The 1,061,968-nt window shown below is 45.0% G+C and overlaps 17 protein-coding genes across 37 annotated transcripts; 11 read left to right on the forward strand and 6 right to left on the reverse strand.

Moving 5' to 3' along the window:
• Window positions 1–26,222: 26,222 nt before the first annotated feature.
• On the reverse strand, window positions 26,223–45,161 carry lipt2 (lipoyl(octanoyl) transferase 2). 5 transcript variants are annotated; one of them, XM_059963582.1, is made up of 3 exons: window positions 45,024–45,161; window positions 31,206–31,771; window positions 26,223–26,855 (listed from the first exon to the last, which is right to left on the reverse strand). In XM_059963582.1, the coding sequence occupies exons 2-3, from the start codon at window positions 31,666–31,668 to the stop codon at window positions 26,641–26,643; spliced, it is 678 nt and encodes a 225-aa protein (XP_059819565.1). In that variant the 5' UTR covers window positions 31,669–31,771; window positions 45,024–45,161; the 3' UTR covers window positions 26,223–26,640. The 5 variants fall into 5 exon arrangements, with proteins under 5 accessions (XP_059819565.1, XP_059819564.1, XP_059819568.1 ...); XM_059963581.1 differs by lacking the exon at window positions 45,024–45,161 and adding an exon at window positions 44,881–44,926; XM_059963585.1 differs by lacking the exon at window positions 45,024–45,161 and adding an exon at window positions 44,273–44,822.
• Window positions 45,097–78,609, forward strand: pold3 (polymerase (DNA-directed), delta 3, accessory subunit). 3 transcript variants are annotated; one of them, XM_059963577.1, is made up of 12 exons: window positions 45,097–45,203; window positions 47,087–47,142; window positions 50,361–50,463; window positions 51,571–51,610; window positions 54,849–54,981; window positions 63,434–63,701; window positions 66,753–66,822; window positions 67,735–67,963; window positions 71,205–71,314; window positions 72,225–72,370; window positions 74,236–74,314; window positions 75,735–78,609. In XM_059963577.1, exons 1-12 carry the CDS (start codon window positions 45,132–45,134, stop codon window positions 75,938–75,940), a joined length of 1,512 nt encoding a protein of 503 aa, XP_059819560.1. In that variant the 5' UTR covers window positions 45,097–45,131; the 3' UTR covers window positions 75,941–78,609. The 3 variants fall into 3 exon arrangements, with proteins under 3 accessions (XP_059819560.1, XP_059819562.1, XP_059819561.1); XM_059963579.1 differs by having other exon boundaries at window positions 74,239–74,314; XM_059963578.1 differs by having other exon boundaries at window positions 71,208–71,314.
• Window positions 78,610–83,553: 4,944 nt separating this feature from the next.
• Window positions 83,554–135,912, forward strand: rnf169 (ring finger protein 169). Its single transcript, XM_059963588.1, has 6 exons — window positions 83,554–83,871; window positions 105,005–105,081; window positions 114,343–114,501; window positions 118,809–118,927; window positions 126,023–126,122; window positions 130,555–135,912. Exons 1-6 carry the CDS (start codon window positions 83,574–83,576, stop codon window positions 131,602–131,604), a joined length of 1,803 nt encoding a protein of 600 aa, XP_059819571.1. The 5' UTR covers window positions 83,554–83,573; the 3' UTR covers window positions 131,605–135,912.
• LOC132390996 (X-ray radiation resistance-associated protein 1-like) lies at window positions 133,661–179,890 on the reverse strand. Of its 2 annotated transcripts, XM_059963586.1 has the most exons (11): window positions 179,610–179,890; window positions 178,225–178,286; window positions 174,475–174,600; window positions 170,893–170,983; window positions 163,979–164,100; window positions 160,977–161,243; window positions 158,132–158,285; window positions 152,571–152,686; window positions 149,803–149,908; window positions 140,928–141,071; window positions 133,661–139,960 (listed from the first exon to the last, which is right to left on the reverse strand). In XM_059963586.1, exons 1-11 carry the CDS (start codon window positions 179,854–179,856, stop codon window positions 139,755–139,757), a joined length of 1,641 nt encoding a protein of 546 aa, XP_059819569.1. In that variant the 5' UTR covers window positions 179,857–179,890; the 3' UTR covers window positions 133,661–139,754. The 2 variants fall into 2 exon arrangements, with proteins under 2 accessions (XP_059819569.1, XP_059819570.1); XM_059963587.1 differs by lacking the exon at window positions 140,928–141,071 and having other exon boundaries at window positions 179,610–179,868.
• Window positions 179,891–180,014: 124 nt separating this feature from the next.
• On the reverse strand, window positions 180,015–231,441 carry xrra1 (X-ray radiation resistance associated 1). Its single transcript, XM_059963247.1, has 10 exons — window positions 231,327–231,441; window positions 213,607–213,702; window positions 205,606–205,781; window positions 202,785–202,856; window positions 198,604–198,676; window positions 195,322–195,419; window positions 192,243–192,388; window positions 188,184–188,288; window positions 180,637–180,874; window positions 180,015–180,023 (listed from the first exon to the last, which is right to left on the reverse strand). The coding sequence occupies exons 2-10, from the start codon at window positions 213,698–213,700 to the stop codon at window positions 180,015–180,017; spliced, it is 1,011 nt and encodes a 336-aa protein (XP_059819230.1). The 5' UTR covers window positions 213,701–213,702; window positions 231,327–231,441.
• A 136-nt stretch (window positions 231,442–231,577) lies between these two features.
• Window positions 231,578–255,404, forward strand: spcs2 (signal peptidase complex subunit 2). The gene is made up of 5 exons (XM_059963596.1): window positions 231,578–231,734; window positions 236,401–236,484; window positions 240,458–240,617; window positions 244,713–244,848; window positions 248,024–255,404. Exons 1-5 carry the CDS (start codon window positions 231,696–231,698, stop codon window positions 248,208–248,210), a joined length of 606 nt encoding a protein of 201 aa, XP_059819579.1. The 5' UTR covers window positions 231,578–231,695; the 3' UTR covers window positions 248,211–255,404.
• Window positions 255,405–255,453: 49 nt separating this feature from the next.
• Window positions 255,454–358,861, forward strand: LOC132390999 (E3 ubiquitin ligase RNF121). 4 transcript variants are annotated; one of them, XM_059963591.1, is made up of 10 exons: window positions 255,454–260,368; window positions 260,933–261,034; window positions 272,765–272,802; window positions 285,959–286,100; window positions 291,954–292,108; window positions 294,471–294,578; window positions 321,238–321,358; window positions 340,973–341,106; window positions 347,569–347,670; window positions 358,193–358,861. In XM_059963591.1, exons 2-10 carry the CDS (start codon window positions 260,963–260,965, stop codon window positions 358,311–358,313), a joined length of 993 nt encoding a protein of 330 aa, XP_059819574.1. In that variant the 5' UTR covers window positions 255,454–260,368; window positions 260,933–260,962; the 3' UTR covers window positions 358,314–358,861. The 4 variants fall into 4 exon arrangements, with proteins under 4 accessions (XP_059819574.1, XP_059819575.1, XP_059819577.1 ...); XM_059963592.1 differs by having other exon boundaries at window positions 255,455–260,368; window positions 260,956–261,034; XM_059963594.1 differs by lacking the exon at window positions 255,454–260,368 and having other exon boundaries at window positions 260,956–261,034; window positions 272,765–272,823.
• Window positions 358,862–359,283: 422 nt separating this feature from the next.
• Window positions 359,284–383,964, forward strand: LOC132391002 (interleukin-1 receptor type 2-like). 3 transcript variants are annotated; one of them, XM_059963597.1, is made up of 6 exons: window positions 359,287–359,874; window positions 376,503–376,592; window positions 377,685–377,747; window positions 379,345–379,477; window positions 381,808–381,944; window positions 382,991–383,964. In XM_059963597.1, exons 1-6 carry the CDS (start codon window positions 359,823–359,825, stop codon window positions 383,038–383,040), a joined length of 525 nt encoding a protein of 174 aa, XP_059819580.1. In that variant the 5' UTR covers window positions 359,287–359,822; the 3' UTR covers window positions 383,041–383,964. The 3 variants fall into 3 exon arrangements, with proteins under 3 accessions (XP_059819582.1, XP_059819580.1, XP_059819581.1); XM_059963598.1 differs by lacking the exon at window positions 359,287–359,874 and adding an exon at window positions 375,826–375,956; XM_059963599.1 differs by lacking the exon at window positions 377,685–377,747 and having other exon boundaries at window positions 359,284–359,874.
• A 3,413-nt stretch (window positions 383,965–387,377) lies between these two features.
• On the reverse strand, window positions 387,378–558,463 carry numa1 (nuclear mitotic apparatus protein 1). 2 transcript variants are annotated; one of them, XM_059963590.1, is made up of 27 exons: window positions 558,354–558,463; window positions 552,676–552,823; window positions 507,525–507,584; window positions 497,825–497,910; window positions 491,960–492,042; window positions 482,085–482,111; window positions 477,100–477,188; window positions 475,833–475,913; window positions 470,448–470,538; window positions 466,097–466,211; window positions 462,586–462,743; window positions 461,229–461,343; window positions 454,742–454,859; window positions 449,326–449,466; window positions 444,896–445,018; window positions 440,309–443,242; window positions 432,684–432,752; window positions 432,107–432,208; window positions 427,452–427,682; window positions 418,434–418,624; window positions 413,732–413,978; window positions 402,917–403,205; window positions 401,388–401,524; window positions 398,144–398,359; window positions 395,308–395,427; window positions 393,310–393,471; window positions 387,378–390,093 (listed from the first exon to the last, which is right to left on the reverse strand). In XM_059963590.1, exons 3-27 carry the CDS (start codon window positions 507,564–507,566, stop codon window positions 390,055–390,057), a joined length of 6,006 nt encoding a protein of 2,001 aa, XP_059819573.1. In that variant the 5' UTR covers window positions 507,567–507,584; window positions 552,676–552,823; window positions 558,354–558,463; the 3' UTR covers window positions 387,378–390,054. The 2 variants fall into 2 exon arrangements, with proteins under 2 accessions (XP_059819573.1, XP_059819572.1); XM_059963589.1 differs by lacking the exons at window positions 552,676–552,823; window positions 558,354–558,463 and adding an exon at window positions 512,796–512,945.
• A 339-nt stretch (window positions 558,464–558,802) lies between these two features.
• Window positions 558,803–583,520, forward strand: lrrc51 (leucine rich repeat containing 51). The gene is made up of 5 exons (XM_059963595.1): window positions 558,803–558,968; window positions 566,601–566,683; window positions 568,732–568,937; window positions 573,532–573,680; window positions 579,030–583,520. The coding sequence occupies exons 1-5, from the start codon at window positions 558,853–558,855 to the stop codon at window positions 579,166–579,168; spliced, it is 693 nt and encodes a 230-aa protein (XP_059819578.1). The 5' UTR covers window positions 558,803–558,852; the 3' UTR covers window positions 579,169–583,520.
• Window positions 583,521–584,957: 1,437 nt separating this feature from the next.
• On the reverse strand, window positions 584,958–596,823 carry lamtor1 (late endosomal/lysosomal adaptor, MAPK and MTOR activator 1). The gene is made up of 5 exons (XM_059963600.1): window positions 596,696–596,823; window positions 589,970–590,121; window positions 588,278–588,355; window positions 587,411–587,534; window positions 584,958–585,512 (listed from the first exon to the last, which is right to left on the reverse strand). Exons 1-5 carry the CDS (start codon window positions 596,735–596,737, stop codon window positions 585,420–585,422), a joined length of 489 nt encoding a protein of 162 aa, XP_059819583.1. The 5' UTR covers window positions 596,738–596,823; the 3' UTR covers window positions 584,958–585,419.
• A 7,486-nt stretch (window positions 596,824–604,309) lies between these two features.
• Window positions 604,310–623,655, forward strand: LOC132391004 (secreted frizzled-related protein 2-like). Of its 2 annotated transcripts, none has more exons than XM_059963602.1 (4): window positions 604,310–604,593; window positions 608,936–609,774; window positions 613,499–613,579; window positions 622,052–623,655. In XM_059963602.1, exons 2-4 carry the CDS (start codon window positions 609,249–609,251, stop codon window positions 622,363–622,365), a joined length of 921 nt encoding a protein of 306 aa, XP_059819585.1. In that variant the 5' UTR covers window positions 604,310–604,593; window positions 608,936–609,248; the 3' UTR covers window positions 622,366–623,655. The 2 variants fall into 2 exon arrangements, with proteins under 2 accessions (XP_059819585.1, XP_059819584.1); XM_059963601.1 differs by having other exon boundaries at window positions 604,310–604,581.
• Window positions 623,656–635,807: 12,152 nt separating this feature from the next.
• On the forward strand, window positions 635,808–665,085 carry anapc15 (anaphase promoting complex subunit 15). Of its 5 annotated transcripts, XM_059963607.1 has the most exons (7): window positions 635,808–636,069; window positions 638,445–638,641; window positions 641,141–641,457; window positions 653,100–653,220; window positions 658,792–658,851; window positions 661,357–661,497; window positions 663,794–665,085. In XM_059963607.1, exons 1-7 carry the CDS (start codon window positions 635,808–635,810, stop codon window positions 663,839–663,841), a joined length of 1,146 nt encoding a protein of 381 aa, XP_059819590.1. In that variant the 3' UTR covers window positions 663,842–665,085. The 5 variants fall into 5 exon arrangements, with proteins under 5 accessions (XP_059819590.1, XP_059819588.1, XP_059819586.1 ...); XM_059963605.1 differs by lacking the exons at window positions 635,808–636,069; window positions 638,445–638,641; window positions 641,141–641,457 and adding an exon at window positions 650,578–650,679; XM_059963603.1 differs by lacking the exons at window positions 635,808–636,069; window positions 638,445–638,641; window positions 641,141–641,457 and adding an exon at window positions 650,652–650,700.
• Window positions 665,086–665,602: 517 nt separating this feature from the next.
• Window positions 665,603–714,173, forward strand: LOC132391006 (folate receptor alpha-like). Of its 3 annotated transcripts, none has more exons than XM_059963609.1 (5): window positions 665,603–665,689; window positions 688,007–688,136; window positions 695,369–695,557; window positions 707,435–707,570; window positions 708,944–714,173. In XM_059963609.1, the coding sequence occupies exons 2-5, from the start codon at window positions 688,011–688,013 to the stop codon at window positions 709,231–709,233; spliced, it is 741 nt and encodes a 246-aa protein (XP_059819592.1). In that variant the 5' UTR covers window positions 665,603–665,689; window positions 688,007–688,010; the 3' UTR covers window positions 709,234–714,173. The 3 variants fall into 3 exon arrangements, with proteins under 3 accessions (XP_059819592.1, XP_059819591.1, XP_059819593.1); XM_059963608.1 differs by lacking the exon at window positions 665,603–665,689 and adding an exon at window positions 671,219–672,096; XM_059963610.1 differs by lacking the exon at window positions 665,603–665,689 and adding an exon at window positions 677,462–677,480.
• Window positions 714,174–729,971: 15,798 nt separating this feature from the next.
• Window positions 729,972–766,560, forward strand: LOC132391007 (folate receptor gamma-like). The gene is made up of 5 exons (XM_059963611.1): window positions 729,972–730,126; window positions 737,402–737,531; window positions 752,686–752,874; window positions 757,684–757,819; window positions 762,291–766,560. Exons 2-5 carry the CDS (start codon window positions 737,406–737,408, stop codon window positions 762,578–762,580), a joined length of 741 nt encoding a protein of 246 aa, XP_059819594.1. The 5' UTR covers window positions 729,972–730,126; window positions 737,402–737,405; the 3' UTR covers window positions 762,581–766,560.
• Window positions 766,561–795,717: 29,157 nt separating this feature from the next.
• inppl1a (inositol polyphosphate phosphatase-like 1a) lies at window positions 795,718–984,210 on the forward strand. The gene is made up of 28 exons (XM_059963612.1): window positions 795,718–796,011; window positions 896,450–896,513; window positions 900,169–900,319; window positions 902,698–902,806; window positions 904,646–904,786; window positions 910,855–910,945; window positions 914,053–914,142; window positions 920,909–921,022; window positions 924,231–924,381; window positions 926,117–926,223; window positions 928,849–928,951; window positions 930,264–930,460; window positions 934,230–934,347; window positions 936,504–936,600; window positions 939,053–939,191; window positions 942,959–943,058; window positions 943,926–944,014; window positions 945,056–945,137; window positions 947,518–947,607; window positions 950,878–950,991; window positions 954,406–954,494; window positions 956,874–956,961; window positions 958,711–958,866; window positions 966,365–966,440; window positions 968,744–968,881; window positions 971,134–971,884; window positions 974,524–974,660; window positions 977,920–984,210. The coding sequence occupies exons 1-28, from the start codon at window positions 795,818–795,820 to the stop codon at window positions 978,011–978,013; spliced, it is 3,870 nt and encodes a 1,289-aa protein (XP_059819595.1). The 5' UTR covers window positions 795,718–795,817; the 3' UTR covers window positions 978,014–984,210.
• Window positions 984,211–998,788: 14,578 nt separating this feature from the next.
• Window positions 998,789–1,019,481, reverse strand: phox2a (paired like homeobox 2A). Its single transcript, XM_059963613.1, has 3 exons — window positions 1,019,259–1,019,481; window positions 1,007,002–1,007,189; window positions 998,789–1,002,165 (listed from the first exon to the last, which is right to left on the reverse strand). Exons 1-3 carry the CDS (start codon window positions 1,019,479–1,019,481, stop codon window positions 1,001,758–1,001,760), a joined length of 819 nt encoding a protein of 272 aa, XP_059819596.1. The 3' UTR covers window positions 998,789–1,001,757.
• Between the last annotated feature and the right edge of the window lie 42,487 nt (window positions 1,019,482–1,061,968).

The following is a 1,061,968-nucleotide window of genomic DNA, read 5'->3' on the forward strand; positions in this document are numbered from 1 at the left end:
ATGGGGAAAGAGTAACACAACATGGTGAGCAGTGGTTTCACTCAGAGACTGTAAAACGAAAGATGAAGGAACAATCTCAGTTATTCCTGGAATTTGCCAAGACCAACAAATCAGATAGAAACATAAAATTCCTTGTTGCTTCTGTGAAAGATGACAGCCAGATAGGAACATCTATTCATCTGTACGAAGGTGCATGTATAAAGAACCGATGCTTTGAACCCCCATCACAGCCCCAGAGACCTGTGGCTGCTGGAACAACACATGACAGTGTGACACTGCAGTTACACCCTCCTAGATATGGTACGGGTGAGATTGTGGGCTACAAGATAGAGTACAAAGGTACCCAGCAGGTAGAATGGACAACTCTGGATACACAAGGTAAATCCGGGTCTTTTACAATATCTGGGTTACAGCCACATCAGGAGTATCGTTTCCAATTCCGAGCTGTGACCAAGGTAGGGGTTAGTAAGGCCAGTGATAGTTCTACACAGTTCACGCTTCCTACAAGTTCACCTGGTAAACCGATCTTCCAGGATTGTTCACCCATTGCAACACTGTCCTGGGATAGACCAAGTCATATTGGAGCTGGTGTTGAAACAGTTCAGTACAGGATTGAATATAGAGAAGAAACATCAGTTACGTCCAACACAGAGGCTCGATCGTGGACGGAAGTAAAGACAACAGACAGTGAACGTCGCTATAACTTAACGGGATTGAAACCTCAAACAGATTACAGAGTCCAAGTGTCTGCTGACTGTGGAGAAGCAGGTTCCAGTGTACCAAGTGAAGAGGTTTTAATAAAATTCGGAGAAGTAACAAAGGGAATACACCAGAAACACCCCACAGAAGGACAATTAATATCTCCAGGAAACCCTTCCATTTACATGCTGAACCTGCAGAAGGAGGTATTTGGTAAGTCCAAACATCTTGTGAATTGCTCCTTTGGAAAACCCAGCATAAACCACACCATGAAGACAATTATGGTTTTGGGAGCAACAGGGTCAGGAAAGACCACCCTTATCAATGGGATGATCAATTACATATTGGGTGTGGAATGGGGTGACAACTTCAGATACATGTTAACACAGGAAGAGACAGGAAGGTCGCAGGCTGAAAGTCAGACAACCAACATCACTGCCTACAAGCTACACCATCAGGTGGGATTTAACATCGATTACTCACTGACTATCATTGATACACCAGGATTCGGAGATACCAGCGGGATAAGTCGAGCTACAGAGATTACTGACAACATTCGAGAGTTTTTCTCTTCCCCACAGGGGATTGATCAGATTGATGCTGTGTGTTTTGTTGCTCAAGCATCTTTGTTTCACCTGACTCCGACACAGAAGTATGTCTTTGATACAATTCTTTCTATTTTTGGCAAAGATATTGCAGAGAACATTCAGATTCTGGTGACTTTTGCAGATGGAAAGCGCCCCCCCGTTCTGGAGGCTTTGAAGGTAGCTGAGGTACCATGTCCCAAAGACAAAACTGGGGAGCCAGTTAACTTCACGTTTAACAATTCCGTCATATTTGCCCAGCATCCAGCCTCTGGAAATGCTACCAACAAGAGATCTGATGACAGCAGTGAAGAGGAAGTCGATGTTAACTTTGATGCGATGTTCTGGAAGATGGGAATTAACAGTATGAAGAAATTCTTTAGAGCCCTCGACACAATGGCACCAAGAAGTTTAGTTTTCACCAAAGAGGTTTGAGGGAACGTAAGCAGCTGGAAGCTGCAGTGAAGGGATTGCAGGAACAGATCCAAGTCGGGCTGACCAAACTGGGGGAACTCAAGAAAAGGAAACAGGTACTGGAGCAGCATCAGAACCAGCCAGATGAAAATAAAGGCTTTGAGTTTGAAGCTGATGTCACACATACAGAAAAGAAGGATCTTGAACCTAATGCTTCGTCAGTAAACATCTGTAAGAAATGTGAATTCACTTGCCATGATCCCTGTATTTACGCTATGTATATTTTGAAATATTTTTGTGTAGCAATGGATTTCTGGGGAAATTGCAAAGTCTGTCCTGGTAAGTGTAGCATGTTCCATCACTCAAGGGAAAAGTACAAGTATGTCCCTGTAACAAGACAGGAGAAGAGGACACTGGGTGATGTAAAAGAAAAATGTGAGAAAGACTGTGGTGAGAAGATGACACAGGAGAAGATCATGGAGAAGCTTCAGCAGGAGTTTGACGGGGTTCAGAATTCAGTGCTGGAGATGATTACCCAATTATCTGAGAGCATTAGAAGACTTAAAGAAGTAGCTCTGAGATCAAACCCATTATCCACGCCAGCTTACATTGACGTCCTGATTCAGTCTGAGAAAGACGAAGGAAAACCAGGGTACCCGGACTGAATTCAGTCTCTGATGATGGTCAAGAAACAGGCGGAGTTATTGGAGAGTTTATCAACAGGAAGCAGTTATCAAGGGATAAGAAGCAAAATCCAGTGATAGGAAAAAAAGATGTTAAACCATTGTTCAAAAAACATTTTCTATATATTCTGACTGAGTGGTTAGCAATAAATAAGTGGCAATCAGTTCAGCTTTTCCCAATTTGGGGAGCCGAAGTTTCACCCAGCCGATGAACCAACTGCTGATTCTAATTCACCTCCATTCTCCTCTCCCATCTGCCCTCAGAGTTTGACAGTACATCTTCAATCCTCATGCTGACCTTCTTTAACAGATGGGTGGGGCACTCACATTCAGCCATCACCAATGGCTCCTCATCCCAATCCTAGCCCAGAAAACCTATCGCCATCACAACCTTTTCTCCATCTGTGTCCCTTCCCTTAGAAACCAGTCGGAAACACAGACGTCATTTCCTTTGTCTCAGACTGTCCCCAACTCGTCCCTCAGTCCCCACTCTCTCTGTCCTGTTGGATGACACATTACTCCACCATGCTGAATGAAGTGAAACTTCCTCCCAGCTCATGGTTTTGTCCCGGCCCCTGTCAGAATCCGGCCCACGGGGTGGTGGGAGGGCTGGATGAGTTCCATGAAATTTAAAGCAAAAAAAAGTGAAAGCGGGAAAGAAAGGGCAATATTTTCCATCTATTGTTAAAAATGTTAAAGTTTATCTGACTGACACAATGCTGGCTTTCAAATCAACCCATTTCCCTGATATTCCCTGACATCTACTCCCAGTCAAATGCCAACCCACCCACTCAGTCTCCTGTAAAGGAAAGTGAGTAAAATTGCAGACGTTGAAATATAAAATTAAAACAGAAAATGTTGGAACCACTCGGTGGGTCAGGTGACATCTGGGGAGAGCAAAACAGTTAATTAAAAAAAAAACAAGACCTTTATCAGAAACTTCAGAGCATTTGTTTGGAATATCTCAACATTAGAGCAAATGAAACACAGATGGTTCCTTCACAGATGCTGCCTGACCAGCTGAGTTCTTCCTGCACTTCCTGTATTAGCATGAATTCTCCTTTCAAATACCTGTATTGGGTGGGGAATGGAAAATTGACAGTACCCAATTACCCTGCAATATAGTCTAAAGGTCATGAATCTAAAAGAGGTTCAGGAGCACAAGCACTTGGGTATAGATCAGAGGTCGGCAACTTGCGGCTCCAGAGCCACATGCGGCTCTTTGACCTCTGTGATGCAGCTCCCCGTGGTTTGTTAGCTTTTGAAATGTAATTCGAAATTTGAAGATTATGGTGATCTTGTACAATATGAAAACTTTGCGGAGACACCGTTTCCTGGCACATCCGAACCGGCTCACAATTAGCCACCGTTCCGGCTAAGGGAGATAGCCTACGGGGGTTTGTGAGTACGTGTCTTTTGGAGCATCCGCGCCCACGGGGATGGGTTGAGCGAGGCTTTAAATCAAGGCTGTTTAGTTCGAATAAAGTTACCTTTGACTGCAGTCTTTATTTTAGCGCTGTGTGTAGCGCTACACCGCTACAACGTGTTTTTTATCGCTATTAATATACATCACAACTGCCAATGCCTGACACCCGCCAGTGCGCGCTTTCTTTTAATTCTTCGATCCAAGGTAGGCTAACTATGGAGTAACCTTCAACCCAACGTCTTTTTTTCGGAGTTCAAAATGTTTTTGTTGCATGCAGAAATGTAATTTCGTTTTCTCTGCAGGAGTTCATCAATTTCAAAAATGCAACACATTATAGTTTGTTTATACATAGCATAAAGGCAAAAAAAAAAACCCATTGTATGCAGTGTTATTTCATTTTGTGGCTCCCAGTGTTTTCTTTTCTGTGGGAAATGGGTCCATATTGGCTCTTTTAGTGGTAAACGTTGCCGACCCCTGGTATAGATGCTTCAGGAATAGGAACTGGTAGATCCAGTTTTACTGAAGGCTCAGAATAAACTTTGTCACAAAAACCTGCAGATGCTGAGAATCAGAGACATTGAAACAATTCACACCAGAAAGACGATACCTTGAAATCAGACACAGGAGATGCAAGATTGAGCAGTGAGGAGAGCAGTACTCAGAGAGGCTCTCCAAGGAAAGCTCTGTTCCTGCAGCTCCCACTAATGCAACAGGGTAACTGGACTTTGACCAACAGCCTTTGTGCTCAGAAAAGCTATATTAATAAATGTGGGAAATTCCTGGGAATGGTGGGTTTACATCTGAAACCATCAACAGGACAGAACATCTCCATTCAGTCCCATCTATCTCTCGATCCCAGCTGTGGCCTTGACAACCTGTGCTTGAAAGAAGGAACTGTTCCCACACGATTTATTATTGACTTCAGAGACACCACGAAGGACTCTGAGCTTGTTGCAGGGAGATTCTATTCAGAATGGAGAACGTTGGTGCCTCCAAGTCTATCTGAGCGATTCAGTCATTCCCCTTCGATGCTCGATGTCCTGTCTCAGCCTCTGAACCTCTCCACAGCCACAGTGAGCCCCACATGTTGATGTCCTCTTTATTTTCTGTCTGGGGTTTGCTTTACCTTCCTCCTCTAACATTCCTTTGGAAAGATGGAAGGAAGGCTCGTCCCACAAGGTAAACTGGAAACATTTGCAATACTGAGCACCTCAGGGCAAGTTCCAGAGGATGTATCAACCTCACCCGGACTCGGTGAGTGTGGCAAAAGTGACGGTAACCCAGAGGAACTCCTCACCTCACAGACACATTTCACTTTGAGGTCACCATCACAATGAGAAGGACAAATGAACTGGGCAAGAGATCTCAGCTCCCTCCTACCCACTCCCTGTTCTCACCACTGACAGAACAGCACCTCTGACTCCTGGGCACCGTCATCGGATGATTAGAGATAATTCTCGGAGATAATCTCTATGGGGATTCTGCCTCAGAGGAAAGGACAGACATAAGTCCCCATGTGCACTCCATAGCATCCACATGAGAGTCTTTAAGGGACCAGACATCAATATACAGCTGGGTGGCAAGTGTTCAGTATTTCAGTCATTGGCATGAGATTCAACTTTTAGCTGATTGCACTGGGATGTTTACAAGGGAACTGGGAAATTATGAAAAATGAAACAGGAAATTATGGGATCAGTTGGGTTGATGTTGCACAGACTCGATGGACTAAATGGCCTACCCTACATTCTGACACTCCTGGGATACATTCTCAATCTCTGTATTTTATTTGACCCAGTAGTGAGCCTCCAATTCCATGCTTATTCCCTCTGTGAAGCCTCATTCTACTTTGGGTGGATGGGAATAAAACAATAGATGAGATACAGGCCGATGCACATCCTGACCATCGGTCATCTGGAATGGAGGCAAAGGTCTGTATCCAAGCCCGTGATAGGAGTGAGGCAATCTCACCACCTCTCACCGCACTGTTGTGGCACTGGCCTGGCCTGCAGCTCCTGTCGATTAGAACAGAGAAAGGCAGAGTTTGTCTACATCACCTGAAATAAATGTTATCCATTCTGTCATGTTCTGTAACTAACCATGGGACCATTCTTCTGATGAAATTACATTGTTATACTGCATGGTAAACCATGTAAATCTGATAGACATTGTTTTGTTAAAAATATCTCACTCACTGAAATCAGAGCAAGTTTGAAAATTTCTGGTTTCTGCTTGCTCTTTTTTTTGATGCTATTTTGGGCATTTTTGACCAGGTAGTGAGCGACAGAGTGCCAGATTGAATTGAACTGAACTGAATGTGCTTGGACTCTTTCAGTTTTGTGTTTTATATAAAACCATAAGATTTAGGAGCAGAATTAGGCCATTTGGCCCATCATGTCTGTTCTGCCATTTCATCATGGTGGATCCAATTTTCCTCTCAGCCCCAATCTCCTGCCTTCTCTCCATATCCCTGTAAGTCCTGAAGAATCAAGAATCTATCAACCTCTGCCTAAAGTATACATAAACATGGCTTCCACAGCTGCCTGTGGCAAAGAATTACACAGATTCTCCACTCTCTAGCTCAAGAAATTCCTCCTCATTTCTGTTTGAAAAGGACACCCTTCTATTATGAGACTGTGACCTCTGGTCTTAGACTCTCCCACTGGAGGAAACATCCTCTCCACATCCAGTTAACAAGGTATTTCATCATTCAATAGGTTTCAATGAGATCATCCCTCACTCTTCTAAATTTCAGTGAATACAAGACCAGAGCCATCAAATGTTCTTCATATGACAAGCTATTCAATCCTGGAATCATTTTCGCAAACCTACTTTAAACCCTCTCTAGTTTCAGCACATACTTTCTAATGGGCCCATATTTTCTCACAATCCTGGCAAGTGAGGCCTCACTAGTGCTTCATAAAGTCTTAATATTACACCCTTACCTTTACACTCTAGTCCTCTTGTAATCCCAAGTCCTTTTGCATCTCAGTATTTTCATACTTCCACCTATCCCCTCCTAGCCTCTTACACCACAGCTCCCCCACTCAACCCACCCACCTTCCCCCTCACTTGGTCTCACCTATTACTGGGCAGCTCGTACTCCTCCCCCTCCCCTCTCATCTTATTTTGGCTTCTGTCCCCTTCCTTTTCAGTCCCAATGAAGGGTCACAGCTTGAAACAACAACTGTTTATTTCCTTGTATAGATGCTGCCTGACCTGCTGAGTTCCTCCCGTGTTTTGTGTGTGTTGCTCATCAATTCGAGCATCTGCTTAATCTCTCATGCTAATGTTTGAATGGTTTACATGTGAAATTTGTGTACAATTTATGTTTATGTTTTGATTGTGAATGCTGTTTCTCTGATGCTCTGTGCCTGCGATGCTGCTGCAAGCGTTTCATTAGATTTGGGCACACACATACTTGTGCTTTTGACAATAAAAAGTTAATTTCTCTCCCTGTGCCCTCCCTCCCACTCACTCTCTCCCTCCCTCCCGTCCTCTCACCCTCTCTCCCTTCCTCCTCCCCTCTCTCCCACACTCTCACCCTCTCTCTGTCACAACCACGGATTTGGCAGCGTAGCAATTGTGCTCGTGAATATGCACATGTCAGCTGATTATTATTTCATTCTGATAGTGTTCAACTCCATTCTTTCCGTCGTCATATTTGTCGAGACTTGGACAGAGCACAGCAACGCTTCGCTACCTGTTTGCATTCGGCCTTGCCTGAGAAATTGGACTGTCGAGTCAACTGACTCTGAAGACTAGTGGTATTCGTTCAATATTTAGATGTTCTTTTCAGCCACAATGTCGGCTTTGTTTTCCATTTGAGAGTTTTAGTTAACGGCCCTGTTTGGCCTAGCGTTTATTGTTAAAAGTTTGTGAACTATCATCCACTCCAATGTCTCTCACTCTGTACTTGGGTCATATCCGAACCAGGGGTGACTCCCTCCCCCTCTCCTCCATCTGAAGGCTGAGCGGAGACCTTGTAGAAGTTTGTATGATTGAAGTTCAAAATTCAAAGTAAATTTTATTATCAAAGTACATAAACATAACCACATACAACCCTGAGATTCATTTTCCTATGGGCATACTTTGCAAATCTATAGAATAGTAACTATATCAGGATCAATGAAAGATTAACCAGAGTGCAGAAGACAAACTGTGCAAATGCAAAGGTAAATAAATAGCAATAAATAACAAGAATATGAGATAACAAGATAAGGAGTCCTTTAGTGTCTCGGAGTCCCTAACTGCTGACGAGGCAACAGCCACATTCTAACCCTCCTCTCTAACTCTAACCTCACCCCCTCTGAACGTTCTGCTCTTCACTCTGTCCGCACTAATCCCAGCCTCAGCACCAAACCCACAGATAAGGTGTGGTGCCGCAGCAGTTTTTGTGGACTGACCTCTACCTTGCTGAGGCCACACGACAACATCAGACACCTCCTCTTACTTACCCCTTGAACTGGAGCCCACTAAGGAGCATGAGGCAACATCACCAACCTGATCAACTATGGGGATCTCCCATCCTCTGCCATCAACCTCATAGTTCCCTCACCTCGCACCTCCCATTTCCACCTCCTACCCAAGATCCATACATTTACCTATCCCATCCTAGTGAATTTGTGTCTGCATACCACCACTCTGCTTTATCCCCTCTGATTCTGTCCCTTCCAACCTACATCCGCGACACCACACGTTCTTGAATATTTCAATGATTTTAAGTTCCCTGGCCCTGATCATCTAATTTTCACTATGGATGTCCAGTCCCTATACATACTACTCTTCTTAGGAACTGGTTTAATTGTTGCCCTATTGAAGCAGATTGGATCTTCCGACTATAGCAGCGAGAGATAGAAAATGTCTTTGAATGCATCCGCCAGTTGGTTGGCACAGGTTTTCAGAGCCTTACGAGGTTCTCCATTGGGACCTGCCGCCTTGCGAGGATTCACCCTCCTGAAAGACACCCTAATGTCGGCCTCTGAGACGGAGATCACAGGGTCACCAGGTGCAGAAGGGATCCTCATTGTTGTAGCTATATTCTTCCTTTCAAGTGGGCATAAAAGGCTTTGAGCTAATCTGGTATTCATGATGTTGGCAGCATACTTTGTCCATTGAACATATTTCCAAGGAGCGCTGCCAGAAAGAAAGCAGCATCAATCATCAAGAATCCCCACTATCCACGCCATGCTCTCTTCTCACTACAGCCATAAAGGGTTGGTAGGTCCCACACCGCCAGGTTCAGCAACAGATATAACCCTTCAACAATCAGGTTCCTGAACCAGTGTAGATAATTTCACTTACCTCAATCCCATCAATGACCAGATAGGAAGACACTCCCATGAGGGCAGAATCAGCTTCCTTCCACTCACTTTTGCATAGCATCTTTGACAGGGTGTCCAGTGCTCTGAAAGATTTGCCGAGGACAGGTTCAATCTCAAAAAAGCATTGTATAAGCCTTATTGTGAATCTTTGCAAACATAGAATCATCCAAGTTTTTCAAGCAGAGGAGGCTGACAAGTGCCATGTGGCCTGTTTCCAAGTAGGTACTTAGTGCCTATCGAGTTGCACCTGAGGTGTTCACAAGCCGTCATGAGAACCAGCGTCTCCTTTTCGATTTGGGCATAATGCTTTTCAGTAGGAGTCAGTGCTCTTAATGCATATGCTGCAGTATTGCATGAGCACTCCTCCTAGGCCAAAGGAAGAGGCAGCTACTGAGACCTCAGTTTGGATCAAAGAATGCCATTACTGGTGGAGAGATAAGCTCTGCTTTAAGTGATGGGAATGACTTCTGTGGTGTGTCCCAGGTCCAAATGTTTCTCTGAGAGAGGAGGTCTCGTAGTAGCTTTGTTTTCTTAGCCAAAACTGCAAGGAACCTTCCCAGATGGTTTATCATGTCAAGGAAATTGCAGATCTCTGATACACTCATAGGTTGTTCCATGTTCGGACCTCCTGCCAGTTTGACTGAATCTGGTGGCCTAAGAACTTCCCCTCCAACTTTAAAAATTAACATTTCTATTTGTTCAGGGTGATTCAATCCTGTTTCAGATTCTCCAAGGCAACTTCCTTTTGTCATGTTCCTCACTTAACCATATATAACCATATAACAATCACAGCACGGAAACAGGCCATCTTGGCCTTCCTAGTCCATGCCGAACCCTTAATCTCACCTAGTCCCACCTACCCGCACTCAGCCCATAACCCTCCACTCCTTTCCTGTCCGTATACATATCCAATTTTACCTTAAATGACACAACTGAACTGACCTCTACTACTTCTACAGGAAGCTCATTCCACACAGCTATCACTCTTTGAGTAAAGAAATACCCCCTCATGTTTCCCTTAAACTTCTGCCCCCTAACTCTCAAATCGTGTCCTCTAGTTTGAATCTCCCCTACTCTCAATGGAAACAGCCTGTTCACGTCAACTCTATCTATCCCTCTCAAAATTTTAAATACCTCGATCAAATCCCCCCTCAACCTTCTACGCTCCAATGAATAGAGACCTAACTTGTTCAACCTTTCTCTGTAACTTAATTGCTGAAACCCAGGTAACATCCTAGTAACTCGTCTCTGCACTCTCTCTAATTTATTGATATCTTTCCTATAATTCGGTGACCAGAACTGCACACAATATTCCAAATTTGGCCTTACCAATGCCTTGTACAACTTTAGCATTACATCCCAACTTCTGTACTCAATGCTTTGATTTATAAAGGCCAGCGTTCCAAAAGCCCTCTTCACCACCCTATCTACATGAGACTCCACTTTCAGGGAACTATGCACAGTTATTCCTAGATCTCTCTCTTCCTCTGCATTCCTCAATGCCCTACCATTTACTCTGTATGTTCTATTTGGATTATTCCTGTCAAAATGTAGAACCTCACACTTCTCAGCATTAAACTCCATCTGCCAACGTTCAGCCCATTCTTCTAACCGGCATAAATCTCCCTGCAAGCTTTGAAAATCCACCTCATTATCCACAACACCTCCTACCTTAGTATCATCGGCATACTTACTAATCCAATTTACCACCCCATCATCCAGATCATTTATGTATATTACAAACAACATTGGGCCCAAAACAGATCCCTGAGGCACCCCGCTAGACACCGGCCTCCATCCCGATAAACAATTATCCACCACTACTCTCTGGCATCTCCCATCTAGCCACTGTTGAATCCATTTTATTACTCCAGCATTAATACCTAACGACTGAACCTTCTTAACTAACCTTCCATGTGGAACTTTGTCAAAGGCTTAAGCCTCTGAAGATGAGTATATTGTCCATGTAACAGACTCCTCCTTCAGTCCCTCCAAAATCTGCTTCATCTTCATCTGAAAGAGTTCAGGGTCTGATGAGATACCTCAGGGGAGTCTTGAAGGCAGAGCATCCATATGGTATGATAAAGATTGTGAGCTTCTATGACTCAGGACTGAAACAGATCTGCCAGAACCCTGAGTTTGCAACCTGTTTAGTGAAGAACTTTGCTCCACCCAGCAGACCCAATGTGTGCTCAAACTTCATCCACCTGACTGCATCATCACAGATCCTCACTGTGCCATCCAGCTTGGGAACAGGAACAATGCCTGCTCACCAAAGTCAAAGTACAATTTATTATCAAAGAATGTATAAATTATATACCTTGAGATGTGTTTGCTTACGGGCAGCAACAAAGCAAGAAAGCCAAAGAACCCAATTTTTAAAAAGACCAAAACAACTACACAGAGAAAGAGTAAGAAAATAAACGCAATAATGCATCAATAGAAGGAAGCGACAGCATTCCAAAGCAGACCGAGTCCCCAGATCCCCCCCCTGGAGCAGCCGGAGTAGGCCCAAGCCTCGGTCTCATTCACACAGCAGCCGGAGCAGTTCACTGCAAAGAGATGAATGAACATCATGGAGAGCAAGTGAAATTAGCCCCACCCTTGCCTCTGGTCCCAACACTCGGGCTGTCCAGTCTATTTGGACCGGCATTTAAATTGTCCAAGCACCAAGTGGTGCCTTGCTCTAGGACCCAGACAATGGCATAGCGATATGCTTGGGCCGCCCAGCCTGAAGCTGTTGTCTATCTCACCAAATTGACTCAACGTTTGGAGTGATCCAATGTCACACCCGGGCTTGATGGAAGGGCATCAGAACTCTTCCACACTGACCCCTCTCCAAATCGCTCACTCCAACTCCAACAGCAACACCAATTCCGTTGCACTTCCACTTTGCGATGCACCTGCACGGTCCATCCTTTGAATCAGTTTTGTCTCCGCTTGCTTCATTATTGATTGCGGTGATAGTTTACCACAATTTACTTCAGAAGAGGTATTAATAGTAACATTTTTAGTTGAATTTCTCACCTTTTGAATTGCTAGTGAGCTGTCACATGCATTTGGTAGTGCCATGTTAAACCAGAAGTACAAAGTCAGTAGGTCCATTTACTATCAACTGTCTCCATTCTCTCAAGTTCAGCTTTGACTTTGTTCGTCAAAGGGACTGGTATAAACCTCGCTATGGTCAGAGAGTAGGGCATCACTCCTGGCCTCAGCTGGATAAGGTACTCTGCTTTCAGTCCCCACAGGCCTGTGAACTCAGGGTATTTCTGATGCCACTGAACATTGTTTAGTGAGTCCAACCTTGGAATGAAGTTCAGATTCTCAATGGCATGTTGTCCCAGTAGTAGTGAGAAGAGATTCTGAACAACATAGATATCCTCCTTGAATTCTTCATTTTTGCGGGTGGAAGTAGTAAATATTCCTTTCACACTCAACGTTACTTTCTCTGTTTTCTTCACCAGTTTTGTGAACAGACATTCGAGGAAGGCTGTGACATCTGCCCCAGTGCCCATTTTGAATGTCACTGCCACAGTTTGCTACTGAACCATAGTGCACCAGCCTTGTCTATTTGAACCTAGAGATCCAAGGACAGCTCTCCCTTTGTCTGAATCATGGTCTTACTTAACCTCCTGGAAAACTGTTTTTGAGTGACATTAGTTTTTATAATGGCTACTTCTATTACATTGGTGACATTTCACTTCTTCTGCTAGAAGGAGGTCTTAGACATGGAATGGAGGCTGCTGCATTTCCTGCAGTTGGACATTTTAGATGCACTTTGTTTCACTTGTCTGTTTTGTTTGAGCTGAGCTCTACTGTCACCTCTTTCTGTCATTTTTCTGACTGCACATTGTTGATACCCTTCTTTTTGTACAGCTTTTAGCTTTGCTTCAGCATCGTTTTTGTTTATGAGTTCTGTCTTTTGTTGATGAACGTTCTCACTCTGTCTGACCATAGTAATAGCTTTCTCTAGGGTGAGATTTGCCTGCAACTGAAATCTGACACTTTAGTTTCTGGTAGCTCAACAACAATCCTATCACAAATGAGCTCACCTCTCAGATTTCCACATGCACAATTATCTGAGAGGGTATACCAGGGGTCAGCAGCCTTTACCACTGAAAGAGCCACTTGGACCCGTTTCCCACAGAAAAGAAAACACTGAGAGCCGCAAAACCCGTTTGACATTTAAAATGAAATAACACTGCATACAACGTTTTTTTGCCTTTATGCTATGTATAAACAAACTATAATGTGTTGCATTTATGAAATTGATGAACTCCTGCAGAAAACGAAATTACATTTCTGCATGCAACAAAAACATTTTGAACTCCGAAAAAAAGACATTGGGTTGAAGGTTACTTTTAAGTAAAATACTCAATGTCTATTTGAGTCCTTCTTGTATTTATGAAAAACGCTGAACTTAAATTTTCCGCCAGCAGCAAACCAAAAATAACATCAGCCAGCTGTCAACCTGAAAAATAAAAGGACTATTTCACTGAACAATGAAAAAATATGAATATTCCTAAAATAATAGGCAATTAAAATATGTATCATACTTGGTTAATGGGATTTCTGCTCCTGGACCTCAGCGCACAGCATCTGCACATCAGGGCTGTATGACGTCACCTTCATCTTTACACAGAATCGCAAGCTGTCATCTGTGAGGCGTGCACGATGTTTGTTTTTAATAAAGTTCATGTTGGAGAACACCTGCTCACATACATATGTGGATACAAAGATCGACAGGACTCCAAGCGCATACTTTTTAATGTTTACATAAATGTCGGGGATAGCATTCCATGTTTCGAACACGTTTGTCCGGTTTAGGGAGGTTTTCAATATCACTCCATTTGTGATTCTGAGCAAGAACGGCCTTCTGACGGGCAACATCTTCAAGGTCTGCTGTCAAGCGTCTAAACTTGGACACCCATATGTCTTTGTCGGCTATTTCGGCCAGTTCCATCTCAAGATCAGGTTTACTCACACCTGCCAATGCAGTCGTATTCAGTAGAGATGAATCGATGCTTGGGGGAGTGACCGGGAAGGATAATGTGTTTTTTTTCCTCTCTGAACTCACAGAAGCGTTTCCCAAACGATGTTTGCATTGCGATGATTGCAGAATGTAAATACTCCGAACTTATGTCGTGACCTTGTTTGAACTCTCTCAAATTGGGGAAGTGAGACAAAGTGCCTTTCTGTCAATCTCTGGCAAGCACTGTCAACTTGCGCTCGAATGCCAAAACTCCTCCAACATGTGTAGGGCTGTACGTCCTTTCCCCTGAAGAGCTGTGTTCAGCGTGTTCAGGTGCGCTGTCGTGTCTACCATGAAGTGTAGCTTTTCCAGCCCTTTGCTGCCCAGGAAAGTTTTCACTTCTTCCAGACACGCGACAAAGTGTTTCAGCACCTCCCCTCTGGACAGCCACCGGACTTTGTTGTGCAGCAGGAGATCAGAATATGCGCTTTCCAGCTCATCCAGTAACAAACGGAATTGACAGTGATTTAAACTTTTTGCCATTATTTTATTGACAATCTGAATGACAACATCCATTACTTCTGTGCATTCCGGAGGAAATGTTTGAGCGCACAGTGCCTCTTGGTGCAAGATGCAGTGAAAAATCAGCAGCTTTCTGTCCAGCGACTTCTGCAGTAAAGCCACAATTCCCTTGTGCGTTCCCGTCGTATTCGGTGCCCCCATCAGTAGCTACTGACACCAGGTGGGTAGTCTTTATTCCTTTGGCTCTTAAACAATTCAAGACAGCCTCACAGATGTCCTCCCCCCGTGTTTGGTCTTTTAGAGGTATCAACTCAATCAGTTCTTCCTGTGGCCCGGCAGAGTTTACATACCGGCAGAACAACGCTATTTGTTCAATATCACCTTTGTCTTTAGACTCGTCACAGGCAATCGAGTAGGCCACAGCTGAATTGATGTCTTTAATTTGCTGTCTTGTGATGTCTTCTGCCATTTTTATGCTTCTGTCTTTGACAGTCTTTGCAGAGAGGGGCATATCCCTGATTTTCTGCACAATTTCACTCTTGTTTTTAAAGTCCGTGAATAGATGTTCTGAAATCTTAATGAAAGATTCTTTTATATATTCACCATCTGTAAACTGCTTCCCGTGCCTGACTATTTCCTAAGTGGCAATATAACTAGCGTATGTCGTTGGTTTTTCGCATTAGGGTTCATCCATTGCTTGAAATGATTTTTGCTCAGATCAACCTTCCGCATCAGTTCCGAAACGGCTTTTTTTCTCTCATCTCCATCCGGATATTTTTGAGCAAAGGCTGCGTGTTTATTCTAGAAATGCTTTGCAACATTTGACTTTTTGTTGTTTGCTAGTTTCTCATTGCATGTTAAGCATACCGGTAAACCAGTCTCGTCAACAGTGAAAGCAAATGAATCTGTCCACGTATCATTAAACGTTCTGTTTTCTTCAGTCACTTTTCTTTTTTTTAGAATTCTCCATAGTTGGCCTACCTTGGATCGAAAAATTAAAGAAATCGCGCACTGACGGGTGTCAGGTATTGGCAGTGGTGACGTATATTAATAGCAATAAAAACACATTGTAGCGGTGTGCTCACGCAGTCAGTAAACTGCAGTCGAATAACTTCATTCGAACTAAACAGCCTTGCTTTTAAGCCTCCCTCAACCTGGCCCCCATGGGCGCGGATGCTGCAAAAGACCAATTATTTCCCAAAGCAACAGGGAGCCGCAGCACAGAGGTAAAAGAGCCGCGGGTTGCCGACCCCCGGGGTATACAATGCTGTGATGAAGTCATTTACACTCTCACCTAGCTCGTTTTCTGGAGTTGAACTTTGCCTCTTGTCACATTCACACAACCCTGTAAAAGTATCAGCAGCAATAGATCACACCTGGAGTCTGGTTTTGTTGTTAACAAATCACTGTTTTATTAGTAACTACGTCAGATAGTAACTTAAACCAGCTAAATCATATGTGTTATGCATATATAGGTATAAATATATAAATCCCCAAAACTTCTTCAAGCTCAGGTGGTAAGTGATACAGTCTTACAATGGTATGTAAGAAAGTTCAGTTCAATTCAAATGTACAGGTTAATTAATGCAAGATGTTTGTAATCCAAAAGCAAATGTCGTGAGAAGGCATATTACGCCGATATTCCACAGATTCCACGACAGCAATACAAAATAAATCAGCAGTAGGTTTTATCTCCGAAGTTGTTCCACTCCACACATGAAGTATTACCGATATTGATCTTCAACAAATATCCTTTCAACACAAGTGGTACCACACCCAAATTCAGCTACAGGACATCTCAAAGTGGTGGCCACAGGATACTCAAACAGAATCCACGTATGGATTATCACCAACAGTAGCTTATCACAAAGAGGACCATCTTCAAGGGAACCACCACCCAAGCAAGGGTCAACACACTGGTAGATTCCACACGGTTACCCCAAACACACAACATGATAGCCACTTATTCAGTTCCATGACATATGAAATAACTCCAACAGTGATTTGCCGCAGGGGTGCCTTTCTTCAGTGAACTACCACACCCAGACAAAGGGTAAACACAAATGTGGTATTCACAAAGGTTTTCCCTCACCAGAGAACTCAGTGACAATTACACTTTTGTATTCGAATGGCAACAAACTCACCCTTATGGGCTACTTAGGGAGAGAGTCCAAACAGTGATCTCTTTGTCACTAGGTTTCTTCTGTTTCAAACCTTCCTCTCCTCTCCTCTCTCTCTGCAAACTTGTGAAAGTCATTTATCAATACTCTGGATCGATCTCAACTCACCCTTTTTGGGCTACTGAAAGTTTAAACCAGCGACCGACTCGCTGGTGTCTTCCATTGACCAAATCCATCTTGACTCTGAGCATGTCTGTGGCTGTGTGTGTCTCTGTGTCCTTGTAAAAAGTGAACAAGCTGCAGAGAAACCATAGAATTCATTGTCCATCAAATAACTCCACCTTTCTCTCTCTCTGGAGCAGCTCAAACAGTGTCCAGAAGTCAGTCTCATTCTCTCGGCGTTTCAAAGTGACAGTCCACAGAAAAAATGAACCCTAGGGTATATAACACTCTCATATATCACGTTTTGCTTTCTTGTAAAATATTCTTTCAATTTGTCCTGAACTGTTTTGTATTCCTTTTTCTGAGCATCAGTCAGTCCTAATCCACCCATGATTTCATCAGCTTTGTCCCCATGCAGTATATCAGTGTGCTGACTTGATGCTTGTCTGAAGCCTGAGTGAGATTGCTTCAACCCTAAATCTCTCAAAGCATCTGTGCTGTTTCTCAAAGTCCCCTGGTTTAGAAAAATCAAATGTCCTGGGGGGCTTTATTAGGAATCTAGATGTAGGTACTGCAAGTATTTGCTCTATTTTCCTGGTTGTTTATTATTTTATTTACTTGGACTACAAAAAGCCTTCTTTTCTCTCCGAGAGTTAGACTGTCTTCTCTGCTGTGTCTGTGTCTGTGCACTTCCCCAGGCTAGTGGCTCACAGATATTACACTTTTGGATGCAGATTAAAGGCGTTGCCGAGCAACCCTGTCCAGATCTCAGTTAGCAGACTAACATAGGCAGTTTAGGTTGACAATCTCTGCATATTTTTCATAAATATATGCAAACAAGAACAGTCTTATTGTAAATTTTGTGTGTGTTACTGTAGATTCTTTCTTGTTAGGGGTCTCAATTCTGACACCATGTTGTGTTTGATATTGAAGGAGAGTGCAGACTGCAGGATATTTAACTCAACTCTCCTTGCACAATCTGTGAACTCCTCCCATGTGACAGTGGCTGTCTGAGTGACCCATTAACTACCACAACAGTAACTACAAAGGGAGCTCAGAAACCAGGGTCCTAGTGTCATAGTCACACAGTGTGATTTATAAAAGATCCCTTATATCTTATTACTATTTTAACCTATTCAATTATTTTTAAATCCAGAAAACCAAGGTGCACTTTTGTTTTAATTTGTATCTCCTTAAAAAATAGAGGATTAGTTGTTGAATGTACATATTGTGTTTCATATGTCTTAACACATTTGACTAATAAATATCTATTAAAACAAGTTTAAAATTAACTATAATCAACCACCAATTCCCATCCATCCAAGATGGTTCCAAACTTGTACCTACCTTTGCACAGGCTCCACTTCAAAGAGCCGGTGCTTTAATTCAGGATACACTTTGAGCAACAGCCAATTCAGAGATCTGAAGTCTAAGAAGACATGGCTTACTCAGGTTCATTGATTGAGGCAAAATGGGAGCAACTTGCAGCAGTTTGGTGCCTTGAGCAACAACCAATCAGCATTCAGGACTGATTGACAAGAATAAATTAAAGTAAGGCGGGCCAAGAGGAGCGGCCATCGTTGGAGTGGTCAGAGTTAGAGTGGGGTTTTGAAGCTTTAGCTCTTCGAGGCTTCAGTGAGAGAAGGCTAAAGAGCTGTAGGTACAGATTTTTTTCTCTCCACAGTTTATTCTTTTTCTTTCTTTATATTTGTTTAGTTAGGAACAGTAGAGATGCCAGGCAGGATAGTGAAATGTTCCTCTTGCATGATATGGGAAGGCAGGGTCCCTGACAAATTCACTTGGGAGGTGCATCCAGCTGCAGCTTCCAACACTCCATATTAAAAAGTTGGAGCTGGAATTACAGAACTTCAGATCATTTAGAAGGCTGAGGGAATGATAGGTAGGACATATAGAGAGGTCGTTACACCCAAGGTGCAGGACACAGGAAACTGGGTGACAGTCAAGAAGGGGAAAGGATTAAACAGCCAGTGAAAAATACCCTGTGGCCATCCCCCTCAACAACAGGTATATCACTTTGTCTAATGTTGGGGGGGGGGGGATGACTGAGTTGAGGAAGGTCACAGTGGTCAGGTCTCTGGCACTGCGTCTGCCTCTGTGACTTAGAATGAAAGGGGGGCAAACAGTGAGCAGTGGTGATAGGGAATTCATTCGTTAGGCAAACAGAAAGGAGGCTTTATGGATGAGAATGAGATTCCCAGATTGTATATTGCCTTTCGGTTGCCAAGGTCTGGAAAATCTTGGATTGAATCCTTGGCATTCTAAGTTGGAGGGTGAAAAGGCAGAGGGTGCAGTCCACGTGGGTACCAATGACATAGGTATGAAGAGTGACGAGGTTCTGCAAAGTAAGTTCATGGCTAAGAGGTTGTTATCAGGGGGTGGGGGGGGGCATAAGATTTTTGGATCATTGGGCTCTCTTCCAGGGAAGGTGGGACCTGTACAGAAGAGATGGCTTTCACCTGAACTGGAAGGGGACTGATATCCTAGCAGGAAGATTTGCTAGTTCTTAGTGCTCCATTTTGGGGTGGAGGGGTGTTTAAACCATAGAACATTACAGCACAGAAACAGGCCTTTTGGCCCTTCTTGGCTGTGCTGAACCATTTTTCTGCCTAGTCCCACTGACCTGCACCTGGACCATATCCCTCCATACACTTCTCATCCATGTACCTGTCCAAGTTTTTCTTAAATGTTAAAAATGAGACGGCATTTACCACTTCATCTGGCAGCTCATTCCACACTCCCACCACTCTCTGTGTAAAGAAGCATCCCCAATGTTCCCTTTAAACTTTTCCCCCCTTCACCCTTAATGCATGTCCTCTGGTTTTTTTCTCCCCTAGACTCAATGGAATAAGCCTGCTGCGTTCACTCTATCCATACCCATCATAATTTTATACACCTCTATCAAGTCTCCCCTCATTCTTCTACGCTCCAGGGAATAAAGTCCTAACCTATTCAACCTTTCTCGGTAACTCAGTTTCTCAAGTACCAGCAACATCCTTGTAAACCTTCCCTGCACTCTTTCAACCTTATTAATATCCTTCCTGTAACTTGGTGACCAAAACTGCACACAATATTCCAAATTCGGCCTCACCAATGCCTTATACAACCTCACCATAACATTCCAACTCTTATACTCAATACTTTGATTTATAAAGGCCAATGTACCAAAAGCCCTCTTTACTACCCTATCTGCCCGTGACGCCACTTTTAGGGAACTTAGTATCTGTATTCCTAGATCCCTCTGTTCTACTGCACTCCTCAGTGCCCTACCATTTACCTTGTATGTTCTACCTTGGTTTTTCCTTCCACAGTGCAATACCCCACACTTGTCTGTATTAAACTCCATCTGCCATTTTTCAGCCCATTTTTCCAGCTAGTCCAGATCCCTCTGCAAGCTTTGAAAAAGCAAGTATTGCAGGGGAATGGGAACCAGAATGCCAGAAAAGTTAGTGGAGATAGAGGTTGGTAAGACCTCAGACAAAAGTCAGGAGTTAGAAAGGTTGAGCATGGTGCAATGAATGTACTTGCTTGTGCATATTTCAATGCAAGCTGCAACATAAGTAAGGCAGATGAACTCAGGGCATGGATTAACACCTGGAATTATGATATTGTAGCCTTTAGTGACACGTTGCAGGAGGGGTAGGAGTGGCAGCTCAATATTCTGGCATTCCGTTGTTTTAGTGCGACAGAATGGGAGGGATTAAAGGACGAGGAGTGGCGCTACTATCCAGGGAAAATGTTAAGGCAGTGCTCTGTCGGGACAGAATGCAGAACTCGCATTATGGATGGAAATGAGAAACGAGAAAGGTATGAACACATTAATAGGATCATATTACCGACCACCCACAGTCCGAGGGATTTAGAGGAACAAATTTGTAGAGAAGTCGCAGACAGGTGCAAGAAACATAAGGTTGTTATAGTAGGTAATTTTAACTTTCCACATATTGATTGGGACTCCCAGTCTGTAAATGGCAGGAATGGAATCGAGTTTGTCAAATGTGTTCAGGGAGGTTTTCCTTATCAGAACATATAAGTCCCAAAGAGAGAGCTGACGATACTCAATTTGCTATTAGGGAATGAGAAAGGGCTGGTGGCAGATGTATGTGTAGGGAAACACATTGTATCTAGAGATCACAATGCCATTAATTACCAAAGGATACGCCTGGTCCGTGGGTTGAGATTCTAAATTGGAGGAAGACATTGGCTTTGTGAGAGAAGCCAGATAGTCGCCTCTCTGAGTGTCACAGGGATCGGTACTGGGTCTGTTGTTGTTTGTTATCCATACCAGTGATCTGGATGATACTGTGGTTAACTGGATCAGCAATTTCGCAGATGACGCCAAGATTGGGAGTGTAGTGGACAGTGAGAAAGGCTATCATGGCTTGCAGCAGGATCTGGGCCAGATGGAAAACTGGCAGGTGGAATTGAATGCAGACCAGTGCGAGCTGTTGCACAACCAGGGTGGATCTTACTGAGTGATTGGTAGGGCACTGAGAAGTGCGGTAGAAAAATGGATTGGGGAATACAGGTCCTTAATTCATTAAAAGTGGCATCACGGGTTGAAAGGGTTGTAAAGAAAGCTTTTGGCAGATTGGCCTTCATAAATCAAAGTACTGAGCACAGGAGATGGGATGTTATGTTGAAGTTGTAAAAGACATTGATGAGGCCTAGTTTGGAGTATTGTGGGCAATTTTGGTTGCCTACCTACAACAAATGTAAATAAGTTTGAGAGAGTACAGAGAAAATTTACAAGAATGTTGCTATGTCTGGAGGACCTGACTTATAAGGAAAGATTGAATAGGATAAGACTTTATTACTTGGAATGTAGAAGACTGTGAGGAAATTTGATAAGAGGTGTACAAAATTATGAGGGGTATAGATAGGGTAAATGCAAGCAGACTTTTTCCACTGAGGTTGTGTGGAACTACAACTTGATGTCGTGGGTTAAGAGCTAAAGGTAAAATGTTTAAGGGGAACATGAGGGGGAACTTCTTTACTCAAGAGTGTCATGAGAGAGTGGAACAAGCTGCCAATGCAAGTTGTGCATGTGAGCTTGATACCAACGTTTAAGAGAAGTTTGAATAGGTATATGGATGGTAAGGGTATGGTGGGCTCGATGTAGATGCGGGTCGATGGGAGTAGGCAGCTTTCGATCCAGACTAGATAGGTCAAAAAGCCAGTTCCTATGCTGTACTTTTCTGGGTCTCTGTGACACTTCCCCAGAGACAGTATTCCCCCTATTGTTTAAACTTCATAATAATGATTATGACTGTGACTAAACCTTAGAACTAATCAAATATTTTGAAACTTTGACCAATCTGAATCTATGATAGGCACCATGAAAATGGGGAAATAGGATCGAACATGAAAACTCTCAAAGAGCTGACATAAACACAAGTGACCAGTGGCCCTGTCCGTTCTCTACTCTTCTGGGATTCCATATAATTCAGAATTTCGCAGTCATTTACAGCAAACACTGCCATCCTCTGGAATATGCACACATAACATCTGTAAATACGTCCAAGGTTTTGGCCATTTCAGAGGTACAGTATGTGGGATCTGCATAGTTTAAATTCACATTCTTCTGATAGTCTTCCTTCTTAAGGGTGATGTTTCATGCAAATGTTACAGTAGAGCACGGAAACCGGTCCTTCAGCTCATGCCTAAATACCAGCAGAGTGGAGCAGAAGCCCTCTATTCATCAGGGTCAATCACTGATATTGCATCCTACCTGTCTATGTTGTTGAAACAGCACCACAAGTTGATAAGCAAGCCAGGACAGTAAGATATGGAGAGCAAGGTGTTGCCATGCAACAGCCACCCCCCCCCCCACCCCATGTAGCTGATGAACCCAATGGAACAGCAGAGACTTGTACAGTTTGGCACCAGTGATGTTACAGGAGTTTCTAGTCAGCGTTGAACTCAACGTAGGACTGCCTTAGAGATTTCAACTCCGGATTTTTCCTTGGGGTTTACTCTCAAAGCCTTCCCCATGAGTGGGTATAGTCGCAAGGCAGCGCAGGCTTGAGATCCGAGTTTTCTTTCTCCTAGATGAGCTGCCAAGCCCCTACTGCCCGAAGTGACTGGTTTTAAGGCACCAGTGACCCAATGTTGCCCCATCTGCCCGAAGTGACTGGTTTTAAGGCACCAGTGGCCCACCATTTCCTCTTCTGCTCAAAGTGACTGGTTTTAAGGCACCAGTAACCCACCGTTGCCCCTTCTGCCTGAAGTGACTGGTTTTAAGGCACCAGTAACCCACCGTTGCCCCATCTGCCTAAAGTGACTGGTTTTAAGGCACCAGTGGCCCACCATTTCCTCTTCTGCTCAAAGTGACTGGTTTTAAGGCACCAGTAATCCACCATTGCCCCTTCTTCTGTCAGTACAATGATTCCACCGGGCTTAGTAGCTAAGCCATGTGAAGGCCAGCAGCTGAAGTCCCAATGCCTGCAGCTCAAATAACCTGTGCTAACCATGAAAGTTCCATTTACATTAATCCCATTTTATTCTTCCTACTCATCTCTGATTCCACTATTCATCTATACACTAAGAGCAATTTACAGTTTGGCTAATTAATCTACCAAACTTCATATCTTTGAGATGCAGGAGGATGATAAGAGCCATAGATCGAGTGGACTTACTTACTTGGGCCCTTAGCTCCCAGTGGAGTAGAGGCCATCGATGACCTACCATCTCCATCATCCTCTGAAATTGATGCCATGGTTGGAATTCATCAATGCTTCTGCAACCCACTGCAAAAACTGAACAGGAGATTGGCCTACACAACTTCACCAGAGCCCTTTTGGTTGGCCTTAGCCATTTCCACACTGAACCTCCACCGCTGCGGAGGTCTTTCCAAGGCTATCGCTTGAACTCTCAGGACGATGCAAAGAATCTGTAAAGGGAGGAAAACAGCTTAATGAGTGCACAAGGATATGGTCCTGATGTTGACTGCTCTTTCAGAGCTTTGTTCGATATGACACCACTTTTCACAATCCTAATAACCATGAGGTGGTTGAGTAAGCTAGGGCTTTTCTCTGTGGAGTGAAAATGAATGAGAGGAAATGATCAAGGTGTACAAGATGATAAGAGGCGTAGATCGTGTGGAGAGGCAAAGACTTTTTCCCAGGGTGGAAATGGCTAATACAAGGGGAACACAACTTGCTGCCCAGGATAGAATGCTGCCCACCAGTTCCAGTCAAGAAATGCCTAATCTCGACCTGGAAATACACAATGCATCCCTCATCAAAAACCCCAGAACATTAAGGATATTTTCACTTAGACATCAGCAGTTCACGAATGTGGCATTATGTGCCCACCTATTTACGATTCATCTACAAATGATAAAACCCAAGCAATACATTGAGTAATTTCAATGACCCTCCTAATGAACCTAGAATGCTCATGAAGGGTCTCAGCCCAAAACATCAGCTGCTTATTCCCCTCCACAGATGTTGCCTAGCCTGTTGAGTTCCTCCAGCATTTTGAGTGTGTGTTGCTCTGGATTTCCAGCACCCGCCAAATCTCGTGCATGTAAATGAACTTAGAACATTATTAGTACAGCATTGTTCACTGTGCCATTTTATTTAAAGGCATTCCTTTAACTTCCCACTGCCGAGTTTCACAAACCCGAGACCTGCTACAGGGACAACACTCCCATTACCTCCACAGGTGTTGCTTGATCCACTGAGTTCCTCCAGTAGCTTGCTTCTTGCTCCAGGTTCCCACATCTGCAGTTGCTTGCATCCCTTTTGGATTAGACTGTGTAATTGTTACTTTGCTTGTAGTTTAAATATCTTATGCTTGTTTGTGTTTTTATATAATTACAGGATTGTGCAAAAGTTTTAGGCACATATATACAGCTAGGCTGCCCATGACGTATGCACATGTATTCTTGTATTGCACTGTACTGCTGCTGCAAAAAGCAAACTTCATGACATTTGCGAGTGATGGTAAACCTGATTCTGATATGGGTCTCTATTGTGGACCGAGAGTGGGAAAGGGGCAGTGTGAGAGGGATCACATGGTTGGGAAAAGGGAAGGAACAGAAAAAAACAGAGACATTCTGTGATGATCAATAAACCAATTGTTTTGAATCAAATAACCTTGTCTGGTGTCTCAGGGCTGGGTGTATCTGCATCCATGCCAGCCCCTCTCCTCCGCCCTATGCTCCTGTCAGATTTATAAATTCGCTCTTCACTCCATATTGACAAATACAGTGCAAAATTATTGGGGCACCCTAACTATATATATGTGCCCAAGACACTTGCACAGTACTGTATCTGTGTACATGTAATTGCTAAGAATTTTCCAGTGGTTGCAGTTACCAGCAACAACACAAAGGATCCCACCCACTCAGCTCATAGACCTTTAGTCCCACTCCCATCAGTAAGGAGGCTTTGTAGCATCCACACCAGAACCACCAGACTCCAAAACAGTTACTTTCCCCAAGCAGTAAGGCTGATCAACACCTACACCCAATAACTCCACCACTACTTTATTTCCTGCCAGTCACCTTATGTACAGCCTAGCACCACCTTATAGACATACAATCAATATGTGTACACAAGCTATCTTATATGTTTATATTTATTGCAATTTTTAAATCATTACTGTGTTCTTTATCTTGTGTGTGTGTTCTTTGTGCTGCATCAGATCTGGAATAACAATTAATCAAACTAACAACTTGGTTGTAGTGCAAGTATTACATTATGTGAATGGAGTCTGTCTGATTGGTTAACTGCTATCTATGGATATTCATTGGAATTAGCAAACTGGTACAAGGGCAACAAACCACATTGGGTTTTTTTCTTCCCTCTGCCACTAGTTAATAGCCGGCTGGTGGTGTAGTGACATCAGCGCTGGGCTTCGGGGTGAGAGATCTCGAATTCGAATCCAGCCGGCACCTTTGCACACTCTCCATCCGTGCTGGGTTAAGAGCTGGTGATCTCTTTAAAAAAACTCACCGATTCTGTATTGTGTAGTTTACTAATAAACACCTTTAGTTTTGGTACCACCAGACTCCAACGGATACTTCTGTCTTTGCTGGTCTGACACCCAGTTACGGGGTACGTAACAACGACACATGCCAGTGATATTAAACCTGTTTCTCATTCTGAAACCCATGTGGTCACAGAGAGAGCGTACAAATTCCTTACAGACAGTGGTGGCAATTCAGCCCAAAGTACTGGTGCTATAAAGTCTTGCTCTTACTGCTCAGTTACCATGCCACCCACAAGTCCCCATCACATGTATGAGCAGGGCCTGTTGAGAATTCATTTATTAAAAAAACAGCATATCAGGATATCTTCAAATGGTTTAATTTGGTTCAAGTATTTCAACCTTGGAGATTAAAAATGAGAAATAACCAATAAATGCAGTGTATCGCAATGTACTGCTGCTGTAAAACAACAAATTTCATGGCATATGTCAGTGATAATAAACCTGATTCTGATTCGCTTCTGAAGAACTTTGGATCAACACCATCCTCTCGTTGACACTCGGTGCTGCAAGTAGTGGTTGACAATGGGGGGGGGGGGGGTGTGATTCAGCAGATAACAGGATCCTATTGGACAGACACATAACATGCTTGATCTTTGTGTCCTGTTCCAAGCTTCACTCTTCCTTGCAGACTACTCACAAGTTTCAAGCCTCTTCAAACAGTACAGCTTGTAGGCCAGGTGAAGATCTGTACAGATGGTCAGCCTGGAGACGAATGGCCTCTAGCGCTTCAGCGTGCAGTTAAACTGCTCTGCGAATGTTTCCAGGAAAGGCTCCACTGCCTCAGAGATGGTCACTTCCCTCTGCAGTACTTTGCTCAGGGATGTAACCCCTTTCCCCTCTATACCACAGGGGCTGATATGTGAAAACCAGAGGAGATCAGTGTTACAGTTGAGCGCTAACCCATGAGAGGTGATGTATCTGCCACAGTGAATCCCTGCGGAGAGACAGACAGAGAGAGAGTATGACGAGGGGAAGCATTCCTTTGGTACTCACTGTCCACTCCAGCTGCCTCTGCCTCAGCCTCAGCACATCATTTCCACCAGCTACACGGGATCATATCAGACAGATCTTCCCCTCAACACACCGTAATGCAGGGACCTCTCCCTCCATGACTCCCTGTTTTCCCTTGTCCCTCCCCATCTCCGGTACTTTCCTCTGCATCCATTAGAAATGCAACACTTATCCCTGCACCACCTTCACTATCCAGGGTCTTAAACAATCCTTACAGATGAGGCAAAGATTCCTCCGATCTCATCAACTGCTTTCAGTGGCCTCCTCGACAACAGCAAGATCAAGTACAGACTAGGCGCAACACACACAGAATGCTGGAGGAACTGAGAAGGTCAAGCAGCATCTGGAGAGGGGAATGAACAGTCAATGTTTCGAGCTGAGACCCTTCATTAGAACTGGAAAGGAAGGGGGCAGAAGCCAGAATAAGGTGCGGGTGAGGTGGAGGAGTACAAACTAGCAAGTGAGACCAGGTGAGGGGGAAGGTGGGTGGAGGAGAGGGAATGCAATGAGAAGCTAGGTGGAAGAGGTAAGTGGCTGAAGTAGGAGAAATCTAATAGATGAGACCTGTGGACTAGGGGAGAAAGGGAGGGAGGAGGGGAACCGGAGGAATGTGATGGGCAGATGAGAAGAGAAGGGGTGAGAGGATGGTATTGGACATGGCCATAGGTGGAGATCAGATAAAGAGGCAGGGAAAAAAAGAGCAGATGGAGCTAGGTGTGAAGAGAGAAGGGGTCAAGCAGCGACAGATGCTGGAAAGTGATTAGTAGAGACAAGCACCCTGAAAGTGGCCACACAGGTTGATAGAGTGGTAAAGGAGGAATATGGCATGCTTGTCTTTTTTACAGTGGCATGGTAGCATAGCAGTTTGCATAATGTTATTACACTGCCAGCCTTAAGATTGGGGTTCAATTCACACTACTGTCTCTAAGGAGTTTGTATCTTCTCCACGTGACAGTGTGGGTTTTCTCTGGGTACTCTGATTTCCTCCCACATCCCAAAGATGTATGGGTTATGCTGAGTGAGTTGTGGGCATGCAATGTTTCTGCTGGAAACAGGGTTACACTTGTGGGCTGCCCTCAGCACAAACTTTGCTGATTTGATTTAACGTAAAACAATGCATTTCACTGTATGTTTCAATGTATGTGACAAATAAAATTATTCTTTCATCCACTGTTTCACTACACTGCACTTTCTCTGTCACTACAATCTGAATTCTATTATTGCTTTGTCCTCGTACCACCTTGATGCGCTGTTGTGATCAAAGGATCCGTATAGATGGCACACAGAACAAAGTACCTTAACATGTGCCAGAAATCGGATTCAGAATAAGCTTTAATATCACTGACATATGTCATGGCACTTGTTTTGCAGCAGCAGTACATTGCAATACTTAACAACTATAAATTACAATAAAAACACATAAATTAAATAAGTAGCAAAAAAGAAAGCAAGAAGAAGAAAAGGTAGTGAGGCAGTGTCAATGGGTTCAATATCTACTCAGTAACCTGATGGTGGAGGGGAAGAAGCTGTTCGTGAATCATTGAGTGTGTGTCTTCAGGCTCCTGCACCTGCTCCTTGATGGTATCAATGAGAAGAGGACAAGTCCTGGGTGATGGGGGTCCTTAATGATGGATGACGCTTGTTGGAGGCATCACCTTTTGAAGGTGTCCTCAATCCTCGGGAGACTAATATCTGTGACAGAGCTGGCTGTGGTTACAACCCTCTGCAGCTTTTTCTGATCCTGTGCAGTGGTCCCTCCATATCAGATGGTGATGCAACCAGTCAGAATGTTTTCCACAGTACCATCATGAAGCAATTTCATGATGGTAGATGTCAGAGCCACTGGGCAGTTGTCATTAAAGCACTAACTTGTCATTAACACAGTAGTCATTAACTTGTTTGTCTTTGGTATTATATTTCCAGGATTTTAGGTTTTAGTTTCTAGATAGTAGTCTTCTTATCTGGTAGTAACCACAGGTTGAAGCAGGGAAAGGCTAAAAATGTCTGCAGATATTCCTACCATCTAAGAATATAGCCAGGGACATCATCTGGGCCAGATGCTTTTCACAGGTTCACTGCCCATAAGACTGCTCTTGTGTCCATAACAATGTCTGGATTCAGGTGTACTGGAAGCTGTCGAGATGGGTGGTGACATGCCTGCTCCCTTCTGCTGGCTGAGTCTATGATCCTCCGCAGCTTTTTCCAATACTGTGCAGTGGCCCCTTCATACCAGATGGTGATGCAACTATTTAGAATGCCCTTCACCGCAAATTTGTTGAAATTTGCAAGTCTTTGGTGAAGTACCAAATCTCCTAAATTCTTAATGAATTACAGCAATGTTGTGCCTTCTTTGTAATTGCATAAAAATCTTGGGCCCAGGTATAGATCTTCAGAGACGATGGCATTCAAGAACTTTTAACTGCTCACTCTTTCCACTGCCGATCCCTCAATGAGGACTCGTGTGTGTTCCCTTGACTTTCCCTTTCTGAAGTCCACTATTCATTCTTTAGTCTTACTGACGTTGAGTGCAAGGTTGTTGTCGCAACATCACTCAACCAGCTGATCTATCTTGCTCCTGGGTGCCTCTTCATCACCATCTGAAATTCTGCCAACATGTGATAATAATAAAACAATTTGCCAAAATAAATTACTTTTTACTTGCTCTTCAGTTGCTCATTTTACACAAGGATCTGTTGTAGACTCATTGATAGAAGATTGATGATTATAATTGCCTTGCCGTTACCAGTGCACTGGGATGGGGCAAGATGAGAAGAACTCTGGGGTTTACTTCACTTCTCTTTCGTACTTATTCTTGAGTAGCCAAACAATCATCCAAGTCCTAACCACATACTGTCCATCTCACCATGCCTCTTGTGAGGCACCTTTGCTGTCTTCAACTAATTGAACTCTTAAAAACTTGCACTTGTTCCTCAAGCACACTGTGCACAAAGCGAACGTATGAACACTTCAGAAGCTCTAACAGAGTAATGATATTTTTTATGCTGAAATTGACTAATTGGATACAGGTATTGAGCAACTGCAAACCTTGTGAATGTTCCAAATTAACTAGCAATGGTAATACAGGTATTATTAACCAACAGAAACTACAAACTAAAAGTCAATGATACTTTAGAGTTGGTAAAGTAATTGTTCAATATTTAGAGCATGTTTTGCATCCTTATCTAGTCTTAATATGCCAAGTAGCTTGGGTCCCCTGCTGTGCAAAGGAAAGCAGAGGTCTGCAAAGAAGGACCTTTTGCACCTGGGTTGGTTGCCCCCTGTACTAAACTATCCTCACCTGCACATTATCTTTTTAAAAATTAGCTTTATTTGTATATTGAAACATACAAAGGAATGCATCATTATGTTAAATCAAATTAATGAGGATTGTACTGGGCAGCCACATGTATCTCCATGATTCCAGCACCAACATAGCATGCCCACAACTCACTAACTCTAACTGTGCTAAATTGAACTGAACATTGTGTCAAGAACTCTGCGTACTATTCTCTCATTTGTTTACTGTTTTCTTGCTTTGTTCTTTTTTTTGCACATTGGCTGTTCAATGTTTTCTTTGAATGGGTTCCCTGGTGTTGCGCTGTTTTATGGTTGTCCGCAGGAAGGTAAATATCAGGGTTGTATAGTGCCTAAGTACTTTGATAATAAATGTGCTTTGAATCTTTGTACCTCTATGGAATTGGGAGGAAACTGGAGAACCAGAAGCAAACCCACTGGTCACAGGAAGAACATACAAATTCCCAACAGACAGAAGCAACCAAACTGCTTCCTAAAGTGCAACATAGAACCCACAATATTGTGTTGAATTTATAAACAACTTATATAGATTTATAGAACGATGACCCTTTCGAACAGAGATGAGGACGAATTCCTTTAGCCAGAGGGTGATAATTTTTAAAGAGTTCATTACAACAGAAAGCTATGGAGCAAGTCATTCGGTATATTTAAAGTGTAGGTTGAAAGGTTCTTGGTTAGTAAGGGCTTCAAAGGTTATGGGGAGAAGGCAGGAGAATGGAGATGAGAGGGATAATAAATCAAGTATGCTGGAATGGTGGAGCAGATTCAATGGACAGAATGGCCTAATTCTGCTCCTATTTCTTATGGTCTACTCTAAGAACAAACCAACCTTTCTCTCCTACATAGCCATCTATTTGACTATCATCCATGTGTCTATCTAAGAGTCTCTTAAATGTGTCTGCCTCTATCAGCACCTCTGGCAGAGCCTGGCACCATCCCTCCAGCTGCAAACACTTACCAATGGCACATATTTTGTTTTTTCCAACCCACACTCCAGTCTCAGATGAGGTCTCTGCTTTTATACCAAACTTGGAGCAGAGCTGGACAGCGGTTCTTTCCAGTTCACCCACATACCACCTCACGCTCTTTTTGAAGTGGGCCAGGTTCAGGATTGGATAGCACACCAGCTGTCCGGGGCCATGGAAGGTGATCAACCCTCCTCGGTTTGCCCGGTAGAACTCCGCACCCAGCTCTTTCAACCTCTCTTCCTCCCTGATCGAGTATGGTGCTGTCCGTATGCCAATTGTGTACACTGGAGGATGCTCACACAGGAGCAGCGCATTCAATGGGGCCTCATCAGTGGGCAGACGGGTTAGGGCGTCAATGTGGCGCCGGATGAACTTCTGCTGAGCTTGTAATGCGTTACCATAAGAGATCCTCCCAAGGTTCACCACTTCGATCATTGGTTTTGAGAAGGTCATGGCATCAAATTCAATTTTCAGCTTTCAAGGATGAGAAAGGTGTCCTATGATGCTCTGATAATCCAAAGTTCTTAACATCCAAATTGGCACTCTGATGCTACTGCTGTAATGAGAAATAAGAAGTGGATCAAGTTCAAAATCAGTTTATTCTCAATCAAACATTCACATGTTATCTGCCAAATGAAACAATATACCTCTGCACCAAATTGCACAACACAGTACAGATAACACACACACCACATATAAAGAGTGGGTCCAGAGGAGATTCACAAAGAATGATTCCAGGAATGAAAGGGTTAACAGTTGAGGACTATTTAAGATCATATGACATAGAAGCAGAATTAGGCCATTCCATCATGGCTAATCCCAGATCCCATTCAACTTCATACACCTGCCTTCTCACCAGATCCTTTTATGCCCTGACCAATCAGGAAACAATCAACTTCCACCTTAAATATACCCACAGACTTGGCCCCCACCACAGTCTGTGGCAGAGCATTCCACAAATTTACTACTCTCTGGCTAAAAAATTCCTCCCTACCTCTGTTCTAAAGGGTCGCCCCTCAATGTTGAGGCTGTGCCCTCTAGTTCTAGATACCCCACCATAGGAAACATCCTCTCCACATCCATCCTATCTAGTCCTTTCAACATTCAGTAGGTTTCAATGAGATTTCCCCCCCCACCACCACATTCTTGTAAATTCCAGTGAGTACAGGCCCAAAGCTGCCAAACGCTCCTCATTGTTAACCCCATAATTCCTGGAATCATCTCTGTGAACCTCCTGTGGACTCTCTCCAATGACAGCACATCCTTTCTAAGATATGGGGCCCAAAATATACCACAGAAACTCACCCTTTGGGCCATCTAGTCCATGCCAAACTGTAATTTTGTCTAGCCTCATTGACCTGCAACCTGGACCATAACCCTCCATACCTTCCATCCATATACTGTACCTACTAAAACTTCTCTTACATGTTGCAATCAAACATGCATCCACCACTTTTGCTGCCAGTTTGTTCCACCTTCACATGACCCTCTAATTGAAGAAGTTCCCCCTCAGATTCCCCTTAAAGTCCACCTTTCACCCTTAACCTATGACCTCTAGTTCTAGTCTCACCCAACCTCAGTGGAAAAAGTCTGCTTGCACTTACTCTATCTATATCCCTCATAATTTTGTATAGTTTATCAAATCTCCCCTCCTCAGAACCATTACAAGACATTTTATTGTTTTTCACTGAGGGAGGAATGTTTGCCACTAAGCAGTCTTTCTAAAATGGCTCCTTTGACACTACAGAACTCCCTTGCTACTGAAGTATTCCAGGACAGCTTCTATCCCACTCTTATCAGACGCTTGAGTGAGCCTCTCATACGCTAATTTTGAATACTTGATCTCCCAGACTACCTTTCACTTTATTTGTCTACCTGCACATTTTCTCTGAAACTGTTACGCTGTGTTCTCCTCTCCTATCAGATTCCTTTTCTCTCCACCCTTTTGCCTTTTCCACACATCTCCTCCCAGCCTCTTATTTCATACCCCTCTTCCCTGCTACCTGGCTTCACCTATCACATTCTAGATTGTCCTCCTTCACCTCAACCTCCACCTAACCTTTTTATTCTGGCATCTTCCCTCTTCCTTTCTAGTCCTGATGAAGGGTCTCAGCCTGAAATGTTGACTGTTGATTCATATCTATAGTGGCTGTATGAACTGCTGAGTTCCTGTAGCATTTTGTGTGTTAATCTGTGCTCTGCATTGTTTGCTTTTTATTACCTCGATAGGGGGCACAAAAGCAAAAGGTTTTCCACCACTCTTACCCACACTGCACCAGAATATGTGAATCCCAGATCGGCCTCTAAATCTACCCGAGGACCCATCAACAGACAACCCCTTAACAGGGGTTCCCAACCTGAGGTCCACAGACTCCTTGGTTAATGGTATAAAAAAGGTTAGGAACCCTTGCCTTGGGAGAACATCATATTTAACCAGCTCCATCATGGGCACTTGCCTCCCGAGCATCAAGGATACCTTCGAAAGGCAATTCCTCAAAAAGGTGGCATCAGTCATCAAGGATCCTCACCATCTGGGACATGCCCTCTCCTCATTGCTACCATCAAGGTGGAGGTACAGGAGCCTGAAGATCCTCAATGTTTCAGGAACAGCTTCATTGGTGCATTTCTGAATGGACAATGAACCCATGAATACTACCTCACTATTATTTCTCGCTACTGTACATTCTGTTGAAAACACTGGAAGGTAAACAAGGAACAAGGAATCTTCTCATTACTACCATGGAGGAGGTACAGGAGCCTAAAGACACATAATTAGCATTTCAGGAGCATCTTCTTCCCCTCTGCCATCAGATTACGAAATGGACAGTGAACCCATGAACACTACCATAGTATTTTTTCTCTTTTTGCACCTCTGACTTATTTTTATATATACTTATTGTAATTTATAGTTTTTTAAAATTATGCATTGCAATGTACTGCTGCCATAAAACAAGAAATTTCATGAGATGCATCAATGACATTAAACCTTCTATTTCAAACTCAAGTGACCACACTACTAATAAACCAACAACCTTGAACAACCTACTCACTTTCTGGACTGTGGTATTACAGAACACTTCACCTGTTTATCAATAAGTGAGGGCTGTCATCAGTGCTCACTGTAAACTATCACTGCATTGTTCTGTGCAGATTTCTGGGTTTTTTTCTGCTGTAACTTCAGACATCTCAAGCAAGGCTCAAAAATCACAGATCAGGACACTTGTTCACATTCCGATTTGGAAACTCGTGTATACACCTTCCTTCGGCAGTGGCTGTGAAAACTTCTCGTTGGCCTGGCGTCATAGAAATTTTCAGTAAGGGCTGTGGTTCTTGTGTGTGTAATATCAACCCAATGATAGAGAACAGTGAGTAGGAAGACCATCACACCGAGACAGTTCACAAAGTAAAGGAATTCAGTCATTCCAAGAGTCTGGGAAAGAAGAGATGAAAACTTTATTGAGATTTGCTCAACTGCTTTCAGAACTGCATCTACACTGAGCAGCCACTTTATTAGGTACACCTTAAACACAAGAGAGTGGCTGATTAGAAATTTGCATTAATGAGCAGGTGTACGGGCGTAACACATACAAAATGCTGGAGGAACTCAGCAGCTCAGACAGCATCTAGGAAATTAATAAACAGTTGATGTGTCAGGCCGAGCTCATTTATCAGGACTTGGCCGAAACTGTTGATTCTATCCCTTTCCACAGATACTGAGCCGACCTGCTGAGCTCCTCCCTCAGAGTTAAGGGAAGAAGGCAGGAAAATGGGCTTGAGAAGGAAAATAAATCAGCCATGATGGAATGATAGAGTAGACTCAATTGTCCAAATGGCCTAATTCTCTCCTGTGTATTATGGTCTTCCTCTATTGTCTATGTGTTGAAATGTTAGTTTGAGGACGGTGTCTATATTCCCATTTTAAAGAGTTAGAGAATCATGCAGTTTCCCCTGGTCCATATTTATACATGAAACAGTGAGACTCATGTCATCTAGTTGAGCTAATGACAATGTGGGAGATTGTCCTTAGCAAAGCTTGTGTTCTATTTCTTACATAAAACTCTTCAATAAGAGCATTAGAAATACAAGAGGTTCTGCAGATGAGCTTTTGGGGTGTTTTGCATCATGAAATTCTCCTCTCATTCTGTATGAAGTGCTGTAACATTGCACTGAGTTGTGAAAAGCAGGCTCAGCTAAAATTCTACCCAATTCTCTCACAAACAGCATCAATCCTACCCAAGAAGTCGATGCCTCAAAAAGGCAGCATCCATCATTAAGGACACCTATTGCCCAGGGCAATCTTCTCATTGCTACCATCAAGGAGGAGGTACAGGAGCCTGAAGACACACACTCAACATTTTAAGCAAACACAAGGAAATCTGCAGATGCTGGAAATTCAAGCAACACACACAAAATGCTGGTGGAACGCAGCAGGCCAGGCATCATCTATAGGAAGAAGCAAAGTCGACGTTTGGGGCCAAGACCCTTCGTCAGGACTAACTGAAGTAAAAGATAGCAAGAGATTTGAAAGTAGGAGGGGGAGGGGGAAATCCGAAATGATAGGAGAAGACCGGAGGGGGTGGGGTGAAGCCAAGAGCTGGAAAGGAGATTGGCAAAAGGGATACAGAGCTGGAGAAGGGAAAGGATCATGGGGAGGCCTTTCCCTTCTCCAGCTGTGTGTCCCTTTTGCCAATCACATTTCCAGCTCTTGGCTTCACCTCACCCCTTCCGGTCTTCTCCTATCATTTCGCATTTTCCCCCTCCCCCTTTCAAATCTCTTGCTATCTTTTATTTCAGTTAGTCCTGACGAAGGGTCTCGGCCCAAAACGTCAACATTGCTTCTTCCTATAGATGCTGCCTGGCCTACTGCGTTCCACCAGCATTTTGTGTGTTGGGCTCAACATTTTAGGAACAGCTTTTTCCCCTCTGCCAGCAGAATACTGATTGAACTATAAACCCATGAACACTGCCTCACCTTTTTTATGCTTTTTTATACTAATTAAATATAATTTTATATATATTTCCTATGGTAATTTAGTTTTTTTATTATGTATTGCAACGTACTATGCCTCAAAACAAATTTCATGATTTATGTCAGATATTAAACTTGATTGTGACTCCAAATTTGTTCATTATCTTATGATAAAATTTATATCAAAATCAGTTCACTTTTCACCATGACGATATTAATCTACTTCGACTCCAGGTAAAGTAATCCCATTGGAAAGTGGTAACAAGCATCTACAAGTTAATGTATTGAGCTGTAAATTCATAGAACAGTATAGCACAGAATGGGCCCTTCAGCCCACAATCACAGCCCAGTCCACCACAGGTAACACCCTCTCCACCAGTGAGCACTTCTACAAGGAGTACTGCCACAGGCAAGCAGCATCCATTATAAAGGACCCTCATCATCCAGGCCATGCTTTCTTCTCACTGCTACCTTTGGGACAGGAGCCTCAGGACCCACACCACCAGGTTCGAGAACAGTTATTACCTCCCAACCACCAGAGTGGATAACTTCACTCACCCAAACACTGAACTGATTTCACAACTTATAGACTCATTTTTTGGGGACTCTATGACTCATGTTCTCAATGTTATTTATTTATTTATTATTTTGTTTCTCTTTTTTTAATTTGCATAACGTCATTTTCACATTGGTTGTTTGCCTGCCTTTGTGTGTACCTTTCATTGATTCTACTGGGTTTCTTTGTATTTACTGCCAATGCCAGAATGAAAATGAATCTCAGGGTAGTGTATTGTGACGTATATGCACTTTGATAATAAATTTACTTTGTACTTTAATGTCCATGATTAAACCTTTTATACGCGCATAATCCATATTTCTCCATTCCACACTGCATTTGCACCTGCCTCCACCACCATCCCTGGCAACCCATTCCAGGCACCCACCAGTCTCTGTCCAAAAAAGCACTGCCTCAAAATTACAATCTAGAGGAGGAACTCACCAGTTTGAGCAGAGCAGCATCTGGGGGAGTAAAGGAAATGTCCATGTTTCAGGTTGAAACCCGACATTCTTTTACTGCACTTAGTGTAGTAAATGGCTGCTGTGTGTTCTTCAAGCTGGATATTGAAGTCCTGGGAGACCCAGAGTCTCCTAGGGAACTACATCTGCTTGAAGTGCATCTAGCTGCAGCTCCTTGAAGACTGCGTTAGAATCTGGAGCAGCAGCTGGATGACCTTCAGCTTATACAGGAGAGTGAGGAAAATAATCGATCAGAGGCACAGGGAAGCAGTCACCCCAAAGTTGCAGGAGGCTAGTAGCTGGGTGACTATCAGGAGAAAGGGAAATGTGAATAGGACAGCATTCTGACAGGCTGCATCACTGTCAGGAATGGAAGGCAAAATCAAATGAAACTGCAGAGGGTTGTAAATTTAGTCAGCTCCATCTTGGACACTTGCCTACAAAGTACCCAGGACATCTTTAGGTAAGCGGTGTCTAAGAAAGGCAGTGTCCATTATTAAGGACCTCCAACACCCAGGGCATGCCCTTTTCTCACTGTTACCATCAGGAAAGAGGTACAGAAGCCTGAAGGCACACAATACCTCACTTTTTTAATATCTTTTCTGCCCTATGCACGATTTTAATCTATTCAATATACATATACTGTAATTGATTTACTTATTTATTTATTTTTCTTCTATATCATGTATCGCATTGAACTGCTGCTGCTAAGATAACAAATTTCACAACGCATGCCGGTGATAATAAACCTGATTCTGATTCAGTTAGTGCAGAGCAACCCTCTGGCCGTTCTCCTCAAAAACAAATATACCATTTTGGATACTGTTGTAGGGGATGACCTCCTGGGGGAATGTCACGGAGACCGTGTTACAGGCACTGACAATAGGTCTGTGGGGCAGAAGGGAAAGCGAGAGAAGAAAGAGGCGGTAGTGAAAGGGGACTCAGCAGTCAGGGCAAGAGACAGGAGATTCTGTGGACGTGAACAGGACATCCGAATGGTATGTTGCCTCACAGATGCCAGAGTCAGGGACATCTCGGATTGCATCCACAGCATTTTGGGGGCATAGGGAGAGCAGCCAGATGTCTTGGTACTCAGTACCAATGACACAGGAAGGAAAAGCAATGAAATCCTGAAGAGAAAATTTAGAGTACTGCAGAAAACTGAGAAGCAAGTCCTCCAGGGTAGTAATTTCTGGATTGCTGCCTGTGCCACGTGCCATTGAGTGGAGAAACTCAATGATTTGGCAGATTAATGCGTAGTTGAGAAGCAGGGCTTCACATTCTTGGATCATTGAGATCTCTTTTGGGGGAGGCATGACCTATACAAAAGTGACAGGTTGTACCTGAACCCAAGGGAGCCCAGTATTTATTTATTTTTATTTATTCATCTACAGGATGTGGGCGTCACCATCTAAGCCATCGTTTATTGCCCATCCCAAGTTGCCCTTGAATATTCTCACGGGCAAGTTTGTTAGACCTGTTGGGGTGGGTTTAAACTAATTTGGCAGGGGAGTGGGAACTGGAGTGAAGGAACTCAGGGCAGGTGGTAAAAAAAGCAATGATAGCACACAGTCAGCCTGTCAGGGAAGTCAGGCAGATGATAGGACAAAATTACAGCCAGCAGGGTGACTATCAGTGCATTAGGGATACAGAATCAAAAAGGGTAGCAAATACAGTACTCAAAGTGTTATATCTCAATGCACAGAGTATAAGAAATAAAGTGGATGATCTTGTTGCACTAATACAGATTGTCAGGTATGATGTTGTGATCGTCACTGAATCATGGCTGAACAATGGTTGTAGTTGGGAGCTGAATATCCAAGGTGACATGCTGCATCGGAGGACAGTGGGGGTGGAGTGGCTCTCCTGGTAAAGAGTGACATCAAATCAGTAGAAAGATGTGACATAGGATCGGAAGATGTTGAATCCTTGTGGATTGAGTTAAGAAACTGCAAAGGTAAAAGGACCCTGATGACAGTTATATACTCCCAGCCCGACAGTAGCCGGGGGGTGGACCAAAGATTAAGATGGAAAATAGAAAAGGTAAATCAAAGGGGCAATGTTATGATAGTCAGGGGAGATTTCAACATGTAGGTTGGCTGGGAAAATCAGGTTGGTAATGGATCTCAAGAGAGTGAGTTTGATGAATACCTACAAAATGGCTTTATAGAGCAGTTTCTCTTTGAACCTACTGGGAATCAGCTATACTGCATTGTGTGTTTTGAAATGAACTGGAGGTGATTAAGGATTTCAAGGTAGAAGAACCCAGGAGGCAGTGATTACAATCTAATTGAGTTCAACATGAAATTTGATAGGGAGAAAGTTAAGACTGATGTGGCAGTATTTCAGTGGAGTAAGGGAAATTACAGAGGTATGAGAGAGGAGTTGGCCAAAGTAAATTGGAAGGAGATGCTGGCAGGGATGACAGCAATGGCTTGAGTTTCTGGGAAAAATGAGGAAGGTTTAGGACAGGTGTATTCCAAAAACAAACAAAATACTCAAATGGCAAAATAGTTCAACCGTAGCTGACAAGGGATGTCAAAACTAATGCAAAACAAAAGAGAGGGTGTACAACAAAGCAAAAATTAGTGAGTGGGAAGACAGAGGATTGGGAAGCTTTTAAAAACCTACAAAGATCAAGTAAAAGAATCAATAGGAGAGAAAAGATGAAATATGAAAGCAAGCTAGCAAACAACATTAAAGCCGATTGTAGAAGCTTTTTCAAGTATGTAAGAAATAAAAGAGAGGTGAGAATGGATATAGGAACACTAAAAAAAGGGAGGCAGGAGAAATAATAATGGGGACAAGGAAATGGCAGATGAACTAAATGAGTATTTTGCATCAGTCTTCACTGTAGAAGACATTTGCAGAGTGCCAGATGTTGAACGGTGTGAGGGAAGAAAAATGAGTACAGTTACTATTACAAGGGTTGAAGGAGCTCAAAAAGCTGAAAGGCCTATGGGTATCCAAAGTCACTCAGACCAGATGAACTGCAACCTAGGGTACTGAAAGAGGTAGCAGTAGAGATTCTGGAGGTATTAGTGATAATCTTGGAAAAAACATTGGACATGGAGGAGGACTGAAAAATTGCAAATGTCACTCCACTCTTTAAGAAAGAAGGAAGGCAGCAGGAAGAAAATTATAGACCAGTTAGCCTGACCTCAGTGGTTGGGAAGACGTTGGAGTCAATTGTTAAGGATGAGGTCATGAAGTACTTATTGACCCAGGACATGATAAAAGAGTCATCATGGTTTCCTGAAGGAAAAATCTTGTCTGTCAAATCTGTTGGCATTCTTTGAGGAGATTACAAGTAGGATAGATAAAGCAGATGCAGTGCATGTTGTATATTTGGATTTTCAGAAGGCCTTTGACAAGGTGCCACACATGAGGCTGTTTACCAAGTTAAGAGCCCATGGTATTACAGGGAAGTTACTAACGTGGTTAGAGCATTGGCTGATTGGTAGGAGGGAGTGAATGGGAATAAAAGGATCCTTTTCTGGTTGGCTGCCAGTGACTAGTGGTGTTCTGCAGTGGTCAGTCTGTTTCTTTTTATGCTATATGCCAATGATTTAGATGATGGAATAGATGGCTTTGTTTCCAAGTTTGCAGATGATACGAAAATTGGTGGAGGGACAAGTAGTGTTGAGGAAACATGTAGGCTGCAGAAGGACTTAGACAGATTAGGAGAATGGGCAAGAAAGTGACAAATGAAATACAATGTTGGAAACTGCATGGTCATGCACCTTGGTAGTAGAAATAAATGTGCGGTTATTTTCTAAACACGGAGAAAAATCCAAAAATCTGAGATGCAAAGGGACTTGGGAGTCCTTGTGCATAACACCCTGAAGGTTAACTTGCAGGTTGAGTCAGTCGGTGGTGAGGAAGGCAAATGCAATGTTTGCATTCATTTCAAGAGGGCTTGAATACAAGAGCAGGGTTGTGATGCTGAGGCTTTATAAGGCACTGGTGAGCTTCACCTTGATTATTTTGAACAATTCTGGGCTCCACATCTAAGAAAAGATGATTTGGAATTGCAGAGGGTTCAAAGGAGGTTCACAGGGATGATTCCAGGAATGAAAGGGTTTTCATATGAGGAATATTTGATGGCTCTGGGTCTGTACTTGCTGGGATTTAGAAGGATAAGGGGGGATCTCATTGAAACCTTTCGAATGTTTAAAGACCTAGACAGAGTAGATGTAGAAAGGATGTTTACCATGGTGGAGGAGTCTAGGGCCAGAGGGCACAGTGTCATGATAGAGAGGTGACCATTTAAAACAAAGACGTGGAGAAATAACTTTTGTCATAGAGTGGTGAATTTGTGGAATTTGTTACCTCAGGCATCTGTGGAGGCCAGGTCATTGGGTATACTTAAGGCAGAACTTGATAGGTTCTTGATTAGAAGCAGCATCAAAGATTACGGGGAGAAGGCCTGGGAGTGGGGCTGAGGAGAGGTAAATAGGATCAGCCATGATTTAATGGCAGAGCAGACTTGATGGGCCAAATGGCCTAACTCTGCTCCTAAGACTTATGGTCTCAGTCTAACAAATTGTACATGAAACAAGAAGTAATTCAGGCAGGTACAATGGTATCATTTAAGAAGCACATGTATTCAAGACTGCTTAAAATTGTAAAGAACAAAATAATTGTTACTCTAGATCCAATACAGCACAAAGTTATACACAATAAGATAAAGAACACACAAAATATAAAAAATAAATATAAATACAAAAGATAACTTCTACACACAGATGGACTGTCCATAAAGTGACTCTGACAGGAAACAATAAAGTAGTGGTGGTTGGGAATGTGGAGGTGTTGATCAACCTCACTGCTTGGGGAAAGTAACTGATTTTGAGTCTGGTGGTCCTGGCATGGACTCTCATAGCCTCCTCCCCGATGGGAGTGGGACAAACAGTCCATAAGCAGGCTGGGTGGGTTCCTTCATGATGTTACTGGCCCTTTTCTGGCATCTAGCAGTATACATGTCCTTGATGGTGCCAATAATATGCTGGCGATGCATAGAGAGGTGGAACTTATAGGCAAATAGGCTGAATGGGACTATCTGGATAGGCAATGTGGTCTCTCCCTGTAACTTCATGTCCTCTAGTTTTGGATATTGCTGCTCTGGGAAAAACGGTGTTGGACTCCTTCTTCAAAGAACAGGGCTTCCCTTCCTCCACCATTGATGTTGCCCTCAGCCACATCTCCTCCATGTCCAGAACATCTGCACTCACCTCACCTTCCCGCCACCTTAACAGTGATAGAGTTCCTCTCATCCTCACCTACCACCGCATGTGCCTCCACATCCAACACATCATTCTCCACAGCTTCCGCCATTTCCAAAGGGATCCTCCCACCAAACATAACTTTACCTCCCCCACTCCCCCCCCCCCCATCACCACTCAATGCAAGGATCATTCCCTCCATGATTCCCTTTGTCTATTCCTCCCTCCTGGCACTTACCCCTGCAGGTGGCCAAGGTGCTACAGCTGCCCATTCACCTCCTCCCTCATCTCCAATCAGCATCTGAAACAGTCCTTCCAGGTGAGTAAACACTTCAGTTGTCTATTGTGTTTGGTGTTCCCGATCTTGTGATAAATTGGGGAAGCGTGTCCTCTAGCACCTCCATTTTATCTGCCAGAAGTGGAACTTCTAATTAGCCAAACATTTTAATTCCCATTCCCATTCCAACATGTCGGTCCGTGGTCTTCTCCTGTGCCACAATGACGCCACCCTCAGGGTGAAGGAGCAACACCTTATACACTGAGTAGCTCCCAAACTGATGGCATGAATACCAATTTCTCCTTCAGGTAAAAAAAATTCTCCCACTCTTATCCCTTATCTCCTCACCTGCCTATCACCTCCCCCTGGGTCCCCTCCTCCTTCCCTTTCTCCTATGGTCCACTCTCCTCTCCCATCAGATTCCTTCCTTTCCTGCTCTTTATCTTTCCTACCCACCTGGCTTCACCTATCATCTCCCAGCTAGCCTCCTTCCTGTCCTCTCCCTTTGTATTCTATTGTCTTCCCACTTTCTTTCCAGTCCTGAAGAAAGGTCTCAGCCTGAAACTTTTGACAATTTATTCAATTCCATAGATGCTGCCTGATACATTGTGTGGGCAATGCTTTAGATTTCCAGCACCTGCAGAATTTCTCATGTTTATTAGGTACTGGTTGTCCATGCTGTCAATTCCTTTCAGAAACATAATCAGGGTTAATATCACTGACATACATTTTGAAATGTGTTGATTTGCAGCAGCAGTACATTACATAAAGTATAAACTATATATTTTAAAAAATCAAATTAGTGCAAAAAGCAATTTTTAAAAACTTGAGGTAGTGTTCATGGGTTGGTTCATTGTCCATTCAGAAATCTAATGACAGAGGGGAAGAATCTGTTCTTAGAACATTGAGAGTCTCATAATATTACACACCTCAGTCAGGTCACCTCCCATTCTCCCTTACTCCTAGCTATTCTATAATCCAAGCAACTGATACAAGGTTTAGACCATAAGATATAGGAACAGAATTAGGTCATTTGGCCCATCAAGTCTGCTCTGACATTTTATCATGGCTGATCCATTTTCCCTCTCAGCCCCAATCTCCTCCCTTCTCCACATACCCTTTCATGGCCTGACTCAAGCAAGAACCATCTTGTAGGTATTTCAATAAACTAATTTTCTTAAAATCCATTACCAACCTGAATTTTCCAATCGACCGGCTTGTTGAAATCTCCCATGACCATCATAAAATTGCCCTTTTGTCTTGCCTTTTCTATTTTCCATTGCTTCTAGAGTAGGTTACATGTTTCAGCACAACATTGTGGGCCGAAGGGCCTGTAATGTGCTGTAGATTTTCTATGTTTCTGTTACATTTCCCCAGACACTGCCCGACACACAGAGTTCCTCCAACAGATTAAGTTTCCAGCATTGGCAATCTTTGGTACCCCCTTTAAACTTTATTCACAGAGTCATGAAATTACACAGCACAGTAACCGGGTGCCAGCCCAACTAGCCATGTTCACCAAGTTGTCTGAGCTAGTCTCATTTGCCTATGATTTTCCCCTCCACTTACCTGTTCAAATATCTTTTAAACATTGTGATTGTACCCAGTTCTACAACCTCCTATGGTAGCTTGTTTCAGAGACCCATCACCCAGTGTATGAAAAGCCTGCCCCTGAAGTCCTCATTAAATCATTCCCTTGAGTTTCAGACTCCCCGAGCCTGAAAAAAAACTGACCAATCACCTTAACTACACCCCTTTTAATTTTACATACCACTGTAAAAGTGCTCGTCAGCCACCTAGGCTCCAAGTGTAAAAACAAAGTCTCATTTTTAACCTTAATCGCAGTAACATCCCTATGAATCTTTTCTTCACTCTTCCTAGCTTAATGACAAACTAACCAGAACTTCACAAAATACCTAAAATGCGGTCTCAGTGACATACTCCCTCTCACTTTAAAGAGATACCCGCTAATATTTGACATTTCTACCCTGGGTAAAATGTACCCGACCACCCTCCCTCTGCCTCTCCTAAAATTAAGAGTTCGTGTTGACCTTCATAGAATCTCAAGGAGTAGTTTGCACAACGTGACTTTAATATATTATCCTTCAACACATTATAATAAACCACCACAAAACTATAAAACACAAAAATTATCTGCAAGCTTGGCTGTTCGTTACCCTCTGCGTCACCATCTCAACTCCTGAGCGCCGCCATTTTATAACCTTTAACCCTGTCCTTCCCTCTGGAATTTAATACATTAATTTACTACATTCAGAGTGCAATGCATTTATTTGCTGATTTAGAGAAAAGTATTGCTTACAACATTTGCAGCGTTTAGAGAACTGTTGAGGGGCCTGGCGAGCGGCGGGGCTCGGTTGCCGGGGTAACGGGAAAGCCCCGCCCCTTCCCCTCACCCCGGTTTGGCGCCATGGTCGCCATGGAGGAGCTGGAGTTGTCGATGGAGAACGTCGAGGAGCTGGTGATGGATGAGAACAGGATTGTGAGTGAGGGGGACGGCGGAGCAAGGGAGAGAGCACGGTTTTCAACCCCGCTTTTCCGGAAGAAAAGGAGAGGAGGGAGCCCCGGGGAAGGCGGTTCCTTGGAGAGGAGAGCAGGGAAGATGAAGTCCGAGGGGAGGACGGAGCCCGAGGGGAGAGGAGGAGTGAAGGGGGAGGTCGCAGCCCGAGGGAAGAGGAGGAGTGAAGGGGGAGGACGCAGCCCGAGGGGAGAGGAGGAGTGAAGGGGGAGCACGGAGCCCGAGGGGAGAGGAGGAGTGAAGGGGGAGCACGGAGCCCGAGGGGGAGAATGGAACCTGTGGCAGGAGAGGGACGAGGGGGAGGAGGCAGAATAGACAGAGAGGGAGGGTTGGGGGTTGGACACGAAGAAGGTGTGGGGGTGAGGGAGGAGAAAGTTGAGGAGTTAACAGCGGATAGTGGGGGAGAGAGAGAGAGGAGATTGGAGATTGCTTGTGTATGGGGTGGAAGGGGATAGCGGAAAGGTACAAAGCTCGTGGGTCTGCTGGGGCTGAATTTTTTGCAGGTGGTGTTTTAGAGCTAGCTGAACTGTATTGATGGGGATATGTGGGTGAATAAGAGGGGACATTTAAGATGTTATTCATTGTCACTTCCCACTCTTTTCAACTTTTTTCAAATTTTATTTTGAACTGGATATGCTACAGGTCCTGTTTCTGTGCTGTAGTTTTCTATGACTAGAGTGCGAAACTGGCCCTTATGGCCCAGCGAGCCATGCCACCCAGCAAATCACCTAGTTAACCCCAGCCTAACCACAGGACAGTTTACAACGACCAATTAACCTACTAACCTGTACGTCTTCAGAATGTGGGAGCAAACTGGAGCATCTGGAGGAAATCCACCTGGTCAAGGGAAGAACATACAAACTTTCTTGTAGAGGACACCAGAATTGAACTTCAAACTCTGACACTGCGAGCTATTACAATGTCGTGTTAACTGCAACACTATCATGTTATTTCATTAAAGGCATCATGTAAATCAGAAGTGGAGAGAGTGAGCACATTCAAGTTCCTAGTTGTGAAGATCTCTGAGGTTCTAAACTGCTCCCAACATGTGGGGCTGAGGGGAGAAAAGGATCAGCCATGATTGAATGGCGGAGCAGACTCGATGGGCCAAATGGCCTAATTCTGCTCCTATGACTTATGTTCTTGTATCGATGCAGCTATAAAAAGGAAAGACAGCAGCAAATTTCAAGTTTGAAGAGATTGTTTGGCACCTAAAACACTTTGAAACTTTTGTAGATGTAACGTGGAGAACATTCTGACAGGCTGCATCACTGTCTGGAACGGTGGAGGGTGCTACTGCACAGGACTGAAAGAAGCTACAGAAAGTTGTAAAATTAGTCAGCTCCATCCTGGATATGAGCCTCTGTTTTATCCAAGACACCTTCAAGGAGCAGTGCCTCAGAAATGCAACATCCATTGTTAAGGGTTCCCAGCACCCAGGACATGCCCTCTATTGTTACTAGGAAGGAGGTACAGAAGCCTGAAGGCACACACTCAGTGATTCAGGAACAGCTTCTTCCTTTCTGTTATCTGATTAATAAATGGACATTGAACCTATTAACACTACCTTACTTTTTTATATTATTTCTGCTTTGCCTATTTATTATAACTATCTAACTATTTATTATATACATAGTTAATGTAGTTGGTTAACTTTTTTTTCCTCTATATTATCTTGTATTGCATTGTAACGCTGCTGCTAAGCTAACAAATTTCACTACACATGCTGGTGATAATTAACCTGATTCTGAGTCTAGATGTTCCTGAGCTGCTTCAATTGCCACAACCTCAACCTGTTTTTGGCCTACTCTAAACTCTGATTTTTATATGTGGGTTTTGTTTTGCAGGTTACCTACAAGATGCTGAGCCATTCCCTGGGCATTCATGTCAACCAAGCAAAACAGTAAGTCGTGGAGCTTAAATCTGTTCTAAGACCATAGAATTAGGCCAATTGCCCCATCGAGTCTGCTCTGCCATTTATTCATGGCTAATCCCATTTTTTTCCCCTTCTCAGTGCCACTCACCCCCCCCCTTCTCTTCATAACATTTGATATAGCCTCCAATGAAGAACCTATCAATCTCTGCCTTAAATGCACCCAATGACTTGGCTTCCACAGTTGCCTGTGGTAACAAATTCCCCAAATTCACCAACCTCTGTCTAAAGAAACTTCTCCGCATCTCTGTTTGAAATGGATGCCGCACTATTCTAAGGCTGTGCCCTCTTGTCAAAGACTCCCCCACTATGAGAAACATCCTTTCCACATCTACTCTGTCTAGGCCTTTCAACATTTGAAATGTTTCAATAAGATTCTTCCCCTTGTCCTTCTGAATTCCGGCGAGTACAGATCTAGAGCTATCAAACATTCCTTGTATGATAACCCTTTCATTCCCAGAATTATTCTTGTGAACCTTCTCTGAACCCTCTCTAATACCAGCACATCTTTTCTTAGGTGAGAAGCCCAGAGCTGTTCTTCCTCAGCACTGACTCTCTATGCAAGTTAACCTTTAGGGTGTACTGCACAAGGACTCCAAGTCCCTTTGCAACTCATATTTTTGGATTTTCTCCCCATTTAGAAAATAATCTGCACATTTATTTCTTCCACCAAAGTGCATGACCGTGCATTTTCCAACATTATATTTCATTTGCCACTTTCTTGCCTAATCTGTTTAAGTCCTCTGCATCTTACCTGTTTCCTCAACACTACCTGCCCCTCCACCAATCTTCATACGATCTGCAAGCTTGGCAACAAAGCCATCGATTTCATCATCTAAATCATTGATATACAGCATAAAAAGAAGCGGTCCCAACACCGACCCCTGCAGAACCCCACTAGTCACTGGCAGCCAAACAGAAAAGGATCCTTTTATTCCCACTTGCTGCCTCCTACCGATCAGCCAATGCTCTAACCATGTTAGTAACTTTCCTGTAATACCATGGGCTCTTAATTTGGTAAGCAGCCTCATGTGTGGCACTTTGTCAAAGGCCTGAAAGTCCAAATAGATAACATTCACTTCATCTCCTTTATCTATCCTACATGTAATCTCTTCAAAGAATTCCAACAGGTTCGTCAGGCAAGATTTTACCTTAAGGAAACCATGCTGACTTTGTCCTATTTTGTCCAATGTCACCAAGTACTCCATAACCTCATACTTAACAATTGATTCCAACATCTTCCCAACCACTGAGGTCAGGCTAACTGGTCTGTAATTTCCTTTCTACGAGTGGAGTGACATTTGCAATTTTCTAGTCCTCTGGCACAATGCCAGAGTCTAATGATTTTGAAAGATCATTACCAATGCCTCCACACTCTACCGCTATCTCTTTCAGAACCTTAGGGTGCAGTTCATCTGGTCCAGGTGACTTGTGTACACTTGGGTCTTTTGGCTTTTTGAGCACCTTTTCCCTTGTAATAGTAACTGCATTCACTTCTTTCCCCTCACACCCTTCAATATCTGGCACACTGCTAGTGTCTTCTGATGCAAAATACTCATTTAGTTCATGTGCCATCTCCTTGTCCACTGTTATTATTTCTCAGGCCTCATTTTCTAGCAGTCCTATATCAACTCTCAACTCTTACGTTTTACATACTTGAAAAAGCTTTTACAATCCACTTTGCTATTGTTTGCTAGCTTGCTTTCATATTTCATCTTTTCCCTCCTAATGATTCTTTTATTTGCTCTGTAGGTTTTTAAAAGCTTCATCTATCTTTCTGCTAATTTTTGCTTTGTTGTAAGCCCTCTCTTTTGCTTTAACTTCCCTTGTCAGCCACAGTTGTACTACTTTGCCATTTGAGTATTTCTTTGTTTTTGCAATAAATCTACCTGCATTTTCCTCATTTTTCCCAGAAACTCTCACCATTGCTACTCTGCTGTCATCCCTGCCAGCAGCTCCTTCCAGCTTACATTGGCCAATTCCTCTCTCATACCACTGTATTTTGCTTTACTCCACTGAAATACAGCTGTGTCAGTCTTTACTTTCTCCCTATCAAATTTCAAACTTAACTCAATCATACTGTGATCATTGCCTCCTGAGGGTTCTTTTACCTTAAACTCCTTAATCACCTCTGGTTCATTAAATAACACCCAGTCCAGAGTAGCTGATCCCCATTAGGCTCAATGACAAACTGAGCCGACTCGTAGGCATTGAGCAAACTCTCTCTCGAGATCCATTACCAACCTGATTTTCCAATTGACTTGCATGTTGAAATCTCCCATGACTATCGTAATATTGCCCTTTTGGTAATGCTGTTTCTATTCCTTGTTGTAATCTGTGGTCCATATCCCGCTACTGTTGGGAGGCCTGTATATAACTGTCATCAGGGTCCTTTTACCCTTGCAGTTTCTTAACTCAACCCGCAATGATTCAACATCTTCCGATCCTATGTCACATCTTTCTACTAAATTGATGCCATTCTTTACCAGCAGAACCATACCACCCTCTCTGCCTACCTTCCTATCTCTCCGATTCAACATGTAACCTTGGATATTCAGCTCCCAACTACACAACCTTCCTTCAGCCAAGATTCAGTGATGGCCACAACATTATACCTGACAGTCTGTAATAGTGCAACAAGATCATATGCCATATTTCTTATACTCCGTGCTTTGAGATATAACACTTTGAGTACTGCATCTGTTACTGTTTTTGATTCTGTATCCCTAATGCACTGCTGGCTGCTATTTTGTCCTATCATCTGCCTGCCTTCCTGGACAGTCTGACTGGATGCTTTCATTGCTTTTTTCCATCTGTCCTATCCAGAGTCCCTTCACTGTGGTTCCCACCCCCCGCCATATTAGTTTAAAACCTCCCCAACAGTTCCAACAAACCTGCCCTCGAGAATGTTGGTTCCCCTCGGATTCAGGTGCTGAATTCCTCCATCACTGTGTGTTAATATGAGTGTAATAAATCTGTTTTTGTATCCACATGTTATGTATGGAACCTGGAAGAAACCCGAGTGGTCATAAGGAAAACGGACAAACTCATTACAGACAGTGGTTGGAATTGAACCCTGATTGCAGGGCACAGTTAGTGTCACACTAACTCTGCTGTCGCACTGAAGATTGTTTGCAGCCAGGGGTTTGTGCCACGAACCAAACTGTTCTTCCCTTGTGTTTTGTCAGGTTGCTTTATTACTATGTGGAGAGAAAAAGGAAGGAAAACTCTGGAGCTCAGCTCCATGTGACTTATCTTGTGTCTGGAAAAGCAGTAGAAGATGGAATTACGGTATGTCTTACAATGTAATCAGGTTTTAGAGTCGTATGGCTCTACAGCACAGAAACAAGCACTTTGGTGAACCCACAAGATCTATTAAGGTCTATATACTCGGGTATTTAAGTCCCAGCAACATCCTGTGGAATAGTTTTTAAGGTTTGATTTTACTGGTGGGGCAATGGTTTAACCTGACACTAATATATTTAAGATCAGTTGGTTTGTTTGTCCAAAGTTACTGTCAATGGCGGCTGAGGGGATATCTGATAGAGGTTTGTAAGACTGGGTGGCATAGATTAATAATGAAATGAAATGGTACATATTAATGGTACAAAGATATTGAAATGGTACAGATGAAGGAGTGGCTGAGGTATTGGTGAAGGGGCAGGGTTTCAGATTTCTGGGGAAGATGTGACCTGTACAAAAAGGACAGGTTCCACCTGAACCCAAGAGGACTCATTATTCTTGCGGGCAGGTTTGCTACAGCTATTGAGGAATGCTTAAACTAATTTGGCAAGGGATGGGAACTGGAGTGAAAGGGCTGAGAATGGGGCAATTGGTATACAACGGGCTGAGGTGTGCAGTGAGACTGTCAGGAAGGACATGCAGATGATGGGGCAAAATTACAAGTTAGTGGGATGAGTTAAAGTGTAAATGGGAGGCCAAAATCCAAAAAGGATAAATACAGGACTGAAGGTGTTAAATTTGAATGCACACAGTATACAGAATAAGGTAGGTGAGGGGGTGGGGTGGCTCTGTTGGTTTAAAAAAATTAAATGACATCCTATGTCACGGGATGACATAGGATCAGAAGTTATAGAATCCTTGTGGGTAGAGTTATAAACCGTCAAGAGTAAAAAGACTTAAAGGGAGTTGTATACAAACCTTCAAACTGTAGCCAGAATATGCGTTACAAATTACAACAGAAGATAGAAAAGGAATTTAATAAGGACAATGCTGTGATGGTGATGGGGGATTTCAATATGTAGTTAAATTGGAAAAATCAGGTTGGTGCTGGATCCTAAGAGAATAGAATTTCTACAAGGCAGCTTTTTAAGCTTGTCTGGATTGTGATAGTGTGAGCCAGCTAGCTAAACTAAATCAGTGCTGTTTTCATTCCAGTATCACAAGGTAGCAGTGGTGAGAGAAGACCAGTTGGAAGGTAAGAATCGACTTGTGCATTCTTTCCTACAATCATAACACACTGAAACAGAATGAGTCCATCAAGTCTGCTCCACCGTTATGTCATCGATTTATTCCTCCCTCTCAACCCCAATCTCCTGCCATCTCCCCATAACTTTTGACACACTGACTAATCAAGAACTTATCAACCTCCATTTTAAATATACCCAATGACTTGGCCTCCACAGCCATCTATGAAAATTAATTCCACAGAATTTCTACCCTCTAGCTAAAGAAATTTCTCCTCATCTGTTCTAAATTGATGTCTTTCTATTCTGAGGTATTGTCCTCTGGTTCTAGACTCCCCACTATAGAAAACATCCTCTCCAAATTCACTCTGTCTAGGCCTTTCAATATTTGATAGGTTTCAATGAGATCTCTTCCCACCACCTCCCCTCCCTCCACTTTGTTCTAAACTTCAGCGAGTTCAGGTTTATCGGCTGATCTTCGTACTCTAACCCTTTCACTCCGGAAATCATTCTCATGAATTTCCTCTGGACACTCTCCTCACGTCGGCAGATTATCCAAGTCTTCTTGGTCAATGTATATCCAGGGTGGAGTGTGTTTGTGTCTGTCTGCATCGAGAGCAGCACAGTAACATAGTGGTTAGTGTAATACTTTGTACCACTGGCCACATGGGTTCATCTGGTCAGCATGTCGGCATAGTGGTTAATGCTGCTTTGGTGCTGGAAGTGCGGCGGCACTAACAGGCTACCCCAGCACAATCCTCAGCCTGTGTTGGTTATTGACACGAACAGCACATTTCTCTTTTTGATGAGAATGTGAATAAGTAATCTTTAATATTTTAAAGATTAACTTTATTTATCACATGTACCTCAAAAAAATCAAAACATACCATGAAATGCATTGTTCACGTCAACAACCATCACAGTCCAAGGATTGTGCTGGTAGCAGCCCGCAAGTGCCTCCACACTTCCAGCGCCACATAGCAAGCCCACTACTGGACCAAAGTGTCTGTTTCCATGCTGTATGACAGGGCAGCTTTTGTCTTTGGAATGTGGGAGGATGCCTGCAGGAATTGAATCACCAGTCAGTGATTGCTGTAAAGAGACTGTGCTAACTGCTTCACGACATATGTCATGGATCATTTCATAGCACATTAGCAAACTGGTCTGCTCTGCACGTTGTCATTCATTCTTCAAGAGACTGAAGGTGGAAACATTGACAAGTTTCAAGTTCCTTGGTGTCAGCACCTCTGAAGATGTGTCCTTCACATTGATGCAGTTACCAAGATGGCACACCACTGGCTGTATTTCATTGGGAGTTTGAAGAGTTTTGGTATAGCACTGAAAGACCAGCACATTTCCTCAGAGGTATCGTGGAGAGCATTCCAGCTGGTTGCATCGCCATCTGGTATGGAGGTGCCACTGCACAGGATCAGAAAAAGCTGCAGAAAGTTATAAGCTTGGCCAGGTATATCGTGGGCACTAGCCTCCCCAGCATCAAGGAATCTTCAAAAGACACTGACTCAAAAAGGCTACATCCATCATTAAGAGCCCTCATCACCCAGGACGTGCCCTCTTCTCATTATAATGGCACCTGTGTGGCCATTAGACACTGCTTAGAGCAGTTTTTAAATAGTGTCAGTTGTGTGTGCTTGTGTTCAAAAAGCAGTGATTTTTCTTACTGAGGCCTCTGGTCAGGGGTGACCATGGATGTTATGTCTGCATTTGCAAGCCAGAGCAGAACAATATGACGAGCAAGCTGTTGCCCATGTAGCAGGCTTCCCCTCTCCATGCAGCTGATATATTCAAAGGAAAGGCAGAAACAGGTACAGAAGTCGATTGAGTTGCCAGTCAGTGTTGAACTGAACATTGCCTTAGGGAATCCAGCTTCCATTTTTTTCCTCTGTGTTTACTCCCAAAGCTATCCCATGAGTGGTTATAGCTACAGTGCAATGGATGTTTGAAATCAGAGTTTCTTAAGGTTGTCATAGCCAGAGAGGATAGCATGAATAAGCTCCCCCTACCTATTAAATGCACCCAATGCAGTGTGTCTCAAATAGTTTCTGACAACCAAGTCCAGTCCAGCTCCTGGCCTTCACGTATGGTTTAGCTACTAAGCCCAGTGGAACTATTTCTGCTGACATAAGGGACACCTTAAAACCAGTTGCTTCGAGCAGATGGGGCTCATCAGAAGGAAAACTGTCACTGATAGTTGGCAAGAAGTAAGTAGTAAAACAATCAGAGCTGTTTTGCTTGCCAGGGTTTCAAGCATTCAGGCTTGAAGATGCCAGAAATGGCCAGGAGTGAAAATGAAACATTTTCACTACTTCAATAAGTTCAGACCTGTGAAGACCTTCAAGGTAGCGATAATCATCTTGAATGTTACTGAAATGAAGATTTGGTAGATTCTATGAACATAGTCCATTATCTATACTAGGTGCCCACTGATTTTGTTAGTTTAATCAAAAGAGCACAGCAGCATACAGAGAATGAATTCCTTTCTTCATGACTTAGAAACTAGTACAGTTTTATAGTACTGTAGTAGAACATAAAACAGTACAGCACAGGAACAAGCCATTCAGCCAGCAGTGTTGTGCTGAGCAGCTAACGAGCAAATCAAACATCAATCCCTCCTACCTACACCGTGTCCATAGTCTTACATCTTCCTCACATCCATGTGCCTATCCACACGTCTCTTAAAAGCCTCTAATGTATTTGCCTCTACCACCACACCAGACAGAGTCATGGATGCTGGGAATATGCTGAGTAAAAAATACTTACCCCTTACATCCCTCTTGAACCTGCTCACCCTCCTCCCATCTTCAATGCATGCCCTAGAAAGGCCTGTTTCCATGCTGTATAACACTGCACTCAACCCAAGTTTATCCAGCCTCTCCTGGTAGCACTTCCCCTCTAATCCAGTCAGCATCCTGGTAAACCTTATTTAAAAACTTAATTTATTACTCAGTTAAATGGTTGTTTGTTTTTTTTTTAATCCTTTTTAGCTATTTCTATGAAAATTTGGCTAATTGGGCCAAAACATACTGATCCAAATGTGACCCAATTAACCAGACTCCACTGAATGTTTATTTGTCTTTATAGTATATTCAATGTTCTTCCACTTTACTGCTGCCGCAAAGTAACGCATTTCATGACGTGTGTCAATGATGATAAATCCTGATTCGGGGGCTTTGATGCCAATGAATTATGGCAAGTTGTGGAGCTGTCCTCTGAATGTTTTTATATCTATAGCAGTGAAGCTGAAGTTGGTGGTGACTGCCAGTGTGCACGTGTACAGTATTCAGAGAGTGATGCTAAAGGACAGCAGTCCCCTTTTCAACACGGATTATGAGGCTGTGAAGGAAAACCTGTTGAGCAGCAACAAGTAAGTGCTTGAGTGAAACCATGACAATTACACAGTTTAACATGTGGCTAAGCAGTCGGTGTAGGAGGGAGGGCATAAGATTCTTAGATCATTGGGCTCTCTTCCAGAGAAGGTGGGACTTATTGTGTGCAGTTTTGGGCTCCTTATTTTAGAAAGAATATACTGAAATTGGAGAGGGTTCAGAGAAGGTTCACGAGAATGATTCCAGGAATGAAATGGTTACCGAATGAGGAACATCTGGCAGCTGTTAGGCTGTATTCCCTGGAGTTCAGGAGAATGAGGGGGGAATCTCATTGAAACATTCTGAATGTTAAAAGGCCTGAACAGATTAGATATGGCAAAGTTATTTCCCATGGTAGGGGATTCTAGGACAAGAGGGCACGACTTCAGGATTGAAGGAAGTCCTTTTAGAACTGAGATGCAGAGAAATTACTTTAGTCAGAGGGTGGTAAATCTGTGGAATTTGTTGCCATGAGCAGCTGTGGAGGCCAAGTTGTTGGGAGTATTTAAGGCAGAGATAGATAGGTTCTTGATTAGCCAGGGCATCAAAAGGTATGGGGTGAAAGCAAGAGAGTGGGGATGACTGGAAGAATTGGATCAGTCCATGATTGAATGGCGGAGCAGACTCAGTGGGTCAAATCGCCTACTTCTGCTCCTATATCTTATGGCCTGAAAAGGATGGTTTGCACCTGAACTGGAGGGGGACTAATACCCTAGTGGGAAGATTTGTTAATGCTGCATGGTGGGATTTTAAACTAAGAGTTTCAGGGGGATGGGAATCAGATTGCCAGAACTATAACTGGAGCGGTTGTGGAGACAGATGTTGGTAAGACCTCAGACAAAGTTAGGAACCAGAGGTTGAGCATGATGTGACTAGTGTCCTGGGCTGTGTAATTTCAATGCAAGGAGAATTGACAGACAGACATACTTTATTGATCCCGAAGGAAATTGTAGAGAAGCTGGGAGCTTAGGGCATGGATCAGCATCTGGAATTATGTTAACACCATCGTTCCCACAGTCCTGATTGAGAAGCTATAAAACCTGGGCCTCTGTACCTCCCTGTGCAATTGGATCCTCAACTTCCTAACCGGAAGACCGCAATCTATGCTGATTGGTGATAATATCTCCACCTTGCTGATGATCAACATTGGCACACCTCGTGTGTGTGCTTAGCCCACTGCTTTACTCCCTCTATACACATGACTGCAAGGCTAGGCATAGCTCAAATACCATCCATAAATTTGCTGCTGATACAACCATTGTGGGTAGAATCCCAAATGGAGCTGAGAGGGCAGGGCGTACAGGAGCAAAATATACCAGCAATAACAAACTGCGAGTGTTGTCGCAGTAACAAACATACACTCAATGTCAGTAACACGAAATGGCTGATTGTGGACTTCAGAAAGGGTTAGATGAAGGAACACTTACCAATCCTCATAGAGGGAACAGAAGTGGAAAGAGTGAGCAATTTCAAGTTCCTGGGTGTCAAGATGAAGAGTGAGCAATTTCAAGTTCCTGGGTGTCAAGATGTCTGAGGATCTAACCTGGTCCCAACATATCAATGCAGCAATAAAGAAGGCAAGACAGCAACTATATTTCATTAGGAGTATAAAGAAATTTGGTTTGTAACCTAAAACACTCAAACTTCTATTGATGGACCATGGAGAGCATTCTGACATTACTGTCTGGTATGGGGGGGGGGGGGGGGGAACGGGTGGCTACTGCACAGGACCAAAAAGAAGCTATAGAAAGTTGTAAAATTAGTCAACTCCATCTTGGGTACTTCTCATTGTTAACATCAGGAAGCCAGGAAGGAGGTACATAAGCATGAAGTCACACACCCAGTGATTCAGGAACAGCTTCTTCCTTTCTGTTGTCTGATTTCTAAATGAACAGTGAACCCATGAACAGTACCTCACTTTTTTTTAATACTATTTCTGTTTTGCACTATTTTTAATATAACTTTTATATATATATATATATATATATATTTACCATAACTGATTTCTTATTTTTTTTTTATTTCTATATCATTGTACTGTTGCTGCAAAGTTTAACAAATTTAACGACACGGCGACATGTGCCGATGATAAATCTGATTCTTGTAGCCGGAGGGGCAGGACTGGCAGCTCATTATTTCGGGGTTCTGTTGCTTTAATTATGACAGAGTAGGAGGGATTAAAAGAGGAGAAGATAGCGTTATTATTTGGGGAGAATGTCACACAGTGCTCAGTCAGGGCAGATGGGAGAACTGGCCTAGTGAGGTGGAACTGAGAAATAAGATGGTTATGACTATGTTAATGGGGCTGTATTACAGACCACCCAACAGTCAAAGGGATTTAGAGGAATAAAATTCTGAAGAGATTGCAGACTGTTGCAAGGAACGCAACATTGTTATTGTAGGTAATTTTAACTTTCCACACATTGATTGGGAATCCCATACTGTAGAAGGACTAGATGGGATGGAGTTTGTCAAATGTGTTCAGGAAAGTTTTCTTCTTCAGTATGTAGATGTACCAAGGAGAGAGTGTGCAATACTGGATCTGCTATTGGCGAATGAGACAGGGCAAATAACAGAAGTTTGTGTAGGGGAACACTACATCCAGTGACCACAATGCCATTAGTTTCAAAGTAAATCTGCAAAAAGATAGGTTTGATCTGCGGATTGAGATTCTAAATTGGTGAAAAGCCAATTTTGCTGGTATCAGAAATTAACTGGCAAGAGTGGATTAGTACAGGCTGTTCACTGGCAAAGGTGTACTTGGTAAGTCAGTGGTCTTCAAAACAAAATTTTGAGCATACAAAATTTGTATATGCCTGTCAGAATAAAGGGTAAATATAACCAGAGTAGGGAACCTTATTTTTCAAGAGGTTGAGGTCCTGGTTAAGAGAAAAAAGGTGAATAGCAGGTATAGGCAAGTAGGAACAAATGAGCTGCTTATGGAGTATAAGAAATGTATGAAAATCAGGAATGCTAAAAGAAGGCACGAAGTTGCTTTAGCGGACAAGGTGAAGGAGAATCCTGTGGAATTCTACAGATGTTTAGAGCAAAAGGATTGCAAGGAACAAAATTGGTGCTCTGAAAGACCAGAATGGTAATGTGCGGAGCCAAAGCAGATTGGGGAGTTCTTAATTGAATTCTTCACTTCTGTATTTACTCAGGAGACTAAACAGTAAGTCTATTGAAGTGAGGCAGAGTGGCATCAACTTCATAGACACCGCACAGATTACAGAGGAGGAATTCTTTGCTATCCTGAGGCATATCAGAGAGGATAAATCCCCAGGGCCTGACAAGGTGTTCCCTTGGACCCTGTCGGAGGTAAATGCAGAAATTGATGGGCCCCTAGCAGAGATACTTAAAATGTCCTTAGCAACAGGAGAGGTACTAGAGGATTGGAGGATAGCCAATGTTGTTCTGCTGTTTTAAAAAAAAAAGTCTCTAAACATAAACCAGGGAATTATAGGCTGGTGAGTCTGACATCGGTTGTGGGAAAGTTATTAGAAGGTATACTAAGGGTAATACACACAAAATGTTGGAGGAACTCAGCAGGCTAGGCAGCGTCTCTAAAAAAGAATGAATAGTTAATGTTTCAGGCCAAGACCTTTTATCAGGCCTTGAGAAGTTAGTGCAAGAAGTTGGGGGTCTTCTTAATCGTGACCATGGACAATCTATACATGGCCCAGCCAGAACTGGACACATTTTTGGGCCTTGTTGAATTTAGCAAGATCTGCAACAGTACAGGGTTCCTCTAGCAATGGGCATTGCAGGAGATGTTGCACAGTTTGTGGCTCAGTTCCACATTCACAAGTTGTCAGGCTGGTTGTATGTCCCCATTTGCTTAGTGACACCTTTGAACAACCTCCACCAAACCTAACTAAGTCTGTTAAGGCACTTCCAGGTTGCCCAATTGCAATTAGCTCCTGGGGGAAGGCTTTCATCTGGTGGAATTTCCATTGTTGGGGGTTGTTTGAGACTGGTGAGCCGGTCTTTCCACAAGATGATGCAGGCTTCAGATGGGGTTGATTGTAATGGAACAACACTGTTCATGAAGCTCTTCCTTGACTTTAGGCGGCTGGGTGTGGGTGTATGACCATGTAGAGAGTGACTTTCATCTGATGTTTGACAGAGCCATTCTTTCTTGCTGGCTACTGTTCTTTTTATATTGGGGGAGCAATACCCACCAGGATATATAGGCTGTTGGTGTTTGTTGGTTTTAACCCTGTGATAAGTCGGCAGCTTGCATTCAGAACGGCATCCATCTTCTTAGCATGAGTCGATCTTTCCCATGCAGGGCAGGCATATTCGGCAGTGGAATAGCAAAGAGCAAGTGCACTGGTTCGCAATGTTTCGAGCCTATTGTATCCGCCTCTACCACCTTCACTAGCAGTGCATTCCAGATACTCTCACACTCTGTATGGGGAAACTTGCCTCTGACATCCCCCTTGTACCTGCTTCTAAGCACCTTAAAACTGTGCCCCCTCATGTTAACAATTTCAGCCCTGGGAGAAAGCATCTGGCTATCCACATGATCAATGCCTCTCATCATCTTATATACCTCTATCAGGTCATCTCTATCCTCCGTCACTCCAAGGAGAAATGGCCAAAAAGTTTTTCAAGGAAGTTACCAGGAGAAGGCAAGGCAGCAGATGGTGTCTGCACAGACTTTATTAAAGCATTTGACAAGGTCCTACATGGGAGGTTGTTTGTGAAGGTTCAATTGCTCAGCATTCATGATGAGGTAGTAAATTGGATTGGACATTGTCTTTGTGGGAGAAGCCAGAGGGTGGATGTAGAACACTGCCCCACTGACTGGATGTCTGTCATTAGTTGGATGCCACAAGGATCAGTGCTGGGTCCTTTGTTGTTTGTTATCTATATCAATGATATAAACATATAACAATTACAGCATGGAAACAGGCCATCTCGGCCCTTCTAGTCCGTGCCGAATGCTTTTTCTCACTTAGTCCCACTGACCTGCACTCAGCCCATAACCCTCCATTCCTTTCCTGTCCATATACCTATCCAATTTTACTTTAAATAACAATACCGAACCTGCCTCTACCACTTCTACTGGAAGCTCGTTCCACACAGCCAACACTCTCTGAGTAAAGAAATTCCCCCTCATGTTACCCTTAAACTTTTGCCCCCTAAGTCTCAACTCGTGTCCTCTTGTTTGATCTGAATGATAATGTAATTAAATGGATCTGCAAATTTGGGGATGACAACAAGATTGTGGGTGTAGTTGACAGTGAAGAAGGCTATCATGGCTTGTAGAGGGATCTGCATTGGCTGGAAAATAGCAGACAAGTGTGAGGTGTTACTGTTTGGTAGGTCCAACAAGGGTAGGTCTTACAGAGTGAACAGCAGGGCACTGAAGAGTGGTAGAACAAAGAGATCTAGGAATATAGGTTCATAATTCATCAAAAGTGGCATCACAGGTAGATAGGGTCATAAAGAAAGTTTTTGACACATTGGCCTTCATGAATCGAAGTATTGAGTACAGGAGTTGGGATATTATGTTGGGGAGGCCTGATTTGGAGTATTGTGTGCAATTGTGGTGACCTACCTACAGGAAAGATGTAAACAAGGTCGAAAGAGTATAGAGAAAATTTACAAGAGTGTTGTGGAGCCTGGAGGTCCTGAATTATAAGGAAAGATTAAATTAATTAAGACTGTATTCTTTAGAATATAGAAGATTGAGAGGAGATTTAATAGAGGCATACAAAATTGAGAGGTGTCAATAGTGTAAATGCAAATAAGCTTTTCCACTTGGGTCAGGTGGGACTACAACCAGATGTCATGGGTGAAAGGCGAGAAGTTTAAGGGGAAACTTCTTCACCCAGAGGGTTGTAAGAGTGTGGAATGAGCTACCAGTGCAAGTCGTACATGCAAGCTCAATTTCAACCTTTTAAGGGAAGTTTGGCTAGTAGGGATATGGAGGGCTGTGGTCCTGGTGCAGGTCATTGGGAGTAGGCAGTTTAAATGATTTTGGCATGGACAAGATGGGATGAAGGGCCTGTTTCTGTGCTGTACTCCTCTATGACTCCATGCATGTGGAACTCCACATGGCAGTCTTTTAAAGGTTTTAAAGATTAGCTTCATTTGTCACATGCACATTGAAACATATGGTGAAATGTGTCAACACACACAAAATGCAGGAGGAACTCAGCAGGCCAGGCAGCATCTAGGAAATGAGTACAGTCGATGTTTCGAGCCAAAACCCTTATGCAGGACTCTTCCAGAAAGGAACTTATACTCATTTTTTAATGTATTGCACTGTGATTGGTACGTTCTGTCATATCTGACAATGATGTTGTGGGAGAGTTTTTAAAAGCGGAAAAGCCATTACACCGGGACAGTTCCAGGAAGTCCTATTCTAGTGATAAGAATGGTTGTCACAGCTGAAGTCTATCATGGTTGCATTGATGACCATGTCTTGTCATGCCCCTTGCTCTCCATGGATCATTGTGGAACCACCTTCCTGGCCATTGGATCTCGCTGTTGATCTCGCCGTGCTTGGACACGTCCCTGTCTCACCGGGGTATGAGGCTTGCCAGTTACCCTGTACTGTTACAGTGTACTGATACCACAAAACAATGGCAGTTCATGGCATTGCGCAGTGATGATAAACCTGTTTCTGATTGTATCTTCACCTTCAGAGGAGATGACAGCCTGCGTCTTTACTAGCTGTAAAAATAACAGATGGAATTTGATGCAGAAAAGTGTAAAGTGTTGCACTTTGAGAAGATAGACCAGGATAGGACATGCACAGTGAGCAGTATAACCATATAACAATCAATCACAGCACGGAAACAGGCCATCTTGGCCCTCCTAGTCCGTGCCGAACCCTTAATCTCACCTAGTCCCACCTACCCGCACTCAGCCCATAACCCTCCACTCCTTTCCTGTCCATATACCTATCCAATTTTACCTTAAGTGACACAACTGAACTGGCCTCTACTACTTCTACAGGAAGCTCATTCCACACAGCTATCACTCTTTGAGTAAAGAAATACCCCCTCGTGTTTCCCTTAAACTTCTGCCCCCTAACTCTCAAATCATGTCCTCTAGTTTGAATCTCCCCTACTCTCAATGGAAAAAGCCTGTTCACGTCAACTCTATCTATCCCTCTCAAAATTTTAAATACCTCGATCAAATCCCCCCTCAACCTTCTACGCTCCAATGAATAGAGACCTAACTTGTTCAACCTTTCTCTGTAACTTAATTGCTGAAACCCAGGTAACATCCTAGTAAATCGTCTCTGCACTCTCTCTAATTTATTGATATCTTTCCTATAATTCGGTGACCAGAACTGCACACAATATTCCAAATTTGGCCTTACCAATGCCTTGTACAACTTTAGCATTACATCCCAACTTCTGTACTCAATGCTTTGATTTATAAAGGCCAGCGTTCCAAAAGCCCTCTTCACCACCCTATCTACATGAGACTCCACTTTCAGGGAACTATGCACAGTTATTCCTAGATCTCTCTGTTCCTCTGCATTCCTCAATGCCCTACCATTTACTCTGTATGTTCTATTTGGATTATTCCTGCCAAAATGTAGAATCTCACACTTCTCAGCATTAAACTCCATCTGCCAACGTTCAGCCCATTCTTCTAACCGGCATAAATCTCCCTGCAAGCTTTGAAAATCCACCTCATTATCCACAACACCTCCTACCTTAGTATCATCAGCATACTTACTAATCCAATTTACCACCCCATCATCCAGATCATTTATGTATAAATGTACAGGTACATAATTCCTTGAAAGTGACATCACAGGTGGATAGCATCATAAAGAGGTTTCATAAATAAAAGTATTGAGTACAGGAGTTGGGAAGTTATGTTGAAGTTGTATAAGATGTTGGTGAGGCCTCATATGGAGTATTGTGTACAATTCTGGTCAATTACCTACAGGAAAGATGTCAGTAAGATTAAAAGAGCGCAGAAGAAATTTACAAGGATGTCGCCAGGACTCAAGGACCTAAGTTATAGGGAAAGGTTGAATAGGTTAAAATTTTATTTCATACAGCGTAAGAGAATGAGATGTGATAAAGGTGTACAAAATTATGAGGGATATAGATAGAGTAAATGCAAGCAAGTTTTTTCCCCACTGAATTTGGTGAGACTAGAACTGGAGTTAATGGGTTAAGGGTGACAAGTAAAATGTATATAGGAAACTGCTTCACTCACAGGGTGGTGAGTGTGTAGAATGAACTACCAGCACAAGTGGTGGATGTGATTTCAATATAAGAGAAATTTGGATAGGTGCATGGATGGGAGGGGTATGCAGGGCTATGATCCGCTTGCTGGTCGATGGGGCCAGGCAGATAAATAGTTTTACACTGGCTAGATGGGCTGTATGGCCTGTTTCTGTACTGTTGTGTTCAATGACTAGCTTATTCTGGGGTCACCTGGCTGACTGTCTTCCTCTTTCTACCACAGGTATAGCGCCATTCAGTGTGCTGTTGCTGTTCCCCGGTCAGCCGAGGAGATGGCTCAGCTTCAGAAATCCATCCAGCAGCCATCCCGTAGTTCAGCTGAGCCCCCGAACAACAAACCCGTCGTGAACGGCAGCCCACCCGTGCCCAGTAAAAGCGCTGCCCCACAGCCCAAGGGAATCATGGCTATGTTTTCTGCCAAGCCTCCTGCCAAACCGAGCGACAGAGAGGAGAAAGTGGAGCCTGCTGCAGTGAAAGACAGGGAGAATTCTGTAAGTATCGTTGGACAGCAAGCTCAATCATTCGGGGCTTTGGTTTGGATTTGGCCGAAGTATTCATTGCTTCATAGGACAGTACAGCACGGGAACAGGCAAATCAGCTCACAATGTCTACTCCGAACATGATGCCGAATTAAACTAAATCCCTTCTATCTCCATATAACAATTACAGCACGGAAACAGGCCATCTCGGCCCTTCTAGTCCGTGCCATACGCTTACTCTCACCTAGTCCCACTTACCTGCACTCAGCCCATAACCTTCCATTCCTTTCCTGTCCATATACCTATCCATTTTTTTTAAATGACAAAATCGAACCTGCCCCTACCAGTTCTACTAGAAGCTCCTTCCACACAGCTACCACTCTCTGAGTAAAGAAGTTCCCCCTGTGTTACCACTAAACTCTTGCCCCTTAACTCTCAACTCATGTCCTCTTGTTTGAATCTCCCCTACTCTCAATGGAAAAAGCCTATCCACGTCAACTCTATCTATCCCCCTCATAATTTTAAATACCTCTATCAAGTCCCCCCCCAACCTTCTACGCTTCAAAGAATAAAGACCCATCTTGTTCAACCTTTCCCTGTAACTTAGATGCTGAAACCTAGATAACATTCTAGTAAATCTCTTCTGTACTCTCTATTTTGTTGACATCTTTCCTATAATTCGGTGACCAGAACTGTACACAATACTCCAAATTTGGCCTCACCAATGCCTTGCACAATTTTAACATTACATCCCAACTCCTATCCTCAGTGCTCTGATTTATAAAGGTCAGCATGCCAGAAGCTTTCTTCACCATTTTATCCACATGAGATTCCACTTTCAGGGAACTGTGCACCATTATTCCTAGATCACTCTGTTCTACTGCATTCCTCAATGCCCTACCATTTACCATGTATGTCCTATTTGGATTATTCCTACCAAAATGTATCACCTCACAGTTATCAGCATTAAACTCCATCTGTCATCGTTCAGCCCACTCTTCTAACTGGCCTAAATCTCTCTGCAAGCTTTGAAAACCTACTTCATTATCCACAACGCCACCTATCTTAGTATCATCTGCATACTTACTAATCCAATTTACCACCCCATCATCCAGATCATTAATGTATATGACAAACAAATCCATGTCCCTCCATTACTTGCATTTTAATCCATTAGTAGCCTCTTAAACATCTGCTTCCACCACCACCGCTGGCACTCTCCACCCTGTATAAAAAGCCAACTTCCCCACGCATCTCCTTAAACTTTCCTCCTCACCTTATTTCTACCCTAGGAGAAAGGTTCTGACTGTCTGTCCTATCTGTGTTCCTTATACTTTTATAATGTTCCCCCGAATCTCCATCACTCCAGGGAAAACAAACCAAATTAATCCTCAAGGTCATAGAAAAGTACAGCACAGAAACAGGCCTTTTGACTCTTCTTGCCAAACCATGTAAACTGCCTGTTCCCATCGACCTGGACCAGGGCCCTCCATACCCCTGCCATCCATGTACCAATCCAAACTTTTCTTAAGCATTGAAGTCATTCGCATGCACCTCTTCTGGTAGCTCATTCCACAGTCTCACAACCCTCTGAGTGAAGAAATTTCCCTCATGCTCCCCTTAAATTTCTCAACTTTCACAATTTGCCCATGACTTCTAGTTGTAGTCCCACCCAACCTCAGTGAGAAAAAGCCTGCTTTCATTTACTCCATCTATACCCCTGATAATTTGTATACCTCTGTCAAATCTCTTCTCAATCTTCTACAATCCAAGAAATAAAATCCTAACCTATTCAATCTTTCCTTTATATCTCAGATCCTCCAATCCTGGCAACGTCCTTGTAAATTTTCCCCGTACCTTTTCAAACGTACTTGCATCTTTCTTTCAGGTAGATGACCAAACCTGAACACAATACTGCATAATGGGCCTCACCAATGTATTTTTTTCAACTTCAACGTAATATTCCATCTCATCCACTCAATACTTTGATTTATGAAAGCCAATGTGCAAAAAGCTTTCTTTATGACCCTATCTGCCTGTGTCGCCACGTTCAACAAATTACAGACCTGTTTTCCCTGATCCTTTTGTTCATCCACACTTCTCAGTGCCCTACCACTCATTGTGTAAGACCTACCCTGTTTAGTCTTACCGAAGTGCATTAAATTTCATCTGTTATTTTCCCAGTTGGTCCAGATCCCTCTACAAGCCTTGATGGTCTTCCTCGCTGTCCACTACACTCCAATCTTAATGTCATCTGCAAATCTGCTGACCCAGTTACCCACATAATCATCTAGATCATTGATATAGATGGCAAACAACAATGGACGCAGCACCGATCCCTTCAGCACTCCACTAGTCACAAGCCTCCGGTCAGAGAGGCAACCCTCTTCTACCACTCGATGGCTTTTCAGGTTGCCTCTCAATAACATTCAGGTTTTCTGTCCATGTAGCCTCCAAACTGATGGCATGAACATTGATTTCTTTAACTTCCTGTAATTTCTTCTCTCTCCCTCCTCTCCCTTTTCCATTCACCTTTCAGGTTTTCCCTCCTACCACTATTTTTCACCTGTCCTTCACCTCACTCTGGTGCCCCCTCTTCTTTCCATTTCTCCCATAGTCCATTGTCCTCTCCTATCAGGTTCCTCCTTTAGCCCTTTGCCTCTTCCACCTATCACTTCCAAACTTCTTACTTCATTCCCCCCTCCTCCATGCACCGTCTTTCCCCCTTACCTGGTCTCACCTACCAGCTTGTACTCCTACCACCTACCACATTTTTCTGGTATCTTGCTTCTTCCTTTCCAGTCCTGAGGAAGGGTCTCAGATGGAAACATCGACTATTTATTCATTTCCATAGACGCTGCCTGACCTGCTGAGTTCCTCCAACATTTTGTGGGTGTTGCTCTGGACTTGAAGCATCTTCAGAATCTCTTGTGTTTAACTTAAATTCCCACCTGTCTGACTCTGACTCTTGAGTGAAGAGATTCTCCCAGATGTTTATTTTTGCTAAAGAAACAACATTTTAAAAGACAGCAGCTCATTGTTTCTCTTTTCCTCCTTTTGCAGCCTCCTTCAGGAAGTAAGATAGCGAACAAAGGAAACAGCTTCAGCCACTTTTTCCAGAAAGCCAGTTCTAGTAAGTAATCATAAACACAAGAGATTCTTCTGATGCTAGAAATCTGGAGTAATACACACCGTTATCCTATGGTCCACTCTCCTCTCCTATCAGATTCTTTCTTCAGCCCTTTATCTCTTCTTCCTATCTCTTCAAGCTGCTTACTTCATTCACCCCTCCCCAAACCCACCTTTCAGCTTGTACTCCAGATAAAAGCCTGGTGAATCACATGCATTCTGTGGTGTAGTGACCAGAACTGTACACCCTACCCCAATTGCAGCCTGACCAATGACTTGTACAACTGCAACATGAAATCCCATCACTCCTCCCAGCACCCACCCACCTTCCCCCTTACTTGGCTTTACCTATCACCCGCCAGCTTGTATTCGTCCTTTCTTTCCCCCACCTTCTTATTCTGGTGCCTTCCCCCTTCCTTTCCAGTCCTGATGAAAGGTCTCAGCCTGAAATGTCAACTGTTTATTCCCCTCCTTAATAGACACTGCCCGATCTGCTAAGTTGATCCAGCATTTTGTGTGTGCCCCTTGTTTCCCCCTCAACCCCCCCCCCCCCCCCACCGTTGCCTTTTGTCTCCCCTTGTCCTTATGGCCCCATTACCCCTTGGTGGTGGTAGAGGCAAATAAAATAGTAACATTTTGGAGATTTACTTAGGCATATTGATGGTAGAAAAATGGAGGACTATGTAGGAGAGACATGTTAGATTGACTGTAGAGTAGGTTAAAGGGTTGGAGCAATTTGGGCTGAAGGACCTGTACTGTGCAGTAGTAGTCTCTGTTCATTTGTGATTCCTCAACAATGGAGCTGTGAATGTGGTACAGTGGCTGAATCATAGCTAAATGTCCCCTCACCTTTTCAAATAAAAAAAGAAGGCATCAGTTATCACCATTGAGGTCTAAATTTGCATCTAACCCACAGAGAAAGGGTCACCACCGTCCAAGTCCATCAAGGAAGAGGCCTCTACCCCAGAGTGTAGAGAGAAAGCAGAGACCGCTCAGGATGGAGAGTGCCACGTCGTTGCTTCGCAGGGAGTGAACGATGAGGAAATGGCGCCCACAAGTGACACCGCAGCACAAAAAGCACAAGCCAAGGCTCAGACAGGGAGAGTCCGGGCAAGGAAAGTAGGCGAAAGTGGCGACGGACAGAGGTTGGTGTCAATGGCTGTCAGTGACGGTTTTTGCTCGAGTCCACTTGTGGTTTCAAAGGTTCATTTTATTATCAAAGTATCAACACAGAATACAACTCCAAGATTTGTCTTCTCCAGATAGCCACGAGTTGCAGAAAAACTGTGGAAGTCATTGAAAGAAAAGGCATCACACACACTCAGACAGGCACACTCACTGTCCCACCCCCAAAAATCAACAGTTTGCCCACCTAGGCATGGCAGCAAAAACATTAAGCCCCTAACCCTCAAGCCTGTCCTAGGGGGAGAAAAAAACAGCAACATCAAACCCCCAATCTAACAGATGACTGACACAGAAAAGCACTAACAAGAACATCAGGCCTCAAATCGCCCAAATTAGTAACGTATCACCCATCCACCAATCGGCAACAAGAAATAAAACGCAGAAAACTGAAGGAGACAGATATAAACTAGAGTCCACATCAATAATCACATATGCCCTGGAATTTCAAAAGCATCTTCTCGAGGAGAATGACAGCGTGAACTTAGTCCCTCCATAGGGAGTGACCTCCGACCCGCAACCTCCCAAAATCCAGCCCAACGGGGCCTCCCAATCTCTCTTCTCCATTTGGCACCATTCTAAAGACACAGCTCAAAGGATATCCTGAGAACAACAGGGAACTGGGTGCTGCAAGTGTAAGTGAGGGAACAGTTGAGTTAGTGATCACTGTGTCGTAACTTTTAAGATTAGTAATGAAGAGCAAGGAATAATATAAAGTGAATCTGAAAGATTTTTTGTCAGTGGGGATGAGACATAATCCAGTCAAATGGCTCCAAAGATCATAGGAATATTTAGTAAATGAAATTTTTGGGCCCCATAGCTAGGAATGGATATGTTGGCATTGGAGAGGGTTCCAAGGAGTTTTATAAGATGGATCTCTGGAATTAAAGGGTTAACATATGAATAGCATTTGATGGCACAGGACCTGTACTTGTTGAAGTTTAGAAGAATGAGGGGGGGGAATCTCATTGAAATCTATTGAATATTGAAAGGCCTAACACGAGGAAATCTGCAGATGCTGGAAATTCAAACAACAACACACAAAATGCTGGTGGACCACAGCAGGTCAGGCAGCATATATAGGGAGAAGCGCTGTCGACATTTCGGGCTGAGACCCTTTGTCAGGACTAGGCCTAGGTGGAGTGGACATGGAGAGAATGTTTCTAATAGTGGGGGAGTCCAGGACCAGAGGGCACAGTTAGAGTGGACATGGAGAGGATGTTTCCAATAGTGGGGGAGTCTCAGACCAGAGGACACAGATAGAGTGGATGTGGAGAGGATGGTTCCTATAGTGGGGGAGTCTAGGACCAGAGGACACAGATAGAGTGGACATGGAGAGGATGTTTCCAATAGTGGGGGGAGTCTAGGACCAGAGGGCACAGCCTCAGCTAAAAGGGACGTCTATATAGAACAGGAATGAGGAGGAATTTCTTTAGCCAGAGGGTGGTGAATCTGTGGAATTCATTGTGGAGGACAAGTATACTTAACCCCGAGATAGGTAGGTTCTTGATTAGTAAAGCTGTCAAAGGCTGCAGAGAGAAGTCCAGAGAATGGAGTTAAGAGAGATGTCAGAGGATTGTAACTTGCAAAAAGCACAGAAAGACAGGCATGTTTAACATCAGTAGTACGGATGGTTCTAGAGACAGTCATTGAGAACAAGACCAATAGGTACTCGGGGAGTTTTTAGATAAGTAAGGAGAAACTTGTGTTTGACTAATTGAATCTCTTGAAGTGATAACACAGAATGAGGAATACAGATTAAGGCATCTAAATGAAATTTACGGACTAAAGATTTTTTTAAAGATTAGCTTTATTTGTCATATGTAGATTGAATTGAAACATAATGAAACGTGTCATTTGCATCAACAACCAACACAGTCCGAGGATCTGCGAGGGGGGGCAGCCCACAAATGTTGACATGCTTCTAGTGCCCACAACCCACCAACTCTAATCTGTATGTCTTTGGAATGTGGGAGGAAACCTATGTGGTCGTGGGGAGAACGTACAGACACCAGGCGGGAATTGAAACTTGATCTCTGGAGTTGTAAGGCATCACAATACTATGTTTTCACCCCCCCCCCCCTATAAAGTTATAATCTACCACATAAAAGGATTTATAAAATTGTGGCTTGTGGAATAGGAGGTTCATTTTAACTTTGGCTGAGGTACCAAAGCAGTGATTGTAACACATTCAAAATGCTGGAGGAACTCAACAGGTCAGGCAGCATCTATGGAAGAAAGTGAACAGTCCATGTTTCAGGCCAAGGTCTTTCAATGAGCATGGAAAGTGAGGGAACAAGAATAAGCTGCCCTCCTCTATTTTTCCATTCCCCATTCTGGCTCCCCTCTCACCCCTTCTGTTCTCCTCACTTGCCTATCAGCTGCCTCTGTAACTCTCCCTTCTTCCATGGTCCACTCACATATGAGATACCTTCTTCAGTCCTTTACCTCTTCCACCTATCCCCTTCCACTTCATCCCCCCCTCTCTCCCATCCTCACACCTTCCTACTCACCTGGTCTCACCTATCACCTGTCAACTTGTACTTCTCTCTCCCCACCCCCCCACCTCCACTTTATTCTGCTTCTGCCCCTTCCCAGTCCTGTTAGTGTTTCAGCCTGAAACGTGGACTGTTTATTCCTCTCTACCTCCTATACACGCTACTTTCCTCTCTACCTCTACGGCCTGACTTGCTGAGTTCCTCCAGCATTTTGAGTGTGCTGCTCAAAATTTCAGTCATCTGCAGAATCTCAATCTTCTAAGTAAGTTCATTATCAAAGTACATATATGTCACCATATACAACCCTGAGATTCATTTTCTTGTGGGCGTTCACAGTAAATACAAAGAAACACAATAGAATCAATGAAAAACAGCACAGAAGATAGACAACCAAGGTGCAAAAGACAACAAATGTGTAAAAACAAAAAGAAAAACCAAAATAGTAAGTAAATATACTATAATTATTGAGATCATAAGATGATGAGTCCTTGAAACTGAGTTCATGGGTTATGGGAACAGTTCATTGTTGGGGTGAGTGACGTTATCATCTCTGGTTCAGAGACCTGGTGGCTGAGGAGTAATAACTTCCTGAGCCTGGTAGTGTGGGTCCTGAGGCTGCTGTACCATCTCTCTGATGATAGTAACAAGAAGAGAGCATGGCCTAGATTCCTTGTGTCTATTAGTGTTTATGCCTTTCTCTGGACAGCAGCAAGAAGACAAAGCGAAGTGCGACACCAGCTGGTGATGGGGAGGAGCCTCACCACAAGCGGAGACGCAGGATCAGACAGCCTCTGTCAGACAGCAGTGACGAGGAAGGTAGGGTGTGATCTTACAATTTATATTAATCCTTTTCATGCTGTGGGGAAAAATGCTTCTTCACAAGGTGATGTAGAGCAAGCTTTTTGAGACGAATGTCAAAGTCTCTGCTCTTCCATATCCGCTGCTGAACAAATGGATACAATGCATACAATATAGGGTTGTTTTAGCAGTGAGTGTAACACTATTACGGTGCCAGAAAGTCCGGTTCAATTTCTACGTTATCAGTAAGGAGTTTGTATGTTCTGCCCGTGACCATGTGTGTTTCCTCTGGGTGTCCAGTTTCCTCCCATATTCCAAAGACATGCAGATTAATAGGTTAGCTTTATTTGTCACATGGATGTTTCTGTCAACGACCGAAGATGTGCTGGGGGCAGACTGCAATTGTCGCCATGCTTCCAGCACAAATTTTCAAACCCTAATCCTAACCATGCATCTTTGGAACGTGGGAGGAAACCAGAGCACCCAGAGGACATTGGTGTCCATCTTATTTCACCGGGGAATAGCAGTGGGATGGAAGCTTTACTAGAGCTGGGTGGTATGTACTTTAGGCTTTTGTAAGAGGGAGGAGAAGAGAAGACTGTCTGGTGTGGGTGGGGTTTTTGATTCCAAGCTGGTCCATTTGACCCATTTCCCTCTAAACTAAGGGTTTCCTACCTGGAGTCCACCGGCCTCTTCCTTAATGGTATTGGACCACGGCATAAAAAATGGTCGGGAAACCCTGCTCTAATCCTTTCTTATACAAATACTTGTCTTTTAAAAGTTATGACCCTGGCAACCCGTTCCATAAACACACATTTAGACCATATGACCATAAATGTCTTGATTGTCTTCTTGTCCAAATGTGTGTTCTTAAATTTAAACATAATGATTACTCTTAGTCTCATGGTGTCTTTCCTTCCTGTTACAGTCATTCTGGACTCTCCTGAATCCTGTGATGCGAAAACGCCATCACCGATGCCGGAAGCTCCAATCACTGAAGAGGATGTATCCCCTCCATGCTTTTCAGAGGTTTCAGTAAAGCCACCATCTTGGGAAAGTACAGAGGAAACTGAGGTAATGGGCTTTAGCTGAATATTTAGCTTCTTAAAATAACAAAAAAAAATCGGAGTTACACAAATGAGGGAGCAAGGAGCTGCATATTTATGTTGCGTGACCTCAGCCTTCATCCATATGCCTGGGGCTGGTTGTATTCATTTTATTTATTTATTGCAATACAGCACAAAGTAGGCCCAGCCCTTTGAACCCTGCCATCCAGTAATCCCCCAAAATTTAATCCTAGCCTAATCGTGGGACAATTCACAATAGCCTATTAACCTACCAACCGGTATGACTTTGGAAGGAAACTGGAGCACCCGGAGGAAAGCCACATGGTCATGTGGAGACCATACAGGGCAGGAAATTAACCTGGGTTGCCTGTACTGTAAAGTGTTGTGTTAACCATTACGCTACCATGCCGCACACGGACACAAGACACTGCAGGTGCAGGAATCTGGAGTAGCACAAGCTGTTGGAGGAACTCAGCAGATCAGGCAGCATCTATAGAAGGAAATGGACAATTAATGTTTCTGGTGAAGAACTTTCACAGGACATAGAACAGTACAGGCCCTTTGGCCCATGATGCTGTGCTGACCATTTAACCTACTAAGATCAATCTAATCCATCCCTCCCACATAGCCCTCCATCTTCTTTCATCCATGTGCCCATCTAAGAGTCTCTTAAATGTCCCTGATAATTCCACCTCTACCGTCACCCCAGCAGTGTGTTTCATGCTGTAACCACTCTCTGTGCTTAAAAAAAAACTACCTCTGACATTCCCCTATACTTTGCTCCAATCAACTTAATTATCCTCCCCTCACCTTTCTGCCCTATGGAAAACGTCTTTGGTGTCCACTTATACCATAAGACGTAGGAGCAGAAGTAGGCAGTTCAGCCCATCAAGTCCGCTCCACCATTTCGTCATAGCTGATTCTGGATCCCATTCAACCCCATACACCTGCCTTCTCACCATATCCCTTGATGCCCTGACCAATTATCAACTTCCGCTTTGAATATACCCATGGACTTGGCCTCCTCTGCAGTCTGTGGCAGAGCATTCCACAGATTCACTACTCCGGCTAAACAAAATCCCTCCTTACTTCTGTTCTAAAAGGTTGTCCCTCAATTTTGAGGCTGTGCCCCCTTGTTTTGGATATCACCACCAGAGTAAACATCATCTCCACATCAACCTTATCTAGTCCTTTCAATATTTGGTAGGTTTCAATGACCCCCTGCATTCTTCTAAATTCCAGTGAGTACAGGCCCGAAGCTATCAAACACTCCATGTTAATCCCTTCTTTTCTGGAATCAATCTCATGAACGTCCTCTGGACTCTCCAGTGACAATATATCCTTTCTGTCTCTTGCCCCCCCACCCCCACCCTGGACTTTAATTTTCAGATAGCTGAACCCCTTTCCATAATGACCTGGAAACACTCAAACGAAGGGTCACTCACCAACACTCCAGCCTGTTGACAGGATACATTCCCTGACCTCAGGTCCAGCAGCACTGCCCCATCCCTGGAAGAATGAAGTGTGTCCGAGGTCAAACGATTCTCTGAGAGGCATATTAAACATCCCACCCATTCCACACTCTTCACTCTAACATCACCCCACCTCACTATGGTAGTTGAAATCCTCAACTACTATAACCCCATGTTGCAGTAAGTGTCTATGCATCGAAAGCTGCTCTCTCATGCTAGGGATGGGTCTGTAAGGAGCATCGTAGCTTCTCCCACTAGTTGCTTTGTAAACTTGAACTTGCGGACAAAATTAACTAATGGATGCCTATAAAAATGCAACCTGTACATTAGTCTGGGATGGTCTGTATCAGGAACAGACTAGTGCTGTACCCACACCACAGCTTTCTTTGTTCTCTCCTAGAAGGCAGTTGGAGTGAAACGCAGGAAGCGGCGCAAAGTTCTCAAAAGCAATACCTTTGTGAACGAAGATGGTGATTTTGGTAAGTTTCTGTTCATGCATGGTTCATTTTCTCAGTATCTTGTGTCTGCATCTAGTTGCCGTTGGGATGAGGAAAGGCAGCTTCCATGGGAATGGAGAGAGGATCAGCTGAGGGCCATTTGGCTGTCATGGGTGATGTGGGGCATTAGGTCCTACAGCATACAATAAGCTCTTCTGATTACCCATCCAGTACCCATGTCGCCACCACCTATCCATTCTAATTGCATTTGCCAGTATCTGGTTCATAGTCTCTTATACCTTGGTAGTTCCATAATTTGTCTAGACACTAATTAAATGTTGTGACAGTATCTACCTCTGCTGCCACATCACCCTGCCTTCCAAATTCCAACCATCCTCTGGTGAAAAAACTCTTTCCTCAGAAACCTTATAAACCACCGTAGCATAACGATTAGCACAATGCTATTTCAGCTTGGAACTTCAGAGTTCAATCCAGTGTCCACTGTAAGGAGTTTGTACGTCCTCCCCACGGTTTTCGACAGGTGCTCCAGTTTCCTCCCACAGTTCAAAGGTGTATTGGGAAGGTTAATTGGTCATTGTAAATTGTCCTGTGATTGGACTAGGATTAAATTGAGCATTGCTGGGTGGCATTGCTTGAAGGGCGTGAAGAGCCCTTCATGGTGCTTCTAAATTAAATAAATAAAATGAATTCTTAAACCTTAAACCTATGTGTCTTCTAGTTTTGCATATGTCAGCTGTGGAGAAAAGGTTTCCTAGAGAGTCAGGAACAAGAGGACTATAAGACCTAGGAGCAAATTAGGCCACATGACCCATTGAGTCTGCTCCACCATTCAATCATGACTGATATATCTTCCCTATCAACTCTAGCTTTAAATATATCCAACGACTTGGCCTCCACAGACGTCTGTGGCAATAATTTCCATAGATTCACCATCCTTTGGCTAAATAATCTCCTCTCCTTTGGTTTCAAAGGGACATGCTTTTACTCTGACGTTGTGCCCTCCGGTCCTAAACTCGCTCACTATAGGAAACATCCTCTCCATCTCTATTCTATCTAGGCCTTTCAATATTCGGTTGGGTTCAATGAGATCCTCCTCCCCACCCATCCCGCCCCATTCTTCTAAAATTCTAAACTCCAGTGAGTACAGGCCTAGCACCATCAAACACTGCTCAAACATTAACCCTTTCCTAGAATAATTCTTGTGAACCTCCTAGACACTTTCCAAAGCCAGTACACTTTTCTTCTTAGATAAGGGGCCCAGAAATGCTCACAATGTTCCCAAGTGTGGTCTGACCAATGCCTTTTAAAGCCTCCGCTTTTATATTCAACTCTTTCTGGAAATTGATGCTAACATTGCATTTACCTTCCTTACTGCCAGCTCAACCTGCAGAGTGCATCAGCTGTATAATAACACTAACCATCTGTCCTTGCTCTCAACCAGTGACAGAGAAGGTTTACCAGAGTGAGTCGTGCACTGACAGCGAAAATGAGTCTACAACCAAGCCACAGGTGCAGAAACTGCCCGATGCAAAGAGCGTGGGGGGAATCAAGGACGAACGCAAGGGGCAGACGGAAAAGAAAGCAGCAGCGCCCAGCAGGGCAGGGAAGCAGGCATCCATCATGGGATTCTTCAAGAAGGCAGTGTAGTGCTCCATCTGCTGTCGTGTTGACCTGGAATGGAGTTCCTACAGACACTACCAGCAGGAGTGCTCAGACAACCAGAGGGTTGACAGTTTGTAAACATATACATTGAAGGTCTCCTCAGGGAATTTGGGCACATTGTGTTGGGGAAGGGCATCCTGGACATTGACTATAACTAGAATCGTAGTTCTGTTACCTTGAACAAGTGTTTCTCTTTGCATGTTTAAGCGTTATTTATCATTGTCTTCTTCTTAAGCCCATCACCCCTGCTGGGGTATAGGCTGTCAACAGCACTCGCCAGAGTCTTCTGAGCTGGGCCAATGTTTCAAGTTGATCGCAGGTGAAGCCCATCTTTGAAGATCCTTCCTCTCCCAGGAGTGAGATCTTTGGAGTTTCTGTTAGTGTTTCTGTAGTTCTCGTTTTTTACAGGATAGGGTTGCTGCTGCTCCTTTTGCAGCTGAGCTTGGGACCATCCATGGCAGAGTTATTGCTTATTGTGCTGCCTCATGTTTCTGTTTCGTTCCTTGGTGTCAGCACCTCTGAAGATCAGTTTTCAATTGTCTTCAATTCTGTGCAGCCATAATGGGTAAATCATGCTCCAAACACTTTCTTGCATACTGGTGATAGTTGGGAGATGTTAAACTTCTGCCAGCTCACCGGCTGGGTCAATTTTTATTTAGATTCAAAGAATTTGGAATCTTTTTTGGAAAAGCAATGCATATTTACAGCAAATGTCAGTCAAATGAATAAGCTGTTTGTTACTGTGTATAGTATTTGGAGCTTTGCACTGTTGGACGGGGAGAGCGGGTAGGGGATATACTGGTTACTGCAGTATGTGCAAACTTAGAAAATTTTTACTAGTCCTGAAAAACCGCTGGAACAGGATTTGGGAATGCCTCAAAATGGTTTAAAGGTTCTTCTTGCCCCAAATTGTTGTATGATACCATTGTAGTCCTTGGATATGTCACTCCAGAGTTTGTGAATGTTCTCTGACATCCCAGGCAATTCTGGGTCTTGTCAGTATGCACTTTCCTCAACTCGTGGACAGCAAGTGGGAGTGTAAATGATTATGTTAATTATAATCATTTAATTATGAATATGTCAATTTCATTGCTCCCCCACTGTGCTCTACCCCAGCCTATTTACCTGCTGTAGGTGCAGTGAAGTAAATTATCAGTCTGAGCCAGAGTGCAAGAGTTCTACCACTCCATGGCTGAACCTGGTGACATTTTTCTTGCCAGTCTGCCAAGCATCTTTTCAAATATTGACACAACTCAGCTGATTCTGGGTGTCAATAAGACTTGGTCTGGCACGCTTACTGTGCGAACCTTGAGAATCTGCCCTTCCACACAAAGCTCTATGAATTCCAATACTAGGATGGGAGACAATGCACAGACATCGATCATAGTTTGAGTGGGAACTTCGGTGAGTGGAGGGTGTATGGTGTTGGTTAAAACATCCTTGGATAGGACTTGTGTACTTTGGACAGTGTTCTATCATCTAGTCAATCTTGTCAAAATTTATATAGACCTGTGCATTTTTACAACCCGTTAGAGACCTTGCCAAGTGATTTGCCACTTCTTGCAACGTGCTACCTGATGCCCTGGCCATATGAGAAGCCAGTTGTTGTGAGGTTAATCAAATGCAGAAATGCAGACACACTTTCAGAGCTCTGTATTTGTGTCAGGCTGGAGAAAAGATGTGGACTTGATATGGGGGAGGGAAAATTTCTGGATTTGAATAGCCCTCCTTCCATCAAATTTATTTGGGAATAAAACATTTTTAAGAAAAATAAACATCTGGTGTGTGATTTTAATACACAGCACAGGGAAGAATAATAGTAAATTGGAAACGCAACGGATTCTGTAGATGCACCACACACACAAAATGCTGGAGGAACTCAACAGTTCAGACAGCATCTGTGAAAATGGATAAACAGCTGACTTTTCAGGCTGAAGCCCTTCAGGACTGGAAGGGAAGGGGATATCTGGCTTCCTGTTCCTTTCTAGCTTCTGCCTCTATGTTCTACATACCTTTGGGACACCACACACTAAATACTGGAGGAACTTAAAGGGTTAAGAAGCATCTATGGAGAGGAATAATGGTAAATTGTTCTATTATTTTCACATGCTAAGTTACAATGAAAATTGCGTCTTGCATAGTGTCCGTACGAATCACTTAAATTCAAGTTCAGTTTATTGTCTCATATGTATACCGCCAAATGGGGCAACATTTCTCTGGACCAAGGTGCACAACACAGTACACGCTACTCGCACACAACTCATACAATATTACCACAAATAGTAAGGTGTATATACAAATTAAAAAGTAGTTTCATATGTGATGAGGCTTTGATGATGGCAGGGAGTTCAGTAGTGACAGCTGGGGGAAGAAGCTGTTTTCCATCCTAATCGTTCTTCTAATGCTATGGTACTTCCTGCCTGATGGTACGGGTCAAAGAAATTGTTTGATAGATGCAAGGGATCATTGATAATGCTAAGGCCCTGCATACACGGCGTTTCTGATAAATAATGGCCGGAAGAGAGATCCAAATGACCCTCTCAGCAGTCCTTGGAGTCAGATGCCTTGTAATTCCTGTATTGAGCATTTGATGTCAGTGAAAACCTGAAGGATCCCTCTGGAACATTTATTTTGTAAATAAAAAGTAAAATTATTGTTGGACTACATTTCTCAGATCTGCATATTCACATTCAGATATATTTAACTGAAACATAGCCGATAATGCTGTTGTGTGCTTTAAAGACTAGTTTTATGAATCAGTGTGGTACAGATGGAGCTCATCAGCCATGGTTGACAGCTCATCTAGGAGAAGGAAAACTGATCTCAAACCTCAGCTGCCTTGCAGCCATATTGGCTCATGGAGTAGGCTTTGGGAGTCTTAAACTTTACAGTTTAAGATGGCACTGGTGAAGCACAGTGACTACATGCCAGTAGCAAACAAAACTATTACTTTATTAATTGCAGTTTTTCTGGATAATGATCACTGCAATCAATAGCCTGTAACTTGCCTTTTGGAGTCAAGCTTTTGAGCTGCCTTCATGACCTGGCATTTTTGTGGTGTGAACTTAAGTCCTTTGAGACTTCAGGATCTTCAAGTCCTTCAGTGCAGGATGATTGCAGCCGTAGCATGTATGAGCCAAATCTTGGTGGCAGTGCCGAGCCTGAGAGTGGGGAATGAGCCAACATTTGCCCATTGCTAGGGGATTTGGAGGCAAGGGAAGGGCTGGTTCAGCTTGCTACTCCACTATGTTAACTTATCTCTGTGCTGAACTGAGGCTGTAGCCTGCAACTAACAGGCTCCTGGACTGGCTGCAGTGGCTGTGGAATCACTCGTGAATTTCAGGTCTAATGTTAGTTGCTCACTTTTATTGTGTATGATTTGTTTTTTTTTTGCACATTTGGTGACTGGTCTTTTTAATGAATTCTATTGGGTTTCTTTGTTCTGTGGCTGCCTGTAAGAAGACAAATCTCAGGGTTGTATATAGTATACATCAGAATCAGGTTTAATATCACTGACATATGTCATGAAATTTGTTAATTTTACAGCAGCAGTAAAATGAAATACATAAATATAGAGAAAAAATCCTTTGATAATAAATGTACTTAGTAAACCCTGAGGAAAAATCTGGAGCTGGAATCCCTAAGGTAGTTCTACATTGAGTTCAATATTGACTGCAACTCCGACAATGCCGCTGGTGCCAAAGTGTATTGGTTTCTGCCATTCCTTTGAATTCGTCAGTTACAGGGGGAAGGGGAGCCTGCTTCATGGGCAACAGCTTGCTCTCCATACTGTACTGCCCTGGCTTACATATACAATGTCGATAGTTGGGATGCAACATTCACGGTCAGCCCCAATCAATGGAGGGCCTCAACAGTGCAGTACAGGCCCTTCCGGCCCAACCAGCTGTGCTGCCCAGCAACCCATTAATTTAACCTTGGCCTAATCACAGGAGAATTTGCGATGACCAATTAACTGACTACTCAGTATGTCTTGACTGGGAGGAAACTCCATGTGGTCATGGGGAGAACATACAAACTCCTTACAGATGGTGCCAGAATTTAACTCCAAACTCCTATGACCTTAGCTATAATAGCATCATGCTACCTTGGCCCCCATTTTGTCCCATTTCACCAGTATGAAAATACAAATAATATCTGTATCTCTACCATCACCTGATTACTACTACCCATTTCCAGCTACAACAAAGCCTTGTACCTGGTGCTTCAGACTCTTAGTTTTTTTTTAATTATTAAAGCTTCCCTTTTATTCTGACTACAGTGTTCCACTCCAGTGACATCATGAATAGGAGTGTGGTATGGGAGGGGGAGGGGAGCTCACCATTTCAGTGTGATTGAGGTAAAATGATGTAAAAAGCCACTCCAGGGCATCTGCCCCCAGAATTGCCATTCAGGCTGAAAACAACAAGCTGGGTGAGCACAGTAAGTGCCTCTATAAGTACATGGAGCAGAGAGCTGGTGTGAAATTCAATCGCTGAATTTACTGTTTGTTTAATGAAGAGAAATATCTTAATGTGTTGTGAAGGCATGAGGAAAATGCAGAGACAGTGGTTTCACTGGTAGATAGGGTCACAAAGAGAGCTTTTGGCACATTGACCTTCATAAAGTTCAAAGTAAATCAAAGAAAATTTTATTATCAAAGTACATATACAGTATGTCACCATAAACAACCCAGGGATTCATTTTCTTGTGGGCATACTCAACAAATCTAAAGAATAGTAATCATAAGACAATCAATGAAAGATCAACAAGAGTGCCGAAGACAACAAACTGTGCAAATGCAAATTTAAATAAATAATGAGAACATAAGAATAGGGTCCTTAAAGTGAAATCATTGGTTGAGGGAACATTTCAATAATAGGGGAAGTGAATGTATGTAGTTATTCCCTTTTATTTAAGAGCCTGATGACTAAGGGGTAGTAACTATTCCTGAAACTGGTTGTGAGAGTCTTGGTGCTGATGGCAACAGTGAAAAGAGATCATGACCTGGGTGGTGGGGATCTCTGATGATGGATGCTGCTTTCATACAATAGCATTTCATATAGATGTGCTCAATTGGCGGGTGGGCTTTACTTGTGAGGGACTGGCCTAAATCCACTACCATTTGTAGGATTTTTTGTTCAAGGGCATTGATGTTTCCATATCAGGCTGTAATACTGCCAGTCAATTCACACTCCACTATATATCTATAGAAGTTTGTCAAAGTTTTACATGCCCTGCCAAATCTCTGCAGACTCCTATGGATGTAGAATCATGAATCAGAGTATTGAGTACAGAAGTTGGGATGCATTTAAAACCATTATTCCCATAATCCTGACTGAGAAGTTGCAGAACCTGGATTTCTACACTTCCCTCTGCAATTGGATCCTCAACTTCCTAACCAGAAGACCACAATTCGTGTGGATTGGTGATAACATCTCCTCCTTGCTGACAATCAACACGGGTGCACCTCAGGGGTGTCTGGTTAGTATACACATGACTGTGGCTAAGTATATCTCAAATGCCATCTATAAATTTGCTGACGATACAACCATTGTTGGTAGAATCTCAGATGGTGATGAGATCTACTTATGGAGTGGTGTCGCAACAACAACCTGGCACTCAACATCGGTAAGATGAAACAGCTGATTGTGGACTTCAGGAAGGGCAAGATGAAGGAACACATACCAATCTTTATAGAGGGATCAGAAGTGGAGAGAGTGAGCAGTTTAAAGTTCCTTGGAGTCAAGATCTCTGGGGACCTAACCTGGTCCCAACATATCAATGCAGTTATAAAGAGGCAAGACAGCGGCTATACTTCATTAAGAGTTTGAAGAGATTTGGCATGTCAATAAATACTCTCAAAAATTTCTATTGATATACCATGGAGAACATTCTGATAGGCTGCATCATTGCCTGTTATGGGGTGGGGGGGCAGCGCTACTGCACAAGACCGAAAGAAGCTGCAGAGGGTTGTAAATTTAGTCAGCTCCATCTTGCGTATCAGCCTACAAAGTACCCAGGACATATTCAGGGAGCGGTGTCCCAGAAAGGCAGCGTCCACTATTAAGGACCTCCAGCACCCAGGGCATACCCTTTTCTCTCTGTTACCATCAGGCAGGAGGTACAGAAGCCTGAAGGCACACGCTCAGTGATTCAGGAACAGCTTCTTCCCCTCTGTCATCCAAATCCTAAATGGCATTGAACCCTTGGACACTACCTCAAATTTTTGTATATTGTATTTCTGTTTTCTGCACAATTTTTAATCTATTCAATATACATATAGTGTAATTGATTTAGTTATTATATTATTTTTTTCTCTGCTATAATATGTATTGCATTGAACTGCTACTGCTAAGTTAACAAATTTCACATCACATGCCGGTGATAATAAACCCGATTCTGATCCTGTTGACGTTGGTGAGGCTTAATTTGGAGATTCATGTGGTGTTCTGGTTACCCACCTACAGGAAAGATATCAATAAGATTGAAAGAGTACAGTGCAAACTTACAAAGATATTGCCAGGATTTGTGGACCTGAGTTATAGGTAAGGGTTGAATAGACTGGAGAGCAGGATAATGAGGGGAGGCTTGACTAAACAATACAAATGAGTCAGGGGGATTAAAAACAAGCAGGCTTTTTTTTTACTGAGGTTGGGTGAGACTAGAACTCGAGGACATGGGTTAATAGTGAAGGGTGAAACGTTTAAGAGAAACTTCACATCACTTCTCCACCCTAACACACCATCTGCCATTGTTAGCACTCTTTCCACAGGGTGAAGCTCCCTCAGTACCACCCCTCCCACAGTGTGACCCTCCCTCAGTACCACCCGTCCCACAACGTGACACTCCCTCAGTACCACCCCTCACAGTGCTACCCTCCCTCAGTACCACCCCTCCCAGTGTGATCCTCCCTCTGTACCACCCCTCACAGTGTGACCCTCTCTCAGTACCTCCCCCCACAGTACCATCCCTCCCACAGTGTGACTCTCCCTCAGTACCACCCCTCCCACAGTGTGACCCTCCCTCAGTACCACCCCTCCCACAGTGTGACCCTCCCTCAGTACCACCCCTCCCACAGTGTGACCCTCCCTCAGTACCACCCCTCCCAGTGTGACTCTCCCTCAGTACCACCCCTCCCACAGTGTGACCCCCCCTCAGTACCATCCCTCCCACAGTGTGACCCCCCCCTCAGTACCACCCCTCCCACAGTGTGACCCTCCCTCAGTACCACCCCTCCCACAGTGTGACCCTCCCTCAGTACCACCCCTCCCACAGTGTGACTCTCCCTCAGTACCACCCCTCCCACAGTGTGAAGCTCCCTCAGTACCACCCCTCCCACAGTGTGACTCTCCCTCAGTACCACCCCTCCCACAGTGTGACCCTCCCTCAGTACCACCCCTCCCACAGTGTGACCCTCCCTCAGTACCACCCCTCCCACAGTGTGAAGCTCCCTCAGTACCACCCCTCCCACCCCACGACGCTCCCTCAGTTCCGTCCCTCTCATGGCGCGACTCTCCCTCTGTCGATACGGGGCTGGTTCGCGTTCGTTCAGCGGGAGGCGCGCGCACGAGGCGCGTCCCCGCGCGCTCCCACGGGGCCGGCCCTCTGACTCCACAAGATGGCGGCGTGGAGCGGGAGCGAAGCGCGGGTCCGCCGAGGGCGGCAGGGAGCGCGGCTCCGGGCCCAGTCCCCGGCCGGGGACACGGGGCCCACCGCCGCCCCCTCGCTATGTGGTGGCTGCCTGAGCCGTGCCATCCCCGAGGCCGGTCTGGGCCTGGGTTTGAGCCTCGGCCTCGGACTGGCCTGTCCGCTCTGCCGACAGGGCGACAGCCGGCCCGCCCTGTGGCAGCGGGGCCGCCGGAAGAAGCAACGGGAGCCGCGGCGGCAGCAGGAGACGGAGCAGCGGCCGGAGGCTGGTGAGCGGGGAGGGGGGGATCTACCTCCCACGGATCCCCATATGCTGTCACCCCATAACTCTGTCAATCCTCATACTATCACCTCTGCTCGGCACTCCCGCCCACCCAGTCACCTCATCCTCCTGTCATTCCCGTCAGCCCCACCCCCATCCCTCTGTCACCCCGTCTCCTATCACCCTGACCCCTCACCCCACGGTCACCCCACCTCTGAATTACCCAACCACGTTTTCATCCTCCTGTCATTTTCCCAAATCTTGATGTTCACCTGCTCCCCATTCCTGTCATTCCCCTCTTCACACTCCTCCCCATCTTTCCCGCTCGCTGCTCAGTACCCAGCCACCTCACGTGGCCTCACTCCCCTGCCAGTCCCTCTCCCTGACTGTTTCCCCATCCCACTCCACTCCTGTCGTATAGTAGGAAAGGCAGATGATAGTGCTGAAGATGAGGTAGCTGGTTTACAAACAGAGGCGAGGAGTGGCTTTGATAGGGCAAAATTAGTCAACAGGATGATTTGCAATGTAAAAGGTGGACAAAATTGAAAACAGTGAATACGGGACTGTAGGTGTTATATTTGAATGTGCACAGTATACAGAATACAGCATTGTTGCAGATTGGCAGGTATGATGTTGTATGCATCATAGAATCATAGCTGAAAGATTATAGCTAGAAGCTTAATGACCAAGGATACACACTGTATCAAAAGGACAGGTAGGAAGGCAAAGGGGTTGGCGTTGCTCTGTTGGTAAAAAAATGAAATCAAAACATTAGAATGAGATGACAAAGGCTCGGAAGGTGTTGAATCATTATGGATAGAGTTAAGGAACTGCAAGAGTAAAAAGACCCTGATGAGAGTTGTATACAGATCCCCAAAGAGTAGTATTGATGAGGCCTACAAATTACAATGGGAGATAAAAAATGCATGCCAAAAGGGCAAAGTTACAGTAGTCACGGGGTTTTCTATATGCAAGCAGATTAGGAAAATCAGTTTGGTGTTGGATTCCAGGAGGGGAATTTCTAGAGTGCCTATGAGAGGATCAGTTATTCTGGATTGGGTGTTGTGCAATGATTGGAAAGCTTAGGGACAAGTGATCATAATATAATCAAATTCACCCTGAAATTAGAGGCGATGCTAAAGTCAGATGTATCAGTATTACAGTGGAGTAAAGTGGCATGAGAGAAGAGTTGGCCCGAATTGATTGGAAAAGAACACGGCAGGCATGACGGCAGAGCAGCGATGGCTGGAATTTCTGGAAGCAAATCGGAAGGCGCAGGATATATAAATCCAAAGGGGAAGAAGTAGTCCAAAGATGACACAACCATGGCTAACAAGAGAAATCAAAGCCAACATAAAAGCTAAAGATAGGGCATATAATAGAGCAAAAGTTTGTAGGAAGTTAGAGAATTGGGAAGCTTTTGAAAACCAACAGAAGGCAACTAAAGTCATTAAGAAGGTAAAGATGGAATACAAAAGTAAGCTAGCCAGCAATATTAAAGAGGATACCAAAAGTTTCTTTAGATACGTGACCTGTAAAAGTGAGGCAAAAGTGGATATCAGACTGCTGGAAAACAATGCTGGAGAGGTAGTAATGGGGTCAATAGCGGATGTACTGAATAAGTATTTTGCATCAGTCTTCACTGTGGAAGACACCGGCAGTATGGAGGAAGTTCCAAGTGTCAGGGATCATAAAGTTCATAGCTAAAGAGAAAGTTCTTGGGGAAACTGAAAGGTCTGAAGATAGATAAGTCTCCTGGACCAGATGCTGTACACACCAGGGTTCTGAAAGAGGTGACTGAAGAGATCATGGAGGTATTAGTAATGTTCTTTCATGAATCACTAGAAAATTGCAAATATCATTCCACTCTTCAAGAAGGGAGAGAAGCAGAAGAAAGGAATCTAGGCTAGTTAGTCTGACCTCAGTGGTTGGGAAGATGTTGGAGTCCATTATTAAGAATGAGGTCTCAGGATACTTGGAGGCACGTGATAAAATGGACCACAGTCAGCAGGGTTTCTTCAAAAGAAAATATTGCCTGACAAATCTGTTGGAATTCTTTGAAGAGATAACAAGCAGGATAGGCAAAGGAGAATCGGTTGATGTGCGCTTGTATTTTCAGAAGGCCTTTGAAAAGGTGCTACACATAAGGCTGTTTAATAAGCTGCGACCACACGATATTATAGGAAAGATTGTAGCATGGGTAAAGCAGTGACTGATTGGCGGGAGACGAAGGGTGGGAATAAAGGGAGCCTTTTCTGGTTGGCTTCCAGTGACTAGTGTATGGTCATGTGCTTTGGTATAAGAAATGAAAAGGTTCACTATTTTCTAAGTGGAGAGAAAATACAAAATACTGAGGCGCAAAGGGACTTGGGAGTCCTTGTGCAGGATTCCCTAAAGGTTAGTTTGAAAGTTGAGTTGGTGGTGAGGAAAACAAATGCAATGTTAGTATTAATTTCAAGGGGTCTAGAATATAAAAGCAAGGATGTAATGTTGAGACTTTATAAAGCATTGGTGAAGCCTCACTTAGAGTATTGTGAGCAGTTTTGGACTCCTTATCTAAGAAAGGATGTGCTGAAACTGGAGAGGGTTCCAAGGAGGTTCGCAAAATTGATTCCAGGATTGAATGGCTTGTCATACGAAGAGTATTTGATGGCTCTGGAACTGTATTCACTGGAATTCAGAAGAATGAGGGGTGACCTCATTGAAAAGTATGAAAAGTATTGATAGAGTGGATATGGAGAGGATGTTTCCTATGGTGGAGGAATGTAACACCAGAGGACACAGCCTCAGAATAGAGGAACGTCCTTTTAGAACAGAGATGAAAAATTTCTTTGGCCAGAGAGAGGTGAATCTGTGGAATTCTTTGCCACAGGTAGCTGTGGAGGCCAAGTGTTTACATATATTTAAAGCAGAGTTTGATAGATTCCTGATTGGTCAGGGCAAGAAGGGAAACAGGGAGAAGGCAGGAGATTGGGGCTGAGAGAAAAATTGGATTAGCCATGATAAAATGATGACGCAGATTCAATGGGCCAAATAGTCTGCTTCTGCTTCTATATCCCCTCTCTCTACTTCTCCATTAGTACCCCTTCTTCAGAGTCTACCACCATTCTCACAACACCTTTTTGCTGCATCCCCCCCCAGGATGGCTGAGTATAGTGCTGAGTATAGTGGGGAGGGCTGAGTATAGTGCTGACCAACATGAGCCAGTGAGCTTCTGTACTCTGAGGTATGGTGTAAGGAGAAAGGTGGCAGAGTGTGAAGGCAGAAGTGTTTGGGGTACATTTTGAAGGCTGGTTTGGATTCTGAAATTAAAAGAAGATTAGGTTTAGTTGTCATACGTACATCAAAACACACAGTAAAATGTAACGTTTCCATCAATGACCAGCACTGTCCGAAAATGTGCTGGGTGCAGCCTGCAAGTGTCACTTACTAACCCTAACCCATCTGTCTTTGGAATGTATGGAGCACCTTGTGGAAATGCATCTGATCATGCTGAGAACATACAGACAGCAGCAGGAATTGAACCCTGATTGGTCACTGGTGCTGGATAGAGTTATGGTAATGTTTTTTTTTTATTCTTTTTTTCTACAAACAACAAAAAAACAGCACATCCACAAAAACCACGACCATAACAAAATCAAATTAAATATTTAGCAGCAAAAAGGAGAATAATATAAAGGCAAAAGTAAACATATGACAGTATAATCTTCAGCTGGTTACTCAAAAAACACATCAGACCCAGAACAAAGCTCATGTTGTTCTGAACAGCAGCAATCTCCAGGTTCCTTTCTGGTTCAGCAGCTTAAACAGCAGGCATCCTAGCACTGCAGAATTCCCACCCAGCTATATCAATGTCTTCTCACAGACCAGGATCCCCAGTATCAAAGGTTGTTTAATCAGCTTCCCCTGATGTGTGCACCACATCATTTGCACACTGTAACGAGGCTCTTGGAATTTTATTTTATTTTCAGATACAGCACAATAACAAGTCCTTCTGGCCCAACAAGCCCATGTGACCAATAAATCCATGTCTTTGGAAGGAGGTCCAGAGGAAGTTCGTGAGAATGATCCTAGAAGTGAAAAGGTTAATGTTTGAGGAGCATTTGATGGCTCTGGATTGTACTTGCTGGAATTTTGATGAATCTCATGGAAATCTATCGAATATTGAAATGCTTAAATAGAGTGAATGCTGATCACTTATCATGGAGGTTGATAGGTTCTTGATCAGTCAGGGTGTCAGGTTACAGGGAGAAGGCAGGAGATTAAGGTTGAGAGGGATTATAAATCAAACATAATCGAATGGTATAGCAGACTCAATAGGCCGACTGGCCTAATTCTGCTCTTATGTCTAATTAGAGGAAACGGAAGCACCCAGAGGAAGTCCACAATGTCGCAGGGAAAACATACAGACTCTTTGCTGGAGTTGAACCTGGGTTACTGTCCCTGTAATGGTGTTACACTAACCACTTTGTATTGATGAATCACACAGCAAGATGTTCCCGTAGAAGCAAGATATTCCCATAGAGAAGAGAAAGTGCCTCCAGAACATCACCATGGCTTCTTTAGCGAAAAATTGTTGTATCCCCACTGACCGATTGGAGACCTGCTTGGGAGTACCCAGGAATGTTCTGTGTGCCTCAGGTCTCTGCAAAGGAGGCCTGAAGCAGTCACACACAATCAGTGAAATGGATGGCGACTGTCTGCTAGAGGAACTACGTGGTTTGAGCAGGATCTCAGGTTGAAACCCTGCATCAGATTCAGAATCAGGTTTATTATCACATACCTTGTGAAATTTGTTGTTTTGCAACAGCAGTACAGAGCAATATGTAAAAGTTACTATACATTGCAATATATAGAAAAGTATATAGTGCAAGAAGAGAGCAAAATAATGAGATTGTGTTTATGGATTCATGGACTCTATTCAGAAATCTGGCAGGGAGGAGAAGAAGTTGTTCTAAAATGTTGAATATGGGTCTGTAGGCTCCTGTGTCCTCCTCCATGATGGTAGTAATGTGAAGAGGTCTTGTGTGATGGGAGTCCTTAAAAAATGGATGTGACCTTTTTGAGGTATTGCCTTTAGAGTCCTCGATGCTGAGGGAAGCTGACTGAGTCTGCAGCCTTTCCTGATCCTGTGCATTGGAGCCTCCATACCAGTGATCCAACCAATCAGAATGCTCTCCATGGTGGACAGGATGCTCCTTATAATGGAGGAGCCTAAGACCAGAGGGCACCGACTCAGAGTACAAGGATGTCCCTTTAGAACAAAAATAAGGAGGAATTTCTTTAGCCAGAGGGTGTTGAATCTGTGTAATTTATTGCTGCAGACAGCTGTGGGGGCTAAGTTATTGGGTTTATTTAAAGCGGAGATTGATAGATTCTTGTTTAGTCAGGATGTCAAAGGTAACTGGGAGAAAGCAGGAGAATGGTGTTGAAAGGGATAATAAATCAGTAATGATGGAGCAGACTTGATGGACCAAATGATCTAATTCTGCTCCTTAATTGTCACAGAGGTAAAAGTTAAACCATAATTTTATTGAACAAGCATAAGAGGCCAAATAGTCGACTGGTCGTTCCTCCCGTCAGTGTCAATTGTATCTCATTGTTTTAATCTCGCTGACCAGTGAATTACCCCCCCACCCCATTGTCCTGCCGAAGCTGCTCAAAATCTTAGATGCTTTATCTAATCTGCTCTTTAATTTTATTAAATTGGTTTATTATTGTCACGTGTACCAAGATACAGTGAAAACTTGTTTTCACATGCCATCTATACAGGTCATTTCATCACGTCAGTACATCGACATAGTATAAGGGAAAAGCTACAATAAAATACAGAAGATAGTGTGACAGTTCAAGATTCAAGATTGTTTAATGTCATTTCCAGTTCACAAGTGTATAGGAGCACAAAATAATTGTTACTCTGGATCTGATGCAGCCCCCCCCCAAAAAAAAAGTATAAGATAAAGAAGACAATAATAAAAAAACACAATGAAATTAAATACATAACATAGCTTGTATACATTGATTGTATGCCCATAAAGTGACACTAGGCACAGGACTGTCTGTACATAAGGTGACTGACAGGAAATGATAAAGTAGTGGTGATTGGGGGTGTGGAGGGTGGGTTAGTGGGTGGAGGTGTTGATCAACCTCACTGCTTGGGGAAGTAACTTTTTGAGTCTGGTGGTCCTGGTGTGGATGCTACATAGCCTCCTCCCTGAAGAGAGTAGGATAAACAGTCCATAAGCAGGCTGGGTGGGATCCTTCATGATGTTACTGGCCTTTTTCCAGCACCTTTCTGTGGATATGCCCTTGATGGTGGGTAGGCTGGTGCTGTTGATGCTTTGAGGATTACAGTATGCAATAAGGAGCAGGGGCCACAGTGTAGATTGTGAAGCCAAATGTCCATCCTATCATTTGGTGCATCTGAGAGTCAAAAAGAACATGCATAATTTTTTTAGCCTCTTGAGAAAGTACTAATTATTATTTATAGAGCAGTTTCCATACAGAATGTAGTTCAAAGTGTTTTACAATGGGATAAAGTGAAAACATGAAAATAAAAAGCAAGGTTAAATAAATAGGTTTTGAGTTGGCATTTAAAAGTGTCAACATCTGCATCCCTTATAGATTTAGGTATTGAATTCCACAGTTTAGGAACGTAGGTCAAAAAAACTGACATTACAATTATCTTTTGAGGGAGATTTTCAAATAGAGGTGTTAGTGAGCCTTCTTGGCCATGTTTGGACCAGGGGAGGCTATGAATGATGTTTACTCCAAGAACCCCTCTTGACCTCAGTATCATTGATGTACAGCACTGATTCCTGAAGTCAATGATCAACTCTCTATCTCCTTCCTTTGAGTTATGGCCCACTACAGTGCAAACTTGTAGGTGTAGTTAGAATAGAGTCTGTCCAAAGTACAGGGAGCAGAATGGAGATTGAGGATCGTACAGCACCAGTGTTGAGAATAATGGTGATGGAGCACATTGTGGGATGTGAGGGTGTGGAGAAGGTTTGGTAGAGTGGAAGGACTTAATTTATGGAAATGTTGGAATTGTCTGCCACTGAGCAGAGGTTGAGAAGCAATTGGGGAAGAGCATGTATGAACAATGTGATTAAAGAGGAACTGTTGCTATTGGTGGCAAGTTTGGGAAGCAAAAGACACCGATTCAAAGCAATTATCAAAAGCAATAGAGATGTCAGGAAACGCCTTTCACACTGGCTGTGGCTCCAGTCTGGTTTTCGCTGCCCAAGAGTGTAGAGAAAGCAAATCCAGTGAAACCTTTCAGAAGATAATTGAGAAAACAATTGACAGGGTGGTTAAGAAGGCATGTGGCATTAAGGTTCGAAAATCAGGAAGTTATGTTGCAACTTTACAAAAGTCAAGTTAAGCCCTAACTGGAATATTGCATACAGTTCTGGTCACCCCATTATAGGAAGAATGTTGAGGCTTTGGAGAGGGTGCAGAAGAGGTTTACCAGGATGTTGCCCAGATTAAAGGGCATGTGCTATAATGAGAGGTTGGACAAACTTGGGTCGTTTTCTCTGGAGCAGTGGGGGTTAAGGGGAGAACTGGTAGAGATTTACAAGATTATGAGTGGCATAGACAAACAGTATCTTTTTCCCAGGGTTGAAATGTCTGATACCAGAGGGTGTGTATGTATGGTGAGGGAGGGTAATTTCAAAGGAGATGTGATAGGTGTATTTTCTACACAGAGACTGGTGGGTGCCTGGAATCTGCCACCTGGAGTGGTGGTAAAGCCAGATACATTAGAGACTTTTAGATAGGTGCGGGTATTTGAGGAAAATAGAGGAATATGGACATTGTATAGGCAGAAGGGATTAATTTAGTTGGTCTTTTGATAACTAATTTATTTGGTTTGACACAATATTGTAGGCCAAAGGGCCTGTTTCTATACTGTAATGTATACTCTAAGAAAGGGGTTGCGGGTGGGTCTGATTTGACTGGAATGGATGTGAGCTTGATGGGAAGGTCTGGTAAAGTGGGAAATACAAGGTTCATGAATGGAGTTAATGGTTCAGGACGATGACCATGCCTCAGAAGGAATGTAATGCTGAGGCTTTATAGGGCATTGGTCAAAGTACAGTGAGGAATTTTTGTCCCCTTACTAAAAGATGTGCTAGCATTGGAGAGGATGATTCATGAGAATGATTCTGGAAACAAAAGGGAACATTTAATAACTCTGGGCCTGTACTCACTGAAGTTTAGAATAATGGGGAATCTCATTGAAAATTTTTGAATATTGAAAGGTCTAGTGGATTTGGAGAGTATGTTCCTTATAGTAGATGAGTGTAGGATCAGAGGGAATGGCCTTGGACTAGAGGGACACCCATTTAGAACAGAGATGAGAAAAATATCTTCAGCCAGCAGGTGGAATTCTTTGCTGCAGACAGCTATGGAGGCCAGGTTATAGGATATATTTAAAGTTATAGGTTCTTGATTAGTTAAATTGTCAAAGGTTATAGGGAGAAGGCAGGAGAATGGGGTTGAGAGGGAAAATAAATCAGCCATGATGGAAAACACACAAAATGCTGGTGGAACACAGCAGGCCAGGCAGCATCTATAGGAAGAAATACAGTCGACGTTTCGGGCCAAGACCCTTCGTCAGGACTAACTGAAAGAAGAGATAGTAAGAGATTTGAAAGGGGAAGGGGGAGATCTGAAATGATAGGAGATGACAGGAGGGGGAGGGATGCAGCTAAGAGCTGGAAGGTTGATTGGCAAAAGGGATACACAGCTGGAGAAGGGGGAGGATCATGGGACGGGAGGCCTAGGGAGAAAGACAGGGGGAGGGGAGCACCAGAGGAAGATGGAGAGCAGGCAAAGAGTGATTGTGAGAGGGTCAGAAAGAGGAAAGTAGTGGGGGAAGCAGGGGGGGGGGGGAATGAATGAATGAATAAATAAATAAGGGATGGGTAAGAAGGAAGGAGGGGTATTAACGGAAGTTAGAGAAATCAATGTTCTTGCCATCAGGTTGGAGGCTACCCAGACGGAATATAACGTGTTGTTCCTTCAACCTGAGTATGGCTTCATCTTGACAGTAGAGGAGGCCATGGATTGACATAACAGGGACTGGGAGAGCATTTCATTGAATACCTATGCTCTGTCTGCCAGAGGAAGCAGGATCTCCCAGTGGTCACACATTTTAATTCCACGTCCCATTCTGATATGTCAATCCATGGCCTCCTCTACTGTCAAGATGAAGCCACACTCAACCTGATAGCATGAACATTGACTTCTCTAACTTCCATTAATGCCCCTTCTCCCCTCTTACCCCATCCCTTATTTATTTATTTATTTATTTATTTATCCTTCTTCCTCCTCCTCCTCCTCCCCCCCCCTTTCCTATCTTTTTTCTCCATACCAGCATTTTGTGCGTGTTGCTTGAATTTCCAGCATCTGCAGATTTCCTTGAGTCGTGGTAGAATGAAGAGCAGACTCAGTGGGCTGAATGGTCTAATTCTGCTCCTATGTCTTATGGTCTTAATGTAGTACTGACGGGTTGAAGCCTTTCACTGGTGTTGTCAATTTGTTGTTCCATAGTACTGATCAGGAACAGCTCACTCAGCTCTTTAAATCTCTTCTAGCTTTCAGTTTAATAACAGATGTTGAAACCACTTTTGTTCTGTAATTCCCCAAAACCCTGCTTTGATTTTGTTTGGAACTTTTTATTTGATCCAATTTCTCCCAAATAAACGGCCCCTTCACCCTAGCCTTGACAGTTTCAAAGAGTTCCAAAGTTCCAAAGTGTGGGGAAGATTTTTGTTGTGTTTCCTTGCCCTGGATGTCCTCAAGGAAGAAGAGAGGAGTTGTTTTGAAGTTAATGTCTAGCCTTGGGTGTGGGAGGGACGTGATGATTGGATGGACTGATGATTTCTGTCTCCGCTGTTTTGATTCCCTTTAATTCCTCCATGCTTGCATCCTTCTACAGCTCTGTAACCTTCTCTCAAGGCCCTGAGTTCCTCCAGTTAAGACCTGATTAATTGTTCTAACCCTGGCTAGACCACACCTGGAATATTGTGTACAGTTCAGGTCCTCTCACTGTAAAAAGGATGTGGAAGTTATGCAGAGGAGATTTACCAGGACGCTGCCTGGATTAGAGAGCGTGTCTTATGAGGAAAGGTTAAACAAGCTAGGGCTTTTCTGTTTGGAGTGAAGGAGGATGACAGGTGACTTTGATAGAGATGTACAAGATAATAAAAAGCATAGCCAGAGACCTTTTCAAAGTTCAAAATTTTTTTTAATCGGAGTACATATAGTTGCAAGAAAATGTTTGTGAACCCTTTGCAATTACCTGGTTTTCTACATTAAATACTCATAAAATGAGGTCTGATCTTCATTTAAGTCACAATAATAGATAAACACCATCTGCTTAAACTAATAACACACAATTATACTTCTCATCAATACTGAGTACACTATTTAAACAATCAGTCTAGGTTCAAAAATAGTATGAGAACTTCTGGGACAATGCCTTCTACAAAATCGATATACAGTCGAGTGTTCCAAGCAGTGAATGCTGAAGAGGTGTAAAAGAACCAAAGATAACAGCAAAAGACCTGCAGAAATCTCCAGAACTCTAGTCTTGTTCATGTGTCCACTATAAGAAAAACACTGAACGAGAATAGTGTTTGTGGAAGGACACCACAGAGGAACCCACTGGTCTTCAAAAAAAACATGATGCTGCACATCTCAAGTTTGCAAAAGACCATAAGACTAATGAGCATTTGGCCCATCGAGTCTGCTCCACCATTCAATCATGGCTGATCTTATTTTCCCCTCCTCAGCCCCACTCCCCAGCCTTCTCCCCATAACCTTTGATGCTGTGTCCAATCAAGAACTGATTAAGGTTTGCCTTAAATACATCCAACTACCTGCCCTCCACGACTGCCTGTGGTAATAAATTACGCAAATTCACCACCCCCGGCTAAAGAAATTCCTCTGTATTTCTGTTTTAAATGGACACCCCTCTATCCTGAATCTGTGCCCTCTTGTCCTAGTCTCCTTCACCATGGGAAATATTCTTTCCACATCTAATCTGTCTAGGTCTTTCAGCATTCTAAAGGTTTCACTGAGATTTCCCCCCCCCCCCCCCTTCTAAATTCCAACGAGTACAGACCCAGAGTTATCAAACGTTCCTCCTATGATAACCCTTTTACTCCTGGAACCATCCTAGAGAACCTCCTCTGAACCCTCCCAGTGCCTGTACATCTTTTCTTAGATGAGGAGCCCAGAACTGTTCACAATACCGTACTCAAGGTGAGGCCTCACCAGTGCTTTATAAAGCCTCAGCATCACATCACTGCTTTTGTATTCTAGTCCTCTTGAAATGAATGCTAACATTGCATTTGCTTTCCTCACCACCGACTCAACCTGCAAGTTCACCTTTAGGGTGTTCTGCACAGGAACTCCCAAGTCCCTTTGCATCTCAGATTTTTGGATTTTCTCTCCATTTAGAAAATAGTCTTCACTTTTATTTCTACTACCAAAGTGCATGACCGTGCATTTTCTAACATTGTATTTAATTTGCCATTTTCTTGCCCATTCTTCTAATCTGTCTAAATCCTTCTGCAGCCTAACTGTTTCCTCAACACTACTTGCACCTCCACCAATCTTCATATATTTGCAAACTTGGCAACAAAGCCATCTAGTTCATCATCTAAACCATTTATATACAGCATAAAAGGAAGTGGTCCCAACACCGACCCTTGTGGAACACCACTATACTCTGGCAGCCAACCAGAAAAAAACCCTTATATTCCCACTTGCTGCCTCCTATCAATCAGCCAATGCGCTAACCATGCCAGTAACTTCCCTGCAATGCCATGGGCTCTTAACTTGGTAAGCAGCCTCATGTGTGACACCTTGTCAAAGGCCTTCTGAAAGTCCAAATATACAACATCCACTGCATCCTCTTTATCTGTCTTATGTGTAATCTCAAACAATTCCAACAGGTTTGTTAGGCATGATTTTCCTTAAGGAAACCATGCTGACTTTGTCCTATCTTGTTAAGGATAGGATAACCTCATCCTTAACAATTGACTCCAACATCTTCCCAACCACTGAGGTCAGGCTAATTGGCTTATCATTTCCTTTCTGTTGCCTTCCTCCTTTCTTAATGAGTGAACATCTGCAATCTCTGCCACTACCTCCTTCAGAACCCTAGAGTGCAGTTCATCTGGTCCAGGTGACTTATGTACCCATGGGTCTTTCAGCTTTTTTTTACCACCTTCTCCCTTGTAATAGTAACTGCACCCACTTCTCTTCTGTCACACCCTTCACCATCTATCACACTGTTAGTATCTTCCACAGTAAAGACTGATGCAAAATTCTTGTTTAGTTCATCTGCCATCTCCTTGGCCCTGTTATTATTTCTCAAGCTTCACTTTCTAGCAGTCCTATATCCACTTACATCTATCTTTTATTTTTTACATACTTGAAAGAACTTTTACCATCCACCTGGATGTTCCACAAAGTTTCTGGACAATGTTCTGTGGACAGATGAGACAAAATTTGCACTTTTTGGCAGAAATGCACACCATTATGTTTGGAGGAACAAGGGTACTGCACACCATCACCAAAACCTCATCCCAACTGTGAAGCTTGGTGGAAGGAGCATCATGGTTTGGGCTGTTTTGCTGCCTCAGAGTCTGGACAGTTGCATTCATTGAGGGAACAATGAATTCAAAATCATATCAAGACATTTTATAGGAGAATGTCAGGGTAGTGGTCTATCACCTGAAGTTTAATAGAAGTTGGATGATGCAACAAGACAATGATCCAAAACACAAGGGTAAATCAACAACAGAATGTTTTAAAAAGAAGAAAATTTGTGTTTTGGAATGGTCAGGTCAGAGTCCAGAGCTAACCCAATTGAGATGTTATGGCATGACCTGAAGAGGGCTGTTCATGCAAGGTTTCCCAGAAGTAATGATGAACTAAAATAGTTTAGTATGGAGGAATGGTCTAAAATTCCTCCTTGCCATTCTGCAAGTCTGATCAGCAGCTACAGGAAATGTTTGGTACAGGTTATTGCTGCGAAAGGAGATTCTACAATTATTAAATGCAAGGGTTCACGTACTTTTTCCAGCCTGGACTGTGAATGATTAAACAATGTACAATGTATTCAATAAAGACATGAAATGTACAATTTTTTGTGTGATATCAGTTTAAGCCAGCCTTCCTCAACCTCTTTGCCCTGGAGGAACCCTTGAAATGATTTTCAAGTCTCAAGGAAACCCTGCATAAAAATGATTTTATCTACAGCCACGGTATGTTAGCATGATCAGTAAGTTGTAGATATAATAATACAAAAATAATTGTCAATGTTCTTTTGACTAGAGAATGAATTTTTAGCCAACCTTTCTTGAAAAAAAGATAGTTAAGTGTAGCTTACCTTTCTTTAAATTAATCCCTTTCTTTCCCTTTCATAAATTTAAAAAACTCATAAGGAAAGCATAATAAATTTTTCAATTCTGAGTCAACCTTGAGATAAGCACACACAGATTTCACCTTCAACTGAAGTGAGACAATCTATCCATGCTCTTGATGCTTGTTAAACAAGAAAAAGCTTGCTCATACATGTAAGAATTTGAAAACTGCAGTAAAATGTTAATTTCTTTCCTATGAATGTGAGGATACTCTTCTTTCACAGATATCCAGAATTTATCCAGGGGCAGGTCAATAAATCTCATCTTGAGTGCACGATCAGAATGCAGCTCACAAAGTTCTTCCTCTTCTCTCAAAGTCAAGTTCTGAGGCTGAGTAGAAGATTCAGAGAAAAGGTCCCTCACCCGGTCATACATTTGTGTTGAAAGGGGGAAAAATGCTGTTCAATTTTGTTCTGCAGTCTTTCCAAGAGGTTTTCCATAATACTCGAGACTTTCTGAGATCCTTCCTCACTCTCAAGCCCAGGCAGTAGTGTAAATACGTCAATTTTCTTTTGCAACATGGTTTTTCCAAAGATTCGGTTTCCTTTTAAATCCAAGAATCTTGTCACCTGAAGTCAAAACATTTTCTCTAGGGCTTTGCAGGGACTTGTTCAACTGGTTCATATGATGAAAAATACCTGTTAAGTAGGCTAATTTCTGCAGCCTTGCTTCATCTTCAAAACTCTCAGCAAAATCTGGCCTACTATTTTCTTGAAAGTACTCCTGGAATTCACCTTTCAGCTCAAAACTCTTCCTCTGCTAGGCCACTGGATTTTTTAATCTAGCAGGAGATTGGTGTGCTCTTTATCCAAGTTTTCACACAGTTTTCTTTTTAACATTCTTGAGGGAACTGGCCTTAAGCTACTAAGTAACAAAATAACATGCTTCTTGGGAATCTTACAGACTGTGACTTTATTTTCAAAAGCTTTCATCTGTTTGTTTTGAGATTCCAATAGTCATTTAAAATAATCAGCACCTTTACATGTCATGACTGTGATTTGCAGTTAAGTGTCTTTTTTTTGCTCAATTTTGCTGGAGCCATCGCTACATTTGTAAGTTGTTCGCCACAGACTAGGCGCAATGGAATAGGACAAGTTGGATCACTAGACCATATAAAACCCATTGATAACACCTTTCATTGTAAGGACAGACTTTTTTTGTGTCCACTGTTGCACTGGTGCAGTTGAATGAACCAGAAGGTAGAAATTCTTCATCAATAACCTTTTCAGAATTGTCTGTAGGCCTAGGCTTAGAATCCTCCTCTTCCATCTCACCTCTTCTTCAAAAACCGCCACACATGACCATCTTTAGAATGAAAATTTCCCTCCAATTTTTTATTATACTGTTAGATTGTTCACTCCCATAAGCCAATCGGCGGCATGTCAGGGGAAGTTGGGGGAGGTAATTTGGGCGGGAGATGCTGACGTCACAGCCCAAATTGGGTGAGTCCATTCAATGTTTGGAAAATGCTCTTCATGCTCCCCATTAACCTATTGTCTTCCACTCAATACAGCACTCACCAAGTCCACTCACCAATTATCAGCCTATCATCGTCCCCTCTGTGAAATCAACACCTTCCTCTACCTCACATCAAAAACTGAAAATTGACTCAACCAAATAAATATGGTTCTACTGCTCACTGCCATTCTGGGCTGAGGGCTGCTCAGTCATTGCATACCACTGCGAGCACTAGCATCACGTGTTGCGCAAAGTTCAAAAAATAATGTTTATTGTTTTTAATCACAATCTCTTGTGGAACCCCAGTTGAGAAGCCTTGGTTTAGGCAGATCGTGTTTGTTTATTATTGTGACTTAGTTGAAGATCAGACCACATTTTGAGTAATTAATGCAGAAAACCAGGTAATTGCAAAGAGTTCACAAACTTTTTCTTTCAACTATGTATGTCACCATATACAACCCTGAGATTTGTTCTCTTACAGGCATACTCAATAAATCCGATTATAATCAATGAAAGACCATACCAGCAGGGCGGTTAAGCAGTGTGCAAAAGACAGCTGACTGCAAATACAAAAAGAATGAAAGAACAAAGAAATAAGAATAATAAATAAATAAACGATAAATATCAAGAACATGAGATGAAGAGTCCTTGAAAGTGAGTCGATAGTTTATGGGAACAGTTCAGTAATGGGCAAGCGAATTTGAGTGAAGTTATCCTTTCTGGTTCAAGAGCCTGATGTTTGAGGGGCAATAACTGTTCCTGAACCTGGTGGTATGGAACCTGAGACCCCTGTGCCTTCTTCCTGGCGGCAGTAGTCAAAAGAGAGCATGACCTCTGGGTGCTGGGGGTCTTTGATGATGGATGCTGCTTTCTTGTGAAACAATTCATTCAGTTGTGAGGAGGGCTTTACCCATGATAAACTGGGTCGTATTCACTACTTTCTGTAGTATTTTCCATTCAGGGGCATTAGTATTTCCATACCAGGCTGTGATGCAGCCAGTCAGTATTCTCTCCACTACACCTCTATGGACGTTTGTCAAATTTTGAGATGTCATAACAAATTTTTGCAAACCTGTATGGAAGTAGAGGCATTGCCATACTTTCTTCATAATTGCACTTCTGTGCAGGCCCAGGACAGATCCTCTGAAATAACGATACCTAAGAATTTGAAGTTGCTGACCCTCTCCATTTCTGATTCCCCCTCAGCCAGATTTTCAATCTCTTCTTACATGCCAATTCATCACCACCTTAGATTCAGCCTACAACAGTGGTGTCATCAGCAAACTTAAGTAGGACATTGGTGCTGTGGTTAGCTACACAGTCATAAGTGTAAAGCAAGTAGATCAGAGGGCTAAGCACACAGCCTTGTGGTGGATCAATGCTGATAGAGAATGTGGAGATCTGAACTGACTGGGGTCTGCAAGAGAGGAAATGAATCCATTTGCACAAGGAAGTATTGAGGCTGAGGTGTTGAAGATTATTGATTAATCTTGAAGGGATGATAGTATTGAATGCTGAGCTGTAGTCAATAAAGAGCATCATAGTGTTTGCATCTTTGCTGTTCAGGTGTTCCAGGGTTGAGTGAAGAGCCAATGAAGTGGCACCTGCTGTGGGCCTGTTGTGCCTGTAGGCAAATTGGAGCAGATCCAAGTGACTTCTCAGACAGGAATTGATTTGTTTCATCATCACCCTTTCAAAACACTTAATCACTGTGGTCCTGGATAAAAGCACTGGAGAGCAAATTATTTTGAAAATGTTGCTTTGTAAGAAGTTTTTGTTGTCATGATAGACCACTTGAAGCTGAACACAAATATAATTTCAGACTTCTTATATCAGGTAGGAACTTGGAGAAACAAGAAATCAACTTTCATTGAATATAATGAATTTAATTGTAAAATGTTGCTGATGCTTTGCAATAGTTCAAAAAAGCTAAAAATATTTTGTTGGTGATTTTTGTTTGTATTCAGTGTCTGAGGCTTTTTGCTTAAGTGTCCTACAATAATCAGCCAGCATTGATGGATTCCAGTTGCCCTGATACCATTTCTCCATGACAGCAATGGAGTGAAATCTTTCACATTGCTCGTCACTGACAGCACCAAGATTTGCAGGGAAAAAGTCTAAATGAGAATGCAGAAAATGAATCTTTAGTGACATGCTGCACTTCATGGTTTTGTATGCTTGAAACATATTGTCAACCAGCTGCATATAGTTTGGTGCTCTGTAGTTGCCAGGAAATTTTTCAACATCTTTGAATGCCTTCTATGTGATTTTCTCAGTTTCACTAGAAGTTCTTCGAATTGCCTGTCATTGATGGCCTGTTTGATGTGTGGACTAACAAAAATGCCTTCCTTAATCTTCGCATCAATTATTCTGGGAAACATCTGCCTCAAAATATTAAAATCCTTCGTGGAAATTATTGTGCCTGGTGACAGCAGATTGCATCCTTGCAGTCTTGAACCCAGTAATTCTGCCTTTGCCTATGACAAACCCAAGTCTCTGAACCAGTCATTTAACTCAGATTGAGTTATCAGATAAGGCTCACTTGATACAAGCGGTTCAAAATCTGTATGTGTATCAGTATTATTTTCTGTTCCTGACTCGGGCATGGTGGCATCTTTATCTGCCTCCTCTAGACTCCATGTCACTGGTGGTTTCGGTACTGGAAGACTATCAACATGGCTGAAGGGAGATTAGGTATTCAGTGACTTCATGAACACAAGAAAATCTGCAGATGATGGAAATCCAAGCAACACACATGCAACGCTGGAGGAACTCAGCAAATCAGGCAACATCTATGGAAAATATTAATCAGTCCTGAAGAAGGGTCTCAGCCTGAAACTTTGACTATTCAATGTATTTCTTGTTTTTAGCAGACAAACAAGACACATTAGCAGTCTGTCACATAATCCTACTCTCACCATATCATCGGGACAGCAAATGGCTTTTACTTCCGACTAACACACACAAAACGTTTTGTCTGTGTTGCTTGGATTTCTGGCATTTGCGGATTTTCTCTTGTTTGTAATTGACTTCCGAGTACCGCTGAGCCAAGCTCTGAGGTCGACAGCTTGTGTTGTGCAACAACTGTGAGGAGCCCAGACTTTGTCTTGGTCACCAATTTTACACCCAAATAGAGCTCATAGCCTTTCTTTATAAGAGGAGTCATAGAAACATGGAAAGCCTACAGCACAATACTGGCCCTTCGGCCCACAAAGCTGTACCGAACACGTCCTTACATTAGAAATTACCTAGGGTTACCCATAGCCCTCTATTTTTGTACCTATCTAGGAGTCTCTTAAAAGACCCTATCATATCTGCTTGCACTGCTGTCGCCGACAGCCCATTCCATGCATGAGTCATGTTCTATCTTTGAGATTTAAGTGCATACTCACCACAAATATAACAAAGTCTTGCAGCTGTTGCAACATTGTTGAGACATTTTGACCATAAGACCAAAAGACAAAGGAGCATATGTCGAGTCTGCTCCACCATTTCATCATGAGCTGATCCAATCTGCCCTTTAGTCCCATTCCCCCACCTTCTCACCATAACCTTTGATGCCCTGACTACTCAGATACCTATCAATCTCTGCCTTAAATACACCCAATGACTTGGCCTGCACTGCCACCTGTGGCAACAAATTCCATAGATTCACCACCCTCTGGCTAAAAAAATTTTTTCGCATCTCTGTTCTGAATGGGCGCCCTGCAATCCTCAAGTCATGTCCTCTCGTACTAGACTCCCCCACCATGGGAAACAACTTTGCCACATCCACTCTGTCCATGCCTTTCAACATTCGTAATGTTTCTATGAGGTCCCCCCTCATTCTTCTAAACTCCAAGGAGTACAGTCCAAGAGTGGTCAGACGTTCCTCATATGTCAACCCTCTCATTCCTGGAATCATTGTAGTGAATCTTCTCTGAACCCTCTCCAATGTCAGCACATCCTTTCTTAAATAAGGAGCCCAAAATTTTGCTATCACAAATACTCCTGAAAATGCAATTACTTTATTATAATGAGTACACACAATATGCTATGCAGGTAGAACATGCATATCAGTGTGATCGCGAACAGATACACGTGTAAACACAATGCGTAGAACGGTGTGTGCATGATGCCTTTAAAGCCTTTCGAAAACCTGCCCTGTCATGCAGCATCCACCCTGATTAAACATGCCCAGGCTTGCCTGGACAAATCAGAAAACTTTTCAGCTTACATTGTGGCAACATTTTAATTGACTTGAATTATGAATTGAAATAACAAATACAGGCAATTTCAAAAACATGGTGCATGATAGGGAAATTTCATGGTGATAATTCATGATCAGCAGCTCAAAATCTTTGTTGTCTGGTGTTGTCATTGAGGCAAGTTACCACTATATTCTTAGGCAATATATTATTCAATATGCTGTATTGAATAATATATTCAATATTTTATATTGAAACAGGTGGGTATTTCAGTCTGCCAAAGTGAGAGGTTAAAGATCTCAGTTAACAATGCAGCCTATTGAACAGCACAGGTCTTTAGTACTTAGTCATGTATCCCAGCTGTTCCAGATCCATTCCATGGCTTCACCCTCCTGAAGGATGCTCTCACGTCAGCCTCAGAGACTGATATCACAGGGTCATTGGGGGCTGTGGGAATTCGTGATAGTTCCTCCACATTTTGTTGGTCAAAGCAAGCATAGAAAGCATTGAGCTCATCTGAGAGTGAAGTCCTGCTGTCTTCTATGTCACTTGATTTCACTTTGTAAGAAGTCAACTTTGTAACAGTCAAGCCCTGTCACAGCTGTTGAGCATCCTTCATTGGATCATTTAGTCCAGAATTGCCAGAGTGGAAATGGCTAATAGGAGGGTCGTAATTTTAAGGTTATTAGAGGATAAGTATAGAGGGGATATCAGAAGTAAGATCTTTACACAGAGAGTGATGGGTGCATGGAATGCCCTGCCAGGGGTCATGGTAGGGGCAGATACATTTAAGAACATTAGGAACATTTAAGAAACTCTTAAGTAGGCACATGGATGATAGAAAAACGATCTGGAAGAGGGGACCGAGTGTAGTATATCTAAGTTTGCTGATGATACTAAATTGAGCGGAAAAGCAAATTGTACAGAGGATACAGAGAGTCTGCAGAGAGATATAGATAGGTTAAGTGAGTGGGCAAGAGTCTCACAGATGGAGTACAATGTTGGTAAATGCGAAGTCATGCATTTGGGAAGGGAAAATAGATCAGATTATGGATATAAATGGTAAAAGATTGTAGCATGCTGCTGTACAGATGGATTGGGAGTGTTTGTGTGTGAATTACAAAAGGTTGTTTTGCAGGTGCAGCAGGCTATCAAGGAGCAAATGAAACGATGGTCTTCATTGCTATAGGGATTTAATTTAAGAGCAGGGAGTTTTATGCAGCAACTATACTGGGTACTGGTGAGGTTGCACCTGGAGTACTGCGTGCAGTTCTGGTCTCCCTACTTGAGGCGATGCAGGGGAAGTTTACCAGACTCCAGAGATGAGGGGTTTAAACTGCAAAGAGAGATTGAATGAGAGGTAATCTTATAGAAACATAAAATTATGAAAGGGATAGATAAGGTAGAGGCAGGAGAGTTGTTTCCACTGGTAGGTGAAACTAGAACTAGAGGACATAGCCTCAAGGTTCGGGGGAGTAAATTTAGGCTGGAGATGAGGAGGAACTTCTTGTCCCAAAGAGTGGTGAATCTGTGGAATTCTCAGCTCATTGAAGCAGTGGAGGCTGCCTCAGTACATATATTTAACACAGGTTTGGATAGATTTTTACATAGTAGGAGAATTAAGGATTGTAGGAAAAAGCCAGGGTGGATGGAGATGAGTCCATGGTCAGATAGGCCATGATCTTAGTGAATGGCGGGGCAGGCTCGACAGGTCGAATGGCCTACTCCTCCTATTTTTTATGTTCTTATGTAAAAATGGAGGGCTATGTGGTTAGATTGACTTTAGAGTAGGTTAAAAGGTCGGCAAAACATTGTGGGCCAAAGGGCCTGTACTATGCTATAGTATTGAGTACTTGAATGTACAATATACAGGGTGATGTGGAAAGAATGGTGGATTGGACTAACTGGCAAATTGTTCACAAAGCCGGCATTGAAGTTTCTTGTCCTGTGTTATTCTGTGGTTATGTGGGCTCATTCCTTGAGCTGCTTGAGATGGGATTTGGCTTCATCCTAAGTGAGTTTGCCTTTTTCACCTTCTGCTTTGCAGAGCCTGTGTTCCGTACTCCGCTGGTGTTGAGTAAAGCAGCTGATGTCCGCGACGAGTTTGAGAACCAGCTTGGACAGGTACTGCCCTTTTGGCTACTGCCGTTGTTTAGAGGACAGGCGGGTGATGGCGCGTTGGTCACAGGGCTGGTTGACCCTGGGTCAGGTGCATTGTTGCAGGATATTCTGGAGGATACATGCTGTTCCTGACATCTGATCGAAGAGCCATGAAATCGCAGATTGAATTCATTCCAGGCTCCAAATGCAGATTTATCTTCTCCACTTCTGACCTGATGGCAGAAACAGCTTCTTCCCCCAGACCCATAAGACTACTGAACTCCTTCCCAACACCCAAGTCTCATCACGCATGAAGTTCCAGTAGCATTATGCTGTCAATCTTTTGGAATATATTTTATTTGTGGTAATGTTACTTTATACAGTGGCATGCAAAATTTTGGGCACCCCGGTTAAAATTTCTGTAAAAGATTTCTGTAAGCGAATAAAAGATGACCTGATTTCCAAAAGGCATAAAGTTAAAGATGACACATTTCTTTAATATTTTAAGCAAGATAACTTTTTTTATTTCCATCTTTTACATTTTCAAAATAACACTAGAATACTACAGCACAGTACAGGCCCTTCAGCACTCAGTGTTGTGCCGACCCATATATTCCTTAATAAAAAGTACTAAACCCACACTACCCCGTAACCCACTATTTTTCTTTCATCCATGTGCCTGTCCAAGAGGTTTTTAAATACTCCTAATGTTTTAGCTCCCGCCACCATCCCTGCCAAGTCATTCCAGGCAATCACAACCCTCTGTGCAAAAAAACTTACCCTTGATGTCTCCCCTAAACTTCCCTTCCTTAACTTTGTACATCTGCCCTCTGGTGTTTGCTATTTGTGCCCTGGGAAACAGGGACTGACTATCCACCCTACTATGCCTCTCGTAATCTTGTAGACCTCTAATCAAGTCCCCTCTCATCCCTCTACACTCCAAAGAGAAAAGTCCCAGCTCTGCTAACCTTGCCTCATGAGACTTGTTTTCCAATCCAGGCAACATCCTGGTAAATCTCCTCTGCACCCTCTCCATAGCATCCACATCCTTCCTATAATGAGGTGACCAGAACTGAACACAATACCCTTAAGTGTGGTCTCATCAGAGATTTGAAGAGTTGCAACATGACCTCTCTACTGTTGAACTCAATCCCCCTATTAATAAAGCCTAGCATCCCATTGGCCTTCTTAACTATCCTATCAACCTGTGCAGCAACCTTGAGGGATATATGGATTTGAACCACAAGGTCCCGCTGTTCATCCACACTCTTAAGTAACCGGCCATTAACCCTGTACTCAGCTTTCTGGTTTGTCCTTCCAAAGAATCATCTTTGTGAATCTCCTCCGGACTCTCTCCAATGACAACATATTCTTCTTGAGATACGGAACCCAAAACTGTTGACAGTACTCCAAGTGTGGCCTGACTAGTGTCTTATAAAGACTCAGCATTATCTCCTTCCTTTTATATTCTATTCCCCTTGAAATAAATGCCAACATTGCATCTGCCTTCTTTACCACAGACTCAACCTGTAAATTAACCTTCTGGGAGTCTTCCATGAGGACTCTTAAGTCTCTCTGTACCTCTGACATTTGAACCTTCTCCTCATTTAAATAATAGTCCACACTGTTTTTCCTTTTACCAACGTGCACTATCATACATTTCCCAGCACTGGCACATTTTTGTCCATTCTTTTAATTTGTCTAAGTCCTGCTGCAATCATATTGCTTCTTAAGCACTACTTACCCCTTTCACCTATCTTTGTATGAACTGCAAACTTGGACACAAAACTGAACCCTGAGGAACACCACTTGTCACCGACAGCCAACCAGCAAAGGCTCCTTTTATTCCCACTCACTGCCTCCTGCTTGTCAGCCATTCTGCTATCTATGCCAGTATCTTTCCTGTAACACCCTAGGATATTAACTTATTAAGCAGTCTCACATGTGGCACCTTATCAAATGGCTTCTGAAAATCCAAGTAAATGAACTCCACTGCCTCTCCTTTGTCCATCCTGCTTGTTACTTCCTCCGAGGACTCTAACAGATTTATCAGGCAACATTTCCCTTCACAGAAACCATGCTGACTTTGACTTATTTTATCATTAGTCTCCAAGTACCTTGAAACCCCATCTTTAATAATAGTAACTTTCCCAAACACTGAGGTTAGGCGAACTGGCTTATAATTTAATTTCTGTTGCCTTCTTCCCTTCTTAAAGTGTGGAGTGACATTTGCAATCTTCAGTCTTCCAGGACCATGCCAGAGTGAAGGGATTCTTGAAAGATCATGATCAGTGCATCCATTATCTGTTCAGCAACCACTCTCAGGATTCTGGGATGTAGTCCACCTGGTCCAGGTGACTTATCCACCTCAAGACCTTTGAGTTTGCCATGCACTTTTTCCTTTGTAATAGTAATGGCACTCACTCCTGCTCCCTGACACTCATGGATCTCTGGCACACTGCGAGTGTCTTCCACAATGAAGACAGATGCAATGTACCCATTAAGTTCATCTGCCATTTCTTTGTCCTCCAGTACTACCTCACCAGCATCATTTTCCAGTGGTCCAATATAAACTTTCACCTCCCTTTTACTCTGAAAAAGCTTTTGGTATCCTGCTTTATATTATTGGCTAGTCTGCCCTCATATTTCATCTTTTCCCTTCTTATAGCTTTTTTAGTTGCCTTTTGTTAGCTTTTAAAAGCTTCTCAATTATCCAACTTCCCACTCACTTCTGCTACCTTATATTCCATTTCTTTGGCTTTTATGCTGTCTTTAACTTCCTTTGTCAACCACGGTTGCCTTCTCCTGCCATTTGAGAACTTCTCGCTCTGTGGGATATATCTATCCTGCACCTTGTGAGCTACTCGCAGAAACTTTGATCTGCCATCATCCCCGTCAGTATCCTCCTCCAATCCACCTGGGCAAGCTCCTCTCTCATGCCTCTGTAATTCCCATTATTCCATTGTGATATAGATACATGTGTGTTATGCTTCCCCCTCTCAAACTGCAGTATGAATTCAATCATATTATGATCACTGCCTCCTAAGGGTTCCTTTACTTTAATCTCCCTAATAAGATCTGGGTTATTACACAACACCCAAGTATGCCTTTCCCCGAGTATGCTCAAGCACAAGCTGCTCTAAAAAGCCATCTCATAGGCATTGAACAAATTCCCTGTCTTGCGATCTACCACCAACCTGATTTTCCCAATTCCCTTGCATATTGAAGTCCTCCATTACAATTGTGTCATTACCCTTATTACATGCCTTTACAAGCTCCTTTTACAATCTCAGCTACTATTTGGAGGCCTATATACGATTCCCATAATTTTGTTTTACCCTTGCAATTTCTTAATTCCACCCACAAAGGTTCAACAGTCTCTGACCCTGTGTCACCTCTGTCTAAAGATATAATTCCATCTCTAACCAAAAGAGCCACAACACTGCTTATGCCTGTCCTTTCAATATTAAGTATATCCTTGATGTTAAGCTCCTAGCTATGACCTTCTTTCAGCCACAACTCAGCCCCACAACGTCATACCGACCAATCTCTAATTGTGCCATGGGTTCATCCACCTTATTCCAAATGCTATGTGCATTTAAATACAACACCTTCGGTCCTGCATTCTTCACCCTTTTGAATTTTGCCTCTGTGCTACAATTTAACTCTTTGCTCTGTCTGCGTTTGTACCCAATCATTGGCTTGTCCTTCTTTACATTTATATTGCACCTATCATCTACTTGTAAACCTGCTGGCTCATCCTCAGCTCTACATACTGGTTTCCATCCCCCTGCCGTATTAGTTTAAACCACTCCCAACAGCTTTAACAAACCTCCCTGTATAGGTTTTAGTCCCCCTCAGATTCAAGTGCAACCTATCCTTCTTGTACAGGACACACCTGCCGCAGAAGAGGTCCCAATTCTTTAGTCACTCATTTATTTGCCACTTCATTCTATTCCTATCCTCACTGCCGTATGGCACAGGCAGTAATCCTGAGATTACTACCCGTAAGGTCATGCTTCTCAATTTCCTTCTTAGCACCCTGTATTCTGTTTTCAGGACCTCAAACAACTCCCAACAGCTCTACTAAATCTGCCCACAAGTCTTATGGTCGTATAAAGACTTGTCCTCCACAGCTGCCTGTGGCAAAGAATTCCACAGATTCGCCTCTCTCTGGCTGAAGAAATTCAGCCTGCTTTATCCATGCTAGAATCTTTCCTGTAATATGATGTGCTCGTAGCTTGTTAAGCAGCCTCATGTGTGGCACTTTGTCAAAGGCCTTCTGAAAATCCAAGTATACAACATCAACACTTTCTCCTTTGTCTATCCTGCTTGTCTCTCCATCACATGTTCTACCAGTCTGTTGTCGCTAGTACAATCTTCTATGCGGTGTTGTGCTGGGGCAATGGCATCAACACAGGTGATACGAACAGGCTCAATAAACTGATTAGAAAGGCTGGCTCTGTTATAGGAGTCAAACTGGAACACTGGAGGCTGTGGCAGAACAAAGGACCCTACTGAAAATCCTGGCAATACAGGACAGTGTTTCTCACCCTCTGTGTGCCACCTTGGCTGAACAGAGGAGCACTTTAGTAATAGACTAAGACAACTGAGCTGCTCCAAAGAGCACTATTTGAGGCCATTAGGCTCTATAATGACTCAACCTATAGGCAGGGAAGAGATGACCCCCCCCCCCCCCCCCCTCCTGTTAGACTGTTCATGGTAACTTATTTTTTGTTCTTTCTACTTCTGATATTTATACTACAGCGATACTGTAATTTTCTTTGGGACCAATAAATTATCTAACTATTTCTTCAAAGAATTCCAAGATTTTTCCTCAAGGAAAACCATGCTGACTATGGCCTATTTTCTCATGTGCCTCCAAATATCCTGAGACTCAAGGTATTGGTGAGGTCTAATTTGGTGTATTTTGTGCAGTTCTGGTCACCTTACCTACAAAAAAGTTATCAATAAGATTGTAAGGGTGCAGAGAAAATTTACATGGATGTTGCTGGGACTCGAAGGCCTGAGGTACAGGGAAAGGTTGAATAGGTTAGGACTTTATTCCCTAAAAGAGCTTAAATGTAAGCACTGACATTGGGTGAGATTAGAACTAGAGAATGGGTTTACAGTGAAAAGTGAATTATTTAAGGGGGGCATCAGGGGAACTTCACCCAGAGGGTGGTGAGAGTGTGGAAGGAGCTGCCAGCAGAAGTAGTGAATATGGGTTTGATTTTAACATTTAAAAGAAATTTGGGTAAGTAAATGGATGGAGAGCTATGGTCCAGATGCAGGTCAATGGGACCAAGCAGATTTAGAGTTCAGCATGGACTAAATGGGCCGAAGGGCTTGTGTCTCTGCTGTAGTGTTCTACAATTCTAAACAGTGGTAAAGGTGATTTAGATCTAGTGATAACAAAGGAACAGTGATCAATTTTCATATCAGGATGGTGTGTGTAAGTGGTGCAAGTTCTCCTGAAGTCAGTAACCATCTTCTTGTTGACATTGATGAAGAGGTTATTTGCTTGGCTCCAGACCGCAAGTTATTGCACCCCCTCTCTGTGGGCAGTCTCATCTTTGTTGGTGATGAGCCCCACCACTGTCGTGTCATTGGCAAACTTGACATTCTGGGACCAGAGGCCACGGCCTCAAATTAGAGAGGCGTCCATTTAGAACAGCGATGAGGAGGAATTTCTTTAGCCAGAAATGGTGGTGAATCTGTGGAATTCATTGCCATAGACGCTTATGGAAGCCAAGTTATTGAGTATATTGAAAGCAGGGTTTGAATTTGGAGGGGAACCCTCAAGTGGTGGTGTTCCCCTGTGCGAGAAACTTTTGTCCTGTGTGATGGTTAAGGCACAGGTTTCGAAGCTGCTGTCAAATGAATCCAGGCAAATAACTGTAGTGTACAATATGGTTTGCTGACATCAGAAACCATGTAGGTAAATCATTAGTCACATTCACACAGATGCAAAGGAACAATCCAGCAGGTGATTAAATGTTTCCCTTTATCTAGATACATGAAGGAGCCACTGTGAAACCATCTGGAAGGAGTGTGGGTTCACACCCTGGGGATGTGTAAATTGGACCAAATCTCTACCATTGATGACAGTATTGTTGGCTTTATGGCCAAGTTTGGGGACGATTCAAAGATAGGTGGAGGGGCAGGTAGTGTAGAAGAAGCAGGGAGTCTGCAGGACAACTTAGATTAGGAAAATGGGCAAAGAAGTGGCAAATGGAATATAGTGTTGGAAAGTGTATGTTCATGCACTTTGGTAAAAGGAATAAAGGTGAGGATTGTTTTCTAAATGGAGGGGTTGTTAAAAAAAATCAGGTACAAAGGGACTTGGAGTCTTCATGCAAGATTCCCTAAAGGTTAACTTGCAGGTTGAGTTGGTGGTAAGGAAGGCAAATGTAATGTTAGCAATTATTTTGAAAGGGCTAGAATTCTAAAGTAAGGATGCAGTAAGGCACTGGTCAGACTGCACTTGGTAATTGTGAGCAATTTTGGGCCCCTCATCTAAGAAAAGATCTGCCAACATTGGAGAGGGTCCAGAGAAAGCTGTCTTGAATGATCTCTGGAATGAAAAGGTTAACATATGGGGAGTGTTTGATGCCTGGGCCTGTACTCACTGGAGTTTAGAAGAATGGGAGAGAGGGGAATCTCGCTGAAAGTTATCAAACATTGAAAGGCCTAGATAGAGTGGATGTGGAGAGGATGTTTCCTATAGTAGAAGAGCCTAGGACCAGAGAACACAGACTCAGAATAGAGGGACATCAATTTAGAACAGAAGTGAGGAGAAATTTCTTTAGTCAGAGGGTGGTGAATCTGTAGAATTCATTGCTACAGATGACTGTGGAGGCCAAGACATTGAGTATATTTAAAGTGGAGGTTGGTAGAATTAGTAAGGGCATCAAAGCTTATGGGGAGAAGAGAGGAGAATGAAATTGAGGGGAAAATAATATCCTGCACCTATGTCTTAAGGTCTTAAATTAGCCATAATCAAATGGTGGAGCAGACTCAATGGGCAAATGGCCTAATTGTGCTCCTATGTCTTATGGTCTTAGATATGAGTGTGCTGGGTGACAGAGGGCTATCAGGGTGAGATGACGTTTAATTTTGCAAGGGATATGGAGAGTAAGTGGTTATGTGTCAGTTAGCCATGATGTGCTCAAATCGTGGTAGAAATTGATGGGCCAAATGGTTCCTCTAGTTCCTATGTTAATGTCCAATAACCTTCTGAAACAAAATTCTCTATATTTACTGAGCTTGCAGATGGAGGCGAGTATCTGATCGAGGCAAGCCTGTGCATGTCCCCTGCACACTTGGCCAGAGGCCCGAGTTGCAGAGGCAGGAGGGTTGGGAGGAGAACCAACCATCTGGTTTCCTTCCGCAGCTAGCCAGGCAACTGTACCTTGTGCCCGCCCCTCTGTTTAACGTCGTGAAGCTCTCACTCTCCATGCTGCCACAGAATGCAGGATGCAGCTGCCTTGCATTGGAATCGCTTGTTTTAAGACACAATTTCCCCCACGACAGCAGTGCGGTTTCTGGCATTCGTCTCCTTCAAAGGTAGAGAGCGGGGTAGGTTTGCAGATTAAACTGCACTGTAGGGCTGGCAGGTGCTGAGGGAAAATGGCACGGGGGTGGGGGAGAGCAGAGCTGACAGAGGAGGGAGGGGGCCAATGTTGGGGACCGCAGTCTTAACAGGGAAACAGGCAGTGAGGGAGTATGGTGTTACTGGGGAACAGGTAGTGAGAGAGCAGGCTGATACCAGGGTAACAGGTGGTGAAGGAATGCAGTATTACCAGGAACAGGCGGTGAGAAGTACAGTGTTACCAGGGGAACAAGCAATGTGGGAACAGTGTTACTATGGAACAGGCGGCGAGGGGACGCGGTGTTACCAGGGGAACAGGTGGTGAGGGAATGCGGTGTTACCGGGGGAACAGGTGGTGAGGGAATGCGGTGTTACCGGGGGTACAGGTGGTGAGGGAATGCGGTGTTACCGGGGGAACAGGTGGTGAGGGAACGCGGTGTTACCAGGGGAACAGGTGGTGAGGGAATGCGGTGTTACCGGGGGAACAGGTGGTGAGGGAACGCGGTGTTACCAGGGGTACAGGTGGAGATGGAGTAGCCAGGGGAGCAGGCAGTGGGTTACTATCGGGATAGTGAGGAGACAGGCACTGAGGGACCAGGTTTCTCTTGCATCCATCTCCCCAGGCAGTGCCTCAGAGGTGTCCCTTCAGCACTAGATTGGCTCCAGATAACACACAAAAAAAATGTACAGGATGTTCCCTCCCAGCTGCAGCCACAGCCTGCACTGCTCCATGCCAGAAATATATATTACCACTTTGGATGTGTCCTGGTGAACAGCAAGTGCCACCCAGGCAAAGCTGTTCTCTGGGCTCATGTGCTTATTGAGGAAACTGGTTCTTTCCTCAATACGCCTTTAAGAATCTCTCTAAACCTACGGCATACACCAACCTTCATTTAAAGGAAAAGAAATGTTTGCTTTATTTGAACATACAATGAAATGTGTCATTTGTATCCAATCAGTGAGGATTCTGCTGGGCAGCTCGCAAGTGTCACCACGCTTTGGGCAGCAAATCATGCCCAAAACTCAGTAACCATAACGCGTATGTCTTCAGAATGTGGGAGGAAACCAGGGCACCCAAGTGATCATGGGGAGATTGTACAGACAGCAGTGAAAATTGAACCTTGATCTACGGCTCATTCTGTACATGATGCCTCAATGTGTCCCTGTATCTCTCACGTGGCTCCCCATCAGGGGTTGCCATGGCATCATGGCAGTTACCACGACACTATGATAGCTGAAAACATCGGAGTTCAGAGTTCATTTCCAGCACTGTCTGTAAGGAGTTGGTACATTCTTACTGTGAGTGCATGGGTGTCTTCCAGGTGCTCCAGTTTCCTCCCACAGTCCAAAGACATAGCAGTTAGTCGGCTAATTGGTCATTGTAAATTATCCTGTAATTGGGCTACAGTTAAATAGGTGGGTGGTTAGACGGCACAGCTAGTTGGGGAAGGGCCTGTTCCACGTCATATCTCTAAATAAATAAATATAAAATCATAAGACACCACTTTGGATAGTTTATTGCATTCAGGCATTTCACATTGTAAAGTGATGCCAACTGTGGCTGATGTCCACTGGAGATGAGCTTCCCCCTGCCCATCCACTCAGTCCCAGCCACCATCCCAGATCAGTCGGAGGAACAGGAACATTGATTCGTTTCTGGAGCCTGAGACCTGAACCTTCTGTCCTTCTAGTTTGAGGCGGAGGAGAGCTTGAAGGAGGACGATGAGACGGTCACGGCAGAGATAATTCAGATCATCCTGGCCGAGGGGGAACAGGAGAAGAAGAAACTGACTGTGGCTGAGCAGCTGAAAAGGGATGAGCAGTTGGCACGGAAATGGAATCGAGAATTGGTGAGTGTTCAGCTCTCTTTTCCCCAGACTCTGTTTCAGATTTTGTTCACAATTTGTGCAGGAACATAGCAGTTGTTGTGCAAGTTGATAGGATTTAAATAGGCACGTAAATGTGAGGAAAATGGATGTGGACTGTGTAGGCAGAAGGGATTGGTTTGGTTAGCCATTTGATTATTAATTTAATTGGTTCAGCACAACATTGTGGGCTGAAGGGCCTGTTCCTGTGCTGTATTATTCTATGCACTGTGTTCTATAGTTAATAAGAAGATATATGTTGTGTTGGCCTTCATTAGACCACAATTACAATATTGTGTTCGGTTCTGGCTATCTCATTATAGGAAGGACGTGGAAGCTTTAGACAGGGGGCAGAGAAAATTTGCTAGGATGCCTGGATTAGAGAGCATGACTTTAGAGGATAGGTTGAGTGAACTAGGACATTTTTCTTTGGAGTGAAGGAGGGTGAGACATGACTTGATAAAGGTGTACAAGATGATGAAGAGGCATAGATAGAGTGGAGAGCTGGAGACTTTTTCCCGGGGCCAAAGTGGTAAATACAAAGAGGCATAATTTTAAGGTGACTGGATGAAAGTATGGGGGGGTGTCAGAGCTGTGTTTGTTTTTACACAGAGTGTGGTGGGTATGTGGAATGCCCTGCCAGGGGTGGTGGTAAAGGCAGATCCATTTCAGACATTTAAGAGACTCTTAGATAGGCACAAGGGCGAAAGAAAAATAGAGGGCTGTGTGGGAGGTGGGAGGGAAGGGTTAGCTTGATATTAGAGTTGGTTAAAATATCAGCACATCTGATGGGGACTGTACTGTGTTCTTTAAGGAAAGGGATGATAGTGATGTTCAGTTCACCTTCAGGGGAACGGGGGAATGCAGAGTCAGCTGATGGGATAAAGAACAGTTTCGGCCTGAAACATTGACTATTTATTCCCCTCCATAGATGCTGTCTGACCTGCAGAGTTCCTCCAGCATTTTGTGTGTGTTGCTCTGGATTTCCAGCATCTGCAGAATTTCTTATCAGAGTATCAGATAATCAGAGTAGAGTGCAAAAGGCTTAAAAAGAAGACAGCCATATCCAGCAGGCAGTGGAGTGAGAGGCAGCAAAGTGATAGGGCTTTAGCTCAACACGCTTAGGCGGTAATGGGACAAGGCGAGGTAGATTTTACTTGTGCTAATTGCAAGCAGGAAGTAGTATGTGTGTAAGGCCAGTTTTCTGTACTCGGTGTCAGATGTGGGAGGTCCTGGAGACTCTCAGCCTCCTGGACAGCCATATTTGCACTCAGTGTGTTGAGCTGCAGCTCCTAAGGGACTGAGACAGGGAACTGGAGATGCAGCTCGATGACCTTTGCCTGGTCAGGGAGAGTGAGAAGGTGATAGAAAGGAGTTACAGACAGGTGGTCACACCAGGGCCATGGGAGACAGACAAGTAGGTAACAGTCAGGAGGGGGAAGGGGAAGAGTCAGGTACTAGAGAGTACACTGTGGCTGTACCCCTTGACAATAAGTACTCCTGTTTGAGTACTGTTGGGGGGGACAGCCTATCTGGGGGAAGCAACAGTGGCCGTGCCTCTGGCATAGAGTCTGGCCCTGTGGCTCAGAAGGGTAGGGAAAGGAAGAGGAAGGCAGTAGTGATAGGGGACTCTATAGCCAGGGGTTCAGACAGGCGATTCTGTGGACGCAGGAAAGAAACTTAGATGGTAGTTTGCCTCCCAGGTGCCAGGTTCTGCCCTGATGAAAGCTACAATTATTACTAAGCAATGCAGTGGTTTAATTATTGGGTTTTGGGTTTTCGGGTTTTTGATCCTCCACATCAACCCGGCACGGTGGACAGCGCACTCAGGAGCGATCTTTCCCGAGCCTGACGCTGAAACATACGTTCTTAAGTGCTTTATATACATAGAAAGGTAAAATATATACAATATACTAAGACAAACATTTGACTAACTGACGCTAAATAATACCAGATGTACCTGTTCCGACTTACTTAGTAAGAGAACTTCCAATTTTTTTCGATCCCGATCCACAATAACCCATGCACATCCTCCCGTATACTTTAAATCATCTTTAGATTACTTATAATACCTAATACAATGCAAATGCTATGTAAAATAGTTGTTATACTGCATTGTTTAGGGAATAATGACAAGAAAATAAAGTCTGCACATGCTCGAACAAGAAGTGCTGGAAGAGCACTTCCGGGTTTTTGCAATTCGGGGTTAGTTGAATTCACGCATGCGGAATTCGCGGATAAGGAAGGCCGACTGTATATGGATTTCAGCAAGGCATTTGATAAAGTACCCCATGTAAGGCTTACTGAGAAAGTAAGGAGGCATGGGATCCAAGGGGACATTGCTTTGTGGATCCAGAACTGGCTTGCCCACAGAAGATTGTAGACGGGTCATATTCTGCATGGAGGGTGGTCACCAGTGGTGTGCCTCAGGGATCTGTTCTGGGACCCTTACTCTTCGTAATTTTTATAAATGACCTGAATGAGGAAGTGGAGGGATTGGTTAGTAAGTTTGCTGATGACACAAAGGTTGGAGGTGTTGTGGATAGTATGGAGAGCTATCAGAGGTTACAGTGGGACATTGATAGGATGCAAAACTGGGCTGAGAAGTGGCAGATGGAGTTCAACCCAGATAAGTGTAAAGTAGTTCATTTTGGGAGGTCAAATATGTTGGTAGAATATAGTATTAATGGTAAGACTCCTGGCAGTGTGGAGGATCAGGGGGATCTTGGGGTCCGAGTCCATAGGGCCCTCAAAGCAGCTGCGCAGGTCGACTCCATGGTTAAGAAGGTGTACGGAGTATTGGCTTTCATCAATCGTGGAATTGAATTTAGGAACCAAGAGGTAATGTTGCAGCTATATAGGACCCTGGTCAGACCCCACTTGGAGTACTATGCTCAGTTCTGGTTGCCTCACTACAGGAAGGATGTGGAAGCCATAGAAAGGGTGCAGAGGAGATTTACAAGAATGTTGCTTGGATTGGGGAGCATGCCTTAAGAGAATAGGTTGCATGAACTCTGTCTTTTCTCCTTGGAGCGACAGAGGATGAGAGGTGACCTGATAGAGGTGCATGAGATGATGTGAGGCATTGATCATGTGGATAGTCAGAGGCTTTTTCCCAGGGCTGAAATGGTTGCCACAGGAGGACACAGGTTTGAGGTGCTGGGGAGTAGGTACAGAGGAGATGTCAGGGGTAAGTTTTTTACTCAGAGAGTAGTGAGTGTGTGGAATGGGCTGCCAGCAACAGTGGTGGAGGCGGATACGATAGGGTCTTTTAAGAGACTTTTGGATAGGTACATGGAGCTTAGAAAAATAGAGGGCTGTGGGTAACCCTAGTAATTTCTATGGTAGGGACCTGTTCAGCACAACTTTGTGGGCCCAAGGGCCTGTATTGTGCTGTAGGTTTTCTATCTTTCTATGTTTAGCTCTGAACTTAACCATGATGCAAGAACCAGATGTCTTGTTTAAATATCGTTGGTTAATGGGTAAAATGTCTCCCAGGTGTTGGGAGGGAGGAACTTCCCACTGCCTTACATGTGCATCCAGCGCTGAGAGCCTCAGTTTAATCTCTTACCTTCGTGTACCACCTCTGACTCTGCAGAGACTTAGCAAGGTGTCTGTCTGGGTTATGGAATGGGGCCTGAACCCACAATCTTCAGGTCAATTTCCAATGAGTTGTCCAGGGCATCTTAATTTCCTCCTGGTTCATGTATTTTTTTTGAATGCTCAGATATTTTTATTGAGGGGGAAGTTGGAAGTGTGGTGGAGTGTGTCCCTCGTCTCTCGTTATCTTGGTTCATCCAGGGAGAAACATTAAGGTCATAGGACACTACTGGTTACAAATAGGCCCTTCGGCCCATCTAGTCTACGCAGAACTGTTAATCTGCCTAGTCCCATCGACCTGTATTTCGACCATAGTTCTCCGTGCTCCTCCCAGCCGTGTACCTATCCAAACTTCTCTTAAGTACTTAAATCAAACGCACGTTTGTCACTTCCACTGGCAGCTCGTTCCGTACTCTCACCATCCTCTGAGTGAAGAAGTTTCCCCTCAGGTTCTCCTTAAACATCCATCCTTAACCTAAGACCTCTAGTTCAAGTCTCACCAAACCTCAATGGAAAAAGTCTGTTTGCATTTAAACTATTTCTACCCCTCATAATCTATCAAATCTCCCCTCATGCTCCTAACCTCCAAGGAATAAAGCCCTAACCTATTAATATAACCTTTCCCGAAAGCTCAGGTCCTTAAGTCCTGACAACATCCTTGTAAATTTTCTCTGTTACCTGACCTTCTATAGGCTGCTGACAACATGTCTGACTCGGAGAACGAAGAGCCTGCAAGACGGGTGACTACCTGGCAGTGGGGGAAATTGGCCAACGGCAAACTGAGCTCCAGCTGTTCCAGTCGCCTTACAAGGTAAACAAGGAGCTGACCTTAGCTTGTTGTGTAAATGTATGTACTGCACTTAATTGCTGAACCTCTGTTCTCAATCCTTGGGTGGCACCACTCCCCCTTCACCGTTCTATGCTGGAAGTCGGCTATGCCACCAGTGTAATCTGCAGCCTCCTCTACCTTAGAACCATTTCATTGAGAACCTTTGCTCTGTCCACCTGAAAAGGCAGGATTAACAGTTGCCCACCCATTTCAATTCAACTTCCTGTTCTCATTCTAACATGTTGGTCCATGGTCTCTTCTACTGCCACAATGAGGCCACTCTCAGGTCGGAGGAGAAACATTTCATATTCCGTCTGGGGAGCCTCTGACCAGATGGCATGAATGTCAATTTCTCCAGTTTCTGATCATTCCACCCCCACCTTCCTTCTCTCTTTCTCCATTCCCCATTCCATTTCGTCCCTTCTCTTCTCCTCCCCTGCCCATCGTCTCCACCTGGTTCCCCTCCTCCTTCCCATGCTCCCATAGTCCATTCCCTCTCCTATCAGATTTATTTCTTCTTCAGCTCTTTACCTCATCCATCTATTACAGAGGGGCATAGGGCTAACGTGAGAGGGAAATGATTGAGAGGGCATTTGACAGAGTGTTCTGGATGGTGGGTATGGAAGAAAATGCCAGAGGAAGTGGTAGAGGGAGGACCAAATATAATATCTAAAATAAATTTGGACAGGCATATGGATAGGAGAGGTTTATTGGAATGTGGACCAAGCACAAGCACATGGAAATAGATCAGTACGGCAACACACTCAAAATGCTTAAGGAAGTCAACAAGTCAGGTATGGAGGGGAATAAACAGTTGCCATTTCAGACTAAGACCCTTCATCAGGACTGACATGTTGACTGTTTATTCCTCTCCATAGATGTTGCCTGACCTGCTGAGTTCATCTGGCATTTTGTGTGTGTTCAAGATTTCCAACATCTGCTGCTTCTGTGCTGTAAAGCTCTATGACTATAGAGTCTGGGTGACTGATCTTGTTTGCTGATCCTGTGAAATGCTTTTTGACATTTTGCTAATTCAAAGTGCTACATAACTGGGAATGGGATGTCCAGGAAGGGATAACAGCTCTGGTGAAGGGGTTTGTCATTTCCATTGTGGGGCAGTTCACTCACCTTTGTTCACAGAACGCTTCAAGAAGCAGGCTAAACTAGATCAGGGTAGCTGGTGGCCTCATGTTTCGGTGAGTTAGGGACATGCCTGTCCTAGCATGTGAAGTCAACTCGGGTGGACTGGACAGATGAAATCTAGTGAGATCCTGGAAGGCAGGTCTGCAATACTTCGTGGAGAGCGAAGGGCATGAAAAGGCACAGACAAAATCATGGTTGTCTACTGCAACCAAGAAAGGCCCCAGTGGTAATGACTGCTCATACCACTGGACCTGGAATCACAAGGTCGAGAGAGTGGAACTACCCCAGTGCAACGGCTTTTCCACTTCAAAAACTCTCCCACACAGGTCTCCTGTCATCGTTGGGTATTCCAGACAACCACCATAACTGGGAGATCTCGGGCTTGAGTTGACACCACCTGATGGCACAGTGACGTAGATGGGTAGCGTGTAGTGCAGCAGTTAGTATAATGCTATACAGCGCCAGCAATCAGGGTTCAGTTCCCACCACTGTCTGTTTACATCCTCACCATGACCACATGGTTTCCTCCCTCATTCCAAAGTCATACACAGAAGGGTTAGTGGGTTGGCTCATTATGTGGCAAGAAGCATGGTGACAATTGTGGACTGTCCCCAGCTGATGCTTGGACTGAGCTGGCTGTTGACATTAAAGACGCATTTCACTATATGTTTTGCAACAAAAAATAGTCTTTGAAGATTTTTACTTTTGAAGCAATTCTAGTTCTTGCTGTACATGTTATAAATAAAGCTCATCTCTAATCTTTAAGTGCCTTCTGACATTTTGCTAGTTAAAGGTAGTGAATAACTGGGAGATCCCAACAAAACCGCCTTGGGCAGAATGGTGAATAACTGGGAGATCCCAATGACACCACCTCGGGCAGAACAGTGTATAACTGGGAGATCCCAGCAACACCACCTCGGGCAGAACAGTGTATAACTGGGAGATCTCAATGACACCACCTTGGGCAGAACAGTGTATAACTGGGAGATCCCAATGACACCACCTTGGGCAGAACAGTGTATAACTGGGAGATCCCAACAACACCACCTCAGGCAGAACAGTGTATAACTGGGAGATCCCAACAACACCACCTTGGGCAGAACAGTGTATAACTGGGAGATCCCAATAACACCACCTTGGGCAGGATGGTGAATAACTGGGAGATCCCAATGACACCACCTCGGGCAGAACAGTGTATAACTGGGAGATCCCAATGACACCACCTTGGGCAGAACAGTGTATAACTGGGAGATCCCAATAACACCACCTTGGGCAGAATGGTGAATAACTGGGAGATCCCAATGACACCACCTCGGGCAGAACAGTGTATAACTGGGAGATCCCAACAACACCACCTCGGGCAGAACAGTGTATAACTGGGAGATCCCAATAACACCACCTTGGGCAGAACAGTGTATAACTGGGAGATCCCAACAACACCACCTCGGGCAGAACAGTGAATAACTGGGAGATCCCAACAACACCACCTCGGGCAGAACAGTGTATAACTAGGAGATCCCAACAACACCACCTCAGGCAGAACAGTGTATAACTGGGAGATCCCAACAACACCACCTCGGGCAGAACAGTGTATAACTGGGAGATCCCAACAACACCACCTCGGGCAGAACAGTGTATAACTGGGAGATCCCAACAACACCACCTCGGGCAGAACAGTGTATAACTGGGAGATCCCAACAACACCACCTCGGGCAGCATGGTGTATAACTGGGAGATCCCAGCAACACCACCTCGGGCAGCATGGTGTATAACTGGGAGATCCCAACAACACCACCTCGGGCAGAACAGTGTATAACTGGGAGATCCCAATAACACCACCTTGGGCAGGATGGTGAATAACTGGGAGATCCCAATGACACCACCTCGGGCAGAACAGTGTATAACTGGGAGATCCCAATGACACCACCTTGGGCAGAACAGTGTATAACTGGGAGATCCCAATAACACCACCTTGGGCAGAATGGTGAATAACTGGGAGATCCCAATGACACCACCTCGGGCAGAACAGTGTATAACTGGGAGATCCCAACAACACCACCTCGGGCAGAACAGTGTATAACTGGGAGATCCCAATAACACCACCTTGGGCAGAACAGTGTATAACTGGGAGATCCCAACAACACCACCTCGGGCAGAACAGTGAATAACTGGGAGATCCCAACAACACCACCTCGGGCAGAACAGTGTATAACTAGGAGATCCCAACAACACCACCTCAGGCAGAACAGTGTATAACTGGGAGATCCCAACAACACCACCTCGGGCAGAACAGTGTATAACTGGGAGATCCCAACAACACCACCTCGGGCAGAACAGTGTATAACTGGGAGATCCCAACAACACCACCTCGGGCAGAACAGTGTATAACTGGGAGATCCCAACAACACCACCTCGGGCAGCATGGTGTATAACTGGGAGATCCCAGCAACACCACCTCGGGCAGCATGGTGTATAACTGGGAGATCCCAACAACACCACCTCGGGCAGCATGGTGTATAACTGGGAGATCCCAATGACACCACCTCGGGCAGAACAGTGTATAACTGGGAGATCCCAGCAACACCACCTTGGGCAGAATGGTGAATAACTGGGAGATCCCAATGACACCACCTCGGGCAGAACAGTGTATAACTGGGAGATCCCAACAACACCACCTCGGGCAGAACAGTGTATAACTGGGAGATCCCAATAACACCACCTTGGGCAGAACAGTGTATAACTGGGAGATCCCAACAACACCACCTCGGGCAGAACAGTGTATAACTGGGAGATCCCAATAACACCACCTCGGGCAGAACAGTGTATAACTGGGAGATCCCAGCAACACCACCTCAGGCAGAACAGTGTATAACTAGGAGATCCCAATAACACCACCTTGGGCAGAACAGTGTATAACTGGGAGATCCCAACAACACCACCTCGGGCAGAACAGTGAATAACTGGGAGATCCCAGCAACACCACCTCAGGCAGAACAGTGTATAACTAGGAGATCCCAACAACACCACCTCGGGCAGAACAGTGTATAACTAGGAGATCCCAACAACACCACCTCGGGCAGAACAGTGTATAACTAGGAGATCCCAATAACACCACCTCGGGCAGAACAGTGTATAACTAGGAGATCCCAATAACACCACCTTGGGCAGAACAGTGTATAACTAGGAGATCCCAATAACACCACCTCAGGCAGAACAGTGTATAACTAGGAGATCCCAATAACACCACCTCGGGCAGAACAGTGTATAACTAGGAGATCCCAATAACACCACCTCGGGCAGAACAGTGTATTACTGGGAGATCCCAGCAACACCACCTCAGGCAGAACAGTGTATAACTGGGAGATCCCAGCAACACCACCTCAGGCAGAACAGTGTATAACTGGGAGATCCCAATAACACCACCTCGGGCAGAACAGTGTATAACTGGGAGATCCCAACACCACCCCCTCGGGCAGAACAGTGTATAACTGGGAGATCCCAACAACACCACCTTGGGCAGAACAGTGTATAACTGGGAGATCCCAACAACACCACCTCGGGCAGAACAGTGTATAACTGGGAGATCCCAACAACACCACCTCGGGCAGAACAGTGTATAACTGGGAGATCCCAACAACACCACCTCGGGCAGCATGGTGTATAACTGGGAGATCCCAGCAACACCACCTCGGGCAGCATGGTGTATAACTGGGAGATCCCAACAACACCACCTCGGGCAGCATGGTGTATAACTGGGAGATCCCAATGACACCACCTCGGGCAGAACAGTGTATAACTGGGAGATCCCAGCAACACCACCTTGGGCAGAATGGTGAATAACTGGGAGATCCCAATGACACCACCTCGGGCAGAACAGTGTATAACTGGGAGATCCCAACAACACCACCTCGGGCAGAACAGTGAATAACTGGGAGATCCCAGCAACACCACCTCAGGCAGAACAGTGTATAACTAGGAGATCCCAACAACACCACCTCGGGCAGAACAGTGTATAACTAGGAGATCCCAACAACACCACCTCGGGCAGAACAGTGTATAACTAGGAGATCCCAATAACACCACCTCGGGCAGAACAGTGTATAACTAGGAGATCCCAATAACACCACCTTGGGCAGAACAGTGTATAACTAGGAGATCCCAATAACACCACCTCAGGCAGAACAGTGTATAACTAGGAGATCCCAATAACACCACCTCGGGCAGAACAGTGTATAACTAGGAGATCCCAATAACACCACCTCGGGCAGAACAGTGTATTACTGGGAGATCCCAGCAACACCACCTCAGGCAGAACAGTGTATAACTGGGAGATCCCAGCAACACCACCTCAGGCAGAACAGTGTATAACTGGGAGATCCCAATAACACCACCTCGGGCAGAACAGTGTATAACTGGGAGATCCCAACACCACCCCCTCGGGCAGAACAGTGTATAACTGGGAGATCCCAACAACACCACCTTGGGCAGAACAGTGTATAACTGGGAGATCCCAACAACACCACCTCGGGCAGAACAGTGTATAACTGGGAGATCCCAACAACACCACCTCGGGCAGAACAGTGTATAACTGGGAGATCCCAACAACACCACCTCGGGCAGCATGGTGTATAACTGGGAGATCCCAGCAACACCACCTCGGGCAGCATGGTGTATAACTGGGAGATCCCAACAACACCACCTCGGGCAGCATGGTGTATAACTGGGAGATCCCAATGACACCACCTCGGGCAGAACAGTGTATAACTGGGAGATCCCAGCAACACCACCTTGGGCAGAATGGTGAATAACTGGGAGATCCCAATGACACCACCTCGGGCAGAACAGTGTATAACTGGGAGATCCCAACAACACCACCTCGGGCAGAACAGTGTATAACTGGGAGATCCCAATAACACCACCTTGGGCAGAACAGTGTATAACTGGGAGATCCCAACAACACCACCTCGGGCAGAACAGTGTATAACTGGGAGATCCCAATAACACCACCTCGGGCAGAACAGTGTATAACTGGGAGATCCCAGCAACACCACCTCAGGCAGAACAGTGTATAACTAGGAGATCCCAATAACACCACCTTGGGCAGAACAGTGTATAACTGGGAGATCCCAACAACACCACCTCGGGCAGAACAGTGAATAACTGGGAGATCCCAGCAACACCACCTCAGGCAGAACAGTGTATAACTAGGAGATCCCAACAACACCACCTCGGGCAGAACAGTGTATAACTAGGAGATCCCAATAACACCACCTCGGGCAGAACAGTGTATAACTAGGAGATCCCAATAACACCACCTTGGGCAGAACAGTGTATAACTAGGAGATCCCAATAACACCACCTCAGGCAGAACAGTGTATAACTAGGAGATCCCAATAACACCACCTCGGGCAGAACAGTGTATAACTAGGAGATCCCAATAACACCACCTCGGGCAGAACAGTGTATTACTGGGAGATCCCAGCAACACCACCTCAGGCAGAACAGTGTATAACTGGGAGATCCCAGCAACACCACCTCAGGCAGAACAGTGTATAACTGGGAGATCCCAATAACACCACCTCGGGCAGAACAGTGTATAACTGGGAGATCCCAACACCACCCCCTCGGGCAGAACAGTGTATAACTGGGAGATCCCAACAACACCACCTTGGGCAGAACAGTGTATAACTGGGAGATCCCAACAACACCACCTCGGGCAGAACAGTGTATAACTGGGAGATCCCAACAACACCACCTTGGGCAGAACAGTGTATAACTGGGAGATCCCAACAACACCACCTCGGGCAGAACGTTGTATAACTGGGAGATCTTGCATGACTCCACCTTGGGCAGTATGGTATCGTAGATGGACAGAGCGGTGTATCCCGTGATGACAGCTCCTTTACCCTTACTCTCTCCTCCTTGTGTTTGCAGAATGCTTCGTGCCAGCTCAGAGGAATCTCGGAGTTGGAGTACACCTGTGGAAAATAACCAAATCCGGAGAGTGGTACCTCGCGGCGACAGTGGAATCAAGGTAACCTCATTGGCAGCCATTACACGTGGTGAAGCATCGCCCTTCCACTTGTACCTGCACTGACAGTAAGCATTCAGTAGGGAGCATTGACAAGACCATTTTTATTCACTGAGCAACCTGAGCAGATGGCAGCAGTGTATTTATAGGAAAGCATTGAGTCCTGGGTTGGTGGTGGCACAGGGGGAGACAGTTCCTTTCGTTGAGCCCATGCCAGCTCGCTGAAGCAGTCTCATTGCCCTGTTCTGGCCCCATTCTGATAGGGTGGTTAGAAGACGTACGGTGTGTTAGCCTTCATTTGTCGGGGAACTGAATTCAAGAGCCATGAAGAAATGTTGCAGCTCTGTAAAATCCTGGTTAGACAACATGGAGAATTGTGTTCAGTTCTGGTCACCTCATTTATGGGAAGGATGTGAAAGCTTTAGAGAGGGTGCATAGGAGATTTACTAGGATGCTGCCTGGACTAGAGAGCATGTCTTATGAGGAAAGGTTGAGCGAGCTAGAGCTTTTCTCTTTGGAGCGGGGGAGGATGAGAGGTGACATGATAGAGGTGCACAGGATGATAAGAGGCATAGATTAAGTGGACAGCCAGACTTTTTCCCAGGGTGGAAATGACTAATACAGTGGGCCATAATTTTAAGGTGATTGGTGGAAAGTATAGGGAGGGATGTCAGTGGTAGATTTTTTTTTTACAGAGATTGATTGGTGTATGGAGTGTGCTGCCGGGGTGTTGGTAGATACAGATACATTAGGGGCATTTAAGAAACTCTTAGGAACATGGATGATAGGAAAATGGTGAGCTATGTGGGAGGGAACCTTCCCAGTTTTGTTTATCACTCAAATCTGTCCACTAATGATGTCACAGCCTCTGTCCTCCACTCCGTCCTGTCCCACATGGAAAATGGTGCCTCATTTGCCACAATTCTTTTTATTGACTTCAGCTCGGCATTTAATACGATCATCCCTCAGAAGTTGGGTCCTCATTGGGTCTCACTATAACTGGATCCTAGACTTCTTAACAGAAAGGGCCTAGTCACTCTGTGTTGGCAGGAACATCACACTGAGCGCCGGTGCCCCCCAGGGCTACGTGCTCAGCCCGCTGCTTTACACGCTGCATGACAGCAATGCTAGATTCAGTTCAAACCAAATCATCAAGTTCACTGATGACACAACAGTGCTTGGCCTCGTCAACAATGACAAGACTGCGTACAGAGAGAAAGTAGAGTGGCTGGTAGAATGATGCAAGCACAACTTGAGTCTCAACATGGACAAGACCCGAAGAGGTCATGTGGACTTCAGGAAGGTGCAGACCACTCTTCACTGCACATGCACGGCTCCTCTATGGAGAGAGTTAGGAGCACTCTCCACATGGAGAGGACATTGATGGGCTCACAGAGTGCATCACTGGTTACATCAACTTCTGTGTGGACTGCAATGTTCTGGCAAGAACTGTCCTTTGTTATTCAAATAACAAGCCATGGGTAACAAAGGACATTAAGGACATCCTGAACGCTGCTAAAAAGAGGGTGTTTCGAGATGGAAATAGGGAGGAGCTGAGGACAATACAGAGGGACCTGAAAGCCAAGATCAGGGAAGCTAAAAACAGGTATAGGAGGAAGCTTGAGTGGAAACTCCAGCAGAACAACATGAGAGAGGTCTGGAGTGGGATGAGGACCATCACTGGGTTCCAGTAAACTAGCAACAGAGGAGCTGAAGGCAGTGTGGACAGGGCCAATGAACTTAACCTGTTCTTCAACAGATTTGACACTGCCCATCCCCCACATGATTCATCTGTTGTCAGCCCCCAACCAACACATACTCCATTCTCCCCTCCTCACAGTCCTCCACCCTGCTGTCATGACTACACCCCTCCCCCACCTGAAACCACCATGGTGGGCTTCACAGCTGAAACAAGACGTTCCAGCAAGGCTGCAGGCCTGGATGGTGTCAGCCCCAAGGTGCTCAAAGCCTGTGCCCCCCAGCTATGTGGAGTACTTCACCATGTCTTCAACCTGAGCCTGAGTCTCCAGAGGGTTCCTGTGCTGTGGAAGACGTCCTACCTCGTCCCTGTACCGAAGACGCCGCGCCCCAGTGGCTCCAATGACTACAGACTGGTGGCACTGACCTCCTCATCATGAAGACCTTGGAGAGACTTGCTCTAGAGCAGCTCCGGCCTATGGTTAGGCCACACCTAGACCTCCTCCAGTTCGCCTACCAGCCCCGACTAGGAGATGAGGATGTCATCATCTACCTGCTGAACCGTGTCTACGCCCACCTGGACAAGCCAGCGAGCACTGTGAGGGTCATGTTTTTTGACTTCTCCAGTGCGTTCAACACCATCCACCCTGCTCTGCTGGGTGAGAAGCTGACAGTGATGCAGGTGGATGCTTCCCTGGTGTCATGGATTATTGATTATCTGACTGGCAGACCACAGTACGTGCGCTTGCAACACTGTGTGTCAAACAAAGTGGTCAGCAGCATTGGGGCTCCACATCGGACTGTCTTGTCTCCCTTTCTTTTCACCATCTACACCTCGGACTTCAACTACAACACAGAGTCTTGCCATCTTCAGAAGTTTTCTGATGACTCTGCCATAGTTGGATACATCAGCAAGGGAGGTGAGGCAGAGTACAGGGCTACGGTGGGAAACTTTGTCACATGGTGTGAGCAGAATCATCTGCAGCTTAATGTGAAAAAGACTAAGGAGTTGGTGGTGGACCTGAGGAGGGCTAAGGTACCGGTGACCCCTGTTTCCATCCAAGGGGTCAGTGTGGACATGGTGGAGGATTACAGATACCTGGGGATATGAATTGACAATAAACTGGACTGGTCAAAGAACACTGAGGCTGTCTACAAGAAGGGTCAGAGCCGTCTCTACTTCCTGAGGAGACTGAGGTCCTTTAACATCTGCCGGATGATGTTGAGGATGTTCTACGAGTCTGTGGTGGCCAGTGCTATCATGTTTGCTGTTGTGTGCTGGGGCAGTAGGCTGAGGGTAGCAGACACCAACAGAATCAATAAACTAATTCATAAAGCCAGTGATGTTGTGGGGATGGAACTGGACTGTCTGATGGTGGTGTCTGAAAAGAGGATGCCGTCCAAGTTGCACGCCATCTTGGACAATGTCTCCCATCCACTCCATAATGTACTGGTTAGGCACAGGAGTACAGTCAGCCAGAGACTCATTCCACCAAGATGTAACACTGAGAGTCATAGGAAGTCATTCCTGCCTATGGCCATCAAACTTTACAACTCCTCCCTCAGAGTGTCAGACACCCTGAGCCAATAGGCTGGTCCTGGACTTATTTCCACTTGGAATAATTTACTAATTAGATAATTTATTATCTATTTATTATTTTATATTGCTATATTTCTACACTATTCTTGGTTGATGCGACTGTAACGAAACCCCATTTTCTTTTCTGGAAGTGCATGAAACAGACAATCTTACCTGGGCCCTGAACACCACCTGTTTGGTTAAGAAAGCACAGCAACATCTCCACTTTCAGAGGAGATAGAGACAAGTGGGGTGCATCCCCCCTCCCCCCAATTCTAACAAATTTTTACAAGAGCATTGTCTAGAGTGTCCTGACCAGCTGCATCACCGTCTGGTACAGGGATTGCAAGGCATCTGACTGCAAGACCCTACAATGGATTGTGAGCACTGCTGAGAGGATCATCGGGGTCTCCCTTCCACCCATCAGAGGTATTTATCCAGAGTGCTGGTAAGCAGGGCCTTTAGCATTGTCACTGATCCCTACCATCTGTCTAACAATCTCTTTCACCCCCTACCATCAGGCACGAGGTACCCTAGCATTAGGACAAGAACTGTTAGGATGGGAACAGATTCATTCCTCAGGCCATAAGACTGCTGATCTCCCAGCCACCAACTAGGTTTCATTGTGTCTGAAGTGCTGGTTGCGTTAACCTGTTCACTTTATAACTTGTGTTATAAATGCATCTTATTATTTGTCAATTTACTAGTGGTAATATTATTTTATGTGCTGTATGTGTGAGTACATCTTATCCTGTTGTGCACCTTGGTCTGAGTAATGTCTTGTTTGGCAGTATACACACTTAGAGTCAAATGACACTAGACTGAAGTTGAAGGGAAGGGTTAGATTGATTGTGGTGTTGGTTCAAGTGTGGGCCGAAGGTCCCGTACTGTGCTGTGTTCTGTGTTCAGGATGTCGAAGCTGATAATGATCAACCTGTCACTGACTCCATTCAAATTTCAAAGCCCTACTTCAGATTGATCCTTTTCTTTTTCTGTTACTAATCTCAGCTTTATAACGTAATGATCACTATTACCTTTTTTATTTTCCCATGTTGACGGAAGGAAGATTATTCCATTATTTCTGCAGTGCTCCAGTGGACTTCGAACTTATTTGTGGATGACCTCTCACATCTCCCTCTCTTGCTGTTTTTCTTTCAGGGACCTTCACAGACCCATGGTACCAATACGCTCAACATCCTGTCCTCCTCGGAAAACAGCCGCCCCAGCTCAGCGCCCAACCTCAGCATCGACAAGCGCCTTTCAGCTGAATCCTCGGCATCAGAGGCGGTAAAGTGGGACCGGTCGACCAGCCCTGACAGCAATGACAGCATTTCAGAGGAGCTCAACCACTTCAAGCCCATCATCTGCTCACCCTGCACACCGCCCAAGAAGTTACCCGACGGTAGGCTCCTCAAGCCCAGGATCATTAAATCAACGCCCCGGAACCTGTACAACCATCTACATAAGGCAGTGACCACCTACGAGGTGAGCCCCAAGATCCTGGAGAAGTGGGGGCAGATCCTCCAGGACCGGCACAAGGGGAAGACTGCTTCCAAGGGTACCCTGACCTCCGAAGAGGAGGAGGATGACGAGCGGTCTGGCCGGCCGGTACCTGAATGTGACATCCCAGAGGTGGAGGCCGCCACCGCCTCACACCCCTGCACCTCTCCTGGGCTCAGCCAGCTGGAATCACGAACCTCGCCCTGGCCCATGGACTTTTCAGACTTTGCAGAGGTACCAGACTCGGTGCTGGAGAATCTGGAGTGGGAATCAGTGGGGGGCAGTGCCGGAGCAAGCCCCCTTCAAAACCAGAGTGCAGAACAAAAGGAGAACGGGGCTCTCCGCCAGACCCCTGCTTGTCCCGGGCGGAGAGCCTGCAAGGGCGGAGTCACCAACGCCAGTGGCGGCGGGCAAGACCGCCCATCCTCTCGGTCACGCCCACACCACAGCAGGAAGCGTCGCTGCAAGACCAAGCACGCGGCAGCGGAGGCCAGCAAACGGCCAAGGCTGAGCCCGGCAAGGAATGCCGGCAAAGTGGGCATGGCACTGACCAGTGACTCGGACCAGGCCCGGCAGCAGGATGAGGATCGGAAACTGGCTCAGAGACTGCAGCGCCGGTTCGACCTGGAGCGGACCACGGTCAACCGGAGGAAGGGCAGTAAGGACAGTTACCCACTGCGGACAAAGGTCATCTCCAACGCCGACTAGCAGGAGCGGTGTCGCTCTCCTCGTGCCCCCAGCTCTTCCCGTCGCTGTTCCATGTATAGTCATTACAGGAAAATACAGCCTGCACCACACACTCTCCTAATAAGCTGTTGCCTGTGAGCTCATCCATTGATTGTGCTCGTCGCCCCAGACAATTGAATTCTGCTGTTGAGTGGGCAGTGCTTGCCGAGGTGCACACTCCGACCAGGAGGAGTGGTGTGGAGGAACAGCACTTCACAAATCGTGTACCAGCCCTGCCTGTACTTTATTTTTATAGAGGGGAACAATTTCACTTTTTAAATATTGTATATTTCTCTCGGGTTCCAACAGGGAGAGGCTGGTTGGTGTGTGAATCCAGTCCCATCCGGTACCTGGTGAGGATTTGACTAAGCCCGTTCCCGTTGGGGTTGGTTAATGGAGAGCTGTGATGTTCTGGCAGATGTTTGGGAAAGGTCATTTCCGGTGTCAGGCACAGGTACAAGATTAGAGAGGCTTAAAAAAAGACCTGAGAAGTAACTTTACACAGAGGGTAGTGATTTGCCGAAGGAAGTGGTCAAGGTTGGTACAGTTGTAGGATTTAAGCGGCACTTGGATAGGTTCATGGAGGGGAGGGTCTTGGAGGGTTATGGGCCAACCGCAGACAACTAGCAGGAAGGATTCTGTGGTCAGCATCGACAAGTTGGACTGAGGGGCCTGTTTTCATGGTATGACTATTGACAGGGCTAAAAGGGTGACACAGTAGCCTAATGTTATTACAGCTCCAGTGACATAGGTTCAATTCCTACCGCTGTCTGTAAGGAGTTCTTATGCTCTCCCTTTGACCACATGAGTTTCCTCTGGGTGCTCCAGTTTCCTCCCACATTCCAAAGATGTATGGGGTAGCTGATGAATTGATTACATGGGTGTGAGTGGATGGCAGCATCTCATTGGAGTGGGAGTGGGAGTACATAGCAAAATAATCTCAAATCAGCTCCGGAATTCAAAGAGATCCCCTGATGCAGATGGTGCTTCATGTGGCATCTGAGCTCTCCTGTAGGGAAATCTACAGCACTATCCCACACTATCTCTCCCACTCCCACCCAAATATGTTGGTTATCCATCGTACCCAACAATGGCAGGAGACCTGTGTGGGAGAGTTTTTAAAGTGGAAAAGATGTTACACTGGGCAGTTGCACTCTCTCGAGCTTGGGATTTCGGGACAGCGATATGAGCAGTCATCACCACTGGGGTCTTTCTTGGTTGCAGTAGACAACCATGTTTTCGTCTCTGTCTTTTCATGCCCTTTGTTCTCCACAAAGTATTGCAGAACCACCTTCTTGGCCATTGGATCTCACTACAGATCTCATCTGCCCAGTCTGTCAGAGCAGACCTTGCATGCTAGTACAGGCGCCTCCCAGTCTCACCAGGGTATGAGGCCGCCTGCTACACTCACCTGGTTTAGCTCACCTGTCGGATGGTGTACCAGGATGTGGCCACTGTTGCATGCAAACAGCTACTTGGAGCCAAAGGTGAGACCTGAGTGTCTGGTGGAGATCAAAGGTGAGTGAGCTGCCCCCAGAATGGACACGTCAATTCCCTTCCCCAGGCTTATTACCTCCCTGGACACCCCATTCACCACCAAAATATACTACTCTCTTTAAGGGTTGAGGAGATCCCAGGCCACTTTGCCTGTCCTCCTCTGAAACTACAAGCATACTAACAGTTAACTAAAAACCCACATGGTGCGATAAATGACAAGAGTGAAATTTGTCCACCCTTTAATCTCTGCCCTTTGAAATCCACAGAAGATTTATAAGCAGTTATTTTTAAGGTTGTTTAAAATGATCCACTTGCCACAGGTTCTTCTGGAATTCCTGACTGGATTTGGCTTGGTATGGTTCATTCATAGGTGCTCTCTAATACTTTGTCAGCTGAGAAACATTTGTACTATTACCAGAAGTTGGTTCAGCAGGATACCTTATTCTGAAGTGATTTTAAGATGAGCTTCTTGGTTAATCCTTTGGGTATAGCAATGCAGTGTGTGTCAGGCTGTGAGCCTGAGGAGATCCTCCATTGTGGGCCATCAACAATATAATCTCTGTGTTTGGACATCACAATTTTAATCGTAGATCAGCATGGGGATAGGCCCTTAGGCCCAGCTGACTATCATCATCCATTTATGCTAATTCTGTTTCATTCTCCTCTGTTCCCATCAGCTTCCCCCAGACTGTACCCCTCATATGAGGGCAAATTGAATGTGGGAGGAAACAGAAGCATCCAGTGGGAAACCCACACAATCAGAATCAGATTTAATTTTACTGGCATATATTGTGAAATTTGTTGTTTTGCAGCACTAGTACATTGCAGTATGTAATTTAAAAATATAAATTACAAAAAAGAAATATATAAATTGAATTAAATAAGTTGTGCAAAAAGAGCAAAAACATGGATTCATTGTCCATTCAGGGGGAAGAAACTGTTCCTAAAGGTTGAGTGTGTGCCTTCAAACTCCTGTACCTCCTCCTTGATGGTAGCAATGAGAAGAGGGCATATCCTGGGTGATAGGGGTCCTTAATGATGGATGCCGCCTTTTTGATGCATTGCCTTTTGAAGATGACCTTGATGCTGGGGAGGCAAAGTACCTATGATGGAGCTGGCTGAGTTTACAACTTTGCAGCTTTTTCTGATCCTGTGCAGTGTCCCCTCCATACCAGATACAGAGAATGTGCAAACTCCACACCGACGATGCCCGAGGTCAGGACTGAACTGGAGTCTCTGGTGCTGAGAGACAGTGGCACTACCTGCTGTACTAAGTGCCATCTTATTTATTGCTTCAGTTTCACCAGTACTCAATTCCAGCTCATGCCTGATGAGCAGGGGACTGTAAGACTCCCTGTTCTCGCCATCTTGACCAGTTCAGAATCTTGACTTGTACAGTGGACTGGTTGGAATAATCAAATGATTTTGCAAGGTAGAATACTTGCCTCTCTTCCAGTACCAGTCCTGAAGCCATGTGCCAGGGACCAGCTCGGACAGGATTTCAGAGTAGTGCCCATTTCTCTCTGTTGGGACAGATGTTCCATTGTTCTGCTGACCAGTGCAAAGTGAACGTCTCTTTCATCAATTCCAGCACCATCGCTGATCGGTCAGCCTGAATGTAGGCTGTTCTGGTGTGGGAGACTGACACAGCAGCTTTAATCGCTAGGTGGCAGGCTCCATCGGTCTTTGATCCTAGAACAAGGGGAAGCACTGAGCTGAGTGCCTCAGGAAGCCAAGAAAGGAGAGGAACCCAGATCCCCCGCACTTACACCCGCTGTGCTGACTGGTATAATGGGGTAGTGGGTGTTGATCAGCAGGTGGCTAGGAACATTATTAGTACATTAATTACTTCAGTGAGATTTCATGGAACTTTCCATGCAAAAACTACCACTTTCTGTCTCTGTCATGCATTCAACTGCCTCAGGTGTACACGTCTTGTTTATTTTCTTTAGAGTTACAGCATGGAACAGGCCCTTCTGACCCTTTGAGCCACACTGATTTAACCTTAGACTAATCACAGGACAGTTTACATTGAGCAGTTAATCTACTAACCAGTATGTTATGGACTGTGGGAGGAAACCAGAGCACCCGGGGGTAAGCCTGCACACAAAGGGGAAGGAACATACAAACTTGCTTACAGAGGACGCTAGAATTGAACTCTGATGACCCAAGTTGTAATAACATCACATTAACCATTATGCTACAGTGGCACCTCAATACTGATACCCAATGAAGGGGGCCCAATATGTCAGGTCTTTATTTCTCTCCATAGATTCTGCTTGACCTGCTGTGTTTCTCCAGCATTTTATGTGTGTTGCTCCAGATTTCTAGCATCTGCAGAATCTTTTGTTTTCTTGTTTATACCTGGTACTTGTGGGGTCTTCATTTAAATTCTGGCACTTTAAGCTATGTGTTTCCTGTATTGGCTTCTACACTGGATTGGAAATTGCGGAGAAGCGCTAATTTTTTTCTAACATTGGGGAAGACGTTAAGACTTTTTGTCTGAAAGCAGTATGGGACAAATGAAACCAGAGAATATTTTATTAATTCACTTTATACTAAACCTAGTAGAGCACTTGAATCCTCCAACCCCATTTTAATTCTTTAAAGGAAAAATATTTGCCAAAGATTTAAGTAAAAAAATGTTAAGCAATAGAGTATGTAAGAATTTTCAGGAAAGCAAAACCTCGGGCACAGAACTGACAACTGCACAGATGGAATTTTATGCTAAGATATGTTGCCAAAACTGAGTTAGTTTAAGGTATTGTGTATAAAGAGATACTTTGTTCTGGACTTTCTGATTTACCTGTTGTTATGATAACAAATGAGACCTCTACCCTCACTTCCCATTCTGTGTCTGGGTTGATGTAGTGATGCCTGGAGGTTAACTGTCAGACAGCGCTACAGTAATACCCAGATGGACAAAGAGTGTGTCCTTGGCAAGTAATTACAACACAAGATCATGGTGGCTCTGTTGTAACAGAACTTTTCCAGTGTATGATAAACTGACATTTTGGTGCACAATTACAAGATGGCCAGAGAGTAGTGCTTGAAACACTACTCCAGTCCACCAGCTAGAATCACAGTGATCCTGGGTCCTGGATGCAGTCCATAAGACACAGAGGTAGAATTAGGCCATTCAGGTACATCAAGTCTGCTCTTCCGTTCTATCATGACTGATTTATTATCCCTTTCAACCCCAATCTCCTGCCTTTTACCTGTTATCTTTGACACCTGGACTAATCAAGAACCTATCATTCTCCATTTTAAACATACCCAATGATTTGGCGTCCACAGCCTTCTGTAGCAATGAATTACACAGATTCACCACTCTTTTAAGAAATTCCTCCTTATCTCTGTTGTAAAGGGATGCCCTTGTATTCTGAGGCTGTGCCCTCTGGTCCTAGACTCCCCACTACACGAAACATCCTCTCTATCTAGACCTTTCAATATTCGATAGGTTTCAATGAGATCCCCCCCCCCCCATTCTTCTAAACCCCCATTACTGTATAGGTGTTTGACCATAGGCATAGGAGCAGAACCTTTGCACCTCTGGTTTTTGCATTTTCTGCCCATTTAGAAAATTGTCTATTCCTGCCACTTCTTTTTCCGTTCTCCAATGCTTCGACTGATTATTTTAACATCACAATTTTATCACCACTATTTGAGTGATATGAATGGCAAAATCTGGACTGGAATTGGCATAGGCACTTTGAAGATGAAGTGGGTAGCGCTCCCTCACCCAGTCAGAAGTTCATAATTTGTCTCAAATTCCAAGCAGTACGTATCTTTGGAATGAGTTACTAAATGTACCAAATGGAATCTGTTTTCAAGTGATTAGGGAGCTCCTGCTGAGAATCCTTTTTAACCCCCAATTTTGATTAATTGAATCTTTATTAGAACTTGCATTGTTTTCTGGAGGTAGCCCCAACTGTTCTATTCTTAGGCAGTTCCCTGTAACATAGAACAGAGTCGCTCCTTCAATATTTAACCTACTCCAAGATAAATCTAACCCTTCCCTCCCACATAAGCTATGTTTCTATCATCCATTGGCCTATCTCAGAGTTTCTTAAATGTCCCTAATGTATCTTCCTCTACCATCATCCTTAGCAGCATATTCCACACATCCACCACTCTGTGTAAAAAAAAAACCTACCTTTAACATCCACTCCCCCCCCCCCCCAACGCACTTTCCTTCTATCACCTTAAAATGATGCCTTCTTGAATTAGCCATTTCTGCGCTGAAAAAAGGTCTCTGGATGTCCACTTGATCGATGCCTCTTATCACCTTGTACACCTCTATTATTCTGCTGTGAAGGACTATTGCATTGCCTACATAAAGTAACTGCACTTTAAAAGTCTTGGAAGTTTTTTAAAATCAAGTTCTGAGTTCTGACAAGTGCTTGAGAAATGTAAGAAGGTCTGGAGGCACAGCTACCAGTAGGGGAACCGGGGAATGGGTGGTGGTGCTGTTGTTGGAGTTTAGCAATATGAGTGGGAACATCCCCCATCTGCACTGCCTCAGAATTGCACATTGCTCACGTGTTGTGTTAATATAGTATCTGCATCACGTCTGTTTTTAAAGTTCCTAATAGCCTGGTACTGGAGTATCATAGAATCATTTTCGTTTATAATCCTGCTCGAGCTTGCACATCTTCTTTATGGGTCCCTTAAATTTAAACAATCTCCCTCAAAATACAATTGGCAGGTCAGCTTTTTTGAACTACACTCCTAAATTGTGGAATTTAGTACCTAAAACTAAGGGATACAGACTCAATTGACACTTTTAAACACCAGCTCAAAACCTTTCAACCTTGCTTTTAACTAACATAAATTTGTCTTTTAATTTCATGTTTGCACTTTATCCCATTGTAAAGCACTTTGTACTACATCATATATATGAAAGGTGCTCTATAAGTAAACAAGTTGTTGTTATTACTAACTAAGATCCGGAGAGTCAGCCCAGCCCTGTTTAGCTGCTGCACAGTGACCATAAGATATGGGGGCAGAATTAGGCCATTCCATTATGACTGATTTATTTTCCCTCTCAACTCCATTCTCCAGCCTTCTACCTGTAACCTTTAATACCTTAGTTAATCAAGAACTCAACCACCTGCACTTTAAATAAGACCATAAGACAAAGAAGCAGAAGTCAGCCATTCGGCGCATTGAGTCTGCTCTGCCATTTTATGATGAGCTGATCCATTCTCCCATTTAGTCCCATTCCCCTGCCTTCTCAGCATAACCTTTGATGCCCTGGCTACTCAGATACTTATCAATCTCTGCCTTAAATACACCCAACGACTTGACCTCCACTGCCACCTGTAACAACTAATTCCAGATTCACCACCCTCTGGCTAAAAAAATTTCTTTGCATCTCTGTTCTGAATGGGTGCCCTTCGATACTTAAGTCATACCCTCTCATACTAGACTCCCTCGCCATGGGAAACAACTTTGCCACATCCACTCTGTCCATGCCTTTCGACATTCAAAATGTTTCTATGAGGTCCCCCCTCATTCTTCTAAACTCCAAGGAGTACAGTCCAAGAGCAGTCAAATGTTCCTCATATGTTAACTCTCATTCCCGGAATCATTCGAGTGAATCTTCTTTGAACCCTCTCCAATGTCAGCACATCCTTTCTTAAATTAGGAGCCCATAACTGCGCACAGTACTCCAAGTGAGGTCTTACCAGTGCCTTATAGAGCCTCAACATCACATTCCTGCTCCTATACTCTAATCCTCTAGAAATGAATGCCAACATTGCATTCACCTTCTTCACCACTGGAGGTTAACCTTCAAGGTATCCTGCACGAGGACTCCCAAGTCCCACTGCATCTTAGAACTTTGAATTCTGTCTCCATTTATATAATAGTCTGCCCATTTATTTCTTTTACCAAAGTGCATGACCGTACACTTTCTGACATTGTATTTCATTTGCCACTTCTTTGTCCATTCTCCCAATCTATCCAAGTCTCTCTGCAGACTTGTTTCCTCAGCTCTACTGGCCCCTCCACCTATCTTTGTATCATCAGCAAACTTAGCCACAAAGCCATCTATTCCATAATCCAAAGGCTGAAGTGAGCTAAGTTTATCATTTTGTCCACAAGGTAGCATTCCCAGCAATGCCTTAAAGATTAAATATTCTTAAAGATTAGTTTTATTTGTGATATTTAGATCAAAATTACAGTGAAATATGTTGTTTGTGTTAATAACCAACACAGTCTGAGGATGTGCTTCGGGCGGCCCGCAAGTGTTGTAACACATCCAATGCGAACCTTGGATTAAAAGCATAAGAATCTGATAAACATAATCTCCCTGAAACCAATCCCGAGTTTAGCTTGCTCATTGAAAATTGCCCTAAAACACAGCAGAACTATGAAAAAGGAAATTAGAAAACTGAAGCCAAATTAAGTTTGTCATTAAGCTTTCTTTCCATGAATCTTCTCCACATCAGCAGTTTGGTTGCTTGTACTCCAGTTAGTATGGGACCTCCAGGGAGAATGAAATCAATTTCTCAAGTAACTGGAGTTTAAAGAAATGTGTTTGTCTTCACACATTTATGGATTATAAAAGCAATCAGTTGGTAGCGGAGGGTCTGGGAAGGACAGATGGTAGGAACCATTAATATAGCCCTTCAGAAATCCATCCTACTAGAGCTGGCACTCAGCGTGTCCTGTTCTGGTCGCTCACTCCTGAGGTCTTTGCACTGCTCATACAGCCTGTTCACATTGGCCGCCAGTCGCCCACGCAGCTCCACGTACTTCAGCTGTAGGTCCCTCAGTAGAGCCACGGCCTCATCGTACTCCTGCCTGGTGACACCCTTACCCCGCAGGACATGAGCTGTGTGGAATGGCAAAGTTTCCCAGTTAGTGGCATAAATAATCCTAGTCTGTGCATGGATTTACTGGGATAGTTGGAGTGAGAAGACTTCAGTTATAGGGAAAGGTTGAATAGGTTAGGACTTTATTCCCTGGAGCATACAAAAATGAGGGGAGATTTGGTAGAGGTATAGACAGGATAAGTGCAAGTAGACCTTTCCACTGAGGCCGGATGATATTAGAACTAGAGCTAATGGGTCAAAGGTGAAATGTTTAAAGGGATTCTCTTCATTCAGAGGGTGGTGAGAGTGGACGAGCTATCAGTGGAAGTGGTGGATGTGGGTTCGATTTCAACATTTAAGTGAATTTTGGATAAATACATGGATGGGAGGGTTATGGAGTGCTATGGTCCAGATGCAGGTCAATGGGATGAGGCAGATTAATAGTTTGGCATGAACTAGGTGGGCCAAAGGGCCAATTTCTGTGATGTAGTACTCTATGACAATGTTCTATAAGGCCCTTCGATAAAGGGTGAGTTAGGACTGTTCTTGGGGAAATGCAGGTAAGGAGAAAAGTTAAAAGTGGTTCACCAACATGAGAAGGAACTTATGATATTTGAAGCAAGGGGCAAGGACAAAAAATTCACAAAGCCGAAGGAGAACTGTAAATGAAGAACCCATCCTGCAGGGTAGACAATGAGATGTTTCCACTGCTGGGAGAGTCCCAAATAAAGGAACATGGTTACACTGTTAGGAGGCAGTGATTTAACATTGAGGACAAAGTTTGGTCAATCTCTGGAATTCTCAACCTAGAGAGTTGTTGAGATTGGATCATTGGTTGAGGTTTCAGATTCAGAATTATTTATGTGTATGTTGAAACATGAAATGTGTTATTTTGTTAACATAGCATGTCCAGAATGCTCTGCGGAACAACACAAGCAGCAGCAAAACAAACCTCTTTCCCTCCCCGCCCAATACATAGAGGCAGACCTTCGCTCCAGGACAGGTCATCTCTGGGCCTCCAGATGTTAGACCTCCAACCTCCAGTCCCCTGCCCAGACTTGCAGTCTCGACCTTTCAATCTCTGGACTTGAACTTTCAGGTAAGTTATTGAAAGGTTAGGGAATTGAGGGCCTGTGGGAACCAGAAAGTGACAAGATGAAGCCTGGAGTTGATTATAGTGAACGGCTACTCCTGCCCCTATTCTCCTCGGTAAGGCCAATTTTGCATTCCGAGTTTCTTACAGGATTTGCCATTGATTATCTTGTGTTCCTGTTCCTTCCACCCCCTCACCCCCCCCCCACCAACAATTAAAAGGATCTATAAAAGATAAAATTCTGTAGCTTCTGGATGTCTGAAATAATTAATACTCAGGATTTATTTTAATTTAAAGATCCATTCCATTGAGCCCACTCTGTCCAATTACACCCATGTGACCAATGAAGCTACTAACATTCTTTGGAATGTGGGAGGAGTCATGGGGGAAACATACGAAGTCCTTACAGAGAGCAGTAGGAATTGAACCCGGGTTGCTAGCACCATAATAGTGTTAGGCTAACCAGCCCGCTAACGTGCTGTCCAATGTTGAGCAGTGTGAAGGGAGAAACAGCATTGTCTGTCAGTTGCGTTTCCTCAGACACTCTGCACTCCCTCTCAAGTATCTCAGTAACTTCTAATTCCCACTCTCAGATTAACCCAGCAGACCTACTGCAGAGAAATTCCAGTCTCTGTAAAGACCAGATAATCTTCTTGTGCCATGGCCAGCTCAGAGGAGCAGCTGGCAGTACTTAAGGAATGGTTTACAGGCCACGATTGAACCTGGGTGTTAGAAGCCCCAGATTATAAGGATTAGTTAGAAAGGCATGGAAAACAGGTTTGTGTGTGCCTGCATTTTGGGAACTGGGGTGTTGAATTTAGGTTTTACCGGAGTATATTTAGTTACAGATCCTTCCAGGTGATTGAACACCCAGTGCTCAGTTGAAATGTGTTGTTTTGTGCTAGGAGTACAGTGCCAGATAAAAAAAAGTCACTACAAGCTATGATTAAGTGAATAGTGGAAAAGTGTGTATGCAACTGGAGGAGATGGCAGAGGTACTTAATGAATACTTTGCTTCAGTATTCACTACGGGAAAGGATCTTGGTGATTGTAGGGATGACTTACAGCAGACTGTAAAGCTTGAGCATATAGGTATTAAGAAAGAGAATGCGCTGGAGCTTTGGAAAGCATCAAGTTGGATAAGTCACCGGGACCAGATGGGATGTACCCCAGGCTACTGTGGGAAGCAAGCGAGGAGATTGCTTAGCCTCTTGCAATGATCTTTGCATCATCAATGAGGACAGGAGAGGTTCCGGAGGATTGGAGGGTTGCGGACATGGTTCCCTTATTCAAGAAAGGGAGTGGGGATAGCCCAGGAAATTATAGACCAGTGAGTCTTAATTCAGTGGCTGGTAAGTTGATGGAGAAAATCCTGAAAGGCAGGATTTATGAACATTTGGAGAGGCATAATATGATCAGGAATAGTCAGCATGGCTTTGTTAAGGGCAGGTCATGCCTTATGAGCCTGATTGAAGTTTTTGAGGATGTGACTAAACACATTGATGAAGATAGAGCCGTAGATGTAGTGTATATGGATTTTAGCAAGGCATTTGATAAGGTACCCCATGCAAGGCTTATTGAGAAAGTAAGGAGGCATGGGATCCAAGGGGACATTGCTTTGTGGATCCAGAACTGGCTTGCCCACAGAAGGCAAAGAGTGGTTGTAGACAGGTCATATTCTGCATGGAGGCCGGTGACCAGTGGTTTGCCTCAGTGATCTGTTCTGGGACCCCTAATCTTTGTGATTTTGATAAATGACCTGGATGAGGAAGTAGAGGGATGGGTTAGTAAATTTACCGATGATACAAAGGTTGGGGGTGTTGTGGATAGTGTGGAGGGCTGTCAGAGGTTAAAGCAAGACAATGATAGGATGCAAAACTGGGCTGAGAAGTGGCAGATGGAGTTCAATCCAGATAAGTGTGAGGTGGTTCATTTTGGTAGGTTAAATATGATGGCAGAATATAACATTAATGGCAAGACTCTTGGTGGTGTGGAGGATCAGAGGGATCTTGGGGTCCAAATTCATAGGACACTCAAAGCTGCTGCACAGGTTGACTCTGGTTAAGAAGGCATATGATGTATTGGCCTTCATCAATCATGGGATTGAATTTAGGAGTTGAGAGGTAATGTTGCAGCTATATAGGACCCTGGTCAGACCCCACTTGGAGTACTGGACTCAATTCTGGTCGCCTCACTACAGGAAGGATGTGGAAACCATAGAAAGTGTACAGAGGAGATTTACAAGAATGTTGCCTGGATTGGGGAGCATGCCTTATGAGAATAGGCTGAGTGAACTCAGCCTTTTCTCCTTGGAGCAACAGAAGATTAGAGGTGACCTGATAGAGGTGTACAAGATAATGAGAAGCATTGATTGTGTGGACAGTCAGAGGCTTTTTCCCAGGGATGAAATGGCTAGCACAAGAGGGCACAGTTTTAAGGTGCTTGGAAGTAGGTTCAGAGGAGATGTCAGGGATAATTTTTTTTTTCACAGAGAATGGTGAATGTGTGAAATGGGCTGCCGGTGATTGTGGTGGAGGCGGAAACAACAGGGTCTTCCAGGAGTCTCCTGGATGAATACATGGAGCTTAGAAAAATAGAGGGCTATGGGTAAGCCTAGGTAATTCTAAGGTAAGGACATGTTCGGCACAGCTTTGTGGGCCAAGGAGCTGGTATTGTGCTGTAGGTTTTCTATGTTTCCTAAAAGAGGAATAGTGAAGCAGTGTTCATGGACCATTCAGATATCTGATGGTGGAGGGAAAGGAGTTGCTCCTAAAACATAGTGTGTCTTCAAGCTCCTGTACGTCTCCTCGATGTTAACAATGAGAAGAGGGCATGTCCTGGGGTGGTGAGTGTCCTTAGAGGATGGACAACAGTCTTGTAGCAGCAGGATAGAAAGCAGTCCTTGAGCTTGGTACCAGAGCAGTCTTTCCAAGACTGTCATTGTTGAAGTGAATGGGGTTCTGCTACAGGATCTTTGGCCTGTACCACCCTAACACTTTAAATCTGGATCTTGATCAGTTTTATGATTTGTATTTTGCAAGAACCCATTTGGTTATTGGGGCTAAACACTGCTTTCTAAGTGAAAGATATTTACCCCTACAGACTGGGTAAACGTGAGAAGAATCATGCACATACAAAATGGAAAAGTTTCACCATGAAATGAATTCAGAGGATAAGGATGGAACTGAGTAAAAATCATCATAGGAAGCCTGGCAAGCAATGGATGCTGTAAACTCAGAATCAGAATCAGGTTTAATATCACTGGTATACCCTGTGAAATTTGTGGTTTAGCAGTAGCAGTACTTTGCAAAACATCATAATAGGACTCAGGAAAGGACGGCTGGTAAAAAGTAAAGATAGCGTGCAGTCAGATTGTCAGGAAGGGCAGGCAGCTGATGGGACTTAATTGCAGCCAACAGCTGAGTATCAAATCATTAGGGGTGCAAAATCAGAAAGGATAGCAAATACAGTACTCAAGGTGTTGTATCTAAATGCACGGAGTATAAGAAATAAGGTGGATGATCTTGTTGCAATTTTACAGATTGCCAGGTATGGTGTTGTAGCCATCACTGAATCGTGGCTGTAGGATGGTTGTAGTTCTGAGCTGAATGTCCAAGGTTATTACAAGACGTTATATCGGAGGGTTAGGAAGGTAGGCAGAGGGGGTAGCATGGCTCTACTAGTTAAAGAATGGCATCAAATCAGTAGAAAGATGTGACATAGGATCAGAAGATGTTAAATCCTTGTGGGTTGAGCTGAGAAACTGCAAAGGTAAAAGAACATTGATAGCAGTTATATACAGGCCGCCCAACAGTGGCTGGTAGGTGGACCGCAGGTTATAATAGGAAATAGAAAAGGCGAGTCAAAAGGGCAATGTTATGACAGTCATGGGAGATTTTAACATGCAGGTCAATTGGGAAAATCAGGTTGGTAATGGATCTCAAGAGAGTGAGATTGTTGAATGCCTAAGAGCAGTTTGTTGTTGAGCCTAGTAGGGGATCAGCTATACTGGATTGGGTGTTATGTAATGAACCAAAGGTGATTGTTCAACTTGAAATTTGATAGAAGATAGAATAGTACAGCACAATACAGGCCCTTCGGCCCACAATGTTGTGCTGACCCTCAAACCCTGCCTCCCATATAACCCTCCACCTTAAATTCCTCCATATACCTGTCTAGTAGTCTCTTAAACTTCACCAGTGTATCTGCCTCCACCACTGACTCAGGCAGTGCATTTCACGCACCAACCACTCTCTGAGTGAAAAACCTTCCTCTAATATCCCCCTTGAACTTCCCTCCCCTTACCTTAAAGCCATGTCCTCTTGTACTGAGCAGTGGTGCCCTGGGGAAGAGGCACTGACTGTCCACTCTGTCTATTCCTCTTAATATCTTGTACACCTCTAACATGTCTCCTCTCATCCTCCTTCTCTGCAAAGAGTAAAGCCCTAGCTCCCTTAATCTCTGATCATAATCCATACTCTCTAAACCAGGCAGCATCCTGGTAAATCTCCTCTGTACCTTTTCCAATAGGAAAGGGAGAAAGTAATAGGATAGGGAGAAAGTAAAGTCTGATGTAGCAGTATTTCAATGGAGTAAGGGAAATTACAGTGGTATGAGAGTGTTGGCTAAAGTAAATTGGAAGGAGCTGCTGGCAGGGATGTCAGCAGAGCAGCAATGGCATGTGTTTCTGGGGAAAATGAGGAAGGTGCAGGACGTGTGTATTCCAAAAATGAAGAAATACTCAAATGGTAAAATAGTACAACTGTGGCTGACAAGGGAAGTCAAAGCTATTGTAAAAGAAAAAGGGCATACAACAAAGCAAAAATTAGTGGGAACATAGAGGATTGAGAAGCTTTGAAAAACCTACACAGAGCAACTAAAAAAATCATTAGAAAGGAAAAGATGAAATGAAAGCAAGCTAGCAAATAATACCAAAGTGGATAATAAAAGTTTTTTCAAGTATGTTTATAATAAAAGAGAAATGAGAGTGGATATAGATGACTGCTGGAAATGAGGCAGGAGAAATAATAACAGGACAAGGAGATGGCTGATGAACTAAATGAGTATTTTGCATCAGTCTTCACTGTGGAAGATACTAGCAGTACGCCTGATGTTGTATGTGCGTGAAGGAAGAGAAGTGGGTGTAGTTACTGTTATAAGAGAGAAGGGCTCCAAAATCTGGAAGACCTAAGGGTACATAAGTCACCTGGACCAGATGAACTGCATCCTAGGGTTCTGAAAGAGGTAGCGTTAGAGATTGTGGTGGCATTAAAGATGATCTTTCAAAAATCATTCGGCTCTGGAATGATGCCTGAAGACTGGAAAATTGCAAATGTCACTCCACTCTTTAAGAAAGGAGGAAGGCAGCAGAAAGGAAATTATAGACCAGTTAGCCTGACCTCAGTGGTTGGGAAGATGTTAGAGTCAATTGTTAAGGATGAGGTGATGGAGTACTTGGTGACACAGGACAAGATAGTATAAAGTCAGCATAGTTTCCTTCAGGGAAAATCCTGCCTGATGAACCTGTTGGAATTCTTTGAGGAGATTACAAGTAGGATAGATAAAGGGGATGCAGTCGATGTTGTATATTTAGACCTTCAGAAGGCCTTTGAAAAGGTGCCACACATGAGGCTGCTTACCAAGTTAAGAGCCCATGGTATTACAGGAAAATTACTAACATGGTTAGAACATTGGCTGATTGGTAGGGGACAGCGAGTGGGACTAAAAGAATCCTGTTCTGGTTGGCTGCCAGTGACTAGTGGTGTTCTGCAGGGGTCAGTGTTGGGACCACTTCTTTTCATGCTGTAATGATTTAGATGATGGAATAGATGGCTGTTTGCAGATGATACGAAAATTGGCAGAGGGGTGGCAGATAGTGTTGAGGAAATGGGTAGGATGCAGAACGACAGACAGATTAGGAGAATAAGCAAGAAAGTGACAAATGAAATACAATGTTGGAAAATGCATGGTCATGCAGTTTGGTAGTAGAAATAAATGTGTGGACTATATTCTAAACGGGGAGAAAATCCAGGAATCTGAGGTGCAGAGGAATTTGGGAGACCTTGTGCATAACACCCTGAAGGTTAACTTGCAGGTCGAGTCAGTGGTGAGGAAGACAAATGCCATATTAGCATTCGTTTCAAGAGGTCTAGAATACAAGAGCAGGGATGTGATGCTGAGGCTTTATAAGACACTGGTGAGGTCTCACCTTGAGTATTGTGAAAAGTTTTGGGCCCTTCATCTTAGAAAGCATGCTGGCTTTGGAGAGGGTCCAGAGGAAGTTCACCAGGGTGATTCCAGAATTGAAAGGGTTATCATATAAGGAATGTTTGATGGCTCTGGGCCTGTACTCGCTGGAATTCAGAAGAATGGGATCTCATTGAAACCTTTCGAATGTTGAAAGGCCTAGACAGAGTAGACGTGAAAAAGATGTTTCCCATGGTAGAAGAGTCAAGAACAAGAGGACACAGCCTCAGAATAGACGGGCGCCCTTTCAAAACAAATGCGGAGAAATTTCTTTAGCCAAAGGTTGGTGAATTTGTGGAATTTGTTGCCACATTCAGCTGTGGAGGTCAGGTCATATTTAAAGCAGAGACTGACAGGTTTTTGATTGGACATTACATCAAAGGTTATGGGGAGAAGGCCAGGAACTGGGGTTAAAGAGGACATTTTTTTAAAAAAGGATCAGCCATGATTGAATGGCGGAGCTGATTCGATGGGCCAGGTGGCCTAATTCTGCTCCTATGTCTTATAGACTTATAATAAAATCTATAAATTACAATTACAAATAAATGCTGCAAAAAATCAAATTAGATAAATGTGCAAAAAATAGTGAGGTAGTGTACATGGGTTCATTCTCCATTCAGACATCTCATGGCAGAGGGGAAAAGCTGTATCTGAAATGTTGAGTGTGTGTCTTCAGGCTCCTGTGCCGCCTCCCTGATGGTAGTAATGATAAGAAGACATGTCCTGGAAAGTGGAGAGTCCTTAATGATGGATGCTGGCTTTTTGAGGCATCAGCTTTTGGAAATGTCCTCAGTGCTGGGGTGGCTAGTGCCCATAATGGAGCTGGTTGAGTTTACAACTTTCTGCAGCTTTGTCCGATCCTATGCAGTGGTCCCTCCATTACAGACAGTGATGTATCCAGTTAAAATTTCTGTAGAAATTTTCTGGCATCTTTGGTGACATACCAAATCTCTTCAAACTTCTAATGATATAAGATAAAATGATGTTCATTGAAAGCAAAGTTAAATAAATAAGTTTCTGAGCTGGCATTTAAAAGTGTCAGTTGAGTCTGCATCCATTATAGTTTTAGTTATCGAGTTCCACTGTTTAGGAGCGTAGTTTTAAAAAAAAGCTGACATGACAATTTTGAGGAAAATTGTTTAAATATAAGAGATTGACAAAATAAGATCTGAGATCTTGAGCAGGATTATAAAACAAAAGCAAAATATGAAATATTTCCTGAGATCTGTGAAAATTCAGGGAGTAAACGACTTGGGATTTGCCCTTCAACTGGAGTCACTCATGAGGCAGTTTCCTTCTGCAATGGTCTATAATGGGATGAAGGGACCAAAGGCCATCCAGGACATACCCTCTTAGTTTTACCACCGGGGAGGAGGTCCAGGTGTCTGAAGACACAACTAAATGATTCAGGAACAGCTTAGAGTCATAGAAAACTACAACACAGAAACCATTAATATGCCTGGTTCCATTGATCTGCACCCAGACCACAGCCATCCATATCCCTACCATCCGTGTACCTATCTAAATTTTCATCACCACCCTACATCTACCACTTTTGCTGGTAGCTTGTTCCATACTCACACCACCCTGAGTAAAGGAAGTTTCTCCTCATATTCCCCTTAAACGTTTCACCTTTCACCCTCAACCCATGACCTTTAGTTCTAGTCTCACCCAACCTCAGCTGAAAAAGCCTGCTTGCATTTACCCTATTTATACCCCTCGTAATTTTGTGTACCTCTATCAAATCTCCCCTTAATCTTCTACTTTCTAGGGAATAAAGTCTTAACCAATTCAACTTTTCCCTGTAACACAGGCTCACCAGTCCCATAAACATCCTTGTAAATTTTCTCTGCACTGTTTCAATCTTATTTACATTTTTCCTGTTGGTAGGCACACAATACTCCAAAATTAAGCCTCACCAACATCCTATACAATTTCAACATAAATCAATATATTGAATATAGGAGTTGGGGTGTTATGAGAGCCAATGTACCAAAAGCTTCCTTTACAAGCCCTATCTACCTGTGATACTACTTTCAAGGAATTATGGACCTGTATTGGCGGATCTCTCTGTTCTACCACAGTTCTCAGTGTCCTACCGTTCACTGTGTGACACCTACCCTGGCTTGCCCTCTCAAAAGTGCTACACCTCGCACTTGTCTGCATTAAATTCTATTTTTCAGCCCATTTTTCCAGCTGGTTCAGATCCCACTGCAAGCTCTGATAGTCTTCCTTGCTGTCCCCCAATCTTGCTGATCCAGTTAACCACATTATTAACCAGATGTTTGATACAGATGACAAATAACAACAGACCCTCTGCCATCTGATTACTGAACAGTCCATGAACCCAAGATCACTAATTCATTATTCCCTTTTGCACTACTCATTTTCGTGACGTTTAGTAATTTTTAAGTCTTGTCCTGTACTGCCATCGTAAAACATACGTCAGTGATACTAAGTCTGATTCTGTTGAATGGTTCTCTAGGATGACAAGGTCGATGGAAACAACATTGAGTGAGTTACCTAATGGAACGACCATCATGGCTCTCTGCTCCTTCATCCTCTTTAGGATTTCCTCCATTTTATCGGCTTTGCTTTTGTGGGACGTAGATTCTGGAAGCTTCTGGACCTGCACAAAAGAAAACAATAAATATCTTGCATAATTACTACCGTTCTATGGAGTATTGTGTTCAGTTCTAGGAAGCAGAAGAGATTTACTAGGATGCAGCCTGGATTGGAGAGCATGTATTATGGGGGTACATTGAGTGAGTTAGGGGCTTTTCTCTGTGAAGTGAAGGAGGATGAGAAGGTGACTTGATAAATGTGTATAAGATAATGAGGCATACAGTGAACAGCAGGAGACTTTTTCCCAGGGTGTAAGTAACTAGTATAAGAGGCATAAACTTATAGTGCATGGAAGAAAATATAGCGGGGGATGTCAGAGGTAAATTCTTTACATAGAGAGTGGTGGGTGCAAGGAACGCCCTGGCATTGGTGGTTGTAGGCAGATAGATTAGGAGGACATTTAAGAATCTCTTCGATTGGCACAGGGATGAATGAAATATAGAGGGTTATGTGGGAGCAGAGGGTTAGGTTAACCTTATAATAGTTTAAAGGGGCAGCACAACATCATGGTCTGTACTGTGCTGTGTTGTTCCATGTCTCTTTTTCTTAATTATTTAGAGATACAGTGCAGAACCAAACAGGCCTTTCTGGTCCATTGAGTTACACCCCCCAACACTCCCCCAATTTAACCTTAGCCTAATCACAGGACAATTTCCTTACAAAATGGTATGTTTTTGGATGGTGTGAGGAAACTGGAGCATCCCACTTGGTCACAGGGAACAGGTACAAACTTTTTACAGTTAAATCTCTGCCCTCTAGTTTTGGGATCCCCAAAAGACCATGACTATCCATATTCTAATATAAATAATAAAAACTTTCAAACTGCAAACCAGAGATGCCGATTCGCTGGCTTCATCTCATTCTTCTAAACCCCAGGATTTACAGGCTGACATCACTTCAGTTCAATCCCTGCCTCTGAGATGTTTCACCAAGACTTGGCTTTCTCTCCCATGTAGGCAACAACAATCTCTGATGATTCACTGAACATAAACAGTTTTCGGGGCCAAATGTGTATCCTTCAGCATTCATTTATTCACTGAAATGCGTTATCTGGTCATTATTTCATTATTGTTTGTCTGATCCTGATCTGTTTCATGGAATGTAGAACAGTGTATTAGTGTACAGGCCCTTCAGCCCACAATGTTGTGCCAATCTTTTAATCTTGGATTGTACATAGCAGGGATGAGATTTGAAAGAGGTAGCGGGGTCATTTGATGTGCTCTCTCTGTCTCCCCCTCTCTCTCTCCCCCCCTCTCCCTTCCCCCCCTCTCTCTTTCTCCCTTCCCCCCCCCTCTCTTTCTCCCCCTTCCCTCTCACATAGCTTTCTATTTTTATATCGTCCATGTACCAACCTAAGAGTCTTTTAAATGGATCTGCCTCAATCGCCCTTAGCAGAGCGCTCCATGCATCCAAAACTCTCTGTAAAAAACCTACCTCTGATATCCCCCATACTTCCCTCCAATTACCTTAAAATTACGCCCCCTCGTGTTGTCCATAAAACCACATTGTGATATTTTGCATCACATTTGGAGCACTGTCCCTTGGCCATTAGGAGGTTTGGTACCTCCTGAGGAGTTGAAATGTAGGTTCAGTTTCAGAGGGGCGCCACAGGAGCAGAGCGGTTATTGTTACACTATAATAGCTCAGGAAGTTGGAGTTCAATTCCGGCATCCTCTATAAGGAGTTTTTATGTCTTCCCTGTGAGTGCGTGTGTTTCCTCCTGGAGCTCCAGTTTCCTCCCACAGTCCAAAGACGTACTGTTTAGTAGGTTCATTGGTCACTGTAAAACTGTCCCATGATTAGGTTAGGGATAAATTGGCAGGTGGTCGGGTGGCACAGCTCGTTGGGTCAGAAGATTCTGTTCCACAGAATAACAAAAAGTGAAGTTCATTCTGGGGCCTTAGGAGAGCAGTTGATGATATGTAGGGTTGGATTGATGTAGGAGGTGCTATTGACTTCTCTGAGTCACTAGCATGGGGCTGGACTAAAGGCTTCTCCCTGTATGCAGCTCTCTGCACAGTGGGAGGCAGGCACAGGCAGCTGGGCTCCACAGGGCTAATGGATTTCACCGGATGTGGGACTGAGGGATGAGGTGTTCACCCCAATGATTAGGGACAGCTCTTGTCTGTAGGGATGGGAAAGGACCAGAATGAAGGTGACCATCTAGCTCCTTCCTTGCCTGATATAAACACAATGGGGTCTTAGTCTGCAATTTCTAAGTGTTCATGGAGGGTCTTATGAGAAGGAAGGATTAGACTGATCTTGCAATAGGTTAAAAGTTTGGCACTACACTGTGGGCTGCACTGTTCAATGTTCCATAAAGATTAGCTTTCTTTGTCACATGTGCATCAAAACAAGCAGTGAAATGCATCATTTGTATCAAATCAAATTAGCGAAATGTGCTGGGCAGCCTGCAAATGTTGCCACACTTCCGGCACTAACATAGCATGCTCACAACTTACTAATATTAACAGTACATGTTTGTATAATGTGAAAGGAACCCCATGCAGTCACAGGGAGAACATACAGATTTCTTACAGACAATGGTGGGCATTGAACCCTGATCAGTGACCACTCCTGTTTTAAATGCTGCGCTAACCACTACACTACTCTGCTGCCCCCATATGGTTTCTGGCAGTAAGGAAGTTATAAAATTAGACGGATACCTTCCTCTGCTTGGGAATGTAGCACCTCTGCTGGAGGTTCACATGGCCAAAGGGGTCCGGGTACGGCTGCAGTTTCCGGAGGTACCATTCCAGCTGCTGGACATTCTGTTGAATCCCTGGAGGGTTAAAGATGGAATCAGGAAGATTGAAACACATGCAGAGCTGGGAACAGTGATTCAGCTGAAATCCAAAAGCTGCTCTGGAACATGGCATGTTCAATCTGTTCTGAATAGTCCCAGAGAATCCCTCCACCACCAACTACAGCCCTGTTCCACTGACTGAAATGCATACGTAGCCATGAACCTTCAATCCACAACTGTAAAGCAAAACCTACTGGAAGCCTGAAATAAAAGTCACAAAATATTGGGAACTCTCAATAAGTTGAGCAGCATCTGTGAAGAAAGAAATGCACCAGGTCATTTCAGATCTGAGGAGTCATAAAGAGCTAACTCTGTTCAACACACAAAATGGTGAAGGAACTCAGCAAGCCAAACACAGCCTGAAACATCAACTGTTTGTTCCTCTCCCTAGCTGCTGCATGACCTGCTGAGTTCCTCCAGCATTTTGTGTGTGTTGCTCTGGATTTCCAGCATCTGCAGAATCTCGTGTTTATCTTCTGCCAGCATTATCAGATCTGAATGAGGTTTAATATCACCAGTGTGTGTCGTGAAATTTGTCGTTTTGCAGAAGCAGTACATTAGGAATACATACAAACCCCCTACGGACAACAGTGGCCATTGAATCCTGATCAGTGAGCTCTCCAGTTGTAAAGCAATGCTCTAACTACTGTGCCATCCCCTATGTTGTTTCTGGCAGTAAGGAAGTTGTAAAAATGAGATGGATACGTTCCTCTGCTTGGGAATGTAGCACCCTGCCGCAGGTTCGCATGGACAAAGGAGTCTTTACATAGTGGGATTTGAACTCACTTTTCAGAGATCAGTGCTAGAGTTATCTGGTTTCTAGCCCAAGTTAACCACACTGTTATTGCACATCAACATCAGAACCTTCCTCAAACCCTTTAATCTGCTTCCACCTGGAGCCTCATCTTCCAATGCAGACTTGTAGGGGAGTAGAGTACAGGCCCTTCAGCCCAAGATGTTGTGCCGACACTTTAACTTACTCCAAGATCAATTTAACCCTTCCCTCCCACATACACCTCGATTTTTCTATCATCCATGCCTCTTAAATTCCCTTAATGTATCTGCTTCTACCACCACCCCTGGCAGCGCATTCCATTCACCCACCACTCGTGTGTGTAAAAAACTACTACTGATGCCCACCCCATAAATTCCTCCAAGCACCTTAAATTATGCCCCCTCCTATTAGCCATTTCCACTCTGGGGAAAATAAGATTGTCCACTCTATCTATGCCTCTATGATCTTGTACACCTCCATCAAGTCACCTTTCATAGAAATATAGAAAACCTACAGCACAATACAGACCCTTCAGCCCACAAAATTGTGTCGAACCATGTCCCTACCTTAGAAATTACTAGACTTCCCCATCCATGTACCTATCCAATAGTCTCTTAAAAGACCCCATCAACCTCCTTCACTCAAAGAGAAAAGCCCTAGCTCACTGAACCTATCCTCACGAGTCTATGTATCTGTCAAAGCCCTTTGTAATTTCAAATAATAGTTCATAAAGCTCAATTTGTCTCTCCACAGAAGACCCAGACCTAAGAAGAGAATTAGGCCACTCAGCCCATCAGTCTGCTCCACCATTCCATCGTGACTGATTTATTATCCTTCCCAATCCCATTCACCCACCTTCTCCCTGTAACCTTTAACATCCTGACTAATCAATAACCCATCAACCTCCACTTTGAATATCAGATTCCTTTATTTATTACACGAACAATGAAACATAAAATGCAATATGTCATTTACATTAACAATTAAAACAACCTAACATAAAGAGCCCATGGTATTACAGGAAAGGTGTTAGCATGGTTAGAAGATTGGCTGGCTGGCAAGAGACAAAGAGTGGGAATAAAGGAGGCCTCTTCTGGTTGGGTGCTGGTGACTAGCGGTTTTTTGCAGGGGTTGGTGTTAGGTCCACTTTTTTCATATATCAATGATCTGGATGACGGAATTGATGTCTTTGTGGCCAAGTTTACAGATGATACAAAGGGAGGTGGAGGGGCAGGTAGTGTTGAGGAAGCAGGGAGTCTGCAGAAGGACTTAGATTGATTGGGAGAATGGGTAAAGAAGCAGCAGATGGGATGTAGTGTATGGTAGTGTAAGGAATAAAGGTATGGACCATTTTCTAAGTGGAGAGAAAATCCAGAAATCAGAAGTGCAAAGGGACCTAGGACCTAGGACCTAGGTGCAAAAGTCCTTGTGCAGGATTCCATAAAGGTTAACTTGCAGGCTGAGTCAGTAGTGAGGAAGGCAAATGCAATGTTAAAATTCATTTTGAAAGGGCTAGAATATACAATGCCTATAAAATGTTTTCACCCCCCTTGGAAGTTTTCATGTTTTATTGTTTTACAACATTTAATCACAGTTATTTTATTCTGGCTTTTTTGACACTGAACAACAGAAAAGACTCTTTCATGTCAAAATGAAAACAAATTTCTACAAATTGGTATAAATTTGTTACAATTATTAAATACAAAGTAATTGATTGACTTACCCCCTACTGAGCAGGTGAGAAACTCAGATATGCCAAAGCATTGGGACCGTTTTGGTGTGAATCCCAGGGTCCTGAAGGAGTGTGCTGAACAGTTGTGTGGAGTTCTCCAGTGCATTTTCAATCTGCCTCAGTCTGGAAAGGGTCCCGACTGTGTGGAAAACATCATGTGTGGCAAGAAGGGCCAAGCCAAAAGTCTTGAGTGACTGCCGTGCAGTGGCCCTGACTTCACACATCAGAAAGACCTGAGAGGCTGGTCCTGGCTCACCTCCAGTGCTTGATCACATCAGCCTTCGATCCCCTGCAGTTTGCCTACCGGGAACACACTGGAATCTACGATGCTGTCATCTACCTACTGAACAGAGTCTACTCCCATTTGGATAAGCAGGGCAGCTCTGACAATCTCAAGTGCCTTCAATACCATACAACCCTCGATGCTGAGGGAAAAGCTCCATTCAATGCAGGTTGACACTTCCATTGTATCCTGGATAATGGACTACCTGACTGGCAGACACAGTTTGTGCGGCTTCAGAGCTGTGTGTCAGACATGGCTATAAGCAGTACTGGGGCTCCATGGGATTATATTGGCTCCCTTCCTGTTGTTTACCCTGTATAGTTCAGACTTTAGGTTCAACTCTGGTGACTCAGCAATGGTTGGGTGTATAAAGGGAGGACGGGAGAATGAACACAGGGTCCTGGTGGAGGACTTCGTCCAATGGTGCAACCTGAGTCATCTGCAGCTCAACATCAGTCAGACAAAGAAGATGGTGATGGACTTTAGGAAGCCTAAACCTACATTGCTCCCTGTTACTACTGATGTTGAGGATGTGGGTGTGGTGAGGATCTACAAGTACCTGGGGGTGCACCTGGATGACAGGCTTGAGTGAAACACCAACACAGAGACTGTGTACAAGAAGGGCCAGAGTTGCCTTTACTTCCTGAAGAGACTGAGGTCCTTTGGAGTGTGCAGGTTTCTCCATCACATGTTCTACCAGTCTGTTGTCACCAGTACAATCCTCTATGCGGTGGTGTGCTGGGGCAATGACATCAAGAGTAATGTCAACAAGCTCAGTAAACTGATTAGAAAGGTTGGCTCTGTTATAGGAGTCAAACTGGACACACTGGAGGCTGTGGTTGAACAAAGGACCCTACAGAAAATCCTGGCAATTCTGGACAATGCTTCTCACCCTCTGCATGCCACCTTGGCTGTACAGTGGAGCACTTTCAGTAATAGACTGAGACAACTGAGCTGCTCCAAAGAGCACTATATTAGGACATTCTTACTCTTAGCCATTAGGCTCTACAACCTACAGCCGGGGAAGTGATGACCTCCTACTGTTAGACTGAGGTAACTTGTTTTTTTTTTAATTCTTTCTTACTTCTCTTCTTATATTTGTGTATCTGTGGATTTTTAATGCTACTGTGACACTGTAGTTTCCTTTGGGAGCAATAAAGTATCTATCTATTTTGCAGATGCGCCATGGCAGTAATTACAGCCGTGAGTCCCTATCAGTTTTGAACATCTGGACACTGCAATTTTTCCCCATTCTTCTTTACAAAACTGCTCAAGTTCTGACAGGTTGTGTGGAAATCATGAGTGAACAGCCCCTTTCAAGTCCAGACACAAATTCTCTACTGGATTGAGCTTTGGACTTGGCCATTTCGGGACATTAACTTTGTTGTTTTTAAGCCATTCCTTTATAGCTTTGGCTTTATGCTCAAGGTCATTATCTTGCTGGAAAACAATTCTTCTCCCAAGTCGCAGTTCTCTTGCAGACTGCATTAGGTTTTCCTCCCGGATTTCCCTGTATTTTGCTGCATTCATTTTACCCTCTACCTTCACAAACCTTCCAGGGCCTGCTGCAGTGAAGCATCCCCATGACATGGTGCAGCCACCACCATGCTTCATGGTAGGGATGGTGTGTTTTTGATGATGTGAGGTGTTTGGCTTACACCAAACATACCATTTAGTCTGATGGCCAAAAAGCTCAATTTTGGTTTCATCAGACCATAGAATCTTCTTCCAGCTGACTTCAGAGTCTCCCACATGCATTCTGGCAAACTGTAGCAGAGATTTCATGTGAGTCTTTTTCAGCAGTGGTTTTCTGTTTGTCACTCTCACATGAAACTGTGACAGGTGAAGCACCTGGGCAATAGTTGCTGTATTTTCATTCATTCTCATTCTCATTCTCTCTGTTCTAGGTCTCTTGGGTCCTCCTTACTGGTCCTCTTCTTGCACGCTCAGTTTTTGAGGACGGCCTGCTCCAGGCAGATTTACAGCTGTGCCATATTCTTTCCATTTCTTGATGATTCACTTAACTGTATTCCAAGGGATATTCAATGACTTGGAAATTTTCTTCTATCCAACTCCTGACTTGTACTTTCCAATAACTTTTTGCGGAGTTGCTTGGAGTGCCTTCATGGTGTAGTTTTTGCCAGGATACTGACTCACCAGCAGTTGAACCTTCCAGATACAGGTATATTTTTACTACGATCAATTGAAACATCTTGACTGTACATTAGTGATCTCCATTTAACTAATTATGCAACTTCTAAAACCGATTGGCTGCACCAGTGATGATTTGGTGTGTCATATTAAAGGGGGTGAATACTTATGCAATCAATTATTGTGTTTTATATTTGAATTTTATTTAGAGATCTATTTTCACTTTGACATGAAAGAGTCTTTTTCTGTTGATCAGAGTCAAAAAGCTAAATTAAATCCACTATGATTCAATGTTAATAAAAAAATAAAACTTGAAAACTTCCAGGGGTGGGAGAAAATACTTTTTATAGACACTGTAAGAGCAAGAATGCAATGCCTAGGCTTTATGAGGCATTGGTCAGGCCACACTGGAGCTTTGGGTCCCTTATTAAGACAAGATGTGCTTTCACATGTAGGAAAGTGGGCAATAGAATCACTCACCAACTGGTTCCACGAAGTAGGGGTCAGTTGCAGCACCCAGGAGCTCCTCATAGCCTCTGTATTTCTCGGGGAGATCAGTTGTCACTGAGGGCTCTGTGGTCTGCTTTTTCCCCGGGCCCACCTCAGCTTCGCTGTTCAACGTGATGTCATCAACCTTGTAAAGAGTTGGGTGTAACGGATATTAGAAGTATACAAATGGTACAGCCATTCTCACAGTCTGCAGGTGTTAAGGCAGAGGCCAAGGGTCAACTTTGTACAGAGTTCAGACATGATTTCAAATAACAGACAGATTTAAAATGTTTGCATTGTTGGACTTTGAGGTTTTTGATCCAAGTTAAGAACGAGGAATAAAACTTGTTGCTTCATTAACTTTTTATTAACGAAGAATTGGAGACATAGAGTAGAGAAAGCCTAGTAGCTAAAAACTAAAAACAGAAAAGATGGCAAGGGCAATGTGTTTTTATACCCCGTATATAAGAAACGCTCCATTCAAATTTGCAGATAAGAGGTAACCAAGCAGATAGCCCCTATTCAAATAAAGCTTCCAGAATTATAGAAGGAACTTTAACCATGAAGGGACACACTGAACAACGTCATATATAGTACATACGTGACCACTAGGAGACATACTAAATAGTTATATGTATTACACGTAGTTGTGCAAAGAACAAGCAGTCATAAATTGCTAAACTGCAATCAAGAATCTATCAACCTCTGCCTTAAATATACATAAAGACTCGGCCTCCAGAGCTCCCTGTGGCAAAGAATTCCACAAATTCACCACGCTCGGGCTAAAAAAATTCCTCCTCATGTCCGTTCTAAAAGGATGCCCCTTTATTCTGAAGATGTACCCTCTTGTCTTAGAATCTCCCACCATCCTCTTCACATCCACTCTATCAAGGCCTTTCACCATTCACCATGTTGCAATGAGGTCACATTTCATTTTTCTGAATTCTAGTGAATACGGGTCCAGAGCCATCAAATGTGCTTCATATGGCAAGCCATTCAATCCTGGAATCATTTTTAGGAATCTCCTTTGAACCATCTCTGGTTTCAGCACATCCTTTCTAAGAGGAGGGGCCAAAACCTGGTCACAATACTCCAAGAGAGGCCTCACCAGAGTTTTACTAAGTTTCAACATTACATCCTTGCTTTTATATTCTAGTCCTCTCAAAATGAATGCTAACATTGCATTGACCTTCCTCAATACAAACTTAACCTGCAAGTTGACCTTTAGGGAATCCTGCACAAGCACTCCCAAGTTATTTTGATTTCTTCTCTTCATCTAGAAAATAGTCAACCCTTTCATTTCTTCTACCAAAGTGCACGACCATACACTTACCAACACTGTATTCCATCTGTCATTTCTTTGCCCATTCTCCTAATCTGTCTGAATCCTTCTGTAGCCTCTCTACTTCCTCAAAACCACTTATCTTCATATTGTCTGCAAATGTGCAACAGCCATCAATTTAGAATCAGAATTGGGTTTATTATCACTGGCATGTGTTGTAAAATTTGTTAACTTAGCAGCAGCAGTTCAATGCAATACATAATATAGAAGAAAATAAATACATTACAGTATATGTATATTGAATAAATTTATAGATGGTATTTGACCTATGTCTAGCCACGCAGTCATGAGTATATAGAGAGTAGAGCAGAGGGCTAAGCACACACCCCTGAAGTGTACCATCAGCGAGGAGGAGATATTATCACCAATCCACACAGCTTGTGATCATCCAGTTAGGAAGTCGAGGATCCAATTACAGAGGGAGGTACAGAGGCTCAGGTTCTGTAACTTCTCAATCAGGATTGTGGGAATGATGGTATTAAGTGCTGAGCTATAGTCGATGAATAGCATCCTGACATGGGTGTTTGTGTTGTCCAGGTGGTCTAAAGCCGTGTGAGGAGCCATTGAGATTGCATCTGCTGTTGACCTATTGCAGCAATAGGCAAATTGCAATGGATCCAGGTCCTTGCTGAGGCAGGAGCTCAGTCTAGTCGTGACCAACCTCTCAAAGCATTTCATCACTGTCGATGTGAGTGCTGCTGGACGATAGTTTTTAAGGCAGTTCACTATTCTTCTTTGCCACTGGTATAATTGTTGCCTTTCTGAAGCATGTGGGAACTTCTGCCCTTTAGCAGTGAAAGGTTGAAAATGTCCTTGAATACTCCTGCCAGTTGGTTGGCATCATGCAAATCACTGACATATAATGCAAAAAGAATCGGTCCCAACACAGCCCCTGTGGAACACCACTAGTCACCAGCAGCCAGTCAGAAAAGGCTCACTTTATTCTCACTCTTTGCCTCCTGCCAATCAGCTACTGCTTTATCCATGCTAGAATATTTCCTGTAATACCCTGGGTTCGTAGCTTGTTCAGCAGCCTCATGTGTGGCACCTTGTCAAAGGCCTTCTGAAAATCCAAGTAAACAACATCAACTGATTCTCCTTTGTCTATCCTGCTTGTGATAGATAAATGTGGGAGGCAACTCACAGCATTACTGAGAGAACAAACAAACTCCTCACAAACAGCAACAGGATACGGCCAGTGCTACCTGTTACATTACAGTGCCAGTCACATCTGTGTGGGTTTCCCCTAGGGGACTTCAGCTTTCTCCCACATCACTTAAGCAGGAGGGTTGGTGGATTAATTGGTCCTTGCCTGTAGAGTCTGGGAGGAGTTCACGACAGTGTGGGGAGAATTTTAAAAATGCAAGTATTAAAGCAGGATTAGTGTAAAAGGGTGGTTGATGAACAGCAAGAATGCAATGGGCCGAGGAGCCTGTTTCCCATCTGTATCTCTCTCTTACTGAGAACAAAACCCATTAAGTTAGAAGGGCTCACCTGGGTCATGAAGAATCCTTCCACAGGCTCCTGGTGTTGCCTCTCTGGAGTTCTGGTGATCGATTCAGGGATACTGCCCTTTTCCCTGCAGTCCTCTTGTGACACTGCCATGAGTTCTGTGCAGGTATCACCTGCCTTGCCTGCAGTTCTGGGCTCTGCCTCCCCACTCTGGGTCTCTCCAGGGCCAGCACTGTCCAAGCCAAGGAGCTGTTTGGCTGTTTCAAGCATCAGGGGCTGCCTTGGGACCTTCGGTATGTGGGTATTAACCTGGAACAACAAGCAGGACAGCACGTCAACCTCGTTTCCTTGTGGGAACCTATCAACCCAGCACCTTGCCTGACACAGCACTCACACAACTAGCATCATCAGTTTTCAATTTTCACAAGAACATGGTTTAAAATCTCTAAAATATTTATAAGAGAGTTTAACCCTTTCCTCCTACATAACCCTCCGGTTTCCATTATCCATGTGCCTATCTAAAATGCTTCTTAAATGCCACTAATGTATCTGCCTGTATCACCACTTCTGGCAGTGCGTTCCACACACCCTTTACTCTGTGCATAAGAAAACTTACCTCTAACATGTTCCCTTTCTTTCCTCCAATCATCTTAAAATTATGCCCCTCATATTAGCTGTTGCCACCCTGGGAAAAAGTTTCTGGCTGTCCACCTGATTTATTGCCTCTCATCTCTATCACATCATCTCTCATTCTCTTTCACTCCAAAGAAAAAAGTCCCAGCTTACACAACTTAGCTTCATAAAATATGCCTCCTTGTCCAGGCAGTATCCTGGTAGATCTCTGCACCCTCTACAAAGCTTCCACGTCCTTCCTATATGCAATATTCCAAGTGTGGTTTAGCCAGACTTTGTAACATTACCCTGCGGCTCTAGGGCTCAATCTCCCAACACAGCATACTGAACAACCTTCTTAACCACCCATCAACTTGCACAGCAACTCTGAGGATTTATGGAATTGCACCCCAAGATTCCTCGATTTCTCCACACTGCTAAGAATCCTGCCAGTAACCCTGTATTCTGTCTTAAAATTTTACCTTCCAAAATGAATCATCATCTTGAACTCCGTCTGCCACTTCTCAGGCCATCTCTATATCCTGTCAATGTCCCATTGTAACCTACAGCAACCTTCTACACTATCCATAACTCCGACAACCTTTCTATCACAGACAGTGACAATAAAGCATAGGAACAGAATTAAGCCATTCAGCCCATTGAATGTGCTTCACCATTCCATCATGGCTGATTTATTATCCTTTTCAACCCCATTCTCCTTGTAATCTTTGATGCCCTGACTAATTAAGAACCTATACACTCCACTTTAAATATACCCAATGACTTAGCCACTTAGCTGCCTGTGACAATGAATTCCACAGATTCACTACCGTCTGGCTAAAGAAATTCCTCCTCATTACTGTTGTAATTTAAATGAATCAATTGACTTTCCATTTCTTACATCCTTCACATGCATGAGCAGTAAAAATCTTTACATTATGTCTCCTCTGAATGTGCAATTTACAATAATTTGTAATAAAAAGTATGTACAACAGAACAGTCAGTATAGCATAGAAGTATAGTTGTATCAGCATGAATTAATCAGTCCGATAGCTTGGTGGAAGAAGCTGTCCCAGAGCCTGTTGGTTCTGGCTTTTATGCTGCAGTACCATTTCCTGGATGGTAGCAGCTGGAATAGTTTGTGGTTGAGGTGACTCGGGTCCCCAATGATCCTTCAGGCCCTTTTTACACACCTGTCTTTGTAAATATCCTGAATAGTGGGAAGTTCACATCTACAGATGCACTGGGCTGTCTGCCCCACTCTCCAGAGTCCTGTGATTGAGGGAAGTACAGTTCCCATACCAGGCAGTGGTGCAGCCAGTCAGGATGCTCTCAATTGTGCCCCTGTAGAAAGTCCTTAGGATTTGGGGACTCACCAAGCTTCTTCAAGCATCTGAGGTGAAAGAGGCGCTGTTGTGCTTTTTTCACCACCCAACTGGTATGTACAGACCACGTGAGATCCTTGGTGATGTGTATACTGAGGAACTTGAAGCTGTTCACCCTCTCAACCCCAGATCCATTAATGTCAATAGGGGTTAACCTGTCTCCATTCCTCCTGTAATCCACAACCAGCTCCTTTGTTTTTGCAACATTGAACGAGAGGTTGTTTTCTTGACACCATAATGTCAGGGTGATGACTTCACTGTAGGCTGCCTCATTATTATTTGAGATTAGGCCAATCAGTGTAGTATCATTTGCAAATTTAATTAGCAGATTAGAGTTGTGCATGGCGACACAGTCATAGGTATACAGAGAGTAAAGGAGAGGGTTTAGGACACAGCCCAGGGGGCTCCTGTGTTAAGGGTCAGAGGGGCAGAAGTGAGGGAGCCCACTCTTACCACCTGTCGGTGATCCTACAGGAAATCCAGGGTGAAGGCCAAGGTCTCTGAGCTTCTTGTTAAGCCTGGAGGGAATTATGGTATTGAATTTAGTCCAAGAGCAGCATTCTCACATAAGTATCCTTCTTCTCCAGATGTGTAAGGATGGTGTGTAGAGTTCTGGCTATTGCATCATCCGTCAGTCAGTTGTGTCGGTAGGCAAATTATTGGGGGAGGGGGATCCAGTGTGGGTGATAACAAGCTGCAGATGTAATCCTTGACCAGCCTCTCAAAGCATTTGTTTATTGTTGAGGTGAGTGTGACAGGACGCTAGTCTTTCAGGCATGTTACCTTGGTCTTTTTAGGTAGTGGATATTTTGAAACAGGAGGGCACTCTACAACGGAAGAGGGAGAGATTAATGGATGCCCCTCTGTTCTGAGGCTGTGCCCTCTGCTCCTATACTCCCTCACTATAGGAAACATTATCCACTCTATCTAGGCCTTTCAATGAGATTCCCCCCCTCATTCGTCTAAATGGCACCTCTGAGAAATTTGACTGAGTTGGGAGAGTTTGAGGATCGGGGGAAAGAGAGAAGATAATTTGTATGCAATTACCTTGCGCTTCGGATTGAAGACCTTGAAAACAGGTGTCCTGTCCTGTGGCCGCGGCTCATGGGTGATCAAGTCAATCCCTAGCCTGTCCCTCAGCATGGAGATCACCAGATGGGGCTTTGTTCCTGTGTGTTAAATCAAAGGGGTTGGGGTAAGAACAGCTGTGGGCTTCCCAGGAACCTAAGTCACACAAATGCACCAGTACAATCTTTACATTTCTAACATTCAGTCCACGCCTTGCCTATATAACTATCTAACTTAGTGATGTATCCGAGTCCACCATCTTCTCTGGCAGGAATTCCAGATATCACCTTGACCCTCAGTTCCTTTTAAAACTCCTTTCTCTCACCTTAAAACTGTTCTCTCTTGTTTTCAGTGTCCCTGCCACTTGTTTACAAAGTTCAAAGTAAATTTATAATCAAAGTACTTGTATAACACCAAAAGACATAGGAACAGAATGAGGCCATTCAGCCTATCGAGTCAGCTGCACCATTCCATCATGGCCGATTTATTATCCCTCTCAGCTCCATTCTCCTGCCTTCTCCCCGTAATCTCTGACGTCCTGGTTAATCAAGAACCTATCAACCTCCACTTTAAATATACCCAATAGCTTGGCTTCCACAGCCAATGAATTCTACAGATTCACCAACATCTGACTAAATAGATTCCTCCTTATCTCCATTCTAAATGGACGCCCTTCCATTCTGAGATCCTAGATTCCCCACTACTGGAACCATCCTCAAAGTTCAAAGTAAATTTATTATCCAAGTACATATACAAAAGACTTCGACAAGGTGCCACACATGATGCTGCAAGTTAAGAGACCATGGCATGACAGAAGAGCAGAAGATGCTCTTCTTCAGAAGATGGCTGAAGAGCAGGACCTCCAGGGTAACAATCTCAGGATTGCTACCTGTGCCACGTGCAAGTGAGGCAAGGAACAGAAGGATTATACAGATTAATATGTGGCTGAGAGGGTGGTGCAGGAGGGAGGGCTTCAGGTTTTTAGATAATTGGGCTTTGTTCCAGGGAAGGTGGGATCTGTTCCGAAGGGATGGTTTACACCTGAACTGGAGCGGTACTAACATTCTTGCAGGGAAATTTGATAGTGCTTCTTGGGGGGGTTTAAACTAAATTTGCAGGGGGCGGGGATCCAGAATGCGAGAGAGGATAGCGAGATGAAGAATAAAGGACAGGTAGGGACTACACGGTTCCGTTCCAGAATATTAAGTGTATAGTAGAGAAAGGTGAGGCGGAACAAGTGATAAGGAGGACACATGTACAGAGGGATGGTCTGACAGAACATGGAGTTAAATGTGCAGAAAGAATAAGTAAATTTAGGAAGGACAACAAAATTCTAGGGGCGTATAGCCCGATGGGAATTCGGGGAGCTGGGTTAAGCACAATAGGCAGAGATCCAAACAGAGAGAGGAGAAATGGGCTAAAAATTCTATATCTGAATGCACGGTGTCAGAAATAAGGCGGATGAGCTTGAAGCTCAGGTGCGAATGGGTAACTATGATGTTGTTGGGATAACGGAGACATGGCTGCAGAGAGATCAGACCTGGGAAATGGATGTGCAAGGGTATACGTGCTATCGTAGGAACAGAAATGTGGGCAGAGGGGGTGGGGTGGCCCTGTTGGTGAGGAATGAGATTCAGACCTTTGCAAGGGGGGACATAGGATCAGGAGAAGTGGAGTCTGTGTGGATAGAATTGAGGAACAGTAAGGGCAAAAGGACCCAAATGGGTGTTGTCTACAGGCCACCAAACAGTAGCATGGATATTGGGTGCAATTTGAATAGGGAGTTAACATTGGCATGTGGCAAAGGTAATGTCGCAGTAGTTATGGGGGATTTCAACATGCAGGTAAACTGGGAGAATCAGGTTGGTGCTGGACCCCAGGATAAGGAGTTTGTAGAGTGCCTAAGGGATGCATTCTTGGAACAGCTTGTACGAGAGCCGACCAGGGACACGGCTATTCTGGATTTAGTGTTATGTAATGAACAGGATTTGATAAGCGATCTTGAAGTAAAGGAGCCATTAGGAGGTAGTGATCATAATATGATAAGTTTTTATCTGCAATTTGAAAAGGATAAGGGCAGCTCGGAGGTGTCAGTGTTGCAGTTGAACAAAGGAGACTATGGAGCCATGAGGGAGGAGCTGGCTAAAGTTAACTGGATGGATATCCTAGCAGAAAAGACAATGGAACAGCAATGGCAGGTATTCTTGGGAATAATGCACAAGGTGCAAAATCAGTTCATCCCCCAGAGAAGGAAGGATTCAAAGGGGGGAAAGGGGCCACAGTGGTTGACAAAGAAAGTCAGAGATTGCATAGCATTAAAAAAAGGGAAATATGACAGAGCTAAGGCGAGTGAGAGGACAGATGATTGGGAAATTTTTAAGGAACAACAGAACTTAACTAAAAAGGCAATACGGGGAGAAAAAAATGAGGTACGAACGCAAGCTAGTCAGGAATATAAAGGAGGATAGCAAAAGCTATTTTAGGTATGTGAAGAGAAAGAAGATAGTTAAGAACAATATTGGGCCCTTGAAGAATGAATTGGGTGAAATTGTTAAGGGAAACACAGAAATGGCAGAAGAATTTAATAAGTACTTTAGATCTGTCTTTACTAAGGAAGACACAAGCAATCTCCCAGATGAATGGATGGGCCAAGGACATAGGGTAACAGAGGAAATGAAACAGATTGACATTCGGAAGGAAACGGTGATGAGAAGACTGATGGGACTGAAGGCTGACAAATCCCCAGGTCCAGATGGTCTGCACCCTAGGATACTAAAGGAGGTGGCCCTGGAAATTGCGGATGCATTGGTAATCATTTTCCAATGATCCTTAGATTCAGGATCAGTTCCTGAGGATTGGAGAATGGCTAATGTTATCCCACTTTTTAAGAAAGGAGGGAGGGAGAAAACAGAGAACTATCGACTTGTCAGCCTGACATCAGTGGTGGGAAAGATGCTAGAGTCCATTATTAAGGATGAAATAGTGGCATATCTAGATAGCAGTGATAGGATTGGGCCGAGCCAGCATGGATTTACCAAGGGTAAATCATGCTTGACTAATCTGTTGGAGTTTTTCGAGGATGTAACCAGGAAGTTAGACGGGGGAGATCCAGTGGATGTAGTGTACCTCGATTTTCAGAAGGCATTTGATAAGGTCCCACATAGAAGATTGGTGGGTAAAATCAAAGCTCAGGGCATCGGGGGGAAGGCATTGACATGGATAGAAAACTGGTTGGCAGATAGAAAGCAAAGGGTAACGGTGAATGGGTGTTTCTCGGAATGGCAGGTGGTGACTAGTGGGGTGCCACAGGACTCGGTATTGGGACCATAGCTGTTTACCATTTACGTTAACGATTTGGATGAAGGCATAGAAAATAACATCAGCAAATTGGCTGATGATACTAAGCTGGGTGGCAGTGTGACATGTGATGAGGATGTTAGGAGAATTCAGGGTGACTTGCATAGGCTGGGTGAGTGGGCAGATACTTGGCAGATGGCATTTAATGTGAATAAGTGTGAGGTTATCCACTTTGGGAGTAAGAACAGGAAGGCAGATTATTATCCGAACGGTGTAGAGTTGGGTAAGGGAGAAATACAAAGAGATCTCGGAGTCCTTGTTCATTAGTCACTGAAGGTGAATGAGCAAGTGCAGCAGGCAGTGAAGAAGGCTAATGGAATGTTGGCCTTTATTACAAAGGGAATTGAGTACAAGAGCAAGGAAATCCTCTTGCATTTGTACAGAGCCCTGGTGAGACCACACCTGGAGTATTGTGTACAGTTTTGGTCTCCAGGTTTAAGGAAGGACATCCTGGCTATAGAGGAAGTGCAGCATAGATTCACGAGGTTAATTCCTGGGATGTCTGGACTGTCTTACACAGAGAGGTTAGAGAGACTGGGCTTGTACATGCTGGAATTAAGGAGACTGAGAGGGGATCTGATTGAAACATATAAGATTATTAAGGGATTGGACAAGATAGAGACAGGAAATATGTTCCAGATGCTGGGAGAGTCCAGTACCAGAGGGCATGGTTTGAGAATAAGGGGTAGGTCATTTAGGACAGAGTTAAGCAAAAACTTCTTCTCCCAGAGAGTTGTGGGGGTCTGGAATGCACTGCCTCGGAAGGTAGTGGAGGCCAATTCTCTGGATGCTTTCAAGAAGGAGCTAGATAGGTATCTTATGGATAGGGGAATCAAGGGATATGGGGACAAGGCAGGAAGCGGGTATTGATAGTAATTGATCAGCCATGATCTCAAAATGGTGGTGCAGGCTCGAAGGGCCGAATGGTCTACTTCTGCACCTATTGTCTATTGTCTTAAAACAGGTGATCCACCCGGACCAAACCTGTGCTGTACCGGGCAAGAAGATCTCAGACAGCCTCGCTCTGCTGAGGGACACCATCGCCTACGTGCGGGACAGAGGGGTGAACGCCTGCCTGGTCAGCTTGGAGCAGGAGAAAGCCTTCGACAGGATATCGCACACGTACATGGCAGATGTACTCTCCAAAATGGGACTTGGGGAGGGAATCTGGAATTGAATCAAACTGCTCTACACGGACATCTGTAGCGCAGTCCAGGTCAACGGGTGGGAAACAGACAGCTTCCCCATCAAGTCTGGAGTCAGGCAAGGCTGCCCTCTCTCCCCTGTCTTGTTCGTGTGCTGCATAGAACCCTTTGCCGAAGCCATCAGAAGGGATGAGGGCATAAGAGAGATGACGCTGCCAGGCAGTTGAAGGACCCAAGTCAAAACCTCCCTGTACATGGATGACGTCACCATCTTCTGTGCTGATCCAAGGTTGGTTCACAGGCTGATCAGCATCTGTGAACAGTTCGAGCTGGCGTCGGGAGCCAGGGTCAATTGCACAAAGAGCGAAGCCGTGCTCTTCAGCAACTGGCCCGACCAATCCAGTGTCCCCTTCACCATCAGGTCTGATCACGTGAAGGTGTTGGGGATCTGGGTCGGAGGGACCGAAGGCGTGCAACAAGAACTGGTGAGAGCGGACTGCCAAGGTGAAACAGAAACTGGGACTGTGGGGAGGGCGATCCCTTTCGATAACGAGCAAGAACCTGGTCATCAGGTGTGAGGTGCTCTCAGGGCTGCTGTACTTGGCGCAAGTGTGACCCATCTCCCTGCTCCTTCAGCTCGGAAATCACCCGAGCCGTCTTCAGATTCGTCTGGGAATCCAAGATGGAGCAGGCCAGGTGGCCCACCATGCACAAGTCCCTGGACAATAGGGTCAAAAACGTTCCCAATGTCGCCCTCACCCTGATGGCCAGCTTCGGGTGTGGCTGCATCAGGTTGTGTGTGGATCCCAGGTATGTGGGCACCAAATACCACTATGTGCCCAGGGTCTACCTGTCGCCCTGGCTACAAAGGATAGGTCTGGCCCCACTCCCACGCAACGCCCCAGTCAGCTGGTCGTTGCCACCATTCCTGTCCTCCGTAGAAAAGTTCTTCCAGGACAACGCCTTTGACCACAGGGCCATCAGGCAGTGGTCAGCACGTAATTACCTGCAGACACTGCAGGAGAAGGACATGATGGACATGATGGAGTGGCTCCCTGAACAGACAGTCCAGTTCACCTGGCAAAATGCCTCATCACCAGACCTCACCAACAGACACCAAGACCTCACCTGGCTGGCAGTGAGAGGGGCCCTCCCAGTTAGATCCCTCCTGTACGCCCGGAACGTCGTCTCCACACCTCGCTGCCCACGGGAGGACTGCAATGAGGAGGAGTCGGTGACCCATCTCTTTACACACTGTGGGTTCACGGAGGAGGTGTGGAGGAGGATGGAAAGAACAGCGTCGAGGTTCATCCCCAGCAGCAGCATAACAGAGGACTCTCTGATCTACGGGCTGCTCCCGGGGACGCACACCGAGACCAACATCCGGTGCTGCTGGCAGATCATCAACTCAGTGAAAGACACTCTTTGGTCAGCCCGAAACTTGACCAGCGTATGGAGTTGTCCTTAGGGGAATGCTGCCGACTGGCACATTCTTGGCTGCAGGAGTATGTGCTGAGGGACGCACTCACACTTGGTGCAGCCACCGCAAGGGCCCGGTGGGGAAGGACCACAGTTTAGAGTTCTTTGCCTGCAGGAGTGGGAGGGGTGAGGTGGCGGGGAGTTTACCCTTCAACAATGGTGTTTAAAGATGAACATAGTGCCACCTGAGTGGCTGAAAGTGTGAAAATGTACAGAATGTAGAGGAAACGTCTGTAATGGATTGAATGTCATTGAATGGTTCACTGTAAATAATTTTATTTTGAATGAAGTATATTTTATTAGTAAAAAAACAGTGCCTCTGCCAGTGCAGAGCTCCCTCAGTACCACACCGAGACTTTCAATCTCAGTTACGTATATAACTGCTATCAGAATTAGAACATAGAACACTGCAGCACAATCCAGACCCTTCAGCCCACACTGTTATGCTGACCTTTCAACCTACTCTGAGATCAATCTAACCCTTCCCTCCCACACAGCCCTCAATGTTTCTTTCATCCGTGTGCCTATCTGAGAGTCTCTTCAGTCTCCCTAATGGATTTGTCTTTTCCACCACCACTGACAGTACGTGCCACGCACCCACTACTCCCCCCTCCAATTTCCTCACTGGCACATGAGAAAAATGGAGGACTAAGGGAGAGAGAAAAGTTAGACTGATCTTGAAATAGGTTAAAAGGTTAGCACAACATTGTGGGCTGAAGGGTCTGTACTTTACTGTCCAATGTTAGTGTGGGTTGAATGCATTTGGGTTAGGGTTGGGGTTGGATGAATAGCCAGTGTTGCAATTTAGCTAAAACACATTTTCAGTGGAGCAGAGATTGCAGTATCAGGATACTAGCTGTTCATCTGTGTTAGTTTACAGAGATGAACAGTTGTGGCAACAAGATATCCTACCAGTGCTGAGGGTGATTGGGTTTTTATAGATGGTCAGTTTCCTCAGTGCTGGGAAAAGACAGACAGCCAACAGCTCCTCGTCATCCACTATCTGAAACAGAGGGAAAGGGAACATGAGTCAGTCATAGCTCTCTGTGGGAGAGCCTGCCTGCAATACTTTACTGCAAACTTCATGGGCTGGCCTCTGCTCTGCCCATGATCACAAGAAGCTGCAGAGGATATGTGGACGCAGCTCAGTACATCACGGAGACCAGCCTCCCTCTATGGAATCTGCCTATACTTCTGGCTGCCTCAGTCAAGCAGCCAGCATGATCGAAGACCCTGCCTACCCTGGACAGGCTCTCCTGTACTCTCCCATTGGGCAGAAGAGTTCTTTTAATTGTCACACGTACCTGGAAACATACAGTGAAATGCTTCATTTGCATCGATGACTAACACGTAGTGTAGTGGTTAGCACATTGCTTTACAGTACCAGCGGCCCAATTTCAATTCTCGCCGCTGCCTGTATGTCCTTCCTGTGAGTTCCCCCCCCCCCCCCAGTCCAAAGATATACCAGTTGCTGGGTTAATTGATCATTGTAAACTGCCCTGTTAATAGGCAAGGGTTAAATTGGAAATTACCGGGTGGTGCGACCTAAAGGACTGGAAGGACCTACTGCGTGCTGTATCTGAATGAATGTATGCATGTACGTATACAGAGGCATGGGAGAGGAGCTTGCCCAGGGGGATTGGAGGCGGATAACGGTGGGGATGACGACAAAGCAGTGATGGCTGTAGTTTCTGGGAATAGTTCACAGGGCACAGGATAGATATGTCCCACAGAGGAAGTAGTTCTCAAATGGCAGGGATAGACAACCGTTGCTGACAAAGGAAGTTAAGGACTGCATAAAAACCAAGGAAATGGAATATAAGATAGCAAAAGGAGTGAGAAGTTGGATGATTGGGAAGCTTTTAAAATCCAATAAAAAGCAACTAGAAGGGAAAAGATGAAATATGAGGACAGACTAGCCAATAACTTAAGCAAGATACCAAAAGTTTTTTCAGTTATATAAAGCGTAAAAGGGAGGTGAAAGTTGATATTGGACCACTGGAAAATGGTGCGGGTCAGGTAGTAATGGGTGACAAAGAAATGGCAGGTGAACTTAATAAGTACTTCATATCTGTCTTCACTGTGGAAGACACTAGCAATATGCCAGAATCCGTGAGAGACAGGGAGCAGGAGTGAGTGCCAATGATATTACAAAGGAGAAAGGTCTTGAGGTGGATAATTTACCTGGACCAGATGGAGTACACTCCAGAGTCTTGAGTGAGATTGCTGAAGTGATAACAGATACAATGGTCATGATCTGTCAAGAATCACTTCATTCTGGCACAGTCCAGGAGGACTGGAAGATTGCAAATGACACTCCACTCTTTGAGAAGGAAGGAAGGCAAAAGAAATTATAGGCAATTAGCCTAACTTCAGTGGTTGGGAAAGTGTAGGAGTCTATTCTTAAGGATGAGGTTTTGAGGTACTTGGAGACTAATGATAAAATAAGTCAGTCATCATGGTTTCTGTAAAGGAAAATCTTGCCTGACAAATCTGTTAGAGTTCTTCAAGGAAGTAACAAGCAGGGTGGACAAAGGAAGGGCAGGAGATGTCATTTACTTGGATTTTTAGAAGGCATTTGATATGAGGCTGCTTAACAAGATAATATACTATGGCGTTACAGGAGAGATAATGGAATGGACAGCAGAATGATTGACGGGCAGAAAGCAGCAAGTGGGAATAAAAAGGACCTTTTCTGGTTGGGTGCCAGTGACTGACAATGTCCTCAGGATTCAGTATTGGGACCAGTACTTTTCACATTTTTTGTCAGTGGTTTAAACAATGAAATTAATGGCTTTGTGGCAAAGTTTGTGGATGTTATGAAGATAGGTGGAGGGGTAGGTAATGCTGAGGAAGCAAAGTGATTGTAGCAGGACTTAGGCAAATTGAAAAAGTGGGCAAAAATGTACCAGATAGAATACAGTGTTGGGAAATGTATGATAATGTATTTTGGCAAAAGGAACAATAGTATGGACTATTATCTAAATGGGAAAAAAGGTTCAAACATCGAGGTGCAGAGGGACTTAGGAGTCCTCGTGCAAGACTTCCAGAAGTTTAATTTACCGGTTGAGTCTGTGGTGAAGAAGGCACATGCAATGTTGGCATTTATTTCAAGGGAAATAGAATAAAAAAAGCAAGGAGATGATGCTGAGCCTTTATAAGTCAGGCTGCACTCGGAGTATCATCAACAGTTTTGGGTCCCATATCTCAGAAGGGATGTGTTGTCATTGGAGAGAGTCCAGAAGAGGTTCATGAGGATTATTCCAGGAATGAAGGGGTTAACATTTGAGGAGTGTTTAGCAGCTTTGGACCTGTACTCACTGGAATTTTGAAGAATGCAGGGGAATCTTATTGAAACATACCGAATGTTGAAAGGACTAGATAGAGTGGATATGGAGAGGACATTTCCTATGGTGGGGATATCCAGAACTAGTGGGCACAGCCTCAAAATTGAAGGGTGAAGCCACAAAATTTAGAATAGAGGTAAGGAGGAATTTTTTTAGCCAGTGAGTAGTGAATCTGTGGAATGCTCTGCCGCAGACTGTAGTGGAGGCTAAATCCATAGGTATATTTAAGGCGGAAGTTGATAGTTTTCTGATCGGTCAGGGCATCAAAGGATATAATGAGAAGGCAGGTGTATGGGGTTGAATGGGATCCGGGATCAGCCATGATGGAATAGCAGGGTCGATGGACTGAATGGCCTAATTCTGCTCCTATATCTCATGGTCTTGTGTACAGGAGTTTGCAAATTCTCCCCATTATCAAGCATTTTCGATTTCCTCCCTCAGCCCAAAGATGTACGAGCTCAGGCTGATTTATACTTGTTCATATGGGCTATGCCGCAGCCCTGATTTTCACTTCTGTGTCGCTCTACGCCGTAGCGAGCATGCGTTGGTGTGTGCCAAAATGCTAGTTGGCAGTGTAGTTTCTATGCCACTTTGTTGGGTTTCTTTGTGAGAGACATGGATGAGGAAATGCATTTCAAACATTTTCGCATGTCGGCAGGTAGATTTGACGATTTGGTTCATCTATTTCACATCAGTGTACAGACATGGCGGAGAAGAAGCAACTAGAAATGCATAGGAGGAAATGCAACGCTACCAACTTGACCAATCACAGTTGTTATGGTCTGCGTTGCCACAATGCGTGAGTTTTTTGGGCATAGGGTACGGCGTAGGTATGGCGTAGGGTACATGGTACCTATGGCATAGATGCGACGCGCAAGTATAAATCAGGCTTTAGGGTTAGTAATTTGTGGGCATCCTATGTTGGAGCTGTATGTTTCAATGTACATAGAACATAGCACAGTACAGGCCTTTTCAGCCAAAAATGTCGCATCAACACTTTAACCTACTCCATGATAAATCTAACTCTTCCCTCCACCATGTGACAAATTAAGCTAATCTAATCCTCTCATAATTTTAAACATCTCTGTAAGGTCACCCCTCATTCTTACATTGAGGCAGAGACACCGACACAGAATTCAGATGATACCTTGTTTTTTGCGAGGCTGAGGTGTATTAGTCCCGAGAAAGGAGGCAGAAATTCAGACATTGCTTCAGGGAAACACTTTTGCTTGGCTTCAGGGTTTTCCAGAAACTGGTCCATAAATTCTTGTCCCTGGAAAGAAAGGGAGAATGACTTCAGTTATTTTATCCACAGTATCTCTTCAGAAGTGAATAAACCATCCATACAACCACCAGTAGTTTTTAGTAATTCTAGTAATTCTGCAAATTAAAAATGGTAGATAGAAAATGCATGCCAAAAGGGCAATATTACAAGTCATGGGGTTTTCTATATGCAGGAGATTGAGAAAATCACATTGGTGCTGGATCCCAAGAGGGGGAATTTCTAAAATGCCTTTGAGATTACTTTTTAGAGCAGCCCCTGGTTGAGCCCACTCAGGGATCAGCTATTCAGGATTGGGTGTTATGCCATGAAACAAAATTGATTAGAGAGCTTAAGGTAAAAGAACCTTTAGGAGATTTGATCATAATATGATACATCTATCATAATATGATCAAATTCACCCTGAAATTTGAGAAGGAAACACTAAAGTCAGATTTATCAGTATCACAATGGAGTAAAAGAATTACAGAGGCTTGAGACAGGAGTTGGCCAGAGTTGATTGGAAAAGAACACTGGCAGGGATGATGGCAAAGCAGCAATGGCTGGAATTTCTGGAATCAATTCAAAAGACACAGGATATATACATCCCAAAGAGGAAGAAGTATCCTAAAGATGACACAACCATGGCTAACAAGAGAAATCAAAGCCAACATAAAAGCTAAAGATGAGGCATATAATAGAGCTAAAGTTAGTGGGAAGTTAGAGAATTGGGAAGTTTTCAAAAACCAACAAAAGGCAACTAAAAAAATCGTTAAGAAGGTAAAGATGGAATATGAAAGTAAGCTAGGATATAAAGGATATAGAGAGGCTATAGAAGGACAAACAGATTAGGAGAATGGGCAGAGAAATGGCAGATGGAATATAGAGTCAGGAAGTGCAATTTGATAGAAGAAATTAAGGGTTGACTGTTTTCTAAATGGAGAGAAAATACAAAAATCTGAGGCACAGCAGGACTTGGGAATCCTTGTGCAGAGTTCCCTAAAGGTTAATTGGCAGATTGAGTCTGTGGTGAGGAAGTCAAATACGATGTTAGCAGTCATTTCAAGAGGACTAGGATATAAAAGCAAGAATGTGATGCTGAGACTTTATAAAGCACTGGCAAGGCCTCACTTGGAGTATTGTGAGCAGATTTGGGCCCCTTATCTTAAAAAAGACGGTCTGAAACTGGAGAGGGTTCAAAGGAGAATCACAAAAATGATTCCAGGATTGAATGGCTTGTCATATGAAGAGCATTAGATGGCTCTGGGTCTGTATTTACTAGAATTTGAAAGAATAAGAGATGACCTCATTGAAACATATCAAATGGTGAAAGGCCTTGATAGAGTGGATATGGAGAGGATGATTCCTGTGTGGGAGAATCTAATACCAGAGGATACAGCCTGAGAATAGAGAGACGTCCTTTTAGAAAGGAGATGAGGAGGAATTTCTTTAGCCTAGATCTGGTGACTTTTGCAATTCATTGCCACAGGCAGCTGTGGAGGCCAAGTCTTTATGTATATTTAAGACAGAGGTTGATAGATTCTTGATTGGTCAGGGTATGAAGGGATAAGGACGGAAGGCAGGAGATTAGGACTGAAAGGAAAAATGGATCAGCCACGGTGAAATGGCGAAGCAGACTCAATGGGCCAAATGGCCTAATTCTACTCCTATCATATACCTTATGGTCTTATGGAAACCTATTGAATATTGAAAAGCCTGGATAGAGTAGACATGGAGAGGATGTTTCCTATAGTGGAAAAGTGAAGGACTAGAGGGTACAGCCTCAGACTGGAGGGAAATCCCTTTGGAACAGAGTCAAGGAGAAATTTCTTTAGCCAGACAGAGATGAATCTATGGAATTCATTGCCACAGATGCCTGTGGAGACCAATTTTCTTCAGTATATTTAAAGAGGAAGTTGATAGGTTATTGATTAGTCAGGATGTCAAAGGTTACTGGGAGAAGGCAGGAGAATGGCATTGCCTTGATGGAATGGTGGGAAAGACTCGATGGACCAAATGGCCTAACTCTGCTCTTATGTCTTAAGATCCTGTGGTCTAAATCCTACAGAGACAGCTGCAGAGTTTATACCCAAAACGTCAATAATTCCTTTCTTCCCCCCACAGATGTTGCTCGAGCTGCTTACCAAGTTAAAAGCCCATGGTATTACAGGAAGGTTACTAACATGGTCAGAGCATTGGCTGATTGGTAGGAGGCAACAATTGGGAATAAAAGGATCCTTTTCGGGTTGGCTGCCAGTGACTAGTGGTGTTTCGCAAGCATCGGTGTTGGGACCGCTTCTTTTCATGCTGTGTATCAATGATTTAGATGATGGAATAGATGGCTTTGTTGCCATGTTTGCAGATTATACGAAGATTGGTGAAGGGTCAGGTAGTGTTAAGAAAACAGGTAGGATGCAGAAGGTCTTAGACAGATTAGGGAATTGGCAAGAAAGTGGCAAATTAAATGCAATGTTGGAAAATGCATGGTCATGCACTTTGGTAGTAGAAATAAATGTACGGAGTATTTTCTAAATGGGAAGAAAATCCGGGAATCTGAGATGCAGAGGTATTCCTTGTGTATTCCTTGTGCAGAACACCCTGAAGGTTAACTTGCAGGTTGAGCTGGTGGTAAGGAAGGCAAATGCAATGTTAGCATTCATTTCAAGAAGTCTAGAATACAAGAGCAAAGATGTGATGCTGAGGCTTTATAAGGCACTGGTGAGGCCTCACCTTGAGTATTGTGAACAGTTTTGGGCCCCTCATCTTAGAAAAGATGTGCTGGAATCGGAGAGGGTCCAGAGGAGGTTCACAAGGATGATTCCAGAATTGAAAGGGTTATCATAGGAGGAAAGTTTGATAGCTTTTGGTCTGTACTCACTGGAATGATGGGAATTTAGAAGGATGGGGGGGGGGGGGATCTCATTGAAATCTTTCAAATGCTGAAAGGCCTAGACAAATTAGATGTGGAAAGGGTATTTCCTATGGTGGGAGAGTCTAGGACAAGAGGGCATCCATTTAAAACAAAGTTACAGAGGAATTTCTTTAGCCAAAGGGTGGTGAATCTGTGGAATTTGTTGACACATGCAGCTGTGGAGGCCAGGTCGTTGGGTGTATATAAGGCAGAGATTGATAGGTTCTCGAGTGGACATGGCATGAAAGGTTACGGGGAGAAGGCCGGGAACCAGGTTTGAGGAGGAGATAGAAAAAAGGACCAGCCATCATTGAATGGCAGAGCAGTCTCAATGGGCAAGATGGCCTAATTCTGCTCCTATGTCTTAAGCGACAATGATAGAGGTTTATAAGAATATGAGAAGCATAGATAGAGGAAACAGTAGGGATTTTTAAGAGATGTTTAGATAGGCACATGAATATGAGGGAAATGGAAGGATATGGGCATTGATTTGATTAGTTTAGTTGGACCATTGATTACTAATTTAATTGGTTTGGCACAATATTGTAGCTGAAGGGCCTGTTCCTATACTGTTCTGATCCATGCTCTGAGTTTTGTTTCTCTTCTTTCCTGATTGGGGCTATCAATGGCAGGGAATTCAGCTCAGGAAATGACAGCTGGTAGATTCCAGTGGTCCCAACAGGTTAAGGAATCACTGCAGCCACACTTAAAGCAGTCTAGCATACCTCCATGGCAGTAGAGGTCTCACCGAAGCTACTATTGGAACTCTCGGGTCGAAGTAAAGAATCTGTAAAGGAATGAAAACAAGTTAATGAGTGGACAAGGAGATGGTGCTGAATGTGCATTTTTAAACCTTGTATGATATGCCACCACTTTTCACAATCCTAATAACTATGAGGTGGTTGAGTGAACTAGGGCTTTTCTCTGTGGAGTGAAGGATGAGAGGAGGCTTGATCGAGGCGTACAAAATGAGAAGAGGTGTAGATCGAGAGGACAGGCAGAGACATTTTACCAGGATGGAAATGGCTAACAAGAGGAGGTATAAAGCATTTTGCATGTGTTACTTTGAATTTCCAGAATCTGTAGACCTTCTCATGTTTAGAAACGTTAAGGTAAAATTCAGAGTCTTAGCCCAAAATGTTGACTGTTTATTCATTTCCATAGATACTACCTGACCTGCTGAGTTCCTCCAGCATTTTGTATATGTAATTTTAAGGTAATTGGAGGGAAGTATAGGGGTTATGTCAGGAGTAGGGTTTTTGTTCACAGAGAATGATGGGTGAATAGACACACTGCCGGGGGGGGGGGGGGGGGGGGGAGTGGTAGAAGAAGATACATTTTGTCGAAAAAAGCAACAAAACAGACTTTGAACATGGTAAACCAGCAGGTTGTTGTTATGCCTCCTGCTCGCTGTGAAAATGGGACACCTCCCTCTCCCTCGCCAGGGAGAAAGAGAACCTTTGATTTGTCGATGCTTGGAGGAAATGTGAAGCTTTTGGGTTAACTTTGGCCTGTGTCTTTGCTATTGTTTAGCACATGCTTGGGCTTGGCGATGGTACCGATGCGCTTTTATTTTGCTGGTGGGGGGAGGCGGGGTCGTTGCTTGCTGCCATTTACGTGCAGGAAGGGGAAACTGGGGAGGACTTTAGGGTTCTCACGTTTAACTGTCATTCATTCTATGGGGCACTTCTCTGTTTTCGTGGATGTTTGCGAAGAAAAAGTATTTCAGGATGTATATTGTATACATTTTCCTGATGTTAAATTTGACTTTTGAACCTCTGAGTTAGGTACAATTAAGAATCTCTTAGATTGGCAAATGGATGACAGAAAAAAATGGAGGGTCATGTAGGAGGGAAGGGGTAGATTGATCTTAGAGTAGGTTAAAAGGTCGGCACAACATCGTGTGGTGAAAGGCCTGTATAGTGCTGTAGTGTCCTGGATTGAATATATCCAGGAGCAGACATCTGCATGTCGGGTCAGCTAGGTTTCGTCCTACAGTTAAAGTGCCATTGCCAAATGACAAAAGCAGTAACCAGAAAGTAGTCATCATCTACATGATTATAAATCATTGACTGTAGGGAAGGAAAGGGAATTGAGAAATTAAACCTACTGATCACAGGTTTTTCCATCTCCTTGTCTTCATCTTCTAACTCCTTGTCGTCTTCCATCTCTTGGTCATCCTTCACTTCCTCCTTCTTCTCCATTACCTCTTTCTGTTCCACAGTCTTCCCCTCCTCAACATTTTCCACTTTCTGTTGTCCCTCTCCACTCTCCCCCACCCTCTCCTCTTCTTCCACTCTCTGCCCCATCCTCTCCTCCTCCTCCACCCTTTCCATCTCCTCCATTCTCTCCCCCATCTTCTCCCCTTCCTCGACCCTCTCCTCCACCCTCTCCCTCTCCTCCACTCTCTCTCCCTCCCCCACCCTCTCCCCCTCCTCCACTCTCTCTCCCTCCTCTCTCTCCTCCACCCCCACCCTCTCTCCCTCCTCCACTCTCTCCCCCTCCTCCCCCAACCTCAGCATCTCTCCCTCCTCCACCCTCTCTCCCTCCTCCACCCTCTCCCTCACCCTCTCTCCCTCCTCCACCCCTCTCTCTCCCTCCTCCACCCTCTCTCCCTCCTCCACTCTTTCCCCCTCCTTCACCCTCTCTCCCTCCTCCACTCTTTCCCCCTCCTCCACCCTCTTCCCCTCCTCCACTCTCTGCCCCACCCTCTCCTCCTCCTCCACCCTTTCCATCTCCTCCATTCTTTCCCCCATCTTCTCCCCTTCCTCGACCCTCTCCTCCACCCTCTCCCTCTCCACTCTCTCTCCCTCCCCCACCCTCTCCCCCTCCTCCACTCTCTCTCCCTCCTCCACTCTCTCCTCCACCCCCACCCTCTCTCCCTCCTCCACTCTCTCCCCCTCCTCCACTCCCTCCCCCACCCTCAGCATCTCTCCCTCCTCCACCCGCTCTCCCTCCTCCACTCTTTCCCCCTCCTTCACCCTCTCTCCCTCCTCCACTCTTTCCCCCTCCTCCACCCTCTCTCCCTCCTCCACTCTTTCCCCCTCCTCCACCCCTCTCTCCCCCTCCTCCACCCTCTCCCTCTCCTCCACTCTCTCCCCCACCCCCACCCTCTCCCCCTCCTCCACCCTCTCCACCTCCTCCACTCTCTCCACCACCTTTTCTCTGAGTCCTCTCTCAACTTCAACATCAGAATGAAACAGAGAAGTTTCTGCCGACTTCAGCGACAGACATTTGACGGGCTGTTTGATTTGGCTGATGACTGAATGGGAGAGCAGAGTACTTTCCGTCTTCTCAAAGAGCGCAGAGACCTCCATTTGCTGCAGGTAGGGCACCCCAGTAAAGCTGTTTTCATCAAGATTTAAGTATTTCAGCCTGAAATTAAATCAGCCTCATTAAATCTGAAATCAGTATTTGAGATTTAACAGCAAGAGAGAAGCGGCATGGTATAATATTTTGATTTGAAAAGAATTTATGGGCAAAGTGTTTATAATCTGACTGAAATGGATGTTAGACTCAGTCAGAATCAGGTTCAACATCACTGGCATGTGTCACAAAATTTATCGTTTTGCGGCAGCAGTACAATGTCTATTAAAAAAATTCAATAAATAATGCAAACAGAGAGCAAAAAAAAAGAATGTGATAGTGTACACGGGTTCATTGTCCATTCAGAAATCTGATGGTGGAGGGGAAGATTCTGTTCCTGATATGTTGAGTGTCTACCTTCAGACTCCTGTAACTTCTCCTTGATGGTAGCAATGAGAAGGGGTCATGCCCTGGATGATGAGGATCCTTGATGATGGATGCCACCTTTTGAGGCATTGCCTCTTAAAGATGTCCTCAATGCTGGGGGCTAGTACCTTATGACTTCTTAACACCCTGCTGCCACACATTGCACACAATGTCTGAATGCCCTGCTGCCCCCTTCCCACCCCACTCCCCAACTCACAAACACACTCCGATCCTGTACTGGTCACTTTTCATCTTTTATTGCTGCTGGTTCACATATATATACGACTGCTTGTTTTATTATAATAGTGTCAGTAATATTATACTGTCTTACACCTCGCACTCTATGTCAACCTGTCAATCCTCAGGCCATGCTACTCCAGGACCTGTGCTCATATTATTTTGTGACTGTATGTGCTAGATTGTAACTCTATGTGCTGTGTTTTGCACCTTTGCCCCAGAGAAAAGATGTTTTGTTTAGGGTTGTATGGTTAAATAACAATAAACTTGCACTTGAGCTCGAGGACCATTCATAGTTGTGTAGAACTTGAACTTGAAGATCAATTTGAAGAGTTGAAGAATAAGATATGGGGCAGTCCCAACCAGCAAAAGTAAGCCAGGTGAATGGGTAGATACACTAAGAATGTTGAACAATGAAAGGAAGGGAGTAGATAAGCCTAATGTGAACACTGGCCTCCCCAGCAATGAGAATATCTTCAAAAGGTGATGTCTCAAAAAGGTGGCATCCATCATTAAGGACCCCCATTACCCAGGTCATACCCTCTTCTCATCGATACCATCAAGGAGGAGGAACAGATTTAAGATACATTCAACATTTCAGCAAAAACTCCTTACCCTCTGCCATCAAGTTTCTGAATGGACAGTGAGCACATGAATACTGCCTCACTATTTTCCTCTCTTTTTGTACTAATTTACTTTATATTTTTTCTCACCACTTATGGGTGGCGTGTATGCGTATTTTCCCCTCAAACTCAGGTCCTCTACCAGAGGCCTCGGAGTTAGAAGGTTTGGCACAGTATCCTTGCTGCTCCTTGTAGTGCACTCTTCTGGACCAAGATCTCAGATGTTGTTCCTGGGATTTGTTGGAGTCACTATCCCAGTCCAGGTGTTACAGCTCCAAGTGCTCCTACCACCACTAGTATTATTCTGGCTTTACTCTGACAAGAGAGCACAGCCTTAGGATAGTGGCGTGTCCATTTAAGATCATAAGATAGAGGAGCAGAAGTAGGCTATTCAGCCCGTCGAGTCTGCTCCACCATTCAATCATGGCTGATCCAATTCTTCCAGTCATCCCCACTCCCCTACCTTCACCCCATAACCCTTTGATGCTCTGGCTAATCAAGAATCTCTGCCTAAAATGCACCCAATGACTTGGTCTCCACAACTGTTCGCGGCAACAAATTCAACAGATTTACCACCCTCTGACTAAAGTAATTTCTCTGCATCTCAGTTCTAAATGGATGTCCTTCAATCCTGAAGTCATGCCCTCTTGTCATAGACTTCCCTACCATGGGGAATAACCTTGCCATATCTAATCAGGCCTTTCAACATTTGGAATGTTTCTATGAGATCCCTCCTCATTCTCCTGAACTCCAGGGAATACAGCCCAAGAGCTGCCAGACATTCCTCACATGGTAACCCTTTCATTCCTGGAATCATTCTCTTGAATCTTCTCTAAACCCTCTCCAATGTCAGTATATCCTTTCTAAAATAAGGAGCTGAAAACTGAACACAGTACTCCCAAGTGTGATCTCACGAGTGCTTTATATAGCTTCATCATCACATTCCTGCTCTTATATTCTATACCTCTAGAAATTAATGCCAACATTGCATTCGCCTTCTTCACCACTGACTCAACCTGGAGGTTAACCTTTAGAGTATCCTGCACAAGGACTCCCAAGTTCCTTTGCACCTTTGCGTTTTGAATACTCTCACCATCTAAATAATAGTCAGCCCGTCTATTTCTACCACCAAAGTGCATGACCATACACTTTCCAACATTGTATTTCATTTGCCACTTCTTTGCCCATTCCCCTAAACTATCTAAGTTTCTCTGCAGGTTCTCTGTTTCCTCAACACTACCTGCTCCTTCACCTATCTTTGTATCATCGGTAAATTTTACCACAAATCCATTAACCCTATAGTCCGAATCATTGACATACATCATAAAAAGCAGGGGTCACAACACAAATCCTTGTGGAACTCACTGGTAACTGGCAGCCATACAGAATAGGATCCCTTTATTCTCACTCTCTGCTTTCTGTCGATCAACCAATGCTTGACCCATGCTAGTAACTTCCCTGTAATTCCATGGGCTTTTATCTTGCTAAGCAGCCTCCTGTGGCGGCACCTTGTCAAAGGCCTTCCTAAAATCTAAGTACACCACATCTACTGCATCTCCTTTGTCTACCCTGCTTGTAATTTCCTAAAAAATTTGTAGAAGGTTTGTCAGGCAGGATTTTCCTTTCAGAAATCATGCTGGCTTTGGCCTATCTTGTCATGTGCCTTCAGATACTTCGTAATCTCATCCCTAAAAATCGATTCCAACAACTTCCCAACCACTGATGTCAGGCTAACAGGTCTATAGTTTCCTTTCTGCTGCCTCCCACCCTTCTTAAATAGTGGAGTAGCATTTGCAATTTTCCATTCATCTGGTACAATGCCAGAATCTATCGATTCTTGAAAGATCATTGTTAATGCCTCTGCAGTCTATCCAGCTAATTCCTTCAGAACCCGAGGGTGCATTCCATCAGGTCCAGGAGATTTATCCACCCTCAGACCATTAAGCTTTCTGAGCACCTTCTCAGTCACAATTTTCACTGCACATACTTCACTTCCCTGACACTCTTGAATGTCCAGTATACTGTAGGTGTCTTCCACTATGAAGATTGATGCAAAGTACGCATTCAATTCCTCTGCCATCTCTGCATCTCTCATTACAATATCTCCAGCTTCATTTACTATTGGTCCTATATCTACCCTCAACTCTCTTTTACCCTTTATATACTTAAAAAAGCTTTTAGTATTTTCTTTGATATTAGTCACCAGCTTCCTTTCACAATCCATCTTTTCCTTCCTAATGACCTTCTTAGTTTCCTTCTGCAAGGTTTTAAAAGCTTCCCAATCCTGTCTTCCCACTGGCTTATGCCCTTTCTTTTCCTTTTACTTTGTCTCTGACTTCACTTGTCAACCATGGTGATGTCCTTTCATTCGAAGATTTTTTCTTATTTGGAATATATCTGTTTTGCACTTCCCTCATGTTTTGCAGAAACTCCATCCATTGCTGTTCTGCTGTCCTTCCCACTAGTGTCCCTTTCCAGTCAACCTTGGCCAGTTCCCCTCTCATGCCACTGTAATTTCCTTTATTCCACTGAAATACCAACACATTGGAATTTAGTTTCTCCTCAAATTTCAAAGTGAATTATATTGTGATCACTGTTCCCCAAAGGTTCCTTAACCTTAAGCTCTCTTAAGGTTAAGGTAACCTTCAGATCACTGCACAACACCCAATACAGCACAGCTGATCCCCTAGTGGGCTCAACAACAAGCTGTTCTAAAAAGCCACCCCTTAGACATTCTACAAATTCTCTCTCTTGAGGTCCAGTACTGGTCTGGTTTTCCCAATCCACTTTCATGTTAAAATCCCCAACGATTATCATGACATTGCCCTTCTGACACACCTTTTCTATCTCCTGCTGTAATTTGTAATCCACATCTCAGCTGCTGTTTGGATGCCTGTATACAACTGCCATTAGGGTCCTTTTACCCTTGCCATTTCTTAACTTAACCCATAGAGAATCTACAACTTCCAATCCTACATCATCCCTTTCTAATGATTTAACATTATTTCTTATACACAGGGCCACACCACCCCCTCTGCCTATTAACATATCTTTCCAATACACCCTATATCCTTTGACATTCAGTTACCAGTGGCAGCCATCCTTCAGCCAAGTTTCAGAGATGGCCACAAAGCCATACTTGCCAATCTGTAGCTGAATTTCAAGATCATCCATTTTATTTCTCCTGCTACATGCATTCAAATATAACACTTTCAGTCCATTATTTGTTGCTTTTTGTTTTAACTGCAGGGCACCTCTATTGCCTTGTAAATCATCAACCAAAGGGTGTGATTATGCCTCATCTCCTGCCTGTCCTTTCTATCATCTCTGTTGCACGCCATCTTTGATTTATTTCTGCTTTCCCCTTCCTTAGCCCTATCACTCCTGCTCCCATCCCCCTGCCAAATTAGTTTAAACGCTCCCTAACAGCTTTATTAAACGTGCCTGCTAGGATATCGGACCTCTTTGGGTTCAGGTGTAAGCCATCCTTTCTGTACAGGTCGTACCTCCCCCAGAAGAGTCCCAATGATCCAGGAACCCAAAGCCCTGTCCCCTACACCAGTCTCTCAGAAACGCATTAACATGTCTGATCATGCTATTCTCACGCTCATTAGCACGTGGCACAGGCAACAATCCTGAGATTACTACCCTGGAGGACCTACTTTTGAGTTTCCTACCCAACTCCCTGAATTCTCTCTTCAAGACCTCCTCCCTTTTTCTACCGATGTCATTGGTACCAACGTGTACCAAGACTTCTGGCTGTTCACCCTCTCCCTTCAGAATCACCTTCTGCACCGGATCCAAGACATCCTGTACCCTGGCACCTGGGAGACAACACACCATGCAGTTATCTCTATCATTTGACAGAAACTCCTGTCTGTTCCCCTCACTATGGAATCCCCTATGACTACCGTATTCCTCATGTCCTCTCCCTTCTGCACCACGGAAGCAGGCTCAGTGCCAGAGATCCGATTACCGTGGTCGTCCTCTGTCAGGTCACCCCCCTCAACAGCATCCAAAACAAGATAACGATTACTGAAGTGGACGGCCACAGGGGTGCTCTCTACTATCTGAGCTCTTCCCATCCCTTCCCTGACAGTCACCCACTTGTCTAACTCCTGCAGCCTCAAGGTGACTGACTCCTTGTAGCTCCTATCTATCTCCTGCTCACTTTTCCTAATAAGCTGTAGGTCATCAAGCCGCAGCTCCAGATCCCTAACACTGTCTCTCAGGAGCTGCATCTTGGTGCACCTGGCGCAGATGTGGTCATCTGGGAGATTGAAAGATTCACAGGATTCCCACACCCAGACCAAAGCACTAACCTACAGACATGCTCTCTATTGCTCCAGAAAAAATGCAAGGGGAGAAAAAACATTTAAAACAGAGAGGTGGAGACATTTCTTCAGCTAGAGGGTGATGAATTTGTGGGATTTGTTACCATAAGCATCTGTGAAGGCCAGGTCATTGGGTATATTTAAGGCAGAGATTGATAGGTTCTTGATTGGCTGCAGCATCAAAGGTTAGAAGGGGAAGGCCAGGGAGTGGGACAGAGGGGAATAAAGGATCAGCTGTAATTGAATGGCAGAGCAGACTCGATGGGCCAAATAGCTTAATTCTGCTCCTCTGGCTTATTTAACCTTCCACATCCATTCTATCTACTCTTTCAAGCCCTGGTATTTCTCCAGCTTCTCATATTCTCTTTTCCTGACGTTACTATCATTGGAGATTGCCCATCTATTACTATTGATTTCTTCTGATCCTTGTCCAATATTACTCTGTCTGGTTGTTTGGCCAATACCTGCTTCTTTGTCTTGATTTGGAAGTCCCACAGGATCTTAGCTCTGTCATTCCCTACTCCCTTCTCGGGTGTTTCCCATTTGGACACGGGAGTGTCCAAACCATACTCAACACAGATGTTTCTGTACACAATTCCTGCAATATGGTTGTGCTTTTCAGTGTATGTTGTCCCTGTCGGCATCTTGTATCCTGCTACTATGTGTTAGATGGTTTCAGCCGATTCCTTGCACAGTCTGCATCGTGGGTCTTGTCTGGTGTGACAGACCCGTGCAGCCATGAGTAGTACCTCTGTGTTGTCCCTCAGCCATGACTATTATGGATTGCAATGTACTGCTGCTGCAAAACCACAAATTTCATGGCATACATCAATGATATTAAACCTGATTTTGATTCTGACAGATCCATAATTGCTTGTAAGTGGCATCATAGGTAGAGAGTTAAAGTAAGAGCTTTTGGCCTTCACAGATTATAGTACTGAGTACAGGAGTTGGGATGTAATGTTGAAATTGTATAAGATGTCGGTGAGGCCAAATTTGGAGTATTGTGTGTAGTTCTGGTCACTGAGATACAGGAAAGATATCAATAAGATTGAAAGAATACAGAGAAAAATTACAAGGATATTGCCGGAACTTGAGAACCCGAGTTATAGGGGAAGGTTGGATAGGTTAGGACTTTATTCCATGCTGCATAGGAGAATAAGAAGAGATTTGACAGAGGTATATAAAATTAAAAGAGGTATAGATAGGGTAAACCTTTTTCGATCAAGGTTGAGTGAGACTAGAACTAGAGGTCATAGGTTAAGGGTTAAAGGTGAAATATTTAAGGGGAACATTAAGGGGATCTTCTTCAGTCAGGAGATGGTGAGAGTGTGGAACGAGCTGCCAGTGGAAGTGGTGGATGTGGGTTTGATTGCAACATTTGAGAATTTGGATAGATACATGGATGGGAGAGATTTGGAGGGCCTTGCTCCAGATGCAGGTCGATGGGACCAGGCAAAGTAACAGTTCGGCACGGACCACAGATTAGGTGGGTTTCTGTGCTGTAGTACTCTATGACTCTACAGGAAGAGATGAGGTCCTCTGCCGAAGAACGGGTAGATAAGTATACAACTAGGAGAGAACAGTCCTATCCAACTCAACAGACATGTGGAAGACAGAGAAACACAAAACTAATCTATAAAATATACCATGGTGTAAATGAATAAAATCTCCCTCATGCTACTGAGTGGTTCTTGCCTGTTGAAGCAGGTTTTTCTGAACCAGAAAAGGAAGAGTTAGTCCAACGGTATTTTTTACCTGTGAAGACCAGCCAGGCTTGAGAACACACAGGGGTCAGAGAATCTATTCTCATCCAGCATCAGGACCTCAAGGACCGGAAACCTTGGTAAGGGCTCTTCCAACCTGAGTTAACGTACATATGGCAATAAGAAAATCTTAGTGAGATGAGTATTTACAATACAGGCCATTCAGCCCCCCAATCAATGCTGATCTAGATACTTACCACATTTGCCCTCATTAGGCTCATTCCCCACAGCACTCATCCTACCCATGTAATTTCCAAAAACCTTTGAACATTCTATCTGCCTTCCATATCTCATTCGGCAATTTGTTCCTGATAGTCACCACCTTCCAAGTGAAAATTTACCCCTCAGATCTCCAATATCCTGAATTATTTAATCTAATTGCTAATTTATTTATTTGCATAGATTGTCTTAATTTACACATTGTTGTTTATCAGTCTTTGTGCATAGTTTTTAATTAATTCTATTGTGTTTCTTTGTTCTACTATGAATACCCGCAAGAAAAAGAATGCCAGGATTATGTATGGTGACATTTATGTACATTAATAATAAATTTACTTTGAACTTTGAATTTTGATATACCTCTTGCTATTGATCAATTTTTGTGAAGATAAAAGTAGGTTAAAAGATTGAAAAAAATACTAGAAACCAACAAACAATGACTAAAAAGAGAAAGAAAATAAATGGTGAGAATATGTTAATAATAGAACGTAAAACAAAGTACAGTACAGGCCCTTCAGCCCTTTGTGCCGACATTTTAACCTGCTCTGAGATCAATATAACCCTTCCCTACCGCATTTTTTAATCATCACTCTAATGCATCTGCCTCTACCATCACTGGTAGGTGTTTTCCATGCACCCACCTCTCTGTGTAAAGATCCAATCTGACATCTCCACTAAACCTTCCTCCAACCACCTTAAAACTACGCCCTCTTGAAAAAGTCTCATTTGATTTATGCCTCTTATCATCTTGTACACCACTATCGAGTTGCCTTCAATACAAAGAGAAAAGCACTAGCCCGCTCAACCTGTCTTCACAGGCCATGCTCTCTAATCCAGGCAGCATCATGATAAATCTCCTTTGCACCCTCTCCACAGCTTCCACGTCCTTAAAAATATATTAAGAGAGAGTTCAAGAACTTTTGCAAGTACTGTATATAAGATGATCTGACTGGGGAATTAATAATGCACAATAATGAAGTGACAGAGACTCTGACAAATATTCAGTGTATGTGTTCATGGTGGAAAACACAGAATGCATCCTATTAAGTGTAACTAGAACAAAGCAAAGTAAGTTAATTACCTGGATGATGGGGTGGTAAATTGGATTAGTAAGTATGCAGATGATACTAAGACGGGTGGCGTTGTGGATAATGAAGTAGATTTTTAAAGCTTGCAGAGAGATTTAGGCCAGTTAGAAGAGTGGGCTGAAAGATGGCAGATGGATTTTAATGCTGATAAGTGTGAGGTGCTACATTTTGCAAGGAATAATGAAATAGGACATATATGGTAAATAGTAGGGCATTGAGGAATGCAGTAGAACAGCGTGATCTAGGGAATAATGGTGCATAGTTCCCTGAAGGTGGGATCTCATGTGGATAGAGTGGTGAAGAAAGCTTTTGGTACGCTGACCTTTATAAATTAGAGTATTAAGTATAGGAGTTGGGATATAATGTTAAAATTGTACAAGGCATTGGGAAGGCCGAATTTGGAGTATTGTGTACAGTTCTGGTCACCAAATTATAGGAAAGAAATCAACAAAATAGAGAGAGTTCATAGGAGATTTACTAGAATGTTACCTGGGTTTCAGCACCTAAGTTACAGAGAAAGGTTGAATAAGTTAGGTCTTTATTCTTTGGAGTGTAGAAGGTTGAGGGGGGACTTGATAGAGGTATTTAAAATTATGAGGGGGATAGATAGAGTTGATGTTGATAAGCTTTTTCCATTGAGAGTAGGGGAGATTCAAACAAGAGGACATGAGTTGAGAGTTAGGGGGCAAAAGTTTAGGGGTAACACGAGGGAGAATTTCTTTACTCAGAGAGTGGTAGCTGTGTGGAACGAGCTTCCAGTAGAAGTGGTGGAGGCAGGTTCAGTATTGTCATTTAAAGTAAAATTGGATAGGTATATGGATAGGAGAGGAATGGAGGGTTATGGGCTGAGTGCGGGCCAGTGGGACTAGGTGAGTGTAAGCATCGGCACGGACTAGAAGGGCCAAGATGGCCTGTTTCCGTGCTGTAATTGTTACATGGTTATATGGTTAAATTAAAGTCATCATTATTACAACAGAAAAGATATTAAGCTAGCAAATACACTAAAGTCTCAGCCTCTTCCTATGATTCTCCCTGGGACTTGATGCTGGCATCCTAGTGTTTTAAGAGATGTGGGTTCAGAGCTATAGATGCATCAGTTGTTTCAGGGCGGGAGGGTGCGGGTTGATACTGAAGTTCGAAGCCCAGAGGTCAATTGAAAGTCAGGAAGCCAGAGCCCAATGGAGACTGCAGGCCTGGAGTTGGAGGGCTGTCCATATGTGGGCAGAACTGGGAGGGGAGGCGAGGAGAGGGGAAGGGAGGAATGGGGCTTTTTTGCTGCTGTTGGTTTGTTACTTGTGTTCTGTGTTGTTTTGCCAATCTTTATAGGCATGCTATGTTGGCACCGGAATGTATGGCAACTTGCACAGCCCACCCTTCAGCATGGTTGTTAACACAAATGGCACATTTTACTGTACGTTTCTATGTATGCATGATAAATAAATGAACCTGAATTTCAAAAAGGCATTCATTAAGATGCTGTATAAAAAGTTAGTTCGAGAGGAGTAATTGGCTGGAGGGCAGGCTAACCCACAACAAGTCCAGAGGCAGGATGAATTTTCAGTTTGGCGAGCTGTAAGTAGAGGGGCCCTATAGGAATTAGTACTTTAACTATTCACAAAAGTTTATTAATGACTTATTTACAGAGTCTGAACAGGTTAAACATAGATAAAACAAGAGAAAAAATTGGCCGGAGTACAATAAAGTGGAATGTTGTGAGGTTATACACTTTGATATCAAGAACAGAAAATCAAGATATTGCCTTTATTAACAGAGAAGCAATAAAGAATACTGAAACAAGAGATTCTGCAGATGCTGTTAATCCAGAGAAACACATATAAACTGCTGGAGGAACCTGGCAGGTCCTGAAGTATCTATGGAGAATAAACAGTTGACATTTCAGGCTGAGACCCGAGCATCTTGATGAACAGGATTGAGCTAGACACAAGACCACAAGACAGACAGTAGGAGCAGAATTTGGCCATTCAGCCCATTTAGTTTACTCTGCCATTCCATCATGGCTGATTTATTATTCCTCTCAACCCCATTCTCCTGCCTTCTACCTGTACCCTTTGATGCCCTGACTAATCAAGAACCAGTGGAGGCCAAGTTTCTGGGTGCATCCAAGAAAGGGTTGGATAGAGCTCTTATAGATAGCGGGGTCAAGGGATATGAGGAGAGGGCAGGAACGGGGTACTGATTGTGTATGATCAGCCATGATCACAGTGAATGGTGGTGCTGGCTAGAAGGACCAAAGGGCCTACTCCTGCACCTACTGTCTATTGTCTATTGTCTACCAGCCACCAGTTTAAGTATACCCAGTGACTTGGTTTCCAGCCAGCTGTTGCAATGAATTTCACAGATTTTCAAATCTCTAGCTAAAGAAATTCTTCCTCATCTCTGTTCTAAAGGGATATCCTTGTCCTTGTATTCTGAGGCTGTGCCTGCTGGTGCTAGACTCACCCACTATTGGAAACATTCTCTCCACATCCACTCTAGCTAGGCCTTACAATATTCCGCAGGTTTCGATCAGACTATTCTTCTAAACGCCAGCAAGTTCATGCCCAGAGCCATCCAACACTGCTCATAAAGAATTGAGGATTGCAAGGAAGAGGAGGAAAATGAAGATTTGCTATGACCTGACCAATGGCAGGACAAACTCAGTCATGATTCTATTCCTCGTTCCAAAGCTTCTCAGTTTTGGACACTGCTTTTCCACTGTTCCTTGCCCTCCGCTGGAATCATACCTATCCACAGGATGATAGGGTGTTGTCAGGTCTGGGGAAAGTGAGTCCAGATCATTGCCAGTCAGATGGAGGACCTTGAGATGAGGGAGGAGGCCCAATGCCAAAATATCTTCTTTGGACACATTGTTGTAGGATATATTTAGTACCTGCAATAGATGAACAGTACAGTAAGGATGTAGATAGTGCAGTGAATTATAAGGACAGAACCACGAACAGCAAGGTATGGGAAATGACGAAGTATATTAGCACTGGAATGTGTGGCAATACTGGGGAGCTGCCCCCAGCACATCCTCAGGTGTGTTGGTTGTTAATGCAAATTACACATTTCACTGTTTGTTTTGATGTACATGTTAATCTTGACTTGAACCTAGATTGATTCTGAGAATACCAGACAAAAGACAAAGTGTTGCTGAAAGAACGATGGGGCAGCTCTTAGTGTAATGCTTTCCAGCATCAGTGACCCAGGTTCAATTCTCATTGTTGTCTAGGATAACGAGGTGGAAATACACCTCTAGCAAAGGAGGTGTAAGGTGCCCCTTCTCGCAGTTAGTCTGCTAATCACCCACAGACAAGGCAAGGTGATTTGCTTAGACCCCCCCCCCCCCCCATCAGGGTTACATGAAACCACAGGAGCAGATAGTGGATGGTTGTATGAGCATCTGGTGCGTATCACAAGTCCTGCTTATGTGTCCACTGACACCAGACAGACAACCTCTGAAGAGTATTGATAATGGCTGGGCTCACCCGTCTTGTAAAGACACTGTCCGGAAAAATGCAATGGCAAACCACTTCTGTAGAAAAATTTGCCAAGAACAATCATGGTCACCATGATCGGCTATGTCATACAACATGGCACATGACAATGATGATGTAAGTTCTCCCATGACTGTATGGGTTTCCTCCAGGTGCTCCGGATTCCACCCATATTCCAAAGACATTTGGTCTAGGGTTAGTAAGTTGCAGGCATGCTAAGTTGGTGACACTTCAGAATCAGAATCAGGTTTATTATCACTGGCATGTGCCTTAAAATTTGTTAACTTAACAGCAGCAGTTCAATGCAATATATAACATAGAAGAAGAAAGAATAATAATAAAGTAGTAAATCAATTACAGTATACGTATATTGGATAGATTAAAAATCATGCAAAAGGCAGAAATAATATATATTAAAAAAGTGAGGTAGTGTCCAAGGGTTCAATGTCCATTTAGGAATCGGATGGCAGAGGGGAAGAAGCTGTTCCTGAATCGCTGACTTCAGGCTTCTGTACTTCCTCCCTGATGGTAACAGTGAGAAAAGGGCATGCTGACTTCAGGCTTCTGTACTTCCTCCCTGATGGTAACAGTGAGAAAAGGGCATGCCCTGGGTGCTGGAGGTCCTTAATAATGGACACTGCCTTTCTGAGATACCACTCCTTGAAGATGTCCTGGGTACTTTGTAGGCTAGTACCCAAGATGGAGCGGACTAAATTTACAACCCTCTGCAGCTTTTTTCAGTCCTGTGCGGTAGCACCCCCCTCCCTCCATACCAGACAGTGATGCAGTCTCTCAGAATGCTCTCCAAGGTACAACTATAGAAGTTTTTGAGTGTATTTGTTACATACCAAGACTCTTCAAACTTCTAATGAAGTATAGCTGCTGTCTTGCCTTCTTTATAACTGCATCAATTATGTTGGGACCAGGTTAGGTCCTCAGAGATCTTGACACCCAGGAACTTGAAACTGCTCACTCTTTCCACTTCTGTTCCCTCTGAGAATTGGTATGTGTTTCTTCCACTTACCCTTCCTGAAGTCCACAATCAGCTCTTTCGTCTTACTGACGTTGTGTGTCAGGTTGTTGCTGTGGCACCACTCCACAGGTTGGTGTATCTCACTCCTGTATGCCCTCTCATCTCTATCTGAGATTCTACCAACAATGGTTGTATTATCAGCAAATTTATAGATGGTATTTGAGCTATACCTAGCCACAGAGTCACGTGTATATAGAGAGTAGAGCAGTGGGCGAAGTACACTGCCAGTGTTGATCATCAGCGAGGAGGATGTTATCACCAATCCGCACAGACTGTGGTCTTCTGGTTAGGAAGTCAAGGATCCAATTGTAGAGGGAGGTACAGAGGCCCAGGTTCTACAACTTTTCAATCAGTATTGTGGGAATGATGCTATTAAATGCTGAGCTATAGTCGATGAACTGCATCCTGATGTAGGTGTTTGTGTTGTCCAGGTGGTCAAATCCATGTGGAGAGCCATTGAGATTGCGTCTGCTGTTGACCTATTGTGGCGATAGGCAAATTGCAATGGGTCCAGGTCCTTGCTGAGGCAGGAGTTCAGTTTAATCATGACTAACCTCTTAAAGCATTTCATCACTGTAGATGTAAGTTCTACGCTTCCAGGCTGCCCCAGCACATCCTCAGACTGTGTTGATTTCACTATATGTTTCCACATACATGTGCCAAATAAAGCTAATCTTTAATGGGAAGAGTATTTGAGAATAACAGAAAATGGCCAGAAACAGGCATTAGAGTCAACAACGTGTTGAGGATTATTCATTTATTCATTTAGATTGCGGAACAGGCCCTTCCTCATTGCCCAGCAAACCACCTATTTAACACTAACCCAATCACAGGACAATTTACAATGACCAATTATCTTCCTAACCAGCACGTCTTTGGACTGTGGGAGAAAACTAGAGCACCCGGAGGAAACCCATGAATGAACTCAGAGGAAGAACATACAGAGGACACTGAAATTGAACTCCGAAGTCCCAATCTATAATAGCATCACGCTAATCACTATATGTCAGATGATACAGAGGAGACATTTATGATACTGAGAGCTAAGCAAGCATTAGATGTTCAAGGGGAAAATGACCAGAAGGGCAATACAGAAATTAACAGGCTACCCATGTGAGTAATACAGAAAGTGAGAAATAACAGCTATTGATTCAAAGAATAAGGAATTATATTTCTGGCCTCTACAGAGGTCAACAAGGTAAAAGCCAGAAAGATTTCTCACTGATCCTTGGCTCCAGGGTTGAATCTTATGGCTACTTTACTGACGTCAAGGACTAATGTAGAATGATTTACCTCCAAGTGGGGGAAATCTTGAGGCCTTACAAGCAGATTCCGTAGACCATTCGCGCTAAGATCCAATTCCCTGAGAGCCGGAAACAAACAAAATGGCTCTGACAGAAGAGAAGTGCAAATGATTATATATTCTCCCTCTTTTCCTCTCCCACACACACACACATAAAGTCGTGAAATTGTTACATTACTGAGAAATAAATACTGTACACGATTCCACTGTCCGGTACAAAGGATCACAATGCAAATGCAGTGGTTCTGGTTATTGTGCAACTGCTAATTAATCCGAGCAGCTGCTTATTTGGGACAACTTTTAAAGAACAAATACTAATCAAGAAAATAGCCGTTATTCCTTTCATTCATTTGTGGCCCTGTTCCTCTTAATTGGGACAGGAGACTGTTGCTGAATGGTTTCTAATTAACATCAGTCATGTACGCTCGTGTGGCCGTTAAACACTACACCATGCCTAGAGCAGTTTTTAAATAGTGTCAGTTGCTTGTGTTTGTATTTTAAAAGCAGTAATTTTTTTGTCACTTGACAAGAAACAAGCATTAGGACAATTCAGAGCTCTTTTGTTCACTGCAGTTTCAAGCTTTCAGGTTTGGAGATGGCAGAAAATTAAAAGAGATTTCACTACTTCAATAAGTAAGGAATTACGAAGAATTTGAAATTATTGACAATCATCTTGAATGTTACAATGAAAGTGAAGATTTGGAGGATGCAGTTGTCATTTGTGTTGTATACAGTATAGACATTCCATTATCTGCACTAGGTATCTGCTTTGATTTTGTTCCTTTACACTCAAAAGAATACAACTGCATACTGTCAATAACTATTAGGAACTAAAAACAGTTTTATAGTACTGTAGAAGTATTGGTAGTGTTCTAATTTGTTATGTATTTCATTAAAATATATAATCTGTTACTCAATTAAATAGATAATTGGGCAGTCACTTAATTGGGCCAAAATATACTGGAACTAATGTGCCCCAATTAACCAGGATCCACTGTCCATGGAAGAGGATAAAGTAGAATTAGTCTGTGAGCAAGGACCCCAAATTTGGGCCACCGTTACCATCTGGGGGGAATAATTCTTATAGTGATTTTTGGCAAAGTATACACCTCTAGTGCTAGAAAATATCAAGTCAAGTCAAGTCACTTTTTATTGTCATTTTGACCATAACTGCTGGTACAGTACACAGTAAAAATGAGACAACGTTTTTCAGGACCATGGTGCTACATGAAACAGTACAAAAACTAGACTGAACTACGTAAAAACAACACAGAAAGAACTACACTAGACTACAGACCTACCCAGGATTGCATAAAGTGCACAAAACAGTGCAGGCATTACAATAAATAATAAACAAGATAATAGGCACAGTAGAGGGCAGTAAGTTGGTGTCAGTCCAGGCTCTGGGTATTGAGGAGTCTGATAGCTTGGGGGAAGAAACTATTACATAGTCTGGTCGTGAGAGCCTGAATGCTTTGGTGCCTTTTCCCAGACGGCAGGAGGGAGAAGAGTTTGTATGAGGGGTGCGTGGGGTCCTTCATAATGCTGTTTGCTTTGTGGATGCAGTATGTAGTGTAAATGTCTGTAATGGTGGGAAGAGAGACACCGATGATCTTCCAGCTGACCTCACTATCCGCTGCAGGGTCTTGCAATCCGAGATGGTGCAATTTCCAAACCAGGCAGTGATGCAGCTGCTCAGGATGCTCTCGATTCAACCCCTGTAGAATGTGATGAGGATGGGGGGTGGTAGATGGACTTTCCTCAGCCTCCGCAGAGAGTAAAGACGCTGCTGGGCTTTCTTTGCTATGGAGCTGGTGTTGAAGGACCTGATGAGATTCTCTGCCAGGTGAATACCAAGAAATTTGGTGCTCTTAGTGATCTCTACCGACGAGCCGTCGATGTTCGGTGGAGGGTGGTCACTCTGTGACCTCCTGAAGTCAACAACCATCTCTTTTGTTTTGTTCACATTCAGAGACAGATTGTTGGCTCTTCACCAGTCTGTTAGCCACTGCACCTCCTCTTTGTATGCTGACTCGTCGTTCTTGCTGATGAGACCCACCATGGTCGTGTCATCAGTGAACTTGATGATGTGGTGCGAGCTGTTTGTTGGGGAAGGGCAAATTATGAGGCTATAAGGCTAGAACTTGCGAGTGTGAATTGGGATCAGGTTTTTTCAGGGAAATGTGCTCTGGATATGTGGTCGATGTTTAGGGATCTCTTGCAGGATGTTAGGGATAAATTTGCCCCGGTGAGGAAGATAAAGAATGAAGGAACCATGGGTGACAAGTAAGGTGGAGAATCTAGTCAGATGAAAGAAGGCAGCGTACGTGAGGTTTAGGAAGCAAGGATCAGATGAGAATATTGAGGAATATAGGGTAGCAAGAAAGGAGCATAAGAAGGGGCTGAGGAGAGCAAGAAGGGGGCATGAGAAGGCCTTGGCAAGTAGGGTAAAGGAAAACCCCAAGGCATTCTTCAATTATGTTATGAACAAAAGGATGACAGGATTGAAGATAGGACCAATTAGAGATAAAAGTGGGAAGATGTGCCTGGAGGCTATGAAAGCAAGCGAGGTCCTCAATGAATACTTCGGTATTCACCAATGAGAGGGAACTTGATGATGGTGAGGACAATATGAGTGAGGTTGATGTTCTGGAGCATGTTGATATGAAGGGAGAAGAGGTGTTTGAGTTGTTAAAATACATTAGGACGGATAAGTCCCCGGAGCCCGATGGAATATTCCCCAGGCTGCTCCACAAGGCGAGAGAAGAAATTGTTGAGCCTCTGGCTAGGATCTTTATGTCCTCATTGTCCACGGGAATGGTACTAGAGGATTGGAGGGAGGCGAATGTTGTCCCCTTGTTCAAAAAACGTAGTAGAGATAGTCTGGGTAATTATAGACCAGTGAGCCTTACGTCTGTGGTGGGAAAGCTGTTGGAAAAGATTCTTAGAGATAGAATCTATGGGCATTTAGAGAATTAGGTTTTTTACCTGGGGGGGAGTAACATTTTCTGCTGTACTGATGTTAATGTGGAATATATACAAAAAGTGATTTCATATTCGAAGTAATAAAGCTACCACTGGTGCAATACTATCGCATATTTTCTAACTCCAGAGATGTATACCTTGCCAAAAATCACTATGAGCATTACTCCCCTCAGATGGTACTGACCAACCCTAGTGGCTCACGGACTAAATGAATACATTACAGATGGGCTTCCAGTCCCTTATCCATGGTGCTGGGAAGATTATTTTAATAATTAACTGAGTCTTACCTAAAGGTAAATGGTTTGCTGCTGCATTGATGTAGGCCACATTATCAAACAAATGAAAATCTTCTCCATTAACCTGGAAGAGAGAAAGAAGAGAAATAGAAATCTCTATTAAAAACTAGTTTTAAAATTTTATTTGAAGTTTAGAGTCATAGACACCACAGCATAGAAACGGGCCTTTAGACCCATCTAGTCTATACTACACTATTATTTTGCCTGGAATCTATTATTCTGTCAATGGCGACATGGTAGCATAGCGGTTAGCACAACACTAATAGAGCTCGTTGTGTCGAAGTTTAATTCTGGCACCATATTTAAGGAGTTTATACATTCTCCCCATGAACCGCATGGGTTTTCACTGGGTGTTCCAGTTTCCCCCACAGTCCAAAGACACACCGGTTGGTTAGTTCACTGGTCATTGTACATTGTCCTGTGATTATGCAAGGGTTAAACAGTGAGGGAGGGGTGAGGAGTTGCTCATTGCATGGCTCATTGGGCCAGAAAGGCCTGTTCCACACTGTATCTCTGAGTAAAATAAATATTAATATAATATCATAGTGTAAAGTTTATTATGGCCTTCTAGAAAGTGTACTCTAATTTATAACAGATGTCAATTTTACTGATGTTATTTACATTCTTTTTTTCCTGTAAGTATGATCTGTTTCTGTCTGAAGCAGTTAATGTTCCAGACTGTAAGTGCAAAAGGCCAATGTTTCACATGCTGACAGAACCGCAAACAAGTAGGAACTGAACTGTACTGAAAAAATCAAAGTATTGAGTACAGGAAAGACACACAAAATGCTGGTGGAATGCAGCAGGCCAGGCAGCATCTATAGGGAGAAGCATGTCTCGGCCCAAAATGTCGACAGCGCTTCTCCCTATAGATGCTGCCTGGCCTGCTGCGTTCCACCAGCATTTTGTGTGTGTTGCTTGAATTTCCAGCATCTGCAGATTTGCTTGCATTGAGTACAGGAGTTGGGATGTTATGTTGAAATTGTTTACAACATTGGCGAGGCCTAAGTTGGGGTATTGCGTGTAGTTCTGGTCATCTACCTACAGGAAGTTTGTAAATAAAATAGAAAGAGCGTAGAGAAAGTTTACAAGGATGTTGCCAGGACTTGACGACCTGAGCTATAGGGAAAGGTTGAATTGTTAGGACTTTATTTCCTAGACCGTTGAAGAATGAGGAGAGATTTGAGAGGTATACAAAATTATAAGGATTAGTGATAGGATAATTACAAGCAGGTTTTTTCCACTGAGGTTGGGTGAGACTATACCTAGTGGTCATGGGTTAAGGCTAAAAGGTGAAGTGTTTAAAGGAAACATGAGGGGGAACTCCTTCACTCAGAGGGAGCCAAGAGCGTGGAACAAGCTATAAGCAGAAGTTGTGGATGTGGATTCGATTTCAACATTTAAGAGAATTTTGGGTAGGTACATGGATGGGAGGGGTATGGATGGTTATGGTCCAGATGTAGGTCAGTGGGACTAGATGGGCTTAAGGGCCAGTTTTCTGTGCTGTGATGTTCTACGACTCTAAATACTGCAAAGGTAGATGTGTTATCTTTCACAGACATATCCTTCCCCAATACCAGTAGTATCTAAACGAGGTTTTAGCTCAAGAAGTCAACATCCATCAAAGAACCCCACCATTCATTTTCTCACAGCAGGTTCAAACAGATACTTCCTTTCAAACACTTGGTCCTTGAACCAACCTATACACACTAATCATATGTTTATGAGACCATAAGATATAGGAGCAGTATTAGACCATTCAGCACATTGGGCCTGCTTTGCCATACATTCATGACTGATTTATTTTCTCTATAAACTTCCCATTCTGCTGCCTTCTCCCCGTAACCTGGAGTTTAGGAACACGATGACCACCTTGATCACTTTGCGCTAAATGACTATTTTGTTTTGTTATTTCTTGAAAATATTGTGAATAATTTATGTTTTTTCTTGAGAACATTGCTTCTATGATGCTCTGAGTCTGTGATGCTGCCGCAAGCAAGTTTTGCTTGCATTTTTGCATCTAACAATAAATTTAACTTTAATTTTCAGATGAGATGAGATTTCTAAAAAGGCTCTCTGCTATCAGATGAGCTTTGAAAATGGGTATGGAAGAGATTGTCACCATTTATTTGATTTTATTTTGCAGCTTGGGATCTGCACATGGATTAGAGGCCTTTTTTTTACAATTGATATCATCTCCTATTTCTTACTGTTGAATTTAACTAATTCCAACAAGGTAGTTCTGATATTATAAAGAACTATATTAAGATGAAAGTTATTTTCTTTTTTTGGAATCCTTGTGACAGAACCTTTGCAAAGCTGAGGGCTTCACAGTGTAAGGGTTCAACACCACCAATCAGGAGCAGAAAATCAAACTGAAATCCAGAGAGAGAAAGGAGATGCATTTAGCAAAGAACTCCATCCAGCAACCATCCTGAATATAAGAACGAGGCTACGATGCGGTGAGGTACAAGGAGACTCCTTGGATTAGAAGGAAGTCCCTTGAGAACAGCAATGAGGAGGAATTTCATCAGTGAAATTAATTGCCACGTATGGCTGTGGGTAGTCATGACATATTAAGTCTGACTCTGATTCTATATTCAAAGTGGAAGTTAATAGGTTATTGGTCAGCCAGGGTGTCAAAGGTTAAGGGAGAAGGCAGAAGAATGGGGTTGAGAGGGATAATAAATCAATCATGATGGAGTGGGCAAATAGCCTAATTTTACCCCTATGTTTTATGGTCAAATTAGGAGCAGAAAAACAAACTAAAAGCGAGAGGAAAAGAGGATGCAGTCGTCCTGACCATAACAATATGGCAAGGATATGGTGCGATAGAAAGAGAGTCCAGAGCTTGTGGTTGAGGATACAAATCAAGAGGAATAATAAAGGAACATGAAGAAACATGGGAAACATACACTCAGTGGCCACTTCATTATGCACCTCCTGTACTAAATAAAAAGGCCACTGAGTGTATGTTCATGGTCTTCTGCTGCTGTAGATCATCCACTTCAAGGTTTGATGTGTTGTTCATCAGAGATGCTCTTCTGCACACCACTGTTGTAATGCTTGTTCTTTAACTTACTGTCACCTTCCTTTCAGCTTGAACCAGTCTGGCCACTCTCCTCTGACTTCTCATTAACAAGGTGCTTTCGCCCACAGGACTGCCACTCACCGGATGGATTTTTATTTTTATGCACCATTTTCTGTAAACTCTGGAGATTGTTGTGTGTGAACATCCCAAGAGATCAGCAGTTTCTGAGATACTCAAACCACCCTGACTGGCACCAACAATCACTCCACAGTCAAAGTCACTTAGATCGCATTTCTTCCCCGATCTAACATTTGGTCTAAACAACAACTGAACCTCTTGACCATGTCTGCATGCATTTATGCATTGAATTGCTGCCATGTGATTGGCTGCTTAGATATTTGTATTAAATAGCAGGAGTACAGGTGTACCTAATAAAGTGGCCACTGACTGCATTTTTTTTTAAACAGCAAGGTTTTGTGATCTATTGCATAGATGATAAGAGCAAATGTAAAAATAAATTTCAAAATCATCCTGGTGGAGCTCACAGTACCACAGGTGGAGGGATGCGAGTCGGCTCATGAGAGGAAGGCCCTGAAGGACCAGTCCTTAGTCCAAGAGTGCAGGGACAAAGGATGGCAGGCGTGGCTATTCCCCGTGGAGATTGGCTGTGGAGGGTTCCCAGCAAGGTCAGCATGGAGGTTGCTGTCTGTGCAAGAACCAAGCAGCTCACAGGATGGGGGAGGAAGCAGAAAGAGCCTCTTGTTGGATATGAAGCAGGCGAGAGGCGTTGAGCTGGAAGTCAGGGGTAGATGGGCAATGATTTGGCCAGCACTGCTGACCTGCCAACTGGAGACTGCAGTGGTTAAGGGTTGAAACACTCAATGAAGGTTGGCACCAGTTGATGACATCTGCTCCCCGCCAGAGGCTACTGTTAACTCATCAGGTAACTGAAGAGAGCACCCCAGTGTATGATGCAAGCAAGTACAATTAGTTTGAAGAGAAAACATGAATAGAGTTATGGGGAATTGGAGAGATAGAACATGGCACAGGCATAACACACTGAATGGCCTTCATTATTGTCGTATCATTCTATGTGTATCCCTAAAATGCAAGCGCATAGTTGAAATTTTGTCATACATACGGCATTGAGATCCTGGTCATTAATATTCACAACACAAAGGTCCGATTGATTATCCACGTGGTGCAAGAGCATCTGTGAAAGGCAACAAAGCAGTCAGAAGATGGACTCTATTCACAGCTGAGCAAGGGGCATTGCTCAGTGAGAAAAATACACTGGATATTTTCTACGCAGCTTCCCTATAGCAAGCACTTACTGTATACCCTATCACTTCGAGTTGTAAGCCGCAAGTAGTATTGTAAGTAGTGTGGCGGTTAGCGTGACGCTATTACAGCTCGAGGATTCAGAGTTCAGAGTTCAATCTCAACATTGTCTGTACATTCCTCACCATGGAACATTTGGGTTTCCTCTGGGTGTTTCAGTTTCCTCACAGTCTAAAGACATTCTGGTTAGTAGGATAATTGGTCATTGTAAATTGCCCCCTGACTGGGCTAGGGGTTAAACAGATCAGTTGCTGAGAGATGCAGCTCGTTGGGTCAGAAGGGTCTGTTCTGCACTGCATCTCTAAATAAAATAAAATAAATAAACCAGCAAGTTGATAAGTTGCTAACTTGATGATGGTCCTTTCTCCCCTAGATGTACTGGGAAGAAATACAGGAGACATCCATTTGTATTTCAGCTTAAAAATATGAATCAATTTGCCTCAGTCTTCAACAGATATATGCCTTTTTCTTTGCACAGTTTGTCTTCTTTTGCATATTGGTTGTTTGTCAGACTTTGTGTATAGGTTTTCACAAATTATATTGTATTCATTTATTTTCTTGTAAATGCCCGCAAGAAAACAAATCTCAGAGTTATAAATGGTGACATAGATGTACTTTGATAATAAATTACTTTGACTTTGAAGTTTTGGAAATTTGTTTCACACACACTCACCTTTGTACTTAAGTTCTCTTTTAATTTACTTCACCTAAAACCAATACTTGACCTGTAACTGCTCTCTGATCTCGGTCTCTGTCTAACTGCTCAAGATAGAGGCACAAGGATGAAGGAAAATGGAGGGCTATGTCAGAGGGGAGGGTTAGATTGATTTTTGCATAGGTTATACGATTAGCACAACTTTGTCAGCAAAGGGCCTGTACTGGTCTGCAGTATTCTGTGTTCTGTAGTGTACATACCCCCAGGATTAACAATTATTGCTTCCCTGATCTGTATGGGGCCTTCAGATTTACACTTTATTTGGCCATAAGACAATAAGACCGTAAGACAGAAGAGCATAACTATGTCATTCAGCCCATTAAGTCTGCTCAACCAGTCAATCATGGCTGGTTTATTTTCCCTCTCAACCCCATTCTCCTGCCTTCTCCCCATAATCTTTGACACCCTGATTAATCAAGAACCTATCAGTCTCTGCTTTAAATATACCCAAAATGACATGGCCTTGACAGCAGTCTGTAGCAATGAATTCCACAGGTTCACTACCCTCCGGCTAAAGAAATTCCTCCCATCTGTTCTAAAGGGGCACATCCCTATATTCTGAGGCTGTGCCTTCTGGTTCTGGATTCCCCACTATAGAAAACATCTTCTCCATGTCCATGTCCAATTTGTCAATGATTCAAATAAGGAAACTTGGGAAAACATAGTATAGCAAGTGTATGTAGCTTGCTGCAGATGCAGAGATAACATCAGAGAAATAATAAAAGTTGACCTCACCGTCAGGCAAGGAAAGAAGTTTAGAGCTCTCCTCCTTTAAAGATAGACTAGAACAGGAACAGAATAAGAAAGGATATAGAGTAAAAGTAGTATTAGCACACAAAACACAAGAGATTCTGCAGTTGCTGGAAATCCAGAGCAATACACACAAAATACTGGAGAAACACAACAGATTCAGGTAGCATATATGGAGGGGATGTATCAGCCCACAACACTTCATTATCATAGGAAATAATGTTAGGCCCATGTGTATGCTGTCATTAGATATCAAAGGGCCTGTTCCTGAATTGTACCATCCTATGTTCTATGGGAGAACCAGTCAATCAGGTAAGGAAATTTCCAGTTTCACTTGGTTGTGCAAAGCAGCGTAGTGTGAGGTTGGAGATTTTGGGTGTACTGTGATGATAGGGTAATTGGGAGCAAGGAAAACATACGGTGAAACCTGCAGGAATATGACCAATATGTATGTGGCTTTGGGCCAAGATATGTCCTGCTTGAGATTTTACTGAACCTCTACCCAATGTCCAGCACCTGTTGATGAAGCAAAGACGAAAAAAACAAAGGCCGCACAGAACTGAATTGTGCCGGTTGGGAAATTCTGATGCTGTTGTAAATAGGCAGCACTATAGTGTAGCAATTAGCATAACCATTTACAACACCAATGTATGTACAATCAGGGTTCTAATCCCACCGCTGTCCAGTGGAATTGGCAGTTTAGGAGCGGCACAGTTGTAGTGATTAGCATAATGCTTTACAATGCCAGCAATCAGAAGATTAGGTTTCAATTCCTGCCACTGTCTGTAAGGAATTTGTACGTTCTCCCTGTAATTGTTTGGGTTTCCTCCCACTTTTCAAAAAGATGTATGGGTTATGGTTAGTAAACTGTGAGAATACAATGTTGGCACCAGAAGCATGGCAACATTTGCAGGTTGCCCAGCACATTCAGATTTTTTTCTCTATTATTATGAATTGCATTGTACTGCTGCCGCAAAGTTAACAAATTTCACAACATATGCCGGTGATGTTAAAACTAATTCTGATTTTCACACTGACAGTCATTGATGCAAATGACTATTTCACCGTATGTTTCAATTTTTGATGTACATGTTACCGATAAAGCTAATCTTTAATCTTTTTTTCTACAGGAGTGAGACAGCTTATTGATACTCACCAAGTAATTTCCATCCAGTACTTTCTCCTTGACAGGTTTAGGAATCTGGGCAACGTGAGGTTTGGATACTGGGCTTGGTGCAGCAAGCACCTTCTGGCTCGGTGGCTTTGGGCCAAGGACAGCCTGGAAGTCCTTCTGCTTGGGACTTTTCTGAACCTCCGCCCAATGTCCAGCACCTGTTGACAAAGCAAACACCAAACAAAACACTGCACAAACTTGAATCAAGCTGGTTAGGAAATTCTGATGCTATTGTAAATAATTAGATTGAGTTTATCCATATAATTTGTTCTGTATTACTAGACCATCATCATTATGTACCATGTCGTATGACATAGACAACCATGGTCTTTGACCATGATCATTCTCAACAAGTTTTTCTGCAGAAGTGGTTAGCTATTGCCTTCTTCTGGGCTATATCCTTACAAGAATGATGACACCAGCCATTATCAATACTCTTCAGAGATTGTCTGCCTGGCGTCAGTGGTCGCATAACCAGGATTTGTGATATGCACCAGCTGCTCATATGACCATCCACCACCTGCTCCCATGGCTTCACGTGACCCTGATCAGGGGGCTAAGCAGGTGCTACACCTCACCCAAGGGTGACCTGCAGGACAGCAGAGGAAAGGAGTGCCTTACACCTCCTTTGGCAGAGACACATTTCCATCCTGCCGCCCATGATATAAGACACAAGAACAGAAATAGGCCACTCAACCCATTGAGTCTGCTCAGCCATTCCATCATGGCTGATTTATACCCTCTCAATACAACTCTCCTGGTAACCTTTGACACCCTTATTAATCAAGAACCTATCAACCTCCACTTTAAATAACCCAATGACTTGGTCTGCACAGGTATCTGTGGCAATGAATTTCATAGATTTGCCACCCTCTGGCTAAAGAAATTCCTCTTCATCTCTATTTTTACAGGGATACCATCCAGTCCTAGACACTACCAGGGATAAACTGCTACCATGAACTTCCTACATTAGTTTTGCTCCCAAGATCAATGGCTCTGAAAATATACTCTGGCTATTGTGTGGAGATATTGTGTCTGCAGTGTGATATTTTGAATTGAAAATAACATAATTTTTTTTAAAGGAGAAATTCAGAGAACTTTGGGTGACCTTGAACATGGATCACTGGAAGCTGATAGACTGGAATACCAACCATTCAGCAAGGGAAATTATACAGAAGACCTTATTGCAAAGGGATTGCTGCACAGTACATAGAACACAGAACAGTAGAGTACAATACAGGCCCTTCAGCCCACAATGTTGTGCTGACCTTTTAGCCTGTGGAACAAAACCAGTCTATCCCTTCCCTCCTGCATAACTCTTGCTTTCATACATATGTCTATCTAAACATTTAAATATCCCTAGTATTTTTGCTTCTGCCATCACATCCAGCAGGACATCTCACACAGTCACAACTCTGTGCAAATAACTTACCTCTAACATCCTCCCCATAGTTTCCTACAATCGCCTTAAAATTATGCCATCTGGTATTAGTCATTTCCGCCCTGGGAAAAGTTTCTGGCAGTCCACTTTATCTATGCCTCCAATCTTCTTATCAAGTCACCTGTTATTCTCCTTCACTCCAAAAAGAAAAACCCCAGTTTGTTCATCTATCCACATAAGACATGCTCAGCAATCCAGGCAGCATCATGGTAAATCTCCTTTTTTACACCATCTTTCCCACAGTCCTCATCGATAAGCAACAGAACCTGAGCCTCTGTGCCTCCCTCTGCAATTGGATACTCGACTTCCTAACCAGAAGATCATAATCTGTGCAAATTGGTAATATCTCCTGCTCACTGACAATCAACACTGGTGCACCTCTGGGGTGTGTGCTTACCCCACTGCTCTACTCCCTCTATACCGATAACTGTGTGGCTAGGTATAGCTCAAATGCCATCTATTATTGATAGAATAGAGATGGAGATGAGAGGGCATACTGGAACAAGATATATCAGCGAGTTGAGTGGTGCCACAGCAACAACCTTGCACTCAACGTCAGTAAGACCAAAGGGCTGATTGTGGACTTCAGAAAAGGTAAGTCGAAGGAACACAAACCAATCCTCATAGAGGGATCAGAAGTGGAGAGAATGAATAATTTCGAGTTACTGGGTGTCAATATCTCTGAGGATCTAACCCGGTCCCAACATATTGATGCAGCTATAAAGAAGGCAAGACAGCATCTATATTTGAACACATACAAACAAACAGGATGAACTCAACAAGTCGGGCAGCATCCGTTTTGTCCCCCTCCATCCACACTTCAGTGAGTTCCTTGCCCAGCATGACGCTGAACTCTTCTTCCGTCGCCTATGTCTCTGAGCCGACTACTTTAACAAGGATTCCCCTCCCCCTATTGATGACTCCTTCTCCTGTCTTCAACCCTCCTCCTCCTCCTGGACACCCCCACCAGGCCTTCTACATGCACTCGATCTTTTCATCCCCAACTGTCGCTGAGACATCAACCATCTCAACTTCATCACTCCTCTCTCCTCACTCCCTCTGAACGCACTGCCCTCCACTCTCTCCGTACTAATCCTAACCTCACCATCAAACCCGCAGACAAAGGTGGTGCTGTGGTAGTCTGGCAGACGGACCTCTACCTCACTGAGCCCAAATGGCAGCTCTCTGACACCTCTTTTTAATATTTTTAACAGATGCTGCCCGACTTGCTGAGGTCATCCAGCTTGTTTGTACGTGTTGATTTGACCACAGCATTTGCAGTGTGCTTGGTGTTTACTTAGCCTCTATATTTCATTAGGAGTTTGAAGAAATTTTGTTTGTCACCTAGAACACTCAAAAACCTCTAATGTATTGTAGAGAGCATTCTAACAGGCTACATCACTGTCTGGTATGGGGGGGCATTCTAACAGGCTGCATCACCGTCTGGTATGGGGGGGGCATTCTAACAGGCTGCATCACCGTCTGGTATGGGGGGGGCATTCTAACAGGCTGCATCACCGTCTGGTATGGGGGGGCATTCTAACAGGCTGAATCACCGTCTGGTATGGGGGGGCATTCTAACAGGCTGCATCATTGTCTGGTATTCGGGGGCATTCTAACAGGCTGCATCACTGTCTGGTATGGGGGGGGGCATTCTAACAGGCTGCATCACCGTCTGGTATGGGGGGGGCATTCTAACAGGCTGCATCACCGTCTGGTATGGGGGGGGCATTCTAACAGACTACATCACCGTCTGGTATGGGGGGGCATTCTAACAGGCTGCATCACCGTCTGGTATGGGGGGGCATTCTAACAGGCTGCATCACCGTCTGGTATGGGGGGGCATTCTAACAGGCTGAATCACCGTCTGGTATGGGGGGGGCATTCTAACAGGCTGCATCACCGTCTGGTATGGGGGGGGCATTCTAACAGGCTGCATCACCGTCTGGTATGGGGGGGCATTCTAACAGGCTGCATCACCGTCTGGTATGGGGGGGCATTCTAACAGGCTGCATCACCGTCTGGTATTCGGGGGCATTCTAACAGGCTGCATCACCGTCTGGTATGGGGGGGGCATTCTAACAGGCTGCATCACCGTCTGGTATGGGGGGGCATTCTAACAGGCTGCATCACCGTCTGGTATGGGGGGGGCATTCTAACAGGCTGCATCACCGTCTGGTATGGGGGGGGCATTCTAACAGGCTGCATCACCGTCTGGTATGGGGGGGCATTCTAACAGGCTGCATCACCGTCTGGTATGGGGGGGCATTCTAACAAGCTGCATCACCGTCTGGTATGGGGGGGGCATTCTAACAGGCTGCATCACCGTCTGGTATTCGGGGGCATTCTAACAGGCTGCATCACCGTCTGGTATGGGGGGGCATTCTAACAGGCTGCATCACTGTCTGGTATGGGGGGGGCATTCTAACAGGCTGCATCACCGTCTGGTATGGGGGGGGCATTCTAACAGGCTGCATCACCGTCTGGTATGGGGGGGGCATTCTAACAGGCTGCATCACTGTCTGGTATGGGGGGGGCATTCTAACAGGCTGCATCACCGTCTGGTATGGGGGGGGCATTCTAACAGGCTGCATCACCGTCTGGTATTCGGGGGCATTCTAACAGGCTGCATCACCGTCTGGTATGGGGGGGCATTCTAACAGGCTGCATCACTGTCTGGTATGGGGGGGGCATTCTAACAAGCTGCATCACCGTCTGGTATGGGGGGGGCATTCTAACAGGCTACATCACTGTCTGGTATGGGGGGGCATTCTAACAGGCTGCATCACTGTCTGGTATGGGGGGGGCATTCTAACAGGCTGCATCACTGTCTGGTATGGGGGGGCATTCTAACAGGCTGCATCACCGTCTGGTATGGGGGGGGCATTCTAACAGGCTGCATCACCGTCTGGTATGGGGGGGCATTCTAACAGGCTGCATCACCGTCTGGTATGGGGGGGGCATTCTAACAGGCTGCATCACCGTCTGGTATGGGGGGGGCATTCTAACAGGCTGCATCACTGTCTGGTATGGGGGGGCATTCTAACAGGCTGCATCACTGTCTGGTATGGGGGGGCATTCTAACAGGCTGCATCACCGTCTGGTATGGGGGGGCATTCTAACAGGCTGCATCACCGTCTGGTATGGGGGGGGCATTCTAACAGGCTGCATCACTGTCTGGTATGGGGGGGCATTCTAACAGGCTGCATCACCGTCTGGTATGGGGGGGCATTCTAACAGGCTGCATCACCGTCTGGTATGGGGGGGGCATTCTAACAGGCTGCATCACCGTCTGGTATGGGGGGGGCATTCTAACAGGCTGCATCACTGTCTGGTATGGGGGGGGCATTCTAACAGTCTGCATCACCGTCTGGTATGGGGGGGCATTCTAACAGGCTGCATCACCGTCTGGTATGGGGGGGCATTCTAACAGGCTGCATCACCGTCTGGTATGGGGGGGGCATTCTAACAGGCTGCATCACCGTCTGGTATGGGGGGGGCATTCTAACAGGCTGCATCACCGTCTGGTATGGGGGGGGCATTCTAACAGGCTGCATCACCGTCTGGTATGGGGGGGGCATTCTAACAGGCTGCATCACTGTCTGGTATGGGGGGGCATTCTAACAGGCTGCATCACCGTCTGGTATGGGGGGGGCATTCTAACAGGCTGCATCACCGTCTGGTATGGGGGGGGCATTCTAACAGGCTGCATCACTGTCTGGTATGGGGGGGGGCATTCTAACAGGCTGCATCACCGTCTGCTATGGGGGGGGCATTCTAACAGGCTGCATCACTGTCTGGTATGGGGGGGGCATTCTAACAGGCTGCATCACCGTCTGGTATGGGGGGGCATTCTAACAGGCTGCATCACCGTCTGGTATGGGGGGGGCATTCTAACAGGCTGCATCACTGTCTGGTATGGGGGGGGCATACTAACAGGCTGCATCACTGTCTGGTATGGGGGGGGCATACTAACAGGCTGCATCACCGTCTGGTATGGGGGGGCATTCTAACAGGCTGCATCACCGTCTGGTATGGGGGGGGGCATTCTAACAAGCTGCATCACCGTCTGGTATTCGGGGGCATTCTAACAGGCTGCATCACTGTCTGGTATGGGGGGGCATTCTAACAGGCTGCATCACCGTCTGGTATGGGGGGGCATTCTAACAGGCTGCATCACCGTCTGGTATGGGGGGGCATTCTAACAGGCTGCATCACCGTCTGGTATGGGGGGGCTTCTGTACAGGACTGAAAGAAGCTGCAGAAAATTGCCAAATTAGTCAGCTCTGTAGGAGCAGTGCCTCAGAAAGGTGACAACAGGGCACCCATCTCCCAGGACATACCCTCTTCTCATTGTTACTGTCAGAAAGTTGGTACGAAAGCCTGAAGGCATATACTCATCAATTCAGGAACAGTTTCTTCCCATCTGCCATCTGATTCCTTAATGGTCACTGAACCCATAAATACTGCCTCACTTTTTTATATTATTTCTGATTCACAGTAATATTGATCTATTTATATCTATTATATACACATATTTACTGCAATTGATTTACATTTATATTTCTTTCTATATTATCATGTATTGCATTGAACTGCTGCTGCCAAGTTAACAAATTCCACAACACATGCTGGTGATAATAAACCTGATTCTACACCCTACCTGAAGACTCGCTATAATGAGGTGACCAGAACAGAACACAATTTTCCAAGTGTGGTCTAACCAGAGTTTTATAGAGTTGCAACATTACCTCTCAGCTCTTGAACTCAGTCAACCCCCCCCCCCCCCCAAATAATGAAGGCCAGCGCACCAGGCACCTTCTTTACCCCCTATCAACTTGCTCTGTAACTTTGACGTGATCTATGGATGTGGACACCAAGATCCCTCTGTTCCTCCACTGCTCAGGATCCTGTCATTAACCCTGTATTCTGCCTTCAATTTCCACCTTCCAAAGTGAATCACTTCACACTTTGTCGGATATAGTAAGAAAGCCTGGCTGTAGTTACACCAGCACTTTTGTGACACCACATCTGAAGTGAATATGGAACAGTACAGCACAGGAACAGGCCAATTGGACTACAATGTTGTGACAAACCAATTACATCAGTAGTCAAATCGCCAACTAAACTAATCCCTTCTGCCTACACAATGACCAGGTCCTTCCAATTTCCTCACCTTCAGAATCAGAATCAGGTTTATTATCACCGGCATGGGACGTGAAATTTGTTAACTTAGTAGCAGCAGTTCAATGCAATACATAATCTAGCAAAGAGAGAAACAAAATAACAATAAATAAAACATAATAATAAATAAACAAGTAAATCAATTATGTATATCGAATAGATTATTTAAAAATGTGCAGAAACAGAAATACTGTATATTAAAAAAGTGAGGTGGTGTCCAAAGTTTCAATGTCCATTCAGGAATCAGATGGCAGAGGGGAAGAAGCTGTTCCTGAATCACTGAGTGTGTGTCTTCAGGCTTCTGTACCTCCTACCTGATGGTAACAGTGAGAAAAGGGCATGCCCTGGGTGCTGGAGGTTTTTAATAATGGACGCTGCCTTTCTGAGACACCGCTCACTAAAGGTGTCCTGGGTACTTCGTAGGGTAGTGCCCAACATGGAGCTGACTAGGTTTACAACCCTCTGCAGCTTCTTTCTGTCCTGTGCAGTAGCCCCTCCATACCAGACAGTGATGCAGCCTGTCAGAATGCTCTCCACAGTACAACTACAGAAGTTTTTGAGTGTATTTGTTACATACCAAGTCTCTTCAAACTCCTAATGAAGTACTATATAGCCGCTGTCTCACCTTCTTTATGACTACATCAATGTGTTGGGACCAGGTTAGATCCTCAGAGATCTTGACACCCAGGAATTTGAAACTGCTCACTCTCTCCACTTCTGATCCCTCTATGAGGATTGGTATGTGTTCCTTCGCCTTACCCTTCCTGAAGTCCACAATCAGCTCTTTCGTCTTACTGATGTTGAGTGCCAGGTTGTTGCCTATGTAAACATTTCTTAAAAGTCTTTAATGTTTCTGCCACAGCACATTCCAAACACCCATCACTCTCTGTGTAAAAAAACTTGCCCCTCATATTTCCTTTGAAATTGCCCTCTCTTACTTTAAATGCATGCCCTCTGGTATTAGACAGTTCAAACACTGGGAAAAAATAGTCTCTATCTAAGCCTTTCATGGTCTTATAAACCTCGGTCTTCCCCACTCCAGAGAAGTCAAGCTGAGTGCTGAATAGAGTTTTGTTCTCTTCACCTAAGATAGAACATACTGGCTTAAAATATTGATCCACTCCTGATTCCTGACTATAGCTCTAGAGGAATTATGTACATTGTTAACAAGTATGGTGAGTTGAAATAGTGCCCACAAGATGGTGAATCGTGATGTTGAAGTGTAAATCACTCATGTTTGGGTGTGTGTATATGTCTGCTGAAAGGGGCAGGGATGGAATCAGGGAATGAAAAGCTCAAAGATATTTGTAAAATGCTACAGTGGCCATGGATGGATATTTTAAAAAGCAGGAGCTTACTTTGGTATCCTCTCTTAAAGATCTTTCTGACTGGAAAGCAGTCCACGACAACACTGGTGCCATCATCAAGTTTGTACTGGCTCTCGAAAGTCATTGCTGAAAAACAAAATCAGAACCAGATGAATGTATTTATTACATGTACATCAAAGCATACAGTGGAATGCATTGCTTGCACTAACAACCAACACAATCTAAGATGGGCTGGGGGCAATCTGCAAGTGTCACCACACATTCCGGAGCCAACATAGCATGCCCACCGTGTTCGGCAGAACAACACAAGCATTAACGCAACAACATCAGCAACAAAAAAGAACAACAGCAAAACAAGCCCCTTTCCCCCCTCCCACCCACACCTACTGATAGGCCTCCAACACCAGGACAGGTCTTCCAGGCTGATGGGACTGAATGTATCTAAAGATCTTCTTCCTCTCTGCCATCAGATTTCTGAATGGCAAGGAACCCATGAAAACTTCCTCAGTACTTTTCCTCTTTTTTTCCACTATTTATTTAATTTTATTAGTATATACTTACTATCATTTATAGTTTTATTACTATATATTTCAATGTACAGCGGCGCAAAATAATTTCACAGCATACATTATTCCAGTGATATTAAATCTGATTCTGTCCTCTCTTTTGTTTTTATGTGTTGTTTGACTTCCCCTCTAAGCCACTGTTCCCTCATCCTCCTTTTAGAATACTTCTTCATCTTTGGCATGCATCTTTTCCTGCACCTTCCAAATTTCCCCCAGAAACACCAGCCATTGCCATCCTACCATTATCCCTGCTAGTGTCCCCTTCTAATCAACTTTGGCCATCTGCTCTCTCATGCCTCTGTAACTCCCTTTACTCCACTATAATACTGATCCATGCAATTTTAGCCTGTGCTTCTCAAACTACAAGGTGAATTCTATCATATTATGATCACTGACTCCTAATGGTTCCTTTACCTTAAGCTCCCTAATCAAATCTGGGTCACCAACACCCAATCCAGAATTGTCTTTACCCGGGTGGGTTCAACTATGAGCTGCCCTAAAATGCAATCTTATAAGCATTCTACAAGTCCCCTCTCTTGGGATCCAGAGCCAACCTGATTTTCCCCATCTACCTATGTATTGAAATCCCTCATGACTGTTGCAACATTGCACTTCTTTATCTCCTGTTGTAATTTGTAGCCCACATCCTGCCTACTCTTTGGGGGCCTGTATAAAATTCCCATCAACTCCCTTGTAGTTTATTAATTCTACTCACAAGGATTCTAAAGCCTTCCAATCCTACGTCACCTCTTTTTTTTAAGCCAACAGAGCCACCCAAACCCCTCTGTCTACCTGCTTGTGCTTTTGAAACATGGTGTATCCTTGGATGTTAAGTTCCCAGCTATCTTCTTTCAGCTGCATGCATTCAAATATAACATCTTCAGTTCTGTATTCATCACCTTTTTTTTTTATTTTGTCCCCCTCTTACACTTAACTTACACTGACTGCAGTTTTGCCCTATTATCTGCATATCAACTGCCTTTTCACAGCCCTATGCCTAACAACCAATGAGCAAAAGATGACCAACTGGGCAAATAAATACATAAATAATAATACTTAGAAATTGAGTTAGAGTTCTTGAAATTGAGCCATAGGTTGTAGAATCAGTTCAAAAACTGATAGGTTGTGGAATGAGTTGTATGTGGTAATCCTGATAGGGAAAAAACAAAGAAGCAGCTGCATTCAACCATAGAGCACTGTGACACAGAAACAGGCTTTTCAGCCCATCTATTCCAAGCTCAACTGTTATTGTAATCCCACCGACCTGCACCTGGATCATATTGATACAGAGAGGAAACCATTTCCATACTATCGTGAATATTTATAACTACTATAGTTTAGAAATTTTTCATGATCTCATTATACAAAGCATTGTACATTGAGACCATCAGATTTGAGCTGATTCTTGAGCTTTATAGTTTTGCTTAGACCCATTCAATCTATCTGAACTCATGTCTTAACCTGTCTCTCTATAGCACATAGAGTCATATCAAAGAAATAGGCCCTTTGAGAAATCCAGTTCATGCAAAACTATTTTTCTACCTAGTCCCATTGACCCACACCTGTACCATAGCCCTCCATACCCCTTTGTTATGTACCCCTAGGATTCATATTTTCTGTGGACAATCACTTTAAGATGTCGGGAAAATGAGACTGACTTTTGGACACTGTTTGAGCTGTTACAAAGAGAGAGAGGGAGTTGGCCAAAGCAGTGAGAGAGAGAGAGAGAGAGAGAGAGAGAGAGACAGAAACTGCTCAAAAGATTGATGTGATGGTTTCTCTACAAGTTTGTTTACCTTTCCACAAGGACACTTGCCTGCTTGTAAAGTTCTTACAGAGAGAGGAGGGCAGAGCAGGTTGATGGACAGCTGGTGTCCAACATGTGGGGATAAAAACCAGGTCCACTGTTACACAGACAGACACACGGTTTCGGATGCTGAACGAGCTTTGTTGCACACACAGGAAGGTGGGGGAAATCGATCAGTGGCTCTCACAGTGTAGAAAAGGTGTGACTGGTGGGGAATTATTTGTGTGTTCACCCTTGCCTAGGTGATAATTCCATCACTGAAGAAAGGTCGCACGTGTTATGGTCCTAGTCGGTGACTGCAACAGGATTTCGGAAGACAATAGGAAGATCGATGGCATCAGCTCACCTCTCACCTCTCTCTCTCTCCAGCATTACTCAACTAAATACCTCGAACTGAACTGAACTCTCCTCATCATCGTAAAACTGTATCCATTCACCTCTGGGTTTGAAAGAGGGGTGTGTGTGTGTGTGTGTGTGTGTGTGTGTGTGTGTGTGTGTGTGTGTGTGTGTGTGTGTGTGTGTGTGTGTGTGTGTGTGTGTGTGTGTGTGTGTGTGTGTGTGTGTGTGTGTGTGTGTGTGTAATTGCTAACCTGATTGATAAATCGGCATTTATAGTACTGTATTGCGTAGTTACTAATAAACTCTATTAGTTTACAGCAATACCAGACTCCAAAGTGTTCTCCATTTCTGCTGGTTCTTTAACCCATCACGGGGTACGTGACACCTTCCATCTACGTACCTATTCAAATTTCTCTTGAATATTGAACTTGAATGCACATCCACCACTTCTGCTCTCATCTCCTTCCATGCTCTGACCACCCTTATGCTCCCCTTAATTATTTCACCTTTCCCCCTTAACCATGACCTCTAGTTCTAGTCTTACCCAACCTTAGTGAAAAAAGCCTGCTTGCTTTAACCCTATCTATACCCCTCAAAACCCCTCTATCAAATCTTCTCTCATTTTTTCACGCTCCAGAAATACTCTTTTAATCTCATTGATATCTTAGGTGACCAGAACTGCACACAATTAGACCTCACCAATGTCTTATACAACCTCAAGATAACATTCCAACTCCTGCACTTAATACCTCAGTTTATGAGGCTGATGTGCCAAAAGCTTTCTTACACCATGCAGCTTACTCCACTAATCTATTTGTTCACGGTCAATCAATTAATGGTGGACACACAAACTGGTGGTACATACATAACAAAGCTATCCTTGCTATACAAGAAAGGAAAGAAAACAGAATATTGTTTGAAAAAGTGACAGGGTCACATAAAATTAAGCTGATGGAGAAAAGTAACCACCACAAGGTAAGATTTACACCTGCTCTGTCACAGTACGTTATTGTGATGTCTGTGTTACTGAGGGAGACCCATAGAGACTACTAAGGATACCAATACATTTTTCCCTTTATTATTACAGTCAGCACAACAACTTAACAATTTCAAGATTTAGAAGCCTAGCTGTGCTTCCCACATGTGAGATTCCCACATGTCTGATATTTGGGATTCTGCCCTCCTCAAGTGCATTTGGACATTCTACTGAGAAGTGTTAAGAGAAGATGAGGCGTAAAGGAAAGAAGTTGTTGCTCAAATTTGAAAATGAATGGGCCATTAAATACCCCTGTATTCAACCAGTTCCGGAGTGTCTTCAGAACTTTTACTGCACGGTTTGTGAAATCTATCTGAGTTGTGGCAGACATGGGGAGAAAGACATTATGAAACATCTCAGCACACTGTCTCACTGCAGAAGATCTGAAAGGCAGAACCCCGTCTATAGGAAGAAGGATATGATCGAAACAGTACTGGGTACAGTTGCTGAATCGGGCAAAAGGATTTATGTTCTTCTCTACAAAATGGTGAGTATCCATTGGAGGAAAAGAAAGTAATCATTCTGGGTAGCTGTCATGATAAAATATGCTGTAGTCTGCATGGTTTCCTTAAGGAAAATTCTTACCTGACAGATCTGTTGGACTCCTTTGAAGAAATAAAAAGCAGGACAGACAATCAGTGAATGTTGCATACTTGGATTTTTAGAAGGCCTTTGACAAGGTGCCACATAACAGGCTGCTTAATAAGTTAAGAGCCCATGGTATTACAGGAAAGATATTAGAATGGATACAGCTTTGGTTGATTGGCAGGAGGCAAAGAATGGTAATAAAAGGAGCCTTTTCTGGTTGGTGTTCCACAGGGTCTGAGTTGGGGCTGCTTCTTTTTATGTTATATGCCAATGACTTGGACAACAGAATTAATAGATTTGTGTCCAGGTTTGAAGAAATAGGAGGCAACAGAAGGACTTAGACAGATTAGAAGATTGGGCAAAGTGGCAGATGGAATACAGTATTTGGAAGTGTATGGACATGCACTTTGATCGAAAAGATAAAAGGGTAGACTATTTTCTAACAGGGAGAAAATTTAAAAATCTGAGGGACTTGGGAGTTTGCAGGTTCAGTCTGTGGTGAGGAAAGCAAGTACAACGTTAGCATTCGTTTCAAGAGGACTAGAATATAAAAGCAAAAATGTAATGTTGAGACTTTATAAAGCACTGGTGAAGCCTCACTTGGAGCAGTTTTTGGCCCCTTATATTAGGAAGGATGTGCTGACATTAGAGAGAATTGTACAGAGGATGTGGAGAGTCTGCAGAGGGATATAGATAGGTTAAGTGAGTGGGCCAAGGTCTGGCAAATGGAATACAACGTTGGTAAATGCAAGATCATCCACTATGGAAGGAATAATAGAAGAGCAGATTATTATTTAAATGGTGAAAGATTACAGCATGCTGTTGTGCAGAGGAACTTGGGAGTGCTTGTGCATGAATCGCAAAAAGTTGACTTGTAGGTACAACAGGTTATTAAGAAGGCAAACAGAATGTTGACCTTCATTTCTAGAGGGATTGAATTCAAGAGCAGGGAGGTCATGCTGCAACTATACAGGGTACGTGAGGACACACATGGAGTACTGTGTGCAGTTTTGGTCTCCATACTTGAGGAAGGATATACTCTGGAGTTCAAAAGAATGAGAGGGGATCTTATAGAATCATACAAAATTTTGAAAGGGATAGATAAGATAAAAGTAGGAAAGTTGTTTCCATTAGTAGGTGAGACTAGAACTAGGGGGCATTGCCTCATGATTCAGGGGAGAAGATTTAGGACAGAGATGAGGAGAAACTGTTTTCCCCAGAGAGTGGTGAATCTGTGGAATTCTCTGCCCAGGGAAGCAGTTGAAGCTTCCTCACTAAATATATTTAAGATACATAAGTAAGGGAATTAAGGGTTATGGGGAAAAGGCAGGTAGATGGAGCTGAGTTCAAGGACAGATCAACCATGATCTTATTGAATGGCGGAGCAGGCTCGATGGGCCAGCTGGCCTACTCCTGCTCCTATTTCTTATGTTCTTATGAGAGGGTTCAAAGGAGGTTCACAAAATTGATTCCAGGATTGAAAGACTTATCATATGAAGAGAGTTTGATGGCTCTGGGCCACTACTCACTAGAAAAATGAGGGGTGACCTCAATAAAACCTATCAAATATTCAAAGACCTAGATAGAGTGCAAATGGAGAAGATGCTTTCTATAACGCGATTGTCTAAGACCAGAGGACACAGCATCAGAATAGAGAGGTGTCCTTTTAGCACAGAGATAAGGAGGAAATTCCTTAGCTAGAGAGTGGTGAATCTATGGAATTTGTGGTCACAGGCAGCTGTGGAGGCCGTTATTGGGTATATTTAAGGCAGAAATTGATAGATTTTGGATTAGTCAGGGAACGAAGGGAGACAGGGAGAAGGCAGGAGAATGGGGACGAGAGAGAAAATCGATTAGTCATGATGAAATGGCAGAGCACACTTGATGGGCCAAATGGCCTAATTTTTCTTCTATATCTTATGATCTTATGTTTTGTAACTCCAAAACATAAAACTAATTTAAGGAAAAACACAGAGCTGGGAGATGCACGTCTTAGTTTTGTTTTTTACTTTAGCAAGGTGTGCATGTATGACATGGTGGCATAATGACATATGCCATTTGCATATATTAAGATATAACCCATAATGAATTATTTAAACAAAGAATGCATAATGAAACAACATATTTACAGTATTACTGAAATATTAAATACACAACAGTAGCCTGCTCCCTTGTTCATCAAAACAAGATAATTTTGTCTTCTATATGGACAGATTAGGGGTGCCTCCAAAGCATCGTCGTTGGTGCAACACTATTACAGCTTGGTATGTTGGAGTTCAGAGTTCAATCCCAGCTTCCTCTGTATGGAATTTGTACGTGGATTTCACTGGGTCGTCCAATTTCCTCCCACAGTCCTTAGACCTACTGACTAGGTTAATTGATCATTGTACATTGTCCAGCAATTAGGCTAGGGTTAAATCAGAGTTGTCAGCACTGCTGAGAGATGCAGCTCAAAGGGCTGGAAGAGCCTACTCTGTGCTGCATCTCCAAATAAAATAAATAACATTTTTAAATAATGAAATTTACCCACCAACTCTTTGGAATGTAGGAGGGAGCCAGAGCACCCGGAGGAAAACCATGCAGATCACAGGGAGAACGTACAAACTCCTTACAGTCAGCAGCATAATCAAACCCAGATAACTAGTGCTGTGTTATGCTAACTGCTATGCTACAGTGTCACTATTAAGAAAATTCCGTTTCCTAACTCGGTGACTAGCTACACAAAATGAGTATGGAAGAACTTCAATATTATCAGAATCAGGTTTATTATCACCTGCATGTGATGTGAAATTTGTTAACTTAGCAGCAGCAGTTCAATGCAATATATAATCTAGCAAAGAAATGATAAGTCCCTTCGCCCTTGAAATAGCCCTCCACTAATCATACCTGGTTTTCTAGTACAGGCCTGGGTTGCCAGACTTGAATGCCATAGATCTAGCCTTCAGCAGACGACATACTTCCTGGTTCATCCACGGCTTTTAGTTTGGGGATGTACAGTAAGTCTTTGTGTGTACACACTCATCCACACAGGTTTTAATGAAGTCGGTAACAACTGCAACATACTCATCCAGATTCGAAGATGAATCCCTGAATACAGTCCAGTCCACCGATTCAAAGCAGTCCTGTAGCTGCTCTTGTGTTTCCCTTGTCCATGCATTAGCCCCGCTTTTGTTGTTGGTACCTATGCACATTTACCATAATTAGTACCATTACCACCAGGTACGGAGGGGTGACTGCACAGCTTTGTTAAAGCTGCAGAAAGCTGTTAACTCAGCCAGCCCCATCATGGGCACTAGCCTCCCCAGCACCAAGGACACCTTCAAAAGGTATAAAGTCTCAAAAAGGCGGTATCCATCATTAAGGAAGCCATTCCCCAGGACATGCCCTCTTCTCATTGCAACCATCAAGGAGGTGGTACAGGAGCCTGAAGACACACCCAACAATTCAGGGACAGCTTCTCCCCCTCCACCATCAGATTTCTGAATGGACAATGAACCCATGAACACTACCTCACTACTTTTTTTCTTCTCTTTCTGCACTACTTGTTCAATTTAATTTTTAAAACTATGTTTGTTATTGAAATTTATAGCTTATTTATTATGTATTGCATTGCACTACTGCCACAGAACTGCAAACTTCATGACATATGCCAGTGATATTAAACTGATTCTGAACCCTTTCTCTGTCTGAGAAGAGGCACCAGATAGACAACAATCTTCTTGACAAATGGTCTATACTGCAAAGAACATCAATTCCCATCACCAGACAATCCCTTTCTGCCATTAAATTATTAGTCATTCAGCCATCTTGAATAGCCTCTTGACAATAGGTCTTTGACCTCAAACATTAGCTCACTTTCTCATTCCATAAATGCTGCCTGACATGTTGAGTGTTTCCATCATTTTCTAACGTTATTTCAGACTCTCAACATTTACAGATTTTTAAAATCTTTACAGCAGCCTCTCTGGACTCTAGATTGGGGATTGCCAAACGTTATGTGGATTTTCTGGTGTAGTCTGTTTTGTCATATGTTTTTGTGATATCATTCTGGAGGAACGTTGTCTCATTTTTTAACTGCATTGCATTTGTGGTTTCTAAATGACAATAAAACTGAATCTGAATCTGAAAATATAGTAGCGTAGTAGAATGGTAGCAATAGGGTTAGCGTATAGCACCAACAATTTGGGTGGAATTCCTGGCGCTTTCTGTAAGAAGTTTGTACGTTCTCCCTGTCGATGCATGGGTTTCCTCCGGGTGCTCCTGTTTGCTCCAAAAATTCCTAGAAGTAAGGTTAGGCTTAGTAAGTTGTGGGCATGTTATGCTGGTGTCAGAAGCATGGTGACACTTCTGGCATGCTCAGTATAATCCTTGCAGATTTGACGATACAAACAACACACTTTACCTTATGTTTTGATATTTTACATGTGACAAGTAAAGCTAATCCTTAATATGAATGTCTTAACCAGAAGAATAAACTGGAGAAACTCAGCAGGTCAGGCGCAATCTATAGGGGGAAATGGACAGTCCTCGTTTCGTGTACAGTCCCTTCCAATGTACCCAAAGCATGGATTGTTCAGTTCCCTCCATAGACGCTGCCTGTCCCACAGAGTTCCTCCAGTATTTCCTGTTTTGCTTCAAGTTTCCAGCATCTGTAGTTTCTCCTGTGCCACATTAAGCAAAGTAATTGGCAATTCACAATGCACGGTGAACTGAAAACTGATTCCTTAGAAGGGATACAGCCTCTCCAATTGCTGGCTTTGTGGCCAAGTTTGCAGAGGATACAAAGATAGGTGGAGGGACAGGTAGTGTAGAGGAAGCAGGGAGTTTACAAAAGGACTTGGACAAGTTCGGAGAATGGGCAAAGTAGTGTCAGATGGAATACAGTATCGAGAAGTGTATGGTCATGCACTTTTTGGTAGAAGAAATAAAAGTATAGACTATTTGTTTAAATGGTGTGGAAATTCTACTATCTGAGGTGTAAAGGGACTTGGGATTCCTCCTGCAGAATTCACTGAAGGTTAATTTGCAGGTTGAGTCAGTGGTGAAGAAGGCAAATGCAATGTTATCATGCTCCCCTCATGACCCCCTGCAGGTTGCGTACCGTCCCAACCGCTCAACAGATGACACCATTGCCACCACCCTCCACCTGGCCCTAACCCACCTGGACAAAAAATGACACATACGTTTGGATGCTGTTCATAGACTTCAGTTCAGCATTCAACACAATCATCCCTCAGAAACTGATTGGAAAGCTGAGCCTACTGGGCCTGAACACCTCCCTCTGCAACTGGATCCTAGACTTCCTGACTGGGAGACCTCAGTCAGTCTGGATCGGGAGCAGCATTTCCGACACCATCACGCTGAGCACAGGGTCTCCCCAGGGTTGCGTGCTCAGTCCACTGCTGTTCACTCTGCTGACCCACGACTGTGCTGCAACACACAGCTCGAACCACATCATCAGGTTCACCGATGACACGACCGCGGTGGGTCTCATCAGCAAGAACGACGAGTCAGCTTATAGAGAAGAGGTGCAGTGGCTAACGGACTGGTGCAGAGCCAACAACCTGTCTCTTAATGCGAACAAAACAAAAGAGATGGTTGTTGACTTCAGGAGGGCACGGAGCGACCACTCCCCGCTGAACATCGACGGCTCCTCAGTAGAGATCGTAAAGAGCACCAAATTTCTTGGTGTTCACCTGATGGAGAATCTCACCTGGTCCCTCAACATCAGCTCCATAGCAAAGAAAGCCCCGCAGCATCTCTACTTTTTGCGAAGGCTAAGGAAAGTCCATCTCCCACCCCCCATCCTCATCACATTCTACATTAAGAGCATCCTGAGCAGCTGCATCACTGCCTGGTTCAGAAATTGCACTATCTTGGATCACAAGACCCTGCAGCAGATAGTGAGGTCAGCTGAGAAGATCATCAGGGTCTCTCTTCCCACCATCATGGACATTTACACTACACGCTGCCTCCGCAAAGGAAACAGCATTATGAAGGACCCCATGCACCCCTCATACAAACTCTTCTCCCTCCTGCCGTCTGGGAAAAGGCTCCGAAGCATTCGGGCTCTCACAACCAGACTACGTAACAGTTTCTTCCCCCAAGCCATCAGACTCCTCAATACCCAAAGCCTGGACTGACACCTTGCCCTACTGTCCTGTTTATTATTTATTATAATGCCTGCACTGTTTTTGTGCACTTTATGCAGTCCAATGTAGGTCTGTAGTCTACTGTAGCCTTTGCCTTGTTGGGTTTTTTTTTTATGTATTTCAATCTAGGTTTTGTATTGTGTCATGTAACACCATGGTCCTGAAAAAATTTGTCTCATTTTTACTATGTACTGTACCAGCAGTTATGGTCGAAATGACAATAAAAGTGACTTGACGACTTGACTTTGAATTTCAAAAGGAGTAGAATATAAAAGCAAGGATGTAATGTTGAGGCTTTATAAAGCACTGGTGAGGCCTCTCTTGGAGTATTGTGAGCAGTTTTGGGCTCCTTATCTAAGAAATTATATGCAGACATTGGAGAAGGATCAAATGAGATTAACAAAAATGATTCCAGAATTGAAAGGCTTATCATATGAGGCGTGTTTGATGGCTCTGGACCTGCATTCACTAGAATTCAAAAGAATGAAGGGGGAATCTCATTGAAATCTACCAAATATTTAAAGGCCTTGATATAGTGGATGTGGAGGAGATGTCCCTATGGTGGAGAGTCTAAGGCCAGAGGTCATAGCCTCAGAAAAGAGGGACGTCCATTCAGAACGGAAAGGAGGAATTTCTTTAGCCAGAGAGTGGTGAATCTGTGGAATTTGTTGCCACAGATAACTGTGGAGGCCAAGTCATTGGGCGTACTTAAGGCAGAGGTTGATAGATTCTTGATTAGCCAAGAAATGAATGGATACAGGGAAAAACAGAAGATTGGGGCTAAAAGGAAAATGGAAGAGAACCAATGGGTCAAATGGCCTAATTCTGCCCCTACATCTTATGGTCCACACTGCCAAGAGTTTTATCATTAATACTATATTCTGCCATCATATTTGACCTACCAAAATGAACCACTTCACACTTATCGGGGTTGACCATCTGCCAATTCTCAGCCCAGTTTTGCATCCTATCAATGTCCCACTCTGACAGCCCTCCACACTATCCACAACACCTCCAACTTTTGTGTCATCAGCAAATTTACTAACCAATCCCTCCACTTCCTCATCCAGGTCATTTACAAAAATCACAAAGAGTAGGGGTTGCAGAACAGATCCCTGAAGCACACCACTCATCACCGAACTCCATGCAGAATATAACCTGTCTACAACCATTCTTTGCCTTCTGTGGGCAAGCCAGGTCTGGATCCACAAAGCAATGTCCCCTTGGATCCCATGACTCCTTACTTTCTCAATAAGCCTTGCATGGGGTATCTTATCAAATGCTTTGCTAAAATCCATATACACTACATCAGGGGTCGGCAATTTTTACCACTGAAAGAGCCAATATGGACCCATTTCCCACAGAAAAGAAAACACTGGGAGCCACAAAACCCGTTTGACATTTAAAATGAAAAAACACTGCATACAATGGGTTTTTTTGCCTTTATGCTATGTATAAACAAACTATAATGTGTTGCATTTATGAAATTGATGAACTCCTGCAGAGAAAACAAAATTACATTTCTGTATGCAACAAAAACATTTTGAACTCCGAAAAAAAGACGTTGGGTTGAAGGTTACTCCACAGTTAGCCTACCTTGGATCGAAGAATTAAAAGAAAGCGCGCACTGGCGGGTGTCAGGCATTGGCAGTGGTGATGTATATTAATAGCGATAAAAAACACGTTGTAGCGGTGTGCTACACGCAGCGCTAAAATAAAGACACTGCAGTCAAAGGTAACTTTATTCGAACTAAACAGCCTTGCTTTAAAGCCTCCCTCAACCCGTCCCCGTGGGCGCGGATGCTCCAAAAGACACATACTCACAAACCTCCGTAGGCTATCTCCCTCAGCTGGAACGGTGGCTAATTGTGAGCCGGTTCGGATGTGCCAGGAAATGGGGTCTCCACAAAGTTTTTAGATTGTACAAGATCACCATAATCTTCAAATTTCGAATTACATTTCAAAAGCTAACAAACCACGGGGAGCCGCATCACAGAGATGAAAGAGCCGCATGTGGCTCCGGAGCCGCAGGTTGCCAACCTCTGCACTACATCTACAGCTCTACCTTCATCAATGTGCTTGGTCACATCCTCAAAAAATTCAGTCAGGCTCATAAGGCATGACCTGCCTTTGACAAAGCCATGCTGACTATTCCTAATCATATTATGCTTCTCCAAATGTTCATAAATCCTGCCTCTCAGGATCTTCTCCAACAATTTACCAACCACTGAAGTAAGACTCACTGGTCTATAATTTTCTGGGCTATCCCTACTCCCTTTCTTGAATAAGGGAACAACATCCACAACCCTCCACTCCTCCGGAACCTCTCCCATCCCTATTGATGATGCAAAAATCATTGCCAGAGGCTCAGCAATCTCCTCCCTCACTTCCCACAGTAGTCTGGGGTACATCCCGTCCAGTCCCAGTGACTTATCCAACGAGATGCTTTCCAAAAGCTCCATCAGATCCTCTTTCTTAATATCTACATTCTCAAGTTTTTCAGTCCACTGCAAGTCATCCCTACAATTGCTACGATCCTTTTCCATAGAGGATACTGAAGCAAAGTATTCATTAAGTACCTCGGCTATTTCCTCCGGTTCCATACACACTTTTCCATTGTCATACTTGATTGGTCCTATTCGCTCATGTCTTATCCTCTTGTTCTTCACATACTTGTAGAATGCCTTGGGGTTCTCCTTAATCCTGCTCACCAATACCTTCCCATGGCCTCTTCTGGCTCTCCTAATTTCATTCTTAAGCTCCTTCCTGCTAGCCTTATAATCTTCTAGATCTCTATCATTATCCAGTTTTTCGAACCTTTCGTAAGCTCTTCTTTTATTCTTGACTAGATTTTCAACAGCCTTTGTGCACCATGGATCTTGTACCTTACCATCCTTTCCCTGTCTCATTGAAATGTAGCTACTTAGAACCCCACACAAATATCCCCTGAACAATTGCCACATTTCTTCCATAACTTTCCCTAAGAACATCTGTTTCCAATTTATGCTTCCAAATTCCTGCCTGATAGCCTCATAGTTCCCCTTATTCCAATGAAACGTTTTCCTAGCTTGTTTGTTCCTATCCCTCTCCAATGCTATAGTAAAGGAGATAGAATTGTGATTATTATCAAAACGCTCTCCTAGTGAGAGACCTGACACCTGACCAGGTTCATTTCCCAATACCAGATCAAGTACAGCCTCTACTCTTGTCAGCTTATCTACATATTGTGTTAAGAAACCTTCCTGAACACACCTAACTTCCACCCACAGAGACTTCATAGACAACCCCTCCATGACTTCCCCCCTTTCTGCAGCTGTGATACTATCTCTGATCAGCAATGCCATGCCCCCACCTCTTTTGCCTCCCTCCCTATCCTTTCAGAAACATCTAAGTCTGGCACTTGAAGGAGCCATTCCTGCCCCTGAGCCATCCAAGTCTCTGTAATGGCCACAACATCATAGCTCCAAGTGCTGATCCACTTTACTCATGATACTTCTCGCATTAAAACAAACACATCTCAAACCACTGGACTGAGGGTGTCCCTTCTCTATCACCTGCCTATCCTCCCTTTCGCACTGTCTCCAAACTTTCTCATCAGGATTTTCTAATTTTATTTCACATTTTCAAGACACAAAGTATTTTGGTACTTCAAACCTCAAAGACCAGTTTTTGTCATATGCACAAGAACAAGGTTTACTCGTCTCTGCATTGAAGTGAGGGTGTGGCCATTGCAAAACTACTGTGCTGCGCCAGTGTCCTTTGGGGCCACCTGGTAAAGGAAGGCATTGTGATAAAACTAGAGGAAAAGAATTTTAACAAAGGCAAAGGTCTCACTCTAAGTAAGAACTGGAATTCAATTGTAAACAAGGTGGGAGAGCAGAAGCCTGATTGGATGAGGACTAACCAATCAGGAGGAACAGATGGCAGGGGTATAAATACCACTGGACGAGACATGTCCAGGCATCAATCCTGGTGAAGATAGCAGTGTTTGTCATTGAAACGTCGGTTATAATCAACATCTGTGTTGGTGCGTGGCCAAGTGGTTAAGGCGTTCATCTAGTGATCTGAAGGTTGCTAGTTTGAGCCTTGGCTGAAGCTGCCTGTGTCCTTGCGCAAGGCACTTAACCACACATTGCTCCGTGACGACACCAGTGCCAAGCTGTTTAGGTCCTAATGCTCTTCCCTTGGACAACATCGGTGGCATGGAGAGGGAAGACTTGCAGCTTGGGCAACTGCTGGTCCTCCACAAAAAAAAAACCTTGCCCAGGCAAGGAAACTTTCCAAGGCGCAAATCCATGGTCTATCGAGACTAACAGAGGCCTACTATAATCAACACCTGCAACCAGCTGGAAGCCTGAGAAGAGTTCATTCATCATATACACCAGGATCCTTTTTCAGTTCTGAATACTATTGGCTACTTCTACTGTTTGTACATTGGATGTTAACGGCCTTCCTTTTTCAATGGGTTCTATGGGGTTTCTTTGTTTTGTGGCTGCCTGAAAGGAGATGTATCTAAAGTTTGTGTAAAGTATACATACTTCGATAATAAATGTACTTCGAACTTTGAAACATAATCAATGAATTGGCCTCCACTTAACCACATTACATGCCATGCCGATACTTCGGGCCAAAACCCATCTTCAGGACAAGAAAGGAAGTGAGAAGATGCCAGAATAAAAGGCAGGGGGGAGAAGGAGGCTAGTTAGAAAGTGATAGATGAAGCCAGGTGGACGAAAAAGGTAAACACAAAGTACGTTGCAGATGCTGTAGTCAAATCAACATGTACAAACAAGCTGGAGGAACTCAGCAGGTCAGGCAGCATCCGTTGAAATGAGCAGTCAACGTTTCGGGCCGAGATCCTTCATCGGGACTGAAGAAGGAGGGGGCAGGGGCCCTATAAAGAAGGTGCCAGGTGAAAAACCAATCAGAGGAAAGATCAAGGGGTGGGGGAGGGGAAGCAGGGAGGGGATAGGCAGGAAAGGTGAAGAAGGAATGTAAAGGGAAAGCACTATGTGTAGTAGAAGAAGGCAGAATCATGAGAGAGGTGATAGGCAGTTAGAAGAGGAGGCAGAGTGAAACTAGGATGGGGGAAGGGAGAGGGAGGGAATTACCAGAAGTTGGAGAATCCGATGTTCATACCAAGGGACTGGAGACTACTCGGACAGTATATGAGGTGTTGCTCCTCCAACCTGAGTTTGGCCTCATTGTGGCAGTAGAGGAGGCCATGTATGGACATATCTGAATGGGAATGTGAAGCAGAGTTGAAGTGGGTGGCAACCGGGAGATCCTGTCTGTCGTGGATGCAATAGATGACCCCAACAGACTTACAAGTGAAGTATTGCCTCACCTGGAAGGACTGTTTGGGGCCCTGAATGGTGGTAAGAGAGGAGGTGTAGGGACAGGTGTAGCACTTACGCTTGCAGGGATAAGTGCCAGGTGGGAGATCTGTGGGGAGGGACGTGTGGACCAGGCAGTCGTGGAGGGAACGATCCCTGCGAAAAGCAAAGAGGGGTAGAGAGGGAAAGATGTGCTTAGAGGTGGGGTCCTGTTGAAGGTGGCGGAAGTTGCGGTGTATAATATGCTGGATCCGGAGGCTGGTGGGGTGGTAAGTGAGGACAAGGGGAACATGGTTCCTGGTGTGGTGACGGGAGGATGGGGTGAGGGCCGGAGTGCAGGAAATGGAGGAGATGCGGGTGAGGGCATCATTGATGATGGCAGAAGGGAAACCACGATTCTTAAAGAAAGAGGACATTTGAGATGTCCTGGAATGGAAAACCTCATCCTGGGAGCAGATGAGGCGGAGACGGAGGAACTGGGAATAGGGAATAGCATTTTTACATTTGGCAGGGTGGGAAACATAGAAAATAAGTGCAGGAGTAGGCCATTCGGCCCTTCAAGCCACCATTCAGTATGATCATGGCTGATCATCCAACTCAGAACCCTGTACCTGCTTTCTCTCCATACCCCCTGAGGAAGAGGTATAGTCGAGGTAGTTATGAGAGTCAGTGAGTTTATAGAAGATGTCAGTGGACAGTCTGTCTCCAGAGATGGAGACCGAGAGATCGAGAAAGGGGAGAGAGGTGTCCAAGATGGTCCAAGTGAATTTGAGGGTCGGGTGAAAGTTAGAGGCAAAGTTGATGAAATTGACCAGCTCAGCATGGGTGCAGGAAGCAGTACCAATGTAGTCGTCAATGTAGCGAAGGAAAATTTGGGGAGCAGTACCAGTATAGATTTGGAGCATAGACTGTTCCACATAATCCACGAAGAGGGAGGCATAGCTGGGTCATAGTCAGGCATAGTCCTGACGAAAGGTCTTGGCCTGAAACATTGACTGCTTGTTTCAACAGATGCTGCCCGACCTGCTGAGTTCCTCCAGGGTTAAAAAGGTAAAGGGCTAGAGAGGAAGGAATTTGATAGGAGAGTGTGCCATGGGAGAAAGGGCAGAGGGAGGGGCACCGGGGGAAGTGATAGGGAGGTGAGGAGAAAAGTTGGGGAATAGAAGAGAGAAGGAAGGGGGAAAAGAAGGAGAAATGAATGTTTATGCCACCACTTTGGAGATTACCCAAACACAATATGAGACGTTGCTTCCCCATCCCGAGAGTGGCCGCACTTGGCACAAGAGGAGGCCATGGACCAAAATGTCATTGCGGGATAGGAATTAAAATGGTTGGCCACCAGCTAATTTCACTTCTGGCAGATGAAGCAGAGGTGCATCCTCCAAATACATTGGTCCAGTTACAGAAAAAGTGCTGTGCAAGTAAAGAATAAGGTGCAAAGCCATAACGGGGTAGATTGTGAGGTTAAGATTCTATTTTGTCTCTCTAGGGAACTGTTCATTAGTCTTATTACAGTGGGATTGAAACTTTCCTTGAGCCTGGTGATGGGTGCTTTCAGGGTTTTGTATCTTCTGGTCGACAGGAGAGAGAAATAGAGAAATTATCCGTGGCGGGTAGGATCTTTGACCATGTTGTGTACTTTACCGAGGCAGCAAGAAGTGTAGACAGAATCCCCGGAGGGGAGACTGTTTACCATAATATGACGCGATGTGTGCACAACTCTCTGCACACCCATGTGAGGTTACAGGATATTCATCGCACAGTGTATCAAGGGATAACAACACATTCCGAATATCCTTCCACTCTGCTCTTCTTTACCTGTTTTGTCTGATAGGCCAAAAGTCTCTAAATGACCGGATCACTCTTTTCCCTCACCGTCGCTTCACTCTCCTCGGTTTGTATCATAGATTATATCAGAATTCTCACCGTCACTTTCTACCGGCCTGCCGCTCAGGCTCGGTATCCGTGGCAACCGCGACGCGCAGTGCCAAGCGGCGAACCAGCGTCCGAATGGAATTGTGGGGGTTTAATATATATGTATTGACTACAGTCCCCGCAATGCTCAGCGTGGAATGACCACTATTATGATTGGACCTGTGAGCAAAGTTTGCTGGGAAATGTCGTTCTTTGTTCCTTTTGCAGACGGGCTTCCTGACGAGTGTGCGACCGTTTTTAACATCTGTCCCGCGCCTCCGCCTCCGTGACGTTTTAGGGACGTGTTGGCTAGCGATTGGTCGGTTCGGTGGAGGCGCGGTTGGCCTCCTTCGGCTCCCGGGACTCAGCTCGAGCGAGAAGATGGCGTCGCGGGGAACTAACAATGGCTTCCTGTCCAAAGTAAGAGCCTCGTTAAGTGTCTGCCGCCTTCCCTGTGATAAGCACCTGCCGGTAAAGGAGACCATACTCGGGGTGTCACGCAGCTCCTCGCCCCAACCACCCTTTGCGCTCCCTCTCCCCAGCTCGGCCATTTGTCCGCAGGCCTGGGGCGGCCATGCATTCTTCCGCCAGTTCCAGATGGCGGGTATAATTGGAGAGAGCGAGGAGTGACGGAGCCTGCTCCCTCCGGGGGAGAAGTGGTTGAATTAATGGCTGCGCCTCTAGCAAGAATGGGCAGACTCAGATAACGGCTTTCACCATGTATGTGTGTGGTTACATATGTGATCCGGTGTGGGCTCCGACAATCTGTCTTTCTCTTAAATAGACAGACATACTTTGCATTACTTCAGGCTGTACTTTGCTTTTTGCGTTGTGTTTCTTGCGTTCGTCAGTGTTTATTGCCATATGCACAAGTACACGTATGCAAAGTTGCAATGGAAAACTTGCAACCGCATCGCTGGATTTAACGTTGCCGTAGGTAGTTAGAGTCATCCATTACAGGAAGTCTCTTCAGTCCATTGAGTCTGTACTGACCCTCAAGTATCAGACCACTGTCTGCAACCTATACCAGAGGTCAGGATTGAACTCAGTTACTGCGTGCATGCAAATATTGCATGACAAACTACATATGATGTGCCATCATATTAAAAATTTACTTAATCAAGTTTTGCAAGTATTATAAACCAACTGGTTGTCTGTCATATCCAACAGCGACAGGAAATCTGTTCGGGAGAGTTTTTAAAGTGGAAAAGCCATTGCACTGGGGTCTTAGTTGCAGTAGATGACTGTGGCTTCTGTGCCTTGTCATGCCCATCGCTCTCCATAAAGCAATACATAACTGCTTTCCGTTGACCGCCCAGTCCACCTGAGCTGACTTCAGGTGCTAGCACAGGCATGTCTTTATCACTGGGATAAGAGGCCTGCTGGCTACCCTCACCTGATTTAGCTGGTCAGAGAAGAAATGGAGAAAGGTAGTTGAAGTGCACAAAATTCTTACAGGACTTGTTCAGGAAGGTCTGCAGAGAATGCATTCTCTGGTTAAAGAGTCTGCGACTAGGGGAGGTGTATTTTGGGACTAAAATGTGATTCTTTAGAAATTCACCCTAAAGGAGTTGCAAAGCATCGTTCATCAATTGCATTCACTGAGTATAAAACTGTAGATGGTGGAAATCAGGATTTGGGGATAAGATCGACAACTGATGTTGATACAAGATGTCAGAGAGGGGGAAGGAGAGAGAATATTCAGGGTGGCTGGGTCTTTCATTATCTTGGCTTTTTTTTTACCAAGGCAGTGAGGAGTGTAGATAGAGTTAATTGGTTTATCAAACTACATAACAGCTAATTTTTATAGTTTATTAATTGATTCTATGTTTACATTTTTAGCTGGTTTTAATTATTTTGGTTGAGCTACTGGAAACTGCTTTCTTGTCTGATCTTAAGGAGCCCTAAACTCTTGAGTGTTCCATCTCCCCAATATTTAAACAGTTTCACTACATTTCAGTGTCCTTCATTTTCTGAAGCAACGTTTACACAAATTGAAATGGTGTCAGATCGTGGTATCTCATTGCAAGCTGCTCCCTGCAAATCCACTCAGTACTTCTGTAAGAATCATTCTAAATTCTGTCTCTACCTTCACTGTGCTCTTATCAGTAGCTTTTACACCTTATTCAGTATTATTGCTTTACCTTAGTTTAGCTCGATGAACTCTAATGGTTTGATTTCTATAAACAATATATAAAACAATTTGTTATTTTTACCAGCTTCCTTTGTCAAGTTCAGTTCATTTTCATGTGATTGCGCATATCTACAATGAAACAACATTTCTCCAGACCAAGGTGCGCCCACAAAACGTTCATCACACACTGCACATAAACCAAAATATTACCATAACTAAGCTAGTAAACATAATTCAAAATGCATGTTGTGTGCAGCACAGGTAAACGGTTCACTGACCTAGTGATGAGAGTGTCAAATATGTTTATTGTTACTAATGCCATTCCAGCTACTTTCAATTTTGATTACACTGTAAATTACTAGAACATAGAATGGCTCAGTAGAGTCCCTTTGGCCCATGATGCTGTGCCAACATTTAATCTACTCTAACCCTTCCTTCCTACGTAGCCCTCCATTTTTCTATCAACCGTGCATCTACTCAAGTCTCTTAAATGTCCCACATGTATCTGCCTTTACCACCACCCATCCATACACCCATCACACTGTATTATTTTTTAAAAAACTACCTCTGACATCCTCCCCTATACTTTTCTCCTATCACCTTAATATTATGCCCCCTCACTAGTATCAGTGTGAGAAACTGATTTTCATATTGATTGTCATCATCAAGGAAACAGTAATAAAAAGTTACTCATTAAATTGCATCAGAACATGGAAAACAAAGAGTTAAAATAAAGATTCAAATTTGCTCACACTTGCTCTTCACCTATCTCTTCTGCCAGGCTCTCCTTTCCCTCCCCCTCATATCTTCCCCCTTCCTAACCAATCCTGATGAAGGGTGTCAGCCCAAAATGTTGACTGTTTATTCCTGTCCATTGATGCCTGACATGCTGAGTTCCTCTAGCATTTCGTGTGTTTTGCTGTCAAATGTGCACTGTTTAACATTGGTTGCTTGACTGTCTCCTATGCTGGATAAAACAAACCCTTTCATTCCTGGCATTCTTTTCAATGCCAGCTCCTTGGGGCCCAAAACTACTCAAGATATTCTAAATTGTGGTCTGACCAGTGCCTTATAAAGCCTCAGCAATACATCCTTGCTCTTATATTCTAGACCTTCTGAAATGAATGCGAACATTGCATTTGCCGCCTTCACCACTGACTCAACCTGCAAGTTAATCTGTAGGGAATTCTGCACAAGGACTTAGAAGTCCCTTTGCAATTTTGAATTTTCAAAATTTACAAGCCTATAGGTTTTTGGGAGTCCTACTGTTTTGGTGAAAAATCATGTACAACCAGTGTCTGCTGAAAAATGTCTCTGTCAGATAGATAGTATATCTGAACAGCTTTCCTGTGTTGCTGTTGATCCCATGGTACAGTGGTTTGTTTTCATTCATGGCCAGCTTTTAAGCATCAGTATATTTCAGCTGCTGACTAATAACTTACTGCTTGGATGCATCGAGAAGCATGGCTGATAGGTATCACTACATCTGCATTCAGGTTTACCATGCCGTGGAGCTGTGAAAGTTTTGGCACTGAATACATTCAAAGCTGCAATAAACAGATTTCTGGAGGTGTCCAGTTTACAAGACTCAAGATTGTTTAAGGTCATTTTCTGTACACCAGTGTAAGGAAGAACAAAATAATTGTTACTCTATTTTAGATCTGATGCAGCACAAAACACAATATAAATACATGAAGTAGCTTATATACATTGAATGTATGTCCATAAGTGAAGGTAGGCACAGGTGTGTCTGTGCATAAGGTGAATGATAAAGCAGTGGTGTTTGGAGGGGTGGGTTAGTGGGTCGAGTTGTTGATCAGTCTTACTGCTTGGGGAAAGTAACTGTTTGAGTCTGGTGGTCCCAGTACCCTCCCCAACCCACAATGGGAGTGGGACAAACACCCCTACCCACAATGGGGATCCTTCATGATGTTACTGGACCTTTACCAACCCCTTTCTATATGGATGAACTTGATGGCAGGTAGGCTGGTGCTGGTTATTTAGCAAAGAAGTGGAGTTGAGGCTATAATCCCGTCAGGCATAATCTTACAGAAAAATGGTACAAATGTGAGAGATTTTGGCTTGCAAACTTATTTTCCGTGTTCTTAAATTGTTTTGTTAGATGAATGTAAGAGCAGGATAGCTTGTTACTAAAGCAATTTCCAAAGTAGCACATTTAGGATGTGAGATAGATGTTTAAGTTTTTGATCAAACGTTTAAGCATAAATGATTTTCAATGAGCTACTCACTTTGGAATTATTTGAAGCTTCAAGGAATTGACTGAGTGGTTAATTATCTTTCATTGCCATAGTAAGGTGTGGCATTCCCTGTTAAAATTGGTGGATGGAAACCTTTAAAATGCAAATGAATATTTTTTGAAAAGCATTGAAGGACTGAACTTTTGAATGGAGAACTTCTCACTAAAATGCTGCTACCTTGAATGAATGAATGTGAGATTAGCAGCTGGTTCCCCAACTCCAGTCTAGAATTTGGGGGCCAGATTGGCCAGTACTTTAGGAAGAATTTGAATCTTTTAACCACAGAATTGTGTGGATGCTCAGTCGTAGATTATCTTCCAGTTACTAGATTTTTGGGCCCTATGGGAAACAAATGGATGGGAGAGGCAAGTTTTTAAAGAGTGGTGGGTGCCTGGGTTGGTGGTAGAGGCAGATACATTCAGGACTTTTAAAAGGCATTTCTTAGGCACATGAAAGTGAGGAAAATGGAAGGAGATGGATGGTGTAGAGGAGATGCCATTTGATTACGAATTTAATTTGTTCAGCACAATATGGCGTACCAAAGGGCCTGTTTCTGTGCTCTACTGTTCTATGAGGGTCATGGGATGGAACAGTGAATTGAAATTAGGTGATTGCCTGTGGTCTTGCAGAATGACCCGGCAGTTACTGGGGCATCTTTATGTGTTCCTAATGTTTCCTGATTTTGTTCCCCCAGTGGAAGATTGATGACAAGCCTATTAAGATTGACAAGTGGGATGGTGCGGCTGTGAAAAATGCCCTGGATGACGCTGCCAAAAAGGTAAATGTTGTGCACGTGGATTTCTTGCAGTTGTTGTCTAGAACTCGTTTAACCAACATACCAATAGAAGTCTTGTTTTTAGTGCCTACAGTCTGTATATTTTGTCCTATCAGTACGTTACCAGCTATTCTAAGTAGTTAAACACAACTCATAACCACAATGATTATAAGTGAACAGATTCGGTAGGTCTCAAAGGCAAGGACTCTGGACACAGTCTTGGTAGTGAAGGATTTTATTTACAGAAGGCAAATGTGGGGAAATAGCAACAGAAGCAACATGTACATGTGAAGAACAAAAGGATGACAGGAGTAAAGGTAGGACTGATTAGAGATAAAAGTGGGAAGATGTGCCTGGAGGCTGAGGAAGTGAGCGAGGTCCTCAATGAATACTTCTCTTCGGTATTCACCAATGAGAGGGAACTTGATGATGGTGAGGACAATATGAGTGAGGTTGATGTTCTGGAGCATGTTGATATCAAGGGAGAGGAGGTGTTGGAGTTGTTAAAATACATTAGGACGGATAAGTCCCTGGGGCCTGGCGGAATATTCCCCAGGCTGCTCCACGAGGCAACAGAAGAGATTGCTGAGCCTCTGGCTAGGATCTTTATGTCCTCGTTGTCCATAGGAACGGTACCAGAGGATTGGAGGGAGGCGAATGTTGTCCCCTTGTTCAAAAAAGGTAGTAAGGATGGTTCGGGTAATTATAGACCAGTGAGCCTTACGTGTGTGGTGGGAAAGCTGTTTAAAAAGATTCTTAGAGATAGGATCTATGGGCATTTAGAGAATCATGGTCTGATCAGGGACAGTCAGCATGGCTTTGTGAAGAGTAGATCGTGCCTAACAAGCCTGATAGAGTTCTTTAAGGAGGTGACCAGGCATATAGATGAGGGTAGTGCAGTGGATGTGAACTACATGGATTTTAGTAAGGCATTTGACAAGGTTCTACATGGTAGGCTTATTCAGAAAGTCAGAAGGCATGGGATCCAGGGAAGTTTGGCCAGGTGGATTCAGAATGCAGAGGGTTGTGGTGGAGGGAGTACATTCAGATTGGAGGGTTGTGACTAGTGGTGTCCCACAAGGATCAATTCTGGGACCTCTACTTTTCATGATTTTTATTAACAACCTGGATGTGGGGGTAGAAGGGTGGGTTGGCAAGTTTGTAGATGACACAAAGGTTGGTGGTGTTGTAGATAGTGTAGAGGATTGTCGAAGATTACAGAGAGACATTGATAGGATGCAGGAGTGGGCTGAGCAGTGGCAGATGAAGTTCAACCCGGAGAAGTGTGAGGTGGTACACTTTGGAAGGGCAAACTCCAAGGCAGAGTACAAAGTAAATGGCAGGATACTTGGTAGTGTGGAGGAGCAGAGGGATTTGGGGGTACATGTCCACAGATCCCTGAAAGTTGCCTTACAGGTAGATAGGGTAGTTAAGAAAGCTTATGGGGTGTTAGCTTTCATAAGTTGAGGGATGGAGTTTAAGAGACGCGATGTAATGATGCAGCTCTATTAAACTCTAGTTAGGCCACACTTGGAGTACTGTGTCCAGTTCTGGTCGCCTCACTATCGGAAGGATGTGGAAGCATTGAAAAGGGTACAGAGGAGATTTACCAGGATGCTGCCTGGTTTAGAGAGTATGGATTATGATCAGAGATTAAGGGAGCTAGGGCTTGACTCTTTGGAGAGAAGGAGAATGAGAGAAGACATGATAGAGGTATACAAGATATTGAGAGGAATAGACAGAGTGGACAGCCAGCGCCTCTTCCCCAGGGCACCACTGCTCAGTACAAGAGGACATGGCTTTAAGTTAAGGGGAGGGAAGTTCAAGGGGGATATTAGAGGAAGGTTTTTCCACTCAGAGAGTGGTTGGTGTGTGGAATGCACTGCCTGAGTCAGTGGTGGAGACAGACACACTAGTGAAGTTTGAGAGACTACTAGACGGGTATATGGAGGAATTTAAAGTGGGGGGGTTATATGTGAGGCAGGGTTTGAGGGTCAGCACAACATTGTGGGCTGAAGGGCCTGTAATGTGCTGTACTGTTCTATGTGCATGCACACAATTTACAGCAGTCGTGGGAAATGTCCGTAATAAAAACACGCACGGACAATTAATAACGAACGTGGGGAAATGCACGGGAACGAAGTACACCCATGCGCGCGCGCGCACACACACTCTCTCTCGACCACGGGAAAAGTCAATACGATACTCGCCACCCCCTGACTCTGCTATTAGGAACAATAATCAACGCTTCCAACCCTATTCAATGCACAGCTCACCAACAATTTCTCCAGCGCCGTTCCATGGTTCTCAGCTTGAAGTGAAGCAGGGTGGTCCCTAGGATATGGCAAAAAAAAGAGTTCAGAATACATGGCACCCTTTATAATGCAGGAAGCTGAAGGGTCCAGCCCAGGTAATCACAGGGGGGCCAATGGCTTGGTGCCAGCAGAGTAAAGCCGATTACAAAGGCCAAATGCCCAAGGCCAAGTACAAGGCTAATTAAAGGGGCCAATAATTAAATGTGCATTGATGGGCGAGGAGGGGTTGAAATGACAATAAAAGCGAAGAAGAAAAAGCTTGCATGTAAGCTACTCATTGCATTTAGAAAGGCATCTCATTAGACCATGAATATTAAACATGTCTGAAACATTAACTTGAGATTCATCTACAAATAGAAACATAGAAAATAGGTGCAGGAGTAGGCCATTCGGCCCTTCGAGCCTGCACCACCATTCAGTATGATCATAGCTGATCATCCAACTCAGAATCCTGTACCTGCTTTCTCTCCATACCCCCTGATCCCTTTAGCCACAAGGGCCATATCTAACTCCCTCTTAAATATAGCCAATGAACTGGCCTCAACTGTTTCCTGTGGCAGAGAATTCCACAGATTCACCACTGTCTGTGTGAAGAAGTTTTCCTCATCTCGGTCCTAAAAGGCTTCCCCTTTATCCTTAAACTGTGACCCCTCGTTCTTGACTTACCCGACATCGGGAACAATCTTCCTGCACCTAGCCTGTCCAATCCCTTTAGAATTTTATACGTTTCAATAAGATCCCCCATCAACCTAAATTCCAGCGAGTATAAGCCCAGTCGATCCAGTCTTTCTTCATATGAAAGTGCTGCCATCCCAGGAATCAATCTGGTGAACCTTCTTTGTACTCCCTCTATGGCAAGAATGTCTTTCCTCAGATTAGGGGACCAAAACTGCACACAATACTCCAGGTGTGGTCTCACCAAGGCCTTGTACAACTGCAGTAGAACCTCCCGAGGGGCCTCCATTGGTTGGAAGCGACCATGGGTGTTCTGCCTTAGCTGTCTACATGATGCACAAGGCCAGAGCAGTACCATATTTACAGTAAATACGAAGAAACATATTAGAATCAATGAAAGACTGCACATGCAGGACTGAGTAAGCTCCCCCTCCCCCTCAACACGCAGTTGTTGAATCAAAAGGAATGGCAGAGACCAGTTTGGCATAGCATCTTCCCAGGAGTTGCCAGTCAATGTTGAACACAAGGTAGGATTGCCTTAGGACCTCCAGCTCCAGATTTTTCCTCAGGGTTTACACCTGAAGCCTTCCCCATGAGTTGGTATAGCTGCATAGGCAGCGAAGGTTTGAAATCCGAGTTTTCCTTCTTGATGAGCTGCCAACCATGGCTGACGTGCCCCATTTTCCCAAAGCGACTGGTTTTAAGGTGCCAGTAACTCACCTTTGCCCCTTCTCCTGTTGGTAGAAATGGTTCTGCTGGGTTTCGTAGCTAAGCCATACAGGAGCTGTATTCATTGTCAGAGGCTATTTGAGATACACACCACTGGGAACATTAATAGGTAGTGGGGCCTTATCCCCATTACCACCCATGGCCATGACAGTCTTCAGGAACCAAACACATCCTGTCTTTGAGTGTTGGATTTGTTTCTTTAACAATTTCATTTACTTGTATATAATTCACACATTTTGTTCATATTTTTGTCTTAGGTTCTTCTGGAAAAGTACGGATATGAGGAGAATTATGGTCTCATAGATGGTCGGCTTCTCATATGCACGATCTCCTGCCTCTTTGCAATAGTTGCCCTGATCTGGGACTATTTGCACCCTTTTCCAGAGTCAAAGAATGTACTTGCAGGCTGTGTTCTTTCATATCCTTTGTCTGGAAGTAATCTACCGCTTGTAGTGCTGAGGGAATGCCAGGATTTTTGGATGTGACTAAAGTACTTATTGGATGCACCTTCTAAAATACTTGTTAAAGTGCAGTCACTAATGTAATGAGGCTAGATATGGCACAGGCAGCTGTGGAGGCCAAGTCATCAGGGATGTATCAAAGTATGTATACTTTATTCAACTTTGAGGTTCATCGCTTTACAGGCAGCCACTAAACAACGAACCCCAATAGAATCCATTAAAATGTCAAACGCCCAATGTGCAGGAAAAAAACAAATCATGTAGACAATAAAAGTAAGCAAATAACATTCAGGACTGAAGGTCACGAAAGTGAGTCGGCAATCTCTGCAGCTGATTCAGGAGGCTGGTAGTTGCAGGCTACAGCCTCAGTTCAGTACAGAGATGAATAAACATTGCTGAGCAGCGAGGTGAATGGACATGTTCCTTGCCCTCAAACCGTGACCTCGGCCCTGCTGCTTCAGTACATTCTCGGATTAGAACCCTGCTGCTTTGATTTGGCTTGGCACTTCAATCAATCATACCTTGGGCCTTTCCTCACTCTCAGCCAGATCAAAGTTGATCAAAGGTTACAGGGCTAAGCCAGGAGAATGGACCATAATCATGAAGTTCAACCATTTTGAGAAGGGAGAGTGAATGTAAATAGGAGCATACATACTCTCAGTGGTCACTTAATTAGGTACAGGAGTGGAACTCAGACTGGTCGTTTGCTCCTGTAGCCCAAGATTAGAGGCAGTACAAGGGAGATTCACCAGGGTAATTGCTGGGATGACAGGGTTGTCCTGCCAAAAGAGTCCACGTCAGAATCAGGTTTAATATCACTGGCAAATGTCTTGAATTTGTTGTTTTGCAGCTGCAGTACATTACAATACACAACAATAAAAACCTGTAGATTACTACAAGAAATAAGTATAAAACAAATTTAATAAGTAATGTGAAATGAGAGGGTAAAAATCCTGAAGTGTTCATCAAAACTGAGGTAGAGTTCAAGGTTTTTGTGACTAAGGAATTTGGCAGCTCACTGCAGAGCTTTCTGACAGGCAGATGGGAAAAGTAGCACAGAAACAGCTTGCAGAGGGCCTGGCCAGAATCAAGCAAAGCCAACCACCTGGAAAGTACAAAGTATGGTGCTACCAGTTCACACTGTTTCAAAGGGTGATGTGGCCTCTGAAAATGTGTATAATTCCCTCACCGACTCGTACATCAGGAAATGGCTGGGACAGCCTTGCTATTTCTCAGACACTGGCCTCTTCAGGAAAAACGTTGCAGCTGCCACTGAGATCCACCAGCCTGGGGTACAAGCAGGAGAAAACCCAATTGGTGGTTGAGCTTAGGGACTCAACCAATCCGCTGGTGAGGAGTGCCAATGCCTCAGTCCATACCAGCCGTAAATGGGGGAGCTCAAGCTGATTAGACCAGGCCATCAGCAGGCTGCAGCACCAAGAGGTTGTCGGCAGTGTCCAGGGTGGACGTGTAGGACTTGGCTGGGGGAAGGCAGCTCGTTTCTGGTCAAAGGCCTCAAAGAAGAGAGAGAAAAGCCATGGGACTGGAGAAGATATCAATGACAGCAGGATCACTACAGGGTGATTACAATGGCACAGGGCCACCAGGAAAAATGGTCAACATGGGAGGGCACCATCATTGGGTTATTCAGCTGGTCTGACCTGGGGAAGGTCTTACAAGCCAGGCTTGTCTTCTTCATCACTGCAACCTAAGATACTTTACCCTGCCCCCGAAACCTTCACCAAGAGCTCATCAATGAGAATAACTGCCCCCCCCCCCCCCCGTGTAATACCACCAATGGCAACCTCCAGCACATCCTGGCAGTGTGCAAGACGGCCTGTCCCAAGGGCACTAAAGGTCCTAAAGAAGCTGACTGAGATCCTAGAGACTTGCAGGCGGGATGTGAGAAACAGCCTTTCCCTGCAGGATAACAACTGATCTCATTTGATAAGGCTGGTAAGAGTACTGAATGCACCTGCCCAAGATCTCCTTCAAGACTTCTCTCCACGTGCAATGAGTAGAACCTATGGGCCTTTCTCGACAGACAATTACAGTTCCCCACGGAAATCACCACCACGTCTTTCCACCCAGACTGTGGTCTGCCAGGACAGTCTAGGGAGCCCACGTGGGAGGCTGCCCACGAGCAGAAAAGGCTGAAGTACTCAGACCTGGCAGCTGAGTGTAAGGAAGCTAGCTGGAGGACCATCATCTACCCAGTGGAGGTAGGATGCTGGGGCTTTGGTGCATCGACAACAAGGTTACTCCATGATACGGCAGTGACTAGAGCGAAGCTCAGGAGTGCCACCAGAGAGCTGGCTGAAGAGGCAGAGAAAAAAAATCTTTCACTGTGGCTGAGGAGGAAGGACAGACATTGGTGGACCGACTAACCCTATTGAAAGCTGCAGGGGGTGTCAGGGAGACCCCACTGCTCTGCCACCAGGAGATGTACCAGGGCTAAGGGAGCAAAACATTAATAAATTGTGGTCCCTGGCTGATGACTCCGCATCTAAGCTGAGGATACAGTTGGGAGGTGTGGCAGGCAGCAATGCCAAGCAGGAAACATCTTCCTATAAATCTCATTGGGTCTGTATTTCTTGAATTACTTCCAAAGTGAACTAATTCAAACGTAAGAAGACCTAACGAGGTAATGTTGAGTTGTCTTCATTAGCAGAAGGGTCAAAAGCAAAGTGTGGGTCATTTACAATTAATGTACAGAGACATTTCATATGTCAAAAGGTTGAGAATGTCTGGAATTCTATTCCCCGTTGGGTGATAGAAGCTGGATTATTAGAAGGATTTAATCTGGATGTGGATTAATATTTGATGATTGAGGAACATAGAGAAATGGCACAGAGGAGAAGCTGGGGCTACCATAGACCAGCCATGGTCATATGGGGCACTTTTGAAGGGTCTGATGTCATGCCCTTAACTCCTATTTCCATACGTTCATGATGCCAGAGAAAAGAATACTCACTAGTCATAAAGAAGAGATTCTGCAGATAAATTAGAAGTGCACAGCAACACACACAAAATTCTGGAGGAACTTAGTAGGCCAGACAGCATATATGGAAATTAATTAACAGTTGACATTTCAGGCTGAGACCCTTCATCAGGACACCTATTGAAGGGTCTCAGCCCAAAACATCAACTGTCCATCCCTCTCCATACATGTTGCCTGACCTGAGCTCCTCCAGCATTTTGTGTGTGATACTAGCCAACCACTTTTATATTGCATTGTAATTATCTTGTTTTTCCCAAGGCTTATGAATCTGAATTAGCCTCTAGTAGAGTTTATTAATTCAATTGTGGTATTTTAATACACAAAGCTCCTCTTTCAAGTTTCATTCTCCATGGAATTTGTACACTATGGAACTGCATTCTCTGCAAGACTCTTGTGCTGTTAACAGCCAAAGTTTCAGTCATTGAGTCATACAGCATAGAAACAGGCCTTTTGGCCAATCTAATCCATGACAAACTATTAATCTGCCTAGTCCCATTGACCTGTACTCGGACCATACACCTATCCATCCTATCCATGTACCTATCCAAATTTCTGATGAATGTTGAAATCGAACCTGCATCCACCAGTTCGGCTGCCAGCTTGTTCTACACTCTCACCCCCTCTGCGTGAAGAAGTTCCTCTCATATTACCCTTAAACATTTCACCTTTCACCCTTAGCCCATGACTTCCAGTTTAGTGGAATAAGCCTGCTTGCATTTACCCTATCTATTCCCCTCAATTTTGTATACCTCTATCAAATCTCCCCTCAATCTCGTATGCTTTCTGAATAACTGAGGTCCTTAAGTCCTGGAAACATCCTTCAAAGTGGAGGGGGTTGTTTAAAAACCTGGTATTAGTTGGAAGTCTAGAGAATATTGATTGAGTTTGCCTATTTGCTGAGCTTTCTGGATGGATTAGTTGGGTTAAATGAACTAGTAGTAGTATTGGACCTGCAAGGATCGTGAATAGAGCAATCAAAATGACAGAGGGAAAGGTGTAGAATAAATGATGATGTGTGTGCATTCTGGAGATTTCTTTAACATTGCTGTACCTATTTTGTTATGATGGGGATTCTCACTTTTTATACTTCCTACAAAGAAAGAAGCATATTTTTAATTGCAATACAGAAAGACCCTGCTGGTTTGGATCCAGGTGACATCTGGCAGCTGTCATCATCTCTGCGGAGGTATTGAATTCTAATCTCTCTCTAAACCATGCATTGCTCATTTTACTTGGTTATTTTCATTTAAGAACATAGTTAAACAGTACATAAATAGGCCTGCTCAAAAACATAAACACTACAGTACATAAACAGACCCTTCACTCCAACACAGAGCACTACAGTACAGAAACAGACCCTTCACTCCAACACAAAACACTACAGTACATTAACAGACCCTTCACTCCAACACAGAACACTACAGTACAGAAACAGACACTTCTCCAACACAAAACACTACAGTATATAAACAGGCTCTTCACATTTCAAAGTAAAGTTCGATGTAAATTTATTGTCAAAGTACATGTATGTCACCATGTACAATCCTGAGGTTCATTTTCTTTTGGGCATCCAGAGGAAATACAAAGAAATACAATAGAAACATAGAAAACCTACAGCACGGTACAGGCCCTTCAACCCACAAAGTCGTGCTGAACATGTCCATACCTTAGAAATTACTAGGTTTACCTATAGCCCTCTACTAAGCTCCATGTACCTATCTAAAAGTCTCTTAAAAGACCCTATTGTATTCGCCTCCACCACAGTTGCCAGCAGCCCATTCCACGCACTCACCACTCTCTGAGTAAAAAAACTTACCCCTGACATCTCCTCTGTACCTATTCTCCAGCACTTTAAACCTGTGTTCTCCTGTGGCAACCATTTCAGCCCTGGGGAAAAAGCCTCCCGACTATCCACACGATCAATGCCTTTCATCATCTTATACAACTCTATCAGGTAACCTCTCATCCTCCGTCGTTCCAAGGAGAAAAGGCCTAGTTCACTCAACCTATTCTCATAAGGCATGCTTCCCAATCCAGGCAACATCCTTGTAAATCTGCTCTGCACCCTTTCTATGGCTTCCACATCCTTCCTGTAGTGAGGTGACCAGAACTGAGCACAGTACTCCAAGTGGGATTGGAGCAGGATCCTATATAGCTGCAACATTACCTCTTAGCTCCTAAATTCAATTCCACGGTTGATGAAGGCCAATACACCATACGCCTTCTTAACCACAGAGTCAACCTGCACAGCTGCTTTGAGCGTCCTATGGACTCAAACCCCAAGATCCCTCTGATCCTTCACACTGCCAAGAGTCTTGCCATTAATACTATATTCTGTCGTCATATTTAACCTACCAAAATGAACCACTTCACACCTACCTGGGTTGAACACCATCTGCCACTTCTCAGCCCAGTTTTGCATCCTACAGTTTTGTCTCACTGTAACCTCTGACAGCACTCCACACTATCTACAACACCCCCAACTTTTGTGTCATCAGCAAACTTACTAACCCATCCCTCCACTTCCTCATCCAGGTCATTTATAAAAATTACAAAGAGTAAGGGTCCCAGAACAGATCCCTGAGGCACCCCACTGGTGACCGACCTCCATGCAGAATATGACCCGTCTGCAACCACTCTTTGCCTTCTGTGGGCAAACCAGTTCTGGATCTGCAAAGCAATGTCCCCTTGGATCCCATGCCTCCTTACTTTCTCAATAAGCCTTGCATGGGGTACCTTATCAAATGCCTTGCTGAAATCCATATACTCTACATCTACTGCTCTTCCCTCATCAATGTGTTTAGTCACATCCTCAAAAAAATTCAATCAGGCTCGTAAGGCACGACCTGCCATTGACAAAGCCATGCTGACTACTAATCATATGATACCTCTCCAAATGTTCATAATCCTGCCTGTCAGGATCTTCAACAACTTACCAACCACTTAAGTAAGACTCACTGGTCTATAATTTCCTGGGCTATCTCAATTCAAGAAAGGAAGTAAAGGAATAATATTCGCAACCCTCCAGTCCTCCGGAACCTCTCCCTTCCCCATTGATGATGCAAAGATCATTGCCAGAGGCTCAGCAATCTCCTCCCTCTCCTCCCACAGTAGCCTGGGATACATCTCATCCGATCCCGGCGACTTATACAACAATGCTTTCCAAAAGCTCCAGCACATCCTCTTTCTTAATATCTGCATGCTCAAGCTTTTTAGTCTGCTGCATGTCATCACTACAATCACCAAGATCCTTTTCCAAATTGAATACTGAAATAAAGTATTCATTAAGTACCTCTGATATTACCTCGGGTTCCATACACACTTTTCCACTGTCACATTTGATAGGTCCTATTCTTTCATGTCTTATACTCTTGCTCTTCACTTACCTGTAGAATGCCTTGGGGTTTTCCTTAATCCTGCCTGCCAAGGCCTTCTCATGGCCCCTTCTGGCTCTCCTAATTTCATTCTTAAGCTCCTTATAATCTTCTAGATCTCTAACATTACCTAGCTCTCTGAACCTTTGGTAAGTTTTTCTTCTCTTCTTGACTAGATTTATTACAGCCTTTGCACACCATGGTTCCTGTACCCTACCATAACTTCCCTGTCTCTTTGGAACATACCTATGCAGAACTCCACACAAATATCGCCTGAATATTTGCCATGTTTCTTCCATACTTTTCCCTGAGAACATCTATTTCCAATTTAAGCCTCCAGTTTCCTGCCTGATAATTCCTCTTACTGCAATTAAACACTTTTCTAACTTGTTTGTTCCTATCTCTCTCCAGTGCTATTGTAAAGAAGACAGAATTATGATCACAATCTCCAAAATGCACTCCCACTGAGAGATCTGACACCTGACCAGATTCATTTCCCAATACCAAATCAAGTACAGCCTCTCCTCTTGTAGGCTTATCTACATATCGTGTCAAGAAATCTTCCTGAACACACCTAACAAACTCCACCCCATCTAAACCCCTTGCTCTAGTGATATGCCAATTGATATTTGGGAAATTAAAATCTCCCATCACAACAACTTTGTTTTAATGACACCTTTCCATGTTTCCCTATCTGCCCCTTGATGTCCCTGTTACTATTTGGGGGGGTGGGGGAGGGCCTATATATATAAAAACACCCAGTAAAACACCCTTTCCTGTTCCTAACCCTCATCCACAGAGAAGAAACATTTTATTCAAATTTGTAGATAAGAGTTAACCAGTTATCTCCTATATCAAAGAACTTTCCAGAATCGTGCAGGAATTGTAGTTATATAAAGTACAGGCCGATAATTAATTGTTGAACTGCTCAGGTAACAATTCTAAAGTCTAATCCAACAGCACTGACTTTCCAATGATAATCTCCAGGTTTGATGACCAGTACACATTAAAGATGACATTCACTGATGGCCGAACCAACCAGGAGCGGGAGAGGGAATTTACCAAGTCCCTTGAGTACTTCTTTGATGAATCTGGAACCTTGGTAATGGATATGTTTGAGCCCGAAGTGTCAAAGCTACATGATTCATTAGGGAAGAAGAAGAAGATGAAATAAGAGTGTGTGTTTTGCATTCTGTTGTATTACTGGGATTGTGCTTAAAAAAAGGAGGAAAAAAAACACTTAGTGATTTTGTTGTGATTGTGCCCTGTTCACTGCTGGCTGCTTCCACAGGCTTGCTTGTATTTCCCAAATACATTCAGCAGCATCATATGTTTGTACAAGACCTTTAACAGAGTAAAATGGCTGAGGGCAGTTTGGGGTAGGGTTAAATACAGCACCGAGATTACAAATGGTCTCTGCTGGATTCTGATGTTTTTAATCGAAGGTTCTTTCACAAGTCAGCAAAGAGGCACACAACTTATTGTATTATTTGAAAAAAATTTAGAAATGGTCAGTGACAAGTCTAGTAAGGGAAGGGAGAGAAGAAGCAAAGATGATGATACTGTGTGTTCAGCTCTTTTTTATACTCATAGCTAAGAAACATTCCAATTAAATTTGTAAATAAGAGTTAGCCAATCAGATAGCCCCTATTCAAATAATGTGATACCAAGAAGCTTCCAGAATCACACAAGAGTAATCACAACAGGACAATTGCATATACATACTGTGGCCATTAGGAAGCCTTTACATGTGTATAAAAGTACAAGCAGGATTCATTCAAAATCAATTTACATTTATTATTAAAGTACTGTATACATGTAGTGTATAACCCTGAGACAGCCACAAGACAAAGAAACATCATTGAACTGTTAAAAGAAAAACATCAATCCTCCCACCCGACCACCATTGCTGAGTTCCTCCAGCGTCTTGTGTGTTGTGTTAGGTGGTGAAGTGAAGATGTAATTCTGAGGTTGATAATGAATGAACCAATCACCTTTTTAAAGGAAAAAAATAATAATTCCCTGCCTGTGCAGCACCTTGTCAATGTGTCTTCCCTTCAGTTCTGCACTTAGAGAAATGTGGTGCTTCCAGAGTTAGACCATTAAACACAGGAGCAGAATTAGGCCATTTGATCCATCATGTCTTCTCCACTTCTCCGCATCATGGCTGATTTATTATGACTCCCAACCCCATTCCCTCCACTTTAAATATATCCAGTGATTTGGCCTCCACAGCTGTCTGGCAATGAATTCCACAGATTCACCACCTTTGAGCTAAAGAAATTCCTCCTTATCTCTGGTTTGACTGAGTTTCTCTTTACTCTGAGGCTAAGCCCTTTGGTCTTAGACTTTCTCACTCCCCCCCCCCCCAATAGGAAATACCGTCTGCATGTCCACTGTATCTAGGCCTTTCAATATTCCAATAAGTTTCAATGAGATTCCCCCTCATTTTTAACTCCAGCAAGTACAGGCCCAGAGCCATCAAATGATCCTCATATGTTAAATCTCATTCCAGGGATAATTTTCATGAATATTTTCTGGACCATCTCCAATGCCAGCAGATTTTTTCTTTGATGATTCTCCAAGTGCGATCAGACCAATGCCTTAAAAAGCCTTGGCATTATACCCTTGCTTTTATGTTCTAGAAATGGGTTTGTGTAGTAATTCTGAGATTGAAGAGGAATGGGTCTACACTTTAAAAACTGTTTTCCTCTGGCAATGCAGAGCTTTGTCAATCTGACTCTCAGTTCTGCACTGGCAGAAGTGTGGTGCTTCTTGAATTGGAATTTTCAGAATTTAGTTCAGAATTTTGTTCCCCCCCCCCCCCCAGCTTTGCTTTCCTCACCTTTAAGTCCATCGAGATGTGGCAATGGATGGGCTGCACTCTTGGGGGGGAAATCCTTTGCATTCTCTGAATAAATAAATAAGCATGTATATTGCACCATTCACAAGCTTGCAAATTGCCAGGGAATCCTACTACCAAAAAGAGTACATTTTTGAAATACAATAATTAAAGAGATTAGCACTATTTACATGCACTTAAAATATACAGTGAAATGCGTCATTTTTTGTCAACTATCAACATAGCCCAAGGATGTGCTCGGGCCAGTCCGTAGTGTCACCATGCTTCTGGCACCAATGTAACATGCCCACAACTAATTTACCCTATCCTGTACTTTTCTGGACCGTGGGAAGAAACTGGAACTGCCACAAGACACTCGCAGTCATGGAGAGAACGTACAAATTCCTTGCAGACAGCAGCAGAAATTGGAACCAGATTGCTGGCACTATAAAGCATTGCACTAACTGCTATGCTACTGCTTGCTACCTTGATTGTGCTCATTGCAGTGTGCTGAAAGATCTTGGTTCTACAAGTGCAGTAAGTAAGGCCTTAGTTTAATTATCTCATCTTTTAAAACAAAATATGTCAATCAAGGTATATTGCTCTTGCAGTGAGCATTACATTCAGTTGACCACACAGAATTGGAGCCCAGTATGATCTATTGCTGTAGCTCATCCATTTAAAGCTTTGACATGTTATGCACATACATGCTCTCTGCAAACCTCTTGTAATACAGTTATTTGAGTTACCCTCAACTCTGTTATCTTGAACCAGTCTAGACATTCTCTGACCTCTCATGAATGAGGTGTTTTCGCACACAGAATTGCTGTTCACTGGATGTTTTTTTTTGTTTATGGTACCATTCTCTGTGAAGATCCCAGGAAACCACCCTATCTGGCACCAACAATCATTCTACACTTTGATCACATTTCTTCCCCATTCTGATGTTGGGTCTAAACAACTGAACTTCTTGACCATGTCTGCATTCTTTTATGCATTGAGTTGCTGCCACATGATTGGCTGATTAGATATTTGTATTAATGAGCATGTGTATCTAATATGTAATCTGACCTGAACCAAGCACTGCCTGAGCAGGGTGTGAGAGTTACTAACTGAGTTATGTTATGACTTCATCAGCATGGTGGTCAAAGCAGATTACATCTGTGGGACTCTGATTTCTGAATCTGATCTTATTTAGAGATACATCGCGAAACAGACCCATCCACCCAATGAGCTGTGCTGCCCAGCAACCCACCTATTTAACACTAGCCTAATCACAGTATGATGTACAATGATCAAATAACCTAAGGTATGCCTTTGAACTATGGGAAGAAACTCACACAGACACAGAAAGAATGTACAAACTCCTTACAGATGACTCTGTACTCCAATGCCCTGAGTTCTAACAGCATCATGCTAACTGCTGGGCTACCTCATCAACTTTACCATATAATTCTACAGATGCTGGGCAAAGAATTTTTTAACTGATTTTAAACTAGTAATTGGTGCTCTAAACTGAACATGTCATGAAATTGCTACGTCTGTTTTCTGTAAAAAAAAATATCAATTCAGCAGATAAAACATCAAGTTACAATAAAGCCTGGAGCAGGTGTTTTAGTATGGAGTGCCACTGTAGCGCAGCAGTTAGTGGGGCACCATTTCAGCCCAGGATGTCGGAGTTTTGAGTTCAATTCCATAAGATGTTAGACCAGAAGTTGGCTCATCATGACTGCACCGTTCTTAGAGGAACAACACAATTACAGGCCTTTCTGACCTAACGATCCCTCATTGCCCAATTACACCCAGGTGACCAATAAACTTACTAACCCATATGTCTAGAATGTGGGAGGAAACCCATGCAGTCACAGGGAGAACACAACCTGCTTACAGTGTCAGAATTGGCCACCAGTCTGGCGCTGTATCTAAATAAATAAGTACAATATGAGAACAGATTTACAAAAAATGTGTCAGTGTTTTCAAACAGCAAGTCTTCTGAGGTGTCTCCTCACTAATGACATTTTGGTATACTCATTTGAGAGCAAACTTCCAATTTTATTTAGAGATACAGAGGATGCCTCAAGCTGTAGTAGTGTCACACTAACTGCTATGCTACAGTGACATCCAATTATTATTGACTGACTTAAATGCATGGAAATATACAGTGAAATTCGTTGTTTGTGCTAACAACCAGCACACTCTAAGGATGCTATGGGGCAGCCTGCAAGTGTCAGCACATATTCCAATGCCAATATGGCATGCCCACAATGCTTAGCAGAACACACAACATAAGAAGTGTCATATGATCATGACCATGATTGTTCTTAGAAAATTCTTCTACAGAAATAGTTTGCCATTGCCTTCGTCTGGGCAGTGTCTTTACAAGACAGGTCACCCAGCCATTATCGATACTCTTCAGAGATTGTCTGTCTGGTATTAGTGGTTGCATAACCAGAATTTGAGATATGCTCCAGCTGCTCATATGGCCATCCACCACCTGCTCCCCTGGCTTCACGTGGCCCTAATCGGGGGGGGGGGGGGAGAGGGGCAAGCAAGTGCAACACCTTGCCCAAGGGTGACTTCCAGACCAGCGGAAGGAAGGAGAGCCTTTCACCTCCTTTGGTAGAGATGTACTGTATCTCCACTCCGCCACCAACAAGCAACAAAACAAGCCCCTTTCCTTCCTCCCAAGACACACCTCCAGTGGACTTACCAACAATGGGCTTCCAAACTGTCCTTGCTGTACAACACCCTAGTCCACTTTCCATATCTTGGCACCCACCTCACAATGAATGCAGATCAAATTCACCATTTCTAAGCATTTCAATATCAAGACCTCAAACTAATAAAACCTGATGCTTTAAACAAGGGATTCTGCAGATGTGGGAAATCCAGAGCAACACACACAAAATGCTGGGGGAACTCAGCAGATCGGGCAGTGCCTATGGAGGGGAATAAACAGAATCGAGTAATATCACTGGCATATGTCATATGACATTTGGTGTTTTGTGGCAATACATAACAAAAACTAGATAAGTAGTAATATAAAAATAAAATAATTAGTGCAATAACAGTGGGGTAGTGTGCACAGGTTCATTGTTCATTCAGACATCTAATGGTGGACAGGAAGAAGCTGTTCCAAAACGTTTTACCTTTTCCTGAAACATCAGCTGTTGATTCCTCTCCATTGATGCTGACTGACCTGCTGATATCTTGCAGCATTTTGTGTGAAAACCTGTGGTCTACAGGACAGCAGTGGTCCACACTCTTGGGCACTTGAGATTAAATACAAAATGCACTTCAAGCACAGTGAGATACCACTGATGTTGTCACCCCAAAATCCATGGTGCAATAAACCAGTGCCTGGCTGATTTATTATCACTCTCAACCCGTTCTCCTGTTTCTTTTATATTGACATCCTGATTAATCAATAGCCTATCAGCCTCCACTTAAAATATACTCAATGATTCGGTCTCCACAGCTGTCTGCGGCAAAGAATTCCACAGATTCACCACCCTCATCTCTGTTCTAAAGGGACGTCCTTCTACTCTGAAGCTGTGCTCTCTGGTCCTGGACACCCCCACAATAGGAAGCATCCTCTCCACATCCACTGCATCTAGGCCTTTCAATATTCAATAAGTTTCAATGAAATATCCCCTCATTCTTATAAAGTATGGGCCCTGAGTCTTAAAATGCTTTACAAAGCCCCAGCATTACATCCTTCACAAGGAATTATTCCCGCATTGGAGAACATCTGTTTTAACTTAGTTTGACTTTGTTTAATGTGGTGAGCCTGATGTACGGACAGCCACCACATCGAGCTTAACAGATTGGGGTCAAAGTCCAATGGAACAGAATGCAAGACCACTGGGGACCCTTCTCTGCTAGATCCTTACTCCTCCTTCACTGCTGTTGTGATGTGTCATCTTCTAATGCTGTTGAGCTCTTAGTTGGAACGCTCTTTGTCCAGTACCTCCCCCTGAACCTTTCTGCCATGGGTCACCTTACCAGGGCCAAGTTCCGAACAGTATCACCCTCAGGATCCCAGAGCCTCTCCACCATGGCGAGGTGACAGTCCTCAGGGAAGAATGGCATTCCTACTCTTCTTTCAGGATATGGAATCTGAAGGCATGGTGGAATGTAGAAGAGAATATCCCTACCTTGGGAAAAGACTGTGGCCATCCATATAATCTATGTCCTTCATGTCTTATTAACCTTTGTATGGTCATTCCCCATCCTCCTACGCCTCAGGGGAAAATGTCCAGCTTATCCAATCTCAGCTGGCATCAGATATCACCAGCCAGCTTGTACTCCATCCCCTCGACCCCACACCTTCTCAGTCTGGCTTCTCCCCATTTCCTTTACAGTCCTGACAAAGGGCTTTGGGTCCTCAGTGCTGGGGAGTCCAGTGCCCATTATGGAGCTAGCTGAGTTTACAACCCTCTGCAACTTTTCCTGATATTGTGCATTGGCCCCTCTGTATCAATAGCTGATGCAACCAGTCAGAATGATCTCTAAGATATATCAAATCAGATCTCTTCAGACTCCTAATGAAATATAGTTGTTGACGTGCCTTCTTCATATTTGCATCAATATGTTGGGCCAAGACAAATCTTCCTAGATGTTGACACCCAGAAACTTGAAGTTTGAAACATCTCTAAAGTATTTGGAACAACACAGAATACTGCATTCAGAAGGGTCAGGGAACATTGACTTACCATTTGCCTCCATAGATAATGTCTGACCTGCTGAGTTCCTCTGGCATTTTGTCCGCTGCTCTAGATTTCCGGGATCAACAGACTCTCATCTCAAACATATCTGCCTCCACCACCATGTCTGGCAGTATGTTCCAGGAACCTGCCAGTTACTGTATAAAAATCAGATGTTCTTCATACAGATTTGCTTTAGCTCTATTTACATGTGCTTCAAAGCATACGGTAAAATGCTTCTTTTGATTCAGCAAAATGCTCTTTCCTCACTGTTTCTATCAGGAAGAAGGTACATGAATCTCAGAACTCACACCACCAGGTTCAAGAATATTTATCACCCCTCAACCATCGGGGCCTTGAACCAGAGGGGATAACTTCACTCAGATTCACTCATCCCAACCTGAACTGCTCTCACAACCAATTGACTCACTTTAAAGGACTCTTCATTCTCATGTGCTCAATATTTATTGCTTATTTAAAAACACAAAATGCTGGCAGAACTCAGCAGGCAAGACAGCATCTATGGGAGGAGGTAGTGATAACGTTTCAGGCCGAAACACTTCATCACTCCTGATTTATTTCCAGCATCTGCAGATTCACTCGTGTTGTTTATTGCTTATTTTCATTCTTTTTGTATTTTTACAGTTTGCTGTCTTTTGCACATTTTGGTCATTTGTCTTGTATGTAGTCTTTTATTGATCCGATTGTCTTTCTTTGTATTTACTGTGAATGCGCACAAGAAAATGTATCCCATGGTTATATATGGTGACATATACTGTATATACTTTGATAATAAATTTACTTTGAACTTTGACCAGCAGTCCGAATACACTGTGCTTTTTTTTATTACAAAATCCTTTATTACAAATTTCGGTGCTATACAATATATACAAAACAGTGGCAAACACAATTACTGCACTACAAATAGACAATAGACATTACACCAGAATTTTGCCATCCCTATCCATGATGGCATTTACACCCCGCGGAGCCCAACGGTCTCGAAACTCCTCCAAGGCCGCTGTGGACTGCGCGTGTTCTTTTTCAATAGTTACCCGGGCACGAACATACCCCCTAAACATTGCCAGGCAGTCTGCCCGGGGAGATCCCCCCGCCACCCGTTTCCAAGACCCACGGATGGCAGATTTCGCCTGCCCCAGGAGCAAGTTGACTAGGACATCCTCATCCCTCCATGCCCCCTTCCTTACTGGATGACCATATATAAACAGGGTGGGACTAAAATGCAGCCAGAAGGCGAGAAGCAGCCCACGCAAATATGCAAAAAGAGGCTGCAGCCTCACACACTCCATGTACATGTGGTACACGGTGCTGGGGGCAGCCGACATATGTTGCCATGATTTCAGCACTAACATAGCAGGTATACAACTTACTAACCTGTACGCCCTTGGACTGTGGGAGGAAACTGAAGCACCCGAAGGAAACCCACGCAGTCATGGGGAGAACGTACAGACAGAGGCGGGAATGGATCACTGTTAACTCACCATAAAGTACTATGTTAACCACTACGCCACCATGCTGCCCCAGAGGGAATTCTCTGGTAAACACTGGTTAAGGATCCATGGATGAGATAGAGACAAATAGTGCAGAGACTGCAAAAATACAAAAGCACTCTTATAAATCTTGAAGGCTATATACTGTTCCTTTACATTTGATTTCCAAAACTACAGTACCCCACACTTGGCTCTGTTATGAAAACTAAAGTTTCCTGGTAATTACGAAGCAACATGTTCATTAGCAGTTTGAGAGGATTTAGTATTGATATTGATTTATTAGTTTTAATTTTATTTATTTGGAGATACAGTGCAGAGTAGGCCCTTCTGGCCCTTGGAGCTGTGCAACCCCAGTTTAACACTAACCTAATCACATGATACTTTACAATGACTAGGTAACCTACCCAGTAAATCTTCAAACTGTCAGAGGAAACAGGAGCATCTGGGAAAACTCACGCATTCCGCAAGGACGTACAAACTCCTCACAGAGGACGCCGGGACTGAATTCCTAACTCCAGTGTCCCAAGCTGTAAAGGCATTGAGCTAACCACTACACTACCATACCGCGCAATTTCACATGTACCAAGAAACGGTGAAAATACTATTCATATTTATCAAATCATTACACAGTGCAATGAGCTAGAATAAGATAAAACAATAGCAAAGCAGAACAAAGTGTAAAAGCTACCAAAAAAATGTGCAGTGCAAATCAATGATAAACTGCAAGATTATATCGAGGTAGATTGTGAGGCCAAGAGTCTATCATATTGTACATTCAAGTTTCTGATGACAGAAGGATATAAAGCATCCTTGAGCCTGGTGGTATGTTCTTCCAGGCTTTTGTATCTCTGACCAATGGGATATTGGATAAGAGAATGTCCGGGATTATTGGGGTCTTTGATTACACTTGACAGCAAAGATTTTACTCCTCAATACTTTTGGGTACATCTTATAGATTTTGGGTTGAAGATCATGAAAATCACCATGAAATTTCCCTATCTCATACCATTTTATAAAAATTGTCTAGATTTGTTATTTCCAATCATAATTCAAGTCAGAGTAACCGATGCCAAGATTAAGGAAGGCATTTTTGTTGGTCCTCAAATTGAACAGGTCACCAATGACAGGCAGTTTGAAAATCTACTGGGACTGGAGAAAATCACGTCGAAGGCATTTGAGGATGTTGTTGTAATTTTCTTGGCGACTAGAGCACCCCACTATGTACAGCTGGTTGACAATATGTTTCAAGCGTACAAAACCATCAAGTGCTACGTGTCACTGAAGATTAATTTTCTGCATTCCCATTTAGACTTTTCCCCTGCAAATCTTGGTGCTGTCAGTGACGAGCAACGTGAAAGATTTCACTCCATTGCTGTCATGGAGAATCGCTATCAGGGCAACTGGAATCCATCAATGCTGGCTGATTATTGTTGGACACTTAAGCAGGAAGCCTCAGACACTGAGAACAAACAAAAATCACCAACAAAATATTTTTAGCTTATTTGAACTACTGCAAAGCATCAGCATCGTTATGCAGTTAAACACATTATATTCAATAAAAGTTAATTTCTTTTTTTCTCCAAATTCCTATGTGATACATGTAGTCTGAAATTATATAACCATATAACAGGCCATCTCGGCCCTCCTAGTCAGTGCCAAACTCTTGATCTCACCTAGTCCCACCTACCCACACTCAGCCCATAACCCTCCACTCCTTTCCTGTCCATATACCTATCCAATTTTACCTTAAATGACACAACTGAACTGGCCTCTACTACTTCTACAGGAAGCTCATTCCACACAGCTATCACTCTCTGAGTAAAGAAATACCCCCTGGTGTTTCCCTTAAACTTTTGCCCCCTAACTCTCAAATCATGTCCTCTCATTTGAATCTCCCCCACTCTCAATGGAAACAGTCTATTCACGTCAACTCTATCTATCCCTCTCAAAATTTTAAATACCTCGATCAAATCCCCCCTCAACCTTCTACGCTCCAATGAGCGTAGAATATGTGTTCAGCTTCAAGCAAAAACATATTCTGAGGAAGTAACACTTTAAAAAAATTGTGTTCTAGTGTTAAGCTGACTGGTTAATTGCTAGAAAGTGCAGGCAGAGCCCATCGAGGACAGCTGGTTCCTGCATGTCTCTATAGACTCTTGCAAGTTTCAATAGATGTACAGTGGGGAGCATTCTGACTGGTTGCATCACTGTCTGGTATGGAGGCTCCAATGCGGAGGATCGCAAGAATCTGAAGAGGGTTGTAGATTCAGCCAGCTCCACCATGGGCCGTAGCCTCCCTACCACTGACATCTTTAACAAGGCAATGCCTCAAGAATACAGCATCGTTAAGAACCCTCGCCACCTGGGACGTGGCCTCTTCTCGTTACTACCATCATGAACGCCACGGTAGTCTAGCAGTTAACGTGACGCTACTACAGCTCGGGCCGTTCTGCAATTTGGAGTTCAATTCCAACACCGTCCGTAGGAAGTTGTACATTCTCCCCATGACTGTGTAGGTTTCATCTATGGAAAAAAGTAAAAGGTCAACGTTTTGGGCCAAGACCTGCTGATTTCCCCAGCATTTTGTGTGTGTTGCTTTGGATCTCCAGCACCTATAGATTTTCTTGTCACCGAGTGGGCTTCCTGCGGGTGCTACGGTTTCCTCACACATGCCAAAGATGTTCTGGTTAGTAGGTGGATTACTCATTGGTGGGTTGCTAGCTCATCGTGATGAAAGGGTCTGTTCTGCGCTGTACCTCTAAATAAGTAAGTTAATAAGGAGTTACAGGAGTCTGAAGGCACACAATCAACGTTTTGTATACAGATTCTTCCCAGATTTCTGACTGGTCCTCACTATTCCTTTTTTATGCACAATTTATTTATTTTTTACGTTTCATACTATACTGTTGCTGCAAAACGAATTTCACGTCACGTAAGTCAGCGGTGTAGTATTTATGCGACTCGGACACCGCTGTAGTTTGAACAACCACGTTTATTCAACAAACTTCCCATCTTTCTTATCCCCGTCCTGACATCATACGCACTCTGACCTACAAATACTCACACACACAATACATTACATCCCCCTTCTCAAGATGTTTTTTTACAACACTGTGAACTACCAAAACAATGCCTCTAGGTGTGCCTTTCTTACATTGCAACAGCCATGACATAAACTTAAAAAAAATCTTAACTTCTTATACTGTATTGTACACTGAATCTTACAATACTAACAGCAGTGTATTATCTTTTACTAACATAGACTGATAAACCTTTTATTTCACACCTTGGAACTTATAACGTGTGACTTTGCCTCAAGCTGCATGAGACTGTAGGTAGATCTAGTCTCTGTATCTAGCTGGAAGTTTGACTTGTCTCCCAGACAGTGTGTAACACAACTGTGACTGTGCTTGTCCTTCATCAGTGTCAGTCTCTCGAGTGACCTCTGTGTCTTTGCGGTCTGCATTTCCACCTCGGTCGGCCCACGCCGAACCTTCACCTTCATTGCACCGTGGGGTTTCGTCGCGCCCCTCACTCTTGGTGTCGTTTGTTTCCATGTCTGTATCTGTGGAAATGTCCTGTGTATCTGTACGTGGAAACACCCTCTCGCCTGTCTTCAGCAGATGCTTCCTGTTCCTCCTGTAGACTCTTCCATCCGGCATGTGAACTATGAAGGATCTTGGTTGCTGATGTCTGTTCACAACCACAGCTGGCTGCCACGTGTCTCCTCTCTGTATTCTGACAATTTCACCTATATACAGATCTGGCAACTGTCTTGTACGTCTGTCATAGTAGCTCTTTTGCTTGCGTGCTCCTGCAATTTGCACATCTTTGCAAAGTGATTTCTTTTCTTGCATAACTTGCATGTCTGACCAAAGGCTGGACATTTTCTGTATCCATGTTTATAACCATCTGTTGCAGTTAACTTCCTTTTGATTATCCTGTGGAGCTGGCTTTGTCCTACTCTTGTCAGTTTTCACAGTTTTTATTTTGTGTACTTCAATCTCTTCATTGAGCACTCTAACCTGACTTGACGTGATCTCGCTGGCATGGCAAACGTCAATTGCCTTTTCTAGTGTAAGCTCCGCCTCTCTCAACAGCCTGCCTCTCAGTTGATCATCTCGTATGCCGCATACAATCCTGTCACGTATTAAAGAATCATGTAGTTGTCTGAACTCACAGTCTTTTGCCTTGTACTTCACATCTGTTACATAGGCGTCTATGGTCTCCGTTGGCCCTTGAGCCCTCGTGAAAAACATGTATCGGATGTACGGTAGGTTTTTTCTCGGTTCACAGTAATCTTGAAACTTTTTCTTCAACACTTCAATTTTATCTTGCTCATCATCTTGGAAGACGAACGTGTTGCAAACCTTTATTGCCTCTTCCCCCGCCACAAGCAGAAACGTAGCACTTTCTCCGTCTTTTCAGCTACAAAACAGCTCACGCTGCTGGATCCACACTTCCCAGTTCTCAGCAAGATTACCTCGCAGGCTTAAACCTGGCGGTGGCTGTCACTGTGACATCTCTTACGTGTCTCCTCTTCCTTTTTTCCCCGCGATTTCTTCTGACACCATGTAGTACTGATGTGACTCGGACACCGCTGTAGATTGAACAACCACGTTCACTCTCCATCTTTCTTACCCCGTCATACGCACTCCGACCTACGAACACCCTCACCGGATCCTGCCCCGGTCCCCGCGAATCACGTGACCCCCTTGTCACAGAGTGGGCGGGGCCGCTAAGCGCCACGAGATCCATCTGCTCATGTGGCCAAAAGGCACTCGACCCACATTAAAGCATCTCTAGAGCTCATTGGCCGGAATTTCTCGGCCAACAGGATGTGCTGTTCTTGGTTACCAGGCTAAAGATGGCGGCGGTGTTGGAAGTAGATGGGCCCGGGCCGCACGGAGATCACAGACATGAGATGGAGGAGGAGCCGGTGAGCGCAGCACTGTCATACGCTTCGTGAGCCGCTCTCGCCTTCCGACGGGTCCCCAGTTTCTTCCTGGACTCAGACAGGCCACGTAGTCCATGGTCGGTTTCAAATGAGAACACAGGGCCAACCTGGCATCTCGTCCCCGCCCCGATCCGGTTGCGCCCGCCACCGGGTCCCGGTCCCGATCCTCCTCAGTTCCAGACCCTCCTCGTTGCCATGGGCTGCTAGATCCCGTCTCCCCGCCCGACACCATGTCCCGGTCTCCTTCCCGCCTAATCCCATACCCTTTCCGTCCTCCACGGTGCCCCGAATTCTGCTTCCGTGTCCGCCTATCACCGTGAGGTGTCTGCTTCCCACCGTATCCTGGTACACGAGCTGGTTCGGCCATCGAGGTTTCCCGGTCCCCCGCCCAATGTCTGCTGGACGCCGGTTCCGTCCGAACTGCCGAGGCTCCGTATCCCTGCCCGCTACCGGTCCCATTCTCCGCCGTTGATCACCTTAGTCCCAATCCAAGTCCCATCGCCATTGATCCTTGTGCACGCCTCGCCCCCGCCGCCGGCAGTGAGTGAACTTGTCTATATCCTTGAACAGTCATCGTTCCCTTACACCAAAAATTCCTAACCATAATTGTGTGCAGAAAGGGACATCAATGACCTCTGATTTTCCACCCCATTCCGTCAGGAGCAGCCTCACTTTTACATTCAGTTAGCAACAGAGCGGGTTTTCTGCAGAGCCCTGTGAGAGAACAATCTGCTCAGGACTTGAGGACATGAGGTACAGGGAAAGGTTAAATAGGACAGGACATTATTCTCTGGAGTTTTGGAGAATGAGAGGAAATTTGATAGAATTATACACAATTGAGGAGTATAGATTGGGGTTTTCCACAGGCTTTTTCCACTGAGGTTGGATGAAATTAGAACTAAATGGGTTAAGGGTGGAAGGTGAAATAGTTAAGGGGAACCTGAGAGGAAATTTCTTAACTCGAGGGGTGGCATGAGTGTGGAACGAGCTGTCAGCGTAAGTGATGGATGTGGAATTGATTTTGACATTTAAGAGAAATTTGGATGAGTACATGGATGGGATGGATATGGAAGGCTATGTTCCTGGTACAGGTCGATACGACTAGGCAGAATGACAGTTTACCATGGACTAGCTGGACTGAAGGACCTGTTTCTGTGCTGTAGTTTTCTAATCTGTGACTTCCAGTCAACTGATGACTGTTGTTTAAATCGGTGTCATTCTATCTTTTAAATTCAATTCCCTCTGTCTTGCTGTTATGAAATTGATATTAGATTAAGAATAATGGAGAGAGGTATTTTTTGCCATCCAAAGGAAGACAAGATTGGGAAGGAGTATATTGTCTGGGGTGGTGGTGGTGGAGGCAAATAACTCACAAGAGAAGAATCTACAGAATACAGGAGGGACTCAGCAGGTCAGGCAACATCAGACACTGCTGAGTATCTCCAGCATTTTGTGTGTGAGCACGTGTTGCTTTCGATCAGTTGCATCTGCTAACTTTTCATCAAAATTGCCATTGCAATTCCATCTAACTGCTTTTTAATCCGATTTCCTCTACTGTGCTTTTCTAGAATAAAGTGTTTAAAGCTAGATTAAGGGTAAGGGGTTTAGAGTGGATTGGCTTCCCCCCCCCCCCCCCCCCAAAGCATGATAAGATTTGGAATGCGTTGCCTGTGGTGGTGGAGGCAAGGGACTCACAGCTGTTAAATATCTAGATCATTTCAGTCACTAAAGCTGGTAAATATCAAGTGCTGGTAAATGAGATTAGTGTGGACTGGTTCTTAATGATTGGCATGGATCCTGAGGCTTTTTAAGCCATTGGTCAGACTGAACTTGGAGTACTGTAAGCAGTTTTAGGCCACTTATGTAAGAAAGGATGTACTGGCATCAGAAAGGTTCATGAGAAAGATTCTGGGACTGAAAGGGTAAATGAATGAGGATTATTTGATGGCTCTGGGCCTGTACTAGCTGGAATTTAAAAAGAACAAGGGGCAGATCTCACTGTAACCTAAAGAATGGATGTAGAGAAGATGTTTCCTATAGCGGGAGAGTCAAGGACCAGACGCTTGGAATACAGCGACGTCCATTTGGAGATTAGATGAAGAGGAATTTCCTTAGCCAGAGGGTGGTGAATCTACGGAATTCATTGCCACAGCTGGCTGTAGAGGCCAAGTATATTTAAAGCGGAGTTTGATAGGTTCTTGATTAGTATGGGGAGAAGGCATGAAAATGAGGTTGAGAGGAATAATCAATCACCCATGATGTAATGGTGGAGCACACTTGATGAGCCGAACAGCCTAATTCTGCTCCTATGTCTCAGTGCACTTGACTCTTGTGACAGAGATGAAGAGGAATTTCTTCAGCCAGAGGGTGGTAAATCTCAAGAACTGCACCTGTCAGCTCTTCTCTCCATTGTTTTCTGTTTAATATGTGCAGCCTTTGTCTGCCTTATTATAACAAGGTGTTTTCACTCACTGCACTACTGCTCACTCGACAATTTTTTGTTTTTTGCACCAATCTCTGGAGATGGCTGCGTGAAAAATCCCAGGAGATCAGCAGTTTCTGAGATACTCAATGCATCCCTTCTGGCACCAATAATCATTCCACGGTCAAGGTCACATAGTTCATGTTTCTTCCCCGTTCTGATGATTTGTCTGGGCGACAACTGAACCTCTTGATCATGTCTGCATACTTTTATGCATTGAGTTGCTGCCATATGATTTGCTGATTAGATATTTGCATTAAGAAGCAGGGTTACAGGTGTTGGTCTGTCTATCCGTGTACTGGCAAAATGCTAAGAGAACAAGAAAATGTTACTTCCCAGGTTAAGGGCTGTGAACAATTAAGTCTGTCTATGTGTGACATCACAAGGTGTTTCCAGCTAAATTCAGCACACAGGCTAAACCACTATAACAATACAAGTAACTAGACAGCGATACCTGTTAGACAACAATTGCCCTCAAGTGCAATGCTGAGGGCCTTCCATAATCAAAGATGTTGCTTTTTTTGATCAGCCATTGAGGCCCTGCATCAACCATGGACAATGCATCAGTTTTCCTTCCGTTAGATGAGCTGCCAACCATGGCTGATGAGCCCCATTACCCAGAGCAGTAACCTGCCTTTGCCCCTTCTCCTGTCAGTAGAAACAGTTATGCCACACATGAAGGCCAGTGCATGCCATGGTACCACAATGTACTTTCTATGTAACAATAATATTCTGTTGATGTGTTTCCCTTGTACTGTCTCAGTGCACTGTTGTGATGAAATGATGTCACTGGATTGCATGCAAAAATTTTTCCACTGTACCTTAGTGCATAGAAATTATAGCATATTACAGGCCCTTTGGCCCACAATGTTGTGCCACGCTTTCAAAACTAGTCCGAGATCAATCTAACCCTTCCTTCTCACATAGCCCTTTATTTTTCTATCATCCATGTATGCCTATGTAAAAGTCTGTTAAATGTCCCTAATGGATCTATCTATACCACCACCCCTGGCAGCATGTTCCACACACCCACCACTCCCTCTGTGTGCATTTAAAAAGAAAACCTACCTCTGACATTCCTCCTATACTTCTCTCCAATCACCTTAAAATTGTGCACTCTTGTATTGGCCATTTCCACCCTGGGGGAGAATGGTCTCTTTCCACTCTATAAATGCGTCTTAACATCTTGTGTAACTCAATCAAGTCTCCTCTCATCCTCCTTCACTCCAAAAAGCAAAGCACTAGCTTGCTCAGCCTATCCTCATAAGACATGCTCTCCAATCTGGGCAGGGTTCTGGTAAATCCCTCCAATCCAGGCAGGGTGATAGAAACATAGAAAACCTACAGCACAATACAGGCACTTTGGCCCACAAAGTTGTGCCGAACATATCCCTACCTTAGAAATTACTAGGCTTACCCATAGCCTTCTATTTTTCTAAGCTCCATGTACCTATCCAAAAGTCTCTTAAAAGACCCTATCGTATCCGCCTCCACCACCGTTGCCGGCAGCCCGTTTCACGCACTCACCACTCTCTGAGTCAAAAATTTACCCCTGACATCTCCTCTTTACCTACTCCCCAGCTCTTGTGTTCTCTTGCGGCAACCATTTCAGCCCTGGGGAAAAAGCCTCTGACTACCCACACTATCAATGCCTCTCATCATCTTGTACACCTCTATCAGGTCCTGGTAAATCTGCTCTCTCTCAAGTTGTAGAAGCTTTCTATAAATGAGGTGACCAGGACTAAACATTATACTTCAATTGTGGTCTTACCCTGCTGCTCTTGAATTCAAGTCTGCTAACGTGCATTAGGTCCTGATCAAGGATCTCAGCCCGAGATATCAACCGTTTATCCACCTCTGTAGATGCTACCTGACCTGCTGAGCTCTGCCAGCATTTTATGTGTGTTGCTCTGGATTTCCAGCATCTGCAGAAACTCTTGTGTTTATGCATTACAGTAGACTAAGACTTGGTGCATCAGTTTGATTGAAGGTACTCTCTTCCCAGCTCTTTAGAATCCTTCAACAGCTCATGACAATCTTAATCTAGATAATAAGTTTCAGCCCACAGAAAAATTAAAATCCATATCATTAAGACCCAGCAACAACTATGGTGAAGAAGATTGTACATTCAATTATGTGGACGAGCAGCTTGCCTGAAGCAGGAGTGCAAATCACCAAACAGGATTACTATAGCATCGATAGGAGGTGGAAACTATTTATACCCTTCCTTCAATGAGATCATGGCTAACTAATAACTCCAACCACCCATATGCTTATCAATTATCCCAGGCCACTGACTGAACACAAATATAATACTGTTGGAGACATGAGAGCCAGCAAATGGTGGAGCCTGAAGATTATTTAATGTCATTTCCAGTGCACAAGTGTAAAGGAGAACAACATTATTGTTACTTTGGATCCGATGCAGCCCAAAAACCCACGAAAGGATAAAGAACATAATAAATATAATTGCATACAAAAGCTTAAATACATAATCTGGAGTAACACATGAATTGCTAGGGGTTATTTAATGAAAGTGTTCAAGATGTGGAATGTGGAAGCTGTAGAGGAGTTGCAGAGGATGCTGCCTGCATTAGAGAATGTGTAACATGAGGATATGATGAGCAAGCTGGGGCTTTTCTCTTTGGAGTGAGGGAGGATGAGAGAAGACTTGATAGAGGTGTATAAGACACAGGAGCAGAATTATGCTGTTTGGGCCCGTTGGGTCTGCTCCACCATTTTGTCATAGGTGATTTATTATTCCTCTCAACCCCATTCTCCTGCTTTTTGCCCAGTAGCCTTTGATGAATTACTAATGAACAATCAATCACCCTTCATTTTAAATACACCGGGAGACTAGGTTGACCCTACACACCTGTCTGTGGCAATAACTTCCACAAATTCACCATCCTCTGTCTAAAGAAATTCTTCCTCCACTCTGTTCTAAAAAGGTGTCTTTGTATTCTGAGGCCGTGTCCTCTGGTCCTGGACTCTCCCACTATTGGAAACATCCTCTCCACGCCCACTCTATCTAGGTCTTTCATATGTGATAGGTTTCAGTAAGGTTCCCCCTCATTCTAAACTCCAGCAAGTACAGGCCTAGAGCCATCAAGCATTCTTAATCCATTAACCCTTTCATTCCTAGGATAATTTGGGTGCCACACTGTTGCAGCTCAGAGTGTAGGAGTTTGGAGTTACGTTCTGATGTCCTCTCCAAGCATGTTCTTTCCCATGTGCCCATGGGTTTCCTCACACCAGATGTACCGGCTAGTAAGTTACTTGGTTGTTGTAATTGTCCTGTGATTAGGCCAGGGTTAAATAGGTGGGTTGCTGAGCAGCACGGCTTGAAAGGCTAGAAGGCCTGTTCCATTCTGTATGTCTAAATAAATATAATCCCGTGAACCTCCCCTGTACCCAGTCAAATGCCAGTACATTCTTTCTTAGAAAAATGGACCAAAACAGCTCTCAATATTCCAGTTGCAGCCTGACCAATGCCTTCTAAAGCCTTAGCTTTACATCCTTTATATCCTTATAAGATGATGAGACTCGGAGTAGATAGTGAAAGGTTCATTTTATTGCCAAAGTATGCATGTATAATACAATTTCGAAATTTGTCTACTCCAGATGGCGATTAAATACCAAAAGGCCATGGGTGTTGATGACAGAAAATACATCTCCAACCCCCCACCCCCCGACGCCCACCACTGGCATGAAAAAGAAAAATCACCAACCCCCACCCACTGCAAAAAACAATCAACTATCTCCAACCCCTACCCGCACTTAAGAAAAGAACAGTAACAGTAGCACCAAACCCCCATCTCCCCATCTGACACACAAAAAATGAACAGATCACCCATCTGCCAATTGACCACAAGAAAAAAAACACCAATATAAAGTGCAGTTCAATACTCACATACATTTCAGGATATGGGAAACGTCTTCTCATCTGCGTATGAGGAGAGCAGCTGCGTAAAGAGTCCTTTACATAAAGAGTGACTGCCCACCCGGGTCCTGATGCTATTGATCAAGGGCCGAATGCACCAATCCATGCTGAGTATTTGCTGACCCCCTCCTTATTCACCTCAATGCTTCAGTCTTCCTCGCCGCTTTGAGATGGAGTCATTCATGACCCCGTGCCTCTTTTCCACGAGTCACCTCATGATTTTGGACCTCTTTGCCCACCGTCCCCATCTTTCATCCTCAGTCTGTGTTGATCGTTGACAGAAAACGACACATTTCACTGTATGTTTTGATGTACATGTGACAAATAAACCTAATTTAACTTTAAAGATACACAGGTTAGTAATTCAACACACACAACTGGTGGGTTAGTGAGTTGTGGGCATGATATGTTGTTGCTGGAAGCATGATGACACTTGTGGGCTGTCCCCCAGCACATCCTCGGAATGTGCTGGTCCTTGACACAAAACAGCACATTTCACTGTTATCAATCTATGTGTGACGAACACAATCAGCACAATGCTATTACAATGCAGGGCATTGGAGATCGGGGTTTCGTCCTGGCTTTCTCTGTGAGGAGTTTGTATGTCCTCCACGTGGAATACTTTGGTTTCCTTCCACAGTGCAAAGATGTACCAGTTAGTAGGTTAATTTGTCATTGTAAATTGTCCTCTGGTTGGGCTGCTGTTAAATTGGTGGCTCGTTGGCTGGAAAGGCCTGTCTGTATAAAGAGTGATTGTTGCTTTGTAAGCAGAATGCCAATAATTTTCAGTCTGTGCCATTAATAGAATTTAAGTAACTGGTTTGTTTATTTATGGCTCGTTTGGACTCTTTGCCTAGGACATGCTGCACTCTCTGTTCGAATAATGTTGTGAAAGGTTTGCCATTGGACAGTAATGTGACTAGAATGTCATCACTTGCATGTAGTGCATCCTACTGTACTGGGGTGTTGTTGGCCTAGATCCTGACCAACGATGCTTGAATTAAAGATTAGAACTTTACTAGTAACCTGTACATGGAAACATACAGTGAAATGTGTCATTTTCATCAACAGCCACACAGTCCAAGGATGTGCTGGGGGGCAGCCTGCAAGTGTCACCATGCTTCTGGCGACAATGTAGTATGCCCACATCTTATTAGCCCTAAGTTATTAGAATGTGGGAGGAAACACACAGTCACGGGGAGAGTGTACAGTAGGCAGCAGTGAGATTCGAACCCCGATCAGAGAATGCTGGAGCTGTAGAGCTATTGTGCTAACCACTACACTACTGTGCCTCCAACGTACCCTCTTAAAAACAGACAAAACTATATATTGAAAATTGTTAACTCTTTCTGAGTCTGAAAGAGCATCCCAAGCAATTAATTGTAGATGGCATTGGTAATGTAGCGGATAGTGAAACGCTTTACTGCGCCAGAGATCGGGATTCAATTCCCACCCACTGTCCATTGTTAAAGCTGGCCCATTATTTTGTCACTGATGCCTGATCTAGAAACACCACATCTACCCTCAAGTTCTGTAAGAATTCTTTATGCTTCAACAAAACAAAAAAAATTTCTAGATGATCTACCATTCCGACTGATAAATCTGTGGTGCTCTCTGCTCCAGAGGGAGCTCAGACATTGAGTTTATTCAAACCAAGTGAATATGCACTCAGTGGCCACTTTATTAGGTACAGGAGTGGAACCTGGTTTGGTCTTCTGCTGTGTAGTCAATCCACTTAAAGGTTCGATGTGTTGTGCATTTGGAGATGTTTTTCTGCATACTGCTGTTGTAATGCATTGTTATTACCTTCCTGTTAGCTTGGACCAGTCTGGCTATACTTTGACCTCCCATTAACAAGGAATATTCACCCACAGAACTACCACTCACTGGTTTTCACACTATTCTCTGTAAACTCTAGAGACTGTTGAGCGTGAAAATCGCAGATCTGCAGTTTGAGATACTCAAACCACCCTGTCTGGCACCAACAATTATTCCACAGTCAAAGCCACTTCGATCATATTTCTTCCCCATTCTGATGTTTGGTCTGAACAATGACTGAACCTCTTGACCATGTCTGCATGCTTTTATGCATTGAGTTGCTGCCACATGATTGGCTGATTAGATATTAGCAATATCAAGTAGGTGTACAGGTGATCCAGTGGCTACTGAGTGTTTGTAGATGAGCTTTCATCTGTCTGTCCATGTACTGGCAAAAAGCTAAGAGAACAGCAGAAACCCTTACTCCCCAAGTTAGGGTGGTGAACAATTAAGTAATTGCGACTCATAGAAGTACTTCTGTGTGACATCACAAGACATTTCCTGTTAAAATCAGAAAACAAAGCTAAAGCACTCTAACAACACAAGTGCTAGTCAGCGATACCTGTTCGACAACTCTTGCCATCAAGTGCTTGGTGTGTTCATGGTGTGTTACATCGTCAAAGGTGTCACTTTTTGCTCTTATGCTGCCACAAGATTGGTTAATTATATGTTTGAGTAAGAGCAGGTGTACCTGATAAAATGGCCACTGAGTATATTCTCAATACTAGAGGAATCAGTAGATATGAGGAGAGATGGTGCTGAGCGGTACTCCTATTTGTTAGGTTATGAGAAGTGGAGAGAGTGAGCAATTTCCAGTTCCTGCTGGGTGAAAATATCTCTGAGGATCTAACCTGGACCCGACATATTGATGCAGCCACAAAGAAGGCATGGCAGAGGCTGTGTTTCATTTTGGGTCTGAGAAGATCTGGTACGTCATCAAAAACGCTCAGATTTCTACAGGTGTACTGCGGAGACCATTCTGACTGGCTGTATCGCTGTCTGGCAGGGGACGGGGCTACTGCATAGGATCGAAGTAAGCTGCAGGGAGTGGTCTATCATGAGCACTGTCGTATCCAGGACATGCCTTGTTCTGATTGCTACCTTCAGGAAGGAGGTACAAAAGCAGCCTAAAGGCACATAGTCAATGAATCAGGAACAACTTCTTCCCCCCACCCCCTGCTGTCATCTGATTTCTGAAAGGTCATCTCACTGTGAACTAAGTTCTTTAATGGAATGCTCATTTGAATGTTCCATAATTTAAGACTCGTATTCCAAAACGTAATTTCCAGTTTAATTTAGCATTTGTACATTGGCCAGCTATGTGAATTGCAACTCTCTTGATTCTTCTAACATACAGAAATCTATCGAATATGTCATAATAAAGTAGTCAAAGTAAACCTTGTTAAAGTCTATGTGTTCAGATTCATTTCTTTATCACATCAGAATCAGAATCAGACTTTAATCGCCAAGTACCTGTACACATACAAGGAATTTACTTCCGGCAGATGTTGTCTCTCTGCTCATAACAATAATAATGATAAATATAAATGAAAATATAGATAATACATACAAGTAGTGCAATCCAAGTAATAGTTAGCCGACAGTTAACCGGCAGTCAACTGTTCAGCAAACTGACCGCAGTAGGGAAAAAACTTCTACAGTGCCTATTAGTCTTAGTCTGGAGGGATCTGAAGCACCTACCAGATGGAAGTAGTTCAAACAGTCCGTGCGCAGGATGGAAGGAGTCCTTCATGATGTTCCCCGCCCTCTTCTTCAACCTGGGAGAGTACAGGTCCACAATAGAGGGCAGGGAGGCTCCAATGATGCGCTTGGCAGTCCTCACTGTGCGCTGTAGTCTGGTTCTATCCTGCTTGGTGGCGGCTCCAAACCACACAGTGATGGAGGTGCACATGTACATGGAAACATACAACAAATTGCACAAAATGCTGGAGGAACTCAGCAGGTCGGGCAGCAGCCATGGTGAGGAAATAACAGTTGGCATTTTGGGTGACGCCCTTCATCAGGCCCAAAATGTCAACAGTTTATTCCCCTCTATAGACACTGGCTGACCTGCTGAGTTCCTCCAGCATTTTGAGTGTGCTGCTCTGGATTTTCAGCATCTGCAGTATTTCTTGTACAGTGAAATGTGTTATTTGCATTAACAACCAACGCAACCTAAAAGATGTTCTGGGGGCAGCCCGCAAGCGTCGCCACGCATTCCGGCACCAACATTGCGAGCTCACAGTGCTTGGCAGAGTAACAAAGGACACACAAACAAACAAAGCCACAACAGCAAAACGGTCCAGTTCCTCCCTCCCATGCAGGCACACATTCATGGATAATCTTGTAATGCAAAGACAGGACAGGCCTTTCAGGCTTTGGCCATTGTATATTGACTTGATAAAATGTGTTATCTAATTAACTCATAATAAGATTGTAAGAGATTATGTGTTACAATAAACTACCTTGAGGCTCATTTTCTTGCAGGCCTTTACAGAAAGATAAAGAATTAAAATGGAATTCATGAAAAGCTATATATAATGACTGATAACAGATGAGTAGAAAGCTCTTCCAGTTCAATTGTCAAATGTATTCAAGATTGAATACATTTCTGGATATTAAGACTCTGTGATAAGGGATTAGTGCAGGAAAATGGCTCTGAGATAATAGATTATCCATGATCTTACTGAAGGTTATTGGGTGATGATTTTAAAGTTGTGGATGTTGTGTGCATGGATTTTAAGGCGCTTGTTTAAGTCTCTCATGAGAGGCTCATCCAGAAGATTAAGATCCATGGGGTCCATGGTTAATTGGCCAATTGGATTCAAAACTAGCTTGCCCACAGAAGATAGTGGTCAGGGGGACTTAGGGTCTGTAGTGTTCTACAAGAGCCCATACTGGGATCTGTGCTGGTTTTGATGCATGTATGTGACCTGGATGAAAATGTGTGGATTCACAAGTTTGCAAACAATAGAAAGATTGGTGGTGTGGACAGTGTGGAAGACTGGCTAAGGACCCAGTGGGGCTTAGCCCAGTTGCAGAAGTAGTCAGAGAAATGTCTGATGGAGTTTAACCCTGCAAATATGTGTTGTACTTTGGTATGTCAAACATTGACTTAGTATACTGTTACTGGTAAGATCCTTAACAGAGTTGATGAGCAGAGGGATATTGGGGTCCAAGTTCATGGTTCCTTCAAACTGATTATTACATAGGGTGGTTAGAAGGTGTAAAACGTGGGAAGTCTTGGGAAGTTATCTTGTAATTGTATAGAAATCTCCTTAGTCACATCTAGTAGCTGATGGGAATAATTAATGACCATGGTTTGTAATGCTGCCTGATATGTCTGTTTGATTTGTTCTCACAATCCCTGTACTTTATGCTGAGTCCTTCCACTGGTATGTCTCCTTAACTGAATGCGGATTAACCCAAGCAATCTTTGCCTCTAATGATTTTTTGTCTTTTCTTTCAGATTGACTTGACAGGCTTGTCACCAGAAGAAAGATGGAGGTGAGACACATGCACAGTAAGGTAGGGGGATAGAGGCATTGGAGAAGGTGCTAAGGAAATTTACAAGGATGATTCCAGACCTGAACCTGATGAAGAAATTATTGAATCAATTCTTTTCTTTAAGCTATCACTCAGAATTTTCATTGTTAAAAAATGTCTTTGAAATTTATGAAGGACTTCGATAAAGTGGCCATCAAGATCGAGCATAGAACAGCCCCTTCGGCCCAGAGTGTTGAACTGAATCAAATAAATTAATATTCAGGTCGCCAACTAAAGATGTGCCTGCACAATATCCATATTGTGGGATCTCTGTGATTTTTTTTCTGATCCCCAGATTCTTTTGAAGTCCAAAAATGAGTGGAAACTTGTTGCTTCATGATTATTTATTTTAAAGTTTAAACAAAGTAGCAGATGCAGAGCACGTGAAGCTAATGGAAAGACAGAGGACAATGCCGAGGACAAGAACAAAATGGTGCCTTTGCAAAAGCTAGTGCTTTTATTCTTCAGATAACACCACATTCTTGAGATTAAAAGGACCAATTAAGACAATAGTCAGCGCATGCGGGTCATGTGCTAATACTTAGCAAATGAAAAAGGTGATAAACTTTTATGTAACTGCTATACCACTTTTCCACCAGTAGGTAGAAGCAAAACACCACATAGTATTATGAAAATATACGTTTGTTAGAAACACAAATTGTCAGTAAAAATGACAATTTTAGACTTGCATTAATTCATCTAATATCTTATTAAAACATAAAAATCAATTGATTCTAATAATATCCTTCCATATACCTCATATACATGTGCCTATCTAAACATCTCTTCTAAGTGCCTAATATATCTGCCTCTACCCCTACCTCATGTAGCACATTCCAGGAATAAACTTGCTCCTCACATCTCCTTTGAAATTACCCCCTCTCACCTTAAATGCATGCCCTTTGGTATTAAACATTTCAGTCTTGATAAAAAGATGCCGTCTGTCAACTCTATCTATGCCTCTCGTAATCTTGTAAACCTCTTAACAGATCTTTCAGCCTCTCCAGAGAAAACAATCCAACTTTCTCCAACCTCTCCTCATAGCTCATACCCTTTAATCCAGGCAACATCCTGGTGAACCCCTTCTGCAGGTGAGCTGTTTCAATTTCTAGGGGTCTAAATTCACTCATAGAGATGCTGCTAAATCAAATAAAGCTAAGATTATTCATCGAACAAAGTGAAACTACAATATGGGAATGGCCATGAACTTACTGATTCTAAGTTCAAAGTAAATTTATTATTGAAGTACACTACCTGAGTTTCATTGTCTTGCAGGCATTTACAGTGGAACAAAGAGATACAATAGAATCAATGCAAAGTTACACAGAAACAAAACCTGACCAACAATAAGCAAAAAAAGACAAACTAATAATTATAATAATAATAATAATGAAGTAAGTATCTAAATAATACTGAGAACATGATTGTAGAGTCTTAAAAGTGAGCCCGTTGGTTGTGGAATCAGTTCAGGGTTGAGGTGGGTGAAGTTTTTTTGCAACATTCTTCACTGTGGAAGACACTAGCAGAATGGTGGAAGTTTTAGGTGATAAGGGACGTGATGTACGTAAAGTTACCATAATTAGAGAGGAGATTCTTGGGAAGCTGAAAGTCTTGAAGGTAGATACAGTGCCCATAAAGTGTTTACTCCCCCCCCCCCCCCCCCACTTTTTTTTGGAAGTTTTGGTGTTTTATTGTTTTACAACATTGAATCGCTATGGGTTTAATTTGGCTTTTTTGACGTTGATCAACAGAAAAAGACTCTTTCATGTCGAAGTGAAAACAGATAATATAAAGTGATCTAAATTAATTACAAGTATAAAACAGAAAGTAATTGATTGCATAATTGTATATGGCCTATCTGCGGCGTCAATAGAGCTTTACCAAGAGGGGTTTGTCACAGGTCAGCTGTGGTTATTTAAAAAAGAAGCTTCTAGTGCGTTAGACCATTGTACATGGCCTATCAGCAGCTATAACTGAAGCACCAATCGTGAGTTAAATAGCAGGCAAGGTTCAGGCATGAAAGGGAGAGACACTGCTTCAGATTCAATTGCAACCTGTCCTTTTTGTACAGGTCAGACCTGCCCCAACAGAGGTCTCAATGATCCAGAAATCTGAATCCCTGCCCCATGCTCCAATCCCTCAGCCACGTATTTATCCCACACCTCACTCTATTCCTATAGTTTCTGATCGCATCCACCAAATCCTGAAGTGGGAAGGTGAATAGCCAGAGGTCGTGGTACATATTGCTACCAATGACGTAGGTAGGCAAAGGAAGGAGGTTGTGAAAACAGACTACAGGGAGTTAGGAAGGAAATTGAGAAGCAGGACCTCAAAGGTAGTAATCTTGGGATTACTGCCTGTGCCACACGACAGAGACTATAGGAATAGAGTGAGGTGTGGGATAAATACGTGGCTGAGGGATTGGAGCATGGGGCAGGGATTCAGATTTCTGGATCATTGAGACCTCTGTTGGGGCAGGTCTGACCTGTACAAAAAGGACAGGTTGCAATTGAATCAGAGGAGAACCAATATCCTGGCAGGGAGGTTTGCTAAGGCTATTGGAGAGAGTTTAAACTAGAATTGCTGGGGGGTGGGAACCAAACTGAAGAAGCTGAGAAAGGAATGGTTGGCTTGGAGACAGTGTGAGAGGGAGGATGGGCAGCTGGTAGAGAAGGGATACACTCAGACCAGTGGTTTGAGATGTGTCTATTTTAATGCAAGAAGCATCATGAACAAAGTGGATGAGCTTAGAGCATGGATCAGTACTTAGAGCTGTGATGTTGTGGCCATTACAGAGACTTGGATGGCTGAGGGGCGGGAATGGTTACTTCGAGTGCCAGGCTTTGGATGTTTCAGAAAGGACAGGGAACGAGGCCAAAGAGGTGGGAGCATGGCACTGCTGCATAAGAGGATGAAGTCATGGAGGGATTGTCTACTGAGTCTCTGTGGGTGGAAGTTAGAAACAGGAAGGAGTCAATAACTCTACTGGGTGTTTTTATAGATCACCCAATGTCACCACAGGGTCATCAAGCAGCAGATAGAAAGAGATTCTGGAAAGGTGTAATAATAACAGGGCTGTCGTGATGGGAGATTTTAATTTCCCAAGTATTGATTATCATCTCCCTAGAGCAAGGAGTTTAGATGGGGTAGAGTTTTTTAGGTATGTTCAGGAAGGTTTCCTGACACAATAAGTAGATAAACCTACAAGAGGAGAAGATGTATTTGATCTGGTATTGGGAAATGAACCTGGTCAGGTGTCGGGTCTTTCAGTGGGAGAACATTTTGGAGATAGTGATCAGAATTCTATCTCCTTTACCATTGCAATGGAGAGGGATAGGAACAGACAAGTTAGGAAAGTGTTTAATTGGAGTTAGGGGAAATGTGAAGCTATCAGGCAGGAACTTGGAAGCATAAATTGGAAATAGATGTTCTCGGGGAAAAGTACGGAAGAAATATGGCAAATATTCAGGCGATATTTGTGTGGGGTTCTGCATAGGTATGTTCCAAAGAGACAGGGAAGTTATGGTAGGGTACAGGAACCATGGTGTGCAAAGGCTGTAATAAATCTAGTCAAGAAGAGAAGAAAAACTTACCAAAGGTTCAGAGAGCTAGGTAATGTTAGAGATCTAGAAGATTATAAGGCTAATAGGAAGGAGCTTAAGAATGAAATTAGGAGAGCCATAAAGGGCCATGAGAAGGTCTTGGCGAACAGGATAAAGGAAAACCCAAGGCATTCTACAAGTATGTGAAGAGCAAGAGGATAAGACGTGAGACAGTCAAGTGTGACAGTGGAGAAGTGCGTATGGAACTGCAGGAGGTAGCAGAGGTACATAATGAATACTTTGCTTCAGTATTTATTACAGAAAAGGATCTTGGTGATTATAGGGATGACTTACAGCAGACTGTAAAGCTTGAGCATATAGACATTAAGAAAGAGGATGTGCTGGAGCTTTTGGGAAGCATCAAGTCAGATAAGTCTCCGGGACCGGATGAAATGTACCCTTGGCTACCGTGGGAGGCGAGGGAGGAGATTGCTGAGCCTCTGGCATTGATCTTTGCATCATCAATGGGGGCGGAAGAGGTTCTGGACGGTTGGAGATGTTGTTCCCTTATTCAAGAAGGAGAGTAGAGATAGTCCAGGAAATTATAGACCAGTGAGTCTTAGTTCAGTGGTTGGTAAGTTGATGGAGAAGATCCTGAGAGGCAAGATTTATGAACATTTGAAGAGGCATAATATGATTAAGAATAGTCAGCATGGCTTTGTCAAAGGCAGGTCATGCCTTATGAGCCTGATTGATTTTTTTTAGGATGTGACTAAACACATTGATGAAGGTAAGGCAGTAGGTGTTGTGTATATGGATTTCAGCAAGGCTTTTGATAAGGTACCCCATGCAAGACTTATTGAGAAAGTAAGAAGGCATGGGATCCAAGGGGCTGTGCTTTGTGGATCCAGAACTGGCTTGCCCACAGAAGGCAAAGAGTGGTTGTAGACGGGTCATATTCTGCATGGAGGTCAGTGACCAGATCAGTGGTCACTGATCACTCAGGGATTGGGATCCCTGACCAGATCCTCAGGGATCTGTTCTGGGACTCCTCCTCTTTGTGATTTTTATAAATGGCCTGGATGAGGAAGTGGAGGGATGGGTTAGTAAATTTGCTCATGACACAAAGATTTGGGGGTGTTGTGGATTAGTGTGGATGGCTGTCAAAGGTTACAGTGGGACATTGAAAGGATGCAAAACTGGGCTGAGAAGTGGCAGATGGATTTCAACCCAGATAAGTGTGAGGTGGTTCATTTTGGTAGGTCAAATATGATGGCAGAATATAGTATTAATGATAAGACACGGCAGTGTGGAGGATCAGAGGGATCTTGGGGTCAGTGTCCATAGGACATTCAAAGCTGCTGCACAGGTTGACTCTGTGGTTAAGAAGATATACGGTATATTGGCCTTCATCGACCATGGGATTAAGTTTAAAGAGCGGAGAGGTAATGTTATAGCTATATAGGACCCTGGTCAGACCCCACTTGGATTATTGTGCTCATTTCTGGTCACCTCACTACAGGAAGGATGTGGGAACTATAGAAAGGGTGCAGAGGAGATTTACAAGGATGTTGCCTGGATTGGGGAGCATGCCTTATGAGAATAGGTTGAGTAAACTCAGCCTTTTGTCTTGGAGCGACGGAGGATGAGAGGTGACCTGATAGAGGTGTGTAAGATGGTGAGAGGCATCAATCATATGGATAGTCAGAGGCTTTTTCCCAGGGCTGAAATTGCTATCATGAGAGGGCATAGTTTTTTAATTTAAAAAAAAATTAATTTAAATAAATAATTTTTTTTAAAAAGAATAGAGGGCATAGTTTTAAGGTACTTGGAAGTAGGTACAGAGGAAATGTCAGGGGCAGAGAGTGTTGAGTACATGGAATGGGCTGCCGGCGATGGTGGTGGAAGTAGATATGATAGGGTCTTTTAAGAGACTCCTAGAGAAATGCACAGAGCTTAGAAAAAATAAAGGGCTATGAGTAACCCTAGGTAATTTCTAAAGTAAGTACATGTTCAGCACAGCATTGTGGGCCGAAGGGCCTATATTGTGCTGTTGTGTTTCTATGTTTCTAATTATTCACCCCACTTTAATATGACATACCAAATCATCACAGGTGTAGCTAATTGGTTTTAGAAGTCACATAATTAGTCAAAAGATCATTTTTGGAGGGCTGTGTATATTCCAGGCATTTCAATTGATTGTAGTAAAAGTACACCTGTATCTGGAAGGTCCAGCTGCTGGTGAGTCAGTATCCTGGCAAAAACTAGACAAAGACGAGAACATTCCAAGCAACTCCATGAAGAGATTATTGAAAAGCACAAGTCAGAAAACTTTCAAGGCATTGAATATCTCTTGGAGAACAGTTAAGTTTCAAGAGGCTCGTCATGAGGCATATCAAGACCCTGCTGCCCCCTTCACTGGACCCCCTGCGGTTTGCGTACCGTCCCAACCATTCAACAGATGATAACATTGCCACCACCCTCCACCTGGCCCTAACCCACCTGGACAAAAAAGATACATACGTTCGGATGCTGTTCATAGACTTTAGTTCAGCATTCAACACAATCATCCCTCAGAAACTGATTGGAAAGCTGAGCCTACTGGGCCCGAGCACCTCCCTCTGCAACTGGATCCTAGATTTCCTGACTGGGAGATCTTAGTCAGTCCGGATCGAGAGCAGCATCTCCAACACCATCACGCTGAGCTCGGGGGCTCCCCAGGGCTGCGTGCTCAGTCCACTGCTGTTCACTCTGCTGACCCACGACTGTGCTGCAACACACAGCTCGAACCATATCATCAAGTTCACCAATGACACCACTGTGGTGGGTCTCATCAGCAAGAATGACGAGTCAGCTTATAGAGAAGAGGTGCAGTGGCTAACGGACTGGTGCAGAGCCAACAACCTGTCTCTTTATGTGAACAAAACAAAAGAGATGGTTGTTGACTTCAGGAGGGCACGGAGCGACCACTCCCTGCTGAACATTGATGGCTCCTCGGTAGAGATCGTAAAGAGCACCAAATTTCTTGGTGTTCACCTAACGGAGAATCTCACCTGGTCCCTCAACACCAGCTCCATAGCAAAGAAAGCCCAGCAGCATCTCTACTTTTTGCAAAGGCTGAGGAAAGTCCATCTCCCACCCCCCATCCTCATCATATTCTACAAGGGTTGTATTGAGAGCGTCCTGAGCAACTGCATCAGTGCCTGGCTCGGAAATTACACCATCTCGAATTGCAAGACCCTGCAGCGGATAGTGAGGTCAGCTGAGAAGATCATCGGGGTCTCTCTTCCCGCCATCACGGACATTTACACTACATGCTGCATCCGCAAAGGAAACAGCATTATGAAGGACTCCATGCAACCCTCATACAATCTCTTCTCCCTCCTGCCGTCTGAGAAAAGGCACCGAAGCATTTGGGCTCTTACAACCAGACTATATAACAGTTTCTTCCCCCAAGCTATCAGACTCCTCAATACCCAAAGCCTGGACTGACACCTTGTCCTACTGTCCTGTTTATTATTTATTGTAATGTCTGCACTGTTTTTATGCACTTTATGCAGTCCAGTATAGGTCTGTAGTATAGCTTTCTCTGTGTTATATTTTTTATTACGTAGTTCAGTCTAGTTTTTTGTACTGTGTCATGTAAACCATGGTCCTGAAAAACACCGTCTCATTTTTACTATGCACTGTACCAGCAGTTATGGTCGGAATGACAATAAAAGTTGACTTGACTTGAAGTCAATCATCAAAAAATGGAATGAATTTGGCACAGCTGTAAATCTGCATATAGTGCAGGCCATCCTCAAAAGCTGAGTGACCGTGCAAGAAGGGAACTAGAAACTTCAGTGGCTGAGATTGAGAGACTGTGCATACAACTGTTGCCTGGGTGCCTCACCAGTTGCAGCTTTATGGGAGAGTGGCAAAGAGAAAGGCACTGCTGAAATAAAACTCACATGAAATCTCAGCTAGAGTTTGCCGGAAGGCATGTGGGTGACTCTGAAGTCAACTGGAAGAAGGTTCTATGATCTGATGAAACCAAAATTGAGCTTTTTGGCCATCAGAATAAACGGTATGATTGGCATAAGCCAAACACTGCACATCACCAAAAACACATCACCCCTACCATGAAGCATGGAGGTGGCAGCGTCATGCTGTGGGGATGCTTCACTGCAGCAGGCCCTGGAAGGCTTGTGAAGGGAGAAAGTAAAATGAATGCGGCAAAATACAAGGAAACCCGATGCAGTCTGCAAGAGAGCTGCAATTTCGGGGGAAATTTGTTTTCCAGCAGGACAATGAGCCCAAGCATAAAACCAAAGCTACACAGGAATGGCTTAAAAACAACAAAGTTAATGTCTTGGAGTGACCAAGTCAGAGTCCGGACCTTAGTCAAATAGAGAATTTATGGCTGGACTTGAAAAGGGCTGTTCACTCACGATCCCCATGCAATCTGACAGAGTTTGAGCATTTTTGTAAAGAAGAATGGGAAAAAATTGCAGTGTTCAGATGTGCAAAGTTGATAGAGACCCATCCACACAGACTTGAGGCTATATTTGTTGCCAAAGGTACATCTACTAAATATTGACTTGAAGGGGGTGAATATTTAGCAATCAATTATTTTGTTTTATATTTGTAATTAATTTCGATCACTTTAGAGAGATCTTTGACACCAAAGAGACTTCTTCTGTTGATCAGTGTCAAAAAAGCCAAGTTAAACCCACTGTGTTTCAGTGTTAAAAACAATAAAATATGAAAATTTCCAAGGGGGTTGAATATTTTTTTATAGACATTGTAAGTCACCTGGTCCAGATGGTGTACACCCCAGAGTTCTGAAAGCGCTGACTAAAGACTTTGTAGAGGCACTGGTTAATGATCCTTTCAAGAATAACAGATTTGGGAATGGTTCCAGAACACTGGAAAATTACAAATGTCACGGCACTCTTCAATGGGAGGGAGGCAGAAGAAAGGAAACTATAGGCGAGTTACTCTGACCTCAATGGTTGGGAAGATGTAGGAGTGATTATTAAGGATGAGGTCTCTGGGTACTTGGAGGCACATGATAAAATAGGCCATCGTCAGCATAGTTTCCTCAAGGGGAAATCTTGCCAACAAATCTGTTGAAATTATTTGAAGAAATAGCCAGCAGGATAGAAAAAGGAGAATCAGTTGATGTGTACTTGGATTTTCAGAAGGCCTTTGACTAGGTGCCACACATGAGGCTGCTTAAAAAGCTATAAGCCCATGATGTAGAAGCATAGAAAACCTACAGCACAATACAGGCCCTTCGGCCCACAAAGCTGTGCAGAACATGTCCTTACTTTAGAACTACCTAGGCTTACCCATAACTCCTATTTTTCTAAGCATGTATCCATCCAGGAGTCTCTTAAAAGACCCTATCGTTTTCACCTCCACTGCCGCCAGCAAGCCATTCCATGCACTCCCATTCTCTGTGTTTTAAAAAAAAACTTACCCCTGACTTCTCCTCTGTACCTACTTCCAAGCACCTTAAAACTGTGCCCTCTCATGCTAGCCATTTCAGCCCTGGGAAAAAGCCTCTGACTATCCACATGATCAATGCCTCTCATTATCTTATACACCTCCATCAGGTAACCTCTCATCCTCCATCGCTCCAAGGAGAAAGGGCCAAGTTCACTCAACCTGTTCTCATAAGGTATGCTCCCCAATCCAGGCAACATTCTTATAAATCTCCTCTGCACACTTTCTATAGTTTCTACATCCTTCCTGTAGTGAGGCGACCAGAATTGAGCACAGTACTCCAAGTGAGGTCTGACCAGTGTCCTCTGTAGCTGCAGGTTACCTCTCGGTATTAAGGAAAGATTCTGGCATGGATAAAACAGTACCTGATTGGCAGGAGGCAAAGAGTGGGATGAAGGGAGACTTTTCTGGTTGGCTGCTGGAGACTCGTGGTGTTCCACAGGGGTCTGTGTTGGGTCCAATTCTTTCTAAGTTATTTGTCAATGATTTCAAAGGTGGAATTGATGGTTTGTTGCAAAGTTGGCAAACAATATGAAGATAGGTGGAGGGGTAGGTAGTTTTGAGGAAGTAGGTTACAGAAGGACTTGGATTAGGGGAATGGTCAAAGAAATGGCAGATGGAATATAGTGTCAGGAAATGTATGGTCATGCCCGTCGGTAGAAAGGGTTGATTATTTCTCAAGTGGAGAGGAAATACAAAAATCTGAGACACAGTGGGACTTGGGAGTCCTTGTGCAGGATTCCCTAGAGGTTAATTTGCAGGTTGAGACTGTAGCATTCATTTCAAAAGCCAAGGTGTAAAGTTGAAACTTTATAAAGCACTGGTGAGGCCTCAGTTGGAGTATTGTGAGCAGTTTTGGACCCCTTAGAAAGGATGTGCTGAAACTGGAAAGGGTTCAAAGGAGATTCTCGAAAATGATTCCAGGATTGATTGGTTTGTCACTTGAAGAGTATTTGATGCTTTGGGCCTGTATTCACTAGAATTCAGAAGAATGAGGGGTGACCTCACTGAAACGTGTTGAATAGTGATAGGCCTTGATAGAGTGGATGTGGAGAAGATGTTTCCAATGGTGGGAGAGTCTAAGACCAGAAGTTACAGTCTCGGAATAGAGGAGTGTCCTTTTAAAACAAAGATGAGGAAGAATTTTAGTCAGAGAGCTGTGAATCTTTGGAATTCTTTGCCACAGTCAGCTGTGGAGGCCAAGTCTTTATTTATATTTAAGACAGAGGTTGATAGATTCTTGATTGGTCAGGGCATGAAGGGATACAGGTGGAAAGCAGGAGATTGGGTCTGAGAGGAAAATTGGATTAGCTGTGTTGAAATGACGGAGCAGACGCAATGGGTCAAATGCCTTAATTCTCCTATTTGTTATGGTCTAAGTCAGGATGCACAGCAAGTGAATTAGATTGAGCAGACCGAAGAGATAATGTCAATGAAACAGAACATGCTATGAACTCTCAGCAGGTCAGGTAGCTTTTGTGGAAAGAGAAATGAGTAACATTTCAGATGTTAAGTGCAGCTTAGAGAAAAAGTGGTGGAAAGCAGTGAGTAGAATAATGATAGTGTAGCAATTAGCACAACATTATTACAGCTCGGGGCGTCAGAGTTTGGAGTTCAGTTCTGGTGTCCTGTATAAGAACTTCCTGTGATTGCGAGGGTTTCTTCCAGGTGCTCCGGTTTCCTCCCACAATCCAGGGACATGCTGGTTAGTAGGTTAATTGGTCATTGTAAATTGTAAGGTTAAACAGGTGGGTCATCGGGCAGTGTGGCTCAGCTGGCCAGAAGGGCCAGTTCCACATTGTATCTCTAAATCAATAAATCAAAAGAATTTCTCTGATGCAATGAAATGGTGTCGCTGATGAGAGATAGTAAAACTATGGAAGTGAGGTCATTGGCCTTTGCCCTGCAAGCCAGACTACACAAATGAAATGAAAGAGTGAGGCAAGCAAAGCCAATAGCAGTCATGTAAAGTTGTGAAATTTGCTGATTTGTGCAGAAGTGCAGGTGCAAGATATAAAAATTTCGAAGTTGCCATAAAAAGTCCAAATAAGGAATAATGAGTTGGTGTTCATAAGTTCACAGACAATTTAGAGGGGAAGAAGCTGTTTTTGGATCACTGACTGTGTCTTCAGACTCCTGCACATTGTAAGCAATTGCAGCAATGAGAAGACGTAGAATATTACATCACAATGTTGTGCAGACCTTTTAATCTGCTCCAAGATCAACCTAACCCATCCCTCCCACATAGCCTTCCAATTTTTATCATCATCCTATCTAAGACTCTATCACCACAAATAACAAGAACAACAAATGCTAGAAGCACTTGCAGGTCAGGTGGCATTGGACAGTGAGAGATACAGAACTGACACAGAGATATAAAACGAGACAGTAATCTGGAACAGCAATATAAAATGTGGGTGTGGGGGATTTGGTGGGGAGAGTAATTGTTGACGGTTTGAGTAAAGACTTTATATCAGGCTGAGTGGAGAGGGAGTATGGCTGGAATAAAGAGGAGAGGTGATGGAGTGAAACCAAGGCCAGTAAGTGACTGGTGGACCAAGGAGGGGGTGAAGCATGATGGACAGATGGAGGGGGAGGTTGAGGGGTGGAGTTGAGAGAAAGAGGAAAGGTACTCAGCAAAGCAGTTCCCCAATCAAATCTAGATGCTCCGTCATAGAAAGGACGTGGAAACTTTGGAGAGAGTGCTGTGTAGGTTTACCAGATCAAAGGGCATCCTGGACCCAAGGTGGATGGAGAAATGGTTTGTTTTATCTGCAGTAGCAGAGGCTGAGAGGAGACCTGATAGAAGTGCTGTGTAAAATTTATGAGAGGAATAGATAAGAACAGACAGTCAGAGTCTCTTTCCCAGGGTCGAAGTGTCTAATACTAGAGGGCGTACAGTTAAGGCGAGAGGGAAAGATCAGGAGATTTGTGCACCAGGAAGTTTTGAAGCAAAGTGGTGGATGACTGCCAGAGTTGGTGGTGGAGGCAGGTATGAAAGTGACATTTAAGAAGCCCTTTGATCGGGCAAATTAAAATGCAAGAAATAGAGGGATATGGACCATGTGCAGACAGAGGAGATTAGTTAAATTAGAAGTCATTAGCTTAATTAATACAGTACAACATTGTGGGCTAAAAGGCCTGTTCCTGTGTGATTCTAAACTTCTGGATGTGAATAAAGGATCATCCCAGCCTCCTCCTTCCTCTCCCCTCCCCCCCCGGGGGCCAAGGTACAAAACACAGTACATCTAGTCACACACAGCACATACGGTATAGTTATAGAAACATAGAAAATTGGTGCAGGAGTAGGCCATTCGGCCCTTCGAGCCTGCACTGCCATTCAGTATGATCATGGCTGATCATCCAACTCAGAACCCTGTACCTGCTTTCTCTCCATACCCCCTGATCCCTTTAGCCACAAGGGCCATATCTAACTTCCTCTTAAATAAATTTATGTGTGACTGTAGGTCATGAAATCTGTTTGAGAAAGCAATTCAGTGCAATACATTAAAAAATAATTACCTTAAGACTCCTGAAGCCCATCGCCCCTACTGGGGAATAGGTCTCCAAGAGCAGCTTGCCAGAGTCCTTAGCCGTAGGCTGATACAAGATTCATCGGCCCTGAGGCTTCCGCTTTCACCCCACGACTTCATCTGTCTTCTAGGTGAAGATCCTTCCTCTCCCAGGGACGAGTTCTTTGGAGGTTCTGTTGGTGTTTCTGTAGCTCTGGGTTTTTATGGAATGGGGTTGCTAGCCCCATGCTCAACTCTCCTCCTTTCACAGCCGGACTTGGAACCGTCCATGGCGGAGTTACAATAAGACTTGAATATAAAAAAAGAGTGAGGTAGTATTCATGTGTTCGTGAACCGGTCAGAAATCTAATGGCAGAGAGAAAGAAACTGTTCCTAAAACATTGTGAGTTTTCAGGCTCCTTTACCTCCTCCGTGATGGTAGTAATGAGAAGAGGGCATGTGCTGGGTGTTAAAGGACATGTAGTTCCTGTCTCACTGAGATTGAAGGCAGTCTGGTGGGCTGGATAGACATCGGTTTCTGGCTGTTGACCGTATTCTGCTTCATTTCAGGGTGGAACATGCACGGATGCATGCCAAGCACCGTGGGCACGAAGCGATGCACGCGGAGATGGTGCTCATCCTCATTGTTACTTTGGTGGTGGCACAGATTCTTCTGGTCCAGTGGAAACAAAGGCATCCCAGATCCTACAATGTAAGGATAGATTTACTTTTGTTTCTCTGTTCTCTGCCTTCAGAGATAATCAGATTCAGAATTAAGTTTTTAGCACTGGCATATGTCGTGAAATTTGCTGCTTTGTGGCAGCAGTACATTGCATACATAATAGAAAAACTGTAAATAACAATAAGATGTGTATCAAAGCTTGTATAAGTAATGCAAAAAAAAGGGGGGAATACTGTGGTCGTGTTTGTGTGTTCATTGTAGATTCAGAAATCTGATGGTGGAGGGGAGGCAACTATTCCTAAAATGTTGTTTGTGTGTTCTCAGGCTCCTTTACCCCCACCTTGATGGTAATACTGAGAAGAGGGTATGCCCTGAGTGATCAAGGTTCTTAATGATGGATGCCACCTTTTTGAGGCATCACCTTTTGAAGATATCCTTGATGCTGGGGAGGCCAGTGGCCATGATGGTAGATAATGACATTGGAGTAGAATGTGATCATTTGGCCCATCAAGACTCCTCTACTTTTCCATCATGGCTGATTCAATATACCCAAATACTTGGCCTCCACAACCATCTGTGGCAATGAATTTCACAGATTCACCATCCTCTCACTAAAAAAATACCTCATCTTTGTTCTAAGTGGATGTTCCTCTATTCTGAACTGTGTCCTCTGGTCCTAGTTTCCACCCACTATAGGAAACATCCATTCTCTAGGCCTTTCAATATTCAGTATGTTTCAATGAGATACCCCAAGTGTGGTCTGTCTAATGCCTTATAAAATCTCTCGATCATTTTCTTGCTTTTATATTCTAATCCTCTCAAAATGAATGCTAACATTGCATTTGCCTTTCTTACTACTGAACCTGCGAATTAATCTTTAGGGAATCCTGCACAAGGATTTCTGAGTTTTTTCCTCTCTTAAAAAAATTGTCTATACCTCTATTCCTTCTACCAAAGTGAATGACCATACACTTTCCTAGACTATATTCCATATGCCACTGTTTTGCCCAATCTCCTAAGTCTTTCTGCAGACTCACTGCATCTTAAACACTACCTGCCCCTCTACCCATCTTCATAGTGTCTGCAGAATTAGCCACAAAGCTATCAATTCCTTCATCCAAATCATTGACATGTAATGTGAAAAGAAGCAGTCCCAACACCAATCCGTGTGGCACACCAGAACAGGCCCCCTTTATTCCCATTGTTTGCCTCCTGCCAATCAGCCAATTTTCTATCTATGCTAGTATTCCCTGTAATTTCATGGGCTATTAGCTTGTTAAGCAGCCTCATGTGTGGTACCTTGTCTAGGACCTTCTTAAAATCTAAGTAAACAACATCTGCTGACTCCTTTGTCTATCCTGCCTGTATCATCTGCAGATTTGTCCATAAAGCCATCAACTCTGCCATCCAGATTATTCACATAGAACATGAAAAGAGGTCCCAACACTGACTCTTGTGGAACACATTCTGGAAATAGGGTGTTCAGCCACTACCTTTATAGATATGGCCACTGCTGGTAAGACTTGTTTAACCAGTGATAACATCAGTCTGTAGGGGGTTAAACCCTTCAAGGCACATATTGGGGAAACAAGGCTCTGGTGAAAATTTGCAGTGGAGCAGATTTTTGCTTGGGAAACTGCTGAAAATTTCTCCCAATCTCATGATACTTCCCCAGACTCTCGCACAACAATGCTTTTCTTCACTCTAATATTTATAAACCAAAATAGTCATAGTATTGATCCTGGACAAGTTAAATTTTTAGCCTTGTAAGGATAGGATGAGCAAGCTAGGGCTTTTCTCTTTGGAGCAAAGTAGAATGAGAGGCGACTTGTAGAGATGTACAAGATGATAAGAGGCATAGATCGAGTGGATAACCAGAGACTTTTTCCCAGGACAGAAGTGGTTAACATGAGGGGGCATAATTTTTAGGGAGGATGTCGGAGGTAAATTCTTTACACAGAGCAGTTAGTTTGTGGAATGTGCTGCCAATGGTGGTGGTACAGGAAAATACATTAGTGACATTCAGCAGTTTCTTAGATAGGCACATGAATGATAGCAAAATGGAGGCTATAAAGGAGCGAACAGAGACACAGGAGCAGAATTAGTCCATGTGCCCATTGAGTTTGCTCCACAAGAAACATTTTCAAGAAGGAGCATTTCAGCTCTAAAACTAAACTGAAGATTGCAGTGATCTGACTTCACAACACTGGCACACATCAAGGATGTGCGCTCAGCCCACTACTCTACTCTCTCTACACCCACATTGTGTAGCTAGGCACAGCTCAAATGGCATCTGATGACACAACTTCTGTTGGCAGAATTTCAGATGGTGACAAGAAGGCATGTAGGAGTGAGCTGATTATATCAGCTGGTTCAGGGGTATCGCAACAACAACCTTGCACTCGACATCAGTAAGACCAAGGAATTGATTGTGGATTTCAGGAATGGGAAGTTGAGGGAATGTACACCAGTCCTCATTGAGGGATCAGCAGTGGAAAGAGAAAGCAGTTTCAAGTTCTTGGGTGTCAGCAACTCTGAGCATCTATTCTGAGCCCAGCATATTGATGCAGTTACAAAGAAGGCACAACAGTGGCTATATTTCGTTAGAAATTTGAGAATCAGTACGTCACCAAAGACACTCACAAGTTTCTACAGATGTACTGTGGAGAGCACTCTGACTGGTTGCATCATTGTCTGGTATGGAGGGGCCACTGCACAGGATCAGAAAAAGCTGCAGAAAGTTGTAAACTCAGCCATCTCCATCATGGGCACTGGTCTTCCACCCCCACCCCCCTCCCGGTTTGAGGACTCCGCTCAAAAGATGATGCCTGAAAAAGGCGACATCCTTCATTAAGGACCCCCATCACTCAGAACGTGCCCTCTTCTCATTGCTACCATCAAGGAGGAGGTACAGGAGGAGAAGCCACTCAACATTTCAGGAAGCACTCCTTCCCCTCAGCCATCAGATTTCTGAAAGAAGCTTTCTTTTTCACCCTCTCTTTTTGCTCTACTTATTTAATTTATTTTTTTTAATATATTTAGTTATTGTATTGTATTCTTTATATTATTATGTATTGCAACATACTGCTGCTGCAGAACAACAGATTTCACAACATATGCAGGTGATATTAAATCTGATTCTGATTATTGAGGTGACGAGTGATGGTGGCCATGCTGGATGTGTAGATTTGGCACGACAAAGGTCCTGTACTGGTTTGTACTGTCCTATATCAGTCTCTACTGTATAAAAGAAAACAACTACACTTCCTTGGGACTGCCTCTCAGCAATGTTTCCTCTGAGGTGTGCACGTGCACACATCTTTTGCTACCAGCACACAAAGGAAGTTAAACTGTGCACAAAAGGTGGTCACCCTCTACCTCGTTGGCATGTTACGTATATTTCACAATCTTTTACAATCAGATTTCCTTTTCTGGTTTCTGGTGCGGTTTTTGCGCACACCTCATTACAAACTAGAGGGAGCATTGCCTTTCAATTGTTGTAGATTCTCTTGTTCGTGTAACAGTTCTTTGCAAGCAGATGGACTAGAAATAATTGAGGAAAGAAGTGGCATTGATTAAGAAATTATTATTATCTGCGCAGTTACAGTGATTTGAAGTTAGCTGCTAAAAGGATGAAGGAAATGGATCCTACCGGAATTTTCAAAAGCAAGTTGAAACAAGGAGATCAAAATTCAAAGGGTTTTGGTGGGATAGGCTGAACGGCTACTGCAGTGCAAGGCTGAAGCCACATGAACACTTTTCATTTAATACTCTCACCCCAGAAACAGAATCTTCAGCATCAACCTGGTTTAATAGGCTCCACCATTCTGAATTTGTAACTGTTTTATAAGCAGATCATTGAAATTGAAAGGGGTTGGTAAAGTGGACATGGTGAGGATGTTTCCTATAGTGGGGTAGAGGGATGTCCATTTAGTACAGAGATGAAGAGAAATTTCTTTAGCCAGAGGGTGGTGAATCTGGAATTCATTGCCACCGAAGGCTCTGGAGGCTGAGTAATTGAATATATTTAAAGCGGAGGTTGATAGGTTCTTAATAAGTCAGGGCGTCAAAAGTTACAGAGAGAAGGCAGGAGAATGGGGTTGAGACGGATAATAAATCGGTCATGATAGGATGGCAGAGCAGATACAATGGGCCAAAAGGTCTAATTCTGTTCCTATGTGTGGAGGTTTCAGAGGCATAAGAATAGTTCAAGTTTCCTTGCTGTGCCTCTGGTTATCTGCAGTTGCTGCTGGAGGAGGTGTCTGCGTGTGATGGCCTCTCCTTCTCGCTCGCTGATCCCAGCAAAGTTCCTTGCATTCAAATCACCTCTCTCTCCCTAGATTCTGTTGGAGCAAGGTTTAATTGGCACAGTTTGTGGATTGTGGACTCTAATTCAAGTGTTCTAGTTTCTGGTTGCTCTTTTTTTTTTGTTGCTAGTTTTTCCGATTTTGAATCGGGGTAGCCTGCAGATAATGAACTCTGAGCTGAACTGAAATATGCCTTTTGTTTTTGTGCTTTAGATCCCAATTTTTTCGCTCATTTCTTTTTTGTTGCCATTAGCGCAATTTGTTATTTTTTGGTTTGTTGGGGAAGGAGGATGTTAATGTGAATGGGTTCCATGGTTGTTTGTTTCATGGCTGTCTGTGGGGAAGAGTTGTATACTGCATGCATACTTCGATAACAAATGTACTTTGAATCCTTGATATGTGAACAAGTGAATAGCAGCCCAAGTTATAAAAGTGTCCTTCATTGGGTCTGGGAACTGCTCTGGCTGATGTGATGTGTCTCAACATGGATTCCTTTCGCTGAGTATTGAGTTCAACAGATAAAGAAGGCTTATTACACTCATGCCTTGATTGATCAAAGAAATGTGTTCGAGTCAGGAAGTTATGTTGCAGCTCTATAAAACTCTCCTGGAGTATTGTATTCAGTTCTGGTCGCCCCGTTATGGAAAGGATGTCAAGGCTTTGGAGAGGGTGCAGAAGAGATTCACTAGGATATAACCATATAACAACTATAGCACGGAAACAGGCCACCTCGGCCCTTCTAGTCCGTTCCAAACGCTTACTCTCACAATACTCTAACAGGATACTCCTGGATTAGAGGGCATGTGCTATAATGAGAGGTTGAACAAACTTGGGTTGTTTTCTCTGGAGTGGCGGAGGCTGAATGGAGATCTGATAGAGGTTTGTAAGATTTTGAGAGGTATAGATAGAGTAGACAGACAATATCTTTTTCCAAGGGTTGAAATGTCTAATGCCAAAGGGCATGCATTTAAGGTGAGAACAGGAAAATTCACTGGAGATGTGTGGGAAAAGTTTTTCTTTACACTGTTTTGAGCACCCATAATGTGTTTGAGGCATATATGACAGAGGTGTTCAGGAGGCTCTTAGATGAGGGCATGAATGTGCAGGAAATGGAAGAATATGTACATTGTGTAAGCAGAAGGAATTAGTTGATTACTAATTTAATTGGTTGAGAGCAATATTGTAGGCCGTAGGGCCTGTTCCTGGGCTGTACCATGTTGTATGAGATGACAAGAGGCATTGATCGAGTGGACAGTCAGAGACTTTTTCCCAGGGTGGAAATGACTAATATTAGGGGGCATACTTTTAAGGTGATTGGAGGAAAGACTAGGGAGGAATGTCAGAGGTAGTTTTTGTGTGGAATGCCCTGCTGGGGTGGTGGTAGAGGCAGATCAATTAGAAATACTTAAGAGACTCTTAGATAGGCCCATGGATAAAAGGAAAATGGAGGGTTATGTGGGAAGCAAGGGTTAGATTGATCTTGAAATAGGTTAAAAGGTCAGCACAATATTTTGGGCCAAAGGGTGTGTACTGTTCTGTTCTATAATGCTAGAAGTGTGTATTTGATCTCCTGCAGCTAGTGACACTGTTCCAGATGTGGGTCGTGCCCCTCTACTTCACAGCGAAGCTACACTGGTGGAGGTTCCTAGTGATTTGGGTACTCTTCTCGGTTATCACTGCCTTCATTACTTTCCGAGCAACACGGAAGCCACTGGAGAGAACGACACCCAGGTATTGTTTGGGTAACATGCTGTTTCAGTCATGTATCTCTTGTCTGGGACCATCAAATGTCAATGAAACACTAGTTGGCTGCATGTAACTAGAGGTGTTTCACAGGGCTCAAAGTACATACAACCTTGAGATTAATTTTCCTGCAGGCATTTACAGTAGATACAAAGGAACAAGAAAACAGCAAACAAAATAATAATAGTAAATCAGCAATAAATGTTGAGGACATGAGTCCATAGGCAGTGGGAGCAGTTCAGTGAAGGGGTGAGTGGAACTGGTTCAAAAGCCTGATGGTTGAGGGGTAGTAACTGTTCCTGAACCTGGCGGTGTGGGTCCTGAGGCTCCTGTTGGAGGAGCAGGTTGTGTTAAGGAATCAGGGGGTCTGCAGATGAGCTTACTCATATTGGGAGAATAGGCTAAGACATGAAGTGTAGGGAAGTTATGGTCATGTACTTTGGTAGAAGGAATAAAGGTGAAGACTATTTTCTAATTGGGAGAAAATTCAGAAATCAGAGGTGCAAAGGAACCTGGGAGTCCTTGTGCAGGAATCCCTGAAGGTTAATTTGCAGGTTGAGTTGGTATGGAGGGCAAATGCAATGTTTGCACTCATTTCAAAGATTCAAAGTATTTGTATGGAATACAACTCTGAGATTTGTTCTCCTGCAGGCAACCACAAAACAAAGAAACATCATGGAACCTGTTTAAAAAAAACATCAAGCGCCCAATGCGGAAAAAAGAACAAATTGCACAAATGACATAAAGCAATTGAACAACACATGGAATATCAAACCATGAGTCCAATAGTATTCACTTTAGTTCAGTTTAGCATTGCAGGCCGCAAAGCCATTTATCACTAAAGCACCCCAGCCCGTATTGATCACCCCAATCAAACAGCAGAAAAAGACCAGAATTCAGAAACACATGCAACATGGATCTCAAAGTTCCCCAAACTGAGTTCACAGCTTTGCTGATCAATCCTTGCCACGTGGATCCCAATCCTCTTGCAGTTTCCTCTGACAGCAGCAAGCGAGAGGGAGAGGAGGACTGGTCAAACACAGGCAGAAGGTGCCAAACACCTGCCTGTTCTCCGCTCTCGTCCTTGTCGGTTTCAACCTGGTTTGAAGCCTCAATCGGAGACAAGCAAAGGAGTTGATCATGGCTTCGCGCCTTCTCTCCAGGCTTCCAGGCCACCAAGCTGCAAACCTCACCAAAATCACTCAGAGGTAGCAAAGTGCCAGATCCTTCAATCAGCCCAAAAACACACAATCAAAATGTAAATCACATGTTCACTTCAAGGGGACTAAAATAGAAAAGCAAGGATGTACAGACGAAGCTCTTGGAGTATTAAGCTGTTTTGTTCCCTTTATCTGAGAAAGGATGTGCTGGCACTGAAGAAGGTTTAGAGGAGGTTCACGAGAATCACCCCAGCAATGAAATGGCTAACACAAGAGTAACGTTTGATGGTTCTGAGCCAGTACTGACTAGAGTTTAGAATAACGGGGGGAGGGGGGCACCTAATTGAAATCTATCGGACCTAGATAGAATGGACGTGGAGAGGATGTTTCCTATAGAGGGTGAGTCTAGGACCAGTGGGTACAGCCTCAGAATAGAGAGACACCCATTTAGAACAGAGATGAGGAGGAATTTCTTTAGCCCGAGGGTGTTGAATTTGTGGAATTCTTTGCCTCAGACAGCTGTGGAGGCCAAGTCATTTGATATATTTAAAGTAGATGTTGATAGATTCATGATAGTCATGGTGTCAAACGTAACAGGGAGAAGGCAAGAGAATGGGGTTGAGAGCAGTAATAAATCAGTCATTACAGATTGGTGGAGCAGACTCAATGGGCTGAATGGTCTGATTCTGGTTCTATATCTCTTACAGTCAGGCGGCTTTGTGGACTGGAAGTTTAATCTAAGGTCCCAGCAATCATCTTGACATCCTTGTTTTTTTTTAAGAGTGCTTTATAAATTAAAAACACGAGATTCTGCAGACGCTGGAAATCCAAAGCAACACATGCAAAAAGAGTCTTCTGCCCACATCTGCTAGAAAACAGAATCTAGTTTATTTCACAATGAAAATTAGCCTTATTTGTCACATGTGCATCGAAACTTCAGTAAAATGCATTGTATTGTGTCAAATCAAATCAGTGAGGATTACACTGGGTAGCCTGCAATTTTACCATACTTTCAGTGTCAACATAGTGTGTCCACAACTCAGTAACCCTAACTTGTACATCTTTAGAATGTGGGAGAAAACTCATGGTCACAAGGGGAAAACACAAACTTACAGCGGTGGGAATCAGCTGGTTTTTCTTTGATTTTCTTGAGCATATTTTCATTGTTTGTCATTTGTCTTTTTTTTCAGATTGGTTTATAAATGGTTTCTTCTACTTTACAAACTGAGCTACACTACTGGAATTGTGGGATATATTGGCGTCATGCTCACCCTCTTTGGTATAAATTTATTATTTAGGTAAGTGCATTTACCTTAAAACTAATTTCTCTTTTAAATCATTTGGGATTTAACAGCAAGCATGGCTGAGGAATTTGTTCATGTCAAAAGAGAGTATCAGGTCACCAGAGATACTGAATGATCGCTGCTGGTGACCTCAAGGTGAGGTAAGACACGACCAGAATCTGGCTGTTCAGCTCATCGAGTCTGTTCCACTGTCTGATCATGACTGATTTATAATTCCCCTCAGCTCCATTCAAAAGTTCCATGTAGTAACAGAAAAATGTGTGCTATATACATCCCGAAATTCTTGTTCTTCACAAGACATTCACAAAAACAGAAGAGTGCCCCAAAGAATCAGTGACAGTTAAATAATGTCAGAAGTCCAAAGCACCCCCCCCCCCACCACTCCCTCTTCCACGCACAGGCAGCAGTAAAGCAACAACCCTCCCTCACCCCCACCCACTTCACAAAAAAACATCAGCACCCACCAAACATGCAATAGCAAAGCCCCCAGTGAAGACCCTGATCTGCAGTACAACAAAGACTAATCGTTTACCCAACAATTAGTTGTCCCTCCTTAACTCTAAAAAGGTCATCCCTCAATTTCTGGATACCCCCACCATAGGAAACATCCTCCCCACATCCACTCTGTCTAGTCCTTTCAACATTCGGTAGGTTTCAATGAGATTCCCCTCCTCCCACATTCTTCTAAATTCCAGTGAGTACAGGCCCAAAGCTGCCAAATGCTCCTCATGGACTGGGCCATATCCACTGCTTTTAGTAGGTTTTTATGTTCAAGGGCATTGGTGTTTCATACCAGTCAATATACTCCCCACCATGCAGCTATATAAGTTTTCCAAAGTTTTAAATGACTTGCCAAATGTGAGATTTGAACATGTATTAATCAGGATAAAAATTGTGTGCACCTAACGGAGAGTAGCAATTATTTATAAATAGGACATTAAAAGTCTGCTATTTAGAATTGCATGCCTACAGTGAAAGACTAAGTTGTTTATATGGATAATTCCAGGTGCTGTGGTAGCGTAGTAGTTGGGGCGATGCTCCACTAGTGGGAGTTCAGTTCCCATCACTGTCTGTAAGGAATTTGTACATGCTCCCTGTGACTGCATGGGTTTCCTCTGGGTGCTCCAGTTTCCTCCCACATCCCAAAGATGTACGGGTTAGGGTTAGTGAGTTGTGGGTATACTATGTTGGCCCTGGAAATGTGCTGATGCTTGTGGGCTGCCCCAGCACATTCTCTGGTTGTTGGTCATTGACACAAATGATGCATCTCACTGCACGTTTCAGTGTTTAGCTGCACACATGACACAAAGATTATCTAATCCTATGAAGATTAGTCATAGATAATCACAAGATCAGTAGTTTCCTTACAGGAAAACTGATTTAATTATTAAAAAGTCGATAGTTTTTTAAAAAGTAGGATTAATTACAAGTTCAAACAAATCTTTCTTTCAATCTTTTTATTGATTTTCACATATACACAAAAAAAATAACATAGTAATAAGTAAATTATAAATACAATAGACTTGAAATCACATTGATAATAAGATAATAATATCCTACTAAACATCAACAAAAGAAAATACCTTAATCAAATCCACATGATTATATGAAAAAAAAACAAATAACCATTAAAAAAGAAAAAAAAATATTAAAAAATATGTGAGAAAAAAAATATATATTAAAAAAAATAAAACACTAAACTAAACTAACATAGGCAATAATAACAGTTTACAAGTATAAGATAGTGTCAAAGAACTCCGGAACTCCATACCTGAACATGAATAAGCAGAAAGGTCTGGAGAAGGCCAAATTAATTCATATGAAAATGTCGAATAAACGGTCTCCAAGTTTCTTCAAATTTAATTGATGAGTCAAAAATAGTGCTTCTAATTTTTTCCAAACTCAGATAAGAAATAGTTTGAGAAAGCCATTGAAATGTAGTAGGAGGATTTACTTCTTTCCAATTTTGTAGTATAGACCTTCTGGCCATCAAACAAATCTAATTCTAAACGTTTGTGTTCAGTTGATCAATTTTAAAGTTGCTTGTGATAGGAGGATTACAATCTAGTCACAATAAGTCGCATTTAAGCTTAGTCGTGATAAATAACTGTCAGACTAATTAGATTAAAGAGCAATACAAAATGGTACAAGAATGCAACAGGTCAAGCAGCATATATGGAGGAAAATAAACAGGCAATGTTTTGGGTTGAGACCCTTCAGTTGGTCTGAAGGGTAGAGGGGAGATGGCCAGTATGAAAAGGTGGAGGAAAGGGTGGGTGTAGATGAAGGTGGATGATGAGTCAGTGGAGGAGGCAAGAGAGGGAAAGGTACCAGAAACTAGGAGGAGATGGTGGAAGTGACAAAAGGCTCGTTCTGCAGTTGTCTTCCTGTATCTGCATAAGATGCAGGGGAGATTTACATGGATGCAATCTAGATTAGAGAGCATGTCTAATGAGAAATGGTTGAGCGAGCTGGGGCTTTTTGGAGCAAAGGAGATGAGAGGTGTACAAGATGATAAAAGACGTAGCTTGTTTGTATATTTGATGTATGCCAGAGACTTTTCCCTTTGGTGGGGGGCGGATGACTAATACAAGGGTGCATAATTGTAAGTTGATTGGAGGAAAGTTTGGGGGGGTTTCAGAGGTCGGTTTTTTAACACAGAGTGGTGGGTGCAAGGCCTTTTGTCCATTACTTCTCTCCAGTGACTTTGTTCACCCACAACAGGCCCATGATGTTGTACCGATATTTTAACCTACTTCAACCCTTCTCTCCCACATAGCCTTCTGTTTTTTTTAATCATCCATATAGTTATCCAAGAGTTTCTTAAATGTATCTGTCTTTACCACTACACCTGGCAGTGTGCTCCCTGCACCTGCTGCTCTATATTGGACAAAATGAGATACAGCAGGCATCATACTGACCATTTCAGAGCAAAAGGTCTGCCTGACCCAACCTTACACAACATTGTATATGCTAAAGATCAAAGAAAATTTCAGGACAATTCCAGATTTACAATGGTTTCTTTGAATTACACACCACCCTCGTACTTCCCTCTTCTCATTCACACTACAGACACCCAAATACACACAAATAATAAATTTAAATCAGCATTGTCTTGTCTTCCAGTTAACTTGGTTCATGGTTCTTAGGAACCCATTGTTCAGAGTTGCAACACACACAAAATGCTGGTGGAATGCAGCACGCCAGGCAGCATCTATAGGAAGAAGCACTGTCGACGTTTTGAGCCGAGAAGTCAACAGTGCTTCTTCCTGTAGATGCTGCCTGGCCTGCAGCGTTCCACCAGCATTTTGTGTGCGTTGCCTGAATTTCCAGCATCTGCAGATTTCCTCGTGTTCAGAGTTGCAGTTTGGATTTAATCCTCAATTGATATTCGAATCTGAAGACTGGTGACTAAAATCAGTTGCTGAAGTTATTTGCTATGTATGCTAAACCCAAAAAAAATCTCTAACAGCCCAAAGGGCCTATACTGTGCTCTTTGTTCTATTACTTGCAATTAATTGGAGGAGCAAAAATATTCTTGAGGTTAAGAAAGAATATATTAGGTGTTGAGTTGTACAGCACAGAAACAGGCTCTTTGTCCCACCTTGGCCATGCCAACTTTTACACCCAACTACATGAATCCCACTTCCTCGCATTAGAGTCATGTCCTTCTGAATCTTGTCTTGTTAGTTGTCTGTCTAAATGCCTCTTAGCAATTATTATCTGACTCTGCCTCCTTTGGCAGCAAGTTCCAGTCATATCTATTTATATATCCAAAAAAAACCCTCAAATCCTTAAAGGAGGAGAACCAGGGTGAGGTGATGGGTGGCACGGTAGCATAAGGGTTAGATTATTGCTGTTACAGGGCCACCGATCACAAATTGTGATTCATTTCCCCCCAGTGTCTGTAAGGAGTTTGTATGTTCTGATCGTGACTGTAGGGGGAGCGAGGTTTCCTCCCACATTCCAAACTGTGTTGTGGATATGCGTTGGAAGAATGTCAGTCTGCCCAGCACAATTGTCGCTGATCTGATTTCACACAAATGACGCACTTCTCTGTATGTTTCAATGTACATCTGACAAAACTAATCTGTATCTTTAATTTTAATTTTACTTTAAATGTATGCCTCTGTCTTTTGATATCCCTTGTTTTTGATCATTTTTGTGATTTAAAAGCATTAGTTATAATTAGGCAGGAGGATAGGCAGGTGATAGAGAAGGAATGTGCTCAGACCGATGGTTTGAGATGTGTCTATTTTAACGCAAGGAGTATTGTGAACAAAACAGATGAGCTTAGAGTGTGGATCAGTACTTGAAGCTATGATGTGGTGGCCAGTACAGGGACAGGAATGGTTACTTCAAGTGCCAGGTTTTAGATGTTTCAGAAAGGACAGGGAGGGAGGCAAAAGAAGTGGGGGTGTGGCACTGTTGATCAGAGATAGTGTCACAGCTGCAGAAAAGGTGGACGTCATGGAGGGATTGTCTACAGAGTCTCTGTGGGTGGAGGTTAGGAACAGGAAGGGGTCAATAACTGAACTGGGTGTTTTTTATAGACCACCCCATAGTAACAGGGATACCGAGGAGCAGATAGGGAAACAGATCCTGAAAAGGTGTAGTAATAGGTATATGGACAGGAAAGGAGTGGAGGGTTATGGGCTGAGTGCGGGTAGGTGGGACTAGGTGAGATTAAGAGTTCGACACGGACTAGGAGGGCCAAGATGGCCTGTTTCCGTGCTGCGATGGTTATAACAGAGATGTCATGATGGGAGATTTTAATTTCCCAAATATTGATTGGCATCTCCCTAGAGCAAGGGGTTTAGATGGGGTGGAGTTCGTTAGGTGTGTTCAGGAAGGTTTCTTGACACAGTATGTAGATAAGCCTGCACGAGGAGAAACTGTACTTGAGTTATATGGTTATATTTGGTATTCGGAAATGAACCTGGTCAGGTGTCAGATCTCTCAGTGGGAGAGCATTTTGGAGATAGTGATCATAATTCTATCTCCTTTACAATAGCATTGGAGAGAGATAGGAACAGACAAGATAGAAAAGCGTTTAATTGGAGTAAAGGGAATCATGAGGCTATCAGGCAGGAAATTGGAAGCTTAAATTGGGAACAGATATTCTCAGGGAAAAGTACGGAAGAAATGTGGCAAATGTTCAGGGGATACTTGTGTAGAGTTCTGCATAGGTACGTTCCAATGAGACAGGGAAGTTATGGTAGGGTACAGGAACCCTGGTGTACAAAGGCTGTAATAAACCTAGTGAAAAAGAAAAGAAAAGCTTACAAAAGGTTCAGAGAGCTAGTTAATGTTAGACATCTAGAAGATTATAAGGCTAACAGGAAGGAGCTTAAGAAGGAAATTAGAAGAGCCAGAAGGGGCCATGAGAAGGCTTTTGGCGGGCAGAATTAAGGAAAACCCCAAGGCATTCTACAAGTATGTGAAGAGCAAGAGATAAGACCTGAAAGAATAGGACCTTTCAAGTGCGGCAGTGGGAAAGTGTGAATGGAACCAGAGGAAATAGAAGAGATACTTAATGAGTACTTTCCTTCAGTATTCACTAGGGAAAGGATCTTGGAGATTGTAGTGATGACTTACAGCAGACTGAGAAGCTTGAGCATGTAAATATTAAGAAAGAGGATGTGCTGGAGCTTTTGGAAAGCATCAAGTTCGATAAGTCGCCAGGACTGGGTATCTATTAAGGCAGGGACTGGGTATTGATAGTGAATGATCAGCCATGATCTCAGAATGGCGGTGCAGACTCGAGGGGCCGAATGGTCTACTTCTGCACCTATTGTCTATTGACTGGATGAGATGTACCCCAGGCTACTGTGGGAGACAAGGGAGGAGATTGCTGAGCCTCTGGCGATGATCTTTGCATCATCAATGGGGACAGGAGAGTTTCTGGAGGATTGGAGGGTTGCAAATGTTGTTCATTTATTCAAGAAAGGGAGTAGAGTTAGCCCAGGAAATTATAGACCAGTGAGTCTTACCTCAGTGGTTGGTAAGCTGATGAAGAAGATCCTGAGAGGTAGGATTTATGAACATTTGGAGCGGTATAATATGATTAGGAATGGTCAGCATGGTTTTGTCAAGGGCATGTCCTGCCTTACGAGCCTGATTGAATTTTCTGAGGATGTGACTAAACACATTGATGAAGGATGGGCAGTAGATGTAGTGTATATGGATTTCAGCAAGGCATTTAATAAGGTACCCGATGCAAGGCTTATTGAGAAAGTAAGGAGGCATGGGATCCAAGGGGACATTGCTTTGTGGATCCAGAACTGGCTTGGCCACAGAAGGCAAAGAGTGGTTGTAGATGGGTCATATTCTGCATAGAGGTTGGTGACCAGTGGTGTGCCTCAGAGATCTGTTCTGGGACCCTTACTCTTTGTGATTTTTATAAATGAGCTGGATGAGGAAGTGGAGGAATGGGTTAGTAAGTTTGCTGATGACACAAAGGTTGGAGTTGTGGATAGTGTGGAGGGCTGTCAGAGGTGACAGTGGGACATTGATAGGATGCAAAACTGGGCTGAGAAGTGGCAGATGGAGTTCAACCCAGATAAGTGTGAGGTGGTTCATTTTGGTAGGTCAAATATGATGGCAGAATATAGTATTAATGGTAAGACTCTTGGCATTGGGGAAGATCAGAGGGATCTTGGGGTCTGAGTCCATAGGACGCTCAAAGCAGCTGCACAAGTTGACTCCGTGGTTAAGAAGGTGTATGGTGTTTTGGCCTTCATCAATCGTTGAATTGAATTTAGGAGCCGCGAGGTAATGTTGCAGCTGTATAGGATCCTGCTCTGATCCCACTTGGAGTACTGTGCTCAGTTCTGGTCGCCTCAGTTCAGGAAGGATATATATGCCATAGGAAGGGTGCAGAGGAAATTTACAGGGATGTTGCCTGGATTGGGGAGCATGCCTTATGAAAACAGGTTGAGTGAACTTGGCCTTTTCTCCTTGGAGTGACGGAGGATGAGAGGGGATCTGATAGAGGTGAATAAGATGATGAGAGGCATTGATCGTGTTGATAGTCAGAGGCTTTTTCCCTGGGCTGAAATGGTTGCCACAAGAGGACGCAGGTTTAAAGTGCTGGGAAGTAGGAACAGAGGACATGTCAGGGGTAAGTTTTTTATGCAGAGAGTGGTGATTACATGGAATCGTCTGCCGGCAACGGTGGTGGAGTTAGATACGATAGGGTCTTTAAGGAGACTTTTGGATAGGTACATGGAGGAAAAATAGAGGGGTATGGATAAGCCTAGTAATTTCTAAGGTAGGGACATATTCGGCACAACTTTGTGGGTTGAAGGGCCTGTACTGTGCTGTAGGTTTTTCTGTGTTTTAATTAGGTGGGTTACTGTAGGTTGTCCTGTGTACAGTTAGTGATAGAATCAGTGAGAATGTGCAGCGTGTGAAATTGATTTAGTATAAAAGTCTTGATTGCTAGTGTGAACATTGGGTTAAAGGACCTGTTTCCATGCCTTGTGACTGACTATGATTAGATTTGTAATAATTAGTCACACCAAAGATAAATCATCTGTGCTTAATTGAAGTTAGCCTTAATTATGGAAGGAAGGTCTAATTATTATTAAGTGCAAGATGAGGGGATTGAATACAATTGTGATATTTAAAGATCATGGTTGAGAGCAAGATTTTCAATTAAGATGAATTGTTTAATCGTGAAATTTAAAATTCAGTCAAGTAAGTGAATTGTGAGATTTTTGAAAGCAGAACTGTCAAATTAAGGTAAGGAATTGATGAGTTGAGATGTGATGACAGATATTTAAAGAGATGCCGCAGACAGGCAGAATGGATTCATCCAGTGAGGTAAAGATAGTTCCAAATGGAGGACCCATCGCCTCTGGTTCACGTTTTTTAAAAAAAAATCAGTGGTATCAAACTTTTTTTTAAAAAAAAAGGCATATTGCAAGATTCAAGGTAGATCACTGTTTCCTCTCAGCTGCTCGGGTGCATGGCCGCAGAGTAACTGAAATGCTCCCATGTACATAGTCTTTGTTGCTGCGCAGTTGGAATTAGATGCAGCAAGAAGATTTTCTTTGCAACACACACAAAATGCTGGATAAAATCTGCAGGCCAGGCAGCATCTATGGAAAAACAGCATAGTTGCCGTTTCAGGCCGAAGTCCTTTAGCAGGACTGGAGGGAAAAAAAGGATGAGGGTAGATTTAAAAGGTGGGAAGAGGGGAGAAAGAAACACAAGGTGATAGGTGAACCGGGAGGGGGAGGGATGAAGTAAAGAACTGGGAAGCTGATAGGTGAAAGAGATACAGGGCTGGAGAAGGGCGTCTGATAGGAGAGAACAGAAGGCCATGGAAGAAAGAAAAGGGGGGAGGAGCACCAGAGGGAGGCGAAGGGCAGACGGGATATGGTGAGGAAAAAAGGGATGGAGAAATGGGGGGGAGGGGGGAGGCATTACAAAAGGTTTAAAAATCGATCTTCCTCTAACCTTTGGAAGGACAAACCAAGGTAGAACATACAAAGTAAATGGTAGGACACTGAGGAGTGCAGTAGAACAGAGGGATCTGGGAATACAGATCCCTAAAAGTGGCATCACAGGTAGATAGGGTCATAAAGGGAGCTTTTGGTGTATTGGCCTTTATAAATCAAAGTTATCGAGTATAAGAGTTGGAATGTTATGGTGAAGTTGTATAAGACATTGGTGAGGCCGAATTTGGAGTATTGTGTGCAGTTTTTGTCACCTATTTACAGGAAGGATATTAATAAGGTTGAAAGATTGCAGAGAAGGTTTACAAGGATGTTGCCGGGACTTGAGAAACTGAGTTACAGAGAAAGGTTGAATAGGTTAGGACCTTATTCCCTGGAGCATAGAAGAATGAGGGGAGATTTGATAGAGGTGTATAAAATTATGATAGGTATAGATAGAGTGAATGCAAGCAGGCTTTTTCCACTGAGGCTAGGGGAGAAAAAAACCAGGGGACATGGGTTAAGGGTAAAGGGGGAAAGGTTTAAAGGGAACATTGGGGGGGGACTTCTTCACACAGAGAGAGGTGGGAGTGTGGAATAAGCTGCCAGATGAAGTGGTAAATGCGGGCTCACTTTTAAGAAAAACTTCGGACAGGTACCTGGATGAGATGGGTATGGAGGGATATGGTCCAAGTGCAGGTCAGTGGGACTAGGCACAGCCAAGGGCCGAAGGGCCTGTTTCTGTGCTGTAATGTTCTATGGTTCTAATCTGATGGCATGCTACCCAGATGGAATATAAGTTGCTGATCCTCCAACCCCCACTTTTCCTTCCCGCACCCATGCGGAGTTTGTCAACTTCATCAACTTTGTCTCCAGCTTTCACCGTGCCCTCAAATTTATCTGGTCCATTTCCAACACCTCTCTCCCCTTTCTCAATCTCACTGCCTCTGTCTCTGGAGACAGCTTATTTGCTGATGTCTATTATAAACCCATGCACTCTCACAGCTGCCTGCACTGTACCTGTTCCCATCCTGTTACTTGTAAAACCTGGCATCCTCTTCTCTCAATTCCTCCATCTTCACTGCATCTGCTCTCAGGATGAGGCTTTTCATTCTAGAAGGAAGATGTCCTCCTTTTTCAAAGAAAGAGGCTTCCCTTCCTCCACCATTGACACTGTCCTCAACTGCATCTCTTCCATTTCACGGACAACTGCTCTTACTCCAGCTTCCCGCCCTGTACCAGATATAGGGTGATTCTTGTCCTCAATTACTATCCCTCCAGCATCCACCTCCAGCACATAATTCTCCAGAACTTCCACCATCTCCAACAGAATCCCACATCTTTCCCTCGTCCCCACTTTCTGCTGTCCACAGGGATCACTCCCTATGCAACTACCTTGTCCATTCATCTTTTCCCACTGATCTCCCTCCTGGCACTTACCCTTGCAAGCAGTACAAGTGCTACGCCTGTCCCTACACCTCCTCCCTCACTACCATTCAAGGCTCCAAACATTCCTTCCAGGTGAGGTGACACTTCACCTGTGAGTCTCTTGGGATCATATACTGTGTCCCGTGCTCCTGATTTGTATCGGTGAGATCCGACATAGATTGGGAGACCGCTTCACTGAGCACGAATGCTCTGTTCACCCGAAGAAGCAGGATCTCTCAGTGGCTACCCATTTTAATTCGACTTACCATTCCCATTCCAATATGTCAATCCATGGCCTCCTCTACTGTCATGATGAGGCCATGCTCAGGTTGGAGCAACAGCACCTTATATTCCGTCTGGGTGTCCTCCAACCTGATGACATGAAGAACATCAATTTCTCTAACTTCTGGTAATGCCCCCCCACCCCCTCTCCTTTACCATTCCCCATCCCCTTTTCTCTCTCACCTTATCGCCTTCCTCTGGTGCTTCTTCCCCCTTTTCTCTCTTCCATGGCCTGGCCTCTCCTATCAGACTCCCCCCTCCCCTGTTCTCCAGCCCTGTATCTCTTTCACCAATCAACTTCCCAGCTCCTTATTTCACCCCCCCCCCACCTTTTAAATCTACTCCTTATTTTTTTTCCTCCAGTTCTGCTGAAGGGTCTCAGCCCAAAACGTCAACTGTACTTTTTTCCATAGATGCTGCCTGGACTGTTGAGTTCCTCCAGCATCTTGCTTGGATTCCCAGCAGATTTTCTCTTGTTTGTGAAAAGATTTTCTTTGATGGACTGAATTTCATTATACCCTTTAATAAATAGATGAAATTAAAAGTATGTGAATTTTCGATTTTTATTCTTAATATTCATAGTACGTGTATTACAAAATAATCTTTTAAAATGCCGTGCAGTTTTCAGACTGGGTAAAAATTTCCTGTTCTGAGCATTGGTTGGTGTGTGTAGCTGAGGGAACTTTGATACAGATCAAATTATTATATAGTGCATTGAAGTATAATAAGGTAAAATAATAAGACAATGTAGAATGAAAGAGTGCAGAGAAAATTTGCAAGGATCTTGCTGGGACTTGAGGACATGAGTTATAGGGAAAGTTTGAAGAGGTTAGGACTTTATTCCCTGGAACGTAGGAGAGTGAGATGAGATTTGATAGGGTTGTACAAAATTATGAAGGGTATAGATAAGGTAAAAAGATAAAATGCAATCTTTTTCCACTGAGGTCGTGTGAGTCTACAACTAGAGGTCATGGGTTAAGAATGAAAGGTGAAATGTTTAAGGTAAATCTTCTTCACTCAGAGGGAGGTGAGAGTGTGGAACGAGCTGCCAGCAGAAGTGGTCGATGCAGGTTTAATTGCAGTGTTTAAGAGAAGTTTAAACAGATATAGGCATAGAAGGGGTTATGGAGGGCTTACGGTCCAGGTGCAGAACAGCAGTTTGGCATGGTATAGATAGGGCCTGTTTCTGTGCTGTACTGTTCTCTAACTCGGTAACTAAAGTGTAAAAGCTTCTGAAATGATTAATTCGAAGATCATAGCATGGTAGATAATTAGGGCGAGGTCATGGGAAGTGGTTTGTACAGAGGACAAACACCTGCACAGACATGTGTTGAACTGAATGACTTGCATTCTGTTTGAGTGCTGAAGGCTGAGTTTCAGAGCAACACACACAATGCTAGAGGAACTCAGCAGGTCAGGCAGCATCTGCAGACAGGAATAAACAGTCGATGTTTTAGGCTGAGACCTTTCATCTTTTTTCCCCACTGGAATAGTAAAGATGCCACATTGCCTGCAGATGGAGCTGCTTGTGCTTTCTATGAACACCCTGGCTAAGTGGCTCAGGTGTTTCACAGGCACTACTGATGGCTGCTAGGGAGCCAGCTTTATTAGAGAACGTGAGAACAGTTGGCCTTCCAGATCCAAACAAGTTCTACTTTTTTTAATTGGTTCCACTGAAACTGCCGAAACCTGTGGAACTGCAGTCCCTGATACTTTATCGAGAGATGCAAAAACGAAGTACTGCATGTGTACTTGTACTCAAATCTCAAAGCATTTGCAAAAACATTTGCACCTCTGGTTGTTTCGGAATGAGAACAATTGAATTAAGCTGCAAAAATTAACCAGAAAGTAGTTGGGTTTACGTCTAAAGATTAGTTTTATTGGTCATATGTATTTCAAAACATACAGTGAAATGCATTGCTTACATCAGAGACAGCCTGCAAGTGTCACTGCCTCCGGCACCTAACCCTAACTTGTCAGTCTTTGGATTGTGGGAGGAAACTGGAGCATCCGGAGGAAATCCACGCAGTCAAGGGGGAGAATGTGCAAACTCCTTACAGAATCAAATTGAACCCTTGTCTTAGAGTTGGCTCGATGTAAAGCATTGCTCTAACCTCCATGCTACCATGCCGCCCCCTCAGAATGGACAAGAGCACATTAAGTAAAAGCCGCTTGGAGTTGGGCTCAAATCATCCATGCTAACTATGTTGCCTAGTGAGCTCGTCCCGTTTGCCCGCATTTGTACCATCGTCCACTAAGCCTCTCTCCTCTCCATATACTATCTAGATGGCTTTTAAATGTTATTAATTTTCCCGTCAGAACCATGGTTTCTGATTACTCATTCCAAATACGCACCACTCTCTGCACGAAGAAGCTGCTCCTGATGTCTCTTTTAAATCTCTAGTCTCTGATTTAAACCTTTGCCCTCTTGTTGGCCTGGAGGAAAAGGACTCTACCTTTCAAAGGTATCTATCCCCTCATGATCTTACATGCCTCAATCAGGTCACCCCTCAATCTACTGCATTGGATGGTATCCATGACTTCCACTGGCAGCTCGTTCCACACTCACACCAGCATGAAGATCCTCCTCAGGTTCCCATTAAATATTTCACCTTTTACCTTTAACCTGTGACCTCAAGTTCAAGTTTTACCCAACCTCAGTGGAAAAAGCCTGCTTGGTCTTGCCCTATCTATACCCCTCACAATTTGGTACACCTTCATCAAATCTCCCCTCATTCTCCTACCCTATAGGCAATATAGTCTTAACCTATTCAACTTTCCTCTATAACTCCAGTCCTCAAGTTCCAGCAGGTTTTGAGAGGTTAGCATATGTTTAGCATGCCAGTTTCAAAGTATTTTGAAGTGCTTTAACAGTTGATACATCACCCTTTTGAAGGAGTTATAGCAATCACCATGCAGGAGGTAGAATTACTAGGGCACTGGAAGCCACTTGCCCTGTTAGAATTAGAATCAGGTTTAATATCACTAGCATATGTGATGTACTGCTGCGCAGACAATACAATAAATGTTTCAAATGATCTAAGCTACAATAGGAAATATAAAACAGGTATTGCAAAAACAGCTAAACAGTAAGGTAGTGTTCATGGATTTGTTTAGAGATTTATTTGCTTATCAATACAGTGCAATGTTGGCCTTCCAGCCCTTTGAGCTGTGCCGCCCAGGAATCCCACAGCCCTGACTAACCCAAACCTAATCACGGGACAATTCCCAGTCACCAGTTAACCCATCCGATATGTCTTTGAGCACCCAGGAAAAACCCACGCATTCCACGGGCAGGGCATACAGAGACTCCTTACAGAATAGCACCCAGAATTGAACTCCAAACTCTGGATCACCCCAAACTGGAATAACATCACACTAACTGCTACGCCCAAATATGATGGCCGAGGGAAAGAAGTTGTTGCTGAAACGTTGACTGTGTGTCTTCAGGCTCCTTTACCACCTCCTTGATGATAGCAATGAGAAGAGGATATGTCCTGGGTGGTGGGGGTCCTTAATAATGGATGCAACTGCCTTGCCACCGATTGAAGATGTCCTCCATGGTGGGGAAGCTATTGCCCATGATCGAACTAGCTGAGTTTGCAACCCTCTGCAGCCTTTTCCATTATTTATTCTGTTCCAGCCCTAGTAGAACAATCCTTTTGTCTTAAAGAAGCCTTGGTTGGTGGGTTTTATAGTTCTGAGCATTATGCTTTAGGAAGAATTTAAAAACTGGAGAGAGTGCAAGAGTTTTGTCAGTGCCTGCAAGAAGATGAATCTCAAGGCTGTACATGGTATCCGTAGTTTGATAATGAATTTAGACAATAGACAATAAGTGCAGAAGTAGATCATTTGGCCCTTCAAGCCTGCACTGCCATTTTGAGATCATGGCTGATCAATTACTATCAATACCCGGTTCCTGCCTTGTCCCCTATCCATAAGATACCTATCTAGCTCCTTCTTGAAAGCATCCAGAGAATTGGCCTCCACTACCTTCCAAGGCAGTGCATTCCAGACTCCCACAACTCTCTGGGAGAAGAAGTTTTTCCTTAACTCTGTCCTAAATGACCTACCCTTATTCTCAAACCATGCCCTCTGGTACTGGACTCTCCAGGCATCTGGAACATATTTCCTGCCTCTATCTTGTCCAATCCCTTAATAATCTTATATGTTTCAATCAGATCCCCTCTCAGTCTCCTTAATTCCAGCATGTACAAGCCCAGTCTCTCTAACCTCTCTGCGTAAGACAGTCCGGACATCCCAGCAATTAACCTCGTGAATCTACGCAGCACTTCCTCTACAGCCAGGGTGTCCTTCCTTAACCCTGGAGACCAAAACTGTACACAATACTCCAGGTCTCACCAGGGCTCTGTACAAATGCAAGAGGATTTCCTTGCTCTTGCACTCAATTCCCTTTGTAATAAAGGCCAACATTCCATTAGCCTTCTTCACTGCCTGCTGCACTTGCTCATTCACCTTCAGTGACTGATGAACAAGGACTCCTAGATCTCTTTGTATTTCTCCCTTACCTAACTTTACACCATTCAGATAATAATCTGCCTTCCTGTTCTTACTCCCAAAGTGGATAACCTCACACTTATTCACATTAACCGTCATCTGCCAAGTATCTGCCCACTCACCCAGCCTATCCAAGTCACCCTGAATTCTCCTAACATCCTCATCACATGTCACACTGCCACCCAGCTTAGTATCATCAGCAAATTTGCTGATGTTATTTTCAATGCCTTCATCCAAATCGTTGACGTAAATTGTAAACAGCTGTGGTCCCAATACCGAGCCCTGTGGTACCCCACTTGTCACCACCTGCCATTCCGAGAAACACCCAATCACCGCTACCCTTTGCTTTCTATCTGCCAACCAGTTTTCTATCCATGCCAATGTCTTCCCCCCAATGCCCTGAGCTTTGATTTTACCCACCAATCTCCTATGTGGGACCTTATCAAATGCCTTCTGAAAATCGAGGTACACTACATCCACTGGATCTCCCCTGTCTAACTTCCTGGTTACATCCTCGAAAAACTCCAACAGATTAGTCAAGCATGATTTACCCTTGGTAAATCCATGCTGGCTCGGCCCGATCCTATCACTGCTATCTAGATATGCCATTATTTCATCCTTAATGAAATAATGAAATAGATGGACTCCTAGCATCTTCCCCACCACCGATGTCAGGCTGACAGGTCGATAGTTCTCTGTTTTCTCCCTCCCTCCTTTCTTAAAAAGAGGGATAACTTTAGCCATTCTCCAATCCTCAGGAACTGATCCTGAATCTAAGGAACATTGGAAAATGATTACCAATGCATCTGCAATTTCCAGGGCCACCTCCTTTAGTACCCTAGGATGCAGACCATCTGGACCTGGGGATTTGTCAGCCTTCAGTCCCATCAGTCTTCTCATCACCGTTTCCTTCCTAATGTCAATCTGTTTCATTTCCTCTGTTATCCTATGTCCTTGGCCCATCTTAATATGGGCTGTTTACTTAGAACTTTTGAACTTTGAGATCTTTAGGAATGTCACCAAAAATTTTAACAAACTTCTATTGATGCGCAGTGGATAGTATTGTTACTGGTTGCATCACGTTTTGGTATGGAATGGAAAAGGCTATAATGGGGGATATAGTCGAGTCCATCATGGGCAAAGCCCTCCCCACCATTGAGCACATTTACACTGAGCACTGCCACAAGAAAGCAGCATTCATCATCAAGGACCCCACTGTCCAGGCCTTTCTCACTGCTGCCAGTGGGAATGAGGTACAAAGCCTTAGGAAACTACACCATCAGGTTCAGGAGCAGTTATTATCTGGCAACTAACAGGCTCCTGAGCCAGTGTGGATATCTCCACTCAACTCAACAAACGCACTTTCCAGATCTCTTTACAACTCGTGTTCTCAGTGTTTTGTTTATTTGTACAGTTTGTCTTTTGCACATTGGTTGTCAGTTTTTGATGATGTATAATTTTTCTTATTCTGTTGTATTTCTATATGTTTCTGTAAATGTCTGCAAGGAAATTCATCTCAAGTTGGTACTTGTACGATCATTTGAGTCGTGTATGAGTCTATGATCACTTCAGTCTAAAGCGTTATTTCCCTAATGGAGAACACCTGTTTGTGACTTCTTTTGCATGTTATAAATATAGAAACATAGGAAAACTACAGCATAATACAGAACCTTCAGCCCACAAAGCTGTGCTGAACATGTCCTTACCTGAGAAATTACCTAGGGTTACCCACAGCCCTCTATTTTTCTGAGCTCCATATACCTGTCCAGGAGTCTCTTAAAAGACCTTATCGTATCTGCCTCCACCACCGTCGCTGACAGCCCATTCCATGCACTCACCACTCTCTGCACGAAAAAAAAACTTACCACTGACATCTCCTCTGTACCTACTTCCAAGCACCTTAAAATTCTGCCCTATTGTGCTAGCCATTTCATCCCTGGGAAAAAGCCTCTGAATATCCACGTAATCAATGCATGCCTCTCATCATCTTACATAACTCTGTCAGGTCACCTCTCATTTTCTGTTGCTCCAAGGAGAAAAGGCCAAGTTCACTCAACCTATTCTCATAAGGCATGCTCCCCAATCCAGGCAACATCCTTGTAAATCTCCTCTGCACCCTTTCTATGGCTTCCACATCCTTCCTGTAGTGAGGGAGAACGGAGCACAGTACTCCAAGTGGGGTCTGACCAGGGTCCTATATAGCTGCAACATTACCTCTCGGCTCCTAAACTCAAACCCACAATTGATGAAGGCCAATACACCATACACCTTCTTAACCACAGAGTCAACCTGTGCAGCATCTTTGAGCGTCCTATGCACTCGGACCCCAAGATCCCTCTGATCCTCCACACTGCCAAGAGTCTTATCATTAATACTATATTCTGTCATCATTTTTGACATACCAAAATGAACCACCTCACACTTATCTGGGTTGGACTCCCATCTGCCACTTCTCAGCCCAGTTTTGCATCCTATCAATGTCCTGCTGTAACCTCTGACAGCCCTCCACACTATCCACAACACCTCCAACTTTTGTGTCATCAGCAAATTTACTAACCAATCCCTCCACTTCCTCATCCAGGTCATTTACAAAAATCACAAAGAGTAAGGGTCCCAGAACAGATCCCTGAAGCACACCACTCATCACCGAACTCCATGCAGAATATGACCTGTCTACAACAACCCTTTGTCTTCTGTGGGCAAGCCAATTCTGGATCCACAAAGCAATGTCCCCTTGGATCCCATGCCTCCTTACTTTCTCAATAAGCCTTGCATGGAGTGCTCTGTCAAATGCCTTGCTGAAATCTATATACACTACATCTACTACTCTACCTTCATCAATGTGTTTAGTCACATACTCAGAAAATTCAATTAGGCTCATAAGGCATGACCTGCTTTTGACAAAGCCATGTTGACTATTCCTAATCATATTATACCTCTCCAAATGTTCATAAATCCTGCCTCTCAGGATCTTCTTCATCAGCTTACCAATCACTGAAGTAAGACTCACTGAACTATAATTTCCTGGGCTATCTCTACTTCCTTTCTTGAATAATGGAACAGCATCCGCAACCCTCCAATCCTCTGGAACCTCTCCCGTCCCCACTGGTGATGGCTCAGAAGCTCAGTGATCTCTTCCCTTACCTCCCACAGTAGCCTGGGGTACATCTCATCTGGTCTTGGCGACTTATCCAATTTGGTGCTTTCTAAAAGCTCCTGCACATTCTCTTTCTTAATATCTATGTTCTCAAGCTTTTTAATCCGCTTTTACAATCACCAAGTTCCTTTTCCATAATATATACTGAAGCAAAGTACTCATTAAGTACCTTTGCTATCTCCTCCGGTTCCATACACGCTCTTCCACTGTCACACTTGATTAGTCCTATCTTCTCACATTATATCTTCTTGCTTTTCACATACTTGTAGAATGCCTTGGGGTTCTCCTTAAACCTGTTTGCCAAGACCTTCTCATGGCCCCTTCTGGCTCTCTTAATTTCATTCTTAAGCTCCTTCCTGCTAGCCTTATAATCTTGTAGATCTCTATCATTACTTAGCTTATTGAACTTTTTGTAAGCTCTTCTTTCCTTCTTGACCAGATTTACAACAGCCTTTGTACACCATGATTCCTGTACCCTACCATCCTTTCCCTGTCTCCAGGCAAATATCCCTTGAACATTTGCCACATTTTTTCCGTACATTTTCCTGAAAACATCTGTTCCCAATTTATGCTTCCAAGTTCCTACCTGATAACTTCATATTTCCCCTTACTTCAGTTAAACTATTTCCTAACTTGTCTGTTTGTATCCCTTTCCAATGCTATGGTAAAGGAGATAGAATTGTGATCACTGTCTGCAAAATGTTCTCCCACTGAGAGACCAGGTTCATTTCCCAATTAAAGATAAGTACAGCCTCTCCTCTTGTAGGCTTACCTACATATTGTGTCAAGAAACCTTCCTGAACACACTTAACAAACTCCACCTCATCTAAACCTCTTGCTCTAGGGACATGCCAATCGATATTTGGGAAATTAAAATCTCCCACCACGACAACCCTGTTACACCTTTCCAGAATCTGTCCCCTTATCTGCTTCTTGATGTCCCTGTTACTTTTGGGTGGTCTATATATAAAAAAAACACCCAGTAGAGTTATTGACCCTTCCTGTTCCTAACCTCCACCCACAGAGACTCCATAGACAATCCCTCCATGACGTCCACCTTTTCTGCAGCTGTGACACTATCTCTGATCAACAGTGCCACGCCCCCACCTTTTTGCCTCCCTCCCTGGCCTTCCTGAAACATCTAAAGCCTGGCACTCATAGTAACCATTCCTGCCCCTGAGCCAAACAACATAATAGCTCCAAGTACTGATCCACGTTCTAAACTCATCTGCTTTGTTACATAGAAATCTACAGCACATTACAGGCCCTCTGGCCCACAATCCTATGCCAACCATAACATACTCTAGATACTGACTAAAATTTTCCTACCACATTGCCCTCTATTTTACTAAGCTCCATGTACCTATCTAAGAGTCTCTTAAAAGACCCTATTTAATCTGCCTCATAATACTCGTTATATTAAAATAGACTATTGGTCTGAGCATGTCCCTTCTCTATCATCCGTCTATCCTCCCTCTCGCACTGTCTCCAAGCTTTCTCTATTTGTGAGCCAACCACCTCTTCCTGTGTCACTTCAGTTGGGTTCCCACCCCCCAGCAATTCTAGTTTAAAGTCTCCCCAATAGCCTTAGCAAACCTTCCCACCAGGATATTGGTCCCCCTGGGATTCAAGTGCAACCTGTCCTTTTTGTACAGGTCACACCTGCCCCAAAAGAGGTCCCAATGTTGATTGTCACTTTGATTATAATTAGTTTTTTGTAAATTCCACTGTAAATTCTGTATTTTTTCCTGTAAAGACCTGCATGAAAATGTATCTTGGAGTTGTATATGGTGACATATGAGGACTTTGAGAATAAATTTACCTTGAACTTTGAGCTGTTGATCAGTTTAGTTCTGTGGAGAACTAGAGAAGCTGAGATAGAGGTTATTACAGGTGGACCATGGGAAGATTTTACAACTGTTCAAGATCTTGAAGGGTTTTGGTGAACAGCACAGGGGTCAGAAACCAGAAGATGGATTAAAAAGTGGTTCAAAGTAAATTGATTATCAAGTACATATATGTCACCATATTTCATTTTCTTGTGAACAAACACAGGAAATACAAGAAAAAACGATAGAATCAGTGAAAGGTGCACACAGAATGACAAACAGCCAATGTGCAAAAAACAACAAACTCTGCAAATATAAAAAGATAAAGGGGAAAAAAGAATTAAATAAAGTGATAAATATCAACAGCATGAGATGAAGAGTCCTTGAAAGTGAGTCCGTAGGTAATGGGGACAGTTCAGTGATTGGGTGAGTGAAGTTATCCCTACTGGTTCAAGAGCCTGATAGTTGAGGGGTAATAACTGTTCTTGAACCTGGTGATGTGGGTCGTGAGGATCCTGAGCCTCCTTCCTGTGGCAGCAGTGAGAAGAGAGCACGGCCTGGGTGGTGGGGCTCCCTGATGATGGATGCTGCTTTCCTGCGACAGCACTCTGTGTAGATGTGCTCAATGGTGGGAGGGCTATGCTCGTGATGGACTGTGCTGTATCCCCTACTTTCTGTAGGCTTTTCTATACAAGGGCGTTGCTGTTTCCACACCAGTCTGTGATGTATCGAGTCAATATACTCTCCACCACACATCTATAGTTTTGTCAAGGTTTAGATGATATGTCGAATCTTTGCAAACTTCTAAGCAAGTAGAGGTGCTGCAATGCTTTCTTTGTAATTGGTGGGCCCAGGAGAGATCCTCTGAAATGATAACACTGGATAATTTAAAGTTGCTGATCCTCCTGTGTTTTCCTTCTCCTGAAGTCAATAGTCATCTTGATCTTGCCGACAGTGAGTGGGAGGTTGTTGTTACTGCAGCACTCAGCCAGATTTCCAATCTCCCTCCAAATGCTGATTTGTCACCACCTTTCATTCGAAGGTGAGATGATAAACCTGAAGCAGTGAATTCTGGAATGAGCAACCGGAAAGGATTGACTTTATTCACCATATACATTTACATGTATTACAAATTCGCTACGGGTTTGTTGGTCAGGGTATAACATGCAACAAAAAAATAACAATTAATGGATTGTAAAAAATTTAGTTGTATACAAAATTATGAGGGGTCTATAAGCAGACTTTCTCCACTGAGATTAGGTGAGACTAGAACTAAAAGTCATGGGTTAAGGGTGAAAGGTGAAATATTTATGGTGAACTTGAAGAGGAACTTCAGAGGGTGTTGCAAGTGAAGTGAGCTGCCAGCAGAAGGAGATTCAATTACAACATTTAAGGGAAGTTTAGGTGATAGGAGGGGTATAGAGGGCTATGGTCCAGGTGTGGGTCAATGGGACTAGACAGAATAACAGTTCCACACAGACTAGATGGGCTGAAGGGCCTGGTAGTCAATGACTACTGGGTTCTTACTCATTTTCTGTCTGATTGTATTGTAGGTTCATTGATTACCATCCCGGCATGGGGGGGTAGCGGTGGGGGAACACTGCACAGGATCAGACAAAGCTGCAGAAAGTTGTAAGTTCAGCCACCTCCGTCATGGCACTAGTATCCTCAGCATCCAGGACCTCTTCAAGCAACAATGCCTCAAAAAGGTACCATCCATCATTGAGGAACCCAGGACATTCCCTCTTCTCATTGTTACCATCAAGGAGGAAGTACAGGAGCCTGAAGAAACACACTCAACAATTCAGGAACCAATATTCCCCTCCACCATAAGATTTCTGAACGGATTATGAACCCATGAACACTAACTCACTACTTTTTTCCTCTCTTTTTGCACTATTTATTTAACTGTTCATATATATGCTTAACGTAATTTACATTGTGTGTGTTTTATTGTGTATTATAATGTATTGCATCATACTGCTACCACGTAACAAATTTCACAATGTATGCCACTGATTCAGATTTTGAAACAGGATGTTACATATTCGTGGTTAAGGATGATTTTTGGGCATTGCCATTAACCATAATGTTTGTGTTTATATTGTTTAGAATCATAATAAGTATTGCAAACATTCCAGTTTGTTGTGGAAATTTTCAGACTTTACCATTCTTGAGAAACTTCAACCAACTGAAATACTCATAGTAAGAGTTTCTGTTTGAGAGAGACAGAATGTCTCCTCTGACATTCACCCCTATATTTTCCTCAATCACATTAAAGTTATGTCACCTAAACTTCCCTTAAATGTTGTAATTGAATCTCCTTCTCACTGAGGAAGAAAACTCACTAAGTACAAACAATTGTCTGGATGCTGCCTGGATTAGAGAGCATGTTTTATTAGGATAGGTTGAGCAAGCTAGAGCTGTTCTCTTTGTGGTTGAGGGGCTGAGAGGCAGCTTGATTGAGGTGTACATTAAAAAGGTGCATAGATCAAATGGGCAGCCTAGACTTTCTTCCCAGGGCAGAAATGGCTAATATGAGAGAACATAACTTTAATGTGATTGAGGAAAATATAGGGGTGAATGTCAGAGGTTATTTTTTTTGCACAGAGTGTTAAATGCATGAAACACACTGCTAAGGCTGATGGTAGAAGCAGATACGGTATTGGGTGCCTCAGAACCACAGAGCTATTACAGCTTGGGGTTTCTGGAGTTCAGAGTTCAATTCCAACGTCATCTGTAAGGAGATTGCATATTTTCCCTTTGGACTATGTGGGTTTTCTGTGGGTGCTCCAGTTTCCTCCCACCATCCAAAGACATACCAGTTAGTAGGTGAATTGGTCATTGTAAATTGTCCTGTGATTAAGCAGGTGTTAAATAGGTGGCTTGCTGGGTGGCATGGCTGATTGGGACAGAAGGGACTGTTCTGCGCAGTATCTCTAAATAAAATTAATAAATAATCAATCCAAACCTTCTCTCCTTCATAACCCTCCATTTTACTTTCATCCTTGTGCCTATCTAAGAGTCTGTTAAATCTCCCTACTGTATCTGCCTCGACCACCATCCCTGGCAGCTCACTCCACTTATCTGAAACAAATGTCTTATTATATTGGCCACTACTGTCCTGAGAAGAAGGTTCTGGCTGTCCACTCTTTGCTTGTCCTAATCTTTATATCTATCAAGAGGCCTCTCATCATCCTCCTCTCCAAAGAGAAAAAAACTCTAGCTTGCTTAATCTTTCCAGAAATGGAATAAAGACAATTACAGAGGCATGAGAGAGGAGCCTGCCCAGGTGCATTGGATGGGGATACTGGCGGGGATGACGGCAGATCAGAAGTGGCTAAAGTTTCTGGGAATAGTTCACAAGGCACAGGTTCTGTGTCCCACAGAAGTTGTTCTCAAATGGCAGGACTAGGCAACTGTGGCTAACAGGATAAGGATTGCTTAAAAGCCAAGGAAAGGGCATATAAGGTTGCAAAAGTGAGTGGGAAGTTGGATGACTGGGAAGCTTTTAACATCCAACAAAATGTAACTAAAAAAGTTATAAGAAGGGAAAAGATGAAATATGAGGGAAAGCAGCCAATAATATAAAGCAGAATACTAAAAGTTTTTTTTTCATTTATATAAACTGAAAAAAAGGTTTCAAGAGGTTAATTCCTGGGATGTCTGGACTGTCTTACGCAGAGAGGTTAGAGAGACTGGGCTTGTACACGCTGGAATTAAGGAGATTGAGAAGGGATCTGATTGCAACATATAAGATTATTAAAGGATTGGACAAGATAGAGGCAGGAAATATGTTCCAGATACTAGGAGAGTCCAGTACCAGAGGGCATGGTTTGAGAATAAGGAGTAGGTAATTTAGGACAGAGTTAAGGAAAAACTTCTCCCAGAGAGTTCTGGGGGTCTGGAATGCACTGCCTCGGAAGGCAGTGGAGGCCAATTCTCTGGATGCTTTCAAGAAGGAGCTTAGGTATCTTATGGATAGGGGAATCAAGGGATATGGGGACAAGGCAGGAACCGGTTATTGATAGTAGATGGTCAGCCATGATCTCAAAATGGCGGTGCAGGCTCGAAGTGCCGAATGGTCTACTTCTGCACCTATTGTCTATAAAGAGTAAAAGGGAGGTGAGAATTGATATTGGACCACTGGAAAATGACGCCGGTAAGGTAGTAATGGGGGCAAAGAAATGGCTGATGAACTTAATAATTGTTTTACTCCAGTCTTTACTATGGACGACACTAGCTATATGCCAGAGTGCCTTTGCTATTACAAAGGAAAAAGTACGAGGCAAACTTAAAGGTCATAAGGTGGATAAGTCATCTGGACCAGATGGACTACATCCCAGAGTGCTCAGAGAGGTTGCTGAAGAGATAACAGCTACATCAGTCATGATCTTTCAAGAATCATTTGATTCTGGCATGGTCCTGGAGGACTGGAAGATTGTGAATGTCACTCCACTCCTTAAGAAGGAAGGAATACAAAAGAGAAGAAATTATAGGCCAATTAGCCTAACCTTGGTGGTTGGGAAATTGTTGGAGCTAATTGTTAAGGACGAGGTTGTGGGGTATTTGGAAACTAATGATAAAATAACTCAAAGTCAGCATGGTTTCTGTAAAGGGAAATCTTACCTGATAAATCTGTTAAGAGTTCTTCAAGGATGTAACAAGCAGGGTGGAAAAAGGAGAGGCATTGGATGTCATTTAATTAGATTTTCAGAAGGCATTTGATAGGATGCCTTATATGAGGCTGCTAATGATAAAATCTTATGGTGTTACAGGAACAATACTGGCATGGATAGAGGAATGGCAAACAGGCAGGAGGCAGCAAGTGGGGATAAAGGGAGCCTTTTCTGGTTGGCTGCCGGTGACTTGTGGTATTCCTCAGGGGTCAGTATTGGGACTGCTACTTTTCACATTGTTTATCATTGATTTAGATAGTGAAATTGGTGGCTTTTTGGCAAAGATTGCAGATGATATGAAGATATGTGAAGGGGCAGGTAGTGCTGAATACTTAAACAAATTAGAAGCATGGGCAAAAAAGTGGCAGATGGAATACAGCATTGGGAAATGAATGATAATACATTTTGGTAAAAGGAACAATAGTGCAGACTATTGTCTAAATGGGTAGAAAATTCAAACATCAGAGGTGCATAGGGACTTAGGAGTCCTCATGCAAGACTCCCAGAAGATTAATTCACAGGTTGAGTCTGTAGTATAGAAGGCAAATGCAATGTTGGCATTTGTTTTAAGGGGAATAGAATGTAAAAACAAGGAGATAATGCTGAAGCTTTATAGGACACTAGTCAGGCTGTATTGGAGTGTTGTTAACAGTTTTGGGCCCCATGTCGCAAAGGATGTATTGTCATTGGAGAGAGTCCAGAGGAGGTTCATGAGGATGATTCTGGGAATGGAGGGGTTAACATAGGAGCATTTGGCAGCTTTGAGCCTGTACTCACTGGAATTTAGAAGAGTATTGGGGGGGATCTCATTGAAACCTACGGAATGTTGAAAGGACTAGTTAGGGTAGATGTGGAGAAGATGTTTCATATGATGGGGGTATCCAGAACTAGAGGGCAGAGCCTCAAATTTGTGAGGCAACCTTTTAGAACAGGAGGATTTTTTTTAGCCAAAGAGTGGTGAATCTCTGGAATGCTGTGCACAGACTGCAGTGGAGGCCATGTCCATGCATATATTTGAAGCAGAAGTTGATAGATTTCTGAGTGGTTGGGGCATCGAGGGATACAGTGAGAGGGCAGGTGTATGGGGTGAATGGCATAAGAATGCTCTCTTATCCTGGAAGCATCCTGAAAAATCTCCTCTGCAGCCTTCCTAACATTACCACATCCTTCCTATAATGAGGTGACCGGAACTGAACGTAATATTCCATGTGTGGTCTGACCAGAATTCACTACTTTTGAACTCAATCCCCCCCCCGACTGTGCAGACCAACACACCATTTGCTGCTTAACCACCCTACCAATTGCTCAACAAATTTGGACGTGAACCCCACGATCCTCTTCACTGCTAAGAATCCTGCCTTTAACCCTGTACTCTGTCTTCAAGTTCAGTCATACAGAGTGAATCACTTTACACTTTTCCGGATTGAACTTCATCTGCTGCAAGTCAGCCCAGCTCTGCATCCTATCAATATCCGGTTCAAACCTATAAGAGCCTTCCACACTATCCACAACTCCACCAACCTTCATGTCATCTCAAACTTACTGACACACTGTTCCACTCATCATCCAAGTTATTTATAAAAATCTCTGAGCGTGGGGGTCCCAGAACTAGGGAGTAATTTTATGACTCACTTAGACAGACTCATGAATGAGCAAGATACGGAGGGATTTGGACCATGTGCAGGATAGTAGGATTAGTTGGATTGACATCATGGTTGGTATGGATAGGGTGGGCTGAAGGGCCTGTTCCTGCAATGTACTGGCCCATGTTCTGTTAAATATTTTGGGTTATATAAGTACATTTAAGCACATTTACATGGAGCACTGTGACAGGAAAGCAGCATCTATCAGCAAAGACCCTGATCATCCAGGCCATGCCTTCTCACTGCTGCCATCAAGAGAATCAGGTCCCACACCACCAGGTTTGGGAACAGTTATTGCCCTACAACAGTCAGGCTCCTGAACCTGAGTTAATGACTTCACTCATCACAACCTTGAACTTATAACACAACCTACAGATTCAGTTTCGAGGACTCTTTACAACTCATGTTCTCTGTATTTTTATTTGCACCACTTGTCTCCTTTTGCACATTTGTTGTTTGTTAGTCTTTATTCATGTATAGTTTTTTCATAAATTCTATTGTGATTCTTCATTTTCCTGTGAATATAAGAAAATGAATCTTGGGTACTGTATGCTGATATATATGTATTTTGATAATAAACTTACTTTGAGCTTTGATGTTCACTATAATGTGAGTGAAGTTGAAAACAATAGAATGAAATATCCTGGTATTATGTGTTTTCTTTTCCCTGCAGGATAAAGCCTGAAGATGGAATGGATTTTGGAGTGTCGCTACTGTTTTATGGGCTTTATTATGGAGTATTGAGCCGTGACTTTGCAGAGATGTGCGCGGACTACATGGCTTCTACAATAGGGGTAAAATTAGCCTAGAGGCATCTCCTGTTCCTACCATCTGTCTGACTGTAAAACTGTATGAATGATCTTTGACTTTCCTCTCTATAGTTAGGACGTGAAGTTGAATGCACTTAGCTGAATTAAGTGCTATTTGCCATTCCCCAGCCGATAAAAATTTCTTCATAATTTTTGATAACGTTCTTCATTGTCCACTACACCACTATTCTAATGTCATCTACAAACTTACTAAACATGCCATCGTCAAATCATTAATATAGATGACAAGCCGCAATGGGTTTAGTCCCACAGGTCGTGGCCTCCAATCGATGAAACAGCCTTCCACCATTGCCTTTTGCTTTCTACCATCTAGCCAACAGTATACCACCTGTTAGCAATTGTCCCTGGTTCGCATGTGATCTAATCTTCCAGAGCAGCCTAAATGCATGAACTGTCCATACATAATCTCCTTGTCTATCCACTCTGCCATCATCGATTTTCTTGGTCCCCTCTTCAAAGAACTGTTTTGGGTCCATAAGTCAGGTCTCCTTTGCGCAAAGCCATGCTGACTACCTGTAATTGGAGTAGCATGGTGGCATAATGGTTAGCGCATCATTTTACAGCACCAGCGATAACCGATCAGGGTTTGATCCCCACCACTCTTTGTAAGGACATTGTTCTGGCTTCCTTCCATATTTCAAATATGTACAGTTAGAGGGTTGTGAGCACACTGGCGCTGGAAGTGTGGCAACGCCTGGACTGCCCCCAGCACAATATTCAGACTATGTTGGTCATTGATGCAAAATGATGCATTTCACTACATGTTGCAAGTTTCAAAGGTACATTTAATGTCAGAGAAAAGTATACAACATACATCCTGAAATTCTCTTTTTTCGCAAACATCCATGAAAACAGAGGAGTGCCCCAAAGAATGAATGACAGTTAAACGTTAGAACCCCAAAGCTCCCCCCACAATGCATAAGCAGCAGCAAAGTGACAACCCCTCCCCCCACCAGCAAAAGAGCATCGGCGTCCCCCCCAAGTACTCAAGCGTGCAGCAAAGCATCAATAAAGACACAGAGTTGCAGTACCCCAAAGACTGCTCATTCACCCAGTAATTCGACATACCATAGGCTCTCCCTCTCCCTAGTAAGGAAAAAAGAGGTGTCCCCGTTTCATAGCGAGAGGGGAGCCGTAGCAAACAACTTGCTGATTTACAATGTTAAGAATCTGTTGTGTCGTTTCTTCCGAGCTCTGTGCCCGAAGAACTTGGGTCTCTGGGCACATAGCCAGCTTGCTGCTTTCAATCTTCCGTCTCCCATGACACATCAGGTGGTGACAGCACCAACCTCAAATTCGCCCGCCTCCTGAACCACGAAGTCCCAGATCCCTGAAGGTGCGCTAGTCTCCTAGGCCGCGTCCTTGGCATATCAAATAGTGGCCAGTCGTGAGACCCCAAGAGCGGGTCCCATCCCTGCAAAGAACTGATGTCAGCATGTAACTCCAGGTGAGGGTCTTCAAAGGAACCTTGAAAGGGAAAAATAGAGATATTAAACATAGAAATACAGCTGTTTCTGAAGATGCAAGCAAAGGAGTCACTGTTCTCCTAAACTCAAGTGATAGAGATTGAGAAAAAGATTAGCTTTATTTGTCCCAGGAATATTGAAGTATACAATGAAGTGTACCGTTTGTGCCAGATCAAATTGGTGAGGTTTTGCTGGGCAGCCTGTAAGTGTCAGCAAAGTTTTAAGATCCAAACTCCACATAGTGGCAGGAATCATGCTAACCACTATGCTACCATGCTGCCACGTTTGGCACATTTTCATATACAGTGGCATGCAGAAGTTTGGGCACCCTGGTCAAAATTTCTGTTGCTGTGAATAGCTAAGCGAGTAAAAGATGACCTGATTTCCAAAAGGCATAAAGTTAAAGATGACACATTTCTTTAATATTTTAAGCAAGATTATTTTTTTATTTCCATCTTTTACAGTTTCAAAATTAAAAAAAGGAAAAGTGCCCGAAGCGAAAGTTTGGGCACCCCCTTTGGCAAGTATCACAGCTTGTAAATGCTTTCTCTATCCAGCTAAGAGTATTTCAATTTTTGTATGGGGGATTTTTACCCATTCTTCCTTGCAGAAGGCTTCTAGTTCTGTGAGATTCTTGGGCCATCGTGCCTGCACTGCTCTTTTCAGGTCTATCCACAGATTTTCAATGATGTTTAGGTTGGGGACTGTGAGGGCCATGGCAAAACCTTCAGCTTGCACCTCTTGAGGTAATCCATTGTGGATTTTGAGGTGTGTTTAGGATCATTATCCTGTTGTAGAAGCCATCCTCTTTTCATCTTCAGCTTTTTAACAGACCGTGTGATGTTTGCTCCCAGAATTTCCTGGTATTTAATTGAATTCATTCTTCCCTCTACCAGTGAAATCTTCTCCTTGCCACTGGCTGCAAGATAAGCCATGATCGATCCACCCCCGTGCATAACAGTTGGAGAGGTGTTCTTTTCATGAAATTTTGCACCTTTTTTTCTCCAAACATACCTTTGCTCATTGCAGTCAAAAAGTTCTATTGTAACTTCATCAGTCCACAGGACTTGTTTCCAAAATGTATCAGGTTTGTTTAGATGTTCCTTTGCAAACTTCTGACGCTGAATTTTGTGTTGAAGACGCAGGAAAGGTTTTCTTCTGATGACTCTTCCATGAAGGTCATGTTTGTGCAGGTGTCGCTGCACAGTAGAACAGTGCACCACCACTCCTGAGTCTGCTAAATCTTCCTGAAGGTCCTTTGCAGTCAAACGGGGGTTTTGATTTGCCTTTCTACCAAACCGATGAACAGTTCTCTCGGGAAGTTTTCTTGGTCTTCCAGATTTCAACTTGACCTCCACCATTCCTGTTAACTGCCATTTCTTAATTACATTACGAACTGAGGAAATGGCTACCTGAAGACACTTTGCTATCTTCTTATAGCCTTCTCCTCCTTTGTGGGCATTCTTTATTTTAATTTTCAGAGTGTTAGGCAACTGCTTAGAGAAGCCCATTGCTACTGATTGTTGGGACAAGGTTTGAGGAGTCAGGGTATTTATAAAGCTTTGAAATTTGCGTCACCTGGCCTTTCCTAATGATGACTGTGAATAAGCCATAGCCCTAACAAGCTAATTAAGGTCTGAGACCTTGGTAAAAGTTATCTAAGAGCTCAAATCTCCTGGGGTGCCCAAACTTTTGCATGGTGCTCCTTTCCTTTTTTTCACTCTAAAATTGAACAAAACAAAAATAATACACTAATCTTGCTTAAAATGTTGAAAAGAATGTTTCATCTTTACCTTTATGATTTTTGGAGATCAGTTCATCTTCTAGTCACTTAACTATTCACTGTAACAGAAATTTTGACCGGGGTGCCCAAACTTTTGCATGCCACTGTACATACAACAAATAAAGCTGATCTAATCTCAACCCCTGTCTTTTCAGATGTACTGTACATATATCTTATCCTTCAGAATCCTCTCCAGTAATTTACCTGCCACACTTGGCCTGTGGTTCCCATGTTTTTCTTTGCTACACTTCTTAAGTATAGGCACACCACAGTGCTCTTTAAAAAGGGACCTTTATACTGTCTTGGAGGATTGCAAGGTGGGAGGGGAGGTAGAGGTGGGTGAGACTTTTGAGGGATTTGAGTAAGAGGAGGAACATTTTAAACTGGAGATACTGCTGGACTAGCAGCCAGTATAGGTCAACAAATATAATGTTCAATACATTTAGAGTTATAAAGCACAGAAATTGCCCCTTTGCCCCAATTCCTCCATCTTGAGGTGCCTTCCTGAGCTAACCTCATTTGCCTGAAGATGCAAAAGCCTGAAAACATGTACCACCATGTTCAAGGACAGTTTCTATCCCACTGTCATCAGACTATTAAGTGGTCCCCTAGTACATTAGGAACAACTCTTGACCTCCCAATCTATATGTACCTCACCTAATCTTATAAATCTCCATCAAGTCTCCCCTTAACCCCTAATGCTCCAGAGAAAACAGCCTAAGTGTGACCAACCTCTTATTCATCATCGTCATCATTACGTGCCGTGTCTTATGAGGTGGATGATCATGGTGTTCATGATTGTTTTTGGCAAAATTTTCTACAGAAGTGGTTTGCCATTGCCTTCTTCTGTGCAGTGTCTTTACAAGACGGGTGTCGCCAGCCATTATCAATACTCTTCTGAGATTGTCTGCCTGGCGTCAGTGGTGGCATAATCAGGTCTTGCGATATGCACCAGTTGCTCATACAACCGTCCACCACCTGCTTACATGGCTTCAAGTGACCAGATTGGGGCAGGAGGTGGTGGGGGGGGTGGGGTGCGGTTAGCTGCAAAGCAGGTGCTACACCTTGCTCAAGGGTGACCTGCAGGCTAGCAAAGGGAAGGAGCACTTTACACCTCCTTTGATAGAGACGTATCTCTAGCTTGGAAGTCGCATTGCCTCTTCTTGCTAAGTATATTTATCTTGGAGTCAAAATGGAGGGCAAGCATTTAAAGTGGGGTTTGGGGGAGAGGTTCAAAGAGGATGTGCAGGGCAGTCTCTTTTACACAGACAGAAGTGTTTGAGAAGCTTTTAGATAAGTACATGAATTTGCAGGGAATGGAGGGGAATGGCCATTGTATAGGTATAAGGGATTAGTTTAGTTAGGCATATAATTATTAGTTTAATGAGTTTAGCACAGCCAAAAGGCCTGTTCCTGTTCTATTATTTATTATTTAGAGATACAGTGCAGAACAGACCCTTCCTGTGTACCGCCCAGCAACCCATCTATTTAACCCCAGCCTAATCACAGGACAATTTACAATGACCAGTTAACCTACTAACTGCTACATCTTTGCACTGTGGGAGGAAACCCATGCGTTCACAGGGAGAAAGTACAAATTTCTTACAATGTCAGAATTGAACTCTCAAATGTTCATGCTATAATAGCATCGCGCTAACTACGTGACTGTGTTCTACCTTGTTATGATCTCGTACCTTGCTGTTTACCTGCACTGCATTTTCCCTGTAGCTGTAACACTTTATTCTGCATCCTGTTACTGTTTTCCCTGTGTTACCTCAGTGCACAGTTGTGATGAAGTGATCTGTCGGAATGATGTGCAAAACAATTTGATCTTCGTTCCTATGACCAAAATCAATATCAGGTTTATTATCAGTGACATATGTTGGGAAATGTGTCATTTTGTGGCAGCAGTACTGTGCAAGATATTTTAAAAATCTGTCCGTTACAATGAGAAATATAAAAATAGTGCAGAAAGAGCAAAATTGTGATCTTGTGGCGACCCATTTCCTGGCGTATCCGAACCGACTCACAATTAGATAGCCTACGGGGGTTTGCGAGCACAGAGCTTTGGAGCCTCTGCGCCATGGGGGGCCGGTTGACAGAGGCTTAAAAGTGAGGCTGAAGTTTTTGAATAAAGTTTTTTCCTTCGACTGCAGTTACCGACTCCGTGTCGTAATTTTAGCGCTGCGTGTAGCACACCGCTACAATTGGTGACCCCGACGGTCCAAACGATTTTTGGACCAGAAATGACCGACGCCGCCTCTGTTCATGCGGTTTCGTTGAAACTGCCGGGTTTCTGGACACAGCGCCCGGACCTATGGTTCCAGCAAGCCGAAGCCCAATTCCACGTTCGCCAGATCACCTCAGAAGACACCCGCTACTACTACGTGGTGAGCTCCCTCGACCAGGACACAGCGGCCCAGGTCGGGGAGTTCGTACAGTCGCCCCCGGCAGACGGCAAGTACACGGAATTCAAAGCTCTGCTCCTCAGGACTTTCGGACTCTCACGGCGTGAGCGGGCTGCCCGTTTACTGCACCTGGACGGCTTGGGCGACAGACCTCCATCGGCTTTAATGAATGAGATGTTGTCTCTGGCCGACGGACACACATGCCTCATGTTTGAGCAGGCATTCCTGGAGCAGCTGCCCGAGGACATACGCCTGCTGCTGTCCGACGCGGATTTCAGTGACCCCCGGAAGGTGGCAGCCCGGGCGGACTTGCTGTGGAACGCCAAAAAGGTGAGCGGGGCGTCCATCACACAGATCTCCCAGCCACGCTCCCGGCAGCATACCAGTCCAGGCCCGGCCGCAGAGCCCGCCAACCCCCGGCCCAATGAACACTGGTGCTTCTACCACCAGCGGTGGGGCGCAGAAGCCCGCCGTTGTTGCCCGCCCTGCAAGTTCCCGGGAAACGCCAGGGCCAGCCGCTGCTGATGGCTACGGAGGCTGGCCATCGGGATAGCCTCCTGTATGTGTGGGATAGAAGGTCGGGACGCCGGTTTTTGGTCGATACTGGGGCTGAGATCAGCGTTTTACCTCCGACGAGTTACGACACCCGCAGCAGGGCACCGGGTCCCCCCCTGAGGGCCGTGAATGGCAGCACAGTAAGGACCTATGGCACCCGTCAGGTGCAGCTACAGTTCGGCTCCAGCCAGTTCACGTGGGACTTTACACTGGCCGCCGTAGCCCAACCGCTTCTGGGTGCGGATTTTTTGCGGGCTCACAGCCTACTGGTCGACCTGCCCAGGAAGAGACTGGTACACGCCAAGACCTTTCAGACGTTCTCCCTGGGTGCAGCCCAGTTGCCAGCCCCTCACCTCGGCTCCATCACGCTGTCCGACAACGACTTCACCAGGGTCCTGGCGGAGTTCCCATCGGTTCTGGCACCGCAGTTCACAGCGGCCATGCCCAGGCACGGCGTACAGCACCACATCCCGACCCAGGGACCACCCCTCCACGCCCGTGCTCGGCGGCTTCCCCCGGACAAGCTCCGACTGGCGAAGGAGGAGTTCCAGAGGATGGAGGAATTGGGGATCATCCGGCGGTCCGACAGCCCATGGGCCTCCCCCCTGCACTTGGTGCCCAAAGTGACGGGGGGCTGGAGACCGTGCGGCGACTACCGCAGGCTGAACGAGGCTACCACACCGGACCACTACCCTGTGCCGCACATTCAGGACTTTGCAGCAAACCTGCACGGCGCACGGATCTTCTTCAAGGTAGATCTCGTCCGGGGATACCATCAAATCCCGATGCATCCTGACGACGTCCCCAAAACGGCTCTCATCACCCCTTTCGGCCTTTTCGAGTTCCTCCGCATGCCGTTCGGCCTGAAGAATGCCGCACAGACGTTCCAGCGGTTAATGGACGCGGTGGGACGGGACCTGGACTTCGCGTTCATCTATTTGGATGACATCCTCATAGCCAGCGGCAGTCGTCAGGAGCATCTGTCCTACCTCCGTCAACTCTGCGCCCGACTGAGTGAGTATGGTCTTACAATCAACCCCGCCAAATGCCAGTTCGGACTCGATACCATTGACTTCCTGGGCCACAGGATTACTAAAGACGGGGCAACCCCTCTGCCCGCTAAGGTAGATGCGGTCCGCCACTTCCCCCGTCCCACCACGATCAAAGGCCTTCAGGAATTCGTAGGTATGGTCAATTTCTACCGCCGCTTCCTCCCTTCAGCTGCCCGGATCATGCGCCCCCTGTTCGCCCTGATGTCGGGTCCAAGCAAGGACATTACCTGGGACGAGGAGTCCGCCGCCGCTTTCGTTCAAACGAAGGAAGCTTTGGCGGACACCGCAATGCTAGTACATCCCAGAATGGACACCCCTACCGCCCTCACAGTGGACGCATCAAACACGGCAGTCGGTGGGGTGCTGGAGCAGCTCATCGCAGGTCGCTGGCAACCCCTGGCGTTTTTCAGCAAACACCTGCGGCCACCCGAGCTTAAGTACAGTGCTTTTGACCGGGAACTGTTGGCGCTCTACCTGGCAATCCGGCATTTCAGGTACTTCCTAGAAGGTCGGCCCTTCACCACGTTCACGGACCACAAACCGCTTACCTTTGCGTTTACGAAAGCGTCCGACCCCTGGTCGTCCCGCCAGCAACGCCACCTGTCCTACATCTCTGAATACACGACGGATGTCCGGCACGTCTCGGGTAAGGACAGTGTCGTGGCGGATGCGCTCTCTCGCCCTACCGTTCATGCCCTTTCCCAAGGGGTAGACTTTGAGGCGCTGTCAGAGGCGCAGCAGGCGGATGAGGAGATTCCGAGTTACAGAACCGCAGTCTCCGGTTTGCAGCTCCAGGACCTCCCCGTGGGCCCAGGTGAGAGGACCCTACTCTGTGACGTCGCCACCGGCCAGCCCCGTCCAGTCGTCCCGACAGCATGGCGGCGCCGCGTTTTCGACTCCATTCATAACTTGGCGCATCCCTCCATCTGGACAACTGTCCGGATGGTTTCCAGCAGGTTCGTTTGGCACGGACTCCGCAAACAGGTCAGTGAATGGGCCAAAACGTGCATGCACTGCCAGACGGCCAAGGTGCAGCGGCACACCAAAGCCCCACCGCAGCAGTTCCATCCCGCCCACCGGCGTTTCGACCACATTCATGTGGATATCGTGGGCCCCCTGCCAGTGTCGCGCGGAGCGCGTTACCTCCTGACTATCGTGGACCGGTTCACAAGATGGCCAGAGGCGGTCCCGCTCACCGACACCACCTCCGAATCTTGCGCCCGAGCCCTGATCGCCACCTGGATATCTCGCTTTGGTGTACCAGCCCACATTACCTCCGACAGAAGCGCCCAGTTCACCTCCAGCCTGTGGTCAGCTATGGCCAGCCTTTTGGGGACTCAGCTGCACCACACAACTGCCTACCACCCACAGTCGAACGGGCTAGTGGAGCGTTTCCACCGTCACCTGAAGTCGGCCCTCATGGCCCGCCTGCGAGGAGCCAACTGGGCAGACGAGCTTCCCTGGGTCCTACTCGGCATTCGCACAGCGCCCAAGGACGACCTGCACGCCTCGTCGGCCGAGTTGGTATACGGCGCGCCCCTGGTCGTCCCCGGGGAGTTCCTACCAGCCCCAAGGGGGCAAGAGGAAGAACCCGCAGCAGTCCTGGGCAGACTACGCGAGAAGCTCGGTAACCTGGCCCCCATACCCACTTCACAGCACGGGCGGCACCCGACCTGCGTACCCAAGACCTACAGAACTGTAAGTTTGTGTTTGTACGAAGGGGCGGGCATCGGCCACCACTGCAGCGGCCATACGAGGGGCCGTTTATGGTGCTCCGGAACAACGGGTCCACGTTCGTGCTGGACGTTGAGGGGAAAGAGGAGGTTTTCACGGTGGACCGCCTCAAACCGGCCCATGTGGACCTGGCGCAACCGGCCGAGTTTCCGGCACCTCGGCGCAGAGGCCGACCTCCCAAGCAGGTTCTGGCCCAGACTGTGGACATTGGGGGGTGTATCGCCGGTTCTGGGGGGGGGGTTATGTGGCGACCCATTTCCTGGCATATCCGAACCGACTCACAATTAGATAGCCTACGGGGGTTTGCGAGCACAGAGCTTTGGAGCCTCTGCGCCATGGGGGGCCGGTTGACAGAGGCTTAAAAGTGAGGCTGAAGTTTTCGAATAAAGTTTTTTCCTTCAACTGCAGTTACCGACTCCGTGTCGTAATTTTAGCGCTGCGTGCTACAATCTAGTGCTACAATTTTAGTGCTACAATCTAGTGTTCATGGACCATTCAGAAATCTGCTGGCAGAGTTCCTGAAATGTTGACTGTCTGTCTTCAGGCTCCTGTACCTCCTTCCGGATGGAGATTTATCACTTTCAAGGACCTATGTATGACCATAAGCTACAGAAGAAGAATTAGGGCATTTGAGTCTGCTTCGCCATTTCATCATGACTGATCCATTTTCCCCTCTCAGACTCAATCTTCTGCCTTCTCCCCATATCCCTTCATGCCCTGACTAATCAAGAATCTATCAACCTCTGCCTTAAATATACCCAATGACTATGCCTCCAAATGCCTGAGGCAACAAATTCCACAGATTCCCTACTCTCTAGCTAAAGAAATTCTTTCTCATCACCTTTCAACATTTGATAGGTTTCAGTGAGATCACCTCTCATTCTTCTGAATTCCAGTGAGTAGAGGCCCAAAGGCATCACTTGGACCTCTAGGTTTTCTCTGTTCTACAGCACTCTCCCTAGGGCCTTAAATTATTCATTAGTTTTCAATGAACAGCACCCCCCACCACCATTCTTCAAAACTCCAGTGAATACAGGCCCAGAGCCATTAAACGCTCCTTGTAAGTTAACCCTTTCTTTCCCAGGCTCATTCTTTGGAACCTCTGGACCCTCACCAATGTCAGCACATTCTTTCCATGGATAAGGAACCCAAAACAACTCACAATACTCCAAGTGTAGTCTGACCAATGTCTTATCAAGCCTCAATATTAACACAGGCAAAATAGGGCTAGGCTAGCTCAGTTCAGCAGCTTGATTAGTATGGAGCAGCTGAGCCTAAAGGCCTGTTTCTTGTGCTGTACTGTGATATTCTTTGTCTGTATCAGCAGTATCTGTATTTACTGCAATATTTTCAAATTAATTATTTACACTGCAGGAAACTGCCTTGACTTCAGGGCTTTTCCAACATTTTTCTTCTGCTTTCAGTTCTCTAAAACAGCCATGTTCCCTTTTGCTTGCAGTCTGTAGCTAGAGACACAGTTTAGTCTCTAACCGGGCGCTGCAGCAGCATAGCAGCAAGACACTGTTACATCCCGGGGCATCACACTTCAGAGTTCAGTTCAGGTGTCCTCTGTAAAGTCATTTGTACGTCCTCCCCGTGAAGCACTCAGGACTCAGGGAAAAACTGATTCATTCCTCAATTACTTCTTTAAGAATCACTCTAAACCTACATTATACAGCAACTTTCTTTGAAAAAGAAAGATGAGTTTTCTTTGTCACCTGTATATCGAAACATACAGTGAAATGCATCACTTGCATTTGTGCTGGGCAGACTACAAGCCTTGCTATGCTTTGGGCGCCAACGTAGCATGCCCACAATTCACTATTCCTAACAGATTCAAAGTACAGTCGTCCCTCGGTATCTGCAGGGGATTGGTTCCAGAACACCCCCCCCCCCCACCCGCAGATACCAAAATCCGTGGATGCTCAACCCTTATATAAAATTGCATTTAACCTATGCACATCCTCCCATATACTTTAAATCATTACTTATAATACCTAATACAATGTAAATGCTATGTAAATACTTGTTATACTGTATTGTTTAGGGAATAATGACAAGAAAAATAAGTCTGTACATGTTCAGTTCAGATGCAACCGTCATAGCTCTTCTGAGAACGCTGATGTTGTCTCGGCATTAACTGATCCCGATTCTCCTGTGATCTTTAAGTTCTTGAGGCTGTAGCGCTTTACATAGCTAGCCAGCCATTTCTTACTAGGCTTAAACTCCTCCCTCTCTCTCACAACACAAGTAGCGAACGAATGAGACGTGAGGTGAACAATGCTCAAAACAATGAGTGCTGGAGAGAGACTGAGGATCTGTGAAATGGCAGGAGGCAACAGCAGGATATGCCTACACATCACTTCATTCGCGTGGATTCAGTGTGCTCGGTGCACGGCAAATTCAAGTTTTGCTTTTTGGAACTTTCTGGAATTTTTTTTTTCAAATATTTTCAATATCCGTGGTTGGTTGAATCCGCGGATGTGCAACCTGCGGTTACATAGGACGGACTGTACATTTATTATCGAAGTATGTGTGCAGAATACAACCCTGAGATATGTCTTCCCACATACAGCTACAAAACAAAGAAACACCATGGAATCTATTCAAATAAAACATCATGCCCCCAAAGCACATATAAGAGGATAAATCATGCAAATGGCAAAAAAATGAGTGAAAAACACACGGAATATTAAATATAAAACCACGAGGTCCTTGAAGCAGTCTAGGAATGTTCATTCTGGTTCAGTTCTGTTGAATTTAGCGCTGTATCATTCATTGGCTGCAGGCCATTGAGCCAATCCACATTGAAATGCCCCGATCAAAATCATGCAAAATAGCAATAAAATAAGATGTAACCAGAAACACATAAAACATGAGCCACAGAGTCCTCTAAAAACGAGTCTAATCCAAAACCGCACAGATCAAATGCAGCTAAAGAAGCAAGACTCCTGCACCTTCCTGCGGCAGCGTAGTGTGAGAGTGGGGTGGGGGAGGGGGGGGTTGATAGACCGGTCAAGCACAGGCAGACGGTGCTGAACTTCCACTCTCAACATCAATTTCATTCTTGCACAACGCTTGCTTTAATCGGTAAAATTGGTAAGTAATGGAGCTGATCAAGGGTTTGTGCTCCACCATTAGGCCCCACACTCCGTTCTCAACCACCTTGAATGCCCTCAGAAACAGCAAAAGTATCAGGTCTGTTCAGTCAGCCCAAAAACATATTATCAAAATATAAATTACAGCTCCAATCACACACAAATTAGAAGTTGAAGTATGTTTAAAAGAAGTAGTAGTAGTTTCCTGAACTGTCTTCAGGACATAGCTGTTAATCGCTTTGGTCATTGGTGCCATCCTGAACTGCAGGAGGAAACCAGAGCACCCAGAGGAAAGCCAATCAATCACGGGGGTAACAGACAGCGGCGGGAATTGAACCCTGATCTTATAGGCTGGTGTAGTAAAGCCTTGCACTAACTGCCACTGTACCATGGTGCCTCAATGTGTCCCTCTATCTTTCACTTGGCTCCCCATCATGGGATGCCATGGTAATGTAGCGTCTTGCACAATGCTATTACATCAGAGTTTGGAGTTCAGTTCCTGCATCTTCTGTAAGAAAGTTTGTACGTTCTTCCTGTGAAGCATGAGAGTTTTCTCTGGGTGCTCTGGTTTCATCCCACAGTCCAAAGACATGCCAGATAGTAAATTAATTGGTCATTGTAAATTGTCCTGTGATTAGGCTAGGGTTAAATCAGTGGGTTGCTGGGTGGTGCGACTCAGTGGGCTAGAAGGGCCTGTTCACACCATATCTCTAAGTAACCACCTTGCCAACCCTGTACCAATGTGCTGCCTCTGTGATTAATATTCATTTATTATAATGTGGATGGCATGGTAGCATAGTGGTTAACACAATCAATTTACATTGTTAGTGATCACCAATTGGTGTTCAGTTTCTGCCACTGTATGTTAGGGTTTTGTACATTCTCACCGTGACCATGTGGGTTTTCTCCAGGTGCCCTGGTTTCCTCCCACACTCCAGAAACGTACAGATTAAGGATAGTAAGTTGTAGGCCTGCTGTGTTGATACCGAAAATACAGCAACACCTGCAGGCTGTCTCCAGCTCATCCTGGGTTTGTGTTGGTTGTTACATGGGATAGATAAAGCTAATCTCTCTTTCTATTAACCAGGCTACTTCCTGAACAGCGTATCAGCTTGGTAGCTTTGACCCTGTCTTGACAGAGACATTCTCCTTATCCAATCCATCCCTTCCATCTCTGCAATTAGACTAACTTGCTTTTCACTTTTTTTACTTCACATGAAAGTTTGTTTGACCGGTAAAGCCAATTGTTTTTCTCCGTCCAGTGTTGGATCTGGTGATATCCAGAGCTTCTTCAGAAGGCAAGAATTATGCCTATGTCTTGTAGTTATAACTATTTTATTAGATGTTCATAACATTAGAAAAATAACAGCAACCATCTCACTCTATTGCAAAGGGGGAGGGGTGAGAGAGAGTAAAGGAGACCAAAGGGGTTGTGATTGTCTCAATTTAGTTGTCATTAAACCATATATTTTCCTTCGTTATGTGACATGAACAATCATGGTCTTTCCATGACTGTGATTGTTCTTGGCAATTTTTTCTACTGAAGTGGTTTGCCATTGCCTTCTTCTGGGCAGTGTCTTTACAAGACAGGTGACCCCAGCCATTATCAATACTCTTCAGAGATTGTCTGCCTGGTGTCAGTGGTCACATAACCAGGATGTGATATGCACCAGCAGCCCATACAACCATCCACCACCTGCTCCAATGGTTTCACGTGACCCTGATCGGGTGGGGGAGGTGGGGTGTGCTAAATAGGTGCTACACCTTGCCCAAGTATGATCTGCAGGCTAGCAGAGGGAGGGACACTTACACCTCCTTTGATAGAGATGTATCTCCATCTGTGAGCATGTGTAATATATCCGTTACAGTCACAGAAGTATAGTACAAGACCCTGAGTCCATGAATGTTGCACCAGTCTGCAGTCAAACACAATGTAGCTTGTCTTCTGCCAAGCAAAGATTGGCACCCGTCGAGCCTGCACTGCCTCTGGACCCTCTCCAATGCCAGTATATCTTAGAAAAGGGCCCAAAATTGCTCTCAAATGTGTAGGACTTGTGTGCAAAATTTCAGATTGGACTTTCAATGAGATCCCCTTTATAACATAAAGTATATTCCAGCGATAAGATATGAAATAGGTTCAGTGGTGTGACACAGGCTGCAGAGAAACTTCTTAAATGCCGAATCAGCTGTACTAAAAGAAAATTCACTGAATAGCTACACATACAGGGCAAGAAAATTAAACAAGAACAATAACAATACTGCACACAACCTCGAAACCACATACTTAACTGCTGAGTGTTCACCACACTTTCTGTTCTCCTTTCAGCTTGCCACATTTACAGTGTTTGTTTTCAGAAAGTAAAGCACTGTCTTTACTTTTTGACTTGTGGGCCACAAAGGGTTCTAAAATTTGAAAGGGGGGCTGGACCAGGAGCAGATGGACGGAGTGTTTTGGTAATACACCTCATAAGAGAAAATAAAATATCATGGGATATGTAGAAAACATGTGCTTTAATTTCAATTGAAAATGAACAAATGCATTACAACAAAATATCTGTCTTTGAAGTCCCATGGTATTTAGCTATTTATTGAAATGACTTTTAAAACACTGAAAATTAAATGAATAAAATACAGCTTTTTTTAGTAGTAATAGTTATTATTTTAAAGCACTGAAAATTCTGTTATCCTTCAAGATATTATCATCATCACTCTCCTCCTGCCTGTCTTTATTTCAAAAACGGTAGGAGATGCAGGTCTACTTGTCCTGCTCCTCCTTATTCAATTGTCCCCTGTGCCAAAACTCAACAACGACCCGCACAAGGACAGAACAGTGACAGCGCGCCAGTAAGTGGAGCGCATTATTTGATCTGGAGCGCATTTTTTATTTTGAGAACGTACGTGCACCTGCGCACTACTCATGTCCATCACTTAACAGAAATTACATGTAACATGTAAGGCTTATTGAAAAAAATATTTTCAAATGCATTTTTTACATAACACAACGAAGAAACTTATTTTTAATTTCAGTGGGAACAGTGTTGTTCGTCTCCCTTTTTAGCCAGTGCATCAAAGTCTGGATTTAGTTTTGTTGTGGCGATTCTCAGGATGGATCTGAGGTGTTGGTCAGTTAACTTGGATCTGTGACTGGCTTTGTTGATGTTCATGACGCTGAACGCCTGTTCACACAAATGGGTCGAGCCGAACAAAGAGTAAAGCGCAAATGTGGAGTAATACGCTGCACCTCAACAAAGGTCAATGTGTAGCGGTGTGCTGCACGCAGCGCTAAAATTACGACACAGAGTCGGTAACTGCAGTCGAAGAAAAAAACTTTATTCGAAATCCCCAGCCTCACTTTTAAGCCTCCCTCAACCTGCCCCCCCGTGGCGCAGAGGCTCCAAAGCTCTGTGCTCGCAAATCCCCCCAGGCTATCTCCCTTAGCCGGAACGCTGACTAATTGTGAGCCGGTTCGGATGTGCCAGGAAATGGGTCGCCACAAATGTATATAGAGTGCGTCATCTATTGGGAAAACGCCAGAATTGTGGGGAAAAAACGTTAACAAGATTTATTAATATAATTTCATCAAGTTCTGCGGGCCGGATTAAAAAGCTTAACGGGCCACATATGGCCCCCAGGCCATAGTTTGCCCATGCCTGGTCTAGTTGTAGTGAGATCTGGACAAGCTCAGCCTGATGTGTAGACATGTTTGCACTGCACAAACACTACTCTGTGTCTCTTTCTGCCCCGAGCTAAACAACACTTCACGTCATCCAAGTCAGCGCTAACTATTTTTTTTTAAATGCAAACACGAGGAAATCTGCAGATGCTGGAAATTCAAGCAATGCATACAAAATACTGGTGGAATGCAGCAGGCCAGGCAGCATCTATAGGGAGAAGTGCTGTCAACGTTTCGGGCCAAGACCCTTCGTCAGGACTAACTGAAAGAAGAGATAGTAAGAGATTTGAAATTGGGAGGGGGAGAGGGGAGATCCAAAATGATAGGAGAAGACAGGAGGGGGAGGGATGAAAGTAAGAGCGGGAAAGTTGATTGGCAAAAGGGACACAGAGCGGGAGAAGGGGACGGGAGACCTAGAGAAAAAGAAAGGGGGAGGGGAGCACCAGAGGAAGATGGAGAGCAGGCAAGGAGTGATTGTAAGAGGGACAGAGGAAAGAAAGGGTGGGGGAAATAGATAAGTAAACAAGGGATGGGGTAAGAAGGGGAGGGGGACATTAACAGAAGTTAGAGAAGTCAGTGTTCATGCCATCAGGTTGGAGGCTACCCAGACGGAATATAAGATGGTGTTCCTCCAACCTGAGTGTGGCTTCACTTTGACAGGAGAGGAGGCCATGGATAGATATATCAGAATGGGAATGGGATGTGAAATTAAAATATGTGGCCTTTGGGAGATCCTGCTTTCTCTGGCAGACCAAGCGTAGGTGTTCATTGAAACGGTCTCCCAGTCTGCGCCGTGTCTCACCAATATATAAAAGGCTGCACTGGATGCAGTATACCACACCAACCGACTCACAGGTGAAGTGTCACTTCACCTGGCAGGACTGTCTGGGGCCCTGAATGATGGTGAGGGAGGAAGTGTAAGGGCAGGTGTAGCACTTGTTCCGCTTACAAGGATAAGTGCCGGGAGGGAGATCGATGGGAGAGGATGGTGGGGATGAATGGACAAGAGAGTTGCGTAGGGAGTGATCACTGTGGAGAGCAGAAGTGGGGGAGGGAAAGATGTGTTTGGTAGTGGGATCACATTGGAGGCGGCGGAAGTTACGGAGAATTATATGTTGGACCTGGAGGCTGGTGGGGTGGTAGGTGAGGACAAGGGGAACCCTATCTCTAGTGGGGTGGCGGGAGGATGGGGTGAGAGCAGATGTGCATGAAATGGGAGAGATGCATTTGAGTGTGGAGTTGATGGTGGAGGAAGTAAAGCCCCTTTCTTTCTCTCTCTGTCCCTCTCACAATCACTCCTTGCCTGCTCTCCATCTTCCTTTGGTGCTCCCTTCCCCCTTTCTTTCTCCCTAGGCGTCCTGTCCCATGATCCTCCCCCTTTTCCCACTCTGTGTCCCTTTTGCCAATCAACTTTCCAGCTCTTAGCTTCATCCCTCCCCCTCCTGTCTTCTCCTATCATTTCGGATCTCTCCCTCCCCCTCCCACTTTCAAATCTCTTACTATCTTTTCTTTAAGTTAGTCCTGATGAAGGGTCTCAGCCCGAAACGTCGACAGGACTTCTCCCTATAGATGCTGCCTGGCCTGCTGCGTTCCACCAGCATTTTGTGTGTGCTGCTAACAACTTTTTGCTCTCTCTTTGCGCTGCTTATTTAATTTATTTTATATACTTATGATAATTAATAGTTTTTTATTAATATGTATTGCAATATAGTGCTGCCACAAAATAACAAACTTCACAACATATGCCAGTGGCATGGTAGCATAGTGGTTAGCACAACGTTTTCCAGTACCAGTGACGGGGATCAATTCCCACCACTGCCTGTAAGGAGTTTGTATGTTCTCCCTGGGACCAATATTCCCTCTAATTTGTAATTACCTGTGTGCACAAAAATCTTGTGTTATGCAATTTTTTGCCCAGTGACAACAACATGTGCTCACTGAATACTTTCTTCAATAAAAACAGCACAAATCTGTTCTAAATCATTTCTAAAATCTGTAGACCAATCATTACAGTCTCCACATTTTCAAAACCGGACAAGGAAATGTGATTATGTACGATTATGAAATATACTTAACATGCCAACGAGGTAGAGGGTGACAATCTTTTGTGTGCAGTTTAAATTCTTTTGTGTACTGGTAGCAAAAGATGTGTGCGCACACAGCAGTAGATGACATATTGCCAGTGACTGAATGGGTTTCCTCCAGGTGTGCCAGTTTCCTCCCATTGTCTAAAGATATACCGGTCGATAAGTTAATTGGTCATTGTAAATTGTCCCATGACTAGATTAGGATTAAATCGCGGGATTGCAAGGCAGCTCGGCTCAAAGGAACAGAAGTGCCTATTCCACATTGTATCAATAAATAAATGATTCTGATTCCAATGATCATTCATTGCCAATCAGTGTAATTGTCTATCATTAAGATGTTATCTGTAAGGAGTTTGTATGTTCTCCCCGTGACCACATGGGTTTCCTCCCATACTCTAAAGACATACAGGTACGGTTAATTGGTCATGTGGGTGTAATTCAGTAGTGTGGGGTCATTGAGCCAGAAGGGCCTATTAACATACTGTATCTCAAAATAAATAATAAACATTCTTGGTAAATTGGTTTATTATTGTCACATGTACCAAGCTACAGTGAATACCTGTTTTGCATGCCATCCATACAGCTCATTTATTTGTTAAAGGTACATTGAAGCACACACTGTGTACACAATACATTGTTTGCATCAGTGAATCATGTCTGAGGATGTGTTGGTGGCAGCCCGCAGGTGTTGCTATGTTTCTGATGAAAGCATAGATGCCACAACTTACTAACCCTAACCCATTCCCTGTGAGCTGCGCGGGTTCACGGCCGCACGGTGATTGAAATGCTCCCACGCACATAGCCTTTGTTACCACTCAGCTGAAATTTTCTTTTACATAATGTGCCGGGCAGTTTTCAGACCAGGTAAGATTTTCCTGTTCAGGGCAATGGTTGGTCTGCGCAGCTGCAAAATAAATCAGAGGGAATGTTGCTGAGTGTCTTTGGAGTGTAGGGGGACTAAGAATCCTTCTTTTAACCTTGTACTCTGCCTTCAAATTTGACCTTCCAAAGTGAATCATTTCACTCTTCTGGGTTGATCTTCATCTGCCACTTCTCATCTCAGCTCTGCATCACATCAGTGTCCCATAGCTACCTACGAGAACCGTTTTAAACTTTGGCCAAGTGTTACGGGATATTGACAGGACGGAGAGATGATTTTGGAAGTGGCGATGTAGTTCAGTTGTTCTGTCTCTTTCAATATCACTCTCTCTTTTTGAGCTAGCTTTGCTCAAGCCCCAAATTTCCCAGTTCATCTCACTGTCAAATTTCATTTAATTATTGTTACTATGAGATGTCTTGGAATATTTGTTACATTAAGAGATTAGCTTTTTGTTGTATCTACATCAAAACTTGAATGAAATGTGTTAATTGCTTCAATGATCGAAACAGGATGTTCTGAGGGCAGCAAGCAAGAGTCACTACGCTTCCAGTACCAACATAGCATGCCCAAAACTTACTAACTCTAACATGTACGTCATTGAAATGTGATAGAAAGCCAGAGAAAACCTATGTGGTCACAGGCGGAACTAATGAACTCTTTACTGGAGCGGGAATTAAACCCTGATCACTGCCGCTGTAACACTTTACCCCAACCACTATATCAATGCAGATTCTTTCTTCCATACATAAAGGTCTCCTGACACTTGCTTGTTAGTTTTGGTTTAAGATTAAGAATGAAGTACAGCTGGTTTAGAAGTGTTTTTTGTTCTTCCTGCCTTACAGTACTACAACGCATCAGGGATGCCGACCAAGCACCTCTCCAATGAGATCTGTGCAGTCTGTGGACAAAAAATCTTTGTGGATGTCAACGAGGAAGGCATCATAGAGAACACCTACAAGCTCTCCTGTAATCATGTGTATCCTTCCGGAGTGAGTCAGCACAGGGTCCGAGTCTGACGCTCCACAAAGTAGTAATGTCTGTCTTTCTTTGTGTTACGAACCCTGTAACTGGGTCACTTACCAGCAAAGATAGAGAGGTCCGTGGAAGTCTGATGATACTATTTTTAACAGTATTTATTAGTAAAAATACACAAAAATAATATCAATGCAAATATACAGATAATATACGTCGTCAATACTAACTCTAAAAGTGCGGGTACAATAATAATAAGAAATAAGCTCTATCGTTGTCTAGGGGATAATGTATTGTCTATGTATTTATATGGAAATATAAAGTTCACTCAGTTCATGCAGGCTGCAGCCTTTGGGGACCGCTGGGTTTGGAGAGAGAGAGAGTTTTGGGAGAAAAGCTTGCCGATTCCTTTTATGATTTTGATCAGTCGGAGTCTCGTTGGTGTGGCCGTTCACTTGTGGCCTCTCCTTTAGCTAAGCCATTCTTCCGTGGCGAGCCCGCCAATCCCAGGCAAGGGAAGGACGCACACGAGCCCCCACCAGCTGTCGCTATTAAACGCTGTCACGGGATTTCTAGCGTTTCTCCTGGTGCGTCTAAAGGGGTTGTTCCCCAGACCCTCTTTTATCCTTACTCACGGGGTCTCAGATGTCAATCAGGTTGGGATGATGCAATCCCTCAACCAGCCCGCTCTGGTCGTCCCCTGAGGGGCTTCAATGAATAGTACAGTACTCAATACACAATTCCGTCTCCAAGAGACAATGGCCATTATCAGTGGCTTTGTTTCGCTGAGGCCAGGACACATTCCAAACCTTGTGGATTCTGCGTGTCTCTCTCTCATTTCCTGGGTCCCAGACCCGAATTAATAGCGATCTTGCGATTCTCAAAAAGGAGGGGGTGACTTTGTACCCTTCGGCCCCTCAGAGTTGCGGCACATTCGTAACATTTGCACTGTAACAGGAATGCAGTACTGTTCCATGGGTAAAAAGAGCTGCAGGTGACATGAACACCGGAGGTTCTTCAAATGTTGAAAGTCCAGAGGTTACTCACACAAAATGCTGGAGGAACTCAGCAGGTCGGACAGCATCTATGGAAGGAAATAAACAACTGAGACCCTTCACCAGCCTGAACTGCTGAGTTCCTCCAGCATTTTTAGTATGTTGCTCAGTAATTTAAGGCTAGTTTATTTTTTTTACAACATTCCTCCAGACCTGTGTGTATAACTCACACACAACACATAAAATAATATTACCATAAGTAAATTAACAAGTAATCAAATATATTCTTTGCTACATGGGAGGAAACGAGCACCCAGAGGAAACCCACACATTGACAAGGAGAGCTATAATAAAAACCATATTTCTAAGTATAGTTAGTTGTAAAAAGAATAAAAAAATATAATCACTAATCATATAATCATAAATATAATCATACAGTACATCCACCCTACAGGCAGTGGGGGAATTAATCCCCAATTGTAAAGCATTGCGCTAACCACTAAACTACCATTATTTTGCCTTGATATTGAACCTTGGGTTTGTGGTCACTTTTAAGAGAATCATAATCAGCTTTATTATCACTGACATATGACATGAATTGGAATGTTTATTATTGTCACGTGTACCAAGATACAGCGAAAAACTTGTCTTGCATTCTCTTCATACAGATGAGATCATTACACAGTGCTTTGAGGTAGAACTAGGTAAAACAATAACAATGCAGAATGAAGCCTAACAGCTACAGAGAAAGTGTAGTGCAGGTAGACAATTGTAAAATCATAACAACGTAGATTGTGAGTTCAGGAGTCCATCTGATTGAACTAGGGAGCCATCAAATAGTGGGATTGAAGCTGGCCTTGAGCCTGGTGGTATGTGATTTCAGACTTTTGCAAGTTCTATCCGACGGGAAGAAAGATAATTTCCAGGGTGAGCGGGGTCTTTGATCATGCTGGCTGCTTTACTGAGGCAGTGAGAAGTGTAGACAGAGTCCATGGAGGGGTGGCTGGTTTCCTTGATGTGCTGAGCTGTGTCCACATCTTTGCAGTTTCTTGCAGTGACGTGCAGAGCAGTTGTCTTACTGAACTGTTGTGCACTCAGATAGTCTTGACGAAGGGTCTCAGCCCAAAAAGTCCACTGTTAATTCATTTCCATAGATGCTGCCTAACCTGCTGAGTTCCTCCAGGAGTTCGTGTGTATTGTTCAAGATTTCCAGCATCTGCAGAATCTCTTGTGTCTATACACCCAGATTCGATGCTTTCTATGGTGCTTTGATAAAAATCAGTCGACTGATAGCCTCTTGAGAAACTAAAGGTGTTTGTGAGCTTTCCTGGCGGTGACGTCAACGTGGTTGACCAGGACAGGCATATGGCGATGTTCACTCTCAACCTCAATACAAAGGAGACAGGAGCATAATGGAGCTGGCTGAGTTTACAACTTTCTGCAGTTTGTTTCAGTCCTGTGCATTGGTACCTCCACATCAGAAGGTGATGCAACCAGTCAGAATACTCTCCACAGCACATCTGTAGAAATTTGCTAGAGTTTTTGGTGACATACCAAATCTCCTCAGAGTCCTAATGAAGTATAGCTGCTGCCGTGCCTTCTTTAATTGCTTCAAGATGCTGAATCCAGGATAGATCTTCAGAGATGTTGACACCCAGGAGCTTGAAGATGCTCACGCTTTTCACTGCTGATTCATCGATGGGGTCTGCTGTGTGTTCCCTCACCTTATCCTTCCTGAAATCCACAATCGGTTCCTTAGTTTTACTGACATTGAGTGCAAGGTTGTTGTTGCAACACCACTCAACGAGCCAATCTATCTCACTCGTTCATGTCTCCTTGTTGTTATCTGAGATTCTGCCAACAACATTGGTGTCATCGGTAAATTTACCAGTGAGGTTTGAGCTCTGCCCAACCACACAATCATGACTGTAAAGCAATGGGCCTAGCACACGTTATTGAGGTGTGTCTGTGTTGACTGTCAGTGAGGAGGAGATGTTATCACCAATTTGTACTGACTGTGGTCTCTCATTGAAGAGGTTACAGAGTTATGGAATCCAGTTACGGAGGGCCGGAGTTTGGAGCTTTTCTGTTGAATGTGGAGCTGTAACCAATGAGCAGCAGCCTGACGAAGGAATTTCTGTTGTCAGTGCTCCAAGGTTGAGTAGAGAACCAGTGAGATTGCTTCTGCTGTAGACCTGTTGTGGAGGTAGGCAAAGTGGACCCAGGTCCATTCTTCAGCAGGAGTTAACCAACCTACAAAGCATTTCATCACAGTGGATGTAAATGCAACTGGACCATAGTTAATGAGGCAGCTCACCCTTTTCTCTTGGGCAATGGTGTGATTGTCACCCTTTTGAAGCAGGTGGGAACCTCCGACTGCAGCAGTGAGAGGTTGAAGATGTCCTTGGACACTCCCGCCAGTTGGTCGGCAGTACTGATAGTTACAGAGTATTGCATCAGTGTAACTTCCTGGCTAATTACATAGAACAACAGAAATACATTTCACATCATGTCAGTGATAGTAAGTTGGATTTTAACATTGAAATATTGCATGAGAATAGGTTCTTTGACCCATAGTGATTGTAGTGACTGTGATGGCACAGGTTCTCAGAATTACAGTGAACAAGTTCAAGATCAGTTTATTGTCATTCAGATGTACACATGTATACCACCACATGAAACAACATTCCTCTGGACCAAGCTGCACAATGCAGTACATATACATATCTTCATACACATAACACATAAAATAATATTTCCACAAATATACTAACAAATAATAAGGGACATATGTGATACTTCCTCCTTTGAGGGTAGGGTACCCTTGGAGGGAGTCTTCTCCTTGTGTTGGTCCTGAAGGATCTGTCTCCACTTCTCCAGGACCTTGGGACTCAACTGGTAGGTGGTCACTGTCTTATGCAGATATCTGTACAGGTTCTGGGGCATTGATTTAATGATCCTGGGCTTGAGGAGCCTAACGTCGGGTAGCTTCTTGTCTGAGCAATGGTTGATTTCCTCCAAGTTGCTGTTGGGGCTGGTCAACCAGTCCCACTTCACCAGCTCTGTCACCGAGGGAAGCATCAGCTGAAAGGCGCTGAGCTGGGGCGGCTGTTTTCCGAGGAGGACAGGATGTTGAGCGTATTGGTACCATGGGTCTGTGAAGGTCCCTGAAAGAAAAACAGCAAGAGAGGGAGATGTGAGAGGTCAACCACAAATAAGTTCGAAGTCCACTAGAGCACTGCAGAAATAATGGAATAATCTTCCTTCCGTCAACATGGGAAAATAAAAAAGGTAATAGTGATCATTACATTATAAAGCTGAGATTAGTAACAGAAAAAGAAAAGGATCAATCTGAAGTAGGGCTTTGAAATTTGAATGGAGTCAGTGACAGGTTGATCATTATCAGCTTCGACATCCTGAACACAGAACACAGCACAGTACGGGACCTTCGGCCCACACTTGAACCAACACCACAATCAATCTAACCCTTCCCTTCAACTTCAGTCTAGTGTCATTTGACTCTAAGTGTGTATACTGCCAAACAAGACATTACTCAGACCAAGGTGCACAACAGGATAAGATGTACTCACACATACAGCACATAAAATAATACAGGCAGTCCCCGGGTTATGTACGAGTTCCGTTCCTGAGTCCGTCTTTAAGTCGGATTTATATGTAAGTCAGAACAAGTACATCCGGTATTATTTAGTGTCAGTTAGTCAAACATTTGTCTTACTATATAGAGTATATTTTACCTTTCTATATAAAACACTTAAGAAACACGTGTATTCCAATAATTAAACCACTGCATTGTTTAGTAATAATTGTAGCTTTCATCGGGGCAGGGCCTTTCACATGCTCCATTATTCTGACTTTATCTTTTATCCTTTAAAATTGTTCCCATCGTTGACCGACTGTAGCCTAACGCTTTTTCAATGACCGATGGCATTTCACCTCTTTCCAAATGCTTTATTATTTCCACTTTATTTTCAATCGCGATCACTTCCCATCAATGGAACAGAAACACTGTGGGCAGCGGGTCCCCAGCTGTGCTGGCTTCCGAGCTCCACTGGGTTCTAAGGACCACCGCTCTGAAATCCCCAGGCCCTAAACTGCACCGCACTGAAACAGGTTAAATGGGACAAATGGGGGCTGTGCTGGGTTTGGGTACTGTATTTGAGCCTCCACAATATTCCGCGTGGGAATTTAAACTGGAAGTGGCGGTGCTTTTTGTTTTACAAGGTTGAGTTGTGAGCTGGCACGGATGGTACGGGAGTCACTGGATCGACATCAACCCGGCGCACTCGAGAGCGGTCTGTCTCGAGCCCGGCACTGATCTCTGTGCCACCAGCCGACTGGAAAAGGGGGGGCGGGGTCAGGGTGAATTTTGCTAAGAAAACTTTAAGCCAAATACAATGTTATACATTCAACACAGTGTCAACGGCAATGATTTAAAATGGCAGACGGCGTCGCGATCCGTCTTAAAATGGCGGACAGTGTTCTCCTTCCTCGGTTCGTAAGTACGAGCTGTCTGTAAATCGGACATTTGTAACTCGGGGACCAGTTGTATTACCACTAGTAAATTAACAAATAATAAGATGCATTTATAACACAATTCCCAGAATTAGAAGGGTCTGAGAATACTGATCAATAATTCCTTGAAAGTGGCATTACAGAAGGATAGGGTCATAAAGAGAGCTTTTTGCGCATTGACCTTCATAAATTAGAATAGAGAGTATACAGTTGGGATGTAAGATTGAAATTGTATGAGTGGTGAGGCAAATTTTTGAATTATGTACATTAACTTATTTTGTGGTAATGTTTGTTTTATGTGCTATGTGATATCTGCTTTGTGAGTATACCATGGTCTGGAGCAATATTGTTTCATTTAGTTGTATATATGTACAGTCAGATAACTGTAACTTGGTTTGAGCTTCAAGAAAAGAGAAGTTAGATTGATCTTCACGTAGAGTGAAGGTTCAGCACAACACAGTGGCTTGTAATGTTTTCATGGTTTATTGCATGTTTTCCTATGGTTTCTGGCTCATTGGCATGAGTTGAGGTGATTCTCAGCTGAGCTAGCCACATTAGTATGGTATTAATCAGCAGTTTCTTTCCCAAAAGGTCATCACCACAGTTTACAGTGATGAGCCTTTTTTTTTGGTAGCTATGGAACATAGAACAGTACAGCACAGGAACATTACTTGAATTTGCATTCTCCTCCAGCCATGATAGGATTTGAACTTTTTTCTAAATTAGTGGTTTAGGACTATGGCCGTAGTTAAACTAACTTAATGATGCCAAGTGACTGCCGTGGTGTTGTCTCAAGAGTCTCTCAGTGTCTTTAATATGAAATGGTTTTGTCTTTGTGTCGCATGTAAAAGTGCAAACTCACTCTTGATCATTTTACACCATTTACTGACCTGCGATCTGCAGTCCCGGCTCTGTTCTCCTTAACCTCACTTCTGCAGATTCCACGAGTTCTGCATCCGAGGCTGGTGCATTGTGGGAAAGAAGCAGACATGTCCATACTGTAAAGAGAAGGTGGATCTGAAGAGGATGTTCAGTAACCCGTATCCTTCCACAACACAGCGAGAAGTAGTTAACAGGTGTAACTCAGAAATATTTTGCTGCACATTGTTTGTTTTATTTAGCAGAGGAGCGTGCCTTCCGGCCCAATCACCCAGCAACACACCTATTTAACCACTAGCCTAATCTCATGACAATTTGCAATGACCATTTAAACTACTAGCCGGTACGACTTTGGACTGTGGGAGGTAACTGGGGAATCCAGAAGAAACTTGCACGGTTTACTGTTAGGACATACAAACTCCGTACGGATGGCGTCGGAATTGAATTCCAAACTCTGGAAAGCTAGAAGATGTAATGGTGTCATGCTAACCACTACACCACTGTGGTGTCCATAGAAATATTCTCTCTTGGAGAGCCGCAGCCCTATAAAACTCTAAATCTCTGGTTTGGCTGCATCTGGAATATTGTATTTGGTTCTGTTCGCTTCATTACAGGAAGGAGGTTGAAGCTTTGGAGTAACAAGGTAACGAGCCCACAATGCCCAATTACACCCATGTGACCAATTAACCAACTAACTGGTGCGTCTTTGGACTGTGGGAGGAAACCGGAGCACCCAGAGGAAGCAGGCGGTCACGGGGAGAATGGGCAAGCTCCTTACAGACAGGAGCGGGAATTGAATCTGGGTTTTGGGTGTTATAATGGCATTATGCTACTGTGCTGCCCAACTACTTTAGGGGCATTTAAGAGAGTTTTAGGCACGTGGATGAAAGAACAATGGAGGGCTATACGGGAGAGAAGGGATAGATTTGCCTTAGAGTAGGTTAAAAGGTGGCTCAACATTATGGGCTGAACTGTTCTATGTCCTATAAAGCAGTACAGTATGGTTCCCTCAGACACGTTTCAAAAACCTACTCAAATATCTGATTTATCAGAATCAGATTTAATATCTTTGGCATGTGTAATGAAATTTTAGATACGAGAGGTACTGCAGATGCTGGAAGTCTAAAGTGAAACAATGTGCTGGAGAAACTTAGCAGGTCAGGCAGCATCTATGGATGGGAATAAGCGGTGATGTTTTGGGCCGAGACTCTTCATCAGAACTGAAGTTTGTTTTGCAGCAGCAGTACAATGCAATAAATTATAATTCAAAAAACTATGTATTATATCAAAAAGTTAAAAAAAAATCATGAGTAGTTCCTTGTCTGTACATAAACCTGAGGATGGAGGAGAAGAAGCTGCTGCTAAAATGTTGAGTGTGTGTCATCACACTCCTGTACCTCCTTGACAGTAGCAATGAAAAGAGGGCATGTTTTGAGTAATGGGGGTCCTTAATGATGCCCTTTTGAGGCATCACGTTTTAAAGATGTCCTTGACAGTGGGATGGAGCTGAATTTGCAACTTTATTCCAATCCTGTGCAGTTGCATCCCCACACCAAACAATGATGCACCCAGTTAGGATGTGCTCCATGGTACATCTGTAGAAACTTGTGAGAAACAAACCAAGACTCCCCAAGCTCCAAATGAATATAGCCACTGCAAATGTATCAATACATTGGGCCCAAAATACATCTTCAGAAATATTGACACTCAGGAACTTGAAACTTCATCCTTTCCTCTGTTGATCCTTCAGTCAGGATGGCTGTGTAAGCAGTAACATCACCATCTCAGAGTAATTTCATCGCTAATGAAGTGATAACCAAGTGAATAGTCAAAGATTCAAGGATTTCACAAATACCTGCTTAAAAATCATATTATCCCTACCAACACATAGGAATGTGGTCAGGGGAAAGAGCTTTCAGATGGTGCTGAAATTACAACTCTTATGTAGAGAAAATTTACAGGCATGTTGCCAGGACTTGACAACTTGAGTTATAGGGAAATGTTGAATAGGTTAGGACTTCATTCCCCAAAGTGTAGGAGAATGAGGGGAAATTTGATAGAGGTGTACAGAATTATGACGGAGTATAGATAGCCTTTGAAAGGGTGCTGCACATGAGGTTGCTAAACAAGATAAGAGCCCAGGGTATTACAGGAAAGATGAGAGCATTGATAGAGCTTTGGACGACTGACAGGAGGAAAAGAGAGGGAATAAAGGGATCTTTTTCTGACTAGTGTTCCACAAGGGTCCGTGTTGGGACTGCTTTTTACATTGTACATCAGCAATTTGGACAATGGAATTGACGGCTTTGTGGCCTAGTTTGCGGATGATACGAAGATAGGTGAAGGGGCAGGTAGTATTGAGGAAGCAGAAGGGCTGCAGAAGGACTTAAATTAGGAGAATGGGCAAAGAGGTGGCAGATGGAAATCAGTGTTGGGAAGTGTATGGTCATGAATTTTGGAAAAAGATTATTTTCTAAGTGGGGAGAAAATTCAAAAATTGAAATGCAAAGGGACTTGGGAGTCCTTGTGCAGGATTCCCTAAAGGTTAATTTGCAGGTTGAGTCGTGGTGAGGAAGACAAATACAATGTTAGCGTTCATTTCAAGAGGACTAGAATATAGAAGCATGGATGTAATGCTGAGGTTGATGAGGCTTCACTTGGAGTATTGTGAGCAGTTTCAGGCCTCTTATTTAAGACAGGGTTCTGGCACTGGACAGAGCTAAGAGGAGGTTCATGAGAATTATTCTGGGAATGAAAGGGTTAATGTACCAACTCAGAATGGTCAGCCCTTGCTGGAGGACTCATTAGACCTTCCACTCACTCCACAGAAACTAGAGCAACTTGTCTTTAAAGTCTACACCCCCAACTACAGGAAACTCAACTTCTGATTTGACACACTTGCCTACACTTCCCTCCACCCGGAAAGTATGGACAGCCCACAACCCCCATTCCCCGGGTCCCCAATAGTACCAAACAGTTCTGCCATTATACCAGTGCTAGTTTGAACTAGAACAAACTTTTTGCCTGCCATTTGATCAAGCCTCCATTCCACCTCTGCAGCATCCATAACCACGTATCGAACAATAGCTGAACACAGACTTAAACACACAACCCACTGTGTGGCAATCACTCAGCATGCAATGAAATCGATCCTGGACGATCCCCCAGAATGAAACAGCCTGGTCTCTTTGGCTGTGTAAGCCTAGGGAAGACATCATCCAACCCCACCAAACTTGTGAGATTGAGACACTCTTGATCCCATCCCAAACCCCAGTTTGTGTGGATATTCACTACCCTGTTACAAATTAATGCCATGAAATAACAGACGGTAAACTGCATTCAATTAAAGGAATTATATTTACGAATCTTAACTAAAGGGTTAGTAAAGAATAACAAAAAGAAAAGGGCCCATTCTAATTAAACAGTCTAATGTGTCTCAAATTGGAGCTCATCTTGAACTTCTCGGTCACTCACGCGCTGGGCCCTTGGTCAACATGAAAGCCCACACCACCTTCCGGACATTGCTCGCAGTCCATCTCAAACAAACAGGTCTCCCACCGGACCATGTGCTATGACCGGTTCTCCCCAGCATCTCTCTTCATATCCTCTCGGAAAAAAAACCAAGACCAACCTTATTGTCCCTCACCAAGAAAACCTCCTACTATTTGGATGGCACACATTCCACATCATCCCTCATCTTCAACAGTAACCCAAACAGGCCGAGAGCAGGACAGACCGATCTTACTGAGCTGCTAAATGAAATACCCACAGTTTAACAGTAAAGATGTGAACCAGGGCATTACATATGGAAAGCCCCAGATAGAGCGAATATGAAGAAGATGTTTCCTATAGTCTAGGACCAGAGGGCACAGCCTCAGAATTGAAGGACACTCATTTACAGCATGGATGAGGAGGAATTTCTTTAGCCAGAATGTAGTAAATCTGTGGAATTCATTGCCACAGACAATGGTGGAGGCAAGTCATTGACCATATTTAAAGCGAAATTTGATAGGTTCTTGATTAATAAGAGAGCCAAAGGTTACGAGGAGAAGGAAGGGTAATGGGGGTAAGAGGGAAATGGATCAACCATGATGAAATGGCAGAGAGAACTCGAAGGCCCAAATAACATTATTACGCTTCTATGTCTTATGCTCTTATAGAAAGGGTAAATACAAGCAGGCTTTTTTCCACTGAGGGTGGCTGAGACTGGAACTAGTGGTTAGGGGTTAAAAGTGAAATGTTTAAGGGAACGTGAGGGGAAATTCTTCGCTCAGAGGGTGGTGGGAGGGTGGAACAAGCTGCCAGTGGAAGTGATGGTGTGGGGTCACCATTTCAACATTTAAGAGCAGTTTGGATGGGTACATGGATGGGCAAGGCATGGTGGGTCATTGTCCAGATGCAGGTCAATGAAACTATACCAATTAAAAGTTCAGCACAGACTAGATGGGCTGAAGGACCTGTTTCTGTACAAAGCACACAGCTTAAGTAATGGGTGGAAGTTACATCCAATGTAGTCAAAGTGGTGCTGGGCTGCAATGTCCATCATGGTCTTGGCTCAGACATGGTTGTTACAAGGGACCATTTTAGAAGACAGGCCAATACAGCATATACACTCACAGCCCGCAATGTCGTGCCAAACCAAATAAATTAGTAATCAAATGGCCAACTAAACCAATCTTCTCTGCCTATACGATGTCCATATCCTTCAATTTTCCTCAAATTCATTTGCCTTTCTAAATGTTTCTTAAAAGTCCCTAATGTATCTGTCTTTACCACCACCATTCCAGGCACCCACTACTCTGTGTAAAAAAAAACTTGCCCCTCACATCTCCTTTGAAATTGCCTCCTCTCGCCTTTAATGCATGCCTTCTACTTTTGAATGTTTTAACCCGAGAAAAAATATAGTCTGTCTACTCTGTCTATGTCTCTCATAATCATGTAAAGATCTATCAGATCTCCTTTTAGCCTCTGATGCTCCAGAGAAAGCAACCCCAGTTTGTCCACCCTTTTGTTATAACACATACCCTCTAATCTACACTGCATCCTGGTAAACCTCTTTGGCACCTTCTCCAAAGCCTCGACATCCTTCCTATAATGGGATGACCAGAACTAGGCAATACTTGGGGATTATGGGAACCAGATCAGGAGTTAGGGGTTAGATTAAGTTTAAGGATAGGGATGTGGAGGAGTTGAAATTTAGGCCAGAGTCTAGGCATCCACTACACGGCCAAAGGCCAGTGGCCCCCATGAACAGATAGCAGTTTGGCAAGAGCCATGGACAAAGACCAGCGAGGATGAGAGCTGGTGACCACCAACAGTGTGCTTTGTCGTCTTCCTTTCCAGTCTTGGGCCAAAATATCGATTGTTTATTCTTCCCCCCCCCCCCCCCCATAGATGCTGCCTGACCTGCTGAGTTCCTCCAGTGTTTTGTGTGTGTTGCTCTGGCTTTCCAGCATGCAGAATCTTTTGTGTTAATGTTAGATTAGTGTGAGCAAGTGGTTGATGGTCAGTCCAGATAGGATGCAACAGAGGATCTCTTTATCTCAACTCTGCCCACGATCTCATGACATCAGCTTTATGTGGAAGAGATAAAGGGCCATTTTGATCATGGACCCAGTCCAAGTCCACAAACCCTTCCTCTTTCTCCCACCCTCCTCTCCCTTCCAACAATTAACAGCACCAGAGCCTGGCGGAAGAAGGACATGTTTGGTCATCTGCTTGGTTCACTTATCAAAACACATATATGTCACCATGTACAACCCTGAGATTCATTTTCTTTGGACATTCACAGTAAACACAAAGAAACAACATTTTAGATTTACAGTATCTGCAGTTTTTTTTTAACTTTAATTTTACTGCAAGCAAATTAATAATAATAAATAAATAAGAAACAAATATCGAGAACAAGAGATGAAGAGCCCTTGAAAGAGTCCGTAGGTTGTGTGAAAACAGTTCATTTTTGGGGTGAGTGAAGTTATCTCCTTTAGTCCATGAGCCTGATGGTTGAGGAGTAATAACTTCCTGAACCTGGTGGTGCAAGTCCTGAGGCTCCCGTACCTTCTTCCTGACAGCAGCAGCGAGAAGTGAGCCTGGCCTGGATGCCGGTGGTCTTTGATGATGGATGCTGTTTTCTTGTGACAGTGTTCTGTGAACATGTGCTCAGTGCTGGGGAGAGAGTTACCTTTGATGGACTGGGCTGTTTCCACTGTTTTTTGGAGGCTTTACCATTCAACGGCAGTGGCATTTCTCTATCAGGCTGTGCTGCAACCAATCAGTATACTCTCCACTACACATCTATAGAAGTTTATTAAAAGTTTTAGATGATATGCTGAATCTTCACAAATTTCAACGGTGGTGAGCCTAGGGTACAGCATTCTGGTCAATGATTCCTTGGCTGGACTGAGGAAAGGTGGGTAGAAGGTTAATTCCCTATCTCTGTATCCCAGCAGTTATCACTCAGCCTTACTGAAAAGCTTGCTGCAATTTCCCCTGTTCCCAGTGCTTTAGTCATGCCCAAATGCCTCATTCGTGAGACTTGCCATTACAAAGCAGTTTCGTGTGTGCTTCTCAGAACAGGACAGAAATTTCCAGTAAATGCTTCTCTCTTTCTAGCATCTCGTTCCTGAAAATCACATGCAATATTCATGTGAAGGTGCACAGTTTGTGGAATATAATGCCCACATACAAGCCCACTAAACCTTCCTGATTCAATAGAGGAATAAGGCTTCCTGGCCAAAAGACAGTCTCACTGCACAGCCAAAGTAAAGAATCTATGAACTGAAACAAGAGCTAACATTTTAGACCGAAAATGAAGCTGAAACTTCTTTTTTCATCTAATAAACAGGAACAAAGAACAAACAAGAAGGACATTTTTAATTACAATTTCCCTTTAGTTGGAAGAGACTGACCAGACACTGCAAACAAAGTTTTGCAGCAATGAGCCTCACTAATCTGGTGTTGCTGCGGCTCACAGTGTTGTGCTGATCTTTTAACACAGGGCATACACTCAATGGATGTTTATTAAGTACACCTGTACACCATAAGGCAAGCAGAATTGGGCCATTTAGCCCATCGAGTCTGTTCCACCATTTCGGCATAGTTGACCCCAGATCCCATTCAACCCCATACACTTGCCTTCTCACCAAAATCTTTGATGCCCTGACCAATCAGAAAGCTATCAATTTTTGCTTTAAATATACCCAGGCTCTTGGCCTCCACACTTGTCTGCAACAGAGCATTCCACAGATTCACTGCTCTCTGGCTAAAAAAGTTCCTTTTCAACTCTGATCTGAAGGGTCGCCCCTCATTTTGAGGCTGTGCCCTCTAGTTCTGGACACCCCCACCATAGGAAACATCCTCTCCACATCAACCTTACCTAGTCCTTTCCTAGTATATTACCTAGTACATTCCGTAGGTTTCAATGACACTCCCCCATATTCTTTTAAATTCCAGAGAGTACAGACCCAAAGTTGCCAAACATTCCACATATGTTAAAGCCCTTCCTGAAATCACCCTTGTGAACCTTCTCTGGACTCTCTTCAATGACAACAGATACTTTCTGAGATATGGGGCCCAAAACTGTTGACAATACTCCTTCCTAATGGACTCTTAACACTTTCCCAACCACTGAGGTTAGGCTAACTGGCCTATAATTTCCTTTCTTTTTCCTTTCTCGCTTCTTAAAGAGAGGAATGACATTTGCAACTTTCAGGTCTCTGGAACCATGCCAGAATCAAGTGATTCTGGAAAGACCATAACAAATGCATTTTCTATCTCTTCAGCAAACTCTTACAGGACTGTGGGTTGTGGTCCATCTGGTCCAGATGACTTAACATTTCGCCTAGCACATCTTCCTTTGTAATAGCAATGCCACTTCCTCCTGCTCCCTGACATCACAGACCTCTGGGATGCTGCTAGTGTGGTCCACAGTGAAGATTGATGCAAAGTCCTTGTTAAGATAATCTGTCATTTCTTTGTCCCCCATTACTACCTCACCAGCAACATTTTCCAGTGGTCCAATATCAATTCTTACTCTTTTTATAACTGAAAAGACTTTTAGTTTTATATTATTGGCTAGTCTGCTCTCATCTTTCCCTTCTTACAGCATTTTAGTTGCCTTTTGTTGGATTTTAAAAACTTCACAATCATCCAATTTTCCGCTCACTTTTTCTACATCGTATGCTCTTTCCTCGGCTTTTATGCAGTCTTTGTCAGCCACAGTTGCCTCGCCCTGCCATTAGAGAACAACTTCTTCTGTTGGACATATATATCCTGTGCCTTGTGAACTATTCCCAGAAACTTCAGCCATCTCTGTTTTGCCGTCATCCCTGCCATAATCCTCCTCCGATCCATCTGGGCAAGCTCCTCTCTCATGCCTCTGTAATTCCCTTTATTCCATTGCAATACTAATACATTTGACTGAAAATTGCAGTGTGAATTCAATCTTATTATGCACTGCCTCCTAAGCGTTCCTTTACATTAAGTTCCGTAATACAATCTGGATTATTACACAACACCCAATCTAAGATAGCCGTCCCCTGAGCAGGCTTAAACACAAGCAGCTCCAGTTCCCTAACATGGTCTCTAAGAAGTTGCATCTCAGCACATCTGGTGCAGATGTGGCCATCAGGGAGGCTGGAAATCTGGAAATCCCACATCTGACACCCAGGACAGAACACTGGCCCTGCAAACATACCTCCTATTCTTTCAAGAGTTAAATAGGAAAAAGAAATAAGCAAAAAGCATACCTTGCCGCTGCCTGTTCTTGCCGAAGCCTGTTGAGCCAAAGCCTCACCACTCTGACAATGGCCACTCCGCTGTGGACCTGCACGGAATGTCTGTGCCATTGTCCAATCCTGCTTGCTCATGTAAATATCTAATTAGCCAGTCATGTGGCAGCAACTCAATACATAAAAGCATGCAGACATGGTGAAGAGGTTCAGTTGTTGTTCAGACCAAACACCAGAATAGAGAGGAAATATGATCTAAGTGACTTTGACCATGAAATAATTGTTGGTGCCAGACAGGGTGGTGTGAATGTCTCAGAAGCTGCTGGTCTGGGATTTTCATGCACAACAATTTGCAGAGTTTACAGAGAATGGTGTGAAATGCAAAAAACAACATCCAGTGAGTGGCATTTCTGTGAGTGAACACCTCGTTAATGAGAGGTCAGAGGGGAATGGCCAGACTGGTTCAAGCTGACAGTAACTCACTTATTACAACAGTAGCGTGCAGAAGAACATCACCGAATGCACAGCACATCAAACTTTGACATGGATGGGATACAAGCGTGCACTCAGTTTCCATGTAAGTACAGGAGGTACCTAATAAAGTGGCCACTGAGTGTGGAATGGTGCAGCACAGTACAGACCCTTCAGCCCACAATGTTGTGCTGGCTTTTTAACTTAATCCAAGATCAATCCAACCCTTCCTTCCCACGTGACCTTCCATTATACTTTCATCTCCGTGCCTATCTGAGAGTTTCTTAAATGCTCAGCTTCTTGGACACCCCTGGCAGCACATTCCATGCACCCACCACTCTCTGTGTAAAAATACTTACATTGCCACCAGTGGCTATGGAGGCCAAGTCAGTGGGTATATTTAAAAGGAAGATTTGATAAACTCTTGATTAGTCAGGGCAGGGGAGATTCAATGGGTTGAATGGACTAATTTTGCTCCTTTGTCTTAAGTGTTTTCTATATTAATGACACCGTTTCTAAACTTTTTATTATTTAGAGATACAGTGTGAAAACAGGCCTTTCTGGCCCACCGAGCCACACTGCCCAGCAACCCACCTATTTAACTCTAGCCTGCTCACAAGACAATTTACAATGACCAATTAACATACTAACCAGTATATCTTTGGAATGTGGGAGGAAACCGGAGCACCCAGTGGAAACCCACTTGGTCATGGGGAGAACACCCTTACAGACATCATTGGAATTGAACTCCAAACTCTGGAACCCCCCCCCCCCCCCAAGCTGTAGTAGTGTCAGTGACATTGGAGGAGGTTCATGAGGACAATTCCAGAATTAACATATGAGGAATATTTGATGGTTCTGGGCATGTACTCACTGGAGTTAAGAATGTGGAGGGTTCTCATTGAAACCTCTTATTATTGGAAGGTCTGGATAGAGTGGATGTGGAGGATATTTCCTATGGTGGGGGAGTCTAGGACAAGAGGGCACAAGCCTTCAGGACATCCCTTTAAAACAAAGGTGAGGAGGAATTTCCTTAGCTAGAGAGTAGTGAACCTGTGGAATTCTTTGCCATAGTGACTGTGGAGGCCAAGTCATTGGGTATAGATTCTTGATTGGTCAGGTTGTCAAGGGTTATGGGGAGAAGACTGGAGAATGGAGCTGAGAGGGAAAATAAATCAGCCATGATGGAATGACAGCAGAATGGCTTAATTCTGCTCCTAGGTCGTATAGCCTTTAGCAGAATCGTGAATTCTTGCCCATTGCTTGAAATTGTGTGTATATATTTTATCTCTGTGTTTCCATTGAGATTTCAGAGTCACCTGCAATGGAAACCATGAGCTGTTCCACACTGTACATTGAATGAGCCATTTCATGTGCATCACTGATTTTTACAGCTGTTTGCACTTTAAAATTCAGGAAGTTAGCTGTATCCCCTTTTTGTTGAATCTTGCTTGCTAATTTCCTTAACACCTCCCTTCCTCAGCTGGGAGCGACCTCATGTTATGTATGGCCAGTTGCTGGACTGGTTGCGTTACTTGGTTGCTTGGCAACCTGTGATCATCGGACTGGTACAGGGTATCAACTACAGTCTAGGACTGGAATAAGTGGCTACTTCTCCTGAGTTTTTAAACCCTTGTCCACTCCCCCATCTCCCTGAAACACCAATTCCATGGATTTGAACCAATCAGAATGTTTTGTTAAGTTGTTGGACGCCCCTGGCGGAGGAAGAGAAAGGAGTACTCACCTCCTGCCATTTGGATAAGAGAAGCAAGAGGGCTGGCTTTGCTGGCCCTATTATCTCTCCCTCCCCTTCTTTTCTCCTAAAGGACATGAAGATTTCCATCACTGACTTTGCCATCTCCCATCTCCGAGTGGATCAACCTGTGGGTCTGGACAGCCCCCCAAGCCTGTGCAGTGTTTGTGGGGCCAGCAAGCCAGCTCTGTGTCTAACATCCTCAGCGGCCTCCTCCTCCTCCTGTTCCTGACCAACAGTCTGGAGGGACTGAATGGCCTCTCCGAGCATGCAGGTTGTTGTGGTGACTAATTCCAAGATTGCAGGCCTGGATGCTGTTTCGTTTCTTCGAAAGATTCAATCTGCCTTCAGACTGGAAGTTGAGAATTTTTTAAAAAACTAATAAATGGGTTCCCAGCATTTTGCATGTTTAGGGTATCAGCTGATTGGTTTGCAGGGACTGAGTGTAACCTAAATTCTGGAATTGTGTAACAAAAGTGACGTTTTCCTCTTTATGGTGTCGGTGTAAAATAGCAACATGAGGTAAGCAGTAAACTAGCTACTGATTTAGGGGGTTAGGACAGTCATCAGCTCTCTAGTAAATTCTGGGAATCTTGTGGTATCCACTGGATCGGGGGTTGAACCATACTCACACTCACAATTCAGCAGCTTCAGGGGAGGAGGACGAACAGTCAATGTTTCTGGCCAGGACTCTTCATCAGGACCTGAACGGGAAGGTGGGGGAGGGAAAGAAGGAGTACAAGCTGAAGTTGATTGTTGAGACCGGGGGCGGGGGAGGGGGTGTGGGAGGTGATAGGTGGAAAAGGTAAAGGGCTGAGGAAGAGCAAATCTGATAGGAGAGGTCAGTGGACCATGGGAGAAAAGGAAGGGGACCAAAAGGAGGTGAGAAGGGGTGAGGGAGGAATGGGAAAAGAGAGAAAGTGAATAGGGAGAAATTACGTCAAGTTAGAGAAATCAATGACTGAAGGCTCCCCAGAAGGAATACAAGATGCTGCTTCTGCAAGCTGAGGGTGACCTCCTCGTGGCAGTGGAGGAGGCCATCAAAATCAAATTGAAATGGACGGCTACTGGAAAACTGGGGATTGAACAAAACCCTGCTGACTGGAGAGGGGAATAAGATCCCAGTCACTGGCCTGCAAGAGAGAAGAGGAGGAGAGGACAGAGCGGCGGGGGGAGGGGGGGTATTGGTCCCAGCTACACAAGAAACAGACCATTCTCAAAAGGTTTAAACCCATCCTTTTTTACATCACAGGTGTATATAGAGAAAAGGCTGTATTTTTACACTCTCTGATCTTTCGTTTTGCATTACTTGGGCATTAATCATCGGGATCGCGTCCTCTCCTCTCCCTCCAGAGTCGACATGCAGCCAGGTTTTCTCCAGGTGGTAGCTGCAGAGGTGGAGGTGGACACAGGTAAACACCCGGTGTGCATTTCTTTATTTAGAGGTACAGCACAGTAACAGGCTCTTCCAGCCAAATGAACTTGCGCCACCCAGCTACACCCATGTGATCAATTAACCTGTTCGCCCATAGGTCTTTGGAATGTGGGAGGAAACTGGAGCACCCGGAGGAAACCCGCATTGTTTAGGGGAGAATGTGCAAACTCATTACAGGCAATGGCAGGAATTGAACCCAGGTTGCAGCAGCATGGCAGCATAGCACAGCACAGTGCTTTACAGTACCAGCAACCCGGGTTGCATTCCTTCCACTGCCTGTAAGAGGTTCGTGCTTTCTCCCTGCATGGGTTTCCTCCCATTGTCCAAAGATGGATCAGTTGGTAGGTTGTTATTTGGTCATTGTAAATTATCCAGTGATTGGGACAGGATTAACTCGGGGGAGGGGGGTTGCTGGGCAGTGCAGCTTGAGAGGCTGGAAGGGCCTGTTTCGCACAGTATTCCAATAAATAAATAATACATTTCTGACACTGTAATAGTGTTACATTGACCACTAGAATGGGAGCTTTTATGTGTGTGCTGGCAAGGATGTTTCTGAGACAAGAGGGAGGATTGGACTTCACTGGGGGAAGTATCTGCCATGTGGTGTCAATTCAGCTGAATAAAGGAGAGACCAGATCCCCCAGTGAAATAACTTTCCATGCCTTTGGGTTGGGCATGAATGCACACATGGAACAGCCATGGGGCGGTAGATTCCCAAAATCATTCTGCAATCACTCAATGAGATGCCTGTTGTGACTGGATGGACAGAAGCAACCAGACCAGTCAGCTCTTGGAGAATGCACACAAAACACTGGAGGAACTCAGCAGGTTGGGCAGCATCTACTGAGGGAAATAACCAGTCAATGGTTTGGCCCTTAGTTTGAATAAACCCCACTGTGTGCTCTCTTTGGTGTGGAGTTCGCTTTCCTCTTACCTACTGATTTAGGCTGAACACCACGTCTAGTCTTCGTGCATTGACTGGACCTTCGCCATAATCCTCAGGGTTGGTTGGATTAAAGAGCATGCTTTTGGTCAATTAGAATATCAACTTCAACAATTACTTTAATTTTCCCCCTCCCCTCTTCTCCAATTCCCCACTCTGGATGCTCTTCCTCCTAGTGCCCCTCCTTTCCTTTCTCCCATGGTCCACTCTGTCCTATTAGATTCCTTCTTCAGCCCTTTACCTTTTCCACCTATCACCTCCCAGCTTCTCATTTCATCCCCCTATCCATCTGGCTTCACCTTCTAACTTGTCTTCCCCTTCCTTCACCTTTTTATTCTGGCATCTCCCCACTTCCTTTCCAGTCATGGTGAAAGGTCTTGGCCCAAAACATTGACTGTTTATTTCCCTCCACAGCTGGTCCCTGACCTTCTGAGTTCCTCCAGCATTTTGCACGTTGCTGTGCTTTTGGTTTATGCTGGCTGTGGTTTTTTGCATCCCCTCCCCCATGCTCTCTCTCCCGGAGGGAGGGAAGTGAGTACTACCTCTGCTGAAGCACGCTGCAGTGCTCTGGTCCTGTGAAAGAAGCCAGTGCAATTCACATCAATAAACAACGCAGACATTCTGTTGTTGCATTGTGTCTGTCTATGACTAAAGGAACAAAATCCCCAGAGTCTGACAGGAGGGGAGATGCATGGTTTCATCTTGAAGCAAGTCCTTTTGCCCAGACCATATAAATCCCTGAGAGTAGCGAGGCAGAGAGCTTTGGAATCTGGAACGTTACTACACAGTTCAGGCCCTTCGGCCAATAATGTTGTGCTGACCCTTTAATCTACTCTTAAGATCAACCTAACCCTACCCTCCCACATAGTCTTTCACTTTCCTATCATCTACGTGCCCTTCTAAGAATCTGTTAAATGTTCCTAATGTATCTACCTCGATCACCACCCTGGGCTGTATGTTCCACACACCCATCACTCTGTGTAAGAATCCTACCTTTGCCATCCCCGCTATACTTTTCCCCAGTCATCTTAGTATTATGCCCTTTGGTATTAGCCATTTCTGCCCTGGGGTAAAGTCTCTGAACTGACCACTTACATCTTTATCAAGTTACCTCCCATTCTGCTGTGCCTCAGAGAAAAGCCCTTGTTCACTCAGCTTGTTCTCATAAGACATGCTCCCTAATCCAGGAAGCATCCTGGTAAATCTCTTCTACACCCTCTCTAAAGCTTCCACATCCTTTCTATAATGAGGTGACCAGAACTGAACACAGGTCTAACCAGGATTTTATTGAGCTGCAACATTGCCTCGTAGCGCTGGAACTCAATCCCCCGACTATTGAAGGCTGACACACCGAGTACTGTACCTCCCTACCAACTTGCACAGCAACTTTGAGGGATGGTTACTCAAATTCCACCAGCCATTAAAAATAAGACACGGGAGTAGAATTAGGCCATTCAGCACATTAAGCCTGTCCCTTCTTTCCATCGTGGCTGATTTATTATCCCTCTCAACCCCATTTTTCTGTTTTCTCCCCATAACCTTTGACACCCTTACTAATCAAAAACTTATCAAGCTTCAGTGCCTCCCAATGTGATAAACTCTTTTATAAAAAGTGTAATCCATAGAGGAGAAATAGTACAACTCGAGACTGGTGGGGATGGCATGGGGGAGGGTGTGGCTGCTCTGACTGGAGTGACAGACAATTTGGTTCAGAGACGGGAAGTGTAACATCATGTAGTTTTGGATGTGACAAGTAACACGTCCCAAGGATCTGTACTTAGCCTTCAGTGACCTGGATATAAAGCTGATCCTTGACAAAAGAAAGTCATAAGGGACAGGGTTGAAAGATTGGCTTTACTTGTCACAGGTATTGAAACATACAGTGAAATGGATCATTTGCATCAATGACCGTCACAGTCCATGGATGTGCTGGTGTTGCCATGCTTTTGGTACCAACATAGCATGGAATGTGGGAGGGACTCACAGGGGATATACGTAAGTGATATACGATATATACAGACAGAGGTGGGAATTGAACCCAATTGCTGGGACTGTAAAGCATCATGCTAACCGCAATGCTCCGTCTGCTCTAACTTCATCTGCTTGACCATTGACCCACCTTCAACAGTGTGGTCAGAAGATGGGATGTTCCCTAATTACACCATTCTACATCATCTGTGACTTCTTGGACAAGGAACCAGTCTACCTCAAAATACAACTAAAAGAAGGCGATCTCCAGGACTTCACAGAGAGGTGGGAACTAACATTTGTACCGCATGGACAGTATCCAACAATGTCATCCATCTCTCACCCCCCTGACAATCCTTGGCCTTACTATTGCTGGGGCCCACACAGTCAACGCCCCCAGAGTTCCCACTGACCAAGTCAATAGGTTGAGTGAGATACAGCTTTTGTCTTTGGAGCAAGGGATGATGAGAGATGACTTGGTAGGGATGTACAAGGTAATAAGAGAGACGATCTTTCCCAAGGCAGAAATGGCTGATACGAGGAGGCACAATTTTAAGGTATTTGGAGGAAAGTACAGGAGGGGGTATCAGAAGTAGGTTATTACACAGAGTGGTGGGTGCATGGAACATGCTACTAGGGTGGAGGTAAAGACAGTTACGTTAGGGGCATTCAAGAGACTTTTAGATGGTTCCATGGATGATAGAAAAATGGAGGGCTATGTGGAGCTAGATTAATCTTGGAGTAAGTTAAAAGGTGAGCACAACAATCATTGGGCCAAAGGGCCTGTATTGTGCTGTAATTCCATGTTCTATATACGAGTTCTAAAAGCATGGAGAACATCACTACCTGGAAGTTGCCCTCCAAGCTACACATCATACTGATTTTGAATGATACCTTCACCATCACTGGGCCAAAACCTTGGAAATTGCTCCCCAACAGCACCGTGGTTGTCCCCCCCCCCCCCCCCCAGGACTGCAATTGACAGCTCACCACCATCTTCTCAAGGGCAACTAGGGATGAGCAATTAAATGCTGGTTAAGCTGCAAAGCCCCCACCCTTCATGGGTAGGTACATGGATGAGAGAAAATGGCTAGATTGATCTTAGAGTAGGTTGAAGGATCAGCATGATATTGTGGGCCAAAGGGCCTGTATTGTGCTGTACAGTTCATGTTCAATGTCAGAATCAGAATCAGCTTCAACATCACTGGCGTTTGTAGCAATACATAATAATAAAAACTACCTAAATTACAATAAGAAGTATATATTAAAAATTAAATTAAATATGTAGTGCAAAAATAGTGAGGACATGTTCATGGGTTCATTATCCATTCAGAAATCTGATGGTGGAGGAAAAGAAGTTGTTCCTAAGATGGTCTGTGTGCTGTGTGTCACACTGCTTCAGGGGAGCGAACCGTGCGGCCAGTGTCACACTGTGTGTAACAATTGAACATTGTGCTCCGTGTTCAATGTTCTATCTACCTTGTTCTGTGTTCTACGTTCCTTGTTCTGTGCTCTATGTTCTATACGCTAATGTGCTTTTTTATCACTGGGTGAGACTACTGGTGATACTGATGCCTAAGAACTTGAACAGTTGACTATCCCTACAGCAACCCTTGATGAGGACAGGATAAGGACCCTCACCACCCAGGACATGCCCACTTCTCATTGCTACCATCAGAAAGGAGGTACAGGAGCCTGAAGACTCACACTCACTGAGTCAGGAACAGCTTCTTCCCCTCCACCATTAAAATTCTGAATGGACAATGAACCCATGAACACTACCTCACTATTTTACTTACTTTTTGCTCCTTATAAAAGCATTTTCTATTATAATTTACAGTATATTTTTATGTATTGCACCATACTGCTTTCACAACCTATGTCAATGGTAATAAATCTGATTCTAATGAGTTTATTAGACATTACGAAGGCTGAAGCTGTGGTAAGTGACTAATCTCCAATTTCGTATTCCACTTCAAAATTACTGTACGTCAAGGGGAATTCAGAGCTGAGCACAGCACAAGAAGACAAAAAAGGATTCACTATTATATAAGCCTTCATAGTTGCCATAGATCCATCTAATCTACTGTCAAATGCGTACCATAGTCACCTCTCACAGACTGGAATCACTTAGCTTAATGTAGAAGCCGTATATTTAGTGCCAACATCACAGGAAACCCCTGCTGTCATTACCACAAAATTCTCCACGTCCAGCTATTGTTAGACAAGAAGTAAAACACCCAAAAATCAGTTTAGATATGAACATCAATTGTTCTGACTTCTGGTAATATTCCCTCTTCTTCAATTCCCCACTCTGGCATCCTCCTTACTCTTCTTTTTTCCTTTCCTGCCCATTACCTCTCCTGATTTCCCACCTCCTTCCCTTTTTCCCATGGTCCACTCTCCTCTCTTATAGGATTCCTTCTTCTCCACCCACCTGACTTTACCTATCACCTGACCAACACACCACACCAAATTCCTAACGTACGTAAATGTTTATGGCAAATGAGGTCAATCCTTGATCTTTGATGCTGTCATCTTTGTTTTATGGGGACTGGAAAATATTTTATCTTTTCTTTTTAGGTTGTTAGGGAAAAAGCTGCAGATCAGTTTAGTCCAGTACATAATGAATTAGGGTGATTGTTAAGAAGCTGAGACTCCAGTACAGTCTTATCACAAACAAGAGAAAATCTGCAGATGCTGGAAATCTGAGCAACACACAAAATGCTGGAGGGACTCAGCAGGCCAGGCAGCGTCTATGGAAAAAAGTACAGTCGATGTTTCGGGCTGAGAGTCTTGACCCGAAATGTCAACTGTACCTTTTTCCATAGATACTGCCTGACGTGCTGAGTTCCCCCGTCATTTTGTCTGTGTTGTCTAGTGCAGTCCAATCCAGTCTGTGCTGAGTTTGGATGCTTGGCAAGGAACTGTGAAACAGTAACTCCAGTCAGGTGTAGTCTAGTCCAGTCCAGTAAAATTCAGTTTGTACTAAGTCTGGTTAGCTATCATGAGATATTAGTGAATGGTAAAAGGTTTAACTGTGAAACTCATGACCAACTGGGTCATACAAATATCTGACTCAAAGAGGAAAAAATCACTCATGTGACAATCATCATTCCAGATTCTAAATCCCCAATATGTTTCAGAATTTTTAATTTTCAAGGTCAATTGCCCTTGTGATGAAAGTCAGGCATTTCAGGGAAGCGAACACACCTAAGTTACAGGATTCAAGTACATATCCTAGGTACATAACCAGGCAATATCCCTCAAAACCATTCTTATCCGTGCATGTCTTTTAATCCTGTTATCAGCCACTGAATGAGGAAGAATAAATTGGATAGATACATGGATGGGAGAGGTCTGAAGGGTTATGGACTGGATGCAGGTCAATGGGACTAGCAGAATAAAGTTTCAGCACAGACTAGAAGGGCCGAATGGCCTGTTTTCTGTGCTGTAGTGTTCTACAGTTATACTTCCTTTGACAGTTTGTTCTGGAAAGCCACCTCCTTCAGTCACCTCTCACCCCTCTAAGCATCAATTTGCTCAGCCTGTCCTCATAGGACATGGTGCCTAATCCAGGCAGCATCCTGGTAAATCTCCTCTGCACCCTCTCTAATCCAGGCAGCATCCTGGTAAATATCCTCTGCACCCTCTCTAAACCAGGCAGCATCCTGGTAAATCTCCTCTGCACTCTCTCTAAACCAGGCAGCATCCTGGTAAACCTCCTCTTCACCCTCTCTAATCCAGGCAGCATCCTGGTAAATCTCCTCTGCACCCTCTCTAATCCAGGCAGCATCCTGGTGAATCTCCTCTGCACCCTCTCTAATCCAGGCAGCATCCTGGTGAATCTCCTCTGCATCCTCTCTAATCCAGGCAGCATCCTGGTGAATCTCCTCTGCACCCTCTCTAATCCAGGCAGCATCCTGGTAAATCTCCTCTGCACCCTCTCTAATCCAGGCAGCATCCTGGTGAATCTCCTCTGCACCCTCTCTAATCCAGGCAGCATCCTGGTGAATCTCCTCTGCATCCTCTCTAATCCAGGCAGCATCCTGGTGAATCTCCTCTGCACCCTCTCTAATCCAGGCAGCATCCTGGTAAATCTCCTCTGCACCCTCTCTAATCCAGGCAGCGTCCTGGTGAATCTCCTCTGCACCCTCTCTAATCCAGGCAGCATCCTGGTAAATCTCCTCTGTACCCTCTCTAATCCAGGCAGCATCCTGGTAAACCACCTCTTCACCCTCTCTAATCCAGGCAGCATCCTGGTGAATCTCCTCTGCACCCTCTCTAAACCAGGCAGCATCCTGGTGAATCTCCTCTGCACCCTCTCTAATCCAGGCAGCATCCTGGTAAATCTCCTCCGCACCCTCTCTAATCCAGGCAGCATCCTGGTGAATCTCCTCTGCACCCTCTCTAATCCAGGCAGCGTCCTGGTGAATCTCCTCTGCACCCTCTCCAATCCAGACAGCGTCCTGGTGAATCTCCTCTGCACCCTCTCTAATCCAGGCAGCATCCTGGTGAATCTCCTCTGCACCCTCTCTAATCCAGGCAGCATCCTGGTGAATCTCCTCTGCACCCTCTCTAATCCAGGCAGCATCCTGATGAATCTCCTCTGCACCCTCTCTAATCCAGGCAGCATCCTGGTGAATCTGCTCTGCACCTTCTCTGATCCAGGCAGCATCCTGGTAAATCTCCTCTGTACCCGCTCTAATCCAGGCAGCACCCTGGTGAATCTCCTCTACACCCGCTCTAGTCCAGGCAGCATCCTGGTGAATCTCCTCTGTACCGGCTCTAATCCAGGCAGCACCCTGGTGAATCTCCTCTACACCCGCTCTAGTCCAGGCAGCATCCTGGTAAATTGAGATAATTGAGATATCTTCTGGGGAAGAGATGACCCATAAGAAATGGATAGCTCATCCTTTCCTTCATTAGGGGTTTAAAGTGATTTGGTCTGTCGCTAAAGATACTAGCATATTTCAGCAGATGTGTGCTGGAGAGCATTCTAACTGGCCGAATCACCGTCTGGTATGGAGGGGCAACTGCTTCAAGATGGCAGCGCAACGCAGTTTGCAGCAGCCTGTCCGGAGATGATATCTGTTATTTGTCAAGCGGGGTGCCGTGCACAATCCTAATCTGATAAAAAACAGACGTGGGAACACGGAGGAACATCTGGAAATCTCCAGGAAGACCTTCTTCATTGCTGCTGCTGCTGTGAGGTCCGGGACTCTGCTGGGAAGAACAGGCCCCCAGTCCTCGGGGTCGCGTTGCCGATGGCCATTGGCGGGGGCGGCGTCGTGCGCTCGGCAGCAGATTGTACTCAGAGAAGCTGAGCCGGAGGTTCGACGGACTGCGGTCGGGGTGCTTTCACTGTGTGCTGCGTCTGCGAGGCTGAGTCGGGCGGTGCCGTGGAAGTCCATAGCGGGGGTATTCCCTTCTGCCGCCGGCACGGGATGACGGGACCTGAGGACTTGTGGAAACTGTGTGGTGGTTTCTTTCGAACTTATAGTCTTTTAACATCTTTGGACTTTTTACTGTGCCCATGGTCTTTTTTTTATCAATTAGGGTATTGTTTGCATTGTTGTAACTATGTGATTTTGTGTGGGTCTTGTAGCTTTAGTTTGTGGCTTGTTGAGAGGTAGAGTTGGTCTCCTGACTTGGTGTGTCTGGGCAGTCTTGTTTTGTCTGGTGGATTTGGAGATCCTTTCTGGGGAATGTGATAAGATGGTAGTGCGATGTTAATACGCAGCAGCCTCTCCGGACTCCGGATTGGGGATTGCCAAACGTTACGTGGATTTTCTGGTGTAGTCTGTTTTGTCATGTGCTTTTGTGATATCATTCTGGAGGATCATTGTTTCATTTTTTAACTGCATTGCAGTTGTGGTTTCTAAATGACAAACCAAAATTCAATTCAATTCAAAACAACAAATTTCACAACATACGCCTGTGATAATAACCCTGATTCCAATTCTGGAAATGGACAAGTAACACCAAGACCTGACACCTGAACCTGAGTGAGTCTGCCCCCTTGTGGGAAAGTTTGCTCCAGTGGTTGGGGGAGGTTTAAATTGGATTGTCAGGGGGATGGAAGCTAGAGGGATGGGTCAGAGGACAGAGCAGTTCTATACAATGTGAGGAAGCTATAGACAATAGAAACTGTGAGGAAGGACAGGCAGTGCAAAGTGCTGCCAGTTGATGGGTTTTCTTTAATTTCAAGATTAAAAATCGTGTAATGTCATTTCCTGTACACAAGTATAATGGAGAACAAGATAATTGTTACTCTGGATCTAATGCAGCCCAAAAAAACCAGAATAAAAATAAAACAGCACAAAAGATATAAAAACATAAGACCGCTTATATATGATCGTATGTCCATAAAGTGACGGCACAGGAGTGTCTACATAAGGTGATTCTGGCAGGAAATGATAAAGTAGTGGTGCTTGGGGGTGTGGAGGGATGGGTTAGTGGGTGGAGATGTTGATCAGCCTCACTGCTTGGGGAAAGTAACTGTTGTTGAGTCTGGTGGTCCTGGCATGGACGCTACGTATTTTCCTCCCTGATGGGAGTGGGACAAACAGTCTGTGAGCAGGGTGGGTGGGATCCTTCATGATGGTACTGGCCCTTTTCAGGCACTGTTCTGTAAATATGTCCTTGATGACGGGTAGGCTGGACAGTTTTGGCTACCCGTTGTAGAATCTTCCTATCCGCCGTGGTGCAGTTTCCGTACCGTACAGTGACACAGCTTGATAGGGTGCCCCCTACTGTACACCTGTAGAAGGGCATGAATATGGATGTGCATAATGTGAGAAGTATTAAGATTAGAAGTGATGAATTGAAAGCTAATTTTCCAAATTGACTACCCATCTATCTCCCCGATTATCATAACATTGCCCTTTGGTCACACCTTTTCTATTTCCTGTTGTAATCTGTAGTCCACATCCCAGCTACTGTTGGGCTGGGAGTATATAACTGCCATCAGGGTTCTTTTACCCTTGCAGTTTCTTAACTCAACCCACAATGACTCAACATCTTCTGATCCTATGTCACTTCTTCCTACTGATTTGATTCCATTTCTTACCAGCAGAGCCACCCCACCCCTCTGTCTACTCTCCTATCCCTCTGATACAGTGTGTAACCTTGGAGATATGGCTTCCAACTACAACATCCTTCAGTCATGATTCAGTGATGACAACTGCCCTAATATTGATTGGCACCTCCTTTGTGCAAAATGTTTAGATGTGGTGGAATTTGCATGGTGTGTCCAGGAAGGTTGACCGGAGGAGAGGCCATACTCAATCTGGCGCTCAGTAATGAACCTGCTCAAGTGACTGATATCTCGATGAGCGAATACTTCAGAGACAGTGATCACAACTCACTTGTATGGACAAGGTTGGGAGCAGATGGTTCAAAGGAGTATTTTAACTGGGGAAGGGCTAATTATAATGGTATTTATTGGCCATTTCTCTGTGGGCAGATTGGGAGACAGAATGCCCCCCTCTGTTGCGCATCTATTTCAGACTTTATCATGCAGGAAATGCGTTCCAGCTCACTGAACTTCCTTCTGCATTACTCTGAACTTGGGTGGGAGCACAGGGCTGATGATACTGCTACAGACAGGAATGTGCAGAGTCTTGAGGTTCATAGGTTAAGAGGAGGAAACATCTGCACCTGCCCCACTGAACTTGTATCCACAAACCTCAACTCCATTTTATTGCCCTTGGTTCAGTCCCTTCCCACCTACATCTGCGACACTACACCTGTTCTCAGTCTGTTCCCTGGTCCTGACCAACTCATTTTCATGATGGACGCCCAGTTCCAATACTTTTCTTTATGTACAAGATTATGAGTAAACAGGGTTGAAATCTCTAATACCAGAGGGTATACATTTAGGATGAGAGAGGGTAATTTCAAAGGAGATATAAGGGGCAAGTTTTTTCACACAGAGAGTGCTGCCTGGGGTGGCAAGTTCAGGTGTGGCCTTGGGCACCCACATGGCCCCCAGCTCTGCCTGCCTTTTCATCGTCTGCCAGAAAAAGTCCATGTTCTAAGCTTCCACCAGGTCCAGATGAAGGGGCTCGTCCCAAAATGTTGAGTGTTTATTCCCTTGCATAGATGCTGCCTGACCTGATGAGTTTGTGATATTTTTAAACAACTTGGATGAGGAAATGGAAGGGTGGGCTAGTAAATGTGTAGATGGCATAAAGGATGTTGGCGTTAGAAACATAGAAAACCTACAGTACAATACAGGCCCTTTGGCCCACAAAGCTGTGTTGAACATGTCCCTACCTTAGAACCACCTAGATTTTACCCATAGCCCTCTATTTTTCTAAGTCCCATGTAGCCATCCAGGAGTCTCTTAAAAGACCCTATCGTATCCACCTCCACCACTGCCGCCAACAGCCCATTCTATGCACTCACCACTCTCTGCATAAACAACTTACCTCTGACATCTTCTCTGTACCTACTTCGAAGCACCTTAAAACTGTGCCCTCTTGTGTTAGCCATTTCAGCCCTGGGATAAAGCCTCTGACTATCCACAGAGTTGTGGGTCGTAGGTTACACCGGGACATTGACAGGATGCAGCACTGGGCTGAGAAGAAGCAGATGGAGTTCAACCCAACCCAGAAAAGTGTGAAGTGATTCACATGGGAAGGTCGAACTTGAAGGGTTAATGACAGGAGTCTTAACAGTGTGGAGGAACAGAGGGATCTACAAGTTGCTCCGGGGTAAATTACTAACAACCAGACATCAGTACAAAAAAAACAAGAGAAAAAACAGTGGGAGAACTCATTATTGAATTGAATTGACTTTATTACTTACTTCCATCACATACATGAGGAGTAAAAATGTTCACGTCATGTCTCCGTTCAAATGTGCAATTCTGGTAATTTGTAATAAATAGTATGTACAACAGGACAGTCAGTATAACATAGAAATACAGTTGCATTGGCATGAATTAATCAGTCTGCTGGCGTGGTGGAAGAAGCTGTCCCAGAGCCTGTTGGTCCTGGCTTTTATGCTGCGGTACCGTTTCCCGGATGGTAGCAGCTGGGATAGATTGTGGTTGGGGTGACTCAGGTCCCCAATGATCCATAGGGACTTTTTAATACCTGTCTTTGTAAATGTCCAGAATAGCGAGGTTAACATCTACATATTTGCTGGGTATGTGGGTGTTAAAAAAGGAAGTTTACTGAACTATAAAAAGCCACAGACACATCCAGCATAAACAGAGCAAATCTCCGAAACATAAAGTGACTGTAATCCACCGACAAGCAATTTCATCAAGAACCCTCAGACTGGTGAGATTTCATTTATCTTTGTTGTTTGACTGAGAAATAGAGTGTAAAGCAAGCAAATGTTTAAGTTTTATGAACTAAAATCTGAAATAACAAAGGACTTTGATAGATACAGTTTTATGAGGATAGGCTGAGTGAGCTAGAGCAGTGGATGATAGCAACACACACAAAGTGCTGGAGGAGCTCAGCAGGTCAGGCAGCATCTATGGGGAAAAAGCACAGTCGACGTTTCAGGCCAAAACTCTTCAGCAGGACTCAGCATCAGTATCTATAGATTTTTGCTTGTTTGTGGGTCCTGCCAAAGGGTTTTGGCCCGAAACATCGACTGTGCATTTTTCCCCATAGATGCTGCCTGACCTGCTGAGTTCCTCCAGCATTTTGTGTGTTTTGCTCAGATTTCCAGCGTCTGCAGATTTTCTCATTTGTGTGTGGATGATGGCATTTCACAAGGTGCCTGCACATGAGGCGGCTGAAGAAATTAAGAGCCAATCATTTAAAGGAAAGATACCAGCAAGGATAAAGTAGTGGCTGATTGGCAGGAGGCAAATGATGGAAATAAAGGGAGCCTTTTCTGTTTGGCTGTTAGTGTCTAGTGGTATTCCACAGATATTCTTTTTATGTTATGTGTTAATGGCTTGGATAACAAAATTGATGGCTTTGTTGTAAAGTTTGTGGACAATAAGAAGATATTGAGGGGAAGGTAATTTTGAGAAAGTAGAGAGGCTACAGAAGGATTTAGACAGACTAGGAGAATGGGCAAAGAAGTGGCAGATGGAATACAGTGTCAGGAAGCGAGCAGTGGATGCCAGCAACACACACAGAATGCTGGAGGAACTCAGCAGGTCAGGCAGCATCTGTGGAGAAAAGCACAGTTGATGTTTCAGGTCAAAACCCTTCGGCAGGACTCAGCACCAGTATGGATTCTACCAAAGTTCATTTCTTCTACCAAAGTCATGCACTTTGGTAGAAGAAATAAAAGGGGTGACTATTTCTTAAATGGAGATAAAATTCAAATATCTGAGGTGCAAATGGATTTGGGAGTCTTTGTGCAGGATTCCCTAAAGATTAATTTGCAGGTTGACTGTGTATTGTGAGGAAGGCAAATACAACGTTAGCATTCGTTTCGCGAGGACGAGAATTATAAAAGTAAGGATGCAATGTTGAGGTTTTATAAAGCACTGGTGAGGCCTGACTTGGAGTGTGAGCAGTTTTGGATCCCTGATCATTGAAAGGATGTGCTGAAACTGGAGAAGGTTTGAAGGAGGTTCTCAAAAATGATTCTGGGATTGAATGGCTTGTCATATGAGGAATGTCTGATGGATCTGGACCTGTACTCACTGGAATTTAGAAGAATGAAGGGGCGACCTTGATAGAGTGGATATGAAGAAGGTGATTCCTGTGGTGGGAGTGTAAGACCAGAGTACACAGCCTCAGAATAGAGGAGCGTCCTTTTAGAACAGAGATGAGGAGGAATTTCTTTAGCCAGAGAGTGGTGACTCTGGAATTCTTTCCCAAGGCAGCTGTGGAGGTCGGTCTTTTGGGATACAGGAAGAAGGCGGAAGATTGGGGCTGAGGGGGGAGAATTGGATCAGCCGTGATGGAGCAGATTTGATGGGCCAAATAGCCTCATTCTCCTCATATCTTATGGTCTCTTTGATGATGAGAGGTGACTTGATAGAGGGGTACAAGATGATAAGGGGCATCGATCGAGTAGAGAGCCACAGGCTTTTTCCCAGGATGCAAATGGCTACTATGAGGAGGCATGATTTTAAGGTGATGGGAGAAAAGTATAGGAGATGTCAGAGGTAAAATTTTTACACAGGGAACAGTGGATGCAAGGAACACAGTGGTAGAGGGAACGTTGGATCTGGTGATCTTGATGCAGAGATGTCAGGGAATGTAGAACATAGAATGACCCAAACAGAAAGCAGCAGGGAGCACTCAGCGGTGAGTGATAACTTAAATAACGAACTGCAGAACACGAGCCATGAGGGGCCACAACACCAGAATGAATGGATACTTAGCACGACAAGGGAACAAGATAATTGAAGGCTAGAACCAATTGGTTGAGCCAACTGGTTCGATGGGTGAACAAGGACAGTGGGTGAGAGCTGGGTTTAAATAGGCTGCAGGTGATGAGTTGAAAATGAGTAGAAGGAGAATCCCGTTACCTGGGTGGAGACTGGAAGGAGCCTGGATGCACAGGACTGATACTCAGACAGAACTTGTCATACATAATTGCATTGAGGTAGCACAAAGTAAAAGAATAACAGAATGCGGAATAAAAGTGTTACAGTTACAGAGAAAGGGCAGCGCAGGCAGACAATAAGGTGCAAGGCCATAATTAAGTTGATTGTGAGGTCAAGACTCATGTCTTATCGTCCTTGGTTAACTGTTTAAGAGACTGATAACAGTGGGGTAGAAGCTGTCCTGAGCCTGGTGGGACGTGCTTTCAGGCTTTTGTATCTTCTGCCCTATAGGAGGGAGGAGAAGAGAGGATGCCCAGGGTGGGTGGGCTCTTTGATAATGTTGCACCTTTACTGAGACAGCAAGACGTGTAGATGGAGTTTATGGAGGGGTGGCTGGTTCCTGTGATGTGCTGAGCTGTGTCCACAACTCTGCAGTTTGCCATGGTGACGTGCAGAGTAGTTACTGTGCTGACTGCTGCACCTGGATATGGGACAAGATCTGAATCTCACTGGTATCTATCAGATAGATGGATAGAACGGACATGGAGAGGATGTTTCCTATAGCGCCTTGTCTCCATAACCTTTGATACCCCTGACTAACCAAGAACCTATCAGTCTCACTTTAAATATACCCATTGACTTGTCCCCAAAGCCATCTAATGGGAATGAATTCCACAGATTCACCACCCTCTGGCTAAAGAAATCCCTCCTCATCTCTGTTCTAAATGGACATACCTTAACTCTGAGGTTGTGTCCTCCCCTACTATAGGAAACATCCTCTCCACATCCACTCTATCAAGGTCTTCCAATATTCAATGGGTTTCCGTGAGATTCCTCGCTCATTCTTCTAAACTCCAGTGAGTACAGGCCCAGAGACATCAAATTCTCTTCTGATCTCTGGTGTGGAGAAATCAGTCACACTCATGTTGATAAGAGGCATAGATTGAGAGGACAGCCAGGGACTTTCCCAATGGCAGAAATGGCTAATAGAGGAGGGATAATTTTATGGTGACTGGAGGAGAGCAGAGGGGGATGTCGAGGTAGCTTTTCTACAAAGAGGAGGTGAGTGTGTGGAACACACTTGCCAGGGGTCGTGGTAGGAGAAATGTTGGATCTGGTGATATTGACCCAGAGTTTCTTCGGAGGTCAAGAATGAGGCTTAAAACTTGATGATTACAGCGAGAACAAAGAACGAACAAATAAAAAGTTGTTGTAATCATCTCATTCTCAGACTGGAGATAACAGCACTCCAGAGATAACAATTAACCCACTAAATGGTGTGACACCTGCTGAAAGCTTCTAAAAAATACAGTTCAGTTACTGGAATATTTACAGAACAATTGCACACATATAGGCAATTACAGAAAAATTATCAGCAAGCATAGTGACATTAAACTACAAGGACAAGACTAGAAAAATAATAACTCTACTCAATTTTTGAGTGAAGTTTCTTGATGTATTAGAAAATAACAATTCATCTGTGGTGAACTATGTGCCTGTCGGGACACGCCCCTGCTGACTGCTCCTGTGGCTCCTCCCACAGGCCCATGTATAAAGGAGACCTGCAGCCTGAAGCTCGGCCTCAGTCTCCAAGACCTTGTATGATAGACACTCACTCCTGGTTCCTTCTTCCAGTCAATAAAAGCCGATATCTCGCCTACGTCTCAGTGTGAGTTATTGATGGTGCATCATCATCCTCTTCCAACAGAATGTTTGAGACTCTTGGATAGGCACGTGGATGCTAGAAAAATGGAGAACTATGTGGGAAGGAAGGGTTAGATTGATGTCGGAGAGGTTGTATGGTTGGCACAACATTGTGGGCCGAACAGTCTGTTCTGTGCTGTGCTGTTCTGTGTTCTGTTGTTGCCGCCAACAAAACAACTAAGATTACTGGGCCCAGAACACACGCATTCTTCAGTTCAAAGATCTCCCTTGTCTGTGTTTAACTCCAAACTGCCACCGTTGCCCTCACCTGGATGTTGCCTTTAACCCTTGCCTAACCACAACTCCTAGATTTCTATGACCCTCCTGGGCACTCCTCCAGTACAGACAGCTCCTTCGAGCAGGGTGGTGAGCAGTTCTCCAGCTGTGACTGCAAAGCAGACTGGGCCATACTCTGCTGGACTTCTCTATGTTCTGTGCTCGAAGAGTTTTAACTGTGGTGAATGTTTAACAGGAGTGTTGTAACTGACGGTGTACTGTTTCCTGCTATCAGGTTTCAACATGCATTTCTGCATCAGCTTGACTTTAATTTTGCTCCACTGCCTCACTGCGGTTATGCCAAAGGACAGGAATAAAGACCAAGGTAGGTGCAGAATGAGGGAACCGTTCTGAGTTCAGAGCAGCGCTGCAAACACTCAGCGGGTCGGGCAGAAGGTTAACAGGGTTAGTGTTTCAGGCCCACGGCTGTTGCGTGGAACAGAAACCATCCAAGAAGCGGCCCCACAGCAGCATGATGCAATTACGGTTTCCTCCAGGCTCTCCATTTTCCCCCCACAGTCCAACAACATATCAGTTAGTGGATAATTGGTCATTTTAAATTGTCCTGTGATTAGGCTGCGGTTAAATAGGTGGATGCTGGGACGTGCAGCTTGTTGGGCTGGAAAGGGCCTGTTCCACACTGTAGTTCTAAACAAATTTGCTCCCTCATGCCCCTCCTGTCTCCCGGGAAGCTGATGGCAGACCCTGTACCCCATTTCCCCCAATTATTCTGCTGCTAAATCACTGCTCCAGAGATTCGGGTTTGAATCTGACTTCCTGCACTGTCTGTGTGGAGTTTGCATGTTCTCCCTGAAAGTTCAAAGTAAATTTATTGTCAAAATACATACATGTCGCCATTTACAACCTTGATATATGTCTTCTTGTGCACCTTCATACTCAGTAAGTCCAAGAAACAATGACAAACCATACCCAACAGAACAAACAGTTTGCAAAAGACAACAAACTGTACAAATACAAAAAATAAAGGAAAAAAAGAAATAATTATAATATATAATATAATTATAAATATAATATATAAGCAATAAATATCAAGAATATGAGATAAAAAGTCCTTGAAAGACAGTCCATATGTTGTGGGAACAGTTCGGTGATGGGGTGTGAAGTTGTGAAGTTAAGAGTCTGATGGTTGAGGGGGTAATAGCTGTTCCTGAACCTGCTGGTGTGGGTCTGGAGGCTCCTGTTCCTCCTTCCTGATGGCAGCAGTGAGAAGAGAGCATGGCCTGAGTGGTGGCAGGTTTCCCTGGCCAATTTGTCCATTGAGCCCATTCCCTCTGGCCCATGTCACTCTCACCCTTTCCTGTCTGTGTGTCTAAGACCAGGGTGGGATCTGAGGGGGAGTTCTTCAATCCCAAGTTCTCCTTGGGCACCTCTAACCTAACTGGTTCTGTGCCTGCAGGGTCTAAAAGGATCAGCCCATTTATTATTGCACCTTTGACAGGAACGCTTACTGCCAAGATTGGTAAGTATATCAGTCTCCAGCTCTTGTTTCTCTCTGGCCACTAGCTGGAGCTTCCCTTTGTGTGTATCATTTGTATTGAAGGACTTTGCAGAGAGAGCTGCGCTTCCTCCGTACTGACCTGGATCAGGCTTAAAAATTCAAGATCATTTAGTGCCATTTCCAGTCATCATCATTATGTGCCGAGTCATATGACATGGGCAATCACATTCTTTCCATCACCATGATTGTTTTTGGCAAATTTTTCTACTGAAGTGGTTTGCCATTGCCTTCTTCTGGGCAGTGTCTTTACAAGACGGGTGACCCCAGCCATTATCAATACTCTTCAGAGATTGCCTGCCTGGGGTCAGTGATCACATAACCAGGACTTGTGATATGCACTGGCTCCCCACACGACCATCACCACCTGCTCCCGTGGGTTCACATGACCCTGGGTGGGGGGTTAAGCGGGTGCTGTACCTTGCCCAAGGTGACAGCAGGCTGGTGAAGGGAAGGAGTGTCCTACACCACCTTTGGTAGAGATGGAACTCCACCCTGACACCCACATTTCCAGTACGCAGATATAAAGTGGAACAAAGTGATCGTTACTCCGGATCCGATGCAGCACAAAAAAACACAACAAGATAAAGAACACAATAATAAAAAACACAATAAATGTAAATACATAAGACAGCTTATGTACACATGAGGAGAAATGTCCATAAAGTAACACTGGGCACAGGAGTGTCTGTACACAAGGCGATTCTGACAGGAAATGATAAAGTAGTGGGGGTTGGGGGTGTGGAGGGGTAGGTTAGTGGGTGGAGATGTTGATCAGCCTCACTGCTCGGGGAGAGTAACTGTTTTTGAGTCTGGTTGTCCTGGTGCGGATGCTACGTAGCCTCCTCCCTGATAGGAGTGGGACAAACAGTCCATGGGCAGGTTTGGTGGGATCCTTCATGATCCTGCCCTTTTCCTGCACCTTTCTGTATATACATTATGTCCTTGATGGTGGGTAGGCTGGTGCTGGTGATGCGTTGGGCAGTTTTGACTACCGTTGTAGAGGCTTCCTGTCTGTCACAGTGCAGTTTCTGTACTTCATCACTTCAGTGATGCAGCTTGTTGGGATGCTCTCTACTGTGCGTCTGTAGAATGACATGAGTATAGATGTCAACAGTCCAGCTCTCTCATAAAGTAAAGGCGTTGTGGAGCCTTCCCGATCCCGGTAGGATGTTTCCTGAGACCTTTGATGTGCGCTCCCAGGACTTTGAAACTGCTGTGTCATCGAGCAAAGGCAGGCATGAGCAGTGCAAATTCTTCTGAAGTCAATAATTGTGTTGACATCACCACCCTCTAGCAAAAGAACTTCCTCCCTTGTAAAACCCTAACACCTAGGAGCAGAATTATGCTATTTGGCCAATCGACTCAGCTGTGTCATTCCATCATGGCTGATTTATTATCCCTCTCAACCCCAGGCAGGAGAATGGGCTTGACAGGGATGATAAATCGGACATGAAGCCTGTTCTAAATTGATGCCCCTCTATTCTGAAGCTGTGCTTTCTGGTCCTCGTGGAGGAGTGGTTGCCACCCCAGGACAGTGACCAATGTTCTTTCTTCGTAGGGGAGCCTCTGGAGCTGCCGTGTAAAGCCAATATTGGGAGATGGAAACGCTTCACCATCATATACTGGCTGGCAAACAACCAGTTTATTGAGGACAGGTACACAGATGGCAGAGTGACAGAAGGAAAGGAAAGGTGAGTTACTGGTGCCTAACACCAGAACAAGAATTCACAAACGCAAGAGATGCTGGAAATCCAGAGCCATCCACACAAAATGCTGGAGGAACTCAGCTGGTCAGGCAGCATCAATGGAAAAGACCCATCATCAGGCCTGGAAAGGAAGAGGACAGAGACAGTGAGGGGAGGGGGGAATGAAGTAAGAGCTGGGAGAGGTAAAAGGGCTAGAGAAGAAGGAATCTGATAGGAGACAAGAGTGTACCCTGGGAGAAGGGGGAAGAGGAGGGGAACCAGAGGGAGGTGATGGGCAAATGAGAAGAAGAAAAGGGATGAGAAGGGAACCACAATGGAGAATGGAAAGAGAGAGGAGAGGGGTTGGGTTGTAATTAGCGGAAGTTGCATAAATTGATGTTCGGGTTGGAGGCTGCATGAAGTGTTGCTCCTCCGACCTGAGAGTGGCAGCAGAGGTGGCCTTGGACCAGCACGTTGGAATGGGAATAGGAAGTTGAATGAAATCCTGCCTTTTGTGGTGGACGTAGTGAAGGTGGAAATTCAGCTGTTTTTGGTAGAACCGCTCTGACTGTTCCCTTATCACTGGCTCAGTGCTTCAAGTGTTTTCAGAAGGTGGCCTCTTGGGGCATGAGTGACATCCCTCAAGCCCCAAGGTATTATTCATAAAATGTTGCAGCTCTATAAAACCTAGTTAGACCACACTTGGAGTATCGTGTTCAGTTCGGGTCACCTCTTTATAAGACAGATGTGCAAACTTTAGAGTGGGCACGGAGGAGATTTACCAGGATGCTGCCTGGATTCGAGAGCGTGACTTATGAGGATAGGTTGAGTGAACTAGAACTTTTGTCTTTGGAGTGAAGGAGGATGTGATACGACCTGATGAAGGTATACAAGATGTTAAGAGACATAGAGTGAGTGGACAGCCAGAAACTTTTGCCAGGGTGGAAATGGCTAATTTGAGGGAGCACAATTTTAAGGTGATTGGAGGAAAGTATTGGGAGGAACGTCAGAGGTCGATTTTGGATGATAGGAAAACCAGGGGCAACCATATAGAAGCTTTTAAAATTAAGCGAAACATAGATAAGGTGGATGAGAACAGTCTTTTTTCCAGGGTAGGGGAGTCCAAGGCTAGGAGGCATAGATTTAGGTTGAAGGAGGTAAGATTTAAAGGGACCTGAGGGGAAATATTTCCATCCAGAGAGTGGCGAGTCTGTGGAAGAAGCTGCCAGAGGAAGTGATTGAGGCAGGTACAATAGTGTCATTTAAAAAGCTCTTGGATAGGTACATGGAGGGCTGGGTCTTTGAAGGATATGGGTCAAATGTGGGAAATTGGGACAAGGTGGGGTGGGGGGTACTGTGTTCAGCATTGACTGGGCTAAAGGGTCTCTGTTGACATTGTGTTTCTCTGTGAATGGAACTGTGGTCTCCAGGCACCTGAAGGAGGTATGACATGTGAGAAAAGAATCGCCATAGCAGCACAGAGGAGACCATTTGGCCCATCATGTTCTGCCTGTCAAAGAGGTGGTGGGACAGAGATTGGAAGTTCTTATGCTGTTAAAGCCCACGACCAGGAAAGAAGATTGTGAATTCAACAGCAGCGCGTACTGTACACAACACTCGGGGATCTCAGCAGATCAGGCAGTATCTATGGAGAGGAATAAACAGTCGATGTTCAGGTCCACGGACCTTCATGCCTCTGCATCGATGCTCCCTGACCTGCTGAGTTCCTCCAGTGTTTGTGTGTGCTGCTCTGGATTTCCAGCATCTGTAGAATCTCTTGTGTTTTTGAGAATTCAGAGGTCCTAGTTGGGCACCATCCTCACACAGTAACGTTCTCTCTGTTTGCAGCTCTCTGTTAGCTTTACTTGTCACTCGTACATTGAAATATCGAAATGTACAGTGAAGTGTGTTGTTGGCGTAAATGACCAACATGGTCTGAGGTTACGCTGGGGGCAGCCCATGAGTGTTGCCATGGCCCTAGTGCCAACATAGCATGGCCACAACTTATTGACACTAACCGTACATCCTTGCAAGCTGCGAGGAAACTGCAGCACCCAGAGGGATCCTTCGCCGTTACATGGAGAACGTACAAACTCCTTACAGACCACAGAGGGTGCTGAACCCTGATGGTCCTGGTGAAGGGTCTCGGCCCAAAGCGCCAATTGTTTATTCACCTCCATAGATGCTGCCTGACCTGCTGAGTTCCTCCAGCAGCTTGCGTGCGTTGCATTGAACCCAGAGTTTCTGATTTCTGACACTGTAGAGCATTACACTGACTGTTCTGATACCACGCCACACTTGTCTGATGTTCAGGATTTCTCTTCCTTTACCAACAGAACTCAGACTAAAAATAGAACGACACTTCTCAGGAAGAATCTGATGTTCACACAGACGAAACAGGAAGATTTCAAGGTCACTTTCACGTGTGTGGTGCTGAATCCAGTTGGAACCTTGGTGAAAAACATCACTTTAGGCAAGTCAGCTGATGGGGTGATTTGACTGTAAACCAGGTGGTCCCAAGAGGCCTGGATTCATTCTGTGAACAGATAAACCAAACCCTCACCATTCGGCTCATGTTCTCTCCTCACTACTATCATCGGGTAGGAGGCTCAGGAACAGTTATTACCCCTCAACCATCAGGTCCCACACCACCAGGTTCAGGAACAGTTATTACCCCTCAACCATCAGGTCCCACACCACCAGGTTCAGGAACAGTTATTACCCTCAACCATCAACTCCTGCACTGGAGTGGATAACTTCACTCTCCTCGACTCTGAACTGTTCTACAATCAGAACCAGCATCAATATCACGGGTATATGTTGTGAAATTGTGAAGTAGCAGTACATCGCAAAGTAATAATAACTGTTAATTACACTAAGTATATTTAAGGAAAATTAAATCAAATAAGTAGTACAAAGAGAGGAAAAAAATGAGGTGGTGTTCATGGGTTCAATGTCTATTCAGAAATCTGATGACAGAAGGGAGAAGCTGTTCCTGAAACACTGTGTGTCTTCAGACTCCTGTACCTCATCCACGATGGTAGCAACGAGCAGAGGCCATGTCCTGCTAATGGGGTCCTTCAGAATGACACTGCCCTTTTGAGGCATCACTCCTTGTAGGTGTCCTCGAAGTTGGAGAAGTTAGTGCCTATGATGGAACTGACTGAGTTTACAACTCTCTGTGACTTCTTTCAATCCTGTGCAGTCTTCCCCATACCAGACCCACTTTCAAGGACTGTGTCGTGCCTCTGCCCCCACAGACTGAGGGACCTACCAGAATACTAGACTAATTTTCAAGGTCTCTATAACTCAGATTTATCATTCATTTATTTTTGGATTTGCACAAATTGTCTCATTTGTAATGGGAGAAAGAGGGACACTCAAGGGGATTATGGACAGATTGAGCCAGTGGGCAAGGTGGAAGATGGAGGTACATTGAATAATGATGGAAGGAGTGAGAGATGGGGACAGAATTAATCATGGACAACTGCTGATTCTAAATTTTGTTTTCAAATCTAGTGGACACGATGGAAGTCAGTGGCTCATCCACGTTGAAACCAAATGCATAATCCCAGGAACGATGTGAGGATCCTGCGCTAAACCAAGGCTAAACTCACCTTCGGACAGCTGCACTCTGCATGAAGAGCAATAGCGGAAGTTTCTGGAACTAGTAAACCTCAAGACATCCGTCAACCGTTAACTGTCTTGTGATTGGGCCAGGGTTAAGTCAGTGGCTTGATAGACCTGTTCCTGATTTAACCCTAGCCTAATCACAGGACCTACCAATTTACAATAACCAATTAACCTACCAGGTGTGTCTTTGGACTGTGGGAGGAAGCTGGAGAACGTACAAACTCGTTGCAGGCAGCAGAGGTAATTGAACCCAGGTCACTGGTAAAGTGTTGTACCGTTCCTGCCCAGCTGAGTTCCTGCAGCATTGTGAGTGTGTTGTTCTGATTTGCTTTCAGGTGGAAGGCTGCATTATTCTAACTCTGGGCATCTTGGTTAACAATTCTCTCTCTGCTTTGTGGACCTTGCTCTGTACCTTTTGACTCTTGCTTCCTACATTACAATAGCCTAAACAAACGAGATTCTGCAGATGCTGGTAATTTGTTCCTCCCCCACCAGAGATGCTGCTTGACTTACTGAGTTCCTCCAAGTATTGTGTGTGCGTGCGTTAGTGTGTTACAATAATGTCTATGCTGACTTCTTCAAGAGCACTTTGGGACAGCAGCCTTTATAGAGATAAAGTGTTTCATGACGATGAAACTTATACAATACAAACACGTGATATGTGCAGTCCGACCTGGAGCCTTTATCTTTATCAATTTCTTCCGACATTCGAAAGGCATATGGTTTAGTAGGTTAATTGGTTACTTAGGTTGTAATTGGTGTTACCTTGCTGTATCTCTAAAAAAATATAAAATATTTATGCTGTGATTGTAAATCTAAGATACACACCTGGCGATGTCAATAAAGATTCATTTGCTTCACCAAGAGATTTATTTTCTTGCAGGCGTTCCCAATAGAATCAGTGAAAGACAACACAAAGACTGACTAGTGTGCAAAAGACTACAAACTGATCAAATAAAAACAGGAAAAATAATAAATAAATCAGCAATAAATATTGAGAACATGAGATGAAGAGTCCTTGAAAGTGAGCCCATAGGTTGTGGGAACAGCTCAGTGAAATTATCCCTTTTGAGTCAAGAGCCTAACTGTTTCTGAACGTGGTGGTGTAAGTCCTGAGGCTCCTACCCCTTGTTAAGGGAGTATGACCCGGACAGTGTGGTCCTTGATGATGCAACCTGCTCTCCTGTGACGGTGCTTATTGATGGGGAGGGCTTTACCTGTGATGGATTGGGTAATCTGCTCTGGAGATGGTTGCAAAAGATGATTCATCAAAAGTAGGCTGCAGTGGTCGAGTGGCTTGGCTGCACAGGACGGCAGAGAAAAGTAGCGGAGTCATTGTTGTCAGGAATTCCATCATACGGGGAATAGATTACCAGTTGCCTCCCAGGTGCAAGGCTCAGGGATGTCTGACAGTTGCTGAAGGACGTTCTGGAAAGAGAGGGTGAACAGCCAGCTGTTGTGTTTCGAACACCTCTGCTCCACCTGCAAAAAGCAGGATTTCCCAGTGCCCAGCCACTTTAATTCCAAATCCCATTATCATTCTGACATGTCAGTCCATGGCCTCTTTTGCCATGATGAAGCCACTCTTAGGGTGGAGGAGCAACATCTCATATTCCATCTGGGTAATCTTCAACCTGACTTGTCCCCTCCCCACTCCGGCCTCTTACCTCTTCTCTTCACCTCCACTTGGTGCTCCTCCTCTGTCCTTTTCCCCACTCTCTTCTCCTGTCAGATTCCTTCTTCTTTAGCCCTTTATCTTTACCACCCAGCTTCTTACCAGCCACCTAGCTTGTCCTTCTTCCTTTCCCCTCACCTTTTTATTCTGGCATCTTCACCCTTCCTTTCCAGTCCTGATGAAGGATCTTGGCCCAAAACATCCACTCGATATTCATTTCCATAGACACTGCCTGGCCTGCCGAATTCCTCCAGCATTTTGTGCGAGTTGCTTTGGATTTCCAGCATCTACAGAATCTCTTATGTTAATGTAGTACATGTAGTTACCAGTGATATAGGGAAAAAGCAAGCAGAGGTCCTACAACTGAATTTAAGGAGCTATGAGATAAATTTTAAAATGTAGGACTTCAAAGGTCACAATCTTAGGAGAGTCAGCCCTTTCATCAGGACAGACAACTTTCTTTCAGGTTTTGCTGAGATGGATCAGAGGGCACATGCTATAACAGTGCTGGACAAACTTGAGTTGTTTTCTTTGAAGTGGCAGAGGCCGAGGGGAGATCTGGTAGAGGTTTACAAGACAGAGTAGACAGACAGTATGTTTTTCCCATGGTTGAAATGTCTAACACCAGAAGGCATGCATTTAAGGACCGAGGGGGTCATTTCAAAGGAGATATGAGGGGCAAGTTTATTTTTACAGAGTGGTGGGTGCCTGGAATGTGTTGCCTGGGGTGGGGGTAGAGGCAGATAGACTAGAGATTTTTAAGAGACGTTTAGGTAGGCTCATGAATGTGAGGAAGATGGAGGGATATGGACATTGAGTAGGCAGAAGAGATTAGTTAGCTATTTGATTACCAATTCATAATCATGACATAGGAGCAGAATTGGGCCATTCAGCCCATCAAGTTTGCTCTGCCATTCTATCATGGCTGATCCCGGATCCCATTCAATCCCATACACTGGCCTTCTCACCATTACCCTCAATGCTCTGACCAATCGGGAATCTATCAACTTCCGCTTTAAATATACACATGGACTTGGCCTCCACCGCAGTCCGTGGCGGAGTGTTCCACAGATTCACTACTCCCTAGCTAAAAAATTCCTCCTTACTTCTATTTTAAGAGGTTGTCCCTCAGTTTTGAGAGTCCCCTCTAGTTCTGGATACCTCCACATCCACCTATTTAGTCCTTTCAACATTCGGTAGCTTTCAATGAGATCCCCTCCGCATTCTTCTAAACTCCAGTGAGTACAGCCCCAAAGCTGCCAAGTGTTCCTCATAGGTTAACCCCTTCATTTCCAGGATGATCCCATGAACCTCCTTTGGACTCTCTTCAATGACAACACACCCTGAGATATGGGGCCCAAAACTGTTGCCAATACTCCAAATGGGGCCTGTTTAGTATCCTGTAAAGCTTCAGCATTATCTCCTTTTTATACTCTATTCCCCTTGAAATAAAATCCCGACATTGCATTTGCCTTCTTTACCACAGACTCAACCTTTGTATTAACCTTCTGGGAGTCCTGCATGAGGATTCCTAGGTCCCTCTGATGTATGAATTTTCTCCCTATTTAGATAATAGTTTGCTCTATTGTTCCTTTTACCAAAATGTATTATCATACACTTCCCAACACATTTCCATGTGCTACTGTTTTGCCCACTCTTCCAATCTAAGTCCTGCTACAATCACATTACTTCCTCAGCACTACCCGTCTTTGTATGATCTGCAAACTTTGCCACAAAGCCATCAATTCCATTATCTAAATCACTGACAATGTAAAAAGTAGCATCCCAATACTGACCCCTAAGAAACACCACTAATCACTGTAGTCATAACCAAATTCATTTGTTTCAGCACAACATTGTGGGCCAAAGGGGCTACGTTGTGCTGTACTGGCCTATGCTCTGTGCAATAGTGGGAGGCATTTGCAGAGGGACGTGGAGAGGAAAGGTTTCATTCCTTAAGGTTGTCATAGCTGGGTGGAGGGGGAAGTTGTGGGGATAAGCTCCCAATACCTATAAATGCTCCCAATGGCATGCATCTCAAATAGTCTTGACAGTCGACTCCAGCTCCTGGCCTTCACATGGGGCTTAGCTACTAAGCCTGACGGAACTGTTTCTGCTGACAGAATGGAGGTTACTGGTGCCTTAAAACCAGTCGCTTCGAAGAGATGGGGCTCATCAAGGAGGAAAAATCTCTGATCTCAAACCTCCACGGCCTTGTGGCTATACCCTCTCATGGGCGAGACTTTGGGAGTAAAACCTGAAGGAAAATCCCAGAGATGGAGTTCCTAAGGTAGTCCTACATCGAGTTCAACTCCTATATCCACTCATTATCCAAAAGCTCGTTCCCTTCCCACAGCCTGCTGAGTTCCTTCAGCATTTTGTGTGTAACCCTGAACTCTTTATACCAACTACCTCCCCTCATCCTTTCCAGTCCCGATGAAGGGTTTCGACGCTGCCTGAGTTCCGCTAGCGTTTGTGTATGTTACCCTGTATTTTCAGCATCTGCAGAACCTCTTGTTGTCTGAGTGACTTCTATCTCTGCCACTTCACCTCCCCAGCAGATTCACCAAGTCACAATTCAGAGCAAAGCAGTTCAACTAAAGGAAACTGATCCATATTTTATTAAGTTGAGAAAATATTAAAGATTACTGTGTACTCAGAAGGGCTGCATTAGAGACAGAGAAACAGTCCAGACATTTCGTATAAAAAGAAACTAATAGTTTTTAAAAGCCTGCTTCAGTCAGAAAACAGTACATTATTCCTGACAGTTCTGGAGCCAGCTATCAGACTCACTGGAGTCCCTGAAGCCAAATCCCCAGTGTCGCTTCCCACCTGCTGCTGATGGGGGGGGTTGCCCAGTCAGCAGAACTTGGTGGGGTCATGTGCTGGTGCTTCTGGCTGTGTTCGGGGTTTGAGAGGGCACCAGTGAACAACGTGAACACCAGAGCTGAGAGGAAAGATGTCAAATGGCTGGGCATGGCTTCCCTCCATTCACCCCGCCCCTACCTTGCTTTCCCTTCCCAACCATACGGAAAACTCTTAATGTTTACTGGTGGTCATTTGCAAGATTTGGACAGAGTTAATTTGAGCTTTTTTTTACTGCCTTGGCAAAGTTACCGTGACTGAACCCAGCGGAGAAGCAGTTTACTGCAGATCTGGGTCAGACTCTGAACAAGCAACTGCAGAATACCCCCTCTCCCTCCCGTCCAGCTGCTGAGCATCATGTAAACACACATCACACATGACAAAATCATCCGTACTCCAATGTGGAGAAACACACAGTCACTCTCTTTCACAAACACACACACACTGTCACTCCCTCTCTCTCACAAACACACCCAGTCACTCCCTCATATGCCATTTTCCCTCTCACACACACACACTTCCCGTCTCTCACACACCATTCTCCCTCTCACACACACACACACACACACACACACGTCCCTCTTTCACACACACTTTCTCTCTCACTCACACACACACAACTTCTTCACAGGCAGGACAGGAACATGTACATTTCATTTCATTTCAGAAAGGAGCACCACGTTTTGCAGATTTGCAAAAGGCAACGTAAAATAAAACTGACTGGATTCTTGGCCACTCGGGCTCTGTCACAACCTTGCTGGCACAGGCCAGACCAAGACCAGCCATTTGACTTTAAACTCCAATCTTCACCTTCATATTACCGACGAGAGCATAAAACAGGCTTATCATAATATACGCACCATCACAGATTAATAAAAAGACTACATATACATATCACGGCTGTGAGACAGGAACCAAAGCCTGCACGAAGTGGAGGTACTTGTAACCCGGGCAGACGGTGTTGGGTAACCTCAGAACACAATATCCGAATAGCGATGGTCACCTTTCGAAAAACCAATGAATTTAATCCCTGTGAAAATCTTGTCATGGATGAATAACCAGTGGATGATTAGTGATTATGAAACTAACTGGACTTCGAGGTCAATCCAACACAGGTCCGGCAGACAGATCTTCCTCGCTCATTGTTGTCTCTTCTCTTCCCTCTCCTGCCCAGCTCAGGGAAGTGAGTACCAGCACTGGTGCTGAAGTGGGGAGCCGCTATGCTAGGCTGTGTCAGCCTCTGGAGGACAGGGTGTGCACACGGTCTGAGCCATGCTTGATGGGGACGGGTGTCTGGAGCAGGTGTTCTGTTACTGGGTCAGAAAGCAGACGAGGGTGGACAACAAGGGGCACAATTTGTGCAGTAGATGCTACAAAGTTAAGAGTGTCATACAAAGGGAGAGGAAGGGAAAAGGAAGAGGGGTAGGGGAAAGGTAGAGGAGAGCGGTAGGGGAAAGGAAGGGGAGGAGGGGGAGGGGAGAGCAGAGGGAAAAGGGAGGGGGAGACACACACACACAGAAATGGAGCTGCTGCAACTGCTCAGAACATGAATCTGCAAGTGACGGGAGATGTGGGGTTGTGGGCCATGGCCAGACGCTGGGGGATCATCACAGCCACACACACCAAAAGGCAAATTTGTGCTATAGGATATTGAATCATGGGAGAACCCTGTTCTTCTGAAGGGGCAGAACAGCACTAATGTGGTCAGGGCAGGGGCTTAACGTGAGCAAGCCAACAAAGCATCTCTTTGCTACAGACACTGGCTAATTTAGCATGAGGTCAGAGCAAATATGAAACATGAAGAGGTGAGGGGTAATGGACAGAGACATCTCCCACTGTGAGGCAGCTTCCCACTTCTAAACAGTCACAATCTAACCAACCATGGCTCAGCCAAGTGTCAACTAGGGATGGAGGATGGGCGGAGGTGGGGGGGTGCACTAGGGTTCCACGTCACTGAAAGGGGTGGGGAAGATAGGAACCAGCCAAGGCCATGTCACCTCTGTCCCCCTCCCCAACCGAGACACCCACCTACGAAGGCTGTGGGCTCTGTGGTGCCCTGTACACACGCAGTTTCTTCAGCCATCAAATGGCCATTCCCAATCAGAGAAATTAGCTTCAAAAGCATCAACTAGAAAATATACAACAGCCGAGACTCGTGAGAAGAGGATGCAAAAAAATATTTGATAGTGAGTTTGAGCCGTGATTCTAATGCAAATAACCAGCAAGAGTAACAGTCAGAAGGGGCAGGAGCTACAACATCCTACACCCAGTGGTGTTCGGTCCAACTAGTTACTCGCGCTTAAGGCAAATTGTTTGTAAAAAGTAGAGTGAGCCAGCGCGTTGACCGATTGTTATGTGGGCGTGGTAGGTCTCAGCATAAATATCACCGGGGTCTTCTCTGACGCTGGGCTTACATCTTGTTCCTGGAGTATTTGCGTTTTCCAGCATCCTGGAAGAGAAAAGGAAACAAAGGTTGTATTAGGATGGAGAACTATTTTTCTAGCACGTTTCTATGCTTGAGCAAAGTTATGGTGCTAAACGGCGACTCATTTGCTTGCATCCTTGGAGACAGTTCCATTTCTATCTTTGATCTCTTCTTCCTTTTCAAGGTTCTTTTGAAGACCCCGACCCGGAGATACACGCTGAATTCAGTTCTATGCAGGAATGGAACCCGCTCTCAGGGCCTCAGGACCAGCCACCTTTCTGATATCCCGAGGATGGGCCTGGAAGACTAGCATGGCTTCAGGGTGCCAGATTTTCATTGCTCTGGAGACGGGCTGATTCTAGGCCGGTGCCCTGACTGAGGCGACACAGGGGAACACAGATCATCAGGAGCAAAGTGCTAGCTGCTGGCTATGTGTTCAGAGACCTGAGCCTTTCTGGGACTGCCTCTCAGGGCGCAGAGCTCAGTAAAAGCAACACAACAGACATCATAAATTAGCGATAGGGAAGGAATCTAACATGGAAGAGGAGGAGGAGGGGCGCCGGGGGAGGTGATGAGGCACATGGTAGGCAGTTGCACGTTGCAGTTCAGAAAAATGACAGGTAACATTAATGTGAGATTCTGAAGGACCTGAGAGTTAGGGAACATTCCTGGATGAATGTAGAAGTAGATGGTAAATCTAGAAGATGCCATTCAGCTCAGACACTCCCTCTTTCTCCCTCTCCCATTAGGCTGAAGATACACGCACAAACAAGCTGGACGAACTCAGCATGTCGGCCCAAAACGTTGACTGCTCGTTTCAACGGATGCTGCCCAACCTGCTGAGTTCATCCAGCTTGTTTGTACGTATTGATTTGACCATAGCATCTGCAGTGTACTTTGTGTAGGCTGAAGGTATGGATGCCTGAAAGCACATACTACCAGGCTAAAGGACAGCTTCTATCCCTCTGCTATCAGACTCCTAAATTACCTCTTAAGCAGTAAAGATGATCTCACAATCCACTCCATTATGATTTTGCACCTTATTGTCTACCTGTACTGCACTTTCTCTGTAGCTGATACAAATATACTGCTATTGTTTGGGGCAACATACATACAATGCTCGAGGAACTCAGCAGGCCAGACAGTATCAGTGGAAAAGAGTAAACAGTCTACGTTTCGGGCCAAGACCCTTCATAAGTCCCGATGAAGGGTGCTGGCTTGAAACGTTGACCATTTATTCCCCTCCATAGATGCTGCCTGACCTGCTGAGCTCTTCCAGCAGTTTGTGTGTGTTGCTTTGGATTTCCAGCATCTGCAGAATCTCTTGTGTTGTGACACTATTAATATTTTCTCTTGTATTACCTTCTGGCACCACTGTGATAACCTATACAGATGGCATGTATTTAAGGTAAGAGAGGGTAATTTTAAAGGAGATGGGAGGGGCAGGTTGTGTTTTTTTTTACAGAGAGTGATGGATGCCTGGAATGTGTTGTTTGGGGTGGTGGCAGAGACAGATACATTAGGGACATTTAACTGACATTTAGATAGGCAGATGAACGTGAGGAAAATGGAGGGATATGGACATTGTGTAGCCTGAAGCGATTAGTTTAGTTGGATACTTGATTACTAATTTATTAGGCTTGGTACAACATTGTGGGACTTGGGGCATGTTCCTGTGCTTACTGGTCTATGTTCTAAGTTTTAATTTATTAATTATACCAATTATGCATCATCATAGCAAGCTGTTAGCACAAGCTTTTCAGTGCCAGCTGTAAGATCGGCAGTTCAATTCCTGCCACTGCCTGTCAAGAATTTGTACATTCTCCTTGCGACCCCGTGGCTCTCCTCTGGGGGCTCCGGTTTTCTCCCGCGTTCCAAATAGGTAGGGGTTAAAGTTGTGGGTATGATATGTTGGTGCCAAAAGCACAGCAACACTTGCAGCTGCTCACTACAACCCACCAACAGTGCATTTCACTGTATGATTCAATGACCACGAAACAAATAAAGGTAATCTTTCATCTTTAACACAGGAGATTCTGCAGATGCTGGAAATCCAGAGAAAACACGCAAAATGCTGGAGGAACTCAGCAGGCCAGGCAGCATTTCAGGCCAAGACCCCGAACCAGACATGAAGAAGTGACTCGGTCCGATATGTCGAATATTTATTCCCCATAGATGCTGCCTGACCTGTTATGTTCTTCCGTTTAGTGTGTATTACTCTTTAATGTTTGATTATAAAGGACATGGCAGTTTAACATGCAGTTGAGGTGGGATATTCTCCTCTACGGAAGAGCAGGAATTGAGACAGCTTCAGTTTTGACAGAGTCAGCATTTCCAGAGAATAGGCAGGAACTGAGACTTGATCTCAATGAAGGCCAGAGCAAGCTTGAAGGGCCACTGTTTCAACCATCTCCAACTGCAACCAGATGACCCAACAACTCCACGCAAAGGAAGCCTGGTCTAAGCGTATCAGGATTCTTGTTCCACATCCCGTCAACTTCCACCATTTCCTGCTTCACCAGCATGAACGAGAGCCATAAGGCATAGGAGCAGAATTAGACCAGTCAACCCATCGAGTCTGCTCTGCCATTTCATCATGGCTAACCCCCATTCTCTTGTCTTCTCCCTGTAACCTTTGACACTCAAGAACCTATCAAACTCTGCTTTAAATATACTCAATGACTCAGCCTCCACCATCGTCTGTGGCAAATAATTCCACTTGGGTCCTCAAGTCCTGGCAACATGCTTGTAAATTTTCTCTGTATAGCAGTTTTAGTTTCAGCACCACCTGAACGCTCTTTCCCCCGATCACATTCCTTATGTGTCGGTAGGGATAATACAATTTTTTAAGCAGCCTTTTTGAGAAATCCTTGACTCTTTGACTATTCACCTGGTTATCACTTCACTGGCAATGAAGTTGTCCTGACATGGTAATATTACCACTTACACACCCAGAATGGGCCCTGAACTGCTCACAAGTGTGGTCTGACTGATGTCTTATAAAGACTAGCATTACATCCCTGGTTTTATATTCTAGTCCTCTCGAAATGAATGCTAACATTGCATTTGCCTTCCTCACCACCACCTCCTCCTGCAAACTGATCTTTAGGGAATCCTGTACAAGATCTCCAAGTCCCTTTGCACCTCTGATTTTTGAATAGTCTATGCAAATCGAAGCCTCCAGTTTTCCCTGCAGCTTCCATATTTCACCACTTGCCCGTGGTTGAACCATTTATTTACCTTTTTCGAATTTGATCTGGGGGACTTCCTGGGTGACTTCTTTTGGGTTTTCTTGGGTGTTTTCCTGGGGGTGGCCCTCTTACTGATGCCACGCAGCAGGGTGCTGCTCAGCTTTCGAGGCGTGTTGAACACGGTGTAGGAGATGGTTTTCCGCCTGTCATCCTGGAGTGAGAGACAGAAAAGAAGCACGTAAGTACAGGGTGTAGAGCAGGCTGAGAAATGATGAAGAGTTCAACTTGGAAAAGTGTGAATTGATTCCAAGTTCAAAGTACATTTACTATCATTTATTTTCACCATACACAACCCTGAGATTCACTTTTTTGCGGAAATCCTTACTAAATTCAAAAACCATAAAAGAATGAATGAAAGGCCACACCTAGAAGAGGAGACAAACAACCAATGAGCAAAAGACAAAAAAACTGAGTAAATACGAAAGAAAAAGGAAATAACAATAATATATTAATAAATAATAAATAAAATAATAATTGTTATTATTGTTATGAATAATAAAATAAATAATAATCAAGAACATGAGATATTGAGCCCATAGGTTGTGGGAACAGTTCAGTGATGGGCAAGTGAAGTTAACCGCTTTGGTTCAGGAGCCTGATGGTTGAGGTGTAATAACTAACACAAAGTACACTGCAGATGCTGTGGTCAAATCAACACGTACAAACACGCTGGAGGAACTCAACAGGTCGGGCAGCAACTGTTGAAATGAGCAGTCAATGGATGCTGCCCAACTTGCTGAGTTCATCCAGTTTGTTTGTACGTGTTGTGGTGTAATAACTGTTCCTGAACCTTGGGAGGTTGAATTTGAAGGCAGAATGCAGGGCTAATGGCAGGACTCTTACAGTGTTGAGGAACAAAAGGATTTTGGGATCCATGTCCATAGATTCCTCAAAGATGCTGCGCAGGTCAATAAGGCATATGGTTCATTGGCCTTCATTATTCAGGGGGTTGAGTTCAAGAGTACTGAGGTAATGTTACAGCTCTATAAAACCCTGGTTAGACCAGTTCTGGTCACCTATTTATGTAGAAGCTTTAAAGAGGGTGGAGAGTTGATTTATCAGGATGCTGCCTGGATTAAAGAGCGTGTCATATGAGGACATGGTGTCTTCTCATTGCTACCATCAGGGAGGAGGTACAGGAGCCTGAAGATCCACACACAACAATTCTGGAACAGTTTCTTCCCCTCTGCCATCAGATTTCCGAACGGTCCATGAACACTAGTTATTCCTTCTTTTTGCAATTTACAGTAATTTTATGTCTTTGCACTGTACTGCTGCCACAGGACAACACATTTCACAACATAGGGCTATGATCCAGGGCACTTTCGATAAGACTTGGCAGAATATGAGTTCAGTATGGACTAGATGGGCCGATAGGTTTATTTCCCTGCGGCCGTGTCCTATGACAGTACACAGTGGCCTGGCCACTTCATTAGGTACACTTGCTCGTTAACGTAAATATCTGATCAGCCAATCATGGGGCAACTCAATGCATGAAAACATGCAGATGTGATCAAGAGGTTCATCCAATCCAAACATCAGAATGGGGAAGAAATGTAATCTAAGTGACTTTGACTGGAATGAGTGCCAGACGGGGTGGTTTGAGTATCTCAAACTGAATTAACAGAGAATGTTGCAAAAAAAAACATCCAGAGAGCAGTAGTTCTATGAGCAAAACTGCCTTGTTAATGAGAGAGGGCAGACTGGTTCAAACTGATAAGATGGTGACAATAATTCAAATGACCATGTGACACAACAGCAGTGTGCAGAAGTGTATCTGGTGCACAGCACGTTGAACCATGAAGTGGATGGGCTACAACAGCAGGAGACCAGGAAATATATTCAGTGGCCACTTTATTAGGTAGAGAAGATACCTCCAAGTGACCATCAGGAGTGCATATGAGCGACAATAAATAAGATTCTGACAAACAGTGAATTCAGGACAGAGTTAAACCAGCTTCTCTGAGACAGCGATGGAGGAACCCACCTGACTGCGGCCCTTATTCTGAGCTGGGCGTTTGGATCGGCTTTCGTATTGAGACTGGTCTTGCTTGTCCTTTTCCTTCGGGCTTGAGGGGCGTGGAAAGCAGCTCAGTTGTTTCTTGGCCTGGGAAACACAGGAAAAATACAGTGGTGGTGAGATTGTAAAGAGTAATGCACTATGTGCAATCTGCAGTCATACCCCAAAGACCCGCTCCCCGTCACTATACAAGTGGAGGAGTTGGCAACAGGTGCCTCAGACCTGTGCTGCTATCGTGCCTAATCCACTGCTTTGTTCACTTTCCTGGCCAGCCAACAAATTATGAGGGAAAATTGGATTGTGCAGAGGGCAGACAGGTCATTGTGAATATGATGTTCCTGTGTTGGATAGCCCTGTCAACCTGCAGGTTCAGTTGGTGGTAATGAAGGCAAATACAATGTTAGCACTCACTTCAAGGGAACTAGAAAATTACAGCAAGCAGGTGATGCTGAGGCTTTATAGGGCACTGGTCAGATCACACTTGGGAATACTGTGAGCAGTACCCTTTATCTAAGAACAGATGTTGCAGCATTGGAAAAGGTCTGGAGGAGGTTCAGTGGAGTGGTTCTGGGAATGAAAGAGTTAACATACGAGGACTCTGGGCCTATATTACGGGAATTTAGATGAGGGGACATCTCATTGAAACCTATCAAGTGTTGAAGGCCTAGACAGAGAGGATATGGAGAGCATATAGTAAGAGAGTCTAGGACCAGAGGACACAACTTCAGAATACAGGAATATCCCTTTAGAACAGAGATGAGAAGGAATTTCTTTAGCCAGAGGGAGGCGAATCTGTGGAATTCATTACTGCAGATGGCTGTGGAGGCCAGGTCATTGGTTATATTTAAAGTGGAGGTTGACATGTTTTTGATCAGCCATGGAATCAAAGGTTACGGGCAAAAAGGCAGGAAAATGGGGTTGAGAAGGCAAATAAATTAGTCATGATGGAATGGTAAGCAGACTTGATGGACTGAATGGCCTAATTATATTCTATGGGGTTGTGTAGAAGGACAAAAGGTCAGCATAGATATAGTGGGCCGAAGGGCTTGTTCCTGCACTGTACAACCCTGTAACTCTGGTAGTGGAAAGAAGGAAGGCATCTATACAAGAGGACATGGCTTTAAGGTAAGGGGCGGGAAGTTCAAGGGGGATATTAGAGGAAGGTTTTTCACTCAGAGAGTGGTTGGTGCGTGGAATGTACTGCCTGAGTCAGTGGTGGAGGCAGATACACTAGTGAAGCTTAGAAGACTACTAGACAGGTATGTGGAGGAATTTAAGGTGTGTGTGTGTGTGGGGGGGGGGGTTATATGGGAGGCAGGGTTTGAGGGTCGGCACAACATTGTGCGCCGAAGGGCCTGTACTATGTTCTATCTCTTCAATGTGATGGGCTGCATGCTGGGGTCTGAAAAGCAGCTAGAATGTCAGTGTGCTTTATGACTCTATTTGACTGCCTATACGGCAATTGTTTTTGTAACTGTAACATGCTTTCTGCATTCTGTTAATGTTTTCCCTTGAATGACTTAGAGAGTACCATCTTGCAGCATCGAGTGTCCTGCCTGCACCATTGAGAGGTACAGGAGCTGCAAGGCATTAGACCACAAGAGGACGATCACCAGAGCCTCCCTCCTCACTTGTTGCAGACGATAAGGCCTGAAACGTTTTTGAGGATCCTTACTACCCATCCCACAATCTCTTTGACCCGCTACCATCCCATCAGGACTAGGACTGTTAGTCTGGGAACAGCTTCTTCCCTCAGGCTGTGAGACTAATGAATACCCTGCCTCCACCGAGGTCTCGTCACTAGGACAGTGAGCTGTTTACTGTACTGGTTACTGCATATGAATTGTATTTTATTAACTTATTAGTGGTAATATTTTGTTTTATGAGCTGTGTGTGATACATGTTGTGTGGGTGCACCGTGGTCCAGAGGAACATTTTTTTGTTTGTTTGTATCTATATACAGACAGATGACAATAAACTTGAAGTATGTATGTTTGGAATGCTCTGGCAAGTAAAACAAAGCTTTGCACTGTATCTCGGTAGATAATAGTAATATAATATTCAAAATAAATGGCTAAAGGAGATTTTGACAAAGATTTCAGCTTTGCTTGTCACACGTACATCGAAACACATGGTGAAATGCACTATTTGTGACAATAACCAACACACCCAAGGATGTGCTGGGGGCAGTCCACAAATGTCACCATGCTCCTGGTGTCAACATTGCATGCCCGTAACTTACTAACCCTAACCTGCATGTGTTTAGAATGTGGGAGGAAACCAGAGCACCTGGAGGAGACCTACACGGTTACGGGAGAACATACAAACTCCTGACAGACAGCAGTGGGAATTGAACCCAGGTCGCTGGTGCTGTAAAGCATGCTAACCACTGAACATACAGAACCAGTGAAAAGAGGGATGTGCATTTAGTACAGAGATGAGGAAGAGTTTCTTCAGCCAGACGGCTGTGGAGGGTAAGTCATTGAATATATTTAAAGCAGAGGATGATAGGTCACGGGGAGAAGGCAGGAGAATGCCTTTCCAGTTGGGGTCGAGGGAGTCTGTGGCCAGGTTCCTTAGGCGGAAAGGGAGAGGGATAATAAATCAGACATGATGGAATGGCGGAACAGACTCAGTGGGCTGAATGGTCTAATTCTGCTCCCATGTCTTACGATCTGAAGGTGTTATAAAATTGTAAGATACACTCAGGAATTCAACTAGAGTTTACTGCAGGGAGGCAGCCGCTTGCGACAGCCATGTCCAAACAAGAGAAGCAGGTGCGGCTATGCTCAGCTATCCTTACCTCAGGGGTGCCCGATCCCTGGTGTGACTCCTCGGAGAGTCGTTTGCGTTGCCGGGTGGTGACTCCCTTCCAGTTGGGGTCGAGGGAGTCTGCGGCCAGGTTCCTTAGGCGGAGAGCACTGATCTCCTTGGGCAGCAGGGTGGCCCGGCGGAGAGTCTCGTTGGGGTCTCCGAGCTTCAGTTCGTCCTCGGTGATCACAGATTCAGTGATGGCAGTCTGATGGGGTGAGGTAGGGGTAAGAAACAAACCTTTAAATTACAATTCAGGAGGCTTTGAGTACAAGCACCGGATTCCTACCAACTAGTTCCTTACCTACAGGAGTGTTACCAATAAGAGAAACAGAAAACCTGCAGCACGATACAGGCCCTTCAGCCCACAATGCTGTGCCGAACACTAACTTACTTTAGAAATTATCTAGGAATACCCATAGCCCTCTATTTTTCTAACCTCCATGTACCTATCCAGGAGTCTCTTAAAAGACCCCATCATTTCTGCCTCCACCACAGTTGTTGGCAGCCCATTCCACGTACTCACCACTCTCTGCGTTAAAAACTTACCCCTGACATCTCCTCCGCACCTACTTCCACGCACCTTAAAACTGGGTCCTCTCATGTTAGCCATTTCAGCCTTGGGAAATAGCCTCTATCCACACAATCAATGACTCTCATCATCTTATACACATCTATCAGGTCACCTCTCATCCTCCATCACTCAACCTATTCTCGTCAGGCACGCGCCCTAATTCAGGCAACATCCTCGTAAATCTCCTCTGCACCCTTTCTATGGCCTCCACATCCTTCCTGTAGTGAGGTGACTAAAACTAAGCACAGTACTCCAGTGGGATCTGACCAGGGTCCTATACAGCTGTAACTTCACCTCTCAGCTCTTGAACAATCCCATGGTTGATGAAGGCCAATACACCGTACGCCTTCTTAACCACAGTCAACCAGCGCAGCAGCTTTGAGTGTCCTATGGACTCGGACCCTAAGATCCCTCTGATCCTCCACACTGCCAAGAGTCTTACCATTAATACTATATTCTGCAATCATATTTGATCTACCAAAATGACCATCTCACATTTATCTGGGTTGAACTCCATCTGCCACATCTCAGCCCAGTTTTGCATCCTATCAATGTCTCACTGTAACCTCTGACAGCCCTCCACACTATCCACAACACCTCCAACCTTTGTGTCATCAGCAAATTTACTAACCCATCCCTCCACTTCCTCATCCAGGTCATTTATAAAAATCACGAAGAGTAAGGGTCCTAGAACAGATCCCTGAGGCACACCGCTGGTCACCGACCTCCATGCAGAATATGATCCGTTTACAACCACTCTTTGCCTTCTGTGGCCAAGCCAGCTCTGGATCCATAAAGCAATGTCCCCTTGGATCCCATGCCTCCTTACTTTTTCAATAAGCCATGCATGGGGTACCTTATCAAATGCCTTGCTGAAATCCATATACACTACATCTACTGCTCTACCTTTGAAAGAGTGCAGAGAAAATTGACAAGAATGTTGCTGAGACTTGAGGACCTGAGTTACCTGGAAAGGTTAAATAGGTTATGACTTTATTCCCTAGAGCATAGGGGAATAAGGGTGATATGACAGAGGTATACATAATTATGAGGGGTATAGATTTTTCCATTACTAGAACTAAAGGTCACAGATTAAGGGTGAGAGTGTGGAATGAGATGCTAGGACAAGTGGTGGATATGGGTTCAATTGCAACACAAAGAGAAATTTGGACGAACACCTACCACCTATTCAATGCTCCCAATGGTTTGTGCCTCAAATAGCTTCTGACAACCAAGTCCAGCTCCTGGCCTTCACGTATGGCTTAGCTACTAAGCCTTGTGGAACCTTTTCTATTGACAGCAAAGGGGCAAAAGGCAGGTTACTAGCGGCTTAAAACCAGTTGCTTTGAGCAGATGGGGCTTATCAGCCATGGTTGGCAGCTCAAGTCAAGTCAAGTCAAGTCACTTTTTATTGTCATTTCGACCATAACTGCAGGTACAGTACACAGTAAAGATGAGACAACATTTTTCAGGACCATGACATGACACAGTACAAAAGCTAGGCTGAACTACGTAAAAAAAACAACACAGAAAAACAAAACCTACACTAGACTACAGACCTACCCAGGACTGCATAAAGTGCACAAAACAGTGCAGGCTATACAATAAATAATAAACAAAACAATAGAGCAATAAGGAGAAGGAAAGCTGGAACCTCCACTGCCTCACGGCTGTACCCCCTCATGGGGAAGACTTGGGCAGTAAACTCTAAAAGAAAAAATCCAGAGGGCTGAAGACCCTAAGGCAAACCTACATTGAGTTCAATGTTGACTGGCAACTCCTGTGACATTGCTGACACCAAACTGTATCGGTCTCTGCCATTCCTTTGGGTTCATCAGATGTGTGGAGAGGGGGTGCTTGCTACATGGGCAACAACTTGCTCTCCATATCGTACTGTGCTGGCTTGCGTATCTAGACAACTAGGATGCAACATCCATAGTCAACCCTGACTGATAAGAGGCCTCAGACTCTTGAGATGTAGGAGGGAAGGGTTAGATTAATCTTGGGGTAGGTTAAACAGTCAGCACAACATTGTGGGCTGAAAGGCCTGAAATGAGCGATAACGATAGAGGCATTCTGTTGGCCAGGGTTGACCATGGATGCTGCGTCCTAGCCAGGGCATGACATGGACAGCAAGCTGTGGCCCACACAGCTGATGAATCCAAAGGAGTAGCAGAGACCGATAAGAGTTTGGCACTGGCAGCTTTGCAGGAGTTGCCAGTCAGCATTGAACTCAACAGAGGACTCCAGCATCCGATTTCCCCTCGGGGTTTACTCCTGGAGCCTTCTCCGTGAGAGGTTATAGCCACAAGGCAGTGAAGATTTGAGATCAATTTTCCTTCTCTTAGGTGAGCTACCAACCACAGCTGACGAGCCCCATCTGCTCGAAGCAACTGGTTTTAAGGCCCCAGTAACTGTCTGTCAGAAGAAATGGTTCTGCCGGACTTAGTAGCTAAAGTACATGTGAAAGCCAGGGGCTGGACTTGGTTGTCAGAGGCTATTTGAGACACATGCCTTTGGGAACATTTAATAGGTAGTGGAAGCTTATTCCAACTACACCCCCCACCAACCCTATGCCAACCTGAAAGAATTGTTCTATGATAGAACGCTTAAGCAAAACCAATAGACCATGAGAAGGCCACAGAGCGATGTAGCTACTTACACGGGACTCCACAGGGTAGGAGGTCTTCAGGTGCGGAGGACAGACTCCATTCCGACGTTGCAGCTCAGCGATCCGATTCCAGTCATCCATCTGGTCGGGCTCATCCTGGCAGCTTCCCGGGTACAATGCATTCGAACCTGATGAGGGAACAGAAGGGTGGTTGGGAAGAAGGCAGGTGAACCCGTCAGGGAGTTTTTGAGATACTCGGTTACAGTTAGGTACACAGACATTCTGGACAGATTACACTTCAATTTCCCAGAGAAAGCACCCTACTAGGATACATCATGTCTTGACATCACCTGCTCTCCTCTGAATGCAAGAAACTACAGAGTTGTGGAGAGCTCAGCACATTGCAGAAATTCGCCCCTTCCCTCCATGGACTCTGTCTACACTACTCACTGTCTCAGAAAAGCAGCCGGCAAAATCAGACCGCAACCACCCCAGACACTCTCTCTTCTCTCCCCTCCCATCAGACAGACGACACAAAAGCCTGAAACAGCATATCGCCAGGCTCGAGGACAGCTTCGGCTCCACTGTTATCAGACTATTGAATGGCTCCACTTATGATACAAGATGGACTCCTGATCTCACAATCTACCTTGATATGGCAACACATCTAATTGTTTGCCTGCTCTTTCACTGTAACACTTCATCTCCATTTATCGTTTTATTTTGCACGGTACTGCAATATACTTGGTAAGAGCACTGTTCATGAAAACAAAAATGACACAGCAAAAGTTCTTATTTAAGACAAGGTGTGCTGGGAATCTGGGAATGAAAGGGTTAATGTACGAGGAGTGTTTAATAATACCGTAAGACATAGAAGCAGAACTAGATCATTCAGCCCATCAATTCTGCTCCGCCATTCCATCAAGGCTGATTTATTAACCTTCTCAACACAATTTTCCTGCCTTCTCCCAGTAACCTTTAATGTCCTGATTAATCAAGAACCTATCAACCTCATCTTTAAATACACACAATGCCCTGGTCTCCACAACCACCTGTGGCAATGAATTCCACAGATTCACCACCCTCTGGCTAAAAAAATTCCTCCTCATCTCTGTTCTAAATGGACATCTCTCTATTCTGAGCTGTACACTCTGGTCCTAGGCTCCCTCACTATGGGCAACAACCTCTCCACATCCACTCTATCTAGGCCTTTCAATATTCGATAGGTTTCAATAAGATCCCCCCTCATTCTTCTAAACTCCAGGGAGTACAGGCCCAGAGTCATCAAACACTCCTCATAACCTTTTCCTTCCTGGAATCATTCTTGTGAACCTCCTGTTGACCCTCTCCAATGCCAGCAAATCCTTATTAGATAAGGGGCCCAGAATACCATGTAATCTTATCCTGGAGCATCTTCCCCATTGTCATCTAGTGTGCACCCATATCCCAAGTGCTATTGTGGTTTCACAAAACAGCTTTTTGCTACCTTCTCAGTGACAATTAATTGCCAGTTCAGCCTTTAAAGCCCGCCACCCCTAAAGCAACGAAGACTACCCCATTTCTGCTTCCCGCCAACGTACTTGATGCAGCAGTGCCAAACATGGACAGCCTGGAGGACCTTCGAGTAGTGGGCCGGAATCCCGGGAGGTTCTTCAAAGCAGCAGTACCCACATCCTCTGAACTGCTGCTTGCGTCCAGCGGGTCTTGGGACTCGGACCGGTTGACAGTTGCTAGTGAGGTGGTGGAAGAGGCCCGGTTCCTCCAGCGGCTGCGGGAAAGCTGCCCTGAGACATCGGTCTGGGAAGCAGAGGGCTGGATGCTGAGGGTCGAAGCACTCGTGCTGGGTTCCTCGTAATCTACTGTCTGCTTCTGCAAAGAAGGCCGAAGAGCTTCGGTTAGTACAGTGACATAGGCTCCCTACCCCATCTCATTAACGCAAACCAAAATGCCCATCCGAGCAAGTCCTATTTGGGGGAAAAAAAGATATTGTGGCGACCCATTTCCTAGCGTATCCCAACCGACTCACAATTAGATAGCCTACAGGGGTTTGCGAGCACAGAGCTTTGGAGCCTCTGCGCCATGGGGGGGCCGGTTGACAGAGGCTTAAAAGTGAGGCTGAAGTTTTCGAATAAAGTTTTTTCCTTCGACTGCAGTTACCGACTCCGTGTTGTAATTTTAGCGCTGCGTGTAGCACACTGCTACAATTGGTGACCCCGACGGTCCAAACGATTTTTGGACCAGAAATGACCGACGCCGCCTCTGTTCATGCGGTTTCGTTGAAACTGCCAGGTTTCTGGACACAGCGCCCGGACCTATGGTTCCAGCAAGCCGAAGCCCAGTTCCACGTTCGCCAGATCACCTCAGAAGACACCCGCTACTACTACGTGGTGAGCTCCCTCGACCAGGACACAGCGGCCCAGGTCGCGGAGTTCGTACAGTCGCCCCCGGCAGACGGCAAGTACACGGAATTCAAAGCCCTGCTCCTCAGGACTTTCGGACTCTCACGGCATGAGCGGGCTGCCCGTTTACTGCACCTGGACGGCTTGGGCGACAGACCTCCATCCACTTTAATGAATGAGATGTTGTCTCTCGCCGACGAACACACACCCTGCCTCATGTTTGAGCAGGCATTCCTGGAGCAGCTGCCCGAGGACATACGCCTGCTGCTGTCCGATGCGGATTTCAGTGACCCCCGGAAGGTGGCAGCCCGGGCAGACTTGCTGTGGAACGCCAAAAAGGTGAGCGGGGCGTCCATCACACAGATCTCCCAGCCACGCTCCCGGCAGCAAACCAGTCCAGGCCCGGCCGCAGAGCCCGCCAACCCCCGGCCCAATGAACACTGGTGCTTCTACCACCAGCGGTGGGGCGCAGAAGCCCGCCGTTGTTGCCCGCCCTGCAAGTTCCCGGGAAACGCCAGGGCCAGCCGCTGCTGATGGCTACGGCGGCTGGCCATCGGGATAGCCTCCTGTATGTGTGGGATAGAAGGTCGGGACGCCGGTTTTTGGTCGATACTGGGGCTGAGATCAGCGTTTTACCTCCGACGAGTTACGACACCCGCAGCAGGGCACCGGGTCCCCCCCTGAGGGCCGTGATGGCAGCACCGTAAGGACCTATGGCACCCGTCAGGTGCAGCTACAGTTCGGCTCCAGCCAGTTCACGTGGGACTTCACACTGGCCGCCGTAGCCCAACCGCTTCTGGGTGCGGATTTTTTGCGAGCTCACAGCCTGCTGGTCGACCTGCCCAGGAAGAGACTGGTACACGCCGAGACCTTTCAGACGTTCTCCCTGGGTGCAGCCCAGTTGCCAGCCCCTCACCTTGGCTCCATCACGCTGTCTGACAACGACTTCACTAGGGTCCTGGTGGAGTTCCCATCGGTTCTGGCACCGCAGTTCACAGCGGCCATGCCCAGGCACGGCGTACAGCACCACATCCCGACCCAGGGACCACCCCTCCATGCCCGTGCTCGGCGGCTTCCCCCGGACAAGCTCCGACTGGCGAAGGAGGAGTTCCAGAGGATGGAGGAATTGGGGATCCGGCGGTCTGACAGCCTATGGGCCTCCCCCCTGCACATGGTGCCCAAAGCGACGGGGGGCTGGAGACCGTGCGGCGACTACCGCAGGCTGAACGAGGCTACCACACCGGACCGCTACCCTGTGCCGCACATTCAGGACTTTGCAGCAAACCTGCACGGCGCACGGATCTTCTCCAAGGTAGATCTCGTCCGGGGATACCATCAAATCCCGATGCATCCTGACGACGTCCCCAAAACGGCTCTCATCACCCCTTTCGGCCTTTTCGAGTTCCTCCGCATGCCGTTCGGCCTGAAGAATGCCGCACAGACGTTCCAGTGGTTAATGGACGCGGTGGGACGGGACCTGGACTTCACGTTCATCTATTTGGATGACATCCTCATAGCCAGCGGCAGTCGTCAGGAGCATCTGTCCCACCTCCGTCAACTCTGCGCCCGACTGAGTGAGTACGGTCTTACAATCAACCCCGCCAAATGCCAGTTCGGACTCGATACCATTGACTTCCTGGGCCACAGGATTACTAAAGACGGGGCAAACCCTCTGCCCGCTAAGGTAGATGCGGTCCGCCACTTCCCCCGACCCACCACGATCAAAGGCCTTCAGGAATTCGTAGGTATGGTCAATTTCTACCGCCGCTTCCTCCCTTCAGCTGCCCGGATCATGCGCCCCCTGTTCGCCCTGATGTCGGGTCCGAGCAAGGACATTACCTGGGACGAGGAGTCCGCCGCCACTTTCGTTCAAACGAAGGAAGCTTTGGCGGACGCCGCAATGCTAGTACATCCCAGAATGGACACCCCTACCACCCTCACAGTGGACGCATCCAACACGGCAGTCGGTGGGGTGCTGGAGCAGCTCATCGCAGGTCGCTGGCAACCCCTGGCGTTTTTCAGCAAACACCTGCGTCCACCCGAGCTTAAGTACAGTGCTTTCAACCGGGAACTGTTGGCGCTCTACCTGGCAATCCGGCATTTCAGGTACTTCCTAGAAGGTCGGCCCTTCACCGCATTCATGGACCACAAACCGCTTACCTTTGCGTTTACGAAAGCATCCGACCCCTGGTCGTCCCGCCAGCAACGCCACCTGTCCTACATCTCTGAATACACGACGGATGTCCGGCACGTCTCGGGTAAGGACAATGTCGTGGCGGATGCGCTCTCTCGCCCTACCGTTCATGCCCTTTCCCAAGGGGTAGACTTTGAGGCACTGGCAGAGGCGCAGCAGGCGGATGAGGAGATTCCGAGTTACAGAACCACAGTCTCCGGTCTGCAGCTCCAGGACCTCCCCGTGGGCCCAGGTGAGAGGACCCTACTCTGTGACGTCGCCACTGGCCAGCCCCGTCCAGTCGTCCCGACAGCATGGCGGCGCCGCGTTTTCGACTCCATTCATAACTTGGCGCATCCCTCCATCCGGACAACTGTCCGGATGGTTTCCAGCAGGTTCGTTTGGCACGGACTCCGCAAACAGGTCAGTGAATGGGCCAGAACGTGCATGCACTGCCAGACGGCCAAGGTGCAACGGCACACCAAAGCCCCACCGCAGCAGTTCCATCCCGCCCACCGGCGTTTCGACCACATTCATGTGGATATCGTGGGCCCCCTGCCAGTGTCGCGCGGAGCGCGTTACCTCCTGACTATCGTGGACCGGTTCACAAGATGGCCAGAGGCGGTCCCGCTCACCGACACCACCTCCGAATCTTGCGCCCGAGCCCTGATCGCCACCTGGATATCTCGCTTTGGTGTCCCGGCCCACATTACCTCCGACAGAGGCGCCCAGTTCACCTCCAGCCTGTGGTCAGCTATGGCCAGCCTTTTGGGGACTCAGCTGCACCACACAACTGCCTACCACCCACAGTCCAACGGGCTAGTGGAGCGTTTCCACCGTCACGTGAAGTCGGCCCTCATGGCCCGCCTGCGAGGAGCCAACTGGGCGGACGAGCTTCCCTGGGTCCTACTCGGCATCCGCACAGCGCCCAAGGACGATCTGCACGCCTCGTCGGCCGAGTTGGTATACGGCGCGCCCCTGGTCGTCCCCGGGGGAGTTCCTACCAGCCCCAAGGGGGCAAGAGGAAGCACCCGCAGCAGTCCTGGGCAGACTACGCGAGAAGCTCGGTAACCTGGCCCCCATACCCACTTCACAGCACGGGCGGCACCCGACCTGCGTACCCAAAGACCTACAGAACTGTAAGTTTGTGTTTGTACGAAGGGGCGGGCATCGGCCACCACTGCAGCGGCCATACGAGGGGCCGTTTATGGTGCTCCGGAACAACGGGTCCACGTTCGTGCTGGACGTTGGGGGGAAAGAGGAGGTTTTCACGGTGGACCGCCTCAAACCGGCCCATGTGGACCTGGCGCAACCGGTGGAGTTTCCGGCGCCTCGGCGCAGAGGCCGACCTCCCAAGCAGGTTCTGGCCCAGACTGTGGACATTGGGGGGTGTATCGCCGGTTCTGGGGGGGGGGGGTTATGTGGCGACCCATTTCCTAGCGTATCCGAACCGACTCACAATTAGATAGCCTACGGGGGTTTGCGAGCACAGAGCTTTGGAGCCTCTGCGCCATGGGGGGCCGGTTGACAGAGGCTTAAAAGTGAGGCTGAAGTTTTCGAATAAAGTTTTTTCCTTCGACTGCAGTTACCGACTCCGTGTCGTAATTTTAGCGCTGCGTGTAGCACACCGCTACAATATTTTATTTATCACATGTACATCATAACATACAATGAAATGTGTCACTTAAGTCAACACAGTCCAACGTTGTGCTGGGGTAGCCGGCAAGAGTTGTGTCAACGTGGCATGCCCACTAGTCCTGATGAAGAATTTTAGCCCAAAACGTTGACTGTTCATTCCTCTCCATTGATGTGGCTTCGCCTGCTGAGTTCCACTAGGATTTTTTGTGTGTTGCTCTAGATTTCCAGCATCTGCAGAATCATTACACTTACTCAGATGATTAGGGTTTTAGATGTTTCAGAAAGGACAGGGAGGGAGGCAAAAAAGGTGGGGGCGCGGCACTGTTGATCAGAGATGGTGTCACGGCGGCAGAAATGGTGGACACCATGGAGGGATTGTCTACGGAGTCTCCGTGGGTGGAGGTTAGGAACAGGAAAGGGTCAATAACTTTACCGGGTGTTTTATATAGGCCGCCCAGTAGTAACAGGGATATCGAGGAGCAGATAGGGAAACGGATCCTGGAAAGGTGTAATAATAACAGAGCTGTCGTAATGGGAGATTTTAATTTACCAAATATCGATTGGCATCTCCCTAGAGCAAGGGGTTTTAGAAGGGGTAGACTTTGTTAGGTGTGTTCAGGAAGATTTCTTGACACTGTTACGAATGCGCCACAACTCTGAGGGGCCGAAGGGTACAAAGTCACCCCCTCCTTTTTGAGAATCACAAGATCGCTATTAATTCGGGTCTGGGACCCAGGAAATGAGAGAGAGACACGCAGAATCCTCAAGGTTTGGAATGTGTCCTGGCCTCAGCGAAACAAAACCCCCTGATAATGGCTATTGTCTCTTGGAGACGGAATTGTGTATTAAGTATTGTACTATTCATTGAAGCCCTCAGGGGACGACCAGAGTGGGCTGGTTGAGGGATTGCATCATCCCAACCTGATTGACATCTGAGACCCCGTGAGTAAGGATAAAAGAGGGTCTGGGGAACAACCCCTTAGACGCACCAGGAGAAACGCTGGAAATCCAGTGACAGCGTTTTATAGAAAAAGCCGGTGGGGCTCGTGTGCGTCCTCCCTTGCCTGGATTGGCGGGCTCACCACGGAAGAACAGCTTAGCTAAAGGAGAGGCCACAAGTGAACGGCCACACCAACGAGACGCTGACAGATTGAAATCATAAAAGGAAAGCCGGCAAGTTTCTCAAAATCTCTCTCTCCCTCCAACCATTGCAAACCCAGCGGTACCCAAAAGGCTGCAGCCTGCATGAACTGAGTGACTTTTATATTTCCATCGGACAATACATTATCCCCTAGACAACGATAGAGCGTATTTCTTATTATTATTATACCCGCACTTTTAGATTTAGTGTTGACGACGTATATTATCTGTATATTTGCATTGATATTATTTTTGTGTGTTTTTACTAATAAATACTGTTAAAAATAGTATCATCAGACTTCAGCGGACCTCTCTAATCTTTGCTGGTAAGTGATCCAGTTACGAGGTTTGTAACAACACAATATGTAGATAAGCCTACAAGAGGAGAGACTGTACTTGATTTGGTATTGGGAAAAGAACCCAGTCAGGTGTCAGATCTCTCGGTGGGAGAGCATTTTGGAGATAGTAATCATAATTCTATCTCTTTTACAATAGCAGTGGAGAGAGGTAGGAACAGACAAGTTAGAAAAGTGTTTAATTGGAGTAAGGGGAATTATGAGGTTATCAGGCAGGAAATTGGAAGCTTAAATTGGGAACAGATGTTCTCAGGGAAAAGTGCAGAAGAAATGTGGCAAACGTTCAAGGGATACTTGTGTGGAGATCTGCATAGGTATGTTCCAATGAGACAGGGAAGTTATGGCAAGGTACAGGAACCGTGGAGTATAAAGACTGTAATAAATCTAGTCAAGAAGAAAAGCTTTCAAAAGGTTCAGAGATAATGTTAATGTTAGGTAACATAATGTTAGGGAGATAGGTAATGTTAGAGATCTAGAAGATTATGCTAATAGGAAGGAGCTTAAGAAGGAAATTAGGAGAGCCGGAAGGGGCCATGAGAAGGCCATGACAGGCAGGATTAAGGAAAACCCCAAGGCATTCTACAAGTATGTGATGAGCAAAAGGATAGATGTGAAAGAATAGAACCTATCAAATGCAACAGTGGAAAAGTGTGTATGGAACCAGAGGAAATAGCAGAGGTACTCAGAATGGCGGTGCAGACTCGAGGGGCCGAATGGTCTACTTCTGCACCTATTGTCTATTGTCTACTTAATGAGTACTTTCTTTCAGTATTCACTATGGAAAAGGATCTTAGTGATTGCAGTGATAACTTGCAGTAGACTGAAAAGCTTGAGCACGTAGATATTAAGAAAGAGGATGTGCTGGTGCTTTTGGAAAACATTGGATAAGTCGCCGAGACCAGATGAGATGTACTCCAGGCTACTCTGGGAGATGAGGGAGGAGATTGCTAAGCCTCTGGCAATGATCTTTGCATCATCAATGAGGACGGGAGAGGTTCCGGAGGATTGGAGGGTTGCAGACATTCTTCCTTTATTCAAAAAAGGGAGTAGAGATAACCCAGGAAATTATACACCAGTGAGTCTTACCTCAGTGGTTGGCAAGTCGATGGAGAAGATCCTGAGAGGCAGGATTTATAAACGTTTGGAGAGGTATAATATTAGGAAAATCCAGCATGGCTGTGTCAAGTCAGGTTGTGCCTTACGAGCCTGACTGAATTTTTTGAGGATGTGACTAAATACATTGATGAAGGAAGAGCAGTAGATGCAGTGTATATGGATTTCAGCAAGGCATTTGACAACATACCCCATACAAGGCTTATTGAGAAAGTAAGGAGGCATGGGATCCAAGGGGACATTGCTTTGTGGATCCAGAACTGGCTTGGCCACAGAAGGCAAAGAATGGTTGTACATGGGACATATTCTGCATAGAGGTTGGTGACCAGTGGTGTGCCTCAGAGATCTGTTCTGGGACCCTTACTCTTTATGATTTTTATAAATGACCTGGATGAGGAAGTGGAGGAATGGGTTAGGTAGTTTGCTGATGACACAAAGGTTGAAGTTGTGGATAGTGTGGCAGGCTGTCAGAGGTTATAGCGGGACATTGATAGGATGCAAAACTGGGCCAGGAAGTGGTAGATGGAGTCCAACCCAGATAAGCGTGAGGTGGTTCATTTTGGTAGGTCAAATATGATGGCAGAATATAGTATTAATAGTAAGACTCTTGGCATTGGGGAAGATCAGAGGGACCTTGGGGTCTGAGTCCATAGGACGCTCAAAGCAGCTGCACAAGTTGACTCCGTGGTTAAGAAGCTGTATGGTGTTTTGGCCTTCATCAATCGTTGAATTGAATTTAGGAGCCGCGAGGTAATGTTGCAGCTGTATAGGACCCTGGTCAGATCCCACTTGGGAGTACTGTGCTCAGTTCTGGTCACCTCATTACAGGAAGGATATGGAAGCCATAGAAAGGGTGCAGAGGAGATTTACAAGGATGTTGCCTGGATTGGGGAGCATGTCTTATGAGAATAGGTTGAGTGAACTCAGCCTTTCCTCCTTGGAGCGACAGAGGATGTGAGGTGACCTGATAGAGGTGTATAAGATGATGAGAGGTACTGATTGTAAGAATAGTCAGAGGCTTTTTCCCAGGGCTGAAATGGTTGCCACAGGTATAAGGTACTGGGGAGTAGGTACAGAGTAGATGTCAGGGGTAAGGTTTTTACTCAGAGTGGTGAGTGTGTGGAATGGGCTGCTGGCAACGGTGGTGGAGACGGATACAATAGGATCTTTTAAGAGACTTTTGGGTAAGTACATGGAGCTTAGAAAAATAGAGGATATAGGTAAGTCTAGTAATTTCTAAGAGGTAGGGATATGTTCGGCACAACTCTGTGGGCCAAAGGGCATGTATTGTGCTGTAGGTTTTCTATGTTTCTATGTTTTTTGTGACTCCCCATAACTTTAGACTATGGGAGGATACAGAACTCAGCAGAAACCCACATGGTCACGGGGAGAACATACAAACTCCTTACCAACAGTGGCAGTAACTGAACCTGGGTCGCTGGCACTGTAAAATTATGTCCCCGTCGTATTAGGGAATCCCACTCTGGGGAAAAGGTCTCCGGTGGTCGAGTCATCTATTCCTCATATTATCTGGAACAATTCTGTCAGGTCCATAAGGACATGAGACACAAGAGCAGAATTAGGCCATTCAGCCCATCGAGTCTGCTCCACCAGTCTGTCATGGTTGATCCTGGATCCCATTCAACCCCATACACCTGACTTCTCGCCATATCCTTTGATGCCCTGACTGATCAGGAAACAATCAACTTCAACCTTAAATATACCAGCGGACTTGGCCTCCACCACAGTCTGTGGCACAACATTCACTGCTCTCTGGCTGTGCCCTCTAGTTCTGGATACCCCACCATAGAAAATATCCTCTCCACATCCAGCCTATCTAGTCCTTTTCACAGTCAGTAGGTTTCAATGAGAGCTCCTTGCATTCTTCTAAATTCCAGTGAGTACAAGCCCAAAGCTGCCAAACACTCCTCATATGTTAAGCCCTCCATTCCCAGAATCATCCTCGTGAACCTCCTCTGGACTCTCTCCAATGACAGCACATCCCTTCTGAGATATTGGGCCCAAAACTGTTGACAATATTCCAAGTGTGGCCTGACTAGTGTCTTATAAAACCTCAACATTATCTCCTTGTTTTTATATTCTATTCCCATTGAAATAAAAGCCAACATTGCATTTGCCTTCTTTACCACTGAATCACCCTGTAAATTAACCTTTTGGGAGCCTTGCATGGGGACACCCAAGTCCCTCTGCACCTCTGATGTTTGATCCTTCTCCCCATTTAGATAATAGCTTGCAGTATTGTTCCTTTTACCAAAACTGATAACACAGTACTCCACCTACCACTTTTTTGCCCATTCTTCCAATTTGTCTAAGTCCTGCTGCAATCGCATTGCTTCCTCAGCCCCACCTACCTCTCTACCAATCTTCATATCACCTGCAATCTTTGCCACAAAGCCACCAATTCCATTATCTAAAACATTGACAAACAATCTTGAAAACATTGTGTACAGTTCTGGTCACTGAATTATAGGAAAGATGTCAACAAAATAGAGAGAGTACAGAGAAGATTTACTAGAATGTTACCAGAGTTTCAGCACCTAAGTTACAGGGAAAGGTTGAACAAGTTAGGTCTTTATTCTTTGGAGCATAGAAGGTTGAGGGGGGACTTGATAGAGGTATTTAAAATTATGAGGGGGATAGAGTTGATGTGGATAGGCTTTTTCCATTGAGAGTAGGGGAGATTCAAACAAGAGAACATGAGTTGAGATTTAGGGGGCAAAAGTTTAAGGGTAACACGAGGGGGAATTTCTTTACTCAGAGAGTGGTAGCTGTGTGGAACGAGCTTCCAGTGGAAGTGGTAGAGGCAGGTTCGGTATTGTCACTTAAAGTAAAATTGGATAGGTATACGGACAAGAAAGGAATGAAGGGCTATGGGCTGAGTGCGGGGTCAGTGGGACTAGGTGAGAGTAAGCATTTGGCATGGACTAGAAGGGCCGAGATGGCCTGTTTCCGTACTGTAATTGTTATATGGTTAATCTGAACAGTAGTGGTCCCAATATTGACCCCTGAGGAACACAAGTCACTGGCAGCCAACAAAAAAGGCTCCCTTTATTCCCACTCATTGTCTCCTGCCTGTCAGCCATTCTTCTATCCATAACAGGATCTTTCCTGTAACGCCATAGGATTTTATCTTAAGGAGCCACACAAGGCTGCTTATCAAACTCCTCTGAAAATCCAAGTAAATGACATCCACTGCCTCTCCTTTGTCCACCCTGCTTGTTATTTCCTAGAAGAACTCAAACAGGTTTGTCTCCACTAAGTGTGCGCTGATTTTTTTATTATGCAGTCAAACAAAAGAACGTGGCAGTGTACACTGGATGAATTTTTCAGTCGAAAGCTATTAGGAACTAATACAGTTTTATAGTACTGCAGTGGTACTGGTAGTGTTCTAATTTGTTCTGTATTTCATTTAAATACATAATTTGTTACTCAGTTACATGGTAGCTTGTCTTTTTAAAAAATCTTTTAAACTATTTCCATGGGGAACTTCGGCTAATTGGGCCAAAATGTACTAGTTCCCATGAGTCCCCTGTATTCATAAATCCTGTCTCTTACCTTTGTCATGAGGATGTTGATGACCTGCGTGGTGCGTCTCCGGCCGGATCGGGTTTTCTTAGCTGAGTCCAGACTGAGATCCCCTAGTGAGCTGAGGCTGGTGTCCATCTTGGACTGGCCGCGGTCCGGCAGTGGAGTGAAATACAGCGACTCCAGTGAGTCCAGCTTCCCACGCAGTTTCTGTGTCGCAAGTGATTGATTTCCTTCGGGAGTGACATCAGAGGTCTTGTAACCTGTCCTGCCCCTCCTGCGGAGCAGAAGAATAACGTTAGCAGGGTCAGTCTGCATGGCAGAAAGGGTAAGTTCGGAGTTCCACTCAGACTAGATGGCCTGAAGGGCCTGTATCTATGCAGTAGCACTCTGGGACCCTGAGGTTTTGGAAATTAGCAGATCAGTAGAGTGCAGGGATTTCAAGGAGCCCCACCATCAATTTGGATATCAAAGACTACAAATGCAGACTTAGGCCCATCAAGTCTGCTCTGACATTAAATCATGGCTGATTTATTTTTCCTTTCAACTCCATTCTCCTGCCTTCTCTCCATAACCTCTGACACCCTTACGAATCAAGAAACAATCACCCTTGCGAATCAGAAACAAGAAGCTTGGCTTCCGCTTTAAATATACCCAATGACTTGGCCTCCACAGCATCTATAGCAATGTATTCCACAGGTTCACCATCCTGTAGGGGGTAACCAGGCCAAAGAAATTCTACCCATCTCTGTTCTAAATGGATGTCCCTTTATTCTGAGGTTGTGTCTTCTGGTCTTAGGCTCCCCACTACAGGAAACATCCTCTCCTCATCTACTGTGTCTAGGTTTTTCACTGATTCTAGTGAGTACAGGCAAAGACCATCCAACGCTCCTCATATGTTAACCCTGTCATTCCCAGGATCATTCTTGTGAACCTCTTCTCAATCATCTGCAACACCAGCACATCATTTCCTAAATAAAGGGTTAAAATTGCTCACAATACTCCAAATGTGGTTCCACCAATGTCTTTTAAAGCTTCAGCATTACATCCTTGCTTTTATATTTTAATCTTCTCAAAATGAATGCTAACATGCCATTTGTTTTCCTTACCACTGACTGAAAGATGCCATCAAATGCCAGAGACCATCTCTCCGACACCTCAAAACTGAAATATCGAGTCTAGAGTGCACCCTCTTAAGAAAGGGAAACCTACCGAATATTGAAAGGCTGAGATAGAGTGGGTGTGGAGAGGACATATCCTATAGCAACAGATGTACTTCTGGAGAGGGGGTTACCGGCGTATAGCAGCCACCGCTAGGCCAGTGGCATCTTGGCCCTCTCTGAGGCTCAGCAAGAAAGGGGAAGTCAGGAGGAGCGGTAGTGATAGGAGACTTGGTAGGGGGATAACAGGGGATTCTGTGGTCTCCAAAGAGATGTCAGGATGGGGTGCTGTCTCACCGTGGCGAAGGACCATGATGTCCTCAGAGTGGCTGAAAATCTCTGAATTTGTTAGGTGCAACCAGGAGGGTTTCTCAAATCAATATGTAGGCAGTCCAATGAGAGGAGGGGCTGTACTGGACCTGGTGTTGGCTAATGAGCCTGACCAGATGACTGAACTTTAGGGAACAGTGATTATAGATAAGGGTGAGTATGGACCTTGCTGGAGAGCATTAAGTTGGAGCTGGGCAAATTATGAGAGCATTAGGCAGGAACTAGGGAGAGATAATTAGGAACAGCTGTTTTTGGGCAAGTCCACATCTGACTCGTACAGGGTGTTTAAAGATCAACTGGACAGAGTACAGGACAGGTACATTCCAGTCAGAGGGAAGGACAAGGACGGCAAGGGAAGAGAACCTTGAATGTCGAGAATTCTGTCAAAGAAAATGAAGATAAAAGTTGGTAAAGCTTAGGAAGCTACAATCAGAGACCAGAGGATTGTAAAGAAGCTAGAAATTAACTTGAAGAGAATTAGGAAAGATAGGAGGGGCAAGTCCTTGGCAAGTAGAATTAAAGAGAATCCCAAGGCATTCTACACAAACATCAAGAGCAAGAGGATAACTAGGAGAGGGTGGGACTGCTCAAGGATAGGGGGCGGGGGGGGGGGGAGAACATCTGCTGGGATGTGGAGGATGTGGGTGAGGTCCTTAATGAGTACATTACATTAGTATTTACCAAGGAAGAGTTTAACAAGGTCCCTCATCCAGAAGATTAAGATACATGGGATCCATGGTGAATTGGCTGTTTGGATTCAGAACTGGCTTGTCCACAGAAGTCAAAGGGTAGTGGTCAAAGAGCTAGAAGTCTATCTTTAGTAGCATTCAGCAGGAATCCGTGCTGGGACCTCTGCTCTTTGTGATGTATATAAAAAACATGGATGAAAATGCAGATGAGTGGGTTAATAAGCTTGCAGGCGACATGAAGTTTGGCATTGTGGATAACATAGAAGACTGGCAGAGAATACAAAAGGGCGTAGGTCAGTTGTAGATGTGGGCGGATAAATGCTAGACAGAGTTTAATCCAACCATACGTCAAGTGTTGCACCTTGGTAGGTCAAATGTGAAGAGACAGTACCCTGCTAAGGAGAAGATAGTTAATAGTGCTGATGAGCAGAGGGATTTTGGGTTCCAAGTTCATAGCTCCCTGAACATGGCTACACAGGTTGATAGAGCGGTCAAAAAGGCACATGGCATGCTTGCCTTTATTAGGTGAGGCAATGAGTTCAAAAGTCAGGAAGTTATGTTACAGTTTTAGAAAACTCTAGTTAGGCCACATCCATAGTATTGCATACAGTTCTGGTCGCCCCAGTATAGGAAGGATGTCAAGGCTTTGGAGAAATCTGATAAGGATCTTTAAGAATATGAGCGGCATAAATAGAGTAGACAGATATCTTTTTTCCAGGATTGAAATCTCTAATACCAAAGTATTAGGTGAGAGGGAGTAACTTCAAAGGAGATGTGAGGGGTAAGATTTATTTTTACACAAAGAACGGTGGGTGCCTGGATTGTGCTGACTGGGGTAGTGGTAGAGGCAGATACATTAGAGACTTTTAAGAGACATTTAGATAAGATGCATGAATGTGAGGAAAATGTAAGGATATGGACATGGTGTAGGTAGAAGAGATTAGTTTAATTGGCCATTTGATTACTAATTTAATTGGATCAGCACGACACTGTGGGCCAAAAAGTCTGTTCCTGTGCTGTACAGAGGGGATGTCTAGGACCAGAGGGCACAGCCCCAGAACTCAAGAATGCCCTTTAGAACAGAGATGAGAAGGAATTTCTTAAGCCAGAGAGTGATGAATCTGTGGAATTTATTAATGTAGACAGCTGAAGAGGCCAAGTCCTTGAGCATATTTAAAGTAGAGGTTCAGAGGTTCTTGATTAGCAAGGATGTAAAAGGTTATGGGGGAAAAGCAGGAGAATAGGATTGAAAGGGATAATAAATATGCCATGATAGAATGGCAGGGGCAAATTTGATGGCTTGAATGGCCCAATTCTGTTCACTTGTCAAATGGTACCTAAGTCCCACATAACCAGGTTCAGGAGCAGCTACTTCCCTTCAACCTTTCAGTACTTGAACCAACCTGGACAAACCCAATCGTTTTCACCAGAACATTACAGACCACCATTTGATTAATTTTACACTAATGTTTTGTTTTGCACAGTTGTGTTTTCCAAGATTTATCTCTGCTGTCCCAAGATCAATAAGCTTTTGACCACCAACAACATTCTCTCTAAAATGGGCTAAAGAGGTTGTGGGTTGGGTGGCAGGGATCCTCAACAATGCTTGGGGCCCTCTGTCTGCAGCTCTCTTGGTAAGTGCCATGAAGAGGGTGGAGGGAGACCCTGTGGTCCTCTCAGCGAAGTATTGCACCGCCAACACTTTAAACCACATTTTATAACGCTGTAAATACATGCTGGTATTATATACATTTTATTCTATATCCCTACTTTAACTTCTAACTTTGTTTTTGTGTAATTATTTATTCTTGCTGAATGTTGTATCCTGTTATGTGGTGCACCCCGACCAACACACCACAGCAAATTCCCAATACATGTAAGCATAGATTGTAAATAAAGTTGATCCTGGATATGCTGGATGGTAACACTCTTTTCCCCAGAGTAAGGGAGTCTAAAGTTAGGGCCAAAGGGTTTCAAGGTGAGGAGAAGATTTAAAAGGGACCTGAAGGGCAGTTTTTTCACCCAGAGGGTGGCGAGTCTATGGAACGATCTGCCAGATGAGGTTGAGGCAATTATTATTGAGCACACATGCATGGAGTGCTGTCGCAGCACCTATCATCAGAGACCCCCACTATCCAGACCATGCTCTCTTCTCACTGCTGCCATCAAGAACAGGAGCCTCAGGACCCATACCATCAAGTTCAGGAACAGTTATTGCCCCACAGCCATCAGGTTTTTGAACCAGAGGGGTTTTAACTTCACTCACTCCAACATTGAACCATTCGCACAATCCATGGAGCCAGTTTCAAGGGTTCTCAGTATTTATTGCTTGCCTGCTTGTTTGTTCCGTTGTTAGTTAATGAATACCATTGTTCACTTAATTTGTACTTGCAGAGTTTATTGTCATTGCTTATTTGTCGATCTTGTGGCTTGTGGACTTTGATTGATTCTACCATGTTTCTTGCACTTACTGTGAATGCCCGGAAGAAAATGGATCTGAGGGTTGTAAATGGTGACATACAAGTAATTTGCACGTTGACATGTTTCCTTTACCTGGCTCTTGTATTGTTCCATGCTGCAGCCTGCTCCTCCAGGTCACTCAGCTCGATGCTGTCTTGGCTGAAGTCTGCTTCACTGTCTCCAGCCTGTGTGGCGGCTCTGCCTACGTTGCTACGGGATCTTCTTGTGCCAACAGGTAAGTGTGACTTGTTGAGCTCCCTCAGCTGTTGGTCAGCAAACTCCACCTGACCAAACATCAGGACAAATAACATACCAGATTGTTTAGCATCACTTCCAGTACACAAGTGCAAAGGACAATGAAATAATTGTTACTCTGGATCGAATGCAGAACAAAAAACACAATAATAAAAAAACACAATATAAATACATCAGATATCTTATAGATTGATTGTCTGTCCATAGAGTGATGCTAGACAGAAAAGCGGCTATACATAAGGTGACAGTAGTGGTGATTGGAGATGTGGAGAGGTGGGTTAGTGAGTGGAGGTGTTGATCAGCCTTACTGCTTGGAAGAGTTACTGATATTAAGTCTGGTATTTCTGGTGTGGATGCTACGTAGCCTCCTCCCTATAGGAATGGGACAAACAGTCCATGGGCAGGGTGTGTGGATCCTTTGTGATGTTACTGGTCCATTACCAGCACTTTTCTATATACATACATGACCTTGATAGCGGGTAAGCTGGTGTCGGTGATGTATTGGGTAGTTTGACTACCCTTTGCACAGCCGTCCTGTCTGCCTCAGTGCAAATTCCTCATTGGCAACACATGGACACTGCATGAGAAAGCAGCCCCCCTCATTAAAAACCTATTACCCAGGCATGGAGATGTCTACAGGTGGTGGATACAGCCCAGTCCATCACAGGTAAAGCCCTCCTACCACTGAGCACATTTACGTGGAAAACTGCCACAAGAAAGCAGCAACCGTTATCAAAGATCCCCAAGGTAATGTTGCAGCTCTATAACACTCTGATTAGCCACATTTGGAATACTGAGTTCACTTCTGGTCACCTCATTACAGGAAGGATGTGGAAGCTTTAGAGAGGGGGCAGAGGAGATTTACCAGGGTGCTGCCTGGATTAGAGAGCATGTCTTACGACGATGGGTTCAGCAAGCCAGGGCTTCTCTCTTTGTAGAGGAGGATGAGAGGTGACTTGATAAAAGACATACAAGATGATAAGATGCACTGATCAAGTGAACAGCCAGAATCTTTTACCCAGGGCAGAAACAGGAAATACAAGGAGGCACACTTTTAAGGTGACTGGAGGAAAGAATCAGACACAATTTTAATCAATTGCTTTCAGGAAGCACAGGAGCAGAATTAGGCCATCTGGCCCATCGAGTCTGCTCTGCCATTCAATCATGGCTTATTTTTTTTTCTATCTGCTCTTCAACCCCAGTTCCCAGCCTTTTCCCCGTATCTTTGATGCTATGTCCAATCAAGAACCTATCAATCTATCAACCCAATGACCTAATCTCCACAGCTGCCTGTGGATACAAATTCCAAAAGTTCATAACTTTTTGGTCAAAGAAATTCTCTGCATTTCTGTTTTGGAAGGATGCCCCTCTATTCTGAGGCTGTGCCCTCATGTCTTAAGACTCCCCCACCATGGGAAACCTCCTTTCCACATCTACTCTGTCTAGGCCGGGGGTCGGCAACCCGCGGCTCCGGAGCCGCATGCAGCTCTTTCATCTCTGTGCTGTGGCTCCCTGTGGCTTTGGAAAATTTGTGGCTTTACTGCAGAAGTCGCTGGACAGAAAGCTGCTGACTTTTCACTGCATCTTGCACCAAGAGGCACTGTGCGCTCAAACATTTCCTCTGGAATGCACAGAAGTAATGGATGTTGTCATTCAGATTGTCAATAAAATAATGGCAAAAAGTTTAAATCACCGTCAATTCCGTTTGTTACTGGACGAGCTGGAAAGCGCATATTCTGATCTCCTGCTGCACAACAAAGTCCGGTGGCTGTTAAGAGGAGAGGCGCTGAAACGCTTTGTCGCGTGTCCAGAAGAAGTGAAAACTTTCCTGGGCAGCAAAGTTCTCACCTTTCCTGAGCTGGAACAGCCAGAGTGCCTGTAAAAGCTACACTTCATGGTAGACATGACAGCGCACCTGAACACGCTGAACACAGCTCTTCAGGGGAAAGGACGTACAGCCCTACACATGTTGGAGGATGTTTTGGCATTCGAGCGCAAGTTGACAGTGCTTGCCAGAGATTTACAGAAAGGCACATTGTCTCACTTCCCCAATTTGAGAGAGTTCAAACAAGGTCACGACATGATAAATTCGGTGTATTTACATTCTGCAATCATCGCAATGCAAACATCGTTTGGGAAACGCTTCTGTGAGTTCAGAGAGGTAAAAAACACATTATCCTTCCCGGTCACTCCCCTAAGCATCGATCCATCCCTACTGAATACGACTGCATTGGCAGGTGTGAGTCAACCTGATCTTGAGATGGAACTGGCCGACATAGCCGACAAAGACATATGGGTGTCCAAGTTTAGACGCTTGACAGCAGACCTTGAAGATGTCGCCCGTCAGAAGGCTGTTCTTGCTCAGAATCACAAATGGAGTGATATTGAAAACCTCCTAAAACCGGACAAACTTGTGTTCGAAACATGGAATGCTATCCCCGACATTTATGTCAACATTAAAAAGTATGCGCTTGGAGTCCTGTCAATCTTTGGATCCATATATGTATGTGAGCAGGTGTTCTCCAACATGAACTTTATTAAAAACAAACATCGCGCACGCCTCACAGATGATGGCTTGCGATCCTGTGTAAAGATGAAGGTGACGTCATACAGCCCTGATGTGCAGACGCTGTGCGCTGAGGTCCAGGAGCAGAAATCCCATTAACCAAGTATAATATTTTAATTGCCTATTATTTTACGTATATTCATATTTTTTCATTGTTCAGTGAAATAGTCCTTTTATTTTTCAGGTTGACAGCTGGCTGTCGTTATTTTTGGTTTGCTGCTGGCGGAAAATTTAAGTTCAGCGTTTTTCATAAATACAAGAAGGACTCAAATAGACATTGAGTATTTTACTTAAAAGTAACCTTCAACCCAACGTCTTTTTCTCGGAGTTCAAAATGTTTTTGTTGCATGCAGAAATGTAATTTCGTTTTCTCTGCAGGAGTTCATCGATTTCATAAATGCAACACATTATAGTTTGTTTATACATAGCATAAAGGCAAAAAAAACCCGTTATATTCAGTGTTATTTCATTTTAAATGTCAAACGGGTTTTGTGGCTCCCAGTGTTTTCTTTTCTGTGGGAAACGGGTCCAAATGGCTTTTTCAGTGGTAAAGGTTGCTGACCCCTGTTCTAGGCCTTTCAACATTCAAAAAGTTTCAATGAGATCCCCTGCCCACCCTTCTGAATTCCAGCAAATACAGACCCATCAAACATTCCTTGTACGATAACCATTATAACCCTTTCATTCCCGGAATCACCCTTGTGAACCTTGTGCATGTCACCATGCATTTTCCAACAGTGCATTTAATTTGCCACTTTCTTGCCCATTCTCCTAATCTGTCTAAGTCCTTCTGCATCCTACCTGACTCAACCACTATCTGCCCCTCCACCAATCTTCGTATCATCTGCAAATGTGGCAACAAAGCCATCTATTCCATCATCTAAATCATTGATATACAGCATAAAAGGAAGCGGTCCTAACACCGACCCCTGAGGAACACCACTAGTCACTGGCAGCCAAACAGAAAAGGATCCTTTTATTCCCACTTGCTGCTTCCTACCAATCAGCCAATGTTCTAACCATGTTAGTAACTTTCCTGTAATACCATGGGCTCTTAACTTGGTAATCAGCCTCATATGTGGCACGTTGTCAAAGGCCTTCTGAAAGTCCAAATATACAACATCCACAGCATCCCCTTTATCCATCCTTCTCAAACAATTCCAACAGGTTCGTCAAGCAGGATTTTCCCTGAAGGAAACAATGCTGACTTTATACCATCTTCTCCTGTGTCACCAAGTACTCCATCACCTCATCCTTAGCAATTGACTCTAACATTTTCCTAACCACAGAGGTCAGGCTAACTGGTCTACAACCTCCTTTCTGCTGTCTTCATTCTTTATTAAAGAATGGAGTGACAGTTGTAATTTTCCAGTCCTCTGGCACCATGATTTTGAAAGATCATTCCTAATGCCACCACAATCTCTAACACATGTGTACATCTGAATGACAATAAACTGATCTCCAACTTGTTCACTGTAATTCTGAGAACCTGTGCCATCACAGTCACTACAATCACTATGGGTCAAAGAACCTATTCTCATGCAATATTTCAATGTTAAAATCCAACTTACTATCACTGACATGATGTGAAATGTATTTCTGTTGTTCTATGTAATTAGCCAGGAAGTTACACTGATGCAATACTCTGTAACTATCAGTACTACCGACCAACTGGCGGGAGTGTCCAAGGACATCTTCAACCTCTCACTGCTGCAGTCGGAGGTTCCCACCTGCTTCAAAAGGGTGATAATCACACCACTGCCCAACAGAAAAGGGTGAGCTGCCTCAATAACTATGGTCCAGTTGCATTTACATCCACCGTGATGAAATGCTTTGTAGGTTGGTTAACTCCTGCTGAAGAATGGACCTGGGTCCACTTTGCCTACCTCCACAACAGGTCTACAGCAGAAGCAATCTCACTGGTTCTCTACTCAACCTTGGAGCACTGACAACAGAAATTCCTTCGTCAGGCTGCTGCTCATTGGTTACAGCTCCACATTCAACAGAAAAGCTCCAAACTCCGGCCCTCCGTAACTGGATTCCATAACTCTGTAACCTCTTCACTGAGAGACCACAGTCAGTACAAATTGGTGATAACATCTCCTCCTCACTGACAGTCAACACAGACACACCTCAATAACGTGTGCTAGGCCCATTGCTTTACAGTCATGATTGTGTGGTTGGGCAGAGCTCAAACCTCACTGGTAAATTTACCGATGACACCAATGTTGTTGGCAGAATCTCAGATAACAACAAGGAGACATGAACGAGTGAGATAGATTGGCTCGTTGAGTGGTGTTGCAACAACAACCTTGCACTCAATGTCAGTAAAACCAAGGAACCGATTGTGGATTTCAGGAAGGATAAGGTGAGGGAACACACACCAGACCCCATCGATGAATCAGCAGTGAAAAGCGTGAGCATCTTCAAGCTCCTGGGTGTCAACATCTCTGAAGATCTCTCCTGGATTCAGCATCTTGAAGCAATTAAAGAAGGCACGGCAGCAGCTATATTTCATTAGGACTCTGAGGAGATTTGGTATGTCACCAAAAACTCCAGCAAATTTCTACAGATGTTCTGTAGTGGACATTCTAACTGGTTTGTATCTCTGTCTGATGTGGAGGTACCAATGCACAGGATTGAAAAAAATTGCAGGGGTTTGTAATCTCAGCCTACTCCATAAAGGGCACGAGCCTCTCCCCACCACTGAAGACATCTTCAATAGCAATGCCTCAAGAAGGCTGCATCCATTATGAAGAACTCTCCCCTCTTAGGATCAGCCCTCTTCTCATTGCTACCATCAGGGAAGTGGTACAGGAGCCCGAAGATCCACATTCCCTAATACAAAAATAGTTTTCTCCCTTCCAACATCAGGTTTCCCCTCCATAGCCCATGAGATATCATCTTTTTATTCCTTTTTCTTCACACTATTGATTTTGTAATCTCTGGTGATTTTGTGTCTTTGCACTACTGCTGCAAACATGTTGTCATGACAATAACCTTTCCCTCAATGTCAACAAAATAGTTGGTCATTGACCTCAGAAAGAGGGACAGTGCACATGCTCCTGTTATAAACGGTGTTGAGATTGAGAGGTTCAAATTCCTAGAAGTAAACATCACCATGTGCCTGTCCTGGTCCAACCACGTTGACCTCATGACGAAGAAAGCTCAGCAACACCTCTGGTTTCTCAGGAGGGTACAGAAAATAGGGAAGTCCCCGTCGACTGATTGAAAATGATGTATCAGAGAGCATCCGGTCAGATTGTATAGACATGAGATTCTGCAGATGTTGGAAATATTGAGCAATACACACAAAATACTGGAGGAACTTAACAGATCAGATTATAGAAATGAATAAGCAGGCTCTGGTGACATCATCGTCGAGAATGGCAGCTGAAGTCACTAGCTCCTCCGGAAAAACGTGTATTAAGCCCCATTATCCCATCAAATATAACATTTTTCGAAAAATATTTGAACTGAAAAGAGGGGCAAGAATGGGGAAAAGGAATGGAAATAAAAAAAAGCGACACTGCGGAGCCTGTGTCCGAGAGGAGTGCAGCGAGTGGCTCTCCGACCCGACCGTGTGCTAGCAAGGCGGCTGCTGGGCCTCGCTCAGGCGGAGCGGCGAATATCTTTGAAATCCTAAAAGAAGTAATGGAGGTCCAGAAAGAAATACAGCAGCAGCGCCGTGATATTAAGTCAGAGCTCGCCAGCATCAATCAAAAAATAGCGGTGGCAGAGACTCGAATTGAGAAGGTGGAAGATCGCATTCAAAGCGTGGAACAGATACTGAGTAAGACAATAAAAATATTACATCACCAAGAAGGTAAACTGCTTGACCCTATAGAGGGAAGAGCATGGCGGAAAAATATCAGAATCTACAACGTTCCTGAAGGAGCGGAGGGCTCGTCTATGATGGAGTTTGTCAGAAAAGTTACTGCTGGACGCCCTGGATATTCCCTCAGCTATGAAGCTGGAATTTGAAAGAACCCACCGCGCGTTAGTCCCAAAACCTACCCAGGATAGAAAGCCACGCTCAATAATAATTAAATTCCTTCGGTACAGCACCAAGGCGGAGACTGTACAAAGGGCCTGGGGTAAGAAGAGAGTGTTTTTCGACAATAAATTAATATATTTCGACCAAGATTACCCCCCACCCCCCCAGCAGTCCTGCAGAAATGCAAAGAATACTCTGAAGTAAAGCGAATACTAAAGCAAAAAAAATTTCAAACTCCATACCCTGCTGAGTGTTTTATGACAACAGGACGCAGCTGTACCACAGTGGAAGAGGCGACTACAGACACGAAGGCCAGAGGGTTGTCCGTCAGCGAGACCAAAATGAAGGAAAGCCTGACTGAGGTATTATCCCGCTCCGAACCGAGAAGGCAGGAGACGGGAGGAGGCCGAGAAAAATATATCAGGAAGAGACCAGGAGTTTCCTAAAGACAGTCCTCACCCCCTTCAGAAGAGCCATAAGATTTGGCTAACTTTAAAAATGTTGAGTAGCTAAATGGAAGCAAAAGTACACGGCGATAAACCTATCTCGAGAAATACTTAATATAATGTGGATTTTATATTACTTAGTTGTTATTCTTTATTTGCTCACTTACTCCATTCTCCCCACCAAAATGAGTATATATATATATATGTGTGTGTGTGTGTGTGTGTGTGTGTATATATATATATATATATATAGAGGAGTACACAGGGAAATCTGGAAATCTTTTCTGTGTAATGGATTTGTTCATTGACTTTTATGAATACTGCAATGGGGGCCCTCAACTCACATGTAGGGGGGTTATCCCCCACAGCTAGACATTTCCTCTAGCTCAACGCAGGGTCATCTACTAGAGACCTCAGCCTTGGAATCACACGTTTGTTGCCATTTTTGTTGTTACTTGCGTTTCTTGGTTCTTATTTGTTCAGGGAGTAGATCGATTAAGTTTTATTCTAATTTCAATGATACATTGACAGATAAATACAGATGGCTAAGGACAAGGTAAAATTCATTTCTTTTAGTGTCAATGGGCTATTAAATCCAATCAAACAGAAGAAAATTTTATCCAATTTGGAACAATTTGATTCATACTGGGAAAAATGTTTTAACTACATAATGCCTCACAGGCTTGATTTTATTCTCACAAATCAATGAATCTGTTGTAAAAAAAAATCACTCCCTACTTGTACATAGTTCTTCCCTTTTGCTTGTTTTTTCTTCCCATTCTTTTCTATAAGAGTGTACCTCAGATAAATACGTTGTGGAGATTTGTGATATATATGATATATAGGTACAATGTCTGAAATACATCTTATGGAAATGTTTGTTTGATGATGAACTTCAATAAAAAAAATAAATTATTAAAAAAAGAAATGAATAAGCAGTTGACATCTGGGGCCCAGACCCTTCATTAAGTGATAACAGCTCGGTAAGACAACTACTCTGCACGAGACTGCAAGAAACTGCAGAGTTGTGGACACAGCTCAGCACATCACAGAAACCAGACTCCCCTCCACAGGACTCTGTCTACACTTCATCCTGTCTCAGTAAAGCAGCCAGCATAATCAAAAACCCTACCCACCCCAGACATTCTCTCTTCCCCACTTTCCCATGAGGTCGAAGATACAAAAGCCTGAAAGCATGTACCACCAGGCTCAGAAACTTGAAGTTGAAGGGATGTCGGAGGTAAATTCTTTGCACAGAGTGGTGGGTGTGTGAACCGCCCTGCCAGTACTGGTGGTAGAAGACTCTGAAGAGACTCTTAGATACGCAGATGAAAGAAAAATGGAGGATTATGTGGGAGGGAGGGAAGGATTAGACTGATCTTGGAGTAGGTTAAAATGTTGGCACAACACTCATAGGACCAATGGTCTGTTCTGTGCTGCACTGGACTGTGTTCTATGTTAATCAAAACACATCCTTTTACCTTTGCTTCACACCTTCCTGGGTCAGAGAAACTCAATATGCAGATTTAAAATGAACAATTGAGCTAGCAACTACTGCTCTTTCTGGAAGAATTCCATACCTTTATCACCATTTGATTCACAGGGGTATCAACCTGGTTTTGTCAGACAACAGAGGGCCATGCTCTGCAAGGCTAGTTGTAACGTATACAAATGAAAACATGGTTTGCAAACTGGTGGAGTTGTGGATAGACAGGTTAGGGTACAGCACTATCTACAGTACTGAAGGCACATATACAGCTGCATGAAAATGTTTGTGAACCCTCTGCAATTTTCTGCATTAGTTACTCATAAAATGTGGTCTGGCTAACCACTACGCGACTGCCAACCTGTGCAGAGAGAGCCTTGTTCTTTAGGTTCGCCTCCTTTGCTTCCCTCACTGCTTGCTGTGCCTCCTGGCGCAGCCTCTCAGACTCGGCCCGCAGCTCAGCACCCTCCTCTTTCGCCACAGTCAGCTGCTGCTCCAGGGTGGAGATGCTCTTCTCTCGGGCTTCCAGCTTCTCGGCCAGCTCAAGGTTCAGCATCTTCTTACTGTCGTAGTGAGTCTTTGCCTTCTCCAGCTAGAATTCCATGGAAGGTAAAAAATAGGAACAAACAGAAAACATACTTGTCAGAAAAAAAGCCAGTACACCAAGTGTAAAGGAAAACAAAATAATTGTTATTCTGGATCCGAGGCAGCAAAAGAATGCACAAAGATGAAGAATTCTATAATAATAAAAACATGCAATAAATATACATATAAGATAGCTTATATAAATAGGCCGGTGAGTCTGACATCATTTCCAGAGGAGCCAACACTTCACCTAGAAACATAGAAAACCTACAGCACAATACAGGCCCTTCGGCCCACAAAGTTGTGCCCAACATGTCCTTACCTTAGAACTATCTAGGGTTACCCATAACCCTCTATTTTTCTAAGCTCCATATACCTATCCAGATGTCTCTTGAGATCCTATCATTTCTGCTTCCACCACTGCTGCCAGAGGCCATTCCACACACTCAACACCTCTGCATAAAAAACTTATCCCTGACATCTCCTCTGTACCTGTGAGACTTTCGGGGTCACCTACTGTATCTGGTGCTCCTGATGTGGCTTCCTGCACATCGGTGAGATCTTTTGCCAAGCACCTTCTGTCTGCCAGAAAAAGCGGGATCTCCCGGAGGCCACCTATTTCAATTCTACTTCCCACTCCAACACATCAGTCCATGGCCTCCTCTGCCACGTTGAGGCCACACTCAGGTTGGAGGAGCATCACCTTACATTCCATCGGGGTAGCCTCCAACCCAATTGCAAGAACATCAATTTCTCAAACTTCCAGTAATTGCCAACCTTACCCCCCTCCACTTCACCATTCCCCATTTCCCTCTCACACTTACCTGCCCATCACCTCCCTCTGGTGCTCCTCCGCCTTCCCTTTCTTCCATGGCCTTCTGTCCTCTCCTATCAGATTCTCCTTTCTCCAGCCATTTATCTCTTTCACCTATCCGCTTCCCAGCTCGTTACTTCACCCATCCCCCTCTCCCGGTTTCACTTAACACCTGTCACCTTGTATTTCTTTCTCCCATTCCGCCCCCAACTCTTAACCACTTCAGTCCTGATGAAAGGTCCCACCCCGAAACGTCAGCTGATGTGGTTAACTGGATCAACAAATTTGTGGATGACACCAAGACTAAGGGTGTATTGGACACTGAGGAAGGCTATCATTGTTTGAAAAATGGCAGATGGTATTTAGTGCAGATAAGTGTGAGGTTTTGCACTTTGGTAGGACCAACCAGGGTAGGTCTTATAAAGTGAACGGTAGGCACTGAAGAGTGTGGTAAAACAAAGGGACCTAGGAATAATTTGTTGAAAGTGGCATCATAGATAGATTGAGTTGTAAAGGAAGCTTTTGGCACATTGGTCTTCATACTATAAATCAAAGTATTGAATACGGAAGATGAGATGTTATGTTGAAGATGTTAGTGAGGCCTAATTTAGAGTATTGTGTGCAATTTTGGTCACCAACCTACAGGGAAGATGTAAACAAGGTTGAAAGAGTACAGAGAAAATTATAAGGATGTTGCCAGGTCTGGAGGACCTGAGTTATAAGCAAACATTGAATAGGTTAGGATTGTATTCTTCAGAACATAGAAATCTGAGAGGAGATTTGATAGAGGTATGCAAAATTAAGACAAGGATAGATCGGGTAAATGTTAGCAGGCTTTCTCCACTAAGGTTGTGTGGGACTACAACCAGAGGTCATGGGTTAAGGGTGAAAAGTGAAAAGTTTAAGGGGAACATGAGAGGAACCTTCTTCACCCAGAGGGTCATGAGAGTGTGGAACGAGCTGCCAGTGCAACTGGTGCATGTGAACTCGATTTCAACACTTAAGAGAAATTTAGATAGGTATAAATATGGTAGGGATATGGAAGGCTAGTGTCCAAGGTGGAAGTAGCATCATGCTGTGGGGATGCTTTTCAGTAGCAGGGACTGGTCACGATCGATGGGAAGATGAATGCTGCAAAATACAGAGATATCCTGGATAAAAACCTACTGGACCCTGCCAGGAATCTTCAACTGGGGAGGAAGGATGACCTAAAGCACACTGTCAGAGTAACCATAGAGTGGCTTCAAATGAAGAAAACTGATGTCCTTGAGTGGCCCAGTCAGTCCTGACCTCAACATCTCTGGAAAGACCTCAATATTGCTGTTCATTGCTACTCCCCAACTAAACTGGCACAGCTTGAACAACTTTGCAAGGAAGAATGGGCAAATCTTGCTCCATCACGTTGTGCAAAGCTAACAGAGACTTATCCAAAAAAACTGTAACAGTGCAAGAGATGGCTCAACTCAGTTCTAAGCAAAGGAGCGGGGTGAATAATTTTGAACTGCTGACATTTCAGTTTTTGAATTTTTAGTGCTTCAAGCTTTCAAATTTTCCCTGTTTTTTGGGGCTTTGCTGTGGGAAAATAAGAAGCACGTGATTCACAAATAAAAATTCTCAGTTAAATTATTCAAAGTCCATGGTTCTAAGTCAGCCATGATAAAATGACAGACCTGACACAATGGCCTGATTCTGCTCCTCTATCTTGTAGTCTATTGGTCTAAACCTTCTTATCCATGTACCCAACTGTACCCGTGCTATGTCCCAACAAGGCATTGCCCCTATCACCAGTGCCAGCCATGGTTTCACCCTCTTTCTTTCCAATCCTGGAGGGTCTTGGCCCAAAAAGCTTTGGGCCCATTATCTAATAAAGGATATACAGTTGGCCCTCCTTATCCATGGGGGATTGATTCCCCCCGGACACCAAAATTCACAGATGCTCAAGTCCCTTATTTAACATGTCTCAGTGCATTGGTCTTTAGGACCCAGCAGAACCCTGGACTTTATTTAACATGCCTCCGTGCAGTGGAAATTAGGACCTGGCGCAGCTCTGAATCCGCAGTGTTTCTGTTCACAAAAACAATCACGATCACGATTGAAAATAAGGTGGAAGTAATAAAGCAATCGGAAAGAGGTGAAACACCATCGGTCATTGGAAAAGTGTTAGGCTACAGTCGGTCAACGATTGGAACAATTTTAATGGAGAATGTGAAAGGCCCTGCCCCGATGAAAGCTACAATTATTACTAAGCAACGCAGTGGTTAAATTATTGAAATACATATGTTTCAAGTGTTTTATATGCATAGAAAGGTAAAATATGCACTATATACTGAGAAAAATGTTTGACTGACTGACACTCAATAATACCGGAGGTACCTGTTCTGACTTCAAATCCGACTTAAAGATGGACTCAGGAATGGAACACATTCATAACTCGAGGACTGCCTGTACTTTAAAATCATTTCTAGATTATTTATAATACCTAATATAATGTAAATGCTATGTAAATAGTTGTTATACTGTATTGTTTAGGGAATAATGACAAGAAAAAATAGTCTGTACATGCTCAAACAACAAGTGCTGGAGGGAGAACTTCCAGGTTTTCCCGATCCGCGGTTGGTTGAATCCGCGAATAAGGAGGGCTGACTGTACAATCGTTGGAGAGGAGGTTCAGCAGAAGTTCATGTGAATAATCCAAGAATGTAAGGGTTAATGTACAAGGAGTATCTGATGGCTCTGGGACTGTACTGGCTGGTGTTCAGAAGAGAGAGGGGATCACATTGAAACCTATGAAGTACACAGAATGCTGGCCTAGATAGTGTGGATGTTTCCTATTATGGGGGATTCTACGACCAGAGGACACAACCTCAGAATGGAGGGATGTCCTTTTAGAAAAGAGTTCAGGTGGAATTTCGTTAGCCATGGGCCAAGTAGCTAATTCTGCTCCTAGTTCTGATTGGTTAAACCCTCCTAACCATGTACCAAGTGTACCCTTGTCTCTCCCAACAAGTTTGAAGGCTTCTTCCTTCCCAGTTCTGAAGTAGGATCTTGGACTGAAACATCGACTGTTTACTATTTCCACAGATGCTACATGACCTGCTGAGTTCCTCCAGTATTTTGTATTTGGCCATGCCTCGGGCTGTCGAGCATCTAACACTCTCAGTGTGTGTCCCATGATCTTGTGCTGAACCAATTAAATTAGTAATCAAATGGCCAATTAAACTAATCTCTCTGACTACACAATGTCCATATCCCTCCATTTCCCTCACATTCTTGTGCCTATCTAAACATCTCTTAGAAGTCCCTATTGTATCTGCCTCTACCATCACCCCAGACTGTGTATTCTGGGCACCCAACACTGTCTGTGTAAAAAACAAACTGCCCCTCAAAACGCCTTTGAATTTTTACGCCTTCTCGCCTTAACTGAATGCACTCTGGTATTAGACATTTCAACCCTGGGAGAAATATATTGTCGTATTGTCTGTCTACTCTCTGTCTCTCATAATCCTATAAACTTCTCTCCATTGGATTTCCCCTCAGCCCTGCCAATCCAGAGGAACCAACCCAAGCCTGTGTTATAGCACACACCCTTGAATCCTGGTTTCAGTGAGGGTACAGACCTGGGCCTTAACGTGCTGCACTATCTCCTCCTTCTCCTTCAGCTGGGTCTTCAGCTCCATCACCTGCTGCTCCAACTTCTCCTGCGTCTCGTTATCCCGAGCCTGCAATGGTAGAACAAACGTCACGCTCGGATGGAACACTCACATCAAGGCGGAGAGTCAGTCAGCAGCTGGGATAAACAAAGTAACTCATAAGACACAGGAGTAGAATTAGGCCATTCGGCCCAACGAGTAGCTCTGCCATTGTATCATGACCAATATATCCCTCTCAACCCCTTTCTCCTGCTTTCTCCCCATAATCTTTGACACCCTTACTAATCAAGAATCAATTGACCTCAGCTTTAAACATACCCAATGACTTGGTCTCCATACCCGCCTCTATCAACAAATGACATCTTGGTCCCTGAAGCACGGTGACACCTGATCTGATGCAAACCACGTTATTTCAGTGTGAGATCTGTTGTACAAGTGACAAATAAAGCTAATCTTACTGCTGATCTCCACTGGACAACTGCTTGGATTTAGGTTTTTTAGGGGGAGCAGTAGTGAGGCAGGATCCTGTGAACAAGAGGCTTACCACAAGTTTCTGTAGTTTGGTTTTAGATGCCATGTCATGCTGACTCAGCTTCTCATTCAGATCTGAGACCTGGAACAAGCCAAATAAATCCCATAAATAAAGTGACATGAATAAAAGGGCTTCCAGAGGTCAGACCCTACAAATACAATTTTATCTACGAAAGGAAGAGCAGAAACAACATTTATTACCCCTCAACCATCATGCTCTTGAACCAGAGCAGATAACTTCACTCACTCAATCACTTAAGTATTCCTATATCCTATGAACTCACCTTCAAGGACTCTTCATCCCATGTTCTCAATATCTATTGCTTGCTTACTTATTTATTATTACTATTTTGGGGTTGTTCTTATTATATTTGCTCAGTTTGTTGTCTTCTGCATTTTGCTTGAATCAGAATCAGGTTTAATATTACTGGGCATATGTCATGAAATTTGCTGCTATGCAGCAGTAGTACATCGCCCATCTAGTCTATGGTCTGACCTACTGTGAATGCCAACATGAATCTCAGGGTTGTAAATAGTTGTCAAATATGTACTTCGAAGATAAATTTACTTTGAGCTTTGGAGAGAATCTTCCCATTCTTCTCAAGAGCAGTGAGGTAATGTTGCAGCTCTATAAAACTCTGATTAGACCACATTTGGAGTATTGTGCTCAGTTCTGGGCATACAGAAGATTTACCAGGATGCTGCCTGGATTAGAGAGCATGGATTACGTGAGGAGAGATTGAGCAAGCTGGGGCCTTCTCTTTGGAGCAAAGGAGGATGAGAGGTAACTTACTAGGGATGTACAAGATGATAAGAAGCATAGATCAAGTGGACAATCAGAGACTTTTTCCTAGGCTGGAAATTGTCAATACGAGGTGATTGGATGACAGTATGGGGTATGTCAGAGGTAGGCATATTTTTACACCAGAGTGGTGGGTGCATGGAGCCTCTGCCAGGGCAGTACTTTAGGGACATTTAAAAGACTCTATGGCACATAGATGATAAGAAAATGGAGAGTTATGTGGGAGGGGAGGGTTTAGATTGATCTAGAGTCAGTTAAAATGTCAGCACATTATTGTGGGCTGAAGAGCTCGGACTGTGCTGTGCTATTCTGTTTCGTGTTCTTGTATGTTTTAAGTCCTGCCCATTTATCACTTGTACATAGAAACATACAGTGAAATGCGGTGCTTACATTAACAACAAACACAAGCTAAGGGTGAGCTGAGGGAAGCCCTCAAGTGTCAATACACATTTTGGCAGCAATATAGCATGCCAATATAGCAATATAGCATAACACAAACAACTACTAAACTACACAAATATTTTAAAAATTCCTGGCATAAATTAGATCTGAATATTCTGAGCAGTACATAGTTTCTTTTACAGTTACAAGCTTACACAATCAAGGTGGACAGTCAGTCTTCCCCAGGGAGTCTAAAACTAGAAAGAACAAGTCGCCCATTTTGGAGTTGGTGTTGACCCCTAGTGTTCACTTGGCAGATCACAAGTTGTATTGTATTTGACAGCCAACTGCGACAGCATTCATGAACTCAGACGAGATTTTTTTGTGTGTGACTATATGTTTACCGCTGTGTTATATGTGCCGTGTGCTGTGTATGACCCTTGGTACTGTGTTTTGTACCTTGGCCCCAGAGGGACACCATTTCATTCGGCTGTATTCACGGGTATTCCTATTTGGTTGAATGGTAATTAAACTTGAACTTGAAACTTGTTAAGGTGAGAGAGGAAAGAATTAAAGAGGAACCCACAGCTAAAATCCTCTCCCTCACTCACAGGGTGCTGGGTATAAGGAACGAGTAGCAATGATAAAGGCAGGTACAATTATTACACTTGTGGCATAGAGTGCAAGCACACAGTTTTTTTCCCTGGGAGTGGTGCTAAAAACAAGGTGTTAGTATAAAATCAGAGGCCATGCTTTTAAGGTAAGTGGGGTGAAGTTCAGATGGCTGAAGCAGGTTGGCATGGATGAGTTGAGCTGAAGGGCTTGCCTCTAGGTCGTGTAATACTATGACAAGCTCCCAACCTTGCACTTTATTGCTTACCTGCACTTTCTTTGCATCTGTTACACTTTATATTCCTTGTTATAAGACACAAAGCAAAATTAAGCCATTCAGCCAGTCAAATATGTTCTGCCATTCCATTATGGCTGATTTATTTTCCCTCTCCTGTCTTCTCTCCATAACTTTTAATGCTCTTTCTAATCAAGAAACTATCAATCTCTGTTCACCATCCTTTGGCTAAAGAAATTCCTTCTCATCTCTGTTCTAAATGGCCGTACCTCCACTCTGAGGTTGTGCTACTGGTCCCAGACTCCCTCACTATAGAAAACATCCTCTCCACATCCACTCTATCTAGGCCTTTCAACATTCGATAGGTTTCAATGAAATCCCTCCTCATTCTTCTAAACTCCTACGAGTACACTTCTTATCAAAAGCTTCTATGTTAACCCTTTCATTCACAGGGTAATTTTCATAAACTTTACCTTGTACTACCTGAATACGCTGTGTCATGAAATGATATGTATGAAGAGCATGCTAGGCAGGCCTTTCACTGCATCTTGTGGAGTTATCTGAATATAGAAACATAGAAAACCTACAGCACAACACACATCCTTCGGCACACAAAGCTCTGCCGAACACGCACTTTAGAAATTACACAAGGTTACCCACAGCCCTCTATTTTTCTAAGCTCCATGTACCTATCCAGGTGTCTCTTAAAAGACCTTATAGTATCCGCCTCCACCACTGTCGCAGGCAACCCATTCCACACACTCACCACTCTGCGTAAAAAAACGTAGCCCTGACATCTCCTGTCTCTACTTCCAAGAACCTTAAAACTATACCTTCTTGTGCTAGCCCTTTCAGCCCTGGGAAAAAGCCTCTGACTATCCACGTGATCAATGCCTCTCATCACCTTATACACCTCTATCAGGTTACCTATCTTCCTCCATCGCTCCAACAAGAAACCCTATTCTCGTAAGGCATGTTCCCCAATCCAGTAAACAAACATCCTTGTAAATCTCCTCTGCACTCTTTCTATGGTTTCCACATCCTTCCGGTAGTGAAGTGAACTGACCACAGTACTCCAGTGGGGTCTGACTAGGGTCCTATATAGCTACAACCTTACCTCTCGGCTCCTAAGCTCAATCCTATGATTGATGCAAGGCCAATGCACCATATGCCTTCTTAACCACAGTAGCTTTGAGTATCCTATGGACACAGACCTGAAGATCCCTCTGACACTCCACACTGCCAAGAGTATTACCATTAATACTATATTCTGCCACCATATTTGACCTACCAAAATGAACCATTTCACACCTATCTGGGTTGAACGCCAGCTGCCACTTCTCAGCCCAGTTTTGCATCCTATCGATGTCCCGCTGTAACCTCTGACAGCCCTCCACACTATCCACACATCCACAACCTTTGTGTCATCACAGCAGATACTAATTCACAAAGGACCAATCTTCTATTCCTAATGTAGACTGTTAACAACAATCAGTAAATTGCAGAGAAAAGCACGCCTCCACACCAACCAAACATTTATTTTGGGCATCTGGGATCTCTCTCATCCAAAGTTTTTAAGAAAATTTTTGTTACGAGTTTATCCCAGCACAGCTGTTTGAACACACAGGTGTCTCCAAATGCATATACAATTATAAACAGTTATATGACTGTTATAAACAGGCCTCCCAACAGTAGCTCGGAGGCGGACTACAGATTAGAACTGGAAATACAAAAGGTGTATCAAAAGAGCAATGTTATGATAGTCATGAGAGATTTCAACATGCAGATCAATTGGGAAAATCAGGTTGGAAATGGATCTCCAGAGGGTGATTTTGTTGAATACCTACAAGATGGCTTTTTAAAGCAGTTTGTCATTGAGCCTACAAGGGGATGAGCTATACTGGATTAGGTGTTATCTAATGAACTGGAGGTTATTAGGGAGCTTAAGGTAAAGGAACCCTTAGAAGACAACTATCATAACATGATTGAGTTTAACTTGAAATTTGATAGGGAAAAAGTAAAGTCTGACAAAGTCAGAGAAGTAAGGGAAATTACAGTGGTATTTAAGAGAAGTTGGCCAAAGTAAACTGGAAGGAGCTAGCTGCTGGCAGAGATGTCAGCAGAGCAGAAATGGTGTGAGTTTCTGAGAAAAATGAGGAAGGTGCAGGATAGATGTATTCCAAAAACAAAGAAATACTCAAATGGAAAAATAGTACAACCATAGCTGAAAAAGGCAGTCATAGCTATTGTAAAAGCAAAAGAGAGGGCATACAACAAAGCAAAAAATAGTGGAAAGACAGAGGATTGTGAAGCTTTTAAAACCTATAGAGAGCAACTAGAAGAATCACTAGGATGGAAAAGATGAATTATGAAAGCAGGCTAGCATATAATATCAAAGTGGATAGTAATAGCTTTTTCAAGTATGTAAAAAAATAAAAGAGATGAGAGTGGATATAACCGCTAGAAAATGAAGCTGGAGAAATAGTAACAGTGGACAAGGAGATGACAGATGAACTAAATGAGTATTTTGTATCAGTTTTCACTATGGAAGACACTAGCAGTGTGCCAGATATTGAAGGGTGTGGGGGAAGAGAAGTGAATACAGTTACTATTACAAGGGAGAAGGTGCTCAAAAAGTAGAAAAACCTAAGGGTTCTTAAGTCACCCAGTCCAGATGAACTGCACCCTAGGGTTCTGAAAGAGGTAGCGTTAGAGATTGTGGAGGCATTAGTAATGATCTTCCAAATGTCATTGGACCCTGGCACAGTGCCAGATGACTAGAAAACTGCAAATGTCTCTCCACTTTTTAAGAAAGGAGAAAAGCAGCAGAAAGGAAATTATAGGCCAGTTAGCCTGACCTCAGGTGTTAGTCAATTGGTAAGGATGAGGTTATGGAGTATTTAGTGACACGGGACAAGATAGGGCAAACTCAGTATGTTTTCCTAAAAGGAAAACCTTGCCTGACAAATCTGTTGGAATTCTCTGAGGAGATTACAAGTAGGAAAGATAAAAAAGGATGCTGTGGATGTTGTATATTTGGACTTCCAGAAGGCTTTTGACAAGTTGACACATGAGGCTGCTTACAAGTTAAGAGCTAAACAGGCAAGTTACTGCAATGGTTAGAACATTAACTGATTTGTAGGAGGCAGTGAGTGGGAATAAAAAAATCCTGTTCTGGTTGGCTGCCGGTGACTAGTAGTGTTTCTCAGGGGTTGGCGTTGGGACCACTTCTTTTTATGCTGTATATAAATGATTTAGATGATAGAATAGATGGTTTTGATGCCAAATCTGCAGATGATACAAAGATTGGTGAAGGGGCTGGCAATGTTGAAGCAACAGGTAGGCTGCAGATTAGGAGAATGGGCAAGAAAGTGGCAAATGAAATACAATGTTGGAAAATGCATGGTCATGCACTTTCCTAGTAGAAATAAACGTGCGGACTATTTTCTAAACTAGGAGAAAATCCAAGAATCTGAGATGCAAAGGGACTTGGGAGTCCTTATGCAGAACACCCTGAAAGTTAACTTGCAGGTTGAGTTGGTGGTGAGGAAGGCAAATGCTATGTTAGCATTCACTTCAAGAGTCTAGAATACAAGAGCAAGGATGTGATGCTGAGGCTTTATAAGGCACTGGTGAGGCCTCACCTTGAGTATTGTGAATAGCTTTGGCCTCCTATCTAAGAAAAGATGTGCTGGCATTGGAGAGGGACCAAAGGAGGTTCACAAGGATGATTCCAGGAATGAAATGGTTGTCATATGAGGAATGTTTTATAGCTCTGGGTCTGTACTCACTGGAACTTAGAAGGATAAGGGGTATCTCTTTGAAACACTGAAAGGCCTAGACAGAGTAGATGTGGAAAGGATGTTTCCCACAGTGGAGGAGCTAGGACAAGAGGGGACAGACTCAGGATAGAAGGGCATCCATTTAAAACAGAGATGCAGAGAAGTTTCTTTAGCCAGAGGGTGGTGAATTTGTGGAATTCATTACCACAAGCAGATGGAGGCCAGGTCGTTGGATGTACTTAAGGCAGAGATTGATAGGCTCAGAATTGGTCACAAGGGGATCTTTGATCTCAAGGGGATAAAAATGCGATGTACTTTTGGGTTTGTGAGCATCTACTGTGAGTACCTTGCTGAATAACGACTGCTATAGCACTAGCATCAGTGTTTCTTCAGTGACTCTGATCACAGTCACAACAGTACATATACAATTACATCCATCATCATGAAGTGTTTCGAGAGGCTCGTCATGAGGCACATCAAGACCCCGCTGCCCCCCTCACTGGACCCCCTGCAGTTTGCGTACCGTCCCAACCGCTCAACAGATGATGCCATTGTCATCACCCTTCACCTGGCCCTAACCCACTGGACAAAAAAGACACAAACGTTCGGATGCTGTTCATAGACTTCAGTTCAGCATTCAACACAATCATCCCTCAGAAACTGACTGGAAAGCTGAGCCTACTGGGCCTGAACACCTTCCTCTGCAAATGGATCCTAGACTTCCTGACTGGGAGACCTCGGTCAGTCCAGATTGGGAGCAGCATCTCCAACACCATCACACTGAGCACGGGGGCTCCCCAGGGCTGTGTGCTCAGTCCACTGCTGTTCACTCTGCTGACCCACGACTGTGCTGCAACACACACCTCGAACCATATCATCAAGTTCACTGATGACACGACCGTGGTGAGTCTCATTAGCAAGAACGACGAGTCAGCTTACAGAGAGGAGAAGCAGAGGTTAACAGACTGGTACAGAGCCAACAACCTGTCTCTTAACGTGAACAAAAGAGATGGTTGTTGACTTCAGGAGGCGTCGCTGAACATCAACGGCTCCTCGGTAGAGATAGTAAAGAGCACCAAATTTCTTGGTGTTCACCTGGCAGAGAATCTCACCTGGTCCCTCAACACCAACTCCTTAGCAAAGAAAGCCCAGCAGCGTCTCTACTTTCTGCGAAGGCTGAGGAAAGTCCATCACCCACCCCCCATCCTCATCACATTCTACAGGGGTTGTACTAAGAGCATCCTGAGCAGCTGCATCACTGCCTGGTTCGGAAATTGCACCATCTCAGATTGCAAGACCCTGCAGCGGATAGTGAGGTCAGCTGAGAAGGTCATCGGGGGCTCTCTTCCCGTCATCATGGACACTTACACTACATGCTGCCTCCGCAAAGGAAACAGCATTATGAAGGACCCCATGCACCCCTCATACAAACTCTTCTCCCTCCTGCCGTCTGGGAAAAGGCTCCGAAGCATTAGGGCTCTCACAACCAGACTATGTAACAGTTTCATCCCCCAAGCTATCACACTCCTCCAGAGCCTAGACCAACACCTATTGTCCCGTTTATTATTTATTGTAATGCCTGCACTGTTTTTGTGCACTTTATGTAGTCCAGTGTAGGTCTGTACTCTAGTGTGGCTTACTCTGTGTTGTATTTTTTACGTAGTTAAATCTAGTTTTTGTACTGTGTCACGTAACACCATGGTTCTGAAAAACGTTGTCTCATTTTTACTATGTACTGTACCAGCAATTATGGTCGAAATAACAATAAAAGTGACTTGACTTGAATAATGAATCAGTTAGTCACACTGACCGAAGAATGAATTTACCTGCGCAATTAGCTGTTCTCGTTCTTCCTGAAACTTGCGCTTGTCTTCTAGAACCTTGGCCTTTGCCTTCTCGTACTTGCTGGTCACCTCTTCTATTCTCCTCCGGCTTTCATCTTCTCTCTGCCGACTGGCAGCCTGATCGTCCACGTGCTGGGCGGTGAGCAGGCTCAGCTGCTTGGCGTGAGTCTCGCGGGCCTCGGCCAACTCAGTCTCCAGCTTCCCTCTCGTTGCGGCCAGCTGGCTGCTCGTCTGCTGGAGCTGCTGGATTTCCTGCTGCTGCTGCTGGCATCGCTCCTGCGCGGCCTTCAGCTGTCCCGCGTCGGCCCTCAGCTCGCCCAGCTGCCTCTCCAGCCGCTCGACCTCGGCTCGTCGCTGGGACTCGGCCTCGCTCAGCTGGCACTGGGCCTTGGCCACTTCTCCACGGAGGTGGGCCAGCTCAGCCTCCTTCTGGGACATGTTCTCTTGCTCCGCCCGAGCCCGTTGCTCGAGCTCCACCACCAGACGATTCCCTGAAGCTAACTGCTCCTGCAGGGCCTGGATGGTCTGCTTCTGGGTGGCAACCTCCTCATCCTGCAGCCTGGCAGCCGAGTCCCTCTGTCGTGCCTGCTCCTCTTGTAGGGCCTCCAGTTCTTTTTGCAACCTCCCTTCTGTCTCCTTCGCTAGATTCATCTCCTCCTTCAGCCTGGCGCTCTCCTTCTGCTCACCCGTGAGCTTGTCCTGCCAGGCTGACACCTCCAGCTCGAGAGTGTGTACTTTTTTCCTCTCCTGCTCCAACTCCTCCCGCTGCAGGCCCAGCTCATGGCTCCGGGCCTGTTCCGTCGCCTCTTTCTCCTGCAGCAGACCCTGGATTTGGGCCTGGAGTTCTGCTTCCAAACGGGCCAGCTCACTCTGCTTCCCATTGCACTCACCCTCCAGTTGGGCCATGCGCGACCGCAAAGCCTCTAAATCAGCTTCCCTCTCTTGGCGCAGGCTGAGGGAGGAGCGCAGCTCTTGCTCAGCTGCCTCGGCCCTCCGTCCAGCCCGGCGCCCTGCCTCCTCACTGGCTGCTATCTTGGAGCTGAGCTCTGCCAACTCTCCTTCCCTCTCACTGAAGGCCTGGGCGTACCGGGCCAGCTCGCTCTCCTGGGTGGCCGCCTTCGCCTTCGCGGCCTCCAGCTGCTCTTGCTGCCTGTCGACAGTCTGCTGGAGCTCGGCCCTCCTCGCCCTCTCGGCCTCCAGCTGAGATACAGTTGCAGCGCTCTCCTCCTGCCGTTCCCTCTCTGCCTTCCTCAGGTCCTGCAGCTCAGCGCGCAGCACCCCCAGCTGACCCCGGAATGCCTCTTCTTCGCTCGCCGCCCTCTGTGCTCCATCCAGCTTAGCTTCCAGCTCAGAGAGTCGCCCCTTGTACTCCTCCAGCCCAGCTCGCGCCTCTGTCAGCTCTCGGCACGCCTGCTCCAGCTCGGCACTGCTCTTCCTGGTCTTCTCCTCCGCCTGTGACAGGCGCTCGGATGCCTCATTCTTGGCAGCTTCCAGCTTCTGCCGCCAGCTGGCCGCTTCAGCCCTCGCCTCAGCCTCCAGTGCCGCGGCAGCTCTCAGCTGCGAGAATTCGCTCTCGGGCACTGAGACCTTCCCCTCTTGGCCGGCTTCTAGCTTAGCCAGGCGGCCCTCGAGCTGGCCAATCTTTTCCCTCTCTTCTGAGAGCTCAGCCTCAGCCTTTTCCCTCGCCTCCTTCAGGTCCGCAACTGCCCTGTCCAACTCGGCCTCCTGCTGCCGGGCCGCCTCAAACTTCTCCTTCCAGGAGGCGGCCTCTTTACGGAACTTCTCTTCCTCTTTTTCTCTCTCCTCAACCATCTTCAGAGCATTGGAAAGTTCACTCTGCAGCTCTGCTGACCTCTCGAGCTGCTCGTCCATCGACTGCTTGGCCGTGGCCTGAGCCAACTCTTGAAGCTTCAGTTGCTCAGATAACTGGGCCTTGGCTCCATCTCGTTCTTCTCTCAGCCCCTTCAGCTCCTGAGTCAGCTGGCAACGCTGCTCGGCTTCAGAGACACGCGCCTCTTCCCACTGCCTCTTCTCTCCCTCCAGCCCTTCAACTGCACTCTGCAGGGAGGCAAGCTGCTCCCGGAGGGCCTCGTTATTTTGAGCTGCATCAGCAAGGCCCACCAGCTTGATCTTGTGACCCTCCAATTCCTCTCTGGTCTCCTGCAACTCCGCTTTCAGGGCTGCAACCTCCTCGGAATGGCTCTGCTTGTGAGCACTGCAGGCAGTCTGGAGATTCTGGTTTTCAGATGTCATCTCCGCGACCTGCGTGTCCAACATCTGCACCTTCTCCATTAACTCGTTCCTCTCCCGCTCCAGGCTTTCGATGCCCACGTGGTTACTTTCCAGCAACTGTATCTGTCTATTGAGCCTCTCCATTTCACTCTCCTTCTCCACCTTCAAAGCTTCATACTGTGTGACAACAGAAACCTTCTCGCTGCAAATCCTCTCAGACTCTTGCTTAAGGGCCGTCATTTGCTGCAGTGTGCTCTCCCGCTCAGCCTCCAGCCGCTGCTCAAAGGCCTGTAGTGTTTCTTCTTTAACTTGAAGGGTCTCACCGAGGCTCTCCAGCTTGGAGCGGAGATCGAGGACTGCCTGCTCCTTGTTCTGGGAGTCCTCTGCCAGCTGGTGCCGCAGCCTCTTCTCCTCCTCCAACTCTAGCTCCTTCTGCATCAGGGAGTTGTTTGTTTTGATAACCTCCACATTCAGGGTGTCCAGCTGCCCCAAGAGCTGCTCCTCCTGAACCCGTGCCTCCTGCTCAAGCACTTTCTTCTGCTCCATCAACTCCGCCATGGACTGCTTGAGGCTACTGACCGTCTCGGCGAGGTGGCTCTTCTCCTCCTTGTGAAGCGTGGTCTCCTGTTCCAGTTCGGCTGCTTTCGCTGTCAGCTGTGAGACCTCCAACTTCAAAGCTTCCAACTGCAATGGGCAATGGGGGGGGGGGGGGGGCGGAGAACAAAGACAAAGCAAATTCTTAATGCACTCACAAACAAAATTTATACTTCGATCATAACATAGATGCTGGAAATCTTGAGCAATATCAAAGATAAACTTTATTCAGCAGATACACTGACATATGTTAGGAATTTGCTGTGCTGTGTTGGTCAGGATACAACATGCAACCAAGAACATTATATAAAGAATAATATAAAAAATACTCTTTGTGGTCAGTTCTGATTGCCTCATTAAAGGAAGGATATGGTAGCTTTAGAGAGGGCAGAGGAAATTTAGCAGGATGCTGCCTGGATTCGAGAGCGTATTTTATGAGAAATTGAGTGAGCTAGGGCTTTTCTCTCTGGAGCAGGGGAGGATGAGAGGTAACTGATAAGAGGCATGGATAGTGTGGACAGCCAGAGGTTTTTCTTAGGGTGGAAATGGCTAATATGAGGGGGCATAAATTTAATGTGATTGTAGGAACGTATAGGAGGGATATCTGTGTTTTTTTTAAACACAGAGAATGAAGGGTGCATGGAATGTATTGTCAAGGGTGGTGACAGAAACAGATAAATCAGGGAAAATTAAGAAACTCTTAGAAAGGCTCATGGATGATAGAAAAATGGAACACTGTAGAAGGGAAGGGGTAGGTTCATCTTAGTTTATAAGGTTGACATAACATTGTGGGCCAAAGGGCCTGTACTATGCTGTAATGGTCAATGTTCAAAATGTTAAGCCCAGACAACCTTTGTCCTCTTTGGATCAATAAAGAACAGTTCTGCTCTCAACCATATCACTACACAATATACAGTCTAATTATCCAATTGTTTGTAGGACCTTGGTTTAACTGCAGCAATGAAAACACTTCAGAAATACTTCACCAGTAAATGCTACTGGTATTGGCCAAGCTTTGTAAACGGTGCTTCAGAATTGCCCATTTCAATATGACTTCCCATTCTGATATGTTTGTCCATGGCCTCCTACACAGCCATGATGAGGTCACACAGGTTGGAGGAGCAACACTTCATATTCCATCTGGGCAGCCTCCAACCTGATGGCATAAACATTGATTTCTCTGACTTCCAGTAATTTCCCCACCCCTCCTTCTCTCTTTTCCAATCCCTAGTGTAGTGCAGTTTGTTTCGCAGCCCTTCTCTTCTCCTCAGGTGCCCATTCTCCTTCCCTTTCCCCCACAAGCCACTCTCCTCTCCTATCAGATTCCTTCTTCTCAGTCCTTTACTTCTTATATCTATCGCCTCTCAGTTTTAAACTTCATTCTCTTCTCTCACTCACCCAACTACTCCCTCACCTGTCAGCTTCTACTCCTTTCCCTTGCACCATCTTCTTATTTTGGCTTCTTCCCCTTTTCTTTCCAGTCCTCCTCCATAGACGCTGCCTGACCTGCTGAGTTTTGTGTGTTGCTTTTGAAATGGAAGCCATTTTCCAGCTGACTATGGTCAGCCACTCACTATCTTCACAGACCAAACTAACCAGGCCCTCAAAACACAGTTCCTCCTACACTCCACGTGTTTCTCACAATATAACCGTGTTTAATGAGGAAAGTTCAAAAGAAAACTACTTCAAAAAATTCCAGAGAGCCAGTGGTTCCAAGTCCTCACATTTTTGAATGTGACCTACCTGAAGGACATCACCAATCACCTCTCCTTTCACTTCACTTGAACTCTCCCCAGCTGCTGCCAGCTTATCTTCCATCAACGATATTTTTCCTTCCAATATCTGTATCCTTTCTTCCATCAGTTTCTGACACACACACACACGGAGACAAAGAACAATATTTAGAAAGATGAATATTCACAAGTCTCTCCCCCTTCCTCCCTCTCTCACACACACACACCCCCACCCACCCACACGAGACACAAAGCAAACATGCCATCATCTAGAAGGTATCCTTCACATACTCTGGACAGGAGTTACCATCCCCACCTCAAGACACCATTATGACCACCACAATCAAATGAAATTTCAAGTCACTCCAGTCACACAGAACATACTTCTGTTTCAAACCAGCCTATCCAATGTGCACATAGCAAGGACCATAAAACACAGGAGCAGAATTTGGTTTCCCCTGCTCTGCCATTCCATTATGGCTGATTTATTATCCCTCTCCCTCCTTCACTCCATAACCTTTGACACCTTACTAAGCAAGAACCTATCAGTCTCTGCTTTAAATATATGACTTGTCCTCACAGCCATCATTGGCAATGAATTCGATACTCCGTCCTCTGACTTAAGAAATTCCCATCTCTGTCCTTGTATTCTGAGGCTGTGTGCTCTGATCCTAGACTCTCCCACTGAAGGAGACATTGTCTCCACATCCACCTATCTAGGCCTTTCAATATTGAATAGGTTTCGATAAGATCCCACCTTCATTCTTCTAAACTCCAGTGAGTAAAAGCCCAAAGCCATCAAAAGCTTCTCATACATTAACCCTCTCGTTGCCATGAACACTAAGTGAGGTAATAGGTTGGGTAATTCTTCTTGCTGTCAAACAGATCCTAGAGTTGTCCTTACAGCATCTGACTAGGTAAACTCAGACTTAACCTCTCATCTATTTGGGTTTGGGTGAAGGATGTGGGACAGTGTCAAATTCCATATTACACAAGGACACTGGGACCAAGAGCACTGTACAGAACTGACCAGTTCCTTCGTTGACATGTTTGAATGATGACAACGAATGGAGTCTCTCATCCACAAAGTTCAAATAATCCTGGCCTGAAAGTTTCCACTTGGCCACATCACCACAATGCCCAGCTCTCACAGAATCTATGGGAAGGTGTGAACAAGTGTTAACCAGCACCAGCTGACTCTAGTTAACTAGACAGTTGTACCCTTGGCCTCAACCTGTTCAGATGTAAATAATGAATCATTTCACTCTAGCAGTGTATGGCTAGTGTAACAGTATTACAGTGCCAACAACACAGGTTCAATTCCGCCTATAAGGAGTTTGTACATTCTACCCGTTGTGCTCCTGTTTCCTTCCAAATTCTGAAGATGTTCAAATGAGTAGGATAATACGTCACATGGGTGCAACTGGGCCGTGCTGTATTGATGCTCAATGAGCTGATAATTCTGTTCCAACGTCTTCTGGTATCTCTATATTAATAAATTGTGAGCCTCTTTATCCTAAAGGAAATACAAACCTTGTTCATGCTGCCTACTAAGATTAGCTTTATTTGGCACGTGAGCCAACAACTGTCAGCTGTTGAACTGGAGGGGATAATGTTATTCAGCTTCACACACCCCAACACTGAACTATTAACTGGGCCCCAAAGCCACAGATTTGCCTAGTGGGAATTGAGTGTCAGGGCAAGGACTGGGCCTCACCAGCCTATGGACTCACTTTCAAAGACTCTTCATCTCATCTTCTTGATATTAATTGGAATTACCTGATTTTCTGAATTAATTACTCATAAAATGTGATCAGATCTTCGTCTAAGTTTCAGTAATAGACAAACACAATCTGCTTAAAAGTAATAACACACAAACAATTGTACTTCTTATCAACACTGAGCACACCATTTAAATAATCACAGTCTAAGTTGAAAAAGTTGTGAACCTCTGGGGTAGTGCCTTCTACTAAAGCTATTTGGAGTTGGGTGTTCCAATCAGAGGTGAGATTGGAGGTGTGGGTTGTAGAGGTGCCCTGCCCTATAAAAAAGACACATGAAGTCAGGTTACTGACAGCACCTGCTCTTCTCAAGAAAGATCCATTTATGTGCACCATGCCTTGATCAAAACAGCTTTCAGAGGACCTCAGAAAAATTGTAGAGATGCATGAAGCTGAAAAAGGCTACAAAAACATTTCTAAAGACCTGAGTGCTCATCAGTCCACAGTAAGAGAAATTGTAGAAACTGGAGTAAACTCAGTACTGTTCTGCTCTCCCTAGGAGTGGGTGACCTGCAAAAATCACACCGAGAGCACAACGAGCAATGCTGAAGGAGGTGGTAAAGAACCCAAGGGAGAGAGCAGAAGAGTTCAAGAAATCTCTAGAATCAAAAGTCTCTGTTCATGTGTCTGCTATAAAAATGAACAGGAAAGGTGTTCATGGAAGAACACAAGGAGGAAAACACTGCTCTCCAACAAAAAAACATTGCTGCACATCTCAAGATTGCAAAAGACCACCTGGATGTTCCACAATGCTTCTGGGACAATGTTCTGTGGACAGGTGAGACAAAAGTTGAACTTTTTGGCAGAAATGCACACTGCTATGTTTGGGGAGAAAAAAGACACTGCACACCATCACCAAAACCTCAGCCCAACTGTGAAGCATGGTGGAAGGAGTATCATTGTTTGGGGCTGCTTTGCTGCCTCAGGACCTGGACAGCTTGCAATTATTGAGGGAACAATAAATTCAAAATTGTATTAAGACATTTTACAGGAGAATGTCAGGGTAGCAGTCCGTCATCTGAAGCTTAATAGAAGTTGGATAATGAAACAAGACAATGATCCAAAAGACAAGAGTAAATCAACAATAGACTGGTTTAAAAAGAAGAAAATTTGTGTTTTCGAATGGCCAAGTCAGAGTCTAGACCTGAACCCAATTGAGATGCTGTGACATGACCTGAAGTGGGCTGTTCATGCAAGGTATCCCAGAAATTGAAACAGTTTTGTATGGAGGAATGGTCTGAAGTTCCTCCTCGCCATTGTGCAAGTCTGATCAGTAGCTACAGGAAAAGTTTGGTGGAGGTTATTGCTGCTAAAGGAAGTTCTATCAGTTGTTAAATACAAGGATTTACATACTGGGGGCAGTCCACAAATGTTGCCATGCTTTCACATAACTCATTAATCCTAAGCCATGTGCCTTTGGAACATTGGAGGAATCCCATGCGGTCAAGTGGATAATGCACAAACCCCTTAGTGATGCCAGTGGGAATTGAACCCTGGTCGGTGATTGTTGGTACTGAGATGTGGTTATGCTAACCGCTACACTTCTGAGCCAGCATCGTGGTTTGCAATCTATGCCCCTGTATTATCGTCACAACAATGTTTTAGTCGGGAGACTGAGTTCAAGCGCGATGAGGTAATGTTACAGCTCTGTAAAACCCTGAGACCACACTTGGGAGTATTGTGTTCAGTTCTGGTCATCTCGTTACAGGAAGGATGTGGGAGCTTTAGAGAGGGTGCAGAGGAGATTTACCAAGATGCTGCCTGGATTAGAGGACTTTACTCTTTCGATGAAAGGTGACTTAGAGGTATACAAGATGATAAGAGGCACATATCATGTGGGCAGCCAGAGATTTTTTCCCAGGGTGGAAATGGATAATATGAAGGAGTATAATTTTAAGGTGGGGGGGGGGGGGGGGGGGGGAAGAAACGTCAGAGTTAAGTTTTTTTATACAGACAGGTGGGTGCATGGAAAGACCTGCCGGGGTGGTGGTAGAGGCAGATACATTAGGAACGTTTAACAGACTTTCACATGGGAACATGGATGGTAGGAAAATGGAGGGCTATGTGGAAGAGAGGAAGGGGTTAGACTGAGTAGACTGAAAGGTCAGCACAGCATCGTGGACCGAAGGACCTTTTCTGCACTGTATTGTTCTACGTTCTCTGACAGGTCCCCTGTTCTATTTATTTTTATTTAGAGATACAACACAGTAACAGGTCTTTTTGGTCCAATGAGCTTGCGCCACAGTTTACCCATATGACCAATTAACTGCAAGACTTTGGCATGGAGGAGGAAATCGGAGCACCTGGAGGAAACCCATGAGGTTATGAGAATGTATTAAATTCCTTACAGACAGTGGCAGAACTGAGCCCCTGGGTCATTGGTGCTGTAATGGTAGTATACTACTGTGCTCCAGCACGGGCTGACTGTAAGGAGTTACACACCATACTTTATCTGGCAGGTTGACAAGCAGAGCACTCTCCAGTTGCTCTCTCTCTCTCTCACACTCACACACACACACACCCCACGTACTTTATTCAAAAGGGCCAGGGGCAGATCACTCTGCAGTTGTTCTCGTTCATTCTTGTTATCTCTCTCTCTCTCCCCCACAAGCACACACACACACACACACACACACACACACACACACACACACCGTACTTTATCCGACAGGGCCACGAACAGATCACTCTCCAGTTGCTTCTGTTTTCCCTCCCAAATTGGCATGGCTGACTCGTGCTCATCTGCCAGCTCATTCAGGGCCTTCTGCGATTGTGTCAGCCGATTTCCCAAGTCACGAACCTACAGCAAAAGATGGAAACAGGATTGAAGATACTGGAGATGCAAGTGGTACAGTCAATGCCAGTGACGCTGGGTGCACAGGTCATAAGGTGAACAAATCATGACAAATAATTGACTCACTGAGTCTAAAGGTGATGTGTGCTGACAGTAAAGGTTACACAAACCAAACAGCCTGTCTTAGCCCAACATACTCTGTGCTTTCAAAGCAAAATATTCATTTTATTTTAGCGATCAGCTTTATTTGTCACACGTACATTGAAACATATTGAAATGTGTTATTTTTGCATCAATAGCCAACACAGGATTATACTGGGGGCAAGCTCTTGTGTGCTGCCACACATCCATCACCAACGTAGAATTCCCACAACCAACCCTAACCGTACATCATTGGACTGTGGGAGGAAATTGGAGCACCCATATAACCACGTGGTCACAGGGGCAACAAACTCCTTACAGACAGCGGTGCAAATGGCACGCCAACCGGAGATCGCTAGTTAAACGAATGATAGGCGGAGAGCGCTGGCGAAATGAATGCCAGTCAGAGATAATGAGTACTGTGAAGAGACTGCGCTAACTGCTACACTACCACGCCACCAAATGTTAATTGTAATGGAGATTAAAGCCCGGCTAATTGACAACATAATGGATTCACCATAACTGTGAACGATGAGCTAGTAGTAAATCTGATTATTTCAGTACTCAATCAATCTAATCTTCACAAAAGAAGTCTCTTCAACTGTTGAACCAATTAACTGAACAAATGCAGGGACTGTAATGAATGAGAAATGCTCCTTCTGAACAACAGCTCATTGTGTTTACCACTCACAGACAATGAAACATCATTCAAAGCCCAGAAACAGACTGACACGGATGTAGTTCATTAACTAACTGCTAATGAGCTTGTCTTTTTGTGATACAAGACCATAAGACACAAAGCAAAATTAGGCAATTTGGCCCATCGAGTCAACTCTGACATTCAACTCCATTCTCTGCCTTCTCCTCGTAACCTTTGGCAACCTGACTAATCATGAACCTATCAACATTCGCTTTAAGTATACCCAATGATATGACCTCCAAAGCAGTCTGTGGCAATTAATTCCACAGATTCACCACCCTCTGGCTAAAGAAATTCCTCCTCACCTCTGTTCTAGGTGGACATCCTCTATTCAAAGGCTGTGCCCTCTGCTCCTAGACTCCCCACTACAGGAAACATCCTTTCCATATACTCTCTATCTAGGCATTTCAATATTCAATGGTTTTCAATAAAATCAACACAGCATTCTTCTAAACTCCAGTGAGTACAGGCCCGGAGCCATTTAACACTCCTCACATATTAACCCTTTCGTACCTGGAATCATTCATGTGAACCTCCTCTGGACACACTCCTTAATATCGTCCCTTAAACACAAGGGTGATCATATACACACCACTCTCACCCAGATGAGGGCTTCTATCAACTGAGACACATGACCTGGGCAGCCTGGTAGCACAGCGGTTGGCGTGACAGTATTACAGCTCGGGTGTCGGAGCCCAGTACAGGCATCCTCTGCAAGAAGTTTGTACATTCTTCCCACGTGCATGCATTTCCTCTGGGTGCTCCCGTTCCCAAATAACTAAGGGGTTAGTAGGTTAATTGGTCATTGTAAATTATCCTGTGATTAGGTAGGTTTAAATACTGGTCAGTGTGACTTATGGGCTGGAAGGGCCTGTTCTGCACGATATTGCTAAATCATCTGATCATATCTATCAGGAACAGCGAGAACAACACAGAGCAGAAGATTTCAGATCTTAGAAGATGCAGACAAAAAGCCAAAACAGTCAATGGAGCAAACAGCCTGAATCAAACCACACTGGGTTCCTAAAAACATTACAATCTAAGTTTCAGGTACAACAGCATGAAAGAGCCACACCATCTGCCATCAGATTTTGGAAAGGTCCAAGAACACTACCTCTCTATTCCTCTTAGCCGTTAGTTAGTTAGCTATCTATTTATTTATTCTAACTTAAGAGTCAATTTTATGTTTTGCTCTGTACTACCACTAAACAATAAATTTCAGAGCCTACGTCAGTGATAATAGATCTGATTCGTGCATTGCGTTCAGTCATAGTCACAGATTCACTGAACACTACAGTGCAGAAACAGGTCCTTCAGCCCATCTGGTGTGTGCTGAACTGTAATTTTGCCCAGTACAATTATTCCACACCTGGACCACAGTCCCCACACCCCTCCCATACATATACTATCCAAATACCTTTTAAATTTTGCAATCAAACCTACATCCACCACTTAGGCTGGCAGCTCGTTCCACACGCACACTAGCCTCCAGTTGAAGGAGATCCCTTTCAAGCGCCCCTTAAATATTTCAACTTTCACCCTTAACCTATGACCTCTAGTTCTAGTCCAGGGCAAAATTTACGTGGACTATGGATAATATGGACACTTTTCATAAGTCAGATTTAGGTGTTGTCTCAGCATTTAAAATTTATATATTTTTAAGCATTTTAATTACGTTATAGAAAACATTAACTCCGCCACGAAGGGCCCAAATCCGGCTGTGAAAGGAGGGTCTGGCATGGGGCTAATAACCCTATCCTGTAAAAATTCAGAGCCACAGAAGCTCCAAAGACCTCATCCCCGGGAGAGGAAGGATCTTCACCTAGAAAAGATACATATTGGGCTACACCTGCACACTTGAAAGACTGCCCTGGGGCACAGGACTATGGTGAGCTGCTTTTGGCAGCCTAAGCCCAAATAGGGGTGATGGGTTTAAGAAGAAGAATAGAAAATATTAATAAAAAGATTAAAATATCAACTTAAACTTTTTCAGAGCTTTGGTTTTAAGCTTCCTAACCAATGGGACCTTATTTTAAAATACCTCAACACTGAAGTATATTTATTGCATTATAATCAACCTCCCAAATGTTAAATTATAATGCAATAGATATGCTTCAGCGGTGAAGTATTTAAAATAAGGTCCCATTGGTTAGGAAGCTTAAAACCAAACTCCAACACAATCAGTGCTGAGGGGTGTTGACTTACCAGGGTCCAGAGGCCAGAGGCAGCGACATCAGCCACTCGCAAAGGAAAAACTTTAAAACCCCCAGTGACATCACAAAACAGGAGGAAGCTGATTGGTTGGTTAAAGTCAAAGCCTTTGTTGGCTTTTTGTGGGTTAAATGAAGAAACCAAGAGAAGGGTTTCAAAATGAGGCAGTAATTTGTGGCTCTCCACAGATGCCACTGAATCAGAATCAGGTTTAATAAAACTGAACTACGTCATTAAATTTGCTGTTTGATGGCAGCAGTACAACATAATACATAAAAATAAAACAGAATTACAGTAAGTATATATAAAAAATTAAACAGGGAGTGCTAAAAGTGAGGAAGAAAAATATAATGAGGTAGTGTGAGTGGGTTGGTTGTCCATTCAGAAATCTGATGGTGGAGGGGAAGAAGTATTCCTAGGATTTTCACAGAACAGTCTCTAGCGTTCACAGGAAAAGCAAACAACATCCAGTGAACACAAAAATGCCTTGCTAATGAGAGAAGTCAGAGGACAACAGCCAGACTGGTTCAAAGTGACAGGAAGACGACAGTGACCCAAATTACCACAGTGGTGTGCAAAAGAGCATCTCTGAAAGCATAACATGTCAAACCTTGAAGCGGATGGGCTACAGCAGCAGACAACCACAAACATATACTCAGTGGCCACTGTACAGGGGGTAGACATAACAGTGGACACTGGGTGTACATGTGACAAATAAAGCTAATTTTTACCTTTATCTGTTTTAGGGAAGCTGACATGTGTTCAAGCAGATACCTTGCACCTTAGGGTTAGATTCATTCCCTGACAGGTGTGGGGTAGATCAAGATTCAAGATTCAAAATGATTTAATGTCATTTCCAGTACACAATTGTAAAGGAGAACTAAATATATCTTACTCTGGATCCCATGCAGCACAAACAAAAAAATCACAATAAAGAACACAATAATTTAAAAAATCAACATAAATAGGTAATATAGATTCTAAATAGGAGTAAGGTCAATCTTGATGATATGAGGAAGCATCTGGCAAGTGTGGACTGGGACAAGTATGCTTGTTAAGTGGGAGGTCTTCAAAAGTGAAATTCTGAGCGTACAGAATTTGAATGTTCCTGTCAGAATAAAAGGCAAGGATATCAGGTTTAAGGAACCTTGATTTTTGAGGGATACTGGCTAGGAAAGAGAAGAAGCTGCATAACAGGCAGGAACAATTAAGGTACGAGGAGTAGAGAAAAAACAAGAGAACACTTAAAGAAAGAAATCAGGACTAAAAGAAGGCACGAGGTTGTTCTGACAAACAAGGTGAAGGAGAATCCTGAGGGCTTCTATAAATATATTAAGAGCAAAAGGATAGCCTGGGACAAAATTGGTCCTTTGGAAGATCAGAGTGGTAATCAATACATGAAGCCAAAAGAAATGTGGTAGATCTTAAACGGATTTTTTTTGCATTTGTATTTACTAGGGAGATGGACAGAGTCTGTAAGTTTGAGGCAATGCAGAAGCCAGGTCATAGACCCTGTACAGATTACAGAGGAGGAGGTGTTTGACCTTGAGGCAAATTAGGGTGGATAAATTCCAGGCAGGCCTTTTCCACAGAGATTAGGTGAGACTACAACTAGAGGTCATAGGTTACATGTAAAAGGTGGATACTCAAGGGCAACTTCTTCACTTAGAGATGGTGTGGGTCTAGAACGAGCTGCAGTGGAAAAGGAGGATGTAGGCTTGATTACAGTGTTTAAGAGAAGTTTGGATTAGTCCAAACTGGTGAGATCTGATGAAGGGTCTCAGCCCAAAGCATCAATTCTTTGTTCCTCACCACAGATGCTGCCTGACCTGCTGAGTTCCTCCAGCACTTTGTGTGTATTGCTTTGGATGGACAGGGTCCAAGCATGGGACTAGACAGAAAACCAATCAGGTGAGTAGCAGACTTCATGGGCTGAATGACCTTAATTCTACTCCTACATTTTCTGACACTGTCACAAAAGGTCTGTTTCGGAGCTGTTGTGCTTTAATGACCCTATAAATAGTTGTTGAAGCAGGCACATTAGCAGCAATTAAAAGCCATTTGGATAAGATGTGTACAGGAGATGTTTAGATACCCAATCACAACATGATACCGAGGTTGGGAAGTGTGTGATATGTTTCATTTTCACCCCAAATGCAGCATGTAATGTGGTGGGTAGCTTCGGCCCTGCAAGGGTCAGTTGCAGTACAAAGTGTTACGGAAGATTACCTTGTATGAGAGGTTTCCATTTTCCTCCTCGAGTTTATCAATCTTTCGCTCCATCTGACTTTTCTCGGTCTTCATATCCTGACTCTGCTTCTGGGTATCACGCAGCCTGTTCAATAAACTGAGGAGAGCAAGTAATAAATACACGACTTCGAGAGAAAAACTGCACAGTTAAACTAGAAACGGGAAAATATATTCCTCCAAATAACATCACAGATAGCTGCCAGAAGCTTTTCTTCCCCTGCTCCTACAATCAAAAGTTTATTCCCTGAGGGACAAAGATAGGATAAATGCAAAAAAGCTTTTTCCACTGAGGTTGGGTGAGACTAGATAGGTTATGGGTGAAAGGGGAGATATTCAAGTGGAATAACTGTAGGATGACACTGAGTCCTCCCTATCTAATCATCAGTTTAACAGTGCCCTTAAATAGTGGTCTAATGCCTTCCTTATCACAGCTGCAAAATGGCAGATGGAATTTAATATGAAGTGCTGCACTTTGGGGGGATCAACTAGTGTAGGACTTACACAGTGAATGGTAGGCCACTGAGGAGTCCAGTAGAACACAGGGATCTAGGAATACAGACCCATAATTCTTTTAAAGTAGCATCAGAGGTAGATAGGGTTGCAAAGAGAGCATTTGGTACATTAGTCTTCATAAGTCAAAGTATTGAGTACAGAGTTTGTCATGTCATGTTGAAGTTGTATCAGATGTTGTTGAGGTCTAATTTGGAGCATTACCTACAGGAAAGACGTCAGTAAGATCGAAAGAGTGCAGAGAAAATTTACAAGGGTTTTGCCAAGACTCAAGGACCTGGCTTATGATGAAAGACTGAATATTCCTGGAGAATAAAGAGGACTTTATTCCCTAGAGTGCAAGAGAATGAGAGGAGATTTGATAGAGATTTATGTAATTATGAAGGTAGATAGGGTAAATGCAAGCAGACATTTTCCACTAAGGGCGAGTGAGACTAGAACTAGAGGTAATCGGTTAAGGTTGAAAGATAAAACATTTAAGGTGAACATGAGGGGAAGCTTTCTCACTCAGAGGGTAGTGAGAGTTTGGAATGAAATGCTAGCGGAAATACTGGATGCAGATTTGATTTCAACATTTAGACCGTAAGATGTAGCAGAATCAGGCCATTTGGCCCATCGAGTCTGCTCCACTGTTTCATCATGGCTGAATCGATTTCCCTCTCAGCCTCAATCTCATGCCTTCTCCCTGTATACCTTCATGCCCTGATCAATCAAGAAACTATCAACCTCTGCCTTAAATATACAGAAAGACTTGGCCTCCACAGCCTCCTGTGGCAAAGAATTCCATAGATTCACCACTCTTTGGCTGAAGGATTTCCTCCTCATATCCATTCTGAGGCCGTGTCCTCTGGTCTTAGACTCTTTCACCATAGAAAACATCCTCTCTATCAAGACCTTTCACCATTCGATAGGTTTCAAGGAGGCCACCTCTCATTCGTCTGAATTCCAGTGAATACACCCAGAGCCATCAAACACAATAAATTTAGACAGGCACATGGGACCACAGAGAACAACTGTTTGGCACAGCCTACATGGGTCAAAAGACCTGTTTCTGATCCCACGCATTATGGTCTTAAAAGATGCACTCTTGACCTCACTATCTTACACATGACCTTGGACCTTATTGTCTGCCTGCACCGCAGTTTCTCTATAACTCTTTATTCTGCATTGTGATTGTTTTCCCTTATACTACCTCAGCACGCTGTGCAATGAAACAATCTGTGTGGATGGCATACAAAACAAAGTTTTTCACTGGACTTTGGTACCTGTGGCAATGACAAACAATTTGATAAAAATTTGCCAAATGAGGAGAATATACAAATCAAGAACTAAAAATGATGGGAGCACTCAGTAGTCAAGCCTCATTTGTGGAAAAAGGAACACAGGTACTGCTTCATTTTGAAAACTTCGATTTTGATTTTCCAGAAAAATGTGGTGGAATGATTCCAAAAGAAGATATAAACATCAACAAAATCTGGAAAAAGATGGGACTTCACTCCAAAAATAGAGACCTTAAGACATGGGAGCTGAATTAGGCCATTCAGTTCATTGAGTCTGGTCCGCCATTCCATCATGATTTATCATCCCCCTTGACCCCATTCTCCTGTGTCTTGCTGTAATTATGTGAAGAACAAAAGGATGACAGGAGTGAAGGTGGGACCGATTAGAGATAAAAGTGGGAAGATGTACCTGGAGGCTGTGGAAGTGAGTGAGGTCCTCAATGAATACTTCTCTTCGGTATTCACCACTGAGAGGGAACTTGATGACGATGAGGACAATATGAGTGAGGTTGATGTTCTGGAGCATGTTGATATCAAGGGAGAAGAGGTGTTGGGAGTTGTTAAAATACATTAGGACGGATAAGTCCCTGGGGCCTGACGGAATATTCCCCAGGCTGCTCCATGAGGCAAGGGAAGAGATCGCTGAACCTCTGGCTAGGATCTTTATGTCCTCGTTGTCCACGGGAATGGTACCAGAGGATTGGAGGGAGGCAAATGTTGTCCCCTTGTTCAAAAAAAGTGTAGGGATAGTCCAGGTAATTACAGACCAGTGAGCCTTACATCTGTGGTGGGAAAGCTGTTGGAAAAGATTCTTAGAGATAGGATCTATGGGCATTTAGAGAATCACGGTCTGATCAGGGACAGTCAGCATGACTTTGTGAAGGGCAGATTGTGTCTAACAAGCCTGATAAGAGTTCTTTGAGGAGGTGACCAGGCATATAGATTAAGGTAGTGCAGTGGATGTGAACTACATGGATTTTTAGTAAGGCATTTGACAAGGTTCCACATGGTAGGCTTATTCAGAAAGTCAGAAGGCATGGGATCCAGGGAAGTTTGGCCAGGTGGATTCAGAATTGGCTTGCCTGCAGAAGGCAGAGGGTCGTGGTGGAGGGAGTACATTCAGATTGGAGGGTTGTGACTAGTGGTGTCCCACAAGTATCAGTTCTGGAACCTCTACTTTTTGTGATTTTTATTAACAACTTGGATGTGGGGGTAAAAGGGTGGGTTGGCAAGTTTGCAGATGGCACAAAGGTTGGTGGTGTTGTAGATAGTGTAGAGGATTGTCAAAGATTGCAGAGAGACATTGATAGGATGCAGAAGTGGGCTAAGAAGTGGCAGATGGAGTTCAACCCAGAGAAGTGTGAGGTGGTACACTTTGGAAGGACAAACTCCAAGGCAGAGTACAAAGTAAATGGCAGAATACTTGGTAGTGTGGAGGAGCAGAGGGATCTGGGGGTACATGTCCACAGATCCCTGAAAGTTGCCTCACAGGTAGATAGGGTAGTTAAGAAAGCTTATGGGGTGTTAGCTTTCATAAGTCGAGGGATAGAGTTTAAGAGTCGCGGGGTAATGACGCAGCTGTATAAAACTCTAGTTAGGCCACACTTGGAGTACTGTGTCCAGTTCTGGTCGCCTCAGCATAGGAAGGATGTGGAAGCATTGGAAAGGGTACAGAGGAGATTTATCAGGATGCCGCCCGGTTTAGAGAGCATGGATTATGATCAGAGATTAAGGGAGCTAGGGCTTTACTCTTTGGAGAGGAGGATGAGAGGAGTCATGATAGAGTTGAACAAGATATTAAGAGGAATAGACAGAGTGGACAGCCAGCTCCTCTTCCCCAGGACACCACTGCTCAGTACAAGAGGACATGGCTTTAAGGTAAGGGGAGGGAAGTTCAAGGGGGATATTAGAGGAAGGTTTTTCACTCAGAGAGTGGTTGGTGCATGGAATGCACTGCCTGAGTCAGTGGTAGAGGCAGATACACTAGTGAAGTTTAAGAGACTACTAGACAGGTATAGGGAGGAATTTAAGGTGGGGGGTTATATGGGAGGCAGGGTTTGAAGGTTGGCACAACATTGTGGGCCGAAGGGCCTGTAATGTGCTGTACTGTTCTATGTAACCTTTGATGCCCTAATCAAGAATTTATCAACTTCCACTTTAAATGTATCCAATGAATTGGCCTCCACAGCCGTCCGTGGCAATAAATTCTACAGATTCACCTGAACACTTGATCAGGAACAGTCCATTTCTCTGATTTAACTCCTCTCCTCTCCATTCAAATCTATCAGGTTCAAGATTGTTTAATGTCGTTTCCAATACACAAGTGTAAAGAAGAAAAAATAATTGTTATTCTGGATCCGGTAGAGCATCAACAAAAACAAAAGATAAAGAATACACTATTAAAGAATTACAACAAATACAAAAGATAGCTTATATACATAGAGTGACTGTATGTCCATAAAGGGATGCTCGGCACAGGAGTGTGGGTACAGAAGTGACTATGACAGGAAATGATAAAGTAGTGGTGTTTAGGGATATGGAGGGATGGTTAGTGGTGGAGGTGTTGATCTGCCTCACTGCTTGAGGAGGTAACTGTTTTCGAATCTACTAGTCCTGGTGTGGATGCTACATAGCCTCCTCTCTGATGGGAGTGTGACAAGAGTAGGGTGGTGGGATTCTTCATGATACTGCTGGCTTTCCTCCAGCACCTTTCTGTACACCTGTCCTTGATGGCAGGTAGGTTGGTGTCGGTGAAGTGTTGGGCAGTTTTGACTACCTGCTTTCACAGCCTTCCTGCCCACCGCAGTGCAGTGAAGCAGCTTGTTAGGATTTTCACTACCGCACATCTGTAAAATAATGTGATTAGATATTGAGGACTCCACTGCCAGTGGCACCTCTGAATACCAGAAGAGTGATAATGACAATGTCTTAAGAAATTATGAAATGGTGCGTTTGGTTAGACAGAAAACATTTCCACTTGTGGGCAAGACCAGACAATGAAACCTCTAATAAGGAGTAGTTACTAAGAAATTAAGTGGAATTCATGGAGAAATCCAATCACTATTGGGAATATTTGAGACAATGTGCATTATGTTTAAAAGGAGATGTGAGTGTAAGAAATACGTGTAAGTGGGTGAGATGAAGCAGGATGCAAAGACATTTGAGTACAGTGGTTGGGACCTTATGTTGCAGTTGTACAAGATGTTGGTGAGGTTGCACTTGGTACTGTGTACAGTTTTGGCCGCCCTATTAAACTGGCAAGAGTGCAGAGAAGATACTGCCAGGACCAGGTTATCATTCCCTGGAATGTAGAATGAGGGGTGAGGTGTTTAAAATTATGAGAGGCATAGATAAGGTGGATGGTAAAAGTCTTTTCCCCAGCCAGGGTAGACGAGTTCAAAACTAAAGGATCTAGAGAGGGAAAAGATTTATAAGAGACCTGAGGCATACCTTTTTCATACAGAGGGTGTTGAGCATATGGAACAAGCTGCCAGTGGAAGTGGTAGCGGCAGGTACAATAGTATCATTTAAGAAGCCCTTGGACAGTAAGTGGAGGGGAGGACCTCAGACTGACATGGGCCAAATGCAGGAAATCAGGATTAGCAGGATGGGCACTGTGATTGCCATGGCTAGATAGGCTGAAAGGCCAGTATCTATGCTCTATTGCTCTGTGACTCTACGAATTTGTGTGAAACAGCCCAGTTCTGACTTAACTCCTCAACTGCTAGTTAAGCATTGTTATAGTGTTATAGCTGGGGGGGGGGGGGGGTAGGTAGAGGGGTAGTGGGGATAAACTCCCACTGTCCCACTGCCTATTAAATCCTCCTGTTGGTGTGCATCTTAAATAGCCTTGGACTACCAAGTCCAGCTCCTGGCCTTCAGGTGTGGCTTAGCTACTAAGCCCAGTGAAACCATTTCTATTGACAGGAGAAGGGCAAAGGCAGGTTACTGGCACCTTAAAACCAGTTATTTAAGCCAGATGGGTGAGGCTCATTAGCCGTGGTTAGCCGGTCAGCTAGAAGGACAACACTGATCTCAAACCTCCTTTGCCTTGCAGGAACTAAATCCTGAGGAATTCCGGAGCTGGAGTCCCTAAGGCAATCCTACATCCAGTTCAACACTGACTGCCAACTACCACGGCAACAACGGTGCCAAACTGGATCAGTATCAGCCATTCCTTTTGATTCATCAGCTGCATGGAGAGGTGAAGCATGCTGCATGGGCAACAACTTGCTCTCCTTATTATGGTCCTGGCTTCTGAATCAACTTCACCTTGCAGCACCGAGCCACAGACGATGTAGACAGCTAGGACATAACATCTATGGTTGCTCCAACAAAGACCCACAGCTCATCTCCATTCAACCCCATCAAGCTAGTGAGGACTTCTTTGCTAATGCCCTTGAGGAAAGGGCAGCACCACTACACACAAAAATTGTTGGACAAACTCAGCAGGCCAGGAAACTTCTATGGAGATGAATAAACAATCGATGTTTCGGGCTGAGACACTGCATCAGGACAACTCCTGGGTCAGAGAATTCCTCAGATCTTGATGAAGGGTCTGTGCTCAAAATACTGACTGTTTATTCCCCTTCATAGATGCTGCCTGAGCTCCTCCAGCATTTTCCATGTGTTTCTCTGGATCTCCAGCATCTGCAGAATCTTGTGCTTATGAATACCTTTCATACTTTTCCCTCAGATTGCCAAGTTCATCAGGCTGCTCCTCAGTGGCCTGCCTCTCCGTTAATTTCACCAGACGATCAATCTTCTGCTGCAAGATGGAGACTTCCGTTTCTGGTGAAAGGAAACAAAATCAGGAGAGTGTTACGTTGTTCTGACATCAGCCCTCACCGTGTTTCAATGTACACACAATGGCTAGAGACCAGTACCGATGGCTCAACTCTGTCCGCACTGAGAATGCAAGGCACATCAGGGCTGTGGTGCAGTGCCAGCTGAGACCTGGTGCACAAATCCCTGAGGTGGAACTTGGAGCAAGAAATTTCTGAATCAGAGGGGAGCGTGAGTAGCGGTTAACATTCAGGAAGGAAAGCTGACATGCTTATCAAGTCTTTGCTGCAAGTTTAATCTCACACTGCGAGGACAACTCTAAAAGGGCAACTTTAATTTCACACCAATTGGTTCAAATCTAAACTCACACCAGGAAGGTCAACCCTAATCTCAAGTTAATAAGGTCCATTCTAATCTGCCCTGTTGAGTGGAACAGGAAACCCTATGAGCAGCTACAGAGCCGGAATGCAACAACTGAATGCGGTGGGGGGGTTGAATCTACCATTGCCTTTTATTTTTTTAGAGATACAGCACGGTTACAGGTTCTTCCACCTCAACAAGCTTGCCCTGCCCAATTACACCCATGTGACCTACCAAAATGCTCTACCAGTCTGTTGTTGCCAGAATAATCTTCTATGCAGTGGGGCAATGGCATCAACACAGGTGATGCCAACATGCTCAATAAACTGATTAGAAAGTCTGGGTCTGTTATAAGAGTCAAACTGGACACACTGGACTCTGTAGCAGAACCTCACCCTCTGTGTGCCGTTTTGACTGAACAAAGTGGCACTTTTAGTGATAGACTAAGACAACTGCGCTGCTCCAAAGAGCATTATATGAGGTCATTCTCATACTCGGGCCATTAAGCTGTATAATGAGTCGATCTATAGCCAGGGAAATGATGTCCCCTCCTGTTAGACTGTTCGTGGGGTAACTTGTTTTTATTCTTTCTTCTTCTCTTCTAATATTTATATCCATGCACTTGTAATGCTACAGTGACACTGTAATTTTCTTCGGGATTAATAAAGTACCTATCTAACCTACTATGCCGTACGTCTTTGGAATGGGGAGGAGAGGAAACTGGAGCACCTGGAGAAAAGCAACACGTACAAATTCCTTACAGATAGTGGCAGGAACTGAACCCGGATCATGGGGGTTCTGATAGCTACCGTGCTGCTCACAATTGCATGTTTTCTCAAACACACATGGAGGCAAAACACAGAATGGGACCACATCCCACACTGTTACCTTTCTCGGTGATCAGCTTGCGAGCCTCGGTCAGCTCAATCTCCAGATCATTGCGGAGCATCCGCGCATCCGCCAGCTGCTTCTTCATACGGCGCGCCTGCACCTGCGGGGTTTGCATGAAGTCCCGCATTGGTGACGTTGGGGACGAAGGTCCACAACTGCAAGAGAGAACAAAGAACAGTACAGCATGGAGCATTTGAGAGGTAACACTGTACTGCCTCTTACTTTATCCACTGCCAGAGACATGGCCACCTTAATACCTGTATAACCAAAGCCTTTTGATAACACTATGCTTTACCTACTGCCAGAGATGGTGCCACTCTAATGCCTGTATAAGCAAAGCATATGAGAAAGCAAGGATGTAATGCTGAGCTGTTATAAGGCATTGGTTAAACCACACTTGGACTATTGTGAGCAAAGGATGTGTTGGCATTTGGAGAGGACCTGGAGGAGGTTCACAAGAATTATCCCAGGAATGAAAGGGTTAATATAGGAGTGTTTTGATTGCCCTAGGCCAGGGGTCGGCAACCCGCGGCTCCGGAGCCACATGTGGCTCTTTTACGTCTGTGCTGCGGCTCCCTGTTGCTTTGGGAAATAATTGGTCAGTATTTAATTAAAATGTATTTTATGTTAGTTTGTTAGTTTTTGAAATGTAATTCTAAATTTGAAGATTATGGTGATCTTGTACAATCTAATTAAGATGTTGTGGCGACCCATTTCCTGACACATCTGAACCGGCTCACAATTAGCCAGCGTTCAGGCTAAGGGAGATAGCCTACGGGGGTTTGTGAGTACGTGTCTTTTGCAGCATCCGCGCCCATGGGGGGCGGGTTGAGGGAGGCTTAAAAGCAAGGCTGTTTAGTTCGAATAAAGCTATCTTTGACTGCAGTTTACTGACTGCGTGTAGCACACCGCTACAACGTGTTTTTATCGCTGGCTGTCCAGAGGGGAGGTGCTGAAACGCTTTGTCGCGTGTCCAGAAGAAGTGAAAACTTTCCTGGGCAGCAAAGGGCCCACCTTTCCTGAGCTGGAACAGCCAGAGTGGCTGGAAAAGCTACACTTCATGGTAGACATGACAGCGCACCTGAACACGCTGAACACAGCTCTTCAGGGGTAAGGACGTACAGCCCTGCACATGTTGGAGGATGTTTTGGCATTCAAGCGCAAGTTGACAGTGCTTGCCAGAGATTTACAGAAAGGCACATTGTCTCACTTCCCCAATTTGAGAGAGTTCAAACAAGGTCACAACATGATAAATTCGGAGTATTTACATTCTGCAATCATCGCAATGCAAACATCGTTTGGGAAACGCTTCTGTGAGTTCAGAGAGGAAAAAAACACATTATCCTTCCCAGTCACTCCCCTAAGCATCGATCCATCCCTACTGAATACGACTGCATTGTCAGGTGTGAGTCAACCTGACCAAGTATGATAAATATTTTAATTGCCTATTATTTTACGTATATTCATATGTTTTCATTGTTCAGTGAAATAGTCCTTTTATTTTTCAGGTTGACAGCTGGCTGACGTTATTTTTGGTTTGCTGCTGGTGGCAAATTTAAGTTTGGCGTTTTTCATAAATACAAGAAGGACTCAAATAGACGTTGAGTATTTTACTTAAAAGTAACCTTCAACCCAACGTCTTTTTTTCGGAGTTCAAAATGTTTTTGTTGCATGCAGAAATGTAATTTCGTTTTCTCTGCAGGAGTTCATCAATTTCATAAATGCAACACATTATAGTTTGTTTATACATAGCATAAAGGCAAAACAAAACGTTGTATGCAGTGTTATTTCATTTTAAATGTCAAACGGGTTTTGTGGCTCCCAGTGTTTTCTTTTCTGTGGGAAACGGGTCCAAGTGGCTCTTTCAGTGGTAAAGGTTGCTGACCCCTGCCCTAGGCCTATACTCGCTGGAGTTAAGAAGATTGGGGGATCTCACTGAAACATTTAGAGTGATTGTGGAGAGGATGTTTCCTATAGTGGGGGAGGTCTAGAATCAGAGAGCATGGCCTCAGAAAAGAGGGATGTCCATTTAGACCAGAGTTGAGGAATTCCTTTAGCCAGAGTGTAGCGAATCTGTGGAATTCATTGTCATGGACTGCTGCAAGGGCCACGTCATTGGGTATACTTCAGAAGTTGGTAGGTTCAAAAGTTACAGGGAGAGGTAGGAGAATGGGATTGAGAAAGATAATAAATCAGCCATGATGAAATGGAGGAGCAGACTTGATGGGCCAAATGGTCCAATTTTGCTCCTTTGTATTATCTACTCATCTTGAAATTCACATCAATACCTGTTGGATCTCTTATGAGGCTCCCGATCAAAATAAACAGTGCATTAAACTACACTTTCAATGTCCTTCACTGTGGAGAAGTGCTCGAGATGACCGGGAACCATGGTTACCTGTCCTTTATTAAGGACAATTACTGGTTGGGAGACTGCTGCTTACAACAGTGAGAAGGAGGTAGAGTGAGGAATAATCAGTACATTTAAACACTCCCTTAACCCTCAATCGCAAATTTTTTTCAAACCTTCCTACAAACTATTGTGTTCAGTTCTGGTCATCTCATTACAAGAAGGATGTGGAAGTTTTAGAGAGGGTGCAGAGGAGATTTACCAGGATGCTGCCTGGATTACAGACCATGTCTTTTGAAGGTAGATTAAGTGAGCTAGGGCTTTTCTCTTTGAAGAGGAAGAGAATGAGAAGTGACTTGATACAGGCGAACAAGATGCTAAGAATGGACAGCTAACAACTTTCTCCAAGGGTAGAAATGGCTAATACAAGGGGGAATAATTTTAAGATGATTGAAGTATGGGGGGGGGGATGTCAGAGGTAGGATTTTGTTTACACAGTGGTGGGTGCACAGAATGCCCTGCCAGGGGTGGTGGTAGAGGCAGATACATTAGGGACATTTAAGAGACTCTTAGACGGGCATATGGATGGAGGGCCATGCGAGGGGGAAGGGTTAGATTGATCTAGGGGTAGATTAAAAGATCAGCACAACATTGTTGGTTCAAGGGCCTGTACTGTTCGATGTCCTTTAAAAATGGAGTTACGGGTTGTGTAGGAGGATAGGATTAGATTGATGGTGGAGTATATTTATATAGGTCAGTACAACATTATGGGCAAAGAGCCTGTACTATACAGTTCTACACTCTAAGCATGTCAACTAATGTGGTCACCTCTCTCTAACTGCTTTCACTTGGGTCTGATGCCAAGTATTGAACAATGCTTCATTGAAAAAGTCTAAAGCACTTGGTATATGAAAGTCATTGTGTGAATAGACAAAGTCCTCGAACTTGACAGGCAAAAATCTGCAGAGGAACCGTGCTTATGCTTCAGGTCACATGATGCATTATTTCCCAGTTTCAGTATTTTACTTTAGTGCAAATAGAGCCTGAACTAGGAAAAAGAATGAAAGAAATCCTATGAATTGTATCAGGCTCCCCGGCTGTAACTGTGACAAGATACAAAAGAGTGTCTGATGAGCAGGAACATTTTATACTACTGACCTGTAAACTTTGGATGACAGAAACTGGGTTTTTTGCCCTCCAGCTTTCCCACAGAACATTGGTGAGATTACTTCATCTGAGCCCGGGCTGTGCAGATGGGCCAATGGCGAGGAAGCTGTGAAGGTGAACAGAGAATTAAGATGTCTCCTCATAACAGTGTCACAAATTCTTGAGGTGGCGACCAAAAGGTGAAACAAAACACAACAACGAGTTAAAACGAAGTGGAGTGACCAGTACGACAATGGAAGCTGAAGAAAGGTTAGGAAGGTAACCCGTTCTCCCTTTCACCCTACGGTCAGGTGGTAATAGGTTCAAAACCCACTTCAGTCCAGAGAATTAATCCAGACTGAGATTCACTAATGCACTGAAGGGAAGACAAACCAAATCATAATTAGTTAGATCGGGGTCGGCAACGTTTACCACTGAAAGAGCCAATATGGACCCATTTCCCACAGAAAAGAAAACACTGGGAGCCACAAAACCCGTTTGACATTTAAAATGAAATAACACTGCATACAACGGTTTTTTTTTGCCTTTATGCTATGTATAAACAAACTATAATGTGTTGCATTTATGAAATTGATGAACTCCTGCAGAGAAAACGAAATTACATTTCTGCATGCAACAAAAACATTTTGAACTCTGAAAAAAAGACGTTGGGTTGAAGGTTACTCCATAGGTAGCCTACCTTGGATCGAAGAATTAAAAGAAAGCGCGCACTGGTGGGTGTCGGGCATTGGCAGTGGTGATGTATATTAATAGCGATAAAAAAAACACCTTGTAGCGGTGTAGCGTTACACGCAGCGCTAAAATAAAGACACTGCAGTCAAAGGTAACTTTATTCGAACTAAACAGCCTTGATTTAAAGCCTCCCTCAACCCGTCCCCGTGGGCACGGATGCTCCAAAAGACACGTACTCACAAACCCCCGTAGGCTATCTCCCTTAGCCGGAATGGTGGCTAATTGTGAGCCGGTTCGGATGTGCCAGAAAATGGGGTCTCCACAACGTTTTTAGATTGTACAAGATCACCATAATCTTCAAATTTCGAATTACATTTCAAAAACTAACAAACTATGGGGAGCCGCAGCACAGAGATCAAAGAGTCGCATGCGGCTCCGGAGCCGCGGGTTGCTGACCCTTGAGTTAGATGATCGCATAGTAGGTTAAAAGTCAGCACAACAATGTGGGCCAAAAGGCCTGTACTGTTCTATGTTTTAAATCTAAAGTCTCCAATGTTCACTCTTTTCTCGCCCCAACCCATCTGTTTATCCTCCCTTTTTCCTCTCTGTCAGCCTTCATAACCTGCCACCCTCCCCTACCTGTCTGTCATCTTACACCTCTCCTCAGTCCACCGATCATCTCAGAATTCTTTCTCATCACTGCCTTTTCTCTCTTTACACTGACCACACTCTGGCTACCTGCTCAAGAAATCCCTCTTCAGCTCTGTTCCAAACGGACATCCCTTTATTCTGAGGCAGTGCCCTCTGGTCTTCAAATCCCCTACTGTAAGAAACAACCTCTCCCCATCCACTCCATACAGGCCTTTCAATATTCGATTGGCTTCAATGAGATCCCTCATTCTAAACTCTGGCGAATACAGGCCCGTAGCCATTAAACGTTCCTCATACATTAACTCTTTCATTCCTGGAATCATCTCCCCTCACCACTCTCAGTGCTGATATGTTTTGACACTAAGCACCCACAATTCCTGCTCTTCCACTAATGACACTCGAGCCGCTAATTCCTCCACCAGATTGTTTGTTGCTCCAAGTTCCAGCATCTGCTTTCTCTTGTCTCTCCAGTAAATCTGCAGTATCCAGATAGAGGAGAGAGTCCATAGTACTATTCTGAAAGAGAGTGGGGTCAGTCCTTCTGGGTATCCTACGACTTCTCTCATTTATCATGAGTATATTTGCATGGAGCACTGCCACAAGAAAGCAGCGTCCATCATCAAAGACCCCACCATCGAGGACAGGGGTTCCCAACCTGCGGTCCAAGGACCCCTCAGCTAAATGTAGGAGACCGTGGCATAAAAAAAGCTTGGGAACCCCTGATCTAAGCCATGCCTTCTACTACAACCAAGCAGAAGGTACCGGAGCCTTGAGTCCCACACCACCAGGTTCAGAAACAGTTACTACCTCTCAACCATTAGGCTCCTGATGCGGTGTGGATAACTTCACTCACCTCAACAGCCTGCAGATTCTACACCTCATGTTCACAATATTATTTCTTTTTTATTTGCACGATTTGTCATTTGTTAATCTTTGATGATAAAACCATAACACACAAGAGCAGAATTAGCCATTCTGCCCATCGAGTCTGCTCTACCATTCCATCACGTCTGATTTATAATCCCTCTCAACCTTATTCTCCTCCCTGTAACATCTAACACCCTGACCAATCAAGAATCTATCAACTGCTGCTTTAAATATACTCAATAACATGGCCTCCATAGCTGTCCGTGGCAATGAATTCCACATATTTACCACCCACTGGTTAACAGAGCAAAAGTTCGGAGCAACTAAACAATCGCCATCTTACTGGAAGTCCCCATATTTACCACCAACTGGTTAAAGAAATTGCTCCACATCTCTGTTTTAAATAAACACCCCTCAATTCTGATTCTGTGTCCTTGGGTCCTAAATTCACCTCTCTATCCTCTCCACATCCACTCTGGCAAGGGCTTTTAATATTCCATAGGGTTCAATAATATTCCCCCCTCATTCTTCTAAACCCCCGTGAGTACAGGCCTACAGCAACAAAATATCCTCATACATTAATGCTTTCATTCCCGGTATCATTCTTATGAACCTCCTCCGGACCCCCTCCAATGCCAGCACATCTTTTCTTGGATCAAGACCCAAAACCGCTCACAATACTCCAACTGCTGTCTGACCTGTGCCTTAAAGCTGCAGCATCAAATCCTTGCTCTTATATTCTAGACCTCTCAAAAAGAATGCTAACATTGCATTTATCTTCCTTTCTGATTCAACCTGCAAGTTAACCTTTAGGGAATCCTGCACAAGGACTCCGAAGTACCTTTGCATCTCCGATTTCTGAATTTTCTCTGTTTAGAAAATAATCCACACTTCTATTCCGTCTATCAAAGTGCAAGACCATGCACTTCCTTACACATTTACTATTGCCACTTATTTGCCCATTCTCTCATTCTGTCCAAATTTCTCTGCTTCCTTAATACTATCTACCCTGTCCATCAACCTTTGTATCGTCTGCAAACTTGGCCACAAAGGCATCAATTCCGTCGTCCACATCATCGATATATAACGTGAAAAGGAGTGGTCCCAATACCAACTCTGTGGAACAGCACTTGTCACCAGCAACCAATCAGAACCAGCTCCTTTTATTCCTACTCTTTGTCTCATCATTGATCTTCTGTCCATGCTAGTATCTTTCCTACAATACCATTGGGCTCTTATCTTGTTAAAACAGCATGTGTGGCACCTTGTCAAAGATCTTTTGAAAATCGAAGGAAACATCATCCACTGACTCTGTCTGTTATTTCCTCAAAGAATTCCAACAGACTTGTTGGGCAAGATTTCCACTTCAGCAAACTATGCTGACTTTGGCTAATTTTGTCATGTTCCTTTTCCTTAATAATGGACTCCAACACCTTCCCAACCACTGAGGTCAGGCTAACTGGCCTATAAATTCCTTTTTTCTGCCTTTCCTTTTTAAATTATGTATGCTTTTCTTTTGTATTCCTTTATTTTTCCTGTAAATGCCCACAAGAAAATGAATCTCAAGGAAGTGTGTGGTAACAAATTTACTTTGAACTTTATAAACTGATGATCTGGAAGGTGCCAAATGAGCTTTTCCAGCTCCAGCCGGCAGATAAGAGCAGACGAGGCACCGCAGTAACATAGCAGTTAGCACGACACTATTACAGCTTGGGGCAACGGAGTTCAGAGTTCAGCTCCATTGCTATTCTGTAAGGAGTCTCTATACGTCCTCCCATGATATGCGTGGGTTTTCTCCAGATCCTCCAGTTTCCTCCCACAGTCCAAAGACATACTGGGTAGGATATTTCGTCATTGTAACCTGTCCCGTGATTAGGTTACGGTTAAACCTGGGATGGCACAGCTTGAAGGGCCAGAAGGCCCTGTGCTGCATCCCTGAACAAACAAAGAATTAAATATCACACAGCACAAGTCTGTTACTCCTGAGTGGAGAGAAGAAGAGTATATTCCTGATATGAGGCCATTTCCAAACTGAAAACAGGATCACAGCAAGCCTCAGGACAAACTTCAGACTTGATGCACAAAATAAACAGTCCCTGTCATGTACATTTGATTGGTGTAGCAAATTTATTTAAACAGTATATTTAGTTACCTCGACTCTGCAAGAACGTGGCTAAGTTATTGTCCAGATGAATGGCATCTTCGTTGTCCATCATGTAACGGAGCATGCCCACTAGCTCTCCCTGGAACGTGGAGGTGGGAAAAGAGAATGTCAAGCACACACAAAATGCCGGAGGAACTCAGCAGGTCAGAAAGGTTCTTTGGAGATGTACAAACAGTTGATGGTTCAGACAGAGACACTCCATAAAGTTTGGAAAGGAAGGAGGAAGAAGAATGGGGGGGGGGGGGGGGAGGAAGTAAACTTGGCAGATGACAGGTGACACCATGTGAGGGTGGGTGGGGGAGAGGGGATGAAGTAAAAAGCTGGGGGGAGGGAGTAGGTGGAAGAGGTAAATGGCTGAAGAAGAAGGAATCTGACAGGAGAGGAGGGTGGACCATGGGAGAAAGGGAAGGAGGTAGGCAGGTGAGGGCAAAAGAAAGGGTAAGTGGAAATAGGGAATGGAAAAAAAAAGAGGAGGGAGTTGGAGAAATTACTGGGAGAGAAATTGATATTCATGCCAAGTCAAACACATGCTTTAGCACAGTTCAAATAAATATGTAAAATGTTATAAATCAGGGACTGTGACTCCTCCAACTAGTAATCCCAAGGGGGCCAAAAGGTGTTTGGAATAATTACAGGAAGTGCAGAGGGATCTAAATAAACCTAGGAAAACTGGCCATGCCAATGAGCAAATAAACCAAAGATCAGTTACAATTTTATTATGGCATGTCTGAATAAATATTTGAGGGAGTTAAGCTTCAGCAGGTTTTAAGTAAATCAGGAAGTTTGTTGGTTGCTTCAGCACTATGGTTCAGAGTTTGGTACAGCTGACAAAGTCACTATGGGTAACGGCAGGTAGTACAGACCGAGGCCTCAGAAAGGGGCACAATTAACTTATTATAAATGTGGGAAGTGTTCACAGCCCCCAGTTTGCCTGACTAAACAACTACCCTTGCACAAACCAATGGCACCATTCACAACTTCAAGGCAGAATACCGTGAGCTCAATGGCTCGCTCAGAGATCTGAACGCATTGAGTGCCCCACTGAGAGATAGTTGAGCAGCTGAATATTATTTTTCACAACACAGAAGACTGGTTGGCCCATCGAGTCTCTTCTCACTGCTGCCTACACGAGGAGGTACAGAAGCCTTAGGACCCTCACCACCAGGTTCAGGAACAGTTATTACCCCTCAACCATCAAGCTTCTGAAACAGACAGGATAACTTCACTTGCCTAAACAATGTACTGTTCACACAACCTATGGACTCACTTTCAATGACTCTTTATCTCATTTTCTCAATATTTTTTTGCTTACATTTTTCTTTTTGTATTTACACAATTTGTCGTCTAAGGCATCACCCTGACACAGTGGTGTCAAGAAACCAACCTCTCTCGCAATGTCGTACAAATAAAAGAGCTGGTTGTGGACTAGGCTAAGCACCATTGACATCACTGGACCAGGGATTGAGTGGGTGAACAGCTTTAAATACCTCAGTATACACATCACAGAGGAACTCGTTTGGTCTGTATATACCGGCTGTATAGTGAAAAAAGCACAACAGCCTCTCTTTCACCTCAGATGGTTGAAGAAGTTTGGCATGAGTCCCCAAATCCTAAGAACTTTCTACAGGGGCGCAACTGAGAACATCCTGACTGGCTGCATCACTGCCTGGTATGGGAACTGTATTTCCCTTAATCGCAGGACTCAGCAGAGAGCGGTGTGGACAGCCCAGTGCCCTGAGCAGCGCCGCCATTCCAACATGCTTCAGAGCTGCCACCATCGTCCCCGTGCCAAAGTCTTCAGTGTCCTGCCTCAATGACTACCGTCCCATTGCACTCACATCCATCATCATGAAGTGTTTCAAGAGGCTCGTCATGAGGCACATCAAGATCCTGCTACCCACCTCATTGGACCCCCTGCAGTTTGCTTATCTTCCCAACCGCTCAACAGATGACACCATTGCCACCACCCTCCACCTAGCCCTAACCCACCTGGACCAAAAAGACACGTACGTTCTAATGCTGTTCATAGACTTCACTTCAGCATTCAACACAATCATTCCTCAGCATCTGACTGGAAAGCTGAAACTGCTGGGCCTGAACACCTCCCTCTGCAACTGGATCTGAGACTTCCTGACTGGGAGACCTCAGTCAGTCCGGATCGGGAGCAGCATCTCCAACACCATCACACTGAGCACAGGGGTTCCCTCAGGGTTGTGTGCTCAGTCCACTGCTGTTCACTCTGCTGACCCATGATTGTGCAGCAATACACAGCTCGAACCACATCAAGTTTGCTGATGACACAACCTTATCAATACCTTATTTCCCGCCTAGGTCGCCTCCTTCCTGCCGGCATGAACATCCAACTCACTGACCTCCGTTGATACCCCTGCCCCCCATCCCTATCTATTATTTTAGTCTGGTTCTCTTTCTCTCTCTTTTCCCCCCTCACTATAATCTCTCCCCCCAGCCCTACCTTTCTTTCTCTTTTATTTCCCATAATTCTCCACCTTCCCCCTAGCCCATTTCCCTCCAGCCTATCACTTCCCAGCTCTCTACTTTATCCCTCCCCCCACTTCTTATCCCCCCTCGATCATCCCATGTTACTTCACTCCTGATGAAGGTTTCGGCCCAAAACGTCGTTATTACCTCCTCCCATAGTTGCTGTCTGGCCTGCTGAGTTCTGCCAGTATTTTGTGTTTATTTATTTCCAGCATCTGCAGATTCACTCGTGTTGTCTTTCAAAATTTTGTATGTTTCTATAAGATCCCCTCTCATTCTTTTGAATTCCAGAGAATACAGTTCCAGGCAATGCAATCTCTCCTCATAGGTTAACCCCATCCTGGAATCAACCTAGTGAGCCTTCTCTGCACTGCCTCCAAAGCCAGTATATCCTTTCTCAAGTATGGAGACCAGAACTGAACACAGTACTCCATGTGTGTCCTCACCAGTACCCTGTATAGTTGCAGCATGACCTCCCTGCTCTACCCTGTATAGTTCAGCATGACCTCCCTGCTCTTGAATTCAATCCCTCTAGCAATGAAGGCCAACATTCTGTTTGCCTTCTTAATAACCTGCTGTACCTGCAAGCCAACTTTTTGCGATTCATGCACAAGCACTCCCAAGTCCCTCTGCACAACAGCATGCTGCAATCTTTCACCGTTTAAATAATAATCTGCTCGTCTATTATTCATTTCAAAGTGGATGATCTCACATTTACCAATGTTCTATTCCATCTGCCAGACCGTGGCCCACTCACTTAACCTATCTATATCCCTCTGCAGACTCTCCACATCCTCTGTACAATTTGCATTTCCACTCAGTTTAGTGTCATCAGCAAATTTTGCTACGCTACATTCAATCCCCGTTTCCAAGTCATCAGTGTAAATGGTAAACAGCTTCACGCCCAGCACCAACCCCTGCGGCACCCCATTCACCACTGACTGCCAACCAGAGAAACACCCATTTATACCAACTCTCTGCCTTCTATTGGTTAACCAATCCACTATCCATGCCAATACACTTCCTCCAACTCCATGCATCCATATCTTATTTATAAGTCTCTTGCGCTGCACTTTATCGAACGCCTTCTGGAAATCCAAGTATACGACATCCACCTGTTCCCCTCTATCCACTGCACTCATTATGTCCTCAAAGAACTCCAGTAAGTTTGTCAAACAGGACCTGCCCCAAATCCATGCTGCGTCTGTCCAATGGAACCAGTCCTTTCTAAATGTTTCACTATTTCTTCCTTAATGACAGCTTCAAGCATTTTTCCGACTACAGATGCTAAGCTAACTGGCCTATAGTTGCCTACATCCTTTTTTAAAAAGTGCCATGACATTTGCTGTCTTCCAATTTGCCAGGGCCTGCCCAGAGTCTAGAGAATTTTGGTAAATGATTATCAACGCATCTACTATAACCTCCGCCAATTCCCTCAGCACCCTGGGATGCATCCCATTAGGACCAGGGGATTTATCTGCCTTCAGGCCCTCTAGTTTGCTGATCACTATCTCTTTTGTGACAGTGATCTTATCAAGGTTCTCACCTATTTCATCTTTTGAGACTTCATCCCCCCCCCCCATGACAACTATGTCTTGTTTTTCTATATTGTCAAAACATTCCCTGCCATAAACATACCCCCCGTTATAAAACACACACACACACTTTTTGTAAGCCCCCATCCAAACCAGAAAAACCCCAGGATCACAAGTTCTATTTTGTTACATTACGTTTTACAAAAGTTATAAATTCATGAAGACCAGAGTAATAGATATATTTCCATACTGCCCAACTGCTCCCTATAACTCAGGCCCTCAAGACCTGTAAAGATTCTAGTAAACATTTATTTTGATTTCCAACAACTAAGAGTTTCATTAGTCTGTTATGTCATTGCCAGGTCCAATAATTACCCCATTCATCGCCAGCACACAATGGTGGCACTTCACCTTAAGGTCACCTCATTTGTCCTGCAGCAACACACAAAATGCTTTATCAATGAAGGGTCCCGATGGAGAGTCTCGGCCCAAAATATCAACTATTTATTCCTCTCCATAGATGTTACCAGACCTCTATCCAAAGCAGCACACTTTACTAACGCCACCATGGGAAGAATGCCTTCAATCATACATCACCCTTCGACTCTCTACCCAGCACAAGGGTGGAAGTGTCAATCACTACTATGGATGTGGACACCAAGGCAACTACCCAGTAATATTAAGACAAGACGGACTCTTGACCTCACAATCTACCCTGTAGATGTGTTAACTATTGTTTCTCTGTGGCGGTTCCACTTTATTCTGTTACTATTTTTCAGTGCAGTGATGTGGTGAAATGATTTGTATGAACGGCACACACAGTCAACATTCCTTCATTTCCTGTCTGTCCACATGTCTAACAATCTCTTAATCAGTTCTATCATATCTGCTGCCATCAGGCAGAATATACAAATGCCTGAAGGCACGTGGCACCAGGCCCAAAAATAGCTTCCATCCTATTGTAATCAGTCTCTGAAACTGATGAGATACAACGCCTGACTCTCACAATTTACCTTGTTATGGCCTTGCCCCTATCCGCCTGCAGTGCACTTTCTCTGTAGCTGTTACATTTAATTCTACATTCTGTCATTGCTTGACCTTGTTCTAATCAAAGCACTGCATTGAATTGGGGTTGAGAGTGATAATAATCAGCCATGATGGATTGGCGGAGCAAACTCGATGGGCTGAATGGCCTAATTCTGCTCTAATGTCTAATGGTCTGTACCTGCAGTTCTTCCACTGTATCAAGTACACGTGTCAAAGATAAGCCAATACCAATCCCAAAGACTGCCTTGAATGTGTTACCCTCATTCTGTGACACAGCAGGTAGTTTGCTTACCTGGGTTTCTGTATCAAGATCATCAAACTCACGTGGGTTATGTCTGGCCATGGTATGAAGGTGGAGGAGAAGCACAGCCATCTTTAAAGAAAGGAAAGAGATGATGATTAAAGGGTACAAGGAAGTGTAGTGCACAAGTGGGTAACTGACACAGACACTTGTAAACTGAGCACCAATCTAGCCAGTGACATCAAAGCCTACCAACAGAATACTGTAAGGAATTCACGCAGAAGCAGAACTGTATGAACAACACATACACAATGCTGGAGAAACTCAGCAGGTCAGACATTATCTATGGAGAGGATAAAATAGTTCCTTCTCCTCTTCTATTCCACATTCTGGCTTCTTACCTCTTCTCACCTGCTTATCACCTCCCCCAGTGCTCTTCCTCTTTCCCTTTCTCCCATGGTCCAGTCTCATCTCCTATCTGATTCCTTCTGCTCCAGCCCTTTACCTTTCCAAACTACCTGGCTTCACCTATCATGTTCTAGCTAATATCCTTTCCCTCACCACATCTTTTTATTCTGGCATCTTCCCCCTTCCTTTTTAGTTCTGATGATGGGTCTCAGCCTGAATCTTCAACAGTTTATTATTCATTTCCACAGATGCTGCCTAAGATGCATAGATAAATTCCCCCAGCAGCTTGTGTGTGTTGCTTTGGATGGCCAGGATCTGCAGACTTTATCATGTTTAGGAATACACAAATGACATTCTGGGCTGAGACTCTTCATCAGGACCGGGAAGGGATGAAGCAGAAGCCAGAAAAGGAAGGTTGGGATTGGTGAGACCAGGTGAAGGAAAAGGTGGATGGGTGGGGGAGGGGGAGATAGGTGGAAGAGGCAAAGGGCTGCAGAAGGAATCTAACAGGAGAGGAGACTGGGCTATGAAAGAATGGGAAAGAGAAGGGACACCAGAGGGAGGTGATGGGCAGTTAAGAAGAGAAAGGGTAAGATGGGTACCAAAATAGGGAATGAAAAGGGAGGAGATGGGGTGGGAGAACTCTTCCACCTTCCCTCTCCTTATTCTGGCTTCTCCCCCTTTCCCTCTCAGACTTGACGAATGGCCTCAGTGTGAAACGTCGATTCTATGTTCCCCTCCATACCAATTGACCTGCTGAGTTCCTCCAGCATTTTATGTGTGTTACTTGAGAGTCCCAGTATCTGCAGAATCTCTTATGCTTCATGAAGAGGCACATTAAATACATCTCTCCCTCAAAACACTCTGCAGCAGCTCTGAGCACTGCATCAGGTTCAGGCCACAAACTCACCTTTGCCATCTCAAGTTCAACTTCCTCACCGCGCAAGATCTTCTGCAGGGAGACCAGGTTTCCGGCAACAGGACTGTACCTGCACCGATCTGTAAACATCGATGACAGAAGAGTCAGGATGATATTGCTCAAGGGATTCACTTGGAATATTCAAGTGCTGCTGCCCTCACTTTTCATCAGACCAAATATCGTTAAGTTGCAATCAAACGGTTGATTGGCCCACGTCAAATTCAGATTGACTTAATTATCACATATACATTGTGACCAACACATACAGCGACAGGTGTCATTTGTGTTAAGATGCAAAGATGGGATAAGGATACTCTATATCGACTGCAGCTCAGCATTCAAAACTATCAATCCCTGAAAGCTTAGCAAATAAGCTTCAAGGCCTTGGCCTTAAAACCTCCTTAGCAATTGGTCCTTGATTGAGCATATCTACATGAAATGCTGTTACAGGAAAGCAGCATCCATTATCAGGGACCTCCACCACCCAAGTCATGCTCTCTTCTCACTGCTGCCATTAGGAAGAAGGTACAGAGGCCTCAGGATCAACACAACCAAATTCAGGAAATTATTACCCCTCAACCATCAGGTTCTTGAACCAAAGGGGTTAACTTCTCTTACCTCATCACTGAAATGTTCCCACAAGCAATGGACTTACTTTCAAGGACTCTTCATCTCATGTTCTCAATATATATTGCTTATTTATTTAGAATCAGAATCAGGTTTATTATCACTGGCAGGTGACGTGAAATTTAACTTAGCAGCAGCAGCAGTTCAATGCAATACATAATATATAAGAGGACAAAAATAATAAGTAAATCAATTACACTATACATATAATGAACAGATTTTTTTTAAATGCAAAAAACAGAAATACTATATATTTTTTAAAAAGTGAGCTAGTGTCGAAGGGTTTAATATCCATTTAGGAATCGATGGCAGAGGGGAAGAAGCTGTGCCTGAGTCGCTGAGTGTGTGCCTTCAGCCTTCTGTACCTCCTACCTGATGGTACAGTGAGAAAAGGGCATGATGTCCTGGGTACTTTGTAGGGTAGTACCTAGGATGGAGCTGACTAGGTTTACAACCTTGCGCAGCTTCTTTCGGTCCTGTACAGTAGCACCCTCCTTCCCCAAACCAGACAGTGATGCAACCTTTCAGAATGCTCTCCACAGTACACCTATCGAAGTTTTTGAGTGTATTTGTTGACATTCCAAATCTCTTCAAACTCCTACTTAAGTATAGCCACTGTCTTGCCTTCTTTAAAGCTGCATTGATATGTTGGGACCAGGTTAGATCCTCAGAGATCTTGACATCCAGGAACTTGAAATTGCTCACTCTCTCCTCTTCTGATCCCTCCTGAAGATTGGTATGTGTTCCTTCGTCTCACCCTTCCTGAAGTTCAGAATCAACTCTTTCATCTTAGTGATGTTAAGTGCCAGGTTGCTGCTGCTGCACCATTACACTAGTAGGCATATCTCACTTCTGTATGCCCTCTCATCACCAACTGAAATTTTTTCCAACAATGGTTGTATCATCAGCAAATTTATAGATGGTATTTGAGCTATGCCTAGCCACAGTCATGGGTATAGAGAGAGTAGAGCAGTGAGCTAAGCACACACCCCTGAGGTGCACCAGATTTGATCGTCAGCGAGGAGGATATGTTATCACCAATCCACACAGATTGTGCTCTTCTGGTTAAGAAGTCCAGGATCCAATTGCAGAGGGAAGTACAGAGGCCCAGGTTCTGTAACTTCTCAATCAGGATTAAATGCTGAGCAACATTCAATGAACAGCATCCTGGCGTAGGTGTTCCTGTGGTCCAGGTGGTCTGAAGCTATGTGGAGAGCCATTGAGATTGCATCTGCCGTTGACCTCTTGTGGCGATAGGCAAATTGCAATGGGTCCAGGTCCTTGCTGAGGCAGGAGTTCAGTCTAGTCATGACCAACCACTCAAAGCATTTCATCCCTGTCGATGTGAGTGCTACTGGGCGATAGTCATTAAGGCAGCCCACATTATTTTTCTTAGGCATTGGTTGCCTTTTTGATCGTGCGAACTTCCAGCCGTAACAATGAGAGGTTGAAAATGTCCTTGAATGCTCCCATCAGCTGGTTAGAACAGGTTTTCAGAGCTTTACCAGGTACTCCATTGGGACCTTCCACCTCGTGTGGGTTCACTCTCTTTAAAGACAGCCTAACATCAACCTCTGAGATGGAGATCATGGTCATCAGGTGCAGCAGGGATCTTCACAGCTGTAGTTTTATTCTCCCTTTCAAACCGGGCATAGAAGGCATTGAGTTTATCTGGTAGTGAAGCATCACTGCCATTCATGCTATTGGGTTTCGCTTTGTAGCAAGTAACGTCTTGCAAACCCTGCCAGAGTTGTCGTACATTCAATGTTGCCTAAAACCTCATTCGAAATTGTCTCTTCACCATTGAAATAGCCCTCCGTAAATCTTACAATTTATCCATATCCCCGTAATCTCCCTCCACAAAGTTTGTCACTCCAATTCAAGTCTCTCGCTCACCCAAGTATTGCATGGTCCCTAGTACTAATAGATAGACTTAGAATCTCAGAATCTATCTCACATTAGGTCCACTGAAGGCTGAAGAAGACAGACTGACCTGGGGTTAGAGGACTGTGCATGTGTGTGGATGGTTGTGTAGGTAGAAGGCAAGAACGGGTCTTGTCTTGCTGTTATCGCTTGTTATGTTCTATTTTGTTGTGTCAAGCACTGTGAGCATGCTACATCAGCGCCGGAGTCTAAGCACGATGGTGCTGGTGAGACACAGTGATGTTTTATAGGCAGCTAAAAAAAACTACTGACTATTCTACTAAATATACTTTTTCTGGACTAGATCACTACAATCCACAGCCTGTAATTTCCCATTGCGCTTTTTAACTGTCTGAACAACCTGACGTTTTTGTGATACCCTAAAGGATTTGGTGAACTGAATTCTCGAGATTGCAGCTACAGCGTGGCAACCATTGCTGGAGTGAACTTAGGCTCAGAATGAAGTGGCAGGGCCCGGGTGCAGGAGCAAAAAACAAACCAATATTTAGCCGATTTAAGTGCCGAGCCAGATTAAACAGATTATGACATCAAGGCCAGAGGTGAAGGGCAGACTGGCTGACTACTGAGCAAAGCTTTACTCACATCAGCACTGAACTGACTCTGCAGCAGTGGCCTGCAGCACAGAACTGGCTCCGTGGCAAAAGACTCATCAGGGACTCTGTGGTTCATATTGTGTAATTATGGTTTACTTTTTTTTATTGTTTTAACAAATGGTTCTTGACAGCCATTGAGGTTTTTTGGTTTTTTTGTGGATTCTACTGTGTTTCTTTGTTTTGTGGCCACCTGCAAGATGAATCTCAAGGTTGTACCAGATATGGTACACACAATTTGATAATAAATGTATTTTGAACTTGAACTTATAGGCCATCCCTAGCACATCCTTTGGTATGTTGGTTGTTAATGCAAACAATACATTTCAGTGTATGCTTCAATGTACGATGATAGATAGTCTCTGTCCAGGGCCAGGAGGCTTTCTTTATTGCCAAAAGCTCAGCATTCTAAACACAGACACTTCTAGAGATCAAAGTGTTACACTTAAGTAAGTTACACTTCCAAGCAATATTCTTTGTTTAGCTTCTTATCATAAACAGGAGCCAGTGTTCAGTTAACCTACCTGGTACATCTTTGGACTGTGAGAGGAAACTGGAGGACCTGGAGAAAACCCACATTCCACAGGGAGGACGTACAAAGACTCCTTACAGAGGACACTGGGTTTGAACTCCGAACTCTGACACTCCAAGATGTAATAGCATTGCACTAACCACTACGCTATTGTGACACCAAGCTTTAAAAATAAAGCTTTACAAACAAGCACCCTCTGTACAGCACAGACTGCTGACCCATAGCACGAGGCTCCAGAGGTGCTGTGTAAGAAATGGGGTATGTTAATTGGCTTGCATCAAACTAGACAACACTGGCTAATATATGTAGTTCAAGGAAGTTTGCAGACTAGATTGATATTATCACTTAGCACATCAAATAGCTGATCTAACAATAGCTGGAAGATTTATGTACTCAGAAAGTTAGTTTCACAGCATTAATTGTGGGCGTTTGGGAACTCTGTTGCCAGAGGTGCTTAGACCAGCAGAGTGAAAAGAAGTCGGAAAAAGTATCACATGTGAAGTCACAAAGAAATGATATAAATGCAGAAAGCTGACAGGTGAGGAGCATCAGGAAGAATGGCAGAAAGATGGGTTGAACAAGCCTTCAATTTCAGTGACGGACAGTTCACCTGCAACTCATGGGTGTGTCTTTTAGCTTATAGGATTTGTACCTGCATTTTGGAAATCCTTTTTGTTTTAGAAATGGTTTGTAATTTGCAATTTTTTTAATATAAGATAGAAGTCCTCTTTTAGTTTTAATTTTTAAGAATTTCGTTTAAAATTAAACATGAATTGCTGAAAATAAATGAATTGTGTTTAAACTACTTCATTAGCTGGAAGTATCTCCTCCTTGGTAGGAAGAGGGGACCACTGCTTGAAAACTTCTTTAATCATTTACACACACACACACACACACACACACACACACACACACACAGAGAGTTCAGTACTATGTGAAAGCTGTACGCAATTATTACAACACTAGCAAAGGAGTTCCTGAAACCAATGAGCCTCAAAGACATTAAGATATTTCCACTTGAGCAGCAAACAATCTGCTGAAGAAATTCAGTGGGTCAAGCAACATCTGTGGGAATAAGGAAATTGATGTTTCAGGTCAAAGCCCAGCTCAAAACCCTGCATCAGGATACTTAGGCCTGGAATATCAGTAACTCCTTTCCTCCCACCGATATTGCTCAACTCATTGATTTTCCCCAGCAGATTGCAACCCCAGGTTCCAACATCTACAGTCTCATATCCACACCTACATTTTCACTCCAAACATTTTGGCAAAAAGACTCTTACCTGGCTGATTCTCCTGAGCCTCTGCACCTACAAACATTGAACAGGAATGTTAGTCATTCAAACCACACAGTATGCAAAACAAAGACAATGTTTAGGTAAAATAGTTTCAAGCTGCCTTGCTGCTAAATGACATAATACACACTGTCAGTCAGAAAACACAAAGCAGCCGTGATCAGATTGCCTCTGGCTATGGCTTCCAGAGTTCAACGGACTCCCACGCCTCTCTCAACCACACTTCCCAGACAGTGTTGGTCATTAACACAAGCAACGTATTTCACTGCCTGCTTCATCGTTTTGACATATATCTGAGAAATAAAGCAAATGTTTCTTTTAATCTTTGAAGAGCTAGTGTTCAGGCTTACAGAACCAGTGCTGTAAGATTGTATGGCCCTTTTGGCACTAGATAGACACAATGTTCCCTCTGAATCAGAATCATATCACTGGCATATGCTGTCATACTAGTTGTTTTGTGGCAGCAATACATTGTAAAACATAATTAAAACACCATACATTGCAAATATAATATTTCTAAAAAAGTGAGGGGAAGCTGTTCCTAAAACATTGTGTGTCTTCAGGCTCCTGTACCTTCATCCCGATAGTAACTATGAGAATATTAAATTTAATTTTACATATACTGTATATTTCTTATTGTAATTTATAGTTTATCATTATTTATTGCCATGTACATACAGCTGCCACAAAACAACGTATTTCATGGCGTACACTAGGATGTTAAATCTGATTCTGATTCAGAGGGGACTATTAGTCTTGGTGATGACAGTGCCTAATCATGGATGCCTGTTTTAAGGCATCATCTTTTGAAGGTGGGTAGGCTAGTGACCATGATGAAGCGACTGAGCTGGAACCCCCTGCAGCATTTTCTGATCCTGTGCAGTGGTCCCTCCATACCAGACAGTCATGCAACCAGTTAGAATGTTCTCCACCATAAATCTGTAGAAATTTGTGAGTCTTTGTTGACATAACAAATCCCTCAAACTCCTGGTGAAATATTGCTGCTGCCATGTCTTCAATATGCTGAGCCGAGGATAGATCTGCAGAGATGTTGGCACCTAGGAACTTGAAATGGCTCACCTTTTCCACTGCTGACACCTTGATGAGGACAGGCATGCAGGAGAGATTTACCAGGATGCTGCCTGATTTAGGAATATGCCTTCAAGCTAAGCCGTCCAGCAGCCCTCAAAAACTCTGATTTAACCCCATGCTCCCTTCTCACTGCAGCCTCAGGACACTCCTCCCGGCTTCAGGAACAGTTAATGGACTTCAACAGAGGGGCTATCTTGCATTTAACTCTATTTATATAAACTTTGAACTTTTTTTGTGTACACTTTTTTTGGTGAGTGTTTGGAATGCACTGCCAGGGTTGGTGCTGGAGTTAGATGCAATAGAGGCAATTGTGGGGCACTTGGAAAGCCAAATGAGTATAAAGTTGAAAGTTTGAAGTAAACTTATCAAAGTACATGTTTATCACCATATAGAACATAGAGATTAATTTTTTTGCAGGTATTCACAGTAAATACAAGTATCAATGAAAGACCTCACACAATGGGACAAACAACTTGGTGTTCAAAAGGCAACAAACCGTGCAAATACAAAATTAAAAATAACTAATAATAATTTAAAAAGCAATAAATATCAAGAACATGAGATGAAAAGTCCTTGAAAGTGAGTCTATAGGTTGTGGGAACAGCTCACGGTTGGGATGAGTAAAGTTATCCCCCCTGGTTCAAGAGCTTGTTGGTTGAGAGCTACGCACAGAATGGATGTGAAGACATGCGGGACTAGATTAGTTAGATGTTTAGTCAAAAGCTTAATTAGTTCAGCACCACATGAAGGGCCTGTTCTTGTGCTGTACTTCTAATGTTCTTACTTTTCTTTGTCCTCTCTCCCATTTCCCTCACCACATTCAGCGCACTTTTGAGCAGAAAAGGCTCCTAATGACCATATTCAATACACCACAGCTCCTTTACATACAGCAGTATGGCTTAGTCCAGGCCCTTCGCTCCACAACATTATGCTGACCATTTAACCGACTTCAAGATCAATCTAACCCTTCCTTCCCACATAGCTTCTACTTTTCTATGTGCTTATCTAAGACTCTCTTAAATGTCCATATCACCACCCCGGCACAAACCACTCTGTAAAAACACTATCTCTTGACATTCCCTCCCCCCTTACACTTTCCTCCACCTGAAAACTATGCCCCTTATATTAGTCATTTCTGCCCTGGGGGAAAGTCTCTGGCTGTCCACTAGATCTATTCTTATCACATCAATTCAGCTCTCATCCTGCTCTTCAAAGAGAAGAGCCTTAGCTTACTCAACCACTCATAGTCATAGAAAAGTACAACACAGAACTAGGCCTTTCTGCACATCTAGTCCACGCCAATGACCAGCATTGGGACTATAGCCCTACCATCCACATACCTATCCGAACTTCCCTTGAACGTTGAAATCGAACACCACTTGAAACTGGCAGTTCATTCCACACTCCCATGACCCTCTGAGTGAAGTTTCCCCACATGTTCCCCTAAACCTTTCCACTTTCACCCTTAACTCATGTCCTCTGGTTGTAGTTCCACCCAACCTCAACAGAAAAAGTCTGCTTGTATTTACCCTATATATACCCCTTATAATTTTGTATACCTTTATCAAATCTCCCCGCAAATTTCTATGTTTTCAGGAACAAGGTCCTACCCTATTCAATCTTCCCTTATAACTCAGGTCCTCCAGACCTGACATTTTCTCTGTACTATTTCAACCTTATTGACATACCTCCCGTAGGTAGGTCACCAAAACGGCACATGTACTCCAAATTAGGCCTCACCAACGTCCTGATCTACTTGTGACACTACTTGCAATGAATTAGGGACCCGTATTCCCAGACCTCTTTGTTCTCCAGCACTCCTCGGTGTCCTACCCTTCACTGTGTAAGACCTACCCCAGTTGGTCCCACTGAACTGTAACACCTCACACCTGTCTACATTAAATTCCATCTGACATTTTTCAGCCCATCTTTCCAGCTGGTCCAGATTCCATGGCATGCTCTGATAGTCTTCCTTGTAGTCCATAACAACCCCAATCTTGGTGTCATCTGAAAATGTAACCATATTATCATCCAGATTGTTGATATGGATGACAAACAACAAGGACCCAGCACTGATCCTCGCGGCACATTAGTCACAGGCCTCCAGTCAGAGAAGCAACCATCTACTTCCACAGGGTAACGTAACTGGTGGAAATGCACAACCATCGACAATGAGTTGGGGTTTCACTTTAAGAAACTGCTCTGATATGATGACTTAATTACATGAAGTACCCTTATCGCGGTTTGTATTAAGGTTTTGGAGTACAATTTCCTTTGTTTACCTGGATGACATAGCTGTCACCAGTGCATCCAAATCCAAACACATATCTCATCTCTACACACACTGAGCTCTTAAGCCACCGCAGGTTGATTATTAACCTTGCTAAATGCCAGTCTGGATTGTCAACCATTGACTTTCTCAGCCATTGCATCTGTGCAGAAGGTGCAAAACCCCTCCCATCAAAAGTAGCATTTATTATGGATTTCTCACTGCTCCGCACTACTAAAAAATTACAGGAGATTTTAGATATGGTGAATTCCATGAGCTGCTAAATTTATGCTCCCTCTGTATGGTGCACTTAAAGGCAATACCCCTAATCACATGCTTGATTGGACTGCAGACATGACCGGTGCATTTGATGACAACAAGCAAGCTCTTTTTAACATGACCCTACTAGCACACCCACTCCCCAAAGCTCCCACAGCCATTGCTACTGACACTTCAGACCATGCTGTAGGTGCTGTGTACAAACAATTGGTTGCAGGCATGTGGCAGCTGTTCCCATTCTTCAGCTGGCTGCTCCACCCCTCACCCCCCCAAAAGGAAGTACAGCCTGCCTAACCATGAGCTTCTTGGTTTCTATCTGGCTGTCCGTCATTTTCATTTCCTTCTCAGCATTTGTTGATCACAAACCCCTCGTGCATATGATGGACAAATTATAAGACCCTTGGTCTGCACGGCAGCAACACCACCTGTTCTACATATCTGAGTTCACAATGGATATACAACATATCAAGTGGAAAAATAATGCCGTGGTTGATTGCCTCTCATGGCCAGCCACTGAGACCGTACACATTGGGGCTGATTTCGTCGGCATGGCAGCCGACCAAGCTACTGACCCAGAGCTCCAGGATTACCAAACAGCAGTTTCGCACCTGTGGTTGGCTGACAGTAAGTTCGGGAAAGCTGGGTTTCTCTCCTATATGAAGCCTCAACTGGTCGCCCTCGCGCCACACTGTCCGCAAGCTGGAGACATACTGTTTTCAACTCCATACATAGCTTCTCGCATCCAAGCCGAAAAGCCTCACAGAAACTGGCTGCACTGAAGTTTGTGTGACACAGCCTTAGTATGGACGTGCATGATTGGACTGCAGCCTGTGTGGAGTGCCAGTGGGCAACAATTAGCCGTCATGTTCAGGCACCACTGGCATCTTCTGAGGTCCCTGCACAATGGATTGACCATGTCAAAGTGAATCTTGTTGGTCCTCTACCCTCCCCCTTACAGTTTGAGCTGCTTATATTTCAATGCAGTAAGTATTGTAGGAAAGACAGATGAGCTCAGGACATAGATCAACAACAGATATTATAATATTGTAACCATTAGTGAGATTTGGTTGCAGGAGGGACAAGACTGGCAGCTCAACATTCCATGATTCTGTTGTTTTAGATGTGACAGACTGGGAGGGATTAAAGGAGGAGTGGTGTTACTAGTCAGGGAAAATGTCACAGCAGTGCTCTGTCAGGACACACTGAAGAACTCAACTTTGTGAGGTGTTACGGGTGGAACTGAGAAATAAAAAACGTATGATCACGTTCATGGGACTACTTTACAGACCAGTCAATAGTCCTAGAAGTTTAGAGGAGCAAATTTGTAGAGATCACAGACTGTTGCGAGAAACTTAAGGTTGTTACAATAGGTGTTTTTAAACTTTCTACATATTGACTGGGGATCCCATACTGTAAAAGGACCAGATGGGATAGTTTGTCAGATGTGTTCAGCAAAGTTTCCTTCATCAGTATGTAGAAGCCCCAATGAGAGAGCATGCAATACTGGATCTGCTGTGTAACCTTAAACTATATAATCTTCCTATTTCTGGCCATTCTGAGATCACAACCCCTGAGGACCTGTCCTTTAACTTAGCACCTAATTAATGCCTTTGAATGGAAAATCCTACAAAAGGTAGTGGATTCGGCCCAGTACACAACAGGCAAAGCCCTCCCAGCTATTGAGCACATCTGCAAGAAACGCTGTCATCAGAAAGCAGCATCTATCATCAGAGATCCTCAGCACCCAGGCCATGCTCTTTTCTCACTGCTGCATCACGCAGAAGGCTCAGGACTCACCACCACCAGGTTCAAGAACAGTTACTACTCCGCAGCTATCAGGCTCTTGAACCAAAAGGATAATTATACTCCTCTACTGAGATCTTACCTCACTTTAAGGACTCTTTATCTTGTTAATTCATGCTCTTGTTATTTATTGCTATGGAACACTTACCCAACAGGCTGGTATATGTCTAGGGGAAAAAGGGATCCAGCCACTCTCCAACCCACCTCCCGTACACGCAGGTGCTGTGAGAATCGAGTTTACGCCTCGAGCCCGCCAACAGTATCAAATCCACAACAAATACCGTTATGAAATACACTTTAAAGAGTTTACTAAAATTAAAAAGAGTAGTAAGCAATACAATATATATACACAAGGAAAAAAACAAAAGGCGCCACTTATCAAAGTTCAGTCTGTTTAGTGCACTCGTGGGAGCTCAATCAACGAACCAATCGACCCCTCCGGCCGTCGCACCTGGGACCACCCCGGTGGTCTTACGAGCAGTCCAGCACACGTCCACCTTCCTCGACGTCTTCCTCCCGACCCCTCCAAAAAACCCGCGAAAACCCCTCCCCCAAGTTCCCAGCATCACAAGACACAATGACATTCCCCATTGATTAACAAATGAATACAATTACCATATCAGCCATTCTAAAGTGAAACAACGGCTAGAGAAACACTTATCCGACAAAGAAACATTCCTACTCGTAACAAACCAGAGGCCATTTTGAGTAACATCGGGAGGAAGACGTCGAGGAAGGTGGACGTGTGCTGGACTGCTCGTAAGACCACCGGGGTGGTCCCAGGTGCGACGGCCGGAGGGGTCGATTGGTTCGTTGATTGAGCTCCAACGAGTGCACTAAACAGACTGAACTTTGATAAGTGGCGCCTTTTGTTTTTTTCCTTGTGTATATATATTGTATTGCTTACTACTCTTTTTAATTTTAGTAAACTCTTTAAAGTGTATTTCATAACGGTATTTGTTGTGGATTTGATACTGTTGGCGGGCTCGAGGCGTAAACTCAATTCTCACAGCACCTGCGTGTACGGGAGGTGGGTTGGAGAGTGGCTGGATCCCTTTTTCCCCTAGACATATACCAGCCTGTTGGGTAAGTGTTACATTTGTGGGGGCTCGTCCGGGATCTCTCTCGGAACGGGGTGTCCTCCGTCACCCGGATGGTGTGGCGAGTGCTTTTGGAGCAGCCAACATCAAACTCGCCCCGAGAAAAAACAGCTTCCATCTTCAGCATCTTCTCCACTAGCCTGCGTTTCCACTCCAGCGACACTGGGGAATCCCCGAAGTTAAAGGCTTCAGCGGTCAGCTCCCTTCGATGCTCCGATCCCTCCCCATTAGGGGTCCGCACTGGTGCGCTGGACATTACCGTCACCGGGAACAGATGTGCCAGCGGCATTCCCCTCTTAAAGGTGATTTCTCTTGCCGTGGTGTTCCTGACACTTATAGCTATACGCCTCGCATGTACCACCCCTGGTCTCTGCACTTCGGGCCTCACCAGCGCCCCCGCCGGAAATCGTGTCTCCCCTTCAAGATCGTCTGGGGCGTCTACTAACAGGGCTTCTCCCGTCGGCACTCCTGGGAATCTGGGGGTCCCCATCACTAGGGCTACCTCCCCGGGTCGGATCACCTTGGGCCTCGCCTGCGTACACCACACCGTCCCTCGTTTACACTCCGGGTCCAGCCCTTGGGAGGCAACCCCTTCTGCGAACACTGCTCGAAACACTGGATGCACCGAGAGGGTCTCCAGAAAGTCTTCCCCCCCTTTCTTCTTACAAGCTCCCAGGAGCCGTCGCACAACTGGGGAGTTAGTCCCCACCAGGAGGGCAGCACCACCGGTTTCCACCGGGTCAGGACACACCAACACCAACATCTCAATAGCTTCCGACACTCCCACGTCGCCCTCCGAGAACTCCAATCTCACCGATAGGTACCCATCGTACGGGTAGTCACCCTCGCTCACACCCCAAATCTGCAGGGCGTCAAATGGTGTTACGGGCAAATGCTTTAGATGTTGATTGTAGAAAGACCGGTACAATAAGGTCACCTGTGATCCTGTATCAAGAACGGCTTTTGCGTAAATTCCCTCTATCCGTAGACCCACACTGGCACGGGGTCCTACCAGCCCATCCGGAACAGAGGCGTGGGCACCTGGTGGTCTTCCGGCTGATCTCTGGGAACTTGTTCTTCCAGAGGCTCCAGTCCGTTCCCTCACTGAGCCTCTCCTAAGTTTCCCGACACCTCTCCCTTTTTAGTCATAGGGGGGCTTGTCCTCCGCGGGACTCCTTGTCTCTCACAATCCCACCTAAAGTGACCCTCCTCTCCACAGCTATAGCACACCCTCGGCCTTCCACAATCCCGCCTGAAATGCCCCTCCCCCAAGTTCCCAGCATCACAAGACACAATGACATTCCCCATTGATTAAAAAATGAATACAATTACCATATCAGCCATTCTAAAGTGAAACAACGGCTAGAGAAACACTTATCCGACAAAGAAACATTCCTACTCGTAACAAACCAGAGGCCATTTTGAGTAACATACCCAGGACATTTTGAGTAACATACCCAGGACATTGTACAGCTATTTATTTATATTTGCACAGATTGTTGTTTTCTTTGCTTGCTCCCGAATTGATCCTGTTATAGTTACTATTGTAATGATTCGCTGAGTATGCCCGATATCTCAGGGTTGTATGTGATGACATGTATGTACTCCGATAATAAATTTTACTTTGAACTTATAACTTTCTAAATCACTCTTCGTACCCACGTCAATGATGCCTACAGGAACCACGACATATGGCCGTCACCCTCTCACTTAAGAATGCTGACTGTCTGGACCCTGGCACCCAGGAGATATTATACCATCCAGGAATCTTGTTCTCATCCACAGAACCTCCTTTCTGTTCCCTTAACGAATCCCCTATTACCACAGCTTGCCACATTCCACCCCCCCACCACCAAGTCACAAAGGCAAGACATGTGCCAGAGACCAAACTGCTGTGACTTTCCTCTGCTAGTGGCATACTTGTTGTTCAGGGGGATGGCCACAGGGGTACTGTGCTCTGGTTGTTTAACCCCTTTCCCCTTGCTGACTGTCACCCAGTTTCACGTGCCCTGCAACTTGGGTGCAAGTATGTCCTATCTGTATGTCCTATCTCTCACCCCTTCAGCCTCCCAAATGATCCAGAGTTCATCCAGTTCCAGCTCCAACTCCTTAACAGAGATTGTTAAAAGCTGAGGCTGGATGCACTTCTCGCAGGTGTAGTTGTCAGGGTCACCGAAGGTCTCTTTGCCTTCCCACATCCTGCAAGAGGAACATTCAACTGTCCTGCCTGGCATCCTTATTGTTCAAAGAGAGCAAATGTTAAAAAGGAAAAACAATAAATACAATGTGGGGGGGAAAACCTACAGCTTTTCACTTTCTCTCACCCAAGCCTTTCCTCACTGAAGCCTCAAAGAGCTAAAGCCTCATTCTAACACTGCCCACTCCGATATATTTGCCTTGGCCTTATTTTAATTTGTTCATGATCGCTTAAAACTCCAAACTGATGGCAGCTGATGCCTTATGTACTCAATTGGAGAAACTGAGTGAGCTACATCTGCTCAAGCTTTGGATCTCCAATTAGCCACGCCTCAAAACCCCAATTACTGCAAGCCAATGCCTTATGCACTCGATCGGCAAAGCTGAGTGAGCTACATACTTTCACGCTTCTGATCTCCGAATGGCCACTAATTAAAAAGGGTTTTCAAATGGATCCATTCTGAAGGCACAGTCACAGAAAACATTTATCACGCTAGAACTAAGTGTGAGAAAGAAATGCAAACTGGTCCAAATCAGTTACTACCCTTCAACCATCAAACTCTCGAATAAAAGGGGATAACTACACTCAATTAAGGACTCTTTTATCTTGTTATTCCATACATGTTATTTATTGCTATTTATTCAGATCTGCATTTGCACAGTTTATTATCCATTGATCCTGTTTACAGTTACTGTTCTATAGATCTGCTGAGTATGCCCACAGAGAAAGAACCTCAGGGTTGTATGTGGTGACATGTATGTATAATAAATTTTACTTAGAACTTTATCTAAGTCGGGTGGGGTTGTGGGCAAGCCACTGTTTGACAGAGAGCAGAAAATGTTTTTGTTTAGTGTTGGCTCATTAGAGATGTGGAGACAAATCTTCAACACCAAACACCCATTCCATATGGATTCAATCATCTTTGACCAGGCAAAACATGCCAAGCTTACCAGTTCAGTCAATTCCTTCAACAGTAATTTCTATAAAAGAACTTCAGTAAATTATCTTTTAATGAAATAAAGCTGACTGGAGCAAAAACACAAGGAGGCGCTCAGCCAAGATTAAAATAACTGCAAATTAAATACACAATCACCTTTGGGCATGCAATTTCTGTAATGCTTACATTCTAAGAAGTCACAGATGAACTGGAATCGCTCTTCCATGGACTTTGTCTCGAGTACCTGGGAAGCATTTTCTTTTCCACTTCTGCAATATGAAAAATCATTAATTATTAAAGAGTAAACACAAGAGCTTCTGCAGATCAGCACACAAAATGCTGGAGGAACTCAGCATTAACTGTTAATGAATAAGCAGTTAATTCTATCACCTGAAATTCTTCACTGGCAATCATAACTGGTCTCAGCCCAAAACATCGACCGTTTATTCCTCTCCACAGATGCTGCCTGACTTGCTGAGTTCCTGTAGCATTTTGTGTATGTCTCTCTAGACAGATAAAGCTTCAAAGACTGTACTATCTCATAACAATTTTCCCACAGTAATACAGCACAGAACTGTATAGTGCTGCATGTACAATACAATGGACTCAGTCTGCACTGTTATGGCCCTTACACTTTATTGTCTTTCTGCACTGCACTTCTTCTGTAACTGTAACACTTAATTCTGCATTCTGCTATTGTTTTTCCCTTACTGTTGTAATAAAGTGATCGGTTTGAATAGTGTGTCTGCCGGCACTTGATTGCGGAGGAGATTATGGAGTAAGTTGGAGGTAGTCCGCTGTGGACTTTACCCACCAATTTTAAAAAGCAAGCGGAGCCTGCAGCACTTGTCCACGGCACGTGAGATTGCTTGGGTTAATAAGCAAGGGCCAATAAAAACAAACAAGGTAGAAAGGGATTAGAGGTCTTGGTCAGTGAATATAGGGAGTTAGAGAAGAGGCTGAAAAGCAGGACCTCCATGGTAGTAATCTCTGGATTACTCCAAGTACCACGTGCTAGTCAGGGCAGGAACAGGATGATATTATAGATGAATGAGTGGCTGAGGGAGTGAAGCAGGGAGCAAGGTTTTACATCTCTCAATGGCTGGGATCTCTTCTGGGGAACATATGACTTGTACAAAAAGGATGGGTTACACCTGAACCCGAGGAGACCAATATCCATGCAGGCAGGTTTGCTAGAGCTGTTGGGAAGGGTTTAAACTAATTTGGCAGGGGAGTGGGAACCAGAGTGAATGGACTGAGAATGAGGCAGTTGGTATACAACTAGATGCAGTGTATAGTGAGAATGTCAGGAAGGACAGGCAGATGATAGGGGAAAATTGCAGTCAAGGGATGAGGTGAAGTATAACATCAGGGCAAAATCCAAAAGGATGACAAATACAGGAGTGAAGGTGTTGTTTTTGAATGCACGCAGTATACAGAATAAGGTGGATGATCTTGTAGCACAGTTAGGTTAGCAGGTATAACATTGTGCCCCTCACTGAGATGTGTCTGAAATATCATAGCTGGGACCTTAACATCCGATTTACACTATGTATTGAAAGAAGAGGCAGGTAGACAGAGAAGGTGGGAGACTCTGTTAGTCGAAAATGAAATGCAATCCCCAGAAAGTGGCAACAGGATTTGAAGATGTGGAATCCTTGGGGGTAGAGTGAAGAAACTGCAGGGTAAAAAGACCCTGCTGGGAGTTATATACAGGACTCTGGACAGTAGCCAGGATGTGGGATCCAAATTTCATTGGGAAATAGTAAACGCATATAATAAAGGCAATGTTCTCATATTCATGGAGATTTCAATATGGAGATAGATTAGGAAACTCAGTTCAGTGGTGGATCTCAAGAGAGGGAATCTGTAGAATGCCTATGAGATGGCTTTTTAAAGCAGCTTATGGTTGAGCCCACTTAGGAAAAGGCAATTCTGGATTAGGGTTTGTGTAATGAACAAGATTTGATGAGGGAGTTGAAGATAAAGGAACCCTTGGGAGGTAGTGATCATAATGATATAATTTACCCTGCAGTTTGAGAGGGAGAAGATAAAGTCAGGTGTATCAGGCATAACAGAGGAGCTGGTCAAAGTTGATTGGAAGGGGACACTAGCAGAACAGCAACGGCTGGAGTTTCTAGGGGCAGTTCGGAAGGCACGGGATAGATACATCCAAAGATGAAGAAGTGTTCTAAATGAAGGATGATGCAACTGTGGGTTAGAAGGAAAGTCAAAGCTAACATACTGTAAAAGCAAAAGACAGGGCATATAATATAGTAAAAATCAGTGGGAAGACAGAGAATTGGGAAGCTTTTAAAAACCAATAGAAAGCGACTAAAAAAAAAAGATGAACTATGAAAGTAAGCTACCAAAAAGGATATCATAAAGTTTTTTTTCAGATATATAGAGTAAAAGAGAGGTGAGAGTAGATATTGGACAACTGGAAAATGACACTGGAGAGGTAGTAATGGAGGACAAAGAAATAACAGATGAAGTATTCTGCGTCAGTCTTCACGGAAGTGAGTGTAATTGCTACTATTAAGGAGAAGGCGCTTAGGAAGCTGAATGGTCCGAAGGTAGATAAATCACCTCAAACAGATGGACTGCACCCCAGGATTCTGAAAGAGGTAGCTGAAGAAATTGTAAAGGCATTAGTAATGATCGCTCAAGAATCGTTACATTTTGAAATGGTACTGGAGGAATGCAAATATGACGTTAGCGTTCATTTCGAGAGAACTAGAATATAAGAGCAAGAATGTAATACTGAAGCTTTATAAGGCATTGGTCAGACCACACTTGGGAGTATTGAGAGCAGTTTTGGACCCCTTGTCTGAGAAAAGATGTGCTGGCATTGGAGAGAAGAATAATTCCAAGAGTGAAAGGGTTAACATATGAGGAGCGTTTGATGGTTCTAGGCTTGTACTTGCTGGAGTTTACAAGAAAGTGGGGGGGGGGGGGGATCTCACTGAAACCATTTGCATATAAAAGAACTAGACAGAGTGGATTGGAAGAGGATATTTCCTAGAGCAGCTGAGTCTCGGACCAGGAGGGCACAGCCTCAGAATAGAGGGATGTCCATTTAGAACAGAGATGATGAAAAGGAATTTCTTTAGCCAAAGAGTGACAAATCTGTGGAATGCATTGCCAAAGAAGGCTGTGAAGGCCCAGTCATTGGGTACATTTAAAGCAGAGGTGGACAGGTTCTTGCTAAGTCAGGGCATCAAAGGTTACAAGCAGGAGAATGGGCTTGAGGAGGATAATAATCTGCCATGATGAAATGGTACAGCAGACTCAATGGGCTGAGTGGCCTAATTCTGCTCCGATGTTTTACGGTTTTATGGACTTAAAACCAGTTTTTCCACAATACCTCAGTATATGAGACAAGGATAAACTAATTCCTTTGTACTTGTAACAAGAAGTGGGAAAACAAGAGAGAACAAAGGGAATGTTCATGATAGGATGGACACTGAAGTTTTCTAGGTGATATAATCCTTTCTAAGGAGGTTGAAGAAGCTGGACTATGCATATCAATACTTACAACCTTCTACACACGTGCAGTAAAGCATGCAAATTTGCTGCATCACTGCACAGTATGGAAACCACAATGTGGGAAAAAGAAACTGCTATAGTGGGTAGTCAAAACTGCACAATGCATCACCAGCACCAGCCACTCTGCCATCATATAAAAAGGTATCAGAAAGGGGCCAGGCATACTATGAAGGATCCCACCCAGAGGGAGGAGGCTACGTAGCATCTGTTAGATCTGACTGTTTAATTCTCAGATGTAATGTTGCAGTTCTATAAAATCTCAGTTAGAACACACTTGGAGTATTGTGTTCAGTTCTGGTCACATTATTATTGGTAGGATGTGGAAAGACCTATCCTGGGTCCAATACGCAAGTGCAATTATAAAGAAAGCACGGCAGCATCTCTACATCCTCAGGAGATTGCTAAGGGTTCAACATAACAGCTAAAACTTTTTAGAAACTTATATAGATGTGTGGTAGAGAGCAGATTGACTGTAGCATGGCCTGGTATGGAAACACCAATGGCCTTGAACGGAAAATCCTACAAAAAGCAGTGGATACGGCACAGTACATCACAGGTAAAGCACCCACTGCCATTGAGCACATCTGCACGGAGCGTTATCGCAGGAAAGCAATACTTATCATCAGGGACCCCGCCAACCAGGACATGTTCTCTTCTTGCTGCTGCCATCAGGAAGAAGGTACAGGAGCCTTAGTTCTCACACCACCAGGTTCAGGAACAGTTACTACCCCTCAACCATCAAGCTCTTGAACTAAAAGGGATAACTTCATTTGCCCCTTCACTGAAATGTTCCCACAATCTATGGACTCACTTTCAAGTGTTCTTCATCTCATTTTCTTGACAGTTACTGCGTATGTATGTATGTATGTATGTATTTATTTATTATTCTTTCTCTTTTTTTTGTATTTGCACAGTTTGTTGTCTTTTGCACATTGGTTGCTTGCCTTGATGGTGCAGTCTTTCATTGATTCCATTATGGTTATTATTTTATTAAGGATTTATTGAGTATGCCTGTAAGAAAATGAATCTCATGTTGTATATGGTGACATATATGTACTTTGATAATGAATTCACTTTGAACTTCGAATCGGCAGAGGGGGTCCAGAGGAGATTTACCAGGATGCTACCTGGATTAGAAGGCATGTCTTATGAGGATAGGTTGAGTGAGCTAGGGTTTCTCTCTGAGGAAGAGGTTGAGAAGTGACTTGTTAGAAGTGTACAAGATGATTAAGAGACAGATTGGATAGCCAGAAAATTTAAGGTGACTGGAGGAAAAGTATAAGGGGGGATGTTGGATGTAAGTGGTAAGAGAGACTAATATTTTAGGGACATTTAAGAGATTCTTAGATAGGTACATAGATGACAGAAAAATGGAGGACTATATGGAAAGGAAGGATTAGATTAATCTTAGAGAGTAGGTTAAAAGGTCAGCACCCCACCTGTGTTCTATGTTCTGTATGGAAGGATGATATTTTCTACATTAGTTCCTCTATTAAAAAAGACATAAATCAAGTAGACAGCCAGAGACTTTTACCCAGGGCAGAAATGACTAATATGAGGGGGCATAATATTAAGGTGACTGGAGGGAAGTATAGGGATAATGTCAGAGGTAAGTTTTTATACAGAGAGTGATTGGTGCATGGAACTGAGATGCTGGTCAAGGCAGATACATTACAGACGTTTAAGAGACATTTACATGGATGACAGAAAAATCAAATGAATAAGCAAAGATACTTGTATGTACACCAAGTGTGTAAGGTATACAAGATAACAGGCACATTTAAAGTGGACAGCCAGAAACTTTTTCCCAGGGCAGAAATAGCTAATACAAGAGGGCATAATTTTAAGTTGATTGTTGGAAAGTATAAGGGGAATGTCAGAGGTATGTATTTTTTTTACATTGAGAGTAGTGGGTGTGCTGACAGTAGTGTTAAAAGCAGATAGATACATTAGGGACATTTGTCACATGTACTTTGGAACATACAGTGAAAAGCATCATTTGCATCAACGACCAACTCAGTCTAAGGATGTGCTAGGGCAGTGACAACACACTTCTGCCACCAACGTAGCATGCCTACAATTCACTGACCCTAACCCATCATCTTTGGAACATGGGAGGAAATTGGAGCACCCAGAGGAAACTCACATGGTCATAGAGAGAACATACAAACTCCTTACAGACAGCGGGGGGAATTGAACCTTCATCAGTGGCACAGTAATAGTGTCACGCTACTTTGAAGAGGGTTAGCCAGATTTTTGTGTCAAAACACTGGGAGTAGGATTTGAACCAAATAATTTCTACCAAAGCTAGACTGGTGTCCACTGAGCCGTGGTCGAACAGGACACAATGCACTTGGGATACTTCCACTAATTACAATCTGTTGTAACTTCCCTACCATGACACAAACCTGGGATGATTTCAATAATTATTGCTTAATCCTACCCAGAACTATAAAATATCAACTTTGACTAAAAGCTCTTGAATAAAGTTGTGTTACTCACATCTTGCACACTATACTGACGAACACAGCACAGTCCTGGAGAGCTGCCAGACCTCCTATTTCTTCTGACAATTTAAGGCTGTTAATCTGTATAAAAAACAAAAAGGCAAAACCTTAAGTGAGCAAGTTAAAATCTTGAAAGTTAACGATTTGCAACGTAGGCAAAGGGTATTGCCACGTTCTGTGTAACTTAAAAATAAAAAAACCTCCCACATAGATCCCATGCTCAAGTTAGTGTTAATGCCAAAAGTAAAGCAAATTCCCACTAATTTTTCACATTACAAAATTAGTTAGATATTGTTAGTTAGAAACAAGGAACATAGAACAGTACAGGCCTTTTCATAAGACCATAAGACACAGGGCCCAATAAAGCCATTTGGCCCATCGAGTCTGCTCTGCCATTCAGTCATGGCTAATCATTTTTTCCCCTCTCCAGCCCCACTCCCCGACCTTCTCCCTGCAATCTTTGATGCTATGTCCAATCAGGAACCTATCAATCTCTGCCTTAAATGCACCCAATAACCTGGCCTCCACAGCTCATAACAAATTCCACAAATTGACCATCCCCTGGCTAAAGAGATTTCTACACAACTGTTTTAAATGGACACCCCTCAATCCTGAGGCTGTGCCCCCTTGTCCTAGACTGACTCACCATGGGAAACATCCTTTCCACATCTACGCTATCTAGGCCTTTCAACATTCAAAAGGTTACAATGAGATTTCCCCCCCACCCCATCCTTCTAAATTCCAGTGAGTAAAGACCCAGAGCCATCAAATGTTCTTTGTACGATAACCCTTGCATTGCTCCCTGTTACTATTGATGGTGAGGACGTGGATGTGGGGAGAACCTACAAATACCAGGGGGTGCACTTGGATGACAAGACTTGAGTGGAGCACCAACACAGAGGCTCTGTATAAGAAAGGCTAGAGTTGCCACTACTTCCTGAGGAGACTGAGGTCCTTTGGAGTATGCAGGCCTCTCCTTTACAAGTTCTAATAGTCTGTTGTTGCCAATACAACCTTCTATGCAGTGGTGTGCTGGGGCAATGGCTTCAACACAGGAGATGCCAAGAGGCTCAATAAACTGATCAGAAACACTGGCTCTGTTATAGGAGTCAAACTGGACTCACTGGAGGCTGTGGTAGAACAAAGGACCCTATGGAAAATCCTGGCAATTCTGGACAATGTTTCCCATCCCCTGCATGACACCTTGGCTGAACAGAGAAGCACTTTCAGTAACCAACTAAGACAACTGTGCTGCTCCAAAGAGCACTCTATGAAGTCATTCTTATATAGAATGACCATTAGGCTCTATATTGAGTCAACCTATAGCCAGGGAAGTGCTGAACTCTCCTGTTAGAATGTTTAGGAACTTATTTTTTTATTTTTTCTACTTCTCTACTAATATTTGTATCTGTGCACTAGTAATGTCACTGTAATTTCCTTTGGGATCAATAATGTATCTATCCTTTCATTTCCAGAAACATCCTTGTGAACCTCCTCTGAACCCTCTCCAGTGCCAGCACATCTTTTCTTAAAGAGCCCAAAACTGTTCACAATACTCAAAGTGAGACCTCACCAGTGCCTTGTAAAGCCTCAGCACCACATCCCTGCTCTTGTATTCTAGATCTCTTGAAATGATTGCTAACAGAGCATTTGCCTTCCTCACCACCAACTCTACCTGTAAGTTAACTTTTAAAATGTTCTGCACAAGGACTCCCAAGACTCTTTGTATCTCAGATTTTTGAATTTTCTCCCCATTTAGAAGATAGTCTGCACATTTATTTCTACTACCAAAGTGCATGACCGTGCACTTTCCAACAATGTATTTCATTTGCCATTCCCTTGCCTATTCTTCTAATCTGTCGAAGTCCTTCTGCATCCTACCTGTTTCCTCAACACTACCTGTCCCTCCACCAATCTTCATATCATCTGCAAACGTGGCAACAAAGCCATCTATTCCATCATGTAAATCACTGATAAACAGCATAAAAAGAAACGGTCCCAACACTGACCTCTGTGGAACACTAGTCACTGGCAGCCAACCAGAAAAGGATTCCCACTCACTGCCTCCCACCAATCAGCCAGTGCTCTAACCATGTCAGTAACTTGCCTGTACTACCATTAGCTCTTAACTTGTGTGCAGCCTCATGTGTGTCACCTTGTCAAATGCCTTCTCAAAGCCCAAATATACAACATCCACTGCATCCCCTTTATCTATACTACTTGTAATCTCCTCAAAGTATTCCAACAGGTTGGTCAGGCAAGTTTTTCCATCAAGGAAACCATGCTGACTTTGACCTTTCTTGTCCTGTGTCACCAAGTATTTCATAACTTCATCCTTAGCAATTGACTCCAACATCTTCCCAACCACTGAAGTCAGGCTAACCGGTCTATAACTTCATTTCTGCTGCCTTCTTCCTTCCTTAAAGAGTGAAGAGACATTTGCAATTCTCCAGCCCTCTGGCACCATGCTAGAGTCTAATTATGTTGAAATATCATTACAAATGCCTCCGCAATCTCTACTGCTACCTCTTTCACAACCTTAGGATGCAGTTCATCTGGTCTGGGTGACTATGTACCCTTAGCTTTCAGTTTTTGATCATCTCCCTTGTAAAAGTAACCACACTCACTTCTCTTCCCTCACACCCTTCAACATATCACACACTGCTAGTGTATTCCAGTGAAGACTGATGCAAAGGCTTTCGGCCCATGATGTTGTGCTGACCTTCAATCTACTCTAAAGTCAATCTAACCCTTCCCTCTCACATAAACCTCCTTTTCTCCTTCAACCATGTGCTAAGTGTCTGAAATCTGCCTCTATCACCGCCACTGGCCGCACATTCCACACACCCACTTAACTCTTTACCTCTAATACCCCCCCACCTATACTTTCCTCCAATCACCTTAAATTATGCCCCCTCGTATTAGCCATTTCTGGAAAACAGCCTCTGGCTATCCACTCTATCTATACAGATATAAATGTATAGCAGAAGAATAGACCCTTCTATTGTATTTTGTATCATGTGGCACCAAACTAATTAAACTATTGATTAAAAGTCTAGTTAAACTAAACTAGTCCCTTATGTCTTTACATTTATATACCTCGATTCTCTGCATAGCCCCCAACCAACAGGCTCTTCAACCAGAGGCGATAGCTTCACTCACCCCAACACTGAACTGTTCCTGCAATCTACGGACTCACTTTCAAGGACTCTTCATCTCATGTTCTTGATACTTATTGCTTGTTTATTTATTATTATTTTATTTTTAATTTTTTCTCAGCTCAAGCTAGTAAAACCTGAGGTACCGGGATAGCCAAGAACATTAATTTCTCACTTGCTAGGAACGTTCAGACTATTCTCGTGGTGCTTAGTATTGTGGCTTTCTGGAGATTTGCTTAAATATTGTTGTGTCAGTGCAGTGACTTTGGGATAATACGAGTAGTAGGTATTATTATTGGGACAATGTATACCCTGCTCATGTTCAAAAAGTCTTTCTATTTCCTCTCTTAATTCAGCATATTTCTGGTGTTTTTTACTTTCTGATTTACATAATATAATTTGTAGGATGCTGACTCTAAAACTGGATCAGGCTTATAAGGTCTGGTGTCCTTTATGAATTTGTATTTTAAAGGAAAATTTTGGTGAATGATAGTTGCCACTTCATTGTGCCTGTGTAAGTAATCAGATTGAGTTAAACTGCTGCAGGATACTATAACGTGTTGGATTGTTTCTGGTTTCTTTTGGCATTTTCTGGATTTATTCTCTTGAATTTGTTGGCCTTTTGTTATGTATTTTTGATTTTGTTTGTGTTAACCACCCTGTCCTGAATTGCCACAAGGAACCCTTCCATTTCTGGGAAAAGGTCTCCAACTCTGAGCCAGGCATTCAACACTTTCTTGTGGACATCTGTGCTCAGATTGTGGGGATGTCTTCCATGGAGGGTCATGTTCTTCGTACACTGGTTGACTCTTTCTTCTGTAGTGATAACTTCTTCATTTTTCTGGGTTGTGCTCTCAGTTAAGCTTAGTGATATATACTTCTTATTGCACTTACTCATATAAAATGGTAAATCTAGTTTTTGTTGATGAAAATATATCTATACAAGTTTTACCTGACTGCTGTGTAATTTTTATGTCCTCCTTCTCTCCTAGATAGTGCTAATCTAAGTGTGTTCAAGTGTACCTGTTCTAAAATTTGTCATTTCAGTTCTTATTTTCATTTGTAAATTTTCCAGATCAGTTTTGGACAAAGATATCATGCCAAAAGAATATGTTAAAATAGGTATAATGAAGTGTTTATTGCCATTGTTATTTTTTTTTACTGTCAAGATGTTTGGCAGATTTTCTTAAGACTTGAAGTAAATTCTCTCGCAAGATTTCCCTTCATAGCACTTTCATCAATTTTCTTTGCTGCTGCTGTCCCAGATACTTCATATCTGTCCCAGATGTTTCATATTGGAAACAAAGAAACACAGAAATCTGAAGTACATTACAGGCTCCTCAAAAATGTTGTGCCAACCATGTAAACTACTCCAGCAACTGTACAGAATTTCGCTACCATATAGTACTCTACTTTACTAAGCTCCATGTACCCATCTAAGAGGCTCTTAAAATACCCTACTGTATCCACCTCTACCACCTTCGCTGGCAGTGCACTTCACGCACGCACCACTTTATGTAAAAAAATTTACCCGTGACATCCTCTCTGTACCTGCTTCCAAGCACCTTAAAACTAACCTTGTAATAGCCACTTCAGCCCTGGGAAAAAGCCTCTGGCTATCCACATGATCAATGCCCCTCATCAGATCACCCCTCATCCTCCATTGATCCAAGGAGAAAAAGCCAAGTTTATTCAACCTATTCTCACAAGGCACACTCTCCATTCCTGACAATATCCTTGTAAATCTCTATGCTCTGCATCCACATCCTTCCTGTAGTGAGGTGACCAGAACTGAGCACAGTAATCCAAGTGGAGTCTAAGGTCTTATGTAGCTGTATCATTACCTCACGGCTCTTAAACTTAAACTCATGTCGAAGAAGGTCAACACACCATACACCTTCTTAACAACACTGTCAACCTGCGCAGTGGCTCTGAATGTCCAATGGACATAGACCCCAAGATTCCCCTGATCCTCCACACTGCCAACAGTCTTATCATTAATACTACATTCTATCAGCATATTTGACCTACTTAAATGAACCACTTCATACTTATCTGTGTTGAACTCCATCTGCCACTTCTCAGCCTAGTTTTGCATCCCACTGTAACCTCTGACAACCCTCCACATTATCCATGATACCCCCAATGTTTGTGTCATCTGCAAACTTACTAACCCATCCCTCCACTTCCTCATCCAGGTCATTTTTAAAAATCACAAAGAGTAAGGGTCCCAGAACAGATCCCCGAGTCACACCACTGGTCACTGACCTCCATGCAGAATATGACCCGTCTACAACCACTCTTTTCCTTCTGTGGGCAAGCCAATTCTGGATTCACAAAGCAAGGACTCCTTGGATCCCATGCCTCCTTACATCCCTACATCCACTGCTCTATCTTCATCAATATGTTTTGTTACATCCTCAAATAATTCAAGCAAATTCATAAGGCATGACCTGCCCTTGACAAAGCCATGCTGACTATCTCTAATCACATTATCTCTCTTCAAATGCTCATAAATCCTGTCCTTCAGGATCTTCTCCAACAACTTGCCCACCACGAAAGTAAGACTCAATGGTCTATAAATTCCTAGGTTATTTCTACACCCTTTCTTATCAAGGGAACACCGTTTGCAACCTTCCAATCCTCTGGTACCTCTCCCGTCCTTATTGATGATGCAAAGATCATCGCCAGAGGCTCAGCAATCTCATCCCTTGCTTCCCACAGTAGCCTGGGGTACACCTCATCCAGTCCCAGTGACATATCTAACTCAATACCTTTCAAAAGCTCCTGCACATCCTCTTTCTTAATGTCTATAAACTCAAGTGTTTCAGTCCGCTGTAAGTCATCTCACAACTGCCAAGGTCCTTTACATTGGTGAATACTGAAGCAAAGTATTCATTAAGTACCTCCACTACCTCCTCCGGCTCCACGTACATTTTCACTCTTGCAACTGAGTGGTCCTATTCTCACACAGCTCATCCTCTTGCTCTTCACATACTTGCAGAATGCCTTTGGGTCTTCCTTAATCCTGCTCACTAAAGCCTTCTCATGGCCCCTTCTAACTCTCGTAATTTCATTCTTGAGCTCCTTCCTGGCACCCTTGTAATTTTCTAGAGCTCTAACAGTACCTAGTTTCTTGAACCTTTTATAAGCCGCTCTTTGATTTTTAACTAGATTTTCTACATCCTTTGTACACCATGGTTCTTTTACCCTATTATCCTTTCCCTGTCTCAATGAAACATACCAGTGCAGAATGCAGTGCAAATGTTCTCTGCCATGCATTTCTCTGAGAACATCTACTCCCAATTTATGCTCCTAAGTTTCTGCCTAATAGCATATTTCCCCTTACCTTAATTAAATGTTTTCCCAAATTATCTGCTCCTATCCCTCTTCAGTGAAATGGTAAAGGAGATAGAGTTGTGATCACTACATCCAAGATGCTCTCCCACCGAGAGATCTGACACCTGATCAGGTTCATTTCTCAATACCAGATCAAGTTCAGCCTCTCCTCTAGTTGGCTTATATAATGTCAGGAAACCTTCCTGAACACACTTAAGAAACTCCACCCCATATAAACTCCTTGCTCTAAGAGGATGCAAGTCAATATTACCCTATTATTATTGCACTGTTCCGGAGTCTGCTTCTCTATCTGCTCCTCGGGGGGAGGGGGGGAATCTATAAAAAAACACCCAGTAGAGTTATTGTCCCTACCCGTTTCTGACTTCTACCCACAATGACTCATGACTTCTTCCTTTTCTGCAGCCATGATACTATCCCTGATTAGCAGTGCCACTCTCCCACTTCTTTTGCCTCCTTCCATGTTCTTTTTGAAACATCTAAAGCCTGGCACACTCATCAGCTATCCCTGCCCGAGTCTGGATATAACCATCTGCACAAAATTCATATCTATCAAATACATGCACTACCTCCCAGATGATCCTTAGTACATCCAGCTCCAGCTCCAGCTCCTTAATGTGGTCTTCAGAAGCTGGAGATGGCTGCTCTTCCCATGAATTCCCACATCGTACAGGAGCATTCCTCTGCCATCCTGCCTACAGGATCCTAATCTTCTAACCTGTGTCTTTGGCCTCAGTCACTTCTCGTTGAAGCCTCTTGAGTCAAATCTGACAGTCCTACTCTCAATGCTGGCCTACTCCTGACAATGGTCACCCCGCTTGCCCCTTCTGTACTTTTGTTTAATTTTCAGTGCTCTGCTCCCGATGCTAATTGGCCTCCTAGAATGTCTGAACGACCCTGAGGCTCTCCTTTTATACTAGCTTCGCCAAACTGCAAGTAAACTCTCTGAAGTGCTCTGCTCCCAGCACTGACTGGACCTCTGGAATATTCATCCATTGGTTGTGTTGTACACTGCTGCTCTGTTCTGTATTCTATTAGCTCTGTTGCACCTTTCTTTATGTTTAATGTTCTGCATTTACCCAGTCCAAAGGCCATGGTTATAACTTTAGAAAATAGTTCTATTTGAATTAATTACTTCAGCTTTACTAACAGAGGAGCATATAATTTCAAACCATCCATGTGTAAGTGTGTCAAGGTATAATTTATACAGCGTACACTGCAGATGCTGTGGTCAAATCAAGACGTACAAAAAAGCTGGATGAACTCAGCAGGTCGGGCAGCATCAGTCCTGATGAAGTGTCTCGACCCGAAACATTGACTGCTTCTTTCAACGGATGCTGCCCAACCTGCTGAGTTCATCCAGCTTTTTTGTACATCAAGGTATAATTTGTTTGGTTGTTTCTGATTTGACATCCAATATTCATCCGATTCACTGGAGAGCGGGTTTAAAACTAGACAGAACCATAGTGGGCTTAGATACGCCCTGAAAATGCCTCCACTTATTTTGATAATGATTGTTGCTCATTTTTAGTTAATAGATAGGGTGATTATAGTATGCCAATGGTTCATCAGATGTTGTGGTAATCTCCCAAGTACTGGGTGTAACTTATATATATATATATTAAGAGTTTCTATTAACCATGAGTGTGGGACAGAATTACATGTTTTTTAATATTCAATACAAGAACATGAAAGATTTCTGCTTTTCCTCTGGGCTAGATTTAGAATTACATGATTCTATTACCAGTTGTTCTTTACATCCTATCATACTCTTACAGCATCCTTTCTGCTCTTCTGCAAGTTAGTTTTGTTATTATTATTTCTTTTTCTCCTTTTTTTGTATTTGCACAATTTGTTGTTTTTTGCATACGCGTTGTCCACCCTGTTGGTGCAGTCTTACACCAACTCTATTATGGCATTGGATTTATTGAGAAAATGAATCTCAGGGCTTTATATGTACTTTGATAATAAATTTACTTTGAACATTTTCTCTATATCCACTCTGTCCAGGCCTTTCAATATTTGATAGGTTTCAATGAGATCCCCCCCCCCCATTCTTCTAAACTCCAGCAGATACAAGTACAGAGCCGTAACTCCTCACGTTAACCCTTTCATTCTCATGAGCCTCCACTGAATGCTCTCCAATTCCAGTACACCCTTTCTTAGACAAAATGCCCTGAACTGCTCACAATACTTCAAGTGCAGTCTGACCCACACCTTATATAGCCTCAGCATCACACACTTCATTATCCTCTTATTTCTGTGCAGCCTCAGACCTAGTTACATAATCGGCTCTCAAACAGCTCTCAGCTCAGAAACAATGAGATGGACAATAAAACCTGGTTAGGTCCACATCCCAAACAACGAACGACTGAAGGCAGATCTGAGTATTCCTTTAATTCCATGCATAGCAGAGAGCCTACCTGTGCTTTACAGAACACCAACTACCACACCCCAACAGAGCATGACTCATACACCAAGTCCATTTCCACTCAATCAGATCTTTGATATGATGATGGTCTGGCTAAGAGTCGGGAATTATCCCAGCATTAAAAAGGAGAAAGTGAAGAAAAAATATTGATTTAATTGAACACTCAGTGGCTACTTTATTAGGTTGACCTGAACATCTTGTATTTAATGCAGGTATCTAATCAGCCAATCATGTGGCAGCAACTCAATGCATAAAAGCATACAAACATGGTTAAGAGGTTCAGTTGTCTGTTGGTGCCAGATGGGATGGTTTGAGTATCTCGGAAACTGATCTCCTGGGATTTTCACATACAACAGTCTCTAGAGTTTACAGAGGATGGGGCAAAAGAAAAAACAAAACAAAAATTCAGTGAGTGGCAGTTCAGTGGGTGAAAACACCTTGTTAATGAGAGAGGTCAGTGGAGAATGGCCAGACTGGTTCAAGCTGACAGGAAGGTGACAGTAACTCAAATAACCATGTGTTACAACAGTGGTGTGCAGAAGAGCATCTCTGAATACACAACTAGTTGAACCTTGAAGTGGATGGGCTACAGTAGCACAAGACCACCCCTGTACCTAATAAAATGGCCACCGAGTGTATTGACTTTTATTTAAATAGTAATCAATAGCTGGGGTCTGTATAGGCATGGTGGGCTGGAAGTCCCAAATCTGTCTCATACCCCACAAACAAACACTGAGCTCAATGCTTACCCATTTGACTAAGGCATCGGCCTTCGTCCTGTGCACTGCCATCGTGCTGTTGGGAGTGATCTGGAAAGAAAAGAAAAAGGCATCCATCAAGAAGACATCAAACACAGAATGGAAATCCAGTCCTAACCACGACTGGGCAGTGCATTAAAACAAAATCTCATCAGCTTACTATTCCACAGACTGCTAAGATCCATTTTGAAATTGTGGATTCTGGGAATCCCAAGGTGAAAACCAGAATGAGAATCAAGTTTTTGCCAGACAGCTGAGCAGGCCAAGTCGTTGTGTTATACTTAAGACAGACAATGAGAGGATCCTGATTAATCAGGGTGTCAAAGGTTACAGGAAGAAGGCAGGAGAATGGAGTTGACAGGGATAATAAATTAGCCGCGATGGAATGACGGAGAAGACTCATAGGGCTGAATGGACTAATTCTATTCCTAGGTTTTATGTTTATTTTCACTGACCTACGTCGTGAAATTTGTTTGAAAACGTGTTCAAATCATGCAGCTGAAGTACAGTGTGAAAAACAAAAATTAACTCTAAGTTACAATAACATACAACAAATAAATAACTAGAACATAAAAGAGCAGAAAAGGCAAAGTAGTATCATGGCTTCACGGACCACTCAGAAACCTGATGTTGGAGGGGAAGAAGTTGTTCTTAAAATGTTGAGTGTGTATCTTCAGGCTTCTGTACCTCCTTCCCAATGTAGTAATGAGAAGAGGGAGTGTCCTGGACAGTGGGGTTCCTTAATAACGGATGTCACCATTTTGCCTTTCGAAGATGTCCTCAATTGAAGGGACGGGGGAACTTCTCTTCCCCCAAAATTACAAAGCTTTCTGCTGGCAACCACTGCTGTGAAAAATTCCACACAATTCGGAGAGCAGAAAAGCCTTGCATCAGTATTAGATTTATTATAGTTGGCTGTGACAGGCAGCATCGATAGAGAAAGAGACTGAGGTAGCTAGTCCGTCCACAAACAGGAAAGGTTCATATCAGAAATCTTTGAATTCAACATGATGTCCGAAGGACTGCCAGGCACCTTGCTGGTGTATAGGGTGCTTTTCCTTCTGCTGACTTTGGGTATTAGAATCAGATCAGAAGCAAGTTTATTATCACTGGCACATGATGTGAAATTTGTTAATTTAGCAGCAGCAGTTCAATGCAATACATAATCTAGCAGAGAAAAAAATAATATTAAATAAAATGTAAAAAATAATGATAAATAAGTAAATCAATTATGGTAGACATATATTGACTAGATAAACAAAACGTGCAAAAACAGAAATACTGTTTTTAAAAAAGTGAGGTAGTGTCCAAAGCTTCAATGTCCATTTAGGAATTGGGGAAGGGGAAAGGGGAAGAAGCTGTTCCTGAATTGCTGTGTGTGCCTTCAGGCTCCTGTATCTCCTATCTGATGGTAACAGTGAGAAAAGGGCATGCCCTGGATGCCGGAGGTCCTTAATAATGGACACTGCCTTTCTGAGACACCGCTCCCTGAAGATGTCCCGGGTACTTTGTAGGCCAGTACTCAAGGTGGAGCTGACTAGATTTACAATCTTCTGCAGCTTCTTTCGGTACTGTGCAGTAGCCCCTCCATACCAGACAGTGATGCAGCCTGTCAGAATGTTCTCCACAGTACATCTATTGAATTTTTGAGTGTATTCGTCGACATGCCAAATCTCTTCAAAGTCCTAATGAAGTATAACCAGTCTTCTTTATAACTACATCGATATGTTGGGACTAGGTTAGATCCTCAGAGATCTTGACACCCAGGAACTTGAAACTGCTCACTTTCTCCACTTCTGATCCCTCTATGAGGATTGGTATGTGTTCCTTCGCCTTACCCTTCCCAAAGACCACAATCAGCTCTGTCGTCTTACTGACGTTGAGTACCAGGTTATTGCTGCAGCACCGTTCCATTAGTTGGCATATCTCACCCTGTTACTACGCTAACAAAGGACACTGGAATAACTTGGAACACAGGAGATTTTGCAGATGTTGGAAATCCAAAACAACACACACTAAACACTGGAGAAACTGAGCAGTCAGGCAGCACCGATGGAAATTGTTAAGAAGTCGACATCTTGTAAACATAGGAGCTTCAGTAGATCCTGGAAATCCAGAGCAACTCTCACAAAATGTTGAAGAAACTCAGTAGGTTAGGCAGCATCTATGGAGAGGAATGAATAGTCAATGTTTCAGGGCCAAGGTCCTTCATCAGGATTGGAATGGAAGAGGAAGATGTCAGAATAAGAAGATGGGGAGAGGGGAAGTAAGACCAGCTAGGTGATGGGGTGAAGCCAGGTGGGTGGTGGGGAAAGAAATGAGAAGCTGAGAAGTGCTGCATGTAAAAGGTAAAGGGCTGGAGAAGAAGAAAGCTGAAAGGAGAGGAGAGTGGACCATGGGAGAGAAGAAAAGAGAGGATATTAGGTTTATTATTGTCAGATGCACCTTGGTAAGGTGAAAAACCTGCTTTACATACCAACCATGCATAATTCATCACAACAGTGCATCAAGGCTAGTACAAGGGAAAACAAAAAATAAAGTGTTACAGTTAAACAGTACTGAGAAAGTACAGTACAGGCAGACAATAAAGTGCAAGGTTATAACAAGGTAGATTGTGAGGTCAAGAGTCCATCTTATCGGATTAGGAAACCACTCAATATTTTTATTACAACCGACGCAGCTCTGGGACACACTGGAAGCAGCCCACAAAGGCCGCCATGCTTCCAGTACCAACATAACTGGAACAAAACACTTGTCTTCATTCTTTAACAGACATCCCCCCCCCCCCCTTCAAAACTGTTTTCTCACTTTTTACAGATCTGCTAAAGGATCATTGCGCTGAAATTCTACCCTCCACAGACGCTGCCTGATATGATGGATTTTCATTCCAAAACTCTAGCATCTGCTCTTTTTATTATGCCTCCAGAGTGCCAGACGAGCTAATTGAAAATGGAAGATCAAATCCCAACCAAGAGATTCTGCAGATGCTGGAAATTAAGAGTAACAAAAAAAAGAACAGGGAGGAGCTTAGGAGGATTAATGGCACCTAACGGCATCTCCTTTGGTTGCATCTTCGGAAACAGCTCTATTTCCATCTTTAATATCTTTATTTTCCCTTTCAGGGTTCTTTTGAAGACCCTGACCTGGAGTTACACACTGACTACGGTTCTTTGGGGGAATGGGACTCGCTCTCAGGATTTCAGGAATGGTCGTTATTCGGACGCCAAGGGCTCAGCCTAAGAGAGCTTCACTCACCTTTGGGAGTCTGAGTTCTTGTGGCTCTGGAGATGGGGGCGGGGGGTGTAAATCAGAGGTCGGTGTCCGAGCAGAAGATTGGTGTTTCATGGATGATGCAAGATCTAAGGTTGTGTGCTCAGAGACCCGAGTTATTTGGGCACAGAGCTCAGAAAAAGCAATGCAACGGACTTTTAACATCGTAACCCAGCAAGTTGTAATGGCTCCCCTCTCACTGTGAAACAAAGACACCTCTCTCTCCCTTATTAGGGAGAGAGAGAGCCTGTGTAATGTCAAATACTGGGTGAACAAGTAGTCTTTGGGGTACTGCAAGTCTGTGTCTTTGCTGTTGCTTTGCTCACGCTGGAGGGCTTAGTGGCAGGTGCCAATGCTTTTTTTTGCTGGTGGGGGGAGGGGATTTTCTGTTTGCTGCTTACACATGGGAGGAGAGCAGGGGGAACTTTGGGGTTCTAGCATTTATCTGTCGTTCATTCTTTGGGGGCACTCCTGTTTTCGTGTATGGTTGCGAAGAAAAAGCATTTCAGGATGTATATTGTATACATTAAATGTATCTTTGAAACAAAATGCTGGAGGAACTTAGCAGGGTAGGCGACATCCATGCAAGAGGAATGGTGTTTTGTATAGTGAGAGCCTGGTTAATTTGGTCTGTAGGGGTAATGAATGGCTGATCACAATAAACTAGAAAATGGCTTCCATTTCAAAAGCAACATTCACAAAATGCTGGAGGTTAACTCAGCAGGTCAGGCCGCTCTATGGAAATGAGCAAACAGTAAATATTTCATACTGAGATCCTTCATCAGGACTGAATCAAATCCCAATAGGGTGCTAAAACTTAATCCCATTTCAAAATAAATAATTTTTTAAACTGTTTTTAGGAAAGGTTAACTCAGCAGGTCCAGCAGCATCTACAGAGATTGAAACCCTTCATGAGTCCCTGGCAATAAATATATAAAATATGTAACAAAGTGGTCCCTGTGGTAAAGATCGGCTAGCACCATGCACTCAGTCATTGACTAAGGGTCCTGACCCTTCATCGACAGCTGTTCATTCACCTCCCTGGATGCTGCCTGACCTGCTCAGTTCCTCCAGCATTTTGTGTGGATTGCTCTAGATTTCCACCATCGACAGAATCTCTTGTGTTTTAGAAAAGGTTACTTTGAAGGTCCTAAGTTTTGTAAAAATGTCTAATTTAGTTATGGAAAAGGAAAATTTACCCAGTCTGAACACACATACAAGTCCAATGCCACACCAACATTATTAACTGTCGTAACCCTGGTGTACCACAATGGGATCTGTGACACTTGAGGCTCTATGAGGCCGCCATTTGTCCGTTGACACTGTGCCAGTTTTCAGTCACAGTGCGATTTCTCCCCACTCCCTTCCTCCTCGCTACAGAGAGCTCCCAGTGACCAAGAATGGGCAATTAACGCTAGACTTGGCCAGGTCCCCAGACTGTTCGCTTTAACAGAAAAGCCAGCGAGGCTGTTCACAGTCGGAGCTGGCGAGCTCCTGACGTGCGTAGCGGGCTCAGGAAGAACAGGCGCTCGCTTCGCCTTGCGGGCCGGGCCGGGGCTGGGAATGGGCCAAGGCCCCAATTTCTCTCGCACAGGAACGACAACGGGCTCCAGCTCCCTGCAGCCTCTCATTCCGGAGAGGGTGTGGTCACCGTTCCGCCCGATCTGTGCAACGAATATATTAATTAAATATGCAACAAAGCGGCCTGCGTGGTAAATAAAAGATCAGCTTGCACAAAGCACGCAAGGGCCCGCCTGCGGGTTGGTGTCGCATCGAAAGGATCTTTTGCAGCGCGATTTGGCAACAATTGCGGGAGTTTTTTTTTGTGTGCGTGTTTTTTTTGCAGAGAAGGATCATGTTGCATTAGTGCAGGCGGGGAGAAAGCAGCGCTGCTGGGCCCAAGTTGCATCCCAGAGCTGGAGATCCGGCTCCCGGACTGGCAGCCTCTCCCCCCTCGGTAACAGCGAGAAGCACCCACCCACCCGCGCCTACCTGCGTGCCCGGAGCCGGCTGACCCCACCGCCGCTGCCGCCAGCTCTCCTCCTTCCCCCCGGGGAGGGAGCGAACAAAAACAACAGCGTACTAGCAGTACACACGGCGCTGGGCCCGGCTGCCGCCTCTTCCTGTTACGTCGCTTCCCTCCCCTCGGGCTCGGGCTGCTATGTGTACACACACACAGAAAAACTCTCATTCAGTCCAGAAAACGACATCCAGAGCAACACACACAAAACTAATTCCTCAGCATTTTGTGTGTGTCACACAGACCAAGCCCGCGAAAATATCCCCTCCACTGGCTCCCACCATCGGCCTTTCGAATTTTACATTAACACAAGTCTTCCCCCCCCCCCCAAGGAAATAATTATTCTTTTTTTTTATCATTCTCAGATACATGTACAAACTGCTGAAGGAACTCAGCAAATCAGGCAATCTGGACTCAGCTGAAAGGCCACTATTCCTCTCCATAAGTACCGCCTGACCTGCTGATTTGTGTGTGTTGCATTGCAGAATCACCTGCAGAAATTATAGGAAAGACATGGAAGCTTTGGAGACGATGTTGTCTGGATTAGAGAGCATATCTTACGAATAAAGGTTGGACTTTTCCCTTTGGAGTGAAGGGGGATGGGTGTCGACTTGATAAGAGGTATAGATAGAGTGGACGGCCAGAGACTTTTTCCCAGGGTGGAAATGGCTAAAATGAGAGAACTTCATTTTAAGATGATTGAAAGAAAGTATAGGTGGCAGAATGTCAGAGGTGAGTGTTTTCATTTACACAGGAAGTGTTAGTGCACAGAATGCCCCACGAGGGGTGGTGGTGGAGGCAGATAGATTAGGGATATTGATAGGTCTTTTGTAGGGGCATGGACAATAGAAAACTGTAGGGCTACATGAGAGGGAAGGGTTAGATTGATCTTGGAGTCGGTTAAAAGGTGGAACAACATTGGGGGCTGAAGGGCCTGTGTTCTTGTGTGTGTATTTGATTTACTCTCAGTTAAACACTGCTTACCCATATTTTAATCTCAGAATTGTTACTTATTTACTTAGAAATGTGCTGCAATAAATGCTCCTATTTAACCTTGGCCTAATCACAGGACAATTTACAATGACCAAGCAGCCTACCTACCGATGTGCCTTTGGACATGGGAGGAACCCGCGTAATCAAGGAAGGAGATACAAATTTTTTTTACAGATAATGCTGGAATTGCACTCTGAACTATGACGCTCCAAGCTGTAATAGCGTCAACCTAAACACTACGCCACTGTGGTGCACGTATAAATGGGTTCCCCAGTCCTGCCAACATCCTTGTAAATTTGCTCTCCACTCAACAGGAGACAAACTAACTAAAATACCTATCTCTGATCCTCATTGCCCAGAGCCCCAACCATCAGTACCCTCCTACAGAGGGTAACTGGTGCCTGGGAGAAGTGGTGACGGCAGATGCAATAGTAACTTCTGAGAGACATTCAGATAGTTCCACAGCTGGACTGGGAAAGGTGGAATATGAACCAAATAAAAGCCTCCATAACCCTCCCATCCATGTACTTATCCAAACTTCACTTCAATTTTTCAAACAAACCCTCATCTATCACTTCCACTGGCAGCTTGTTCCACACTCTCACCACCCTCTGAGTGGAAAAAGTTCCCCTTTATGAACCTCAGTGGAAAAAGCCTGCTTACATTTGCCCTATCTATGCCCTCAAAATTTTGTATACTTCTATCAAATCTCCCCTCACCCTCCTACACGCCAAAGAACAAAATCCTAACCCACTCAACCTTTCCTTACAACTCAGATCCTCCAGTCCCAGCAAAATTCTTGTCAATTTTCTCTGTATTCTTTCAAGCTAATTGATCTTTCCTGTTGGGAGGTGACCAAAATTGCACACAATACTCCAAATTAGGCCTCATCAACATTGTGTACAACTGCAACAATCCCAGGTTGTGGTGGATGCAACCCGCAGGTGTCACCACGTTTCAGGTGCCAACACAAGTTGCCCACAACTTACTAATTCTAACCTTTAATTCTTTGGAAATGGGAGGAAACTGGAGCACCTGGATGCCTTACATATTCCATGGGAATATAGGAAAGCATCATTTTAAGGTGTTTGCAGGAAAGTATGGAAGGGGATAAATAGAGTGCTGGTTGTGTGGAACATGCTGTCAGGGGTGGCGATAGAGGTAGATAAGTTAAGGATGTTTAAGAGATTCTTAGAAAGGCACATGGCTGAAAAATGGAGAGTTGTATAGGAGGGAAGGGTTAGATAATTCTTGGATTCTTATTCTTTATAAGGTCAGCACAACATTGTGGGCTGAAGGGCCTGTACTGTGCTGCAGAGTTCTATGCTTTATGTAACTTTTCATAGAAATGAGATGGTAAGAAGCAGGGTTGATCACTAGTCAGACTCATCCTTCCCTGCATCTCCAGTAACTGTTCTGATCAACCGGCACTTTTCCAAAAGACTTCTACTGCCCTTCAGAATGGATTCCCATAATTTTTCCGCCACTGGCATATAAACGTTTGTATTATGTTGACTTCCCTTTTAAACAACAGAACAATGTTATCAGTCCTTCAATCCTCTGGCACCACTCCTATAACCAGAAAAATATAAAAGCTGTAGCCAGAGTCCCTGCAGTTTCCAGTGCTTTTGAGAATCTGGGATGTCTATATTTCATACAGTTCTAGCAATTAATCAATATTCAAAAATATTATAAACCCTTTAATCTTCCCCTTACAGTGTTCATCTCATCTGATATTTTAAACCTTTTTTTTCATTACACCATTAAACTCAATCGCAGTGCAAACAGTTCATACTCCTGGGAGTGCACATCACACTCAGCCTCTCATGATTCCAGAACACGTCCTACACAATCAGGAAAGCTCACCAATGCCTCGACTTCCGAGGAAGCTGTAAAAGATCTGGACTATGCACATTAATATTTACGTCCTTCTACAGATGTGTAGTAGAGAGCACCCTAACATGCTGCAGCACTGCACTCCGACAGACTGTAAGGCTCTACAACAGACAGTCAAAACTGCCCAAGGCATCACCAGCACCAGCCATCAAGGACATATGTAAAGAAAGATGCTGGAAAAGGGCCAGTACCATCATGAAGGATCCCACCCATCCTGCTCGTGGACTGTTTGTCCTACTCCCATCAAGGTGAAGGCTATGTAGCATCCACAGCAGGACCTCCAGACTCAAAACCAGTTATTTTCCCCAAGCAGTAAGGCTGATTAACACCTCCACCCACTAACTCACCCCTCCACACCCCCAATCACCACTACTTTATCATTTCCTGTCAGAGTCCCCTTAAGTATAGATACTCCAGAGTCTAGCATCACTATATGGACATCAGAGCTTTTGGCTGGCTGACTTCAGCACAGATCCAATGAAGAGAAGGGAGGTGTAAGCAGAACGGCCATTGTTGGAGTGGGCCAGCGTCACAACGGCCAGGCTTTGGTTCAGCAGACTTAGAAGAGAACATGCTTGGTTAGGACATAATTAGTGTGCTGAGACTGGGTCTGGAGAAAGTGATGTGTTCTTTCTGTGAGATGTGGGAACTTTGGGAGACCAGTCTCCCAAATAACTAAACCTGCATAAGGCGCATTGAGCTGCAACTCCTTAGAGACCGTGTTAAGGAACTAGAGCCCCAGCTCGATGATCTTCGGCTCATACAGGCGGATGTGGAGAAATAGATAGGAGCTACAAGAAGGTAGTCACACCTAGGTTGCAGCAGGCATGTACCTGGGTGACCATCAGGAAAGGGAAAGAGAATAGTACTCATGCAGCCGCTCCCCTCAATAATAAGTATACCACTTTGGATGGTGTTGGGGGGGAGAATGTATACAGGGGGGGAGCACAGCTCTGTGGCTCAGGAACACACACACACACACACACAGTGTACTATACAATGCAGCTACTGTAACTATGTAGACAACTACTGCATAGTAAAATTTAAATTGCCCCATTCAGGCCCAAAGATTAAATTACTGTGGAAGATTTCTTACTCTAGTAGGATAACGTCTTTCCTGGCAAGGGGGAGTCACACTGCTTGGCAGGTGACACTTGCGGCTGTGAAACAATCTCAGGTTCTGGGGCTTCCTCTGTGGTGGTTAGAAACATAGAAACCCTACAGCACAATACAGACCCTTCGGCCCACAATGCTGTGCCGAACATGAACTTACTTTAGAAATTACCTAGGGTTACCCATAGCCCTCTATTTTTCTAAGCTCCATGTACCGATCCAGGAGTCTCTTAAAAGACCCTATCGTATCTGCCTCCACCACTGTCACTGGCAGCCCATTCCATGCACTCACCACTCTCTGCATAAAAAACTGTCATCTCCTCTGTACAGTCGGCCCTCCTTATTCCCGGATTCCGCATGCACAAATTCAACTAACCACGAATCGCAAAAACCTGGAAGTGCTCTTCCAGCACTTCTTGTTCAAGCATGTACAGACTTTTTTTCTTGTCATTATTCCCTAAACAATGCAGTATAACAACTATTTTACATAGCATTTACTTTGTATTAGGTATTATAAGTAATCTAGAGATGATTTAAAGTATACGGGAGGATGTGCGTGGGTTATCGTCGATCGGGATCGAAAAAAATCTGAAGTTTTCTTACTAAGTAAGTCGGAACAGGTACATCCAGTATTATTTAGCATCAGTTAGTCAAACGTTTGTCTTAGTATATATTTTACCTTTCTATGCATATAAAACACTTAAGAATGTATGTTTCAGTGCCGGGCTCAGGAACAGAATTTCCCGAGTTCGACCCAGTGACAGACCACTCCCGAGTGCGCTCTCCACCGTTCTGGGTTGATGTGGAGGATCAAAAACCCCAAACCCCAACATTAAACTACTGCGTTGCTCAGTAATAATTGTAGCTTTCATCAGGGCAGTGCCTTCATCCTTTAAAATTGTTCCGATCATTGACCGACGTAGCCCCACGCTTTTCCAATGACGAATGGCGTTACACCTCTTTACAATTGCTTTATAATTTCCACTTTATTTTCAATCGTGATTATTTTCGTGAACAGAAACACTGCGGATTCAGATCTCTGCCACTGGGTCCTAATGTCTACTGCACTGAGACGGGTTAAATAAGGTCTGGGGTTCCGCTGGGTCCTAAGGTACAGCGCAATGAGACAGGTTGAATAAAGGACTTGAGCATCCGTGATTTTGGTATCCGCGAGGGGTCCCGGAGCCAATCCCTCACCGATAAGAAAGGCCGACTGTACCTACTTCCAAGCACCTTAAAATTGTGCCCTCTCGTGCTAGCCATTTCAGCCTCTGACTATTCACACAATCAATGCCTCTCATCATCTTATACACCTCTAACAGGTCACCTCTCATCCTCTGTCGCTACAAGGAGAAATGACCGAGTTCACTCCTCATAAGGCGTGCTCCCCAATCCAGGCAACATCAGAGAAACATAGAAAATAGGTGCAGGAGTAGGCCATTTGGCCCTTCAAGCCTGCACCACCATTCAGTATGATCATGGCTGATCATCCAACCCTGTACCTGCTTTCTCTCCATACCCCATGATCCCTTTAGCCACAAGGGCCATATCTAACTTCCTCTTAAATATAGCCAATGAACCGGCCTCAACTGTTTCCTGTGGCAGAGAATTCCACAGATTCACTACTCTCTGTGTGAAGGTTTTTCCTCATCTCGGTCCTAAAAGGCTTCCCCTTTATCCTTAAACTGTGACCCCTCGTTCTGGACTTCCCCAATATCAGAAACAATCTTCCTGCATCTAGCCTGTCCAATCCCTTTAGAATTTTATATGTTTCAATAAGATCCTCCCTCAATCTTCTAAATTCCAGTGAGTATAAGCCTAGTTGATCCAGTCTTTCTTCATATGAAAGTCCTGCCATCCCAGGAATCAATCTGGTGAACCTTCTCTGTACTCCCTCTATGGCAAGAATGTCTTTCCTCAGATTAGGGGACCAAAACTGCACACAATATTCTAGGTGTAGTCTCACCAAGGCCTTTTACAACTGCAGTAGAACCTCCCTGCTCCTGTACTCGAATCCTTTTGCTATGAATGCCAACATACCATTTGCCTTTTTCACCGCCTGCTGTACCTGCATGCCCACCTTCAATGACTGGTGTACAATGACCCACAGGTCTCGTTGCATCTCCCCTTTTACTAATCGGCCACTGTTCAGATAATAATCTGTTTTCCTGTTCTTGCAACCAAAGTGGATAACCTCACACCTATCCACATTAAATTGCATCTGCCATGAATTTGCCCACTCATCTAACCTATCCAAGTCACCCTGCATCCTCTTAGCATTCTCCTCACAGCTAACACTGCCGCCCAGCTTCGTGTCATCCGCAAACTTGGAGATGCTGCATTTAATTCCCTTGTCTAAATCATTAATATATATCGTAAACAACTTGTGTCCCAGCACTGAGCCTTGCGGTACCCCACTAGTCACTGCCTGCCATTCTGAAAAGGTCCCGTTTACTCCCACTCTTTTCTTCCTGTCTGCTAACCAATTCTCTATCCACATCAATATCATACCCCCAATACCGTGTGCTTTAATCTAATCTCCTATATGGGACCTTGTCAAAAGCCTTTTGAAAATCTAAATATACCACATCCACTGGTTCTCCCTATCCACTCTACTAGTTACATCTTCAAAAAATTCTTTAAGATTCGTCAGACATGATTTTCCTTTCACAAATCCATGCTGACTTTGTCCGATGATTTCACCTCTTTCCAAATGTGCTGTTATCACATCTTTGATAACCGACTCTAGCATTTTCCCCACCACCGATGTCAGACTAACCAGTCTATAATTCCCCGGTTTCTCTCTCCCTCCTTTTTTTAAAAAGTGGGGCTACATTAGCCACCCTCCAATCCTCAGGAACTAATCCAGAATCTAAGGAGTTTTGAAAAATTATCACTAATGCATCCACTATTTCTTGGGCTACTTCCTTAAGCACTCTGGGATGCAGACCATCTGGCCCTGGGGATTTATCTGCCTTTAATCCCTTCAATTTACCTAACACCACTTCCCTACTAACATGTATTTCCCTCAGTTCCTCCATCTCACTAGACCAGGGGTCAGCAACCTTTACCACTGAAAGAGCCACTTGGACCCGTTTCCCACAGAAAAGAAAACACTGGGAGCCGCAAAATCCGTTTGACATTTAAAATGAAATAACACTGCATACAACGTTTTTTTTGCCTTTATGCTATGTATAAACAAACTATAATGTGTTGCATTTATGAAATTGATGAACTCCTGCAGAGAAAACGAAATTACATTTCTGCATGCAACAAAAACATTTTGAACTCCGAAAAAAAGACGTTGGGTTGAAAGTTACTTTTAAGTAAAATACTCAATGTCTATTTGAGTCCTTCTTGTATTTATGAAAAACGCCGAACTTAAATTTTCCGCCAGCAGCAAACCAAAAATAACATCAGCCAGCTGTCAGCCTGAAAAATAAAAGGACTATTTCACTGAACAATGAAAAAATATGAATATACATAAAATAATAGGCAATTAAAATATTTATCATACTTGGTTAATGGGATTTCTGCTCCTGGACCTCAGCGCACAGCGTCTGCACATCAGGGCTGTATGACGTCACCTTCATCTTTACACAGGATCGCAAGCTGTCATCTGTGAGGCGTGCGCGATGTTTGTTTTTAATAAAGTTCATGTTGGAGAACACCTGCTCACATACATATGTGGATCCAAAGATCGACAGGACTCCAAGCGCATACTTTTTCATGTTTACATAAATGTCGGGCACAGCATTCCATGTTTCAAACACAAGTTGGTCCGGATTTGGAAGGTTTTCAATATCACTCCATTTGTGATTCTGAGCAAGAACGGCCTTCTGACGGGCAACATCTTCAAGGTCTGCTGTCAAGCGTCTAAACTTGGACACCCATATGTCTTTGTCGGCTATGTCGGCCAGTTCCATCTCAAGATCAGGTTGACTCACACCTGCCAATGCAGTCGTATTCAGTAGGGAAGGATCGATGCTTAAGGGAGTGACCGGGAAGGATAATGTATTTTTTTCCTCTCTGAACTCACAGAAGCGTTTCCCAAACGATGTTTGCATTGCGATGATTGCAGAATGTAAATACTCCGAAATTATCATGTCGTGACCTTGTTTGAACTCTCTCAAATTGGGGAAGTGAGACAAAGTGCCTTTCTGTAAATCTCTGGTAAGCACTGTCAACTTGCGCTCGAATGCCAAGACATCCTCCAACATGTGCAGGGCTGTGCGTCCTTTCCCCTGAAGAGCTGTGTTCAGCGTGTTCAGGTGCGCTGTCATGTCTACCATGAAGTGTAGCTTTTCCAGCCACTCTGGCTGTTCCAGCTCAGGAAAGTTGAGCCCTTTGCTGCCCAGGAAAGTTTTCACTTCTTCCAGACACGCGACAAAGCGTTTCAGCACCTCCCCTTTGGACAGCCACCGGACTTTGTTGTGCAGCAGGAGATCAGAATATGCGCTTTCCATCTCGTCCAGTAACAAACGGAATTGACGGTGATTTAAACTTTTTGCCATTATTTTATTGACAATCTGAATGACAACATCCATTACTTCTGTGCATTCCGGAGGAAATGTTTGAGCGCACAGTGCCTCTTGGTGCAAGATGCAGTGAAAAGTCAGCAGCTTTCTGTCCAGCGACTTCTGCAGTAAAGCCACAAATCCCTTGTGTGTTCCCGTCATATTCGGAGCCCCATCAGTAGCTACTGACACCAGATGGGTGGTCTTTATTCCTTTGGCTCTTAAACAATTCAAGACAGCCTCACAGATGTCCTCCCCCCGTGTTTGGTCTTTTAGAGGTATCAACTCAATCAGTTCTTCCTGTGGCCCGGCAGAGTTTACATACCGGCAGAACAACGCTATTTGTTCAATATCGCCTTTGTCTTTAGACTCGTCACAGGCAATCGAGTAGGCCACAGCTGAATTGATGTCTTTAATTTGCTGTCTTGTGATGTCTTCTGCCATTTTTATGGTTCTGTCTTTGACAGTCTTTGCAGAGAGGGGCATATCCCTGATTTTCTGCACAATTTCACTCTTGTTTTTAAAGTCCGTGAATAGATGTTCTGAAATCTTAATGAAAGATTCTTTTATATATTCACCATCTGTAAACTGCTTCCCGTGCCTGACTATTTCCTGAGCGGCAATATAACTGGCGTATGTCGTTGATTTTCCTGACTTCATCCATTTCTGGAAATGATTTTTGCTCAGATCAACCTTCCGCATCAGTTCCGAAACGGCTTTTTTTCTCTCATCTCCATCCGGATATTTTTGAGCAAAGGCTGCGTGTTTACTCTGGAAATGCCTTGCGACATTTGACTTTTTGTTGTTTGCTAGTTTCTCATTGCATATTAAGCATACCGGTAAACCAGTCTCGTCAACAGTGAAAGCAAATGAATCTGTCCACGTATCATTAAACGTTGTTTTCTTCAGTCACTTTTCTTTTTTTAGAATTCTCCATAGTTGGCTTACCTTGGATCGAAAAATTAAAGAAATCGCGCACTGGCGGGTGTCAGGTATTGGCAGTGGTGACGTATATTAATAGCGATAAAAACACGTTGCAGCGGTGTGTTCAGGCAGTCAGTAAACTGCAGTCGAATAACTTTATTCGAACTAAACAGCCTTGCTTCTAAGCCTCCCTCAACCCAGCCCCCATGGACGCAGATGCTGCAAAAGACACGTACTCACAAACCCCCGTAGGCAATCTCCCTTAGCCGGAATGCTGGCTAATTGAGAGCCGTTTCGGATGTGTCAGAAAATGTGTCGCCACACTTACATTGTACAAGATCACCATAATCTTCAAATTTAGAATTACATTTCAAAAGCTAACAAACTAACATAAAATACATTTTAATTAAATACTGACCAATTATTTCCCAAAGCCACAGGGAGCCGCAGCACAGAGGTGAAAGAGCCACAAATGGCTCGGGAGCCGCAGGTTGCCGACCCCCGCACTAGACCCTCGGTCCCTTACTATTTCCAGAAGATTATTTATGTCCTCCTTAGTGAAGACAGAACCAAAGTAGTTATTCAATTGTTCTGCCATGTCTTTGGTCCCTATGATCAATTCACCTGTTTCTGACTGTAAAGGATCAACATTTGTCTTGACCAATCTTTTTCTTTTCACGTATCTATAAAAGCATTTATAGTCAGTTTTTTTGTTCCCTGCCAGCTTTCTCTCATAATCTTTTTTCCCTTTCCTAATTAAGCCCTTTGTCCTCCTCAGCTAGTCTCTGAATTTCTCCCAGTCCTCAGGTGTGCCACTTTTTTTTGCTAATTTATACGTTTCTTCTTTGGACTTGATACTATCCCTAATTTCCCTTGTCAGCCATGGATGCACTACCTTCCCTGGTTTATTCTTTTGCCAAACTGGGATGAACAATTGTTGTAGTTCATCCATGTGATCTTTAAATGCTTGCCATTGCATATCCACCGTTAACCCTTTAAGTATCACTTAAGAAGATAAGAGATAGGAGCAGAAGTAGGCCAATCGGCCCCTCAAGCCTGCTCCGCCATTCAACAAGATCATGGCTGATCCAATCTTAACTCTAGTTTTCACCGAATTCCACAAGGCAACAGTGCCAACCAACAGGGCACCATGCCGCCCATTTTATTTTAATATTCATCCCGCCCAAATCCATGTGATCACCCGGGGAAAAAAACCCGATTTGCCAATTGAGGAGAAAAAATCCGGAAAATTCCTCTCCAACCCATCCAGGCTATCGAAAACTGGTCCAGGAGATCACATGGCTGATCTAAACCTAGCCTCATGTCCACTTACCTGCTCGCTCACCGTATCCCCTAATGCCATTTTTATCCAGGAAAATGTCTATCTCTGTTTTGAATTTATTGAGTGTAGTAGCTTCCACAGCTCTCTGGGGCAGTAAATTCCACAGCCCCACTACCCTCTGAGTGAAGAAATTTCTCCTCATCTCAGTCCTGGAAAGGCATCCCCTTATTTTAACATTATGCCCCCTAGTCCTAGTTTCACCCATCATTGGGAACATTCTCCCCACATCCACCCGATCAAGCCCCTTCACAATCTTATATGTTTCAATAAGATCGCCTCTGATTCTTCGGAACTCCAATGAGTAGAGTCCCAATCTACTCAACCTCTCATCATACATCAACCCACCCATCCCCGGAATTAACCTAGTGAACCTTCTCTGCACTGCCTCGAGAGCCAGTATGTCCTTTCTTAAATATGGACACCAGAACTGCATGCAGTACTCCAGGTGTGGTCTCACCAATACCCGGTACAACTGCAGTAAGACCTCCCTGTTCTTATACTCCATCCCCCTAGCAATAAAAGCCAGCATTCCATTGGCCTTCTTGACCACCTGCTGCACTTGCATACTAACTTTTTGTGTTTCCTGCACCAGGACCCCCAGATCCCTTTGCACAGAAGCACTTTCCAGTTTCTCTCCATTTAGATAATAACTTGCTCTATTATTTTTCCTGCCAAAGTGCAAGACCTCACACTTGTCAGTATTATATTTCATCTGCCAAATGTCTGCCCAATCACTCAGCCTATCTATGTCCCCCTGCAGGGTTTCAATGTCCTCCGCACTCATTACACTCCCTCCCATCTTTGTGTCATCAGCAAACTTTGATACATTGCACTTAGTCCCTTTCTCCAAATCATTACTATAGACTTGCCAGTCTATCTTAGCTAATTCACGTCTCATACCTTCAAAGTTACCCTTCTTTAAGTTCAGAACCTTTGTTTCTGAATTAACTATGTCACTCTCCATCTTAATGAAGAATTCCACCATATTATGGTCACTCTTACCCAAGGGGCCTCGCAGGACAAGATTGCTAACTAACCCTTCCTCATTGCTCAATCCCCAATCTAAAATGGCCTGCTCTCCAGTTGGTTCCTCGACATGTTGGTTCAGAAAACCATCCCGCATACATTCCAAGAAATCCTCTTCCTCAACACCCTTACCAATTTGGTTCACCCAATTGATATGTAGATTGAAGTCACCCATTATAACTACTGTTCCTTTAATTGCACGCATTTCTAATTTCCTGTTTAATGCCATCCCCAACCTCACTACTGCTGTTAGGTAGCCTGTACACAACTCCCACCAGTGTTTTCTACCCCTTAGTGTTATGCAGCTCTACCCATATCGATTCCACATCCTCCAGGCTAATGTCCTTCCTTTCTATTGCATTAATCTCCTCTCTAACCAGCAATGCTACCCCACCTCCTTTTCTTTCCTCTCTATGCCTCCTGAATATTGAATATCCCTGGATGTTGAGCTCCCATCCTTGGTCACCCTGGAGCCATGTCGCTGTGATCCCAGCTATATCATATTCATTCATAACTATCTGCACATTCAATTCATCCACCTTGTTACGAATGCTCCACACATTGACACACAAAGCCTTCAGGCTTGTTTTTACAACACTCTTAGCCCTTATACAATTATGTTAATAAGTGGCTCTTTTTGCTTTTTGCTCTGGATTTGCCTGCCTGCCACTTTTACTTTTCACCTTACTACTTTTTGCTTCTATCCTCATTTTACACCCCTCTGTCTCTCTGCACCCTTTCTCTGGTTGCAGGAGGTAATTCTGGGACTGCAGGAAGTGGCTCTGGCATTCTGAACAGTGCATAGCAAGCTTCACTGTGCGATGTGAGTACGGTATCTGATGTCACCATTTCCTTTACCTGTTGGAAAGCCACCTCACGCTGCTTTGTCCATTGCCATTTCTTCCCGATCTGTGGAAAGGGGTGGAGCACAGCAGCCAGGTTTTGTAGGAAACCTGTTATAGTCATTGACATATCCTAAAAAGGACTGTAACTGTGACACGTCCTTTAGCCTTGGGGCATCCACCAATGTTTGAATTTTCTCTAAATACTTGTGTAACCCTAGTGCATCACTAGTGTAACCACAGTCAGTAATGCTTAGTTTAAAGAACTCTCGGACGGTGGTGTCTGAAAAGAGGATGCTGTCCAAGTTGCATCTTGGACAATGACTTCCATCCACTCCATAATGTACTGGTTAGGCACAGGAGTACATTCAGCCAGAGACTCATTCCACCGCGATGTAACACTGAGCGTCATAGGAAGTCATTCCTGCCTGTGGCCATCAAACTTTACAACTCCTCCCTCAGAGTGTCAGACACCCTGAGCCAATAGGCTGGTCCTGGACTTATTTCCACTTGGCATGATTAACTTATTATTATTTAATTATTTATGGTTTTATATTGCTATATTCTTCACTATTCTTGGTTGGCGCGGCTGTAACGAAACCCAATTTCCCTCGGGATCAATAAAGTCTGTCTGTCTGTCACTTGTCACATTGTGCTCTGCGCCCTTGATCTTCTCATCTTTTTAAACACTTGTCTTGAGATTTTAGAGATGTTCCTTGTAATTGTCACTGGCAATAATGATGCCATCCAGGTAACACTGAGTGCCTGGGCAGCTTTGCAACACCTGGTCTTTAACTTTCTGCCAGAGTGCAGGTGCAGATGCTACTCCAAAAATCAGCCTATTAAACAGGCAATCCTGGGTTACAGACGAGTCCCGTTCCTGAGTCCGACTTTAAGTCGGATTTGTACGCAAGTCAGAACAAGTACATCCGGTATTATTATTATTAAACGGACATGGGAGCAGGAGGAACATCTGAAAATCTCCAGGAAGACCTTCTTCGTTGCTGCTGCTGTTTGGTCCGGATCTCTGCTGGGAAGAACAGGCCCCCAGTCCTCGGGGTCGCGTTGCCGATGGCCGTTGGCGGGGGCATCTTAATACGCTCGGCAGAGGATGGTGCTCGGAGAAGCTGTGCCGGAGGGGATGGTCGGAGGCTTGGAGGTTCGACAGACTTGGAGTCCACTGCGGTCAGGTCGCTTTCAGTGTGTGCTGTGTCTGCGAGGCTGGGTTCGACCAAGCTTTCACTGTGTGCTGTGTCTGCGAGGCTGAGTCAGGCGGTGCTGTGGAAGTCCATAGCGGGGGTATTCCCTTCTGCTGCCGGCACGGGCTGATGAGTCTATCGGGACCCGAGGACTTGTGGAAACTGTGTGGTGGTTTCTTTCAAACTTATAATCTTTTAACATCTTTGGACTATTTTTACTGTGCCCATGGTCTGCTTTTTATCAATTATGCTATTGTTTGCACCGTTGTAACTATATGTTGTAATTATGTGGTTTTGTGCAGGTCCTGTAGCTTTAGTTTTTGGTCTTGTTTGGTGGAATTGGAGCTCCTTTCCAGGGAATGCGCTAAGATGGTTGCGCAATATTAATACACAGCAGCCTCTCCGGACTCTGGATTGGGGATTGCCAAACATTATGTGGATTTTCTGGTGTAGTCTGTTTTGTCATGTGTTTTTGTGATATCATTCTGGAGGAACATTGTCTCATTTTTTAACTGCATTGCATTTGTGGTTTCTAAATGACAATAAACTGAATCTGAATTTAGCATCAGTCAAACATTTGTCTTAGTATATAGTATATATTTTACCTTTCTATGCATATAAAACACTTAAGAAACATATGTATTCCAATAATTAAACCACTACATTGCTTAGTAATAATTGTAGCTTTCATCAGGGCAGGGTCTTTCACATGCTCCATTATTCTCACTTTATCCTTTAAAATTGTTCCAATCATTGACCGACTATAGCCTAACACTTTTCCAATGACTGATAGCGTTTCACCGCTTTCCAAACGCTTTATTATTTCCACTTTATTTTCAATCGCGATTGCTTCCTGTCAACGGAACAGTAACACTGCGAGCGGCAGGTCAGCACCCGAGGTCCATTGGGTCCTAAGGACCACAGCACTGAATTCCCCGGGTACTAAACTGCACCGCACTGAGACAGGTTAAATGGGACAAGTGGGGGCTGTGCTGGGTCTGGGTATTTGATCCTCCACAATATTCCGTGTGGGAATTTAAACTGGAGGTGGCAGTCGAGTTGCATGCTCGATATCAACCCTGCACGGATGGTACAGGAGTCACTGGATTGGCATCAACCCGGCACGGGAGCGGTCTGGCACTGGATTGAAGTCGGGAACCTCCGTTCCCGAGGCTGGCACTGATCTCACTGCGCCACCAGCCGACCGGAACGGGGGGGGGGAATACGGGGTCAGGGAGATTCTTACTAAGAAAAATTTAAGCCAAATACAAAGTTAAACGCTCAACACAGTGTCAACGGCAACGACTTGAAATGGCAGACAGCATCGCAATCCGACTTAAAATGGCGGACAGCGTCGCGATCTGACTTAAAATGGCAGATGGCATTCGTTCTCCTTCCTCGGTTCGTAAGTACAAGTTACGAAGTACAAGTACAAGTTATAAGTCAGACGGTGGTAAATCCGGGACTACCTGTACTGATAAAGCACTTTCTGAGAGTTTATGGTGAGAAACACTTCTTCCATCTCCATTTGCAAGTAGGCCTTAGCTAAGTCCACTTTGCTGATGTGCTTCCCACCAGAAAGGTTTGCAAAGATTTCTTCTATCCTGGGCGGAACGTATCGATCTACTTTCAGTCCCAAGATGATGGTGACCTTAAATTCATCACAGATCCTGACAGACCTATTCTTCTTGGCTACTGGGACTACAGGTATTGTCCGTGAGCTCCACTCAACCTTGGAAAGAATTCCTTCAGCCTCTATGACATCTCGCTCACTGGCTACTTTATCACGGATCACCAGACAGGCTTTGTAAAACTTGGGTGTGGCATTTCACTTACCATGATTTTACTCCTGATAATTTTGAGTCTTTCAATGCCTTCCTTGAACTGTGCTGTGGCATCATCCAGTGCCGTTCTTAATTTGCTTTCATATGAGTCTAGTGTAGGGGATGGTTGATGAATATCCTACAAGATGTGGTTGTTAGCAGTAAGGCACGAGTCAGTCTGTGTGGGCAGCAACATCTCATCCAATCACGCTGACCACTGGCATTCGCCGTGACTGTATGCTCAGCCCTTCCCAAACCCCACCCACCCATCTTAACTGTGTTCTACAGGAGCACCATTGAGAATGTCCTGACAAGTTGCATCTCCATCTGGTATGGAAGCAGTCAGGCATTGGACCAGAATTCCCTACAAAGGACTGTGAGAACAGCTGAGAGGATCATAGGGGTCTCCCTACCATCTTTCGGGTACATTTATCAAAAGCACCACATATGCAAGGTCCTTAGTATTATTAAGGATCCTACCCATACATCCAGCATCCTCCGGCTTTCTACCATGAGGCAGGAGACTACAATGCATAAAAGCAAGAATGGACAGGATGAGAAATAGTTCTTCCCCCCAGACCATTAGGCTTCTGAACTCCCAGCTGCATCGTATTCAAAATGTCACTGGTTAATCTGTTGCATACTTTACAAAATTTAATATTAATGCCCTTTATTTTGTTATTTATGTTTGATTCACCTGTAGATTTTATCCTTGCCTTCATAAGTTATCATGTGTTATGAGTGTTATGTATGCTACTGTGTTTTACACCCTGGTTTGGAGAAATGTCATTTCTATATGCATTCTGTGGTTATACACATGTATATAGTTAAATGACAATAAACTTGACAACTTGCCTCAGCCAATCACAACCCCAGCCATACACAAGCCCAATGTAGCTTGTTGATTGTTGTATTTCAGTACCACACAAAATCATTTTGTGGAATGAAAAAAAACAGCTATTTTAATTAACTCAACCAACACACACAAAATACTGGAACACAGCAGGCCAAGCAGCATCTATAAGGAGAAGCACTGTCGACGTTTCGGGTCGAGACCCTCCGTCAGGACGAAGGGACTTGGCCTAAAACGTAGACAGTGCTTCTCCTTATAGATGCTGCCTGGCCTGCTGTGTTCCACCAGCATTTTGTGTGTGTTGTTTGAATTTCCAGCATCTGCTGATTTCCTCGTGTTTGCATTTTAATTAACTTGCCATTCACTTCAGGTGTAAGAAATATTGCCTGCTTATTGTTAGTTTTCGCATTGTAAATCCCAAGGCTACCCACTCCTGTATCACTCTCATCATATTAGATTTTTTCCATCGACAGCAGATTAGTACTATTTTTGAAGTTGCAACTTGAATTTTTAGCTTTTTCTCTTCCCTGGGCACTCCATATATTCTTGTCTGCCTGACATGCTATTCATATGCATCCTACTTTGTAGAGTGTTCTGAAAGTTTTACTTTTAAACTTGCATTGGTCTGGAGTACATCAGCCCCTGCCACAACAGTAACACAATTTGTTCAGCCAGGCCAGTTTCAGTTCAGACAAAGCAATTTTGTTCATGCTCGCTTTCATTCCTGACTACAACTCAAATGCGACTCTGTCTGTTGTTTCCATTGATACAACTATTTCAACTGTTCTTTCAAATGTGAGTTGTGTTTTAGCTAGGAGCCATTTTTGAAAGCTTTTTTGTAAGATTCCATGAACTAAATGATCTCCCAATGCATCATTAGCCCATCACTGAACTGAATGTTCAGACAATTATGGTATCAGCAAAGCTCATTTCAGCTAGTTTGGTTGGGGCATTTAAACTTCAAAGCAATGCATTTAGCGAGGACCTCTAATATTTCTCTTTCATAGATGTTGTCTGTCCTGCTGAGCCTTCCCAGCACTTTCTCTTTCTTATTTTTCTCTGTCTGAACTGGCCAATTCTGGTGAAAGGTTAACAACTTGTTTTGCTCTCTCCTTCTTTGGGAGAATGTTTCACTTCAGAGAGCACTCTTCACCAGAGTAAACTTGTGAATGTCATTGCTCATTTGGGGAAAGAGGCATTTTAATTACAAAGAGGTGGAAGTAGGGTAGGGGGAGAAAATAGTTCTAGTCCAAGTGGCTGAATATATGCAATTTTCTCATCTCAGCATTGCTAATTCACAGTGCGGACTTGGTGGAAATTGCAAGAAAGCAGTATCCATCATCAGAGTCCCCCACCAGCCAGGTCATGCTCCCTTCTCACTGCAGCCATCAGGAAGGTGGTACAGGAGCCTCAGAACTCACACCACCAGGCTCAGGAAGTTACTCAACCATCTGGCTCTTGAATCAAAGGGAATAACTTCACTCAACTTCACTTACCCCATCAATGAAATAACCACAACCTATGGACTCACTTTCAAGGACTCTATCTGATGTTCTCAATGTTCATTGCTTATTTATTATTATTTCTTTATTTTTGTATGTGCACAGTTTGTTGTCTTTTTCACACTCATTGAATGGCCAAGTCTTTCATTGATCTGTTATAGTTATTATTCCATTATGGATTTATTGAGTATGCCCACAAGAAAATGAATCTCGGTGTTATATATGGTGACATATATAACTTTGATAATAAATTAACCTTGAATTGTGGTGCACTCCCACCGATTCCCCAAAGGTAACTGTGATATTTTACTTTTAACATGCAGTGTTGAGCACTTCTTACAGAGAAGTGATATGAATTTCTCTCCATGAGATAAAATTGAAGGGAGATCACCAACTGATTGCCACTGCCCTGGATTTGCTTAGTATTCTATCAGATTCCAAATTTTAAAATATTATAATAACAACTGGAAGACTAAACATTTTTGAAATCATAGGTAGTATAGTTGATATGGGTCTCAGTAGCTCAGTAGGCAACTTGACACATTTGCTTTTAGAATTGCTGCGACAGATTGCATTTTTAAAATATTGTCGCAGCTCATCCTTGCTCCAGTTTTGCAAATAAGCAACATATTTGTCTGTCTGAGTCTACGTGATCCAGTCACAAGGTACATTTAGTAATAGATTTTGATTTTGGGTTGAATCTGTCACTAATGCTGCAATTCAAGTTAATGATTTTTCACCACAATGGAGAAAAGTTGAATTATTATAGGTGCAAAATAAATGGGTTGTGAAGAACAAATATGTCTGTGGGTAAAATCCTGAAGACTAAACGAGGGAATAATAGTGCAAGGAAAAGTTTAGGCTGTGCATGTCATTGAGTATATTTAAGGTGGAGCTTGATAAGTTCTTGATTAATTGGGGCAAATGCAGAAGAATGGATTTGACTGGGATTATAAATCAGCCATGATGGAATGGTGGAATAGACACGATGGACTGAATGGCGCAATTCTGATTCTATGTCTTATGCCCTGATGTTGTGGGCTGAAAAAAGATAAAGTTGGCAGCTTAATATCCCAGTATATATCTTACATCAAATGGAAGGCAAGTAGGCAGAGGGGGTAGGGTGGCACAGTTGGTAAAAATGAAATTAAATCCTTAGAAAGTGGTAACAGATGTAGAATTTTTGTGGGTAGCTGTAAGGGTAAAAAGACCCTGATGAGAGCTATATACACACCTCCAAACAGTGGCCAGATGTGGGCTACGAATTCCAACAGGAGACAGAAAAAGCTTGAAATAAGGACAATGTTGTGATAATCATCAGGAATTTCAATATGCAGGTAGATTGGGAAAATCCAGTTGGTGCTGGATCCCGAGAGAGGGAATTTGTGAAATGCTTATGAGATTACTTTTTCAGAAGAACTTGGTTTGAGCTCTTTAGGGTAACAACAATTCTGGATTGAGTGTTATGTAATGACACAGATCTGGTTAGGAAGATTAAGGAAAAGGAATCCTTACGAGATAATGATCATAAAATGACAGAACTCACCCTGCAGTTTCAAAAAAAAAAGAAACAAGAAACTAAAATTGGATGTATGAGCATTAAGTGCATCACTGTCCGGTATGGAGGGGCTACTGCACAGGACCAAGAGAAGCTGCCGAGGGTTGTAAATCTAGTCAGCTCCATCTTGGGTACTAGCCTACAAAGCACTCAGGACATCTTCAAAGAGCAGTGTCTCAGAAAGGCAGTGTCCATTATTAAGGACCTCCAGCACCCAGGGCATACCCTTTTCTCACTGTTACCATCAGGTAGAAGATACAGGAGCCTGAAGGCACACACGCAGGCTACATCCACACTAGACCAAATAATTTTGAAAATGCCGGTTTCGTGTAAAAACGATAGGCATCCACACTATACGTTTTTGAAAATATCTCTATCCACATTGAAACAGAGATTTTGGCGAATCTCCTCCTCCTGCGCACGTGCAGGACACATCTACCAAAAACAAGCGACATGTTTGGTGTCAAATCTCGCCGTAAAAGTGCGCATTTGTGTAGTTACATACTAGGAAAACTTAAAACAACAGGCAGCTGTTGGATCTCATGCAGGAGAATTTAAAACTAAAAAAAAAGACTGGAGCATACAGCGGCAACCAACAGGGAGTTCACAGACAGGTTGACCCAGCTGACGACAAAGATTGAAAAACTGACTATCTCTGTTGCATTAAAAAAGCACCTTGTTAAATGTACAAAACATGTTTGCATCAGTGTTATCTTGTATTTCCATACAATGTTACATTAGGCTGTTACATATCTATTATCAGAGAAGTACTTGCGTAAATAGGTAAACCTCCTTCATACGAGCAAGGTCAGAAAACAGGGCAAAGTCAGTATACTTATTTATTCAGTAAGTTATGGGTCAAAGTATTTGATGAGTACATTTCTAACTCTTCTGGCTTCAGTCTCTTTGCCGTCTGTTCTGAAATCGTTAGGTTGCGTTCAAGAAAACAATGAAATAGCGCACTGCCGTCTGACAGCGTTTTCAGAAGTCTCCGGTCACCCCGTCCACACTGATCTGCCCGAGCAGCGTTTTTAAGAATACCCACCCTGGAAAGCGTTTCTGAAAAGCTCTGGTTTCGGGGGACAAAAACGCCATTTTAGTGTGGACAGAGGGTAAAAACAAAGAGAAAAATCTTCGGTTATGGATTTAAAGAGCAAACACGAGGAAATCTGCAGATGCTGGAAATTCAAACAACACACACAAAATGCTGGTGGAACACAGCAGGCCAGGCAGCATCTATAAGAAGCACTGTCAATGTTTCAGGCCGAGACCCTTCGTCAGGTTACGGATTTATCCAGCGTAGTGTGGATGTAGCCTCAGTGATTTAGGAACAGCTTCTTCCCCTCTGCCATCCTGTTCCTAAGTGGACATCGAACACTTAAACTAGTGGTCGCCAACCCGTCGATCACAATCAACTAGTCGATCTTTGAGACTTTCCCAGTTGATCCCAACAAAAAATGAAAAATAAATATACAAATACTGTTGAGAGATTGTTTCCGGGTTGCAGGGTTTTAGTTCCAGTGCGCATGCATATAGCTCTCCCGCACTACAACAGTGTAATTCACTGACCCCAACCACCGGGCCGCGAGGAACGATATGAGTCAGCTGCACTTTTTCTCATTCCTTGTCAGCCCACTGTTGAACTTGAACCCACGCAAAGTCATCAGGCGACTAAACGCAGTGATACCCTCGCGCCAGGGATCACCAGTTGGCCTCGGGCAGCTGGCGGGAAGTGCCGTCGCTACTAGCCTGGAGCACTACCTCTGAACCTGTTTAGCACACCGAATGTTCGTGGGGAACCTAGTGCTAAAATATTCGCAGACGACCTAATTCGGACAGCATTTCGTAAGTATCAGAGCAGCTACCGCGCTGCGATCTACTGAAACAAACATTTGTCGGCCGATAGATCCTACAAGGGGGGGCGGGCTCTGTCGCACTCCCCGCTCGGTCGGCTGCGCCCTCCGGACTGTGACCGCTGCGGCCCCAGTACAGGGACATTCGGCCCTGAACTTGTCTTCTCACCCCACCCACGACCAGCGGCACCTGGCCAAGGCATCTGGCAGCAGGTGGGTGGGAGGCTGAGTTCGGGTCCGGAGGCTGTCTAATGAGGCATTGTCTCAAAACTGCTTCAGTACTGAGTCCAAGCACCCAGCACTTAAAGACAAACCTGCTGAGTTTTCTCAGCAAAAAAAACGTGAGCAAGCGGGACAGAAGCCGAGAGCTGTGAAAACTAGAATAGACTGGACATAAGGAACCTGCTTCGAGTATCGCTGTATTCCGGTCGTGTTTAACACCCCCACACCCCCGTCGGCCGGTCCGCAAGAATATTATCAATATTAAACCGGTCAGTGGTGTAAAAAAAGTGGTGGGTGCCCCCAGTGTTTATATATTATTTCTACTTCCGGGTTGTGGGGTTTTACTTCCAGTCTTTTCTGCCCTGGTGTGCATGTATGTAACTAATTGATGTGGGGTCGATTTTGCCTTTCACTAAGGCCGAGGTAGGGGATCTTGGGCTTAAAAAGGTTGGTGACCACTACTTTATACACTACCTCACATTTTTAATATATTATTTCTATATTTGCATGATTTTTAATCTATTCTATTTACATATACTGTTACTGATTTACTTATTTATTACTATTATTTTTCCCCTCTGCTATATTATGTATTGCATTGAACTGCTGCTGCTAATTTAACAAATTTCATGACACATGCCACTGATAATAAACCTGATTCTGATTCTAAATGTTACTCCACTAAGTAATAAGGGAGGGAGGCAGAAGAAAGGAAATTATGAGCCAGTTAGCCTGACTTCTGTGGCTAGAAAGATGTTGGATTTTATCATTAATGAGATTTGTTGTACTTGGAGGCACATGACAAAATAGGGCAAAGTCAGCATGGCTTTCTAAAGGAGAAATCTTGCCTGACAAGTCTGTTGGAATTCTTTGAATAAGTAACAGGCAGGATAGACAAAGGAGAGTCCTTGGATTTTCAGAAGGCCTTTGACAAGGTGCTGCACACAAGGCTGCTTAAGAACCTGACGAAGGGTCTCGGCCCGAAACATCAACAGTGCTTCTCCTTATAGGTGCTGCCTGGCCTGCTGTGTTCCACCAGCATTTTGTGTGTGTTGTTTGAATTTTCAGCATCTGCAGATTTCCTCGTGTTTGCTGCTTAAGAACCTATAGTGTTACAGGGAAAGTACATGCATGGATAGAAGATCGGCTGACTGGCAGGAGGCAAAGAGTGGGAATAAAGGAAGCCTTTTCTGATTGGCTGCTGGTGGCTAGTGTAGTGTGCAGGGGTCAATATTGTGACTACTTCTTTCCATGTTGTATATTAATGGTTTGGATGACGGAATTGATGGCTTTGTGGCCAGGTTTCTGGATGATACAAACACAGGTGGGGGGCAGGCAGCGTTGAGGAAGCAGGGAGTCTGCATAAGGACTTAAGACATTGGGAGAATGGGCAAAGAAGTGGCAAATAGAATATAGGGTAGGGAAGTGCATGGTCATGCACTTTGGAAGAATGAATAAATGCATGGACTATTTTCTAGTTGGGGAGAAAATTCATTAATCAGAGGTGCAAAGGGACTAGGGAGACCTTGTCCCTGTACCGAAGACACTGCGCCCCAGTGGCTCCAGTGACTACAGACCGGTGGCACTGACCTCCCACATTATGAAGGCCCTGGAGAGACTTGTTCTAGAGCAGCTCTGGCCTATGGTTAGGCCTCACTTAGACCCCTTCCAGTTCGCCTACCAGCCCCGACTAGGAGTTGAGGATGCCATCATCTACCTGCTGAACCGTGTCTACGCCCACCTGGACAAGCCGACAAGCACTGTGAGGGTCATGTTTTTTGACTTCTCCAGTGCATTCAACACCATCCGCCCTGCTCTGCTGGGTGAGAAGCTGACAGTGATGCAGGAGGATGCTTCCCTGGTGTCATGGATTATTGATTACCTGACTGGCAGACCTCAGTACAGTACTTGCGCTTGCAACACTGTGTGTCAGACAGAGTGGTCAGCAGCACTGGGGCTCCACAGGGGACTGTCCTGTCTCCCTTTCTCTTCACCACCTACACCTCGGACTTCAACTACTGCACTGAGTCTTGCCATCTTCAAAAGTTTTCTGATGACTCTGCCATAGTTGGATGCATCAGCAAGGGAGACGAGGCGGAGTACAGGGCTTCAGTGGGAAACTTCGTCACATGGTGCGAGCAGAATCATCTGCAGCTTAATGTGAAAAAGACTAAGGAGCTGGTGGTGGACCTGAGGAGGGCTAAGGCACCAGTGACCCCTGTTTCCATCCAAGGGGTCAGTATGGACATGGTGGAGGATTACAAATACCTGGGGATACGAACTGACAATAAACTGGACTGGTCAAAGAACACTGAGACTGTCTACAAGAAGGGTCAGAGCCGCCTCTATTTCCTGAGGAGACTGAGGTCCTTTAACATCTGCCGGACGATGCTGAGGATGTTCTACGAGTCTGTGGTGGCCAGTGCTATCATGTTTGCTGTTGTGTGCTGGGGCAGCAGGCTGAGGGTAGCAGACACCAACAGAATCAACAAACTCATTTGTAAGGCCAGTGATGTTGTGGGAGTGGAACTGGACTCTCTGACGGTGGTGTCTGAAAAGAGGATGCTGTCCAAGTTTCATGTCATTTTGGACAACAACTCCCATCCACTCCATAATGTACTGGTTCGGCACAGGAATACTTTTAGCCAGAGACTCATTCCACCGAGATGCAACACTGAGCGTCATAGGAAGTCATTCCTGCCTGTGGCCATCAAACTTTACAACTCCTCCCTCGGAGTGTCAGACACCCTGAGCCAATAGGCTGGTCCTGGACTTATTTCCACTTGGCATAATTTACTTATTATTTAATTATTTATGGCTTTATATTGCTATATTTCTACACTATTCTTGGTTGGTGTGACTGTAACGAAACCCAATTTCCCTTGGGATCAATAAAGTATGTCTGTCTGTCTGTGCAGGATTCCCTAAAGCTTAACTTGCAGGTTGAGTCCGTGGTGAGGAAACAAATGCAATGTTAGCATTCATGTTGAAAGGACTGGAATATAAAGGAAGGATGCAATGCTGAGGCTTTATAAGTCATTGGTCAGACTGCACTTGGAGTATTGCGAACAACTTCTGGCCCTTTATCCAAGTAAAATTGTGTTGGCATTGGAGAGGATCCAGAGGATGTTCACGATGATAATCCCAGGAATGAAAGAGTTGTGAAGTATTTAATGGCTCGGTGGGGGGGATCTAATTGAAAGCTATCAAGTACTGAAAGGCCTAGGTTGAGTGGATGCAGAGAGGACATTTTGTTATCGTTGCGGAGTCTAGAACTTTACAGCACAGCCTCATAATTGAGAGGTGTCTACTGAGAACAGAGTTAAGAAAAAATTCCTTTAGCCAGAGGATAGTGAATTCACTGCCACAGGTGGCTGTGCAAGCCAAGTGATGGGTGTATTTAAAGCAGAAGTTGATAGTTTCTCGATTAATCAGTGTCACCAGAATTAGGAAAAAGGCAAGAGTATGGGGTTGATGGGGATAATAATCAGCTACAATGGAAAGGCAGAGCAGACTTGGTGGTCCAAATAGCCTAATTCTGCTCCTATATTTTATGGTCTTATAAAGAAATGATCAGATACCAAAGGCTTCTATTTGGCATCAGCTCAGCTCCTGCACTTTTTCAGCAAGCAATGGACCAGATCCTGAATGGATTGACAGAGGTGCAGTTATTTAGATAAATTTCTCATTACTGGAAAAGTGAGCTTGACCTCAATACCTCCTTACGCAAGTAGATCCTCGATTTCCCCACTCGAGTTCGGATTGCAATAACATCTCCCCAATCTCTGCCAACACAGGTACACCACGAGGCTGTGTGCTTAGCCTCCAGCTCTACTCCCTTCACACTTATGACTGTGAGGCTAAGCACAGCTCCAATGTCATATTTAAGTTTGCTGACGACACCACTATCATAGACTGAATCAAAGGTGGTGATGAATCAGCATATAGGAGGGAGATTGAAACTCTGTCTTAGTGGTGCCACATCAACAACTTCTTACTCAATGTCAGCAACACCAAGGAGCTGATTATTGACTTTAGGAGGAGGAAAACAGAAGTCCTTGAGCCAGTCCTCATCATGGAATCAGGGGTGGAGAGGTTTAACAACTTCAGATTCTTTGATGTTATAATTTCAGAGGACCCAGAATGTAAATACAAATGTAAATACAATTATGAAGAAAACATGGCAGTGCCTCTACTTCCTCAGGAGTTTGCAAGATTCTGCATGACATTTAAAAATATCAATGCTCTAGAACAGAAAAATTCTACAAAAATTCCGGATACAGCCCAGTCAATCATGGGTAAAGCCCTTCCTGCCACTGAGCAGACCTATTCGAAGTGCTGCTGCAATAAAGCCGCATCCAGTCCAAGAACATAGGAACATAAGAAGCAGGAGCAGGAGTCGTCGGCCATCTGGCCCATCGAGCCTGCTCCACCATTCAATAAGATCATGGACTCATCTCCACCTACTTGTCTTTTCCCCAGAACCCTTTATCTCCCTACTATGCAAAAACCTATCCAATCTAGTCTACTACACAAAAATGATCAGAGACCCCCACCACCCAGGTCATGTTCTCTTCCCGCTGCTGCCATCAGGAAGGTGGTACAGTAGAGCCCAGATCCACACCACCAGGTTCTGGAACAGTTATTACCCCTCAACCAGAGGGCCCCATCACTAAAATGTTCCCACAACTATACGCTCACTTTCAAGGACTCTTCATCTGATGTTCTTGATATTTATTGCTTATTTATTAATTATTATTATTATTATTAATTTATTTTTTTCATTATTGTTTTGCACTCTGGTTGAACTCCCAGTAGTGTTGTCTTTTGCTGATTTTATTATGGTTATTATTCTATGATGAATTTATTGATCTCAGGGTTGTACATGATGACATACTGTACATGTACTTTGATAATAAATTTACTCAGCACCATGTCATCCAGCCACAAATGGCCTGACTGAATGATTCATATACAGAATGAAACAGGACCTCAAACTTCAGTGGAAAGAGCGTCTTAGCATTTTCTTGCTAACATACTGTAACATCTCATGTCATCAGCAAAATGGCTCCAGCCACTGTACTAATGAAAAGACAGCTTTGCACCCAGCTTGACCTGCTTAGACCCTAAACACAAAACAGATTGGGCTAAATGAACAGAAAACTCCAAAACAGAGAGACATGCCAAAGCAAAGTACAGTTCTTTCACAGCAGAAGAGTACTTGCCTGGAACTACATTTCTGGAATAAAGTGAATACCTGCGATGTGGTGGCACAACCTGGTCCAGTGTCATACACAGTGGAAACTAGTAACCACAACATCCGGCAAAGACAGGTTGGTCAGCTGTTTCCCACTTCTGAGGCTACTGAAAACCAACGCTAACTGACCAAGCCAGATCCATTGTAGAAGTGGGACAGGATTCTCAGACGACTGTAGAACCTTCATTAATATCAATGACATAGCCAGTGCTCCCCATCACCTGTACTTTCTGCAGTACCCAAGCCAAGATCTATACATACATACACCACCCAGAGATAAAATGACTTTGGTGTCATCCGCAGGACATTGGTACCCCCACAGGAACAAGCAGCGTCCAGACAGACCAAATCTCCAGTTTAGTGACTGACCCTTTGCACATGAGGCAGAATAATCGTCAGGGAATAGAGACTATCTAACCCCTTTCCCTAGTTTAGAAAAAAAAAGTTCTTTGTAATTAGTTGGATTTGATGATTACTCCATTGAATGTTAACAGTTCAGCAGCTGGTCTGTTTGGGAAAGGAGAAAGATATTCATGTGTATTTTGACCCTTCCCTATATGTTACATACTGAACGTAATGTGAGAGGGGATTCCAGGTGGATGCTTCACAAGCAAATTAAGCAGCTGCAGGTTTGTTCCTCACCTCCCAGTTTCTCATTGTCGGCCACCTGCCTTCCCAGTATCACAAACACAACACTAATTATTTTCTCCATTCTTGCAGAATAATGCCCTAACACCACAAGGTATTTTACAAAATTAAGTACATGGAAATAAGCAATATAATCTACAGTGGATTCCCATACAATGGGCCATAATTTAATCAGCAGCCACTTATTTGGAACATCTCAAAGAATGAGAATTAATCAAGGAAATAGCCAGGATTCCCTTAATTTATTGGGACACTATGGCACTTAATCAGGCAGGAGACTGTTGCCAAAGTTTCTAACTAGTGTCAGTCGCATTCATTTGTGTGGCTGTTAAAAGACTACACTAAGCTTAGAGTGAACAGTGTTTAAAATTAGTGCAAGTTAAGTATGTTTATGTTCCAAAAGCAGAGATCTTTGTCACTCATAGTTGGTGAGAAATAAGCAATAAGACAATTTAAAACTGTTTTACTCACTGTGGCTTCAAGCATTCAAACTTGCAGATGCAAGAAATGGGCGGGAGTGACAATAAAACAATTTCACAACTTCAACCATATAGGAAATATGAAGAATTTGAAGGTATCAACCATCATCTTGAATGTTAATATGAAAATAAAGACTTGGAAGATGCAATTGTCAAAAGCATTGTATGAAGGCAGTCTATTATCTACACTACATAACTGCACTGATTTTGTTCATTTACAGTCCCTGAAAAAAAATGACAATGTACATGATGCACCATCAATAACTCTGAGGCGTGGGTTAAGGTAGGCTTTTATTGGCTGGAAGAAAGCACAAGCAGCAAGTGACCACCACACAACATCCTGGAGACTGAGGAAGGGTCTGTGCCTCCAATTGCCTTTATACCGGGGTCTGTGGGAGGAGCCACAGGAGCAGTCAGCAGGGGGGCGTGTCCAGACAGGTATACGTAGTTCACCACAGAACACTGGACAGATTCTTTCATTGATAACTATTAGGAACTAATACAGTGTTTTTACTACTATAGCAGAATTGGTAGTGCTCTAATTTGTTTAGTATTTCATTTAAATGCATAATTTGTTAAATGGTAGTGTGTATGTTTTACATCTTTTTAATTATATCCATAAAACTTTGGCCAATTTAGAGCAACTGCTTAATTTGGCCACAACGTACTGGACCTGATGTGTCCCATTTTACTGTATTTGCTTATCTAATACAAATATCTTCTAATTAATTCAGTGTCCTGATTTAACCACAGGCAACCATTGATTCCATGAATGTCAAGTAAACCATCATGATTCCCAATATAGCCTTGGCAACCGCTACTGCTCAACTTGTCACTGTCAATAAACACCTTCTGCCTCCAGGTTATGCGAACTGGAAAGATTTGTGGCTCAAAACTGAAAGACCGAATAGAAGAATGTGAACTCAATGTTTTCCCTTTAACATAGAAGACCACAGCACAGTACACAGTGTTATAACAACCTTTTAACCTACTCCAAGATCAATCTAACCCTTCCCCTCCCACCACAGCCTCCATTTTTCTGTGATCCATGATGTGCTATCTAAGAGCCTCTTAAATCAACCCTGTCAGTCTGTCCTCCCGTGTTTGCTCAGTAGAAGACAGCTGGGCTGAATTTGTCTGCAGCTACACTGGCATGCAATGAGAAACTGCTGAATCATGTTCTTGCAGAAACGTGTCTCCAGAACATCATCCCATGCACCATCAATCTACAGGCCATGACACTCGGGGACTTGGGCTGTACATACTTTGTGTGACTGTATGTTGTTTTGCCCTCATAACTACATGTGCTTCTGGGACTGTGTTTTTCACCGTGGCCCCGGAGGACACTGTTTCATTTGGCTGTATTCACACGTATGAGTGAATGACAATTAAACTTGAACTTCAATGTCCCTAATGTATCTGCCTCTATCATAGCACCAGTATGGGTTTCCACGTAGCCACCACTCTACATTTAAAATTCTGTACCTCTCTCTGACAATCCCACATATACTTTTCTCCAATTACCTGAAAGTAATGCTGCCTTATATTAGCCATCTCCACCCTGGGAAAACACTTCTGAATGTCTACTCTAATAATGTTAGATTTCGTAGGTACGAGTCTCTGTAAGTCGGGGACAAGCTGCACAATGGAGATGGGGAATTGAGACCACATGCCATTTGGACGTCCAAAACAAAAGCATTGTGAGCCCATGTTTTTCCATCACTTTATTTGAGCTCAACGGCATTTCTGAAACACACACAAAACGTTGGAGTAATTCAGCAAATCAGGCAGCATCTATGGAAAGGAATAAACAGTTGACATACTGGGCCGAGACCCTTCATCAGGTCTGTCAATTATTTATTCCTTTCTACCGATGCAGCTTTAGCTGCCAGGTTTGTTTGTTTATTTAGTGATACGGCAACCTTCCAACCCAACAAGCTGTGCTGCCCAGCAACCCACCGATTTAACCCTAGCCTAATCCAAGGACAATTTACAATGACTAATGAATTGACTAACTGCCACGTCTTTGGACTGTGGAAGGAAACCGGAGACCTCGAGGAAGCCCACGTGTTCACAGGAAGGAAAGTACAAACCTGCTAACTGGAATTGAACTCCAAACTCTGATGCCTTAAGTGTGATAGCATTGTGCTAACTACTACACTAGCAGCTTCTTCAAGCAATTTGTGTCACTTTCCAGCGTCTGCAGAAACCCTCATGTTTACAATTCTGAAATAGCATTAGTCCCTGTTGAATTATGCATTGATTATCCTTCACTGGTGGTGCTCCTCACTGCTGTAAGCAACTCTCCCCTAACCAACTGTCCTGAGCTGAAAAATATATGCCTTTGAGGCTTTCCTACACCAATACACTTCAAAACTGAACTTAAATGTTCAAAGAATATTCTCAGAATACATACATGTTATGTACTGTATATACATAGTTATTTAGGTTTAAAGTGAGGGTTGATAGGTTCATGATTAGTCAAGGTGTCAAGGGTTACGGGGAGAAGACGGGAGAATGGGGTTGTGAGGGATAATAAATCAGCCATGATGGAATGTTAGAGCAGACTTGATGGGCCAAATGGCCTGGTTCTGCTCCGATGTTTACAATCCTATGTATATATGTTGGGCGGTACAGTAGCATGATGCTATTACAGTGCTGGTGATCACCAATCGGGGTTCAACTGCCATCACTGTTTGTATGTTCTTCCTGTGACCACAAGGGTTTCCTCTGGGTGCTCCAGTTTCCTCCCCCAGTCCAAAGATGTACCCGTTCATCTGTTCAGTCATATTCGACCAGAAGGGTTTGTTACCAGGCTGTATCGGGTAAAAATACCATATACTACCTTGAGATTAATTTTCCTGCTGCTCTACAGTCAAGAAAGGTCAGCAATGCCTCCACTTGCTCAGGAGGCTAAAGAAATTTGGCATGTCTCCATCGACTCTTGCCAATGGAAATGCAACTCAGCTTGATATGCCATGGTATGGTCGGGCGCCACAGTAGCATGGCTGGTGCAATGCTATTTCACCTCAGGGTGCGGAACATCAGAGTTCAATTCCAGCTCCATCTGTACGTCCTCCCCATGGAATGTGTAGGTTTTCCCTGGGTGCTCCAGTTCCCTCCCACATTCCAAGTATGTACTGGGTAGTCAAGACACTTCTGTTGTCACTTAACCAGATACGGTCAAATGAGACATTTCTCCCAAACAGGATGTAAAGCACAGTAGTACACATAACACACAATAAATTATGAAAGCAAGGATAAAACTTACTGATGAATCACACATAAATAACAAAACAAAGTGCATAAATTAAATAGCAGAGCAGGGAGCTCAGAAGCCAAATAGCCTGGGGGAAGAAACCGTTTCCCATCTTGACCGTTCTTCTTTCTAGGCATCAGAGTCTCCTGCCCGATGGTAGAAAGTCAAAGAGGATGCTGACTGGATGAGTGGGTTGGATCCTTAACAGTACTAAGGGCCCTGTGTACACAGCGCTCCTGATAAATGTCGGACATTCTCATAGTTCTTTGTAGGGACTTCTGGTCCAATGCTCTCCTGCCACCAGATGGAGATGCAACTTGTCAGTAAACTCTCAATTGTGCTCTTGTAAAATTCAGTTAAGATGCTGGGGTGCAGGGGGAGTGGGGGTGGGAGAGTTCCACTTGCCTCAATTTCCTTAGTTAGTGGAGGCACTGCTCGGGGAGGCAATAATAAGGGACCAGGTGAGGTCATCCATGATGTGAACTCCCAGGAACCTGGTACACTTCACTCTCTCTATAGAGCTGCCATGTATTCGCAGAGGGTATGGTTCATCTGCACCTTCCTGAAGGCCACAATGATTCCCTTTGACTTTTCCATATTCAGACTTGGCTGTACTCCTCATACCAATCCACCAGCCACTCCACTTCCTCTCTGTACTCTGTCTCATCGTTGTCGATGAGGCCAACCACTGTTGTGTCAATTAGTCTTTGTAAATTGTGCCATGTTTAGGTTGGGGTTAAACTGATGTTTCTGGGGGTTTCCTGGAGCAGCGTCGGTCAGAGGGCCAGAAGCGCCTATTCCGCGCTGTATCACTGGATAAAATTAAAATTCAAAACTGCTCTAACTGAAGAAATTCACTTTCTTATAGATGCAAGATCATTTCAATTGTAATGAAATACTTTGCATCTCATTGTGAAATCTTTACAGTGCAACATAAATACAACGTATTTTCAAATAAATGAAACATTGTAATTCGTAGAACACAACAGGCCCCTCTACCCATGAAGATCAATCCAGCCCTCCATTTTTCTATCGTCCATCTGCCAAAGGATCTCTTCAATGACCCTAATGTATCTGTCTCTCCCAACACCCCTAGCAGTGTGTTCCATGCACCCACCACTCACTGGGTGTAAAAAAAAACTGACCTCCAACATCCCCTCAAGTTCAGTTTATTGTCATTCATCTGTATACATGTATACCACCAAACGAACAACATTCCTCTGGACCAAGGTGCACAACACAGCAGATACAACTCACACACATCTGTACACATGTATACCACCAAACGAACAACATTCCTCTGGACCAAGGTGCACAACACAGCAGATACAACTCACACACATCTGTACACATGTATACCACCAAACGAACAACGTTCCTCCGGACCAAGGTGCACAACACAGCAGATACAACTCACACACATCTGTACACATGTATACCACCAAACGAACAACGTTCCTCCGGACCAAGGTGCACAACACAGCAAATATAACTCACACACATCTATACACATGTATACCACCAAACGAACAACGTTCCTCCGGACCAAGGTGCACAACACAGCAAATATAACTCACACACATCTATACACATGTATACCACCAAACGAACAACGTTCCTCCAGACCAGGGTGCACAACACAGCAGATATAACTCACACACATCTGTACACATGTATATCACCAAACGAACAACGTTCCTCTGGATCAAGATGCACACAGTATATGTAACTCTCACACAAAGTTATATTACCACTCAAATTAACAGATAAGGTGCATATACGATACTTTAAAAAGGTAACAGTATAACAGTATCTGCCTCTTCCATCACCTCCAGTGGGGTGTTCCATACATCCTACCTCTGACATCCCCCTGTACTTTCCTGCAATCATCTTTAAAATCATGCTCCCCATATTAGGGTTCTTGCAGCCGGATCTTTAGACGGACGGCCAATGGCCCAGATAAGTTTCTGGTTCACAGTGCAATTGGAATATCTTCACACATACCGAAATACAGTGAAAAGCTTGACTTGCATACTATTCAGATCAGATCATTTCACAGAACATTGCAGTAGAACAAGGCAAAGCAGTAACAGAAAGCAGAGTAGAGTGTGACAGTTACAGAGAAAGTGCAGTACAGGTGACCCCATAACGCAGCATTAGTGTGACACTATTACAGCTCGGGGAGTTCGGAATTCACTTCCAGAGCAGTTCCGTAAGGAGTCTCCATGCGTCCCCTGTGGAATGTGTGGGTTTCCTCCGACAGTCCAAAGATGTACTGGGTAGGTTAACTGGACATTCTAAATAGTCCTGTGACTAGGTTGGGGTTAAATTCAGGCTGTTTTGGGTTGCTGGGGCCATGAGGCTCAAAGAACCAGAAAGGCCTACTCTGCTCTATATCACCAGATAAATAAGTAAATAAAACCGTAAGGTACAAGGGCCATGACAGGGTAGATTGTAATGTCAGGAGTACATCTTATCGTACTAGGGAACCATTCAATAACAGTGGGATTTGTGCCTGGTGGAACGTGCTTTTTTGTATCTTCTACCCAGTGGGAGGAGAGAGAAGAGAATGTCTGGGGTGGGTGGGATCTTTGATTATGCTGACGACTTTACAGAATATACCTGGAGGCACATGACAAGATAGGCCAAAGCCAGCATGGTTTCCTGAAAGGAAAATCCTGCCTGACTAACCTATAGCAATTCTTTGACAAAATTACAAGCAGGGTAGACAAAGGAGATGCAGTAGATGTGGTGTACTTGACTTTTCAGAAGGCCTTTGACAAGGTGCCACACATGAGGCTGCTTAGCAAGATAAGAGCCCATGGAATTACAGCGGAGTTACTAGTGTGGGTGGAGAATTGGCTGATTGGCAGAAAACAGAGTGGGAATAAAGGGATGCTATTCTGGCTGGCTGTCGGTTACCAGTGGAGTTCCACAGGGGTCTGTGTTGGGACCACTGCTTTTCATGATGTATGTCAATGATTTGGACTATGGGATTAATGGATTTGTGGTTAAATTTGCTGATGATACAAAGGTAGGTGGAGGAATGGGTAGTGTTCAGGAAACAGAGAGCCTGCAGAGAGACTTAGTTTAGGGGAATGGGCAAAGGAGTGGTAAAAGAAACACAATGTTGGAAAGTGTATAGTCATGCACTTTGGTGGAAAAAATAAACAGACAGACTATTACTTAGATGGGGAGAGAATTCAAAATGCAGAGATGCAAAGGGACTTTGGAGTCCTTGTGCAAGATATCCTAAAGGTTAACCTCCAGGTTGAGTCAGTGGTGAAGAAGGCGAATGCAATGTTGGCATTCATTTCTAGAGATATAGAATATAAGAGCAGGGATGTGATGTTGAGGCTCTATAAGGCACTCGTGAGACCACACTTGGGCTCCTTATTTAGAAAGGATAGACTGACATTGGAGAGCGTTCAGAGAAGATTCATGAGGATGATTCCAGGAATGAAAGGGTTACCATATGAGGAACGTCTGGCAGCTCTTGGGCTGTATTCCCTGGAGTTCAGGAAGATTGGTGGGGGGGGGGGGGGGGGGGGCGGGGCGGGATCTCATAGAAACATTCCGAATGTTAAAAGGCCTGAACAGATTAGATATGACAAAGCTATTTCCCATGGTAGGGGAGTCTAGGACAAGAGGGCACAGCTTCAGGATTGAAGGACGTCCTTTTTGAACTGTGATGCAGAGAAATTACTTCAGTCAGAGGGTGGTAAATCTGTGGAATTTGTTGCCACAAGCTGCTGTGGAGGCCAAGTCATTGGGTGCATTTAAGGCAGAGATAGCGAGGTTCTTGATTAGCCAGGGCATCAAAAGGTATGGGGATGACTGGGAAAATTGGATCAGCCAATGATTGAATTGCAGAGCAGACTTGATGGGCTGAATGGTCTACTTCTGCTCCTGTATCTTATGATTTTAACTAAGGCAGCGAGTTGTAGGGAGTCCATGGAAGGGAGGCTGATTTCCGTGATGTGCTGAGCTGTGTCCACAACTCCCTAGTTGCTTGCGGTCAGGGGCAAGGCAATGGCTATACAAGGCCTTTCTGCAGGGTATCAATAAAAATTTGGTAAGAGAACTTGAAGCAACCAACCTCAACAGCCTCAATGTAGAATCAGCACCAGAATCAGGTTTACTATCACTGGAATGTCAGGCAATTTGTTGTTTTGCAGCAATACATAGTAATATTAAAAACTATAAATTACAATTAAGATACGTATATATGTACGCACACACACACACGGTGATGCAGCTGGTCACAACACTCTTCATGGTAGAGAGGAACATGTGCATAACCACCTTCCCCTTCCCAAAGTCGATGACAAGCTCTTTGGTTTCTCGACGAAGAGAACACGTGGCAGCTGGCAATGAACTTCTCTCTCATCCGCCAATGTCACACTCGTTAGCCACAGTCACGAGCAAAAGCTCTACAGTCACCACATAATCTTTCATTGTCAATGGAAGGACCTCACTGTCTGAGGAAACCTGGGCCTTCAAAACTACTGATCAGAGATAGACAATAATTAGTAACGGAGTATTATTTCAAGTTTTCCTTCTCTCCAGTGGCCATTTTCCTCATTGTCCTATTGGGGTCCCAAAATGAAACTCAACTTAGGAAAATCATCTTTCCCCAAGGTTTACGTTTACAGAGAGCAGAGCAGAAACCACATTAGGAGATCGGCTATCTATAAATGTCAAGAAGCATTCTGTCACATCTTGTCAAAAGGCTTGCCTGGATTAAGATAAGAACACAAGAAAAATAACTCAACCATCTGGCCCACGAGACCACAGAACACAGGAGCAGAATCAGTCCATTTGGCCCATTGAGCCTGCTCCACCATTCCATCATGGCTGATTTATTAGCCCCCTCAACCCCATTCTCCTACCGTCTCCCCGTAACCTTTAGCACCCCAACCAACCGAGAAACTATATATCAACATCTGCTTTGAACATATGTTCAAGGTTCAAAGTTCAACTTATTATCATACATACATGCCAGTACATACAACCCTGAGATTCTTTTTCTGCGAGCATACTTAGCAAATGTATAGAATAATAACTGTAAACAAGGTCAATGAACAAAAAGCTGTGCAAATGCAAATATAAATAGCAATAAATAACGAGCAAGATAAAGAGTCCTTAAAGTGAGAACAATCGGTTGTGGGAACACCAGAAGTAGAATGAGTGTAGTTATCCCCTTTTGTTCAAGGGCCTGATGGTCAAGGGTTAATAGCTGTTCTTGAAACTGGTGGTGCAAATCCAATGACTTTGCCTCCACAGCTGCCTGTGGCAATGAATTCCACAGATTCAACAAAAACACCTATCATCAGCATGACATCAAAAACTGCCTGACTGAAGAAATTCCTCCTCATCTCTGTTCTATTCTGTCTGTTCTGTCAAGCCTGCTTTGCCATTCACTGAGATCTTGTCTGAGTGATCTTTGTGAATGTCTTTGGACTCAGCTTCACTAACCTGCTTTTTCCCTGTTACACTTAATTCCCCGGTTATCACTGATCTTACTGTGTGTTAATGAGGTAGCCTCTACTACTTCCCTTCAACTTCTGACTTTGATCGTTTTTAAAGAGTTGGTAATAGGCTGACCGGCAGGTTCCTTCAACACAGAAGCAGCTTCAAGTTGAAGTTTGTTGTCATCTGTCTGTACATACATACAACCAAATGAAACAACATTCCTCCGGTCCACGGTGCATCCACAAAACACAGCACATAAAGCAAAATATTACCATAAATAAAGTACAAAATATAATTATAAGCATATGTAGTATGCTGCACCGGTAAATTATTAAACAGCTCACTGTCCTAGTGATGAGACCTCAGTGGTGGCAGGCTGTTCATGAGTCTCATAGCCTGAGGGAAGAAGCTGTTACCCCGTCTGGCCGTCCTAATCCTGACACTGGGTCAAAGAGATGGTGGGATGGGTGGTAGGAATCCTTGCCAATAATTAGGGACCTTTGTCTGCAACAGTCCCTGTAAACGTCACGGGGGGGGGGGGGGGGGTGGAGTGAGACCCCAATGAACCTCCTGGCAGTTTTACTGTCCTCTGCACGATCTATACTTCATTAGGAGTTTGAACAGATATGGCATGTTAACAAATATGCTCAAAAACTTCTATAGTTGTACCATAGAGACCATTCTGACAGGCTGCATCATTGTCTGGTATGGGGGGGGGGGGGGTGCTACTGCACAGGACCAAAAGAAGCCGCAGAAGGTTGTAAATCTAGTCAGCTCCATCTTGGGCACTACCCTACAAAGTACGCAGAACACCTTTAGTGAGCGGTGTCTCAGAAAGGCAGCGTCCATTATTAAGGACCTCCAGCACCCAGGGCAGCCCTTTTCTCACTGTTACCATCAGGGAGGTAGAGGAGCCTGAAAGCACAAACACAGTGATTCAGGAACAGCTTCTTCCCCTCTGCCAACCGATTCCCGAATGGACATTGAAGCTTTGGACACTACCTCACTTTTAAAAATATACAATATTTCTGTTTTTGTACATTTTTTAAATAATCTATTCAAAATACGTCATTAATTTACTTGTTTATTTATTGTTTTATTTTATTTTTTTTCTCTCTCTCTCCCTGCTATATTATGTATTGCATTGAACTGCTGCTGCTAAGTTAACAAATTTCACATCAAGTGCCGGTGATAATAAATCTTAGCGGTTCCTAACCAGACCGGCTGTGTGGACCTGTCAGCCCCTCTGCTACACCTTGCCATTCAAACGGCTGGAGGACAACTCAGAGCTTCGGTGGCAATCATGCTTAATGGCAGCTGTGTTTTTGTCGTAACAAATTATCAGTGCTTCATCAGTAACAAATTATAAACTCCACAGCTGCAGTTGAGGTTTCTCAGAACGTTTGTTATCACTGAGATGCGTTGTGAAATTTGTTTTGCAATACATAAAAATTACATTAGATTGCTAAAATATACAAATAGTGCAATAAAAAAACAGACCATTCAAAACATTGAGTGTGGGTCCTTCGTGCTCCTGTACCTCCGAGGGGAGGAAGGCATATTTTGATTGTGAGGGTCCTTAATGCCACCTTCTGCATGGCTTTGATGCTGGAGAGACTGATGCCCATGATGGAACTGGATGAATCTACAACCTGCTGCAGCCTTTTCCAATCCTGTGCAGTGGCACCTACAGACCAGGCAGTGATGCTACCAGCTAGTATGCTCTCCACGGTACACTTGTAGAAATTTGCAAGGAACTTTGGTGACATACATGTCATCATAGACTACCTCTTGTAGGAATTCACAGGAAAATACAGAAATACAATAGTTTTTATGAAAGTATATACATAATCTGACAAACAACCAATTTGCAAACGATAAATTGTGTAAATAATAAAAAACGTATATATACATACTAATAAAGAATACTGAGAACATGGGTTTTAGAGTCTATGAAACTGAGTAATAGGTCGTGGCATCAGTTCAGAGTTTGGGTGTTTGAGGTTATCCACACAGGTTCAGGAGCCTGATGGTTGAAGAGTAATAACTGTTCCTGAACCTGGTGGTGTGGGATCTCCTGCCTGATGGTAGTAGTGAGCAGAGAGCATGGCTTGGATGTAGGGTCCTTGCTGGCGGGTGCTACTTTCTTGTGGCAGCAACACAGATGTGGGGAGAGTTCTGCCTGTGACACACAGAGCTACATCCACCACTTTTTCTGTTCCTGGGGAAACTCCTGAGTGAATATAGTTGCTGGCTTGCCTTCTTTGTAAATGCAGCAGTACGTTGGGCCCAGGATAGATCTGAATTCTGATCTCTGGATTTTCAGGCCAGGCTTCTATGCTATTGCCCAGTAATTTAACCAACACGTTGCCTCTTCATAGTGGCAAGGAACCGCCATTCCAAAGAAAGTACTCCAGAGCCTCGGAGTTTGGGAAGGTTCAGCACGACATCTAAAAAGTTGACAAACTTGTATCAAGGTGTGGAGGAGAGTATATTGACTGGCTGCATCACAGCTGGGTATGGAAACACCAATGCCCTTGAACAGAAAATGCTACAAAAAGGAGCAGATACAGCCCAACATTGAGCACATTTACACAGAGCGATGTTGCAGGAACCATCCATCATCAGGGACCCCACTACACAGGTCATACTCTCTTCTCACTGCTGCCAACAGGAAGGTGGTACAGGAGCCTCACGACTCACATCACCAGATTCAGGAACAGTTATTATCCCTCAACCATTAGGCTCTTGAACCAGAGGGAATAACTTCACTCACCCCAACATTGAACTGCTCCCATAACCCATGACCTCACTTTCAAGCATTCATCTTATGCTCTCAGTATTATTGCTTATTTACTTTTATTATCCTTTTCTTTTTTACTTTTATTTTTGCATTTGCATTATTGTCTTTTGCAATTGGTTGTTTGCCCATCTGTCATGTGTGGCTTTTCATTGATTCTATTGAGTTCCTTTGAATTTAATAAGTACGCCCACAAGAAAATGAATCTGTGTTGGATATGAAGACATTTATCCACTTTGATAATAAATTTACTTCGAACCAGTTCACTCACCTGATGGACTTTGGAACAGGTGATCCCCGTGAGGGTTGTTGTGCCTGGAAATATTAGAGAATTCTCCGTTTCCGAACTCTGCTCTAGATTATTTCCAAAATAAGTCCTCCTTCTGGTAAGATGGCAGTGCGCTCGGACGCAGCTGCTTCTGCGGGGTCAACCAGAGGTGTTATTCTCTTAAAATGTGTTTTTGTGAATGCAATTGTAAAGAAAGCACAACAACACCTCTACTTCCTTAGGAGTCTGCAGAGATTTAGCTTGATGTTAAAAACTTTGACAAACATTTATAGATGTGTAGTGGAGTGTACTGACTGGCTGCATCACAGCCCAATATGAAAACACCAATGCCTTTGAATGGAAAATCCTACAAATGGTAGTGATTCAGCCCAGTATATCACAAGTAAAGCCCTCCCCACCACTGAGCACGTCCACACGAAATGCTGTCACAGGAAAGCAGCATCCATCATCAGAGATCCCCACCACCCAGGGCATGCTCTCTTTTCACACCACCAAAATAAACAAGAGCCTCAGGACTCACACCACCAAAATCAAAGACAATTACTACCCCTCAGCCATCAGGCTCTCAAACAAAAGGGTAACTACTCTCACTTGCCCCAGCATTGAAATATTCCCACAACCAATGACCTCACTTTAAGGACTCTTTACCTTGTTATTTCATGTTCTCATTATTATTGCTATTTATTTAGGACTGTATGCAGTGACATATACATACTTTAATAATAAAATCTACTTTGGACTTTCCCGCTGGACATTGGTAGTCTGGAATGCTGCAAGTCTGATACACTGGTTTATTGGCAAACAGCGGGGGAGCAGTGTGGTCTGGTCAGAGCAAGACTGGGGCCTCAAGGCAGCACAAGGGAAGTGCTGCCCCCCAGCGTTCACTCAGCATAACACAACCTGTATTGTGTTTGACTGCACACTCCTGCAACATTCATGGACTTCAACGATATTTTTGCGGGACTGCATTTTACTCCCATCTTACATGTGCCTTGTGCTGTGCAGTTAGTACTCTGTTTTGCACCTTGGGCTCAGAGTAACACTGTGTCATTTCATATTCATGTATGGTTGAAGGACAATTAAATGAACTTAAACCCCATTTGATGAATTTTTCTATAAGTCATGAAGCAAGTCATTAGGATCTTGGCTATTCTGCGCACTAACCTCAATAACTTACAAAAAAATAACCAAATGTTGGTCACGAGTAACGGTGTTTTAATATCACCGGCATACAGTGTGAAATTCAATGTTTTGCAGCAACATGAAATAAAACTACAAATTGCAATAAGAAACAATCAAAAGTTAAACTAAATTAGTGCAAAGAGCAAGCAAACAAAAATAGTGAGGTAGTGTTCATGGGCTGATTGTCCATTCTGAAATCTGATGACAGAGGGAAAGAAGCTGGAACGTTGAGTGTCTGTCTTCAGGCCCTATACATTCTCCTTGATGTGGGCATATGCTGGCTGATGATTCAGACCCTTCAGTGTTGCCTGTCTCCTGATGCTGGGCTCACCATTACCCATGATACTTCTCATCTGCATAGTGTTCTCAACCACCCTACAGAAACACCCTACTCGGAGACACACTTCTTCTGTGACTCTGGACAAATGTTCTTATCTTTGTCATCAGTGAGCAACATATGGTGGTGGCTGGCCTGTCAGGTCCGACAATGACAGGGAGAGTTCTTAAAGTGGAAAAGCCGTTACACTGGGCAGTTCCACTCTCTCCACCTTGGAAATCCAGGCCCAGTGGTACAAGTAGTCATCACAAACTGGGGTCTTCCTTGGTTGCAGAGGATCTCATCGGCCCCAGTCCACACACTAGGACTGGCATATCCCTATCTCACCAAAGCTACCATCACCTGCTGTAGCCTGCCGGTCGACATGGTGTACCAGTAGACAGATTACAGGAAAATAATGGGTCATAAAAATCCATTACTGTCATGATAGCTGTTCCTGGTTTTGTACCAATTCCATTTAATGACACCAACATAGAAAACCATTCAGCCCATCAAGCCCATGCATACTCTTTAGAACACAGGCCGTTTGGCCTACAATGTAACCTACTCCAGAAACTGCCTAGAATTTCCCTATCACATAGCCCTCTATTTTTCTAAGCTCCGTGTACCTATCTAAGAGTGTTGTAAAAGACCCCATTGTATCCACCTCTACCACCTTCACTGGCAGTGCATTCCACACCCACCACTCTGTGTGAAAAATTTACCACTGATATCTCCTCTGTACCGACTACCAAGCACCTTAAAATTGTGCCCTCTCATGTTGGCCATTTCAGCCCTGGGAAAAAGCCTCTGACTATCCACACAATCAATGCCTCTCATCATCTTATACACCTCTATCAGGTCACCTCTCATCCTCAGTCAGTCCAAGGAGAAAAGGCCAAGTTCACTCAACCTATTCTCATAAGGCATGCTCCCCAATCCAGGCAACATCCTTGTAAATCTCCTCTGCATCCCAATTGTCAGGATGGAGCTCCCAGGACCGGACACCATCTATTCCAGCAAACTCAGGAGGAAAGCAATCAGCAGAACCAGAGACACCACACACCCCGGCCACTCCCTGTTTGACCCGCTGTCATCAGCAAAAGGTTCAGGACACTAAAAGCCAGAACAAATAGACTGAGGAACAGCTTCTACCCCAGAGCTGTGGCCTCCATCACACCACTCCCACAGAACAGTGACTGAAACTGTGAGCATACACAAGGACTCAAATACTTGCACTAACGACACTTTGTGCATTACTGTGATATTCTGGTGCTGCTACAACTTATTTTCTGCTACTTATCTATTTAATACTGTTTTCTATTACTGTCTTGTTTTTATCTAATTTTATTTAATTATTGTTTTTATTTAATTACCTGAGAGGAAGCCAAACAGAGTTTCATTGTATCTATGTATAATTACGATAAAGATCATTCATTCATTGTTTCCACATTCTTTCTATAATGAGGTGACCAGAACTGAGCACAGTACTCCAAGTGGGGTCTGACCTGGGTTCTATATAGCTGCAACATTACCTCTCGGCTCTTGAACGCAAATCCACAGTTGATGAATGCCAAAACACTGTATGCCTTCTTAACAACACCGTCAACCTGTGCAGCAACTTTTGAGTGTCCTATAGACACAGACTCAATAGGTTTCAACAGCTACATTTAATGTCAGAGAAATGTATAAACTATACATCCTGAAATTCTTTTTCTTCAAGATCTCATTGATCCTCCACACTGCCAAGAGTCTTACCATATTACTATATTCTGCCATTATATTTGACCTACTGAAATGAACCACTTCACACTTAACTGGGTTAAACTCCATCTGCCACTTCTCAGCCCAGTTTTACATCCTATCAATGTCCCGCTGTAACCTCTGACAGCCCTCCACACTATCCACACCACCACCAACTTTTGAGTCATCAGCAAACTTACTAACCTGCCTTTCTACTTCTTCATCCAGGTCATTTATAAAAATCACAAAGAGTAAGGGTCCCAGATCAGATCCCTGAGGAACACCACTGGTCACCGACCTCCAAGCAGAAAACGAACCATCCACAACCACCTTCCGTGGTCAAGCCAATTCTAGATCCACAAAGCAAGGTCTCCTTGGATCCCGTGCCTCCTTACTTTCTGAATGAACCTTGCATGTGCAACCAGGATATCAACTACAGGACAACATCACCTGACTGCACGAGTGATGCCTCCCTCCCAGATGCGCTGAACAACTTCTATGCTCATTTTGAGGCAGAAATTGACATGGCGGTGAGGAAGTTCACCCCTCCTCCAAATGACCAACTGCTGTGTTTCATCGTGGCCGATGTGAGAAGAATCCTGTGCGGGATCAACCCACAGACGGCTGCTGGAGCAAACAATATTCCTGGCAGAGTGCTTAGAAGATGTGCAGACCAGCTAGCAGATGTTCTCACTGACATCTTCAACATCTCCCTGAGCAGTGCTACCGTTACAACGTGCTTCAAGGCCGCCACCATCGTCCCCGTGCCGAAGAAGTCTTCAGTGTCCTGCCTAAATGACTACCGTCCCATTGCACTCACATCCATCATCATGAAACATTTCGAGAAGCTCATTATGAGGCACATCAAGAACCTGCTGCCCCCCTCACTGGACCCCCTGCAGTTTATGTACTGTCCCAACCGTTCAACAGACACCAACATTGCCATCACCCTCCACCTGGACGAAAAAATGACACATACGTTCGGATGCTGTTCATAGACTTCAGTTCAGCATTCAACACAATCATCCCTCAGAAACTGATTGGAAAGCTGAGCCTACTGGGCCTGAACACCTCCCTCTGCAACTGGATCTGAGACTTCCTGACTGGGAGACCTCAGTCAGTCCGGATCGGGAGCAGCATTTTCAACACCATCACACTAAGCACAGGGGCCCCCCAGAGCTGTGTGCTTAGTCCACCGTTCACTCTGCTGACCCACAACTGTACTACAACACACAACCTGAACCATATCATCAAGTTTGCCGATGACACGACCGTGGCAGGTCTCATCAGCAAGAACAACGAGTCAGCATACAGAGAGGAAGAGCGGCTAACGGACTGGTGCAGAGCCAACCTGTCTCTGAATGTGAACAAAACAAAAGAGATGGCTGTTGACTTCAGGAGAGCACGGAGCGATCACTCTCCGCTGAGCATTGATGGCTCTTCTGTTGAGATCATTAAGAGCACCAAATTTCTTGGTGTTCACCTGGCGGAGAATCTCACCTGGTCCCTCAACACCAGCTCCATAGCAAATAAAGCCCAGCAGCGTCTCTACTTTCTGCGAAGGCTGAGGAAAGTCCATCTCCCATTCTCACCACATTCTACAGGGGTTGTATTGAGAGCATCCTGAGCAGTTGCATCACTGCCTGGTTCAGGAATTGCACCATCTCGGATAGCAAGACCCTGCAGCGGATAGTGAGGTCAGCTGAGAAGATCATCGGGGTCTCTCTTCCCACCATTACAGACATTTACACCACACGCTGCATCCACAAGGCAAACAGCATTATGAAGGACCCCACACACCCCTCATACAAACTCTTCTCCCTCCAACCATCTGGGAAAAGGCACCGAAGCATTTGGGCTCTCATGACCAGACTACGTAACAGTTTCTTCCCCCAGGCTATCAGACTGCTCAATACCCACAGCCTGGACTGACACCAGCTTACTGCCCTGTTTTCTTGTTTACTATTTATTGTAATGCCTGCACTGTTCTGTGCACTTTATGCAGTCCTGGGTAGGTCTGTAGTCTAGTGTAGTTTTTTTTCTGTGTTGTTTTTACGTAGTTCAGTGTAGTTTTCATACTGTTTCCTGTAGCACCATAGTCCTGAGAAACGTTGTCTCGTTTTTACTGTGTACTTACCAGCAGTTATGGTCGAAATGACAGTAAAAAGTGACTTGATGGGGAGCTGGATCAGAGTTCCCCTCTCCTCACACCCACCCCATCAAACACCCTTCTCTAACACTCCCTTCCCCAACAGCACTTCATCTCTCCATAACCCTCTCTTCCTCCACCTCAAACACCTTCCCCTCTGCATGACACTGGCTCCTCCTGCCCTCCACGATAAACTCTTCCTCTTATTCTTCGACACCCTTCCTCTCTTGACTTGAGCCCGCACAAGTACAGAACTGAAACCGTGCCTACCCCAGGCGACGACGCCCATCGAGGCCTAGACGGGCCCCCCCGATCCCCGGACTTTCCTCGGGAGTCGCCGATTGGCGGGATTATTTTTACACAGCCAGCGCTGTCTTCTCATTCAAACACGGGCGCCTCTCGCTCATTGGTCGGCGGCCCGGCACGTGATCCTCAACAGCCGTGACGCCGGCATCCGGGTATTCCAGCCACACCCCGCCTTCTTAACATCCGGGTAATTGAGCGCAAATGCTTCAAGAATCGCTATAAAAACAGAGAATGTTGATACTTTTTTATTGTCGAACAGTGCCTGCGGATAATGCAACTGGTACAAGCGGATGGCCTGTTTAGTTTAATTATCGTTTAATTAAATACGATCTCGGAACGTCGTGTTGTACATCCGGGCACGTTTTCCCGATGTGCGACGTCTGAGAAGGCGAATTAAGCTCCGCCCCTGGGAAGGCGGGACATTGACGTGGCGCGATGACGTCGTGCGTGCGGAGGTGATGGCATGCAAGCTGGAGGGCCGAGGGGAATGCTGACCAACAAAACCGATGCCATCCACTGGGCTTCCGTCCTCGAACAGGACGACACTGAGGCTTCGACCGCCAGAGTGCTCCGCGCTCGGTGAGCGTCAGGCTGCTGATATCAGCCGCCCATTGTTCGCTTCCCATGTTATGCCGGCCTTGAATTCAAATGACACATCAGGGCTACCAGCAAGGAACCCGGTGCCCATTTGGGAGTTGTAGTCTTTTTTCTGCTTTTAGGGATGCACGGCCTGTGATTTGGACTACATTTCCCAGCGGTCACTTCGCGGCCCGCCTGTCCCGTTGTCCTTGACAACGCGTGGACGCCCAGAAGAAACAGTGCTGAAGGTCCAGAACCTCACCGGCATGTGATGTGAAATTTGTTAACTTAGCAGCAGCAGTTCAATGTAGTACATAATATAGAAGAAGAAAACAAATTTAAAAAAGTAGTTAAACCAGTAATCCAATAAATAAGTAAACCAATATAATGAATAGTTTAAATCGTACAAAAATAGAAATAATATATAGTTTAAAAAAAGTGAGGTAATGTTCATTTAGGAATCGGATGGCAGAGGGGAAAAAGCTGTTCCTGAATCGCTGAGTGTGTGCCTTCTGGCTTCTGTTCCTCCTACCTGATGGTAACAGTGAGAAAAGGGCTGCCCTGGGTGCTGAGGGTCCTTGATAATGGACGCTGCCTTTCTGAAGGGTTTTGGCCAACTGTTTATTCTTCTCCACAGATGTTGCCTAACCTGCTGAGTTCGTCCAGCACTTTGTTGCTCTGGAGTTCCAGCGTCTGCAGAACCTCTTGTGCTTGTGACCCCAGTAGCTCTCTGGAAAGGATGATGGTCGGCCGAGGGCAATGGTCATCAAAGGATCAGGGCAACTCCAGTGGAGAGTTTTATCATCTCTCAGTAGTTCACTAAGAACAGCTGAGTTTTTGTTGGAAAGTACAAATCACCTCTAACCCCTTTAATACTGCCTTCCCATCCCCTTGACACCCTCCTTTCCTCTGGGCACTTAAACTTCTCCTGTTCAGATAGGGAGCTGGAGATATTTTGTATATGGAAACTAAGTACAGGACAGGAAGATGCCAATTTAAACTGATCCTGTCTGCCTGCTTATAATCTATATCCTTCCAGTCCCTGCCTGTAGGTGTGCCTGTTTAAAGAGCTGACATTGCTCTTGTATCTGCTTCCACCACCTCCCATAGCAAAGCGTCCAGGCACCGAACGCCCTTAAAAGCTATGTTCTCTAATATTTCTCTTTTCCAACCTGAGTAGAAGTGTATCTATGCCAAAGAGGAGGTACAGGAAGACTGAAGACACACTCAATGTTTCAGGAACAGCCTCTTCCCTCCACCATCCGATTTCTGAATAGACGTTGAATCTATGTGCATGACCTCACTAATTTCTTTGCTATCTTTGTACTTCTTAATTTATAAGTTTTTAAATAAACTTACTGTAATTTTTATTATGTATTTTAATGAACTGTTGCCACAAAACAACAAATTTCACAACATACTGATATTAAATATGATTCTGATTCAAAATGTTGTAGTTAATTGCTATGCCCTGGAGGCAGACTTCTGCTCCTGCCAGTCCTAATGAAGGGTCTCATTTATTCATTTCCATAGATGCTGCCTGGCCTGCTGAGTTCCTCCAGTGTTTTGTATATGTTGTCCAGCTCCTGTTTTTCCATATTGCATTAGGTGGAGAAGTGACGTTTTTCAATCTGAAACGAAGGGTTTCAAACTAAACAAAGCAATCATGGATGATGTGAGAGTCTGACAGTGCAGAGGGAGAATGAGAAACAACACCGTAGGGTCTGACGGTGCTGTGGGAGACAGAGACATCACTGTAGGGTCTGACGGGGCTGTGGGAGACAGACATCACTGTAGGGTCTGACGGTGCTGTGGAAGACAGACATCACCGTAGGTCTGACGGTGCTGTGGGAGACAGACGTCACCGTAGGGTTTGATGGTGCTGTGGGAGACAAGAGACATCACCGTAGGGTCTGACGGTGCTGTGGAAGACAGACATCACCGTAGGTCTGACGGTGCTGTGGGAGACAGAGACATCACTGTAGGGGCTGACAGTGCACGGACTATGTCTGGCATTGAGAAAAAGAATATAGCACCTGCCACAAGATACACATTCAGAACAGTAAAACTGCTCAAAGCTCGTATGACTGTTTCATTACAAGTAAAGGTTCTCATTCCAACTTCATCAGACAGAAAGACAAATCTACAATTAGCTAATTAGAACTACATTGTCCTGTTTATTAGGGCAGAACAGAGAAAGCATTTAAGTACTATGCTCCTGCCCCTTTCTCTGCAGTGCACCTCCCATTCTGCCAATCAGCAGTACAAAACTACCCCCAAACCCCCTCCGAACCCTCTACTTTTATACCCTCGCCACTGTTTTTTAATTGTTGCAGTAAGTGGATTATCCCAAACCAATGTATTGGAACTAATCAAAGTTCAAAGTACATTTTTTAAATCTAAGTTTGCATACTACATACAATGCTGAAATTTATCTCCTTACAGAGAAAGCCAATAGAACTCATTAAAAAAGAGTCAAACACCAGATGTCGAGGGGAAGAATCATGCCAACAGCAACAGTAAGCAAGTAACTGAAGCTCTCAGAAGTGTGTCCATCACTCTGAAGCCAGTCCTCAGTGCAGCCGGTCTGGGAGACCATTCATTGCCACCCACAGCTTCAGTTCAGAGCAGAGACAAGTAAACCTTGAGGAGCAGTGAGCTGAACCGGCCCCGACACCTAACCTTGTGAACCTGGCCCGCTGCTTAGATCGTCCAAACCTCCCGTTGGACTTTGCTCTCGGACCCTGGCCCCACCACCTTGATTTGACCCGTTCCTGACCTTCCCATCATCACTTGTCACCACTCTTCACGAGTCCCACCCCATGTTCAACTAACCCCCATGTTCCCCCGGGAGTATCACACTGTGTGGGTGTACTCCCAGAGCAGTAATCAAAGTTCTGCTGCGTTCAAGGTGGTGAGACATTTACATGGGGAATTAAAGTTAGTATTGAGAAAGAGGCCTTTCAGCCCACCATGCCAATACTGAACCTCTGCCCATCCACACTAATCTCGTTTGCTTTTATTAAGACCATATCCTTTTATCCCTTGTCTATTTAAAGGTAGTTGAAATATTCAGATTCAAGTTTTTTGCCATCCTACTGTACATATATACAACCAAAGAAAACAATGTTCTTCCAGATCACAGTGCACCCACTATATCACACACAGCACATAAAATAAAATATTACTATACATAAATTAATAAAATATAATTCATGTAATTGTGAAAGTGCATGTAGTGAGCAGCACAAATAAACATTACCATAAACAGATAATAAATATAATAATTAAATCTAATTCCACCACCCCCCTCCCCGGCCAACCTGTCCTTTAAAACTCTGTCCTCTCAGCCTAAGCCAATGCCCTTTTGTTTTTGAGAGCCATGCTTTTGGGAAAAAGGATGCTGACTTTCTCCTTTATCTCTGCCTCTCATGATATGTACTTCAGACTCAGCCTCCTCTTCTGCAGGGAAAAAGAATCATTCCAAACACAACCCACCCAGCAAACTGACTTTTCCAAAATAGGGCGATTAAAACAAAAACCATACAATCTTAAAAGTTTCTTCCCCCAGGCCGTTAAATCTGATCAACCATTTGAGTTAGTCACATCCCCATCCATCTCTATCACTGAACTGTTAAAACCACTGTTTATAATGCTAATTACATTACCCCTTGACAATAAGTACTCATGTTTGAGTACTGTTGGGGGGGACAGCCTACCTGGTGGGAGTGACAGTGGCCGAGCCTCCGGCACAGAGGACGGCCCTGTAGCTAAGAAGGGTAGGGTTAGAAGAAAGAGGTCCATAGTAATAGGGGACTCAATAGTCAGGGGCTCAGACAGGCGTTTCTGTGGAGGTGACCGGGAGTCCCGGATGGTAATTTGCCTCCCTGGTGCCAGGGTTCGGGACGTTTCTGATCGCGTCCAAGATATCCTGAAGTGGGAGGGTGAAGAGCCAGAGGTCGTGGTACATGTAGGTACCAATGACATAGGAAGGAAAGGGGAAGAGGTCCTGAAACGAGAGTATAGGGAGTTAGGAAGGCAGTTAAGAAGAAGGACCGCAAAGGTAGTAATCTCGGGATTACTGCCTGTGCCACGCGACAGTGAGAGTAGGAATAGAATTAGGTGGAGGATGAATGCGTGGCTGTGGGATTGGAGCAGGGGGCAGGGATTCAAGTTTCTGGATCATTGGGACCTCTTCTGGGGCAGGAGTGACCTGTTCAAGAAGGACGGGTTACACTTGAATCGTGGGGGGACCAATATCCTAGCGGGGAGGTTTGCTAGGGCTACAGGGCGGACTTTAAACTAGTAAGATGGGGGGGCGGGAGACTATTTGAGGAGACTATGGGAGAGGAGGTTAGTTCACCAGTGGAGCAAGTAAATAGACAGTGTGTGAGGGAGGAAAGGCAGGTGATGGAGAAGGGATGCGCTCAGCCCGAAGATGTAGGGGAGAAGAAAGGAAAGGATAATAAATTTGAATGCATTGTTAGGGATGAAAAGAGAGGAGGGGGTGGAGAGTATCTTAAATGTATCTATTTTAATGCTAGGAGCATTGTAAGAAAGGTGGATGAGCTTAAAGCGTGGATTGATACCTGGAATTATGATGTTGTAGCTATTAGTGAAACATGGTTGCAGGAAGGGTGTGATTGGCAACTAAATATTCCTGGATTTAGTTGCTTCAGGTGTGATAGAGTAGGAGGGGCCAGAGGAGGAGGTGTTGCATTGCTTGTCCGAGAAAATCTTATGGCGGTGCTTTGGAAGGATAGATTAGAGAGCTCCTCTAGGGAGGCCATTTGGGTGGAATTGAAGAATGGGAAAGGTGCAGTAACACTGATAGGAGTGTATTATAGGCCACCTAATGGGGCGCGTGAGTTGGAAGAGCAAATGTGTAAGGAGATAGCAGATATTTGTAGTAAACACAAGGTGGTGATTGTGGGAGATTTTAATTTTCCACACATAGACTGGGAAGCTCATTCTGTAAAAGGGCTGGATGGTTTAGAGTTTGTGAAATGTGTGCAGGATAGTTTTTTGCAACAATACATAGAAGTACCGACTAGAGATGGGGCAGTGTTGGATCTCCTGTTAGGGAATGCGATAGGTCAGCTGACAGATGTATGTGTTGGGGAGCACTTCGGGTCCAGTGATCACAATAGCATTAGCTTCAATATAATTATGGAGAAGGACAGGACTGGACCTAGGGTTGAGATTTTTGATTGGAGAAAGGCTAACTTTGAGGGGATGCGAAGGGATTTAGAGAGAGTGGATTGGGTCAAGTTGTTTTATGGGAAGGATGTAATAGAGAAATGGAGGTCATTTAAGGGTGAAATTATGAGGGTACAGAATCTTTATGTTCCTGTTAGGGTGAAAGGAAAGGTTAAAGGTTTGAGAGCACCATGGTTTTCAAGGGATATTAGAAATTTGGTTCAGAAAAAGAGGGATGTCTACAATAGATATAGGCAGCATGGAGTAAAGGAATTGCTCGAGGAATATAAAGAATGTAAAAGGAATCTTAAGGAAGAGATTAGAAAAGCTAAAAGAAGATACGAGGTTGGTTTGGCAAATAAGGTGAAAGTAAATCCGAAAGGTTTCTACAGTTATATTAAAAGCAAGAGGATAGTGAGGGATAAAATTGGCCCCTTAGAGAATCAGAGTGATCAGCTATGTGTGGAACCGAAGGAGATGGGAGAGATTTTGAATGATTTCTTCTCTTCGGTATTCACTAAGGAGAAGGATATTGAATTGTCTAAGGTGTGGGAAACAAGTAAGGAAGTTATGGAACCTATGATAATTAAAGAGGTGGAGGTACTGGCGCTTTTAAGAAATTTAAAAGTGGATAAATCTCCGGGTCCTGACAGGATATTCCCCAGGACCTTGAGGGAAGTTTGTGTAGAAATAGCAGGAGCTCTGACGGAGATCTTTAATATGTCATTAGAAACGGGGATTGTGCCGGAGGATTGGCGTATTGCTCATGTGGTTCCATTGTTTAAAAAGGGTTCTAGAAGGAAGCCTAGCAATTATAGACCTGTCAGTTTGACATCAGTGGTGGGTAAATTAATGGAAAGTATTCTTAGAGATAGTATTTATAATTATCTGGATAGACGGGATCTGATTAGAAGTAGCCAGCATGGATTTGTGCGTGGAAGGTCATGTTTGACAAACCTTATTGAATTTTTTGAAGAAGTTACTAGGAATGTTGATGAGGGTAAGGCAGTGGATGTAGTCTATATAGACTTCAGCAAAGCCTTTGACAAAGTTCCACATGGTAGGTTAGTTAAGAAGGTTCAGTCGTTAGGTATTAATGCTGGAGTAATAAAATGGATTCAACAGTGGCTAGATGGGAGATGCCAGAGAGTAGTGGTGGATAATTGTTTATCGGGATGGAGGCCGGTGACTAGCGGGGTGCCTCAGGGATCTGTTTTGGGCCCAATGTTGTTTGTAATATACATAAATGATCTGGATGATGGGGTGGTAAATTGGATTAGAAAGTATGCCGATGATACTAAGGTAGGAGGTGTTGTGGATAATGAGGTGGATTTTCAAAGCTTGCAGGGAGATTTATGCCGGTTAGAAGAATGGGCTGAACGTTGGCAGATGGAGTTTAATGCTGAGAAGTGTGAGGTTCTACATTTTGGCAGGAATAATCCAAATAGAACATACAGAGTAAATGGTAGGGCATTGAGGAATGCAGAGGAACAGAGAGATCTAGGAATAACAGTGCATAGTTCCCTGAAAGTGGAGTCTCATGTAGATAGGGTGGTGAAGAGGGCTTTTGGAACGCTGGCCTTTATAAATCAAAGCATTGAGTACAGAAGTTGGGATGTAATGCTAAAGTTGTACAAGGCATTGGTAAGGCCAAATTTGGAATATTGTGTGCAGTTCTGGTCACCGAATTATAGGAAAGATATCAATAAATTAGAGAGAGTGCAGAGACGATTTACTAGGATGTTACCTGGGTTTCAGCAATTAAGTTACAGAGAAAGGTTGAACAAGTTAGGTCTCTATTCATTGGAGCGTAGAAGGTTGAGGGGGGATTTGATCGAGGTATTTAAAATTTTGAGAGAGATAGATAGAGTTGACGTGAACAGGCTGTTTCCATTGAGAGTAGGGGAGATTCAAACTAGAGGACATGATTTGAGAGTTAGGGGGCAGAAGTTTAAGGGAAACACGAGGGGGTATTTCTTTACTCAAAGAGTGATAGCTGTGTGGAATGAGCTTCCTGTAGAAGTAGTAGAGGCCAGTTCAGTTGTGTCATTTAAGGTAAAATTGGATAGGTATATGGACAGGAAAAGAGTGGAGGGTTATGGGCTGAGTGCGGGTAGGTGGGACTAGGTGAGATTAAGGGTTCGGCACGGACTAGGAGGGCCAAGATGGCCTGTTTCCGTGCTGTGATTGTTATATGGTTATATGGTTACATTGTAAATACATGATGGTGTTTATGCATGTTTTATTCCATATACATACTTCAACTTCTAACTTTATATAGTTCTTTATAATTGTTGAATATTGTTTTTTTGTTGCATGTCTTGCCCTTTCCAACTGCCAGTTCCTAATACAGGTAAATGTATATGGTGAATAAAGTTGATCCTCTCTCTGCATGTTGCATTATAATCAATAGATTTTGTTTTGTTCCTGCAGGTCCATTAACACTAAAGAGTATGACTCTGTCTTGTATGGTCCTATGGTGGATTATTCCTACAGAAGTCTGGATTCCCTACATGGTATGATAATCTACAGATAATCCTGCAAGACGTATTTTCCAAACCTTGTGTTTATTTTATTCCTGACCCATCAATGCCTGTTTGTGTGTTTGCTGCGGTCAGAGAAACAGCTCACTAGAAAAAGATGGGAAACAAGCTAGTTTACAGAGACTGGGAAACGAAGTCTAGATGAAGGGTCTGGATTCAAAACGTCAACTCTCCACTTCCCTATTTCCTGTAGAAAGAATTATCTGGAGAACCAGAGAAATAGTGGGAGTATTGGGTATGGGAATTCTGTTTGGGGAGCCTCCAACCTGTTAACTATAACTCGACCCTTTTAGGTGTAAATCTTTGCTGGAAGAGAGCACAGTGATCCAAAAATTAGAAGACCTCCCTACTGCACCATCACCTTAGCTTAGCCACACATTAATCTGTATTATCTTCCTGTTTCTGGCCTCACTAGCTCATGGAAAAGGTAACAGTTCTGAGGTCACAACCCTGGAGGTCCAGTCTTTTAACTTAACACCTAGCTTCCTGAACTCACTTTGTAGGACCTCATCACTCCTCCTACCCACGTCATTGGAACCTACGTTGACTGTGACCTCTGGCTGTTCACCCTCCCCACTTGATCTGAGATGTCTCTGACCCTCAACATACCATCAAGAAATCTTGTTCTCTCCCATAGAATCTCCCTCCTAACCAACAAATTCCCTGTCACCACAGCTCACCTCTTCTCCCCGCTTCCCTTCTGAGCCTCAGAGCTAGACTCATTGCCAGAGACCTGGCTGCCGTGGTTTTCCTCTGCTAAGTCATTCACCACCAACCCACACAGTATCCAGAGTGGGATATCTGTTGTTGGGGGGCACAGCCATCAGGGATTGCCTGTCCTTTTCCTCTTCCTGACAGTCTCCCACTTACCTGTGTCCTTCATCTTGAGTGTAACTACCAGTCCTATCTATCACCCTTCAGCCTCCCGAATGATCTGGAGTTCATCCAGTTCCAGCTCCAACTCCTGAACATGGAGTGTAAGAAACTGCGGCTGGATCTACTTCTCACACGTGTCATCGTCAGGGACACTGGAAGTCTCCCTGCCTTCCCACATCCCGTAAAAGGTGATTCCACTATCCTTCCTGGTGTTTCCACTGCTCCAAAATGTACAATAAGAAAAGAAAGAATAAATAATGAAAAAAAATCTACCCATGGTCGATGCCTGTCCTCACCGAAGCCTCAACTCCTCACTAACACTGGCCTACTCACACAATGGCCACTCTGCTTGAACCTAACTTTTTTATTGCTGCTTGCCAAGTACCTAATTATGTGCAACCCGTTGTCTCCCTGGGAACTGTGGTGCACAGTAAGTGCCGACTGCCCTGACTCACTTCGTTTAAACTCTCTCTCCCTCTATGCAATTCCAAACATAAATTACAATAAAATGTGACCTGACAAAATAAACAAAAAAAAACAATATTAGTGCAGATTAATGGAAATATAAACTGAGATAGTTCCGAGATTTTCAGGCCAGTTGTAAAACCAGATGGCAGTGGTAATGAAATTGTTTCAAGCAATGACATGGGGCTGTGGAGAGAGAGTGGGACAGTGGGATTAGTGTGAGGACTGGCACAGGGCTGTGGGGAGAGAACGGGGCAGTGGGATTAGTGTGAGGACTGGCACAGGGCTGTGGGGAGAGAACGGGGCAGTGGGATTAGTGTGAGGACTGGCACAGGGCTGTGGGGAGAGAATGGGGCAGTGGGATTAGTGTAAGGACTGGCACAGGGCTGTGGGGAGAGAACGGGGCAGTGGGATTTGTGTGAGGACTGGCACAGGGCTGTGAGGAGAGAACGGGGCAGTGGGATTAGTGTAAGGACTGGCACAGGGCTGTGGGGAGAGAACGGGGCAGTGGGATTAGTGTAAGGACTGGCACAGGGCTGTGGGGAGAGAACGGGGCAGTGGGATTAGTGTGAGGACTGGCACAGGGCTGTGGGGAGAGAGTGGGACAATGGGATTAGTGTGGGACCAACATTGGGCTGTGGGTCTGTGCCTATTTAATTCCTCCTGTTTCCCCGCTGCAGATGCCCTGAAGCTAACCCCTCGGCCGGGCCTGAGGCCGAATGAATACACAGAGGATCAGAAGTTGAAGAGCTGCTCATTTCGGCTGAGCCACAACAAGCTGAATGATCTGAGTGGGTTGGAGCAGCTGATCAACACAGTGCTGGTGGAGCCCAGCCGATTGTTCTGGATCGACCTCTCCTTTAACAACTTCCTCAGAATCGACCCGGTATATGTCTGCATGCATGAGTTTGTGTGTCTCAGTGCCCACCACAGGATTAGTTTGAGGGCATGTGCAGTGGGGAAATAGAGGAGCCTCTCACCACAGACCCGTGTCAGTTCCCAAATTAATGCCACAGCCCGTTCTCACCCCACAGCGTGCGTCTGTATGTGTGGTTCTTCCTCACTGCAGACTGAACGTTGTATTCCACACTTTGGGGAGCAATTTGAACACACTATGTTAGCATTCACTTCGAAAGGACTAGAATATAAAAAAAAACTAAGGTGCAATGCTAAGGCTTTATAAGGCGTTGGTCAGACCGCACTTGGAGTGTTGTGAGCAGTTTTGGGCTCCATATCTAAGAAAGGACGTGCTGGCGTTGGAGAGGATCCAGAGGAGGTTCTCAAGAATCATCCCAGGAATAAAAGGGTTAATGTATGATGGATGTTTGACAGCTCTGTGCCTGTACTCACTGGAGTTTAGAAGAACGAAGGGGGATCTCAGTGAAGCATATCGACTGTAGAAAGGCCTAAGTAGAGTGAATGGGAAGAGGGTGTTATCTATAGTGAGGGAGTCTAGGACCAGAGGCCACAACCTCAGAATAGAGGGATGTCCTTTTACAACAGAGGTGAGGAGGAATTTCTTTAGCGAATCTGTGAAAGTCATTGTCATGGATGACTGTGGGTATATTTAAAGCGGAGGTTTATAGGTTCTTGATTAATCAGGGCATGAAAGGTTACAAGGCAGGGATTGGGGTTAAGAGGGATAATAAATTAGCTACGATGGAATGGTGGAGCAGACTCAATGGGTCATATGGCCTAATTCTGCTCCTGTCTACGGTGTTAAGGACTCGGAGAAGGAACAGGAGTAAACTGAACAAGCGTTTCAGGATGACTGCATACTGATTGGTGGACAACTCCAAAATGGATTAATGCCACGACCCATTTGTCACTGCCGATTAACTGTTCTCTGACCTCTCACACTCGTTCATCAACCACATTGTATCTACTCATGCATGAGAACAGCCCGGCCCCTCTGACGCCTGAACAGGGAAATGCTGTTTTTATACAGAATTGACTAGCTGGACACAGATTAAGATTAAAGCATAAGATTTAAAAATCTGTTTTATTTGTTTATTTTTATATTTGATTTAAAGATTCAGTGCGGAACAGGCCCTTTCATCACAACAAGCCACACCGCTCAGCAACCCATCTATTTAACTTTAGCTTAGTCACAGGGCAATTTACAACGACCCACTCATTGCGGATGACACCAAAATTTGGGGGGCTAGTAGACAGCTATCTTGGCTTGCGGTGAGATCTGGACCAGCTGGAAAATAGGCTGAAAAATGTCAGATGGAATTTTATGCAGACAAGAGTGAGGTGTTGCATCAACCAGGGTACGTCTTACACAATGAAATGTAAGGCACTGAGGAGTGTGGTAGAACAAAGGGATCTGGCAATACAGATCCATAATCATTGAAAGCAGTGTCACAGGTAGACAGGGTCATAAAGAAAGCTTTTGGCACATTGGTCATACTGAGTATAGGAGTTGGGATGTTATGTTGAAATTGTACAAGACGTTGGTGAGTTCTAATTTGGAGTATTGTGTGCAGTTTTGGTCACCTACCTCCAGGAAAGATATAACCAAAGTTGAAAGAGTACAGAGAAAATTTACAAAGATGTTGCCGGGTCTGGAGGACCTGAGTTATAAGAAAAGATTGAATATATTAGGACCTTGTTCCTTAGAAGACTGAGAGGAGATTTGATAGAGGTATACAAAGTGTAAGGGTAAATGCAAGCAGGCTTTTTCCCCTGAGGTTGGGTGGGACTACAACCAGAAGTCATTTGTTAAAAGTTTATCAAGAAGTTTATCTTTTGATATAACATCCTGCTCTCTCAAAATAAATGTGCAATAATAATATTAATTTGCTCTGGAATCCTTCGTTTGCATCTGTATCTTGCTTTGGAATGAAGATTTTGAGTCCCAGTATTGAACAGAAAAGCCGTACAAAGGGGAGTTCAGCTTTCAAGGGGAATAAGCAGTTGACATTTTGGGCTGAGGCCCTTCATTGGGATTGGGAAGGAAGGGGCAGAAGCCAGAAAGGATCAGGAATCCAGATCCCTTCCTTTCCAGTCCTGGTGAAGGGTCTTGGCCCGAAACATCGACCTTTTATTCCTCTCCATAGATGCTGCCTGACCTGCTGAGTTCCTCCAGCGTTTTGTGTGTGTTGCTCAAGATTTCCAGATTCTGCAGAATCTTTTATGTTTAGGCTTTGAAGAACCTAACTGGGTGACTGCACTAAGTCTGCACACTGTCTCTGTCAGTTTATCATCCTGACTCGCCTTCCTGAACTTCCACACTCTGAAAAGGCTGTTCGCAAAGGTTTTGGTCAGCCTTGCTGCAACTTTCACACCTTCAGATCAGAGAATTTACTTCTTTTAATTTGCATAATTTCTGTTCTTTTGCACACTGGTGTTTGTCGGTCTTTGGTTATATATAGTTTTTCATACATTCTATCGTATTTCTCTATTTTCCTGTAAATACCTGGAGAAAATTACTCTCAGAGTATTGTATGGTGATGTATACATACTTAGAGAATGAATCGCAGAGTAGTATAGTGATAAGACCATAAGACGTAGGAGCAGAATTAGGCCATTCAGCCCATCAAGTCTGCTCTGCCATTTCATCATGGCTGATCACAGATCCCATTCAACCCCATACACCTGCCCTCTCACCATATCCCTCGATGCCCCAACCAATCAGGAATCTATCAACTTCAGCTTTGAATATACCCATGGACCTGGCCTCCACCGCAGTCTGTGGCAGAGCATTCCACAGGTTCATCTCTCTTTGGCTAAAAAAATTCCTCCTTACTTCTGTACTAAAAGGTCACCCCTCAATTTTGAGGCTATGCACACTAGTTCTGAATAGAGGAAACATCCTCTCCACATACACCTTATACCTTTGGTAAGTTTCAATGAGATCCCCATGCATTCTTCTAAATTCCAGTGAGTACAGGTCCAAAGCTGCCAAACACTCCTCATGTCTTAACCCCTTCATTCCTGGAGTCATCCTCGTGAACCTCTTCTGGACTCTCTCCAATGACAATAAATCCTTTCACACAAAGATTTAGAATGAATCTCTGAGTAGTATATGGTGATGTATACATACTTTGATAGGAAATGTACTTTTTCTTTGATCTTACAAGAACACCAGAATCAGAACAGCAAAATAAAGTCCCTTTTAGTTCAAGTTTGTGTTGGTGTTTTGGATTTTGCCAGTTGGTTGCAGAACTGATTGGATGAAGGGAAGTGCTATATAGATGGATCAGAGACCAGTACAGCACTTTCGGGACACAATATTGTGCCAAACTAGTTAACAGTGAAATGTCTTATGCCCACATAATGTCCATATCCTTCCATTTTCTTCACATTCATGTACCTATCTAGGAGTCTCTTTAAAGTCTCTAATGTATCTGCCTCTGCCACCACCCCAGGCAGCGCATTCCAGCGCCCACCGCTCCGTGTAAAAAACATTGTCCCTCACATCCCCGTTGAAATTAACCCTCTGATATTAGGCATTTCAACCCTGGGAGAAGATACTCACTGTCCAATCTACCTATGCCTTGTGTAATCTTATAAACCTGTACTGGATCTGCCCTCAGCCTCCTAAACTCCAGAGAAAACAACCCAAGTTTGTCCAACCTCTTGTTATAGCACATGCCCTCACATCCAGGCAGCAACCTCTTCTGCGCCTTCTCCAGAGCCTCAACATCCTTCCTATAATGTACAAGTTGAAGTTGGCAAGAGCGGCCTGATAGTATTCTGGGGACAGTTTATCTGAGAAATGGACCAGGGAGCAGGCTATTTGAGATCTGGCACCATGTAACGTGACAAGCATATTAATGATCTATGATAATAAATTTACTTTGTTTGAGAGAAGGGGGTGTTTCATTGATGTCTCATAGTCGACTTCTCATGGTGCCAGAACACAATCAGGAAAGCTCCTATTTTCTGAAGATAGCTGGGCAATGCACATCAACATACATGATCTACAGATGTGCAGTAGTAAAAATCCTGACAAGCTGCATTACTGCATGGTACAGAAACTGCACTGCAGTCAAGACTGCCCAAAGCTTCACCGACACCAGCCTACCTGCCATCGGGTACAGGTGTACAGAAAGATATGGGCCAGTAACATCATGAAGGATCCCACCCACCCTGCTCATGGACTGTTTGCCCACTCCCATCAGGGAGGAGGTTACGTAGCATCCATGCCAGGACCACCAGACTCAAAATCAGTTGCTTTCCCCGAGCAGTGAGGCTGATCAACACCTCCACCCATTAACCCACCCCTCCACACCCCCAACCTCCACTACTTTATCATTTCCTGTCGCTTTATGTACAGACACTCCTGTCTCGTGTCACTTTATGGATGTATAAACAATCTATGTATATAAGCTAATCTTATGTATTTATATTTATTGTGTTTTTATGATTATTCTGTTTGTATTGGATCCAGAATAACAATTACTTTGTTCTCTTCTACACTTGTGTACTGGAAGTAACAAATAACCTTGAATCTTTCCATTTCTCACCAGGTCCTGATTCTTTGCACGAACCTACAAGTGCTGAACTTCCATGGGAACCAGGTCGGGGAGCTGTTCGAGGCTGACAAACTGGCGTCACTGCCACACCTCCGCAGCCTGACCTTACATGGTAACCCCGTGGAACTGCAGAAGGGATACAGGTAATGACCATGGTCTACTCCACTCTGCTGGCACTGATCCCTGAACAACCCCACGGTAGCTCCACCACACCTCCACATCCTCAAGCCTTTCACCGTTCACCAGGGTCAATGCCACAAGCAGTCCTGCCAAAGCAACCATATATTATTGTCGTGTACAGTGAAAAGCTCGTCTTGCATACAGTTCAGATCATTACACAGTGCAATAAGGTAGAACAAGGGAAAACAATGGCTTGAATAACAAATTCAATGATTTGAGATTGTTTAATGTTATTTCTGTACACAAATGTAAGGAGAATGAAATAATTGTTATTCTGGATCCAACGCAGCACAAAAAATAACACAGTAAGATAAAGAACACAATAATAAGGATGAGAGGTGACCCGATAGAGGTGTATAAGATGATAAGAGGCATTGATTGTGTGGATAGTCAGAGGCTTTTTACTGGGGCTGAAACGGCTGCCAAGGGGACACAGGTTTAAGGTGCTGGGGAGTAGGTACAGAGGAGATGTCAGGGGTAAGTTTTTTACTCAGAGAGTGGTGAGTGCGTGGAATGGGCTGCCGGCAACGGTGGTGGAGGTGGATATGATAGGGTCTTTTAAGAGACTTTTGGACAGGTACATGGAGCTTAGTAAATTAGAGGGCTATGGGTAAGCCCAGTAATTTTAGAGTAGGTACATATTCGGCACAACTTTGTGGGCCGAAGGGCCTGTATTGTGCTGTAGGTTTTCTATGTTTCTATAATTAAAGAAACACAATAAATATAAGTACATAAGTTAGCTTATATACATTGATTGTATGTCCATAAAATGACACTAGGCACAGGAATGTCTGTATATCAGGAGACTGACAGGAAATGATAAAGTGTGGTGGGGGGGGGGTGTGGAGGGGTGGGTTCTTTGAACAATTCCCATGGTTTTCTTTGTCTCATGGCTACCTGGAGAAAAATCTCACAGTTGTATATTGCATACATACTTTGAACCTGTTTTTGGCTGAAGGAAAGTAACTGTTTTTGAGTCTGGTGGTCCCGCTATGGATGCCTCCTCCCTGATGGAAGTGGAGCAAACAGTCCAAGAACAGGAGAACTTCACACACTCTTGACCTCTTCAATTACTTGACCTGGCCCCAATTGTCTCATTTTCACTATGGATGTCCAATCTCTATACACTTTTATCCCCCATCAGGAAGCCTTACAGCTCTCCGCTTTTTTCTTGATACCCAACCAGTTTCCCTCTACCTCCTCTCTCCTCCATCTGGAAGAACTGGTCCTCACTCTCAAAATTTCTCCTCCAGCTCCTCCCACTGCCTTCAAACAAAAGGTGTAGCGATGGGCGCTCATATGGGTCCCAGCTATGTCTGCCTTTTTGTCAGTTATGTGGAACAGTCCGTGTTCCAAGCCTATACTGGCATCACTCCCCAACTTTTCCTACTCTAACTACAACAACAACTGCATGATGCTGCTTCCTGCACCCAATCGGAGCTCATCGACTTCATCAACTTTTCCTCCAACTTCCACCCTGCCCTCATATTTACTTGGACCATATCCAACACCTCTCTTCCCTTTCTCAATCTCCCTGTCTCCATCTCTGGAGACAGTCATCTATCTATCAGCATCTGTTATAACCCACTGATTCTCAAAGCTACATGGACTATACCTCTTCCCACCCTGTCATTTGTAAAAATGCTATCCACTTCTCTCAGTTCCTCTGGCTCTGCTGCATCTGCTTTCAGGATGAGGTTTTTCATTCCAGAACTAATGAGATGTCCACCACCTTCAAAGAAAGGGACTTTCCTTCCTCCACCATCAATGCTGCCCTCACCTGCATCTCTTTAGTTTTGCGAAAGCCTGCCCTCACTCCATCCTCCCACCACGATACCAAGGATTGAGATTTTCTTGTCCACACCTACCACCCCATTGGCCTCTGCATCCAGCATATAATTCTCTGTAATTTCCCCCAACTCCAGCGGGAGTTCCACCTCCCCCATTTTCCACAGGGATTGCTCCCTACACGACTGAAAGGGTTATCATACGAGTAACATTTCATGGCTCTGGGTCTGTACTCGCTGGAATTCAGAAGGATGAGGGGGGATCTCACTCGAATGTTGAAAGGCCTAGACAGAGTAGATGTGGAAAGGATGTTTCCCATGGCGGGAGAGCCTAGGACAAGAGGGCATAGCCTCAGGATAAAGGGGCACCCTTTCAAACAGGGATGCAGAGAAATTTCTTTAGCCAAAGGATGGTGAACTTGTTGAATTCGTTACCACATGCAGCTGTGGAGGCCAGGTCTTGAACATGTTTAAGGCAGAGATTGGTGGGTTATTGATTGGACATGACATGAAAGGCCGGGAACTGGGCTTGAGGAGGAGATAGAAAAAAAGAATCAGCCATGATTGAATGGCGGAGCACTCGAAGGGCCAGCTGGCTTAATTCTGCTCCTTTGTTTTATGGACTCCCTTGTCCATTTGTCCCTCTCCACTGATCTCTCTCCTGGCACTTATCCTTACAAGCAGAACAAGTGCTACACCTGCCCCTACACCTCCTCCCTCATCACCATTCAGGGCCCAAACACTCCTTCCACGTGAGACAACACTTCATCTGTGAGTCTGTTGAGGTCATCTACTGTATCTGGTGCTCCTGGTGTGGCCTCCCTGTATATCGTTGATACCTTACGTAGATTGGGAGACCGCTTCACCAAACTCCCATGCTCCATCTGCCAGAAAAGGCAGGTTCTCTCGGTGGCCACCCATTTCAGTTCTACTTCCCATTCCGACATGTCAGTCCATGGCCTCCTCTACTGCCATGATGAGGCCACCCTCAGGTTGGATGAGCAACTCCTTATATTCTGTCTGGGCAGCCTCCAACTTGATGGCATGATCTTCAATTTCTTGAACTTCCAGTAACTGCCTCCCTTCACCAGTCCTCATTCCTGTTTCCCTCTCTCACCTTTTTTGTAACCTGCTCATCACACCCCTCTTCCATGGCCTTGCATCCTCTCCTATCAGATTCCCCCTTCTCCAACTACCTTGTATTCCTTCTCCCCTCCCCCACCATCTTACTCTGACTTCTCTTCTTTTATTCCAGTCCTGATGAATGGTCTCAGCCCAAATGTTGACTGTAAACGATTTTCCATAGAATCTGCCTGACCTGCTGAGTTTCCCCAGCATTTTGTTGCTCTGGATTTCCAGCATCTGCAAATGTTCTCGTGCTTGAGAGTCCATGACCAGGGTGGGTGAGATCCTTTGTGAAGTTACTGGCCCTTTTCCGGCAACTTTCTGCATATGTGTCCTCGATGGTGGGTAGGCCGATGCAGGCGATGCGTTGGTCAGTTTTGACTGCCCGTTGTAGAGCCTTCCTGTTAAAGTTAATAATATCTTGAATGCAGAATTTGAATCAAGTTTATCATCACCGGTGTATGTAGTGAGATTTGTTGTTGTGCAGCAGCAATACAGTGCAATACATAAAAAATTACTATAAATTACAAGAATATACTGTATATAAAAATACAATGCAAAGTGAGAACAAAATAGCAAGGTAGTGTACACGGACTTGTCACAAATGATGGCAAAAGGGAGGAAGCTGTACCTGAATCATTGTGTGTCTGTCTTCAGACTCCTGTACCTTCTTGATAGTAGCAGTGATGAGAGCTCTTTAATGATGGATGCTGCCTGATTGAAGCATCACATTTTGATGTACTTGGTGATGTGGAGGCTAGCGTTCTGATGGAGTTGGCTGAATTTACAACTTCCTGTAGCTTTTTACTAACCTATGCAGTGGCCTTTACATACCAGCGTCCATTATTAAGGACCTCCAGCACCCAGGGCATGCCCTTTACTCACTGTTACCATCAGGTAGGAGGAACAGAAACCTGAAGGTACACACTCAGCGATTCAGGAACAACTTCTTCCCCTCTGCCATCCGATTCCTAAATGGATGTTGAACCCTTGGACACTACCTCACTTTTCTTTAATATACAGAATTTCTGTTTTTTGCACATTCTTTTCATCTATTCAACATACATATATTATAATTGATTTACTTATTTATTACTATTTTTAAACTTTTTTTCTAGATTATGTATTGCATTGAACTGCTGCTGCTAAGTTAACAAATTTCACGTCACATGCCGGTGATAATAAACCTGATTCTGATTCAGGCAGTGACGCAGCCAGTCAGAACACACTCCACAGTACATCTGTAGAAATTTGCGAGTGTTTTTGGTGACATACCAAATCTCCTAATGAAATGGTCCCAGGGTAGATCTTCACAGATGTTGATGCCCAAGAACTTGAAGCTGTTCAGCCTTTCCATAGCTGACCCCTCAATGAGGCTTGGCGTGTGTTCTCTCAACTTCCCCATCCTGACGTCTACAACCGACCGGAGTTTGCCCCTCTGCTGGCTGTGTTCCCGCAAGCCCAGCTTCTCAAGCCTGTAACCATTCACTGAGGGGCAGTACAACAAGCAGACCCTCCAAAGCAACCACACCATTGGTTTATTATTGTCACAGGGACTGAGGTGCAGTGACGAGCTTGTCTTGCATACTTTTGATACGGATCAGATCATTACACAGTCCATGAGGAAAATCAATAACAATTCAGGGTAAAGTGTAACAGCTACAGAGAAAGTGCAGTGCAGGCAGATAATAAGATGCAAAATCATAAAAAGGTAGACTGCGAGGTCAAGAGTCCATCTTACTGAACTAGGGAACCGTTCAATAGTGGGGCGGAAACTGTCCTTAAGCCTGGTGGGACATGCTTTCGTGGGAGAGGGGGGAGGAGAAATGTCTGGGGTGGGTGGGGACTTTGATACTGCCCGATGCTTTACTGAGGCTGTGAGAAGTGCAGACAGAGTCCAGGGAGGGGAGGCTGGTTTCTGTGATGTGCTGGGCTGTGTCCACAACTCTCTCACCGGCAGAGTAGTGCCTGTATCAAGTGCAATGCATCTGGATAGGATGTGTTCTATGGTGCGTCAATAAAAACTGGTAAGGGATGACAGGGATGTGCCAAATTTCCTTAGCCTCTGTACTGTACTTCAGCCTACATTCGATAGGTTCAACGAGATCTCCCCCCCCCCCCCCAACATTCTGAATTCCAGTGAGTACAGCCCCAGAGCCATCAAACACTCCTCATATGATAAACCTTTCAATCCTGGAATCATTTTCATGAACTTCCTTCGAACCCTCTCCAATGTCAACTCTAAAACTGTAGGTGTTAAGTGTTACAGTGGAAGTAAGTGGCAACTCTCTACAGTGGATTGTCGGTCTGTAGCTTTCTCAGCTGTTCTGAGATTCCATTAAACTCCAGCTGTTGGATTTAACTCTCTCCCTCCCCCGCCCCCCACTCCCCTCTCATAAGGAGCTACATCGTGGGGATTATCCCTCAGTTGAAGTCACTGGATTACAGCACCATCACCAAACAGGACCGCTCCACTGCAGCTGTACTCAAGTCGTTTACCAAACAGAAGCGGCCTGCCCAGAGAAGATACCATGAGTAGATTCCACAAGAGACGACCAGCCCTTCCTACTGGGTTCCATCAGAACGTTCCCTAATTCCCAGCCTAGGACCAGATAGAAAAAGGGAACATTCTGATTTGCCCAGAATTAATCTTAATTAAAAGTCATGTTGATTGTTAACTAGATTATTCATTTATTTGTTTCCAGTTTATGGAATTTGATTTGTACCCTTCTCTTTCGCTATTTGTTTGTCTGACAACTTCTCAATGTGTGTCCAAGCAGATGTGCAAGTGGTGTTTAATGCTTTTTCGATAGACATGTGGAATGGATGGTATTGCGTGCAAGCAGATAGGATTGAGCATTGTGTCAGTCACAGACATTCTGGGCCTCTGCTGTATCGCTCTGTTCTGTTTCTGTAATGTGCTGTCCTGTGCTATTTTCTGTGTTCCTCTGATTTATTGTTGTGTTCATATGCTTTACAGTTCTGTTCTGTGCCTCTATCACTCCTAAAGACAATTCCTTGAGTTATCCTCAAAGCCCCTGCCCCTCAATGTGAATTCTGGCTACTAGCTGTTTTTTTTGTTACATTCAGGATATAGACATTGCTGGTGAAGTCGGTGTGTACAACCCATCTATAACTGTCCTGACAAAGACACAGGTCAGCACTCACCAGAGCAGATGTGATGCTGCTGAGGAAGGAAGGCCAGCCACTGATATTGGCCTGTCACCACAAGGTGCATTGTGATGGCGGCACACAAGCGTGATGTTACCCTGTGCCAACTGCCCTTGTTCTCAGTGCTAGAGAGATTGAGATTCAGATCTATTTCGCTGGCCTTTGAATATGGAGTGAAGCAGTGATGTCCGCATGAAACAGCAGTATTGTCTGGTGGTCGAGGGACTGAGTGTTTGAGGTGGTGGATGGAAAATTGATCAGAACATTGAATCTTTCGCCATAAAATTACTCAAACTGGCAATTTCCTTTTCCTGAGCAACATGCACAAAATGCTGGAGGAACTCAGCAGGTCAGGCACCATCTATGGAAATGAATAAACAGCCAACATTTCAGGCTGACACTGAGAATTATTATTAGAATTATTCTGGCATCTTCCTTTCCAGTCCTGAAGAATGATGTTGGCCAGAAACGTTGACTGTTTATTCATTTCCATAGATGCCGAGTTCCTCCAGCATCTGCAGAATCTATAACTTCCTTTTTCTTTTCATAGGACAAATATTCAAGCCCTTCCTCATTATATACAGTACTCCCACCTTCCAACACCCACTGGGGCAGAGAACTCCACGGACCTGCCACCATATCTGAGATGTTTCTATGAACCTCAGTTTGAAAGACCTGTGGTCATGTTCCCTGTGAAACTCTCCCATTAGTGAGGGCAGAGAACACTACAGCACTGGGTGGGTCATTTAGCCAACAATATGTCAATCTTGAACTAATTTATACCAAAAGTCCTCCTCCTGTGAACAGGGGCTCACTCTTCACAATGGCGCCACAAGATGCTGGAAATCCAGAACACACACAACGTGCCAGAGCAACTTAGCAGGTCAGGCAGCAACCATGGAGAGGAATGGACAGTTGGCATTTTGGGTCAAGACCATCTACTCATTCAGCTCTGAGGAATGATCTCCACCTGATACATCAACTATCCATTCCTTCCATAGATACCACCAGTTTCTGAGTTCTCTCCAGAAACAGTTTCTCCAGCATTTTGTCAGTTATTCCCCAGGCAGTGGAAGGTTTTGAGAGGGAACTGATTTGCTAATAGTTTGGAAGGAAGGTCATGAATCACATGGGCTGAATAGCTTATTTAAGCTGTAGTTGTTACAAAACTACAGTTTCAAGCCTTAGGCAATCGCCTTCCTCTTTCTCAATCCAACTGCAAACGTTCTTGTGACTCACCCACCACTGCTCATTGGGTAAGTCTGGGGAAATGTACAAAGGCACTGGAGAGACAAGCAGCATCTTTCAAGGGAAGTGGACGACAACTGCCTCAACCTGAAATCCTCACCGTTCATTTCCCTCCGCTGATGCTGGCCACACTGCTAAGTTCCTTCAGCCAAATGGCAGCTGATAGGAATAGGCTGAGGCTTTATAAAGACCACACTTACAAAGAAGGGACGCGTTGGCATTGGAGTGCCGGAGGAGATTCACTAGAATTATCTCAGGAATGAAAGGGTTAATGTATGAGGAGCGTTTGATAGCTCTGGGCTTGTCTTCACTGAAGTTTAGAGGAATGGGGGAAGGTATCTCATTGAAGCCTTTCAAATTATTTATTGAGGCACAGTGCAGAATAGGCCCTTCTGACTGAACCACCCAGCAAACACCGAATTTAATCCTAGGCTAGTCATGGGACAATTTATAATGACTAATTAACCCACCAACTGGTATATCTTTAGACTGTAGGAGGAAACTCATGTGGTCACAGAGAGAACGTGCAAATTCCTTACAGCAGGAATTGAACCCGGGTTGCTGGTACTGTAAGAGAGTAGTGCTAATCACTATGCTGACATGCTACCCCAATTACAACTATCTGTTGAGTAAAATTAATTGTAACTCAAAAAAAAATTAAATACACTCAGTGGCAACTTTATTAGGTACAGGAGTAGAACCAGATGTCTTCTGTAGCCTATCCACTACAAAATTCGACGAGTTATGCCTTTGGAGATGCTCTTCTGCACACCACTGCTGTAACGTGTGGTTATTTGAGTTACTGTCACCTTCCTGTCAGCTTGAACTAGTCTGGCCATTCTCTGACCTCTAGATGTTTTCACCCACGGAACAACCACTCATTGGATTTCTTTTCATTGTAAACTAAAGACTTGTGCGTGAAAATGCCAGATCAGCAGTTTCTGATATTTAAACCACTGTCTGGCACCAACAACCATTCAAAGGTCAAAGTCACTTTGATCACATTTCTTCCCCATTCTGATGTTTGGTCTGAACAACAACTGAACCTCTGGACCATGTCTGCGTGCTTTTACGCATGGAGTTGCTGCCACGATTGGCTGATTAGATATTTGCATTAAGGGGTACAGGTGTACCTAATAAAGTGGCCACTGAGTATATGGTTTGATGAACCTGTGACAGGTAAAGCTAATCTCCATCTTACCTGCAGCAAGTTAAATAGAGAGAGGATCACATTTTAATCAAAGTACTTCCTAGCCAGAGACTTCTATAGACTCTCCCTTCAAGTGTGAGCAGGCAGACAAAGCTGATGTATTTGTGCAGTTTATTTTTGATCCAGACAGGGTGAATTCAGCACATCTTACTCAACTTGTGATTCCAAGTGACACCAGTTAAATGTTGTAACATCTGCCCCCACTTCCCACCCCCAAGGAAGCAGCCCCTTCCATTGCCCTGGTGATGTGCTGAGTGTCTAGTTGGTGTGCAAACAGATTGCCACCCTGTTATATAACTGCAAAGTTATCATAGTGTGTCCTCAAATTACTCACCGTCCAAGAGACGCAGGAAGGATTATCACTGGAGGTGGACAGGCGACTTTGCCCCCTCAGACCTCAGGGACAGGGTCCGGGGGGGGGGGGAGGGCAAAGGTCTCTGCACTTCCGAGTGTAAAACAGCAGAGATTTGAGCAAATGCTGCAGAAGCATTTAAAAACTTGATTCACTTGATTTAGAACATCCTGGACAACATTTAACTGCTTCACAAAGTCACTGCTGTGAGGAATGTATTTTCATGCACAGTTGGACCCCACAAAAAATAATACTCAGGTCCACACTTAAACATCACCAATAGATAAATATGGGCCTCAACATGATGCTCTATGTTCAGATAGGGCTTTGATTTACATTTTTCTGGGATCACACAGGCTTCCACCATCTCAATCCAGACAGGCTCCCCTTCACCGTCTCAATCCAGGAACAGACTGGTTCCCCTTCACCATCTCAGCCCAAAAGACAAGACGTTCAAACAGAGCTGGGTTCCAGAACCAGCTGAAAACATTGACTTGCTACCTGCCCTTCCCACCTCTGGAGTGGGGACTGAACCTCCTTCTCAAGGGACCGAAACAGAAATGATTCTGTGGTACCTACAGATCAAATGACATGACGGATGCCAATACCTCAAGAGGCAAGTGCTGAGAGTTAACAATCCAAAGAGAGAAAAGGTGCAACAGGGCTTTCAATCAACTCATCTTCAAATCCAATTTTATTTGATTAAAACAAAAAAAAGAGAATGCCATCACATCTCTATGAAATCCATCAAAACAGCAAAGCTGCTCATGTCTGTCCTGCTGTGTTGCACACTGACATGACCCTCATTGTTTCAATAGAATACAGGTGCAGGAAAGGGAAAGATTCTAACAGAAAAAATCTACAACAAAAAATCTAAACTATAAAGTTTTCTCACCTGGGGGGGGGGGGGGGGGGAAGAAGAAGGGAGACAAGAAAAGCAGAGAATAAATAGGCTAATCCGATTAAACATTGGAAGCAGGCTGGTTTTGGGGCCTTATTTTCTGACAGTTCTTTTGAGCTCCAGGGACCTATTATCCTTAACCCAGCAGGAAGATAGCTCATTACTGAACTCAAATCCATCAGAATGCACCCGAATAAACACTAGGTGATTGGTCACTACACCGACCTCGTGCCCAGCAAGCTAGGTCGGATTTTTGCAGATTGTCTCACCCTGAATCTTGAGAGTTACAGTGCAAGTTGAACTTCACACCCCCTCCCTGGAGAAGAAGCATCTCTCAAAGCTGTTGGAAATTGGATCCCATGTTAACAGCAGACTAAAATATTCAGTTTGTAGGGCAGACTGTGGAGATTGGATGGCAAGGAGAAAAACTGATTTAAATATTAAATTTAAAGTTGAAATATTAAGTTTAAATTAAATTCCCAGAAACAGTGGTCAGCTGTGGAAGGTAGAAAATGACAAGATGAAGGCCCAAGTCATTTTACTATTATCTCCTAAAACCAGGGCTGAAAAACTGCTCTCCTTTACAGTTGTCTGTTGCCCCACTCCATTCTAACTTCTCCAGTTCCAGAATGGGCCCAGTGAAGTAAAAGCATCAGATCTTCCCCTCGGTCAGAACCCACTCCCAAGATTGCAGCCTCAGTCACAGTCCGATTAAATAAAACTACTCAGAATTGTGAGCAGAATTGAAGAGGGGGTTGTTGATTACTGAGCCATAGAATGTGTAATGGTGGAGGGGGAGTTTCAAAGAGCTTTTGACGGAATGAGAGACTGTCATACAATTTCTGCCCCTTGGATCCAGCTCCACCTTTCAATCCCATCACTGTGGACAAGTGAAATGGGGCAACTGCAGGAACTTTCTCAGCTTCACATATTAGGTATCTGTGGTTATCATCACCAGGACTTCAGAAAGGACTGAGTGATTTTTTAAAACGACTGACATGTTAAGATTGTTCTCTGGTGGCCTGAGTGCAGGAACAACAGTCATACCAGTACGAGAAATTAGAACAGTGCATTCAACTGCAGAAGGCCCTGCCATTAATCGACATCTTCTAGCGACAATCCTGAAACAGGAATTTGGATCCCAATTCACAGCAGATTTCTCACACTCCATACACAACAATGCACCCCAGAAGCCAAGGCAAAACTCACAATCTGACTGAACGCAGCCAGCGCAGAGTAGAGGAGATTTGCATCAGTAGAGATGGCGAAGAGTGGCAAGTCCTCTGTGAAACACACACACGCACACACATGCAAAACCACCAGGGAGAGGTGGTGACAGGGTCATTCACAGCAGCTCTGCACCAGCTACCGGTAACCTACGGCAATGTTCACACAACCCCTCTCCCCTACTCCCTCCCCACACCAGAGACAAGGGCAAAAAGAAAACACAATCAACTCCAAATATATTCACAAGTTACAACTCTCAGATCTTCAGAAACAGCCATTGTTAGAATGCATCGAGAAAAACAAACCTGGAACAGTAATTATGAAACCAATACCTCGAGACAGAAAAAGCCTGTCACAAGGACTAAAGACGTGACGTGCTCATTCAGTCAGAATGATCTGCTGCTCCTCAGGGTGAACAGATACTCGATTGGTCACTGAATAGCAGGGGGTGGCAGAGGAATAAACAAAAACAGACAGCTATTTAAGAGCTGCAAGGTGTTTCATAAAGTCTGCCAATGTCGTAAATCACACTGACAAAAAAAAGGACTTCTAGAAAAATCAGGTAAACAGACTTAATTAAAAAGGCGTGATGTGTGGGTCTGACTCTGGCGCGGAAGGTCTATATCTCTAGTTAGTTAGTCCCAGTATTAAAGTCTTGGCGGGAGGTCTGGAGCAGGATGGTCACGGGATGGCAAACTGCACCACCAGCTCTTCCTTGGCATCCACCTTGATTTGGGAAAGTGCACTTGATGCATACGCTGCGATTTTAGAGACCTGCCGAGAAAGGAAATCCAAACTCCAATCAGGATACACAATCACTGAGATGACATCCAACCACATCTAAAACTCTCATCAAGATACTTGATCATTGAGATGAATCAATTAGCTACCCCATCACCTCAACCACATCCAAACCTCCACTCAGGATACAGCTGCACAGTAGGGAGCATCCTAACAAGCTGCATCACTGTCTGGTATGGAAACTGCTCTGCGACCGTCAGGAAGGATCTACAACGGGTTGTCAAAACTGCCCAACACCATCAAGAACATCTATACAGAAAGGTACCAGAAAAAGGTCAGTAACATCGTGCAGGATCCCACCCACTCTGCTCATGGACTGTTTGTCCCACTCCCATCAAGGAGGAGGCTACGTAGCATCCACACCAGGACCACCAGACTCAAAAAGTTACTTTCCCCAAGCAGTGAGGCTGATCAACACCTCCACCCACTAACCAACCCCTCCACATCCCCAACCACCACTACTTTATCATTTCCTGTCAGCCACCTTGTGTGTAAGACACTCCCATGCCTAGTGTCACTTTATGGACATACAATTAATGTATATATTTTATGTTTTTATATTGGTTTTTTTATTATCTTCTTTATCTTTTTTCTGGGATTTTTGGTGCGCATCAGATCTTGAGTAATGATTATTTTGTTCTCCTTTACACTGGAAATGACATTAAACCATCCAGAATCATGAAACCCACTCAGGATACACAACCATTGAGATTAATAAATAACTGCAACCATATCGAGGGGAGACCGGGTAAACTAGCATATGCATCTGACAATTTAATCTTCATATTCAGAATTACAGTCACAGAACACTTCAGCCCATCTGGTTTGTGCCAGCCTCTTACTGTGTAGCCCCATTGACCTGCACCCGGACCACAGCTCTGCTGGTCTCTCTCAGTCATGTACCTATCCAAATTTCTCTTAAACCCCGCATCCACCACTTCCACTGGCAACTATTCCATACTTTCATCACCCCAAGTGAATTAACCTTTCACCCTTGAACCATGACCCCTAATTCTAATCTCACCCAACCCTAGTTGGGTGCATTCACCCTATCTATACCCATAAATTTTGTACACCTCAGTCAAGTCTCCCCTCATTCTCCTATGCTCCAGGGAATGAAGTCCTAACCTATTCAACCTTTCCCTATAACTCATGTCAAGTCCCTGCAATATTCTTTTAAATTTTCTCTGCCCTTTCAACCTTATTTACATCCTTCCTGTAGGAAGGTGACCAGAACTGCACACAATACTCCAAATTAGTCCTTAGTCCTCACCAATGTCTCATACAATTTCAACATAACACCCCATCTCTTGTACAATACTCAGATTCATGACAACCAATATGCCAAATACCTATTCAACCTTTCCCTATAACTCAGGTACTCAAGTCCCAGCAACATCCTTGTAAATTTTCTCTGCACCTTTGATCTCTCTCCTAAAGGTGAGTGACCAGAACTGCTTTGTTCCTGTTTTTTCACTCATTCAGTTACAATGAAGGATCACAATCTCTGGGAACAGCCCTCCTCCTAGTTTCTTTATTGAAGAATTTCTTTAGTTAGAGGGTTGTGAATCTGTGAATCCATTGCCACATACGGTTATGGAGGCAAAGTCAATGGGTATGTTTAAAGAGGAGGTTGTTTGGTTCTTGATTAGTCAGCGTGTCAAAGGTTACAGGGAGAAGACAGGAGAATGGTGCTCAAAGGGATAATTAATCAGCCACAACTGAATGTCAGAGCATGTTTTGACAGGCTGAAAAGTCTAATTCTGCTTAAGGTCAAATATCCACACCACCCACACAAACCCACTCTTGCCCTGCCCCTAAATATGCAGACGCGCCTGTCCCTGGTCCCAACGTGTAGGAACACCACCTACCTGCTGAATGTCTGAATAGGGCACGGGGTCACTAGCCAGAACCTGGTGCGGCTGGCTGGTTAGTGCAGGCAGTGTCGTCGCTCGCTTGCACTGGGTCGAGCCGCTGATCATCGCTAACCTCGTGCTGGCAAAACAAGCAGAGTTAAACATCAGGAGGCAGAGAAAAGCTCATCACAGCCCTACCAGCACTGACCCACACAAGAACAAATGAAGCATGTCAAAGTAGCACAGTATACATAGCAGTTAGCATAACACTTTACAGTGCCAGCAAGCTGGGTTCAATTCCCACTGCTGTTTTTAAAGAGTTTGTATGTTCTCCCCATGACCACGTGGGTTTCCTCTGGGTGCTCCAGTTTCCTCCCACATTCCAAAGGCATACCAGTTAGTGTTAGAGTTGTGGACATGCTATGTTGGTGCCAGAAGCAGGCCACACTTGCGGGCTGCCCCCAACACATCCTTGGACTGTGCTGACGCAAACAATGCATTCATTGTGTTTCGATGTTAGATCAGATCATTTATCACGTACATCAAAACATACAGAGAAACCATCGCAACACAAGGATTTGCAGGGAGCAAGTGTTGCCACGCACGATGGCGCCAACATAGTGAGACCACAATGCTCAGCAGAACAACAACGGCAATATAACAAACGAAGCCCCTTTTCCACTCTCACAGACAGGCTTCCATCCCCAGGACAGGCTGCCTCCAACAATCACCAATTAGGGTTCAATTCCTGCACAGTTTCTACAGAGTTTGTACTTATCCCCCGTGACTGCATTGCCAAAGACGTATGGAGTTGGTAGGTTGATTGGTCTACATACATAGACTGTCAGGGACGTTTACCACAGGATCACGCTTTGGGCCTACCTGTACTGACGTGCACGGTCCATGTACTCGTGCTGTTCCATGCCCTGCGAATCTGCGGCTGACACGTCTATGATATTACTGGGGAGGGAAAAGAGCAGCTCATTAGTGATGTGCAGCATGAAGCATCACTCCCCCCAGCCAATCAAATGACCACGCTGTTCCTGCTGTCACCCCCCCACACCCCCAGACAATTAAATGACCATGCTGTCACTCCCCCCAGCCAATCAAATGACAACGCTGTCCCTGCTGTCACCCACCTCACACCCCCCAGCCAATCAAATGACCATGCTGTCACTCACCCCAGCCAATCAAATGACCATGCTGTCACTCACCCCAGCCAATCAAATGACCATGCTGTCCCTGCTGTCACCTCTCCCAGGGACGATATGTTATGACAGACACACATTGGTGAAAGTTACCTGAGAGGAACTGGTCTCATCCACACATGGTGTACCTCAATTACCCCCTTTCTGAAAACACCAAGACAGCAATGAGAAAGCCCAAGGGCAACTTGAACATGGAGAGGACATCCCCAATGGTGGGAGAGTCTAAGACCAGAGGGCTCAGCCACAAAATTGAGGGACGACATTTTAGAACAGAGATGAAGAGGAATTTCTTTAGCCAGAGGGCGGTGAATCTGTGGAATTCATTGCCAAGTCATTGAGTAAATTTAAAGTGGAGGTTGATTGGTCAAAGGCTGAAGGGAGAAGTCAAAGAATAGGGTTTAAGAGGGATACTGAATCAGCCATGATGGAATGGTGGAACAGACTCAATGGGCTGAATGGCCTAATAGTGCTCTTATGTCTTACTTAAAATATCTCTGACCCACATGGGAAGTATGGAGGTGAGAGAATTCATGTCATAGCACTTTGACAATCTGCTGCCAATCCTTTCTCCTCTCATCTCTTTCCCCAACTTAGACAATAACATATGGAGTCAGGTAGCAGAGCCTACCTAGTTAGTCCCAATTTCCTGTATGTGTCCCATTTTCCTCCATGGACCTCTGCAAGTACTTCTCAAATGATACGAATGTACCTGCCTCAGTCACTTCTACTAGCAACTCAGACCATCTGCGTTCTCAGTTTTAAGTACTTCTGTAAAGTCACACCTCATTCTCTTATGTTCTAAGGAATAAAATACATAAATTAGGCCATTGGCCCAAGTCTGCTCCATCATTCCATCGTGGATGATTTTATTTTCCCTCTCAACCCCATTCTCCTGCCTTCTCCCCTTAACCTTTAAACCCTAGTAATCAAGAATCTATCAAACTCCACTTTAAAAATACCCAATGACATCCACAGCAAAATGTAACAAAGAATTCCACAGATTCATTACCCTCTGGCAAAAGAAATCGCTCATCTCTGTCCAACTGGACATCCTTCTATTCTGAGGCCATGCCCTCTGGTACTAAACTCCCCAACTACAGGTAACATCCTCTCCACGCTCACTCTAACTAGACCTCTCAATATTTCTTGCATTTCAGTGAGATCCTTCTCATTCTACTAAACTCCAGCAAATACAGGACCAGAACCATCAAATGTTCTTCACATGTTAACCCCTCCATTCCCAGAATCATTCTTGTGAACCTCCTCATACCATCTCCAATGCCAGCACATCCTTTGAGATGTGTGGCCCCAGAACTGCTCCCAGTACTCCTGAGCACAGAGACCAGACTGGCTGACAGCTACTCACTGTGCCGTCTTGGCGAGGATAGTGTTGAGCAGAGCTTGTTCATCTGGGAAGCGAGATGACGGAATACTGGAGTAGTTGTGATCAGCGCCTCCAGACGATTTACTTGGTGGGTTACTGACTGGGATGAGCAGCGGCTTTCCCTCCTCGCGCTCCTGGAGATCAAGGAGAAAACACCGTGAGCAAATTCACTCTTTTCTTATGCTCGGTCAAGCTTTCTGATGCACTGAGATCATGAAGGACCCCAACTAGCCAGGTCACGCTTTCTTTTTGCTGCTGCCATCAGGGAGGTGGTACAGGAGCCTCAGGACCAACACCATCAGTTTCAGGAAGTTACTACCCCAACCATCAGGCTCTTGAACCAAAGGGGATAAGTTCACTTGCCCCAACACTAAACTGTACCCACAACCTATGGATTCATTTTCAAGTATGCTTCATCTAATATTCTCATTATTTATTGTTTATTTATTTATTACTTTCTTTTTTTTCTTTTTGTATTTTCACAGTTTGCCTCTTGCACAATGATTGTTTGTCTTTGTTATGTGTTACCTTTCATTGATTCTACTGTTTACATGAAAGAAAATAAATCACAGGATTGCATTTGGTGACATATGTACTTCGACAATAAATTTACTTTGAATTTGACTTTGATTAGAGTAGACTTGGTACATTTTCAGACCTCTACGTCTTGCCCCTCTTGAACTAATCCTGCGCAGTGCAAAACAAAGGCACCTCATCTTCTGATTCGCCATGCTAGTCCTTAGGGGGATGGAAAGGATAAAGGCAAGCAGCCTCGTTTGAAGTACAGGTATTGAGTGCTGTTCTGGTCACCTATAAACAAGAAAGACTGGAAGAGTACAGAGAAAATTTTCAAGGATGTTGCCTTGACATGAGGACCCGGGTTATAGGGAAACGTCAAATTGTACTTTTTTGGCATATTGGCCTTCATAAATCAGAATACAGGAGATGGGGTGTTATGTAGAAGTTGTACAAGATATTGGTGAGACCTCATTTGGAGTATTGTGTGCCATTCTGGTCACTTACAGTGTTGTGCAGAACACTCACTCACACTAGATTTTTGATACAAATTTTGTTTTAGATGTTTACTTTTTCCAGACGTTTTCAAAAGATTAAATGTTGGGAGAAATTTTTGTATTTTGTATTTCATTAAAGAAAGTAATATATGAAGCAACAGACCACTTTTCAAATAAAAACTTGATTACTTCGTAAGTGGACAATATGAAGACAACTTTTCCACTCAGAGGGTGGTGAGAGTGAGCAGTGAGGTGCCAGTGGATGTGGGTTCCATTTCAACTTTTAAGAGAGGATTGGATGAACACATGGAATGCAGTGGTATGGAGGGCAATGGTCCAGGTACAAGTCAACGGGATGAGGCAGATTAATAGTTTGGCATGAATGGGATGAGGAAAGGGCCAAATTCTGTGCTGTAGTGTTCTATGACTATAGCCTATCACTCAATGTTACACCCACAATACTGTCTCTGCTAGTAAATATCACCAGCATTATCATAAAGACCACAAGAGGTAGAATTAGAATTAGGCCATTCAGCCCATCAAAACTGCTCTACCATTCCACCATGGCTGATCCATTTTCCCTCTCAATCCCATTCTCTGTAACCTTTCACAACCTGACTAACCAAGAACTTACCAACTTTCACCTCAAATATACCAATGACCTGCATCCACAGTCACCTGTAGCAATGAATTTCACAGATTCACCACCCTCGGTCGAAAGAAATTCCTCATCTCCATTCTAATTGGATGTCACTCTATTCTGAGGCTGTGCCCTCAGGTCCTAGGCTCCCCCACTATAGGAAACATCCTCTCCACATCCACTCTATATAGGCCTTTCAATATTTGATACATTCCAATGAGATCCCCCTCCCATTCTTCTAAATCCCAGTGAGTGCAAGGCCAGAGCCATCAAACGCTCCTCATAAAATAATCCTTTCATTCCCAGAATTATTTTTGTGAACCTCCTGAACCCTCTCCAATGTCAGCATGTCCTTTCTTAAAGGACCCAAAACTGCTCACAGTACTCTGTGAAGCCTCACCAGTGCTTTATAAAGTCTCAACATTACATCCTTGCTTTTATATTCTAGTCCTCTCAAAACAAATGCCAACATCACATTTGCCTTCCACACCAACTAATTAACAATTAGTTAGTTAATTAATTAATTGCAATTAACCTTTAGGGAATTCTGCACTAGGACTCCCAAGTCCCCTTTCACCTTGAATTTTTGAATTTTCAGCCCATTTAGAAAATAGTCTACGCTTTTGTCCCTTCTACTAAAGCGCATCACCATACACTTCCAAACACTGTATTCCATTTGCCACTTTTTTGCCCATTCTCCACATCCAAATCAACGACATACCAAAAGAAGCGGTCTCAATACCGCAATCTGCAAATCGCTAGTCACTGGCAGCCAATCAGAAAAGGCTTCCCTTATTCCCTGCCAATCAGCCAACATGCTATCCATGCTAAAATCTTTCCTGTAATATCATGGGTTCTTGTTAAGCAGCCTCACATGCAGCACCTTGTCAAAAGCCATCTGAAAATCCAAGTGCACAATATCCACTGATTCTCCTTTGCCTATCCTGCCTGTTATTTCCTCAAATAGTTCCAATAGATTTGTCAAGCAAGGTCTTCCCTTAAGGAAACAACACTGAGCCTATTTTATCCGGTGCCTCTAAGTACCCTGAAACCACATCCTTAACTATCAATGCCCACATCTTCCAAAGCACTGAGGTCAGGTAACTGGCCTAAAATTAGCTCTCTTCTGTTTACACTGACACCCCAAGCTGTAATACTGCTGCGCTAACCACCTACACTACCCTGGTGCCCCATAAATCGACACAATTAAATATGATAGTGAGAACCTTTTCTCTGGTTGTGGGTCTATCAGTCCTCCACACACAGCTCAGAGAGCCTCTACTCCTGAACTCCAGCCTCGAATACAGTACTTTTGATATCTGCTACTGGCTTGGAAGTGTAAGTAGTGGCAATATTAATAGATTTCAGGGGGAAGCAGGCAGACGTAACTGAACACCCGTGTGAAGTGACATAAACCAACAGGAACGATATTAAGGAGGGAGCAAGAACAGATCTACTAAACCAGTACAGCAAATTGAGAAGTTATGCATTGTCAACTTTATAAACCAATCATAAAAGCCAAGAGATCAGAACATAGAACATAGAGCAGTACAGCACAGCCTGGCCCTTTGGCCCATAAAGTTGTGTTGACCTTTTAACACCAATCTAACCCTAGAAAGCAAAGGAGGACAAGAGGTGACTTGATAGAGGTGTATATCTTCCTGAAGAAAAAGAAGTCACCATCTGCCTGGCCACTGAAGTGCTTTGAAGATTTAGTTATTGTATCTGTGCCGTGAATACAAACTCAGGACTCCCGGTCCAGAGGAGCACCACAGTAGTGTAGAGGTTAGCGCGATGCCACCATTGGAACATGGGAGGGAACGAACTGGAGGAACCCATGGGGTTGTGGAGAGAACTTACAAACTCCTTACAGACAATGGTGGGAATAGGGCCCCTATCGGTGATCACAGGTACCCTAATAGTGTTCAAGGCATTCCAGAGTTCCGAGTCCGATTCCGTAAGGAGCCTCCGTACATCCTCCACCTGGAATCTGTGGGTTTTCACTGGGTGCTCTAGTTCCCTCCCTCATTGTAAATTGCCCCATGATTAGGTTAGAGTTAAATGGGGTTGCTGAGGTCACGTGGCCGAGAGTGGTGGGTGTGTGGAACGCACTGCCAGGGGTGATGGTAGAGGCAAATGCATTAGGGCCATTAAGAGATAAGCACATAGGTGATAGAAAAATTGAGGCTACGTAGGAGGGAAGGGTTAGATGGATCTTGGAACAGGTTAAAAGGTTGGACCAAGGGTCTGTACTGTGCTGTAGTGTTCTATGTTCTGATCTTTTGGCTTTTATGATTGGTTTCTAGATCTGTAATGGTGAGTGGCTGGTGTGGTGGTAGAGGCAGATACATTTGAGACAAGACATAATTAGATAGGCACATGAAGGTGAGAGAAATGGAGGGATATGAACATTGTGTTGACAGAAGGGATTAGTTTAGTTGGCCATTTGATTACTAATTTAATTGCATCGACACAACATTGTGGACCAAAGGACCTGTTTCTGTTCTGTACTAGTCTATGTTGCATCATCTCATGACTCTCCTCAAGAAAATACCCTAACATCACCCCACAGAAAGGTACAGCAAGTAACCTCCAAATCTACATTGAACCCCATTAATGAGGGTCACTGCATGCAAACTGGGTTCGCATTTCTAAAGAGACAAACAGCAATCACTGTAAATATTTCAACAGCTCGGAACTGTTTTGGAACATTCCTTACAGACGGCAGTGAGAACTGAATCTGATCTGTAAAGCTTTACACTAGTGTGCCGTCCTGGCGCTCCTTTCAGCCGGTATCGCCGAGGGGCCGCAGTCTGACAGGAAAATGAGGTGCTCACTGAAACCTCCAGACAGAACCTCACAAAAGTAAATACTTCAGCTGCTGGCTATCTGGATGCACATATATCCGGAGAGACCCCGTGGGTCAGTGACTACACCTGTAGTTCAAATCCCACAGAGACAACTGGGAGGATCAGGGACTAAAGTTAAGCGGAGTCATGGTCAGTTCTACTATTTACTCTAACGGCAGAGAATTGTTCTAGCTCGACCACTGCAACTTTGGCAGCACAGTAGTGTAACACTATTAGGGCACCTGTAATCACCGAAATGGCCCTATTCCCACCACTGTCTATAAGGAGTTTGTAAGATCTCTCCACAACCCCATGGGTTCCTCCAGTTTTCTCCCATGTTCCATGGCTTAGGGTTGGCAACTTGTGGGCATGCCACATTGCCACTGGGAGTGAGGCGACTCCAGCACATCCTCGGACTGTGTTGGTCATTGACACAAATGGCACATTCCACTGTTTCAATGTATGTATCACAAAGGTTCTCTCTTTTTTTACCCCAGTGACACTGAAATCTTGCAGAGGCTCCAGTTCTTCAAGGTACCACAATCCAGCTCCCTGTACAAACAAACGCTCACCTCCTCCCACAATCAGACACAAGAAAGAAACTGTCACACCACCATGCCATTGGAACAGTGGACAGGCCATGCAGCCCGCACGTTGTGCAGTTGCCAATTTCCACAAAACCACCTCCTCTCTATTATCCAGCATCCCTTCAAATTCCGATTCAGGTTTACCACACACACACAGGCAGCGAAATGCCTCATTCCTGTTAATAATCAGCACAATGTGAGGACGTGCTGGAGCAGACCGCAAGTGTTATCACACATTGCACTCTCACAACATTCAGCAGAGCACAGCAAGCAAAAAAAAAACCCCTACTCCTCCCTCCCTGACACCCACACTGTTAGTCCTCCAATTCAGACACAGTTGGTCGTCCAACTCCAGGAGGGAGCTCCAGGGCTCTAGTCTCCAGGCTTTGTCCATTGGAGATTGATTTTCCATCAACCAAATCTATCATCTAAATCTCTATCTAAGAGTCTGTGAAACACCACATGCCTGTTTCAACAACTACCCTGGTACCCCATTCAACACACAGACTCAACCTTTCAGGAACAGCTTCTTCCCCTCCACCATCACTATGAAACCAGGAACACTTACACCACCACTACTTTTTCCTCTCTGCACTATTCGTATAACTTATATTTTATATACACTTATATCACTCTACTGCCTTTACAAAACAACAATTTCACAACATAAAATAATGATTCTGATCTTTCTAGCCTGTGGAAAAGATTCTGACTGCTTAACAATCTACACCTCTTAATTTTAAAAACCACAATGAGGTCTCCCCTCAGCTTCTGGCACTCCAGGGTAAACAACCCTAGTTTGTACAATCTTTCCTTACAACTAATCCAGGCCTCTAGTCCAGATATGATTGACCGATGACCTCAATGTCATCAGGCTCTCCGTTGGTCGGGGTCGATCATAAATATGATAACCCAGCTGTTTACATCATACACAGGCCAGGGCAGTACGATATGGAGAGCAAGCTGTTGCCCATGTAGCAGACTCCCTTTCTCCATGCAGCTGATGAATCCAAAGGAAGGGTGGAGACTGAAAGTTTGGCACCCGCAGCGGTGCAGGAGTTGCAGTCAGCGCTGAACTCAATGTAGGAATTCCTTAGGGACTGGATTCTTCCTCGGTGTTTACTCCCGAAGCCTTCCCCATGAGTGGGTATGGCCACAAGGCAGCTGAGGATTGAGGATGAAGATCAGTGCTGTCCTTCTCACCTCCATCTTGGGGTGGGTGTGTTGATCAGGTTCGGGGTCTGTACCGGGGAAGGTGGGGGTTCCATACCAGGGAAAGGAGGTTGTGTGGACCAGGGGAGGGAGGGTGTGCATACCGGGGTCAGGGGTCTGTACCAGGAGAGGGTAGGATTACGGACTGGATTCGGGATTCTCTTCAGGACAGGGAGGGGGTCCTGTACCGGGGTCGGGGGAGGGTGGGTGTGCAGACTGGGATCGGGGGTCTGTACCGGAGGCAGGAGAATTGATCCCAGGACCTGTCACGAAGGGGCGGGGAAGTGAGGGTGCTGAGCCCGAGGCCTTCCCGGGGTCGTGGAAACCCTGAGCCTGGACACCCGTTGCCCCCCCACCCCACCCCCGGCCGCGGACTCCCCGTCCCCGCCCCCCCAGCAGCCCCGGACCTGCTCGCTGCCGTCGCCCTCGCTGCTGTAACAACAGCCCATGTCGGTAACGCGAGCGGCGCCGCCGCGGCCTTCTCACTGCATCACCTGATCCGGCACACGCCCCACTTCCGGTGCCACTCGTCAATCACGAGATGGGGTGCCGGGACCTCCCCTGCCAATCACTCGCGTTACCGCCCACCGCCTGTCGTCATGTCCGCTCGGCTCGCATGCAAACTTCCCATTGCTCAAGATGAAAGATTGGAGCAGTGTCAGTTCCAGCGGAGAACGAAGTCATTGTTACTCCGGATCTGAGGCACCACATAAAACACAAAAGACAACACAAGAAATATATAAGATAGCTTATGTACATGGATTGATTGGTGATAACATCTCCTCCTTGCTGACGATCAACTCTGGTGCACCTCAGGGATGTGTGCTTAGCCCACTGCTCTACTCTCTCTATACCCATGACTGTGTGGCGAGGCATAGCTCAAATAACATCTATAAATTTGCTGATGATACCATTGTTGGTAGAATCTCAGATGGTGACGAGAGGGTGTACAAGAGTGAGATATGCTAAGTAATGCAGTGGTGCCACAGCAATAACCTGGCACTCAAACGTCAGTAAGGCAAAAGAGCTGATTGTGGACTTCAGGAAGGGTAAGATGAAGGAACACATACCCATCCTCATAGAGGGATCAGAAGTGGAGAGAGTGAGCAGTCTCAAGTTCCTGGGTATCAAGATCTCTGAGGATCTAACCTGGTCCCAACATATCAATGTAGCTTTAAAGAAGGCAAGACAGTGGCTATACTTTATTAGGAGTTTGAAGAGATTTGGTATGTCAACAAATACACTCAGAAACTTCTATAGTTGTACTGTGGAGAGCATTCTGACAGGCTGCATCACTGTCTGGTATGGAGGGGCTGCTGCTCAGGACCGAAAGAAGCTGCAGCTGGTTGTAAATCTAGTCAGCTCCATCTTGGGCACTAGCCTACAAAGTACGCAGGACATCTTTAGGGAGCAGTGTCTCGGAAAGGCAACGTCCATTATTAAGGACCTCCAGCACCTAGAGCATGCCCTTTTCTCACTGTTACCATCAGGTAGGAGGTACAGAAGCCTGAAGGCACACACTCAGTGATTCAGGAACTGCTTCTTCCCCTCACACATCCGATTCCTAAATGGACATTGAATCTTTGCACACTACCTAACTTTTTTAACATATATTTCTGTTTTTGCACAATTTTTAATCTATTCAATATACATACAGTATACTGTAATTGCTTTATTTTTTATTTTCTTCTGTATTATGTATTGCATTGAACTGCTGCAGCTAATTTAACAAATTTCACAACACATGCTCAAAATAAATAAACCTGATTCTGATTGTATGTCCATAAAACATAGAACATAGAATAGTATAGCACAGTACAGACCCTTCGGCCCACAGTGTTGTGCCAACCCTTAAACCCTGCCTCCCATATAACCCTCCACCTTAAATTCCTCCATATACCTGTCTAGTAGTCTCTTAAACTTCTCTAATGTATCTGCCTCCACCACTGACCCAGGCAGTGCTTTCCATGCACCAACCACTCTCTGAGTGAAAAACCTTCCTCAATGTGGTGAACTACATATACCTATCTGGACATGCCCCCCCCCCCTCACCGCTGACTGCTCCTGTGGCTCCTCCCACGGACCCCGGTGTAAAGGCAAGTGGAGACACAGGCCCGACCTCAGTCTCCAGGATGTAGTGTGGTGGTCAATTGCTGCTTGTTCTTTCTTCCAGTCAATAAAAGCCTATATCTCGCCTCCCGTCTCCGAGAGATATCGATGGTGCATCACTCTAATATCCCCCTTGAACTTTCCACCCCTTACCTTAAAGCCATGTCCTCTTGTACTGAGCAGTGGTGCCCTGGGGAAGAAGCGCTGGCTGTCCATTCTGTCTATTCCTCTTAATATCTGGTACACCTCTATCATGTCTCCTCTCATCCTCCTTCTCTCCAGAGAGTAAAGCCCTAGCTCCCTTAATCTCTGATCATAATGCATACTGTCTAAACCCGGCAGCATCCTGGTAAATCTCCTCTGTACCCTTTCCAATGCTTCCACATCCTTCCTACAGTGAGGCAACCAGAACTGGACATAGTACTTCAAGTGTGGCCTAACCAGAGTTTTATAGAGCTGCATCATTACCCCACGACTCTTAAACTCTATCCCTCGACTTATGAAAGCTAACACCCATAAGCTTTCTTAACTACCCTATCTACCTGTGAGGCAACTTTCAGGGATCTGTGGACTTGTGCCCCCAGATCCACAGTGATGCTCGGCACAGAAATGTCTGTACATAATGCGACTCTGACAGGAAATTATAAAGTAGTGGTGGTTGGGGGTATGGAGGGGTGGGTTAGTGAGTGGAGGTGTTGATCAGCCTTGCTGCTTGGGGAAAGTAACTGTTTTTGAGTCAGGTGGTCCTGCGTGGATGCTACGTAGCCTCCTCCCTGATGGGAGAGGGACAAACAGTCCATGAGCAGGGTGGGTGGGATCCTTCATGACGTTACTGGGTTCTGTCGACTACCCCGTGTAGAGCCCCTCGTGTCTGTTGCAGTGCATACAGAGATGCAGCTTGTTGGGATGCTCTCTACTACACATCAGTGGAATGACGTGAGTATAGATGTGTGTAGTCCAGCTCGCTCAACCTCCACTGAAAGTAGAGGCATTTTTGAGGTTTCCTAGAAATCTAAATTGGGACTCCTGTGCCACCATCTACCTCATACTGGCTTTGTGCTGTATTGCCTGCCTGCCTGCACAGCACTTCCTCTCTACTCTCTCCACGGCCCTCTCTGATACACCGCAGGCTTTTCAGGCAACAGTGAAGGTCCTCTGTTTCAGGAGGTGCTCACAGCTTCCTTCATCATGTCAGTAGCTTTCCTCTGACACTGTAACACTTCATTCTGCATTAGAACATAGAACATGTTGTGCTGAATAAATTAATAATCAAATGTCTGTCTCTGCCTCTCGTAATCTTAGGGGTGTATCAGCCACCTGTTGTAATGAAGGGATCTGTACAAATGGTATGCAGAACAAAGTTTGTCACTGTACCCTCGCACAGGTGACAACAATTAACCAGTTTGCAGAAGAGGGCAGCACCCTGGCCTGGCTGCAGATTAGATCTGCCGTTCCTCACCCCCAAAGACCAGCGTTCCGTCCTGATCACCCACGCTGTCTTTGTGAAGTTTTCACGTTCTCTCTGTCACAGCGTAAGTTATTCCATGAGCCGATAAGACATAAGAACAAAATTAGGGCATTTTGCCCTCCAAATCTGCTCCATCAGTCCATCAAGACTGATTTATTATCCCTCTCAACCCCAGTTTCCTGTCTTCTCCCCATAACCTTTGATGCCCTTTCCAAGAACCTATCAACCTTTGCTTTAAATACACCCGATGACATGGTCTCCATAGCTGCTTGTGGCAATGAATTCCACAGATTCATCACCCTCCAGCTAAAGAAATTCCTCCTCATCTCTAATAGAGTCATAGAACATTACAATACAGACACAGGCCCTTTGAATCATTACCGAACCATACCGAATCATTAATCTACCTAGTCCCATCAACCTGCACCTGGGTATTCCTCTCCATACCCCTTCCATCCCTGTACCTATCCAAATTTCTCTGAAGTATTGAGATAGAACCTTCCAACACTTGCACTGGCATCTCGCTCCACACTCTCACCATCCTCTGAATAAGAAAGTTCCCCCTCAGGTTCCGCTTAAATATTTCATCTTTCATCCATAACCCATGGCCTGTACTTCTAGTCCCACCCAACCTCAGTGGAAAAAGCCTGCTTGCATTTACCCGATCTTTACCCCTCATAATTTTGTACACCTCTACCAAATCTCCCCTCACTCTCCTGCGCTCTACGAAGTAAAGTCCTAACCTATTCAATCTTTCTGGCAACATCCTTGTAAATTTTCACTGCACTCTTTCAGTCTTACTGACGTCTTTCTTGTAGGTAGCTGACCAAAACCGCGCACAATTAGGCTTCACGGACATCTTATGCAATGGTAATTTTTTCAAAAAACTCCATAAGATTGGTTGGACATAACCTACAATATACAAAGCCATGTTGACTATCCCTAATCTGTCCCTGTCTATTCAAATACTCTATATATCTCTTCTCTTATACTGAGGCTGTGCCCTCCGGCCCTAGACTTCCCCCCACTATAGAGGACATCCTCCCCATGTCCACTCTATCTAGGCCTTTAATATTTGATAGGTTTCAAGGAGATTCCCCCCCCACCACCACCACCCTCATTCTTCTAAACTTGAAGTCCACCCAACAAAGTGATTATTATTCTACAAAAAGTAGTGGATAATGCCCAGCCCATCATGGGTAGATCCCTCCTCACTTGGAGTGTTGTCGCCAGAAAGCAGGCTCCATCCACAGGGACTCTCTGCTTCATTCATCAGGAAGGAGGTACAGGAGCCCCAGGGCTCTCACCACCAGGTTCAGGAACAGTTCCAACCCCTCAACCATCAGGCTCTTAAACCAAAGGGGATAACTTCACTCAACTTCACTTGCCCCATTATTGAAATGTTCCCACAACCTATGAACTCACTTTCAAGGACTCTTCATCTCATGTTCTCAATATTTATTGCTTATTTATCTATCAATCCATCTATTTATTTATTTATTTATTTATTATTATTAATGCTTTTTTTGTATTTGCAAAATTTATTGTCTTTTGCACTCTGGTTGAACACCCAAGTTGATGTGGTTTTTCATTGATTCCGTTATGGTTATTATGCTGTTAAGGAATTATTGAGTATGCCTGCCAGAAAATGAATCCCAGGGATGTATTGGCTGTACTTTGATAATGAACTTTGAACTTCCTGATTAGTGTCGAGTTCCTGGATATCAGCATCTCAGGGGATCTAGTCTGAGTCCAACACTTTGATAAAACCATGAAGAAGGCAGTTTGCTAGGAGTTTGAGGAGACAGATGTACCGAGGAGGGCATTCTGACTCGTTGCATCACTGTCTGGAATAGAGGAACCACCACACAGGATCGGAAAAACCTGCAGAACGTTGTAAACTCAGCCAGCTCCATCATCATGTACTAACCTCCCCCCACTGACATCATCTTCAAGGTACCTCAAGAAGGCAATATCCATCATAAGGAGCCTCACTATCCAGGATGTGTCCTATTCTCATTGCTGCCATCAGCGAGGAGGTGTGGGAGGATTCGGGAACAGCTTCTTCCCATCTGTCATTAGATTTCTGAATGGTCAAGAACCCATCAATACTATCTCATCATTCCTTCCCAGTGTGCAAATGGTTAATACTGGGGGCAGAATTTTAAGGTGTTTGGAGGAAAGTATAGGGGGATGTCAGAGGTAGGTTTTTGTTTACAGGGAGGGTGGTGGGTGTGTGGAGTGCCCTGCCTGGGGTGGTGGTAGAGGCAGATACATTAGGGACTTTTAATAAGCACATGGATAATAGAAAAATGGAGGGTTTTGTGGGAGGGAGGGTTAGATTGGTCTTGGAGTAGGTTAAAGGGTCAGCACAACATTATGGGCCGAAGGGCCTGTACTATTCTATGTTCTGTGTTATTTTTATGATTTACTGTAATTCTACACTTTGCACTGTACTGCTGCCACAAAACAACAAATTTCATGTCAGTGATAATAAACCTGGTTCTGACTGAAATGGTCTGAGAGGCCCGTTTCTGTGTCTCTCTCCGTGGTTACTAGCCGCTGTACTAGCCCACTTGTGAAACTGGGTAAAGATTGAGTTAGTCTCTCAAAGTGGAGTGCGAGCTCCTTCTCCCCAGCCACATTCTTCTTCCCCCCACCCCCCCCCACCCAGGGTAGGTCGCTGAAAATATATCACTGGAACTGTCATGCACCTTTGCCTATCTGCACAAAGCGGGATCTCCCGGTGGCTAATCACCAATTCCAGTCCCCATTCCCTGATGCACCATCAATAACTCACACTGAGACGTAAGGCGAGATATCGGCTTCTCATTCCGACATGTCCGTCCACGGCCTCCTCTTCTGGCACAATGAGACCACACTCAGGCTGGAGGAACAGCAGCTCACATTCTGCCTGGGTACCCTCCAATCTGATGGCATGAACATTGATTTCTCTAGCTTCCAGTAATTCCCCACCCTTCTTTAAATCCCCACTCTGGCCTTTTACCTCTCTTCACCTGCCTATCACCTCCCTCTGGGTCCCCTCCTCCTTCCCTTTCTCCCATGGTCCACTCTCCTCTCCCATCAGATTCCTTCCTCTCCAGCCCTTTGCCTTTTCCAACCATCACATCCCAGCTTTTTACTTCCTCCGCACCCCCCCCCCCCACAAAACCAACCTGATTCCACCTATCACGTTCTAACAAAATGCTGGAGGAACTCAGCAGGCCAGGCAGCATCTATGGAAAAGAGTACAGTCGACGTTTCAGGCCGAGACCCTTCATCAGGACTGGAGGGAAAAAGCTGAGTCAGAGTTAGGGGGTAGGGGAGGGGAGGAAGAAACACAAGGTGAAACTAGGAAAGGGATGGGTGAAGTAAAGAGCTGGGAAGTCCATTGGTGAAAGAGATAAACAAGGAGGAGGGGGGAATCTGATAGGAGAGGACAGAAGGCCATGGAAGAATGGGAAGGTAGAGGAGCACCAGAGGGAGGTGATGGGCAGGCAAGGAGATGAGGTGAGAGAGGGGAATGGGAATGAGGAATGGTGAAGGGGGGTCATTACCAGGTTCAAAAAATTGAAATTCATGCCATTAGGTTGGAGGCTACCCAGACGGAATACAAGGTGTTGTTCCTCCAACCTCATCCCTACAGTGGAGGAGGCCCTGGATAGACTTAATGGAATGGAAATGGGAAGTGGAATTAAAATGGGTGGCCACTGGGAGATCCTGCTTTTTCTGGCAAGTATAGGTGCTCGGCAAAGCGGTCTCCCAATCTGCATCGAGTCTCACTGATACACAGGAGGCCACACCGGGAGCACCGGGTGACCCCAACAGACTCACAGGTGAAGTGTTGCCTCACCTGGGAGGACTGTTGGGGCCCTGAATGGTAGTGAGGGATGAGGTTTAGGGGCAGGTGTGGCACTTGTTCCACTTGCCAGGAGGGAGATCGGCGAGAAGGGATGGGGGAGACGAATGGACAAGGGAGTCTTGTAGGGAGCGATCCCCGCGGAAAGCAGAAAGAGGGGGAGAGGGAGCGATGTGCTTGGTGGTGGGATCCTGTTGGACATGGCGGAAGTTGCAGGAAATTATGTGCTGGATGTGAAGGTTGGTGAAGCCCCGAGTGAAATAGCTTTACACTAACCGCTACGCGACTGTGGCCTCTCCCCGCCCCCCATACTTCCCTTCCTTTTTGCATTACTTACTTATTTTTATAGTAATTTTTAAATGTTCTGTTGCCACAGAACAACATATTTCACACCACGTCACTGATAATGGACCTGTATCTGATTTCAACGCCCCCCCCCCCCCACAACACTTGGCCACAGTCCCTCCCCAGAGTTGCTCATTCCTACACATCGCTGTTCATAAATTTAAACCAGCCCTTCAAGGCAAGTTTGCAAAAGTCTGCTACACCCCCCTGAGACATAAACAACATCAGGGAGCTGAAGTGTGGACTCGCAGTGATGGGCGGGACAGTGAGAGGCCCTAGTGGGAGATTTATTACATGCCAATTTTAACTTCTCACAGCTACCAGCTCTCCCTCACAGAACACAAAACTGCTGGGGGAACCTGCCTCTGTGTCTCCCTCACACAGCGTCCGGGCTTCATCGGAGACAGCACGAAGCAGGAAGCAGGAGAGACTGGAAACTCGAAAGGAGTGAGAGGGAAAAGAGGGGAGAGACAGGGCTTCACCAGACAACAGGAATCCGACAGTTAAAGGAGGTGAATGGGCAGGTTGTACTTCACTGGTCATTCCAACACTCTCTCTCTCTCCCTCTCTCTCTCTCTCTCTTTCTCTCTCTCTCTCTCTCTCTCTCTCTCTCTCTCTCCTGTCTCTCTCTCCTCTTTCTCTCTCTCTCTCTCTCTCTCTCTCTCTCTCTCTGTCCCTCTCTGTCCCTCTCTCTCTCCTCTTTCTCATTCTGTCTCTCTCTCTCCCTCTCTCACTTACTGTCCCTCTCTCTCTCTCTCTCTCTCTCTCTCTCCCTCTGTCTTTCTCTCTCTCTCTGTCTCTCTTGCTTTCTCTCTTGGTCCCTCTCTCGTCCTCCCTCTCTCTGTCCCCCCCCCCTCTCTCTCTCTCTCTCTCCTGTCTTTCTCATTCTCTCTGTCTCTCCCTCTCTCACTTACTGTCCCTCTCTCTCTCTGTCTCTCTCTCTCTCTGTCTCTCTCACTCTCTCTCTCTGTCCCTTTCTCGCTCTCTCTCTGTCTCTCTCTCTCGCTCTCCCTCTCCCACTCTCTCTCTTTCCCTCTCTCTCGCTCTCTCTGTATCATTCTCCCTGTACATCTCTACCTCTCTTTCTTCCTGTCTGTCTCTTTCTCCCCCTCCCTCGCTCAATCTTTCTCTTACCATCTCTGTCTATCTGTCTCTCTCACTCTCTCTGTCTCCTTTTGTCTGTCTCGCTTATACACTCTTTCTCTGTCTATCTCTGTCTGCCTTAAACTATTTCTCTCTTGCTGTCTCTTCCCCTATCTTTCTCCCTTTCTTTCTCTTCCCCTCTCTCCAACTGTGCATCATCCTCTCTTTCACCTCCTTTGCAACCTCACTCTCCCCCTCTCCCTTTCCTTCTCTCACCTCCTCCTTCTACCACTCTCTCCTTCTCTCTCTCTTCTTTCCTCTCCTTTTGTCAATCTCTAGTCTCTACCACACATTTTCTCCTTACATGCTCCCTCTCTCCTGTCTGTCCATCTCCCTCTGTCTCCTGTCTCAGTCCATCTCCCCATCTCCTGTCTCAGTCCATCTCCCTCTGTCTCCTGTCTGTCCATCTCCCTCTGTCTCCTGTCTCAGTCCATCTCCCCATCTCCTGTCTCAGTCCATCTCCCTCTGTCTCCTGTCTGTCCATCTCCCTCTGTCTCCTGTCTGTCCATCTTTGTCTGTCTCCTGACTCAGTCCATCTCCCTCTGTCTCCTGTCTGTCCATCTTTGTCTGTCTCCTGACTCAGTCCATCTCCCTCTGTCTCCTGTCTCAGTGCATCTCCCTCTGTATCCTGTCTGTCCATCTCTCTCTGTCTCCTGTCTGTCCATCTCTGTCTGTCTCCTGTCTCAGTGCATCTCCCTCTGTATCCTGTCTGTCCATCTCTGTCTGTCTCCTGACTCAGTCCATCTCCCTCTGTCTGCTGTCTGTCCATCTCCCTCTGTCTCCTGTCTCAGTGCATCTCCCTCTGTATCCTGTCTGTCCATCTCCCTCTGTCTCCAGTCTCAGTCCATCTCCCTCCTCTGTCTATCAGAATCAGAATCAAGTTTATTATCACTGACATATATTATGAAATTTGTTGAAGATTGCAAGACAGTAAAATCTTTGAGAGTTAGAATTAAATTAAAAAAATAATGTGAAAGGGGTATTAGGGCAGAGTTCATCATCTGTTATGAAATCCAATGGCAGAGGGGACGAAGCTGTTTCTAAAATATAGAATGTGTTTCTTCAGGCTCCTGTACCTCCTCCCTGATGCGGGAATGAGAAGAGAGATTATCCCAGTTGGTAAAGGACTTGCTTTATTGCTCAGCTTTCTTTCTTACTCTTGGTGTTCCTGATCCAATCTGTTTGAAGGGACAGTGTTGAGCGTTATTTATTCTGTGTCTGACCCTGGGAGTGTGTGATGGGACAGTGTGGAGGGAGCTTCACTCTGTGTCTGACCCTGGGAGTGTGTGATGGGACAGTGTGGAGGGAGCTTCACTCTGTGTCTGACCCCGGGAGAGTGAGATGGGACAGTGTAGAGGGAGTTTCACTCTGTGTCTGACCCTGGGAGTGTGTGATGGGACAGTGTGGAGGGAGCTTCACTCTGTGTCTGATCCCGGGAATGTGAGATGGGACAGTGTGGAGGGAGTTTCACTCTGTGTCTGACCCTGGGAGTGTGTGATGGGACAGTGTGGAGGGAGCTTCACTCTGTGTCTGACCCCGGGAGTGTGAGATGGGACAGTGTGGAGGGAGTTTCACTCTGTGTCTGACCCTGGGAGTGTGAGATGGGACAGTGTGGAGGGAGTTTCATTCTGTGTCTGACCCTGGGAGTGTGTGATGGGACAGTGTGGAGGGAGCTTCACTCAGAGTCTGACCCTGGGAATATGAGATGGGACAGTGTGGAGGGAGTTTCACTCTGTGTCTGACCCTGGGAGTGTGTGATGGGACAGTGTGGAGGGAGCTTCACTCTGTGTCTGACCCCGGGAGTGTGAGATGGGACAGTGTGGAGGGAGTTTCACTCTGTGTCTGACCCTGGGAGTGTGAGATGGGACAGTGTGGAGGGAGTTTCATTCTGTGTCTGACCCTGGGAGTGTGTGATGGGACAGTGTGGAAGGAGCTTCACTCTGTGTCTGATCCCGGGAATGTGAGATGGGACAGTGTGGAAGGAGCTTCACTCAGAGTCTGACCCCAGGAGTGTGTGATGGGACAGTGTGGAGGGAGCTTCACTCAGAGTCTGACCCTGGGAATGTGAGATGGGACAGTGTGGAGGGAGCTTCACTCAGAGTCTGACCCTGGGAATGTGAGATGGGACAGTGTAGAGGGAGCTTCACTCTGTGTCTGACCCTAGGAGTGTATGATGGGACAGTGTAGAGGGAGCTTCACTCAGAGTCTGATCCCAGGAGTGTGAGATGGGACAGTGTGGAGAAGAGTGATGCTGAGAAGTTCCAGATGGAGAGCAACCAAGGAAAGTGTGAAGTGATTTACTTTGGAAGGTGGAAATTGAAGGCTGAGAACAGGGTAAATGACAGGTTTCTTAGCAGTGTGGAGGAACAGAGGCATCTTGGGTTCCATGTCCATAGATTCCTCAAAGTTACTGAGCAAGTTGATAGGGTGGTTAAGAGGCCGTATGGTGTGTTGGTCTTCATAATCTGGGAGATTGAGTTCAAGAACTGCGAGGTAATGTTACAGCTCTATAAACCCCTGGTTAGACCACACTTAGAATATTGTGTTCAGTTCTGGTCACCTCATTATAGGAAGGATGTGGAAGGTTAAGAGTGGGCACAGAGGAAATATACCAGGATGCTGCCTAGGTTAGAGAGCAGGTCTTATGTGAATATGTTGAGTGAACTAGGGCTTTTCTCTGTGGAGTGAAGGATGAGAGGAGGCTTGATCGAAGTGTACAAAATGAGAAGAGGTGTAGATCAAGAGGACAGGCAGAGACATTTTACCAGGATGGAAATGGCTAACAATCATTTTTCATGTGTTGCTTTGAATTTCCAGTATCTGCAGACCTTCTGAAGTTTATAATTTAAAGGTTTGTGGCCTGGATTGGGGAGCATGCCTTATGAGAATAGGTTGAGTGAACTCTGCCTTTTCTCCTTGGACTGACTGAGGATGAGAGGTGACCTGATAGAGGTGTGTAAGATGATGAGAGGCATTGATCATGTGGATAGCCAGAGTCTTTTTTCCAGGGCTGAAATGGTTGCCACAAGAGGACACAGGTTTAAGGTGCTGGGGAGTAAGTACAGAGGAGATGTCGGGGTAAGTTTTTTTACTCAGAGAGTGGTGAGTGTGTGGAATGGGCTGCTGGCAATGGTGGTGGAGGCAGATATGATAGGGTCTTTTAAGAGACTTTTGGATAGGTACATGGAGCCTAGTAAAATAGAGGGCTATAGGTAAGCCTAGTAATTTCTAAGGTAGGGACATGTTCAGCACAAATTTGTGGGCCGAAGGGCCTGTATTGTGCTGCAGGTTTTCTATGTTTCTGTGTTTCTATGTAAAATTCAGAGTCTTAGCCTAAAATGTTGACAGTTTATTCATTTTCATAGATACTGCCTGACCTGCTGAGTTCCTCCACCAATTTATGTGTGTAATTTTAAAGTGTTTGGAGGAAAGTTAGGGGTGGGGAATGTCAGAGGTAGGGTTTTTTTTACACAGAGAGTGGTGGGTGTGTGAAACACCCTGCCAGGGGAGGTGGTAGAGGCAGAAACAGAGGGGACATCTTAAATAAGATGATAGAAAAATGGAAGTCATTTTGGGAGGGAAGGGTTAGGTTATTCTTAGAGTAAGTTAAAGGGCTGACACAAGATTGTGGGCTGAAGGGCCTGTGTTCTACGTTGTATGAATTCAGTGACTGAGTGACAGGTGGGCAGTGACAACCACCCTTTTCTCTCTTTTCACTCACAGGCCGAATTAAGAGTAACCTTCATTCTTGGCTGTGAATCGGCCACTGAAGACAATCAACTGATTTGTGGAATAAGTATCCTGGGCTTCCTCCTGCCAGACGGGATCCCTGAAGGAGCAGATCTCTGGGCTGGACGTTGACCTTTAACCTTGTTGGAGATACAAGGAGACCTGATTTGAAGGCTTTGACTGTGGCAACGAGTCATTTTCCAGCCAAAGAGGCCATCTTAGGCTCAACGAGTTGTCTCAAACCCCAACATCAACCAGCTTTCCTGTCCTTGTTGTCCTTGTTCGAGCAGGAAGGCAAGGGTTGGCCATGTCTTGGCAGGCTTGCTCTCTCTGGAGTTGGGTGGGAGCAAGGGCCCTGGCGTGTCTCCTCCTGGCCTTCTGCTCGGGCCTAGCCCCAGCCGCCGAGATGCCAGGCTTCCCCCTCGGGTTCTCAGTCCCGGGCAAGAGCAACTGTAAGCCCATCCCGCACACCATGACGCTGTGCCACGGAGTGGGGTACAGTGAGATGAGGCTCCCCAACCTCCTGGGGCACGACACCATGAAGGAGGTGGTACAGCAGGCCGCCTCCTGGGTGCCCCTCCTCAGCAAGCACTGCCACCCGGACACCCGCAAGTTCCTCTGCTCGCTCTTCGCCCCGGTGTGCCTCAGCGAGCTCCAGGAGGCGATCCAGCCCTGTCACTCGCTCTGCCGCGACGTGAGGGACAGCTGTGCCCCCGTCATGCTGGCATTCGGCTTCCCCTGGCCCGAGATGTTGGACTGTCACCGCTTCCCGGCGGGTAACGATCTCTGCATCCCATCCGCCAACTCGGAGGAGGAGAGCATCCAGCAGGAAGGTAAGGCCGATGTTACTTCGAGTCATAGAGCACAGATCAGGCCCTTTGGTCCATCTAGTCTGTGCCAACTGTTACTCTGCCTCTTTCCATCCACCACACCCAGACCAGAGCCCTACGTAGCCCTCCCATACAGCTACTCATCCAAATTTCAATTAAATTCAACACTTGTGCTGGCAGCTCGATCCAAACTCACAACTTTGAGTGAAGAAGTTCACCCTCATGTTCCCCAGAAACATTTCACCTTTCACCCTTAACCCATGACCTCTAGTTCTAGCCTCACCCAACTCGAGTGGAAAAGGCCTGCTTGCATTTACCCTATCCTTACTCCTCATAATTTTGTTTACCTCCGTCAAATTTCTTCTCGTTCTCCTATGCTCCAGGGAATAATGTCCTAATCTTTTCAACCTTTCCCTGTAACTCAGGTCAAGGACCAGCAACGTCTTTGTAAATTTCTCTCTACTTCTGCTCAGCAACCCACGTAGCCAAAACACTAACTGTACCGCTCTCTCCCAACAGTCACTTATTCCCTGAAATTCTAGTTTCTGTTCCAGTTTAAATTTTATATACTAACTCTCTCACCTCCTTCTTCCAGTCCTGATGAAGGGTCTCAGCCCAAAACGCAGACTTTTAACTCCCTTCATAATAGTTGCTGCCTGATCTGCTGAGTTCCTCTAGCATTTTGTGTGTGCCCCTAGTTCCCCCCATCCCCACGTTTTATTTTCCCTTATCCTTCTGGCCCCATTACCCCTTTCCCCTCTCCCCGACGCTCATGACCTGCCCATCACATATCTTCCTCCCTCTGATTCCCTGCCATCTTTCTGTTTTCCTATGGACCATTCTCCTCTCCTATCAGATTTCTTCTTCTTCAGCCCTTACCTCTTCCACCTATCACCTCCCAGCTTCTTACATCACTCCCACTCTCACCCACATTTGCTCCTCACCTGGATTCACCCACCATCCAGCAGCTTGTACTCCTGCCCCTTCTCCTCCTTTTATTCTGGCTCCTGACCCCTTCCTTTCCAGTCCTAACAGAGGTTCTCAGCCTGAAAAATCCACTGTTTATTCCCCTCCATAGATGCAGCCTGACCGGCGGAGTCCCTCCACCGTGTTGCATGTGTTGTCCAGCGTGTATTGAACACTGAACAGAGAGCATTCTAACAGTACAGGCCCTTCAGCCCACAATGATGTGCCGACCTTTTAACCTTCTCTAAGCTCAATCTAAACCTTTCCTCCCACATAGCCTTCCATTTTCCTATCATTGGCCTATCTAAGAGTTTCTCAATTGTCCCTGATGTATCTGCCTCAAATGTTTTTTTGAAGCTGTTACATTGGGAGACTAATGCATCAAATCTGTTTGTTTGCCTCTGATTGGTGGTCGAGCTGTCCAATTATTCTGCACAGGAGTGGTTGAAAGTTGGGTTCTGCTTGTGAGTTTAACGGAGGATTCGGCCCGTCTCCACTCCTGGAGGCCCGACAAGGATAGGACAAGGATAGGATAGCCTGAGCTGTTCAGGGGAGACACAGTAGTGTGGCGGCTAGCATAACGCCGTCACAGCACCAGCTGTAGGACTGGGGGGTTCGGTTCCTACCGCTGCCTGTGAGGAGTTGCACATTCTCCTCGTGACCGCGTGGATTTCCTCCCACGTTCCAGTTCGGGTTAGCGAGCTGTGGACGTGTTACGTGGAGGCATGCCAACACTTGCGGGCTGCCCTCAGCACGTTTCGATGTACATGTGACAAATAAAGCTCATCTCCTTAAACAAGCAGCTGGCCAGGGCTCTGGGCAGTGCTGAGAGCAAACTCACCACTGCAGCTGAACGCAATTTGCAAACGCCGATGTTGCACAGCGCCACTAATTGGCGGTGAAACCCTTTGGGGACACCCTGAGACTGAAACACAGCATTCCTTTAAACTCCAGCGACGCCAGCCACCGGGGCTCTGTTCAGCTGCTGGCAAAAGGCAGGGCTTAGATCACAGGGCAAGAGGGCCAGAGAACAAAAAATCAATTCCGAAAACTCAAACGAATTTAAGATTTAAAAAAAAGAGCTGAAAATACAGTCTCAATAAAATTCTGCTCAAAGCTGCCAAATTTTTTGTAAAATCCCCAGGAGCTCTTCAGAGAAGGAAACTTGTGGTTATTGCCTGGAACGGCCCCACAAAGCTACCCTGTAGTTCAAATTCAAGTTTAACCGTAACCGTGAGCACAGTCAAATGAAACACCGTTCCTCTGGGACCAAGGTGCAAAGCACGGTGCCTCAGAGAGGTCTCTGTCACCCAATGTGCCACCATGTACATGCACCCGGGGGGTGTGAGGGTGCTGGCATTTATACCACATCCCTAGCTGTCCTCAGGAAGGTGGGGGTGAGGCACTGGAGTCAGAGCTCCGGGAATGAGGCTTACTGATATTTCACCTCAGTAATGTAGTGGTTAGCACAACGCTATTACAGCTCAGGGTTCAGAGTTCAATCCCGACATCGCCTGTAAGGGTTCCTACTGTGTGCGGGGTTGGTTGTTGTAAATTGTCCTGTGATTAGGCTGGGGTTAAATCGGTGGGTTGTTGTGTGGCTGGGCTCTGTGGGCCGGGAGGGCCTGTCCACAGTGTCTCTCTAAATAAAATCGCATTAGGGGCTGGGAGGGGAACCTGCGGGTGTTGGTGTTCCCCCAAGCCCCTATCTTCCTCCTCCTTTCGGTGCGGTGACCAGTGAAAGGCCAAGACAGAGTGGATCTGGAGAAGATGTTTCCTGTAGTGGAGGAGTCTAGGAACAGAGGGCACAGCCTCAGAGTAGAGGGGCATCCAGTTAGAACAGAGACGAGGAGGAATTTGTTTAGCCAGAAGGTGATGCATCTGTGGAATTCTTTACCACAGACAGCTGTGGAGACCAAGCCATTGGGTATATTTAAAGTGAAGATTGATAGATTCTTGATTAGTCAGGGTGTCAAAGATTACGGGGAGAAGGCAGGAGAATGTGGTTGAGAGGGATAATATTTATTTATTTGTTATTTTGAATTACAGTACAGTATGGGTCCTTCCCACCTAATCAGCTCTGCTGCTGTGTGACCCACTAACATACCATGAAAGCCTGGTTAAACCACACATGGAGTACTATGTTCAGTTCTGGTTGCCTCAGTATAGGAAGGATGTGGAAGCTTTAGAGAAGGTGCAGAGGAGATTTACCAGGATGCTGGCTGGATTAGAGAGCATGTCCTATGAGGATAGATTGTACAAGTGGAGGCTTTTCTCTCCAGAGTGAAGGAGAATGAGAGGTGACTTGATAGAGGTGTTCAAAATGATTGAGACGTATATTAAGAGGACAGCCAGAAATGTTTTTCCAGGGGAAAAATGGCTAATCTGAGGGGGCATAATTTTAAGGTGATTGGAGGAAAGTATCGGGAGGATGTCAGAGGTAGTTTTTCTTTGCACAGAAAGTGGTGGGTGCATAGAATAGACGGCCAGGGCTGGTGGTGGAGGGATTTACATTAGGAACAATTAAGAAACTCTTAGATAAGCTTGTGGATGAAAGAAAAATGGAGAGTTATGTGGGAGGGAAGTGTTAAGTTTATCTTAGAGTAGGTTAATGGGTCAGCACAACATTGTGGGCTGAAGTGCCTGTACTCTGCTGCTCTATGTTGCCAAAGATTCCTTGCTGTCTGACCACCCGGACAGGATTTTGAAATGACTGTGGACTTGGATGATTCCTAATTGATTATGTTGTTGGTCATTTCAGAATCAAAGATCTGCGATCCCTGCAAATCGGAGGGAGAGGTCGAGGGAGACATTCTAGCGAATTACTGCAAAACTGACTTTGGTAAGATTCAGAAACGTATCGCTGTGGAAAGGTACCAATGTAAGCAAAACTTCGTGAAGTTAAATCAGCTTGGTTTCCAAGGAGACGCCAGGCAGGTCAGTCCATCACAGGTAAAACCTCCCCTCCATTGAGCACATCTACATGGAGCACTCCACAAGAAAATAGCATCCATCACCAAGGATGGATCCAGGCCATGCTCTCTTCTCACTGCTGCCATTGGGCAGGAAGTACAGGAGCCTCAGGACCCACACCACCAGGTTCAGGAACAGTAATTACCCTCACCCATCAGGTCCCACACCACCAGGTTCAGGAACAGTAATTACCCTCACCCATCAGGTCCCACACCACCAGGTTCAGGAACAGTAATTACCCTCAACCATCAGGTCCCACACCACCAGGTTCAGGAACAGTTATTACCCCTCAACCATCAGGTCCCACACCACCAGGTTCAGGAACAGTTATTACCCCTCAACCATCAGGTCCCACACCACCAGGTTCAGGAACAGTTATTACCCCTCAACCATCAGGTCCCACACCACCAGGTTCAGGAACAGTTATTACCCCTCAACCATCAGGTCCCACACCACCAGGTTCAGGAACAGTTATTACCCCTCAACCATCAGGTCCCACACCACCAGATTCAGGAATAGTTATTACCCCTCAACCATCAGGTCCCACACCACCAGGTTCAGGGACAGTTATTACCCCTCACCCATCAGGTCCCACACCACCAGGTTCAGGAACAGTTATTACCCTCACCCATCAGGTCCCACACCCCCAGATTCAGGAACAGTTATTACCCCTCAACCATCAGGTCCCACACCACCACATTCAGGGACAGTTATTACCCCTCAAGCATCAGGTCCCACACCAACAGATTCAGGAACAGTTATTACCCCTCAACCATCAGGTCCCACACCACCACATTCAGGGACAGTTATTACCCCTCAAGCATCAGGTCCCACACCACCAGATTCAGGAACAGTTATTACTCCTCAACCATCAGGTCCCACACCACCAGATTCAGGAACAGTTATTACCCCTCACCCATCAGGTCCCACACCACCAGATTCAGGAACAGTTATTACCCTCACCCATCAGGTCCCACACCACCAGATTCAGGAACAGTTATTACCCCTCACCCATCAGGTCCCACACCACCACATTCAGGGACAGTTATTACCCCTCAAGCATCAGGTCCCACACCACCAGGTTCAGAAACAGTTATTACCCCTCAACCATCAGGTCCCACACCACCAGATTCAGGAACAGTTATTACCCCTCAACCATCAGGTCCCACACCACCAGGTTCAGGAACAGTAATTACCCTCAACCATCAGGTCCCACACCACCAGATTCAGGAACAGTTATTACCCCTCAACCATCAGGTCCCACACCACCAGGTTCAGGAACAGTAATTACCCTCAACCATCAGGTCCCACACCACCAGATTCAGGAACAGTTATTACCCCTCACCCATCAGGTCCCACACCACCAGGTTCAGGAACAGTAATTACCCTCAACCATCAGGTCCCACACCACCAGATTCAGGAACAGTTATTACCCCTCACCCATCAGGTCCCATACCACCAGGTTCAGGGACAGTTATTACTCCTCAACCATCAGGTCCTACACCCCCAGGTTCAGGGACAGTTATTACTCCGCAACCATCAGGTCCCACACCCCCAGGTTCAGGAACAGTTATTACTCCTCAACCATCAGGTCCCACACCCCCAGGTTCAGGAACAGTTATTACTCCTCAACCATCAGGTCCCACACCACCAGGTTCAGGGACAGTTATTACCCCTCAATCATCAGGTCCCACACCACCAGGTTCAGGAACAGTTATTACCCTCAACCATCAGGTCCCACAACCCCAGGTTCAGGGACAGTTATTACCCTCAACCATCAGGTCCCACACCACCAGGTTCAGGGACAGTTATTATTCCTCAACCATCAGGTCCCACACCACCAGGTTCAGGAACAGTAATTACCCTCAACCATCAGGTCCCACACCACCAGATTCAGGAACAGTTATTACCCCTCACCCATCAGGTCCCATACCACCAGGTTCAGGGACAGTTATTACTCCTCAACCATCAGGTCCCACACCCCCAGGTTCAGGGACAGTTATTACTCCTCAACCATCAGGTCCCACACCCCCAGGTTCAGGAACAGTTATTACTCCTCAACCATCAGGTCCCACACCCCCAGGTTCAGGAACAGTTATTACTCCTCAACCATCAGGTCCCACACCACCAGGTTCAGGGACAGTTATTACCCCTCAATCATCAGGTCCCACACCACCAGGTTCAGGGACAGTTATTACCCTCAACCATCAGGTCCCACACCACCAGGTTCAGGGACAGTTATTACTCCTCAACCATCAGGTCCCACACCCCCAGGTTCAGGAACAGTTATTACCCTCAACCATCAGATCCCACACCCCCAGGTTCAGGGACAGTTATTACCCTCAACCATCAGGTCCCACACCACCAGGTTCAGGGACAGTTATTACTCCTCAACCATCAGTTCCCACACCACCAGGTTCAGGGACAGTTATTACCCCTCACCCATCAGGTCCCACACCACCAGGTTCAGGAACAGTTATTACCCTCACCCATCAGGTCCCACACCCCCAGATTCAGGAACAGTTATTACCCCTCAAGCATCAAGTCCCACACCACCACATTCAGGGACAGTTATTACCCCTCAAGCATCAGGTCCCACACCAACAGATTCAGGAACAGTTATTACCCCTCAACCATCAGGTCCCACACCACCACATTCAGGGACAGTTATTACCCCTCAAGCATCAGGTCCCACACCACCAGATTCAGGAACAGTTATTACTCCTCAACCATCAGGTCCCACACCACCAGATTCAGGAACAGTTATTACCCCTCACCCATCAGGTCCCACACCACCAGATTCAGGAACAGTTATTACCCTCACCCATCAGGTCCCACACCACCAGATTCAGGAACAGTTATTACCCCTCACCCATCAGGTCCCACACCACCACATTCAGGGACAGTTATTACCCCTCAAGCATCAGGTCCCACACCACCAGGTTCAGAAACAGTTATTACCCCTCAACCATCAGGTCCCACACCACCAGATTCAGGAACAGTTATTACCCCTCAACCATCAGGTCCCACACCACCAGGTTCAGGAACAGTAATTACCCTCAACCATCAGGTCCCACACCACCAGATTCAGGAACAGTTATTACCCCTCACCCATCAGGTCCCATACCACCAGGTTCAGGGACAGTTATTACTCCTCAACCATCAGGTCCCACACCCCCAGGTTCAGGAACAGTTATTACTCCTCAACCATCAGGTCCCACACCCCCAGGTTCAGGAACAGTTATTACTCCTCAACCATCAGGTCCCACACCACCAGGTTCAGGGACAGTTATTACCCCTCAATCATCAGGTCCCACACCACCAGGTTCAGGAACAGTTATTACCCTCAACCATCAGGTCCCACACCACCAGGTTCAGGGACAGTTATTATTCCTCAACCATCAGGTCCCACACCACCAGGTTCAGGAACAGTAATTACCCTCAACCATCAGGTCCCACACCACCAGATTCAGGAACAGTTATTACCCCTCACCCATCAGGTCCCATACCACCAGGTTCAGGGACAGTTATTACTCCTCAACCATCAGGTCCCACACCCCCAGGTTCAGGGACAGTTATTACTCCTCAACCATCAGGTCCCACACCCCCAGGTTCAGGAACAGTTATTACTCCTCAACCATCAGGTCCCACACCCCCAGGTTCAGGAACAGTTATTACTCCTCAACCATCAGGTCCCACACCACCAGGTTCAGGGACAGTTATTACCCCTCAATCATCAGGTCCCACACCACCAGGTTCAGGAACAGTTATTACCCTCAACCATCAGGTCCCACAACCCCAGGTTCAGGGACAGTTATTACCCTCAACCATCAGGTCCCACACCACCAGGTTCAGGGACAGTTATTACTCCTCAACCATCAGGTCCCACACCCCCAGGTTCAGGAACAGTTATTACCCTCAACCATCAGATCCCACACCCCCAGGTTCAGGGACAGTTATTACCCCTCACCCATCAGGTCCCACACCACCAGATTCAGGAACAGTTATTACCCTCAACCATCAGATCCCACACCCCCAGATTCAGGAACAGTTATTACCCTCAACCATCAGGTCCCACACCACCAGATTCAGGAACAGTTATTACCCTCAAGCATCAGGTCCCACACCACCAGATTCAGGAACAGTTATTACTCCTCAACCATCAGGTCCCACACCACCAGGTTCAGGGACAGTTATTACCCTCAACCATCAGGTCCCACACAATCAGGTTCAGGGACAGTTATTACCCCTCAACCATCAGGTCCCACACCACCAGGTTCAGGGACAGTTATTACCCTCAACCATCAGGTCCCACACCACCAGGTTCAGGGACAGTTATTACTCCTCAACCATCAGGTCCCACAACCCCAGGTTCAGGGACAGTTATTACTCCTCAACCATCAGGTCCCACAACCCCAGGTTCAGGAACAGTTATTACCCTCAACCATCAGGTTCCACACCACCAGGTTCAGGAACAGTTATTACCCCTCAACCATCAGGTCCCACACCACCAGGTTCAGGGACAGTTATTACCCTCAACCATCAGGTCCCACAACCCCAGGTTCAGGAACAGTTATTACCCTCAACCATCAGGTTCCACACCACCAGGTTCAGGAACAGTTATTACCCTCAACCATCAGGTCCCACACCCCCAGGTTCAGGGACAGTTATTACCCTCAACCATCAGGTCCCATACCACCAGGTTCAGGGACAGTTATTACCCTCAACCATCAGGTCCCACACCACCAGGTTCAGGAACAGTTATTACCCCTCAATCATCAGGTCCCACACCACCAGGTTCAGGAACAGTTATTACCCTCAACCATCAGGTCCCACACCACCAGGTTCAGGGACAGTTATTACCCTCAACCATCAGGTCCCACACCACCAGGTTCAGGAACAGTTATTACCCTCAACCATCAACTGATCCTGTGTGGATAACTTCACTCTCCTCAACCCTGAACTGATTCCATAACCTATGGATTCACTTTCAAGGACTTTACAGCTCATGTTCTGAGTTTTTATTTAATTATCTATCTGGTTATTGTTTATTTGTTTTTTTATATATTTTTTATTTCAGATTTACACCTTTTTTTCTTCTTTTGTGCATTGGTTGTTTGTGAATGGTTCCCACTGTATTTTTTGTCCCAGTGTGAATGCCTGCGAGAAAATGAATTCCAGGGGAGTCCATGGTGACATAGACATGCTTTCCACTTGGAACACTGTGAATGGCGTCCAAGAGGAAGCAGTGGGAGGTTAACAAAGGGAACTCCGGACCTTAGAGTTCAGGTGACAGAGCGATGGCTTAAAATGGGAATGACACAGAAACTTCCAGAAATAAATGGCACTAAAGTTTCTCGGGATGATACATTGGTGACATAATCCTTCAGCCTCCTTTCTCCAGATACCCGGGCTCGACCGGTCCTCAGGTGCTGTCTGTGTGGAGTCTGCACGTTTGCTCTGTGACCGTGTGGGTTCGCTCTGGTGCACCAGTTCCCTCCCATATCCCAAAGACCTGCTGGTCAGGGGGTTAAGTAGCTGCCGTAAATTCTTCCCCCCCCCACCCCCCGTGGATGGGTGACAATCAGGAGAGTAACAAGTGTTTCGTGTAGAATGAATCATAGTTAGTCAACAGAGAAACAGGCCCTTCGGTCCATCTCATCCATGCCTGCCTTTGTGCCTTCTTGAGCTCGCCCCTGCATAGGGCCCACATCCCTCTAAACCAGCGGTTCCCATCCTCTGTGTGTCACAGACAAATGTCATTAACCTATGGGTCTGTGGACTCCAGGTTGGGAACCCCTGCCTTTTCCCATTGATGTACCTGTCCAAGTGTTTTTTAAATGGTGCAATCGTGCCCACATCGACTGCTTCCTTGGGCAGCTCGTCCCACACACCCACCACACTCCATGTGGTAAAGCTTGTCCCTTTCAAATCTTTCCCCTCTGCCCTCTAGTTTTAGACTCCCCTACCCTGGGGAAGAGACTGCAACCATCTCCCACATTTATAAACCTCTATCAGGTTACCCCTCGGTCTCCTTCACGCCACGATAACAGTCTCGGTCTGTCCAGTCTCTCCTTGTACATATCTCAGGCTCTCTGTTCCCGGCCACATTTCTGTGAATCTTTTCTGTCCCCTCTCCTTCTCCTTCTTTTTGCTAGCTGACCAAAACTTCACATAATACTCCAGGTGTGATCTCACCAAAACCTCCAAGTGCTGTAACATGACGACCCAGTCCATAGAGTCATAGACCAATACAGCATGGATACAGGCCATTTGGCCCATTTGGCCCATCTAGCCCATGCTGATCATGGTACCCACCCAGCTAGTCCTGATTTCCTGCATTCGGCCCATTTCCTTCCAAGTGCTTCTTATCGTATCTGCCTCACCCACTTCCTCCGGCAGCTTGTTCCATATACTCACCACCTTCTGTGGGAAAAAGTTGCCCCTCAGTTCCCTTCTCATCCTAAACCTGTCCTCCCTAGATCGTGGACTCCCCTACCCTGGGGAACAGACTGTTATGGACACTGTTGCTGGACAGTGTGGCATGAAGTGCCGGAAGAGACCTGTTCCGTGTTGTATCTCAATAAATAAATAAGTATTTTCTCCATTTTTTCCCAGTTTAACCATGACTTTTGTATAACATGGTGACCAAAACTATGCACAGTACTCTAAGTGCTTCCTACAGATGACTGACACACTGTAACGTAATGTCCCAACTCCTATACCCAATGCCCAGACAGATGAAGGCCAACAAGCTGAAACCCTTGTTGATGCCCCTTTCAACAATCTCCACACTTGTACCCCTCATCCTTCTGTTCCATTACACACCTCTAGTGCCCTACCAGAGGTACGATGTCCCATTCTGGCTTGACTTCCCAAACTGCATGACCTCACACTTATCAGTAATTGAAATCCATTTGCCACTCCTTAGCCTATTTCCCTAACTAATCAAGATCCTTCTCCAGAGATGCTGCCTGACCTGCTGAGTCCCTCCTGCATTTTGTGTGTTGCTTTGGATTTCCAGCCACTGCAGACTCAAGATTTGGCCCAGACCGTCACGGGTAAAGCCCTCCCTACCATTGAGCACATCTACATGAAACGCTGTCATAGGAAAGCAATATCCATCATCAGCAATCCACACCATCCAGGCCGTGCTCTGTCTCTCTGCTGCCATTAGGTAGAGGGTACAGGAGCCTCAGGACTCACACCACCAGATTCAGGAAATGCCCGTCAGCCATCAGGCTCTTGAGCAAAAGAGGATAATTACACTCGTCTGTTGAGAGGTTCCCACCACCAATGATCTCACTTTAAGGATTCTTTACCTTGTTACTTCATGCTCTCGGTTTTCATTGCTATTTATTGGGACTATTTGTTGTTTTTTTGTTGATCCTGTTATAGTCACTATTCGCTGAGCATGCCCAGAGGAAAAACAATCTCAGGGTTGTACGTGGTGACATGTGTGTACCCTGATAACTAATTTTTTTCTTCATCTTACTGCTTTGAACTCTGAATCAGCCTCACTGAACTGATGAATGAATCTGTATCAGCTTGTCTTTCACGGGATCTTGCTATGTTTCCCACAGCCACGACTGCCCCAGGCTGACTTCCAAAGGAAGTCTGCTCATTCGGGACAGTCAGAATCTGATCAGGTTTATTATCACTGACGTGCTGCGAAATTTGTTCTTTTGCGACGGCAGTGCGGCGTAATACATAAAACTACAGTAAATTGCAGTGAAAATATAGAAAACAAATAAGTTGTGCAAAGACGAAAAGATTAGTGAGGTAGTGGTGATGGGTTCGTGGTCTGTTTAGAAATCTGATGGCAGTTTCTAAAACATTGAGTGTGCGCCTCAGGCTCCTGTACCTCCTCGCTGTCGGTAGGAAGGGGGCACGTCCTGGGTGATGGAGGTCCGTAATGATGGATGCCGCCTCTCTGAGGCATCGCCTTTTGAAGATGTCCTCAATTCTGGGGAGGCCAGTGGCCCCGATGGAATTGTCTGAGTTTACAACTGTCTGCAGCTTTTTCCGGTCTTGTGCAGGGGCCCCTCCAGACCAGACGATAACACAAATCAGCTAGAATGCTGTGCACGGTTCAGCTACAGAAATTTGTGAGTGTATTTGGTGACATCAAATCATCACAAAGTAGAGCTGCTGTGCCTTCTTTGTAATTACATCAATATGTTGGACCCAGGATAGATTCTCAGATATGTTGACACCCAGGAACTTACAGCTGCTCACCATTTCCCCTCCAGAAGAAAATTCAGAGGCTCAGGTGAGAGAGAAACATCTGACTGACCTTTCCTCTGTTTTCACCTTCCTTTCCCCTCCCGGTCATACCCAGTACTGAAGGTGAAAGTCAAGGACATCGTCTACCTCAATGGAGATGCCAGGATCATCCTGGAGCCCCGCAGCAGGGCGCTGGTGGCACCCGAGTCCATGGATCAGAGCGAGGAGCTGTGGCTGGCGGGGGGCTCGGCTTGTACCTGTGACGTCCTGCGGGATCGCTCCGCTTCCCACCTGGTGATGGGGCAGCTGCAGGGGGAGGGCAAACGGATGGTCACTCTGGTCAGGCACTGGCAGGGCAGCAAGCGGGACCTGCGCAGGATGGCCAGGGGCTTCAAGAAAGTCCGCTGCTACCCAGGCAACAGGAACTAAGGAAGGAACCCCCTGTCTGCGGCTGCTATCACTCAGCCATGGCTCTCTGAATCTCCAACCCAGCCTCCCTTCCCTCCATCAAATACTCCATCCCCAACATCTCCGGCCCAGTCCAGAACATCCAAACCTGTACCCCTCACACAGTGACCCTCCCTCACTGCCACCCCTCACACAGTGTGACCCTCCCTCAGTACATCCCTCCCAGTGTGACCCTCCCTCAGTACCACCCCTCCCACAGTGTGACCCTCTCTCAGTACCACCCCTCCCACAGTGTGACTCTCCCTCAGTACCTCCCCTCCCACAGTGCGAACCTCCCTCAGCCACCCCTCACACAGTGTGACACTCCCTCAGTACATCCCTCCCAGTGTGACGCTCCCTCAGTACCACTCCTCACAGTGCGATGCTCCCTCAGTACCACCCTCCCACAGTGTGACCCTCCCTCAGTATCACCCCTCCCACAGTGTGACCCTCCCTCAGTACCACCCTCCCACAGTGACCCTCCCTCAGTACCACCCCTCCCACAGTGTGACCCTCCCTCAGTATCACCCCTCCCACAGTGTGACCCTCCCTCAGTACCACCGCACCCACAGTGTGACCCTCCCCCTGTGACCATTTGTATATACTGTCCAGCTTGGGGATTGTTTGCATTTCAACACTTGACCCGTGTTGTCAGTGACCGTACACTGCTCTGGGAACTGGTGTAGTGAAACCCTTGCTCTGCCCTAACTTTGGATGTCTCCGCTGGGAATCCCGTCTGTAATCCTTATCAAGATCAAGTTCAGCTTTGTTGTCTTCTGACTGTACATATATACAACCAAACGAAACACGTTCCCCTGGACCACAGTGCACCCACACAACATTTATCACACGCAGCACATAAAACAAAATTATTTCCATAGATAATAAAATATATTTCAAAATATGTGTAGTGTGCAGCGCAGGTAAACAGTGACACTCCCCTAGTGACAAGGCCTGGGTTGTGGCAGGGTATCCATTAATCTCACAGTCTAGGGGCAGCTGTTAGCTCCCCATTGCTGAGAGCTCTGAGACTGGCTGTACCCACAGTGCCCGAACATACGGCTCACAAGCGTCTGATCTGAGGTTTACAGTGTTGGGGGAATAAAACTAGGGTGAATCATTCTCACTGGAAGCTCCTGTGATATCCAAATGAATCTGTTTAAATTAGCCTCTCCCAGCGAAATATAAAAAATAGCTGTAGATTCCTGTTGCATTGTGACATGTACCGCAAATCAGCAAATTGTAAAAATGTATCCAAAAATAAACTTTCTTTTCGTAGCCTGTTGTTCGCTATGCAGTACAGTTGGTAAAGACATTGTGATATGCGATGTAGAGTATGGTACACTTATCAGGCCACCTCTAGTATTAGTATTTGGGCGTTACAATAGCGCCGCGGTTTGTGTTATATGTTACAGCCCCCGCGACCGCAGTTCAGTTCCCGCTTGCTGTCTGTAAGGAGTTTGTAAGTTCTCCCCGTGACTGCGTGGGTTTCCTCCGGGTGCTCTGGTTTCCTCCCACAGTCCAAAGACATATGGGTCAGTAGGTTAATTGGTCACATGGGTGTAATTGGGTGGCACGGGCTGTTGGAGGACAGAACAAAGAACGTTACAGCACGGCACAGGCTCTTTGGCCCTCAATGTCGTTCCGACCTTCTAACCTACTGTAAGATCAATCTAACTCTTTCCTCCTACATAGCTCTCTATGCTTATTTCATCCATATGCCTCTCTAAAAGTCTCTGAAAAGTCCCTAATGTTTCTGCCTCGACCACCATCGCTGTCAGCTTTTCCACACAATCACCACTCTCTGTGTAAAAACCTCCCTCTGGCATCCCCCAAGCTTTCCTCCATTCACTTTCTCTGGTACACTCTGCATTGTCGAATTTACCTCAGAACTACCCCAGAGTCGAGTTATTAAAAAAAAACAAACTCATTCCCTAGTTCTGCCGGCTGGGAACGAGGCCAAAGTCACACAGAGTGTTGACAGCATTAAATATTCTGGCTCTGGCACTCTGACATTCTCCACACAGGGAATTCTGCAGACCCTTCGGACAAATGATGTGTCTGCACTTGTGGTTTACTACAACGTGTCTTAAAAAGACCCTCAGGGTGTAACTCAGCTCAACGCACTATGGTTGTTAAATTTAATCACGTTAAGATTAATTATCCCGAACATTCTGTTCCCTCGCTGCACTTCCGCACAGCCTCGTTGGCTTCATTATATTTTTATTAAGCATGCGTGAACACCTCGAGGATTTCAATCTCCTGCTTTAGTGTTTACAGAGGATTTAGTCTGGTGTGAATTCCATTCCCAGTTCAGATCATTCACTTTTGGAAGCAAAGTTTCTAATCCCAGAGGCAATGTAAGCTATGTGTTGAACGGAGACACAGATGCAGCCCACACCAGGTTTCATACATATCCTCTGTTAGCCTTAAATGACACCAAATTGGGAAGGGGAGCAGTGAGTCATTTTGACACAGAAAGAGGAAGGAACTCTTGACCTTTTACTTCCCCTCACTTGCCCATCATTTCCCTCTGGGTCCCCTCCTCCTTTCCTTTCTCCTATTGTCCACTCTCCTCTCCTATCAGATTCCTTTTTCTCCAGCCCCTGACCTTTCCCACACACCTGGCTTCACCTTAAACCTTCTTGCTACCCTCCTTCCCCTCCCTCCCCATCTTCCCCCTTCCTTCTTGGTCCTGAAGAAAGGTCTCAGCCCGAAACATCGACTGTGGATGCTGCCCGCCCTGCTGAGTTCCTCCAGCATTTTGTGAGCATTGCTTGGATTTCCAGCATCTGCAGATTTTCTCTTGTTAGGAAAGGAGTTAGTTTGTTAACCCCTTCACGCCCTACGCCCCGTAGGCCTTGGACAGCAACTCGTCAAAGTTCCTCTGTCCTGGGCCACGGTTTCAAGTTGACCACAGGCGTAGCTGGTCTTCAAAGCTCTTTTCTCTGCCCGGGGTGAGCTCTTTGGGGCTTTTGTTGGTCTTTCTGTGGGCTCTGGGTTTTTATGGGTTGGGGTTGCTAGCCCCGGGCCCAACCCTCCTCCTTTCAGAGCCAGGCTTGGGACCGTCCATGGCGGAGTTAAAGAGGAAAGCAACACACACGGCGCTGGAGGAACTCAGCAGGGCGGGCAGCATCAATCAGACATCCCACCTCTCCCGGAAGTTCCGGGAGTCTCCTGCATATTGATAGCGGCTCCCTGACGCCCGCAAATTATATACAATATCCCAGAAATCAGTTTTGAGAGAGAGAGAGCACACGGCATGGCAGAGTTTTCCAAAAAAAGAAAATATAAAATGTACTTCACCCCAGACTACACTAAAGTCTTACCCCTGCTTAATAGGGGTAAAAAATAATGACAGTGTTGCTCGCTGCACTGTTTGCAACAGTAGCTTTTCTGTTGCCCATGGTGGGTTAAATCACTGTTGAGGTGAGTTTAACAGGTGTCATTCATTCATGAGCATAGCTAACGTTATTTAAACTAGCTGGCTAGCCGCTAAGGAGCTACTCGATTGCAGACATCCCACCTCTCCCGGAAGTGTCCTGCAAATTTATGCTGCTACCTCCCTGAAATGAGTTTTTGCAGGGTGGGATGCCTGCATCAATGGAAATGATTAAACAGGTCCTGATGAAGGGTCTCGGCCCGAAACATTGACTGTTTATTTGTTTCCATGGATGCTGCCTGACCTGCTGAGCTCCTCCAGCATTTTGTGTGTTGGCAGTGGGTACAGAGCAGCGAGCTGGTTTGGGTTCTGTGGAGCTGGCCTGACTGCAGACCACGCTGCCCGCTACCCAGAGGCCTCAGAGTCGGTGCAATGTAACTGTGAGAGATTTGTCTCGGACATTTCACTTGCGATTGCAGGACACTGTCGGACAGTGATAACGCAAGTTGCCGCAGGTGTTACCTTTGTCTGGTGGAGAGACAGTCGACATGGAGGCTGCGTGGCCTCAGTTGTACGAGAAGTAGGCCTCAAGCCTTGGGCTTGCCTGCTACTGCAGACCAGGTAGGAGTTGTGGAAGTGCTACAGCAGGGATGGCCAACCTATGGCAAATGCACCAGAAGTGATGCATTGGATGATTAGTAAAGGCGCATTGCACCCCAGTGATAATCATAAAAAAGTAAACCTACTCATGCAGAAAGTATTAACCAAAAACCGATCTGTAGAAAAAAAACTATAACAGGAATTTAAGTAGCTTAGAGCAAGAAATGGCTTTTACTGAGAATAAATCTAAAACTCAGCAATTATTTTTAGCGATTTTATTATTTCATGCACATCTTTTGGCGAATGTTATCTTCTTTCACTTAATCTGTTTTCAATTTTTAAAAAATGTTCAATGAGTAAAACTAGGAAAGAAGGACTTTTGTTCTGCACCAGCGGTGTGTCTCCGGTTTTTGCCATCAGTTTACAATTGACACTCGTGTGCTACGGAGTTGTGCTTTGTTCGTCCTTTGTGAACATTTGCAGTTTTGTACCTTTTTCAAAAATTAAGCCTTGTTTTTACATTCATTTACCCATCACAGTGCAAAAGAAAAGCAAAAAGTGATAGTAAGCACGAATTCAATGAACAGTGGGAAAATCAGTTCTTATTTATAGCGGGTCTGTCAGGAAAACCGTTGTGTGTTGTTTGTGAAAACACTTTCTCACATAATAGGAGACATGATCTTAATAGACACTATAAAACACAACATCAGACTGAAATAGAAGGAAAACTGAAGCTAATGCTTGGGTCTGAGTTATGGAAAGAATATGTGATTAAGAAAAAGGAAGAAATCAAAAGAAGACAAAATATATTTGTTAAAAGAAGCTGTGAAAGTTTGGCGATGACAGAGGCATCCTACAAAATTGCTTTAGCATTGGCCAAAAAATGGAAGTCTTTCTCTGATGGGGAAGAAATTGTTATGCCTTGTCTCCAAATATTTGCAAGTTGTCTTGGTGATAAAAATATCGAAAGGAAAGTAGACAAAATTGCTCTGTCAAAGCAAACTGTTACGAGAAGCAGTGAAGAGCAACTGAAAGACCTTGTCCATGCTTGTACTTGCTTTCCTTTAGCTTTGGACGAATCCGCTGACATATGTGATGTAGCCAGATAAGCATCTTTATAAGAGGAATTGATGATAATTTTAGCATCAATGACCGGTAAAGCCACTGGGACTACAACTTTGCTTGAAAACTTTCTAGGTCATCCTCTACTGAAATGTCACTGCATTATACACCAAGAGTCACTGTGTGGAAAAACTTTAAATTTGCAGCATGTTATGTTACTGGTTGTGAAATGTGTGAATAAAATTAGATCAAGAGGATTAAACTGATGAGAATTCAGGGAATATTGTGAAATGTTAGATTTGGAATATGGCGATCTCATCCTTCATTGTGAGGTGCACTGGCTTTCTAGACGACAGGTTCTGAGTACACTCTGGAAACTGAAAAATACTGTTCATAATTGTCTAGAAGAGAAAAATGAGCTGCCTGAGGAAAGAGCCCTTTTATGTGATAACAATTAGCTATTTGATTTAGCATTTCAATGATCTAAATTTGAAACTCCAGGGCAAGAACAAATTGTTTCCCAGCTTAGTAAATGATATCGACGCATTCAAGATGAAGTTAAAACCGTTCACCTCTCAGTTAGAAAATGAGGATTTGAGCCAGTTTCCACACTTAAAAGAGCAGAGTGAATGTGGTGAAGATAATGACAATTTTACAAAATATGTTGGAGAAAATCAGTTTATTGCAAGTCATTAGAAAGTCATTTTTGTGATTTTGCTAAAGAAGACTGCATACTTGCATTTATAAACCCATTTTCGCTTAGTGAACCAAAAAAATCATGAAGATGCCTAGTAACATACAAATGGAACTTAGTGACTTGAAAACAAATTCATTATTGAACATGAAATTTGATGAGGTTCCCTCAGTCCCAAACGCTTCTGACATGATTAATTTCTGGCCATCATTACCCTATGAACATTTTCCAGAACTAAGAAAATTTGCCCAGAGTTATATCTATCATTTCAGAATGATGTACAGATGTGAACAAGCATTTTCAGCCATAAAATTGTTTAAAAACAAAACGAGGTCACGACTGACTGATTCAAATTTGCAGAATTCTCTGCTGCTCTCAGTAACTAATTTAACTCCAAACATTAAAAGTTTGGAGAAATAAAAACAGACTCAAAAGTCTCATTAAGGTAAGTAATGTTTATCTGTTTTTTATACATCATGTAAAAATGCTAAACATGTCTATATTAACATATTTTTACAAGAACGGAATGGGAATACAAGAGTTGTATGGCGCACCTGAACTCGTGCGTGAAAAAATTGATGCATGGAATGTAAAAGTTTGGCCATCCTGTGGTTGAGCCAGGCTGGGGCTTGGCCTCTCCTGTCAGTGCTGCCCTCCCATGTTCGAGTGGTGGAACTGCAGGCTGGATTGCATGCCCCCCTCCCCCCCACCCCACCCCCCGCGCACTGCCAGGAGACTGTATGTTGTCGCTCTGGGTGCTGGACTATATACATAACTGAATACGCTTCTTTGCTTGATATTTTGAATTACGTTACTCACTATTTTTGAAAGCTTGCTTGCTATTTTGCACCTTGGCCCCAGGGGAACACCGTCTTGTTCAATTGTGTCTATGTATGGTTTGATTGATAATTAAGCTTGATTTGAGTTCCTCCAGCAATCTGCGTGTGATTCACTCATCTGTATCTGAAAGTAACTGAGAGAATGGAGAAATGGCAGAGAAAGTGGTGCCTCAAAAAGGCAGCATCCATCATTAAGGATCCCTCACCATCCAGGACATGATCTCTTCAGATTATTGGGTCCCTTTTCTAAAAAAAGATGTGCTGACATTTGAGAGGGTTCAAATGAGGTTCATGAAAATGATTTCAGGATTGAAAGGTTTATCATATGAGGAGCGTTTGATGGCTCTGGGCCTGTACTCACTGGAATTCAGAGAAATGAGGGGTGATCTCATTGAAACCTATCAGATGGTGAAAGACCTACATAGAGTGGATGTAGAGAGGAGGTATCTTATGGTGGGAGAGTCTAAGACCAGAGGACACAGCCTCAGAATGGTGGGACCTCCGTTTAGAATGGAGATGAGGAGAAATTTCTTTAGCTAGAGGGTGATGAATCTGTGGAATTTGTTACCACAGGCAGCTGTGGTGGCCCAGTCTTTACATATATTTAAAGCAAATGTTGATAGATTCTTGTTTGGTCAGAGCATGAGAGGATTTTGGGGGAAGGCAGGAGGTTGGGGCTGAGAGGGAAGATGGATCAGTCATGATGAAATGGCAGAGCAGACTCAATGGGCCAAACGGCCTAAGTCTGCTCCTGCAGCTTATGGTCTTATGGACATTGCTACAATCAAGAAGGTGGGGCAGGAGCCTGAAAACACACACACATTTCAGGAACAACTTCTTCCCCTCCACCCACACACTTCCGAACAGACAGTGAACCCATGCACACTGCCTCACTATTCTGGTCTATTTTTGCACTACTCATTTATTTTTTTTTAGATATATTTCTTACTATAATTTACAGTCAACTTTTAATTTCTAACATTGTACTCCGAAAGGAAGTTCAAAGTACATTGATTATCAAAGTATGTTTAGCACATACAGCCTTGAATTCACTTGCTTGCAGACAGGCACAAAACAAAGACTGGAGAAACTCCACACAACAGTCCAACAGATATCCAATGGGCAAATAAAGATCAAATACGGCAAAACAATTAAACAAACAAACAATCCTCAGAAGACAACTGCAGAGTTCCAAGAAAATGAGTCCTCACCCACAGACAGTTGGGCGCCAAAGCAACTGCAATCTTTTAACCTGACCCAGTGCTCAAATCAGCTAAAGGACAAACGGTACACCATCTCTCAGTGGTAATAATCCTGATTCTGAGAGAGGAAACAGCCATGGAGGGGATGAGGACTGTTCGGGTTCCAAGTATTACGATCACTTATAACTTGTGCTGGCTGCCATTAGGTCAGGCCCTGGGCTCTATTACATTATAATGAGGTTCATTGTTCTACAACAAGAACTCACATCCAATCAGCTGAGAAATAAGATACCCAAACATCTGGCTTGGTAAACCTGATCCCCGTGGCTTCCAGAACGTTCTCTGGGGCCCTGGAAGGCAATCAATTATAGAGAAAGGCCAGGAGAGACCTGGCGCCGAGGAGGGATCAGCAGCGTTGTTCTGCGTCTTTGGACAGAGGAGCTCCCGGGCGTTGGAAAGGTAAGATGGGCAACTTACACACTCCGTACGTCTTGGGACACCTTCAGGGCAATGGGATTACCATTCGATTTTTCCACAAACAGTAATATGATTATTCATTCCTCCTCTGTATGCACGCTGGACAGGGTACCAGGAAAACTCACTACGTCCAAGTTCTCCCAGAGTACTTTGACATCATCTGTGTAAAGTAACTAACGAAACCTTACTTCAACAGCTTATTCTAAAAGGGCACTCCCTCAGTACCACCCTCCCACAGTGTGACCCTCCCTCAGTACCACCCTCCCACAGTGTGACCCTCCCTCAGTACCACCCCTCCCACAGTGTGACCCTCCCTCAGTACCACCCTCCCACAGTGTGACCCTCCCTCAGTACCACCCTCCCACAGTGTGACCCTCCCTCAGTACCACCCCTCCCACAGTGTGACCCTCCCTCAGTACCACCCTCCCACAGTGTGACCCTCCCTCAGTACCACCCTCCCTCAGTGTGACCCTCCCTCAGTACCACCCCTCCCACAGTGTGACCCTCCCTCAGTACCACCCTCCCACAGTGTGATCCTCCCTCAGCACCACCCCTCCCACAGTGTGACCCCCCCTCAGTACCACCCCTCACAGTGTGACCCTCCCTCAGTACCACCCACAGTGTGACCCTCCCTCAGTACCACCACTCACACAGTGTGACGCTCCCTCAGTACCACCCTCCCACAGTGTGACCCTCCCTCAGTACCACCCCTCCCACAGTGTGACCCTCCTTCAGTACCACCCCTCCCACAGTGTGACCCCCCCTCAGTACCACCCCTCACAGTGTGACCCTCCCTCGGTACCTCCCCTCCCACAGTGTGACCCTCCCTCAGTACCACCCTCCCACAGTGTGACCCTCCCTCGGTATCTCCCCTCCCACAGTGTGACCCTCCCTCAGTACCACCCCTCCCACAGTGTGACCCTCCCTCAGTACCTCCCCTCCCACAGTGTGACCCTCCCTCAGTACCACCCTCCCACAGTGTGACCCTCCCTCGGTACCTCCCCTCCCACAGTGTGACCCTCCCTCAGTACCACCCCTCACACAGTGACCCTCCCTCAGTACCACCACTCCCACAGTGTGACCCTCCCTCAGTACCATCCCTCACAGTGTGACCCTCCCTCAGTACCACCCTCCCACAGTGTGACCCTCCCTCGGTACCTCCCCTCCCACAGTGTGACCCTCCCTCAGTACCACCCCTCACACAGTGTGACCCTCCCTCAGTACCACCACTCCCACAGCGTGACCCTCCCTCAGTACCATCCCTCACAGTTTGACCCTCCCTCAGTACCACCCCTCACACAGTTTAACCCTCCCTCAGTACCACACCTCCCACAGTGACCCTCCCTCAGTACCACCCCTCACACAGTATGACCCTCCCTCAGTACCACACCACCCACAGTGTGACCCTCCCTCAGTACCACCCCTCCCACAGAGTGACCCTCCCTCAGTACCACCCCCCCACAGAGTGACCCTCCCTCAGTACCACCCCTCCCAGAGTGTGACCCTCCGTCAGTACCACCACTCCCACAGTGCTACCCTCCCTCAGTACCTCCCCTCCCACAGTGTGACACTCCCTCAGTACCACCCCTCCCACAGTGTGACCCTCCCTCAGTACCTCCCCTCACACAGTGACCCACCCTCAGTACAACCCCTCCCACAGTGTGACCCTCCCTCAGTACCACCCCTCACACAGTTTAACCCTCCCTCAGTACCACACCTCCCACAGAGTGACCCTCCCTCAGTACCACCCCTCACACAGTATGACCCTCCCTCAGTACCACACCTCCCAGTGTGACCCTCCCTCAGTACCACCCCTCCCACAGAGTGACCCTCCCTCAATACCACCCCCCCACAGAGTGACCCTCCCTCAGTACCACCCCTCCCAGAGTGTGACCCTCCGTCATTACCACCCCTCCCACAGTGCTACCCTCCCTCAGTACCTCCCCTCCCACAGTGTGACACTCCCTCAGTACCACCCCTCCCACAGTGTGACCCTCCCTCGGTACCTCCCCTCCCACAGTGTGACCCTCCCTCAGTACCAACCACCACAGTGTGACCCTCCCTCAGTACCTCCCCTCACAGTGTGACCCTGCCTCAGTACCGCCTCTTCCACAGTGACCCTGCCTCAGTACCGCCTCTTCCACAGTGACCCTCCCTCAGTACCGCCTCTTCCACAGTGTGACCCTCCCTCAGTACCTCCCTCCCACAGTGTGACCCTCCCTCAGTACCGCCTCTTCCACAGTGACCCTCCCTCAGTACCGCCTCTTCCACAGTGTGACCCTCCCTCAGTACCTCCCTCCCACAGTGTGACCCTCCCTCAGTACCACCCCCCCACAGTGCTACCCTCCCTCAGCACGACCCCTCCCACAGTGCTACCCTCCCTCAGTACCCGCCTCTTCCACAGTGTGACCCTCCCTCAGTATCACCCCTCCCACAGTGTGACCCTCCCTCAGTACCACACCTCCCACAGAGTGACCCTCCTTCATACTGAATCTCCCTGATTAATGCCCTCAGACTGTGAACTATTTCCTCAGAAGTGTCGGTCTGAAGCTGCAGATTTCCCTCACAGCTGTTCCTCTGCTAATGCCAAAGATTCCTTCGCATGACTCCTCGGTCAGGGCTTCTCTCTTTGAAGCAAGGGAGGACGAGAGGTGTCTTCATTGAGGTGTACAAGATGACGAGGGATGGATTGCGTGGACAGCCCGAGATTTCTTCCCAGGGCGAAATGGCTAATACAAGGGGCATAATTTTGTGGTGATTGGATGGAGGTATGGGGGGGGGGGAGAGGGAATGTCAGAGGTAGTTTTTTTTTACAGAGAGTGGTGAGTGGGTGGAATGTTCTGCCAGTGGTTATGTAAAAAGAAAAGTTAGATTGATCTCGGAACATTGTGGGCAAGGGGCCTGAATGTGTTGAATCCTTCAATATTCTGTATTCTAAATTTTCTCTGTACGTTCAATATTATTGATATTCTTCCTATGGGTAGGTGGCCAGGACTGCACACAATATTCCAAATTTGGCCTCTGCCACATCTGATACAATTTCAACAGGACATCCATTTCCTGTACTCAATACCCTGATTTACAAAAGCCAATGGTAGAGAAGATATCCACATCGATAACATCCCTCAAAACAGACAGGGTGATTAATTTGATACGTCGGTCTTCATGATTCAGGGGACTGAGTTAAAGAGCTGCGAGGTAACGTTGTGCTCTATAAAACCCATGCTTGGAGTTTTGCGTTCAGTTCTGGTCACCTCATTATGGGAAGAATGTGGAAGCTGCAGGTAAGATGGATTGATTGCAACAGCTTCCACCAGGACAACCAACGGCATTACTGTCCTTTTTTAAAGTGTAGTTTTTACAATCGCGAGACCCTGCTGTACAAGAGTGTTACGGGTACTAGGGTAGGAAGTGGATACAGAGGAGAGGAAACTGTGTGGACTAGGTTAAGGCTGGGGCACTGTGCACTAAACAAAACATTGAAATTGATAGGGAAACACCAGACAGGATTGTGTGAGGAATGTCAGGAAGAGGAGTCAGTAGAACATGTAGTTCTGAGTTGCAGGAAGGATGGAGAGAGAGAGAGATGGAGAGAATCAATCTAAGGGAATTGGGGGTGCCGGAATTCACATTAAAAGGGTTGCTGGGCATGGGTGAGAGAACACAGGTCAGGGTATTTTTAGCTTTCTGAAGGGTTACAGGTTTTTTTTTATAGGATGTGATGGATAAGCAGGAATAGGGTACTAGGATGGCCAAAGAAGGAAGGATAAAGTGTAGATTAGGGTGGGTGTGTGTGTGTGTGAATGGGTGAAGGGGTTTAGAATGGGAGTCTATCGTCTGATCCACTCTCCGGAGCAGAAGGTGGCGGTAATGCACCAATAAGCTGGGCGCCAACTGCCGGAAAACAAGAAGAAGGAAGGAAGGACCCTGCCGGACATTAAGACCTTAAAGTACTTCAGGTCTACCCCATCAGTGAGTGGCTTGTTGGCGGAGAAACTGAAGGAGCTGGACTTAGTGCAGATCGTGCTGCTGCCTACGCCAGAGTCGGTGTGCAAAGGATGCGTGCGGTCTGACTGAGTCACTTTTCCTGTGATCAAAGCACCCTGTTGGACATTGTTAATGAGGAATCCTGCAGTCCAGTTCACTGCTTTATTGGTGGCTGGTGGGTGAGCTGTGTGGCCTTGGTTGTAGCAAGGACTGGGCCCAAGTCACAGTTTCACCCTGTTTGCAGCTGTCCGGGGAGGGGCAATGCACTCCACCGGAGGCTGTGTGGCTCGACATCCAAGCTGGACTCAGTGCTGCCTCCCACTGTTCACTCTGCTCAAGACAAGCTGCATTGTTCATGGACCTGGGGACTTGGGATTTCTTTGTGTGACTGTATTTTACTCATATCATACGTGTGCCTTGTGCTGTGTGACTGTCAGCACAGTACTGTGGTCCCGAAGTAACACTATTTCGTTGGGCTGTATTCATGGGTCTTCATGTTTGGTTGAATGATGATTGAGCTTGAATTTGAATTTGAACTTGAGATTTACCAGGATGCTGCCTGGATTAGAGAGCATGTCTTATGAGGAGAGGTTGAGCAAGCTGGGGCTTTTCTCTCTGGAGCGAAGAAGGATGAGAGGTGTACAAGAGGCATGGACAGAGTGGACAGTCGGAGACTTTTTCCCAGGGCGGAAATGGCTGATACCAGCGGGTGACTGGTCGGGGAATGTCAGAGAGTGGTGGGTGTGTGGAACATGCTGCCAGGAGTGGTGGTAAAGACAGATACATTAGGGGCTTTTAAGAGACTCTTAGTCACATGGATGATAGAAGAACAGAGGGTTATGTTGAAGGGAAGGGTCAGTTTGACCTGGAGTAGGTTAAATTGTTGACACGACATCGTGGGCTGAAGGGTCTGTGCTCTATGCATTTCTGAAGTCAGTGGACCTTTGCTATTTATCGTTGTTCATTCCTGTTAATACAGCATAGATTATAGAGCAGTACAGCACAGGAACAGGCCCTTCAGCCCACAATGTTGTACTGAACCAATTAAATTGGTAATTAAATGGCCAATTAAACTAATCCCATCTGCCTCCAGAATGTCCATATCCCTCCGTTTCCTTCACATCCATGTGCCCGTCTAGCCATCTCTGAAAGGTCTCGAATGTGTCTGCCTCTCTTGTCAGATGGTGTCCCCGGCTATCGCTTTCGCCTTCATCCCCTTCCTGATGACGCTCCTCATTCGATACCGCTACTACTTCCTGCTGTTCTGGCGAGCAGTCGTTCTCCGGAAGGTTCAGGATTACGCCACCGGCCTGTCCAGGGAGGAGCGAGCTTTTCAGTACGTGATGTCGAACTGCATCCCCGGGGATCCCGAGAATATCCTCAGCACCTTCGACAAGTGGTGCTTCCACTCGGAATACCTGAGCAACCTGGGACCGGAGAAAGGTAAGTGGCACCACGGGGAGAGGTGGCTCTTGTTGCAGCGTGTTTCCTCGGCGACAGTACTTAATGTATATATACGACCTGTACATGGCGCCCCAGCTGTCGATGTAATACGCACGGTACGATACTGATGCACCATCAATAACTCACACTGAGACGTAAGGCGAGATATCGGCTTTTATTGACTGAAGAAGGAACCAGCAGTGAGTGACCATCATATTACATCCTGGAGAATGAGGCCGAGGATTAGACCTGAATCGCCTTTATACAGGGGCCTGTGGGAGGAGCCACAGGAGCAGTCAGAAGGGGGGGTGTCCAGACAGGCACGTAGTTCACCACAGATACGGAGAGCGAGCTGATGTCCATGTAGCAGCTCCCCCGTCCAAGCAGCTGATCAACCCACAGGAACGGCAGAGACCGAGACAGTGTGGCACCAGTCAGCGCCGAACTCAATGTTGGACTGCCTGAGGGACCCCAGCTCCAGATTTCTCCCTTAGGTTCACTCCCGAAGACCTCCCTGTGAGTGGGGACAGCCGTGAGGCAGCGGAGGTTTGAGATCAGAGTTTTCCTTCTCCTCGAGGAGCTGCTGACCCCGGCTGACGAACCCCATCTGCCCAAAGTGACTGGTTTTAAAGCGGCAATAATCTTCTCCCGTCAGTAGGAACGGTTCCTCTGGGCTCAGTAGCTGAGCCGCACGTGAAGGCCGGGAGATGGACTTGGTTGTCAGAATATTTCAGGTGCACGTCATTGGGAGCATTTAATAGGCAGTGGGAGCTTGTCCCCATTACCACCCCAGCTGTAACCAGCTTAAGGAACCATGCATGCATACATATAATCACACGTATACACTCAGTGGCCAGTTCATGGGGTAGTTTCTGTACCTGATAAAGTGGCCGCTGAGTGTATTTTCGTGGTCTTCTGCTGCTGTGGCCCGAGCTTCAGCGTGCTCTGCGTTCAGAGATGCTCTTCTGCATGCCACTGTTGCAACGTCTGGTTATTTGAGTTACTGTCACCTTCCAGTCAGCTTGAACCAGTCTAGCCATTCTCCTCCGACCTCTCTCATTAACAAGGTGTTTTCACCCTCTGAGCCCACAGAATTACCACTCTTTGGATTTTTTTTTGTTTTTGCACCATACTCTGTAAACTCTAGAGACAGGGGATCAGCAGTTTCTGAGATACTCAAACCACCCCGTCTGGCACCAACAATCACTCCATGGTTAGGCTGCTCCTGGACTTATTTCCACTTGGCATGATTAACATTATTATTTAATTGTTTATGGTTTTATTTTGTTATATTTCTTCACTATTCTTGGTTGGTGTGGCTTTAATGAAACCCAATTTCCCATCGGGATTAATAATGTATGTCTGTCTGTCTGTAAAGTCAATTAGATCGTATTTCTTCCCCTTTCTGATGTTTGATCTGGACAACAGCGGAATGCATGTCTGCATGCTTTTATGCATTGAGTTGCTGCCTCATGGTTAGCTGATGAGGTATTTGCTTTAATGAATTACTTACTGAAGTGGCCACGAAGTGTTTGTCTGATTCTAACACCTTCTCATTCTCCAGCCACTGTATAAACAGCTTCAAGGACAGCCCACGTGTCAACATGCTTCCAGCACCCACATAGCACGCCCACAGCTTCCTACTCTAACCCAAAGCCCTTTGGACGGTGGGAGGAAAGCGTAGCACCCGGAGGAAACCCACATGCATACAGGGAGAACGTGCAAACTCCTTACAGATCACAGTGGGAACTGAACCCATTGCGTTGGCTAACACTAACTGCAGTGCTATCATCACAAGGAAGTGCTACTTGTAGACCATAGACAGAATTAGTCCATTCAGCCCATCGAATCTGCTCTGCCGTTCCATCTCGGCTGATTTATTTTCCCTCCTCAACTCCATTCTCCTGCCTTGCCGTCCTGACTAATCAAGATCCTATCAACCTCTGCTTTAAATATGCCCGGCTGTAAGATCTGAGTTTCATTCCTGCCACTGTCTATGTCCTCCCCGTGACTGTGTGGGTGTCCTCCGGGTGCTCCGGTTCCCTCCCACAGTCTGAAGATGTATGGGTCAGGGTTGGTGGGTTATGGACGTGCTATGTTGCTGTCAGATGCTCATTGATACTTGGCGACTGCCCCCAGCACATCCTCGGAATGTGTTGGTTGTTGATACAAATAATGCATTTCACTGTATGTTTTGATGTTTCAATGTACATGTGACAAGTAAAACTAATCTAATCTATATTTTTATTTTAAATCAGCCAGGACTGAATGATGTAGTAGAGTCGATGGGCTGAATGGCCTAATTCTGCTCCTATGCTTTACATAGACACAGCGAGCCTCCGTAACCTGTCCTTCATCTTCCCGCCCAAACGCAGGCCGCATTCTGGAGCGGCTGATTCTGGAGAGCGCGCCGCAGACCGTCCTGGAGCTGGGAACGTACTGTGGGTACGCCACCCTGCGCATGGCCCGCAGCCTGAGTCTGGGCAGCCAGCTCTACACAGTGGAGATGGACCAGGGAAACGCTGCCATAGCCGAGAAGATCATCCGCATGGCAGGATTCGACGAGGACACGGTGAGCAGGCCTCAGCTCTCGATTTGGATTTGTTTATCACAGGTACTTCGAAACATGCAGTGAAATGCGTTAACAACCAGCACAGCCAAGGATGTGCTTGAGTGCCACCCTGCATTCTGACTCAACGTGGCTTGCCCACAATACTCAGCAGAACAACACAATAACCACAGCAAAACAAACCCCTTTTCCACCCTCCAACAAACCCTCTCAGCCCCCCACACACATAGATAGGCCTCCAACCCAAAGACAGGCCTCCCCAACTCCCAGACTCACAGACTTCAAGCCTCCAGCTTGGGATTTCACACCAGGGCTTGCCGATCACAGGCTTCACCTTTGGTTCTTGACCTTCGGACTGGCAAAGACATCTGACCCTGGTGATCCGGGCTCTCGTGACTCTTTTAGGCCTCTACCTTTGGTCTTCAACCTTCAGGTCTAATCCAGCTCAGCTGGGCCTCAGTTCCCTTCATCCCTGTCCAGCCCTGGCACTATAGCCCCTGAGGTGTGGCATTGGGTATAAAAGAAAGTCGTGGAGGGATACAGTACAGAAACAGGTGCTTCAACCCAACAATTTACTTACGGCCCTTTACATCATTTAGGAAAACAATGAAGGCCCTCCATCTCTGGCAGTGGTCAGAGCTTCCTTCATCATCTCAGTAGCTTCCTGTCGGTTTTCACTACTGTCAGTCATACAAGTCCTGCATGGAGACTCAGGAATACTGTCACACTCAAATGTAGAAGGATTCTTTATTGCTGTGTTCATAACAATTTTGTTCAACCAGTCAGGGCTGTTGGCCCTGGAGAACTGGTGAACTACTCTCAGTCTGGCCTCTACCCTTTGACCTGTTCGGCATGGGTGACCCTACCAAGAGCCAAAGCATAAAGCCCTGACTCCAGCCAACATAACTCTCCGGGTCATTGAGGAACTCAAGCCTCCGAACCATGACAAGAGTGTGTGTGTGTGTGTGTGTGTGTGTGTGTGTGTGTGTGTGTGTGTGTGTGTGTGTGTGTGTGTGTGTGTGTGTGTGTGTGTGTGTGTGTGTGTGTGTGTGTGTGTGTGTGTGCTATGACTCCACTCAACCAGCTGGTATATTTTGCTCCTGTATGCCCTCTCATCTCCATCTGAGATTCTGCCAACAATGATTGTATTATCAGCGAATTTATAGATGTTATTTGAACTATGCCTAGCCACACAGTCATGTGTATATGGAGAGTAGAGCAGTGGGCTAAGCACACACCCCTGAGGTGCACCAGTGTTGATCGTCAGTGAGGAGGAGATGTTATCACCAATCCGCACAGATTGTGGTCTTCTGGTCAGGAAGTCGAGGATCCAATTGCAGAGGGAAGTACAGAGGCCCAGGTTCTGTATCTTTTTGATCAGGGATGTAGGAATGACGATGTTAAGTGCTGAGCTATAGTCAATGAACGGTATCCTGTCATGGGTCCAGGTGATCCAAGTAATGGACTGCCTTCATACAATGCTATCAATGATTGCATCCTCCAAATCTTCAGTTTCATTGTAACGTTCAAAATGATTGTTGATACCTTCAAATTCTTCATAGTTTCTAACTTGTTGAAGTAGTGAAATTGTTTTATTTTCACTCCTGACAGTTTCTGGTGTCTCCAAGCCTGTGTGTTTGAAACTGCAGTGAACAACACAGTTCTGAACTGTCTTATTAATTATTTCTTACCAACTATCAGTGACAAAAATCACTGATTTTTTAACATGAACACATGCAACTGACACTACTTTAAAACTTTTATACATTTTAAAACTTTTAAAACACTACTTTTAATACTTAAACGTGCAGTATAGTGTCTAACAGCCACACAAGTGCACACAACTGATGCTAGTTAGAAACTGTTTGGCAACGGTCTCCTGACCCAATTAAGCGGCATAGCATCCCAAATAAACGAAGGGAATCCCGGCCATTTTCTCAATTAGTTTTTGCTCTTTAAGAGTTGTCTCAAATAAGCGGCCGCCCCAATTAGCTGATGGCCCAGTGAACTAGAATCCACTGTCAGTGGTGAATCAAATTGATCCTTGACGGATAAAGCGCATGGGCCACGACATGTGAGATGGAGAGATGAAGAGAGAGTGTAAGGGACTCTGAAGACAGTGAGAAGAAACTGTCTTCAGCCTCATACTATATGCGTTCAGGCTTTTCTCTGTGCCTGACCCTTGTAGAGAATGAAATGTTTGAAAACTTCCCTTTCCCAGAGTCTACAGAAGACAAAACTTCTGTCATGTCTAACATACATAGAGCCAATGCTTCTCCTCTTCCCTTCTTCTTATTCTGGCTTTTGCTCCCTTCCCCTCTCCCCCTGAAGAAGGGTCTTGTCCTGAAATGTCGTCTATTTATTCATTTTCGTAGATGCTGCCTGACCTGCCGAGTTCCTCCAGCATTGTGCGTGTTGCTCTGGATTTTTCAGAGTCTGCAGAATGTCGTGTTTCTGACTTGTGTTCTGTCAAACTGATGTGGGAATGTTGCCTCTACCCAGGTGGAACAGATCGTCCGACCCTCGGATGAGGTGATCCCTCAACTTCGGGAGAAGTTTGCAGTGGACAAGGTGGACTTTGTCTTCATGAACCACTGGAAACGCAGTTACCTGCGAGACCTGAAGCTGTTGGAGGACTGCAACTTGCTGCGGGAGGGCAGTGTAATCCTAGCGGACAATGTCATCTTCGCCGGCGCACCGCACTTCATGCAGTACGCCAAGGGCAGTGGCAAGTACGCCTGGAAGCTCCACCGCACGCACCTCGACTACTTCCGCCAGATCCGGGATGGTATGGCGGAGCTCACCTACACTGGGCTCAAGTAGGGACCCTCAACCTCTCTGCGTGAGGAGAGAACTCCAAACTCCACAACAACCGAGAGACCAAACCTGGACGTGTTCAAACGGAATCTAAAAACCCCACAACCCCACGCTTCCTCCCGTCCCTACGCTTTCCATCTTCTCTCCTAGACCAACCGTCCCTCCACCATCTCCCCACCTCCCTTGGTCCAACCACTCCCTTCCCTTCACCCTGGAGCAGAGGTTCCCAGCCCAAAGTCCAAGGACCTCCTGCTTAGTGGTTTTGATCCATGGCCAACAAGGGGTTGGGATCCCCTGCCCCAGAGTCATAAAGGCAAAGAGCACACAGCATAGCAACAGGCCATTCGGCCCACAATGTTGTGCTGAACCAGTTAAATTAGTTTCCTGTCTTCCTCACCACCTAACACTTCGTAATCTAAATCTGTCTTCCTCTCCGTCCCTCCTGGTACTCTGGTTCCCAACCCCCTGCTGAACTGGATTAACCCTCCTGAGTTGTACTCATGAGTGTCCCAGCCAGGATATTGGTTCCCACCCCCCCCCCACCCAGTTTCGGTGCAGCCCATCCCTCTTGCACAGGTCCCCCTGCCCGAGGAGAGGTTCCAATGACCCAAACTCCTGAAACCCTGGTCCCTGCACCAGTTCCTCAGCCACTCATTCATCCGAACCATCATCCTGTTCCTGCCCTGACTAGCGCGTGGCTCTGGGATTACCAGAGATTACCACTCTTCTCTAACTCCGTATACTGACTGCCCCGGACCACTTCGCCCTTTCTACCCACGGCATGTTACTGGTGCCCCTGAGCACCACGACCTCTGGCTGCTCAGCCTCCCTCTTGAGAATATTCTGCAGACACTCTGAGACATCCTACGCTCTAGGGCCTGGTGTCTCTTTCACCAGTCCTATTAATCCGTCTAGATCTGTCAACTTGCACCCAGACCATAACCCCATCCATGTAGCTATCCAAACTTCTCTTAAGTGTTGAAATCAAACTCACATCCATCACTTCCACTGGCAGCTCGTTCCACACTCCTACCACCCTGTGAGTGAAGAAGTTCCCTCTCCGGTTCCCCTTAAACATTCCATCTTTCATCCTTAACCTATGACCTCTAGTTGTAGTCTCACCCAACTTCAGTGGAAAAAAACTTGCTTTAAAAAAACCTTATCTATACCTCTCATGATTTTGTATACCTCTGTCGAATCTCCTCACATTCCTCTAACACAAAGTCCTAACTTATTCAACCTTTCCCTATAACTCATTTCTTCAAGTCCTGGCAACATGCTTGTAAATTTTCTCTGCACTCTTTCAATCGTATTCACATCTTTCCTGTAGGCTGGTGACCAAAACTGCACATCAAACTCCAAATTAGGCCTCACCAACGTCTTATTCAACTTCAACTCCTTATACAACATCCCGTCTCCAGTACTCAGCACTTTGACTTATGAAGGCCAATGTGCCAAAAGCTTTCTTTATGACCCTGTCTACCTCTGACGCCACTTTCAAGGAATTATGGACCTGAATTCCCAGTTTCCTCTGTTCTACCGCACTCCTCGGTGCCCTACCGTTCACTGTGTAAGACCCACCCTGGTTGGTCCTCCCAGTCTAGAGCACCTCACATATTAATTCCCATCAGCCAATGGTCAGCCACCTTTTTCCATCATCGCCACAGCTGGGGTGACCTGGAGTTTGGCGGTCAATTCCAGTGTCGTTCTGTAAGGAGTCTCTGTACGTCCTGCCCGTGGAATGCATGGGTTTTCTCCGGATGTTCCAGTTTCCTCCCACAGTCCAAAGATGTTCTGGGTAGGTTAATAGGTCATTGTAAATTGTCCCACGATTAGGATAGGATTATCGGGTTGCTGGGGTGGTGTGGTTTGAAGAGCTTGAAGGGTCAATGCACCGTATCACTAAAATAAATGAAATTTCCCCAGGCTCACCCTCACCCAAAGTCCCCACCCCACCAGTTATCCTCAATTCTCATGCGCCCACTACCTTTCCAATCCCAATGTCACCTCCGCAAGCCTGTCATTGGCCTGGTTCCCTCGTGTGCCACACTTTCAATGTAATTATTAAATTACCACGTGCTACCCTGAGATTAATTTCCTTTTTATTTTATTTTATCCAGCGTTACAACATGGAGTAGTCCATAGGACATAGGAGCTGAATTAGGCCATTCGGCCCATCACCACCATTCCATCATGGCCGATCCATTTTCTTCTCAACCCCATTCTCCTGCCTTCTCCCCGTAACCTTTCACGTCCTGACTAGTCAAGAACCTATCAACCTCCACTTTAAATACACCCAAAGACTTTGGCCTCCACAGCTGCCAGTGACAACGAACTCCACAAATTCACCATCCTCTGGCTAAAGAAATTCCTCCTCACCTTTGCTCTAAATGGATGTTCCTCTATTCTGAGGCTGTGTCCTCTGGTCCTAAACTGCCCCACCAATCGAAACATCCTCTCCACATCCACTCTATCTAGGTATTTTAATATTCGATAGGTTTCAGTGAGATCCCCCTCATTCTTCTAAATCCCAGCGATTACAGGCCCAGAGGCATCAAATGATGCTCATATGATAACCCTTTCATTCTCGTGAGCCTCCTCTGAACCCTCTCCAAAGTCTCTGTAACCCTTGTACCGGGGTTTGTGTACAGACCTGGCTCAGTGTGGGAAGGCCACCTTTCACAAGTCCAGGGTTGGTATGATTTGGGTTTCAACCGGACAGGAGCGTCGTGATGTACTGATTAAAGAAACCTCGATTTGAGTGAATGCTGTGTAAATACTGCCCATACACAACTATCGGTTGACGAGAAATAACAGATTGTACACCGCATAAAATTAAGAAGCAAGTGTATTACTGATTTCAGCTTTAGCAAACAGTTCTTAAAAGAGGAAAGAATAAAAAGGCCAATTACAGATAAACCAGTCTAAATGTGCACACGACCATTGGAGCTCATATTGTCTAAAAGCTGGGTATAACCATTTCTCACATCGCCGAATTCTCATCACCAATCACCAGTAAAGCTTCCCACCTTGGACTCCTTCAACTCGCGAAGCAACCATGTCTTCCTGTCAGATCGAATCCAATGGGCGTCTCTCCCGATCTTCTCTTTACCACATCTCCTGCCAAAAGACCCCAAACCAGACTACTGTCCTTCAGAAATCTCTTCCCCACAGCTCTCCAGAACCTTCTCTCACATCCCACAATCCTGATCGGCTGACTCACATTCCAAAGCTGGACAACATGGCTCCTTACCTCAGCTGAAGCCAAAACACACTTTCCAGTTTAGCTCTCTGCTTTAACAGAAAGCTGCTAAAATAAATGACCTGGCGGCATAGCAGTGGGAATCTTCACCAGGGCATTACACTTAAAGAAGGCACCCAAAGCTGCTCACAATACTCCAAGTGAGGCCTCACCAGTGCCTCATAAAGCCTCAGCATCACATCCCTGCTGGTATATTCTTGGCCTCTGGAAACGAACGCTGACTTCCTTTGCCTTACTCACCACCGACTCAATTCAGGCAATCCTGCACAAGGGCTCCCATGTCCCTTTGCAACTCAGATTTCTTAATTTTCTCCCTGTTTCGAAAATAGTCTACACTGCTATTCCTTCTACCAAAGTGCACCACCGTACACTTTCCGACACCGTATTCCATTTGCCGTTTCTTCGGCCATTCTCCCAATCTGTACAAGTCCTTCTCTAGCCTCTCTGCTTCCTCAAAACCACCTGCCCCTCCACCTGTCTTCGTATTGTTCTCAAACTTGGCCACAAAGCCACTAATTCTGTCATTCAACTCATTGACATATAATGTAAAAGGAAGTTGTCCCAGCACAGACCCCCGTGGAACACACTAGTCACCAGCAGCCTGTCAGGAAAGGTTCCCTTTATTGCCTCACGAGGTTAATCAGCCCTTCCAGCCTTCAGGCCACGCCATCCCAGGAACCCTGGTCAACCCCGATTTAACCCTAACCTAGTCACGTTGAGGCAGAAATCAGGGTCCTGAACACACCTGGGGCGCAGTAGAGAAGGTGACCAAGGTCACACAGAGATGGGGGTCCTTCATGGCTGCCTTAAACACCAGCAGCAATAGGGGTCCTCCATCCCTCTCTGACCTGGGCCATCTTATTTAAGTGTAGCATCCGTGCCCCCAATTTAACCCCGTTTGCCCAGGGTGAACTGCCATTGCCCCGCCAACAGTGCAATACCTCGGTGTAAAGACAGTGTAATGCCCCCCCCCCCAGTACACACTCACAACACAAATACCAGACAATACACCAAAGGCGAGTAAATAATTGCAACTTCATAGTTATTTCTTAGTGATGGGTTAGTAGAAACAGGTAACCTAAAGGCGCCAAATCAGTAAGTTTATCAGTCTATGCACATAATATTCTAATGCGTTGGAGCTCACGCCTCCCGTTCCATCCACAATGACCTTCCGAGCCTTCGGCCACCGTCCGAACCACCAACGTCCAGTATCCGTCGCCCTGGAACCGCTGTCCGCTCCTCACACGTCTGTCCTCCTCGCTCACCTCCCGAAAAAGACCGCGAACTCCCGCTCAGCTCACACATACAAGATAGCGTAACAATTCTCCATTGGTTAGTTCCCCCCTTATCTGCAGTTATAACCCAAACATTCCAGACACAGAAACCCATTACAGCATTAAATAACATTACTGAGAAGCCAGTTTGTTAGCCTGAACAGTTAATACCACAGTTACTGGTACTGAGAGCCCTACATAAGAAAGGGAACAGTAACCGAGAAACCCAGCCTTTGGACTTTGGGAGGAACCTGGAGCAGCTGGACACCCACATGTTCCACGGAGAGGAAGGCAGAGACTCCGTTCTGAGCGGCACCGGGATTGAGCTTCGAACTCCGGAACACCGTGAGCTGTAATAGTGTTGAGCCAGCAGCTGTGCCACACGGCCGCCATGCGCTTGCAGGAGTTCAGAAAGATACACAGTAAAATCAAAGAAAACCCACACAAAAACAAAGATGGACAAACAAGCAATAGACAATAGACAGTAGGTGCAGGAATAGGCCATTCAGCCCTTCGAGCCAGCACACCATTCAATGTGATCATGGTTGATCATTCACAATCAGTACCCCGTTCCTGCCTTCTCCCCATATCCCTTGACTCCGCTATCTTTAAGAGCTCTATCTAACTCTTTCTTGAAAGCATCCAGAGATTTGGCCTCCACTGCCTTCTGAGGCAAAGCATTCCATAGATCCACAACTCTCTGGGTGAAAAAGTTTTTCCTCAACTCTGTTCTAAATGGACTACCCCTTATTCTTAAACTGTGGCCTCTGGTTCTGGACTCCCCCAACATCCGGAACATGTTTCCTGCCTCCAGTGTGTCCAATCCCTTAATAATCTTATATGTTTCAATCAGATCCCCTCTCATCCTTCTAAATTCCAGTGTATACAAACCCAGTCGCTCCAATCTTTCAACATATGACAGTCCCGCCATTCCGGGAATCAACCTCGTGAACCTACGCTGCACTCCCTCAATAGCAAGAATGTCCTTCCTCAAATTTGGAGACCAAAACTGCACACAATACTCCAGGTGGGGTCTGCAGAAGGACTCTTTACCCCTATACTCAATTCCTCTTGTTATAAAGGCCAGCATGCCATTAGCTTTCTTCACTGCCTGCTGTACCTGCATGCTTGCTTTCATTGACTGATGTACAAGAACACCTAGATCTCGTTGTACTTCCCCTTTTCCTAACTTAACTCCATTTAGATAGTAATCTGCCTTCCTTTTGCAATGTGCAAAAGGCGACAAATTGTGCAAATACAAAAGACAAATGAAATTATAATAAATGATAAATAAATAATGAATCTATGAGCTGCAGAGTTCTTGAACGTGAGTCCATAGGTTGTGAAGTCAGTTCAGTCCTGGCTGTTTGTATTTTTAGGAGTTGTCCCACGTAAACAGTGGCTCTGATTAACTGACAGTTCGATTAACCAGAATCCACTGTCTATCTTGTAAATGCTGAAGCTGGTACTGACAAGCGCAAATACCAGAGTGATTCCAGGTAAGGCAACACTTCACCTGCAAGTTTGTTGGAGTCGATGACCGTTGATGAGGGGCCGTTTTGTCGAGCGCCTCCGCCCCATCCACCAAAAGCGGGATTTCCCAGTTGCCAGTCATTTTAAATCCTGCTCCCGTTCCTGTTCCAACATGACGGGACACCTCTCTTTTGATGATGAGGCCACTCTCAGGTTAGAGGAGCAACACTTCACATTCCGTCTGGATAGTCTCCATCCTGATGGCATGAGCATCAAATACCTCGTACAGTAAAATTCAGCAGCTTTTCCTCCATTCCCCGCTCTGGCCCCTTACCTCTTCCTCTCACCTGCCCATCATCTCCCCCGGGGCCTCTCCTCTTTCCCTTTTTCCCGTGGTGCACTCTCCTCTCCTGTCAGATTCATTCCTATCCAGCCCTTTACCTTTCCCACCCACCCGGCATCACCTAACACCATCCAGCTAGCCTCCTTCTCCTCCCCCAAACTTTTTATTCTGACATCTTTCTAGTACTGATGAAGAGTTGATGGATTGGTGGGGATGATTGATGAAAGCGTGGGGAGAATCGATGAAATGGTGGGGAGAATTAAACCCCACAGAGTGGCAGATAGCAGAGTTGATTAAATGGCAGGGCGGGATGATGAAATAGTGGGGAGAACTGATAAGATGGTTAACAGGAGAAAATCTGCAGATGCTGGAAATCCAAGTAAAACACACAAACTGCTGGAGGAACTCAGCGGGCCAGGCAGCATCTATGGAAAGGAGTATAGTCGACATTTTGGGGCGAGACCCTTCAGCAGGACTGGAGAAAAATAGCTGAGGAGTTAGGATTAGTGGGTGGCGGGAGGGGAGGGAGAAACACAGGATGATAGGTGAAACCGGGATTGTGGGGGGGATGGTGAAGTAAAGAGTTGGGAAGTTGATTGGTGGAAGAGATACAGGACTGGAGAAGGGGGAATCTGATAGCAGAAGGCCATGGAAGAAAGAAAAAGAGAGAGGGGCTTCAGAGGGAGGCGATGAGGCCACACTCAGCTTAGAGGAGCAACTCATTATATTCTGTTTGGGTAGCCTCCAACCTGATGGCATGAACATCGATTTCTCAGACTTCTGGTAATGACCCCGCTGTCTATTTTCCATCCCTTTTTCCTCTCTCATCTTATCTCCTTGCCTACACATTGGCTCCTTCTGGTGAAGGGTCTCAGCCCAAAACATTGACTGTACTCTTTTCTATAGATGCTGCCTGGCCTGATAAGATGGTGGGCACAATTGACAAGAGTGTGGGGAGAGTTGATGGGAGTGTGGGGAGAGTTGATGAAATGGCAGGGAGAACTGATGAGGGTAGGAGGAAAGTTGATGACAGTATAGGGAGAATTGATGGGAGTGTGGGGAGAATTGAAGGGATGGTGGGGAGTAAGGATATGGTAGGGCAAGTCTATAAGAGTGTAGGGAGAATTGATGGGAGTGTGGGGAGAGCTGATAAAATGGTGGGAAGAATTGATGAGAGTGTAGGGAGAGTTGATGAACTGGTAAGGAGAAATGAAGAGATGGTGTGGAGAAATCAGATGGTGAGGAGAGTTGATGAGATAGTAGGGGGTATTGACAAGGTGTGAGGAGAATTGATAGGAGCATGGAGAGAGTTGATGAAATGGTGGTGTGTGTTGCTGATTTGAGGAGAGTTGATGAAATGATGGGAAGAGCTGATCATTTGGTGGGCAGGATCAACATGAGTTGGAGACAATTGACAATATTATGGTGAGAGCTGATGAAATGGTGGGGAGAATTGATTGACAAAATAGAGTGGAAATTTAATGAGATGGGGAAAGTTGATGGAATGGTGGGGAAATTTGATGCAATGCTGGGGAGAATTGATGAAAATGTGTGGAGAATTTTGTGGTGTGGAGAGTTGATGAATTGGTTGGGGAGAATTGATGCGATGGCGAGAAAAGTTGATGAGAAGGTGGGGGAAATTGATGCAATGCTGCAGAGAATTGTGTGGCATGGAGTGTCGATGAAACGGTGGGAGAATTGAGATGGCGCAGAGAGTTGATGGGAGGTTGGGGAGAATTGATGAGTTGGTGGGCAGGATTGATGAAATTGTGGGAAGTATTGATGATATGGTGGAGGAGAAACGGAGAGGTGGTAGGGAGTGTGGAGCGAATTGATGAGAGTTTGGGGACACTAAATTGGGATTAGTACCAGTGGATATTGATGGCTGGCATAATTTGTTGGGCAGAAGGGCCTGTTTTCCTGCTGTTATGATTCTACACAATAAAAGTGAATCATAGTGTGGATTAACGTGAGGTTTTCTGACCAGTAATTTTTAATTGGTGAGAGACTATGGGCTATTCATATTTCTGAGAATCCAGTGAACAGGTTATTGAACGTAATGTGTAGGTACAGCAGACATTTTGGAGAAAAGATTACAAAGAGGAATTAAATACAAAACATATCTTATTACAATCTCTTAAGACTTTTCCTATAGTTGCGGGGGGGGGGGGGGGGCGGCTGTCTAGCACCAGAGGACACAGCCTCAGAACATAAAAATATCCCTTTTATACAGAGATGAGGAGGAATTTCTTTAACTAGAGGGAGGTGAATCTGTATATTTCATTTTCACAGATAGCTGTGGAGGCCAAGTTATTGGGTATATTTAAAGTGGTTAATAGATATTTGAGTCCTCTTTGTGCCAAAGTTACGAGGAGAAGGCAGGAGAATGGGTTTGAGAGGGATAATAAACCAGCCATGATGGAATGGCAGAACAGACCCAACAGGCCGAATGGCCTGATTCTGATCCTATGTCTTATTACACTTGAAACACTGTATCAAAAATATTCACCATAGAAGGAAGGTTCGTCAGACTAACACACACAAAATGCTGGAGGAACTCAGCAGGTCAGGCTGCAGCCATGAAGAGGCACTTCGGGCTGAAACCCTTCATCAGGACCCGTCGACTGCCTATTCATTTTCATTTATGCCCCCTAATCTGCTGAGTTACTCCAGCTTTTTGTGTGTGCTGTTCTGGATTTCAAGCATCTGCACAATCTCTTGTGTTTAAAGTTCATCAGACGAGATGTTCAGAAGACAGGGGTTGATTTTTCAGGAGAGGTGCCGACCGCCCGGACAGAAGCGGTAGACGGAACCTTTGTGAAGATCGTTGGTGGCCCGAGGGGAAGGAGGCGCGGCGACGGACCAACTTCCGGTGCGGGCGGGCGGCGCGAGGGTCGGTGTCTGGTGTGGGGCGGCGGTTACCGGGAGGTCGTGGCTTTTAAACCTCCCCTCCCTCATCCCGAATGACCCTCCGTGTGTTTCCAGCTCGACTCCGGTTCATCCCCTCCCCTTTCCCCACCATCTTCCTCCTCCGTCCCCCTCTTCCCACCATCTCACCCTTTTCCCTGCCTCCCACTTCTCCCCTTCCACCTCTACCCCTCACTTCTCTGCCTCTTCACCCTCCACTACCCCTCCGCCTCTGCTTCACCTTCTGCAACATTTAAGGGAGGATGTGCTGACATTGGAGAGAGTCCAGAGGAGGTTCATGAGAGTGATCCCAGGATTAACGTTTATTTGATGGCTCTGGAACTGCACTTGCTGCAGTTTAGAAGAATGGGGGTTAGAGGAATCTCACTGAAACCTATTGAATATCAAAAGACCCAGATAGATTGCAAGTGGAGAGAATGTTTCCTACATTGGGGGTGTCTAGGATCAGAAGACACAGCCTCAGAATAGAGGGATGTCCATTTAGAACCAAGATGAGGAGGAATTTCCTTGGCCAGAGGATGGTGAATCTGTGAAATTCATTGCCACAGATGGCTGTGGACACAAAGTCATTGGGTATATTTAAATAGGAGTTTGATAGGTTCTTGATTAGTCAGGTGTCCAAGGTTACAGGGAGAAGGCAGGAGATTGGGGTTGAGGGGGATAATAGTTTTCGATGGGGAGAAGGCAAGGGAGTGGGGATGATTGGAAGAATTGGATCAGCCCACGATTAAATGGTGAAGCAGACTCAATGGGCTGAGACCTACTTATCTCCAATGCCTTATGGTCTTCCCTCTCCCTTCTTCCCCATTGTCCTTCCCACCCCTCCTTCACTGTCCCACCCCCATTTTCTCCTTTACTCCCCAGCTCCCCCTTCCTCTCCTTCCAGGCTCACCTCTTTCTCCCCATCCTCTTCCCCTATCACAACCCTTCCGTGGCTGAGAACCACGGCCTTTCGGCCTTTTTGTTCTTTCCCCACTGTGTTAAGTTTCTGTTCACTGCTTCCTTCCCAGAGGAGGATCCTATAGAGCATGCACCCGACTATCTCCCTCCACGACTGCCCCCTCCACACCTGATTTCCATGTGGGGGGGGGGGTCAGGAGGGGGATTGAGCCAGAGCTCTGGCTTCAAACCCACACCTGTTTGATGGCCCAAATGGCTTCTTGCTGTGCCGGCCCATGGGGGGGGGGGCTGCACCGGTGATTCTGAGCAATGCGGAGCGCCTCAGTTGGTGGCTGGGCGTGTGTTCAGACTGGACGAGGCTGATGGCTGAATGATTAGAGTAAACAGTGAGAAAACTTGCCTCAGAGAAGATGCATCTACATCACGCATACCTCACAAACTAGGGGCATAGAGCTATACGGAAAGGTTGACTAGGTTAGGACTTTATTCCCTGGAGCGAAGGCGAATGAGTGGAGATTTGATAGAGGTATGCAAAATTATGAAGGGTTTAGGTAGGGTAAATGCAAGCAGGCTTTTTCCAGTGAGGTTGGGTGAGACTAGAACTAGAGGGCATGGGTTAACAGTGGAAGGTGAAATGTTTAAGGGGAATCTGGGGGGTTGGTGTGAGTGGTAGGAATGAGAAGAGGAGGGAGATTTACCAGGATACTGTCTGCATTAGAGGGTATGGATTAGAAGAGATTGGACAAAATTGGAGTGTTGGCAGCTGATAGAAGTTTGTAAAATTCTGAGGAGCGTAAACAAGAGTCTCTTTCCCTGGGTCGTTGTCATCATTATGTGCTGTGTCGTATGATGTGGGTGATCATGATCTTTCCATGACCGTTGATGTTCTTGGCATATTTTTCTATGGAAGTGCTTTGCCGTTGCCTTCTGAGCAGTATCTTTACAAGATGGGTGACCCCAGCCATTATCGATCCTCTTCGGAGATTGCCTGCATAGCAGGACTTGTGATATGCACCAGCTGCTCATGTGGCTTCATGTGACCCTGATCGGGGTGGAGTAGGGGGGTGGGGGAAGATGGGCTAAGCAGGTGCTACACTTTGCTCAAGGTGATCTGCAGGATAGCAGAGGGAAGGAGCACCGTACACCTCCTTTGGTAGAGACGCGTTTCCACCCCGCCACTCAAGCACAAGCATAACTTTAAGGTGGGGGGAGTGTAGGATTTTTTCACACAGGGGCCAGGGATATTGGCGGGAGCATTCGCTAGGCTTTCAGATAGACACCTGAATAACCCAGCGATTGAGGGATGTAGCTCATGTGCAGGAAGAAAGGTTCAGTTCAGTTGAGCACTCTCGTTGGGCAAAGGGCCTGTTGCTATGGTTGCTGGTAACGGGCCAAATAGATGAAAGATAAAACTATATTCTTGGCAGACGTCCAAATTGACTTTAATTTTCTGTCTGTCTCAAGGATGTCGATTCTGTTTCCCTCCCTCTTCCCTCGAGTGACGGAGTCACTGTGGTTTAATTTGGATCGACCATGTGTGGACGAAAACGAGCTTCAGCAGCAAGAGAACCAGCATCAGGCCTGGGTTAGTGACTCTAAATGTTTCGAAGATGTGCTAGTGACAGTAGAAATTGTGGGGGCACAAACACTGATGCTGGAATCTGATCAAAAAACAAATGCTGGAAAAGTAACACACACGAAATGCTGGAGGAACTCCGCAGGCTAGGCAGCATCTGTGAAGAGGATAAACAGTCAACGTTGTGGGGCGAGACCTTCATATTGGAGTGATGTAGATTGGGGTGGGGGGAGGATCTGATAGAACATTAGAACACAACACAGTACAGATTCTCCTACATTTTGTGTGTGTTGTCTAGAAGGTATATAGGATATCGATCATAAAACATAGATTGTAGAACACTACAGAACAGTATGTACAAAAATATGAAAGCACTACTTAGAAAACTAGAGCATAGTACAACCCCTTTAGCCCACAATGTCGTGCCAACCTTCTCCAAGATCAGTCTAACCCTTCCTTTCTACATGGACCTTCAGCTTCCTAGCATCCATGTGCCTACCTAAGAGCTTCTTGAATGTCTGTAATGCCTCTCACACCAGCACGTTGCACGCACTCACTGCTGTCCGTGTGAGAAACCTACCTCTGACTTCCCCCCCCCCCCCCCCCAAACTTTATCCCAGTCACCTTAAAATATGCACCCTTCATATCAGCCACATCCGCCTGGGATTCTGTCGCTGGCCCTCCACTCGGTCTATGCATCTTATCAGCTTGTACACCTCTTTCAAGTCGCCTCTCGTCCTCCTTCGCTCCAGTCTAACTTTACAATACATGCCCTCTAATCCAGGCAGCACGTTGGTAAACCTAAATCACAAAGTACGCTGCAGATGCTGGGGTCAAAGCAACACGTACAACACGTTGGAGGAACTCAGCAGGTCGGGCAGCATCCGTGCAAACGAACAGTCAACTGCTTGTTTCCACGGATGCTGCCCGATCTGCTGAGTTCCTCCAGTGTGTTGTACGTGTTACGTTGGTAAATCTCCTCTGCGCCCTGTCTTAAAAAGTTAAAATAAATTTAGCACAGATAGTGTAGATAGTTAAGAGCCTTTCTACCAGCGTAGAGATGTCAAGGGTTAGGGATATCCTGATGAAGGTTCTCTGCTTGGATCCTGACTGTTTATTCCCCTCCATAGATGTTGCCTGACCTGCTGGGTTCCTCCAGCATTTTGTGGCATTGATATCAAACTGGGCACCACCATAGTGTTGTGGTTAGCATGACACCTTGGAGCTTCAGAGGTCAACCCCGGCGTCCTCTGTAAGGAGTTTGTACGTCCTCCCCTCAGAATGCGTGCTGTTCCACTGGGTGCTCAGGTTTCCTCCCTCAGTACAAAGACACGCTGGGTAATAGGTCAATTGGTCATTGTAAATTGTCATGTGATTAGGCTGGTGTTCAGTTGATGGGTGGTGCTCGCTGGATGTATCTCTGAATGAAATCACTCTGATTCTGGGTGCCAGACCCCGGAGTCTGGAACAACAAACAATCTTCTGGAGGAACTCAGTGGGTCAAGCTGCATCCGTGGGGAAGGGGTGAAGGAATTGTCCGTTTCAGGTTGAGACACATTGAAGGATTTTGACCCAAAACATCAACCGTTTGTTCCCGACTGCACCAGTTTGCACTCACAATCATGTTTATTAGCACAGAAATATATCATTAAGAATCTTGGCCACAACTGTCCGTAGATGCTGCCTGACCTGCTGAGTTCCTCCAGCATTCTGTGTGTGTGACTGTGGCATTCCAGCATCTGCAGGGTCTCTTGTGTGCTGAGATTTGTTGTTTTGCAGCAGTCGTGTAGTGCAATACATAATAATTACTACAATAAGAAATATAAAAATAATAAATTGTGTAAAATGAGAGCAAACCTCAGACTCCGAATGAAATATCATTGCTGTTGAGCAGTCTTGGTAATTACATCAACATGTTGGGCCCAGGATAGAACATAAGAGATGTTGACAGTCAGAAACTTGAAACTGCATGACGTTGTGTAGTCTGGGTGACTGAGATACACTGAGCAGCCGAGAATATACAAGTGATTAGATTACATATGTTGCTCAGGATTTCCAGCATTTGTAGAATCTCTTGTGTAAGTGATTAGATTAGTTTATTATATGCTCACGTGAAGATCACGGGGTAAACACTGTACGTGATGTTGTTTATTTCTCTATTGGGAGATACATCATGGTAACGGGCCTTTCTGGCCCAATGAGCCTGTGACACCCGTATGACCGATTAACCTGCTAACCACTGTGTCACTGGACTGTGGGAGGAAACCGAAGCACCCAGAGGAAACCCACGCAATCACGGGGAGAACGTATAAACTCCTTATAGACTGCGCTGTAATTGAGCCTGGGTGCTGGCACTGTCAAGCAGTTGTGCTAACCGCCATGCTACCGCACCGCATGGACTGGCGCTCATCCGGGACCTCTCGCACCCTCAGCGAGAACCATACCCCTAGACCAAGGAGCCAGCGTATTGTAATCAAACAATAAATGCACCATGAGCGCAAAACAACAGAATGGTGCAAAGAACCGTAGTGCAAACTGAGGGAACGCAAAAAGAAATGCTTGAGGTAGAATTAATGGTTCGAAAAGGTGGCAGCCCAAGCGGGAAGTGGATGCCAGAGGCAGGTTTTTTATACGGCGTGGTGGGTGCATGGAACACGCTGCCTGGGTTGGTGGTACAGGCAGATACATTAGGGACATTTGCCTGAAACATTGACAGTTTATTCCCCTCCATTGATGCTGCCTGACTCGCTGCGTTCCTTTTTTTTTGAGTTTTAGTTGGGGCTGAAGGGCCTGTTTATGCACCCTCTGATCTGTGACTCAGGATAAGCCAAAGTTCAAAGAAAATTTATCATCTAAGTATGTACAGTATATGTCACCATGTCTTACCCTGAGGTTCGTTTCCTTACAGGAAAGTGAAGAAATACAAGACTGATAAAACATAGAAAATGAGTTGAGGAGTCGTTGAAAGTAAATCGGTTCAGAGTTGTGGTGAGGGTCACTACTGTAGCGTAGAGGTTAGCAAGACACTGTTACAGCTCAGGGCATTAGAGATGTGAGTTCAATCCCTGTGTTCTCTGTATGTTCTCCCCATGGAATGCATGGCATTTCTCCAGGTCCTCTGGTTTCTTCCCACAGTCCAAAGATGTGTGGGAGGAAAGATGTTTGTAAGTTGTCCTGTGATTAGGTCACAGTTAAATCTGGGTTGCTGAGTGGGCTAGACAGGCCTACTCTGCGCTGTATCGCTAAATAAACAAACAAGTTACCCATGGCTGTTCAGGAGTCTGAGGGTTTGAGGAACAAGCTGCAGAGGACACAGCAAGAACAGGTACATTTCCACTACTTAAAGGTCATTTGAATAGGTTCATGGATTGCAAAGGTTTGCAGGGATATGGGCCAAATGCAGCCAAATAGAACTCACTCAGGAAGGTTCCTGATTGGCATGGACAAGCTAGGACAAAGAGCCTGTTCTTGTGCAGTATAACTTTATAATCGGGTGAAGTGGTTCATTAGTGTCACGTGTACAGAGGCACAGTAAGAAACTTTGTTTTGCATGCCATTTATACTGACCATCCCAAAGTTCAAAAGTAAATTTATTATCGAAGTACATGTACGTCACCATATACAACCCTGAGTTTCATTTTCTTGTGGGCATACTCAGTACATCAAATCACCATAATACAAATAATGAAAGATCACACCAACTGAGCGTTTAACTAGTATGCAAAAGACAGCAAACTGTGCGAATACAAAAATAAATATTAATAGTAAATAAATCAGCAATAAATACCAAGAACATGAGATGAATGTCCTTGAAAATGAGTCCATAGGTTGTGGGAACAGTTCAGTGTTCGGGTGAGTGAAGTTATCCCATTTGGTTCAAGAGCCTGATGATTGAAGGGTTCCTGAACCTGGTCACAATAATAATTGTAACATTTAAGAGAAGTTTGGATAGGGTATGCAGGGCTATGGTGTGGTACAAGTAGATTGGACCAGACAGAAGATCAGGCAACATTGTCCAGAAGGACCAAAGGGCCTATTTCTGTGCTGTATTGCTCCATGACTCTGACATCAGTTCAATGAGGTAGAAAAAGGTAAAGCAATAACAATGCAGAGTAAATGTTACAGTTACAGAGGAAGTGCAGACAGGCAGACAACACAATTCACTGTTGTCAACTCTTAGAGTTACAGTTTTTATATTTAAAGAGTGCAATTGTTATCAAGATTGAATTTAATGAAGATGGTGCCAGCAACCAATGGTGATGTCCTGCAGACAGTCCACAAAACTACTATTACTACTTTCAAATTTGCTGTTTCTATTGAACTGTGTGCGATTGGAGCCTGTAGTTTACATCTGATGCTGTATTTTTGGGCTGTCTGGTGCTTGGGTTATCCTGGGGAAAGTTCGGAGAGTTTGAGAGGGGAGTGCATGGCTTACCTGCAGAACAGAAACCCAGGATTCACCCCATTACTCATCACTGACTAAAGTGTTGAGCAAGATTGAAATTGACGGGGACAAGAGTGAATGTTCGCCATGTCTGCAAGAATTGATCGCTGTGGCACATATAAACATAGAAAACTACAGCACAATACAGGCTCTTTGGCCCACAAAACTGTGCTGAATATGTCCTTACCTTAGAAGTTACCTCGGGTTACCCATAGCCCTCTACTTTTCTAAGCTCCATGTACCTATCCAGATGTCTCTTAAAAGACCCTATCGTATCAGTCTCCACCACCGTTGCCGGCAGCCCATTCCATGCACTCACCACTCTCTGAGTAAAAAACTTACCCCTGACATCCCCTCTGTACCTACTCCCCAGCACCTTAAACCTGTGTCCTCTTGTGGCAACCATTTCAGCCCTGGGAAAAAGCCTCTGACTATCCACACGATCAATGCCTGTGGGACTTTTTTTGGAGAGCCCTTCAGTTTGATGTCTATGGCTTTGGACTCATTTGGGAGGACTGAGGTTTGCATTGCTTGTGTTTCTGGTTGCACTGCACAACCTTGGCATAGACTGGCTCTGCTGCCTAGAGTCAATGAACAACATAATACTAAACCGAACACTGCTCGACTGTTTTGATATTGACATGCTTGATATTCTGTGTGTTATCCGCTCGCTTTTTTATCACTTGCACCATTTGTTCTTTTTTTTTGCACACTTGTTTTCTTTGAACGGTTTCTATGGTGTTTCCTTGTTTCGTGGCTGCTTGCAAGAAGCCAAATCTCAGGGTTGTGTACTGTATACTTTGATAGTAAATGTACTTTAAATTTTTGAATAGAAATAACAAGTAGTTCTGCAGAGAGCAGTTCACATCTATCTTCTGCAACCCACGCAAAGTGCTGGAGGTACTCAGCAGGCCATGCAGCATCTATGGAGAGGAATAACAGTTGACATTTCAGTCTGAGACCCTTCATCGGGACTGGAAAAAGCATCCACCATTTATTCCTCTCCATGGTGCTGTCTGTCTGACCTGCTGAGTTCCTCCAGCATTTTGTCTGTGTTGCTCTGGATTTCCAGCATCTGCGGAATGTCTTGTGTTTAAAACTATCTTTTGATTTCTCTCTCTGCTGTTTCCGGCCAGTTACAGAGTATAGCTGAGAAGAACAACACCCTGGTTCCCATTGGAAAGCCAGCCTCTGAGGTGAGTGTCTGATTTCAACCCTTGCCCCTCACCCCTGGTGAGCTGTGGAACCTGAGTAGTAAGAATTTGAGATTCACTATTACTTAATGCCATTTGCTGTGCTCGAGTGTAAAAGAGAATGAAATAATTGTTACTCTGGGTCCAATGTAGTACAAACAAACTCAATAAGATGAAGAAGACTATAATATAAAAAACATAAGGTAGCTTATATACATAGATTGATTGTATGTCCATAAACTAACTCTAGACACAGGAGTGTCTGTACATGAGGTAACTCTGATAGGAAATGATAAAGTAGGTGGGGTGTGGAGGAGATGGAGTTCACTGGAAATTTGAGCAATTCTTTTCTGGATCTGAAATTGACTGTTTCAAAAACAACTTTTGTAGAAGAATGCAGCAGAGGAGTAGGCTCTATGTGCTCACCTTGTCAATGCCTGCGTGCACTGATTCCTTTCCCTCTATTAGCCCTGTATTCCTTTACACCAGTCTTCTTTTTAAACCCATCTTCCCTTCTGGGGCATGGACCAATGACAGCAGTTCGCCAGAGTCCTCTGTCCTGGGCCAGTCTTTCAAGTTTTCCCAGGTGTAGCCCATCTTCTTGGTGTATCCTTCTCAGGAATGAGATCTTTGAGAGGTTCAGTAAGTGTTTCTGTGGCACTGGGTTTTTATTGGGTGGGGTTGCTAGGCGCAAGCCAAAGTCCTTTCACTGATGAGCTTGAGACCATCTATGGTGGAGTTTTTACACCTGTAATGATTGATTTATTATTGTCACATCCTATAGAAACATAAAATTACAAAAGGGATAGATAAGATAGAGGCAGGAAAGACTAGAACTAGGGACATTCAAGATTCAGGGGAGTAGAGTTAGGATGGAGATGAGGAGGAACTGCTTTTCTCAGAGTGGTGAATTTGTGGAATTCTCTGCCCAATGAAGCAGTGGAGGCTACCTCAGTAAATATATTTAAGACAAGGTTGGATAGATTTTTGCATAATAAGGAATTAAGGGTTCTGGGGAAAAGGCAGGTAGGTGGAGATGAGTCCATGGTCATATCAGCCATGATCTTATTGAATGGCAGAGCAGGCTCGACGGGCCAAGTGGCCTACTCCTGTTTCCTATTTTCACATGTACTGAGATACTGAAAAAAGCTATCCCTGTTTACTGGACAGAGTGGAGGTGGAGAGGATGTGGGAGAGTCTAGCACAGGGGCTCTTCACCTTCCTTATGCCATTAATTGTGGGGTCTGTGGACCCCAGGGTGAGATTCCGTAGTCTAGCATCGGAGGGTACAGCCTCAGAATGGAAGATAACCCTTTAAGACTGAGATGTAGAATGTCTAGGTGTTTTGTGAGATGCCAGCATAACCTATGAACTCATTTCCAAGGACTTTACAATTCATATTCTCAGTATTATTTATTTGTTATTATTATATTGTTAATATTAGCACAGTTTGTCCTCTTTTGCACGTTGGTTGTTAGTCTTTGTGTGTAGTTTTTAATTGATTCTATTGTATTTCTTTGTTCTACTGTGAATGCCTGCAGGAAAATACTTTGATAATAAACTTACTTTGAACTTTGAACTGAGAGGGAATTTATTCAGCCGGATGGTGGAGTATTGTGTTCAGTTCTGGTCGCCTCAGTATAGGAAGGATGTGGAAGCTTTAGAGAGGGGGCAAAGAAGATTTATCAGGATGCTGCCTGGTTTAGAAAGCATGATGAGCATAGGTTGAGTGAGGGCTATTTTTTTTGGAGCAAAGGAAGATGAAAAGTGACTTGATAGAGGTCAAGATGACAAGAGTCTTAGATCAAGAGGACAGCCAGAGACTTTCCCCAGGGTGAAAGTGGTTAATCTGAGAGGGCATAATTTCAAGGTGATTGGAAGAAAGTATCGGGAGGATGTCAGAGGTAGTTTTTGTTTGCACAGAAAGTGGTGGGTGCGTAGAATAGACGGCCAGGGCTGGTGGTGGAGGGAGATACATTAGGAACATTTAAGACAGGCTCATAGATGAAAGAAAAATGGAGGGTTATGTGGGAGGGAAGGGTTAGGTTGATCTTAGAGTAGGTTAAAATGTAAAACAACTTTGTGGGCTGAAGGACCTGTACTATGCTGTGATGTTCTATGAAAGCAGGAAAATAAGGTTGAAAAAATCTGTCATGATTTAATGGTGGAGCAGACTTGAAGGGCTGAATGGCCTAATTCTGCTCCTATATTTGTCGGTCTTATGGTATCGAGACAGAATAGAAAGCTTTTGTTTGTGTGCCATCTGACAGATCATTCCAACATCAGTGCATCAGGGTAGTAAACAGAAAAATTAACACAGAAAAGAGTGTCAGACACCGAGGACCAACTTTATTTGCTATATATATTTACGTATTAGGGAGTTTCTGTGGTGTGCTGGTCAGGGATTAAATGGATTTTCTGGTGCAGGGGTGAAAGTGGCCGTAACACACAGGGATTTACCCTCATGTTGCGTCTCTATGTTCAACGGTGTGTTGGGTTTGCGTACAGCAGAATTATGATGATGAGGAGGAGGAGGATGATGAAGATGATGAGGACAGCGAAGAAGATTCAGAGGAGGATGAAGACATGCAGGACATGGACGAGATGAACGATTACAATGAGTCACCTGATGACGGAGAAATAAATGAGGTGGGTGGTGTAACAGCCTGCCACTGCACAGATAAAACTTCAAATTATATAAAAATTTAACATCTTTCTCTCCATATAGTACTGTGCAAAACTTTTAGGTGTATGTTATATAGAGAGAGAACGAGAGAGCGCACGCTAAGACTTTTGTACAGTACTGTATTTGTCAATGTGAAGTGAGTTTGTAAAACTGGCAGGAGCAAAGGATGTTGGGAATGGTGAGGGTGGAGCACTGCGGGAGGGGTGTGGGACAGGTGGCAGAGAAGGTGTTGGGAATGGTGAGGGTGGAGCACTGTGGGAGGAGTGTGGGACAGGTGGCAGAGAAGGTGTTGGGAATGGTGAGGGTGGAGCACTGCGGGAGTGGTGTGGGACAGGTGGCAGAGAAGGAGTGCTGGAGGGGATGGGTGGCATGACTGTAAGTTGCACCCAGTCCTGAGTCACCAGGCAAGTTCATTTGATTCCAAACAATTCGTTTATTGATAATTACAGAATGTTTCTCTGGTGCTTCCCAATCCCTTTCCTCTCCCTGCCCCCTTCCCACTCTCAGTCCATAATAGAGATCTGCTGACTTTCTCCAATGTGTTGCTCTGGATTTCCAGCATCTGTAGAATCCCTTGTGTTTATAATGAGGTAGTGTTCATGGACCATTCAGAAATCTGACGGCAAAGCTGTTCCTGAAATATTAAGTGTGTCCTCAGGCTCCTGTATCTCCTCCCTGATGGCAGTAATGAAAAGATGGCTGTCCTGGTGTTAAAGCTCCTTATAATTGGATGCCGCCTTCTTGAGGAAGGGGGATGGATAAAGGTTACTGGAAGGCAAAATCAATGTTCCTGGCATCAGGTTGGACATTTTCTGTCTAGGTAGCTTCCAGCCTGATGGCATGAACATTGACTTCTCCTGTCAGTAATTTCTCTCCCTCCCACTTCCTCCTCTTTCTATTTCCCACTCTGGCCTTTTACCTCTTCTTCTCACCTGCCTATCACCGCATTAGGTCCCATCCTTCTTCCCTTTTTCCATGGTCCTCTTTCTTCTCCTATCAGATTCCTTCCTCTCCAGCTCTTTACCTTTCCCACCCACCTGGCTTCACTTATCACCTTCTAACTAGTCCTCCTTCCACTTCTCCCACATTTTCATTCTGGCATCTTCCCCCTTTTTTTGCCAGTCCTGAAGGAAGGTCTCAGCCCAAAATGTCAACTGTTCATTTATTGTCATTGGAGCCTTTGCTTTGAGGTGCCTCTTTGCCAAGAGTGATTTTAACTTAGGATTTTTCTTCCACGTGTCGACTAGACAACCTTTTGGAGAGGGTGTAGAAGAGGTTTACAAGGATGCTGCCCAGATTAGAGGGCGTGAGCTATAATGAGAGGTTGAACAAACTTGGATTGTTTTCTCTGTAGTGGTAGAGGCTGGGAGGAGATCTGCTGGAGAAACAAACTCTTCTCAGGCTTCCAGCCAAGTGCAAGTATCGAATTTAACAGACGTTTCGATTGATACCGGTACCCAGCTGGAAGCTCGAGAAGAGTTTATTTGTCATAAATGTCAGGAAAGCACTAGATGCTTTTTCATCTGATAGAGGTTTTGAAGATAATGAGAGGTATAGACAGGCAGTATCTTCTTCTCAGGATTGAAAAGTCTATTACCAGAGGGCATGCATTGAGGGTGAGGAAGTAATCTCAAGGGAGAAGTGAGTGCAAGCTTTTTTTTTACACAGCGAGTGGTGGGTGCCTGGAACACATTGCCAGGGGTGGTTGTAGAGGCAGATACATTAGAGACTTTTAAAAGATGTTTAGATAGGCACATGAATATGAGAAAAATGGAAGGATAGGGACATTGTTCAGGCAGATGGGATTGGTTTAGTTGGACATTTGATTACTCATTTAATTGGTTCAACATAACTTTGTAGGCCAAAGGGCCTGTTCCTGTGCTGTACTCTTCTATGTTTTAACCTTATGATGATAGATTTAAAGATTAGCTTTATTTGTCACTTATTCATTGAGACATGCAGTGAAAAATGTTGTTTTGTCAAATCAAATCAGCAGTGATTTTGCTGGGCCAGGCTCACTAACATGAACATTCCCACAACTCATTAACCCTTCCTGCCCGCCTGCAATGTGGAAAGATACCAGAACACCCAGAGGAAATCCACGTGGTCATGGGGAGAACATACAAACTTGGCACAGACAGCAGCAGGAATTGATCGGTGATCTCTGCCACTGTATACACTGACGGCTGTGCTACCGTGAATCTAACTGCTTGGTAGACTTTTGTTTCATGAACTCACTGAACCTCTGTTCCCCTGTAGATCGACATGGAGGGTGCAGAACAGGACCAGGATCAGTGGATGATCTGACAGACACAAGACACCCTCAGCACTTTGGAAGAGAGGGGCTATCATCAGCTCACTCTCTGCACAGACGGTGGTACGGCAGTGTCTGTGTCCTTCCTCTAACACCACTGCTCGGAGACAGTGATATTGTCCACGTGATAACAAACTGTCAAGCTGCTGGTGAAACTCGGTGGCTCGATGAGCATCTGTGGGGTGGAGAGCAAGTTATTGTCTAGATCCTTGCATAACATCGACAATTTCTTCCCTCCCACAGACACTGCTCTAGCTGCTGAGTTCCTCTAGAAGCTTGTGTGTTACTTTCTCATGCCTCCATGATAACAAGCCTTCCTTGGCCATTCAGCGTTTTGATAACATTCCCCTTGGCTGACCTGAACTTCATTTGCCTAACCCCTATAACATCCTTTCCCAATAAAAAAAATTCCATTCGCAATTTGGGTTTTGTTTAACTCACACTGTAGGACGGTGGAAAGCTCCAGATTCTGGGCCAGGTTTGCCTTGTGGACATATTACACCATAATGAGCTATTGTTGTTCAAGAGGCGCCACAGTAGCATAGCAGTTAGCGCGACACGATTATAGCTTGGGGAGTTCAATCCCAGCTGTAAGGAGATTGAACACTGTTCCCATGTATGCATGGGTTTCCTCTGGGTGCTCGGGTTTCCTTCCACAGTCCAAGGATGTACGGGTTAGTAGGCAGTTTAGCCATTGTAAGTTATCCTGTGGTTAGGCTAGGGTAAAATAGATGGGTTGCAGGATGTCATAGCTCGTTGGGCCGGAAGAGCCCATCTCATCCTAAACTCTATAACTCCTCTCCCTGAAGGGAATTTTGACATTGTGTGTTCCCCATATAGGCGAGTTCTAGATTATGGCTGGAGGGTTGATTCTCATCAGAATTACTCACTGTCAGGTGTCTAATTTAATTTAATTATTTAGTTAAAGATCCAGCGCGGAGCAGGAACACCGAACAGTGCCATGCAGCAACCCACTTATTTAACCCGAGCCGAATCTCAGGACAACTAACATACTAAACTGGAGGGGGTTGGACTGTGGGAGGAAACTGGAGCACCTGGAGAAAACCCATGTGGTCTCGGGGAGATTGTGCAAACTTTGTAACAGAGACCACCTAAGAGTAAACTCCGAACTCCTGACGCGCCAAGCTGTAATAGTGCTGCTTCAACCACTATGCTACAATGGCGTCTTGGTGCTATCTGTTGAGTTTTGTAATAAAATGTTTTTTTTTAAACAGTTCTACCAGTTCTCATTTGTATTTATCTTTTAAAGTTACTACTTGGAATTATGTAGAACATGGGAACAGACCCTTCGGCCCACAATGCTGTGCCCAACTAATTAGATTAGTATTCATATAGCTAACTAAACTAATCTCTTAGCTTATTATTGCCACATAGATTTTCCCGTATCCCTCTAATCCCTCTAAACTGTCCTATCCATGTACCTTTTCAATCTTGTTAAATGTAAGACCATAAGACACAGAAGCAGAGTTAATCCATCCGGCTCCAGCATGGCTAATTTATATTCCCTTTCAACCCCGTTCTTCTGCCTTCTTCCCATAATCTTTGATGCTCTTATTAATCAAGAGCCTATAAACCTCAGCTTCAAGTACTGTATACCCTGAATTCCACAGATTTAGTGCCTCCTGGATTAGGAAATTCCTCCCCATTTTGTGACCTGCCTTGTAAATATTCTCTGTACTCTTTCTAGTCTTTCCTGTGACCAAAAGTCAAAAGTGCAGCCTCACCAATGACTCGTAGAACTTCAACATAACATCCCAACTCTTGTACTCAGTGCCCTGTCTGAGGAAGGCCTGTGGGCTGAAGCTGTCTCAAATTTCAAAGTAAGTTTATTATCAAAGTACATACAATGCTAAAAAAAGTATTCACCCCCCAGAAGTTTTCAGGTTTTATTATTTTACAGCATTGAATCACAGTGTTGTGAACAAAGCGGATGAGCTTAGAGTGTGGATCAGTACTTGGAGATATGATGTGGTGGCCATTACAGAGACTTGGATGGCTCAGAGATGGGATTGGTTACTTCAAGTGCCAGTTTTTAGATGTTTCAGAAAAGACAGGGAGGGAGGCAAAAAGGTGGGGGCGTGGCACTGTTGGTCAGAGATAGTGTCACGGCTGCAGAAAAGGTGGACACCATGGAGGGATTGTCTACGGAGTCTCTGTGGGTGGAGGTTAGGAACAGGAAGGGGTCAATAACTTTACTGGGTGCCCAATGGTAACAGGGATATCGAGGAGCAGATAGGGAAACAGATCCTGGAAAGGTGTAATAATAACAGAGTTGTCGTGATGGGAGATTTAATTTCCCAAATATCAGTTGGCATCTCCCTAAAGAAAGGGGTTTGGATGAGGTGGAGTTTGTTAGGTGTGTTCAGGAATGTTTCTTGACACAGTATGTAGATAAGCCTACAAGAGTAGAGGCTGTACTTGATCTGGTATTGGGAAATAAACCTGGTCAGGTGTCAGATCTCTCAGTGGGAGTGCATTTTGGAGATAGTGATCATAATTTTATCTCCTTTACATTAGCATTGGAGAGAGATAGGAACAGACAAGTTAGAAAAGTGTTTAATTTGAGTAAGGGGAATTATGAGGCTGTCAGGCAGGAAATTGGAGGCTTAAATGGGAAACAGATGTTCTCAAGGAAAAGTACGGAAGAAATGTGGCAAATATTCGGGATATTTCTGTAGAGTTCTGTATAGGTAGGTTCCAATGAGACGGGGAAGTTATGGTAGGGTACAGGAATCGTGGTGTACAAAGGCTGTTGTAAATCTAGTCAAGAAGAAAAAAGCTTACAAAAGGTTTAGAGAACTAGGTAATGTTAGATATCTAGAAGATTATAAGGCTACTAGGAAGGAGCTTAAGAAGGAAATTAGGAGAGCCAGAAGGGGCCCTGAGAAGATCTTGGCGGGCAGAATTAAGGAAAACCGCAAGGCATTCTACAAGTATGTGAAGAGCAAGAGGATAAGTTGTGAAAGAATAGGATCTATCAAATGTGACAGTGGGAAAGTGTGTATGGAACCAGAGGAAATAGCAGAGGTATTCAATGAATACTTTACTACAGTATTCACTATGGAAAAGGATCTTAGTGATTGTAGTGATGACTTGCAGCAGACTGAGAAGCTTGAGCATGTAGATATTAAGAAAGAGGATACGCTGGAGCTTTTGGAAAAGATCATCAAATTGGATAAGTCGTCGGGACTGGACGAAATGTACCCAAGCTACTGTGGGAAGTGAGGGAGGAGATTGCTGAGCCTCTGACAATGATCTTTGCATCATCAATGGGGACAGGAGAGGTTCCGAAGGATTGGAGGGTTGCGAATGTTATTCCTTTATTTAAGAAAGGGAGTAGAGATAGCCCAGGAAACTATAGACCAGTGAGTCGTAACTCAGTGGTTAGTAAGTTGATGGAGAAGATCCTGAGAGGCAGGATTTATGAACATTCGGAGAGGTATAATATGATTAGGAATAGTCAGCATGGTTTTGTCAAGGGCAGGTTCTGCCTTATGAGCCTTATTGAATTTTTCGAGGATCTGGCTAAGCACATTGATGAAGTAAGAGCAGTAGATGTAGTGTATATGGATTTCAGCAAGGCATTTGATAAGGTACCCCATGCAAGGCTTACTGAGAAAGTAAGGAGGCATGGGATCCAAGGGGACACTGCTTTGTGGATTCAGAACTGGCTTGCCCACAGAAGGCAAAGAGTGGTTGTAGATGGGTCATATTCTGCGTGGAGGTCGGTCACCAGTGGTGTACCTCAAGGATCTGTTCTGGGACTCATACTCTTCGTGATTTTTATAAATGACCTGGATGAGGAAGTGGAGGGATGGGCTAGTAAATTTGCTGATGACACAAAGGTTGGAGGTGTTGTGGATAGTGTGGAGGACTGTCAGAGGTTATAGCTGGACATTGATAGGATACAAAACTGGGCTGAGAAGTGGCAGATGGAGTTCAACCCAGTTAAGTGTGAAGAGGTTCATTTTGGTAGGTCAAATATGATGGCAGAATATAGTATTAATGGTAAGACTCTTGGCAGTGTGGACGATCAGAGGGATCTTGGGGTCTGAGTCCATAGGACGCTCAAAGCAGCTGCACAGGCTGACTCTGTAGCTAACAAGGCGTATGGTGTATTGGCCTTCATCAATCGTGGGATTGAGTTTAAGAGCCGAGAGGTAATGTTGCAGCTATATAGGAGCCTGGTCAGACCCTACTTGGAGCACTGTGCTCAGTTCTGGTTGCCTCACTTCAGGAAGGATGTGGAATCTACAGAAAGGGCGCAGAGGAGATTTACAAGGATGTTGCCTGGATTGGGGAGCATTCCTTATAAGAATAGTTTGAGTGAACTCAGCCTTTTCTCCTTGGAGCGACGGAGGATGAGAGGTGACCTGATAGAGGTGTATGAGATGATGAGAAGCATTGATCGTGTGGATAGTCAGAGGCTTTTTCCCAGGGCTGAAATGGTTGCCACAGGAGGACACAGGTTTAAAGTGCTAGGGAATAGGTACAGAGGAGATGTCAGGGGTAAGTTTTTTTACTCAGAATGGTGAGTGTGTGAAATGGGTTGCCAGCAACGGTGGTGGAGGTGGATATGATAGGGTCTTTTAAGAGACTTTTGGATAGGTACATGGAGCTTAGAAAAATAGAGGGCTATGGGTAAGCCTAGTAACTTCTGAGGTAGGGACATGTTCGGCACAACTTTGTGCTGAAGGGCCTGTATTGTGCTGTAGGTTTTCTATGTTTCTGCAGTGAATTTGTTACGTACCCCACAACAGGTTAAAATAACCAGCAGAAATGGAACACGAGTCTGGTTTTGCTACAACAAAGCACTATTTATTAGTATCTACATAATATAGTAATAAAACCAGATAAACAGGTTAGCAGAGTTTATGCATATATAAGTGTGTAAATATAAAGCCCAAACTTCTGTAAGCTTAGGTGGTAAATGATACAGTCTTACAATGGTATAGGAATGACGTCAGTTCAGTTCGTGATACTGTATTGAGATGAGTAGACTGAGGAGAGAGAGAGAGGTGATTTGTTTTCCAAGTAATCTGATGCTGTCGATTCTTCCACTTTTTGTCCTCCGAAGTCCTGTTAAAGTCACTGACTGTGACCACACAAAAGGGTACCGTCTTCACACAGTAAAGCTATCAACCCAGGCAAGGGTTAAACACATCAACAGCTTTCCACTGGTCACCCCTTTTCCACACTGTGAGCAAGCCCACCCTTTGTGGGCACTCAAAGCTCATCCAGTGTCTATTTCTGTCTGTTACTTCCATGTGTTTGTCTGAAAAGCCCACTGACCTTATATATATCCCAAACATGCTGAATGCCAGCTGTCCATCATATAGCTCCACCCTTTTGTAACCATGACAATCCACGAGCTGTTCAGTGCTCGCTCTCGCTCTCTCTCTCGCTCTCCCCCTCCCTCTCTCCCTCCCTCTCTCCCTCCCTCTCTCCCTCCCTCTCTCCCTCCCTCTCTCCCTCCCTCTCTCCCTCCCTCTTTCCCTCCCTCTCCCCCTCCCTCTCCCTCCCTCTCCCCCTCCCTCTCCCTCCCTCTCCCCCTCCCTCTCCCTCCCTCTCCCCCTCCCTCTCCCTCCCTCTCCCTCTCTCCCTCCCTCTCTCCCTCCCTCTCTCCCTCCCTCTCTCCCTCCCTCTTTCCCTCCCTCTCCCCCTCCCTCTCCCTCCCTCCCCCTCCCTCTCCCTCTCCCACCCTCTCCCACCCTCTCCCTCCCTCTCCCTCCCTCCACACACTCTCTGGGGTACCCAACTTCCTGGGGTGGGGTGAATACTTTTTATAGGCACTGTATATGACACTATATAAAACCCTGAGATTCATTTTTTGCAGGCATACTGAATAAATCTAATAACAATAATAGAATCAATAATAGAACCAACAGTGGTCAACCAATGTGCAAAGGACAACAACTGCAAATACAAAAAGAAAGAAAGAAAGTGAAACAATAATAATAAGTAAGCAAGCAAGCAGTAAATATTGATAGCATCAGATAAAGACTCCTTGAAAGTGAGTCCATGGGTTATGGGAGTAGTTCAGATTTGGAGCTAGTAAAGTTATCCCCTCTGGTTCAAGAGCCCGATGTTTGAGGGGTAGTAATGATTCCTGAAGCTGGTGGTGTGAGTTCTGAGGCTCCTGATGGCAGCAGCAAGAAGAGAGCATGAACTGGGTAGTGGGAATCTCTGATGATGGATGTTGCTTTCCTGCGACAATGCTCCATGTAGATATGCTCAATGTTGGGGAGGGCTTTACCAGTGATTGACTAGGCCGTATCCACTACTTTTGTAAGGATTTCACATTAAAGGGCATTGGTGTTTCCATACCAGGCTGTGAGTCAACCAGTCAATATACTCTCCACCACATATCTATAGAAGTTTGTCGATGTTTTACATGTCATTCTGAATCTCCTAAGAAAGTAAAGGTGCTGCCGTGCTATCATTGTAAGTACACTTTTATAGTTGTCTATGCAGTCTTACTGTCTACCCTGGGTGTTAGGGGAAGGGAATGAACTGTAACTATGGGGAAAACACACCAGGTTATGGAGAGACCCATAGGTCAGGCAGCATCCGTGGAGGAAAATTGACAGTCAACTCCATTTCCCTCCACTGAGGCTGCCTGAACTGCTGGGTTCCTCCAATGTCTCATGTGTCTGTTTCATTTGTCCCACTGCCATCAGGGTGTTCAACACCGAAGTCTTTGATGGAAAATCCTATAAAAGGTAGTGGATTCAGCTCAGTACATTACGGGTAAAGCTCTCCCAACCATTGAGCACATCTGCACAAAACACTGTCACACAGGAAGGCTGCATCCATAATCAGAGACTCTCTCTTCTCACTACTACCATCAGTTTCAAGAACAGTTACTACCCCTCAACCATCAGGCTCTTGAACAAAGGGGATGACTATACTCACGTGTCCATCCATCAAAGTGTTCCTAATTATCTTGTTATCTCACGTGCTCGTTATTTGTTGCTATTTATTTATATTTGTATTTGCACAGTTTGTTGTTTTCTGCACTCTGGTTGATCTTTCACTGATTCTGTTGTAGTTACTATTCTATAGATTTGCTGGGTATGCCCGCAAGAAAATGAATCTCCGTATTGTATGTGGTTATATTTATGAGCTGTACTCTGATACTTTAAAATTTGAACATTAAACAACCTTGAATCTCAAATCTGCGGGCAGCGCCAGGACGGCCCGAATGGCCGTACCACCCGCCCTGCACCCCCCCACCATGTGACAGCTGAGCGCACCTGCGCAATGTAGACGCACTCCAGCAGAGGGCTAGCTCCGCGCATGCGCTCTGGCGAAAAGGGAACGCGTGTCCTTCCCGGGGAACTGCGGCCGGTGCGAGTGCGGCTGGAACCGGACTGTACGCCCAGGACCGGGAGACCACAGCTACAACTGGACTGTACGCCCAGGACCGGGAGACCACAGCTACAACTGGACTGTACGCGCAGGACCGGGAGACCACAGCTACAACTGGACTGTACGCCCAGGACCGGGAGACCACAGCTACAACCGGACTGTACGCGCAGGACCGGGAGACCACAGCTACAACTGGACTGTACGCCCAGGACCGGGAGACCACAGCTACAACCGGACTGTACGCGCAGGACCGGGAGACCACAGCTACAACTGGACTGTACGCCCAGGACCGGGAGACCACAGCTACAACCGGACTGTACGCGCAGGACCGGGAGACCACAGCTACAACTGGACTGTACGCCCAGGACCGGGAGACCACAGCTACAACTGGACTGTACGCCCAGGACCGGGAGACCACAGCTACAACTAGACTGTACGCCCAGGACCGGGAGACCACAGCTACAACTGGACTGTACGCCCAGGACCGGGAGACCACAGCTACAACTGGACTGTACGCCCAGGACCGGGAGACCACAGCTACAACTGGACTGTACGCCCAGGACCGGGAGACCACAGCTGGAGCCGGACTGTACGCCCAGGACCGGGAGACCACAGCTGGGACCGGGACTGCTGATCTCACGACCGGGGCGGCAAAGCTATAGACTTGTGGCCGTACAGTACTCTTGGGACCGGGAAATCTTACCTGGAAACAGATTGTGTGCACCTGCGACTGGGAGATCTTACCTGGAAACAGATTGTGTGCACCTGAGACCAGGAGATCTTACCTGGAAACAGATTGTGTGCACCTGAGACCAGGAGATTTCCCCTGGAGCCGGGGCAGCACATCTGGACTGAGGTACGGTGGAGGGTGGGGGTGGGGGGTGGCGATGCGCGGCAGAAACCCGGTCGGGTACTGCAGGCGTTGAGTCGGCAGGGACAGACAGTTTTGGGAGGATGCATGTTTGAGTGTGTGCTTTAATTCAATACAGTGTGTGAGAGCGGCGGGACAGGGGGATAGGTCGGAAAAGGGATAGCGGAAGGATGGTTGAAGTGTCATCTGATTTAATAGAGTCTAAAAATGGGTCGACAGGAAGTAGGTGGGCAGATAGACAGCGTCGGTGCGTGTCCGACTCGCTCCTTGCGTGTGCCTGTGTGTGTGAGAGATTGTGAGTTTATGTGCGAGACAGAGAGTGAGCCCACGTGGGTGTTCGTGCCCCTGTGAGTCCGCGTGTGTGCGTGCGCGCGAACGCGAAAGAGTGATTACCTTTCCCTGTGTGAGTGAGAGACAGAGACAGTTTCTGCCTCTGTGTGTGTGTGTGTGTGTGTGTGTGAGAGAGAGAGAGTTCCTGCCTCTGTGTGTGTATGTGCGTGTGTGAGAGTTCCTGCCTCTGTGTGTGTATGTGCGTGTGTGAGAGTGAGAGAGAGAGAGAGAGTTCCTGCCTCTGTGTGTGTATGTGCGTGTGTGAGAGTTCCTGCCTCTGTGTGTGTATGTGCGTGTGTGAGAGTGAGAGAGAGAGAGAGAGTTCCTGCCTCTGTGTGTGTATGTGCGTGTGTGAGAGTGAGAGAGAGAGAGAGTTCCTGCCTCTGTGTGTGTATGTGCGTGTGTGAGAGTGAGAGAGAGAGAGAGAGTTCCTGCCTCTGTGTGTGTATGTGCGTGTGTGAGAGTTCCTGCCTCTGTGTGTGTATGTGCGTGTGTGAGAGAGAGAGAGAGAGAGTTCCTGCCTCTGTGTGTGTATGTGCGTGTGTGAGAGTGAGAGAGAGAGAGAGTTCCTGCCTCTGTGTGTGTGGCTGTCTGTCTCCCTGAAGAATTGATAACATTGCATTTGAGTCTCCCTTCTCTCCTCCCTCCTTTCTAACTCCAATCTTTCTAACAGTCTGTTGGAGGAAGCAATGCTGGAGGAACTCATGGGGTGAGGTAGCATCCATGGAAAGGAATGGACAGTTGGGTTAGAGAGTCTGGACAAAAAAGCCCCAAGTGTTTTATCCCGGTAGATGCTGCCTGACTGGCTGAGTTCCTCTGGAGTTTTGTGCTTTGCTGCAGATTTCCAGCATCTGCAGGATGTGGGAGGGATCTTGGAGGAGGTTGAAATGTTGGCACTGTATTGTGGACTACACTGCACTGTGCCAGGTTTTAATCTCTTTTCATCTCTTTTCAGAGATGACGTGGCTTAAAGTGTTTTACAATGGTAGAAGTACAAACATGAAAATAAAAGACCAAACGATGTTAGATAAAAGCAAGGTTAAATAGGTTTTGAGCTGGCTTTTAAAAGTGTTAACTGAGTCTGCCTCCCTTATAGTTTTAGTTACTGAAATCTCTTGTGTGTCCCTAGCGCTTCAAGATGATTCGGATTAGCGGGGGTGGGGGTGGGGTGGGGCGCATCCACTCCAGGACTGATGTTGCCACTTCAGGGGCCCCGTGAGGACCATGTGAGAGGTCACGTGGCCAGGGTCAGAGTGATAACCGACTCTGCTCAGAGTTCAAATTTGTAAGTAAATTTATTAGCAAAGTACCCATATGTCACTGTTTACAACCCTGAGATTCATCTTCTGTTCTGTGGGCATTCACAGTAAATCCAGTAACCACAACGGAATCAGTGAGACTGCGCGGACAGCCGTGTGCAAAGGACAACAAACTCTGTAAAAACAAAAGGGAAATAATAATAAATATCGAGGACATGAGATGAAGAGTCCTTGAAAGTGAGCTCACTTCAGTGTTGGGGTGAGTGAAGTTGTCCCCTCCGGTTCAGGAGCCTGATTGTTGAGGAGTAATAACTGTTCCTGAACCTGGTGGTGTGAGTCCTGAGGCTCCTGAACCACCTTCCTGATGACAGCAGTGAGATGAGAGCATGGCCCGGGTGGTGAGGATGCTGCTTTCCTGAAACACTGCTCCTTGTAGGTGTGCTGAATGGCGGGGAGGGATTTACCCGTGATGGATTGGGTCGTATCCACTACCTTTTGTAGAATTTTCCATTCAAGGGCATTGGTGTTTCCATACCAGGCTGTGATGCAGCCAGTCAATATACACTCCACCACACAGCTATATTTGTCAAAGTTCTAAATGTCATGCCAAATCTCCGCACATTCCAAAGGAAGTGGAGATGCTGTCGTGCTTTCTTTGTAATTGCACTTATGTGCTGGGCCCAGGGCAGGTCCTCAGAAATTATAACACAAAGGAATTTAAAATTGCTGATCCTCTCCACCTCTGACCCTCCGTTGAGGACTGGCTCGTGGACCTCTGGTTTTGTCCTCTAACTAATAATCATCTCCTTGGTCTTGCTGATGTTGAGTGAGAGGTTGTTTTGGCCAAGTACAGTGCTGTCGTCAGCAAACTTAAATATGGCATTGGAGCCGTGCTTAGCCACACAGTCATAATTCTAAGTTAGAATTCTACGGTGAGATGAGATTCCTTGTGAACAGGGGAAGAAGTCGAAGAGCAAAGAAACATTATGATGTCACAGCACCAGCCACCCGGGTTGAATTCCACCCCTGTCTGTAAGGAGTTTGTAATTTCCTCCTGTCACTGTGTAGGTTTCCTGCAGGTGCTCAGGTTTCCTCCCACATTCCAAGATGTACGGGTTAGGGTTAGTAATTTGTGGGCAAGCTATGTTGGTGTCAAAAGTGCAGCGACACTTGCGGGCTGCCCCCAATACATCCTCGGACTGTGTTGGTTGTTGATGCAAATGGCACGTTTCACTGCATTTTTCATAGTATGTGTGACAACTCCAATCTAATGATCTTTCTCTGGCTGCTCGTTCTGTATGTGCAGCATCCTCTGGGTGCAGAAGTTGCGCCTCAGGTCCCTCTTGCATCTCTCCCCTCTCACCTTAAACCTTTGCCCTCTGGTTCCTGATTCCCCACCCCTGGGAAACAAAAAACATTACGTGCATTCACCCCATCCAAGCCCCTCATGATTTTAGATGTAGTTCAAGTTCTCATTCAACCATCCATGAACACAGCCAAATAAAACAGCGTTACTCCAGAGCCAAGGTGCAAAACCCAGCACCAACAGTCACACATAGCACATATACCACATATAAGACAGCAGTAAGATAAAGCCACACACACAAAAAAGTCAAAGTCCCTGAGTCCATGAATGTTACAACAGTGTGCACACAAACATAATATGGCTTGTCTTCTGCACCGACTCCAGCTTCGACACTGCACCACACTGCCTCCAGTGGAGTGCACCGACTCTATAAAATCATCCCTCATTCTCCACCACTCCAATGTAAAAAGTCCCTGCCTCCATCACAGGATGATCCAAAAATGGAAGGCTATGTTGGAGGGAAGGTTTAGTTTGATTTTAGAGTAGGTAAAAGTGTGGCACAACATCATGGGCTGAAGGGACTGTGCTATGCTGTAATGTTCCCTTGTGTCCTTGTAGGCCTCCTCTGCACTCTTCCCACTTAATAACATCTTTCCCACAGCAGGGCACCCAAAAATGGACACAATATTCCAAATGCAGTCTCATCCAAGTCTTGTGTAACTGATTAGCTAATGAGTTAATGAACTTGCAGCCATGGAGACTACAGCAGGCTGAAAGATTTAAGACAGTTTACAGATGTAGTGGAGTTCCCAACCACGAACGGTTGTTTCCCAAACTTTTTGCTTCTTTCTCTCCTACAATGTGACCTCTTCCAAACCCCGCATCCCCCCCCCCCCCACTGCTGACTTCTGTTTCACGTGAAGGATTCTCCCCTCTAGATGGTAGGGTGCCTAGGATAATGTGGGGCTGGGGGTTGAGTGAACTTGTGACACTAGTTCTGAAGAATAACAAGGAGACACTTCACTTGCTAGTCCATCAGGAGCATCTACTGTATCCAGTGCTGCTGATGTGCGCTTCTCTACATCGGTGAGACTTGACATATCTTGGGGAAACTGCTTCAGCGAACACCTTCACTCTGTCTGTTGTAGAAGGCAGGATCTCCAGCTGGCTGCCCATTTCTGACTTCCCATTCCCATTTTCACATGTTTGTCCGTGGTCACCCCTACTGTGACGATGAGGCCAAACTCGGGTTGGAGGAGTAAGACCTCATATTCCTGCGGTTGGCCTCCAACCTGATGGCATAAACATCGATTTCTCTGACTTACGGTAATATTTCCAACTCTCTTCTCTATTTTTTCATTCTCATTTCAGGTTCCCCTCTCATCCCTTCTCTTCTCACCTATCCCTCAACTCCCTCTGGTTCCCTTCCTTTTTCCCTTTCTCCCATGGTCCACTCTCCTTTCTGATCTGATTCCTCCTTCTCCAGTCCTTTTTCACTTCCACATATCACCTCCCAGCATCTCACTTCTTCCCCCACCACCAACCTTCCCCTTATTCGGGCTTCTTCTCCCTTTCTTTCCAGTCCTGATGAAGGGTTTCGGCCTGAAACTTCAACTGTTCACCCCTCTTCATAGTTCAGAAAGTGTATCAGTGATGGAGCGCTCAATGGGCCAAAAGGCCTAATTCTGCTCCTATATCTTAAGGTCCTTATGGTACTCCCCGTGGAATGCCTGGGTTTTCTCTGGGTCCTCTGGTTTCCTCCCACTATCCAAAGACATGGCATGTGGGTTAATTGATCATTGAATATTGGCCTGTGATTAGGTTAGGGTAAATCGGCTGTGTTCGGTGTTGTTGAGGCAGAGTGGCTCAAAGGGCCGGGAGGACCTTCTCCGCACTGTATCACTAAATAAATAAATGAAATAATTCTGTCAATAATCCCACTATCCGTGCGTCTTTACAGTCAATAATCTCACTATCAGACTGTCTTTACAGTCAATAATCCCACTGTCCGCACGTCTTTACAGAGTCAATAATCTCACTATCCGCCCGTTTTTACAGTCAATAATCCCACTATCCTTGTGACTTTACAGGGTCAATAATCCCACTATCCGTTTGTCTTTACAGGGTCAATAATCCCACTATCCGCGTGACTTTACAGGGTCAATAATCCCACTATCCGTTTGTCTTTACAGGGTCAATAATCCCAATATCCGCGTGACTTTACAGGGTCAATAATCCCACTATCCGTTTGTCTTTACAGGGTCAATAATCCCACTATCCGTGTGTCTTTACAGAGTCAATAATCCCACTATCCGTGTGTCTTTACAGAGTCAATAATCCCACTATCCGTTTGTCTTTACAGGGTCAATAATCTCACTATCTGCAGGTCTTTACAGAGTCAATAATCCCACTATTCATTTGTCTTTACGTCAGATAGAGAATTGAATACCGGAAGGGATACAAGATACACAGAGGTAAATACAGAAAGAGAGAGAGAGGGAGAGAAAGTGAAAAATAGAAAGAAAAATTCCAGGGACATCACACCTCTAGCTCTACTTGGAGTCTGAGCAAAGAAAACTGGAATAATGATCTGGATGATAATATGGTTAACTGGATCAGCAAATTTGTGGATGACAGCAAGATTGGGGGAGTAGATTACAGTGAGGAAGGCTATCATGGCATGCCGTGGGATCTGCATCAGCTGGAAAAATGGGCAGTAAATGGCAGATGAATTTAATGGGGACAATTGCACTTTGGTAGGTGCAAGCAGGGCAGGTCTTCCACTGTGAATGGTAGGGTCTGAAAAGAGGGAGAACAAAGGAATACAGGAACATAATTCACTGAAAGTGGTAGAACTGCAGATAGGGTTGTAAAGAAAGCTTTTGGCATTGGCATTGGTAGAGGAGATGGGATGTTATACTGAAGTTGTAGAAGACATTGATGAGACTAATTTGTAGTCTTGTGTGCAGTTTTGGTCACCCACCTACAGGAAAGATGTAAACAAGGTTGAAAGAGTACAGAGAAAATTTCTAAGGATGTTGCCGGGTCTGGAGGACCTGAGTTATAAGGAAAGATTGAATAGGTTAGGACTTTATTCCTTGGAATGTAGAAGATTGAGGGAGACTTGATAGAGGTGTACAACATTATGAGGGTATAGATAGGGTAGATGCAAGCAAGCTTTTTCCACTGAGGTTGGGTGGGACTACAACCAGAGTCATGGGTTAAGGGTGAAAGGTGGAAAGTTTAATGGGAACATGAGGGGAAAATTGTTCACTCAGTGGGTCTTGAGAGTGTGGAACGAGCTGCCAGTGGAAGTGGTACATGCTAGCTTAATTTCAAAATTTAAGGGAAGTTTGGATAGGTACGAGGATGACAGGGGTATGGAGGGCTATGGTCCTGGTGTAAATCGATGGGAGTGGGTAGTTTAAATGGTTTGGCATGGGTTAGATGGGCAGAAGGGCCTGTTGGTGTGCTGTACTTTTCTATAATTCCAATTGTCATTCAAGATTGTTTAATGTCATTTCCAGTACACAAGTGTAAAGGAGGACAAAATAATTGTTACTCTGGATCTGATGCAGCACAAAAAAACTTTACAATAAAGAAGAACAATAATTAAAAAGCACAATAAATATGAATAGATAAAGTAGCCCATACACAGTTTGATTGGATCTGTTGTTCAGTCTGCAATGACTTACAGCTCAGTGAAACTGTGTACAGCTGCAGAAGGACATCACTAACCAGACATCACGATGATAAACCAAGAGACAGGAATTCTCTGTTTATCAGGGTCACGGGAAAGAAGTGAATTGCTTCAAGTTCAGAGGAATGAATATTATGTTTTATAAATCCAAAACATTAAACTAGTTGCAAGAAAAGGACAGGAGTCCAAGGGAAAGGGTCTTAGTTTTGTTTTTCACTTTAAGCAGGGCGTGCGCTTCTGACACAGTGGAGTAATAACGTATGCTATCCATGTATTTTGAAAATATAACAATAACATATCATTTAAACAAAAAATGCTTAATCAACATGTTTACAAGATTGCACAAATATTAAATACATAACACTCCTTGCTGCTTGGTTGTAAACTACAACACAATATAGGCCACCAGGGATCAGCTGCTGTGGGTTGGGTGTTGTGCAATGACCGGAATTGGTTAGAGAGCTTAACGTAAAGAAACCATTCAGGGCAACTAATCATAATATGATAGAGTGGGAAGTTAGGGGATTGGGAAGCTTTTAAAAACCAACAGAAGGCAACTAAAAAAGTAATAAAGAAGGAAGAGATGGAATATGAAAATAAGGTAGCCAGTAATATTAAAGAGGATACAAAAAATTTCTTCAGATGCAAAGTGTAAGAGAGGTGAGAGTGGATATTAGACCATGGGAAGATAATGCTGGAGAGGTAGTAATAGGGGACAAGGACATGGCAGACAAATTGATTAAGTATGTTGTATCAGTCTTCACTGTGGAAGACTCTACCAGTATGGTGAAATTCCAGGTGTCAGAGGTCATGAGGTGTGTGAAGCTTCTTGGAAAACTGAAAGGTCTCTAGGTAGATAGGTCACCTGGAGGCATTAGTAATGATCTTTCAAGAATCAATGGATTCTAGTGTGGTTCCAGAGGACTGGAAAATTGCAAATATCACTACACTCAAGAATGGAGAGAGGTAGAAGAAAGGATTAATAGGCCAGTTAGTCTGAACTCAGTGGTTGGGAAGATGTTGGAGTTGATTGTTAACAATGTGATTTCGGGGGTACTTGGGGGCACGTGATAAAATAGGCCATAGTCAGCATTGTTTCCTTAAGGGAAAATCTTGCCTGACAAATGTGTTGGAATTCTTTGAAGAAATAACAAGCATAAAAGATGAAGGAGAATCAGTTAATGTGGTGTACTTGGATTTTCAGAAGGCCTTTGACAAGGTGCCACACATGAGGCTGCTTAACAAGCTATGAGCACAAGGTATTACAGGAAAGATTCTAGAATGGATAGAGCAGTGGCTGATTGCCAGGAGGCAGCAAGTGGGAATAAAGTGAGCCTTTACTGGTTGGCTACCGGTGACTTGTGTTCCACAGCAGTCAGTTTTGGGAACAATTCTTTTTAAGTCAATGACTTGGATGATGGAATTGATGGTTGTGCTGCAAAGTTTGCAGACACTATGAAGACAGGTGGAGGGGCAGGTAGTTTTGAAGAAATAGAGAGACTACTGAAGGCATTAGACAGATTAGGAGAATGGGCAAAGAAGTGGCTGATGGAATACAGTGTTGGGAAGTATATGGTCATACACTTTGATAGAAGAAATCAAAGCATGGACTATTTGCTAAGTGGAGAACAAATTCAAAAATCAGAGGTGCAAAGGGATTTCGGAGTACTTGTGCAGGATTCCCTAACGGTTATAGACATCCATAAACCCATAAGACACGGGAGCAGAGTTAGGCCATTTTCCCATTGAGCCTGCTCCGCCATTCAACCATGGTTGATACTTTTTTCCCCTCCTCAGCCCCACTCCCTGGTCTTCTCTCCGTAACCTTTCATGCTGTATTCAATCAAGAACCTATCAAGCTCTGCCTTAAATACACCCAATGACTGGCCTCCACAGTTCCTGTGGTAATAAATTCCACAAATTCACCACCCCTGGCTAAAGAAATTTCTCCGCATCCGTTTTAAATGGATGGCCCTCTGTTCTGAACCTGTGCCTCCTTGTCTTAGACTCCCCCACCACGGGAAACATCCTTTCTGCATCTACTCTGTCTCGGCCTTTCAACATTCAAAAAGTTTCAGTGAGATCTGCTCCTCATCCTTCTAAATTCCAGCTAGTACAGAGCCATCAAACGTTCCTTGTATGATAACCCTTTCATTCCTGGAATCATCCTTGTGAATCACCTCTGGATACTCTCCCAACGCTAGCACATCTTTACTTAGATGAGAAGCCCAAAACTGTTCACAATATTCAAGGTAAGGCCTCACCAGTGCCTTATAAAGCCTCAGCATCACATCCCTGCTCTTGTATTCTAGACCTCTTGAAATGAATACTAACATGGCATTTACATTCCTCACCACCAACTCAACCTGCAAGTTAACCTTTAAGGTGTTCTGCGCAAGGACTTCCAAGTCCCCTTGCACTCCAGAATTTTGGATTTTTCCCCATTTAGAAAATAGTCTGCCCTTTTATTTCTTGAAACTAAGTGCATGACCATACGTTTTTTAACACTCTATTTCATTTGTCAATTTCTTGCCCATTATCCTAATCTGTCTGTCCTGCAGACTTCCTGTTTCCTCAACACTACTTGCCCCTCCAGCAAACTTCGCATCATCTGCAACCTTGGCAACAAAGCCATCTATTCCATTATCTAAATCATTGATATACAGCATAAAAAGAAGTGGTCCCAACACCGACCCCTGTGGAACACCACTAGTCACAGGCAGCCAACCAGAAAAGGATCCTTTTATTCCCACTCATTGCCTCCTACTAATCAGCCAATGCTCTAACCATGCCAGTAACTTTTTTTTTTACCACGGGTTCTTAATTTTGTAAGCAGCCTCATGTGTGGCACCTTGTCAAAGGCCTTCTGTAAGTCAAGAAGAAAAGGAATCTTACAAAAGGTTCAGAGAGCCAGGTAATGTTAGAGATCTAGAAGATTATAAGGCTAACAGGAAGGAGCTTAAGAAGGAAATTAGGAGAGCGGGCAGGATTAAGAAAAACCCCAAGGCGTTCTACAAGTCTGTGAGGAGCAAGAGGATAAGTCGTGAAAGAATAGGACCTATTAAGTGTGACAGTGGGGAAGTGTGTATGGAACCGGAGGTAATAGCAGAGGTACTTAATGAATACTTTACTTCAATATTCACTATGGAAAAGCATCTTGCTGATTGTAGTGATGACTTGCAGCAGACTGAAAAGCTTGTCCATGTAGATATTAAGAAAGAGGATATGCCAGAGCTTTTGGAAAACATCGAGTTGAATAAGTCGCCGGGACTGGACGAAATGTACCCCAAGCTACTGTGGGAAGTGAGAGAGGAGATTTCTGAACCTCTTGACGATGATCTTTGCATCATCAATGGGGACAGGAGAGGTTCCGGAGGATTGGAGGGTTGCGAATGTTATTCATTTAAGAAAGGGAAGAGAGATAGCCCAGGAAACTATAGACCAGTGAGTCTTAACTCAGTGGTTGGTAAGTTGATGGAGAAGATCCTGAGAGGCAGGATTTATAAACATTTGGAGAGGTATAATATGATTAGGAGTAGTCAGCATGGCTTTGTCAAGGGCAGGTCCTGCTTTACGAGCCTTATTGAATTTTTTGAGGATGTGACTAAACACATTGATGAAGGAAGAGCAGTAGACGTAGTGTATATGGATTTCAGCAAGACATTTGATAAGGTACCCCATGCAAGGCTTATTGAGAAAGTAAGGAGGCATGGGATCCAAAGGGACATTGCTTTGTGGATCCAGAACTGGCTTGCCCACAGAAGACAAGAATGGTTGTAGATGGGTCATATTCTGCATGGAGGTCGGTGACCAATGATGTGCCTCAGGGCTCTGTTCTGGGACCCTTAGTCTTCGTGATTTTTATAAATGACCAGGATGAGGAAGTGGAGGGATGGGTTAGCAAGTTTGCTGATGACACAAAGATTGGAGGTGTTGTGGTTAGTGTGGAGGGTTGTCAGAGGTTACAGCGGGACATTGATAGGATGCAAAACTGGGCTGAGAAGTGGCAGATGAAGTTCAACCCAGATAAGTGTGATGTGGTTCATTTTGGTAGATCGAATATGATGGCAGAATATAGTATTAATGGTAAGACTCATGACAGTGTGGACGATCAGAGGGATCTTGGGGTCCGAGTCCAAAGGACGCTCAAAGCAGCTGTGCAGGTTAACTCTGTGGTTAAGAAGATGTACCGTGTATTGGCCTTCATCAATCGTGGAATTGAATTTAGGAGCTGAGAGGTAATGTTGCAGCTATACAAGACCCTGGTCAGACCCCACTTGGAGTACTGTGCTCATTTCTGGTCGCCTCACTACAGGAAGGACGTGGAAACTATAGAAAGGGTGCAGAGGAGATTTACAAGGATGTTGCCTGGATTGGGGAGCATGCCTTATGAGAATAGGTTGAGTGAACTTGGCCTTTTCTCCTTGGAGTGACAGAGGATGAGAGGTGACCTGATAAAGGTGTATAAGATGTTGAGAGGCATTGATCATGTGGATAGTCAGAGGCTTTTCCCCAGGGCTGAAATGGTTGCCACAAGAGGACACAGGTTTGAGGTGCTGGGGAGTAGGTACAGAGGAGATGTCAGGGGTAAGTTTTATACTTAGAGTGGTGAGTGCATGGAATGGGCTGCCGGCAACGGTGGTGGAGGCAGATACAATAGGGTCTTTTAAGAGACTTAGATAGGTACATGGAGCTTAGAAAAATTGAGGGCTATGGGTAAGCCTAGTAATTTCTGAGATTGGGACATGTTTAGCATAACTTTGTGGGCCGAAGGGCCTGTATTGTGCTGTAGGTTTTCTATGTTTCTGTGTTTCTATGTAAGTCCAGATATACATTTTCCACTGAATTTCCTTTACCTATCCTACTTGTAATCTCTTCAAAGAATTCCAACAGGTTTGCCAGGCAGGATTTTCCCTGAAGGAAGCCGTGCTGACTATGTCCTATATTGTCCTGAGTCACCAAGTACTGTATAACCTCATCCCTAACAATTGGCTCCAACATCTTCCCAACCACTGAGGTCAGGATAACTGGTCTATAAATTTCCTTTCTGCTGCCTTCCTCCTTTCCTAAAGAGTGGAGTGACATTCGCAATTTTCCAGTCCTCTGGCACCATGCCAAAGTCCAATGACCTTTGAAAGATCATTACCAGTGTCTCCACAATCTCTACCGCTACCTCTTTCAGAACCCTAGGATGCAGTTCATATGGTCTGGGTGACTTATGTATCCTTGGGTCTTTCAGCTTTGAGCACCTTCTCCCTTGTAATAGTAACTGCACTCACGTCTCTGCCCTCGCACCCTTCAACATCTGGCACACTGCTAGTGTCTTCCACAGTGAAGATTGATGCAAAATGCTCATTCAGTTCATCTGCCATCTCCTTGTACTCTGTTATTCCTCTGGCCTCATTTTCTAGCTGTCCTATATCCACTCTCATCTCTCTTTTACTTTTTTATATACTTGAAAAAGCCTTCACTTCAATATTTTTTGCTAGCTTGCTTTCATGTTTCATTTTTTCCCTTCTAATGACTCTTGTAGTTGCTTTCTGTAAGTTTTTAAAATATTCCCAGTCCTCTCTCTTCCCACTAATTTTTGTTTGGTTGTATGCTTTCTCTTTTTCTTTTACATTAGTTTTGACTTCCCTTGTCAGCCACGGCTGTACTATTTTGCTATTTGCATACTACTTTGTTTTTTGGAATACATCTTTCCTGCACCTTCCTCAGTTTTCCCAGAAAATCACACCATTGCTGCTCTGCTGTCATCCCTTCCAATTTACTTTGGCCAACTCCCCTCTCATACCACTGTAGTTTCCTTTACCCCACTAAAATACTGCTAAGTCAGACTTTCTCCCTATCAAATTTCATTGAACTCAATCATATTGTGATAATTGCCTCCTGAGGATTCCTTTACTTTAAGCTCCCTTATCACCTCCAGTTCATTACATAACACCCAATTCAGTATAGCTGATCCACTTATAGGCTCAATGACAAACTACTCTAAAAAGCCACCTTGCAGGCATTCAACAAATTCACTCTCTTGAGATCTATTACCAACCCGATTTTCCCAATCTAGCTGTTGGAAGCCATGGGCTCCACTCTACCTTGGAAAGAACTCCTTCAGCCTCCATGCGATCTGGCTCACTGGCTACTTCATCAGAGATGTCACAAGGAACCAAATAAGTTTGCAAAACCTGGGTGCGGCATTTTCAATTGGCACTATTTTACCCTTGATATGAGTTTTCCGATGCCAGCCCTGAGCACTTCTGTGGCATCATCCAGTACCACTTTTAATTTGCTTCCAGTTTACTCTGTTGGAGGGGATATGGCATAGAGATTGTGGATGGATCTCCAAGCAAATTGTAGTTGTCCCAGCCAGTCATGGCCCTCCAATGTGGCTTGTTGGTTGTTGTATTTCACTGCGACAAATGTCGTTCCCACAGGAGTTACTTTTTCACCAGGGTAGGTACTTAGTCAGATTCTTCGGGCTTCAGTTCACTATCTGAAATGCCGCTCAAATTCATTTTGTGGAATGACTGAAACAGCCAATCCAGTGACCAATTCCATTTTAATTAATTTTCCATTCACTTCTGGTGTGAGTCATATCGCATGTCTGTTGTTAGTTTTCACTTAGTAAATCTCGAGGCTACCCAGTCGTGTCACTATCATCATTATCAGATTTTTCACTAACAGCTTGCAGATTAGTGCTGGACTGCAACTTGACTGTCTATCTTTTTCTCTTCCCTGTGCAGTCCATTTATTTTTGTCTGCCCAGAATGCTCTTTTACCTTTAAATCTTTATCGGTCTGGTGTACATGGGCCCTGCCACAGTGGTAACACAATTTTTTCAGCCAGTCAGGTTTCTGTTTAGACATTGCAATTTTGTTTACGCTCACATCCGTCCCTGATTGCAACTCCTCAACTACTTCTGAGTGCTGTTTCCATTGATACAGTGATTTCAACTGCTCCTTTAAATGTCAGTTGTGCTTCATTTAGGAGCCCTGTTTGAATGCTTCCTTGTGAGATTCCACAAAATGAATGATTCTAAGTGCATCATTAAACCCATCACTGAACTGACAATGCTCAATTTCTGCAATTCAGCCACGTAAACTGAAATGGGCTCACCTTCGTTTTGATTCTGCTTATCAAGTCAAGTCACTTTTTATTGTTATTTTGACCACAACTGCTGGTACGGCACACAGTAAAAAGGAGACGTTTTTCAGGACCATGGTGCTACGTGAAACAGTACAAAAGCTACACTGAACTATGTAAAAAAAATAACACAGAAAAAAACTACACTAGACTACAGACCTACCCAGGACTGCATAAAGTGCACAAAACAGTGCAGGCATTACAATAAATAATACACAAGACAATAGGGCAGTAAGCTGGTGTCAGTCCAGGCTGTGGGTATTGAGGAGTCTGATAGCTTGGGGGAAGAAACTGTTACATAGTCTGGTTGTGAGACCCTGAATGTTTCAGTACCTTTTCCAAGATGGCAGGAGGGAGAAGAGTTTGTATGAGGGGTGCATGGGGTCCTTCATAATGCTGTTTACTTTGCAGAAACCGCAGGTAGTGCAAATGGCGGGAAGAGAGACCCCGATGATCTTCTCAGCTGACCTCACTATCTGCTGCAGGGTCTTGCGATCTGAGATGGTGCAATTTCCTAACCAGGCAGTGATGCAGCTGCTCAGGATGCTCTTAGTACAACCCCTGTAGAATGTGATGAGGATGGGGGGATTGGGAGATGGTCTCTCCTCACCTTTCGCAGAAAGTAGAGACACTGTTGGGCTTTCTTTGCTATGGAGCTGGTGTTAAGGGACCAGGTGAGATTCTCCACCAGGTGAACACCAAGAAATTTGGTGTTCTTAATGATCTCTACCGAGGAGCCCTCAATGTTCAGCGGGAGAGGTCGCTCCGTGCCCTCCTGAAGTCAACAAACATCTCTTTTGTTTTGTTCACATTCAAAGACAGGTTGTTGGCTCTGCACCAGTCCGTTGGCCGCTGCATCTCCCCTCTGTCAGCTGACTCGTTCTTGCTGATGAGACCCACCACAGTCGTGGGTCAGCAGAGTGAACAGCAGTGGACTGAGCATGTGAAACCGGTTATGAAACCGAAAACAAACTGCAATTAACAGAGGTTTTGGTTTCAAGTATTCCTGCATTACTTTCACTATGTCAGCAAAGCTAACGTTGACTGGTTTGGTTGGAACAGTCAAACTCCTAAACAAACTGAATGCTTTTCCATCCAATGCACTCAACAAAGCTGGTACTTGTTTCTCATTGGATTTGTTTTTTTAACTTGACCGTTTCTCACTACAATATTTTTAACTAGTGTTTTGCTGCACTTCAACAGGTAGGTAGTCTTCTCAGGTTTGTTTAAAACAAAACTCCACTGTTGTGTTTTTTGACTCCAAAATATAAGAAAAAGACAGGGGGTCCAGGAGAATAGGTATTAGTTTTGTATTTTTACTTTAAGTGAGGTGCACGCGTATGACATGGCGGTGTATGCCATTGACATAGTTTGTATGTGCAGGTGTAACACACTCACACCACTCTCTGTATAAAATAATCTCTGTCTGACATCTTCTCCTCCCCCCCAATACTTTCCTCCAATCACCTAAATGTCCTCTGGGTTGGTTACAGGGATGATATACTGAGGGATTTTGGGATCCAAGTCCATGGCTTCCTGAAAGTGCCTGCACAGGTCAAAAGGGTGGTTAAGAAGGTATGGCATGCTGGCCTTTATTAGTCAAGGCATTGGATTCAAGAATAAGAAGCTTTAAAGTTGCAGCTTTAGAAACCTCTGGAGTATTGCATACATTTCTGGTCAGCTCATTCCAGGAAGGATTTTGAGGCTTTGGAGATGGAGCAGGATGTTTACCAGGATGCTGGCTGGATTAGCAAGTTGGACAAACTTGGGCTTTTTTCTCTTAAATGTCCCTAATATATCTGCGTCTACCATCACCTCCTGGCAGCACATTCCACACACCCACCACTCTCTGTTTTAAAAAACAGTGCCTCAGACATCTCCTGTGCTTTCCTCCAATCACTGCAAAGAGAAAAGCATTAGTGTCATTTCCAATCACTTCCTCAGTGACTATGATCACTTTGCACTACGGTCAACTTGTTTGGTTCTAATCGTGTTCTTTCTTCTAAAGCAAAGTGTGTACAGTATAATTCATGTTTAGTTTTGGTTTTTTTGTGTGTACGGGTTATCTGATGCTCTGTGATGTTGCTGCAGGTAAGTTTATCAGTGCACCTGAGCACACATGGACTCGTGCTGATGACAGTGTGACTCTCTGTGCAGGGAGATGCTGGCGTTGCTGCTCGTGGTTCTGCCGTTGATTCTGGCAGCAGACAGGGACATCCTCAACATCTGCATGGACGGAAAACACCACAAGACAAAGCCGGGCATCGAGGGGAGTCTCTTTCGTCAGGTAAATGGGACGGGCACATGCAGAGATTGTTTAATTGATTGATTTATTTAGAAATTCAACACGGAACAGACCCTTTAAGCCGTGCTGCCAGCGACCCCCGATTTAACCCTCCCCTAATCACAGGAAAAGTTTTACAATGACCAATGAACTTACTGACCAGTCCATCTTTGGACTGGGAGGAAACTGGAGCACTCAGAGGAAACCCATGTATTCCATGGAGAGCACATACTAACTCCATACAGAAGACCATAAGATACAGGAGCAGGATTAGGCCATTTGGCCCATCAAGTCTGCTCCACCATTTCATCGTGGCTGATCCATTTTCCCTCTCAGCCCCAGTATCCTGCCTTCTCCCCGTATCCCTTCATGCCCTGACTAATCAAGAATCTATCAACCTCTGTCTTAAATATACATAAAGACTTGGCCTCGACAGCTGTCTGTGGCAACGAATTCCATAGGTTCACCACTCTCTGGCTAAAGAAATTCCTCATCTTTGTTCTAAACTGAAGCCCTCTATTCTGGTTCTCAAACTCCCATCTTAGGAAATATCCTCTTCACATCTTCTTTTCGTATCATCTTTAATATTATTGGTTAGCTTACTTTCATATTCCATCTTTACTTCCTAATTTTTGTTGCCTTCTGTTGGTTTTTTTTTTATGTTTTACAATCTTCTAACTTCTCATTAATTTTTGCTCTATTGTAAGCCCTCTCTTTGACTTTTATGTTGGCTTTGACTTCTCTTTTTAGCCATGATTGTGTCATCTTACCTTCAGAATAGTTTTTCCACTTTGTGACATATATATCCTGTGTTTTCCAAATTTCTTCCAGAAATTCCAGCCATTACTGCTCTGTCATCGTCCCTGCCAGTGTTCTTTTCCAATCAATTCTGGCCAACTCCTCTCTCATTCCCTTTACTCCACTGTAATACCGATACAACTGACTTTAGCTTCTCCAAGTTGCACGGTGAATTCTATCATGTTATGATCACCTTCCCCATAGGGTTATTTTATCTTAAGCTCTCTAATCGATTCTGGTTCATTGCACAGCACTCAGTCCAGAATAGCTGATCCCCAAGTGTGCTCAACCATGAGCTGCTCTAAAAAGCCATCTTGTAGACACTCTAGAAATTGCCCCTCCTGGAATACAGCATCAACCTGATTTTCCCAATCTATCTGCATATTGAAAACCCCATGACTAATGTAACACTGCCCTCTCGGCATACGTTTTCTATCTCCAGCTGTAATCTGTAGATCGCATCCTTACTGCTGTTTGGGTGTCTGTATACAACTCCCATCAGGGTCTTTTTACCCTTGCAGTTCCTTGGCTCTATCCACTATGATACAACACCTTCCTTTGTCACCTCCCCTGCAGCCAAAGAGGATTCAAAGATCATAACTACTGCTCCAGCGACCTGAAGTGGGTGCGGTTACTATTACAAGAGAGAAGGTGCTCAAAAAGCTGAAAGACTTAAAGGTACCTAAGTCACCCGGACCAGATGAACTGCACCCTAGGGTTCTGAAAGAGGTAGCATTAGAGATTGCGGTGGCATTAGAAATGATCTTTCAAAAGTCATGGACTCCAGCATGATGGCAGAGGTCTGGAAAATTGCAAATGTTACTCTACTCTTTAAGGAAGGAGGAAAGCAGCGTAAAGGAAATTATAGACCAGTTAGCCTGACCTCAGTGGTTGGGAAGATGTTGGAGTCAATTGTTAAGGATGAGGTGAATGGAGTATTTTGTGACACAGGAAAAGATGGGACAAAGTCAGCATGGCTTCCTTCAGAAAAATCCTGCCTGACAAACCTATTGGAATTTTTTGAGGAGATTACGAGTAGGATAGATAAAGGGGATGCAATCGTTGTTGTATATTTGGACTTTCAGAAGGCATGTTGGCCTTCATAATAAGGGGAGTTGAGTATAGGAGCAAAGAGGTCCTTCTGCAGTTGTACAGGGCCCTGGTGAGACCACACCTGGAGTATTGTGTTCAGTTTTGGTCTCCAAATTTGAGGAAGGACATTCTTGCTATTGAGAAGGTGCAGCCTAGGTGCATGAGGTTAATTCCCGGGATGGGGGGGGACTGTCATATGTTGAAAGATTGGGCTTGTATACACTGGAGTTTAGAAGGATGAGAGGGGATCTGATTGAAACATATAAGATTATTAAGGGATTGGACACGCTAGAGGCAGGAAACATGCTCCCAATGTTGGGGGAGTCCAGAACCAGAGGCCACAGTTTAAGAATAAGGGGTGGGCCATTTAGAACAGAGATGCGGAAAAACTTTTTCACCCAGAGAGTTGTGGATCTATGGAATGCTCTGCCTCAGAAGGCAGTGGAGGCCAATTCTCTGGATGCTTTCAAGAAAGAGTTAGATAGAGCTCTTAAAGATAGCGGGGTCAGGGGATATGGGGAGGGGGCAGGAATGGGGTACTGATTGTGGATGATCAGCCATGATCACAGTGAATGGCGGTGCTGGCTCGAAAGGCCGAATGGCCTACTCCTGCACCTATTGTCTATTGTCTATAATATAGTGTCCTCACTCCGGCCATTCCTGTCTGGTTCAATATAGTGTCCTCACTCCGGCCATTCCTGTCTGGTTCGATGTAGTGTCCTCACTCCGGCCATTCCTGTCTGGTTCGATGTAGTGTCCTCACTCCGGCCATTCCTGTCTGGTTCGATGTAGTGTCCTCATTCCGGCCATTCCTGTCTGGTTCGATGTAGTGTCCTCATTCCGGCCATTCCTGTCTGGTTCGATGTAGTGTCCTCACTCCGGCCGTTCCTGTCTGGTTCGATGTAGTGTCCTCACTCCGGCCGTTCCTGTCTGGTTCGATGTAGTGTCCTCACTCCGGCCATTCCTGTCTGGTTCGATGTAGTGTCCTCACTCCGGCCATTCCTGTCTGGTTCGATGTAGTGTCCTCACTCCGGCCATTCCTGTCTGGTTCGATGTAGTGTCCTCACTCTGGCCATTCCTGTCTGGTTCGATGTAATGTCCTCACTCCGGCCATTCCTGTCTGGTTCAATGTAGTGTCCTCACTCCGGCTATTCCTGTCTGGTTCGATGTAGTGTCCTCACTCCGGCCATTCCTGTCTGGTTCAATGTAGTGTCCTCACTCCGGCTATTCCTGTCTGGTTCGATGTAGTGTCCTCACTCCGGCCATTCCTGTCTGGTTCGATGTAGTGTCCTCACTCCGGCCATTCCTGTCTGGTTCGATGTAGTGTCCTCACTCCGGCCATTCCTGTCTGGTTCGATGTAGTGTCCTCACTCCGGCCATTCCTGTCTGGTTCGATGTAGTGTCCTCACTCCGGCCATTCCTGTCTGGTTCGATGTAGTGTCCTCACTCCGGCCGTTCCTGTCTGGTTCGATGTAGTGTCCTCACTCCGGCCATTCCTGTCTGGTTCGATGTAGTGTCCTCACTCCGGCCATTCCTGTCTGGTTCGATGTAGTGTCCTCACTCCGGCCATTCCTGTCTGGTTCGATGTAGTGTCCTCACTCCGGCCATTCCTGTCTGGTTCGATGTAGTGTCCTCATTCCGGCCGTTCCTGTCTGGTTCGATGTAGTGTCCTCACTCCGGCCATTCCTGTCTGGTTCGATGTAGTGTCCTCACTCCGGCCATTCCTGTCTGGTTCGATGTAGTGTCCTCATTCCGGCCATTCCTGTCTGGTTCGATGTAGTGTCCTCACTCCGGCCATTCCTGTCTGGTTCGATGTAGTGTCCTCACTCGGGCCATTCCTGTCTGGTTCGATGTAGTGTCCTCATTCCGGCCATTCCTGTCTGGTTCGATGTAGTGTCCTCACTCTGGCCATTCCTGTCTGGTTCGATGTAGTGTCCTCACTCCGGCCATTCCTGTCTGGTTCGATGTAATGTCCTCACTCCGGCCATTCCTGTCTGGTTCGATGTAGTGTCCTCACTCCGGCCATTCCTGTCTGGTTCGATGCTGCGTCCTCACTCAGGCCATTCCTGTCTGGTTCGATGTAGTGTCCTCATTCCGGCCATTCCTGTCTGGTTCGATGTTGCGTCCTCACTCTGGCCATTCCTGTCTGGTTCGATGTAGTGTCCTCACTCCGGCCATTCCTGTCTGGTTCGATGTAGTGTCCTCACTCCGGCCATTCCTGTCTGGTTCGATGTAGTGTCCTCACTCCGGCCATTCCTGTCTGGTTCGATGTAGTGTCCTCACTCCGGCCATTCCTGTCTGGTTCGATGTAGTGTCCTCACTCCGGCCATTCCTGTCTGGTTCGATGTAGTGTCCTCACTCTGGCCATTCCTGTCTGGTTCGATGTAGTGTCCTCACTCCGGCCATTCCTGTCTGGTTCGATGTAGTGTCCTCACTCCGGCCATTCCTGTCTGGTTCGATGTAGTGTCCTCATTCCGGCCATTCCTGTCTGGTTCGATGTAGTGTCCTCACTCCGGCCATTCCTGTCTGGTTCGATGTAGTGTCCTCACATAATATATGGAAACTGCAACGAACTGCAGGATCATTGACTGCAGTCTCCCATTATGCAGGACTTGTGTCTGCAGGCAGGAATTTTTGTAGACATGGTCCACCCTACCAACTGTCTTTTCCAAAAGCTCCTGGAAAGCAATATCAGGTTATTGAGACAAAAATTTCACACCATCTTAAGCTGTGGAGGCCATGTCACTGGGTGTATTTAAAGCAGAGGTTGATGGGTTCTTGATTAGTCAGGGTGTCACAGGTTACGGGCAGAAGGCTGGAGACTGTGGTTGAGAGGGTAATAACTCAGCCATGTTGGAAAGGTGGAACACTCAATGGGCCGAATGGCCTAATTCTGCTCTTATGACTGATGGTCTAAAACAGGGGTCAGCAACCTTTACCACTGAAAGAGCCACTTGGACCCGTTTCCCACAGAAAAGAAAACACTGGGAGCCACAAAACCCGTTTGACATTTAAAATGAAATAACACTGCATACAACGTTTTGTTTTGCCTTTATGCTATGTATAAACAAACTATAATGTGTTGCATTTATGAAATTGATGAGCTCCTGCAGAGAAAACGAAATTACATTTCTGCATGCAACAAAAACATTTTGAACTCCGAAAATAAGACGTTGGGTTGAAGGTTACTTTTAAGTAAAATACTCAACGTCTATTTGAGTCCTTCTTGTATTTATGAAAAACGCTAAACTTAAATTTGCCGCCAGCAGCAAACCAAAAATAACGTCAGCCAGCTGTCAACCTGAAAAATAAAAGGACTATTTCACTGAACAATGAAAACATATGAATATACGTAAAATAATAGGCAATTAAAATATTTATCATACTTGTTCAGGTTGACTCACACCTGACAATGCAGTCGTATTCAGTAGGGATGGATCGATGCTTAGGGGAGTGACCGGGAAGGATAATGTGTTTTTTCCCTCTCTGAACTCACAGAAGCGTTTCCCAAACGATGTTTGCATTGCGATGATTGCAGAATGTAAATACTCCGAATTTATCATGTCGTGACCTTGTTTGAACTCTCTCAAATTGGGGAAGTGAGACAATGTGCCTTTCTGTAAATCTCTGGCAAGCACTGTCAACTTGCGCTCGAATGCCAAAACATCCTCCAACATGTGCAGGGCTGTACGTCCTTACCCCTGAAGAGCTGTGTTCAGCGTGTTCAGGTGCGCTGTCATGTCTACCATGAAGTGTAGCTTTTCCAGCCACTCTGGCTGTTCCAGCTCAGGAAAGGTGAGCCCTTTGCTGCCCAGGAAAGTTTTCACTTCTTCCAGACACGCGACAAAGCGTTTCAGCACTTCCCCTCTGGACAGCCAGCGATAAAAACACGTTGTAGCGGTGTGCTACACGCAGTCAGTAAACTGCAGTCAAAGATAGCTTTATTCGAACTAAACAGCCTTGCTTTTAAGCCTCCCTCAACCCGCCCCCCGTGGGCGTGGATGATCCAAAAGACATGTACTCACAAACCCCCGTAGGCTATCTCCCTTAGCCTGAACGCTGGCTAATTGTGAGCCGGTTTGGATGTGTCAGGAAATGGGTCGCCACAACGTCTTATTTAGATTGTACAAGATCACCATAATCTTCAAATTTAGAATTACATTTCAAAAACTAACAAACCAACATAAAATACATTTTAATTAAATACTGACCAATTATTTCCCAAAGCAACAGGGAGCCGCAGCACAGACGTAAAAGAGCCACATGTGGCTCCGGAGCCGCGGGTTGCCGACCCCCGGTCTAAAACATTCCTACCTCCAGGCGGTTAATCTGATCAACCATTTTAGTTAATCCCATGCTTCACTGTAAACGCCTTAAACCACTTTTTATAATACTGTTTACATTTTAAAATACGTTGGTATTGGTGTATTAACCACATTTTATTCCATATTCATACTTTATACCTCCAACTTTGTTTTATACAAGGCTTTATTCTTCTATTTGTTGGATGTTATTTTTTGTCGCTTGTCAAACCCTGACCAACACACCACAGCAAATTCCTAATATGGTGGGTTCCGGTTTATCGGGGCAGCTGCTTATTTGGAACAAGTCTTAAAGAATGAAAACTAATGAGAATATAGCTGCATTCCCTTCATTTATTTGGGCCACTATGCATTTTAATTGGGACAGGACAATGTTGTCGAACAGTTTCTTACTAGTGTCCGTCGTGTGCACTTGGTGTGGCTGTTGGCCACGACTCCGTGCTTAGAGCAAACAGTTTCGGTTGTGCGTACTTTGTGTTATCAATTTAGGACCAACAGACACTGATTCAGATATCAGTGATTTTTGATAATTTTGTTTTTATTTTGACTTTAAAAAAAAATCAGACCCTTGCCAAGATGGTGCAAAAAGATTTGACATGAGCCGGAAAAAAGTTACCTGAGGAGTCTGCACTGGTATTGTTTATTAAGAGTCAAATACAAAACTTGGCAGGGTGCACTGGATGAGTTCCTCCGACAATAATTATTAGGAACTAAAACTTGTTTTATTCTACTGTATATTGTTCTGTTTTTCATTTTTTTGAAATAATTTGTCGCTCAGTTAAATGGAAGTTTGTCTTTTTTTATTCCTTTTTAACAATTTCCATCCAAGTTCAGCTAAATGGAGCAGCTGCTTGATTGGGCCAAAACGTACCTGTCCCCATGTGTCCCAATTAACCAGAACCACTGTACATGTAAATGCATATGGAGAATACAGCTGATCCTATAGTTTGGGCTGTCCATCTGTGGTGCCTCATCCTGCAGAATATTCAGTGACCTTGCTGTCTTGTGTCTGTGTGCCTGCAGTGTGAGCCATGGAGAGAGAACGCCTGTTGTACAGCCAACACCAGCAAAGAGGCACACAATGACCAGTCCTTCCTCTACAGATTCAACTGGAATCACTGTTACAACATGTCAGAGAGATGCAAGAGGCACTTCATCCAGGACAGCTGTCTGTACGAGTGCTCCCCCAACCTCGGCCCCTGGATTCAGAAGGTGAGATGCCTGTGATGGTCCTCAGGGTTGGACAAGGTTTACTGTATGGATTCCTTGTGGAATATATGAGCCAGTTTTAAAAAGTGGATGCTGCCTGTCAGGACTTGTCTGCAGAGTCAGTTGGAGACAGTTCTTAGTGGACTTTACGTGCCAGTTTTAAAAAGCAAGCAGGGCCTGTCTGGACTTGTCTGTGGCGTGGGAGATTGCGAGGTGAGTTGGAGACAATGCCTAGTGTACTTTACATGCCAGTTTTAAAAAACGAGCAGGGCTTATCAAGACTTGTCTGTGGTGTGGGAGATTGCTTGGGTTTACAGTAACAAGGATTATTTAGCAAGGGCCAATAAAAGAGAAGTGGGGTTTAATAGAGCGGCCATTATTGGAGTTGGGAGTGGACAGTGTTAGAGTGGTCAGGCTTTGGCTCAACAGGCTTGGGCAAACACAGGTACAGGCTAGAACTTGTTTGAAAAGTTAGAGGCATAACAAGTGTAGTTCGGGCAGTGGAAGGCTTCTCCTGTAAGATGTGGGATTTCAGAGTACCTCACAGTCTGCCTGAGGACTAAATATACAGGAAGCGAATCCAACTTCAGCTCCAGACTGACAAGGTCAAGAAACTGGAGCTGGATGGTCTCTGGGTCATCTGGGAGATGAGTGTTTTACTGAGATGATCACACCCGGAGTGCAGGCTTCAGAGAGTAGATGGGAGACCACCAGGAGAAGTAAGGGGAGTGAGTAAGCAGTCGGTGCAGAGTTCCTCTGAGGCTAGTTCCCTCGGCAGCAATTATACACATTTGGATGCCTCTGGGGGGTGGGGTGGGCGTGACCTACCAGGGCAGAGCAGCAGCAGTCAGACGAGTGGAAATGTGGCCGTCTCTGAGGCTCAGCGAGGAAGGGTAAAGTCAGGCAGAGTGGTAGTGGTAGGAGACTCGATAGTGAGGGTGACAGACAGGAGATTCTGTGGCCATGAAAGAGAAGCCAGGATGGTGTGATGCCTCCCAGGTGCTCGGGTCCAGGATGCAGAAGATTCACAAGAGGGAGGCTGCGCAGCCAGATGTTGTGGGCACCAGTGACACAGGTAGAAAGGGGGAAGGGGTCCTGGACAGTCAGTATAGGAGTGCAGGGAGAGACTGAGGAGCAGGTCCTCCAACGAAGTAATCTCTGAATTACTCCCAGTGCCATGTGCTAGTCAGGGCAGGAACAAGATGATTTGGGAGATGAATGAGTGACTGAGGAAATGGTGCAATGATTTCTGGATCATTGGGACCTCTTCTGGGGAAGATGTGGTCTGTACAAAAGGGACAGGTTACACCTGAACCCAAGGGAGACCGAAATCCTTGCAGGCAGATTTGCTAGAACTGTTGCAGAGGGTTAAACTAATTTGACATGGGGGCAGAAACCAGAGGGGCAGTTAGTATGCAACTAGACGCTGTGTGTAGGGAGATTGTGAGGAAGGATGATGGGGCAGAATTGCAGTCAGTGGGATGAGGTGATGAGTAACTGGGGATAAAATAAAAAAGGGTCATGAAAATAGACTACATCCTTTCCCAATTTGAATCAGTACAGACTGATAATGGGGGGGGATTTTATCTGTTGTTTAAACCCTTCGATGGATAGATCCAAGCCCACCCAAGTTCTTCCGAATAAATCGGCCTCTCTTATCAACTCCTTTATGACTGATTCAGCAATTTTTGAAATTTGGCGTTTTTTACACCCCAATGACAAAGAGTTTTCATACTTTTCTCATGATTATCATAATTATTCAAGAATTGATTACTTTTTCATTGATCATCGTTTACTTACAGATGTTATCAATTGTAAATATGACTGTATTACCATTTCTGATCATGCACCTTTGAAGTTATCCTATTAAGATAATGGATTCATCTATTAATGCTAAATCTTGGAGGTTCAACTCTATTTTATTGCAGGACTTAGACTTTGTCAACTTTATCAAACAACAAATTGATTTATTTTTCTCAACAAATTCTACAGCAAAGATCTCTAGTGGAATTTTATGGGACACTTTTAAAGCATTTATTCGTGGACAGATTATTTCATACTCTGCTGGAGTTAGGAAACGAACTAATTCTAAAATATTAACATTGGTTGATAAAATCAAAGCAATTGATAAGATTTATTCAGTGACCCCCAGCAAAGAACTTTATAAAGAAAGAGTGGAACTTCAAATGGAGCATAGTTAAGTAAATCTAGAACCCAGTTTTATGTATATGGAGATAAATCTGGTAAATTATTGGCTAATCAATTGAAAACTGCTTTGGTTAAACGACAGATTACTAGGATTCGTAAACAAGATGGTACTCTAACGATCGACCATAAAGAGATAAATAAAGCCTTTCAAGATTTTTATAATTCCTTATATCAATCAGAATTTGCTGAGGATTCTTCTATAATAAATGAATTTTTAAGGAAATTGAATATTCCAAAATTAACAGTAGAGGATAGTGTATTCTTAGATACACCTATCACAGAAACTGAAATAAAAAAGGCTATTTTTTCAATGAATTCTGGTAAAGCTTCTTGTCCAGGTGGTTATTCTGCAGAATTTTTAAAATCTTTTTCTTCTATACTTTCTCCTTGGCTTTGTAAAATTTTTTAAGATGCGTTAATTATAGGCAAATTGCCACAATCTTTTTATGAAGCTTCTATTTCTTTATTTCTTAAAAAAGATAGACCCTATTGAATGTGCATCCTATCGGCCTATATCCTTGCTGAACACAGATTTTAAGATTTTTAGTAAAATTTTGGCTACTAGATTAGAAAATATATTACCTCGAATCATTTCTGAAGATCAGACTGGATTTATTAAAAATCACTATTCATCTTTTAACATTAGAAAATTAATTAATATTATTTATACTCCTTCACCCAAAATACCAGAATGTGTCATTTCTTTAGATGCTGAAGAAGCATTTGATAGAGTTGAATGGCCATATTTACTTAATATGATGCAGCATTTTAGTTTTAGTTCAAAATTTATATCATGGATTAAATTAATATACCATAAACCCTTGGCTTTGGTTTTTACCAATAATCAAAGATCTCCTTTTTTTCCATTTATTCCGTGGTACAAGGCAAGGTTGTCCTTTAAGTCCTTTACTATTTGACATCGCTTTAGAACCTTTGGCTATAGCCATTCGTGAATCACCTAATATTTTGGGTATTACTCGTGGGGAGGGGACGTATAAGTTATTATATGCTGATGATTTGTTACTATACATACCTGACCCTGAAAGATCTATTCCTGCTATTTCGTCCTTGCTTGCTCAGTTTAATAACTTTTCTGGTTATAAATCGAATTTTAATAAGATCAAATTATTTCCATTAAATATGCAAGTTCCAATTTATAAACATTTACCATTTGAAGTTGTTACAGATTATTTTACTTGTTTAGGTATTAAAATTACTAAAAAACATAAAGATTTATTTAAAGCTAACTTTTTACCCTTAATTGACCAAATTAAGCAACTTGCTATCGGGTGGTCTCCACTATCTTTGTCATTGGTTGGCAGAATTAATGCTATTAAGATGATGGTATTATCCAAATTCTTATATTTATTTCAAGCATTACCAATTTTTATTCCTAAATTTTTTTTGATATTATTGACTCAAAAATTTCTTCTTATCTGTGGCAGAATAAAAATCCTAGACTAGGCAAAAAATATTTACAGAAGCCTAAGAAGGAGGGCGGTTTGGCTTTGCCAAACTTGAGATTTTACTATTGGGCAGTTAATATACGATATTTAATATTTTGGACACAAGAATTGACTACAGCTGCTTGCCCACAATGGGTAAATTTGGAATGTAAATCTGTACAAGACTTTTCATTGTTTTCAATCTTAAGATTTTCACTTCCTTTTTCTTTATCTAAATTGAATAAACAAATAACTAATCCTATAGTCAAATACACATTACGAATTTGGTTTCAATTTTGTAAATTTTTTGATTTGAATAAGTTTATTTTTTCATGCCCTATAATATCTAACTATTTCTTTCGGCCCTCTTTTATGGATCAAGCTTTTGTTTTATGGAAAACAAAAGGTATAACATGTTTTCGTAATTTGTTTTTGGATGATAGTGTTATGTCCTTTGAACAGCTATCTAATGAATATAATTTACCTAAAACCCATTTTTTTTAGATATTTGCAAGTTAGAATTTTTTTGTATTATGAGCTACAGTCTTTTCCGAAACTATGTCCATTGGACATTGCGGAAAGAATTTTAGCTCTGAATCCTTGTCAAAAGGGTTTAGTAGCTGTCATTTATAATATGATCATGAAAATACAGCCAGATGTATCGGGAAAAATTAAGAAGGAATGGGAAGAAGAACTTCATTGTCTTATATCCACTGAGCAGTGGGAGAAAATTTTACTATTAGTCAATTCGTCCTCTATTTGTGCTAAACATGCCCTAATACAATTTAAGGTTGTACATAGAGCTCATATGTCTAAGGATAAACTTGCTCGATTTTATTCTCATGTTAATCCAACCTGTGACAGATGTCATTCTGATGTTGCCTTATTGACCCATATGATTTGGTCTTGCCCTTGTTTACAAAATTACTGGAAAGATATTTTCAGTATTATTTCAAGAGTTCTGAATATCAATTTCCAACCGCATCCTTTTATTGCAATTTTTGGTTTACCAATGGTGGATAATAGTCGTTTATCCTCTTCATCTCGATGAATGATTGCATTTGTTACACTAATGGCTAGAAGATCTATTTTACTGAATTGGAAAGAAATTAATCTTCCAACTATATTTCAGTGGTTTTCTCAAACTATCTCTTGTTTGAGCTTAGAAAAAATTAGAAGCGTTGTTTTTGATCCTTCAGTTAAATTTGAAGAAACTTGGAGACCATTTATTCAACATTTTCATATGAGTTAAATTGTCTTTTCCCAAACCTTACTTTTATTATCCTTAATTATTTGGATGGAGGTTCGGAGTTATTGGCACTACTGTATGTATTTAACATTATGCAACGGCCCATGTTGGTTAGTGTTTTTTTTCTTCTCTTTTTTTGTGTTTATTTTTTCTTTTTGTTTCTTTTGTTCATAAATACTATGAGTTTGGGAGGCTATATATATTGATTATTATATATTTGTATGTCTACTTAAACTATCAATTATGTACTCTCAAACACTTTGTATTCATGTTTCATTTATGTTTGTTTAAAAATTAATAAAAAGATTTAAAAAGAAAGAAAATAGACTGAAAATGTTATATTTGAAAAACACAGTATATGGAATAAGGTAGGTGATCCTGTGCCACAGTTAGAGATTGGCAGGTGTCATGTTGAGGGCATCACTGAGATGTGACTGCGTTAACATCCATGGATGCAACGTATCAAAAGGTAGGCAGAGGGGTTAGGGTGGCTCTTGGAAAAAATTGAAATCAAAGCCTCAGAAAGAGGTGACTTCGGATGAGAATCCTTGTGGGTAGGGTTAGGAAGCTGCAAGGGAAACTGCAAAGACCTTGGTGGGAATTATATACAGGCCCCCAAAGCGTAGCCAGGGTGTGGGTTATAAGACAGATAGACGTACTTTATTGATCCTGAGGGAAGTTGGGTTTCATTACAACCGCACCAACCAAGAATAGTGAAGAAATATAGCAATATAAAGCCATAAATAATTAAATAAAAATAAGTTAATCATGCCAAGTGGAAATAAGTCCAGGACCAGCCTATTGGCTCAGGGTGTCTGACACTCTGAGGGAGGAGTTGTAAAGTTTGATGGCCACAGGTAGGAATGACTTTCTATGACGCTCAGTGTTACATCTCGGTGGAATGAGTCTCTGGCTGAATGTATTACTGTGCCTAACCAGTACATTATGGAGTGGATGGGAGACATTGTCCAAGATGACATGCAACTTGGACAGCATCCTCTTTTCAGACACCAGCGTCAGAGAGTCCAGTTCCACACCCATAAGTTTTAATGGGAAATAAAAAAGGCGAGTAATAAGGGCGAAGTTACAGTAGACATGGGGAATTTCAATATGCAGGCAGATTGGGAAAATCAGATTGGTGCTGGATCCCAAGAGAAGGAGTTCGTAGAACGCCAGTGAGGTGGCTTCAGAACAGCTTGTGGCTGAGCCCGCTTGGGAATGGTAATTCTGGATTAGGTGTTGTGTCACGAACCCGATTTGATTAGGGAGCTTAAGGTACAGGAGGTAGTGATCATAATATGGTAGAAATCTGAAATTTGAGAGGGAGAAGATAAAGTCAGATGTAACCGTGTGACAGGAGAGTAAAGGGAGTTACAGAGGCATGAGGGAGGAGCTGGCCAAAGGGGACGGCAGCAGGTATGATAGCAGATCAATGGCTGCTCTTTCTGGAAGCAAATTGGAAGGTGCAGGATAGACACATCCCAAGGAAAAAGTATTCTGAAGGGAGGATGAGACAACTGTGGCTGACAAGGGAAGTGAAAAAGCAAAAATCAGTGGGAAGTTAGAGGATAGGAAAGGTTTTAAAAACCAACAAAAGGCAACTTAAAAAAAAAGATGAGGGAAAAGATGAAATATGAAAGTAAGCAAAGATACCAAAAGTTTTTTCAGATATATAAAGAGTGAAAGAGAGGCCATTGGACCGCTGGAAATAACACTGGAGAGGTAGTCATGAGGGCACTGGTCAGACCACACTTGGAGTACTGTGAGCAGTTTTGGGAAACTTTATCTAAGAAAGGATGTCCCTATGGAAGTTCACAAGAATGATTCTGAGAATGAGAGGGTTAATGTATGAAGAACGTTTGATGGCTCAGGGCCTGCACTCACTGGAGTTTAGAAGAATGGGGGGGTGGTGAGATTTCACTGAAACCTATTGAATATTGAAAGGCCTAGATAGAGTGGATGTGGAGAGGTTGTTTCCTATAGTGGGGGAGTTCAGGACCAGAGGACACAGATAGAGTGGATGTGGAGAGGATGTTTCCTATAGTGGGGGAGTCTAGGACCAGAGGACACAGATAGAGTGGATGTGGACAGGATGTTTCCTATAGTGGGGGAGTTCAGGACCAGAGGACACAGATAGAGTGGATGTGGAGAGGATGTTTCCTATAGTGGGGGAGTCTAGGACCAGAGTACACAGATAGAGTGGATGTGGAGAGGATGTTTCCTATAGTGGGGGAGTCTAGGACCAGAGTACACAGATAGAGTGGATGTGGAGAGGATGTTTCCTATAGTGGGGGAGTCTAGGACCAGAGGACACAGATAGAGTGAATGTGGAGAGGATGTTTCCTATAGTGGGGGAGTCTAGGATCAGAGGACACAGATAGAGTGGATGTGGAGAGGATGTTTCCTATTGTGGGGGAGTCTAGGATCAGAGGACACAGATAGAGTGGATGTGGAGAGGATGTTTCCTATAGTGGGGGAGTCTAGGACCGGAGGACACAGATAGAGTGGATGTGGAGAGGATGTTTCCTATAGTGGGGGAGTCTAGGACCAGAGGACACAGATAGAGTGGATGTGGAGAGGTTGTTTCCTATAGTGGGGGAGTCTAGGACCGGAGGACACAGATAGAGTGGATGTGGAGAGGATGTTTCCTATAGTGGGAGAGTCTAGGACCAGAGGACACAGATAGAGTGGATGTAGAGAGGTTGTTTCCTATAGTGGGGGAGTCTAGGACCGGAGGACACAGATAGAGTGGATGTGGAGAGGATGTTTCCTATAGTGGGAGAGTCTAGGACCAGAGGACACAGATAGAGTGGATGTGGAGAGGATGTTTCCTATAGTGGGGGAGTCTAGGACCAGAGGACACAGATAGAGTGGATGTAGAGAGGATGTTTCCTATAGTGGGGGAGTCTAGGACCAGAGGACACAGATAGAGTGGATGTAGAGAGGTTGTTTCCTATAGTGGGAGAGTCTAGGACCAGAGGACACAGATAGAGTGGATGTGGAGAGGATGTTTCCTATAGTGGGGGAGTCTGGGACCAGAGGACACAGATAGAGTGGATGTAGAGAGGATGTTTCCTATAGTGGGGGAGTCTAGGACCAGAGGACACAGATAGAGTGGATGTAGAGAGGTTGTTTCCTATAGTGGGAGAGTCTAGGACCAGAGGACACAGATAGAGTGGATGTGGAGAGGATGTTTCCTATAGTGGGGGAGTCTGGGACCAGAGGACACAGATAGAGTGGATGTAGAGAGGATGTTTCCTATAGTGGGGGAGTCTAGGACCAGAGGACACAGATAGAGTGGATGTAGAGAGGTTGTTTCCTATAGTGGGAGAGTCTAGGACCAGAGGACACAGATAGAGTGGATGTGGAGAGGATGTTTCCTATAGTGGGGGAGTCTGGGACCAGAGGACACAGATAGAGTGGATGTAGAGAGGATGTTTCCTATAGTGGGGGAGTCTAGGACCAGAGGACACAGATAGAGTGGATGTAGAGAGGTTGTTTCCTATAGTGGGAGAGTCTAGGACCAGAGGACACAGATAGAGTGGATGTGGAGAGGATGTTTCCTATAGTGGGGGAGTCTAGGACCAGAGGACACAGATAGAGTGGATGTGGAGAGGATGTTTCCTATAGTGGGGGAGTCTAGGACCAGAGGACACAGATAGAGTGGATGTAGAGAGGTTGTTTCCTATAGTGGGAGAGTCTAGGACCAGAGGACACAGATAGAGTGGATGTGGAGAGGATGTTTCCTATAGTGGGGGAGTCCAGGACCAGAGGACACAGATAGAGTGGATGTGGAGAGGATGTTTCCTATAGTGGGGGAGTCCAGGACCAGAGGACACAGATAGAGTGGATGTGGAGAGGATGTTTCCTATAGTGGGGGAGTCTAGGACCAGAGGACACAGATAGAGTGGATGTGGAGAGGATGTTTCCTATAGTGGGGGAGTCTCGGACCAGAGGACACAGATAGAGTGGATGTGGAGAGGATGTTTCCTATAGTGGGGGAGTCTAGGACCAGAGGACACAGATAGAGTGGATGTGGAGAGGATGTTTCCTATAGTGGGGGAGTCTAGGACCAGAGGACACAGATAGAGTGGATGTAGAGAGGTTGTTTCCTATAGTGGGGGAGTCTAGGACCAGAGGACACAGATAGAGTGGATGTGGAGAGGATGTTTCCTATAGTGGGGGAGTCTAGGACCAGAGGTCACAGATAGAGTGGATGTGGAGAGGATGTTTCCTATAGTGGGGGAGTCTAGGACCAGAGGACACAGATAGAGTGGATGTGGAGAGGATGTTTCCTATAGTGGGGGAGTCTAGGACCAGAGGACACAGATAGAGTGGATGTAGAGAGGTTGTTTCCTATAGTGGGGGAGTCTAGGACCAGAGGACACAGATAGAGTGGATGTGGAGAGGTTGTTTCCTATAGTGGGGGAGTCTAGGACCAGAGGTCACAGATAGAGTGGATGTGGAGAGGATGTTTCCTATAGTGGGAGAGTCTAGGACCAGAGGACACAGATAGAGTGGATGTGTAGAGGATGTTTCCTATAGTGGGGGAGTCTAGGACCAGAGGACACAGATAGAGTGGATGTGGAGAGGATGTTTCCTATAGTGGGGGAGTCTAGGACCAGACACAGATAGAGTGGGTGTGGAGAGGATGTTTTCTATAGTGGGGGAGTCTAGGACCAGAGGACACAGATAGAGTGGATGTGGAGAGGATGTTTCCTATAGTGGGGGAGTCTAGGACCAGAGGACACAGATAGAGTGGATGTGGAGAGGATGTTTCCTATAGTGGGGGAGTCTAGGACCAGAGGACTCAGCCTCAGAACAGAGGAACATTTATTTAGAACAGAGATGAGGAGGAATTTCTTTGGCCAGAGGATGGTGAATCTGTGGAGTTCATCGCCAGAGATGGCTGTGGAGGCGAAGTTATTGGACATGTTTAAGGTGGAGGTTGATAGGTTCTTGATTAGTCAGAGTGTCAAAGGTTACAGGGAGAAGGCAGGAGATTGGGGTTGAGAGGGGTAATAAATCAGCCATTTTATGGCAGAGCATACATATTGGGATGAGTGGCCTAATTCTGTTCTTATGTCTTATGGATAAATTCCACACTGTCCCCACTCTGAGCATGTGTGATGGGACAGTGTGGAGGGAGCTTCACTCTGTGTCTGACCCCAAGAGTGTGTGATGGGTCAGTGTGGAGAGAACTTCACTCTGTGTCTGACCCCAGGAGTGTGTGATGGGACAGTGTGGACGGAGTTTCACTCTGTGTCTGACCCCGGGAGTGTGTGATGGGTCAGTGTGGAGAGAACTTCACTCTGTGTCTGACCCCAGGAGTGTGTGATGGGACAGTGTGGAGGGAGCTTCACTCTGCGTCTGACCCCGAGAGTGTGTGATGGGACAGTGTAGAGAGAGCTTCACTCTGTGTCTGACCTTGTGAGTATGTGATGGGACAGTGTAGAGGGAGCTTCACTCTGTGTCTGACTCCGGGGGGTGTGTGATGGGACAGTGTAGAGAGAGCTTCACTCTGTGTCTGACCCTGTGAGTGTGTGATGGGAGAGTGTGGAGGGAGCTTCACTCTGTGTCAGACCCTGGGAGTGTGTGATGGAACAGTGTGGAGGGAGCTTCACTCTGTGTCTGACCCTGGGAGTGTGTGATGGGACAGTGTGGAGGGAGTTTCACTCTGTGTCTGACCCTGGGAGTGTGTGATGGGACAGTGGAGAGGGAGCTTCACTCTGTGTCTGACCCTGGGAGTGTGTGATGGGACAGTGTGGAGGGAGTTTCACTCTGTGTCTGACCCTGGGAGTGTGTGATGGGACAGTGTGGAGGGAGTTTCACTCTGTGTCTGACCCTGGGCGTGTGTGATGGAACAGTGTAGAGAGAGCTTCACTCTGTGTCTGACCCTGGGCGTGTGTGATGGAACAGTGTAGAGAGAGCTTCACTCTGTGTCTGACCCTGGGAGTGTGTGATGGGACAGTGTGGAGGGAGCTTCACTCTGTGTCTGACCCCGGGAGTGTGTGATGGGACAGTGCAGAGGGAGCTTCACTCTGTGTCTGACCCTGGGAGAGTGTGTTTGGACAGTGTGGAGGGAGCTTCACTCTGTGTCTGACCCTGGGAGTGTGTGATGGGACAGTGTGGAGGGAGCTTCACTCTGTGTCTGACCCCGGGAGTGTGTGATGAGACAGTGCAGATGGAGTTTCACTCTGTGTCTGACCCTGGGAGTGTGTGATGGGACGGTGTAGATGGAGTTTCACTCTGTGTCTGACCCTCTGCCATGCTGCTTTATAGTGGGATGGTGCAGAAGGAACATTGCCCTCTCTATCCTGTCCGTGTCCTGAGAATGTGTGGTGGGGCAGGGTGGAAGAAGTGTTTCTGTTGATATTGGTGCAAAAAGAGAGGTACTGTTCATGAGGTGGACTGGTGCAGGAAAAGAAGCTGTTCCTGAATCATTGAGTGTGTGTCTTCAGGCTCCTGTACTTCCTTCGTGTTGGTAGCAATGGGAAGAGGGCACGTCCTGGGTGATGGGGGTCCTGAGTGATGGATTTAGAGGCATCATCATTTGAAGTTGTCCTCGATGCGGAGGACGTTTGTGCCCATGGTGGATATGGCTGAGGTTGTAACTTTCTGCAGCTTTTCCCGATCCTGTGCAGTGACCACTCCACACCAGCCAATGATGCAACCAGATCGAATGGTCTCCACAGTACCTCTGTAGGAATTTGGAAGTGTCGTTGGAGACGTACCAAGTCTCCTCAAACTCGTAATGAGATACAGCCACCATTGTGCTTCTTTGTAATTGCATCGTTACGTTGTCCCAGAGCAGATCCTCAGCCACATTGGCATCCAGGAACTTGAAATTACTTTTCGTGATGTATGTGTGGAGATTTGTAAGAGGTCCATCAGCCGTCAGGCCATTCTCTCTCTCTCTCTCTCTCGAAGCGCAGTGCTTGTGAGGAATAGCATGTCACTTCTCTGTGTCTGTGACAGGTCGATCAGTCTTGGAGAAAGGAGCGAATCCTGGATGTTCCGATCTGTAAGACTGACTGTGAGGAGTGGTGGCAGGACTGTCAAGAGGACTACACCTGCAAATCCAACTGGCACAAGGGATGGGACTGGTCCTCTGGTGAGTATCCCGGACTGGATTCCAGTGAGTAACTTTGCTTCAAACACAGTAGCAGCGCTCTGGTGAGTCATCAGGAACTGATTCTCTGCTGAGTGTTTTGATTCAAATATAGCACCCCAGACCGGGAGCCCTGGTGGCTCCGGCTAGATAGTGGGGGACTGGATAATGGATGCAGCTTTCCTGCAACTGTACTCCTTGTGAATATGCTCGATGCTGGGAGGGCTTTGCCTGAGACCGGGCCATATCCACTCCTTACTGTGGCCTTTTCCATCACTGGCCATTGATGTTTCCAGAACAGGTTGTGATGCAAACTAGAGAGGATCTGCAGATGTTGGAAATCTGAGCAACACACAAAATGCTGGAGGACCTCAGCGGCCAGGCAGCATCTATGGAAAGAGTACAGTTGGCCCTTCAGCCCAAAACATGACTGTACTTTTTTCCATAGATGCTGCCTGGCCTGCTGAGTTCTTCCAGCATTTTGTGTGTGATGCAGTCAGTCAGGATCCTTCCCACTGTACATCTGTAGAAGTTTGACAAAGTTTTGGTGACGTGCCAAACCTGCAGAAACTTTCTAATAGAGTCGAGGTGGCCAAGCTTCCCATCGGAGTCCGTCCCATTTGCTGTGTTGGACCCAAATCCCCGTAGACCTTCTGTTACACGAACCTGCCCAAGTATCTTTTAAACATTGGAGTTGTATCAACCTTAACCACTTCCATGTTCTCGTGAACCTCCTCTGGACCTCTCCACATCCTTCGTGAGATATGGAGCCCAAACCTGCTGGAACAACTTACCCCTCAGGCCCCTTTCATTCTTTCTGCTCTCAATGTAAACCTTTGCCCTCAACTTTGGACTCACCTAACCTTTGACAGAGACTACCTATCCTACCATAATTTAAAAAACCTTGATGGGTCACCCCTCAGTCTCCTTCACTCCAGGGAAAACAGTCCCAGCCTGTCCAGCCTTTCCCAGTAACTCAAGCCATCCAGGCTTGGCAAATCCCAGTGAATCTTTTCTGCAACCTCTCCGGATTACTTCTCGTGTGGCTTACTGTACAGGGGAGTGTATGGTGATGCACTTTGGCAAAAGAAAAAGGCCTGGTCTGTTTTATAAATGGGGAGAAAATTCAGAAATTAAAGATTCAGAGGAACTTGGGAGTCCTCGTGCGTGATTCCCTGTTGGGCCTCCTGGTTTTATATTGTATGGCCAGTAGGGGTAACAAAGTCTCCGTATGCCCCACCAGGCGCTTGTACATTCAGTTTGGTAATTGGTTCTCCAGCTTTGTGTGCTTGCACGCGTGTGGTGTGCGTATACGTGTGCGTGAGATTTTGTCTCTCAGTCTCCTCTTTCATCTTCTTTGTTAACTCTCTCGTCAGGCACCAACCAGTGTCCGAAAAACTCCAAGTGTCAGAAGTTTTCAGCAGTGTTCCCGACTCCCCGGGACCTCTGTGAGAAGGTGTGGAGCCACTCCTACAAGTACACCCCTCACGATCGGGGGAGCGGGAAGTGTATCGTCCTGTGGCTCAACGCGCGTACAAAGCGAAACCCCAACAAGGAGGTGGCGCGGTACTACGCTATTCAGAAGGGGCTGATATCAGCTTCGAGATCTGTCTCCTCCTGTCATCTCATCTTGCTGCCACTCCTCCTTGCTGGAGCCTTGTCCTAGCTCCCAGAACGAGCCGCAGGGAGGGACTGTGGACGGACTCTCCTCCTGGGGGCTTACTTTTGCACACCTGAGCTCCAGTGCACACGTGATTTAACCAGCCTCGGTCTCCAGTCAGCTGCTTCAGACGGACAGCGTCCGAGCAGACGGCTGTGGACTCGGCAAACGTCTCCAGAAAGTCCCGAGGAACTTCATGGTGGCTGGAGGGTCTTCACAGTGTGATCACCAATCAAATGTAGAAAACACAACGGCCAATCGGTGCACAGTGAGATCCCACAGACAGACACTATTGACCGTACAGTGTTGGTGGGGGTGAGTTTTCTGGGTGTTAGAGAGTATCCCACTCTTTGTTTTTCCACGTGGTGACTGTGAGATTGATTCCAGAGGAACGATGTTCCTCGGTTTCATAGATCAGTACAGTCCCTTCAGCCCACAATGTTGTGCCAACCCTTCAACCTACTCCAAATCACACCAACCATTCCCTACTATATAACTCTCCATCTTGCTCACATCCATGTGTCTGAGAGTCTCTTCAGTGCCCCTAATGTATCTGCCTGTACCACCGCCCCTGGCAGGGAGTTCTCTGCACCCTCCCAACGATCCGGGTTCTATTCTCTTCTCTGTCTGTAAGGAATTTGTATGGTCTCCCTGTGATTCCGTCACTTTTCTCCAGGTGCTCCAGTTTCCTTCCATATTCCAAAGTCGTACGAGTTAGCAGGTTAACTGATCACATAGGTGTGATTAGGACCATAAGACACGAGCAGAATTAGGCCATTCAGCCCATCGATTCCGCTCCACCATTCCAACATGGCTGATGGCTGATCCCAGATCCCACTCAGCCCCATACATCTGTCTTCTTGCCATATCCCTAGATGCCCCGACTGATAAGGAAATAATCAACTTCCACCTTAAATATACGCGTGTACTTGGCCTCCGGCCGGCTGGTGGCATAGTGACATCAGTGCCGGACTTTGGAGTGAAGGCTCCCGAGTTTGAATCCAGCCAGCTCCCTTGCACCCTTTCCATCTGTGCTGGGTTGAGCGTCGAGCTAGCAACTCGGCTTCGTAAAAATAAGAAAGCCTGCGAGAAAAACGCTGTCACGACGGCGTCCTGATGACTCCACTCGGAGTTAAGGGCTTTCTTCTTCTTGGCCCTCAATCACAGTCTGTGGCAGAGCATTTCACAGATTCCCTAAAGAAAAATTCCTCCTTACCTCTGTTCTGAAGGGTTGCCCCTCTAGGTCTGGCTACCCCCACCCTATCCAGTCCTTTCAACATTCAGTGTGTTTCAGTGAGTTGGGTGGCACAGGCTCGTTGGAACAACGTTGTAGGTCAAAGGGCCTGTATGTCTAAATAAAAACCATCGAGCACAGAACAAAGACCGTTACAGCACAGCACAGGCTCTTTGGCCCTCAATGTCGTTCCGGCCTTTCAATCTACCCCTTCCTTCCCACATAACTCTCCATCTCCCTTTCATTCATGTGCCTATCTGTTGAATGGCCCTAATGATTCTGCCTCAACCACCATCCCGGCTGTACGTTCTGCACACTCACCACCCTCTGTGTAAAATCTAACAATCTCTGACACCCCCCCATATACATTTCTAAATCACCTTCAAACCCTTACAAACATTCAAGCCCTTTGTATTAGCCATTTCCACCCTAGAGAAATGCCTCTGCTGTCCACTCAATCTATGCCTCATCATCGTGTTTCTCTTGGTCGAGTCACTCTCATCCTCCTTTGCTCCAAAGACAAGAGTCTGAGCTTGCTCAACCTATTCTCCACAGACACGCTTTCTAATCCAGACAGCATTTTCCTGTACCCTCTCTAAAGATTTCGATCTCCTTCTCCTCCTGCTCCAGCTGTGCCACCCTCCCTCAGCACTACCCCTCCAGTGTTCTCCTCTATGCCTCAGACACTCAGCACAGGTTGGGTAGCGACCTTGTGGAGTGTCTGCGTTCTCTCTGCACAAACAACCTTCAGCTCTATTCCCCCACTGAGCTGCGTCTGCCTCCCCCATCGTACCAACCAAGCCCAACACGGGCGCGAGGATCACCTTTGGCCTGGATGCCCGACGGCCCTTGAGACTCAATAAGTGAAGTCAGTGGTCTCAGACACCTGCATCAGCAGTGGCAATGTCCGGTTGAGGAGCAGGTGACGCTGGTGTGTTGTGCCATCACTCTGGAAGGGGGTGGAGATGCAATCTGTGTTTAGTGACCTTTCATTGAGGCTGGGGTATTGTCTGCCTGGGTTTAGGCCCTGTATTTCCCCATAGTTGCTACTTGATCTGCTGAGTGCTTCTGGATTTTGTTTAAGATTTCTTAGCTTCTGCAGGTTCCTCGCCCGTTCCTAGTTCTGGTAAAACTCCATAAGACATAGAAGTAGATTTGAATCTGGTTCCACCATTCCATCATGTCTGATCTATTATTCCTCTCAACCCCATTCTCCTGCCTTCTCCCTGTGTCCTTTGATGCCCTGACTAATCAAGAACCTATCAACCTCCACTTTAAATATACTCAATGACTTGGTCATCTGTGGCAATAAATTCCATTTGTACTTCCATAAAGTACAAATCTTATTAAAAGGTATCGTTTAAAAAGTGTTCTCCAACAACAGTTCAGGATTGGCAGGGAAGGGGGCAGAAGCCAGAATAAGATGGGAGTGGGGAAGTACGAACTGCCAGGTGAGAGGGAAGCTGGATGGGTGGGGGAAGGGGATGAATTAAGAAGCCGGGAGGTGATAGGTGGAATAGGTAAAGAGCTGAAGAAGAATGAATCTGATAGGAGAGGAGAGTGGACCATGGGAGAGAGGGAAGGAGGGGGGGAAGCAGAGGGAGATGATGGGCAGGTGAAGAGAAGGGATGTGAGGAGAATCAGAAAGTGGAATAGAAAAAGATAGAATGGGGAGCAATGAATACATTATCTGAAGTTAGAGATGGTATGGCCAGGATGGTGGTAGCGACAGATACATTAGGGGCATGTAAGCGACTCTTGGATAGGCATGTGGATGATAGAATAATGGAGGCGATGTGGGAGGGAAAGGTTAGATTGATCTTGCGGTAGGTTAAAATGTTGGCACAACATTGTAGGCCGAAGGGCCTCCACTATTCTTTGTTCTAATTCTCCAACCACAGAAACTAGCTCCTTGCTTCACAGATGATGCCTAAGCCAGCGAGATTTTTTTAGTTATACAGTGAGGAGTAGGCCCCAAATCACAAACAAGAGAAAATCTGCAAGGTGCTGTAAATCCCAGCAACACCCATAAGTGCTGGGGGAGCTCAGCAGGCCAAGTGGCATCTATGGAAAAGAGTACAGTTGATGTTTTGGGCCGAGACCCTTCAAGCTACGCTGACCCCACAACCCCCGACTAACCTAACCACTGGACAGCCTATGATGACCAATTACCCTACCGGACATGTCTTTGGACTATGGGAGGACACCAGAGCACCCAGAGGAAACCCACACATTCACAGGGAGGACTTAGAGAGGCTTCTCACAGAACGGAGCTGGAATTGAGCTCCAAACTGTGCCCCCTCTGAACTGAACTCCAAACTCAGCGATGCACTGAGCTGTAATCGTGTCGCGCCAACTGCTCGCTTCCGTGGCACATTCTGTTTCTATTTGCGTGAAATATTTGGTTGACATTTTGCTCTTAGTGGGATCTTGCTGTGTACAGATTGTTTGAGGTATTCCCTGTATTTCTGCCACAACTACGTTTCGCAGTCCTCCGTTTGCTGTGTGGTGCTTTGGGAATTCTGAGCCGGGGAAAGTGTCCGTGGAAAACAGGCAGTTTGTGTGATAATCGCTGTTTACATTGGTGTTTTTTTGATCTCTTGCGTCAAGACTGTAACTGCCAGATCTTGTTTGGGACTGTGGTGTTACAGGTGTGCTGGTTATTCACGGTAAATGCAGACCCATAATTCAGATCCAGGGACGGATGGGAACCGGTGGGTTTGGGAGGGTCTGTCGGAGTAGCCCGGGTGAGTTACCGTGGTGCGTTTTGTTGACGGTGCACATTGTGCGCCGGTGGCGGATGGGATGCCAATCGAGCGGGCTGCTTTGTCCTGGACAGTGTCGGACTACTCGAGAGTTGCTGGAGTCACCTCCCCAGACCAGCGGAGAATCCATCACACTCCTGACCTGAGCCTTGTGGGCTCGGGGGTGGGGGTGGGGGGCTCGGCTAGCGGTTAGCGTAAGGCCTTACAACGCGAGCAACCCGGGTTCAATTCCTGCCGCTGGCTGTGAGGAGCTTGTACATTCTCCCCGTGACCCTGTGGGTTTCCTCCCGCGTTCCAAAAACGTACGGCGTAGGGTCTGTAAGTTGCCGACTGCCCCCAGCACGTCCTTGACTGTGTTGGTCATTGATGGAAGCCTCATATCAAATCAAATTCAAATTTAGTTACCATTCAACCGTACATGAATACGGCCGCACGAAACAGCGTGGGGCCAGGGTGCAAAACATAAGACAACACATTCAAAATAGCGAGCAAAAAACAAACAAATGTAGTCCCCGACCCTGAGCAACATGTCCTGCAAATTGATTGCACAGATTACCCGCGGTGTGCAGCCGCGGTACCCAGCCTGTCATTCTGCTGATTGAACACTAGTGGGCAGCATGCTGTGCCACTGTATGAATTTCACTGTACAGGTGACCAATTAACTGAGCTTTAATCTTTAGATAGTGGATGGGCTTTGGGAAGCTGCTTATTCCGACATCCGTTTCTTTAAAATGCTGCATAATATGAATAATATTTGATGGAAGTATTTTAATATTTTCAGACCATTTAATACAACCTCTAACATATTAACACTCCCACCCATTGCCAGTAAGTGCCAAAATTCTTTTTTGTGATGAACAATGTCTTTACATTTTGCTTTCTAACTGTCGCTTTTGCTCTCAAACGCGACTGAAATGATTAAGAAATAAATGGTTTCTTGAACAGCAGCGTCTGCCTGGTGCAAGACAGTTTACCGATGTTAATGAACGAAAGGTTCAAAGTAGATTGGTTATTAATGTACTGTTCAGAAATGCCACCATATACAACTCTGAGATTCATTTTCATGTGGGCATACTCAGCAAATACAAGCAACACAATAGAATCAATGAAAAAACACACAACAGGACAGACAACCAATGTGCAAATACTCAAAAATCCCACAAAATAATAAATTAACAAGTATCATGGACGTGAGTCATTGAAAGTCCATTGATTATGGGAACAGTTTAATGACAGGGTGACTGAAGCTGTCTCCTCTGGTTCAAAAGACTGATGGCTGTGGGGTCCCGGCCCTGTTGGGGTTGGTCCTGAGGCTGCGGCCCAGTGTTTGTGGTGCGAAGAGGCTGCCACTGTGTCTATGCTTGCTCTTGCTCTTCTGCTTTCTTCCCTCCATTCACTCGGGCATGGACAGGAGGGGGTTGGAAGCTCCCCCCACCTCCCCACCCCAGGGCCAAGATGTCTGAAAACTGAGGGGACAGGTTCAGAGAATCACCTACCTGGAAATAGGCCCTCTCGCCCATCGTGCCTGGGCTACTCATCGTACTACCCACACTAACGCCACGGACCAGGACGCAGTCTGCAGGCTTCTATACTTCGGTGGCTGATGTGTGTGCCCAGAAAAGTATGGTTATACAGACACACATACCGAGATTCAGCAAAAAGCTCGTCTTTCTCATTACGCGGTGCACTGAGGTGGAAGATTTAGGGTGGATTAATGCCAATTCCAGTACACACGTGTAAAAGAGAATGAAATAATTGTTACTCCAGATCTGATACGGCACAAAAAAACCCCACAATGAGATAACGTATCAGAATCTGGTCTAATGTCACCAGCAAGTGTGAAATGTGCTAACTTAGCGGCACCAGTTCAGGAAAGGCGCTACATGAAAATATAGGGAAAAAAAGTAAATAGCAATTCAATTACAGTAAACACATATGTGTAACACAGTTAAATTAAAAATAGTGCAAAAACAAATGGGGTAGTGCCCAAGGGTTCAATGTCCATTTAGGAATCAGATGGCAGAGGGAAAGAAGCCAGTTGGAGGCCGGTGACTAGCGGGGTGCCTCAGGGATCTGTAATGGGTCCAATGTTGTTTGTCATATACATTAATGATCTGGATGATGCGGTGGTAAATTGGATTAGTAAGTATGCAGATGATACTAAGATAGGTGGCGTTGTGGATAATGAAGTAGGTTTTCAAAGCTTGCAGAGAGATTTAGGCCAGGTAGAAGAGTGGGCTGAAAGATGGCAGATGGAGTCTAATGCTGTTAAGTGTGAGGTGCTACATTTTGGTAGGAATAATCCAAATAGGACATACATGGTAAATGGTAGGGCATTGAGGAATGCAATAGAACAGAATGATCTAGGAATAATGGTGCATAGTTCCCCGAAGGTGGAATCTCATGTGGATAGGTTGTGAAGAAAGCTTTTAGTATGCTGGCCTTTATAAATCAAAGAATTGAGTATAGGAGTTGGGGTGTAATGTTAAAATTGTACAAGGCATTGGTAAGGCCAATTTTGAAGTATTGTGTACAGTTCTGGTCTCTGAATTGTAGGAAAGATGTGAACAAAATAGAGAGAGTACAGAAAAGATTTACTAGAATGTTACCTGGGTTTCAGCACCAAAGTTACAGAGAAAGGTTGAACAAGTTAGGTCTTTATTCTTTGGAGCGATGAAGGTTGAGGGGGGACTTGATAGAGGTATTTAAAATTACGAGGGGGATAGATAGAGTTGACGCGGATAGGCTTTTTCCATTGAGAGTTGGGGAGATTCAAACAAGAGGACATGAGTTGAGAGGGAGCAAAATTTTAGGGTTAAAAACGAGGGGGAACTTCTTTACTCAGAGTGGAAGCTGTGTGGAACGAGTTTCCAGTAGAAGTGGTAGAGGCAGGTTTGATATTGTCATTTAAAGTAAAATTGGATAGGTATATGGACAGGAAAGGAATGGAGGGTTATGGGCTGAGTGCAGGTCGGTGGGACTAGGTGAGAATAAGTGTACAGCACGGACTAGAAGGGCCAAGATGGCCTGTTTCCATGCTGTAATTGTTATATAAGTAGATCAGTTGGCAAAGAGAATCTTTGGCACAAGGTTCTTCCTAAAACAAAGTACTGAGTACCGGAGTTGAGATGTTGTGCAGAAGTTGTATAATACAATGATGAGACCAAATTCAGTGTACTGTGTGCAGTTCTACTCACTGAACTACAGGAAAGATATCAATAAGATTGAAAGAGTGCAGAGGAAATTTACAAGGATGTTGCTGTGACCCGAGGACTAGAGTTATAGGGAAAGGTTGAATATGTTACAACATTTTTTCTTTAGGACTTCTGCATGTGCTTGTCAGAATAAATGGTAAAGGTGACAAGTGTTGGGAACATTGGTTTTCAAGAGATATTGAGGCTCTGGTTAAGAAAACAAATGAGGTGCATATCAGGTACAGGCTGGTAGGAACAAATGAGGAGCTTATGGAGTATAAGAAATGCAAGGGAACACTTATGAAAGAAATCAGGAAGGCTAAAAGAAGGCATGAAGTTGCTCAAGCAGACAAGGCGAAGGAGAATCCTAAAGGATTCTCCTATCCTAATCCTAAGGGATTCTCCTATCCTAATCCTAAGGGATTGTGCGTGGAAGGTCATGTTTGACAAATCTTATTGAATTTTTTTGAAGAGGTTACAAGGAAAGTTGACGAGGGTAAAGCAGTGGATGTTGTCTATATGGACTTCAGTAAAGCCTTTGACAAGGTTCCACATGGAAGGTTAGTTAGGAAGGTTCAATCGTTAGGTATTAATATTGAAGTAGTAAAATGGATTCAATAGTGGCTGGATGGGAGATGCCAGAGAGTAGTGGTGGATAACTGTTTGTCAGGTTGGAGGCAGGTGACTAGTGGTGTGCCTCAGAGATCTGTACTGGGTCCAATGTTGTTTGTCATATACATTAATGATCTGGATGATGGGGTGGTAAATTGGATTAGTAAGTATGCAGATGATACTAAGATAGGTAGCATTGTGGATAATGAAGTAGGACTAGGAACATGAACAGCCGCGGACCTTGGACTTGGAGACTGGGATCCATGAATCGCCGCAGCCGGGAACATGGAACCTGGATCGTCGCGGACCCTGGACTAGGAGACTAGGACCTTGATTCACCGCAGCCAGAAACGTGGACACCATGGATTGCTGCAGCCAGAAACATGGACAACAAAACACAGGACAGGAACAGTGAGCCAGGACTCCTCCTTCAGATCAGGCACCGAGCCAGGACTCTTCTTCGAGGGGTCGACACGGACAAGGGGCATGAATGTCGAGCCAGAACTCTGCCTTTCACTCAGGCAGCGAGCCAGAACTCTTCTTCGAGGGGTAGACACGGACAATGGGCATGAATGTCGAGCCAGAACTCTGCCTTTCACTCAGGCAGCGAGCCAGAACTCTTCTTCAAGGGGTAGACACGGACAAGGGGCATAAACGTCGAGTCCGGACTCCACCTTCAACTCACCCCTGGCGGATTGACCTTGCCCGGACCCACTCCGGTGAAGGAGGTGAATTGCTGGTACTCCGATGTGGGCTGGATAACTCTGGCTTGTGGTAGCAACAGCAACTTGCGAAGGCTTCTTAACACTCTCACCCCAAACGGCTAAGGCCAGGGGCTTATAAGCTCCCAGTTTGGGTCGAGAGTAGATCACCTTAATTGTCAAGCTCAAGGGACACGTGAAACGGAATGAGAAGTGAACAAAGAGTCAATGGTCCGGATCGCAACCTAACTAAATTTAAAGGGGAACCGATTCGGACCATGACAGGTGCATAGTTCCCTGAAGGTGGAATCTCATGTGGATAGGGTGGTGAAGAAAGCTTTTGGTATGCTGGTCTTTATAAATCAGAGCATTTAGTACAGGAGTTGGGATGTAATGTTAAAATTGTACAAGGCATTGGTAAGGCCGAATTTGGAATATTGTGTACAGTTCTGGTCACCGAATTATAGGAAAGATATCAACAAAATAGAGAGAGTACAGAGAAGATTTACTAGAATGTTACCTGGGTTTCAGCACCTAAGTTACAGGGAAAGATTGAACAGGTTAGGTCTTTATTCTTTGGAGCGTAGAAGGTTGAGGGGGGACTTGATAGAGGTATTTAAAATTAAGAGGGGGATAGATAGAGTTGACATAGATAGGCTTTTTCCATTGAGAGTAGGGGGGGGGGATTCAAACAAGAGGACATGAGTTGAGAGTTAGGGGGCAAAAGTTTAGGGGTAACACGAGGGGGAACTTTTTTACTCAGAGTGGTAGCTGTGTGGAACGAGCTTCCAGTAGAAGTGGCAGAGGCAGGTTCGGTATTGTCATTTAAAGTACAATTGGATAGGAAAGGAATGGAGGGTTATGGGCTGAGGGCAGGTAAGTGGGACTAGGTGAGAGTAAACGTTCGGCACGGACTAGAAGGGCCGAGATGGCCTGTTTCTGTGCTGTAATTGTTATATGGTTATAAGCAGTTCCTGAATCACTGAGTGTGTGCCTTCAGGCTTCTGTATCTCCTACCTGATGGTTACAGTGAGAAAAGGGCGTGCCCTGGGTGCTGGGGGTCCTTAATAATGGACGTTGCCTTTCCGAGACACTGCTCCCTAAAGATGTCCTGCGTACTTTGTAGGCTAGTACCCAAGATGGAGCTGACTAGATTTACAACCTTCTGCAGCTTCTTCCGGTCCTGTGCAGTAGCCCCTCCATACCAGACTGTGATGCAGCCTGTCAGAATGCTCTCCACTGTACATGCATAGAAGTTTTTGAGTGTTTTATGTGACTCACCAAATCTCAAACTCGTAATGAAGTCCAGTTACTGCCTTGCCTTTATGACTGCATCGATACGTTGGGACTAGGTTAGATCCTCAGAAATGGTGACATTCAGAAACTTGAAATTGTTCACCTGATCCCTCTATGAGGATTGATTCGTGTTCCCTCAACTTACCCTTTCTGAAGAACACAATAAGTATAAATATATTGGACAACTTTTTGGGCAGAGACTTCTTGATCCTATTGAGTCTGAAACGTGGACTGTTTATTCCGCACCCTCCCTAAATGCTGCCCGACCCGCTGAGTTCCTCCAGCAGTTTGTGGGACTGTGAATAAGTGTAGTGAGAGTTTCAACCAACCACCCTTTGGGTAAAAATAAATCTTCCTCAGATCCTCTCTTCCGCCTCTCTCTGGCACCCAGGGAAAGTTGGCAAATTGGATCCAAGATTAGTAAATTGGTTGACAATCGTCACAGTGAAAAAGGCGTCTTGCAGACTGTTCGTACAGATAAAACCATTACATGGTGCATTGGTAGAATGAGGGGAAACTTTACAATGCAGAATAATACTCACAAGAGATCCTGCGGATGCTGGAAACCCGAACAAAATACTGGAGGAGCTTTCCTGGGATTCATCAGCTGCGTGTGGGTGTGTGGGTGTCTCCATATCTTACTGCCCTGTTGACCCCGACCAGTGGAGGTCCTCAGATTACTCAAGCGATTCTGCAGACACTGGAAATCCAGAGCAACACACACACACACAAATTGCTGGAGGAACTCAGCAGGTCAGGTGCATCAACGGAGGAGAATAAAGAGTTGGTATTTTGGGCAGTGACACTTCTTAAGTATCGATGCAGAAAAAAGTGTTACAAATACGGAGAAAGTGCAGACAATAAGGTGTAGTATTTTAAGACCACAAAGCACAGGAGCAGAATTAGTCCATTCAGCTCATCATGGCTGATCTCGGATCCTACTTAACCCCATACACCTGACTTCTCACTTTCCTTTGATGCCCTGACCAACCAGGAATCTATCAACAATTGCCTTAAATATACCCACAGACTTGGCCTCCACTGCAGTCTGCATCAGAGCATTCCACAGATTCACCACTCTCTGACTAAACAAAGTTCTTCCTTACCTCTGTTCTAAAAGATAGCTCCTCAATTTTGAGGCTGTGCCCTCTAGTTCTGGATACCCCCACCAGGAAAGATCCTCTCCACATCCACCCTATCTTGTCCTTTCAACATTCGGTAGATCTCAATGAGATCCCCCGGCATTCTTCTAAATTCCAGTGAGTACAGCCCCAAAGCTGCCAAATGCTCCTCATATGTTAACCCCTTCATTCTTGGAATAATCCTCGTGAACCTCCTCTGGACTCTCTCCAATGACAATGCATCCCTTCTGAGATACAGTGCCAAAACTGTTCACAATACCAAGTGCAGCCTGACTAGTGTCTTATAAAGACTCAGCATTATCTCTTTGCTTTTATATTCTATTCCCCTTGAAATAAATATTGTATTTGTCTTCTTTACCACAGACTCAACCTGTAAGTTAAACTTTTGGGAGCCTTGCACATGGACTCCTAAGTCCCTCTGGACCCCTGATGTTTGAATCTCCTCCCCATTTAGATAATAGTCTGCACTATTGTTCCTTTTATCAAACTGCATGATCATACATTTCCCTACACTGTACTCCATCTGCTACTTTTTTGCCCATTCTTCCGATTTGTCTAAGTCCTGCTGCAATCATATTGCTTCCTCAGCACTACCTACCCCTCCACCTATCTTCGTATCGTCTACAAACTTTGCCACAAAGCCAAGAATTCCATTATCTATATCACTGACAAAGTGAAAAGAAGCAGTCCCAGGACTGAAGAACATCAGTAGTCACCAGCAGCCAAACAGTAAAGGCCTGTTTTATTCTCACTGGCTGCCTCCTGCCCGTCAGCCATTCCTCTATCCATGCCAGTATCATATCGAAGTTGATTGTGAGATCAAGAGTCCTTACATGCAATTGGCCTTCGACCTTCCACTTGGCCCTCTGGACTTCAGCGGTATCGACCCTAGAACTTGACAATCGCAGGTTTGACCTTCGGTGTGGAGAGTTCCCCACTCATCCAACAGGCTCCACCATGATCTCCCTCTCAGCTTAATCAACCATTATTTCCACTCCTCCTCCAACTCTGAAGAACTAGAAGGCAAGACAGCAGCTTCTTCTGTCTTCATCCCTCCTCTTCCTGGACATCCCGCCCTGGTTTCCTGCCTACTCTGGACCTTTACATTGCCTACTACTGACGGGACATCAACCATCATCAGTTCAACACTGCTGCCTCCAATTCCAACCTCTCTCCTTCCGAACGCTAGGCTCTCCACTCTCTCCACACTAATCCTAATCTCATCATCAAACCTGCAGATAAGGGCAAGCTGCTGGACTGACCTCTATCTTGCTGAGGCCCAGAGACAACTCTCAGACACCTCTTACTTACCCCTCGATCACGACCCCACTAAGGAACACCAGGCCATTGTCTCCCACACCATCAGTGACCTCATTGACTCTGGGGATCTCCCATCCACTGCCACCAACCTTATAGTTCCCATACCCAGCACCTCCTGTTTCTACCTCCTACACAAGATCCACAAACCTGCCTGTCCAGTCAGACCCATTGTTTTAGCTTGTTCCTGCCCCACTGAACTCATATCGGTATACCTCGACTCTGTTTTATCCCCCTGGTTCAGTCCCTTCCCACGTACATCGGTGACACCTCACACATTCTGGATCTTCTCAATGATTTCAAGTTCCCCGGCCCCCATCATCTTATTTCACTATGGATGCCCAGTCCCTATACACCTCCATCTCCAACAGGAAGGCTCAAAGCTCTCCGTTCCTTTCTGGACATTAAACACAACAAGTTCCCCTCCACCACCACTTTCCTCCACCTAGCGGAACTGGTCTTCACTCTTAACTAATTTCTTCTTTGGCTCCTCCCACTTCCTTCAAACAGAAGGTGTAGCCATGTGCATTTGCACGGGTCCCAGCTATGCCTACCTGTTTGTCGGCTACGTCGAACAGTCTATGTTCCCAGCCTACACTGGTCACCGTCCTGCACTTTTCCTACGCTACACTGACGACTGCATTGGTGCTGCTTTCTGCACCCACGCTGAACTCGTCGACTCACCTACTTTGCCTCCAACTTCCACCATGCCCTCAAATTTACTGGTCCATTTCTGACACTTCCCTCCTCTTTCTCAATCTCTCTGCCTCTATCTCTGGAGACAGCTTATTTACTGATGTCTATTATAAACCCACAGACTCTCACAGCTACCTGCACTATAACTTACCACCCTGTCACTTGTAAAAACACCGTCCCCTTCTCTCAAGTCCTCCGTCTCTGCTGCATCTGCTCTCAGGATGAGGCTATTCACTCCAGAACAAAGGAGATCTCCTCCTCCTTCAAAGAAAGGGGCTTCCCTCTTCCCTTCCTCCAGCATCAACGCTGCCCTTGACTGTATCTCTTCCATTTCACACACGTCTGCTCTCACCCATCCTCCCGCCATGCTAGCAGGGATAGGGTGCCTCTTGCCCTCGCCTACCATCCCACTAGCCTCCGTGGGCAGCTCGCAATTCTCCATGACTTGCACCATCTCCAACTTGATCCCTCCCCCCAACTTTCTGCTTTCCACAGGGATCAAGAGTGACTCCCTTGTCCCTCTCCATCCCTCTCCACTGATCTCCATCCTGACACTTATCCTTGCAAGCGGAACAAGTGCTACACCTGCCCCTACACCTCCTCCCTCACCACCATTCAGGGCCCCAAACAGTCCTTCCAGGTGAGGCAACACTTCACCTTTGAGTCTTTTGGGGTCATGTACTGTGTTCTATGCTCCCAGTGTGGCCTCCTGTATATCAGTGAGACCCAGTGTAGATTGGGAGACTGCTTTGCTGAGCTCCTATGCTCGGTCTGCCAGAAGAAGTGGGATCTTTCAGTGGTCATCTATTTTAATTCCACTTCCCATTCCCATTCCAATATGTGCATCCATGGCCGCCTCCACTGTCATGGTGAGGCCACGCTCAGGTTGGAACAACACCTTATATTCCGTCTGGGTAGCCTCCAACCTGATGGCATGAACATCGATTTCTCAAACTTGCAGTTATGCCCCTCCTTCACCATTCCCCATTACTACATCTCTCTCTCACCTTATCTTCTTACCTACCCATCACCTCCCTCTGATGCTCCTTCACCTTTTCTTTCTTCCATGGCCTTCTGTCCTCTCTTAACAGACTCCCCCTTCTCCAGCCCTGTACCTCTTTCACAAATCATCTTCCTAGCTCCTTACTTCACCCCTCCCCTTCCTGGTTTTTCCTATCACCTTGTGTTTCTCTCTCCCTCCCCAACCTTTAAATCTACTCCTCACCTTTTTTCTCCAGTCCTGCCGAAGGGTCTCGGCCTGAAACGTTGACTGTACTCTTTTCCATACCTGCTGTCTGACCTGCTGAGTTCCTCCAGCATTTTGTGTGTGTTGCTAAGACAGCAGCCGTACTTCATTAGAAGTTTGAGGAGGTTCGGTATGTCACCAAAGACACTTGTACATTCCAACAGGAGCACCATGGAGAACATTCTGACTGGTTCATCACCATCTGGTCTGGAGGGGCCAGTGTAGAGGACTGGAAGAAGCTGCAGAGGGGTGTAAATTCTGACCGCTCCATCACCATACACTTTGACCTCTTGACCAACAGACCACAATCAGCAAGGAGAGGCAGCAATAACTCGACCCTGGTTTACCTTAAACATTGGTACTTGATAATGTTACATCCTCAGTCCCCTGCTCTACTACCTGAATACTCATGACCATGTGGCCACGTTCAGCTCTAATCCCATCCAGAAGTTTGCAGATGATACCACTGTAGAAGACCATACCTCAAAAAACAATGAGTTGGGGTACAGGAAGAAGATGGAGAGACAAGTTACATGTTGTCATGACAACAGCCTCTCCTTCAATGTCAGCGAACCTTAAGAGCTGGTCATTGACAAGCAAACACGAGGAGATCTGCAGATGCTGGAAATTCAAGCAACACACAAAATGCTGGTGGAACGCAGCAGGCCAGGCAGCATCTATAGGGAGAAGCACTGTTGATGTTTCGGGCCGAGACCCTTCGTCAGAGCTAACTGAAAGGAAAGATAGTAAGAGATTTGAAAGTAGGAGGGGGAGGGGGAAAGCGAAATGATAGGAGAAGACCGGAGGGGGTGGGATGAAGCTAAGAACTGGAAAGGTGATTGGCAAAAGGGATACAGAGCTGGAGAAGGGAAAGGATCATGGGACGGGAAGCCTAGGGAGAAAGAAAGAGGGAGGGGAGCACTAGAGGGAGATGGAGAACAGGCAGAAAGAGAGAGAGAAAAAAAGGGAGGAGAAAGCTAAATATATCAGGCCTGGTCATTGACTTCAGGAAGGGGGAGGGTCCTGTGGTCCTGTCTACATCAACTGTGTTGAGGTCAAGAGAGTTGAGAGCTTCAAATTCCGAGGTGTGAACCTCAAACTTCCGACCACGACGTTGATGCCATGGCCACGAACTTTCACTGTGAGGTGTGAGGATGAGACCAATAACTACATCCACACCGGGTTCGCTGAGTTGCAGCTCCTCAGAAAATGTGTTAAGAAACTGGAGCTGCAGCTCGATGACCTTCAGCTCATGCAGGAGGCTGAAGAAGTGACAGATAGGATACTGTTGAGAGGGACGACCTACTGGAGAGGGGTGGTGCACATCCACCGGGTCTGGCGTTGAGTCTGGTGCCGTGGCTCAGAAGAGAAGAGAGGTGAAGGGGGCTGCAGTGGTGATAGGAGATTCCATAGTCAGAGGAATAGGGATGAGATTCTGTGGATGCGATAGAGACACCCGGATGATATGTTGCCTCCCAGGTGCCAGGGTCAGAAGTGTCTCGGATCGGGTCCACAACTCTCTAAAGGGGGAGGGTGAGCAGCCAAAAGTCTTGCTTCATATTAGCATTAATGACATAGGCAGGAAAGGTGAGGAGATCCTAAAGAGAGATTTTAGGGAGCTGGGTAGAAAGCTGAGAAACAGGATTTCTGGGGCAGTAATCTCTAGTTTGCTGCCTGTGACATGCATCAGTGAGGGTAAGAATAGGATTTGGCAGGTGAATGTGTGGCTGATGAACTGGTGCAGGGGGCAGGGGTTCAGATTTATGGATCATTGGGACCTCTTCTGGGGGAGGTATGACCTGTACAAAAGGGACTGGTTACACCTGAACCCGAGGGGGACCAGTATCATTCCAGGCAGATTTTCTAGAGTTGTTTGGGAGGGTCTAAACTAATTTGGCAGGGGTTTGGGAACTGGAGTGATCGGGCTGAGTATAGGGTTTGCAAGCAGGGCTGTGTGTCGTAAGACTGCTAGTAAGGAGAGGCCGAGGTCGGGCAAAATTACAGTCAACAGGATGAGTTCCAACGTAAAAGGGGGAAGGTGTTATATCTGAATGCACGAAGTTTACGGAATAAGGTAGAAGAACTCGTAGCAGTTACACATTGGCAGGTATGATGTGGCAGGAGAAGCTAAAATCAGATATAGTGGAGAAAAGGGAATTGCATAGGCTTGAAAGAGGAGCTGGCCAAAGTTGATTGGAAATGGACAATTGCAGGGTTGACAGCAGAGCAACAATGGCTGGAGTTTCTGGGAGCAACTCGGAAGGGGCAGGATAGATAGATCCAAAAGAAGAAGGAGAAGGGTTCTAAAGGCAGGGGGATGCAACCTCGGCTGACAAAGGAAGTCAAAGCCAACATGAAAACCAAAGAGAGGCATATAATAGATAAAAAAAATTAGTGGGAAGTTAGAGGATTGGAAAAATATGAAAAACCAACAGAAGGCAACTTAAAAAAAAGTCATAAAGAAGTGAAAGATGGAATACAAAAGTAAGCTTGGCAATAATATTAAAAAGGATACCAAAAGTTCTTTCAGACACATAAAGTGTAAAGGAGAGGCAAGAGTGGATATCGGACTGCTGGAATACGATGCTGGAGAGGTAGTGATGAGGGACAATGAAATAGTGGACAAACTGAATAGGTATTTTGCATTAGTCTTCATTGTGGAAGACACTGGCAGCATGCTGGAATTTTGAGAGTATCAGGGGTCATGAAGAGTATGAAGTTACCATTACAAGGGAGAAGTTTCTTGGGAAACTGAAAGGTCTTAAGGTATATGGGTTGCCTGGACCAGATGGTGTACACCCCAGGGCTCTGAAAGAGGTGGCTGAAGAGACTGTGGAGGCACTAGTAATGATCCTTCAAGAATCACTAGATTCTGGAGGACTGGAAGATTGCAAATGTCACTCTGCTCTTCAAGAAGGGAGAGAGGCAGAAGAAGGGAAATTACAAAACAATTAGATTGACCTTAGTGATTGGGAAGATGTTGGAGATGATTGTTAAGACTTTAAGACATAAGAGTAAAATTAGGCCATTTGGCCCATTGAGTTTGCCCTGCCATTCAATTATGGCTGATCCTTTTTTCCCTCCTCAGCTCCACTCCCTCACCTTCTCCCCATAACCTTTGATGCCTTCTCAAATCAAGAACTGATCAAGCTCTGCCTTAAATACACCCAACGATGTGGTCTCCACAGCAACCTGTGGTAATAAATTACACAGATTTACCATCCTTTGGCTGAAGAAATTTCTCCGCATCTCTGTTTTAAATGAATGCCCCTCTATCCTTAGGCTGTGCCCTCTTGTCCTAGATTCACGAGAAACATCCTTTCCACATCTACCCTGTCTAGGTCTTTCAACATTTGAAAAGTTTCAATAAGATCTCTCCTCATCCTTCTAAATTCTAGTGAGTACAGACCCAGACCTATCAAACATTCCTCGTATGATAACCCTTTCAATCCTGGAATCATCCTTGTGAACCTCCTCTGGACCTTCTCCAATGCCAGCAGATCTTCTCTCAGATGAGGGGCCCAAAACTGTTCACAATACTCAGGTCAATACTCAGGGCGAGGCCTCCCCAGTGCCTTATAAAGCCTCAGCATCACATCCTTGCTCTTGTATTCTAGACCTCTTGAAATGAATGCTAACATTGCATTTGCCCTCCTCATCACCAACTCAACCTGCAAGTTAACCTTTAGGGTGTTCTGCACAAGGACTCCCAAGTCAGATTTTTGGATTTTCTCCCCATTTAGAAAATAGTCTGCACATTTATTTCTCCTACCAAAGGGCATGATCATGCATTTTCCAACAAAAGAGTAGAATAGAGCAACTTCCATTTAGAACAGAGGTGAGGAGGAATTTCTTCAACCAGGGGGTGGTGAATCTGTGGAATTCATGGCCACAGATGGCTGTGGAGGCCAAGTCACTGGGTATATTTAAGGCAGAGGTTGATCGATTATTACTTGTTCAGGGCATGAAGGGGTATGGGGAGAGGACAGGAGATTGGGGCTGAGAGGAAAATTGGATCAGTCATGATAAAATGGCAGAGCAGACTTGATGGGCCGATTGGCCTAATTCTGCTCCTATATCTTATGGTCTTGTGGTCACCTCTTTCTCAGTGGAACTCATCCCCACAACCTGGTGCCCACAGGATGGCTGTAGCGGGGAAGATGGTAACTCAGCTCTTTGTGGTCTGTGGGCTTGTGAAGAGGGTGTGGAGACAGTTGTCACGATTCACCCCAGGTAGCTGTGTGACAGAGGACTCTCTGAACTATGGGCTGTTTCTCGGGTGAGACACACGGCGATGGACATCAAGAGTTGCTGGCAGATCATCAGCTCCATGAAAGACTCCCTTTGGTCAGCCCAAAACTTGTTGGTCTGCCCACGCATCGAGATGTCGGTGGAAGAATGTTGCCGACTTACAAGTTCTGGGCTGCAGGAGTACGTGCTGAGGGACAGCCACTGCGAGGGTGAGTGGGATCCTTCATTATGTTACCGGTCATCTTCTCTCACCTTTCTGTCTAGACGTGCTTGATGGTGGCTAGGCTGGTGCCAGTGATGCCTTGGGCAGTTTGAGCTTTCCATACCACGCAGCCATTCAGCTTGTCAGGACCCTCCCAACCTGAAACCTCGACCACTCCTTCCCCACCCCCCAATCCCGCCATGCCCCCCACCCCTGCACACGCCCCACCCTACCATGCTCCATCCCCCCATGCTCCCATCCCTCCATGCTCCCACCCCTCCATGCTCCCACCCCTCCACGCTCCCCACCCTACCACGTTCCCCACCCTACCATGCTCCCATCCCACCACACTCCCCACCCTACCATGCTCCACCCTCCCACGCTTCCCACCCTACTACATTCCCCACCCTATAATGCTCCACCCCCCACTCTCCCCACCCTACCACGTTCCCCACCCTACCATGCTCCCATCCCTCCATGCTCCCATCCCTCCACGCTCCCCACCCTACCATGCTCCACCCTCCCACGCTCCCCACCCTACTACATTCCCCACCCTATAATGCTCCACCCCCCACTCTCCCCACCTTACCATGCTCCACCCCCCACATTCCCCACCCTACCACGTTCTCCACCCTACCATGCTCCACCCTCCCACGCTCCCCACCCTACCATGCTCCCATCCCTCCATGCTCCCATCCCTCCACGCTCCCCACCCTACCATGCTCCACCCCCCCACGCTCCCCACCCTACTACATTCCCCACCCTATAATGCTCCACCCCCCACTCTCCCCACCCTACCACGTTCCCCACCCTACCATGCTCCCATCCCACCACGCTCCCCACCCTACCATGCTCCACCCCCCCACGCTCCCCACCCTACCATGTTCCCATCCCTCCATGCTCCCACCCCTCCACGCTCCCACCCTACCATGCTCCACCCCCCCACGCTCCCCCATCCCTCCATGCTCCCCACCCCTGCAAGCTCCCCACCCTACCACGTGCCCCACCCTACCACATGCCCCACCCCACCCCGCGACACTCCCTACCCCTCCACACTCTCCACCCCTGCACGCCACCACCCCACCCCTCCACACTCCCCACCCCGTGACACTCCCTACCCCACCACACTCCCCAACTCACGACACTCCCTCCCCTACCACACTCCCACCCCACCACACTCCCTACCCCTCCACACTCCCCACCTCATGACACTCCCTATCCCACCACACTCCCTACCCCTCCACACTCCCCACCTCAAGACACTCCCTATCCCACCACACTCCCCACCCCTCCACACTCCCCACCTCATGACACTCCCTATCCCACCACACTCCCCACCCCTCCACACTCCCCACCTCATGACACTCCCTATCCCACCACACTCCCACCCCACCACACTCCCCACCTCACGACACTCCCTCCCCCACCACACTCCCACCCCACCACACTCCCACCCCACCACACTCCCTACCCCTCCACACTCCCCACCTCATGACACTCCCTATCCCACCACACTCCCCACCCCTCCACACTCCCCACCTCATGACACTCCCTATCCCACCACACTCCCCACCCCTCCACACTCCCCACCCCACCAGGCTCCACCCCTCCACAGATGCTGCTGACCCTATTGAGTTCCTCCAGCAGATTATCTGAGGCAACACGTACAAGCATCTGTAGCGGTGTACTACACGCAGCGCCGAAATAACGACACGGAGTCGGTGAGCTGCAGTTGCAAAAAAGATTTATTCAAACTTTGCGGCCTCGCTTTAAAGCCTTCCTGATTCCGCCCTCCCCGGGCGGGAATGCTGTATTCACAGTCCCGTCCCGCGTGCGGGCTTTTCCCCTTGCTGGTGAAGCAGGCTTGGCGGCCTCTTTGGGACCGGCCTCTATGCCGGCGCGCGCCACTTTGTGAGCCGGTTCGAGTGCCCTGGGAAGTGGGTCACCACATATCCACAACTTTTATCGTGTTTGCTGATGACCTGAAGTTGGGTTTGGTCATTAAGGGGTTAATGTGAGTGGCTTTTGCACTTTGGACGTAGCCCGGTGTTGGATAAGCCCTTGCCTTGGGAGGCTGCCAGGGACTGCTGATGCAGCGAGAGAGAGAGGGAGAGGTGGGGTTAAGTCCAGGAGCATCAGACATCCAGCTTCAGCTTGTTCTTCTTGGTGTTCGGGAGCGGCGGCTGAGGAAGGGGAGCTCGGAGTGTCCTTGACGTTCGTCCACAAGCTGAAGACACTGACAGGTCTGTTCACTCATCGCGCTCCTTCCTTTTCAAACTTACTTACCCCAGATGGGGTGGGGAGCGTGGAGGGGTAGGGACTGTCGTGAGATGGGGAGTGTGGAGGGGTGGGGAGTGTGGTGGGGTGGGGAGCGTGGAGGAGTGGGGAGTGTGGTGGGGTGGGGAGTGTGGAGGGGTGGGGAGTGTCGTGGGGTGGGGAGTGTGGAGGGGTGGGGAGCGTGGAGGGGTGGGGAGTGTGGTGGGGTGGGGAGTGTTGTGGGGTGGGGAGTGTGGAGGGGTAGGGAGTGTGGTAGGGTGGGGAGCTTGCAGGGGTGGGGAGCATGGAGGGGTGGGGAGCGTGGTGGGGTGGGGAGCTTGCAGGGGTGGGGAGCATGGAGGGGTGGGGAGCGTGGTGGGGTGGGGAGTGTGGAGGGGTGGGGTGGGGTGGGGAGCATGGAGGGGTGGGGCGCGTGGTAGGGTGGGATTGCAGGGGTGGGGAGCGTGGAGGGGTGGGGAGCGTGGTGGGGTGGGGAGCGTGGAGGGGTGGGGAGCGTGGAGGGGTGGGGTGCGTGGTAGGGTGGGGAGTGTGGAGGGGTGGGGAGCGTGGAGGGGTGGGGAGCGTGGTGGGGTGGGGAGCTTGCAGGGGTGGGGAGCATGGAGGGATGGGGGAGGCCACCGACATCAGCTCACCAGAGACCTCTGTCCTGGGCTTGTATTTCAAGTTGTCCCCAGGTGTAGCCCGTCTTTGAAGATCGTTCCTCTCCCAGGGACGAGGTCTTTGGAGCTTCTATTGGTGTTTCTGTAGCTCTGGCTGTATAACGGAACGAGGTTGCTAGCCTCCTCCTTTCACAGACGGGCTTCGGACCGTCCATGGCGGGGTTTCCTTCTCAAAGGCTTTTTAGAATGATTGTCACTCCTGCTTTCTGTCTCTGTTAGTGATGGCGCTGTTCTCTCTCCTGTTTAAACCTCGCCTTTCCCCTCTACCCATCCAGGGAGCAACACACACAAAATGCTGGAGGAACTCAGCAGGTCAGGCAGGAGCTATGGAAGGGAATAAACAGTTGATGTTTTGCACTGAGACCCTTCATTGGGACCAGAAAGGAAGAGGGAAGAGGTCAGAAAAAGAAGGAGGGGGTGCCAGGTGATAGGTGAGGGGGGGAAGGAGGGTGGAGGGGTGGGTTGAAGTGAGAAGTAGGGAGGTGATGAGTGGAAACAGTGAAGGGTTGAAGAACACATCTGATAGGAACGGAAATAGTCCACGGAAGAAAGGGAAGGTGGAGGGGAACCGGAGGGAGTGCGGTGAGTAGAAGGGGTAAGAGTCAGAGACTTACTCTCAGGGAAGAAGTAGCTAATACGGGGGGGGGGGGGCATAACTTTAAGGTGACTGGAGGGAAGTGCAGGGGGATGTCGGAGGTCAGGTTGTTTACACAGAGTGGTGTGTGCGTGTGTGGAAGGTGCTGTCGGGGTTTAGGAGTGGTAGGAGTGCTAGAGGCAGGTACATGAGGGACGCTACACAACATGCTGGAGGAACTCAGCGAGTCAGACAGCATCAGTGGAGGGGGAAACATTCTGGGCTGAGGCCCTTCATCATTCATGAGTCCTGATGAGCCCTAAATGTCCACCGCTTATTCCCCTCCATAAATGTGCTGAGCTCCTCCGGCATGTTGTGTGAATTGCTCTGGGTTTCCAGCGTTTGCAGAATCGCATGTTTACATCAGGGACATTTCAGTAACTCTGACACAGGCACACGGATGATGGAAAGATGGAGAGCCTCTGGGGGGGGAGGGGTAGATTGATTTTGGAATAGGTTAACAACACGGCAGAACATTGCGGGCTAAAGGATCCTGTCCTTGTTCTGCGAGTGTTAATCAGGGGGAACTTTAACTAATCTCTGCTGTACTTGGGACTGAAGATTGAACCTGATTGTCACCTTGATGACAATTGTTACTGAACACTGATAGCGCAGTAATAGTCATTCCAGGTTGTTTAATATCATTTCTATGACGCAGGTGTAAAGGAGAATGCAATAATTGTTACTCCAGATCTGATAACCATTTAACCATATAACAATTACAGCACGGAAACAGGCCATCTCGGCCCTTCTGGTCTGTGCCAAACGCTTACTCTCACCTAGTCCCACCGACCTGCACTCAGCCCATAACCCTCCATTCCCTTCCTGTCCATGTACCCATCCAATTTTACTTTAAATGATGCAGCACAATAAAATCACAATAAGATAAAGAACACATAATGAAAATAACACAATATATGTGAATACATAAGATAGCTCGTATACACAGTTTGATTGGATCTCTGTCGTTCAATCTGCACTGACTTACTGCAATGTAGTTCAGTGAAACTGTGTAGAGCTGTTCAAGGACATCAATAAGCAGACATCACAATGATAAGCTGAGAGACAGGAATTCTCATCTCTGTACTGCACAAGGACTCTTCATCTCATGTTAATGATATTTATTGCTGAGTTATTTATTATTATTTTTTCTTGTATTTGCGGTTTGTTGTCTTCTGCACTCTGTTCGAATGCCCTAGTTGGGCGATGGTCTTTCATTGATCCTGTAATGGTTGTTACTCTATATATTTATTGAGTATGCCCACAAGAAAATGAATCTCAAGACTGTATATGGTGACATACAGTGCCTATGAAAAGTATTTACCCCCCCTTCACCCTAGAAGATCTCAATCTTTATTGTTTTACAGCATTGAATCACAGTGGATCAATAGAAAAATACTCTTGTGTCAAAGTGATAACAGATCTCTACAAAGTGAACTAAATTAATTACAAATGTAAAACACAAAATAATTGATTGCATAAATGTTCAACACCTTGGGTCAGTATTTAGTGGATGCACCTTTGGCAGCAATTGCACCCCTGAGTCTGGGTGGATAGGTCTCTATCAGCTTTGCACATCTGGACACTGCAATTTTTCCCCATTCTTCTTTACAAAACTGCTTAAACTCTGTCAGATTGCATGGGGATTGTGAGTGAACAGCTATAAATTCTAAATTGGATTGAGGTCTGGGTTCTGACTTGGCCACCTCAGGACATTAACTTTGTTGTTTTTAAGCCATTCTGTAGCTTTGGCTTTATGCTTGGGGTCATTGTCTTGCTGGAAAACAAATCTTCTCCCAAATTTCAGTTCTCTCACTGGTTGCATCAGGCTTTCCTCCAGGATTTCCCTGTGTTTTGCTGCATTCATTTTACCCTCTACTTTCACAAGCATTCCAGAGTCTGCACAGTGAACCATCCCCTGGGCATAATCCAGCTGCCACCATGCTCAAGCGGTATGAATGGTGTGTTTTTGATGATGTGTTTAGTCTGATGGCCAAAAAGCTCAATTTTGGTTTCATCAACCTTCTTCCAGCTGACTTCAGAGTCTCCCACATGCCTTCTTGCAAACTCTAGCCGAGATTTCATGTGAGGTTTTTTCAACAGCAGCTTTCCCTTTGTCACTCTCCCATAAAGCTGTGACTGGTGAAGCACCCGGGCAACAGTTGCTGTATGTGCAGTCTCTCCCATCTCAGCCACTGAAGCTTGTAACTCCTCTAGAGTTGTCAAAGATCTCTTGGTGGCTTCCCTCACTAGTCCCCTTCTTGTTAGGTTTTGAGGATGACCTGCTCTTGGCAGATTTACAGCTGTGCCGTATTCTTTTCATTTCTTGATGATTGACTTAACTGTACTCCAAGGGATATTCAGTGACTTGGAAATTTCCTTGTATCCGTCTCCTGCTTTTCAATAACTTACTTGCAGAGTTGCTTCGAGTGTTCTTTTGTCTTCATAGTGTAGTTTTTGCCAGGATACTGACTCATCAGTAGTTGGACCTTCCAGATACAGGGGTATTTTCAATTGAAACACCTTGACTTACATCTCTATTTAACTAATTGTGTGACTTCAAAAACCAGTTGGCTGCACCAGTGATGATTTGGTGTGTCACATCAAAGGGGGTGAATACTAATGCAATCAATTATTTAAACATAAAAATAGAAACATAGAATAGTACAGCACATCACAGGCCCTTCAGTTACATTACAGTTTCATATTTGCAATTAATTTAGATCACTTTGTAGAGATCTATTTTCACTTTGATACAAGAGTCTTTTTCTGTTGATCAGTGTCGAGAAAGCCAAATGAAATCCACTGTGATTCAATGCTGTAAAACAACAAAACATGAAAACTTCCCAGGGCAGGGTGAATACTTTATATAGCCTCTGCACATGTACTTTGACAATAAATTTACTTGAAATTTTGTTCCCTGTATATCGGAGTAATGGGAAAGATGGGAAGTGCTGGGGGTCAGAGAAACGAGTGTTATGTTTTGTATCTCCAAAATATTAAACTAATTGCAAGAAAAAGACAGAGTGCAGAGAACAGGTCTTACTTTAATTTTTCACTTTAAGCAAGACATGTGCGTATGACACAGTGGCATGCAGACATTTGCCTTTCACCTACTTCATACATATAACCATAATGAATTGTTTCAACAAAGAATATTTAATCAAATGATGTATTTACAATATTACTCAAATATTAAATACACAACACTCGTGCCTGCTTAGCTGTAAACTCCAACTCAATAGAGAATGCACGGTACAGTATATGCACAATATAATACACTATATTATACACTATATAATACAACCACTGTATAGACTTCCACAGAAAAGTACATTTTAAATTGTTCCTTTTATGGTGAGAAACTTTTCTTCCATCTCCATCTGCAGGTCGTCCTCAGCTAAGTCCAATTTGTTGAAGTGTTTTCTTCTAGAAAGGTTTGCAAAAGTGCCCTCTATCCTGGGCAGAGGGTATTGATCTTCAGTACTGGGTAGGTGGTGAGCTTGAAGTCACCACAGATGCTGACGTACCCATTCTTCTTGGTTGCTTGGGTCACTTACATTGCCCATGGACTCCACTCAGAATTCCTTCAGCCTCCATGCGATCTAGCTCACTGGCTGCTTTATCACAGATGGTATCAGGAACAGGATGGTTTTGTAAAACTTGTACGCGGCATTTTTATTTAACACTATTTTACCCCTGACATGCTTAGTTTTCCAATGCCATCCTACGCCACTGCTGTTTGCATCATCCAGTACCTTTTTTTAATTCACTTCCAGTTGTTTCTTTTGGAGGGTATGTGACATGCAAACGATGGATGGATCTTCAATCAAGTTGTAGTTGTCTCAGCCAATCACAATCCCACAATGCTGGCCCTCCTGTTTTTACCTCATACAAGCCTACGGTTTGTTAGTTTTTGTATTTCACAGAATGTCATTGCCACAGAGGTGACCTTTTCACCAGGGTAAGTAGTCAGATTCTTCGGGCTTCAGTTCACTATCTGAAATGCCGCTCAAATTCATTTTGTGGAATGACTGAAACAGCCAATCCAGTGACCAATTCCATTTTAATTAATTTTCCATTCACTTCTGGTGTGAGTCATATCGCATGTCTGTTGTTAGTTTTCACTTAGTAAATCTCGAGGCTACCCAGTCGTGTCACTATCATCATTATCAGATTTTTCATTAACAGCTTGCAATTTGTTCTTGACTGCAACTTGACTGTCTATCTTTTTCTCTTCCCTGTGCAGTCCATTTATTTCTATCTGCCCAGCATGCTCTTTGTGTGTGTCCTACTTCGTTGCATTTTCTGGAAGATTCACCTTTAAATCTGTATCGGTCTGGTGTACATGGGCCCTGCCACAACGGTAACACAATTTTTTCAGCCAGTCAGGTTTCTGTTTAGACATTGCAATTTTGTTTACGCTCACATCTGTCCCTGATTGCAACTCCTCAACTACCTCTGAGTGCTGTTTCCATTGATACAGTGATTTCAACTGCTCCTTTAAATGTCAGTTGTGCTTCATTTAGGAGCCCTGTTTGAATGCTTCCTTGTGAGATTCCACAAAATGAATGATTCTAAGTGCATCATTAAACCCATCACTGAACTGTCAATGCTCAATTTCTGCAATTCAGCCACGTAAACTGAAATGGGCTCACCTTCGATTTGATTCTGCTTATGAAACTGAAAATAATCTGCAATTAACAGTGGTTTTGGTTTCAAGTATTCCTGCATTACTTTCACTATGGCAGCAAAGCTAATTTTGGCTGGTTTGGTTGGAGCAGTCAGCTCCTCAACAAACTGAATGTTTTTCCACCCAATGCACTCAGCAAAACTGGTACTTGTTTCTCATTGGGTAATTCATTTGCTGTAAAATATTGCTCAATCCGTTCAGTATACATAGTCCAGTTATCTCTTGTCCAATGGGACGTGTGCATCTTCTGATGTAGTTGACCATTTCTGCTTTTTTAAACATTTATGATTATTATCACCTGGTACTCACTGTTCCTGAACCCACGAAACTGCCCACTTCCTGCCTTCTTTGAAACTTGAATATCTCCTCTGAAGAAGCATAAGCTGCTCTGCTTTTTTCTTGCTCGACCGTTTCTCACTGCGTAATTTTTAAATTCAAGCATCTCGCTGCGTTTCAACAGGTAGGTAACCATATAACCATACAACAATTGCAGCGCGGAAACAGGCCATCTCAGCCCTTCTAGTCCATGCCGACGCTTACTCTCACCTAGTCCCACTGGCCTGCACTCAGCCCATAACCCTCAATTCCTTTCCTGTCCATATACCTATCCAATTTTACTTTAAATGACAATACCGAACCTGCCTCTACCACTTCTACTGAAAGCTCGTTCCACACTACTAATCTCTGAGTAAAGAAATTCCCCCTCGTGTCACCCTTACATTCTGTGTCTAGAACATTAAACTAATTGGAAGAGGAACCAGCCCAAGAGAACAGATTTTAGTTTTTTTTACGTTTAGCGAGGCGTGGTGACGCATGCCATTCACGTACTATGTAGATATAACTTTAATGAATTATTCAAACAAGGAATGCTTAATCAAACAAAATATTTCAAAAGGTCAAAGTACTTTTATTAACAGAGTATGTATTTATTATACATCTTTGAGATTTGTCTGCTTACAGGCAGTCACAAAACAAGAAATCCAAAAGAACCCATTAAAAAAGGACTGACATACACCCCATGTGCAGAGAGAGAAAAAAACAAGTTGTGCAAACAATTCTCTTTGCACTACAGTCGACTTGTTTGGTTCTAATCGTGTTCTTTCTTCTAAAGCAAAGTGTGTATAATTCATGTTTAGTTTTGTTTTTATTGTGTGTACGGGTTATCTGATGCTCTGTGATGTTGCTGCAGGTAAGTTTATCAGTGCACCTGAGCACACATGGACTCGTGCTGATGACAGTGTGACTCTCTGTGCAGGGAGATGCTGGCGTTGCTGCTCGTGGTTCTGCCGTTGACTCTGGCAGCAGACCAGGACATTCTCAACACCTGCATGAACGGAAAACACCACAAGACAAAGCCGGGCCCTGAGGGGGATCTCTATCGTCAGGTAAACGGAGGACTGGTGGGGGGGGTTGAAGGCAGAGATTGTTTTATTTATTGATTTATTTATTTAAAAATTCAGCACAGAACAGGCTCTTTAAGCAGTGCTGCCAGCGACCCCTGATTTAACCCTCCCCTAATCACAGGATAATTTTTACAATGGCTACTTAACTTACTGACCAGTACACCTTTGGACTGTGGGAGGAAACTGGAACGCCCGGGGGAAATCCACGCATTCCACGGGGAGGATGTACAAGTCCTTACAGAGGACGCTGGGATTGAACTCTGAAATCCAGTGCCCCGCGCTGTAATGGCGTGGCGCTAACCGCTGTGCGCTCATGGTGTCCAAGCAGCAGCACTAACATTGCCTGTCACATCGCTGGCATTTAGGGCAGTAACAAAAGTCCATAAGACCATCAGCCATTGGAGCAGAATTAGGCCAGTCAGCCCATCAACTCTGCTCCACCATTCCATCATGGCTAATCCTGGATCCCACTCAACACCATACACCTGTCTTCTTGCCGTATCCTTTGATGCCCCGATTGATCAGGAAATGATCAACTTCCACCTTAAATATACAGGCAGTCTGCGGCACAGCATTCCACAGATTTACTACTCTCTGGCTAAAAAAAATCCTCAGTACATCTGTCCTAAGGGGGTCCCCTCTCGGTGTTGAGGCTGTGCCCTCTAGTTCTGGATACCCCACCATGGGAAACAACCTCTCCACATCCACCCCATCTAGTCCTTTCAACATTTGGTAGGTTTCAATGAGATCCCCCTGCATTGTTCTAAATTCCAGTGAGTACAGGCCCAAAGCTGCCAAACACACCTCATATGTTAACCCCTTCATTCCCAGAATCATCCTCGTGAACCTCCTCTGGACTCTCTCCAATGACAGCACATCCTTTCTGAGATACTCCAGGTGCGGCCTGACTAGTGCCTTATAAAGGCTCAGTGTTATCTCCTCGCTTTTATATTCTATTCGCCTTGAAGTAAATCCCAACATTACATTTGCCTTCTTTACCACGGACTCAACCTGTAAATTAACCCTCTCGGAGTCTTGCACAAGGACTCCTAAGACCCTCTGCACCCTTCTTTCCATTTAGATGAAGTCAGCACTATTGTTCCTTTTCAAAATGCTTTATCATACATTTCCCAACACAGTGTTCCATCTGCCGCTTTTTTGCCCATTCTTCCAATTTGTCTAAGTCCTGCTGCAATCGCATTGCTTCCTCAGCCCCACCTACCCCACTGCTGCGGATGAATCTCAGGAGCAGCCGACAGAGCGAATCAGACCGACTCAGAGAACTGGTTCAGACTAAAGGACTTTGTTATACAGAAGATCATGGACAGCCTCCGCACCCAAGAGTGGAGTTTCCGGGCTCCGCTTGGCTTGCAGGCACGCTTCATTATATAGACACACTGTACTGTGTAAAAGCACTTAACACGAACATTGCTTGACTTTGAACTTAGAACCAGATTGCAACAACTTGCTCGCATTCCAGCCGGCGCTGCAACCTCCTTCTCGCTGATTTTAGCTAAATCTCAAGCGATTGGGTTAACCCCCTACATATCCAAAGAGACTTAAATTCTTCCACAATTCCCTCCTTGTTGATCCTTTCAGATCAACACTTCTCATGATGTATTTCCCCCTCTTCCTCACAGGAAGTTTCATATCCCTCCGGAAAGGGTCTCTCTTTGCCAGGATGTACCTTGTCTCCCCACCAGTTTCACCTCCTGCGTGTTTCTCTCACCACCTGGGGTATCATAGGGACATTTTCAGGTCTGTGTAAGGCTCTTTTCATTAACTGGTGACAACACAATCGTAATGCTCCACATACACAGCACTCTAAAACACATTTCATTACCACTATAATTATCCCACAGTAATCCAGCTTCCTTGGCCAGAAAACCATCCCTCTATTACTTCCCACCTTTTAGTTCCTGAACCAAAATTCTTAAACTGTTCCCCTGTCTGCCTAATCTCCTCAATCTTTCCCCTTACGTGTAGACTAAGGTCAGTTATGTTTTCTGAGGCATTGGGAATATAAGTACGACATTCCTGCCTCACCATGGCGCATGTCCCTCCTTTTCCGGCTCAGAGCAGGTCCAGGACCATTCTATTCTGCAAGGCTACCTTCCCAAGGGCAACCACCTCTGCTGTTAGGCCTTCCACTTGCGTCTGCACGTCAGTTAGGGCATCGGCCAATTTCTCTAGAGCAGCTGCCATACTAATAACTTCTCGCGAATTTCAGGCCACACCGTATGAGGGAAATGCTATCATCCAAAACCTTCCACTTTCCATTATCCCTTGCTTACTCCGCCTTAGGTAAGGGTGTTGTGATATATCTTTTATAGGGTGCAAGGAGGACACTGTATAGTGCAGATAACAGTAGCCCATCTGGTTTCCTGGGGACACATTCCCATTTTCACCTGGTGGCCCTGGAAGCCAAGGAGAAGCTCTTTCCCCACATACCCAGTAGGTCCCATTAGGATTATGCGGAGGAGGACCCACCGTCCATTCAGTACAAAAGTGATTACCCAAAAATGTCCCATTTCCCCCTGCCGTATTACAATAACAAATCCCATTTACAGTTTTCTGTGTATTTACTAACTCAAAGGAGGGCATCCTTTTTCCCTCTGTCGGGGTACGGAGGTACCATCCTTTGAAATAGGTACATCCACAATCCCCTTCACTGACATCACAGTCCTTTATCAGCTTCTGCCAATCTCTTGTTCTAAGGCTGTTAGAGAATTTGTTGTTTTGGTTCATAAAGTATGTGGAGAGCATTTTGCTACTGTTCATGGACCCCCTCTAGGGACGTTCCCTGACGGCGTGCTGAGATATCCTTACACACACCCGACGAGAGTCCAACTCCTCACTTTGTTGTTTGGCACAGGTGTGACACAAAGACAAAAAGGTATTTCTGGACAAGGCCACACTAACTCCCTGCAGTATCAGTCCCCGTAAAAGCATCTGGCTTGTCAGCTTCATGCTTTCTTGTCTTCCAACTCCTGGTGCCGTTTGCACCAAGTAGCATGAATCCATTCTCCTTTTCCTCCAACCTGCGCCGCGGTTCGGGTTGTTATCAGCACTGTGTAAGGGCCTTTCCGCCTAGGAGAAAGAGAGTCCTTTTTAATCTCCTTTACGTATACCCTATCACCGGGTTGGAAAGGATGCATGTTCTCGCTTCCCGCAGTGGTCTGCGCCCGTCTCACTCTCTTGTGCTGCTCGGCGGCCATTTTGCGCAATGCTTGGGCACACGCTGGGGTCTGTACGTCGTTCCAGATCAGGACCAGTCTCTCAGTGGTGACAGAAGGTCAAATCCCAGTAGTCATGGGGCGCCCCATAAGGAATTCATGAGGGGTCAGACTAGTGGCCCTATTTTTCCTGTTCCGCATAGAATACAACAGTGCAGGAAGAGCCTCTGGGCAGGGTAACTTATTGTCTGGGCAGACTTTAGACAGGGCTACTTTCAATTCCCCATTCGTCCTTTCTACTATCCCTGAGGACTGATAAGGGATATGTAATTTCCATTGGAACCCCATGGCCTGCACCAAATCCTTCACAATTTGACCTGTGAAGTGTGTTCCCCTATTACTGTTTGTTACCATGGGTATCTCGTACCAGGGTATTATTTCCCTCCATAATATTTTTACCACTGCTCGAGCATCATCCTTTCCTGCGGGATAGGCCTCCACCCATCGACTGAACATGTCAACTATCGCTGGCATGTATTCATACCCTAACGCTGGCAGCATAGGCACAAAATCAATTTGCACATTTTCAAACGGCATTTTAGGCATTGGGGGATGTCCGGATTTTGCCGGCGATTTGCCCTGATTATTTCTGTGGCAAATGATGCGCACACGGGCAATTTTCTGTACTGTAGGTGTTATCCCAGGTGTGTACCATTGCTGACCATTTGCACGCTGCATCCCCCTTTTGCCCATGTGGGCCTGCACATGCACCAGGCAGCTAGGGGCAAAAACAAGCTTCGAGGGCACACCACCCCCTCGTCGGGGTGGAATCAAAAACCATCTTTATGGTGACAGTGGGCCTTTCCCCATACCCACTTTTCTTGGGGACTAGAATTCTGCTGCGCTACCTGAAGCTGAGAAGGCCCTAAGGCAGGGAGAGGCATGGGGTGCGATTCACAAAGACCCTGTAAAATGGGCAGTTGTGTTAAAGCCACTTCCTTTGCGGCTTGGTCTGCTCGGGGCTTTCCCTGGGAAATTTCATCTTCAGCATTGGTGCGTGCCCCACATTTGATAACTGCTGGCCGCTTGGGCAGTTGAATAGCTTGGAGAAGATTCAATGCCAGTCGTGAATGTTTTATGGACTTTCCCGCTGAGGTAATGAAGCCCCTATTTGGCCAAAATCATGCACCACCCCAAAGGCATAATGAGGGTCCGTATGTATTTTGGCCACCTGATTCCTGGCCGATATACAAGTGCAGAGCTCAGCTGCCTGCGCCGAAGTTCCGGGGGGCAGTGCATAGGCTCCCCCGTCTGGTATAGATCAACTGCGGCATAACCCGCTAAGAGTAGGTCGTCTCTTGGCCTATGTGATGACCCGACCGTGAAGAGGATCAAATCCAGATTTGGAGGAGGGTCTCTTCATAAATCCACTCGTGGGGAAGTGAAATGTTGTACTGGTGCAAGGCAGTCATGTGCGGCCTCCTCCGCACAAAAGTGGCGGGCTTTGTAAGGGGTGATCGGCGGTAGGTATAGCTAGGGTGCGGTAACAGGATTACCTTGTATCCTGTACGTTGTGAGGCAGTGAAATGTTGTGTTGCGGCTGAATTTAAAGCAGCATAACAGTGTGAGGCACCCGCACTTCACAGGGATGATCAAGAACTAGAGGTAGGGACTTCTCGACCACGGTGGCCGTTGCTGCTACAGCACGGAGACAAGCAGGCATTGCCAACACTACCACGGGGAGGGCTGTGGAATAGTAGGCAAAGGGTCTCCTCCCCCCTGCGTGGTTCTGCGTAAGCACCCTGGTAGCGAACACTCCCTTCTCCCAGACATGTAACTGGGAGGCCCAATGCTGGGGCAGTCATCGTCGGCGTTTTGAGAGCTTGAAGTGCATCGTTTCCCTCGGGAACCATGGAGGGGGAAGGAGACCGGTGCATTCCCGGCAGCTGTGGCGCAGAGGAAGGCTTCGTGTAGGCGGTAATCGTGGATCCACTGACGGCAGTGGCCGACCATTCCCAGGAAGGAAAGGACTTCCTTCTTCGTATTAGGCGGCAGTATTCGCAAGATGGCCTGTATTCGGTCCGGCCCCATCTCTCGGACTCCAACCTTCAAGCGGAAACCAAGGTATTGCACCTGTGACTGGCAGAATTGTAACTTCGATCTTGACACGCGATGTCCGCGAGTGGCTAGAAACTGGAGCAAAGTTATCGAGTCTTTTCAGCAGACTGATAGAGTAGAAGACACGACTAAGAGATCATCAGCATATTGTAGCAAACTGGATTCCCCTCCTAGTTGACACTTGTCCAAATCGTGCTTAATCGCTGCTGCATTCACAGCTGGACTTGCGGTGTACCCCTGGGGTAATTGAGTTCAAGTATATTGCTGTCCTTTATAAGTAAAGGCAAACAGATGTTGGCCGTCAGGATGGAGAAACAGGCTGAACACAGGTCAACCACTGTATACACTTCAGCACTGGTGGGAATGGGCGAGAGAATCGTGTTGACATCAGGTAATACTGGAGCTATTGGAAGCACAATATTATTGATGGCTCTTAGCCTTGCACAAAACGCTACTCGTTGGGTCGTCCGACTTAGGTATGGGCAGTATGGGCGTGTTACAGGGGCCAACAGTAGCTTTGAGAACTCCTTGTTGGATCAGTGAATCTATCACAGGGGCTATGCCCTCTTCTGCCTCAAGGGCCAGTCGGTATTGTCTGAGACATGGTAAGACTGCATTCTTCTTCAGTGTGACACCATGAGTACCCTGCCCACATGTGTCTTGTGTGGAGCCCATAGTTTTGTGTCTATTGCTTCTAATGCCAGAGGTGCTGCTGGACTTGGTGTTTCGGGTGGCTGCTGTCTTTGGAACTTTGCTGAAAAGGAAGGTGGGGCTCCTGACAAGTAGGAAATACCGGACAGGTATACTTGTCCCTCTTCAGGCCCAAACCAGTCTAAGTCCTTAGTTCGGTCTCCTTTGTCCACCCTGCTTGAAGAACTCTAACAGATTTGACAGGCAAGATTTCCCTTGATAGAAACCATGCAGACTGACTTATTTTATCATTTGTCTCCGAGCACCTTGAAACCTCATCCTTAATAATAGGTTCCAACACTTTCCTAACACTGAGGTTAGGCTAACTGGCCGATAATTTCCTTCCTTTTGCCTACCTCGCTTCTGAAAGAGTGGAGTAACAATTGCAATCTTCCAGTCCTCTGGGACCATGCCAGAATCAAGTGATACCTTACATGCCCTTTCCTTGGCTCTTATTCAGTCCTTAACTTCCTTTGTCAGCCACGGTTGCCTACCCCTGCCATTTGAGAACTTCTTCCTCTTGGGACATATTTATCCTGCACCTTGTGAACTGTTCCCAGGAACTTCAGCCTCCTCTGCTTTGCCAACATCCCTGCCAGTATCCTCCTCCAATCCACCTGGGCAAGCTCCTCTCTCATGTCTCTGTAATTCCCTTCATTCCATTGCAATGTTGATACATGTTAGTTATGTCTCTTCCTCTCAAACTGCAATATGAATTTAATCTTATTATGTTCACTGCCTCCTAAGGGTTCCTTTACATTAAGCTCCCTAGTAAGATCTGGGTTATTACACAACACCCAATCTGAGATAGCTTTTCCCCGAGTAGACTCAAGCACAAGAACTCTAAAAAGCCATCTTGTAGGCATTCGACAAATTCCCTCTCCTGGGACCTGACTCCAATCTGATTTTCCAACTCCCCTTGCATATTGAAGTCCCCCATTACAATTGTATCACTGCCCTTATTACATGCCTTTTCCAGCTCCCTTTACAATCTCAACCCCACACCTTGGCTACTATTTGGAGGCCTGTATATGATTCCCATAATGGTTTTGTTACCCTTGCAATTTCTTACCTCTACCCACAAAGATTTAATATTCTCAGACCCTATATCACCTCTTTCCAAAGATGCAGTTACCAACAAAGCCACACCACAGCCTATGTCTTAGAACAGGGGTGGCCAACCTTTTAAATTCCATGCGTCAATTTTTTCACGCACGAGTTCAGATGCACCATACAACTCTTGTACCCCCATTCAATTCTTGTAAAAATATGTTAATATAGACATATTTAGCATTTTTACATGATGTATAAAAACCAGATAAACATTACTTACCTTAATGAGACTTTTAACAAATGTTTTTGTCTCCTTTTGATTTCTTCCTTTTTCTTAATCACATATTCTTTCCGTAACTCAGTCCCAAGCACTTGCTTCAGTTTTTCTTCTACTTCAGTCTGATGTTGTGTTTTATAATCTATTAAGACCATGTCTTCTATTTTCCCGACGAACCTGCTATAAATAAGAACTCATTTTCCCACTGTTCATTGAATTCGTGCTTACTATCACTTCCTGCTTTTCTTTTGCTCTGTGATGGGTAGCTGAATGTAAAAACAACGCTTAATTTTCGAAAAGGTACAAAACTGCAAATGTTCACAAAGGATGAACAAAGCACAACTCCGTAGCGCACGAGTGTCAATTGTAAACTGATGGCAAAAACCTGCAATGCCTGGCACCTCAGGGTCAAATCAGTATCAAACGTGTATTGAACAATTATGGAACGACTGCAGAACAAAAGTCCTTCTTTCCTAGTTTGACTCATTGAACATTTTTTAAAAATTGAAAACAGATTAATGTGAAAGAAGATAACATTCACCAAAAGATGTGTACGAGATAATAAAATCGCTAAAAATAATTGCTGAGTTTTAGAGTTATTCTCAGTAAAAGCCATTTCTAGCTCTAAGCTACTTAAATTCCTGTTATAGTTTTTTTTCTACAGATCGGTTTTTGGTGAATACTTTCTGCATGAGTAGGTTTGCTTTTTTATTATTATCACTGGGGTGCAATGCGCCATAGGTTGTCCATCCTGGCTGAGAAGATCCTCCATCTCTGGCAGTTCAGGGCTTCCATCATCATCTCAGTAACTTCCTCTTGGTTTTCACTACTGTCAGCCTCACAAGTCCCGGGTGGAGGCTCATGAATACTGTCACACTCAGATGAAGGATTCTTCATTGCTGTTGCCACAACAGTCTTGTTTTACCAGTCACGGTTGTTAGCCCTGAGCTGAACCCCTGATCCTGGAGGACAGGTGGACCACTCTTAGCCTGGCCTCTACCCCTTGGCCTGTTTGGCATGGGTGACCCTACCAAGAGCCAAAGCACAAAGCCCTGACACCAACCAACATTGTCCAAGTTCAAGTTTGATTGTCATTCAACATTACACATGAACAGAGCCAAACAAAAGAGTCTTCCTTCAGGGCCAATGTGTGACACACAGCACACATAGTACATCTAGTTACTATAGCAAACATGTACACAGTGCAAATCCCTGACTGTCGTGGCCGGAAGATTGATGGTGCATGAGATGTTGTCCTGCAGCCACGTTTCTACAAGAACAACTAATCACGTGCTAGTGTAGCCGCAGACAAACGCAATCCGGCTCATCTTCCACCGAGCAAACACTGGAGGCAGTATCAGTAGGAGAGGCTAGTCCCCAACCCGGCAACCTCCGGCGTTCTCCTCCCCTGGGCGGCTGCATCAGCTGAGGTAGCTGATACTCCTCAGATGCTGTCTGACCTCTTGAACATTTTGATGTAGGCCTTATTCCTTATTTTCTCTCTCTCTCTCTCTATGAATTGCATTGCTGACATATCCCAGGTGGTCAGTATCTAAGAAAGGCGGTGTTGGAATTGGAGAGGGTTCACAAGAATGATTCCAGGAATGACATGGTTAACATATGAGGAATGTTTGTTGACTGGGCCTGTACTTGCTGGCATTTAGAAGAATGGGGATGGGGATTTCATTGAAAGCTATTGAATATCGAAAGGCCTAGATAGACTGGACATGGAGAGAATGTTTCCTCCAGTGAGGGAGTCCAGGACCAGTGGGCACAGCCTCAGAATAGATGGACATCCATTTAGAAAAGAGATGAGGAAGAATTTTATCAGTCAGAGGGATACAAATCTGTGGAATGGCAGGCGGCAATTGGGTATATTTATAGGGTCATCAAACACTACAGCACGAAACAGGCCTTTTGGTCCATCCAATTCATGCTAAGCTGTCACTCTGCCTAGTCCTGTTGACCTGCACCCGGACTGTAGCTGCTCCGTACCCCTCCCATCCACGTACTTATTCAAACTTCTCCTTAAATGTTGTAATCAAATCCGTATCCACTGTTTCCTCCGACGTTTCATTCCACACCAACACTTCCCTCTGCATGAAAATGTTCCCCCTCGTTCACCGTAAATATTTCACCTTTCACCCTTAACCCATGACTTCTAGTTCTAGTCTCACCCAATGCCAGTGGAATAAGCCTGCTTCTGTTTACCCTTTCTATACCCCTCATAATTTTGTAAGCCTCTATCAGATCTCCCCTTGTCCTCCTACACTCCAGGGGATAAAGTCCTGACCCATTCGACCATTCTGTATTACTCTATGCCTTTCAACAGCAGACTCGTCTTCTTAGAGCAAGGGTTCCCAGCCTGTGGTCCACAGACCCCTCACTTAATGGCATAAAAAAAGGTTGGAGGCTCCTGCCCTAGAAGAGGGGCTTCCCACTGTTTACTCTACCTACATCCCCCAGCCTCATCCAGTCTGAACAAAAACCCGACCAATGTGTACGGTCGAAGAAATACAAAAAATAAATAAGTAGCACAAAAGGACAGCAAAAGCAAGATCGTGTTCCTGGGACCGTTCAGAAATGTGATGTCAGCGAGAATTCTGAGCCTTACTTTGGCTGCCACTCTCTGAAACTACGCTAGCTAATTAGATGGTTCAGTTGGTTTGGTTGTAAAGTTTTATTGATGGTCACATGGTTAATCTATCCAGAGACTTTGAAATCACAGCACTGATTGCTTGCTGAGTCAGCATGTTGTACACAGAGCCATTTAGGTTAATGTTCATGGTTTCAGCAGGTAATGGGTTAATGTTAAACTAACACGGACATACTTTGCCCACTGAGAACTGAGGATTTTGTCCCTTACAATCTTTTTGCTCTTAACATATCCATAGAATCCCTTAGGGTTCTCCTTCATGTTATTCCCTAGGGTACCTCATACCCTTTTTCAGCCTTCCTGATTTATTTAAGTGTTCTCTTGCATTCAATAAGCACCTCATTTGTTCCTGCCTGTCTAAATCTGCTATGCACCTCCTTTTTTCTCTTATCCAGGGCCTTGATATCTCTTGAAGACCAAGATTCCCTACACTTGTTATCTTTACCTTTTATTCCGAGAGGCACATACAAGTTTTGTACTCTCAAGATGTCATTTTTGAAGGCCTCTCACTTACCAAATATTCCTTTGCTGGAAAACAGCCTGTCCCAATCCACTTGCTAGATCCTTCCCAATAGTCCGACAATATCAAAAATGGCCTTTCTCCAAATTAGAATCTCAACCTGCAGACCAGACCCATTTTTTCCATATTTACTTTTAAAATAATGGCACTTTGATCACTAGATGCAAAGAGTTTACCTACAAATTTCTGTCACCTGGCCTGACTCATTCCCCAGCAGCGGATCCAGTATTGCACATTCTCTTGTCGAGAATTCTATGTGCTGATGAAGGAAACTTTCCTGAATACATTTGACAAACTCTATCCCATCTGGTCCTTTTACAGACTGGGAGTCCCAGTCAATATGGGAAAGTTAAAATCACCTACTATAACCGCCTTATGTTTCTTGCAACAGTCTGCGACCTCTTTGCAAATTTGTTCCTCTAAATCCCTAGGACTGTTGGGTGGTCTGTAATGTAGCCCCATTAACATGGTTATTTCTCAGTTCCACCAATAACGCTTCAATAGATGAATTCTCCAGCCTGTCCTGAGGGCGCACTGCTGCGATGTTTTCCCTGTCTAGTAACGCAACCTCTCCTATTTTAAACCCTCCCACACTGTAACGGCTAAAACAACGGAACCCCGGAATATTGATTTGCCAGTCCTGCTCCTCCTGCAACCAAGTCTCACTAATGGCCACAAAGTCACAATTCCAATTGCTGATCCAGGCCCTGAGCTCATCCGCCTTTCCTACGATACTTCTTGTATTGAAATATACGCAGCTCAGGACACTAGACGCACCACGCTCAACCTTCCGATTCCTGACTTTGTCTGAGCTCTTACCAGCATCTGTCTCCACAACCTCTCCACTAACTGTTCTGGCACTCTGGTTCCCACCCCCCCTGCAAAGCTAGTTCAAATCCTCACCCCCCAAATGCAGCACTGGCAAACCTTGACACTCGGATATCAGTCCCTTTCCAGCTCAGGTGAAAACCTTCTCTTCTGTACAGGTCCCACCTTCCCTGGAAGAGAGGCCAATGATCCAAAAGTCTGAAGCCCTCCCTCCTACACCAACACCTTGGCCACGTGTTAAACTGTACAATCTTCCCAGTGCTGGCCTCATTAGCACGTAGCTAGGGTAGCACGAGATAAAACAACAACAGAATGTAGAATACTTATTTATATATTGAGATACAGCATGGAACAGGCCCTTTCATCTCAATGAGCCACACAGCCCAGAAACCCATGGATTTAACCCCAGCCTAATCACAGGACAATTTACAATGACCCATTAAGCTGCCTACTACCTACGTCTTTGGACTGTGGGAGGAAACCCACACACACAAGGGAAGGAACATACAAACTTGCTTACAGAGGACACCGGAATTGAACTCTGACGCCCCAACCTGTTGTAATAGCGTCACACTAACTGCTGTCCTATCATTCTGCTCCACGAGTCTGAAAGGAGCTCTGTGCAACCACACCAGGTAATATCCTGCAGGTGCTTGAAGGTTAAATACTACTTAGTCCTGGGAGAATACCCTACTCTTCAAAGTACAGACTGAATCATAGAGCAGAGAAACAGGCCCTTCAGCCCATCTAGCTAATGCTGACCAAGATGCCCATCTAAGTTAGTCCCACTTGTCCACATTTGGCCCATATTGTTCTAACCCGTTGGTATCCCTTTTCCCCTACTCTTTCCCTATTCTTCCATTCCCCACTCTGGCCACTTACCTCTTCTTCTCACCTGCCTACCATTTCCCTCTGGCCCTTTCTTCCATGGTCTACTGTCCTCTCCTACCAGATTCATTCTTCTTCAGACCCTTACCTCTTCCACCTATCACCTTCTTACTTCACCCCCCCTCTACCCACCCACCTGGCTTCACCTGTCACCCTCTAACTTGTCCTCCTTCCCCTTCACCCACCTTCTTCTTTTGGCGTCTTCCTCCTTCCTTAATATATCAGTCCCGATGAAGGGTCTCTGCCTGAAATGTTGACTATTTATTCCCCTCCATAGATGCTGCCTGACCTGCTGAGTTCCTCCAGCATTTTGTGTGCGTTGCTCTGGATTTCCAGCATCTGCAGATTCTCATCTCCATTCATGTACCTATCGAATGTACCATGTACCTATGTGCCTATCGAATATCTTCTGTATCTGTTAATATTAATGTATCTGCCTCAGCCACTTCCATTTATTCACCACCTTCTGAGTGGATAGTTCCTGTTAAATCCCCCTCTCACCTTGAACCACTGTTCCCTGTAAGATGCACGGCTGTGCAATAACTGAAATGCTCCCACGCACATAGCTTTTGTTGCCACACCACTGGAATTTTCTATACAATGTTAAAATATTTTTGAATTTATGTTAATAATCAGAAAAAAAGTATCAATTGTGCAGGATGTAGAAACAGACTATGAACGGTATATACAATGCTCAGCAGGTCTTCCATTGAAAAAAGAAAAGCTAGAAGAATTAGCTAATATCACAGAATGTGGTGTTGTGTCACTTAGACAGTGTAAGATGGCTGTCAGGACTTTCTGCCGTTACTGCTCTGATGAAGATTTACAAAGTTTTGGTCCAGTGTTGCAAGGAGCAAGTTAATGCTGGAGGAACTCAGCAGGCCAGGCAGCATCTATGAAAAAAAAAGAACAGTCAATGTTTTGGACTGAAACCCTTTGGCAGGACTGGAGAAGAAAAGAGCCCATTCCACGCACTCACCACTCTCTGCGTAAAAAACTTACCCCGAACATCTCCTCTTTACCCACTTCCAAGCACCTTAAATCTATGCCCTCTCGTGTTAGCCATTTCAACCCTGGGAAAAAGCCTCTGACTATTCACACGATCAGTGTCTCTCATCATCTCCACACCTCTATCAGGTCACCTCTCATCCTCTGTTGCTCCAAGGAGAAAAGGCCAAGTTCACTCAATCTATTCTCATAAGGCATGCTCCCTAATCCAGGCAATATCCTTGTAAATCTCCTCTGCACCCTTTCTATGGCTTCCACATCCTTCCTGTAGTGAGGTGACCAGAACTGAGCACAGTACTCCAAGTGGGGTCTGACCAGGGTCCTATATCGCTGCAACATTACCTCTCGGCTCCTAAACTCAATCCCACGATTGATGAAGGCCAATGCACCATATGCTTTTTAAACCACAGAGTCAACCTGCACAGCTGCTTTGAGCTTCCTATGGACTCGGACCCCAAGATCCCTCTGACCCTCCACACTGCCAAGAGTCTTACCATTAATGCTGTATTCTGCCATCATATTTGACCTACCAAAATGAACCATCTCACACTTATCTGGGTTGAACTCCCTCTGCCAAATGGACGAAGGAGTCACGTAGGGAGCAATCCCTGAAGAAAGCAGAAAGTGGGGGGAGGGAGAGGTGTGCTTGGTAAATGAATTTAATGATCCAATTAGCAAATACTGCCTGGAGATTTTGACCAATCCACAATATCGAGTAGCATTAACTGTCCTTAATGATGTTTTAGAAGATCCAGCATCTCTTTGTAAACTCCTTCAGGAAATCTGTCTGAATATAACTGAAGCACTGCAGAAAGCAAAAGCAAAAATTAACAAGTTATGGTCACAGTATCATTTATCAGAGGGGAAGAAGCTGTTCCTAAAACATTGAGTGTGTGCCTTCAGGATCCTGTACCTCCTTCCTGATGGTAACAATGAGAAGAGGGCATGTCCTGGGTGATGGGGGTCCTTGATGATGGATGCCGCCATTGTGAGGCATCACTCCCGGAAGATGTCTTGGGTACAATGGAGGATAGTGCCCATGGTGGAGCTGGCTAAGTTTGCAACTCCCTGCAGGTTATTTCAATCCTGTGCAGTGGACCCTCCATACCAGATGGTGTTGCAGCCAGTTAGATTGCTCTCCGTGGCTGATCAGTGGAAATTTTCCAGTGTTTTTGGTGACAAACCAAATCTTCTCAAACTCCTACTGAAATATAGCAGCTGTTGTGCCTTTTTTGTGACTGCATTGATATGCTAGGCACCCAGGAACCTGAAATTGCTCCCCCTTTTCACCGCTGATCCATCTGAGGACTGGTGAGTGTGTTCCCTAGTCTTAACCTGACTTAAGTCCATAATCAGTTCTTTGGTCTTACTGACATTCAGTGCAAGGTTATTGCTGCGGCTCCACTTAACCAGCTGATCCATCTCACTCCTGCATGGCTCCTAGATAATTTTGTTTCTTTAATTTGGCTTTAAAAAAACACTCAGACCTTTGCCAAGGCAAAAAAATTGACACCAGCTGAAAAAAATTACCTGAGGAGTCTGCACTGATTTTGTTCATTTAGAGTCAAATTAAAAGACTCGGCTGGGTGCACTGGATGAGTTACTCCAACGATAATTATTAGGAACTAGTTTTATTCTACTGTATAGTGTTCCGTTTTTCATTTTTTTGAAATAATTTGTTGCTCAGTTAAATGGAAGTTTGTCATTTTTATTCCTTTTTAACAATTTCTATGAAAATTCAGCTAAATGGAGCAGCTGCTTAATTGGGCCAAAACGTACCTGTCCCCATGTGTCCCAATTAACCAGAATCACTGTACATGTAAATGCATATGGAGAATCCTATAGTTTGGGCTGTCCACCTGTGATGCCTCATCCTGCAGAATATTCAGTGACCTTGCTGTCTTGTGTCTGTGTGCCTGCAGTGTGAGCCATGGAGAGAGAACGCCTGTTGTACAGCCAACACCAGCATAGAGGCACACAAAGACCAGTCCTTCCTCTACGGATTCAACTGGAATCACTGTGGCATCATGACTGATGAATGCAAGAGGCACTTCATCCAGGACACCTGTCTGCACGAGTGCTCCCCCAACCTCGGCCCCTGGATTCTGCAGGTGAGGTGCCTGTGATGGTCCTCAGGGTTGGAGCATGGATTCCTTGTGCACTTTATGCACCACTCACAAAAAGCAAGAGCTGGCCAGTGGGGTACTGGCATAGGCATTGGACTTTGAAATGAGTGGTCTCGGGTTTGAATCTGGCTGGCTCCTGGCACGCTTTCCGTCCCAACGTTGAGCTAGCAACTCAGCCTCATTAAAAACAGACAGGAAATGGCATGGAAAGGAACAGCTTTAAAAAGAGACTGGAGTCCGTTGGGACTTGTCTGTCGAATGGGAGATTGTGGAGTGAGTTGGAGACAGTGCCTTGCGGATTTTACATGCCTGCTTTAATAAGCAAATTGGCACTTTCTGCAGAGTGGGAGATTGCTTGGGTTTACAGTAACAAGGATTATTTAGCAAGGGCCAATAAAAGAGAAGTGGGGTTTAACAGAGCGGCCATTGTTGGAGTTGGGAGTGGACAGTGTTAGAGTGGTCAGGCTTTGGCTCAACAGGCTTGGGCAAACACAGGTACAGGCTAGAACTTGTTTGAAAAGTTAGAGGTATAACAAGTGTAGTTCGGGCAGTGGAAGGCTTCTCCTGTAAGATGTGGGATTTCAGAGTACCTCACAGTCTGCCTGAGGACTAAATATACAGGAAGCGAATCCAACTTCAGCTCCAGACTGACAAGGTCAAGAAATTGGAGCTGGATGGTCTCTGGGTTATCTGGGAGATGAGTGTTTTACTGAGGTGATCACACCTGGAGTGCAGGCTTCAGAGAGTAGATGGGAGACCACCAGGAGAAGTAAGGGGAGTGAGTAAGCAGTCGGTGCAGAGTTCCTCTGAGGCTAGTTCCCTCAACAGCAATTATACACGTTTGGATGCCTCTGGGGGGTGGGGTGGGCGTGACCTACCAGGGCAGAGCAGCAGCAGCCAGGTGAGTGGAAATGTGGCCGTCTCTGAGGCTTGGCGAGGAAGGGTGAAGTCAGGCAGAGTGGTAGTGGTAGGAGACTCGATAGTGAGGGTGACAGACAGGAGATTCTGTGGCCATGAAAGAGAAGCCAGGATGGTGTGATGCCTCCCAGGTGCTCGGGTCCAGGATGCAGAAGATTCACAAGAGGGAGGCTGTGCAGCCAGATGTTGTGGGCACCAGTGACACAGGTAGAAAGGGGGAAGGGGTCCTGGACAGTCAGTATAGGAGTGCAGGGAGAGACTGAGGAGCAGGTCCTCATGAACAGGATGATGGTACAGATGAATGAGTGGCTGAGGAAGTGGTGCAAGGGCCAGGGTTTCAGATTTCTGCATCTTTGGGATCTCCTAGAGGGGGCGTTATGATTTGTACAAGAGGGAGGTGTTACACCTGAAACAAAGAGAACCATGGGACCTGTTCAAAGATAAACATCAAGCCCCACGCACAAATATAAAAAACACTCAAACAACAAAAAAATGTTAGCGAGAAACATTGAAATACCAACCCACCGAAAGAGTCCAGGCAAATTCACCTCAGCCCAGCCTCACTCTGCGTCGTTCGTTACCCGCAAGGACCAATGAGAAACCAGAAACAATTGTCACGTGAACTGCAGAGTCCAATCCACAAACCACGCTGGCTAAACCCCGCCTTAGACCCGGACTCTGGCAGCATCGAGGGAGAGGGAGAGAGAGAGGGGGAGGTGGGAAGGGAGAGAGTGTGAGTGGGGAGGGGAGAGGGAGAGAGAATGAGGGGGAAGGAGAGTGAGGGGTGAGGGAGAGAGTGAAATGGAGAGAGAGTGGGGTGGGGGGAGAGAGAGGGGAGGGGTTAGAGAGAGTGAGGTGGAGAGGGAGATGGGGAGAGAGTGTGAGTGGGGAGGAGAGAGAGAGAATGGGGAGAGGGGGAGGGAGAGACTGGGGGGAGAGTGAAATGGAGAGAGAGAGTGGGGTGGGGGAGAGGGGGAGGGGTTAGAGAGAGTGAGGTGGAGAGGAAGAGAGAGTGGGAAGGGGGAGAGAGAGAGGGGAGGGGGGAGAGAGGGGGAGGGGGAGAGGGGGAGGGGTTAGAGAGAGTGAGGTGGAGAGGGAGATGGGGAGAGAGAGTGAGGGGGAGGGAGATGGGGAGAGAGTGTGAGTGGGGAGGAGAGAGAGAGAATGGGGAGGGGGAGGGAGAGACTGGGGGGGAGAGAGTGAAATGGAGAGAGAGAGTGGGGTGGGGGAGAGGGGGAGGGGTTAGAGAGAGTGAGGTGGAGAGGAAGAGAGAGTGGGAAGGGGGGAGAGAGAGAGGGGAGAGGGAGAGAGAGTGGGGTGGGGAGAGAGGGGGAGGGGGAGAGGGGGAGGGGTTAGAGAGAGTGAGGTGGAGAGGGAGAGAGAGTGGGAAGGGGGGAGAGAGAGTGAGGGGAGAGGGAGAGAGAGTGGGGTGGGGAGAGAGGGGGAGGGGGAGAGGGGGAGGGGTTAGAGAGAGTGAGGTGGAGAGGAAGAGAGAGTGGGAAGGGGGGAGAGAGAGTGAGGGGAGAGGGAGAGAGAGTGGGGTGGGGAGAGAGGGGGAGGGGGAGAGGGGGAGGGGTTAGAGAGAGTGAGGTGGAGAGGGAGAGAGAGTGGGAAGGGGGGAGAGAGAGTGGGAAGGGGGGAGAGAGAGAGGGGAGAGGGAGAGAGAGTGGGGTGGGGAGAGAGGGGGAGGGGGAGAGGGGGAGGGGTTAGAGAGAGTGAGGTGGAGAGGGAGAGAGAGTGGGAAGGGGGGAGAGAGAGTGAGGGGAGAGGGAGAGAGAGTGGGGTGGGGAGAGAGGGGGAGGGGGAGAGGGGGAGGGGTTAGAGAGAGTGAGGGGAGAGGGAGAGAGAGTGGGGAGGGAGAGACAGATAGATAAATAGATGCCTGTGCCCGTCTGCAGACTTGTTGACTTCACCGAACACCCTCAGAAAGAGCAAAGCACCAGATGGCTCAATGGGCCTGAAAACACACTGATCACAATGTAGATCACAGGCCTCTGCAGCGGCAGAACCACGTTTGAAAGAAAGAAGTAAAAGAAGCGAAAGAAGTCGTTTTGTGAATTGTCTGAGGATGTTGCCCTTCTTCAAAGAAAGGTGCTTCCCTTCCTCCACCATCAGCACTGCCCTCACCTGAATCTCTTCCACTTTGCACACATCTGCCCTCACCCCCTCCTCCTGCCACCCCAGATTTTCTAGCAACACTCACAGAATGCTGGAGGAATTCAGCGGGCCAGGCAGCATCTACGGAAAAAAGTCCCGGTCGACGTTTCGAGCCGAGCCGACCCGATTTTCGATGCTGCCCTTGGTTGTATTGTTCTCCGGCGGCATCTAATGAGGGACAAACTTAACAGGCAAGAGGGAACCTGCAGACGCTGGAAATCCGAGCAACACACACAAAATGCTGGAGGGACTCAGCAGGCCGGGCAGCATCGACGGAAAAGAGGACAGTCGATGTTTTGGGCCGAGACCCTCCGGCAGGACTGGAGAAAAGAAAGATGAGGAGCCAGAGTTAGAAAGTGCCAGGAGGGAGATCAGTGGGGAGTCACGTAGGGAGTGATCCCTGCGGGCAGCAGAAAGTGGTGGTGGGGGGGGGGATCCTGCTGGAGATGGCGAAAGTTATGGAGATTTATGTACTGGACATAATGGTGGTGTGGTAGGTGAGGACGAGAGGAAGCTTACCCCTGGTGGGGTGGTGTGAGGATAGGGTGACGGCAGATGTGCACAAAATGGAAGACATGTGGTTAAGGGCAGCATTGGTGCTAGAGGAAGGGAAGCCCCTTTCTTTGAAGAATGAGGAGATCTCCTTTGTTCTGGAATGAAAAGCCTCATCCCGAGAGCAGATGCGGAGGAGATGGAGGAATTGAGAGAAGGGGATGTTTGCAAGTAACAGGGTGGGATGAGGTATAGTCCAGGTAGCTGTGGGTTTATGATAAGCTGACTCCAGAGACAGAGACAGAGAGATCGAGAAAAGTGAAGGAGGTGTCAGAAATGGACCAGGTAAATTTGAGGGCAGGGTGGAAGTTGGAGGTAAAGTTGATGAAGTGGACTAGCTCAGTGTGGGTGCAGGAAGCAGCACCAATGCAGTCGTCAATGTAGCATGGGAAAAACTGGGGAGCAATACTATTGCAGGCTTGGAACATAGACTGTTCCACGTAGCAGACAAAAAGGCAGGCATAGCTGGGACCCATGCGAGTGCCCATGGCTACATCTTTGGTTTGAAGGAAGTGGGGAAAGCCAAGGAGAAATTATTGAGAGTGAGGGCAATTTCCGCTAGACAGAGAGTGGACAAACTCAGTAAGTATTTTGCATGAGTTTTCACTGTTGAGGTCACAAATAGCGTGACAGGAATTCGTGAATGTCGGGACAGAAGTCAGTGTGGTTGTTATTACTACTGAGAAGCTGCTTGGGCAGCTGCAAGGTGTGAATGTAGATAAATCACCTGGACGACACCCTGGGGTTCTGAAAGAGGGGCCTGAGGAGGCTGTGCAGATATTCGTAATTTCTGCAATGGTTCTGAAGGATTGGAAAATTGCAAATGTCACTTCACTCTTTAAGAAGGGAGAGAAGCAGAAGAAAGGAAATTATAGACCAAATAAGAAAAAAACTGCAGATGCTGGAAATTTAAACAACACACACACACACACACACACAGTCACACAGTCACACAGACACACTCACACTCACACACTCACACTCACACTCACAAATACACTCACACTCACACACACACTCACACCCTTCCAAGGTCTCGGCCCGAAATCTCGACTGCACTCTTTTCCTGGCAGCTGCATTCTTCCAGCATTTTGTGTGTGTTGCTTGAATTTCCAGCATCTGCAGATTTCCTGGTGTTGGCGCGTCACTTCTCTGTGTCTGTGACAGGTCAATCAGTCATGGAGAGAAGAGAGAACCCTGCATGTTCCGATCTGTAAGACTGACTGTGAGCAGTGGTGGAAGGACTGTCAAGAGGACTACACCTGCAAATCCAACTGGCACAAGGGATGGGACTGGTCCTCTGGTGAGTATCCCGGACTGGATTCTGGCGAGCTGTCCCGGGCCAGACTCTGATGAGCGGTCCCGGACTGGGGCACCGGTTAACGGTCCCGGACTGGGGCTCCGGTTAACGGTCCCGGACTGGGGCACCGGTTAACGGTCCCGGACTGGGGCTCCGGTTAACGGTTTCGGACTGGGGTTCCGGTTAACGATCTCGGACTGGGGCTCCGGTTAACGATCTCGGACTGGGGCTCCGGTTAACGGTCCCGGACTGGGGCTCTGGTTAACGGTCTCGGACTGGGGCACCGGTTAACGGTCCCAGACTGGGGCTCCGGTTAACGGTCCCGGACTGGGGCTCTGGTTAACGGTCCCGGACTGGGGTACCGGTTAACGGTCCCGGACTGGGCTCCGGTTAACGGTCTCGGACTGGGGTTCCGGTTAACGGTCTCGGACTGGGGCACCTGTTAACGGTCTCGGACTGGGGCTCCGGTTAACGGTCCTGGACTGGGGCACCGGTTAACGGTCTCGGACTGGGGCTCCGGTTAACGGTCTCGGACTGGGGCTCCGGTTAACGGTCTCGGACTGGGGCTCCGGTTAACGGTCTCGGACTGGGGCACCGGTTAACGATCTCGGACTGGGGCTCCGGTTAACGATCTCGGACTGGGGCACCGGTTAACGGTCTCGGACTGGGGCACCGGTTAACGGTCTCGGACTGGGGCACCGGTTAACGATCTCGGACTGGGGCTCCGGTTAACGGTCTCGGACTGGGGCACCGGTTAACGATCTCGGACTGGGGCTCCGGTTAACGGTCTCGGACTGGGGCACCGGTTAACGGTCTCGGACTGGGGCACCGGTTAACGATCTCGGACTGGGGCTCCGGTTAACGGTCTCGGACTGGGGCACCGGTTAACGATCTCAGACTGGGGCTCCGGTTAACGGTCTCGGACTGGGGCTCCGGTTAATGGTCCCAGACTGGGGCACTGCTGAGTTTCTAGCTCTGAACGTAGCATTAGGCCTCTGGTGAATATCCCAGACTGGAGCTCCGGCAACTCCAGCTGAATAGTGGGACTTGATGATGGATGCTGCTTTCCTGCATCAGTGCTCTGTGTCGATTTACTCAATGGTGGGGGTGCTTTACCCATGAAGGACTGGTCTGTATCCACTACTTTTTGTGGGATTTTCCATTTAAGGGCATTGATGTTTCCATAACAGGTCATGATGCAGTCAGTCAGGATCCTTCCCACTGTACATCTGTAGAAGTTTGACAAAGTTTTGGTGACGTGCCAAACCTGCAGAAACTTTCTAATAGAGTCGAGGTGGCCAAGCTTCCCATCGGAGTCCGTCCCATTTGCTGTGTTGGACCCAAATCCCCGTAGACCTTCTGTTACACGAACCTGCCCAAGTATCTTTTAAACATTGGAGTTGTATCAACCTTAACCACTTCCATGTTCTCGTGAACCTCCTCTGGACCTCTCCACATCCTTCGTGAGATATAGAGCCCAAACCTGCTGGAACAACTTTCCCCTCAGGCCCCTTTCATTCTTTCTGCTCTCAATGTAAACCTTTGCCCTCAACTTTGGACTCACCTAACCTTTGACAGAGACTACCTATCCTACCATAATTTAAAAAACCTTGATGGGTCACCCCTCAGTCTCCTTCACTCCAGGGAAAACAGTCCCAGCCTATCCAGCCTTTCCCAGTAACTCAAGCCAGCCAGGCTTGGCAAATCCCAGTGAATCTTTTCCGCAACCTCTCCGGATTACTTCTCGTGTGGCTTACTGTACAGGGGAGTGTATGGTGATGCACTTTGGCAAAAGAAAAAGGCCTGGTCTGTTTTATAAATGGGGAGAAAATTCAGAAATTAAAGATTCAAAGGAACTTGGGAGTCCTCGTGCGTGATTCCCTGAATGTTAACTTTACAGTTTGAGTCGGTGGTGAGGAAGGCAAACACGATGCCAGCATTCAGTTCGAGAGGACGAGAATATAAAAGCAAGGATGTAATGCTGAGGCTTTATACAGAATTGGTCAGACCACGTTTGGAGCATTGTGAGCGGTTTTGGACCCCTTTCTGAGGAAGGACATGCCAGCATTGGAGATGGCCGAGAGGAGGTTCATGAGAATGAGCCTAGGGATGAAAGGGTTAATGTAAGGGAAGCATTTAATGGCTCTGACCGTGTGCTCTCTGGAGTTCAGAAGAACGAGGAGATCTTAGCGAAACCTACTGAATATTGAAAGGCCTAGAAAGAATGGATATGTAGAAAATGGGGGAGTCCAGGACCAGATGGCACAGCCTCAGAGATGATGAGGAATTTCTTTAGCCAGTGGGTGGAATTCACTGCCACAGACGGTTGTAGAGGCCAACTCATTGGGTGCATTTAAAGTGGAGGTTGATAGGTTCTTGATTAGTCAGGAAGTTAAAGTTTAAGGTGAGAAGGCAAGAGAATGGAAAATAAATCAGCCATGATAGAATGGCAAAACAGTCTCAATGAGCCAAATGCCCTAACTCTGTTCCTATGTCATATGGTCTCACCAAAAGTTTGTACAGTGTAACATGTATATTGTTTGTAATATACATAAATGATCTGGATGATGGGGTGGTAAATTGGATTAGTAAGTATGCCGATGATACTAAGGTAGGAGGTGTTGTGGATAATGAGGTGGATTTTCAAAGCTTGCAGGGAGATTTATGCCGGTTAGAAGAATGGGCTGAATGTTGGCAGATGGAGTTTAATGCTGAGAAGTGTGAGGTTCTACATTTTGGCAGGAATAATCCAAATAGAACATACAGAGTAAATGGTAGGGCATTGAGGAATGCAGAGGAACAGAGAGAACTAGGAATAACAGTGCATAGTTCCCTGAAGGTGGAGTCTCATGTAGATAGGGTGGTGAAGAAGGCTTTTGGAACGCTGGCCTTTATAAATCAAAGCATTGAGTACAGAAGTTGGGATGTAATGTTAAAATTGTACAAGGCATTGGTAAGGCCAAATTTGGAATATTGTGTACAGTTCTGGTTACCGAATTATAGGAAACATATCAATAAATTAGAGAGAGTGCAGAGACGATTTACTAGGATGTTACCTGGGTTTCAGCACTTAAGTTACAGAGAAAGGTTGAACAAGTTAGGTCTCTATTCATTAGAGCGTAGAAGGTTGAGGGGGGATTTGATCGAGGTATTTAAAATTTTGAGAGAGATAGATAGAGTTGATGTGAATAGGCTGTTTCCATTGAGAGTAGGGGAGATTCAAACTAAAGGACATGATTTGAGAGTTAGGGGGCAGAAGTTTAAGGGAAACACGAGGGGGTATTTCTTTACTCAGAGAGTGATAGCTGTGTGGAATGAGCTTCCTGTAGAAGTAGTAGAGGCCAGTTCAGTTGTGTCATTTAAGGTAAAATTGGATAGGCATATGGACAGGAAAGGAGTGGAGGGTTATGGGCTGAGTGCGGGTAGGTGGGACTAGGTGAGATTAAGAGTTCGGCACGGACTAGGAGGGGCGAGATGGCCTGTTTCCGTGCTGTGATTGTTATATGGTTATATAGTTATATGACATCCCAACTCTTGTACTGAGTGTCTTGTCCAATGAAGGTAGTTGTGACAAAGCCCTCCCTCATCACCTTGTCTGTGTTGTCAGATCTCCTAAGCATCCTGGTTCCATATTGTACGGCCAGTGAGTATAATGGTGTTCCTGTGTGCCCCACTGGGCACTCGTAACAACTTTATATTGTATGGTCAGAGTCACCTGTGCCCCAGCTGGCGCCATAAAAGTCTTACATATTCATCTTGGTAATTGGTTCTCCAGCACTTTGTGCTTGCGTGTGTGTGTGTGTGTGTGTGTGTGTGTGTGCGTGCATGTGTGTGTGTGGGGGGGGGGTGCAGTGTATACAGTGCCTATAAAAAGTATTCCCCCCCGGAAGTTTTTATGTTTTATTGTTTTACAACACGGAATCACAATGGATTTAATTTGGCTTTCTTGACACTGCTCAACAGAAAAAGACTCTTTTTTGTCAATCCACACAGACTCAAGGCTGTAATTGCTGCCAAAGGTGCATCTACTAAATACTGACTTGAAGGGGGTGAATACTTATGCAATCAATTATTTTGTGTTTTATATTTGTAATTAATTGTGGAGATCAGTTTTCACTTTGACACGAAAGAGTCTTTTCTATTGACTAGAGTCAAAAGAGCCAAATTAAATCCACTGTGATTCAATGTTGTAAAACAATAAAACATGAAATTTCCAAGAGGGGGTGAATACATTTTATAGGCATTGTAAGTATTTGTGGTGTGTATATGTGAATATGTGTATGGTGTGTGCATGTACGTGTGTGTGTGTGTGCTGCGTGTATATACGTGTACGTGTGTGTGGTGTATGTATGTGCATGTGATATGCGTGTACTTGTGGTGTATATGTGTATATGTATGTGGTGTGCGTATACGTGTGCGTGAGATTTTGTCTCTCAGTCTCCTCTTTCATCTTCTTTGTTAACTCTCTCGTCAGGTGTCAACCGGTGTCCGGAAAACTCCAAGTGTCGGAAGTTTTCAGCAGTGTTCCCGACTCCCCAGGACCTCTGTGAGAAGGTGTGGAGCCACTCCTACAAGTACACCTCTCACGATCGGGGGAGCGGGAAGTGTATCGTCCTGTGGTTCAACGCGAATGAGATGCCAAACCCCAACAGGGAGGTGGCGCGGTACTACGCTATTCAGAAGGGGCTGATATCAGCTTCGAGATCTGTCTCCTCCTGTCATCTCATCTTGCTGCCACTCCTCCTTGCTGGAGCCTTGTCCTAGCTCCCAGAACGAGCCGCAGGGAGGGACTGTGGACGGACTCTCCTCCTGGGGGCTTACTTTTGCACACCTGAGCTCCAGTGCACACGTGATTTAACCAGCCTCGGTCTCCAGTCAGCTGCTTCAGACGGACAGCGTCCGAGCAGACGGCTGTGGACTCGGCAAACGTCTCCAGAAAGTCCCGAGGAACTTCACGGTGGCTGGAGGGTCTTCACAGTGTGATCACCAATCAAATGTAGAAAACACAACGGCCAATCGATGCACAGTGAGATCCCACAGACACTATTGACCGTACAGTGTTGGTGGGGGTGAGTTTTCTGGGTGTTAGAGAGTATCCCACACTTTGTTTTTCCACGTGGTGACTGTGAGATTGATTCCAGAGGAACGATGTTCCTCGGTTTCATAGATCAGTACAGTCCCTTCAGCCCACAATGTTGTGCCAACCCTTCAACCTACTCCAAATCAATCTACACTTCCTTCCTACATAGCCCTCACAGTCAAACAAGCCTCATTTCTCCCCCCCACCCACCCACCCACACAGACCTCTGACCACAGATGCTATAACCTGACAATGTTAAAATGCTTTCGTTTTCTAATTTTTTTGTGATCTGCTTCAGATTCAGATTCATGTACATCAAAACATACAATGAAGTGTACCGTCTGCGTTAACAAATAACCCACCCAAGGGTGTGCTGGGGGCAACTCACAAGTGTCACCACGCATCCTGGTGCCAACATGTCATACCCACGATGCTCAGCAGAACAACAGCAAAACAAAAGAAAAGCAAGGCCTTTCAACATCACATACACACCTCCAACCCCAGCACAGCACTACCCCAATGGAACATAAGTCGTTGCTCCTTCAACCTCATCAACTTTGCCTCCATTGTCCATCCTGCCAGGATTCCAGTCCTTGGCCCCGGACTCTCACACTCATAGACATCAGGCTGCCAATTTTGGACAGTTTCAATCAGTAAGAGCCAAGATGTGTGTGCAAAAATTGTTGGTTGGTGTATCAACAATAAAGACTGATTAACAGCCAGCCTGTTTCACATGTCAGTGAGTGAGGGGTCTTATAGAGAGAGAGGAGTGACCGCACATTGGGAGATCTGGGTGTCACTGGCAAGCCAGCATTTATCACCTATTGTGAAGATGCCCCTACGGTGAACATAACAGGAGCAGGAGATGGACATCTGACCCGTCGAGCCTGCTGCATCATTCAGTAAGATCATGGCTGATCTGGCCATGGACTCACCTCCACCTACCTGCTGTTTCTCCATTCCCCCACTGTGCAAAACTCAGAAGGGAGTTCCATGTTTCAGACCCAGGGACAGCGATATATTTCCAAGTGGGGACAGTGTGACTGGGAGGGGAACCTGCGGGTGGTAGAGCCCCTCTTCCCTGGGGGTGGGAGAGATCACAAACAAGAGAAAGCCTCCAGATGCTGGAAATGCGGACACAAAATGCTGGAGGAACTCAGCAGGACAGGCAGCATCCAAGAAAAAGAGTAAGCAGTTGGCATTTGGGGCCAAAACCCTTCTTCAGAACTGGAAGGGAAGGGGAGAAGCCAGAGTAAGAAGGTGGGGTGGGGGGAATGGAGGAGGCAATACAAGTTAGTAGATGAAACCAAGACAGAGGCAGGGGAGAAGTAAAGAGCCAGGAGGTCGATTGGTGGGAGAGATAAAGGGCTAGAGAATGGGAAATCTGACAGGATGGGGCAGAAGGCCATGGACAAAACAGAAGGGGAGGAGCAGCAGAGGGAGGTGATGGGCAGGTAGGGAGCAAGGTGAGAGGGGGAGATGGGAATGGGGAATGGTGAAGGGGAGGGGGGGCAATTACCGGAAGCACAAGGAATTGATGTTCACGCCATCATGTTGGAGGCTACCCAGACAGAATGCAAAGCGTTGCTCCTCTAGCCTGAATGTGCCCGCACGGCGGCAGTAGAGGAGCTCATGGACTGGCGTGTCGGAATGGGAAGTCAAATGGAAATAGGTGACCACTGGGAGATCCTGCTTTTTGCTGGCAGACAGAGCATGGGTGCTCAGTCCATGTCAGGTGTAACCGATATACAGGAGGCCACACCGGGAGCTCCGGATGCAATAAATGACCCCAACAGACTCACCGGTGAACCGTCGCCTCTCCTGGAAGGACTGTTTGGGGTCCTGAATGGTGATGAGGGAGAAGGTGTAGCACTTGTTCCACGTACAAGGATATATGCCAGGAAGGAGATCAGTGTAGAGGGACAAATGCACAAGGCAGTCGGGTAGGGAGCAATCCCTGTGGAAAGAGGGGGCGGGGGGAGACAGAGAAGGATGTGCTTGGTGGGGATCTCTTGCAGAAGGCAGAAGTTTCGGAGAATTATGTGCTGGAAGCAAAGGCTGGTTGCGTGGTAGGTGAGGTCCTATCCCTAGTGAGGTAGTGGAAGGATGGAATGAGAGGAGATGTGCATGAAATTGAAGAGATGCGGTTGAGGTCAGCCTTGATGGTGGAGGAAGGGAAGCCCCTTTCTTTGAACAAGGTGGACATCTCCTTAGTTCTAGAATGAAAAGCTTCACCCTGAGAGAGATGCAGCGGAGATGGTGGGATTGAGAGAAGGGGATGACGTTTTTACAAGTAACAAGGTGGGAAGAGGTATCGTTCAGGTAACTGTGAGAATCAGTGGATTTATAAAATATAGCAATAGATAAGCTGTCTCCAGACATAGAGACAGAGAGATCAAGAAAGGGGAGGGGTGTCAGAAATGAACCAGGTAACTTTGAGGGCAGGATGGATGTTGGAGGCAAAATTGATGAAGTTGAAGGAGCAACACTTTATATTCCATTTGGGTAGCCTCCAGCCTAATGGCATGAACTTCGATTTCTCGAACTCCTGGTAATGACCCCACCCTCCCATTCTCTATTCCTCATCCGCTTGTCCCTCTCTTCTCATGTCCTTAGCTGCCCATCACCTCCCTCTGGAGCTCCTCTCCCTTCCCTTTCTTCCATGACCTTCTGTCCTCTCCTATCAGATTCCCCTTCTCCAGTCCTTTATCTCTTTCACCAATCAACTTCCCGGCTTTCACCCGTCCCCCTTTCCCAGTTTCACCTATCACCTCCTACCTTGTACTTCCTCCTTCCCTCCCTACACCTTCTTACGCTGACTTCTCACGTGCTTTCTCCAGACCTGATGAAGGGTCTCGGCCCGAAACGTCGACGGTACTCTTTTCCACAGATGCTGCCTGGCCCGCTGGGTTCCTCCAGCGTTTTGTGTGTTCTGGGTGGGAGAGGTGGTGGGTTTGGGAGGGTCTGTCGGAGTAGCCCGGGTGAGTTACCGTGGTGCGTTTTGTTGACGGTGCACATTGTGCCGATCGAGCGGGCTGCTTTGTCCTGGACAGTGTCGAACTACTCGAGAGTTGCTGGAGTCACCTCCCCAGACCAGCGGAGAACCCATCACACTCCTGACCTGAGCCTTGTGGACTCGGGGGTGGGGGTGGGGGGCTCGGCTAGCGGTTAGCGTAAGGCCTTACAATGCGAGCAACCCGGGTTCAATTCCTGCTGCTGGCTGTGAGGAGCTTGTACATTCTCCCCGTGACCCTGTGGGTTTCCTCCCACGTTCCAAAAATGTACGGCGTAGAGTTTGTAATTTGCCGACTGCCCCCAGCGCATCCTCAACTGTGTTGGTCATTGATGCAATGACACATTTTCCTGAATGTTTTGAAGTACATGTGACAAATAAATCTTTAACTTTTAGGGAGTGGACAGGCTTTGGGAAACCACTTGCTCCGACACTCATCTTGTTAAAATGCTGCACAATATGAATTATATTTAAAGAAAGCGTTTTAATATTTTCAGACCAGTTAATACAACGTCTAACACATTAACACTCCCACCCATCCCCGGGAAGTGTCAGGGATTTCACTGTGATGAACAATGCCCTTACATTTTGCTCTCTGCCTGTTGCTTTTGCTCTCGAATGCGACTGAAATAAATGGTTTCTTGAACAGCAGAGTATGCCAGGTGCAAGCCAGTGTTAATGAGTTCAAAGTAAATTTGTTATCAAAGTACTGCACGTCTGTGTCACCATATACAGCCCTGAGATTCATTTTCTTGTGGGCATTCACAGCAAATACAAAAGAAACACAATAGAATCAATGAGAAACCACACACGACAGGATGGACAACCAGTGTGCGTAAGACAACAGTGTGCAAATATAAAAAGAAAACACAAACAAAATGATAATAAATAAATCAGTAATAAATAACGAGAACATGGGATGAAGAGACCTTGGAAGTGAGTCCATTGGTTGTGGGAACAGGTCTATGCTGGGTTGAGTGAAGTTGACTCACTGGTTCAGGAGCCTAACGGTTGTAGGTTAACAACCTTTTTCTTCCTGAACCTGGTGGTGTGGGGTCTAAAGCGTTTGAACCTTCCACAGACAGGCCAGCTCCAGACTTCCAGTTCTCCAGCCCTTGGCCCCTGACTCTCAGACCGATAGGAATCTGGTCTCGAATCTCAAATCTCGTTCCCTGGCCTGGACTTGCCGACTCGATCTTCGGGCATTCTACCCCCAATCTTGCTGAGCTTTGGCCTTCCACAAACTTTCACTTTGCCCTCCGGACTTCACCAGTCTCCAGGTATCGACCTTAGGACTTGGCGATCACAGCCTTGACGTTCGGAGTGGAGAGTTCCCCACCCATCCAACAGGCTGCACCATGATCAACCACTGTCTCCACTCCTCCCCCAACTCTGAAGAACAAGGAAGGCAAGACAGCAGCTCCACTTCATTAGGAGTTTGAGGAGATGTGGAATGTCACCAAAGACTCTGGCAAATTTCTACAGGTGTACCATGGAGAACAATCTGACTGCATCACCGTCTGGTGGGGGAGGGCCAATGTAGAGGATTGGATAAATGCGCAGAGGGTTGTAAACACAAGAAAGTCTGCAGATGCTGGATTTCTAAATTAATACAAAATGTTGCTGGGGGAACTCAGAAGGTCAGGCAGCATCTATGGAAGAGAATAAGTGGTGGACATTTTGGGCCAAGACCATTCTTCAGGACTGAGAAGGAAGGGGGAAGATGTCAGGGTAGGGGGAAGGGAAAGAGGCTGGCTGGAAGGTGAGGGGTGAAGCCAGGTGAGTGGGAAAGGTCCAGGGCTGGAGAAGAAGGATTCTGATAGGAGAGGAGAGTGGACCATAGGAGAAAGGAAGGGGAAGGGGACTCGGGGAAATAATAGGCAGGTGAGAAAAAGTAAAAGGTCAGAGTGGGGGATAGAGACCGGGGGTGGTGGTTGTTTGTTCACCAGAAGAAGAAATCGATATTCATGCCATCAGGTTGGAAAGAACCCAGACGGAATATAGGGTGTTGCTCCTCCACCGAGGTTGGCCTCATCTTGGCACAAGCGGAGGACATGTATCAACATGTCGGAATGGGAATGAGAATCAGAATTAAAATGTTTGCTCCTCGGGAAGAGCAGTTTGTGGTGGATGGTGCAGAGGTGCTCGGTCCCCCAGTTTACAACAGGTCTCACCAATGTTGAGGAGGCCACATTGGGAGCACTAGACACAACAGACGACCACAGCAGTGTCAAAGGTTGAGTGTTGCCTCACCTGGAGGACTGCTTGGGCCCTGAATGGAGGAGAATGGGCAGGTGTGGCATCTCTGTCACTTGCAGGGGTAAGTACCAGGAGGGAGATTAGTGGGGAGGGATGAATGGACAACGATGGAGGGAGTGTTCCCTGCAGAAAGCAGATGGGGGGGAGAGGTAAATGTACGTTTAGTGGTCGGATCCCTTTGGAGGTGGCGGAGATGTTGCAGAGGGCAACGTGTTGGATGCGGAGGCTGATGGGCTGGTAGGTAAGGACAAGAGAGACTCTATCACTCTGACGACGGTGGGAAGATGGGGTGAGTGCAGATGTACAGGAAAAGGAGGAGATGTGGGTGAGGGCAGCATGAATCGTAAAGGGAGGGGAATCCCATTCTTTAAAAGAGGAGGACATCTCTGGTGCCCTGGAATGGAAAGCCACATCCTGAGAGCAGGTGCAGTGGAGACAATGAAACTGAGAAAGGGGAAACACGAGGAAATCTGCAGATGCTGAGAATTCAGGCAACACACACAAAATGTAGGTGGAATGCACCAGGCCAGGCAGCATCTATAGGGAGAAGCACTGTCGACTTTTCGGGGCGAGACCCTCCGTCAGGATTCGTCAGAAAAGGGAATGGCATTTTTACCGGAGATGTATAGTCCAGATAACCACGGGAATCAGTGGGTTTATAAAAGACGTTGGTGATGGAGGCAGAGAGATCGAGAAAGGGGAAGGAGGTGGCAGAAATGGACCAAGTTTATTTAAGGGCAGAGTGGAAGTTGGAGGCAAAGTTAATGAAATTGAGGAGCTCAGCATGGGTGCAGGAACCAGCACGAATGCAGTCGTCAATGTAGCGCAGGAAGAATTGGAGAGCGTTACCAGGGAAGGCTTGGAACAAGGACTGTTCTACGTAGCCAGTTATAGTTGTGGCCCATGGGTACCCTTTGAGTTTGAGAAAGCAGGAGGAGCTGAAAGAAGAATTATTCAGGGTACAACCAGTTCTGCCAGTCGGAGGAGGGTAGTGGTGGGGGGAAGGGGTTGGCTGGTTCTTTTGTCAGGAAAGAAGCAAAGAGTTTTGAGGACTTCTTGACGGGGACAGAGGTGCACAGGGACTAAACATCTGTGGTGAAAGGCAGGCTGGCCAGGGCCAGGGAACTGAAAGTTCCTGCAGAGATCGAGCGCATGAGGAGTGTTGCGGATGTAGGTGGGAAGGGACTAAACCAGGCGGGATTGGATGCATTTGAGGTATGAGGCCTTGAGTTCAGCAGGGCAGGAGCAGGCAGAGGCAATAGGCCTACCCAGACAATCCGGGTTGTGTATTTTGGTTTGGAGGTAGAATTAAGCAGTGTGGGGTAATTGAACTATACGTTTGGCAGCAGTGGTTGGCAGTTCTCCAGCATGGTTGTAAACTCAGACAGCTCCATCACCATGTACTCTTGACCAACAGGCCACGATCAGTTCAGAGTGCAGAGGTGACAGGCAGGAGTATCTCAACCATGCTTTATCCCAAACGTTGATGTTCCACAAGGCTAGGTCCCCAGCTCCATACTGAACTCCCTGTACGCTCATAATCACATGGCCATGTTCTGCTCTAATCCCTCTACAAGTTTGCACCGTAGTGAGCCATATCTCAAATAACGATGAGTGGGGACATGGTGTCCTGATAATAAACTTCAATGCAATGTCAGCAAACTTAAACAGCTGGTCATCAGCTTCGGGGTGCGGGTGGTGGCGTGTGCATATTCCTGTCGACATCAACAGTGTTGAGGTTGAGAGGGTGAAGAGCTTCACCCAAGGAGAGAACTTCACCAATACCCTTTCCAGGTCCAACCATGTGGATATCACGGCCACAGAACTTCACCGATACCCTGTCCAAGTCCAACCATGTGGATATCATGGCCAGAAAAGTTCACCAATGTCTCCACTTCCCCAGGGGCCTACAGGAATCTGTAACGTCTCCACTCCCCCAGGAGCCTACAGGAATCTATAATGTCTCCACTTCCCCAGGGGCCCACAGGAATCTGTAACGTCTCCACTTCCCCAGGACCCTACAGGAATCTGTAACGTCTCCACTTCCCCAGGGGCCTACAGGAATCTGTAACGTCTCCACTCCCCCAGGAGCCTACAGGAATCTATAATGTCTCCACTTCCCCAGGGGCCCACAGGAATCTGTAACGTCTCCACTTCCCCAGGACCCTACAGGAATCTGTAACGTCTCCACTTCTCCAGGGGCCTACAGGAATCTGTAACGTCTCCACTTCCCCAGGAGCCTACAGGAATCTATAATGTCTCCACTTCCCCAGGGGCCCACAGGAATCTGTAACGTCTCCACTTCCCCAGGAGCCTACAGGAATCTGTAACGTCTCCACTTCTCCAGGGGCCTACAGGAATCTGTAACATCTCCACTTCTCCAGGGGCCTACAGGAATCTGTAACGTCTCCACTTCCCCAGGGGCTTACAGGAATCTGTAACGTCTCCACTTCCCCAGGACCCTACAGGAATCTGTAACGTCTCCACTTCCCCAGGGGCCTACAGGAATCTGTAACGTCTCCACTCCCCCAGGAGCCTACAGGAATCTATAATGTCTCCACTTCCCCAGGGGCCCACAGGAATCTGTAACATCTCCACTTCCCCAGGACCCTACAGGAATCTGTAACGTCTCCACTTCTCCAGGGGCCTACAGGAATCTGTAACGTCTCCACTTCTCCAGGGGCCTACAGGAATCTGTAACGTCTCCACTTCTCCAGGGGCCTACAGGAATCTGTAACGTCTCCACTTCCCCAGGGGCTTACAGGAATCTGTAACGTCTCCACTTCCCCAGGACCCTACAGGAATCTGTAACGTCTCCACTTCTCCAGGGGCCTACAGGAATCTGTAACGTCTCCACTTCCCCAGGAGCCTACAGGAATCTATAATGTCTCCACTTCCCCAGGGGCCCACAGGAATCTGTAACGTCTCCACTTCCCCAGGACCCTACAGGAATCTGTAACGTCTCCACTTCTCCAGGGGCCTACAGGAATCTGTAACGTCTCCACTTCCCCAGGAGCCTACAGGAATCTATAATGTCTCCACTTCCCCAGGGGCCCACAGGAATCTGTAACGTCTCCACTTCCCCAGGAGCCTACAGGAATCTGTAACGTCTCCACTTCTCCAGGGGCCTACAGGAATCTGTAACGTCTCCACTTCCCCAGGAGCCTACAGGAATCTATAATGTCTCCACTTCCCCAGGGGCCCACAGGAATCTGTAACGTCTCCACTTCCCCAGGAGCCTACAGGAATCTGTAACGTCTCCACTTCTCCAGGGGCCTACAGGAATCTGTAACGTCTCCACTTCTCCAGGGGCCTACAGGAATCTGTAACGTCTCCACTTCCCCAGGGGCTTACAGGAATCTGTAACGTCTCCACTTCCCCAGGGGCCTACAGGAATCTGTAACGTCTCCACTTCCCCAGGGGCTTACAGGAATCTGTAACGTCTCCACTTCTCCAGGGGCCTACAGGAATCTGTAACGTCTCCACTTCCCCAGGGGCCTACAGGAATCTGTAACGTCTCCACTTCTCCAGGGGCTTACAGGAATCTGTAACGTCTCCACTTCCCCAGGGGCCTACAGGAATCTGTAACGTCTCCACTTCCCCAGGGGCCTACAGGAATCTGTAACGTCTCCACTTCCCCAGGGGCCTACAGGAATCTGTAACGTCTCCACTTCCCCAGGGGCCTACAGGAATCTGTAACGTCTCCACTTCCCCAGGGGCCTACAGGAATCTGTAACGTCTCCACTTCCCCAGGGGCCTACAGGAATCTGTAACGTCTCCACTTCCCCAGGGGCCTACAGGAATCTGTAACGTCTCCACTTCCCCAGGGGCCTACAGGAATTTGTCATGTCTCCATCGACCCTCATTGATGCACCACAGAGAGCATCTGATCTGGATGCATCACAGCTCAGTGCAACAACTGCTCTGCACATGACCTCAATAAACAGCAGAGTTGTGGACACAGCTCACCAGATCACAGAAGCCAGCCTTCCCTCCACGGACTCAGTTAAAAACTCCTCACTGCCTCAGTAAAGCAGCATCATAATCAAAGTCTCTCCTCTCCCCTCTCCCATCGGACAGAAGATGCAAAAGACTAGAAGCACGCACCCCCAGGCTCCAGGACAGCTTCTACCCTACAGGATAAAACCATTGACTGCTTTCATCATATAAGATAGATTCTTGATCTCACAATCCACCTTGATGTGACCTTGCACTTTATTGTCCACTTGCACTGTCCATTCTCTGTGTCTGTGTTATTATTTTCCTCTGTACTGCCTCAAGGAACTGTTGTGATGTTCTGAATGAATGGTATATGAGTCAAATTTTTTATTGCACCTTGGTACATGTGACAATAGTAAACTGATTTACCACTTCATTTTAGAGATACAGCGTGGAACAGACCCTTTCGGCCCACTGAGACGCATCCACAGAAACCCACCGGTTTAGCCCCAGCCTCATCACAGGGCAATTTACAATGACCAATTAATCTATTAGCCAGTGTGTCTTCGGACTGTGGGAGGAAACTGAGAAACTGGAGCACAATGCGTTCACGGGATGGACATACAAACTAATATCTTTGCACTAACTGTCGTGCTACTGTGACACTCCAACTTTACTAAATTTCCCTACCACTGAGAACACCTTCATGAGGAGGTGAATTCATCGCCAGGGACATGCCCTCTTCTCATGACCACTATTGGGGGGAGGTACCGAACCTGAAGATGCAGGCTCAGTGTTGTCCCCTCTGCCGCCAGATTCCTGAATATACCCATGTACACTACCACGATCCCTTTATTTGCATTATCTATTTATTTGTAATTTATAGTAATTTTAGGCCTGAACTACTTTGCTGCCACTAAGCAAGCACAAGGGATTCTGCAGAGGCTGGAAATCCTGAGCAACACACACAGAATGCAGGAGGAACTCAGCAGGTCAGGCAGCATCGATGGAAGAGAGTGAACAGTCATTGTTTCAGGCCGAGAACCTTTATCAGGGCTCATGTTATAGTTAACGGTGATAATAAATGATGTTGTGGTTCTGAAGGTGTGGATTGTTCCGTTAAACCAATAAAGCCCATACAACCAATATTTAAAATAAGCCATTTACTAGGTGTGGTGAACTACATATCCCTGTCTGGACACGCCCCCTGCTGAATGCTCCCGTGGCTCCTCCCACAGACCCCTGTACAAAGGCGGTTGGAGGCACTGCTCCTCCCTCAGTCTACAGGATGTTGTGTGGTGGGCTCTTGCCACTAATCGCGGTCTCTTGCAGCTAATAAAAGCCTATCGTTCGCCTCCCGAGAGTTATTGATGATGCATCACTAGGAACGAATCAACTGGCCATTGTCACGTTCCTCTTGCTGTGCACAAGTTTTCCGTCCCATTGGCAACACAGTTCAGCTCACCACTCTGTGGGGTTTCACTCATTTCACCGCTGAACTGGCTCTGAGGCTGTGGCCTGCAGCCATCGGCCTCCTGGACCGACTTCACTTACCTCTGAACTGGCTCTGAGGCTGTGGCCTGCAGCCATCGGCCTCCTGGACCGACTTCACTTACGGCTGAACTGGCTCTGAGGCTGTGGCCTGCAGCCATCGGCCTCCTGGACCGACTTCACTTACCTCTGAACTGACTCTGAGGCTGCGGCTTGCAGCCATCGGCCTCCTGGACCGACTTCACTTACCGCTGAACTGGCTCTGAGGCTGTGGCCTGCAGCCATCGGCCTCCTGGACCGACCTCACTTACCTCTGAACTGGCTCTGAGGCTGTGGCCTGCAGCCATCGGCCTCCTGGACCGACTTCACTTACCTCTGAACTGGCTCTGTGGCTGTGGCCTGCAGCCATCGGTCTCCTGGACCGACTTCACTTACCGCTGAACTGGCTCTAAGGCTGTGGCCTGCAGCCATCGGCCTCCTGGACCGACTTCACTTACCTCTGAACTGGCTCTGAGGCTGTGGCCTGCAGCCATCGGCCTGGACCGACTTCACTTACCTCTGAACTGGCTCTGAGGCTGTGGCCTGCAGCCATCGGCCTCCTGGACCGACTTCACTTACCTCTGAACTGGCTCTGTGGCTGCGGCCTGCAGCCATCGGCCTCCTGGACCGACTTCACTTACCTCTGAACTGGCTCTGAGGCTGCGGCCTGCAGCCATCGGCCTCCTGGACCGACTTCACTTACCTCTGAACTGGCTCTGAGGCTGTGGCCTGCAGCCATCGGCCTCCTGGACCGACTTCACTTACCGCTGAACTGGCTCTGAGGCTGCGGCCTGCAGCCATCGGCCTCCTGGACCGACTTCACTTACCGCTGAACTGACTCTGTGGCTGTGGCCTGCAGCCATCGGCCTCCTGGACCGACTTCACTTACCTCTGAACTGGCTCTGAGGCTGTGGCCTGCAGCCATTGGCCTCCTGGACTGACTTCACTTACCGCTGAACTGACTCTGTGGCTTTGGCCTGCAGCCATCGGCCTCCTGGACCGACTTCACTTACCACTGAACTGGCTCTGAGGCTGCGGCCTGCAGCCATAGGCCTCCTGGACCGACTTCACTTACCTCTGAACTGGCTCTGAGGCTGCGGCCTGCAGCCATAGGCCTCCTGGACCGACTTCACTTACCACTGAACTGGCTCTGAGGCTGCGGCCTGCAGCCATAGGCCTCCTGGACCGACTTCACTTACCTCTGAACTGACTCTGTGGCTGTGGCCTGCAGCCATCGGCCTCCTGGACTGACTTCACTTACCGCTGAACTGGCTCTGAGGCTGTGGCCTGCAGCCATCGGCCTCCTGGACCGACTTCACTTACCTCTGAACTGGCTCTGAGGCTGTGGCCTGCAGCCATCGGCCTCCTGGACCGACTTCACTTACCTCTGAACTGGCTCTGTGGCTGCGGCCTGCAGCCATCGGCCTCCTGGACCGACTTCACTTACCTCTGAACTGGCTCTGAGGCTGCGGCCTGCAGCCATCGGCCTCCTGGACCGACTTCACTTACCTCTGAACTGGCACTGAGGCTGCGGCCTGCAGCCATCGGCCTCCTGGACCGACTTCACTTACCGCTGAACTGACTCTGTGGCTGTGGCCTGCAGCCATAGGCCTCCTGGACCGACTTCACTTACCACTGAACTGGCTCTGAGGCTGTGGCCTGCAGCCATAGGCCTCCTGGACCGACTTCACTTACCTCTGAACTGACTCTGTGGCTGTGGCCTGCAGCCATCGGCCTCCTGGACCGACTTCACTTACCGCTGAACTGGCTCTGAGGCTGTGGCCTGCAGCCATCGGCCTCCTGGACCGACTTCACTTACCTCTGAACTGGCTCTGTGGCTGTGGCCTGCAGCCATCGGTCTCCTGGACCGACTTCACTTACCGCTGAACTGGCTCTAAGGCTGTGGCCTGCAGCCATCGGCCTCCTGGACCGACTTCACTTACCGCTGAACTGGCTCTGAGGCTGCGGCCTGCAGCCATCGGCCTCCTGGACCGACTTCACTTACCTCTGAACTGGCTCTGAGGCTGCGGCCTGCAGCCATCGGCCTCCTGGACCGACTTCACTTACCTCTGAACTGGCTCTGAGGCTGTGGCCTGTAGCCATCGGCCTCCTGGACCGACTTCACTTACCTCTGAACTGGCTCTGAGGCTGCGGCCTGCAGCCATCGGCCTCCTGGACCGACTTCACTTACCTCTGAACTGGCTCTGTGGCTGCGGCCTGCAGCCATCGGCCTCCTGGACCGACTTCACTTACCTCTGAACTGGCTCTGAGGCTGTGGCCTGCAGCCATTGGCCTCCTGGACCGACTTCACTTACCGCTGAACTGACTCTGTGGCTTTGGCCTGCAGCCATCGGCCTCCTGGACCGACTTCACTTACCACTGAACTGGCTCTGAGGCTGCGGCCTGCAGCCATAGGCTTCCTGGACCGACTTCACTTACCACTGAACTGGCTCTGAGGCTGCGGCCTGCAGCCATAGGCCTCCTGGACCGACTTCACTTACCTCTGAACTGGCTCTGAGGCTGTGGCCTGCAGCCATCGGCCTCCTGGACCGACTTCACTTACCGCTGAACTGGCTCTGAGGCTGCGGCCTGCAGCCATAGGCCTCCTGGACCGACTTCACTTACCTCTGAACTGACTCTGTGGCTGTGGCCTGCAGCCATCGGCCTCCTGGACCGACTTCACTTACCGCTGAACTGGCTCTGAGGCTGTGGCCTGCAGCCATCGGCCTCCTGGACCGACTTCACTTACCTCTGAACTGGCTCTGTGGCTGTGGCCTGCAGCCATCGGTCTCCTGGACCGACTTCACTTACCGCTGAACTGGCTCTAAGGCTGAGGCCTGCAGCCATCGGCCTCCTGGACCGACTTCACTTACCGCTGAACTGGCTCTGAGGCTGCGGCCTGCAGCCATCGGCCTCCTGGACCGACTTCACTTACCTCTGAACTGGCTCTGAGGCTGCGGCCTGCAGCCATCGGCCTCCTGGACCGACTTCACTTACCTCTGAACTGGCTCTGAGGCTGTGGCCTGTAGCCATCGGCCTCCTGGACCGACTTCACTTACCTCTGAACTGGCTCTGAGGCTGCGGCCTGCAGCCATCGGCCTCCTGGACCGACTTCACTTACCTCTGAACTGGCTCTGTGGCTGCGGCCTGCAGCCATCGGCCTCCTGGACCGACTTCACTTACCTCTGAACTGGCTCTGAGGCTGTGGCCTGCAGCCATTGGCCTCCTGGACCGACTTCACTTACCGCTGAACTGACTCTGTGGCTTTGGCCTGCAGCCATCGGCCTCCTGGACCGACTTCACTTACCACTGAACTGGCTCTGAGGCTGCGGCCTGCAGCCATAGGCTTCCTGGACCGACTTCACTTACCACTGAACTGGCTCTGAGGCTGCGGCCTGCAGCCATCGGCCTCCTGGACCGACTTCACTTACCTCTGAACTGGCTCTGAGGCTGTGGACTTACTTTCAGGGACTCTGCTTCATGTTCACACAAAATGCTGGTAGAACACAGCAGGCTAGGCACCATCTTGTCTGTGTTGTTGTTTGAATTTCCAGCATCTGTAGATTTCCTCGTGTTTGCTGCTTCATGTTCTGTGTATTACTTGTTTGTACGATTCGTTCTTTCTTTTCACACGTTGGATGGCCTTTGTGGTGACGGGGGTTTTCATGAATTCTGTTGTGGTTTCTTGTCTTGTGGCTGCCTGCAGGATGAACCTTGGGTTGTAAAGTGTGTAGATACTCTGATAATACGTAAAGGTGCTTTGGACTTTGCATTGGAAAGCTGTGAGGCGTTTTGGATTGTCACATGGCCCTGGGTCACCAGGAGTGGAGAGGTGCAGGAGAAATGTAAGTCTTTTACGGTTCGCGTACCCACGGAAACTGATCGGCCCAGGCCCCACCGTGGGGAACTGGCTCTGGGTGCCTGGGCTCTCCAGCCTGTGTTGAAGATGAGCCTGCCCTTTTTGGCTGTGACCACCAGGGAGCGCTGTTGTTCCACTTCACACTCTGTCCCGATCCCACAGTGCTCACAGGATTTAACCAGACCACAGTGATTTGTTTCTGTCTTGATCAAAGGTTCAGTTATTATTACAACTCTGAGTCAGTAATCCCCTATTTTCCCTTTGTAGGGATATGTAATTTTACGGCTAAATATAAGCAGTTTTGTTGGAGAGGGTTACAGGAATGATCCTGGGAACGAAAGGGTTAACATATGCAGCGTGCTTGATTCCCCTGGGCCTGTACTTGCTGGAGTTTAGAAGAATGAGGGGGACATCTCATTGAAACCTATCAAATATTGAAAGCCCTAGACTAAGTGGATGCAGAGAGGATGCTTCCTATAGTTTTTCAAGTTTAATTTGTCACTCAACCATATACAGTATGATTACCCATGAATGCGGCCAAATGAAACAGTGTTACTCCAGGGGCAAGGTGCAAAACATAGTACTGACTGTCGCACACAGCACAAGGCACATATAAGATATCAGTAAAATACAAAAAATAGTCCAAGCCTCTGAGACCATGAATGTTGTAGCAGTCTGCAGGCAAACACAATACAGCTTGTCTTCTGCCAAATGAACACTGGAGGGCAGCACTGTGTGGACGCCACGCTGCACTGGCTCCGATAGTAGCAACAAATCGGCTTTAGGCCTCGTCCTCGCTACGGCTGAGGCCATGCATCTCACCCCGATAGTCAGTGAATTAGACTTACAGCATTCCACATTGACAATGTGGTGAGATGACAAGAGAAGTGACTGAGATGATCACTCGCTGTTAGTCCGCACACTGCCTTCCTGCACCAAAGCCGCTGACGCCTCTCTGATGCAGGCACTGATCCGCACTGTCCAGTTCGCTCAGTTTCTCATTGAGGTACTTCAAGTTCTTAATGTTCAGTGGGGCTCTTGCGTTCACAAAAATATACGTTTCAAAAGGACAGTAACACCTTTGATTGACCCACCAACTTTCTGGAAATCTCGGCCCAGAGGGCCCAGCCTCAGAATAGAGGGACATCCATTTAGAACAGAGATGAGGAGGAATTTCTTTATCCTGGCAGCGGTGAATCTGTGGAATTTATTGCCACAGTGGGGTCTAAGTCATCGGGTATATCTAAAGCAGAAGTTGACAGGTTCTTGATTAGTCTGGGCATCAAAGGTTATGGGGAGAATGGGGTTGAGAGGGATAATAATAAATCAGCCAAGATCTAATGGCAGAGCAGACTGGAGGTGCCAAATGGTCTTCTATGGCTTTTGGTCTAAGTAAGAGCAGATTCAACATCGGTCTTTGCCCCCACTAGCTGCCTCATTTCAGACCGAGGTTCAGACTTGTACCATGTTCACTGAAACATACAGGGAAGTGTGGCATTTACACTGACAGCCAATGAGGTGCGGGGGCAACTTTCAAAATCAGTTTAAAATTAGCTGTAACACCGATGACTCAGTCAGAATCAGGTCTATCATCACTGACTTAGATGACAGCATTGTTGTGTACTTCATATATGAATAATCTTGAATATATATTATTTAATTCAGCATTCTTATTTAAATAATCCATTAGTTATATGTAAATGTATGTTAATTGCAGATGACATCGCACGTGATATGTGCACACCTTGCTAAAAACAGGTAATTGGCTCATGAGCTTTCGGAACAAATAAAATAGCCAATGAGAAGCGAGTACAAATTTTGCTAAGTGCTTTGGCGTATGGTCTGCTTTGAAGTTTGGTTGCTCCAACCAAGCCATCAAAGATGTGCTTTGCTGATATTGTAAAAGTGATGCAGGAATGTTTAGACCCAAAGCCATTGTCAGCTGCAGAATGCTTTAAGTTTCGTAAGCGGAATCAGAAAGCAGGGGAGTCCATTTCAGTGTACGTGACAGAATTGAAGAGATTGTTTGAGCATTGTCAGTTCAGTAATGAGTTTGATGATGTACCAAGAGATCATTTAGTCTGTGGAATCTTAACGTAAGGCTTTCAAAAATGGCTCCTAACTGATGCCTGGCTTACATTCAAACAAGCAGTAGAAACCGCTGTTTCAGAGGAAACTTCAGACAGATACAATTGAGTTGCAGTCAGGGACGGATGTGAGCATGAACAAAATTGCAATGTCTAAACAGAAACCTGCCCAGCTGAACAAATTGTGTTACCGTTGTGGCAGGGCCCACGTACACCAGACCGATACAGATTTAAAGGTGAAGCTTGCAGAAAATGCAACGAAGTAGGACACACACAAAGAGCATGCTGGGCAGATAGAAATAAATGGACTGCACAGGGAAGAGAAAAAGATAGAAAGTCAAGTTGCAGTTTCAAAAAGAGCACTAATCTGCGAATTGTTGATGAAAAATCTGATAATGATGAGAGTGACGTAGGACTGAGTAGCCTTGAGATTTACAATGTGAAAATTAGCAATAGACAAGAAGTATGGCTAAAGCCAGAAGTGATAAAAAAAAAGTAATTAAAATAGAATTCAGAATCAGGTTTCATATTGCTGGCATACAGTGTGGAATTTGTTGACTTTGCTGTAGCAACACAGGTCAGGTCACTCCTGCCTGTTAGGCCGCTGGTCCTCCGTCTCTGTCTGTCCTTGGCCATCTTCTCTATTGTGCCCCAGGTGTGGTTCATTTCTGCCTCTACAGCACGGCACCAAGTTATCTTTGGTCTCCCGTGTTTCCTCCACCCTTCAGTGCTGTTTTGATGAAGTTGGCCTCTCTTCTCATCACATGCCCAACCCTTCTCCAACGTTTCCCCATGATGACTGTGGCCACGTCCTCTTGGTGGCACTGAAGGTGTAGGGTGCGGTTGGAGATCTTCCTTGGCCAGAAGCTATGGAGGATCTTTCAGAGGCTCGTGGTGTGGAACGATGACAACTTGGCAAGGTCATTCCCTGTCAGGCGGCAGCATTCTGCCCCATACAGAGGTGCGGACAGAACACAGTATTGGGACAGCTTCACCTTGGTGTGCACTCTGCATTTGGTTGCTCCACATGCGTTGCAATAGAAGGATTAATAAGAGAATACCCAAGTGACCTAAACGGACCTTCCCGAGAGCAAGATACACAAACTAGAAGAAGAAAAAAAGAGGGAAGAGATGGAGAGAAAGAACGTGAACAAGAAAGAGAGTGGTGTGAAGGAGAGAAGAAACATGAGAAACAAAAAGAAAGAGATTGAAGTAGATCCAGAAAGAGAAAAGGAGAAGAAAGGTGCTCAGGGCTCAGAACCACTGCCCGCAGTCCCAGAGTCAACGTCAGCAGCCACCATGGAGAGGCCCCAGAACCTGAGACTGTTCCACAGCCACAAGTCTCTCCTGCCAAGCAGAGTGACTCCCTAGTCACCAAAGACATTACCCCACAAGAGTAAGACATCCTCCACAGTGATTAAATCTTTAAGCCTGGATAGAACAATTTAACATTTACTGTGCTGTGGATAGCTGTATCTAGTAATTGTATTATATAGTATACCGAGTATAAAGTTCAGATGCATTCTCCATTGAGTTGGAGTTTATAGCTAAGCCGGGAAGAGCGATGTGCATTTAATATTTCATTAATATTTGAGTAATCTTGTATATATATTGTTTGAGTAAGCATTCTTGTTCATTTAAATAATTAATTACAGGTTATATGTAAAAATAAATTAATTATATACGTCATGATGCTACCATGTGATATGTTCGCGCCTCACTGAGAAAGCAACTCAAAGTATGGGCCTGCGTTTTGGACTCCACGTAACTTCTTTGAATTACTTCAATGTTCTGAACTTATTCATCAAAACAGTTCGGGGCAAAGATGCACAAATTATTATAAGTTACAAAATAAATGGTACAAAAAGAAGGAAAAGTGAGGTTGTGTTCATGGGTTCAATGTCCGTTCAGAAAACCAATTACGGAGGAAGAAATACAGAAGGTGATTTCTTTAACGAACTCTGGTAAAGCCCTTGGCACGGATGGATTTACAGTAGAATTTTTAAAATATTTTTCCAATTTACTCTCTCCTTGGTTAATTAGAACTTTTAAAGATGCCTTATTGATAGGTAAATTACCACAATCCTTTTATGAAGCATCCATTTCCTTAATTCTTAAAAAAGATAAAGACCCTACTGCACATGCTTCATACTGTTACGTACCCCGTAACTGGGTCACCTACCAGCAAAGATAGAGAGGTCCGTTGAAGTCTGATGGTACCATTGTTAACTGTGATTATTGATAAAAATACACAAAAATAACATCGATGCAAACACACAGATAATATACGTCATCAATACCAAATCTACAAGCGCGGGTATAATAATAATAAGAAATAGCTCTATCATTGTCTAGGGGATAATGTATTGTCTGATGGAAATATAAAAGTCACTTTTGTTCATTCAAGCTGCAGCTTTTTGGTTGGAGAGAAAGACGGGTTAAAACTTGCCCATTCCTTTTATGATGTCAATCCTTCGAGAGTCGTTGGGAGTTGATTTCCCCGTTGTTAGCTAAAAACCGTTCTTCCATGGTAAAGGCCCACCGATTCTGGGGCAAATGGAAACGGACGCACGTGGCCTTCCCACCGGTTTTTGCTATTACGGGATCACTAGCGTTTCTTCTGGTGCGTCTGAGGGGCTGTTCCCCAGACCCTCTTTTATCCTGACTCACAGGGTCTCAGATGTCAATCAGGTTGGGATGATGCAATCCCTCCACCATCCCCCCCCCCCCGGTTCATTGCCTGGGGGCTTCGATGCATCGTACAGGATTCAATACACAATTCCGTCTCCAAGAGACAATAGCCGTTATCAATGGTTCCGCCTTTCGGAGGCCAGGTCACATTCCAAACTCTTTGTGGATTCTGCATGTCTCTCTCTCATTTCCTGGGTCTCCTGATTCGAATCAATAGCAATCCTGCGATTCTCAAAAAGGAGGGTGCCACGGACGTAACACCCCCTTTCTTCAATGCGTTTTTACCATCAGTAAAAATGGAGTAATAGAGATTCTTGCAGGATTTTAGATTCTAACACAACACCAAAGTTTTTTTCTACAGAGTAATACAGGTATACATTCAATTCAGCATCTAAACAGTTAATGATTACAGTGTCACTTCCTTTAATATCTTAACATCTTGTACCTTACTAAAGTCTTGTAGCATCAGACTTCAATTTAATAACCACCTATTTTTATTTCTTTCCTTCAGCAAACAAAAACTAAAGAGTTGTGATCTTAGCTTACGTGTATACTACAAAAGTTCATGCAAATACTAATCTTTATGTTGCTTTCAAACTTAACAGGCAGGCTTCCATGGGTTTGTCTTTATTATTCACATGCTTTGCCGAAATCCCGTAAAACCGGCTTTTGCTATTTAAAAATGGCGTCCCCATTAACCCTCGCCTCTTTTCCGGTTACTTCCCACGTGGGGAACTTGGGTACCCTGGTGAAATAGGCTTTCGCCCGCTTCTTACATAGGAGTTATTTTATCAACACTGTGTCCCAAACTTAGACCATCTTCTGAATTTCCACCCAATTCTTTAATTTTACGCAAGTTGCTAGTTTTCTCTTCAGGACCCTTCAGGCTATTAGTTTTCAGTTCGAACTCTTTGTTTAAGCAGCATTTCAAACTCTGCCTTTTTACACCACACTCTGGAATAACAATAGCATGGGGGGCCCCCGTCACCTTCCAACTCAACCTGTAAGTGATCCGCAGGCTTTGTGGTACCACGCCATTGAAATGACTGGAGCCTGGTTGCTGCCTTTGATATTAATCCAGCCTTTAAATTTTCTTCATTCGATTTGGGAACTACATATTTCCCTTTTCCTTCAATAATAATATTCATCTCCCCACTTTTGATCTCCGCATTAACTTTTAACACACCTCCGAGCACAAACACCTGGGAACTCTCACTTCCCACTATTACCAAGGTTAACCCTTTCTTCCCTGAACCAAGTCTATCTGACCCACAAGGACTGCATTCCTTTTCAACTGAATCAAATACCTCAGACTTTTTCTGAGCTCCATTACTAGGTTCAGTACCACGTGCATCCCCATCTTGGACACACTCAAACGGGACATTTGCCTCTTCCAGGCTTTCAATATCCGTACCTGGTCCAAATTCTAAATTCCCCTGATTCTCCCAACTCCTCTCTGGGCAACTCCCTTCCAGAGTAAACTCAACCCCGTGGGCTGAAACAACCTCATCTGCCAACCCAGCAGACTTCTTCAAGGTAAGGGCACCCTTTTCATCTAGGGCTGCCCTCATTTCATTATCGGGAACACCTTTAGAAGTTTCAACTTCTTCAAACAGTTCTGCCAAACCAGACAGATCATCCATGTCCAACCCTATCTCTATCAGCTCTATCTGTTCCTCATCTTTATTTTCTGCCTCTAGAACTTTTCTCCTCACTAAGGGCAGGTCTACCTCCACTCCCTTACCCTCTTTCACTTTACTACTCTTCACTTTACTACCCTCTAAACCCTTGTGGTACAGGGTCGGTAAAAACGTCTCGGCCAAATCGAAACTGGCTAGATTTAAACTGCTCCCTTTCTCAGTTGCCTTTCTCGACATGCTGCGAGTGACCGCGCATGCGGGATAGATCTGGGAATCTAGGGGTGGAGCCTCAACACTCACAGGCTGTTTTGTCAGCGTCCTTGCTGCCCAAACCTTACCAGTGGCTAAATCATTACCCAGAAGGACGTCCGCGTCAGTTCTCGGGAATTCTGATCGCACCCCCATTTCAACTGGTCCAGACACCAGCTCACAATCCATAATGACCTTATGCAAGGGCACCATTTCCGTCCCTTTCACAGCTACCATTCCCGTCTTGCGATCAAAATCTAGTACCTTACTCCTGATCAATGATAGTTCAGCCCCTGTGTCTCTCCAGATCTGTACTGGAACTGGGGTGACTCCCTCCCTCACAGACACGGTTCCGTTTGACATACAAGTCTCAGAACCTTCTCGTACTCTGTCTACCTGGGGCTCTCTTGTCAATTTACTGATTACCAAGGCACATCCAATAGGGACTGCTGCTTTTCCTTTTCCTGTCTCTTTCCTCGGAGCAAAGCATCTAGATACAATATACCCCCCCTTTCCACAATTAAAACAGGTCAAGCCCGGAAATCTCTGGCCGTCTTGCCTTTCCCCCCCAGTCTTACCACTAGCTCCCGGTGGGACCTCTGCCTCAGCCGATGAGCTTTCTCGATCGTTCCCACGGTTTCTCTGGGAACCTTTATTCGAGGAAAACTTTGTCTTGTGGGTTAGGGCATATTCATCTGCGAACCTAGCAAATTCTGAGATGGACTTATTCGGCTTCTCATTCAACTACATCTGGATATCCTCCGAAACACAACCTTTAAATTCCTCAATCAGAATTAACTCCCTGAGACGCCAATAATCCTCGTCCACTATTTCTGCTGTACACCAACGGTCCAAGAGCACCCCCTTCTCATAGGCAAACTTGGTATACGTCTGATTCCACCCTTTCTTTAAATTTCTGAACTTTTGTCTATATGCTTCAGGTACTAACTCATAACTCCGGAGAATGGTCTTCTTTACTTTGTCATAATTCTCCTTCTCTTCCTCCTCCATGGACAATGCCGTATATGCCCGCTGTGCCTTCCCTTTTAACACACTTTGTAACAACGCCACCCACTGCTCTTTGGGCCACTTCTGATTCACTGCCACCTTTTCAAAAAGCAAGAAATAACTATCAACATCCGTCTCCTCGAACGGAGGTCCTAGCCTCAGCTCCCGACTAACATTAAACTGCTCCTCTCGGTCTGACCCCTGAACTCATTGCTCTTGCCTTAACTTCTCCATCCCCAAGTCATGTTTCCTCTGTTTCTCTGCCTCCCTCTTCTTCTCAGCCCTTTCCTTCTCTTTTTCAGCTGCTTCCAACTGTTTTAACTGAATTTCGTGCTCTCTTTGTTTCTCAGCTCTTTCCTGCTCCAGTTTCACCTCTAACTCCTTTAGCTGGAGCGCATACTCCCTTTCTCTCTCGGCCCTTTCTTTCTCCTTCTCTCTCTCTCTCGGCTCTCTCTCTCTCTCTCTCTCTCTCTCTCTCTCTCGGCTCTTTCATTCTCCTTCTCAGCTGCCTCCAGCTGCTTTAACTTAATTGCATGTTCCAACTTTAATTTCTCCAACTCTAACTGAGCCATCCCACTAGCTGGTACCTTTTCAGGGATATTTTCCAATACCTCAGCTGCAAACACATTCTTCCCCATATAATACTGAGTTATTGCCCTTCGCACCTCCCACTTTTTCATTGACAACCTCACCCCTGCGAAGTTTAACCCCTTCACCAAATTTATCAAGTCTGATTTGGTGGCCGCCTCTAGCGCCTCCAGAGTCGAGTTTTCTATAAATTCATCCACGTCCATCTTTGCTGGTTTCTCGTCTGGCTACCAGCGTAACCAGATCCAAGTTTGGACTTACAAGCCCGATTCACTGGCCTCCCAATTTGGTGTCAAATCCTGAGATGAGAACCCCAATTGTTATGTACCCCGTAACTGGGTCACTTACCAGCAAAGATAGAGAGGTCCGTTGAAGTCTGATGGTACTATTTTTAACAGTATTTATTGATAAAAATACACAAAAATAATATCAATGTAAACATACAGATAATATACGTCGTCAATACTAAATCTAAAAGCGCGGGTCTAATAATAATCAATAAGGAATAGCTCTATTGTTGTCTAGGGGATAATGTATTGTCCGATGGAAATATAAAAGTCACTTTAGTTCATTCAAGCTGCAGCTTTTTGGTTTGAGAGAAAGACGGGTTAAAACTTGCCCATTCCTTTTATGATGTCAATTCTTTGAGAGTCGTTGGGAGTTGATTTCCCTGTTGTTAATTAAAAACTGTTTTTCCGTGGTAAAGGCCACCGATTCCGGGGCAAATGGAAATGGACGCACGTGGCCTTCCCACCGGCTTTCGCTATTACGGGATCGCTAGCGTTTCTTCTGGTGCGTCTCAAGGGGCTGTTCCCCAGACCCTCTTTTATCCTGACTCACAGGGCCTCAGATGTCAATCAGGTTGGGATGATGCAATCCCTCCACTAACCCCCCCCCCCTCCGTTCATTGCCTGGGGGCTTCGCTGCATCGTACAGTATTCAATACACAATCCCGTCTCCAAGAGACAATAGCCGTTATCAATGGTTCCGCCTTTCGGAGGCCAGGACACATTCCAACTCTTTGTGGATTCTGCATGTCTTTCTCTCATTTCCTGGGTCTCCTGACTCGAATCAATAGCAATCCTGCGATTCTCAAAAAGGAGGGAGCCACGGGCATAACAATACAGACTAATATCTTTGTTGAAAGTAGATTTTAAAATTCTCTCTAAAATGATGGCAATTGGATTGGAAAACATGATGCCCAAAATTATTTCAGAAGATCAGACAGGATTTATAAAAATTCATTACTCATACTTTAATGTTAGGAGATTATTGAATATTGTATATATTTCCTCACCTAAAATTTCAGAATGTATTATTTCATTGGATGCTGAGAAGGCATTTGACAGAATTGAATGGAAATACTTGTTTTATACACTTGAGAAGTTTACTTTTATTCCAAAGTTCATATCTTGGATTAAATTGATATATCACACTCCTTTGGCCTCTGTAGTTACAAACAGTCAGAGATCTCCCTTTTTTAGGCTTTTCTGTGGTACCAGGCAGGGCTGCCTTTTAAGCCCTTTACTATTTGACATTGCTTTCGAACCCCTGGCAATTGCTTTTCGAGATTCACCAAATATATTTGGCATTATGCGAGGCAACAAAACACATAAGGTATCATTATATGTAGATGACTTGTTATTATATATTTCTAATCCAGAGAAATCCCTTCCTTCAGTAATATCATTACTTGCTCAATTTAGTAGCTTTTCTGGTTATAAATTAAACTTTGATAAGAGTGAATTATTCCCATTAAATACGCAAACTTTAATTTACTGACAGATCACTTTATGTATTTAAGGGTTAAAATTACTAAGAAACATCAGGACCTATTTAAAGCTAATTTCTTACCATTAATTGATCATATTAAACAATTATTAACTAAATGGTCTCCAATGTCCTTATCATTAGTTGGCCGAATCAATGCTATTAAAATGGTAGCTGTACCTCAGTTTCTTTATTTATTTCAGGTAGTACCAATTTTTATTCCTAAATCTTTTTTTTGATATTATTGATTCCAAAATTTCTTCGTGTATATGGCAGGGTAAAAATCCAAGGTTGAGTAAGAAATATTTGCAGAAATCCAAAAAGGATGGTGGTTTGGCGATGCCGAACTTTAGATTTTACTATTGGGCAATTAATATCCGAAATTTAACCTTTTGGACCCAAGAGTTAGATAAAACCCAACGTCCAAGGTGGTTGAATCTTGAACGTGAGTCTGTGCAAGGATTTTCATTGGCATCTATTTTAGGGGCTTCGCTCCCCTTTGCATTTACTAAGTTGAACAAACAAATTACTAACCCAATTATTAAATATACAATATGAATATGGTTCCAATTTCGTAAAGTTTTTGATTTGAATAGATTTATCCTTTCTAGCCCTATTTTATTTATTTTTTTTCTTTCAACATCCAGAACTGATCAAGCCTTTCATCTTTGGAAAATGAAAGGAATAAACTGTTTACATAATTTATTTATGGATAACTGTTTTATGTCTTTTGAACAGTATTCTAATAAATACAATTTGCCTAGATTGCACTTTTTTAGATACCTACAGGTTAGAAATTTTTTGAATGTTATTTTGCCTACCTTTCCGACAGCATATCAAGCTTGTTGTGATGGAAATGAGAAAGGTTCTTTGGGTCTCGAGGCAAGAGCTCTGGACACACAGTTTTAATAGTAAGGAGTTTATTTACAAGGGGAGAAAAAGCTTGGGAATGTTACGTACCCCGTAACTGGGTCACTTACCAGCAAAGATAGAGAGATCCGTTGAAGTCTGATGGTACTATTTTTAACAGTATTTATTGATAAAGGGGCACAAAAATAAGATCAATGCAAACATACAGATATTATATGTCATCAATACTAAATCTAAAAGCGCGGGTATAATAATAATCAATAAGAAATAGCTCTATCGTTGTCTAGGGGATAATGTATTGTTCGATGGAAATATAAAAGTCACTGTTAGTTCGTTCAAGCTGCAGCGTTCCGGTTTGAGAGAGAGACGGGTTAAACTTGCCCAGTTCTTTTATGATGCCAATCCTTCGAGTCGTGGGGAGTTGGTTTCCCCGTTGTTAGCTAAAAGCCGTTTTTCAGTGGTACGAGCCACTGGTTCTGGGCAAAGGGAACCAAACGCACGTGGCCTCCTCCCTTTGGCTTCCGCTATCACGGGATCGCTAGCGTTTCTTCTGGTGCGTCTGAAGGGGCTGTTCCCACAGACCCTCTTTTATCCTGACTCACAGGGCCTCAGATGTCAATCAGGTTGGGGGTGATGCAGTCCCTCCCTCAACCAGCCCACTTTGCCTGAGGGCTTCCACGTAGCACAGTATTGCAATACACAAGTTCGTCTTCAAGAGACAATGGCCGTGTCCCGTAGCTTTATATTGCCGGGGAACGAGACATTCCGCACGTCTCTCTCTCATTTCCTGGGTCTCCCGACCCAAATCAATAGTGATCTTGTGATTCTCACAAAGGAGGGGGCTGCAGGTGTAACAGGAACAACACCAGCGGCTGCAGTATTCATACAAATGCGCTTAGAATAGAGGAGCGTGAGACTGGTGAGCTGGCGAGCTGCTATCCGCGGCCTACGCCCCAGCAGGGGTGATGGCCTAAAGGAGAGGAAGAATACATAACAAAGGCTGACAGGCAACGTTCTGCAAATAAAATATGATACTGAGAACATCAGTTTTAAAGAGTACTGGAAACGAGACTGCTGGTCATAGATTGCATTTAGAGCAGTGGTAAGGTCTCCAGTACAATGGCGGCACGCTTGATTGCAGTGGCTCTCCATGTCCAACACATGCTGCAAATAGTTTTCTTGTGATTGCAAGAACCTGTTGGGCACAGGTGATACAAAATATTGCAAGTCCAGTTTATTGTTTCACTGGTGAAGCAAACAGTGGGTGAGCTGTGTGGCCTCAGTTGTTACGCGGACCGGGCCATCTTGCTGTTGTTATGTGGACCGGGCCATCGTGCTGTTGTTATGTGGACTGGGCCATCTTGCTGTTGTTATGTGGACTGGGCCATCTTGCTGTTGTTATCTGGACCGGGCCATCGTGCTGTTGTTATGTGGACCGGGCCATCGTGCTGTTGTTATGTGGACCGGGCCATCGTGCTGTTGTTACACGGACCGGGCCATCGTGCTGTTGTTACACGGACCGGGCCAACTTGCTGTTGTTATGTGGACTGGGCCATCGTGCTGTTGTTATGTGGACCGGGCCATCGTGCTGTTGTTATGTGGACCGGGCCATCATGCTGTTGTTACGCGGACCGGGCCATCTTGCTGTTGTTATGTGGACCGGGCCATCATGCTGTTGTTATGCGGACCGGGCCATCTTGCTGTTGTTACACGGACCGGGCCATCTTGCTGTTGTTATGCGGACCGGGCCATCTTGCTGTTGTTATGTGGACCGGGCCATCGTGCTGTTGTTATGTGGACCGGGCCATCGTGCTGTTGTTATGCGGACCGGGCCATCTTGCTGTTGTTACACGGACCGGGCCATCTTGCTGTTGTTACACGGACCGGGCCATCGTGCTGTTGTTATGCGGACCGGGCCATCTTGCTGTTGTTACACGGACCGGGCCATCTTGCTGTTGTTATGCGGACCGGGCCATCTTGCTGTTGTTATGTGGACCGGGCCATCGTGCTGTTGTTATGTGGACCGGGCCATCGTGCTGTTGTTATGTGGACCGGGCCAACTTGCTGTTGTTATGTGGACCGGGCCATCATGCTGTTGTTATGTGGACTGGGCCATCATGCTGTTGTTATGTGGACTGGGCCATCATGCTGTTGTTATGTGGACTGGGCCATCATGCTGTTGTTATGCGGACCGGGCCATCTTGCTGTTGTTACACGGACCGGGCCATCGTGCTGTTGTTATGTGGACCGGGCCATCATGCTGTTGTTATGTGGACCGGGCCATCATGCTGTTGTTATGTGGACCGGGCCATCGTGCTGTTGTTATGTGGACCGGGCCATCGTGCTGTTGTTATGTGGACCGGGCCATCATGCTGTTGTTATGTGGACCGGGCCATCATGCTGTTGTTATGCGGACCGGGCCATCTTGCTGTTGTTACACGGACCGGGCCATCGTGCTGTTGTTATGTGGACCGGGCCATCGTGCTGTTGTTACGTGGACCGGGCCATCGTGCTGTTGTTACGCGGACCGGGCTATCTTGCTGATGTTACGCGGACCGGGCCAACTTGCTGTTGTTACGCGGACCGGGCCATCTTGCTGTTGTTATGTGGACCGGGCCATCTTGCTGTTGTTACGTGGACCGGGCCATCGTGCTGTTGTTACGCGGACCGGGCCATCGTGCTGTTGTTACGCGGACCGGGCCATCGTGCTGTTGTTACGCGGACCGGGCCATCGTGCTGTTGTTACGCGGACCGGGCCATCGTGCTGTTGTTACGCGGACCGGGCCATCGTGCTGTTGTTACGCGGACCGGGCCATCATGCTGTTGTTACGCGGACTGGGCCATCGTGCTGTTGTTACGCGGACTGGGCCATCTTGCTGTTGTTACACAGACCGGGCCAACTTGCTGTTGTTACGCGGACCGGGCCATCATGCTGTGGGGTCACCCGTTGTAGCCATCTGGGAAGGAGGCGCTGGAGGCAGTGTGGGAGACAGCGGAGGTGCAGTGGGCATGCTGGGTTGGGGGCTGGCCTGTCCCGTAGGTGCTGCCCTCCAGTGTTCACTACTGTACTTGGAAGACAAGCGGGTCGCCTCTGCCTGCAGCTGATCAGCCCGAGATGAGGAACTGCTGTGCGCTTGTTCTTGCAGAAACATGGCTCCAGAACAACGTTGATCTTCAGGCCACCACGATATTCAGGGAGTTGCACAAATAATATTTTTGTGACTGTATGTGTTATTGATATGTAATGTGTGTGACTGTGTGTACTGTTTTGACTATATGTGTTATTGTAATAGTATGTGCTGTGTGTGACTGTATGTGTTATTGTAACACATGTGTGTGATTGTGTTTTGCACTTTGACTCTAGATGAATGCTGTTTCCTTTAACTCTGTACTGGTAATGCCAATTCAACTTGAACTTGGTGAGTGAAGTGACCCACACTGGTTCAGGAGCCTGATGGCTGGAGGGTAATAACTGTTCCTGAACCTGGTGGCATGGGATCTAAAGCTCCTGGACTTACCTCCTGATGGCGGTCGTGAGGAGAGAGCAACGCCTGGGTGGTGGATGTTGCTTTCTCTGTGTAGATGGGCTCCATGGTGGGGACGGTTTTACCTGTGATGGACTGGGCTGTGTCCACCACTTTCATTCCTGACTGTTGGTGTTTCCATATCAGACCGGTTGGGATCACTTGCATCTGTGCAGGAGCCCGACTCGCTCCACACTTATGACCGTGGGGCTCTAATGCCGTATGTAAGTTCGCTGATGCAGGTGGTGACGAATCGGCATACAGGAGGGAGACTGAAAATCTGGCTGAGTGGCGCCACAAAAACCTCTCACTCAGTGTCGGCAAGCCCAAGGAGCTGATTGCGATCTTCAGGAGCAGGAAACCAGCGGTCCGTTGTCCAGTCCTCGTCGGAGGAGGATCAGAGGTGAGGAGGGTCAGTAACCTCAAATTTCAGAGGCTCTGTCCTGGGTCCAGGACATAAATGCCATTACAAAGAAATCAGGCCGTGCCTCTATTCCCCGAGGAGTCTGTGAAGTTTCGAAATGTCATCTAAAACTTTGACCAGAAACTCTCTATTTCTCTAGCCCCGCCCCTTTCTCCCTGACTCCGCCCTTCTCCCCATTGGCCCCGCCTCTCTCCAGTCTGCCCATTCTCTCTGGCCACGCCCCTTTCTCCATGACTCCGCCCTTCTCCCCATTGGCCCCGCCTCTCTCCAGTCTGCCCACTCTCTCTGGCCACGCCCCTTTCTCCCTGACTCCGCCCTTCTCCCCATTGGCCCCGCCTCTCTCCAGTCTGCCCACTCTCTCTGGCCACGCCCCTTTCTCCCTGACTCCGCCCTTCTCCCCATTGGTCCCGCCTCTCTCCAGTCTGCCCACTCTCTCTGGCCACGCCCCTTTCTCCCTGACTCCGCCCTTCTCCCCATTGGCCCCGCCTCTCTCCAGTCTGCCCACTCTCTCTGGCCACGCCCCTTTCTCCCTGACTCCGCCCTTCTCCCCATTGGTCCCGCCTCTCTCCAGTCTGCCCACTCTCTCTGGCCACGCCCCTTTCTCCCTGACTCCGCCCTTCTCCTCATTGGCCCCGCCTCTCTCCAGTCTGTCCACTCTCTCTGGCCACGCCCCTTTCTCCCTGACTCCGCCCTTCTCCCCATTGGTCCCGCCTCTCTCCAGTCTGCCCACTCTCTCTGGCCACGCCCCTTTCTCCCTGACTCCGCCCTTCTCCCCATTGGCCCCGCCTCTCTCCAGTCTGCCCACTCTCTCTGGCCACGCCCAAGATACAAGGTACAAGAAACTCGTAGAGTTATTGTTTAGTGCTTATGGCTCGTGATTTCACTTGTGTCGTCTTGTTTATTTCGAGTCTGTGTTCATTGTAAACTTGGGCTCAGCTCCTTCCACACCGCTCTTCTAACAGACTTCTTACCTATCTGCGGTTCTAAAAGTCCAGCTCCAGGTTGTCCGGGTGTTTCTGTCATGTTTGGGGTGACTATCCAGAAAAGATTATCAAAAGTGTTAATATTTACGTCTGAGATGGCTGCTATCATTTTATCCCCGAAATGAGTCGAGGAAGTACGCCCTGATTATGCTCTGATTCACTCTCGGTCTATTAACAGGTCTTTCCAATTTCAGGCTGCAGGGTCTGGGCTTGTGGGGGTGTCCACCACCTTTCTTAAGGGTCCCAGTCCATGATGGGGTTGGAAGGAAATGAGGAGGCACAAACCAAACCGTCACTTAGAATTAAGGATGTAATTAAGGATGAATTATGGAGGATGTCCTCCCCTTTGCATAAAGGGGAGGAGAAAACCATAATTAAAAAGCCTATTCAATCACTATGGCAACAACGTTGGGATGTGGAAGAGAGAGGGCGGCATTAATGTAAAGTTCAGAGGGTGGAGTGAACTGAACTGGGAGATGCGCATGGGGGCAGAGAGTTGATTTACATTTCGGACCTACTAGATCAGCAGCTCCTTGTTCAATGCGCCTCGTGATACGTGTTATGGCTCTTATCTCCAAAACATTAAACTAATTAAAGGGAAAAGACGGGAGTCCGAAATGTGTCTTAACTTCGTTCTTTTTTTTGCTTTAGCGAGGCGCGCACATGTGCATAACGTGTAGTGTCATAATGTGTGTAATTCACTATTTTTTTTACATATGAGGGCCCCCGTCGGTCAGAGTTGACCATGGATGTTGCGACCTGGCCTGGGCGGTACGATATGGAGAGCGAGCTCCCCCTCTCCACGCACAGGAACGGCAGAGATCGATACAGCTTGTCCCAGCGGCGCCGAACTCCGGCTCCGGATTTACTCCCGTTTCTTCCCCATGACTGGGTATTGTCACAAGGCAGCGGAGTCTTGAGAGCAAAGTTTTCCTTCCAGGTGATCTGCCATCCACGGCTGCCTCAGCAACGGGTTTCAAGGCGCCAGTAGCCCACCTTGGCCCCCTTCTCCTGCCGGTTAGTAGCCAAGGCTCTGCCGGGCTTAGAAGCCAAGCCTCTCTGGAAGGCCGATTGCCCGAGAGGCTGTTTGAGTCGCTCGCCATTGGGAGTATCTATACAAGAGGTGTATAAGATGATGAGAGGCATTGATCGTGTGGATAGTCAGAGGCTTTTTCCCAGGGCTGAAATGGTTGCCACAAGAGGACACAGGTTTGAGGTGCTGGGGAGTAGGTACAGAGGGGATGTCAGGGGCAAGCTTTTTACTCAGAGAGTAGTGAGTGTGTGGAGTGGGCTACAAAAGGGTCTTTTAAGAGACTCCTGGAGCTTAGAAAAATAGAGGGCTACGGGTAACCATATCTAAAGTACTTACACGTTCGGCACAGCGTTGTGGGCCGAAGGGCCTGTGTTGTCCTGTAGGTTTTCAATGTTTAACAGGTAGTGGGAGCTTTGTCCCCATTACCGTCCCTGGCTATAACAACCTTAAGGAACCGTATAAACTGCAATTAGTTATTTAAACGAACAGGAAAGCTTAATCATATATTTACAATATTACTCAAATAGGACTGTGACCCCCAACACTCAGGTCATGGCTTATTTCCATTATTAACGTCAGGAAGGAGGTACAGAAGCCCGTAGGGATATGCTCAAAGAATGAGGAACGCGCACAAAAATCTGGAAGATCTCAGCAGGTCAGCCAGTATACAGTCGACGGGCATTTCGGGCCGAGACCCTTCGGCAGGGCTGAGGAACCGCTTCTTCCCCTCTGCCATCCGTTTTCTAAATGGACATTGAACCCATGAATCCGACCTCATAACTTTTTAAAAAAATTTCCGTTGCGCTACTTATTTAATTTAACTATTTAATATACACATTTACTGTAGTTCGGTTTCCTGTATTTATCATGAATTGCATTGCCGCTGAGTTAACAAGTTTCACGACAGATGCCGGTGATTCTGATACTAAAAACACAGTTGGTAGTGTTTGTTGGCATTTGTAGAAACACACTTTCCAAGAAACGGTGCAGAACATATTGTCTGAACTCGGTTCCGATGAGGTGCGCAGGAAACATCTAATCGATAAACGGAGATCTTTGGGACAGACACAGTTTAACATGAAAAGTTTGTTAGGATATCACTGCCGTTGTAAAGTATATAAGCGCGCATTTAATGTTCTGAAAAGCATTAGACTTTTCGATACGAGTTTTTTGTTGGGATATAGTGGGTCTTATTCCACCACAGTAGGTGGCGGCAATGCGCCTTGTGTTGGTCTGACAACCACCACTAAACTTCACAAGAAGTTGTCGTGAAAGTTTTCTCCAGCGGGCGCGCACGCAGGCGGAGGAGCGCGTGTCCGCATCGCTCCCGCGCACGCAGGCGGAGCAGGGCGCGCGCCCGCTGGCGGAGTTCAGACTCTCGGAGCGGGGCTCCCGGGGCCTCTCCTCCTGCTCCCGGCGGATCGGCGGCCTCGGGCCTCCCCGGGCGGGGGTCGATGGCGGGCGGCGTCAGCAGCCCCGGGCCCGGCTCCAGCCCCGGGCCCGGCCCCGGCTTCGGCTGCGGTCTGTGGTACCACCGGGACCTGAGCCGAGCGGCGGCCGAGGAGCTGCTGGCCCGGGCGGGCAGAGACGGCAGCTTCTTGGTGCGGGACAGCGAGAGTGTGAGCGGGGCCTACGCGCTGTGTGTGCTGTGAGTAGCCGGCCGGCCCGGCGGCACCGGGTCAGGGGTCCCGGTGGGTGGGGTGTCCGCTGCTGCAGAGCCAGGAACCCGCCGCAACTTGGTGGCAAACTGCAGGGACGAGAGTGTCTGCACCCTCCGGGGGCTTTAAACCTCGTCAACTGTAAAACTGTGCACTATCAACCTGGCACAATGTAGGAGATGATAGTACAACGTTGTCCTGTTGATCCAACAGCTAACTTGGAAATTAACTGTCAAAACTTGCAGCGTCAAGTTAGTCTAATGTGGAAGATTATCTGTTAAACACTGAGGCAGATGTGAAAGATTAACTGTCAAACGTTGCAGCTTCACACTAACGCAACGTGGAAGATTTACTATTAAGAGTTGCGATCTGAAATCTGCAAAAGGTGGAGGTTGATAGGTTCTTGATTAGTTAGGTCATCGAAGGTTACTGGGAGAAGGCAGGAGAATGGGGTTGAGAGTGAAATAGATCAGCCATGGTGGAATAGTGTAGCAGGGCTGAATGGTCTGTTTCTGCTCCCAGGTCTTATGATTAAATCGTACAGTTAGTGATGGGAAGATTGGAGCATTTGAACAGGAACTGACAAAGGTTAGATCTTTGAAAATAGGATTATCTGGTTAAACCATGTCTAATTATAGAATAATATCGAGCTGAAACGATTCAGTTAAAGAATTTGTTCCAACTTGTGTAACCTCTGGTAAAACTTATCGCTTTAAACTTAAAAAATTGAAAGAATACTAAGCATAAAAGCAATCAAGGATAAAACACTTAAAATACTATGAATTTTAATATCTGGTTCTGAAGAGTGCTGTATAATGTTAGAAATAGAAATTTTAATGCTTTTAAAATTAATAGCATTTCATTTAATAAAAATGCTTAATGGTAGTTAAATTCTAGTTATAGATTCCTGCAAATTGCTCTGTATAAAATGATGTTTTATGTTGAAATATTATTTCATTGCAATTTATATTTTGAGATAACTGAGTGTTGGGTGTGTGCTGAGCTAGTAATAACTTTGAGCAGTTTAATATGTTGCTATAAATTGTTCTGTAGTTCCGTAATTTGTTTAGTAACTCAGCCGTTCTTAGAATGTGAACAGTCAAAGCCCCATGCCTCAAAAGTTCTGTGACTGTGCTTCGCATTTGACGGATGTTTGAGAACAGTCTTTGTTCCGAAAGTGAAGATTGCTTTGAGGGGGGTGATGTGATTGATGTGGGTTACGCTGCAGAACTTTCCAATTAGAAGTTGACTTTACTGACTTGAGAACACCATTACATATGCCAAGGCAATTTTGTATTGAATCAAAATGCTACAAGTTTTATTCAGATTCTTTTTATTCCCCTTCCCCTTTCCTCCTCTGCATTTCCCACTCAGGCCTCTTGCCTCTTCTCCTCATCTGCCGATCACCTCCCCTGGTTTCCCTTTCTCCCATGCTCCACTCTCTTGTCTTATCAGATTCCTTCTTTGGCCCTTTACCTTTTTGACCCACCTGGCTTCACCTATCACCTTTCTAGCTTGTCCTCCTTCCCATCCCCCACCTTATTCTGGCATCTTCCCCTTTCCTTTCCAGTCCCGATGAAGGGTCTTGGCCCAAAACATCGACTATTTATTCCTCTCCATAGGCGCTGCTTGACCTGCTTAGCTAACCTTTCCTAAAACATTGTAAAATTTGTTGTTTTGAAATGGGATTAATTTATAGAGTCCTGTTGGAACTTGATCTAGTTCTGATGAAGGGACTCCCTTCTCCCCACCTTCTTATTCTGGCCTCTAACCCCTTTCTCTCTAGTCCCGATGAAGGATCTCAACCTGAAACGTCAACTGTTTATTCATTTTCATAGATGCTGCCTGATCTGCTGAGTTCCTCCAGCATTTTGTGTGTCCAATCATAAAAATGAGAAAATCTGCAGGTCCTGGAAATCCAAGCAACACACACAAAATGCGGGAGGTACTCAGCAGGCCAGGCAGCATCTATGAAAATGAATAAACAGTTGACGTTTCAAGTCAAGATCCTTCATCAGGACTGGAGAAAAAAGATGAGGAAGTCCTCCCCTCCTCCTCTCCACCTTCGTACTCTGGCTTGTCATCTTTTTTCTCCAGTCCTGATGGGGGGGGGGGTCTTGGCCCAAAACGTCGACTGTTTATTTTTTTCCATAGATGCTGCCTAGTCTGCTGAGTCCCTCCAGCATTTGGTGCGTGTTGCTCTCAATTTCAAGCATCTGTAGAATCTCTTGAATTTATTGAGATTTTGGCTGAAGTTATTTTGTACTTGCATCCACACAATCATTAGTATTTATAGCTTCTGAAGGTTTGGCACATGAATCCAAGTTGTTGGGGATTTCTGTTTAAATGGTTCTTCCATTCCCAAGCGGACTCCGCGTATCCTGTACCATGCCTGAAATGCTGTGGTTCAGATCCACCTTTTTCCTCCATGTCACTACTCCCAACTCTCTATAATTACAGGAAATTCCACTTAGTTCTGAATACAGCCTCACTATTTTGCAAAGTGAATTCTTGCCTCTGTGTGCAAGCACACTTACGTGATTACATTTGGAATTGTAACTCTGTGGAGGTGGGAGTGGGGGGTGATGATTTGTATCTGTCTTTCCAAAGGGCATCAAAGTGCCAGCCTTTGCCAATTTGCAGTTGGCTTTACCACCCATGTCTGGGCAAAGAACCGAGCAGGCAAAATCATTGAGGACATGACACACCCAACAATCTGTCCTTTCCAAAAGCTCCCTTTTAGAAAGCACTACAGGGCTTTTAAAACAAAAACCATGCAATCTTAAGCTGTGGAGGCCGAGTCACTGGGTATTTAAAGTGGGGGTTAATAGGTTCTTGATTTGTCAGTGTGTCAAAGGTTATGGGGAGGAGGCAGTAGAACGGGGTTGAGAGGGATGATAAATCCTTCCCAACAAAACATGGAATGGTGGAGACTTTGGCGAAATGGTGTAACTCTGCTCCCGTGTCTTACGGTTTTAAACATTTCTTACCCCCGGCAGTTAATCTGATCGACCATTCTAGGGAGCCCCACACCCCCCTCTATCTATTACCCCCATCACTGCACTGTAAACACTTCGATTAACTTTTTATAATGCTGCTTATATTGTAAATACAGGCTGGTATTTATGCACATTTTATTCCATATCTGTACTTCTAACTTTATTTTTGATATAATTCATTAATTATAATTGTTGAATGTTGTTGCTTGTTACACCCTGACCAACACACCACAGCAAATTTCTAATACATATATAAATGTATGCGGTGAATAAAGTTGATCCTTTCTGTGTATTTTTTATTTACGCAATTTGTCTTCTGTATATTGGTTGTTTGCCTAGGTATAGTTTTTTGTAATTTTATTGCATATCTTTATTTTCTTGTCAATGTCAGTAAGTAAACAATCTCAAGGTAACATTTGTGTGCACTTATATTAAATTTTGATCTGTTACTTCCCTCTGCTTTACGCGTATTAACTTGTCCTATAGTTCCTCTGTCATACCATCATAAATCATCATAAGTAAGCACTGGAAAGTCGAAGGAAATTCATTATCAATGTACGTATATGTCATGATACACTACCTTGAGATTCATTTTTTTTTACAGGCATTTACAAGAAACCATCAGGCTCTTGAACCAGAGGGGATAACTAATAATGAAGTACATATTAATAATATACACAATAATTTACCACTGTACAATAATGTGCAATACTAATGCACAAAATAATAGAACAGACCATTGTACTATGAAGTGTGCGCTCCTGTCGCACATAGATGAACTGTTGTACATGCTTATTGCATTTGGTAGGAAAGATCTTCTGTAACGATCCTTGTGACAGTGGAGTTGAATGAGTCTGTTTGAAAGAGTGCTCCGCTGCTTATTCAGAAGGTCATGGAGAGGATGTGCCAGGTTGTCCATAATGGATAACAGTTTATTTAGTGACCTCCTCTCCACCACTAACCAAGATCTGAATCAGTACATAATGACATGTACGTACATTGATGAGTTTATTTAGTCTTTTTGCATCACCAGCACTGATGCTGCTCCCCAACATAAAGCCACAAAGAAGACCGCACTCACTACAACAGACTGGTAAAAGATCTCCAACATCCTGCTGCACGCATTGAAGGATCTCAGGATATACCTGAATCAAAGAGCCTTTTTCGTGTCGAGCACCTTTGCTCCATGCGCAAAAAGCTAATAGCCATTTCAATTCCAGTCCTGATCCCATTCTGTCATGTCAGTCCATGGTCTTCTCTGCTGCCATGATGAGGCCACTGTCAGGTTGGAGGAGCAACAGCTTATACTCTGGGGAGCCTCCAACCTGATGGCATGAGCATCGATTTCTCCAAATTCTGGTATTTCTTTTCCATTTCCTCCTCCTCTCCTCTTCTATCCCCAGTCTGGACCCATGTTACCTCTTCTACTCACCTGTCTGTCACCTCCCTTCCCCTTCTCCCATACTCCACTCTCCTCCTTCAGAACTTTTACCGTTTTGACCTGTCATCCTGCAGCTTCTTACTTCATCACCCTCTCCACCACCCCCAGCTTCACCGATCACCTGTCATCTTGTCCTCCTCCTGCTCCCCCAGCATTTTCTCCCTTTCCAGTCCTGGTGTCTCAGCCCATAACTTCTCTTTATTTCCATAGATACTGTCTACCTGTTGAGTTCCTCCAGCACTTTGTGTATGTTGTTTCTTTATTTAATCACCCAGCCCTGTGCATTTGCAATTATTTTTAAATGGTTCATTGTCACTTTTGTTTTAATGGCTGTAGAGTGGATCTCTGTGCCAGGAGAGAGTAAATTAATCCCATCATCACACAGTTTCATAAAACTTGCAATGATGTAGAGCTTCTGTTTTCTATAACTCTGGGGTTATTTGATGTCATCCACACCTGGGGTGAGATTAAATTTCCTCGCTGCTGTGTGTTTTTTCTTGTGTTTGCATAACAAGCAGAACAGTTTACCTTTGCATCGTTGATGAGCGGGAAGCAGAACTGTGCGAGGGGAGTGCACCTTCTGCGTCTGTTGACAATGTGCCTGTGGTGTGATGTGTCAGTCTGGTCGAGCATGTCGTGTTTAACTGGTATTCATATAAACGTTGTTTATCTGATGCTGCAAGTAAAATTTTCATTGCAGCTACAGAAATGATAATAGACTCAACTTTGACTTTGAAATCCTCATCTTTGTTTCACTGTGAACGTGATGTTACTGTACAACTCTGTAAAATGCTGCTTAGGACACAGCTGGCATGCTATGTGTAGTTCTGGTCAGCACTCCATAATACATAGGAGCAGAATTAGGCCATTCAGTCCATCAAGTTTGCTCTGCCATTCCATCATGGCTGACTTATTCTCCCTCTCAACCCCACTCCCCTGCCTTCTCCATGTAACTTTTGATGCCCTGTCTAATCAAGAACCTATCATCCTCCACTTTAAATGTACCCAATGACTTGGTCTCCACAGCCATCCATGGCAGTGAATTCCACAGATTCACTAACTTCTGGCTAAAGAAATTCCTCCTCATCTCTGTTCTATATGGACACCCCCCCTTATTGTGAAACTGTGCCCTCTGTTCCTAGATTCCCCTGCCAAAGGAAAAATCCTCTCCACATCTACTCTATCTAGACCTTTTAATATCCCATATGCTTCAATGAGATTTTCTAGCGCCCCCCCCCCCTCCCACCTGCATTAATCTAAACTCCAGTGAGAACAGGAACAGAGCCATCAAACACTCCATATGCATGAATCCTTTCAATCCCGGGATCAATATACGAAGATGCACCTGAAGGATGCTTGCTTAACCCTCTGATCAACTGTCTCTACACTCATTGTGTGACTTTGCACACCTCAAACATCTACAAATTTGCCAATGTTGGAGCATCCATAAGACATAGGAACAGAATTAGGCCATTCAGCCCATCCAGTCTGCTCTGCTCATTCCATCGTGGCTGATTTATTATCCCTCTTAATCCCATTCTCTTCCTTTCTTCCCATAACCTTCGAAACCGGGACTAATCTTACCGGCACCACAATAGTGTAGCAGTTTGTGTGACGCTATTACAGTCAGAGCATTGGAGTTTAATCCTGGCATCCTCTGTAAGTAGTTTCTGCACATCTTCCCTGTGGTATGTGTGGGTTTTCTCCAGGTCCTCTGCTTTCCGCGAGTCAAATGCTGACAACCCTGACTTAACCCTAACCTAAACACAGGCCATCTTACAATGACCAATTCAACTACCCGCTACATCTTTGCACTATAGGAGCAAAGTGCTATGCTACTGTGCTGCCCAGTAAGATTACTAAGGACGCCAAGCATCCTTGAGGTGTGCCTTTGTATTGAATTATATAAGAACATAATAGGAGCAGGAGTAGGACATCTGGACAATAAGATCACAGCTAATCTGGCCATGGACTCATCTCCATCTACCTGCCTTTTCCCCAGAACCCCTACTTCCCCTACTATGCAAAAATCTATTTAAATCTTGCATCCGTCCCACAATGTTAGGGAGTAAAAGTCTTTGCATTATGACTCTGTAGTAATGTACAAAGATGTGAATTTAAAAAGTCTAATGGCTTGCAGAAGGAAGCTGTCCCATAGCCTGTTGCTCCTGGCTTTTATGCTGCAGTACAGCTTGCCAGACGGAAGCAGCTGAAACAGCTTATGGTTGGGGTGACTGGTGTTCCCAATGATCTTCCAGGCCTTCTTTTTGCACCTGCTGCTGTAAATGTCCTCAGTGGAGGGAAGTTCACATGTTGTCCGTAGCACTCTCTGCAGTGCCCGGCGATCAAGGTTGGTACTGTTCCTGTACCAGGCGGTGATACAGCCGGTCAGGATGCTGTCAGTGGTGCCTCTGTAAAAGGTCTTGAGGATTTGGGGACTCATGCTGAACTACTTCTGACACCTGTGGTGGAAGAGACACTGTTGTGCTTTTTTTGCCACACAGTGGTGTGTACAGTCCAGGTGAGATCATCGGTGATGTGTATACCGAGGAACTTGAAACTCAACCCTCTCAACTGAGGATATATTCGTCCTGGGAAGTCAGGTCAAGATGGCATCAGCGAACTCCGATTCATTGGGTGACATCTTCCACCTTTTCTGCGCCTTCTGCTTATCCTTTATGTCTTAAATGTGTTTGGAAAACGATTGGAGCCTGGACCTACAGTTTGGTGTTCAATTGATTGATCTAGCACTCTGCTGTCCCCAGGACAATTTTAGGAGAAGACCGTGAGCACAAGCTGCCCCGAACAGGAGACCAGAGACAGGGCGCGGGCATTTCTCGCCGATCAAGGTGTTGAGGAAGATTGAAACATCGAGACAAATGCAGAGGAGGCCGAGTCGGGCTGGCATTCGAGTGGCTGCATTGGGCTGGAGGTCATTCCCCTCGGGAAGCCTAGTCCCTGTGGGAGGACTGAGTTAGAGCTGTTGGCTCTCTTTGATACAGACGGAGGGTGCTTTCGCAATTCTGAGACACCTAACTATTGTTGGTATGGACCGTGGTTTCTATTGGTCTCTTTCAGTTTTCTTGCGTTTTCTTTCTTGTTGCTGATTGGCAGGTAGTACATTTTTGGGTGACGGAGGGGTTGAGTGTTTTTTGCAAGGGAGTTGCTTGGGGGTTTAGGAGTTTGATGTTTTACTTGCCGTGTCCAGGTGGGCGATATGTTAGTTTTTGTGTGAGGGAAAGGTTGGGGGGTACGAGGAGGGTTAGGAGTTTGATGTTTTATGTCCCGTGTCTGGATGGGCGATATGTTAGTTTTTGTGCAATGGAAAGGTTGGGTTTGTGAGTTCTGTTTATTTTTATTTTTCATGTGGGGGGGGGGGCTTCAATGACTTCCATCATTTTTCTGTATTTTGTGTGCCTGGAGCAGAGGAATCTCAAGAGTTGTATTCTGCCTACATACTTTGATAATAAAATGAACCTTTGAATGAAAGGATTAATGGATGTGGAGTGTTTGATGGCTCTGGGCTTGTACTTGCTGGAGTTCAGAGGATTGAAGGCAGAATCTCATTGAAATGAATTGAATATTGAAAGGTCTAGATAGAGTGGAAGGGGAGAGGATGTTTCCTGTGGTGGGGGAGTCTAGAACCAGAGTGCTCAGCCTCAGAATAGAGGAATGGCCATTTGGAACAGAGATGAGAAAGAATTTCTTTAGCCAGAGAGTGGTTAATCTGTGGAATTTGTTGCAATAGACAACTGTGGAGGCCAAGTCACTGGGTATATTTAAAGTGGAGGTTGATAGGTTCTTGATTAGTTATGGTGTCAAGGGTTACGGGGAGAAGCCAGGGGAATGGGGTTGAGAGGGAAAATAAATCAGCCATGATGGAATGGTGGAGAAGACACTGGGCTGAGTGGCCTCATTCTGCTCCTCTCTCCTATGGAAAGTGTGGATGTGGATCAGGTCCAGACAGAAAAGATAGTTTTATTCTGAACTGTGTTCAGCACAGACATTATGGGCCAAAGTCTGTTCTTCTCCTGTACTGTTCTAAGGAATGTGAAATTATAGAATCTCGTTCCAGGGGGAAAGATGATTTTTGTGGGCACCTAGTTGTGTTCTCTATATTCTACCCTGGCACCCATCCCACAATCTCTTTGACCCTTGATCATCAGGGAGGAGGTCCAGGAGCACCAGGACTAGGACTGCCAGACTGGGTAACAGCTTCATCCCCCAGGCTGTGAGACTAATGAATACCCTGCCACCACCGGACAGCGAATTGTTTACTCTTCACACACTACATGCATTTTGAATTATATTTTATTAACTTGTTTATGGTAATTTTTGGTTTCTTTGCTGTTTGTGATATGTTTTGTGGGAGCTCTATGGTCTGGAGGATCATTGTTTCATTTGTTTGTATGCATATACAGTCTGATGAGAGTAAACTTGTAATTTGATGTGTCATGCTCTGTTTTTCCCCAGGTGTGGAGATGATTGTTTATAAGTAATTTACTGTCAAATTGTTCCTCAAATGGGAAGTATTCTCTGGAGGTTAAAGTAATGTTGATTATGTTCTGTCATGTGAAAAATAAATATGATAGATAGACTCTTTCCACTGACGAGAGGATGGTTACCATGAAACACAAATATAAGGAAAAAACAGCCAGGGTCAGATGTAAAGTACATATACAGTGGTTTCCAGTTAACCGGCCCATCTGTTTATTGGCACAGCTGCTTATTTGGGATAGCTCTTAAAAAAAACAGGTGTTGATCTGGAATATATCTGTGATTTCCTTCTTTTATTTGGGACACTACACCGCTTAATTAGGACAGGAGCCAAAGTTTCTAACCAGCTTCAGATGCATGCACTTGTGTGGCTGTTAAAGACTGTGTTGTGCTCAGAGCGTCAGTTGCGTAGTCTGTGATTTTTGTTACTGATAGTTGGCGAGAAATAAGCAGTAAGACAATTCAGAAATGTTTTGTTCACTACGGTTTCAATCAGAGTGAAAATGAACTATTTCACTTCAACAAGTTAGGATCTATGAAGAATTTGAAGATATCTTGCATGTTACAATGAAAATGGATATTTGGAGAATGCAATTGTCAAAAACATTGTATGAAGTCAGACACCAGGTGTCTGTGCTGATTTTGTTCATTTACAGTCAATCAAAAGAACACAGCAGCTTGTTGGTTGTCCACCGTCTCTGCCAATGACACATCCACCAACGTGCAGAGACTTTTTAAAATGGAAAAGCTGTTACACTGGGACAGTTCCACTCTTTTGACTTGGAGATCTGGGCCCAGTCTTCTCAGTACTCATCACTAACTGGTGTCCTCCTTGGTTGCAGTGGATAGCCATGACTTCTGTACCTCGTCATGTCCTTCGCTCTCCATGAAGTGTTGCAGAACAGCCTTCCTGGCCTTTGGATATCACTGTAGATCTCATCTGCCTAGTCTGCCAGAGCTGACTTCTCACGCTAGGACAGGCATGTCCCTATCTCACCAGGTTATATGGCCCACCAGTTACCCTCACCTGGTTTAACCCACCTTTCAAAGCGGTGTACCGGGGTGTGGCTGCTGTCGCATGCAAACAGCTACTTGGAGCTGATTGCCCTGTGGGAACCAAAGGTGAGTGAGTTGTCCCAGAATGGATATGCTAAGCCTCTTAATAAGAGGTTCTACCCCTCCCTGGATCGTCATACGCGGCAACGTACACTGAATGAATTCCTCTGTTAATAACTATTAGAATCAAATACACAGTGGTGTAGAGTTATGTCTGCTTGTCCATTGGATGTTTCCTGCAGGCTGTCATGTTAAGTAATGTTTAACTTCCTTCCTAGTTCTCATTATTGATTCGGATGATGAAAGGTAGAAAAACAATCAGATGCTGTGCATTGTCAGCGTCTCTTGAATTGCAACCGCTTCCCTTCCCAAGCCTCAGAATATTTAAGGAACCACGTTGACGTAACAACTGACCCTTTAAGTCGACAAACTGCTTGCTACGCAGAGGCGAAGACGGTTTTTTGGTTAAAGGTTAATGTATTTGTCAAGTGTACATTGAAACACATAAATAAATCTTTTTTTGTGTGTGTCAAATCAAATCAGTGAAAATTGTGCTGGGGACAGCTCACAAGTGTTGCCACACTTCTGACAGCAAAATAGCACGCCACAACTACTGACCCTAACCTGCATGGCTTTGGAATGAGACCATAAGACATAGGAGCAGAATTTGACCATTTGGCCCATTGAGTCTGCTCAGCCATTTCATGTTTTAGAAAAACACAAAATTATGAAAGGGATAGATAAGATAGAGGCAGGGAAGTTATTTCCACTGGTAGGTGAGACTAGATTTAGGGGACATAGCCTCAAGATTCGGGGGAGTAGATTTAGGATAGAGATGATGAGGAACTGCTTTTCCCAAAGAGTGGTGAATCTGGAATTCTCTGCCCAAAGAAGCAGTGGAGGCTACCTTATTACATACATTTAAGACAAGGATAGATTTTTGCATCGTGTGGGATTCAAGGGTTATGGGGAAAAGGCAGGTAGGTGGAGAAGAGTCCATGGTCAAATCAACCATGATCATATTGAATGGCAGAGCAGGCTTGATGTGTCAGATGGCCAACTCCTGCTCCTATTTCTTATGTTCTATGTTCTTATCATGGCTGATCCATTCTTCCATTCAGCCCCAATCTCCTCCCTTCTCCACATATCCCTTTATGCCCTGTCCGATAAAGAATCAATCAACCTCTGACTTAAATATACATAAAGACTTGACCTCCACAGATGCCTGTGGTAAAGAATTCCACAGATTCTTTACTGACTGGCTAAAGAAATTCCTCCTCATCTCCATTCGAAAAATATGCCCCTCTATTCTGAGGCGGTGTCCTCTGGTCTATGACTCTCCCACCTAGGAAACATCTTCATATTGACTATCAAGGCCTTTCAACATTCAATAAGTTTCAATGAAGTCACCTCTCATTCTTCTGAATTCCAGTGAATACAGGCCCAGAGCAATCAAAAGCTCCTCATATAACAAGCTGTTCAAACCAGGAATTATTTTTGTGAATCTTCTTTGAACCCTCTCCCGTTTCAGCACATCCTTTCTAAGATAAGGGGCCCAAAACTTCTCACAATACTCCCAAGTGAAGCCTCACCAGGGCTTTTATAAAGTCTCAACATTTGTGGAATGTGAATGGAAACTGGAGGAAACCCGGATAGTTACAGAGAAACTGCTGACAGGCAGTGGTGGGGATTGCTGGTGCTGTAAGCCGCCCTATCAGCTGTTCTGAATGAGAGGTTCTGACCCCTAGATCAGGAGAGCTGCTACCAATGACCAGTTAACCAGGGGTGGCATGGTAGCTTGGCAGTTGGCGTAATGCTTTACAGTGACAGCAATCAGCATTTGATTCCTGGCACTGTCTTTAAGGAGTTTGTATGTTCTCCTTGTGACGGTGTGGGTTTCTTCCCACACTTCAAAGGTGTATGGGTTAGTGTGAGTTTGTTGGTGCCAGAATGCCCACAGCGCGTGTCTGACTTCTCTTTCAATAATGGCAAGTCATGTGTTCTGTAAAAGTCTTTGGAGATCAGAAACCAACTTTATGTACGTGCTTTCCCCATATCATGGTAGCGTATCAGTTAGTCTATCGCTTTATACTGCCCGCCATCACCAATCAGGGTTTCATTCCACCACTGTAAGAAGTCCGTATGTTCTCCTTGTGACCATGTGAGTTTCCTCTGGGTGCTCCGGTTTCCTCCCACATCCCAGAGAAGTACATTTAGCCAGTTGTGGGCATGCTATGTTGGTGACAGAAATGTGGCAACGCTTGCAGGCTGCTCCCCAACACAACCCTGGGTCTCAGCAATGTTCTTCACTGCACGGTGTGACAAAACTCATCTTCACCTCAGGAGGTCGCATTTCCAGCTGCTGCTTTGTTTCTTGGTGCAGCTTTGCAAATATTTGCATTGTCTTTGTGAGTCCGTCACATTGTCATATTGTTTTGGTTCAGGTCGCTGCGGGAAGGATAGGTTCACAGTGCAGGGGAGCTTGCTCGTAGGTCAGATATTAATCAAGTTACCAAATAATGATCTGCCTGTCTGGGGAGAGGTCACCTAGTGCATGACAACAGGAACTTCTACTTGTGTAATGTTTTACTATTGCTGCGTACTGAGAACAGTGCAAAATAGTTGTTCATGCCATACGTACAGATTACTTCATCATGACAATTCATCAAGGTGGTATAAGGGGAAACAATAACAGAGTGCAGAATGAAGCGTTACAGAGAGCGTGAATGCTTCTCGGTACGGACAAAGAGCAGTGCAGGTAGACAGTTCCTGGGTTCAGTTCCTGCATTCTCCCTAATGTTCTCCCCGTGACCACATGGGTTTAGTTCCAGTGCTCCGGTGTTCTCCCACGTTCCAAAGACCTACAAGTAAGTAGGTTAGTTGGCCACATGAATGTACTTGAGAGATGCGGGCTTGATGGACTGGAATGGGCTGTTAACACGCTGAATCTCTAAATAAAATAAAGTGCAAGATTGTAACGGGGTAGCTTGTGAGGTCTCATCATATTCCCAACCTAGGGTCCACAGACCCCTCAGTTAATGGTAAGGCTCATTGGTATTAAAAAGGTTGGGTACCTTTGTATTAGAGTCATAGAATACCTCAACAGAGAAACTGGCCCTTTGGCCCATCTAGTCTGCGCCAAACTCTTATTCTGCCTAGTCCTATTGACCTGCACTTGGACCGTAGCCTTCCGTGCCCCTCTCATCCACGGACCTATCCAAATTTCTTCTAAGATACCTCCACTACCAGGTCATTTCACACTCTCACCAGTCTCTGAGTGAAGAAGTTCCCCCTTGGATTCCCCTTTCACCCTTAACCCATGACCTCTATTTCAAGTCTCACCCAACTTCAGAGGAAAAAGCCTGTACTTACCCTATCAATATCCCTCACAATTGTGCATAGTCCTATCAAATCTCCCCTCATTCTATGCTCTAGGGAATAAAGGATCATTCAGTAGTCATTTAACAGTGGGGTAGTTGTCCTTGAGCCTGGTGCTTTCTGGGTTTTATAACATCTCCCCAGTGTGTGAGGGAAGAAGAGAGTCTATCTGGGAGGTAGTCTTTCAACATATTGCTAAAGTAGTCTAGCTTAGCTGCAGTTACATCGTTGGAATTTAGAGCAACAATAAAGGTCTTTCATTTCTAGCGGTGTTCAGGGCTTCCTTCATCATGCCAGTAGCTTCATCTTGGTTTTCACTATTGTCAGTCATGAAAGGCTCATGTAGAGACTCGGGAATACCATCACACTTGAATGTAGAAGGATTCTTCATTGCCCTTTCCGTAACAATTTTGTTTTTACCAGTTGGGGTTGTTAGCTGGGGAGGCATGGGGGAAGGGTGCTTGAATTTCCAGTAATACTGCCCACCCCCCTTCGCCATTCTCCATTGTCTCTCACCTTACCTCTTTACCAGACCATCATCTCCCTCTGGTGCTCCTCCCCTTTTCTTCCTTCCATGGCCTTGTATCTTTTTCACCAATCAACTTCCCATTTCCTGGTTTCACCTCTCACTTTGTGTTTCTTCCTCCCCTCCCCCCCCCCCCCCCCCCACTCTGACTCCTTTCCTCCAGTTGTGATGAAGGGTCTTTGCCCATTGACATGGATGCTGCCTGGCCTGCTGAGTTCCTCCAGCATTTTGTGTGTGTTGCCAACTAAACTAATCCTTTCTATCCATATCCTTCCATGTTCCTATCTCAATGTCTGTTAAGTGTTTAATGTATCTGCCCCTACCACCACCCCAGGCGGTGTATTCCAGGCACCCACCACTCTGTGCAAAAAAAAAAAATCTTGCCCCTCATATCTCCCTTGAAATTACCCCCCTTACCTTAAATGCATGCCTTCTGGTATTAGATCTTTCAACCTTGGGAGGAAAAAGATACTATCTACTCTATCTCTGCCTCTCATAATCTTACAAACCTCTATAAGATCTCCCCTTAGGCTCTGCCATTCCAGAAAAATCAACCCAAATTTGTCCATCCTCTCGTTATAGCATATGGCCTCTAATCCTGATAAACCTCTTCTGCACCCTCTCCAAAGCCTTGAAATCCTTCCTATAACAGGGTGACCAGAACTGTATGCAATACTTCAAATGTGACCTAACTAAAGTTTTATAAAGCCACAACATAACTTCCTGACTTATGATCTCAATGTCTTGACTATTAAAGGCAAGCATGCCATATGCCTTCTTAACCACCCAATCAACCTGTGTAGCCACTTTCTGGGAGCCGTGGACTTGAACCCCTGGATCCCCCTGCTCATCAATGCTGTTAGGTGTTTGGTCATTAAGAGTGCATTGTCTCCGTACAGTGTTATTGATAAGAGTTTATATATGATGGAGACTTTAAAATCTTATGTGGTCATGTTGCCACTTGTTTGTGCAATACAGTTTTATGGTTAGATTAATTGATGAGCAAGTTCTGTTTTTAATCTTGGTTAGTAATGTCAAGAACATTGAATGAATTCTTAGTATAATAAGTGTCTGCAAAATTATGACCCATATTTCTCATTCCTATCTGTGCCATGGTGTTGGCGCGTGGCCAAGTGGTTAAGGCGTCATCTAGTGATCTGAAGGTCGCTAGTTCGAGCCTTGGCTGAGGCTGCGTGTGTGTCCTTGAGCAAGGCGCTTAACCACACATTGCTCTGCGATGACACCAGTGCCAAGCTGTATGGGTCCTAATGTCTTTCTCTTGGACAACATTGGTGGCGTGGAGAGGGGAGTCTTGCAGCCGGTCTTCCATAAAAAAAACCTTGCCCAGGCTTGCGCCCTGGAAACTTTCCAAGGTGCAAATCCATGGTCTATTGAGACTAACAGAGGTCTACATACATACATCTGTGCCATGCAAAATCAGTTCCCGTAACGTATGGACTCACGCTCGAGGACTTGTCATCTCAATATTTATTGCTTGCTTGCTTGCTTATTTATTTATTTATTTATTTATCTATCTATCTATCTATATCTATCTATCTATTTATTATTTATTTTATTGTATTTGCACAGTTTGTTTTCTTTTGCACATTGGTTGTTTGTCCATCTTATTGTGTGTAGTCTTACATTGATTTTATAGTGAATGCGCACAAGAAATGGATCTCATGTGGTGACATATGCACTTTGATAATAAATTTACGTTGAACTTTGTGCAGATGGTGGCACCAGTTCATTACGTGGATTTTGAGCCACTTGCTCCATCTCTCAGATCTCTGTACTCCTGACGTGGATGCTGAGCTGTCCAGAATCAGTAGGGTCCTGGGATCAGGACGCATGAGAGCTGGCTAGTCATGCCTGGAGTTTGGGATCCCATCAGCTTGCGTGTGGGTTGACTCTGAAGATGGTAGATTGCTCAAGTCCAGAAGTTGAAGAGCAACAGCCAAAGCCTGGATACTAGAGCCCTGTCTGTGTGAGAGGAAGAAAAGAGCTTTGCTTTGCTATTGTTGTTTTGTTTTAGAGATAGTGTGGAATAGACCCCTTCAAGCTGTGCCGTCCTGCAACCCCTGACAATGCCAGTTTACTCCTAACCCATTCATGGGACAATTTACAATGACCACTTAACCTATCTGGTGCACATTTGGACTGTGGGTGAAAAGCAGAGCACAGGGAGGACAGACAAACTCTTTACAGAGAGCGTTGGGTTTGAACTCTGGACTCGAGTTCTAATTGTGTCGCTCTAACTGCTACGTTACCATGGTGCCCACTTTTTGTTGCTTGTGTTCTGCTGAGCACGATGGGCATACTGTGTTGGTGCCCGAATGTGTGACAACCCTCGTAGGTTGCCCCCAGCTCATGCCAGGGTTGTGTTGGTTGTTAATGCAAACGAGGCATTTCATTGTTTGTTTGATGTACATGTGATAAATCAGTCTAAATAGGACACTGAGGTGTGTGGTTGAACAGAGGGATCTGGAAATACAGATGCACAGTTCCTTGAAAGTGACGTCACAGGTTGACAGGGTCATAAAGCTTTTAGCATATCATAAATCAATGTATTGAATACAGGAGATGAGACATTATGCTGAAGTTGTATAAGATGTTGGGGAGGCCTAATTTGGAGTACTGTATGCAGTTCTGGTCACCTACTTACAGGAAAGATACCAAGAAGATTGAAAGAGTGCTGAGAACATTTACAAGGATGTTGCCAGGACTTGAGGACCTGAGTTATAGGGGAAGGTTGAGTAGCTTTGGACTTTAATCCCTGGGGTATAGGAGAATAGGTAAAGATTTGATAGAGCTATACAAAATTATAAGGGGTATAGATAGGATATGTTTTTTTTTCCACTGAGGCTGGCTGAGACGAGAACTAGAGGTCCTGGTTAAGGGTGAAAGGTGAAAAATTTAAGGTGAACTGAGGGGGAACTACTTCACTCTGAGTGGTGAGGGTGTGGACTGAGTTGCAAGAGTAAGTGGTAGATTAAGGTTCTATTTTAATATTTAATATAAGTTTGGATAGCTACATAGATAGAATGGGTATGGAGGGATGCGGACTGGGTGCAGCTCGATGGGATTAGGCAGGTTATTGGTTTGTGCTGCGTGAGACTTGTTTTCATGTAATTGTGTCTATTCTGAGGGTCAGTCATCAGAACAGCCCAGTGTGCTTGGAAGAAGAAAGGAGTTTATGAGGTGGAAAGAGATTGACTTCACGAGATTTTTCGTAAGTGGATGAGCATTTGGTTGAGTGACCTTTAATAGGATTAGGTTTCTTGACCTTCAAGAGCTGGGCTTTCTGCTTTTTAAACAGGAACAGAAAGGCAAGTCACACAGCAATGAGGAAAAGGTTGTTCCAGTTTTGTTTTTACTACCTTTGTGTAAAACAAGCACAGTTTCCTACAGAAAAGTGTGAAGTGATTCACTTTGGAAGATCGAACTTGAAGGGAGAATACAGGGTTAATGGCAGGGTTCCTGTCAGTGTGGAGGAACAGAGGGATCTTGGGATTCACGTCCGTATATCCCTCTGATTACAGGTTGATTGGGTTATCAAGACGGTTTTCATTAGTCATATTGAATTCAACAGCCACAATGTAATGTAGCAGCTCTATAAAACTCTGGTTAGACCACACTTGGTATATTGTGACCAGTTCTGGTCACCTCATTATAAGAAGAATGTAGAAGTTTTAGAGAAGATGCATAGGGGGTTGGCGAGGATGCTGCCTGGATTAGAGAGCATATCTTATGACGAGTGGGTTGAATAAGCTAGGGGTTTTTCTTTCTGGAGTAAGGGAGGGTCAGAGGTGACTGTTTTCTAAATGGGGAGAAAATTCAGAAATCAGAGATGCAAAGGGACTTGGGAATCCTTTTGCAGATTTCCCTAAAGGATAACTTGCAGGTTGAGTTAGTGATTAGGAAAGCCTGTGCTGTATTGACATGCATTTCAAGAGGACCAGATTATAAAAGCAAGGATGTAATGCTGAAACTTAATAAGACGTTTGTCAGGCTGCACTTGGAGTATTGAGAAGAGTTTTGGGCCCCTTATCTAAGAAAGGATGTGCTGGCATTGGAGAGGATCCAGAGAAAGTTCAGGAGGATGATTCTGGGAATTAAAGGGTAAATATACAAGGAGCATTGGATGGTTCTGGTCTGTACTTGCTGCAGTTTAGAAGAATGGGGGGGAGGGTCACATTGAGACCTATTGAATATTGACAGGCCTAGTTAGAGCGGATATGAAGGGGATGTTTCCTCTCGTGGGGGAGTCTAGGTCTGGAGGGGACAGAATGGAGGGATGTCCATTTTGAACAGAGGTGAGGAGGAATTTGTTTAGCCAGAGGGTGGTGAATCGGCGAAATTCATTGCTATGGATGGCTTGGAGGCTAAGTCATTGAATATATATAAAGCTGTCTGAATATATATAATATGTCTGGGCGTCGAATGTTATGGAGAGAAGACAGGAGAATGGGGTTGAGAGGGATAATAAATCAAGCATGATAGAATGTTGGAGCAGACTTGATAGGCTGAGTGGCGTAATTCTGCTATGTCTTACGATCTGATGGATTGATAGAAGTGTGCAAGATGATTTGAAGCAAAGATCGTGTGGATAGCCAGAGAGATTTTTTCCCCCAGAGCAGCAAAGGGTAATGCGAAAGAGCATGATTTTAAGGTGATTGGAGAAAAATATAAGGAGGATGTCAGAGGTAGGTTTTACACAGGTGTTTGGAATGAACTACCTGGGGTAGTGGCGGAGGCAGATACATTAGGGACATGTAGGATAGATAGGCACATGGATGTAAGAAAAATAGAGGGTTATGTGGGAGGAATGGGTAGATTGATCTTGTAGTAAATTAAAAATTTGACACAATATTGTTTCAATTTCAGATTTTATCTGTAGTTTCTGTATGATTTTCAGTGTTTATGACAATTTCTGTTTTCTATTGAATCGAATATTATCAGCAATCCTTTTTTTCCAAAAATGTGCTACTTTACATGTTACTAGGTAGCCGGTGGATAAAACAAAAACTTTGCTAAATTGCCTTGGAAGTTTGAAGATGCAGCATGACATCTAAAACTTTTTCTGAAGATGTGTGGTGAAGAGTGTAGTAACTGGTTGCATCAGGACCTAGCATGGAAATACCAATGTCCTTGGACAAAATACTACCTCTCTATTCCTTTCTTGCACTATTTATTTTGTAATTTATAGTAATTTTATGTCTTTGCCACGAGACAACCAAATGCTTGTTATGTACGACAGTGATAATAAAACCTGATGCTGATCTGTGGGAGATGATACAATCTACGTATATTACAGCTTAACGATCCTTTGTCCAAACTGGGGCAGCCATATTGCTTGCGTGCCCGAGGCCATGAAACTTCTGAAATGTTTTCTTGTTGTGTAGCTGTTAGGGAGTAGCTGAAGATCTTTATCGTCTCATAGCAATATCTTAGTGTCAAAGCACTTGCAGTCTGTAGCCCTGGGTGTTTGATTTAGCTCAGAGTTGTTCTTCCACTTCAGTACGAGATGATGCAGCTGAATTTGAGTAGAACTCTGACTGTGCAAGGGTTTGCCATTTGGGTGAGAGCTAGATAACGAGAGGAGGGTGATAGAAGATGCTGATCGGGTGAAGTGAAAGGGGTGGGTCAAAGTTTGAGTGGAGCATAAATTCTGGGATGTTATATTAAAGTTAAACGAGACTTTAGTGAGGCCAAATTTGGAGCACTGTGTCTGTTTCTGGTCACCTACCTACGGGAAAGATATCAATAAGATTGAAAGAGTGTTGCGAGGTGGTAAGAGATTCGTACTCTCACCATCCTCTGAGTGAACAAGCCCCTTTCCCCCCCCCCAGGTTCCCCTTAAATATATCACCTTGTACCCTTAACCCATGACCTCTAGTTCAAGTCTCACCCCACCTCAGTGGAAAAAGCCTGCTTGGATTTGCCCGACCTGTATCTCTCATAATTTCCCTTCAGACTCCCAACACTCCAGGGAATAAAGTCCTATTCCCTATACCAGTGGAATTTTAGTTCCGATATCAAATCCGTTCAGTTCCTTGTATTGATCCTCTGATTGGTTATATGTCCATAAAGTGACACTAGGACAGTCTGTACACATTTCTGACAGGAAATGATAAAGTGGTGGGGGGGGGGGGGTGTTGATCAGCCTTACTGCTTGGGGAAAGTAATTGTTTTAGAGTCAGGTCAGCCCAGAAACAGTTACCTAAGATTTTTAAGATTAGATTAGCTTTATTTGTCACATGTGCATTCAAAATTTTAAACATACAGTGAAATGTGTTGTGCGTCAATGATGAACACAGCCCGACGATGTGCTGGGGGCAGCCTGCAAATGTCGCCATGCGTCTGGCGCCAACATAGTGTGCCCACAACTCACTAACCCTAACTTGTACATCTTTGGAATGTGGGAGGAAACCGGAGCACCTGGAGGAAGCCCATGTAGTCACAGGGAGTACATACAAACTCCTTACGGCTGTAATTGAATCACAATTGCTGGTGCTGTAAAGCATTATGTTAACTGCAACACCACCATGGCGTACCTGCCACGTTGTCTAGAGAGCTCCACCGATACTCTCCCCTTTCTTTGAAAGAATTCTATACATCCTTTTGTGTCAGGTGATTTGCTTTTGGCATGTGATGATAAATGGTGGGCTTGTTGCTATTGTTGTGGTTGAAATCCGCCACATCGGAAGGAAACACAAACCATGTATATTCTTGTGGTTTGATTGTGTCTTGTTTCATTGCCCTCTTTCTGAGTTAGAAGTGGGGCTTTTGATGGATAGATGTTCTAATACTTGGTAGTTCAGTGGTGAAAATTGTGCAGAAAGATAAATGGAGACCTATGTGATTGGGAAGGGTTTGATTTAGAATTAGTTGAAGTATTATTCACACAATATTGTGGGCCGAAGGGCCTGTACTGTGCTTGCTTGGCCATTTGCGGTGAGTTTAATGGTGGGGCACAGTGGCCTATGGGACAATTTCTGGTCTACGTGATGAACCTTAACAATTTGTTTAGAACGTTGGTTTCAGTTCTGTGTTGGTGATCATTTGAGAGATGATAGAACATCGAATGATATAGCACAGGAACAGGACCTTCAGCCCACAATGTCATGCTGAACCAATTAAATTGGTAATCGGTAATCAATCAATTAAACTAATCTTTTCTGCCTACACAGTCCATATCCCTCCATTTCCCTCACATCTCTGCACCTATCTAAATGTCTCTTACAAGTCTCCAGTGTTTTTGCCTCTACCACTGCCCCATCACACCACTCTGCGTGTAATAAAAAAAAACAAGTTGCCCCTCACATCTCCATTGAAATTACCCCCTGGGCATGCCTTCCAGGGTGAAGATGCTGACTGTCTGTTGTGTGGCTGGCGTGGCCTGGGGCCGAGGAGGCTGTATCTGAGCTGTGTTGCTCTGAGATTGTGCATGCAAAAGACTGTGAAAGGGGCAAAAAACATCAGGTGCTGTAAATCTGGAAAAAAATGACGATGCTGGAAGCGTTGAGGACAAGGTGGTATCTGTGAGGAAGTGGCCAATTAGTGGTGTAGATGGATGACCTTTCATCAGAATGGTGGCTAGCATGACACTGTTACAGCTCAAGTGTCAGAGGTCGGGGTTCAATTGCGGGGTCTTCTCTAAGCAAGCTTGTACATTCCTTTCTGTGACCACATGGGTTTTCTCAGTTCAAAGACGTATGAGTTAGTAGCTTAACTGGTCATTGTAACTTGTCCTTTGATTAGGCTAGGTAGGTTGCTGGACAGTGTGGTTTGGTGGAAGGACCTGTGCTGTATCTTTAAACAAGTAATCACTGACTTGTTCGTGAAGTATATCCAGTATTTTTGTGTACAATGGAGGTTGAAGATGCTTTATTGATTCATTTATTTAATGATACAGCGCAGCAAAGCCCTCCTGTCCCTTTGAGCCATGCCGCCCTGCAAACCCCGACACCCCCAAGATATAACCCTAAACTAATCATTGAATAATTTGCAATGACCAGTTAACCGGCACCCTCTGTAAGGAGTCCCTGTGGAGACCGTGGATTTTCCTCAGAAGCACCCAGGAAAAGCGCATGCTCTCTGCGGGGAGAATGGACAAAGCCTTTCAGAGGATGCTGGAATTGAACTCCAAACTCCAATGCTCCAAGTAGTAGTAGTGTTGCACTAACTGTTGGCTACCGTGTGGTAGAATTCGCATTATTCACTGTGGACAATTAGTAGTTTAGGCATGGCATAAATGCTGCTTGCTTTTTACCATTGTTCTCACTGGGTTTATGTAAGGATTTGCAATCAATATGCCACAGGTACACCTCATTTTAGTGTGAGTAAGTGCTGGCTATGGGACTGAGCTGTCAGTGGTAATTGGTAGCACCAACTTGCTGTTACCCAGTGCCTTTGAATAAGAGATTCCGTGAGGACGGTATCTTGGGGGCTGGTGGTGTGTTCTGCACTACTTGTTGGCACTTCATAATTATGCTGCCTTCAGTAAGTCCAGGAGGAGACAGTACAAAGTAAATTTATTATCGAAGTACATATATGCCGTCATTTACAACTCTGAGATTCATTTTCTTGTAGGCATTCTCAATAAGTCCAGTAACCATAATAGAATCAATGAAAAACCACACCAACAAAGCGGACCACCAGTGTGCAAAAGACAACAAAGTGTGCAAATACAAAAAGAAAAAAGAGAAATAATAATAAGTAAATAAGCAATAAATATCGAGGACATAAGATGAAGAGTCCACAGGTTATGGGAACGGTTCAGTGATGATGCAAGTGAAGTTGAGTGAACTTATCCCCTCTGGTTGCGAATTTCTGCTCCAGTGTAACACCACGGTAATGTAGCAGTGAGTATGACGCTATTACAGTTTAGGGTGTCGAAGTTTATTCCAGTCTCCTCTGTAAGAAAGATTCTGTGTTCTTCCTGTGTATGCATGGGTGTCTTCCAGGTGCTTCGGTTTCCTCCCACAGTCCAACGACGTACCGGTTAGTAGGTTAATTGGTTATTGTGAATTATCCTGTGATTAGACTAGGATTAAACACATAGGTCACTGGGTGATATGGTTTGATAGGCCAAAAGTGCCTGTTCCATGCTGTATCTCTGAAATAATAATAAAAAATGAAAAGCTGGTGGAAATCAGCAGGTCAGGCTGCATCAATGGAGAGGAATAAAGAGTCGACGTCTTGGCCCAAAATGTTGACTGTTTATTCATTTCCGTATAGATACTGCCTGACCTGCTGAGTCCTTCCGGCATTTTGTGTGAGATGCTATGGAGAGGTCACTGTCTTTTGTGACGGAATGAGGTATGTTCACAGTTGTGCAATTTCTTCTGATCCTTCAGTAGAGAGTGAATATTACTTTTTGTTTGTATTGGTGTTGTAGTGCGGGAGTCTCCGAGTGTTTTGGCCTGTACGATCTCTGCATCAGCAGTCCCCTAAATCCCAGCACAAACAGTGGGTGGAGAGCACAATGTTCCAGCAACCCACCAAGTCCCTCTGTTGAGGATTGGATTTGTGCTAGGCAATGAACTGGGTAGGTTGTCAGATCTCTTGGTGGATCAGGTCAGCATTTCAGAGACAGTGAACTCAACTCCTTGACCTTTACCATAGTCTTGGACAGGGATCAGAGCAGACAGTATAGAACAGTACAGTACAGGCCCTTCAGCCCACAAGACCTTTCAACCTACTCCAAGATCAGTCTAACTCTTCCCTTCCACATAGCCCTCCATTTTCCTATCATCCATGTTGCCTACCTGACAGTCTCTTAAATGTCCCTAATGTACCTGCCTCATCCACCGGCTCTGGCAGCGTGTTCCATGCATGTACCTCTCTATGTTTAAAAAAAAACTACCTGAGATATCCCTTTATACTTTTCTCCAATCACCTTAAAGTTATACTGCCATGTATTTAACTATTTAAGTCCTGAGAAAAAAAGACTGTGACTGTCCACTGGATCTATGCCTCTTATCATCTTGTACATGTCCATCAAGTCACCTCTCATCCTCCTTCACTGCAAAGAGAGAAGCTCCAGCTGGCTCAACCTTTCCTCATAAGACACCCTCTCTAATCCAGGCAGCATCCTGGTGAATCTCCTCTGCACCCTCTCTAATCCAGACAGCATCCTGGTAAATCTCCTCTGCACCCTCTCTAATCCAGGCAGCATCCTGGTGAATCTCCTCTGCACCCTCTCTAATCCAGACAGCATCCTGGTAAATCTCCTCTGCACCCTCTCTAATCCAGACAGCATCCTGGTAAATCTCCTCTGCACCCTCTCTAATCCAGCCAGCATCCTGGTAAATCTCCTGTGCACCCTCTCTAATCCAGGCAACATCCTGGTGAATCTCCTCTGCACCCTCTCTAATCCAGCCAGCATCCTGGTAAATCTCCTCTGCACCCTCTCTAATCCAGGCAACATCCTGGTCAATCTCCTCTGCACCCTCTCTAATCCAGGCAGCATCCTGGTGAATCTCCTCTGCATCCTCTCTAATCCAGGCAGCATCCTGGTAAATCTCCTCTGCACCCTCTCTAATCCAGACAGCATCCTGGTAAATCTCCTCTGCACCCTCTCTAATCCAGGCAGCATCCTGGTGAATCTCCTCTGCACCCTCTCTAATCCAGACAGCATCCTGGTAAATCTCCTCTGCACCCTCTCTAATCCAGACAGCATCCTGGTAAATCTCCTCTGCACCCTCTCTAATCCAGCCAGCATCCTGGTAAATCTCCTGTGCACCCTCTCTAATCCAGGCAACATCCTGGTGAATCTCCTCTGCACCCTCTCTAATCCAGACAGCATCCTGGTGAATCTCCTCTGCACCCTCTCTAATCCAGGCAGCATCCTGGTGAATCTCCTCTGCACCCTCTCTAATCTAGGCAGCATCCTGGTGAATCTCCTCTTCACCCTCTCTAATCCAGGCAGCATCCTGGTGAATCTCCTCTGCACCCTCTCTAATCCAGACAGCATCCTGGTGAATCTCTTCTGCACCCTCTCTAATCCAGGCAGCATCCTGGTGAATCTCCTCTGCACCCTCTCTAATCCAGCCAGCATCCTGGTGAATCTCCTCTGCATCCTCTCTAAATCTTCCACATCCTTCCAATAATGCCATGACCAGAACTAAACACAAGTGTGGTCTAACCAGGGTTTTATAGAGCTGCAACATTACCTCACAGTTCTTAACCTTAATCCCCAACTAACGAAGGCCTTCCTAACCACCCTATCAACTTGCATGGCATCTTTAAGGTATTGATGGACATGAAGCTATGGGAAAATATTTAACTGAAGGAGGGCTAATAAGCAAGAACTTCGGAGCATAAATTGGGAACAGATGTACTTGGGGAAATGCTCAGTGGAAATATGGGGTTGTTTACGGGACACTTGCATGTGGTGGTAGATAGGTTTGTCTCATTGAGGCAGGGAAAGGATGAAGGAACTATGGTTGCATAATTTTAAGGTGACTGGAAAAGAAAGTATGGGGTGGGGGAGTTAGAGATACTTTTTTTTACACATTGTTGGGTATGTGGAACTCACTGCCGGGGTGGTGGTAGAGGCAGGTATGTTAGGGGCATTTAAGAGACTTTTAGCTAGGCACGTGGATGAAAGAAAATTGGCTATGTGGGAGGGAAGGGGTAGATTGACAATGGAGTAGGTTAGAAGGTCAGCACAACATTGTGGGCCAGATGGCCTGTACTGTGTTCTAACTCCCTGACCTCCCCGTGGTTGAGTGTGGGTTTCCCATGAAGGTGTTGTTGACATCTCAGCACTGCAGGGGAGCAAGTATTCTTTGACCTTAGGTGAGGGGGCTGGGTTCTACCTAAGAAGAAGTAGGAGGTGATGGACTGACAATTCAAAAGCCTGGGGTCTCCAGTTCAACTGCAGAAAATGAAATTCAATAACCAAATCTATTTTAAGGGAAAGCCAGTCCCCAGTAACAGATAGTGGTAAAACAAAGTCTAATTTCATGTTGTCCATTAGGGAAGGAAGCCTGGATTGAGGCCTGTATACATGTCTGGAACTGTACTACTGTGGATGTATCTAAATGCTTTTCTGAAATGTTCCAGCATTCTAGTTGGTGCAGTATCATTTGGGTAACGGTTAGCATAATGCTTTTACCATGCTAGTGACCTGGGTTCAGTTCCATCGCTGTTTGAATGTTTTCCTCACGACCCTGTGGATTTCCTCGGCTGCTCTGGCTTCCTCTCACATTTAAAAGACAGACGTGTTAGTAGGGTTATTGGCCACCTGGGTAATTAGTGTGGCACGGGCTTGTTGGTTCAAAAGGGCCTGCTGGAAACTCAAGATAAAAATGAATATTTAGTCTTCCACAATAAATACTCAGCTCGCAAATGATCCCCATATCCCAGAATCAGATTTACTACCATGAAGAGGCCTCTGTCAGGTTGGAGGAGCAATACTGCATATCCCGTCTAGGTAGTCTCCAACCTGATGCTATGAACATCAATTTTAGCTTATAGAATTTTAAAATTTCCTCCCCCCACCTTCCCACCTCTTCAATTCCCCCCCTAGCCTCTTGCTTCGTCCCCTCACCTGCTTATCACCTCATCTGGTGCCCCTCTTCCTTCCCTTTCTCCCATGGCCCTGCTCTCCTATCAGATTCTTAGTTCTCCAGTCCTTTACATTTTCCATCAGCTCCCAGCTTCTTACTTGAATCCCCTTCCCCACCCACCTCACTTCACCTATCACCTTCTAGATTGTTCTCCTTCCCCTTCCCCACCTTATTCTGAGGTCTTCTCCTTCCTTTCCCGTTGAAAGAGCTCAGCCTGACCTGCTGAGCTCCTCCAGCATTTTGTGTGTGTGACTCAGATTTATCATCGCTGTGTAAACCAGCGGGCATATGCTGCCACCAGCAGTTTGCCAGAACCCTCTGTCCTGGGCCAATAGGAGGATAATTAGCCCCATGACTTCCGTTTTCACCACATGACTTTATCCTTCCTCTCCCAGGGACGAGGTTTTTGGAGCTTCTGTTGATGTTTCTGTAGCTCTGGGTTGCTAGCCCCATGTACAACCATCCTCCTTTCACAGCCTGGCTTGGAACTGTCCATACTGGAGTTCAGTCATACAGTGCATAAATTACAATAAGAAATGTATATACCTGCATATTTTAAAAAAACAGTGGAAAAAGAGAACAAAATTAGTGAGGTAGTTTTTCATGGATTAATTGACCAGTGATTGACTGGTGGAAAGAAAGAAGGTGTTTTGAAACTATGAGCTCACATCCTCTGACCAAATATAAATCCGTCTGGTAGGATTGCGCTGCACTTCGATGCAGCAGCTTCTAAGGGGTTATTTTCTTTTTTAAGTGTATTTTTTACAATTGCAAGACCCTGCTGGACATTAAGACCTTAAAGTACTTCAGGTCTACCCCATCAGTGAGTGGCTTGTTGGCGGAGAAACTGAAGGAGCTGGACTTAGTGCAGATCGTGCTGCTGCCTACGCCAGAGTCGGTGTGCAAAGGATGCGTGCGGTCTGACTGAGTCACTTTTCCTGTGATCAAAGCACCCTGTTGGACATTGTTAATGAGGAATGCTGCAGTCCAGTTCACTGCTTTATTGGTGGCTGGCAAGGTTCTACGTGGCCTTGAGGACTAGGCCTCGAGCTGTGGCGCAGGACTGTTGCTGCTGTGTTTTGCACCTTGGCCTCAGAGTAACACTGTTTTGTTCGGCTGTATGACAATTAAATGGTTGAATAACAATTAAACTTAAAACGCTGGGTTTTGCTCTCTTAATTCATCAATGCTTGCAGTTTCGGCGTTCTCGATGTGACAAGACCAGAATTCCTGATGCAACAGCTGAAATCAGTCCGTGTAGCTTAAAGTCAGCTGCATGTGTGTTCTCCAGACAGCAGGGAATGTTAGCAATTGTTGTTTGACACCCTCTGACCTTTGTTTAGAGGCCCCATGTGGCTGCGCAGCACCTGTTAGCATCCAGCAGCCTGCGGCAGAGCTTAAACAGGTGTCCATTTCCATAGGCGGTTTTCCAACATCCTTCTCTTCTGACACTGGGCCCTGAGGAATTCCTCAGTGCTGTGGGGGCTTATAAAACCTTCATGGTGCCTCGAGGAGGCAGCATCCTTCACTGAACACCCTTGCTATCTTGGAAATACCATCTTTTCTCTATCCAGTTTCTACAGATGTACTGTGGAGAGCACTCTGACTGGTTGCATCACTGTCTGATATGGAGGGGCCACTGCACAGGATCGGAGAAAGCTGCAGAGGGTTTTAAACATCATGGACACCTACCTCCCAGCATTGAAGATACCTTCGGAAGGAGGTGCCTCAAGGCAGAATCCATCATTAAGGACCTGAACACCCAGGACATGCCCTCTTCTCATTGTTACCTTCAAGGAGGAGGTACAGGAGCCTGAGAACACACACTCAACATTTTAGGAACAGTTTCTTCCTCTTTGCCAACAGATTTCTGAACAATTCAAGAATATTACCTCATTATTTTGCTCTAATTTTACTTATAGCAAAATATATTATTTATTTTTATATATTATTGTAATTTATAGTAATTTGTCTTTCTTGCACTGCACTGCTGCCACAAAACAATCTTCACTATGTTTCAGTGTACATGTCACAAGTTAATCTTTTATTTCATTTGACAAAAAAGTTGGGGTGGGGGAGCAGAAGAAACAAAACCTGCTATTGCTTTGTAAATAAGGAAATCACTTTGTGGCTGCAGCTTGCAGTCGAACCTGAGAGTGCCCCAAGTACAGATCAGAAGCAGCAGTTTTAGAAGATGTGATAAATCTGAGCTGCTTTGAAGTGTGCACCGTTTAACACCCACTCTCAGTAAATCTCAAAGTGTGTATGTTTATGAAACAGTTCCGGAAATGCCTCTAGTGCTGAGGTGTAGCACTCTTATCTTATGAATCAGGTACTTGTAGACTAAAGTTCTAGCCTGAAGTGTATAACTTTGACAGCTGTCAAGTAATTTGCCCTAGTGATTTTGCTAGGGTATAAATGTTGCTTTGAAATACAAAAGTTGGCGGAAGAAAATACAAAAGAGTTTTGTATTTTGTAAAAGAATCTTTTAAATTCTCCAAGAATAAAAGCAGCAGTTTAACAACTTACTGGAGTGGTTGGACAACTGTAAGTGCAGTGTTTTCTCATGATCACTCAGGACATGCCCTCTTCTCGTTGCTACTATCAGGGAGGAGGGAGAGCAGCGTGAAGACACTCAGTGTTTCAGGAGCAGCTTCTTTCCCTCTGCCATCCGATTTCTGAATGGTCCGTGAGTCCGTGTACACTACCTTACTATTATCGCTCTCTTTCTGCATGAATGATGGGCATTCAGTGGCCACTTTATTGGGTACAACTGTACACCTGCTTGTTAATGCAAACATCTAATCAGCCAATCATGTGGCAGCAACTCCACGCATAAAAGCATGCAGAAATGGTCAAGAGGTTCAGCTGTTGTTCAGACCAAACATCAGAATGGGGAATAAATGTGATCAAAGTGACTTTGACCAGGTAATGGTTGTTGGTCCCAGATGGGGTGGTTTGAGTATTTCAGTAGCTACTGGTCTCCTGGCACAACCTTCTTTAAGGATGGTGCAGGAAACAAAAAAAATTCATCCAGTGAGTGGCAGCTGTGTGGGAAAAACCACCTTGTTAATGAGAGAGGTCAGAGAATGGCCAGACTGCTTCAAGCTGATAGGAAAGCGAGAGTAACTCAAGTAACCACATGTCACCACAGTGGTGTGCAGAAGAGCATCTCAGAATGCACAACACATCGAACCTTGAAGTGGATGGGCTACAGCAGCTGAAGACCACAGACGTACACTCAGTGGAGTGTATTTTTATATATATTTCTTATTGTAACTTTGGGACTTCTGACAATCAAGTCCAGCTCCTGGCCCTCACGTGTGGCTTAGTTTCCAAGTCTGACGGAACCATTTTTACTGATAGGAGAAGTGGCAAAGGCAGGTTACTGACGCCTTAAAACCAATCGCTTTAGGCAGGTGGGGCATGTCAGCCGTGGTTGGTACCTCATCGAGGAGAAGGAAAACTCTGATCTCAAACCTCCGCTGCCTTGCAGCTATGCCCACTTATGGGTAAGGCTTCGGGAGTAAATCCTGAGGAAAACTCCGGAGTTGGAGTGCCTAAGGCAGTCCTACACTGAGTTCAATGTTGACTGGCAACTCTTGCAATACTGCTGGTGCCAAACTGTGTCAGTCTGTGCCATTCCTTTGGGTTCATCAGATGTGTGAAGAAGGGGAGCTTGCTACATGGGCCACAGTTTGCCCTCTGTATTGCACTGCCCAGCTTGCATACCTAGACAGCGAGGAAACAAGATCCTAGTCAACTCTAAATGACGGAGGCCTCAGAGAACTTTGGGCCTTCCAAGGGCACTGTTGACTTGATAGTACCACTGCATAAATTATTGACACTGTTTTTGCTAGTACGGTCATTTCTGATTCTCAGATAAAACATAGTCATTGTTTGTGTGACCAGCTCCCTCCCCTTCCCTCATTTGTGACTGTACATCCTCCTCCTGTCCCCAGGGAACAACATGCAAATATGCACTTGTACAGTTCATGAAACCATAAGATATAGGAGCAGAATTAGGCCATTTGGCCCATTGAGTCTGCTCTGCCATTTCATCATGGCTGATCCATTTTTTGCCTCAGCCCCAATCTCCTGTCTTCTCTCCATATCTCTTAATGCCAATCAAGAATCTATCAACCTCTGCCTTAAATATACATAAAAACTTGGCATTCTCGGCGGCTTGTGGCGATGAGTTCCACAAATTCATCACTCTCTGACTAAAGAAATTTCTCCTCATCTCTGTTCTAAAAGGACACCCCTTTATTCTGAGGCTATGTCCTTTGGTTCACATCCACCCTATCAAAGCCTTTCACCATTCGATAGGTTTCAATTAGGTCAGCCCTCGTTCTTCTGAATTCTAGTGATTACAGGCCCAGAGACATCAAACACTGTTCATACGACAAGCCATTCAGTCCTGAACTCATTTTCGTGAACCCCCTTTAGAACCCTGTCCAATACAGCAGGTCTTTACTAAAATAAGGGGCCCAAAACTGCTCACAATACTTCGAGAGGATACTCCAGTGTTATTATAAAGTCTGAACATTACATCCTTGCTTTTATATTCTAGTCCTCTTGAAATGAATGATAACATCACAAACACCTTCCTCACCACAGAATGAACCTGCAAATTAACCTTTGCATCTCAGATTTTTGAATTTTATCCTCATTTAGGGAAAAAAAATATCAAAAATTCCTGTGTGGAATGAGCTTCCTGTAGAAGTAGTAGAGGCCAGTTCAGTTGTGTCATTTAAGGTAAAATTGGATAGGTATATGGACAGGAAAGGAGTGGAGGGTTATGGGCTGAGTGCGGGTAGGTGGGACTAGGTGAGATTAAGGGTTCGGCACGGACTAGGAGGGCCAAGATGGCCTGTTTCCGTGCTGTGATTGTTATATGGTTATATGGTTAACCCTTTTATTTCTTCTGCCAACGTGCATGACTATATGCTTCCTGACACTCTTCCGTCTACCACTTCTTTGCCCATTCTCCTAGTCTGCCCTAGTCTTTCTGTAGCCTCTCTACTTCCTCAAAACTACCTGCCTCTCCACCTATCTTCATATCGTCTACAAACTTTGCAATAAAGCCATCAATTCTGTCATCCATATCATTGACATATAATTTAAATAGAAGTGGTTCCAACATCCGGAACACACTAGTCACCTGCAGCCAACTAGGGTAGTGTTAAATAAAGTGCAAAGTAAATTTATTATCAAAAGCATATGTATGTCATCACATAGTCCTGAGAGCCATTTTCTTTCAGGCAATCACAGTTAAGAGAAAGAATGGCAATAGAAAAAATAGAAATACACATGACAGAGGCAGATGAGCAACCAATGTTTAAATGACAAACTGTCCCTATACAAAAAGAATAATAATAATAAAGAATAATAATAATAAAGATTTTGAGAAAACTAATTGTAGAGTACTTAAAAGTGAGTGCATAGGCTGTGGAATCAGACTGGAGAAGTGAGGAGTGAAATTATCCCCTCAAGTTCAGGAGTCTGATGGTTGAGGGGTAATAACTGTTTCTAAACCTGGTGGTGTTGAACCTAATGGTGCTTCCCGATGGCAGCAGTGAGACGAGAGTGTGGCCTGGGTGATGGGGTTGCCTGATGGTGGATGCTGCTTTCTGCAACAGCGCTCTGTGTAGATGTGCTCAATGGCGGGGAGGACTTGATCTGTGATGGACTGCGCTGTATCCACTGGTGGGTTCCTGGGTTTTGTGGTTGGTTTGCTGTAAAAAAAAAAGTTTGAGAGTCACGAGCTATTCTTACCCAGCACTTAACTCCAGATCCCTCATGTTGATATTTCATTCTCCTCTGAAAAACAATTGGGAATATGCAAGATGTATGTTATGTTATAAGGTCAGTTTTATTCAGAAACATACAACTGACAGGATATCAGAGTTTAGAATTATGATCATTCTGGGGTCCCAGGTGAGCAAAATCCTTGGACTGTGGGAGTGAAAGCTGGAAAGCTCTATATTCCATTGACCTGATGGCTGACCACGGAATGGCCGACAGTAGCAACAGCTGTTCTTTGGCAGGGAATTAATCCCAAGTCGGTGGTGTCTGAGACATTGTGAAGAGAAAGCGCTTTTCGCCTCTCCGTGCCTGCATCTTAAGTGTTGTTCCTTGTGAATCAGGCGAGGACCACCAGAGAATCATTGGGACCCCCGGAATGGTTGGGAAAGACCCGCCCTAATTATAGGGCATTCCATTGCCCCATTCCTCCCCGCCCTCATGCCCAGAACAAATAGGTTGTCTGTGGCCTCCATAGTTGTAGCAAGTGAATAAGGCCAGGGGTTGTTAGTGGGGAATTTCACCCGACAGAACAGTTCTGTGAGCAGTGATCTATACCTGAGCCCCTGTGGATCAGTGCGTTCCGAGCACTGGTGGTTTAGTTGGGATCAGTTTTTCTCTGTCAAGTAATCTGTGTGAGATAAATTGAACCTGGTCCTGTGTCAGATATTTTCTCACAGCAATACAAAATGCTGAATTTATTGTTCTAATCTGTGAAACATTGCAAAGGCAACAACATCTTCACACAGAGAGACCATATAACATGGAAAGATCCCTTTCATCCTAACTCATCCATGCTTGTATGTGCCGGTAACCAGTCTAAGATGGCGGTGCGACGCAGCTTGCAGAAGCCATTCCAGAGCTGATATCTGTAATTTGTTAAGCGGGGTGCCGTGCGCAATCCTAATCTGATGAAAAATGGACGTGGGAGCACGGAGGAACATCTGGAAATCTCCAGGAAAGCCTTTTTCGTTGCTGCTGCTGCTGTGAGGTCCGGGTCTCTGCTGAGAAGAACAGGCCCCCAGTTATCAGGGTCGCGTTGGCGGGGGGTGTCTTAATGCACTCGGCAGAGGATAGTGCTTGGAGAAGCCGGAGGGGATGGTCGGATCAGTGTGTGCTTTATCTGCGAGGCTGGGTCTGACGGAACTTTCATTGTATTCTGCGTCTGCGAGGCTGAGTCTGACACCTTGGAAGTCCATAGCGGGGGTGTTCCCTTCTGCTGCCTGCGTGGGATAATGAGTCAATCGGGACCCTGAGGACTTGTGGAAACTGGTGGTTTCTTTCGAACTTATAGTCTTTTAACATCTTTGGACTATTTTGGACTATTACTGTGCCCATGGTCTGTTTTTTTTAATCAATTGTGGTATTGTTTGCACTGTTCTAACTATATGTTGTAACTATATGGTTTTGTGTAGGTCTTGTAGCTTTAGTTTTTAGTTTGTTGGGTGGTAGATTTGGTCTCTTGACTTGGTGTGTCTGGATAGTCTTGTTTTGTCTGGTGGATTTGGAGCTCCTTTTCGGGGAACGTGCTAAGAACGTAGCGTGATATTAATACACAGCAGCCTCTCCGGACTCCGGATTGGGGATTGCCAAACGTTATGTGGATTTTCTGGTGTAGTCTGTTTTGTCGTGTGCGTTTGTGATATCATTCTGGAGGAACGTTATCTCATTTTTTAACTGCATTGCATTTAAATGACTATTTAAAAAATGCAATGCATGTTTCTAAATGATAATAAACTGAATCTGAACTGAACATTTGTGCGTGTGAAGATTGTGCTGGTGAGGCACAGCAGCACTCTGCACTCAGCCTTTTCTCCTTAGAGCGACAGAGGATGAGAGGTGACCTGATAGAGGTGTACAAGATGATGGAAGATGATGGTGGATAGTCAGAGGCTTTATCCCAGGGCTGAAATGGTTGCCACAAGAGGACACAGGTTTAAGGTGCTGGGGAGTAGGTACAGAGGAGATGTCAGAGGTAAGTTTTTTACTCAGAGTGGTGAGTGCATGGAATGGGCTGTTGACAACGGTGGTGGAGGCGGATACGACAGAGTCTTTTAAGAGACTTTTGGATAGGTACATGGAGCTTAGAAAAATAGAGGGCTATGGGTAAGCCTAGTGATTTCTAAGGTAGGGACATGTTCAGCACAACTTTGAAGGTCGAAGGGCTTGTATTGTGCTGTAAGTTTTCTATGTTTCTATGTTTCTAAAATACTTATTCAGTTCATAAAACAACAACACACACAAAATGAGGAAGGGTCTCGGCCCGAAACGACGACAGTGCTTCTCCCTGTAGATGTTGCCTGGCCTGCTGTGTTCTACCAGCATTTTGTGTGTGTTGTTTGAATTTCTCCTGTTTGCTCTTTATATTCAGTTCATATGCCATTTCCTTGTTCCTCATTACCCAGCATAATTTTTCAGCTATCCAATATCCATTCTCGCCTCTCCTTTACACTCCATGTATCTGAAGAAACTTTTGGTATCCTCTTAAATATTATTGGCTAGCTTACTTTCATATTTTGTCTTTCTTAATGACTTTTAGTCGCCTTCTGTTGATGTTTAAAAGCTTCCCAGTCATCTGACTTCCCACTAATTTTTTTTGCCCATTAATTATATGCCATCTTTGGCTTTTATGTTGGTTTGACTTCTATTGTTAGCCACAGTTGTGTCATCTTGCCTTTAGAATACTTCTTCCTCTTTGGGATGTATATATCCTGTGCATTCCAAATTGCTTCCAGAAATTCCAGCCATTGCTGCTCTGCCATCATCCCTGCCAGTGTTCTTTTCCAGTCAATTCTGGCCAACTCCTCTCTCCTGCCTCTGTAATTCCCTTTACTCCACTGTAATACTGATATATCTGACAAGGTTCTCATTTTCAAATTTTTCAGGGTGGCCTTGATCATATTATGATCACTTGCCCTTAAGGGTTCTTTTACCTCTGTCAACCTGTAACTGTTACCTGCTCAGTTGAGGAAAAACACCAGAGACACGAAATTACTTCTGAAGCAGCTTTTATTCGGAGAGGAGTTTGCAGCCCTTATGCACTTAAGGCGTACGGTCGCCAACTCCCAATTTGTCGGTTTACAAAGGTCATACTTATACCCAAAAGCAGGGTACTACATTCGCAAATATGGTTACCGATTTGAATTCATCAATTAATTGGCTATTGCATAGCTAAGCATGCGAAATACTCAGAATTTAGCAAAGGTTAAGGCGTAATACCTAGAATTAATACTGAAGTACTTCAAAACACTTGAAATTGGTATCCTCAAAATATTTTGCCAAGCACATTGTCTTGTGGTCGTAGGTTCTCTTTTCCTTGTGGTCTCCACTTCTGGCCTGGCACTTTATTTTAGCTACCTCTCCTTACTTCCCCAATGATGTATCTCTCTCTTGTTCTGTCTACATATTTTGCTACACTTACCCCTTGCCCACCCCCTCTACACGCACCCCTTACCCTCTTCACATTCTCACCTCAAGGTCTCTAATCAATTCCAGTTCAACACCTGATCCAGAATTGCTGATCCCCGAGTGGGCTCAAACACGAGCTGTTCTAAAAAGCCACTCATAGGCATTCTAGAAATTCCCCCTATTGGAATCTAGCATCAACCTGATTTTCCCCAATCTACCTGCAATTTGAAATCCTCCATGACTAGTGTAACATTACCTTTTTGTCATGCATTTCCTATCTCCCATTGTAATTTGTAGGCCACATTCTTACTACTGTTGGGGGATCTGCATACAACTCCCATCAGGATCTTTTTCCCCTTGCTGTTCCTTAGTTCTATCCACAGCATTGGGGATTGCCAAACGTTATGTGGATTTTCTGGTGTAGTCTGTTTTGTCATGTGTTTTTGTGATATCATTCTGGAGGAACGTTGTCTCATTTTTTAACTGCATTGCATTTGTGGTTTTTAAATGTCAATAATCTGAATCTGAACAATTCGTTGCCTTCCAACTTTATGTCACCTCTTTCTAATGATTTGATTTCATTTTTTTTACCAAGCGACCCCTCCCCCCCGCCGGCCTTTCTGTCTGTCCTTTTGATATAAGGTGTATCCTTGGACATTAAGCTCCCAGCTGTAATCCTCTTTCATCCATAATTTAGTGATGCCCACGATGTCTTGCATGCCAATCTGTAATGTGCTACAGATTAATCTACCTTATTCCGTATACTGTGCGCATTCAAATACAAACACCTTCAGTCCTGTGTTCACCCTGTTTGGTTTTGTTTGTCTTTTACATTGCAACTCATTTTATTGATTACAATTTTGCCCCTCATCAGCCTCTCATTGGTAGGGGTCTGACAACATGTTGCCTGTGTTTGTAAACCAACTACCTCATCCTCAGCCCTGTCTCTCCAAATCCTATCCCCCTGCCAACTTAGCTTAAACCCTCTTGAACAACTGTAGCCAACCTGTCCATGAGGTTATTTGACTCCCTTGGGTTCAGGTGTAACCTGTCCCTTTTGTACAGGTCATGCCTTCCCCAGAAGAGATCCGAATGATCCATAAATCTGAACCCCTGCCTCCTGCACCAGTTCCTCAACCACGCATTCACCTGCCAAATCATCCTATTTTTTAAAATCCGTATTGGCACATCACACAGGCAGCAATCCGGAGCTTACTACCTTGAGGGTCCTGCTTTTCAACTTTCTATCAGCTCCCTAAAATCTCTCTTCAGGACCTCCTCACCTTGTTTAGCTGTGCCAAGACCTTTGAGAATGCTGTGGACCTGACCCGAGACATCCCCGATCCTGACACCTGGGAGGCAACATACTATCCAGATTTCTATTATCGTACTCAAAGAATCTCATCTCTGTTCCTCTGACTACGGAATCTCCTAACAGCACTGCAGTCCGCTTCACCCCTCTGCACTTCTGAGCCACAGCACCAGACCAATGCCAGAGACCCGGTCACCGTGACTGTCCCTGGTAGGTCGTCCCCCTCAGTAGTATCTAAAATTATATACTTATCATTGAGGGGAACAGTCACAGGTGTACTCAGCACTGGCTGTCCATTATCCCTCCTTCTCCTGAAAGTCACCCAGTTACCTGTATTCTGCAAGCAGGGGGTGACTACCTCCCTGTAGCTCCTGTCACTCATTCTTCTGTTTGAGTTGAAGGTCATCGTGCTGCAGCTCCAGTTCCTTAATACATTCTCTCAGGAGTTGCAGCTCGGTGTACCTGGTGTAGGTGTTTTCATCTGGGAGATTGGAGGTCTCCCAGACTTCCCACATCCCACACACGGTGCAAAACACTGCTCCTGGAGCTGTTCTCACTAACCTAGGAATGAACAAATAGGAACAGAGAGAAATTTGCCAGATGCTTTATCTTGCCCAAGCCTAATGTGCCAAAACCACTAAAGAAAGGCTGCTCGGCCTGCACTTGAGTTACTTATTTGTTTTGTGGCTGCCTGCAAGAAGATGAATCTCAGGGTTGTATATAAAATACATACTTTATTGATGTATTTTGAACTTCGAAAATTGCTACTGTGTAAGTTTGGTGGCCATTACTATTGAAGCCATTTGGATATTCAGTTTCCTAATCAGGAGACTGGCTCTGTTCAATAATTCAGAAGACCAAAGAGTAACTTGCCATTCTTGGTCACTGAGCAGAACTAAAGAGATTCAGTGGTTCCATCTTGTTGCATGGTTTGCTTGACGTCAGATGGTTTTGTAGATACTGAGCATGTTGCAGGGTAGAGCCTCATGTTTGGCTCAGTTGCAGAGTCTTTGCTGTTCCCTGGGGTGGTGAACATGAACTGAGGGCTCTGTTGTCTAAGCCATTTGTGCAATCTTATCTTTCCTGATAAAATCTTTATCCACAGGATGAGTCCCTCCTCTCTAATCAATCTATCTCATCAATATCTTAGATCAAAATAGAGGTTTAGATTTTCAGCTCAACTTGAAAAAGATATCTGTGTGAGTCAGTCCCATTTGTCCCTGTTGGCCCATGTTTTCCCAGGGCCGAAGTGGCTAAAATGAGGGATTATATGATTTGAGGAAAGCATAGAGGGATGTCAGAGATGTGGTTGTTTTTACACAGAAGGTGATGGGTGTGTGGAGCACACAGCTGGGGTGGTGGTTGAGCTAGAAACATTAGGGAACTCTTAGATAGGTGCATGGATGATAGAAAAATGGGGGCGTTATGTGAGAGGGAAGGGTTAGATTGATCTTGGAGTAGGTAAAAGGCACAGCATTGTGGGCCAAAGTGCCTGTACTGCACTGCACTGCACTGTTTTATGTTCTATCTACGGTTTGCAGTAGAGACTAGAGGTTTATGTGTGCATTCAATCCAGGGTCTCTCTCTTAGCCCATCACCCCTCCTGGGGCATGGGTTACTGACAGCAGCTTGTCAGTGTCTCCTGCCTCGGGCCTGTCTTTCAAGTTAGCCCATGTGCAGCCTATCTTCCCCTTCCTTTCCCAGAACTGAGGTCTTTGGAGCTTCTGTTGACATTTCTGTAGCTCTGGGCTTTTCCCAGATGGGGTTGCTAGCACCATGCCCAACCCTACTCCTTTTGCAGCCAGGCTTGGGACGTCCATGGTGGAGTTAAATCCAGGTTGATTTTGGAATAATAAACAATTCTGGCAATTGGAAGCTGTTAATTGTTATTCATCTAGTTATAGGATCTGGCTGTTGCTGGCTAGGCCAGGATTAATTGCTGATCAGCTCCTGAAGTGAATGTATTAGGCTATTTCTGAAGGTCCATTATGTGAGGTAAAAAAGCCACGGCAGAGACTGAACACTCAGTCTGTGCTGTGCAAGTGCTTCACTGTCAGACCTGATCGGAAGAAGAGGGTAGACCATAGTAGAAAGGGAAGGAGGAGCGGCACCAGGGGGAGGTGATAGGCAGGTGAGGAGAAGAGCTAAGAGGCCAGAGTGGGGAATGGAAGAAGAGAGGAGGGGGAGAAGAGAGAAAAAAAATTACCAGAAGGAGAAATCGATGCTCATGCCAACAGGGTAGCATGTAGTCTCAGAAGAGGTGCAGTCCCCCTTCAACAATGTGAGTTATATGTCAGCTGATCATTAACGATGGTGGCCTTTTATCTGTTAGTTCAATAAAACATCTGTGTTCTTCCTCTACATGGGGAACACTGCTTCATTGAGCAACTTTGTTCCGTTTGTTGCCGAAGGCAGGACCTCCCGGTGGTCACCCATTCCCTTTCTGACATGTTGGTCCATGCTGCCACAAGGAGACTACTTTCAGGTTGGAGAAGCATCACCTCATATTCCTCCTGGATATCCTCCAACCTGAAAGCATGGACATCAACTTCTCTAACTTCTGGTCATTTCTCCTCCTTCCACTTGTCTTTTTTTCCCATTTCCCATTCTAGCACCCTTCTCACTCTTTCTCTTCTCACTTGCCCATCACTATCTTCCTGAACCCCAACCCCACCCCTTTACTCTATGGCCCACTTTCCTCACCTATTAGAGATTCCTTCTTCTGCAGCCCTTTACCTCTACTATCTCCCACATCGCAGCTTCTTATTTCATCCCCCATCCACTCCCTACCCCCTCATGTGGTCTCAACTATCACCTGCCATCTTAAACTTCTCCCCTCCCCTCACCTTATTTTGGCTTCTGCCCCCTTCCTTTCTAATCCTGTAGAAGGGTCTTGCCCTGAAATGTTAACACTTTATTCCCCTCAGTGGTTGCTGCCTGGCTTGCTGAGTTCCTCCAGCATTTTGTGTGTGTTGCTTGGGTTTCCAGCATCTACAGATTCTCTCTTGTTTGTGATTTGATTACCACACAAAATGCTGGAGGAACTCAGCAGGCCAGGCAGCATCTATTGGGGAAAAAGTACATTTGACATTTCGGCCGAGGCTTTTGTGTGTGTTGCTTTGGGTTTCCAGCATTTTGGGTTTGAAGGTTGATCTAATGATCCAGTTACTTGGTGCTCACTTCTACTGACTGTATTGTTTCTATTTCCAGCTATTTAAAAATCCACATTCTCCAGCTACCAGGGATCTGAACTTTACACTGGCCTCTAGATCATCCCAGATTTAAAATGCTCTGCTATTAGTCACTATGGCTTCAGCTGCCTAAATCGTAAACCGTGGAATGTTCTCCCTAATCCCACTACAGCTCCCTTCTCCTTTAAAGGTTGTCTCTTTGATCAAACGCTTGAATACCTTATCATGTTGCTCAGTATCACAGTTCATTTGGGTTGTGGTCCCTTGAGAATATTGGGTCCACTCTGCATCACTGGTGGTAAAGATTAAAGATTAGCTATATTTGTCACGTACACAAAAACATACAGTGAAATGTGTCATTTGAGTTAACAACCAACGCAGCCCGAGGATGTGCTGGGAACAGCAAATGATGCCACACTTCCAACAGCAACGTAGCATGTTGACAATTTACTAATCCTAACCCATACATCTTTGGGAGGTAGCTGGAGCACCTGAAGGAAACCCATGAGGTCACAGAGGGAGCATACTAACTCCTTACTGACAGCGGTGTGATTGGATACAGGTGGCTGACACTGTAAAGCGTTTCACAAACCTCTAGGCTATCGTGCCATGAAGTGCTGTGTAAATGATTAGTTTTAACTCTCTGTATTGTCCATCAATTAAACTTTACCATAACACTATTGTACTCTCTCTTGCTAACCTTCCCAGTTACTATGCACATAACAAGATAGGCCAAAGCCAGCATGGTTTCTGTACATGACGAGATAGGCCAAAACCAGTATGGTTTCCGAAAAGGAAAATCCTGCTTGACAAACCTACTGCAATTCTTTGAGGAAATTATAAGCAGGGTACACAAAGGAGATGCGGTAGACGTACTTGGATTTTCAGACGACCTTTGACAAGGTGTCGCACATGAGGCTGCTTAGCAAGATAAGAGCCCATGGGATTACAGAGAAGTTACTAGCCTAGGTGGAACATTGGCTGGTCAGCAGAAAACAGAGTGTGGGTAAAAAAGGGAATCTATTCTGGCTGGCTGCCGGTTACTAGTGGAGTGCCATTGCGGTCAGTTTTGGGACCACTGCTGTTTACAATGTATGTCAGTGATTTGGACTATTTGATTAATGGATTTGTGGCTAAATTTGCCGATGATACAAAGATAGGTGGAGGAGCGGGTGGTGTTGAGGAAACAGAGAGACTTAGATAGTTTAGGGGAATGGGCAAAGAAGTGGCAAATGAAATACAATGTTGGAAAGTGTATGGTCATACACTTTGATGGAAGAAATAAACGGGCAGGCTACTATTTAGATAGAGAGAGAATTCAAAATGCAGAGATGCAAAGGGACTTGTGAGTCCTTGTACAGTATACCCTAAGGTTAACCTCCAGGTTAAGTCATTTGTGAAGAAGGCAAATGCAATGTTGGCATTCATTTTTAAAGGTATAGAATGAAAAAGCAGGGATGTAATGTTGAGGCTCTATAAGGCACTGGTGAGACCACACTTGGAGTATTGTGTGCAGTTTTGGGCTCCTTATTTTAGAAAGGATATACTGACATTGGAGAGGGTTCAGAGAAAATTCACAAGAATGATTCCAGGAATGAAAGGGTTACCATACAAGGAACGTCTGGCAGATCTTGGGCTGTATTCCCTGGAGTTCAGGAGAATGAGGGGGGGGGGGGGGGGATCTCATAGAAACATTCTGAATGTTAAAAGGCCTGATTAGATATGGCAAAGTTATTTCCCATGGTAGGGGAGCCTAGGACAAGAAGGCACGATTTCAGGATTGAAGGACGTCCATTTAGAACTGAGATGCGGAGAAATTACCTGAGTCAGACAGTGGTAAATCTATAGAATTTGTTGCCACAAACGGCTGTGGAGGCCAAGTCATTGGGTGTATTTAAGGGAGAGATAGGTTCTTGATTAGCCAGGGTATCAAAGGTGAAGGCAGGGGAGTGGGGATGACTGGAAGAATTGGATCAGCCCATGATTGAATGGCAGAACAGACTCGATGGGCCAAATAGCCTACGTCTGCTTCTATATCTTATGATCTTATGGCCTATTTGCCTAACACCTGTATTTAAAGTTACCTTTCTTGTGAGGATGAATTTTGGTGGCCACTACTAACTTCTCATTATACTTGTGTATGGGACACTGGAAAAATGTTGAATTTCCCCTTGGGGATGAATAAAGTATCTATCTATCTATCTTAGAACTCAGACATAGAACAGTACAACACAGGTCCCACAATGTTGTGCAGAACCAATAAAATTAGGAATCAGACGGCCAACTAAACTACTTCCTTCTGCCTGCACAAAGTCCACATCCTTCCATTTTCCTCACATTCATGTGCTATCTAAACATCACTTAAAGGCCTCTACACCACCCCAGGCAGCACACTCCAGGCTCACACTGCTCTCTGTAAAACTAAAATTTCTCCTCACATCTCCTTCAAACTTTGAAGGTGAATGTAGGAGATTTGATTATTGACATTGTAACGTGTCTCTGAACCCAGAATTGTGCTGTGTTCTAATGGGAGATTTTCAGGCACATTTCAGCTGGTTGTAATAGTTTTAAGTGGAAGGGAGATCTCCTGTTTCTGCAAAGCCTTTCACAGTCTTGAGGTTGCAGCTGATGTTGTAGTTCCTGAAATCCAGTTATTGCTGAAATGTCGGGACTCAGTGGTCAATTTGTGCACCTACTGCTCTTAGTTGGATGATGTCTAGATTATATATAGTTGCAACAAAAGAAAGTTTGTGAAACCTTTGTAATGACCAGGTTTTCTGCATTAATTACTCATAAAATATGGTCTGGTCTGATCTTCATCTTAATCATAATAGCAGACAAATAAAATCTGCCTAAACCAATAATACACAAACAATTGTACTTTTCATGTCTTTATTGAACACGTTATTTCATCATTCACAGTCCAAGATGGAAAAAGTATGTGAACCCTTGTATTTAATAACTGGTAGAACCTCCTTTAGCAGCAATTACCTCCATCAAGCATTTCCTGTAGCTGCTGATCAGACTGCACAGTGGTGAGGAGCAATTTTACACCATTCCTCCATACAAAACTGTTTCAGTTCATCAATATTTCTGGGATACCTTCCATGAACAGCCCTCTTCAGGTCATGGCACAGCACCTCAATTGGGTTAAGTTCTGGACTTTGACTTGGCCATTCCAAAAAAAATATTCTTTTTAAACCAGTCTGTTGTTGATTTACTCTTGTGTTTCAGATCATTGTCTTGTTGTATATTCCAACTTCTAGTCAGCTTCAGGTGACGGACTGCTACCCTGACACTCTCCTGTAAAATGTCATGATACAATTTTGAAGTTATTGTTCATTAAACATACAATTTTGAAGTTATTGTTCATTAAACACTCGGGTCTTTAGAAATGCTATTGACCTGACTTTGTGTGTCTTTTTTATTGGACAGGGTACCTCTACAACCCACACCTCCAATCTCATCTTGATAGGAACACTTGACTCCAAACAGCTTTTTTGAATTGAGGCAGTGATTGTTTCAATGGTGTCGACACTATTGATGAGAAGAAATACAATTGTTAGTGTGTTATTAGTTTAGGCAGATTGTGCTTGTCTATTATTGTGGCTTAGATTAAGATCAGACCACATTTTATGAGTAATTAATGTAGAAAACCAGGTAGTTGTGAATGGTTCACGATCTTTTTCTTGTAACTGTAGATTGATGCACCATAGAAAGTATACATTCATATGCTTCAGGGATGATATGGCAACTGATGTGTCCATGACAGCAAGAAATTCAGGAGTTATGGACACAGCTCAGCACAATACAAAAGCCAGTCTCCCCTCCATGGACTCTGTTTACACTTCTTACTGCCTCTGTAAAGTTCATTCGATACCTACCATGTCTTATAATGTGGGCAATCATGGTCTTTCCATGATCATGATAGGTTCTTGCTGAATTTTTCTACAGAAGTGGTTTGCCATTGCCTTCTGGGCAGAGTGTTTACAAGACGGGTAATCCCAGCCATTATCAAAGCTCTTCAGAGGTTGTCAGCCTGATGTCAGTGGTTGCATAACCAGGATTTGTAATCTACACGGGCTACTCATAATGACCCTATACCACCTGCTCCCGTGGCTTCACGTGACCCTGATCAGAGGCTAAGCAGGTGTTACACCTCACCCAAGGGTGACCTGCAGGCTCGTGGAGGGAAGGAGAGCCTACAACTCTGGTGGAGACATTTCTCCACCCTGCCACCCACTCAGTAAGATCAGAGTAATCAAAAACCCCACCCTCTCTTATCAGGTAGAAAATACAAAAATCTGAAAGCACATAACCACAAGGCACTTTGCAGCCCAAAATGTTAACTGTTTATTCATTTCCATAGATGCTTTCTGTTGTGTCTGTGCACAACTGCATATATATTAAATAAAAGCACGCATGTGGGAGATGGCTTTAACTAGTGTATTCACACTGCAGCGAGACGCGAGAGAGAGAGCAATGTGCATGCGTAGACAACAGTGGATTCACAGACAACACATCAATACATAGTGCTTGGGGGGGGTGTTTGTAGTTATTGCTCTAAAAGAAATAGATCATACATTACACTTCCTCTCCCTTTAGATCAAGGCAACATAAAACTGTATGTGCAACACATTCAATTTTCTTTTCATAAACCCATATTCTATATAAACATGCTCTCACAATAACAGTCACAACTAACTTCACAGTTCTAAGGGTTCAGTCTTTAGGGTGGTGCTCTTTCTTTCAGGACAGCACCTCTGGACCTGTGGTGTGACATCGGGTTTGGTGGGTGACTTGTCTAAGATGACGTTCTTGGTTTCCGGTGTCACGTTGCTGTCAGTGACATGATCATCACTGAGAGATAAGTCCGGTGACTATAATTTGTCCGTCTTGTTGGATGCATTAGGACTCAGGTGTGTTCTTCAATTGAACAACCAGTATCTATTCAACATGATGTCTCCATGTTTGATCTCCAATGTCCACTGTGTACATTGGTGGTCCAGTTCTTGTAGCCATCCTACCGGGTGTCCACCTTGTCTTCTCAGTAATCACACGCTAGGACTTCCTGTCCAATCTCAAAGCTCCTTGCTGATTCACTTGGCAACTGGCAGAGCTGTTTATTCTGTACCTCCCTCTGTAGATCTGGTTTCAGGAGGTCTATGTGAGATCTCAGATTCCTGTTCACGAACAGCGTTGTAGGTGTTTGATTTGTTGTGTAAATAGAGTTCTGATGCACAAAAAGGAAGTTGTCCACCTTATGCTGTAAAGAAATGTCCTCCTTGTCCATTGCTTTAATGGGCTTCTTGAAGATTTGGATAAATCTTTCAGCTAACCCATTCATTGCTGGGTGGTGGTGAGTTGACTTGGAATAAGACCATAAGACATAGGAGCAGAATTAGGACATTTGGCCCATTGAGTTTGCTCTGCCATTCAATCATAGCTGATCATTTTGTCTGATGCTATTTTTCTTCATGAACAGTCAGCATTCTTCTGGTGTGTATTGTGGTCCACATGACGTATCTGTGTCTGATCTCCAACGTCCACTGCTTGATGTGTATACAGGTAGTCCCTGAGTTACGAACATCTGACTTACGGACAACTCGTACTTATGAACCGAGGAAGGAGAACGCTGCCCGCCATTTTAAGTCGGATCGTGACGCCGTCTGCCATTTAAATTTGTTGCTGTTGACACTGTGTTGAGTGTGTATCTTTGTATTTGGCTTAAATTTTTCTTAGCAAGATTCACCCTGGGCCCCCCCCCCCCCCCCCCCCATTCCGGTCGGCTGTTGTTGCAGTGAGATCAGCGCTGGGCTTGAGAATGGAGTTTCCCAAGTTTGATCCAGTGACAGACCGCTCCTGTGCCAGGTTGATGTCGAGCTTCCAACTCAACCTCATGAAAAAAACACTGCCACCTCCAGGTTAAATTCCCACGCGGAGTATTGTGGGTGATCAAGTACCCAAACCCAGCACAGGCTCCTCTTGTCCCATTTAACCTGTCTCAGTGCGGTGGACTTTAGGACCTGGGGAATTCCGTGTGGTGGTCCTTAGGACCCAGCAGACCTCAGGAGCCGGGGGAGGTCGAGACCTGCCGCTCGCAGTGTTACTGTTCTGTTGATGGGAAGCGATCGCGATTGAAAATAAAGTGAAAATAATAAAGCATTTGGAAAGAAGTGAAACGCCATCGGTCATTGGAAAAGCGTTAGGCTACAGTCGGTCAACGATCGGAACAATTTTAAAGGATAAAGTGAGAATAATGGAGCATGTGAAAGGCCCTGCCCTGATGAAAGCTACAATTATTACTAAGCAACACAGTGGTTTAATTATTGGAATACATATGTTTATTAGTGTTTTACATGCATAGAAGGGTAAAATATATACTATATACTAAGGCAAACGTTTGACTAACTGACGCTAAATAATACTGGATGTACTTGTTCCGACTTACATACAAATCTGACTTAGACAGACTCAGGAATTGAACTCGTTTGTAACCCGGGGACTGCCTGTATTACAAAAAAAACATTTAATATGCTGTCAACACACACAAAATGCTGTAAAAACCCTTCGTCTAGGTCCGAAACGTTGACAGTGCTTCTCCTTATAGATGCTGCCTGGCCTGGTGTGTTGCACCAGCATTTTGTGTGTGTTGTTTGAATTTCCAGCATCTGCAAATTTCCTTGTGTTTGCTCTTTAATATGCCATGCAGTTTTCAGTCCATGTAAAAGAAATTTATGCTCAGAGTAACGGTTGTTCCACGCAGTTGTAAAAAAAAGTTAGAGGGACGTTGAATACAGCAATCCATCCACATTACTATATTATTTCCCATCAGTCACCTGATGTGCAGACACTATGCTGCATAGCATCACTTTATGGGCAATCAATCAATGTATTTAGGCTATCTTATATATTTATACTTATTGTATTTTTATTGTTAATGTTTTTATCTTATTGTATTCTTTTTGTTCTGCATCAGATCCAGATTAACAATTATTTTGTTCTCCGCTTGTGTACTGAAAATGACATTAAACAATCTTAAATCTTGAATACAAGGAGTATCAGGGCTTGAATGTTTTGTGTGAAGGTGATAAACCCAAGAGATTCTGCAGATGCTGGAAATCCAGAGCAATGCACACAACATGCTGGAGGAACTCAGCAGGTCAGGCAGCATCTATGGAGGGGAATAAACAGTCAATATTTTGGGTCTCGACCCTTCATTAGTACTGGAAAGGCAGGGGGGAGTAGCCAGCACGAGAAGGTGGGGGAGGGGGACGAATGCAAGCTGGCAGGTGATAGGTGAAACCAGATGAGGTGGGGTTGGGCATAGAAGTGAAGTGAGAAAGTGGGAGGTGATAGGTGGAAGAGCTTATGTCTTGCGGTAAAATGCTGAAGAAGGAATCTGATAAGAAGAGGACTCCTCATCTGCACTTGAGTGAAAAATGTTTCCTGTTAGCTCCTTCCCTTGGAGACTTGATGAATTTGAGACTTGTTAGCACTTTTCTGCACTCCCCTACAGGAAAGATATCAATAAAATGGAGAGAAAGTTTACAAAGATGTCAGGACTTAAGGACCTCAGCTATTGGGAAATGTTGGATAGGTCAGGACTTTATTCCCCAGAGCGTAGAAAAATGAGGAGAGATTATTTAATTGAGGTATAGAAAATTATGAGGGGCATAGATAGGATAAATGTAAGCAGGATTTTTTCCAGTAAAGTTGTGTGAGACTAGAACTAGGGTTCATGGGTTAAGGGTGAAAGGTGAAATGTTTAAGGAGAATGTGTGAGGAACTTCGTAGTTTGGATAAGTACGTGGATGGAAGGGGTGTGGAGGGCTGTGATTCAGGTGCAGGTCAATGGTACTTGGCAAATTAATAGTTTAGCATGGACTAGATGGGCTGAAGGGCCTATATCTGTGACTGTTCCTTGCTCTTTCATCCTGTTGGCTGAAGCTTGAAGTAAAGGAAGCAGATACAATATGCACTTTGAAAACTGCCCACAGATTTGGCATATTGATAATGAGCTTTGAACTTCTTGACAAGCATTTACTTTAGATATTTTTACTCACTGAATTATTGTGCATTTCGACTACAATAAATTACTGTGTAATCCTGCAGTTTATTGTATATCCAAACAAACAATAATTCCTTTTAATTTTGATTTGGCTTTCTCAATATGCTTTATTTTAAACAATGGTATTTGTTGTTTTTAAAGGGAGCTTCCTGTATGGATGTTTCTCAGAGAATTTCACTTAACAATCTATATTAGGTATGCGCTGAATTAAATATAAATAATGTATCAGTCCGGACTTGATGCGAGGGTGGCATTGGTTAAGTTATTGGAATAATGTTCCAAAAGCCCTCAAGAATAATTCAGAGAAAACAAGATCTAATTTACCAGGGCAATTGGAAAGTAAAAGCTGTGATGTAATGTTGTAGAATCACCGAGCACTACAGCACAGGAACAGGCCCTTCGGTCCATCTAGTCTGTGCCAAGCTGTTACTCTGCCTAGTCCCATCAACCTGCACCCGAACCATAGACCTCCATAGCCTTCCATACCCCTCCTAAACAAGATCCTCTTAAATGTTGAAATCAAACCCACATCCACAGTTTCTGCTGGCCTCTTGTTTCACATTCCTGCCACCCTCTGAGTGAAGAAATTCCCCTTGTTCCCCTTAAACATTTAACCTTTAACCCTTAACCCATGATCTCTAGTTGTTGTCTCACCCAACCTGAATGGAAAAAGCCTGCTTGCATTAACTATCTATACCTCCGCCAAATCTCTCCTCGTTCCTCTACGTCCCTCTACGTCCCAGGAATAGGTCCGAACCTTTTCAATCTTTCCCTCTAACTCAGGTCGTCAGAGTTGACTCTCTGGTTAGACCACACTTAGGACCTCATTATTGGAAGCACATGGAAGCTTTAGAGGATATTTACAGAGGATATTTACCAGGATGCTGCCTGGATTAGAAAGCATGTCTTATGAAGACAGGTTGAGCAAGCTGGGGTTTTTCTCTTGTGAGAAAAGGAGGATGACTTGATAGAGGTGTATAAAGTGATAAGAAACATAGATTGAATGGACAGCCAGAGACTTTTACCAAAGCAGAAATGCCTAATATGAGAGGGGATAATTTTGGAGGAAAGTACAGGTGGTGGGTGCTTGGAACATGCTACCAAGAGTGGCAGTAGAGGCAGATACATTAGGGACATTGAAGAAACTCTTAGATAGATCCATATGAGAGGGAAGGGTTAGACTGATCTTGGGGTTAGCACAACATTGTGGACTGAAGAGCCTGTTCTGTGCTGTGATCTTCTATGTTCTAAAACTATAATTTATTTGAAATTTGTAAAAATTAAATAACTGTGATGCTGTCAAATTTTTAATAAACTCCAAAGCAGGGCTTCCCAACCTGGGGTCCATGGCATAAAAAGGGATGGGGACCCCTGCTCTGAAGGAAATGTGTCCTCTGTGGTTAAATCTGCTCCCCCCACTTACCCCCCCACCAAGGTACTAGAGTTTCCAGAGATTCGGCACTTCCAAATTGCCATGGCAACCGTTCCCACATCCCAAGAAAGGATTAAAATGTGTATTTATCAATGTGACAGAGCCTGGGCGGTGAATGTTAAAACGAAGTTGGATCTGTTATGTTTCCTGCATGCGGGAAACCTCAAAGGGCTGTCACCGAAAGTCCATTTCCCCGCCTCTCTTCCCCACCCCCCACCCCACCACCACCACCATGCACTGTTTTTAATCTGTTTCTGAAGCCAAATGTGAGACAACAGCTTGGCTGAAGTTGACTGCATGTAGGGCATTGCATTCACAGCAACTTGGTATTATATGAGGGTCACTGTGCAAGAAGTGGATGACACGAATGTTACAAGAAATGGCCTCCAAGGAAGATTTAGGATGTGGGGAGATGTACAGTAAAGTGGAAGAGTTCAGGTCAATTAACTTTGCATTTGGAGATGGGGAATATAGTCATTCAATATGGGAACAGACCCCTCAGCCCAATTGGTCTAGACTGACCAAGATTCCCATTTAACCTGGCCCTACATAGAGTCACAGAGCATTGCAGCATAGATACAGGCCATTTGGCTCAATCAATCCATACTGACCACAGTGCCCACCCAACTAGTCCCAATTTCCTGCATTTGGCCATATCTCCTCAATCCCACCCCTCCATGGAACACTCCAAGTGCTTCTTGAATGACACTATTGTACCTGCCTCATTCACTTCCTCTGGCAGCTCACCTAGTCCATGCTGAACTGTTCCTCCCAAACCCATCAACCCACTTCTGGACTGTAGCCCTCTGACCATGTACTCATCCAAACTTACCTTGGATGTATCCACCACTACTGCTGGTAGCTTGTTCCACTCTTTCATTTAAATCAATCAATTATACATGCAAGAGTGTAACGTAAATAACAAAATAAATATAATGACTACATAACCTATTGTAGATGTTGGGCAGTCATTAGCTTGTATTAACTCAATATCCCCAAATTGAGTTGGAATTGTTTTATTACTGTCTCATATACCAAGATGCAGGGAAAGGTTTGTCTTGCATGTTGCTTGTACAGGTCAAATCACAATCCAGTGCATTGAGGTGGAATAAGGTATAAAGTTCAAGTTTATTGTCATCTGACTATGTATGCGTGTGTATGTAAATGTGTGTACAGACACACACAAACAAAACAAAATTCTTCCAGACCATGGTGCACCCACACAACGTTTATCTCACACAGCACATAAATTAAAATATCACCATAAATAAATTAATAAAATACGGACGGGTCATATTCTGTATGGAGGTCGGTGACCAGTGGTGTGCCTCAGGGATCTGTTCTGGGACTCTTACTGTTCGTGATTTTTATAAATGACCTGAATAAGGAAGTGGAAGGATGGGTTAGTAAGTTTGCTGATGACACAAAGGTTGGCAGTGTTGTGGATAGTGTGGAGGGCTTTTTTAGAGGTTACAGCGAGACATTGATAAGATGCAAAACTGGGCTGAGAAGTGGCAGATGGAGTTCAACCCTGATAAGTGTGAAGTGGTTCATTTTGGTAGGTCAAATATGATAGCAGAATATAGTATTAATGGTAAGACTCTTGGCAGTGTGGAGGATCAGAGGGATCTTGGGGTCCAAGTCCATAGGATGCTCAAAGCAGCTGTGCAGGTTGACTTTGTGGTTAAGAAGGTATGTGATGTATTGGCTTTCATTAATCGTGAAATTGAATTTAGGAGCTGAGAGGTAATGTTGCAGCTATATAGGAGCCTGGTCAGACCCCACTTGGAGTACTGTGCTCAGTTCTGGTCGCCTCACTACATACAGGAAGAATGTGGAGGCCATAGAAAGGGTGCAGAGGAGATTTACAAGGATGTTGCCTGGATTGGGGAGCATGCCTTACGAAAACAGGTTGAGTGAACTCGGCCTTTTCTCCTTGGAGTGATGGGGGATGAGAGGTGACCTGATAGAGGTATATAAGATGATGAGAGACATTGATTGTGTGGATAGTCAGAGGCTTTTTCCCAGGGCTGAAATGGTTACCACAAGAGGAAACAGGTTTAAGGTGCTTGGGAGTTGGTACAAAGGAGATGCCAGGGGTAAGTTTTTTTACACAGAGTGTGGAGAGTGCATGTGCGTTGGCTGCTGGCAACGGTGGTGGAGGTGGATACGATGGGGTCTTTTAAGTGACTTTTGAGTAGGTACATGGAGCTTAGAAAAATAGAGAGCTATGGGTAAGTCTAGTAATTTCTAAGGTGGGACATGTTTGGCACAGCTGTGTGGGCTGAAGGGCCTATATTGTGCTGTAGGTTTTCTGTGTTCTAATTCAAAGTGCATCTGGTCTGCGGCACAGGTAAATATTAAACAGCTCTCTGTCTTAGTGACAAGACCGCAGTGGTGGCAGGGCATTTATTAGTCTCCCAGCCTGGCAGATCTAGTCCTGCTGCTCCTGTACCTCCTTCCTGATGGTAGTGGGTCAGAGATTGGGATGGGTGGTGGGAATCCTCGACAGTGTTTCAGGTCCTTTGTATACAGTGCTCCCAGTAAATGTCGCAAATAGGAGGGAGGGAGACCCCAGTGATCCTCTCAGCAGCTTTTACTGTTCTTGTGGTCTGATGTCTTGCAGCTTCTGTACCACACGATGATGCAGCCAGACAGGGTACAATAGAGCATAACAATATAGTAATGAGTTTATAGAATAAAGTAACATTTACAGAGAAAATGCAGTGCAGGTAAACAGTAAGGGGCCAAATCATAACAATCCATTTTATCGTACTAGGGGACCATTCAGAAGTCTAATAACAGCGGAGTTATCCTGATAGTAGGTACTTTCAAGCGTATGTACCTTGTACCCGATGGGAGGGAGGAGAAGAGGGAATGTTCGGGGTGGTTGGGGTCTTTGATTATGCTGTATACTTAGAGGCATTGAGAAATGTAGACATTTCTGCATATGCTGGAGGAACTCAGTATTTCAGGCATGGAGGGGGTGAACAAACGATACTTGGCCTGAGACCCTCTATAGATGTTACCTGACCTGAGATTCTCCAACATTTTATGTGTGTCCATGGAGGGGAGGCTGGTTTCTGGAGACATGTCCACAACTCTCTGCAGTTTCTTGCAGTCATGTGCAGAGCAGTTGCCGTGATAGGATGCTTTCTATAGTGTACCGATGAAGTTTGGGGAAATGCTAAATTTCTTTAGCTTCCTGAGGAAGGAGAGGATTTGTCGAGCTTTCTTGGCTGTGGCATCAATGTGGTTGGACCAGGACAGGTTTTTGGTGATGTTCATTGCTAGGAACTTAAAGCCCCACTCAATCTTCTCAACTTCAACACCATTGATGCAGACAGTAGTATGTGTACCCTCTCCTCCACCTTCCTGAAGTCAATGACCATCTCTTTGTTAAGTTGATATTGAGGGAGAAATTCAAGTCAAGTCGAGTCAGTTTTAATTGTCATTTCGACCATAACTGCTGGTACAGTACATAGTAAAAATGAGACAACGTTTTTCAAGACCATGGTGTTACATGACACAGTACAAAAACTACACTGAACTATGTAAAAAAACAACACAGAAAAAAAACTACACTAGACCCCAGACCTACCCAGGACTGCATAAAGTGCACAAAACAGTGCAGGCATTACAATAAATAATAAACAAGACACTAGGGCCATAAGTTGGTGTCATTCCAGGCTATGGGTATTGAGGAGTCTGATAGCTTGAGGGAAGAAACTGTTACATAGTCTGGTCCCGAGAGCCCGAATGCTTTGGTGCCTTTTTCCAGACGGTAGGAGGGAGAGGAGTTTGTATGAGGGGTGTGTGGGGTCCTCCATAATGCTGTTTGCTTTGTGGATGCAGCGTGTAGTGTAAATGTCCGTAATGGTGGGAAGAGAGACCCCAGTGATCTTCTCAGCTGACCTCATTATCCACCGCAGTGTCTTGTGATCTGAGATGGTGCAATTTCCGAACCAGGCAGTGATGCAGCTGCTCAGGATGCTCTCAGTACAACCCCTGTAGAATGTGATGAGGATGGGGGGTGGGAGATGGACTTTCCTCAGCCTTCGTGGAAAGTTGAGACGCTGCTGGTGTTTCTTTGCTATGGAGCTGGTGTTGAGGGACCAGGTGAGATTCTCTGCCAGGTGAACACCAAGACATTTGGTGCTCTTAACAATCTCTAAAGAGGAGCTGTTGATGTTCAGCGGAGAGTGGTCGCTCCCATGTCACTAGGCTCTCCATCTCCTTCCTGTACTGCAGCTGACGGTTATTTGAGATGTGGCTCACTAACGTCTGTAAGTTTGTAGGTGGAATTGGAGCAAAATCTGGCCACACAATCCAGGGAGTAGAGTAGGGGACTGGGGACACAACCTCGTGAAGCAGCAAATCCTATGCACGAGGGATTCTGCAGATGCTGGAACATGCACAAAATGCTGGAGGAACCCAGCAGGTCAGGCAACATCTGTGGAGGGGAATGAACAGCCGACGTCAGGACTGGAAAGGAAGGAGGCAGAAGCCAGAATAAGAAGGTGGGAAGGGAAGGAGTAGGAAATGACAGGTGAGCAGGAAGGTGCGTGGGCAAGGAAGGTTGTGGAGCATTACAGAGAAAACTTACAAAGATGTTGCCAGGACTTGAGGGAAGAGTTAGGACTTAATTCCCTAGAACACAAGGGAATGAGGAGAGATTTGATAGAGGTGTACAAAGTGAGGGGTATGGATAAGGTAAACGCAAGCAGGCTTTCCCCACTGAGGCTGGGTGAGACCAGAACTGTATTTTAACGGTTTAGAGACTTTTGGATAAGTGAGGATAGGAAGATATGGAGGACTATGGTCCAGGTATAGGTTGATGGGACTAGGCAGAATAGTAGTCCAAAGGCCTGTTTCTGTACTGTAGTTCTCCATGAATTATTATAACAAATTGCCTTGGTCTTGCTGCTCTTGTCCATTGCTGGAGTGGAAGTTGCTGAACTGTCATGGGATTCATTTTTGAGGCAACCAGCTTCTTCCTTAATCTGTCCTTCTCTGGGTTGGATAATTTGAGGTCAGCGAAACTGGAGAGAGACTCAGCAGCTGACTGCAGCACCGCACCACAATTTCCGACTTTGCATAGAATGTCCCCTTGTCTGTCTTTAAAACCCAGAAGATAGAGCTATAAATGAAGCAGTTCTGCAAGGGAGAATTTACATAGATATTTGCATTCCTTTTTAACAGAAGACTATGTTGTAGCTATTTTGAATGTAGAAAAAAATGCTTCCTTTTGTACTTGCTGAGAAGCCGACATCTTGTTACAACACGAGATTCTACAAATGCTGGAAATCCAGAGTTCAAAGTAAATTTATCAGAATCAGGTTTACTGTCATTGGCTATATCGTGAAATTTGTCATTTTTGTGGCATCAATACATAATAGAACTGAATTACAGTAAATATGTTTATATATTTACAAATAGCTAAATTAAATATGTGGTCAAAAAAGTAGTGAGGTAGCATTCATGGGTTCAATGTCTGTTCAGAAATTTGATGGCAGAGGGGAAGAAGCAGTTCTTGAATCATTAAGTGTGTGCCTTCAAACTCCTGTACCACCTCCTTGATGGTAGCAGTGTGAAGAGAACATGTCCTGAGGTAATGATGGATGTCAACTTTTAGAGGCACCGCATCTTAAAGATGTCTTGGACGCCATGGAGGCTGGTGCCCATGATGGAACTGGCTAAGTTCACATCTTTGTGCAGTTTCTTTCCATCCTGTGCAGTAGACCCTCCCCCCACCCCTTTACTAGACGGTGATGCAGCCAGTTAGAATGCTCTCCACGGTACATCTGCAGAAATTTGCAAGTGTCTTTGGCATACCAAATCTCCTCAAACTCCTAATGGAATATAACAACTGTTGTGCCTTCTTTATAGCTGCATCGATATGTTGGGCCCAGGATAGATCCTCAAGATGTTGTCACCCAAAAACTTGAAATTGCTCAGTGTTTCCACTTCTGATCTCTCTATGAGGACTGGTGTGCATTGCTGTGACACCACTCAGCTAGCTAACCTGTCTTGTTTCTGTACGCCCTCTCACCACCATCTGAAATCCTGTCAACAATAGTTGTGTCATCAGCAAATTTATAGATGGCATTTGAGCTGTGCCGAGCCACACAGTCATGAGTGTAGAGAGTAGAAATTTATTATCAAAGTCATTTATGTTACTATCTACAACCCTGAGATTCAGTTTCTTGCAAGTATTCACGGTAGAACAAAGAAACGTAATAAAATCAATGAGAGATTGTACCCAACAAGACAGACATACAACAAATGAGCAAAAGACAACAAATTGTGCAAATAACAAAAGAAAAAATAGTAATAATAAATAAATAAGCAATAAATATCAAGAACATGAGATGAAGAGCCCTTAAAGTGAATCCATAGGTTGTGGGAGCAGCTCAGTGTTCGGGAGAGGGAAGTTATCCCTCAAAGACCCTGATGGTTGAGGGGTAATAATTGTTCCTGAAGCTGGTGGTGTGAAACATAAACAGTTGATGTTTCAGGCCAAGTCCCATCATGAGAAAACTTTCTACAACGTTCCTCTTAATCTCACTGCCCTGAAGTGATGTGTTGAGTTAATTAATTCCCCTTTCTGTGAAACGGTAAAATCCTGCGCTAATGAGCAGTGCCCACCAATTTTTAATGACTTCCTTCAACAGCAGCAATAATCTTTGTTCTCCTTGGCCATCGATTTCCTGAACCTTTTTGTCCTTGCACGTTGTGTGAAAGTATTGCTTCTGAAAATCTTGAAAGGAACTTGCGCTCAGTGGCCACTTTATTAGGTACAGGAGCAGAACACTTTTGCTGCGGCTCATCCACTTAAATGTTCGACGTGTGGGTTCAGAGATGCTCTTCTGCACACCACTGTTGTAACATGCAGTTATTTGAATTACTGTTGTCTTTTTTTCAGCTCGAACCTATCTGACCATTCTCCTCGAACCTCTCTCACAAGCTATTTTTAAGCATAGGACTGCCTTTTCATTGGATGTTGTTTTGTTTATTGTACAATTCTCTGTAAACTTTAGAGACTGTTATGCATGAAAATCTCAGGAGATCAGCAGTTCCTGAGATACTCAAACTACCCCATCTGGTGCGGACAATCATTCCACGGTCAAAGTCTCTTGGATCAGATTTGTTCCCTATTCTGATGGTTGGCCTGAACAATAGTTGAACTTCTTGACCATGTCTGTATGCTTTTATGCATTGAGTTCCTGCCACATGATTGGCTGATTAGATATTTGCATTAACAGGTGGGTGTACAAGTGCACCTAATAAAGTGGCCACTGAGTGTGTTTACAGGCACTAGTCAGCCGTTCAATCATTCCATTAAAGCTACCTGTAAAACTGATGGCCTTCTTTGCAAGAGGTTATACGTTCAGGGCAAGGACGTTTGAGTACATTTATACAGAGCTTATAGTATTCTAGCTTATGTAGCATTGTACAATTATACTGAGCATCATTGCTCTGCTGGTGCTAGGATGTGTGGCGATACTCACGGGCTTGACGACATCACATACTTTGGCTGTGACTCTTTTCAATGTTTTGACGTAAGTGCAACACATTAACCTCCCCTGAGCCTTGATGAGATCATAGATGTTGCACCAGACTGATAGCTGAGATGGTGGGACTTGCATCAGTGGAAATCGAATCAAATAGGGTGAGGGTCATTGGATAAAGGGAGCTTGTGTTACTAAGATGTACAAAATTCTGACAGAATTGACAGGCTGCATACAGGGAGGATGTTCCTCATTTTTGGTGGTGCTGCAGGGGGTTAATGCTAGTGGCCAGAACCAGGGGTCATTGTTTCAGGAAAAGGGAGCAAGGCTTATCTGTACTTTGATAGATCAAGAGTATTAGTTTACAGGGGGAGCAATGCTAAGGCTCTGATTCTGCGTTGCCATTCTAGAGGTTAGTTATGATACAGAAATGACACTTGCGGGCTGCCCCGAGCACATCCTCGGACTGTGTTGGTTGTTGATGCAAAAGACATACTTCGACGTACATATGACAAATAAAACTAATCTTAAACACCAGATTCTGCAGATACCGGAAATCCAGAGCAACACACACACACAAAATGTTGGAGGAACTCAGCAGGTCAGGAAGCATCCATCAGAATGCATGACCAATTGACGTTTTGGGCTGAGACCCTTCTGAAAGACTGGAGAGTGAGTGCAGAGAGGACAGAATAAGAAGATGGGGCGGGGGGGGGGAGATAAAGTAAGAAGCTGGGAGGTGATGGGTGGAAAAGGTAAAGGGCTGGAGAAGGAATCTGATTGGAGAGGAGAGTGGACAATGGGAGAAAGGGAAGGAGGAAGACACTCAATGGGAGGTGATGGGTAGGTGAGAAGGTGTAATTGGGGCCAGAATAGAGAATTGAAGAAGTGGGAGGGGGAAATTACTGGAAGTTGGAGAAATTGATGCTCATGGCATCGTAAAGCTGATCTTCATCTTTATAATTCAGTAAGCAATGAAACTGTCTTAAATTAAAGCTGGTCAAGGTGAATGCGCTGGCTGTATTCCCTACTAGTCTGACCTGTTTGTGTCTCCAGCCTACGCGGTCCAGAAGCCTTGCTGCTATTACTCATATCCTGAACACTAAACAAACAATACACATAAACACAAAATTCTGTAGATGCTAGAAATCCAGAGCAACACACACAAAATGCTGGAGAAACTCAGCAGGTCAGGCAGCATCTATGGAGGAGAATAAACATTAAATATTTCAGGCCGAGACTCTTCACTTCTTGTCAATGATCTGGCAGAACCTGGATGACCCGTGCCATCGTTCTTATCGCAGTGTGTTTAGCTGCCTGATAGTTGGTCACTTGTAACTACAAGCCTTTACCACTAGTGGTAATAGTGCGACCACTCGAGTTGAGTATGGTGTTCTGCTAAGGGGTTGTCTTGGGTCTTCAGGTATCTGTCGAGGCCGAATTGGGATCCACATAATCCTGCCCCCTTTGAACCTTGCTGTTTGCCATGGGACTTGATCTGGAATGTTAGAGCAGATTGCCTTCATGGAGATTGTCTGCGTGTGACTTTATATAACATGAGGAGGCTGGTGCATGGGCAGTCACCACATGGTACTTGACAGATTGGAGTCCGGGTCCAGTGGCATGGAATGTAAGGTGACTGGGGACCTTTCACTACTGCAGCCTTCCTCTGCCTTCACTGCCATTGTAAAGTGTCATTATCTTCCATCAACTCCACCACAGGTCCTGATTGGCTTGCTCTTTGTCTGGAGTCTCCCCACTGACCTTGCCACCATGGGTAACCCTACCAGGAGCTTGGTTCCAGATGGCATCACTCTCAGGATCTCGGGAACTCACAAGACTCTCCACTGTGACATGGTTGATGTTTCTTGGAGAAGTGGATCTACTGGAGGCAGCAGCTTCCTATTCCCAATCGAATCCATGTTTCATCATGGATTCATTGTGTCATTCACCTGTACATCGAAAGTATCAGGGATAAATATCAGAGTGCAGCACAGTAGCGTAGTGATAAGTGCCAGCAGCCCAGGTTCAATTCCCCCCACTGTCTGTAAGGCGTTTGTATATTCTCCCTGTGACTGTGTAGGTTTCCTCCGGGTGCTCCAGTTCCCTCCCACATTCCAAAGATATGGGGGTTAGTAGGTTAATTGGTCATGTTTATGGATGTAATTACACAGTAGGCATAATGCTACTGCAGCGCCAGCAACTCGGGTTCAAACCACTGTGAGGAGTTTGTGCATTTTCCCTGTGAGCATGTGGGTTTCCTCTGGGTGATCGGATTTCCTCTGTGGACCCCAAGATCCCTCTGTTCCTCCACACTGCTAAGAATCCTGAAGTTAACCCTGTACTGTGCCTTCAAGTTTGACAAATCATCGGCTGAAAGGTTTGTAGAGTTTGATGTTGGACTGAAGCTATCTGGTCACTTACTGGATTGCATTTTGAGGGTCTTCACTGTGTATCAATTGAAACAGGACAGCCTTGGAAAACTACTTCTCCAGTTGCAAAAATCCCTCAGGACATCTTAAGGATGAGTGTATGTTGATTTTGGAATAATATTTATTTCCTGAATGGTAAGGCTCTGCAGAGGGACTAGAGGGACCTTGGAGTTCAAGTGCATGGTTCCTGGAAAGCAGAGTCATGTGCAGATGGTGGTGAAAGAAGTTTTTGGCACACTGGTCTTCAGTCAGGACTGTAAGTTTAGATGTTTGGAGATCAGGCTATGGTTATACAAGATGCTGGTGAGGCCACATTTCAGCAGTTTTGGGCATGCTGCTATGGAAAGAGTGCAGTAAAGTTTTACAATGATGTTACTTGAGGGACTGAGATAGAGGAAGATGTTGGACAGGATAGAACTTTATTTCTTGGAGCATCGGAGAATGAAATGATCTTATAGAAGTATATAAAATCATGGGTACATTGATAAAGTAAATGCACTCAGTATTTTTCCCAGAGTCAGGGAATCGAAGGCACAGGTTTAAAGTGCGATGAGAGAGAGTTAACAGTAACTTGATGTGCAACTTTTTTTATGCAGAGGGTGGTATTTAGGTATGTGGAATAAACTGCTAGAGGAAGTGGTTGAAGCAGGTACAATAACAGCTTTTAAAAGACATTTGGATATGTACGTGGATTGGAAAGGTTTGAACGTAGAACAGTACAGTACAGTCTGTTCAGCCCATGATCTTGCACTGACCTTTCAACCTAGTCTAAGGTCAATCTAACCTTTCCCTCCCATGTAGCCCTCCATTTTCCTTTCATCCGTGCCTATCTAAAAGACTCTTACATGTCCCTAATGTATCTGCATGATGTATTTAAGATAGGAGCCTAAGGTGGGCAAATGGGACTAGCTTGGACTGGGCACCTTGGTCGGCATGGACCAGTTGGGCCTAAGGGCCTATCTCCATGCTGTAAGAACTCGACTTTATTAAAAATAGCAACGTATTTTTCGTATACTGAAGATAAACAAGCCTGTTGCGTTGTTGCCAGGAAGGCATGAAGGACTGATTGATGCGTACTTTCTGATTCTGGCTCACAGGATTGGATGTTGGCTCAAACTCCATTTCCTGTTTTTATTTGGATAGTGCTGCCAGGTCCTTGAAACTCCCTTGTGCTGTAGATGCACATCACAGGTAAATGATTTTAGTGAACATTGGTACTTTTCGTGGAGAAGGAGCCCTTCAGAAAAGTGCCATGTTACCAACCCGAGATTAGATGTGTCATTCCAGGGGAGGGCCTGACAAAATCGTCCACTTGCCTAGAAGATGTGCTTGTACTCACAGAACCGACTCAGACTTAGTAATATCAGTGCATCGAGATGTCCATGGGGAAATGGGGGACACACTGAAGCTTGGTGCAGCCCCCACTAGGCTCGGTGAGGAAGGACCGCAGTGTATGTAGGGTTCTTCCTGTTCTGGAGAGGGAGGGTCTGAGTTGGGGGAGGAAGCCCCTCCATTATTGTAGCAGTCCAGTGACAACAATGCTGTTATATGCATGAATGTAATAGAGCAGTTCTGAAAGTGTTGACTATCAATGTAAAGAATACAAAAAAAGCAATGAATGGTTTATTCTTGTAAATATTTTTTTATGAATAAACTTTACTTTGTCACAAGTACATCGAAATCTATGTACAGTGAAATGTGTCATTTGCGTAAAATCCCCCAAGTGTCGCCACACTTCTGCCGCCAACATAGCATGTCCACAACTTACTGACCCTAACCTGTACATGTTTAGAGTATGGGAGGAAAGCAGAGCACCCAGAGCAGATCCTCGTGGTCTCAGGGTGAATGTACAGACAGCGGCTGGAATTGATTTCCGATCTTACAGCTGGCACTATGACAGCATTGTACTAACCGTTCCGCTGCTGCGCCATGACCTTGCTAAGAGAGAACCTTTGCCTCTGTTGGATTAAGGTGTAAAATTGTTATTTTTCTTGCAGCTTAGCTTTTCTATGCTTGTTTGTATTTTTATTTAGTCACTTGTAAATGTGTAATTGTTCAGTGAATGTTCCAGTAATTGTGGTAAAGCAACACACACAAAATGTTGGAAGAACTCAGTAGGTCAGGCAGCATCTATGGAAAAGAGTAACCAGTTGACATTTTGGGTCAAGACCCTTCTTCCAGACTGGAAAGGAAGGGGGAAGGAGCCAGAATAAAAAGGTGGGGGGAGGGGAAGGAGGAGAGTTGGAAGGTGATAGGCAAAGCCAGGTGAGTGGGAAAGGTAAGGGAATGGAGAGGAGGGGATCTGATGGGAGAGGAGAGGGTGGACCACAGGAGAAAGGGAATGAGAAGGGGACCTATGAGGAGGTGCAGGGCAGGCGAGAAAAGGTAGGGGGTTAGAGTAGGGAATAGAAGAAAAGGGAAGGTGGAGGGAATTTTTTTAATGGAAGGAGAAATCAATATTCATGCCTTCAGGTTGGAGGCTACCCAGATGGAATCTAAGCTGTTGCTTCCCCACCCTGAGAGTGGCCTCATCTTGACACAAGAGGAGGCCGTGGACCGACATGTGGAATGGGAATTGGAATCAGAATTAAAATGTTTGGCTACCAGGAATTTTTGCTTTTGGTGGATGGAGTGGGGGTGTTAGTATAGCTGCTCCTGTATTTTCCAGGAGTGGCTTAGCTTTTCCGTAGCAGATGTCAGACCACTTGAATGTGGCTGTTTTATCACCTCATTCTTATCACTGGAATGTTCTTATTTTTAGTTGGAGCTTGTTTTTGTAGAGGATGACCACAATTTCTTTGATCTCTTTGTGTTCTCTGTTCTTATGTTGGTTGTCCGCTGTGTCTGATGATGACGGGAAACCTGTTCAAGAGAGATTTTAAAGTGGAAAAGCTGTTACTCTGGGGCAGTTCCACTCTCTTGACCTCAGAAGGCCAACACTAGTGGGGTGAACAGGCATCTCAAACTGGGGTCTTCCTCGGTTGCAGTCGATGACCATGTACCTTGTCATGTCACTTTCCCTCCATGGAGCATTGCAGAACCGGCTTCCTGGCCACTGGATCTCACTGTAGATCTCATCTGCCCAGTCCACCAGAGCTGACTTTGCCTGTTAGGACAGGCATGCCCATGTCTCATCAGGGTATGAAGCCACTGGCTACACTCAACTGGTTCACCCTGTCTGTTGAGGCAGTGTACTAGGGTTGGCTGCTGTGGCAAGCCGCTTCACCAAAGGTGCCACCCCTCCCTGGACTCCTCCTCCACCCCTTGTAACACCTCATAAAATAGCCGTAAGCAACATGTTTTATACCTCACACTTGACTACCAAAGAACATCTGGATAACAAAAATACCAGGATTCAATAATTCTTTGCCCAAGTGTTGAAAATGGACAGGAGACAGTTCAAAAATATAATGTGTCTACATTTCTGGCATCATTTCAAGATTCTGTTGTTTCAGTGGGGTGTGACAACTATAACTTGTAGAAAGTGAGTGCAGAGTAACTCTTTTAAAATGCTGCAGGGCTTCTTCCCCTGTCCTTTGAAGTCCTGATGAAGGGTCTTGGCCTAACTGTTGGAAATGTCGACTGTTTTGTTCCTCTCCATAGATGCTGCCTGACTTGCTGATTTCCTCCTAATTTTGTGTGTGTTGGTTCACCGGTCCTCCAGGTTTGGGGGATCAGCTCAGGGCTTGTAACATTAAGTATTATAAGGGATGTATGGGTTGTCCAGGGAAAGGTAGCACCTCTGGTGAAGGGGCTTGTTGTGTCCATTCTGGAGCAGCTCAAGAAGCCAGAGATTCAGGACCCTAGTTGCTGCCCTAAATGCCAGTGGTATAACGGCAGTGTATGTGGTGTGACTCTGGATTTCCAGCATCTGTGGAATCTCTTGTGTTTAGAAAATGAGTACAACTGTCTGTAATGCCTTTGCGAAGTGTTTCTGATCGAGGGTGAAGATCGAAGGTCTTGACCAGTTGAGCAGGTGAAGAGGCCAGAGACTCTTGGGTGAGCTGTGTGGGTGATGTGATATAAGATACAAGTTTCTCAGTCAACTCTAGAACACTGAGGAATGGCATTCTCTGAGATGGCGTAATGTGGCAGCCTAGTGGATAGCATAATGCTTTACAGCACCACTGATTGGGGTTCAATTCCTACTGTTTGTAAGGAGTTTGTATGCTTTCCCTGCAACCGCGTGGGTTTCCTCTGGGTACTTTTCTTGCAAAGATGCATGGGTAGGGTTAGTGAGTTGTGAGCATGCAGTGTTGGCACCAAAAACACAGTGGCACTTGTAAGCCACCCACAGCACAGCTTCAGACTGCGTTGGTCATTGACACAAATGACACATTTCACTGTACCTTTCAATGTACATGTGACAATAAATTTAATCTTTATTAAAAAATTAAACTGAGCTCCACCTCCTCTTTTCAGTGACAAAGATCTGATGGCCCAATTTTGAAGAGCAGAGAAGTTCTTCCCAGTGTGACTCTCAGTAGTTATCTTCTCAATCAGTGTTATGAGATAAGGGCTATCAAGTTTCTGTGAAAAACATATTGGTGGTTTTAGAACGCAGAGCAGACCATTTTACCCATTATGTTGTGCAGACATTTTAGAACCATAAAACATTACAGCACAGAAACAGGCCTTTTGGACCTTCTTGGCTGTTCCGAACCATTTTCCTGCCTAGACCCACTGACCTGCACCTGGACCATATCCCTCCATACCCCTCTCATCCCTGTACCTGTACAAGTTTTTCTTAAATGTTAAAAGTGAGCCCGCATTTACCACTTCATCTGGCAGCTCATTCCACACTCCCACCACTCTCTGTGTGAAGAAGCACCCCCCATGTTCCCTTTAAGCTTTTCCCCCTTCACCCTTAACCCATGTCCTCTGTTTTTTCTCCCCTAACCTCAGTGGAAAAAGCCTGCTTGCATTCACTCTATCTATGCCCATCATAATTTTATATACCTCTATCAAATCTCCCCTCATTCTTCTACGCTCCAGGGAATGAACTCCTAACCTATTCAATCTTTCTCTGTAGCTCAGTTTCTCAAGTCCCGGCAACATCCTTGTAAACCTTCTCTGCACTCTTTCAACCTTATTAATATGCTTCCTGTAATTCGGTGACCATCCTTGGCACATACATTCAGTCAAGACATGAAACATAAATTATACAAAATCCAACGTATACTCATGGCCAGCCGATTGTGTAGTGGCTTAGAGCACTGGCCTTTGAGATGAGTGGTTGGAATCTGGGGTTCAAATCTGACCACTTCCCTTGCATGCTTTCCATCTGTGCTTGGTGGAGAGTCATAACAACATAAGATGTACTGTGTGGTCAATCTGACACATCCCTCCTGAACAGCCTTCCTTTAATCTGTGTGCCTATCTAAGATTGTTTTAAATGTCCCTGATGTGGCTTTCTCAACACCACCCCTAGCAAACCATTCCATAAACCCATCGCTCTGTGTTCTTCAACACAGCACTACATTGAACTGAACTGAGCTGAAACTGAACATTCCTGGACTGTTTCATGATGGAGTGATTTAATATTTTCTATTCTCTGTTTTTCACTCTTTTTTTGCCATTTGTGCAATTTGTTCTTTTTTTCTGCATTGGCGGTTTGATCTTCTTTGAATGGGTACAACAGTTTTCTTTGTTTTGTAGCTGTTTGTGGGAAAATGAATGTTAGGGCTGTGCACTGTTTACATACTAAATAATATACCTTGAATCGAATCGTTGAAAACCTCCGTCTGGTATTCTCCGCCCTATACTTTTCTCCAATCAACTTAAAGTTATACCCTCGGAAAAAGTCTCTGGCCTCTTGCTGTCCACTTCATCTATGTCTTATCGTTTTGTACGCCACTATCAAGTCACCTTTCATCCTCCTTCTCTCGAAAGAGAAAAGCCCCAGCTCGCTCAAACTTTCCTCATAAGACATGCTCTTTAATCCAGAAAGTATCCTGCTAAATCAACATTGTGAGTTTCGCTTGTGGGGACGAACTTTCACTTGCATGTCTAACTTTGCATGTTGAGGTTAAGTATGGATTTGCTATCAGTGTTTCTTGGAAGAACCTGAAAGAGAGTCACTTCCCTCCTCCAGCAGAAGAAGTGAAGTCCTAGTTCTGAGAGTCCTGGGCCGGCTTTGGTAGTCGGACTTCCTTTGGTTGGTGCATGGTGAATATTGATGAACGTGTCTGGAGAATGCACCTTGAGGGTGTTAGCTTATTATTGACCCAGCATTGCCATAATTGAGAGCTGTTTAATAGTCAGCAGCTTGCTAGTTTCAATGATCTTTGGTCAGACGCTAGACACTCAGGCTATCTCATTCTGTAGCCTAATTGCTAAAAGTGCTCTACCTCTATGCTCAAACATACATGTAGCATAGAAACGCCTCATAGTATTGTTTGTCTTCAGTTTCTCTCTGTTGTTATGGCATAATTGCACTTTTTATGGTCTCTAGTCTAAATTTGTTCAGGGCTGGTTAAATATTTGAATGCCTGAGTGTCGGTGAATTTTCTAGTTAAGCACTGTAATGACGTCTCTTGTATCCTGGCGAATTGAGCTTTGTTTTCTGGTGTGCTGCTGATCTTTTGAACAGCTGGTGTGAAAGATCTATGTAGAACACAGACTCAAATTCAGATTTAGTTATCACATGTACATCGAAACACAGTGAAATACATCTTTTGTATCAATGGCCAACACACCTGAGTGTGTGCTGAACATATCGAACATAGACCATTACAGTACAGTGCAGTACAGGCCATTCAGCCCACAATGTGACAACCTTTTAAGCTACTCTAAGATCATCCTTCCCTCCCACATAGACCTCCACTTTTCCATAATCCAGGTGCCTATCTTAAGAGTCTTTTAAATCTTCCTTATGTATGTGCAGTGCATTCCACTCTAAAATCCTACCTCTGACTGACTGCCCCATACTTTCCTTCAATCACATTAAAATGATGGTCTTCTAGCCACATCTGGGTTAGAAATACTTGACACATATCTTCACTATTGACCTCACTATTTGCTCTCTATTTTAAAATATTTCTTAATATAACTTACAGTAATCAAAAAATGGATTGCACTATACTGCTGCTGCAAAACAACAGATTTTACCTTATATCTTATAAAAAATCTGATTCTGATTCAAGTGAAAGTAACTCAGTAACTATAACCATACAACAATTACAGCACGGAAACAGGCCATCTCAGCCCTTCTAGTCTGTGCTGAACGCTGACTCTCACCTAGTCCCATGACCCACACTCAGCCCATAACCCTCCATTCCTTTCCTGTCCATATACCTATCCAATTTTGCTTTAAATGACAATACCGAACCTGTCTCTACCACTTCTGTTGGAAGCTCATTCCACACAGCTACCACTCTCTGTGTAAAGAAATTCCCCCTCATGTTACCCTTAAACTTTTGCCCCCTAAGTCTCAACTCATGTCCTCTTGTTTGAATCTCCCCTACTCTCAATAGAAAAAGCCTATCCACGTCAACTCTATCTATCCCCCTCATAATTTTAAATATCTCTATCAAGTCCCCCCTCAACTTCCAATGAATAGAGACCTAACTTGTTCAATCTTTCCCTGTAACTTAGGTGCTGAAACCCAGGTAACATTCTAGTAAATCTTCTCTGTACTCTCTCTATTTTGTTGACATCTTTCCTATAATTTGGTGACCAGAACTGTACACAATACTCCATATTCGGCCTTATCAATGACTTGTACAATTTTAACATTACATCCCAACTCCTATACTCAATGCTCTGATTTATAAAGACCAACATACCAAAAGCTTTCTTCACCCCCCTATCCACATGAGATTCCACCTTCAGGGAATTATGCACCACTATTGTGCATAACTATTGGAAGCTATTGGAAATGTGGACCTTTCCAATGTTTTTGTTTATTTAGGCAGTGGTACCAGTGCAATCACGAGATTCGGGTATGATGTTCTTTTAAGGGATTATTCCCTTAATGGAGAAAGCCTGTGAGTGACTTTCCCGAACATGGACAGGATGATTCACAGGCAGCCATCACACAGTCTTTGACAAGCATGTTATGATGAAGTTGTCTAAGACATTGGTGAGGCCTAATTTGGAGGATTGTGTGCAGTTTTGGTCTCCTACCTTCAGGAAAGATATCAATTAGACTGAAAGAACACAAGAGAAAATTTACAAGGATGTTGCCAGAATGAGGACCTGGGTTATAGGGAAGGGTTGAATAGGTTAGAGCTTTCCTCCCTGGGGAAGGAGGGGGGATTTGATAAAGGTACACAAAATTATGAGGGTATAGATATGGTAAATGCAAATGGATTTTTTCCACTGAGGTTGGGTGAGACTGCAACTAGAGGTCATGGCTTTAAGGGTGAAATATTTAAGGGTAACGTTGAGGGGGAACTTCTTTACTCAGAGGGTGGTGCGAGTGTGGAATGAACTGCCAGCTGAAATTCTGGATGCAGATTCAATTTCAACATTTAAGAGAAATTTGGATAGGTACATGGATGGGAAGATTATGAAAACTATGGTTTTGGTACAGGTCAATGAGTCTAGGCATGTACTTGATGGGCCAAAGTGCCTGTTTCTGTGCTGTAGTCTTTTATAACTCCGTGACAGATCAGGGTCATGATCAAGTGGTGAGGAATGGAAGACCCTTCATTGCTGCAGCCTTTCTCCGCCTTCACTGCCAATGTGATGTGTCATCATCTTCTCTCAGTTCCACTACTGAGGTCTTGGTTGGATCGCTCTTTGTCTGCATCATTCCCCCATGACCCCACCAGTAGCTAAGCTACAGGTGGCATCAATGTTGGCCTCTCAGGAACACTCAAGCCTCTCCACCACGACAAGGTGATCATCCTTGGCGAAGGTTTGGTTAGGACAACGAGCATCCTTCAGTTTCTTTTTCTCTTCACTTATGGGCCTTGTTTAGCCAGAGGGTGGTGAATCTGTGCAATTCATTGCCATAGGCAGCTGTGGAGGCCAGGTTATTTGGGTATATTGAAGGTGGAGGTTGATAGGTTCTTGATTAGTCAGGGTATGAAAGGTTACAGACAGAAGGCAGAAGAATAGGGTTGAGAGGGATAATAAGTCAGCCATGATGGAATGGTAGAGGAGACCTGATAGGCTGAATGGCCAAATGCTGCTTCTGTGTCTTGTAGTCTTTCCTTCTCTGTGTTAAAATGATAAAAGCATAAATGGATGAGGCGTGATGGTCATTCATGCCTACTCCCCCATTTATAAGGACACAAGAATAAAAGGGGCAGGAGAAGATCAATCAGATCCGAGCCTACCCCAGAGTTCATTCACGAAGAAGGCACGTCTTCCTTGTCTATTGGGCCCAGGATCGTTCAGCTGAGATGTTGACATCCAGGAACGTGAAACTGTTCACCCTTTCCACTGCTGTTTCCTCAATGAGAACTGGTGTGTGTGTTCCCTTGACTTCCCCTTCTTGAAATCCACCTTCAGTTCCTTGGTCTTGCCGACATTGTGGCACTTTAGCTGTCGTAACACCATTGAAATAGCCTGTCTGTCTCACTTCTGCACAACCCCTCGATTTCATCTGAGATTCTATCTATAGCAGTGTAGATCTTGTAGATGGCGCTTGAGCTTTGTTTAGTTACACAGTTGTGGGAGTAGAGCAGTGGTTTGGCTGCGTGAGGGTCATAGTTCTATTTCTGGTCTCCTTCCTGAATGAAGATGTAAACAAAGTTGGGCAAAAGGGAAAGTTCAACAAAGCAGCTTTCAGAACTGACAAAAAAAAAATGAGCTCTGTATTCTTCTAGGGAAAGGAGAGGTCTTAGAGGTGAATTGATAGAGATCCTTAATATTATGGAGAGGTGGAAAGTGCGCAACATTATCAGGCATTAGATGGTTGACGCAGGCTAATAGGGGAAAGGGGACTTTGTATCACTTGTCAAAATGAGGATTCCATGTCACCAGAATCAGAATGGGAATCAGGTTTATTATCACTGGCATGTGATGTGAAATTTGTTAACTTAGCTACAGCAGTTTAATGTAATAGATAATCTAGCAGAGAAAAATATAATAAATAAAATAAAAATAAGAATAATAAATAAACAAGTAAATCAGTTACATATATTGAATAAATCTTTTAAAAATGTGCAAAAACAGAAATACCGTATTTTTTTTAAAAGTGAGGTAGTGTCCAATATTTAATATCCATTTAGGAATCAGATGGCAGAGGGGAAGAAGCTGTTCCTGAATCGCTGAGTGTGTGCCTTCGGGCTTCTGTACCTCCTACCTGATGGTAACAGTGAGAAAAGGGCGTGCCCTGCGTGTTGGAGTGGTGAAGGCAACAAGCCTAAGTGTTTGCAAGAGAATACTAGTTGCCCATGTGAGAAAAAAGGGAATAGAGAGACCTCCTGAAGGTTAAGATAGGTGGACAAAATAGGAAAAGATCTGCCACACTTCTGGCGCCAACATCGCCTGTCCACAACTTAGAGGTCATTTAGAGCATTTTGAAGATGTGTGAGCCCATATTTAAGCACAGCTCTTTCTTACAGTTCCAACCTGCAAGGGATTTGTGTGGATTGTAAACAGCAATATAGATTAATAGCTAGTTTCTGACCTGCAGGTTTAGTGCAGTTCCGCCTTAGTCTTGGCTTATACAGTTCATTTGGTTTCTATCATTCAGACTTCCTGTAATGTAGGCTGTACTTCTCGATTTCCCGTATCTGTCATCTTTCACTTTTGTTGCCCTACCCCAACACATTCAGTCACCTATGCATAAAAGATTCTGCAGATGCTGGAAATCCAGATCAACACACACAAATCACTGGAGGAATTCAGCAGGTCGGGCAGCACCTATGGAAATGAATAAACATTTTGGGCGGTGTCTCTTCATCAGATATTCATTCATCTGAAGCCATCACACTTGAGCCAAACTCAATTTTTTGTGGCACAGCAATGTAGTGGTTAGTGCATCATTTTACAGAGCCAGCCATCACTGATGGGGGTTCAGTTCTTGCCACTGCCTGTAAGGAGTTCTTCGTTTGCATGGATTTCCTCCGGCAGCTCCACATACTAAAGATGGATGGGATTAGGATTAGTAAACTGTAGCTGTGTTATGTTGGCGCCAGAAGCATGGTGGCACTTACAGACCCCCCCTCCCCCCCCCCAAGCACAACCTTCGTCATTTGATTTGACACAAGCAACACATTTCACTGCATGTTTGGACATTTTGATGAACATATGACAAATAAAGCTAATCTTATCTTCAAAGGGATAAATTTGTTAGTTGCTGAATATGATTATAGGATCTGTGGGCCATTCATGTCATCAAGCCCATTCCAACACTCATCCAGAACATAGCTCAATCTCATACTGAAGAATAGTGCATGGGACCCTATGATCATGGGCCAGTCTCAGAATAGGTCCCTTCAGAACTGGAGATGAGGAGGAATTTCTTTAGCCAAAAGGGTGGTGAATCTGTGGAATTCATTACCATAGGCCAGGTCATTGGGTATATTGGTTTCAGGGAGAAGACTGGAGAATGGAGTTGAGAGGGATAATAAACACCATGATGAAATGGCAGAGCAGAATCGTTGAGCTCCTGTATCTTATGGTCTGAGTGGGTTCAGAGTGAAAAGACTGATATTAATAATTGATTAAGAAATAATGAAAAATACTAATGCCTTTCCTTGTGTGAAGCACTCTTCCCACATCCTCTTGTGGGGTGTGGGAAGACAGGGAGACCTCCAGTGTCCCCATCGACTACAACCATGAGAAGTGCATCCAGCTGCAGCTTCCAACAGTCCATGTTAAGGAGCTGGAGCTGGATGAACTCTGGATCATTTGGGAGGCTGAAGGAGTGAGAGATAGGACATTAGAGATATAGTTACACCCAAAGTGCAGAATACAGGAAACTGGGTGACAGTCAGGAAGTGGAAAGGGTGCCAGTGCTGAGTTATCTCTGTGGCCATCCTCCTCAACAACAGGAATGGATACTGGTCAGGGGGTGGAGGAATTAACCTAACAGAGGAATGTCACAGTGGTCAATCTCTGGCACTGAGTCTGACTCTGCATGGAAGAGGGGAGAGAAGGCACTTTGTGCTGATAAGGGATTCATTAGTTAGAGAACCAGACAGGGGATTCTGTGGGTGAGAACTAGATTCTTGTATGGTATGTTGCCTTCCAGATGCCAGGCCCCAGTACATCTTGGATCGAGTCTTCGGCATTCTTAAGTGGGAGGATGAACAGCCAGAGGTCGTGGTCCATGTAGGTACCATTGACAAGGGTAGGATGAGTGATGAGGTTCTGCATAGGGAGTTCTGGGAGTTAGGTGCTAAGTTAAAGCGCAGGACATCCAGAACTCTGATCTCAGGCTTGCTACCCGTGAGGCCAGAACCAGGAAGATTATACAGTTTCATGCAGTCTAAGGAGTTGGTGTAGTAGGGAGGGCGTAAGATTTTTGGATCATTGGACCCTCAGCCAGGGAAAGTGGGACTGGCACAGAAGGGAAGGTTTGCACCTGAACTGGAGGACTAATATCCTAGCATGAAGGTTTGTTAATACTGCACAGTAAGGTTTAAACTAGAGTTGCAGGGGGATGGGAAGCAGAGTGCCAGAAGAGTTAGTGAAGACATTGTGGAAGCAGAAGAGGTAGTTAGTTTACAAACAGAGGCAATGTGTAGTAAAGAGATGCTGTTAATAAGGGCAAAATGGCAATCTACAGAATGGGTTGCAAGGTAAAAGGTGGACAAAATCAAAAAGGGTGAATATTGGACTGAAGGTGATATATTTGAATGTGCGTAGTACATGGAATAAGATGAGGAACTTGCAGCACAGGTGCAGATTGGCAGATACGATGTTGTAGGCGTCACTGAATCATGGCTAAAAGAAGATTAAACTGGGAGCTTAATGTACAGGGATACACATTGAGTCAAAAGGACAGGCGGGAAGGCAGAGGGGTGGTGTTGTTGAGTCTGTGGGGGAGGAAGGCAAATGTGATGTTAGCATTCATTTCAAGAGGACTAGAATATAAAAGCAAGGACATAATGTTGAGACTTTATAAAGCACTGGTGAAGTCTCACTTGGAGTATTCTGAGAAGTTTTGGGTCCCTTATCTTAAAAAAGAATGTGCTGAAACTGGAGAGGGTTCAAAGGAGGCTCACAAAAATGATTCCAGGATTGAATGGCTTGTCATATGAAGAGTGTCTGATGTCTCTGGGCCTGTATTCACTGGAATTCAGAAGAATGAGGGGCGATTGCATTGAAACCGATTGAACAGTGAAAGGCCTCGATAGAGTGTATGTGAAGTGGATGTTTCCTATGAGGGAAGCCTCAGAATAGAGGGGTGTACTTTTAGAACTGAGATGAGGAAGAATTTTGTTAGCCAGAGAGTGGTGAATCTGTGGAACTCATTGGCCCAGGCAGCTGTGGAGCCAAGTCTTTATGTGTATTTAAGGCAGAGATTGATGGATTCCTGATTGGTCAGGCATGAAGGATTACAGGGGAAAGGCAGGAGACTGGATAACCCACGATGAAATGGTAGAGCTGACTCAATGGGCCAAATGGCTGAATTCTGCTCCTATATCTTATGGTCTTATGAAATACTTTGGAACAAATTTGTGGGATTGTGAAATTTAATGTGAGAATTTGGCTTATTTTGTGAGTAAGGTCTTTGGGCTCAGATTTTTAGCCGTGTAAAATTCCTCTGGGACTGCACACTCAGTTGTAAGTCTCGTGGTAGTGTGAAGATAAGAGGAACAGGAAGGAAAAGCTGTGATGCAGCAGTGTGTAACGGATATGGATTTGATGATCTAAGCACTGTTGAGAAAACATCGAGCAGACTTCAGCCACTCAGCTTCCTGTTGGGCAACTTCAGTGTCAAAGGTTAAACATTGTCCTGGAATTAGTCACAATTTGAAACGGTTTTTAAGGACATGCACAAAGTTCAAAGTGAATTTATTATCAAAATCCATTTATGTCACCACATACAATCCAGAGATTCATTTTCTTGTGGGCATTCATGGTAGATGCAAAGAAAGACAATGGAATCAATGGAAGCGACACAAAGATGGGCGAGCAGCCAATGTGCTAAAGAAGACAAACTGTGCAAATGCAAAGTAAATCAGTCAGCCAATGTATAGATAGATACAGAGACCATGATAGGAGAGTCTTTGAAAGTGAGCCCATAGGTTGTGGAATCAGTTCAGTATTGTTGTGAGTAAGCTTATCCACAGTGGTCAAACAGCCTGATGGTTGAAAGATAATTACTGTTACTGAACCTGCTGGATGTGGGACTTAAGGTTCCTGTATCTCCTTTCTCATGGCAACAGTGAGAAGAGAGCCTGGTCTGGAGGGATTCAGCAGATCAGGTAGCATTTATGGAAAGGTATAAACAATCAGCATTTCAGGTTAAGACCCTTCATCAGGATTGGAATAACTTAAGCAGACAACATTTGCATCTCAAATGTTGGGGGGGAAGGCGGTGGGTGTGTGGGACATTTGTGGGGGGAAGGGTGGTGGGTGTGTGAGACATTTGTGGGGGGGGGGCGGGTGGTGGGTGTGTGGGACGTGTTGCCAGGGTGGTGGTAGAGATAGATGTATTAGTGACACTTATGGTGCCTTGAAAAAGTATTCATTCTCCAGCTCTTTGATCACATAAATGAGTCTTACAACCAGGGATTTTGATCAATTTAACTGAGAATTATTATTTCTGAATCACATGCTCAATTTTTTTCCCCACAATGGAGCCTGAAAAGCAGAAGGTTGTAAAGCATGGAAAACTAAATGTTAAAAAACTGAAATGTCAGCAGTTCAGAAATATTCATCCCCTTTGCTCATCAGTTTTCTTCATTGCTGCTCTGGCAGTGTACTTTGAGTCATTGTCCTGCTGAAAGATGAACTTCCTTCCCATTTTAAGTATTCATCTTCCCATCAATCCTGACTAGGTTTCCAGTCCCTGTTGCTGAAAGGCAACCCCATAGCACAATGTACAGTAGGGGTGGTGTTGCTTGGCTGATGTGCAGTATTAGATTTTCGCCACACATATCACTAAAGACAGCACATCCCTGCCTGAAAAGACTTTGCAAAGTGTCACTTAGAAGATACTGTAAAGATGTGGAAGGTGTCTTGTGGTCAGGCGAGATGAAAGTGGAACTTTTTAGCCTCAACACTAAGTGGTACATGTAGTAGGTATGGAAAAAATGAGCATGTGATTCACAAATAAAAATTCTCAGTGATCAAAATCCCTGGTTGTAATACTCATTAATGTGAACGAAGTGTCCAGTGCTGAATTATTTTACAAGACACTGTAAGTGAATCCTACATGGATGGTAGTAGATGGAGGGTTATGTGGGAGGGAAGGGTTAGATTGATCTCAGAGTAGGTTAAAAGGTTGGCACGACATGGTGAGCTGAAGAGCCTGTACTGTGCTGTAATGTTCGATGTTCTATGAAATGGATATTGAGGACAATATCTGCATCCCAACTTGCCCTTTACTTTGATGCTAATGCTCAGATTCACCCTCAGAATCTGAATCAGGTTTATTATCACTGGCAGATGTTGTGAAATTTGTTGTTTTGTAGCAGCAGTACAGAGCAATACAGAAAATAAATTATAATTTACAAAAAGTAATGTATGTTAAGGCAATAAGTGGTACCAAAAAATAAATATACTGAGGTTGTGCACATTGGTTCATGGACTGTTCACAAATCAGGTGGTTGCAGGGTAGAAGCTGTACTTGAAATGTGAGTGTGTATCTTCAGGCCTATGCCTCCTCCGTGATGAGGGCAGTGAGAAGAGGGCATGTCCTGGGTGATGGGGGTCCTTCAGGATGGATAAATCCTGATCTCTGATGCTTCTGAGAATGCTCAAGGCTCTCTTCGGCTTCTAGTTCTGACCTTGTGGGCATTTCAGGTTTCCGTCTTCCTGCTCTGTGACCATGCATTCTGCTTCCTGTGTCGAAAGTTCTGCTTCTCTAGGTTATTTCTTAAAACCTGCCCTCTTAAACCCTTTGAAAGTGATGGATGCAGGTTGGATATCAACATTTAAAAGAAGTTTGAATGAATACATAGACGGGAGAGGTATAGAGGGTTATGGTCTGGGTGTGGGTCAATAGGTTATGCAGATAAACAGTTCAGCATGGTCTAGATGGGCCAAAGAAAATTCTACAGTTCTATGATCAGTTTCTGGACAATTTGACTGTAAATAGAATTTCTATTTGAGAGTGAATCAGGTTTATTTTCACTGACATATGTCATGAAATTTATTGCTTTATGGCAGCTGTCCAGTGCAATACCTAAAAATTGCATTGAGTTACAATAAGAAATACATTCAGTGGCTATTTTATCAGCTATCTCCTGTACCTAATAAAGTGGCCACTGAGTGTATGTTGTGGTCTTCTGCTGCTGTAGCCCATCCACTTCGAGGTTCAATGTGTCGTGTGTTCTGAGATGCTCTTGTGTCCATTCTGTTGTAACGCGTGGTTATCTGTCAACTTCCTGTCAACTTGAACTACTCTGGCTATTTACCTCTGACTTCTCTCATTAACAAGATGTTTTTATCCTCTGAACTTGTGCTCACAGGATTTTTTTTTTTGTTTTTCACCCCATTCTCTGTAAACTCTTGTATGTGAAGATCCCATCTGTTCAGCAGTTTCTGAGATAATCAAACCACCCCTTCTGGCACCAACAATTATTCTATAGTCAAAGTCACTTAGACCAAGTGACTTTGACCAGGACCAATGGGGGACAGAGAAATGTCAGAGTACTATGCATCAGTCTTCACTGTGGAAGACACTAGCAGTGTGCCAGAGGTCCGGGAGTGTTAGGGAGCAGGAGTGAGTGCCATTGCTGTTGCAAAGGGAAAAAGTGCTAGGCAAGCTCAAAGGTTGTAAGGTGGATAAATCACTTGGACCAGGTGTCCTGAGAGAGGTTGCTGAAGAGATAACGGATGCGTTGGTCATGATCTTTCAAGAATCATTTGATTCTGGCATGATCCATTAAGGATGAAGTTTCAGGGTACTTGGAGATTAATGATAAAATAAGTCAAAGTCAGCATGGTTTCTGTGAAGGGTAATTTTGCCTGACAAATCTGTTAGAACTCTCCGAGGAAGTAACAAGCAGGGTGGATAAAGGAGAGGCAGTGGATGTCAATTACTTGGATTATCAGAAGGCATTTGATAGGTGCCATACATGAAGCCTCTTGAGATAAATTCCTATGGCGCTACAGGAAAGATACTGGCATGGATAGAGGAATGGCTGACAGGCGAGAGACAGCAAATGGGAATAAAAGGGGCCTTTTCTGGTTGGCTGCCACTGACTATTGGTGTTCCTCAGGGGTCAGTATTGGGGTCGCTACTTTTCACATTGTTTGTCAATGATTTAGATAATGGTATTGATGGCTTTGTGGCAAAGTTTGGGATGATACGAAGATAGATGGAGGGGTAGGTAGTGCCAAGGAAGCAATGCAATTGCAGCAGGACTTGGACAAATTGGAAGAATGGGCAAAAAGTGGCAGATGGAGTACAGTGTAGGGAAATGTATGATAATGCATTTGGTAAAAGGAACAATATTATTTAAATGGGGAGAAGGTTCAAACATAAGTGGTGCAGAGGGACTTAGGAATCCTTGTGCGAGACTCCCAGAAGGTTAATTTACAGGTTGAGTCCATGGTAAAGAAGGCAAATGCAATGTTGGGATTTATTTCAAGGTGAATAGAATATAAAAGCAAGGAGACAATGCTGAGCCTTTATAAGACACTAGTCAGGCTGCATGGAGTATTGTCAACAGTTTTGCACCCCATATCTCAGGAAGGATGTGAGAGAGTCCAGAGGAGGTTTAAGAGAATGATTCTGGGAATCAATAAGATCATGGATTCATCTCCACCTACCTGTCTTTTCCCCATAGACCTTAATTCCCCTACTATGCAAAAATCTATCCAGCCTTGTCTTAAATATATGTACTGAGGTAGCCTCCACTGCTTCTTTGGGCAGAGAATTCCACAGATTCACCACTCTGTGGGAAAAGTAGTTCCTCCTTATCTTCATCCTAAATCTACTCTCCCGGATGTCCCTTAGGTCTAGTTTCACCTACCAGTGGAAACAACTTTCCTGCATCAATCTTATCTATCCCTTTCATAATTTTATATATTTGTATAAGATCTCCTCTCATTCTTCTGAATTCCAGTGAGTACTGTCCCAGGCGACTCAATCTCTCCTTATCGTCTAACCCTCTCATCTCTGGAATTAACCTGGTGAACCTCCTCTGCACTGCCTCCAAAGCCAGTATATCCTTCCTCAAGTAAGGAGACCAGAACTGCACACAGTACGCCAGGTGCAGCCTCACCAGTATCCTGTATAGTTGCAGCATAACCTCCCCGCTCTTAAGTTCAATCCCTCTAGCAATGAGGGCCACCATCCATTTCCCTTCTTGATATCCTGCTGCACCTGCAAACCAACCTTTTGTGATTCATACAGAAGCACTCCCAAGTCCCTCTGCACAGCAGTATGCTACAACTTTTCTTACAGTATTTAAATAATAATCTGTTCTTTCATTTTCCTTCCAAATTAGATGACCTTGCGTTTGCCAACATTGTACTCCATCTGCCAGACCCTTGTCCACTCACTTAACCTATCTATGTCTCTTTGCAGCTCTCCATATCTTCTGCACAATTTGCTTTTCCACTCAATTTAGTGTCATCAGCAAACTTGGATACACTACACTCAGGCCCCTCTTCCAGATCGTTAATGTATATTGTGAACATTTGCGGGCTCAGAACCGACTTCTGATGGATCCATTTCTTTCCAGGTGCCTCGCTATTTGTTCTTTAATGATAACTTCAAAATTTTTCCCAACTACAGCGGTTAAACTAGTTGCCTGTAGTTACCTGCCTTTTGCCTACATCCTTTTTTGAACAGTGGCGTGACATTCGCCATTTTCCAATCTGCTGGGAACTGCCCAAAGTCCAGAGAATTTTGGTAACTCATCGTCAAAGTCTCTGCTATAACTTCTGTTATTTCTTTTAGTACTCTGGGATACATTCCATCAGGACCAGGGGACATCTATCTTCAGGCCCATAAGTTTGCTCTGCACTACCTCTTTTAGTGATAGCTATTGTATCAAGGTCCTCGCCACTCATTGCATCTATAATATTTCTCTTTGGCATGTTAGACGTGTCCTCCACTGTGAAGACCAACACAAGTAGTTATTTAAAGCCTCTGCCATTTCCTCATTACCCAATATCAATTCCCCTTCTTGTCCGCCAAGGGACCTATGTTCACTTCAGCCACCCTTTTTCGTTCTATGTAGTTATAAAAACTTTTACTATCCGTTTTTATATTTTGTGCTAGTATATTTTAATAATCTAGCTTCCCTTTATTGCTTGTTTAGTAGTTGCTTTTTAAAGTTTACCCAGTCTTCCAGTTTCCCACTACTCTTGGTGACACTGTATGCATGAGCTTTTAATTTGATTTTATTCTTCTTTTATTTCCTTAGTTATCCAAGGCTGGCTGTCCCCACACTTGCTGTCCTTGCTTTTAACTGGAGTTAAACTTGCTTTTAATTTAGAGTTCTGATCACCTGCCAGCAGGATTGATATCAATAAGATTGAAAGAGTACAGAGAAAATTTATAAGAATAACTTGAGGACCTGAGTTATAGGGAAAGGTTGAGTAGGTTAGGACTTTATTTCCTGGAGTGTAGGAGAATGAGGGTAGAATGAAGGGAATGAAAGGGCCTATGGACTCGCTTTCAAGGACTTCATTTCATGTTCTCGATATTTATGTTTATCTATTATTATTTATTTCTTTTTGTATTTGCAGTTTGTTGTCTTTTACATTCTGGTGAACGCCCAAGTTGGTGTGGTACTTTGGTAGTTAATTTCAAAGGTTCAAAGGTTAATTTATTATCAAAGTATATACTCTGAAATTCTACTTCTTCAGAAAGTATGTTGTGTTATAATGTACAATGACTTGGATGTGGATGGAGGAGGTATGATTGTTGGCTGTATTTGAGGCAGAGCTTGGTAGGTTTTTGATTGGACGTGGCATCAAAGGTTATGGAGAGAAGGCTGGTGAGGAGGCTGAGGAGGGGAGAAAAGATCAGCCATGATTGAATGGCAGAGCAGACTTGATGGGCCAAATGGCCTCATTCTGCTCCCATATCTGTTATAGTCAGTAAATCTGAGGATGACACAAAGTTAATGATGTCGTAGGTAGTATGAAGGGTTGTCTGTAGAATGTGGATGGGATGGAAAATTAGACAGATGGAATTTAATCTTGACAAGTATGGTATGATGTAATCTGGGAAGCCACATCAGATTGGATCTATACAGTAGAACGGGAGGGCGCTACCGAACGTTGATTTACAGGAGACCTGAAGACTCAAGTTGATAGTTCACGTAAAGGACATCAAAGATTGATGAAGTTGTGAAGAAGGCATATGACTTAACTCCATAGATTAGCATAAAGTATAGACCTCTTGTGCCACAATAAGGCCAGCCTCAGGGTGGAACAACAACTCCTCATCTTCCGTCTGGGTAGCCTCCAGCCTGACAGCATGAAAATTGATTTTTCCCTCCAGTTAAAAAAAAATTCCCTCCTCCTTACCTGTTCTTCTATGGTCTCTTTCGTCTTACCTGCCTACCACCTCCCCTGGTTCCCTTCTCCTCCCTAAAGATCGTAATATATAGGAATAGAATTAGGTCATTTGGCCCATTGAGTCTGCTCCGCCATTCCATCATGGCTGATCCATTTTCCCTCTCAGCCCCAATCCCCTACCTTCTCTCCATTCCCCCTTTCATACCCTGACTAATAAAGAATCTATCAACCTCTGTCTTGAATAGACCTAATTCCCTTTCTCCTATGGTCCACTCTTCTCTTGTATCAGATTCCATTTTCTCTAGCTCTTCACCTTTTCCACCTGTCACCTTCCAGCTATCCTCCTTCCCCACCCTCTACCTTTTTGTTCTGACGTCTTCCCCCCTTCAATTCCATAGATGCCGCCTGACCAGTTCTTCCAGCATTTTGTGCGTGTTATTCTGGATTTCCAGCATCTGCAGACTTTCTCGTGTGTAAAATATATTGGTGTTGTGTTGCAAATTTAGACAGACAGACATACTTTATTGATCCCAAGGGAAATTGGGTTTCGTTACAGCCGCACCAACCAAGAATAGTGTAGAAATATAGCAATATAAAACCATAATTAATTAAATAATAATAGGTAAATTATGCCAAGTGGAAAGTCCAGGACCAGCCTATTGGCTCAGGGTGTCTAACACTCCGAGGGAGGAGTTGTAAAGTTTGATGGCCACAGGCAGGAATGACTTCCTATGACGCTCAGTGTTGCATCTCGGTGGAATGAGTCTCTGGCTGAATGTACTCCTGTACCTAACCAGTACATTATGGAGTGGATGGGAGTCATTGTCCAAGATGGCATGCAACTTGGACAGCATCCTCTTTTCAGAAAACACTGGTTAGGCTGCAGTTTGGATATTGTAGCCAGTTCTGGGAGTCACACTGAAGAAAGAATGAGCTTGTGCTAGAGCGAGTGCAGAGAGCATTGCCTGGGTTGGGAGACTTCCTAATTATGGGATTGATTGGATATGTTGAGCTTGTTTTTTTCTGGAGTAAAGGAGGCTGAAGAGTGATTTGATAGAGATATATAAAATTATACAAAACATAGCTATGCTAGATAATCAGAAGTTTTTCCCCATGCTAGAGGCATCAAAAACAAGGAATATGTTTAAGGTGAAAGGAAATAGTTTAAAGGAGTTTTGAGAAAAGGGTTTTTGCTCAGTTGTGATTGGTATCAAATAGACGAGGATATGGACCTAAGGTAGGCAAAGGGAATTGGTGTATGTGAGCAAATGGGTCAACATGGGTGTGGTGGACGAGTGGCCTGTTTCAGTGCTGTCTGTGTACCTTGCTGACTCTATAATTGCACAAGGCTGTCTAGGTTCGGTTGACAGGTCTTTGACTTGAAATGTTAATTATCTCTCTTACCACAGATACTGCCTAGCCATATTTTGCTTGTATTCTAAATAATCAGTGATGTAACTTCAAGTTCAAGTTTAATTGTCATTCAACCATACATATGAATACAGCCAAATGAAACAGCAATCCTCGGAGGCCAAGGTCCAAAAGACAGTCACACCAGTCACGCACAGCACATTTAGCATGTATAATTACGATAACAGAAAAACGTAGTTACAAAAAAAAATTAAAAATAATATAGTTCAAACCCCTGAGTGTCATGACTTGCAGATTGATGGTGCTTGGGTGTTGTTCTGGAGCCATGTTTCTGCAAGAACAGCTCGCAACAGTTCTTCATTTTGCGCAGTGCAGCTGCAGACAAAGGCAATCTCCTGCTGAGCGAACACTGGAGGGCAGCACTGATGAGAGAAGCCAGCCTCCAGCCTGGCATGGATTCTAGCGGAACATAGCCAGCTCCTCAACACACGACCATGAAGCATAAATAAGGGCCTGGTCCTTGCACACGCACCTCCCACACCATCAGTCTCCACATTGACCGAGAGAATTGAATTCACAGTATTCTACATTGCCAAAGTCCAACAGGGTCTTGCAATCACGATTCGTTGGATTGTGAATCACGTCCTCGCACTGCTACTGATGCCTTCTTCCCTGGTGGCTGAAGCAAGCTGTAACATGGACTGCAACAAGTCTTCTTCCGTCACTGGTGGGGTAGACCTGCAGTACTTGATGTTCTTAATATCCAGCAGTGCTTTGTGATCATGAGAAAGTTGTAAAGGGCAAACAATTGCTGCTTTGGTTGGACCCAGAGAGGCTGCCGCGTCCAAATGCACCACCATCTTACCGAAGAAGAATTTAGTGTGGGCTTCACAGAATAAACTGTGTGGTTCATCCATGTTTATTTCTGGCAGGGGACATTAAAATACCATAAAATAAACCTCTCTTCCACCTCCATACCATCCATCAAGTGCACAGAGCTCTTAGTACCAAGGTTCCTCAGTGACTGAGCCCAGATTGAACTCTGTGAGTATCTGCCTTGCCTTTCAATCAGCGTGGGCTTTCTGGGTCCCAGTTCAGAGAACAGATGTCAACAGGTCTACAGGCCATAGAGTCAAAACAGTACAGCACAGAAACAGGTTATTCAGCCCATCTAGTGCATGCTGAATATTAATATGCCTAGTCCTATTGACCTACACCCGGATGATAGCCCTCCATATCCTTCCCAAACATTTTACTTATCTGATTTTCTCTAAATGTTGAAATCAAACTCACATCCACCACATCCGCTGGCAGCTCGTTCCAAGCTCTCACCACCCTCTGAGTGAAGAAGTTCCATCTTATGTTCCCCTAAACATTTCTGCTTTTATCCTTAGTCCATGACCTCTGGTTGTAGTCTCACCCAACCTTTGCGGAAAAAGCCTGCTTGCATTTACCCTATATAAAGCCCTCATAATTTTGTATACCTCTATTAAATTTCCCCTTATTCTCCTATGTTCCAGGGAATAAAGACCACATAGATAGTAGGAGAATGGATGGCTGTGGTCATGGTGCAGGTCAATGGGAATAGGCAGCTTAAATGGTTTTGACATGGACTAGATGGGCAGAAGGGGCTGTTTTTCTGCTATACTTCTCTAGACATTATTCAGCCTATAACTGAGCTCCCCAGGTCCCAGCAACATACTTATAAATTTTCTCTGCACTCTTTCAATATTACTGACATGTTTCCGGTAAGTCGGTGACCAGAACTGCACACAGTACTCCAGATCTGGGCTCATCAATGTCTTATATAATCTTGTACAGTCTCACATGTCATCCTGTAACTTGAGTCAGATTTGTATGTAAGTCTCTTTTAGTCAGGAGGAACAAGCGATTTAGTCTGATCCTAAACTCTGTATTTTCTGAAATATATTCGACATGTTTTCATACAATTTTTAAAACTTGTTCAAAATGGTTTTAGTTTTATTTTTGAAATACTTTCACAGCTGCAGTGCAGAATCTGCAGCAAGCAATTTTTGCATCTCGCAGCGTGCCATAAATAGCTCTATGATAATGATAAAAAAAAGTTGGTTAATGCATTTATTTGGCATTCTGATTATTTTGAGGAACTATGGCTGTGTTTGCCTCAGAAACTAGTCGAGGTATATGTGTTATTGAAGAGAATCTGAGGTCTTGTCCACTATTCTTGTTACTGAATTCATCTGCATTTTCTCCCCATTTTCATTGAAGAGGAACCATTCTCAATATTATTTATTATAATGAGTTTTTGTATTGGCACATATAACCATTTATAACCATATAACAATCACAGCACGGAAACAGGCCATCTCGGCCCTCCTATTCCATGCCAAACTCTTAATCTCAGCTCGTCCCACCTACCCGCACTCAGCCCATAACCCTCCACTCCTTTCCTGTCCATGTACCTATCCAATTTTACCTTAAATGACACAACTAAACTGGCTTCTACTACTTCCACACAGCTATCACTCTCTGAGTAAAGAAATACCCCCTCGTGTTTCCCTTAAACTTCTGCCCCCTAACTCTCAAATCATGTCCTCTCGTTTGAATCTCCCCTACTCTCAATGGAAACAGCCTATTCACGTCAACTCTATCTATCCCTCTCAAAATTTTAAATACCTCGATCAAATCCCCCCTCAACCTTCTACGCTCTAATGAATAGAGACCTAACTTGTTCAACCTTTCTCTGTAACTTAAGTGCTGAAACCCAGGTAACATCCTAGTAAATCGTCTCTGCACTCTCTCTAATTTATTGATATCTTTCCTATAATTTGGTGACCAGAACTGGACACAATATTCCAAATTTGGCCTTACCAATGCCTTGTACAATTTTAACATTACATCCCAACTTCTGAACTCAATGCTCTGATTTACAAAGGCCAGCGTTCCAAAAGCCTTCTTCACCACCCTATCTACATGAGACTCCACCTTCAGGGAACTATGTACAATTATTCCTAGATCTCTCTGTTCCTCTGCATTGCCCTACCATTTACCCTGTATGTTCTATTTGGATTATTCCTTCCAAAATGTAGAACCTCACACTTCTCAGCATTTCTCAGTTTGTCTTCTTTTGCACATTGGTTGTCTTTGTATGTAGTTTTTCAAAGGTTCATTTATTATCAAAGTATGTATGCAGAATACAACCTTGAGATGATTCTTTTCCAGATAACCATGAAACAAAGAAAGCCATGGGTCAGTTCAAATCCTCCCCCCCTCCCCACAAAACACAATGAGAACATCAACCTCCAATTCCCCCTACCCCACACAAAAACTAACAAGAACATTGACCCCCAAGCCCCCTCTCCCCTGCACAAGCAACGAGAAAGAACAGGTGACAACACAAAATATAAAAACCATAGGACTGAAGAGGACATACAATTTTAAATAACTCTTCAGGTGCTTATAACTAGTCTACTTTTTTTGTCACGTAAGCAGGTTATTTCAGAAAGTGCTTGGCTGGTGACATTCTGATTGGTCTTTGAGGTGACCTGGTGTGTGCAAGCGTAGCTTTGGATGTTTTTCTTCAGTTTTACTGGCAAAAGAAGACAGTCTTGCAATTCCGTCACATCTTTGATCACATCGGGATGTCTCAATATGTCGAGGCTGTGAAGTACGTTTTAAATTCAGTAATGTTTAAGCAGACATTATATACCACTACGGTAGGGTTCTGAGCAGAACAAGTTAGATGCATTTCCGGGTCTATTCTGTGCTGACTAAATGTACTAGCCGCTTGTTCTAGACTTGGTACAGTGACTACTTGAAAGCAAATTGAAAGTCACCGAGAGACTAAGTCAGGGAGTATGACGCACTTCCAACTAGCTGAGTTCCAAGTCCCCACCTTCCCACTGTTTCTCGACGAAGACTCATCAGACCTTCCCAGAAGAATGAGGTGTGACCCCATTGAAACCTATTAAATGGTGAAAGGCCTTGATAGAGAGGATGTTTCCTGTGGTGGGAGAGTCAGACTAGAGGACACAGCCTCAGAATAGAGGGATGCCTTTTAGAACTTAAAAGAGGAGGAATTTCTTTAGCCATAGAGTATTGAATCTGTGGAATTTGTTGCCACAGGCAGCTGCGGAGGCCAAGTCTTTATGAATATTGGAAAGCTTGACAGATTCTTGATTGGTCAAGACATGAAAGGATACGGGGGGAAGGCAGGAGATTGGGGCTGAGAGGAAAATTGGATAAGCCATGATAAAATGGCAGAGCAGACTTGGTAGGCCAAGTGACTTAATTTTGCTCTTATAGCTATGGCCGTATGGTCTTAATCAGTCTTTGTAAATTGTCCCATGATTAGGCTAGGGTTAAATTGAGGTTGCTGGCAATGCCAATGGAAGTGCTGGAAGGGCCTGTTCTGTGCTGAAGCTCTAAACAAGTAAGTAAGTAAACAAACAAACAGAACATCTTTGGAAACCAGAGCACCCAGAGGGATCCCATGTGGTTCACAGGGAGAACGTACAAACTCCTTACAGACAATGCTGGAATCGAACTCTCAACTGCAGAATGCACCAGTAATAGCATCACGTTAACTGCTACACTACTGTACCCAGATCTAAAGTGACACGACAACATGGCAAATCTCTCTCTGTGTGAAATAGATGCCTGAATGATGTTCTCATCTCAGTGTTCCTCAAGTCAATCATCCTCAACTTCTCCCCTTCAAAGAGAGTGTTGTGAGTAAATGTGGCCAGATGCTATGTATCTCTGTAAAAATATGTTAACAGCATAGCTGAAACTTGTTATGGGACGGATGTGGAAGCTTTAGAGAGCGTGCAGAGGAACTTTACCAGGATGCTGCCTGGATTAGAGAACGTGTCTTATGAGGAAAGGTTGAGCGAGCTGGTGCTTTTCCTCTTTGGAGTGAAGGAGCATGAGAGGTAAGTTGATAGAGATTTTCAAGGTGATGTGAGACACAGAGTGAACAGCCAGAAACTTTTGAAATGGTTAATATGAGGAGGCATAATTTTAAGGTGATTAGAGGAAAGTAGGGGATGTCAGAGGTAGGTTTGTACATAGAGAATGGTGGGTGTGTGGAACACACTGTTAGGGTGTGATGGGCTGCACATCAGAGAAGACACCGTTCCCTCTGTTTAAACTTTTCATTGGCTCAGTAAAGCAGCCAATATAATGACAGTGAATCAGTGGAATTCATTGCCACAGATGGCAGTGGAGCCAAGTCATTGGGTATATTTAAAGTGGAGGTTGATATTTCTTGATTAGTCAGGGCGCCAGAGGTTTCGGGGAGAAGGCCTGAGAATGATATTGAGAGGGATAATAAATCAGTCATTTTGGTGGAGCATACTTGATGGGCCAAATGGTGTAATTCTGCTCCTATGTCTTATGGTCTTATAATCAAGAATCAGAACTGAACGGAACACTCCAAGTCAAACTGGTCACCTCTTGAAGCTGCAGTTAATTTTATCGTGCACTCAACCAGGCTCACTGGCCTAAATGATTCTGTAAAGCGCTTTAAACAGCAATCTACTAATAGCTCTTTAGCGCCAAGCCCAGTTGTCATTTCCTTTGTTCATTGTGGAACGGCTTGCCTGGTTTCTGTCCTGTGGTTCACTCACTACAGCACAAGCATTCCTGGTTTCTCCTGTCTGACAATAACAATTCCACACATGACAAATGGATACTGGTTGCAGCTTATCATTTGGCCGCCTTTACCCCGAGAGTTTCTTCCCCTATGTTAAGTTGGTTCTGTTGAGAGCAGCTCATGAACAGGCCATTTGGCCCACAATGTTGTGTCAAAATCAAATAAATAAATAATAAAATGGCCAACTAAATGAATCCTTACATTTTCCTCACAATCTAAAGTCTCTTAAAAGTCGCTAATGTGTCTGCCTTTACCACCACCCCTGGCAGTGCATTCTAGGCACCCTGCACTCTCTGAGTAAAAGAAGCTTGCCCTTCACATCTCTGGGGAACTTTGGGGTTCATGTTTCATGTGTCCTGGATTCTGGCTCCTTTATTTCACTGTTTTTGGGTGGTGTGGTCTGGGGTGCTTCAGCACAGAATGCTTTTTCCTACAGCCTGCAGTGTACTGGTGGTGCAGTGTTGAGCTGAAATAAACTCATTACGACTGGACTCCTGGTTTGATATTCTGTGTTGTCCACTTGCTTTTTGCTGTTTGCACACTTTGTTCTTTTTTCACACGTTGGTGTGTAAAGTTTTCCTGACCAGGTTTCATGGTGTTTCTCTGTTTCGTGGCTGCCTGTGGGAGGATGAATCTCAGAGTTGTATTCTGTATACTTACTTTGATAATAAATATTTTGAATGTTGAATATGAATCCTTTGAAATAACTACTTCTCACCTTAAATGCACGCCCTCTGGTATTAGACATTTCGACCCTGGGAGAAAGATGCTATCTAGTCTGTCTGTGCCTCTCATAATCTTTTAAACCTCTATCAGATCTCCCCTCAGCCTTGGGGGAAAACGAAACCAGAATCAGGTTTAATATTACTGGCAGATGTCATGAAATTTGTTAACTTAGCAGTAGCAGTACAATGCAATACATGATAAGTATAGAGGAAAAAAGTAAATTTATCAGTTACAGGAAGTATATATGTGTTATAGTTAAATTTAAAATAATGCAAAAAAAGCAATCTAATTTTGTCCAACCTCTCATTACCACGCATTCCCTCAAATCCAGGTTTTACCCTTGTTTTTACACTTGTCTCTTTAAATGCCAGCTAGCTTCATGTTGCCACTAACAAAGCTCACCAATGCCTCTGCTCTCTGAGGAGGCTGAAATGATACGGTCTTTGCACATCGATCATCACGAGCTTCTGCAGATGTACGGTAGACAGCACCCTAACAAGCTGCATCACTGTATGGTACGGAAACTGCACTGCAGTGGACAGGAATCCTCTACAACGGGTAGTCAAAACCGGTACCAGCCTACCCGCCATCAAGGACATAATGTATATACGGAAAGGTGCCAGGAAAGAGCCAACATCATCATGAAGGATCCTACCCACCCCACTTGTGGTCTGTTTGTCCCACTCCCATCAGGGAGGAGGTTACGTAGCATCCAGACCAGGACCACCGGACTCAAAAACAGTCACTTTCCACAAGCAATGAGGCTGATCAACACCTCCACCCACTCACCCACCCCTCCACATCCCCAACCACCACTACTTTATCACTTCCTGTCAGTCACCCTATGTGCAGACATTCCTGTGCCTAGTGTCACTTTATAGACATATAATCAATTTATGTATACAAGCTATCTTATGTATTTGTATTCATTGGTTTTTTTTTAATTACTCTCTTTACTTTATTTTTTGTGCTGCATCAGATTCAGAGTAACAATTATTTTGTTCCCCGTTAGTTACACTTGTATACTGGAAATGACATTAAACAATATTGAATTTGATCTAATCTCATTTATTCATGAGGTTCTGGTTATTTTGAATCCTAAGTCACACCATTCTTTATTTTTCTTTCAGTATTTTTAGCAACGATCTCAGACTGTGTTTGCCTGTTCCCCATTCCAGTTAATCTCCTGCAAAAGGTACCATGGTTACTTGATTCTAATTCAGATGAAGTAGCTCTTCCAAATATGTGTTACAGATGCCCAGCGATGTCTGAGGAGAGAGAAACAGCTGAGGTTTTAAGTTTGTAAATATGAGATACAGCAAAAACTGGAAATCCAGAGCAACCTACTCAAAATGCTGGAGAAAGGGTTTCACCCAAAGCATTGACTGTTTATTCCTTTCCATAGATGCTGCCTGACCTGCTGAATTCCGCCAGCACTTTGTGGTGTGTTACTCTGAAGTTTTAAGTTGACCTCTTGTTAGAACTGACTAAGGTTATTGACTTCATGAAGGCAGTATCACAGTTTGGTGCGGCAACTGCTCTGCCCGTGACCACAGGAAACTGCAGGGAGTTGTGGACACAGCTCAGCACATCATGGAAACCAGCCTCCCCTCCATGGACTCTGTCTGCATATCTCGCTGACTCATTAAAGCAGCAACATAATCAAAGTCCCCACCCACCCTGGATGTTCTCTCTTTTCCCCTCTCTTATTGGGCAGAAGATATAAAAATCCTGAAAGCATGTACCACCAGGCTCCAGGACAGCTTCAATCCTGCTGTTATAAGATGATTGATTAGTCCCCTTGCATGCTAAGACTGTAAGAGATAGGAGCAGAAACAGGCCATTTGGCCCATCGAGTCTGCTCTGCCATTTCATCATGGCTGATCCATTTTTCCTCTCAGCCCCAATCTCCTGCCTTCACTCCATATCCCTCCATGCCCTGACCAATCAATCTATCAACCTCTGCCTTAAATATACATAAAAACCTGGCATTCTTGACTGCCTGTGGCAATGAATTCCACAGATTCACCACTCTCTGGATAAAGAAATTCCTCCTCATCTCCTTTGTAAAACGATGGTCCTCTATTCTGTGTCCTCTGGTCTTGGATTCCCTACCATCCTTTCCACATCCACTCTATCCAAAGTCCTTTCACCATTTGTTAGATATTCTCATTCATCCTCTTTCTTCTGAATTCCTGTGAATGCAGGCCCAGAATGATCAAAGGCTCTTCGTATGACAAGCCATTCAATCCTGGAATCATTTTCGTGAACCTCCTTTGAACCCTCTCCAGTTTCAGCACATCCTTTCTAAGATAAAGGGCTCAAAACTGCTTATAATGCTCCAAGTGAGGCTTCACCATTACATCCTTGCTTTTGAATTTAGTTCTCTTGAAATGAATGCTAACATTGCTTTTGCCTTCCTCACCACAGACTCAACCTGCAAATTAACCTTTAGGGAATCTTGCACAAGGACTCCCAAGTCCCTTTGAACTTTAGTTTTTTTGCATTTTCTCTCCATTTAGAAAATAGTTAATCCTTTCATTCCTTCTAACAAAGTGCATTACCATACACTTCCTGACGCTGTATTCCATCTGCCACTTCTTTGCCTATGTTCCTAACCTGTCCAAGTCCTTCTGTAGCCTCAATACTCTACTTCCTTAAAACTACCTGCCCCTCCATCTTCCTTCATATCGTCTGCAGACTTTGTAACAAAGCCATCAATTCCATCATCCAAATCTTGAGTGGAACGGCCACAGGAGTACTCTACACTGGTTATGCATCTCCCTTCCAGTCACCCAGTTACCTGCAATCTCAGGCTGACTACCTCCTCGTAGCTCCCATCTATCATCACCTCATTCTCCTGTATGAGTTGAGGGTCTTTGAGCTACAGCTCCAGTTCCTTATATACATTCTGTCAGGAGTAGCAGCTCAGTGCACCTGGTGCAGATGTGTTTATCTGGGAGACTGGAGGTCTGACAGACTTCCCACATCCCCCACACAGTGCAAAACACTGCCCCTGGAGCCATTCTCATTAAACTATGATGCCCTAATGGGTGAAGAGTGAACAAGAAAAGAGAAACTTACCAGAGACTTCACCTCACCCAAGCTGTCCAGTTACACTCATGTGACCATCTAATCTACTAACCGGTACGTTGTTGGACTGTGGGAGGAAACTGGAGCACCCAGAGGAAACCCACGCGGTCACGGGGAGAACGTACAAACTCCTTACAGAGTGTGGCAGGAATTGAACCTCGGTCGCTGACACTGCAATAGCATTATACTAACTGCTGCACTAAAACAGGATATTTAAATTGTATTGAATCACCTAATTTTTTTTTAAATTTGGCAATAATTTGACAATAATAAACCAATTTAGCAGTGATGTTGTCTGAACAGCTGAATATTCCTGAGCATCTCATTTTTATCTAAAATTATCAGAATTCGTAACTTTTACTGCCTTTTGTTGAGGGACTAGCAGGCTGATGGCTGGGAAGACATTTTAAATGTTGTTAAGAAGACGTCTGGTGTGTTGACCTTCGTTGGTCAGAGAATTGAGTTCAAGAGCCGTGAAGTAATGTTGCAGATATATAAAACCTTGGTTAGACCACACTTGCAATATTGTGTTCAGTTCTGGTCACTGCATTATAGGAAGGATGTAGAAGCCTTAGAGAGGGTGCAGAGGAGATTTACCAGGATGCTGCCTGGATTAGAGAGGGTGCAGAGGAGATTCACCAGGACGCTGCCTGGATTAGAGAGGGTGCAGAGGAGATTCACCAGGATGCTGCCTGGATTAGAGAGGGTGCAGAGGAGATTCACCAGGACGCTGCCTGTATTAGAGAGGGTGCAGAGGAGATTTACCAGGACGCTGCCTGGATTAGAGAGGGTGCAGAGGGAGATTTACCAGGATGCTGCCTGGATTAGAGAGGGTGCAGAGGGAGATTTACCAGGATGCTGCCTGGATTAGAGAGGGTGCAGAGGAGATTTACCAGGATGCTGCCTGGATTAGAGAGGGTGCAGAGGAGTTTTACCAGGACGCTGCCTGGATTAGAGAGGGTGCAGAGGGAGATTTACCAGGATGCTGCCTGGATTAGAGAGGGTGCAGAGGGAGATTTACCAGGATGCTGCCTGGATTAGAGAGGGTGCAGAGGAGATTTACCAGGATGCTGCCTGGATTAGAGAGGGTGCAGAGGAGATTTACCAGGATGCTGCCTGGATTAGAGAGGGTGCAGAGGAGATTTACCAGGATGCTGCCTGGATTAGAGAGGGTGCAGAGGAGATTTACCAGGATGCTGCCTGGATTAGAGAGGGTGCAGAGGAGATTTACCAGGATGCTGTCTGGATTAGAGACCATGTCTTATGAGGATAGGCTGAGTGAGCCAGGGCTTTTCTCTTCAGAGCGAAGGAGGATGAGAGGTGACGATAGAGCCATAGATAAGAGTGGACAGCCAGAGACTTTCTTCTCCCCAGTGTGGAAATGTCTAATAGAAGGGGGCATCGTTTAATTGCCACTGTAAATTCCCCCTTGTGTGTGTGGTTGAGTGGACCAATTTGGCACATGTTGATTGGAATGTGGGGAGAATAAGTAGGATTTATGTAAATGGTTGGTAGCCAGAATGGACCTAAAGGGGTCCAAAGGGCCTTTTTCTATGTTGTATCTCTTTACGCCTCTGTCTCATTTCTTAACATGTATTGTCTTCTTGGTTGAATTATTGAGACAAGGAGCAGTACGGTAGTGTTGCAGTTAGCATGATGCTTTATAGCATCAGCAATCAGTCAGTAGATCAGGGTTCCAATTCTCACCTCTTTAAGGAGTTTGTACGTTTCCTCCTGTGACCGCGCGAGTTTCCTTTGCGTGCTCCAGTTTCCTCTCACATTCCAAAGATGTACAGGCTAAGGTGGTGGGATGGAGATACATCTCTACCAAAGGAGGTGTAAGGCTCTCCTTCTCTCCACTAGCCTGCAGGTCACCCTTTGGCAAGATGTAGTACCTGCTTAGTCCCCTGATAAGGGTCACATGAAGCCTTGCGAGAAAGTGGTGGATGGTTGTACCATCGTCAGGCAGACAGTCTCTGAAGAGTGTTGATAATGGCTGGGGTCACCCATCTTGTAAAGTCACTGCCCAGAAGAAGGCAATGGCAAATCTGTAGGAAAATTTACCAAGAACAGTCATGGTCATGGGACCATGATCGCCCACATCATACGACACGACTCATAATGATGATGACAGGTTCGGGTCAGCAAGTTCTGGGCATGCTATGTTGGCATTGGAAGTGTGGTGACACTTACATGGCCCCTTGTGCATCTTCAGATAGTGATGGTTGGTGATACGACACATTTCACTTTATATTTCCATGTACCTGTGACAAATAAAGTTAACCTTTTTTAAAAAAAAGTTAAATTTTCAGGTGCTTTCTGACTTGCTGAGACCCTCCGATACCTTTTCATTTGCTGAAGAGGGATGACTAAGAAAAGACTATCTGTCTAGTCTTTTGCTATTTCAAAAAGTTTATGTTCAAGAATTTTCCATTGCAGAAGCTATAATCTTTTAAATGAGATGTTAAAACGAAATCTCATCTGTCCTCTTGGATGAGTGTAAATGGGCACCACAGTAGCATAGTGGTTAGCATAACGCTGCTCCCGCCATCATGGATATTTATACTACACGCTGCATCTGCAAAGCAAACAGCATTATGAAGGACCCCACGCACCCCTCATACAAACTCTTCTCCCTCCTGCCGTCTGGGAAAAGGCACCGAAGTATTCGGGCTCTCACGGCCAAACTATATAACAGTTTCTTCCCCCAAGCTATCAGACTCCTCAATACCCAGAGCCTGGACTGACACCTTACTGCCCTATTGTCTTGTTTATTAATTATTGTAATGCCTGCACTGTTTTGTGCACTTTATACAGTCCTGGGTAGGTCTGTAGTCTAATTTTTTTTCCCTCTTTTAAAAAGTATTTCAGTCTAGTTTTTGTACTGTGTCGTCTAACACCATGGTCCTGAAAAATGTTGTCTCATTTTTACTATGTACTGTGCCAGCAGTTATGGTCAAAATGACAATAAAAGTGACTTGACCTGACTTAACAGCTCGGGGCGTCAGTGTTTGGAATTCAATCCCTAAGGAGTTTGTATGCCCTCCCATAGAATGCGTGGGTTTCCTCCAGGTTCTCTGGTTTCCTCCCACACTCCAAAGATGTATTGGGTAATTGGTCATTGTAAATTGTCCTGTGATTAGGTTAGGGTTAAACTGGGATTGTCAGGGGTTGCTGGGCACTGAGGCTCGAAGGTCCTATTCTGCACTGTATCTCTAAGAAAAATAAATAAATCTGTCATAGCATTAGTTTCACCAAGTGCAGGATATTCTCCCCGTATACTGGGTTAGTTTTATTCATCTTAGAAACATAATTTACAGGATCTTGTGTCTAAGTTAATTGCTTTGTAAAATAGTGTAACAAAACTGTCTTAATCCAAATGGGTGACTTAATAGAATGTCCAGCACAGTACGGGCCCTTTGGCCCATGATGTGCTTACCTCAGCCACTCAGCCAGCTCATCATGGGCATTAGCCTCCAGCATCGAGAGACAATGGATGCAGCCTCACAAAGGCGGCATCCATTATTAATGACCCTTATCCTGAAAATGCTCTAAATCTCATGGCAATCATCAGGGAGCAGATACAGGAGCCTGAAGACACTCATTCAACATTCCCCTCTGCCAGCAGATTTCAATGAGCATGACCTCACTTTTTTCCGTTTTTTTTTAGCCCTCTTTGACACTACTTAATTTAATTGTGGGCATGTGTACAGTTCTTCGTTTGTGACGATAGTTAGGGAAGAGGAGTCCTCAGGAGCAAGGGCACGACCGTTGGTGACTGTAGAGGCGGGTTCCACATGATAGGCTTATTCAGAAAGTCGGAAGGCATGGGATCCAGGGAAGTTTGGCCAGGTGAATTCAGAATTGGCTTGCCTGCAGAAGCCAGAGGGTCATGGTGGAGGGAGTACATTCAGATTGGAGGGTTGTGACTAGTGGTGTCCCACAAGGATCTGTTCTGGGACCTCTACTTTTTGTGATTTTTATTAACGACCTGGATGTGGAGGTAGAAGGATGGATTATCAAGTTTGCAGACGACACAAAGGTTGGTGGTGTTGTAGATAGTGTAGAGGATTGTCGAAGATTGCAGGGAGACATTGATAGGATGCAGAAGTGGGCTGAGAAGTGGCAGATGGAGTTCAACCCGGAGAAATGTGAGGTGGTACACTTTGGAAGGACAAACTCCAAGGCAGAGTACAAAGTAAATGGCAGGATACTTGGGAGTGTGGAGGAGCAGAGGGATCTGGGGTACATGTCCACAGATCCCTGAAAGTTGCCTCACAGGTAGATAAGGTAGTTAAGAAAGCTTATAGGGTGTTAGCTTTCATAAGTGAAGGGATAGAGTTTAATAGATGTGATGTAATGATGCAGCTCTATAAAACTCTAGTTAGGCCACAGTTGAAGTACTGTGTCCAGTTCTGGTCGCCTCACTATAGGAAGGATGTGGAAGCATTGGAAAGGATATAGAGGAGATTTACCAGGATGCTGCCTGGTTTAGAGAGTATGGATTATGATCAGAGATGAAGGGAGCTAGGGCTTTACTCTTTGGTGAGAAGGAGGATGAGAGAAGACATGATAGAGGTGTACAAGATATTAAGAGGAATAGACAGAGGGGACAGCCAGCGCCTCTTCCCCAGGGCACCACTGCTCAGTACAAGAGGTAAGGAGAGGGAAGTTAAAGGGGGATATTAGAGGAAGGTTTTTCACTCAGTGGTTGGTGCGTGGAATGCACTGCCTAAGTCAGTGGTGGAGGCAGATACACTAGTGAAGTTTAAGAGACTACTAGACAGGTATATGGAGGAATTTAAGGTGGAGGGGGTGTTATATGTGAGGCAGGGTTTGAGGGTCAGCACAACATTGTGGGCCGAAGGGCCTCTAATGTGCTGTTCTATTCTGGATCTACAGACTCTGGAGCTGTAGGGACACGGGAACAGAGTAGGATCCTCCCTGCATCTCTCCTCCTTGGCAATCACTTTTCTGGATGAGCAAGCAATGCTATCCCTGAAGAAGTGCTGCTTAGTCACTCAGACGGCTGCCAAATGCTGTGGTTGCCTCAGGTCAACAGACAGACGATCCATGGATCTGAGCTGCCGACGTGCAGAGTTGAGCCTGTGATTTCCAGTGTCACCTATGCTTGTTGTTTCACCCCTTTTCAGTTGCTGTAGGGTTTTTCTTCCCCCTCCCCCCACACTGCGTAGGTTTATAGAGAAGATCAGTGCAGGCTGCTTGACAAGGCTAGCGAGTCCTGTCTGCCCGGGTTTGGAATTGGAGTTGTTCTTCTGGGCTGGCTGCCAGCCAAGGCTGATAAGCCCAGCCTGCCTGCCCCGTTATACCGCTGGACACTGGATCGCGCCGTGACATAGTAAACTCTGTGAGAACAGGGAAGCTATGTTGCTATGGGTACTGTAGTGTAGAAGACACCGTGTAGGAACATAGAAAGCCTACAGCATAATACAAGTCCTTCAATGCTATGCTGAACATGTACTTACTTTAGAAATTACCGAGGGTTACCCATAATCCTCTATTGTTCTAAGCTCCATGTACCTGTCCAGGAGTCTCTTGAAAAGACCTCCTTGTGACTTCCTGCTTGACAAGCCACACAGTGTTCCTGCAGTGATCAATACACCTGGAAAGGACAGGCAATGGGAGATGCTTCACCTTCCTTAAGTGAGCAGTATACACACAGCATATAGATCTTATTTTACTTTATAGTTTTAATATTTTGTATTGCTGCTACAAAACAAAGTTCATGACATATGCTAGTGAAATTAAACCTAATTCTAATTCTGAACCTTTTAACCTACTCTAAGATCAATTTAACCTTTCCCTCATACATAACAATATAGAGGTATATCATGAGGGTTATAGACAGGCCGAAGGCATGTCATCTTTTCTCAGGCTTGGGGAATCAAGGACTGGAGGGCACAGGTTGAAGGTGAGGGAGGTGAGATTCAGGAGGAATTTGACTGGCAATGAGGTAGTGTGGTTTATTGTCACGTGTGCCAAGATACAGTGAAGAGCCTGTCTTGCATTCTCCTCATACAGATCAGATCATTGCTCAGTGACTCTATTATGGTTCAAGTGTAGGTCAGTGGGACTTGGTAGAATAACAGTTTGGTACAGAGGTCCTGTTTTATGCTCTAGTGCTCTATTACTTTATTGAGCTGGAATAAGTTAAAATAACAATGCAGAAGAAAAGCTAGTGAAAGAGTGCAGTGCTGGTAAACAATAAAGTGCAAGATCAAAACGAGGTAGACTGTGAGGCCAAGAGCCCATCATAGGGTAGCAGTCAGCACAACGCTATTACAGCTCGAGGTGTTCCGGCCTTCAGTTTTAGTGCCATCTTTAAGGAGATTGTGTGTTCTCCCAGTGAGCATACAGGTTTCTTCAGGGTGCTCGGGTTTCCTCCTCCAGTCCGTAGATGTACTGGTCAGTAGGTTAATCAGCCAGTTTACGTTGTCTACTGACTGGGTCTGTGTTAAACTGGTGGTGTTGCGTGGTGCGGTTCATTGGGCCGGAAGGGCCTTTTCCACACTGTATCTCTAAACAAAATAAAAGTCATAACCGTTGAATAGAAGCTGTCCTTGGGCCAGGTGGTACATCCTTTCAGACTTCTGCACCGTCTGCCTGATGGGAGGGGGCAGAAGAGAGACTGTCCAGGGAGGCTGACTGCTTTGCCTAGCACTAAGTATTGACAGAGTCTGTGGGAAGGAGGTTGGCTCCTATGATGTCTTTCACCCAGAACGTGGTCAGTGTATGGAAGGAGGAAGTGGTTTGAGACAGGAACATCAGCAATCTGTACAAGGTGCATGGGCTATGGGCAAAACGTAAGTGAAAAGGGCCAGTTTAGCTGAGAATTCTAGTTGTGGACCAGTTGAGGCGAACGGTCTGTTTCTGTACTGTATGACTGACTTTATGACAATGGCTCAAGAAATACTTCATTCTTTTAAAAGTTCTTTCCTCTGGGGGATTGAGAATGCTGCTATGGAAATGCAAATTGGCCTGGTGTGTGTTTGGCTCACTTCTGTAAAAGCTTTTGTTCTAGCAATATAAAATTGTCTAAATGGGGTGATTCATTGTAAACTGCGTGCGGTCACAGCCAGTTCTCCGTTGCTAGAGATTCTGTCTGTGCAGTTTAGTGACTCCAGTTCCATGGTGTACAGCTTCTAACACCTGGAATTTTAAAGGAAAGTAGAATTAGGACTATGACCATAATCATAAGACATGGGAGCAAAATAGACCATTCAGCCCATTAAGTCTGTTCCGCTATTCCACCATGGCTGATTTATTATCCTTCTCAACCCCATTCTCCTGCGTTCTCCCCATAAACTTTGACACCCTGACTAATCAAGAATCTATTAACCTCCACTAATGCTTTATAAAGCTCTGACTAATGCTTTTTAAAGCCTCAATTACGTCTTTGCTGTTGTATTCTAGTCCTCTCGATATGAATTGCATTTGCCTTCCTTACCACATACCAAATAGCACTTTACAATGAAGTGTACAGAAGTTTTCACTAACATCATGTAGGAAACACGGGCTATGCACATACTTGTGTCCTACAGATGCACAGTAGAGAGCATCCTAACAGGCTGCATGGTACAGAAACTGCACTGCGGTGGACAGTGGGTTGTTAAACCTGCCTGACACATCACCGGCACCAGCCTACCCACCATCAAGGATACCTATACAGAAAGATGCCAGAAAAGGGCTAGTAACATTATGAAGGATCCCACCCACCCTGCTCACGGATTGTTTGTCCCACTGCCATCAGGGAGGAGGCTACGTAGCATCCACACCAGGACCACCAGACTCAAAATCAGTTACTTTCCCCAAGCAGTGAAGCTGATCAACACCTAACTCCACCACTGACCCACCCCTCCACACCCCCAATCACCACTATTTTATCATTTCCTGTCGGAGTCACCTTATGTGTAGACACTCCTGCGTCTGGTGTCACTTCATGGACATACAATCAGCCTGTATATATAAGCTATCTTATGTATTTATATTTATTGTGTGGTTTTATTATCGTAGTGCTTTTTATTATTATTGTGTTCTTTATCTTTTTGTGGTGCTTCATTTTCTGGAGTAAGAATTATTTCATTCTCCTTTATACTGGAAATGATATTAACCAATCTGGAAGTTGAATGGTGCCAGTTCATTCCCAGCAAGCTAAAAGTAAATACATTTGGCAGTGTCATACATAACTATGATTAGGAAATAGTAGGCAAATGGGATGAGTTGAGATGGTCATCTTGGAGTTCAAAGTTCACGATTGTGCAGTTCACGAGTGTAAAGGAAACCCTCCACGTTGTTTGTCACGAGTAGGACTTCCTGCTGGCCAAACATTTTCATTCCCATTCCCATTCTGACGTGTTGATTCATGGCCTCCTTGATGCCAAGATAGATGAGGCCATCCTCAGGATGAAGAGCAACACCTTATATTCTGTCTGGGTAGCCCTCAAGCTGATGGCATGAATATCAATTTCTCTTTCTGGTGAATAGTTTCCCAATCCCCCCTCACCTCTATTCCCCACTCTGACTTTTCACTTCTCACCTGTCTATTATTTCCCCTGGGTCTCCCTCTCCTATGGTCTGCTCTCTTCTCCTCTCCTATCAAATTCTTTCTTCTCCACCCCTTGACCTTTCCCACCCACCTGGCTTCACTTTAAACCTTCCAGCTCGCCCCTCTCTCCTTCCCCACCTTTTTACTCTGGCATCCCCTTCTTTCTCAGTCTCGTTGAGACTCGAAACATTGACTGTTTATTCTTTTCCATAGATGCTGCTGGATCTGAGTTCCTCCAGCATTTTGTGTGTGTTGCTTTGAACAAAATAATTGCTCCAAATCCAATGCACCACAAAGAAAAACACAGTAAAATAAAGAATACAATAATAAAAACACAATAAATATAAATACATCAGCTAGCTTATGTACATTTATTGATTGTATGTCCAAAAGGTGACTCTGACAGGAAATGATAAAGTAGTGGTGGTTGGGGGTGTGGAGGGGTGGGTCAGTGGGTGGAGGTGTTGATCAGCCTCACTGTTCCGGGAAAGTGACTGTTTTTGAGTCTGGTGGTCCTGGTCTGGATGCTACGTAGCCTCCTCCCTGATGGGAGTGGGACAAACAGTCCATGAGCAGGGTAGGGGGGATCCTTCATGATGTTACTGGCCCTTTTCTTATTGTCTCTGTCCTTGATGGTGGAGAGGCTGGTGCGGGCGATGTGTTGGACAGTTTGTCTACCCGTTGCAGAGCACCTTGTCCACCACAGTGCAGATCTTTCAGCTTCCTCAGAAAGTAGAGCTAAGTGAGCTTTCGTGATTGTGGACGATGTGGAGCACTGAGCCTGATATCTGAGCAGTGTCGGTGGGAAGTCGACTCATGACCTTCTTGTCTTTCCTAGGTATCAGAAGCACGTGCATACTTACAGGATCTTGCCAGATGAAGATGATTTTCTGGCTGTACAGGTAAGAGATGCTGTTTCAGATGTTCCACATTTTTTGTCGTCATTTTCAGGTAATGTTGCAGCTCTATAAAACCATGGTTAGACCACACTCGGAGTATTGTGTTCAGTTCTGGTTGCCTTATTATTAGGAAGGATATAGAAGCTTCAGAGAGGGTGCAGAGGAGATTTACCAGGATGCTGCCAGGGTAGAGAGCATGACTTATGAGGATAGGTTGAAGGTTTTACTCTTTGGAGTGAAGGAGAATGAGAGGTGACGTGATAGAGGTGTATATGATAATAAGAGCCATTGATGAAGTAGACAGTCAGAGACGTTTGCCCAGAGCAGAAATGGCTAATACAAGGGGTCATAATTGTAAGGTGAATGGGAGAAAGTATAGCAGGATGTCAGAGGTAGGTTTCTTATAGAGTGGTAAGTGCCAGAAGTGGTGGTATAAGTGGTAGACGGACCCCAGTCTATCACAGGAAAAGCCCACTCCAACATTGAGCACATTTACGAGGAGCACTGGCACAAGAAAGTAGCATCCATCATCAAAGGCCCCCACCATCCAGGCCACGCTTGCTTCTCACTGCTGCCATCGGGAAGGAGGTCCCACACCACCAGGTTCAGGAACAGTTATCCTTCAACCATCAGGCTTTTGAACCAGAGAGGATAACTTCACTTGCCTCAACTCTGAACTGATTCCACAACCTATACACTCACTTTCATGGACTCTAAAACTCATTTATTTATTTTATTATTAGTACTTGCATTGTTGTCTTCTGCACATTGATTGTCTGTTGGTCTTTGTGTGTAGTTTCCACAACCTATACACTCACTTTCATGGACTCTAAAACTCATTTATTTATTTTATTATTAGTACTTGCATTGTTGTCTTCTGCACATTGATTGTCTGTTGGTCTTTGTGTGTAGTTTTCATTGACTCGATTGCATTTCTGTGTTTTCCTCTGTAGCTTCCATGTACCTATCCATATAGCTCTTCAATATTAAAATCGAGCTTGAGTCCACACTCTCATCACCCTCTCAGTGAAGATGTTCCCCCTCATGTTGCCCTTAAATGTTTTACTTTTCACCCTTAACCCATGACCTCTAGTTGTTGTCTCACGCAGCTACAGTGGAAAAAACCTTGCTTGCATTTACCCTATCTATACTCCCTCATAATTTTGTACATCTCTATTAAATTTCCCCTCGATCTTCTACGTCCTAGGGAATAAAGTCCAAACCTATTCAATCTTTCCCTATAACTCAGGTCCTCAAGTCATGCCAACATCCTTATAAATTTTCTCTGCACTCTTCAACCCTTATTTACACCTTTCCTGCAGGAAGGTGACCAGAACTGGGCACAGTACTCCAAATTAGGCCTCAGCAACATCTTATACAAATTCAACATAATATTAAGTACATGGTGACACATATGTACTTCGATAATAAGTTTACTTTGAATTTTAAACTTTCAAGTACATTAGGGACACTGAAGTGACAATTCAATAAGCACATGGATGATAGTAAAATGGAGGCTATGTGGAAGAGAAGGGTCAGATTGATCTTGGTGTAGGTTACAAGGTTAACACAACATTGTGTGCTGAAGGCCCTGTGCTGTCCTGCGTTCTAGAGAGAGGATCTGTGGGCCCCAGGGAATGTTCAGAAAGGCATTAGCAAAATGGCTCCAGGTTTTATCAACTTTAATTAAGTAATTAGACAGGAGAAGCTGCATTTATTCTCCTCGGACAGAGGCCATTAAGTGGTGATTTGAGAAATCCAAAACCTTGAATAGCTGAGGCTAAGTGAATAAAGAGAAAATGTTTCTCTTGCTGGAAAGATCAATAGCTCAGGATAACGTATGGAGCCTTTTCTCTGCACGCAGTTGTCACAATCTGATGTTCATTTCCTGAAATAACCTTAGTGGCAGACAAAAGCATTGCTTTCTAAAGGGAATTTGACAGATATGTGGGATATACTGGGCTAAGGATTAGAGCTCTTGTTATTGCTACATTCATTGTGTTTTTAATTTTAAAAAATAAATGAGATTTACATACGTTTTGTTTTTACAAGATTGTTCTTACACAGATTGGAAGGGCTGAACAAACACTTGTCCTGCTATAATACTTCCTTAAGTTCTGTTGACATAGTCATAGAAGTCAAATCAGGCCATTTCAGCCCATCGAGTCATATTCTGAGGAGGTGCTGTCTGGTCATCAAGTCTTAAGGCATGGAAAACTCACCCACACTGAGCACGGTTACTTATTTTTAAAGATACAGCACCGAACAGGTCCTGCTGGCACATCAATTCACTTATTTAACCCTTGTATGGGGCAGGGTACAATGACCAATTAACCTACTAATCACTACATCTCTGGACTGAAGAATCCAGAGGAAGCCCATGCGGCTCATGAGAAGGACGTACAAACTTCTTGCAGGTGATGTCAGAATTGAACTAACCACTAGGGTACAGTGGCGCCCCATTTTCTTGCCAAGAGGAATGTAGCATCTTTTCTACATTGAAATGAAAAATGAAGAAAGGGAGATTTTGCCCAAGGGAATACCTCTCTGGTAATATTTCCTGTCAGCACTTTGTCAGAGGTTTCTTCCGCACAAGTACAAGTTAATGAACAAATTAGATGGCCCTCCAAGGCTAAAACTGGAGCAGAATAACGGTTTGATTTTCACCTGTAAATCAGCCAAGATCTGGGCAATTTCATCAAGCATGTCATTACAAGTTTTGTTCACATCAGAAATGGGTCTGAATTTGAAAATTAATTTCATGAACTGCAGTAGTTTTCAAAGAAATGTTTATAGAAAAGAGCCATAAAGCAGGGGGATGAGGAAATTTATTTGTACTCTAAACAGTACCATGCAAAAATCTTAGGCACATGTAAAAAAAAATCTGTAAAGCCAAGATACTTTCAAAACTAATGAAATGAAAAATTTAAAAATATCAAAAAAATTTCTATAAAGAGCAGTAAAAAAATATCAAATCAATATTTGGTGTGACCACCTTTTTGCCTTTAGAAGTGCATCAGTTTTCTAAGGTACACTGTCATGCAGTTTTATAAGAAAATCAGCTGGTAGGTTTTTCGAAGCATCCTGGAGAACTTGCCACAGTTCTGCAGACTTTGGCTGTCTCCCTTGCTTCTGTCTCTCCAGGTAATCCTAGACAGCCTTGATGCTGAGATCAGTGCCCTGTGGAGGCCGTACCATCTGAAACCATACAAAAAAATCTAGTGTGCCCAAGACTTTTGTACAGTACTGTATACAGTCATAGGACATCAGGGTAGCATAGTGGTGAGCAAGGTGCCGTTACAGCTTGGGGCATTCTGGAGTTTAGAGTTCAGTTCCTCTGAAAGAAAGTTTGTGCATTCTCCCCATAATTGTGTGGGGTTCCTCCCACTGGTTAGTAAGTTAATTGGTCATTGTAAATCGTCCTATGATTAGGCGAGGGTTAAGTCGGTGGGTTGCTGGGCAGAAGGGCCACCTCTGTGATGTACATATGTCTAAATAAGTAAAAATTAAAAATAAACCTTTCCTTTTAACTCAGGGTTTGTGTATTGCTGCTGTAAATCATCAAATTTCAGTAATAATAACCCTGATTCTGATCTACCTGCTGGTTTGCAGTGAACTGGGGTGCAATCTAGTTACCTTGTGCTTTCCATTAACACAGACCTCCCAGGGTGTTCAGGTGAGGAGATTCAAAACCCTGAATGAGCTCATCACGTCATACCTGCAGCCAAACCAGGGCCTGGTCAGTACCCTGCTCTACCCCGTGGAGAGGGAGGACAAGAAGGAGACAGCAGAGGACAAAGACTACTCGGGTAAATGTCGCCGCGGGAAGAGCCAGTTATTCTGTCAGAACTGACTAGTTTCCCTGGCTCAGTCACTGAGTCCAATATCCATTTTCACTCACAAGAGATTCTGCAGATGCTGGAAATCTAGAGTAACACACACAGAGTGCTGAAGGAACTCTGCAGGCCAGGCCAGGCCATCTTTGGAGGGGAATAGGCAGTCGATGTTTTAGGCTGAGACTCTTCATGCTTGAAGGTGAAGTTGTGATGATGATATTAGCCCTTCTCTTCCTCTGGTGTCCCATCTCTTTCCCTTTCTTCCATGGCTCATGCTCCCACCCTATCAGATTCCTCCTCCTTCAGCCCTTTACCTATTCCATTTATCCTCTCCCAGCTTCTTAATTTATCCCCCCTCCCCCACCCAACTTCCCTCTCACTTTTTCACACCATCACCTGCCAGCTTGTGCACCTCTCCATCCCCTACCTTCTTGTTCAGGCTTCTTTCCTCTTTCTTTCCAGTCCTGATGGAGGATCTCGGCCCAAAGTTTTGACTGTTTATTCCCCTACACACCTGTTGAGTTCCTCCAGCACTTTGTGTGTGTTGCCCTCCATGCTTACTCTCTCTCCACTCCGAACTGCATTCTGGGAGAAGTTTGTCCGTTTGAAGGGCTACCTTTTCAACGGACTGATTAAACTTCCTCCTTTGACACTTTACAAAATTCATTTTTGAGACTTGGGCAAGGCCAGTATTTATTACTGATCTACAGTAGTTTTTGAGAAGGGAGGAGTGAACTGCCTTCTGAAGCTGGTGCTATCTGAGTGAAATCTACCAAATATTGAAAAGCCTAGATAGATTGGATGAGAGGATGTTTCCTATACTGGGGAAAGTCTGGGAGCAAAGAGCACAGCACAGCCTCAGAATAGAGGGATGTTCGCGTGGAACAGTTGTGAGGAGGAATTTCTTTAGCCAGAGGGTGGTGAATCTCTGGAATGCACAGCCGTAGACAGCTGTGTAGGCCAAGTCATTTGTATCAGAGGATGTAAGGTTCTTGATTATTCAGAGTGTTGAGTGTTAAAGGGAGAAGGCAGAGAATGGGGGTTGAGAGAGAAAATAAATCAGCCATGATGCAATGGTGGAGCAAACTTGATGGGCTGAATGGCCTAATTCTGCTTGTGTCTTATAGTCTTATGAGCAGAATTATGACTGGCTCAGGGTAGATGGAGCTGTTTTCCCAAGGTAGAAATGTCAAAACCTAATGAGCATAGGATTAAGGTGAGGGGGATGTTTCACACAGATTTACAGGGCAAATGTTTTTACAAGAATTTTTCTGCAGTGTGGAGGCTGAGGGAAGATCTGACAGAATTTTATAAAATTCGAGAGATATAGATAGGGCTGACAGTCCAGATCTTTCTTGCAAGGTGGAAACTTTAGATACCAGTGGGCATAGTTGCAAGGGATAGAGAGGAACATTAAAAGGAGATGTGTGGACAAGTTTTCCTTACACACAGAGTGGTGGTGCTAGGAAGGTGGAGAATGCTGATGCAATAGCTGTGTTTAAGAGGTATTTAAACGCACACATATATATGTGGGCTGGGACCATGTTGTGCAGTGTAAATTGGTATCATTAAAGATTAAAGATGGGCTTTCTTTTTCACATGTATATCAAAACACGAAATGAAATGTGTCATTTGAGTCAACAGCCAACAGAGATCGAGGATGTGTCACCACACTTTCGACACCAACATAGCTTCCCACAACTTCCTAACTCCAACCTGCACGTCTTCAGAATGTTTGAGGAAACCCACACAGTCATGGAGAGACATGCAGACTCCTTATAGGCAGCGGCAGGAATGATACCCAGATCGGGATCGCTGATGTTACACTGAACATTGTACAACCGTACTGGCGCTAACTGCTGCCCTCATTGAGAGCATGGGCCTATTTCTGTAGCAACACACTCAAAATGCTGGAGAAACACAGCAGACTAGGCAGCATCTTTGGAAAAGAGTGAACAGTTGACGTTTCAGGCCAAGACCCTTGATCAGGACTGAAGCATCAACTGTTTATTCATTTCCATAGATGCTGCCTGACCTGCTGAGTTCCTCAAGCATTTTGTGTGTGTTGCTCAGATTTCCAGCATCTGCAGATTTTTTTCATGTTTGGAGTCTATATCTGAACTGTTCTGTTTGGGTGAAGGTGTTTCCGCTGTGGGAAGGAGATGCTAGGTGGGAGACCAATGTTTTTCTTTCCGGCGACTGGTGATATTTTCAAGTTAGTATGATGCACTAAAGGCCATAACGTCTTTTTACCACTTGGGGAGGCAACTGATCCATTCACTTTATCTGACAGGGTTCTATTGTTTCCTGCTTGATGTGGTACCCTTTATCGTTTCCTGTTCCTTTTGCAGATTGTGAAGATGAGAGGCCACCATTGCCCCCTCGCTCTGCCTCCACCAACTTCACAGGCAGTTCAGGCACCTGCCTCTCCCCTGTGGCTCAGGATGGGACAGGAGAGAGGTAAATGCAACAAAACCCGGTGAGCGCCGGAGGTGGTGTGGCACGGTGGGTGTCCGTGCTGAGTTGGGGGCTGGCCCTTCCATTGGTGCTGCCCTCCAGTGTTCGCTCAGTAGAAGGCAAGCTGGATTGAATTCATCTGCAGCTGCACTGGTGTGTGATGAGGGACTGCTGCAGTCTTGTTCTTGCAGAAACATGGCTCCAGGACAACATCCCATGTGCCACAATTCTGCAGACCACGACACTCAGAGACTTGGGCCATTAAGACCATAAGCAATAAGAGCAGAATTAGGCGATTCAGCCCCTCGAGTCTGCTCCACATTTTCATCATGGATGATCCATTTTCCCTTTTACCCACATTATCTTGCCTAATCCCCGTCATGTTTCACACTCTGACTAATTATTTTGAGAGGACTAGAATTTAAAAGCAGGGATATAATGCTGAGGTTTAATAAGGCACTGGTCAGATCACAGGTGGATTATTGTGACAGTTATGTGGGTCTGCTTACATTGGAGAGGGTCTAGAGGTGGTTCACAAGAATGACCCGGGATTGAAAAGGTCAATGATGAGGAGTTTTCAATGGCACTGGAGTTTAGAAAAATGAGGGTGGATCTAATTGAAACCTATTAAATATTAAACAGTCTGAATAGAGTGGATGTAGAGAGGATGTTTCCTTTAGTGGGGAGTCTAGGACCAGAGGGCACAGCGCAGCTTCAGAACAGAAGAACGTCCCTTTAGAACAGAGACAGTGAGGTATTTCTTTAGCCAGAGGGTGGTGAGTATGTGGAATTCATTGCCACCGACAGATGTGGAGGTCAAGTCATTGGATATACGTAAAGTGGAGATTGATAGGTTCTTGATTAATTGGGGCATCAAAGGTTATGGGGAGCAGGCAAATTAATGGGGTTAAGAGGGACATTAAATTAGTGGTAATGAAACGGTGGAGCAAATTCAGTTGGCCAAATGGCCTAATTCTGCTTCTAAGAATGAAGGTGTATATAGGAAGGAAGGTTTAGATTGATCTCGGAGTAGGTTAAAGGGCTAGCACAACATTGTGGGCTGAAGGGCCTGTATTGTGCTGTGTAATGCCCCATGTTCTAAAAACTAGAGCCAGGCCATTCAGGATCAAATTGGGAGGTATTTCTGTGTATAGGAGATAGAAATTGGGAGTGCTCTTGCACAAACCTTTTAATCTAAAGTTGATTTATTTTTATTAATCCAAGGTACAAAGTTCTGTCATGTAAAACTGCATTGAAAGAGTTGGATCCTAGGTTAAAGTGTATTAAACTGCAAAACAGTTTATTCCTTTTCCAAATTCCTAATCCAGTTCTACACCTGTTGACTTTTTTTATATATTAGGCACCATCAGGAAATGCACATTTAAATGCAGCACAGTCGGATTAAAGGACCTTTGCAGGAAGGAGTTGAATTTGAGCAGTTTTTTCAGTTGTACTTAGAGATATAGCACGGAACAGGCCCTTCAAGCCAAATGAGCTGCAACACCCAGTAACTCACCTGTTTAACACTTGCCTAATCACAGGACAATTTACAATGACCAATTACTGGTCACTAACTAATGACCCACTAACCCGTACGTCTTTGGACTGGGGAAGGAAATCGGAGCACCCAGAGGAAAACATCACTGTTCACGGGGAGAATGTACAAACTCCTCACAGACGGTGCTGGAATTGAACTCTGAACTCTGGGATGCTCCTAACCGTAATAGTATCACACTACCATGGCATTCCAATTCTGCATCCAGTTCTGCGCAGGTCTGGAATTATGAGTTTTAATTCCCGCCGTACTTGCTCCTTCTCACCCATTTCTCGTTATCCATACAGCGCAGCCAATGGGATGACCACCATGTCCCACGAGTACCTGAAGGCGAGCTACGTGTTGGATCTGGAGGCTGTCAAGGCAGGTGCCACCACCCTCCCTCACCTCAACAAAGCATTAGTGACGTCCTGCAAGAGGCTCAACAGGTAGGCTTTGGAGAGTGGTTGGAGGGGCTATCCCTCCCTGACTGTAATGTCAGTTGATCGAGTGGACAGCCAGCACCTTGCTTCCTGGGCGGAACTGGGTACTATGAGAGGGCATAATTTTAAGGTGATTGGAGGAAAGTACAGGGGGATGCCGGAGGTATGATTTTTGCACAGAGAATGGTGGACGTGTAGAACGTGCTGGCCGGGGTAGTGGTAGAGGCAGATACATTAGGGACATTTAAGAGATTTATGGATAGATACATGGATGAAAGAAAAATGGAATTTACAAGGATGTTGCCAGGACTTGAGGACCTGAGTTATAGGGGAAGGCTGAATAGGTTAGGGCTTTATTTCCTGGAGTGTAGGAGAATGAGGGGAGATTTGATAGACGTGTGGAAAATTGAGGTGTATAGATAGGGTAAATACATGCAGGTTTTTTACACAGAGGTTGCGTGAGACTAGAGATCATTGGTTAAGGGTGAAAGGTGAAATATTAAAGGGGAACATGAGAGGGGAAATTCTTCACTCAGAGGGTGGTGTGAGTGTGGGATGAACTGCCAGCAGAAGGAGAGCTTTCAGCATTGAAGAGAAATTTGGATAGGTACATGGATGGCAGGGGTATGGAGAGCTATGATCCAGATGTGGGTCAATGGGACTAGGTAGAATTAACAGTTCAGCATGGATTAGATGGCAAAGGGCCAGTGTTCTATGCAGATTGTACTGAGACATGGGCAGTTCCAGGATAGATCATCTGAAATGATAATGCCAAGGAATTTAATGTCCCTGACCTCTCCCCCTCTGTTCCCATAATGAGGACCGGCTAATGGACCTCCAGTGGCTTCTTCCTGTAATTGATAAGTTTTAAGCAGTTGTGTTGTGGAGCACTGTCCTTTTGGCAGTAGCATGAAGGGTTGACCACAGCGGATGTGCACACAGAGAAAAAGATGAAGGTTTATTTCTGGTAGGGAAACAGATAATATCTCTTTGCCTGTTAGTATTGGTTAACAAGCGTAACTTAGAACAGTACAGACCCTTCAGCCCACAATGTTGTGCTGATCTTTTAACCTACTCGAAAATCAATCTAACCCTTCCCTCCCACACAGCCCTCCATTTTTCTTTCATGCTTGTGCCTATCTAAAAGTCTCTTAAATGCCCCCAATGTATTTGCCCCTGTCACATTCCTGGCAGGGTGTTCCACTTCACGTGTGTAAAAAAAACACTACGTCTGACACTCTTCTCCACCCACCCCATACTTTCCTCTAACCTCCTTAAAATTATACTCCCTCGTATTAGCCATTTCCACCCTGGGAAAAAGTCCATTTCCTCTATGCTGCTTATCAACCTTCCCTCTACCCTCATTTTCTCCTTCACAATTAAAGCACGGTACTGTAATTGTGAAGGACAAATGACTTGAAATGTCACCAAAGACGCTCGTAAATTTCCACAGATGTACCGTGCAGAGCATTCTAACTGGTTGCTTCACCATCTGATATGGATGCTCCAATGTGCAGGGTGGAAAAGGTTGTAGAGGGCCTTAATTCAGCCAGCTCCCCACCATCAGAGACATCTTCAGAAAGTGGTGCCTCAGAAAGGTGGTACCCATCATCCAGGACCCAGGGTGGAGATATGTCTCTACCAAAGGAGGTGGAAGGCGCTCCTTCCCTCTGCTGGTTTGGGCAAGGTGTAGCTCCTGCTTATCCCCCGGATCAGGGTCACATGAGCCATGGGAGCAGGTGGTGAATGGTTGTTTGAGCAGCCGGTGCAAATCACAAGTCCTGGTTATGTGACCACTGACGCCAGGCAGACAGTCCCTGATGAGTATTGATAATAACTGTGTCATCATGCTTGTAAAGGCATTAACCAGAAGAAGGCAATGGCAAGCCACTTCTGTAGAAAAACTTGCCGAGAACGATCGTAGTGACGGAAAGAGCATGCTCGCCTACGTTATAGGACTTGACACGTAACAATGCCCTCTTCCCATTGCTACTATCAGAGGAGATGCAGGGGCCTGAAGTTTTAGGTACAGCTTCTTCCCCTCACATTTCATGACAAATGTCAGTGATAATAAACCTGATTCTGATTCTAAATGCAGTATCCTGTCATCTGCCATTGCCCCTTGCCTGGGCACACAAGCGAATGATTGCCACTCCTTTGAGGCACCAGTAGGTACCTGAAGGCAGTTGGGATCAGCTGTCCTTGCGCAAGAGTTTCTGCAGATTCTGGAAACATTGAACAAAATGCTGGAGGACCACAGTCCTGATACGTCTTGACCCAAATGTCACCCAATACAACCCTGAGATTCATTTTCTTGTGAACATTCACGGCAAATAGAAAGAAACGTAATAAAATCAAATGAAACACAACAGGATGGATAAACAACCACTGTGCAAGAGACAGCGAGTTATGCAAATATAAAAAGGGGAAAAAAGGCAATAAGTATCAAGAACGTGAGGTGAAGAGTCTTTGAAAGTGGTTGTACTTCCTCGGAAATGAAACTGTGTCAGGTTTTCCACTTTACCCTGGTGTCGTCTGCTTAAACTGACCAGGCCTGGGGTGGAAAAAAGCAGCAGTGTTTCTGAGCTGAGCCGCAGGCTGAGGAGAGGAAATGAATCATGTGTTGTTGCAGCTGTGGACAGGGCAAGAGGAATCTGAGCACAGAGCCACACTTCTCCCAAACCAAAAGCTTTTTCCATCCTGTGATTCTTGGTTTGGAGGGAGCAGTGAGGTGGTCCCATCCTCTGTATCTAGCTTCCAGCATACCTGTGCGAGGTTTCTTCACCTCCCTCTGTGTGTTCAGAATGTGGCTAACGTATAACCTTGGTTCAATTCTCGCCACCGTCCTTAAGGATTAGGGTTCTCCCTGTGACCACCTGGGTTCCCTGTGGGTGCTCCGGTTTCCTCCCACATTCTGAAGGTGTACAGCTTCGTTGATTAATTGATCACATTGGTGTACAGAGCAACACATTAAAAAAACTACAAATATATATATTTTTTAAATAAAATAAATAAGTAGTGCAAAAAGAGCAAAAATAGTGAGGCAGTGCTCATGGGTTCATTGTCCATTCAGAAATCTGATGGCAAAGGGGAAGAAGTCGTTCCTGAAACATTGAGTGTCTTCCGACTCCTCGATAAGAAAAGAGCATGTCCTGGGTGGTGAAGGTTGTCAGTGATGGAAACCAGCTCCTTGAGGCATCCCATCACCTATTGAATATGTCCTTGCTGGTGGGGAAGATTGTGCCTGTGATGGAGCTGGCTGATTCTACAATCCATTGCAGCTTTTTGTGATGCCCCATACCAGGCAGTGATGCAAACATCACTCCACACAATTCCTGCCTATCGACCCATTTTAACAATGACTGTATTGCAGGAAGTACTTAATGGGCTGTAAAGTACTTGGCCAACCTGAAAGGGCCCACAAAATGCACTGTAGAAATACTTTCGTCTTTCTTAAATCCAGTAATGTAGCTTGGATGTGTTTATTATTAGAGAGAAGTTATAGGATTGGGAAGCTTTTAAAAACCAACTGAAGGCAATTTATAAGCCATAAAGAGAGAAAATATGAAATATGAAGGTAAGTTGGCTGATAATATAAAAGAGGATACCAATTGTTTTTTTCAGATTGAATTTATTTAAATCTTACAGCCATCCCACAACGTGAGGGAGTAAAAATCTTTGCGTTATGACTCCATCACAATGTACAATGTGAATTTATAAGTCCAATGGCTTGTAGAAAGAAGGTGTCCTGTAGCCTGTTGGTCCTGGTCTTAATGCTGTGGTACCATTTGCCAGACGGAAGCAGCTGAAACAGTTTATGGTTGGGGTGACTGGTGTACCCGATGATCTTCCAGGCCTTCTTTACACACCTGCTGCTGTAGATGTCCTCAATGGAGGGAAGCTCACATGCACAGATGTACTGGGCTGTCTGTACCACTCTCTGCAGTACCCAGTGATCAAGGTTGGTGCAGTTCCTGTACCAGACAGACAGACATCTTTTTTTCGTAAAAGTGAAAATCCTCTTTGGTTAGCGAAAACAGATACTAATGTAGGTCTTTCATAACAGTGAGCTGTCGTAAAGCGAACGTTCGACAGAGGGCCACCTGTCTTTGTTTTTTTTCTATTTGCACAATTTGATGTTTTTTGTACACTGCTTTCCCACCCTATGGTCTTTCATTGATTCTATATGGTTATTGAATTTACTAAGTATGCTCGCAAGATAACAAATCTCAGGGTTGCATGTGATGCCATGTATGTACTTGGATAATAACTTTACTTTGAACTTAGAGCAAAGAGGTGGTGGATGGAATGCAGTGGAGGGAAACGTATGGCCATGCACTTTGGTAGAAGGAATAAGGCACAGACTATCTGGGGGGAAAATTCAAAAATCGAGGTGCATAAGGACATTGGAATCCTCGTGCAGGACTCCTTGCAGGTTAACTTGCCAGTGAGTCAGTGGTGAGGAAGGCAAGTGCAATGTTGGCATTCATTTTGAGAGGACTAGAATATAAGAGCAAGGATGTAATGCTGAGACTTTATAAGACAATGGTAAGGTCTCACCTGGAGTATTGTGTGCAGTTTTGGGCCCCCTATCTAACAAAATATGTGCTGGCGTTGGAGAGGGTCTAGAAGAGATTCACAAGAATGATCTTGGAAATTAAAGGTTTACGATATGAGGAGTGTATGAGGGCTCTGGGCCTGTACTTAGTGGAGTTTAGAAGAATGAGGATGGGATTTCATTATAAGGCCTAAAATGGATGTGGGGAGGATGTTTCTTGTAGTGGAAGAGCCTAGGACCAGACGACACAGCCTCAGAATAGAGGGACGTCCATTTACAACAGAGATGAGGAGGAATTTCTTTAACTAGAGGGCAGAGAACTGTGGAATTCATTGCCACCAATGGCTGTGCAGGCCAAGACATTGAGTATATTTAAAGCAGAGGTTGATAGGGGATCTTGATTAGTCATGATATCAAAGGTTACGGAAAGAAGGCAAGAGAATAGGGTTGAGAGAGGTAATAAATCAGCCACGATGGATTGGCTGTGCAGACTCAATGGGCTGAGTGGCCTTATTCTTTCTTATTTTTGATGTTGTTATCGTTTTTTAATATGCCTTGGATATTAGTGTGGATAACTTCACTCACCTCAGCACTGAACTGATTCCTGAACCTGTGGACTGTCTCTACAGCTCATGTTCTCAGTATTGTCTGTCTGTCTATCTATCTACCTATTTAGTCATAGAGCACTACAGCAGAGAATGGACCATTCGGTGCATACCAAGCCCTCCATAGTATGTGGTGTCATCCATGAACCTATTCAAATTTCACTTAAATGTTGAAATTGAACCTGCATCCAGAAATTCCACTGGCAGTTCATTCCACAATGTCACCACTCTCTGGGTGAAGTAGTTCCCCCTCATGTTCCCCTTAAATATTTCACCTTTCACCCTTAACCCATGGCCTCTAGTTCTCACCCAACCTCAGTGGAAAAAGCCTGTTTGCAAATACTTATCTATACCCCTCATAATTCAGTATATCTCTATCAAACCTGCCTATTTTTCTCCTACAGTCTAGGGAATAAAGTCCTAACCTATTCAACTTTTCCCTGTAAGTCAGGTTGTCAGGTCCTGGCAACTTCCATGTAAATTTTCTCTGTACTCTCTCAATCTTACTGATATCTTTCCTGTAGGTAGGTGACAAGTTCTGCACGGTATACTCCAAAATGGGTCTCACCAACTTGTACACAACTTCTCTCAACTCCTGTACTCAACACTCTATCTATTTTTATCATCGTACTATTTTGATACTAAAGTGTACTAGAATACGTTATCTACAGTACCTATGTTATTTGCACAGTTTGTCTTTTGCACACTGGTTGTTTTACAGTGTCTGGAGTTTTTATTGATTCTATTGTATTTTGTAAATTGTATTGTAAATGCCCACAAGTAAACAGTGTTGTCTATGGTGACATCTCCGTACTTAGATAATAAATTTATTTTGGGCTTCTGGCTCATACAAGTAGTTGTTGGTACAAGTAGCTCTCAGTTGTTGACACAAGATTTCTTTATCCTTGCAGTGAAGTTGATAAAGTCCTGGCAGGCCTGGAAATACTCTCGAAGATATTCGACCAACAGAGCTCACCACTGCTAACCCGACTGATACAGCAGGTAGTGACAACTATTGTTAGATGCCCCTCCTTCTCCTATGGTCCACTTTCTCCTCCTATCAGATTTCTCCCCTCCAGCCTGTTACCCACCTAGCATCACCTATCACCTAGCTCCACCTGTCACCTAGCTCTTCCTCCTTTCTTTCCAGTCCTGATGAAGGGTCTTGGCCTGAAACATCAACTGTTTGTTCCTGTCCATAGATCTGCTGAGTTCCTCCAGTATTTTGTGTGTGTTACGCTGGATTTTCAGCATCTGCAGAATTTCTTGTGCTGATTGTTTTGATGTTTATGTTGTGTTTGTTGAGGCTGTGGTACCTTTTCTGAGCAATGAACGTGACTGATGTGTCGAGCGGTATGCCCGCCACCTGCACACTCCACTGCCCTTGCTTCTAGTTCCTAAACTATCAGCACCTCAATTTTAGAAATCTTCTCAGATCTCTCCCTCCTAGACAGCTGGACATATTCATGTCATAAGTCATCCAGCACGGAAGGCAGGCCCTTTGGCCCAGCTCAGAAGTGTTCACTTAATGAATCAGTCCTTCTGTTATCCATTTTTGAGGGTCTCCAACCAGAGGGTGGTGAATTGATGGAATTCATTGCCACAGGCAGCTGTGGAGCCCAAGTCATTAAGTATATTTAAAGCAGAGGCTGTTAGGTTCTTGATCTGTAAGGGCATCAAAGGTTATGGAGAGAAGGTAAGAGAATGATGTTGAGAGGGATAATAAATGAGCGATAATCAATTGGCAGAGCAAATACGATGGGCTGGATGGCCTAATTCTGCTCCTATGTCTTATGGTCTTAATGCCAACTAAGGTGCGCCATCAAAGCTCGGCAAATCGACCTGTGTTTGTCTTCCCAATCCATGTACCTGCACAACTGTCCTTTTAAACGTTGTTATTGTATCTGTCTCTACCATCCTCTGACAGGAGAACGGGGTTGAGAGGGAAAATAAATGGTGGAGCAGACTCAATGGACTGAATGGCTCCTTTGTCTTATGGTCTCTGGTTTCTGACACCTCTTTGCACACACATTCTACCTTTTGTGTGAAAAAAAAAGTTTCCCCTCAAGTTACAATAAAATCTTTTCCCTTTCACCTTAATCCTGTGCCTTCTAGTTATAATTAAAGATGCAGCTAGTCCTAGTTTCGTGAGTTTGGCTCATATACCCCCAAGCCCCACCCCTCCATCTACCTGTCCAAGTGCTTTTCAAGCAATACTGTTGAACCTGCTTCAACCACTTCCTCTGGCAGTTAGTTCCATATACCCACCACTCTCTGGGTGGAAAAGTTTCCCCTCAGTTCCCTTTTAATTCTTTGCCCTCTCATCCTAAACTTGCACCTTCTAATTCCTGGGGAAGAGACTGTTTCCGGCCACCCTCTGTATGCCTCTCATAGTTTTAAACATTTCTATATAAGGTCAACTGTCATTCTTCAACATCCAATGACCTAGCCTGGCCAACCTTTCCCTACAACTCAGGCCCTTTGTTCTGCAACACCCTCGTAAGTCTTTTCTGAACCTTTTCGCATTCAATTACATCTTTCCTAAATCAGGGTGACCAAAACTGTACAAGTGGTGTATGCAGGTTTGATTACTTCATCCAAGAGAGACTTAGATTGGTACATGGATGGGTGGGCTATGGTCTGGGTGCAGGTCAAATGGACTAGGCAGAATAACAGTTCAGCACAGACTAGATGGGCTGAAGGGCCTGTTCCTGTGCTGTAGTGCTCTATGACTAAACAGGAAAGATGTGTGTTTAAGCGTGTTATCAAATACTTCTGGTGTGTTGCAGGAAATCTTACTAATATTTTACTGAATGTGAATGAAGCACTTAAGTTCTACCTTAATGTTAGTCTGGTTGTATACAGCTGGTTAAAGAGAACCTTCCCCTGATCTATTAACAGCAGCAGTGACGTGTCTTGGACGACACCCTCCATGGCAAAATGCTCCAAGAAGATTCACAGTTAGACAAAGCGGTGCTCCTCCCCACCACCCCCCACCTTTTTATTCTGGCTTCTTCCCTCTTCTTTCCTGTCCTGATGAAGGGTCTTTTCCTGAAACATGTACTACTTATTCCCCTTTATAGACGCTGGCTGTCCTGTTGGGCACCTCCAGCACTTTGGGATTCATTGAGCAGCTTCACTCCACCCCCCCACGAAAGGCGAGACTTCCCAGTGATCGCCCATCTCAGTTTCAATTCCCATTCAAATTCTGACATGTTGGTCCATGGCCTCCTCTACTGCCATGATGAGGCCTCTCTCAGACTGGAGGTGCAACATCTCAAATTTCAACCTGATGGCGTGAGCATTGATTTCTCCGACTGCCAATAATAAAACCCTCCACCTTTTTTTACATTCCCATTTCTGGTTCCCCTCTCACCCCCCTCCTCCTCAGCTGTCCATCCTTTTCCTCCGGTTCCCCTCATTCTATTCCTTTTACTTTCTTCTCCTATAGGATTCGTCCTTCAGCCCCTTTACCTTTCCATCTATCATCTCCGAGCTTCTTACTTCATACCCATCTCCCACCCACCTAGCTTCCTCCTCACCTGGTCTCACTTAGTACCTATCAGTCCCAATGAAGGGTCTCGGTCCAAAATGATAGTTGTTTACTCTTTTCCATAGAGCCTGCCTGACCTGCTGAATTCCTTCGGCATTTTGTGTGTGTCATCTATCCCCTGCCAGCTTTCCCTCCTCCCACATTCTCATTCTCACTTCTTTCCTGTTCCTTTCCAGTCTCAGTGAAGATCTCGGCCCAAGTTCCCCTCCGTTGATGCTGTCTGGCCTGCTGAGTTCCTCCAGCATTTTGTGTGTGTATTTCCAGCCTCTGCAGAAACTCTTGTGTTTATGACTTACTAATGTAGTCTTGATGATAGGTGAGATGACCTAAGATTAGGTAGGTTTAAAGGAATGCCTTTTGAGGAGTTGCAGCTGTTAAGGACCAGTATTCCAAAGCTGAAGATGAATGCTTGAGTACCAATGCAGATTTATGAAAATCCGGAATGAGGATTAGGGCTGAGGTCGAGTGATCATAAAACTCCTATAGGATTCTAATTCTTCTCCAAGCAGAACCTGTTTGAACTGATTAAGTAATGGGTGACTCGTTTCTTTTGCAGGCCAGTAGTCAGGGTGGAGATCAGCAGCTAGAAAACCTGGTCATGAAACTCTCAGTCCTGAAGGACCTGCTCTCTTCCATGGAGAGGAAGGTGAGTGCCGATGTTTAATCTCAATGTTTCATCCTGAAGATCACAACTATTCACATGTCATTCTCTCCCTCCTGCCCCCCTCTCCCCACCCCCCTCCCTGCCACCCCTCTCCCCCCACACCCTCTCTGCTATGCTTTCTTCCTTCTCTCCTCCACCCCTCAATTTTCTATGCATGTTGCATTCTCTACAGGCCGTTTGAAATGACTATTCACTCAGTCTCTTCCCATTCATTGGTGCAAAAGTGATTGGTATTTCTCTATTTAATCAGTCACAGAGAACGCTGCCATTAACGCAAACCTTCCAGTAGCAGCATTACTCATGTTTGAGCGAGAGAATTAGGATTCGCATTAGAATGTTATTCCTTACATCCCTCTCACAACGTGAGGGAGTAAAAATCTTTATGTTGCGTCTCCATCGCTATGTACAAGCAATAAGGAAGGGAAATATGGGAGGATATTGTCCAAACACTAAGATGGTATACGTAATTGTTTTGTATAATGTATGTACAGTCAGATCCACAATCAGATCAGTGTGTTTTGATCAGTCTGATGGCCTGGTGAAAGAAGCTGTCCTGAAGCCTGTTGGTCCTGGCCATAATGCTGTGGTACTGTTGACTAGATGGTAGCAGTTTGTGGTTGGGGTGTCTGGAGTCCTTGATGATCCAAAGGCCCTTTTTACACTGTAAATGTCCTGAATAGAGGAAAGTTCACATCTACAGATGCACTGGGCTGTCTGCACCACTCTCTGTAGTGCCCTGCAATTGAGGGAAGTACTGTTCCCATACCAGGCAGTGACACAGCCAGTCAGGATGCTCTCAATGGTGCCCGTGTAGGAAGTCCTGAGGATTTGGGGACTCATGCCAAATTTCTTCAGCTGTCTAAAGTGAAAGAGGCTTTTGTGCTTTTTTCACCACACAGCTGGTATGTACAGTCCAGGTGAGATCCTCAGTGATGTGTTCATGAAGGAACTTAAAACTACTCACCCTCTCAACTACAGTCTGACTGATGTCAATAGGAGCTAGCCTGTCTCCGATCCTCCTGTAGTCCACAATCAACTCCTTTGTTTTTGCAGCACTGAGGGAGAGGTTGTTTCCCTGGCACCACTGTGTCAGGATGTTGACTTCTCCTCTGTAGGCTGTCTCATCATTGTTGGAACTAAGGCCTATCAAGTTTGATCAGCAGTTTGGAGCTGTGCATGGCAACATAGTCGTGAGTGTATAGGACACCGGCCGGGGGGGGGGGGGGGGGGGCACGTGTTATGGGGCAGAGGGGAGGGAGCCCACCCTTCCCACCAGCTGCGATCTGACAGAAAGTCCAGGATCCGGCTGCACAAGGCAGGCTAAAGGCCGAGGTCCCTGAGCTTCTTGTTGAGTCTGGAGGGAGTTATGGTGTTGAATGTTGTCCGAGAACAACATTCTAACGTAAGAATCCCTCATCTACAGGTGAGTGAGGACGGTGTGTAGTGCTGTGGCTGTGGCATTGTCTGTCGATCGGTTGTGTCATTAGGTCAATTGTAGGGGGTCCAGTATAGGTGGCAGCATGCTGTAGACATCATCCTTGACCAGTCACTCAAAGTATTTGCTTTATTGAAGTGAGTGTGACAGGACACTGATCGTTAAGATGTGCTATCTTGGTTTTCTTTGGTACAGAGACAATAGTGGATGTTTTGAAGCAGGAGGGCACTACACACTGGGAGAGGGAGAGATTAAAAATGTCTGTAAACGCACCAGCCAGCTGTGCCACGCACACTTTGAGTACTCACTCTGGGGTGCAGTCCGGGCCAGCTGCCTTGTTGCTGTGGACACGTTGGAATGACCTGCATACCTCAGCTCAGCTCGGAGGTGACGAAGGTGCAGGTCACGTCACTGGCTCTCCTCAGGGGTTCAATGGTAACGACTTCAAAACAAGCATAAAAAAGATTTAGCTCGTTCAGGAGAGAGGCAGCGATGTTGGCTGCATCACTGTGTTGCCCTTTGAAGTCCGAAACAGTGTGCGGAACTTGCTGTAGGCTGCGTGTGTCATTGGCACTGAGTTGTGTCTGGATTTTATCCCTGTATTGATGTTGTGCTGTCTTGCTGGCTCTTTGTAAATTGTAATGACGTTTCTTGAGCTCCTGACGGTTTCCGGAGGCAAAGGCTTTGTCTTGTGCAGTGATTGTATGGAACTATCAGTCCGAGGTTTCCAGTTTGGGTAGACCAAATGTATGAGATTCATCATGGGAAGGGCAGAGATTATCCCACTACCTCCCAGCTGCCCCCCCTCATCACCCCCAGTCTCCTTTTACCCTTCATCCTCCCACCACTCCACCTTGCCCACTGTCACCATCCCCACCCCTCATCGCTCCGCCAGCCCCCACAACCATCACACCCCTCCTTCTCCCCCCCACCCCTTTGCCCCTCCTCTGGCCATTTGAAGGACAGAGTGAGTATTGTTGGCAAGCACCTGTATGGTTTAAATGCAGAATTTGGGGTGTTACTGTCATTTTTTGTTGTGAACACATGAATATTGGAGGAGTGGTCAAAGTATGAGGCTCATGGGACCAAACTGCACACAGAGTTCAGGTGGTAACTGAGCACGTTGCATCTTTCTTCACAAGAATGATGCTGACAGTATTACCTTGGAGGAAAGAGTCATGGAGAGATCTGATAAAACACTGGTGAGGCCTAATTTGGAGTACTGTGTGCAGTTCTAGTCACCTACCTACAGGAAAGATATCACTGAGATTGAAAGAGTGCAGAGAAGATTTACAAGGATGTCTCCAGGATTTGAGGACCTGAGTTACAGGGAAATGTTGTATAGGTTAGGACTTCATTCCCTGGAGCATAGAAGAATGAGGGGAAATTTGATAGAGGTATACAAAATTATGAGGGGTATAGATAGGGTGACTGTAAACAGATCTTTTTCCATTGAGGTTGGGTGAGACTAGAACTAGAGGTCATGGGTTAAGGGTGAAAGGTGAAATGTTTCAGGGGAACCTGAGGGGAACTTCTTCACTCAGAGGGTGGTGAGAGTGTGGAACGAGCTGCCAGTGGAAGTGGTAGATGTGGGTTTGATCTCAACGTTTAAGAGAAGCTTGGATAGGTACATGAATGGAAGGGGTATGGAGAGACATGGTTCAGATGGGACTAGTTTGACATGGACTAGGTGGATCAAAAAGGCCTTTTTCTCTGTTGTAGTACTCTGATTGACTTACATGGAGGGGACGTATTTAATGGTTGGAAAACTCAGTAGGAAAGGTAATTACTGCAAATTAAATTTATTTAGGATTGCTGTGGGAACTTTGCAACTCCTACTGACCTGTAAACCACCTACAATTTGGGAGTGGTGCAGGAAGCTTGCAAGTCTCCAACATCGCAGCCCTGTTCACAGTAGCAGAGAAGGATAAAGCCCGGAATACTGCCGAAGGAAGAAATCTGAAGGACACGCGGAACACCGGGTTAGGCGGTGTGCGTGGAGAGGAAGACACAGCTGTTGACTTTATTAGAACTTCATTGCTGAGGAAACCCGGTGTGTCCACTCTGACTGTAGAGGTGAATAGGGACTTGCAGAAAGAGGGAGAGAACAGGACCTGACCTCACAGAGGTAAAATCTTTTGATGGAAAGAAATAGAACTACAGTAGAATTGTGAATCTGATTGAGTAAACTTCATTTTAAGCTTTTTTTTTAAACGAGTAAGGCACTTTGCCCTATCTTCCTTACACAGAGCTGCAGCTCTGTAAAACCCTGGTTAGACTTCACTTGGAATATTGTGTTCAGCTCTTGTCGGCTCATTATGGGAAGGGGATGAGAACTTTCAAGAGGGGGCAGAGGTTATTTACCAGGATGCTGCCTGGACTAGAGAGCGTGTCTTGTGAAGACAGGTTGAGTGGGCTTGGGCTTTTCTCTTTGCAGCACAATAGGATGAGAGAGGTGTACAAGATGATTATATAGAATGGGTAGCTAAAGACTTTTTCCAAGGGCAGAAATTGCTAATACCAGGGGGCAAAATTTTAAGCTGATTGGGGGAAAGTATCGGGGGAAAGTCAGAGATAGGTTTTTTACAGGTGGGTGGGTGGAAATGCCCTGTCATGGATGGTGGTAGAGGTAGATATGTTAGGGATGTTTAAGAAACTCTTAGAACACTTAGGCATGCGAGTGAAAGAGAAATGGAAGGTTATGCGAGACGGAAAGGTTAGATTGACCTTGGGGTAGTTAAAGGGTTGCAACAAATCATGGGCCGGGGGGTCTCTACCATGCTGTGTTTCTCAAACATTTAAGTGCAGTTGAAACCCCCCCCCCCCTCACATTTTGGGATCTCCCGACTGGATAAGGAGAGTAGATTTCCTTCCTGGAATCTGGTGTTTACAACCATCTGACTGCTTTTCAGTTTCACTGAAAATGTTTTTAAATTTCAAGATGTTAATTGAATAAATGTTTTCACATCTCTCTTTCCCTCCTCAACCCTCTCCATCTGCCCCATTACCTGCACACTCCTCCCTCAGGTTTGCGTCCTCTCCTTCCCTCTCCTAACAGATTTCGTCATCTTCAGCCCTTTGTCACTTCCACCAATCACCTTCCAGATTCTTACATCATTCCCACTCACCCCCTGTCCCATCATCCACCACTCTCATGGATCCATCACCTACCAGCTCTTATGATAAAGATTTGCTTTATTTGTCAAAGCATCAAAGTGTACAGAGAAATGTGTCGTTTGTGTCAATGGCCATCACGTTCCAAGTATATGCTGGGGGCAGCCTGCAAGCTTTGCCATGCCTTAGGCCCCAACGTTGCATGCCCCAGTCCTAACTGTACGTTTCTGGGATGTGGGAAGACACCCACGTAGTCCCGTGGAGAACCTTAACCCTAACTCCTTAAAGACAGCTGTGGCAGTTGAACCCAGGTGTGTGTTAGCCATGTTCTGCGCACACAAGAGGGAGGGCGCAGAACGAGTTAAGGGTAGCTCAAGCAGGTATGCTGGCAGCTAGATACTGGGGGTGGAACCACTTCACTCTTCCCTCCAAGCCAAGAATCACAGTGGCTGAGAAAGGTCAGTGACTGAGACTGCTGCTGATGTGGCCTCTACGTTGGTGAGACCTGACGTCAATTGGGGGGTTTGCTTTGTCTACCACCTCTGCTCCATCTGCAAAAGCGGACATACCCGGTGGCCAACCATTTAAATTCCTTTCCCCATTCCCCTTCCAAATTGGTCACTGGCACTGTAGAGCATTGCGCTAACCACTACACTGCTGTGGTCACTTTATAAGGGAATGCTGACTGCTCTCCCCACCCCCGACCTTTCCAGTCCTGATCTAGGGTCTGTCCATTTCCTTCCACAGATGCTGCCTGACCCGCTCAGTTTCCCTCTCTTTCTGTACAGTGCTTTAGCTCGAGCATCTGCAGTATATTCATCCACACTCCATTACTCCTACATTCTCTTTTACGGGGTGTATTTATTGCACTTTTTCTGTTTATTGTGTTCAGATTGCATCGGATCCAGAGTAAGAATTATTCTGTTCTCCTTTACGTTGTGTACTGAAGAATGACAATAAATAATCTTGAATCTTGATTCTCTTGTGCCCTCCAAACTACTTTTAGCTCCATTAATATCTTCCTTTTTATTTACAAAATTACCTACATTTATTATGAATGGACGCCACTACAGTACTATTGTGCAATCACGGTACACACAAACCAGACAAATCATAACTAACACAGACTAAACTAATACATGGAGGATGGCATTTATCTCCATGGTCTCGAAGCATCTCTATGTTATAGGTGGATGCTGTGTATTCTTTTTCCACAGCTACCAGATCACAGATATACCCCCTGAACATTGCCGGGCTGTCAGCCCAGACAGAACCCTCCGCCTTCCGTCTCCTGGACCACAGTTAGCTATTGTAGCCAGCCCCACGAACAGGTTAACACTGTAAGATATAGGAACAGAATTAGGGCATTGGGCAGATCAATACTGCTCCCCCATTCCATCATGGCTGATTTATTATCCCATTCAACCCTGTTCTCCTTCCTTCCTTTCTTGCTTGTGTTCTTTGAATCCCTGACTAAACAAGAACCTATCAACCTCCGCTTTAAATATACTCAATGACTTGGCCTCCACAACCACCTGTGACAATGAATTCCACAGATTCACCACCCCCTGGCTAACAAAATTCCTGTCATCTCTGTTCTAAAGTGATGTCCTTGTATTCTGTGGCTGTGCCCTCTGGTCCTAGGAAAGAGCCTCCACACATCCATTATTTCTAGGCCTTTTAGTATTCGACAGGTTTGAGTGAGGATATCTTCCTCCCTGCCCTGCTCCCTTCCATACTGGATAACCAAAGATGAAGCAAATGGGCTAAAATGCAGCCAGAAGGCTTGGAGCAACCTGCTCAGATATGCAAATACTGGCTGCAGCCTCATACACTCCACGTACAGTAGTGTAGCAGCTAGCATGACGCAATTACAGCTCGGGGCATCAGAGTTTGGAGATCAATTCTGGAATCCTCTGGAAGGAGTTTTTATGCCTTCCCCGTGGATTGTGTAGGTTTTCTCCGTGTACTCCGGTTTCCTTCCACAGTCTGAAGATGTACTGGTTGGTAGGTCAATAGGTCATTTTAACTTGTCCTGTGGTTACACTGGTGTTGAATTGGGGTTGCTGGGAGGCGTGGCTGGAAGGGCCTGTTCTGCCCTTCATCTTGATAGGTAAATAAATATGGACAGCATTGGGAGTGTTGAGCTGGGATGTGTGCAATTTCAGTCTCACGGTGTGAACATCCTTTCTCCCTCAGGCTCTGAAGGCGCTGCAGGATATGAGTTCCTGTCCCAGCTTCACATCGCAGTCGTCCGTGTTCTCTCATACAGCACCTCGCAAGGCAAAGAGCATTCCCGTGCAGGCCTTTGAGGTAACGGTCTTCTGCCTTCTGCTCGCGTCAGTATTCGCTGAGGTGATGAGTTCTGCTCCTCCTCCCTGGCCAAAGTGGTGGCTCTCCCACTAGGGTGGGACCAGTTTTGTAAAATCATGAGAGTAATATAGATTAAAATCAGGAGGGGATATGATAGAGGCCACGGGGGTGGTGGGGTGGGAGGGAGGGTGGATAGAGGCTGAGGGGTGGTGGGGGGATGGATAGAAGCCACAGAGGGGTTGGGGGGATGGATAGAGGCCATGGGGGGTGGGGGAGGTGGGGGACAGGATGGGCAGAGGTCTCAGAGGGGTTGGGAGGCAACGGATAGAGGCCACGGGGAGTTGGTGGGGGAATGGATAGAGTCCATGGGAGGGGGAGGGTGGATAGAGGCCTCAGAGGGGTTGGGGGGGAATGGATGGAGGCTGCAGGGTGGGTGGTGTGGGGTTACAGATAGAGGCCATGGGAGGAAAAGATAGAGATTGCTGGAGTTATACTCTTCAGGGAAAAATTTAGGGAAGTTGTTTAAAACTGTGAATAGTTTTGATAAAGGTAAATTGAGAAGCTGTTCCCAGAAGTTTTCCAACTGTCAGACGAAGATTAAACAGCAAGAGGGGATTCTTTTTGAACAGTGTATTATTGAGCTGCCTGCTCTCTATGACAGCATTGATTCCAGTTTATCTTCCATTCAGTGAGACTGAAGTGCTTCACTGCAGTACTCTTCAGAAATGAGCCATTCTTACGGCAAAAGCCACATTGGAGCAGAATGAGGCCATTCAGTCTGTCAATCCTGTTCCTTTGACAGTAATGCACTTTGTTGTTTCAACTATGTGAAGGGTCGGTCAAAACTGGAGCTTTTGTTTCTCTGCTCACCTGAAAACAAAGAGAAACAAAACCTACTTAGAGTCATAGAACACCACAGCACAGAAACAGTCCCTTTGGCCCTTCTAAACAATGCTGACCTATTAATCTGCCTAGTTAGTCCTAGCGACTCGCACCCAGACCATAGCCGTCCCTACCCCTCCCATCCATGTACCTATCCAAATTTCTCTTAAATGTTGAAATGGAACTCACATCCACCATTTCCACTGGCAGCTCATTCCACACTTTCACCACCCTCGTTCCCCCTCATGTATCCTTTAAACATTTTACTTCTCACCGTTAACCCATGACAATCCTGGACTGAGCCAATACCACAGGCATTGAAGCCAAGGTTTTGAAGGCTCAGCTCAGATGGACCGGCCGTGTGATCCGCATGGATGAGTCCAGAATGCCGCATCAGTTGTTCTACGGAGAACTGGAGCAGGGCAACCGTGCCCAAGGTTGCCCAAGGAAGAGGTACAAGGACAACCTCAAGTGGGCCAAACTCCAGCCCTGCGATCTCGAACATACTGCTGCTGACCGGTCCCAGTGGCGCAATCTATGCTCCAAGGCAGCAAACAGCTTCCAAGCCAACTGGCGCATGCAGCGCCTCAAGGCGAGTCAAGAAAGACACAGGAAGGCGTCCGCTCCTGCTCCAGCAGGCGGTGCTCCTTGCCCCATCTGCAACCCTATCTGCGCTTCGGACTTTGGCCTCAGAAGTCCTGTGCGTGTCCACAGACGTTGACTGCACAACAAATTCATCTTCCTCGGACTTCGAGAGACTACTAATATGTACTACTGCTACTAACCCATGACCTCTAGTTGTAGTCTCACCCAACCTCAGTGGAAAAGCTAACACAATGGCCACTCTGCTTAAATCTCACCTAATCTATCTACTTGATCCATCATTGCCCTCTATTTGTGACAGCAGAAATTTAGAGTGCCAGATCGCATTCCCAAAGTGCACAATTTTCTACACTTGTGCTGTTTGTTAATAGTAAACATTAGCCCCATGTGGCAAGAGAATCTGATGTCCAGATCTCTGCCCAGTTACCACCAGATTTGTTGTGACTTTTCCCAAATTTAACGTGAGGTGCACTCAACATGACTGCAAACAGAGAGAATGTCGTTAGAGTCATTGAGCACTGCAGCACAGAAACAGGATCTTCAGCCCACCTAGTCCCCAACTAACTATTAATCGACCTGCACCCAGCCATAGCTCTCCACTCCCCTCCCATCCATGTATCTATCCAAACTTACCTTGCCTTATAAAATCAAACCCGTATCCACTGGGAACTCATTCCACACTCACCACTCTCTGAGTGAAGAGGCTCCCCTTCAACATTTCACTTTCCAGCCTTAACCTATGACATTGTTCTAGTCTCACCCAAGCTCAGTGGAAAAAGCCTGCTTGCATTTCCCCTATTTATACCCCTCATAATTTTGTGTATTTCTATCAAATCTCCCCTCATTCTCCTATACTGCAGGGAATAAAGTTGCCATCTATTCAATCTTACTCTGTAACTCAGGTCCTCAAGTCCCACCACACTCTGTGTAAAAAAAAAAAACTACTTCTGACTTGCCCCCATTACTTTCTTCCAATCACCTTAAAGTTGTAACCCCTTTCTGCCCTGGGATCTCAGGCTGTCCACTCAATCTATGCCCTTTAACTACTCTTTGCCAGTACATCGCCTGTCCGTCAGTATATCTGCCTCTCCACCATCACACTGATCCACAGTGTTAATTCCCTCCAGTGATCCTATTATCAACATGAAGCTCCCTCAGTTGCATCTTTCCAAGAGCGCAGCATTCCCCCAGGGAGTTTGTATCTATGAACCTGTTTGATTTCACTGAGAGAGCTACCACTGAGCCAGCACATAACTAGTCATGTGCTATCGGACTACTATGGTAGCTGATCACCAATTGCCAATCAGGCTTCAATTTCCGCCACTGTCTGTACGTTCTCCTGTGACCATGTGGGGTTCCTCGGGGTGCTTTGGATTCCTCCCACAGTCCCAAGACGTATGGGGTTAGGGTGAGTGAGTTGTGGACGTGTTGAAGCATGACGACATTTGTGGACTGCCCAGCACAATCCTCGGACTGCAATGGTTATAGATGCCAACGACTCATTTCACTGTATGCTTTGATGTTTTCGGAAGGAGAATAGGGTTGAGATGGATAATGAATCAGCCAAGATGAAATGACAGAGCAGGTGTGATGGGCCAGATAGCCTAATTCTGCTCCTATCTCTTCTGCTCTTATGTACCAGTGACAAATAAAGCTATTTTTTTTAACAGTAAGTAACCACAGCTCTTATAACGTTGGCACTCATCTTCCTCTTCTTCCTCAGGTTAAGCTGGACGTGAACCTGACAGATTTAACGAAGATTGGTAAATCGCAGAAGTACTCGCTCAGTGTGGATGTGGAGGGGGGTAAACTGGTGGTAATGAAGAAATCCAAGGACACTCAGGAGGACTGGAACACATTTACTCATGATAAAAGTAAGGAGGAGGGCCGCGCCTAGAACCTATTCCATAATTCAGTTGAGTTTTGGGACTAGCAGTAGCCTAAGGTTTTAAGAATGATGTTAAATATTTGACACCGTGATCAGTACAAAAAAAAACCTTTTTAACAATCTTTGTTATCAATCTCTTCGTCTTGCATGCTGTTCATACAGAACAATTCATTACACAGGTAGTACAAGGGAAAGTAATAACAGATTGCTGAATAAAGTTACAGTGCAAGTAGACAATAAGGTACAAGGTCATAATGAGGTAGGTTGTGAGGTCAAGGCTGCATCTTATACTAGTGAATTGTTCAATAGTTTATGACAGGGCTTTGTATCGAATGGGAGGGTGGAGAAGACAGAATGAGAGGGTGCAGGAAGATTTGGGCGCCGTGGTAGTATAGCGGTTAGCACAACACTTTATGTCAATGACTTCCATGGTGGAATTAATTGCTTTGTTGCAAAGTTTGCAGACGATATGAAGATAGGTGGAGGGGCAGGAAATTTTGAAGTAGAGAGGCTACAGAAGGACTTAGTAAATACAAAGTACACTGCAGATGCTGTGGTCAAAGCAACACATACAACACGCTGGAGGAACTCAGCAGGTCGGGCAGCATCCATGGAAACGAACAGTCAACGTTTCAGTCCTGACGAGGGGTCTCTGCCCACGGATGCTGAGTTCCTCCAGCGTGTTGTACATGTTGCTGAGAAGGACTTAGGAGAATGGGCAAGGAAGTGGCAGACAGAATACAGTGTTGAGAAGTGTGTGGTCATGTACTTTGGTAGAAGAAATAAAAGGGAAGACTTTTTTTTAAATGGTAAGAAAATTCAAAAATCGGAGACAGAAAGGACTTGGTAGTCCTTGTACAGGATTCCCTAAAGGTTAATTTGCAGGTTGAGTTGGTGGTGAGGAAGGGAAATGCAATGTTCACATTCATTTGAAGAGGACTGGAATATAAAAGAAAGGATGTAAAGTTGACTATATAAAGTGCTGGTGAGACCTCACTTGGAGTATTGTGAGCAGTTTTGGGCCCCTTATCATAGAAAGGATGTGCAGACACTGAACAGGGTTTAAGGAGGCTCGTGAAAATGATTCCAAGTTTAAACAGCTTGTCGTATGATCAGTGTTTGATGGCTCTGGGCCTGTAGTCACCAGAACTCTGAAGAATGAGGGGTGACCTAATTGAAACCTAATCAACGTTGAAAGGCCTTGATAGAGTGGATGTGGAGAGGATGTTTCCTATGGTGAGACAGTCTAGGACCAGAGGACACAACCTCAGAATACAGGGGGCATCCTTTTAGAACAGAGATGAGGCATTTCTTCAGCCAGAGAGTGGACAGGCAGAGGTTGATTGGTCAGGGCATGAAGGGATGTGGGGAGGAGGCAGGAGACTGGGGCTGAGAGATAAAAATGGACCAGTCATGTTGAAATGGCAGAGTAGGCTCGATGGGCCAAAAGGCCTAATTCTGCTCCTATATCTTATGGTCTAAATTAGTGGGTTGCTGTGCAGTGTAACCTATTGGGCTGGATGGATGGGTGTCACAACATTTCCCTAAATAAATAAATTAGATTAAGCTGGCTGCTTCACTGAGTAGTGATTATAAAGGCCAACAGTAACATGCAATATTCAGGGAATTATTGTAAAGTAAATAATTCTAAGGTAAATTGTTACAAAGTGAATTGTTATGACTAAGTTATTATAAAGTAAACTATATTTACTCTCCATCAGTTCGGCAGCTGATAAAGTCGCAGCGTGTCCACAACAAGTTGGGAATTGTGTTTGAAAAGGAAAAGGATAAAACGCAGAGGAAGGACTTCATTTTTGAAACCACAAGGGTGAGTGGCCAGGCTGCTGGTGTTTCATTCTCAAACAGTTCAGTCTGGATTTGTTGTGTCAAACAACAACCTGTTCCAATGCACAGTTTCGACCCGAAACGTCGACAGTTCCTCTCCTCTACAGATGCTGCTCAGCCTGCTGACCGGGGTAGGACATACACAGTGAATGGAAGGGCACTGAGGAGTGTGGCAGAACAGAGGGATCGGGGAAATACAGATCCGGAATTCCTTGCAAGGGACATCAGAAGTAGATAGGGTCGTAAAGAGAGCATTCAGTACATTGGCCTTTAGAAATTGGAGTGCTGTGTACAGCAGTTGAAATGTCACTTTAGTATTTTATAAGACATTGGGGAGGCCTAATTTTCAGTACTATGTGCAGTTCTAGGAAGCTGTATCTGCAGGAAAGATACCAGTATCAGGTTTAATATCACTGGCATACTGTATGTCAAGAAATTTGTTATTTTGCAGCAGCAATGCATTGCAATAAATAATAAAAAATAGAAATTACATTAGTGTGTGTGTGTGTGTATATATATATATATTGCAAAAAGAGCAAAGAAAAGTGATTTAGTGTACATAGGTTCATTATCTAGTCAGAAATCTGATGGCAGAGGAAAAGAAGCTGTTCTTAAATATCAAGTGTGTGTCTTCAGGCTCCTGTACTTCATCCCTGCTGGTAGAAATGAGAAGAGAGTATGTACTAGGTGACGGGGTCCTTAAATGATGGACACCACCTTCCTGAGGCATCGGCTTTGGAAGATATCCTCAGTGTAGTGGAGGTTAGTGCTTATGATGGAGCTAGCTGAGTTCCAATATCAGTATGAATAGAGGTGAACGAGTAGAGTTCCTTTGGCAGGTTGTTTCTTGTTGCAAATTCCACTATCTGCGGTCCGTTGTCTACATTAATGGCAATGCCTATGACATCATAAAATGTTCCACGGAGCTTCAGGCAAACGACCTTCGTTACTGTGTGTCTGAGATGTTAACCGAAAGCGTATAAACCACTCTGCCATTTCCAGAGTCATGATTACGTATATGAAGTGTTTGATGTCTCTGGGCCAGTACTTGACAGAGTTCAGAAGGATGGTGGGGGATCTCATTAAAATTTACTGGATACTGGAAGGCCTATATAGAGTCTTGGACCGAAACATCAACTGTTTACTCTTTTTTATAGATGCTGCTTGGCCTGTTGAGTTCCTCCAGCATTTTGTGTGTGTAACTTTGGATTTTCAGCATCGTTTAGGGTTGTCAGAATAAAGGCACGTCTCCAGGGTAGGGGAATCCAGAACTAGAGGGCATTAGTTTAGGGCGAGAAGAGAAAGAATTATAAGAGACTTGAGGGGCAGCTTTTTCACCCAGAGGGTGGTGAGTTTATGAAATGAGCTGTCAGAAAGTGGTTAAGGCAGGTACAATAATATTGTTTAAGAAGCGTTTTAGATAAAAGTACATTAAATTAGAGCAACCAACACAAAATGTTGGAGGAACTCAGCAGGTCAGGTAGTATCTGTGGAAGTGAATTAACATTGGACGTTTCGGGCCAATACACTTCATCGGGACTGGAAGGGGAGGGGGAAGATGCCAAAATAAGAAAGTGGGGGAAGGGAAGGACGACAAGGTAGAAGGTGATATGTGAAGCCAGGTTGGTGGGGCGGGGGGGAGAATGAAGAATGAAGCTTGGGAGGTGATAGGTGGAAAGGGCAAAGGGCTGAAGAAGAAGGAATCTGATAGAGGAAAGTGGACCAAGGGGAGAAAGGGGAGGAGGAGGGACACTAGGGGAGGTGATAAGCAGGTGAGGAGAAGAGTTAAGAGGCCAGAGTGGGGAATAGAAGTAGAGGGAATGAGGAGGGGGAGGAAATTACCTGAAATTGGGGAAATTGATGTTCATGCTGTCAGGTTGGAGGCTACCAAGACAGAATATGAAATGTTGCTCCTTCAACTTGAGAAAGGCTTCACCACAGCAGAAGAAGAGGCCATGGATCAAATGTTGGAAAGGGAATGGGGATTGGAATTAAAATGATTAGCCACCGGGAAATCCTGCTTTTTGCAGATAGAACAGAGGTGCTTAACAAAGATGGTTCCCCCATTTTACATTGGGTTTCACTAATGTAGAGGAGACCGCATTGGGAGCACCGGATACAGTAGATGACCCCAACAGGAAAAGTGTCACCTCACCAGGGAAGATAGTTTGGGGTCCTGAATTGAGGTGTTTATTTGTCATTTCCATAGGTGCTGCCTGACTTGCTGAGTTCCTCCAGCATTTTGTGTGTGTGGCTCTGCATTTCCTGCATCTGCAGAATCCTTTGTGTTCAGATTAGCTTAACTTTGCGACGGACTTTGAAACATACAGTGAAATGCCTCGTTTGCATCAACAACCAACACAGCCCACAAAAGTTGCCATGTTTCCGGCGTCAACATAGCATGCCCACAACATGCGGGGTTTCACAGGTTACGGTCAGACACTATGAATTGGAACTAAATGGGTGGACTGTGGCTGGATAGACTGGTTGGGCCAAAAGACCTTCATCCATGCTGTTTAGTTCTGTGATTGTAAGGACTTTGAAAGCACAGTTGGCAGCCACTCTGTCAGGCCTTTACTAGTTGTTGTTCACTGTTCTCCCCGTACAGAAACGTGAGGCATTCTGCCAACTCCTGCAGCTAATGAAGAACAAGTATTCAAAGCAGGATGAACCGGACATGATCTCCATCTTCATTGGCACCTGGAATATGGGTAAAGATTAACTTTATTTGTCACTTAGAACAGCACAGCGCAGCCTCTTCAGCCCACAGAGTTGAGCTGACCTTTAATCCTACTTTAAGATTACTCTAAACCGACCCTCCTGCATAGTCCTCCATTTTACTTTCATCCATGTGCCTATCTATGAGTCTTTCAAATGTCCCTAATGTTTCTGCCTCTACCAGCATCACTGACAGTATGTTCCACTCACCCAACACTCTGTGTGTAAAAAAAAACTCCCTCTGACATCCCCCACTCTACTTGTCTCCAAACTCCTTAAAATTAGGCCCTCTTGATTGTGCTGGGCAGCCCACAACTTACTAATCCTAAGCCGCACGACTTTGGGATGTGGGGGAGAAACCCTCATAGTGACGGGGAGTATGCACAAACTGCTGGTGGGAATTGACCCTTGATTGACTGCACTGTAAAGCATTACACTGAACACTACCCTACCATGACAAAGGGGATGTGGAATGGGAGTTAAATACTGACCTGGCCATGAAGGCCTGTGTCCTGAAGATATAGTGTGTTGGTCCATTGCCTCCTCTGCTGTCACAATGAGGTTGGAGGAGCTAGACCTTCCATTTGCATGTTTGTTTGGGTAGCCTCCAAACTGATGGCATGAACATTGATTTTTGTAACCTCCAGTAATTTCTTCCCTCTCCACCTTCTCTCCTTTTTCTTTTCCTGTTCTGGTCCCTCTCTTACTAAGCCCTTCTCCTCACCTGTCCTCACCTTCTCCTCCCCTTTGGTCCCCTCCCCCTTCCCTTTCTCCCATGGTCCACTGTCCTGTCCTATCAAACACAAAATACACTGCAGATACTGTGGTCAAATCAACATGTACAAACAAGCTGGAGGAACTCAGCAGGTCGGGCAGCATCCGTGGAAACGAACAATCAACGTTTCAGGCCGAGACCCTTCGTCCTGACTGTTCGTTTCCATGGATGCTGCCTGAACTGCTGAGTTCCTCCAGCTTGTTTGTACGTGTCCTGTCCTGTCAGATTGGTCATTCTTCTGCCCTTTATTTCTTCCACTTATCCTATCGCATCTATTACCTTCCACCCTCGTTCCTCCTCACCTGGTCTTACCTATCACCTGCCAGCTTCCCTGTCCCCCCACCTACTTGTTCTGGCTTCTTCACCCCTCCTTTCCAGGCCTGAAATGTCAACTCTTTATTGATTTCCATAGCTGCTGCCTGACCAGCTGAGTACCTCCAGCATTTTGTGTGTGTTTCTGCAGATAGCGTGTTTGTGGTTGTGTGGAATTTTGAAGCGTGTCTCCCTCTCTCAAATATTTTGTTGACCAGGAAGTGCCCCCCCTCCGAAATTCATGGCATCCTGGCTGGTTTCCAAAGGCCTTGGGAAGACTTTGGACGAGATGGCGGTCACCATTCCACACGACATCTATGTCATTGGGACCCAGGAGAACTCGGTGGCGGACAAGGAGTGGGTTGACTTTGTCCGAGGCAGTCTAAAGGAATGCACTGACCTAGACTTCAAGCCGGTAAGGTGTGCAGTGGAGAGACAGCTGATGCTCAGCTTTCTCTTTGTGGTGGTCAGAGGGATGTCTGCATTTGAGTTTCTGGATTGGGGTTTGGGGTATCCCTTGATCCTCCTACATCCCCCACACCCACGTCCATATTCTGAGATTAGCGACACCATTTTATAAGATTGCCTTTATTTTGTTGCCTACTTGTGAGTCCTCGTGCAGGATTCCTGAAAGATTAACTTGCAAATGCAACTTTAGCATTCATTTCCAGAAGGCTAGGATTTCAAATCAAGGATGTAATGCTGAAGCTTTAAAAGGCACTGGTCACTCTGCATTTGTGAGCAATTTTGGGCCCCTTAACTAAGAAGAGATGTTGTGTCGTTGGAGAGAGCGTGAAGGAGGTTCACAAGAATGTTTCAGGGAATGAAAGGGTTAATGTGTGAGGAGCATTTGATGGCTCTGGGCCTGCACTTGCTGGAGTTTAGAATGAGGGAGGATTTCGTTGAAACCTCTCAAATATTGGTAAGCCTAGTTAGAGAGGATGTGGAGAGGATGTTTCCTATAGTGAGAGAGTCTAGGACCAGAAGGCAAAATTTCCGAATAAAGGGTCATACATTCAGGACAGAGATGAGGAGGAATTTCTTTGGCCAGAGGGTGGTGAATCTGTGGATTTCATTGCCACAGACAGCTGTGGAGGCCAAATCAGTGGGTATATAGTCAAAGGTACTTGGGCAAAGGCAGGAGAATGGGATCAAGAGGGATAATAATTCAGGCATAATGGAATGTCAGTGTAGACCTGATGGGCTGGATGGCCTAATTCTGCTCCTATTTCTCCTCTGTTGTTAAATGCGAGATTGTCCATTTTGGAAGGAAAAATTAAAGAGCAGATTATTATTTAAATAATAAAAAATTGCAGCATGCTGCTGTGCAGAGGGACTTGAGGGTGCTTATGTGTGAATCACAAAAGGTTGGTTTGCAGGTGCAGCAGGCTATCAAGAAGGCAAATGGAATGTTGGCCTTATTTCTACAGGGACTGAATTTAAGAGCCAGAAGGTTATGCTGCAACTATACAGGGTACTGGTGAGGCCACACCTGGAGTAATGCGTGCAGTTCTGGTCTCCTTATTTGAGGAAGGATATTCTGGCTTTGGAGGTGGTGCAGAGGAGGTTCACCAGGATGATTCCAGAGAAGAGGGGGTTAGACTATGAGGAAAGATTGAGTCGCCTGGAACTGTACTTGCTGGAATTCAGAAGAATGAGAGAAGATCTTCTAAGAACTAGGGTTCATAGCCTCAAGATTCAGAGAGTGGATTTAGGATGGAATGAGGAGGGACTGCTTTTCCCAGAGAGTGTTGAATCTGTGGAATTCCCTGCCCAATAAAGCAGTGGAGGGCTACCTCAGTAAATATATTTAAGACAAGGTTGGATAGAATTTTGCATAGTAGGGGAATTAAGGGTTATGGGGAAAAGGCAGGTAGGAGGAGATGAGTCCATAGCCAGATCAACCATGATCTTATTGAATGGCAGATCAGGCTCGACAGGCCAGATGGCCAACTCCTGCTCCTATTTCTTATGTTCTTACTTCTTTTGGTCTAATGGTCTATGTACCTATGTACCTCACTCCCCAGGCTCCTCCATCGATCTGAGTCTTTTGGTTCCTATCTCTGGACTGGGCAAGCTAGCATATTGATAAATTGGTTTATTGTTGGCACAAGTGCTGAGGTACAGTGAGAAACATGTTGAATTCTGTTCATACCGGTCAGTTCAGTACACAGTGCAGAATAAAGTGCTGTGCAGCTACAAGATCCATAAGGAGGTAGATTGTGAGGTTAGGAGTCCAACTCGTTGTACTAGGGAACCATTCAATGGCCTTATAATAGTGGGATAGAAGCTGTCATTGAGCCCTGTGGGACGTGCTTTCAGGCTTTTGTATCTTCCATCTGATGGGAGAGAGGAGAAGATGGAATGACTGGAGTGGGTGGGGGTCTTTGATTATGCTGGTTGCTTTATTGAGGCAGTAAGAAGTGAAGTCAGAGTCCATGGAGGGAGGTTGGTTTCCTTGATGTGCTGAGCTGTGTCCACAACTCTGCAATTTTCTGTAGTCATGGGCAGAGTATTTGCCGTACCAAGTTGTGATGTATCCAGACAGGATGCTTTCAATGGTGCATCGATGAAAATTGTAAAAGCCCCAAGGTCCAATGCAAAGATCTCTTCTTCTGTGAGAGAACTGAGAACCAGGCCTTTCAGAATAAGCATGGTCAGTCACTTGAGGTCTGGTGTCTTCCCTGAAATTTACAAGGATGATTCTGAGAATGAAGGGGTTAATGTATGAGGAGCATTTGTCAGCTTGGGCCTGTACTCACTGGAATTTAGAAGAACGTGTAGGGCTCTCATTGAAACCTACCAAACATTGAAAGGACTAGATAGAGTGGATGTGCGGAGGATGTTTCCTATGGTGGGAGGGCACAGCCTCAAAACTGAGGGACAACCTTTTAGAACAGAGGTAAGGAGGAATTTTTTTTTTTTTTAGCCAGAGAGTAGTGAATCTGTGGAATGCTCTGCCACAAACTGAGGTGCAGGCCAGGTCCGTGGGTATATTTAAGGTGGAAGTTGACTGTTTCCTGATTGGTCAGGGCATCACAGGATATGGCGGAAAGGCAGGTGTGTGGGGTTGAGTGGGATCTGGGACCAGTCATAATGAAATGGCGGTGCAGACTTAATGGGCTGAATGGCCTTATTCTGCTCCTATTTCTTATTTGTTTTATAAGAATGGTAATGGAGGGACAGTGGTAAGGGGATGAAAGATTTTTAATGGTAAATGAGACTGCGATGTTGATGTGACAATCTTATCTACTGTAATCTCATTAAATCTCATTACAGGCACTGTGACTTGCTTTTGCAGCTAATTTGTATGTGAGTGTCGATTGAGCTGACCAGCTCTCCCCACGGGCAAACCAAGCCTCATGGGGTCATAGAGCACCACTGCACAGAACCAGGCTCTTTGGAGCACCCAGTCAATGCCAGGCTGTCATCCACGTTACTTATCCGAACTTCTTTTGAATGTTGCAATCCAACCCACATGCACCACTTCCTCTGGCAGTTAATTCCACACTCGCACGCTGTCTGAGTGAGGAAGTTCTCCTCAGGTTCCTCTTATCACCCATTAACACCTGCAGGGAGTAAAGGAATGAGAAGGACATCTGGCTCTTAGCCTGTTCCCTGCAGCGTCTCAATCATCATTTGGTGATCAGAATCACATTTACCATCACTAACGGATGTTGTGAAATTTGTTGTTTCGTGTCAGTACATTTCAATACACAGTAGTAAAAAAAATTACTTAAGAAATGTGCTGTGCATAAAAAATTAAGTCGTGCAAAAAGAGAGCAAAAAAAAAGTGAGGTCATGTTCATGGGCTCATGGACCGTTCAGAGATCTGATGGCAGAGGAGAAGCTGTTCCTAAAACATTTAAGTGCCGTCGTGCTCCTGTACCTTCTCCCTGATTGTAGCAATGAGAAGAGTATGTCCGTGATGGTGAGGGTCCTTACTGACGGTTGCCTTTTGGAGGCTTTGCCTTTCGAAGGTGGGGGCATTAGTACCCATGATGGAGCTGTCTGACTGTAGCTTTTTGTGCAGTGGCCCCTCCATACCAGACAGTGATGCAACTATAACATGTCTCCACAAAGGATGTCGCCAGCCTTTTGATTGATACAGTGGGTCTAGTGTTTGATTGGTGCTTGTGCTCTGAAGCAGTAAGTGACCGTGTAGTAAATGTGTCCATTTACAGATTGCAATGCAGACGCTCTGGAACATTAAAATCGCAGTCCTGGTAAAGCCAGAGCACGAGAACAGGATCAGCCACGTCAGCACGTCCAGCGTGAAGACCGGAATAGCCAACACCCTGGGTATGTAAACCAGTGACAGCACTGTACCTGCTGGTATACTGCTGATGAGACCAGTAGCAGCAGGCATGGTGTGCAGAATCAGAATCGGGTTTAATATCATTGGCATACGTTGTCAAATCTACTGTTTTGCAATACACTAAAATTTTTAAAACCTATAAATTACAGTAAATATATGTTGGTTGTCAGTTTCGACGATGACAATTGTGTTTGTGCAGGTCACTGTGTGTTTGGGGCTGACTGTAATACAGTGTAGACATTCACAGCGAGGACAAGGAAGATGTCGTGATTCCACAGGCATGGCTGTTGCTGCTCCTTTCCTCTTCTGTTGGGTGGTCTCCAGGTCTACGTGATGCCTTTCTTCCACGTTGCTGTGAGCAAGTCTAACCAAGGCTCGCCCTATGTGCCCTATGTTCCAGACGCCGGGACGCAAGCCCCAGCTAGAGCTTCTAACAATCCATGTTAAGGAGTTGGAATTGCAAAATGGATGCACTCCAGATCATTTGGGAGGCTGAAGGAGTGATAGGACACGCAGAGATGTAGTTACACCCGAGGTGCAGGACACAGGGAGCTGGGAGAGTCAGGAAGGGGAAAGGGGTTAAGGAGGCAGTGAACTAAATGGAGAGAAAATACAAAAAACTGAGGTGTAAAGAGACTTGGGAGTCCTCGTGCAAGATTCCCTAAAGTTTAATTTGCAGGTTGAGTCAGTGGTGAGGAAGGCAAATGCAGTGTTAGCGTTCATTTCAAGAGGACAAAATATAAAAGTAAGATTGTAATGTTGAGACTTAATCAAGCACTGATGAGGTCTCACTTGGAATATTGTGAGCAGTTTTGGGCCCCTTATTAAGACCATTAAGATATAAGAGTAGAATTGGGCCATTTGGCCCATTGAGTCTGTTCCGCCATTTCATCATGGCTGATCCAATTTCCTCTCAGCCACAACCTCCTGCCTTCTCCCCGTATCCCTTCATGCCCTGACTAACAAGAATACATCAATCTCTGCTTTAACTATACATAAAGACTTGGCAAAGAACTCCATAGTTTCAGCACCCTCTGGCTAGAGAAATTCCTCCTCATCTCCATTCTACAAGGATACCCCTTTATTCTGAGGCTGTGTCCTCTGGTCTTAGACTCTCTTGGCACAGAAGACATCCTCTCCACATCCAAAAATATAGTATTATGGTTTTTGAGTCCTTGCAGTTGTTATAACCAGGCTTGGTAGTGGGAATAAGCTCCCATTACCTATTAAATACTCCCGATGGCCTACGTCTCAAATAGCCTCTGACTAACAAGGCCAGCACCTGACCTGCATGTGTGGCTTAGCTACTAAGCCTGCCGGAACTGTTTCTACTGACAAAAAAAGGGCAATAGTGGGTCAGTGGCTCATCTAAGAGAAGCAAAGCTCTGATCTCAAACTTCCACTGCCTTGTGGCTATGCCCCCCCATGGGGAAAAGCTTTGGAAAGAAACACCAATGAAAAATCCAGAGCTGGAGTCCATAGGACAGTCCTGCATCGTCGCTGGTGACGAACAGTATCGGTCTCTGCCGTTGCTTTGGGTTCAGTAGCTGTGCAGAAAGAGTGAGCCTGCTGCTTAGGCACCAGCTTCCTGTCCATATCGTACCGTGCAGGCTGGCGTATCGTGGACAGCTGGGGCGCAATATCCATAGTCGACCCTGACCAACAGGAGGCCTCCGGGGTTTTTCAGGTGGGTTCGCAAACCTGATGGTGGTGGGGGAAGACCTGGAGGGGTGGGTCTTCAGGCTCCTGTACCTCCTGCCTCTGCCTGATGGAAAGAGACAGTGACCCAGATTTTGGGGGGTGGGGGTGCAGGCAGGGTTCCCTGATGATAGGTGTTGCCTTCCTGAGACCTCAACTCGTGTAGATTATTTTGATGGTCGAGAGAGCAGTAGCTGGGTCCACCACCGTCTGTATCCTCTTTGTGTACCTCTGAGGTTTTCCATACCAGGCGATGATACAGGCAGACAGAATGCCTTTCGTCGTAATGTCACTGAGACAGTCTACTATGTTTTCCATCTTGGCCCTGGAAGAATACTGTTTCATTTAGCTGTCTATACATGTGTGGTTGAATGACAATTAGCCTAGAACTTGAACTTGTATCAGGTCCAGTTCACTGAAGATTTGCCTTCATCTTTCACAGGTAACAAAGGTGCAGTTGGTGTTTCCTTCATGTTCAATGGCACGTCATTTGGATTTGTGAACTGCCATTTAACATCTGGTAATGAGAAGACTGCAAGGTAAGTTAAATGTGGAGCCTCCTCATTGGTGGTTGTACTGGGAAAGGAAGCTCACCCGTGAGTTTCTGTCAGGGAGGGGTGAACCAGGTCCACCCAGGGCAAGAACTCGTTTACTGATGGTAGCTACTGTGTGTCAAAGTCAATTTATTATTAAGGTACGTATATGTCACAGATTCACTCTTCCATGGTAGTGTAGCGGTTAACGCAACGCTATTACAGCTCGGGGCATCGGAGTTGGGAGTTCAATTCTGGCACCATCTGTAAGGAGTTTATATGTTCTCCCCATGGAATGTGTGGGTTTTCCCTGTGTGCTCCAGTTTCCTTCCACAGTCCAGAGCCATACCGTGTAGGTTAATCAGTCATTGTAAATTGTCCCGTGATTAAGTCAAGTCACTTTTATTGTCATTTCAACCATAACTGCTGCTACAGTACATAGTAAAAATGAGACAACGTTTTTTCAGGACACAGTACAATAACTAGACTGAACTATGTAAAAAAACAACACAGAAAAAAAAACACTAGACTGCAGACCTACACTGGACTGCATAAAGTGCACAGAACAGTGCAGGCATTACAATAATGAATAAACAAGACAATAGGGCAGTAAGGTGTCAGTCCAGGCTCTGGGTATTGAGGAGTCTGATAGTTTGGGGGAAGAAACTGTTACATAGCCTGGTCGTGAGAGCCCGAATGCTTCAGTGCCTTTTCCCAGATGGCAGGAGGGAGAAGAGTTTGTATGAGGGGTGTGCGGGGTCCTTCATAATGTTGTTTCCTTTGCGGATGCAGCATGTAGTGTAAATGTCCGTAATGGCGGGAAGAGAGTCCTCGATGATCTTCTCAGCTGACCTCACTATCCGCTGCAGGGTCTTGCAATCCGAGATGGTGCAATTTCCGAACCAGGCAGTGATGCAGTTGCTCAGGATGCTCTCAATACAACCCCTGTAGAATGTGATGAGGATGGGGGGGGGGCAGGGGGGAGATGGATTAATCGCATTTATTGGGGGTTGGGGGGGGGGGTTGGTCAGCAAGGCTCAAAGGGCCAGAAGGGCCTACTCCGTCCTGTTTTGCTAAATAAATAAATATGTTGATATTTAATCAGTCTGTGGAATTCACGGCTACTGACAGCTGTGGAGGCCAAATCATTGAGTATATTTCAGTAGAGGTTGATCAGTCAGGACGTCAAAAGTTACGGCGAGAAGGCAAGAGAATGGGGTTGAGTGGAATAATAAATCTGCCTTGCTGGAATGGCGGAGCAGAAAGATGGGACAAGTGGCCTAATTCTGCACCCATCTCTTATGGTCTGATATACTATCCTGATGTTCCTTTTGATAGAGAATCAGATTATCACTGACACGTGACATGAAGTGGGTTGTTTTGCAATAGCATTAGTACAGTGGAAGGCATAGAGTTAATATAAAGCTATAAAAATGACCAGTGCGAAACAAAAGGTATAGTGAGGTAGTGTTTTTGGGCTCATGGATCATTCAGAAATCTTGTCAGTGGTGAGAAAGAAGCTGTCCCTGAATCTTCAGGGTCCTTGTACCTCCTTCCCGATTCTAGTAATGGGAAGAAGGCACATCTTGGATAGTGAGGACCTTTAGAGATGGAAGGCACCTCCCTGAGGCACTGCCTCATGAAACAGAAAACATACTGCGCAATACAGGCCCTTTGGCCCACAAAGCTGTGCCGAAAGATGTCCAAGATCCTGTGCAGTGGTGCATCCATACCAGATGGTGATGCAACCAGTCAGAATGTTTTCCTCCAAACTCTTGTAGAAGTCTGTTAAAGTACACGATCTCCTCAAGTTCATAACAAAATAGAGCCACTAGCATATCTTCTTTGCGATTGCATCAATGTGTTGGGTCCAGGAACTCGAAGCTGTTCACCCTTTCCACTGCTGACCCCTCAATGAGAAGTGGTGTGTGTTCTCCTGACTTCCCCTTCCTGAAATCTACCATCTGTTCCTTGGTCTTGCTGACACCGAGCATGAGCTTGTGACCAGTTAATTAAGTCCGTGTGCAGACGACCAAATGTCTTCTCTTTTTTCCATTTCATGTTTGCTTGTGAGGAGGCTCATTACCAGATGGTGGGGGGTGATTGGATTGTTTGCAGATTTTGTTGAGGCAGCACTCTGTCCTGTAAGTGGTTAGCTTGTGCAGGAAGAATTCAGCTGTCAGAATCTCGCTATCAAGAACAAAAATAAATAATGTAAAGCAAAAGGAATAATGAGTTAGTGTTTGTGGGTTCATGGACTATTCAGAAATCTGATGGTGGATGGGAAGAAGCTGTTCCTAAAATGTTGAATGTGGCTCCTGTACCACCTCCATGACGGTAGTAATGAGACGAGGCATGTCCCTTCATGATGGAAGCTGCCTTTTGAAGACCATCTGACTGATAGAACATTGAACCAGAGTGAACACTGCCTTTATCCAATCCTGTTTCTTGCACCCAGGCGAAACCAAAACTACTTGGACATCCTGAGGCTACTTTCCCTGGGGGATAAACAACTGAGCTCTTTTGACATCTCCTTACGGTTCACCCATCTCTTCTGGTTTGGAGACCTCAACTACCGGCTAGACATGGAGCTGCAGGTGGGTAGCGTCACCACATGGGCATGCCGCTTCCTCTCCCCTCAGGCCACTTACTCTCTTGGCTTTGAGCATTCCCAGCTTGCTTCCCAACCAGCCCAGGAGCAGGCTGGTGACTGACTCTTTTAAACACAAGCTTCTGCAGATGCTGGAAATCCAGGGGAACACACACAAAATATTGGAGATAAATAGCGGGTCAGGCAGCATCTATGGAGAGGAATAAAAAGCTAATGTCTTGGGCTGAGACCCTTCATCTGGACTCTGTAGTTCTGATAAAGAGATTCATCCAAATACATCGGCTGTTTATCCTTTCCATAGATGCTGCCTGACCTGCTGGGTTCTTACAGCATTTTGTGTCTATTGACTGTTCATCTAAACCAATTGCATTTGCCTCTGTTTGACTCATATCTATGGATACAGATTTATCACATGTATATTGAAACACAGTGAAAGGAATTGTTTGAATTAACAACTAGCACAACCCAAGGGTGTGCTGGGGGCAGTCCGCATTCTGGCCCATTCTCGGCAGAACAACACAAGCAACCAACACAACAAGGGTACCAAGGTAATGTAACTCTCCCTCTCTCACACGCCTCCAACACCAGGAGACACCACCTCTAGGCCTCCAGTGGATTCCCCACACATTGAGCCTCCAAGTTCCCCAGTAGACTTGCAGAATCTAAAGCATAACTGTACCTGTCCAAATGCCTCTTAAATATTGTTCAAGTTTATTGTCACCTGACTGTGTATATATACAACCAAATGAAACAACGTTCCTCTGGACCACAGTACACTCATGAAACAGGTAGCTCACGGCAGATAAAACAAAATATTACCTTAAATAATTTGATAAAATGTAATTCAAAGTGCATGTAGTGTGCTGCACGGTAAACAGTAAACCGCTCCCTGTCCTAGTGACGAGAGCTCGGTGGAGGCAGGGTATTCATTAGTCTCACAGCCTGGGGGAAGAAGCTCTTACCCTGTCTGGCAGTCCCAGTGAGTCAGAGAGAGTGTGGAATGAGTGGTAGGGAATCCTCAACAATAGGTCAGTCCTCAGCCTCTTTCACTCCAGACCAAGCAGTCCCAGCCTGACCAGTCTCTCCTTGTAACTCAAACCCTTTGGCACTGGTAACTTCCCTGTTGATCTTTTCTGTATTTGCTTCAGTTTAACCACACCCTATAGCTGGCAACCAGAACTGCACACAATACTTCAAGTGCAGTCTTGCCAGCACAGCACAGGAACAGACCCTTTGGTCCACAGTGTTGTGCCGAGTCGATTAAATTAGTATTCAAATTGCCAATTAAACTAATCCTTGATGTCTACACAAAGTCCATATCCTTCCCTTCCTCACGTCCATGTGCCTATCTAGATGTCTCTTAAAAGTCTCTAATGTATCTGCCTCTACCCCCACCCCAGGCAGCACATTCCAGTCACCCACCACTCTGTGTATGTATAAAAGAAACAAACTTGCTTCCCACATCTCCTTTAAAATACTCCCTCTCACCTTAAAAACATGCCCTCTGGTATTAGACATTTCAAAGCTGAGAAAAGGATACTGTCTGTCTACTTTATGTCTCTCATAACCTTATAAACCTCCATCAGATCTCCCCTCAGCTTCTACCATTCCAGAAAAAACAACCCAAGTTTGTCCAACCTCACATTGGAGCCCATTTTCTTGCAGGCATTCACAGTAGAACAAGTAAGTACAGTAGAATCACTGAAAAGCTATACACTAACGCTGACAAACCAATGTGCAAAAGAAGACAAACTGTGCAAATAAAAAATAATAAATAGATAAATAAATAAAATAATACTGAGAACATGTGATCTAATGTCCTTGAAAGTGGGTCCATAGGATGTGCAATCATTTCAGAGTTGGGGTGAGTGAAGTTATCTGCTAGTTCAGGAGCCTGGTGGTTCAAGGGTAATAACTTCTCCTTCCCTGGTGGTGGGGGACCTAATGCCTCTGTACCTCCTGCCTGGTGCCAGCAGCGAGCAGAAAGCTTGGCCTGTTCATTACACGAGCAAACAATAACTGCCACATCACCAAAATGAAACAGTGAAGATTAACCCTTTAAAAGAATGTCTTTTGAAACTCGCTTGTCCTCCAACTGCCAAAGAAAATGACTTACGGTCTTCAGGCTGGTGTTGCATACACTGTAGGATGCCCAGGGAGAAGGCATTGTTTCGGTGGTAATGTGTTCTGAGGGTCTTCATCTCTGAGTATGACCTTCACATCCATTGGGATCTTGATTTTCTCCATTGTACATTGGAGCTGAATTAGGCCACTCAGCCCATCAAGTCTGCTCTACCATTGCATCATGGCTGATTTATTATCCCTCTCAACTCCATTCTCCTTACTTCTCCCCCCAACCTTTGACTCCCTTATTAATCAAGAATGTACCAACCTCCACTTTAAATATATCCAATAATTTGGTCTCCACTGGTATGTGTGCAATGAATTCCACAGATTCACCTTCCTCTGGCTAAAGAAATACCCCCTCATATTGGTTCTAATGAGATTTCTATAATTATGAGGCTGTGCCTTCCACACTCTAGGAAACATCCTCGCTATATCTCCAAAAGCTGGTGACTATTGCTGGGCCACAGCTGTACAGACCACAAAACAACTATAAAAGTTGTTTGACAAACATCAATCTCACCAAAGCATCACCACCATTCCCCATCCTTTTCCCGTCCACCATTCATAATCTTTCCATGACACATGATTTAATTGGAATTGGAGACTGAAACCTGGCTTATTTCTATATTAATGACTAATGTGAGGGGGCGTAATCTTAAAATGTTTGGAGGAGAGTACAGAGGGGTGTCAGAGGTCGGTTTTATTACAGAGAGTGGAGAGTACATGAAACACCCTCCCGTGGGTGGTGGTAGAGGCAGATACATTAGGGACATTTAAGAGACTCTTAGATGAGCACATGGATGATTGAAAAATGGAGGCTATGTGGGAGGGAAGGGTTAGATTGATCTTGGAGTAAGATAAAGGTCCAGAGGAGGTTCCCACGAATGATCCCAGGAATGAAAGGGTTAATGTATGAGGAGCGCTTGATGGCTCTGGGCCTGTTCTTGCTTGAATCTAGAAAAATGGTGGGGGGGGGGGAACCCTATTGAATCCTATCGAATATTGAAAGGCCTAGATAGAGTAGACATGGAGAGGATATTTCTTATGGTGGGGGGAGTTGAGGACCAGAGGGCACAGCCTCAGAACCAAAGGATGTTCATTTAGAATAGAGATGAGGAGGAATGTCTTCAGTCAGGGGGTGGCAAATCTTGAATTCGTTGCCACAGACGGTTGTGGAGACTACAACCATTGGGTGTATTGAAAGCAGAGGTTGATAGGTGCTTGATTAGTCAGGGTGTCGGAGATTACGGGGAGAGGACAGGAGAATGGGGTTGAGTGGAATATTAAATTGGCCATGAGGAATGGCAGAGCAGATCCGATGGGCTGAATGGTCTTATTCTGCTCCAATGTCTTATGGTCTTAAAGGGCTGGTACTATATTGTAGGCCAAATGGCCTGTTCTTTTTTAATGTGTTGTGTTCTATTAGCCTCCTTTTCCATTTCTCAGGGAGCCTGAAATGAATGTGGCCATACCGTCAGCTGGAGCTGAAGTAAGCTAAGTTGTCCTGGGGAGCTGGATCTAAGAGTTTACTGTCAGTGGGACAGGGCTGTCCTCCCGCAGGCTCACCTCTCTGGGATCTGTGGCCATTCCCTTCTGATCTCTTGTACTCTTTGTTCTTGTCTTTAGGACATCCTGAATTATATCAATAGGAAAGAGTTGGAGCCTCTGCAGAAAGTTGACCAGCTCAACTTGGAGAGAGAGAAAAATAAAATATTCCTTCGATTTTGTAAGTATTGAAATTGGTGTATTATTGTCCCATGTACTGAGTTTCTTCCTGTTAATTTGATCATCCATTCTAACTAGCCCCCTCTATCTAATATCCCCATCACTGCACTGTAAACACTTGAAACCACTTTTTATAATGCTGTTTATATTGCAAATATAGCACATGCTGGTGTTTATACACATTTTATTCTCTATCCATATCATAACACTGGAGCTGGACGTCTGAGCTCGAGAGAGTGGAACCGCCCCAGTTCAATGGCTTTTCTACTTTAAAATCTGTCCTGCACACACCACAGAATAGTCTGTATCCATACATTAACCTCTAACCTTATTTTTATACAATTCTTTATCCTTTATAACTGTTGGATTTTTTTTGTTGTATGCCAGGCCCTGGCCAACACACCACAGCAAATTCCCAATACATGTCATTGTATAAGGGGAATAAGGCTGATCCTTGATGTAGTGAAATCAATTAATCTATGTATTTGACCTATCATATGTGTTTATATTTATTGTGATTTTTAAATTTAATTTAAGGTGTTTTTTAAGGATTTTAAGGTGGGGGGTTATATGTGAGGCAGGGTTTGAGGGTTGGCACAACATTGCGGGCTGAAGGGCCTGTAATGCGCTGTACTATTCTATGTTTTCTTATTGTCAGTTCAATAACTATGATGTTGGCTTGGCAGCATGCCAAGAGACTGTGACTCCTACCTGCAATCCGTCTTGTCCTTGTTTGAGATCTGGCTCATCCACAGACATGTAAATGAAGTCACAGTAGAACTTGGCTACACAGTCGCTAGTGTGTTGTTTGTTTCTGGTGGGCAGGTCCTGGCTTCTGATGTTTGATTCAGGTGTTTATTGTTCTCAGTGGAAGAAGAGATTATCTTTCCTCCAACGTATCGATATGAGAGAGGTTCCCGCGATGTGTATGTCTGCCACAAGCAGAAACCTACTGGGGTGAGTGAGGCCTTGGACATTTCTGAACATCTTGTCTCTCATCACTGACTCCTGTAACATGTAAAGGTTTTAAAGATTAGCTTTATTTGTAATGTGTACATCAAAACCTGCTCATGGTCTGATTGTCCCACTCCCAACAGGGAGGAGGCTGCATAGCATCCACGCCAGGAACACCAGACTCAAAAACAGTAAATTACCCCAAGCAGTGAGGCTGATCAACACTTCCACCGCTAACCCACCCCTCCACACCCCCAACCACCACGACTTTATCATTTCCTGTCAGAGTCACCTTATGTACAGACACTCCTGTGACTAGTGTCACTTTATGGACATACAATCATTTAGGGTATATAAGCTATCTTATGTTTTAAACTTATTGTGTTTTTTAATATTGTCTTCTTAATCTTAATGTGTTTTTTTGTGCTGCATGGGATCTGGAGTAAGAATTTTTTTTTCTCCTTTACATTTGTGTACTGGAAATGCGTTGTTTGTGTCAGTGACCAACACAGTCCGAGGATGTGCTGGGGGCAGACGGCAAGTGTTGCCATGTCTCTGACGCTAATGCAGCGAGCCCCCAACTTACTAACCCGCATACATATGTCTTTGGAATGTGGGAGGGACTGGAGTACTCATGTGGTCATGGGGACAGCATACAAACTCCTTACAGACAGTGGCGGGAATTGACCCCATCGTAATCATAGTGGCGTCAGCCTACTGTTTTGCAAATACAATTTTGTGTTTTTTTTCCCGGAAACTCCACTTTCATCAGAATGTGCCTCACAGCTTGAGTCTCCCATCCAAAGAATGCAGTTTCTTGCTCCCCAGCCCGTCCAACACCAGCGCACGTTGGCAGCCTCTGTACCCCTCTGTGGTGGCCCCCTCCACACTGACACGTGCTGTTGAGTGCACTTCAATTATTGTGAAAGTGCCTGCGCGTGGCGGGGCTCTGCTGGACCAGGACCGCAGCTGATGCCCAGAGTGGTGTTTTATACTGCAGTGGTGAGCATCGCGTTGTAAATGGGGGTGTCCTGTCATTCACAGGTGCGTACAAACGTCCCGTCGTGGTGTGACAGGATCTTGTGGAAGTCATACCCTGAGACTCATATCATTTGTAACTCGTACGGTGAGTACAATTCCTTCCTTATATTACCTCCTTTATGCACACCCTCCTTCTCCCCACACATTCTCAAAACACGGTCCTCACCCCCCCCATGCTCTCCCCCTCTCTTTCTCCCACGTCTACCCTCCCTCTGCTTTCCTACCCTCACCCCCACATGTTCTCTTCCTGCCCTGTTTCCCACCCCCTCCGTTCCCCTTCCCCACGCTCTCTCATTCCCCCTTCCCAATTTAGTTTCTCTGTCAACCCCATTCTCCTGCCTTCTTCCCATAACCTTTGACACATGTCTGATCAAAAATCAGAATCAGGTCTAATATCACTGGCATATGTCATGAAATTTGCTTTTTGGCAGCAGTACGTTGCAATTCATAATAGTAAAAATAAATTGTAGGTTACAGTAAGAAGTGTATGTGTGTATATATTATAAGTTAGTGCAAAAAGAGAGGAAAAACATAGTGAGGTAGTGTTTATGGGTTCATTATCCAGTCAGAAAACTGATAGCAAAGGGAAAGAAACTTTCTGAAAGTGTGTCTTCAGGCTCCTGTGCCTCCTCCCTGCGTGTGCTGGGTAATGGAGGTTCTTCAAGATGGATGCCACTTTTTTGAGGCATCACTATTTGAAGGTGTCCTCAGTACTGGGGAGTCTAGTGCTCATGATGGAGCTGGCTGAGATTACAACTTTCTGCAGCTTTTTCTGATCCTGTGCAGCAGCCCCTCCAGACCAAACGGTTAGAATGCTCCCCACAGTACACCTGTAGAAATTTGTAGTCTTTAGTGACATACCAAGTCTCCTGAAACTCCTCAGGAAATATAGCCTCTTTAAATATACCAGATGAGCTGGCCTCCACAGGCATCTGCAGCGATGAAATCCTCAGATTCACCATTCTCTGGCTAAAGAAATTCCTCCACATCTCTGTTCTAAAGGGACATACTTCTATTCTGAAGTTGTGCCCTCTTGTCCTATTGGAAACATGCACTCAAAGTCCAGATTTCTGAACGGACAACAAATCCATGAATACTACTACAATATTTTTTGGTCATTTTACACTACTTATTTTTTATGTACTACTTTTTTGTATGTATGTGTATGTGTGTGTGTATACATACATACAAATATATATATATAGAGAGAGAGAGAGAGAGATATTTGTTTTTGTACTCTTGTTATCTTCATTTTATTATGTATTACACTGTACTGCTGCGGCAAAACAATAAATTTCACAACAAATGTCAGTAATATTACACCTGATTCTGAATTTACTTTGTGCAGCTGACTCCCCCTGCCCCCTCACTCCCACGCATGTTTTCCTGTGTGCATCTCCCTCTGCAACTTCACTGTTCTATGGCAATTTACTCACTTGTTTGCTTTATCAGTTCCAGCTACACGCTGGAGCTGAACCTGAATTACTTGCCCTGCCAGCACAGTCTGTGTGCTGTTGGATTCTGATGTTTTTATCCAAGCTTCTTTCGGCAGTCAGAAGGAAGCACAAAGCCGGCTGCTTCACAATCATTCTATTAACCATAGATAGGAAAAAGAAAGTTGAAAATGGACAGAGATATAGTAATTGAAGATAGGGAGAGAAAAGATAGAAGAAAAAAATGAAGAAACTGAAGATGGCGAGACCTCATGGTCAGATCTTTTTATACTGATAAAAAACATTCCATTCAAATTTGTAAAAGTTCACCATTCAAATGGCTTCTATTCAAATAATGCAGCTTCAGAACTTTCCAGAATGTAACCACAAGGGGACATGCTAAATAGCTGTATATATCAGAATCAGGTTGAATATCACCGGCATATGTCATGAAATTTGTTAACTTTGCAGCTGCAGTACATTGCAATACATAATAATAGAAAAAAATCAATGAATTGCAATAAGTATATATATTAAATAGTTAAATAAATATTGAGGTATTGTGGGTTCAATGTCCATTCAAAAATTGGATGGCAGAGGGGAAGAAGCTGTTCCTGAATTGTTGTATGTGCCTTCAGGCTTCTGTACCTCCTTCCCAATGGTAACAATGAGAAGAGGGCATGTCCTCGGTGGTGGAGGTCCTTAATGATGGACACCGCCTTCCTGAAGCACCGCTCCTTGAAGATGACCTGGATACTACGGAGGCTAGTGCCCATGATAGAGCTGGCTAATTTGGAACTCTCTGCAGCTGACATACTCTGTCCACTAGGATGCATACTGAACAGTTGTATAAAACATAAGCAGACAATTAATTGATAAGCTACAAAGGAAATAAATTAAACAGTCTAATTCAACGGTACTAAACTAACACAAATTCCTGTACAAGTTGAGATGAGAAATGGCCCATCAGTTCCATTGGGAACAACCTCTTCCGGAGAGATGGTATTCACAGATTTCTCCTCCCTCCCACAGGGTGCACGGATGATATTGTGACAAGTGACCATTCACCTGTCTTTGGTACCTTCGAAGTTGGTGTAACGTCTCAGTTTGTATCGAAAAAAGGTGGGTTTGTTTACATTGGCTGGAGTGTGGGGAGCAAAGTTCAAAGTATATTTATTATCAAACTATGTGTGCAGTACACAACCCTGAGATTTCGTCTTCCCAACAGGCGGTCATGAAATAAAAAAAAACATCAAACCCCCCCCCCCCCCATATGGGAAAAAATGTCCATGCAAATTGCAAAAAAGACCTAGCAAAAGCACAGAATATAAAACAACACACCAACCTGCAAAGTCATCGAAAGAGTCCAGGCATATTCAGTTCAGTTCAATCTAGCTCTGTACAATTAGTTACCTGCAGATTGCCCCGATCAAAATTATGTGAAATAGCAACACAGAAAAGGAGGGGCCAGAAGAGCCTCTAGTTCATTTCACGGTCAATGTGAACCCCAGACACGTAGACCCACCTCATTCCATGACCTTGCTAACATTCTGGTCTCTGGATCCGAGGGTCCTGGGCTCAGGTCCCTTTGAGAGGTTCGAGTGGAAGTGAATGGAGGGGTCATTGCTGTGTCAGTGCATCAGTAATGAGGCTGGAGTTGGCTAAGCAAGCAATGTGATAGGGTGCTACATTGTTGAGGGAGCACTGCATTCCTGGAGGGAGTGAGGTTGAGGGAGCACTGCATTGCTGAGGAAATGGTGTTGAGGGAGCACTGCATTGTTGGAGGGAATGTTGTTGGGAGCTCTGCATTGTTGGAGGGAGTGAGGTTGAGGGAGCACTGCATTGCTGGGGGTAATGGTGTTGAGGGAGCACTGCATTGTTGGAGGGAATGTTGTTGGGAGCACTGCATTGTTGGAGGGAATGTTGTTGGGAGCACTGCATTGTTGGAGGGAATGTTGTTGGGAGCACTGCATTTGTTGGAGGGAATGTTGTTGGGAGCACTGCATTTGTTGGAGGGAATGATGTTGAAGGAGCACTGCATTGTTGGAGGGAATGGTGTGGAAGGGGCGTTCATTGTTCAAGGCTCCAGTGTTGAGGGAGTGTTGTATTACCGGAGGGAGGTGTTGAGGGAGTGTTGTATTGCCGGAGGGAGGTGTTGAGGGAGTGTTGTATTGTCAGAGGGAGATGTTGAGGGAGTGTTGTATTACTGGAGGGAGGTGTTGAGAGGGTGTTGTATTGCCAGAGGGAGATGTTGAGGGAGTGTTGTATTGCCGTAGGGAGGTGTTGAGGGAGTGTTGTATTACTGGAGGGAGGTGTTGAGAGGGTGTTGTATTGCCAGAGGGAGATGTTGAGGGAGTGTTGTATTGCCGGAGGGAGGTGTTGAGGGAGCGCTGTATTGCCGTATGGAGTTGAGGGAGCGTTGTATTGTCGTAGGGAGGTGTTGAGGGAGCGCTGTATTACCGGAGGGAGGTGTTGAGGGAGCGTTGTATTGCCGTAGGGAGGTGTTGAGGGAGCGTTGTATTGCCTGAGGGAGGTGTTGAGGGAGCATTGTATTGCCGGAGGGAGGTGTTGAGGGAGCGTTGTATTACCGGAGGGAGGTGTTGAGGGAGCGTTGTATTGCCGGAGGGAGGTGTTGAGGGAGCGCTGTATTGCCGGAGGGAGGTGTTGAGGGAGCGTTGTATTGCCGGAGGGAGGTGTTAAGGGAGCGTTGTATTGCCGGAGGGAGGTGTTGAGGGAGCGTTGTATTGCCGGAGGGAGGTGTTAAGGGAGCGTTGTATTGCAGGAGGGAGGTGTTGAGGGAGCGTTGTATTGCCGTAGGGAGGTGTTGAGGGAGCGCTGTATTACCGGAGGGAGGTGTTGAGGGAGCGTTGTATTGCCGGAGGGAGGTGTTAAGGGAGCGTTGTATTGCCGGAGGGAGGTGTTGAGGGAGCGTTGTATTGCCGGAGGGAGGTGTTAAGGGAGCGTTGTATTGCAGGAGGGAGGTGTTGAGGGAGTGTTGTATTGCTGGAGGGAGGTGATGAGGGATTGTTGCAGTGTTTGAGAGAGTGGTGTAGAGGGGGTGCTTTATTGTTGGTGTGTTGTCAGAGGAAACACTGCTTTGATGAAATGAAGTTGAGATTGTGTGATTCCAGTGAACTCGATCATTGATCATTTGGTGCTTTGCTGTGGCCTGCATTGTGGTTTAAATGCAGCATCTCTTTAGTACCCATACTAAACCTCCACTGTTTTCAAACCATGATGGTCTGGGCAATGGGCTCAGCACTTCCGAATGTTAAATAAAGGGTCCATAAACAGCCAGGGGGCTGTGTCTGCTCACAGAACATACAGACCCTTCCCTCCCACAGAGCCCTCTTACTTTTCTTTCATCTATGTGCCTAAAAGTCTCTTAAATGTCCCTAATGTATACACTTACATAATGAGCACCCGGTACTGGTGCTTGATAATGTGTGCCAGCGGAGTCCATGGTTTAATAGTTACCTTGCCTCTGTGCTCCCGAAGGCAAGTGGAGGAAGTTTCTTTTAGGTGGTGGGCTGATAGCCATGTGAGATTGCTATAAATGTGTGGGAAGCGACAGTTCCCAGAACAAGACACCAGTATCGCCAGAGTCATGCTTATTATCACTGACACATCATGAAATTTGTACCGTTTTGTCACTGGCGTTTAGGGTAGCAGTAAAGGTTCTCCATCTCTCTCGGTGTTTAGGGCTTCCTGCAGTGTGTCAGTAGCTTCCTCTTGAGCAGTATAGAACAAAGTGTAAAATATACAGTCCTGTAAATTACAATTGTTCCTTTGTTTTGTGCCAGATCATGGTCTTTCCATGGCCGTGATTGTTCCTGGCAAATTTTTCTACACAAGTGGTTTGTCATTGCTTTCTTCTGGGCAGTGTCTTTACAAGATGTCTTTACAAGTGTCTTTACAAGATTATCAATACTTTTCTGAGATTGTCTGCCTGGGGTCAGTGGTTGCAAAACCAGAACTTGTGATATGCACCAGCTGCCCATGTGACCATCCTCCACCTGCTCCCATGGTCTCCCATGGTTTCACGCGACCCTGATCGGAGTGGGGAGGGGTGCTGCTAACCAGGTACTACACCTTGCCCAAGGGCGGCCTGCAGAGGGAAGGAACACCTTACTCTCCACCCCATCGTCCATATAAGTTACATTAGGAACATATAATAAATAAATCGTGCAAAAAGAGAGCAAAATAGTGAGCAACTGACGGAAAGAAGGCAGTTATCAGGTCAGACGGGGGGAGTAAATAATCTCCGATTCCGGCCAAGGTAGTGTTCATGGATTCATGGACCTTTCATAACTCTGATGGCAGAGGGTGGAGAAGCTAGTTCTAAATCATCTTGCTGTTTAACGCTCATCCCTAGTTTTTGTTTAAATCCAGGTCTGTCCAAGTCATCTGACCAAGCCTACATCGACTTTGAGAACATTGAAGCCATTGTTAAAACTGCCAGCAGGACCAAGTTCTTCATCGAGTTCTATTCCACCTGCCTGGAGGGTGAGTATCCCGGTCAGTGGGAGCCATCTTCCCCACTTGCCGCCTCACCCCCATCTACACCCCCTCCATAATTTGATGTGCCCTGGCAATTCAGCATCTGCAGTTGTATAAGACATCAGTGAGGGCACTCTGAGAATATTGTGCATGGCTTTGGTCGCCCTGCTATAGGAAAGATGACACTGAGTTGGTAAAAGTGCAGCGAAGATTTGCGAGGATGATTAGATTAGCTTTATTTGTCACACGTACATCGAAACACACAGTGAAATGTGCCCTTTGCATCAATGACCAATACAGTCCGAGGATGTGCTGGGGCAGCCTGCAAGTGTCGCTATGCTTCCAGTACAACTTACTAGCCCTAAACCACACCTCCTTGGAATATGGGGGATACCGGAACACCCGGAGGAAACCCAGCCGGTCACAGGAAGGACATACGGACTCCTTACTGACAGCAGCAGGAACTGACCCACTAACTGCTCCACTACCATGCCGACCCGTCCTGTCTAGACTCGAGGGACTGAGTTATGGAGGGAGGTTGAGCAAGATGTTATTAAATTGAAAACATTGGCAAGGATGTTGCCAGGAATTGAGGGACTAATTTATAGGGAGAGGTTGAGCAGGTGAGGACATTATTCACTGAAGTGCAGGAGAATGAGGGGTGATCTAACGGATATGTTTAAAGTCATGAGGGGCATAACAGAGTGAATGCGTGCTGTCTTTTTTCCCAGTGTTAGGAATCAACAACTTGAGAAGTAAGATCTGATAGAGGATTATAAGATTATGAGAGACATTGCTAAACTAGACTGACAATATGTTTCTCCCAGGGTTGAAATGTCTAATACCAAAGGGCATGCATTTAAGGTGAGAGGGAGTAATTTTACACGAGGTGTGAGGAGCAAGTTTTTTTTACATGGAGATTTACATGGAGATGCCCTGCCCGGGTGGTCTTAGAGGGAAATACATTAGGAACTATTAAGAGATATTCAGATAGGCACATGAATGTGAGGAAAATGGAAGGATATGGGCATTGTGTAGGCAGGAGGGATTAGTTTAGTTGACCATTTGTTCACTAATTTAGTTGTTTTGGCACAACATTGTGGCCTGTTCCTGTGCTGTACTGTTCTATGTAGAGTACATGGGTTTAAAGGTGAAAATGGAAAGAATTAGATCATAAGATCATGGCTCTCAACCCCATTCTCCTGCCTTCTCTCCATAACCTTTGACACACTGATAATCACAAACCCATCAATTTCCACTTTAAATTAGCCCAGTAACTTGGCAATGAATTCCACAGATTCACCACCCTCTGGCTAAAGACACTTTTCCTCATCTCTGTTCTAAATAAATATCCTACTGTGAGGTTGTGCCCGCTGGTCCTGGACTCACCCACCATATGAAACATTCTCTCCGCCTTCACTCTATCTGGGCCTTTCAATATGGGATAAGTTTCAACAAGTTCCTCCCCCACTTCTAATCAGCGAGTGCAGGCCCGGAGGCATTGAATACTCCTTAGACATTAACCCTTTCATTCCTGCGATCATTCTCATCTGCCTCCTCTAGACCCTCTCCAATGCTAGCACATCCTTTCTTAGATAAGGGATCCAAAACTGCTCACAGTACTCCAAACACAGTCTGACCACAATGCCTTTTAAAGTCTCTGCATTTGCTTCAGCATTACACCCTTTCTTTTATATTCTACATCTCTCAAAATGAATGCTAACATTGCATTTGCCTTCCTGACGACCTGCAAGTTAACCTTTAGGGGCCCCTGCATGAGGACTCCCAATTCCCTCTGCACCTCTGATTTTTTTAATCTTCCCTCTGTATACAAAATAGTCCATGCCTTTATTCCTTCCAGAGTGCATTACCATACACTTCCCATCTGCACTTCTTTACCTATTCTCCCAATGTGTTTAAGTCCTTCTGCAGTCTCCCTGCTTCCTCAACACTACCCGCCCCTCCACCTATTTTTGTATCATCTGCAAACGTGGCCACAAAGCCATCAATTCCTTCATCCAAGTCATTGGCAAAAAAACAGAGGAACTACAGGGGCAATTTTTCACCCAGAGGAAGGTGAGTATACGGACTGAGGTGGAAGTGGAAGAGGAAGTGTTGAGGCAGGTACACCAACAGTGTTTAAAATATACTTGGACAGGTACACCTGTAGAAAAGGATTAGAGGAATATGGGACAAACACAGGTAAATCGGACCAGCTGCGATGGGAATCTCGGTTGGCAAGGACAAAAGACATAGAAACAGAGTTAGTCCATTTGGCTCGAGCCTGCTCCACTTTTCCATCATGTTTGATTTATTATCCCTCTCAACCCTATTCTCCTGCCCTTGATGCCCTTACTAATCATAAAACCTATCAACCTCCACTTTAAATATACCCAATGATTTGTTCTCCACAGCCACCTGTGGGAATTAAGGGTCATGGGGAAAAGGCAGGTAGGTGGAGATGAGCCCATGGCCAGATCAGCCATGATCTTACTGAATGGTGGAGCAGGCTCGACGGGCCCGATGACCAACTCCTGCTCCTATTTCTTACGTTCTTATGTAATGAATGGATGAATGACACAGGTTACAGAAATTCCTCCTCATCTGTCTTTTACAACTTGACCTTGATGACTCTAAATTGGCATCTAACAGTCCTGAACTGAAAGTTGGAGCTAACTGCATCCTAGAACACGTTCTACGCAATCAGGAAAGCTCCACAATGCCTTTACTTTCTGAGAAGGCTGAAAAGAGCTGGACTTTGCACATCTATACCCACGACCTTTTACAGGTGCACAGTAGACAGCCTCCTAACAAGCTGCGTCACTGTATGGTACGGAAACTGCACTGTGACAGAGAAGAAGCCTCTACAATGGGTAGTTAAAACTGCCCAATGTATCACCGGCACCAGACTACCCACCATCAAAGACAGATATACAGAAAAGGGCCAGTAACATCATGAAGGATCCCACCCACCCCGCTCGTGGACTGTTTGTCCCACACCCATCAGGGATGAAGCTACGTAGCATCCACACCAGGGCCACCAGACTCAAAAACAGTTACTTTCCCCAAGCAGTGAAGCTGATCAACACCTCCACCCACTAACCCACCCCTCCACACCCCCAACCACCACTACTTTATCATTTCCTGTCAGAGTCACCTTGTGTACAGACACTCCTGAGCCCAGCATCACTTTATGGACATACAATCAATCAGTATATGTAAGCTATCTTATGTATTTATATTTATTGAGTTTTTTTTATTATTGTGTTTAATTTTATTGTGTTTTGTTTTGTGCCGCATCGGATCTAGACTAACAATTATTTATTTCCAGTACTTGTGTACTGGAAATGACATTAAACAAACTCGAATCCTTGATTTTTGAACTAAGCAGTAAAATCGCCACAACCCACTGTGTTTCAGAGTTCAAGAAAAGTTCAGAAAACGATACGCAAAATAGCGACAACATGAACTTCCTGAAAGTTGGCTGGTCATCGAGGCAGCTCCCAACGGTAACTCAAACAGAACTCTGTCTGTTTCTGCAGGACCTCTTCTCTGCCTCTAACCTCCTGCTCAGTTAGTGTGAAGGTGAACAGCCTTTGTGGAAGGTGTTTTAGACCCCTGGATTTGCAGAGGTCAGTAACACAGTGACTGTTGGAAACGTGGCAGGCAGTCTTTGACACCCCAGCAACAGGGGATTAAAGACACCAGGCAGAGATCGCATGGACTGCCAGAGATTTTTTCCTAGGGCTGAAATAGCTAATACGAACAGCATAATTTTAAGGTGATTGGAGGAAGGTATAAGGGGGATGTAATAGGTGGGTGCGTGGATCACGTAGTTAGGGGTGGTGATAGAGTCAGATACATCAGGGCAGGGGTACCCAACCTTTTTTAAGCCATGGAGCCCTACCATTAACCAAGTGGTCTGTGGACACCAGGTCGGTAACTCCTGCATTAAGAACCCCTGCATTAGATAGGCAGAGGGACGAGAGAGAAATTGAGGTCTGTGTGGGAGGGAAGAGTTAGTTTGATCTTGGTTTAACAGAAATCCACAGCACATTACAGGCCCTTCAGCCCACAATGTTGTGTAACCTGCTCTAGAACTGCCTAGAATTTCCCTACCACATCGCCCTCTATTTCTCTTAAGAGTCTCTTAAGAAACCCTCTTGTATCACTTCCACCACCACTGCCGGCAGTGCATTCCACACACTCACCACTCTGTGTGAAAAACTTACCCCTGACATTCCCTCGGTACCTACTTCCAAGCCCCTCAAAACTAAGCACCCTCGTGTTGACATTTCAGCCCTGGAAAAAGCCTCTGACTAACCACACATCATCTTATACACCTCTATCAGGTCACCTCACATCCTCTGTCGCTCCGAGGAGGAAAGGCCAAGTTCCCTCAACCTATTCTCATTGGGCATACTCTCCAATCCAGGCAACATCCTTGTAAATCTCCTCTGCACCCTCTATAGTAAATTAAAAGGTCATTTAAATATAGTAAGCTTAAGTTAAAAGTTCGACACAACATTGTGGGCTGAAAGGCCAATAATATGCTGAACTGTTCTATGTTCTAGCTGCACTCATTGGCTATTTTAACACCCTGAAGATTAACTTGCAGGTTGAGTCGGTAGTGAGGAAGACAAATGCCATGTTAACATTCATTTCAAGAGGTTTAGAATACAAGAGCAAGGATGTGATGCTGAGGCTTCATAAAGCACTGGTGAGGCCTCGTCTTAAGTACTGTGAACAGTTTTGGGCCCCTCATCTTAGAAAAGATGTGCTGGCATTGGAGGGGGTCCAGAGGAGGTTCACAAGGATGATTCCAGGAATGAAAGAGTTATCATATGAGGAATGTTTGATGGCCCTGGGTCTGAACTCACTAGAATTCAGAAGGATGAGGGGGGATCTCATTGAAACCTGTTGAATGTTGAAAGGCCTAGACAGAGTAGATGTGGAAAGGATGTTTCCCATGGTGGGAGAGTCTAGGACAAGAGGGCACAGCCTCAGGATAGAGGGGTGCTCTTTCAAAACAGAGATGTGGAGAAGTATCTTTAGCCAAAGGGTGGTGAATTTGTGGAATTTGTTACCACATGCAGCTGTGGAGGCCAGGTCACTGGGTGTATTTAAGGGAGAGATTGATAGGTTCTTGACTGGAAGTGGATCAGAGGTTACAGGGAGAAGGCCAGGAACAGCGGTTAAGGAGGAGATAGGAAAAGAATCAGCCATGATTGAATGGCGGAGCAGACTCGATAGGCCAAATGGCCTAATTCTGCTCCTATGTCTTTGAGTCTTTATTGGGTACACTTGTACACCTGCTCGTTATTGCAAATACCTAATCAGCCAATCATGTGGCACAGCTCAATGCAGAAAAGCATGCAGACACGGTCAGGAAGTTCAGACCGAGCATTGGAATGGGGAAGAAATGTGATCTAAGTGACATTAACTGTTGAATGATTTTTGGTGCCAGATGGGGTGGTTTGGGTATTTTAGAAACTGCTGAGCTCCTGGGATTTTCACGCACAGCAGTCTCCGGAGTTTACAAAGAATGGTGCAAAAAAACAAACAAAAAAAATCCAGTGAGCAGCAGTTCTGTGAGTGAACACACCTTGTCAATGAGAGAGGTCAGAGGAGAATGGCCAGACTGGTTCAAGCTGAAAAAAAGGCGTCAGTAACTCAAATAACCATAAATTACAACAGTGGTGTGCAGAAGAGCATCTCTGAATGCACAACACATGAAATCCTGAAGTGGATGGGCTGCAGCAACAGAAGATCACAGACATACACTCAGTGGCCACTTTATTAGGTACAGGAGGTAACAACAGATCATATTGGATTATAAATGCATTTCACAACTTGTCGTCGAATCAGAAATATGCTTTGTTTTGCAGCTGAAGCCAATTCTCTCAGATATCGAATATCTCCAGGACCAGCATCTCCTCCTAACTGTCAAGTCAGTGGACGGTTATGAATCCTACGGTAAGCTGGCTGCAGAGATGCAAACGAGACTTTGACCACCAGCATCACACAGAGGTCTCAGACTGTCCGCTAAAGTTAGGCTCACTTTTCCACTCATAAATCCTTCATCGGCTCCTTAACACCCTCAGCTTCAGCCTTTCCCAAGGGTTCTGGGTCTCTCTGTGTCATCTCCTCTCCAGCCAGGACTAGGCTGAACACAAACCAGAGCAACACACACAGAGTTCTGGAGGTCAGGGTTTTGGGTGAAGACCCAAACCCTAACTGCAAAGGAAGACTGCAAAGGAAGGGGGTAGAAGACAGAATACGAATGTGGGAAGAGGGGAAGGAGGACAGGCTGGAAGGTGATGAGTGAAGCCAGGTAGGTGGAGAGAGGGATGAAGTAAGGGGCTGAGAGGTGATAGGTGGAAGAGGGAAAGGGCTGGGGAAAGAGCAGTCTGTTCGGAGAGAAGAGTGGAAGATGGGAGAAAGGGAAGGAGGAGGGGCATCAGAGGGAGCTGATGGGCAGGTGAGGAGAAGAGATGAGCGGGAAACCAGAATGTGGCAATAGAAAAAGAGATACGGAGAGGGAGTAGAAATTACTTCAAGTTAGAGAAGCCGATGTTCATGCTGTCAGGGTGCAGACTACCCAGATGGAATATGAGGTGTTTCTCCTCCAACATGTCAGAATGGGAATGGGAAGTAGAATTAAAATGGGAGCACCCGCCTTCTGCAGTGAATGGAGGAAAGGTGATCCACAAAACGGTCCCCTAATCTATAGACTAGAGGAACAGCACCGTCATATTCCATCCAGAGAGTATTCAACCCAGTGGCACTTGCAGTGAATTTTCCAAATTCCAGTAACCTGTCTCTTTTACAGACCCTTCTGTTCGAAGACTAGCTTTATTTGTCACACGTACATCAAAACATACAGTGACACGCATTGTTGTGTGTCAGTGATCCGCAGTCCAGCAACTGTTGCCACGCTCTTCACCAACATAGCATGCTCACAAGTCACTAACCCTAACCTGTACGTCTGTGGAATGTGGGAGGAAACGCTCGTGGTTACAGGAAGAACGTACAGTCGCCTTACAGACACCAGAAGGATTTATACCCTGTTTGGTGTAAAGCATTGCTGTAACCTCTATGCTACTGTGCATCCTGATGTACCCATCGTGGCTGATTTATTATCTCTCTCAAAGCCATTCACCTGCCTTCTCCCCATAAACTTTGAAACCTTGACTGATCAAGAACCTATCAACCTCTGCTTTAAATAGACCCAGGGACCGCCCCAACAGCTGCCTGTGGCAATGAATTCCACAGATTCACCACCCTCTGGCTAAAAAAAATTCCTCCATGTCTGTTCTAAAAGGATGTTCCTCTATTCTGAGGTTGTGCCCTCTGGTCCTGGACTCCCCCACCATGGGAAACATCCTCTCCACATGCACTCCATCTAAGCACTTCAATATTTGATGGCTTTCAATGAGATCCACCCCCCACGCCCCCATCATTCTTCCGAATTCCAGTGAGTATGGGTCCAGAGCCATATGATCTTGATATTTTAACCCTTTCATTCCTGGGATAAGTCTCATGAACCTTCTCTGGACCTTCTGCAATGGCAGCGCATCCTTTCCTATATAAAGGGCTCAAAACTGCCCACCATACTCCAAGTGCGGTCTGACAAGTGCCTTATAAAGCCTCAGCGTCAGGTCTTTCTGCTATGGGCTCCCCCCGTTTCACCGCTGTGTGTTTTCTGTCCCATCTCCCCCACAGGAGAGTGCTGCATCGCACTGAAGTCAATGATCGGCAGCACCGCTCAGGTCTTTCTCACCTCTCTGTCGCACCGCGGGGAGGAAACCGGGAACATCCGAGGCTCCATGAAGGTCCGCGTGCCAGCGGAGAGAGCCGGCACCAGAGAGCGTCTTTACGGTAACTGGCGAGGCTGTGTTTCCGCTCCGGGGCGTTCTTTGCCAGTCGGTACTGTCTCAGTTGTGCTGGTTGTTAATCTGCCGCCCTTGTCCTGGTAACTGTGTGCACATAAAGGTTCAGGGAAAATCAATATGTAATCTCTAGACTTTAAATTATTCCCTCAGTGTTAAACTCAGAACTTGGGGCAGGTCCTTTGACCAATGGTGTCTGTACCAAACTGAACTGAATCTCCTCTTCCTGCACATGATCAAATTCCTTTCATTCCCTGAATATCCAAGTCCCTATCTAAGGGTCTCTTAAATGTTTCTAACGTATCTATCTGCCTCCACCACCACCCCAGGCAGCTCATTCCAGACAGAGACTTTTCTTCCACGCCAGAAATGGTTAATACAAGGGGGCATAATTTGAAGGTGACTGGAGGAAAGTATAGGGGGATATCAGAGGTAGGTTTTTTACACAGAGAATGGTGGGTGCGTGGAATGCCCTGCTAGGGATGGTGGTAGAAGCAGATAGATACATTAAGGGCATTTAACAAACTCTTCAAATTTCAATGTAAATTACGTAAAGTACATATATGCCACCACATACTACCCTGAGATTTAATTTCTTGCAGGCATTCACAGTAAATGCAAAGAAACATATTAGAAACAATGAGAAGCTGTATGTAGCCTACGTATGTGCAGGAGATGACAAACTCTGCAAATACAAAGATAAAATAATAACTATACCCATATTAATGTATTCTTTTGCCATTATATCTTTGTCCAAAACCAATTTGGAAAATTTACAAAGAAAAATAAGAACTGAAATGACAAATGTTAGAAAACACTGCGTACACTTGAACACACTTGGATTAACACTGTAGGACAAAAGGAGGAAAGGAATTACAGACAAAAAGATTACATGACAGTCAGATAAAACTTCTAAAGATATATTTTCATCAACAAAAACAGGGTTCAGCACTCCGTGCGAGCATACGCAATTCTGCTAAGAAGGACACATCACTAAACTTAAATGAAAACACAACTCAGAAAAAAACTAAGAAATTAACACTACAGGAAAGAAAAAGTTAACCAATGGAAGAGCATGACCCTCAGTGGAAGGCATTCCCATGATGCTGAGAGAAACCGGAAACCATTCAACACGTTCTAGTATCCTGCAGCGGTTTAACTCAATCTGATTACTTACACAGGCACAGTCAACTGGCAAATATCATTCACCAAAACTTTCCTTTAAAACACAAATTCATTAAAGAAACCATACCTAACTATAAATTGAACTGAATCGACTTTATTACTTACATCCTTCACCTACATGAGGAGTAAAAATCTTTGTTACGTCTCCATCTAAATGTGCAATGTACAGTTTATAGTAATTTGTAATAAATAGTGTGTACAACAGGACAGTCTATATAACATAGAAATACAATTGTATCAGCGTGAGTTCATCAGTCTGATGGCCTGGTGGAAGAAGCTGTCCTGGAGCTTGTTGGTCCTGGCTTTTATGCTTTTCCCCAGATGGTAGCAGCTGGAACAGTTTGTGGTTGGGGTGATTCGGGTCCCCAATGATCTTTTGGGCCCTTTTTACACTGGTCTTTGTAAATGTTCTGAATTCACATCTACAGATGCACTGAGCTGTCCACACCACTCTCTGCAGAGTCCTGAGATTGAGGGAAGTACAATTCCCATACCAGGCAGTGATGCAGCCTGACAAAGGGTCTCGGCCTGAAACGTCGACAGTGCTTCTCCTTATAGATGCTGCCTGGCCTGCTGTGTTCCACCAGCATTTTGTGTGTGTTGAGTGATGCTCCCGTAGAAGGTTCTTAGGATTTGGGGGCCCATACCAAACTTCTTCAACTGTCTGAGGTGAAAGAGGCTCCATTGTGCTTTTTTCACCACATAGCCGGTATGTACAGACCGAGTGAGATCCTCGGTGATGTGTATACTGAGGAATTTACAGCTGTTCACCCTCTCAACCCCAGATCCATTGATGTCAATAGGTGTTAGCCTGTCTCCATTCCTCCTGTAATCCACAACCAGCTCCTTTGTTCTTGTGGCATTGAGGGAGAGGTTGTTTTCTTGACACCACTGGGTCAGGATGATTTCTTCTCTGTAGGCTGTCTTGTTATTATTTAAGATTAGGCCAATCAGTGTAGTGTTGTCAGCAAATTTAATTAGCAGATTGGAGCTGTGGGTGGTGACAGTCATGGGTATACAGAGAGTAAAGGAGGGGGCTTAGGACACAGCCCAGAGGGGTGGAGGTGAGGGAGCCCACTCTTACCACCTGCCGATAATCTGACAGGAAGTCCAGGATCCAGCTGCACAAGGCAGGGTGAAGGCTGAGGTCTCTGAGCTTCTTGTCGAGCCTGGATGGAATTATGGTGTTGAATGCTGAACTGTAGTCCAAGAACAGCATTCTCACATAAGCATCCTTCTTCTCCAGGTGTGTAAGGACAGAGTGTAGAGCTGTAGCAAGTCTGATTCAGTTTTAAAGTCAGAGTCCTGCAAATTATAACAGTTATCACAGACAGGACAGTCCATGATAACCGTCTGGAGATAATAATACAGGATAAACAAGCAAGAACAACTTGCGTAATAGATACTGTATAGTCATTCCAAACACATAACGTACAGAAATCAGTCAGTGAGAAACAGCAGAGATACACTGAATTAAAAGAGGAAACCGAAGGACTTTGGAACATGAACAGGGTATACACTGTCCCAATAGTAATACCTACAACTGGTGTCATCCCAAAGCTTTAAACAATTAGGCTGACACAGCAATATTTATGTAAATCTTCAGGAAGCCACAATACTAATCACCACGAGAATAGTCTGAAATTTCCCAGCAATTGAGAAATTAGTGTGCTTGATTCTGCCTGAACCTCGGGTTTTACCAGCTGGAGCTGAAAAAATAAACAATATTAATAAATAAATAAGCAATAAATATGCAGAATATGAGATGAGGCCGTGGTTGTTGGCGTGAGAGCTTGATTGTTGAGGGTAATAACCGATGGCAGCAGTGAGAAGAGAGCGAACCTGGCTGCTGGGGTCCCCGGTGATGGATGCTGCTTTCCTGTGACAGCGCTCCACGTGGACGTGCACAATGATGGGGGAGGGCTTTACACTTGGTGGACTGGGCCGTATCCACTACTTTTTGTGGGATTTTTCCATTCGAGGGGATTAGATAGAGGCACGGGGATGGTAGAAAAGTGGAGGGCTGTGTATATGGGAGGGTTTTGATTTTTTTTGAGTAGGTGAAAAGGAGGGCCGAAGGGCCTTCACTGTGCTATATTATATACCATGATTACTCGCGTTCCAGAAGTTAGAAAGTTGCTGTGTGTCTGGAAAAGCATTCAGATGCTAATGGAAAACAGCCGGGCGCTCTGGTCCGATGTTGCAGACTCTGCTGTCCGCTCTGTTTCCTGTTCAAATAAAATATCGCTGGTAGTTTTCAGGGCGGAATGCAAATTCTGGGCTGTGTGAGGGTCACACATTGCCTTACAGATGTGTCGGAGGGGCGGGCAAGATCCTGTTCCAATCATTCTCGTGGTGTGCAGACTGCCGTACAGCCAAACTCAATTTGAAAGGTGGTGGGGTCCCTTCAGGGAATTCAAAGTAAAGTTATTATCAAAATAAAACGCAACACGGGTGAATCTGCAGATGCTGGAAATAAATAAAAACACAAATTGCTGGCAGAACTCAGCAGACCAGACAGCATCCATGGGAGGAGGTAGTGTCCACAATGAAGGGTTTTGGGCTGAAACGTTGTCACTACCTCCTCCCATAGATGTCTTGCGTGCTGAGTTCTGCCAGCATTTTGTGTTTTTATTATCAAAATACATATTTGTGGCCATGATGTAACCTTTTATTGCGGGGAATCACAGTAAGTACAGGACACAATAGAATGAATGAAAGATCACACCCAACAGGGCGTACTAACAACCAATGTGCTAAAAAACCCAACAACAGGCGAGGAAACAGGCTGATAGGCTGTTGTGCCAGATTAACTGCTCTCTGAACTCCATTCCATAGATGCTGCCTGCCCTGCTGACTTCCTCCAGCGGTGTGTGTATCACTTGTGCACCGGGAGAACAGTCAGGCCACGCTGTTCTCCAGTCTGAACAGAATCTATTTCTATACGGAACTGACTCGCAGTTACGGGATATTGACCATTTGGTAAAACTGTGTGCATTTGGAATGCTTATTTGCAAAATTCATCGCCATTCACGACGAAGGTCTGAATAGAAATTATAAACAGACACCCGATGATACTTTGAAGATGGTAAAGGAATTGTTCCTTAGTTGTTGGGTGTGTTTCACGTCCTTCCGTTATAAGCCTGCCTGGTCTGCAGTGAGCATAACCGGCTCCGGTAATCCTTTCGCCTGGGCTGTTTGGACTCTATTTTACAATCTTCCCTTGCCTGAACATTATGTTAACCCTTGCCTTGCCGCAACTTCCTGAGTTCCGTAATAATCCAGTAGCGTCACGGCGATTGGTGTTAGCTTTCCAGTCCAAATTTAGGAATTAACTTCATCCGGTTGGGATCTCAACCTGTTCCGAGCATCAGAATTACTCCAAATAAACTTTAAACTAAATGTGAAATCAAAGTACATATATGTCACCATATACAATCCTGAGACTGATGGGTTATTTTTTGGTTAGTTGATTCGATCACACGTTTACTTTCGTCGCTCAATCTGGCCCCTTCCAACTCGATTAATCAAGTTGGGCGAACATGCAACGTTGCCCCCATCTGCTGGTAGCATCGAGAACTGCAGGCCAGAGCTTGAAACGCCAGCTCAACACTTACTTGTTTAACATTGCTTTTAACTAACATCTTTGTATCTTTTATTTTCATATGTTTAAGTTTTATTTTCATGTTTGCATTTATCCCATTGTAAAGCACTTTGAATTATATTTGTATGAGAAGTGCTTTGTAATGAAGTTACTGTTATTAATACAAAATGCTAGAAGAGCTCAACAGGTCAGGCAGTCTATGGAGAGAAATAAACAGTTTACATTTTGGGCCAAGACCCTTCATCAGGATGTTTTAACAGCACACATAAAGTTTTTGTTTAATGTAGAGATGGGCTATGTATGGTTACACTGGACAACAATTTTTTTTCAAAACTGTTGCTTCCACAGGAATTATTTTAAGATAGACTACTTGAAGCTCGAACAGAAATATAATTTCAGACTACTATTACACAGAAATTTGAAAAAGCAAATTAACTTTTATTGAATATAATTGCATAACGATGCTGATGCTTTGCAATAGTTCAGCTAGGCTAAAAATGTTTAGTTGATGATTTTTGTTTGTACTCACTATCTGAGGCTTCCTGCTTTAGTGTCCAAAATAATCAGCCAGCATTGATGGATTCTAGTTGCCTTGAACCATTTAGAAACATAGAAAACCTACAGCACAATACAGACCCTTCAGCCCACAAGGCTGTGCTGAACATGTACTTACTTTAGAAATTACCTCAGGTTACCCATAGCCCTCTATTTTTCTGAGCTCCATGTACCTATCCAGGAGTCTCCTAAAAGACCCTATCGTATCTGCCTCCACCACTGTCACTGGCAGCCCATTCCATGCACTCATCACTCTCTGTGTAAAAAAAAAACACAACAACTTACCCCTGACATCTCCTCTGTACCTACTTCCAAGCACCTTAAAACTGTGCCCTCTTGTGCTAGCCCTTTCAGCCCGGGGGATAATGCCTCCGTACGATCAATGCTTCTCATCATCTTTCACACCTCTATCAGGTCACCTCTCATCTTCTGTTGCTCCAAGGAAAAAAGGCCAAGTTTACTCAACCTATTCTCATAAGGCATGCTCCCCAATCCAGGCACCATCCTTGTAAATCTCCTCTGCACCCTTTCTATGGTTTTCACATCCTCCCTGTAGTGAGGGAGAACGGAGCACAGTACTCCAAGTGGGGTCTGACCAGGGTCCTATATAGCTGCAACATTACCTCTCAGCTCTTAAACTCAGTCCCATGATTGATGAAGACCAATACACCATACGCTTTTTTAGCCACAGAGTCAACCTGCGCAGCAGCTTTGAGCATCCTATGGACTTGGACCCCAAGATCCCTCTGATACACCACTCTGCCAATACTATATTCTCTCATCATATTTGACCTAACGAAATAAACCACCTCACATTTATCTGGGTTAAACTCCATCTGCCACTTCTCAGCCCAGTTTTGCATTCTTACAATGTCCAGCTATAACCTCTAACAGCCCTCCACACTATCCACAACACCTCCAACCTTTGTGTCATCAACAAATTTGCTAACCCATCCCTCCACTTCCTCATCCAGGTAATTTATAAAAAGAAGTCTAAGGGAAGAAGTCTAAATGGGAATGCAGAAAATGAATTTTTAGTGACACGGTTTTGTTTGCTTCAAGCATGTTGTCAACCAGCTGCACATAGTGTGATGCTCTGTAGTTGCCAAGAAAATTTTCAGAAACATCCTTGAGTGTCTTCGATGTGATTTTCTCCGGTCCCACTAGAAATTCTTCGAATTGCCTGTGATTGAATTGCCTGTTTGATTTGTGGATCAACAAAAGTGCTTTCCTTAATCTAGCTATCAGTTACTCAACTTGAATCTTGAATTGAAATAAGAAGCATAGACAATTTTTTTAACGGTGTGAGATAGGGGAAGTTCATGGTGATTTTCATGATTTGCAGACCACAATCCATAAGATATGCCCGAAAGTATTCAGGAGGCAAAATCTGTGTTGTCCAGTGCTGTCACAGGCAACCCTCATTGCTGCCTGTCACTGGGGTGACCAGGTTCACACAGTGGTGTTGGGGCCTGGGGGGAGGGAGTTAAAGCAATTACACCAGATACTATTCTTCCACATCGGGGTGGTGGTGTTCCCCCAACCCTGCTGCCCAAGTCCTTGCGGGCAGGTGAGTGAGCTACCTAACCTCCTCTTCCAAAGGTTGAAGTGCGTTTATTATCAGAGTACATATATGTCACCATGTACAACCCTGAGATTCATGTTCTTACAGGCATTCACAGCAAATACAAAGAAACACAGTAGACTCAATGAAAAACCGCACACAACAGGATGGACAAACAACCAGTACAAAAAGCAAGAAAAGAATAATAATAAATATTAGGAACAATAGATGACCAGTCCTTAAAAGAGAGTCCATAGATAATGAGACCAGTTCAGTGTTGGGGTGAGTTAAATTATCCCCTCTGGTTCAAATGCCCGGTGGTTGAGGGGTATAATTGTTTCTGAAACTAGAGGTGTGGCACTTGAGGCTCCTGTACCTCCTTCCTGATGGCAGCATCGAGGAGTGAGCATGGCCTGGGTGGTGGGCTTCTGTATAACTGACCGGCGTTCACACAGGCAGGGTGGAAGGGGAGAAGGATTTCACCATCCCTCGCTTGTTTACCCATTGGCATGGGAAAATAAAACCCTCTGAATGTAAAGCAGATGACGGAGCAAATCTCTCTCTTTTGCCTCACCACAGAATGGATTCGAGTCGACAAGGATGAGACTGGAGCATCCAAGGGAAAGCCAGGGAGCCGAACGAACCCGGATGTGAAGTACGGCCGCCATTTGCATTGAAGTACCTGTTTGCTTTGGCAGTGATGCCCCTCTGTTCTGGAACTGAGGAGAGCGGAGCCAACGTTTGACCCTGAAGTTGTCTCTGCACTTTCTAGTTCCGACCTAGAGCTTTGTTGAAGAGAATATGACCCTTATGGAGAGCATCAGTAGGAGGAATAATATCTCCCCAGTTGTCACAGAAACAGGCCCTTCAACCCATCTAGTCCATGCTGAACTATCATTGTGCCTGGCCCCATCATCCTGCACCTGGACCATAGCTCTGTACACCTCTCATCCATGTACTTATCTAAACTTCTTTTAGATGTTGAAATCAAACCCGTATCCACCACTTCCACTGACAGCTCGTTCCACACTCTCACCACCCTCTGAGTGAAGAAGTTCCCCCTCATGTTCCCCTTCAACATTTCACCTTTCACCCTTAACCCATGACCTCTAGTTCTACCTCACTGAAAGAATCCTGCTTGCATTTGCCTTGTCTGTACACTCATAATTATATACACCTCTATCAAATCTCCCCTCATTCTCCTGCACACTAGGGAATAAAGTCCTAACCTACTCAACTTTTCCCTATAACTCAAGTCCTGGCAACATCCTTGTCAATTTTCTCTACACTCTTCCAAGTTTATTGACCAGATTTGCATACAATACTCTAAATTAGGCCTCACCAATGTCTTTTTCGACCTCAACATAACATCCCACCCCCTGTATTGATTACTTTAATTTATGAAGGCCAGTGTGTGACATCACTTTCAAAGAATTATGGATCTGTATTCCTGGATCCCTTTGTTCTACTACACTCCCCAGTGCTCTGCCACTCACCGTGCAAGTCCTACCCTGGTTTGTCCTCTCAAAGTGCAAAACCTCGTACTTCTAGCTGCCATTTTTCCAGATCCCACTACAAGTTTCGATAGGCTTCCTCGCTGTCCACTCCATCTCCAATCTTGGTGTCATCTGCAAAGTTGCTGATGACGAGCAATAACGGACCCAACACCAATCCCTGTGACACACTACTAATCACAGGCCTCCAGGCAAAGAGGCAACCACTCTCTGGCTTTTCCTGTGAAGTCAATGTCTAATTCATTTTACTGTCTCATCCTGAATGCCACGCAACTGAACCTTCTTAATCAGCCTCCCATGTGGGACTTGGTCAGTACACATAGGCAATATTCCTGCCTTTCCTTCACCTTAGTAAGTTGTCATCTTGCTATGTTAGCACTGAAAGCATAGGGTGACACTTCTGGGCTGCCCCCAGGACACTCTCAGACTGCGTTGGTCAGTGATGCACATGACACAGTTCACTGTGCGTTTCGATGTACATGTGACAAATAAAACTAATCTTTCTCGATCTTTTTATCCATCACCACTTCCTAGACCACCTATCACCTACCGGTTCCTGACTCGCCTCTCCCCTTACTCCCAATCATCTTCCCCCTCCACTCTCATCCTGATGTATGGTCCCAATTGGAAATGTCCACACTTCACTTTCCCCTGACAAAAGCTTCTTGAGCTGCTGAGTTTCCCAGCAGTTGTTCATTGTCCAACTGTAACCGGTTTGCAGAGACGTACGGGTTGGGCTCGGTGAGTACCGGTTTGCAGAGACGTACGGGTTGGGCTCGGTGAGTACCGGTTTGCAGAGACGTACGGGTTGGGCTCGGTGAGTACCGGTTTGCAGAGACGTACGGGTTGGGCTCGGTGAGTACCGGTTTGCAGAGACGTACGGGTTGGGCTCGGAGATTACCGGTTTGCAGAGACGTACGGGTTGGGCTCGGTGAGTACCGGTTTGCAGAGACGTACGGGTTGGGCTCGGTGAGTACCGGTTTGCAGAGACGTACGGGTTGGGCTCGGTGAGTACCGGTTTGCAGAGACGTACGGGTTGGGCTCGGTGAGTACCGGTTTGCAGAGACGTACGGGTTGGGCTCGGTGAGTACCGGTTTGCAGAGACGTACGGGTTGGGCTCGGTGAGTACCGGTTCACTGTAGATCTCATCTGCCAGTCTGCAGGCATGAAGCAAACAGCTGCTCTCACCTGGTTAGCCCGCCTGTCGAGGCGCTGTACCAGGATGCGGCCGCTGTCACATGCAGACAGTTACTGGGAGCCACAGGTGAGAGCTGAGTGTCCGGTGGGGGTCAAAGGTGAGTGAGCTGCTCCAGAATGGACACAGCATGCCCCTTCACCTGAGGTGCTACCCCTCCCTGGACATCCCATACACCCATATTTTGATGTGCATGTGTCAAATAAAGCTGATACTTGAATTTGTTAATGTTTAGCTGTTCCTTTTCAGGGGGAATTTGAAGAAGCCGGTATCTCCTGAGACATCTGGGCCACAGCTTGGGAAACAGAGCGAAGAGCCAGAGAAACTGTCCCCCCTACCGGCTGGACGCACCCCTGCACCGCTCCCTGCAGTAGCTACGGAAGACAGGTATGGGTGGTGGTCAGGAATGGAGGGGATAGGGACAAGGCCAGAGGAGGTTATGGAGTTTTAGGGGCAAAGGGGATGGAGAGGGTCTGGGGTGGTGGACAGCAGGAAGTGTAGGGCAGGGAGGATGAAGGGTGGAGTTTGGGGTGGATGGGAACAGAAGGGAAGGTTCAGGGTTGGAGGGAGTGGAGAGGACTTTCAGGGATGGAGGGAGGGAGTGCGGTACTGGATGGAGGGGGTGTCAGAGGCGGAGGACATAGAGGGGGATGTTTGAGGGCAGAAGCGGTATCGAGGCAAAGGCGACAGTGTATTTTGCCTCAGTCTTCACTGTGGAAGACACTAGCAGTGTGCCAGATGTTGAGTGTGAGGGAAGAGAAGTGAGTGCAGTTACTGTTACAAGGAGAAGGTGCTCAAAAAGCTGAAAGACCCTAGAATACATAAGTCACCCGGACCAGATGAACTGCACCCTCGGGTTCTGAAAGAGGTAGCAGTAGAGATTGTGGAGGCATTAGTAATAACCTTTCAAAATCATTCGACTCTTGCATGGTGCCAGAGGACTGAAAAATTGCAAATATCACTCCACTCTTTAAGAAAGGAGTAAGGCAGCAGAAAGGAAATCATAGACCAGTTAGCCTGACCTCAGTGGTTGGGAAGATGTTAGAGTCAATTGTTAAGGATGAGGTGATGAAGTACTTGGTGACACAGGACAAGATAGTACAAAGTCAGCATGGTTTCCTTCAGGGAAAATTCTGCCTGACGAACCTGTTGGAATTCTTTAAGAGGATTACAAGTAGGATAGATAAAGGGGATGCAGTGGACGTTGTATATTTGGACTTTCAGAAGGCCTTTAACAAGGTGCCACATGTGAGGCTGCTTACCAAGTTAAAAGCCCAGGAAAGTTACCAGCATGGTTAGAACAATGGCTGATTGGTAGGAGGCAGTGAGTGGAAATAAAAGGATCTTTTTCTGGTTGACTGCCAGTGACTAGTGTTCTGCAGGGGTTGGTGTTGGGACCCCTTCTTTTTATGCTGTATACCAATGATGTATACCAAACTTTGTTGCCAAATTTGCAGATGATTCGAAAGTTGGTGGAGGGGCAGATAGTGCTGAGGAAACAGGTAGTCTGCAAAGGATCTAGACAGATTCAGAAAATAGGCAAGAAAGTGGCAAATAAAATACAATGTTGGAAAGTGCATGGTCATGCACTTTGGTAGTAGAAATAAATGTGCAAACTGTTTTCTAAATGGGGAGAAAATCCAAAACTCAGAGATGCAAAGAGACTTGGGAGTCCTTGTGTAGAACATCCTAAAAGTTAACTTGCAGGTTGCGCCGGTGGTGAGGAAGGCAAATGCCATGTTAGCATTCATTTCAAGTGGTCTAGAATACAAGAGCAGGAATGTGATGCTGTGAGTGTCTGGAAGAAAATGAACCTCAGGGTAATACAACGGGTTCCGGTTGATTGAGACACATCAGACCCCGTACACTCTGGCCCAATTAAGTGGCCGCCCTAATTTCTAGGAAATAGTCAAAATATATATAAAAATGCAAACTACAGTTTAATTTAGTAACAAATTATGTATTTTAAGGAAATACAGAACAAATTAGAACACTATTAGTTCTACTACAGTGCTATAAAACGGTGTATTAGTTCTTAATAGTTATCAACAGAGAAACTCATCCAGTGTTTGATGTCATGTACTTCTGATTGTAAATGAACAAAATCATCACAGACGCCGAGTGTAGATAGTAGACTGCCACCGCCTTCAAATTCTTTGTAGTGCCTAAAATAGTGAAATTGTTTCCTTTTCACTCCCTATGGTTTCTGGTATCTCCAAGCCTGAATGCTTGAAACCGCAGCGAGCAAAACAGTTCTGAATTGTTTTACTGCATACTTCTCCCCAGCTATCAGTGACAAGAATCACTGCTTGTTTGACACTATTTAAAAACAGGTCACTGTAAGCACGATATAGTGCCTAATGGCCACACAAGCACACAAGGCTGACGCTAGATAGAAACTGCTCGAGAACAGTCTCCTGTCCCAATTAAGCAGGATAGTGTCCCAAATAAATGAAGGGTGTTCTTGCTATTTTCTCAGTTTTTTGTTCTTTAAGAGTTGTCCCCAATAAACAACTGCCCGATTAACCAATGGCTCAGTGAACAAGAATCCAGTGTATATGGTGACATCTGGAGCTTTGATAATGAATGTTTTTTTTTGAACTTTGAGCTTACTCTGATCTCGGGGATGTCTCTTCCAGGACCAAACAGGGGGAGGCGCACGCTGACGCAGATGCGCTGTGTTCCAAGAACAGCTTCAACAATCCTGCCTACTACATGCTGGAGGGAGTGCCTCTATCCCCCGACCACCAGGTCCCGGGTGCTGTGAAAGCACCTCAGAAAGCCAAAGGCCACGCCACTCTGGGCCTACACGACAAGAAGCGGCAGCAGTCAGCTCGCCCTCCCCTGGCCAGCGAAGAGGCCTCGCTCTCGGACGACGAGTGCCTAACCCTCAACCGGCCGCCACCCGACTACCCCCCTCCACCCCTGCCCAAGTCAGCTGAGATGGACGTGATTGAAAATCCTTTCTACGCCACCTCAAAGGAGATCCAGAGACAGAGGTCCAAGGACGAGCCTGGCCTGAGGAACCCCGGCGGCAAGCACCGGCACCCCACAGACCCCTTGGATGCCAAATCTCCCTTCCCACCCAAACCTCACCCCAAGAGCCAACTGTCCCCCGGCACGGGCCAGCTACTGCCTCCCTACATGACCAACCACTGCGGCCCAGCCTACCAGGGGGCTGTCGATGATCACTCCTATTCCGCCCTGCAGATGGCCAAGAGCCTCAGCGAGGTGGACTACCCAGCGGGCAAGGCGGAGCCACCAATGAGGAACCCCCCACTGCCAGTGAAAGGTCAACCCCACCGAGCTTTCCTCCCTGACTACAGCCGCCCTGCTGCTTTCCCCCCTCGCTCCATTAAGGAGAGCATCGAAGAGGATATGGCGGAGGAGGTAAGATTGTCAAGATATGTGGAGAGGATGTTTCTGTGGTGGGAGAGTCTCAGCCTCAGAAGAGAGAGGTGTCCTTTTAGCATGGAGATGAGGAGGAATTTCTTTAGCCAGAGGGGAGTGAAACTGGGGAATTCTTTGCCACAGACAGCCGTGGAGGCCAATTCATTAAAGCGGAGGTTGATAAGGTCTTGATTAGTCAGGGTGTCAGAGGTTACAAGGAGAAGGCTAGAGAATGGGTTTGAGAAGGATAATAGATCAGCCATGACAGAATGGTGGAGCAGACTCAATGGGCTGAATGGCCTAATTCTCCTTTCTCTTATGGTCTCATGATACACTTCAGCAACCTCAAGAATTCTCTGGCACATTGTTCCATGGTGTTCTATGTTGTTGGGGGAGGGGGAATGAAGTCGCCTAATAAGGCATTGGCCCCTTTCATTGGGTTGTGGGTTCAGATCCCATCTAGGGTATACTTATTTCAAATATGGTGACAGAACTTCAGACCAGCACACTAATTGCTGGGGGAGCTCAGCAGGTCAGGCAGATCTGTGGACAAGAGTCAACAGTTGACATTTTAGGCAGAGATTTTTCCCCTCCATAGAGGGGAATCATCTTTGATGCTCTCCTTCCCCTTTGGCTTCTGCCCCCTTCTTTTTCAGTCCTCTCCACAGATGCTGCCTGACCTGCTGAGTTCCTCCAGCATCTGCTGGACCTCCTGTGTGAATCATTTCTGAACATTGATTTTAATGTATTCAGGAGATGCCTTTCCTTTGGGATGGATTGGGAGCGTGGCGGTTGGTCTTATGCTCTTATAGCACCAGCGACCTGGGTTCAATTCCCATCGCTGACTTTAAGAAGCTCATACATTCTCCATGTGACTGTGGCTTTCCTCCGGGTGCTCTGGTTTCCTCCCACATTCCAAAGACGTACTGGTTGGTAGGTTAATTGGCCGCAGGGGTGTCATTGGGTGACGAGGGCTTGTTGGGCTGGAAGAGCCTGTTACTGACTGTCAGGGGTCGGCAACCATTTTGCCTCTGTGGGCCGGATCATGTATTAATGAGCGGACGGTGGGCCAGATAAATGCCATAAAAAACTTGAAATATGGGAATTATCCATTTAAATACATCTAGTTATGCTTAGCCTCAAATTAGTGGATAACGCATGCTGGAAAATCATTTGTGCATAACAAATGATGCCAATTAGTAATCAAAGAACTGTTTAGTTGCAATTTATTTCAATCAAGGCATCTTTTGAATCTATTAAAAGGACACAAGGAATCTTTAAACATAAAACATATGAACATGACGCATTGAATGGTGGTAAATTAAGTATAATAAAAAAGAAAATTTTAATACAAACAGTCGATAAATCAGATCAACTTGATGCTGTTTGTTGCTTGAAAGCTTCTCAATATTGGGTGTCAGACTTGTTGATGCCAAGAGCAAGACGTCATCCAGATCGTAGCACATGAAAATATCTGGATATTTAGCATGGATTGCTTGTTAAAACACAGTGACGCTGTATCTGTTTACAAATTTGTACGATCCCATCTGAAAACCTGCGCCTGCACAGAGAGTGTCTAATACATATTAATAAGGTAGTCTGCCTTCCCGTCATTTGTATATACCAGTGTTTGGTTTGGAACAAAATGGATCCTGGGGCCAGTGTAACAATGTCCATCAGTGTGGTCGCATGAAACACTCTGAATAAGGAAAAATCGTTCGTGGGCCGAATCCGGCCATGGGCCATAGGTTGCCTACCCCTGCTCTAAATAAAGAGTAAAACAGGCATCAACAACCTTCCAGCTGTGTGGCTGGATCCTGTGGGCATTCACTGCTTTTCTACTGGGGGAGCGTTGTCAACCCCAACCAAGGTGCTTGGTTCAAATTGTCAGCTGTTGAAGCCATCATTGCCTCTGCTTTCCGAGGAGGCTGAAGAGAGCTGGTCTATGCACATCAGTGCTCAAGACCTAGAGCTGTGCAGGAGGGAGTGTCCTAACAATCTGTGTCACTGTACGGTATGGAAACTGCACTGCGGCAGACAGGAAGCCTCTACAATGGATAGTCAAAACTGCCTAATGTATTATCGGTACCAGCATACCTGCCATCAAGGACATATATACAGACAGTTGCTGAAAAAGGGCCGGTAAAATCTTTGAATCCACTCACCCTGCTCATAAACTGTTTGTCCCATTCTCATCGGGAAGGGGGCTATGTAGCATCCACACCAGGAGCACCAGGCTCAAAAACAGTTACTTTCACCGAGCAGTAAGTCTGATCAACCCCTTCACCCACTGACCCACCCCCACCACCACTACATCCACACTGGCCACTGCTCTGCACAAACCCTCAGCCCCCTTCATTCTACCCAATGCACTGCCACCTTACAGTTAATTGTACATTGTCTTATATTTAAAAGTCACGGAAGCGTAGCAGTTAGCACAATGTTATTACAGCTTGGGAGGTTTGCCCTGCACTGTATCGCTAAATAAATAAATATTTATTGTGTCCTTTATGCTTCTTGTGTTTTCGTTTTTGTGCTGTATTGAATCTGGAGTAAGAATCATTTCATTCTCCTTTACTGAAGAATGACAATAAACAGTTTTGAATCTTGAGTGACCCTTGGCCCATTCGATCCCACAGGCCTCGTGTCAGGCAAGCAGCACCAGCTCCAGCCTGTCTCACGATTCCAGTGTGGGAAACTGGTTACGTCGTCTGGGCTTGGAGAGGTATGAGGATGGCCTGGTCCGCAATGGCTGGGATGATCTGGAATTCCTGAGGTAAGTGTCTGCCCTGCAGGTTTGTGCCCCTCTCCTCTCACCACAGTAGTATACTGGTTAGACAACACTTTGCATTTCAGGGCACCGGAGTTCGGAGTTCAATTCCAACATCATCCGTGAGGAGTTTGTATGTCCTCCCTGTGGAATGGGTGGGTTTCCTCCTGCAGTTCAAAGGCATGTCAGTTAGTAGGTTCATTGGTAAATTGTCCTGTGGTTAGGCTTGAGTTAAATAGCTGGGCTGCTGGGAACTCAGTTTGGTGCTCCAGAAGGCCGTGTTCCGCGCTGTACCTTTAAACAGTTACATAGACTGGTTGATTGATTGATAGATGATCGACAGACAAATCCTGGTGTAACAAGGCCCCAATGGTTGATTTAATGCCTGTGATGTTCTAAGATGTCCCAGGTCATAGTAGCCCATGATCATGATCACCACTTGGACAGAAAGGCAAGGCAGAGAGTCACTCAGCTCAGGAACAGGCCCTTCAGCCCACCACATCTATGCTGACCACTTTATACATCTACATTTATAATATTATTGTTAATAATACTTTTTTCTATGTTTTTGTATTTGCACAAGTGTTCTTTTGCACACTGGTTGAACGCCAAGTTGGTGCAGTCTTTAGTTGATTCTGTTACAGTTATTGGATTTATTAAGTATGCCCACAAACAATTGAATCTCAGGGTTGAATATGGTGACATGAATGTACTTTAATAATAAATTCAGTTTGAAGTGTAGGATATTAGTTCCCGACCCCCAGTTCAGGTGCAAGCCCTGCCTTCTGTAGGGTCCCATCTTCCCTGGAAGAGAGTCCAATGATCCAAATGTCTGAAGCCCTCCCTCCTGTGCCAACTCCTTAGTTGCATGGTAAGCTGCATGATCTTCCTGTTTCTGGCCTCACTAGCCCATGGCGCAGGCAGCAGTTCTGAGATCACAACTCTGGAGGTCCATTCCTTTAACTTAGCGCCTACCTCGCTGAACTCACCTTGTCACCCCTCCTACCCAAGTCGTTGGTGCCAACAGAGACCATGACCTCTGGTTGCTCACCCTCCCACTTACAAATGTTGTGGACTTGATCGAAGATGCCTCTGACCCTGGCACCCGTGAGGCAATCAACAGTCCAGGAATCTTGTTTTTGTGCACAGAATCTCCTTTCAATTACCCTAACCAACGAACCCCCTATCACTATAGCTCACCTCTACTCTCCCTGTTCCTTTCTGAGCAACAGTGCCAGAAATCTGACTACAGTGGCTTTCCTCTACTAGGCCTTCCCCATCCCCTTCTCCATCCTCCCCAACAGTATCCTGTTGTTCAGGAGAACAGCCACAGCCGAACTCTGCACTAGCTGCCTGTGTCCTTTTCCCTCCTGATAGTCACCCTTTGTCCTGCACTCTGGGTGAAGCTACCTCCCTGTGTGCCCTGCCTGTCAACCCCTCAGTCTCCCAGATGAAGTGGAGTTCACCCGGTTCCTTAACACATTCTGTTAGAAGCTGCAGCTGGATGCTGCTCTTGCAGGTGAAGTCGTCAGGGACACTGGAGGTCTCCCTGCCTTCCCACATCCCAGAAGAGGAGCATTCCACTATCCTGCCTGACATGCCCACTGCTTGAAATGCGCAATAACAAAGAAAGAATAACTAATGAAAAAAAATCCACCTATGACCCAGGCCTCTTCTTGCCAAAGCCTCAACTCCCCACTCCAACACTGACCCACTCGCACGGTGGCTGCTCCCACAATGGCCGTTCTGCTTAAACATGATTTCTTTTTATTGGTCCTTGCCAAGCACCTAATTATAAACGATCTGGTGTCTCCGCGGATCTGTGGCACACAAGATGTTCCAATTACCCCTGCTCGCTTCGTTTAAACTCTCCCTCTATGCAATCCGGTGTCTCCTTGGGACTGTGGCATGCAAAATGCCACAAGGTATTAAGGTTTCCTCCCACAGTCAAAAGGTGCACCAGTTTGTAGATTAATTGGAGTTGTAAATCGCCCTGTGATTAGGTTAGGGTTAAGTAGGTGGGTTGCTGCTGGCTGGTGGTATCAGCAATGGACTTCGAGCCGAGTGATCCTGGGAATCCAGCAGGCTTCCTGGTGGCTTTCCTCCTGCGCTGCGTTGAGCATCGAACCAGCAACTGGTCAAAACAAAAATAGACAAAACCACCCGAAACAACAGAAAACAAATGGGTGGGTTGCTAGTCGGTGTGGCTCGTTGGGTCAGAAGAGCCTGTTCTGCACTGTATCACTACAGTAATAAAATAACACCATAAGCCTTCTTAAACACCCTTTTAATTTGCATGCTAACTGAGGGGCCTATTGATGTGGACCCCAAGTTCCTTCTGTGCCTCCATCTGCCAAGAATCCTATCATTAACTCTGTTTTCTGCCTTCAAGTTCGGCATTTCAAATTGAATCACTTCACACTTCTTCCGGATTGAACTCCATTTGACAAATTGGGTATAAACTAGGATCAACTTTCTGACGCCAGGACCACTAGACTCAAAAATCCAAGCAGCAAGGCTGATCAACACCTCCACCCACCCCTCCACGCCCCCACCACCACTACCTTATCATTTCCTGTTAGAGTCACCTTGTGTACAGACACTCCTGTGCCTAGAGTCACTTTATGGACATACTATCGATCTCTGTATTTAAACTATCTTGTATGTTTATTTTTTTTATTGTGTTCTCTATCTTAGTGTTTTGTGCTGCACTGGAGCCAGATTAGCAATTATTTCATTCTCCTTTACCCTTGTATACTGGGACACTATAGGAAACATCTTCTCCAAAGTTCAAAGTAAATTTATTATCAAAGCACACCTGGGATTCATTTTCTTGCAGGCATTCACAGTAAACACAAGAATCACAATAGAATCACTGAAAGACGGCGCACAACGGTACGGACAAACAACCAATGTGCAAAAGCAACAAATTGTGCAAATACAAAAAGGAAAAAAAAGGGAAATAAATAATAATCATAAATCAGCAATAAATATTAAGAGCATGAAATGAAGAGTCCTTGAAAGTGAGTCTGTAGGTTGGGGAGAGTGAAGTTACCCCTCAGGTTTAGGAGCCTGATGGTTGAGGGGTAATAACTGTTCCTGAGCCTGGTGGTGTGGGACCTGAGGCTCCTGTCCCTCCTTCCTGATGGCAGCAGCGAGACCAGTATGATCTGCTGAGTATTTTGTGTGTGTGCGTTGGACAAGATTTCTAGCATCTGCATCTCTTGTTGATGACTAACTCTGGTTTTCTTGTTCGCCCCCACAGTGACATCACAAAGGAGGACCTGGAAGAAGCTGGCGTGACAGACATCAACCACAAAAATATTCTGCTGGAGAGCCTGCAGCAAATGGGAAAGTAACGAGCTGCAGGACTTTTCTTTCTTTATATATAAAAAAAGTGCCTTAAGGGAGATTTTTTTTCCAACAGTTTCTAAAACTTCTGGAGAAGCAACAAAAAGGATAAATGTTAAATACAACTGACTGTCCAAGAGAGGAGGGACGTTATTGCCCAAGCACTGATTCTAAGACTAACTGTACCGCGGACTACAGAAACTGCCACCTCTAGCCTCAATCCTTCCTACCCACAGTGGGCTGTGTGATCACTCACTCCAGGGTATGCTTGGGAGAGGGTTGATGGGTTGGGGGAGGATCTGTCTGTGAGGTGATTTCTCCACCTCCCTGCCAGTAACCGAGACTGGAGTTAACCACTGGGAACTCGCCAGTGTGTTTCGCTTCAGCAGCAAGACGCCACCCCTCCCCTGGTAGCAACGCCCACGATAAGTACTGGGAGTCGCTCCTCAGATTGAAGGATTCGTCCTGCTCTGCCTGTGACAAAGCCGTCCAATCACTGTTACTGTGGTGGTTGTCTGCCATGCCTGACGATGACGTGAAGCCCATTTGGGAGAGTGTTTAAAGTGGAAAAGCCGTGACACTGGGGCAGTTCCACTCTCACAACTTCGGATGTCAGTGTCCAGTCGATACAAGCTGGTTGCAGTGGATGACCATGATTACCTCTGTGCCTTGTCAAGCCGTTCGCTCTCCACAGAGTGTTGCAGAACTGCCTTCCTGAGCACTGGCTCTCGCTTCTGATCTCATCCGTCCAGTCCACCAGAGCTGGCTTCACACGCTAGGACGGGCATGTCCCTATCTCACTGCTCTGTGACCCATGGGCTACTCACCTGGTTTGACCCGCCTGTCGAAGCAGTGTGCCCCGCGGGGTGTGGCCATTGTCTCATGCAAACACCACCTGGAACCACATGTGAGAGATGAGTGTCCGGCGGGTCCGAAGGCGAGTGAGCTGTCCCAGAATGGACACAATATGCCCCTTCACCAAAGGAGCCACCCCTTGCTGGATACCCCACACACAGTTACTGTATGTCTGCGTATAGACCCTGCTGAAACAGATTAACATGGGCAGTTAAGAATTGGGAATGCTGTTTTTCATGATTGGGACCAAGTTGTTTTGACTGCATAATCCTGTTTTCAGATCTAGATTCACGTCTTTGTCACACGTACATCGAAACGTACAGTGAAATACGTCATTTGCGTCAACAACCAACACAGCCAAGGATGTGCCACACATTCCGGCGCCAATGTAGCATGCCCACACTGTTCAGCAGAACAACACAAGTAGCAACAACAAGAAGACGATAACAGCAAAACAGGCCGCTTCACCACCTTCCCACCCACCCACTCAAAGACAGGCCTCCAGCCTTCAGTCCGTGGCCCCCAATGCGTAGACTTCAGACTTCTGACCTCAAGTCCTTGGCCCAGATCTACGGACTCATGGACATCAGGCCTCTGACTTCCAGGTATGCCAGCTTTGGCCTTCGATCTTCAATATCAACGCCAGGATTCGCATGGACTTCTGGCCCCAGAATTTGCTGATCTGGGGGAGTCACTGGCTCTCATGCCCCCTGTGCACTGTGCTTGCTATCGTACTTGTATCAATAGGGAATTGCTGTTTCAGAGTTGTCTGGAGGTGGGAAAGGGAGGATTAGGAGGCATCCTGCCAGGTGCCGTAAGCTGATGGATGGGTGTTCACCACTGGAAGAGAGATTACTGCAGTCGTTCCCTCCTTCACAGTAATCGCTGTGTAAGGCATCGTGTTAGTCCGCTCAGTCCCACACTAGATCAGTTATAGTCGACTGTATATCGTCGTTTGCGCCAAGAACCAACACAGTCTGAGTTCATGCTTGGCACATCCTGAAGTGTCACCAAGCTTCCAGCACCAACATAGCATGCCCACTAGCCCGTATGTCTTTGGAATGTGGGAGGAAACCAGAGCACCCGGAGGAAGCCACGTGGTCACGGGGAGAACGTACAAACATTTGGCATGCAGAAGTTGAACCCAGGTTGCTGGCACTGTAAATCGTTACTCTGGACATGCTATCCTCACTGATTGACAGCAAGATCATCTTTATATTCAACTGGGGGCTGGTGTTGCAGGGTTGGCTGGTGGTGGGGAAGGTGATGGATGGGTATTGACCTGTTGAGTTGGGTTGTGGAGATTACTGGAGTTGTCTCCTCCTTCACAGTCGTCGTCACGCATGTATCTCAGTCCCACTGCATTGCAGCAGCTCACAGGATGGACGGAAATGGGCTGGACCGCCCACGGGGCTTAACCTGTGTGGGTCCTGATCCAGCCGCACCTGCTGGTCAGGTGTTCGGGCCGTCCCTGCGGTCAGGTCAGTGTGGCTCTGTAATGTGACTTTGGTGCAGTTCCTGTCCACTTGGCGGTTAGATGTTTGCTCAGGTGCTGTGGAAGGAACTTTGCAACGTATCTACCCTGAAGTTGGCACCAGAGAGCTGCCATTTACTGAACGTGTTCAAAATGTCTTGCTGAGGAACAGCAGAGCACTCTGGCAAGGTGATCTGAACATGGGCCCTCTGTCATAAGCAAGCCAGGGCAGTACAATATGGAGACCCATGCATCCATGGAGCTGACGAATCGAAAGGAAAAGCAGGGAACTCAACATAAGAGTGCTTCAGGGACTGCAGCTCCAGACTTTGCCTCTGAATTTGCTCCCCATGAGTGGATTATAGCCACAACGCAGAGGAGGTTTGAGATCAGAGTTTTCCTTCTCCAGGAGAAGGGCTCACTTAACACCTGGTGTTTTATAACCTTGAAAACTTTATTGTTCAGGCTCCTGTAAATAAAAGGACTTTGCAATTTAAGAATTTGGTCAGGAAAGTAAAGCCCATTGCCTTACAATACAACTGTCTGGAGCAGAAGGTCTTCGCTTTGAGTAGCATCACTTGTGATGGCTCCTTCATTAAAGACTTCAAACTGCTCCAGCTCCACACCTTCAGCCAGAATCAGGTTTATTATCACTGACACAAAATGTGTTGTTTCGTGACAAGAGTACAGTGCAAAGACATAAAAATGAAAACATTACAAAATTATTGCAGAGAAATGGAATGATGAGTTAGTGTTCAATGTCTGTTCAGAAATCTGATGGCAAAAGGGGAGAAGCTGTTCCTGAATCATTGAGTGTGGCTTCTCAGGCTCCTGTGCCTGCTCCCTGATGGCAGTGAGAATAGGACATGTCCTGAATGGTAGAGGTCCTTTCTGATGAATGCTGCCCACTTGAGGCTCTGCTTCTTGAAGATGCCCTTGATGGTGGGGTAGGTAGTGCCTGTGAGTCTACAACCGTCTGCAGCTTTTCCCAGTCTTGTGCAGTGCCCCCCCCCCCCCACCGCCGTACCAGACAGCTGGTCAGAATGCTCCCGTGTTGTAGGGTCCTCTGAAAGTGGGCGAGTACCGTCAAGGAGTGATCATCCAAGCAACTTGCAGAGAGTGGGTGATTAGTGTTCAGAGAATCATAGAGCAGGAGCAGGCCCTTTGGCCCACAGTGTCGTGCCAAAACAATTAAATTATTAATCAACTGGCCAACTAAACTAATCCCTTCTGCCTACACAATGTCCATATCCTTCCATTTTCCTCGTGTGCCTATCTAAACATCTCTGAAAAGACTCCAATTTTCTGGAACACAGAACTACACAGCACAGGAACAGGCCCTCCTTTGGCAAAGGCGGTTCTGGTTCCCCCTCAATGGATGGGAGCTGTATTTTCATCAGGAACGCCTTAACATTGCTCTGGTGTTGGAGACTCACCTGCTTCGATGTTACAGAGCACAGACTAGCAGTCAAAGGAGACTCTCTCTGCCTTTCCCCTCTCATCCTCAACTCCTTTCTACCCTGCCTGCCTGTACTTCACCCAAAATGGAGAGCTGTGGAAGGCTATGGTCTGGGTGCGGGTCGATGTGACTAGGCAGAATCTTTATTCGGCAGGGACTAGGTGGTCCAAAGGACCTGTTTTTGTTCTGTAGTGGTCAACGACTCAAAACCAACCAAGATTCTGCTGGGAGCCGGGGAGGTTGTTTGACCTGAGGGCGCTTAACCAAAGTCTGTCCCTTGTGGAGGGGTCTCTGGCTGCAGTCAGCCTCCTCTCCTATTCTGGCTTCTGCCCGCTCCCTTTCCAGTCCTGATGCAGGGTCTCGGCCCAAAATATGACCATTTGTTCCCCTCCATAGATACTGGCTGAGTTCCTCCAGCATTTTGTGGTGTGTTTCAGTGTTTCCCTCATTTAAAGCAGGTTCTGAGACTGCCTGTGCCTGGCTGTTTGTGTTCTTGTTATCCTGCATTCTGCATTCAATTCTCTACCAGAGTTTCGTGGTATTAAACCTCTTGCCCTCTGCACCACTCTCGTGCTCCTCCACCTCACTGCTGCTTATTAAGTCATTCGTGTCCCCTCACCAGACTAGCTCAGTCACTGTGGGGAAACAAACATTACCGTAGGTCTCAAACTCAGCAAACATTCAGATCTAAACCCCTTCCCACTCCCCAAATTCCCTCCCTGGGTAAGTTCACCAGGGGCAATAATCTGCAAAATGGAGTAGAACTGAAGCTTCCCATTCTGCCTCTTCCCAGCCCTTCTCACCTCAATTGAATCTCCAAAGCCAGTACGTCTTTTCTAGGTAATGAGACCCGAACTGCATGCAGTACTCCAGGTGTGGCCTCACCAGTCCCCTACACAGCTGCAGCATAAGCTCCCTGCTCGTAACTTCAATTACTGTACCAATGAAGGCCAACATTCCATTTGTTTTATTGATAAACTTGTTGCACCTGCAAATCAACCTTTTCTGATTCATACACAAACACTCCTAAGTCCCTCTGCACAGGGCATGCTACAATCTTTCACCATTTAATAATCTGATCTTTTATTTTTCCTTCCAAAGTGGATGACCTCACATTTACCAACATTGTACTCATTCTGCCAGACCGTTGCCCACTCACGTAACCTATCTATATCCCTCTGTAGACTCAACACATCCTCGACACAGTTTTTCTTTCAATTCAGTGTCATCAGCAAACTTAAACACACTACAGCTGGTCCCCTCTTCCAATTCATGCTCCCCGAGCTCTCAGTTGCTTAAGGAGAGGTTCCTGCAATACATGGTGTGATTGGAAACTGTAATGGTGGAGGAGTTGTGATGTGGACTAAATGCTTTGCTATTCCATGTTGAGAGAACTGACAATGGTAACAATGCTGTCCTTCAGCTTGAGCTCAGCCGACATTGTTTTAAGAACACTCAGGAGGCTCTCCATTAGTTTGGGGTCAACCATGGATGTTGCATCCTAGCTATCTATGTTCAATACGCAAGCCAGGGCAGCACAATATGCAGAGCAAACTGTCCCACATGCAGCAGGCTCCCCATATCGTATGCAAAGCAACAGCAGAGACCAATATAGCATCGCAGGAGCTGCTGGTCAGTGTTGAACTCAACATAGGACTTCCTTAGGGACTCCAGCTTTGGAGTTTTCCTTGGGTTTTAGTCACGAAGCCTACCCCGTCAGCAGGTATAGCCACAAGGTAGCAGAGGTTTGAGATCAGAGTTTTCCTTCTACATGAGCTGTCAACCATGCTGATGAGCCCCATCTGCCCGAAGTGACTGGTTTTGTGCCAGTAACCCACCTTTGCTCCTTCTGTCAGTGGTAACAGTTCCACCAGGCTTAGTAGCTAAGCCACACGTGAAGGCCAGGAGCTGGACTTGATTGTCAAAGGCTCCATTGGGAGCATTTAATCGGTAGTGGGAGCTGATCCACGCTACCTCCCCCAGACTATAACAACCTTAAGGAATCTCCCTTAACAATTTTAAATGCTTCTTATATGCAGTAAGAAGTTTGAACTGCCAGTCTGTGAGGGGTTTTGTTTGTGTGTGTATTTGTGTGAGTTTGTGTGTGGAGTCCTCATTATTTTGATTTTGTTATTTTTGCTTTTACAATATGATAGTTGTGAAGTTTCTTTATTTCTGATATTTAATGCAAATCATGACGTGTTTATTTGTGTGCTTCGCACCCCCTCCCCCCGTCCCATCTCAGCCTCTCGCACTACTGCCTCCTGTATTGGCAGTGGTGGGAGATCACATGAACAGTGAACACAGGCGGGAAGGATGCATGCACATGTGTGTATCTTCCTTTTACTTAGTTTTGTATTTTAAATGATTTAATTATGATTGTATAAAACTGTTCAAAATAAACATTTTTAACAACATTGATGTTATATGTCAATGATTTTGATGATGGAATTGATGGCAAGGCTTCCAGACAATATGAACAAGAAAAAGTTGCAAGAAGAGTCTGTGAACTCTGCAATTAACTGGTTTTCTGCACTAATTGCTCAAAAATGTGGTCTGATCTTCATCTAACACAATCTGCCTAAAATAATAACACAAGCAATATACTTCTCATCAATACTGAGTACACTATTCACATAATCACAGTCTAGGTTCAAACATTGTATGTAAGCCTCTGGGGTAATGCCTTCTATAAATGGAGTCAGGTGTTCCAATCAATGAGATGCGATTGGTGTGGGTTGTAGAGGTGCCCTGCCACACAAAGTCAGGTTACTGAAAGAGCCTGCTCTTCTCAAGAAAGATCTATTCATGTGCACCATGCCTCGATCAAAACAACTTTCAGAGGACCTTGGAAGAAGAAGTAGAGATGCATGAAGCTGGAAAAGGCTACAAAAGCACTTCTAAAGACCTAAGTGTTCGTCAGTCCACAGTAAGAGAAATTGTCTGCAAATGGAGGAAATTCAGTACTGTTGCTACTCTCTCGAGGAGTGGGCATCCTACAAAGATCACACCAAGAGCACAACGTGCAGCACTGAAGGAGGGGAAAAAACGCAAAGGTAATCACAACAGACCTGCAGAAATCTCTAGAACTTATTAACATCACTATTCATGTGTCCACTGTGAGAAAAACACTGAACAAGAATGATGTTTGTTGAAGGACACCACGGAGGAAACCACTTCTCTCCAAGAAGACATTGCTGCAAAAGATCACCTGGATGTTCCACAACACTTCTGGGACAATTTGTGTTTTGACAGATGAAACAAAAATTTAATTCTCTAGCTGAAGTGCACACCACTATGTTTGGTGAAAAAGGGGCACTGTACACCAACACCAAAACCTCATCCCAACTGTGACGTATAGTGGAAGGGACATCATGGTTTGGAGTTGTAACACACAAAACGTTGGAGAAACTCAGCAGGCCGGGCAGCATCTATGGAAAAGAGTACAGTTGACATTTCAGGTCGACGTCCTTCAATAGGATTGGAGAAATAAGATGAGGAGCCCCAAAGCATTGACTGTACTTTTTTCCATAGATGCTGCCTGACCTGCTGAGTTCCTCCAGCATTTTGTGTGTGTTACTGGGATTTCCAGCATCTGCAGTTTTTTTCCTGTTTATGATGGTTTGGGGCTGTTTTGCTGCCTCGGGGCCAGGACAGCTTGCAATCATCGAGGAAACAATGAATTCAAAACGTATCAAGTCATTTCACAGGAGATGTCAGGGTAGCAGTCCATCACCTCAAGCTTAATAGAAGTTGGATAATGCAATGAGATGATCCAAAATATGAGAATAAATCAACAGCAGAACAGAAAATCTGTGGTTTGGAATCGCCAAGTCAGAGTCCAGACCGTAACCCACTTGAGATGCTGTGACATGACCTGAAGAGGCCTATTTGTACAAGGTATCCCAGAAATATTGATGAACTGAAACAGTTTTGTATGGAGGAATGGTGTAAAATTGCTCCTCACCATTGTGCAGTCTGATCAGCAGCTACATGAAACATTTGATGGAGGTAATTGCCGCTAAAGGAGGTTCTACCAGTTATTAAATACAAGGGATCACTTACTTTTTCCAGCCTGGATTGTGAAAGATTAAACAATGTGATAAATGAATGAATACATGAATAAAGATATGAAAAGAACAATTAGTTTAGGCAGATTGTGTTTGTCTATTATTGTGACAATGAAGATTGGACCACATTTTCTGAGTAATTAATGCAGAAAACAAGGTAATGGCAAAGGGTTCACAAACTTTTTCTTGCAACCGTAGCTGGATGGGCAGGTTGTGTTAGAAGGTCACAGATTTATTTAGACAGAAGAATGGGCAAAGAAGTAGTAGATAGAATACAGTGTTGTGAAGCATAGGGACATTCACTTTGGTAGGAGGAATAGACTATTTTCTAAATGAGGGTAAAATTCAGAAATCCAAGTTGCCAAAGGTCTTGGGGGTCCTCGTGCAGGATTCCCTAAAGGTTAATTTCCAGGCTAGGTCAGTGGTAAGGAAGGCAAAGGCAATCGTAACATTGAATTGAATTGACTTTATTTCTTACATCCTTCATATACATGAGTAAATATCTTTATGTTACGTCTCCATCTAAATGTGCAATGTGCAACCATAGTAATTTATAATAAATAGAACAGTCAATGAAATATAGAGCACACTCAAATCAGTGTGAATTAATCAGTCTGATGGCCTGGTGGAAGAAGCTGTCCCGGAGCCTGTTGGTCCTGGCTTTTATGCTGCGGTACCGTTTCCCGGATGGTGGTAGCCGAAATAGATTGTGGTTGGGGTGATCCTACACACCTGTCATTCGGAGAGGAATGTTGGGGCTGTGGAGAGGATACGGAAGAGGTTTACCTGGATTAGAGGGCATGTCCAAGAAGTTAGACAAACTTGAGTTGTTTTCTCTTGAGGGGCTGGGGCAGAGGAGAGATCTGATAAAGGTTTATAAGATTGAGAGGCAGACAGAGTGAATGGCCAGCACTTTTTCCTAGAGTTGAAATGTCATGGATTTAAGGTGAGAAGAGGAGATGAGTGGACAAGTTTCTTCACACAGTGTGGTGGCTGCCTGAAATGTGCTGCCAGATATGATAGAAGTGTTTGAGGCGCTTAGACGTATGAATATACAGTAAGTGGTGGAATATGGGCAGTGCAGGCAGAAGGAATTAGTTTAATTACATGCTATTAACTTGATTAATTCAGCAGTCCATGGTAAGCAAATAGCCTGTTCCGTTGCTGAACTGTTTTATGCTGCAGATGCCGTGCTCTCCTGTCGCCCCCTGCTGGTGATCAGGAGTACAGCGAATGAATTCGTTCAGGGTGCTCCCTCAAGTGCAAGGGGGCAACTGTTGATAGTACTCGGCTGGAAAGAAGCTGAAAGGTTAGATGTAAGAAGGAAATATTAGTTTTATTCATCACGTGCACATCAAAACATTGAATGAAATGTGTAATTTGTGTCACCAACACAGTCTGAGGATGCGCTGACGGCAGCCCACGTGTGTCGCCAAGATAGCAAGACCTGTAACCCACTAACCACAGTCCTTCCATCACTGGAATGTGGGAGGAACCAGGGCACATGGAAGAGAATCCACACGGTTATAGGGAGAATGTGCAAACACCGTGCAGCGGGGGGGAATTGAACCCCAATCGGTGTTACCACTACGTGACCAAGCTGGCCTAAAGGGGCGTGTGGCTGGGACTAGCTTGTGTGAGCCTGAAAGAGTCAGGCTGAAGAGGCAGTTTCCAAGCTGAATGATCCTCTGGCTTGATATCACTTTACCTCCACCCCCCTGTGCTCTGCCAGGGCTCCCCCGGTCCCTCGGTAATGTGATGGCCTTTGCAAAGCCTAAACAGGCTCCCGCGTCCTTCACTTCAGAAAGACCGGTGATCACGCACACAGGCTACCTGTGTCTGACACCAGCTCCTCGCCAAAATGTGTTCATTTGGAAGTCTCACAATCTAATCAAGATATCTTGAAAATAAATCCTCATCAAGGAGAGACAGCGAAATTTTATAGCCCCATAGATGCAGCTTGAACCACTGAGTTCTTCCAGCAGATGATTTTGTGGCCCCAGATTCCAGCATCTGCATTCTTGTAGAACATACTGTAGACCATTATGGTATAATACAGATAATTTGATCCATGATTAATACTGATTTTATAACCTACTCCATGATCAATCTGGCCCTTTCCTACCACATAGCCTCCATTATTCTATCACCCATGTGCCTATAAGTCATACCAGGAGCAGACGTTTAAGCCCTGACTAAGAATTTATCAACCTCCACTTTAAATATATTCAGTGACTTGGACTCCACAGCTGTCTGTGACAATGAATTCTGCAGATTCACCACAATCTGGCTAAAGAAATTTCTCCTCTTCTCTGTTCTAAATAGGTGTCCTCTATTCTGAGGCTGTACCCACTGGTCCTAGACTCCCCCTCTATAGGAAACATCCTCTCCGCATCCACTCTGTGTCCTCCGGTCCGAGACTCCCCCACTATAGGAAACATCCTCTCCACATCCACTCTATCTGTGACCTCCAGTCCTAGACTCCCCCATTACAGGAAACATCCTCTTCACATCCACTCTATCTGTGTCCTCTGGTCCTAGACTCCCCCACTATAGGAAACATCCTCTCCACATCCACTCTATCTGTGACCTCCAGTCCTAGACTCCCCCATTACAGGAAACATCCTCTTCACATCCACTCTATCTGTGTCCTCTGGTCCTAGACTCCCCCCACTATAGGAAACATCCTCTCCACATCCACTCCAACTAGACCTCTCAATATTCAACAGGTTTTAACGTGCCCACATTCATCCCCACATTCTTCTAAGTTCAAAGTTCAAAGTAAATTTATTATCAAAGTACATATATGTCACCATGTATAACCCTGTGATTCATGTTCTTACAGGTGTACTCAATAACTCCAATGACCATAACAGAATCGCTGAAAGACCACACCAACCAGTGCGCAAAAGTCAGCTAACTGCAAATACCAAAAGAAATTTAAAAAGAATAACAATAAATAAGTAAGCCATAGATACTGAGAGCATGAGATGAAGACTCCTCGTAAGTGAGTCTATAGGTTAGAACAGTTCGGTGATGGAGCAAGTGAAGTTACCCCTCTGGTACAGGAGCCTGATGGTTGAAGGGTAATAACTGTTTCTGAACCTGGTGGTGTGGGACCCAAGGTTCTTGTACCTTCTACCTGATGGCAGCAGTGAGAAGAGAGCATGATCAGGGTGGTGGGGGTCCCTGCTGATGGATGTGGTTTTCCCAGGACAGTACTACGTGTAGGTGGTGGGGAGAGCTTTACCCATGATGGACTGGGCCAGATCCTCTACTTTTTGTAAGGTTTTATGTTTGAGGACATTGGTGATGCAGTCAATCAATATACTCTCCACCATGCATCAATAAAAGTTTGTCAAAGTTTTAGATGTCAGCCAAACCTTCATAAGTCCTGCTTTTTTCATAATTGCACATGCTGGGCCCATGAAATGGTAACATTGAGGAGTTTAAACTTGCTGCCCTCACAACCTCCGATCCCTGATGAGAACTGACTCATGGACCTCCAGTTTCTCCTTCTTGAAGTCCAGCGAGTACAGACCCAGAGCCACACAACAATATGTGTTAACCATTTCATTTCCATCATTCTCATGAGCCACCTCTGGGCTCTCTACAATGCCAGCACACGTTTCCCTGGGGATAAGGGGCCCCAAACTGCTCACAATTCTCCAGAAGCAGTCTGACCAATGCCTTATAAAATCTCAGCGTTATATCCTTGCTCTTACTTTCTCGTCCTCTCGAAATGAATGCTAACATCGCATTTGTCTTCCTCACCACTGACTCAACCTACAGGTTAACCTTTAGTGAAAAACTGCATAAAGCACTCCCAAGTCCATTTGCACCTCTGATTTTTGAATTTTCTCACCATTTAGAAAATAGTCTATGTCTTTGTTCCTTCTACCAAAGTACATGACCATACACTTCCCGACACTGTATTCCATATGCCCCTTCCTTGCCCATTCTCCTAATCTGTCCAAACCCTTCTGCAGACTCCCTGCTTCCTCAACACTACCGGCCCCTCCACCTATCTTTGCTTCATCTGTAAACTTGGCCACAAAGCCATTCATTTTGTCATCCAAATCATTGACATACATTATAATGTGAAAAGGAATGGTTCCAATACCAAGCACTGTGGAACTGCACGTCACCAGTGGCCAACCAAAACGGGCTCTCTGCCTCCTGTCAATCAGCCAATCCTCTATCTATCCTTCCTGTAATGTTGTGGCCTCTTGTTATTTAGCCTCATGTGCAGCTTCTGAAATTCCAAGCACACAACATCCACCATCTCTCCTTTGTCTATTCTGCCTGATAGTTCCTCAAAGAATTCCAACAGATTTGTCAGGCAAGATATCCCTTTAAGGAAACCATGCTGACTTTGGCCTACTTTATCATGTGCTTCCAATGCTCCAAAACCTCATCCATAATAATCAACTTTCCAACTACTGACAACAGACTAACTGGCCTATAATTTCTTTCCTTCAGCCGCTCTCCCTTCTTAAAGAGTGGGGTGACGTTTACAATTTTCCAGTCTTCCAGAACCATTCCAGTATCCAGTGATTAGAGTCATAGTCATAGAGAAGTACAGCATGGAAACAGACCCTTTGACCCATCTAGTCCAAGCTGAACCATTTAAGTTACCTACCACCATCGACCTGCACCAGGATCACAGCCCTCCATATCCCTACCATCCATGTATCTATCCAAACTTCTCAAACATTGAAATCAAACTCGCATGCACCACTAGCACTGGCAGCTCATCCCACACTCTCATGACCCCTTGAGTGAAGAAGCTTTCCTTCATGCTCCCCTTAAACTTTTCACCTTTCACCCTTAACCCATGTCCTCTAGTTGTAGTCCCACACAACTTCAGTGGAAAAAGCCTGCTTACATTTACCCTATCTATACCCCTCATAATTCTGCATACCCCTATCAAATCTCCTCTCAATCTTTTATGTTCCAAAGAATACAATCCTAAGCTATTCAATCTTTCCCTATAACTCAAGTCCTCCAGACCTAGCAACATCCTCGTAAATTGCCTTTGTACTCTTTCAGCCTTATTTACATCTTTCCTGCAGATGGGTGACAAAAACGGCACACAATACTCAAAGTGAGGCCTCACCAGTGTCTTATACAACTTCAATATAACATCCCATCTCCTGTACTCAGTACATTGATCTATGAAAGCCAACATGCCTAAAGCTTTCTTTATGACCCTATCTATCTGTGATGCCACTTACAATCACTTTCAACCTGTATTCCCAGATCCCCTTGTTCTATTGCACTCCTCAGTGCCGTACCGTTCACTGTGTAAGACCCACCCTGGTTGGTCCTACCAAAGACCAACACCTTGACCCTATCTGCATTACATTCCATCTTCCATTTTTCAGACCATTTTTCCAGCTGGTCCAGATACATCTGTAAGTCATGATAGCCTTTCTCACTGTCTGCTATACACCCCACTCTTGGTATCATCCATAAATTTGCAGATCCAGTTAACCACATTATCATCCAGATCATGGATATAAATGGCAAACAACAATGGACCCAGCACCAAAACCTGCTGCACTCCACTAGTCACAGGCCTCTGGTCAGAGAGGCAACCCTCTACTACTGATCTCTGGCTTATCTCACAAGCTAATGTCTCATCTTGAATGCAGAACGACTGAGTCTTCTTGACCAACCTTCCCATGCAGGAACTTGTCAATTGCCTTCCTAAAGTCCATGTAGACAACATCCACAACTTGCCTTCATCAATTTTCCTGGTAACTTCCTCAAAAAACTCTAAGATTGGTTAGACATGACCTAGTACTCACGAAGCCATGTTAACTATCCTTAATCAGTCCCTGTCTATCTAAATATTTACATATCTGATCCCTTAGAATACCTTCCAATAACTTTCCCACAACTGATGAAATCTCACCAGCTTATAATTTCCTGGTTTATTTTTAGAGTTTTTCTTAAAGAGAAGAACAATATTGGCTATCGTCCAATCTTCTGGTACCTCACCTATTGCTAGGGATGATTTAACTACCTCTGCTAGGGGACCTAGAAATTTCTGCACTTGCCTCACTTGGGGTCCAAGGGAACACCTTATCGGTTCCTGGGGATTATCCACCCTAATTTGCCTCAAGATAGCAAATACCTCCTCCTCTGAAATCTGCATAGGGTCTATGAAGTTGATACCACTTTGCCTCACGTCTACAGACTCTATGTCCATCTCCTGAGTAAGTACAGATGCAAAGAAATTAATTTATGATCTCCCCCATCTCTTTTGGATTCTGATGTCACAGAGGAACAATTTTGTTCCTTGGAATCTTTGAAAAGTCCTTGAAAATTCTTGAAAGATCATTTTAATGCCTCCACAATTTCTTCAGCGAGCTCTTTCAAAACACTGGGTTTTGAAAGGTAGATATTTCCATCTGGCTCAGGCAACTTATCTACCTTTTGGCTTTTCAGCTGCCTAAGCACTTCCCTTAGAAATAGAGAGAACGCTAACCTCTGCCCCAACACTCTCAAATTTCTGTCATACTGCTAGTATATTCCACAGTGAAGACTGTTGCAAAATACTTCTTAACTTTATCCCCATTTCTTAGTCTCCCATTACTACCTCTCCAATGTCATTTTACAGCAGTCTGATACCCATTCTCACCTCTCTTTCACTCTTCATATATCTGAAAGTATCTTTGGTACCCCCTCTGATATTTTTGGCTAGCTTACCTTCACGTTTCATATTTCCTTTCCTTATGGTTTCCTTAGTTGTCTCTGGTGGTTTTAAAAACTATCCAATCCTCTACCTTCCCAATAATCTTTGCTTATTGTATGCCCCCTCTTTTGCTTTTATGCTGTCTTTGACTTCCCTTGTCAGCATGGTTGCCTCATCCTCCCTTTGGAATACTACTTCATCTTTGAAATCCTGAGTTGCCTCCAGAAATTCTAGCCATTGCTGTTTTGCCATCATCCCTGCTCGTGTCTCCTTCCTGTCAACTTTAGCCAGCTCCTCTCTCCTGCCTCTGTAATTCCCTTTACTCCACTGTAATGCTGATACATCAAGCTTTATCTTCTCCCTCTGATACTGCAAGGTGAATACTGTACTGTCTTATTATGATCACTAACTCCCAAGAGTTCCTTTACCTTAAGCTCCCTAATCAAATTCCGTTCATTACACAGCATCCAATCCAGAATTGCCTCCCACCTCCACACATCTTGCAGGCATTCTACAAGTTTTCTTGGGATCCAGAACCAACTTGATTTTCCCAATCTACCTGCATATTGAAATCCCTCATGACTATTGTGACATTACCCTTTTGACATGCGTTCTATTTCCCATCGTAATTTGTAGCCCACATGTTTGCTACTGTTTGGAGGCCTATTCGTACCTTCTATCAGGGTCTTCCGAGCTCTACCCACAAGGGTTCTACATTTTCTGATCCTATGTCACCTCTTTCTAATGATTTGATTTCATTTTTTAACCAACAGAGCCACCTCACACCTGCCTGTCCTTTTGATACAATGTGTAAGCGTAGAGGTTTAGCTCCCAACTATGATCTTCTTTCAGCCACGACTCAGTGATGCCCTCAACATCCAACCTGCCACTCTCTAACTGTGCTACAGGATCATCTACCTTATTCCATATACTGTGTTCATTCAGATAAAGCACCTTCAGGCCTGTATTCATCACCATTTTTGATTTTACCCCCATGTTACACTTCACCTCATCCCACTGACTGCAATTTTGCCCTATCAACAGCCTGTCCATTCTCACAGTCCCACTATACAAATTGTCGATTTGTACACCAACTACCCCGTAATGTCTCTTAGTGTCCATAATGTATCTACCTCAACCACCCCAAGCAGTGCATTCAATGTACTCACCACTCTCTGTGTAAAAATTAACCTCTGACATCTCCCTTATTCTTTCCTCCAATCACCTTAAAGTTTATGTCCCCTTGTATTGTCCATTTCTACCCTGAGAAAACGTCTCTCTAATTGTCCACTCAATCTCGAGGTGCCTCTTATCATCTTGTACACCTCTATCAAGTCACCTCTCATCCTGCTTCACTCCAAAAAGAAAAGACCCAGTTCACTCAACCTTTCCCCATATGACATGCCTCTCCAATCAGGCAGCATGCTGGTAAATCTCCTCTGCACCCTCTCTAAAGCTTCCACATCCTTCCAACAACGAGGTGACCAGAACTGAGTTTCAAATGCTTTGGCCAGTGTTATAGTGTGGTAAATAAAATCAAAACAAAAACTAGAAAGCAAATAAATAAAAGGTGGACCTATAAAGAATCTTCAGGAATCCCAGTAGGGATGCTGTGTCTGGGATCCCATCTGCACAGAGACCAGATAATCATCGCTGCCACCATAACAAGGACAGGGTTTCCCTTGTCCTTTCCTACCTCCCACGAGCCTTTGTATCTAGCTCCACCATCTCCAATGTGATCCTAGCACCAAACACATCTTTCACTCTGCCTTTCCCCTTCCTCCACTTACCGTGGGGAGCGTTCTCTTGGTGATTCCCTTGTCCATTTTCCCTTCCCTCCTGGCACTTAACCCTTGCAAGAGGGTCAAGTGCGACACCTGCTCATTCACTTCCACCCTCACCAACACTCAGGGCCCCAAACAGCTCTTCCAGGTCAGGCAACACCTCACCTGCAAGTCTGTCGGAGTCATCTACTGTCTCCGGTGCTCTTTCCTCCACATTGGTGAGAGCTGCTGCAGACTGGGGACCTACACCCCAACTACCACAGAACGTGGATTTCCCAGTGGCCACCCATTTCAATTCAGCTCCCCATTCCCATTCGATGTGGGTCCTTAGCCTCCTCTGCTGCCACGATGAAGCCACTCTCAAACTGGAGGGGCAACACCTCATCTTCCATCTGGGGAGCCTGCAACCTGATGGCATGAACTTTAATTTCTCGAACTTCTGATAATTTCTCCCCCTTCTCTCTTTTTCCATTCCCCATTCTGGCTCCCCTCTCACCCCTTTCTCTTCTCCTCACCTGCCCATCACCTCCTCCTTCCCTTTCTCCTGTGGTCCTCTCTCCTCTTCTATCAGATTCCTTCTTCTCCAGCCCTTTACTTCTTCCATCCATCACCTCCCAGCTTCTCACTTCATGACCATCCCCACCCACCCACCTTCCCCCTCACCCAGCTTCACCTATCACCTGCCAGCTTGTACTCCTCCTCCTCCTTCCCCCATTTTCTTAATCTGTCTTCTTCCCCCTTCCTTTCCAGTCCTGATAAAGGGTCTCGGCCCGAAACATCGACTGTTTATTCATTTCCACAGATGCTGCCCGACCCGCTGAGTTCCTCCACCATTTTGCGGGTGCTGCTCTGGATTTCCAGCATCAGCTGAATCTTGTGTGTTTATGAGATATTACCATTTAATCAGTTTGTACTATAATTGACTTTTTTGTTCTAGTTGTTTTCTTTCTTGTTCTTGTAAAAGTTGTGCATAAATTATCTTTATGTTTTTTCTTGTCCCCAGATGGAAGATGAGGTGTTGCCCCTCCAGTTTGAGAGTGGCTTCATCGTGGCTGCTTTTCTGATGCCCAGTGCCTGTGGCACTGCCGCAAGTAAGGTTTTCATTGCATCTCTGCAGACAAGGACTTGTGCAGATGATAGTACACAGGACTGAGTTTAAAGGCAGCCATGCAAAGATCTGTCAGCTCCAGTGTTCCAAGTGGTAGAAATCCCCAGTTCTTGGAGCCAGAATACGTTTGTTCTCATCCCTACAGAGCCGAGGAGGCGTGCCGGATTTGCGTGAGAGTTCTCTCCCTCCAAGTCATGTCCCATTGAGTCCCCCACTATCACTGGCTCTGAAGAAATGGTTTTGAGGGAGAAGCCAGAGAGTGGTAGTAGATAGTTGCCCCTCTGACTGGAGGCCTGTGACTGGTGGAGTGCCGCAGGGTTTGGTGCTGGTCCATTGTTATTTGTTATCCATATCAATGATCAGGATGATAATGTGGTTAACTGGATCAGCAAATCTGCAGATGACGCCAAGATTGGGGGTGTAGTGGACAGCGAGGAAGACTATCAGAGCTTGCAGTGTGATCTAGACCAACTGGAAAAAATGGGCTGAAAAATGGAATTTAATGTAGAAAAGTGCAGGGAGCTGCATTTCAGTAGGACCAACCAGGGTAGGTCTTACACAGTGAACAGTAGGGCACTAAGGAGTGAGGTAGAACAGAGGGATCTGAGAATACAGGTCTATAATTCCTTAAAAGTGACATCACAGATTCATAGGGTTGTAAAGAAAGCTTTTGGCACATTGGCCTTCCTTAATCAAGGTTTTTAGTACAGGAGATGGGATCTCCTGTATATTGGTGAGATCCAATGTAGATTGGGACTCCAGTATATCGGCAAGACTCAACGTAGATTGGGAGACCACTTCGCAGAGCACCTACAACCTGTCTGCCAGAAAAAGCGGGATCTCCCAGCTTTAATTTTAATTCTACTTCCCATTCCTATTCCGACATGTCAGTCCATGGCCTCCTCTACTGCCACGATGAGGCCACACTCAGGGTGGAGGAGCAACATCTGGGTAGCCTCCAACCTGATGGCATGAACATAGATTTCTTGAACTTCCAGTAATGCCCCTCCTCCCCTTCTTACCCCATTCCCATTTCTCTCTCTCACTTTATCTCCTTACCTACCCATCACCTCCCTCTGGTCTTCCTCCCCTTTCTCTCTCTTCCATGGTCTTCTGACCTCTCCTATCAGATTCCCCCTTCTCCAGCCCTTTATCTCTCTCACTAATCAACCTCCCAGCTCTTTACTTCACCCTGCCCCTCCCAGTTTCACCCATCACCTTGTGTTTCATTCTCCCCTCCCCCAGTCTGACTTCTCAGCGTTTTTTCTCCAGTCCTGATGAAGGGTCTTGGCCCAAAACATCGACTGCACTCTTTTCCACAGATGCTGCCTGGCCCGCCGAGTTCCTCCTGCATTCTGTGCGATTTGCTTCAGATTTCCAGCATCTGCAGATTTTTTTTTATTGGTGACAGGAGTTGGGATGTTATGTTGAAGTTTGATAAGATGTTGGTGAGGCCTGATTTGGAGTATTGTGTATAGTTTTGGTCACCTCCCTACAGGAAAGATGTAAATAAGGCTGAAAAAATACAGAGAAAGTTCTCAAGAGGGTTGCTGGGTCTGGAAGACCTGAGTCACAGGGAAAGATTGAATGGGTTAGGACTTTACTCCCTGGAGCATGGGAGAATGAGGGGACATTTGATAGAAGTTTTCAAAATTATGAGGGGTATATATAGAGTAAATGCACACAGGTTTTTGCAACCTCTTCCTTCTATATACTTATGCAAACTTCTCTTAAATGTTGCAATCAAACCTTCATCCACTGCTTCCACTGGCTGAATGTTCACCATCCTCTGAGGGAAGACGTTGCCCTTAGACATTCATCTTTCACCCTTAACCTATAACCTCTGGTTTAGCTCACCGCGTGGATGGGGAGGGAGTGCTGGTTGATGGGACTGAGTAGATTCAGCATTGACTAGATGGGCCGAAAGGCCTGTTTCTGTGCTGCAACATTTTGTGACTCTGACTGACTGGGAAAATCCTCCAGAATCAGAATTGGCTTTATTATCCTTGACTTATATTCTGAAGTTTGTTGTTTTGCAAAATATAAAAATTTTCATAATTTATGAAAAAAATAGTGCAAAAGAGCAATAGTGGGTTCACACACAGTTCAGAAATCTGTTGGTGGAGGGGCAGAAGCTGTTCCTGAAACACCGAGTGTGTGCCTTTAGGCTCCTGTACCCCTTCCCTGATGGTGGTAATGGGAAGAGGGCATGTCCTGGCGGTTAGATTCCTTAGTGTTGGATGTTGTCTTTTTGAGTCCTGGCCTTTTGAAGATGTCCTCAGTGCTGGGAGACTGGTGCCCATGATGGGGCTGGCTGAGTTTACAACTGTCTGCAGCTTTTATTGAACCTGTGCGGTGGCGCCTACCTTCGAGATGATGATGCCACCTGTCAGAATGCTCTCCACGGTACATCTGCAGACATTTGGAGGTGATTCCTGCTGATCTGATGCTTTGGTCACTTTGCACCAACATGGACTTTGATTTTTCTGTTTAGATTTTCTTTTGTGTAAATATTGTGAATAATTTTAGGACACGTCAAAGAATGAGGCGAGATCTGAGATATAAAGTTATGGGCGGTGCAGATAAGTTAAACACATGCAGGCTTTTCCCAGAGACTTCTATAGACATGCAGTGAAGAGTATCGTGAATGGGTTGCATCATGGCCTGGTCTGGAAACACCAACACCCTTGAGTGGGAAGTCCTACAAAAAGTAGTGGCTATGGCCCAGTCTGTCATGGATAAAGCCCTCCTGACCATCGAGCACGCCCTCACAGAATGTTGTCGTGGGAAAGCAGCATCATCAACGGTGCCCACCATCCAGGCCAGGTTCTCTTCTTACTGAGACCCACACCACCAGGTTCAGGAACGGTTATTACCCCTCAACCATCAGGCTCTTGAACCAGTGGGTCAACTCCACTCACCCCAATCACTGAACTGTCCCCATAAGCAATGGACTCACTTTCACGGACTCTTCGTCTCATGTTCTCCGATATTTATTGCTTATTTATTTATTGTTAATTTTCTTTTGGCATTTGCAACATTGGTTGTCTGTCTTTGTGTGTGTTTTCTCATTGATTCTATTGGGTCTCTTTGTATTTACTGTGAATGCTCGCAAGGAAAGGACTCTCAGAGTTGTAGTATATGGTGACATGTTCGAGACTAAAGATTGATTAATGTCATTTCCAGTGCACAAAAGTAAAGGAGTACCTTTGAAAGGATATATGTACTTTGGTAATTAATTTATTTTGATCTTGGATGTTGCATTAAAGCCCATCCCTGCTGACGAGCAAAACCCAGACTGTAACACATCATGCCGTTATAGAGCAAAGGGTTAATTTATTTCAAACTCTGAACAGCTGTGCACAATTGAATTATATCGTGGTGGTTCACAAATTCATTCACAAGTTTTGACACATTGCTTCATATTCACAAGGCTGTTTTATACAACTACTTTATATGATAAGCATCACTCTGTCTGGTGAAACTAACCTCTTGAGTGCCTCATGGGCTAGCACAATCAGCCACTCTGCTGGAGGGCCAAATAGCCTCCACCTGTTCCTCAGCTGGAGGGAGATTGAGGAGCGGACAGATCTCACTAAGCTGCTTTCTTTCTTGGTTGAAGGACATTTTAGTAAAGATGTAGACCAAAACTGAAAGCTCGGCAGGCTGAATACCTGAGAGTATTTGTTAATATTGCAAGCACCAACTACTTGGGGAAAGCTGTATTTAAATTGGCAGATCGTGACTATTAAGACTGGTCAATGTTCAGACAACCCCTCAAAAAGAGGGACTGAGCGACGCTGGTCAGTGTACAGATCTCTCTGAGAGACAGGGACTGGGAGACACTGGTCAGTGTACAAATCACATCCTGAGAGACAGGGACTGGGAGACACTGGTCAGTGTACAGATCTCTCTGAGAGACAGGGACTGAGCGACGCTGGTCAGTGTACAGATCTCTCTGAGAGACAGGGACTGGGAGACACTGGTCAGTGTACAGATCTCTCTGAGAGACAGGGACTGGGAGACACTGGTCAGTGTACAGATCTCTCTGAGAGACAGGGACTGGGAGACACTGGTCAGTGTACAGATCTCTCTGAGACAGGGACTGGGAGACACTGGTCAGTGTACAGATCTCTCTGAGAGACAGGGACTGGGAGACACTGGTCAGTGTACAGATCTCTCTGAGAGACAGGGACTGGGAGACACTGGTCAGTGTACAGATCTCTCTGAGAGACAGGGACTGGGAGACACTGGTCAGTGTACAAATCACATCCTGAGATAAAGGGACTGTGTGACACCAGTCAGTTACCCTCAGAGAGAGGGACTGGGCAGTGTACAATCTTCCCCGAGAGAGAGGGATTGAGATATGCCAGTCAGATACCTCTCAGGTAATTAAGTACCTCTTATTGAATCTTGTTTTGGTCATACTACAGTACCTAAGCTCCATTTGGAGAACCAAGAAACTTGCCAACAAAATATTTGAAAGTTGAACACATTAGTTGGTCCCTGGATGAGTTAGTTTATCACAGAAATGGGCCTGAGTGTCACCACTAGACTGTACAGCATAGGAACTTTATGGATCATACTCCCAGAACTCAGCCAACAGCAGAGCAGGTTCCCATAGCAACCAACCCTATATTGGAATGGACCTACCAAACTCGCGATACGTGACAAAGAAGCTTCACCACTCAAGAGATTAACCGTAAACATTAAAAATAAATAATTTGGTTACAAGCTTTACCAAGTCTTTGGAAGTTAGAAGGACGTTAACTGTTAAAATCACAAATACAGGTGCTCAGGCGATGAAGTTAACAGGCCTACCACCTTTGACATATCTCACATATGTAGACGATATTTAACTAACGTTGTTCTGGAATGGGAAGATGAAAGAAATGATCCTAACAAGAACAGTTACCTAAACACAATCATGTAAGGTGTGTGTTCCAGTATCCTTAATACCCAGTCACTCACCCTCTAAGTAGTGAACTTCAGTCAGAACACAGATACCAGCTCTGAGAGAGGGACTGAGAGACACCAGACAGTGTACAGATCTCCCCGAGAGAGAGGGACTGAGAGACACTGGTTAGCGTATGGATCTCCCCGACAGAGACTGACAGAGGGACACTGGTTAGCGTATGGATCTCCCCAAGAGAGACGGACTGAGGGACACTGGTAGGTGTACAGATCTCTCTGAGAGAGAGGGACTGAGAGACACTGGTGAGTGTGCAGATCTCCCTGAGAGAGAGGCACTGAGGGAGACTGGTTAATGTATGGATCTCCCCAAAAGAGAGGGACAGAGAGACACTGGTCAGTGTACAAATCTCCCCTTGAGAAAAAGGGATTGAGGGACACTGCACAGTGTACAGACCTTGAGAGAGAGGGTCTGAGGGAGACTGGTCAGCGTAAAAATCTCCCCTTGAGAGTGAGGGACAGAGACATCTGTCAGTGTGCAAATCTCCCCCTGAGAAAAAGGGACTGAGGGACACTACTCAGTGTACAGATTTCCCCTTGAGAGAGAGGGTCTGAGGGAGACTGGTCAGTGTGTACAGATCTCCCCAGGAGGGAGAGGGACTGAGAGACACTGATCAGTGTACAGATCACCCCAGGAGAGAGAGGGACTGAGAGACACCGGTCAGTGTACAGATCTCCCCCCGAGAGAGAGGGACTGAGAGACACCGGTCAGTGTGAAGATCTCCCCGAGAGAGAGGGACTGAGAGACACCGGTCAGTGTACAGATCTCCCCCCGAGAGAGAGGGACTGAGAGACACCGGTCAGTGTGAAGATCTCCCCGAGAGAGAGGGACTGAGAGACACCGGTCAGTGTACAGATCACCCCCCGAGAGAGAGGGACTGAGAGACACCGGTCAGTGTACAGATCTCCCCGAGAGAGAGGGACTGAGATACCAGTCAGTATGCAGATCTCCCCATCATTCTGATAAACAACATCATTGCTTTGTAATTGGCGACCTTTTCCAGAGATAGGGAACATTTAACCCGCGAAACATCATCCGCAGACTTGCAGTCTCTTCATTGGCCCACTATGGGATTTTAACATCGACATAATTCATCTCTGATAATAAGTTACTAAACACATCACAAGGCCTTGTGAAGTAACCTTCAGGGAGCAGAAAGATGGGTCCCATCAATCTGCTACTGACTACTCTCCCTCCTATACCTCTTTCCCTCGCACCATCTCTATCTTCCACCCAACTCTCTCTCTCTCTCTATCTTGCTATCCTTATTTGCCATCTCTCCGACTCTCCCTCTCCCTCTCCCTCCCCTCCCGTCTCCTTCACCTCTCTAGAAGAGGTTCGGTTTGAGCACATTGGCCTTCCTGTGTAGAGTGGAGAGGACGCCAGCGAAGGGCCCGGCCATGTTGTCACTGGGCTGCCAGGCCTGGGACTTCAGGAGCTCAGATCCAGCCCATGCGGGAGACTTCATGGTGTGGGAGCTGTTGGGACTGGGCATGTTGAGGGGGTGGGGACTAGTACTGGAGACAGGGCCAGAGGGGGCAGAGGTGGGGGCAGAGGAGGAAGCGGGACAAGCTGGGTTGGCGGTGCTGTCCGGGTCGGTACACTTGGCGTCTTTGGACTCGTCCTCCTCAGAGAGCAGGTCGCCCTTCTTTCCGCCCCCGTTACTCCCGTTCCCTTTGGAGTTGGCCGCTCGCTCCTGCTTCCGGAACTTGGCTCGTCGGTTCTGGAACCATACCTGGATCGAGATGGGAGAACAGAGGAGGAGGGGGTCAGAATAAGGGGACACAGTTACGACGAGACCCAACACAAGCCCAGACAACAACAGCAAAGAACAGAGGGCAGAGACGGCCCAGTAGCGAAACGGTTGGCGGAATGCTATTACAGTGCCAGTGAGCCAGGTTCAATTCCGTCATGGTGTGTAAGAATTTGTACGTTCTCCACATGACCACGTGGGTTTCCTCCGGGTGCTCCGGTTTCCTCCCACATTCCAAAGACATATGGTCAGGGTTAGTAAGCTGTCGGTGTTATGAAGCACGGTCACACTTGCGGGCTGCCCCCAGGCTGGGTTGGCCATTGATGCAAATGAAGCATTTTACAAACAAGAGAGAATCTGCAGATGTTGGAAATCCAGAACAACACACACAAGATGCTGGAGGAACTCAGAAGGCCAGGCAGCATCTGTGGAAAAAAGTATAGTTGATGTTTTGGGCCGAGACCTTTCAGCACTCATTTCACAATGTTTCGATGTACACGTGAATTTTTATCTTCCTTTCTATGTGTAAGTCTCTTTTGGAGTAACTGTACAGGAAACAAAGCTGTGCACACTACTCCAGGTTTGGCGTCACCAATTTCAACACAACATCACCGTTCACTGATCAAGGCTTCCAGGATGTTAGTGGGTGAGGGCTAATCTTATTTTACAATCTTACAGCTTGCCTCATGCCTGCAGATGTGACATCAAACTCTCCATAGACTCATCGAACACTACAGCACAGAAACAGGCCCTTCAGCCCATCTAGTCCATGCCAAACTGTTATTCAACCCGCCCTCTATACCACTCCCATCCATGTACCTGTTCAAACTTCTCTTAAATATTACAGTTAAACCCACATCCACAACTTCCACTGGCAGCTCGTTCAACACTCAGGGTGAAGAAGTTTCCCATAAGTATTTCACCTTTGACCTTTAACCTAGGACCTCTAGTACCCACAGCAGTTTGTAAGGAATTTGTACTCCACTCAACTCATCCTATCACAGATCTGTTCTACACATCCCTCACCCATCTCTCTCCAAATGAGAAACACTTCGCATCTCTCTCTTTCTCTGATTCCCCAAACCATCAGTTATTCCTCTCTCCACACACGCTGCCTGACCTGCTGAGTTTCACTAACATGATCTGGTTCTGTTTCAGATTTCCAGCAGGATTTGCCAACAGTGCTGAGAATTTAATGCAACGCACAGAAAATGATGGAGAACTCTGCAAGTCAGGCAGCTTCTATAGAAGGGAATAAACATCGACTGTTTTGTGTGTTTCCAGGCACCTGCAGAATCTCTTGTGCTCTGACAATTTAAAGTTGGACTTGGAAGTGGAATGTACATCAGAGAGCTTGCAGAGAGGTGTCTCAACTTCTGTGGGAGACAGGAAAGAGGAGCCAAGTGTCTGACAGTCACCAAAAAAATCCAGCTGGGAATTCTGGAGAAACTCTGTCCTGGAGAGTAGGGGTTGCTACCTCCGGGGTGGCTGGAGGAGAACTCCATTGCACCCCACCCCCTCCTGTCTTCTCCTATCATTCCGGATTTCCCCATCCCCCTCCTACTTTCAAATCTCTTACTATCTCTTCTTTCAGTTAGTCCTGACGAAGGGTCTCGGCTCGAAATGTCGACAGTGCTTCTCCCTATAGATGCTGCCTGACCTGCTGCGTTCCACCAGCATTTTGTGTGTTGTTGTTTGAATTTCCAGCGTTTGCAGATTTCCTCGTGTTTGCGTTTTTATATCACTTCACTTGCCCCATCACTGAACAGCTCCCACAACCCTACTTCCCAGCACTTTTTATTTCATGTAATCAATATTTATTGCTCATCTATTTGTTATTTAGTTTTTCTTTCTTTTTGTATTTGCAGTTTGTTGTCCTTTGTAGACTGGTGGTTTGTCGGTCCTGATGTGTGAGGTCTGTCATTGATTCTACTGTGTTTCTTGTATTTACTGTCAATGCCTGCAAGCTAATGAATCTCAGGATTGTACATGGCAACATATACGTACTGTACTTTGACAGTAAATTTACTTTGAGGTTTCAATTGATAAAACGGCGTTAGTGGAGCCTGGGAGGGAGATGGGGAGATGGAGAGGCGTGTAGGAGGCCGGTGTGGGGCAGAAGCACAACAGAACAGTCTGTTGTCTGTCCTGAGACAGACAGGGAGCCAAGGGGAAGTTCTTCACACAGAGGATGGTGGTTATATGGAACGGACTGCCAGAGGAAGTGATGGAGGCAGGTGAGGTACTAGAACAGGGACTTCGATGGGGAAAACGTAGAGGGACAAGGACAACTGGGATTGGTGAAGATCAGGTTAATGGTAAGGATCGATGACATAAAAAAAGACCGGGAACCCTTAGTGTAAATAATCATCACAGCCAGCACAGACAAGTGAGTGGCACCGTAATGTGGTGTAATGAGTGGCTGGAATAGTTCTGGTCCCTTCATTATATATGTGGATGCTTTAGAGAGGGTGCAGAGGAGATTCACCAGGATGCTGCCTGGATTAGAGAGGGTGCAGAGGAGATTCACCAGGATGCTGTCTGGATTAGAGAGAGTACAGAGGAGATTTACCAGGATGCTGCCTGGATTAGAGAGCATGTCTTATGAGGATAGGTTGAGTGAGCTAGGGATTTTTTCTTTGGAATGAAGAGGATAAGAGGTGACTTGATAGAGGTGTACAAGATGATAAGAGGCATTGATCGAGTAGACAGCTGGAGTCTTTTTCCCAGGGCAGAGATGGCTAAAATGAGGAGACATAATCTTATGGTGTTTGGAGGAAAGTAAGTGGGTGTAGAATGCACTGCCAGGGTTGGTGGTAGAGGCAGATATAGTAGAGACATTGACAAGACTCTTAGATAGGGACATGGATGATAGAAAAATGGAGGCTATGTGTGAGGGAAGGATTAGGTTGATCTCAGAGAACATTTAAAGGTGATACAACATCGTGGCCTGGGCTGTGCTGAATTGATCCATGCTCGATGACCCAGATTCAATTCCCTCTGCTCTCTGTCGGAGTTTGTACGTTCTCCCCGTGACAACGTGGGTTTCCTCCGGTTGCTCCAGTTTCCTCCCAAAATCCCACCCGGGTCAGGGTTAGGAAGATGCCAAGATGCTTTGTTGGCACCAGAAGTGTGGTGACACTTGCAGGCTGTCCCCAGAACAGCCGTGCTGGTCATCGGCACAAGTAATGCAATTCACTGAATGCTTCAATGACAAATACACTTGTCTTTATTCTAACCTTTCTCTGTGCCTCGTATTCCTGTGATCCACACATCCTGGGGATCAACACACACAAAATGCTGGAGAAACTCAGCAGGTCAGGCAGTATCTATGGAGATAAACAGTCAACGTCTCGGGCTGAGACCCTTCACCAGGACTGAAAAGGAAGGGGGAAGATACCATAATAAAATGGTGGGGGGGGAAGGGGAGGGAGGCCAGCTGGAAAGTGAGAGGTGAAGCCAGGTGTGTGGGAAAGGTAAAGTGTTGGAGAGGAAGGAATCTGACGGGAGAGGCGGATGGACTATAGGAGAAAGGGAAGGAGGACGGGCACTAGAGGGAGCCAATAGTCAGGTGAGGAGAAGAGGTCTGAGTCCAGAGTGGGGAATAAAAGAAGAGGGAAGGATGGGAGGGGGAAAAAATTACTGGAAGTTGGAGAAATCAATGTTCATGCCATCAGGTTGGAGCCCACCCAGATGGAATATAAGGTGTTGCTCCTCCACCCTGAGAGTGGCCTCACTGTGGCAAAGGAGAACCCTGGGGGGGGGGGGGGGGGTCAGTGTAGGAAGGAGCTGACGGGAATGTGGGGGGGGGGGGACAAATGGATGGTGAAAGGCTGCATGGAAGATTTGGGCTGTTGCCAAGTCATTGAGGATGGGATGCATTGGGAAGCAGCCACCGGGAACGAAAGTTCACAGTTACTTCACCGCGACCAAGGTTCAGTCGGGCGAGGGTGCGGCAGAAATGTTGGGAATATTTATTTATTTATTCAGAGATACGTGGCGGTAACTGGCCCTTCTGCCCTACTGAGCCCCTGCTGTCCTTCCTTCATCCATCTTTTTCATTAGGTTTCAAATTGATAAACAGAACAATGATGGTGACACAAAGAGATAGGGATTACATTAATAACGGTTAACGTATACATAAACAGACTCCTAGTAACATGTGTAATCTGACCCTCCCAATCTCTTAGTAACTAAACATGAAAAAGACTCAAAGAGCCCATGCTGTCCAATTCGCCCACTTACCCATATGTCTTAGGAAACCAGAGACTTGGAGAAAACCTCCTTCCAGATAGCGGAGAGAACTAGAGGTCAGGGGTGAGGGTGAAAGGTGAAATATTTACGGGGAGCCTGAGGGGAAACTTCCCGCTCAGTGCGTGATGCGATTGTACAACGAGCTGTTGATCTCAACATCCCAGAAATTCGGAAAAGTTAAAGTTCAAAGTACATTTATGATCAAAGTATGTATGCTATCTTCTTGCGGGCACTCACAAAATAAAGAAACACAGTAGAACCCGTTAAAACCCCACACAACAAAGACCGTCAAACACCTAATTTGTGGTTTAAAACAGAACAAGTTATGCAAACAGTACAAAAGTAAACAAATAACGCACAGAACGTGAGTCCACGGAGCCAGTTCACCGTTACAGCCGGTCCGCGGGCGGAACCAGGAGGGGTATGGAGAACTGTGGCCCACCTGCGAGACTAGCACAGACTAGCCGGGCTGAAGTAGAGTTGCTGGCGCTGTAATTGAATCACGCTACCGTGCCACACCTGGGCTGCGGGGGCCTCTGGGGTTGGGAGGACAACGGACCGTACCTGGACACGGGCCTCGGTGAGATCGATCTTCAGCGCCAGCTCCTCCCGGGTGTAGATGTCAGGGTAGTGAGTCTCGGCGAAGACTCGCTCCAGCTCCTTCAGCTGGGAGCTGGTGAACGTAGTCCGGATCCTCCGCTGTTTCCGCTTCTCATTTATCCCTCCGTGGTCCGTAAAGAACTTGTAGGGAACTAGGTTCAAAAGAAATCCGGATTAGGGGCGAGTAGCTCTGAGTCACCGATCAGGTTCACGGTTATAAATGATGGCACAGAACCTATACTCCAGTGGACAGGACAGGAGATGTCTCTACAACGTAACCGGCACCAGCCTGCCCAGTGTTTAGAAAAGATACTGGAAAAGGGCCAGTGACCCTGCTCACGGCCTGTTTGTCCTGGCCCATTACGGGCTACGTAGGACCACTAGACTCAACAACAGTTACTTTCCCCAAGCGGAAACCCTGATCCACACCCCCACCACCATTCAGAGTCACCTTATGTACAGACCTAGCGTCACTTTATGGACATACACTTAATCTGTGTATAGAAGCTATCTTATGCATTTATATTTATTGTTTTTAATTATAAAATTGTTTTCCTTATCATCTTGTCTATTTTTTGTGCTGTATCGGATCTGGCGTTTCAATTATTTCATTCTCTTATGTACTGGAAATATTGAAACTTGAATTATAATCAAGGATCAAAGTGTATATTCACTGTATGTTCAGTAGTCACTTTATCAGGTACACCTGCTCGTTAATGCAATATCTAATCAGCCAATCATGTGGCAGAAACTCAATGCAGACATGGTCAAGAGGTTCAGTTGTTGTTCAGACCAAACATTAAAATGGGGAAGAAATGTGATCTGAATGGTTTTGACCTTGAAATATTTGTTGGTGCCAGACGGGGTGGTTTGAGTATCTCAGGAACTGCTGATCTCCTGGGATTTTCATGCACAACAGTCTCTGGAGTTTACAGAGAACGGCACAAAAAATGCAGAAGCATCCAGTGAGGAGAGATCTGTGGGCAAGCGTCTCACTAATCAGAGGAGAATGGTTCAGGCTGACAGGAAGGCGACAGTAACTCAGACAACCACGTGTTACAGCAGTGGTGAGCGGGAGAGCATCTCTGAAAGCACAACACGTCGAACTTTGAAGTGGATGGGCTAAGCAGCTGAAGACCACAAACTTTATCAGATACAGAAGGTAACAAAATGGCCACTGACTGCATACATTCCAATTCTGCAGATGCTGGAAATAACACACACATAAAATGATGAGGAACTCAGCAGATCAGGCAGCCACCATGGAGAGGAATAAACAGTCACCATTTTAGGCTGAGGCCCTTCGATAGCACTGAAAAGGCAGGGGGAAGAAGCCAGAATAAGAAGGTGGGAGAAGGGAAAGGAGAGCAAGCTGGGAGGTAATAGGTGGAAGAGGGCTGAAGGAGGAATCTGAGTGAACCCATGGGAGAAAGGGACCTAGAGGGAGGTGACGGCAGATGTGGAGAAGAGAAGGGGTGAGAGGGGAACCAGAAAGAGAGAAGGGGAGGGGGAGAAATGACTTCAATCTGGAAAAATTGATGTTAATGCCATTAGGCTGGAGGGTGAGATGTTGCTCCTCCAACACAAATGTGGCCCCATCGTGGCAGCGTGGACCCACATGTCGGAATGGGAATGGAGATTGGAATTAAAATTCCTACATGTAGGAAGTTGCTGTGGTGTGTTGGTCAGGGTGACAAGCAACAAAAACAAAAACATTCAACAATTGTAAACAATGAAAATTTATATAAAGTAAGGAATTGTATGTTAGTAAAAAGCTTATAAAGTTAGAGGTTAACAGGTGGATATAGAATTAAATGCACAAGTATATAAATACTAAAGTGCATTTACAATATAAACAGCAGTATAACAAATGGTTTTAAATGTTTACTGTGCAGCGATGGGGTTGATAGAGGGGGTGGGGAGGAAGCTAACTAGAATGGTTGATCAGATTAACAGCCTGCAGGAAGAAACTTTTAAGATGGCTGTGATTTTTTGTTTCAATGGCCCCCTAGTGCTTTGCAGAAGGGAGCTTCTTTTTATCATTGACGTATATTGTGAAATGTGTGATTTTGCCGCAGGAGTACAAAGCAATACATATAAGAACACTGTAACTTACAAAAAGAAATATTAAAAAATTAAGTAGTGCGAAGAGAACAAAGATAGTGAGGTGGTGTTCATGGGTTCATGGACCAGTCAGAAATCTGATGGCGGAAGGGAAGAAGCTGTTCCTGAATCTTGAGTCTGTGTCTTCAGGCTCCTGATGGCAGCAATAAGAAGAGGGCATCTCCTGGGTGATGGGGGTAATTAATGATAGATGCCGCCACATTGAAGCATTGACTTTCGAAGACGTTCTTGATGCTGGGGAGGCCAGTGCCCATGATGGAGCTGGCTGAGTTTACAACTTTCTGCAGCTTCTTCTGATCCTGTGCAGTAGCCCCTCCAGACCAGACGGTGATGCAACCAGTTCAAATGCTCCCACGGCACCTCTGTAGAAATTTGCTACACCCCAGGTGGTCAAAGTAGTCAGAGCTGAGAGCAAGAACAGACCGCTCAGCCCCTTGACTCATGCTGTAATTCAATGACATCACCGACCTGCCACTTATCTCTCAGGGTCTGCATCCCAGAATCTCCAGCCTCAGATTAAAATTGTGTAAGACAATATGAGACACAAATCCAGAAAACAGCCTGTGCCTTCTTTCCCCGGGTGGAAAGGGCTGGTACAAGGAGGCATCATCTGAAGGTGATTGGAGGAAAGTACAGAGGGGTTGTCAGAGCTGGATTTTTTTTTTACACGGAGTGGTGATAGAGGCAGATGCATCAGGAACATTTAAGAAACATCTTAGACAGGCACATGGATGATAGAATAACGGAGGGGGGAGGGTTAGATGGACCTTGGTGTGGGGTAAAGGGTCAGCACAATGTTACTGGCCGAAAGGCCTGTACTGAGCTGTAGTGTTCTGTGTTCTATGATACTGGATTCTCTTTGTGCCATTCTAAATGTCCCTAACATATCTGACCCTACCACCACCCCGAAAGGGAGTTCCATGAAAACTACCTCTGATATCCCCCCCATACTTCCTTCCAGTCATCTCAAAATTATGCCTCCTCACATAAGCCACCTCCACCCTGGGGAAAAGACTCTGGTTGTCCACTCTATCTATACATCATCTTGTACAGCTCTATCATGTCACCTCTCATCCTCCTCCTCTCCAGAGAGAATAGCCCAGCTCCCTCATTAGAGGGAGTTCATTAGACATGCTGTCTTGTAAATCCAGATAAATCACCTGTACACCCTCTCTAAAGCCTCCACATCCTTCCTATAACAAGCTGACAGAAACAGCACACAATCTTCCAAGTGTGGTCTAACCAGGGTTTTATAGAGCTGCAACATTACCTTGTCTCTCTTGAACTTGATCTGTGGAATCGCCTGTGTTTATGATTTGCCCCTCTATCTATGCCAGTTGTCATGACAACAACCCTTCCTTCAATGGCAGCAAAACAAAGGAGCTCATTGACTTCAGGAAGCAGGAGGGGGCAGGGGGGAGGTGGACACAGTCAGGCTATCGATGGTCATGACGTGGAGATGCCCGAGAGCTCATTGTGGTCACCAGGATCGAATTGGGCCCAAAGGCCTGTTGCCATGCTGAGAGACTCTACGACTCTAAAGTTGTTCAGGATTCGGCAGTTTCTCCCCATTTAGAGAGTATCCATTCTCTCTATTTTCCCCAGTACCATATGGACATATTCACCTTTCCCCACATTATGCTTCATGTGCCAGATCTTTGCCCGTTCACTTGACCCATCCCTATGTCACCAGGTGGCCCTCTCCTTGGCAGATGGTCTTTCTCCAGGAAGTAGAAACATTGACAAAGTAGGAATCCCTCAAAGAAGTGGGAGGAACAGAGAGCCTCAAGTTTTGAGGCGTAAGCATCGCTAACAAAAGTGACCTATTCCAGCCATGACAAGAGGCTCACCAGTGCCTCTACCTCCTCACACTTGGAGTATTGGGTTGAACTTAGTTGCCTCATTACAGAAATGATATGGAAGCTTTAGACAGGGTGCAGAGGAGATTTACCAGTTGAGGTCTGGATTAGAGAGCAAGTTTTATGAGGATAGGTTGAGCAAGATAGGGCTATTCTCTTTGGAATGATGGAGGACGAGAAGTGACTTGATAGAGGTGTACAAGGTGATTAGAGGCACAGACCGAGTGGACAGTCAGACACCTTTTCCGAGGGTGGAAATGGCTAATACAAGGGTGCATAATTTTAAAGGTGTTGGAAGAAGTATATGGGGGATGTCAGAAGTAATTTATTTTTACACAGAGAGAGGAACACATTGCCAGGAGTGGTGGTAGAGGCAGACTCATTACGGGTATGTCAGAAACTCCTAGATGGGTTCATACATCTAGGAGGGCACATGGATGATAGAAAAATGCAGCGTTATGTGGGGGAGGGGGTGGAAGGTCAGATTATTCATGGAATAGGTTAAAAGATCAGCACAATATTGTGGGCTGAGGGGCCTGTACTGTGCTGTAGTGCCCTGTGTTCTTCGTTCTTTGAAATTTGACACGTCCCAGTGACACTTTCCAATTTTTATCAATCAGAGAATGTCCTATCCAGATATGTCACAGCTTAATTTGGCAACTGTTCTGTCCAAGACCATATGAAAACACAGACAGCCTCCCCTACACGGACTGCGTCTACCCTTCTGACTGCCTCAGTAAAGCAGCCAACACATCCCACTGTGAAAAAAGTCCTGAACCAAAAGAGTTAAAAAGAAGTGGATACAGCCAATCCATCACAGGTAAGGCCTTCCCCACCACTGAGCACGTCTATGTGGAGCGCTGTCGCAGGAAAGCAGCATCCACCATCAGGGACCCCCTCCACCCAGGCCGTGCTCTCTTCTCACTGCTGCCATCAGGATGCAGGTACAGGAGCCTCAGATCTCACACCACCAGGTTCAGGAACAGTTATTACCCCTCGACCATCAAGCTCTTGAACCAGAGAGGATACCTTCGCTCACCTTAACAGTGAACTGCTCCCACAATCTATGGATTCACTTTCAAGGACTCTACAACTCAATACAATACGTCACCATATACAATCCTGAGATTCATTTTCTTGTGGGCATACTCAATAAATCCATAGAATAATAACCATTATAGAATTGATGGAAGACCACACCAACCTGGGTGTAAAACCAGTGTGCAAAAGACAACAAACTGTGCAAATACAAAAAGAAAGAAATAATAACATTAAATAAATAAGCAATAAATATTGAGAACATGAGATGAGGAGTCCTTGAAAGTGAGTCCATAGGTTGTGGGGAGATCCACACCACCCTCCATGTGGGTAAGATTCTCCTCAGGACCCCTATCAATATTTCTTCCTCTCAACTTAAACCTGTGCCTTTTGGTTTTAAACTCCCCAACCCTGGGGAAAGACCATCCACATTATCTCTGCCCTTTGTGATTTTTATAAACCTCCATAAGGTCACTCGTCAGTCCCCTTCAGTCCAGGGAAAACTGTCCCAGCCTACTGGGGGAGATACGGTAGCATAGCGGTAAGCATAATGCTATGACAGTGCCCGTGACATGGGTTCAATTCCCATCGCTGCCTGTGTGTTCTCCCTGTGACCACGTAGGTTTCTTCATTGTGCTCCTATCCGTTTCCCAAAGACGTATGCATTAGTAACTTAATTGTTCACATGGGTGTAATTGGGCAACAGGGTCTCATTGGAACGGATGGCCTGAAACCATACTGTCTTGCTAGAAAAGTTAAAACATAAAATCTTCACCATAACTCACGCAATATGTTGGAAGAACTCAGCAGGTCAGGGAAATAAACCATTGACATTCCCCTCCATAGATGCGCCCTGACCTGCTGAGTTGTTTGTGTGTGTTGCTCTGGATTTCCAGCACCTGCAGAATCTCTTGTGTCTCTGGCCAGCCTACCCAGTCTCTCCTTATAACACAAACCCTCCAGTCTGGGAAGCTTCCTTGTGAATCCTTTCTGCACTCTCGCTGTCTTAATCACATCCTGTCTACAAGCGTGTGACCAGAACTGCTCAGAGTGGTGTGGTACGGTTAGTCTAACAGTTTACACAATCAGCTGTAAGATCAGGGTTCAATTCCCACTGCAGTCTGTGAAGAGAATGTACCCTTCTACCCCATGACCATGTGGGTTTCCTCTGGGTGACCTGGTTCCCTCCCACAGTCCAAAGACGCATAGTTAGGGTTAGAGAGTTGAAGACATGCTGCATTAATACCAGAAGCATGGCGACGCTTGTGGGCGTCCCCCAGACAATCCGCGCTGATTTGGTTTAATGCAAATCATGCATTTCACTGTATGTTTTGTGGTTTTGATGGACACGTGACAACGCTAATCTAATCTAATCAATGCTCCAGGATGTAGTGTAAAGGCTGGGACGCAGGTACAGCATAAATCCAAAAAGCTAACAGCATCTTATTTATTACACGGGGAACCGAATACAAAAGTGGGTGGGCTATGAGACCATAAGACACAGGAGCAGAATTAGGCCATTTGGCCCATCAAGTCTGCTCTACCTTCTGTCATGGCTGATTTATTACCCCTCTCAATCCCCCTCTCCTGCCTTCTCCCCAGAACCTTCAATGCCCTTACTGCTTTAAATATACCCAATGACTTGGCCTCCACAGCCAATCTGTGGCAATGAATTCCAGATTCACTACCCTCTGGCTAAGAAATTCCTCCTCATCTCTGCTCTACCTGGACGTCCCTCTATGCTGAGGCTGTGCCCTCTGGTCCCACTATAGCAAACATTGTCTCACATCCACTCTATCCAGACCTTTCATTATTCAATAGGTTTCAATGAGATCTCTCCCCCCACCCCCTCCATTCTTCTATGTTCTATATACACTTTGGATCAGTGGATTCCGGTTAATTGGGACACATCGGCACCAGTACATTTTGCTAAATTAGCCAAAGTTTCATGGAAGTAGTTTGTTTAATATTTAATTTAATACATACTAAGTTAAGACAGGTTTTTCACTGTTTCAGTACATAGACAATAATTAACCAGTTTACTAATTCATCAGGGTCTGTACAAGTTTCTCAGGGGTAAAAAGCCAGGCTTGTTGGTGGAGCAGAGGTTAAACCCACAGGTTTTCTTCACTCACATCTTTCCTCTCCCTCTAAATTTCTCCATCTTGTCTCACGAGCATTACTTGGTGCGTGGTAGGTTATGTCTAACCAATCTTATGGAGTTTTACGAGGAGGTCAGCAGGAAAGTGGATGAAGGCAAGGCAGTGGATGCTGTCTACATGGAACTTAATAAGTCCCTTGACAAGGTCCCGCATCAGAGGCTGGTCAGGAAGGTTCGGTCGCTCAGCATTCAGGATGGGGTAGTAAATTGGATTAGACAGTGGCTTTGTGGGAGACGGCAGAGAGTGATAACAGAGGGTTGCCTCTCTGACTGGAGGACTGTGACAAGTGGTGTGTGGCAGGGATCTGTTGTTGTTTCTCATCTATATCAACAGTCTGGATGATAATGTGGTTAAATGGATCAGCAAATTAGATGACGACACCAAGATTGGGGGTGTATTGGACAGTGAGGAGGGCTATCATGGCTTGCAGAGGGATCTGCAGCAGCTGGGAAAATGGTCTGAAAAAATGGCAGATGGAACCTAATGCAGACAAGTTTTGCACTTTGGGAGGACCAACCAGGGTTGGTCTCACATAGTGAACGTTAGGGCACTGAGGAGTGTGGTAGAACAAAGGGATCTGGCAATACAGGGATCTTTCAATACAATTTATTGAAAGAGGTGTCACAGGTAGACAGGGTCATAAAGAAAGCTTTTGGCACATTGGCCTTCATACTGTAAATCAATGTATTGACGACAGAAGATGGGATGTTATGTTAAAGTTGTTTAAGATGTTGCTGAGACCTAATTAGGAGTATAATGTACAATTTTGGCCACCCAGCTACAGGAAAGATGCAAACAAGGTTGAAAGAGTACAGAGAAAATTTAAAAAGATGTTGTCAGGTCTGGAGGACCTGAGTTATAAGGAAAGATGGAATATATTAGGTCTTTGTTCCTCTGAACACGGGAGACTGAGGGGAGATTTGATAGGGGTATTCAAAGTGATGAGGGGTGCAGATAGGGTAAATGCAAGCAGGCTTTTGTGTGGGACTACAACCAGAGGTCATGGGTTAACGGTGAAAGGTGAAAAGCTTAAGGGGAACATGAGGGGAAACTTTTTCACTCAGAGTCATGAGAGTGTGATGTATTTCAATGTTTAAGCGAAGCTTGGATAGGTTTAAATTAAATTTGGAAGTTTGGAGGGCTATAGTCCTGGTGCAGGTCAATGGGAGTAGGCAGCTTAAATTGTTTTGGTATGGACTAGATGGGCCAAAGGGTCTGTTTCTGTGCTGTACTTTTCTATTACTCTATGATTCTCTGTTCCTCTGTCCCTCTCTCTGTTGCCTTCCCCTTTCTTTCCATCTTTCCTCATTCTCTCTTGTCCTGTTTTCTGTCTCTCAACATCCCTCCACTTCCACACTCGTTTTCTCCTATTCGTTTACCCTTATTGCATTCTTCCTGCTCCTCTCACAACCTCCTCTTGGGGAATCTTGCTGTGCACACAGTGCGTTAGGCCCGTCTGTCTCTGGTATCTACACTGAGCAGCAACATAAGTAGCAAAGGAGCAAGTTCTTGGTCAGAGAGCTCCTGATCCAGCGAGGAATGAAATATTGCTGGGAAGTGAGTAATATTGGTGAGCACCAAGGCAATTGTGATCAAAACACTGGACACTCTATATTGTCTGCTCCAATGAGAGAGTAGCTTACTGAAGAAAGGTCAATTTCAATGGATGAGAACATTTAATGAATGATGGCCATGCACTTTGGTAGAAGGAATAGAAGTGTGGGCGATTTTCTTAATGGGAATCACATTCAGAAATCTGTGGTGCAATGGGACTTGGAATTCCTCACATCAGTTTCTCTAAAGGTTCATCAGAGATCCCCACCACCCAGACCACGCTCTCTTCTCGCTGCTGTCATCAGGAAGCAGGTACAGGAGTCTCAGGACTCACACCACCAGATTCAGGAACAGTTACTACCCCCTCAAGCATCAGGCTCTTGAGCCAAAGAGGATAACTTCGCTCAATTTCACTTGCCCCATCATTGAACTGTTCCCAGAACCACTTTCAAGGACTTATGTTCTCGATACTTATTGTTTATTTACTTATTTATCATTACTTCCTTTTTGTATTTATACAATTTGTTGTTTTCGGCACTCTGGTCAAACACCCAAGTTGGCTGGTCTTTCATCGATTTTGTTATGGTTATTATTCTATAGATTTATTGAGAATGCCCTCAAGAAAATGAATCTCGGGGTTATATATGGTGACATATATGTACTTTGAACTCGCCCTAAAGTCGGTGGTGAGGAAGGCATATGGGATGTTAGCATTCATTTCAAGAGGACGAGAGTGTAACAGCAAATGCAGAGGCTTTAAAAGACATTGTTCAGAGGGGGAGTGTTGTGAGCAGTTTTCGGGGTCTATCTAAGAAAGGATGTGCTAGCGTTAGAGAGGAGGCTGACGAGAATGATCCCAGGAATGAAAGGGTTAACGTATGGGGAGCGTTTGGTGGTCCTGGAGTTTAGAAGATGGGAGGAAACCAGAGGAAAGCCCCGCGGTTGCGGGAGAAGGTACAAACTGCTCACAGACAGCGGGAGCTGAATTCCGATTTTACAGCTGGAGATGTAAAGCGTTGTGCTAACTGCTGCGCTCTCGGCATTATCGCGATTATCAGTCTTAACTAGCAATAGATCGCCGTTAAACAAAGTTGGGTTTATCGGTCGCCTTTTCTCCCACACAGTTTCGGAGATTGCGGATTTTGACCTCCACACTTTTTTAACTCTGTTCCTCTGCATCCTGTGCTCGCCCCCCTGTCTATTTCCCGCGTTAGTCTTCTGCCCCTCCCTCTGTCTCCCGCCTATCTTCCCATTCTCAGTCTCTCTGCCTCCCTGTCCATCTCCCAGCTCCCCTCACCGTTTCGGTCTATTGCTTCTCTTACCTCCTCCATCCGTCTATCCATCTTGCCCCCATCTCCTTGTATCCGCCTCTCCTTCTATACCCTCTCTAGCTCTTTGCCTCTCCCTGCCCCTCCCTACCCCTCTCCCTCTGTCTCTCTCTCTCCCTGCCGTTCGTTCTCTCTCTGTCTGTCTGTCTCTCTCCCCCCTGCTTCTCCCTGTCTCCCCCTACCCCTCCCTGTCTCTCTCTCTCCCTCTCTGTACCGCCGGCAGCGCCAAAACGGAGGACGGGACAGCACAAAAATAAAACCAGAAATATTCCGTTTCAAATCGAAACAAAAGTCAACGAAATACCATATTAAAAGAAACCAAAGCCAGTGACATTAAGAGTGAATAAAACCGTTACTGATTAATCTGTAAAAAGTCGCAGGCGGGGATAACAAAAATTAATTTTGGTGAGAAGGGGGAGAGGGTTTGAGTGGAATCGGCGGGTGAGGATCTTCGCCGCCCTCTGTACCCGATCCCCACGAATTTTCCCGGTTTTCCACGCAAAAAAATAAAACAAGTCCGAAGTTTAATCTGTCGTATTTGATTCTTGGATGTGGATTATCTTTTGAAAACGATTTGTTTATCCCTCGCACGTAAGATCGAAATGAAATGTAACGGGAATTAAATCTTCTTTGGCGTTGCTAACGGGAACATCTCGGGATTCGTTTTTCACGTCTTCTAGATTAGAGGCAGACACACACACACAGAACGAACATAGATTGTGAAATATACGGAAACGAGAACAGGGAGGGATACAAAGATACACGGAGAGAGATACAGAAAGAGAGAAAGAGCTAGGGGGGGGGACACAGAGACAGAGAGACAACGGATGGAGAGGACAAACAATGTAAGACAGAGAAACGAATGTAGATAGAGAGATAATGTAAGACAGAAACGAATGCAGGGAGGTGCAGAGATACACGGAGAGAGAGAAACACAGGGAGGTGACTGAAAGATGTCTCCTGTGGTGGGAGATTCTCAGATTAGAGGGCACAGCCTCAGAAGAGGCTTTTTAGAACGGAGATGATGAGGAATTTCGTTCGCCAGAGAGTGGTGAATGTGTGGAATTCGTTGACACAGGAGGCTGTGGAGGCCAAGTCTTTATGTTTATTTAAGGCAACGGTTGATAGATTTTTGATCGGTCAGGGCATGAAGGGATGCGGGGAGGAGGCAGGAAATTAGGGCTCTGAGTTAAAAATGGATCAGCCGTGATGGAATGGTGGAGCAGACTCGATGGGCCAAATGGCCTAATTCTGCTCCCACGTCTGATGGAGATGGTTATGGAGACTTAAGAGAGAGAGAGAGAGAGAGAGAGAGAGAGAGAGAGGGAGAGAGAGAGAGAGAGAACAACTAGCAGAGAGTAAAACAGGGAAACGAATACCGAGAAGAGTGCAGATATACACGCAGATAGATGCAAGAATGGGGGGTGGGGGGAGACAGAAGCAGAGACAGATAATGAGAACGGAAATAAGTACAGAAAGAAGTACAGAGATACGCGGAGGTAGAGAAATAGAACGAGAGAGAGAGAGAGAACAGAGAGGGGGGTGTAGAGAGACAGATACAGGGAGAGAGATAAAGACGGAAACGCATACAGAGAGAGTCGAGTACAGGGAGACAGAGAGGGATACACACGCACACGCACTAATTCGCACAGACACACCTAGAGAGCCGCCCTGCGCTAGGTGTCTCAGAACTAACATGGTACATGGTCATAGTCACCCACCCCCGCCCAATCCCAATGAGAGGAGATAATTTACAATTTGAAGTTAATCTGTGAAAATTAAATCCGTTAATTTGGAAAAAGAGACGTTTTAGCTGAACCACGAAACGCTTGTGTTTTTAAAGTCAATTTGGAGCCGGTACTTGTAGTTCAGGGACCGCGACAGAAGTCGCTGCCCCAATAAAGAATAATTTGGGGGAAAGCGTCCTTCCTGTGTACCGCAGAGGTTTGATTATAATCTCTTTTTTTTTGATTTAATACGCAGAGTTTCTTTAACCAAATTAAGGCGTTAATGTGCGCCGGGCTGTGAATTTAATAAACCCCCAAATAACTCAATTACACAGCAGATCTCTCTCCTCCGCCCAATCACCACGTTTAACAATGTCCAAACGCGGGGCAACTAATTCCCCATACTTCCCGGTTAACGCTGACACGTACCTGTGGTGTACGGTGAGCTCTGGTGATCTCGCAGCGGTCCCAAACTGCAGTTTGCCGAGGCGAGGCTGGGGCAGACGGGGCCGGTTCCAAAACTGGACCTAATGTGGTTATATTGGAAATTGTTGCTCTGGCTACACGGGCTGAAATCGGCGTACGCCGAGGCTTCCATCGCAGCCATGCAGGAGTCGTAAGAATTGAGGTAAGCGTAATCCATTTTAAACATAGAATACGGGGTTCAGGCTGGGCTAGAGGGCTGAACGCAGGACAAGGTGGAGATTTTGATTCGCGTTCCCTCTTGAGTGGGGAGACCAGGGTTTCTGATGCCCTTGCCAGCGCTGTGACTGTTAACTCCAGAACTCGGCAAGCTGATAAACTTACCGGCACTTTGAAACAATACCGAGGCGACGGCTCTTTTTTACATGACAATAAATCCTGACTGGATTGGGTTGGAGATTGAGCAGCCTGCTCGCTCCAATCTCCTCCCCTGCATCAATAATGGAGCTACTTTAACCCTTTCGGTATCTCCCCTCCCTCCTGCCCCACACAGACACAAACACAGACTCTCTCTTTCACACACACACACAAAACTGTAAACTTTAACCAACGCCAACGACTTCCTTACTAGTTGTGAATGGACCCCCCCCCCCCCACCCCTGGGCGCAGGACCCATAACCAGTAAAGAGAATTTTTCGTGAGATTGTAACGGAGGGGCTAAGATGGAGACATTCAGAGATGATCAGAGACAGAATGCAGAAAGAGAGAGAGAGAGGGTGGGAGAGAATTCAGAGATAATCAGGCGTAATTCAAAAAGAGAGGCAAAATATTTACAGATTCATACAGCGGGTATTCAGAGATAGGATTCAGGAGAGAAGGGGGGAGCTTACAGATTCAGAAAGGGACAAATCAGACAGAATTCAGAAAGATAGAAAAAACAGGAGACGAAGGAGATATACAGAGAGAGAGATTCAGAAAGAGAAAGATGAAGAGGGGCCACAGATCAGTTAAAGAATAAACCGTCAATAGAAAAGATGATTTAACGCGGCTGTTGCTGGGAATAACATTTTCAATATCGGTCCTGTTGATAATCGTCATGTATTATAAAATATTCGGATTTTTTTTGTAATTCGTAAACAGTAACTCAGTCTGCAATAATGTTTCTAACAATTTATATCTGCTCTGGTAATTTCATGACTTCTCGATCTTTTTAACGGAAATAAATTTTATTTAGAAGCCATGGAATTGGAATTGAAACTGGCTGTCTGACGTCTAAAGCTGTCGGGAGCCGGGTTGGGGGGCTGCTGCCGGTTGGTTCGGGTCTGTCCCCTCCCCAGCTCGGCCGGTCACTCCTTCCGACAAACCTCAGTCCGCTTCGTGCTCCGAAACTGCGCTCAAAATTCAAAGAGAAGTCGCTCTCCAGCCCCGACTCGGTGAGAACGGACTACACAGACAGGGTCAAGATCGAAGAGAAATTGGATAGCTACATGGATGGGAGGCGAATGCAGAGTTGTGGGTGGTTGGGACTAGGCAGGGCCGAACGGCCTGTTTCTGTGCTGTACTATTCTATTACTATGACCTGTAACGCTACGGATCCAGCCATCCCTGAATCAGGCTCCCCAGCCTGTGAGACTCAGTCAGGGTTTGAATTACACTCCCCGGGATTTAGCATTTCTCCCGATCGATCCGGGGCCGTTTTCCACCCGAGCTTCACTTGGAGATGGAGTTGTGGAAGGGACGAGGGGTAGCGGGCTGATCCTCGCCGCAGAGAACTGAGCTCCGTAGAAGACAGTGTACCAGTCCTCTCCTTTCACCTCTGTCTCTCCTTTCACCTCTGTCTCTCCATCTCCCCATCCCCTTCGCTCTCCCCTCTTCCCACCCTCTCGCTCTCCTTCCATTTCCCTCTTTCACTCAGCCCTTTCCCTCTTCCCATCCTCTCTTTCATTCTCACTCTCCCCCTCCTCTTCCACACACTCACTCTCCGTCTCCCCTTCCCCTACCAGTTTACAGCTTCCTGCCCCTCCCTCTTCCCATCCAGACCCCTTCCCCCCTCTCTTACCCCGTCTTTCCCCCTCCAACCTCTCTCCCTCTCCAGCGCCGCCTTTCTTTCCCGTCTTCCCCGCCCTTGCCCCTATCATCTCTCCCCATCTCCACCCCGTCTCTCTCCCTCATGAACATCTTCTCTGCTCCTGAAACACTCTTCGTATCTCCCCACCCCCACTCTCTCACTCCTCTCCCTCCCTCCCTCTCCCTCTCCCTCTCTCTCCCTTTCCCTCTTTTGCTTTTTCCTCACTTCTTCGACGCCCCAATCCCAGCCCAGATTTCCCAAGTTCCCTGACAGACTCTCCAACCACCCCCGATAAGGCCATTCGGCCTTCGACTATCCCACCACTTCTTGTAATCTCTCTTCAATTCGTTTCCTTTCCATCCCGGAACCCTGCCCCTCCTCCCTTTCTTCCTATCCCTTTCCTGTCTTTCCTCTCTCCCTTCTTCTCCCCCCATTCCCCTCTTTCCTCCTCTCCTTCATTCTCTCCTCTCCTGTCTCCCTTTCCATCTTCCTTTCCTCTCCCTCTCTCTCTCCCCTTCCCTCTCTCTCCTTTCCTCCCTCTCCCCTCCCCATTTCCCCTCTCCCTTCCTAATTCCGCCATCCCTCGCTCTCCCTCCCTACCCTTCCCCTTCCTTTCATCTCCCTCAACCCATCCTCTCCTATTTGGGATCAGTCCGCGGTTTCACCTCTCCACGGAGTCTCTCCCGTCCTCGCAATTAATCTCACTTCTCCCCCGGACACTGACCGTATTACTCTCTCTCAACCCTCTCAATCCACCTCTCTCTCCCCTTCACTCCGGTTACTTCGCTTCCCCCGCCCTCCCTCCATCGACCCTCATCTGTTCTCTCTCTTTCCCTCCACCTCCAAACCCCGTCTCCCTCCCTGTAATCCTGTTCTCCGTTCTCCCCCACCCCCGCCACACACTCCCTCTCTATCCCCCCACCCTTTCCCCCGGAGAAGAGTTCATGTCGAGTACGCAACACGTACAAAGATTTGAAATGCTGGTTCGTTAACTCGGGACCGACCAAGTTTAAACTCAGTAGAGTATTTAACCAAACTGGGCTCGCCGGGAAGAGTAAAATGTAAGTTGAAAGACCTCGTTTCGACTAGCTGCTGAGACGTCGAATTTAACCCGACCACAAACCGCGCAGAAACTGCCGGTAGCTAACAAGAACAGGTTGTGTATTTTATTTGGTGAAATCGAATTACTTGTCGCTCCGAACGGGTTGGGGATTGACAATTACAAAACTACCATTAGGAATATATAAATAGCCTTATAAATAGTCCACACGTGATAGAGGGGGGCAGAGAAAAGCATTTCCAGATATCCTCGGGTCGCCTCTAATTTTATTAAATCCTCAGAAGTCAAGGTTGAATTTATTGTCATCTGAACAGGTCCATGTGTGCACAGGTGCAATGAAAAACTTTCTTGCAGCAACATCACCGACACCGAGACTCAGATAAACAGCATCCACAGGGGGAAAAAATATACATCTCGAGCCCAAGTTCAGTTTATTGCCATTCAACCGTACACATGCATACTGCCAAACAATACAGTATATACGTATATTGCCAAAACCATACACATGTATACCGCCAGATGAAACTGTACACACAGACACTGCCAAACTAAACAGCCATTCACACATACACTGTCAAATGAAAGAACGATACACACATATACTGTCAAATAAAGGAACTGTATACACGTATACTGTCAAATTAAACAACTGTACACGTATACTGTCAAATAAAGGAACTGTATACACGTATACTGTCAAATTAAACAACTGTCCATGTATACTGTCAAATAAAGGAACTGTATACACGTATACTGTCAAACGAAACAACTGTACACATGTACTGTCAAGTGAAATTGTACACACGTATACTGGCAAATGAAACCATACACACGTATACTAACACAGAAACATAGAAAACCTACAGCACAGCACAGGCCCTTCAACACACAAAGCTGTGCCAAACATGTCCTTACCTTAGAAATTACCTAAGGTTACCCATAACTCTCTATTTTTCTAAGCTCCATGCAGCCATCCAGGAGTCTCTTAAAAGATTCGATCATATCCACCTCCACCACCGTCACTGGCAGCCCATTCCACGCACTCACCACTCTCTGCATAAAAAACTTACCCTTGACATCTCCTCTGTACCTACTTCCAAGCACCTTAAAACTATGTCCTCTTGTGCCAGCCATTTCAGCCCTGGGATAAAGCCTCTGACTATCGACATGATCAATGCCTCTCATCTTATACACCTCTATCAGGTCACTTCTCATCGTCTGTCGCTCCAAGGAGAAAAGGCTGAGTTCATTCAACCTATTCTCATAAGGCATGCTCCCCAATCCAGGCAACATCCTTGTAAATCTCCTCTGTACCCTTCCTACGGTTTCCACATCCTTCCTGTAGTGAGGTGACCAGAACTGAGCACAGTACTCCAAGTGGGGTCTGACCAGGGTCCTATATAGCTGCAACATTACTTCTCGGCTCCTTATCTCAGTCCCATGGTTGATGAAGGCCAATGCGCTGTACGCCTTCTTAACCACAGAGTCAACCTGTGCAGCAGCTTTGCGTGTCCTATGGACTCAGACCCCAAGATCTCTCTGATCCTCCACACTGCCAAGAGTCTTACCATTAATACTATATTCTGCCATTATATTTGACCTACCAAAATGAACCACTTCACACTTATCTGGGTTGAACTCCATCTGCCACTTCTCAGCCCAGTTTTGATTAGTATCCATGTCCTGCTGTAACCTCTGACAGCCCTCCACACTAACCACAACACCCCCAACCTTTGTGTCATCAGCAAATTTACTAACCCATCCCTCCACTTCCTCATCCAGGCCACTTAAAAAATCACAAAGAGTAGGGGGTCCCAGAACAGATCCCTGAGGCACACCACTGGTGACCGACCTCCATGCAGAATATGACCCATCTACAACCACTCTTTGCCTTCTGTGGGCAAGCCAGTTCTGGATCCACAAAGCAATGTCCCCTTGGATCCCATTCCTCCTTACTTTCTCAATAAGCCTAGCATGGGGTACCTTATCAAATGCCTTGCTGAAATCCATATACACTACTGCTTTACCTTCATCAACATGTTTAGTCACATCCTCAAAAAATTCAATCAGGCTCGTAAAGCATGACCTGTCTTTGACAAAGCCATGCTGACTATTTCTATTCATATTGTGCCTCTCCAAATGTTTATAAATCCTGTCTCTCAGGATCTTTTCCATCAACTTACCAACCACTGAAGTAAGATTCACTTGTCTATAATTTCCTGGGCTATCTCTACTCCCTTTCTTGATTAAGGGAACAACATCCGCAACCCTCCAATCCTCCGGAACCTCTCCCATCCCCATTGATGATGCAAAGATCATCACCAGAGGCTCAGCAATCTCCTCCCTCGCCTCCCACAGTAGCCTGGGGTACATCTCGTCCAGTCCTGGTGAATTATCCAATTTGATGCTTTCCAAAAGCTCCAGCACATCCTCTTTCTTAATATCTATATGCTCAAGTTTTCAGTCCACTTGGCTACAATCGCCAAGGTCCTTTTCCATCGTGAATACTGAAGCAAAGTATTCATTAAGTACCTCTGCTATGTCCTCTGGTTCCACACACACTTTTCCACTGTCACACTTGATTGGACCTATTCTTTCATGTCTTATCCTCTTGCTCTTCACTTACTTGTAGAATGTTTTGGAGTTTTTCTTAATCCTGCTCGCCAAGGCCTTCTCATGGCCCCTTCTGGCTCTCTAATTTCATTCTTAAGCTCCTTCCTGCTAGCCTTTTAATCTTCTAGATCTCTATCATTACCTAGTTTTTTGAATCTTTTGTAAGCTTTTCTTTTCTTCTTAACTAGATTTACAACAGCCTTTGTACAGCATGGTTCCTGTACCCTACCATCTTTTTCCTGACAGTACACTGTCAAACGAAACAACCATAACACATATACAGCCAAATGAAACAGCAGTCCACACGTATACTGCCAAATGAAACAACATTCTGTCAGACCAAGGTGCACAACACAGTACATAGCACTCATGCACATAACACATAAGATAATATTACCAGCAGTAAATTAACAAATAATAAGGTGCAGTTATGATAGAAGTTAAAAAGTAAACAGTATAATGCTACTGGTGTTAAATCGTGATGATGACAGGGAGTTCAGTGTCTCACAGTCTGGGGGAAGAAGTTGTTTCCCATCCTGACAGTTCTTGCCCTAGTTCTACGATACCTCCTGCCTGGTGGAGACTGTTGGACAGTGGGAGGGATCATTGCCGATGCTAGGGGCCCTGCTCCTGATAAATGTCTCGGACGGGTGGAACAGAAGCCCTGATGATCCTCTCAGCAGTGCTCACAATGCTTTGTAGGGACTGGAGGTCAGATGCCTCTCAATTCCTGTAGCGGACGGTAATGTAGCTGGTCAGGCCACTCTCGGTGGTTCTGTAAAAACTGGTTAGGATGGAGGGGGCAATCTCACTTGCATCATTCTCAGGAAGTGCTGCCATTTGATTGCTAATTTAAATGGGTCTGTGCTGTACTGGTCTATGTTCTATGTCCTCCTGCCCAATGGGAGCTGTGAGAAGACAGCAGGGAAAGGTCTGTCTAAACATCAAATCAAAAGATCTTTCCCATGTGGGATATTTTCAACTTTGGGTTTAGTGATGCAAGGTGTAACCTGAAACATTGACAACTTGATTTCCCTCCACAGGTTATAGGAAGGACGTGGAGGCTTCCGAGAGGGTGCAGAGGAGATTCACCAGGATGTTGCCTGGATTAGAGAGGGTGCAGAGGAGATTCACCAGGATGCTGCCTGGATTAGAGAGGGTGCAGAGGAGATTCACCAGGATGCTGCCTGGATTAGAGAGGGTGCAGAGGAGATTCACCAGGATGCTGCCTGGATTAGAGAGGGTGCAGAGGAGATTCACCAGGATGCTGCCTGGATTAGAGAGGGTGCAGAGGAGATTCACCAGGATGCTGCCTGGATTAGAGAGGGTGCAGAGGAGATTCACCAGGATGCTGCCTGGATTAGAGAGGGTGCAGAGGAGATTCACCAGGATGCTGCCTGGATTAGAGAGGGTGCAGAGGAGATTCACCAGGATGCTGCCTGGATTAGAGAGGGTGCAGAGGAGATTCACCAGGATGCTGCCTGGATTAGAGAGGGTGCAGAGGAGATTTACCAGGATGCTGCCTGGATTAGAGAGGGTGCAGAGGAGATGCTGCCTGGATTAGAGAGGGTGCAGAGGAGATTTACCAGGATGCTGCCTGGATTAGAGAGGGTGCAAAGGAGATGCTGCCTGGATTAGAGAGGGTGCAGAGGAGATTTACCAGGATGCAGCCTGGATTAGAGAGGGTGCAGAGGAGATTTACCAGGATGCTGCCTGGATTAGAGAGGGTGCAGAGGAGATTCACCAGGATGCTGCCTGGATTAGAGAGCGTGCAGAGGAGATTCACCAGGATGCTGCCTGGATCAGAGAGGGCGCAGAGGAGATTCACCAGGATGCTGCCTGGATTAGAGAGGATGCAGTGGAGATTCACCGGGATGCCGCCTGGATTAGAGAGTATGCAGAGGAGATTCACCGGGATGCTGTCTGGATTAGAGAGGGTAGGGAGGAGTTTCACCAGGATGCTGTCTGGATTAGAGAGGGTGCAGAGGAGATTCACCAGGATGCTGCCTGGATTAGAGAGGATGCAGAGGAGATTCACCGGGATGCTGTCTGGATTAGAGAGGGTGCAGAGGAGATTCACCAGGATGCTGCCTGGATTAGAGAGGGTGCAGAGGAGATTTACCAGGATGCTGCCTGGATTAGAGAGGGTGCAGAGGAGATTCACCAGGATGCTGCCTGGATTAGAGAGGGTGCAGAGGAGATTTACCAGGATGCTGCCTGGATTAGAGAGAGTACAGAGGAGATTCACCAGGATGCTGCCTGGATTGGAGAGGGTGCAGAGGAGATTCACCAGGATGCTGCCTGGATTAGAGAGGGTGCAGAGGAGATTTACCAGGATGCTGCCTGGATTAGAGAGGGTGCAGAGGAGATGCTGCCTGGATTAGAGAGGGTGCAGAGGAGATTTACCAGGATGCTGCCTGGATTAGAGAGGGTGCAGAGGAGATTCACCAGGATGCTGCCTGGATTAGAGAGCGTGCAGAGGAGATTCACCAGGATGCTGCCTGGATCAGAGAGCATGCAGAGGAGATTCACCGGGATGCTGCCTGGATTAGAGAGCGTGCAGAGGAGATTCACCAGGATGCTGTCTGGATTAGAGAGGGTGCAGAGGACATTTACCAGGATGCTGTCTGGATTAGAGAGGGTGAAGAGGAGATTTACCAGGATGCTGTCTGGATTAGAGAGGGTGCAGAGGAGATTCACCGGGATGCTGCCTGGATTAGAGAGGATGCAGTGGAGATTCACCGGGATGCCGCCTGGATTAGAGAGTATGCAGAGGAGATTCACCGGGATGCTGTCTGGATTAGAGAGGGTAGGGAGGAGTTTCACCAGGATGCTGTCTGGATTAGAGAGGGTGCAGAGGAAATTCACCAGGATGCTGCCTGGATTAGAGAGGATGCAGAGGAGATTCACCGGGATGCTGCCTGGATTAGAGAGGGTGCAGAGGAGATTCACCAGGATGCTGCCTGGATTAGAGAGGGTGCAGAGGAGATTCACCAGGATGCTGCCTGGATTAGAGAGGGTGCAGAGGAGATTCACCGGGATGCTGCCTGGATTAGAGAGGGTGCAGAGGAGATTTACCAGGATGCTGCCTGGATTAGAGAGGGTGCAGAGGAGATGCTGCCTGGATTAGAGAGGGTGCAGAGGAGATTTACCAGGATGCTGCCTGGATTAGAGAGGGTGCAGAGGAGATTTACCAGGATGCTGCCTGGATTAGAGAGGGTGCAGAGGAGATTCACCAGGATGCTGCCTGGATTAGAGAGCGTGCAGAGGAGATTCACCAGGATGCTGCCTGGATCAGAGAGGGTGCAGAGGAGATTTACCAGGATGCTGTCTGGATTAGAGAGGGTGCAGAGGAGATTTACCAGGATGCTGCCTGGATTAGAGTGGATGCAGAGGAGATGCACCAGGATGCTGCCTGGATTAGAGAGGGTGAAGAGGAGATTTACCAGGATGCTGCCTGGATCAGAGAGGGCGCAGAGGAGATTCACCAGGATGCTGCCTGGATCAGAGAGGGTGCAGAGGAGATTTACCAGGATGCTGTCTGGATTAGAGAGGGTGCAGAGGAGATTTACCAGGATGCTGCCTGGATTAGAGTGGATGCAGAGGAGATTCACCAGGATGCTGCCTGGATTAGAGAGGGTGCAGAGGAGATTTACCAGGATGCTGCCTGGATTAGAGTGGATGCAGAGGAGATTCACCAGGATGCTGCCTGGATTAGAGAGGGTGCAGAGGAGATTTACCAGGATGCTGCCTGGATTAGAGTGGATGCAGAGGAGATTCACCAGGATGCTGCCTGGATTAGAGAGGGTGCAGAGGAGATTTACCAGGATGCTGTCTGGATTAGAGAGGGTGAAGAGGAGATTTACCAGGATGCTGTCTGGATTAGAGAGGGTGCAGAGGAGATTCACCGGGATGCTGCCTGGATTAGAGAGGGTGTAGAGATTTACCAGGATGCTGCCTGGATCAGAGAGGGCGCAGAGGAGATTCACCAGGATGCTGCCTGGATTAGAGAGGATGCAGTGGAGATTCACCGGGATGCCGCCTGGATTAGAGAGTATGCAGAGGAGATTCACCGGGATGCTGTCTGGATTAGAGAGGGTAGGGAGGAGTTTCACCAGGATGCTGTCTGGATTAGAGAGGGTGCAGAGGAAATTCACCAGGATGCTGCCTGGATTAGAGAGGATGCAGAGGAGATTCACCGGGATGCTGCCTGGATTAGAGAGGGTGCAGAGGAGATTCTCCAGGATGCTGCCTGGATTAGAGAGGGTGCAGAGGAGATTCACCAGGATGCTGCCTGGATTAGAGAGGGTGCAGAGGAGATTCACCGGGATGCTGCCTGGATTAGAGAGGGTGCAGAGGAGATTTACCAGGATGCTGCCTGGATTAGAGAGGGTGCAGAGGAGATGCTGCCTGGATTACAGAGGGTGCAGAGGAGATTTACCAGGATGCTGCCTGGATTAGAGAGGGTGCAGAGGAGATTTACCAGGATGCTGCCTGGATTAGAGAGGGTGCAGAGGAGATTCACCAGGATGCTGCCTGGATTAGAGAGCGTGCAGAGGAGATTCACCAGGATGCTGCCTGGATCAGAGAGGGTGCAGAGGAGATTTACCAGGATGCTGTCTGGATTAGAGAGGGTGCAGAGGAGATTTACCAGGATGCTGCCTGGATTAGAGTGGATGCAGAGGAGATGCACCAGGATGCTGCCTGGATTAGAGAGGGTGAAGAGGAGATTTACCAGGATGCTGCCTGGATCAGAGAGGGCGCAGAGGAGATTCACCAGGATGCTGCCTGGATCAGAGAGGGTGCAGAGGAGATTTACCAGGATGCTGTCTGGATTAGAGAGGGTGCAGAGGAGATTTACCAGGATGCTGCCTGGATTAGAGTGGATGCAGAGGAGATTCACCAGGATGCTGCCTGGATTAGAGAGGGTGCAGAGGAGATTTACCAGGATGCTGCCTGGATTAGTGTGGATGCAGAGGAGATTCACCAGGGTGCTGCCTGGATTAGAGAGGGTGCAGAGGAGATTTACCAGGATGCTGCCTGGATTAGAGTGGATGCAGAGGAGATTCACCAGGATGCTGCCTGGATTAGAGAGGGTGCAGAGGAGATTCACCGGGATGCTGCCTGGATTAGAGAGGGTGAAGAGGAGATTTACCAGGATGCTGCCTGGATCAGAGAGGGCGCAGAGGAGATTCACCAGGATGCTGCCTGGATCAGAGAGGGTGCAGAGGAGATTTACCAGGATGCTGTCTGGATTAGAGAGGGTGCAGAGGAGATTTACCAGGATGCTGCCTGGATTAGAGTGGATGCAGAGGAGATTCACCAGGATGCTGCCTGGATTAGAGAGGGTGCAGAGGAGATTTACCAGGATGCTGCCTGGATTAGAGTGGGTGCAGAGGAGATTCACCGGGATGCTGCCTGGATTAGAGAGGGTGCAGAGGAGATTTACCAGGATGCTGCCTGGATTAGAGAGGGTGCAGAGGAGATGCTGCCTGGATTAGAGAGGGTGCAGAGGAGATTTACCAGGATGCTGCCTGGATTAGAGAGGGTGCAGAGGAGATTTACCAGGATGCTGCCTGGATTAGAGAGGGTGCAGAGGAGATTCACCAGGATGCTGCCTGGATTAGAGAGCGTGCAGAGGAGATTCACCAGGATGCTGCCTGGATCAGAGAGGGTGCAGAGGAGATTTACCAGGATGCTGTCTGGATTAGAGAGGGTGCAGAGGAGATTTACCAGGATGCTGCCTGGATTAGAGTGGATGCAGAGGAGATTCACCAGGATGCTGCCTGGATTAGAGAGGGTGCAGAGGAGATTTACCAGGATGCTGCCTGGATTAGAGTGGATGCAGAGGAGATTCACCAGGATGCTGCCTGGATTAGAGAGGGTGCAGAGGAGATTCACCGGGATGCTGCCTGGATTAGAGAGGGTGAAGAGGAGATTTACCAGGATGCTGCCTGGATCAGAGAGGGCGCAGAGGAGATTCACCAGGATGCTGCCTGGATTAGAGAGGATGCAGTGGAGATTCACCGGGATGCCGCCTGGATTAGAGAGTATGCAGAGGAGATTCACCGGGATGCTGCCTGGATTAGAGAGGGTGAAGAGGAGATTTACCATGATGCTGCCTGGATCAGAGAGGGCGCAGAGGAGATTCACCAGGATGCTGCCTGGATCAGAGAGGGTGCAGAGGAGATTTACCAGGATGCTGTCTGGATTAGAGAGGGTGCAGAGGAGATTTACCAGGATGCTGCCTGGATTAGAGTGGATGCAGAGGAGATTCACCAGGATGCTGCCTGGATTAGAGAGGGTGCAGAGGAGATTTACCAGGATGCTGCCTGGATTAGAGTGGGTGCAGTGGAGATTCACCGGGATGCTGCCTGGATTAGAGAGGGTGCAGAGGAGATTTACCAGGATGCTGCCTGGATTAGAGAGGGTGCAGAGGAGATGCTGCCTGGATTAGAGAGGGTGCAGAGGAGATTTACCAGGATGCTGCCTGGATTAGAGAGGGTGCAGAGGAGATTTACCAGGATGCTGCCTGGATTAGAGAGGGTGCAGAGGAGATTCACCAGGATGCTGCCTGGATTAGAGAGCGTGCAGAGGAGATTCACCAGGATGCTGCCTGGATCAGAGAGGGTGCAGAGGAGATTTACCAGGATGCTGTCTGGATTAGAGAGGGTGCAGAGGAGATTTACCAGGATGCTGCCTGGATTAGAGTGGATGCAGAGGAGATTCACCAGGATGCTGCCTGGATTAGAGAGGGTGCAGAGGAGATTTACCAGGATGCTGCCTGGATTAGAGTGGATGCAGAGGAGATTCACCAGGATGCTGCCTGGATTAGAGAGGGTGCAGAGGAGATTCACCGGGATGCTGCCTGGATTAGAGAGGGTGAAGAGGAGATTTACCAGGATGCTGCCTGGATCAGAGAGGGCGCAGAGGAGATTCACCAGGATGCTGCCTGGATTAGAGAGGATGCAGTGGAGTTTCACCAGGATGCTGTCTGGATTAGAGAGGGTGCAGAGGAGATTCACCAGGATGCTGCCTGGATTAGAGAGGGTGCAGAGGAGATTTACCAGGATGCTGTCTGGATTAGAGAGGGTGAAGAGGAGATTCACCAGGATGCTGCCTGGATTAGAGAGGGTGCAGAGGAGATTCACCAGGATGCTGCCTGGATTAGAGAGGATGCAGAGGAGATTCACCGGGATGCTGTCTGGATTAGAGAGGGTGCAGAGGAGATTCACCAGGATGCTGTCTGGATTAGAGAGGGTGCAGAGGAGATTTACCAGGATGCTGCCTGAATTAGAGAGGTTGCAGAGGAGATTCACCAGGATACTGCCTGGATTAGAGAGGGTGCAGAGGAGATTCACGAGGGTGCTGTCTGGATTAGAGAGAGTGCAGAGGAGATTTACCAGGATGCCGCCTGGATTAGAGAGGGTGCAGAGGAGATTCACCAGGATGCTGCCTGGATTAGAGAGGGTGTCTTATGAGGAGAGGTTGTATTCGGTGGGGGGTGTCAGAGGTAGATTTTTTCACACACGGAGTGGTAGGTGTGTGGCCAGGGGTGGTGATAGAGACAGAGACATTAGGGACATTGAAGAGACTTTGAGATAGGCACATGGATGATAGAGAACGGAAGGTTATGTGGGAGGGAAGAGTTAGATTAATCTTCGAGTAGGTTAAAAAGTCGGCACAACATGGTTGGTTGAAGGGCCTGTACCGTGCTGTAACAATCTGGATGCTTCTGGGCCTGCTGAGTTCCTCCAGCCGATTGGGGACACAAGAGACTGGAGATCCTGGAATCTGGAGCAACACAATCTGCAGTCGGGTCCAGGTGGAGGGTCTCAACCCGAAAGTCAACCATCCATTTCCTTCCACAGATGCTGCCTGACCTGCTAAGCTCTTCCATTGCCTTGTGGGCAAGAATATAGAACAGTACAGCACAGCATATTTTACCTGTACATCCATTTTATTCATTTTTTTGTGTGACTATATGTTTACTGTTATTTTACACGTGCTATTTGTGCCTTGCGCTGTGTGACTGTTGGAACTGTGTTTGCACTTTGGCCCCGGAGTAACACTATCTCGTTTGGTTGAATTCATGGTTATTCATGTATGGTTGAATGACAATTAAACTTGAACTTGCATGGTCAAGATGGCGTCAGCGACCAACGTGACTAGCAGCGACATACTGCGGACAGTTCATTAAACTAATCCCTCTTCTCCTTCTTTTTTTGTATGAACTCCTACTTCTAATCCGTGTGCGATTGGAGCCTCTGATCTACATTTTGCTCAAACGTCTTTGGGCCGACTGAGTAATCTGGTGATTTTGTTGTCTCCGAGGGAACTCTGTGGTTGAGAGTGAGGTTGAGAATGGAGTGTGTGACCTAATGGCAGACTGTGAACACATAATTGGCTCCATTACTCAATGATCTCACTGATTACTCAATGATTTCACCGATTAAAGTGTCAAGCAAGATAAAATCAACGTGGACAAGTGTGGAATTCCATGCCATCTGCCTGCATTTGACCAATTTCCCTCTCCCCCTCGCTCACTGCCACCAGAGCAAGGTGCAGGAGTCGTAAATCTCAGGCAAGATCTGACCAGCAGGGTTTGAGGATTGGACCCGTTCTCGAGGACTCGGCAGTTCATGTTGTGTGCTTGTGGTTTCTAGTTACTCCCGTTTCTCATCGTTTTCTTGTGCGATTTTCATCAGGGCGGACTGGCTCCGCAGCCTGCAGTCAAAGAACGATGCAGCGCTAAGTTGAACTGAACTGAATCATCCTCGACTGCTTCAAGGACCCTGCGGTTTGATGTTTAATATTCTGCGGGGGAGGGGGTTGCTTTTTGCCGTTCACATGATTTGATCTTTTTTTATGTGCAATGTGTGTGATGTATTCCCTGAATGGGTCCCAGGGTGTTTGTTTCATGGATGCCCTCTGGAGGTCAAGTCTCAGGATTGTATGCTGTCCACACACTTTGATAATAAATGGACTTCGGTTCTATGAAACTTTTTGAACTTGAGTAAAGGCCTTTCGACCCACAATGTTATGCCAACCTTTTAACCAACTCCAAGATCAATCAAATACTTCCTTCCTAAATTGTCCTCCATTTTTCTTTCAGCCAGGTGCCTGTCTAAAAGTCTCTCAAATGTTCCTAATGTACCTGCCTCTACCACCACCCCTAGCAGGGTGTTTCACACACCCCGTGTTGCTCAGATTTTCACCTGGTCCCTCAATATCACCTCCCTGTATGAGAAGGCACTGCAGCACCTCCACTTGCCGAGGAGGTTGAAGCAAGCCAGACTCCCCCCACCATTTGAACTGAAGTTTACAGGAGCACATTGAGAGCGTCCTGACAAGCTGCATCTGGTATGGGAGCAGCAGAGCATCGGACTGGACGTCCCTGCGAACAGCCAAGAGGATCATAGGGGTCTCCCCATCATCCATCAGGGAGATTTATCAAGAGCGCTGTGTACGCAGGGCCCTTAGTATCATTAAGGATCCCACCCATCTATCCAGCATCCTCTTTAACTTCCTCCTCAGGCAGGAGACTCCGATGCATAAAAACATGAACAGTCAGGATGAGAAGCAGTTTCTTCCCCCAGGCCACTAGGCTTCTGAACTCCCTGCTGCACCACATTCGAAGTGTCACTGGGCAATTTGTACTGTCCCTGCAATATTTAATTCATGCACTTTACTTAGGATGCAGAACTGGCTGAGAAGTGGCAGATGGAGTCCACCCAGTTAAGTATGAAGTGGTTCATTTAGGTAGGTCCAATTTGAAGACAGAATGGTAAGACTCTTGGCCGTGTGGAGGATCAGAGGGATCTTGGGGTCTGAGTCCATAGGACACTCAAAGCTACTGTACAGGTTGACTCTGTGGTTAAGAAGGCGTATGGTTCATTGGCCTTTGTTAACTGTGGGATTGAGTTCAAGAGCCAGGAGGTAATGTTGCAGCTATATAGGACCCTGGTCAGACCCCACTTGGAGTACTGTGCTGAGTTCTGGTCACCTCATTACAGGAAGGATGTGGAAGCCATAGAAAGGGTGCAGAGGAGATTTACAAGGATGTTGCCTGGATTGGGGAGCATGCCTTATGAGAATAGGTTGAGTGAACTCAGCCTTTTTTCCTTGGAGTGACAGAGGACGAGAGGTGACCTGATAGAGGTGTATCATGTGGATAGTCAGAGGCTTTTCCCCAGGGCTGAAAGGGCAGTTTTAAGGTGCTTGGAAGTAAGTACAAGGGGGATGTCAGGGGTAAGTTTTTCACACAGACAGTGGTGGGTGTGTGGAATGCACTGCTGGCAACTGTGGGGGAGGTGCATGCAATAGGGTTTCCTAAGAGACTCTTTAGAAGGGTACACAGAGCTTAGCAAAATAGAGGGCTATGCACTTGGGTAATTCTAGACAGTTTCTAGAGCACAACATTGTGGGCCAAAGGGCTTGTAGATTTCTGTGTTCTGTGTACGTTGTTTACTTATGCACAATTCAGGTGTAGATTTAATTCTTACTTTCCTAGGTTATTGTGTGTTCTGTGTGCTACAGTGCGTTACACTCTGGTCTGGAAAAGTGTTGTCTCATTTAGCGGTGTAAACAGTAGAGTTAAATGACAATAAACTTGGCTTGACATCTGTAACTTGGGTTTTATTTTGACAGTTCAAGTCGTAGCAGGTGCTCAGAGATGGGGAATGGGTTGTCGGGGGCAGTGGGATCATCCTGGCAGCAGTTTGAACAGCGCAATATTACTGAGACGGTCCGGGGAGATGCTCGGTGTTCACAGCAGGAAACACCAGCAGGGTGTTCTAAACATCGTTCCATAATACCAAGGGAGAAGTTTTATGCTATTCGGCCCATCGAGTCTGCTCCACTACAGCTGATTTACTTTCCCTCTCAACCCCATTCTCCTGCCTTCTCCCCTTAACGTTCGACACCCTGACTAATCAAGAACCTATCAACCTCCATTTTCAATATGATGACTTGGCCTCCACAGCCATCTGTGGCAATGAATTCCACAGATTCACCACCCCCTGGTTGAAGAAATTCCTCCTCATCTCTGTTCTTAAAGGACGTCCCTCTATTCTGAGACTGTGCCCTCTGGACCTAGACCCCACCGCTATAGGAAACATCCTCTGCACATCTACTCTTTCTAGGCTTTTCAATGTTCAATAGTTTTCAATGAGATCTCCCCTCATTCTTTAGAACTCCGGCAGGTACAGACCAGATCCATCAAATGCTCCTCATACATTAACCTTTTCATCCCAGAATCATTCTTGTGAATCTCCTCTGGACGCTCTCCAATATCAGCACATCTTTTCTCAGATAAGGGGCCCAAAACTGCTCACAATACTCCATAACCTGATTCAGATCCTGACCTACAATAATTCTACATCGGTCTGTTTTTTGGTTCTCCTCATGAGCTCCATACCCCAGCAGATACCTCCAAGGGCAGGGTCAAGCCTGGCTCACGGGCACGGTGAGTCAGTGGCTGTCCGAGCTGTTCCTGTTTCTATAGGAGGGGGTGTGGAGATACTGATACAGTCCTGGAAATGAACAACACTAATTACGTGGAAAAGACATGAGACCATAAGGGCATAAACCGTAAGACACAGGAGCAGAATTAGGCCATTCAGCCCATTGAGTCTGCTCCCCGGCTCCGATTCCATCATGGCTGACATTTATTATCCCTCTCAAGTCACAGTTGTTATTTCTGGATGAAACCGGTCAAGAGGAGATCTATTAGAGATACGAGCGGGCAACGAGGACTGACCAGAGGAGGGTGAGTGGAGGAATCAGCCTCTGGAGAGGAGGGATGAGAGGGACTGTGATGATGGGGTAGGTGGTGTTTTTATCGGCAACTGTCACAAAGGTTCATAGAATCATCGAATACTACAGCAAAGAAACAGATCTTTTGGCCCATCTCGTCCGTGCTGAACTGTTATGCTGCCTAGTCCTATCCTTCTGGATTGGGACCATACCCCTCTCATCCATGTACCTATCCAAACGGAACCTAAGTCTTGAAATCAAACCCACATTCACAGTTAGACTGTCAGCTTGCTCCATGGGTGATAGGAACATGGAGGGTTCTGTGGGAGGAAAGGGTTAGGTTGATTGTAGAGTAGGTTAAAGGTACTGTACTCTACTATGTTCAATGAACGAGGGGCCAAAGGTGTGAGTCAATGGTTCACAGGGAGCAAGGAGGCAGCTACCTGGATGGACAGGTAAGGACAGGCACAGGTAGAATAAGCGAGGGGTGACACAGGGAAAGATGTGGGGAGAGGGAGATGGAAAGGGGAGAGGTAGAGGGGAAGAGGGAGGAGAGAGAGAGGGGAGGGGAGAGGGAGAGAGAGCGAGGGAGAGGGAGGGAAGGGGAGAGAGAGAGGGAGGGGAGAAGGGAGGGAGAGAGAGAGAGGTTTATTAAACATGAAGATTACATGAAGAGAATACAATATATGAAAAAATGGCTCAGTGTATTTAAACAGGAGAGGATACAGGAAGTATTCACAGGTTAGTTACCCAGACTGGAGGCTTAAGTTATAAGGAGATGCTGGACGGTCTGGGAGGGTTTTCCCTGCAGTGGTGGAGGCTGAGGGATGTAAGTAAGGTGAATGGTCACAGTTTTTCCACAGAGAAGGGGAGTCTAAAACTAGGGGGCTCATGATTAAGATGAGAGGGGAAAGATTTTGAAGGGGACCTGAAGGTGGTTGGTGTATGGAGCCAGAGGAAGTGACAGAGGTGGGTAGAATTACAATGTTCAAAACATACGTGGACTGTCAAAGACAAAGTAAAGTTTATTGTTGTCTGCACAAGTCCATGTGTGCACAGGCCCAATGAAAAGCTTACCTGCAGCAACATCACAGGCCCTGACCATCAGATAAGCAGAATTCACAGGAAAAAGACATAAATTAAAAATAATTACTGCCAATTTTCACAAGAGATTCCGTAGATACAGGAAATCCAGCGTAACACACACAAAATGCTGGGGGAGCTCAGGAGGCCAGGCAGCATCTATGGAAATGAATAAAAGTTGATGCTTTGGGATGAGACCCTTCAACAGGACTTAATTTAAGAAAAAACAAAGTCCATTTTACACTCAGCAATGGCTGGTCCCAAGCCCATCTGTGAAAGGAGGAGGGTTGTACATGGGGCTAGCAACCCCATCCTGTAAAAACTCGGAGCTCCTGAAACATCAACAGAAGCTCCAAAGACCTTGTCCCTGGGAGAGGAAGGATCTTCAAAGATGGGTTCCACCTGGGGACAACTTGAAAGACTGGCTCTGGTGGCTTGTGCCCCAGTAGGGTGATGGGCTTAAGGAGGAAGTCCGTCTAGATCAAGTGCTCATTGTGTACTGAGGTGGTGATTGGGGTTGTGCCGGTTGGTTCAAGAACCGAATGGCTGATGGGAAGTAGCTGTTCCTGAACCTGGTGGTGTGGGACTTTAGGCTTCTGTACCACCAGCCTGATGGTAGCTTTGGGAAGATGGCGTGGCCTGGATGGTGGGGTCCTTGATGATGGATGTGTGCACAAGTACGGGAAGAAATAAAAAGTTAAATCAGAACAGTTGGATATACAGCCTTGGTAACACTTCAGTGAAATACTGAGTACATTCTGGGTCCTTTTCCCTTAAGTGAAGGAGGTTCACCAGACTGGCTGCTAGGGTGGCGAGTTTAGCTGATGAGGGGACATTGAGACCACTTCCTATCCTTCTTCAACCATTTATCTCTTCCACCAATCACCTCCCAGTTTCTCACTTCCCCCACCAACCCACCTTCCCCCCTCATCTGGTCTCACCTATCACCTGCCATCTTGTCCTCCTTCCCCTCCCTCCACCTCCTTATTCTGGCTTCTTCCTCCTTCTTTTCCAGTCCTGATGAAACGTCTCGGCTCAAAACATTGACTGTTTATTCATTTCCATAGATGCTGCCTGACATGCTAAGTTCCCCCCAGGATTTTGTGTGTGTTACTCTAAATCTTCAACATCTGCAGAATCTCTTCAAGATTCTAGTTTGTTTAATATCATTTCCAGTTCACAAGTGTAAAGGAGAACAAAATAATTCTGGATCCGATGAACCACAAAAAAACACAAAAGATAAAGAGCACAATAATAATTAAAAATCAAAATAAATATAAATACATAAGATAGCTTATATACATAGATTATATGTTCATAAAGTGACACTAGGCTGTACATAAGGTGACTGACAGAAATTAATAAAGTAATGGTGGAGTTAGTGGGTGGAGGTGTTGATCAGCCTCACTGCTTGTGGAAAGTAACTGTTTTTGAGTCCGGTGGTCCTGGTCTGGATGCTATGTAACCTCCTCCCTGATGGGAGTGGGACAAACAGTCCACGAGCAGGGTGGGTGGGATCCTTCATGATGGCACTGGCCCTTTACTGATACCTTTCTGTATATAGTCTTAGGCTTATATATAAAAGCCCAAGACTTTTGCAGAGTACTGTAGTAATTCTATGAGGTGTTCTGTACTGCTGCCATAATTTTCATGACAAATTTTGTGTGATGATAAACACTTGTTTCTGATATAGGCCTCTATTCTGGACTGAGAGTGGGAGAGAGGGAAGGGAGAGGAGAGGGTGTCATAAGGTGGGTGCTGGGAGTGGATCCAAAGCAAGACACAGACACTGAAGTACTGGGAACTGGACTGGACTAGAGTTAGGGACAGGACAGGACACAGACTAGGAGCTGGGACAGGAACACAGACCTGGGCTAGGAAAGCGGGACCAGGACAAGGAACTGGGAACTAGGAGACTGGGCTTGGACAAGCCTGAGACTGGACAAGGACCCAGAACCTGGGTCTTGACTCAGGCTCAGACCTAGAACTAGGCGGGGACATGACGTGGCTACAGGACTGGACTCATGTGGGTTCTTCGAGGCTTGGCTGCAGGACCAGATGTGGAACTCCTGCACCGGATGAGGCACATGGACAGGACAAGAACCCGAAGCCTTGACTCAATCTTGGGACTCCTGAACATGGAGTCTAGGTCTTGAGAGAACGGGAACACAGAGCCTTGGTCTTGAGAGAGACAGGAACACAGAGCGGTCTTGAGAGAACGGGAACACAGAGCCTTGGTCTTGAGAGAGACAGGAACACAGAGCCTTGGTCTTGACAGAGACAGGAACACAGAGCCTTGGTCTTGAGAGAACAGGAACACAGAGCCTTGGTCTTGAGAGAGACAGGAACACAGAGCCTTGGTCTTGAGAGAGACAGGAACACAGAGCCTTGGTCTTGAGAGAGACAGGAACACAGAGCCTTGGTCTTGAGAGAGACAGGAACACAGAGCCTTGGTCTTGAGAGAGACGGGAACACAGAGCCTTGGTCTTGAGAGAGACAGGAACACAGAGCCTTGGTCCGGAGAGAACGGGAACACAGAGCCTTGGTCCGGAGAGAACGGGAACACGGAGCCTAGGTCTTGAGAGAACGGGAACACAGAGCCTTGGTCTTGAGAGAACGGGAACACAGAGCTGGGACCCCTCCTTAGGAACAGGACTTGGGGCCAGGACCCCTCCTAGGGAGTCAGGACCTCTCCTAGGGAGCAGGATGTACAGCCGGGACTCGTACACAGAATGCAGAGAGACGGTTCCCAACACAGAGTAGCGGCAAACAGCGGGACCTACCTAGCAAAGGTGTGGACACAGAGACTGTTCCAAACAACGATAGACAGTTCCTTATCTAGACACAGCAAGGCTCCGCTCTTGCTCCGGTGGTAGAACTTGACAGCGATACAGGCAAGGCTTCAGGGGGAAGGTGAAGGGAAGGGAACAGTCCAGCCCAAAATGAGAATCAGGTGCCTCAATTAGAGCACCCAACAGAACAAGGGAAAACCAGAAAACCTGGAATAAGGAACAATGGACCAGACCGTGAACCGGAATGCGGATTTTACGGACTGGACCATGACAGAGGGACAGGGAAGCACCAGAGAGACACTCTGTAATAATAAAAAAAAAACAATTGTTCAGAATCAAATGACCTTGCTTAGTGTCTCAGGGCTGGGTGTGTCTGCACTCAAGCCACCCGCTGCCCCGGCACTCCTCTGCCACCTGTCCTACACCCCTCTCGCAGTGCTCCACCCTTGATATTCCTTTGCACTCACCAGATTTATGAACTTGCTCTCCGCTTCATGTTGACAAGTACAGTACTGTGCAAAAGTCTTAGGCACTCTAGCTATAGATATGTGTCTAAGGCTTTTGCACAGGACTGTATATTCTTATGGTGGGTAGGCTGGTGCCAGTGATGCGTTGGGCACCCGTTGTAGAGGCTTCCTGTCGGCCATGGTGCAGTTTCCGTACCGTACAGTGATGCAGCTTGTTGGGATGCTCTCTACTGTGCGTCTGTAGAATGATGTGAGTATAGATGAGTGTAGTCCAGCTCTCTCAGCCTCCCCAGAGAACAGATACATTGGTGATTTGGAGATCTGTGTGCAGGGGGTGAAGCAGTTAAAAGATTCACCAGGATGTTACCTGAACTGGAGGGATTATAAAATCATGACAGCATGGATACGATAAATAGATGGTCAGCGGAAAGGGTGAGCACCTCCAAGTTCCTGGGTGTCAGCATCTTCGAGGATCTATCCTGGGACCAATGCATTCATGCAATTACAAAGAAGGCTTGGCAGCAGCTAGATCTCATTAGGGGTTTGAGGAGAGTCCGAATCAGTTTTAATATCATCAGCATATGTCATGAAATTTGTTAACTTCATGGCAGCAGTACAATGATAAATATAGAGAAAACAGTGAATTACAGTAAGTATATATATGTCTATTAAATAGATGAAGTTAGAATAAGTAGGGTGAAATAACAGGAACTATTACGGTGACAGGCAAATTGCAAAGGACCCAGGTCTTCCCTCAGACAGGAGTTGATTCTGGCCATGACCAACCTCTCAAAGCATTTCATCACCGTAGATGTGAGCGCTACTGGACGTTCGTCGTTGAGGCAGCTCACACTGTTCTTCCTGCGCACTGGTATAATTGTTGCCCTTTTGAAGCAGGTAGGAATTTCTGACTGTAGCAGAGAGAGACTGAAAATGTCTTTGAACATCCCCGCCTATTGACACAGGTTTTCAGAGCCCGACCAGGCACTCCATCAGGGCCTGCTGCCTTGCGAGGGTTCACCCTCCTGAAAGACAGCCGGACGTCAGCCTCCGAGACAGAGATCACAGGGTCATCGGATGCTGCGGGATCCTCATAGCTGTGGTTTTATTCTCCCTTTCAAAGTGAGCTCGTCTGGTAGTGAAGCATCTCTGCCATTCACGATGTTGGGTTTCGCGTTGCAGAAAGTGACATCCTGCAAACCCGGCCAGAGAGGACGAGCATCTGATGTCACCTCCAACCTTTCCTGGAATGGTTTCCTGGCACTTGAAATAGCTGTCCGTGAGTCTTACCTGGTTTTATTAGACAGACTTGGATTGCCAGTCTTAAATGGCACAGATCTAGCCCCCAGCAGACCACCAACCAAGAGGGCAGGAACGGGGGTACTGGTTGTGTATGATCAGCCATGATCACAGTGAATGGTGGTGCTGGCTAGAAGGGCCGAATGGCCTACTCCTGCTCCTACTGTCTATTGTCAACCTCCACAGCTTTCGGTTTGGGAATGTACAGCAAGTTTTCGCAGGGACACACTCATCCAAACAGGTTTTAATGAGGTGGGTAACAGATATGGTTTACCCATCCGGGTTCGAAGATGACTTCCAGTCGGTCCAGTCCACCGATTCAAAACAGTCCTGTGAGCGCTCCTGTCCCTCCCTGGTCCATATTTTCTTGGTCCTCACTACTGGAGATTTGGTACGGCACCAGAGACACTGGGAAATTTCTACAGATGTACCACGGAGAGCACTCTGACTGGATGCACCACCGTCTGGTGTGGAGGGGCCACTGTATCGGGTCAGGAAAAGCTACAGAGGGTTGTAAACTCTGCCAGCCCCATCATGGGCACCAGACTCCCCAACATCCAAGACATCTTCAAAAGGAGATGTCTCAAGAAGGCGGCATCCACCATTAATTACCCCCATCACCCAGAACATGCCCTCTTCTCACTGCTACCATCAGGGAGGAGGTACTGGAGCCTGAAGACACACACTCAATAATTCAGGAACAGTTTCTTCCCCTCTGCCATCAGATCTCTGAACGACGTATGAACCCACAAACACTGCCTCACTATTTTGCTCTTTTTGCAATACATTTTTAACTACAAGTATTGAAATTATTGTAATTTATAGTATATTCTATGTATTGCTCCGTACTGCCACCACAAATCAACGGATTTCACGGAAACATCGGTGATTTTCCACCTGATTGTGACTCTTTTCCCAGGGCTGGGGAATCTAAAACCAGGGGGGACACACGTTTAAGGCAAGGAAGAAAGATTTAAAAGGGACTTGTGGGGCAAAATTTTCACACAGAAGGTTGTGGGTATATGGAATGGGCTGACAGGCGGGTACAATTACAATGCAAATGGAATTATTGTGGATAGGCATCTTGGTCAGTATGGAGGTGTTGGGCCGAAAGGCCAGTTGCCCTGATGTATGAATTTATGAACCTGATGCTATTCGGCCCGTCAAGGATGTACCATCTCTCAGTCAGGTCAGGTGGGCGTAGCGCTGGGAACGGGGATTAATGGCAAAGCCATCATCACCCGGCCTCAACACCATCCACCCGCCGCCACATCGCAGGGGGAGTGGGATCTTGCTATGTGGAGTGTGTGACTGCCGCGTTGCGACGAGAAGACAGAATTAGGGGGTGGGAGGGTCAAATTCTCCGGCCAGAAATGAGCTGCTGCAGGAGGGAGGGGCGGGGTGGTTGGAGGTTCCCAGTTCGGATGGGGTGGGGGGGGGCAGGAGGGAGGGATGGCCCCGGTGGACATTCACCCTCTCTCTCTCACACACACACACACACACCACACAAACACACATTTCACTTACTGCTTCCGGGGAGCCCTGGCAATGTCCCAGGTCCCGGGGCAGTAGCAGTGGTGAGGGTAGAAGGGGGGACGAGGAGGAGGTGGGGGGAGTGAGGGCGTCAGCTCATCTCCCATTCGGACTTATACTTTGTCCCCGTTCCTTTACCTCTCGATCTCAGCCCCTCTCTTTCTCTCCCTCTCTCTCATCCTTCCTTTCTCTCGCTCTCTCTCTTCAGCTCTCTCCGATCTCTCTTTCTCTGCTCTATTTCTCCGTTGTATCTTTATTTCTCTCTGTCACTGTTCTCACTCTCGTTCGTTCTCTTTCTTACTCTCTCTCCGTGTTCGGTCCCTCTTCCTCTCCCTTCCTTCCCGCTCTTTCGCGCTCCCTCCATCCTTCTTTTTCACTCTCTCCTCTCCCTCCATCCTTTCTCCCACTCTCCTCATCCCTCTCTCCTCCCTGCCTTCCTTCCCGCTGTCTCCCTTTCTCCTCCCTCTCCTTTCCCATCCCAGTCCCCCCTTTTCCCCCGCTTCCCCGTCTCTTTCCCCCCTTCTCTCTCTATCCCTCCCTCCCGCTCCCTTTCCCTCTCTCCCTCCCTCCCGCTCCCTTTCTCTCTCCCTATCCCTCCCTCCCGCTCCCTTTCTCTCTATCCCTCCCTCCCGCTCCCTTTCTCTCTCTCTATCCCTCCCTCCCGCTCCCTTTCTCTCTCCCTATCCCTCCCTCCCGCTCCCTTTCTCTCTCTCTATCCCTCCCTCCCGCTCCCTTTCTCTCTCTCTATCCCTCCCTCCCGCTCCCTTTCTCTCTCTATCCCTCCCTCCCGCTCCCTTTCTCTCTCTCTATCCCTCCCTCCCGCTCCCTTTCTCTCTCCCTATCCCTCCCTCCCGCTCCCTTTCTCTCTATCCCTCCCTCCCGCTCCCTTTCTCTCTCCCTATCCCTCCCTCCCGCTCCCTTTCTCTCTATCCTTCCCTCCCGCTCCCTTTCTCTCTCCCTATCCCTCCCTCCCGCTCCCTTTCCCTCTCCCTCCCTCCCGCTCCCTTTCTCTCTCCCTATCCCTCCCTCCCGCTCCCTTTCTCTCTATCCCTCCCTCCCGCTCCCTTTCTCTCTCTCTATCCCTCCCTCCCGCTCCCTTTCTCTCTCCCTATCCCTCCCTCCCGCTCCCTTTCTCTCTCTCTATCCCTCCCTCCCCCTTTCTCTCTCTCTATCCCTCCCTCCCGCTCCCTTTCTCTCTCTATCCCTCCCTCCCGCTCCCTTTCTCTCTCTCTATCCCTCCCTCCCGCTCCCTTTCTCTCTCCCTATCCCTCCCTCCCGCTCCCTTTCTCTCTATCCCTCCCTCCCGCTCCCTTTCTCTCACTCTATCCCTCCCTCCCGCTCCCTTTATCCCTCCCTCCCGCTCCCTTTCTCTCTCTATCCCTCCCTCCCGCTCCCTTTCTCTCTCTATCCCTCCCTCCCGCTCCCTTTCTCTCTCCCTATCCCTCCCTCCCGCTCCCTTTCTCTCTATCCCTCCCTCCCGCTCCCTTTCTCTCTATCCCTCCCTCCCGCTCCCTTTCTCTCTCTATCCCTCCCTCCCGCTCCCTTTCTCTCTCTCTATCCCTCCCTCCCGCTCCCTTTCTCTCTCTATCCCTCCCTCCCGCTTCCTTTCTCTCTCTCTATCCCTCCCTCCCGCTTCCTTTCTCTCTCTATCCTTCCCTCCCGCTCCCTTTCTCTCTCTATCCCTCCCTCCCGTTTCCTTTCTCTCTCTATCCTTCCCTCCCGCTCCCTTTCTCTCCCCCTCTCCCGCTCTCTCGCTGTAGTGAAAGTGTTTGAGATGCTGTTAATCCGCGGGGCCGAGCTTTTTCAAACTCATTGCTGTGGCATTTAGGATCAGTTCGCGCCGCTATTGTCATTCAGGACGGAGGGGATCAGACCGGGCTGTGGGCGAGGAGCGGCGCCGCAGGGTGCGGGGGCATCAATACGCTCCCCAGTGGGAGCGGGCAGTAAAACCCATCCCCGCCGCACCAGCGGATTAGCGGAAACCCCTTTCACTAGTGCCCGCGGCATTCCCCAGGACCCGGGTAGTCAATGAAGTCATAGACATAGACAGCCCCAGTGACCCAGATCCCAACCTTATATACCTGTCCAAATACCAATGCATCTTGCCTCCACTACCCTCCTCCGCAGCTCGTTCTGTGGACGTTTAATGTCATTTCCAGTGCGCAAGTGTAAAGGAGAACGAAATAATTGTTACTCTGCATCCGATCCAGCAGCAAAAAAACTCAAGAACGCAATAATAAAAAACACAATAAATTATAAGGTAGATTATATACACTGATTGATTGTATGTCCATAAAGTGACGCTAGGCACAGGAGTATCTGTGACCGACAGGAAATGATAAAGTAGTGATGGTTAGTGGGTGGAGGGGTTGATCAGCCTCACTGCTTGGGGAGAGTAACTCTACCTTGAGCATAGAGCAGTACAGCACTGGCCAGGCCATTCGGCCTGTGATAATGATGATCTTGATGGCAATTTATACCAAATAACTTCCTTCTCTTTGTGGGTTGCCCCCAGCACAATCCTTGGTATGTGTCCTTGAAACCAACACTGTGTGTTTTGACGTACACATGACAAATTGATCTGTTCTGATCCACGTCCCTCCGATCCCTTCATATTCATGTGCCTATCGAAAAGCCCCAGACCACCCCAAACCCATTCGAGGCACCAATCACTGTCTGTGTAAACAGCCTGTCCCTCACGTCTCCTTTAAACTCCCTCCAAACTACCTCTAAAAGCATGTCCTGTGGCTTGACATTCCTACCCTGTGGAAAATGTTGTGACTGTCTACACCATCTCTGCCTGTCATGGTCTTCAACTCAGCCTCCAGGGAAAACAATCTCAATTTGTCTGACCTCTCCTGCTAACGGATACCCTGGAATCCAGGCAACATCCTGTGGATAAACAGGAGATTCTGCAGGTGCTGGAAATCCAGAGCAACACACACACAGAATTCTGGAGGAACTCAGCAGGTCAGGCAGCATCTATGGAGAGGAAAGGACAGTCTGCGTTGTGGGCCGAGACCTTGCACATGCATCCTGGTGAAGCTCTTCTGCACCCTCTCCACAGTCTCGACATCATGGGGTGATCAAAACTGCAGAGAGTCTGACTAAAGTTTTCCGACTCTTTCCTGTAACACTCTGCTGTTGTTTGACCCAGCTCTGCCTCAATATACTGTGTATGAATGGTATGTGAGAGATGTTCTTGTGACAGTAATAAATCATTGGACCAAGTCCGTGCACTGATCCAAACTTACCTTAAATGTTGAAATTGACCCCTCATCCACCACTTGCACCGTCAGCTCGTTCCACCCTCTGGGTGAAGAAATTTGTTTTATTTGTTGTTGAGGTACAACATTGAACAAACTCTTCCAGCCCTTCCAGCCATCCTGCCTAGCAATACCCTGACTTAATCCTAACCTAATTACAGGTCAATTTACAATGACCAATTAACTGTGGGAGGAAACTGCAGCACGTGGAGGAAACCCATGTGGTTATGGGGAGACCACATGGTCTATAAATCTTTATAGACACCGGCGGCAATTGAACTGGGGTTGCCTATACTGTAAAATGTTGTGCTAACCACACTACCATGCCACGATTCTCCTCATGTTCCCCTCAAACATTTCTCCCTTCAACCTTAACCCATGACCTCTAGTGTGGTCTCACCCAAACTCAGTGGAAAAAGCCTGTTTGCATTTACTCTATCTCTACCCCTCATAATTGTGTAGACCTCTGTCAAATCTCCCCTCATTCTCCGATGCTCCAGGGAATAAAATCCTAACAACTCAATCTTTCCCTGTAACTCAAGTCCTGACAGGACCTTTGTGAATTTTCTCTGCGCTCTTTTGATTTTATTTACATCTTTCCTGCAGTTAGCTGACCAGAACTGTGCACAATACTCCAAGTTAGCCTCTCCAATGTCTTATACAACTTCAACATGTTTTGCTGTTGTTATTTTGTTGTTTCCACAGACTTGTTATTTACTTCGGTGCTGGAATGTGTGGTGACACTACCCAGAACAGACTCCCGGGATCAGGCAGAGAGTGAATCTCTGTCTACACTGTCCCATCACACACTCCCAGGGTCAAACACAGAATGAAATTGAATTGTGTTGGTTGTTAATGCAAAGGATGTAGTTCACTGCCTGTTTTGATGTACAGACATCTGAAATAATAAATCTGAATCTGAACCAGAATCAAATTTCCTCTCATCAGCTCCCCTCTCTGCAACTTTTTCAGGTCATTGACCCTCCAGAGCTTTGTAATCTCCTGTGGAGCATTCAGAGAATGTGCAGAGCGGATCTGTACTCATAGTGACTGCGTGTGTCAGTGTGTCTTGAGTCCCACAGGCCTCTGTGGTGAACCATGGAGCACCAAGCTCCGAGATTTCTAGAGCACCTGCATTTGGTAATTGGTGTTATCTAGAGTCCTTTGGCCCTTGTGCTTTCTGTTTAACCTTGTTGTTTATTTTGACTGCTATGGGGTTTCTGTGAATTGTGATGATTTGAAGTGGACTCCTGATTACCACTTACTGCGGGGTCCTTGTTCTGAGAATGATTTGTCTTGTAGCATCAAACAAATAATGTTCTGTTGGAATTCCCATGTATAAACTCTTGTTTCCATCTCTGCATTGAAGTTCTGTCATTTTGTGTGTGTTACAGCAGTTTAGTGATTAGTGCAACCCTTTACAGCACCAGTGATCAGTGATTGGAGTCCAATTCATGTCTCCATCTGTACGAAGTTTGTACAGTCTGCCCTTTATCATGTGGGTTTCCTCCACATTCCAAAGACGTACAGGCTGTGCTCAGTAAGTTGTGGACATGCTACGTTGTACCGAGCACATCCTTAAACTACATTGTTTGTTGGCACAAGCGACACATTTCACTGTATGTTTCGATGTTTATGTGACAAATAAAGATAATCCCTATCTTTCGTTTCGATGATCACATTACCTTTGCAACCACATTTAGTGGCAATGCGTTTCCTGTTTTCTACACTGAGGAGATTCTGCAGATGGTGGAAATGCAGAGCAACACACACAAAATGCTGGAGGTACAGCAGGCCAGGCAGCGTCTATAGTGGGAAATGGACAGACAGACAATGTTTTGGGCTGAGACCCTTCATCAGGACAACCCTGATTTTCTGTGTCGGGTGCTGGCATTTGAGGTAAAAGATACACTGGCTTAATCTGTCACACGTACATCAAAACATACAGTGAAATGTGTCGTTTTATGTTAATGACCGACACAGTGCGAAGATTGCACTGGGGGGCAGCCGGCAAGTGTTGCAACACTTCTGGCACCAACGCAGAATGCCTACATCACACCAACCCAAACCCTCGTCTTTGGAACGTGGGAGGAAACCAGGGTATCTGGAGGAAACCCACAGGGAGAGCCGCAAGTGTAGTAGAACCTCCTTTCTAACCAGTGGATCTCAGCTGACTCCACATGCTGGGACAGGCACCGCATATTTCACTGGGATATGAGGCCTGCCAGCTACTCTCAGCTGGGTTAGCCCTCCTGTCGAAGCAGTGTACCAGGGTGTGGTTGCTGTCACATTTCTGCATCTCATTCACCCAGTCCACCAGAGCTGACTCCACATGCTGGGACAGGCACCACATATTTCATTGGGATATGAGGCCTGCCAGCTACCCTCAGCCGGGTTAGCCCTCCTGTCGAAGCACTGTACCAGGGTGTGGCCGCTGTCACATGCAAACAGTGACTTGGAGCCACAGGTGAGAACAGAGTGTCCGGTGGAGACCAAAGTTGAGTGAGCTGTCCCATGGACACAACAAACCCCTTCACTCTGGTTGCTAGACACCCCTTACACCCCTACCCACCTATTTAGCACTAGCCTAATCACAACTTACAATGATTAATTAACTTTGGACTGTGGGAGGAAACTGGAACACCCAGAGGAAACCCACACACTCATGGGAAGGATGTACAGAGGACACCAGAATTGAACTATGAAGCGTTGTGCCAATCGCAATGTCACCATGACAACCCTAATGAAGTATTAGTGACTGCTCATTCTCTGTGTTGTAGTGGCTCAAATTCTGGAGGATCTGTTGGGAGATCCAATGTTTGAAGAGGATCCAAGGTTCCCAAATTTAATTCCCTGAAGCAGAGAAAACTGAGGGAAAATAGAACATTTTTGAAATGAATAAAGAGGTGGCTGGGTTGGTAGTGAAGGGAAGTGGGAAGTGGGATGAAGGGAGCTAGCATGACAATGGGCCAAATGGCCTCCTTACTCATAGTCATGGAGTCATTCAGCAAGGAAACAGGAAATAACTACCTCTCACTCAGTGTCAGCATGACCAAGGACTTGATTATTAACTTCAGGAGGGGGCCACTGGAAGTCCATGAGCCAGTCCTCATTGGAGGATCAGAAGTGGAGAGGGTCAGCAACTTTAAATTCCTCAGTGTTGTCATTTCAGAGAATCTGTCCTGGGCCCAGCATGTAAGTGCCATTACAAAGAAAGCACGGCAGCGCCTCTGTTTTCTTAGACGTTTGTGAAGATTTGGCATGTCATCTAAAACTTCGACAAACTTCTATAGTTGTGTGGTGGAGGGCATAGTGACAGGCATCATGGCCTGGTACGGAAACACCAATGCCCTTGAGTACAAGAAGTAGTGGATACGGCCCAGTCCATCCCGGGTAATGCCCTCCCCACTACTGAACACATCTACACAGAGTGCTGTTGTAGGAAAGTAGCGTCCATCATCAGGAACCCCCACCACCCAGGCCATGATCTCTTCTCATTGATGCTATCAGGAAGGAGGTACAGGAGCATCAGGACCTACACCACCAGGTTCAGGAAGTTATTACCCCTCAACCATTCTGGTCTGGTCACCAAATTATAGGAAAGATGTCAACAAAACAAAGAGAGTACAGAGAATGTTACCTGGGTTTCAGCACCTAAGTTACAGAGAAAAGTTGAACAAGTTAGGTCTTTATTCTTTGGAGTGTAGAAGGTTGAGGGGGGACTTGATAGAGGTATTTAAAATTATGAGGGGGATAGATGGAGTTGACATGGATAAGTTTTTTTCCATTGAGAGTAGGGGAGATTCAAACAGGAGGACATGAGTTGAGAGTTAAGGGGGCAAAAGTTTAGGGGTAACACGAGGGGGAACTTCTTTACTCAGAGAGTGGCAGCTATGTGGAACGAGCATCCAGTTGAAGTGGTAGAGGCAGGTTTGGTATTGTCATTTAAAGTAAAATTGGATAGGTATATGGACAGGAGAGGAATGGAGGGTTATGGGCTGAGTGCAGGTCGGTGAGACTAGGTGAGAGTAAGTGTTCGGCACGGACTAGAAGGGCCGAGATGGCCTGTTTCCATGCTGTAATTGTTATATGGTTCTATGGTTAACCATCAGGCTCCTGAACCAGCAGAGATAACTTCACTCACCCTAATACTGAACTGTTCCCACAACCTATGGACTCACTTTCAAGGACTCTACATCACATGTTCTTGATATTTATTGCTTATTGATTTAATATTATTCTTTTGCTTTTCTTTGTTTCTTTGTATTAAGTGTGAATGTCTGCATTGAAAATGAACCTCAGGGTTGTATATGGTGACATAAACATTTTGATAACAGTGTAACACCGTGGTCCTGAAAAATGTTATCTTATTTTTACTGTGTACTGTACCAGCAGTTATGGTCGAAATGACAATAAAAGTGAATTGACTTGACTTACTTGAGCTTTCAATTTTTGCACAACTGATCTATGCTGGCCAAAATTCCCATCTAAGGAATTCAGCCTACATTTCACCCACACCCCTCTGATCCAGGGGTTCCAAACTTTTTTTGTGCCATGGACCAATACCATTAACCGAGGGGTCTGTGGACCCCAGGTTGGGAGCCCTTGCTCTAAACCTTTCCTATCCATGTCCCTTCTTTTAAACCTAGAGTCTCTTAAGCCTACAGTTTAAGAGATGCGATGTGATGATGCAGCTCTATTAAACTCTAGTTAGGCCACACTTGGAGTACTGTGTCCAGTCCTGGTCGCCTCACTATAGGAAGGATGTGGAAGCATTGGAAAGGGTACAGAGGAGATTTACCAGGATGTTGCCTGGTTTAGAGAGTATGGATTATGATCAGAGATTAAGGGAGCTAGGGCTTTACTCTTTGGAGAGAAGGAGGATGAGAGGAGACGTGATAGAGGTGTACAAGATATTAAGATGAATAGACAGAGGGGACAGCCAGCGCCTCTTCCCCAGGGCACCACTGCTCAGTACAAGAGGACATGGCTTTAAGGTAAGGGGAGGGAAGTTCAAGGGGGTTATTAGAGGAAGGTTTTTCACTCAGAGAGTGGTTGGTGTGTGGAATGCACTGCCTGAGTCAGTGGTGGAGGCAGATACACTAGTGAAGTTTAAGAGACTACTAGACAGGTATACGGAGGAATTTAAGTTAGGGGGTTATATGGGAGGCAGGGTTTGAGGGTCAGCACAACATTGTGGGCCGAAGGGCTTGTAATGTGCTGTACTATTCTCTGTTCTAAAAGTTGTTAATGTACCTGCCTCAACCACTTCCTCTGGCAGTTCGTTCCATTTACTGACCACCCTCTGGGTGAAAATATTGGCCCTCAAATTCCTCTGAAATCTCTCCCCTTTACCTTAACCCTCTGGAGTTTCCATCACCGACAGCCTGTCCTGGTCCAACCTCATTGATACCACGGCCAAGGAAGCTCACCCACACCTGTTTTCCCATTAGCTAAATAACTTTGTCATGTCCTTTTTGACCCTCACCAATTTTTGCCAATGCATCGTGGAAATCACCCTAACCAGATACATCACAGCTCGGTATGGCAACTGCTCTGCCCATGACCACAGGAAACTGCAGGGAGTTGTGGACACAGCTCAGCACATCATGGAAACCAGACTCCCCTCCATGGACTCTGTCTGCATATCTCGCTGACTCGGTAAAGCTCCCAGAATGATCAATAACCTTGGACATTCTCTCTTCTCCTCTCAAAAGGCAGAAGATACAAATGCTTGAAAGCCCGTACCACCAGGCTGGAGGACAGCTTCTATCCCATTGTTATCAGACTCTTGAAAGGACCTTTTGTATAATAAGATGGACTTTTAGCCTCACAATCTACCTCATTATGATCTTACACCTTGTTGCCCACCTGCACTTTCTCTGTAACTGTTACATTTTATTATTGTTTTCCCTCTATGTACTGTTGTAATGAAATGATCTAGGTGGATGGTACACAAGACAAGTTTCTGATGGCACCTTGGTACGTGTGATAATAATAAACCACTTTACTAATAACCAAGTGTCTTTAGGATGGCATGGTAGTGCAGCGGTTAGCGTAACACTATTCCAACGCTAGCAACCCAGGGTCAATATTTGCCGCTGTCTGTAAGGAGCTTGTACATTCTCTCTGCGACCATGTGGGTTTCCTCTCGCATTCCAAATCAAATCAAGTTTAATTATCAATCAAATCATACATAGACACAACTGAATGAGACAGTGTTCCTCTGGGGCCAAGGTGCAAAACATTTAAAATAGTAAGCAAACATTCAAAAATAGTGAGTAACATAATTCTAAGTATCAAGCAAAGAAACATATTCACTTGAAAAAAAAAATATACGGTCCAAGACCATGAGCGACAATGTCCAGCAATTGATAGTACAGACACAGGCAATCCAGCCCGTCATGCCATCAATCAAACACTGGAGGGAAGCACTGAAGGGAGAGGCCAGGGCCCTTTTGAGCTCAACCACGATGTCGCACTTCTGCCCAAGCTTGAGGGCTAGTTCTCGCTACAACTGAAGTTACATAGATCCCATAAGACCGTAAGTCATAGGAGCAGAATTAGGCCATTCAGCCCGTCAAGTCTGTTCCACCATTCTATCATGGCTGATCCTAGATCCCACTCAACCCCATACACCTGCCTTCTCACCATACCCTTTGATGCCCCGACCACTTGGGAAGCTATCAACTTCAGCCTTAAATATACCCATGGATTCAGCCTCCACCGCAATCTGTGGCAGAGCATTCCACAGATTCACTACACTCTGGCTAAAAAAATTCCTTACCTCCGTTCTAAAAGGTTGCCCCTCAATTTTGAGACTGTGCTCTCTCGTTCTAGATACCCCCACGATAGGAAACATCCTCTCCACATCTACTCTATATAGCCCTTTCAACTTACAGTAGTTTTCAAAGAGATCCCCCCGCATTCTTTTGAACTCCAGTGAGTACAAAACTACTAAACGCTCCTCTTATGTTAACCCCTTAATTCCCGGAATAATCCTCATGACCCTCCTCTGGACTCTCTCCAATGACAACACACTGTTTCTGAGATATGGGGCCCAAAACTGTTGACAATACTCCATGCAGCCTGACTAGTATCTTATAAAGGCTCAGCATTATCTCCTTGCTTTTATATTCTATTCCCCTTGAAATAAATGCCAGCATTGCATTTGCTTTCTTTATCACAGACTCGACCTGTAAATTAACCTTCTAGGAGTCTTGCACAAGGACTCCTAAGCCCCTCTACATCTCTGATGTTTGAATTTTCTCCCAATTTAGATAATAGTCCGCACTATTGTTTCTTTGACCAAGATGCATTATCATACATTTCCCAACACTGTATTCCATCTGCCACTTTTTTGCCCATTCTTCCAATTTGTCTAATTCCTGCTGCAATCGCATTGCTTCCTCAGCATTGCTACCTACCCCTCCGCCTATCTTCATACCATCCACAAACTTTGCCACAAAGCCATCAATACCATGCCGAGTCCCTCCACCAGACAAGCTAAACAGGCCTGTGGTAACTTAGATTATTACTGTCCGAGTCTTGCGATCACAAGTGAAATGTCCGACACAATCTCTCACAACTATACTGCACCAACTCTGATGTTTCCGAGCGGGCAGCGTGGTCTGCAGTCAGGCCAGCTCCACCGTACCCAAACCAGCTCCTCTGACACATCGCAGGCTCCTCTGATATTCCGACTGGTTCCTCCAACACATCAACAGGCTCTTCCGATACACCCAACGGGCCCCTCCGGTCTCCCAACCTTCTCCTCCGACACCTCAGCCGGCTCTGCCGCCGATATCAGCCCAGCTACTCCGATCAACGATGGAGTAGCCCCACAGTACTCAAAGTTCTTGGAGTAACAATGCCTTGCGATCATAAAAAAACAAATTTTACAAAGAAAGGAGCACCTTTGGTTGGCCCCCAGGAGTTCACAGTGTTGTCGCATGCCACCATCTTACCAGAAGTCGTACGGATTAGTCTGTTATTGGCCACGTGGGTGTGAATGGGGGGGGGGGCCTGTTACCATCTTGTATCTCCAAAACAAAACTTTCATGTCCTTCTCTGATGTAACCATGAAGTGAAGCACGGTGTAAATGGATAACTACACAAACATGGACCTATTGGCCAAATGGCCTCTTTCTCTGCCATATGGTCTGAGATGTAAAATTCTGGTTCTCCTCTTGCCCCTTCTCATCTCCTCACCTGCCCAAGACCACCCTCCGGTCCCCCTCCTCCTTCCCTTTCTCCTATGGCCCTCTCTACTCTCCGATCAGATTCACCCACCTGCCAGCTCGTTTGCCTTCCCTCTCCCCCTCCCACCTTCTTTTCCCCTTCCTTTCCAGTCCTGAAGAGAGGTCTCGGCCCCAATTGTTGACTGTTTATTCATTTCCATAGATGCTGCCTGACCCGCTGGGTTCCTCTTGCATTGTGTGTGCATTGCTCTGGATTTCCAGCATCTGCAGAATCCCTTGTGTTGATGTAAAATTCCCGTAGCTCTCCAAGCACAGGGGAACAAGCAGTCGGTCGTTGAAGGGGCTAATGGAATTATAGAGGACACACGTGTGGCTGTAATGCTAATTGAATTTCCTTGGCATTTTCCATCTCACAGTTATTCCCTTTTATATCAGGGGCTGTATATTTTAGACAAATGATCTGCTCTCTAACCCCGGTCTGTCACTCTTGGTTTAGCACATATCCTTGCAGATTTCTCTGCCGATTTACTTAATTCCCCTTGGCAAATTGCAAAGAAGCAGAGCGAATGGAGGAATTAGCATCTTAATGTTATTTACACTGCTCAGATCACTGGTGCTTGAGATACTGATTGCCGAGAGCATTGAAAAGCACAAGGGAAGGGTGAGCGCTCATATCCCGGACATTCAATCACTCTCTCTCGCCAACAGCCACCGCCTCAACTGCATCTCAGTCGAGTTTTTTTTACTCAGTGTAAAGTCTCTTCAGTGGAGGATTGTCAGATGGAACACCAGCCGCGGAGAACAATACAGGAACCAACAGTTATTACATTTCAACTAAATGTAATCGTCATTCGAGTCATAGAGCCATGGAGATAGAAACAGGCCTCTCGGCCCAACTCGTGTATGCTGACCAAGTTGCCTAACCAAACTAGTCCCACATCCCTCCGAAGCCCACCCCACCATAGAGCACATTCACATGGATCGCTGTCACAAGAAAGCAGCTTTCATTATCAAAGACCCCTCCATCCAGGCCATGCTCTCTTCTCGCTGCTGTCATTGGACACGAGGTACAGGAGCCTCGGGCCGCACACTATCAGGTTCAGGAACAGTTATTGCCCCTCATCCATCAGGCTCCAGAACGGGAGTGGAGAACTCCACTGAGCTGGTTCCACAACCTAGGGACTCACTTCCAAGGACCCGAGAACTCACGTTCTCAGTATTATTTATTTACTTAATTTTTTTTGTATTTGCACAGTTTGTCTTCTTTTGCACATAGGTTGTCAGTCTTTGTTTATGGACGGTCTCTCATTGATTCTGTTCTATTGCTCTGTTCCACGGTGAATACCCGCAAGAAATTACACCTGAAGATAGCGTGTACACGGTGATGTGCACGTACTGACTTTGAAAATAAATTTACTTTGAACTTTTACAGTCTAGGAACAGGCCCTTCGGCCCACGATGTCTGTGCTGACCACAATGGTAATTTAACGGAATCACTTCTGCTTGCACATGAGGCATGTCCCTTCGTTCCCTGCACATTCATGCGTCTAGTCTTTCAGAGGCAATGCTTTTCAGTGCCGGCGACCCGGGATTAATTCCCAGCGCTGTCTGTAAGGAGTTTGTACGTTCTCCTCATGACCACCTGGGTTTTTTCTGGATGCTCCAGTTTCCTCCCACATCCCAAAGACCTGTGGGTGTAATTGGGCTGGAAGGGCCTGTTATGGAGCTGCATCTCTAAATAAACAAACAATCAATAAATAAAACACTTGTTGTTGTTTCTGTTTCCACCATCACCCCTGGCTGCTTGTTCCATGCATTCACCACTCTGTTTTACAAACAACCGTCTAAAAGGGCTCTACAACACCTGTTCTCAATATTATTTATTACTAATTATCTATTATTTTCTTTTTCTTTTTTGTTGTCTTTCGCACATTGGTCATTTGTCTGCCTCTGTCTGTAGTTTCCCATTGATTCCATTGTGTATTTTGCATTTACTGTGAATGCCTGCAAGAAAATGAATCTCAGGGCTGTATATGGTGACAAATATGTACTCTGATCTTTGAATGTCTGAACTTTGAAAAAGCTTACTCCACACATAGAACACCATGGGATAGAAACAGGCCCTTTGGCCCATATGGTATGGATAGAACTGTTACCCTGCCTTGTCCCATCAACCTGCATCCGGACCACAACACTCCACACCCCTCCCCCCCATCTCCACAATATCCACCCTGGAGAAAAAAACTGTCCATGCCTCTCATAATTTTATAAACCTCTATCAGATCTCTGCCACTCCAGAGAAAACAATATAAGTTTGTCTAACCTCTTCTTATATCTCACGTCAGAAGGGAGGGAAATGGGCGGCCAGTGCAGAATACCCCTGTGGCTGGTCCCCAATATAAGTATACCGTTTTGGATACTGTCGAGGGGACAACCGGGTCTCTGACACTGAGTCTAACTCTGTGGATCAGAGGAGAAGAAAGGTGAAGAGGAGTGCAGTGTTGATAGGAGATTCCATAGTTAGAGGAGTGGACACGGACACATCCAGGTGGTAGGTTGTCTCCCAGGTGCCAGGGTCAGGAACATCTCGGATCCGGTCCAGGTGAGCCGCCAGAAGTCTTGGTACATATTGGCACCAATGACATAGGTACGAAAGGTCAGGAGGACCTGAAGAGAGATTTTAGGGAGCCAGGAATAGAGCTGAAAAGGACCTCCAGGGTAGTAATCTCTGGATTGCTGACTGTGCCACATATCAGTGAGGGTAAGAATAGGATGACTTAGCTAATCTGTGGCTGAAGAACTGGTGCAAGGGGCGGGGGTTCAGAATTATGGATCATTGGGATCTCTTCTGGGGAAGGTATGACCTGTACAAAAGGGATAGGGTTACATCTGAACCCAAGGGGGACCAGTATCATTCCGGGCAGATTTTCTAGAGTTGTTTGGCAGGGGGATGGGAACCGGAGTGATCGGGCTGAGGAAGGAGTAACTGGTTTACAAACAGAGGGTGTGTGTCATGAGACTGCTAGCAAGGAGAGGCCGATGATAGAGAAAACTGCAGCCGACCGGAAATGTGAAAGACGAACAAAACAGGACTTAAGGTGTCATATTTGAATGCGTGCAGTATATGGAATAAGGCAGATGAACTTGCAGCACAGTTGCAGAATGACATGTATAATATTGTAGGCATCACCGAATCATGGCTGAAAGGTCATAGCTGGGAGTTTAATATCAAAGGATACACGTTGTATTGAAAGGACAGACAGATAGGCAGAGAGGGTGTTGGTAAAAAATGAAATTAAATTATCAGAAAAAGGTGACTTTGGATAGAGAGCATGGAATCATTGTGAGTAGAAATAAGAAACTGCAAGGGTAAAAAGACCCTGATGGAAATTATTTGCAGATCTCTGAACAGTAGCAGAGATGTGGTCTACAAATTACAATGGGAGATAGAAAATTCATGTCAAAAAACAATGTTATTATAGTCATGGGGGTTTCAATATGCAGTCAGATTGGAAAAATCTGGCTGGTGCTGGATCCCAACAAGGGGAATTTGTAGAATGCCTATGAGATGGTTTTTAGAGCAGCTCATGGTTGAGACCACCAGGGATCAGCTATTCTGGATTGGGTGTTGTGCAATGAAGCATATTTGATTAGAGAGCCTAAGGTGAAGGAACCCCTAGGAGTCAGTGATAATGATTGGTTCACACTGCAATTTGAGGAGCAGAGCCTAAAGTCAGATGTATCAGTAATACAGTGGAGAAAAGGGAATTACAGAGGCATGAGAGAGGAGTTGGCTGAAATTGATTGGAAAAGAACAGAGGCAGAGACTATGGCAGAGCAGTAATGGCTGGAATTTCTGAGAGTAGTTTGGAAGGTGCAAAATAGATACATCCCAAGGAAGAGCATTTTAAAGGCAGAACAAGAGAAGTCAAACCCAACATAAAAGCCAAAGAGAGGGCATGTAATATAACAAAAAGTAGTGGGAAGTTAGAGGATTCAGAAACAGAAAAAAACCAACAAGTCTACAAGGCAACTGAAAAGTCATAAAGAAGGAAAACATAGAATACAAGGGTAAGCTAGCCAATAATATTAAAGAGGATACCAAGGTTTCTTCAGACTTACAAAGTGTAAGAGAGAGTTGAGAGTAGCTATCAGAACACTGGAGAGGTAGTAGTGGGGTACAAGAAAATGGTGGATGAACTGAGTATCTATTTTGCACCTGTCTTTCTGTGTATGCTGGAAGTTCTAAAGTGTCAGGTGGCAGAAGTGAGTGAAATTGCTAAAACTACAGATAAAGTGCTTGGGAAACTCAAAGATCTGAAGGTAGATACCTCACCTGGACCAGATAGTGTACAGTTCACGGTTCTGAAAGAGGTGGCTGAGGAAATTGTGAAGGCATTAGTAATGGTCTTTCAAGAATCAATAGATATTGGCATGGTTCTGGAGGACTGGAAAATTACAAATGTCACTCCACTCTTCAGGCAAGGAGAGAGGCAGAAGAAAGGAAGATGAAGGCCAGTTAGTCTGAGCTCAGTAGTGGGAAAGACGTTGGAGTTGATTATTAAGGATGAGGTCTCAGGGTCAGTGGAGGCACATGATAAAATAAGGCAAAGTCAGCATGGTTTCCTCAAGGGAAAATCTTGCCTGACAAATCTGTTGGTATACTTTGAAGAAATAACAAGCAGTATAGACAAAGGAGAATTGGTGGATGTCATGTACTTGGATTTTCAGAAGGACTTGTTCAAGGTGTCACATATGAGGCTGCTTAACAACAGCCCATGGTATTACATGAAAGACACTAACGTGGATAAAGCAGTGGCTGATTGGCAGGAGGTAAAGAGTGGGAATAAAGGAAACCTTTTCTGGTTGGCTGCTGGTGATTAGCGGCCTTTTATCTGTGTTGGAACCAGTTCATTTTACATTATAGGTCAGCGATTTGGATGATGAAATTGATGTCTTTGTGGCTAAGTTTGTGGACAATACGAAGATAGTTGGAGAGGTAGCGTCGAGGAAGTAGAGAGGCTACAGAAGGACCTGGACAGATTAGGAGAATGGTCAAAGAAGTGGCAGATGGAATACTGTGTTTGGAAGTATATGGTCATGCAATTTAGTAGAAGAAATAAGTGCATAAAATATTTTATAACTGGAGAGTAAATTCAAAAATCTGAGGTGCAAAGGGACTTGGAGGTCCTTAAACAGGATTCCCTGAAGGTTAATTTGTAGGCTGAGCCAGTGGGAAGGAAGGCAAATGTGATGTTAGCCTTCATTCTGAGAGGACTAGAATATAAAAGCAAGGACGTAATATTGAGGATTTATAAGTGAGGACTCACTTGGGAGTATTGAGAGCAGGTTTGGATCCCTTATCTAAGAAAGGATGTGTTGACATTGGAGAGGTTGAAAGGAGGTTCATGAAAATGATTCTGGGATTGAAAGGCTTATCTTCTGAGTGTTTGATGGCTCTGGGCCTGTACTCACTGGAATTCAGAAGAATAAGGGGGGGGGGGGGAAGGAACTCATTGAAACCTATTGAATGTTGAAAGGCCGAGATAGAGTGGATGTGGAGAGGATGCTTTCAATGTTGGGGGAGCCTTAGATCAGAGGACACAGCCTAAGAATAGAGGGGCATCCATTTTGAATGGACCATGAGAAGGAATTTCTTTAGCCAGAGAGTGGTGACTCTGGAATTCATTGCTACAGGTGCCTATAGAGGCCAAGTAATTAGGAATATTTAAGGCAAAGGTTAATAGATTATTGATTGATTAGTCAGGGCATGTAGGAATACAGGGAGAAGATAATAGACTAGGGCTGAGAGGGAAATGGATCAGTCATGAAATGGCAGAGCAGGCTCGTAGGGCTAAATGACCTAATACTGCTCCTATGGTCTTGAATCGTTTAATCCAGGCAGCATTCTGAAATGGCTGTATGCTCATTCTATGCCTCTCATAATCTCATAAACCATTCATCTCAAACATATGCTTTTCAGTACCTGGCATTTCCACACTGGAAAAAAAGACTCTGTCCACCTCCATCAATGCCCCAGTACACTCAGTGGCCATGTTATTAGGTACACCTGCTCCCTAATGCAAATATCTAATCAGCCAATCATATGGCAGTAACTCAATGCATAAAAGCATGCAGACATGGTCAAGAGGTTCAGTTGTTGTCAAGACAAAACATCAGAATGGAGAAGAAACATGATCCAAGTGACTTTGACCTTGGAATAATTCTTGGTGCCAGATGGGGTGGTTTGAGTATCTCAGAAACTGCTGATCTCCTGGGATTTCATTCACAACAGACTCTAAAATTGACAGGGAATGTTGAAAAAAAATCCAGTGAGCGGCAGTTCTGTGGGCGAAAATACCTTGATAATGAGAGAGGTTGGAGGAGAATGGCCAGACTGGTTCACACTGACAGGAGGGTGATAGTAACTTAAATAACCACACCTTACAACAGTGGTGTTCAGAAGAGCATCTCTGAATGCATAACATATTGAACCTTGAAGTGGATGGGGTGCAGCAACATAAGACCTGGAACATACACTCAGTGGCCACTCTATTAGGTAAAGGAGATTTGGGAT

This window comes from Hypanus sabinus, chromosome 3 (assembly GCF_030144855.1).
Source record: "Hypanus sabinus isolate sHypSab1 chromosome 3, sHypSab1.hap1, whole genome shotgun sequence".
NCBI classification, from domain to species: Eukaryota; Metazoa; Chordata; class Chondrichthyes; order Myliobatiformes; family Dasyatidae; genus Hypanus; species Hypanus sabinus.

Coding starts and splice junctions, on each gene's coding strand:
- lipt2 (XM_059963582.1), bottom strand. CDS start 31,668: ATGACCTTCTCAAAACCAATGATCGAAGTGGTGAACCTTGGGAGGATC. Junction 26,856..31,205: donor AAACAAAATATGTGCCATTG/GTAAGTGTTTGC, acceptor GTCTCTCCGCAG/GGATTCACTGTGGCAGATAC.
- pold3 (XM_059963577.1), top strand. CDS start 45,132: ATGGTCGCCATGGAGGAGCTGGAGTTGTCGATGGAGAACGTCGAGGAG. Junction 50,464..51,570: donor CAGTAGAAGATGGAATTACG/GTATGTCTTACA, acceptor TTTTCATTCCAG/TATCACAAGGTAGCAGTGGT. Junction 67,964..71,204: donor GAAAGTGGCGACGGACAGAG/GTTGGTGTCAAT, acceptor TTCTCTGGACAG/CAGCAAGAAGACAAAGCGAA.
- rnf169 (XM_059963588.1), top strand. CDS start 83,574: ATGGCGGCGTGGAGCGGGAGCGAAGCGCGGGTCCGCCGAGGGCGGCAG. Junction 105,082..114,342: donor TTGAGAACCAGCTTGGACAG/GTACTGCCCTTT, acceptor CTGTCCTTCTAG/TTTGAGGCGGAGGAGAGCTT. Junction 118,928..126,022: donor TGTTCCAGTCGCCTTACAAG/GTAAACAAGGAG, acceptor TTGTGTTTGCAG/AATGCTTCGTGCCAGCTCAG.
- LOC132390996 (XM_059963586.1), bottom strand. CDS start 179,856: ATGGGGGAGAGAATGGAGGAGATGGAAAGGGTGGAGGAGGAGGAGAGG. Junction 170,984..174,474: donor TCAGCCTCGCAAAAAACAAG/GTATCATCTGAA, acceptor CCTCTGTTTCAG/ATAGTGGATGACGAGGAGCT. Junction 164,101..170,892: donor CCCAATCACCCTCAGCACTG/GTAGGATATCTT, acceptor TTTAACACACAG/GAACAAAGCCCCATCTGGTG.
- xrra1 (XM_059963247.1), bottom strand. CDS start 213,700: ATGACTTTCGAGAGCCAGTACAAACTTGATGATGGCACCAGTGTTGTC. Junction 205,782..213,606: donor CTTTAAGAGAGGATACCAAA/GTAAGCTCCTGC, acceptor CTTTGTCAACAG/GTGCTGGACATTGGGCGGAG. Junction 192,389..195,321: donor AAGATTTCCCCCACTTGGAG/GTAAATCATTCT, acceptor CATCTATTGCAG/GTACTAAATATATCCTACAA.
- spcs2 (XM_059963596.1), top strand. CDS start 231,696: ATGGCGTCGCGGGGAACTAACAATGGCTTCCTGTCCAAA. Junction 231,735..236,400: donor ACAATGGCTTCCTGTCCAAA/GTAAGAGCCTCG, acceptor TTGTTCCCCCAG/TGGAAGATTGATGACAAGCC. Junction 236,485..240,457: donor TGGATGACGCTGCCAAAAAG/GTAAATGTTGTG, acceptor TTTTTGTCTTAG/GTTCTTCTGGAAAAGTACGG.
- LOC132390999 (XM_059963591.1), top strand. CDS start 260,963: ATGGCGGCGGTGTTGGAAGTAGATGGGCCCGGGCCGCACGGAGATCAC. Junction 286,101..291,953: donor GGCATCCCAGATCCTACAAT/GTAAGGATAGAT, acceptor GATCTCCTGCAG/CTAGTGACACTGTTCCAGAT. Junction 292,109..294,470: donor CTGGAGAGAACGACACCCAG/GTATTGTTTGGG, acceptor CTTTTTTTTCAG/ATTGGTTTATAAATGGTTTC.
- LOC132391002 (XM_059963597.1), top strand. CDS start 359,823: ATGCAGCCAGGTTTTCTCCAGGTGGTAGCTGCAGAGGTGGAGGTGGAC. Junction 376,593..377,684: donor GGACAGGAATAAAGACCAAG/GTAGGTGCAGAA, acceptor CTGTGCCTGCAG/GGTCTAAAAGGATCAGCCCA. Junction 377,748..379,344: donor AACGCTTACTGCCAAGATTG/GTAAGTATATCA, acceptor CTTTCTTCGTAG/GGGAGCCTCTGGAGCTGCCG.
- numa1 (XM_059963590.1), bottom strand. CDS start 507,566: ATGGCAGTGCACAGGACGAAGGCCGATGCCTTAGTCAAATGG. Junction 482,112..491,959: donor CATCTGTGACTTCTTAGAAT/GTAAGCATTACA, acceptor CAATGTTTGTAG/GTGCAGAGGCTCAGGAGAAT. Junction 401,525..402,916: donor GTTTGGCACTGCTGCATCAA/GTACGTTGGCGG, acceptor TTCCCTCATCAG/GTTCGAATGCATTGTACCCG.
- lrrc51 (XM_059963595.1), top strand. CDS start 558,853: ATGCAAGCTGGAGGGCCGAGGGGAATGCTGACCAACAAAACCGATGCC. Junction 566,684..568,731: donor AAGTCTGGATTCCCTACATG/GTATGATAATCT, acceptor TCCCCGCTGCAG/ATGCCCTGAAGCTAACCCCT. Junction 568,938..573,531: donor ACTTCCTCAGAATCGACCCG/GTATATGTCTGC, acceptor ATTTCTCACCAG/GTCCTGATTCTTTGCACGAA.
- lamtor1 (XM_059963600.1), bottom strand. CDS start 596,737: ATGGGCTGTTGTTACAGCAGCGAGGGCGACGGCAGCGAGCAG. Junction 590,122..596,695: donor AGGGCGACGGCAGCGAGCAG/GTCCGGGGCTGC, acceptor CTTGATCTCCAG/GAGCGCGAGGAGGGAAAGCC. Junction 588,356..589,969: donor ATCCTCGCCAAGACGGCACA/GTGAGTAGCTGT, acceptor TTCCCTCCCCAG/TAATATCATAGACGTGTCAG.
- LOC132391004 (XM_059963602.1), top strand. CDS start 609,249: ATGTCTTGGCAGGCTTGCTCTCTCTGGAGTTGGGTGGGAGCAAGGGCC. Junction 609,775..613,498: donor GGAGAGCATCCAGCAGGAAG/GTAAGGCCGATG, acceptor TGGTCATTTCAG/AATCAAAGATCTGCGATCCC. Junction 613,580..622,051: donor TTACTGCAAAACTGACTTTG/GTAAGATTCAGA, acceptor GGTCATACCCAG/TACTGAAGGTGAAAGTCAAG.
- anapc15 (XM_059963607.1), top strand. CDS start 635,808: ATGGTGTCCCCGGCTATCGCTTTCGCCTTCATCCCCTTCCTGATGACG. Junction 638,642..641,140: donor CAGGATTCGACGAGGACACG/GTGAGCAGGCCT, acceptor GCCTCTACCCAG/GTGGAACAGATCGTCCGACC. Junction 661,498..663,793: donor ATGACGGAGAAATAAATGAG/GTGGGTGGTGTA, acceptor GTTCCCCTGTAG/ATCGACATGGAGGGTGCAGA.
- LOC132391006 (XM_059963609.1), top strand. CDS start 688,011: ATGCTGGCGTTGCTGCTCGTGGTTCTGCCGTTGATTCTGGCAGCAGAC. Junction 688,137..695,368: donor AGGGGAGTCTCTTTCGTCAG/GTAAATGGGACG, acceptor GTGTGCCTGCAG/TGTGAGCCATGGAGAGAGAA. Junction 695,558..707,434: donor TCGGCCCCTGGATTCAGAAG/GTGAGATGCCTG, acceptor TGTCTGTGACAG/GTCGATCAGTCTTGGAGAAA.
- LOC132391007 (XM_059963611.1), top strand. CDS start 737,406: ATGCTGGCGTTGCTGCTCGTGGTTCTGCCGTTGACTCTGGCAGCAGAC. Junction 737,532..752,685: donor AGGGGGATCTCTATCGTCAG/GTAAACGGAGGA, acceptor GTGTGCCTGCAG/TGTGAGCCATGGAGAGAGAA. Junction 752,875..757,683: donor TCGGCCCCTGGATTCTGCAG/GTGAGGTGCCTG, acceptor TGTCTGTGACAG/GTCAATCAGTCATGGAGAGA.
- inppl1a (XM_059963612.1), top strand. CDS start 795,818: ATGGCGGGCGGCGTCAGCAGCCCCGGGCCCGGCTCCAGCCCCGGGCCC. Junction 930,461..934,229: donor CTGACCTAGACTTCAAGCCG/GTAAGGTGTGCA, acceptor GTCCATTTACAG/ATTGCAATGCAGACGCTCTG. Junction 968,882..971,133: donor GCAGTAGCTACGGAAGACAG/GTATGGGTGGTG, acceptor TGTCTCTTCCAG/GACCAAACAGGGGGAGGCGC.
- phox2a (XM_059963613.1), bottom strand. CDS start 1,019,481: ATGTTTAAAATGGATTACGCTTACCTCAATTCTTACGACTCCTGCATG. Junction 1,007,190..1,019,258: donor GAGCTCACCGTACACCACAG/GTACGTGTCAGC, acceptor TTTTGAACCTAG/TTCCCTACAAGTTCTTTACG. Junction 1,002,166..1,007,001: donor TCACCGAGGCCCGTGTCCAG/GTACGGTCCGTT, acceptor ATCTCGATCCAG/GTATGGTTCCAGAACCGACG.